This window comes from Monodelphis domestica, chromosome 4 (assembly GCF_027887165.1).
Source record: "Monodelphis domestica isolate mMonDom1 chromosome 4, mMonDom1.pri, whole genome shotgun sequence".
NCBI lineage: Eukaryota > Metazoa > Chordata > Mammalia > Didelphimorphia > Didelphidae > Monodelphis > Monodelphis domestica.
In genome coordinates this window covers 157,409,697-158,563,129 of record NC_077230.1, presented here as the reverse complement: position 1 = coordinate 158,563,129, position 1,153,433 = coordinate 157,409,697, and the positions used below count along the sequence as shown (strand labels likewise).

General features: G+C 34.0%; 1 protein-coding gene and 1 pseudogene across 1 annotated transcript; one reads left to right on the top strand and one right to left on the bottom strand.

Annotated features, from left to right (window-relative positions):
- Positions 1 to 278,809: 278,809 nt before the first annotated feature.
- GALNT13 (polypeptide N-acetylgalactosaminyltransferase 13) lies at positions 278,810 to 1,088,257 on the bottom strand. The gene is made up of 12 exons (XM_001373001.4): positions 1,087,929 to 1,088,257; positions 968,963 to 969,208; positions 724,995 to 725,163; positions 585,004 to 585,170; positions 583,446 to 583,653; positions 580,396 to 580,566; positions 559,205 to 559,322; positions 519,902 to 520,082; positions 409,320 to 409,459; positions 376,988 to 377,086; positions 306,651 to 306,785; positions 278,810 to 280,362 (listed from the first exon to the last, which is right to left on the bottom strand). Exons 2-12 carry the CDS (start codon positions 969,102 to 969,104, stop codon positions 280,222 to 280,224), a joined length of 1,671 nt encoding a protein of 556 aa, XP_001373038.1. The 5' UTR covers positions 969,105 to 969,208; positions 1,087,929 to 1,088,257; the 3' UTR covers positions 278,810 to 280,221.
- On the top strand, positions 614,086 to 615,241 carry LOC103098401 (adenosine deaminase-like; annotated as a pseudogene).
- Positions 1,088,258 to 1,153,433: the final 65,176 nt, after the last annotated feature.

The window sequence follows — 1,153,433 nt, the reverse complement described above, 5'->3', positions numbered from 1 at the left end:
ATGTGGCAAAGTTGGGATATTAATTCATTGCTGGTGGAGTTGTGAATTGATCCAACCATTCTGGAGGGCAAATTTGGAACTATGCACAAAGAGTGTTAAAATACTGTCTACCTTTTGACCCAGACATAACACTGCTGGGCTTATACCTCAAAGAGATAATAAGGAAAAATACTTGTACAAGAATATTCATAGCTGAGTTCTTTGTGGTGGCAAAAAAATTGGAATATGAGGGGATGCCCTTCAATTCAGGAGTTGCTGAAAAAAGTGTTACATATGTTGGTGATGGAATAATATTGAGCTCAAAAGAATAATCAAGTGGAGCAATGCCATGGTTACTGGAACAAGCTCCAGGAACTAATGCAGAGGGAAAGGAGCAGAACCAGGAGACTGATACACTGTGGTACAATTGAATGTAATGAACTTCCCCATTAGTGGCAATGTAATGTCCCTGAACAATCTGGAGGGATCTATGAGAAAAAACACTATACATACAGAGAAAAACCTGTGGTAATAAAAACACCAACGAAAAACAACTAATTGACTACAGGGGTTGAGGGGACATGATTGGGGATATACACTCTAAATTAACATCGTAGTCTAAATACTGTTAGATTTAAAATAGTTTTGAGCATTAAATAGTTGTAGATAAGAGAGTGGGAGCCATAAACTGTGATAATTAAAATGTTTGGGAGCAAGGGAAATATATAACAATTATGACAGCTGAATTATGTTTTCTACTGTGTCTTGGTTTTATATAAACATAAGATGGTTGCCAGGGAATATATTCCCAATTTATGAATATGCCCAAGCCAACTGGGTTTTATAGAGAAATTTAATTTATAATACACTGATTAATCAATAGAAAAAGAGAGAAAGTAAGAAAGGAATAAGAATGAAGGGCCTCAAGCCAATAAGGCCTAGACCTCAGTCCTAAGAGATAAATCAGTCAATTGGTTTTATCACTCACCCAAGATCTCTCTAGGTAAGGCTTCTCATGCCAACCTCAGGCTCCACCTTCAAGAGAGCCTCCTTTCAAGAAATGTTTCCAGAGAATTCTCCTCCTGCCTCCTCCTGAGTTCTCCTTCCACAGCCTCCTTCAAGACCTCTCCAGGAGCTCTCCCTCCAGGACCTCTCTCCTCTCAGACCTCCTTCATAGCATCAACCTCAGTCCTCAGACCCCCTCTCTTTAAGCAAACAGTCTAAGTTCCCTCCCCTCAGTTCTCACATCTACCAATCACTGTCGATCTCTCCCCTCTGCCAATGGTGGCTCTAGCTTAACCCAGGACCAACCAGAGGTCTTCCCCCTTTGCACATGTCTGTTGAAGGTCATAGTCTCAAATAATTAAATCTTGATCTATGCTGCAGCCCTTCCTAAATGCTGTTACTCTGAGTAGGGTGGAGATTGTAGTTTCCAAGACCTGGTTCTGTCATTCCAAGTATCTCTATTGTATCAATTCTAAAATCAATCATGACTCAAAGAACTTCCTGTTCTATGCTTAAGTATCAAAGCCCTTTCCATTGTTTAGCAAAAGGTTTCTGTCCTAAAGTAGTCTTAAGTAGGGAGGAGAAGGATCCTCCCATGCCAAGGAGTTTCATACTCCAATAGAGTTCTTACTATCAGTAGGAAATTTTTTTCAAGTATGAAATTTCCCAATGGGGAAATTTCCAACATTCATAAGTCTAAGAAATTTTAAGGTTACAATACCAACAACATGGAAATGGGTTCGGATTAAGGACACATGTAATACCCAGAGTATTTGTGCATTGGCTATGTGAAGGATGGCGAGAGGGGAGGGAGATTTAGAAAATGATTTTTGTATCCAAGGAATAATGATTGAATTTGAATAAATAAAAATAATGTTATAAAAAAGAAAATAAATGTTAAATATGGTTATAGTAAATAATTGGAAAAATAAAATTTAATATTTTTAATGTAAAAAAGAATAGAAACAAAAAAGTGAAAGCTGCATAAGTCAAATTCAAAAAAGGCTACATAGGCTCACTAAAGAAAATAAAGAAAAAGAAACATGTCTTAGGAAGTTTTATAATGTAATGTGTATGTGACATAGAACAGAATCAATTAAACAATAAAATGAGAGTTAATTTTATTTTCTTAGAACCCCTTTGTCCATTTAGCCAATTCTGTTATTTTGAGTTTTATTTTCTTCAGCATTTTTGGTGCTCTCTTACCAATCTGTTTATTGTATTTTCATAATTTCTTTCCTTATTCCCATTTCTTTACCCAATTTTTTCTAACAGTTTTTAAAAATTTTTCTAAATGTTTTTAACTCTTCCAAGAATTCCTTTTGATCGTCTGTCTAATTCATGCATTTTCCCCCTTTTGAGGCATTGCAGGTACTTGTTTTAACATAATTTTGTTTCTTTCTGAGTTTGCATCTTGATCTTCCCTGTCACCAGGTTTTTTGTCATCAGGATTATTTTGTGCTCATTTTCACAGTCAACTTATTAAGTTTCAAATTCATATTAAAGTTGGATTTTATTCCTGTTGTGGGAGGAGTCATTTCCCAAAAATTCAAGATTTTTTGCACTACTGTTTTCAGAGCTATTTCTGGGCATTTGGAAAATTTCTGTGTTCTTAAGTGACATGAGCTATGGATAGTTTGTGCCATTTCTCTCTTCATATAACCTCTGGTCCTTACCCATGAGGGATCACTGAACCTTGACATTGTAACCAATACTGATTCTTTGGTTATTACTCTTTTGAGGATCAAAATGATATTGCACCTCTAGGTTGTTGTTCCACTGTCTTGCAATCTTATTGTTCCTCAGTGCCCTTACTCTCTGGAATTGCAAGTGATACTTTCCCAAAGGGATTTGACTGTCTTTTAACTAAAAATGCTCCTATCTGCCCTTGGTTTCTTTCTCAGAAGTGGGTAGTAGAAATAGATTTGCCAGTGTATGGTCCTATGTCCAGTGCTAGCAGAAGGAGTCATTGTAATCTCTTTCTGAGCCAGGTACTCTGGCAGTATCTGATTTTAGAATTCCTGAAACCACAGTCCCTTCTGTCACTACCCCTTAGTCCCACTACTAGGCTATGGCCTAGCTTTTACTTTTATGCTACAGATTTTTTTCTCCCCCCTTTTTGACTTGGGCAAGTACCTCTCACCTTGGTCTTTTGTTGACTCTAACAATCCCTAATTCAATTTGAGGCATTATTTTTTCTTTTATTTTTTAATTGAAAATGTTTTATTTAATTAATTCAGAATATTTTCCCATAGTTACATGATTCTTGTTCTTTCTCTCCCCTCCATCCCTTATCCCCCAATAGCCAATGTGCAATTCCAGTGGATTTTACATGTGTCATTGATCAAGACTTATTTCCATATTGTTGCTATTTGCACTAGAGTGATGATTTAAAGTCATCTTTAGTCATATCCCCATCAACCCATGTGATCAAGCAGTTGTTTTTCTTCTGTGTTTCTACTCCCAGAATTCTTCCTCATAATGTGGATAGTGTTCTTTCTCATAAGTCTGAGGCATTATTTTAAAATTTATTGGAGGAGAATGTTAGAAGAGATCCACTGAATGCTTCTTCCCTGCTATTTTGACTACATCCCCAGAAGTCCCAGATTTAAAGTTTCTTAAAAATATATACTATCTTTCTTTCAGATTATATTAATATTCCCTGTATTTAACACAGTACTTGGCACATTGTAAAAATATTATAATTTTTTAATTTGATTAAGCTCTTAGAGAATCATTTGAATTATTCACAGATAAATCACAGATAATTTTTAGAAAACAAAACAAAAAATCAACCAACCAATAAATTTTTTTTCTTTAAATTCTAAGATAATTGATTTTTAAAATTCAAATGAAAAACCACAAATTCTACAAGTGACCAGTAGAAATATCTTCAAATATAAAGGAAAGTATACCATATGTCAATAGATACTATGTTTGTATTTTTTAATTCGTCAGGAATATAGATATTCAGTGCAATTCTGTATATTTTCATCTTAGAATCTTTTGGCAACTCTTTGATTTCTCTTTCAATTCTAATATAAATTATTTGAGTCTCACAAACAGTGCAAATCAAGTTTAGAGGATCTGAGATGTTCTATCTTACATTCTCAAGGGATATTTTTTTCAATGAGACCAATGAAACTTGCTAGACTTCACTTAGTCCCATTTCTCTCTCCCTATTATTCCAAACCTTGCAATCTCATTACCAATACTTGCAATAGAATGGCTGAGATTTCTCAAATTCCCAGAACTGCTTTTGTGGGGGAACTGATCTAGTAGCATCATCATCAACTTTTCTTCTTTCTTCTTGTTCTTCTCTCCTTCTCTCTTTCCTTCTATCCCTAACTCTCCCATGTCTACTTTCTAATATAACCCAGTCTAATTCTTTTAAAAATGAAAGTTGATTATCTGTCCCATACATCAACATAAGAAGTATCAACTTTCAATTGTGACATATAGTTAAAAGTTTCCCCATCAGATCCTTGTTGACCCATACATATTTTACCATACTTGAGATATCTCAATTTTGAGAAATTTTCACACGGGGCCAAAAAAAGATACATGTTTTCAAACTATTCCACTCTTCTATATTTAAATTTTGATTATTTTTTTTGCTTTTACTAATAACCTTTGCTTAATTTTGGACTATATTCTCTCTCCTTGATTACAACAAAAATAAAAGAAAGTAAAGGAAAAAGTGTGCAATGAATATTCCCCATTCATCAATTGAATCTAACAGCATAGATTATGTTCTATTTTTGTATTTCTTCCCTGATCATACTACAGTATATCTCTTTACCAAGGATAACATAGGGGAAAATAATGTTTCTGATAGGTGTCGACTTAGATGAAATTTATCTTATCACCCAAATATAAAAAAAATAATTCTTAGTCCAATCCCATAATTTCACATATGGAAAAACTGGAGTCCAGTGAATGTATGCATCTAAAATCATGAATATACGAAATAACAGAACAAGGATTAAAGTCTAGACCTTCAAACTACAGATCTTCACTAAGAGGTAGCCAGCAGAAGCTATTTGAGGTGTTTATAATGACTGAACCAGCATATGTACAACTTGAGTCACATGTTAAGTTATGTACAGTGACTCTGTACTGAGTTTGAGTTAACAAGTTCCATCAGCACAGAAAAAGAAAAAAAATGATGAAATAATTTAAATCACTTGGGCTTACTTCTGAAATTAATCTGTCCCATCACATCAAGTCCATTTTAAATATTTAAAGCTTTAATAATTCTTTGTACAACTATCTAGAAACTCTAGTAACACAGCATTGCCTAATATTTGATCTTGCATAATTACCAGTAACTTGAAATGAAAGTGTATAATAAAACATTTAATTATAACAGGTGGTAGTCACATTAAAAATGTATTGAATTAGAAAATTAATTATTTACATAAAAAACTTGGATGGTTCCTGTTGTACCTATTATACATAGGCACACCTAAATATTCAATAATAATTTACTTCTAGAAACATCCCTCTAGAACAATCTGTAGTACAAATACCTTAATGACTGTACACCACAGAGATTATCCGTGTTAAGAAAAAATTGTGTATGGAAAATTGGAAATGGAAGTGAGAACCCAATTGCTTAGAATTGTGTACTTTTACAATAAGAATCTCTCTCCTATTTTTAAGAAGTCAGCTAGATTATTTAAAATGTGTATAAATAGTACAAATACAAAAAGTTTTTAACATATTGTTCATAGAACATTGTACTAAATCTTGGGAGAGATATGAAATTTAAATTAGAAAGTTTGTACTACCTGATTTTAGAGTAGTAGTTAAGCAAAAAAGAAATTATTACACTAAGTTCTTTTGAGTGGAAATAGATTCAATTTCAAACAAACAATCAATGTGGCATTTTTCAAATAAAGTTTATTTTATTTCTTCATTGTATGGCATGCTAGCACTCTGGATGTTTTTATAACTTAAGATAGAATCCCCATAGATAGGTTAGCTAATTTTGTGACTTTGGATAACCTTGTCAACTCTCTAAGTCTCAGGTTCCTCTATTATAAAATCTCTTTGGGGTTTGGATAAAATTGTCTTTTAGTGTTCTATCAATTTTATATCTGTAACTAAGTTATTTGAAATAGTTATGAAGAAAATTATTTTAAAATAGTAAGACCTTTTCACTAACAAGAATAATATATATTTCTAATATATCTCTATCATGTTGAATAAATACATATCAATATGTTGAACATGTAAGTGTATTCATATATATGTTTATATTTGTATTTTGAGACAAGGATATTACATATATGGGTCTATACACACAGAGAGAAGATTTTTATAATAGAAAATCTTTCAGAATTTTCAGTAATAGAATTAATCAAGAAAAAATATTTTAAAAATTCATATTGCACTAAGCATTGAGAATTCAAATACAATAGGGAGAAAGTCCTGTCCTCCAGAACCTTTCATTCTAGAGGATAAAACAAAATATAGTAAACAGTGGCCACAGAATAGTGTATTAACCTGGACATTCAGCAGAATGCAGAATGGAGTTATAAAGGAATTGATTAAAATCCTCTTCTCATAAGCAATGATTCTGGTGAGAGAATTACTGCACTGGCATGAGGTGAGGACTTAGGAGATAACCTCCACTTGGGACTAGGAACGGATTTCAGAGTTTGCATTCTACCAGATACCATGTGTGACATGGAAACTTGGTAGAGTTCAGCCAGTGAAGTAGACAAAGCACAGAGTTTCTGTTTTTCTTTTCTTCCTGTCTTCCTCTTTTCCTTCCTTCCTTCCTGTCTTCCTCTTTTCCTTTCCTTTCCTTCCTTCCTTCCTTCCTTCCTTCCTTCCTTCCTTCCTTCCTTCCTTCCTTCCTTCCTTCCTTCCTTCCTTCCTTCCTTCCTTCCTTCCTTCCTTCCTTCCTTCCTTCCTTCCTTCCTTCCTTCCTTCCTTCCTTCCTTCCTTCCTCCCTCCCTTCCTCCCTCCCTCCCTCCCTCTCTCCCTCTCTCTCTCTCTCTTTCTTTCTCTCTCTCTCTCTTTCTTTCTCTCTCTCTCTCTCTCTTTCTTTCTTTCTTTCTTTCTTTCCATCTTTCTTTCTTTCTTTCTTTCTCTCTCTCTCTCTCTCTCTCTTTCTTTCTTTCTTTCTTTCTTTCTTTCTTTCTTTCTTTCTTTCTTTCTTTCTTTCTTTCTTTCTTTCTTTCTTTCTTTCTTTCTTTCTTTCTTTCCTTCTTTCTTTCTTCACTTCCTTGAAAACCCAAAGGAATGGCTTGATTATACTAGCTAACAGAAAAGTGTCTATAGCTTTTAGTCCTATATTGTAACTGAACTTCAGTACCTGTGTTGGCATATCCATGTACCTCTTTAATATGATTTTAAGAGATTATATTCACTCTCCCATGGAGAAATGTACATTGGGGTGAAAGAACATCCTTGTTTTGTCATTGGGATTTTGGTTTTTTCTTGCTTTTCATTTTGCTAAGCAAATGTTTCAGATTAAATTAATATTTACATCTTGTCCGATTTGTTAAATGGGAAACTTGCCAGTGGATTCTCAGGAGCTATAGTTGTGAGTAGTAGGCATGTATTTCTCCCACTCTTGGATCCTAAGAATTTTATGGGAACTGAATGAAGCACACTGAATCCATCTAGTAAAACAATCCTGGATCTAGCTCAGTTCACATTTGGTTGAAATGATGCATGTAATCCAATTTATGTATTGTGAGAAAACTATTCAATTATGGGAACTATGAAAATACTTTATTGTCTGATCCTCAGTCTGTATAGCTGGGAACCTGGATCACTGCTATCTGTCTCTTAGAGGTTGCTAGCTAAAGGTCTACATAATGATAAATAGTAAACCAGTTATAACAGAAGATTGGTGCAAAGAGTTTTTCATAATTATAACTATCTTTAATAATAATTATAGGGACACATATGTGCCTCAGTGGATAGAGAGCCAGACCTAGAAATAAGATTTCCTGCGTTCAAATCTGGCCTCAGACACTTCCCAGCTGTGTGATGCTGGGCAAGTCACTTAAACCCAATGTCTAGTCCTTTCTACTCTTCTGCCTGGGAATCAAGGCAGAAGATAAGGGTTGTTGTTTTTTGTTTGTTTGATTTAATTAAGTATACACAGCACTTTCCATACAAAGTTTCCTACACAACTTGAAAAACATGAATTGCTCATGGATAGGTTGGGCCAATATAATAAAAATAATAATTCTACCTAAATTAATTTACCGCTTTAATACAATACTAATAAAACTCCCCCCAAATTATTCCATATGGCTAGAAAAATAATAAAATTGATTCGGAAGATCAAAAGGTCAAGGATATCAAGAGAATTAATTAGGAAAATATGCAGGAAGATAGCTTAGCTATAAAGTAACAACCATCAGAACAATCTGCTACTGGCGAAGAAATAGAATAGTGGAGCAATGGAATAGATTAGGAATTCACATAGTAGTAAATGACCATACTAACTTAGTGCTTATGAAAATCAGCTTTTAGAAGAATTTTCTATTTGGTAAAAACTGCCAAGAAACTTTAAAAAATTATATGGCAGAAACTAGGCACAAACCAACACCTAACACCACATTCTAAGGGAAAGTAAAAATAGATGCATGATTTAGATGTAAAGATATAGATATAAACAAATTAGAGGAACATGGGACAGTTTACCTGTTAGATATAGGGAGAAGGAAAGAATTTATGTCCAAACAAGACATAAAGAACACTATGAATTTTAAAAAAGATAACTTTGACTACATGAAATTTAAAAATGTCACTTCAACCAAAACAAATGCAACCAAAATTAGAAGGGAAACAATAGATTGAGAAAAATTTTTAGAGTCTATTACAAAGTATTTATTTCTTAAATATACAGAAAACTTAGTCAAATTTATGATAATTCAAAATATTCTCAAATTATAATAGCCAAGCATATAAATAGGCAATTCTTAGATGTAGAAAACAAAACTATCCTCATTCGTATGAAAAGTGCTCCAAATCACCATTAGAGAAATGAAAGCTACACAACTCTGCAGGACAACTCCAAGGATGTCATGATGAAAAAAAGCCATTCACTGCTACATAAGGAACTTTTGGAGTCTGAATGTGGATTGAAGCATGATATTTTCCACTTCATTTTGAACATGGATTTTTCTCTATTATTAGTGATGTATATGTTCATTCACAACATGATGAATGTGAAATATATCTGTGAAAAATCATGTACAATCTTTGTTACTGCCTTGAGGATCAGGGAGAGGAAGAAGGGAGGAAGATAACAAGGATATACAATTTGTCAGAAAACAGTTATTGAAAGTTTTATCATGTAATCAGGAAAAAATAAAAATGTAACAAAAATAATGAATTAGCTTCATGCATGAAATTTCCCAGACATCTCTCACCTTCCTATCCCTCTCTGCACTATGAGAGGCATCATTTAACAAAAATATATATGAATATCTAAAACTTTGTCTTAAGTGTTGCTATTTATTAGGTCTTTCTCTTAAGGTGAATATACACAAATCATTCTTCATGCAATATTTCTGTTGAAAACAATGTTCTCTTAAACCTCCTTGTTTGACTTCATACTTTCATGTATGTTTTTTCATGCTTTTCAAAAGTTAATGCACTTGTCATTTATTATGGCACAATAGTATAACATCACAATTAAATGCCACAATTTGTTTGTTCATTCCTCTCAATTTCCAGTTCTTTGCCTCCACAAAAAGAGCTACTATAAAGATTATAGAACATATAGAATCTTCATTTTTCCATTATCATCTTGGGAAATAAACCTAGTAATGATATTACTCAATCAAAGGGCATAAAATTTTATAATTCTTTATGAATAATTACAGCTTTCTCTAAAAAAGTGGATGGATCAGTTCACAATTCCAAATAATGTATTTATGTCCCCATTTCCACATCTTTTCCAATATATATCATTTTGCCCTTTTACCATTTCAGCCAATTTGATAGGCATGAGATGATATCTCACAGTTGTTTTGATTTTTTAATTTCTCTAAATAATAATGATCTAGAGCATTTTTCCAGGCAGGTATATTTATGTAAATTGATTTCTTCATTCAAAAATTCTGATCATATCTTTTGACTATTTATCAGTTGGGAAATGACTAATATTCTTACCTATTTGACAAAGTCCTCTATATCTTTTAGATATGAGACCTCTATCAGGGAAAATATCTATGAAATTTCACCCTAACTTACTGCTTTTCTTCTAATCATGACTACTTTAGTTTTATTTGTCCAAAACCTTTTAAATTTAATGTGTTCAAAGTTAATCATTTTACATTTTGTATTGTTTTTTTATTCTTGTTTTTCATAAGCTCTTCTCTTGTCCATAAATATGAGAGGTAATATATTTCCTGGTTTTCCAGTTTGTAATGATATATTCCTAAGTTGTATATCAACTTTAATCTTATGCTGGTAAAAAGTGAAAGATATTAGTCTATATCTATTTTCTGAGAAACTGGTTTTCAATTTTCCAAAACACTTTTTACTAAAAATTACATTTTTATATCAAAAGCCTGAATATTTACTTTTGTCAAGCATAAGGTTATTTTAATTTTTTACTACTATTTGTTGCATGTCTGTTCTGATCCATCAATCTACTTTTCTATTTCTTATCTAGTATCAGAGAGTTTTGATAACTCCTTTAAAATTTCATTTTAAGTTGTGTGACCCTGGGCAAGTCACTTGACCCCCATTGCTTAGCCCTTACCACTCTTCTGCCTTGGAGCCAACACACAGTATTGACTCCAAGATGGAAGGTAAGGGTTTTAAAAAAAAATCATTTTAAAATCTGGTTTGCTAGACCTCTATCCTTTACATTTTTTTCATTAACTCCTTTGATACTCTTGACCTTTTGTTTGTCCAAATATATTTTCTGATTTTGCCTACTTCAATAAAATATTTTTTTATAATTTAATTGGTATTACATTGAATTAGTAGCTTAATTTAGATAGGGTTGTAATTTTAATTATATTATTTATGCCCATCTATGAATGCATAATATTCCTCTGATTATTTAGATCTTATTTTATTCATATAAAATTATAATTATATTCATGTCATTTCAAGCTTTGTTTTGGCAAGTATACTCTTAGGTATTTTATTCTGTGTTTATTTTAAATGGATTATCTTTTACTTTATTTTTCTTACAGGACTTTGTTGGTGATATATAGAAATTCTGATTATTTGTATGAGTGTATTTGATATCCTGCTATTTTGATAAAAGTATTGATAATTACAATTAATGTTCTCTTAGGTTCTTTTTAGGTTTCTAAAATTTCTATATATTCTATTATTTGTCTGTGAAAAAAAGATAGTTTTATTTCCCCTTGACTAATTCTGATTAAAATTCTTTTAGTATAAAAAGAAGGCAGCTAGTTTAACTGAAATTCCATAGTGAAAAATATAGGTATGTGATTTGCATTTCATAATCACTTCTTGTTAACCTCCTTTTTGACAATAAAATGAAGGGAAAATGCTTAGATGAGATAGAGCTTAAAAATTAGTAAAATTAATTTGAGAAATGAAAAAGAGTAATAACCTGGATCCCATGATGAAGGACCCCATACCCAACTTCTTTGATAGCCTGGGCCTACAACTTATTGTAGATAATGAGAGATAGATATCCATAATAATAGTAGGATAGTTATGACCAAGAACTAGGAATAGCTTTCGGAAGACTGAAGTAGAATTTTCAAAATCTTATATTATAGAATTTATTGTTTAAGTAAATTAGAAGCAAGGTAGAAGAATGGTAGGGAAAAATCATGCTTTTATAAGTTCTTATTAACTCAAACAGGCAACAGTACTATAATTAATTGAGGTTTTATAAAATTTTATGCTAAATTGTAAGATTGAAATGGAAACTGATTATTTAGAGAGTTAGGGATAAAATTAGGAAATACAGAAATCTGCCATTGAAAAACCATAAAATGAGCTTATTCCCCAGTCTTTAGAATCTCATGAACTCCAATAAAAGATGAGAGAATGTGATGATTCAATTAAAATTTCTCTTGAAGTGAAAAACTGAAAAGCCTTGGAAAAAGAGATGGTGGGCTATGTTATGAATACAAAAATAAATTGATTTGGCTCTTTAAGTAATTTTTAAAGAGTTAAAGAAATTTAATGAAAGGTGAATTGCTATAAGCAATACTTAAAATAAGCTACTTTTTAACTGTAGGCTCTAAATTTTAAATCACATGTCTAATAGCCTTGGAAATTGAGATTTTGATTTTTGTTGTTGTAAATCCAGTTTTGCATTGTTTGAAATCTGTCCTATAACTAAATTATGATACAATGAAATGTATTCTATTAACTGTGGAATCAAATGCAAAATAATAATAGAAAAATATAGCAAAACCTGTCACATCCAGGTGTCAGAAATTACTAGTTGTGTAATTTTATATGTTATCTTTTCTCTGACTGAGTTTCCTGATCTATAAAAAGGAAAGTAATAATCATACCTACCTCCCAGCCATGTTGTGATATGGTATGTGTGAAGCATTATATATAGTCTCTAGTATATGAGGACTAAGTTGATTATTGTTATTATTACTATTTATTTAATAGAATATAATTGCATACCAGGATTTAAATGTAATTTGTATGAAATTTTAAAGGCAATAAGATTAATAATTTTTATGTATAAGGTGATTTGAAAAAAATTTTGGGCAGAATTGATTATAATATATTAATAAGTTTTGTTTCATGTTCTACATATGAAATACCATGTATGTTATTTTTATATCTTTAAATTATCTCATATCATGATGTCTGAGAAATTATTGTATCACAAATAATATCAGAAAATCAATCTTTTTTGAAAAAAATCATGATGTTGTTAGATAATAAATTTTAAAAGAATGATGAAAATAGATATTGGAAAACTTTTCAACATTTAATGGGGTTTATTTTGTTTTAAAACAGGAAATTCTTATTATTAATAATAGTATGGAGTTTCCAGGGGTGTAGCTAAGATGGTAGAGTAATCCAGAACTGCTCTGTGCCACCATAAGAATACCCTCTGACAAAGATTAAAATATCATCACAAAATGAATACAGTAGTGAAATAACCAACAAGGAGACAGAGTCAAACAACTTTCAAGAAAAGGAAAACTCAAAAGGTAGACAAAGAACATCTGGAGCATGTAGATTAAAGGAGAGCAGAGGCAGCAAGAAGCTGTAGCAAGGAGGGAAGAGCAAGCCAAGAGCACATCACACACCCCATACCACATCTGCTCTCTGAAGTTCAGAACCTAAGTCCAAGCCAACATTCAGATCCTGAGATCCTGCCTGGTCAAATAATGATACAAGCCAACCCATACCCCTTAAAATTTTAAACCCATGGGGAATTCTGAAGTCTCACTCCAGGGAATTCTTGTCTGAGCTTGGAATAAGGACTTATTTCACACTTTGGTGTGGCTTATAGTACTAAGCAACAAGTTCTAAGTATTGATCTATTACCCTAAAGCTTAGGGCAGAGCTTCAAGACAGGACAATCAAGGGTGTGCCTGATTGAGTCAAGTACACAGTGAGACCAAAAACTTGAGCCTATGCCTGGGGCTAGAACTTGATCAGCCACTAACATTATCAAGATCAAAGTGAGATCAAAATCTTACACCTAAGCCTTAGGGAATGTTATCTTATATGTTATCTTTTCTCTGACTGAGTTTCCTGATCTATAAAAAGGAACTTTGAACTATCAGCATCTCCAGGGTCAATTGAATGAGCAAGGGGATAGAGCTCTCAGAGCTCTCAGCCCTCAGACATTATCTCTCCAAGCCTACCTATAATTAGATCAGAAAAATGAGCAAACTATGTAAAAAGCATAGAAGTCTAGGTAGATGGGATTTCTCCCAGAAGAAATTTTTGTGAGCTCCCACTTGCCCCAGGGTAGCTTTGCTATCCTTCCCACATGGAACTGGGGAATATGACTCCCTCAGGAGATGGTGTATGCATATCAGTCTCCATTGGACCAGGGAGATTCATTTGCATTTATCCTACATATTTAAATAACAAGAAGACAATTTCTGAGGGAAGATGGTTTCCAATTGGCAAAGCTGTTGAGAATCCAGTAGCTACAGAAATCCAATATGTGTGCCTGGCAGTTGAACTTAATGTATACATTGAGAAAAATAAAATTTACTCAAAAGAGTGGAATTGTGATCTTCAATATAGGGGCAGAGTATAATTTCAGCTAAAGCAGGAAGATGACAGCCTATGCCTTGTACAGTTCCCGTCACAAAAGGTCAGTAATATTGTATGCAGCTGAAATGATGCCTAAGCTAAAAACAAACACACCAGGAACAGGAGTTGGTAAGCAAAGTCTTCAACAAGGAGAGGGAGGTAAAAAAGGAAAAAGGAAGAAGTGATCCATTGACTCAAATGATTTCTGAAGATATGTCAAACCTACAAAAGATAAGGATGATTTGCTACTGAAGTGAATGATGAAAAGGGAAATTTCACTAAAATGGAATATGTATGTTTGCTTCTCTCAACTTCAACTGAACAGCCAGGCCAACTTGATTTCAGGAAATAAAATAATTGGTATTTGAAAGTTGCTTCCAGTCTTTATATAGAATGAAGCCAGAAGTCTTTTGCAAAACATCACTGAATTGTTGGAGAAGTATGTATGTAGATTTATAAATTTAAAAGTCATTACTCAGTGGACTATTACAACTTTTAAGTCATTTGCTCTCCTGTATTGTTTATCATGCTATTTGTCTCAGATTAAAAGAAAAGTCATCTTTTCTGAATGTATTCTGTTTGAATTAGATTCATCTTCTTAAAAAAAAAACTGACTCTAAAGATTTTTATAAAGACAAAGAGCAAGGTAAAGACACAGAAAAGGACAGTGAAAGCAAAGGAAACACACCAAAGTCCAAAAGAACACTATGGATTGGACACAAATTCTGAAAGAACTCAAAAAAGACTTCAAAAACCAATTAAGAGAGGTAGGGGAAACGTGGGAAAGAGAAATGAAAGTGATGCAAAAAGAAATAACAGTGATGCAAGAAGAAATGAGCCAGTTAAAAAAGAAGAACCAAAAACTGCAGAGGAAAATCAGGCTTTGAAAATCGTAATTGATCTAGAAACTAATTATTTCATCCAAAATCAAGAAACAATAAAGCAAAATAAAGAAATAAAAAACAAAGGAAAACATGAAAAATCTCACTTAAAAAATAATTGACCTAGAAAACAGATTTAGGAGATAATTTGAGAATTTTTGGGCTACCTGAAAGCCATGATCGAGAAAAAAAATCCTAGGACATCACTACAAGAAATTATCAAAGAAAACTTTCCAGAGATTCTTGAGCAAGAAAGTAAAATTGAAATGGAAAGAATTTATAGATAACTTCCAAATAGAAATTCTCAAATGACAACTTCCAGGAATATAATAGCTAAATTCAGGACCCACCAAGCTGAGGAGAAAATCCTTCAAACAGTCATACAGAAACCTCTCAAATACAATGGAGCTAGAATCAGGATTGCACAGGACCTTGCAGCATCTACATTAAAGGATTGAAAGGCATGGAATATGGCATTCAAGAAGGCAAAAAGATCTGGTTTTACACCCCAGAGTCATATATCCAGCAAAACTGAGTATATTCTTTCAGGGGGAAAATGGTTAACAGTATCAAAATGAAAAGAGTGTTCTCATCTCTAATGAAGAGGAAATTAAGAAATTATTAAGGGCTTCTATGCCCAATTACGTGACAATAAATATGATAATCTAGGGGAAATGGGTGAATAGTTTAAAAATATAAATTGTCTAGATTAGCAAAAGAGGAAACAGAATACTTAAACAATCCCATCTCAGAAAAAGAAATTGAACAAGCCATCAAGAAACTCCCTAAAAATATCACCAAGGCCAGATGAATTCACAAGTGAATCCTATCAAATATTTAAAGAACAACTAGTCCCAATTCTATACAAATTATTTGACATATTAAGCAAAGAAGTAATAATACCCAATTCATTTATGACACAAATATGGTATTTATTCTAAAGCCAGGCAGGACAAAGGCAGAGAAAGAAAACTACAGACCAATCTCTATAATAAACTTAAATGTAAAAATCTTAAATTGAATACTAGCAAAAAGACTACCACAAGTTATCACTAGGATTGTTCACTATGACTAAGTGAGATTTATACCAGGAATGCAAGGAAGTTTTAATATTGGGAAAATCATCCATAAAGTTGACCATATCAATAATCAAGCCAACAGAAATCAAATTATCTCAATAGATGCAAAAAATGCCTTTGACAAAATACAGTGACCATTGTTTTGAAAATACTAGAAAGTACAGGAATAGAAGGGCCATTTCTCAAAATAATAAAGAGTGTATATTTAAAACCATCAGCAGGTATCATCTGTAATAGGGACAAGTTAGAAATCTTCCCAGTAATATCAGGAGTGAAGCAAGGATGCCCAAGAATGTTATTAAAACAATTAGATCCATAGGTTTGAATGAATTTTCATGATATGAACATGTTACAGGAAAACCAATTTCAAGAGATTGTACTAATTATATTATATCTTCTTGCTGGCAGATTTTAGCAGAATTATCTAGAAATTTTTATTAGCAATTTGGAACCAGAGAAAAAGAGGCCCTTCAGGGTTGCCTGGTGAATGAGGCCAATCCCTGAATGTGCAAGGAAAGATGATTCCAAGGACCAGATAACTGCATTTGGAACACCTGAGACTAGAGACAAGATATGGTGATTAAATAGATATTGGGAGTGGGTCACTAGGATACAAGGAAGTGATGTTATTTAATATTGGTAAACCTCATTACATTACTTGCTCTTTTTTATGGTATTTATGTTTCATTATTTTCTTTATAATCATAGTGATATGTAAAAATTCTCTATCAAAATGAGTTCCTTGTGAGTCCTCTAAACAGTTTGATCTATAGCCTGATTTAAATAACTTTGATTACTAATATATAAAAAACCTTATAGATTTATCTTATAGATAAGTGATACATGAAGGTAGTAGGCTGGCCCATCCCTCAGTAATCAAAAGGGGAAATTTAATGAACCACACTGACACCATCTTTAGACTCAATTATGTATTTAGCTCATTTGCCATTCTATTCAATTATGGGTCTAGTTCAATTTTGTCTTGTGAGATAACTTTATTTGATTATGGGAATTATGAGAAAATTTTATTGCATTGTTTGAACCTCACTTTGCATGCCTGGGAAGCTAGACATTTTGCTTAGAAACCCTTATCTAAGGACCTAGGTTATGCTGTCTCAAAACCATGTCAGATCTAAAGAATTATATAAGTAGTTTTTTCACATTTATATATCACACACACCCATATGGCTTGTCAGAAAATTGGTCCCATACTAGTCAAACAGCTATTTACCCACTTTTTACTTTGTTTGAATACAGACAGGTGAGGGATTGGGGAACCTTATTTTTTGATTTCAGGAAATTACATCTGTTCACCCTCCACCTCCCAACTTGGAAAATCTTTCATTTTCCCTCCAACCTAATTTTGTTCATCAGTAAATTGTTTTCTTTTAATTAATTTGTCCTATTTGATTGTTTTCAATACATCAACTTAATAAATCTCACTCTTTATTCAGGGCTTTTGGACTGAGTGGGGAGTCTATTAACCCATTTATTATTCCTACTTGCTGATAAATCACATAGCTCAGATCTTTTCCTCAGTAAATATTAATTATCCACCACCCTTCTGTTAACCTCCAAATCTGTCAGTACAATGGATCCTCTACCCCAGGGAGAGGAGAGGGAAATGAGGTTGTTTACCCATGCTCCATGCTCCATATATTCTAATAAAGTATATACTTATCAATTTCATTGTGTTTAAATGTTTCCTATCAAACTAGAAACACCACTTTTACAATTGCTGTCATTATAGTTGAAGAGTCATAGTCCTCTTCTAGACTTTTTCTTAAAGTTCAACATAATTAAGGTTGATTTCATTATAAAACTAAGGTGTCCAAATGGGGCTTTACGATCATGCCTTTTAATCTTCATAGGGCTTTCAAAATCATCTTTCAATGCATCACAATGATTTGTGGAGATAATTTTAGGGTTGTGACTTAAAATCTAAATTAATTGTTCACCAGGGAAAAATCCCAAATAAAATACCCAAGTAAGTCTGGAAATTATGGTAATTTTAATTAATATAGAGGGAAAGATTTTAAGGAGAAAGAGGGAAGAGGGTATAGGATTTCTCCCTATGGCATGTGCCAGGGGGGAGTTCAAGATCTCCACCACTAGGTCTCTGAAGGAGATTAGAGGCTTCTAAGAGGATAAAGGTTGGAAAGTAAAGGAGGAAAAACTCAGCCAGAAACTCACCACCAAACTGGACAATAGTTGTAGCCACCCTAAGATGCTGAAAGGCCCAGCATGCTGCCACCAGCCAAAGGTACCGGAGAGAAGAAGTGATGCGAAGTATATAGACCTTTTACTCTTGTGTCCCCTCCTCTCAATTTTCACATCGACCAATCATATCATAGGCTTTTCTCTCCAGGAATGCCCATTCTTTAGTTCTCATCTTCTTTGATTAGATTATATTTTTTTGAATTACTTAACACTTCTTTTTCAAGTTCACCTTTTGTTAGTTACTTAAACTTTTTGTGATTAATTTAACCATTATAATTACTTAACACCTTTTTGTATTAAGATCTTAAAATAGACTTAGCTTAAAGTTCTAGCTTCACTATGAAGAAAGAACTAAGTACCTTTATTGTTCAATCAGGAGATTACAATTTCATCTCCTCCATAAAGTAAGATCTAATTAGGGTGGAGTATTCTAAATTTCACAGAATGTATCCCTCTTCTACTCAAAGGCCTTTCATGTACCCAACAAATAAAGTATGGAATCAAGATCTTCCCCATTTCGGCTCCAAATTTCATTTTTAGTTTTAACTTATACTATTTCCTATCAGGTATTCTATATTCCTTCTAACTTGACAATTCTCCATTCCATATTTTAATTCTCTCTTTTTCCATCTGTATGCCTCTGTTCATTCCATTGCTTTTTTAATCAACAACCAACTGAGGAAACTACCTTGTATGATCCAGAAATGTCAATGGTTTGTTAGTTGACTGAAAAAACAAAACAAAACAAAACACCATGGTAGGCCTTTTGCTAGTGACCTAAATAAGTTAACATGTTTATCCTCTCCCCTTATCCTTTCTCATCTTACAGTTGCTTGTCTTCTTCTAGGTTGTAATTAAAAGGGAAAACCCAAGCTAAACCTATATCTTATTTGTATATGATTTCTAAATTCCTATAAATGTTTTTTGTGTATGCTGAGACATTTATATAGTTTTTTCTTCATTAGAATTTAAAGTCATTGGAGCATTTTTCATTGTATTCCCAAAGGCTGGCACACAGTATGCCTCTAAAAAAATACAGGATTGATAGATTATGAAGTATTAAAAAAATCAGCTTCATGAGAAAGTGGATTAAAACATTTTTAATCCAGAGAAGCTTTGAATTCTAACACTGAAGAAATTTTCCTACTCACAGGTGCCTATCTTGCCAATTGCAAACTCTTTGGATATTGAAACCTTCAATCAGAAGAAATAATGTGATGTTTCTTATCTCACTCATAATCAAGATTCAATAGTGGATGATTAGTCATTGTTATCCTGAAAGGGGAAAAATCTAAGTAGCATTTGAAAATGATCATCATGTATCCTCATACTGGTTAAATTCATTTATTCACAAAAAAGGTGAGGAAATGATCTGCTTAGTCTAGGCAACACCTTTTTAGGACAACAAACAAAAGATTATAAGTCTATTTTCATGACAATATTTCATTCAGTCTCTCAAACTAATACAGCCCTCAAAGCAAATAAATATTTCTGTATAGTCTGCCCCAGATAACTGCTTGTGTAATGAGTAAGTGAAAGTTGTCAGTGCTGAAACTCTAAATGAAAGGGTTCCTAATAGAAGTGAATACTTTCTTGGGAATCACAAGGTGGTTGATTTTTTTTAATATTCTGAGACATCTTCTGAGTTCATAGTCAGTCTGACACATTTATACAGATGGAGTAAGCTTTGATTCTGGGCCCCAAATTAAAAAAAAAAAACACCATCATTCTCCATCAAAGCAAATCCTGTACAGAAATTTCTTTAATATGTACTTTTAGGTTGTATGTATAAGAATGGAAGGAATGTATACTGCCACAGTGGAGCCCCACTTTTGTGAGCCATCTAAGATGAATACAGCTGAATCTACAAAATGACATAAGCATGTTACAGTCATCTTTTTCTGAGTAAGAAGCATATTAGCATACCATATCTCCATTAACTTTTTACATTGTTTACATGCAGGAAACCTGAATCTATTAAATACTTTCATTTCTCTGCCTGAATATGCTCGAGTTGATGCTGATAATTTGCTGAATCTAGCTTCATTGGGAAGTGCCTCTGTCATCTCAAAGAGTACTAATATATATTTTAGTCTATGATTTCTTTGATGTGGGTATTCTTAGCAATGAGATAAAAATCCCTCAATATTTGCCCATTTGATTCCACAGAGGGTCCATCCAATATGCTACATATCTTTTTTTTGGTATCCTCTTGATGTCACATGTATATCAATGGAATATGTAGAATATCAATCTGTTTTCCTTTACTCTTGCTACAAGATTAGAATATTTTTATTTCTAGTGAAGATGTCATTGTTAACAATTTCTACCCAGGTCATTTTGAGTAATTCCTCATTTGTAATCTTTTTCAGTCTGTTCATATTCATCATGCACCTCTCCTTTGCTTTTTAAATAATTATCTCTTTTAAATATTCAGAAAATGAGTATTTACATGAAAAAAAAACTTTTTAAACTACTAGTTAATTCATTTAATAAGATCTGGCCTGTTATTTCTCTGCATTTTCAAGTTCCCTTTTTTATTCACATGCTGTAGTCCTGGCAGAATCAAATGACTTATCCCTTCCAAGAACACATTATTTGAGGAAGCAATGGTAGCAGGCAGGTGCTGTTCTGATCCCCTTGAAAATGTGTTGAAATATGATGTAATTACACTGACTTGAGAAATGGAAGCAGATAAAAGTTAAAATGTGGGAAATATTCTATTTCAGGACCATATGCATAGATTTTTCATATGAGAATGTACATATTTTGCAGAAAGGGATGGTGGGTAATTAATTAAGTAAACTGATAGGATTACACATATATCCATATTTTTATATAGGGCGTTGACATTTACAAAATATGTCATCTGACCATTACTACTACTTTGTGAGATAGATGATAATATTTTGCCCATTTAGCAGATGAAAAAAACAAAACCAGGAGGTATTAAGTGACTTGCACAGGGTCATATAATTAGAGTTTGAGGAGAGTTTCCAATCCAAGTCTTCCTGATTGCAAGTCCACTCTCTTATTCATTATATTATACTGTTTCCCAGGTGTTACCAAATGACCCAGGCTAAGCACAGTCTGTTCCATTAAAAAATAATCTTGAGTAAACAGGGTACACTATCTGAGCAAAACAACTCCATTTACTTCATTTTCTCCTCATATATGTATATACATAATTGGTACTTCTGCAAACAAATGATAATTATCACTAAAATGTCTGAATATATAATGTCTTCATGACACTGTATTGAAAAAAAAAACATCATGAAATTGAAAAAAAAATCAGAGGCCCTTAATTTGTTTTTTACTTTTGTGTCATTGTAGTTAGTATAATATCATACATGAATACACACATACATACATATACACATATATGTATATGTACATGTTCTTAATTCTTACTTAGACAGCTGAGTAGACACTATGAAAGCAGAAAGTTAATTGGGTTTTTAATTAAATGTGTGGTGAAAGATGTACCAAAAATACATCAAAATGACTTGCTGTTAATTTTCTTTGGAGATGACTTGCCATTATCATCAGCCACCTTGTTTCTCCTCCAGTGCATCTATTACTTTGAGCAGCATGGGTATAACTGTGGCATAGATGATAAGGTGTCCTTGATTATCTCCTCTTAATTTCTTTCTTATTAGAATGGTAAGAAAATGTTAAGCCTTGGGAAAGCTACAACTATTAACAGAGAGAGAAGTTTAACTATTATTCTTCCATATAGTTAAGATTAGTAGCCTACCAATGATCTTTTCATCTTCCCTTTCTTAGCAACAAGGAGAGAAGAACATTACTGCTGTATCCGAAGACTTTTCATTAGTTTGAATGTTTACTTCATATCTAGTGGAGGATTGTTTCTATGCAATTTTGCTTGACTTAATCCTACAATGTAACTGCAAATATGTGGGTTTCAAGACTGTGAATTGCCAAAACTGTAAAGATAATTTTTAGTGTCTTGACTTAAATCAATAATAAGTGGTCGCCATGGGAAAAATTCCCAAATATGAAAATACCCAAATCAGATGGGTTTTATGGGGATTTTAATTAATACAAATGAAGGAATTAAGGGAAGAAAGAGAGTAGAAAGATGAGTTTATAGTAGGAAGGGCCTAAACCAAATGGCCTAGGCCTGAGTCTTAAGAGAGACTAGTCAGTCCTTTATCACTCACCACAAAATTTGTCCTGAAGCAAAACTCCAGTCCTTCACTGAAATCCTCAACTCCTGAACTGTGTTCAGAGACCCAGCTCCTCCAACTAACTCCAAACTCCAACCTCCATGGCAAACTCCCAAACCAAACTACGAACTACAACTAAACCAAACTCCAACTAAGTTCAGAGAGACCCAGCTCCTTTTAAAGAGAAATTTCTCTTATGTCACCTCCTCTAAATTTTCACATCTACCAATCACAGTAGACGTTTTCCCCAGGACTGACCATTCTTAGTTCACATTTTCTTTTGTTATCACCTTCTCTGATTAGATTATATCTTCTGAGTATTTCACATCTCTTTGTTAAGCTTGCCCTTTGTAAGTTGCTTGACCTTTTTAGTGATTAATTAAACCTTTGTAGATACTTGGTACCGTTTTGTATTAGATCTAAAAATAGACCTAGCTTAGGGTTTTTGCTTCACTATAAGTATGAGTTGGGGACTTTTCATTGTTCAGTAAGGAGTTTACAACTTTTTCTTCCCCTAAGGAACTGTCATGAGTAGGGTGGAGTAATTTTAAAATCCCCAATACATTCCTGATCAAGTACCTCCATTTGTTACAATAAGGGAATAACTTAACCAAATCTTCTAAGGTAGAGTCTGAGCAGTTTTTAAGATTCACACCAGTACATTCATCGTACTAGTTCTACCAATTCTAGATGAACTTTTAACATTTTGCATTCATATTAAGGTTTGGGAAGGAATTAAAAATTCAAGTAGTTTAACCCCTGCCTGAATAAGAATTCTCTTATTATCATATTTCTAAAGTATTAAGTATGACTAAACTTTTTCAACAAGAGGAAACTCACTACTCAACAAGAAGTAGCCCACTTAATTGGATACCTCCAAATGTAAGAAAACTTTTCATTATAGCAAGTCAAAATTTGTATTTTTGCATCTTGTATGAATTAGTCTATTTTATTTTCTGGTATTAATCATAAGTCCAATCTCCTCAATAGAAGAGTGTTTTGATAATTGCTGTTTCTTAAGTCTTCTCTTTGATGAGATAGATATCCTGACTTCTTTCAATTGGTCCTCCTATGGCATGAATTCAAGACCCTCTACCTTCATGGTTGTACTACTCTACTTATCTACATTCTTCTCAAATGCAACACCCGGAGGATAAATATAGTGGGATATACAAATTTAATAAAATACTATTGAATGACAAAAAGAATAAATAATGTGCATTAGTCAAAACATAGGAAGAGTTGTATAAAACAGAGAAAAGGTAGGCAGAACCAGTAAGCAATACATATACTACTTAAAACAATGTAAGATGAGAAGTGTGGAAGGAAATTCTTGGTTCTCTTTGTCTATTCTGGGTTTACAATTGTGAAAATGGAATCCTTTATTCTCTTGGACTAATTGGAGTTAAAACTTTAGTTAACACTAATTTAAGTACTTCACTAGATTGTGAAGACAGGATTAACTCTCATCTGTCTACTTTTTGAAGGAATCAACACAAGCTTGAACTAGGTGGAGGAGCTCTCAAAACATTTAGTGAATTCACACCTACTTAGTGCTAGGTGAGAAGATAGTAAGATACTTGGGGAGATCTACCCTTTTTTTTCTAATTCAAACAGTCAGAAACTTTTGAATTCTTTTTTTTTTTTACTTTTTTTATTTAGTCAATTGCAAACATTATTCCTTGGTTACAAAAGTTATTTTCTATTACTCCCTACCCCATCCGATAGTTGATGTGCAGTTCCACTGGGTATTGCATGTGTTCTTGATCAGACCCCATTTCTATTTTGTTGGTATTTGCACTAGGATGTTCATTTATAGTCTATATCCCCAATGATATCCCCTCTGACCAATGCCATTAAGCAGTTGTATTTCTTTGGTGTTTTTACTCCCACAATTTTTCCTTTGAATGTGGATAGTATTTTTTCTTCTATAACCCTCCGGGTTTTTAAGGATCAATGCATTACCACTAATGGAGAAGTCCATTACATTTGATTGTACCACAGTGTATCAGTCTCTGTGTACATTTTTCTGGGGGTTCTGCTCCTTTTGCTCCGCATCACTTCCTGGAGGTTGTTCCAGTTCCCATGGAATTCCACCACTTTATTATTCTTTTGAGCACAATAGTATTACATCACCATCATATACCACAATTTGTTCAGCCATTCCCCAATTGAAGGGCAACTCCTCATTTTCCAATTTTTTTGCCACTACAAAGAGCATAGCTATGAATATTCTTGTATATGTCTTTTTCCTTATTATTTCTTTGGGGTACAAACCCAGCAATGATAGGGGCAGATAGTCTTTTAGTGCCCTTTGGGCATAGTTCCAAATTGCCCTTCAGAAAAGTTGGATCAATTAACAACTCCACCAGCAATAAATTAATATTCCAACTTTGCTACATCCCCTTTAGCATTCATTACTTTCCATAGCTGTCATGTTAGCCAATCTGCTAGATGTGAGGTGATACCTCAGAGTTGTTTTGATTTGCATCTCTCTGATTATAAGAGATTTAGAACACTTTTTCATGTGCTTATTAATAGTTTTGATTTCTTTGACTGAGAATTGCCTATCCACATCCCCTGCCCATTCATCAATTAGAGAATGGCTTGATTTTTTGTACAATTGATTTAGCTCTTTCTAAATTTGAGTAATTAGAACTTTTTCAGAGGTTTTGTTATGGGGATTGTTTCCCAGTTTGCTATTTCCCTTCTATCTTTGGTTACATTGGTTTTGTTTAAACAAAACCTTTTTAATTTGATATAGTCAAAATTATGTATTTTACATTTTGTGGCTCGTTCTAAGTCTTGCTTGGTTTTAAAATCTTTCCCTTCCCAAAGATCTGACATGTATACTATTCTGTGTTCACCTAATTTACTTATAATTTCTTTCTTTATGTTTAAGTCATTCACCCATTCTGAGTTTATCTTGGTGTAGGGTGTGAGGAGTTGGTCCAAGTCTAATCTCTCCCACACTGTCTTCTAATTCTCTTCGCAGTTTTTGTCAAATACTGGATTTTTGACCCGAAAGCTGGGATCTTTGGGTTTGTCATAGACTGTTTTATTGTGGTCCTTACCCCAAGTCTAATCCACTGATCCTCCTTTTTGTCTCTTATCCAGTAACAAATTGTTTTGATGACCACTACTTTATAGTATAGAATGAGATCTGGGACTGCAAGGCCACTTTCCTTTGCATTTTTTAAAATTATTTCCTTGGGTAGCCTTGATTTTTGTTCCAAATTAAATTTGTTATGGTTTTTTCTAATTCAGTAAAAAAGTTTTTTTGGAAGTTTGATGGGTATGGTACTAAATATATAGATAAGTTTGGGTACGATGGTCATTTTTATTATGTTAGCTACCCATGAGATGTTAATGTTTTTCCAATTGCTCAAGTCTAATTTTAGTTGTGTGGAAAGCGTTTTGTAGTTGTGTTCATATAGTTCCTGTGTTTGTCTTGGCAGATAGATTCCTAAGTATTTTATATTATCTAAGGTGATTTTGAATGGGATTTCTCTTTCTAATTCCTACTGTTGTGATTTGTTGGAGATATATAGAAATACTGATGAATTATGTGGGTTTATTTTATATCCTGTCACTTTGCTAAAGTTGTTGATTATTTCTACTAGTTTTTAGTTGATTTTCTAGAATTTTTTAAGTAGACCATTATATCATCCACAAAGAGTGATAGCTTGATCTCTTCATTGACAATTTTAATACTTTCAATTCCTTTTTCTTCCTTAATTGCTACTGCTAGTGTTTCTAGTACAATGTTAAATAATAGAGGTGATAATGGGCATCCTTGTTTCACTCCTGATCTTATTGGGAATGCATTTAGTTTATCCTCATTGTATATGATGTTGACTGATGGTTTTAGATAGATACTGTTTATTATTTTTAGGAAAGACCCTTCTATTTCTATATTTTCTAGTGTTTTCAATAGGAATGGGTGTTGTATTTTATCAAAGGCTTTTTCTGCATCTATTGAAATAATCGTGTGATTTTTGTCGGTTACTTGGTGATATAGTCAATTATGTGGATGGTTTTCCTAATATTGAACCATCCTTGCATTCCTGTTATAAATCCTACCTGATCATAGTAAATAACCCTCCTGATCACTTGCTAGAGCCTTTTTGCTAGTATCCTGTTTAATATTTTTGCATCTATGTTCATTAAGGAGATTGGTCTGTAGTTTTCTTTCTCCATTTTTGACCTTCCTGGCTTTGTGCCATAAAAGGAGTTTGTTAGAACTCCCTCTTTGCTTATCATGTCAAGTAGTTTGTATAGTATTGGGACTAGCTGTTCTTTCAATGTTTGATAGGATTCACTTGTGAATTCTTCAGGCCCTGGTGATTTTTTCTTAGTGAGTTCTTTGATGTCCTGTTTGATTTATTTTTCTCATATGAGATTATTTAACAATTCTATTTCTTCTTCTGTTCATCTAGGTAATTTATAGTTTTGTAAATATTCATCCATATCACCTAGATCGGCATATATATTACCATATAATTGAGCAATATAGTTTTTAATGATTGCCTTAATTTCCTCTTCATTGAAGGTGAATTCTCCCTTTTCATCCATGATAATGTTAATTTGGGTTTCTTCTTTTCTTTTTTAAATTAGTTTGACCAGTACTTTCTCTATTTTGTTTGTTTTTTTTTTTCAAAATACAAGCTTCTAATCTTCTAGTCTTATTTGTTAATTCAATGGTTCTATCACTTTTGATTTTATTAATTTCTCCCTTAATTTTTAGGATCTTAAATTTGGTTTACTCCTGGGTATTTTTAATTTGTTCTCTTTCAAGTTTTTTGATTTGCATGTCCAATTCATGGACCTCTTCCCTCCCAAATTTGTTAATATATGAACTCAAGGATATACATTTTCCCCTGAGTATTGCTTTGCCTGCATGCCATAGAGTTTGAAAGGATATCTCATCATTGACATTTTCTTCAATAAATTATTAATTGGTTCTATGGTTTGTTCTCTAACTGATTTTTGAGAATCATTATTTAATTTTAAATTAATTTTTGATTTGGCTCTCCACATACCCTTAATGATCATTATTTTTTTTTGCCTTATGATGTGAAAAGGTTGATTTTATTATTTCTAATTTTCTGCATTTCTATGCCGTGTTTTTATGACCTAGTATATTGTCAATCTTTGTGTATTTATCATGTGCTGCTGAAAAGAAGGTGTATTCCTTTTTATTCATATTTATTTTTCTCCATATTCTATTAACTCTAACTTTTCTAAGATTTAATTCACATCTTTTATATCTTTATTATTTATTTTTGGATTTGTTTTATCTAAATTTGATAGTGGTAGATTCAGGCCTCCCACTAGTATAGTTTTACTATCTATTTCCTCCTTCACTTGTACTAGTTTCTCCATTAGAAATTTGATTGCTATACAATTTGGTGCATATATGTTGATTAGTGATATTACCTCATTGTCTATACTTCCTTTTATCAGCATATATTTAACTTCCCTATCCCTTTTAATTAGGTCTACTTTTACTTTGTCTTTGTCAGAAATCATAATTGCAACTCCTCCCTTCTTTATATCAGTTGAGGCCCAATAGGTCTTGTTACAACCTTTAATTCTGACCTTGTGAATATCTACCCACCTTAGGTGTATTTCTTGTAAACAACATATGGATTATTGTCTTCCTGTTGCCTAATTCTGGTCTTTAAAGAAGGGTTTTCTTTTTCAGTTTGGTCTACTCTTTTTTTGTGGCTTCCATCTATTTCTCCAATTGGGAGTGAGTTCATGTCCCTCAGACTGTTGTTCTCTCTTTGAATTATTTCCCATTTTTCTTGCCATAAGGCTTCTATCTTTTGGATAAGTTCCAATTTTGAATTCTTTTAGATCTTGTGGACAATTTCCATTTTCTTTTGGAAGGTTTTGATTTTGTTTCAATTTCATCCTCTTTTTCCTCTGTGGTGTGGATTTTGCCTCCATAAAAATTTTCAAGAGTTAATGTTTTCTTCCTGTTTTTTTTGTAGGGTATTTGTTGATCCTGGGCAGAATTAGCCATCCCTATGGTGGTTTTTCTTTCCCTATTTAGTTAGAAATCTGAGTGAGATGGACAGGTTCTTTATTTATGGAATTAAGGAGTAAGGCTTTTGCCTGAGGCAAGCTCTTGAATCTCCACAGCCTTTGCTGTTCACTAGAGCACCCACATTCTGCACTCCCCAGTGTACAGAGGTTTCCAGTATAACTGATCTCAGGGGTAGATCCCCTGCTTTCCTAGTCAGCTCCTAATTATCTAGAGGTGCCCCTTGCTCACTCTAGAGGTGTCTCTCACTCACTCTCTGTTTCTGGTGCTTACTGGCTCTGACTCTGGCTCCTTAAGTGGGGTGGGGGAGGGTATATAAGCTAACATTTGGGTGGGAGCTTTTTCTCCCTCGTATAGTGTGGAAGTGCTCAAATCTCACCTACGTTCAATGCTGCACCCTACTATTGAGTCGCTCTGTTCTTCTGAAGATGGTTTTTATGTTTTTTGAGGTATTCTACTTCATTGGGTGCTGGGGAGAGGAAGCATCTCGTGTCTAGACTGCCACCATGCTTACCGGGATGTCCAACTTTTGAATTCTTTTAAGAGTTCACACAGTCAGAAAGGTGTGAATCCGAAGTTGACAACTCAGAAACCTATGAATCCTAGGAGTACTTTTAACAGCTTTAGAGGTAAGAAGTCAATCCCACAGACACAGCCCCTAGGCAATGTTGGACAATTTTCAAACTGTGATTGGCCTCTCTGAAAAGGGGCAGGGACAGGAAACCTTATTAAAGCCATGAAATCCTTTGGTTGGAGCAGTCTGGTGAAGTTGAGTCTTGTGAAGAGGGTCTCCTAGAGATTGTTATTGAGAGAACTTGCAACATGGAGACTGCAACATGAATCGTGACTTCAACTCAGGCTCTCACTCCTCAACTATTTGGTTCGGTGAGTGAAAAGACTAACTCCCTTCCTTGTTTCCTAAGAGACTAGCTTCCATCTTAGAGGAGGCTGCATGGTTACTCACTACTGGCCTTCTTGACTGAGGACTATAATAGGGATTTTCTCTAACCTCTTTCATATTTCCCTACCTTATTGCTTCCCCTCTATTTTTGGTAAGTAAACTTTTGACTTGACATATATAGTAATTTCAGCAACCATGTTATTTCATATAATTTAAGTCCAACTAATAAAGTTAACTCTTACAGAACATTTAAACAAATTTTGGTGCTTTGAAGTTGTAATGATCAATTTTGGCTCCAGAAGGAGAAAAAAAGCAAGGAAATTATCTTTTGTTGAGAAGTAGAGCTCTCTTGGTTTGTAGTGTTACATAGTCTCTAATTTATCAGCTGTTTCCACCTACCACTTGATTGTAAGGAAAGATATATTGGAGAGAGAGAGAGAGAGAGAGAGAGAGAGAGAGATCTAGAAATCATTATGACACAAAATCAAAAGACAGAAGCTACAATTTATACAATAATCATTAAAAATGAAATACAGCACTTATAAATAAAAGCAATTCTTGATATATGTCAGACTTAGATAGAGTTCAATGGGACTCTAATCTTTTTATGGTTGCTATGTCTCTTCTGATGTTTCCCAAAATTACATTAGCTTCTTATGTGTCAAATCAAATTTGGATATCAAATTCTGTTATATAATCCCTGAATTTGTCAATAATCTTTCTGTAGTGAAATGGCTTCATGTCATTTCCTATTTACTTGTCTTGTCTTTGTGCTGTGGAGATAATTTTAGGGTTGTGACTTAAAATTTGACTTAATTGGTTACCAGGGGAAAAATCCCAAATAAAAAATCCAAGTCAGTCTGAAAATTTATGGTAATTGTAATTAATATATAGGGAAGGATTTTAAGGAGGAAGAGGGAAGAGGGTATAGGATTTCTCCTGCCTGGCCTGTGTCAGGGGGAGTTCAAGATCTCTGCCACTAGGTCTCTGAAGGAGATTAGAGGCTTCTAAGAGGATATAGTTTGGAAAATAAAGGAGGAAAAACTCAGCCAGAAACTTACCACTGAACTGGACAATAGCCATAGCCACACCAAGATGCCAAAAGTCCCAGCACACTGCCATCAGCCACCTCTCCACTGCAAAAGGTACCGGAGTGAGGAAGTGATGCAAAATATATAGACCTTTTACTCTTGTGTCCTCTCTCCTCAATTTTCACATCTACCAATCACATCAGAGGCTTTTCTCTAAGACTGTCCATTCTTTAGTTCACATCTTCTTTGATTAGATTATATCTATTGAGTTACTTAACACTTCTTTGTTAAGTTTACCTTTTGTTTGTTACTTAACCTTTTTGTGATTAATTTAACCTTTATAGTTATTTAACACCTTTTTGTATTAAGATCTTAAAATATACTTAGCTTAAAGTTATAGCTTCACTATAAATTAAGAACTAAGTACCTTCATTGTTCAATCAGGAGATTACAATTTCATCTTCTCCATAAAGTAAGATCTAATTAGGGTGGAGTAATCTAAATTTCACAGTGTATGGCATATCCCCTAAATATAATTTAAGCTGTTTGAGATTATTGCTTTGTTCGTGCCCTTATATTGACAACAGTAACTTCTGTAGACTTTGTGTTTAATAATATATATTGAGTTGAACTGACACATATTGGACTTTAAAATTTGAATTTAAAATAAAAAAATTAAATAAAATTTCATTAAAATACCCATTTCTTTTTCAGACAGTATGCTTTCCTAGTGACACTTCCCACATACTACACTTACAAAGTTGATTTTATTTTAGCACAAGGGTAAATTTTTATATTTTTTCCTTTTATAATGGAACAACTTTTCTAAGCTCATAGTTTTTTTTTTTTAATATTGACTTATTCATTCTGCTAAGTGACCCTTTGAGATTTGTGTCAGCTGTAGATTTGGTAAAAGTTATATCAGAATTATCTATTGCTGTTGTAACCCCCTTAAGCCTCCTACACAGGCATGTGTTATGACTTAATCTCAGAATTGACTTGCTCATTCCAACCTGTCCATATACTGGTAAATTTAATCTCTCAGAGACTGACCACTTCCATACGTTTCCACTCAAAAACTTTCAAAATCCTATGAAGAGAAACTGGGTTTCTTCTCCAGCAATGGGCTCTCCTAACCCCTTTCCCTCCACCATATCTCCATTTTTATTAAAAACTTAATTGTTAAGAGCTATTAACAGACTCACGACTTGATACTTAATTTGATAAATAGCAACAACTATCTTTTTAAAATTAATGTTACATTTAATAATTTTACTTTCATTTATTACAATGTGGATAGCATTCTTTCTTGAACAGTCTTCTGTGTTGTCCTGGATCTTTACATTGCTACTAGTAGAACAGACTGTCACATTTGATTGTGCAACAATGTTTCAGTTTCTGTGTACAACGTTCTACTGGCTCTACTCATTTGGTCTGCATCAATTCCTGTAGATCTTTCTAGTTCACATAGAAATCCTCCAGTTCATCATTCCTTTCAGCACAATAGTATTTCATAACCACCAGATACCACAATTTGTTCAGCCATTCCCCAGATAATGGACAGAATTACATTTTAGAAGATAAAGTTTCTGAATTGACAGAAAGGGAACTTTATCAAATGTAACTCTTTGAGGCATGCTTAGGTGGACCTTGAGGAATCAGGTTGACGGTTTGTGCATAGAAAGTTTGAGATTTATATCACAATAAAAATGAAGTGATTTCATATTCATTGATGAGTATAATTATTGTTTAGTGTTTCCATAGAACTACATATAAAATACATTAAATATGAATATGATCTTACATTAAAGACATCACTCTATGTCTTTTTTTTAAGATGATTTGAGCCTTTATATGTATCATATATTTAATTTTCTGTTTCAAACAACTACATCTCTGTACAAGTTTTTTTTATATTTTAACTATTTGTATTACACTGAAATGATTTTCAGATTCCTTTTAAGTACTATTCTGTTCATCTAAAAAAATTATCCCATATCCTTTACCAATTGATATAGCTCCTTTCCTTTATACACACATGTACTTTTTTGCTCCTTTTGGCACTAGATTGACCTATATAAAAGGATAAGGAATAGTAACCACTTTTATTTAAGACTTAGATAAAAATTCTGGGCAATGCAGTCTCAGATCCCTTGAGTACTTCAGACTTTTAAAAATGTTTTGCTAAAATTTAATAAACCAAATTTTAGTATTCCACAATTTTATCTTCTGTTAAAATACTTGTTGAAAATTAAAATAATTTTATTCTGTTATATGCTGTTCTTGATAACATACTGGTTTCTTGCTATTACTTTTTCAGTTTTATATATTCACTAAACAAAAATTTTATTATAAAGTCTAATATTGCAAGTAATCAAAGTCCAGTTCTTTGCCAACTTCTCAGATTTCATGTTTTTCCCATTTAAAACAAATGTAACATTTCCCTTTCCCAATCTACTCATTCTATATAATCTTTCAAAGATCACTGTCATGGAACAGTCACATTTATCATTTTTTATTCTTTTTACTTGTTGAATGATTGTCTATAGCCCAAATTTAAATATATGTGAATGGTATCACTTTGTTCTTTCCTCAATAAAGATTTTATGTAAGGCAACTTCATTTTTTCAGTGAGCTACATTTCAAACCAGTCCTACATGTATTGTATTTTAAAGAATAATCTTATTGCCATCTCTAATCTCTCTACTTCTTTCTCAAATTACCAGTTCCTGAATTTCTCAAACTACTATCTCTGTTACTTTTGATATGGGGAAGAAAAGACTTAAGGTAACATATCTAATTAACTGGGAAGAATAAAATGTCAGCAGCCATTAACAGATTAGCAATAATGAGATTAGTTTATTAAATTAGCTAGCCTGTTGAAAAAAGTCATGTGACTTTGAAAGAACTACACTGAGACATGTTTTAATGGAGGCTAGATATATTTTATTATTATATGATATTATAGCTTTTTAAATAATTTCAAACAGTATAGGAGTAGGACTAAGCAATTATCTAAATAAAACTTCCAAATAACAGGTGTTTTGGATATACTTGAGGGATGAAATTTCTTTTTTCCTTTCTCCCATTATATCAAAGGATAAACTGAAAGTGGGCAGTTGAACAGATAATGCAATATGCCTCCTTGTCCCAGGGCAAGAGAGAAAGTTATCATAGACTGGGTTTGTGCATCTCACCACTTCCACAGTATAACTGCTCTTGTTCTCATTTCTGGTCATTTGCTGAGCCCTTAGTTCTTTTTTGAGCTCTTTCAGAATCTGTGTCCAATCCATAATTTCCTTTTGGACTTTTGATGTGTTTCCTTTGTTTTCACTGTCCCCTTCTTTGTCAGTACCTTGCTCTTTGTCTCCATAAACATTCTTTAGAGTTAGGTGCTTTTTTGTTATTTGCTCATTTTTCTTATCTAATTATAGGTAGACTGGTTTCTGGGAAATTGGGGTTCTCTTTTAAACTCCAGTCCTTCCTTGATGTTATTCTCAGCTTATTTTCTGTGTTTTTACCAGTTTCATTTCTTGGAGGCTGATATGATCGACTGAGAGCTGAGAGCTCTGAGAGCCCTTTCTTCCTGTTTATTCAATTGACCTTTGAAGTATTGATGGCTTAAGGACTTTCCTCTGGGTTGGGCAAAATGTTTTTATCTCACTCTGAACTTGATCAGGTCAGGGGCTGATCAAATATTTGTCCCAGGCTTAAGCTCAATTTTTTGGTATCACTATGTACTTGATCCACTTAATTGCCTTGTCCTGGAGCTCCATCCTTAGTTTGGGAAGAAAAGATGAGGGGGAAAACTGTGAACTGTGTCCTCACCCCAAAGTGTGAACTGAGTCCTCATCCCAGTTCCAGACTGGGATTCCTGGCTTTGCTCTGACTCCACACAGATTAGCCTGCTTCAGCCCAGATTGCCCTGGGCTAGGACTCAGGACTTCTCCACAGGTTTGAAATTTCAAGAGGTATAGGTTGACTTTTGACATTATTTGTCTAGGCAGGATCTCAGGATCTGAATGTTGGCTTGAGCTTAAGTTCCAAAACTGTGACAGCAGATGTGGGGTGTGAGGGTGTGGTGAACTCTTGGCTTGCTCTTCCTAACTTGCTACATCCTCTTGCTGGCTCCACTCTCCTCTCACCTCACCCCCAGGTGATCTCTGCCTACCTTTTGGGTTTTTCTTTTCTCAATAGTTGTTTTCCTCTGTTTCCTTGTTGGTGCTTTCATTTCTTTATTCATTCTGTGGTGATATTTTAATCTTGGTCAGAGAGGATTCTCATGGTAACAAAAAGCTACTCTGGTTTACTCCTCCATCTTCTCTCTTCTCATTTCTTATTCATGCCTGGTCACATATGGTCTTGACTTTCTTAACTCCTTCATACTCTGTTCTTCCTTATTAAAGTATCCAGGCTACTAGTTAACATACATGCTGGTGGCCTTTTTCCTCCCTACATTACTGATACTTGCCCTTTAAGGCAAAAATAAGTTGGTACTAGAAAAATTCTTGGTAATGTTTCCGTGCTCCTTGGAGTCACTTATAACTCACCAAATCCTTGTGGAGGACTTCTATGGTGATAAAAAACCAACTTGTATTTGATTAATTCCTTGTTTTATATATCTAGCTGTGATCTTTGTCCAGATTTATAAAATTATATTATTTACATTTATTTTCCTTTCAAAAAGTTTCATCTAGATTTCCAGCTGGATTTGATATAAAGTAGTACACATACACACATTTATACATACATACATATATATATATATACATATATATATATTTGTATATTCTTTAATCACTTCAGTATGTATATTTTTTGTAAGTTTAAGAAATCTTTGCAAAATAGGATACTGACAAGAGATCTGCCTCAGGTTCACAACAAAGGACAATATGAGAACATAAGTATTTGTGAGAATGAGGAATATAAAGCAGGTTTTAGGGAAATAGATGCCAATTAAAGATTCATTTTTGTTCATTTCACATTTTTCCTCTCATTGGACTGGTTGTAGATTCTGTGACTTGATTATTAGACCTTGTAAAATTTTCTTTTTTCTAAGAAACCAATCTATGCCTTTTGTCCCTGATTTTGAGTATATAAAGTCAAGTTTACACAGGGGACACTGAATGTAGGGGACTTAATTGAAAGAGAGAATTCCAAGGCTTACTTTTGATGAAAATACATAGCTCTGAAATATTTTTTATCTAAATCTATTCTTATTTTATCTAAATTATTATCTATCTATTAGGTTATCTAAATCTCATCTCTTTACTTGTTTCCTCCATAATTTTCAACAAATCTTATTGGTTTTTGTTCCTAAGTATCCCTTATACCTCTCCTCTCCTTTTCTTTCCCACTGCCACCTTGATGATTTAGGCTCTTAATCACATCATGCCTAGATTATTTTAAATGCTTCTTGAATAGTTTCCTTATCTATAGTACTTTCCATGAATTCCATTCTTTGTTATGCTCACAGATTTATTCTCCTAAAATACTAGAATTTGATAATTCCCTATTCAAATAACTTCATTGACTCCTTGCTTTTTAAAATTTAAACATGTTGGTCAAAAAAAAAATCAAGACTTCATAATCTTGTCCCCAATCCACTTGTCCAATTTCTTTTCACTATTTCCTTGTAAGAAGTAGAGTTAAAGTTGGGTTATACTTGTAGACTGTGCTAATCTATTTTAGAGCAGTTTATGAGAAGTGTGCTCAGATATATTAAATGTATTCTAAGGGAATAGTGCCAGTATTGAATAGTTAAATAGGAGGTGGATGTAGATAAACAGATGATGGTCATTTGTTTAGGTCCAAGGTAGACAATGTAGAAAGGAAGGGAATTTGAAAATTGGATTGGAGTTTAAAGTCATTGTCTCTGGCAGAAGTGAGGCTTGGAAAAAATTTAAAGAAAGAGCTTTTTTTCTTTTTTTTCCGATAACTACTTCCTTCATACTGTAAACTTTTACCTCTGTGCCAATAGGAGTACCAGATTGATCCTATTTTTTTAATTCAAATAGCTCTTGCATTTTATTATAATAAGCTTATCCCCACAAGGGCAGGGGAATAAATATCATTTTCAAGTCCTTTATAAATTCATGTTAGAGGATAGGACCAAATTTTCTGGCTTCACTAGTTTATTCAACTCCTTAAATTACTTGTAGGTGGGATTTGTCCAGTTTGAAGAATGGGAAGTTGAGGTCCTACATAAGTATAGTTTTGCTACTTCTTCCTGTAACTCATGTAAGCTCTCCTTTAGGAATCTGGATGCCATTTGATGTATATATGCTTAACACTTATATTAACTTCAATGTAAGTGATACCTTTTATCAACATGCAATTTTCTACCTTATCTCTTAATTATATCAATTTTTTCTACTTGTATCTCAGATTATGATTGCTATCCCTATCTTTTAACTTCAGCTGAAGCTTAATAGATTCTACTAAAGCCCTTTATTTTTACTTTGTATTATCTCCCTGTTTTAAATTGGTTTTATGTAGATAGAATACTGTGCATTTCTATTTTTTAATCCACTCTGTTATCTTCTTCTATTTGATGAATGGATTTGTCCCATTCATATTCACAGTTATGATTAATGTTTGTTTCCCTTCATCTTGTTTTTCTTGTTTATTTTTTATCTCTCCCTCCATTCTCTCTCTCCCTGTTCAGTCTCTACCTATTCACACATGTTTTGCTCCCAACAACCATCACCTCCCTTTTGTCCAAAATCCCTTCTGTTATTCTCCTCCTCTCCTATTTCCTTATGTGGAGAATAGATTTTTATAGCTGCCTAAGTATGGATATTATTCCCACATGGAGGCAATTCTACTGAGAGTAAGGTCCAAGAATTTCCCACAACCCCACATCTTCCCTTATATAGGGGTCCTTCCAGCAACCCCTCTGAGGATCCAAGGTCCTTCTGCCCAGATCTGACATCAAGGTCGGAATAAGGAGATGAGACACACTGTGCATTCAACCTGCATATGTAGGCATCACACACAGTGCTCTGCCATAGTATCATGGTTCATTTATTATATAGGTTTTTTGGTACATGCTTCTTTGACACACAATCTCCTACATATGTGACATTCTACAATTTGATTGGATATTATCAAATCATCTAAACAACACTCTTGTGATATTAGTATAACAAAGAATTCTGTGATCATTTATGTTTCTACAACACTCTGTGATAGATATGATTAATGTGAATAAAGCCATTTGTAGGTTAGTACTCTTTGACCTGCTGAGAGGATCATTGTGCTTTTGGTAAGCTTTCTCTATCCATCATAATTGCTTGGGATATGAACAATAACATATCTTTGTATCTAGGTGTGAGGACTTAAAGCAGATCAGTTTTGGGGTTTTCCTCAATTTACAAGTCCTGTTTTTCTTGACTTTCACTACTTTGAAGTGCCTAGCAATGCTTCTTGGCTTCTGTTGCAACAAATTCATTGGAGTATGGTAACTGTAGGAAAAGATTCATTACAGTACTCAAACTTTTGTCCGGTGTTTATTATAGGGCCTTGGAGTGTATCTTGTGCTTGAGAAAGGAGGGCAATAATCTTTGGACTTTAATTCTATAACTGCAATCTTTTTGGGTAATAACTATAATATTTATTGGGAATGATGGGCAGATAGGAAGAACAGAGGATACAGATGGTTTGTAGCAGGGAATGGAGAAGTTGAAGGGAGAGAGGGAATATGGCTTCCATTGAGCCAAAGGAGAGAGATGCTCCCTGCTTAGAGGCTATTTTTTTTAAAATTAAGTTTTCAATAAATGGACCACTTATGATAGTCTTCTCTATGGATTGATGCCAAAGATTCCCCAGAGCAGTTAAACATGGACCCTCTTGAGGGACAATCCTTTCCCCAGACTTTGGTCTCCCAGCAGGGGGCTGATAAGGACCATTTGTAGTTGAATGTCTGTCCTGAGGTTCAGCTATGCCCCCTGAAAATATAGTCCACTTATCTGACTGCGATATTCAAATAAGATAAATTTTAATAACTAGTTCAGATTAGAGAGGTATCAGGGAAGAGGGAAGAGATATCTCCCTAGATAAGGTTTGAGTCTCTCTCAGCTTTGGAGATGAGGCCAGGCCTCACAGGCTGGTAGGGGGTTTCTCTTATTCCGGTCTTCACTATATCTGTGCTAGTTTTCTTAATTTCAAATCTTAGCATTAGACAGCAAGCAACAAGAAAATTCTGACCTTCAGAGCTGGTTGAGCCTGTCTTTTTGGGCTGAAGAAAATAGAGGCACTTCAATCCAGAGACTTGGAAGTCAAAGCCCCTCCCACCTCCAAGGCCAGTAAGGAAGTGCTAGTCACAAGACCAACTGCCACTCTCAGTTGACCCTTCCCCCACCAACTGTCAGTCTTGTCAATTTCTTCTCTCTCTAATATTTCCACTGTTGCTTGTTCCAATACAGTGGCAGAAAGTCCAGAACTTGTTTTAGTTTCCTTTCCACATAACCTAGGGGACTTAAAGTAGGGTGTATATTTACTGATCCTGTAAGTATTTGCTCTCATATTATTTTTTCTGTATTGGGGAGAGAATAATAATCATAACAAGTCCATTAGTGGGGAAAATTTGGGGAGAGAAGTCACAGAGTGGGATCAATGGGGGGCCCTCATTCTGGGGTATGCTTTGTTGACCTTCCTTCCTTGGACTGTGACCTTGTCAACCAGTTGGGTTACGATGGCTTCCAGTACCCTTCTACTAAATATACCATTATTCATCTCATGTGAGATGATTTAAGTACATCTATTTCTCTTTTTCTTTTCTCCAAGTGTGTTCTTTCTCAACCTTTAATTTTTTTGAATCATCCCAGAAAATTCAACTTATTCTCTGTCTTATTTTTATGTATACTCTTCATTGCCCAATAAAGTTCTTCATATCTTAAGCACTTTAAATATCTTAAGTAGTTCAAATGCTTTAAGTATCTCTTGCATTATAGCTATCTTAAGAATCCTAGACATTACTTTCCCATATAGAAGGGAAATTAATGTTACCTTGTTGAATCCCCTGAGTTTTCTCTTTTCTAATTACCTTCTTATGGTTTTCTTGAGTGTAAAATGTGAACGTCAAATTTTTCTCAGCTTTTGTTGTTTATGTCTGGAATGCCTGGAAATATCCATTTCTTTCACTGAAGTATTATGCTCAGTTTCACTGGGTAGGGGATTCCCAGTTGTAATTCCACACCCTTTGCCTTGTGAAACATTATATAAAAGCAGCTGTATATGTGGGCTACTTTCCCCTCTCACCATAGTGAGATATGTCTTTCCTTCTGTTCTTTTACAATATCTTTGTCTGAAACTTTTTCACTCTATTCTGTTCATTTGGTGAAAAAAGAATTCATTTTCAGACATTTTGGTTGTTTTTTTTTTTGAGGTTTACACTTTATTTTAGGTTTTGTCATTGGGCATTGCTCAGTACTTTTGAGTCCTTTCTCACTGAGAATTACTAATGATGCTGTGGATTCAGGCAATTACATTGGAAAGAAATAATTCAAAATGGTCCCCAGTTGCTAATGAAGGTATAACCTTCTTTCTCTTTTTTTTTTCAGAATTCTTGTCCTCAAGCTCTCTACTTCTTCTAGGGGTGATGTTAACAGCACATTTGTAGCTGAAACTACATCAGCTTAATCTATGAAATTATCTTTTCTGGAGTACTTTCCATTCTACTTATTTTTTGAGACCACTTTTTCCTATCTTGTTGAAGCTAGAAGTATAGCAGACACTTGCAGGCCCAAACTCAGTACTGACAAGCATAGATAGTTTAACTTCTTTTCTTCTGACCTTGTCTGCTTGCCTCCTCAGGCAGCCTCCTAGGACCACTCTTTAAGATTCCAGAATTAATGCAGATACCTGATTAGCTTTAGCACTAGTACAGATCAGAAATCCCAACCTTAAGCATTCTAGCAACCTCAGCTTCCCTCAAGGACCAGGGTTTAGAGGCTTCTCCCAATCTTTCTGTAGAAATATTTCTCATTTTAAGCTTTAACACACATATTTTTGTCTCTTGTGAAACCTTTTTTGATGGCTATAGGCAAACAATAACTCCCTTCTTTGAGCTCCTCTATTACTCACTCTTTAATACTGTACTATCTAATATGAAAACACATATAGATACATAAATGCATGCATTTACATATTTACTCATTTTTATATTTATCCTATATATCCATGCCACATATTTCCAATTAAACTGTAATAAAGTGACTCACCAATAAATTAATTCACTAGTCTTATTAACCTATAACCATATAAGTTGTAAGTAGCACAGTCAAAATTTGAACATAGGTTGTCTCTGAGTCTCAGTGTCCTTCCTATTAAATTAGGATGTTGAGCTAGATGACCTTAAGTTCCCTTCAAGTTATTAATTAATGATCCTATGGCCTTGCCCAGTTTGTACATTTTATAGTGACAAACACAAAGCACGCATTTAAGAGTTTGTTACTAATTATCAGAATAGCTCTGTTCAATTCTTGGAGCAACATTTTATTGGAAATATGAACAAATTGGAGGACAAAGAAAGGGCAATTAGGAATTACAAAGCAACTATTATCTATGTTATATAAGGCTTGTGTGAAGGAGTTGGGGAAATTTATTGAGGAGAAGGGGAAGTGAAAGGAGTAGGAAAGGATACATGATTAGTAAGTAAAAATAATAAATATGGAGTAAGATGTCCTGAGTTCAAACTCTGGCTTTGTACTTGTATGACCTTGAGTAAGTCACTTAAATTCTATGATCCTCAATGTTATTACTTGAAAGTAAGAGGATTGGTCTAGATGAAAGGTCCTTTAAATTTACTTCAAGCTTTAAGGCTTGGATACTATAAATATAGTCCAATGACCTTGCACTGCTTTGTACAGTTCACAAATAAGTGACAAACATACTGCTTTCCATACAGCAGACCCTGAAATATTTGTTGCTGATTATTTTATTAATTGGACAGCTTTCAAAAGAGTTATTGGCAAACTGGTGGGCACCCAAAAGAGGACAAGCAGGATTTGTAGTTCCTAGCATATATATATATATAGTACCAGAGAAAAGAACTATGACCACAATGGATAGAAGTTAAGCCAAGTAAATTTAATCTCAAAAAAGAAATATTATATAAAATATAACTATCCAACAATCAGAACTATAGAGTAATAGAATGAACCATATCACAAAATAGACAGTTTCTGGTTATTGGTTTAATTTAATCAGAAGCAGGGAGATACACTTGTCAATGTAGAAGGCACTCCTGAAGTGATTGGGAGGATAAATTTGATAGTCCTCATGATTCTTTGATGAACTACACAATAAAATAAATGGTGGTTAAACCTTTTATACAAGTTCTTTTATTCTTTTTTACAAAGGGTATCAAATTTGTGCCGCTCTTCAAAATAGAAAGATAGAAATTATTAATATAAAACAAAAATACAAAGAAAACTGTTGTAAAAATTCAATCGAATGTCTATAAGATATATGTTATGTAGGCACTGTGTTAACATTGGTGTAAGAGATTAAAAATTAATCATTTTCTGCCTAGAATTAACTTTTATTCTCCTGTTGTTTTTTTTTTACAGATGTGAGTAGAATATAATATCTAAGTATGAAAGTGTAATACTAGGTATTTTAGAATTAAGTACAAATAACTGAGGGAATTCATGGAAGATTTCATAGAGGGTATGTCATCTGAGCTAAGTCTTAAGAAATAAAAGGATTCTGAGTGACAGGAAATAAGATATAATGTAGGAAGAATTAGAGAAACCAGTAAGTGAAAGACAGACAATCTGGGTCTTTAAATACTAGACTAATGATGTAGTATTTTATCCTAAGAGTAACTGAGGAAAAATATAAGATTTTGAGAGGAGGAATATAGATGTAGTTATATGTTAGAAGAGTTTTATTTTAAATAAAAAGTTTTTTTTGAAAGCTAAAAAAGTTTATATAAGATGTCTTTTTAAAAAAATATTTTATTTGGTCATTTCAAAACATTATTCATTGGAGACAAAGATCATTTTCTTTTCCTCCCCCCACCACCATAGCCAACGCGTGATTCCACTGGGTTTCACATGTGTTCTTGATTCGAACCCATTTCCATGTTGTTGGTATTTGAATTAGAGTGTTTGTTTAGAGTCTCTCCTCAGACATGTCCCCTTAACACCTGTAGTCAAGCAGTTGCTTTTCCTCGGTGTTTTTACTCCCACAGTTTGTCCTCTGCTTGTGGATAGTGTTTTTTCTCCTAGATCTCTGCAGATTGTTCAGGGACATTGCATTGACACTAATGGAGAAGTCCATTACCTTCAATTATACCACAGTGTTTCAGTCTCTGTGTACAATGTTTTCCTGGTTCTGCTCCTTTCACTCTGCATCACTTCCTGGAGGTTGTTCCAGTCTCCATGGAATTCCTCCACTTTATTATTCCTTTTAGCACAATAGTATTCCTTCACCAACATATACCACAATTTGTTCAGCCATTCCCCAATTGAAGGGCATCCCTTCATTTTCCATTTTTGACCACTACAAAGAACACAGCTATGAATATTTTTATATAAGTCTTTTTCCTTATTATCTCTTTGGGGTACAAACCCACAGTGCAATGGATGGATCAAAGGACAGACAGTCTTTTATCACCCTTTGGGCATAGTTCCAAAATGCCAGCAATGATTAATGTCCCTACTTTGCCACATCCCCTCCAGAATTCACTACTTTCCTTTGCTGTCATGTTAGCCAATCTGCTAGGTGTGAGGTGATACATCAGAGTTGTTTTGATTTGCATCTCTCTGATTATAAGAGATTTAGAACACTTTTTCATGTGCTTATTAATAGTTTTGATTTCTTTTTCTGAAAACTCCCTAGTCATGTCCCTTGCCCATTTATCAATTAGAGAATGGATTGATTTTTGTACAATTGATTTAGTGCTTTGTAAATTTGAGTAATTAAACCTTTGTCAGAGGGTTTTATGAAGATTGTTTCTCAATTTGTTGCTTCCCTTCTGATTTAACTACATTGTTTTTGTTTGTGCAAAAGCTTTTTAATTTGATGTAGTCAAAATTATTTATTTTACATTTTGTGACTCTTTCTAAGTCTTGCTTGGTTTTAAAGTCTTTCCCTTCCCAAAGGTCTGACATGTATATTATTCTATGTTTGCCTAATTTACTTATAGTTTCCTTCTTTATGTTAAAGTCATTCACCCATTTTGAATTTAGCTTGGTGTAGGGTGTGAGGTGTTGATCGAAACCTAATCTCTCCCATACTGTCTTCCAATTTTCCCAGCAGTTTTTATTGAATAGTGGATTTTTGTCCCAAAAGCTGGGATCTTTGGGTTTATCATATACTGTCTTGCTGAGGTCACTTGCCCCAAGTCTATTCCACTGATCCTCCTTTCTGTCTCTTAGCCAGTATCAAATTGTTTTGATGACTGATGCTTTGTAATATAGTTTGAGATCTGGGACTGCAAGGCCCCCATCATATGTGTTTTTTTTTCTTTATTTCCCTGGATATCCTTGGATCCTTTGTTCTTCCAAATGAACTTTGTTATTTTTTTTTCTAAATCAGTAAAGAAATTTTTTTGGAAGTTCAATGTATGGCACTATATAGATAAATAAGTTTGGGTAGGATGGTCATTTTTATTATATTGGCTCATCCTACCCATGAGCAGTTAATGTTTTTCCAGTTGCTCAAGTCTAGTTTTAGTTGTGTAAAGAGTGTTTTGTAGTTGTGTTCATATAGTTCCTGTGTTTGTCTCTGGAGATAGATTCCTAGGTATTTTGTTTGTCTAAGGTGATTTTGAATGGGATTTCTCTTTCTAATTTTTGCTGCTGAGCTGTGTTGGAAATATATAGAAATGCTGATGACTTATGTGGGTTTATTTTGTATCCTGCAACTTTGCTAAAGTTGGTGATTATTTTGATGAGCTTTTTGGTTGAATCTCTAGGATTCTTTAAGTAGACCATCATGTCATCCCAAAGAGCCATAACTTGGTTTCCTCCTTGCCTATTTTAATGCCTTCAATTTCTTTTTCTTCTCTAATTGCTACTGCTAGCATTTCTAGTACAATGTCAAATAATAGAGGTGATAATGGGCATCCATGTTTGACTCCTGATCTTATTGGGAAGGCTTTTAGTTTATCCCCATTGCAGATGATGTTTGCTGATGGTTTTAGATATATACTGTTTATTATTTTTAGGAATGACCCTTCTATTCCTATGCTTTCTAGTGTTTTTAATAGGAATGGGTGTTGTATTTAATCAAAGGCTTTTTCTGCATCTATTGAGATAATCATGTGGTTCTTGTTGGTTTGCTTGTTGATGTGGTCAATTATGTGGATGGTTTTCCTAATATTGAACCAGCCCTGCATCCCTGGTATAAATCCTACTTTATCATGGTGGATGACCCTTCTGATCACTTGCTGGAGTCTTTTTGCTAGTATCCTATTTAAGATTTTTGCATCTATATTCATTAGGGAGATTGTTCTATAGTTTTCTTTCTCTGTTTTTGACCTGCCTGGTTTTGGAATCAGTACCATGTTTGTGTCATAAAAGGAGTTTGGTAGAATTCCCTCTTTGCTTATTATGTCAAATAGTTTGTATAGTATTGGGATTAACTGTTCTCTGAATGTTTGATAGAATTCACTGATGAATCTATCAGGCCCTGGGGATTTTTTCTTAGGAAGTTCTTTAATGGCTTGTTGGATTTCATTTTCTGATATGGGATGATTTAAGAATTCTATTTCTTCCTCTGTTAGTCTAGGCAGTTTTTATTTTTGTATATATTCATCCATATCACCTAAATTGGTGTATTTATAATTGGGCAAAGTAATTTTTAATGACTGCCTTAATTTCCTCTTCATCAGAGGTGATGTCCCCCTTTTCATCTTTGATGCTGTTAATTTGCTTTTCTTCCTTCTTTTTTTAAATTAGATTGATCAGTACTTTGTCTATTTTGTTTGTTTTTTCAAAGTACCAGCTTCTTGTCTTATTTGTTAGTTCAATGGTTCTTTCACTTTTGATTTTATTAATTTCTCCCTTAATTTTTAGGATCTCTAGTTTGGTTTTCTTCTGGGGGTTATTAATTTGCTTGCTTTCAAGTTTTTTTATTTGTATTTCCAATTCATTGATCTCTGCCCTCCCTTGTTTGTTAATATATGCACTCATGGATATGAATTTACCTCTGATTACTGCTTAGGTTGTATCCCATAAGTTTTGAAACGATGTCTCACCATTGTCATTTTCCTCGATGAAATTATTAATTGTTTCTATGATTTGTTCTCTAATTAACCTATTTTGGAGTATCATATTATTTAATTTCCAATTAATTTTTGATTTGGTTTTCCATGTACCCTTGCTGATCATTATTTTTATTGCCTTGTGATCTGAAAAGGCTGCATTTATTATTTCTGCTTTTCTGCATTTGTATGCCATGTTTCTGTGACCTAGTCTATAGTCAATCTTTGTGAATGTGCCATGTGGTGCTAAGAAGAATGTGTATTCCTTTTTGTCCCTATTTATTTTTCTCCATATGTCTTTTAACTCTAATTTGTCCAAGATTTAATTCACTTCTTTTACCTCTTTCTTATTTATTTGTATCCTGCAACTTTGCTAAAGTTGGTGATTATTTTGATGAGCTTTTTGGTTGAATCTCTAGGATTCTTTAAGTAGACCATCATGTCATCCCAAAGAGCCATAACTTGGTTTCCTCCTTGCCTATTTTGATGCCTTCAATTTCTTTTTCTTCTCTAATTGCTACTGATAGTGGTTGGTTCAAATCTCCCACTAATATGGTTTTACTCTCTATTTCTTCCTTCAATTCTCCTACTTTCTCCATTAGAAATTTGGATGCTATACTATTTGGTGAATACATGTTGATTAGTGATATTTCCTCATTATCTAAAGCCCCTTTTAACAAAATATAGTTACCTTCCCTATCCCTTTTAATCAGGTTTATTTTTGCCTCGGCTTTGTCAGATCTCATGATTGCATCTCCTGCCTTCTTTCTATCAGTTGAGGCCCAGAAGGACTTACTCCATCCTTTAATTCTGACCTTGTGAGTGTCTACCCTCCTCATGTGTGTTTCTTGAAGACAATATATGGTAGGGTTTTGGATTCTAATCCATTCTGCTGTTCATCTACATTTTATGGGTGAGTTCATCCCATTCACCTTCAAAGTTATGATTTTCACTTGTGGACTCCCTGGCATTTTGATATCCTCCCCTAATTCTGACCTTTTTTCTTTAGCTATAACCTTTTATGCCAGTGATTTACTTTAAATCAGTCCCCCCTAGTCCCCTCCTTTGATATGTTTCCCTTTCTAGCCCCTTACTTTTTGTTCCCTCCCCCTCCCCCCTTTATCCCTCCGTTTTTTGTGTTACTTCCCCCTTACCCCCCTTAGTTTTCCATTCTCCCTTACCCTGTTGGATAAGATAGAATTCAAGGCCACAATGGATCTGGATGCTCTTCCCACTCAGAGTTGATTTCACTGAGAGTAAGGTTTAAGTAAAAACCCTCTTCCTCTCCTTTTTATAGGGGTTTTCTTTCCCTCCCCTTCCCATGTGTATCTTTGTGTGAGAAAGATTATTCTATTTAGTTTCCTCCCCCCTATTTCTTGGAGTATATCTTAATACCATCAACAATTCTCCCCTCCCTTTTCCTTTCTATCCCCCCCTTTCTCCATATCATCTTGATGCCCCAATCATTCCCTATGTGTTATTCTTCTTACTACTCTAATGATGCATATAATTTTTGTGAGTTACACATTACATTTTCCCCACATATTAATATATATATATATATATATATATATATAAATTGATATAAATGTAGTCATTATAGAAGAGAGTTTAAATAAAAGAAAAAGAACATTTTTCTCCTTTTCCCTTTCCTTCATATTTACCTTTTCAGGTATTCCATGCTCTTTTTTTTTCAATATCAAACTTTCCCCAGAGCTCTGGTCTTTTCTTTGCAAAAACTTGGAAATCTTCTATTTTGTTGAATGCTCATACTTTCCCCTGGAAGTATATAGTCATTCTGATGGAGAGCTGATTCTTGGTTGAAGACCCAGCTCTCTTGCCTTTCTGAAAATTATGTTTTCAAATCAAGGAAGGTCCTGGGACCTTCCTTCTGCCTTCCCCTTTGATCTGAGTGATCTAGGATTCTGGCTTTTGGGGGGCATACCTTTTGATTCAAGTCCAGAAGAAGGGTTCCCCTGGTCTGTCCTGTTGTTCAGTTTTAATTTTGGTGTCCTAGGAGCATTCATCAGTAAGGAAGTGTTTTCAGAGGTCTGAACTTTTGATACCTCTAAGCCGCCATCTTCTATATGATGTCTTAAAGTATTTACTGTTGGAAGATCATCATATAACAGGTTTAGAGCTGGAGGGACTTTAGTGGTCATTAGGTTCAATTCCATGATTTTATAGAAGAAGAAACTGAGGCACAGGAAAGAGTTTACTGAATACTTCAAGACTCACAGAGTATCTGAGAGGTGATTTGAATCCAATCCATATTCATGTTTCTTGCATTTTTGGGGGGGTCCAAACAAAATTAAAATTTTTGAAATCTAGACCATTTATTTAAATATTTAAATATATTTGTGATATCATTGACTTTTCTTGTACAATATAGATTTTAATCCATTATTCCCTGCCCTTGCAATATAACTCTTGACTATGTCCTCCCATTCATTTACCACAGGACATCTACCCAACATATGAGTTTTTCTGAGCTTTCCCCTAATAGCCTGGGAATACTTGAGGAGGATGACCCTGGCTTCCCAACAGTAATCAATCCCTCCCCTTCCCCAAGTAATCAGATGATCACTTTTGTTTATATAGATTTCCTAGATAATGTATTTTTTAATATGCTTCTTTTTCAAAGTTCTACACTGACCATTTGTTAAAGCCCATTCACTGTAATGAAGCACCTTTCCTTTACCCTCTGTGTGACGGCAAGTTTATATTCATTTGCAAAGGGATTCATTTATTCCAGATCTAGTTGCCAGAAAAAAAAATGAAGGTTGAAATGAAAGACATGGGTTTTAACTACTAGATAAATTTGATTCTACTAACCATGCATTGTGATTTCCCATAGGTGATCAAGTGCACCACTGTCTTCATCCTTTTCAACTCTGGAAACAACTCATTATCTGTGTGCACTATTTGTCATTGATGAACAAATTCCATTGACTCTTCAGTCAAATACAAGTTTCTCATTCTTCACCCAATTGGTCATTCCTATGTAATTGAGCCAAATTCTTTTTAATGGTTATAAATCTTTTCTAGAAAATCCTTCAATATTCCAGTACTAGATACAAGGGGTGTACTAGTAGGTGCACACAACACAGTGAAGTATCTCATTACCTATGGAGAATCTTTCTTCAACTTGGACTCCAAGATGAATTTTCTCCACTAGAGTAAGAATCATTTGCTAGCATTAATTTCCCTAATGCTAACTCCCTGATGTTAACATTCAGATTATTTATTTCTAAACTTTTTGAGAATGATTTTTACTTTTCTCTTTGCATCTCCATTGTCTAAAATGATGCCTGGTACATTGTAGGCTTTTAATAAATGGGTATTGATTGAGTTATTGATTGTTCCATAAGCAGGATAGTAAATACTTAACAACCTCTGAAAAATGTTTGCACAACATACTTTTATGTTTAACCTAGTTCATCAAAAAATTCCTCCATCACTTTCTTAAGGCAAAACAATCAGGACAGTAAATCAAGCTTTGATTTATAATGGTTACCAATGTTTAAGATGTAAATACTCACCCTGAAAATATAATTGACTATCCTAATTTGGTTTGAATTGAGTCCAGCATATTCCTGAATCTTTGAATTTTATGTGCTCAAAATCCTTAAAGTATGTACTTATACTTTCATTCTTGGCTACTGGAAAAATCAAAATGTGGAAGAACTCTTGAGCACCAGAATTCTGAATTCTAGTGAACTAACCTGATCATGTGTTTTCAGTAAGTTTGGCAGTAAAATTTCCTAAACAAAGACAGTTAGTAATGGAGCAGGGCAAAACCCCTCTGCCAATCAGAGTGGAAGAGCTAATGAATAACCCCTAAAATTCTAGGCTGGTTGAGAGAGGGAGAACTTTAAAAAAATAAAATCTTGTCTTGAATAGAGAAATTATTTAATGTTTGTTGATTTGGTTTATTTATTAAATAGAAAGTGGCTTATCAATTCTAAATGACTGCATAGAATAAGTGGTTTTCACTAAAGGTTTTTTTTTTTTTCTGCTCAGATCAAATTGGAGGGAGTTTAGCTTCCAAATATTCTGCTTGTTTTTGTTTTACTTATGAAAGCAGAAAGAGAAAACAGAATAAAAAAATTTATTTTTATATAGTCCATATTAAATATCATATTTATAATCTGTATCATCTTTTCTTGGTGAGGAATAATGACTTCATGTGAATTGCTAAAAAGAAGAATGCCACAAATCCCTTGCTTTTTATTTTGGTTACATAATTGGAAGATATATCTATCAATTATGAGTGAATGCATAAGGTAAGATGAGGAGAGGAGTTGGTCCTTTTAAGAAAAACAAAACTATTTTATATTCAAATGCATCTTCCTAGCAATGATTATGAGAGAGGTGCCATAAGTATTAATATTCTAGTTTTATAGAAAAGGAAATGAAGATTTTGAGAGATTAATTTGATTTGCCTATTTTAAGAGTAAAATTATGAGGCTGGTAGTGAATTAGTTTTATTTATCAAATGTAGTATGGGGAAAAGAAGGAAAAATAAGAGAGAAATATAAAAGGTACTTTCCTTATTGCTCCATTTAGCTGGGAGCCATTATTAGGGCCCCCTAGACACACTACACAGGCAAGTCTAGTCAACAGAAGAGAGCAAAATCCACCCTTGCCTTAGTTTATCAAACCTTCTCTCTGCCCACTAACTCTCACATGTCACATCTTGATAGCCAACTATGGTTTTCTGTTCTACCTGAACCACCCAGGCACCCAAGGCACATTGCAGGGGAGATCACCCTACCTCCTGTTTCTTTGTCACTTGAACCTACTGTTGCCTTTTTCTGTCTACCATTCTATCCTCATGACTCAACTCACCCAATGATTTCTTTCACACAGTCCTGGTCTCCAAGTCAAATAGTCGGCAGGAGATGAGGTCAAAGGTGTGACCCCAGGAAAGGGAGGAAGAGTAAATTTCCTTCACACACTATGATCCAATAGGTAGAATATATCTAAGGCAGAATTTGAAGTTGTCTGACTTCAGACCAATGTTCTGTCCACCATGGAATTTTTACAATTTTTCCCCCCTACCTCAAATTTGAGTGCAAGAAGCTTTAAGAAGGTAAGTAAGGGGCAGCTGGGTGGCTCAGTGGATTGAAAGCCAGGCCTAGAGGTGGGAGGTCCTAGGTTCAAATATGGCCTCAGACACTTCCTAGCTGTGTGACCCTGGGAAGTCACTTAACCCCCATTGCCTAGCCTTTACCAATCTTCTGCCTTGGAGTCAATACTGTAGGTAAGGGTTTAAAAAAAAAGAAGGTAAGAAGTAATTAGATGAGTGATGCTATTCAAAGTTAGCAGAAAGTGGAAGAAAGCTTTTTCAAAGTATTTTCTAATTCTTTTTTTTTGTTTTCTTTCCCTCACATACATCTGATGAGACTCAAATATATAAAGGCCAAAGAGTCAGTTGTTATAAGTGTGTCCTACTATACATAGTATACTATATTATAATAAGTTGTGTACAAATAAGTGTCTAGGTAGAATAGCACCATGGAAAAGAAATTTAAATAAATAAAATGCCTTTTATGAAAGCAAATAGGACCTTTGTTTGCTCAAGACTGACCAATTTTCCTATAAAGTCATGTTACTGGATCCATTTCCAGATCTAGAGATGACTTAAGTTTTAAGGTTGACAATATTGTTTTCTGCCATCAGTTAATTCAGTCCAAATGAAACATAGCTGTTATAGAAAGTAGTCATAGACAGTATTCTATAAGCTAACCCTGGACAGAGGACTTTACTGCTCCATAAAAATGTGTCTTAAATGTAATATAAAGTATAATGCTGAGGGCAGAGTCCAAAACAAATCTGCTGCTACTGCTGTTGCTGCTTCAAAACAGAATTCCTATTTTTAACATGAAAAAATTTTAAGTATTGGATCATCCACACCTGCTGGGATTTTCTGACATCTGCCATTAAAAGAAACTTCATTCCTAAGACAATACTATAAACATGTTTGACCCACAGTTCAGTCCAGGGACATGGTCAGCAAAGAATTAACTAAAAGAGGGCAACTGCATGATTTGTGAAATAAAAAATGATTCATATGCCCTGTGTTTGGTCCCCTAGAACTCCCATCTATTTTCTTTTATTTTGAAATCTTAAATCAATGACCATCTCTCAGCCCCTACCTTGCTCCACAAAAATAAAAATGGCATCATTTGCCAAGTAACAAAATTGGACATTAAATATGGTTAATTCATTTTTTCAAAGATCCCCATATATCAGTTTCAAAGTAATATAGTTAGTCAGTTTTCTAATATCTGCATGTCAATAAATGGAAAAGAAGTTTTCCTATTTTATGGGAAATAAAATGGTTGAGAAAATGTCCTTCCCTTCCCAAGATATTAATTTGTTCTATCTCAAACCTTATATTTTTGAAAAACTGAAAGGTGGTTCTCTGAAATGGTTTAAATCTCTTTCATTTTTTAAGAATTTAAGTTTACTTATTTATTTAATTAACTAATTTGGAATATTTTTACATGGATACATGAATCATATTCTGCAGCCAATGAGAAATTCCACTGGGTTTTATATGTGTCATTGATCAAGACCTATTTCCATATTATTAATATTTGCATGAGGGTGATTGTTTAGACCCTACATCCCCAATCATATGCCCATCAAACCATGTGATCAAGCAGTTTTTTTTCCATGTTTCTAATCCCACAGTTATTTCTCTGGATATGGATAGTATTCTATCTCATAAGTTCCTCAGAATTGTCTTGGATTATTGCATTGTTGCTAGTAGAAAAGTGCACTGGATTTGATTGTGCCGCAGTGTGTCTATCTCTGTGTATAATGTTCTCCTGGTTCGGATCTTTTGTTCTACATCAATTCTTGGAGGTCGTTCCAGTTCGCCTGGAATTCCTCCAGTTCATTATTTATTTTAGCACAATAGTATTCCATCACTAACAGATATCACAGTTTGTTCAGTCATTCCCCAATTGAAGGACATCCCCTCATTTTCCTATATTTTTGTCATTACAAAGAGCACAGCTTTGGATATTCTTGTACAAATCATTTCCCTTATTATCCCTTTGTGTTATAAACATAGCAGTAGTATGGCTGGATCAAAGAAAAGGCAGTCTTTTAATGCCCTCTGGTCATAGTTCCAAACTGCCTTCCAGAATAGTTGGATCAATTCACAATTCCACCAGTAGTGCATTAATGTCTTAATTTTGCCACAACCCCATTTGTAACATTTGTTACATTCCTTTACTTTCATATTAGCCAATCTTCTAGGTGTGAAATGGTATCTTGGAGTTTTTTTCAATTCACATTTATCTGATTATAAGAGATTTAGAACACTTTTTCATGTGCTTAGTGATAATTTTGATTTCTTTATCTGAAAATTACCTATTCATGTCCCTAGCCCATCTATCAATTGGGGCATGGCCTTATTTTTTTTTTGTACAATTGATTTAGCTCCTTATAAATTTGAGTAATTAGATGTTTCTCAGAGTTTTTTTTTAATAAAGATTTTTTTCCCCTCAATGTGATGCTTCCATTCTAATTTTGGTTATATTGCTTTTATTTCTACAAAAAAACTTTTTAATTTGATGTAATCAGAATTATTTATTTTACATTTTGTAATATTCTCTATCTCTTGCTGGGTCTTAAAATATTTCCATTCCCATAGATCTGACAGGTAAACTATTCTATATTTACCTAATTTACATACAGTTTCCTTCTTTATATTTAAGTCATTCTCCCATTCTGAATTTATCTTGGTGTAGGGTGTTAGATGTTGATCTAAACCTAATTTATGCCATACTATTTTCAAGTTTTCCCAGCAGTTTTTGTCAAATACTGAATTTTTGTCCCCAAAGCTAGGATGTTTGGTTTATCATACCCTATTTTGTTGATGTCATTTACCCCAAGTCTATTACACTGATCCTCCCTTCTGTCTCTTAGCCAGCACCATATTGTTTTGATGACCACTGCTATGCTATATAGTATAGTTTAAGATCTGGTACTACTAGGCCCCCATCCTTCACATTTCTTTTTCATGATTTCCCTTGATATTCTTGATCTTTTGTTCTTCCAAATGAACCTTATTATATATTTTTTTCTAATTCAGTAGAAAAGTCTCTTGGTAGTTTGATAAGTATAGCACTGAATAAGTAAATTAATTTGGGTAGGATTGGCATTTTTTCTTATGTTAGCTCATCCTACCCATGAGCAATTAATAATTTTCCAAGTGCTAAAATCTAGTTTTAATTGTGTGGAAAGTATTTTGTAGCTGTGTTCATATAGTTCCTGTTTTTGTCTTGGCAGATAGATTCATAAATATTTCATATTAGTGATTTTAAATGGAATTTCTTTTTCTAACTCTTGCTTCTGGTATGTGTTGGAAATATGCAGAAATCCTAATGATTTATGTAGTTTTATTTTATATCCTGTATCTTTGCTAAAATTGTTGATTAGTTACACTAGCTTTTTAGTTGATTCTTTAGGATGGTTTACATCTCTTTCAGATGCAGAGCATCCACTGCCAATGGATTGGTGTGCCAAGACAATTCTTTTCTGTAACTTCCTAGAAATATGTATTTTCACTCAACAGATTTGCATATGTATTCTAGTAGAGAAAAATTCAAGAGTCCTCACTATTGTTACTAATATCCAATTTAATGATTGTGATGTTAGAGGAAGAGGATAAGAGTAAGAGAAACTACCATTTCCCACAAAGGAGACTATTATTTGTCTATATGGCTTTCTGGAAAACTGGATATTTTTTTTATGTATAGCTAGTTAATAATGTGTTTCTGATACACAAGCAAGAGATTGTTCCAGAAGTTAAAAAATAGCATTTTATTTAAGGTAATGTTTAACGGACCTGAGTTACTAGATAAAGACAAAAGAAGAAATATAACTTCTGCATAATGATAATTGTAAAAAGAAAAAAGAGTAACTTTTTGTTGTGATAAAATACCAATTTATATTGTTAAAGGATGTTTTCTCTATGCTAAAAGAGTCAGAGGTTCAAGGCTTATCATGATTCATTTAATGACCAAAAAGAATAATCTTCTGTCTCAGAAGGAAAGAATAAATTTGTCAAAAATGAATGGAAACCCAAGATAAGAGAAATGGTTACATAACATCTAGTTACCCTGAATGAGTAGCCAGGATTTGACATTCTCCATTATAATAGTAATAGATATTCAATTCAACCTCACAAACTTAGGTATGTGAAACTGGACACATTATTTTATCTGTCTATTTCATTTCCTTTGTCTATAAAATGGGGGTTATAATAGAATCTACCTCTCAAGGTTGGGGAGGATAAAATTATATAATATTAATTGAATTCTTTACAAATATTTGTTATATAAAAGTAGCTATTATTATTATATAGTATTCAAATTAATAAAAATACTTTCCATATATTTTCTTAAAATACAGTGAGGCATGTACTTGGTATTATTAGTTCCATTTTACAGAAGAGGAAACAGCTTCATATAAATAAAGTAACCTATGTTCACTCATTTAATAAGTACTAGAAAGAGAATTTGAACCCAAGTCTTCCTAACTTCAAATCTACCACTTTATCCAATAAATTATCTACCTCCCATCCAAAAGTACTGAATGAATTTGTGGATATGATTGTATATGTTTTATGAAGAACTGGGGAGAATAGATGAATTACTACAGGTCCAATGATGATTTAACATTGTTCAAAATGCAGCTCAATTCAACTGAATTTTTAAGAAAGTGTATAAAGTTATAGGGCACCTGGTTGGCACAGTGGATAGAACTTCAGACTTGGAGTCCAGAAGAGCCTGAGTTCAAATCTGGTCTCAGACACTTCTTAATTGTGTGACCTTGGGTAAGAAAGCCACTTAACCTCAACTGACTAGCCCTAGCATTGCTATTTTCCATCTTAGAATTGTTACTAAGACTAAAATAAATATTTTTTAAAAGTATATGCTATATGCAAATCATTATTCTGGGAACTATGAGTCAGGACTCCAGGCTTTATTGGATGTGTGACCTCATTCATTTAGATACTTCTTTTCTATATGTAGATTGTGAGCCAAATATACCTTCTCATTATGAGCAATTCCTGCCCAGACACTAGTTGACAAAATGCAAGACAACATTAGTTTGACTGAGTCACTTTGATAATAGAAGGATTCAGACTATTTTGTGAAGATGTCTTCACAGGACTTTGGAAAGATGTGGTAGAGAGTGGGTTCATAAAGGAAGGATTAAGTGAACATGAATGAGACAGAATGAAAGAGAGGATTATTGACTATGTTTTTAGTTCTGATCCTAAGGGGACTATATGTGGGGAATCTGCGTTCATTGACTCACCCCTCACTCTTCTTTCCCAAATAGAAAGCAGTAGGAAGAACAGTCATGAGAAGATAATAATCAGAACTGATCCTAAGCTACTTATATGAATTAGGCATTTTCTCAGCACTGAGCTTGTTTTGGGAAAAGAGTACTCCAAGGAACACAGGCAAGTATGACTTCAAGTGACAGGATTGTAACACTATGCCATATGATGTTTAACCTAGAGAAGATTTAGTGGGAATTGAGAGCTGTATTGAAAATATTTGAAAAGCTACTATGTGCAAAAGGAATTAGATTGTTCAGTGTGGTCCCAGAAGCAAGTAACCTGGAGCAACACAGTAGAAGTTACAGCTAAGAAGAGTTCAGCTAGATTCAAATCCAATTACAAATAATATTTGATTACAAAGGTGAGAAACTTTCACAAAATTACTCCTGGGCAAATATGAAATAGGCTGCTTTAAGAAGTAACTAACTGTTTATATAGCCAGAAGTTCGCATCTGGAGGCTAACTAGACAATTTTTAGGAATATAGTAGAAGGAATTCCTCTTGAGGTACAGGCTGACCCATAGGCTTCCAACTCTGAATCTCTATGATGACATTTAATATTCAAGCTCAGTGTTTCATCTCAGGCTTCATATCTAGCTACTACTAAGTACCAGTTAATCTCCATAGTGATATCTCAATAGCTTTCAATCTCCTTGACAATATGTTATAGATTGAGATAGTACAGGTCCAGAATGTGGAAAATGTAATGCTAATCAAAACACAAAATTATATATAAAAACATGACTTTGAATCAATTTAATGAAGTAGTTAAATATGAAACACCTCATAGGGGAAAATATACAAAGATAAGTATTGAGACTGGGCCTATGAAGGTGATGATGGGGATAACAATAAAAATAATAGACCATCATTTATATAGTTGATTAATATTTTCACAAATCCTCATCCAAAGCATGACCTTTAATCACAGTTGTTCCTCAAGGTTCCATCTTGGGCTTTCTTTGCTTCTACCTCTATACTACTTTACTTTTTGATCTCATCAGCTCCCACATATTTAATTACCAACTCTATGCCAATTATTCTCATATTTCCCTTTCATCCCCTGATCACTCTGCTGACCTCCAGTCTCTTATCTCCGATTGCTTTCCAGATGCTCATACTGAATTTCTATTAAACACCTTAAGCTTAAATGTGATCAAAACTGAAGTAATTATCATTCTTCCTAAGCTCTCCTCCCCTCCTAAATTTCATCTTACTGTAGAGGGCAGTAGCATCCTCCTAGGCCCCCAGCCTTTCAATTTATAAATTATCTCCACCTTCTCACTACTGTAACAATTAAAATTTTGGGAAACTGAGACAGGTAGAAATTAGTTTCTCTCCCCAAGGAGTATTATTTTTAGAGGTTTATTAAATGTCAAGGGTTAAAGAAAATATAAGCAAGAGAAGCACATGCTAGGTGGGCCATGAGGCCCAACCAAATTTCACTAACATCATGAGACGCGTCTGTTTGCCAGCCAAGCCAGGAAGAGACGAGGCCCCCATGTACAGCGAAGACCCTTAAAATAAAATTTTGCTCTTGTCCCAGGTGAGAATTTAGTGAGATTACAAAGCATTCTGGGGAAGTGGAGCAAGGAATTCTGGGGATTGAAGTCCTGGATTCAAATCCATTTTTACACTACCCTGTGTCTATGTTATTGCCAACCCTTGTCATTCCACTTCTATAATAGTTATGAAGTATGCTTACTTTTCTTCTCTCACACTGCCACCATTCTAGTATGGGCCCTCATTACCTCAGCCTAGACTCTTACAATAATCAGCTTGTGGATCTGCTGCTTCAAGTCTCTCTTCACTCCAATCCATCCTTCATTTAGCCACCAAAGTGATTTTCTTAAAGCAGAGGAGCAACAATATCATTCTCTTACTCAATAAACTTTAGTAGGTCCTCATTACCTCTAGGATCAAGTATCAAATGCCCCCTTTGACATTCAAAGTTTTTTATAACCCATTCCTCTCCTACTTTTCTAGTCTGGCTATATATTTCTCCCCACTAGCAAGTCTTCATTCCAGTGACATTGGCCTCCTGGTTGTTCCATAGAATAGACATTTCATCTCTTAAAAAAAAGCACCTTGGCTTTTTCTTTGGTTTTCCCACAAAGTATAAAAATAAATTGGCGAGTTATAAAAATAAAATATTTAAATGGAAAAACTGTTCAATATAATTTTAATTATCACCTCCCTGGCTATTGTTAAATCCCTGTACCCCACAAAAGAGTATTCCCAATCAGGATCCCAAGTTGGCCAGTTGGCAATTTGGGGGTTATTATTAGTGTCTTATATAATCTGCTGCTTCTCCCTTTTTGTTAATAATTCATCCATAAGGATGTCAAAGTCCAAATAAGAAGGACTGTAAAGCTTAATTAAATAGTTGAAATGCTTTACAACTGCCATGGGTTCTTCTTCATTTGATGGGGTATTTTTTTAAAAACTATCAATATCAGCTTATGTAAACTTTTTGTGTTATGTGAAATTCACTATAGGTACCTCCCTTAAAGGGAACATATCAGCTGGTTTGCTTTCTAATGCTTCAGTTTCCATTTCTAATTTAGTTGGATTATCTGATTTAGTTGCACCCTCTAATTTATTTGTGTCATGTTCTTTAGTTTCTGCCATTGTTCCTTTAGCCTTAAGTAATTGCTTATATTGAGTTTACATTCTATCTAGTTTAGTCTCTTTGCAGTAACTTGCTTGATGCTTGCTTTTAAATGTTTAAACCCAACTACCAAGATTTGATCACCAAGTAATAGCACATGATAAACAGTACTAGCACAGCACAGGGACATAAGAGATTAGTTGCAGGAGTGTCAATGAGAGTAATGGTATTAGAAAGTCATAGGCAAGTAAATGTTGTATATATTCTGGTACAATAGTGAAAATGAGAGAAGTCATATCTAACAGAGAAAATCCCAGGGTGATTTTATGTACCTAATTCACTAGGTTTTCTGAGAGTACAGCCACATATACCTTCTCATATAAGGTGACTAGGAGATGGATTTTGTAGCGACCTACTGTTCAACTCACCGTTACCACAGCTCACAGTGAAACTGTCAACTCTGGCTGTTTTCACAGACCCCCTGCTGAGATAATGGTTTCAACTGCCCAAATTAACAGTTGAACCCTTAAAATCAGAAAGTTAGTTCTTCGTCCTAGTTAGCTCACCAAACTGTAAAAAATAAATGGTGAGTTAAAAAATAAAATATTTAAATGGAAAAAACTGTTCAATATAGGCTGAAAACTGTTCAGATACTTTTGATAGATGTAATCAAAAGTATACTCATTGATGAAGTGAAGCTCAAATGTGAAGTTCCCTTCAGGACCAGGTGCAATGACACTAAAGAGGCTTATTAAAAAATGATATATTCATTGAAATATACAAGGATAGGAAGGATTTCTAATTCTAAGGGATTCTAAATACAGCCAAATAAACTCCCTGGTTCCACAAGGAACCACTTCTTCTGTGTTTCACAGGCTACACTACTACTCCCAGATCTAACGAACCCAAATTTATGCAAACTAAATAAAAAATACTGCTATTATCCTTAAAATTCTTTTTTTTTTCTTTTAAACATTGCTTTATTTGGTCATTTTCAAACATTATTCATTAGAAACAAAGATTGTTTTCTTTTCCTCCACCCCTCCCACTACTCCTCCCATAGCCGACGCACAATTCCACTGAGTATCACATGTGTCCTTTATTTGAACCCATTGCCATGTTGTTGGTATTTGCATTAGGTTGTTCATTTAGTCTCTCCTCAATTATGTTTCCTCAACCCATGTAGTCAAGCAGTTGCTTTTCATCGGTGTTTTTACTCTCGCAATTTGTCCTCTGCTTGTGGATAGTGTTTTTTCTCCTAGATCCCTGCAGAATGTTCAGGGACATTGTATTAACACTAATGGAGAAGTCTATTACGTGTGATTGTACCACAGTGTTTCAGTCTCTGTGTACAGTGTTTTTCTGTTTCTGCTCCTTTCGCTCTGCATCACTTCCTGGAGGTTGTTCCAGTCTCCATAAAATTCCTCCACTTTATTATTCCTTTTAGCACAACAGTATTCCATCACCAACATATACCACAATTTGTTCAGCCATTCCCCAATTGAAGGGCATCCCTTCATTTTCCAATTTTTGACCACCACAAAGAACACAGCTATGAACAAACTTGTACAAGTCTTTTTCCTTATTATCTCTTTGGGGTACAAACCCACAGTGCAATGGATGGATAAAAGGGCAGACAGTCTTTTATCACCCTTTGGGAATAGTTCCAAATTGCCCTCCAGAATGGTTGGATCAATTCACAACTCAACCAGCAATGAATTAATGTCCAAACTTTGCTACATCCCCTCTAGCATTCATTACTTTCCTTTGCTGTCATGTTAGCCAATATGCTAGATGTGAGGTGATACCTCAGAATTGTTTTGATTTGTGTCTCTCTGATTATCAGAGATTTAGAGCACTTTTTCATGTGCTTATTAATAGTTTTGATTTCCTTAACTGAAAACTGCCTGTTCATGTCCCTTGCCCATATATCAATTGAAGAATGGCTTGATTGTTTTATACAATTGATTTAGCTCTTTATAAATTTGAGTAATTAGACCTTTATCAGAGGTTTTTGATATGATAATTATTTCCCAATTTGTTGCTTCCCTTCTCATTTTGGTTACATTGTTTTTGTTTGTACAAAACCTTTTTAATTTGATATAATCAAAATTGTTTATTTTACATTTTGTGACTCTTTCTAAGTCTTGCTTGGTTTTAAAGTCTTTCCTTTCCCACAGGTCTGACATGTATAGTATTCTATGTTTGCCTAATTTACTTATAGTTTCCTTCTTTATGTTCAAGTCATTCACCCATTCTGAGTTTATCTTGGTGTAGGGTGTGAGGTGTTGATCCAAACCTAATCTCTCCCACACAGTCTTCCAATTTTCCCAGAATTTTTTGTCAAATAGTGAGTTTGTGTCCCCAAAGCTGGGATCTTTGGATTTGTCATATAATGTGTTGCTGAGGTCACTTGCCCCAAGTCTATTCCACTGTTCCTCCTTTCTGTCTCTTAGCCAGTACCAAATTGTTTTGATGACTGATGCTTTGTAATATAGTTTGAGATCTGGGACTGCAAGGCCCCCTTCCTTTGTATTTTTTTTATTATTTCCCTGGATATCCATGATCCTTTGTTCTTCCAAATGAATTTTGTTTATGTTTTTTTTCCTAATTCCGTAAAGAACTTTTTTGGTAGTTCAATGGCTATAGCACTAAATAGATAAATAAGTTTGGGTAGGATGGTCATTTTTATTATATTGGCTCATCCTATCCATGAGCAGTTAATGTTTTTCCAATTGCTCAAGTCTAGTTTTAGTTGTGTGGAGAGTGTTTTGTAGTTGTGCTCATATAGTTCCTGTGTTTGTCTCAGGAAATAGATTCCTAAGTATTTTATTTTGTCTAATGTGATTTTGAATGGGATTTCTCTATCTATTTCTTGCTGCTAAGCTGTGTTGGAAATATATAGAAATACTGATGACTTGTGCGGGTTTATTTTGTATCCTGCTACTTTACTAAAGTTGTTGATTATTTCCACTAGCTTTTTGGTTGATTCTCTAGGATTTTTTAAGTAAACCATTATATCATCCACAAAGAGCGATAACTTGGTTTCATCCTTGCCTGTTGTAATGCCTTCAATTTCTTTTTCTTCTCTAATTGCTACTGCTACTGTTTCTAGTACAATGTCAAATAAGAGAGGTGATAATGGGCATCCTTGTTTCACTCCTGATCTTATTGGGAATGCATCTAGTTTATCCCCATTGCAGGTGATATTAGCTGATGGTTTTAGATATATACTGTTTATTATTTTTAGGAATGACCCTTCTATTCCTATGCTTTCTAGTGTTTTTATTTGGAATGGGTGTTGTATTTCATCAAAGACTATTTCTCCGTCTATTGAGATAATCATGTAATTTTTGTTGGTTTGCTTTCTGATATGGTCAATTATGTGAATGGCTTTCCTAATACTGAACCAGCCCTGCATTCCTGGTATAAATCCTATTTGATCATAGTGAATGACCATCCTGATCACTTCCTGGAGTATTTTTGCTAGTATCCTATTTAATATTTTTGCATCCATATTCATTCGGGAAATTGGTCTATAGTTTTCTTTCTCCATTTTGACCTGCCTAGCTTTGCAATCAGTACTATGTTTGTGTCATAAAACGAATTTGGCAGAACTCCCTCTTTGCTTATTATGTCAAATAGTTTGTATAGTATTGGGATTAGCTGTTCTTTGAATGTTTTATAGAATTCACTTTTGAATTCATCAGGCCCTGGGGATTTTTCCTAGGGAGTTCTTTGATGGCCTGTTGCATTTCTTGTTCTGATATGGGATTATTTAAGAATTCTATTTCTTCTGTTAGTCTAGGTAATTTATATTTTTGTAAATATTCATCCACATCACCTAGGTTGGTATATTTATTGCCATATAGTTGGGCAAAGTAGTTTTTAATGATTGCCTTAATTTCCTCTTCATTGGAGGTGAGGTCCCCCTTTTTATCCTTGATGCTGTTAATTTGCCTTTCTTTTTTCCTTTTTTAATTAGATTGACCAATACTTTGTCTATTTTTTTTTTGTTTTTACAAAGTAAAATCTTCTATTTTTATTTATTAGTTCAATGGTTCTATCACTTTTGATTTTATTAATTTCCCCCTTAATTTTTAGGATCTCTAGTTTGGTTTCCTTCTGGGGTGTTTTAATTTGTTCACTTTCAAGTTTTGTTATATTCATTTCTAATTCATTGATCTCTGCCCTCCCTAATTTGTTACTATATGCACTCAAGGATATGAATTTGCCTCTGATTACTGCTTTGGCTGCATCCCATAAGCTTTGAAACAATGTCTCACCATTGTCATTATCCTCGATGAAATTATTAATTGTTTCTATGATTTGTTCTCTTCTAATTCCTTAGTTTTTTGACTTTCATTTATTAATTCTTGCTCTTTTGCAAGATCACTGTCTTCCAGTTGCCTGATTCTGACCTTTAAAGACTGGTTTTCCTTTTCAGTTTGGTCTGTCCTGCTTTTTGAGGCTTCAAGATGTTTCTGAAATTGTGTGTTTTTGTCCCTCAGATTGCTCAATTCCTTTTGAATTATTTCCCATTTTTCCTGCCAGAAGGCTTCCATCTTTTTGATAACTTCCAATTTAAATTCTTCAAGACCCTGTGGACAATTTCCTTTTCTATTGAAAGGTTTTGGAGCATTTTTTTTTGTTTCCTCTTCTATTCCCTCTGTATTCTGTATTTTCCCTCCATAAAATGTATCCAAAGTCACCCCTTTCTTTTTGCTTTCCTTGGTGTGTGTGTGTGTGGGGGGGATGTTCCTCAGCATTTATTGCCATCTCTATGTTTTTTTCTCCCCTTTCCTGTCAGAAATCTGAGTGAGGAGGGCTTGCTCTCAGTGTAAGGGACTAATGATCAAGGATTTAGCCTCGGGCAAATTCTCAGTTCTCAGTACCTGGGGTGTCTTCTAGGGGGAGCCCAGGGTCTGTCCTCCCCTGCCTGCCTGCGTTTTGGGTGTTACTGCCCTCAGGTGTAGGTCTTTGGTAGTCTTAATTAACTCCCAAAACCTGTGGGTGCCCCTTGCTCACTTCAGGGGATCCCTTTGCACACTCATTGATCATAGCGTGCTGTTTCTGGGTGCCCGAGATCTGAGTTCCCCTTGCCTGCCTGCTGGAGTAGGTCCTTGGTGGTCTTATTCAGGTCACTAGATCTAGGGCTGCCCATTGTTCAGTCCTGGGGTGCCCCTCCGTCACTTGTTGATTCTGGCCAGTGCTGACTTTAACTCTGGCTCTGAAGGTGTGGTGGGGTGGTGGGTAGGGGAGGGTAGGTTGGCTTTTCTTTCCCTTATGTTTTGGAAATGCAGGAATCCCACCTACCTTCAGGGCTGTGACTTAGTGTGGGTTTCCTCCTTTCTCATGTGGATGGTTGGGTTTTTCAGGGGGGGCGGTCTTTTGTGGTTGTCTAGGTCATTGGGTCTTGGGAGAGTAAGCAAGCCACATCTACTCTGCAGCCATGCTTACCTGGAAGTTCTTATCCTTATAATTCTTAACTTCACCTTCTAATTAAGGCTAGCTGGTTGAGTCTCAAAAAGAATCAAGTTAGGATTCTGATCTTTACTTAACATTCTCAGAGTCCAAACCAAAGACCAGGTTTTGTTTTGGTCCTCTCAGAGTTAAACAATCTATAAAAACCACAAAGATATTCAGTAGTTTTTCTCAAGTTGGGAAAAGTAAACACTGAACACCTTCAGATCTATCCCTCAGACAGAGAGAGAGGCAAAGATGTTACCTCCTCCAGCCCTGAGAGAGAGTCTCAGAGTGTGTCTCTGCCAACTGCCAGAGACCAACTCCCACCTGCCAGAGTGAGTAATTGATAAAAAAAAAACTGTTATAACTGTCAGCAATTGAAATTAACACACTCTCTCAGCTCTGCTTCAAACTCCAGTTCTTTCTCAAGCCAGCACTCTGCTTTTTATCCCTAAACTAATAAAACAATACTTATTTTTTGATATCATCCTTATAAGACCCAGAATGCTTTCCCTCTTCAACTCCACCTACTGACTTCACTTTACAACTAAAATCTTATATTTTCCTGGAAACTTTCCCCAACCTTATTAATCTCAACTCTTTCTCTCTGCCATTAATTTTCCCCCCTTTTATTTTTTTTACCTTTACTATATGGTTTGTTTTTATAAGTTAATTTATACATTTTTCCTCCATTAGACTGTATGTACCTTGATGACAGGATGGTATTTTGCCTCTTTATATCACCAGTTAGCATTGCCTGTCAAATAGAAGGCACTTAATAAATGTTGATTAATTGATAGGAAACTCTCAGGGAATGAAACTCCTCTATTAAAGTTAGTTGGTCCTTTCTCTAGAACATTAATCTTATAATTGCCTAGGACACTAAGAAATTAAATTATTTTTTTCAGGCTACACAGCTATTATGTGCCAGAGGTAATATTTATATGAAGGTCTTCCTGAGATTGAAGTTGTCTCTCCATCTATAACTTCCTGTTACTGCTCCAAAAATGTCCAAAAACAATACCAAAAATACTCTTCATGGACAGTTCTCACAGATTTATTTAACAAAAATTTCTTTGTTTCACATTTTAGTTAATTCAATTAATTCTAAAATATGGTCTTATAGATTGGTTTCGTCAACCTCTGAATCAAATCCCCTTCTTTTTCTGTCTCAGTAAATATGTATATAAATATACTTATACGCATTCATGCATGCATGTGTATATACATATAATTAAAACTGTTCATGTGTCTCTCACTCACACTAATTGTTTCCTCTTCAACATATCACTTAACTTCTCTGTGTTCTCCTAAACCAGAAGTTTCAGAGAAGATGCCAACAAGACCACATAAAATGGTTTCCTCACTACCTGTCTGTATCTCTTTGTATGGTCTGCCTAGGATTAATTGTACTCACTAATAACAAAATGCTTCCCTATGAAAAAAAGAGTGATAGTGTCGTTTATTTGAAAGAACACTGGATAAACATGAGTTCAAATTTCATCTCTACTACTTACTTTTTTCGTGATGCCTTGGATATGTTTCTCAACTTTTTGGGGCTTCAGTTTACTTATATGTTAAAAAGATGAGTTCAAGCTATGTAATTTTTAAGTCCTCTAATAGGAACTAATTTGTGATCCCATGTCTTATAGCAATAGAATTCAGAAATGACCTCCTTAAAGTTGATCTAGTAAACTCAGGTTAGTTATCTCCATCACAAAAATGATTTCATTCACTTCTGTTGTCAATATGCCATTTTGATCCAGACTTCTTTCAGACTATACTGGAAGAACACTGAAGCAGCATCTTGATAAAAAGTGAAAGTGCTTTAAATATCCATTAGTATGTTACTTATATAGAAAATAAAAACATATTAAATCTAATTTAACAAAATTAATTTAAGAAATCATTCTGTACAAAGTGCTATGCTAGGTACAAGGAATAAAAAGATTTAGAAACTATCCTAAATTGACCTCTAGTTTAGTTTCGTGGAATAAATATAAAAAGTAGAAAGAAGCCAAACTACAGGTAACCATAGTTGCTAAAATAAGAATTTTTGTACAGTTACCCTGCAGAAAATACTTAATGATGGATGATATAATAGTAGGGGAATCACATAATCAGACATGTATTAGCAAATTATCTTGACAGTGGAATAAAGAATCAATTGAAAAGGAGAGAACCTGAAGGGAGGAAAACCAGTTCATATATTATTATATTTGTCCAAATGTGTAATGATGAGGACCTGAAATAGTAGAAAATGGGAGACAGAAGGATGAGAAGTGTAGGAGGCGACAACTCAACAGGACATGACAACTTATTGAATATGAAGGGTGAGGAGAGCATAGAGTCAAAGATGATGGGGTTTAAAGTTGAATGACTGTGGGAAATTTTTAATATCAACAGGGCACATTAGGAAAAAATTCTTAGATGCTTGTGGGTGGAGGTCAGTCATATAAAATCCATAGCAAAACTTTTCATTAAAAAAATGAAATGACAGTCAATTAAATTGGTTCTGTCACACCATCGTTCTTGCCTTTAACTGAAAAACCTAGTCACAATAATCTCAATGAAGTACTAAGTGAGAAAAGTGCACATAAACAATGCATGCATAGACAGCTATAATCAATAAAGTACTCATCACCAACTTCAAGCACTCTTTTCAAATTCCTTATAGCACATGTAAAAGTTTGATGAATAAATTAATCTCTATAGTGAGTGTTAAGATTTATTTCAGTTATTTTCTTAAAGGCAAAAATGTGTAACTTTTCTAAAAGGGAAATCACTCCTCCCCTGAAAGAAAAATGAATTTTATCTAAATAAATTTTAAAAAGAAAATGTGAATATATTCAATGCATCTATAATTATGTCTGTGTTCTGGGCTTCATTGGACAGGAAAAGTCAATGATATCTTTTAGTATAATTCATTAAAAAAATCAGTTGGAGTTTGAGGTGACCTTTCATATTGACTCTATGAAAAGTCCAGTATAATAACATTGATTTGATTTTATTCAGTGTCCATAGAAGTTTATGACAATCAATGAATAGTGGATGGAATGCTGCCATATTTTGATTATGTAATTTAAAAATTTTACAGTAGAGTTATTAAGAAATTTTATCTGATGCTAATGTCCAACAATGTAAGGCTAATTTTCTTTTCTGTTTTGATTAATCAATGCTTTCATACAATTTGAAACCTCTTGCTTAAATTGTAACAAAGTTGGTCAGTCATAAAAATAGAGTAATGCTCTCCAGTTATGGAGATGGGAAATAGAAAGACGAATTATATAAAAATATTGTTTATTAATTAGGTAAAAAAAGGTTTAGTTAAATCTGTATCTATATCCTCTGTGACTTTGGAGACATGTAGCATTTATCTCACCCAATCCCTCTGGGCATAATTCCATATTGCTCTCCAGAATTGTTGTATCAGTTCACAATTCCATGAATAGCGAATTTGTGTCCCAATTTTCCCACATACTCTCCAATAATTAACTGTTTTCTTTGTATAAAAATGTTTAGTTGAATATAATCAAAATTATCCACTTTTCATTTATAATGATTTCTTTCTTGTTTTGAGCCTAAGTTATTTTCTTAACTCCAGACCTGAAAGGTAGACTATTCCTTGCTCCTTTAACACTTTTTATGGTACAACTCTTTATATTTAGATCATGTACACATGTTGATCTTATCCTATGTGTATATGGTGTGAGAGGGCATCTATCTCCACTCTACCAAACCATCTTCCAGTTTTCTCAATATTTTTTCAAACAGTTAATTCTTGTACCAAAATATTGGATCTTTTATTTTATTAAATGCTAAATTACTATGGTCATTTTTTATTACTATTCCATTGATTCGCCATTCTATTTCTTAACCAGTACCTTATTGTTTTGATATTACTTCTTTGGCATCCAACTGTAGATCTAATACTCCTAGGCTACCTTTCTTCACATTTTTTCATTGATTCTCTTCATATTCTTGACTTTTGTTTTTTTGAGATGAATTTTGTTATTAATTTATCTAGTTCTATAAAATATTTTGGGAAGTTTCATTAAAATGACGTTGAATAGGTAAATTAGTTTAGATAAAATTGTCATTTTGATTATATTTGCCTAGTCTACTTATGAGCAATTATTATTTTTCCAGTTATTTAGATCTGACTTTTTTGTGTGAAAAGTGTTTCGCAATTAAGTTCATACAATTTCTGGATTTATTATGACAGGTAGACATCCAAGTATTTTGCATTATCTACTGTTAATTTAAATGGAATTCATTTTTCTATCTCTTTCTGCTTGGCATTATTGATATTTACATGTATATATATATATATATATACATGCTGATGACTTATGTAGGCTTATTTTATATCCTACAACTATGTTTAAGTTGATAACCATTTCAATTAATTTTAGTTGTTTCTCTAGGATTCTCAAAGTATACCATCATTTCATATTCAAAGTGATTATTTTGTGGCTTCATTGCCTAGTCTAATTCTGTCATTTTCTTTTTCTTCCCTTATTATAGCTAACATTTGTAGTATAATACTGAATAATAGTGGTGATAATGGGCATCCATGCTTCACTTCTGATATTATTGGGAAGGCTTCTAACATGCCCTCATCATAGATAAAGCTAGCTGATTGTTTTTGACAGATAATTTTCATATTTTTAAGGAAAGCATCGTGTATTCCTGTGCTCTAGTGTTTTTAATAGGAATGGGTGTTGTCTTTTGTCAAAAGTTTTTGGTACCTATTGAGATAATCTTGTGACTTCTGATGATTTTGTTATTGATATGGTCAATTATACTATCCCTCCAGGTCTGTAATAAAATCTGACTGGTCATAGTGAATGACTCTTGCAATATGTCACTGCAATCTCAGTGCTAGTATCTTATTAAAGTGTTTTAATCACTTTTCACTAGGGAGATTGGTTTATAGTTTTCTTTTTGCTATTCCTGGTTTGGGGAGCAGTACCATAATTTTTCATAAAAGAAACTTGGTAAGATTTGTTCTTTGCCTATTTCTTCAAGGGATTTATATAGTATGGAATAAACTATTTTTGAAATGTTTGGTAGAATTTACTTCTGAATCCATCTCTCCATGGGGATTTCTTTCTTGGGAGGTACATTGATAAAGCTGTCAATTTTTTCATTTTTTTCTCTGAAGAGATTATTCTATTTCCTTTCTTGTTAATCTAGTTTATATTTTTTCAAGCATTCATCCACTTTATTTAGAAAATCAAATTGATCTGCATATAATTGGGTAAAATGATTTCTAATTATTGCTTTAATTTTCTTTTAATGGTGTTGAAATCACTCTTCATTTTTAAATACTAATTAGACTTTCTTTCCTTTTTAAAAATCAGATTAACCAATAGTTTATTTTTTATCTTTCTCATAAAACCAGCTTTTAGTTTTATTTATTAATTCAATAGTTTTCTTACATTCAGTTATACTGATCTCACCTTTTATTTTCAAGATTTCTAATTTTGTTTTGAAATTAGTATTTTTAACTTGCTCTTTTTATTTTTTATTTGCATGCCCAATTCATTAACCTGCTTTTTTCTGCAATTTACTGATGTAGGTATTTAGAGATATAAATTTCCTGCTAAATACTATTTTGGTTGTATTCCATTAATTTTGTTATGTTTTCTCATTATAGTTATTTTCTTAAACAAAATTATTGAATATATATAAATATAAAACAAAATAAATGATATATTATTTGAACCACTTGTTTTTTTAGAATTAGATTATATTGTTTCTAATTAGTTTTAATTTGTCTTTCAATGGCCATTTTAATACAATTTGAATTTTATTATGATCTGAAAAAAATGCACTTAATCTTTCTTCTTTTCTACCATTGTTTATGATGTTTTTATGCCTTAATATATCATCACTTTTTGTGTAGGTGATTACTGCTCAGCTTATAATGATTTTAACATATAATTAATTCTTCTAACACCTCATTTTCATAATTTCTTTCATACTTTAACTCTTCTGACTCATATTTCTACTATTTCAGCCAATTACCAATCACAACAACTAAACTGCTCCATCTCCACATTATAGTCTTAAATACTTCTGAGACTTGATTTCTTATTTATTTCAATATCTTTTCCTCATTTGTTTTTCTAATAACCCTTCTTTTCTTATTTCATGATGTTTTTTTCTCAATTTGTTTATATTTTTTTATATTTATATTTATATATTTATATTTTATATTTGTTTAACTTTCTTATAATCTCTCTTTTCCCCTCATCTAGTCTTGAATTTATGACTAGAAGGTCACAATATTTTTTTCTTTCCTTTATATTTCATATGGCAATGGGTTAACTTAGATCTAGAAATTGTGGAATTAATAATTCCAAGCTATGTGATTACTCACACAGAAGCTTGGCCTCTCCCTTCTCTTCAGTTTATTTTTCATGAATTGTCTACCTCTAGTAGAATAAGCATAGAAATAGTCCTTTTTTCTTTTATTTGTATCACCATTATTGAACAGTAACTAGCACAAAGTAAGTCCTTAATGAATGTTTGTTGACTCTTTGACATGACTTGTCTTATTGTTGTAGCCATCGATATAAATAATAGAGGCAATTGGACCTGAATCCCAGTACATATATGGGGCTGAAACATGGTAGTAGAATCCAGGTGAAAACAAATCTCTCTTCCCAGAAATCATTCATTATAGGGAATGATGCCAATGGAAAATGAATTATAAAACTGGAAGAAGACGGAGACAACTTTGAATTCTAGTCCTAGAGGATTTACTTTCAAAGTGAAAAGAGACATATAATGAGTGATAGGGGCATATCAAATAATTAAGGAAGATAAAACAATTAAAACTTTGAACACAGGCTGAAAAATGTATGGGAAATATATTGGTAACAAAAACAAAGATGATTTTCAGTAATGCCAAATGACCCAAATATCTTGGAATAAACATTTGTTACAAGGGAATCACTTTAAAAGACTGATATATATTAATTTAAGGTCGCCAAGGAATTCAGCTATGTAATTCCTAAATGAAAACTCAAGTCAGCAGTAAATCTTTTATGGAGTTTAATTACAATAGGAGTAAGAAAGGAATTAGAGATAGAGAGAGAGAAAAAGGGAGAGAAGGGAATAGGGCTTAAATACCCCTTCTGTTTAGGCTGGGCCAAAAGGCCCAAGCCCTTAGATAGCTGGGGCAAAGAAAAAGAGATCAGTCCCTATTACTCACGTGACCAAAATGGAGAAACAGTCTCAGAGGCCCCCACTTTCAGCTTCCTTCAGAGCAAGCTTCTCAGAGCCCACACGAACCACACTGACCAACTTCTCAACCCCCTCGAGTCTTCAAACCCCCCTGATCTTTAAGGAAACCCTCCAAGTTGCCTCCCCTCAGTTCTCACATCTACCAATCACTGTCCATCAATTTCCCTGTGCCAATGGAGGCTCTAGCTTAACCCAGGACCACCCAGAGGCTTTGCACATGTCTGTTGAAGGTCATATTTTCAAATGATTAAATCTTTGCTCCTTTGCTACAGCCCTTTCTAAATCCTGTTAACCTGAGTAGGGTAGAGATTGGAATAATTAAATTTTGATCTAGGCTGCAGCCCTTACTCAATCCTGTTAGGACTGAATAGGGTGGAGATTGATTTCAAGTATCTCCATTGTATCAATTCTAAAATCAATCATGACTCAAAGAAATTCCTGTTCTATTCTTAAGCATAGGTCAAAGTCCTTTCCATTGTTCAGCAAAAGGTTTCTGTCCTAAAGTAATCTGAAGAAGGGAAGAGAAGGAACCTCCCATGCCAATGGGGTTCCCATTCCAATAGACTATCAGTAAGAAATTTTCCAAGTATGAAATATCCCAATGGTGAAATTTCCAACATTTATAAGTCTAAGGAATTTTAAGGTTTACACATTGCAAGACAAAAGTAATGAAATAAACCCAGTAAAGTAGAGAAACCTACTGGAGAAGGCAGATCTAATGTAAATACTACTTATAAAAATCAATGGTACATCTCTAAGTAAATGTTGAATAGGAGAACAAAAGTTCAAATAATAAGATATCTGAAGAGGATCAGAAAGTCAAGCAGTAATTAGTTTTGCAGATATTTTGGACATAGTCACAGAAAAATTTGGGTCATGACAGCAAGAATTTGGTACATATTTTACAAATCACTTTCCAAACAATGTATCCTGATACACTTTTGAGCCTAATCTGCATCATTATTTTTTCTTCATGATTGTATAAAATCAACATATTATCAAAACAATACATGAAGCCCTGATTTGTGCTATAGGAAGCTTTCAAAGTATACATGCTTACACTGAAAACTTAATAATATTTTCTCTAGAATTTCTTTGAGTTAGATCTAGCACATACCTAGTTCGGGAACAAAAGAAGAAATATTAAGAAATTGGAAAAGAGTAATTTAAGATGCCTGAGTAAGGAAGTATAAAGTATTCTTGGAGGAACCAGAATTATAGGGACTATAAGAAACTAAATTATTGAGAAATTAAGAGTTTCATGTTTTTACTTAGTCATTGCTGAGTAGGGAAAATAAATATTAAAACAACGAGGAACTGGGATGATATGGTCAAAATAGATTCAGCAGAGATACTGAATTGATCCTGAATTAGAAAAATTAATTCCAGAGGTCTCCTTCTATTCCTCCAGTCTAGGGCCAATACTGATGCTAGAAACTGAGGCAGGGCTAAGTTTTCATATAGTAATAGATAAGCTCAGGAGCTAGAGTAAGATAAAAATGGGAAAAGGCAATCAGATAGATCATTACAATATAGAGAGTTTACTTTTTGCAATGACATATAGTGGATAGAGAGCTGACCTCAGAATAAAAAGGCTTAGTCACTTACCGGCTATATTACTTTGGGCATATTAGCCTCTCAGTGTCCTAGGCAACTCTATAATACTGTATATTGCCAGGAAGGTGGTAATTTAAAATGGTAAAAGAACTTTCCTCTACTCATAAATCATAAGTCCAGCCCAAATCAAAATCCCTTTGATATTCACATCTTATAAAACCTCTGCAATCCATGAAAAATAAAGAAAATATATTTAACTTCCCAGTTCATATTTTGCATTTTGATTTGAGGCATCATGAAACATTTCAATACTACATTTCATCAAACTCATTCAACTATTTCCAAAATGTTTCATGGAGAAAACATTTGATTAAGAGTTGGCTTTTCATTTAGTCTTGTGGTCAGTCTTGATAGAAAGATTTGCTATGGAAGAAACCAAACTTTAATTTGGGAGGTCAACAATATTAGAACATTTTATCCATGAAATTTGGGAAACATTAAATGGAATTTGAAATTTCATATGTTCTTTTTTAAAAATGTATTTTATTTTTAATCAACTACATGTAAAAATATTTTCCAACATTTTTTTCAAAGAATTTTCTGTTAGTATTCTCTCCTTACCTGTCTCTCCTTTACCCCCATCCATTGTCATTTTAAGTAATTTCATATAGATTCTACATGTGAAATCATGTAAAACAAATTCCTACATTTCTCCACTTGTAGAAGGTAAGTTGAACAAACAAACAACAAAAAAAAAGAGAATGAGAAAAAAGTTTGCTTTGTTCTGGATTGAGACTTCAGTTCTTTTTCTGGAAGCAAATGACTTTTTCTTTTATAACTCATGAATCCTATGGGGTTGTTTTGGATCTTTGTATCATGGAGAATGGTTAAGTTATTTATAATTGTATGTTGTATAGGATTCTTTTCACTGAATACACTGTTCTGTTTCTGCTTATTTCTCTGCCTCACTTCTTATGTTTCCAGTTTTTCTAGACTTTCTAATTTTTTTCTGTGCTACTCCTGTTTGTCATTTCTTATAGTGTATATATATATATATATATATATATTACAACTTACTCAGCCCTTCCATAATTGTTGAATATGCCCTCACTTTCCAATTCTTTATTCCCACATAAAGAACTGCTTTAAAAGTTTTTGTGCATATAGTTCCTTTCCCTTTTTGTTTTTTGTTTTTTATTTCTTTGATATAGAAACCTAGGAATGGTAGTTCTGGGTCAAAAGACATGTACTTTTTAATAACAGTTTGCACATAGGTCCAACTCATTTCTTTACCTTCTGTCTATGCATAGTCCTTCTCACCGCTATAATAATGATAAAGTTCTTAGGAGTTACAAAACTGGGGAAATGTTCCCAGGTAGGTATGTAACAAGTTTAAAGTCATTGAATGTCTTGATTTCCCTTGCCTGTTTACCTTTTTATGCTTCTTTTGAGTCTTGTATTTGAGTCAAATTTTCCATTTATATCAGGCCTTTTTTTTTTTAATCAAGAATATTTGAAAGTCCTTTTCTTCACTGAATACCATATTTTCTCCCTGAGGAATTATACTAAATTTTGTTGGCTAAGTGATTATTGGCTGAAGTCATACTTCCTTTGCCCTCTGAAATATCACATTCTATTCCCCCTGATCTTTTAGTGTAGAGACTATTAAATCCTGTGTTGTCTTTATTGTGGCTCCAAGATATATGAATCACTTCTTTTTGGATGCTTGTAATATTTTCTCCTTGAACAGGGAATTCTAGAATTTGGCTACAATATTACTGGGAATTATCCTTATTCAGGAAGTGATTTATAATTTTTTTTCAATTTCTATTTTACCCTCTGGCAGTAAAATTTCAGGGAGTTTTCCTTGGTATTTCTGGAAAGATGATAGTTAAGCTCTTTGGGGGGAGGAATGGCTTTTATATAGTAAAATTATTCTTAGATCATCTCTCCTCGATTTATTTTCCAGATCACTTGTTTTCCCAATGAAATATTTCACATATTCTACAATTTTTTAAAAATTCTTTTGAATTTGTTTATTTCTTGATATGTCAATAAATCATTAATTTCCATTTCCTCAACTTTAATTTTTAAGACATGACTTTCTTGAGGGATTATTTTGAAACTCCTTTTCCATTTCGCCACATTTCCTTTGTATAGAATCCTTTTCCTTAATGAATTTTTGTATCTCTTTTTTGCTATGGCCAGTTCTGCCTTTTAAGAAGTTATTATTTTCAGCATTTTATTTCTTTTCTTTTTTTGTATCTTTTCTCATTTGGCCAATTCCTCTTTCTAATTGTTTCTTCCCTTCATTGGATTTATGTGCCTCTGTTTTTTTAAGATAATTATTTTTAAAAATTTTGTGTCTCCTTTACCAAGCTATTGACTCTTTTCCATGATTTTCCATTGTTACTCATTTCTTCTGACAGTTTTTTTCTGATTCATCTAATTTTTAAAAAATAATTGTAGGGAACTTGCAGGTAAACATGGCTGCAGCTTACACACAGGAATCTACCTCTCCTGAACCCCTACAATTTCCCAACACCAAGAAGAACATGAAGAAGACTTTAACCCTAGATAATTTCTATGGTGGAAAAATCCGGGCTACAGAGAAAATAGCAGAATAGGACCTTCAAATGAATGCATCCAAACATTCCAAAACAGTGGAAACTGGCCACAAGCTCTTAAAGAATTTAAATCGGGAGCTTATCAAAAGGATGGAAGGATATTGGCAAGAAACATGGGAAATAGTCAAAAAAGAAAATAACAGATTAAAAGACAGGAACTCCCAATTGTAGAAAGCATCCTAGAAAACAAATAAAATTATGAATAAATTAGAGACCAAAGTTAAATAGCTGGAAGCCATGAAAAGCAGAATAGACCAAACTGAAAAGGAAAATCAAAAGATTAGGGTGGAAAACCAGTCTTTAAAGACCAGAATTGGACAATTAGAAGCCAATGATCTCACAAAGCAGCAAGAATTAATAAAGCAAAATCAAAAGATTGACAAAATAGAAGGAAACATGAAATATCTCACTGAGGAGATAACTAACCAAGAAAAAAGTTCAAGAAGAAGCAATTTGAGAATCATTGGTCTACATGAAAATCCAGGAATTAAAAAGAAACCTTGACATCATACTGCAAGAAATTATCCAAGAAAACTGCTGTGATATTCTTGAACAAGAGGGCAAAATACACAATGAAAGAGTTCATAGAACACCTTCTACATTAAATCTTCAAAAGACAACCTCCAGGAATGTAATTGCCAAATTTAAGATCTTCCATGCTAAGGAAAAAAAAATTATAAGAAGCCAAAAACAGGAAATTCAGATATCAAGGAGCACCAATCAGGATCACAGAAGATCTGGTAGCTTCCACACTAAAGGAACACAAGTCTTGGAATATGATATTCAACAAGGTGTATATATATATTTCTAATTTCTAAATCTCAAAATGAATTATTAAAGTCAAATTCAAATTTATGGTATTTTATATACAATATAGAGAAGATATTAAGGAATGAGAGAGAGAGAGAAAAAAACTCCAGCTTCCTCTCAGCCAGGTAGAAATTCTAAGGCCCTAATCAGGGAAAGGAGTCTCAAGAAGATGAACCTTTCTTGGAGGTTCACACCTTCAGAAAGGCAGGGAAATTAAGTCTCCTCCTCCTCCTCCTCCTTCTCCTCCTCCTCCTCCTCCTTCTTCACAATCCAAATCCAAGTGAGCTGAAGATCTTTTTCTCTTGTGTCACCACCCCTACATTTCATGTCTACCAATCACAGCTGACACTCCTCTCCAGGACTGCCCACTCTTTCACATGTGGGTCACAAACCTTCCACTCAATGCATGAAATGGGTGTTCACATCTTTTATGGTTAGTTATACCTTTTTTGGTTATATCACACCTTTAGTAGTTAGTTCTCACTTTTAGTGGTTAGTTACTTTTTTGTAGATTAAAATGGGTAGATCTCTTTCAAATACTGAGTTAACACTTCTGGGATTAAAATCTGAAAATATACTGGAGATTCCCAATAAAGAAGAACTAAATACTGCCATTGTTACAATCAGGGGATAGCTAAACCCAATCTTCACAGGCAAGAGAATTGGATCTTCAACCAACTATCATCTACCCATCAAAACTGACTTTGCACTTCCAAGGGAAAGTATGGGAATTCAACAAAATAGAAGAATTCAAAGTATTTCTAAAGAAAATACCAGAACTAAATGGAAAATTTGACATCCAAACACAAAGATCAATTAAAACATGAAAAGGTAGTTAAGAAAAAAGAGATAAAAGGTGGGAAATGGTATTTTTTATTTAAATTTTCTTCTTTAAAGGCTTCAATAAAACAAAATTTTTTATATTAATGTATGGAAAAATGTAATGTGTAACACTCAAAAATTATATCCACTATTATAGTAATTGAAGAATCATTCATAGGTAAAGATTGGTGTAATAAGTGGTCTAAGGTGATATGCAAAAGAACAAAAGAAAAATGGAGGGGGCAATAGAAGATGGAACCAAGAGAAACTTGAAGGAATAATATAAATAGGATAATCTATATCACACAAAGAGATGCATGAGAAGGGGGAGGGAAAGAATGCTATTAAAAGGAGAGGAAGAGGAAATACTTAAAGTTTATTCTCAGTGAAATCAATTCTGATATGGCAGAGCATTTAGATCCATTGGGGTATACAATTCTATCTTACCTTACAGGGAAAATGAGAAGGGAAAAACCAAGGGAGTCAGTGGGGGGAGTACAAAAAAGGAGAGAAGGGGGGAGGAAATTTAATAGACACAAAAAACAAGAAGGGAACAAAAAGGGAAGGGGAAGTATAATAAGGAGAATTAAGGGGTCTGATTAAAAGCAAACCACTGGTTTAAAAAGATATAGTGAATGAAGAAAGGGCAGAACTAGGAGAGGTTATCAAAATGTTGGGGAATACAGAGGTGGGGAATAACTGAATGTGAATATAATAAACTCATCCATAAAACAAAAACAAATACCAGAGTGGATTAGAAACCAAAACCGTACTATATTTTGTCTACAAGAAACACACATGAGTCAGGAAGGCACTCACAGAATAAAGATCAAAGGTGGGAGCAAGATCTTTTGAACATCAACTGAGAAAAAGAAGGCAGGAGTCTCAATCATGATATCTGACAAAGCCAAACAAAAAATATATCTGATCAAAAGAGATAGGGAAGGTAATTACATCCTGATAAAGGGCAGTAGAGACAATGAGGAAATATCAGTATTCAAAATGTATGCACCAAATGGCATAGCATCCAAATTTCCAAAGGAGAAACTAGTGGAGTTGAAGGAGGAAACAGAGAGTAAAACTATACTAGTGGGAGACCTGAACCTTCCTCTAACAGATATAAATGAATCAAACCAAAAAAATAAACAAGAAAGAGGCAACAGATGTGAATGAAATTCTAGAAAAAATAGAGTTAATAGATATAAGGAGAAAAATAGGGACAAAAAAGAATACACCTTATTTTCAGCAGCACATTGTACATTCACAAAGATTGACCATGTACTAAGGCATAAAAACATGGCAAACAAGTGCAAAAGAGCAGATATAATAAATGCAACCTTTCCAGATCATAATACAATAAACATAATAATTAGTAAGGGTACACAGAGAGGCAAAGAAAAAATTAATTGGAAATTAAACAATACAATTCTCCAAAATTTGTTAAAGAATAGATCATAGAAACAATTAATAATTTTATTGAAGAAAATGACAAGGATGAAACATCGGTTAAAAACATATGGGATGCAGCCAAAGCAGTACTCAGGAGGAAATTTATACCCTTGAGTTCATATATTAATAAATTGGGGATGGCAGAGTTCAAAGAATTGGGCATGCAAATCAAAAATCTTGAAAGCGAACAAATTAAAAATCCCCAGATGAAAACTAAATTAGAGACCCCAAAAATTAAATGAGAAGTTAATAAAATCAAAAGTGAAAAAACTATTGAATTAATAAATAAGACTAGAAGTTGGTACTTTGGAAAAAAAGCAAAATAGACAAAGTACTGGTCAATCTAATAAATAAAGGAAAGAAGAAAACCAAATTAACAGTATCCAAAGTGTAAAGGGAGACCTCACCTCTTATGAAGAGGAAACTAAGGCAATCATTAAAAACTATTTTTCCCAATTATATGGCAATAAACATAGCAATCTAGTTGATATGGTTGAATATGTACAAAAATATAAATTGCCTAGATTAATAGAATAAGAAATTTAATACTTAAATAACCCCATATCAGAAAAAGAAATTGAACATGACATCAAAGAACTCCCTAAGAAAAAAATCCCCAGGGCCTGATGGATTCACAAGTGAATTCTATCAAACATTCAAAGAACAACTAATCTAAACACTAAAAATTATTTGACATAATTTGCAAAGAAATAGTTCTACTAAAATTTTTTAATAACACAAATATAGATTCCACAGTCAGGCAGGTTTTTTGGATAGGATTTGGGTTAGGGAAACATATAAATAAATCTACTTTATTATTTGGGAAGGGAAATGAAGAAGGGCATAGGGGTATACCTATTCTTATTCTTATTCTTATTCTTAAAACTAACTAAACTATATTAACTATGTTACTTAACTAAAAACTTAACCAAATACTCCAATCCTCACAGTAGGAGTCCAAAATCAAATAGAACCAGGATCCTTTGTTGTTAGATATCCAAGCAAGTCCTGATGTCCAAGTATGGCTAATGCTGCTAGCAGCAAGATACAAGGAAAAACTCCTTCCACAGTTTGATCACAGGCACACTTCTCTTAATGTCTTTAGGAGAGCAAACTCGATCAATCCAGGAGAGCAGACACCCTCAGAAGACAAACTGTTGGTCCATGGAATCTTCCCAAATCCACAGGCTCAAGCTCCTATGTGACCCTTGGTGTTAGAAACACGATTTTTGAATTTGTTCACAATCTAAAATACTTACCATTTACCTAAACTAAGAAATCTCACCAAAATAACAAACTTACACTCAATTATCTTACTTTAACTCACACTATCCTATTCTAAGGAACATTAACAAGGAAAAAGGAAAAGGAAAAAGAAAGTAAATAATTAACAAGTACAAAAGTAAAACAAAAGCAAAATCAAAACAGCAAATAATATAAAACAAAGATGAGCATAACCTCCATGCAAACATCAAACTTAAAATACTCTTATCAACTAAATCAGAAAACTATACTACTATTGTAGTACATTAACATTCAACTTAAAGAAGAAATTTGAAAATTACAATAAATACAACATTGCAAAAGTTTTACAATGAACAAAAACCCAAACATCAAACTCACTTATATATAGTAGTATCTTGGTGATTGAGAATGACTACTGTCTTTGTGCAGTTTCATCTATGGTGTACCCTCATGTGGCTTTGGAGTCCAAAGGCTGAGGCACAGAGTTTGTGGCACATGGAGCATGGGACGCCAGTTGTTATGGGGAGTGCGGTTGTGGCCTGGTGTCGGCGTTCACGTGCAGTGGCAAGACATCGACGTCGCTCATCTTCAAAGGTGATGGCGGCATGGTGAATGTAGGTTCGCCAGCTTCTTCTGTCAGAGGCAGCGAGTTCTAGTTGCTTTGGTGTGATGCCAGCCCACTTCAAGTTTGACTTTAGCTGATCATTGAATCTTTTCTTTGGTCAGCCTTGTTTCCTGAGTCCAGCTGACAGTTCACCATAGAATACCTGTCTTGGTATTTGCTGTGGGTCCATGCGGATGACATGTCCAGACCATCATAGCTGGGTTTTGAGGACCATTACTTCAATGCTGGTGGAGTTGGCTCTGTCGAGGACTTCCTGGTTGGTGATTTGGTCCTGCCATTGGATCCTCATGATTGACTGGAGGGGGCATTGGTGGAATTGCTCCAGCTGTTTTATGTGCTTCCGGTAGAGTGTCCATGTTTCACAACCATACAGGAGCGAGCTGAGGACCACTGCGTTATACACTTTGAGCTTCATCTCAGTGCTTACACCTCTGTGTTGGAGGACTTTGGAGAGCAGCCGCCTGAGTGCCTGGCTGGCCTTTTGGATCCTGGCATTAATCTCGTGGTCTAGGGACCCGTCGTTGGTGATGGTGCTGTCCAGGTACTTGAAGGTGTTGACATTAGAAAGCTGCATGCCATAGATTGTAATGCACGGCTGGTTAGTTGGCCTCCCTGGTGTGGATTGGAACAGCACCTCTGTTTTGCTGAGGCTAATGGTCAGGCCAATCAGTTTTGTTGCGGTAGAGAACCTGTCCACAATGGTTTGGAGATGATTTTCTTGGTGGGCCATGAGAGCACAGTCATCTGCAAAGACAGCTTCTAGGATGAGTCTCTCTGTTGTCTTTGTTTTTGCAGTCAGGTGGCAAAGGTCAAATAGTTAGCCATCCAGTTGGTATTTGATGTAGACGCCCAGGTCTAGATCCATCACAGCATGTCGTAATATTTGGGTGAAAAATAGGTTGAATAGTACTAGAGCGAGGACACAGCCTTGTTTCACGCCATTGGAGATGTTGAAGCGATCGGAAGTCTCTCCACTAGATAGGACTTTCCCTGTCATGTAGACATGAAAGAGCTGGATCAGTTTGACAAATTTTGCTGGGCAACCAAGCTTGCTGAGGATCACCCACAATGCGTCCCTGTTCACTGTGTTGAACGCCTTTGTCAGGTCTATGAAGACAATGTAGAGACTCAGGTTCTGCTCAAGGCATTTTTCCTGCATTTGCCTCACTGTGAAGACCATGTCGATGGTGCTGCGATCTGGTCAGAAGCCACATTGTGATTCAGGCAGGTTCTGCTCTGAAACAGATGACAGGAGTCTGTTGAGTATAACACAGGCGAGGATCTTTCAGGCAGTGGAGAGTAGTGAGATGGCTCTGTAGTTGTCACAGGCTGCTCGTGAGCCTTTGTTCTTGTATAGGGCTACAATGTAGGCATCTCTGAGTTCTGGGGGCATGTCTTCCTCTTCCCATATGCTGGTCAGCACTATATGGAATACCTGGAGCCCCTTTCCATTTAAGGCCTTGTACACCTTGGTTGGGATCCCGTCTGTACCGGGTGCCTTGCCTGCACTCATTTGGTTAATGGCTTTTTGGACTTCTTCTATTGAAGGAGGGCCATCCAATGCAGCTGAGGAAGTCTCCAGGTGTAATGACTTTTCGTGCCATTGGACCCAGGCTTCCAATGCTGGAGAGAGTGTGACTGTCTCTGTGCATCGTCTTTTCCACTTAAGTCTCTTTCACGCACAAGTATCTTTGTGCACACTCATCTATCCTAACCCCGTCCACCCTCTTCAAGACCTGCGGCGATGGGGGAGTGGTGACGCAAATTCACTTATACAAATACATTTAACAACAGATATTAATGATCTATGCACATAATTTACATATATATGCATATAACACATGCATACAATATATACATGTATGCTATACATATGCAAATATATACACTTATGTACACTTCATATTTACAGTTTACTTATAAAGATACACTATAATACAAATAATTTAAAATCCTATTATACACCATATTTACATATAGTTACATATTTATTTACCATTTTGTTTGATATGTAATATCATATGTTGTTTGTGTTTTATAATGTATGATGCAGTGCAAGTCAGTATATAATTTTCTTATCCTACCTTACCTTATTTTTACCTAATACTTCTCCTAACTAAATTCCTATATCTAAACTAAAACTAAGTATGTAACTACATTTTGTTAGTATATAACAATCACTTCCATAGTACCAACATTTCTACAATCCTTAGGAAGACTTTTCTAAACTGATTTACTGGCTTCAGTATCCACCAAAAGATCATATATCTGATCCCCTATTTCTACAGAAGCATAGGGTTCAGTGCTATTTCAGGGTTGAAAGGTTTCAAGAATTGGTGCAAGCACAGTAACAAAGCTCAGTCATTTCCTTTCCATCCAAGTCTACATCTGCATGAATTACATGACATTCCCAGGATTTTGCATCATCAGCTTTTATATTATTCTCATTGATCCTTAAATTCTCCATCTTAGTATCATTGTTCCCAGTTACAATTTCATTATTATTATTTAGTTTATATTCTTCATTAATTTCTCTTATTTTGCATTCATTAGTATTTTCTACTAAATTTATATTACAACGTTCTTTCTCTGTACAATTATTTACACCTATTATATCCTCCTTTTATTCAATTAATTCATTTGTATCACCATGTATTTTGTTTTCATTACTCCCAATTTCATTTATCCTCAACTTATTTTCAATTATATTACCCTCATTTCTTGATTCATTCTCATGTGTTCTAAGAGGAAACCTTCGTAAGACACTCTTCTTACTCTAATCACCCTTTACAATCTGGCTATATGTAGGCCTAGCTCCAGCATTTACCCAAGACTGCATAGTATTTATATCAGCACTTGTTGTCCCTGGTATACCTAGTGTGAGTATTGTTATTATTAGTATTCCATCTATTATTATTGTAATTATTACTACTCTAATTATTGTTTCTATTATACTCATTATTTATTTCCTAACCTGATTCCTAAATTTGCAGTCTTTATATAGATATTCTATCTGATCACACAGGAAACACAGTCTAGGGCCTGATCTCCTCTCATTTGGTTTATAATTATTAGTATACCTTGGCTGTACAGATCTCAATGCAGCCACTGCTTTTATTTCTTTGATTTCATTGTCCCTGGCCTTAATTTCAGCTTCTTGCAATTTCTGTTTTAAGTCCTCAATAACCATATCTCTCTCATCATTTTTATTCTCCCAATCAGCAGTCAAATATGTGGCCTTTCTCTGAAGACCCTCTAGGTCTAACTCTTCCCAATCAAAGTAATTTATTTTACAAAATTGCCTGATCTTTGGGACAGCATTTTTAACAAAGGCCCTCTTAATATGTGCAATTGAGGTTTCTTCCAGTGGATCCATCCCCAATAAAGTTTCAGTTGCCTTATTTATCCTTTCCAGGAAAACCACAGGAGCTTCAGAGACCTTCTGTTTGATAGCCTCAAATTTTGACCTTGAATTGGGCCTTTTAGTATACCTCTCCATTACCTCCAGGATTACATCTCTTGCCTCTATTAATGCTTCATAGACCCCCCCTCATCAGATGTATCTAACTTAAAGTCATCTGGCCAAGATTGCAATAAAGGATCTGCTTTAGACTCCTGTATAAATTTGGTTCTTTCTCTCTTTGTCAAGACCTCCTTCATCAGTAGGGCAAAATCATTAAAGTCAGGATCCTACAAATCAATTGCCCTACGTATCTGTTTGATTACCCTATTAGGTTCATCATTAAAAAGTGGAGTTCTCTTCCTGATGGACTCAAGGTCTTCTGGGGAAAATATCTTATGCATTTTCATTTTATAGACTTCATTTTGTTTTACCACTGGCATATCTCTAAGTGGGCACAAAGAAATCATTCACGCTGCTTCCTCTTTTTCTAGCCTATTTGTTTCCCATTAGTGGTTAAACTGTTGTTATCTTGTGTAAAACCTTGAGTCATACTCATGTTAATGAAGTGCTCAAGTGTATCACGTAGAATTTTCATTTGCATAACCATCATCATCATGTCATACTTTCTGAACCAGGTCACCAGATCTTTCAGATGCTTAACACAAATGCCCACAGAGGCATGAGACTTATAAACAACACAACCACAGATTATAGTCAGTGGTACAAGTCCTGATGTCCAAGTAAGACTAATGCTGCCAGCAGCCAGATACAGGGAAAATCTCCTTCCATAGTTTGATCACAGGTACACTTCTCTTAAGGTCTTTAGGAGAGCAGACTTGATCAATCCAGGAGAGCAGATACCCTCAGAAGACAAATTGTTGGTCCATAGAATCTTCCCAAATCCACAGGCTCAGGCTCCCTTTGGTCACATGTCACTGTCAATCATTCCTAGGTTTGCATTCCTCAGTTTTTGCACAGTTTTACAAATTGCAAACCATTTCATCATTTATCACAAGGTCAAAAACAGAGAAAGAAAACTATAGACCAATCTCCCTAATGAACATAGATGCAAAAATCTTAGAGTACCAGCAAATAGCCTGCAGCAAGTGATCAAGAGAGTCATTCATTACGATCAAGTGGGATTTATACCAGGAATGAAAGATTGTCTTAATATTAGGAAAACCATCCACATAATTGACTATATCAACAAGCAAACAGCAAAAACCACATGATTATCTTAATAGAGGCAGAAAAAGCCTTTGACAAAATACAACACTCGTTCTTTTTGAAAACACAAGAAAGTGTAGAAATAGAAAGGCCTTTCCTAAGAATAATAAACAGTATATATCTAAAACCAACAGTAAGTATCATCTGCAATAGGGATAAATTAGAAGTTTTCCTAATAAGATCAGGAGTGAAACAAGAATGCCCATTATCACCTCTTGTTATATTAACATGTACTAGAAACACTAGCAGTAGCTATTTAAGTAGAAAAAAAAATTGAAGGTATTAAAATAGGTAAGAAGGAGAACAAACTATCACTCTTTGCAGATGATATGATGGTATACTTAAAGAATCCTAGATAATCCACCAAAAACCTAGTGGAAAGACTCAACAATTTTAGCAAAGTTTCAGGATACAATGTAAACCCACATAAATCATCAGCATTTCTATATATTTCCAAAACATCTCTGCAGCAAGAGTTAGAAAGAGAAAGTCCATTTAAAATCATCCTAGCCAATATAAAATACTTAGGAATCTATATGCCAAGAGAAACACAAGAACTATTTGAACACAAATCCAAAACACTGTCCACACAATTAAAACTAGATCATAATAATTGAAAAAACATTAGTTGCTCATGGGTCAGATGAAGTAACATAATAAAAATGACAATGCTACCGAAACTAATTTAATTATTTAGTGCCATACCCATTAATCTATGAAGATACTATTTTTACTGAATTAGAAAAAATTGTAACAAAGTTCATTTGGAAGAACAAAAATCAAGTATATCAAAGGAAATATTTAAAAAAAATGTGGAGGAAGATGGCCTAGCAGTACCAGACCTCAAACTATACAATAAAGAAGTGGTCATCAAAACAATATGGTATTGGCTAAAAGACAGAAGGGAGGATCATTGGAATAGACTTGGGGTAGGAGACCTCAGCAAGACAGTATATGATAAACCCAAGTTCCCAGCTTTTGGAACAAAAATCCACTATTTGACAAAAATTTCTGGGAAAATTAGAAGACAGTATGGGAGAAATTAGTTTTAGATCAACATCTAAAACCCTACACCAAGATAAACTCAGAATGGGTGAATGACTTGAAAAGAAAGAATGAAAATATAAGTAAATTAGGTGACCACAGAATAGTATAGTTGTCAGATCTTTGGGAAGGGAATGATTTTTAAGACCAAGCAAGAGTTAGAAAAAATTTTAAAAAATGTAAAATAAATGATTTTAAGTATATTAAAAAGTTTTTGTAGAAACAAAACCAATGCAACTAAAATTAGAAAGAAAGCAACAAATTGGGGGAAAATCTTCATAACAAAAAACTCTTACATAGGTCTAATTACTTCGATTTATAAAGAGCTAAATCAATTATACAAAAAATCAAGCCATTCCCCAATTGATAAATGGGCAAGAGACAAGAGTAGTCAATTTTCAGGTAAAGAAATCAAAACTATTAATAAACACCTGAAAAATGTTTTAAATCTCTTGTAATCAGAGAAATGCATATGAAAACAACTCTGAGATACCACCTCACACATAGAAGATTGGCTAATATGACAGAAAAGAAAAGTAATAAATGTTGGTAGTGATGTGGGAAAATGGGGACATCAATGCATTGCTGGTGGAGTTGTGAATTAATCCAACCATTCTGGAAGGCAATTTGCAACTATGCCCAAAGGGTGCTAAAAGACTGCCTGCCCTTTGATCCAGCCATAGCACTGCTGAGTTTGTACCCCAAAGAGATAATGAGGTAAAAGACTTGTACAAGAATATTCACAACTTCATTCTTTGTGGTGGAAAAGAATTGGAAAATGAGGGAATGCCCTTGGATTGGGGAATGGCTGAACAAATTGTGGTATCTGTTGATGATGGAATACTATTGTGCTAAAAAAAACAATGAAATGGAAGAACTCCATGTGAAGTGGTATGATCTCCAGGAATTGATGCAGAGTGATAGGAGCAGAAACAGGAGAACATTGTACACAGAGACTGATTCATTGTGGTACAATAGAATGTAATGGACTTCTCTACTAGCAGCAATGCAATGATCCAGGGCAATTCAAAAGGACTTATGAGAAAGAGCGCTATCCACATTCAGAGGAAAGTCTGTGGGAGTAGAAACACAGAAGAAAAGCAATTGCTTAATCACAAGTGTCAATATGGATATGATTTGGGTTTTAAACCCTAAATGTTCATCCTAGTGCAAGTATCAATAATATGAAAATAGTTCTAGACCAAAGACACATATAAAACCCAGTGAAATTGTGCGTTGGATATGGAAGGGATTTTGGGGGATGACAGGAAAAGAACATACTTTTTGTAATCTTGGCAAAATGCTCTAAATTAATCAATTAAATAACATTTAAAAAATTAAGAAAATGAAATAATGAAAAAATCATTTTGGGTATGTTCTATTAGTTATTTTTGTGGTTGAGGAGCACTTCATATTTTTTGGAGGCTTTGGATACAACAGGAGTGACTTTGTTCTCCTTCTGAGTTTGAGTTTTGGACTTCCCTTTCACCAAAATAACTTTCTACGTTGAGTATTTGTTACTTTCTCTTTTTCCAGCCCTTGTTCCCTGTAAATTAAACACAAACACACACACACACACACACACACACACACACACACACAAACAAACACAAAATTATTAATGTTGGGCTCTTTAACTGTGTTGAAGGGAGAACTGTTCTAAGCTACAAATTCTTTGTTCAGTTGCCTGCAGAGCTAGCTCTGGATATCTACTTTCAGTTCTTGTAATTTGATAGTCTTTTTGGAGGGGTTTGTTGATACTCTGAGCCTTTACTCTGGTCAGTGGATAAAACACTCTTTTCTGTCTTGAAAGTGTGGCCAAGGTCTCCTCCTCCCATGTGATTGCAAACACTTGTGTGTACTAGTGCTCCTCCTCAATCAAAGATTGATTCTTTATCTGCAACCTGGGTCTACATATGGTCAATGGGATGAGTGTTTTCCTCAGAGCCAGCAAACTGACTCTTGTAATTGCTGTCTGAGAAATTATCTGATCCTCCTTATCATCTGTGACTGAAAACTCCAAAAGCTTTTGCTGCCAATTCAGCCATGACTAAGGTGTTTTCCCATGGTGGAGTCTGCCTTCACATACTTCTTAATACCCCACTTCCACCCAGTGTCAATAGATTTTTTGTGTTGGCTTTATGAGTTTTGTGCTGAAAAATTATTTCACTCTGTTTTCTTGTGGATTATGCTATTCCAAAATTAGTTTTGAAGCAATATATCATAGTTTTATTTTAAACATTATTTTATTTGGTCATTTTCATACATTATTCATTGGAAACAGATAATTTTCTTTTCCTCCCCGCCCTTCCCTGCCCCCCCCCTTCCCTAGCCAACACAAAATTCCTCTGGGTATCACATGTGTCCTTGCTCTGAACCCATTTCCTTGTTGTTGGTATTTGCATTAGGGTGCTCATTTAGTGTCTCTCCTTGATCATGTCCCCTCAACCTCTGTAGTCAAGCAGTTGCTTTTCCTCAGTGTTTTTACTCCCTCAGTTTGTCCTCTGCTTGAGGATAGTCTTTTTTTTCCTCATAGATTGCTGCAGATTGTTCAGGGACATTGTAAAACCATTTCTGGAGAAGTCCATTACGTTATCTTGTACCACAATGTGTCACTCTCTGTGTACAATGTTCTCCTGGTTCTGCTCCTCTCACTCTGCATCACTTCCTGGCAGTTGTTCCAGTCTCCATGGAATTCCTCCACTTTATTATTCCTTTGAGCACAATAGTATTTCATCACCAACATATACCACAATTTGTTCAGCCATTCCCCAATTGATGGGCATCCCCTCATTTTCGAATGTTTGGCCACCACAAAGAGTGCAGCTATGAATATTCTTCTACAAGTCTTTTTCCTTATTATCTCTTTGGGGTACAAACCCAGCAGTGCTATGGCTGGATCAAAAGGCAGACAGTCTTTATCACCCTTTGGGCATAGTTCCAAATTGCCCTCCAGAATGGTTGGATCAATTCACAACTCCACCAGCAATGCATTAATGTCCCTACTTTGCCATATCCCCTCCAGCATTCATTACTTTCTATTGCGGTCATATTGACCAATCTGCTAGGTGTGAGGTGATACCTCAAAGATGTTTTGATTTGTATCTCTCTGATAATAAGAGATTTAGAACACTTTTTCATGTGCTTATTAATAGTTTTGATTTCTTTTGCTGCGAACTGCCTGTTCATGTCCCTTGCCCATTTATCAATTGGAGAATGGCTTGATTTTTTGTACAATTGATTTAGCTCTTTGTAAATTTGAGTAATTAAACCTTTGTCAGAGGTTTTTATGAAGATTGTTTCCCAATTTGTTGCTTCCATTCTGATTTTAGTTACATTGCTTTTGTTTGTAAAAAAACCTTTTTAATTTGATGTATTCCAAATTATTTATTTTGCATTTTGTGACTTTCTAAGTCTTGCTTGGTTTTAAAGTCTTTTCCTTCCCAAAGGTCTGACATGTATACTATTCTGTTTTCACCTAATTTACTTATAGTTTCCTTCTTTATATTCAAGTCATTCACCCATTTTGAGTTTATCTTGATGTAGGGTGTGAGGTGTTGATCCAAACCTAATCTCTCCCACACTTTCTTCCAATTTTCCCAGCAGTATTTTTTATCAAATACTGGATTTTTGTCCCAAAAGCTGGGGTCTTTGGGTTTGTCATAGACTTTATTGCTGAGGTCACTGATCCTCCTTTCCGTCTCTTAGCCAGTACCAAATTGTTTTGATGACTGTTGCTTTGTAATATAGTTTGAGATCTGGGACTGCAAGGCCCCCTTCCTTTGTATTTTTTTTTCATTATTTCCCTGGATATCCTTGATCCTTTATTCTTCCAAATGAACTTTGTTATGGTTTTCCCTAATTCAGTAAAATAGTTTTTTGGTAGTTCAATGGGTATGGCACTAAATAGATAGATAAGTTTGGGTAGGATGGTCATTTTGATTATGTTAGCTCATCCTACCCATGAGCAATCAATGTTTTTCCAACTGTTTAGATCTAGTTTTAATTGTGTGGAGATTGTTTTGTAGTTATTTTCATATAGTTCCTGTGTTTGTCTGGGAAGATAGATTCCTAAGTATTTTATATTGTCTCGGGTGACTTTAAATGGAATTTCTCTTTCTAATTCTTGCTGCTGAACTGGGTTGGAGATATATAGAAATGCTGATGACTTATGTGGGTTTGTTTTGTATCCTGCAACTTTGCTAAAGTTGTTGATTATTTCGATTAGTTTTTTGGTTGATTCCCTAGGATTCTTTAAGTAAATCATCATATCATCCTCCATAGTTTTTTTGGAAAGTGATTTGGTAGAGATTAGGTGGTACTGTGTGATTACTTGGTCAATGTGGCTCTGCCTTGATCTCAGATATTCTTTAAAAATGGACAGTGTAGATTTTTGGCAAAACTAGGTATGCATGGGAATGGTGGTAGGGAGCAGCAAGGGAAGGCACTGAACTCTAATAGAAAGTTCAGGGAAAATAGATGAATGTGCTGAGAGCAGAGATCATGATGGAAAATGATGGTAAGAAGGAAGTGACTTTGGACAATCAAAGAAATTGGAGAAAATTTAAATATCTCTCAATTTTCCTTTGTCCTCTGTTAGGGGTTAAAATTATGGTTGGACTGACTATTTGAGAATTGGTCACCAGGGCTTTAATGACTAAATCACAATGAATTACTCAAGTCAGAATGGGTTTTGTGTTAGTTTATTTACAAATAGAAGGAAGAAATTAAGGAAATGAGAGAGAGAAAAAGAGAGAGATAGCTGCTCCAGCAATTAGGCACCCCCAGCAAGGGGTGGGGGGACAGAGGATTAAATATAACAGGGTTTCCAGCAATGAGGCCTCCTCCAACGTAAAGGGACTCTCCAGAGGCTAGTCTCTCCAGAAATCCAAGGGAAAAGGAGTCCTAAGACAAAGGGCCTCTCCAGAGGTTGGTGTCTCCAGAAAAATCCAAGGAAAGAGAGTTAGCCTTTTCATGCACCATGTGGTAGTCCAAAGGGAAGCAGTATGAGATCTCAAGCCTGAGCTCCTGCATGGTCAAGTTTGAAGGTGAAGATTCCCTCACAGAAAATGACCATGAAATTTCAAGGCAGTTCTTTGCCTAAGGCACTCCCCCACATGTAATCCTTAAGTGGGGGTATATACATTCCTGGTGGCTTAAATTCTAATGAATAAGTAGGGTAGAGTTAATCTCAATTTCATACCTCCCCATGAAGCCTTTTCCTGTCATTTAAGTTTTATCTTTAAAAGAAAGTATTATAAAGAACTCAATGTCATGCAAGAAGAGATAGATAACATTTAAGTTAACCAAAGATACAATAAAATGCCTTAGATTATATCTTACAAAACTTATCTAGAAAATATATAAATGTTATTATTATTATTTCTCCTTTTTCTTTTAATTTTTTTATTACATGGTAAATAGCACCAACAAAAATATTTAACAAAACAAATGCATAAAAATATTATGTGAAGACCACAAACTTCACATTGCTTATACTTTGTTTAAAATATGCAAATTCTATATATGTGCTATTATAAACATCCTCTACTTTTTAGTTCCTTTTGGATTTGTTTTCTAGAACATTTTTTTTTCTTTTGATTTTGTGGCTATTATTTTTAAAATGTCATAATGGTGTTATTCTTATATTTTGTTCTCTTTTCAACTCTTCATATATTTCCCTTTTTTCCTTTATATTTCCAATATTTATCATTTCAAAAACCTAATACAATATGATACATTCAAATATCATAATCTATTCAGCCATTTTACCCTTTCCTTGCATTTATATTTCCAGTTGTTTTATCATAAAAAATAAACCCTCACTAAATATTTTCAAAGAAACATAGCTTTCTAATTGTTCAATGAAGTCCTTAGAGCCTAAGCCTAGTAATGAGATCTCTAAGACAATGAACATGAACAGCTTTATGACTCTTAATGTAAAATTCTATTTTGTTTTAAAAAAAAATAAACAAAACTCAGAAGCTTGAACAATCTAATATTAGACCTGTTTCTACATATTCCTATCAGCATTAGACTTGATCACTTTAACACATCTGATTCTGAGTTAATATATAAGACCAGGACATCTTTTACTAGATTAATGCTTAGGCAGCAGAAATAATCTGTTGCCAGGACAATACTCTTTTCAAAACAAGTCTTTCCAGCTTGGTCATACCCAGTGCAACTTTTGTTTCAGTGCCACATCCCCTCAGGCATTCAGGATTACCTTCATACGCCTCTAGGCATCCATTTCTTCCATCTTTTTTCTTATCTCCTTGTCCATTCTCTTTTAAATTCCTCCCTTATCCCATTCACTTTCCCTTCTTTTTCTCTGAATATTAAGTATATGTTTACCCTTTCAATGGTGTATGTTCTGTATCCCAGGTCTGATAAGAGCTGGGTCTTGGTACTCACATCCTTCCTTCTTCATGGAAGTTCCCATTACCCCTTCTTCATGGAAGTTCCTTCATTCATTTCACCTCCATATGAGAGAGCCAGTCCAGCCTGCCTATTCCTGGTCTATTCGAGTATGATTTCAACTTGTTTCATTCCATTCCCTCAACTATATTTTCCTCTTTAAAATACCTGGGCAATAATGCCATTTTCAAGTATCATAGGTGACATTTTTCTATACGAGAATAAAAAAATAAATGATCTATTGCATTACTTATTTATATTTATATTTATTTATATTTATTTATTTATATAGTCATTCATTATCTTTGCATGTTTCTTATAGAGCTTTTTTTTTTTGCTGAGTTCTAGGTTTTTCTTTAGGAATAGTTGAAACTCCTTTAGATTGTTAAATGTCTATTTTTTTACTTTTATAATTTTACTCATTATGTTGGATATGTCAATTTTGATTGTAAGCCCAGTGTTTTTTTTTTACTTTGTGAAATGTAGTGTTCCATATCATGTGTTCTTTTAAAGTTATAGATGCTAAATCTTGTGTTATTGTGACTGTAGCAGCACTGTATTTCTTTTTTCATGTTGTTTAACATGAAAACCCCTTAACCAGGAGTCTAGAGAACTTAGCAATGATTCTATGTACCTTCTTTTTATCTTTATTTTATTTTTCAATATTTTTTCAATTTTTACATAATTCATTTTCTTTCCCTTCCCTTTTCCCTCCCCCATCACAGAAACAACAAGTAATTCCATTGGGTTATATAAATATTATCACTTGATACCTATTTTCATATTATTCATTTTTGCTATACAGAGATCTTTTAAATCCTAGGCCCCAAATAAAAAACCCATATATGCCTGTGATAAGTGGTAGCATGTTTTATTTTTGCATTTCTACTCCTATAGTTCTTTCTCTCAATGTGATTAGCATTAATTCCTATAAGTCCATCAGGAGTGTCCTGGCTCTTTGCCTTGCTTCTAGTAGCAAAGTGGATTATATTGAATTGTTCAATATGTTTTACTTTCTGTGTACAATGTTCTCTTGGTTCTATTCATTTCTCTTTGCAGTAGTTCATTGGAGTTCTCCCAGTTAATATAGAAATCTGCCTAATCATCATTCCTTATAACACAAAAGTATTCCATCACCATCAAATACCACAATTTGTTCAGCCATTCCCCAATCAATGGACACAACCCCCCTTCATTTTTCATTTTTTTTGCAACCACAAAGAACAAGGGTATAATATTTTTTAACAAGAATTTTCCCTTATAATCTCTTTAAGGTACAAATTCAGCAGTGGTATGGCTGGATCAAAAGGCAGTCAATCTTTTAAAACCCTTTGCACATAGTTCCAAATTGCCCTCCAGAATTCCATCAGCGGTGTATTAGTATACTAATTTTGTCATATTCCCTCCAACATTTATCACTTTCCTTTGCTGCCATATTGGCCAGTCAGCTAGGTCTGAAGTGGTACTTCAGCACTGTTTTAATTTGCATTTCTCTAGTCAGGAGGAAGTTAGAACACTTTTCATGTGCCTATTGATAGTTTTGATTTCTACATGTGAAAATTGCCTATTCATGTACCTTGACTATTTGTCAATTAGGGAATGGCTTGATTTTTTGTAAATTTGATTTATTTCCTTATATAATTGGGAAATTAAACTCTGTCAGAGAGGTTTGCCATAAAAAATGTTTTCCCAGTTTTTTGTTTACTTTCTAATTTTGGTTGCATTGGTTTTATTTGTACAAAAACATTTTAATTTGATATAATCAAAGTCATTGATTTTATATTTGGTAATGTTCTCTATTGCTTGGTCTAAATTCCTTCCTTTCCCACAGATCTGACAGGTATACTATTCTATATTTGCATAATTTATTTATGATTTCACTCTTTATATTTAAGTCATTTATCCATTTTGAATTTATCTTGTTGTGGGGTGTGAAGTATTAATCTATACCTGATTTTTACCATATTGTTTTCTAATATTTCCAGCAGTTTTTTTTTTCAAATACTGACTTTTTGTCCCAAAAGCTGGGATTTGGGGTTTTTTTGAACACTATTTTGATGAGGTCATTTAACCCTAGTCTATTCCATTGATCTACAATTCTATCTTTTAATAAGAACTGTATTATTTTGATGATTATTGCTTTATAGAACAGTTTAAGATCTGGTACTGCTAGGCCCCCATCATTCACATTTTTTAAAAATTTTCCCTTGATATTCTTGATCATTATTTTATTTTTTTAATTTGATAAAAAAAAAGTTTTTTGTTACTTGAATAGGTATGGCACTAAAGAAGATTAATTTGGGTAAGATTGTCATTTTATTATATTAGTTCATTGTACCCATGAACAATTAATGTTTTCCCATTTATTTAGATCCAGTTTTAATTGTGTGAAAAGTATTTTGTAGTTCTGTTTATATATTTTGTGTATCTCTTCGCCAATAAATTCCTAAATATTTTCTATTGTCTATAGTGATTGTAAATGGAGTTTCTCTAATTCCTGCTACTGAGTTTTGTTGGAAATATATAGAAATGCTTATTATTTATGAGGGTTTGTTTTGTACCCTGCTACTTTACTAAAGTTGTTAATTATTTCCACTAGTATTTTAGTCAATTTTCTAGGATTTTTAAAGTATACAATCATATCATCTGAAAAGAGTGATAGTTTATTTTCCTCAATGCCAAGTTTAATTCATTAATTTTTTTTCTTTTTAATTGTTATCACTAGTGTGTCTAGTAGAATATTAATTGAGGTGATAATGGGTATACTTGCTTAACTCCTGAACTTATTCAGAAGGCTTCTAACTTGTCCCCATTGCAAATAGTTTTAAATACATACTGTTTGTTATTTTGAGTACTGTCCCTTCTATTCCTGTACTTTCTAGTGTTTTCAATAGCAATGGAGAGTGTATTTTCATCAAAGGCTTTTTCTCCATCAATTGAGATAATCATGTGATTTCTGTTGGTTTGGTTACTGATATGTTCAATTATGTGGATGTTTTTCTTAATATAAACCATCCTTGAATTCCTGGTATAAATCCCACCTGGTCAAAGTGAATAATCATTGAGATAACTTGTGGTAGTCTTTTTGCTAGTATTTTATGTAAGATTTTTGCATCTATGTTCATTACGGAGATTTGTCTATAGTTTTCTTTCTCTGCTTTTGGTCTTTTTGGCTTTACAATCATTACCATACTTGTGTAATAAAAAGAATTTGTTAAGAATATAATATTAGGATTATTTGTTCTATAAAGGCTTGATTGAATTCACTTTTGAATCCATCTGGCCCTAGAGATCATTTCTTAGGAAATTTCTTGATGACTTGTTTAATTTCTTTTTCTGAGATAGGATTATTTAAATATTGTTTCATCTTTTGTTAATCTATGCAATTCATATCTTTGTAAATATTCACCCATTTCACCTAGATTGTCATATTTATTGCCATATAATTTGGCAAAAATATTCTTAATAATTACCTTAATTTCCTCTTCAATACAGGTGAGATTATCTTTTTCATCTTTGATACTGTTAAATTGATTCTTTTCTTTCTTATTTTTATTAGAGTAAGCAGTACTTTATCCATTTTATTTGTTTTTTTTTCAAAGTACCAGCTCCTAGTCCTATTTATTAGTTCAACAGTTCTTTTATTTTCAATTTTATTAATTTTCCTTCACTCTTTAAGATTTCCAATTTATTTGTCATCTGGGGATATGTAATTTGTTTTTTGTCCAATTTTTTAAGTTGCAGACCCAATTTATTGATTTCTTCTCTATATATTTTGTTGTTATAGACACTCAGAGATAAAAATTTCCCCCTGGGTACTGCTTTGTCAATAGTACATAAGTCTCCTCATTGTCATTCTCTTTGATGAAATTCATAATTGTTTCTACAATTTCTTTTTTTTATTTACCAGTTTTGAAGAATTAGATTATTTAGTTTCCAATTTATTTTAAATTTGCCTTTCCATGGACCCTTGTTAATTATAATTTTTATCACATTATGATCTGAAAACTGGCCTTTATTATTCCTGCTTTTCTGCATTTTGCAAAATTTCTATACCCAAGTACATAGTCAGTCTTTGTATATATACCATATACTGATGAGAAGAAGGTATATTCCTTTTTATCCCTCTTCAGTTTTCCCCAGATTTAATTTTTTTTCTTGGGCATTATTTTTTAAAATTTCATTTAATTAATTAATTTAGAGTATTTTTCCAGGATTATAAAAATTATGTTTTTTCCCTCCCCTCCCCACAACCCACAATTCCACTGGGTTTTATATGTGTCATTGGTCAAGATCTATTTCCATATTATATATATGAGCACTAGAGTCATCATCAATTTAGGGTTTATAACCCCAATCATATCCCCATTGACCCATGTGATAAGGCATTTGTTTTTCTTCTATATTTCTACTCCCAAAGATCTTCCTCTCAATGTGGATAGTGTTCTTTCTCATAAGTCCTTCTGAATAGTCCTGGATCATTGCACTGCTGCTAGTAGAGAAGTCCATTACATTTGATTTTACCACAGTTGATCAGTCTCTGTGTACAATGTTCTCCTGGATCTGCTCCTTTTACTCTGCATGAATTCCTGGAGGTCATTCCACTTCACATGGAATTCCTACAGTTCCTTGGTTCTTTGAGCATAATAGTATTCCATTATCAACAGATAACATAATTTGTTCAGCCATTCCCCAATCCAAGGTCATCCCCTCATTTTCCAGTTCTATGCCACCACAAAGAGTGAAGCTGTGAATATTCTTGTACAAGTCTTTTTCCTTATTATATCTTTTGAGTACAAACTCAGCAGTGCTATGGCTGGATCAAGGGGTATGCAATCTTTTAGTGCCTTTTGGGCATAGTTGCAAATTGCCTTCCAGAATGGTTGGATCAATTAACAACTCCACCAGGAATGTATCAATGTCCCAATTTTGCCACATTCTCTCCATCATTTATTACTTTCCTTTACTGTCATGTTAGCCAATCTTCTAGGTGTGACATGATATCTCAGAGCTGTTTTCATTTGCATTTCTCTGATTATAAGAAATTTAGACCATTTTTTCAGATGTTTATTGATAGTTTTGATTTCTTCATCTGAAAATTTCCTATTCATGTCCCTTGCCCTTTATCAATTGAGGAATAGCTTGATTTTTTTTGTATAATTGATTTAGCTCTTCATAAATTTGAGTAATTAGACCTTTGTCAGAGTTTCTTGTCATGAAGATTTTTTCCCAATTTCTTGCTTCTCTTCTAATTTTAGTTGGATTGTTTTTGTTTGTACAAAAAAGTTTTAATTTAATGTAATCAAAATTATTTATTTTACATTTTGTTATTTTTTCTAACTCTTGCTTGGTTCTAAAATCTTTCCCTTCCCAAGCATCTGACAAGTATATTATTTTGTGCTCACCTAATTTAATTATAGATTCCTTCATTATATTCAAGTCCATTCTGAGGTCATCTTGGTGTAGGATGTTAGATGTTGATATAAGCCCAATATCTCCCTTACTGTTTTTCAATTTTCCAAGCAGTTTTTGTCAAGTAGTTTGATTTTGTCCCAAAACTGGGATCTTTGGGTTTATCATAGACTGTCTTGCTGAGTTCAATTACTCCAGGTCATTTCCACTAATCTTCCCTTCTGTCTCTTAGCCAGGACCATATTTTTTTTTTGGATGACCATTGCTTTATAGTATAGTTTGGGGTCTGGTAAAGCTTCTCCAGACATTTGTTAACTTTAATTTTTCTAGTCTTTCATTCACTTCCCTTCTTTCTTGTTTATTTTTTGGTTTGATCTATCTTGTTCTTGAAGGGGAAAGTTGAGATGTCTTACTAGTATGGTCTTACAATTTATTTCCTTATGAATCTCCCTTAATTTCTTCTTTAGAATTCTAGGTGCTATACCATTTAGAGTACAAATGTTTAATTATGATATTACTTCATTGTTTATAGGACCCTTTAAAAAATGTAATTTCATCCTGTGAATTTTAGAATTACTCCACCCTCATTAGTCTTCAGAATTTTACCAACCAGGAATGTATAAACCCCACTTAAGGGTTTGGGTGTGGGGGTGGAATATCTATGACCCACATATGCTAGCAAGTGACAAATCAGAAACAACTGAGTGACTCCCTGGACTGTCCAAAGCCAAGTTTAACCCACTATTAATACATGTAAGACACAGGAAGTGAGGTAAAGAACTGCCTTTATATTTCACATCACTTCCTGTGGGATGCCCTTGGTGGTGGAACTTGAATTGGAGGTTTCCAGCATGGGACCTCAGACTGCTTCCCTGAGATGACCATGCAATGAGTGTTAGGGCTGCCTCCTCTTTTCCTTGGCTCTTTTCTGGAGGCACTAGTCTCTAAGGATGCCCCTCATCTTGGAGGAGGCTTGTGGCTTGAAGCTGAGCTAGATTTAACATTTTGGGAAGTGTAAGGGAGTAAAATTAGGGATCATTGACTGATTATATTGTACTAGTTGTCACCAGGTATTAATTCAATCCCAATAAATTACTCAAGTTAGACTGGGATTTTTATGGTGGTTTTAATTACAATAGAAGAAAGAAATTAAGAAGAAGAAAAAGAGAGATTGAACTGCAAGCAGTAAGGTGAATGGAAGAAGCTCTGAAGTGTGGACTAGGTGAGGTATCTTCCCTGAGAATCCTTGGTGAGGTGACCGATTCCTCCTTTCCTCCTTTCCTTGACCTACAAACTCCTATCTGGCTTGCCAGAGCAGTTCAATCTCCCCACTTTCCTCTCCCTTCAATTACCTCCCACTTCCCCTGTCTTATTCTCCTTCTACTAATCTGTACAGTAAGATAGAATTCTATACCCCACTGAGTATACTTGTTTTTCCTTCTTTGCGCAAGTTACAATTAGAGTAAATTTTAAGCATTGCCAGTCACCATTTTTATCCTTCATTCTCTGTAATTATTTTTCACATATCTTTATGTTATGTAATTAACCCCATTCTATCTCTCCCTTCCTTTTTCTCTCAGTGCAACACTCTCTTTCACTCCTTGATTTTTTTAGATATCATTCATATGCATACCTATCATATGTACATATCATTTCATATCATCACATTTGCATACATATCATATCATTTTATATGATCATATAAATCACATAATTATAATCAGATTATTTCCCCAACCTCTTTCTGAGAAAATTTCTGCTATCTTTTTTACTACTAAGAATAATTTTTCAGAATTACAGATATCTCTTTACATTTAGGTACAGAAATATTTTGACCTTAGTGAGTCCTTTAAATTAACTGTTTCTTATTTTCATTTTGGGGCTTCACTTTGTCTCCTGTATGGACTTCAGATTTTTTGTTTAGTTCTGCCTTATATCTCAGGAAGGCTTGGAAATCTTCTATCTTATTCAATGTCCATTTTCCCCCTGAAGAATATATTCAGTTTTACTGGATAGGTGAATATGAGTTGTAAAGTAGAACTTTTGCTGTTCTAAATGTTACATTACATACCTTTCGAACCTTTAGTATCGAATTCTCTATGTCCTGTGTGATACTGATTGTAGCTCCATGGTATTTGAATGGTTTCTTTCTGACTGTTTGAAGTATTTTCATCTTTGATGGGTGGTTCTTGAATTTAGTTATTGAATTCCTGGAATTTGACATTTGAAGAATTCTTTCTGGAGGTGATCTGTGAATTCTTTCAATTTCAATTTTATTTTCTTGTTCAAGGATCTCTGGGTAGTTTTCTTTGATAATTTCTTGCACTGTGATGTCCAAGGTTTTTTTCTTAATCATGGCTTTCAGATAGTCCAATAATTCTAAAATTGTCTCTCCTAAATCTATTTTTTACGTCAGTTGTTTTTTCACTAAGATATTTTATGTTTTCCTCTGTTTTTCATTCCTTTGATTCTACTTTATTGTTTCTTGGTTTGTCATGAAATCATTAGTTTCTACATATTCAATTCTGATTTTCTGGGACTGATTTTCTTTAAAATTTTGGTTCTCCTTTTTTCAATTCACCCATTACTTATTGTAACACTTTAATTTCTTCTTGCATCATGTTCATTTCTCCTGGTATCACTTTCATTTCTCTTTCCCACTTTTTCTCTGCCTCTCTTAATTGGTTTTTAAAGTCTTTTTTTAATCTTCTAGCATCTGTGCCCACTATATATTTTTCTTTTGGATTTTGCATGTGTTTCCTATGCTTTCACTATCTCTTTCTGTTTCTGTACCTTGTACATTACCTCTATAATTCTTTAGAGTTAGGTGTTTGTTGTTTTCTTTTTTGCTCATTTTTCCGATTTAATTAAAGGTAGGCTCAATTTTCTGGGAAGCTGGAATACATTCTGAAACTTCAGTTCTTCCTTAATGCAATTATTTTCTTTTTTCTTTTTTTTAACAAATTCAATTCAGTAGGATGATGTGATGGTCTGAGGCCCAAGAACTCTGGAAGCTACCTTCTCATGATTCAATACACTCTTGAGAAGCTGATGGCTTAAAGACTTGTCTCAGGCATCAGTATAACTTTTCTTTTAACACTAATTAATTTGGTCATTTCCAAACATTATTCAATGGACACAAAGATCATTTTCTTTTCCTCCTGCTCCACTCCCACCACTTCTCCCATAGCCGACGCACGATTCCACTGGGTATCACATGTCTTCTTGATTTGAACTCATTTCCATGTTGTTGGTATTTGCATTAGAGTATTCATTTAGAGTCTCTCCACAGTCATATCCCCTCAAACCCTGTAGTCAAGAACTTGCTTTTCATCAGTGTTTTTACTCCCACAGTTTATCCTCTGCTTGTGGATGGTGTTTTTTTAGATCCCTGCAGATTGTTCAGGGACATTGCCTGACCCTAATGGAGAAGTCCATTACGTTTGATTGTACCACAGTGTATCAGTCTCTGTGTACAATGTTTTCCTGGTTCTTGGTGTAGGGTGTGAGGTGTTGATCTAAACCTAATCTTTCCAACACTGTCCTCCAATTTTTCCAGAAGTTTTAATGAAATAGTGGATTTTTGTCCCAAAAGCTGGGATCTTTGTGTTTGTCATATACTGTCTTGCTGAGGTCACTCACCCCAAGTCTATTCCACTGATCCTCCTTTCTGTCTCTTAGCCAGTACCAAATTGTTTTGATGACCTCTACTTTATATAATATAGCCTGAGATCTGGGACTGCAAGGCCCCCTTCCTTTGTATTTTTTTTCCCATTATTTCCCTGGATATCCTTGATCCTTTGTTCTTCTAAATGAACTTTGTTATGTTTTTTTCTAAATCAGTAAAAAAATTTTTTTTTTTTGGAAATTCAATGGATATGACACTAAATAGATGAATGAGTTTGGGTAGGATGTTCATTTTTATCATATTGGCTCATCCTACCCATGAGCAGTTAATGTTTTTCCAATTGCTCAAGTCTAGTTTTAGTTGTGTGGAGAGTATTTTGTAGTTGTGTTCATATAGTTACTGTGTTTGTCTCAGGAGATAGATTCCTAAGTATTTTATTTTGTCTAAGGTGATTATGAATGGGATTTCTCTTTCTAGTTCCTGCTGCTGAGCTGTGTTGGAAATATATAGAAATGCTGATCACTTATATGGGTTTATTCTGAATCCTGCAACTTTGCTAAAGTTGTTGATTATTTCGATTAGCTTTTTGGTTGAGTCTCTAGGATTCTTTAAGTAGACCATCATGTAATCCGCAAAGAGTGATAACTTGGTCTCCTCCTTGCCTGTTTTAATGCCTTCAATTTCTTTTTCTTCTCTAATTGCTACTGCTAGTGTTTCTAATACAATGTCAAATAATAGAGGTGATAATGGGCATCCTTGTTTTACTCCTGATTTTATTGGGAATGCATCCAGTTTATCCCCATTGCAGATGATATTAGCTTATGGTTTTAGATATATGCTGTTTATTATTTTTAGGAATGACCCTTTTATTCCTGTGCTTTCTAGTGTTTTCAATAGGAAAGGATGTTGTATTTTATCAAAGGCTTTTTCTGCCTCTATTGAAAGAATCATGTGATTTTTGTTGGTTTGCTTGTTGATATGGTCAATTATGTCGATGGTTTTCCTAATATTGAACCAGCCCTGCATCCCTGGTATAAATCCTACTTGTTTATGGTGAATGACCCTTCTGATCACTTGCTGGAGTCTTTTTGCTAGTATCCTATTTAAGATTTTTCATCTATATTCATTAGGGAGATTGGTCTGTAATTTTCTTTCTCTGTTTTTGGCCTGCCTGGCTTTGGAATCAATACCATGTTTGTGTAATGAAAGGAATTTGGTAGAACTCCCTTTTTGCTTATTATGTCAAATAGTTTGTATAGTATTGGGGTTAGCTGTTCTTTGAATGTTTGATAGAATTCACTGGTGAATCCATCAGGCCCTGGGGATTTTTTCTTAGGAACTTCTTGGATGGCCTGTTGGATTTCTTTTTCTGATATGGGATTATTTAAGAATTCTATTTCTTCTTACATTAGTCTAGGCAATTTATATATTTTTAAACATTCATCCATATCACCTAGGTTGGTAAATTTATTGCCACATAGTTGGGCAAAGTAGTTTTTAATGATTGCCTTAATTTCTTCTTCATTGGAGGTAAGGTCCCCCTTTTTATCCTTGATGCTGTTAATTTGCCTTTCTTCTTTCCCTTTTTTAATTAGATTGACCTAGTACTTTGTTTTTTTCTGTTTTTTTTTCAAAGTACCAGCTTCTAGTCTTGTGTATTAGTTCAATAGTTCTATCACTTTCGATTTTATTAATTTCTCCCTTAATTTTTAGGATCTCTAGTTTGGTTTTCTTCTGGGGGGGGGTTAATTTGTTAGCTCTCAAGTTTTTTGATTTGCATTTCCAATTCATTGATCTCTACCCTCCCTAATTTGTTAATATATGCACTCAAGGATATGAATTTTCCTATAAATAATGCTTTGGCTGAATCCCATAAGGTTTAAAAGGATGTCTCACCATTGTCATTTTCCTCAATGAAATTAATTGTTTCTATGATTTCTTCTCTAACTAACCAATTTTGGATTATCATATTATTTAATTTCCAATTAACTTTTGATTTGGCTCTCCATGTATCCTTACTAAAAAATATTTTTATTGCCTTATGATCTGAAAAGGTTGCATTTATTATTTCTGCTTTTCTGCATTTGAATGCCATATTTCTGTGACCTAGTATATGACCTATTTTTGTGAATGTGCCATGTGGTGCTGAGAAGGTGTATTCCTTTTTGTCCCTATTTATTTTTCTCCCTATGTCTATTAACTCTAATTTTTCTAAGATTTCATTCACCTCTTTTACCTCTTTCTTATTTATTTGGGTTTGATTTATATAAATTTGATAGTGGTTGGTTCAAGTCTCCCACTAATATGGTTTTACTGTCTATTTCCTCCTTCAGTTCTCCTAGTTTCTCCATTAGAAATTTGGATGCTTTACCATTTGGTGCATACATGTTGATTAGTGATATTTCCTCATTGTCTATACTCCCTTTTAACAGAATATATTTACTTCCCCTATCCTTTTTATTCAGGTCTATTTTTGCTTTGGCTTTGTCAGATATCATGATTGAAACTCCTGCCATCTTTCTATCAGTTGAGGCCCAAAAGGTCTTACTCCATCCTTTAATTCTAACCTTGTGAGTATCAACCCGCCTCATATGTTTTTCTTGAAGACAACATATGGTAGGGTTTTGGATTCTAATCCATTCTTCTATTTGTTTACGTTTTATGGGTGAGTTCATCCCATTCACGTTCAAAGTTATGATTGTCACTTGTGGATTCCCTGGCATTTTGATATCTTCCCCTAGTTATGACCATTCTTCTTTAGCTATAACTTTTTGAAGCAGTGATTTACTTTAGGTCAGTCCCCCTAGTCCACTCCCTTGATATGCTTCCCTTTGTAGCTCCTCCCTTTTTATGCTCCCTTCCCCTCCCCCTCTCCTTTCTTCCTTTTTTATACTCCCTTCCCTTTCTCCCTCATTAATTTTCCTTTATTTCTTACCCAGTTGGATAAGATAGGATTCAGGATCCCAATGGATCTAGATGTTCTTCCCTCTCAGAGTTGATTTCACTGAGAGTACGGTTTAAGTAATACTACTTCATGCTCTCTTCCTCTCCTTCTCATATGAGAGTTCTTCCCCTCCTCTTCCCATGTGTATCTTTGTATGGGAAAGATTATTTTTTTTAGTTCCCCTCCCCCTATTTCTTGAAGTAAATCTTGGTCTCATCGACAATTCCTCCCTCTCTTTTTCTTTCTTTGCCCCCCTTTCACCAAATCTTCATGATGCCCCAATATTTCCGTATGCATGATTCTTCTAACTACTCTTATGATGCATACAATTTTTGAGAGTTACACAATACATTTTCCCCACATATTAATATATATAATTTGATGTAAATGTAGTCTTTATAGAAGAGAGTTTGACTTAAGGAAAAAGATAAGATTTATCTCCTATTTCCCTTTCTTTCATATATACCTTTTCATGTTTTTCTTGCTTTCTGTGATTGGATATCAAATTTTCCACAATGTTCCGGTCTTTTCTTAGCAAATGCTTGGAAATCTTCTATTTTGTTGAATGTCCATACTTTCCCCTAGAAGTATATAGTCAGTTTTGATGGGTAGTTGATTCTTAGTTGGAGACCCAGCTCTCTTGCCTTTCTAAATATCGTGTTCCATGCTTTGAGGTCTCTTAGCATGTTAGCTGCTAAATCATGTGTGATCCTTATAGGAGCCCCTCTATATCTGAAACTCCTCTTCTTGGCTTCTTGTAGGATTTTCTCCTTTGCTTGGAAGCTCTTGAATTTGGTGATTACATTCCTGGGGGTTGTCTTTTGGCTTTGCTTAATTAGTTCTTGCTGTTTTGCAAGCTCACTGTCTTCCAGTTGCTTATTTCTGGTCTTTAGGGACTGGATTTGTTTTTCAGCTTGTTCTTCCTTTTTGTTAGAGACTTCCAGCTCTTTCTGCAATTGTGAAGTCTTGTCTATCAGACTGCTGATCTCTTTCTCCCATTTTTCTTTCCAGAAGTTTTCGATCTTTTGAATAAGCTCCAATTTGAGTTCTTCCAGAGCTGGTGGATTATTTCCATTTTGGAAGGCCTGTTTTGATTTTGTTTGCATTTCATCCTCTTTCCCTTCTTTTCCTTGGGTACTCCCGCCATAAAAGTTTTCAATAGTCACTTTTTCCCCTTTCTTCTCCGAGGCTTGATTTTGGGCCGTGTGAGCCATTCCTTTTTTGGTTTTATTCCCTTTTCCTTTTTGGTCTGGGGTCTGGGTGATATGGGCAGGTTTTCTGTGAATTTAGGTTGCCTCAGATTAGTTCTTCCCAGCCTCTGAGGTTTCTTAGAGTGCCGGCCCCTGGTCTCAGCCCAACCTCCCCTGTGTTCACTTCGCCTGTCCCTGTTCTCAGCACGCCTGCCCCTGTGTTCAGTGCTCCTTCCCCCATGTTCTGTGGTCTCTTCTCGCCCGTGCTGCTGAGGAGTGGAACTCTGGTATTCCCTGTCAGGTTCCAGGGAGCCTGCCTTGCTCCCTCCTTCACTAAAGCGAAGGGCAATGCTTTGGCCTTAGGCAGTTTTTACAGAATCTCGAGACTCCTCACTGTTCCCAGTTTGCAGGGGACCCGCCGTCTGTGTGCTTTACAGTTCCCAGGGTTCTCCCAAGAAATTGACCTGAGAGGTCGTTTTCTAGCAATCTTTAGATCCAAAGGACCCTGGTGTGCCCCCACCCCCACCCCAGACAGAGACGTTCCTCACTCACTTGCTGTCCCAGTCTGATACCCTACTCTGATTTGGTGGGAGAGGTGGGGAGGGGAAGGGCGGCTCAGTTCACATTTTTGTGCAAGTTTTTCCCCCTTCTTATAGTGTGGAAATGTTCAAACCCCACATACCTTCTTTTATGTGGGGTACTAGAGAGTCCCTCCATTCTTCCAAAGGTGATTTTTATGCTCTTTTGAGGTAGTCTATTTCGCTCAGTGCCAGGGAGAGGAAGCTATTCTCATCTAGATTGCAGCCATGTTTACCCAGAAGTTCCAGTATAACCTTTTGATCTCACTCTGAACTTAATCAGGTCAGGGGATCATCAAATTTCTAGCTATAGGCTTAGGTTCAAATTTTTGGTCTCACTTTGTTCTTGATCTAATCAGGCACGTTCTTTATTGCCTCTTCCTGGAGATTTGGAGATCTGCCCTTATGTTTAAGCAAAAAGAGGATCCAGTCCACCCCTCCCCTTTGTAAAGATTAAAATTTTGAGGGATGCTGATGGAGGTAGAAATTAGTTTCTCTCTGCAAGGAGTATCATATTTTATGAGGTTTATTAAAGGTCAAGGGTTAAAGAAAATACAAGCAAGAGAAGCACCTGCTAGGTGGGCCATGAGACCCACCCAAATTTCACTCACATCATGAGACCCGTCTGTTTGCTGGTGGAGCCAGGAAGAGAAGAGTCCGCCATGGGCAGAGACCCTTTAAATAATGATTTTGCTCTCGGCCTAGGTGAGAATTCAGTGAGATTACAAAGCATTTTAGGGAAGTGGAGCAAAGACTTCTGGAGATTGAAGTCCTGGATTCGAGTCCATTTTTATACCTTTCTCCTGTGAACTTTGTCCCCACCCAAGGGTGTGAACTATGTCCTTATCCTAGGCCCAAATTGGGGTTCCTGGCTTCTCTCTGGGCCCACATGGATCAGCCCACTTCAGTCCAAAGTACCCTGAACTGGGACTCCTGACTTTTTCTACAGTTTAGAAATTTCAAGGGGTATTAGTTGGATTATACCACCTTTGCCCAGTCAGGATCCTAGTGTCTGAATATTTGCTTGGGCTTAGGTTATGAACCTGGGAATTCAGGTGTGGGGTGGGAGTGTGATGCTTACTCTTATCTTGCTTTTCCCTCCTTGCTATAGCTGCTTGCTGGCTCTGATCTTTTCTCACCACAGTGCCCCTGATGTTCTCTGCCTCCCTTTTGGGTGTTTCTTTTCTTGATATTTGTTTCACTCTGTTTCTTTGTTGATTCATTTACTCTTGTATTTGTTTCATGGTGATATTTTAGTCTTGGTTGAAGAAGATTCTCTTGGTGACAGAGTGCTATTCTAGATCATTCCACCATCTTGGTTCCCTCTACTCCCAACTCCTTTCCTACTTAAATGGCTTCCAACAGGTCAGTACTGATCTCCAATTTGTTAATTGCTTCATTTGATTAATGTGCTTCTTTTTCCATGTGGACAATTTTGTCTTTTAAATTATTTTCCTTTTGTATTACTTTCATTTCTTTTTCCCACATTTCTTCCCATTTTCCTTCTCTATTTCTTACTTGGTTCTTGAATTCCTTTTTGAGTTCCTCCAGAGCTTCTAACCAATTTCCATTTTTTTGGGGGGGAGGGAGTTTGAATGCGCTTGTTTGTTTCTCACTCTCTTCTGTTACTTCTGTATTTTGCTCCATTTTTCAGTGTTAAGAGCTTTATTTTCTAATCTTTACTCTTTTCCCACTGGTGGTTTGGGATTCCTGCATTTTAGTCATCGTTGATATCTTCATTTCTATCTCACAGGGCTACACCTTGGACCTATCTTCCTTTCCCTGTTAGAAGCCTGAGTGAGGAAAGGTAGATTTGTGATGTTTTTTTTTTCCTGTAATGTGCTTCAGAGCTTTTTGCCCTGAGGCTATCTTTCTCAGCTGCTGTCTCTTGCTACTGTTGCTGCTTCAGCTTTGAGCCTCACCTCCTATGGCTTGTATTTTCAAGAGTGTATCTATATTGTATCATGCTGTACTCCATTTTGCCCTTAGACTATTTTCCTCAGCTACTACTACTGCTGCTGGCCCAAGTCTGGCAGAGTGCTCAGGGGTGAGTTTGTGGTGCTTTCAGCCAGCTCCCACGAATTTGGAGATTTCTCTAACCCTGGTTCTAAATAGTGTGGTGAGTGGGTGGAGGGGTAGTCTCTTTTGTAGTTTTACCCCCTTATAGAATGGAAATACCCTATCACTGCCTACCTTTCATGTTGTGTCCAGGAGAGTCCTGTTACTTGTCCTGTTTTGACCTAAGACCTTTTGAGATACTTTGTAATGACTGGTTTGGAAGAAATTTCTTAGCAGCTCTAAATTTTCCCAGCTACTAAACTACCATCTTGGCTCTGACTCCTGCATCTTTTTCTTTGGGTCTCTTTGAGGCAGTGATATGTGGATTCTTTCAATTTTCATTTTACCCTTTGTTTCTAAAATTTCTGGGAAATTTTTCATGATGATTTTTTTTAGTATTGTATCTAAATCCTTTTTTGATCATAACTTTACAAGAGACCTATTATTCTTATATTTCCCCTCCGTGGTCTATTTTCCAGTTTGGTTGTATAGTGATAAAATATTTCATATTGTCTTCCATTATTTCATTTTTTGGGTTTTTCTTATATTGTTATTTTAGGAAATCATTACCTTTGCCTTGTCCAGTTCTAGTTCTTAAAGTATTATTTTCTTCCATATGTTTCTGGATCTATTTTTCCACTTGGGTAATCTTTTGTTTTATAATTTTCTTGTATTCCTCTTATTTTTTCCCCTCTAATTTCCCTTCATCTTTTGTTTTTTTTTTTTGCCTGTGTGGTCTTTTTAAAGCTCTTCCAAAAGGTCTTTTCAAGTTCATGAACACTTATTTTTTTTGGTTTTGAAGTTAATGTTTTTACTTCACTATTTCCTGAGATTGAACCCAGGTTTTCTCTGTCCCCATAATCGCTATCAGTACTTGTGTCCTTTCTCATTTTTTTGTTGATTTTTAATTATTCATATTTTTATCTATTTATATATCTGTCTATCTGCCTGTCTGTTTGCTTATTTCTTCATTCATTTATTTGTTTGTTTCTTTATTTAAGCTACCAGGCCAATAGACTTAAATATTGGCTTTTTCTTATATTCCCAGTGTCCCTATTGTATAGATGTATGTTATATCAGGTTTCAGGATTTTGTTTGAATTAGTTTTTGTTGTTTTTTTTTTCTCAGTCCTATTTTCTTATAGAAACTTTTATAGTGCAGTCAGTTATACTTCCACTCCTCTGCTCAAGTCCCAATTAGTAATTAATCTCAGGTGTTCCAAACAAAGCCCACTAGCAGTTTTAACATCACAACTGCACTGGAAATAGCCCGTCTGCCATTCCCAGTGGCAATAAGCAGGAACTCTGCTCTCCTGGGAGTGACAACCACTGATAGTATAAATTCCTCAGAAAACATATAAATAAATACAAATACTCAGCTCCTAACTCATTTCTTTTGTACCTTTGCAACCCCAGAGAGAGTAAGTGTCCCATAGCCATCGCCCTGGAAGCAGTATATGAAACAGGGAATCTACCAAGTAACCCCTGAGGGAAACATCAATAGAATTATTATTATTTTGATTTGTAATATTTGTAATAGGAGGAGGGGAGGGAAGGAATTAAGTATCTTAATATTTTAAGTGCTACAAACCAATTAATTAATTAAAAAAACTCTAATGAATAGTCTACTGAAATAAAATGGAAAGCCATTCATTTCTTTTCTCCACTAGGGGAAAAACAAAAGAAAACAAAACAAAATTTCTTTTATACCAAATATCAGAAGACTGGAAATATATAATGGTATCATTGTTGTGCTGTACATTTGTGTCTTTATATTTTATTATTACCAATTTGGGATTACTTTTCCTTTAAAGAAAAAAGATAATGATTTGTTAGTAGTGTGGTACTTACTTGAGGATGAATGAATTAAGAAGGAATGAAAATAATTCATTGGATGCTTACTATATACTAAGTACAATTCCAACTGCTTGAGATACAAATACTAAATCAGACAGTATCTTCCCCATTTTAATACTTACATTCTAATGTAAGTGGGTGAAACATTCTAATGGGTGAAACATTTAAAGAGGAGTAATATTCAGTGAAATTAATGGGAAAGTTACATTCTAAAGACCCAACATGGTGAGTGGAACAGTAGAGCAACATATTATCACTATTAACCAGAAGCAATGAGCATGATGAATTAATTGCAGTTCTCAGAAAAAAAAATAATTAATTTAAAAGTGGGAAGGAGAATTTTCACTTAGTAGCAGGGTGGAAACTGACTAGAGTAAAGGTCAGGGTCATGTCCCAGAGAGGATAGAATTAAGTGGTTTGGATCATTTTAGGGTAATTTCTCATGGTTTAATTTGGAGACAAAGGCAACTTCATGTCCAGCAGAGTGAAAAGTGTAGCATAATATAGATTATTTTCATTTTTTATCTCCTGTGAAAGAGAATTGGCTGCTATGTGAATCAGAAGGCATATTACACAGACTATTGTTGCAAAATTATATAGAACTAAAAGATTTAATCCAATTGCATATCCTGATAGTTAGATCATATGATTTAAAAAACCACAGAGATTTGTTAGTATATAATTTTTCTACAACTTCTTTTAGTTTCTCATGCTACTCCCCAAGTGAATCAGTAAAGTACTCTTTATTCATTTTTCTGGCCTTTATTCAATGCCATATTAAATGGAGTTGGACACAGTTTCATTTATGTTGAGTCAGTTATGTTGAGTTATCAGTTCTGATGCATGAATTTGCACTTTGGCTTGTATTCTGTGCTCATGTATGTTTTTTCCTGTTTCTGGGTTTTACTTCCTCTCTACTTTTCAGTACCTTACTATACAATATATCATTTCCTAGATGTATTTTATTTTAAACATTTTTAAACAATTAGAAATAACAAAATAAATAATTTAAAATCTATTTACAATTTAAAAAATTGATATTAATAAATATTCTCCGCTCAAGTAACCTCATTAGCTTTGTTTTCACCTCTTTGGGGATGAGTTCTCCCCCATTATAGCCCTAGCTACATTCTTATGGACTCCATCATTGTACTTTGATGAAGTACAATTCAGCTTTGTTGAATTTTAACTAAAAGTTAATCTCTTCCTTAGTTTTAGCATCTTCTTCCTCAAAAGCTGGTCACTTATTGAAATTGACTGCAAAGCATATTTCTTGGATGCAAGTTTCTCTCAAGCAGTCATTTGAACAATTAATCCATCTGTTAACAGTCACAGAAGGTTAACCCTTGCTGCTTTAAGCAGTATTTGTTCAGAGCTGACATTTTTGAAGCCTTGTAGACATGTCAGTAAATCAATCCCACAGAGCCTTATAGCCATATCCAATTCTTTTGTAAACATATAGATTCTTAAGATAGCTAGGAGAAATAATAAACTTTTATTCTAAGTTGTACATATAATGAATCAATCAAAAAGTTTTTTTAAACCCTAAACATCAGTTTTAGTGTTAGAATGAAATCTATATCGGACAGCTAAACCATTCATATATATATTTCATTCATATTTATAGATTAAAAATCTGAAACTTGGAAAGGTCAGGTAACCAGGTAACTTGTACAAGATCTTGTCCAAGATCACAGCATTAATGGTAGAGCTAACCCAATTTTGATTTTAAATCTATAGCATATTCAATAACACTAGGCTATGTCCTTTACCTGTACTAGAAAAAAAAGTTGGCTTGATTATTTATTGTATAAATTTGTTTTTCTCTGGTGAAAACAGGGACTTACCACATGTTTTTTTCTGTAATTCAGAAAAGAGACATGAGAAAAACTTGATGAAGACCAAAAAGTGCTATGAATAACTGAAAATAGGGACAAAGTAGAATAATATATAAAATTATTGGAGAATTAGAGAGATCTAAGTCTAAATCCTTTTACTTATTAACTGGGTAATTCTGGGGAAGTCAATTAATGTATTTCTTCTGTTTCCTTATATGTAAATGAGGATAATAAATCTACATAAAATTTTTAAAGATAAAACTAGAAAACATAAAGTATGCCCAAAACATAAATATGGATATGTATGTGTATACATACATATATTTGTATACATATATATGCTTATATATGAAAATTTTAGCTATCATTATCAGATTCATTCTAGTGTTTTTTCTCCTTAGTTTTTTATTTATATATTTTTATAGTTTTTCCATATTACTTGTCCATACAACTTTTGATAATTATTTTCTAGACAGTTTGTGATACATTTCCTTTCCCTCTCTCCAACCTTCCCCCATTCCCAAGATAGAAAGGAAATATGATATAGGTTGTATAAATGCTATCACATCATACACATTTCCATGTTAATCATGCTATAAAAGAGGAGACACATCATTTACACTAGAGAAAAACTTGTGGAGGAAAAAAAGTGAATAATAACATGCTTCAATCTGCATTCAGAATCCATTGATTCCTTCCAAAGTGAAGATAACATTTTTCATCATAAATCTCTTGGAGCAAAAGAGTTCCTGTGGTTGAGTCAAGATTAAGGAGTAACAAGAGCAGCAACTGTGTGTCACCATGAGAATCCTTTCCAACCAAGATTAAAATATGGCCACAAAATCAATACAGGAGTGAAAGAACCAATAAGGAGACAGAGTTAAACAACCTTCAAGAAAAAAAAAAATCAAAAGGTAGGCACACAATATCTGGAGCATTGGGGTGAGATGAGAGCACAGCTAGGAAGAGGTTGTAGCAAACAGTGAAGAGCAAGCCACACACCCACACACTTGCACTTCACATACCTGCTGTCACAAATTCCAAACTTCAGTCTAGGCTAATATTGAGACTCTGAGATCCTGCCTGGGTAAATAGTGGTCCAAGCCAACCCATAGCTGTTGAAATTTCAAATCTGTGGAGAAGACTGGAGTCCCAGCCCAGGAAAATCTGGGCTGAAGGAGGCTTTGGTGTATGGGTCCAGAACAAAACCAGGAATCCCAGTCTGGGTTTGGGATGAAGTCATAATCCACAATTTGGTGTGAGGACACAGTTCACAAGAAGAGTCCCATTCCCATTTTTTTTCCTAAAACTGAGGCCTTATTTCCAAGACAGGGAAATCAAGGGTGTGCCTGACTGGATCAAGAACAAAGTAAGACCAAAAACTTGAACCTAAGCCTGGGGCTAGAATTTCATCAGCCCCTAACCTGAAAAAGATTAGAGTGAAATCAAAAGCTTATACCCAAGCCTGAGAAAAGTCTTTAAGCTATCAGTATCACAATGGTCAACTGAATCAGTAGGCTGATGGGAGGCTTTCATAGCACTCAGCCCTCAGGTCATCTGGTAAACTAGTAACAACCTAGAAAATAAACTGAGAATAACATCAGGAAGGACTGAAGTTAAAGAAGGTAACCCAACTTCCCAGAAAACAGAGCCTACATATAATTAGATAGGAAAAATGAGCAAACGACAAAATAAGCACCTAACTCTAAAGATTTTTTATGGAGACAAAGAGCAAGGTACAGACAGAAAAGGGGGCAACAAAAGCAAAGGAAATAGCTGCAAATTCCATAAGAAAAATATGGATTGGACACAGAGTCTGGAAGAGCTCAAAAAAGACTTGAAAAAAACCCAATATAGGTAGAGGAAAAGTGAGGAAGAGAAATGAAAGTGATGCAAAAAGAAATGGGCCAATTGAAAAAAGAACCAAAAACTGACAGGAAAATCAGGGCTTAAAAATTAGAATTGACCATCTATAAATTAATGATTTCATGAGAAATCAAGAAACAATAAAGAAGAATCAAAGGAATGAAAAAACAGATGAAAACATGAAATAGCTTAATTAATCTCTCTTAGTTGTCATAAATCTTTGTCCTGTTGATAATCATTAAATATTTCGATACTTATCATCATACTTTATGATTTTTATTGTTTATAATTTTATTATGGTTCTCTTCATTTCATTTTGCATCATTTAATATGTCTTTCTAAATTTTTGTGATCACATTGTTCATCATTTCTTAGGTACAATAGTATTCCAATAAAATCATATACCTTAATCAGCCATTCTGAAATTTATGGACATCCCTTATAGGTTTCAGTTCTTTGCCACCACAAAAAGAGATGCTAAATATTTTTGTACAAGTAAGTACTTATTTTCTATTTTTGACATCTTTGGTATAGTGACTTAGTACTGTTATTATTAAGGATATAAGAGGATATGCACATTTCATTCTAATAGTTTTCCAGTTCTAGAATATAAGTAAGGAAAATCAAATGGAATTAATTTTTTTTTACTAGTGAATAATGCTGCACAAGTAAGTTAGAAATCCTATCCTGACAGATTTTTAAATGACATTTAAAAATGAATATAAGCTAAATTTTCTTTTTTTCCTTTTATATAGAATATTTTTCCATAATTTTCCACCCCTCTTCCTTCTCCCTTCCCAGAGCTGACAAACAATTCCATGAGGTTATATGGGTATCATTGTTCAAACCTATTTCCATGCTATTCATATTTACAATGGATAATTTTTTAACATCAAAACCCCAATCATATTCCTATCTGACCACATGATGAATCATATGCTTTTCTTCTGTTTTTACTGCCACATTTCTTTCTCTGGATATGGATAATGTTCTTTCTCATAAGTTCTTCTAGATTGTCCAGGATCATTGCATTGCTACTAGTAGAGAAGTCTACCGCATTAAATTGTACCACAATTTATCTTTCTATGTACAATGTTCTCCTGGTCCTGCTCCTTTTGCTCTGAATCAATTTTTGGAGATCTTTCCAGGTCATATACAAATCTTCCAGTTCATCATTCCTTTTAGCACAACAGTATTCCATAACCATCAGATGCCACAATTTGTCCAGCCATTTCTCAATAGATGGACATACCCTCATTTTCCAATTTTTTGCAAACACAAAGAGTGTGGCTATAAATATTTTTGAACAAGTATTTCCCTTATTATCTCTTTAAGGTATAAACCCACCAGTGCTATGATTGAATCAAAATCAAAATTTTAAAGCTCCTTGGGCATAATTTCAAATTGTCCTCCAAAATGGTTAGATCAATTCACAACTCCACCAGCAGTGTGTTAGTATCCCAATTTTACCATATCCTCTCTAACATTTATTGCTTTCCATTGTTCCATATTGGTCAGTCTGCTAGGTCTGAGGTGGTACTTCAGCATTGTTTTAATGTGCATTTCTCTAGTCAAGAGGGAGTTAGAACACTTCCTTCATGTGCTTATTAATAGTTTTGATTTCTTCACATGAAAACTTCGTATTCATGTCCCTTGATCATTTGTTGATTAGGGAATGACTTGAATTTCTGGAAATTCAACTTTGTTCCTTATATATTTGTGAAATTATATCTTTGTCAGAGCTTTTTGTCATAAAAATGTTTTACCAGTTTGTCTTCTTCCTTCTAATTTTGCTTGCATTGATTTTGTTTCTATAAAACCTTTTTAATTTGATATAGTAAAAGTCATTGATTTTATATTGGTAATGTTCTCTGTCTCTTGCTTGGTCTTAATTTCCTTCCTTTACCAAAGATCTATCAGGTATACTATTCTATTTTTACCTAATTTATTTATGAGTTCACTCTATATTTAAGTCATTCATCCATTTTAAATTTATATTGGTGTAGGGTGTAAAATGTTGATCTAAACCTAATTTCTCTCATACTTTTTTCCAGTTTCCCAGCATTATTTAAAATACTGAGTTCTTGTCCCCAAAGCTGGAATCTTTGTGTTTATGGATCACTAGCTTGCTGAGATCATTTAGCCCTAGTCTATTCCATTGATCCACTCTTTTGTCTCTTAGCCTGTAGTATATTGTTTTGATGACTGCTGCTTTATAGTACAGTTTAAGTCTGGTACTGCTAGGCCCTTACCCTTCATATTTTTTTTTCATTATTTCCATTGACATTCTTGATCATTTGTTCTTCCAAATGAATTTTGTTATAAGTAGATAAATTTTGGTAGGATTGTCATTTTTAATATTATTAGTTCATCCTACCCATGAGCAATTAATGTCTTTCCAATTATTTAGATCAAGTTTTAATAGTGTTAAAAGTGTTTTGTAGTTGTTTTGTGTAAGTCCTATGTTTCTCTTTGCAGATAAATTTCTACATATTTTAAATTGTCTACAGTTATTTTAAATGGAGTTTCTCTTTTGAACTCGCTGCTGAATTTTTCTGAATATATATAGAAATGCTGATGATTTATGTAGGTTTATCTTGTACCCTGCACCTATTATAAAGTTGTTAATCATTTCCTCTAGCCCTTTAGTTGGTTTTCTAGGATTCTTTAAATATTCCATTATATCATCTGCAAGGAATGATAGTTTAGTTTCCACATAGCCTACTTTAATCTCTTCAATTTTTTCTCTAATTCCTATTGCTAGAGTTTTTAGTTCAATATTAAATAATAGAGGTGATAATGGGCATTCACTTCACTCCTGATATTATTTGAAAGGTTTTTAACTTGTCCTCATTGCAGATGATAGTCCTTTTACTTTCAATTTTATTAGTTTCTCAATGATTTTTGGGATTTCCAATTTAGTTTTTATCTGGAAATGATTAATTTGTTCTTTTTCTAAAACTTTTTAAGTTTCAAGTCCAATTCATTGATCTCCTTCTTCTTTATTTTGTTGTGATAGGCACTCAGGGAATATTACTGCTTTGACTATATTCCATAGTTTTTGATATGTTATATCCTTATTTTCGTTCTCTTTAATGAATTCTGTAATTGTTTCTATGATTTCTTTTTTGACATACCAGTTTTGAAGAATTAAACTATTTGGTTTCCAAATAATTTTAAATTTGCCTTTTCATGGACCCTTGTTAATTGTATTTTTATTACATTATCATTTGAAAAAGTTTCATTTATTATTTCTCCTTTTCTGTATTTATTTGAAATATTTCTATGCCCTAGTACATGTACTGTTCAGAAGAAGGTATGTTCCTTTTCATCCCTGTTCAGTTTTCTCCATATATCTATTAATTCTAATTGTTCTTGCATTTCCTTTACTTCCCTCACTTCTTTCTTGTTTATTTTTTGTTTTGATTTATCTAGTTCTGAAAGGGGAAGTTTGAGATTCTCTACTAATATGATCTTACTATCTATTTCCTCCTTGAACTCCCATAATTTCTCCTTTAGAAATCTAGATGCTATACAATTTAGTGCATAAATGTTTAGCAATTATATTACTTCATTGTTTATAATGCCCTTTAGCAAAATGTAAATTCCTTCCTTATCTCTTTTATCAAATTAATTTCTACTTTATCTTTTTTTTTCTGGTATCATGATTGCTATTCCTGCTTTAATTACTTTAGTTGATATATAATAAATTCTGCTACAGCTATTTACCTTGAATCTGTGTGTGTCACCCTGCCTCAAATGGATTTCTTGTAAAGAACATATATTAGGATTCTGTTTTTCAATCCACTCTGCTTACTACTTCCATTTTTGGGTGAGTTTATACCATTCACATTCAGTGCTATGATTACTAGGTATTGCCCTCCATCATATTAACCCCTTCATTCTTCTCTATTCCCTTTTATAAACATATAAACATTTTGACTTTGATGAGTTCCTTAAAATTTATCTTTTTTTTTTACCATTTTTGGGGTTCTTTAGTGACTCAATTTTGGACTTCAGTTTTTTTTAGGTCTGTCTTATTCCTCAGAAATTTATGGAATTTTTATATCTTATAGAACATCCATTTTTCCCCTGAAAAATATACTGAGTTTTTCTGGATAGGTGATCCAAATCTTTGTCTTCCTGAATATTACATTCCATGCCTTTCAAGCCTTTAATGTAGAAGCCAATAAGTCCTGTGTGATCCTGATTCTAGTTCTATGGTATCTTAATGGTTTCTTTCTGGCTGTTTGAATGATTTTCTCCTTAGCTTGATGGTTCTTATATTTAGAGAAGTTGTCATTGGAGGATTTCTTTCTGGAGGTGATCTGTGAATTCTTTCCACTGAAATTGTATTTTTCTTGTTCAAGGATCTATGGGCAGTTTCTTTGATAATTTGTTTTAATGTGATTTCCAAAGTCTTTACTTGACCATGGCTTTCAGGTAATACAATAATTCTCAAGTTGTCTCTTCTAGATCTATTTTCTAAGTCAGCTATTTTTTCAATAAGCTATTTTTTGTTTTTCTCTGTTTTTTTCCCATTATTTTGGTTCTGCTTTATTCTTGACTGATTTCTTATTAAATAATTTATTTTTAGATGGCTGCTTCTGATTTTTAAGACCTGCTTTTCTTCTGTCAGTTTTTGCTTCTCTTTTTTCAACTGGCTAGTTTCTTTTTGCATCACTTTCATTTCTCTTCTCCACTTTTCCTCTGCCTGTCTCAATTGGTTTTTGAAGTCTTTTCTGAGTTCTTCCGGAATCTGTGTCCAATCCATCAGCTTCTTTTGGACTTTGAGGATGTTTCCTTTGCTTTTGTTGTCCCCTTCTGTGTCTGTACCAAGCTCTTTGTCTTTATAAAAATTCTTTAGAGTCAAGTTTTGTTGTTGTTTGCTCATTTTTCCTATCTAATTATAGGTAGGCTTGGGGGCATGATGTGATGGTCTGAGGGCTGAGAGCACTGAAAGCCCCTTCCCCCTGATGATTCAATTGACCTTTGAGATGTTGATAGCTTAAAGACTTGCCCCAGGCTTAGCCTCAAATTTTTGGTCTTACTGTGTATTTGATCTGATATGGCACTTCTTTGATTGGCCTATGTTATAGTTCTGCCCTGAGCTTTAGACAAAAAGATCAATATTTAATTCTTAGCACTTAGTATTATCAGCCCTCCCAAAGTGTGATCTAAGTCCTTTTCCCAAGATCAGAATAGAATTTCCTGTACTGAGACTCAGGACTTTTGCACAGGTTTGAAATTTCAAGGAGTATGGGTTTGCTTTTACCACTATTTGCCCAGGCAGGATCTTATTGTGTGGATGTTGGCTTAGACACAGTTTTGGAACCTTGGATAGCAGATGTAGCATGGAGGGGGTGTGGCTTGCTCTTCCCTCCTTGCTATATCTTCTTAATGCCTCTTTTATCCTCTCACCCCTGTGCCCCAGATTTTCTTTGACTAACTTTGGTTTGTTTGGTTTTTTTTTCCTTTTCCTGAAAGTTGTTTCATTCTCTCTTTGTTAGTTGCTTCACTCTTGTATTTGTTTTGGGGTGAGAATTCTCATGGTGTCACAGAGCTGCTCTGGATTACTCTACTCATATTGGCTCCAACCAAGACATTTCTAAAAATTTTAAATATAGATAAAATTTTGGTAACTTTTATTTAGTTAAAATTTACTTATTCCTATATTACTAATAAAAACATGATGAGACTTGGAGTCTTGGAGACTAGCTCATTGTGTTTGGTAAATTTTTAATGTTAACAATCTAGATTACTTGCATTGCTAACTTTTAAAATGTAATATAAACAATCAAATATATATACATTCAATGCTATAGGTGTATCAGTTGTATATAAATAAAAATAAAACATTTGCCAATAATAACAGGAGAATGCAATAATCAGATTTGGCATCCAGAATATGGTAGTTTGTGTGTGTTATGTAAGAATGTTGCAATATAAATACTGTTTCATGACATATTTATCTCTTTGTCCAAGAGTGGGACAGAAATGGTGATATTCCTCTTGAAAGTTACCATGGATGGATAAGAAAAATAGAAGAGGATTTAAAGACTGAAAAGCAATAGAAATTCAGTGAGACTGGTGACATTTAATTTGGATAGTATACATTTGTTAAATTTCTAACAAAATATCTTATTTAAATATATATATATACATATATATATATACACACATATACTTTACTCTCAAAAATACAACATAAATCATATTTATATATTTAACCCTTTATTATTAGTAGATTTAGTGAGATGCTCTGGAAGGATACCCAATATATTCAAAAGGAATGTATGGGTTTAAAGCAAAATGTGTGTGTGTGTGTGTGTGTGTGTGTGTGTGTGTGTGTGTGTGTAAAATGCTATAGAATGAGGAATTAATTCAATTATCCAAATAGTTGCTAGAACTCATATTCTGTCAAAAACAAAGACTCTATTTAGTTCTTGATGCATCTTATTTATCATTTTACTCTTCCTAATAGAAAAATAAAGAAGTGAATCATTATACAGTTTTTTAGTTGTTTCAGACTTTTTGTGAACTCAGAGATTTTCTTGGTAAAGATACCAGAAAGGTTTGCCATTTCTTTCTCTATCTCATTTTATTGATGGGGGGAGATTGAGTCAAATCAGTTTAAATGACTTCCTCAGGGTCAAACAGATAATAATTACCTCAGACCAGATTAAAAATTATGAAGATGAGTCTTCGTGACTCCAGACCCATCATTTTTTCCATTGTGCAACCTGATTGACAAGGGATTCATGCATTTGGGGACTGTTTTTCACTAAGAAGAAAAAGAGAGGACTGGAATTGAAATGACAGATATTTTTTGTTGTGATGGTGGTGGAAGTGAATATTCCACTTTAAAATTTATTCCAGATAAACAGAATAAAACATTGGAGATAATGTAACATGCAGTGAAGATTTGTTGAAGAAATGTCATTGGGCCATAAGTCCAGGAGAGATGAGAATTTCTCAAGAATGAAGTTCTGGAGATGCAAAGGAAACAATACTAATTAAGAGGAAAATAAAGATTGCCTAAGAAAAAAACCCAATAATACACAGTGAATTCCCTAACCAATTCAAAATTTGATTATACTTATAGAAGATATAATGAAAGGGAAGTCATTAAAAGCAAATACAAAGGTTTAAAAGTACTCCAAGGATAGCACTGGGGAAGCTAAAATGAAAAATGAGATAAAGTTAAAATCTGAATTTTTACCAAGTTGAAAATCATGAAAAATTAGAGTTTGATAAATTGAAAGGAAAAAAAAAACATTGTACTAAGAAATAAACATAAAATAGATAAAGAACTGGTTAATTTGATAAGAAAAAGAAAGAAGAAAACAAAATGACAGGTATTGAAAATTAAAAGGTAAATGCACCACCAATAAAGAAGAAATTAAGGCAATTATTAGGGGCTATTTTATACAATTATATTCCAAAAAATTTAAAAATTTAGGTGAAATGGATAAATACAAATACAATACAAAAATATAAATTGTCCAGATCGTAGCTGAAATAGAATATTAAATAATCATATCTCAGAAAAAATTGTATAAACCATCAATGAGCTAAAAATAAATTTCCACGGCCAAATGGATTCACAAATGATTTCTACAAGACATTTAAATACGTTAATTCTAATACTATATAAGTCATACTAAAAAATAGTCAAAGAAGGAGCACTATAAAATCCCTTCTACAACATGCTACCAATTCACATGTGTTGGATTGAAGTGCTTTTAGTTTAATAATCAGTCTTTAAATTTTTTTAAATAACTCAAAGCTATTCAATAAATATTTTTCACCTATGATTTCTTCCTTGATTTTTACCATTATAGGGACTACATAATAAAAGACATTTCCCTCCTTTTTCCTTTTTTGATAATAAATAGTAATTGAATTAATTTTAAAAAAGTAATTAAAAATAAATAATAAAAGACATTTCCCTTTCCCTTTTCCTCCTCTCCTTTTTGATACAGAAGACCAAATAGTGTTTTCTGACTATCTAACAAGAGATCTGGTCACAAAGTAAGAATGAGAAGCAAGAGAACAGAAACACAAGTCAATCCTTATATCTCAGTATGTGTGTGTCTGTGTGTCTGTGTGTGTGTGTGTGTGTGTGTGTGTGTGTGTGTTTCTGTGTATTGTGAAAGATAAATATCGAAGGTAATGCAAAAATTGGATGGGAGTGTTATCTCATGGAAAAGAGGAGATAGAATTCTGGTTGTCAATGGGGGATGGGAATGGAACCTCCAGCTAAGAAAAGGAGGAGCTGAGCAGTTGGAGCTTTGAGCGTCTTTGCTTTTGAACTGAGAAGAGAAAGGGGCAATTTCCACTGAGCATATTTAGCTACCAATTCCTCATTTCAACAGAAAAGATTCAACCTAATCACGTGTCTCATAGTGATTGGATAGAGACTTTTTACCCTTTGGGAAAGATAACAGATTATCCTTCAGAAGACTCCTTCAAAGTTATATCTCTGTGATAAGAAATACCATAATCTTGAACCTACAAAGATACTGAGATCATCTGGGACTTAGTCCCTAGACTTGAACCTCAAACCCCTGAAGAAAAAATATAGGAGGAAGATTGATCAGGGATTTCCTGTTTCCTCTTTCCTAATTTATTATACACAATCCCTTATCTAACAAATAGATATTTTCACTTTACTGAGAACTCAGATATCTTAAATGTACTAGAGGGGAATCATAGATACAATCAACTATGAAGAAAGAGATTGAAGGAGAGTTTTTTCTTACCCTTCAGCTCTGGTCAGATCTAACTCCATTTTCCAGACAACTCTGCCTGGGGTAAGGGTGAATTGGTGTTCCTCTTTATCTGTTCCCTCTCTCTCTCTGTTACCTGTAAAAACATTGGTTCCTGATTCCCCACTATATCTCTATCTCTATCTCTATCTCTATCTCTATCTCTATCTCTATCTCTGTCTATGTCTATGTCTATGTCTATGTCTATGTCTATGTCTATGTCTATGTCTATGTCTATATCTATATCTATTTATATCTATATATCATCAGCATTACTACCTTCACTTATGTGTATCATATTCTTATAAACCTTTTATTTTTGTACATGTTCTTCAATAAATTACCCATAAAAAGATTGTAATAATATTCTGGTGGTTCTAAATTAGATATTTCAACATTACATGGGTAAGTTTAATGTTTTGCTGTTTAGCTTATATCACTCACTTTAGATATCTGATTGACCCACATCCTTTGTGATGGTACTTCCTGTATGATTTTTGGTATATTTTTTTCTGCCTGAGTAATAATTGTTAATATAGCTATTTTCTCCAAGATACACAGTAGAATCCATGGTTTTTGAAAGAAGTATTGAATTAGGTATTTTTATTCTGTGTACATTTTCCTCCTCAATACAATATAAGTTCCTTGCCAATAGTTTATACTTGTATCCCCAGGGATTAGAGCAGTAATTGGCACAGGTATTAATTAAATGCTTGTTGATGTATTGAATAGATAGACCTGAAAACAGTTAAGTACCAAGAGTCAAAGAGTAAGTACATAGAGGAACAAAAACATACTCAAAAGAACCTTGAACTCTCCATTTTTAAGTTAAATTATTTAGTCAATTTAGAACATTATTCCTTGGTTAAAAGAGTTATATTATTTCCCTCCCTTCCCTACCCTCCCTCCACACTTCCCGCAGCCAGCACACAAATTCATCAATATCCAAATACATGGCTATTACATGTGTCCTTGATCAAAACCTATTAACATGTTGTTAGTGTTTGCATTAGGATGTTCATTTAGAGTCTATATCCCCAACCATATTCCCTCAGCCCATGTAATCAAACAGTTCTTTTTCTTCTGTGTTTCTACTCCTACAGTTCTTCCTCTGAATATGGATAGTTGTTTTTTTTTTTTCTCATAGATCGCTCCACGTTGTTCAGATCACTGCATTGCCATTAATGGAGCAGTCCATTACATTTGATTTTACCACAGTGTATCAGTCTCTGTGTACAATTTTCTCCTGGTTCTGCTCCTTTTGCTCTACATCAATTCCTGGAGGTTGTTCCAGTTCCAAAGGAATTCCTCCACTTCATTATTCCTTTGAGCACAATAGTATTCCATCACCAACATATACCAGTTTGTTCAGCCATTCCCCAATTGAAGGGTATCCCCTCATTTTCCAATTTTTGGCCACCACAAAGATTGCAGCTATGAATATTCTTGTACATGTATTTTTTCTTATTATCTCTTTGGGGTATAAACCCAGCAGTGCTATGGCTGGATCAAAGGGCAGACAGTCTTTTATCGCCCTTTGGGCATAGTTCCAAATTGCTCTCCAGAATGGTTGGATCAATTCACAACTCCACCAGCAATGCATTAATGTCGCAACTTTGCCACATCCCCTCCAGCATTCATTACTTTCCATTGCTGCCATGTTAGCCAATCTGCTAGGTGTGAGGTGATACCTCAGAGTTGTTTAGATTTGCATCTCTCTGATTATAAGAGATTTAGAACACCTTTTCATGTGCTTATTAATACTTTTGATTTCTTTATCTGAGAACTGCCTATTCATGTCCCTTGCCCATTTATCAATTGGAGAATGGCTTGAATTTGTGTACATTTTGTTTAGCTCTTTATAAATTTGAGTAATTAGACCTTTGTCAGAGGTTTTTGTTATGAAGATTATTTCCCAATTGGTTGATAGTCTTCTAATTTTGGTTGCATTGGTTTTGTTTATACAAAACCTTTTTAATTTGATGTAATCAAAATTATTGATTTTACATTTTGTGATTTTTTTCTAGTTCTTGCTTGGTTTTAAAGTCTTTCCTTTCCCAAAGATCTGACATGTATACTATTCTGTGTTCACCTAATTTACTTATAGTTTCCTTCTTTATATTCAGGTCATTCACCCATTTTGAGTTTATCTTGGTGTAGGGTGTGAGATGTTGATCCAAGAACTCTCTGATAATATAGCAAATTTTTTTTTTAATTTCATCTTTTCAAAATGGGTACTCATGAGCCAGTGTTATAGCCAGTAAGCAAGTACCAAATATGGGAGCCCACAGGCTCCTTTTATCCTAATCTCTAATGCAGAGATGGTCTCTTCCCTTGTTCGCCATTAGCTGGTTACTTAAGAATTACAATTTTATCCTGCAAGCTATCTAATTGGAACATGCAATTTTACTAAGCATATTTTCCTAATTATTCAAGTGGATTTTAACCAATCAAAACAAGGACAGTTTAAATTCTATCTGTATGCAGATAAACAGTCCTTGTTTTGATTGGTTAAAAACCACTTGAATAATTAGTGTGCTCCAATTAGCTATTGGAGAAGTGGGGCTGAAGCTAGGAATATGAAACTTAACTTATTTTGACATAAAGGCTTCCTGACTCCATCTTAATGATTCATTGAGAGAAGTCCAAGTTCTTTCTGAATTTCATCTTTTACAGTAGAAAATAATGATTTTAGGCCAGTTTAAAAGGAGGATTCTAATATGATGACCCGAGGGTCTGTTTTTAACAATGACTAAGATTAATGCAAAAATAGAAGTTATTTATTTTAGAATGACAGTAAAGTGGAATGATAAATTAATGTGATTGGAATTTTAAAAATTTGCAGGAAAATATTTGGTCACATATAAGAAGACAAAAAATAAAAGGGAGAATTAATTATGTTTGTAGGTTTCCTAATATTGAACCAGTTCACAGAGTATGATTTTTGCAATATATTGCTATAATCTCCTTACTAGTATCTTATTTTAAAACTTTGCTTTGATATCAATTTGAAACTTGCTCTGCTACAGTTTCCTTTCTGTTTTTTCTCTCTTCCGTGTTTAGAGATAAAAACTGTATTTGTCATTGTAGGAATTTGGGAGAACTCATTATTTACCTTTTTTCCAAACAATTTAGGTAATATTGGAATCAATTGTACTTTAAATGTTTGTTAGAATTATCTTATAAATCCATTTAGTTCAGTTTTTCATTAGGTAGAATTTTATGACATGCAAATTCTATTGCTAAATTAGGATTATTTAATATTCTATTTACTCTATTAATGAAAGTAATTAAAATGTTTGATAAATATTCCTTCATTTAATTTTTCAGTCTTGTTGGTATGTAATTGAACAGAATAATCCTCTTAATTTCATCTTTATTTATATTCACCATATTCAGTTTTGATTCTGATAGTTTGATTTCCTTTTTTTCAAAACAAATTAATGAATGGTTACTCTTATTTTATTATGTTTTTTTAAATAGAATTCTTTTCTAAATTTCAACTTCTTAGTATCTCCTTTGATTATCAGAATTTTCATTTTGAGGTCATGCGAATGATTTAAATTTTATTCTTTTTAAAAATTTTAGTTGAGTGCCTCATTAATTCATCTGGCCTTTCTTTTATTGATGCAATTGTTTAGAGATATACATTTTTACTCCCCAAGTACCACTTTGTTTAGCTCTCACAAACTTGATATGTGGTCTCATTTTCATTACCATGTTTAATGTGATTTTTATCTTGAAACTATTCATTCCTTGGGATTTTATAATCTAATTTACAAATATTTTAATCTATATCTTTAGGACTTTATTGAATGTGATTTTATTACATTATGGTCCAAAAAGTGTGTATCTGACATTTTGGCTTTTCTGTACTTACACATGAGATTTTAAAGCCTTATAGTCAGTTTTTGTGAAGGTGCCTTGTCAATCTAAGGGAAAAAAAATACTATCTTATGTAATAGAGGGTATTTTTCAGTTGATAAAGATTTAGAGAGGGAGAATAGAGTTATCTCCCCTCAAGACAAAGCAGAGGAGGTATCTCTGCTATTAAAATTGATCCAGAAGGAGAAGAGGAGTGAATCTGTTTTTGTTTCCCCTTCTACCTTCCTTAAATATGGCCTCTCACCTAGCCTGCCATATTATTATCCTCTATCACTTTGTTGATGTTAAGCAAGCCCCTTTTCTTAAGTGAAGAGAGATCAATTCATGACCAACTCAGTTTAAGCTGTTCCTCACTCGGTCTTTAGGCTAGTTAATAATAAAATCATAAGTTTATTATACGAGGTGATAAACAAGGTAGAGGGAGGAGAAGGGAGTGAATTGAGGTAAAGAAAAGAGGAAAAAAGGGGTCCCTGTTAAAACCCTTTCTCCCAAAGTTGAGGTGGCTTGAGCTCAAAAGCTTCAAGCCCCTGAGGGTTTCAAGGTGTTAAACACTGACTTTTAGCTATGCCCTGGAGAAGACTCAATTCAGGAGAGGAGACGGATTTCTTCTTGTAGATTTTCCTTCTTTCTTAATCTCTCTCTACTTTTTGGAGGTTTTGTGGTGATAGATATCAGGAGTAAATGAAAAGAGAGGTTCCTTGGAGTCTGGACCCAATTCAAGACTATATCTTATCCTTAGCTGTTTCAAAAGCCAAAGACAAATGTCCCAACTATGTCAGAGCCAGAGGGAGAGTGTCTCCACAGTCAGAGTACAACTGTCTCTCTCTGAATTCTTTTTTCTCAGAATTCCAAGATCACCTCACCCATCCCCTGCAGTTGCATCTATGATTTTTTTCATCCATTCCAGGTTCATTGCATAAACAAAAAAAGTCTTTGGACTTCCTCCTCTTCTACACTTATTTACTCTTATACAATTTTCTCCAGAGGTTTATTATATCTAACTTTTATAAATTTCTATTCATCTCCTTATCTTCTTAGTGATTTGTTTTGTGGTTATATTTATGTACTCCAAAAAGAATAAATGCACCTCCAATAATATAGTTTTACTTTCTATTTCCTCCTGTAATTTTTTACCTTTTCTCATAAGAATTTTGATGTTATGCCATTTTACTTATATATATATTTGAAACTGACACTACTTCATTATGTATGATAACTTTTAGCAACATGTTGTTTCCCTGCTTTTCTGTTTTAATTAGGTTTATTTTTGCTTTTGATTTTTCTGAGATAATGATTAGTAGCCAGTCCTACTCCAGTCTCTTATTTTAACTCTGGGGGAATCTTTCTCTTTCAAGTTTGTTTCTTTTTTAAAATTTATTTAATTAATTTAGAATATTTTCCAGAGTTAAATGACTCATATTCTTTCGCTCCCCTCCTCATCCCTTAGTCAATGAGCAATTCAACTGGGTTTTACATGTATCATCGATCAAGATCTATTTCCATATTATTAATATTTGCAGTAGAGTTATCATTGAGAGTCTGGATTCCCAGTAATATCCCCATTGGACCATGGGATCAAGAAAATGCTTTTCTTCAATGTTTCTACTCCCATAGTTCTTTCTCTGGACATGGATAGTGTTCTTTCTTATATGTTCCTCAGAATTATCCTGTATCATTGCATTGTTGCTAGTAGAAAAGTCCATTACATTAGATTGTACCACTGTGTATCAGTCTCTGTGTACAATGTTATCCTGGTTCTGCTTCTTAAACTTTGCATCAATTCCTGGAAGTCATTCCAGTTCACATGGAATTCCTTCATGTATAATTGAAAATCTGTTATCCTAAAAAAGAACTACATCTCTTGGGAGCCCACTGACTTCCTGTCATTACATACTTCCTGTATTCAGGGAATAAATATTGAATGGGCCATCATGTGAGCTCTCTTGGGATTGAAGGCAAGGATGGTAAGAGTGTAAGAGTGGGGGGTTTGAACTGGCTAATTAACCATGGGCACATTTTTTTATTTGTTACCTTTTTAATCCTTTACTTCTAACGATCATTAATAAATTTCCAAAAATATAGTTTTATTATTGAAATATAATTTTAAGTTTTACATTTATGGCAACCAGAAGTTGGAGAAAATAATTCCCAATATTTTAAGATAGCCTAGAAATATGTTTTTAAGCCACGTTTCTGCTGGCAAGGCTTTTTGCCCCCTGTGCCCCCTTGCAAACTCCAAAAGAACTCCAAACTCTCTTCAGACCTGTTAACTTACTTCTGCTGTCCCCACCTTTTGCCTAGTTGCTCTCCCTACCAGCCCAGCTGGTTTAGATTGAGACTCTTGGTGGAGAAGATATAAGCTTCTCTCACCCATCTGTTTGAGCAGTGTTTCTTGCTGCTGTCTCTGGCTGGCATTGCTTCTCCTGATTCCTCTTGCTCTTTCTGCTAAACCTCAGTGGCCTGCTTCTGCTCCCGCTCTTACTACTGCTACTGAATCCTCCTCCTGGCCTCTGGCCCCCAACCCTGTAAAAATAAAAAAAATAAAAAATGCTCTCCCAGCTCTGATTCAAACTTCAGTTCTTTTCTCAAGCCAGTCATTTTACTTCTCATCCCTAAACTAATAAAAGAATACTTATTTTCTAATATCATCCTTACAAACCAGATTCCTATTGTTGATCCTGCTGGGCTGCTGGTAACTGCTGCTGTATCTTCAGAACTCACAAACTTGGAGTCTCTCTCCAGGCGGCTGGTAAAAACCAGGGTGTATTTTGATACTTTTTGAATGTGCATTACCTGATGTACTATTCTTTATAAAAAAAAAAAAAACCTGTTATTTGTAAAAAATCATTTGAACTCACAGTGGTTCATGGCCAAGTTGAAGGAGGAAATGGATCTTATTTTGGGATAAGAAACCTTTGTATTCTACCTTTTCTTAGCTGACACAGTGTGTTAATGATTATAAGCAATATACATATATATTTATTTTTAACACCTTTTAATTATTTTTTTGCTTACATGTGCAATACAGTATTTCAGTTTTATTTTTTCTCTCCTTTTTGTATTTGAAGCACATGTCACCAGTACTGAGGAGATTTTCTAAAACTTTATTTGATTTTGCAGTAATATAAGTTTAAAATCTTTTTTGCCCTAATTTTTTTTGCCCTAACATTTGCCCTAATATCAATGCATACCCCAAAAGCTTTAAACTATAAAAACAATACCATTGATGATTTAAAAAATTATGGAACTTTGCTTAATGAATTTGTCTGATTCCATGAGAAGCAAATACAAAAAAAGTCACTACACAGTGCCAAAGAAGCACAAAACTATTTGCATAGTGTCAATCAAGCACAAGGTCAAAGAGACCAAACAAGTCCTAAGTCGATTGATGACATTCTGAGCAAAGAGTGCAAGGACTTGATCATGTGTGAGACTCGAAGTTGAGGAGGTTTAAAATGCATTAAGTGCAGGTCTTTCTTGTAACACACACTTGATATCAAGTACATAGCATCAATTATTCTGGCTCTATCCTGGCTCCCATTTGCTCTTATTATCTAGTCCCTTTTCAGAATTTCATAGTGTGGCAAACTTTCTGCAGTCCTGGCTACTGATTGGGTAAGTGCATACTTGCTTAAATCATTATAATTGGGCCCTGATTCAAGGACCTGCTATAGATTTATTTTTCCTTTACTTAGAATTTTTACACATAAGACTTTGATAGTCTATATTTTATCCACAAGTTATTTTTTCTCTTTTATTTGGATTTTTTGATGTTTTTGATTCCTCTTGCCAATTGAGTCATATAACTCAGCCATGCATCTCTAAGTGATCCCTGTGTTTTTCAATGCCTTCTTCAGGAGGAGAATGTATTAATATTATTATTCTAAATTGCAAAGTTTAAATTCTTTTTGAGAGTAATTTTAGGATAAGAAACATGCTACATCTCTGAATTCAGAAAGTGAACTGTTTGGAGAAGATACTATGAAGATGCCTTCACAGACCACACACTGCACCAGAAGATCCATAGTGAATTTTGGGATGTGGTGATTTGAACTGTGTGGGGTTGAATGCATTTGTTTTATATGTACTCTTATGCCAAAGGGGACTGCCACCTAAATGGCTTTTTGAAAATGCACCTAGCAATCATGGGTTTGTTCTTTTCCCTTTTATACACAAATTACTGTAATTTAAAAGTTGATTATGGTGAATGTTCAATTGGGGAGACTAGTCTCCTAATCATCATCAGGGGGAAATGTATAATTGAAAATCGGTTACCCTAAAAAAGAACTACATCTTTTGGGAACCCACTGACTTCCTGTCATTATGTACTTTCTTTAGGCAAGGAATAAAAATATTCAGTGGGTGGTTCTGCTTCATTCTCTTGGTCTTGAAGGCAAGGATGGTAAGCATGCAGGTTTTGAACTGGCTGATCAGTCATGGTCATGTTTTTTTCTTTGTTTGTTACATTTTTATTCCTTTATTTCTAATAATTATTAATAAATCTCTAAAATATATTTTTATTATTGAGATTTATTTTGAATTTTTACATCCAGTTCATTATTCCTTAGCAAAATAATATTCTATCACCAACAGATAATCTTTTGTTTCTTGTAAACAGAATATTGTGGAATTCTGCTTTTAATCTATTTGATTATCTAATTCTTTTGTATGAATGAGTTCATTCCATTGACATCCATATTTAGAATTGCTGTGTATTTCCCTTCATTCTATTTTCATCTATTGATCTTTCTTTCTCTTTGTATTTTTACCCTTTCCCTACTCAAAAGTCTGTTTTCCTTCTGATAACTTTCTCCCTTAATCTTGCCTCTTACTTTTGACCTCCTTTTCTCTTAATCCTCTCTTCTAATACTTTATATTAAGTAAGATGGATTTCCATCTCCAATTAAGTGTGTGAGTATATGTACATATATTATAAATATATACATATTCTTTCATTTTTGAAACAGATGAGAATAAGATTCAGTCATTATCTACAATACCCTAATTTCCTCTCCACCACAAAAATTCTTGCCTAGGTCTTCTATGTGAAATTATTTTTCCTATTTTTCCTCATCCTTTCCCCTTACCCCCTCTTTATCATCCCTACACTTTTTTCTTTTGAGATCATCCCAAAGAAATAATTTTACACCTATATTGCCCAAGTATACTTCTTCTAATTGACCAAGCACTGATGGATATCTTTAAAAGTTACATGTATCTTCTCATTGTGAATGTTAACAATTTAATTTGATTAAGTTTATTGTAGTTAGTCACTCCAGTTTATTTTGTATGCCTCTGAAGTCCTATGTTTGAAGTCAAATTTTCTATTCAGCTTTGGTATTTTAATATTAATACCTGAAATTCTACTTCCTCTTTAATATCTTTTTTTCTCCACTTGGTAGGATTAAATTCAGTTTTATTTGGTAGGATATTCTTTGTTGCAATCCTCAGTCATTTGTTTTCTGGAATATCATGTTACAAGCTTTCCTTTCTTTAATTTGGCTAGCTGATAAATCTAGACTGATCTTTCTATGGCTTCATGCTAACTATGTGCAGTGGTGGTCTAGCCACTATTCAAGATACTGGGAAGCTGTCAATCACAATGGAGTTGTTTAATGAGAGAGAAAGAGAGAAAAACCTAGGGAAAAGTCCCTCATATCCTTGACCTGCTACCTACTCCATTGGAACTCTCTCTCTAACTCCCACAGAATTCAGTTAAAACACACTTTTGCCAGTTAGAGGTTCTAATTTACATAACCACACATATTTTATTGGAAAATTCTGATTTGGGTTTGGTTAGATGTTGTAATCCTAATATTCACTCAGAGTGCATATACATGGACTAAGATTTATAGAAACTGGGAGAAAACACAAACTTATTATGATCTTAAAGTACCAACTTGAAGGATACATGCTACAATTCCAAAAATACTTTGTATAGTATAGTAAAGACATAATTTGTTTCTGCCTCACTTATGTATTTAAGAGAACTTTGTATACTGGATACTTTGAGGCAATCCTAGGAGAGATCAATTTCCTTGGGTTCTAGGCATATTCATTTTGGATATCTTAATAAATATGAGAATAGTTGAGATATATTGAGAAATATTGAGAGAGAAAATATTGAGAATAACACACTAATTTTTCACTTTGCAAAACAATTAAATTGTGTTTTTATCTATCTTATTTCAGCATTTTATCCTTGATAAGGAAAGTCTGGAATTTGGCTATATAATTCCTGGGAATTTTCCTTTTAGGATTTTTTTTTCAGAAAATTATCAGTAAATACCTATATTTTTACAGCTCTGATTCTAATATATCTAGGCAATTTTCCTTTATAATTTCTTGATAAATGTTGTCAAGGATATTTTATTTGTTGCTTCTCAAAGATAATCTAAAAATTCTTAAATTAAATCACCTCAAATTATTTTTCAGATTTTTAATTTTCTGGTGAGATATTTAATATATTTATTTTTCCATTTGTTTGTTATTATGACTTTGTTTTATTGTTTCTTGGTGACTTATGAAGTAATCAGCTTCTACTTGGCCAATTCTAATTTTAAAGAATCATTTTTTAGTGTAGTTTTGTACCTTTAAAAAAAAATCATTTGGACAATCTGTTTTTTAAAGTCATGTGTTCTTTAGTATTTTTTTGTTATTTTATTAAGTTATTAATCATCTAAAATTTTCTTGTGTTTCTGTCATGGTTTTACCAAGTTATTCATTAGTTATTCATTTTTTATTTTTATCTCTTTCTTTGACTTTTCTTGGAGTTATTCCTGATTTTCTTCCCAATCTCCATTTTTATTAGAGGCTTTGATTGAATATATTTCATGCAATATAGAATTTTTTTCTGAGTTTGTGTTTTGACCTTCCCTGTTGTCCTAATAGCATTTTATCTTTATGTTCTTTTAAAACTTTTTTTGTCAGTTTTCCCAGCCAATTCTTTTACTTTGAACTTTAGAAGTTCAAGTTACAGATTATAAGTGACTCTACTGTTAGGGGGGGGAGTTGTTACTATTCTAAGCTTCAGGTTTTTTCACCCTGTTGTTTTCATAGCTAGTTCTGGGATCCTGTGAGTTTTTGATATGTTAAAAGTGATATAATTTAGGGAGAGGTGTGGTTATGGTTACCTTAGCCTATATTTTGATCCTTAGCAGGATGGGATCCCTGATCACTCACACAACACTTCTTAGATTTACAAATGCAATTAGAGCCTCTGCTTCCTTTGGACTACACGCGTTCCTCTCCAACTTGGAACTACAACCCAGAACTGGGAATGAAGAATAGAGTTGCCTCCTGAAACCTGGTACTGTGCCCTCTACTAGCACAAGTATCCATTGGAATCTTTCAACATGTATTTCATTCCCTTACTATCTCTATGTAGCAAAAACTTCCAATCCTCTTGCTGCCACTTCCACTGAAAGTTCCAAAGCCTAGTAGACCTTGCTTAATTCTTGTTCATCTCTCATCCCACAGACCAAAATAAGACTTTTCCTTCTGACTTCATGAATTTTCCTGGACTGAAAAATGTCTCATCCTAACTTTTTGTTGGTTATGTGATTTTAGAGTTTGATGATTTAGTTCAAAGGTATTCACAAAGAATTCTGGAAGATTACAATGAGAATGATACCTTTACTCTGCCATTTTGATTCTTTCCTCTACTATTTCCAACTAGTTGTTTTATGGCATATAAGATTGAAAATATTCCAAACATATTTCCCTCTAACCTACACCTTTCTCAAATTTTACTTATACTATTGTGGAAACAACGAATTCCCCAGTTACCCTAATTTGCAAACTCTGTGTTATCCTCAACTTTTAACTTTCCTTCATCCTTCATATCCAATTCAATACTAAATATTGTCATGTTTCTCTTCAAAACATTACTTGTGTATGTACTCTTCTCTCTAACAAGTCATTGCCCTATTTAACACCATCATTGCTTCTCATCTTTAAGATCCCAGCAGCCTTCTATTTGATCTTCCTGACTCTAGCCTCTTTACACTCAAATCTACCTTTCATAAAATTGTGAAAGGAATTTTGTTAAAGTGTATGTCTGACCATTACCCTCTTCTATTTAGTAAGCTCTATCCTCTCTATCTTATTTGTAGGAATACACACATATACACACATAATTTATGTGTCTAAATGTGTATATATGTGATAGTATAAATAAATGTGTATGCATGTGTACTTAGATCTCTAAGTGCTGATTTTCCTTTTTAAAATTTTCTTTTCTCCCAACCTAGTCACCTCTAACATAGACACATCACCAAAAACTAACAATCACCTGGGAGAAAAAAAAAGAAAGAAATATTAGTTTTAATATACAGTTAAATTTTTCTTCTTAGAAGATTTATCTGTTTATGTCCATGTGATATCTCATAAGACAGATCCATTTTTAGGTATGAGTTGGACCATATAGTCAATAAAGGCAGTTTCAATTCCCAAATTCTATGACTGCATGAGAGATTGATTTAAAATTTACTTATTCTCACTCATTGAAAAATCCTTTTATTTATTCTAGGATGGAATATGGAAACAGTGTCTCTGAGAAAGGGCACTGTAAAAGATTATTCTTCAAAGAATAACAAAACTTGGAGTTATGTTTTTTTAAATTTTATTTAGTCAATTTAGAACATTATTCCTTGGTTAAAATAATCATTCTTTCCCTCCCTCCCCTCCCCCACCCTTCCTTTTGTTGATCCACAATTCCACTGGGTTTTACATGTGTCCTTGATCAGAACCTGTTTCCATGTTGTTGATGTTTGTACTAGGATGTTCATTTAGAGTCTACATTCCCAATCATATCCCCCTCAACCCATGTAATCAAGCAGTTGTTTTTCTTCTGTGTTTCTACTCCCACAGTTTTTCCTCTGAATGTGGAGAGTGTTCTTTATCTTAAATCTCTTCAAGTTGTTCAGGATCACTGCATTGCCACAAATGGGGAAGTCCATTACATTCGATAGTACCACAGTGTACTGAAGAATACAATTATTTTTAAAGCCTTGGTTTTTAAAATGCATAATTTTTTTCAGAATTTTTTGAAGCATTTGACCCATTTAAAATTATCTAAATTTTAAAATACTTATAACATGTTCTCTTCTGCCAGAAACCTCAGATGCACTAGGAGAATTCAAAAACTTGTTATTTAGCAAATTCTTTAATAGGATAATATATATACATATATTTATATTTCTGCACTTCATGGATTCTATGAATATGAAACATTTCTTATCTGATGTATGCCCATATTAAATGAATTTAAACAAAATTTCAGTTATTAAGCATACACAATTTTTATTCCTTAATGAATTATGCAGTTATTTCATCTACCCATCCAATCTGTTGACTTTTCTATTTTAATTTCCATTTCTATATAACATTGTAATATTCCTGCAGAGACCATACAGTGTAGTTGTTTTGTTTTAAAATACAGAGATATGGGAATAAATAAGGAAGTGTAAGTGTTTATGTGTGCATATGTGTACATGTATGTGTGTATGCCTATGCCTGAGGAAGTCCATTATGTATTTGAGTGGCCTGCTTCTAGGATTTGACCTTTGTATCTATTCTGATTTCCACTTAAAAATTGTTTTTCTCTCTTTCCCCCATAGTATTACTGCTGCTATTCTCTGTTTAGATGCTTACTTCTTAATAGGCTACTGTGATAAGAATACAGAGATTGGAAACATCACTTTTTGAAACAAACCAAGCCCACCTAGTTCATTTCACATCAGTATTACTCAGGTTATGTATCTGCAGAAGTGAGGATTGTTTCTCAATTCTGTCCATTTACTCCTAAAGAAATGGGACTCTAAGCTGAATCCCTGCTTTTCTGGGTAACACAAAAACAAGATACGGATCCAACTTTAAGACACAGGTATGAATCACTTATTTTTGTGGGAGTGGGAGTGACATTCATGAATAGGCAGAATAGAAGAAGCTCCCTAACACCATGGGTCAGTATCCCATGGTTTGAACTGTTTTGAAAGCATTCCTAGAAAAGGATCACCACTTAAAAATAATTTGTTCTGTGTCACTATAGATTATTAAATAGGTTCTACTTTTCCCAACCCCTTCCTGGTAATTGGTAGGAGATGGACTGATTATCCAATGAAACATGTTTTCAGCTTTCTTACTACCAATCCTTCTCTCTCTTACAATTAACATTCATGCTTTCCTCATGCTGGCTTGCTGTATGACCTCTCCTTCTTTGGCATGCACGTTTACAGAAAAACATGAATTGTGCCTGGTGTGTCCTAGCTTAATTAACCCTAATTCCTGGCATCTAGCAGTATGAATGTATTTCTAGAGTATCAGTGATGCATTGCCGTTATCTTCTGTACCTCTGAACTTGCCACCTCTACTAAGCTTTTGTTTTAAACAGGAATGTCTTCCCCTCATGAATCTTCCCATTCATTTCCTTTTTAAGTTGTGATTGCCTAGCTTGGCAGATACTTTGGATAAAAAAATTCTAAAGTCAACGATGTTTAGTTTGATGGGCAAATCTTATCTTCACTTGGGGACCAAATCAATCTCCACAAATTATATTGGGCACAAGTTCAAGCAGGATAGAAAGAATAGAGATTTAGAAAAACAGCTCTATCTGAACAAGACAATTTACTGCTTCCTGACCTGAACATCTCAATAGAATCCAAGTTCTACATTGGGAAGAGCAACAAGGGAACACAAAAGCTCCTGCTTAAGTTGCCATGAGAACATTGATTACTTTTGTTTTCTCCTAAGTCATGTGTTATGGTTATCTTGCTCGCTCCACTACTTTTAATAGTCACAAAATAATAATCAGTCCTCTTATTACTCCTTTGTCACCTGGCACACTACAGAGGAAGCTGGGAGCTGGGTAATGTTTTACCAGTCTGGCCTGACCAGTCATTTCTTAGAAATTAGTTTTGCTGAACATGCTAAATGTTGCCTAGGCAACATAGTTGTTCCTGTTAGAACTGAGAAATTATACTGTGTTTAATGAATAACAAAAGAAGGGAACACAGAATTAACTACATTCTCATTTTAAGAAAGGTATTTGATGCTATACCCTGGATGTGTTCAGACCCGTTTAACTGGTTTCTGTATCAAGTGCTTGAAGCAGTTTAAGAGAGTTGACCCTAGGTACAAAGAAGTAGCTGTTTTGATACAAAGGTAGCTCCTTTCTCTCCATCCCAAACACTACCTTATAAGTCCCTCTTACAAATTGTCCATTCCGTTTCTGTTCATTACCACTTCTATAACCTCCCTCCCCCATGGATTCCATCCTTGTTGTATGATTATCAATCCAAAAGTCTCTCATCCAGGTAGGTAGTTGCAGCATAACCCCAGTCTAAGCAGCAGAAGATGACAAAGCTTTCTAAAAAACTAAAAATATAACTCTTGCTAATACATCTTTGCTCTACAAGATAATGATCTATAAACAAGATCTAATCTATCCATTATCCCCCTTAGTTATATCTCTGAGTAGACAATAGATAAAATCAAGTTGAAATAAAGATGTTGAACATATCCATAATAATTGAGGAATGTAGGGCCACATCAAAGATGTGATTTAAGTGGTATAGAGCAAGAGAAACTTTGGGAGGGTAAGAGGATGGGCACTGGGGAGGTATTGGGGAGGAAACATACCACAGTACAAGCTGATATCTCTGAACCCAAACTGCAAGGTGTGACAAGGAAATCACTTTAAAAGACTGATATATATTAATTTAAGGTCGCCAAGGAATTCAGCTATGTAATTCCTAAATGAAAACTCAAGTCAGCAGTCAACCTTTTATGGAGTTTAATTACAACCAGGAGGAAGAAAGGTATTAGAGATAGAGAGAGAGAGGGAGAGAGAAAGGGGAGAGAAGGGAATAGGGCTTAAATACCCCTTCTGTTTAGGCTGGGCCCAAAGGCCCAAGCCCTTAGATAGCTGAGGCAAAGAAAAGAGATCAGTCCCTATCACTCACGTGACCAAAATGGAGAAACAGTCTCAGGGGCCTCCACCTCCAGCTTCCTTCAGAGCAAGCTTTTCAGAGCACAACCTCTCAGAGCAAAACCTCTCCAACCAACCACTCAGTCCTCAGACCCTGCTATTTTTAAGGAAACCATCCCAAGTTCCCTCCCCTCAGTTCTCACATCTACGAATCACTGTCCATGTCTTCCCTGTGCCAATGGTGGCTCTAGCTTAATCCAGGACCTCCCAGAGGTCTGTGGCTTTGCACATGTCTGTTGAAGGTCATATTCTCAAATAATTAAATTTTGATTGATGCTGCAGCCCTTCCTAAATCCTGTTAGGACTGAGTAGGGTGGAGATTGTATCAATTCTAAAATCAATCATGACTCAAAGAACTTCCTGTTCTATGCTTAAGCATAGGTCAAAGCCCTTTCCATTGTTTAGCAAAAGGTTTCTGTCCTAAAGTAATCTTAAGAAGGGAGAAGGAGGAACCTCCCATGCCAATAGGGTTCACATTCCAATAGAGTTCCCACTATTGGTAGGAAATTTTTCAAGTATGAAATTTCCCAATGGTGAAATTTCCAACATTTATAAGTCTAAGAAATTTTAAGGTTTACAAAGGAGAGAAGGGCTCAGTGATGTGCAGAGAAATATTAACCTTAATAGATGATGATAGTATCAACTGCCACAGTCAATAAACATTTGTATCAAGTGCCTACTATGTGCTAAACATTATAGTAAGTAAGGAAATTAAAAAAAAAAAACAAAAAGAATCCTTGCTAACAATCCCCCCATTTAAATGGGGGACAAAAATACAAATAACTATGTACAAACAAGATATAGATAGGATACATTTGGAATAATCAATAGGGTGAAGGTACTAGAGTTAAGGAAGATTGGAGAAGTTTTTTTTTCCAGAAGTTGGCTATTTATCCAGGTTTTTAAAAAAAGACAGGGGTACCAGGAGACAAATGAGGAAGAAGGGAATTGAAGAAATCAAAGAGAGTAGTGAAAATGTTTACAGTCCAGAGATAACAGTGTGTTGTGCTAAACACCACCAGGAAGGCTTGAATAATGGAGTAGAAGGTGGCTTGGATGTTATAAATGTAAAAATATAGTAGGAAGATAAGTTATGAACATTTTTCAATGCTAAACAAATTATATTATCTCTTTTATACTTATTTTTTTTATTTTTTAACAATATTTTATTTGATCATTTCCAAACATTATTCATTAGAAACAAAGATCATTTTCTTTTCTTCCCCCTCCCTGACCTCTCCCATAGCCAACATGCAATTTCACAGGGTATCACATGTGTTCTTGATTCGAACACATTTCCATGTTGTTCGTATTTGCATTAGAGTGTTCATTTAGAGTCTCTCCTCAGACATGTCCCCTCAACCCTTGTAGTCAAGCAGTTGCTTTTCCTCAGTGTTTTTACTCCTACAGTTTGTCCTGTGCTTGTGGATAGTGTTTTTTCTCCTAGATCTCTGCAGATTGTTCAGGGACATTGCATTGCCACTAATGGAGAAGTCTATTATGTTCGATTGTACCACAGTGTATCAGTCTCTGTGTACAATATATTCCTGTTTCTGCTCCTCCTGCTCTGCATCACTTCCTGGAGGTTGTTCCAGTCTCCATGGAATTCCTCCACTTCATTGCTACTTTTAGCACAATAGTATTCCATCACCAACATATACCACAATGTGTTCAGTCATTCTCCAATGTATATTATTCTATGTTTGCCTAATTTACTTATAGTTTCCTTCTTTATGTTCAAGTCATTCACCCATTTTGAATTTAGCTTGGTGTAGGGTGTGAGGTGTTGATCCAAACCTAATCTCTCTCATACTGTCTTCCAATTTTCCCAGCAGTTTTTATCGAATACTGGATTTTTGTCCCTAAACCTGGGATCTTTGGGTTTATCATATACTGTCTTGCTGAGGTCACATGCCCCAAGTCTATTCCACTGATCCTCCTTTCTGTCTCTTAGCCAGTACCAAATTATTTTGATGACTGATGCTTTGTAATATAGTTTGAGATCTGGGACTGCAAGGCCCCCTTTCTTTGTATTTTTTTTCATTATTTCCCTGGATATCCTTGGATCCTTTGTTCTTCCAAATGAACTTTGCTATTTTTTTTTCTAAATCAGTAAAGAAATTTTTTTTGAACTTCAATGAGTATGGCACTAAATAGATAAATAAGTTTGAGTAGGATGGTCATTTTTATTATATTGGCTCATCCTACCCATGAGCAGTTAATATTTTTCCAATTGCTCAAGTCTAATTTTTGTTGTGTGGAGAGTGTTTTGTAGTTGTGTTCATATAGTTCCTGTGTTTGTCTCGGGAGATAGATTCCTAAGTATTTTATTTTGTCTAAGGTGATTTTGAATGGGATTTCTCTTTCTAGTTTTTGCTGCTGAGCTGTGTTGGAAATATATAGAAATGCTGATGACTTATGCGAGTTTGTTTTGTATCCTGCAACTTTGCTAAAGTTGTTGATTATTTTGATTAGCTTTTTGGTTGAATCTCTAGGATTCTTTAAGTAGACCATCATGTCATCCGCAAAGAGTGATAACTTTGTCTCCTCCTTGCCTATTTTAATGCCTTCAATTTTTTTTTCTTCTTTAATTGCTACTGCTAGTGTTTCTAGTACAATGTCAAATAATAGAAGTGATAATGGACATCTTTGTTTCACTCTTGATCTTATTGGGAATGCATCTGGTTTATCCCCATTGCAGATGATATTAGCTGATGGTTATAGATATATACTGTTTATTATTTTTAGGGACGACCCTTCTATTCCTATGCTTTCTAGTGTTTTTAATAGGAATGGGTGTTGTATTTTATCAAAGGCTTTTTCTGCGTCTATTGAAAGAATCATGTGATTTTTGTTGGTTTGCTTGTTGATATGGTCAATTATGTCGATGGTTTTCCTAATATTGAACCAGCCCTGCATCCCTGGTATAAATCCTACTTGATCATGGTGAATGACCCTTCTAATCACTTGCTGGAGTCAAATTATATTATCTTTGGTCTACTTGTTGACAAAGAATTGCTAGCATTGATTAAATTGGGTGGGGTTGGAGTCATATCAAATTTGGTGAGTGAAGAATGGACTGGAAGTGGAGAGACTTGAAGAAGAAAGATTAAACAGCAGAATATTGAAGTCATCCAAGTATTAGATGACTAGAATCTGGACCGGCATGATAGCAGTATTAGAGTAGATAATGGTTCACATATGAGACATGCTACAAACATAGAACCAACCAGAAGACATGGTAAGTTGAATGTGAGGAATGAGAGTGATAAGCAGAGGATGAAACCTTGCTTGTGAACCTGGGGACTGGAAAAATGATGGAATTTTAACAGTAATAAGAAAATTAAGGAATTGGAATGGTTTTATAAGTAGTGACATATGATTGCAATGCATACTACTGTATTGAAAGAAATGATAAGCAAATAATTTTAAAAAACATAGAAGACCTAAATGAAATTATGAGGATTGAAATGAGCAGAACCAAAAATATATTTTATATATAGCAACAGAAATATTATTTGAAGAATTATGTATGTTCACCTCCAGAGAATTGATGAATAGAAATAAATAAGTCAGTTTTATTTATAAACAAAGCTCTTTGTTAAATGTATCTTCTCCAGTATTGGCAAGGGATGTAATGGCAAACCCATTTTAAATTTTAAAAATGGAAGAATTGGGGAAAAATAAAATGAGTTCAGTTTTGGACATGATAAGATGTCTATGAAATATCCAATTAAAGAAGTTCTATCTATTAACTTGGAAAAACACAGAACCACTAAAATCATCAGAAAATCAGGTAAGAGACAAATTCTTGATATTTGTCCAGCACACAGAGTCAAGTGCTTAAAAAACTACACAGAACCAAGGGCTGTGGGACTCTAGAAACAGTGTACCAAAGATGATTCTCCAAAGAGTAACAGAACTTGGAGTTTTTTTTTTTGGGGGGGGATTTTATTTCATTAATTTAGAACATTATTCCTTGGTTACAAGAATCATATTCTTTCTCTCCCTCCCCTCCCCCATCCCTTCCTGTAGTTGATGTGCAATTCCACTGTGTATTATATGTGTCCTTGATCAGAACATATTTCCATGTTGTTGATGTTTGCAGTAGGATGATCATTTAGAGTCTACATCCCCAACCATATCCATGAAATCAAACAGTTGTTCTTTCTTTGGTGTTTCTACTCCCACAGCTTTTTCTCTTAATGTGGATAATGTTCTTTCTCATGGATCCCTCTGGGTTGTTCAGGATCACTGCATTGCCACTAATGGAGAAGTCCATTACATTCGATTGTGCCACAGTGTATCAGTCTCTGTGTGTAATGTTCTCCTGGTTCTTTTCCTCTCACTCTGCATCAATTCCTGGAGGTCATTTCAGTAGAACTTGGAGTTTTTATATACTTTTGGGGTAACAAAGGAGAGGGAAGAATGAATGACTAGTTCTAAGTTGGATACAAGGAGGGGAGGAGACCAGGACTTGACTGACAGGATGAACCTTATGCTTTGTTATAGCTATAAAAGGATGTTTCCAGCCAGGAGCTGTACTACCAGGTTAAGGTTGATAAACTTTTAAAACTAAACAAGGATACCAAAGACTTAATTGACTACTAAACTTAACTAAACTGGGATCATTAAATACTTCAAAGTCTGTTGTTCAGTTCATAGGTAGGATCATTCAGTTCAGTTGGTGCTTCCCCAAAAACAATTTCCTAAAGGACAAGAGATAAACTTGGGGTTTCTAGAAATAGATTTCACATACCTCAAGAAGCTTCTGTCAGTACCTACTAAACTATCTGCTCAAGGACAAAATTCAGAGTGACCCTAATGTAGTTGAAGCTCATAATAATAAGAAGTAATAGTAGGGTTTGAAACAGAAACTAGGACAAACCAAGATAGTAAATAAATTAAGGTAATTATCAGGAGGCAAGACCTTCATTAAATATATTAAACACATCTTTGGAAAGAGATACTGGGCAAGGAATTGGGAATATGCCTCAATATGTAACAGTTTTATGGATACATGTCTGGATTCTTGTCTAGGCTTTCCTTTCAGCTAGAAATCTCCTTACTTTTCTTTTTCATAGAAGATTTGGCCTCTTTGTAGTAATGGACATTTTTGGTCAGTATCCTAGTAAAGATTTTAAACCATTCATCTTAAACTATGGAGATAAATTGGGAAAAGTGTAAATCTTGCCTAACATTTGACTTACCAATTATATTGAAAAGAAATCTCTTGCACAAAACAGTTTCTCATGAAATGTGATCTCCAAAAATTAATCTGATTCTATCAAAATCAAAGCATCATCAAATATTCTCATCCTAAAATCTTCTAAAGAAAAATAACTACTATAGCAACTATGTCAGAAGTAGCAAAACCACACTAAAAATAAAAAAAAAAAACAACCTAACCCTACCATCAATCCAGTCAATCAGCAAACAATAATATAAACAAAAATTTGTGGTTGTTATCCTAAGAAATAAATCATTTTCTCCAGTTAACATCTTATTATATGCTATGTGTTTCTCAAACCAATAACATAGGTTATATATATATATATATTAATATATATATATACATATATATACAAACACACATATGGCATATATACAGATAAGTAACATATGTTTATGTGTGTATATGTCCATTTACAAATATATCTTTTTCTGTCTATATCCTCTTTCACAGCTGAGTCTATCTTGGCCTAGCCTATGTCTGAGATAAAGCTAAACAAGTCATTTTAAAATTATTTGCCAATAGCACTGATAGAAGGAAATCAAGTCTTAACCAGAAGAGATTTGCTGAAATTGTATGGCTATGAATTTTAGAGAAACCATTGAATTTTAACTTTTCTACCACAAAGCATGATGTATTATTATGTGCAGAAGTGGTAAAGATGAAGTTAGAAAGAGTGTCTAAACCTATCCAAATACATAAAGAAGACATACACTTGAATACAGCAAAAGTAGATAAACTAGATTAGTTAAACCCAGAAGAAGTCTGTCATATAATTTTGAAAATATGGGATCAAATCTCAAAGGATTTGTTGAATGACACAATAACAGTGGGCATTTTTTTCAAATTATCCTTTATTAATTAACTTTAAGCAAAACATAAAACAGGGGAACATGCTCACCAGTAATGTTTTCTACCATAATAGAAGATGAGCAACCCAGTCTGCAAGTGGAAAAGAAATTTTGTATTGATTGTGTGATACTTCAATTATTCCAATTTCTGGATAAAATTGTGTTGAATTCATCCAGATATAGAACACCCCCATACTTCTAAAATTATATTTAAACTAATTTTAAACAATTTATTATATATATATATAAATAATAAATCAAGTGAGGGAAAAATGTCTATTATGAAAACTATGACAAAAAATTGTATGAAAAATTCATAGAGCCAGTCCATTTTTTCATGTTTATTAGATAAGCTCTGGATATGCAATTAATTAGGATTTGAATTAAACAGCAGGTAGCAATGCATTTGGAACACTATATTGGCCTTTGAATGACCTGAAATTTTCCTTGAAACAAATATTCATCTTTTAAATATAAAAGACTATCACTGAAAGGACATAAACAGGGGGGAAAAGTTGGTCAGGTAATATGAATTAAAGGTAATCAACAGAACACTTGTGTGTTCTCTTGGTGTCTATGACATATCAAGAAATTAAAGAGTAAACTTCACGCACAACAAAAATTATTTCACTCCCTTTGAGAGATTTATAGAATGATACATACAGAGTAGTATGAGAAAACATAATTGAGATTTCATGACTGGAGTCAATATACATCATTAAGAACACATCAAAACATCAAAATAGTTTTACATGTATTTTTTAAAATATACATACACAAACTATATATGCACTTGAATGTGTGCATATGTAAAATTATTGCATTTAATTTTAATTTTTTAATAAAATATGCATTTCTTTTATATAATGAATAATCATGTTATTATATATTCAATACCTCAACAAATCTGTCAATTCATCAATATATATTTCCATTTATGCAGATCATGAGGCAATCATATCATCTCAATAAGAGTAATTATTTGCTCATTCTATAAATCTTCCTCAGGGGCTCCTCCAAATTTTTACATTCCTTTCTTTTTCTATCTTGAGATCAGGTCAATATTAGTGGAGCATATTTGTCATTTATCAGTTATGTCTTGCTCTCACATTCTTTTATTTGTCATACAACTTGCTTTGGTATTTCTTCTCTTATTCATTTTCTGTCTGAGAACATGCTGTATCCATCTTATGCCTATCATGTGCATCTACGTTGCCCTTCAGGCAATTTTAATTAATCAGATATTGTAGTATTCTATGACGCTCAGCTGTATGACATCACTGGAGAATACTGATTTTGAACATATGAACTTTTTCACAGGAAAACTTCATGGTAATAAAGGCCCTGGACAAATTCCCAAAGACAATGTTACATTTAATTTAATTTAATTTAATTTAATTCTGGGACCAGCTCATTATCTATATGTAGTGTCCATTTGAGGCAAATGAATTAATGGATCATTTCTATGGGATGTCTTTAAAAATGTTGATGACCATTAATACTTTCATGCCATTTTATATGTACAGCTACTTAAATAATTGAAAAAATCTCTATCATAAGGAAGAACCTGGGCATTAGAATGAGAGTTCTGCTGAAGCATCATCAGATCCATCCGGTGGAAGCAATACCAGAACAAACTGACATGCTATGATGGAGATAGGTGCTAATTGGGATTTTGCTGATGATTAACTGGTTTTGTGTGACAGATCCAGGGCAGACTGAGAAGGGAAACTATTCATGGGTGTGGCAATCTTGGCTCAAAAAGTCCTGAATTGTGTACCACAAAGGGAGAAAGTTCAGAAGTCAAGAGAAACAACAGCCTTGCACATTCCTTTTATGCAGAGCAGGGCCTCATTTCCAGTCAGCTAACCCAGCCTACACAGGAATAATCAAAGTAGAAATCCCAAATCAAAAAGAAGTCTTCAATTCTGCCATTCTGAATCAAAAGAAGTTTTATAGTTGATTGACAAATGCCGAGTCTAATAGCAGTCTTCTCTGGCAGAGACCCAAATTGAAGTCAAGAACTTGCAGAGTTCAGATAAGGGAGTCATCAGTTAGACCTTTATCTGGATCAGACTACTTTGGGACCACTGAAAATTCATAGATTCCTAGTCATTCCCTTATATATTAGACTAGCATATCATTTAATATCCCAAGAAAAAAAAATGGATCCAGCCTATGATTTTCCTCAAAAAGTGGAGTATAATCTAGCCCTAAAATCAAGTTCAGAGTAAGGAAGTAGACTGGAATAATAAACAATGACCAAAAACATATTCCAAGAGTAGAGAGCTATTATGGTAGTAGGGAAGCATAAAACAGAAACCTAGAAGAATAGAATGAATCAAAAATATCTATAACTAAAGCTTCATATAAAATATAGATTGGTAAAAATGCAAATATAATTCATGAAAGGAATGATGAAAATTTTTAAAAATTTTGTTATGAATTATATGAGAGTACATAGGGAAATAAAAGTTGGTAAGTCAATGAGAGATATGGGAAAAAAAAGAATTAGAAAGGGGGTTGACAGATTGGCTCAAGAAGTATCTAATCTCAGCAAAATATTGCATGAAAATTAAAATGGACTAAATAGGAGCCATTTCCATGAAATAGTAAAAGTATTTTTAAAAGTCATAAAACTACAAAAAGGAATATATAAAGTGATAGCAAAATAACTGAATGAGAAAAATATAAGAATTATTGTCTATTCAAAGGCCATCACCAAAAAAAGAGCCTAGACATCTTATTTCAAGAAATCTTAAACAAGGACAAACCTGATATTTTGGAACTAGAGGGAAAAGTGGATATAAAAGGAATCCACCAGTCACTTACTGAAAGAAAATTCAAAATAATAATTACTAGGAATCTCATGGCCAAAATCCAGTTCCTAGAGAAAATAAAAATTTTATAAGCAGCCAGAAAGAAGGAATTCAAACATCAAATAGGCATATTCAGGATGACTTAAGAATTAAAAATTACCATTCTAAACAAATTGAAAACCTAGAATATAATATTCTAGAGGGGGATTGATGTTATCTTTACATCCATGAATAATTTAACTAAGAAACCAGAGCATAATACTATGGGACAGAATTGAGGAAGAAGGAGATGATGGAATTTTAATGAAAAGAAGCCTTCCAAGAATTTCTGATGAAAATAATATTTGAGCAAAAATTGAAATTTGAACAAAGGAAATAAGAGAAACATCTTAAAAGTATTCATGTATGCATAAAATAAAGCATTACAAACAAGTAAACTACACATATATGTATGCTTGTATATATATATATATATATAAGCTCTTACTTGTGGCTCCTAGTAGCTGTTAGCATGGGGCAGCGGCCACACTCCGGGCAAAGGCTTCGACAGGCCGGCTAAACCTTGTGAGGGTAGCCATCGGTCAACGTCAACCCCTGGTGAACTAGGGCTTTGCTCACCCAGCATGTGAAGACTGCTTTGGCGGAACAGGCTGAAGAAACCAACAAGAAGGTTCAACGGCTGAGATGGCGATGCAGCAAGGCACTGTGGAGTGCTTAGGGCGTGATGGAGCATAAAAGACAACACGGCCATCCAATGCAGCTGAGGAAGTCTCCAGGTGTAACGACTTTTTGTGCCAATGGACCGAGACTTCCAACGCCAAGAGAGTGGGACTGTCTCTGTGCATCGACTTTTCCACTTAAATCTTCATGCACAGGTGTCTTTGTGCACAAAAACGCACAAAGACAATCGTCATCCTCCATTCGAGAGACAACCAACAACAAATATATATATGTGTGTGTGTGTGTGTGTGTGTGTGTGTGTGTGTAATCAATAGATATATTGGTCCCTTCTGAATGTTATCATTATTAGGAGTTCAAGGAGTCCTTATTAGAACAGTCTTAGGAGAAGATTGTTATGTCTTCATGACCTTGAGAAAAGAGTGAAAAGAGAGAGGAAGAGGAATACACTGTGAGTAATGTAAAGGAGGGATAAAAAATATTCTCTCATTCAATCAGGGTATATAAGTAGACATCTGTACAAAAAAGAATGGATGGGTCTGGGAAGTGACTGACATATGAATTTCACTTTCATCTAAACTAGAGAAAAAAGAAAATAACACAAACATGGAAAGGAAAAAAAATTATGTTTTATTCAACAGCTAATAGAGAAAAGAAAAGAAGCAAAGAAAAAAAGTAAAGGAGTTATTAGACCTAAACAAATAGAACCTTTCTATGGATATTAAAAAAGATATTACTCTTTGGGGGGGTGATAAATAATAGGAATCTGATGGAGTGTACCTAAACTTGTGAATGGTTGAACAAGTTGTGGCATATAAATGACAGTATATATAAGTCTATACAGTCTAATAAGGAAACATGTCACTAACATTCTGATAGAAAGAGAAATAACTCAGAAGGCATATTGAGACAAAAACTTTCTTTGGTATGGTCAGTGTTGAAAGTTGTTTTGATTGACTATACTATGCTAGTAATTGTTTTTTTTTTCTGTTCCTACAGAAGAGAGAAAGGGAAAAGGGATGAGGCATGAGGATAAGGTGGTGGATTTTGGTTGATTAAAAAAAGACAGCTAGAGATATAGATAAGCAGATAGAAAGATAGAAAGTATGATAGATGGAGATAGATATTGTTAGCTTCAGTTTCTTGGTTTTAGTGAAAACTAATTTATTTTCCAATTGCTAACATAGGACCTAAGTAGACCTAGGTTGTCAATATTAAAGTTAACCAGATTAGGATACTATTTTACAAATTTAGATAGGGATTGTTAATTGTTCTGATGTCTTTTGTGGGGTAATGGTTGAATTATCAAGTGGAGGTGTAGTGAAGGCATTGGTAAAAAAGAAAATAAATAATGAATTTTTCCCTGAAAAACTGACTTTTAATCTGGGACAGTGAACTGAGAAGAGAAAGGAGAGCTGAGCCAGCAAGGAGGGAATAGCAAGCCAAGAGCAAACCAAACACCCCAACTCCACATTGTCTGAGGTTCAGAATCTAAGCCAAAGGCCACATCCAGACCCTGTGATCTTGCCTGGGCAAATAGTAGTACAAACCAACCCATACCCCTTAAAATTTTAAACCTGTGGAGAAGTCTGTGGCCCCTGCACAGGGAATTCTGGTCTGGGCTTGGGATAAAGAATTAGTTCACACTTTGGGATGACTGATGATACTAAGTACTAAATACTGATCTTTTTGCCTAAAACTCAGAGTGGAGCTCCAACACAGGACAATCAATGGTGTGCCTGATTGGATCGAGTTCACAGTGAAACCAAAAACTTGAGCCTAAGCCTGGGGCTGGAATTTGATTAGTCCCTGACCTGATCAAGATCAGAGTGAGACGAAATCTTGAACCTAAGCCTGAGGCAAGTCTTTAAGCTATCAACATCTCAAAGGTCAATTGGATCAACAGGGAGAGGGGACTCCCATAGCTCTCAGCACTCAGATCATCACATTATCCCCCCAATCCTACCTATAATTAGATAGGAAAATGAGCAAACAACAAAAAAGCACCTAACTCTAAAGAATATTTATGGAGACAAAGAGCAAGGAACAGACACAGGAGGGGACAGTGAAAACAAAGGAACCATACCCAAAGTCCAAAAGAAAAATATGGATTGGGCAAATTCTGGAAGGATTCAAAAAAGACTTCAAAAACCAATTAAAAGAGGAAGAGGAAAAGTGGGGAAAAGAAATGAAAGTGATGAGAGAAGTGAAAGTGATACAAGGAGAAAGGAAAGTAATGCAAGAAGAATTGGGCCAATTGAAAAAGGAGAACCAAAAACTGACAGAGGAAAATCGGTCCTTAATAATCAGAATTGACCGTCTAGAAACTAATGATTTCATGAGAAATAAAGAAACAATGAAGCAAATCAAAGGAATGAAAAAAACAGAGGAAAACATGAAATATCTCATTGAAAAAACAACAGACCTAGAAAATAGATCTAGGGGAGACAATTTGAGAATTATTGGACTATCTGAATGCCATAATCAAGGGGGGAAAATCCTTGGACATCACACTACAAGAAATTTTCAAAGAAAGCTGCCCAGAGACCCTCCAACAAACTATTACATTCCTGGACATTGTCATTTGAGGATTTCTTTCTGGAGGTGATTTATGAATTCTTTCCATTTCCATTTTATTTTCTTTATCTCCTTTTTCAATTGGCCCATTTCTTCTTGCATTGCTTTCTTTTCTCTTCCCCACTTTTACTATGCCTCTCTTAAATAGTTTTTCAAGTCTTTTTTTGACTTTTTCCAGACTCTTTCTAATATGTATTTTCCTTTTGGACTTCGAGTGTTTTTCCTTTGCTTTCACTGCCTCCTCTATCTGTACCTTTTCCTTTATATACATAAAAATTCTTTAAAATTAGGTGCTTTTTTGTTGTTGTTGCTTGCTCATTGTCCCTACCTTTTTGAAGGTAGGCTCCATTTTCTGGGCGGTTAGAGTACTCTATTAAATTTCAGTCCTTTTACGATGCTGCCCTTAGCTCGTTTTCTGGGTTTCTGCCAGTTAGTTTTTCCAAGGTGGTATGATGGACCAAGGAATGGGAACTCTGATGACCGTGTCCACTGCTGATTCAATTAACCCTTGAGATACTGACAACATAAGGATTTGCCTCAGTTATGGTCAAAATTTTGATTTCATTCTGTCCCAGGCTTAGGCACAGATTTTTGGTCTAATTATGTACTTGATCCAATCAGGCACACAGTTGATTGCCCTGTCCTGGAGCTTTGCCCTGAGCTCCTGGCAAATAGATCCAGAACCACCTTTGGACAACCAACTACCTCAATCTAGTATCTATATCCTCACAACAGGCACAGACTGGGACTCCTGACTTCCTCTGAAACCACACAGATAATCTTTTATCAGCACAGAGTACCATTTGCTGGTATTCCAGACTTCCAAAAATGTTTGAAACCCCAAGGGATTTGGGTTGGTTTGGACCTCTATTAGTTCAGGTAGGGCCTCAGGGTCTGAATATTGTCTTGGGATTAGATATGAACCTGGAATAGCAGGTGTGAGGTGGAGGTATATGGCTTGTATTTGACTTGTTCTTGACTCCTTGCTATAGTCTTGCTAACTGTGCTCCCCCTCTCACCCCAGTACCCCAGATGTTACTTGACTACCTTTTAAATTTTCCTTTTCTTGAAAGATGTTTCTCTGTCTCCTCTTGTTGGTTCTTTTGCTCCTGTATTTGTTTTGTGGTATTTTAAAAATATTGATTGTGCAGGATTTTGATGATGATGTTGAGCTTGGCTGCCTTATTCTGCCATCTTAGATCCTCCCCTGGAAGTCTGTGAACTCTGAATTTGAACCCAAGTTTTTTCTTTCCCAATAATATCTATCAATAGTTGGGCTCTTTCTTTGCTTGGTCATTTTAACTTATTTTTATTTTAGCTGCATGGCCTTGATTATTTACTTTTTTCTGAAGTCCCAGGGTTCCTATTGTGTAGATGTATATTATCTTAGGTTTCAGGATGTGTGTGTGTGTGTGTGTGTGTGTGTGTGTGTGTGTGTTTGTTTTCTCTGCAGTTCTTATTTAGTATAGAAGTTTTTATACTTCAGAGTCATTTGTACTCCCCATCCCCTGCTTAAGCCCCAGTTAGTGATTGACATCAGGTCCTCCAACCAGAGCCCACTGCTAATGCAAATGCAAGACTGCAAATGCAAGCAGCAGTCTGCCTTCCCTGTGGTAACAACCAAGGACTCCACTCTCCTGGAAGAGATCACTAGTGATGTGCCCCAGTCCATCAGCAAATATACCCTTTTTTTGGTGCTCCTTTCACACTACTCCTCTCCTAGCACCACAGTCCTGGATAGAACAGTTCTCCTATTCCCATTGCTTGTGTCTCCAATGTCCCTCATTGCCCACAATGAACCTTGAGTTCCTGCCTTTAGGTTCTGGTGCCTTCCAGCTTCAAGATGACTACCAATTTAGTACCCAAATTTTGGTCAGCTGAAGTCTCTGGAGCAGAGGCCACAGCAAAAACAGCTACTTCCAGGGACCTCTGCCAATGGAGTCATATTCCAGTAGTATCTTTTGGGATAAAAGCTCTCTCGGTTCAAAAAACAAGCTGATGTTTTAAATCCTGCCCTCAAATGTTGCTTTGTGGATTTCCTCTGTTTGTTCTGTTTCTGACCCTAGGGCCAAAGGAAGTCAGACCGAGGCCATGGAAGTCAGAAATGTTTTCCCTTGTTTGTCTTTGGCTTTTTATCTTCACACTGGGCTTCATTCTGTTTTTGCAATTTTGGGTGTTGATTTTATGAGGTTATTTTTGTTTGATGGGGGCAGGGATTAAAGTCGGGAGACAGCTTCACTTCGTACTCTACCATTTTTCCACAATGCAAGAGAGTAGTTTCCTACATTTAAAAAAGAATTTTAGTCTCTAATTCTCTCACTCTAAATTGAGATGATAAACAATCAGATATAGATTTTGTATATTCTATCATGAAAATGTTATTCAGTATTAATCCTTTTTTTATACAAAATAAAATATTTATTGAAACATATAAGGATAATAAGGATTTCTAATTCTAAGGGATTCTAAATCCACCCAAATAAACTCCCTGATTCCACAAGGAACTGCTTCTCCTGTGTTTCACAGGCTACACTAATCCTCCCTGATCTGACTAACCTAAATTTATACTATCTAAATAAAACTTCAGTATTAATCCTTTTGTGGAAGGAAACTTGAAAAGAAACTAAGAAAGTGAAAAAAGTTTATTTTGATTTGGATTAAGACTATCAATTCTTTCCTTGGAAGCAGATGACATTTTTATCATGAGTCCTTTGGGAGTGTTTTGGATCATTGCTTTGGTGAGAATAGCTAATTCACAGTTATCATTATACAGTATACCTGCCACTGTGTACAATCTTCCCCTTGGTTCTGCTTTCTTCACTCTGCTTTGGTTTGTTGTAAATCTTTCCAGGTTTTATGAGTTCCATTTCTTCATCATTTCTTACAGTAAAATAGAATTTAATTAAATTCATATACTTTAATTTAGTCATCCAAACAACAATTGATGGGAATCCCATCACTTTCCATTCTTTGTCCACACAAAAATGAGCTATTTTAAATATTTTTGTTCATATATGGATTTCCTCTTTTTGTTTTTCATCATTTTGGGATATAAATCTAGTAATGGCATTTCTGACTTTTAAAAAATTGTACTGTTTTATAGCCATTTAGGCATAGGTCCAAATTGCTCTTGAATCAGTTCACACCACCCCCAGCAGTGTATTCATGTCTAAATTTTCTTACATTGCTTCCAAGATTTGTCATTTTCCTATTCTGTCATAATAGCCAATTGAATAGGTGGTACATCAGAGTTGTTTTAATTTGCATTTCTCTAATGAATAGTTATATATAGTATTTTTGAATGATGATAGTATATAATATTTCATTCATTTTGGTTTCTGACCACCAGACCTTCCAAGTTCTATCAGTCTCATTCCCCTTATCTTATCATCTTCCCCTCCAACTTTCTCATAAGATAAGACAGATTTCAATACAAAATTGAGTGTGTTTTTTTTTTTCCCTCACTGACTTGATTCTGATGAGGGTAAGGTCCACATGTTCCACTTCCCACCCGCTCCCATCTTCCCCTCTACTGTAAAAGTATTTTCATGCCTTTTATGTGTAATGGTTTAGCTTATTCTGTTTTACTCTTTCTGCTTCTTCCTATGTATTCCTCATCATTCCTTTAGTTTATTATTTTTACATATATCTTCATCATATTCACCTCATTCATACTACTTCTAAGACTGGTTTAGTAATGATAAAGTTCTTAAGAGTTACAAGAATCATATGACCATGTAGGTATTTAAACAGTTTAAACTTACTGAATGTCTTTTGATTTCTCTTCACTGTTTACCTTTTTTATCCTTCTCTTGAGTCTTGCATTTGAGAGTGAATTTTCCCACTCAGGTCTAGTCTTTTCATCAAGAATGTTTAAGAGTCCTCCTATTTCATTGAATACTCATTTTTTTTTCTTCTGAAAGAATATGCTCAGTTTTTCTAGGTAAATTATCCTTGGTTGCACTCATAGCTCCTTTGCCTGATACAATATCACATGAAGTCTCATTGATTCTTCAATATATAAGCTGCTAAATTTTGTGTTATTCTGACTATGATTCCACAATATTTGAATTACTTCTGACTGCTCACAATATTTTCTCCTTGACCTAGGAGTTCTGGATTTTGGTTATAAAATTTCTGGGAGTTATCCTTTTGGAATTTCTTTCAGGATGTGACTAGTGGATTCTATTAATTTCTATTTTATCCTTTTGTTATAGAATATTGGCAATTTTCCTTGAGAACTTCTTGAAAGAAGATTTTTTTAAAGCTCTTTTTTGGATCGTAGCATTCAGGTAGTTCAATGATTCTTAAATCATCTCACCTGCTTCTTTTTTCTAGGACAGCTGATTTTTCAATGAAAAAGTCATGTTTTTTCTTTCTTTCTTTCATTTAATTGTTTCTTGATGTTTCATGAGTCCTTAGCTTCCATTTGCCCAATTATAATTTTGACATATGATTTTGTTGAGTAAGCTTTTGTATCTTTTTTTCCATTTGGCCAATTCTACTTATTAAAAAGTTATTTTCTTGGTGAATTTTGTACCACTTTTTCCATATGGCAAAATTTGCCTTTTAAGGAATTTTCTCAGTATATTTTTGTATTTGTGTTTTTTTTTTTTTGAGTTGACCAGTTCTACTCTCTGAGAAGTTCTTCTCTTCAATGGATTTTTTTGCCTCCTTTATCAATTGGCACATTCTGTTTTTTGAAGTGTTAATTTCTTCATTATTCCTTGTACTTTCTTTTCCAAGCTATTGACTTTTTCCATGATTTTCCTATACCACTCTCATTTATTTCTCAATTTTCTTCTGCTTCCCGAATTTTATTTTAAAAATCCCCTTTGAACTCCATTTAATTGGGGGGGGGCTTTAGATGAATTCATAGCTTTCTTTAATTCTTTGGATGCAGCAGAATTGACTTTGTTGTTTTCTTCTGAGTTTGTGTTTTGGTCTTCTTGTCACCAAAAACTTGTTATATTGAGTTTCTTTTGTTGTTGTTGTTTGCTCATTTTACAGGCTTTTCCTTTTTTTTTAAACTTAAATATTGTTAAAGTTGGACTCTATAATTGTGGTGAAAGGAGCACTGTTTCAAATTTCAGGTTCTTTGGAGCAGCTTCCTTTAGAGCTTACTCTGGGTATGCATGAGCTTTCAGTTCTCCCAAGTGGTATAATGTAAGGAGAAATGTGTTTAATACACTCCTGCCCCATGCTTTTATCTGCAATTAATGAGCCTCTTTTCTGCTTTTGAATTGTGACTAGGATTCCCTGCTCCAGTCATGATATTTGATTGTTTATGCTAGTGCTCTTTTCTACCCTGAAATAGTGACAAAGGACTATGACCTGGATTTGCATATATGAGCAATGCTACAAAACTTATACTATGAGCCATCAAAGGGACCCCTGTAATCTCCTAAGCATTTTCCAAACTCCCTTTAACATTTATGGCTGAGAGATCCAGCAATATTTGTTGGTGATTCAGTCCTTCCCCACTAGACCTGTTGCTAAAGCAGAGGGGGGGGGGGGTTCTTGTCATGCTGCTTTATGCAACATGCATATAAAGTTTTTGTGTTGGCCTTCTAATTATTTTTGATCTATAAAAATATTTCACCTCATATTTTTGTGGATTTTGTTATTCCTTAATTCATTTTGAGGCATTATATCATAGTTTTTGGGAGGTTAATTTGGTAGAGATCATATGCTTCTGTGTATCTTCTCTATCATCTTGGCTCTCTCCCATTTATGAACTAATTTTGCTAATATTTTTCTGAAAAATTTGCAAATAAGAAAACCATGATCCTTCTCTCTTCCACCTGTGTGAGATAGTAAATAGTCTAATATTGATTATACCAATACTTTCATGCAATATTTCCACATTCTCGATATCACAACTGAAGACATCACACAGAAAAAAAAAAAAACTCATGAAAGATTTAAATAAAGGATCGCATGCTTTGATGTGTAATCAGATCCCCACAATTCCTTTGTTGGCTGTTGATGATTCTTTTTAAGTTCGTGAATGTCTTGGGTTATCGTGGAACCTTATTTTCCCTCATAACAGTTTAGTATTTCACAGTTGATCATCCTAAACTATTTATTTTACTGTTTATAGTATTAAACTAGCTGTGTTCACTTCATTTTGCATCATTTAATATGTTTTTCCATTTTTTCCAGAAATCATCCAGCTTATCATTTCTTTTGGTGAGTTTTTCATTACAACTATATACCACAGTTGTTCAGCTATTCCCTGATCAATGGACATTCTGTCAGTTTCCCATTCTTTCCCACTCCAAAAAGAGATACTAAAATATTTTTATACAAGTAAGTCCTTTCCCCCATCTCTTATCTCTTTGGGACACAGATCTAGTAGTGGTACTACTAGGTAAAAGAATATATGTTGTTTCATGATTTTCTTTGTATATTTCCAAATTGCTCTCTTGAATTATTCTATTAGTTCACAGTTCCACCAAAAGTGTGTTGGTGTCAAAATTTTCAGAGATTCCCTCCAATATTTATTATTTAATTTTTGGTCATATTAGTCAATATGATAGGTATGACATAATATCTCAGAGATGATTTAATTTTCATTTCTCTAATCAGGTAAAGTAGAATTTGAAAGAATCTACTGATCATCTCCTGAAAGAGATTTTTCAGATAAACTTTCCCTTAAATAATATAGTTAACTTTAAGACTTCCTAGGTTAAAGGAAAATATTGCAACCAACCAGGAAAAAAAAACAAGTTTCATGGAACCACAGTCAGGATAACACAGTATTTAGTATCTTCTATGTTAAATAATCCAAAACATTGAAATACAATATTCCAGAGTACAAAGGAGCCAATATTTCAACTAAGAATAAACTATCCAGTGAAATTTTATAATTTTATAATCCTCCAGGTCAAGAAATAGATTAGTGGAGCAGTAGAATATAATAGAAACCCTACACACATTACCATAATAAATAACCATGATAAATCAGTATTCAATGAACTCAAAGATATAAATTATTAAACAAGAATTCACTATTTAACAAAGATAGCTCAGAAACTTGAAATCAATTTGGCAGAAAGAATATACAATTAATGTTCAACACTGTATACCATGATGATGTCAAAATGAGTTCATGATTTATTCATAAGAGATGATAAGATAATACCATACATCTATTAGGAGAGCATGGAATACTTTATATGGCAGACCTATGGATAAGGGGAAAATAGATTATTTATCAGACAAAAGTGGATAAATTTAAAAAAGTCTTTGTACAAAAATGTAGCTACTATTAGAATGAAATTGGAAAACTGGGAAAAAGAGTATCTCTCTGATTAAAGTCTCATTTCTAAAACATATGGAGTATTTATTATAATTTATAAAATATAAATTATTCTTCAATTGATAAATGATCAAAGATATGAAGTCAGATTTCAGAAGAAAAACTAAAGCCATCTATATATATATATATATGTGAACATACTATATTTATGTGAAAAATACTCCCTAGTCATCAGAGAAATAGAAATTAAACAACTCCAAGGAATCACAATATACCTATCAGATTGGCTAATATGACAGAAAAAGTAAAAGACAAATATTGGAGAGGATTTTGGAAAATTGGGACACCAAAGCTCTGTGGAGTTTTGAACTAGCCAAACCCTTATGGAGAACAATTTGGAACTATGTCCAAAGATTTGTAAAACCATGTTGAGATAGCAATACAGTCGAAAGTCTGTACCCTAAAGAGATTTTTTTTTTAAATGGGAAAGGCTCTATATGTATAAAAATATTTACAGCACATCTATTTGTGGTAGGAAAGAATTGAGGGGATAGCTATCAATTGGGAAGTTTTTGAACAAGTTGTAGTATAAAATTGTGACAGCACACTAATGTGCTATTAGAAATGTTTTCACAAAACCTGGAGGACTTATATGAACTGCAATGTAATGTGGGCAGAACTGGGAAAACTTTGTACCTAATAGCAGCAATGTTTCACAGTGATTGACTTTGATTAACTTAGATATTCTCTGCAAAACAAGAATTCAAGACAATTTTGAATTTTTTAATGATAAAAAAATATTTTCCACTTCTACTGAAAAATATTGAGTCTGAATGCAGAGTGAGAGAAATATTTCTAAACTTAATTTTTCTTTTTTGCCTCAATTTATACAAATGAATAACCTATATCAAATCACTTGATTTCTCAAAGAGAGGGAAATGAGAGGAAGGAAAGGAATGACTTTAAAAGTGAAATTTTTAAAACAAATGTTGTAAAATTCTTTTTATATGTAATAGGAATTAATAAAAATATTTTACAAAAATCATTCATAAGGAGAAGATGTGATGATGAACTAAATGTTTTTCAAAAGAGAAATAAGCACATGGGAACTAGTGTCTGGAATAATCTCATGAAGGCCAAGTTTTATCTTTAACGAAGACTTTACAAGTAATGACTAAAACTTCTAAAAATATGAATTTATAAGGAGAAATGTTAACAGTATTTCAATTAGGGCCACATAAACCATTATAAAGATATAATAAACTTGGGTCAACCTCTCTAATTTTTAAATCATTGATATAGACAGTAAGGAAAGCAGAAGGAAGGAGGGGGCATGCCAAGGAGGGAAACTTAGCATGGGCCTATTAAGGAGTACTATTTGATGAAATAATGTCTGATCTTTGCTTAGGAGTGTAGTAGCACAAATAAATCACCTAACTTATTGTTCTAGATGAAAATCTACAGAACTATACATGCCAAGCTTACAGAAAGTTACATAGCATAACACTCCTGTACCCAGCCTACAGAATATCAGTTTTCTTTATGAACACAATAATCTCTCCTAGAATTGCCAAGAAAAAGCCAATGTTCTCTTTCCTCAGCATTAGATTTTGTACAGACATACTTTTACTGGTATCAAAAGAATAATTACAACATTGGAATAAAAGGGTGAAAAAATTCCTTTAAAAATCCCTGCAATGTGTAGATAGATTATGTTTATATGTGCATATTGATGTGCATCAAAACATTCCCCAGGGCAAGAAGATGATTATAACCTCCAATTCAGCAGCCAAAAAAAATCTCCTATTTGGTATCATCTATGACTTTCCTTCTTCTAAGACCAAACTCCTGAGCTCTCCAAAATCTTGCTTCAACTAGAAATGGTTGCTCCGCCCAGATAGAGTACTAGGCTTGTCCCTTGGATCCAAACCTTGCCTCAGACTTATGTGACCTTTGAAAAGTTATTTAACATCTTTAAATTTCATTTTCCTCATAAGCAAAATGAGGATGTTGAAATGAATGTTCCCCAAGGTCCCTTCTACTTCTAAGTCTATTACTATAAGATGTGATCTTTCCAATCTGTCTTTTAGTACTCCCTTCTAAAAACTTCCCTTTCTAAGACCAGTCTTTGTGAGTTAGTGAAAACATGCTGAACTGGCAATGAGCAAACAAATGCACTAAAACCCCACCTCTGACTCTTACTGGATAAATAGATAAACTACCATCTTTTTGTCTATAAAATGAGAATCAATCAATCAATAGGCATCTAATAAGTTTACTCCCCTACCACATATGACAGTTTTGAGAATCAAATGAGATGTAAATTCTTTATAAATGTTAAATACAATTAAAAACATATTCCAGTCCCTTCTTAAAAACACAGCTTAGGTTAGGTTCCTGTCTGGAATATACATTGAAGGAATTAATAGAGCATCATCTAGAAAGGTACTTAATGTACAAAGTAAAATATATCCATTTTAAAATAGCTTCTTATTTCTTCTACCTCAAAAGAAATACTTAAAACATCAATATAGAAGATTTATTGACAAATATTTAAAACATGGCATAGTAATCCATTTCCCTTAGTATTAGATTCTCAGGCAAGTAACGTGTAACTGATATTTCACTATCAATTCTGACATGTGCTTTCTGGGCAAATCAGAAGTTTGGGTCACTTCACAATGCAAGGCAAAGTTTAAGATTTCTAAAAGATCTGTCTTTTAAAGTAGTATTTTTGGTGCTTACTACCTTCAGTGAGCTAACATAATCATTTCTGTCTTGGGAATTGTAAACCTTAAAATTTCTTAGACTTATGAATGTTGGAAATTTCACCATTGGGAAATTTCATACTTGAAAAAATTTCCTACTGATAGTAAGAACTCTATTGGAATATGAAACTCCTTGGCATGAGAGGATCCTTCTCCTCCCTACTTAAGACTACTTTAGGACAGAAACCTTTTGCTAAACAATGGAAAGGACTTTGACCTATGCTTAAACATAGAACAGGAAGTTCTTTGAGTCATGATTGATTTTAGAATTGATACAATAGAGATACTTGGAATGACAGAACCAGGTCTTGGAAACTACAATCTCCACCCTACTCAGAGTAACAGCATTTAGGAAGGGCTGCAGCATAGATCAAGATTTAATTATTTGAGACTATGACCTTCAACAGACATGTGCAAAGGGGGAAGACCTCTGGTTGGTCCTGGGTTAAGCTAGAGCCACCATTGGCAGAGGGGAGAGATCGACAGTGATTGGTAGATGGGAGAACTGAGGGGAGGGAACTGAAATTTTTGGCTTAAAGATAGCGGGGTCTGAGGACTGAGGGGGGGTGAATGCTCTGAAGGAGGTCTGAGAGGAGAGAGGTCCTGAAAGGAGAGCTCCTGGAGAGGTCTTGAAGGAGGCTGTGGAAGGAGAACTCAGGAGGAGTCAGGAGGAGAATTCTCTGGAAACATTTCTTGAAAAGAGGCTCTCTTGAAGGTGGAGCCTGAAGTTGGCATGAGAAGCCTTACCTAGAGAGATCTTGGGTGAGTGATAAAACCAACTGACTGATTTATCTCTTAGTACTGAGGTCTAGGCCTTATTGGCTTGAGGCCCTTCATTCTTATTTCTTTCTTACTTTCTCTCTTTTTCTATTGATTAATCAGTGTATTATAAATTAAATTTCTCTATAAAACCCAGTTGGCTTGGGCATATTCATAAATTGGGAATATATTCCCTGGCGACCATCTTATATTTATATAAAATCAAGACACAGTAGAAAACATATTTCAGCGGTCATAATTGTTATATATTTCCCTTGCTCCCAAACATTTTAATTATCACAGTTTATAGCTCCCACTCTCTTATCTACAACTATTTAATGCTCAAACTATTTTAAATCTAACAGAATCAACAACCAGACCTATGAACCCTGTCAGCTTTGAAACTCACAAAATTTCTGCCAAGGCCAAAAGCACCAATTTCAGTATTTTGATTGCATCATCAGTTCTCAGGAAAAGAACCAAAAAGCACAAGAAGCAAATCAAAACTCATGAACTAGCCTATCTGCAAAGTTAAATTTAATGGTTTGAATCTGGAACTCCAAGGAAATTGAAAGACAGCTCTCTCTTGCCTAAACTTGGTACATTTGTGTACATATATTTAGGACTATATATTTTATAAATGGATGCTTTATGACATGTTCTTTTCCTGAGAATATTAGAATTATTTAAACTACTGTTTTTCACCTTTTTAAGTTATTCTATGGTATTATTATTTGGGGGATGTAGAAAAAGTGTTCTCTCACCTTCATGGTTTTTTTTTTAATTTTTAAGCATTTTTATTACAATTGCAAGGCATCTGAAAAACACTTTCTTAGCAACCTTTGCTTCTATTTTAAACTGTTATCCAGAAATCCAAAACTGATTCTCAGATATCATGTTTTTGTCAATAGATTACTTCCTAAATGAATTATTTTTCTTTTCTTCAAACTTAGCTTTTACTATGACAGAGCAATGAAAACAAACCTGTACTCATATGCTTTCATGATCAAGCCTATATCAGTTTTTTGGGAAAAAAAATTAGGTTTCTTTGATAGGTATCATTTTCACTCTTCTGAATGATAAGAAGTAGAAGCAGATAATTGTCATCCTTCTTTGTAACCTTTGGAGAATGTTTAGTATGTCTTAGATACATAAGTAAAGAATACAGCAGCCCAAGGTAGAACAATATCTGCCTCAGTACTTCTAGGGAATCACTAAACACTACTTATTCCTCTGACTGAGTGGGTGATATCTCACTTTATAGCTTCTCTGGTTCTACAATGTATAATGTACAATGATGTATTCTTATAAATTTGACTTTCTTCTTTACATATATGAGAAATAAGGCCTTTATCAGAGAAACATGATATGAAAACTTTAGAGATGCCTGTTTCTCTTCCAATCTTGTATGCACCAGGTTTTCTTTGTGCAATTTTTAAAATTTGATGTAATCAAAATTATTCATTATACATCTGTTAATGCTCTCTATCTGCTGTTTGGCCATAAATTCTTCCTCTTTATGTAGATTTGACAGGTAAAATATTCCTTGATCCCCTAATTTGTTTATGATATAATTTCTTCATGTCTAATTCATGTACCTATTTTGCTCTTATCTCAGCATACTATGTGAGTTGTTGGTATTTATGTAGTTTTTGTAAAATTGCTTCTCAATTTTCATAAGATTTTTTTCTCCAGTAGTGATTTATTGTCCCCAAAGCTTAGACCTTCATCATTATCAAATATTAGATTACTATAGTTATTTGCTACTGTGTATTATATACAAATTCTAACTTATCTACCATGCTATTTCTTAGCCAGTACCAGGTTGTTTTAATGATTATCTCCTTGTGCTACTGTTTGAAATCTAATACTGCTAATACACATTCCCTCACCCTTTTTTCATTGATTTTCTTAATTTTGATCCTTTGTACTTCCAGATAAATTTTATTGTTATTTTTCTAGTTCTGTAAATTAATTTTTTGATAATTTTTACACCATTAAATAAATGCATTAGTTTGGGGAGAATTGTCATTTTTATTAAATAAATTCAGTGTATTTCTTGAGGAATTATCATTCTCCAATTGTTTAGATCTGACTTTATTTGTGTGAAAATGTTTGATCTTCATATAGTCACTAGGCTTGGGTTTTTAATCCATTCCATTATCAGCTTTTATTACTATGGATTAATTCATCCCATTAATATTCATAGTTATGATTATTAAGTACATATTTTGTATTTTTACATTTTTCTTTATTTACTTTTTCTTTTTTTTCATCTTTTTACTCTATTCCTTCTCAACGATTTTTTTGTTGCTCACTACTATCTCCCTTAATCTTTGCTCCCTTCTCTAAGACTCCCTTTCCTTCTTTTAACCTTTTCCTCCTCTATTTCCCTCTAGGATGAGATAGATTTCTATGACCACAGAATGTATGGTATTACCCCTTTCAGCCAATTCCAACATGAGTTAAGTTTGCCTGTTTCATTCCATGTTAATCTCCATTGTAAAAGCATTTTCTTTCATTCCTCTTTAATGTGAGATAATTTTCCCTATTCTTCTACTCCTTTCCCTCTTCTCCTAGTATAACCTTTTTAATTACTTCTTAATTTTATTTTTTAAATTGTACAATTATAGCAACTAACTTTTATTCCTATTGTCTATGTAAAATCCTTCTAACTACCCTAATAATGATAAAGTTCTTAAAAATAAAAAAAAAATCATCTTCCCATATAAAAATATTAACGTTTCAACTTCATTGATTTCTTCATTATTTCTTTCATATTTACTTTTCTATGCTACTTCTGAGTCTTATATTTGAAAGTCAGTTTTTCTATTCTGCTTTGATGTTTTCCTCAGGAATGCTTGGAAGTCTTTTATTTCATTAAATCCTCATCTTCTTCTGAAAGACTTCACAGGTTTTTTTTTTTTTTTGGATAGGTTATTCTTGGTTATAATCTTAAATTATTTGTCTTCTGTAATACATTCATATGTAAGCTATTTGATATTATATCTTCCTAATCTTTGCTGCATGATATTTGAATTTTTTTCTTTCTTGATGGTTGCAACATTTTATACTTGACCTGGAAGTTCTGGAATTTGACTCTAATTCTGGGGATTTTTATTTAGGAATATATTTCAGCAGTTTATTGGTGTGATTTTCAGTTTCTATTTTAGCCTCTAGTTCTAGAGTATATGGCCAATTTTCCTTTATAATGTCTTGCAATAAAATATCTAGCCTCTTTTTTGATGATGGATTTTTAGGAAGTATAATATTTCTTCAATTTTCTCTCTTTAATCTATTTTCTGGGACACTTGTTTCCCAAAGAGTTGTTTCACATTTTCTTCTTTTTTCTCATTCTTTTCATTTTGTTTTATTCATCCACTTGTCTAATTCTAACTTTTAAGAAAATTATTTTCTTCAGTGAGCTTTTGTACCTCTTTCACCCATTGACCAATTATGCTTTTTAAAAGATTCTTCTCTTTAGTGGATTTTTTTTTTGGTTACTCTTTTATCATTTGGCCATTTTTAAGGCATCATATTCTTTGGTATTTTTTGTGTCTCTTTCCCTTAGCTGTTCACTCTTTTCATATTTTACCCCATTTTTTCCTTTACCTCTGAGATTTTTTTGCACTTATTCATTGTTTTTCTTTGCTGCTTTTAAATACATGTTTTTAATTCACTGTCCTCTAACTCTGAACACAGATCTTCTCTGTCCTCATAATGGCTATCAATATTTGGGTTCTTTCTCATTTGCTTACTCATTAAAAAATGTGACAATACCAAAAGATTTAATTAACTTCATACTGGAGTCCTTGAATTCTTAAGGTGCTGGAGTAATGGTGCCTCGGGTTCCAGGATATTTTTGTATTTGTTAGTTCCTGGGCCCTATATGATTATCCCAATTTCTATAATCTAGGGTCAGATGTAATATCTGATCCTCTGTTCAAGCTCCCTTTCATGAATATCCTCAAGTAACTCCAAAAAGAGCCACTTGATTCTGCTACTGTAGCTACAAACAGACACCTTACCTCCCACTGTTATAGCAACTGGGGCCTCTACTCTTCTTGGAATGACCATAACTAAAGAGATTCCAGTCCCAAAGCAATCATGCTCACTAGTGAATTATCTAACTTCACTCCTCTTCTCCTGATGCTACACACTGGGATAAACAAGGTGTCTAATATGCATTCCTTGGACCCCAAAAGTCCCAGTCTGGTCATAAGTAACGCCAAAGATCCAAGGAAGTACACCTTTTAAACTCCCAGATAGGTACCAGCAGGATTCTCTGGAGTCAAGGCCACAGCCGGACAAAGCTGGTCATAGGACCCTCTGCTTTATTCCAGTTGTATCTTCTGGGATAGAAGGTCAAAGGTGCAACAGACAAGTTGAGGTTTCCAGTCTTTTTTTTTTCCATTTGAATGAGTTTATTTAGTCAATTTAGAACATTATTCCTTGGTTACAATAATCACATTATTTCCCTCCTTCCCCTCCACCCACTCTTCCCACAGCCAACATGCAATTTTGTTGGGTATTACTTGTGTCCTTGATCAGAAACTATTTCCATGTTGTTGTTTACACTAGGATGTTCATTTACAGTCTACATCCCCACCCATATCCCTTCGACTCATGTATTCAAGCAGTTGTTTTTCTTCTTTTTTTTTACTCCCACAGTGTTTCATCTGAATGTGGATAGTGGTTTTTCTTGTAGGTTCCTCCAAGTTGTTCAGGGTCATTACATTGCCACTAATGGAGAAATCCATTACATTCGGTTGTACCACAGTGTATTAGTCGCTGTCTACAATGTTTTCCTGGTTCTGTTCCTCTCACTCTGCATCAATTCCTGGAAGTTGTTCCAGTCCCCATGGAATTCCTCCACTTTATTATTCCTTTGAGCACAATAGTATTCCATCACCAACATATACCACAATTTGTTCAGCCATTCCCCAATTGAAGGGCATCCCATCATTTTCCAATTTTTTACCACCACAAAGAGCACAGCTATAAATATTTTTGTAAATGCCTTTTTCCTTATTATCTCTTTGGGGTACAAACCCAGCACTGCTATGGCTGGATCAAAGGGCAGACAGTCTTTTATCACCCTTTGGGCATAGTTCCAAATTGCCCTCCAGAATGGTTGGATCAATTCACAACTCCACCAGCAATGAATTAATGTCTCAACTTTGCCACATCCCCTCCAGCATTCATTATTTTCCTTTGCTGTCATGTTATCTAATCTGCTAGGCATGAGGTGATACTTCAGAGTTGTTTTGATTTGCATTTCTCTGATTATAAGATATTTAGAACACTTTTTCATTTGCTCATTAGTAGTTTTGATTTCTTTAACTGAAAATTGCCTATTCATGTCCCTTGCCCATTTTTCAGTTGAAGAATGGCTTGACTTTTTGTACAACTTCTTTAGCTCTTTATAAATGTGATTAATTTGACCTTTGTCAGAGGTTTTTGTAATGAAGATTGTTTCCCAATTTGGTTCCCTTCTAATTTTGGATGCATTAGGTTTGTTTGTACAAAAAATTTTTACTTTGATATAATTAAAATTATTGATTTTACATTTTGTGTTTTTTTCTAGCTCTTGCTTGGTTTTAAAGTTTTTCCTTTCCCAAAGATCTGACAAGTATACTATTCAGTGTTTGCCTAATTTACTTATAGTTTTCTTCTTTATATTCAGGTCATTCACCCATTCTGAGTTTATCTTGGTGTAGGGTGTGAGATGCTGATCCAAACCTAATCTCTCCCATACTATCTTCCAATTTTTCCAGCAGTTTATTTCAAAAAGTGGGTTTTAATCCTAAAAAACTGGGATCTTTAGATATATCATAGACTGCCCTGCTGAGGTAATTTACCCCAAGTGTATTCCACTGATCCTCCTTTCTGTCTCTTAGCCAGTACCAAATTGTTTTGATAACCATTGCTTTATAGTATAGTTTGAGATCTGGGACTGCAAGTCCTCCTTCCTTTGCATTTTTTTTCATGATTTCCCTTGATATCCTTGATCTTTTGTTCTTCCAAATGAACTTTGTTATGTTTTTTTTTTTCTAATTCAGTAAAGAAGTTTTTTGGCAGTTCAATGTGTATGGCACTAAATAAGTAAATTAATTTGGGTAGGACTGTCATTTTTATTATGTTAGCTCATCCCACCCAAAACAATCATTGTTTTTCCAATTGTTTAGATCTAGTTTTAATTGTGTGGAGAGTGTTTTGTAGGTGTGTTCATATAATTCCTGTGTTTGTCTCAGCATATAGATTCCTAAGTATTTTATATTGTCTAGGTTGATTTTAAATGGAATTTCTCTTTCTAATTCTTGCTGCTGAAATGGGTTAGAGATATATAGAAATGCTGATGACTTATGTGGGTTTATTTTGTATCTTGCAACTTTGCTAAAATTGTGAATTGTTTCGAATAGCTTTTTGGTTGATTCTCTAGGACTCTTTAAGTAAACTATCATATCATCCACAAAGAGTGATAGCTTTGACTCCTCATTGCCAATTTCAATACCTTCAATTTCTTTTTCTTCTCTAATTGCTACTGCTAGTGTTTCTAGTACAATGTTAAATAATAGAGGTGATAATGGGCATCCATGTTTGCCTCCTGATCTTATTGGGAAGGCTGTTAGTTTATCCCCATTGCAGATGATGTTTGCTGATGGTTTTAGATATATACTATTTATTATGTTTAGGAAAGGCCCTTCTATTCCTATACTTTCTAGTGTTTTCAATAGGAATGGTATTGTATTTTATCAAAGGCTTTTTTGAGGCTTTCACTCTTAATCCCAGGGGCTGCCTTGTTGATTCCATGATGCTTGCTCTTGTGCTGCCTCAAGGGCTTGTAACTGTAGGACTGAAACCAAGGAAGTCATAGCCCTTCCTACCTATTTTTTTCTGGCTTCTCTGCTTCATCCCAAACTCATATATGTTTTTGCTGCCTTTAGCATTGATTGTGTGTAGTTATTTTTTATTATTTGTTTGCAGTATTATGAAGGCAATGATGCTTCATATACTACTCTGCCATCTTTCCAAAATTCCCACAATATAGTTTCAAAATTTACTTTGCTGATAATGGTTTAGTCATTAACAATTGATCTTCATATATTTCTGTTACTGTTTACATTGTTCCTCTGGTTCTGGTCATTTCACTTTGCACCAGATTTTTCTGAATGCATCTTGTTCATAATTTTTTATGGCTCAATAGAATTCTATTACAACCATATACCATGATTTGTTCAGTGATTCCCCAAGTGATGGACAACACCTCAGTTTCCAATTCTTTGCCACTACAACAAGATTTGTTAAAGTCTTTTGGTTTATGAAAGTCCTTTTCCTTTATCTTTGATTTCCTTGGGTTACAGTCTCAACAGTGGTAATGCCAAGTCAAATGGTATGCATAACTTTATGGTCCATGGAGCATAGTTCAATGTTGCTCTCCAGAACGGTTTTATCAATTCCATAGGTCCACTAATAGTGAATTAATGTCCCAATTTTTCCACATCACTTCCAACATTTTCTTTTTTGGTCATGTTAGTAATTTCATAAGTGTGAGGTAGTATCTCAGAGTTATTTTAATTTGAAATTCTCTAATCAATAGAGACTTAGAACACTTTATGTGATTATAATTTTAATTTCTATATCTTAGAACTGCCTATTCATATCCTTTGACCATTTTTCACTTGGGGAGTGCCTTGTATTCTTCTAAAATTGACTCAATTCTCTATATATTTGAGAAATGAGGCCTTTGTCATATATTTGCTAACAACTGTTTTTGCAAATTTGCTTTTCCCCCCTACCAATCATGTTTGCATTGCTTTTGTTTTTACAAAACCTTTTTTAAAGTAATCAGAATTATCCATTTCTTTTTTGTAATATTTTATGTCTTCTTTGGTTATAAATTCTTCCCTTATCCATAAATCTGATAGGCAGACTTCTTCATTTTTACTTAATTTGTTTATGGGGTCACCCTTTATTTCTAGATCAAATATCCTGGTGTCTGGAGTGAGATAAAACTAGACCAAGTCTCCATCATAACTGTTTTCTAGTATTACTTGTAGGGTTTTTTGTTTTTTGTTTTTGTTTTTTGCCAGAGAGCAAATTCTTCCCCCAAAAGTTTGTATATTTGGGTTTATTGAATACTAGTAGAATAGTTTACAATGGTCATTAACTCCTTTGTATTGATTACCCAATTCATTCCATTGGACTGCTACTCTATTCCTTAGTCAATAGTATTTTGTTTTCATGATTAACACTTTATAGTATAATTTGATATTTAGTATGCCCAGGGCTCCTTACTTCATATTTCTTTCCATTGATTACATTGATATTCTTGTTATTTTCTTCTTCCAGATGATTTTTTTTGTTTTGTCTAGATTTATGAAATAATTTTGTTGCAGTAAGATTGGTATGATGCTAGTGACAAAAACTGTTGATCTAGTATTGGGATGTCCATTAACAATTATGTGCCCACATGAGGTAGAAGCATTGTTGACAAAACATAGAATACAGGCTTTCTCAGTCAAAGAATTACAAGATATGAAATAACATTGTTAAATAGTGAAAACATTACCTTAAAATGCTGTATAACTCTTAACCCTGACACCTTGCTTCTAGATTTACCAACTTCAGGAGAACCATTACACAATAGTAAAACATTAGTGTCCATGGCAGAAAAGCCTTGAGATAATCTATTGGACACTCCCTTAGACAATGCAGATCTGATTTTATTTACCGATTGTTCCTCTTTTATGAGGGATGGCATACGCTACACTGGAGCTGCTTTAGTCTCAGAATTTGCCACTGAATGGTCAGCTTCATTACCTTCTAACATTAGCACTCAAGGAGCATAACTCATAGCTCTGAAGCATGCTTGTATAATTGCCAAGGATAAAAAGGCAACAATTTATACAGATTCTAGATATGCTTTTGGCATTTGTCATTCAATCGGAATGCTATGGCTCCAGAGAAGATTTTTAACCTCAGCTGGAACATCTATAGCTAATGCAGAAATTGTTAATGAAGTTCTTTCTGCTCTAAAGCTGCCTGAAGCCCTAGCTGTAGTTCATTGCTCTGCCCATACAGGTGGCACTGGCCCTATCTCTAGAGGAAATGATTGAACAGATGCTACTGCAAGACTAGCAGCCAAAGAAGGACCTGAATTAATTTTAACATTAACAACCACTGATAATTTAAATTTATCACTTTCCTATAATGAAAAGGAAGTGGAAAAATGGAAACAAAAATTTAAAGCAAAACAAATTAATGGAGTATGGGTGTCATCTGAAGGAAAACCCCTGCTCCCTAGAAGTTTCTATCACCAAATTTGCCAATCTATTCATAAAAATGGTCACTTTGGCACCAAGGGCATATTGGACTCTGTTAACAGAGTATGGATAACCCCTGGTATAACTACTATAGCCTCTAAAGTGTGTTCAGCCTGCTCTACATGTCAAGCATATAACCAACATGCATTTAGTGGAAAAGCCTTTGGTGGACATCCTCTGGCTTACACACCTTTTGAACATCTACAGATAGATTTAATAACAATGCCAAAGGCTGGACGTTATACATTTTGTCTAGTCATTGTAGAACAACTGACCAGATGGCCTGAAGCATTTCCTGGGACCTGAGCCACAACGGATTTTGTTGCTAAGATGTTTTTAAAAGAAATTATTCCTCACTTTGGACTGCCAGCACGTATTAATCAGATATATTCTTGCTTGGGAATAACTCCAAAATTCCATGTTCCATATCATCCTCAGAGCTCAGGCCACGTTGAGAGGATGAACAAAGAACTTAAAACTATGATTGGAAAATTATGCACTGAGACACATTTAAAATGGCCTGAAATTCTCCCTCTGGCCCTATTTTATCTTAGAAGCAGGCCTAGAGGTGACCTATACATCTCACCATTTGAGATGCTTTTTGGACATTTGCCTATACAGGCTAAACCTTTTCCCCTGCATATACATCACTATTAGGGGGAGATAATACTATTGCTTCCTATATAAAGGAGTTACAGCACAAACTACGTGAACTTCATGAATCCAGAACTGCAGTACAAGCTGGACCATTAGGCTTTTCACTTCATGACCTGAACCCAGGAGACAATGTGTATATTAAGCATTTCAAGCATACTGGCACAACTCAGCCTTCGTGGGAAGGACCATTCCAAATATTGTTAACTACTCCAACATCCATAAAGGTTGGAGAAAAGGACTCTTGGATTCATTGCTCATATGTGAGGAAAGCATCTTCTGCTGAGACTGATTGACTGTATCCTATCATATGCATTGAAAATAATAATCCTTAGACAAATGGATGTTGTTTTTCGAGAACACATTGAATTATTGATATTTTCCTTATTTTTATTATTGCTTTTCTTTATTTTGATTAGAATATTTGATTTTTCTCATTTCTTATACTAAAGGTACACATAATTAATATTTTTCTGCAGTAATACAAGTTTAACATATATATTCTTGCTATAATATCAATTCATACCCAAAAGCTTTAAACTATGGGAATCTGCCATTTATTGATAAAATATTATGGGACTGTGATTAATGTTTATGTATGATTCCAGAAAAAGGGATAAAAAACAAGGAGCACAGACTTAACCTGAAAAGTGCCAAAAAGAGCACACAGGAAATAATGATGTGAGACTCGAGGTTGTGACGCTTGACATATGTTAAGTCTTAGGACTTCCTTGTATCCACACTCTTTGTGAAGTATTCATACAAGTACAAAATTTGACTATCATGCTGGCACCCTATATCCCTGAGAATGTAAAAAATAAGACAAGGGAATGACATTTCCCTATCAAAATAGAATTCTAATTTCTTTTCTTCTTATACTATGGCAACTTCCTGTAGTCTTGGCTACAAATGGCTAAATGAAATATTACTGCATTCTGTCCTACAGACTTGTGGGATAGAAATTATTTTAAGTTGGACCTCTACAAGGACCTTTTTTGAATTTTTTCCTTATGTTTTTGATTATTTTTCTATTCTTTTGATAAATGACTCAAACACCCCCATAACTCAACATTTAGCTTAACTGGATGTTTTTTAACACTTACTTCAGGGGGGATTGCATTTTAATTTAAAATCCAAGAGTTTTGAATTTTTGTTGGAGATTGTATTTTTACATACAAATCCAAGATTTTGATTTTTGTTCGAGAAAAGATCTTTGGGACTTCCGGTCAAGATGGCAGCTTAGAGAAAGCTAAAGTTCAGAGCTCCAGAAACCCTTCCTTACTGGTCTCAAACTGAATGCTCCTAGGGCATGGAAATTCAAAACAAACAATAGAGTAGACCCCAGGAACATTCCTCCTGGACCTGGATCAAAAGGTAAGGCCCCCCCAAAACTCAGAATCTGAGATCACTCGGATCTAAGGGGTAGGCAATCTCTATAAAACCCTGTTGACTTGGGCATATTTCATAATTGAGAATATTTCCCTGGTGACCACCTTATATTTGATTTAAATAAGACACTGTCTTGAAAACATATTTTCTGCAGTCACAATTTACTCATCCACTCTTTTATCTACTACAATTTATATCTTCCACTATTTTAATTATTACAATTTATGACAAACACTATTTTGAATTATTACAGTTTATGGCTGACTACGAAATTGGTGAGAAAACCCTCAAAAACATTCTGTGAAATGTCTTTCCTTTATCTCTTTGCTTTATTACTTGCTCTATCAGTCAGTTTTGTTTTCTTTTTTAACTTGGCTTCAAAAATACAGCTTCAAGAATGGATGAGTAAAAAACCTTTTTGATTCTCCTTAATTTAAGCTATTTTAGATCTTAGCAACAGGGCCCTAAGGTCCTGGCTAGCAACTGCCTAAATTAGGACTAGAAAAACCTGGGAAAGCTTTTAGCCTTGTCCTGCTTCCCATGTGTTTACTTCAGAAATATGGAGTTACAACCAGTTCAGAACTTAGTTAACAACTGGTGTTTCAGTAAATACTTTGTTCTTTTCTAAGTACAAGCATTGGTCTACAACTTACTTAACAGCTGACTCATCAGCTCCATGACCAATCTTATAAATACAGAATTCCTTGTCTCTCTGAAAGGGCTCATCCCATGGAACTTATGGCAAAATCTAATTGACATACTACTTTCCCCTGAGTTTTTGATTGTTGTAATTATAATATTGGATCTCCTTGAAGAACTCATTTCTCAGTCAAAACAACCAATTGTTCCCTCTAATAGTCAACAAAATGCAGAACTAAATACTCAGCTTGAACTTATGGAGGAAAGTTTGGGGGAGCTTATAGCTTTTATGAAAAACACTAACCCTCCTAGCCAACCCACTGCTCCTCCTGCCAACTCGGCCTTAGAACCCTGTGCTCTTAACCAACCCACCCCTCCCCCTGCCCCATCAGCCTCAGAAAACCCTACTCATGCTTCTGATCCTACAACCTCAACTCGAAGTTCACAACCTGCCCAACAATTAAAATAGTGGAAGCCATAAATTGTGGCAGTTAAAAGAGTGGATGAGTAAATTGTGACTGCAGAAAATATGTTTTCAAGACAGTGTCTTATTTAAATCAAATATAAGGTGGTCACCAGGGAAATATTCTCAATTATGAAATATACCCAAGTGAACTGGGTTTTATAGAGATTTTAATTAATACAAATGAGGAATTAAGAAAGAGAGAGAGAAAAAAGGAAATAATGAGAAAAGGATAGGCCGACCCAGGGCAGCCCTGGCCAACCCAGGCCTAAGCCTTAAGAGAAAGATCAGTCAGTCCTTAATCACTCACCACAAGATCTGTCCAAGCAAGGATTCTAGTGTTCAGAGACACCACACCAGCTCCATCTCAGCTGACTCCATCAGCTCAATCCTGAATCTGACTGTCCCCAGCTCTTATCTGAGCTCCCCTTTAAAGCGAGTTTTCTCCTATGTCACCTTCCCTAAGTTCTCACATCTACCAATCACAGTAGATGTTTTTCAAAGGACAGACCATTCTTAGTTCACACCTAAGAATGCTTAAATTTTTTATTAAGTTCACACCAGAAAACTTCTGAGTAAGTTTCTCACCTCTTTGCTCCTTGTAAATTCACAAGTTGCCTGACCTTTATAGGCACTTAGCACCCTTTTGTATTATATCTAAAAATAGGCACAGCTTAAGAACCTTTGTCTTAATATAAGTATGGGTTTAAGTATCTTTCATTGTTCAGCAAGGAGTTTCTTCCCCTAAAGCAGGCTTAACTAGGGGTGGAGTAGAGGTCTTCACATTCCTGATCTAAGTTCCTTCATTGTTTTAAAGTGGGGAATGGTCTTAACCCAACCTTATGAATCAGGGTCTGAGAATTTTAAGGTTCACAATCCCCCCTGATGATCATTGGGAGACTAGTCTCCCCATTGATCATTTAACATAATCATCTTGTAATCCTAAATGCACTTCTAACTACAGATATATACAATATTCAATTTTCTAAGAGGAAATTAGAGTAGTGAGGGAGGAAATAGAAAAAGAAAAAAAGCAAAACCAAAGTTTTGCTAGGCACATTTACAGAAACCCAAATTAGGGGCAGTCCCTTTTGGCATAAATGTATACATTTACAATAAATGTTCAATCAAAGTTCAGTTCAATCAACCATATCCAAAGTTCATTCTTGATCTTCTTGATGAAGTATAGGTTTTCTGCATCTTTCTGCAACAATTCATTCTCTGGATTTAGGAGTTAACAAGTTTCTTCCTTGAAGATCTTTTCTTGAACAAAAATCAAAATCTTGGATTTTTATAAAAGTACAATCTTAAACAAAAAATCAAAATTCTTAGATTTTAAATTAAAATACAATAGGTAAATTAATTTAGGTCATTTTTGTCATTATTGTCATTTTTATTATATTGGCTAGGTCTATGTATGAACTATAATGTTTTTTCTAATTGTTTAGGTCTGAATTTATTTGTTTTAAGAGTGTTTTGTAATTGTGCTCATGTAGTCATTGGGTTTGTTTTGGTAGATATGCCGCTATGTATTTTATATTGTCTAGAGTTATTTTGAGTGGAATTTCCTTTTCCCTCTCTTTCTATTGGATTTTGTTGATAATAAATAGAAATGTTGATGATTTATATGGGATTATTTTCTTTCCTGTTATAATATTAAAGTTGTTAATTATTTCTATTTTCTTTCTTCATTGCCTATTCTAATTTCCTTAATTTTGTTTTCTGCTCTTCTTGCTATAGTTATTTTATCTAGCTTAATATTAAATAGTAGCATTAACCATGGACATACTTGCTTTACCCCTCATCTTTTTAGGAAAAGTTTTAATTTATTCCCATTACAGATAATGCTTACTGATGGTTTTATAGTGATGCCTTTTTTCACTTTGAGGAAGGCCCATTTCTTCTTATGTTTTTTTCTATTGCTTTTATAAGGAATGGGTATTTTATTTTGTCAAATTTGTTTTTCTCCATCTATTGATAATAATCATAAGGTTTCCATTGGTTTTGTTATTGATATGGTCAAATATGCTCATGATTTTCCTTAAATTGAATCATCCAGGCATTCCTGTTATAAAACCCATTTGACCAAGCTATATAATATTTGTGAATAATGTTGTAATCTCTTCATGAGTATTTTATTTAAAATTGCTACATTGATGATCTTTAGGGAGATTGATCTGTAATTTTTAAGTTCTGTTTCAATTCTTCCTAGTTTAGGCATCAGTACTATATTTGTACTATAAAAATATTTTTGAAGGATTGCTTCTCTATTTTTCTAAATAGTTTACATAGTATTGGAGTGAGTAGATCTTTGAATGTTTGGTAAAATTCACTTGTGGATTAATATTCTGCTATGGCCTCTTTCTTAGGGAACTTTTTTGATAGTTATTCAATTTAAATTTCTGTGTTGGGATTAACTATTCTATTTCTTCTTTTGTTGATCTTGGTGGTTTATATTTTTGTAACTACTCATGAATTTTACTTAGATCATCAGATTTATTGACACATATTTGGGCAAAATATCTTCCAATAATTGCTTTAATTTCTTCTTTAGTGGTTGTGATTTTGTATTTTAATTTTTGATGCTGGTAATTTTGTTTTCTTCTTTCTTTTTAAATTAAGTTAACAAATAATGTATCTATTTTAAAAATTTCTTTCATGAAAGCAATTCCTTGTCTTTACTCATTTAATGGTTTTCTTATTTTCAGTTTTCTTAAACTCTCCCTTGATTTTCAGGATTTCCAATTTGCTGTTTGCTTGGGGTTTCTTATTCACTTTTTCCTAGTTGTTTTTAGCCAAATGTTGAATACATTGATCTGTTCTTTCACTATTTTATTGATTTAATTATTTAGACATATAAATTTTCCCATCAGTACAACTTTGGCTGTGTATCATAAGTTTTGGTATGTTGTCTCCTCATTGTCTGGTGAAGTAGTAGCATGTTGGGCTGGTCCATGTTCTGCTGGTTCCCACAGTTGATGTGCTGTCTGGACTTCTTTCTCTTCTTACCCCAATAATATGTATTCCTTTTGCTCTCCTTTATTTTTGAGGCAATTTGTTTTCATACACATGTGCAAGTGTGTGTATGTTTGTCTAGAGGAAGAGTAGAGATTCATTTACTCTGATATTTAAGTTCCCAGTATGCCTTAGGGTATTTTTTGATAGAAGTTCTTTGTAGTGGGATTCATTTTTAACTTTTTCATTGTTTATTCTTTTAGCCTATTTTCTCACTTTGAACTTTATCTTAGACTTGAGTTCTGAGTACCTCTGAGGAGAATATTTTGACTAAACTTTTGTCCTCTGGGGTTCTTTTGTTAATGAACTAGGGGATTGAGAGTTGTTTTATTCCAGAATTTCAAGGAAAACTCATCTGAGGGACTTGCAGGTTTTCAATGCTTCCAAAGTGGTCTATTCCTTTGCAAAGTCTGGTCACAGTTTTGGTCTGAGTTTTGTAACTTCCTTATCTAGAATTACAAGTTTGTAACATGCCTTTTGGCTTGCCCTTGGTTCAATGCTCCAGTAGATTGCAACTGGACTTTTCCAGTATAAATCAGTTGGAAAGCTCTTTTGGTTCACTGATAAAATGGTGCGATACCCTTTAGTCTTGAATTCTTACCCTAGTTATTCAGCTACAAACTTCAAATTAGCCTGGGGATGGAACTAATACTCCATTCTGTCTCTGGCCTCAAAGTCATACTACTACTCTTTATTGATGAACTTGTTCCCAGTTCAGTACATAATCTAGGATCACCAATCACTTGTCAACCTGGTATGTTGTTCTTAAGTATAATTTGCCATTACAATCTATCCAGGATATTGGGAGTTAGTAATGAAGAACAGAGCTGAAAGTGACATATGTTCCCCTAAATCCTCAAGATTGAGTATCTCAATAAATGGGTCTAGAATATTTTCTTTCCCTGGTATATAGATCCAGTCTTCTTTAAGTTCCAGTCTGCTGAAATGCTCCAAATTTGTCTCTGGTCAGACCCTGATACAAGGTGGTACAAAAATCTTTGTTTTTCCTTATTCTGAGTTGGGTTTGAAATATGATTTGTTGTGGTCTGTTTTTTTTTTTTAATCTTGCAACAATACTCAGTCTGGACCCTTTCCCTATAGAGTTTTATTGGAAAACTTAAGGCATTCTTCTTCTTCCTCTTTTAGCACCTTCATTGTGCCCTCCAGCTCCTTAAAAATAATCTCAAATCTTTTTAAAGTTATATTCATGTCATTTCACTTTGCTTTTTGTTTTATGTAATACTTTTCTGCCCTCTAACATCTTTAAAAGTGTTAAGTCCCCAACCATACTAAAATTTGTAGATTGAATGAAATGTTACTGTTCTTCTCAATGATGCCATGCTTCCCTTTCCTTCACTTACTTTAAGAACTTTAGTATGGAGAGTTGTTACCTCCAGGAGGGAAATCAGTTTATACTTGAAATCATCACTCTCTTAGGGAATATCACTATACAATTTTTCTTGTCTCCAGAATAGTTGAGATTTTTAGTTTCTTTTAAAACTCAGAAATGAGAGGAGGAATAGAATCCCAGAAAATGAGAAAAATAAAAAAGGAAGGACTTCAAGAAGGGTAGGTGATATTATATATATAATGGAGATTCTTTAAAAATTACTCCCTAGAATCATTTAATGTGAGAATTGGAGACCTTTGAGATCACCTAATCTCGCTTCTTCATTTCACAGATGAAGAAACTTAATTGCAGAGAATACATATGTCTGGCTCAGTAACACAGAGGTGATAAATGCAAAATGGAACTAGGTACAAGACTTCTAGAAAAGAGTAGTGTTCTACCTAGTACAATAAATGGAATGAATAAATAAGTAAATAAATGAAAGTACTTATTAAGTGCTTCTTAGATGCCAGGTATTGAGTTAAGTGCTAGTGATACTACTCTAAGTATCACTTAAACAGTTCCTGTCTTAATGGAGCTTACTTTCTAATAAGGGAAATCAATACATATATGAGAGTGATGGTTTCAGGAGAATGTTTCTGAGTGAGAAGACATAAGAATGGTGAGTAAAGTCATAGTTGCATCAATTGCTGTGATCTTTTCTGAAGCAATGACAATCTCTATTTTACTTTTGCTCTCAGAGAAAGAAGTAGAAAATTGTCAATGTAGAAGTAGAATGGAGTGATCTATTAGCAGCTGGGTAGTTGGAAATAAGTTGGTTATGGTAAATAGCTGAATGAAAAGTGAAGAGAAGAATGTTCTGGTTTAGGGCTACCTACTGTAGGTATGGTGGACTATCAATCAATCAATTTGCATTTACTAAACAATGCCAAGTACTGAAGATTAAAAGAGAAAAACAAAAATAGTGACATCCTTGGGAGTCATTTAAAAGGCTAAGTGATTTTGCTCTCATTCACTCAATAGTTATGTCAGGCAGTTCCCAGGAATGGTACTCAAATCAGAGTGAATTAACTTCCTCACTGTGTGGTCTCTAACACTGCTTTACACGAGACTTTGACTACAGAATATTGGCATCCAACCATCTCTAGAGGCACCTGATGGTTAGTGACATAGATTTAAAATTACATTTTTTCAGATTTATTCTTTAAAAGCAATTTTAACGTTCTTCCATATTCTCTAAAATTAAACTGTAAATATATTTTATTAATATATAAGTAATGGACATATCTCCTAGAAAAGCTGGGTTATTATGTTTTCCTCCCAATCTAAGGCAATCAGATGAGGTTTCCCCCCCTAATTATATAATCTGAATCTGTGGGTGATCCAGATATATTTTCTATCTGAACTTCTTGATTGGTGGGTGGCCCAGATATTTTTTTCTATGTGCTCTAGCTTCTTAAGAAGATATCTCAACTACTTGATTGGCCATGAGAGTTCTGAGGTCACAAGTGCTCCTCTCAATGTGCCCTATATGACAGTCACCCATAAATCAGGAAGTCAGCAAAGATTTAAGTCCTCTCACCACTCATCATTTGGACATGCCTTATATTGCTGATTGGTTTTCCATTTACTTGATGAGTCAGATTCTATTATAAAATGCTAGCTTAGAGATGATAGCTGAATATTTGACATCACCTTAACTCAGTAACTATAAAATATTTACTAGAATTGTATTAATTAAAAACATTATCTCAAATTAATTACCTCCTTTAGCTACATGCTGATTAATTGTAATAACTTTTTAAAAAAGAGCCAGCCAGCAGTGGGGGCAGCTGGGTAGTTCAGTGGATTGAGAGCCAGGTCTAGAGATAGGAGGTCCTGAGTTCAAATTTTACCTCAAACACTTACTAGCTGTTTGACTCTGGGCATGTCACTTATCCCCTTCCCCACTGCCTAGCCCTTACCACTCTTCTGCCTTAGAACCAATACATAGTATTAATTCTAAGGTGGAAGGTAATGGTTTAAAATAATCAGGGGAGATGGAGTTAAGATGGCGGCTTTGAGGCAACAAAACTTCAGAATTCCATAGAACCCATCTTCAAGGATACCCTTCAATTGGGGAATGGCTGAAAAAATTGTGGTATATGTTGGTGATGGAATACTATTGTGCTCAAAGGAATAATAAAGTGGAGGAATTCCATGGGAACTGGAATGACCTCCAAGAATTGATGCAAAACAAAAGGGGCAGTACTAGGGAGAACATTGACAACAGAGACTGATACACTGTGGTACAATCTAATGTAATGGCCTTCTCCATTAGTGGCAATGCAATGATCCTGAACAACTTGGAGGGATCTAGGAGAAAAAACATTATCCAAATTAAGAGGAAAAAACTGTGGGAGTAGATGCACAGGAGAAAAACAACTGCTTGAATACATGGGTTGAGGGGATATGGCTGGGGTTGTAGACTCTAAATGGACATCCTAATGCAAACACCAACAACATGTAAATAGGTTCTGATAAAGGACACAAGTAACACCCAATGAAATTGTGTGTTGGCTGCGTGAAGGGTGGGTAGAGGGAAGGGAGGGAAATAATGTGATTCTTATAACCAAGGAATAATGTCCTAAATTGACTAAATTAATTAATTAATAAAAAGAAAATTCATAGCTGGGCTCTTTGTGGTGGTAAAAAATTGGAGAATGAGGGGAAGCCCTCTGATTGGTGGAATGGCTGAATAAATTATGTTATGTGTTGGTGATGGAATTCTATTGTGCTCAAAGGAATAATATACTGGAGGGAATCCACGTGAACTGGAATGACCTCCAGGAATAGATGCAGATAAAAGGAGCAGAACCTGGAGAACATTGTACACAGAGACTAATACACTGTGTTACAATGTAATATAATGGACTTTTCTATTAATATCAATGCAATGATACAGAACCATTTGAAGGGATTTAGGAGAAAAAACACTATCCACATTCAGAGGAAAAACTGTGGTAATAGAAACACAGAAGAAAAACAACAACTTGATCATATGGATATGTGGGGGATATGGTTGGGGTTGTAGACTCTATATGATCACCCTAGTGCACACTTCAAAAATACGGAAATAGGTTTTGGTCAAGGATACATATAAAACTCAGTAGAATTGCCCATTGGCTATGGGAGGAGTTGTGGGAAGGGGAGGATAAGAACACGATTCTTGTAACTAAGGAAAAATATTCTAAATTGACTAATTAAATAAAATATTAAAAAAAAATTAGAGGGACAGGGATTCTCTTTGTCTTCCATTATGCACAAGCATTTAGGAAGAGATTACCTCTAAGAGTGTTTTGTGAGGAGCTGGACAAAGAAGAAAAAAGAAAAACAGTTGAAAGTGTGTAAATGGTAGGAAATGAGAACCACTGTCTAGAAAGCTGATAACCTGATAACCAGAGGGGAGCATAATACTAGTTCAAGCATTAAGGCATTGGTCCAAAACAGGAGAAATCATGCACAAAGCACTATGTTGTTGGGAGGACTTGGTTCAAATTTGATCTCAGACACTTCCTAGTTATGTGATCTTGGGCAAGTATTCTAGCCCTTCCTGCTCTTCTCTCTTATAATTGATACTGACAGAAAATAAACATTTAAAAAAAGAAGAGAAATCATTTGGCCCTTGACCATGATGACCAGATACTCTGCTGTAGCACCAATGCATGAATTAACAGTCTGCATCCTTTTCTTTCTGAGTATATTATGTGGGCATAGTAGAGATATAGCACATACAAGGTTTCAACAATATTAAAATTCCTGTTGAAGTGACTTATATGCTTTTGTTATGTGATATGGAAGCAGTGGCTCTCCTCTTGCCTGATTAAGGATCCTAAAGCAGGAAACATTTTTGAGGAGAATGAGCTTTTAGGAATGGGAGGAAGGAACGTGTCAGTTTATTCTTTTGTTGTTTATCCTGTCTTTTATCTCAAATGAATGCTTTTCACTTTGAATATATGTGTCCTTTGATTACTCTAGTAAAAAAAAAACACTGAATATACCCCTCACCACATTAAAAGAAATGTCAGCCAGGCTGGGTAGAAATGTTATAATTTTACCACCATGCTGGCCGTTCAACTTACTTGCTTTGCTCACAGTGTCAAACAATAGATGGATAGACTAAATTCTACCTGGTTTTGGAGGGTTGTTTGCCTTTAACTGTAACTCAAGCATTTGACATTGATTTGGTGTCTAATCATCCAAATGAGAGTAAGGCAGAAAGTGGGAACAAGGAAACATCTTTTGAGGACTTTCTCTCTTAATGGATTTGACCTTTTTAAGGCTATATTTAAAACAAGTGGCATTGCAAAGAAAAACCTAAAAGCATTGGGGAACAGAAAGGTATGATAGATAATATGAAAAAATGAACCTTGGAATAAAACAAGTGGAAAATGGCTTCAACTCGGTGGAGATGACTAAAGCAATGATTATTTCAACTACTATCCCAGCTCTGCCCTACACTGAGACCTCAAAGTTTCATAAAACACCTACTTTCAATTTGCTGCCTGCGTCTTCTCACTATTCATTTTCTCTTTAATTTTCTAACACCTAGATCTTGTCCTCACAGCTTGAGTAACACTGTTATCTTTACAATTACCAAGTATTTCTTCCTAGAAAACTCAATTTCATTTTCCTCCTCCTCCTCTTGCTCCTCCTCTTTCTTCCTCTTCTCTCTCTCATAGATTTGTCTATCTCCTTTTTTATTTTTATTACTTATTTATTACTTATTTTTTTGAACACCAGCTTCCAGTTCAGTATCAGATTCTATGAGTCAGAAGGAACCAAAGCATATATCTAATCCAATTTATCCTTAATCAAGACAATTTTCTCACAATATACTTCAAAAGAGTATCTCAAATCTTTGCTTTCAGATGGTGAGTGAGAGAAAAACATATTGAAAGAGGCAGGTAGTAGGCAGAACAGCAGTAATAGAAACAGGACACTCATACTCTGTTGTATTTCTCACCAGTTAGCATTAGTTAAACATGAACTGCAAGATCTGTTTCAGCATTAGTCAAGCATTGATTACAGAATCTGTATTGTTTATTATTTACCCATTCAGTATCATCAGTTACTGGTAATGCATATGTAATATTCTATCCTGGGTATCAGCTTTGTGCCTGCTCTGTGTTATTAATTCCTCATATTGTTCTTTATTTACCTTATTTCTGTAAGGTTTAAATTTAGGTTTTTTATTAAATAAGAGAGTTATAAAATAATATTGTGGTCATCAATTTTAAAATATTATAGTTAAGCCAAAATGACTTTTAGTAGCTTTTATTTACAGAGGTAGAAAGAGTGAAAATATAAAATGTAGATAGATACAGATTCCTAACAAGCCTACTAGCCCTTCATCAGTAAAGTCTGGCTCAGCACCAGCAGGGGCTTCCCCAAAACTGATCCTTCAAAGCCAAGGCAGGAATCTCAGCCACTGACCCATGTGACAAAGAAATCACTTTAAAAGATTGATATATATTAATTTAAGGTCGCCAAGGAATTCAGCTATGTAATTCCTAAATGAAAACTCAAGTCAGCCGTCAGCCTTTTATAGAGTTTAATTACAAACAGGAGGAAGAAATGAATTAGAGATAGAGAGAGAGAGGGAGAGAGAGAGGGGAGAGAAGGGGGCTTAAATACCCCTTCTGTTTAGGCTGGGCCAAAAGGCCCAAGCCCTTAGATAGCTGGGGCAAAGAAAGGAGATCAGTCCCTATTACTCACGTGACCAAAATGGAGAAACAGTCTCAGGGCCTCCACCTCCAGCTTCCTTCAGAGCAAGCTTCTCAGAGCACCTCTCCAACCACTCAGAGCCAAAACTCTCCAACCCACCAACCTCAGTCCTCAGACCCCTCTATCTTTAAGGAAACCATCCAAGTTCCCTCCCCTCAGTTCTCACATCTACCAATTACTGTCCATGTCTCCCTGTGCCAATGGTGGCTCTAGCTTAACCCAGGACCACCCAGAGGTCTGTGGCTTTGCACATGTCTGTTGAAGGTCATATTCTCAAATAATTAAATCTTGATCTTTTGCTACAGCCCATCCTAAATCCTGTTACCCTGAGTAGGTAGAGATTGGAATAATTAAATTTTGATCTATGCTGCAGCCCTTCCTAAATCCTGTTAGGAGTGAGTAGGGTGGAGATTGCAATTTCCAAGACCTGGTTCTGTCATTCCAAGTATCTCCATTGTATCGATTCTAAAATCAATCATGACTCAAAGAAATTCCTGTTCTATGCTTAAGCATAGGTCAAAGCCCTTTCCATTGTTCAGCAAAAGGTTTCTGTCCTAAAGTAATATTAAGAAGGGAGGAGGAGGAACCTCCCATGCCAAAGGGGTTCACATTCCAATAGAGTTCCCACTCTCAATAGGAAATTTTTCAAGTATGAAATTTCCCAATGGTGAAATTTCCAACGTTTATAAGTCTAAGAAATTTTAAGGTTTACACCCAGCAAGCCAAGGCAGGATCCAGGGGAAAAGTGTCTTCTAATGGCCAGGAAAGGAATTATCCCTTGACCATTTTGGTTTCTTCTTTTATTCTCCTTTTTGCAAGTCCATTCCTGTCACTCCTCCTCTTCCCAAAAAACAATTACAGTCTTTCAATTTGCCTCACATTGCCCAAGGCTGGAGGAGGGCAGGACAGTGGCCTTTGGAGGTGTCAGCTTACTCTAGTAAGTGACTTGTAAACTCTGGTACTTAATGGTAAGTATGGGTCCTTTAAATTCTTGATTTGATGAGCAAAAAAATAGACAAGGGGAGAGCTAATCCTTTCTTCACAGTTCTAAATTGTTAGGCATTACTAGTACTAATTACCGTTAGCTGTTGTCTACTGTGTTGTACCTTCCCTCACCTCAACTCCATGTTCCCATTCTAAATGGGTAGTGAGACCTCTCCAAATAATGACAGGTGTACAATGAGAAAACATGGGACATGGATAATAAGGGCTCTGGCATTCCAGAAGAACCCCCAAACCTGCACATTGTCCATATTCCTTTTCTGGTGCCCCCAACTTCATCTATGATATGTACCCCAAAATTCACTTTTACCTAAATTTGACAATGCCCATTTCCCTGATTTTTTGTCTATAATAAGAGAAGGCAGAAATTTATGTGAAATAGGAGACAACAAGCTCCCAGACCATCAATAAATATGCAAAACCTTTTCTACACTTTGGTTTTCTACTCCACACCTGGGTCTTTTACTCCATTACCTATTGCGCTATTCCATCAGCCCCAAAGGCTACACCATCACTGAGAACTGCTACTCCACACCTGGGGCTGCTTCTCTACACCTGGATAGCTGTATTTCCATCAGCTCCAAAGAGGCTACTCTACTACCTCTGGGTTAATCCATCAGTCCTGATGCTATCAGATTAACCCCCAAGCTAGTCCTCCAGCTACTAGCCCATTATACCAAAGGAAAAATATTCTTCAAACAAAATTCTTTTCTTACTTCTGAATTGAAGGAAGTTTGGTCATCCCATTCTTGGGGACAAACCCTGCTACAAACTTAGGTATGTTTCTTCCACAACACTATGATGACTCAATATAGCTCACATCCCTTTTAGATGTCTGTAATTTTTAGGAAGTATTTCTTTCTCAATGATTTCTCCAAGTTGTTCAGGATCACTGCATTGCTACTAATGGAGAAGTCCATTACAATCGATTGTTCCACAGTGTAAAAGTCTCAGTGTACAATGTTCTCCTGGTTTTGCTCCTTTCACTCTGCATCAATTCCTGTAGGTTGTTCCAATTCCCATGGAATTCCTGCACTTTATTATTCCTTTGAGCATAATAGTATTCCATCACCAACATATACCACAATTTGTTCAGCCATTTCCCCAATCGAAGGGCATCCGCTCATTTTCCAATTTTTGTCACCACCAAGAGTCTAGCTATGAATATTTTTGTACAGGTCTTTTTACTTATTATTTCTTGGGGGTATAAACCCAGCAGTGCTATGACTGGATCAAAGGGCAGACTATCTTTGTGCACCCTTTGGGCATAGTTCCAAATTGCCCTCCAGAATGGTTGGATCAATTCACAACTCCACCAGCAATGCATTAATGCCCAACTTTGCCACAAAGGAAGATATTTTAAGGGCATCTTTTGACACATCTGTATGGGGATTGGGCGTGTTTTGGATATAATATAACAATTACTGGGTTTTAAGGAATGATATACTTCTTCAGAAATCAATCCCTGAGAAAAAGAAGAGGCTCAAGATAGAATCTGTTGACTTCAAAATAACACAGAACTACCAAAGTGGTCAGGAAAACTACTCTTTAATCAGGAAAAGATAGGTTTGCACTTTGGCTGCCACACAGAGCCCAGTGCCAAATACCACACAGGGCCCACACCCTGGGGATTCTCAGAACCATATTCCTTCAGGGGAAGACAGCTCACACAATGCCAGCTCCAATGCTTACTCTGCCCAGGGAGAAAATGCCATGCTAAGTTCAGACTTCAAAGAGAAACAGAACATAAGGGGTCTCATACCCTCTGGAGAATTTGCTAAGGTAAGCCTGCAGAGACAAACCACAAACAATTTGCAAACCTCTTTGGAGCCAGCCTCAGGGGTATCACCAAGGGGTCAGCTGTCACATCAAAGGGAAGGGTCAAACTCAGGAGCTGTGCTCCTGAGAAGAGACTTAACACAATAAGGGAAGCCTCCAAAACAAATAAAAGGCACTTAACTTTAGCTATGTCCACAAATCCCACCTATGCTAAGGGTTCCCAAACAGCTCTAACATCCATAGTTCAAACCAAAAACAGGGGTGATTGGCACTGAGGTTTCTCAAAGGGTAGAGGTAAATTGAGTCATTCAAATTTCTCATTGATAAATTCAAGCAGGAAAACAAGCTAGCTCTAAGCAAGATCAGGGGATAAGGTTAACTCAGAAGATCCCAGAATTCAAAATTAGGGGGAAAATTAGGAAGGTCAACAGATGGATGGGAGATTTTAAGTCAAGGAGGGTATCAAAAGTTGTGTTGACATGCTTACTGACAAAATGGAAACTTTAATTAGTTAAGAATTGATATGAGGACTTTTAAGGTAGCAAGTATATCTTTCCCTCTGTTTATGTTTGATGTTCATGTATGGGATATCCTGACCCAGCTATGCTCTTTCCTGAGCCTGCCATTTTAATTAAACTATAAATTCAAATACTCTTACAGATATTAATGATTAGGAAGGATGATACAATAAGCCATCATTTCTAAGAGCACTTCTATAAGTGGACTAAGTAGGCTAGATTGTCTGTATTCTCATTTTTAATGGGAAACAGGTAGTCCAAGCATTTAAGCAAAACAAATTGCTTCCTTGGCTAGTTGATATCTTTGATCTTCCTTTATTAAAGGGTTCTTGATTTCTTGTTTTGACATTGACTTTAAATCCATCATATCTAACCTCTGGGTACAATTTATACATTACACAATCTTACTGTTTGATCCTGGTCCCTTGAACTATATTTTTTTCACTTTATATCTGCCTTATCATTGTTCCTCAAACATGTTTCATGTTCTTTTCCCTGAATTTTATTTTACTGATTCTTTAACATCATCATGGTGCACATAGTCACTGCTTCATCCTCATATGCTATTGAATGGCTCACATGCCATTCACAGCTACTGGTCACAGCTAAATTTCAACTGGGTGCTCCATTGTGAAGGCCCAGGCCAAGTTTCCATTCAGAAGACCAAGTAAGCATGTAAACCATAATACAAATGATTAGAACTAGATAATTTTTTTCAGACACATTCAGATCCAGTACTCTGACTTAAGTAGTATACATGATTTTGAGAAATCTTTAACTCAGTGAAGATGGCCAAGCAACAATACAACAGAAATTATTTCTTTGACAAGTAGAGAAGATTAACAGCATTGTTTTCTTATTCTGGCAAAGGAAAGTTACATAGTGGGAAGCCACCTATGAGTAATATAAATTTTGTCAACCAAAATTTGTATTAGTAAATCCTCAGAAGTATCACTAATCCAGAGTTTTACCATATGCCTGTTCTAAAACTCATTAAAATAGAATATCCAGTTAATTCGTTTTAGTTTGTTAGACTATTCAATATTACATGCAAATTACAACACTAGTTTTTAAATATAATTGAAAAAATATACTCAGTTGTATTTGAACACTTTTTCATTAAATTAGAGCAAAAGGGCATTTTATATGAATGCCAGAGGCATTTTTTTTTTCAGTCCCAGAGATAAAAGCTTTAGAGTTGAACATACTAATGTCAAATTGAATCATGAAGGCAATGAGGTGGCACAGTGGATATATCTCTGAGCCTGGAGTAAAAAAGATTTAAGTTCATACCCATCCTCAGATATTTACAAGCTTTGTGATATTAGTCAAGTCACTTAATTTCTGTTTGCCTCAGTTACCTCTACTATTGAATATGGATAAAAATAGAAACTGCCAAGCAGGACTGTTTCAAAGATGAAATAATATTAGAAAAATGCCTAGCACAATGTCTGATACACAGAACATTAGATAAATTCTTATTCCGGTTATATTCAGTTATAGTTTTCATTGTATTCAGCAGTGAATTTCTGAAGCAATTCTTTTGAAAAGGAGGAGGAAGAAGGAGGAGGAAGAGGAAGAGGGGAGGGAGAGGAAAAGGAGATCAATAACAATAAAATGAAGAAAAGTAGAATATAATGTTATTTATGAACTTAACTAAGTATATAATTAATTTTGAAAGTTGTCTACAACTACTCACACTTATTCCCCAATAATAATGATTGAAGACTAGTATGAGTATTTTCTCTAACCTCTTTCACATTTCTCTACTTTATTGTTTCCCCTTTCTTTTGGTAAATAAACTGCATCCAACCATTAAATTTAAACTTTACACAAGTTAATAGCTCTGAGAAGAGGAACAACTGAATTCATCTCTCTGAATATCAGGCTGTTCATCTTTTATATCAAGGTGATAATACCAGTTTTCTATCTACCTTTCAGGGTATTTTGCTGTTGAGAATTTTTTTAAACTATAAAGTTCCATATAAATATAGGTAATTATTATCTTAGATCAATCTTTTGATTAGAAAACTCTCATTAGTTCCTCAACCAAGGCAAATAATTAAAGAAACTAAGATTTAAAGTCTTTGAAACTTCAGGGGGTAAACATGGCAGCAGTTTGATGAAGAATTCTTTCTCTCCTCAGCACCTATCAATATAGACTACCTCAAAAGATAAAAAAAAAACATATGAATGAAGGGACTCTACAGTAGTGTGCAACCTTGAAGGTACATGGGATTTTGGCATTTCCAAACTATAAGGAAATGAAAATGCTCCCACAAAAACACGAGCTAATCTACACTCCCCCACCCCACCAAAAGAGTCAAAGTCAGAGCCAGCAAATTCTAGAATCAGTGAGTGAGCAAGGTGCAACACTAGTGAGTGAGAAGCACCTCTAGGTTCTTGGCAGCTGACTAAGACCACCAAAGACCTACCCCTGAGAGCAGCTAGACCTGAAACCCCAACAGGTTGAAGATTTCAGATGGTGGGCTCTCTCAGGAGATAGCACAGCAAAGTGCAGCAAACAGTGGAAGCTGCAGTGATTCAAAAGCTGCCCTCTGGCAAAATCCTTGTTCCTTAGCTCCATACACAGAGAGCCTGCCCATCTCACTTAGATTTCTGGCTGGAAAGGGAAGGAAAAACCACCATAGTAATGGCAAACAGTGACCAGGAACAACAATTTCCCAACACCAAGAAAAACAAGAAGAAGAGTTTGACCCTGGATAATTTTTATGGAGGATACAAAGAAAATAGAAGAAGAAATACAAATAAAGGCCCCAAAAACCTTCCAAAAAAGTAGAAATTGTCCAAAATCTTTTGAAGAATTTAAATTGGAGCTTATCAAAAAGATGGTAGCCTTCTGGCAAGAAAAGAGGGAAATAGTTTAAAAAGAAAATAACAGGTTAAAGGACAAGAACTCCCTATTGGAGAAACAGCTGGAAGTCACAAGAAGCAGGATAGAACAAACCAAAATGGAAAATCAGTCTTTAAAGACCAGAATTAAGCAACTGGAAGTCAATGATCTTGCAAAACAGCAAGAATTAATAAAGCAAAGTCAAAAGATTGATAAAATAGAAGGAAACATGAACTATCTTACTGAGAAGATGAGGGAACAGGAAAAAAATAAAAGAAGAAACAATTTGAGAATCATTGGTCTTTCTGAAAACCCAGAAATAAACAGAAATCTTGACATCATACTAGAAGAAATTATCCAAGAAAACTGTCCTGATGTTCTTGAACAAGGGGGGAAACAGAGACATTGAAAGAGTTCATAGAACACTCTCTACACTAAATCCTCAGAAGAAAACTCCCAGGAATGTAATGGCCAAATTTAAGAGCTTCCTAGCTAAAAAAAAAAATTTACAGGAAGCCAAAAAGAGACAATTCAGATATCAAGGAGCACCAATGAGGATTATACAATATCTGGCAGCTTCCACACTAAAGGACCATGAGGTTTGGAATGTGATACTCAGAAAGGCAAGAGAATTGGTTCTTCAACCAAGGATCACCTATCCATCAAAACTGACTATATACTTCCAGGGAAAAGTATGGTCATTCAACCAAATAGAAGATTTCCAAGTATTTGTAAAGAAAAGATCAGAACTAAGCTCAAAGTTTGATATCCAAACACAAAGATTAAGAGAAACATGAAAAGGTAAATAAGAAAGAGAGAGAAAGGGGCAAAATGTTTTTATTCAAACTTTCTTTTTAAGGGCTTCAATTAGATCAAATTATTTATATTAATATATGGGGGAAATGTTATTTATAACTCTCAAAATTATATTCACTATTATAGTAATTAGAAGAATCATTCACAGAAGAGTTTGGGGTAAAATAAGTGGTATAAGATGATATGCAAAAAAAGAAAAATGGCGGGAGCAATTGAAGATGGCACCAAGAGATACTTGAAGAAATAAAATAAATATCATAATCTTTATCACACAAAGATACACATGGGAATGGGAGGGGAAGAATACTCCTATAAAAAGGAGAGGAAGAGAGTACTAATAGGTAATACTTAAACCTTGCTCTCAGTGAAATAAATTCTGAGAAGGAAAAACATCTGGATGCATTGGGGTATTAAATTCTATCTTACCCCACAGAGAAAGTGAGGAGAGAAAACTAAGAGGGTAGTGGAGTAGGGAGTACAAAAAGGGAGGGAAGGAGAGGGTGGAGGGAATTTAACAGATCCTAAAAAATAAGAAGATGGGGACAAAAAGGTAGCAGGAAGAAAGGGAAGCATATTAAGGGTGGGGATTAGGGTTACTTATTAAAAGCAAACTACTGGTTTAAAAGGAAATAGCAAAAGAAGAAAGGACAAAACTAGGAGAGGATATCAAAATGCTAGGGAATAAACAAGTGGCAATCATAACTTTGAATGTGAATGGTATGAACTCACCTGTAAAATGAAAACAAATAGGATAGTGGATTGGAAACCAAAATCCTACCACATCTTGTCTACAAGAAACACACCTGATGTGGGTAGATACTCACATGGTCAGAATTAAAGGTTGGAGCAACACCTATTGGGTCTCAACTGTTAGATCGAAGGCAGGAGTTGCAATCATGGTATCTGACAATGTTAAAGTAAAAATAGATCTGATTAAAATGGATAGCTAAGAAAACAACATCCTGATAAAAGCAGTATAGACAATGAGGAAATATCAGTAATATTCATGTATGCACCAAATGATATAGCATCCAAATTTCTAAAGGACAAATGATTGGAGTTGAAGGAGGAAATAGAGAGTAAAACTATACTAGTGGGAGTCCAGAACTTACCACTATAAAATTTAGATAAATCAAATAAAAAATGAGATGTAAGAGATGTGAATGAAATCTTAGAATAAATAGAGTTAATAGATACATGGAGAAAAATAAATATTGACAACAAGGAAAACACTTTCTTTTCAGCAGCACATGGTTCATTCATAAAGATTGACCATATACTAGGTCATAAAAACATGACAAACAGATGCATAAAAGCAGAAATAATAAATGAAACCTTTTCAGATCATAACACAAAAATAATAATCAATAAGGATACATGGAGAACCAAAGCAAAAAATAATTGGAAATTAATTAATATGATTCTCCAAAATCCATTAGTGAGAGAACAAATCATAGAGACAATTAATGATTTCATTGAAGAAAATGACAATGATGAGACATCCTTTAAAAATCTATGGGACTCAGTTCCGGTAAAGATGGCGACTTAGAGAAAGCTGAAGTTCAGATCTCCGGAAAACCCTTCCCGACCGATCTCAAACTAGAAGCTCCTAAGGCGCCGAAATTCAAAACGATCAACAGCACAGACCCTGGGAACCCTCCTCCTGGACCTGGACCCGGTTCAAAAGGTACGGCTCCCCTTAAAAGCCAGAACCCGAGATCCCTCGGACCTCAGGGGTAGGAGCGCAGAGTCCAAGGCTCCCGGAAGCGGCAGCCGCGCCGGGCTCAGAGAGCAGGGTCTGAGGAACAACAACCCTCAGGGTCTTCTACCCAAGTCCCAGTCCGGGTGAAAGTTACTGCCTGGGGCCTCCGCTGCAAAGAGCTGGTCAAAACAACAGCAACCCTCAGGGCGGGCAAGACAGCCTCACGGGCTGGATCCTGCTATCCAAGTCTCAGTGAAAGTCTGTGCTCTCCGAGCTTGGGGAAGCGGCAGCCCATCCCCCCGCAGGCCGACGAAACAGCCTCATGGCCAGGGATTCTGAAGGCAACTTCCGGAAATCGAGCCAGGGGGAGAGTGTGGCCTCGTGGTCCGACCCTTCCATTCCAGCTCCAGTGAGGCATATTCAGTTTAACCCAGGGAAAGCTCTTAGAACCAACATCTGCCCAGGACTAAAGCCTCTGATCACCAGACAAAGACAAGAAAAGCCAATCCTCCACGTTCAGAGATGACAAACTCTACAGAAGCACAGAAGCCCCAAAATACCAAGAAAAATAAGAAGAAAGGGGCGACTCTGGACACATTCTATGGAGCCAAAATACAAAATACAGAGCAGATAGAAGAAGATATACAAGAAAATTCTCCAAAATCTTCCAAAGGAAATAGAAACTCTCCACAAAAACATGAAGAATTTGAATCAGAAAGGACCAAAAAGATGGAAGCCCTCTGGGAGGAAAAGTGGGAAATGATGCAAAAGAAATTCACGCATCTACAAAACCAGTTTGACCAAACTGTAAAAGAAAACCAGGCTTTAAAGCAAGAACTAATAAAGCAAAGCCAAAACACCAAGAAATTAGAAGAGAACATAAAATATCTCACTGACAAGGTGATAGATCTGGAAAACAGGGGGAGAAGAGAAAATTTAAGAATAATTGGACTCCCAGAAAAGCCAGAAATAAACACCAAACTGGACATGGTGATACAAGATATAATCAAAGAAAATTGCCCAGAGATTCTAGAACAAGGGGGCAATACATCCACTGACAGAGCTCACAGAACACCTTCTACACTAAACCCCCAAAAGACAACTCCCAGGAATGTAATTGCCAAATTCCAAAGCTATCAAACAAAAGAAAAAATCCTACAGGAAGCCAGAAAAAGACAATTTAGATATAAAGGAATGCCAATCAGGGTCACACAAGACCTTGCAAGTTCTACGCTGAATGATCGTAAGGCATGGAACATGATCTTCAGAAAGGCAAGAGAGCTGGGTCTCCAACCAAGAATCAGCTACCCAGCAAAACTGACTATATACTTCCAAGGGAAAGTATGGGCATTCAACAAAATAGAAGACTTCCAACTTTTTGCAAAGAAAAGACCAGAGCTCTGTGGAAAGTTTGATACCGAAAATCAAAGAGCAAGGAATACCTGAAAAGGTAAATATTAAGGAAAGGGGAAAAATGTTATCTTCTTTTACTCAAACTCTCTTCTATAAGGACTACATTTATATCAACCTATGTATACTAATATGTGGGGAAAATGTAATGTATAAATAGAGGGTAAAGAAAGACCAAATAGAATAATGGTTCTCACACAAAGATTCACAGGGGAAGGGGAGGGGAAGAAAACTCCTATAAGAAGGAGAGGAAGAGAGGGGGGGGGTTTACTTAAACCTCAATCTCAGGGAAATCAACTCTGAGAGGGAAAAACATCCAGATCCATTGGGATCTTGAATTCTATCTTACCCAACAAGGGTAAGGAGAAGGGAAAACCAAGGGGGGGAGGGGGAGAGGGAGAACAAAAAGGGAGGGAAAGAGAGGGGGGAGGGGGAGGGAACAAAAAGGGAGGGACTAAAAAGGGAAACATCAAGGGAGGGGACAAGGGGGACTGATTCAAAGTAAATCACTGGACTAAAAGGTAGAGCCGAAGAAGAAAAGGTTAGAATTAGGGAAGGCAATCAAAATGCCAGGGAGTCCACAAATGACAATCATAACTTTGAACGTGAATGGGATGAACTCACCCATAAAACGTAGACGAATAGCAGAATGGATTAGAATCCAAAACCCTACCATATGTTGTCTTCAAGAAACACACATGAGGCGGGTTGACACCCACAAGGTCAGAATTAAAGGATGGAGTAAGACCTTCTGGGCCTCAACTGATAGAAAGAAGGCAGGAGTGGTAATCATGATATCTGATAAAGCCAATGCAAAAATAGACCTGATCAAAAGGGATAGGGAAGGTAATTATATTTTGTTAAAAGGGACTCTAGACAATGAGGAAATATCATTAATCAACATGTATGCACCAAATAATATAGCACCCAAATTTCTAATGGAGAAACTAGGAGAATTGAAGGAAGAAATAGACAATAAAACCATACTAGTGGGAGACTTAAACCAACCATTATCAAATTTAGATAAATCAAATGAAAAAATAAATAAGAAAGAGGTAAAAGAAGTGAATGAAATCTTAGAAAAATTAGAATTAATAGACATATGGAGAAAAATAAATAGGGATAAAAAGGAATACACCTTCTTCTCAGCACCACATGGCACATTCACAAAAATTGACCATACATTAGGTCACAGAAACATAGCACACAAATGCAAAAAAGCAGAAATAATGAATGCAGCCTTCTCAGATCACAAGGCAATAAAAATAATGATTAGTAATGGTACATGGAAAACCAAATCTAAAACCAATTGGAAATTAAACAATATGATACTCCAAAACCGTTTAGCTAAAGAAGAAATCATAGAAACAATTAATAATTTCATCAAGGAAAATGACAATGGCGAAACATCCTTTCAAACCTTTTGGGATGCAGCCAAAGCGGTAATCAGAGGCAAATTCATATCCCTGAAAGCTCATATTAACAAACAAGGGAGAGCAGAGATCAATCAATTGGAAATGCAATTGAAAAAACTCGAAAGCGATCAAATTAAAAACCCCCAGCAGAAAACCAAATTAGAAATGCTAAAAATTAAGGGAGAAATTAATAAAATCGAAAGTGATAGAACTATTGATTTAATAAATAAGACAAGAAGCTGCTACTTTGAAAAAACAAACAAAATAGACAAAGTACTGGTCAATCTAATTAAAAAAAGGAAGGAAGAAAAGCAAATTCACAGCATTAAAGATGAAAAGGGGGACAGCACCTCCAATGAGGAGGAAATTAAGGCAATCATTAGAAATTACTTTGCCCAATTATATGGCAATAAATACACCAATTTAGGAGAAATGGATGAATATATACAAAAATACAAACTGCCTAGACTAACAGAAGAGGAAATAGAATTCTTAAATAATCCCATATCAGAAATTGAAATCCATCAAGCCATCAAAGAACTTCCTAAGAAAAAATCCCCAGGGCCTGATGGATTCACCTGTGAATTCTATCAAACATTCAGAGAACAGTTAACCCCAATACTATACAAACTATTTGACATAATAAGCAAAGAGGGAGTTCTACCAAACTCCTTTTACGACACAAACATGGTACTGATTCCAAAACCAGGCAGGTCAAAAACAGAGAAAGAAAACTATAGACCAATCTCCCTAATGAATATAGATGCAAAAATTTTAAATAGGATACTAGCAAAAAGACTCCAGCAAGTGATCAGAAGGATCATTCACCATGATCAAGTAGGATTCATACCAGGGATGCAGGGCTGGTTCAACATTAGGAAAACCATCCACATAATTGACCACATCAACAAGCAAACTAGCAAGAACCACATGATTATCTCAATAGATGCAGAAAAAGCCTTTGATAAAGTACAACACCCATTCCTATTAAAAACACTAGAAAGCATAGGAATAGAAGGGTCATTCCTAAAAATAATAAACAGTATATATCTAAAACCAACAGCTAATATCATCTGCAATGGGGATAAACTAGATGCATTCCCAATAAGATCAGGAGTGAAACAAGGATGCCCATTATCACCTCTACTATTTGACATTGTACTAGAAACACTAGCAGTAGCAATTAGAGAAGATAAAGAAATTGAAGGCATCAGAATAGGCAAGGAGGAGACCAAGTTATCACTCTTTGCGGATGACATGATGGTCTACTTAAAGAATCCTAGAGATTCAACCAAAAAGCTAATTGAAATAATCAACAACTTTAGCAAAGTTGCAGGATACAAAATAAACCCACATAAATCATCAGCTTTTCTATATATCTCCAACACAGCTCAGCAGCAAGAACTAGAAAGAGAAATCCCATTCAAAATCACCTTAGACAAAATAAAATACCTAGGAATCTATCTCCCAAGACAAACACAGGAACTATATGAACACAACTACAAAACACTCGCCACACAACTAAAACTAGACTTGAACAATTGGAAAAACATTAACTGCTCATGGATAGGACGAGCCAATATAATAAAAATGACCATCCTACCCAAACTTATTTATCTATTTAGTGCCATACCCATTGAACTACCAAAATACTTCTTCACTGATTTAGAAAAAACCATAACAAAGTTCATTTGGAAGAACAAAAGATCAAGGATATCCAGGGAAATAATGAAAAAAAAAACACATATGATGGGGGCCTTGCAGTCCCAGACCTCAAACTATATTACAAAGCAGCAGTCATCAAAACAATTTGGTACTGGCTAAGAAACAGAAAGGAAGATCAGTGGAATAGACTGGGGGAAAACGACCTCAGCAAGACAGTATACGATAAACCCAAAGATCCCAGCTTTTGGGACAAAAATCCACTATTCGATAAAAACTGCTGGGAAAATTGGAAGACAGTGTGGGAGAGACTAGGAATAGATCAACACCTCACACCCTACACCAAGATAAATTCAAAATGGGTGAGTGACTTAAACATAAAGAAGGAAACCATAAGTAAATTGGGTAAACACAGAATAGTATACATGTCAGACCTTTGGGAGGGGAAAGGCTTTAAAACCAAGCAAGATATAGAAAGAATCACAAAATGTAAAATAAATAATTTTGACTACATCAAACTAAAAAGCTTTTGTACAAACAAAACCAATGTAACTAAAATCAGAAGGGAAACAACAAATTGGGAAAAAATCTTCAGAGAAACCTCTGACAAAGGTTTAATTACTCATATTTATAATGAGCTAAATCAATTGTACAAAAAATCAAGCCATTCTCCAATTGATAAATGGGCAAGGGAAATGGATAGGCAGTTCTCAGATAAAGAAATCAAAACTATTAACAAGCACATGAAGAAGTGTTCTACATCTCTTATAATCAGAGAGATGCAAATCAAAACAACTCTGAGGTATCACCTCACACCTAGCAGATTGGCTAACATAACAGCAAAGGAAAGTAATGAATGCTGGAGGGGATGTGGCAAAGTAGGGACATTAATTCATTGCTGGTGGAGTTGTGAACTGATCCAACCATTCTGGAGGGCAATTTGGAACTATGCCCAAAGGGCGACAAAAGAATATCTACCCTTTGACCCAGCCATAGCACTGCTGGGTCTGTACCCCAAAGAGATAATGGACACAAAGACTTGTACAAGAATATTCATAGCTGCGCTCTTTGTGGTGGCCCAAAACTGGAAAACGAGGGGATGCCCATCAATTGGGGAATGGCTGAACAAACTGTGGTATATGTTGGTGATGGAATACTACTGTGCTCAAAGGAATAATAAAGTGGAGAAGTTCCATGGAGACTGGAACAACCTCCAGGAAGTGATGCAGAGCGAGAGGAGCAGAACCAGGAGAACATTGTACACAGAGACTAATACACTGTGGTATCATCGAACGTAATGGACTTCTCCATCAGTGGCGGTGTAATGTCCCTGAACAACTTTCAGGGACCCAGGAGAAAAAAAACACCATTCATAAGCAAAGGATAAACTATGGGAGTGGAAACACCGAGAAAAAGCAACTGCCTGAATACAGAGGTTGAGGGGACATGACAGAGGATAGACTTTAAATGAACACTCTAATGCAAATACTATCAACAAAGCAATGGGTTCAAATCAAGAAAACATCTAATGCCCAGTGGACTTACGCGTCGGCTATGGGGGGTGGGGGGGAGGAAAAGAAAATGATCTATGCCTTTAACGAATAATGCTTGGAAATGATCAAATAAAATATATTAAAAAAAAATCTATGGGATTCAGCCAAAGCAGTACCAAAGGAAAAATTTATATGCTAGAGTTGGTATAATAACAAATTAGGGAGGGCAGAGGTCAATGAATTAGACATGTAAATAAAAAAAAACTTGAAAGCAAACAAATTAAAAATAGCCAGAAGAAAACTAAATTAGAGATCCTAAAATTTAAGGGAGGAGTTAATAAAATCAAAAGTGAAAGAAGTATTGAAATAACAAATAAGACTAGGAGTTGGTATTTTGAAAAAAAAACAAACAAAATAGACAAAGTAATGCTCAATCTAATGAAAAAAAGGAAAAAAAAACAAATTAACAATATCATACATGAAAAGGGAGTCCTCACCTCTACTGAAGAGGAAATTAAGGCAATCATTAAAAATATTTTTCCAATTATATGGCAATAAATATGGCAATCTAGGTAATATGGATGAATATTTACAAAAATATAAATTGCTTAGATTAACAGAAGAAGAAATGGAATCCTTAAATCCCATATCAGAAAAAGAAATTGAACAAGTCATTAAAGAATTCCCTAAGAAAAAATCCCCAGGGTCTGATGGATTCCCAAGTGAATTCTATTAAACATTCAAAGAACAACTAATCCCAATATTATACAAACTATTTGACAGAATAAGCAAATAGGGAGTTTTACCAAATTCCTTTTATGACACAAATCTGGTACTGCTTTCAAAGCCAAGCAGGTCAAAAACAGAGAAAGAAAACTATAAACCAATCTCCTTAATGAACATAGATGCAAAAATATTAAATAGGATACCAGCAAAAAGACTCAAGCAAGTCATATATAGGGTTATTCACTATGATCAGGTGGGATTTATGCCAGAAATGCCAGGATGGTTCAATATTCGGAAAACCATCCACATAATTGACCACATCAACAAGAAAACCAACAAAAATTGCATGATTATCTCAATAGACATAGAAAAAGCCTTTGTCAAAATACAACAATCATTCCTGTTGAAGACACTAGAAAGTATAGGAATAGAATGGTCTTTTCTAAAAATAATAAACAGTATTTATCTAAAATCATCAGCCAACATTATCTGCAATGGGGTAAATTAGCATTCCCAATAAGATGAGGAATGAAACAAGGTTGCCTATTATCACCTGTATCATTTAACATGTACTAGAAGTACTAGCAGTAGCTATTAGAGTAGAAAAAGAAATTGAAGTATTAAAATAGGCAATGAGGAGAGAAAACTAGCACTCTTTGCAGATGATATGATGCTATACTTAAATAATCCTAGAGAACCCACCAAAAAGCTAGTGTAAATAATCAACAATTTTAGCAAAGTTGAAGGATACAAAATATACCTACATAAATCATCAGCATTTTTATATTTTTCCAACACATCTCAGCAGCAAGAATTAGAAAGAGAAATTCCAATTAAAATCACCCTAAACAATATAAAATAGTTAGGAATCTATCTGCCTAGACAAACACAGGAACTATTTGAACAGAACTAAAAAACACTATTCACACAATTAAAACTAGATCAAAATAATAGAAAAAGCATTAATTGCTCATGGGTATAATGAGGTAACATAATAAAAATGACAATCCTACTGAAACTAATTTACTTATTTAGTACCATATCCATTAAGCTGCCAAGAAACTTTTTTTACTGAATTAGAACAAACTATACCAAAGTTCATTTGGAATAACAAAAAAGAAATCAAGAATATCAAGGGAAATATTGAAAAAAATGTGAAGGAAGTTGGTCTAGTAGTACCAGACCTCAAACTATATTATAAAGTAGTAGTAATCAAAACAATATGGTAAAATAAAACCAAACAAAACCCAATATGGTACTAGCTAAGAGACAGAAAGGAGGATGAGTGGAAAAGACTTGGGGTAAGTGACCTCAGCAAGACGGTCTATGATGATAAGTCCAAAGATCCCAGCCTTTGTGACCAAAATCCACTATTTGATAAAAACTGCTGGGAAAATTGGAAGACCATATGGGAAAGATTAGGTATGGATCAACATCTCCCACTCTACACCAAGATAAACTCAGAATGGGTGAATGATTTGAGCACAAAGAAGGAAATTATAAGTAAATTAGGTGAACACAGAATAATATACATGTGATATCTTTGGGAAAGGAAAGATTTAAAAACCAAGCAAGACTTAGAAAAAATAATACAATGCAAAATAAATAATTTTGATTACATGAAATTAAAAATATTTTGTACAAACAAAACCAATGCAACCAAGATCAGAAGGGAAGCAACAAATTGGGATAAAAAAATCATCATAACATAAACCTCTGACAAAGGTCTAATTACTCAAAATTACAAAGAGTTAAATCAATTGTACAAAAAATCAAGCCATTCTCCAATTGAAAAATGAGCAAGGAACATGAATAGGCAATTTTCAGTCAAAAAATCAAAACTATTAATAAGCACATGAAAAAGTGTTATAAATCTCTTATAATCAGAGAAATGCAAATCAAAACAACTCTGAGGTATCACCTCACACCTAGCAGATTGACTAACATGGCAGGAATGGAAAGTAATGAATGCTGGAGGGGATGTATTAAAATTGGGACATTAACGCATTGCTGCTGGAGTTGTGAATTAATCCAAGCATTCTGGAGGGAAATTTGGAACTATGCCCAAAGGGTGCTCAAAGACTGCCTGCTTTTTGATCCAGCCATAGAGCTGCTGAGTTTGTACCCCAAAGAGATAATAAGGAAAAATACACGTACAAGAATATTTATAGTTGTGCTCTTTGTAGTGGCAAAAAATTGGAAATTGAGGAGATGACCTTCAATTGGGGAATGGATGAATAAATTGTGGTGTATGTTGGTGATGGAATTCTTTTGTGCTCAAAGGAATAATAATGTGGAGGACTTCCATGGAAACTGGAATAACCTCCAAGAATTGATGCAGAGTAAAAAGAGCAGAACCAGGAGAACATTGTACATAGGGACTGATACACTTTGATACAATTGAATGTAATGAAATTCTCCATTAGTGGCAATGCACTGATTCTCAACAACTTGGAGGGTTCTAGGAGAAAGGACACTATATACACTCAGAGGAAAAACTTTTTGAGTAGAAACACAGAAGTAAAACAATTTCTTGATTACATGGGTTGAGGGGGATAGAATTGGAGATATAGTCTCTAAATGAACATCCTAGGGCAAACATGAACAACATGAAAGTAGGTTCTGATTAAGGACACATGTAAGACCCAGTGGAATTTCATATCGACTATGGGAAGAGTGGGAGGATGGGAGGGAGGGATAAAATCTGTTTCTTGTAACCAAGGAATAGTGTTCTAAATTGACTAAATAAAGTTTAAAAAAAAAGTAAAAGAAACTTCACAGTTGTACTGAGAAGTGAAATAACTAGTTGGTATTTTTTAAAACTGGAATTTGAAACGAGATCTTTGTTACTCCAAATCCAGCAATTTATCTACTATGCTATGCTATGTCATGTTATTAATAGTAAGGTGGAAATTATAAACACTATAGCATGTTATGATTACTTCTTCCAAAGGAGTTAGGTGGGTGGATCCATTAACAGTGCATGAAACTTGGGACTTAAAAAGTTTGTGTTTGAATCCAGTCACAGACATTAAATAGCAGACTGTGCACAATTGCAGAAAAGTGTGCTAAATTTTCTATACCTTGATTTTCTTCATCTATGAATTAAAAAAAATAGAATTTTCTTCACAATATTGTTGTGAGATAAGATATAAATTGTTCCTTGCAAACTTTAAGTGACATAGGAAGACTAATTATTACTATTTACTGTTTTCTGAAGACTTGCCACCAAAAACCTCACTACTAAGTGATTTTTTTGGCCATAGCAAATCATAATATTTTCAATCACAAACATTTTTAATTACCTATTATATGTCAGATGAGTTGTATAAGATTTAAAATTAATGTCAATAATAAAAATATTATATTTTAGAGGTTTATTAAATGATATTTAGAAATCAAGGAATAAAGAAGATACAAAATAAAGACCACATGCACATGGCTGATTAGTCATTTCAATAATCCCCATGCTTAGCTTACTACCACCACCATGCTGGTTGCAAGCCCAGGAAAGTGGCCAAAGAGGACTACCGGCTTGCTAATATCCTCTGTCTAAAGGAAGTATGTAATGAGAGGAAGTCAGTGGACTTTGGGGAAATGAAGTTCTTTTTAAGGGTAACAGATTTTCAATTATACAGTTTCTGGGTGCCAAAGAAATAATCTACTAAGTTCTGTAAGGGTTGTGAACTATACCATTGGTTCGACTATCAACATCAATGAAATCATAAATGTCTTTTTGATGCATTATAGGATCATTATTTTGCAAATAACCTTTTTATACAATAGGATTAAGGACTACTGTTTTCTAAGTTATATCACTTTTAATAGAATTTCATGGCTTTGCCAACACATAGGTACACATAAGTATTGTTCTAATGGAAAGGATTAGAAAATAAAGACAACAAAGCCTTATATTTGTACCAATATTGACATATTCAAGAATATAATTGAAAACTAATATAGATTTTCAATAGAGGGACATTGCAGTATAATTGAAAGGGAGTCATCTTTAGAGGTAGGAAGAATTAAGTTAAAATATCAACTCTTGAATATCCTAGCTGCGTGACTTTGGACAACTCACTTAATCTTTTAGTGATCATTCCCAGAAAATTCTCTGTGGTTAAAATTTATATAATACTTTCAAACTTGAATACTGAATGTTCCCAAAATCACTGGAATCATAACTCCACACTAGGAAAAAAAAAGCAAACTACATAGTTGTGAAATATCTTTAAATGAATGTATCTTATAATTTTAGTCTCCTTAATGATAATTTTAAATATTTAGTAGCACCACAATAATCACTACACAATGTACATAGTTGTATAAATTTATATATCACAATTACAAAAGTACAAATTTAACATTTATTAAATATAAGAAGCAATATTAAGTGCACTAATTATGTTATATGTCTGACAAAACTGAAGATGTTCTCATGATATTTTAAAGAATAAAGTTGATTAAAATTGAATAAAATTGATTAAACCTGGAAATTACAAATTTTGTTATTTTATGGATACTGATAATAATTAAATTAAATTATTAAAAGGAATATTTATTTTTAAGCATATGTATTACATTCAGGAGAGATTTTCTTATGATATTGTTATCTATACTTCATTTTTTTGTCTTCCTCAGCTATTAAATTGAACTTTTTAGCATTTGTTACAATGTGAATAAAATAGGCCAAATTTTTGTTTTCTAACATCAGGGGAAGTCATCTAAGTCTTATGTGAATACCTAGTTACAGTTCCTGGAGGCATAAATGTTTTTTATAATATATGTGCTGTGTTGGTTTTGAATTTTAAGAAATCGAAAAAGCCTTACATTAAACTTATCTTACTTCAGGGCTTACTGGAAACTACACACAGTCTACAGATGAACTGATGCATAGAAGAAGACACATGCACATCTGCTTCACTCCTGGGTCCCAATCTTTGATTCGGGCATACAAGGCTTTTAGGTATCTCCAGAAGATATTTTATCAAAGCATAGCCATACCACTGGGGATTTTATAATCTTTTCAAGTTTATATTGAACTTAAAAAGGGAGAGAGTGGGATCAAACTTCACATGTTTTTAAATTGGTAAGAGAATATAACATTTATATTCCTGTTTATAGTACTGAGCTTTACATACTTGCTAATTCCAAGTAGGTCAATTTAAATTAATTTCAACAATCCTACATTTATTAACAATACTGTCGATCAAATTCATTTGCTTTACAACTCAGAAGTTTTTTGGACTTTTTCACTTTAATTCATTTAATTGTTCAGTACAAAGGCCTGAGATTTATACCCAGATATAAGAAAATCAAAAGATATATAGCAGCACAACATGCCAACACTTATTCAAAGTTCTTATCTTAGTAAAGGGAATCATACCTTTGGCTCTAAACTAGTCTATTTTAGCCAAATAATATTGATAAGAGACTTTCTAGTCACCGTACTATAGTAAAGCTGAAATGGACAGCAGGAAGCCCTAACGAGATCAGCAGTGACTAAATATTCAGCAGTTACCACAAGAATAGCAGAGGATGGTTGAACAACGAATCAAAAAGAGACAACTTGTCCAATCTTATGACAACCCTAGAAAAGAATGTGAAATGATCACAAGGATGCCAAGAATGCTTGGATTCTTATAAAGAAATCAAAGAAAAATGAAAGGATTTGAAGTGATAACCTAGAAGAGATGCTCAGAAAACTTAGCATAGCAATATTCTCCTTAAAAAAAATAGAGGAAGCAGAAATAAAAAAATTCAATGATGCAAGTATAAATATCAACTAGTAAAAAAGAAATGGAAAAATAGAAATATAGGGCAATACCAATAATGATTACTCATGGATAGTTACTGTGACAAGGAAATCACTTTAAAAGACTGATATATATTAATTTAAGGTCGCCAAAGAATTCAGCTATGTAATTCCTTAATGAAAACTCAAGTCAGCAGTCAACCTTTTATGGAGTTTAATTACAAACAGGAGGAAGAAAGGTATTAGAGAGAGAGAGAGAGAGAGAGAGAAGGGAATAGGGCTTAAATACCCCCTCTGTTTAGGCTGGGCCAAAAGGCCCAAGCCCTTAGATAGCTGAGGCAAAGAAAAGAGATCAGTCCCTATCACTCACGTGACCAAAATGGAGAAACAGTCTCAGGGGCCTCCACCTCCAGCTTCCTTCAGAGCAAGCTTCTCAGAGTACAGCCTCTCAGAGCAAAACCTCTCCAACCACCTTCAGTCCTCAGACCCCGATATCTTTAAGCAAACCATCTAAGTTCCCTCCCCTCAGTTCTCACATCTACCAATCACTGTCCATGTCTTCCCTGTGCCAATGGTGGCTCTAGCTTAACCCAGGACCTCCCAGAGGTCTGTGGCTTTGCACATGTCTGTTGAAGGTCATATTCTCAAATAATTAAATTTTGATCTGTGCTGCAGCCCTTCCTAAAACCTGTTAGGAGTGAGTAGGGTGGAGATTGTAAGTTCCAAGACCTGGTTCTGTCATTCCAAGTATCTCTATTATATCAATTCTAAAATCAATCATGACTCAAAGAAATTCCTGTTCTATGCTTAAGCATAGGTCAAAGCCCTTTCCATTGTTCAGCAAAAGGTTTCTGTCCTAAAGTAATCTTAAGTAGGGAGGAGAAAGACCCTCCCATGTCAAGGGGGGGTTCACATTCCAATAGGCTATCAGTAGGAAATTTTTCAAGTATGAAATTTCCCAATGGTGAAATTTCCAACATTTATAAGTCTAAGAAATTTTAAGGTTTACATTGCTGAATAGGAAATTAGCAAAGAAACTACAATACATTTTAAAATATTCATCAGACCTGTCAGATATATAAATTGCAATAAATGTAGGAAATGAAAGAAAGGTTCAAAATTAGTAATAGTGAATTATATTAAAAATCAAAATCATATTATATAATCTTTTAAATAACATAGTACTCATTATATACAAATGACTAAGAAATATAGGAATTAATGGACTTTTCCTTAATATGAAACATGAGAACTTTCTAAAGCAAAGAATTAGTATTATTTGTAAAATACAAGTTTCTTCTTAAGATGGGGGGGACATTGTTCTCAGTATTATGTGACATTATTCTAGTAATGCTAGTTATAGACATAAGAAAAAGAAATTGAGGGAATAAGCATTGGCAAGAAAAGACACAATATTCTCTTTTTATAGATGATACGATGATTACTTAGAGACTACCAGAGATTCAATGAAAAACATTATTAAAACAATTAATAACTTTTGGAAGTAGTAGGATATAAAATAAGCCCACAAAATCATAAGCCTCTGTATGTTACTAACAAAACCCAGGAGGAGAAGATAGAAAAAGAAAGCCCATTGAAAATAACTACATAATGAATAATCTGTATTCGAGGCAATCATTGTAATAATAAATATATATCTCATATTTAACATTTATAAACTACTTTTCATGCTTTGGAAAGGTTGTTCTGACAAGACTGGCTTAGTTATGACAAGGTCACTTGGGCATCACATATTCAAAATTATAAAGAATTGAGGCATTCAAAGCTAATCTTATAGATAAGAAAAATAAGTTTCTTTAGTCATACAAGGGAAGGACATTGCTGCAAAGGGATCATGCAAAATTTAACCTTCAATTAGATGCAGCTCTCCTATGCTGGTATTTGTCTTCTGCCAGTCTCTTCATCAGAGGCCTGAGGGAAAAGGACCAACCCTTCACATTCTGGCTCTTTTTTGTTCTTGGGCCATTAGGAAGATACTTTGATGACCTAAGACTTAGTCTCCCGAGTCAAACAAATTATGTGGATGGTTGCAACATATAGTAAGGAAAAATAGCCTTTCTTACATGAGATAGGGCCTTAGAAAATATTATCCAACTGTAGTTGAATATTCATCATCTTGTTTAATCATTTCAGTACTTGAAAATATGATACTAATATCTCCCTTTTATAGATAAGGAAATGAGGCTTATAGATGTTAAGTAATTTTAAAAGGTTGCATTTAGTAACTGATGAAGGATTAGACTTCCAGCATCTGTGTAAAGAATGGTTTAAACCTGTGTTCTTGATTCCCAATATAGCTCTCTACCATATCACACTGCCTCCAACCTATTGAAACAAACTCAGCACTTACATCAATACAACTAAAATTTATTCTTTACATAAAACATTTAAAATGAATGAGCCTTTATGAAAGTTTCATTGGAACATGGCATAAGTGGAAAAGATTAAGGTACAAATAGACTGGGCAGGTAGGAAGTGTCCCAATTATGAAGAATGTCAAAAGCCAAATAGAGGATATTGTATATGATCCTGGAGGCAATAGAAGGTAACTTTCATAAGTATGACCATGGGAGAATTCATTAAATAGTCAAAAATAGAAGTGATCATAAAAGATAAAACAGAAAATTTCAATGACATAAAATGAAAAGATTTCCCCAAATAATATCAATAAAACTAACTTGAAACATTAGAAAAATCTCTGCATTGAGAATCAGAGAAGTTGGATTCAGTTCCTGATTCTACTACTTGCCATGAGTATGACTCCAAATGAAACCTCTTTAGTCCTCCATTTCCTTCACTATAAAACAAGGCATTAGGATTATGACTATTTTTATCTCTCTCATCTCTAATTCGATGATTTAACAAGAAAATCACCTATCAATTAGACAAAATGTTTTCACATCAAGCATCTATTATAAAGGTGTGATACATGAAATACATTCAGGTTAAAGCAAATTAATGATAATAATAATAATTTCTCAGTATACAACTGTGCAAAGAATGAGGAACAATCCATTTTCAAAGGAAAAATAATACAAACTTTCCAAAAAGATAAGAAATAATACTCTAAATCATTATAAATAATGTGATGCAAATTAAACCAATTGTTTTTTTCTCATAACCATAAGTTTGGTAACTGACATAAGATGAATGTAGTTCATGTTAGAGTGGTTGTGACAAGACAGACACAATCATGTACTGTTAGTGGAACTTAGAATCCAGACAACTGTTCTGGAAGTGGAAAAATTAAATATAATAGAGTGATCAAACAATGCCTTTTGATTAAGGAATCACAAGGAAGAAATATTAATAAAATGAGTACTTATTAATTGGAAAATTGCTAAACAAATTTTGGAATGAATTTTGCATAATTCATTGTGATAGCTCAAAAATAAATTAAATTAGATTAAGATTAGTGCATAGTACAGTTTTATGCTTGAATAATTTTGGAATAATAGATGCTATAGAATCACAAAAACAATTTTTGAAATTTTGTTTTATTTTCTAATACAATTATTTAGTTTATAATTTTGAATGTTAACTTTGACAAGATAAGAAACTCAGTCAATATGCATTGCTTGCGATAGTTTCTGGATGGCAGTTTCTCTGAATAGAGGATAAGTAGAGGAGGTCCTCTTGTTTGCCCACTATGGTCACTTGACATTTTCCCTTAGAATTTTTATTAAAGGATCACATCAAAGTTGTCACATAGGAATAAAAACATTTTGGATGATAGTAAGAATAGGATTACAGATATATTCCTTTCAGTCATTAAATTATGGTTGTTAAAGATTTTAAGAGATATAAAAAATTTGACTAGCACAAAATATAGTACCATGGTGGTTGGTGAATTTTAATGAAAACCACATCAATATTTTCTTAATAAAATTAAATAGTCTTCTAAATTACAAATTTGGATAATTTATGCTTCAGAAGTTTTTGAAGTTTAAAAACACACTAAGACTTTTGGGATTTCTTATAAACCTTAAAATATTCATATATATATTTCTATATTTAGAATAATCTGACATTCATCATTTCTTATTATATTTCCCTTATTTAATGGGTTGGGTTATTCATCTCTTATACATGGCTTTCACTTCAGTTACGCTTTTAGCCCTTCTACTCTAGCTGTAAAATAATCACATGTGATTATTAAATCAGTTAATGTTTCACTTCATATGTATAAAATGTGTAACATAAGAAATAAGAATTGTGAAATAGTGTTCAGAACATCAAAGCCATACAATTCATTAGCTTTGTAACTGAGCAAGTAGCTTCATAATTCTTGCCCTCATTTTGCATCTAAAAATAGTGAAACAGAAAGAGTGGATTTGGGGTACTCTATCAAACTCTGTCCTCACCCTTACCCTTCATTTCCATGAGATAGTAAATGTCTTTATGTTTCTAGTCTTTTGTTTGCTCTATTGCTGAGTGAACAGGCCTGGACAAAGTAAGGAAGCTACTCCATTCTCCTCAGAAGCTTACATCACACTATAATGGGCTTCTTGGAGAAAAGAATATTGTGATCTATATGTTCTCCTCATCTTTTTTACCCCCTTTTCCAAAAGAGTAATCAAAGTAATGCTGTTCTAAACCTTTAAGTTCAAGTGATAGCATTTTGCCAGTAAGATTTCAGGCACCATTGTAAAAATGGAGATTTGGACCCCAGATTTCAATCCCCAGAAGTCCTCGGTAGTTCCCAGAATTCCCTATAATCTCGCCTGAGTCTTCACCTGAGGGAGATCACAAATTATTATTTAAAGGTCTCTCCACCTACCTGTCTCTCTTCCTCTACTCAGAGATTGCAACATGTTGTAAGTAGGTTGTGAATGGGCTGATCAGCCCTGGCCATGTGATTTATTATTTTGTATCCTTGATTTCTAATAATCTTTAATAAACCTCTAAAAACATAATACTTTTATTACTAGAAACTAATTTAACTGTTACAGTTAATGGCAACCACTAGTTTGGATGAAAATTTCTCAAAAAAATTTTTTTAAAGATAGCATAGATAATGATTTCTAAGCCATGTTTCTCCAAGGCTTTTTAGCAAAGCTTCCTGACACATCTCACTCCTACTGCTGCCTGCTTCTGAACTCCTGCAATCTGGACCCAGATTGTTCTCACCTGTTCCTGGCCTTGCCCAACCTGGGTCTGGCTCTGGCTCCTGCTCCTGATCTCTCTCTTGCTCACCTGGTACCTACCTGCTGGGCCCCAGCAACTCTGGCCTCTGATTAGATCACTCATCACCCTAGGTCCAGGACTCACGTCCACCAGCTGGTAAAAATGGGGGTGATTTTTCTTTAGGCTACAATTAGCCTCCACGTGGACTGGAGGCAGTGGATTACAGGTGGGGAGAAAGAGGAGAAGGAAGAGACTTTTCCAAACAGGAACTTAAAAGCATGGCTGCTTTAAAAGGATATCTTTTGACTACATTGATTCTTTTACTTAGCTCACCTGGGAGTCAGGAGAAAAATTCAACTCCCTGCAATTCTTTGGCAGAATTTGAGATTCCTAAAACTCACCCTCACTATGGGGAGCTAGCTCAGGGGCTCAGTGAATTGCGAGCCAGGCCTAGAGACAGGAGGTCCTGGGTTAAAACCTGGCCTCAGGAACTTCCTGGCATTGTGGCCATGGGCAGATCTTTAACCCCCATTGCCTATCCCTTAGCAATTTTCTGCCTTATGACAATAGGCATCTAAATGGATAAAAAAAAAAAACCCAAGGAAGTCTAAAGAGATGGGAGGTTATTTTTGAGGCTTTTCAGATGCCAATGATTTATAAAAATCTCTGTATTTTATTGCATTTTGCTGATTATTTTGTTTAAGATTTAATTTTGTGGTTTTAAATTCATATATTAATGTAATCAATACTATTCTGTTACACTGAATCATTTTAATGTACTGGGTTTTAACTACTGTTATATTCTGTTGCTTTCCCCCCTATAAATACACTGAACAAATATTATTGAGTAAGCCCATATAAAAACAGCTTTTCTGTTTTGACTTTGTAAATTGTCACATAGAGGATAGATGGACTCCATCAGAACATTGCTACAATTGTATAACAACCTTTGGAAAATTTAATGAGCTAAATATCTCAAATTGATTTTAAGGAGTCTTTTAGACATGATTTTTATATCTTTTTCCAACAACTCTGGTCATTTTGCCTGCCCCTAACAGAGGGTAAGGTCCATTTAGGTAGCTGAAGTGAAATACAAATTTAATTCCCACCTCCCACATTTATAAAAATGTGAATGGAGGCTGGAAAGTTAATGCCAGGGCATATAGTACCCCTGGATGACTCCCCAAAGAGGAGCATCTCTCATTTATAAATCTTTAGCTCACTTTACCCAATATCAACAGTATGGAGGTTTGGGTTTTTCCTAGCTCCTCTGCCACATTTTTTGTAATGATATCTAGATTTTTGATGATGTTCTACACCCAAGTGAGTTTTACTTTGTTTAAATATGTTTACAAGGTTGAAATATTTGCTACATTTGTAAAAATTGTGACAAATATCCATCAGTTCATAGGCTTTTAAAAATGCCGTATAGCAACTTATGTGAAATTATGATAGTGGGTTTGTTTGTCATTGTAATTAACTGGACTATTGAGAATTTTGGGGATATTGATACCTACATATTTGTACTATTGTTCTTCATAAAAAAAAACAACCTTACATTGTAAAATTCATTTGCTTGTACCCACAGGGGATCATGGCCAGATATGAAGAGGAAATGGATCTCATTTTTGGTGAGAAAACTTTGTATTCTATATTTTCTTAGCTGACACAGTGTATCAATGATTATAAGCTATATTTTTATTTTTTAAAACTCTTTTATTATATTTTTCGTGCATGTGCAAAATACTATTTCAGTTTTTTTCTCTCCTTTTTATATTTGAAGCATATAACAAGTATTTTGATTTTCTTTAACTTTTTGATTTAGCAGTAATATAAGTTTAAAATATATTTGCTATAATGTCAATGCATGCCCCAAAAGCTTAAGACTATAAAAATGATGCTACTGATTGTTTTAAAAAAAAATTATGGGACTTTGCTTAATGATTCTGTCTGATTCCAGGACAAAGAATACTAAAAGAGCCATTTCATAGGGCCAAAAAAGCACAAAGCTAAATCTGAATAGTGCCAAAAGAGCACACAGGTCAACAAATAAATCAATACAGGAAGAATTGATGCATTTCTAAGCCAATACAAAGGACTTGAACCTAATGTGAAGAGTCAAGGTTGCGATGCTTAACATATGTTAAGACACAGGCCTTCCTTGTATCCACATTCTTTGTGAAAATACTTACAGACAAGTATCCCTAACTTGGCTCCTATGTGGCTTCTATAATCTATTCCCTTTTCTGTCTTTCATATTGTGGCAAATTTTCTGTAGTCCTGGCTACTGATTAGGTAAATACTTACTTGCTTATATCATTTTAATTGGGCCCTGATTCAAGGACCTGTTACAGATTTATTTTTCCTTTACTTAGAATTTTTACACTTAAGACTTTGATCATCTATATTTTCATCCAGAAATTATCTTTTTATATTTAGATTTTTCTGATGTCTTTTTAATTTCTCTTCCTAATTGATTCATATACCTCATAACTCAGCCATGCATCCCTAAATGATCCCTGTGTTTTTTCAATTACCCTCTTCAAGGGGGGGAATGTAAAAATATTATTATTTTTAAATTGCAAAGTTTAAATTCCTTTTGAGAAGAATTTTAGGTTAAGAAACATGTTACCTCTCCGAATCCAGAAACTGAACTCTTTGGAGAAGACACCATAAAGATGTCTCCAGACCACAAGCTGCATGAGAAGATCAAGAATAACCTTTGGGTATGGTTGATTGAACATTTATTTGTATGTATACTTTCATGACAAAGGGGACTGCCGCCTAACTGTTTTTTGTCAATGTGTCTAGCAATTATTGGTTTTATTTTTTTTTCTCTTATCCTCAAATTGATGTAATCTTTAAGTTGATTATGTTTTCATGATCCCTTTGGGGAACCTGTTTTCCCAATTACAATAAAATGGGGGAATTTAAAAATGGTGATTTGATCCCCAGACTTCAATCCCCAGAAGTCCATGGTAGTTCCAGAATTCCCTATAATCTCACCTGAGTGTCCTCACCTGAGTGCGAGATGACAAATTATTATTTAAAGAACTCTCTGCCTACCTCTCTCTCTTCCTCTACTCAGAGATTGCAACATGTTGTAAGTAGACTGTGAATAGGTTGATCAGCCCTGAGCATGTGGCTTATTATTTTGTATCCTTGATTTCTAATAATCTTTAATAAACCTCTAAAAATATAATACTTTTATTAATAGAAATTAATTTAACTGTTACACCATTCAGAGTGAGGAGATTTTGACCTTCCTAGTGTATCAATAAATTTGTGCTAAGTTGATTTTATCAAACATGCATAGAGAAATGAAAAAAAAATCTATTTGGTCACCAAAATATCCTAAAATTTGGTGAAAGATAAACCAAATAAATTAAACAATTGACTAAATTGGTCACAATCTGGTTTATTTGGGGTCATCTGTATAGAGTTAAAATGAGACAGAATGGCAAAGTAGATATGGTATTAAAACTGAAATAAGGAAAACTTGGTTTCTACACTAACTTTTCACAGATAATATGTGACCACAGTCAAATCATTTGAATTTTCTAAGCCTCAGTAACCCTCTAAGAATATGAATTACTAGAAAGGGCAAGAGAATAAATAATTATAGATATTTACTACACCAGGCCCTGTGATAAGAACTTTACAAATTTTGTCTCTTTTTGTATCTATTATTTATATGTTATAAAACAATTGTCTTGCATACTTGAGGGAACTCCCAAAGCAATATTGGCATGGGCAAATAAAGGAAGATGCATTTATTAAGCAATTATATGTGTAAGGCACAAATGGATAAACCCCAATACAATCAGTCCTTATCCTCCATGCATTCTACTACTGAAATTACATTCTATTAAATGCTATCCTCTTCCAGAGAAAGAACTGATGAATATTAAATATATCAGATTCAAGCATGCTCTTAAAAAAAAAAAACTTTCTTTGTTCTTGTCTTTTTTGTTTCAGAATTTTCTTTTGGAACATGGTTAATATGGAAATATATTTTTCATTACTATATATGTATAATATGTATCAGATTGTTACTTTCTCAAGAAGGGAAAAGAGGGGGACAAAGAGAATTAAATACAAGTTTTGAAAATAATTAACATTGTTTTTACATGTAATTGTGAAAATAATAAAATAGAAAATAAATAAATAAATAGAAAATAAACAAAAGAGAAAATAAATGGAAAATAAATAAAATATAGAAAAATATAAAGAAATAAAAAAGAACTCATAGTCAATTTGTGAAAAAAATAGTCACAAAGGGAAGGTTGTTTTGATCAGGGAAGTCACAGAGAAGGTGACTAGATTTATAGTGCTAATGATTCACTTGTCTTTTTCCTAGATTGATAAATTTTATTTAATTAACATTCTCAATACTATTTATGGAAAAGAATGATGATATAGATGAGGTGACATGGCAAAAGGTTGTCCAGGAAGTTCAACTATGAATCTAAATTTTAGAAAATTATAATGCATGATTACAAATCAGAACTTCAGGGTCCTAGGACATATATATTCCAAGTCATCTCTTCCATTCCTCAATTCTAACCTATTTTCCAAGGGTCATATCTATTTAAGATCAAGGCATAGTTGAAAATTAGAGAGGGAAGTGATCTAAGTCAGTACAGGAAGAGAAAATTTGATAAAGTATGTTGTGAATTGGTGGATAAAAATCTGCTCCTGGTATCAATAAGATCCAGTTTCAAATCCTATGTTTAATCCATACTAACTGAGTCACAATAGGAAAACTACTTAGTCTCTCTGTGCCTCAGGCCACTCACTGAAACTACGCCTTTCAAATCTTCATTGGTTGAATGGATTTTCTCTCAGGAGTTTCTTAGAAAGACAAAATCAGAGGTTTAGAAAAACAATTAAGTGGAGCATTCAATCAGAATACCCCAATCTTCTTGCCTGAATTTGGATAGACAAAATAACTTTGAAGTTTATTTGAAAATATATGCACAGCAAAGAATTGAAAAATGAAGAAATGTCTACAGTTGGAGAATGGTAAAAAACTTGGGATAGATGACTATAGTAGAATACTATTGTACCTTAAGAAATACCAAGCAGAATAGTCACAAAAGCAAAGCAAAACAAAACAAAACCTCAAAAGATTTATTCAAAGTGATAAAAAGTGAGGTGAGCAGAGCCAAAACACATTGCACACAATTACACCAACAGTATAAGATGTTCAATTATGAATAACAACTGTTATCAGAAATGCAGGAATCCATGAAAACTCCAAGACACTCATGAACTGGTAGTTTCTGTAAATTTAAGAAAATATTTTTCATTTTATTTCATTCCTGAGTTTTTTTTTCCTTTTTTAAGTGATATTGATCTTCTTTCACAATATGGTGAACATGCAAATATGTATTGCATGGGTAACCAATATCATATCACTTGTCATCTGAGGGGTAAGAAGGAAGAAGAAAGAAAATACAAATTGCAAAATGTCAGAAAATATTTAATAAAAATCATATTAATATGTTAAAGAATAAAAAGAAAAGAAAATGCTTTAAAAAGAAAAATTATATGTACTTACTTATAGTTATGAAATAGAATAATTAAGAAGACATTTCACAGTAAGCCATGCTCTATCCTCTGCTTCAGGATGCCTGTAACCTTAGAAGATCAAATTATTTAGGAGTCAACATTCATGTAGTAATTTTTCTGACCTTATTTCCCAATTCATTCAGTCTCTGTATAATTTCTCTGTCCTCAATTAGTGTGAACAATGAGTTTTATTTAGTGCCATCTGCAAAGTTAATTAATGTCTGTTTACCTTCTCTTTCAGGTGATTACTGAGGGAGATGTTAAATAGTAGGTCTTTCTCCTCCTATGTCTTTGACACTCCTTTCCACAGATGCCCTTTCACCCAGCACATTAAGGACCATTATTACTCTCTTCATTTTCCTTTATAACTCAGACAATTTTTAATCCACAGCTCTGTTTCAAAGGAAATGCTGATGGCCTTTTTCTAAGAGGTAATGAAACTGTTGAACATCTCTGTAATTACTATGCAGTTCCCACTTAAAATACATTGTAGAGATAGCATGCAAGTACTAGATATGCTTTTTAATTTTTATTCATTGGCTATAGGAAGCAAGTCCTTCTTAAGCTGTTCAGACTGTAGAGCACACTTAGCTCACATTTTCTTGGACTGTTTGGAGAAGGAATGTTATTGGTAATGTAGGATACACTGGCCTCTGAACAACTACCTATATAGACATAAAGGAACATTTTATGAAGAAATATGAAGTCTTTTGTGGAAATATTTGCATGGTTTAAATTAGATGTCATTGCAGTTTTCTAACAACTTGCCCTGAGGTACTACTATCAAGTCCTTCAAAGAAGATAGCAGATGTAAGAAATGTATAAATAAGAATGCCCCGAAAAAAATGGGTAGATTTCATCACTAGTCTTCAAACAACAGTCAAGAGTTGGGTCTAGCAAAAATTATTTTATCAATTCCCAATTTTGTCTGCTCTCTCTGAATTGCCATAATTTTTGGTCATTTGGTTCTATATGCACTTTCACCAGCAATATCTAGGCGACATTTTTCTTTATCTATCTTCTATTTTTTATTTGTAATTCCTAGACTATCTCCCAATCAAGATCTCTACTCTGACTTTTACTTGTGCCTCTGGATAATCTCAGTAATGACCCAATGTGAAATTTGACCTTGAAATGAGAGGTCTATAAATTTTGACCAAAATTGCCAGCTATGATCTTACATTCTCAACTTGTATGCAGTACCTCAGTTCCATAGAAGTTCCATGTCTGCATAAATTTAGGCACAGTAAAACAAGAATCCTCGGGTGGATGTTTATTTAATGTGGGTAATTTACTCACTGGGGGGTACCTTTGACCATAAGGCACTTGGACCACCAAGTATATATATGTAAATATTTAATTTCCCTTCCTTTTGAGAGAAAGAATATAGTGTAGTATGAAGAGAAAAAAGTAATCCAGAATGCTTGACTGAAAATCTTTTCTCTAAAACAATTTGCCTTTTGACACTGGGTAAATTGTTTAAAACTTCTCAGTGTTCTGGAACACTTACTCTCTAAGATGTTAAGTTATAAAGAAGAGGCTGGCTTGTCTTGGTAAAGGGAGTTTGCACATTTGAGAGTTGCTCAGGTCAGTAAAATTACAGATTCATTCATTATCACAAAATTATGAAGCTAAAAAAATCAATTTTTGATGCCCACACTTGATTCATTGTCTTTTAGTTCCCATTAATAAAAACTTTCAAATTGCATGCAAATAAAGGCTATTCATTAAGCATCAAAATAGTTCAAAATAAGCATTTCTGGCAGGACATCAATCCTATACTAAAAATTTTCCTCCCATAAATCTCCTAAGGCATAACTGCCCATAAAGAGGGCAAATATCATTCTGATAAAAACAAAGCCCAGTCTACTTAGAACAGAAAAATGTAAAGTAACTTTAGCTCTTTGTGATGTGAAAGAAAAAGAGTTCCTATACCAAGGAATGGTATCATTCTTCTCTGATTAAGTGACCTCAGGAAGAGTGAACAGAATAGGAGACTATCAAAGAGAGCACAGACAGAGGAAACATTGCAGCCCTGCCCCTTCCCACAATTACTCCAATAATTATTGAGAAAGAGCACCAGATAAAAAGGTTGATAGGAAATTCAGGAGAAACCACAGTGCGTTATTTGCTACAAGTCTAAGGAAATAGTTTGAGATCTGTAGATACTGTGGAATAGAAGGGAAATCCAGTCAAGAAGGCTCTGGCCACTGGGCATGTCTTGAAGCTAAGTAAAGACAAAGAACAAGGAGAGAAGCTATTAAAACTAGTAGTTGTAATGTTCTTGTGCTGAAGCAAGGCCATGGACCTGGGCAAGGCATTTAGATGCAGAATGGGGCTACAATTTTATTTCTCTCACCTCAGAGCAAGAATGTATTTAGACCACAGATCTGAGATGCTTAGTGACCATCGGCCAAAAAAAGTCTCTGCATGTACCCTGGAAGAGGTTCATTTTTTTTACCCCTGAGAATTAACACTAGTACTTTCAAATACAAATGTAACCAAAAAATATGAAGCAATAGCTCTCACTTGACACGGTTTTCATAAAAAAAAACCTGTCTTGCATTTCCCCAAACAAAAAATAATAGAGGGAAGAAAAATGAACAGGATATTAAGTCTCCCACATCAAAGGGAAAATCTGGTCCCCATAAAACTCCCAGACTATATAGGTCTCTCTGCAGGATTTAGGAACCTATTGTCAACTAAAAATAATTCCCCTCAGACTTAAGAGAAATCTATCTGTCCCAAATAAGGAGTTTTCCATGATTCACTTTACAGTATAGGTCAAGCTAATATAAAAATAATGTGCAATGAATTGATTATTGATTATAAACTGATTTAGATATTCTGCTTCTTGTGCTTACAAAGTATCTTCAGTTTATTCAAGTGAAGTGAAGCTCATAAGTGAACTTCTCCCCAGGACCAGGCACAAAGATGCTAAGGAGACTCTTGCTATATAAAAATAAACTATTTTTGAGTGTATAAGGATATAAAAAGATTTATAACTCTAAGGGATTCTAACTTCAACCAGATAAAACTCCCTGATTCTGCAAGGAACCACTTCTCCTATATCCACAGGTTACACTGATCCTTCCTGATCTGATTAATCCAAATTTTCATTATTCTACAACAAACTAAACACTATTATCATTATACTTCTTAACTTTGTCTCCAAGTTGTAAAAATCACAAAAGCTAGCTCTCTGAACCTCAGCAAGAACCAAGTTAGTATGCTGAGCCTTAACAGATTTAGAGTCCAAACCAAAGAACAGATTTTTCTTTGGTCTCCTCAGATATAAAAACAATTTATGTAAAAGCAAAAGACAGTCACTACTGTTTCCCAAGTTGAAAAAGGAAATCACTTAGCTCTTTCAGGTTTTTCCCTTCTTTCCTTCTACCTCAGGCAGGGAGGAGAGAGAAAATGTCACCTGCTCCCAGTCCTCCCAGAGAGAGAATAACTACATCCTAGAGAGTAACTGCCAGCTCCTCAGAGTAATAGCCACACCCAGAGAAAGTAACTACCACTCCCAGAGACCAATTGCCACAAAAAAGCTGTTAGACTGTCAACATTTGAAACTGACACTCTATCTCAGATTTGCTTCAAACTCCAATTTTTTCTCAAGCCAGCTACTTCTTATCTCTAAAGTAATATAACAAGATATAATTTCTAATATCATCTTTATACTAATTAGAATATGGACAAAATACCTATAGGCCCAAGTTCACACACAGAATAAAACAGATTTTTCTAGGAATCTGCTTCACATATAAGGCAGTCCCACAGGAAGTTCAGAAAGAAATTTTCACTGTGTATCTTTCTTATGTTATTGTTATTGTTCAGTCATTTGAGTTGTGTCTGACTTTTCATTAATGGATTTGAGGCTTTCTTTTCGTTTAAAAAAATTACCTTCTAAGAATTTCTATAGATTCAAAGGCAGACCATGGTTAAGAGATAGGTAATGGGAATTCAGTGACTTGCCCAGGGTGACACAGCTAGGAATTGTTTGAGGCCAGATTTGAATCTAGGTCCTCCTGATTCTAGGCCCTGCACTCTATCCACTAAGCCACCTAGTAACTCCCATTTGGAGTTTTCTTGGGAAAGATATAGTAGTGGCTTGCCATTTTCTTTACCTGCTCCTGTTATAGTTAAAGAAACTGAGGCCAGCAGTGTGAAGTGACATGCTTATGGTCATGCAATTAATGTCTGAGGTAGAATTGGAACTCAGGAAAATGAGTCATTTAATGTCCAGGATTGGAATTATATTTGCTGTACCACCTAGCCAATAGGTTGGTATCTCTCCTTTGAGGGGAAATGGAATGAGCAATCTGAAGAAGCAATTAGATTTTATTGCTTTTGATTTTAATTTTATTTTTTAATTTAATTAATTAATTAATAAAAATTAAAATTAATTAATTAATTAAGTAAGTAAGATTTAATTGATTAATTTAGAGTATTTTTCCAGGATTAAAAAAAAAAAAAAACATGTGCTTTCCCATCCCTCCCCTCAACTCCCTCCAATAACCAAAGCACAATTCCACTGAACTTTACATGTGTAATTGGTCAAGAAGTATTTCCATATCATTGATATTTGCAATAGGGTGATCATTTAGCATTTATAACCCCAATCACATCCCCATTGACCCATACGATCAAGCAATTGTTTTTCTTCTGTTTTTCTGCTCCCATAGATTATCCTCTGAATGTGCATTGTGTTCCATCTCAAAAGTCCTTCAAAATTGTCCTGGATCATTGCATTACTACTCTTAGAGAAGTCCATTAAGTCTGATTGTACCACATTGTATCAATCTCTGTGTACAATGTTCTCCTGGATCTGCTGCTTTTAATCTGCATCAATTCCTACAGGTTGTTCCAGTTCACATAATTCCTCCAGTTCATTTTCTTTGAGCACAATAGTATTGCATCACCACCAGATACCACAATTTGTTCAGCCATTCCCCAATTGAAGGGCATCCACTCATTTTCTCTTTTTTACCAACACAAAGTGCGCAGCTACGAATATTCTTTTACAAGCCTTTTTCCTTATTATCTCTTTGGGGTTGAAACCCAGCAGTGCTATGGCTGGATCAAAGGATAGGCAGTCTTTTAGTACCCTTTGGGAATAGTTACAAATTGCCTTCCAGAATGGTTGGATCAATTCACAATTCTACCAGCAATGCATTAATGTCCCAACTTTAATATATCCCCTCCAACATTCAATACTTTCTTTTTCTATCGTGATAGCCAATATGCTAAGTGTGAGGTGGTACCTCAGAGTTGTTTTGATTTGCATTGCTCAGATTATAAGAGATTTAGAACATTTTTAAGTGTTTATTTGTAGTTTTGTATTCTTTATCTGAAAATTTCCTATTCATGTCCCTTGCCATTTATCAAATGGGGAATGGCTTGACTTTTTGTACCACTGGTTTAGCTCTTTATAAATTTGAGTAATTAGACCTTTGTCAAATTTTTTCATTATAAAGATTATTTTCCAATTTGTTGCTTCCCTTCTAATTTTGAATGCACGAGTTTTGTTTCTACAAAAACATTTTAATATGATATAATCAAAATTATTTATTTTGCATTTTGCAATTTTTTCTAATTCTTTTTTGGTACTAAAATCTTTCCTTTCCCAAAGATCTGACAAGTATATCATTCTGTGTTCAACTAATTAATTATGGTTTCCTTCTTTATGTTCAAGTTATTCACCCATTCTGAGTTTATCTTGGTGTAGTGTGTGAGATGTTGATCTAAACCTAATGTCTCCCATATGGTTTTCCAATTTTCCCAGCAGATTTTGGGAAACAGTGGATTTTTGTCCCAAAAGCTGGGATCTTTGGGTTTCTCATAGACTATCTTGCTGAGGTTACTTACCCCAAGTTTATTCCACTGATGCTCCCTTCTGTCTCTTAGCCAATACTGCATTATTTTGATAACCACTGCTTTATAGTATAGTTTGAGGTCTGGTACTGCTAGGCCACCTTCCTTCACATTCTTTTCAATATTTTCCTTGATATTCTTGATTTTTTCTTCTTCCCGATGAACTTTGTTACAGTTTTTTTTTTCTAATTCAGTAAAAATGTTTATTGGTAGTTTAATGGGTATGGTGATAAATAAGTAATTTAGTTTGGGTAGGATTGTCATTTTTATTATGTTAGCTTTACCTACCCATGACAAATTAATGCTTTTTTCAAATTATTTAGATCTAGTTTTAATTGAGTGGACAGTGTTTTGTAGTTGTGTTTAAATAGTTCCTGTGTTTGTCTTGGCAGATAGATTCATAAGTGTTTTATATTGTCTAGTGTGATTTTAAATGGAATTTCTCTTTCTAATTTTGCTGCTGAAATGTGTTGGAAATAAATAGAAATGCTGATGATTTATGTGGGTTTATTTTGTAACCTGCAACTTTGCTAAAGTTGTTGATTATTTCCACTAGCTTTTTAGTGGATTCTCTAGGAATTTTTAGTAGACAATCATGTCATCTGCAAAGAGGGATAGTTTGGTCTCCTCCTTACTTATTTTAATACCTTCAATTACTTTTTCTTCTCTAATTGCTACTGCTAGTGTTTCTAGTACAAAAGTTAAATCATAGAGTTGTTAATGGGCATCCTTTTTTCACTCCTCATTTTTTGGGAATGCTTCTAATTTTTCCCCATTACAGATGATATTTGCTGATGGTTTTAGATATATACTGTGTAAAAAATAGACTCGAATACAGGACTACAATCCCCACGAGCCTTTGCTCCACTTCCCCAGAATGCCTTGTAATCTCACCTGGGCCGAGATTGAGAAGGTATTTAAGCTGATTCAAAGGCTTTTGAGTGGCTCTCTCTCTCGGCTCTTTTTGGACTTCTGTTTTGGAGCAGGCTAGTCTCTTGCGTGATGTGAGGTTATTTTGTCTAGGCCTCTGGCCTAGGCACATGTTTCTTACTTGTATATTCTTTAATCTTTAATCTTTAATCTTCAATAAACCTCTAAAAATATAATACTCCTTGCAGAGAGAAACTAATGTCTACCTGCCTCAGTCTCCCCAATATTACTAAATTTTAACTGTTACAACTGTTTATTATTCTTAGGAAAGGTGCTTCTATTACTATACTTTTTTAGTGTTCTCAATAGGAATGAGTGTTGTATTTTGTCAAAGACTTTTTCTACATCTATTGAGATAATCAAATTATTTTTGTTGTTTTCCTTGTTGATATGGCCAATTATGTGGGTGATTTTCCTAATATTAAATCTTCCTTGCATTCCTGGTGTAAATCCTACCTGGTCATAATGAGTAACCCTAGTGATCACTTGCTGGAGTCTTTTTGCTAGTATTATATTTAAGATTTTTTGCATCTATATTGTAATAGTTAAAATGGTTTAGGCCATAAACTGTAAGAATTAAAATAGTTGAAGACTTAAATTGTAGTAGATATAAGAGTGGATGAGTAAATTGTGACCTCAGAAAATATGTTTTCACTACAGTGTCTTCTTTCAAATCAAATATAAGGTGGTCACCAGGGAAATATTCCCAATTATGAAAATATACCCAAGTCAACTGGGTATATAGAGATTTTAATTCATACAAATGAGGAATTAAAGAAGGAGAGAGAGAATAATAAAGGCATAAGTATGAAGGGCCTTAAGCCAACATGGCCTAGACCTAAGTCTTAAGAGAGAGATCAGACAGTTCTTAATCACTCACCACAAGATCTGTCCAAACAAGAATATAGACACCAGTTCAGCCAGCCATCCTTCTCCAGAGAGGGATTCTTCTGACTGTCCTCAAGAGACTGTCTAAAGAGACTGTTCTCAAGAGCCTGTTTTGAATCTGAATGCCCCTCTGAATGAATCTGAGCTCTTATTTAAGTTCTTTCATCTACCAATCAGAGTAGATGTTTTTCCAAAGGACAGTCCATTCTGAATTCAAACCTGAGTAGACTAAACTTTTGAGTAATCCACACCTGAGTAGACTAAAATCTCTGAGTAAGTTCTCACCTCTTTGTCCCATGTAAGTTTACAAGTTGCCTGACCTTTATAGGTACTTAGCACCCCTTTATATTAGTCCTAAAAATAGGCATGGCTTAAAGAACTTTTGTCTTACTATAAGTATGGGTTTAAGTACTTTACATTGTTCAGCAAGGAGTTTCTTCCCCTAAAGCAGGCTTAAGTAGGGATGGAGTAGAGTTTTCACATTCCTGACCTAAGTAGAGTTCTCACATTCCTGATCTAAGTACCTTCATTGTTTACAATGGGGAATAGTCCCAATGCGGAATGGTCCCAATGGGGAATTTTTAAGGTTCACAGCCCTAACCTTATGAAGTAGGGTCTGAGAATTTTTAAGGTTCACAATATTCATTAAGGAGATTGGTCTATAGTTTTCTTTCTCTGTTCTTGACCTTTCTGGCTTTGGAATCAGTACAAGATTTGTGTCATGAAAGGAATTTGGTAGAACTCTTTCTTTGCTTATTCTGTCAAATAGTTTGTATAATATTGGGATTAGTTGTTCTTTGAATGTTTGATAGAATTCACTTGTGAATCCATCAGGCCCTGGGGATTTTTCTTAGGGAATTCTTTAATGGCTTGTTCAATTTCTTTTTCTGATATGGTATTATTTAAGTATTCTATTTCTTTTTCTGCTAATCCAAGCAATTTACATTTTTGTAAATATTCATCCATATCACCTAGATTGCCATATTTATCTCCATGTAATTGGGCAAAATAGTTTTTTAATGATGGCCTTAATTTCTTCTTCATTAGAGGTGAGGTCTCCCTTTTCATCTTTGATACTGTCAAATTGGTTTTCTTCTTTACTTTTTTTTTTATTAAATTGACCAATACTTTGTTTATTTTATTTAATTTTAAAAAATAACAGCTTCTAGATTTATTCATTAATTCCATAGTTCTTTCATTTTTTATTTTATTAATTTCTCCTTTAATTTTTAGGATTTGTAATTTAGTTTTCTACTGGAGATTTTTAATTTGTTCCCTTTCAAGTTTATTGATTTGCATGCCCAATTCTTTTAATTTTGACCTTCCTAATTTGTTAATATATGAACTCAAGGATATAAAATTCCCTCTGTGTATTGCTTTGGCTGAATCCCATTGACTTTGAAAGGATATCTCATCATTGTCATTTTCTTCAATGAAATTATTAATTATTTCTATAATTTGTATTTAACCAGTTTTGGAGAATCATATTATTTATTTTCCAATTTATTTTTGATTTGGCTCTCCATGTACCCTTACTAATTATTATTTTTCTTGTATTGTTGTCTGAGAAGATTGCATTTATTACTTCTGCTCTTTTGCACTTGTTTCAATATTTTTGTGCTCTAGTACATGGTCAATCTTTGTGAATGTACTGTGTGCTGCTAAAAAGAAGGTGTATTCCTTTTTGCCCCTATTGTTTTTCTCCACATTGCTATTAACTCTAATTTTTCTAAGATTTCATTCATATCTCTTATCTCTTTCTTATTTATTTTTTGGTTTGATTTATCTAGATCTGATAGAGGGAGATTCAAATCTCTTACTGGTATAGTTTTAGTATTGTAATGATGGGGAGTAGGAAAGAGAACCATTGAGATGAATGGAATGTTGAGGTTCAACAGTGGCATGAGCCAAGAGCCACAATTAGGAACTGAACAAGGAATTCTTAGAAATTCTCCTGAGGAGCAGGGTCTTGAGGGCCGAGACACAGAAGAGAGTGGAAGGAGTGGCTTTTTCTAAGGGCCATTTCAAGACACCTGGGAAGATTTCTGTCACTGACAGAAATCCTAACATTGAGGATTCCTATTGGAACATTGGTATTTCCTGTCAAGAAACCTAATTTCTTAAAAAGACTTTCATTCCATGAACTATTGAGATAATGGACTCAAATTGATGAGCAGTGCTCTCCCCTATTCTATCTCTCCCCTTCATTCGAGAAAACCTTGTACCTCAGTAATTAGTTTGATTTAGAAAGAGATTTAAGGCAACCAGAACCCCTCTTACCTCGACCATTTCCCCAAATCAAATCAAACAAGCAGTAAGACAGAGAATTCAATCTCATTTATCTATATCTAGAGAGTAAGCCTATTGGCAGATACTATCTTGTTTCCAGTTTTCAAGAAGACACAAGGGGGAGGCTTGTGAGCTCCCCAAACCAGTGGATATCTAGATTGAGGTCCCTCATACTTCTCCTTTTAGAGAAGACTTCCCTTCCACGCTTGAGGGCCAGCACAGCTACCAAAGGGCAAACCTTCACCAAAGGGAGATCTCCATTTTGTCTCCCTCAAGTAATTCAGGGACTCTGGGAAGGAGAAATGAGGGAAGCCATTTTCATCAACCCTTTCCTCACTGCCTTCAACCATCATTTCTCCATCTAAGGAGTGTGATCCTCCCCCACCCCCAATTACATTATCTATTTCCTCCTTTATCTCCACTAGTTTCTCCTTTAGAAATTTTGATGGTAGAGAGACTGAGTCAAGATGGTGGCTTAGAGGCAGTGAAAGTTCAGACCTCTGAAGGAACCCTCCTGCTGGACTCAACTTAAAAGATATGCCACCCCCAAAAGCCTGAATTCTAGAACACGGGGATTTAAGGGGAAGGAAGAAGGAAGATCCCAGGACCTCTCCATGACCCATAGTACTGAGTCCCCAGCAGTGCCTGGAATCTCTGGGCCAGCAAGGATGCTAGCCTGGAGGGTGTACCTTGTGGGCAAAGCTGTGCCAGGCTCAAGGATCTGATGCAGGAGGAAGCCTGAGGAGAAGCATAGAGGAGGCAGCCTAGTTGCAGCAGCAGAGACACTCCATAACCCCGCTCCATCCCTTCCTGAGGTTTTGGCTGTAGGGCACATCCAGCTCTGCAAGTTCAACTCAGCTGGGCTTAATCTCTTCAAGCCTTCAGAGGACAGGGAAGCTCAAGCTCCAATACCCCTCCCCCACAGACTGTTCTGAGAACTTTTCTAAGCTCCAAGGGTGAAGGCTGATAGAAAAGCCCAAATCCACAGATCCAGCACACAATGAGAGGAACAAGAGTTCAGGGAAATACATGGGGGAAAGAAGGGGCAAATATGAGCAAACAACAGAAAAAGAAAAAAGAAATTAAAATCGCCAGCTTCAATGTAGGCAATGAACAAAGAGCAAATGTAATAGAGAAAGATCAAGGATCACCAAGCAAAAACACAAAACTCCAGTGAATTGGTCACAGGCTTTGGAAGAACTAAAATATAATTCAAAATGCAATTAAGAGAGGCTGAAGACAACTGGGAAAATAACTTAAAAAGCAAGATAAGTCATCTGGAAGAGAGGCACTTAAACTGAAGTGAGAAAATAATGTCTTGAAAGTCAAAATTAATCAGCTGGAATATGAGGCAAAGGAGATGACAGATGAGTCAAAGAGAATTAAAGATGAGGCAAAGAAGATGAAAGATGACCTCCAAAGAAAATCACACCAGAAGGAGAAGGATGACCAAAAAGGCAGGGATAAAATTCAGTCATGAAAAACCAGAATCCAACAATTAGAAGCAATAGACTTCATGAGGCAGCAGGAAATTATAAAAATATTTTTTAAAAAATGAAAAAAATTAAAGGAAAAATTAAGGAAAATATGAAACATTAAGGAAAAAAAAGTAAGGAAAATATGAAACATTTCATTCACAAAACAGAAGATTTAGACAATCATTCCAGTAGAGACTACTTAAGAATAAGTGGTGTGAGAATTTAATTCTAGACAGAAATCCATGAATATAACCAGATTAAGAATGTTTTATCAGGGTAATACCGGAGTTACAATTTCTAGTTTTTGTATTGTTATAGTAACTTACTCTCTCCCCACCTGGAGCTGACAAGCAATCCCCCTGGGCTATACATGTATTATTCTTCTAACCTTATTTCCATATTATTAGTATTTTCAATAGATTGATCATTTAAAGTCAAAATCCCCAAATCATGTACCCATTGATTTGAAAAATTGCATATTTTTCTTCTGTGTTTCTACTTCCACAATTCTTTTTTTGTATTTGGATAGCATTCTTTCTCTAAGGTCACTCTGGATTGCCCTGGATCACTGCATTGCTTCTAGTAAAGAAGTCCATTACATTTGATTGTGCCATAATGTTTTACTTTCTGTGTACAATGTTCTCCTGTTTCTGCTCATTTCATTCTGCATCAATTTCTGCAGGTCTTTCCAGTTCACATGGAAATTTTCCAGTTCATCATTCATTTCAGCACAACAGTATTCCATCACCATCAGATACCACAATTTGTTTAGCCATTCCCCAATTGATGGATTCATTTTCCAATTTTTTGCAAACACAAAGAATGAGGCTATATCTAATTTTGTACAAGTGTTTTTCCTTATTACTAAGAATGATTTTTCAACAGTGATTCCTGCAAATGTGAGGGGCCCCAGTAATCTTGGACATGTCCCATTTCTATCCCCACTAGGTTAGAAGCACCATTGCTTAGTTCTACTAGTATAGTGATGATTAACCTATTGTACAGGTGCCAAAGATGGGATGGCACTCAGAGCTCTCTCTGTGGGTACATGGATGCCCTTCCCCTCCCCAGAGTTCATTATTAGAAAGGGAGAGGGACTTGGAAGGAGCTGCTCCCTTTCTCCTCCCCTCTAGGCCTGATAACATTTTTTTCATATCATTCACCCCTCTTCCTAGTAGCCACACAGAGGATAAGCACACAAGGGGTAATACACAGGGAATAACGACACACTGGGAAGTACAGAGGGGGTAAGATGGGCAGCTCACAGGTGGCAGAGCTAGAGGGAGGCAGAAAGCTTGGGCCATTCCCATCCCCATCTCTACACTTGCTGAGAACATTCCTCATTGTACCTACCCCTCTGCCTAGCAGCCCAAAGGGAGATCTTCCTCCTTCCACTCTGTGGAGTGGGGTGGGGCATGGCATGCCTGGTAATGGGGGAGGTGGGCGAGGCACTTTGTCTGGGGGTGTGTGGTAAGGCAGGTCCCGGTACCCCAACTCTAACTGTTTCACCATCACTGTACTAGAACAACTTAACACTCACTGATTGGGATCCCCAGAGGGTCAGTTGACTCTTTTAGTAAATAAAAATTGTTGTTTTTTCCAGATTATGATAATACTTTAATATTTATTTTTTGAAATTTTGCATTCAATGTTCTCTCCTTTACTGTCCTTCCCCTTCTTTAAGAAGGAAAGTAATAGAACAGTTAGATATGTATTATCATATAATACATATTTCAATGTTTATTATTTTGTGAAATAAGACACATATTGCTTATGATAGAGAAAAAAACCATAGAGAAAATAATACATTACTCTGGTTCATTGGATGTTGAGTACTTAATCTATTCTATTGATCCTCCAGTTATTCTTAGCCAATACCAGATTGTTTGATTCTTGCTGTTTTATAATATAGTTTGAGACTTGGTACAGCTGAGCCACCTTTGCTTTATATTTTTCCCTTTGATTGCACTGATATTCTAGGTCTTTTATCCTATTAATTTAGGATGAAATGTCATTTTTATTATATTGGGTTGCCCTACCTATGAACAATTAATATTTTTCACTTGTTTAGATTTGACTTTATTTGTGTGGAAAGTGTTTTTAGATGTGATCATTGGTTTGTCTTGGCAATAAGTTTCCTAGGAATTTTATATTGTCTACATTTACTCTAAATGGGGTTTCTCTTTCTATCTCTTGCTCCTGGACTTTCTCAGTAGCTCATTTGATTCTTACACTTTCTGCATTTTATAGATATCCTAAAATTATTGGGCTTATGGTTTACTCAGTCACATATCCCCACCTATGTATTGCACATTATGAAGGGATTTCCAGAGATAGTATAGAAGAAATAGCTGATATAAAACATTTCCTTCAAAGTAGGTCCATATTTCCTCATTCACAATCAAAACTTTTGAGAAGAATAGGTTTAAATTTAAAATACAAAAGTAGGCAATAAGTTGACATATCATTACCTCTTACATCCTGGCACTAAGGCCAAATGTAGGGGGTACTTGCATGCTAGTCTGTATCCTGGAGATAAGCTGAATAAACAAGTAGCCAAAGAGGGATTTGAAATTATCTAAGTACAGATTTCAAGTAAACAAAATTTAACTAAATGTAACAAATATTTATTAAGTGACTAATATATGTAAGACATTTTGCTAAGTATTTTAAATATTTAAGAAAAAATGAAATTATATTTGCCTTCAAGAAGTTTAGATTGTTCAATGAATATATAAAAACTTAGAAATTGAAAATGACAAATTCTAATTTAAAATAGCAGGATTACTTTTTTCTTTTACTGAATGATATTTGCAAGTGAATAAATTTGAATCTAGCTTCTAAGATAGTAAGTATAAAAATTATATATCAGTTGGGGCATATCTCTAATTATGTCCATATCTGGTGACAAAATTTAAGGACCCAGAAGTGGAGAATTTTAACTGATGTACCTAACTCAAATTTGGATATAGAAATAAAATCTGTACTTAATTGACTTGAAAATCTCCTGACTGATTTAGTAAAAATGTAAAGTAAAAACTGTATTTTTAAAAGAAGCCAGCTTTATGAGATTTTTAATACAGAGGGATTTAATTTAGGAAAAGTACACCACAAATATGGTGTTTGGGTGTCATTTTCTTTCCACAGATGCTTAATTCACAAAGACTTAGTTGTCAGACAACAGGACAGTCTCCTGTGAATACAGAATGACAGTTTCTCATCAACTATACTGTAAACACACTTTCTTCCTCAACAAATAGGAAAAGTAAACAATTAAGTCACAGTTTTCATTTTAGGCTTATTTGTGGAGCAATAATCCAAGCCAAATGATCCCCTCATCCTTTAGCAGGAGTTTATTCCCCCACCCCCAGCTGTCTGCCTAAGGCAGAAGAAAGTGCTATGTGCTACAATATTTACCAATAAACACTGGAACATGTTAGATGGATTTTAATCAAATATGAGTTTAAGTTAGACAGGCAAACTATAAATGCTTCCTTGTAACAGTGTGAGTATAGCTAAAGCATGCCAAATGGAGCCAGATAAGCAATTCATTTTGTCCTAGGAAATAATTGTTATAGATAGCTTAGCCTACATTTTGGATACTTTGGAAAGCTTTGCATGTACATTCCCCTCTCTCCCAATTAAATGTGGTTAACTGAGTGCCCTGCAGATATACTAAGTAAGGCACCAATTGAAATTCTCTAGTCATGGTGCACAAAGGTGACAGAATGTAAGTCAGACTGTCTGGAGAAGGAAATGAGAAACCACTGTAGTCTTTTTGCCAAGAAAACCTCAAATGGAGTCATGAAGAGACAGAAATGAAGGAAACAACTCAATAATAATAGCAATAACAATGAAAATCTGATTCTATCTATCATTGATATTTATTTAGGATACTATTTTGGGAGATATTTTCCCCACACCTCCCTTGTTTATACTCACCATTTTAAAGACTTGAATTGTGGGAAATCCAAAGGTAATTATGACTACAATTCTTGTCTATAGGTTCACCATTTGTACATCATCTGATAATAAGAACTCTTATTTGGTACCAAATCATTCAGTAACCACTTATTAAATGCCTAACATGTAATAAGATTTACATGTTCCTTTGTATCTATGAAATATTAGGAACTTCAAAGGACATTTGTCTTTCAAGAGAAAAGAAAATGAACCAATCTAAAAAGTACTCTACTTCCATACCTACCCCATTTCCTGTTGAATCAATGAACTCAGAAATGCAAGATTATTTTTGCTACAAGTGATTATTCCCAATATGTGCAAAATAATAAAATGGATGGCTCATAATTATTGGTATAAAGAACTCTCTGAATGAAGGAATTCTCCTTTCTGATATGTGTCAGCCTTATTTTGATTCAATTTAAGACTGAGTTAGCATTAGAGAGTTGTATAGAACACTGAGAGTTTAAGTAAATTTCTGGGAATATTTTGTGTCCAGAGAAAATAGTTGGGGGAGGAGGAATAAACATTTATAAAGTGCTAAATATGTGTCAGGAACTGCTAAACAATTTACATACACTATCAAATTTGATCACATTTAATTTGGCAGTGTATATACCAGGTAAGACTTGAACCCAGGTCTTCTTTCCTTACTTCCTTCCCTCCATCCATCTTTCCTTCCTTCCTTCCATCCTTCATTCCAATAAGGTAGCTAAATGTTTCAGAGTATAAAGTACCGGAATTGGAATCTTTGCAATTAAATATCTGACCTCAGAAACTTAGTAGCTGTGTGACTGGGTAAATCATTTAACTGTTTGCCTCAGTTCCTCATCTATAAATGAACCAGAGAAGGACATGGTAAGTCATTCTAGTATCTTAGCCAAGAAAACCCTCAATAAGGTTCACAAAGAGATGTACATGATGGAAATGATGCAACAATAATCTCCTGATATGAAAGCCAGTTTTTTCTCGCTCTGTGATGCTACCTGTTTTAATAAGTTAGATTTGTATGTTGATTTAAGTTTCACATATATTATCCAATTTGATTGATCCTCACAATAATACTACAGATAAATCAAAACAGGAAAAATATCAGGAGTTTGAGAAATAGACATGTAAAGACATGGAAAAATATTCATAGGGTATCAATAAATGATTACTTTTTTGCATAATTTCTATTTAAACACTGAAAACTAATATTCAGAAAGAGTAAGCAACTTGTCTAGTGATACTTAGTGGGGGGTGGGGCCAAGATTCAAACCCAGTTCTCTCCTAAGTCCAATGCCAGCACTCTTTCATCTACACTATTCTGCCTCAGTGGAATAAATTCTCATCTTGAAGATCTAGTTTCAAATCCCAGTTCTGTTATTTACTACCTTAATGACTATAGAGATGTCACAAATTCACTCAATTTCCAATTCTAATATATATCATATGAATACTAATTACTGCTAAGCTTACTCCTCAGAGACTTAAGAATTAAATAAGAGGACTTCCAGTCAAGATAGCAGCTTAGAGAAAGCTAAAGTTCAGATCTCTGGAAACCCTTCCCGACCGATCTCAAACTACAAGCTCCTAAGACTCCGAAATTCAAAAGAATCAACAGCATAGACCCTGGGAATCCTCCTCCTGGTCCTGGACCTGGATCAAAAGGTACGGCCCCCCTCAAAAGCCAGAACCCGAGATCACATGGACCTAAGGGGTAGGAGCTCAGAGTCCAAGGCTCTGGGAATCCGCAGCCCCGCCCCCCTCAGAGAGCAGGGTCCTCTGAAACAACAGTAACCCTCAGGGCCGACAAAACAGCCTCACGGCCAGCTATTCTGAAGGCAACTTCCAGAAAGCAACCTTAAGGGGGCACCTTAGCAGCAGGGAAACAGAGAGAGCCGGGGGAGTGTGGCCCCCTGGTCCAACCCTTCCATTCCAGTTCCAGTGAAAGTCATTGCCTTAAGGCATATTAAGTTTAACCCAGGGAAAGCTCATAGAACGGACAATCTGCCCAGGACTAAAGCCTCTGAACACCAGACAGAGATAAGAAAAGCTAATCCTCCCCACTCAGAGATGGCAAACTCCACAGAAGCACAGAAGCCCCAAAATCCCAAGAAAAATAAGAAGAAAGGGGAGACTTTGGACACATTCTACGGAGCCAAAATACAAAATACAGAGGAGATAGAAGACGATACACAAGAAAATGCTCCGAAACCTTCCAAAGGAAATGGAAACTCTCCACAAACCCATGAAGAATTTGAATCAGAAATGACCAAAAAGATGGAAGCCTTTGGGAGGAAGAGTGGGAAATAATGCAAAAGAAATTCACGCATCTACAAAACTGGTATGACCAAACTGAAAAGGAAAACCAGGCTTTAAAGGCCAGAATCAGGCAACTGGAAGACAACAATTGTGTAAAAGAGCAAGAATTAATAAAGCAAAGCCAAAATACCAAGAAATTAGAAGAGAACATAAAATATCTCACCAACAAGGTGAGAGATCTGGAAAATAGAGGGAGAAGAGATAATTGAAGAATAATTGGACTTCCAGAAAAGCCAGAAATAAACACCAAACTCAACATTGTGATACAAGATATAATCAAAGAAAATTGCCCAGAGATTCTAGAACAAGGGGGTAATACAGCCACTGACAGAGCCCACAGATCACCTTCTACACTAAACCCCCAAAAGACAACTCCCAGGAATGTAATTGCCAAATTCCAAAGCTCTCAAACAAAAGAAAAAATCCTACAGGAAGCCAGAAAAAGACAATTTAGATATAAAGGAATGCCAATCAGGGTCACACAAGACCTTGCAAGTTATACTCTGAATGATCGTAAGGCATGGAACATGATCTTTAGAAAGGCAAGAGAGCTGGGTCTTCAACCAAGAATCATCTACCCAGCAAAACTGAGTATATACTTCCAAGTGAAAGTATGGGCATTCAACAAAATAGAAGATTTCCAACTTTTTGCAAAGAAAAGACCAGAGCTCTGTGGAAAGTTTGATACCAAAAAACAAAGAGCAAGGAATACCTGAAAAGGTAAATATTAAGGAAAGGGGAAAGGAGAAAAATGTTATCTTCTTTTTTTGTTCAAACTCTCTTCTATAAGGACTACATTTCTCTCAATCTAGGTATACTAACATGTGGGGAAAATAAATAGAATTATCTTTCTCACACAAAGATTCACATGGGAAGGGGAGGGGAAGAAAATTCCTATAAGAAGTAGAGGAAGAGAGAGTTTTTTACTTAAACCTTAATCTCAGGGAAATCAACTCAGAGAGGGAAAAACATCCAGATCCATTGGGATCTTGAATTCTATCTTACCCAACAAGGGTAGGGAGAAGGGAAAACCAAGGCGGGGGGAGGGGAGAGGGAAAACAAAAAGGGAGGGAAAGAGAGGGGGGAGGGGGAGGGAACAAAAAGGGAGGGACTAAAAAGGGAAACATCAAGGGAGGGGACAAGGGGGACTGATTCAAAGTAAACCACTGTACTAAAAGGTAGAGCCGAAGAAGAAAAGGTTAGAAATAGGGAAGGATATCAAAATGCCAGGGAGTTCACAATGACAATCATAACTCTCAATGTGAATGGGATGATCTCGCCCATAAAACGTAGACGAATAGCAGAATGGATTAGAATCCAAAACCCTACCATATGTTGTCTACAAGAAAAACACATGAGGCAGGTTGACACCCACAAGGTCAGAATTAAAGGATGGAGTAAGACCTTCTGGGCCTCAACTGACAGAAAAAAGGAAGGAGTTGCAATCATGATATCTGATAAAGCCAAAGCAAAAACAGACCTGATCAAAAGGGACAGGGAAAGTAATTATATTTTGTTAAAAGGGACTCTAGACAACGAGGAAATATCATTAATCAACATGTATGCACCAAATAATATAGCACCCAAATTTCTAATGGAGAAACTAGGAGAATTGAAGGAAGAAATAAACAGCAAAACCATATTAGTGGGAGACTTAAACCAACCATTATCAAATTTAGATAAATCAAATCAAAAAATAAATAAGAAAGAGGTAAAAGAAGTGAATGAAATCTTAGAAAAATTAGAATTTATAGACATATGGAGAAAAATAAATAGGGATAAAAAGGAATACACTTTCTACTCAGCACCACATGGCACATTCACAAAAATTGACCATACATTAGGTCACAGAAACAGAGCACACAAATGCAGAAAAGCAGAAATAATGAATGCAGCCTTCTCAGATCACAAGGCAATAAAAATAATGATTAGTAATAGTACATGGAAAACCAAATCTAAAACCAATTGGAAATTAAACAATATGATACTCCAAAATCATTTAGTTAAAGAAGAAATCATAGAAACAATTAATAATTTCATTGAGGAAAATGACAATGGCAAGACATCCTTTCAAACCTTTTGGGATGCAGCCAAAGCTGTAATCAGAGGTAAATTCATATCCCTGAATGGTTATATTAACAAACAAGGGAGAGCAGAGATCAATCAATTGTAAATGCAAATGAAAAAACTCAAAAACAATCAAATTAAAACCCCCCAGCAGAAAACCAAACTAGAAATCCTAATAATTAAGGGAGAAATTAATAAAATTGAAAGTGATAGACCTATTGATTTAATAAATAAGACAAGAAGCTGGTACTTTGAAAAAACAAACAAAATAGACAAAGTACAGGTCAATCTAATTTAAAAAAGGAAGGAAGAAAAGCAAATTAACAGCATTAAAGATGAAAAGGGGGACAGCACCTTCGATGAAGAGGAAATTAAGGCAATCATTAGAAATGACTTTGCCCAATTATATGGCAATAAATACACCAATTTAGGGGATATGGATGAATATATACAAAAATACAAACTGCCTAGCCTAACAGAAGAAGAAATAGAATTCTTAAATAATCCCATATCAGAAAATGAAATCCAACAAGCCATGAAAGTACTTCCAAAAAAAAATCCCCAGGGACTGATGGATTCACAAGTGAATTATATCAAACATTCAGAGAACAGTTAATCCCAATACTATACAAACTATTTGACATAATAAGCAAAGAGTGAATTCTACCAAACTCCTTTCACGACACAAACATGGTACTGATTCCAAAACCAGGCAGGTCAAAAACAGAGAAAGAAAACTATAGACCAATCTCCCTAATGAATATAGATGCAAAAATCTTAAATAGGATACTAGCAAAAAGACTCCAGCAAGTGATCAGAAGGATCATTCACCATGATCAAGTAGGATTTATACCAGGGATGCAGGGCTGGTTCAACATTAGGAAAACCATCCACATAATTGACCACATCAACAAGCAAACCAGCAAGAACCACATGATTATCTCAATAGACGCAGAAAAAGCCTTTGATAAAATACAACACCCATTCCTACTAAAAACACTAGAAAGCATAGGAATATAAGGGTCATTCCTAAAAATAATAAACAGTATATATCTAAAACCATCAGCTAATATCATCTGCAATGGGGATAAACTAGACGCATTTCCAATAAGATCAGGAGTGAAACAAGGATGCACATTATCACTTCTACTATTTGACATTGTACTAGAAACACTAGCAGTAGCAATTAGAGAAGAAAAAGAAATTGAAGGCATTAAAACCGGCAAGGAGGAGTCCAAGTTATTGCTCTTTGAGGATGACATGATGGTCTACTTAAAGAATCCTAGAGATTCAACCAAAAAGCTAATTGAAATAATTAACAACTTTAGCAAAGTTGCAGGATACAAAATAAACCCACATAAATCATTAGCTTTTCTATATATCTACAACACAGCTCAGCAGCAAGAACTAGAAAGAGAAATCCCATTCAGAATCAACTTAGACAAAATAAAATACCTAGGAATCTACCTCCCAAGACAAACACAGGAACTATATGAACACAACTACAAAACACTCTCCACACAACTAAAACTAGATTTGAACAATTGGAAAAACATTAACTGCTCATGGATAGGACGAGCCAATATAATAAAAATGACCATCCTACCCAAACTTATTTATCTATTTAGTGCCATACACATTGAAGTACCAAAATACTTCCTCACTGATTTAGAAAAAACCATAACAAAGTTCATTTGGAAGAACAAAAGATCAAGGATATCCAGGGAAATAATGAAAAAAAAAACACATATGATGGGGGTCTTGCAGTCTCTGACCTTATACTATATTACAAAGCAGCAGTCATCAAAACAATTTGGTACTGGCTAAGGAACAAAAAGGAAGATCAATGGAATAGACTGGGGGAAAGTGACCTCAGCAAGACAGTATATAATAAACCCAAAGATCCCAGCTTTTGGGACAAAAATCCACTATTCGATAAAAACTGTTGGGAAAATTGGAAGACAGTGTGGGAGAGACTAGGAATATATCAACACCTCACACCCTACACCAAGATAAATTCAAAATGGGTGAGTGACTTAAACATAAAGAAGGAAACCATAAGTAAATTGGGTAAACACAGAATAGTATACATGTCAGACCTTTGGGAGGGGAAAGACTTTAAAACCAAGCAAGACATAGAAAGAATCACAAAATGTAAAATAAATATTTTTGACTACATCAAATTAAAAAGCTTTTGCGCAAACAAAACCAATGTAACTAAAGTCAGAAGTGAAACAACAAACTGGGAAAAAATCTTCATAGAAACCTCTGACAAAGGTTTAATTACTCAAATTTAAAAAGAGCTAAATCAACTGTACAAAAAAATCAAGCCATTCTCCAATTGATAAATGGGCAAGGGACATGGATAGGCAGTTCTCAGATAAAGAAATCAAAACTATTAATAAGCACATGAAGAAGTGTTCTAAATCTCTTATAATCAGAGAGATGCAAATAAAAACAACTCTGAGGTATCACCTCACACCAAGCATATTGGCTAACATAACAGCAAATGAAAGTAATGAATGTTGGAGAGGATGTGGCAAAGTAGGGGCATTAATTCATTGCTGGTGGAGTTGTGAACTGATCCAACCATTCTGGAGGGCAATTTGGAACTATGCCCAAAGGGTGACAAAAGAATATCTACCCTTTGATCCAGCCATAGCACTGCTGGGTCTGTACCCCAAAGAGATAATGGACAAAAAGACTGATACAAAAATATTCATAACTGCGCTCTTTGTGGTGGCCAAAAACTGGAAAACGAGGGGATGCCCATCAATTGGGGAATGGCTGAGCATATTGTGCTATATGTTGGTGATGGAATACTATTGTGCTAAAAGGAATAATAAAGTCGAGGAGTTCCATGGAGACTGGAACAACCTCCAGGAAGTGATGCAGAGTGAGAGGAGCAGAACCAGGAGAACATTGTACACAGAGACTAATACACTGTGGTATAATCGAACGTAATGGACTTCTCCATTAGTGGCGGTGTAATGTCCCTGAACAATTTGCAGGGATCTAGGAGAAAAAAACACCATTCATAAGCAGAGGATAAACTGTGGGAGAAGAAACACCAAGGAAAAGCAACTGCCTGAATACAGCGGTTGAGGGGACATGACAGAGGAGAGACTCTAAATGAACACTCTAATGCAAATATTATCAACATAGCAATGGGTTCAAATCAAGAAAACATGTAATGTCCAGTGGATTTATGCGTCGGCTATGGGGGGTGGGGGGGAGAAAAAGAAAATGATCTATGTCTTTAATGAATAATGCTTGGAAATGATCAAATAAAAAAAAAGAGCAAAAAAAAGAATTAAATAAGATAATGAAAAAATGAAGGAATAAACATTTTTTAAACACTTACTGTGTGTTAGCATTCAGCATAATATATGTAAAGTACTTTATCTACAACATAAAGCTTCACAAAAATGCCATCTCTTATCAGATTCAACTCAATGCAACTTATAGGTTACACTTCAATTCATTCTTAGCCCTAAAATGGCTGTTCTACTTGATAAAAATCAACTAAGGTTATAGCTGAATTACATATAAGGCCAAAACTCATAGTAAAATTGCCACATGGTTTTTATATGGTCCACTAACACACCAAGGAACCACAAGCATTGGTGTCATTGGAAAAATACATTAAGCAAAGTTTTGGGTTTTGAATTTCATATCCTTAGAGCATACAGTTCTGACCTGAGATCATAGAGGCATTGAAAAGATTTCTCAAAATTGTCAGAAGCCCACAGAGAATACACACAACTCCCAACTTATTGCTTGAAAATATTTTAACAAAATTTTATTTTTAATTTACATGAATATTTTTTTATATAAATCTATTTTCTCTTTCTCCCACTTTCTCTCTCTCCCCCTCTCTTTTTCTCTCACCTCCCCTCTCACTGGGGAAACAGCATATTCATAATCAAGTAAAACAAATGCCCTCTTAGGCTATGTTCAAAAACATGTGTCACACTATACAATCTGAGCACCTATTTCTGTTAGGAAATGGATAGTAAGGTTCATCAGCAGTTTTCTAAAATTGTGAGTTTTCACTATATGGATCAACATATGGATCAACATCTTTCCAAGTTGTTTTCATGTTTATTTTTACCATATGTATATAAAATTATTCTTCTGGTTGTACCCATTTCTTTCTTCCATTCTCTGCTTCAAGAAATCCAAAACTGAGAAGGAAATTCACTACTTTTGGTATCAAACTATTGCATATAATTTGTAATATAACTAGCAGATAAACCTCACTCAGTCAATTACTTTACTTTGACTCAGTGAGGGTTAGATTCCAGTAGACTAGAACAGATAGAGAGAGATGGCAAAATGCAGAAAAAGCTATTAATAAAATACAACAATCTTTCCTTATTTAAAAAAATTGGAAAACATTGGAATAAAAGGATTTTTGTTAAAGTGATAAATCTTGTCTATCCAAATCCATCAGCAAGCATTATCCATAATGGAAATAAACTAGAACCTTTCCCAAAAGATCAGAGGTTAAGAGAGTATGGCCATTGTGATAATTACTATTTAATATTGCTCTAGAAATGCTAGTTATAATAATTGGAGCAGAAAGAGAAATTGAAAGAATTGGAAAATGCAAAAAGAAAGAAGGTTATCATTCTTTGCAGAAGATATGATAGCATGTCTAGAAAGTCTTAGTGATTCAACCAAAAAACTAGTCTAAATAATTAACAATATTAGCAAAAGTTGCAGGATACAAAATAAACCCACATAAATCATTAACATTTCTATGTATCATCAGCAAAGTCCAAAAGCAAGAAATAAAAAAGGAATGTCCTTTCAAAATAACTATAGACAATAAAAAATACCTGAGTGTCTACCTAATTAAACAAACCTAGTAACTATATGAACACAATTATAAAACACTTTTCACACAAATAAAATCAAAGAATTGGAAAAAATATTAATATCTCATGATTAGGCCAAGACAATAATAAAAATGACAATTCTACAAAATTAATTTAGCAATTTAATGTCATACCAATCTAATTAACCAAAAATTACTTCATAGAAGTAGAAAAAATAATAACAAAGTTCATCTAGAAGAAAAAAGTTCAAGATTTTCCATGGAACTAATAAAAAATGGAGGATCTAACCAGATTTGAAACTAAATTATAAAGCAATAATCATCAAAACAATCTGGTAATGATGAGGAAATAGAACAGTAAATCAATGGAACAGGTTAGGTAGTGACCATAGTAAACTAGTGTTCAACATGGTCTTGCTAATTCATTACCCTTTTTGATCCTCTTACAGTTTCATATATAGTATTCATGATTTCGTCTCTGGTTACTTCTTTCTTCTGCCCCAAAACCCATGTTGCCTCTCTAGCAAGGATGTCAATATAGGACTGTAGTCCTAATGAGACATGGGCCATGTTGATAGGTGTGGGTGTGGTTCTAGCACTGATCCTGGTCCTCCTATTATTGCTGCTCATCTCCCCAATAGGAGTGTGGGCATTATAGCTGGCAAAACATAAGTATGATTTCCAAAACCTACTGCATCAGTACAAAAATAATTCGAGTTTTCTATTCTTTGCAGTCCAAATACTGAAGTAGAGAGCTCTCTGAATGGCCAAAAGAAATGAAGTAAGAAACCTTAAGCACTACATGCCCACACTCAGACCTTGTCTCAACCCTATTTCAAAATTCTGATCTCCCAGTGGGAATTTCTTGGTTGGCTTTTCACAGATTTGAAACATGTTGCAGAAACATCTACTAAATAGACAAGGACATATATAAAAGATGGAAGCACACACAGTAAAAGTATGAATACAAAAGCATGACAGGGTATTTTAGAAAAATGTCAGGAATGCTAAAGTTCAAAAGGAGCTGAAGCTATTGAAGAAAGCCAAAGAAAGAATGTATTTTTTTAAAGTTATATTGAGGGGAAGAGAAAGATAAAAAATTTTAAACTGCTGCTTGAGATAGATGCAATGATAATAAATGACAACAAAGAAAAGAGAGAGATACTTGATTCTTATGTTCTTTTGCCTTTTATCTACTTAGAAGAATGACCTTTGGATGAGAAAGGGCAGTATAAAAGTGAATAGTATAATAGTTGGCACATAAGAAATAATTGATACCTGTTATAAGGGGTCTAATCCTTATTGATTATTGGTATATTGATAATGCTAATAGCTGTCTCTGGTCTTGACTGGTTCTCAAGTTTAACCATTGTAAAATATGGCTGCCCAGGCAGTTGAGAAAATCTCTGTTCAGACCAGTTATCAAAAAACTTATTTATGGTAACTATTAAATTATAGGAAAAGGGAAAGTAAAAGGAAGATAATTGGTGAAAAGAAATATACCCTAAAGCTAATAAATTTTCTAACTAACCCAACCGGACCCCCTGTCCTGCAAAGGATGACTTATTTGTCTAACCAGGTAGACACTATACTTACTAATTAAATTCACAATCTAATGTATTAACCTATTTCCAAAAATTATGAACAAAATTATATAGATCTGTAATTTTCCTTCTCTCAGCCAAAGATTTTACTCTGCCTATCAGGGTGGTAAGGTGTTCATTCAGTAGCTACCCTCTGGTACCACCAGATGGATTCCACAGAACTGCTCAATAACTCTCCTGCTTAATTGATCAGACTTCTATCCAACTTTTTCAAAGATATTCAACTCATTCACAAGTCTTCAAAGGCTGATCAGCAGCAAAGCCAAGAGCAATCAGCCTCTGAATCTCTCTCCCAGAAGTGGTTGTCTGTTTTTCAACTGACATTCCTAAGGCACACTCTAAAATTTCTCTTCCTCTGACATCATCAATGTTCCATGAAAATTTCTTAAATCAGCCTAGAAATGTTTCTGTTCCCTTTTTTAAGTCTACACTCTATCTTTTTACTAAGGTAATTGAACTTTTATTATAATTACCATTATACACCTACAAAAAACAGATAGTAAGAGATTACATAACTACTTTTGATTAATACCAGTTCATATGTACTCTATCTTAGAGTAATAAATTAACTGATGTTATTTTGATCCTTTCTCAATATTTGAAATACAGTGGTGAATATGAGTGGTATAATAGGACTTGACAAGGCAAATATTTAATCAAGTTTGAAAATATGATTTTTATTTCTATTGAATTCAAAAGCATAATTATTGATGTTTAATGGACATGTAGAAAGGCAAGCACTGATCACAAAAAATCAGAAGAGCTTCATTGAGAAGATATTCCAGAAAACACTTTTCTTTCCACTCCTGCTCCCTTTTTGGGTATCTACTAAAATATTATATCAAAGGAATGATGTACATATATTTTTTCTGAAATACTAGTAAAAAATGTGATAAATCTTTCATGATGCAGTTTTAAAAATGTAAAGAAATGATAACTAGACAATGACACCATTATGTGCCTTTGGAACATATTGAATGGTTTGACCCAAAGAGAATTCATTAGCAGTGTGATGAATATTTTTAAGCAAATCTGAAATAAAACAAAGAAGCAACTTTCCATGCCAATAACAGGTTTATTGAGAGAGACAAGTGTCTCTCAGAAAAGCTAGATCCTTAGGCTTCCTCACATGTGAAAGAATTGAATTTGGAATTTTTCCTTCTTACATACCCTAAAATTACATCAGGATATATTTTGTTGACAAATGAGAAGGGAACTTTTTCTAAAGGGTTGAGAGATACAATGGATGGGGAATACATTTTCTGACATTACATTTATGTTTTTGAAATGGGTGAGATAGACATCTTCTTTAAATGAATGGATAATAGCTTCTTGAGGAAATCTCAGTTTCCTATTGCATCCTAATTGTTTAGGATGGTTCTTAAACTGATCCATTAGGTTACTATCTCCTTCAGATATGCCTTATGTGGTTGGTAGATTTCTACATTATAAGATGCTTCTCTTCCCATTACTGTGTCATGTGATATATCAGCCTTCTACTTAGAGGGTACTAGGCCTTCCTACTAATGAATCACATGGTACACAATCCTTCTGCTTGGATGGTTTCACACCCTTTTGCAAAATGCCGGCTTATAGGAAAGTCACAGAAACAGCTAAATATGTCATATTCAGTTTTCTAAATAACCTTATAAAACATAGTTACCTTGTAATATAATTGCTATAATTCTATTAATCACTAGTCAATAATTATCCTAGATAAATCACTTCTATTAGCTAAATACTAATTAATTTATATTTTTAAAAGATTCAGGGGGTCAGGGATTCTCATTTTCTTCAACAGCTATATGTAAAATTGAAAATAGGTATCTTCTGTGGAGTTCCCCAGGGATACATGGGTATTATTCTGAATAACATTTTTATCAGTGACTTAGAAAACAGTATAAATAACACATATATTTGCAGATGATCCAAATATATGAGGAATGGCTAACACACTGGATAAAAGAGTCAAGACCCCAAAAAGTTCTAGACAGGTTAAAATTTTGGGCTATGTTTAGTATTATAAAATCAAATAGGGATAAAAGTAAAGATCTCTTCCTGATTTCAGAAAATCAACCAGTATGTAAGAAGCTAGAGGAAGTAAGCCTGAAGGTTAGTTCATTTGAAAATAATCTGCCGGTATTAGTGTATTTTAAGTTCAATATGAATCAGCAATATGATAAGACATTCAAGAAAACAAATATAACTTTGGGCTCAATTAAGAATGACATTTTTGAGAGAGGAATACTACAGAAAACCTGGAGAAATAGATGCTATGAATGGAATCTTGGAGATCTGTCCATGAAGGAAAATTCCAGGGGGGAATGTGACCTGGAGGGAGGCAGTTAAACAGAGAGAACCAAACTGCTGCTGGGGACTCTTCTTCCTGACACTTGAGAAGGAAGGGCTGAGAAAGTTCTCTGCCTGTTGGTTACTGAATTTTTCTGTGTGTTACTAGGAGTTTGACTCTGAAGATATTTAAAACTGATAACATCCCTGTTCTAAGACTATATAATTTTAGTTACTCAATTTTAAGATTTACTCTAGATCAGGGAAACTCTAACCCATCTCTCCTATCCAAATTCCGTCTCTCCTTCCTTAAAATAAACCCATATTTCTAACAAATATAGAGTGAGTTATTTGTCATATTGTTATTGTTAGTCAACTTACTCATTCTAGAATCCCAGCTTGACTCTAACTGAAGAGAATAATGGAAGTGAGAGGAAGAGGGAGGAGGGAGGCAGGGTCTGTCTTCTCACTACCTTATTGCTCCCTGTACTTGCTCAGCAAAACCATATTACCATAAACCACCTAAGAAAAGAACCACCTAATAGAAATTATATACAATATTAAGGAAAAGATAGAATAATTATATTTTGTCTTGGCCATATCATAGCTAAACTAATGTATTCAGTTCTGAGAAATACACTTTAACAAATTTGAGAGTGTATAGAAAAAAACATCTTTTATTTTAAAAGGCTTCAAGTTCATACTATAGTTATAGAGGCAGTTGGAGATACTAATTTTGGGGAGGAAAAAAGAGGGGAGAAAGGAAGACAGAATGTGATGGCTATAAATATTTGAAAGTCTGTCACCCGGAAAAGTATTAAACTTGATTTGATCGATTGGTGAAGCCAAAACCATAAGCAATGAACTAAAGAAATGAAGAAACAAATTTAAACTTTATGTAAAGGGAAAAAAGTGGTCTAATTATCAGAGCTATTCCAAATCAATCAATGAATGAGTAATAATTTATTAAGCACCTACTATAGTCCAGACAATTTGATAGACATCAATGATACCATACAATAAATGAAACAATCACCACCATTAAATTGATATAATTCGATCAGAGGAAGTACCCACAGACACGCATATACACATACACACACACGCACACACACACACACACACACACCACCACCACCACCACCACCACCATTACTACTACTACTACTACTACTACTACTATTACTACTAAAAACAACAACAACAACAACAACAACAACAATATAGAATAAAAGCAAGATTGTGAAGAGGTTTCTACCAGGTATTTTGATAGGGGGAAAAAGAAGAATCAGGAATGGTCTCATGTCAAAGGTAATGTCTTAAACAGTGTCTTGAAGAAAGTGAGCTATTCTGTGAGCTAGTGATCAGGAAGAATAACCATGAGAAATTATTACTTTGTATATGTGCTTTTGACTTTGATTTTGTTTATGAAATTTGTTTATGAAAATTACAATGGTGGCCCATTGGGCCACCAGATGATGATCATGAATAAGAAGAAACTATCAAATGAACTCAGGAAATCCCCATCTCACACATTCCTCAACTCCTGGAACATTTATTTATACATAAAATATAATTATTAGCAATATCATTTAAATAAAAGGTCAATGCATAATTTGATTAAATATTTGAATCACAGAAACAGGGAATTTAATTTAAAAAGTAAATACCTTTTCACTTAAAGATTGTTGACACTGAAAAGAACTATAAAGGAAGCTAATAATTTTCATAGTTCTCAAAAAAGAAAAAAACAATTCATACAATTCATTGATAATAATGTATGTCCTGAGGGAAGATCAGAAAAGATTCTATCACCTTTAGCTTTAGCATGATTCTCAGAATCAACTCTTCTACTCTAAGATTCTGGGTAAACATTATAAGAAAAACTACCTTCAGCTCAGATTTTTTTGTGGGTCTCATCTTACTTCTTAAAACACAGTTAAATCTTTTCAGGGTAGATGGAAAGTATCTGGCAATGAAATGCCTTGAAGTTATTTTAGCTCCCTCGAGTGGCAGTTGACAGTGCTGAAAGGCTGTAGCCAATGAGACTGATGAAGACTATTCAAATCCTAAATTCCAAACAAAGAGAGCTATTTTAAGCTCTAGTATCATCAACCCTTGACTGTCCTTACAGGAGTCTTGAACTTGTCCTGCTGTGATGTTACTGCTGTTGAAGTGTGTGTGTGTGTGTGTGTGTGTGTGTGTGTGAGAGAGAGAGAGAGAGAGAGAGAGAGAGAGAGAGAGAGAGAGACAGAGAGAGAGAGAGAGACAGAGACAGAGACAGAGACAGAGACAGTCAGACACAGAGACAGATAGAAACACAGAGATTGAGACCAATAGAAAGACAGGAAGATAGAGAAAAGAGAAAGACACATACACTATATATCTATATATAATAATTATATATATATGTATGTATATAAAATGTATGTAAACACAAACACACATACCAACTGAAAGACGCAGAGAAATAAGTGTTGAGACTGTTAGTGAGATTTACATGAGTCTTAGTAACATCTTCAGTGGACAGCTTTATCAAAGAACAACAATAAGAGTGCACATCCAGTAGTGACTTCCAAAGAATATTATGCTGACACCATGACAAGAAATATAAAGATGTCTAGACATTCTAAGAGGGTTGTTAACTTCAAAATAAACCCATAGAACACTACATTTATGATGGATTAACTTTTTAGTAAAAGAGTAAGCTGTAAATGATGGGATGGTTTTCAGTTTGAATCAGAACCTAGTTTCTTTTCATAGATTGATTTTTAGGTATTTCCAGAAATAGGGCACACTGACCTGTACTATGCCCTAAGGTGAAAAAATTACAGAGAACTCACTTTACTAAGAATAATTATTTAAAATAGAAAACTATCAAATGACTGGCTAGGGCGAATACCTCCTTTGCCTTATCCCCAACACTATTTCAAGCTAATGCCCAGGCTAGGGCTATTGTGTCTGCACCAAAACTACCCTACCTCCACCTAATATCAAATTTTTACCAGACATAAAACTTCTTACAATAATAAGAGTTCTGTATATTCATATTTACCTTCTTAGAGAATGTTAGATATTATCATACTATCCTGATTTCCTTTCCATTCAGCTACCCACCTCTTATCCATCTATTTGTTGATACATTTTTCTCTACGGATTCTTAAAAACATCATAGATTTAGAGCTGATAGTAAGTTCATCTAGTATATATTCTTTATTTTATAGATGATAGTAATGAAACCCAGGGAATATAAGCAATTCACCCAAGTTTATAAAGATGACAAGGCAGGTATGTCAACCTTAGTCCTCTGACTCAAAAAATTCAGCACATTCCATTATCCCACATAGACCCTTGATGAGATCACCAGGTTAACAGTATATATACATAACAATATAACCAAATACCTAGTGAATCTCTCTACTGAACCATTTTCTCACCTACTATTACAATCACTCTTTCCTCAATGGTAATCTCATTCCTTTAACACTGCTGGTGAATTCTTGGAAAACAGCCTTCCTATGCTATTCTGACCAGTATTCAGTGAAAACCCTTTCCAGAAATAGATAGGCTGGTCATAAACTGACAGGATCTCATTCTAATGATGTTGCCCTTCTTGTTCAGTTGTTTCAAAATAATCTTGGCTGTATTTTTTTTCTTTTTGTAAAGATACTGAAATGGTTTACAATTATCTTCTCTAACTCATTTTACAAATAAGGAACTGAGGCAAACATGGTTAAGTGACTTAGCTAGGGTCAAGCAACTAGTAAATATCTGATGTCAGATTTGAACATATATTCCTAACTTCAGGCCCAGTACTCTATTGGTGGCAAACCTACCTTCAGTCTAATTCCACCTAATTCAGTACTTAAATTCAAAGTCCTCTCTTAAGTTTTCAGGACCTACCAGAACCACAGCTAGTTCTTAAATTAATGCACCATAGTTAACTAAAATTATTCCAATCTCTAGTCATTCCTTTGCTCACAACAGATAATAGGGAAACAAGCTCCAACCATCTTACCTCCATTCTCTACCCTTTCTTGCCTTCCCCAAATAAACCCCTTACTTGAAATAAAAGAAGATAAAGACTATATGACTTGAAAGATCATAGCTCACCCTGAGTGACTTAGAAGGAGGCTGGAGAACAGGGAAGGGGAAGCTGAAGGGGAGCAGAGGGGAGGAAGAGAGGCTGGAAGAGGGAGGAAGGGAGGTATAGAAGGAGGAGGGTAGGTAAAAGAAAATAACTAGCTGATTTATTAGTTATCATTTACTCATTAAATATATCCCCCTCAATATTATCTATTACATATAAGAGAGTCTAACTTAGAAAATGAACTCTTTTAATCTTTTAAAATATTCAGATCTACTTATTCAATGTCAACGCAATTAAATTATCAAAAATATTATACTGAAGTAGGAAAATATTAACAAAATTCTTTTGGAAAAACAGAAGGTAAAGAAAGAAATTTTAACAGCATAAGATGTTTAACTATTATATACAATAGTAATAATCAAAACTATCTGACACTAGCTAAGAAACACTAAAATATATCAATGGAACAGAAAAAATACAACAAATAAGTGTCAATTATTATAGTAGTCTTGTGTGGACAAAATTAAAGATTCAGCTTTTTGTAATAAGAATACATAATTTGGCAAAAATTGTTGGAAAAACAGAAAAAGTCTGACAGAAACTAGATATAGACCAATATCTTACTCCATTTATGAAGATAAGATAAAAAGTGGATACTTAGGCATAAAAAGAGATATGAGTAAATAAAAATAGGTAACATATTACCAACAAAATTTATGGATGGGAGAAGAATATACAAATTAAATAGGTGATAGGAATCATTTTGAGTATATATTTATAACAGTTCTTTTTGTAGTGTCAAAGAATTGGAAATTGAAATGATGTCCATGAATTGGAGAATGTCTACAAAAGTTGTGGCATGTTATTATGATGGTATAGCATAGCACCATAATAAAGGACAAATATTAATTTTAGAAAAACTTGGAAAGACCTATATGAAATCATAAACAGTGAAATGACCAGAATCAAGAGAACATTGTATAAAGCTTTGGAAGTATTGTCTGAAGAATGACTTGTGCATGTCCACTTTCAGAAAAAGAACAGGTAAATATAAATAAGACATAGTTATATGCATCTACATTTATCGTCTTGTCAAATTATGTCTTCTCTAGTGGGAGCAGAGATGATATGAGGGAGTTAACTCTATTTTAATAAAATAATTATTTTTAATATCAGATACTTAAAAATGGAGAAATAATTTCATTTTCTTTTCAACCACCTATACATTTTTTCCTTACTCCAATTCTGAGAACTTATTACTGAAACATAAACAAAGCCTAAATTACAATACTAGATACATTTTTAAAATCAACACTTGGATAAAAACTCCAAACTTTCTTGAGGAAAATAACCAAAATAATGTTGTCAGGGAAATACAAAAAAGAGAGAATAATCAGGTGAAGATGATAAATAATATTACATAGGAGATGAAAAGGATGAAACCAAATGAAAAGATCATCTGATTTGACAATTAAAAGATCAATTGCAACTTTGAGAGGAGCAGTTGAAAAAAGGGTCAAAAGTAAGACTAATAAATTAATTTGGGAACAAGATGAGAGGAAAGGGAAGGAAGAAAGAAAGAGTAGACAACTTTTTACAGGAGTTCAACTGTGAAAATAAAGAGAGCTGCTCGCAGTTTGAACAGATGATAACATTAATTGATAGTTTGTTTTTTAACAATGAGGGAAACTGTTTTCTCTGGAAGGCAGTATAGTAAAGGACATTGATGGCAAATCCTTTAGAGGTGGAGTGCCAGGTCCTAACCTCATTACACCCCCCAGAGTGAATTCATTGTGTTCACCCCCAAGACCATATACCATTCCCCTCCCCCTCAGTGAGTGCCAGGCATGTCCCGCCCCACTACTTACCCCACACAGAGAAGGGAGAAAACACTCCCACTTGGCTAATGGGTGGAAGGGTGGGTGATGTGGGGAATGTTCTCCATCAGTGTAGAGAGGGAGAGGGAAGAAACTCTGCCTGAGTCCCTCTGCCTTTCTAGTAATGAACCCTGGGATTGGGTCATCTGCAGTCGTCTAGAGAATGCTCTGTGTGCCATCTTTGGCACCCATACCATAGGTTTGATGTCACTGTTATAGAAGATACAATTCTGAGTTTGGAATCAGGAAGAAGTCAGCTCCAAATCTGTATCAGATATTTATTATGTGACCCTACAGATATCATTTTGTGTAATTAGAATTTTGTACCCATGAACAACATTTCCCAGCATTCCTCTTTTGTCCTTACATTGTGTCCTTATGTTTTGTAGATAAAAGTTTCTGTAACTCCACATTCTCTCTCTTTTTTCCCACTTTTGTGGTCTGGGAAACTGATCTTTACTCAGGCTATTTTATTTCTTTACTTCAAGTGATTATTAATACATTTTATAAAATATGATACTTGGAGTTATTGAATATTAATTTTAATCTTATATTTCTGGCAAGCCACAAAGAGATAGAATTCTGGAATTTTTTTTAAACCCTTACCTTCCCTCTTGGAGTCAAAACCGTGTATTGACTCTAATGAAAAAGAGTGGTAAGGGCTAGGCAATGGGGGTCAAGTGACTTGCCCAGAGTCACAGTTCAGAAGTGTCTGAGGCCAGATTTGAACCTAGGACCTCCCATCTCTATGCCTGTCTCTTAATCCACTGAACTACCCACCTGACCCCCTGGAATTTTTTTAAGATAGTCTTTTGAATAAAAATGAGGAGTTCTCCTGGTGGTTGGGCTCTGCTCACCACAAGAGTCCATTAGCCATATCTCTCAGGGAACTCTGTGCTCTCCAGGGCTCCCCTGTTTCCTCCCTCTGCTGTTGCTCTCTTTCCTGCAATGTTTTTTTTTCCTTTTTTTTCCACCAGCCACCCCAACTGCTTTTGTTTGAGTGACTTAGCCTTGGGCTCCTTGCTGAAAGGGATAAGCTGAGGTTCCTTTAAGGAGAGTGAAGTATTAACCCCATTTCCACCCCCAATGTGGGTCCCAAGCCTGTGCTCTCCACTTTTCAGCGGGAGAACACAACATGGAGCAGGCCCTTTCACTTTGCCCACCCCAAAACCCTGTCTAGTTTCTAAGCCAGCTGAGGTATCATGGGGTCATTGGTTTTACCTCTGTGGGGGGAGTAGGGACAGAACTCTTCTCCCAAACATTCCTTGTGAGACTTTTACTCCTAGGCAGTACATGTTAGGGTAGTGCCACCTATAAACAGGAAGCAGAGATTGCAAGTATGGCCCAGTTTCCTGCCTATATCAAACAGCTCCTGTTTCCAGAGAGCCTTAGTATGTTCACACAGCTTACAGTTTTATGATGTCTATTTTTCCGACTCTTCCTTGGTGCACTGGTCCTTGCTATTATTTTGGATACTCTTAAGATTCAGGGGGGAGATTCAATTCCTTATACCCCCTTGTCATTTTGGCCTGTCCAGTCTCTGACACACATCCAATATGGGATTTGTTCACAATGTGCTCAGTGTTGGTATGGGGAACCCCAGAGATGTGAACAAAGGAATCTAAATAGATGATGATACTGGGGAAGAGAAGGAAACTTAATGAGATCTGGAGGTGATTTTTAAGTCTTTTCAGACTCCATTGTTTTATTGATGTTAACTCTTTCATATTCTTTTCCCCTCCAAATAGTGAACAAGTCTCTATTGGAATTGGAGGAAAGGACTCTTGAATTCAATGCCTGTATCCTGCCATGCTTATTGTATGTGCTGTGTGTTTTAAAATTCAATTTTGTTTTTGAGTTCACATATGAATCTGATCTATACTATTTTGTTACACTGAATCACTTTCAGCTACTGTGTTTTGGCCATTTGCTATATGTGCTGTTACATTATCTTTTTTTTTACTTCCCCTATGACTGGACTGTAAAAATTACCATTGTAAAGGTCCATAAACAACTTGCACAAACTCCTTCCAGTGGCAAAACCATATATTCTTATGAATTCTGGGTTCGTCACCAGTTCCATCAATATCACATGTTGTATTAATAACCTTTTGTTCGTTTTTGCTTTTGTTAATTGTCACATAGAAGATGATGGATGGACTCCATCAAACAGGTTACAACCTTTATACATCCTTTAGAGAATTTAATGATCTAAGAATTTAAAATGATTTTTAAAGAGCCTTCAGAAGTGATTTTCATGTATCTAGTAGCACCAGTACCTCTGACTGATCATATGCCTGCCTTTGAGTTGTTAGTAACAAGAGGTAAGGATCCATTTGTAGTTGAAGTGAAGTGCAATAGTATTGTTGTATTCCCCATCTTCACATATACGAAAAATGTAATGGATGAGACATCTGAAGTGATTTTCACTCTTTAGTTCTCAGCTCCATATTGAAATGGATGGGACATATAAAGACATGCCTTTTGCTCAGTGATACCAGCAGGAGGGAGGTTTCCCTAAGGGGTTTAGTTACCCTATGATGGGTTATAATCTCATCTGAGATGTGGGAAGGATTTTCCTGGGAAGCCTAGTAGCTTCTGCACGCTTCAGCTTACTCAACCATACCACCACAATAATCTAAATTCTTGGTAAAATTTTAGACAAAAAAGGTTTTCATCAGCTCTACAGAGGTTTTTTTTTTTTTTCCTGCGCTTCTCTGCCAACATTTTGGAATGATAACAGTAATAGTATAGTATAGTATAGTAATAGACTTTGTTAAAAATATCTCAGCCAAGGTTGAAAGAGTGGCTACATCTGGAGAACATGTGAAAAGTATCCCTGAGTTTCAAAGGTTTTTATATTTTTTCTTTTTGCAAATGTCACACAGCAATTCCTGGATCCTAATGATAGTGGGTTTGTTTGCTATTGTCTTTAATGTGTTTTTTTTAATTTTGGAGAATTTTTCTATGTCTTTGAGTGTGCATTATCTACTGTACTACTGTTTTATAAAGCTGTTACTAGGTGAAAATCATTTGCAGTCATACTATAGATCATGGCCAAGTTAAAAATGAAATGGATCTCATTTTGCATTGGAAATCTTCATATTATACCTCTTCTTGCCTAACACTGTATATTGCTGACTGTGAACTATATATTTTTTATCTTTTTCAAATTTTATTATTGTTTTTCCTTGTATATACAATACAGTATTTGAGTTTTCTTTTTCTCTCTCATTTTTTGTACTTGAAGCACATGCTATCAGGATTACAGTTGTTTTTTTTTTTTATTTTTCACTTGGGTAAGTTTAAAATTTCCATTCGCTCTAATGTCAATGCATACCCAGAAACATTAGACTATAGAAACCTGCCATTCATTGTTCAAAAACTATGGGATTTTGCTTAATGATTGTGTCTGATTCCAGGAAAGGGGATCACAAATAGAGCCACTGCACAATGACAATGAGCTCAAGGTCGAAAAGACCAACCAATCCTGGTGAGATTCATGAGATTCTGTGCCAAGACATTGGACTTGAACTTGTTTGTGGTTTGAGGTTGCAGCTGTTTGACATATATAAGGCATAGGTCTTCCCTGTGCCACACACTACCAAATACTAACATTTGGCTACCATCCTGCTAAAATCTAGTCCCTTTTCTTTCTTTTATAGTGTGGCAAATTTCTATAGTCCTGGATGTTGATTGGGTAAGTGGATAATTGATACTATATGCTTGTGGGACATAAATCACTTTAACTGAGCCCTGATTCAAGGACCTCATATAGGTTTATTTTTCCTTATTTAGGATTTTTACACATGAGACTTTGATATTTTATATTTCATTCAAAAGTTACTTTTTCTCTTTTATTTTGATTTTTTGATGTTTTTAATTTTCTTTTGTCAATTGATCCATATGCCTCATAACTGAAAAGATAATTTTAGGGTTGTGACATAATCTAAATTAATTTTGGTTGCCCAGGAATATCCCAAATAAAATACCCAATTCAGCTTGGAAATTTATGGTGGTTTAATTAATATAGAGGGAAAAAATTAAGGAGAAGAGAGACAGAAAGGTATAGGATTTCTTCTGCCTGGCCTGTGCCAGGGGGAGTTCAAAGTCCTCTGATATGAGGTCTTTGAAAATTAGAGTTTTTTTTTGAAGAGGATGTTATTTAGAAGGTAAAGGAGGAAAGAATCAGCCTTAACTCTGAGAGAGTTCAGAGAAGACATCTCACCTGAACTAGGTTACTAGGCATCTTCCAGTGTGGTATCAAAGAAAACTCATTGCTAAACCAGACAATAGCTGCTGCCACACCAACATGCCAAAAGGCTCAGCACGCTGCCATGAGCCACCTCTCCATCACCAAAGAGAGCCATAGAGAGGAAGTGATGTGAAATATATAAATGGTTTTTACATCACTTTCCTGCATCTTACATGTACAAGCTTAAGCTTGACTTAGGACAACCCAGGCGTCTATCAGTTGTTTCTGATTTGTCATTTGCTAGAACAAGTCTGTCATAGGCCATCCTCCTAAATACTTAATCCTTAAGTATGGGTGTAGACATTCCTTTTTTTTTGTTAGACTAAATAGGGTGGAGTGATCTAAAGTTCACAAAATCCCCTGATGATGATTGGGAGACCAGTCTCCCCATTTGATCACTAAACATAATCATCCTGCACCTCCAAATTTCTAACTGCAGGAGCATACATAATTTCACCTTCTAAGAGGAAATTACAATAGTTATATAGAAGAAGGAAATAGAAGAAAGATATTTGCTGGGCACATTGACAAAAACCAGTTAGGAGGCAGTCCTCTATTGGCATAAGAGTATACGTTCAAATAAATATTAAATCAAACTTCAGTTCATTCAACCATGCCCAAAATTCATTCTGGATCTTCTTGATGTAGTGTAGGTTTTCTGGTCATGGCCCCTCCCCCCTCAGAGAGCAGGGTCTTCTGAAACAACAGTAACCCTCAGGGCTGACAAGATAGCCTAACAGCCAGCTATTCTGAAGGCAACTTCCGGAAAGCAACCCGACCCAGTCGAGGGGGTACCCAGCCATCAGGGAAACAGAGAGAGTCAGGGGAGAGTATAACCCCCTGGCCGGATCCTTCCATTCCAGTTCCAGTGAAAGTCACTGCCTTAAGGCATACTGAGTTCAACCCAGGGAAAGCTCACAGAATGGACAATCTTCCCAGGACTAAAACCTCTGAACACCAGACAGAGATAAGAAAAGCTAATCCTCCCCATTCAGAGATGGCAAACTCCACAGAAGCACAGAAGCCCCAAAATCCCAAGAAAAATAAGAAGAAAGGGGCGACTTTGGACACATTCTATGGAGCCAAAATACAAAATACAGAGGAGATAGAAGACGATACTGTAAACCCTAAAATTTCTTAGACTTATAAATGTTGGAAATTTTACCATTGGGAAATTTCATACTTGAAAAATTTCCTACTGATAGTCTATTGGAATGTGAACCCCCCCTTGCATGGGAGGGTCTTTCTCCTCCCTACTTAAGATTACTTTAGGACAGAAACCTTTTGCTGAACAATGGAAAGGGCTTTGACCTATGCTTAAGCATAGAACAGGAAATTCTTTGAGTGATGATTGATTTTAGAATTGATACAATAGAGATACTTGGAATGACAGAACCAGGTCTTGGAACTTACAATCTCCACCCTACTCAGTCCTAACAGGATTTAGGAAGGGCTGCAGTAAAGGATCAAGATTTGATTATTTGAGAATATGACCTTCAACAGACATGTGCAAAGCCACAGACCTCTGGCCAGTCCTGGGTTGAGCTAGAGCCACCATTGGCACAGGGAAGACATGGACAGTGATTGGCAGATGTGAGAACTGAGGGGAGGGAACTTGGATGGTTTCCTTAAAGATAGCAGGGTCTGAGGACTAGGGAGGTGGGGGAGGTTTTGCTCTGAGCAAGGTGGCTCTGAAGGAGGACTGAGGAGGTTGCTCTGTGGGAGGACCAGGAGAGAAGCCTGGCTCTGAAGGAGGAGAATTCTCTGGAAACATTTCTTGAAAGGAGGCTCTCTTGAAGGGGGAGCCTGAGGTTGGCATGAGAAGCCTTACCTAGACAGATCTTGGGTGAGTGATAAAACCAACTGACTGATTTATTCATTCTTATTCCTTTCTTACTTTCTCTCTTTTTCTATTGATTAATCAGTGTATTATAAATTAAATTTCTATATAAAACCCAGTTGGCTTGGGCATATTCATAAATTGGAAATATATTCCCTGACAACCATCTTATATTTATATAAAACCAAGACACAGTAGAAAACAAATTTCAGCTGTCATAATTGATATATATATTTCCCTTGCTCTCAAACATTTTAATTATCACAGTTTATGGCTGACCACGAATTTGGTGAGAAAACCCTCAAAATATTTCTGTGAAATCTCTTTCCTTTATTTTTTTGCTTACTTGCATGTCAGTTTTGTTTTCTTTTTTTTAACTTGACTTCAAATTTACAGCTGCAAGAATGGGTGAGTAAGAAACCTTTTTTCTCCTTAAATTAAGCTGTTTTAAATCTCAGAAACAGGACCCTAAAGTCCTGGCTGGAAGAGCTGTTTCTAAATATCCTTTCCCTTAAGGAACAACTTCCTAGATTAGAAAAAAAAAACCCTGTGGAAAGTTTGTTGCTTTGCCCTGCTCCCCAAGTGTTTTGTGAAGACTGTTAGAGAAATAATTACTATATATATATATATATATATATATATATATATATATATATATATATATATATTTAAATGAGTACTACATTCTTTGACATTTATATGGCAGCTGAAGAATTAGGGGCATTGAGGAATGCAGGATACCTCCAAATTTTTATATTAATTGGTACTGTCATTTTTGTACTCCTCAATACTATATTTAGAGATGCTAAAATAAAAAAAAAAATTGAGGATAAAATGCAAGTCCAATTAGAAGATCTAAAATGTTTCTTACAGGATCAATTGGCAAACACCCACTCTACCAGAAACAGACCTGTTTCTGAACCTTTGAATGAGGAAATTTCCTTCCCTGAAATAGAGATGGAAAACACCTTCCCTATAGCCCAGTTAACAGACTGCTTCTCTCATGTAGTGCAAATCTTGACTGAATTTAATCCCCAAGAAATAAATGAATTTACACGAAATATCCCCACATATGAACAAGATCCTTTTCTAGTAACAAAAAAGATGGGAGACATATTTTTTCAGTGTAATCCGTCTTACAAGGACGTTGAGAACTTACTACAGGCTTTTTTAACTGAATGTGAAAAAAATAAAATAATTGCTCATGTCAACAAAACCCGGGGGCGTAATGCAGCACATTGGCCATCTCAGGATCCCAAATGGGACTATAACAATCCTGAGGATGATCTACAACTATACCGTTGTAGAGAGGCCATCCTCATGGCAATGGGGGAATGTGCAGACAGTACAGATAAGTGGATGGAACTTGAAAAAATTAAGCAAAAGGAAGAAGAAACATGCTCCAGATTTATGGATAGAATAATCGAGTTTGGGGACAGATACTTAGATTGGGACCTAACTAAAGAGAGTAGTTTAAGACAAGTTAGAAAGATCTTTGTAAATAACTCTTGCAAAGCAATTAAGAATTATTTTAGAACACAATGCCCAAGATGGTCAGATATGGACCCTAGGAGCATTCAGTTTGTGATCGGTAAGGAAGGGTTTTCAGAGGTCAGAACTTTTGCTGCTTCTAAGCCGCCATATTGACCAGAAGTTGTTTTCAATATTTCTATGCCCTAGGTTAATCTTTCTATGTGTAACATGTACTTCTGAGAAGAAAGTATATTGCTTTTTAAACCCGTTTAGTTTTTTCCAGATATCTATTGTAATTTTCCTACTATTTCATTCATTTCCCTTATTTCTTTCTTATTTATTTTTCAGTTCAACTTATCTAGTTCTGAAAGGGGAAGTTTGAGATTCTCCACTAGTACAATCTTACTATCTGTTTCCTCCTTTAAGTCCTTTAATTTTTTTCTTTACAAATCTAGATGCTATAACATTTGGTGCATAAATATTTAGTAATTATATTACTTCACTCTTGATAGTACCCTTTAGCCACAAGTAATTTCTTTCCTTATTTCTTTTAATCAGATCCATTTCTACTTTAGCTTTGTGCCTGGTATCATGATTGTTACTCTTCCTTTTTTTTTACATTAGATGATTCATAATAAATTTTGATACAACATTTACCTTCATTTGTGTGTATCAACCTGCATCAAATGCATTTCTTATAAAAATCATATATTAGAATTCTGGTTTTTAATCCACTCTGCTATCTGCTTCCAATTTTTGGGTGAGTTCATCCCATTTACATTAAGCATTATGATTACTGTGTATTGTCCTCCATCATATTATCCTCTTCAATTCTGTTTTTTAAATTTATAATTTATTTAGAATATTTTTTCATTGGTTACATGATTCATTATTTCCCCTATCCCTGCATTCCTTTCCCCCTCCCAGAAATGACAAAAATTTCCACTGGGTGATACATGTATCTTTGTTCAAAACCTATTTCCATGTTATTTATATGTGCAGTAAGGAGATTATGATTATTGTGTATTGTCCTCCACCATATTAGACACTTTATATCCTACTTTATTCCCTTTCACTCTCTTCTTCCTCACAAGTATGTTGTTTTTTTCACCACCACACTTTCTCCTCCCTTCAGTTACCTCCCCCTTCCCTTGTCTTATTCCCTTTGTATTTTTCTGTAGGGTGATATAATTCTATAGTCCACTGAGTATAATTGTTTTTCCCTCTCTGAGCCACTTATAATGAGAGTAAGTTTAAGCTTTGCCCCTCACTAACTTTACCCTCCCTTCTCTGTAATGATATTGTTCATGGCTCTTATGCTATATAATTGATCTCATTCCATTTCTCCCCTCACTTTTCTCTCAGTGCAACCCTCTCTTTCACTCCTTGACTTTTATTGCATGTTATTAATATGCATATATATCATAAATACATATATTTTCATATCATCAAATTTACATATATATCATAACATCTTATATTATCATACTAATAAGAGTATTTTTTGAGAATTATAGAAATCCTCTTTCCATATAAACATATAAACATTTTAATATTGATGAATCCTTTAATTTTTCTCTTTCTTATTTACCTTTTTTGGGCTTCTCTTGTGTATGGTGTTTGGACTTCAAATTTTTTTTTACCTGACATTTCTCAAGAATACTTGGAAATGTTCAATCTTGCTTAATGTCTATTTTCCCCCTAAAAGAATATACTCAATTTTTCTGGATAGGTGACTCTGGATTGTAAACACAAAACTTTTGATTTCCTAAATATCATATTCCATGTCTTTTGATCTTTTAATGTAGAAACTGCTAGGTTATCTGTGATACTGAGTATATCTCCAGTATATTTGAATGGTTTCTTTCTGGCTACATAAAGAATTTTCTCCTTACTTTGGTGTTCTGAAATTTAGCTATTACATTCCTGGAAGTTGGCATTTGAGGATTTCTTTCTGGAGGTGTCTATGAATTCTTTCAATTTCAATTTTATTTTCTTATTTGAGAATATCTGGGCAGTTATCTTTGATAATTTCGTGTAATGTGATGTCCAAGGTTTTTTCTTGATCATGGTTTTCAGGAAGTCCAATAAATTCTAAAATTGTCTCTCTGGGATCTATTTTCTAGGTCAGTTGTTTTGCAATGAGATATTCATCTTTTGTTCTTTTTTTCCCTTTGATTCTGCTTTATTGTTTGTTGGTTTCTCATGAAATCATTAGTTTCTAGATGGACAATTCTGATTCTTAATGTCTGATTTTCCTCTGTCAGTTTTTGGTTTTCCTTTTTCAATTGGCCTGTTTCTTCTTGCATCACTTTCATTTCTCTTTCTCACTTTTCCTCTGCCTTTCTTATCTGGTTCTTGAAATCTTTTTCATTTTTTTCTTTCAGAATCTGTGTCCAATCCATATTTTATTTTGGACTTTAGATGTGTTTCCTTTGCTTTCACCATCATCTTCTGTGTCTGTACCTTGCTCTTTGTCTCCATAAAAATTATTTAGGATTAGGTGCTTTTTAAATTGTTGTTGTTTGCTCATTTTCCCTATATAATTATAGGTAGGCTTGGGGGAATGATGTGATGGCCTATGGACTGAGAGCTCTGAGAGCCCCAATCCCAGATGATTCAATTAACCTTTGAGATGCAAATAGTTTAAAGACTTGCCTCAGGCTTAGGTATAAACTTTTGATCTCATTCTGAACTTCATCATGTCAGGGGCTGTATATCGGATCCAATCAGGTACAGCTTTAATTGTCTTGTCTTAGAGTTCTACCCTGATCTTTAGGCAAAAAGATCAGTACTTATTACTTATCAGTTACCCCAAAGTGTGAACTATGTCCTTATCCCAAGTAGAGACTAGAATTTCCTGGGCTAGGGCTCTGAACTTCTCCACTGGTTTCAAACTTCAAGGAGTATGGGTTGGCTTGTACCACTATTTACCTAGGTAGGATCTCAGGGTCTGGATGTTAGTTCGAGATTAGGTTCTGAACCTAGGACAGGAAATATGGGGTTGGTGATGTAGCATCTTCTTTCCTTGCTACAGCTTCTTGCTCGGTTTGCTCTTCTCTCACCCCAGTGCCCCAAAAGTGCTTTGCCTACTTATTTTGGTTTTTCTTTTCTTGAAAGTTGTTTCACTCTGTGTTCTTGTTGGTTCTTTCACTACTGAATTCTTTTTTGGTGATATTTCAGTCTTGTTCAGAGAAGATTATTATGGTAGCACAAGCTGCTCTGGATTACTTTACCATCTTGGCTACACCCTCAGAAGAAGGGCTGGTTTTTTTTAAAAACCAGCATTTCTAGGGTCCAGGATTAAGAAATTTTTCATGCACTCTTTTGACCCAGGATTGCTCTAATGATTCTGGGTATCTAGGTTATCCTATACAATCATACCAAGAAGGAAATTGCAAATCACTCGAATATCTTTGTTAAGATACCCCCAAATGGGGATCCCAAGAGTCAGGGATGACTGAAACAACTGAACAACACCAAGCACAAAAACATTTCCTGAGATGTTTGTGTGTTTATGGTAGTTAAATTTAAAGATGAAAATGGATTTGCCATCAATCTTTTTCTGTAGGAATTAGAATGGCCAAGATAGTATTTGGAAAAATATCATTATTACATTTCTTCTTAGGGGATCCTGGCTTAAATTTGAATAGTAACAAGTGAACAAGTAATTTCTGAAGGGGAAATCAGTTGATTGAAACTTTTGATATCAAATCTATGACTATATATACTGGTAATAAAAACATAACTTGAAGGAAACCATGTCATTCTTGTGGATGCTTTCATTTATGCAATTTTTAGGTAGTAAATAATTACCAGCACCTATGTTTATTTACCTGAAGAACTCAGTCCTGAAGGAACATTGCTTATATTATAAGAGCACAGTATTCTCCAGCAACTTTTTTTCCCTCAAAGGTTAGAATAATTGTTGCTGCAAGAATTCAGATATAGAAATGGGCTCAGATTTCTGGGAATCATATGCCCAACAATTGTTATAGTCTTCATGGGAAAATATTAAATCTTCCTAATTGTTCTTGGTGTGGAAAGGATTAACAACTATTTTTTTTCTGATTCCCAGACCAATCTCTTTTGACTTTCCAAATGAAACATGTAGAATTTCAGTACTACATAATAACCATTTTAATAAAATGAGTGTTGTCCCTCAATGCTGTCCTCATCATGTCTATTTTCACAGAATCATAGATTCAAAGAAATCTTAAAGGCCAATAAATTTAGCCTCCTTATTTTAAGACATAAAAACTGAGTTCCCAGAGATGTTAAGTTATATTTCCAAGGTTCCAGAAGTAGTTAGTAGTAGAGATAGGAATTTGATTCTCAAGATCTTTGACTCCAATTGTAAAACAAGTTCCAGTATACTCTATTGTTTATTTCAGTGTACTCTATGGCTCAGGAAAACTGAATAATTGCTATATATTGTAAAGAGCTTACTTCTCATAAGAGGGCAAATAAAGATGAGAAGAGAAATAAAAATAAGAATACAAGTTTAATTGTGTAGCAGGGAATGTAAGTTTTGCTTTCATCTTCCCAGATAATAATCCCTCATCATCACTTTTGAGTCCAAATCTTTGAAAGGTAGGTATATCCAAAAGCCTTGAATTCTACAGGAAGCTAAACAATCAACTACTAAGTAATAAAAATATGGCCATTACATTAGGTTTTAAAATTTTTTAAATAATATTTTATTTTCCCAATTACATGTAAAAATACATTTTAACATTAAATTTGCAAAATTTCGAATTCTAAACTCAATTCCTCCATCCATCCCCTGTCTTGTTCCTGAAACAGCAAGCAATTTGATATAGGTTACTCATGTAAAAATATGCAGAACATATTAGTCATGTTTAAAAGAAAACATAAACCAAAAACACATGAAAGTGAAGAAACAAGAAAATTAAAGAAAATTTAAATGCTTTTATATGTATTCAGACTCCATCAGTTCTTTCTCTAGAGGTGTAGAATTTTTCATCCTAAGTTCTTAGCAATCTTGAATCCTTTTATTACTGAGAATAGCTAAGTAATTTACATTTGATCATTGTAAATATTGCTATTACTGTATATAATGTTTCCCTGTGTAACAGTTAAAAATTTGGGAAACTGAGGCAAGGTAGAAATTAGTTTCTGTCTGCAAGGAGTATTATATTTTTAGAGGTTCCCTTTGGCATGAAAGTATACATATAAATAAATGTTCAATCAACCACACCCAAAGTTCATTTTTGTGCAGCTTGTGGTCTGGAGGCTTCTTCATGGTATCTTCTACAACAGTTCAGTTTCTGGATTCAGAGAGGTTGCATCTTTCTTTACCTAAAATTCTTCTAAAAACGAATTTAAACTTTGCAATTTAAATAATATTTTTTACATTCCTCCATTAAGAGGGTGATTGAAAATACAGGATCACTTAGGGATGCATGGCTGAGGTATGAGGTATATGAATCAATTGGTAAGATAAATGAAAAGATATCAGAAAAATCCAAAAGAAAAGAAAATACTGGATGAAAATATAGACTATCAAAGTCTTATGTGTAAAAATTCTAAGTAAAAAGAATGTGAGCAAATGAATTGAACAAGGTAACATTTTTTCATTTTTAAAGAACAGTAGTACAAATATATAGTTATCAATATCCCCAAAATTCTCAATAGCCCAATTAATTACAATAGCTAACAAACACACTATCATATTTCACATAAGTTGCTTGATGGAATTTTTAAAAATCCATTTGTCACAGTTTTTACAAACATAGCAAATCTTTCAACCTTGGTAATAAACATATTTCTAAACAAAGTAAAACTCATTTTGGGTTTAGAACATCATCAAGAAATCTAGATATTCTGGTGGAAGTAAAATAGTGAGCTGAAGAGTTATAAATGAGAGATGCTCCTTTTTGGAGGCTTTTTTTACGGATACAAATGCCCTGAGATTAACTGCCCCAACTTCCATTCACATATTTAGAAATGTGGGAAGGTTAGGGGTTATAAAATGTATTTCACTTCAGCTACTAGAATGGGCTTAATCCATGGGAGGGGCAGGCAAAAATGACCAGAAATTGTTAAAAAAAATTCTAAAAATCACGTTTTTTTTAAAATAAAACCCTTACAATCAATTGAGATATTTAGCACCTTAAATTTTCCAAAGGTTGTTATAGCAATTGTAACCAGTTCTGAAGTCCATCTATCCTCTATGTGACAATTTACAAAGGCAAAAATAGAAAGGCTATTTTCATATATGAGCTTAATTACAATGATATTTGTTCAATATGGTTATAGGGAAAAGCAACCGAATTTAAAAGTTGTTAACCCAGTATATTAAAATGATTCAGTGTAACAGAATATATTGAATGCAGTGATATATGAATTTAAAATCACAAAGTTAAACTTTAAACAAAGCAATCAGTATAATGCAATAGAATACAGAGATTTTTAATAAACCATTGGATTATGAAATGCCTTAAAATATAATCTCTGGTCTTTTTAAAGTTCCTTGTTTTTTTTTTTTAATTATCCATTTAGATGTCTATTGTTAGAAGACAGAAAATTGGTAAGAGCTGGAAAATGGGGGTTAAGGGACCCATCCAGGGTTCCCACAGCTGGGAAGTATCTGAGGCCAGATTTTAACCCAGGACTTCCTGTCTCCAGGCCTGGCTCTCAATTCGCTGAGACACTCAGCTGCCTCCCCAAAGTTAGCTAAATGGTTGTAGGGAGCTGAATCTCCTCCCTGACAGGCAGGTGGTCAATAAAAGGATCAATGCAATTAAAAGATATAGTTGTAAAATAGCCATGTTTTTCATAAGTCTCTTCTCTCCCTTTTTCTCTCTTCCCTCTTTCAATACCTCATCCTGCACCAGTCCATGTGGCTAATGTTAGCCTAAGGGAAAATTACCCCATTTTTACCAGCTGGTAGAAATGAGTTCTGAGTGATCTGCTCCAAGGATCTGGGTTGAACAGGGACCGGGTGACCGAGAGAGAGGACCAGGGTGGCCAGGTGAGCTGCAATCTGGGTCAAACAGCAAACCAGGCTGGAGTGGATGGCTGCTGGCAGGAAAGCAGGGCCAGGAGCCAGAGAGGTCAGCCGGGGTGGGCTGGGAGAGAGTGGGCCTTATCAATCAAACAGGTCAAGATTGCAGGCAACAGTAGCCAGGCCAGAAGGGATGTGACCAGGTGATCGGTATTGAATCAAGAAATTCCAAAGTGGATGGCTGCTGGCAAGAGCTGATCAAGATGGTTTTCTAAAAAAGCATCTTGGAGAAACGTGGCTTAAAAATTTCTAGGCAGTAGCTATTAAAGGCTGAACTAAAGATCAGTAAAGAAAAGAATCAGAAGATTGAGAGTATTTTGTCCCATTAGGTCACCAACTGTAAAGATTAAAATTTAGGGAAACTGAGGCAGGTAGAAATTAGTTTTTCTCTGCAAGGAGTATTATATTTTTAGAGGTTTATTTAAGATTAAGAACTTAAGAATATACAAGAAAAGCACGTGTCTAGGCCAGAGAAAGGCCTAGACAACCTCACCTACATCATGAAAGACCCATCTGCTTGCAAGTGGAAACAGGAAAGAAAAGAGACCCAGAAGCCTTTCCAATCAGGTTAAATACCCCATCTCAATCTCGGCCTAGGTGAGAATTCAGTGATATTACAAAGCATTCTGGGTGAGTGGAGCAAGGACTTCTGGGGATTGAAGTCCTGGATTCAAGTCTCCATTTTTACACCTGATTCTGTTCATTTCACTTTGCATCATTTCATATAAGTATTTAAATGTTTATATTAAGAACATCTTCCTCTTCATTTTTTTATATCACATTATTCTATTATAATCATATACCACATCTTGTTTAGGCATTCTGTTATTGATGAGTTTCTCCTCAGTTTCCAATTCTTTTCCACCATAAAAGGAGCTGCTATAACTATTCTTGTACATATAGGACATTTTCTTTTTATACCTTTAGGATATATAGAGTTTTATAGCTTTGGATCCTCAGAGAGACTGCTGGACAACTATCCTTATTTGGGTATCATCCCAAATAGTTCTTCAGAATGACCGGATCAGTTCACCACTCTACCAATAGTGTCCCATTTCTCCAAAAGCATCTCCATTTTTCTTTTCTGAAAAAAAAACAGCCAATTTGATAGGTATGGGGTAGAAACTTAGAGTTGTTTTAATTTGCATTTCTCTAATCCATACTGATTTAGAATTTCTCAGGACCATAGTACGCCTTAATTACTTCAGCTGAAAACTGACTTTATATACTTTAACTATTTATCAATAGGACAACTTGTATTTTTATACATTCAATTCAGTTCTCTATATATTTGAAAAATGACTTTTGTCATTGAAATTTGCTGAAAAAATATATTCACTAATGATTACTGTGTATTTCATTCTCTCCTATTTCCCTCTAGTTAACCATCTCTCTCTGTCTCTCTCTGTCTCTCTGTCTCTCTCTCTGCTATTTTTTTCACTCTGCCCATCTTAAGAAGTGTTTTTCTTCTGACCACCACTTCCCCAATTTTACCTCCCTTTTAATGATGTTCTATACTGGCACTACAATCTCATGTTCTCCTAATATTTTTATAGGGTAAAATAGATAAATGTTTATGACAATCCTTCTTTGAGAAAATCCAGAGTAAGATTCTAGTACTGCCCCCCCTTTCTTCCCTAACATATAAAAGCTCTTTCATGCTTCTTTAATGTGAGATAATTTACCTCATTCTACTTCTCCCCTACTCTATCTCCTAGTACATAGATTTTTTCCTCTGATTTGTTTTTTGTGATTATTGCAACATAATCTATTCAAATCAGTTCCATCTGTCTATGTAAACTCCTTCCAATTGTCCTAATAACGATAAGGGCCCTAGGAGTTTTATGATTAAACTCAGATGAATTCCAGAGTTGATCCTGGTGTAATACTAGATCCTTTACCCTCTAGAATATGATATCCCAAGTCTTTTTAATATGAGTTTCAAAATCTTCTGTTATCCCTCCTATGACCCACAATTTATGAATTGTTTATCTTTGGCTGCTTGCAATGTTTTCTCCTTATGCTGAGAGCTCTGGGATTAGGCCATAATATTCTTTGGAGACTTCAATTCAGGTTTTCTTCTAGGTATTGATCAGTGGATTTTTTTTTTCATTTTAAATTTGACAGCCCTGGATCTAACACACTGGGGAAGTTTTATTTGATAATTTCTTAAAATCTGGTATTTAGGCTTTTATTTTGATCATGATATTCATGTCATCCAATAATTCTTAAATTAGCTCTCCTCAATAAATTTTCTAAGACAATTTTTCCCATTCCGATATTTTAAATTTTATTCCATTTTTAATTTCTAATTTTAATTTAATCTATTTTTTAAATGATTTTTATTTCCTATTGTTTCTGAAATTGATAGATGTATTAGGTCCCATTTACTTTATTCTAATTTCAAATAAATTGCTTTCTTCAGTAAGTTTTTGTACTTCTTTTTCAATTTGGTGAGTTTCTGCTTTGTAAAGCATTCTTTTCTTCAGTGAATTTTGAAACTTCTTTACCATTTAACCCATTCTGTTTCAAAAGAGGTTCTTTTCTTTAATTGATTTTTGTTCTCTTTTTTAATCAATAAGTCAATTTTGTTTTAAGACATTTCTTTTTTAGGTAATATTTTATTTCTTCATTACATGTATTGTTAAATTTAATTGTTCTTGGACTCTGAAATATATTAATGAGGTGGTTGCCAGGGATTTAATTCTAAATCCCAAAATGAATTACTAAAGCAAATGTAATTTTTGTTAGATTTTTTTACAATATTTACAATAGAGAGAGAAAACTCTGGATTCTTCTGATTATCAGTTAGAGAGTCTCAAGAAGTTGGGTCTTACCTGGAGGCTTCACGTGTCCAGAAAGGTAAGGTCACTAAGTCAGTTTTTCACTCACAAACAATGAGCAGCTAAATGAAAAGAAGTCTGGGTGTCTGTCTTCCTGTCACTCCTCCATCCTTCACTCCAAGCCTAAGTGACTGCCTATCTCTACTTCAGTCTTTTTCCCATTATTTAAAGATTTTTTTTCTCTTGTGTCACCTCTAAATGTTCATGTCTACCAATCACAGCAGACACTTTTCTCCAGGACTGCCCATTCTTTAGTTCTCACCTTCTTTAGTTAGATTTTCTCCAGGACTGTCCATTCTTATGTTCTTACCTTCTTTGGTTATATTTTATCTTTTTGAGTTACTTAACACTTGTTTTGATAAGTTCACATTTTGTAGCTACTTAACACCTTTTTGTGGTTAATTCACCCTTTGTAGTTACTTAACACATTTTTGTAGTTAAAATCTAAAAATAGATTGTAGCTTACAATTCTAGCTTCACTATAAAGGAAGAACTAAGTACCTTCATTGATACAATCAGAAGATTACAGTTTTATCTTCACAATAAAGAAAGATCTAAGTATCTTCATTGTTATAATCAAGGGAGAGCTAAATTCAGTCTTCACAATACCCCCTGATGATCACTGGGAGACTACTCTCCCAACTGATCATTTAACATAATTATCTTGTAGTCCTAAAGTACTTCTAACTACAGATGGACCCAATATTTCACCTTTTAAGAGGAAATTACAATAGTTAGAAATAGAAAAGAGAAAAAGCAAAACCAATGTTTTCCTAGACGCATTGATAAAAATCCAAAATATTATCGGGCAGTCCCCTTTTGCATAAAAGTATACATTTACAATAAATGTTCAATCAATTGTACCCAAAAGTTCATTCTGGATCTTCTTGAGGCAGTGTAGGTTTCTGCAAGCATCTTTTTTTTCATAGAGTTCATTCTTCTGGATTCAAGGAGTTAGCAAACTTCTTTTCCTGAAATTCTTCTCAAAGAAAATTTTAAATATTGGATTTTTTATAAAAAATACAGTACAACCCCCCCTGAAAAGGGTGTTTATTAATTGAATCAGCACAAAATGGTTGAGTTATGGGGAATATGAGTCAATTTTCAAAATAAAAACCTAAAAAACAAAAGAACAATAAATAAATGGAAGAAAAATTAAACTTTGAAAGAAAAAAATTCAAAATTCAGAATCAAAATATCCAAAACTATGTATATAGTATTTCTGAATAAAAGAATAAATTCATAACATTCCCTTGTTATTAGGATCCAATTAAAGTAACTTTCTGTCTTATCAGACAAGTTTGTAGGGGGAGAAATTTAATTAATGTTGTATTTACCCATTATAAGGCAGGACTATAGGAAGTTGCCATAATATAAGAGAGAAAAACCTAGATTTTTGTGTAAAAAGGGAAGTGTCATTTCCTAGTGTAATATTTCATCATTTCTCAGGGATAGGGGAGCCAGAAAAGCCAATTGTTAGGTACTTTCATAGAAAGTATTTTACAGGGAGAGTGGTTCAAGGAGTCCTTGATCTTAACATATGTCATGCACCACAACCTCGAGTCTCATACTAGGTTCAAGTCCTTTCATATTGGCATAGAAGTTCATCAATCCCACATAGATTGGTTACATTTTGACCTGTGTGCTCCTTTGGTACTTTTCAGGTTACATCTGTGCTTCTATGGCACTATGTACACAAATCTGTGCTCCTTTTTTGATCCCAATTTCTAGAATCAGACACAAGCATAAATCACAGTCCCATAACATTTATCAATAAATGGCAGGGTTCCATAATCTAAAGCTTTTTGGGTATGTTATTTTATGCTAATCAAATGGATATCTTAGCTTATTGCAAAAATCGAAAATAGTTAAACGAAAATCTTTTCAATATAATTACATGTGCTTCAAATGCAAAAAAAGAGATAAATAAAAGGAATAAAATACTGTATGACAGAAATAAAGTGCAATTAAATAGTACAGATCTCTCAATAAGGAAGTCTTAAAATAATCAATAGTTAAATACATTCTCTGTTGGGGGGGTGGGCATAGCATTCAGTCTGGGGGTGTGGTCCAGCACTCCATCTCTAAAAGGTGTGTCATCACTGATCTAAAGCTTTCTTTCTCTATTTTTTTTTCCTGGATTAGGTATCCACAAAATATTTGTGGCAAGATAGGAATTTGGTATTATTCCTTCCTTAACTATTTTTATAAATAATTTATATAGTATTTGAATTAACTTGTGAATTCATTTAGCCTTGGCAATTTTTTCTTGGGGAAAACAGTGATAGCTTGTTCAATTTCTTTTCTAATATGGGATTGTTTAAATATTCTAGTTCTTCTCTTTATCTGGGGAGTTTACATTTTACCTAGATTATCAAATTTATTGACATATTATTGGGTAATATAACTCTTAACAATTGCTTTAATTTTTTAAAATTTATTTAGAATATGGTTACATGATCCACAAATTTTCCTACACCTCTTCCCTCCCTGCTCCCGCAGCTGACAAGCAATTCCATTGGGTTGTAAATGTATCATTGTTAAAAACCTATTTTGATGTTATTCATATTTGTAATAGAGTGATCTTTTAAAATCAAAACCCCTATCATATCCCCTAGAACCACGTGATTGCTTGTATGTTTTTCTTCTGTTCTCATGGTTCTTTCTCTGGAATGGCTAGTATTCTTTCTCATAAATTCCTCTGGATTATCCTGGGTCATTGCATTACTGTTAGTAGAAAAGTCTATTGCAATCAATTGTGCCACAATATTAGTCTCTGTGTACAATGTTTTCTTGGTTCTGCTCCTTTTGTTCTGCATCAATTACTAGAGGTTTACCAGTTAACATAGAAATCCTGCAGTTCATTATTCCTTTCAGCACAATAATATTCCATCACCATCAGATGCCACAATTTGTTCAGGCATTACTGAATTGATGGACACCCCTTCATTTTCAATTTTTTTTGTCACCAAAAACAACATGGCTATAAACAGTTTTGTACAAGTATTTTTCCTTATTATCTTTTTGGGGTTCCAAACCTAGCAGTGGTGTGGCTGAATCAAAGGGCAGGCAGTCTTTTAAAGCCGTTTGGGCATCATTCCAAATTAATTGCTTTAATTTCTTCTTCATTGGTGGAGAATTTACCTTTTTCATTTTTTAAACCCTTAACCTGCTGTCTTAAAAGCAGTACTGCATATTGGTTCCAAGGCAGAAGAATGGCAATAACTAGGCAATGGGGGTTAATTGACTTTCTCAGGGTCACAGAGTTATGATGTTATCTGAGGTCAGATTTGAACCTAGGACCTCCTGTCTCTAGACCTGGTTCTCAATCCACTGAGCCACTCAGCTACCCTCTTCTCCCCTTTAATTTTTGATACTAGTAATTTACTTTTTCCTTTCCTTTTTTAAATCAAATTAACCAATAGTTGATCTATTTTATTGTTTTAGTCCACACAAAACTATTATTTTCTTTAGTAGTTGAGTATCTTTGTACCAAGCTGCCAATTATCTTTTCATAATTTTCTTTTATCATTACAACTAACACCTGACCCCCAAGTGTTCCTCTACTTCTCTTATACCTTTCTTTTATTCTGCTAGGAATTTGTGCTTATCACAATCCTAACTGACTTATTTCTTTGAGCTTCATCTTTGAACTGTTTTCACATTATTGCCTTTAAAGTTTATTTTAACTTTTTTATATTATATTAGCTTTCATGATCAACTTCTTATCCTTTTGGGGCATTTTGTTGTCATTTTCTTATTTCTCCAGACTATTTCTTGATTTTGAACTTTATGCTAAAATTAGAGTGTGCTCACCTCAGGATGGGGCACCCTCATGTCAAGCTTCAAGCTTTTTCATTCTTTTATCTTCAGAGCTAGTTTAGGGGAGTGGGTTCTGTAAGTTTACAGTGCTTCCAAGGTGGTATCATTCTGAGAAAGCAGTAGTCACTGTCCTGTTCTGGGCTCTGGTCTTTAGCCAGGGAGCCCTCCTTTCCTCCCTGTAGCTATAGTACTAGAACACCTTTTGGCTCTAGAACTGCAAAAGGGGCTCCTATTCCCTTGTGACTAACCATTAGCTCTTCCCTACATCTTGAAACTGTGACCCAGAAGTTTTCATGGGAAATAATACTGCTAATAAGTGACAGCTGCACAAGTGCCATGAAAAAGGTCCCCTGAAATCTGTTCCTGAAATCTGACCTTCTTATCCTCTCTTGGCAGAGAGCTTCTGAAGCTGCTACTCCAAGTGCCATGGTGTAATGCTTAAAATTCTTGAGACGTAATATTTCTCAATTACAATTTAATGTATTTATTGGCTTCTCAAGACAATTAAACTGCCCAGTTGACTTCCTCTGCAATCTGAATGGGTGCCCAAGAGACTGAGTGTATCAAAGAGAGAGTGAACTCTTCTCACATAGGCCAGTATATAATTCTTTTGATCTTATCACTCAGTCCCTCCACTTGACATCCCAAAACATATCTGATAGATAAATAGCCACTGAGGAGGTAGACTTTGAGTCTCAAATTCCTTCCTCATTACTTCATCACAGAAAAAAGTGGGTCTTTGTTCATAGAATGAAGACACAAACATATCCTATCCTCTTCATGATGTGACTGGGTCACTGCAGTTGAACATGGAAACTAGAGCTTGCTGACTCTTCTTACCTAAAAGAATGCTTGTTTATAGATAAATGAGCAGTTCTTTATCCTGTCTCTAAAAAAAGCTAGCCCAGTGAGATGTCTTGAGATCTGGGTGTAAATTATTTTAGCTTAGAAGCTGACTAATAATAAAACATAAGTTTTAAGAAAGATTTCATGTAAAATTGTTATACCTTAATATTAATTTTCCACAATTGCCTACTCTGAGGCCCCTTGCTTGTGCTCCTGCTTTCTGAGTCTGAGCCTACCCCAATGTTCCAGACTCCCCTCCTGCCTTGTGGAATTCCTCTTGTCTTATGATGGAAAAAATGTGTTTCCCTTTGACCATTTCATTGGTTATACCACTCTAAATTTTGATTTGAGACATTATTTGGAAGGTTTTTGGAGGGGAATATTTGAAGAGATCAGCTGGGTTCCAGCCTATGTTTCACTCTCTTCATTCCACCTTTCAAAGTGTAGGTTTTTAGAAAAGGAATGAGTATCCTAATGAGAGAAAGTCAATGTAATATTTTTTTTTTTGCAGCTGTCTTAATACAAGGCTTTTTCTTTGTTTGTTTTGTTTTTAGTATGAAATAGATATACTAATTTGACAAAGTCAATGTGACTTCTTATGAGATTGGTGGAATAAGACTCATGACAGTAAAAATTTATACATTGAAAAGGACCATATCATATAAAAACCATGTGATTATTATTTTATATAAATAAGATATATAAATGTGAAAAAAATAGGTTCAATTGGCTCAAGCATAATAGAATATTATAAATAATTGGGATGAAGAGCAAGGAATAATGACATGGAAGTATATCCCTTTGTACCTTCTTTGTCTTAAGCAAACATTACATATGCTTACTATTTTTTGTTTTGTTTTTTGGGATTGGATCTCACCATCTTGCTCTGGAAGTATATTAGATGGGAAGTCAAGGAGCCACTTGTGGGACTGATCCCAGAAATTAATGTTATAAGACCTTAATCCTGCTCCATTTCTGACCTGAGAACTGTTGCTCCTTTTTAGATAGCCTGCTATGTTCTCCTACTACTGTGGCCTCACCATATTGCTGCTACACTTATCTCAAACTCCTACTTCACACAGCATACTTCAACCTAGAACTCCTGATCTCAAGTGACAAACCAACTGAAGCTTCAGCAGCACCAGGGATTAAAAGCACACCCCACTGTACCCTCTATATAATCATTCATTTGTAGCCCTCCTAGCTCCTGAGGTTCCTAGGAATAGCCAACACCAATTTAGAAAATCACTATACAGATGAAAGAGGCAGTTTAATTCCACACTACCATTGCAAACTTAGAAATTACTTTTCTAGAACAATCTATGTTCACCTTATAGCTTGTCTCAAATAATTTGGCAGTGAATTACTCCAATTCACAAGGTGCTTTTCATTATACATTATCAGGTAACTTCATTTTTCAGCTCATGGTCATCAGTTTTGTTGATTAAACAGAAACTTTAAAAAATCATTATTAATGTTTAAAAGTCTAGGGATTTGGGAAAATAATAAGTGTTTCTAGTACTATGATTGCAAGATTACATTGAAGCTGAATAACAGTCTATGGGTTTTATCAATTACCTTGTTCATTCCACAAAAAGAAGATAAATATAGACCACTTTAAATTGATTCCATAGTTTTAAATAAAAAGACAACATATACCATAGGAAAACTAAATTGGCATATTTTATTTCTACAAAAAGTATAAATATTTAAATTTACAGCAAAGAGAACCATTATACCATTTAGTAACTATTACAACATTTAAAATGTGTATTTTTATGCACAACCTACTTTTATAAATGTATGAGATTCATGTCTCAGGAATGTATTCAGGAAGTTTTAGAAATGACTTCTTAAAGCTGTGTCAACCCTAACTGAATAAAGAGGCCAGGGATGATATTTGATGATATTTTCTTGGAGTCTCAATTTTCCCAGTGCTACGTTTAGTTGTCATCAAATATCAAAACCTTATGGCTGATAAGTTGAAATAGGCAATGCAATTCTCTCTTTGCAATCACTATAGACACAACTTTAATCAGCTGATTTCATATCTTCCTCCTAATTCATAGGGAACAGACTGAAATGATCACCAACCATTTCTATCAAAAACAGGATGACATTACTCAAAGATGACATCATTACTATAAAGATGGTCTTTATCTCAGAAAGAAAGTTACTAACAAAGCTGCCCTGAATCAGAAGGAGATTTGTTTATATTTTCTTTACAGTGAAAATTGCCTGGGGAATTTATTGAAAAGTAAAAAAAAATGGACACTTGGACACTAAAATTCACACAACATAATTCAAACACACTGCTGGTGTTCATTCAACACCTCAAGATCATATAAGAGCTTTTATTTATTAGCAGTTTAAATGTGGTGTAGTCACACCAGATGTGTTCAGAAACTAGAGCAAAACAGCTGATTTCTATTTATTCCATATAATGATATACAATTCAAATAATGATGGTACTGGGTGTCACTGGGGCAGAATGCTGAAGTCAAAGGTCTTGCAAAATTAATGGAATTCTCATTATCTATTAGCAATACATTAAAGATGTGCAGATGAGAGGTATGCTGAAAGATGACTATTATCTAGAAACTTTTATTCTTTCATTCCTGATGCTTCCTAAATTCTTCATATTGATGAAAGTAGCAAACCTAATAGATATGCTTCTAGACTAAAGACATATATTAGGTTCCTCCTACAAAACCAAATTCCCAGGATCAAAATTTTAATTATCTGTAAATGAGACAGTCAGATTTCTTATAAGGTACGATCTTTGCTTATAAAGTGCTGAAAAAAGAATACAGGTTAAGAATAATCACTTCATCTTAAAAGCATTAATGGGGCAGTTTATATTTATGACATATATGCACATATATACACATATGTCTCAAAATATTTGGTGGGGATACTACATTGGGGAAAGAAAAGGCATCTGCCCATCATGGCACACATTAGTAAATAAAAGAGCCCAGTTTGAAATCTCATGCTTCTTACTTGCATTCAATGCTTTTATCCATGGCACCTTGATGCTTCTCCATAATACTACATGAGGTCTTTTTTCTCTTTTTTTGAGAATAGATCTACAAACCACAGCCAAATTGAACTGACTCAATATTTCATTTGTTTGATTAAACATGGTCAGTGATTTGTGTTCCAAAGACACATTAATCTTTTGAGAATCTTTCACTCAACTTTCCAAAAAGCTATTGGGACTGGATGCAACAAAGTGTTCATAGGAATGTTTTGTCCTGTCCTGATTTCAGCCAAGTAAACCCAGGCTAATTTTGAACTGGATTCCAGTGAAGAAGGTAAAACTTGCTTAAGACCAGAATACCTTTTTCAGATAATTAGTTTTCAAGATACATACATTATAACACAATAATGGAATGTTCTTTAACAGCATTTAATTGGCCAGGTATCCTTAAAAAATTAGAACCCTAACTTTTTCAAGTATAAGAACATGATATTTTCTGTTATGATTTTAATGGTTATTATGATTTTAGAATGTAATAATTTAAAAGCCACTGAAGAATCATGATAATAATAACTGATGCATTCCTTTGCCTTTTTATTTTTTTGGTTTAGATTTTTGAATGTTTCTCAAGGTCAGGCAATATGAACAGAGAGAAAAACATATTCTAGGAATTGGAACATCTGGGTTCCTGTACTACAATTAATCTTACCTAGCTATAATAAATGAGGCATGTTACTAACTCTTTGGATATCAATTTTCTCATCTGTAAATTAAAGGGTCTGGGCTAGATGATGTCTAAATTTCTTCTCATCTGTCACTGGTTCTGATTCTCCTTAAGAAAGCAAAGTAGAGCACTGATGGCAGATTTAAAATGTCATCTGATTATTTTTAGAAATTTGAAAACTTTGAATATTAGATATGTTATCAATTGGCAATAAAAACAAAACATCAAAGTAAAAATGTTTCTATTGTCATACTGTAGTAGCAGAGATAAAAATAAAATGTTCATTTAAAAAATCTTATTTATCTTGTTTCAATTTTTAAAAGAAAAATTTCACTATAATGAAGAAATATTTTCTGTTTTATTATATGGAGCTCTTTTTAAAGAAATAATTTGTTCTTGAGACAAAAGGGAATCAAGTCCAAGTAAAGTACTCTGAAATTTGCCTTTAATATTGCCATGCAATAACTATATGAGGCACAGACAAGTTCATAGAACTCTTAAAATAAATTTCTGATGATTACTTAACTTTATTCTGTTTGAAGTTCAAAGAATATTAGTTCAGTTGTTCTTGAAAGATTGCATGAAGTCAGAGTAGTGTTAACATCATCTTTGTTGTCTCTTTAGAATGGGTCCCTAAATTTAAAGATGCCTCAGAAGTTATATATGTTCATAATTCCTAATATTTCATTTCAGCAAAGAATTCTATTTTAGCTTTATCTTTTTATTCAATGATATTAAAAGACAAAAATATCTTGAGCCTCATAGCTGGCATTGTGGATTAGTCTGAAATAACTCCCAATTCTTATTTGAGTCATAAATATGTTTGAATCAATGAGAAGCATGAGTTGAACATATTTTCAAATCAATCCAGTCATCAGAGTGATTTCTTTGTTTTTTTTTTAGTCTCGGGTTTTTAAAATGCAATTTTGACCCCTTATTTGGCCATAAATGACCTATCAAGTATTTAAATCCCAGTGGCAGTAGATAAAAAGTAAAAATGGATTCGACAATTATAAAACCAACCAACAATCCACTTTCTTCATTATATGTTTGTGTATACATATATATATATATATAGATATATATACATATATATATCTATATATATATATATAGAGAGAGAGAGAGAGAGAAGAAGAGGAAGAAGAGGAAGAAGAAAAGAAGAAGAAGAAGAAGAAGAAGAAGAAGAAGAAGAAGAAGAAGAAGAAGAAGAAGAAGAAGAAGAAGAAGAAGAAGAAGAAGAAGAAGAAGAAGAAGAAGAAGAAGAAGAAGAAGAAGAAGAAGAAGAAGAAGAAGAAGAAGAAGAAGAAGAAGAAGAAGAAGAAGAAGAAGAAGAAGAAGAAGAAGAAGAAGAAGAAGAAGAAGAAGAAGAAGAAGAAGAAGAAGAATTGGCTATCAAATAGGAGGATTTGAATTCTCACCCTCTCTAAGGTGGCTAGAACTAACACATGTACGGACATTATGCTTTGTAAAAATGCTGACCACATAGCCTAGAAAGTGAGTTGTCTAATGACAGGTAGTTAGGGGGATGAGAAGGATAAATCAATAAGCAAAGTCCATGCTTCCTTTGGATTGTAGTTATGATAAAAGCAATCCTAAAGAAAAGTTGCAAGTCACTTAGAGGTGATTAAATCCTTTCCCTGGTGAAGTCTTTTGTGAGTAAAAGGAATCCTTATAACTGTTGCATTGATTTTCTCACTTAGTTACAACATATCATATCCTTGTTTGTCAGGGATTGAAATTACCTATTACAGATCATTGATGGTTTTAATAGTCCTAATCCTGACCTACCAGCTACCGTTCCACTCTGGGATCTAAAACAATATTAGTGTTGAAAAACTTGAGGAAGAACTTTTTGAAAAGACCCCACATTTTATGATTCCTTTGTATTGCAATGAATGCTTCCTTCTTTGTCTTTACTACCCATTTGCCTCAAGGTGTTAAATGCTCATCTGTTTAATGAACAGAGCACTCTCAAAGAATCTCCAAAAGGCAAAGGAATGTTCAGATTTGTAAAAATATATGTAATAGCTTCGTGAATAAACTTGGAGAGATTTTCCTTACTTTCCATCTCTAGTTTCTCATGTCTCCTGACCAACTGAAGGCCAGTGTGATTTTATTCAAATAATAAAAGGGAAGGGGGATTGAGCTAATGTTATCAATATCATAATTTAGAAAGTGCAAAATATGAGCACAGTAGGGTATATTTAGACTTCCAATACAATCCTAAATTGATTCCTCATTACAATGTTGTGGTGGCCCTTTTTATCTATTCTCATGGCCCATGTTGGTTTTTAAGCGTAAACCAGCTAATTTTTGGAAATGTCATTTACTTCAAGTTTGAGCAACTAGGTGATTTTTGTTGTTGTATTGTCATTAAACAATTTTTCCCAATGATGTGGATTTTTTGTGTGATAGGAATGTTTCATTTTTGTCTTTGTATTCTCAGAAGCTAGGATTGTGATTCTCACAGTGTAGATGCTAAATAACTGCTTAGTGAAATAAATGGACTTGAATTTACTAAGGTATTGAGGGGATTTGACTTGTATCATTATAGAGAGCATCACAAAAATGGAATTAATCATGAATCCTTAATGTATAATATTTAGAAACACATGATAAAAATAGGATGTTTCTATGGATTTACCAGTGGTAGAATTGCACAGCAATGGGATTTTTATACAACTATTTTTTTCTATTAAAAAAATCACATTATAAAAGGAACAGTGACCTCTATGAAACTTTGCAATGCTTGAGAATTCAAAAGCGACAGTTGGAATTCAATGTCTAATTTACCATGCTGAGTTTCTATACTGCACAACCAGGAGGCCACAGCATGTGAAGCTTTAAGCAAAATGACCAGATGCCTTTAGTGTTCCTACATTTAGACACAAAAGTCAGTGATCAAAAGCTAAATTTTGGGCATCAACTCTGACCATTTTTTAGGGGGGTTTGACTTGACTTTGAAGTGATGGGTATAACCAGAGCCTGAATAATTCACTCTTACCTGATGTGATCCTTGTGACTCAGGTTCATCAGCCTCTCTTTCATATCTTATGGTTTCATTTTTTAAAAAGCTTTTGCTGTTCAGATTTTATTTGTTAAAACAAAGAATTCAGGATTTAAATATTTTATAACTTCTTATATGGGGATGGGGTTAGAACATGAACCATTCATCATATCAGTGAATTTACTGCTCAGTTATGTTAATTTAATACTTTGCTGAGTCTTTAAAAATAAAACAAAACATGAAACAGTAAATAAGTTGCTCCATGTTCCCATGAAGGACAAGTAGAAATAGAAGAAATTTATAAAACAATCAGTATAATCCTTCACAAAATTACTTTTGTAAGGCATTTTGTAGTATGTTCCTTTTCAAGCAATATTTTGTGACATCACAAGAACAACAAAAATAAAAAATAAAAAAAGTTCAAATAATCCCTGTGAGATAAAATTCAAAAGGGTTATATATTATATGTATACATATATATTTTCACCCAAATCACTGTGGTATTTATAATATCATCTATGATCTTTATAAGTTCTAAACTGTGCTTCCTTTGAACAGATATAAAAATTTAATAAAGGGCTTCAGCAAATCTTCCCAGATCAAGGGAAAGAAACACAAAACCCAATGTCTTGTCATAGCAAAGGCCTTTTAAGCTTTTAATTTCCCCAAGTGAATGATATCTTCACCTGAATGAAATTATAGACAAAAGTATCAATCCTTGCTTGGTCTTAGGGAAACATAGTGAGATTTGTTTGACTTCAGGCACTCAAGGTCATATTGCGGAGGAGCCACTGTTGGGATCGGCTTCCATTGCAGTCCTTCATGGTAGGTACCATTTTGTCATCTTCTGAAGGCTCATCAAGACATTGGTTGCTATTGATATGTCTCAATGTAAGCTTCTGAAAAAAAATAAAGGGTGTTTATTTTTACATACATGTATGTATTAGATAATCATTGAATGAAACTAAGCAGACTAAATCTAGCATTATTAATATGCTCTTCTTTAGTATAAAGCACAGAGTAGCCTTGTATCATATATTTTATGAAGGAAAATGTACACGTGATATTTGATAAATAATCTAGTATAGAGGTTTCCAATGGTGTGTGTGTGTGTGTGTGTGTGTGTGTGTGTGTGTGTGTGTGTGTGTGTGTGATGGACACCTTTGGTGGTCTGGTGAAACCAATGGAACTCTTCTCAGAATATTTTTATGAGAATAAATAAAATAAAATGCACAGGATTATAAAGGAAATATTATATTGAAATTTAGTTATCAATATATTTTAAAGGGTAATAATATAGATCAGGTTAAAAACCATTGACCTAGATGATTATACATAAAATGAAATTTTCTCTGCTGGATAGAATACTATATCAGAAGACAGAAGATTTGGTTCAGATCTTTTCTCTGATAATAATTGATTGTGGGGAAGTCTTGACTTCTCTAAAATTCAGGTTCCTTACTTGTAAAAGAGGTTAAAAAATTTGTGATATGGCCTGGAGTCAGGAGGATTTGGTTTAAAAGCTGACCTCAGATACTTCCTATCTGTGTGTGAACCTGGGCAACTCACTTTTTTGTTTGCCTAGCCATTGTCTTTCTATCCTAGAGTTAACACTAGGCCAGAAAATAAGAGTTTGTAAAAAAAAAAAGGAGAAGAAAATAAATGGGTAAATACAAAAGTGATATTTGAAGTGCATTATTATTATGGCTAGTAGCTTGACTTTAGGAACATGAATTAATTTCTCAGGTTCCTCTTCTGTAAAATAAGTCTAGTGATCCCAGTTCTACCTACCTGAAATAATGGTGCTGTTATTAAAATGAAATAAAGTGGATTGTAATATATTATAAATACTGAATACTATGTAAATGAGAAAACGGTCATTGAATTGACTCATAAGGCTTACTAACCTGTATCTATTGTATAGTATCCTATTCAATAGAAGATTAAAATTGCAGTCCTCCAAGATATGTGTTACATAGCAAAGGGACCATCCATTAGGGAATTTTAATTAATTGTTATAGCAAATACTACTAAGTTATCTTAAGTCAATGATAGCTTTACGTATAAGTTGTTTAGTGTCATTTTGGTCAATACACACGATATATCTCTAGATTATACATTAGGTGAAGATATTCCTAGTGGAGAGGGCAATTGAGAAATGGCATGAAAATACATATACCTACCAGAAAATAGTTTTCACTGGCAGAAGCAGGTTGATGGGGCTATGCCAGTTTAATTTGTTGATAAATTAGCTCAGTATATATTATACAGACCATTATAACATTGGGTGGAATTCAACTCAAAAGCTAGATCAAAAGTAATTTGGATTATTGAAATGAAGAAAGATACAATAATGCCTCTAAGATAAAAAAAATTAATAAGAAATTTAGAGAATAGTACTATGGGTCTAACGTCAAGAAGATATAAGTTCAGATGAAGTCTCAGACACATGCTAACTTTGGGCAAATCACTTTACATCTATTTTACTCAGTTTTCTCAACATCTATCCCCCAAAGTGTTGTTGATCAAAAGATAATATTTATAAAAATTGCTTAGCATAGTGCTTGACATATAAAAGGCATTTGCAAATGCTACATATTATCATTTTTTATTGATAATAAGATATTCCATTTTACTTTATAATAATTTTCAAGGACCTTAAATATTAGTATATCAGTAGACAGTAGAATATTTTTATTACTCCATATCAAAGGAAACAAATGCTATATGATTTAAAACATTATTTTTTCATTTGTAATTTCTTGTATTATTTTATTCTTTGAAAATGGTCTTGCAGTAAATACTGAAGTATAGCCCTTTCATTCTTTCTGAGCTGACTTTCATTCTTTCTGGCCCACACTCCTTCTAACATTATTGTATCTCTCCTTTTTCCTCAGAGTACCTGCTGTTGTGGAACAATTTTTTAAAATATTTTTAGCCTAATAGTTGGTTTGATGATTGTATATACAAGTTGGCTATTCTTTAACCTACTTTCCAGAATAGCACATTATATGCCGTGGTAACTCAGTATCCATTATATCCTTCAGCTGATAATACTTATGTATTGTCCAGTCAGCTAAAATAGGATACTGGAAATATCAAAACTGTCTATTTAGGATTAACTCAAGTTTCAACATGGAAATGGTGATGACTAATTTGTAAAATGCATATGAGGACCTGAGGAAACTGATTCTTTCATTTTCTTCTATCCCCAATTCTCTATTCTCCATGTTGGAAGAATCCATCCTCACCCCTTAGGTAGATTTGACAAATGGCACAAATATTCCACTGAAAATTAGCTACCATATTTTTTGTCCATCTTCACCTGTCAGGCTCTATTCAGTTTTCTTCTTACTCTAGGTCCTGGCAACTGATAAAATACAGCATCTCTACAAGGTAAGGAAATAAATAGGGTAGAAGACCTATCTTGTAGTACAGGGAGTATGATACCTCCTTACATTATATTATTGTGTATAGAATATAGTATTTCATACAGTGTGGTAGCAGATGGACACTGCATAGAATACTGCTGTGCTCCTATAGTAGGGTGTGTGCATGGGGAGGGGGCTGTCTCTACTCTGATGAAAGATTTGCTAGTCTTTAAGGCAGTTTAACTGTAATATCAAAAACAAAACTAGAGTTTTTTTGTTCCAACAGAAAAACAAAATGGCTTTTGGAACTGCCTTAGACTAAAGTATTATGAACAATGGATCTGCACAAATGTCCCTATAGACTTGAAGAAAAGACAGATTGGGACATAATGGAGAATGGAATGAAATGCAAATGGGGTGAGAAATATAACTTGTGGGATAAAGAAAGTTCAAATGAAGGCCTTTAGATCAGCTTGAAAACAAGACTGGGATTAGAGTAATACTTGGTACTGTTTTATACAAATAGAAGTTATTCCAGTGTCTTTGCACAAAGAAAATTGCATGGTACACAAATTATGCACATTATTTTAGTATACTTTAATAAGAGCAATACCATATTTCTTTTTAAATTTATGTATATAGTTAATTAATTTATAATATTTTCCTATAGTTACATGATTCATATTCTTTCCTGCCCCTCCTCCCTCCATCTTCCAGTGGCCAATGAGCAATTCAACTGGGTTTTGCATTTATCACTGCTCAAGACCTGTTTCCATATTATTAATATTTGAGATAGATTGATAATTTAGAGTCTACATCCCCAATCATATCCCCATTGAACCATGTGATCAAGGAAATGTTTTTCTTCTATGATTCTACTCCCACATTTTTTTCTCTGGATGTGGAAAGCATTCATTCTTGTAAGTCCCTCAGAATTGTCCTGGATCATTGCATTGCTGCCAGTAGAGAAGTCCACTACATTCGATTGTGCCACAGTATATCAGTCTCTGTGTTCAATGTTCTCCTGGTTCTACTCCTTTTGAAGAGCAATAATATTTTAAAAAGAGCCCTGATTTGTGTTGCTGAAAGTACGTTTGTTGTATGTGCCTCAGATCAATTTGAGAACACCAGAAGAACAAAGCAGCTATTCCACTGACTGCTTATATTAAATATCCCTTTAATTCACTAAATAATCTCTTCATATACATAGCCTGTTTCTATTATTTTTCATTGTCCCCAGAAATATTTTCTATTATAATTTATTAGTGCAATCAAATGGTCTTTTAATTTTGTCATCTATCCATTAATCTAGGTCAAAATTTCTATTTTACCCACATCAATTCAGACACATTCCTTTAATACTAAGGATCCCCTTTAATCAAAGTGCACTTTCTGTCACCACTTTGGATACCTAGTTTCTTTAAAGATTCAGTTCAAGTACTATTTCCTGACCACCTGTTCACCTCTCAAATTCTTAATTCTTTATGTCCTGGTATTACTTTTTCACTTTCTAATGAATGTATGTATTGGATGCTCCAAGGAGATTGTAAACACTTTTGGGACATTGATTGTTTCATATTATTCTTGTATTTTCAGTACCTATCAGAAGATTGCAGTAGAGTGTCATTCAATAAATATTTGTTAAAGTCAATAGAATTATATGCCACTCTAATTTTTGTAATTAAAATGAACCTCTCTCCTAAAGACTATACATGTGAATGTTGTACTGAGTTAATGCCTCATGTGTTAGAATCAAAATAATGCCCTGCAAAAACAACACTATTATGTGATTATTATTCGTTAAAATAATTTAGATGTATAAAAACAGTGCAGTTGTTCAAATTATCCAAAATTCATGACCGTGAATTTTTTAAAGATACTAAATAGATCACAAAAAACAAAATACATTTGGGAAAAATATTTTCATCAATTATTTTACAATATACCATGTCATATCTCCATATTTGATTATGGTTTTCTATGTCAATGAATAACAAAAGAATATAGAGTATTTATCTTTATTTTCCTGAAAAATAGGAAAATATAAACTAATAAAATGTTAATGACACATATTATCTAATATCCAAACTTAAAATAGGTATTTCAAACTTTCCCTAATCTATTGGTTGGTCTGCATAAAAAGAAGCCATTTATTAATTATCTTCCCTCTGACATTACTCACTATCCTGTTGACTTCCCAATCCAACCTTCCTTCTTTGTCACCACAAACATACACACACATACACATACATATTTTCTATTTTTATTGAAATGCAAATTTCATAAGGAGAAGGAATATCTTGCTTTTTTAGTATATAGAAATTGCTTGATATAGAACACACTTATTAAATGTTTTTCAATTATTCATTCATTCTTTTGGGAAAACAGTGGGGAAATGACAATCATTATAATGCTTGCAAATATACAGATGTTCAGGATTACAAAGAAAAAATTAAGAACTTTAATTGAACTTTTTAGTTTTCCTATGAAATTTTATTTTGCTAGAGACAGGACATAGCATAGTGTGGTTTAAGAGTGCCAAACTCAAATAGAACTAGTTTCTGACTTAGATAACAAATTAGAAATCTCCTTTAATTTTATTTTCATTTATTCTGTCAAACAATTTCCAATTATATTTACATTTGGATCAAGTAGCATTGCAAGTTTGACATCTCTAGTGTACTGAATATATACCAGACAATGCCAGGATGGTATGGGTTTGAGCACTGCACTGGATAAATATTGGCTTAGTGGACTTCGGCAAGTCACTCAACCTCTCATTGCTCAACAGGATAGTTAACTGAAAAGAAGGTGCCAATCTACTTTTACATAGGAAACTACTTAACTGGAACTTGCCATACTGATGAAATTATAGGTCCTGACAGAAAAAGAAATGAACAAATACAAACAACCTCAAAGTATCTATCACATTCTAAACCACTTTATATACACACAAACTATTTCAATTATATTTTATGTTTCTAATTCATAGAATTATAGCTAAATAATAAAAGTGGGAAATAACTTAATTTCAATGCAGTTAAATCACCAGTAAATAACCTACAACTGCTAAATCAATAAAAATCTAAGTGTAAGCCAGTACGCTGTGCAAAAAAAGTGCCTCAAAATAAAGATTTTTCTCTAACCCCAAATTTTGAGGAATTGAATAACAAGTTAAAAAATGTAACATAAATTTAAATACAATGTTTAACAAAGCCTGCAATACTAACCTCTCATAATTCCTAGAGTTTGTAATCAAGAGGACTGTAAAATACTTTCCTTATAACTTCCAATAGTGTATAGTTTCTTAGCATCCACATTTGTAAAGGACCACCATTACACATTTCCACTGTGGTACCTTGGGAGCCATCATATAGTTTGCTCACTGTGAGACAACCCTGGGTGATTATGTGAAGAATTGTGTGGGTCTACATAGCAAAAGAAAAAAAATGATGATAAAAGAAAATATAAAGATAATAACAAAAAATCTGTGACACATTTAACACTTTTACCTAATAGCATGTAATATATTGTTAATATCAACCATTTTTATATATTTATGAGAAAATAGGTATTAGTTAATTTCATATTTAATATCAAGGTATGATTAAGGGCATTTATCTATCACTGTATCTATCTATAAATATCAATGTGTATACATACACACACAGAGACAGAGGGAGGAATGGGAAGTAGTGGTTGTGGGGTACTGTGATTTCATCAGTATTGAGAACTCTCAGATTAGGAATCTCTCGTTGATTAACATAAGTCACCATTTTCTTATTGTCTTAGAGAATTGCCTTAAGAAATGAAGTCACCTTGTACCCTAAAGAGATAAGGAAAAATACTGGTAAAAATATTCATAGTCATGTTCTTTGTGGTGGCAAAAAATTGGAAAATAAGGGAGTGTTCATCATTTGGGGAAAGACTGAACAAACTGTGGTATCTTATGGTTTTTGGATACTATTGTGCTCAAAGGAATGATGAACTGGAGGAATTGCATGGGAAATGGAATGACCTCCAATAATTGATGCAGTGTGAAAGAAGTAGAACCTGGAGAACATTGTACACCTAGTGTATTTACGTACACATTGTGTCACAATTGAATGTCATAGATTATTCTACTAGCAGTAATGCAATGATCCAGGACAATCCTGAGAAAATCCATGAATCCATGAGAAAAAATGATATCTACATCCAGAGAAAGAACTGTGGGAACAGAAATTCAGTAGAAAATATATGATCAATTATATAATTCAATATGGATGTGATTAGGGTTTTGATGTTAAAAGGTCACTCTACTGCAAATATGAATAACACAGAAATAGGTTTTGAAGAATAGCTCTGGGGAAGGAAAAGAGAAAAGAGGAGGGAAAGAAAATGAATCATGTAAACATGAAGAAATATTTAGAAATAAAGACAATTAAACAACACATAAAGATCCTTAAACAGATTAATTTTGATTTAGAAAACTACATGTTAATATTGACTATATCCTATTGTCTTTTTTATTTTGTAAATGTTCTCAATTATATTTTAATATAGTGGGCTGCACTTGGGGGTGTTGTGAGCCATAGGGCTGCCCAGGGCAGGACACATCTATCCAACCTCATAGACATAGACATAAACACATAGACAACCTCAGTTTTCAAATTTGCTTCAAAATTTAATAATTCTACTAGATCACAACTTGTCTAATAAAATTGGGATATATTGGGTATATTAGGATAGATAATGTCTAAAGTCCTTTCGACTCCTTGCCTTCCAAATTCAATCTACAAAGATCCTTGTTAGGGAAGTATGCATATCCTCGGCACGTGAATTCCATACAAGCCAAAGTTAGGCAGGAAAAAAAAAAAGGTCATCTATTGAAATGAGAGCATCAAAAAAAAGATGATTTCATCATCTCAGCTTTATTGGATCTTTGATTATAAGTAAAAAATACAGACATAAAACAAGGGATTGAATGGAATTTGTCAAATGGAAAATTAAATTTTTTTGGACATATGGATTTTTTTATCACTAAATACAAGTTCACTTGCAGATAGTAACTATTTCAAAATTCTTTTTAATTGGAGGCTAAACATAAGTGTTCTTTATTCAATATTTCCTTCAAATATTTTATGAAAGATAATGTTGTTATGTGAAGCTTCATGTCGCGAGAGTTACAAAACCAGAGATATATAAAAGCAATTCTGATTCTAAAATATCATAGAGAATGTGAGACTATAGATAACCTTTTCATTTATCTGATAAAATTTAAGTTTTGTATGAATTATGTCTCAATATTTAGACCTTTTTAAGTTGTGTCCACATGAAACTAAATACATGAACATTGAAATGAATCAATTAATAATGTGGATATCTGGAAGTAAAAACACAATTTTTAATATAACTTTTTAGTTTTCAAATTTTTTGGCAAGATGGAATGCAAGCTAAGTGTGCTTGTAATTTTATGATCATAAATAAGTCAGTATTTTTCAATGCCAGGAAAACAGTTTCAGAAGTTGAGAAAATGTCATATGCTTATCTTAAATAAGGCATCAGGATATTATCCTTTAAAGGGGGAAGCCATTGTAATTAAGCTTTACATAATAACTGGATAATAAAGTCCTTTGACATCTTTACTGTTGCTGCAGAGTAAACATGGAAGCAGTTTATTCCTGAAGAATCACAGAAGCACACTAGAGTGTATTTCTTCCAGGAAAAGCAAAGACATACTTCTTCCTGGAACTGTATTGAGATTGAAGTGCAAACTTTGCTGTTCCTTCTGTCCAAATCTTCTTTAGGAAGTTATAATTACTGGTAATTTGACTCTATTTAGACATTTGCTCTGATCATAACAGACCCATTCAGCTCACCAGGGAGCAACAAAACTACATTTCTTACTGTATTCAACTGGGAGCTCCCATTTTATGTATAAACAGGGCAAAAACTGACTCATAAACAACTGTTAAATAACTAGACCCCCTTGGAAAAAAGCAAACGGTGAAGTTGAGGTTTGTGCCAACTAAACATCAAACATAAAGTGGTTGTAGAAGAATTCTTGTTTTATGACATAAATGACTCCACAATAGTTGATTTTGAACCACAAATTTTACCAAACTAAGAACCATGGAAGTATCATAGCTAGAAAGGACCTTCAAAATAATATAGTCAAATCTCTCATTTTCCTTATGATAAAAATAAGGTCCATAGATCTTTAGTGATTTATCAAAGGTCATATAGATAGTAATTGACAGAGATAGCATTTGAACCTGGGTCATCTTACTCTAGCTTCTGTTTACTCATTGCTATTGTTGCTATAATATATGTTTGGACACTTGGAGACAGGTATAAATTCTTTGATTTCCATCTACTAATTTAAATAAATTTCCAGGCAAAATGACAGACCTCATGATCTTACAGATTATAGCTAGTGGGTAATTGTGATCTATTACTTTCAATAAGGTCAATAATTATTAAAGACCTATTATTAGTAAGGCATTGTACTGGACTCTAGAGAAATGACTAGTTTCTGACCTACATGAATTGATTTTCTTTTGGGAGATAGTAAAGTCATGGTAATCTGGAAAAACAAATTAGGGTTCATATCCTTCTGTGATGAATAATTATTTGTGTCATTGTGTATATAATAATTACATGATTAGCCCTTTACAAATAAAACCTACATCAGTAAGAATGTTTAATATTTGATTATATAGTATTATATATATAGCACAAATATGAGTAGTCCACAACAAAAATGATATTGAAGTATCTATAATATAATGTAAGCATATATCACATAATAAACTAGAAGAGTAGCAAAGTCATTTCCAACAAATCGTTGTATAATATTTCTGTTACTGTGTACAATGTTCTCCTGATTCTGTTCATGTCACTGTGCATCATTTCCTGTAAATCTTTCTAGGTTTTACTGAATACCCTGCTTATTTATTATAGCACAATAATAGTCCATCTCAATCATATGCCTCAGTGGTTTTTGCAAAAACTTTTAAAATTTTATGAAATCAAAATTATGCATTTGATTTTGCATCAACCTCTCTGTCTTGTTTGGCCATAAATTCATTATCCAGAGATTTAAAGGTAAATTTTTCCATGTTCCCCTAATTGACTCATGGTATCAACTTTTATGTCTAAATCATGTACCCATTTTGACCTTACCTTGGTAGGCAGTGTGAGATTTTGGTCTATATCTATTTCCTGTAAAGCTCCTTCCTAATTTTCCCAGGAAATATTTTGCAAATTGTGAGTTTTTGTCCCCAAAGTTTGGAACTTTGGATTTGTCAAATATTGGATCACTATGGTCATTTACTATAATATTTTCTGTATTTATTCTCTTCCGTTGATCCACTACTCTGTTTCTTAAAAAATACCAGATTCTTTTGATAGCTACCATTTTTATTACTTTTTAAGATTTGGCACAGTTAGGCCACCACTGTCTGACATTATTTTTTATTTTTTAATATTCTTTAGTTTTTGTTATACCAGATGAATTTTGTTTTTTACTTTTTATTAGCCTTATAAAATATTTTTGGCAGTTTGATGAGCATGGCACTGAATAAGTAAATTAACTTAGGTAGAATTATTATTCTTATTACATTGACTCAACATATTTATAAGCAATCAATAATTTTACAAATTTTATGTCTTATTTTCTTTGTGTGAAAAGTGTTTTGTAATTTTGTTTATATATTTCCTCTGCTTGTCTTGGCATATAGAAACCCAACTATCTTATAGTATTTCTAGTTTTTTTTTTTTTAATGGATTTTTCTATTCTATTTCTTCTTGCTGGATAGTATTGGTGATATATAAAAATGCTGATGATTTATGTGGGTTTCCTTATGTCCTGTATCTTTGCTAAAGGTGTTAATTACTTCAACTAGTTTTTAATTGCTTCTCTGGGGTTCTCTAAGTATATCATCATTCATTTGCATAGAGTGATAGTCTGTTTCCTCATTGCCTCCTCCAATTGCTTCAGTTTTTTTTCTTCTCTCATTGCTATAGCTAGAATTTCTATTACAATATTGAATAATAGGAGTAATAATGGATATCTATGCTTTACCCCTGATATTATTGGGAAGGCAAATAGTTCATCTCACTATAGATAATAATTGCAGATGGTTTTAGTTAGATACTAGCACTCTTCTCTATCTTGTAACTGTAACCACAGTCCCTGTTCCCTTGTGACCACTTTTCTTAGCCTTTGAACTGTGACCCAACTGTTTCTGGGCAATCCCACAGGGTTCTGAACCTAGTAACAACAAATGATCTTCTGTAATCTTTTTTTCTTATCAGTTTTCTGACCCTCTTATGATCTGTGGACTGAGATCTTACAGGTGCTCCTTTAACCTTGGTAGCCCTCTCCAAGGCCTATTCTTGGTGTTACCTTGCAGCTTGTGCTAAGCTCTAGGACCAAGCATTGCCCTTGGAGGACAGAATTTTCCTGTTGCTAAAGGGATTTTCTTAATCTCTTCCTCTGTCTTCTTAAGAGACAAGAGAGCAGGATTTCTAAGTAGATCAGAACTAATAGGAGTCAGTGAGCCAGAGCTGAAAATTCCTTTACCAGGAAGTCCAGGACAGAGATAAGGAAGGAGCACTGTCAGGGACTTTTGCCTCTAGATCTCAAAAAAGCAGGAGGTCTATCTCTGAGGCAAGGACCACTGGCAGTTGGCTACTGACAGTTGGGTGATAGAAAACTGATTGAAGGATTGAGTGACTAGTGGCTGTCTGATTATTTAGGAAGTTAGGTACTAAGTGAATCATTTTTAGAAAGAGTAGGTTAGAGTTGGCTTAGTGTTTTCCAGGCAAGAAGAAACTATCCTCAGAAGATACTTAGAGGTATGTAGTTAGAAATTTTAGATAGTATTAAGAATTTTAGATATAGTTATGGGATATAAGGATAATAATCTCTTTCCTCTTTTTCTATTTTCTATTTGTACTTCTTTCAAATTAAACTAAGCTTTTATTCAACTTCTTTTCTCACTTTTGTTGAACTCCTACTTCTAACCCTTACAATCCTGATCAGTTAAGTTGCCTTGGGCCAAAAAATTGTTTTACCCTGATTTTTTGCTGGTTCCATTGCTTAAGACTTTAATTTGGGGCATTATTTTTACCATGATTAGAATTGGAATTTAGGAGAGCTCTAGTGAATTACTACCATTAATTCACCATCCTGACTCTACCTCCATTTTGAAAAATATTAGTAGTAGTGGTAGTCTCTCGGTGATCGATAATGACTATTGTCTTTGTGTAGTTTCATCTACGGTGTACCCTCATGTGGCTTTGGAGTCCAAAGGCTGAGGTGCAAATTTTGTGGCACATGGGGCACGGGACTCCAGTTGTTATGGGAGGTGTGGTTGTGGCCTGGTGTCAGCGTTCACGCGCAGTGGCAAGACGTCGACCTCGCTCATCTTCAAAGGTGGTGGCAGCATGGTTAATGTGGGTTCGCCAGCTGCTTCTGTCAGAGACAGCGAGTTCTAGTTGCTTTGGTGTAATGCCAGCCCACTTCAAGTTGGACTTTAGCTGATCCTTGAATCTTTTCTTTGGTTGGCCTTGTTTCCTGAGTCCAGCTGACAGTTCACCATAGAATACCTATCTTGGTATTCGCTGTGGGTCTATGTGGATGACGTGTCCAGACCATCTTAGCTGGGTTTTGAGGACCATTACTTCGATGCTGGTAGAGTTGGCTCTGTTGAGGACTTCCTGATTGGTGATTCTGTCCTGCTATTGGATCCTCATGATTGACCGGAGGGAGCATTGGTGGAATTGCTCCAGCTGTTTCATGTACTTCCGGTACAGTGTCCATGTCTCACAACCGTACAGGAGCAAGCTGAGGACCACTGCATTATACACTTTGAGCTTCATCGCAGTGCTTACACCTCTGTGTTGGAGGACTTTGCAGCACAGCCGCCCAAGTGCCTGGCTGGCCTTTTGGATCCTGGCATTAATCTCGTGGCCTAGGGACCCGTCGTTGGCGATGGTGCTGCCCAGGTACTTGAAAGTGTTGACATTAGAAAGCTGCGTGCCATCTATTGTAATGCACGGCTGATTAGTTGGCCTCCCTGGTGTGGATTGGAACAGCACCTCTGCTTTGCTGAGGCTGATAGTCAGGCCAAACAGTTTTGTTGCGGTGGTGGTTTGGAGATGATTTTCTTGGTGGGCCATGAGAGCACAGTCATCTGCAAAGAGAGCTTCCAGGATGAGTCTTTCTGTTTTCTTTGTTTTTGCAGTCAGGCGGCGAAGGTCAAATAGTGAGCCATCCAGTCGGTATTTGATGTAGATGCCCAGGTCTAGATCCATCACAGCATGTCGTAATACTTGGGTGAAAAATAGATTGAATAGTACCGGAGCGAGGACACAGCCTTGTTTCACGCCATTGGAGATGTTGAAGCTATCGGAAGTCTCTCCACCAGATAGGACTTCCCCTGTCATGTCGACATGAAAGAGCTGGATCAGTTTGATGAATTTTGCTGGGCAACCGAGCTTGCTAAGGATCACCCACAATGCATCCTTGTTCACTGTGTCGAACGCCTTTGTCAGGTCTATGAAGACAATGTAGAGACTCAGGTTCTGCTCAAGGCATTTTTACTGCATTTGCCTCACTGTGAAGACCATGTCGATGGTGCTGCGATCTGGTCAGAAGCCACATTGTGATTCAGGCAGGTTCTGCTCTGAAACAGATGACATGAGTCTGTTGAGTATAACACGGGCGAGGATCTTTCCAGCAGTGGAGAGTAGTGAGATGCCTCTGTAGTTGTCACAGGCTGCTAGTGAGCCTTTGTTCTTGTATAGGGCTACGATGGAGGCATCTCTGAGTTCTGGGGGCATGTCTTCCTCTTCCCATATGCTGGTCAGCACTATATGGAATGCCTGGAGCTCCTTTCCATTTAAGGCCTTGTACACCTCGGTTGGGATCCCATCTGTACCGGGTGCCTTGCCTGCACTCATTTGTTTAATGGCTTTTTGGACTTCCTCTATTGAAGGAGGGATGTCAAGTTGTTCAATGGAGTGGTTTTGGGGGATCTGGTCAAGGGAGTTTTGGTCGACTAAAGAGGGTCGGTTAAGAAGCTGACTGAAGTGTTCTTTATACCTGTTGCTGATGCCTTTTTTATCTTTTATGAGAGTGTCACCGTCAGAGGATAGCAAGAGAGTGGTGGTGGGTTTTGATGGCCCATATATAGTCTTGAGGGCACTGAAAAATTGTTTGTAGTTTTTCATATCAGCAAACCACTGGATTTCTTCTGCCTTTTTTTCCCACCATCAGTCTTGCATTTTCCTGATCTCACACTGTGCCGTAGCTTGGAGAGACTTGAATCTGTCCTTTTTAGGAGCAGAGTTTGGGTTATTTTGCCACTCCATGAAGGCTTTGTTCTTCTTGCTCAATAGGTCTTCAATAGCAGTGTTGTTCTCATCAAACCAGTCCAGGTGGTTGAGTTGTTTTGGGCCTAGGACTGCCATTGATGTTTCCTTCACATCGTCTCTGAACTGGTTCCATTTCTCTGTGGAGCTTCCAGTGAGTGGTCCCTTGGCAGACAGCTTGTTGTCCAGGCAGGACTGGAATGTTTGCAAATAAGGTGGATCTCTAAGATGACTCACGTTGTAAAATGCACGAACTGTCTGGGCCTGTTTTGGATGGCAAGGTGCAATGCGCATTTGAAGAGTTGCTCTAACTAATCAGTGGTCTGTCCAGCATTCAGCTCCTCTCATGGCTCTGGTGATCTTTACATCCTGGAAGTCTCACCGGCTTACAATGATGTAGTCAATGAGATGCCACTGTTTTGATCTTGGGTGCATCCACGTTGTTTTATATTTGTTCGCAATACTGAATACAGTGTTTGTGATGGTGAGTTCGAACTCTGAGCATTTGATGAGTAGCAGTAGGCCATTGTTGTTCATTTTGCCCACGCCGTGTTTGCCGAGCACTCCTTTCCATCTTTCATGGTCCTGTCCAACGTGGGCATTGAAGTCTCCCAGTAGTATCAGCTTGTCATTTGTGGGCACTGAGTGCAGGACGGCACTCAGGTCAGAGTAGAACTGCTCGATGATCTCCTTTGTGCTGGTCAGTGTTGGGGCATATGCTCTGATGATTGTGGCATACCGGTCTTTGCTGAGAGGCAAACGGATCTTCATTAGCCTCATGCTGATGCCCACAGGCAAGTCTGGCAGCTGTTTGAGCAAACTGGTCTTGATGGCCAGGCCAACACCGTGGATTCTGTTTTCATTTGAGGCTCTACCTTTCCAGAAGAAGGTGTATCCACTGGTGGGTTTGCTGAGTGATCCCTCTTCTGGTAAGCGTGTTTTGCTTAAGGCTGTGATGTCGATGTTATATCGTGCCAGTTCTTTACCGATTAGAGCTGTTCTTCTCTCAGGTCTTGGGGTATTTTCTCTATCAAGTAATGTCCTGATGTTCCATGCTCCTAGTAGGAGTTTCTTTGTATTTTTTCTTTGATTTCGACCGCTTAAAGGGGATGACCCGCCAGCCGCGGTGTGCTGACCGGGTGTTTGTAGGGCAGGAAATGTTTGGGACACCTTTTCTAGTTCCCTCCCTTGATTAGGGTGAGCAGTGCTGTCCTAGAGAGGGCTGCTCAGTTGCCCAGGATGCTACCGAATGTCCCTGCTGCCCACAGGGGTGAGTGACCACTGGTTCATGGGAGGCCTACGTGCAGGATCGTGACTACAACTGCCAGTGGTCACCTCCACCTGTTGTGTCGTCACTTCCCCATCGCCACAGGTCTTGAAGAGGGTGGACGGAGTTAGGATAGATGAGTGTGCACAAAGATACTTGTGCGTGAAAGACATTTAAGTGGAAAAGCCGATGCACAGAGACAGTCCCACTCTCTCGGCGTTGGAAGCCTGGGTCCAGTGGCACGAAACCTGTTCATGACAGTTCCACTTTAGTCTTTTATTCATAAGACATGCATACATATGTGATATAGTGTATGTGCTTGTATACACATATATGTGTATACATATATATTTGTATGTGGAGATATGTATATGTGTATACATTTTTCTTCTTTCCTCCATTAGAGAGTGAGATCTGTGAGCACAAGGAATGTCATATATTTGCTTTCTTAAAAATCCTTTATATTAAACACTATTCTTAGTACAAAGTAAGTGTTTAATGAAAGAGTATTGACTGACACATTGAGCCAAATAATAAATAGTATTCTTCATCTACAGTCAGAATATTGTCAAATCAAATCCTAGTTCTGAGACTTGCAATGGTTACAACTTGGTCAAGTTATTTAATATCTACATACTTCAGGCAATTCTCTAGTATTAATGTACTTGATCAGATCATTGTGACAATTTGTGTTGGAGGAGAGAGTTCAAAAACTGATAAAATCACTAACCCTTATTTGGCAATTGAAAAAGTAATAAGTCGGGTCTACCAATTATACTGATGTGTAAGTGATGTTAGAAGTAGCTAATGATTTGGCAAAAACCATCTCCATGTGTTTTTCTTTTTTGTTGATTAAAAATGTTCATATACAATGTCTGTTTTCCAAAATTCATACAACTTAAAAATATCACTGAAGCCACTTGAAAGTTAGATAAAGAAGGTGCTTTTAAAATTGAAACAGTAAGTTTGGATAGAATTAAGTCATTTCAATATAATTAAAACATATTTTTAAAAGTTAGAAATCCTATTTCTAGTTACTTTATGTAAGATATGGAGGCTTATTAAAATTATTGCATTATTTATGTATCAGGTTTGCAGGAATTAATTATTCATATACTCTAATAAAAACATTGGTCATAGATTGACAGGTGGTACTTAATTTAATAGTAAATATTGTATTCTCTTCTTTTTATTTGAATACAACACTTATAAAAATAAAGTATTATAATTTCTTGGATCACTTACTTAATCATTTTTATCCAATAGGAAAATTGGCATATTCAGTAAAAGAAAAAAAGGTGTGCTGATCTATTTGGTATTTTTAATAACAAACAGGAAATAAAATGAATTGTTGAGTTGTCAGTATTTTAGACAATAATAGATTCTACAACAGTTCACAACTATTGCTATGAATATGTATATATATACATATTATATATGTATATATATATATACATGTATTATATATATAATGGCAAAACTTGTCTCGAACTATAGTTTTCAAGACTACAAGTCTACATGTAGGGAAATATACTAATTGGAATTTAATTTTCAGATACTTTCAGATCACTTACCTTAAAGTTATATTCCCATTTACCTGCATACTTACAGAAATGGAAGAAAAAATGGAAACAAATATCAAGCAATGACTAAATGTAAATGGGAACTGAAAAAAATCATTAAACATTTTTTTCTTGTCATAGATATCTGAGTCAAATGAAAGAAAGACATCTATATTGTCGAAACAGGAAACCAATTTGTAAAAACTGGATTTTTATCCTAGATCCTCTAAATCCACTTCTTTCACCACATGAAAAACAGGGGTTATTTTTAGACTCTTATTTTTTAAAAAGAAAGCTTGTTGCTTAGTGTTTGTTGAGTGTAAATGTGTTGTACTAAATCCAGATCTTTGTACTGTACTGAGTCGCCTGGATGCTCACAAAGAAATGTCATTATCTGCAATTATTTCAGCAAGTTATACATTTCAAATGGGTTGGAACATATTTCCACTCTTCTTCAAACCAAGAAAACAAGGAAGCTTCTACAGAACAGAATGATAGGCTCTGAGTGTAATCCTAAACTCGACCTTGCCCCTTTGCAACCCTTTTAGTCAATATTTTTCTTTCCTTTTTGAATCCACAAACACCTTTCTAGATTCCTCAGAAGTAAGGTGCAAAACACATTTATATCATTTTCCAGAAAGTTAGTAATCTTGTGGCATTATAAACAGCATATGTGGCTGACACTTTTATGAAACATTTTTTTCTCTTAATGGAAATACTATTGGTATGGCCCCAAAATGGAAATGTCATTTTTTATACCTCTTTCTACTTCAATCACTATTCCCAATCTCAAATCAGTTACCAAAATCAATTGATTCATTCTCCATAATATCTCTCAAATATGTCATCTCCATTCTCCTCATATCCATTTACTTCTGACCTTCTTGGATGTAATAATACTTTCCAAACTCACCTCTTTATCTCCTGTCTCTACTCTTTCTAATTCATCTTTCACCAAACTGCCAAAATAATCCTAGATATTCATTTAAATATTATTTCCATGTAAAAAATATCAGTAGCTCCTTATAGGATAAATAAATATTCTTTCACTTAACATTGAAGACAAACATGATATATCTTCATTTTTTTTTGTTTTTTAATTTATTTGTCAATAAATAAGAAAACAAAATAATTTTGTGAATAAAACTCAAGATGAGAGATAGGACAGCTTAATTCAACTTAATTAAAAAAATGATCACTTGTAGTGTAGGCCAAAATATTGACATTTTTAGTCTCATAAAAGATCATTAAATTTCACATATTCATAATTTCTAGTCAAATTGTACTATAAGTAGAACTTTAAAAAAAAACTTCTCTTACATTTTCTTGTTTCAGTCTATTCACAACATGCTTTGAATATATTCCTTCACAGCTGTATGAGTTGACATTTTTTCCTTACTTCAAAGTCCAATTCAGGTAAGACATGCTCAATAAACTAATATATTCACTCATTGAATGCATAACATATTCCTTGAATTTCCATATAGAACTTATCATATTTTCTCTTAATAGGAGTCTACTTTGTATTCATGCTGAATTTTCATTATTATAAGATGAATGAAGCTTGAGTCTTTTTCTTTCTCTTTCTCTAGTCATTAAATTCCCAACATTTAGCATAGTGTATATAGTTAGCTTTAATAAATATTAAATGGAAATGAGTGGAATATAGGATATTTTAGAACTATGAATATATTGAATGAGTTAAACTTTTAGCTTCATTATATAAGGTATTACTAAGAAGGTAAAATCATACATTTTGTAGTATGTTTCTAGCCAAAATCTTCACTCAGATATATTAAATTTAAAATAGATGCAATTAGATAAGCAACTCATTATTTAAAGAATATATGCAGCTGAAATTTTGAAGCAATTAGGCCATATTGACAATGTGGTTTTGTAATTGTTTATTTACCTAAATAGAAAACATTTATCTTTGAACATCATTCCCATTAAGAAAAGGAAGCAGCATAAGTGATCAGGGCTTAACAATAAATAACAACAGAAATCACTTAGTAAGTCATTTTAAGCTTTGGCTATAATCTTTTGTAAAATTATTAAATTTTCTGCAATAAAATGTCTGTAAATATAACCACTTTTTCAAATTCTTTCAAAAGAACCTGGATAATACTAATCAATATGGAGATCTAAGGCAACTAGATGATTTTTGTATTCCACTATGAGCCCCACAGAGGAATCCTTTTTCATGTGTCAAGGCTTGAATCATTATAATATCACCTTGCATCTTAAGCATCTTTAGAAATTCCTTAATCTCTCTTCCATCTAGGATATCAAGTTGATATCCTCTAGGATAATGGTATCATATTCAAATAGAAACAAATTTCTGAGGTTTCATATTGATTTAGAAAACATAGAGTATTACCTTTATCATATAGTATATTCATTTATTTTGTTAAGTAATAGTCAAAGAGTTGGCAAATATATTTGGTTCATGCTTCACTCAAAGGTTTTGCTGTCAACTTGTGGCCTGCAACCAAATTTAATACCTCTGTTCTAAGACATTGGCAACTCCTTTTGTCAAGCAAGGGTGTACTTGTTCTATGTCTTCCTTGTTATCGATATTTAGATTGTCAAAATTATCTTTCTATTCACATCTGTCAAGGAATCTTAGAAGAGTCAACATATCCTTATTAAACAAATATGTTCTTGGAATATAATGAGTAAATAAAAGAAATAATAAATGAATAAAAATTAATTGTTTAAAGGATGATGAGTAGAATAACAGGACAGTAGATTGACATCCTCTTCCTAGAAGCAACAGCCATATTAATTTGATTTGGTTATAGCACTGGAAAACAGGGAGCTGATGAAGGAGCCATACATAGTAGCAAGACAGTAAAAATATTGCCAGAGGATTGGTGCAGCATTGATAGAGTAGTTGATATGAGAAAGTGGAACATAGTTGAGAATCTCATGAATCAGAATCATGGGGCTTTCAGATTGGGAGGCCTAGAGATATAAGGAGTAAGTTATATAGGGTATTGTCACTGGTCATGATAGCACGGGACTAAAACAATTTTCATGCCATTTTGATTTAGTGAGGCAAAATCCATTGCAATCAACCTGTAATACAAGAAAGAATATGGCACAATGGATATAGAGAGCTGGTATTGGGATCAGGAAGATTGTTTCAAATCCTCCATCTCTCAAATAATTGGTGTATAAATCCTAACCATGTTACTTAATACCTGAATGTTCTTACGCACTTTCTTAAACTATTTATAGAACAATTTCAGATTTGCTATGGTAAACAGGATTTCCCTATGAGTCACCTATATGAAAGGAATCACAGCTTTAGCCTATCCCTCTCCAAACTATCATGAGTGGGATTTTAAAGAATCTATATTTAAAATGTGACTGCAAAGATATGGTCTGCTGTTTAAAATTAGCTGAAAAAACGTGTTTCCTTTTCATCAAAAATATTTTTGGACAAGTTAATAGCAGAACAAAGATGGGACATGATCAGCCTAACAATTATCAAAGGAAGAAGCCAAGGGGAAGGAGAATGAATATTACCCAGATTGTGCCATTCAGTTGTATGGTACTCCCAGTAAGTTAGCTCTCTTTGACAAGCATTGCAGATGGACTGCGAGCTGAACTCAGATTTGAATACAAGGAGGAGAGTGGGCTGGATTGATTTTGTGAAATTCTGTACTGCTTTCAATGGTTCCAAGCTTCTGTCTGCCATCAAAGTCCATTTAAAAACCCCAATGCTCTTGTTTAACACCAATAGCAACAGTAGCAGAAAGATTACATGATAACTTCTGTAGAAATAACAATCACATATTATGTGATATATGAATAGAAGTATGTGTTTCTTTTAAGAAGAAATATTTACTGAATTATGCATGTATTTAGGATATATTTAATGAAGGTCTGAGAAGGGAATCAGTAGGATTTGAACAATTTATTCATTGTTTATGTTCAAGATGCTGCAAATAAAAAAGGAGTACAAGATCCCTTGAAAGATTGAAGCAGAGGAATAATGTTATTTGGCAATCTTCTGAATATAAAACAAGCAAGACCTAAAATATGTAAATACAAACTTGCCAAGACATTTGCTGAAATGGTGAAGTATGGCCCTGTGTTAGATTCAAATGACAGAAGGATTTCTGTGGATAAACAGACATATGTTCCTATATAGGTAAGATAATCTGCTTATTTTATTGAGACCCTTAACACTGTAGATATTATTCAAATGATGTCATGACCAGTCAAAATACATAGGCTTAACAAACTGTTTTAGAAATACAAAGTAGATGAGGAATGTCTATTGCCTAGATTGTGAAATTCAGTTGGATGAAAAGTAATTTAATTAATTTATACATGTTTATTGGATATTCAACAAATATGAATAATGAACTGGGTCAGAAATACATAGGAGGAAGAAAAAGCTAGATGGAATTTAGAAAATTATAAAAATCTTTCAATGATTTGGCACTGCACCCTTCAAAATCTTCTTTTTTAAATATTTTCCCAAGTGATGTGATTGTGGATCATGGAAAACTACAGTCTCAAATGCCTTAAAAATTTTAGGTGATACAAAGGACAAGGGGGAAATTTATGATTAATGAAACATTACAATTTGTCAATGCTTATTTATGTTAAGTGTTATAAAATATACTTATATTACCTTATGTTGACATATATTGTCAAGAATATATAGGACTGGAAAATAAAGTATGTTGATTACATGGCTATTTTTGTTGTTGATTTTCAATTATTTCAGTCATGTCTGACCCTCTGTGACCCATTTTGGGCTTTCTTGGCAAAGATACACTCATCTTTCACCATTTCCTACTAGAGTTCATTTTATATATGAGAATACTGAGGCAACTGGAGTTGGCATGCCCAGACTCACCAGTTGGTAAGAGTAGGAGGTCAAATTGGAACTCAGATCTTCCTTAAACCAGATTTGGCATTTTATTCACTGTGCCATCTAATTTCCCTACTCAGATGGCAATAGGGAGTAGTTGCTTTTAAGGAATGTCAGTGCTTCATTGGAGAACATAAATATAAAAAGACTTAAAGTAAGTCTTTAAAAGTATTAAGTATATTCTCTATAGAGAACTTCCAGCATGGAAAAAAATAACAAGACTGAAAAAACTGTGAAATATCAAAACACCTTATTCTAAATCACTAATTATAATTAATATTTTTGCTCTAATTTGTGGTGAAAATATTATTTCCTCACGTATCAAAGATCTGGGACTTGGAAATCTAAAGTTTAGAGCCAATATCCAATAACATATATCAGAAATGAAAGAAGGTAAAGTGGAATGTGGAAATATATACAAATTGAAACTAAGAATTTTCTAGAAAGGTAATTGGATGAAAGGATGTGGCTTTGTATTAGTTATGATTTTATATTATTTTGTAGAAATATAATTATGAATATACTACCCTATGGAATTCTTTATATTAGGAAGAAAATAGAAATTTTAGAGAAAGAGAAAAATATCAGGATTAGTGCTCAAAATAACAAATAGTGAATGAGCAGAAACTGAAAAAAAAACAGTAGAATTAGGGACTCAGTTGTAATCTTCACTGCAAGTCAATGTGCAAGAAAATTCAGCATTGATGATTGACTGATGAAGATAATGATGACAATGAATGAAAAATTAAAAAAAAATATGAGAAAGTATATACATTACACACAGTGAGAATATAAAAGAAATAGTGATTCCAGAAATAGTGGGAAAAGAGGAAATTGTCTCAAAGCATATCAAAGTTATATTTTTCTTTACTTCTTACTGATATAGGACTACTTAATAGCTTAAAGTGATCATGAAGTTTTCTATGTAGTATTTCAGAAAACAAACTATGGAAATAGACTTAAATTACAAGCCTCATCATTCCACTGTAGAAGTCTTTAAAGTGTACTTTCATGCCAGAATTTCTTTAGCCATTCCCCAAATGATGAGAATCCCTTCCATTTCTAGTTTGTTACCACCAAAATGAGAGCTTATATAAATATTTTAGAACATATAATAGATTCTTTCCCCTTTTCTCTGATCACTTTAGGAACAAAACCTAATAGTGGAATTGCTTAGTCAAAAGACATGTACATTTCTATAATTCTTTTGACATAATTCCAGATTGCTCTCCAAAATGATTGGATCTGTTCAGTTTCTCCAGCAGTGTATTGATGACCATATTTTTCTATAATTAGTCAATATTTGTCATTTTGCCCTTTAATCCTTTTAGCCAATCTTATAAGTATATTATTCTTATTTAAACTTCTCTTATCAATAATGATGTTGAACATACTATAGTTATTTATAACTTTGATATATATATGTATATATATACTATCATATATTGTGATATAAGATTTTGATGAAATATTACTATTCCATAAAATGATGAAAAAATCATGGAAAATCTATAAGAAATTATGAAGTGAAAATGAATGGAAATACGAGAACATATTATACAGTAATTAAATAATTGTTTGATAAATTACTTTTGTATTCCTACCTGCAGAGAAATAACTGATTAGTAGAAATAAGAAAAACATAGTGTAATATATTATAACCTATGTGTGTATGTATTTGGTGTATTTTCTACTGTGGGGAGGTGAAAGAAAGGAAAGAAAGGGAATTTTAATGTAACTAATTCATTATAAGAGAAAAATATAATCTTATCAATAATTCATTGCCATTAAAGATCCAAATGCTTTTTAGCTATAGGACTTTAGCTATAGGTCAACAGTTTAGTCTGAATGAATACTACATGAGTGTGATCTGGCAAACTCTGGTTTATTAGTAGCCTGGAAAAATAGAAATTATTTTTATTTTTAGATAAATCACCAACCACTTAATTAAGTAGAAAAGTAAGTAGAAAAATTCAAATGGTAGAACTGTTTATTTTGCTAATTAATGAGAACTAAAAGGAATGAAGTAGCCTCTATTCAGCATCCTCAGACAAATAATATTTCTTTTTTATTAGCTCCATCTGATGGCTGATTTAGTTTTTACACATTGTTTGGCTATAAATTCCTCCACTATAATTTTATGATATATTTTTTTTCTTTCTTCTCTTTCCTCCCCCTAACAAGGATATAGCAAAAAATCATATCTGGTAGGAGCACTGGGCATTGATTGGCAAAGTGAGTAATTCTGAAAATCCCAATGTTTTCAGTATTATTTTTATGTTCTATGCAATATGAATATTAATAAGCATAGCATTGGAGAGGAAATAAGAATAATGTGAGAAGATAATTTCCTTGTAGACATTGATTTCTTTTGCAATGTCTCCATATTTCTTTATCAAAGCCTTCATATGATCCATTAGAATTGGAACTGAGGAGATCTGGTTATCATTGTTGGAAATTAGCCGTATTTGTTAAATGGTGATGATAATATATTTTCTACCTACTGAGGTCATGAAAATCAATAGTTATAATATGTAAGAAAACACTCGGCAAACATCAAATGTTATGCATACATTATTTGAAATCATTTTGTAAACTGTATAGTGCTAAATACACATTATATGAAATCATTTTATAAACTATAAAGCTACACAAAAAAAAGCTATACATATAAATACATATGTATATATAACAAGGTATGCTGGCCACTTTGTAAACCGTAAAGTGATGCTCAAATGACAGACATTATCATTACCCTCTAATTGCACCACCAAATTTACTAAAATACAATCTAGATAACTATTTTTTAGCTTGTACTGATGGAGACATGAAATTATTGCTCTCGTTAAAGTATTTTTTTATTCAGTTGTGTCTGAAGTCTAAACTTTACTTGCCCTGGGGAGTTCCTAGGTGGGTTGTAGCATTTCACATTAGACCTTATTGTTATTGGTTATTATTACTTCTCAGGCCATATGCAAACACTTCTTTTAGGTCTTACCTATGAAATTAGTTGACTTAGTCTGTGTGGGATAGGTAGTGGATCAACTTTCAGTTTCTAGATAAATTAGATTGAATCAAAAAAGACTATAAAGTTTTTCAGCACCTCTTAGAATTTCCTTTAAAACTCCCTCTAGTATAGTTGGTCCAGTTTTAGAAGCAAGAATTTTCTCTTCGGTACTCAATAAATCTTTTTTTTTTTTTGGATTTCATAATGACAAGGAACATTTACCCATGGTCTTGAAAGCCTCCTATCCTGTGAACTTTTTCTTATTGAATAAATCCTAGAATGAGAAATAATCTTCCATTTCTGGCTTCCAAAGATTCCTCTTATAGCATGTAGACCTTCTTGTACTGACCTTAGACATTGGTTTTCAATATTCTCACAGTGCTCAGTGGCTGTGTTCCTTAGAACTGAGACTTGATATCACCTTCCCTCTATTTCTCCTTAGTATCCCACAAAATCATTTTCTAGATGAAATGATTGGATTATAGGAATATAGTTAGAGATAGAGTGAATTTCAGGGAGAAGAAAGGAATTTGGATTTAAGCCCTAGGAGAGGATTCTGCAGAGAGAAGGACTATGGGAGTTTTTACTGGCAATTAACTGTTTTTATTCTCTGCCTAGATTTCCACCAAACTGGAAGGAGGTTTTGCTCTGAGAGATTTTCCCCTAGATAGCCATAATTTCATGGAGAAATTATTGGCTTCTTGGTTGAGAATCTACTTTGGAGAGAACCATTTTCCCTGAGTATAAGAGAGAGTCTGTCAGTGATATATCTGCCAGAAATCCTTTTGGGCTAAAATAATCCAAAGATTTTCATCTGGGACTTTGGGTTACTTAGTGCAGCCAAACCCAGGCTTTCCTTTTCTTCTTTTGTTAATCACTAATGGGCAGATCAGATTAGAGTCAGATAGCTTTTTTTTTTTTAGATAAGAGCAGGGAGCTGTAGGCAAGGCACAGAGAAGAGAAGGAAAACTCTCCTTTTGCAGGAAATGTAGAAATTGAGTGGAGATTAATTTTAAGAGTGTTAGGGTCTTACCTAACAGTTTCCCTTACTCCCTCTATGAAATAAATTTTGTTTTTATAAACCAAGGGGTTTGTGCTTTACTGGCCCTGGGGACTTCATAGCTAGGTTGTATCATTTCACATCCCTCTAGGATAGTTTCTTATTACAGGATCTACCCATTGAGGGAACATTTACTTTCCCCATTTATCATCCTAGATTAGCATTTTAGTCATCTTCCTTATAGAGGGCAGAAGAACAAAGATTGTAATGCTAAACTAGTGAAATCCCTATTCCCAAGCCTTAGATTTCCACACTGCTTTCAAGACAAGTACTACCAAACTGACTTCTCCTTTCTTATCAATACCTACAAATCCTGTGGAAATATCCAATAAATACTAGACATGCCTTGAATCAAATGAAAAATTGACATTGTTTGTTGGCCTACATATTTTTTCCACTTGCTTCATTATAATCAGGTTAAGTCATACCCAAGGGCCTTCTTGTAGGGTAGTTTTAGTTTATAGAAGGAAAATGCACCTTAAATATGTCATAAAAAATAACAGAACATTAAATCTACCAATGTACAAATTCATTTAGCACCACAAAGGATTATACCGTTTATGAAGTTCAATATTCACAGATATTTCTCTCTTTCTCCAATAATGGAATAAATTGAGTAACTTACATATTTAAAAATACTTAAAATTAAGAGTTTAACATACCTCAGCATCATATTCCCAGAGCTGATTTCCTCTCATATGGTGGCACTTTAACATGATAACAGGCCCACTGAGTCTAGAAACATCTAAGCAGAAATCATCAGTACGAATTTCCTTTTCAGCAGTGTATGAAAATACCTGTAGAAGTGAAATATAATTAACAGGGCGTTAAGATCTGTGGAACAAGTTGCATACAAAACTACAGGTGAATTAATGATTTATATAATTATTTTCCCTCTAGCGATTAATTTTCATAGGTTTAAACTTGAAGACAGTTTTGTTAAGCTATAATATGAAAAATGAATTCAATGCCTGTACCTCTGATCAAACAACTAGATTGTATACCACTACTGGGTTTATATCCCAAAGAAATAATAATGAAATATGTTTTTACAAAATATTCATAACCATGCTCTTTGTGGTGACAAAAAATTGGAAAATGAGAGGATGTGCCTCAATTGGGGAATGACTGAACAAATTGAGGTATGTGATGGTGATGGAATACTATTTGCTATAAAGAATGATGAACTGCTTTATTTCTATCTTAACTGGAAAGACTTTCATGGAGTGAAATTAGCAGAATCAGGAGAACATAGTACACAGAATTGGGAAACATGGAATGATCAAAATGTAATCGACTTTGCTACTAATAACAATGCAATGATACAGGAAAATCCCAATGATTTTATGAGAATTTATGAGAAAGAATGCTATCCAAGAAAGAATATGGGAGTAGAATAGCAGAAAAAAACATAGGATTTATCATTTGTTCACATGGGTATAGGATGTGGGGTTTTGGCTTTTTAAAAAATTACTCTGTTACAAAAATGAATAATACAGAGATGGGTATTGAGGGATAATGCATGTATAAGCTAGTGGAATTGCTTGTTGGCTCTGAGAGTGGGGAGGGAGGAGAAAAGGAAAGAACATGAATCATGTAACCATGGAAAAATATTAAAAAATAAATGAATGAATAAGTTTAAAAAAAACCTGGAGTATAGTTAACACAAGTGAATGATATAGTTTTTCATTCAATACATCAAATAAGATCAATACTTCCAAAGGCTTGGGATGGATCATAATAATAAGTCCAATTTTCCTACAAGCTAGTAATATAGGCCATACTTTTCTCTCACAGACGTAATGTATTTTAATGATTTGAAAAATTGTAGAGTCTAAGATATTTTCCATATAAACCTCCTAGATTACTTATTATAATCCTAAATAATTAGTCAGCAAGCAATTATTGAGAGCTTACTATGTATCAATGTCCTAGGCAATGGGGATACAAATATAATAAAAGAAAAAAATTGATACTAGCAAAGAGTTTATAATATATTTGGGGATAGTATTAGAATATTAGTATACTACCTGAATATCTTAAAAAATTTATTACATATCTTAAATGAGTTACTGAATAAAATTTCTCAATAAATATGTTTAATGAAAGCTCATTTTTAAGAAGATAAATAAACAAATGTCGGTCAATTTCATATGACTTGAGAGTGAATTGTCTCATTGATTCTCAAACCGTCAAAGCAGTATCCTTAACCTTCTTTGTGTGAAGATCTCTTAGAAGAGAATTCACACTTTTAGTATGCAGGTATTCTTTTTGTTTTAGATTGAATCAATAATTTACTTTAAATATTCCTTGTTAATGTCTCATGAAGTATATAAAAACCATCATTAAAACTGTGCCATTCCATTAATTGTGATGATTTTGCCTGTTTTGCACTGGCAACTAGTATTCTCCAAAGCTCCATTAGTTTGAGGATCAGTAAATTAGCTGATCTTTCCCGTTTCTTTTATTCACAGAATTATATTATAATTTCCCTTTCTGAAATATATATATATATATATACATATATGCAGATATATCTGCATTTATATACTCATATATACATATATGCACATGAATATACAAAAAACATTGATGGTAGTTTCTGAGATAATTTCCTGAAGAAATTTTATAGTGGTAGAAGGGTAACATAGGCCAATCACCAAACCAGGGATTGAAAATAAATTTCTGACCAACTAATATTGTACGTTGTATTTTGCAGGAGAGGTTAGGATTTACTTTTATGTTTAGCAAGCCAAAAGTGAATTTTATCTATAAATGATTTAAATCAATTCAAATCAATAATTTAAGCAATATTTATTTATGCAAATCTCTTCTTCATTTAGAAATAAAAGAGGAAAAGATAAAGAGCCTTTATCCTCAAGCAGCTTATATTCTAAGTAGGTACAGAATGCATGTCTATCATTTATATATATATATATATATATATATATATATATATATATATATATATTTATTTATTTATTTCCTTTTTTTCTCCTGATTCAAAGAGAGAATAAATAGTCTTCAGTTTTAGTCAAGGTGATACAATTGACCTAAATAGCTTTCCTCAGAGAATTTAATTTTCTTGTTTCTTTGTTCCCTTATTCATAGATTGCTGATTATATCACTCATTTGGAATTTTAACAAATGGAGATAATTTGCTAAAATGCAATTATTTTCATAAAACAATTTTACCAAAGTTAGATGTAAACATGATTATCATCACATATTTTACAAGTACAAAAATATAAAAAATGGAATACAGATAATAATAATAAAATTCTATATTAATATACTGTTTCAAAATAGAGAATTATTAATATTTGAATATTATCAGTCATGAAAATTCATCCCAGAGATATATAAAGCTATTTGGCCTCCTATGGAAATAAATAAAATATCTTTTAATTAATATGAAAAGACTCATGATATTAAGGAATTGATTATAAATATAAAAATATTTGGAAATTACCAAGTAATGTTCTATTATTTTCATATTAGGAAAAGAAAATGAGAGATACATAGAAAAGAATAAAAAAAAAACTACAATTAAGTGATAGTACTACACAAACAAATTGATTCTCCAACCAAAATTTTGAAGTTTATTGATGATGAAGAGCTACCTTCCTTGAATTCATATAAAGGAACTCTAACATATACACAGAATTTACCTAAATATGGGAACTCATTATGGATACAATAGTCATATCTTCCTCTGGTGTAATCTAATGGTACCAACTAAAAAGTGGTCCTGAATGCAAGTCAAGTAGCTCCCCAAATTCCCCAATGTTGAGGTGATTATTCTTGCCAAAATGTTTTAAAGTCATTAGAGCATTTGTAATTTGTTCAGCAGTAGGCATGTAAAATTGTGATTCTGAGTAATTAATTCTATTAGCATGCCAGTAATCAGCCACATTTGTAATGATGTGCATCTCTACTAAAAGTTTAGAATCATAGAAGTTAAACCTGGAAGAGAATTTTGAGATAAAAGTCTAATTCATAAATTTTTCAGATGCTGATACTAAAGGTGAAAGGAGCTCAAACTTCCATAAATCATATAAGTAGTGGAGACAAAATTCAAGATGTGATATTTTGATTCAAAAAAATAGACTATTCTACTATATCTGCTTCTCATCTTTTATTAATCAATGGTATTTTTGTCACTGGATGAAGAGATACATGGTCAACTTCTACTAAGAATCAATGTGACTAATTATAGTCATCGATTGAAATTATCTTTTCATTAATTTTAATCACAAATTCCTGTCTAACTGATTGGATCAACAAGGTAACTTAATTTAAGATTATAGAGAGTAACTTTACCCACCCCATGATGATTTTGTAACTATCCTACATCTTTTTAATAACAATTATGAACTCACTATATTAAAAATAAAGCTTTGCATTGGAAATCATAATTATACTAATTATGACTATTCTCAACATCCTATCCTTAGCAAAGAACACTTCATAGCCATTGGGTACAGATAATACTAGATGAAGTTTCTGAGAGCTCAAAGAAGAGAAGAATATATGTGTTCCCCAGTTTTATACCTCTTATCATTCTTCTCACATTAAAATTCAAACATAATGGTAATAATGTAGGAAAGGAGATATAAAATCAGAGGTATGCTAGCTTCCCCTAACGTATTATTTATTTCCAATTCAAGAGTAGAATATTCTAGATCTGACTAATATTTCCTTTCATACTAAATATTAACTTATTATATTAAAATTTATACTTCTGTACATAAAATTTATACTAAAATTTTAATACTAAATGCCTTCCTTGTCCTAATTACTGTTTACCAATTTCCCCTTACAATACAAAGAGTAAAGTTTAAGGTAGTGAGTTTATGAAGTCCTAATTGTTCAAAACTTCCTTCAGCCAGGTATATAATTCACTGATTTTTGTGGTGCAATGTCTCTTGAGGAAATACCAGCAGGGTCTCTGCTGGATTAATCTAACCCAGTGATGGCCAACATTAGAGATGGAGTGCCAAGCCTTGCACCCACCCACCCAGACCAAGTGCCATGCTGCTACCCCCAAGACTGAGTTCTGCCTCCCACTGAGCTGCTGGGAAGAGGAGCAGGTGATGAGAAGTGCATGTGGAGAAGGGGATGAGAGTGCCCCAAGCACTCTACTCCCCTCCAGCTCTGGGCCATGCTGTCAGCTCTGCTCCCCTGAAACCTAGCTCCCTTACAATCCCACCACAGGAATTACCTTCACACAGACTCAACAGACTGCCATCTACATTGCACCCTTATACAGCATGTGAGTCATGTCCCCCCACAATGCTACTATATAGAGGGGCCAGTAAAGTGAGGAGTCTTTAGGTGCATGAAGAGAACAACTCTACCCTGAGTCTCTCTGGCTTTCTAGTAATGACCTTCAGTGAGTCACTGAAGGTGTGCCCACAGAGAGGGCTTTGCATGCCCTTTTTGGCACAGATACAATAGGTTCACCACCATAGAGTTCTAATCTAATAGTAAGCTATTTCACAAATATAGTGATAGTATTTTACATACCTCTTTTAAAAACTTCCTTTAGCTCTAGTTTACTGTTATGAATACCTAGTAAACATTTAGAATGTTAGCAATACAAAAAATAACTCTATGGTCAGGTATTTAGCAAGCTGACTGCTCATATGGATCAGTATTCAATTTTGCGTGTGCCTTACTTTTATCTGAATTTAACATAAATCTGTACTCCATTTTCCTTTCTAAAAGGAAAGTTTTGAAAATTCATTTTGGTCTCCTTCCCCCTCCCCATACCACTTTTGATTAAGCTGGGAATGAGGACTGAGATTTATCTGTAAAAGGAGAAGCCTCTGTCTCCCTGGCTTTTCAGAAGGCACTTGCTTGTTTTCCCACATCATTCCAGGCATCTGGAAGATTGGTCTCTGATCTGGACTGGGGTCCTGTTCATCCAACTAGTGTAAACCTTAAAATTTCTTAGACTTATGAATGTTGGAAATTTCCCCATTGGGAAATTTCATACTTGAAAAATTTCCTACTGATAGTAAGAACTCTATTGGAATGTGAAACTCCTTGGCAGGGGAGGATCCTTCTCCTCCCTACTTAAGACTACTTTAGGACAGAAACCTTTTGCTAAACAATGGAAGGGGTTTTGACCTATGCTTAAGCATAGAACAGGAAATTCTTTGAGTCATGATTGATTTTAGAATTGATACAATAGAGATACTTGGAATGACAGAACCAGGCCTTGGAACTTACAATCTCCACCCTACTCAGAGTAACAGGATTTAGGAAGGGCTGAAGCAAAGATCAACATTTAATTATTTGAGATTATGCCTTTCAACAGACATGTGCAAAGGAAACAGACCTCTGGGCAGTTCTGGGTTAAGCTAGAGCCACCATTGGCACAGGGGAAACATTGACAGCGATTGGTAGATGTGAGAACTGAGGGGAGGGGACTTAGATGGTTTCCTTAAAGATAGCGGGGTCTGAGGAGAGGAGGGAGGAGGTTTTACTCTGAAGGAGTCTGAGAGGAGAGAGGTCCTGGAGGGAGAGCTCCTGGAGAGGTCTGAGAGGAGGGCTTGCTCTGAAGGAGGCTGGAGGTGGAGGCCCGATAGGGTCTGATCTCTTTTCTTTGCCTCAGCTATCTAAGGGCTTGGGCCTTTGGCCCAGCCTAAGCAGAGGGGGGAATTTAAGCCCTATTCCCTTCTCCCCCCGCCCCCCCCCCCTCTCTCTCTCTCTCTCTCTCTCATACCTTTCTTCCTCCTGTTTGTAATTTAAAACTCCATAAAAGGTTGACTGCTGATTTGAGTTTTCATTTAGGAATTACATAGCTGAATTCCTTGGTGACCTTAAATTAATATATATATAAGTCTTTTAAAGTGATTTCCATGTCACACTAGGGAGACCCAGAAGGAATGATATCACTGGGGTTATAAATTATGGACCAAGGAAGTTTCTTCTCTGTTAAGAAGTAGTGGGAGTGAATGGAACATGTGGTGAGCATGAGGTCCAGGTTAGCTAGGTGACTGCCATTTGATTATGTGCCTTTTCTCTCTCTAGCCTGCTTTTACTATCTTATAAATAAGTATAAATTAATATATAGAATCCAGATAATTTTAATCCTAACAGTCTCCACATGACTGCAGAAATCAGTGACAGACTTCCTACCACATTCCATTCATTTGAATAATGACAGAATCCACAAAAAATTACCCATAAGTACTTGAGAGATAGACTGGGATCATTTGGGAGTTTTTGGAAGAATGGAAGGAAGGGTGAAACACATATGAAAGACTCATCATGAACTATCACCAGGAATTGAATGAAGAGAGTTCTTCTTGGACCTTTGAAAGCTGTGAGAATAAACTGTCTCTTTGGGACATAGAACATATTCTGAGAAGTTGAAACATAATAATAGGGTATTACAGCTAAATCTCTAAGCAAAGCACATCTGAAGTCTATTATTAGATCTATTTCCCAAGAAATAAAACCTAGAGCTGGTCTCAATTCTTCAAAATAAGGGAAAATATACATTTTTAATTTGAACAATATGAAAAACCCAGATTGCCAATAAAATTCAATGATTATGGATCATACTTTAGGAAGCCTTGCTTATAAGAACTAAAAATGTAAGTTACAACTTTTTTTCTGCTTAGTGACCAAATAGTCACCTTCTATTACACCATGAAAATATTTTACATGAATATATCTGTAAAGCAATACAGTTATTTAACTTTCATTCTACTCTTGCACTAGAACATCACTATTTTCATTATTCCCAGGCTTTTAAACCAATTTCTCACCTCACTATCAAATTTCTTTATTCTGTCAGGATAGGAGAAATTGGTTGAATTCCATTGGTCCTTACAGCTTTCTTTTCAGAGAATTCAGGCTCCCTCTGCTGGCCTCTAAATTCAAAATTACAGCATCATAGTATTTCTGAGCTGTTGAAAGGAATTTTTGAGGTTTCAACGTCCATATTGCACAGGAACAAGAACCCCAATGATTGGTACTCATCCAGACTAATTTAAAAATTTGCTATGAGGGTAAACACACTAATCTTTAATACAGTTCCACTATACTTTTGTAAACCTTTATTAGGAATCTCCCTCTTCCCCACTGCCCTTTTACATTCAGGCTATTTGTTTTCTTTGTAACATTTCTTTCTTATTCTGCCCTCTGGGGTCAAGTAGTATAAGTCTAATCCCCTTTTCACTGGGCACCATGCCAAATATCTGGAGAAAATTGCCCCTAAGCCTTTTCTTATTTACATTAAATAGCTCCAACTACTTCAACTGATTTTCTTGAGGCAACATCTCCAGTCTTCTCATCCAAATATGTAGTGCCCCAAAATAAATACAATATTTTAGATCTACCTGATGGGGGCATGTGAATGCTTGTGATTTTTTGCTCTACATTATTTCTCTATTTTCTTTTTGTTTCAATGGGAATGCATCAAATCTATAGACTTGGGAACATACATAGTGAGAACAGTTTGTCTGAAAATACCTAATGGGTTTTAGGATCCTTAAAGTTTAATAAGATAGCAGTGCCATAAAGTAGTAAAAAATGCTACAATTTTTGACAGTGATATTTCCCAATAATGAATACCATGAAGTGATCACATTATTTGAATTCATATGAATATTTCTATTGGGTTGGAACCAATAACCATATTTAATTACACCTTAAAATAGTACATGTGACCATTCTAGGGGATTCATTGTTTGTACTCATTGAGCTGAGAAACAATATGATTTCATATTGAATGAAGAAAGGAAAAATGTCTAGGACTAAGGGGGTGACAAGGCTAATGCTCTGGAGGTTGTGATCAGATATTTTCTGGAGTTCTAAGTTTACTTGTGTTATGTACAATTTTATGGCCCTTTCCTTTAAATTGAATTTTATATTTATTTTCTTTTTCAAATTCTCTTCTGCTTTATATCCAAACTCCCATCTATTGAGAAGCTAAGAATTATAATATTTGTTATATGCATGAAAACATAAAACATTTTTTTGCATTAGTTACATTCTGAAATAAAAGAAAAAAGAAGAAAAATATATTTTAGTCTATATTCTGAGTCTATCAGTTATATATCTGAAAGTAGATAACATTTTTCACTATGAGTCCTTTGGAGTTGTAATGGATCATTTTGTTGATCAGAATTGCTAAGTCTTGTGTCACTGACAATCTTTACAATATTGCTGTTCATTGCTCTCATCATTCTTCTCACTGTATTTTAAATTAGCTTGTACAAGTCTTAAGTTTTTCTAAAACCAAACCCTTCATCATTTCTTACAATACAAGACAGTTCATCACATTTACATACCATAATTTATTCAGTCATTCCTCAATTAATGGAAATATCCAGTTTTCCAATTCTGTATTACCACAAAGAATTTCTATTAATATTTTACTTATCTTTTACTCTGAATAAAATGTTCCTTCCCTACATGTTCTCTAGGTAATGGATTCTTCAGGTTATCAAAACATGTGAATGCTCTATGACAACAGTTCAAAATTTTATTGGCCAATACAATTTATCTTTATTTATTGAAGGTTTGGAATGTTTTTATATTCACTTTTCTTTAAAAGTCATTTTCTGATTGTGGACCCAAGTTGGTAGAGTACACAATGGGACCCAGATCAATTATCCCAATGTTGTCCCCCACGTAACTTTGAAATAACAGTTCAAATCACATTTTTGAGTAGCAAAACTGACAATAAATTAAAGGGAGATAAGTTTCCCAGCCTCAGACAACTCAGGATGTCTCCAGGAGAGGTAGGTAAACTCAAAATGAGTATAGACCTTGCAACATGACAGGACTACTAACAATGGGTCTTGGAGGTCATTGTGACAGCAGTGGAAGTAGCAGTTTTAAGAACTATTAGTCCATTTACAGTAAGATTTTATAGTAAGTTTCTCTGACAAAGAGTTCATTTCTTAAATATATAGATGATTTAGTCATACTTATAAGAATACAAAGTGTTTCTCAATTGAGAAATGGTCAAAGGATATGCAATTTTCTGATGAGAAATTAAATCTCTCTCTTACTATATGAAAAAGTACTTCAAATCACATTTAATTAGATAAATAAAAATCAAAACAGCTCTGAGGTACTACTAGAATTGTTAGTATAAGAAAAAAGAAAAAAATGTTGGAGTGGATGTGGGAAATTTGGGACACTAATACACTGCTATTGGATCTGTGAATTGATATAACAATTCTGGAGAAGAATCTAGAAAAATAATCAAAGGGCTATAAAACTGAGAATACTCTTTGATCCAGCAATACCAATAATAATTCTTTATCCCAGAGGGGTTAAAGACATGGGAAAACAATCAACCTTGCAAAAATATTGCTAGCAGCTCTTTTTGTGATGGCAAAGAATTGGAAAATGAAGGGATGTCTATCAATTGAACAAGTTGTGGTATATGATTATAATAGAATAGTAAAGTATCATGAGACATAATCAACAAGATGATCACAAAAAACCTGTAAAAACTTTTATGAAGTGATGCAAAGTGAAATGATCAGAACCAGGAGAACATTGTACACTGTAACAATAATGTATGATGATCAATTGTGAATGACAATTATTTTCAAAAAGGCAAGGATCCAGTACAACTCTAAGGGAATGAAGGAAAAGAAATAAAATTTATTTCCACTTCCATAGAAGGAACAGTTGAAATCTGATTGTAGATTGCAAGATTCCATTTTTTACTTTATTTCCTCTAGAAATGTTTCTCTAATGTAAACAATGTACATCTTATTTCACATTAAAAACAGAAAAAATATGTTTTATATGATAATATATGAATAACCTATATTGCCTGCCTTCACATATGCAGGGTAGAGAGATGTTAAGGTGAGAGAAGATAAGAATTAGAAAATATCAGAAAAGGAATATTAAAGCTGTATTGGTATGTAATTTGGAAAAAAATGAGAATTTAAAACAAAAAAAATAATTTTTTAGTGGCAACTAAGATGTACAGTAAATAGTGAACATCCTGGACTTAGGAAAATATGGTTACAAATATCACCTCAGACACTTTCTAGCTCTGTGACCCTGGCTGAGTCACTTAACACTGATTTCCTAGGACTCACTGCTCTTCTTTCTTAGGGTTTTTTAAAGAATTATTGGGTCACCTGAAAGCCCTGACTAAAAAGGGGGCCAAGATATAATATCTCATGTAATTATAAAGGAAAAATCCAATAATACTCAAGAACCAGGAGTTAAAATAGAAATTGAAAAAAATCCATTGGTAACCTCCTGGAAGAGATATCAAAACAGAATATCCCAGGGACATTACAGCAAAATTCCAAAGCTTCCACATTTAGGAGAAAATGTCATAAGCAGCCATGTTGTGTCACTGCAGTCAAGGTCACATAAGATTTAGCAACTATCATATTAAAGAAGTGGAGGGCTTAGAATATGATATTCCAAAAGACAAAGGAACTAAGATTACAATCAAGAATATTCTACTCAGCAAAACTGAATAGAATCTTTCAGGAGAAAAATGGACATTTAATGACCTAGAGGATTACCAAACATTCTTAATGAAAAGATCAGAGTTGAATAGAAAATTTGACATTTAAACAGAATATGCAAAGTAAGCAGAATAAATTAAATATGAAAGAGAAATCATGGAGTTAAACAGTTTACATTTCTACACAGAAAAACATGTATATGTTTATATATATGCAACTCCTGAGAACTTTATTAATTATTAGGGCAGCTATAAGGAATCTGAATAGACAGAGGGTATAAGTTTAAGTTAATTATGTTAGAATGATCTCCAAAGTAAAATGTCAGGATGAGAAAGTGGGATACATTGAGAGAATGAGGAAGGGAGATATGAATGTAGTAACTGTTTGCATATGAAGGAGGAACATAAGGGAAAGTTCTTATGGAAAAGAAATGGGGTAGGGAAGCCAAATACTACTTGAACTTCACTCTCATTGGAATTTTTTCAAAGACCTGGAATATATACACAGATATTCATTCAGTTATTGAAATCTATCTTACAATAGTGAGATAGGAGGAGAAGGAGATATACCAAAAGAGGAGATATGAAGAGGGGGAGCATTAGTTAGAAGCAAGCCAAATGTTCAAGGAAAGACAGAATGAGAAAAAGGATAGAGACTTCCAGGTAAGCATGGTGGCAGATTAGATGTGGCTCGCTTCCCCTCCTCAGACCCAATGATATAAGACAACCTCAAAAGACCCCCAAAAACCATCCTCATGAGCATGGAGGGACTCTACAGTAGGGCATAGCATTTAAGGTACATTGGATTCAGGCATTTCCACACTATAAAGGAACAAAAAAGCTCCCACCCAAATTTGAGCTGCTCTACATTTCCTCAGCACACATACAGAGCCAGAGTTAAAGTCAGTGCTCCCCAGAATCAACAAGTGAGGTGAGGGGCCCCCTGGAGTGAGCAAGGAGCAGCTCTAGGTCTTGGGAGTTGACTAAGACTACCAAGAACTTAACCCTGAGAGCAGTAACACCCGAAACACCAACAGGCAGGGGAGCGCAGACCTTGGGCACTCCCAGGAAGGTAGCTCAGCTGTGGAGAATCGAAATCTTGCCCGAGGCAAAAGCCTTGCTCATTAGCTCAATAAACAGAGAGCCAGACCTCCTCACTCAGATTTCTGACTGTAAAGGGAAGGAAAAAACATAGAGATGGCAAACAGTGCCCAGGAACAACTTCCCAACACCAAGAAAAGCAAGAAAAAGGGGTTGAATTTGGATAGTTTTTATGGAGGAAAAATACAGACTACAGAGGAAATAGCAGAAGAGGAAACCCAAATAAATGCTCCAAAACCTTCCAAAAGAAATGGAAATTGTCCACAAGATCTTAAAGAATGTAAATTGGAGGTTATCAAAAAGATGGAAGCCTTCCAGCATGAAAAATGGGAAGTAATGCAAAGAGAATACAATAATCTGAGGGACAAGAACTCCCAATTGGAGAAACAGCTGGAAGTCTCAAAAAGCAGGAGAGACCAAACTGAAAAGGAAAACCAATCTTTAAAGACCAGAATTTGGCACCTGGAAGACAATGAATTTGTAAAACAGAAAGCATTAATTAACCTTAGTCAAAAGACTGACAAAATAGAAGAAAACATATAATATCTCACTGACAATGTGACAGATCAAGAAAACAGAGGAAGGAGAGACAATCTGAGAATCAATGGTCTACCTGAAAAGCCAAAAATAAACAAAAGTCTTGACATCATAATACAAGAAATCTTCCAAGAAAACTGCCCTGATGTCCAAAACAAGGGAGCAATATAGACATTTAAAGAGTTCATAGAACATCCTCTATACTAAATCCCCAAAAGACAACCCCAGGAATGTAATCGACAAATTTAAGAGCTTCCAAGCTAAGGATAAAATCTTACAAGAAGCCAAGAAGAGGAGCTCCAGATATAGAGGAGCCCCCATAAAGATCACACATGACTTAGCAGCAAACATGCTAAGGGACCACAAGGCATGGAACACAATATTTAGAAAGTCAAGAGAGCAGGGTCTCCAACGAAGAAACAACTACCCATCAAAACTGACTATATACTTCCAGGGGAAAGTATGGGCATTCAAAAAAATAGAAGATTTCCTAGTATTTGTAAAGAAAAGACCAGAACTAAGTGGAAAATTTGATATCCAAACAAAAAGAGCAAGAAAAACATGAAAAGGTAAATATGAAAGAAAGGGAAACAGAGAAAAATGTTTTTTTTTATTCAAACTCTATGCTATAAGGGCTACAATTAGATCAAATTATATATGTTAACATATGGGAAAATGTTATTTGTAAAGCTCAAAAATTGTATTAATTAAGATAGTAATTATAAGAATCACTCATAGGGAAAGATTGGAGCATTACAGGCTAGAAGACATGTACAAAAGGAAAAGAAAAAAGAAAAAGTGTGGAGGGGAATCGATGATGGTACCAAGAGATACTTGAAGAAATAGAAATAAAATAAATAGAATAATATTTTTCACTAGTATCATATTTAAGATTTTTGCATCTATATTCATTAGGGAGAATGGTCTATAATTTTCTTTCTCTGTTTTTGACATACCTGGTTTTGGAATCAGTACCATGTTTGTGTCATAAAAGGAGTTCGGTAGAACTCCCTCTTTGCTTATGTTCTTTGAGTTTTTGATAGAATTCACTTGTGAATCCATCAGGCCCTGGGGATTTTTTCTTAGGGATTTCTTTGATGACCTGTTGGATTTCATTTTCTGATATGGGATTATTTAAGAATTCTATTTCCTCTTCTGTTAGTCTAGGCAGTTGGTATTTTTGTATATATTAGTCCATATCACCAAGATTGGTATATTTATAGCCATATAATTGGGCAAAGTAATTTTTAATATTGCCTTAATTTCCTCCTCATTGGAGTTGATGTCCCCCTTTTCATCTTTGATGCTGTTAATTTGCTTTTCTTTTTCTTTTTTTTAAATTAGATTGACCAGTACTTTGTATAATTTGTTTGTTTTTACAAAGTACCAGCTTCTAGTCTTATTTATTAGTTTAATAGTTCTATCACTTTTTATTCTATTAATTTCTCCCTTAATTTTTAGGATCTCTAGTTTGTTTTTCTTCTGGGGGGTTTTAATTTGTTCGCTTTCAATTTTTTTTATTTGCATTTCCAATTCATTGAAAATCTAAATATCTTATAATCAGAGAGATACAAATCAAAACAACTCTGAGGTATCACCTGACACCTAGGAGATTGGCTAACATGATAGGAGAGGAAATTAGTGAATGCTGGAGGAGATGTGGCAAAGTAGGGACATTAATTCATTGTTGGTGGGATTGTGAATTGATCCAACCATTCTGGAGGGCAATTTGGAGCTATGCCCAAAGGGTGATAAAAGACTGTCTGCCCTTTGATTCAGCTATAACACTGCTAGGTTTTTACCGCAAAGAGATAATAAAGAAAAAGATTTGTACAAGAATATTCATAGCTGCGCTCTTTGTGGTGGCCAAAGATTGGAAAACGAGGGGATGCCCATCAATTGGGGAATGGCTGAACAAATTGTGGTATATGTTGGTGATGGAATACTATTGTGCTAAAAAGAATAATAAAGTGGCGGAGTTCCATGGTGACTGGAACAACCACCAGGAAGTGATGCAGAACAAGAGGAGCAGAACCAGGAAAACATTGTACACAGAGACTGATACACTGTTGTACAATAGAACATAATGGACTTCTCCATTAGTGGCAATGCAATGTTCCTGAACAATCTGCATAGATCTAGGAGAAAAACACTATCCACAAGCAGAGGACAAACTGTGGGAGTAAAATCACAGAGGAAAAGCAACTGCTTGACTGCAGGGGTTGAGGGGACCTGTCTGAAGAGAGATTCTAAATGAACACTCTAATGCAAATACCAACAAAATGGAAATGGGTTTGAATCAAGAACATACATGATACCCAGTGGAATCGCGCATCAGCTATGGGAGAGGTGGGGGGAGGAGAGGAAAAGAAAATGATCTTTCTCTCCAATGAATAATGTTTGGAAATGATCAAATAAAATATTGTTTAAAAAAAAGAAAAAAATCTTTTTCACACAAAGATACACATGGGAAGGGGAGAAGAAGAATAATCTTTTTTTTTATTTTATAATATTTTATTTGATCATTTCCAAGTATTATCCATTAAAGACAAAGATTATTTTCTTTTCTGCCCCCAACCACTCGTAGCTGATGTGTGATTCCACTGGGTATTACATATGTTCTTGATTCGAACCCATTGCTATGTTGTTAATATTTGCATTAGGGTTTCCTTTAGAGTCACTCCTCTGTCATGTTGCCTCAACCACAATAGTCAGGCAGTTGCTTTTCCTCAGTGTTTCTACTCCCACAGTTTATCCTCTGCTTATGAATGGTGTTTTTTCTGCTGGATCCCTGCAGATTGTTCAGGGACATTACACTGCTACTAATGGAGAAGTCCATTACTTTCGATTATACCACAGTGTATTAGCTTTTGTGTACAATGTTCTCCTGGTTCTGCTCCTCTCGCTCTGCATCACTTCATGGAGGTCGTTCCAGTCCCCATGGAATTCCTCAACTTTATTATTCCTTTTAGCACTATAGTATTCGATCACCAACATATACCACAATTTGCTCAGCCATTCCCAAATTGATGGGCATCCCCTCGTTTTACAGTTTTTGGCCACCACAAAAAAGAGCAGCTATGAATATTTTTGAACAAGTCTTTTTGTCCATTATCTCTTTGGGGTACAGACCCAGCAGTGCTATGTATGGCTGGATCAAAGGGTAGATATTCTTTTGTCACCCTTTGGGCATAGTTCCAAATTGCCCTCCAAAATGGTTGGATCAGTTCACAACTCCATCAGCAATGAATTAATGTCCCATCTTTGCCACATCCTCTCCAGCATTCATTACTTTCCTTTGCTATCATGTTAGCCAATCTGCTTGGTGTGAGGTGATTCCTCAGAGTTGTTTTGATTTGCATCTCTCTGATTATAAGAGATTTAGAACACTTCATCATGTGCTTATTAATAGCTTTGATTTCTTTATCTGAGAACTGCCTATCCATGTCCCTTGCCCATTTATCAATTGGAGAATGGCTTGATGTTTTGTACAATTGATTTAGCTCTTTATAAATTTCAGTAATTGAACCTTTGTCAGAGGTTTCTATGAAGATTTTTTCCCAATTTGTTGTTTCCCTTCTGATTTTAGTTACATTGGTTTTGTTAGTACTAAAGCTTTTTAATTTGATGTACTCAAAATTATTTATTTTACATTTTGTGATTCTCTCTATGTCTTGCTTGGTTTTAAAGTCTTTGCCCTCCCAAAGGTCTGACATGTATACTATTCTATGTTTACCCAATTTACTTATAGTTTCCTTCTTTATGTTTAGGTCATTCACCCTTTTTGAATTTATCTTGGTGAAGGGTGTGATATGTTGATCCAAAACTATTCTCTCCCACACTGTCTTCTAGTTTTGCCAGCAGTTTTATCGAATAGTGGATTTTTGTCCCAAAAGCTCGGATTTTTGGGTTTATCATACACTGTCTTGCAAGGTCACTTTCCGCCAATCTATTCCACTGATCTTCCTTTCTGTCTCTTAGCCAGTACCAAATTGTTTTGATGACTGCTCTTTGTAATATAGTTTAAGGTCTGGGACTACAAGGCCCCCATCATATGTGTTTTTTTTTTCATTATTTTCCTGGATATCCTTGATCTTTTGTTATTCCAGATGAATTTTATATTTTTTTTTCTAAATCAGTAAAGAAATATTTTGGGAGTTCAATGGGCATGACACTAAATAGATAAATAAGTTTGGGTAGGATGGTCATTTTTATCATATTGGTTCATCCTACCCATGAGCAGTTAATGTTTTTCCAATTGCTCAAGTCTAGTTTTAGTTGTGTGGAGAGTGTTTTGTAGTTGTGTTCATATAGTTCCTCTGCTTGTCTCGGGAGATAGATTCTTAGGTATTTTATTTTGTCTAAGGTGATTTTGAGGGGATTTCTCTTTCTAGTTTTTGCTGCTGAGCTGTGTTGGAGATATATAGAAAAGCTGATGACTTATGTGGGTTTAATTTGTATCCTGCAACTTTGCTAAAGTTGTTGATTATTTCAATTAGCTTTTTGGTTGAATCTCTAGGATTCTTTAAGTAGACCATCATGTCATCTGCAATGAGTGATAACTTGGTCTCCTCCTTGACTATTTTGATGCCTTCAATTTCTTTTTCTTCTCTAATTGCTACTGCTAGTGTTTCTAGTACAATGTCAAATAGTAGAGGTGATAATGGGCATCCTTGTTTCACTCCTGATCTTATTGGGAATGTATCTAGTTTATCCCCATTGCAGGTGATATTAGCTGCTGGTTTTAGATATATACTGTTCATTTTTTTTTAGGAAAGACCCTTCTATTCCCATGCTTTCTAGTGTTTTTAATAGGAATGGGTGTTGTATTTTATCAAAGGCTTTTTCTGCATCTATTGAGATAATCATGTGGTTCTTGCTAGTTTGCTTGTTGATGTGGTCAATTATGTGGATGGTTTTCCTAATGTTGAACCAGCCCTGCATCCCTGGTATGAATCCTACTTGATCATGGTGAATGACCCTTCTGATCACTTGGTTTTCAGAAAAGGAAATTAAAGCTATCTATAGTCACATAAAATATCCAAATCACTATTGGTTAGAAAAGGGCAAATTAAAATAGCTCTGTAGTCACAGAATACACCTATAAGAAATGACAAATCCTAGAGGATAGGAAGGAAATTAGGTTTCTGAATAAACAATGGGTGGAATAGTGAACTGGTCCCACTATTCCAGAGAACAATCTGAAACTATGCACCCAAAGCTGTAAAACTCTGAATATTCTTTCATCCAGCAATACTAGTACTAGATCTATACTTCAAAGATATCAAAGAAAGAGGAACGTAGCCTATATATAAATAATAATTATAGAAATTGAGGGAATACTCATCAATTGGGGAATGGGTGAAGAAATTGTGGGTGGAAGAATTGATTGTGATGAAGTACTATTATGCTATAATAGATGATGAGGAAGATGGTTTAAAAAAGAAAAAAATTCTTTTTGAACTTATACAAAGTAAAGTAAGAACTGGGACATCATTTGCACAATAACAATGTTGTAATGATTTAGTGTGAAAGATTTAGATATTCTGATCAATAAATTATTCAAAGTAATTCAAGAGAAGTCATGAAAAAATCTATCTGCTTCTAGATAGAGAACTGATTAACTTTGAGTGCAAACTAAATTACAATTATTCTGCCTTTAAAAAGTGACAAAATTATTTGGAAATACATTTAAACATGTTTTTATCATTTTTTCCTTGCCAAATAGCAGTGTTTAATATTTTTCAAACAGAAAATGAGAAACATAAATAGTTGGATTTGGGTGTGGGAAGTTTGAAAGGAAGTAGGGGAATTTGAAATTCAAAATTTTCAAAGAATTTTTAAAATAAGTAATATTTTTAAATAAAAGAACCATTGCTACACATAAAAATGAGAAATAGCCAGCTCTGAAGAATAGAAACCCTTCAGTAGGCAAGCTCTTGCTACTCTGCCTCCTGTGTACAGTTCTTAAGAAAATCTTCCATATCAATATACTTATGCAGCACAATAATGCATCTTTATGATTCAGCTTCAGCACAACTACTATTGATTCACTGGAATATATTTTCTCAATAGTAAAAGGTTGCCAAGATTTACTCCCAATGATTTTTCCTTCTTCAGACCATCACTATTCAATGGAAAACTCCTTTACCATGGTGAAGTTACTCTAGTGTTTTAGCAAATTTTTCATCCAAATAATATGAATAGGGATTATTTCTCCTCTTACAGGATGTGCTACCCAAATAATTTTCTCTATCGTTCTTTCAAAGGGATTAAGTTGCCAAAGGTTGAGGGTATATTTAAGTTGAATCAAACTATTTGTATTTCTCAGTTTCTGTTAAACTTGTAAACATTGCTATTTAGATTTTTTTTAAAAAGTCATTTTCTAGTTTGAGTTGCTTAGTTTTTAAAACTAAGTTCCTGTTTACATACCCATTGAAATCTATTGTGTGTTTTATGTATGTTATTTTAATAGGCACTTTCAGCAACCTTATAATATAGGTACATGAAATACAGTTACACTTCTTGTAATTATGTAGGAAACTAAATCAAAGATAGGCTAAGTGACTTGTCTAAAGTAATTTATCTCAATGGTAGTTAAACTTGAATTCAAAAGTTATGTATTTTAACTCCAAGAAGTATACTTTTTATACTTTAACACATTCTCTTTGAGATGCCAAGTTGCATTTCATTGGTTTGTTCCTTTTGGCCATTAGAAGTGGTCCTAAGTCTCTGATAGATGTTTGGAGTAGAATCAGATTGAGCCAAGGAGATAACTTGGAAAATCTCAAACTTAGAAGAATCCAAAAACCATCCTATTATAATATGGCAGAGAAGAATACTGGATTTTGAACTGGAAACACCTAGATTCAATTTCTATTAGCAATGAAATGATGGACAAATAATTTAAAATCACTTGAATTCAGTTTCTTCATTAATAAAAATAGGTTAGTCAAAAAGGGGAAATGGCCAATTTTTATAAAAATATTTATTAGAGATCTTTTTATGGTAATAAAAATTGGAAATTGAATGAAGAATAGCTGAACCAGTTATGATATATCATTGAAGCAAAATACTATTTTACTATAAGATATTATTAGAAGAATGATTTTGGAAAGATCTGGAAAGATTTACATGAACTGATGCAAAGTGAAGCAAACAGAACCCAAAGAACATAGTACCTAGCAACAGTGATATTTCTTAACATGCATAGTCAATGATCTAGTTATTCTCAGCAATACAGTAATCCAAGACAGTCCCACCGGGATGATAACAAAATCCATCTGCCTTCACAGTAAGAAATGATGGAGTTTGAATACAGATCAAAACATACTATACTTCACTGTATTTTTTTGTCTTTTTTTTTGTTTGAAATCTCTCCCACAACCTGTTTAATTTGAAAAGTGTTTTACTTGATTGCATATGTAAATCTATATCAGATTGTATACTGTCTCAGGGAGAGGTAAGTGATGGGAGGGAGGGAAGAAAGGATGCAGGGAGAGAATTTGGAAATCAAAATTTGTTAAAATGAATATTAAATGGTTTTTACATGTAATTGGGGGACATAAGATATTATAAAATATTAAGGAGTACTATAGAAAATATTTTGTACTAGATTATGATGGAGTTCAAACTAAAGAGTGAATAGTGGCAAAAAGTAACTTAATCATATCATTAGAACCTATTTCCCAGGATTAGTGTGAGTCCCAAGTGAGAATACACAACACACGTGTATATATGTTTTATTTATTCAACATATACACAGCACATGTTCATGTGTGTTTTAGTTATTCAATTTATTATGTATGATATATTATGTACATAATATTTCCCAAACTTTAAAGTGATATTAAGTATTATAATTCCTTTTAAGGTAGAGGGAGAAAATGGAATAGAATAATAGCTTATTAAGCTCCTACTAGATGACAAATACTTTGCTAAGTGCTTTTACAAGTACTAATTTTTACCTAATTTGACCCTCACAACAATCCTGTAAAGTCGAAACTATAATTATTCTCATTTTACTATTGAGAAAACTGAGGCAAAATAGCAGTTAAGCTCCTTTCCCTGTGTTACAGAGCTAATGAGTACCTAAAGATAAATTTAATGTAGTCCTTACTGACACTAGGCTCAAAGTTGTATTCAGTGCTTCACCTGGCTACATTTAACTTCCTTTTAAGCTACTATCAAAGGTATGTGGACTTTGGTATGAGAGGGAAAAGCTAGTTAGAAAATTAGATGTTTTCTCTGTAAATGCAATCTGAGGCAGTGCATTAAGAAACTTCTATCCCCCTGTATTTTCCTTCCACAGCCACCAAATAACTTTATTTAAAAATCAGAGGCTAAAAAATAACATATGAAAGCAACTGATCACAGTTGTTAAGAACAGCATGACATATAGTTGTCAAGTAGGGGGAATTTCTCATTTGGAAAAGAGAATTATATTTTTGGCACTAGATATATCAACTGAAAGCAATGGGTAGCAGATGAATAAAGGCTGATTTTGCATTTATGTAGCAAAAGTTCACTAAGCAATAGAGATCTCTAAAAGTGAAATGGACTGACTTGAGAGGTAGTAGGCTACTTATCATGGCAGATCATCAAGCAGGTGATGGATGACTACATATTTGGTTGCTATTTGTACAGGGATTCTTAATCTTTTTTTTCTTTGAATAATGCACTTATAGTCTGGGAGGAATCATGGACTCCTCAGGATCAAGTTTTTAAACACAGGGAATAAAATATATAGTGTTATAAGATGAACTAATTGCATTAAAAGTTATAAAAAATATATATAGTTTTAATTCGTGGAACCTAGGTTAAAATTCACTACTATTGGGGGCAGCTGGGTAGCTCAGTGGATTGAGAGTCAGACCTAGAAATAGGAGGTCCTAGGTTCAAATCTGGCCTCAGACACTTCCCAGCTGTGTGACCCTGGGCAAGTCACTTGACCTCCCCCATTGCCTAGCCCTTACCACTCTTCTGCCTTGGAGCCAATACACAGTATTGACTCCAAGACTGTAGGTAAGGGTTTTTTTTTTTTTAATCACTACTATTAAAAGACAAGTTGAGTTGAAAGGTCTCCAAAGTTCTTTTATCTCTAATATTCCACAAGTGGAAAGATGAACATGTGAAGCTTTTATGAATATTTGAGAAATGTATCATCTGGAATTTCCAATTTAAAACCCTCAGCTCCCAAATTTAATTCCTCCATAATATAGTACAAAATTTTTTTATATAACATTTTTAACATTCAATAATTATTCCAATTGAACACTTCATGTTCATTACTTATTATAGTCCATACTGTCCATTTTCCTGATTATACCCTCTGCTTTATTTTCTGCCAATAGGAATACTTTAAGGCTCTTCATTGCTTGAATTCCTCTTGTATATACTAAATGTAAAAGGGAATTTTTTGTTCTCTGTGAGTTTACACTTGTGAAAGGGAATCCTTAATTCCCTTTGTCTATTTTGAGTTAACACTTTGATTAACAAACTTAAGTACCCCTACTTAGTGCCTCACTAGACTGAAAACAGGATTAACTCTTCTTTGTCTACTTTTACACTGAATCACCCTACTTGGTTGTAGGTGAGATTTAGAAAATTCACACCCTTAGCTGTGAATCCTTTTGATGAGAACTTAACCTTTAGAAGATGAGAAGTTTGATCCCACAGACACTGCCCCATGGGGAGTACTAGACAATTTGGAAACAGTGACTGACCTCTGTGAAAAGGGGAAGGGACAAGAAATCACCATAAAAGTAAGCCCCAAACTTCCTCAGAGCAGATTGTCTTTGAGAAGATAGTCTAAAGTGAGTGTCATCTGGTGATAATTTTTGACAGTCCTCAAGGGAGCTTTGCTAGAGACTATGGCTTGGATCTGGATAGTGGGCTCAGAGCCTATTTGGACTCTGACTCTTGGATTACTTTGTTGGATGAGTGAAAGTCTGACTCCTTTCCTGTTTCTGAAGAGACTAGCTTTCAACATGGAGGAGACCCTGTGGTTACTCACTGCCAGCCTTCTTGTTTGAGAGCTAATTAATCTCTGTCTGGATTAAGCAGACCTTGAGTAAGCATTTCAGTTGATAAGATAAATAACCTCTCTAACCCCCTCACATTTCTATTCTTTATTACTTCTTCTCTATTTGTATACATTTGTAAATTAATTTCTGACTCAAGATATAATAAATACTGGTGAACACATTCTCTTATATTTAGTCAAACCACAAATTTTATCCCTTTACATAAAGAATATTATGCAATCTTCATTACTGAAGAATACCCCATCACACATTGGCCTCTAAATATTATAGAGCAATGGAGTATATTTTCTCTCTAATATTTTATTCTTTTAATGTTTATCAATTCACTGTGTGCAAGATTCTATGGAAATAGAAAGAGATTGTTGTACTTGAAAAATATAACTCAGAACCATTAGAATAAAAGTAGGAATTGAATTCATTGGAGATGATGAAATTTCCAAATGAATAGTCTATAGGCATAAGAGAAAAAAGGGAAGAGAAGTGAAGAAAATGGAAAATAAAAGAAGGGAAGAGAAGACACCTCAGAATAGGGCCTGGAGAAAATCCAGCAAAGGTATTTTGGAAGGAAAGATCAAAAAGGTAGGAAGAGAAGCAGGATGTAATATTGTTTATGGCTATCTAGAGAGAAAATAGTATCAAAGAGAAGAAAATGATTAAATATGCAAAGGGATTTATGAAGAAAGATAAAAAATATAAAAGCTGAAAAAGGTAATTAAGATTTGATGATTCTTAACTTTGAAGAGGACAGTTTTACTTGAATAATAATGTTGGAAGCCAGATTAAAGAGATAAAGAGAGAGTGAGAGGGAAAGAAGTAGAGGCCTAACTTTTAAATACATTTCTCAAGGAATTAATAAATAAGTGGGGAAAGAATAATAGGATGATAGCTAGTGGTAATGGATCATTAAGGGATTTTTTAAAATAAGGATACAGATATGGGCATCTCTGTTGGCATAGGGAAGCAGCAATAAAAATGATGTGTTAAAATAAATTAAATAGTGGGGATGATAATAATTTGCTAGAGATTATTATATAAATAAGTTCATTTTTGCATGTAGAAGAATTTACCTTGATAAAGAGGAGGGTTCTCTCTTCATGTGAGAATGTGGTAAAGGATGAGAGCATGGTAGAAAGCATTAACAGTTATATCATCCCTACTATACTATAATTTCTTAAGAAAAATACTCTTACTTCTATATTCTGTTAATTTCTGGTATATTCTTGGGCACACTGAAAGTACTTTTAGAATTGAATTTAAAAGTATTTTTTTGAAATATTTTAGTCTAGTTTTGCCATTCTTACACAAACACAAAACCTAATTTTGTCATAGGCTTACTTTAATGAAGTAAATTATTAATAAGGTAAATTATAAAAAAAATTAAATGTTTCAAATATGTCATGCACCCCCTTTTTAGAACCTTGCACTTTATCTTTTATTGATGATTCAAGTTATATACATATACCCATATATATGTATATTTCATTTTTGTTGTCTTTATGTGTTTATTGTCTGTAGACAAAATAGTTTGATTTTGCTGCAATGTGGTCTATTTTATTTATCAGATACAAATTATTAGAGACTTCTGAGTTAAATTTAAGGAAATTATAACAGCACCATATATATATATATATATATATATATATATATATATATATATGAAAAACTCCATATTTTTTAAAGTTACTTTAACTTATTACACTACATTTAATATATGAGAACCTTGTGAGTTAGGAAAAAATCAGAAATGAAAAAGTAGGAAAAATGCAAACAATTACTTAGTTTAAAATGAAGCATATAGAAATACCTATTTTATGTGTCTTCTTTCAGTTGCTAAAGGGGAAATAACTCTGTTTAGCCCAATTAGGTAGATAAAATTATTTTATTCACTACCAGATATAGTTACTACAGTCAAGGTTTCAAAGCACCCAAATGAAATTAATTTTACAGGTGCTTGTAGGTCTAAGAAAATCCTTCCTTCTTATTGAATCTCTTACTCCACCCTATGTACAAAAACTAGATTTTTCAGGTAAGTCAGTGATAGGTTTACAGCACAAACAAATGTAGTCTGAGATCCTCTTTGCTTGCTTTTCAAATCTTTATTTTGTCACTAACTCAGTGCATATTGCTGAATAAAAGTGTACCTTTTATGAGTAGATAGTGAATTGCTCTCAGAGGCAAAATTTGGATTGATGTCCATATAGTTGTCTGTAGGAAACCCATATAATTGGCTGTAGGACAACAATGTTCTACAGCTAATTGTATGGGTCCTCCATAAGATTATAAATTTCTTATTTGCATTAGAAGAGGAAGTTCATAACTTGGGAATTGACTTTGTTTATGAAATCTTAGGTCTAGTAAAAATGCTTTGAAATATTAAAATTACTCCTTTTATAATTTCTATGAATTTCCCACAAAGTGACAAGTGAAGACATAACAGAAATAGGATTTTGCCTCAATTTTATTTTAACTGGTTAAATAATAAGTTAAATAGTATGAGTATATCTAAAAGCAGTGGAAGACTATATACAGGTAGAATGATTCCCATTAATGGTTTTCACATTTATAACTCAAGCCTCAGTCTTTCATTAGAGCTTCAGTCTCATATGATGAACTCCTCCTTGGTCATTTCAAACTTAATGTTATCAAATTTCACAAGTCCAAAATAGAATTCATTAATTATCTTCCTTCAGCAATGATATTTATGAAGATGACAGTATAGAGGAAGAGAAATTTCAGACCTCTGAAAACCCTTCCTCACTGATTAAAAACCAAATACTCCTAGGGGACTGAAAACCAAATCTAACAACAGGACTGAGTTAAGGAACCCACCTGCTGGACTCAACTTAAAAGGTATACCCACCAAAAGCTTGAATTCAAGAACAGTCAGTTTTAAGGGGAAGGAAGAAGGAAGGTCCCAAGACCCCTCCCCAACCTAGAGTACTGAGCCTCCAGCAGTGGCTAGAATGTCTGGGAGGGCAAAGGTACTAGTCTAGAGGGAGTACTTTGCAGGCAAAGCTGTGCCAGGTTCAGGGCCTTGATCACAGGCTGGGAGGCAGCCAGAGGAGGACCTCAAAGAAGGCAGTCCAATCACAGCTGAGACACTCCATATTGCCCCCCCTTTTTCCAGAGGTTTTGGCCTCAGGGCACATCCAGCTCTGCAAGTTCAACTCCACTGGGCTTAGTCTTCAGAGGGCAGGGAAGCTCAAGCTCCAACACTTCTCCCCCACAGATTGCTCTGAGAGCCTTGCTAAGCTCCAAGGGTGAAGGTTGACAGAAAAGTCGAAACCCACAGATCCAACACATAATGAGAGGAACAAGACTACTGGCAACTACAGGGAGAAAAGAAGGGGCAAATATGAGCAAACAAAAATGATATTTCTTCCTTACTCCCATTTTCTGTCAAATGTTCCAATATTCTTCTGTTTTTCTAGATGTTGTGTCAGTAATTCTCCTAAACTTACTCACTTACTCCAAATATCAAATTATTTAGTAAGTTTTGCCATTTCTTCCTCCAAAGATATTTCTCCCCTGTAACTACTTCTTAATTCTCACATAGCCATTAACTTATTTCAGGCTCTGATCATCTCTTTCATAGACTACTCAAATAACCTCTTAATTGATCCTCCTAATTAAAATCTTTATTTAAATACAAACTTCACAAAACATGCTTTATCATTGTAACTTCCTTTTATTGATTCAACATATAATTATATACTTAATGCTTTATGTCTCACAATAGAACATAAACTCCTTGAGAGTAGGAATTAATTCATTCTTTGTATTCACATTCAGGGGTTTAGCACAGTACTTGCCATATAATAGACACTGTTCTTGTTGATTGATAGTAAGATAATCTACTTATAGGAAATTTATACTGATTTAATTCAAGTACCTGCAGCAGGCTTCTATCTCCTAATTGGAAGAATCCTTGTGATCTTAGGCATTCATATAAATGTATAGTCACTTCATCTTGTTTTGGTTTCAAATTTACCATAAATAATTTCTCACTTTTGTGCATACTCCTTCCAATTTGATATCTGATCAAGTCAATACTACTTTTGAAAAGAAATGATAAGCAATGGACCTATAATTTCCTTACCATTATAATTAAATTCTCTGACCAAAATAGTCTTCCCTATCAGTAACTCACCTACATAAGTAGTCTTTCTTTTGTAAGATGTAAATCACTTGAGAGCAGGGATTATTTCACTTGGTCCCATTTGATCCCCAGTTAGCACAGAGTCTAGCACATACTAAAACACTTAATAAAAGCTTCTCACCTACATTTTGAACATGAGGAAAAAAGGGTAAGAGATTAAAACAAAATTGCCCTTCTACACATGAAATTCACAGCTTGATTGAAGGCTTAAAATATACACAGATAAGGAAATGAAAAAATTCATACTTATATGAACTGATGCAAAGTGAAATGAATACAGAGAACATTTACCCAGTAACAACAATATTTTCCAAGATCAACTGTAAATGATTTAATTATTATCAATAATACAAAATCTAAGACAATTACAAAGCATTTATGATGAAAAATACTATCCATCTCCAGAGAAAGAACTGAAGGAGTCTGAATTCAGACTGAAGAATATTTTTTAAACTTTTCTCTATTTTTCTTTGTTTTTTTTGCTTATTTTGTGTTTTCTTACCTAATGTGGCTGAGATGGAAATACATTTTTTAATGACTGTACTTATATGATCCATATCAAAATTCATCTTTTTAATTTTTATTGGGCCAAAAAAGGGATGAAAAATTTAGGATCCAATTATAAAACATATTAAATGCATAATTGAAAAATAAAATAAAATATGAAACAAAAATGTGGAATGCATTGGTAAGGATGTTAGATTTGGAATCAGGAATGCACTTAACTCTTTGTACCTAATCATTGTAATCTACAATATGAAGAGAATGAACTAGATAGAATCCAAGTTCCCTTGCAGTTCTTTTAAAAAAATTTCATATTTCATTTCTCCCCAATAGCAATATTTAATATAATAATTTTAATAATAAAAACAATAATTTAAAACATCTGTTCTTCTTGATTTTCAATCTCATATTCTCTTCCTTCCATAATTCCTCAATAAGAAAGCAAGCAATCTGACATGGATTTTACCTATGAAATCCTGCCAATTATTTTTTCAATATTAATCATTTTGTAGAAGAAAACGTGGCCAAAAATGAAGAAAGGGATATGTAATATGTTTTGGTCTAGAGTGATGTTTGTCATGAATCCATTGGGATTATCTTCAATCATTATAATGCTTAAAATATCTTATTCACAATTGTTCATTGGACAAAAATTGCCCTTCCTATGTATAATTTTCTCTTGGTTCTACTTATTTCCCTTTATATCATTTTGTGTCTTTCCAGACTTTAATGAAATCTTCCCACTCATTTATAATATCAAAATGACACTCATATATCAAAATTTACATAGTCATTCCCCTACTTATGGATGTCTTCACAATTGACAATTATTTGCCACCATAGAAAGAGCTGCTATAAATATTTTTGTATATGTAAGACTTTTTCTTTTTCTTTTTTAAAAACTTTTTTGTGATATAGACCTAGGATTGATATTAAAGGTCAAAAGTTTTATAGCTCTTTGAGCATAGGTTCAATCTGTTCTCCAGAATAATTAAACCAGTTCACAACTCCCTCAATAACGCTTTAGCATTTCACTTTTCCTATATTCCCACACAATTCATCATTTTCCTTTTCTTTCATAATAGCTAATCTAATATGTATGGGGTGATATTTTAGAATTGTTTTAATTTGCCTTTCTCCAATTAAAAATGATTTAGAGCATTCTTCATGAGTATAGATAATTTTACTTCCTTTATGTAAGAACTACCTGTCCACATCCTTTCACCATTTCTTAATTGGGGAATGATTTGTATTCTTATATATTTAATTACTTTGTCTATGTATCTGAGAAATGAGGACTTCATTAAAGACTTGTACTTTTTTCACCATTACTATTACTGTTTTCCCCTCTCTGTTCTACTAATTCTTCTTTCCTTTTATACATCCAGAAAGATTTTTTTTTTGTTTTCTGACTACCACCTACTCCAATTTGCGTTCTTGTCTATCAATCCCCAATCTGCATGCCAGTACTCTCATTTCCTCTCTCTTCTATTTTCTGGTAGTGTAAGATTGTTTTTTATGCCCAAATGAGTTTCTTTCTGTCCCTTTTGGACCTAATTCCAATGAGAATAAGGTTTAGGCATTCCCCTTCTCATATCACCCCCCCATCTAATCCAGTGCTGTAAAAGCTCTTTTGTCTGTCTTTTATGTGAGAAAATATCTCATTTTAGTTCCTCTTTCCCTCATTTCCAAAATGCATTCTTTTTGACCTCTTAATTTTTAAAATATCAACCCATAACATTCAGTTCCTATTCTTGCCTTCTGTCTATGCATATACCTTCTGATAGTGCTAGTGAAGATAATGTTTTTAGGTGTTAGAAATATCATCATCTCATATAAGGATGTAAATAGTTTAATCTTGCTGAATCTATTCTGATTTTGTTTTCCAGTTTCTCCTTACATGCTTCACTTGAGTTTTGTATTTGAGAATCAAGTCTTTTAGGCTGCTCTCATCTTTTCACCAGAAATGCTTGAAAGTTCTTTCATTGAATGTCCTGTTTTCCCCCCAAGAGGTTATATTTAGGTTTTCTGGGAAGGTGATTCTTGGTTGGAGTCCGAATTTCTTTGTCCTACAGAATATCATATTCTAGTTCTTCTGATCCTTTAATGCAGAAGTTATCCTGGGTTATCTTGATAATGGCTCCATGACATTTGAATTGTTTATTTTTGTCTCTTTGAAAAATGTTCTCCTTGATCTTAGAGTTCTTAAATTTGGCTATGATATTCCTGGGAGTTTACATTTTGAATTCCTTTCAGGAGATAATCAGTAGATTTCATCAATTTCCATTTTACCTTCTTTATCTAGTATATCATAGCAGTTTTCCTTTATACTGTCTTCTTTTTCCATGTGGCAGCTAACTTTTAAAGAGTTTTTATCTTCATTGAATTTATTTTTTAATTTAGAAAATTTTATTTAATTAATTTAGAATATTTTTTCATGGTTACATGATTCATGTTCTTTCCCTCCCCTCCCCTCAACCCTCTAGCTAATGCACAATTCCACTGGGTTTTAAATGTGTCATGATCAAGACCTATTTCCATATTATTGGTATTTTCACTAGGGTGATCATTTTGAGAGTATATCCCCAATCATATCTCCAACAACCCATGTGATCAAGCAGTTGTATTTCTTTTACTCCCACAGTTCTTTCTCTGAATATGGGTAGTGTTCTTTCTCATAAGTCCTTCAGAATTGTCCTGGATCATTGCATTGCTGCAAGTCGAGAAGTCCATTACCTTCTCTTGTGCCACAGTGTATCAGTCTTAGTGTACAACATTCTCCTGGTTCTGCTCCTTTCACTTTGCATCAATTCTTGGAGTTCATTCCAGTTCACATGAAATTCCTCCAGTTCATTATTCCTTTTAGCACAATGGTATTCTATCACCAACAGATACCACAATTTGTTCAGCCATTTCCCAACTGAAAAGCATTCCTCTCATTTTTCAAAATTTTGCTATCACAAAGTGCACAGCTATCAGAATTTTTGTGCAAGTTTTTTTTTCCCTCATGATCTCTTTGAGTTATAAACCCAGCAGTGGTATGGCTGGATCAAAGGGCAGGCAGGTTTTTAATGCCCTTTGGGCATAGTTCCAAATTGTCATCCAGAATGGTTGGATCAATTCACAACTCCACTAGCAATGCATTAATGTTCCAGTTTTGCCACATCCATTCCAAAATTTATTACTTTCTTTTGATGTCATGTTAGCCAGTCGGCTAGGTGTGAGGTGGTACCTCAGAGTTGTTTTGATTTGTATTTCTTTAATTAAAAGAAATTTAGAAAAAAGTTTTTCATGTGCTTATTGATAGTTTTTTTTTATTTCATTATCTGAAAATTGCCTATTCATGTCCTTTGCCCAATGATCAATTGGGGAATAACTTGATTTATTGTACAATTGAATTAGCTTCTTATATATTTGAGTAATTAGATTTTTGTTAGAGGTTTTTGTTATGTTTTTTTCCCAACTTGTTGCTTGACTTATAATTTTGATTGCAATTGTTTTGTATGTACAAAAACTTTTTTAAATTTAATGTAATCAAAATTATTTCATTCAATTTTTGTACATCTTTTTCCTCTTGGTTAACTCTACTTTTTAAGGATTTCTTCTCTTCAGATTTTTTTTGCCTTTCATACAAGTTGATCTATTCTGTTTTTTAAGTTATTATTTTCTTGAGTATTTTTGTGCCTCCTTTTATAAACTGTCAACTCTTTTTTCATGATATTCTTGTATCACTCTCATTTATTTTCTCAATTATTCTTCTATTTATCTTTCTTTTTCATTTAAAATGTTTTTGAAGCACCTCAAAATTATTTTTAGCCTTGAGACTAATTCATATTTTCTTCAAGACTTTGGGTACAGAAGTTTTGACTTAACTCTCATCTTCTGAGTTTCTGTTTTAGACTTCCCTGTCAGCAAAATAACTTTCTTTGTTGAGCTTCTTTTTTGTTTGTATGTTCATTTTACAGATATTTTCTTGTCTTTTAAATGAAAAAGAAAACATTGGTATCCTTAATCATTGTGATGAAGAGCGAACACTCTCAAGCCTCATAATCATTGTGCAGCTGCCTTCAGAATTAGCTCTGGGGATCTATAATCTTTCAGTTCTTTCCTGGTAGTATGAATTAGGAAGAAGTATGTTTAGTACTCACCTGGCTACTTCTGTGGTCTCTGAGAAACCACAAGCACTCTTTTCCACCCTGGAACTGTGACCAATGTCCCCTGATTCCCTGCCATTGAAAATGCTGATGTAACCTAGGTATTCTCTTCCTCCTGAGACTGCAACCTGGGACTACCACCTGGATTTGAGTATGGACAATGCAACAGAGTCCTGTATCAAAATAAAAAGACTCCTGTGTTATCCTTCTGACTATTTTTCTAACCCCCTATATTGTCTGTGGCTGAGGAGTCAGGAAACCTTTTTTTTCTGATTAAGCTTCACCAATTTTGCTGGTTTACCATCATGGGACCTGACTTGGCTCCATAGTTTGTGATCCACTCTTATCCTGATGTGACAGACTTTTTGTCATGACCTTTTAAGTTCAATCCTTTGTGGATTCTACTTTTCCAGATGTCATTTTGAAGTGTTATGTCAAAGTTGTTTGGAGTGTAATTTGGTAGTAATCAGAGGTGTTCAAGAACCTTCTCTGCCATCTTTGTTCTGCCCCACTTCTCCCTTCCAGGTCTAAATGTATTTTTAACAAGTAGGAAATAGAACATAATCTGTGCCTATAAGAAAGATCATCATTCTGAGAGAAATGATAAATGAATCAGTAAAAATATTGATTTATTATGAAATGGGGTCTATACTAGATACTAAGAAATTAATAAAAGGACAAAATATTTCACACTCTCAAGGAGCTTATGTTCTTCTGGAGAGGACAGCATGGAAATGTAAAAACTCTATACATATACGTGTGTGTGCATATAAATATAGGTATATATGTCATATCTATATATAAAGTAAATCAATATTTCACATTCACAATTTTTTTGGGAGAGAAGCACCTATTAGCCAAGAGGATCAAGAAATTCTCTGTATAGAAGGTAGAGTATGAGATGAACTTGGAAGAAACTAGTTAGACAGAGTTGAGTAAGTAATGACTTCCAAGTATGATAGGTAGGGTATGTGCAATTGCATGGAAAAAGAAAATATAGTCTGAATTCAAGACATTATTAGTTGTTTTTGAAGTTATGAGAGAGTTTCATAATGATCAATAGATCACATTACAAAATAAGGGATGAAAGTTGAGCAGTTACCCTTAATAATGCAATGGGTACTATATCCTCAGAGGAAATAAAAAGGTAAGGAAGAGAGTGCAGGTATAGATAAGGCTAAGAAATTTGGAGAATAACAGATGAGGGATTTTATGATGTGCAGAATAAATTATCTCAGACAACAAAAGCTCAGGAGGTCAGGACATTAGCTAAGAAAAGATATAAGAGTGGCATGAGGAAAGAAATAAAGATTTAGCACCTTTATGGCTAAGTACCATAATATTGTCAATCAGGGAAGAATAAAAGCAATAAAATATAGCATTAATAATTCAAGTTCAATTAGAAAATATGAATTTATAATTTCAATTAACCTAATTACCTGCATTCTTTCACTGAATTTCAGCAATGTGACCATAAACTATCTTCTCTGTGGCATACAAAGATTTCCTGAAAGGATCTAGATTTGGTTGATTTGTAAACTATCATCCTTGTTGCTTCATCACTTAAGACTACGACCAATAATCAATGTCCAAAAAGGAAGAGAGGGACTCAGAGAACACATCTTAAATATTCTTTGTTTGACTGTATTCAATTTTGTAGTTTCAACAAAATGCATGGTTATACAAACTAAATAAATATCTTTGTGCCTTGAAATCCCAAACAGTGACAGAAGATGGCACAGGTATATAAGATAAATCACTCTTATGATTCACTGAGTGTATGAAAACTAAATCATTGGAAGGGGAGAGTTTTGATGAGCACTAAGGTCAAAGTGGACATCATCTTGCCTTTTGAAATCTCCAAATATGAGAGCTGTGATAATGGTGATGAACAGTACAGAAGCAGGCACTAAACTCCTTTAAAAAGGTTGGATAGTTGAAGGGTTCACCTGGAGGACAGTACATCACAAAAAGTAGGATGTGCACAGCATGAGCCTCAAAGGAAAACAGTTGTAAAGTATTGGTTCTGAATATGGCATATTAGAAAAAGAATTATAGTTTTTCTTTTCCCAGACCCAATGTATTGAGGTTGTGGAACTAAAGCACACCCTTTTCTCTAGAATGTATGGAAAGGAATTAGCTCTCAAAAAGAGGCAGGAAGGTTTCCATAAGCACCACTTCATGAAACAGTAGCTACAAAAGGATAAAAAAATAAGCCAGAAATTTTGAACATATCAGCATAAAAAGCTGGACAGGTTTTCTCCTAAAGAAATAGCCATAAGATCTGAACAAAAGGTTATAGTATATTTTTCTTAAATGATCAAGCTTTTGATAAGTCACTATATTATTACCAGGACTGGCAATGTTAAACCTTAAAAACTATTTTAGTTGTTGGAATTTCTTTGGCTCTTGGAAACCATGTGGCAGGCCAACTTTTTGGTGTGGTTTAGATTAGTGGGAAACAAAACAAAACAAAACCCTGATATATTTCTATATATGTTCCTGTGAAAGTCTTATTTCCCTTTCTTCTAAGTAAAAAGCACAAACTGTAGTCCATTTAGAAAGTTAGACTCCATGTACTAAGAGTAGATATTATGGCTACATGACAAGTTTTCATTTGAAGACTAAGATACTTTATTAGAAATTTGACTGAATGGAAGGCAGTTGCCATGGAAACCAGCAGAAGCCTTTATCCTTTAATGCAGAAGTATCATTTCTGTACATGCCACATGTAGCTTTTCGGACTTCACTAGTTTAAGACCTTTTTATGACAGAATAAAGGAAAGGAACTGAAAAGGGGTCTTTAATCTGTCCCTGCTTGTGGCAAAATTATACTTGAGAAGTGAATAGCAAAAATAAAGACCTCTTTTCCATTTCACGTATTTGTAAAATCATTTTAATGACAAAAGTACATCCCCAAGTATTTTTGTGAAGTTGCTTTCAAAATAGTTTACAATGCATCCTTGGATGACTTTTGTACTTGGAAATCTGCCCTTTTGATTTTCTTGTCCAAACTTCTCAGTGATCTTTTGAGGCTCTAGCTTGACCTTATAAAGCCAATATAATTTACTACTATACCACAGCCCACTGTTTATTCTAATCAGGCTAGTCTATGCACCTGAATCCCATATGAACTATACTTATAGGTTTTCCATTCTTTTCTTTCCTTCCTCCTTAAACATTTTCTAACTATACAAGCCTTATTCTCTCACTTCTCTTGTGTCTCTTAAAATACTTCCCACAGTACTATTTACATTCACTATTGAAAAGAGTACTAATTATAAGATAAATTTTCAATTAATATCATGATTTTAGCATTCCATTAACTTCTGGTGATGTCATATCTGTTACATTTTAATTTTTTTTAATTTCCTGTACATTTTTTCTAAAGCAATCATTGAAGGTTATCTGTCTATCTATCTATCTATCTATCTATCTATCTATCTATCTATCTATCTATCTATCTATCTATCATATATCTATCCATCTATCTATCTATCCATCTATCTATCTACCTATTTTACTGGACATTATTAGCCATTTCAGTGAGACAAGTTTTGAATAGTTACTTATCCTACTGTTTCTTAATTACCTCTGAAAAACAAACCCACATTAATGTTAATGAGAATGACAATAATTTTTGGTGTAACTAATAAATAAATGCATGTTTAAAAGAAATACTATTTATAAATTAATGTTTTAAAGCTGGCCTCATAATCATTAATCATTAAGAACTGGGTTCAAGTTTTGCCTCAAACATATACTATTTGAGGAATACTAAGCAATTTAGGTAACAGTGCTCTGGGTAACTCTAATATTATAAATTGCACAGAAGTTGTTGATCCACTTCCGGTTAAGATGGCGGCTTAGAGAAAGCTGAAGTTCAGATCTCCGGAAAACCCTTCCCGACCGATCTCAAACTAGAAGCTCCTAAGGCGCCGAAATTCAAAACGATCAACAGCACAGACACTGGGAACCCTCCTCCTGGACCTGGACCCGGTTCAAAAGGTACGGCTCCCCTTAAAAGCCAGAACCCGAGATCCCTCGGACCTCAGGGGTAGGAGCGCAGAGTCCAAGGCTCCCGGAAGCGGCAGCCGCACCGGGCTCAGAGAGCAGGGTCTGAGGAACAACAACCCTCAGGGTCTTCTACCCAAGTCCCAGTCCGGGTGAAAGTTACTGCCTGGGGCTTCCGCTGCAAAGAGCCTGTCGGTCCGGGTGAAAGTTACTGCCTGGGGCCTCCGCTGCAAAGAGCTGGTCCGTCCGGGTGAAAGTTACTGCCTGGGGCCTCCGCTGCAGAGAGCTGGTCAAAACAACAGCAACCCCCAGGGCGGGCAAGACAGCCTCACGGGCTGGATCCTGCTATCCAAGTCTCAGTGAAAGTCCTTGCCCGGAGCTTGGGAAAGCTGCAGCCCATCCCCCCGCAGGCCGACGAAACAGCCTCACGGCCAGCGATTCCTCGTGGTCCGACCCTTCCATTCCAGTTCCAGTGAGGCATATTCAGTTTAACCCAGGGAAAGCTCATAGAACTATCTGCCCAGGACTAAAGCGTCTGAACACCAGACAGAGACAAGAAAAACTAATCCTCCACATTCAGAAATGGCAAACTCCACAGAACCACAGAAGCCCCAAAATACCAAGAAAAATAAGAAGAAAGGGGCGACTTTGGACACATTCTATGGAGCCAAAATACAAAATACAGAGCAGACAGAAGATAATATAAAAGAAAATGCTCCAAAACCTTCCAAAGGAAATGGAAACTCTCCACAAACCTATGAAGAATTTGAATCAGAAATGACCAAAAAGATGGAAGCCTTCTGGGAGGAAAAGTTGGAAATAATGCAAAAGAAATTCACGCATCTACAAAACCAGTTTGACCAAACTGTAAAAGAAAACCAGGCTTTAAAGGCCAGAATCAGGCAGCTGGAAGACAATGATCGTGTAAAAGAGCAAGAATCAATAAAGCAAAGCCAAAATACCAAGAAATTAGAAGAGAACATAAAATATCTCACCGACAAGGTGATAGATTTGGAAAATAGGGGGAGAAGGGATAATTTAAGAATAATTGGACTCCCAGAAAAGCCAGAAATAAACACCAAACTGGACATGGTGATACAAGATATAATCAAAGAAAATTGCCCAGAGATTCTAGAACAAGGGGGCAATACATCCACTGACAGAGCTCACAGAACACCTTCTACACTAAACCCCCAAAAGACAACTCCCAGGAATGTAATTGCCAAATTCCAAAGCTATCAAACAAAAGAAAAAATCCTACAGGAAGCCAGAAAAAGACAATTTAGATATAAAGGAATGCCAATCAGGGTCACCCAAGACCTTGCAAGTTCTACTCTGAATGATCGTAAGGCATGGAACATGATCTTCAGAAAGGCAAGAGAGCTGGGTCTCCAACCAAGAATCAGCTACCCAGCAAAACTGACTATATACTTCCAAGGGAAAGTATGGGCATTCAACAAAATAGAAGACTTCCAACTTTTTGCAAAGAAAAGACCAGAGCTCTGTGGAAAGTTTGATACCGAAAATCAAAGAGCAAGGAATACCTGAAAAGGTAAATATTAAGGAAAGGGGAAAATGTTATCTTCTTCTTTTACCCAAACTCTCTTCTATAAGGACTACATTTATATCAACCTATGTATACTAATATATGGGGAAAATGTAATGTATAAATAGGGGGTAAAGAAAGACCAAATAGAATAATGGTTCTCACACAAAGATTCACAGGGGAAGGGGAGGGGAAGAAAACTCCTATAAGAAGGAGAGGAAGAGAGGGGGGGGGTTACTTAAACCTCAATCTCAGGGAAATCAACTCTGAGAGGGAAAAACATCCAGATCCATTGGGATCTTGAATTCTATCTTACCCAACAAGGGTAAGGAAAAGGGAAAACCAAGGGGGGGAGGGGGAGAGGGAGAACAAAAAGGGAGGGAAAGAGAGGGGGGAGGGGGAGGGAACAAAAAGGGAGGGACTAAAAAGGGAAACATCAAGGGAGGGGACAAGGGGGACTGATTCAAAGTAAATCACTGGACTAAAAGGTAGAGCCGAAGAAGAAAAGGTTAGAATTAGGGAAGGCAATCAAAATGCCAGGGAGTACACAAATGACAATCATAACTTTGAACGTGAATGGGATGAACTCACCCATAAAACGTAGACGAATAGCAGAATGGATTAGAATCCAAAACCCTACCATATGTTGTCTTCAAGAAACACACATGAGGCGGGTTGACACCCACAAGGTCAGAATTAAAGGATGGAGTAAGACCTTCTGGGCCTCAACTGATAGAAAGAAGGCAGGAGTGGTAATCATGATATCTGATAAAGCCAATGCAAAAATAGACCTGATCAAAAGGGATAGGGAAGGTAATTATATTTTGTTAAAAGGGACTCTAGACAATGAGGAAATATCATTAATCAACATGTATGCACCAAATAATATAGCACCCAAATTTCTAATGGAGAAACTAGGAGAATTGAAGGAAGAAATAGACAATAAAACCATACTAGTGGGAGACTTAAACCAACCATTATCAAATTTAGATAAATCAAATCAAAAAATAAATAAGAAAGAGGTAAAAGAAGTGAATGAAATCTTAGAAAAATTAGAATTAATAGACATATGGAGAAAAATAAATAGGGATAAAAAGGAATACACCTTCTTCTCAGCACCACATGGCACATTCACAAAAATTGACCATACATTAGGTCACAGAAACATAGCACACAAATGCAAAAAAGCAGAAATAATGAATGCAGCCTTCTCAGATCACAAGGCAATAAAAATAATGATTAGTAATGGTACATGGAAAACCAATTCTAAAACCAATTGGAAATTAAACAATATGATACTCCAAAACCGTTTAGCTAAAGAAGAAATCATAGAAACAATTAATAATTTCATCAAGGAAAATGACAATGGCGAAACATCCTTTCAAACCTTTTGGGATGCAGCCAAAGCGGTAATCAGAGGCAAATTCATATCCCTGAAAGCTCATATTAACAAACAAGGGAGAGCAGAGATCAATCAATTGGAAATGCAATTGAAAAAACTCGAAAGTGATCAAATTAAAAACCCCCAGCAGAAAACCAAATTAGAAATCCTAAAAATTAAGGGAGAAATTAATAAAATCGAAAGTGATAGAACTATTGATTTAATAAATAAGACAAGAAGCTGGTACTTTGAAAAAACAAACAAAATAGACAAAGTACTGGTCAATCTAATTAAAAAAAGGAAGGAAGAAAAGCAAATTCACAGCATTAAAGATGAAAAGGGGGACAGCACCTCCAATGAGGAGGAAATTAAGGCAATCATTAGAAATTACTTTGCCCAATTATATGGCAATAAATACACCAATTTAGGAGAAATGGATGAATATATACAAAAATACAAACTGCCTAGACTAACAGAAGAGGAAATAGAATTCTTAAATAATCCCATATCAGAAATTGAAATCCATCAAGCCATCAAAGAACTTCCTAAGAAAAAATCCCCAGGGCCTGATGGATTCACCTGTGAATTCTATCAAACATTCAGAGAACAGTTAACCCCAATACTATACAAACTATTTGACATAATAAGCAAAGAGGGAGTTCTACCAAACTCCTTTTACGACACAAACATGGTACTGATTCCAAAACCAGGCAGGTCAAAAACAGAGAAAGAAAACTATAGACCAATCTCCCTAATGAATATAGATGCAAAAATTTTAAATAGGATACTAGCAAAAAGACTCCAGCAAGTGATCAGAAGGATCATTCACCATGATCAAGTAGGATTCATACCAGGGATGCAGGGCTGGTTCAACATTAGGAAAACCATCCACATAATTGACCACATCAACAAGCAAACTAGCAAGAACCACATGATTATCTCAATAGACGCAGAAAAAGCCTTTGATAAGGTGCAACACCCATTCCTATTAAAAACACTAGAAAGTATAGGAATAGAAGGGTCATTCCTAAAAATAATAAACAGTATATATCTAAAACCAACAGCTAATATCATCTGCAATGGGGATAAACTAGATGCATTCCCAATAAGATCAGGAGTGAAACAAGGATGCCCATTATCACCTCTACTATTTGACATTGTACTAGAAACACTAGCAGTAGCAATTAGAGAAGATAAAGAAATTGAAGGCATCAGAATAGGCAAGGAGGAGACCAAGTTATCACTCTTTGCGGATGACATGATGGTCTACTTAAAGAATCCTAGAGATTCAACCAAAAAGCTAATTGAAATAATCAACAACTTTAGCAAAGTTGCAGGATACAAAATAAACCCACATAAATCATCAGCTTTTCTATATATCTCCAACACAGCTCAGCAGCAAGAACTAGAAAGAGAAATCCCATTCAAAATCACCTTAGACAAAATAAAATACCTAGGAATCTATCTCCCAAGACAAACACAGGAACTATATGAACACAACTACAAAACACTCGCCACACAACTAAAACTAGACTTGAACAATTGGAAAAACATTAACTGCTCATGGATAGGACGAGCCAATATAATAAAAATGACCATCCTACCCAAACTTATTTATCTATTTAGTGCCATACCCATTGAACTACCAAAATACTTCTTCACTGATTTAGAAAAAAACCATAACAAAGTTCATTTGGAAGAACAAAAGATCAAGGATATCCAGGGAAATAATGAAAAAAAACACATATGATGGGGGCCTTGCAGTCCCAGACCTCAAACTATATTACAAAGCAGCAGTCATCAAAACAATTTGGTACTGGCTAAGAAACAGAAAGGAAGATCAGTGGAATAGACTGGGGGAAAACGACCTCAGCAAGACAGTATACGATAAACCCAAAGATCCCAGCTTTTGGGACAAAAATCCACTATTCGATAAAAACTGCTGGGAAAATTGGAAGACAGTGTGGGAGAGACTAGGAATAGATCAACACCTCACACCCTACACCAAGATAAATTCAAAATGGGTGAGTGACTTAAACATAAAGAAGGAAACCATAAGTAAATTGGGTAAACACAGAATAGTATACATGTCAGACCTTTGGGAGGGGAAAGGCTTTAAAACCAAGCAAGATATAGAAAGAATCACAAAATGTAAAATAAATAATTTTGACTACATCAAACTAAAAAGCTTTTGTACAAACAAAACCAATATAACTAAAATCAGAAGGGAAACAACAAATTGGGAAAAAATCTTCATAGAAACCTCTGACAAAGGTTTAATTACTCATATTTATAATGAGCTAAATCAATTGTACAAAAAATCAAGCCATTCTCCAATTGATAAATGGGCAAGGGAAATGGATAGGCAGTTCTCAGATAAAGAAATCAAAACTATTAACAAGCACATGAAGAAGTGTTCTACATCTCTTATAATCAGAGAGATGCAAATCAAAACAACTCTGAGGTATCACCTCACACCTAGCAGATTGGCTAACATAACAGCAAAGGAAAGTAATGAATGCTGGAGGGGATGTGGCAAAGTAGGGACATTAATTCATTGCTGGTGGAGTTGTGAACTGATCCAACCATTCTGGAGGGCAATTTGGAACTATGCCCAAAGGGCGACAAAAGAATATCTACCCTTTGACCCAGCCATAGCACTGCTGGGTCTGTACCCCAAAGAGGTAATGGACACAAAGACTTGTACAAAAATATTCATAGCTGCGCTCTTTGTGGTGGCCCAAAACTGGAAAACGAGGGGATGCCCATCAATTGGGGAATGGCTGAACAAACTGTGGTATATGTTGGTGATGGAATACTATTGTGCTCAAAGGAATAATAAAGTGGAGAAGTTCCATGGAGACTGGAACAACCTCCAGGAAGTGATGCAGAGCGAGAGGAGCAGAACCAGGAGAACATTGTACACAGAGACTAATACATGTGGTATCATCGAACGTAATGGACTTCTCCATTAGTGGCGGTGTAATGTCCCTGAACAACTTTCAGGGATCCAGGAGAAAAAAAAACACCATTCATAAGCAAAGGATAAACTATGGGAGTGGAAACACCGAGAAAAAGCAACTGCCTGAATACAGAGGTTGAGGGGACATGACAGAGGATAGACTTTAAATGAACACTCTAATGCAAATACTATCAACAAAGCAATGGGTTCAAATCAAGAAAACATCTAATGCCCAGTGGACTTACGCGTCGGCTATGGGGGGTGGGGGGGAGGAAAAGAAAATGATCTATGTCTTTAACGAATAATGCTTGGAAATGATCAAATAAAATATATTTAAAAAAAAAAAAAAGAAGTTGTTGATCCACACTGAAAGTGAGGTCTTCATCTGAGAGTTCAATAGAGCAATGAAATCACACACCTGGTCTCTTTTCTTATCCCTTTCTGAGATCAAAAGCTATTGTAAGTGTTTTATAAATGTTTGTAATATGGAAAAGAAGCTATAGCTTTAAAAGTTGCTAGAGATCCAGACACATGTACAAAATAAAAAAGATAAACTATAAGCTTACTAATCTTTGGGCAATTAATTGCCTCCAAAACCATTGCATGCAACCCCAAATTCAAGATCTTTCATCTGACATGACTTTTGAACTCTGGTTTATTCCATGTTAAATGACATGATTCAGAGTATAACCTCTTTTGAGTAAAATGGATATAACGAGGCATATGGAATTAAGAAAACCTGTGTTCAAGTCCCACTTCTATTATTTCCTAGCTATATGATCATTGGAACATTACTTATACCTTGAGCCCAGTTTCCTAATTGGTAAAATGGAGATAATGATACTTGAAATCAGTAAGTAAACAGGTATTCATAGGTACTTACTATGTACCAGGCTAATGTAAACAAAAAGACAGGTAATTTCTTTCCTCAAGTAGCTTTCCTTCTAAAAAGGGAAAACAATGCAAAAAAGGAGCTAGAAACTGATATGAGGATGATATTTATTAGGCAGCATGAGAAAAAGGGGGGCTGAGCTGTTAAGAGAGAAGCATTTGAGTCACGGTATTGAAATATCTAAAATGAAAAATGAACCCTTCCTCAAAATACAGGTTTTGGGAGATGGCATTGTGGGAAAAGAATGTATTGTAGATAGATTGAGATATGAAACTTCATCTTATAGCTTCCACAAACAACCAAAAATAACTCAAAAGAATCAATGTTAAAAGTGCCAAAAATAGACAAAAGTTGGGAGTAGAGCTGAACAGACCTGGACAACTAGGAAGGAAGGTTTCTGAATTATCTTTCCTCAGTTGCTTTGCCATAGGTCCTGGCAGCAGGAAGAGAGCAAACAGAGTGAAATAAGCAAGGTCCCACCTGAGGTCAGGATTGGCAAGGTTACCTTATTTTCTGAGCCTTGGATCTTGTATCCCCTAGGATACTATTGAAATCAGCAGGTCTGAGAGCATCTGTGCCTGCTGTGATCTTGGCTTTCAACATCCCCACTGGGCCACAACTGGGGATTGAAGGAGTGGGCCAGAGAGCCTATGGACATTAGGTCCTAAGGTCAGGAACTCAAACCTTGCTGCTAACAAATGAGGGACTTTGTCAGTCTGAGGAACTGGTGAGTAAAATTGCTGAGGAATTGGGTCTTGTCAGTTGTGTTCATTCTCAGAAAAGTAGAATCCCTCATTATTGCCTTGGAGGAATTGTCAGACTTTGGTGCTCTCATCAGAAATAGATAAAATAGAAAATATTTTATTATTTTCTTCTTACATATAATTTTATTGATGTCTTTTGATTTTATATACCATATTTTAAAAATGTGTTTATCTGCCTTTTCCATTTCAGAAATTCATATTTTATAATGGAGAAAAATAAAAAATAAAGAAAGAGTTCATGAATTATGAATAACAGCTCAAAAAGCCTCAAATTTTCTTCACTATTTCACATCCCCAAATCCCAGGACTTCATCTTTGATACAAGTTTTGTCATTATAATTTGGAAGCATTTTCTTTCAATTATTTAGTGACTGCTAGGCTTTTCTAGAGTGGCAAAGTGCCTGACACTAACTCCATCCCAGCAGAGATCACAAGGTTGGGGGTCCATTGTTCATACAGAAGCAGACGGAAATCCTCCAGTTTATATGGTAAGAGAAAGTTATCCTCAAGGAGATCAAGGATGCTTACATTTTTCATCTTTATAAAGGAAAATGAAATAGATTGCTTTGTGACAATTACAGGAAGCACATGTATGATCTCTCTCAGTCATTGCCAGTCATTTTTACTCAGCTTATAGTGGGTTGGGGGACTGGCCCAAAGCCCTCCCATGAAAGGAAAGATAGAAGGTTGACCTTGGGGAAGGACTGAAGCCAAGGAGATGGATAAGAAGCAGGCAGACAGGCACGTAATATTTAACAAATGAGCTCCACAGAACAAGCCCAGCTACATAACCTCACAAGGACCTGAGACCATTAAGTAGCCCTGAATTAACAACATGTGGTTACAGGAGTATAGAGACTAGCTGACAGGAAAACCAGGTCCTTTAGAGTAAATACTCTAAACCCAGACCACTCTGGCTGGAGGTTAGGATAATAATAAGAAAAGGTCTTTAGAGAAAGAAAGAGAGATAGGGAGAGGAAGTTAAAGATAAGCTTGGCCAGAGGCTAAGCTCCAGAAAAGACAGAGACAGGTGAGAGGTAATGTAGTAAGAGAGCTGGGTCTCTTTGGTGCTCCTATTTATTATTATTGAGATGCAAATGTACACAATGCATAGGGATGAGTACATAGTGGATTGCCATTGGGTAATTGTAAATTATGACAAGGTATAGGTGTGGTTTGTCTCAGCCAGGTGAGCACAAAGAAACCTGATTTTGCGCCTAATCCTGGGGGACACTGGGATCAAGGGTCAAAGGCTTTACTTGCCATGCACAGGACTGATCATGCTCTCTCCTAAGGCAATCTTTACATTTTAACTATTTCCCTTGTCCATAAATAGGTGTGGACTGCGACACAGCTAATCCTCCACATGGAAAATGGCTATCTGCTTGAGAACCAGTGACTTTAAATGAAATAAAATTACTTCATTATGATGCTTTCCATCAAAATATTTTCCTCAATTATCTCATTTAATTGTCTATTTTTACTTTGTTTAAAATTATTGTTACTCTTTAACATTTTTACTTCAGCTAAAGCAAAATTGATTCCTTCTCCATCTCCTCATTTTAATCAACCGTGTGCCTTTTTGTTTCAAATAAATCTCTTATATATAGCTTAGTGCTGGATTCTTGTTTCTAATCTATTCAACTATCTGCTTCCATTTAAGGGGTGAACTCATCCCATTCAAATTCACAGCAATGATTGCTAAATGTGTATTTCCCTCCAACCTATTTTTTTCTATTTATACTCCTATCTCTTTTTGTCTTGTTTCTTCAAAATTCTTTCTTTTTGCTTCTGAACAGTGCTTCCTTAAACTGCCCTCCATTTTATCATTATTCTTTCTCTTATTCAATTTAATTTCTACTTCACTGTTGATAGATTTCTATACCCTATCAAGTGTGAGTGTATACATAATGTATAGTTAGAAATTCTTGAACAACCTTTCTCAAAATTCCTTTCTGTATTACCTAGAATCCCTTTCCCTTTTCATGCATCCTCACATTTACATGATTGTATTTAAGTTTGCTGTGACTCCTCCCATGATCTCTTTTTTTCACTCAATCAGGCTGAATTCAGGTACTTCCTTTTACTTTAGTTTTTGTTAATAAAGCTTTTAAAATATAATACTTAAGTTATTGATTATCAATTTTAATCTTTACAATACACACCTGTATTCATATTTATAAACATGTATATTTACACATGTACATTTATACACATTATACATAGTTTTATATAGTTAATATTATTTCCTATTTGAGTCAGTCTGGTGAAAATGAGGTTCAAGCACTGTCTGTCACCTTTCCATTTTTACTTCACTAAAAAAAAATTATTGAAATAGGTCTTGAGCAATGACACATGGAAAACCCAGTGGAATTGCTTGTTGGCTATGGTGTGTGTGTGGGAAAGAACATGAATCATGTAACCATGGGAAAATATTCTAAATTAATTATTCAAGTAAATTTTTAAACTAAAAATTAAAATTAAAAAAAAAACTTTTTGAATGTCTCTTTTATATGAGATAATTTCCCCCTTCTACTTCTATGCTACTTCTCCATTCCCCCTTCTCTTAGTGCAACCCTCTTTTTTACTCCTTGGTTTTTTTGAGAGCATACCAATATAATCTATTCATACTTTATCCTTCTGTTTATGGAGACTCTTTACATCTGTCTTTTTAGTGAAAAATTCTTAGGAATTACATGTATCATCCTCCCACATAGGAATGAATACACTTCATTCCCTTATGATTACTCTCATGTTTACCTTTTCATGCTTCTCTTGAGTCTTCTGGTTGAAAGTGATATTTTTGATTAATACAAAAAAACCAAATCTGGAAAGACATATGAAATGACACAAAGTGAAATGAGTAGAACCAGGAACAACTTGTACTTGGTAATAGCAATAATATATAGTAATCAACTGTGAATGACTTTACTTTCAGCAGTGTAAGGATCTAAGACAACTCTGAGGCATTCATGACAAAAAACAAGCTATCTACCACCATAAAAAGAACAGATGAAGTCAGAATTCAGATTGAAACATAACATTTCCAACTTCATTACATCAAAAGATTTTTTCTAGTATAAATGGTGGCTTCTTTCACAAAATGACAAGCAATGGAAATACATATAGCATAATAATACATGTTGAATATCTATTATATCACCTACCAACTCAGGAAGGCAGAAGAGTGAAAGGGAGAGATAGAATATGGATCACAAAATATCAGAAAATGAAGATGTTATGTTTCAATCTGCAACTAGATATAATATAAGAAATATATGATAAAACATTTCATTTCAGGTTTGATATTTTCATATGGAATGCTTGGAAGTCTTTGATTTCATCATATAACTATTTTTCCTGAAAAAATTATGCTCAGTTTTTCTTGGTAGATTATTCCTGGCTACAATCATATTTCTTTTGCCCCCCCCCACCAAATATGATGTCCTAAACACTTTTCTCCTTTAATGTGGGTACTGCTAAATCTTGTATAAATCTGACCATGAAATTGTTTCTTTATGGTTGCTTGCTTATTTTTTCCTTGATCTGGAAAATCTGGAATTTATATACAATATTCCTGGGGAGATTAATTTTCATGTCTCTTTTAGGAGGTGTTTGTGGTTGCTGGATTCTGTTTTATTTAATTGCACCTTGAGACAACTTTTAATAAATGTTTTCTGGCATTTCGCAATCCATGTTCTTTCCCTCACACAACTCTACTATACCCAAGATAGTAGGCAATATGGCACAAGTTATCCATGTGTTCTCATACAATATGTATTTCCATATTCCTCATATTGTAGAAAAAGACATATATGATTTACACTAAAGAAAAGTTCATCAAGGAAATATAGTGAATAATGATAAGCTGCAACATGCATTCATATTCCCTCAGTTCTCTCTACAGTGATGAATAACATTTTTCATTATGAGTCCCTCAGGTTTTCCTGGATCTTTGAAATGCCAATTATAGTTGTCATTCACAGTTAGTTGATCATACTTTTTCCCATATTGTTTATTTATTTAAATTAATTGATTAATTTATTTAGAATATTTTTCCATGGTTACATGATTCATGTTCTTTCCCTCTCCTCTTCCCTCCCTCCCTCCTGGAGCTGAAAAGCAATTCTACTGGATTATACATGTGTCATTGTTCAAAACCTACTTCCATGTTATTCATATCTGCAAAAGAATGATCATTTCAAGTCCAAATTCCCAATTATGTACCTATTGAACTATGTGTTGATCATACTTTATTACTGGCACTGTATGCAACACTCTTCTGGTTCTATTCACTGCTTCACTTAATGAAATCTTTCTATATGTTTTGTGATCATTTTGATAAACATTTCTTATGGCAAGAAATATTCCAATACAACCATATACCACTTTGTTCAGTCATTCCCCAATTGATGGATATTCTTTCAGTTTCTAGTTCTTTGCATTAGCCAAAAAAACAAAACAAAACAAAACAAAACAACAAAAAAAAAACAAACACACAAAAAAACTTTTCTCTAGAATGGTTATAAGTTCACAGCTCCACCAACAGCATATTGGTGTCCAAATTATCTCCCATCCCCTCAAACATTTATCTTTTTCCTTTATTGTCATGTAATCCAGTCTAGTAAGTGTAAATTCATACTTTACAGTTGTTTTAATTTGCATTTCTCTAAAGGTGATTTGGAGCTTTTTTATATTGCCAAAGAGAATTTTAATTTCCTTATCTGAGAATTATATGTTCATAACCTTTGACTGATTATCAATTGGTGAATGATTTCTATTCTTATTAATTTGACTCCATTATCCAAATATTTAATTAATGAGGTCTTAGTCAGAGATACTTGCTATAAAATACCCTCTGCCTCATTTGAGATTTCTTTTCTAGCTTAGTTTGCACTGATTTTGTTGGCACAATCCTTTTTTAATTTAGTATTGTCAACATTATCTATTTTATATCTTATAATGCTCTCTATACCTTGTTTTGTAATAAATTATTCCCTTATCTACTATTCTGAAAGGTAAACTGTTCCATGGTACCCTAATTTTTTTATAGTATCACCCTTTGGGTCTCTTTTTTTGCTCACGTTTTCAGGTAGTCCAATAATTTTTAAATTATCTCTCTTCAATGTATTTTCCTAGTCAATTGATTTCTAATGAGATATTTAACATTTTCTTCTATAGTTTCATCCTTTTCAACTGATTTTATTATTTCTTGATTTCTCATAGAATTATTAACTCTATCCACCTGCCCTATTCTAATATTTCAGGAATTATTTTCCTTTAATGAACACTTGTATTCCTTTTTCATTTGGTCAATTTGGCTTTTTTGGAAATTCCTTTTCTGAGTGATTTTTTAACCTCTTTCTCTATTTGGGCTATTCTGCTTTTGAAGAAGTTCTTTTATTTAATATAATTTTGTACCTTCTTTTTAAAAATAATTTTGTTTTAATTTTTTTATTATTTTGCCACTTTTACCAAGTTTTTTATTCTCTTTTCACAATTTGCCAAACATCAGACTTCATGTACGGCTGTTTTCAGAGCCAGTCCTAGGGATCTGCAAGTTTTGGGTGCTTTTAAGTTCTGATCAAGAAGAGTTGTGGTCATTGCAACCATGGTATGCACTCTGGTATACACCCAGGATAATCCCCTGTTTCTTTGTTGCTTCAAGGACTAAAACTACTTCTTTTTGTCCTGAAACTGTGACCAGGTTCACATATCTTATGTGATTTTAAGAACTTATGTTCCCCTTGGCCCTGTGACTGTTACCAGGCTCTCTGTTTTCCTACAGCTCTAAGTGCTAGTACACTTCTCTACCTTTTGAAATATGACCAGGAATACTATTCCATTTCAACTGATCACAAGCATTTCTTTTCCTCTAGAATTACAATTGAGAAATTTGGACAGGAAATAGAGTTAACAGTCAATGGTAGTTGTACTCAATGACAGTAAAGGAAACCTTATAATATCTTTCTGACTATTTGTTCAGAAACTTTGATAGTCTCTAGGACATCTCCCAAAGCTACTGCTGCCGTTTTTACTATATCAATTGCCTCTATGGCTTCTTGCTATTGCTGCCAAGTCTGGACTAAAGGCTCTCCCTAAACCTTGTGGAAATGACATTGTCTGATAACCTAAATTTTCTTAGGCTGGAAAATATCTTGTTTTAATATTTTATTGTCTCTGATTCTCTAAAATTTCATTAAAGACATTATTTTAAAATTATTTGGACGGGCATGTTGAGAAAGTTGGTTGGATCTCTGCTGCTAATCTTCTATCCTTACTCAATCCTCCTGCTATGCTAATTTAAAGAGTTGGGGGTGGTTTAAAACATTCCTGTTAAAGTGTAAGGTGGAAGAAAGACCAACTTTTAAAGTTGTTATATTTTATAAGTCTACAAACTGTAGAAAGATTTGTGCAATTTTTATGTGTTGTGGATAGGGGAAGCATTGAAAATAATTTAACCAGTTTCCTGTAGACAGAATAAAAATAAATGGATATTGCTATTCATATTGCTTTGTAAAGCAGAATAGAAAAAGGAAAATTATGTCTATTAACTATCCTTCATATCTTAGAAAATAGAAGAATCATTCTATTATTAAGCAAAGATAGATAGATGCTAATATACTAATTCCTTTGAATAAAATAATTACTTTATGTGTCAATCATAAGAGGCTGGCTAGCAACAACTTGTTCATTTTTCCTCTGCCTGGTCCTAATGATGATGATAATGGCATGGCCATTTTAAATGACAAAAGATAATGGTTAAGAGACTCTTTACTGACTTCTATATTCTAAGCTGACACTCTTCAAAATGAATGGTTGATTCTCTTGTATTTGAAACTATGTATTTTAGAAAATTTATTCTTTGTATTATGTTTTTGACTATTTTAAGATATCAATAATTTAAACAAATAAATTCTACTTGCTGGAGGTTGTATTTTTGTTTGTAGTCATTAATCACTGTTAAGTAGGAGGAACAATGAAAAGAGCTCATTGGCATAAAATGGGTTGTCAACAATGTGTGGATAATTCTGTTATTAGGGAAGTACTGTAATATCTTCAAACAGGTGCAGGGATCTGGAAACACAAGACATCAGCTGGAATCCCAATTTTGTCTTGAGAATAATGAAAATCATAATAAAAATAGCATTTATATAGGTTTTTAAGTTTAGTATAGTACTTTACCTATGTTAACACATATGATTATATTATACTTGATGATCTTGGGTAAATCAATTAATTTTTAGAGTCCTAATCCCCCTTTCCATGAATTGGGTGCCATGATAGTTGCACAGGCTTATGAAAGAACTTTGTAAATTTTAAAGCCATAAATACATGCATGACTTTTGATAAATTTTAGATATTTTCATTTCTATTAATCTCTTGAACAATCAGGATTATAGCTGGAACAGGTCATCTCATCTAGCTCATTTCTTTTTAGATAAGGCAAATGAACTTCCTAAGGATCACACTTCAAGAGAGTAGCATGACTTCTACTTTATGAAGTTTCAGTCCATTCCACAGAAATTTTCCTGTTTTCCCTAAAACTTCAATAGATTTCCATTTTAACTTATCCTCTTTTCCTTCCCTCCAGTATCCCTGTATGACATAAACTATTTGTTAGAACTAATTCTGCAGTCTATATCAATAACACCATTTTCTCCCATCTGCTCTAGGAGCTTGCTACATTGTTAAACCTCACTGTTTTGTTAATCTCTCCTCTCCTAGATTTTACATATATATGTAATGTCTATCTGATATAATATATAGCTATATATTTGACATATCCTAAAATATAAAACCTAAAACACCCTTTGACCAATCTACTGCCTCCTTTCTTCCCCTTCATTATCTGCATCCTTGTCTTTCTTCATCTTTTCTTATTTACTTAACACATTCTTAAATTTAATATCAACACAAAATTTTCTCAAAGCCCAAAGACTACTTCTTCATCCTTATCATCATTAAGATTTACACAGCATTTGATATAACTAACTACTTCATTTTTCTTGTCATTCTCTTCTTCACTTTGATGACAAAGCAGTTCATGATTTTCTTACCTTTTTTGCTATTTTGGTTTTCTTTTAGTCTTCTTCTCCAAGGTGTGTTCACCCAAAATGTCATATATGCAATGCTCTTTTCCTATTTTGAAATGTTTTTTTTCTTTTATTTCCATATATTTTCTTAGATTCCATGATAACTTCAATGTTTATAATTCCCAAATCAATCTATCTATCATCTATCTACCTAACTCTGTCTGTCTGTCTGTCTGTCTATCTATGTATTAAATTAAGTTCTCCACTGTGCTCCAGTCAAACATTTCTAATTGATTAATGCTTATCTTCACTTGGAGATGCCTAACCCTCAAATTTAACAAATTCCAAATGGAATCCATCATTTTCCCTTAAAAATCCCTCTTTTTTCTAAATTATTTTAATGACAACAGCATTTTCAGCTACTTAAGTTTCAAAGTTGAGGTATTTCTGGTTTATTACTTTCTTTAACTACCTTTTTCAATTAATAATTATTTCCATCCATACAACACTCTATGGTTCACAAATCATGTTGACAGAGATATATTATTCCTATTTTATACATAATAAAACTGTCTCAGCCAGTTTAAGTGACATGCCAAGGTCACAGGAAGAATTTGACCCCATTTTTCACTAGATTACTAACTCTATGTTCATCCCACTATAGAACTCTGCTCTACTGATGAGTTCATTTTGTTCATCTACTGTAATGTCTCTCCCTCTCTTACCCCTCTTTGTTTTTTTTTCTTCTCTCATATTTTAACTTGTATTATATTAGATAAATTTTTATTCTATCCCTCTCCCCAAGGGGCACAATATTATGTTCAGAGTAAAGCAACCTTGTTCTGAAGTCAGAGGACCTGAGTTTGAATTCTGTTTTGACATTACCTTCCTATGTGATCTTGAGTAATTCACTTTATAACCCTGGACCTTGGGTTTCTTATATGTAAAATTAAGGTATCAGTCAATGTGACCTCTGAAGTCTCTTCTACTTCTAGATAAATTATCTCATGATTGTAACCTTATTTAGGTTACATACATACACATACACACACTCATATAAATTCTTGCTTATACCTTAGTTTTATCGTGCTGTATTTTGTTTAGAAGAAATTTCTAGTTCTAAAATGATCTTCAAAATAGCTATTTCTAACAATGTTACAAATGGAAACATGGCCTCAGCCTCTCATTTATGATTATCCACCATATACAGAAATCACAGTAAGTTGTGTTCACCACTAAGCTAAGGGAATATTAGTACTCATAGGGGGAAAAAAGCAAATATAGGAGACAAGGACAATTCATTCTGGGTCAGCTCTCAGTTAAAAAAGAGAACGAATGGAATAAAATACCAAACAGGACTCCATTCATAATCTAGTCCCATGTTAGTGAACCTATGGCATCCATGTCAGAGAGGATTTCTCCCCACCCCATTTTTATCATGACTGAGGACATTTCTCACAGTACTCGCCCCTCTGTCAACCAACCTGATGGGAGTACTTCTTCCCTCGCCTGTCTGAGATAAGGAAGCAGCTCACATGCAGGGTGAGGGTTGCAGTTTGAACACTCAGTCTCTAAAATGTTTGCCATCACTAGTCTAGGCCATTCTTTACATTTACATTCTTTACATTATTTACAATTATATATATTTAAATTTAGGAGAAGCTATGTGGCACAGGAGATAGAGTACCGTCATTTCTATGAGTTCAAGTGTAGCTTCAGACAATTACTAGCCATATGAGCATGGGTAGTTATATTAAAGCTGCTTTCTTTGGTTATTATATACAAAATGAGCTGAAAAAGCAAATGGTAAACTACTGCTTTACTTGTGCCCCCCAAAATGCCAAGAAGAGTAAGTCACAACTGAAAAACAACTGAATGATAAATAAAGATTGAATTGAATCTTATGGGAAGGGAAATGTCTTCTTTTCAAAGTTAATATAAAAATAGAAGTATAACTTTAAGGCACAAAATTAATTTTGGGTTGGGCCTCACTGCATGTGATGATTATAAGCATCATAATATAAAGGAAAGACAAAGGACTTTTCAGTGAAAGCTGCTCAGTCTTATTTGCAGCTCACTTTTACCGGTTTGACCTTGAAAAAGATATTTAATATCTTTAGAACTCAGTTTCTTCACTGATAAAATGACTTTAGGCTATTATATCTTTAATCAACTTGGTCCCAATTTCCATGAATATGTGAACTAACTAAACTATCTCAACTCAATTACATATTATATAGACTTTGAATTATTTTAAAATATTGTTAAGATGGTATTATAAATGGGAAAAATATTGTTAGTTGGTGAATTTTAAACAAAAGAGAAATTACTTAAAATCTTTTTGCTGTATCAATGTGAGGCATTACTTGTACATTCCACATGCATAAACTAGATTTTATCATAGTAGATTCCTCTTTTCATATTAGAAGTTTTTCCTTGGTCTCTTAGATCTTTGGAACTGAATTTTCTACTTGCATTTGTGAAGATTAAATTTAACTCTCCCTGATTATGAAGATTAAGTTGTAACCCTTATCTATAATTTTAGATTCAATGCCCCAAAGTGTAAACACCCTACTTAAAAGTTAAGCCTCTCTTTAGAGAGGCTTCCCTGGCTCCTCAGCTTTGCCAAGTCCAACTAAAACTAATTCACCCTGCCAGGAGGGTCTGGGAGTAAATTACTTATTGCTCAGGCTAGATATCTTACCTTATCCTCTCTCTGATTTCTTGCTTCACTCTTTCTACATTTTGTAAATAAATTGTAAATAAAAACTCTTTGGAATGAATTAAATTTCTGGTGACCACACTCTTAAATAATAAAATCCAACCCTTTAAAAATTAACCCCATTTACCCTTACTCATTCTATCTGAGTTCTACTCTGTTGTACTTTAATTTCATTAAAAATATTAGCTTATATAACTAAAAAAGAAAACAAAAATAGAAATAATCTTGTTTCAGTTTGTATTTATATCAGAACTACAGAATAACTTTGAAATTAGTGTGAATAAATCTGAGATGAAAATAAATTGGGTAGAACTCTTGAAATGTCTTAATGCCTTGTTTGGACAGAGATGAGTAAATGGAAATATCAACATGTTAGCATAGCTAATTTACCATAGGTAGGAACTCATGAAATGCCATTGTTACTATCAGTGTTACCCTAAAAGAGAAAACATACAGCCAAACTATTTTACTTATACCATTTGGACTTAAAGTATGTCAAGGCCTTCCAGCCCTCTGTATCACTAAATTTTGTGATAATCTCCAAAGCTCTCAGACAGAGGAGTTAATCTACTTCTATATGTTTCTTCTATTTCACAATGACTTTCTATATAGCCTTTGTATTTTTAACTAAGTTCTTGGATATCCATTTCATCTTAAGTTGCCATGATGTTCATTTTTACTGCCTTGTCTCCTTTCTAGTAGTCTCTCTTGATATTATTGTTAAACTCCATTCATTCATTTGAAGGAAGAGACATGTATTATGTATCTATTTTTCAGTTATATTCTCTATTATCCTTCAGATGTAAGGGAGCTCCAACTTTAGATAAGAAATTTCTAGTTTAGTAGAATGTTAAGAAAATACTAAAAATATATTATGGGGGAAGCTAGGTGGCTGAATTGACTGAAAATCATGCTTAGAGAGGGGAAGTTATGGGTTCAAATCTAACCTAAGACACTCCCTTTTGTGACCCTGGGCTAGTTTTTTAAGCCCCATTGCCTAGCCCTTGCCTCTCATGGAACCAATATAGAACATTGTTTCTGTGATAGAAGGCAAGAATCATGTGATTGATTTCCAAGAGATAGCTGTCAAAGTAGAACACAGAGACACATTTAAAGACTCTGAGGTAATTTATTTTAAAGCAATATTATATACAAAGACGCCATTCAAAACTCTTCAAAAATATACTTTTTATTTGTAGAATAGATCGGTTATTTTTATTATTCCTTTTGTCATAAATATCATCTGAATGATTGTTTATATGACATACTCCTTTGGTTATTTTGTTTGATTTTCATCAAACTTATGGAGGGCATCAATAATGGCTACAATTTCCTTCTTCATGGCTTAATAAAGTGCTTTGTACATAGTGAAGGATCAAGAAATTCTATGAGCAATTATGCCATTGATCATAAACAGTGTCTAGAACTGTAGATATTTATGAGAGGGATTAATAAACATTTTTTAAAATACTATTGGTGCATAGAATTCAATGAAAGGAAACATCAAATAGCAAAAAGGATGATGATGGATTTGATTTTCTATATAGGGAAAATGACTGTTCAGTCTTATTTATTATTTCCTTTTTAAAATGAGAAACAAAGGAAAATAAATTTCTAAAATTGAGTTTTTAAAATATAATTTAAAAGAAATATTAATATTGCTATCTATTTTAAGCAAAACAAAAATATATCAGTTCAAAACACACCAAATTTATGCAAATTTTATAAAACATAAGATACTTGCTGCTGAAATTCAGAAGATTTGATAGCCATGTTTTATGTATTTTGTAATTATTTCAAATACATAATTTTCTCATTTTCTTTCATTTTATAAAAATATCAAAAATCATTGACTGTGGATATATTCTATATTTTGCTTGTTTGTTAATTCCATTAATCACCTTAATTAATTTTTTTACTTATTATCTAGGGTTTTCTAAATAGATTATCATATCAACCTCAAAGGGAGACAATTTTCTCTCCTTTTTTTTGTTAATTTATATATCTTTAATTGTATACATTTTATTGTTATAGCTAGCATTTATGACATACAGTAAATAAAAGAGGGGAAGCAGGGCTTCTTTGATTTATCCATTTGTACAGGAATAAATTGTAGTATTTCTCCATTGCCAATAATAATATTATCTAGCCAATATGGATAGGCTATAACTATTTGGAACAATTATGAGAACTAATAAAGAAGACTTTTCACAGCATTTTGAGCAATAACAGAACAGTTAAGTTCAAGTATTCAAAAGGGAGTTATTGATACAAATACAGCAATAGTTCAGGAATAGAAATATAACTTGAGGGTGGAAATATGAATTGAGGGATTCCCACTCTAAGAGATAATAGATTAGATGTATTCTCAAATGGAGACACAGAGAAAATCCATAGTGCTACTAAATGCTATGACATTTACATATATCTGAGAATCACTGAATCATTCCATATTCAAATTGAAATATACTCAAGGCCCTACAAGTCTCCTAGAAGTATCCATTTCATGACAGGTAACTCCTAATTTGAGAATCTTAAGATTAGGTTAATGTTCTGTGGCCACTATGTAGTTTCTATGAAAGTGTAGAATCTAAATCATTCCAGGGTTTGTTTTCACTAGATATAATTGGAATAACTAATAATGCATTAAACCCAACTTACTATTTCATTTCTATATTTTTGAGTTCTCTGATTGAAGACTATTCCTAAAAACAAATGATTTGGTTGCTATTAGCCTGGGAATATCCCCCAACCTAGTACACTTGAAACTTTGAGGGTTGTTGGAACTCTGCTCAGTGGTATGCACATATGAACAACAGAGCATTTTTCTGATATGAACTTTTCTAACTAATTTCACATCTTATTTCTTAGTTTTGAAATACTAGATGTACAGCTGTTATAGTGCCTTTAGCTGTACTCAATTCTGTTAAATTTACTTATAAATTTAGCATTGAAAAATCCCCAGTGGACTTTAATTACATAGTGGTAGCTACTAAGAGGGGGTGAAATAAGATGAGGTTTCCAAGTAATTATAGTCCATTTATCAAATTTTAAAATTGAATACATAATTACTGAATTAATAAATATATTCATTATAATTTAAGATTACATTTTAGTACAATACTAAAATAATTAAATATTCTTTAGTGGAGAAATCTCTAATAAGGGAAAAAAGTATTTACTTTCAAAATTCATAATATGGCTTTAATAAAGGAAACATTTCTAACTCAAGTGTGTGATCACACTTCAGAAGAGAAAAAGTTAATATTTAAGAGCAAGCAGATAATAAATAACCATCTCTATCTAGGCAGAAAATAAGGTTTTTCTAGATGGTTAGCATAACCTCCCCTAAAGGTTTTCTACCTTGAAAAGTGGCTCTGCATCATTTGCCACCATAAATTATCTGTAGGGTTTCTTTACTTCCCAGTCTGAGCCAGATCAGTGGCTACAGGGGAGGATAGAAGCATTAAAAATGCATTTGCTAAAATCAACAAAAGTGTGAGCATTTCACTATCATTTTTAGAAATACTCTTGACAAGGAAAAAATTGTCTTCTTTGGTTAAGGCAATATAGACATTGTGTCACTGTTCAAACTGAAACAAAACTATAATTGTTCATTAATATTACCTTGCTAAGACTTTCTAGAGAGGTAGTTAAAAATCATAGTATAGGCTTTTGGTCTCATGTCATTTTTTGTTGAAAAGATTCATTACTCATATATTGCATCACCTAATATATTTTACATAAAATATTAAGTTAAAAACTGTGGGATTAGAGCTAATTATGGGCCAATTGCTAATTGTAATTTTTAAAAAGATAAGAGGATTATAGGCAGTGACATCATGCTTCTTGGAGTCCTTCCCTTCCAATTTAAAGATGAAGTAACTGGAGTTTAGACAGAGGGGTGGACATGCACAGGGTTATTTTGGCAGGAAGTACCATATCCTAGATATGAATTATAGTCTTTTGAATCTAGATTGAGGGCTACCATACCAAAAGTGACCAAAAGAACACTCTAACACAATACATACCTACACAAGAACAATGTCTAAAATATGAATGAGAATTGGTCATTTTTTTCCTTAAAGATATTAATTTAGGGGAACCTCCATGCTTCCTTTTGGGTAGCTACAATATTAAAATGTTTCCTTATGGTAACTTGTGAATGTATTTATTTTAAAACTTTTACATATTTCTAAAATCAGAAAAAGACCAGACCTTCTACATTGCATTACTTAAAATATTTGAAGATAGGCACCATGCCTCCCCAAATCTGGAGTCTGTATCTCTAGGACAAATATGTCCAGGTCCTTCAACTAACACATGACATTATATGATCAAGTTAATAAAGTATTCTTTGTAAAATGTAACACCTAGAACTAAACAAAGGATGCCAAATGTGGTCCGACAAAACAGGGTAGAATGGGACAATATCCCACTCTTTCCTGGAAGTTGTTCCTCTCTTGAAAAAGTCCAAGATCATATTGGGTTTTTTAACTGCCCTGACATATTCTATGGATTAATATTTAGCTTACCATTTTCTTAAATTATTTAGAACTGAAAATTAATCATCTAACTACTCTCCTCATCTTAAACTCATGATTTTGGTATAATATAGATGAAAAATTGCACTGTTACCCCTATTAAATGTCATCTAAATTTCTACCAAATGTTCTATCCTTTTGGTATTTGGAGGATCCTAACTTTTTATCCAACTTCTAATCATTTCTGTAGATTTTGCCACTTACAAAACCTAAATCAGAATGTGTGCCATGTGTGCCTTAACCAAGACATTGATAAAATGTTAAATAGGAGAAAGACATACAGAGTTTGAATAAAGTGCTGAGGTAGAGTCTATTATACTTCCAATCTCAGTAAAAAATAAACAGGGGTGACAATCATATAAGACAAAGAAAAGAATGTTTTTTAGTCATTTTATGTCTGATCATTTGTGAACCCAATTGGGTTCTCTTGGCAAAGATCTTATAATGATATGCTATTTCTTCTGCAGCACATTTTACAGATGGGGAAGATGAGGCAAACAGTGATAAATGGCTTGCCCTTGGTTAAATGCCTTTAAGGTCCAAGGAATCTCTTTTTGTGATGGCAAAGATTGAAAAATTGGAGAGATGGTTTATAAATTGTAGAAAGACTAAATGAGTTATGGCTCATTATTATGATGGAGTACTGTTGTTCTATAAGAATTAAAGAGGAATTTGTTTCAGAAAAAAAATATGGCAAGATCTAAATGAACTTATATGAAGTGAAAAAAGAACCATGAGATCTTTGTGCACAATAAGAGTAATGCTATAATAATAATTAATATAAAAGACTTGACTATGCTGATCAATACTATAATCCAAGAGAATTCCAAAAACTCAATGAAAAAATGTCATCTACCTGTAGACAGAGAACTGGAAAATTCTGAGTATAAATTGGAATATAATTTTTCATTTTATTTTCTTCTTTTATGTTTTGTAATATGTCTAAAATGGAAAAAATGTTTTGTGAGAATTCACATGTATTTGATAACATATTGTCAGACTTCTTAGTGGATGGGAGTAGTATGAGAGGGAGAGACAAAATAAGCAACTCAATTTAAAAAGAAAAGAATATTAAAAACAAACAAATAAAAAATTAAGTAAAAAATCAATTTTTATACCATTACTTGAGGAATAGCTATAAAACATTGTAGTATATGAATATGTAGTGCATATAATGGACATAATACTTGAGATTTGTATAAAAGAACATGGTGTTTAAGAGAAAGGAAATGTTCCTCTGTTTGACTGTGTCCATTATTCTCTGATTTTATGATCTTTATATTTCTTCTAATGATGGGGATAACTAGGTAGAAGAGTAGAAAGAGTATCAGGCCTAGAGTCAGAAGGGCATGGGTTCAAATCTAGTCTCTACCACTTCCTAGTTACTTGACCCTGGGCAAGTCCTTTAATGACTATTGCCAAGTTCTTGTTACTATTCTGTCTCAGAATTAATATTAAGACAGAAAGTAAGATTTTTTTTTTAAATCTAGTCATGGTGATGGTGAAATCCCTTTCTTAGATATCACTTAATAGTTCAGAGACTGTTTTTAAAATGAATTTAATCTTTTTCTTAATTGAATTCCCTTTCACTTGCTTCCATGAGGCCTACCTGTGATTTTTCTACTTTATAAAATTGTTCTGTAGTTTATTGCTATTGGAGTGGCAAATGGTCAAGCATGTTTATTCTTTCCCCAAATTAGTACTGCATAATTAGTTTTCTTTTTGCCATTAAAGAAAATGTTTTTCTTCTTTAACACTATTCCTTGTATTTCTTCTGGAATACTACTTTGACTTTAATTTTAACTCATGTCCTGATATAAGCTCCTAAACTGGTATGATAACCACTGTCAAGAAAGAGCACTCAAACATTGAAGAATACAGAATTCAAAGGGAATTCAGAAGGAAATTGTGGCTAGTCTACCATCCACTTTGACCTCCACAAACTTAGATCTATGTTAAATTTAAGGTACTCAAGAGAAAGTACCTCTATATTCTTCAAGTTGGTGTGTCAAATATTTTTGGTTTCATCAATATAGAAGTTTCATGATGTGTTTCTAGTCATCTAGTGCCTCATCTTTGCCTCATAGGTTCAAATGTGACTTATAGCTTTTTATTTTGAATTGTAATCAATCATTGTGCTCTCTTTGGATCATCATACTTTCTATACAGTGATGCTACTTTCCAGTCATTGACTTGTTTCATTGTCAAAGTTTTTTTTTTAATTTGGATTTGTTTAGGTTCCTTTTTACGAACAGTTTATTAGCCTCCACTTGTTTCTATAGCATAAATAAGAAAAGACAACATAAAAGTATAAACCTTATATACTCTAGCTTATTTAAGGCCATCCTGATAGAGTGGTAAAGTAGAAGGAATATTGGCTTTGGAATCAGTTGATTTACATGAAAATCCCACCTCTGATGATTGCTTCTTCTGTGACCAGGGATATCAAGTCTGTTTTCTTTACAAACTGAGTCAAACTGAGTCAGAATAGAAAAAAATAAATCATCCTAGTCTAAAAATCCTCAATGACTAGATTTGGACATAAATATTTTGAAATGACAAGAATATGATGGCTGAATTTGTGCATAAGCATATTGAAAATTGAATAACAAGAATAACAGTTTTAGTGTACTAAGCAATTCTTATAAGAAACTTTGATTTTTTTCCCCTATTTATTGTAACATTATCTGAATGACTACATTGGCTCCCCAGATACTTTCAAGTTAAATAAATAATTTAAGCAATTGTCTACAAAATTATTTCATCATCCCTATCTTGTTATAAATCAATTATGTATAGAATTTCTTTGGTCTTTTAAAAAAAATTAAGCATGGCTGATATAGTTATTTTGGTACGTATAGATCACCTCTGACACTGCTACTCCTCAGTTATATCTAAAAATGCAATCATACCACATGAGAAATCTGTTTTCCATTGCCAAAACATGGGCAAAAAGCTCAATACAGAGGAAATTTCTCTATGAGGCAACACAAGAGATGGAAAAGTCATAGACAATCAGGTAGAAGGAAAAATGAAAGAATGGCATGATGAAAATTTAGACAAATAATAAACATGATTAATCAGAAATGGGTGATTAGTACTGTGAAGTGTTGCAGAAAAATCAAGAGATGAACCCTAAGAAAAGGCCCTTAGAGTTGACAAGAGATCATCAAGTGGCAGAGGAAAGTATAGGAACATTCAGTCTTCAAACAATATCATAAAGTCTCAAAACAGTTGATATCATAGGTAACCAAACAGAAAAAAATAGGCAAATGTAATGAATTAGAGAAGGAAGTATCAAAAATGATTTAACTTCAAAACTCATTATCAAACAGGCATACAAAACAAATTATTTTGAATAGAACTCATTATTTTAGATGTACTTTTTGGAAAACTTGAAAATAATCTGGTAGAAACTGGTATTATGGCAATATATTATACCATATCCCATAATAAATCCAAGTTTTCAATTTATTGATATATAACTGGAATATTAAGCTCATCCTGCAAATGAAAGAAGAGGAGCAGATGACATACCTTTCAAAGAAATAGGCAGGGAATCAATTCTTGCCCAAAGAATGACTAGAATAAATTACTGAAGATAAAATAATTTTAATTACATGAAACTAAAAAGCTTGCATAAATAAAATTTATATATATATGTATATATATATATATATATATATATATATATATGATAAAAAGAGTGGACTGGGAATAATCTTATACCACTCTTTATAAGAGTTTGATATTTTCAGTAATGCAAAATACCAAAAGCTATTCTCTAAAAATAAAATTGTCAAAGTATTATGACCAATAATTATTAAAAGAAAAATTTAAATCATAAATAACCATATAAAAGAATACTCCAAAGCAACAACAATAAAATCTATATCAAATCACCTTATACCTTAAAAACTGTAAAAGATGAAAAGGGTAATGAACACTCAATATTGGAAGAATTTTAGAAAGACATTGGCACTAAAGTATTATTGGTACAATAGTGAATTGGCACAACCTCTCTGAAATGTAATTTGGAATTATGCAAAAAAGTAACTGATATATTCACAAAATTGGATCCAGAGATTTCATACCTGGATGTATTATCTCAATAAATTCAATAACAAAAAATCTGCATTTGCACTAAAATATTTATAGCATAATTTGAGAGAAAGCAAAGGAATAAAACCAAAGTAGATTCCAATCAATTGAGGAACAGCTAAACAAATTATGGTATCAGAATATAATGGAATACACGATGACCAAAATAAAAAAATAAAAGCATGGAAAAGCCTACAATGTGTGCAAAGTGACATAAGCAGAGCCAGAACATTTAATAGGATGACTGGAACAGAATAAATGGTAACAACCAAATAAAAATCAAAACCAAATTATCACAGTCTCATAAAGACAAATTGTAGTGCTAAAAAGAGAAAGACATCTCTTTTTATTCACTTAGGAATGAATTTAATTGTGACATTGAAGGTTGAGGTCCGCAGATTTGGAACAATGCATATAAGGTCAGATTGGTTTTGAAATGTTAGTTAGTCATGATGAAATTTCTCTTTTTTCTTTTTTTTCTTTCAAAAATTATTATAAATGACAACTCTCCAGAAGTGGAAAACAAGGAAAACCAGGCAATGCAAATATATCAATAAAAAGTATTTTTCAGGAAGTTTCTTTGGTAGTTGGTTTGACCAATTTTAGTTGGTTGATGATATTTGAAGCTAGATTACAAAGATTTGAGGTTGTTAAATTAAGAGGAGTGGTAGTGGAGGAAATGATTGCAGTTTTTTCTAATGAATATGGCTTTGCTACTTGCTATCTCTATGAGTTTCAGTAAAAAAAAATTAATTAAATGCTTACTATTTATGACTTTGATTGGGTTTTCTCACCTATCTAGGCCTCAGTTCCTTCATATGTAAAATAAGGAATAGAAATAAGAATGTCTCAAAAATGCTTTCTAGACCTAAAATATATGATCATAGGAGTTAGGTTGTGGTATAGAGAAAGCACTACAACTGAGCTTTCCCAACATTCCTCTCCAGATAATTAAAACCATGCCTCAAATCAATGACTGCTCTGGCAGAGTCAAGAAAGGGTCAATGAAAGACATTCTTCCAACTCAAGAAAACTTAGGGAATTTGAAGGAGAAATCTATGACCAGGAAATGGAAGCTGGCCCAGAGCCCACATAGATGTAATATTAGTTGGGGCCACTACATGGTGACAAAAATGCAAATATAGCAAATTTCTTAAGAACTGACCTCAATTTATTTTTATTATATGCCAAATAGAAGGAATGTTTCTTATAAATGGATAAATTCTCAAAAATTTCCTGTTTCCAAAGGTCATTGGCTCAATTGTCTCAAGACCCAGAAGACAAAATACAAGGCCTCTTAAAAGAAATCTCCAGCTTCTGGTCAAGATGGCGGCTTAGAGAAAGCTAAAGTTCAGATCTCCGGAAAACCCTTCCCAACCGATCTCAAACTATAAGCTCCTAAGGCACCGAAATTCAAAACGATCAACAGCATAGACCCTGGGAATCCTCCTCCTGGACCTGGACCTGGATCAAAAGGTATGGCCCCCCTCAAAAGCCAGAACCCAAGATCACTTGGACCTAAGGGGTAGGAGCTCAGAGTCCAAGGCTCCGGGAAGCCGCAGCCCCACCCCCCTCAGAGAGCAGGGTCATCTGAAACAACAGCAACCCTCAGGGCTGGCAAGACAGCCTCACGGCCGGCTATTCTGAAGGCAAATTCCGGAAAGCAACCGAACCCAGTCCAGTCGAGGGGGCATCTTAGCAGCAGGGAAACAGAGAGAACCGGGGAAGAGTGTGGCCCCTTGGTCCGAACCTTCCATTCCAGTTCCAGTGAAAGTCATTGCCTTAAGGCATACTCAATTTAACCCAGGGAAAGCTCATAGAACAGACAATATGCCCAGGACTAAAGCCTCTGAACACCAGACAGAGATAAGAAAAGCTAATCCTCCCCACTCAGAGATGGCAAACTCCACAGAAGCACAGAAGCCCCAAAATCCCAAGAAAAATAAGAAGAAAGGGGAGACTTTGGACACATTCTATGGAGCCAAAATACAAAAAACAGAGGAGATAAAAGACAATATACAAGAAAATGCTCCGAAACCTTCCAAAGGAAATGGAAACTCTCCACAAACCCAGGAAGAATTTGAATCAGAAATGACCAAAATGATGGAAGCCTTCTGGGAGGAAAAGTGGGAAATAATGCAAGAGAAATTCATGCATCTACAAAACCAGTTTGACCAAAGTGAAAAGGAAAACCAGGCTTTAAAGGCCAGAATCAGGCAGCTGGAAGACAATGAGCTTGTAAAAGAGCAAGAATTAATAAAGCAAAGCCAAAATAACAAGAAACTAGAAGAGAACATAAAATATCTCACTGACAAGGTGACAGATCTGGAAAATAGAGGGAGAAGAGATAATTTAAGAATAATTGGACTTCCAGAAAAGCCAGAAATAAACGCCAAACTCAACATCATGATACAAGATAAAATCAAAGAAAATTGCCCAGAGATTCTAGAACAAGGGGGTAATACAGCCACTGACAGAGCTCACAGAACACCTTCTACACTAAACCCCCAAAAGACAACTCCCAGGAATGTAATTGCCAAATTCCAAAGCTATCAAACAAAAGAAAAAATCCTACAGGAAGCCAGAAAAAGACAATTTAGATATAAAGGAATGCCAATCAGGGTCACACAAGACCTTGCAAGTTATACTCTGAATGATCGTAAGGCATGGAACATGATCTTCAGAAAGGCAAGAGAGCTGAGTCTTCAACCAAGAATCAGCTACCCAGCAAAACTGACTATATACTTCCAAGGGAAAGTATGGGCATTCAACAAAATAGAAGATTTCCAACTTTTTGCAAACAAAAGACCAGAGCTCTGTGGAAAGTTCGACACCGAAAAACAAAGAGCATAGAATACCTGAAAAGGTAAATATGAAGGAAAGGGGAAAGGAGAAAAATGTTATCGTCTTTTACTCAAACTCTCTTCTATAAGGACTACATTTATATCAATCTATGTATACTAACATGTGGGGAAAATGTAATGTATAAATAGGGGGTAAAGAAAGACCAAATAGAATAATCTTTCTCACACAAAGATTCACATGGGAAGGGGAGGGGAAGAAAACTCCTATAAGAAGGAGAGGAAGAGAGGGTTTTTTACTTAAACCTTAATCTCAGGGAAATCAACTCTGAGAGGGAAAAACACCCAGATCCATTGGGATCTTGAATTCTATCTTACCCAACAAGGGTAGGGAGAAGGTAAAACCAAGGGGGGAGGGGAGAGGGAAAACAAAAAGGGAGGGAAAGAGAGGGGGTGAGGGAGGGAACAAAAAGGGAGGGACTAAAAAGGGAAACATCAAGGGAGGGAACAAGGGGGACTGATTCAAAGTAAATCACTGGACTAAAAGGTAGAGCCAAAGAAGAAAAGGTTAGAATTAGGGAAGGTTATCAAAATGCCAGGGAGTCCACAAATGACAACCATAACTTTGAATGTGAATGGGATGAACTCACCCATAAAATGTAGATGAATAGCAGAATGGATTAGAATCCAAAACCCTACCATATGTTGTCTTCAAGAAACACACATGAGGCGGGTTGACACCCACAAGGTCAGAATTAAAGGATGGAGTAAGACCTTCTGGGCTTCAACTGACAGAAAGGAGGCAGGAGTGGTAATAATGATATCTGATAAAGCCAAAGCAAAAATAGACCTGATCAAAAGGGATAGGGAAGGTAATTATATTTTGTTAAAAGGGACTTTAGACAATGAGGAAATATCATTAATCAACATGTATACACCAAATAATATAGCACCCAAATTTCTAATGGAGAAACTAGGAGAATTGAAGGAAGAGATAGACAGTAAAACCATATTATTAGGAGACTTAAACCAACCATTATCAAATTTAGATAAATCAAATCAAAATATAAATAAGAAAGAGGTAAAAGAAGTGAATGAAATCTTAGAAAAATTAGAATTAATAGACATATGGAGAAAAATAAATAGGGATAAAAAGGAATACACCTTCTTCTCAGCACCACATGGCACATTCACAAAAATTGACCATACATTAGGTCACAGAAACATAGCACACAAATGCAAAAAAGCAGAAATAATGAATGCAGCCTTCTCAGATCACAAGGCAATAAAAATAATGATTAGTAATGGTACATGGAAAACCAAATCTAAAACCAATTGGAAATTAAACAATATGATACTCCAAAACCGTTTAGCTAAAGAAGAAATCATAGAAACAATTAATAATTTCATCGAGGAAAATGACAATGGCGAGACATCCTTTCAAACCTTTTGGGATGTAGCCAAAGCGGTCACCAATAGATAAATTCATATCCCTGAATGCTTATATTAACAAACAAGGGAGAGCAGAGATCAATCAATTGGAAATGCAAATGAAAAAACTGGAAAGCGATCAAATTAAAAACCCCCAGCAGAAAACCAAATTAGAAATCCTAAAAATTAAGGGAGAAATTAATAAAATCGAAAGTGATAGAACTAGTGATTTAATAAATAAGACAAGAAGCTGGTACTTTGAAAAAACAAACAAAATAGACAAAGTACTGGTCAATCTAATTAAAAAAAGGAAGGAAGAAAAGCAAATTAACAGCATTAAAGATGAAAAGGGGGACAGCACCTTCGATGAAGAGGAATTAAGGCAATCATTAGAAATTACTTTGCCCAATTATATGGCAATAAATACACCAATTTAGGGGATATGGATGAATATATACAAAAATACAAACTGCCTAGACTAACAGAAGAGGAAATAGAATTCTTAAATAATCCCATATTAGAAAATGAAATCCAACAAGCAATCATAGAACTTCCTAAGAAAAAATACCCAGGGCCTGATGGATTCACCAGTGAATTCTATCAAACATTCAGAGAACAGTAAATCCCAATACTATACAAACTATTTGACATGATAAGCAAAGAGGGAGTTCTACCAAACCCCTTTTATGACACAAACATGGTACTGATTCCAAAATCAGGCAGGTCAAAAACAGAGAAAGAAAACTATAGACCAATCTCCCTAATGAATATAGATGCAAAAATCTTAAATAGGATACTAGCAAAAAGACTCCAGCAAGTGATCAGAAGGATCATTCACCATGATCAAGTAGGATTTATACCAGGGATGCAGGGCTGGTTCAACATTAGGAAAACCATCCACATAATTGACCACATCAACAAGCAAACCAGCAAGAACCACATGATTATCTCAATAGACGCAGAAAAAGCATTTGATAAAATACAACACCCATTCCTATTAAAAACACTAGAAAGCATAGGAATAGAAGGGTCGTTCCTAAAAATAATAAACAGTATATATCTAAAATCAGCAGCTAATATCATCTGCAATGGGGATAAACTAGATGCATTCCCAATAAGATCAGGAGTGAAACAAGGATGCCCATTATCACCTCTACTATTTGACATTGTACTAGAAACACTAGCACTAGCAATTAGAGAAGAAAAAGAAATTGAAGGCATCAAAATAGGCAAGGAGGAGACCAAGTTATCACTCCTTACAGATGACATGATGGTCTACTTAAAGAATCCTAGAGATTCAACCAAAAAGCTAATTGAAATAATCAACAACTATAGCAAAGTTGCAGGATACAAAATAAACCCACATAAATCATCAGCTTTTCTATATATCTCCAACACAGCTCAGCAGCAAGAAATAGAAAGAGAAATCCCATTCAAAATCACCTTAGACAAAATAAAATACCTAGGAATCTACGTCCCGTGACAAACACAGGAACTATATGAACACAACTACAAAACACTCTCCACACAACTAAAACTAGACTTGAGCAATTGGAAAAACATTAACTGCTCATGGGTAGGACGAGCCAATATAATAAAAATGACCATCCTACCCAAACTCATGTATCTATTTAGTGCCATACCCATTGAACTACCAAAATACTTCTTCACTGATTTAGAAAAAAACCATAACAAAATTCATTTGGAAGAACAAAAGATCAAGGATATCCAGGGAAATAATGAAAAAAAAAAACCACATATGATGGGGGCCTTGCAGTCCCTGACCTTAAACTATATTACAAAGCAGCAGTCATCAAAACAATTTGGTACTGGCTAAGAAACAGGAAGGAAGATCAGTGGAATAGACTGGGGGAAAGTGACCTCAGCAAGACAGTATACGATAAACCCAAAGATCCCAGCTTTTGGGACAAAAATCCACTATTTGATAAAAACTTTTGGGACAATTGGAAGAAAGTGTGGGAGAGACTAGGAATAGATCAACACCTCACACCCTACACCAAGATAAATTCAAAATGGGTGAGTGACTTAAACATAAAGATGGAAACCATAAGTAAATTGGGTAAACACAGAATAGTATACATGTCAGACCTTTGGGAGGGGAAAGACTTTAAAACCAAGCAAGACATAGAAAGAATCACAAAATATAAAATAAATAATTTTTACTACATCAAATTAAAAAGCTTTTGCACAAACAAAACCAATGTAACCAAAATCAGAAGGGAAACAACAAACTGGGAAAAAAAATCTTCATAGAAACCTCTGACAAAGGTTTAATTACTCAAATTTATAAAGAGCTCAATCAACTATACAAAAAATCAAGCCATTCTCTAATTGATAAATGGGCAAGGGACATGGATAGGCAGTTCTCAGATAAAGAAATCAAAACTATTAATAAGCACATGAAGAAGTGTTCTAAATCTCTTATAATCAGAGAGATGCAAATCAAAACAACTCTGAGGTATCACCTCACACGTAGCAGATTGGCTAACATAACAGCAAAGGAAAGTAATGAATGCTGGAAGGGATGTGGCAAAGTAGGGACATTAATTCATTGCTGGTGGAGTTGTGAACTGATCCAACCATTCTAGAGGGCAATTTGGAATTATGCCCAAAGGGAGACAAAAGAATATCTACCCTTTGATCTAGCCATAGCACTACTGGGTCTGTACCCCAAAGAGATAATGGACATAAAGAATTGTACAAAAATATTCATAGCTGCGCTCTTTGTGGTGGCCCAAAACTGGAAAACGAGGGGATGCCCATCAATTGGGGAATGGCTGAGCAAACTGTGGTATATGTTGGTGATGGAATACTATTGTGCTAAAAGGAATAATAAAGTGGTGGAGTTCCATGGAGACTGGAACAACCTCCAGGAAGTGATGCAGAGCGAGAGGAGCAGAACCAGGAGAACATTGTACACAGAGACTAATACACTGTGGTATAATCAAACGTAATGGACTTCTCCATTAGTGGCGGTGTAATGTCCCTGAACAATCTGCAGGGATCTAGGAGAAAAAAACACTATTCATAAGCAAAGGATAAACTATGGGATTATAAACACCGAGGAAAAGCAACTGCCTGAATACAGCGGTTGAGGGGACATGACAGAGGAGAGACTCTAAATGAACACTCTAATGCAAATATTATCAACATAGCAATGGGTTCAAAACAAGAAAACATGTAATGCCCAGTCGATTTACGCGTCGGCTATGGGGTGTGGGGGGGAGGAAAAGAAAATGATCTATATCTTTAATGAATAATGCTTGGAAATGATCAAATAAAATATTTAAAAAAAAATATATATATATATTAAAAAAGAAATCTCCAGCTATTCACAAACTCAAGTGTTTCTACATAGGAAAAAATAAGTGATCTGAAACTGTTCTATTTTCCAGACTATGATGTGTAGTTCTATAGAAAGCTTCTCTTATGTAGAACATATATCTTGGTAGTCTGACATATGTCCCAAGATTCAGCTTGTTCAAAACAACTGTATGTCCAGAGAAAACATTCTCACTATTTTTCATAGCTACACAGATCTCTGAAGGATAGGAATGATTACAATTTTTCCCCATTTGTAACTCAACTGACCAAGTGCAAATATACTTGGCATGAGCATTACGTCTGAATCTGCTTATAGACAATTAAACTCAATATTAACAATATTGCAATAAATCGACATATATACACATGTACACATGCAAACACATAAATATATACATACAGATACATATCAATATATACCAAAAGAGTAATTGTTACTTGGTTGAGTATGCAAAATATGAGGCTGAATAAAATGATGGCATTTACCTGATTGCCTCCCATGCCATGACAGTTGAACATGCCCACTTTTTCATTGTCTTTGCGACCCATGTTGTCTAAACACTGGTTGGTTTCAACATTTCTTATCTGGAGGAAAGAGAAAATAAGGGTGAAACCAAGGAAGATCTGCAAGCTCTAAACTTAATTTTGTAAATAAGTACTGTACTGTGAGTAAGCAAAACCTTTATACAAATCCTGAATCTAACAGTAACTCTGGGTTTAGTATGAATCTTTCTGACTCTCAGTGTCTTCATATGTAAAACAGGAATAATAATAACAGGTATATTTTATGCATTTAAATGAGCTAATATTTATGGAACATTTGTGTTGAAATCATGGGATATTTCGCATATTCAAAATGCAAAGTATCGCAACACAGTTGTCTAAGGAGCCTGTATTTCCTTATTTACTGACTTCCTCAAAGCTGTAGAAAGTCCTCCTGTCCTAAGAAGAATTATCCAGTTAAGAGGCGTGCTATCTAATTTGACCAGAAGATGGCAACCTACTCAAGCTAGTCTTGAGAGGTCTCCATAAAGGATCCCTTCTGCATTACTGCATTAACAAGGGAGCCTTCTGCAGTAACTGATGTAAGTACAAATGCGGAAGCTGATTCATTGAACCAGCATTGGTCTGGGCTCTGAATTTATCTAGAGCCAAACATTAAATATGATTTAAAACATTAAAATTCAGAAATGGGTTTCATGTCCATATTATATTTGGAAGTCCATCTTTCTTTTATATGAATTCACTATCCAGGAAACATCTACAGGCTTTCAGCCTATTCATCTGAAATAGTGTGAGCTAGTTTCCCCAGATGGATCTATCTTCCAGCACCTGATGCTTTGGGCTTTCTTTTTGAGAGTCCTAAACTGGAACAAGTTTACTTATATTTCTCTGTGGATTTCCTGAATATTATCCAATATGCACCTTACCACAAAATGTATCTCTAAAAATGTTTATTGAATGGGAAATGGCTGGAGGAAATAATTTTCCACTTAAGAAATACTCTTTAGCTATATAGGACTATAGAAGGAAAGCAATGGGAAAGTATTCTTATAGTACTACTTCACAATCTTTCTAGAATAGCTTTAAAAGGAGGGAACATTTCTTGTTTTATTCAACTTGCACATCTTATGGGTACTTTATGTGAGAAAATATTTAAAATTTGTTGTCCAGGTATACATTTATTTTCAAACTCTTAAATTTATTAGATATTCCCTTCCCTGTGTTAGTCCTTTATTTTGCTTGCATAGTTCAAAAAAACAAATCTTTTCATCTAAAATGTTATATTAAACGGAAAATACTTAACCCTAATAAGACAAGGTATTTTGCTTTAATCATAAAAATCACTCAGAAAAAAATGTAGACGGCAATATTCTAGCTAAGATAATGTGTATATGTTCGAACTATACATTAGTATTTCAGTTAAGCATTTCTCATAAAGATATCTTAGATAAGTATACATTTGAAATAACATTTTAAACAGTTGGTAAATCACACACACACACACACACACACACACACACACACACACACACACACACACCTTTTTAAAGGTTCAACTGATTTCCTTAAGCTGCAAATGATAGAAGAAAGAGCTCAGGATATGATATAATCTAGAAGTCTCATCTCTTTGGTGGGAACCTTGCCCACTTTATCTAGTCCACAATTTTATCCTTTAAAAAGATATAGAACATATTTTTCTAAAATTTCTTCTTCCTCTTAAGTATATTCATATAAGAAAACATCTCAAATGACAGACATTAAATAATATAATACTGGCAAGGAATTTAGAAATAATCTGTTCCAATCTCAAATTTGAAGGGGAGAAAACTGTGGCTCAGAGAGATAATTTGTTCATAATCCTAAAATTAGTATTAGGATTCAAGTTTTGGACTGAACTTGAAGGAGTTAAGAGAGTACATAGGCATCACTGCACCTGGGCTTGAATCCTAGCATCTTGCCCTTATTTCTTTTATGACCTTGGGCAAGTCACTAGTCTAATTGGGTCAAAGATTCTACACCTCTAAAATGAGTAGGTTGGATCAGAAAACATTTAAAGTCATTTTAAGCTGTTAAACCTATTATCCTTTTATATTCTACCATACTTCTCTATTGATATTAACCTTCTTAACTTTATAGTTCACTGACCTATGATGCAAATATTATACTGCTTTTCTTTACATATCCAAAGTGATGTAATCCATGTTAGCATTAATCACTTTGTTTTGTTTTGTTTTTAGAACAGGGACTAGGTTTATGTAGTTAACTTTATTAATTTAAATACTGGCATATTCAACATATAACTTAATAAAAGGATTCTAAATTATAACATACATTAAATACCTCATATATACACACTGTATTGCTTTGATCTTCAGAATTACCTCATGCAGTAAAATAGCCAGGTATTATTTTCCTTGTTTTATATATGAGTAAACAGGTTCAAATAAGTTAAATTACATAATCTGTAAATGGCAAAGCCAGCACCTGAACCCAAACATGTTGATCCCAAGTAACAGTTAACCTCATAAAATGGTAAAATTTTTTAGAGAATAAAGTATTTAGTTTAATTAAATAATCTTGTTAATTGGTAGTTATCACGAGGATGGTATAATTTATGGATCACTGACTTCAAATAATTAGGTTAAAGTAAAATCTACTTTGGAGGGTCATAAATATGGCCATTTCCTAACAACAATTGGGGCTTAAATCCATCCATGGCTGCCCTTCCTTATCAATTTACATTTATAAATCAGCCAAGTAGATGCCATGTTTGGTAAGGTTTGGCCTCTTAAACTAGCAGGGATACTTATGAAGAATACAGATTATCTATTTCTCACTCTTGCTACATACCAGACTTCTCTTTTTCTGGTCATATATTCCTCTGAAAATATCCATATACTTCCTTGCTTATACAATTTCTAAACTCTCTCAAGTTGCAATTCTCTCATACCCTTTATGTACTAGCTCATTATGTACTAGCTCAGAATGAATTCGGTAAAGTTATTTGGACATTTATATTTCATGAACATACTTAATAGAATTATAAGAAGCAGGAAATAATCACTTCTGTAAATTTATAAGATATTTCTAGATTTTTGAAATATTTCAAGGGTAATATTAATGACAAAAATTCAAACTGATTGTATAACACTGGAAACACAAAGGTTGTCGAATTTGGTCTGAATCTTTATTTCTTCCATCACTTACTTTAGATGTTGCTTTTTAAAAAAAAAACATTAATTCAGAAAACCATGACTATTCTCATGAACAACATTTTTATTTCTTATTAGATGGCATTACCGTGGCTGAAAATACCTGGTTCTCTTGGTTGATGAAACTTTCAAGTGATACTTGGCTAGTCCTTGGATGATAGAAAGGCAGTAGGTTGGTTTTATAGAAACTTTCACAATATTTGCTCTGTTGCAATATTTAATTTTTATTGGATAATATAACTTGAAAACCACAGTATTGGGTCAGTAGTCTACCTTATTTTACATTCTTTATTTGGCAAGAGAATCAATAGTCACATTTTTGAAGTACATAAATATGCTACCTTACATCACACTCAAAGTTCTCTTTAAAAATCCTCTCTACCTGTGGCAGCTGGGTATCTCAGTGGATTTAGAGCCAGGACTAGAGATGGGAGGTCCTAGATTCAAATTTGACCTCAGACACTTCCCAGTTGTGTGACCCAGGGCAAGTCACTTGAACCCCATTGCCTACCCCTTACCAATCTTCTGACTTGGGTTTAAAAAAAATCCTCTATACTAGTATGGACTAGTTTTCTGTTAACATGAAAGACTTTTTCCCTCCAGAAAGCATTTATCTTTTATCAGAGCAAAATATCCTGTGGTAATAAGTTTAATAACCATATTCTCTACTATAAGATATAGAATTTTTTAAACTCAGTTCTTTTAAGCTTTAAAACATAATTTTTTCTCATATTATAAAATTAAGAAATAAGTGTACCATCAGCTATTGCACTCAATCACATTTTAAAGACTTCAAATGTACCCTTTAAGTTTTCATCATTCCAGGCTAAAGATATTTAATTTTTTCCATTTTTACAGAAAAGAATGCATTACCATTTGTCTATTCATTTTCTTGCCTTTATTTGGACCATGTTACATTTTGTTTTGTTACTTCAAGATTTGTAATTCTTTCCTCTTCAAGCTCATTCAGAAATGCTATATATAATATTAGTTACTGGTTTTCATTGCACATTTGTGTTTCTTTGTATCACCAGAATTTAGTGCTATGGACACATAAGTGCATAATAAAAGCTTCTTTATTGACTGAAGGAAATAAGAGGAAAATCACCTTTTCTTCAGTTCTGTAATGACATGCTAATTTGCTAATGATTATCTTTTCTCTTTAAATGGACTTTAAAAAATATAGACATTCATCACATTCTAAGCTTTCAAACAACACTATTACATTTCCTTTATGTTCTTACATTTTCTTTTGTTATATGACTTGGGAACTGTGTTCCCAAATATAAAGCATAACCCCCACACATAATTATACCTCTTAAGAAGTTTAGGTCCTTGACAGTTTTTGTTTCTCCTAGAATGTGCTAGTAATGCATTTATATAATACATCAAATAGAATGCACTTAATCTTGGTGACTATATTGTAAGAATCTTATATGATCATACTAAACCCCAAAAAGATGAATGTAAACAATTCTTGGGAAAATAAAGATGCCTATCAGATTGTTTCTAAGTGAGTTAGCTGTGCAATATTAGAATGTGTCCTAAAGTGGGATTACATTCAGTAAAAGGAAAAAACAATAGTTACCAGTGACTCTTGATAATCCTTCAATAAGCAAAAATGGAAGCAGCTCCCATATCTTGACTACAATAAATAGCTCAAAGTAAATAATGTATTAATCTCCCCCAAAATACAAAGATCAGTTACAGATTAAGTTACATGTAATTACCTCAGAGATCAACAGAATCCATAGCTAGTTCTAAGCCAGTAATATCCTATTTTGTCTACTAGTGGAACAATGTTGACAGAATGGTTTGAAAAAATAAAAAGATTTTTTTTAATTAGTAACCCTGATGTCTTTAAATATAACTGTCAAGAACAAATTTCCAGAGACTTACATGAACTGATGTAAAGTGAAGTGAGCAGAACTAGGACAAAAGTTATACAATAATGAACATGTTATATAATGCATTCCATGGCCAAAGAGGAAACTCTTGGAGGCCAATTTCACAATAAAACCTGTCACCTCTGGAAGAGTCAAGATGGTGGCTTAGAGGCAGCAGAAATTCAGACCTCCACAAACCCTTCCTCACCATTCAAAAACAGGATGCTTTGAGGGAACTGAAAACCATATCTAAAAAAAGGAGAGAGCAAGGGAACCCTTCTCCTGGACCCAACATAAAAGGCATGCTCCCCAAAAAGCCTGAACTCTAGAACATGTGGGTTTAAGGGGAAGGAAGAAGGAAGGTTCCAGGACTCCTCCTCTACCTGTAGTGCCGAGCTTCCAGCAGTGACTGCAATTTCTGGGCAGTCAAAGGTGCTAGTCCAGAGGGAGAACCTTGACAGCAAAGCTATACCAGGCTCAGGGCTTAGAACACAGATGGGGTAGAGGCAGTTGGAGGAGAAGCACAGAGCAGGCAGTGCAGTTGCAGTCAAAATGCTCCATCTTGCACCCCCCATCTTCTTTCTGAAGGTTTTGGCCTCAGGGCATAGCCAGCTTTGCAGATCAACCCCCCTCCCCCACTCAATCTCATCAATAGGGCAGATAAAAAGGCTTCAGAGGACAGGGAAGTTCAACCTCCAAAATCTCTACCCCATAGACTGATCTGAGAGCCTTGCTGTGGGAACTCCAAGGGCAAAGGCTACAACAAACTACAGGCAACAAAATTGACAACAGGGCAGGAAGTTTTCATATATAAAGCTCCTTTTCAGCTTCTGCTGTCAGCCAAGGAAGATCAGACCAACCTGATCAAACAGCAGAACAGAAGCCCCCTTTAGGACAGAACAGCCCAAACTCACAGATCCTGCACAAAATGAGAGCAGCAAGTCTATAGGCAACTGGCAACTATGGGGGGGAGGGAAGAAATATGAGAAAACAAAAGAAAAAGAAAAAAGAAATTACAATCAATGGTTTCTATCCAAGCAATGAAGAAAGAGCAAATGAAAAAGAGGAGCATAAAGAAACACCAAGCAAAAACACAGAAAATCCATAGAATTAGACACAGGATTTGGAAGAACTCAAAATACAATAAAAAAAAACAATAAACAAAAGCTGAAGACAACTGGGAAAATAACTTAAAAAGCAAAATAAATCATCTGTAATAAAAAAAAATAGTGTCTTGAAAGCCTAAATTAATCAGCTTGAAAATGAGGCAAAGGAGATGAAAGATGATCTCCAAAGAAATAAACATTCTCTTCAGTGGTACATGGTAGATTCACAAAGATTGACTATGTAATAGGGCATAATTGCAAACAAGTGCAAAAGAGCAGAAATAATAAATGCAACATTTTTGGATCCCAATACAATGAAAATATTAATTAGTATAAGCTCATGGAGAGGCAAATACAAAGTTAATTGGAAATTAAATATTATGATTATCCAAAATTGGTTAAAGAAAAGATAGAAACAATTTTTAATTTCATTGAAGAAAATGACAATAATGAGACATCCTTTAAAAATCTATGAGATGCAGCCAAAGTAGTACTTAGTGGAAAATTTATATCCTTGAGTTCATATATTAACAAATTTGGGAGGGCAGAGGTCAATGAATTGGGCATGCAAATTAAAAAAAAAACTAGAAAGTGAACAAATTAAAAATCCTCAGCTGAAAAGGAAGTTAGAGATACTAAAAATTAAAAGAGAAATTAATAAAATTGAAAGCCAAAGAACAATTGATTTAATAAATAAGACTAGAAACTGGTACTTTGAAAAAAACCAAATAAATTAGACAAAGTAGTGGTCAATCTAATTAAAAATAAAGGAATAGAAACAAAATTGACAGTATCCAAAATGAAAAGGGAGACCTCATCTCTAATGAAGAGGAAATTAAGGCAATCATTAAAAACTATTATACACAATTATATGGCAATAAATATAGAAATCTAGGTGATATTGATGAATATTTATAAAAATATAAATATCCTAGATTAACAGAAGAAGAAAGAGAATACTTAAATGATCCTGTATCAGAAAAATAAATATAACAACCCATCAAAGAACTCCTAAGAAAAAAATCCCCAGGATCTGATGGATTCAGAAGTGAATGCTTTCAAACATTCAAAGAACAACTAATCCCAATACTATAGAAAACTATTTGACAGAATAAGCAAAGAGGGAGCTATACCAAATTCCTTTTATCACAGAAACTGGTACTGATTCCAGAGCCAGGCATGTCAAAAACAGAGAAAGAAAATTGCAGACAAATCTCCTTAATGAACCTAGATGCAAAAATCTTAAAATAGAATACTAGCAAAAAGACTCCAGCAAGTGATAACAAGGGTTATTCATTATGATCAGGTGGAATTTATACCAGGAATGTAAGGATGGTTCAATATTAGGAAAACTATCCACATAATTGACCATATTAACTAGCAAACCAACAACAATCATATGATTATTTCAAAAGATGCAGAAAAAGTCTTTGACAAAATACAACACTAATTCCTATTGAAAACACTAGAAAGCATAGCAATATAAGGGCCTTTCCTAAAAATAATAAACAGTATATATCTAAAACCATCAGCAAACATCATCAGCAATGGAAATAATCTAGAAGCATTCCCAGTAAGATCAGGAGTGAAAAAAGGATGCCCATTATCCCCTCTATCATTTAACATTGTACTAGAAACACTACCAGTAGCAATTAGAGAAGAAAAAGAAATTGACGATATTAAAATAAGCAATGAGGAGACTAAACTATCCCTCATTACAGATGATATGGTGGTCTAAATAAAGAATACTAGAGAAGCAACTTAAAAGCAAGTAGAAATAATCAACAACTTTAGCAGTTACAGGATTCAAAATAAACCCAGCTAAGTCATCAGTATTTCTATATATTTTCAACCCATTTCAGCAGCAAGAATTAGAAAGGGAAATCCCATTTAAAACCACCACCAAAATATAAAATACTTAGCAATCTATATGCCATGACAAATACAGGAACTATCTAAGGACAACTATAAAACACTCCACACAATTAAAACTGGACCTAAATAATTGGAAAAAACTAATTGTTCGTGGGTAGAATGAGTTAGAATAATAAAAATGACAATCTTACCCGAACTTATTTACTTATTTGGTGCCATACCCATTGAACTACCAAAAACTTTTTAACTGATTAGAAAAAAAACATAAAAAAGTTCATTTGGAATAATAAAAGATCAAGGATATTCTGGATAATAGGTAAATAATGAAAAAAAGTGTGAAGGAAGGTGACCTTGCAGTACCAGCTCTCAAATTATACTATAAAGTAGTGGTCATCAAAACAATATGGTACTGGCTAGGAGACAGAAAAGATGATCAGTGGAATAGACTTGGGGTAAATGACCTCAAGAAGAGAGTCTATGATAATCCCCCAAATCCCACCTTTTGGGACCAAAATCCATTATTTGATAAAAACTGCTTGGAAAATTGGAAGATAGTATGGGAGAGATTGGATTTGGATCAATATCTCATACCCTATGCCAAGATAAACTCAGAATGGGTGAATTACTTGGATATAAAGAGGGAAACTATGAGTAAATTCAGTGAAAACAGAATAGTATGCATGTCAGATCTTCAGGAAAGGAAAGATTTTAAGACCCAAGCAAGAGTTAGAAAAAAATCACAAAATGTAAAATAATTTTGATTGCATTAAATTAAATTTATTTTTTACAAACAAAACCAATGCAACCAAAATTAGAAGGGAAGCAACAAATAGGGAAATAATTTTCAAAACAAAAACCTCTGACAAAGGTCTAATTAATCAAATTTATAAAGAGCTAAACTAATAGTACAAAAAAATCAAGCCTTTCCCCAATTCCCAATTCCCTATTCCCAATGGGCAAGGGACATAAATAGGCAATTTTCAGATAAAGAAATCAAAACTATTAATAAGAACATGAAAATGTGTTCTAAATCTCTTATAATCATAGAAAATCAAAACAACTCTGAGGGAACACCTCACACCTAGCAGGTTGGCTAACCTGACAGCAAAGGAAAGTAATTAATGCTGGAGGGGATGTGGCAAAGTCAGGACATTAATGCATTGCTAGTGGAGTTGGGAATTGATCCAACCATTCTGGAGGGAAATTTGGAACTATTCCCAAAGGGTGCTAAAAGACTGTCTGCCCTTTGATCCATCCATAGCACTTCTGGGTTCATATCCCAAAGAGATAATAAGGAAAAAAGTCTTGTACTAAAATATTCATAGCTGTGCTCTTTGTGGTGGCAAAAAAAAAAGGAAAATGATGGGATGCCTTCCAACTGAGCAATGGCTGAACAAATTGTGGTATATTTTGGTGATGTATTAGTATTGTGATTAAAGGAATAATGAACTGGAAGGATTCCATTTGAACTGGAATGACCTCCAGAAATTGATGCAGAGTGGGAGGAGCAGAACTAGGAAAACATTGTATATAGAGAATAATAACTGAATAAGCCAATGTAATGGACATCTCCATTAGTGGCAATGCAGTGATTCTGAACAACTCAGAGGGATTTACAGGAAAGAACACTATCCACATTCAGAGGAAGAACTGTGGGAGTAGAAACACAGAAAATAAACAACTGCTTGATTACATAGGTCGATGGGGATATGACTGCGGATATAGGCTCTAAATCAGTGGTTCTCAACCTCTTAGTTTGTAGCAATGAGCATACATAATGCATATCAGGTATTTAAATTCCAAATCATAACTGTAGCAAAATTACTTCTTTGAAGTAGCCACCAAATTAATTTTTTGGTTTGGTGTCACAGCAACATGAGGAAGTGTATTGTGGGGTCACAGCATTAGAAAGGTTGAGAACCACTGATAAATGATCATCCTAGTGCAAACATCAACAACATGGAAATACGTTTTAACCATGGAAACATGTAGTACCCAGGCTAATTTTGCATCAGCTATGGGAAGGGGTGTGTCACACAGAGGGATTGAAAGAATATGATTCTTATAACCAAGGAAAAATGTTCTAAATTGACTAATTAAATAATTTTTTAAAGCCTATCACCTCCAACTTTATTTGCTTTATGAGTATTTTATTATATGTGTGATAAAATATCTTTGGTCATAGAATAAACAATATGGAAACAGTTATTGCATAAAAACACTGGTATAATAAAGACTACTTAATGCTCTGAGAAAGTGCAGAAGAAGGAGGGGGAAATTTTGATACCTAAAATGTCAGAAAACAATTGACAAAAATTGTTTCTACATGTAACTGAAAGTGATTAATTAGTTAAACAAGAATAACTTTCCAGGCAGGCACCTGGTCTTTTCAGAACTTCAACTGAAAATTCCTTATTTTCAGACAGTTTCTATTCTGAAATGACTTTAGGAATTTAGCATTAGCTTTTCTTCTATTATGTACTTTCAGAAAAACAGAAAAGTAAAAGGCAAAACATTAGACAAGGGTATATCCTTGAGGCCTGATTCTAATCACATTTAAAAATTACTTACTTAGAACATATTCTAAATACAATTATTCCAAAACTAACTTAAAATTACTTAAATATATTTTAATATATGTTTATTATTTTTAGGAAAGGCCCTTCTATTCCTATGCTGCATTAGAGTGTTTCCAATAGGAATGGGTGTTGTATTTTATTAAAGTGTTTTTATATATCTATTGATATAATCATGTGATTTTTGTCTGTTTGCTTATTAATATGGTCAATTATGTGGATGGTTTTGCTAATATTGAAAGATCCTTGCATTCCTGGTATCAATCCTACCTGGTCATAGTGAATAATAGTTGTGATGACTTGCTGGAGTCTTTTTTCTAGTATCCTATTTAAGATTTTTCTATCTATATCCATTAAGAAGATTGGTCTATAGTTTCCTTTCTCTATTTTTGACCTACCTGGCCTTAGAATTAGTACCGTGTTTGTGTTGTAAAATGAATTTGGTATAACTCCTTCTTTGCTTATTCTGTCAAATAGTTTGTATAATATTGGGGTTAGTTGTTCTTTGAATGTTCTATGGAATTCATTTTTGAATCCATCTGGACCTGGGGGTTTTTTCTTAGGGAGTTCTTTGATGGCTTGTTTAATTTCTTTTACTGATATGGGGTTATTTAGGTAATTCATTACTTCTTATATTAGTCTAGTGTAGTCGAGGCAGAGCCTCCTCTCTCCTTTGTTTGTCTTTGCATCAGACAAAGTTGTGGATTTGTTTCTCTTTGCTTCAGACAAAGATGTGGATTAACCTTTACCCATCCTGGGACCAAGGATGGAACAGTAAACATGAAGGAAGCAGGATAACATTTTTGAAAAGCAAATTGTGATAAGGTGGGCACCTATCCCCTTGTTTGCCCCTCTTCCCCTTGTTTGGATTTGTATTATACAAAGAATGTGGGCTAACCTTTGAACACCTGCCTATCCCTGGACCAAGATTAGGGTTCCTGGAATGTGAAGTCATAAACACTTATGGGCTTTGCCTAGTGGTTTCTTTTTGCCTATATAAGTTCTGTGGGAGACAAATAAAATTGACACTATTTCTCTTTCATATAGTGTCCATCTCTTCTTTCATTTTTTGTTACATGTTATTCTTCATTTTTTGTTACCCCAAGTGGGATCTCACAGGACTGGCCGACCCTGTGCAGGAGTCCGACGCTTAGCTCTATAGTCTAGGCATTTTATATTTTCATAAGTATTTGTCCATATCACCTAGATTGCCATATTTGTTGCCATATAATTGGATATAATAGTTTTTAATGATTGCCTTAATTTCCTCCTCATTACAGGCTGGGTTTCCATTTTTCATTTGGCTACTGCCAATTTGGTTTTCTTTTTTCCTTTTTTTAATTGGTCTGACCAATACTTCGTCTATTTTATTTGTTTTTCAATGTGCCAGTTTCTAGTCTTATTTATTAAATCAATAGTTCTTTGACTTTCAATTTTATTAATTTCTCCTTTGATTTTTAGGATATCTAATTTAGTCTTCATCTGAGGATTTTTAATTTGTTCTCTTTCTAGTATTTTTAATCGCATGCCCAATTCATTGACCTCTGCCCTTTTTAATTTGTTAATATATGAACTCATGGATATAAATTTCCACCTAAGTACTGCTTTGGCTGCATCCCATAGGTTTTCAAAGGATGTCTCATCATTGTCTTTTTCTTCAATGAAATTATTAATTGTTTCTATGGCCTGTTCTTTAACTAACTGGTTTTGGAGAATCACATTATTTAATTTTCAATCAATTTTATATTTGCCTCTCAATGTACCCTTACTAATTATTATTTTCATTGCATTGTGATCTGAGAAGTTTGCATTTATTATATCTACTCTTTTGAACTTGATTTCAATGCTCTTATGCCCTAGTACATGGATAATCTTTGTGAATGTACCATGTGCTACCAAAAAGGTGTATTCTTTTTTGTCTGTATTTATTTTTCTCCACATATGTACTAACTCTGATTTTTTCTAAGATTTAATTCACTTCTCTTTCCTCTTTCTTATTTATTTTTTGGTTGGATTTATCTATTTCTGATAGATGAAGGTCCAGATCTCCCACTAGTATAGTTTTTTTTCTATCTATTTCATCCTTGAGTTAGTTTCTCCTTTAGAAATTTGGATGCTATGCCATTTGATTCATACATGTTGAGTACTGATATTACCTCATTGTCTATACTCCCTTTTATCAGGATGTAATTACCTTCCCTATCTCTTTTAACTAGATCTATTTTTACTTTGACTTTGTCAGATATAATGATTGCAACTACTTCCTCCTTTTTACCAGTTGATGCCCAATAGATTTGACTCCATCCTCTTACTTTTACCCTATTAGTGTGTACCTTTCTCATGTGCATTTCTTGTAGACAGAATATGGTAGGGTTTTGGTTTCTAATCCTCTCTGCTATTTGCTTGTGTTTCTTGGGTGAGTTCTTTCCATTCACATTCAGAGTTATGATTACTAGCTGTTTATTTCCCAGCCCTTCAAGTTTATATGAGTTTTTTTCCCAAGAGGTTAATGTGAATATTCACTTCTATTTCAATCATGTTTTTCACTTCTTGTCACTACGTCTAGAGGTCTAAATATACTTTAAATCAAATACCACCATAAATACATCATAATTATAATGAGAATACTACCAGAACAAGAGACTTGGACATCCCATTAAGATATTTACAGGATAGTTTGCAATATGCAAATTAATTTAAATAAAATGACTTGAAAATATACTATAAAACAAATGTGATTTGAATTTTTCATCTTTAGTAAATCAAGTTTTCATTCTTTCCCTCCCCTCTTCTAACCCCTTTGTAGAGTACCCATAAATTTCTTGAGAGAATATTTTTTAATCTTTTCCTCTCTTCTTAGTGACTATACAAACACAAATATGCACACATATTTACACATAAATGTATCCATATAAATTCAGTGTACATGTATATTCATTTATGTTAATATTAATATGTACATTATAAAATATATAAAGATACATATATACATTTTTGTGTACATATGTATATATATACAGGTCAAGAACCACATGGTTCATGACCATCGACTTAGTACTAGCTCTTGTATGAAGCACAGAAAATAGATATTTCTAAAGCCATGGGATTTCTAAAAGTCAATTTTGTATACTGCCTAACTTAAAAGAAATCTTGGAAAGTAGATTCAGCTGCCAAGATGTACAGTCTCTGCTTTAATTACTGGTTTATGATTAAAAGTTCCACAAATAGAAATGTTGTTCCTTTAAAGCTATTACCAATAAATGCATCATCACTTATATTTATCTCAGTCTGGTTTCTTTACATCAAAACAAAATTTGGAGAAAACAATTCTTATTTTCCAATGAGTGAGTATAAGACATAGAGCCAATATGGGAGATTGATATGTTAGGTAAATTTTGTGGCTCATATATATTCTATGAGTCCAAAAATATCTGGTCATTTCACTAGTACAAAGGAAATTGCAAATAACCTATCATGGTTTCCAAGTTAGGAATTCTTTCAACCTAGAGGAATTAGAAATCTGGAGAAAGGCATTTAATCGTTTCTGTCAAAGATAGGAGGAAAAATGGAATTCAATGGAATTTACTGATTTGATTATTTTCTCTGTGATGTCATATCAGCTCTGGGGGGTATATATTTGTTGCTTTTTCAAAAATAAGCTTTAGGGCAGTTTAGAGAAAGAATAATCAGCAACTTTCAGCATCAATTGAGGATTTCATAGGTCAGGGAGAGATGGATAATAGGATCATCAGTCAAGGGAGAGATGGGAATATTTATAATATAACCAGCAAGATTCATTATCAACTTGATATAACATTTCCTTTTTAAGTGTGCCAGCCAAGGGGAAATAATCAAATATTTTACAATTTGTAAAAAAGTATCCTCCGATGTTTATTCATTTTATTGACTTTTATTTATTATTTTAGAATTATTTTGAGAAAAAATATTCTCCTTTTTTTTCTTCCTCCCTCCAGATCTTCATGTACCCCTTGAAAAAACAGTGAATATGACATCAATTTTACATGTGAAGTCATGGCAAATTTATTTCCAAATTAGCCATGTTGCAAAAAAAAAGGGAAAAAAGGTAAGTTTATGAAGTAAAATCTCTTTGCACTCAGAATTCATTATTTCTCTCTCTGGATATACATATAATTTTTTCCCTTCCAAAGTTCTTTGGATATATATTGCATCATTTTATTGAGAGGAATGTGCATGTGCTGCTAGCAGCAAAGCTGGACACTGAGGAGCATGAACTGCACACTCTCCCATCTATAGCTAAATTTTCTGAGTCTAGACATGAACCAACTTTTAGACCCTGAGACCCTACCTTAGCCAACAGAAGAGGACTTTATGGCCAACACTTGAAGATACAACCCCTTCTATTACCATGGAGTAGGGTTATTTGAGAAAAAGGTTGCTTACAGTACCCTGAAACCTACAAGCCATCAACAATTCTTGGAGGAGACTGATTGAGCAGTGGGTTGATTTTAAGAGTTCCCAGCCAGCAGCCCACATACAACCTTGGTAGAGCTGGAACTTACAGAAATCTAGGATTACAGACGATGATAACAGCTAAGGAAAATTGAAGTTTAACAGAGGGCCTCCTCTCCCATGAGAAGAGAGGATTTTTTAAAGGATTACTTTAAGATAAAAGTAAAAGTTTTTTAAAAGACTGTAAAAGTAAAAAACAACAAAAACATACAAAAATACAATTATCAAAATTGTTCTAGAGAAAAATATGAACAATGCATGATCTGAGAAGGGGACTCTGAGAGAAAAGCAGCCACATGAAAAATTTCAAAGAAAAATAGGAATTGATCTCAGGTACAGGAAGAGCTCAAAAAGGAACTCGAAAATAAAATAAGGGAGGCATAAGATGAGTAGGGAAGTAACGTGAACATGATACAAAAAGAAAATGGAGTCTTAAAAAGAAGAATTTTCATAATGGAAAATAAAGGAAAAATCCAAAAAAGTAAAAGTTTTTTAAAAAGAATTGACCAAATGGAAAAGGAGTTTCAAAAGTTCACAGAAGAAAAAGAATTCCTTTAAAACAGAATTGGGAAAAATTAGCTAATGACTTCATGAGCCATCAAGAAATAAGAAAAGAAAATTTAAAAAAAGAAGAAGAAAAATGAAATAACTCATTGAAAAAAAAAAAAACAACTGACCTGGAAAATAGATGCAAAGGAAGCAATTTAAGAATTATTGGACTATCTGAAAATCATGATCATGAAGAAAAGACTACACATTATATTACAAGAAATTATTAAATAAAACTGCCATACTATTCTTGAACAAGAGGGTAACATAGAAATGGAAAGAATCAATCAATCACCAAATCCCAAGAATATTATAGTCAAATTTAAGAGCTCCCAGGACAAGAGGAGAATAATGTAAGTAGCCAGAAAGAAACAATTCACATAGGATTTAAATGCTTCTAAATTAAAAGCTCAGAAACTTTGGAATATAATAATCCAGGATGTAACAGATCTAGTTTTATAATCAAAAATCACCCCGAAAACTGAGTATAGCTTTTCAGGTGGAAAATAAATGCTAAAAAATAAATTTCCAAGCATTTCCATTGAAAAAGACCATATTTAAACATAAAATTTGATGTCTAAATGCAAAACAGAAAAGAAGAATAAATAAGTAAATAAGAGGTATTTAAGGGATTTACTAATTCCACAATGTTTAAATTTTTTCATGGAAAGAAAATATTTGAACTTCCGGTCAAGATGGCGGTGTAGAAGCAGCGAAAGTTCAGACCTCCGAAACCCTTCCCTACTGATCGCAAACAAAGTGCTCCTAGGCCACCGAAATTCAAGCTGAACAACACGATAGACCTGGGGAAACCTCCTCCTGGACCTGGATCAAAAGGTACCGCACCCCAAAAGCCAGAAGCCTAGATCACTCGGATCTAAGGGGTAGACAGAAAGAAGGTCCCAGGACCCATCCCCCCCAACCCAGAGTGCTGAGCCCAAGGCAGCAGTGGGAACCTCAGGGCTCTGAGGACTCACCTTGAAAGCAACCTGAGCCAGTCTCCGGAGCGCCCAACACAGACGGCAGGGAAGCATAGAGAGAAGGGGGAAGCCTGTGGCCTCCTGGCTGGGTTCTTCCCTGTGGGTCTCGGGGGAGGTCCCAGCTTCGGGGCACCAGCTGAGCCCAATCCCATCGGGAGCCCTCAGAGCTACTGAAAGGACAGAAAACTCAGGGCTGGCAAAGGGGTGGCTCCGAAGAGCCTACCTTGAAAGTAACCCGGGCCAGTTTCTGGGCACTCAACACAGACTGAGGAAGAGGAGGTTGCTGCTTTTCTCTTTCTTCTTTTTTGGCTCCGGGATCATTCGGCCCACACTACCTGAACCTAATCCCATCAGGAGCCATCAGAGTCCAGGCAAGCCACTACCCCTCCCCCCTTAGAGAGCAGGGTCTTCTGAAAGAACCAGTTGAACCTAATCCCATCAGGAGCCCTCAGAGCTACTGAAAGGACAGAAAACTCAGGGCTGGCAAGGGGGGTGCTCCGGGGAGCTTGCCTTGAAAGTAACCCGGGCCAGTTTCCGGGCATTTAACACAGACTGAGGAAGAGGAGGTTGCTGCTTTTCTCTTTTCTTCTTTTTTGGCTCCGGGATCATTCGGCCCACACCACCTGAACCTAATCTCATCAGGAGCCATCAGAGTCCAGGCAAGCCACGACCCCTCCCCCCTTAGAGAGCAGGGTCTTCTGAAAGAACCAGCTGAACCTAATCCCATCAGGAGCCCTCAGAGCTACTGAAAGGACAGAAAACTCAGGGCTGGCAAAGGGGTTGCTCCAAAGAGCTTTCCTTGAAAGTAACTCGGCCAGTCTCTGGGCACTCAACACAGGCTGTGGAAGAGGAGGTGGCTGCTTTTTTTTTTCCCTTCCCTTTTTTGGCTCTGGGATCTTTCGGCCCACACCACCTGAACCTAATCTCATCAGGAGCCATCAGAGTCCAGGCAAGCCACAACCCCCCCCCCCCCTTAGAGAGCTGGGTCTTCTGAAAAAACAGAAACCTAGAGGCGAAGTCAAGATGGCAGCCTAGAAGGAGCATAGACCTGGCAGCCTGGCTAGAGCTTTAGAGATCCTCCATATCTGCTCCAGCCGTCCAGGAAGTTTAAAACTCAGAATAAACCCATCCCAAATAAGCTGAACTCAATCCCATCAAAAGTCTCCAGAACACAGGGAAGCCCAGGCTCCCCATCCATCCTCACTGACTGCTGAACTTTAAGCCAATCAAAAGCCTCCAGAGGACAGGAAAGCTCAAACCCCCAACAACCCTCCCTCAGAGATTACACCAAGAGATCCTCTGTTAAAGCTCCAAGAGGGGAGACTGATAGAAGTCCCTAAAAAACAGAAAAATGAGAGGAACAAGAGCACAGACAAATACAGGGAGGAAAGAAGGGGTGAATTTGAACAAACAACAGAAACAGAAGAAAGAAACTACAATAGACAGCTACTACTCACCAAATGGAACAGAGGGGGAGAGATCAGCAAACGATAAACCAGAAATCCCAGCGAATTGGATACAGGCTGTGGAAGAACTCAAAACACAGCTAAGAGAGGCTGAAGACAATTGGGAAAAGAACTTAAAAATTAAGATAAGTCATCTGGAAACAGAGGCACTTGAACTAAAACAAGAAAATAGTGTCCTGAAAGCCAAAACCATCCAGCTGGAAAATGAGGCAAAGGAGATGAAAGACGAGATAAAGAGGATGAAAGACAATCTTCAAAGAAACTCAGTCCAGAAGTAAAAAGACGACCAAAAAGCCAAAGATGAAATCCAATCTTTAAGAACCCGAGTAAAACAACTAGAATCAAGTGACCTCACAAGGCAGCAGGACACTATAAGACAAAACAAAAAGAATGAAAAAATTGAGGAAAATGTGAAGCATCTCATTCACAAAACAGACGATTTAGAAAATCGTTCAAGAAGAGACAATTTAAGAATAATTGGACTACCAGAAGACCACGACAAAAGAAAAAGCCTGGACATAATACTAGAGGAAATTATCCAGGAAAACTGTCCCGAAATCCTAGAACAAGAGGGGAAAGTGGAGATTGAAAGAATCCACAGATCACCCCCTGTTTTTAATCCCCAACTGACAACACCAAGAAATGTTATAGCCAAATTCAAAAACAATCAGATAAAAGAACAGGTATTACAAGCTGCCAAAAAGAAACCATTCAGATACCATGGAAACATGGTGAGGATAACACAGGATCTTTCTGCATCCACACTGAAGGACCGAAAGGCATGGAATATGATATTCCGGAAAGCAAGGGAACTAGGCCTACAGCCAAGAATAAAATACCCATCAAAACTGACTATATTCTTACAGGGGAAAGTATGGTCATTTAACACAACAGAGGAATTCCAAGCATTCATAAATAAAAGACCAGACCTGAACAGAAAATTTGAAGTCCAACCACAGAATTAAAGAGAATCATCAAAAGGTAATTAAAAAAGAGGGGAAAAACAACAACAACAACAAAGGTTTTTTTTAAGAGACTCAATAAGTTAAAATGATATGTATCCCTATAAGAAAAGAGGTAATTGGCAACTCTTAAAAACTGTTGCTATCACCTAAGCAGCTAGAAGAACTACACTCAGAGGGAAGGGACAAACTGTATAGGATGAAAGGACAAGACATAAATAGGTATATAGAGATATGCATGCATAAATACATATACATGTGTATGTATATATATATATATATACATGACTAAAGCTAAAAAAGAAAAGAGGTGATGACTAAAAGAAATGGGAAAAGAAACAAATGGGGGTAAATTTATATGTCACAAAGAAGCTCATGGCGGGAGGGGGGAGAACATAGATACACTGGAAGGGTAAAGAGGTCGGAGATAGGAAATATTCAACTCTTAAGTACTTTGAAACTGACCCAAAGAGGGAAGAACAATCCAATCCATTGGGGAAGAGAATAGATTTGCGCCATATAGAGGAGTAGAAGGGTAAAAAACAGACTGGTGGGGAGGGAAGCAGTACAAGGGAGGGAGAGGGTGGGGGGGGAATTTTTAAAAAGACTACAGGGGAAAATAAGGGAGGGAATTAGAAGGGAGGGGGGTAGAAAGGGAAATACAAGGGGGACTGATTTAAAGTAAATCACTGGACTAAAAGGTAGAGCTGAAGAAGAAAGGTTAGAATTAGGGAAGGATATCAAAATGCCAGGGAGTCCACAAGTGACAGTCATAACATTGAACGTGAATGGGATGAACTCACCCATAAAACGTAAATAAATAGAAGAATGGATTAGAATCCAAAACCCTACCATATGTTGTCTCCAAGAAACACACATGAGGTGGGTAGACACCCACAAGGTCAGAATTAAAGGATGGAGTAAGACCTTCTGGGCCTCAAGTGACAGAAAGAAGGCAGGAGTGGCAATCATGATATCTGATAAAGCCAAAGCAAAAATAGACCTGATCAAAAGGGATAGGGAAGGTTATTATATTTTGTTAAAAGGGACTTTAGATAATGAGGAAATATCACTAATCAACATATATGCACCAAATAATATAGCACCCAAATTTCTAATGGAGAAACTAGGAGAATTGAAGGAAGAAATAGACAGTAAAACCATATTAGTGGGAGACTTGAACCAACCATTATCAAATTTAGATAAATCAAATAAAAAAATAAATAAGAAAGAGGTAAAAGAAGTGAATGAAATCTTAGAAAAATTAGAATTAATAGACATATGGAGAAAAATAAATAGGGATAAAAAGGAATACACCTTCTTCTCAGCACCACATGGCACATTCACAAAGATTGACCATACATTAGGTCACAAAAACATGGCACACAAATGCAGAAAAGCAGAAATAATAAATGCAGCCTTTTCAGACCACAAGGCAATAAAAATAACGATCAGTAATGGTACATGGAAAACCAAATCAAAAACTAATTGGAAACTAAACAATATGATACTCCAAAATCGTTTAGTTAGAGAAGAAATCATAGAAATAATTAATAATTTCATCGAGAAAAATGACAATGGCGAGACATCCTTTCAAACCTTTTGGGATGCAGCCAAAGCAGTAATCAGAGGTAAATTCATATCCCTGAGTGCATATATTAACAAACTAGGGAGAGCAGAGATCAATCAATTGGAAATGCAAATAAAAAAACTCGAAAGTGACCAAATTAAAAACCCCCAGCAGAAAACCAAACTAGAAATCCTAAAAATTAAGGGAGAAATTAATAAAATTGAAAGTGATAGAACTATTGATTTAATAAATAAGACAAGAAGCTGGTACTTTGAAAAAACAAACAAAATAGACAAAGTACTGGTCAATCTAATTAAAAAAGGAAGGAAGAAAAGCAAATTAACAGCATCAAAGATGAAAAGGGGGACATCACCTCTGAGGAAGAGGAAATTAAGGCAATCATTAGAAATTACTTTGCCCAATTATATGGCAATAAATATACCAATTTAAGTGATATGGATGAATATATACAAAAATACAAACTGCCTAGACTAACAGAAGAGGAAATAGAATTCTTAAATAATCCCATATCAGAAAATGAAATCCACCAAGCCATCAAAGAACTTCCTAAGAAAAAATCCCCAGGGCCTGATGGATTCACCAGTGAATTCTATCAAACATTCAGAGAACAGTTAATCCCAATACTATACAAACTATTTGACATAACAAGCAAAGAGGGAGTTCTACCAAACTCCTTTTATGACACAAACATGGTACTGATTCCAAAACCAGGCAGGTCAAAAACAGAGAAAGAAAACTATAGACCAATCTCCCTAATGAATATAGATGCAAAAATCTTAAATAGGATACTAGCAAAAAGACTTCAGCAAGTGATCAGAAGGGTCATCCACCATGATCAAGTAGGATTTATACCAGGGATGCAGGGCTGGTTCAATATTAGGAAAACCATCCACATAATTGACCACATTAACAAGCAAACCAACAAGAACCACATGATTATCTCAATAGATGCAGAAAAAGCCTTTGATAAAATACAACACCCATTCCTATTAAAAACACTAGAAAGCATAGGAATAGAAGGGTCATTCCTAAAAATAATAAACAGTATATATCTAAAACCATCAGCTAATATCATTTGCAATGGGGATAAACTAGATGCATTCCCAATAAGATCAGGAGTGAAACAAGGATGCCCATTATCACCTCTATTATTTGACATCGTACTAGAAACACTAGCAGTAGCAATTAGAGAAGAAAAAGAAATTGAAGGCATCAAAATAGGCAAGGAGGAGACCAAGTTATCACTTTTTGCAGATGACATGATGGTCTACTTAAAGAATCCTAGAGATTCAACCAAAAAGCTAATTGAAATAATCAACAACTTTAGCAAAGTTGCAGGATACAAAATAAACCCACATAAGTCATCAGCTTTTCTATATATCTCCAACACAGCTCAGCAGCAAAAACTAGAAAGAGAAATCCCATTCAAAATCACCTTAGACAAAATAAAATACCTAGGAATCTACCTCCCAAGACAAACACAGGAACTATATGAACACAACTACAAAACACTCGCCACACAACTAAAACTAGACTTGAGCAATTGGAAAAACATTAACTGCTCATGGGTAGGACGAGCCAACATAATAAAAATGACTATCCTGCCCAAACTTATTTATCTATTTAGTGCCATACCCATGGAACTCCCAAAAAATTTCTTTACTGATTTGGAAAAAAGCATAACAAAGTTCATTTGGAATAACAAAAGATCAAGGATATCCAGGGAAATAATGAAAAAAAACACTAATGAGGGGGGCTTAGCAGTCCCAGACCTCAAACTATATTACAAAGCAGCAGTCATCAAAACAATTTGGTACTGGCTAAGAGACAGAAAGGAGTATCAGTGGAATAGACTGGGGGAAAGCGACCTCAGCCAGATAGTATACGATAAACCCAAAGATCCCAGGTCTTGGGACAAAAATTCACTATTTGATAAGAACTGCTGGGAAAATTGGAAGACAGTGTGGGAGAGATTAGGAATTGATCAACACCTCACACCCTACACCAAGATAAATTCAAAATGGGTGAAAGACTTAAACATAAAGAAGGAAACCATAAGTAAATTGGGTAAACACAGAATAATATACATGTCAGACCTTTGGGAAGGGAAAGACTTTAAAACCAAGCAAGACATAGAGAGAATCACAAAATGTAAAATAAATAATTTCGACTACATCAAATTAAAAAGCTTTTGTACAAACAAAAGCAATGTAACTAAAATCAGAAGGAAAACAACAATTTGGGAAAAAAATCTTCATAAAAACCTCTGACAAAGGTTTAATTACTCAAATTTATAAAGAGCTAAATCAATTGTACAAAAAATCAAGCCATTCTCCAATTGATAAATGGGCAAGGGACATGGATAGACAGTTTTCAGATAAAGAAATCAAAACTATTAACAAGCACATGAAGAAGTGCTCCACATCTCTTATAATCAGAGAGATGCAAATCAAAACAACTCTGAGGTATCATCTCAGACCTAGCAGATTGGCTAACATGACAGTTATGGAAAGTAATGAATGCTGGAGGGGATGTGGCAAAGTAGGGACATTAATTCATTGCTGGTGGAGTTGTGAACAGATCCAGCCATTCTGGAGGGCAATTTGGAACTATGCACAAAGGGCGATAAAAGAATGTCTACCCTTTGATCCAGCCATAGCACTGCTGGGTTTGTACCCCAAAGAGATAATGGACAAAAAGACTTGTACAAAAATATTCATAGCTGCGCTCTTTGTGGTGGCCAAAAATTGGAAAATGAGGGGATGCCCATCAATTGGGGAATGGCTGAACAAATTGTGGTATATGTTGGTGATGGAATACTATTGTGCTCAAAGGAATAATAAAGTGGAGGATTTCCATGTGAACTGGAACAACCTCCAGGAAGTGATGCAGAGCGAGAGGAGCAGAACCAGGAGAACATTGTACACAGAGACAAACACACTGTGGTATCATCGAACGTAATGGACTTCTCCATTAGTGGTGGTGTAATGTCCCTGAACAATCTGCAGGGATCAAGGAGAAAAAAACACTATCCAAAAGCAGAGGACAAACTGAGGGAATAGAAACACCAAGGAAAAGCAACTGCCTGACTACAATGGCTGAGGGGACATGACAGAGGAAAGACTCGGAGCGAACACTCTGATGCAAATACTAACAACATGGCAATGGGTTCAAGTCAAGAACACATATGATACCAGTGGAATCACACGTCGGCCATGGGGGGTGGGAGGGAGGAAAAGAAAATGATCTTTGTCTTTAATGAAAAATGCATGGAAATGATCAAATAAAATACTATTAAAAAAAATAAAAAAAAATTAAAAAAAATAAAAAAATCCCAAAACAAAAAAAAAAAGAAAATATTTGTAACTCTTAAAATTCTTCTTTCAGAACCTTTAAAGAAGTATATATTGACAGTAAATATGCAAGTAATCTGTTTATGGTGTAACGATATGTCAAAAATAAATCAATTTTGAAAGAGGATTGCATTTAAAGAAAAGGAAAGACAGGTGAAATGCAGTAAATAATAGCTACAAAAGAGATATGGGGAAGAAAACCGATTATAGTAGAGAACCATTGAACTAATAAAAGTAAGACTAGGGGTAGGTTTTATGAAAAGAAATAAATATAAAGCATTAGTTAATTTGATTTTAAAAAAGGAAAGAAGAAAATCAAATTACCCTTTCTGAAATGAAGGTGGTAAATTTACTTCTAATAGAGAGGAAATTAAAGCCCAATTATAGGACAATACAGATGAATTAGATGAGTATTTATAAAAAATTATAAATTGTTAAGGTTAACATAAGAGGGAATAGAATATTTAAATAATCCCATCTCAGAAAATGAAAGCCATCAATGAACCCCCTATGAAAAAATCTCCAGGGCCAGATGGATTCACAAGTACAATTATCAAATATTTTAAAAATAATTAATCCTAATACAATAAAATGAAATGCAAAAATAGTAAAGAAGTCCTACCAAATTATATTTTTGACACAAAATATTGTGCTGATACCTACACCTGGAAGAGTAAAAATAGAGAAAGAAAATTACTGACCAATTTCTTCAATAAATATCAATGAATAATCTTAAATCAAATACTAGCAAAGACCTTACAGAAACATAACATGAGGATCATTCACTATAACCAGGTGAGATTTATATCAGAAATTCAAGGCTGGCTAACATTAAGAAAACTATCAGCATAATTGACCATATTAATGATACAACTATTAGATATCAGAATTATCTGAACATATGCAGAACATCCTTTGAAAAAATACAACATCTATGGCTATTTTAAACACTACAAAGCAGAGGAATAAATGGGCCTTTCCTTAAAATGATAAGTAGTATCTATCTAAAACCATGAGTAACTATCTTTTCCTTTGGAAACTTTTGAAATTTTTGCAGTAAATTCAGGGGTGAAGCAAGGATGTCCATTTTTACCTCATCATTTAATACTGTACTAGATATGCTAGCTTTAGAAATAAGAGAAGAAAAAGAAATTGAAGGGGTTAAAGTAGGCAATAAGGAAACTAAACTATCATTCTTTTTAGATGATATGATAATGATAAAATATACTTTGAGAATTCTAGAGAATTAACTAAAAACAAATTAAAATAATAATTTTAGCAAAGTTTTAGGATTAAAAAACACATAAATCATCACTATCAATTCCAAAATAATAATTTTGACTGTCAGAGAATGTTAAACTGGGTCATAATCATAGGGCAAGTAGGAGCACTAGTTTAGGTGGCTACAAAAAAGTGGTTCCTTCCTAGGTAAAGATCAAAGATTAGTTAGAAGTGCAATGAATGTATATTTTTTCTAGATCATATTCGCTTTGAAGCAATAAAAAAATCCCACAGATTTGCAATGCAAGCTCTCAAGATAGCATAATGATAGGCCTTAAACTTAGGATACTTCCCACTCTATTGGGAGTAGCATTTGATATTAACATGAAGTTAAAAGTCAAGAAATATGTAAAAAAAGCCCATCTAATCATAACAAATTATATGGTGACAGAGAATCTCAAGACACTAACAAAGAAGATAAAAACAAAGTCAAAGCCACTAAAAATAGTGCCTAAAAGGAAAAAAGTGAATTAAATATGAGATCATTATAATTACTGAATCAATTCAAAAATGTTAAAAATTAAAAATAAGCGAGATAGATTAAAAATGAGGGAAAATGTGAGTGATCCAAGAAAAGTATAGAGTCAACAGTCTGATAAAAGAGGTACAAAAATTCCTGAAGTAAATAACACCTTCAAAAACATAATTGGCCTAATTGCAAAACAGTTATACAAATTCTCTAAATAGAAGAATGTCTTAAAAAACAAAATTGGTCAGATGAAAAAAAGTACAAAAATTCCCTAAAGAAAAATAATCAAGAAGTTGCCATGGTGGTGGGGGTGGGGTCAATAGCTGAAATTGTGCACTTAGAGCAAGAATCTGCCTGAACTCTCTCATATTCCCATCAAAACAATGTTAAAGTAACACCTCAGCATGATTTCTAGAGTGTCAGAACCAATAAAATAAAGGGGCAAAACAACTTTCAACTCAGAATAATTGGCAAAGTCAGCAGAAAAGTATGTTGTTTGCATGAGAATGAAGCTTAGTATAATGCAGGTCATAGCTGTCAAGCTGTTAGCAGGTTTTTAGAGTGACTGAATCAGGGGACATGACTTTTCATAGCTGTCAGACTTTAAGGGGATTAGATAACTGGTAAAAAAGAGAGTTCCAAGGAACCTTCTGCTGGTACTGGAAGCAGGATACTGTTGCATCACTCATACATGGGTTCAGGTCACAGTTTCAGGGAAAAGTGGAATACTAGCAGGATCAGGGACCCTGATCACATTCCCAGGGTAGAAAAGGGTGCTTAAGTCTCTCACAAAACAGAGTACAGGTCAGGAGAGTAGTGACCACAGTCCCTTAGATCTCATCACCTTAGAAATATCAATATTTCACAAACTTCCAGAAATATCTATGAAAATTCAACATACACAGAAGAATCTATTGGCTTGGGACAGTGTTAAGCTATGGGATGAAAAATGAACAAACTAAAAAAATGAACATGAGCAGAGAAAACTATAATAGTGTCAGGGAGATAAAAATACAAACAGAAGAAAATAATGTTAAACAATTATATGCAAAACACCCTAAAGGGGAAAAATGATCTCAGACTCAAAAAGAATTACTAGAAGAATTCAAAAGGATTTTAAAAATTGAATAAAATAACTAGAGCAAAATTGGAGAAAATGAGTGGTACAAGAAATTCATGGGATAAAAGTCAACAGCTGGTAAAGGAGTCACAAAAACTACTAAAGAAAATACCATCTTAAAAAAAACAGAAAAGGCCAAATGGTGAGGTCCAAAAATACACTGGTGTGAAATATTCCTTAAAAGAAAGAATTGACTGAATGGGAAAAGAAGCACACAAATTAACAGCAGAGATATTTTTTTAAAAGCAGAATTAGACAAATTGAAAAGAAAATGCTCACTGTTGAAAATAATTTCTTCAAAATTAGAATTGGGCAAGTGGAAGGGAATGACACCTTGAGACAACAAGAATCAATTAAACAAAGTAAAAAAAAGGGGGGGGATAACATAAATTATCTCATAAAAAAACTGACTTGGAAAATCAATTGTGGAGAAACAATTTAAGGGTTATTGGACTATCTAAAATCTATGATCAAAAACAGAGCTTTGAAATAATATTTCAATAAATTATAAAGGAAAACCATCTAAATATTCTAGAACCAGAGAGTCAAATAAAAATTGATTAAATACACTGATCATCTGAAAGATATCCCAAAATGAAACTCCAATAATGATATTGAATAAGAATTAAAATCAAGAATATTATATCCAGTAAAACTTATTAAAGAATGAGTGAGTGGGTGAAAGAAAAAATCATGGAAATAATAAATAATTTTATTAAAGAGAATTACTACAATGAGATAATATACCAAATTTCAGAGGATGTGCTCATCAAAGTACTTCAGAGGAAAATTTTCATTTCTAAATGATCATATTAATAAAAACAAAAAGCAGGAAAATATAATGGGCTTGAAACAAAACAAAAACCTAGAAAAAAATCAAAATTCTGAAAACCAATAGTGTGATTAATAAAAAATGAAAGCAAGAAAATCATTCTATGTATAAATAAGACCAGGAGTTAGTTTTGTGAAAAACAGTCAAAATAAAGTAAACAACTTGCATATATTATTTTTAAAATAGAAAATCAAATTGGCAGTATAAAACATGAAGAGGGTGAATTCACCACCTTTTAAGATGAAATTAAAGTGATTATTAAAAGTTATTTTAATTAAATATATGCCAATATATTTTATAATCTAAGTGAAATGGAAGAATATGTACAAAAATCTAATTGCCTGGATTAAAATAAGAAGAAAAATAATACTTATATAATTTGAACAATTCAAAAATGATCTCTTAAATAAAAAAATCCCCAGTATCATATAGATTTACAAGTAATTTCTAACAAACATTTAAAGAAAAATTAGCTTCAATAATTTACAAAATATTTGGAAAATTTGACAAAATGATCATGAACCAAATTCCTTTTTCGGCACAAATATTTGCCTCAACCAGGCAAAAACAGAGTAACCAGTAAAAACAGAGAAAGAGCAAAAACAAAACAAAACAAACAAACAAACAAAAAATAGGGATAGAATTATATAGAGCATTTACCCTAATGAATATTGAGATAAAAATTTAAATAAAACACTAATAAAGAGTTTGCAGCATTATATCACATAGATTACTACACTATAATGAAGTGGATTTGTGCCAGGAATTCAATTGTGGTTCAATTTCGTGACAACTGTGAACATAATTGACCATGTCAATGACAAAATCAGCAAAAATCAAATGTTTATGTCAATAGATGAACAAAGTTTTTTATAAAATAAAATCTTTTAAATTCCTATTAATTTTATTAAATTCACAATCCTATTAATTCTGATTAAATTACTACCAAAAATACAAAAAAAAAATTGAACTTTCTTTGCAATGATGTATATCTATACAAAACTATAAGTAACCATTATACATGATCAGGAGTATATGAGGGATCATCATATTTACTACTATTATGCAATGTTATTCAAGAAATGCTAACTATAGGAATGAGAAGAAAAAAAATTGAAGGAATTAAAGTAGGAAATGAGGAAACAAATTATCATTCTTTGTAGAGAATCCTAGAGAATCAACTAAAATTAGTTTAAATAATTAAAAAATTAGGAATACTTTAGGATATAAAACTAAATGACACAAATCATCAGACATTCTATATTTTACCAACAAAGCACAGTATGAAGAAATAGAAAAAGAAATTACATTTAAAATAACTTCAGACAATATAAAATACTTTGGATTCTATCTTACAAGACAAACTCTGGAACTATAAAAATACAATTATAAAACACTTCACACAAAGTTAGATCTATTTTTTTGGCTGAGCTAATGTGATAAAACGAGACTTCCACCTAAAATTAATTTAATTATTCAGTGCCAAATTTCAGAATGACAAAAAATATAGTGTTAGAAAAAATAATGACAAAAATCATCTGGAAGAACTTGAGGTGAAGAAAAGATGCTTAGCATCAGAAGAACATAAACTATATTACAAAATGGTTAACTCTCACAACAATTAGGTATTGCCTAAGAAATACAGTGGTGGATGAGAGAGGTAGATTAGATACAAAATAAATATTAGCAAATGACCATTGTAATGTAACATTTGACACTCAGAGATTCAAGATTTAGGAACAAGAAATTATTACTTGGCAAAAATTGCTTGAAAAATTCAAGTTCATTTTCATAGAAACTAGATATAGAACAACATCTCACAATATATACAAAGATAATATTAAAATGGTTACATTATTTAGACATAAATAGTATCATGGACTATTTACTTATATTTTCTGATAGGGAAAGAATTTATGGCCAAATGAGATTGAAAGCAAACATTTTTTTAATTATATAAACAAAATCAATGCAACTCAGATTTGAAGGAAGGAAAGAAACTGGGAAAAATCAACTCTGAGGTATTGATTCACACCTATCCAATTATCTAAAATGACAGAAAAGGAAAGTAACAAATATGGAAAGTGATGTATAAAAATTGGAAAAACTAATATACTGCTGTGGTTGTGAAATGATCCAAGCATGTTGGAAACAAATTTAGAACTTTACCTACAAGTCTTTAAACTTGTGCATGTCTTTTGAACCAGTAATATTACATCTGTATCACATAGAGAAAAAAAAAGATTATTCAAAAAAGTATATATTAACTCTTTTTGGGGTGTCAATGAATTAGAAATTAAGAGTATGTTGATGATTAGGAAGGACTGAATAAATTGTGATATATGAATATGAGATAAATATTATTATGGTATTATAAATGATAAGTAGGAGTATTTCAGAAAAACTTGGAAGACTTACATAAACTAATGCAAAGCAAAGTGAACAGAACTAGGAGAATATTATAATTAATAACAGCAATATTCCATCATAATGTAAATTTTCATTTTACTCCATCCGGCTTAGTCTTTAGAATTCTAGCAACCAGGAATATATACACCCCCACTTAAGTATTAAATATGGGGAGGATGGCCTATGACCAGCATGTGCTAGCAAGTGATGAATAAGAAACAACTGACTGACCCCCTGGGCTGTCCTAAGCCAAGCTTAAACCACCACTGGTACATGTGAGACACAGGAAGTGATGTAAAGAACTGTTTTTATATTTTGTGTCACTTCCTGTGAGCCTCTCTTGCTCAGCAGTGTTGGGAGCTTTTGGTGGGGTTTGGTATGCTTGCAGTTTTGGCAGACTTGGTGTTGGAGTTTAATGGAATGAGCTCTGTAGCATGGTTTAGATGAGACATTTCTCTGAATCTAACTTGATGAGTGATAAGACTGACACCCCTTTTCCTTGAACTTCTAAAGGCACTATCCTCTGAGGAGGTCCCTCATCTTAGAGGAGGCCTCTTGACTGAGGCCTTCGAACTCCCCTTGCCTTAGGCCAGGCCAGAACAGATTTTCTATCATTTCCCTCTTCTCCTTCTTACTTTCTTCCTTCTATTATAAATAAACCACCATAAAATCCCATACTGACTTGAGTATTTCATTAAGATTGAATTTAAATTCCTGGTGACCACTAATATAATATGTTTAGTCTCATCCCTAAATTTTACCCCTAACACTAATCAATAATCAAAATCAAAGTGATTTTAGATATTATCCACAATATTAATACAAAATAATTCTGAAAGACTTATGATAAAATGCTATCTCCCTAGTGGGAAATTACTGATGGAATGTAAGTGTAGATTTAATCATTTTTTAAAAATTTCTTTGTATTTTGTCTTTATTTTTCTTCACAAATTAACATTTATGGAAATATATTTTGGATTATGGAATTTGTTTATTCTTTATTAAATTGATTGCCATTTCAGGGATGAATAGAGATACATAATTTCATAAATATTTAAAACAGATTTTAAAGGTTAAATGCAAAAATATTAAAATATATTTTTCCCTACCTGCATCTACATGGAGAAGGAACAAGAGGCAAGTTTGCTCAAAGTAATTTTTATGTAAAGTTGTAACACATTATACACATATAACAAGAGTATCAATCTAATTTGCTTAAAACTTTCTTCCCTGGTGGTGAATAATAATCTGATTTTATATGCATGGAACGTGTTGTAGATAGACTAAGTGGGCAGGATGAGTACTAAGTCTTCTAGAGCATGTAGAGTTCTAAATTTTCTTTAGTGATGTGTAAGGGTGTACACCACTCCAAAAAGGGTGGGTCACAGGGCAGTGACCTAGGCACCTAAACCAGAAAGGATATGGATCTGGAGTAAAAGAGAAGAATTAAACAGGGGGTTTGAGAAAGTGAGCTGACTATTTGCTCAGGTAAAAGATGAAAGGAAAGTGGCTGAGGGAGCCATGTAGAGAGCATTCACATGGCTAGTTAAAATCAGCTTCTTTTCTCTATATCTGTCTGCCTTCTCTTATTCAAGTAAATATTAATAAAATCTATGGAAATTAAAGACAAGAGTTTAATTTAGTTATTACAGTGAGAAATCTCAGGAGAAAGAGAAGTACTCTAAGAATAAGTCATCCATGAAGAAGCTGAAAGTGAAAGAACTTGCCTCATTTTTCCCCAATCTCTTCTTAAGGCAGTCATGGAATATTGAGTTATCATTCTTCAGAAATGAGGAAAATATCATGCTAATGTTTTGAGTCCGCTGTTATATTCATCTACATGAGGAAATAAGGCCATCTACATTCTTCTTAAGATTGACAATATTTTAGAAGAGAATAAAATCACTGGTGTGAGAAACCTTTCTATTAATATTACCAATTTTTCTTCTGTTATTGTTCTATGGAAAAAATCACTAGCAATGAAAATCTTTATGGGTTCTGAAGAAATCCTTCAAAATGAATATTAGAACTCATTTAAAATACATTAAGTCTGAGACTCCATAAAAAGATGTTCCTAAAATATTTTACAAATTTAACTCTAGAAATAATACAATTCATAAAATATATTAAGAAGAACCAAAATAAATAATTCATACCTCACCAAGTGAGTAATACCGTCTTGGAATCTGGGAGTCTGGATAAATGTTTTCTAGGTACCAAGAAAAGGGCTTACACTTCAAATTTTCTCTTAGTGCTTTTCTGACCGATACATCTCCATAATCCACTTTGACAACACCTAGAATTTTTCAGAAAAACACATACATTACTTTATGGTATTTTAAAGCATTATATATTGACAGTGCCATTGATCACTTTCACTATGTCTTAATCTTTTATTGTTATTCAATTTATCAAATTAAATATTGAGCAAAATGTTTCACTATTAGAAGCTGCATTTTATCATCAATATTTAAGTATAGTTACTTTTGTTTCTTGGGATGAATCCTTAATTAAGTGAAAAAAAATTGCTAATTCAGTATCTTAGAACCAAAGGCAACTTAATTCCATGATAATTTTGTCATGGTCATGACATGAAATATTGTCACAAAACAAACAACATTTTATAACATTGTTCTTATTTTTCCATAATAGTATGGATTTGACACTTGTTTATTATTCATTATGTGGGTCAATAGAAAGTGAAGAAGGTAGACAGCTCAGATGACCTTGTTTCAAATCATATGTGTAACAAATGTGATCCTAATCAATGTATGTAACTTCTATGTTTTAGGGAATGCTTTAAGATATGTAGTTGCAGAGGTATTATTCTTCATTTACAGAAGGAGTTTAATAACAAAAGAATTTGTTACAACAATGAAATTATAGGTCTAGTTCCACTATAATTGTTTATAATAATAATAATAATGATAATATTAATAATAATAATAAGTAACATAAATTTTAGATTAACTTATTGTTTTCCAGTTGTTTTCAATCATGTGCAATTCATTATATCTCCATTTGAGGACTTTTTTTTGGCAAAGATCCTGAAATCATATGACATTTTCCTTTCCAATTCATTTTAAAGACGAGGACACTGAGGCAAATGAGATTAAGTGACTGGCCGAGGATCAGTTAGTAAATGTCTGAAACCAGATTTAAACTTAAGACTATTAGTCTTCCAGATGCTAGGTCTGGCACTCTATTCATTGTTGCTGCCAAGTAAATATATACATAATATGCATTTACATTTCAAAAGTGTTTTGCATCTATTATCTCATTCAATCTCCATGTTCTAAGTCAAGGACTAATTGTATATATCAGTAGAGTCAGTATCTACAGTGATCAATCATTAGAAGTAACAAAATATTAAGATACATATTCCTGTGTACTTATATACATGTATCTTTATATCTTGTTCAATTATATTTTATGACATTAGAGAGTTCATCTGTATTACTATAGACAGTAATATTTATATTTATACTCATAAAATTCACAAGTGTAAAATAAATTAGTCTTTTAATTTGTTAAATAAACACATTGAGTATGCTATATACTTTGATTTGATTGATAACCAGAGAATTCAACCCAAAATCATTTTTATACTAAAACCATAGTATAATTCAAACAAAAATTACTTTTCTTTGGATTAAATTTGTAAATGCCCTATATTTAAGCATTACATGATTGTATTATGTTAAGAACAAATGGGATATGATATTGGAGAACTAGTTGGTTTATACATCATTTTTTGCTATACCTAAATTAGGTACAAGAATCAAATGGATAACCCAGAATTAAGGGTAAAATATTTAATGAACATTTGTATTGTGGTTGTGAATGTCACATTTTGAAAATTCTGTTAAGGAAAGAACAGGAGCATATCAAAAGCTATAGGCATTTTTAGCATGCCTTGTCTATATTTGATCAGTACTAGCTAAGCATTGTGGGAGAAATTATTCCCTGAATATGTTAATGGAAACTTACAGATAGATTAATGAGCCCTGGAGACTATGGCATAAGAGGAGAAATTTTACATACACACTTATAGACAAAAATATATGTGCTTATATGCACATTGACATATTTGTTTATTCATATGCACTTGTTTAAAATGTTTCCACACTGGTATTTTAAATATTTTTAAAAGTTTTGGGTCATATTAAATTTGTACACAATTGCATTATTTTAATAACTTAAATGAAACATTACATATCTTCAGGTACACAATTTAACATTTTTCAAAACGTAAATACAAATTTCAGTCAAATTTTGAGATGCAGATTTATGTAAATATATGGCTGAAATTACTTCCATTTGAGCTGCACCATATTCTAATGCCTTATCCAAGGATAATGTCCCACATGATATAACTTTGGTTACATGGAAAGCTTAGATGGTCATAGCCTGAGCTGTCCATGACATAATCACCTAATGATAAGAACATGATAGAAATATCCAAGTATTCCTCCTCCAAACAGAAGTACATAAAAACTAGCTCTAAAGAAAGTCAAAATCCAGAAATAGACTAGATGAATGAGCAAACAAAAGAATCTCAAAAAAAAAGTTTTATGGTAACAAGGAAGCTCAAGATACAATACTAAAAGAAGAGAAGAATTAAAAAAATCTACAAGCAAATTCTTAAGGAAAAACAGTTACAAAACAAAAGTTTACAAAGATAGAAATCAAATTATTTTAAATTTAAATTTTTTTAAAGTACTACAAAAATGGAAAATAATAATTGCTATGGAAGGAAGGTAAGGGAAGAAATTAACATATTGGAACAAGAAGGGCTATAACTTACACAAGAAAATAACTACCTGAAAAGGAGAATTGATCAAATGAAGTTAATGAGTCCCTGAAACATCAAGAAATAAGAAATTATCCAGACTGAAAAATAGAAAAAAATTAAGTTATCTCAGATTAAAAATGCTTAATTGCAAGCCATAGCAAAGAGAGATAATTTTAAAATCATTGTACTACCTGCAAGTTATGAAAAAAAGACCCTAGGATGTTTATTTCAAAAAATCATAAAAAGCTTGCATCTCTTAAAATCAGAAAATACATAGAAAAAGAAATACTTCACTGATTATTTCATAAAAGAAATCCCAAAATGAAAATCTCAGGAATATTACAGTAAAAATTCAGTTTTCAAATTAAAGAAAACTATAGAAAAAGTGAAAAAAGAATGGAAGTACAAAGGTGTGACATTCAGAGTTAGAATTTAGCCACCACCATAAATAAGTGGAAAGCCAAGAATATGAAATGCTAGAAGGCCAAAGATGTAGGTTTACACCCAAGAATAAATTACCTGGAAATTTTTAGTATCATTCTCCAGAGGAACAATGAACTTTTAATGTAATAGAAGACTTCCAAGCATTCCTGATGAAGAGACTAGAGCTTCAAAGAAAATTTAACAACTATAGCTACATAACAAGGAAAAAATGAGCAAGTAATACTAAATCCTGAGAAAATAAGACCCTTTACAGAATCATTCAGATGAGGTATATGCCTGAAAGTTCTCTGATCACTTGAAATCTCTTTATAAATATATAGTAAAATATTTATTCATTCATATAATTCTGTACAATAGGAAAATTCCAGTGTTGGATCCTCATCTACCAGAAAACCTTTGTCTATCTTTTAGGGAGTAGCAGTTCAGTGGATTAGCTCCAAGAAATTGTTTTCATTTAAACCATGAGATATCACAAGATATTATTAACAATTTTGAATATTAAATCCTATTTTTCACCCTAACTGTACCATCAAACCTCCATTTTAAAAGATCTTTGATACAAAATAATTATTTTAAAATCTATGACCTTAGCCTAATTCTCTAAATCCCATTTAATGTCTTAGAATATATAGGTATATAGATGTGCCTATAAGTCAGTAACTCTCTTGAGCCTATTCCTTACTTTTCTCTTAAGAGTCAATTTGATTCATTATCTGGATTTTCATTTTTGTCCTAAGAAATAGCTATCTTGGGAAAATTGTGCCTCATTTTCCACGCTCACAAAAATAGGGAAAATAATACTTTCATTAATTGTTTCTCAGGTTTATTATGAGGAAAGTATTGCCAACTTCAAAGCACAAAATAAATGTAAATATTGATTATGATTGTACAAACACAGATGATCTGAACCCTTAATGGATATTCAAGGAGTCATTAGGTAAGATTGTATTCCATGCTAATTTGGCTATTGATAGATAATAATGTATAATTATTATCTTTTGATTTTATTACTGTAGTTTTAGTTTTGTGAGATAAAGGGATTTTATAGAAACCATATTACCTCCTGAGAGGAAAAGATAATAGTCCAAGTCAACAAATGTCTTATTTTTCCTCTTTTAAATTTCTACAAAGTCAAAATTTGCTTGGGGATTTCATTATACAAATAACTGTCTAAAATCTGCTCTTCAAATTGACTGTGGAAATGCAGCCTTTCATTACCCACTCCTAGCCCAGTTGAAATGGGTGTGAGAGAAAGGATGATTTTGATTAATTAAGTATGTTTAGAAGCAATTAAAAGCATAGGTCCTAATTTTCACTCTTAATATACATTTCTTATATGTAAATATTTAGATCTTTTATAAGTTAAACTGTATAGGGATGTCTGTAGGCGAGTTCCATCTTATTTTGTGGAATGATGATACTATAGACCCATTTCCACTATTGATAGTGTCTATTTTAATAACATTTCAAATTTTAAACTTAATTACATTACCTCTTTTGAACTTCATTGTAATCCATAATACACAATAAATTTCCTTTTGCTTATCCTGGTTAAAAGAGTAAGACATTGAATTACAAATAGGCTGTTTCCAACGATCTCACATTTAGTAAGAATATGAGACAACCTGGAACCTGGATTGTCTTAACTCCAATTCATACATTCTTTCTCTTCATTTCAACTTGAAGTCTCAGTGGTGTGGTACTATGCATTGTTTTCACAGTGGCGATGATGGAAAACTCTGATCTATTCATTATATTTTTAGTCCCCCTAATACTCAATAATGGGTTTATGGGATGGATACAATATGTATCTATGGAAAACAGCAAAGCTCAACTAGACATGAGAATTAATCCCACACATTTTCTATTGGACCTTTATATTCTAAGATGATAAGTTGACTTAGATTTGTAAACTATAAAATAGCAAATAATAAAAAAAGTTGACTAAATTTAAGCTGAAGGTATTGTAACTACTGAAAGGAGAACACAGAAAAAAATAAACAACTAGATAAATATGAATATCTAGTTCTCAAAGACAAATTCCAACTAAGAATGAAAAGATCATTTCCTTGATTGTTCAAGGAACGTAATGTGAAAAAAAGTAATTGAAAATATATCATTAAATATTAGTAATGGCAGATAAAAAATCAGAGCCTGGTATATTGAATAAGGAAAACAAGAAAAGGGGAAACAAACCTTGATTTATCTGAGAGTTAAGGGAAACCATTTGGGGATAGAATAGTTGATAAAATATGGGACATGTAGATTGAAATTGATTTAAAATGTCTTTAAACATCTGCTATATGAAAGGCATTATAATTGGCTTTGGTTAGATAATGCAAATAATGATCCAGTGATTGCCCTCAAGAACCCTAATTTAATTTGCTTGGAAACAATTTGTGCATAGATAAGGAAATGTTAAATCTCTGTATTTATTCCAATATCTATCTATCTCCCTCGGTTCCTTTGTCTGTTTTTGGTTGGAATTATGATTTCATCATTATAGGTAATAAATGTTCTTTGCCAATTTTGATTGACTCTTATTTTACAAGAGGTTGAGAGTTTGCCCAAGGGTCAAAAAGACAGTTATGTTTTAGAGGTGGCAACTTGAATTATTTTTTCTGAAGCCAGCAATTCTATTTATTATTTCATGCTGCTTGCATAAATGAAAAAAAATCTTTATCTAAAGTAATTATAAAATAATTAAAGAAGATATAATTTACAACAAAGGGAAAAACAGAAAAAAATGTTCAGAAGATGGCAATTGAATTCAGTTTTGAAAAGGAAGTTAGAAATTATATGAAAAAGAAGGAATAAATGAGTACTTTCCCAGAATTGAAGACTGCCTGTACAAAGACACAGAGATAGGAGATAGAATGTTATAGAAGATGTGAAGCAAAATAATTATTTTGGCCTGGAAGAGAGTTCATTAGGATGATTAATAGTAAATTAAGGTAGGACATGGTGAAGGTGGGAATGTTTTGTTTGATTATGCACATATGTTTCAATAGTCTATTTTTATTTTTTCCTACTTTGCTTTAGGAGTGGTGATGGTGATGGTGAGAGTAGGAGAGAGTAAAGAAATGCTTGTTAGTTGAAATAAAAATCTTACGTGGGAAGTTTAGTCAAGAGACATTGGGAGTATGAACTGAGGTAATGGCTGTGTGAAGAAATTGTGGATTATAAGGAATGTGGAGAATGAATTGACAAGACTTGTCAACTGATTGCTTATTGAAGATGAAGCAGAGGGAAAATCTGCAAGCATACAATTTTGAGTTTACTCTAGACATAGATACATAGAATTTTATGTTTGCAAGGCATTTTGAAGCCATCTAGTCCAAAATTTACCTGAAAAATGGATGGCTGTTACTTCATGCCTGATAGTTGGTTATCCATATTTCATTTGAAGAGTCTCTAAGCCCATTAGATGATTTAAGAGCTCTATCATAAGGAAATTATACCTTACACAAAAATCTGTTTACTTGAAATTTCCACCTATTTATCTTCTGGAAATGCACTGTGGCATTTGAATTGAAAACTGTGAGATTCTTGAGACCAGGAAATATTTGTCTACCTCTTTTTTGCTTTTATTTTGTATTCTCAGTGCTTAGCATGATTCTTAATATATGGTTCTTGAGGAATCTCACTTATATTATGTTTATAACCTTGTACAAGTCACTTAACTCCTGATTAAATTAGTTTCCTCAACTCTGAAGAGAGGATAAGAATAATATCTTACAAAGCTGTTGAGAGGATTAAAAGTCATACTATTTTTAGTGTTCTTAGGTCTCTCACTGGGACATAAAAATCACTTAATAAAGACTAGTTCCCTTCAGTTCCCCCCCCTCTATATAATCTGATTGTTAGCACTGGTACTGGTACTTAGCTCTGGTGCTGACATCATGACCCAACATTTAATAGAATGGCCACAGTATTGAAACACTGGTCTTTGTTACTTGGCTGATACATCTGACTTATGAATAATACCAAATTGACTATAGGTGATAATTCCAAGAATCTCAACTTGAAAATTCTTGATAAAATATCAATGCACAAGGAATATATGACCAAAATAATGAATCAGTAATTATATAAATATATATGTATATATATATATATATACATATATATATATAAAGCTTTAAATTTTTAACTGCCCTTATTCACAATAACCTTGTGAGAAAAGTAGTACAAGAATTAATATTCCCATTTTACAGTTAAGCAAACAGAGACATTTAATGTGATAACCATAATTAAAGAGCAAGTATTTGGGGGGCAACTGGGTAGCTCAGTAGATTGAGAGCCAGGCCTAGAGATGGGAGATCTTGGTTCAAACCTAGCCTCAGAAACTTCCCAGCTGTGTGACCCTGGGCCAGTCACTTGACACCCATTGCCTAGCTCTTATCATCTTACCATTCCTTTGCCTTGGAGCCAATATTGACTCCAAGAAGGAAGGTAGGGGTTTTAAGAAAAAAAGAGTAAGTATTTGAAGTAGACTTGAAATCTAGGTCTTCTGACTTCCTGTCCAACAGGCTAATTCAACATGTTTTGGTACCTTCTGAAACTATATTTTTCATAGGTGATTGACATGCACAAAAAATAGACTCTCTTTAGAATTTGCCATGCCTTGTAATTAAATAGTAGTTATTGAAAAAACAGGTCAGTAAAAGGGGATCAAAGTGTTAGTTTAGCCTAGGAAACTGCCTAAATACCCAGCTGTAGTCTCTGTGTATTTTGGCTTCATGTTATGAAAGTACAGTGAATTTCACTTTCCTTTCCCTGAGTCAGTAGCTCATAATGGCCCTGATGATGATTTTATATAGAAAATATATAATTTATTACAAATTAAGGTCAGGGAATGAGAATTAGGAAAAGGATTTCCCTTTCTCTAGTTCTCTAAACTTCACCCAAATCAACTTAAGCTCATCACAAGATGAAGCTCTTCTGGTCTTGCAGCTCCCTTTTCACCTCCCTGTGCTGACTAGATGTTACCCAAAAATCTGTTTAAACACTTCCTGTCTATAATTCTCAGATATTCTCCCAAAGTTGTCTTAAGGGGTTTGGTAAGAGTGACTCAGATTTCTGAGTTCACACAGCAGGGCTTGACAATGGGTTAGACCCAAAAATCCAACCTAGCTTAAGTTAAAATCCCCAGGCAAGTTGGCAAACACTCACAGACAGTAGAGATAACCAGTTCTGCTCCAAACTACTCTCTCCAGCTGATCAGGTACCACAGGGAAGGATTGAAGGATTGTCCTTTGTTCTCCAAAGCCTTGAGATAGGAAAAAATCCTAGAAGCAGCTCTTCCTCCCTCTACTTGGGCAGGACCATAATCAAAGAGGCAGTCCAAGACCAAGATCCAGAACCAAATTACAATCCAAGACCAAGACCAAGGACCAGGTGACAGTTGACTATCCATTAACCATTCTTTCTCTACCCTTTGGTTTCTAGAACACTTTTCCAAAATTCTTACATGTGCCAATGCCGGTTTCTTAAAGGCAACTTCCCATCTTATGCTTCTCTCTATAATTTCCCTATTACAGGACAAAAATTGCTGTAATCCATGTCTAATCATCTTATCCCAAGATGATTTTAAGACAAAAATATGATATTTTGAAAATAAATCTTGAACTGATTCAAAAGCTGTCAGTTGTAGCAAAAACTTTTCAGTCTAGAAGCGATGCTTCTTAGTTCAGGAAGAATTAAATGGAAATATGTTTTATAAGAAAGTAATGATTAAAAAAACAAAGTTTTTCAAATTGCAATTTGCTCCTAATATCAAATATTAGATAATGTTTATTTTTTCCTCCTCTGCTTTCAGAGCTGTTGTTAATAACTACATGTAAAGGGGATATAAGATATTATTAGGTTCCCCCATTGATAACACACATGGCTCCTCCTATGCAAAAAGGGTCAAAATGCCTATGATTATTCTTCCTGGAACAGTATCACACTGTCTTGACTCTCCTGCACCTGCCATGGGAAAAGATTAACATGGGAACTAAAGAGAGAATTATTTATGGACTGTGTATATATATACATATATAGTTTAGTTCTCAAGTCAGGCTTCAAATTATTTGTCACAGGAAATATGCCTGAAACCTATAAAAAGGAAAATGGATTCAAACTGAGCAAGCAAGAAGGCTTCACAATTGAAGCACTCCATTTTCTAATTAGCAAAGCAGAATTAAAGGAATACTGGTCTGAGAATCAGAAAACATAAATTCTTAAACTGATTATTTCTCCAAAGACCCTGAAGTTTTTGGGGGGTGGGAGGAGGGGGGAAAAGTATCTCTATTCTCTTAAATAAACTTCAGTTCTTTGCAATTCAATAGACTATGCAGCGATGATGGTCACAGGATTATATAAATTTCTTCTGCTAAATAGTCTTGGCCAATGGAGGAATCCAGAAAGCTATAAGGAAAGATGGCCACCAAAACTTTGCCGGGGTGTAGTACTATGGTAATGTAATATTTTTCCTTTGTTAGGTGTGTGAAAGGCAAAGATATACAAGTTATTTTGAATAACAGCAAATTTGTGTTAGGCTTCAAACTGTAACTTGGAAGATTATGAAATGTAATTTAACGTGCCATTTGAGATCTGTATGTATTTTTATTTCTTTATTTTCCTTACTCTTTAGTTTTATTTGATGGAAATGACTTAAATATAAATGGAGTTCATATTAAAGTAAAAGGAGAAAAATATTTGTATTTCCAGTGGGGAAAAATTCAATGGACTAAATACCAATCCTTACTATTACATTCATTACATTCAAAGAAAATGCTTCTAATTCTTCCTTTTAACCATCTAGAATTAATGCTGTTGAAAAAGTCCTTATCTTTATCCTTCACTCTCTGGGGATTTCTGATCTAGCTTCTACAATATTTTCTTACCACGAAAATTCAAATTAAATTTGAAAAATATTTTCTCTTATACTATCTTGCCATTTACTTTTTTGACTCTTTTGCTAATATTTCAGGAGTCAATAAATTCTTAAGTCTGATAATTTACCTTAAGAATTTGTCTTATATATTTTACCCAAACCACAGGTCCTGTGAACAGTCCTAAAAGTTAAACAGAGAAGGGCATATTTATAATCTTTATATTATTAATAATACTTATATTTAATTCAGGGAAAATAATATATTTTCCTTTAGAGGTTTCTACCTTTCTTTTCATATAATTCTAAATAGTTTGTCCATCATGTTTAATTTTGCATATAATACAGGGTTTTCTGAATGTGCAGGTCTTGTATTAGGAAGCAATAGACATAAAGAAGTCATCTCTCTATTCCTCACACATGATACACTATCTAATATCTCTCAATGCCTTTGTATTGGCTATCTCCATCCCTGGAATATACTATCTCTTCAACTCTGTCTCATTGAATTTTTCTCTTTTTTAAAGATGCAGTTCAAGTACTACTGTGGAAGAGGAGAGATTTACATGAAATCACAGAGACTTTGTGGAACTGAAACTTAATACATGGGGAAAAACATTAAAGTAAAGAGACCACATTACATTATATCAACAAAGTATGCTTAAAATTAATGCTTCCAAAGGCATGCAGAAGTATCCTTGTCTAGTCAAGGGCCTCAGATCTTGCAGAGCCAGAAGCAGAAAGACCCTATAGGAAGAGCTATAAAGGGTCAAGATCAACTGATCCAACTCTATGAGTAATATTCTAATGAATGGTTTAGTAACCAGGAAGCTGTATAATGAATTCTGTGAAAAGCCTATTTTGCTTGAATGCTTTGCTTATCCTATTTCAAGTTACTTAGTGCATAAGGTAAAATACATATTTTTTACATAGCCTTAATCAAAATGAATGACTTGTGACTTGGGGTATAGTAGTGTAAACTGCCAGATTTCATGATGTTATGGAAGTGATGGACATCATTTTTATATACTTGCCCAAGATTAGGGAGGAGGAGAACATGCTATTTTTGATTTTTCTCTTTTATATATGCTACTAACTAATATTAATACGTTTGTGCCCTAAAGCACTTTAAGAAAAGGGAATTAAAAATGAATCAATAAAAACATGAAGTTCAACAAGTGAAAGGGAGCTTCGACAAATTATATCCCAAACCAGTGTGTAATCCAAAATTCATTTATATCTGACTTCAATCTAATCACTATATTTCTGTAATATTGAATCATTTTAAGCTACTATGTTTTGCCTATATTGATCTATAATTTTTACCATTACCTTTGTTGAAAAACAAAATATCATTCTATAAATCAATGAATATCTTGCCCAAATTATTGTTGCTATATCCATTGAAGATCACAGGTTGCCTTTGTTAATTGTTACATAGATGATGATGGATGGATTCCATCAAAACTGGTTACAACTTGGATACAACCTTTAGAGAATATAATAAGCTAAGAATTTAATTACAACTATAATGGGTCTTCATAAATAATTTTGGATAACTACTGGTTTTTGAATGGGTGATATTTCTGTTAGTGTGTACATAGTTCTGCTTCTGCTCAGTACATATAAGTCTTTCCAGGTTTTTCAGAACTAAGTCTCTTCATTGTTCTCATGGACCAATAGTATTCATTACAATCATATGACACAATTTTTTCATCCATTCTTCAAGTGATATACAACTCCATAGTTTCCAGTTCTTTCTCACTTCAAAAAGAGCTCATAAAGTATTTCAGTACAGGTAATCCTTTTCTCTTATCTCTGATCTCTTTGGGATCCAGCAGGATTGCTAGGTGAATGAGTATGCATAGTTTTGTGCCCTTTTGGATGTTGTTCCTTATTGCTCTTCAGAATGATTGTATCAGTTCACAGTTGCACCAATAATGTATAGGTATCTCAATTTTCCTACATCCCCTCCAACATTTATCATTTTCCTTTTTTTTTGTAATGATTGCCATTCTTGTAGGTATCAAGTGGTTTTAATTCTCATTTCTCTAATCAATATTGACTTCAGCACTTTTCATATGATTATATAGCTTTAATTTCCTCTTCTGAGAACTAACTCTTGTTGTCTTTTGACCATTTTAAATTGGGGAATGCTTTAAATGGTTACAAATTTTACTCAGATCTCTATATATTTGAGAAATTATACTTTTTTCAAGAAGCACTTGGTATATATATTATTGTATACATGATATATTTCCTCTATCATGACATGAGCAATATGAAAATGTGTGTTAAATGAAAATAAGGGTATTACCTATATTAGACTATTCAGTGCCTCAAAGACGTAGGGAAAGGTAGGAATGGAGAAAATATGAATCCTAAAATGTAAGATAAATATTTCCTAACATTGTTTTTACATATAAATAAAAAAGAAATTGTTTCAAAATTGTGAAACTAAAATTAGTTTCCTATATCATCATTTTATTTATTTAACTTATATGAAGAGCAAATCGTGTAAAATGCCAGAGTGGAGAAATCAAAAGCTAAAATTAAAGGTACCAGGTAAAGTTTCACTAATCTAAGAGAAGTAGACAATACCATTTAATGGCAGAAAGTGAAAATTCAAGGATCTTCTTGATGAAAGTCACAGTGGAGAGTGCAAAAACTGGCTTGAATTTTAATAAAAAATAATAAGATCTTGGCAAATTGTCCCATCACTTCCTGGAAAATAAGGGAAGAACAAATTAAAGTGTTCTGAAATTTTATAATTTTGATCTCAAAGATCACTTCAGATGGTGACTGCAGTCATGGAATTAAAGGTTGCTTGCTTCTTGGAAACAAAATTATGGCAAATTTGGGCATGATATAGAAAAGGGTTAGCTATGTTTTTTTTTTCCTTTTCCTGTAGCAATGTATGAATGTGAGAGCTGGACTATATGAAACCTGAGTATCCTAGAATCTATATTTTTCATTTTTGTTGAAGAAGACTTTTGACATTCTCTTGAACATCACAGAGATCAAATCAGTCAATACTTACTGAAAATTCATTCAGGTCATTCATTGGAAGATCAAGTACTGAAACTAATGCTTAAATACTTTGACCACATAAGAAGACAGAACTCATTGGAAAAGCCCCTGAGGTTGGAAAAGATTGAAGGCAAAAGAAGAAGGGAATGGTAGAAGATGAGATAAATAAAAAATGTCATGGAAGCAATGCATATGAGTAGTGCATAGAAGAGCCTGACATGCTATGATCCATAAAGTGTTGGACAAGAATGAATAACTTAAGAAAAGAAACAATGCTCTGAATCCAAATTAGAGAAAAATTAGAGACTGGTATCATTCGAACAAAAAGAGCCCCTCTCCCCACAGTCCTTGTCTGTATCACTTGCTAATCACTCTATTTCTCTCTCCATCCTCCTTTTTCTCAACATATACAAATACAGAAAAATATGTACTCATATATATATATATATATATATATATGTATATACACACAGAAACATAAATACACATATACATTAGTGTATATACACAGGAAACAAGTCTATATACATATGCATTTCTATGAATAAACACATTATGTGATTTTGTTCTATTATATCACCTTAAATATTTAATAAATAAGCATCAGATATTTCTAATAAGACCCAATTTTAAAATATCATTAAACTTTAGGTTCACATTATGTAATTAGAACCAATTTTTAAAAAGAATTTGAACTTCTTGATGCACATACACATAATTTCCAGTAGATGGAAGCATTTTCCCTTTAAATTTAAAAATGTTTCAAAAGCAAATTTTCTTTTTTTATATTTGAATTAGTAGAAACTGTAAAAGACATGTCCAAAAAGACGCTATCCAAAATGTCACATATCTAAAACCTCAACTTATCTGTCTTTTTGAGATAATTTAAAAACTTGAATAAAGATTTTAGCTACCTTTCATCCCCTCAAAATGTTAGGATCAGGTATTATAACTATTATTTCAATGATTTTAGTACATTATAGATGATGAAATTACAATTATAAATCAGCTTCTATTGGGGAACTTAGAATCTTCGAAAATTACTTACATCTTTGAGAGGTGAAATGGTTGGTCGAAAATTATAATCAGTATGTGTCAGAGATATCTTCCTTGTTTTCTCTTAAGGAACAGAGAATCAAATTAATTGATTCATGATCTAATATTTTGCTATGGTTTTTTACTATGTGATGATTCTCTTTCCACATTGGTGGCCATTTTATTATTAACATTTGTCATAAAATAATCAACAACCTGCAGGGGATCTATATTCATTCTAGTTCTTTATCCTACCTCAGAATATACAATATATGTATCAGTGAAGATTATTTCTCTGATCACTTACATCAGGAGGATTTCTTTTTTCTACTAATCCTTTGGTATTTACTTTCTTTTCTCCTAGACTTTCTTCTTCCCTTCCCACTTCTCTAAAGTGGATTTTTATATATTCTCTCTAAAAACACAGCTTCCACACTTAAATTATTTTAAAAAATCTACTGCCTTTCCAAATAATTGGAAATGTTTTTATCACTGACATAAATTAAATAGTAAGGAAGAAATTGGATTGTTTGTTCATTAATTTGATCCATTGCTAAAAGCTCAAATACTCTAACATTTAGAAAAAGAAAAATGATTTAATTAGTTTTGAGGAAATTAAAGAGATGTTTAAACCTGCTTTCAAATTCATAGTGTAGCACTGATGCTCTGGAACTTTTAGAATTTTATTGACTCTTCAAAATATCAGAAGAATTGTGGCTTTCCTCTTAGAGTTTATAAACCAAACTAATAAATGTATGCTCTGCCACAATCTGAGGCAATGTGGTTAGGGAACTTTAATCAACCATACCTTATACCCACTGGTACATTTCATATTTAGCTAATGGTTTGGGCCTCTAATACAGTTCTGAAGAGTACAGTTAAACCATGATTGAGAGCTTTAAGTCGGGCAATAGCTTCTGCCTGCTCATTATTTTTACATGTATTAAATAAGCTTCATCAGCTCATGTTTCATTGAAAGGTCTTTTGTCCATTCCTCCCTTATGCTTTTAAAGATAAAACGGTTATTATATTTAAATAATTTCCACAGAAAACTATAGGTTAAAGGTACACATCCCATTTTATTAAAGGGACAAAGATATTGACAAAAAAATAAATTCATTTTATAGTGTAAAATCAATGGTCCACTTAAGGTGATTCTCCTTATGATATTTGCATTTATGTTCCCAGTAAACCATTTTTAAACTAATGTACACTGACAGACCTGTAGAACACAAATAAGAGCATCAGACAATTTATTTACTAGGCAAAGCTTTCTCTGACTCATTTTCATTTTATACCTTGTCCAGAGGCTAATGAGTAGAGTTTTATTGCATGATTTTAACTATTTCATTCCTGCTCCTATAATAAAATTAAAAAATAAATATTACAGCTATACTAAAGAATGGTTCATAGATTCTCAGGAAAGAGGCAAAAGTGTATGTAAATTGTGATGTTTACAAAACCAATAAGAAAAAAATTTAATTAGTTATAAGGTCATCTCATATTATAATGTTAATGGTAAGTATTTATTTAGAAAAAAACTATGCTGAAAATTCTGAAGGGAGAAATGGGAATGGGAAAAGGCTTAGAAACTACTGTCAAACTTCTGACAGGACAAATACACCAAGAAAAAAACCCAACATTTACTAAGCATGGAAAACAATATAATATATATATATATATATATGTCTATATATATATGCACAGATTAGAATTCCAATATTCTAATAGTAAGAAAAATTTTAATTACAAATATGAATTATTTCCAAATAAATGTTTTTAATTCTACACTTGGCTTTCTAAGAAAAGAGAAAGAATATGATGAAATTAGAGAGAAATTTTTAAAATAAGGTCATTCAATTAAGGCAAATGCAATTTTAAGAACTGTTGACAATGAAAAAAAAAAGGAAAGGAAATATAACATAGATATCTTAGTCATATAAGATTGGAACCATTATGCTGAAGAAATAAGGGTCCAGAAAAGTTAAGCAATTATTCCAAGTTGAACTTGTAGAAATCCAAAGCTAGGATCTAAAGCCATTTCTTCTTACTCCATATGCAGTTTGATTTCTTTGTTAATGATATAAATTGCTCACCATAATGAGGAACATTTTTTCTTTATCCCACTAAGAAATTATCTCTGTCAGAAAGTGTGTTCCTAGTTCCTGAGGAGATGAACTGAACTAGACATGTCCTAAATGGCTGAAATGTGACCGGCTTTATAAAATAACATTTTATTTTTCACCAGTTACATGTAAAAACAATTTAAACTCATTTAAAAAAATGAGTTAAAAATTCTCTCTCTCCTTTTTACCCTCCATCCCTCTCTTCCTTCAACTCCTCCCTCTCTGAAAAAGAGCAAGCACGCTGATATAGATTTTAATGTGACCTTTTCTTGAAGTTTCGTCCATCTGAATTACACAAATATCTGGAGCAATCATCCCATCATAGGTGATAGGTATCACATGCTAAAAGGAAAAAAAATGATCAGATTTTCCTTTCTCCATATTTAGCAATATTTTAACTTAACCAAGGATATATTTTTTAAATTATATTTCATCTAGTAAAATTAGAACATTATTCCTTGGTTACAAGTATCATATTCTATCCCTCCCTCCCCTATCCTTACCCTTCCCGTACCCCTTGTGTAATTCCACTGGGTATTACATGAGTCCTTGATCAGAATCTATTTCCATGTTGATGTTTTCCATAGGATGTTCATTTAGAGTGTAAATTCCCAATAAAATCCTCCTTGACACATGTAGTCAAGCAATTATTTTTCTTCGGTGTTTTTACTCCCACAGTTTTTCCTCTGAATATCGATAGTGTTCTTTCTCATAGATCCCACCACGTTGTTCAGGATCACTTCATTGCAACTAATGGAGAGGAACATAACATTCAATTGTACCACAGTGCATCAGTCTCTGTGTACAATATTCTCCTGGTTCTGCTCCATTCAGTCTGCATCAATTCCTGGAGGTCATTCCAGTTCACATGGAATTCCTCCAGTTTATTACTTCTTTGAGCACAATAGTATTCCATCACCAACATATACCACAATTTGTTCAGCTATTCCCCAATTGAAGGGCATCCCCTCATTTTCCAATTTCTTGCCATCAAAAGAGCAGAGCTATGGATATTCTTGTACATGTATTTTCCTTATCACTTTGGGGTACAAACCCAGCAGTACTATGGCTGGGTCAAAGGGCAGACAGTCTCATAGCACCCTTTGGGAATAGTTCAAAATTGCCATTCAGAATGGCTTAATCAATTCACAACTACACCAGCAATGCTTTAATGTCCCAATTTTGCCACATCCCCTCCAGCATTCATTACTTTATGTTGCTGTCAAGTTAGCCAATCTGCTAGGTGTGAGGTGGTACCTCAGAGTTGATTTGATTTGCATTTTGTTGATTATAAGAGATTTAGAACACTTTTTCATGTGCTTATTAATAGTTTTGATTTCTTTAACTGAAAATTGCCTATTCATGTTCCTTGCCCATTTATCAATTGGAGAATGGCATGATATTTTGTAAAATTGACTTATATTTTTATAAATGTGAGTAATTAGACTGTTGTCAGAGGTTTTTGTAATGAAGATTATTTCCTAATTTGTTGCTTCCCTTCTAATTTTGGTTGAAGTGGTTTTGTATATACAAAAACTTTTTAATTTGGTATAATCAAAATTATTGTTTCTACATTTTGTGGTTTTTTCTAACTCTTGCTTGGTTTTAAAATCTTTCCTTTCACAAAGATCTGATATATATATACTATTCTGTGTTCACATAACTTACTTATATTTTCCTTCTTTTTTTTTTAAATATATTTTATTTGATCATTTCCAAGCATTATTCGTCAAAGACATAGATCATTTTCTTTTCCTCTCCCCCACCCCCCATAGCCGACTTGTAAGTCCACTGGGCATTAGATGTTCTCTTGATTTGAACCCATTGCTTTGCTGATAGTATTTGCATTAGAGTGTTCATTTAAAGTCTATCCTCTGTCATGTCCCCTCAACCTCTGCATTCAGGCAGTTGCTCTTTCTCGGTGTTTCCACTCCCATAGTTTATCCTTTGCTTATGAATGGTGTTTTTTTTTTCTCCTGGATCCCTGAAAGTTGTTCAGGGACATTACACCGCCCCTAATGTGGAAGTTCATTACGTTCGATTATACCACAGTGTATTAGTCTCTGTGTACAATGTTCTCCTGGTTCTGCTCCTCTCGCTCTGCATCACTTCCTGGAGGTTGTTCCAGTCTCCATGGAACTTCTCCACTTTATTATTCCTTTGAGCACAATAGTATTCCATCACCAACATATACCACAGTTTGTTCAGCCATTCCCCAATTGATGGGCATCCCCTCGTTTTCCAGTTTTGGGCCACCACAAAGAGCGCAGCTATGAATATTTTTGTACAAGTCTTTGTGTCCATTATCTCTTTGGGGTACAGACCCAGCAGTGCTATGGCTGGGTCAAAGGGTAGATATTCTTTTGTCGCCCTTTGGGCATAGTTCCAAATTGCCCTCCAGAATGGTTGGATCAGTTCACAACTCCACCAGCAATGAATTAATGTCCCTACTTTGCCACATCCCCTCCAGCATTCATTACTTTCCTTTGCTGTTATGTTAGCCAATCTGCTAGGTGTGAGGTGATACCTCAGAGTTGTTTTGATTTGCATCTCTCTGATTATAAGAGATGTAGAACACTTCTTCATGTGCTTGTTAATAGTTTTGATTTCTTTATCTGAGAACTGCCTATCCATTTCCCTTGCCCATTTATCAATTGGAGAATGGCTTGATTTTTTGTACAATTGATTTAGCTCATTATAAATATGAGTAATTAAACCTTTGTCAGAGGTTTCTATGAAGATTTTTTCCCAATTTGTTGTTTCCCTTCTGATTTTAGTTATATTGGTTTTGTTTGTACAAAAGCTTTTTAGTTTGATGTAGTCAAAATTATTTATTTTACATTTTGTGATTCTTTCTATATCTTGCTTGGTTTTAAAGCCTTTCCCCTCCCAAAGGTCTGACATGTATACTATTCTGTGTTTACCCAATTTACTTATGGTTTCCTTCTTTATGTTTAAGTCACTCACCCATTTTGAATTTATCTTGGTGTAGGGTGTGAGGTGTTGATCTATTCCTAGTCTCTCCCACACTGTCTTCCAATTTTCCCAGCAGTTTTTATCGAATAGTGGATTTTGTCCCAAAAGCTGGGATCTTTGGGTTTATCGTATACTGTCTTGCTGAGGTCGTTTTCCCCCAGTCTATTCTATTTTCCTTCTTTAAGTTCAATTCATTCACCAGTTCTGAGTTTATCTTGGTGTAGGGTGTGATATTTGATCCAAGCATAATTTCTCCCATATTGTCTTCCAATTTTCCCAGCACTTTTTCTCAAAAAGTGAATTTTGTTCCCAAAAGCTCAGATCTTTGGGGTTATCATAGACTGTCTTGCTGAGGTCACTTACCCCAAGTCTATTACACTGATACTTCTTTCTGTCTCTTATCCTGTACCATATTTTTGATGACCACTGCTTAATATTATAGTTTGATTTCTGGTACTGTTAGGCCACCTTTCTTCACTTTTTTTTTTCATGATTTCCCTGAATATCCTTGACCTTTTGTTCTTCCAAATTAACTTTGTTATATTTTTTTCTAATTCAGTAAAAACATTTTTTGGTAGTTCAATGGGTATGGCACTAAATAAGTAAATAAGATTGGGTAAGATGATCATTTTTATTATTTTATGTCATCCTGCCCATGAGAGTTAATATTTTTCCAATTATTTATATCTAGTCTTAATTGTGTGGACAGTGTATCACAGTTGTGTTCATATAATTCCTGTGTTTGTCATGGCAGATAGATTCCTAAGTATTTTATATTGTCTAGGGTGATTTTAAATGAAATTTCTCTTTCTAATTCTTGCTTCTGAGATGAGTTAGAACTATATAGAAATGATGATCACTTATGTAGGTTTATTTTGTATCCTGCAAATTTGCTAAAGTTGTTGATTAATTCCACAAGCTTTTTAGTTGATTTTCTAGAATTCTTTAAGCAGACCATCATATCATCTGCAAAAAGGGATAGCATGGTATCCTCATTGCCAATTTAAAAACCTTTAATTTCTTTTTCTTATCTAATTGCTACTGCTAGTGTATCTACTAAAATGTTAAATAATAGAGGTGATAATGGACATCCTTGTTTGATTCCTGATCTTATTGGGAAAGCATCTAGTTTGTCTCCATTGCAGATGAAGTTTGCTGATGGTTTTAGATAAACACTGTTTATTATAGTTAGGAAAGGCCTTTCTATTCCTATACTCTCTAGTGTTTTAAATAGTAATGAGTGTTATATTTTGTCAAAGGCTTTTTCTGCATCTATTGAGAAAATCATGTGATTTTTGATGGTTTGCTTGCTGATATGGTCAATTATGTGGTAGGTTTTCATAATATCGAACCATCCTTGCATTCCTGATATAAATCCCACCTGATCATAATGAATAACCCTTGTGATGACTTGCTAGAGTCTTTTTGCTAGTATTCTATTTAAGATTTTTGCATCTATGTTCATTAAGGAGTTTGTTCTATAGTTTTCTTTCTCTGTTTTTGACCTGCCTGGCTTTAGAATCAGTATAATATTTGTGTCATAAAAAGGAATTTGGTAGAATGCCCTCTTTGCTTATTTTGTCAGATAGTTTGCAAAATATTGGTGTTCTTTGTCCTTCAAATTTTTCATAGAATTCACTTGTGAATCAATCAGGCCATGGGAATTTTTTCTTAGGTAGTTCTTTGATGGCTTGTTCAAATTCTTTTTCTGATATGGGATTATTTAAGAAATAATTTCTACTTCTTTTATTCTAGGCAATTCATATCTTTGATAATATCCATCCATATCGACTTCTGGGTAATCATGGCTGCAACCTAGATGCCACACGCTTCCTCTCTCCGGCACCGAAAGAAATAGACTACATCAAAGGAGCATAAAAATCACCTTTGGAGGAACAGAAGGACTTCCCAGTACTCCCCAGTACACCACAGAGGCGAAGGTATGTGGGGGTTGAACATTTCCACACTATAATAAAGCTTGCACAGAAAGGTGAACAGAGCCTCCCTTCCCCCCCCACCTCCCCCACCAAACCAGAGTGAGCTACCAGAGAGCTCACTGGGACAGCAAGTGAGTGGGGAACATCTGACTGGGGGGGGCATTCCAGGGTCCTTGGGATCTGGAGACTGCCAGGAAAAAAACATCTCAGGGTAGTTTCACAGGAGAATCCTGCTCTGAGCAAGGCCACAGAGCCTTACTCGAGGAGGTTGCGCTAAGCATCTGGGCAGAGCTAAACACCATGGGTGGACCACGCACTGATTATCTGGGTGGAGCTGAACACCTGGGCAGTTTGGCTGTGATCAGGGCCCCAGCCCTCTAAGAAACCTCGGAGGCTGGGAAGAACTAGTCTGAGGCAACCTAAATGCACAGAAAACCCTCCCATATCACCCAGACCCCAGACCAAAAAGGAAAGGGGAATAAAACCACCAAAGGGAAGGCTCACATGGCCCAAAATCAAGCCTCCAGGAAGAAAGGGAAAAAGGTGACTATTGAAAACTTTTATGGTGGAAGTACCCAAGGAAAAGAAGAGAAAGAGGATGAAATCCAAAAAAAAAAAAAAATCAGAACATGACTCCCAAAATGGAAACTATTAACAAACTCTGGAAGATCTCAAACTGGAACTTACCCAAAAGATGGAAACCAGGAAAGAAAAATGGGAGACAGAGATCGGCAGTCTGACAGATAAGACTGCTCAATTGGAAAAAGACCTCGAAGCATCTAATAGAAGGGAGACAAAGCTGAAAAGCAAAACCAGTCCCTAATGACCAGAATTAAGCAACTCGAAGAAAGTGAGATCATAAAACAGCAAGAATCAATAAAGCAAACCCCAAAAATTAATGAATTAGAAGAAAACATAAAATATCTCACTGAAAAGGTTACAGACTTGGAAAACGGAGGGAGAAAAGACAACCTCCAAATTATCGGTCTCCCAGAAAAACCAGAGGTAAACAACAAATTGGATATTATTCTAGAGGAGAGTATAAAAGAAAATTGCCCCCACGTTCTGGAGCAAGGGGGCAAAATAGAAATAGAAAGGGTTCATAGAACACCCTCTATACTAAATCTCCAAAAGACAACCCCTAGGAATGTTATTGCCAAATTCAAGAGCTTCCAAGAAAAGGAGAAAATCCTACAAGAAGCCAAGAAGAGGAGCTTCAGATATAGGTGGGCTCCCATAAGGATCATACATGACTTAGCAGCTAACACCCTAAGATACCACAAAGCATGGAACACGATATTTAGAAAGGCAAGAGAGCTGGGTCTCCAACCAAGAATCAACTACCCAGCAAAACTGACTATAAACTTCCAGGGGAAAGTGTGGGCATTCAACAAAATAGAAGATTTCCAAGCATTTGCTAAGAAAAGACCAGAACTTAGTGGAAAATTTGATATCCAAGCACAGAAAGCAAGAGAAACATGAATAGGTAAATATGAAAGAAAGGGAAAAGGAGATAAATATTATCTTTTTCTTTAAGTCAAACTCTCTTCTATAAGGACTACATTTACATCAAATTATATATATTAATATGTGGGGAAAATGTTTTGTGTAACTCTCAAAAATTATATGCATCATAAGAGTAGTTAGAAGAAACATGCATAGGGAAAGATTGGAGCATTAAGAAGATTTGGGGAAAGTGGGGCAAAAAAAGGAAAAGGGAGGGGGGAACCATTGATAACATTAAGATTTACTTCAAGAAAGAGGGGGGACTTAATAGAATAATCTTTCCCATATAAAGATACATATGGGAAGGGGAGGGGAAGAACTCTCATATGAGAAGGAGAGGAAGAGAGCATGAAGTGGAATTACTTAAACGTTACTATCAGTGAAATCAAATCTGAGAGGGAAGAACATCTAGATCCAGTGGGATGCTGAGTTCTATCTTATCCAATAGGGCAAGAAAGAAAGGAAAATAAAGGAGGGTGGGGGGGGAGTATAAAAAGGAAGGGAAGGAGAGGGGGGAGGAGAAGGAAGCATAAAAATAGAGGAGCTAGAAAGGGAAGCATATCAAGGGAGGGGACTAGGGGGACTGACCTAAAGTAGAATACTGGTTCAAAAGGAGATAGCCAAAGAAGAAAGATCAGAACTAGGGGAAGATAGCAAAATGCCAGCAAATCCACAAATGACAATCATAACTTTGAACGTGAATGGGATGAACTTCATCCATAAAACATAGACAAATAGCAGATTGGATTAGAACCCAAAACCCTACCATTTGTTGTCTTCAAGAAACACATATGAGTTGGGTTGACACTCACAAGGTTAGAATTAAAGGTTGGAGTAAGACCTTATGGGCCTCAACTGATAGAAAGAAGGCAGGAGTTGCAATCATGATATCTGACAAAGCCAAAGCAAAAATAGATCTGATCAAAAGGAATAGGGAAGGTAAATAAATTCTGTTAAAAGGAAGTATAGACAATGAGGAAATATCACTAATCAACATGTATGCACCAAATGGCATAGCATCCAAATTTTTAATAGAGAAACTAGGAGAATTGAAGGAGGAAATAGAGAGTAAAACCATATTAGTGGGAGACTTGAACCAACCAGTATCAAATTTAGATAAATCAAACCAAAAAATAAACAAGAAAGAGGTAAAAGAGATGAATGAAATCTTAGAAAAATTAGAGTTAATAGACATATGGAGAAAAATAAATGGGGACAAAAAGGAATACACCTTCTTTTCAGCACAACATGGCACATTTACAAAAAACAGATCATACACTAGGTAACAGAAACATGGCACTCAAATGCAGAAAAGCAGAAATAATAAATGCAGCCTTTTCAGATCACAAGGCAATAAAAATATTGATTGGTAAGGGTACATGGAGAGCCAAATAAAAAATTAATTGGAAATTAAATAATATGATACTCTAAAATTGGTTAGTTAGAGAAGAAATCATAGAAACAATTAATAATTTCATTGAGGAAAATGACAATGGTGAGACATCCTTTCAAACCTTATGGGATGCAGCCAAGGCAGTACTTAGAGGAAAATTCATATCCCTGAGTGCATATATAAACAAATCAGGGAGGACAGAGATCAAGGAAATGGAAATGTAAATCAAAAAACTTGAGAACGAACAAATCAAAACCCCCCAGAAGAAAACCAAACTAGAGATCCTAAAAATTAAGGGAGAAATCAATAAAATAAAAAGTGACAGAACTATTGAGCTAATAAACAAGACTAAAAGCTGGTACTTTGAGAAAACAAACGAGATAGACAAAGTACTGGTCAATCTAATTAAAAAAAGGAAAGAAGAGAGGTAAATTAACAGCATCAAGGATGAAAAGGGGAATCTCACCTCCAATGAAGAGGAAATTAAGGCAATCATTAAAAACTACCTTGCCCAACTATATGGCAATAAATATACCAACCTAGGTGATTTGGATGAATATTTACAAAAATATAAATTCCCTAGACTAACAGAAGAAGAAATAGATTTCTTAAATAATCCCAAATCAGAAACAGAAATCCAACAGGCCATCAAAGAACTTCCTAAGAAAAAATCCCCACGGCCTGAAGGATTCACCAGTGAATTCTATCAAACATTTAAAGAACAGCTAACTCCAATACTATACAAACTATTTGACATAATAAGCAAACTGGGAGTTCTATCAAACTCCGTTTATGACACAAACATGGTACTAATTCCAAAGCCAGGCAGGCCAAAAACAGAGAAAGAAAATTATAGACCAATCTCCCTAATGAATATAGATGCAAAAATCTTAAATAGGATACTAGTAAAAAGACTCCAGCAAGTGATCAGAAGGGTCATCCATCATAATCAAGTAGGATTTATACCAGGGATGCAGGGCTGGTTCAATATTAGGAAAACCATCCACATAATTGACCACATCAACAAACAAACCAACAAGAATCACATGATTATCTCAATAGATGCAGAAAAAGCCTTTGATAAAATACAACACCCATTCCTACTAAAAACACTAGAAAGCATAAGAATAGAAGGGTCTTTCCTAAAAATAATAAACAGTATATATCTAAAACCATCAGCTAATATCATCTGCAATGGGGATAAACTAGATGCATTCCCAATAAGATCAGGAGTGAAACAAGAATGCCCATTATCACCTCTATTATTTGACATTGTATTAGAAACACTAGCAATAGCAATTAGAGAAGAAAAAGAAATTGAAGGCATTAAAATAGGCAAGGAAGAGACCAAATTATCGCTCTTTGCAGATGACATGATGGTCTACTTAAAGAATCCTAGAGATTCAACCAAAAAGCTAATTCAAATAATCAACAACTTTAGCAAAGTTGCAGTATATAAAATAAACCCACATAAGTCATCAGCATTTCTATATAATTCCAACACAGCTCAGCAGCAAGAACTAGAAAGAGAAATCCCATTCAAAATTACCTTAGAGAAAATAAAAAACTAGGAATCTATCTCCCAAGACAAACACAGGAACTATATGAACACAACTACAAAAAGCTTTCCACACAACTAAAAGTAGACCTGAACAATTGGAATAATATTAACTGCTCATGGGTAGGACGAGCCAATATAATAAAAATGTCCATCCTACCCAAACTCATGTATCTATTTAGTGCCATACCCATGGAACTTCCAAAAAAATTTTTTTTACTGATTTAGAAAAAACCATAACAAAGTTCATTTGGAAGAACAAAAGATCAAGGATATCCAGGGAAATAATGAAAAAAACATACAAAGGAAGGGGGCCTTGCAGTCCCAGATCTCAGACTATATTATAAAGCAGCGGTCATTAAAACAATTTGGTACTGGCTAAGAGACAGAAAGTAGGATCAGTGGAATAGACTGGGGGCAAGAGATGTCAACAAGTCAGTATATGACAAACCCAAATATCCCAACTTTTGGGACAAAAATCCACTATTTCATAAAAACTGCTGGGAAAATTGGAGGACAGTGTGGGAAAGATTAGGTTTAAATCAACACCTCACACCCTACACCAAGTTATATTCAAAATGGGTGAATGACTTGAACATAAAGAAGGAAACTATAAGAAAATTAGGTGAACACAGAATAGCATACATGTCAGACTTTTGGGAAGGAAAACACTTCAAAACCAACCAAGAATTACAAAGAGTTACAAAATGCAAAATAAATAATCTGGAATATATCAAACTAAAAAGTTTTTGTACAAACAAAACCAATGTAACCAAAATCAGAAGGATAGCAACATTTTGGGAAACAATCTTCATTAATTCACAACTCCACCAGCAATGCATTAATGTCCTGACTTTGCCACATCCCCTCCAGCACTCTTTACTTTCCTTTGCTGTCATGTTAGAAAATGTGAGGTGATACTTCAGAGTTGTTTTCACTTGCATTTCTGATTGTAAGAGATTTAGAACACTTTTTCATGTGCTCATTAATAGTTTTGATTCCTTTAATTGAAAATTGTCTATTCATGTCCCTTGCCCATTTTTTCAATTGTAGAATGGTTTGATTATTTGTACATCTGGTTTAGCTCTTCATAAATTTAAGTAATTAAACCGTTGTCTGAGGTTTTCGTATTGGAGACTCCCAATTTCTTGCTTCTCTTCTAATTTTGGATGCATTCGTTTGGTTTGTACAAAAAACTTTTTAACTTGATGTAATCAAAATTATTGATTTTACATATTGTGATTTTTTCTAGCTCTTGCTTGGTTTTAAAGTCTTTCCTTTCCCAAAGGTCTGACAAGTATACTATTCTGTGTTTGCCTAATTTGCTTAAAGTTTCCTTCTTTATATTCAGGTCATTCTCCCATTCTGAGTTTATCTTGGTGTAGTGTGTGAGATGTTGATCCAAACCTAATCTCTCCCATACTATCTTCCAATTTTCCCAGCAGTTTTTATCAAATAGTTAATTTTGGTCCCCAAAACCAGGATCTTTGGGCTTATCAAAGAATGTCTTGCTGAGGTCACTTACCCCATGTTTATTCCACAGAATTGCCTTTCTGTCTCTTAACCAGTAGCAAATTGCTTTGATGACCACTGATTTATGATATAGTTTGAGATCTGGGACTGCAAGTCCTCCTTCCTTTTTTTTTTCATGATTTCCCTGGATATCCTTAATCTTTTGTTCTTCCAAATGAACTTGTTATGTTTTTTTTTAATTCCATAAAGAAAATTTTTTGATACTTCAATGGGTATGACACTAAATAAGTAAATTAATTTCGGTAGGATTATCATTTTTATTATGTTAGCTCATCCAACCCATAAGCAATCAATGTTTTTCCAATTGTTTAGATCTAGTTTTAATTGTGTGGAGAATATCTTGTAGTTTTGTTCCTATAGTTCCTGTGTTTCTCTCAGCAGATAGATTTCTAAATATTTTATATTGTCTCAGGTGTTTTTAAATGGAATTTCACTTTCTAATTCTTGCTGTTGAAATATGTTGGAGATATATAGAAATGCTAATGACTTATGTGGGTTTATTTTGTATCTTGCAACATTGCTAAAGTTCTTGATTATTTTGACTAGCTTTTTTTGATTCTCTAGGATTCTTTAAGTAAACCATCATATCATCCACAAAGAGTTATAGCTTGGTCTCCTAATTGCCAATTTTTATACCTTTAATTTCTTTTTCTTCTCTAATTTCAACTGCTAGTGTTTCTAGTACAATGTTAAATAATAGGGGTGATAATGGGCATCCTTGCTTCACTACTGATCTTATTGGGAATGCGTCTAGTTTATCCCCATTGCAGATGATATTAGCTGATGGTTTTAGATATATACTGTTTATTATTTTTAGGAATGACCCTTCTATTCCCATGCTTTCTAGTGTTTTTAATAGGAATGGGTGTTGTATTTTATCAAATGCTTTTTCTGCGTTGAGATAATCATGTGGTTCTTGTTGGTTTGCTTGTTTATGTGGTCAATTATGTGGATGGTTTTCCTTTGAACCATCCTTGCATTCCTGGTATGAATCCTACATGGTCATAGTGAATAACCCTTGTGATGACTTGCTGGAGTCTTTTTGTTATAATCTTATTTACGAATTTTGCACTTATATTCATTAAGGTGATTCATCTATAGTTTTCTTTCTCCTGGCATTGGGATCAGTACCATTTTTTTGTCATAAAATGAATTTGGTAGAACTCCTTCTTGACTTCTTCTGTCAAATAGTTTGCATAATATTGGGATTATTTGTTCTTTGAATGTTTGATAGAATTCATTTGTGAATACATCTGGACCTGGGGATTTTTTCTGAGGTAGTTCTTTGATGGCTTGTTCAATTTCTTTTTCTGATATGGGGTTGCTTAGGTAATTTATTTCTTCCTCTGTTAGTCTAGGCAATTTATATTTTTGTAAGTTTTCATCCATATCACCTATATTGCCATATTTTTGCCGAATAATTGGGCACAGTAGTTTTTAATGATTATGTTAATTTCCTCTTCATTAGAGGTGCAGTCTCTTTTTTCATCTTGGAAACTGTCGATTTGCTTTTTTCTTTCCTTTTTTTAAATTAGACTGAGTAGTATTTTGTCTATTTCATTTGTTTTTTTTAAAGTACCAGTTTCTAGTATTATTTATTAAATCAATAGTTCTTTGACTTTTAATTTTTTAATTTCTCCTTTGCTTTTTAGAATCTCCAATTTAGTCTTTATCTGAGGATTTTTAATTTGTTCCCATTCTTGTTTTTTGATTTACATTTCCATTTCCTTGATCTCTGTCCTCCCTGATTTGTTTATATATGCACTCAGGGATATGAATTTTCCTCTAAGTACTGCTTTGGCTGCATCCTATAGTTTTGAAAGGATGCCTCATCTTTGTCATTTTCTTCAATGAAGTTATTAATTGTTTCTAGGATTTGTTCTTCAAATAACTTGCTTAGAGAATTGTATTGTTTAATTTCCAATTAATTTTTGATTTACCTCTCTATGTACCTTACTAATTATTATTTTCATTGCATTGTGATCTGAGAAGGTTGCATTTATTAGTTCTACTCTTTTGCACTCATTTGTCATGTTTTTATGCCCTAATACATGGTCAATTTTTGTGAATATACCATGTGCTTCTGAAAAGAAGGTATATTCCTTTTTGTCCCTATTTATTTTTCTCCACATATTTACTGACTCTAATTATTCCAAGATTTTATTCACTTCTCTTACCTCTTTCTTATTTATTTTTTTTGACTTAGCATCCTTCACATGTTCGTGCCTAGCTGGTAAATTTTCATATCTGTACAATTATGAACTTGGCTCCAAAAATCAGGAGTACCGATACCAAATTATGGGAGCCAGTTATTGCTTTCTATATGGCAGTAAATTAGCAGGGTTTTAAGCAGGTATTTTATTATTCCCTTATTTAATTAAAAAAAACCCTTTGTGAAACTGTCTATACTTTCAAAATGACATGTTAAAATCACTTTCGTGTTTAATTAAGAATTATTTTTGCTGAATGTAAACTTTGAGATAAATTAGATATGTAATAACAATGCATTGACTTTTATAGCAACTTTGATATTGTTAAGAACATTGATGAAAAAGTTTATGTCCAGTGGAAACATAAACCTATGCAACTTTTATAAAAACTTCAAATCTTACAATGTACCACTGAGTAATATATATTTTCACTTGTTTAACTAATAAATGAGATAAAACAATTTTCGCATTTTAGGAAATTAGAGGATAAGAATTCAAGTATCCTGACTTCTGAATTCCTTTTCTGGCAATTACATTATATGAGAGCTTATTTTACATTCTCTCACAGATACACTCATACACATTTAGATGTGTAATTAGAAATCTTGTAATTCTGTGATTTCAAAGGGGAAATTTCTTTTTGAAAAGTTCAGGCATTGATAAAAATCAAGACTTTGCAATTTATTTTTATTTAAATATTTATTTTTCCAGATTACATACTGATATGACTTTTAATATTCTTTTTCTGACATTTTGTAATCTATATTCTCTTCCTCCCTCTCACACCATCCCTCTCTCCAATAAGGCAGGTACTATGAAACAGATTGTGCATATATGACCACATATTACAGATTTCCATTTGTTTATATTGTGAAACAAGACATATGTAGCTTACAGTAAAGAAAAAGATCAAGGGAGAAATAAAATGAAGTATTTTTCAATCTACATTTGGACTCTTGTTCCTTCTAATGTGATGGATATCCCTTTTCATCATGAGGTACTTCGAATTGTCTTGCTAATAGTTGTCATTCACATTAGATCATCATTCATTATTTTTGTAACTGTGTACAACACTCTCCTGATTCTCTATTCCTTTATTTTGCATCATTTCATGTGTCTTTCCACATGGTTTATTGATCATCTTCAATGTCATTTCTTTTGGTACAATAGTGTAATTACTATAGAACCAAAGTTATATAAGCCTAAGTGGCCTCAGAGGACATCTGACCAAACTGCTTCTTGTACTATTCTTGATAATTTTGCATATACAGCAAACAGGACAAAATATTAGTTTTTCTGTGCAAAATGATCATTAGTTCTTCTCATTGATTGGCATCATGATGCAAGTAAGGCAATGAAGACTTATCAGGACAAGTTAAAGAAATTGCAACGTTTACTGTACTGACCAGGACCCATAAAGTGGAATTATAGGTGGGGTTTAATATTTGTGCCTATTTAAAAAAAATTCAAACCACTTGACATCCCTTGGTAGCACAAAGCTAACAATTGGTATTCAATAAACCACTAGAAAGTAGAATGTGGCATCTATCTTCTAGACTTCTCACTCTCAAATGAGATAATATTTTAAACACAGGGCATTACCTGGCACATAGTAAATGCTTGTTTCTTTTTTTCTATATTGTATTGTAGGAAATACTATGATCACAATATGGTAATATATCTATCCCTCTTTGGGTACAAATATATACTTTTCATAACTAATTTGCATTATTTAACCAGAAGAACAAAATAATATTATTATTGATGAACATATAAAAAATAGAAAATCAATATAGCACCCTGGAGTTTATCTTTTTCATCTTGCAATTTAAAAGGCACTATAAACCATTAGATTATCTAACACAAGTTTTGTTATAGTTAAATTAAATATGAGAAGACAGCTTCTGAGAAAATGCATTTGCACATAAGTAATACTTTAAGATTTGTTCAAATATATATGTCTCCATGCTTCTTTCCAATATGATGTAAGAAAACATCACCTAACAATAAAACCTTCTAAAATTGGAATGGGCTACTTTGAAAGATAGTGGATTCTACTTTCCCATATATTTTTGAACAAAATCTGAGTGAGCACTTATCAGGTATATTACAGAACTAAATCGTGTTCAAGAACAGTTTGGTCTAAATGAGCTTTCAAATCAGAGATTTTATAAATATCTGATTCTCTCCTTATATTTCTATCATCTGGGAAATTTGATAAGCAAGCTATCAGTGTTTCTATTCATCATTAATAAAAATAAGTAAACAAACAGAGCCAAAGAACATCGTTTGAGCTATCCATTAAGGAGTCCTTTCCATGTAACTAATAATTCTTTAAGGCAATTAATTAAAAGTGTAGTTCATGTTTATACAGCAGCTATTACGTGCCAGATGCTGTTGTAAACTTTCAAAAACTATGATCTTATTTGATATTTACAACAACTCTTTGAGGTAGGTGTAATAATTATTTTCATTTTACAGATGAAGAAACGAAGGCAAACAGAGGATCAGCATCTTTCTAGGAAGACTAGTAAGTGTCTGAAGCCAGATATGAAGTTAGTTGTTACTATAAGCTCAGCACACTATTCACTATGCTGCTTTGCTACATAATCATTTTTTCCCCAGCCACTCAACCTCTTCTAGGTCCACTTAACTGTCTTCTGATCCATCCCTCATCATTATATCTTTCCTAAAAAGAGATAATGAAAAGTTTTGTTCAATACATTATTGATAGAAAATTATGTTATCTGTGTTCTTCAACCTATATATCAAAGGATTTTATTGAGGCTATTATGTCAGAAACTGAGCTACAGTTCAGGATTCACAAAAGAAGTGAAATAATCCCATCTGTCTGTAAATCTTGAAATTTCACAGACTTGTGAATGTTAAAAATTTCCCCATTGGGGAATTATCAATTGGAACAATTCCCTACTGGGAACATTCCACATTTGGATGTGAGAACTCTACTTGGATCAGAAATGGGAGGACCTCTGCTCCACCTGTACTTGGGACTGCTTTGGGGGAGAGAACTCCTTGCTAAACAATGAAAGTACTTTAACCCATACTTATAATGAGGCAAAAAGTTCTTTAAGCCATGCCTATTTTTAGAATTAATACAATGGGGGTGCTAAGTACCTATTAAAGGTCAGGCACCTTGTAATCTTGCCAGGAGCAAAGAGGTGAAAATTTATTCAAAAGATTTTTCTGGTACAAACTTATAAAAAGGATTAGTCGATCCAGAAGTGTTTTTAGAATGGGTTGTCCTTTGGAAAACGTCTAATATGATTGGTAGATGGAAGAACTTAGGGAAGGTGACATAGGAGAAAATCCCCTATATAAGAAAAAATAGAATATCTTATGAGGATCACTTGAGGACAATCCTTTTGGAGAAAAGCTCTTGGGAGAGGCTCTGAAGAAGGGAAGCTCTTGGAGAACAATCTCTAAGGAGGTCTTGCTGGAGATATACAAGCTCTTGGAGGACAATCTCTAAGGAGGTCTCACTGGAGCTCCTCTGAGGGGACTCTTGTCCCTCTGGAGGCTCTTGAGAGAGGCCCTTTGAAACAGTCTCTGGCTGGAAGGCTCTTTGAGGAGGACTCTGGCTGGAACTCTTTCTGAGGAGACTCTGTCAAAAGAATCCTTGCTTAGACAGACCTTGTGGTGAGTGATAAAAGACTGACTGACTGATCTCTCTCTCTTAAGACTCAGGTCTAGGCCATGTTGGCTTAAGTCCCTTCATACTTATTTCCTTTTTCTCTCTTTCTCTCTTTCTTTGATTCCTCATTGTATTATTAATTAAAATCTCTATAAAACCCAGTTGACTTGGGTATATTCATAATTGGGAATATTTCCCTGGTGACCACCTTATATTTGATTTAAAACAAGACACTGTAGTGAAACATATTTTCTGCCATCACAATTTACTCACCCACTCTTATATCTACTACAATTTATATCTTCCACTATTTTAATCACTACAGTTTACGACCCTCAACCATTTTAACTCTTACAGTTTATAGTATTGACCATTTTAATTATTACAGCTTATGGAATTAACTCTTTTAACTGCCACAGTTTATGTCTCTAACTATTTTAAATATAACATGTCCCAGAGCTAACATTACATTGGGGAAGAAAACACATATACATACACACTCACACATTTTGGCATAAACATTAAGTAAAAGGTGATTTTGAGGAAATTGTATTAAAATTAAGGAGTCAGAAAGCTTTGTGCAAATGGTAGAGTTGAGCTGAATTTAGAGGAAATCATGGATTCAATGAGGCAGAATTAAGGGGGAGAGTTCACTAGGAATGAGGGTTATCAAATTGTGCATAGGGCTATTAACATGGTAGACTATATAGTCTATATAGTCTATAAAGTCTATAAAAACTATAAAGAAAATAAAAGGGAGTGTTAATTTTAAATGATTATACAAAATGCAATAAATTTGGCTTTAAATATTTTATGATGAACTCATGATGAAACTTCATTATCATTGCTTTGTTCCTATATCTTTTTTTTAATTTTATAATATTTTATTTGATCATTTCCAAGCATTATTCATTAAAGACAAAGATCATTTTCTTTTCCTCACCCCCCAGACCCCATAGCCAACGCGTAATTCCACTGGGTATCACATGTGTTTTTGATTCTAACCCATTGTCATGTTGTTAGTATTTGCATTAGAGTGTTCATTTAGAGTCTCTCATCTGTCATGTCCCCTCAAACGCTGTATTCAGGCAGTCGATTTTCCTCGGTGTTTCTACTCCCACAGTTTGTGCTCTGCTTATGAATAGTGTTTTTTGTCCTAGATCCCTGCAAATTGTTCAGGGGCATTACACTGCCACTAATGGAGAAGTCCATTATGTTCGATTATACCACAGTGTATTAGTCTCTGTGTACAATGTTCTCCTGGTTCTGCTCTTCTCACTCTGCATCACTTCCTGGAGGTCATTCCAGTCTCCATGGAATTCCTCCACTTTATTATTCCCTCTTGCATAATAGTATTCCATCACCAACATATACCACAATTTGTTCAGCCATTCCCCAATTGATGGGCATCCCCTCATTTTCCAATTTTTGGCCACCACAAAGAGCGCAACTATGAATATTCTTGTACAAGTCTTTTTCCCCATTATCTCTTTGGGGTACAGACCCAGCAGTGCTATGGCTGGATCAAAGGGTAGACATTCTTTTATCGCCCTTTGGACATAGTTCCAAATTGCCCTCCAGAATGGTTGGATCAGTTCACTCCACCAGCAATGAATTAATGTTCCTACTTTGCCACATGCCCTCCAGCATTCATTACTTTCCTTTGCTATCATGTTAGCCAATCTGCTAGGTGTGAGGTGATACCTCAGAGTTGTTTTGATTTGCATCTCTCTGATTATAAGAGATTTAGAACACTTCATCATGTGCTTGTTAATAGTTTTGATTTCTTTATCTGAGAACTGCCTATCCATTTCCCTTGCCCATTTATCAATTGGAGAATGGCTTGATTTTTTGTACAATTGATTTAGCTCTTTATACATTTGAGTAATTAAACCTTTGACAAAGGTTTCTATGAAGATTTTTTCCCAATTTGTTGTTTTCCTTCTGATTTTAGTTACATCGGTTTTGTTTGTACAAAAGCTTTTTAATTTGATGTAGTCGAAACTATTTATTTTACATTTTGTGACTCTTTCTTTGTCTTTCTTGGTTTTAAAGTCTTTCCCCTCCCAAAGGTCTGGCATGTATACTATTCTGTGTTTACCCAATTTACTTATGGTTTCCTTCTTTATGTTTAAATCATTCACTCTTTTTGAATTTATCTTGGTGTAGGGTGTGAGGTGTTGATCAATTCCTAATCTCCCCCACACTGTCTTCCAATTTTCCCAGCAATTTTTATCGAATAGTGGATTTTTGTCCCAAAAGCTGGGATCTTTGGGTTTTTCATATACTGTCTTGCTGAGGTCTCTTGCCCCTAGTCTATTCCACTGATCCTCCTTTCTGTCTCTTAGCCAGTACCAAATTGTTTTGATGACTGCTGCTTTGTGATATAGTTTAAAGTCTGGGACTACAATGCCCCCATCATTTGTGTTTTTTTTTTCATTATTTCCCTGAATATCCTTGATCTTTTGTTATTCCAAATGAACTTTGTTATGTTTTTTTCTAAATCAGTAAAGAAATGTTTTGGGAGTTCAATGGGTATGGCACTAAATAGATAAATAAGTTTGGGTAGGATTTTCATTTTTATTATGTTGGCTCGTCCTACCCATGAGCAGTTAATGTTTTTCCAATTGCTCAAGTCTAGTTTTAGTTGTGTGGAGAGTGTTTTGTAGTTGTGTTCATATAGTTCCTGTGTTTGTGTCGGGAGATAGATTCCTAGGTATTTTATGTTGTCTATGGGGATTTTGAATGGGATTTCTTTTTCTAGTTTTTGCTGCTGAGCTGTGTCAGAGATATATAGAAAAGCTGATGACTTATGTGGGTTTATTTTGTATCCTGCAACTTTGCTAAAGTTGTTGATTATTTCAATTAGCTTTTTGGTTGAATCTCTAGGATTCTTTAAGTAGACCATAATGTCATCTTCAAAGAGTGATAACTTGCCTATTTTGATGCCTTCAATTTCTTTTTCTTCTTTAATTGCTACTGCTAGTGTTTCTAGTACAATGTCAAAAAGTAGAGGTGATAATGGGCATTCTTGTTTCACTCTAGATCTTATTGGGAATGCATCTAGTTTATCCCCATTGCAGATGATATTAGCTGATGGTTTTAGATATATACTCTTTATTATTTTAGGAACGACCCTTCTATTCCTATGCTTTCTAGTGTTTTTAATAGGAATGGATGTTGTATTTTATCAAAGGCTTTTTCTGCGTCTATTGAGATAATCATGTGGTTCTTGTTGGTTTGCTTGTTGATGTGGTCAATTATGTGGATGGTTTTCCTAATATTGAACCAGCCCTGCATCCCTGGTATAAATCCTACTTGATCATGGTGGATGACCCTTCTGATCACTTGCTGGAGTCTTTTTGCTAGTATCCTATTTAAGATTTTTGCATCTATATTCATTAGGGAGATTGGTCTATAGTTTTCTTTCTCTGTTTTTGACCTGCCTGGTTTTGGAATCAGAACCATGTTTGTGTCATAAAAGGAGTTTGGTAGAACTCCCTCTTTGCTTATTATGTCAAATAGTTTGTATTTTATTGGGGTTAACTGTTCTCTGAATGTTTGATAGAATTCCCTGGTGTATCCATCAGGCCCTGGGGATTTTTTTTAGGAAGTTCTTTGATGGCTTGTTGGATGTCATTTTCTGATATGTGATTATTTAAGAATTGTATTTCTTCTTCTGTTAGTCTAGGCAGTTTGTATTTTTGTATATATTCATCCATGTTACCTAAATTGGTGTATTTATTGCCATATAATTGGGCAAAGTAATTTTTAATATTTGCCTTGATTTCCTCTTCATCAGAGGTGATGTCCCTCTTTTCATCTTTGATACTGTTAATTTGCTTTTCTTCTTTCTGTTTTTAATTAGATTGACCAGTACTTTGTCTATTTTGTTTGTTTTTTCAAAGTACCAGCTTCTTGTCTTATTTATTAAATCAATAGTTCTATCACTTTTGATTTCATTAATTTCTCCCTTAATTTTTAGGATTTCTAGTTTGGTTTTCTGCTGGGGGTTTTTAATTTGTTTGCTTTTGAGTTTTTTTAATTGCATTTCCAATTGTTTGGTCTCTGCTCTCCCCAGTTTGTTAATATATGCACTCAGGTTAATTACTCATATTTATAATGAGCTAAATCAATTGTACAAAAAATCAAGCCATTCTCCAATTGATAAATGGGCAAGGGAAATGGATAGGCAGTTCTCAGATAAAGAAATCAAAACTATTAACAAGCACATGAAGAAGTGTTCTAAATCTCTTATAATCAGAGAGATGCAAATCAAAACAACTCTGAGGTATCACCTCACACCTAGCAGATTGGCTAACATAACAGCAAAGGAAAGTAATGAATGCTGGAGGGCATGTGGCAAAGTAGGGACATTAATTCATTTCTGGTGGAGCTGTGAACTGATCCAACCATTCTGGAGGGCAATTTGGAACTATGCTCAAAGGGCAACAAAAGAATATCTACCCTTTGACCCAGCCATAGCACTGCTGGGTCTGTACCCCAAAGAGATAATGGGGAAAAAGACTTGTACAAGAATATTCATAGTTGCGCTCTTTGTGGTGGCCCAAAACTGGAAAACGAGGGGATGCCCATCAATTGGGGAATGGCCGAGCAAACTGTTGTATATGTTGGTGATGGAATACTATTGTGCTAAAAGGAATAATAAAGTGGAGGCATTCCATGGAGACTGGAACAACCTCCAGGAAGTGATGCAGAGCGAGAGGAGCAGAACCAGGAGAACATTGTACACAGAGACTAATACACTGTGGTATAATCGAACGTAATGGACTTCTCCATTAGTGGCGGTGTAATGTCCCTGAACAACTTGCAGGGATCCAGGAGAAAAAAACACCATTCATAAGCAAAGGATAAACTATGGGAGTGGAAACACCGAGAAAAAGCAACTGCCTGAATACAGAGGTTGAGGGGACCTGACAGAGGATAGACTCTAAATGAACACTCTAATGCAAATACTATCAACAAAGCAATGGGTTCAAATCAAGAAAACATCTAATGCCCAGTGGACTTACGCATTGGCTATGGGGGGTGGGGGAGAGGAAAAGAAAATGATCTATGTCTTTAACGAATAATGCTTGGAAAGGATCAAATAAAATATATTAAAATAAAATTAAAAAAAATAAAAAAAAATAAAAAAATATATGCACTCAGGGATATGAATTTACCTCTGATTACTGCTTTGGATGCATCCCAAAAGGTTTGAAAGGATGTCTTGCCAATGTCATTTTCCTCGGTAAAGTTATTAATTGTTTCTAAGATTTCTTCTCTAACTAAACGATTTTGGAGTATCCTATTGTTTAATTTCCAATTAGTTTTTGATTTGGTTGTATGAGTATACAACAAGAAGACTATGAATTAGCTCGGAAGCTGGGAGATGAATAAAAAAGGGAAAGGATAGTAGGACAAAAGTAGCAATATTCAAAGTTCAAAAATAAACCTAGATTCTAGAAGAATACCAACACAAATATAGTGTATTGTGAGGGATGTTAAAGCAGATAAGTAGTTTGCACTGGAAGCATAAATGATTCAGACAGACTTTCAAAGTGACTTTGGGACACAAAGTTTTTTGAGGATGTGGGAAGACCCTAAAAAACTGCTCCATAGATGAGAAACATTCCTGAGAAATCCAAAGTTATAGGATGATAGATGGATAGTGTAAAATAAAGGCTCCTGAAAAAGAATGATCAAGTAATTAGCATAAGGACCAGTAGATAGCATGAACTTGAAAGCAAAGGGGATAAAGTATTTATGACGATGGTATTTGTAATGATATCAAAAGCTTCAGAGAGATCAGGAAAGATGAAGACTTAAAAGGTATATAAGATTTATCAATTAAAATAACTTCAGTTCAATATCAGAGCACAGTTTCCTATAATTTCAAGCCTGATTTCAAGAGTTAAAAATCAGTGAGAACAGAAAAAGTACAGGAGAGGAGTGTGGAAATATAATTTAAAAATTCTAGTGTTGTAGATCTAGCTGTGGCAGGAACTTCATAAGTCATCTAATTAAACCTACTCATTTTTACAGAAAAGGAAACTGAAATAAAGAAAATTAATTATTTGTTGAAGGCCATGCAATGAGTGGAAGTACATGGATTAAAACATAAGACTTGACTCCAGAGCTTGTTACTAAAAAACAAATATAATGATTGTGAAAAATAAAAGAGAGATGCCAATCTTTCTTTTTTTTATTCATTATTACTATTAATGAGGGGATAATTATTCTAATCACAAATTTTCAACTATGGATCTCTCTTCTACCACTACCATTTCTGTTTAGATGAAGGTATTCTCCAACATCTATCTCTCATTCTTCAAACTGACGGTGGAAAGCAAAAGGGATAAAGGACAGGTATTGTCTTTAGACATAAAGACAATTACCAAAGCACTGATCAGGTTCAGGCTGAATGACTTTTTATTTCATTTATCCCAACAACATTATGTGCCTGATGGTGTGGAGGGAAAGAAGGAAAGAACAGTTAGAAGCACAAATCAGGTGAACTATCTCCAGTGTATGAAAATGATCCTTTTCCTCTGACCTCTTTTGGAGAGATCTTACTATGAATTTAAAGAGATGAGACCTTCCAAAGGTAACAGTGTATGTGTGAGGGGAATGAGGCCTACCTTTTACCTCCTGGAAGTTTAGGAAATTGTGGTCTAGAGGATATTGTTGTCCCTTGGGCCCTCTAGTCTTACACAAGTTATCTTAACATTTCAGTGATTAAGGTACTAAAACGATTTGTCACTGGAAGGCATGGGTTCATCCTTACTGGCAGCTGTCTCAGAGATCATCTAGCCCAACCTACTTTTTTAAAAGATGAGGAAATTGAAGCCAAAGGAAGGTAAGTAACTCATTTAGTTATACAATGTATGAATCAAGAAAATCTCTTGGAATAACTACTTATAAAGGATATTATAGAAAAATTAAATGTGGGATTTAAGAAGATAATCTTTATTCTCTAACTCTGACATGTTATGGCTTATTTTTTAAAAATTCAGCTTTCAAATTCAAGCACTCCTATAGTGTCCATGTGGCAAAATGGAAAGATAGAGTGATGCATTTAAGAAAAAGTAGACCTGGCTCAGGCTTTTCATGTCTATCTTTCTGTAAGTAAGTTACTTGACCTCTTACTTCCTCATTTTACTTATTTTAAAAATGGGGATAATAATAGTAACTCCCTAGATTTTTGTGAAGATCAAATTAGATTGTTTGGAAATTACTTTGGAAAGTAAAGTCATATATAAATTATAATAATAAAATTATTATGATTATTATTAGTAGAAGTATTAGCAGAAGTAAATATTGGTGGTAGTGGGGTGGTGTTGGTGGTGGTAGTGATAGTAATAGTAGTAGTAGTAGTGGTAGCAGTAATAGTATTAGTAAAAGTAGTATACGAGTCCAAAGAGAGTAATTCTAGACATATGCTCCACAACAAGAATCAATCTTCAAAAAAACTGTGGAAAACCATGGGGAACCAAAACCACTTCAGCTATGCCATGGGGAGAGAACAACATGAAGTGTTCCTCTCTATTTTTCCTTAAGTAATGACATATTATATTCAGAACACTTCATTCCTGGGCTATATCAATAAGGAATTTTTTTTTCTTTCTACTTTTTCCCTCTGAGTTTCTCTATTTTGGATTATTATTTATTAGTCTAAAAAGAGTAAAAGAATTAAAGTAATAGCAACATAATGGCTTTTAGAATGGTCAGCAAGTAATGATTGATGTTTCTTGTCAGTGGAGTTAAATTATCTGAGTTAATTTGCTTAATGTTTTATTAATACATACTTGGTTATAGTAATTCAAATTCATTCATTTATTAAGGGGATTATACAATTGGTCACTGTGGCTTCTTGTGATGTTATGGCAATAGTCTGGAATTACATTTAATTAAATGATTAATTAGTTTTCCTCTGCCTGATAGGAATGTTGCCAAGATTATAGATAATGAGAATAGTTTTTCAGAAGGACAGTCTAGAAAAACATCAATTTCGAGACAAAAAGTTTCCTGTATAAAAGTACTCAAACCACCTTTCATATCCCTATTCTCAAAGCACCAAAGAATAGACAGAGATAGGAATAACCTGAGATAGAGTGAGAGCAGACTGATCCCCTTTAAAAAGCCCCAGGGTGGTCAAGGACTCACAAAGTAGATATTAGAAGTAATCAAGACTAGCAGTCAACCTGTGATAGCCCTCAGATAGAGACACTTGGGACCTTGAGCTCTGAGTTCCTCTGTCTTGAGATGCCAGAGTAGGTCTAAAAGGTCTAGTAATATGCCACTCAATAATTCAGGGGTATCCAAATAAAGTTAGCGTGAATTTTACAACTACTCCACCCTACTCAGGCCATACATTAGAAGATCTGATTTAGCTATTTCCTGATTAGTAACAACGGAGATACTTGGTTTAACAGAATCAAGTCTTGGGAACTATACATTTCTCCACCCTACTCAGTTTAACAAGGTCAGGATGCCTGCACCATACTCAAAGATTTAATTATCTGAGGAAATGGCCTTCAACAGACATGTGCAGAAAAAGTGTACAGACCCCTGGGCTGTCCTAAGTCAAGCTAAGCTATCATTGGTACATATGAGATGCAGGAAAGTGACATAAAACCATCTATATAAGGCATGTTACTTGTTCTCTCTCCCTCTTTCCCCAGAGAGGTATCTTAGCATGGTGGCAGCTACTTTCTGGGTTTGGCTGTGAGTTTTCCCTTGATCTTATTCAGGTTCAGGCATCTTGGCTGAGCCCTTTGGAGTTTAGACTGATTCCTTCCTCCTTACTTTTCAAAAACCTTATCTTCCCAGAGCCTCAGGTCTTCCTCCTGGCCCTAGCCAGGTGGGAGGAATCCTACACCCTTTTCCTTCTTCCTTCTTCTTAATTTCTTTCCACTATATCAATTAAATCACCATAAATTTCCAGCTGACTTGGTTATATATATTTTTATATGTTTGAGATATCCATGGCGACTAAATAATTAACATAGTTTAGGTCCCAACGCTAATTATCCTTTACCTTAGGTGGAGGTGAAGATAGGAATTCTACTGATCCAATCCTGAGATCAAACTAGGCTTACTACACTATACAAAAGGTAAACAGAAGATAGTGACTGGCACAGAGCCCCTTTTCAGGAATAAGAGTGGAGAAATGGACAAACTAAACAGGAAACTGATAACTTTAAAGAATTATTTTAGAGCTCCCAAAATAAAACTGAAAATGAAAAAGTACCTTTCTAATACTATGATCAGTGATTTAAAAAATAAATGGATTTTCTGTAAAAATTGAAGAATAACTAGAAGAAATGAAGAGATTTAAGAAATGCAATAAAAATTATCTAGGGAAAAATAGATTAATAAAAGTATAAAACAAAAAAAAAATAAACATAACTCAAAGAATAGATGGGGGATGGAGGAATGTGGAGAAGCTAGAGGACTAAGTGATTTGAAAGCCAGGCCAGGAGACAAGAAGTCATTGGTTCAAATCTGGCCTCTGACCCTTCCTAGCTATGTTAAATTGGGCAAGTAACTTAACTCCCATTACCTGGTCCTTAAAACTGTTCTGCCTTGGAATAACCCGATTCTAATATAAAAGGGAAGGGTTTTTTAATAAAAGAAAATTAGAAAAAATGACTCCACATAACACCAAGAAATTTTAAATCAAAAGTAAAACAAAATTTAAAAGACAAAAAGCAAAGTAGGTTATTTGAAAGAAGGAAACAAAAGAATGAAAAAAATATTTCTCAGAAGAAACAGGTTAAGGAGAGATAAATTAAGCATATTTGGACCCCTTGAAAACATTAAAAAAACAAACATAGCATCTTTATTAAAATAGAGCAAACAATGAGAATAGAAAAAAACTCAACTTTTTACCTCCTCAAAAGAAACCCCAACTGAGGACATATGTGATACCCAGAGGAGTCACACATCGCCATTGGGAAGGGTGGTTGGGGGGGGGGGGGAGAAAATGATCTTTGTTTCTAATGAATAATGTTTGAAAATAACCAAATAAAATAATGTTAAAAAAAAGAAACCCCAGACTTCCAGGTAAACATGGTGACAGTCTAAATATGGGACTCTTCCTCTCCTCACCAACAATCCATATAGAATACCTCAAAAAGCCCAAAACAAGTCATATGAATAAAGGGACTCTACAGTAGGGTGCAGCATTGAAGATACATGGGATTTGGGCATTTCCACATGATAAGAGGGTGAAAAAGCTTCCACGAAAGCCGATCCACCCTCCCCCATTCCACCTACAGAGCCAGAGTCAGAACCAGCACAGGCAAGAATCAGTGTGTGAGAGAGGGGCACCTCTAGGTAGTTGGTAGCTGACTAAGACAACCAAAGACCTCCCCTTGAGAGCAGCTAAACTGCAACCCCAGCAGGCTGAAGAGCACAGACCCTGGGTGGCCCCAGGGAAGATAGCACAGAGAAGGGTAACAAACAGCAGAAGCTACAGAGACTCAGGAGCTGGCCTCAGGCAAAATCCTTTCTCCTTAGCTCCATACACAGAGAGCATATCCTCTTCACTCAGATTTCTGGCTAGAAAATGAAGGAAAAACAACCATAGTGATGGCAAACATTGCCCAGGAACAACTTCCCAACACCAAGAAAATTGAGAAGGCATTTACCCTGGATAATTTTTACAGAGGAAAAATCCAAACTACAGAGGAAATAGCAGAAGAGGAAATACAAATAAATATACCAAAACTCCCCCCCCCTCAAAAAATGAAAATTGGCCACAAGCTCTTGAAAATTTAAATTGGAGCTTACCAAAAAGATGGAAGCCTTCTGGCAAAAAAAAAAGTGGGAAATAGTTCAAAAAGGAAAGAGTTTAAAGGACAAGAAATTCCAAATGAAGAATTAGGTGCAAGCCATGATAATTAGGATAGACCAAATCAAAAAGGAAAATCAAAAGATTATAGCAGGAAAACAAGGTCTTAAAGACCAGAATTGGGCAATTGGAAACAAATGATCTTGCAAAACACCAATAATCAATAAAGCAAAGTAAAAAAATTGACAAAATAGAAGAAAACCTAAAATATCTCACTGAAAAGATGATGGGTCAGGAAAACAGATCACAAAAAGATAATTTGAGAATTATTGGGTCTATCTGAAAACCTGGCTTTAAACAGAAATGTTGAAATCATACTACAAGAAATTATCCAAAAAATGCCCTGATGTTCTTGAACAAAAAGGCAAAATAGACATTGAAAGAGTTCACAGCACATCCTCTACACTAAATGCTCAAAAGACAATCCCCAGGAATGTAATTGCCAAAGTCAAGAGCTTCCAAACTAAGGAGAAAATCTTACAAGTAAGCCAAAAAGAGCAATTCAGATATCAAGGAGCACCAATCAATTACACAAGTTCTGACAACTTCCCCACTAAAGGACCGCAAGGCTTGGAATATGATATTCAGAAAGGTAAAAGAATTGGGTCATCAATGCAAGGATCACCTACCCATGAAAACTGACCATAAACATCCATGGAAAGTATGGGTATTCAAAAAAATAGATATCCAAGTATTTGTAAAGAAAAGACCACAACTAAGTGGAAAATTTGATTTCCAAACAAAAAATCAAGAGAAAGATGAAAAGATGAATAAGAAAGAGAGGGAAAAGGGGAACTATTTTTTATTCAAACTTTCTCCTGTAAGGGCTTCAATGAGATCAAGTTGTTTATATAATTTGTGGGGAAAATGCTATTTGTAACTTCATTATTAAAGTAATTAGAAGAATCATTCACAGGAACAGATTGGGATAATAAGTGGTATAAGATGATATGCCAAAAAAAAAAAGAAAAGAAAAAGGGAGAGGGGATTAAAAGATGGTACCAAGAGAAACTTAAAGAAATAAGATAAATATGATAATCTATACCACACAAAAAGGCACATGGGAAGGGTAGGGGAAGAATACTATTATAAGAAGAGGGAGTGCTAATAGGTAATACCTAAACCTTATTCTCAGTGAAACCAATTCTGAGAGGGAAGAGCATTTAGATCCATTGGGGTATGGAATTCTATATTACCCTATGGGGAAAGTGAGAAGGGAAAACTAAGTGGTGGAGAAGGAAGGGAATAGAAAAAGGGAGGGAAATAGAGGGGGGGGAACTTAACAGTCCCTAAAAATAATAAGAATTATTTATATATTTTATATGTATTTATATTTTATATATTATATATGTAATAAAAATAATAAGAAGGGAACAAAAAGGGAAGGGGAAGAAAGGGAAGCATATTATGGGTGGGGTTTAGGGGGACTGATTAAAAGCAAATCAGTGGTTAAAAAGGATAAAGCAAAAGAAGAAAGGAAATAACTAGGAGAGGATATCAAAATGTTGGTGAATACACAAATGGCAATCATAAGTTTGAATGTGAATGGGATGAACTCAACTGTAAAATGAAAACAAATAGGTAATTGGATTAGAAATCAAAATCATACCATATGTTGCATACAAGAAACACACATGAGGCAGGTAGACATGCACAATGTTTGAATTAAAGTTTGGAGTAAAATCTATTGGGTCTCAACTAAAAGAATTAAGGCAGGAGTTGCAATCATTATATCTGACAAAGTTAAAGTAAAAATAGATCTCATAAAAGGGATAGGGAAGGTAACTACATCCTGATAAAAGGCAGTATGAACAATGAGGAAATATCAGTAATAAACATGTATGCACCAAATGGGATAGCATCCAAGTTTCTAAAGGAGAAACTAGTGGAGTTGAATGAGGAAATAGATAGTAAAACTATACTAGTGGGAGACCTCAACCTACCACTATCAAATCTCGAAAAATAAAAAATATATATATATATATATATATATATATATATATATATATATATATGAATAAGATCAAGGTAAGAGATGTGAATAAAATCTTAGAAAAGTTAGAGTTAATATATATATATGGATAAAAACACCAGAGAAAAACAAATGCTTGAATACAAGTGTTGAAGGCATATTGTTGGGGATGTAGACTCTAAATGAACATCCTAATGTAAACAACAACATGGAAATGGGTTCTGATCAAGTACACAATGAAATTGCATCTTGGCTGCAGGAAGAGTGAGTAGAGGGGAGGTAGGGAAATAATATGATTATTGTAAACAAAGAATAATGTTCTAAATTGACTAAATAAACTTATTCAAATGGAAAAAATAAAATAAAAAAACATACCCATAAAAAATAGATATATGGAGAAAAAAAACATAGGGACAAAAAGGAATACAGCTTCTTTTAAGAATCACATGGTATAATCATAAAGATTGACCATGTACTTGGGCATAAAAACATGGAAAAAATGCAGGAAATAAGAAATAATAAAAGCAACATTTTCAGATTATAATGCAATGAAATAATAATCAGTAAGTGTACATGGAGAGCCAATTCAAAAATTAATTGGAAATTAATATTATTCTACAAAATCAGCTAGTTAAAGAACAAATCATATAAACAATTAATAATTTCATTGAACAAAATGACAATGATTAGACATCCTGTCAAAATCTATAGAATGCAGCTGAAGCAGTCCTCAGGGAGAATTGTATATCCTTGAGTTCATATATTAACAGAGTGAAAGCAGCCCAACCAGGAGAACATTGTACAAAGAGACTGATACACTGCTGTACAATTAAATGTAATAGACTTCTCCATTAGTGGCAATGCAGTGACCTGAACAACTTGGAGTGATCTAAGAGAAAGAATACTATTCACATTCAGAGGAAAAAATGTGGGAGTAGAAACACAGAAGAAAAAAAAAAACTGCTTCACTACATGGGTCAAGGGGACATGACTGGAGATGTAGATTCTAAATGAACATCCTAATGTAAACACCAACATGTTAGATTCATCAAGTTGTGATAGGGGAAGATTGGAGTCCCCAACCAGTATAGTTTACTGTCTTTTTCCTAGTTAAGCTTCTTTAGTTTCTTCTTGTAAAAACTGGTGTCTATGACATTTGGAGCATATGTTAAATACTAATAATACTTTATTGTTTATACTACCTTTTTTCAAGATGTAATTATCTTCATCTCTTTTAAGCAGATTTATTTTTGCTTTAGCTTTGTGTGAGATTATGTTTGCTTCTCTTGACATTTTTTTAACTCAGTTAAAGCCTAGTAAATTTTTCTCAATTTCCTAACCTTTATTTCATGTGTTTGTCTAACTGCATCAGACATTTTTCTTGTAAACAACATATAGTAGGATGCTGGTTTTTAATCTACTCTGCTATCTGCTTCCATTTTGTAGGTGAGTTCATTCTATTTACATCCACAATTGTGATTACCATCTGTGTAATCAGCTCCATCTTCTTTTCCCTTTTTAATCCTCTACTTTCTCCTTTGACTCTGTCCCTCTAAACAAGTGTTTTGCATTTAATCACCACACTCTTAATTTTTCCTCCCTTATGTTACTCACCTTCCCATAACCACCTTTCTTATTCCCCTACTACTTCTCTATAGGATAAAATAGGATTCTATACACCAATGAGTCTGGCTATTAATCCCTCTCTGAGCCAATTCTGAGGAGAGTATAGTTTATGTATTGCCTGTCACCTCACTCATTATTCCCTCCATTATACTAGGTTTTTTTTTCACCCATGCTACTTTAAGTCACATAATTTACCCCCATTTTATATCTCTCTTCCCATTCATCTCAATGCAATCTTCTTTTTTGCCACTTGAGGTTTTTTGCATATCATCCTAAATAGATTACTACTACCCCCTGTCTATGTATACTTCTTCTAACTACTATGACAATGATAGAATTGTGAGTTATAAACGTCATCTTATCCTGTAGGAATATAAACAATTTGACCTCTTAAAATTGTTCTTCTTATTCATCTGTTTATGCTTCTCTTGAATTTTTTATTTGGACATCAAATTTTCTGTTTATGTCTGATCTTTTCTTCAGGAATGTTTGGAAATTTATTTTATTAAATGACCATCTTTTCCCCTGAACGATTATAGTCCATTTTGATGGGTAGATGATTTTTGGTTATAAACCTAGTTTCCTTCTCTTATAGAAAATCATATTCAAAGTCTCCTGATCATTTACTATAGAAGATGTCTGATGTTTTATAATCATGACTGGAATTCTGTGATAAATGAATTGTTTCCTTCTGGCTGTTTGCAGTATTTCCTCCTTGGCCTGGTAACTTGAACTTTACTACAACATTCCTAGGAGTTAAAATTTGGGGATTTTTTGCTGGAGGTAATCTGTGAATTCTTTCAATTTCTATTTGACCCTCTTGTTTAAGAATATCAGGGCAATTTTCTTTGAGAATTTTTTGAAATATGATGTCTAGGCTTTTTTTTTTTTGATCATTACTTTAAGGTAGTATAATAATATTTAGATTGTCTTTCCTAAATCTATTTTCTAGTTCATTTGTTTTTTCAATGAGATATTTCACATTTTATACTATTTTTCATTTTTTTGATTTTATTTTTATTATTGCTTAATGTCTTATGAAATTATTAGCTTCTATTTGCCCTATTCTGATATATAAATAATTATTTTCTTTTTCAAACTCTTTATCTTCCTTTTCTCTTTGGTTCATACTACTGGTAATGGAAGTATTTTTTTCATTGTATCTTTTTGCTTCTTTTTCCAATTGGTCAATTGTACATTTAATAAAACTCTTTTCTTCATTTGACTTTTTAAATCTCTTTTTCAAGAAGGCAAATTCAGTTTTTAAGAAAAATCTTTTCTTCATTGAATTTTTGTTCATTTTTCACTTGATCACTTTTGCCTTTTAAGCTATTATTTTCTTTTTGTATTAGTTACATTTATTTCCCCCATTTTTCTTCCACCACTCTTAATTGATTTTTGAATTCCTTTTTGACTTCTTCTAGTGCTTGAGACCAATTTGCATTTTTCATTGAAGTTTAGCCTGTGGTTGATTTGTCACTGTCAGTTACTGCATCTGTGACTTGGTCTTTGTTGCCATAGAAATATTATATCATTAGGTGTTTATTTTACTGTTTGCTCATTTTCCCAGGCCTTCTTTGCCTATGGACTGGGAGTTCAGAAAACTGATGATTCCATCTCTTCTTCTAATGGCTTGCTCTTGAAAAAGTGGACTTCAGGGTTTCAATATGGGCTGATTCCAGGACTAGGGATTTCAAAGATGTGTGTTGGGTGCTCTCCTGTTGGTTCAGGAAGGTTCCCAGGATCCCAATTTTTGCCTATCCCTGGCTTGGAATTTTGGATGGGGGGTCAGGTTGGTAATTCCACATTTGTCTCTGTGCAGTTTTACTTCTGGTTGCCCCTTATCCCTTGAAAATCAACTCTCTGTCTACCTAGCAAATTGTTTTCTTCATGGGAGTCCCTCACACTATCTCTTTTTTGGTTTTGTGATTGTTGTTACTTTTAGGTGCTATTTTAAGATTTATTTGAGGAGGATTCTTGGAGTAGTTCTATCTTTCACTGCTACTAAGCTGTCATATTGACTCTGCCCTATTCCACATATATATTTTAAATGAAAATATGTTGACATACACCCATATTTATGTGTCTCTATATGTGTATTTTTATATATGCATATGTATGCTGCAAATGATGGACCTTAAGTCATCAAACCTTACATTAAGATAATCAAAATACACTTTAATATAGGAAACGACAACTAAGTTAATACTTGATGAATGCTAAGAATTCTAAGAGATGGAGGATAATATTGAATTTAAGGAATGAGGAAAGCTATGTGGAAGTTAGAAGCATGGGGATAGAATGTAATTTTAAGGGAACACCTAATAGTCTGATTCATCCATCTGAATGTTTTTTGTTGAATTTGACTATCCAGATTCAACCACCAAAGACCATCTTATATTAACTTGGAATGATTGATAGTTACTCTATTATCCTCCTTAATGTCAAACTCAAGTTAGGGATAACCATCTAGATGTACTAGTTTCCACAAACAAAGCCTTAGATACTATATGGTGTATCAGGTAATAAATCAAAATTATTTTTATATAATATATATATAATATATAATATAATGTAACATAACATAACATAACATAACATGACATGACATGATATGATATGATATGATATAATAATAAATTTTAAAAAGTGCCTACTAGCTGAGTTAAGGCCTGGCAATACAGAGAAAGAAAAAAAGACATACCCTCTTCTCAAGGAACTCATAGTATTGTGGTGGAGACATGATAAAAATAACTATATACAAAGAAGCTACTTAGAGAATGAGTTAGAAATAATAAACAAAGGACATATATTAGAACTTCCATGAATGTATTTTCTTGAAACTACTTATGAGATATAACTACCTTTGGTCCTCTAATGAGTTCCATATGTTTCCCATCTGCTATATAGTAATATTTTCAACAATTTTACCCACTCTTTTTTATTCTATAAGGAGTATTTCCTGAAGTACAAATGTATAGCAAACTCTACATATTCCTCATGATTATGAAACTTCTTTTTTCAATCTTTTTGATTAAAATTAATCTTTATAGCATTTCTTCAAAATGAAGTCTCTTTTTGGCTATTACCTCAATCCTCTTAGAAACTTTTGTAGGACTGTCTCCAAGTTTGTGATAACTGTCTTAAGGTTCAATAATTGGACATCTACTCAGTATTTTGTGTGTGGATGCCCCTTGTCTTTTTACAGGGTAGAGGAGGAGAGATAACATTTGCTTTATGGTAATAATTCTTATTCTGATGCAATAGATTATTTTTCACCACAATACATTGAGCCAATATTGTTTCAGAGACAATGACAAGACTTTGAGAATTCTTTTCTCATTTGCAAATGATAACTTAGGGCATAAATATTTAGAATCTCCCTTCCCACCTCCAAGTTAATTCTAAACCATCACTTCTTATCATTGATCAATATGTCAAAATAGTAATTAATTGTCCAACAAATTAAACTAAGTAAAATGTATCCAAGAATCTTACATGTAACTCCCTTGCTCAAGTAATTTCATGACACTCTATTGCTTCTGTGATAAAATAAAAGTTGTTTTTTCTTCACATTTAAAGCCCTTTACAATCCAGTTTCAGCCTAGTTTCCATGGGTTATTGCAATAAATACCCCTCATACACTCTTTGTTGTACCCCTACTGGCAACCTTCCTCTTCCCTGAAATCAAATCCTAATTTCTTGCCTCTGTGACTTTTGCACAAGCTGTCATTCATGCCTGGCAGTTATGCCATCCTGACTTGTTCCTCTATGGATTTCTGGTTGCTGGCATTCTTTCTTGCTATTTCCAGTACCTAGCTGAATACCTTACAGCAAAAACAGATGTTAAAATCTGTCACCTTCGAGTTATATGCTTTACTAAGTAGCTAACAGGTATAGATTTTATATAAGCTTCATCCAAATTGTCTTGTTTGAAGTCTTTTTTTTTCCAAGTCAAATAGTTTAATTAGTTGGTCCAGTAAAGATGAATATATGGAAAGTAATTTTATTATGCCATATATTATTGCCCATTGAACAACACAATCATGCAATGAAATATTAGACATACTATTATAGGAATAATCAAATCAACTTAGTAACAAGGTACATAAATGTCAGCAAATTGACAAATTCTTCATGTTTTTATATATGTGTGTGTGTTTATAGGTTATAATTATAAAAAAGGATTGTAAGTGGCTCAGTGGCTCAGTGAATTAAGAGCCAGACCTAGAAATGGGAGATCCTGGGTTCAAATCTGGCCTTAGACTCTTCCTAGTTGTATGACTCTGAGAAAATCACTCCTACCTTGGAACCAAAATATAATATTGAAAAATATACATATCACTAAATCCTGTGTAAGCTACTTCAAATTTAAAATCAGAATTCTAGAAACATGTTTGTATTTGAGAGGCAACATTTTAATATTAGACTAAAAGATAATACAATACTACCTAATATTGGAATTGTCAACATAGTCTATTATTTCAATAAATGGCAGAAAAGATATCATTTAAATTCTCCTTAAGCCTACTTTTGGAAGAATATGCTATGATCGCTAACTTTAAAATCAACTTTAAAATGCCACTTAATATGCCTTGTAAAATATTCTTGAGGCAACAGAATATGTGCAAAACATAATTTTATGAGTTATGTATTGCAGCTGCATAGCATATTTCAAATACAGCTAAGCTTCTAGGAATTTGAGCATGAAAATCCCTCCCAGCCATTCAAAAATGAGCCATCAATATGAGCAGTTTCTCCTTATGTACACACAGAAGTATAAGGGCTCAGGCAGCAAAGCTGATCATTAAAATCAAGTTCTCCAAATTGGTTCACATAATTCCTCAGGAACTAGACATTATATTGAGAAGCTTCTGCGTCCTAATAATTCAATTTCCATTCTCACTGTGCTTCAAATCCATTACTATGTTTAAACTGTATAGGATTCAAATTCCAATCCTTTCCCAAAATTCTGTAAAGAATGTTAAGTTTTTTTCTGATCCTATTGCTTCCTCTTGAACAACTATTTTCCCCATTTCTGTGTATGAAAGCTCCTATATATATGTATATATATATATATATATATATATATATATATATATATAGTACATGAAAAGTTTAACAGTTCTTCTGAAACTTAAGTATTTTACAAGAAATCCCATTTAAAACATTTATTGACTTATTAACATCGCATTAACATAACAAAACATTATAACATATTAAGTATTTAGTTATATAAAACTCTCAGGACTTTCATGTATGAAATTTCTATGAAAAGGAATTCCTACAATGATTCCTACAATTAGAGGGGGTTGAAGATTATGAAGGGGTATATGGGGTGTTCAGACAGGGGTAGTATCTCTGGTATGGAGGACTTGTCATACCCTTCTAGGGCAGCTCTCCAGCCTCTGACCCCCACCTGATACCCAGCTCTCACTTGTGGCTCCTAGTAGCTACTAGAATGTGGCAGAGGCCACACCCTGGGGAATAACTTTGACAGGCCTGCTAAACCTTGTGAGAGTAGCCTTTGGGTCGTAGACCCCTGGTGAACCAGGGCCTTGCTCATCCAGCATGTGAAGACTACTTCGGCTGAACAGATGGAAGAAACCAATAAGAAGGTTCAACGGCTGAGAGGGCAAAGCAGCAAAGCACTGTGGAGTACTTAGGGCGTGTTGGAGCACAAAAGACAAAAGGGCCATCCAATGCAGCTGAGGAAGTCTCCAGGTGTAATGACTTTTCATGCCACTGGACCCAGGCTTCCAACGCCAAGAGAGTGGGAATGTCTCTGTGCATTGACTTTTCCACTTAAATCTCCTTCATGCACAAGTGTCTTTGTGCACACGCATCTATCATAGATGAAAACACACAAAGACAATCGTCATCCTCGGTTACCGAGAGATTACTACTACTACTGAAGGTTATGAGAACCATGAAATATATATAGCATAGGAGAGAGTAACTGGATCTATGGTCTCTTAAGTATAGAAAACCACTTTGACTAATGTGAATTGATCCCTTATCTGAAATTTATAGTCCTAAAGAGTTGTCAAAAGCATTTCATTGAAAAATAAAATTATTTTTCCAGTCTCACACAGTAACAGAGGCAAGACCTAAAGTCAAATTCCATTTTTTTAAAATTAACCCTTACTTTATGTCTTAGAATTGATACTAAAGATTGGTTCCAAGGCAGAGGAGCATTAAGGTACAAATATTTGAGGTTAAGGGTCTTGCCCAGGGTTATTCAGCTAGGAAATGTCTGAGGCCAGATTTAAACCCAGGACCTCACATCTCTAAGCCACTGAGTCACCTAGCTGGCTCAATTCCTTTGGTTAAAACCACTTCTATAAACTGACTCTCCACTGTGTTACATTGACTTTTGTAGAAGATAAAAAGAAATAAAGATCTTATTGTGGAGAGAGAATAATTTGCACTGGGTTAATAAATACATTTATGGAAAAATTTTCAATTTATATCAGGTTCCAACAATATGCAAGTGACCATGCTATTTCAAGTTACTTTAAAAAAAATAGAAACAATCCCTACCTGCAAGGAGATTGCATTCCATTGAAGAGGAGACAGGACTTGCATTTAGATAATTATTTAGAATTTTAGGAAGTAAAGAGAACCAAATATAAGGACATCAGAAAAGGCTTCTTGCAATAGGTGCAATAGGTAAATGTTGAACCTCAAAGAGAATTAGAGATGGTAAGAGTTGGGGGGGGGGGTTCTGGGGAGTATTCCATTCATAAGTAGCAACCTGTGCTAAGACAGGAGTGTGAAAGAGAGTGTATCTGTGTATCTGTGTATATGTGTGTGATTTATGTTTGTGTTTGTGTGTGTGCATTAATTTTTCAGTCATGTCTGATTCCTCATGACCCCATGTAGGTTTTTCTTGGCAATGATACAGGAAAAGTTAGCCATTTCCTTCTCCAGTTGATTTTGTAGATGAGGAAACTGAGGCAAAGAGGATTAAATGACTTACTAGTGTCACATAACTGATAAATATCTGAGGCCAAATTTGAATTCATGAAGATGTATTCCTGACTACAGGCCCACCATTTTATCTACTGTACCACCTAGTTGCCCCAAGATAGAAATACAGAAGATGATATGCTATATTTTCATACTGTTTGTTTAGAACATGTTAGGCATAAAAGCAGTTACATAATGCTACTTAAAATGCCATATTAATATTTTCAAAGTGTATGCAGGATCAATCCATTCTCCAATTGACAAGTGGTCAAGGGATTTGATTAAGCAGCTTTCACATGAAGAAATCAACACTATCCAAAACCTCATTTAAAAGTGTTCTTAATCCCTCCTGACATGTAAATCAAAACAACTCTGAGGTACCAGCTCACACCTGGGAAATTGGCCAATATGACATCAAAGGAAAATAATAAATGATGGAGGGGGTGCGGCAAAATTGGGATGTTAATACATTGCTGGTGGAGTTGTGAATTGATTCAACTATTCTGGAGGGCAATTTGGAATTGTGCCCCAAAGGCCTTAAAAGAATGCATACTCTTTGATGCAGTAATACCACTACTGGTTCTGTAGCCCAAAGAGATAATAAAGAAAGATACTTGTACAAAAGTATTTATTATGGTGGCAAAAAAATAAAAAAAGGAAAATGGGAGAGGGTGTCAAATTGAATAGAAAATGCCCGAAGAAATTGTTATATCTGATGGTGATGGAACATTATTGTGTTGAAAGGAATGATGAAATGGAGGAATTCTGTATGAACTGAAAAGACCTCCAGGAACTGCTGCAGAGTGAAATGAGCAGAACTAAGGGAACATTGTACATAGAAAGTTATATACTGTGACACCATCAAATGTTATAGAATTTTCTGCTAGTAGCAATGCAATGATCCTAGAGAATCTAGAGGAACTTATGATAAAGAACATTATCCACATCCAGAGAAATAACTATGGGAGTAAGAATGCAGAAGAAAAATATATGATTGATCATGTGGTTCGATGAGGATATGATTAGCGTTTTGATGTTAAAAGATCACTCTATTGCAAATATGAATAGCATGAAAATAGGTTTTGAACAATAATAAAGTTATAACCCAGTGTATTTGCTTGCCTGCTCTGGAAGGAGAGAAGGAATAAGAGGCGTGGGAAAAATCACGAATCATGTAACAATGGAAAATATTCAAAATAAAAATTTAAAATATTGAATGCAGGCAGGACTTCTGGTCAAGATGGTGGCTTAGAGAAAGCTAAAGTTCAGATCTCCAGAAACGATCTCAAACTATATGATCCTAGGGCATCGATATTCAAAACAAACAACAGCATAGACCCCAGGAACCCTCGTCCTGGACCTAGATGAAAAGGTACAGCCCCCCCCCAAAAGCCAGAACCCAAGATCACTTGGATCTAAGGGGTAGGCAGAAGGAAGGTCCCAGGACCCATTCCCCCCAACCCAGAGCACTAAGTCCAAGGCAGCAGAGGAAACCTCAGAGGTTTAGGGCCAGCTACTCTGAAGGCCTGTTCCTGAAAACAACCTGACTCAGTTGTGGGGGCATCCAACACAGACAGCAGGGAAAAAGAGAGAGACAGGGGGAGCCTGTACCCCCTGGCTGAATCCTTCCATTTGAGTCTCACAGAAGGTCCCTGCCTCAGGGCATACTCAGTTCAACCCAGCGGAGGTTAATCCTATCAGGAGCCCTCAGAGCTCCTGGAAGCCGCGGCCCCTCCCCCCTTCATTCAGAGAAAAGTTAACGCCAATAAAATACAAACTACTTGACATAATAAACAAAGTGGGAGTTCTACCAAACTCCTTTTATGACACAAACATGGTACTGATTCCAAAACCAGGCAGGTCAAAAACAGAGAAAAAAATTATAGACCCATAACCCTAATGAATATAGATGCAAAAATCTTAAATAGGATACTGGCAAAAAGACTCCAGCAAGTGATCAGAAGGGTCATCCACCATGATCAAGTAGGATGTATACCAGGGATGCAGGGCTGGTTCAATATTAGGAAAACCATCCACATAATTGACCACATTAGCAAGCAAACCAACAAGAACCACTAGATTATCTCAATAGACGCAGAAAAAGCCTTTGATAAAATACAACATCCATTCCTATTAAATACACTAGAAAGTAGAGGAATAGAAGGGTCATTCCTAAAAATAATAAACAGTATATATTTAAAACCATCAGCTAATATCACCTGCAATGGGGATAAACTAAATGCATTCCCAATAAGCTCTGGAGTGAAACAAGGATGCCCATTATCACCTCTACTATTTGACATTGTACTAGAAACACTAGCAGTAGGAATTAGAGAAGAAACAGGAATTGAAGGCATCAAAATAGGCAAGGAGGAGACCAAGTTATCACTCTTTGCAGATGACATGATGGTCCACTTAAAGAATCCTAGAGTTTCAACCAAAAAGCTAATTGAAATAATCAACAACTTTAGCAAAGTTGCAGGATACAAAATAAACCCGCATAAGTCATCAGCATTTCTATATATCTCCAACACAGCTCAGCAGCAAAAACTCGAAAGAGAAATCCCATTCAAAATCACCTTAGACAAAATAAAATACCTAGGAATCTATCTCCTCTGACAAACACAGGAACTATATGAACACAACTACAAAACACTCTCCACACAACTAAAACTAGACTTGAGCAATTGGAAAAACATTAACTGCTCATGGATAGGACGAGCCAATATAATAAAAATGAACATGCTACCCAAACTTATTTTATCTATTTAGTGCCATACCCATTGAACTCCCAAAACACTTCTTTACTGATTTAGAAAAAAATTTGGAATAACAAAGGATCAAGGATATCCAGGGAAATAATTTAAAAAAATCACAAATGATGGGGGTCTTGCAGTCCCAGATCTCAAACTATATTACAAAGCAGCAGTTATCAAAATAATTTGGTACTGTCTAAGAGACAGAAAGGAGGATCAGTGGAATAGACTGGGGGCAAGCAACCACAGCAAGACAATATATGATAAACCCAAAGATGCCAGCTTTTGGGACAAAAATCCATTATTCGATAAAAACTGCTGGGAAAATTGGAAGACAGTGTGGGAGAGATTAGATTTGGATCAATATCTCACACCCTTCACCAAGATAAATTCAAAATGGGTGAATGACTTATATATAAAGAAGGAAACCATAAGTAAATTGGGTAAACACAGAATAGTATATATGTCAGACCTTTGGGAGGGGAAATACTTTAAAACCAAGCAAGACATAGAAAGAATCACAGAATGTAAAATAAATAATTTCGACTACATCAATTTAAAAAGCTTTTGTGCAAACAAAACCAATGTAACTAAAATCAGAAGGGAAACAACAAATTGGGAAAAAATCTTCATAGAAACCTCTGACAAAGGTTTAATTACTCAAATGTATAAAGAGCTAAATCAATTGTACAAAAATCCAAGCCATTCACCAATTGATTAATGGGCAAGGGACATTGATAGGCAATTCTCTGATAAAGAAATATCAAAACTATTAATAAGCAAATGAAAAAGTGTTCTAAATCTCTTATAATCAGAGAGATGCAAATCAAAACAACTCTGAGGTATCATCTCAGACCTAGCAGATTGGCTAACATGACAGCTATGGAAAGTAATGAATGCAGGAGGGGATGTGGCAAAGTAGGGACATTAATTTATTGCTGGTGGAGTTGTGAACTGATCCAGCCATTCTGGAGGGCAATTTGGAACTATGTCCAAAGGGCGATAAAAGAATGTCTACCCTGTGATCCAGCCATAGCACTGCTGGGTCTGTACCCCAAAGAGGTAATGGGGAAAAAGACTTGTACAAGAATATTGATAGTTGCGCTCTTTGTGGTGGCCAAAAATTGGAAAACGAGGGGATGCCCATCAATTGGGGAATGGCTGAACAAATTGTGGTATATGTTGGTGATGGAATACTATTGTGCAAAAAGGAATAATAAAGTAGAGGAATTCCAACGACCTCCTGGAAGTGATGCAGAGCGAGAGGAGCAGATCCAGGAGAACATTGTACACAGAGACTAATACACTGTTGTATAATCCAACGTAATGGACTTCTCCATTAGTGGCGGTGTAATGTCCCTGAACAATCTGCAGGGATCTAGGAGAAAAAACAATATCCATAAGCAGAGGACAACCTGTCGGAATAGAAACACCGAGGAAAATCAACTGCCTGACTACAGCGGTTGAGGGGACATGACAGATGAGAGACTCTAAACAAACACTCTGATGCAAATACTAACAACATGGCAAAGTGTTTGAATCAAGATCACATGTGATACCCAGTGGAATCATGAGTCGGCTATGGGGTTTAGGGGGGGAAGGAAAAGAAAATGATCTTTGTCTTTAATGAATAATGCTTGGAAATGATCAAATAAAATATTATTTAAAAAATTTGAATGCAGGAATGAAATTTGATTGAACTTTGTTTACCTCTTTAAAAAAAAAAGATTGGTTTTGTGCCAGGAATTCAGCAAATATGGATTTGAATCCTAACCTTTATTATTAGCTAGGTAGCCATAGGCAAAAGTCATTTATTCTCAGTTTCCTCTCCTATAATATTGTGACTGAAACACTGGCATGCACTGCCTTACAATGCTGCTCTGGGGAAAGTTTATATTTTGGAAATCTTTAGGTACTAAATAAATGGGAGTCATTATTGCTTTTGGCAAAACTACTGTATCTTTCTTGTCTTGTTCTCTTTGATCTATGTTCTAAGACTTTCTCCTTAATAACTCTGTACTTCTCAATTCCAACCTCCTCCTTTCAATCCACTACTTCTCTTACTATTTATACTCATTCTCCATGGGATTTCATCAATTCCCATATTTTTATTGTTTGCATGAATTACTATGACAACCAGTTTTACCTATTAACCAACAAACACTTCTAAGTATGGAACCAGTTGCCATAATTAGCTTAAAATAGCATTGGGAAATATGTATGAATGTTAATGAGAGATAGGTATATGAGAATTGTTACTTAAATTTTTTTTGTTCATACTCTGTACTTTTGGGTCACTTGAACTTTATAGCCTATACATGTCAAAATTTTCAACTCTTGTTTTTTGTATGTCTCAAAATTGCACATATTGATAGAATTTGCCTTCTTTCTCAAGTGAAACAAACATTTTCTACACTCCACCTGTCCCCTCAATATATCATAAAACCTTTAGTTTTCCAGGGAGATATTTCAAATCTGGCAATCTGCTCACAGTAAAAACCTTAATATTTCAATAATGGTTTTTTAATGTAATTATGAATATTAATCTTCATGTTGTCCAGTTCTACCATTTAAGTACCTAGATAGCAGAGATTCCATCTTTTAGGTTGAACAGTACCTGGAATAATACCATAGGAGTATGAGAATAGATCTACAAGGCATATCAGAAGTATTCTATTCCACTTTTTCTTATAGTCAAAGTAGATGAGACCCTGGGGATTTGAATGACTTGCCCAAATTCATATGCTTATGTGAAAGGGAATTTTTATTCCCTTTGTCTAATTTAAGTTAATCAATCAAGAACTTAAAATATCCCGACTTAACACATAGTAAGTCACTAACAAATATAGTTCATGCCCTAACAGGCCACAAGCACTGCTTGTCCCCTCTCTCCCCCAGGGAGTGGTAAGCAAATGGAGAGGCTGCAATTGGTTCCTGTGAAGTGGAAAGAGACAGGAAGTGACATGGAGAAACTACTTATAAAAAGTCAGTCCAAGAACTCCTGAGAGACAGTTGGCTGAAGAGGCTTTCTCTATGATTCATTCTATGTAGTACTTTATGAAGATACAATTGGCATGGGTGAGTTGGACTGAAGAAGCATTCTGTGCTTCATAGATTCAGAGTTGTGAAGCAAGGTGAAGAAAGAGGCGTCCGCTGATGAGACCCTTGTTGAAGCGAATACTGGACTTTTATGTAAAGATCAGAACTTTGTTGGAGAGTGAGCTAAATTGCTTTGGATAGGAGCTCTAGGGTGGTAGGCTAGTAAATATTTTCTATTTCCCTCACACATTTACCTCCTTTTACTATATTTATATTAAATGAAATTATTAAGAGCTACTAACAACATTTTACATAGGAAATTAATTTTACATATGGCTACCACAAGTTTTTAATCATTATTATTTTTGTCAAACCAAATTTTTAATTATTATATTTGGCAACCTATTTTAATTATTATAGGCAATATGTATCAGAAGTGGATTTGAAACTAAATTCTTGGACTCCTCATTTAGTGTTCTTTCTAATGAACAAAGAGATTCATTTGAACATGGAATACAATTGCTGCAAATAATTTCTGAGCCCAACTAAACCAAACCTGTCATTTTACAGGTGAGTAAACTGATTACCAGAGACATAAAATGATAGAATCATACTTTTATAGTTGGAAGAAAACTTGTAAGTCATCTTGTGATATTGTAGAAGGAAAATTTGATACCCAAAGAGATAAAATGTTAGACCAACATCATCAGGATTCTGTGGCAGAATAGAATTTGAACTAAGAGACTGTAAATTAACACTCTTTCTATAGAACTATATTGAGCGATTTCTCCAGAGCCATAAATATGAAACTATAAAAAAATCACACCTGTGCTTTTAATTCTCAGTCCAAACCTGATTCCCAGAGAGCAATTTGCTTTCCTATGATAACATTTAATGAAAATTAAGATAATTTGTCCCAAAATATTCTAAATAGCCAGAATAATATTGTATTAAATATGTGACTTACTATTTCAAATTTATATAAATATACTTTTTTGATATTTTTCTAATAAAATGGGAAATTCTGCCATATTTTAAAAAATTGGTAACTGAGGGAAGAATCTAAATATATATATATATATATATATGTATGCTTTTTAAGATATCTCTAACATGTATACCTATTATTTAGTAGTATTCTTTTTTATTTTTATTTTTTTAATTTTTCAGTTCCATGTAGAAATCATTCTTGGTGACTGCTTTTTGACATTTTAGAATTCAAGTTTTTTTTTTCCTCTCTTCCTCCTTGCCCTCCTCATATCAGCAAATATTCTGATATGTTATGTATGCACTTTCATTTAAAACATATATCTATGTAGTTCATGTCATGATAAAAGTAACATATCACACATACAATAGAAATTTCATGAAACATAATGGCAGATAGCATAATTTGATGTACACACCCACTCTCCATTAATTTTCATCATGAATCCCTTGTGGTTATCCTGGAGATTTGCTTTGCTGAAAATGGTTTAGTCCAAAGTTAATCATCATAAAATATTTGTATTACTGTATACATTGTTTTCTTGCTTCTGCTCTACTTTGTAGTATTCTTCTCAATAGAGAATATTAACCATTTCTTAAATGAATAATCTGAAACCAGAGAGGAAAATGAACTCTGATGAATGTTTTATGCCTTAGTCAGTTAGGTGGTGCAATAGATAGAATGCTTGGCCTAGAATCAGGAAAATTCAAGTTTAAATATGACCTCAGATCCTTACTATCTCTGTGACACTGTGCAAGCCATAACCTTAGTTCCCTTGTCTATAAAATGATCTGTGGAAGGAAATGACAAACTTATACAGTATCTTTCCCAAGAAAATCACAAATGGGGTCATGAAGAGTTGGACATGACTGAACAACAGCATGATCATTTTAGACCCTTTCTAAATGATTAATTAACTTCAACTATCTAAAGAATCCCTAAGCCTCCTAGAACCTCCATTTACAGAAGGTGCCCAAGCCAGTCATCTCTTCATTTCTCATCCAACTGTATTCCTCTGGACCTTACTATCATGCTACCATGCTCCAGGAACCTCATACTCTGAAAGGTTCTAACTGGAATTTATGTTTCTTCAGTATCCCCTATGGCTGGGGCACCTCCTTTAAGGTTTCCAGTACTCCTTAAGTGGAGAAAGTTGAAATGTAGAGACCCTTCCAGGAGGATTTCCATATGTAGACATCATTTCCCACCTGGCGACATTGCTCTGTACTTATCTTAATTTACCTCTGCTGAGAAAAGTTCTGGTACATAGACATAGTAGGGGCTTAATAAATATTTATTCATTGACTTAAAGATAACTACATGAGTTCATGAGTTCCTATAATGTGAACAGTGGAATACTAGTGAATGCTCCATTTCACCACTGATATATCACTTTTCTGATGTGCAGATGAAGACTCAAAAAATCAATGAGTTTCCATCACTTTACAAAGATCACAGGAGGTGGAGCCAAGATGGAGGCATAGAAGCAGGAAACACTGGAAGCTACTCTGAATTTCCTTCCAAACTAATATTAAAAAGTATGTCAAAAAAGGGGGCAACTGGGTGTCTCAGTGGATTGAGAGTAAGGCCTAGAGATGGGAGGTCCTAGGTTCAAATCTGGCCTCAGACACTTCCAGCTGTGTGACCCTGGACAAGTCACTTGACCCCCATTGCCTAGCTCTTACTACACTTCTGCCTTGGAGCAAGACAGAAGGTAAGGGTTTAAAAAAAGGTATGTCAAAAGGACAGAAGTCAAAGCACAATAATCAAAGATGCTCTTCCATTGGACAGTGTGAAAGGTAGGCAGTGAGAGGGGATTTCCATGTTACAAGGAGGCAAAACTATACAAGGAAAACTACAGGATGACCACTTCTCCCTACACCATCTACCATAACAGAGGCAGAGCCAGGACCAGGGAAATATCCAAATTCTAATAGGCAGGCTATCCTAAAGAAAAAGCACCACAGGCCAATCCCTGGAGGCTCTAGGCCCTGGCAGTGAGATTGAAAGCTTAAAACATGGGACTCACTCAACAGTAGCAGAGATAGCAGCAGCAGGAGAAGATAACCTTGAGGCAAATCACTTCTAAGCCTGCTACACCTACAAAAAGATAAACAAAAACAAAACACCATAGACCTACTCCTCAAAATCCCAGGTTCTGGAGACAAGAGTCAGAGCTCTACAGTACTGGCCTCTCTAAAATCACTGACAGAGAAGGGAAGATATCCCTGAGGCAAAGCACTGTGAGACAGAAGCTAAGATATAAATGACTAGCAACATGCAGGACCCCCAGTCCTCCAGAAGGAAAATGAGTAAACAACAGCAAAAAAAGGTCTTGACCCTTGAAAATTTCTATGGAGAAAAAGAGCAAAAAACAGAAGCAACAGGAAAGGGTGAGAAACAAGCAAATGCATGAAAAGTATTTAAATAATATGGAAACTGGTCCCAAGCTGTGGAGGAACTCAAAAAGGAGTCCAATATCCAAGTAAGACAGATAGGAGAAAAATGGGAAGAAAAGTGGGGAAAAGAAATGAAAGTAATAAAAAATATACTTTAAAAGGCAAAATTGCTCAAATGGAATGGGAGACACAGGAATCAAATGAAGTAATATGAAGATTTAAAACCAGAAATGACCTGCTGGAAAAATAGACAAAGAACTCCAATGATAAAAAAAGATTGCCATGAAAAGCAGAATAGACCAAATCAAAAAGGGAAATCATAAAATAATGGGCAAAAATCAGGCTTTAATGACAAGAATTGGGAAAGTAGAAGGTAATGATTTCATGAGACAACAAGAATTAATGAAACAAAATCAGAAGAATGAGAAAAGAGAAGGAAACATGAAATTTGTCACTGAAAAAATAATTGACCTAGAAAATATATCCAGGAGGGACAATGTGAAAATTATTGGACTACATGAAAGCCATTACAAAAAAAAAAAGCCTGGACATTATATTACATAAAGCTATCCAAGAAAATTGCCTTCATATTATTGAACAAGAGGACTAAATAGACACTAAAAGAATCCACAGATCACCCCCTACATTAAATCCCTAAATGACAACTCCCTGTAATGTTATCCCTAATTTAAGAGTTTCCATGTCAAAGTAAAAATACTGCAAGTGGCCAGAAAAAATAGTATGTCATGGAGCCCAAGTAAGGATTACACAGGATCTGGTGTCAAAGTAAAAATACTGCAAGTGGCCAGAAAAAATAACATGTCAAGGAGCACAAGTAAGGATTACACAGGATCTGGTAGCCTTAACATTGAAGTACCAAAAGCCTTGTGATATGGTATTCCAGAAGGCAAGAGAAGTGGGTCTGCATCCAAGAATAACCTACCCATAAAAACTGACTATACATTCAAGGGAAAGTGTGAATATGGAATAAAAAAGAATATCCCTAGCATTCCTTAGGAAAAGACCAGAATTAAACAATGTGTATATAGAAACCATTCCCTAACTTTATCCTACCCCAAATCCCATTTTATTTGTGTACTTTGGGTGATGGAGGGGGACAGTAGTAAAAAAGTGTGGTTTGTGAGGGGATCTCTCTCTCTCTCTCTCTCTCTCTCTCTCTCTCTCTCTCTCTCTCTCTCTCTCTTCTCTCTCTCTCTCTCTCTTTTTCTCTCTCTCTCTCTCTGGGTTGGTGCAGTGGTGGAAGATGGTCTTGAGCAGGAGCTCTGGTGCCAGCTGTGTGCTTGAGGGATTTTTGCAGGGTAAGGCAGCTTGGCTTGCTTCAAGATTTGGCTCAGAGTATTATTTTAGATAGGCGATATCTGTCCCTTTCCTACATTTCCCTTCTTTTTCTTTATCTTCATTTTTATTAAAATTTAGTTGTAAAGAGCTACTAACAGACTCATGACTTGAGAGTTAAATAGACAGAGATTGCAGCAATTCTATATATTAATATTACCTTTAATAATTTTAATTTCATTTATTAAAACAGAAAATTTGATGTCCAAATGCAAAATCTAGAAAACCAGAAAAATAGATGAATAAGAGAGAGAGAACACCTAAGGACATCAATAAAGTCAAATTGATCTTACTCCTGTATGGAAAAATGATATCTATAACACTCAAAAATTATTTTCATTATCATAGCAGATAGATGAAATATACATAGGAAGAGGGTGTGGTATTAAGTTGTTTAGAATGATATGTTTAAAAAAGGGGGAGGGAAGGACTGTACCAAGAGAAATGCAAAGGAGTAGGTAAAATAGTATTTATTATTCCACATAAAGAGGTGCATGGCACAGTTGAGAATAGTACTATAAGAAGAGGAAGATGATGGTGGTGACAGGTAATACTTAAACTTTACTGTCAGTGGAATCAGTTTAGAGAGGGAAAAACAGTCAGCTTTATTGAGGTTATAGAATCCTATCTTACATTTTAGGGACAGAGAAAGGAAATAAGGAAAGGGTTGTGGGGAGGGGAGCAATATTAGAGAGAAAAAAGTAAGTTGGGGTGATAAAAACACTATAAAGATAAGTAGGAGGGGAAAAAGAAGAGACATTGTGGGAAGAGAAGTTAAATTGAGGTGGTGGAAAGGGGGCCTGATTAAAAGCAAAACACTATTGTGGAGGGAAATATTGAAAGGAGGAAGGGAAGGATTAAAAGGGGAAAGCAAGATGATGGTGAATACACAGATGATAATCATAACTCTAAATGTGAATGGGATGAACTCACCCAGGAAATGGAAGTAGAGTGTATAATGGATTAAAAACCAAATCCAACCATGTGTTGTTTACAAGAAACAGACATGAGATATGTAGACACCCCCAGAGTAAAGGTAAGAGGCTGGAGTATATTTTGGGGGCATCAACTGAGAAAAAAGAAGATAGGAATAGTAATCATAATCTCTGACAAAGCTAAAGTGAAAATAGATGTGATTAAAAGAGAGTAAGGTATTTACATCTTGATAAAAGCATTATAGATAAAGAAGAAATATAAATTCTCAACATATATACATCAAATGATATAGTATCCAGGATTTTAAAGGAGAAACTATTGGAGCTTAAGGAAGAAATTGATAGTAAAACTATACTAGTGCAAGATATCAACCTCCCCCTATCAGATTCAGGTAAATTAAACCAAAAAAAAAGAAAGAAATAAGAAAAGTTGATAAAATTTTAGAAAAGATAATTAATAGATATCTGGAGAAAAGTGAATACAGACAAAAAGTAATATACCTTCTTTTTAGTAACCCATGGTAAATATACAAAGATTGATCTTGTACTGGATCATAAAAAGCATAGCAAATGAATGCAGACAAGCAGAAATAATAAATGCAACTTTTCTTTCAGAATGCAATAACATTATAATTAATAAAGGTTCATGGAGAGGCAAATTAAAAATTAGTTGGAAATTAAATAATCTAATTCTCCAAAAACTGTATGGTAAATAAGAAATCAGAGAAACAATTATTGATTTAATTGAAGAGAATAACAATCATGAGATGATACATAAACATTTATGTGTTACAGACAAAGAAGTACTCGGGGGAAAAATTAATATCCCTGACTGCCTATCTTAACCAAAAAAGAGAATGAGAAGATTGATGAATTGAGCATGCAACTATAAAACAACTAGAAAAAGAACAAATTTAAAGTTTTCAGAAAAAGATGAAATTGGAAATCCTAAAAATCAAAGGAGAAATTAATAAAATTGAAAGTAAAAGAACTATTGAGCCAATAAATAAGAGTATTAAGCTAGTCTTTTGAACAAATAAACAAAAATAGGTAAAGTATTGGTTAATCTAATTTTAAAAAGGAAGAAGAGAATAAAATTAATAGTATCATGAATGAAAAGGGTAATCTCACCTCTAATGAAGAGGAAATTAAAGAAATTTTTGATAGCTATTTTGCCCAATTATAGACAATAAATATGGTAACCTAGGTAAAATAGATGAATATTTCCAAATATATAAATTGCCTAAATTAACATAGAAGGAAACATAATAATTCTAATTCAGAAAAAGAAATTGAACAAGCCATGAAGGAACTTCATAAGAAAAAATTCACAGGGACAGATGGATTTACAAGTGAATTCTATCAAACATTTAAAGAAATAATCCAAATACTCTACAAATTATTTAACAAAATGAGCAAATTCTCATCAAATTCTTTTTCGGATACAAATACAGTACTAATTCCCAAGCCAGGAAGACCAAAAACAGAGGAAGAAACCTATAGAGCAATATCCTAAATAAACATAAATGCAAAAATCTTAAATAATATCATAGTAAAAAGAATACAGTAAGTTACCACAAGGATTATTCACTATGACCAGGGAGGGGTGGGGTTTATGCCAGGAATGCAAGGCTTTTTGAAATGAGGGAAACCAACCACATAACAGACCTGTGAATTTTAGATTTACACCACCCTGCTTAGTCTTTAGAATTTTAGCAACCAAGGAATATATGTACCCCCACTTAAGGATTAACTGAAGAGGAGGATGGCCTTTGACTGGCATGTGCTAGCACGTGACAAATCAGACACAACTGACTGTCCCCCTGGGTTGTCCTAAGCCAAGCTTAAACTACCATTGATACATGTGAGACACAGGAAGTGATGTAAAGAACTGCCTATATATTTCGTGTCACTTCCTGTGATCAAGATCTCGCCAACAGTGGGAGGTCTGGGTGGCATTTTGGTATGCTTAGGGAGTTTGGCTCTGTAGTATGGTTTAGGTGAGGCATCTTCCCTGAGTGACCTTGGTGAGTGGTAAGGCTGATTCCTCCTTTCCTTGACCTCCTCAAAAGCACTATCCTCCTAGGAGGCCCCTCATCTAGGAGGAGGCCTCGTAGCTGGAAGTCAAGTAAGATTTAACCTTCTGAGAGGCCCCTTGTCTGAGGCCTTTGAACTCCCTTTGACTTACTCCAGGCCAGAGAAAATCTCCTACCCTTCCCCTCTTCTCCTCGTTAATTTCTTCCTTCTATTGTAATTAAACCACCATAAAATTCCCAAACTAAATTAAATATTTTATTGGGATTGAATTTAAATCCATGGTGACCACTAATATAATTTATTCAGTCAACAACTCTAATTTTACCTTAACAGACCAGATCAACAACCAAATTAGAGAAGCCACATGATTATCTCAATAGATTTAAAAAAAGCCTATGAAAAATACAACACCTATTTCTATTGCAAACACTAGAAAGGATAGTAACAAAAAGACCTTTCCTCAAAATAATAGGCAGTGTTTATTTAAAACTATCTCCAAGTGTCATCTGCAATGGGTTAAATTAAAAACTTTCCAGTAAGATTAATATTGAATTAGGAAAGCCCATTATCTCCACTACTATTTAATATTGTAGTTGAAATGCTAGCAGTAGCAATTAGTGAAGAAAAAGAAATTGAATGGAACAAAGTAATGAGAAAACTAAACTATAACTCTTTATAGATGATAGGATGGAATTCTTAGAGAATCCTAAAAAAGCTAGTGAAAAAATTAACAATTTCAGCAAAGTTGCCGGGTACAAAATAAACTCCCAAATCATCAGCATTTCTCTATACTTCCAAGAAAACTTCACAGCAATAATTAGAAATTAATCTACTTATTTAGTGTTATACCTATGAAATTAACACCAATTTTTTTAAATAGAATTAGAAAAAAAAAGTATAATAGTGGACCCAAGAGGGAGGAGTAATTAGAGCAGCAGCTCCATTTCACCATGAAAATCCTCTCTAACCAAGATTAAAATATCAAAAGATTAAAACCTCAAAAGGGTTATGGAAGTGGAAGAACCAACAAAGAGACAGAATGAAACAACTTTCAAGAAAAAAAAAGATAGGTAGAGACTGTCTGGGAAACTGGGTTAACAGGGGAGCAGAGCCAGCAAGAGGCTATAGCAAGGAGGGAAGAGTGAGTCAAGAGAAAACCACAATCCCCATCCCCAACCCACATCTTCTGTCACAGGTTCTGAATTTAAGCCCAAGATAATAGTCAGATGTTGAGAACCTGTCTTGGCAAATAGTGGTCCAAGTCAACTCACACTCCTTGAAATTTTAAACCTGTGGAGAAGTATGGAATACCATCCAAAATCTGGGTTAAAGTGGACTAATCTGTGTGGGCCCAGAATGAAGTCAGGAATCTAAGTCTCAGTTTGGTACAAGGACATAATCCATGGTTTGGGGTAATGACACAGTTCATTGGGGGAGCCCCCAGATCTATTTCTTTAAGCTAACGGCAGAGCTCCAGAACAGTGACATCAATGGTGTATCTGACTGAATTGAGAACAAAGTGACACCAAAAACTTGAGCCTTAACCTAAGGGGCTAGACTTTGATCAGCTCCCAACATGATTAAATTCAGAGTGAAATCAGAAGCTTACACCCAAAACTGAGGAAAGTATTTAATCTATCAATATCTAAGGGGCAATTGAATCAGCCGGGGGAGAGGATTTTCAGAGCTCTTAGCCCTTGAACCATCTGATAAACTTGTAGCAACCTAGAAAATTAGCTAAAATAGCATAAAAGAAAGACTGAAGTTTAAGAGGGTATCCCAACTTCCCAGAAATCAGAGCCTGCATATAATTAGATAGGAAAAATGAGAAAACAATCAAAAAAGCACCTAAATATAAAGAAATTTTGGCAAGGCACAGACACAGAAGGGGACAGTGAAAGTAAAGGAAACACACACAAAGGCCAAAAGCAAAATATGGATTGGACAGAGAGTTTGAAAGAGCCCCCAAAAAAGACTTTAAAAACGAATTAAGAAAGGCAGAGGAAAAGTGGGGAATAGAAATGAAAGTGATGCAAGAAAACTGAAAGTGACACAAGAAGAAATGGGTCTATTGAAAAAGAAGAACCAGTAACTGACTGAAGAAAAACAGTCCTTAAAAGTCTGAATTGATCATCTAGAAACTAATGATTTCATGAGAAATTAAGAACCCCTTCTACTTGGGCAAGATAGAATTCTATACCCCTCTCTGAACCCATTGAAAAGAAAGTAAAGTTTAAGCATTGCCCATCACCACCCTTATCCTCCCCTCTCAACTATCCCCTTTCAGAACTAGATAAGTTGAACTAAAAATAAATAGGAAAGAAGTAAAGGAAGTTAATTAAATTCTAGAAAATTAGTTGAGACATCTGAAGAAACCTGAATAGGAATAAAAAGGAACATAGATGCTTCTCAGCAGTGTAAGGGTACATATACAAAGGTTGACCATATACTAAGGCAAAGAAATATTGAAAACAAATGCAGAAAACCTGAAATAATAAACACAACTTTTTCAGATCATAATGTTATAAACATTAAACTTAACAAAGATCAATGGAAAGACAAATTTAAAATTAATTGGAAATTAAGTAATCTAATTCTTCAAATAAAATTTAGATTTCTGAGTGCCTACACAGAGAAAATAAAGAGGGAGGAGATCAATGAAATGGGCTTATAACTTTACAAAATTAGAAAAAAAACCACAAATTTAAAATTCTCAGAAAAAAAATTTGAAATCCTAAAAACGAAATGAGGAATTAATAAAATTGAAAGAAAAAGAACTATTGAACTAGTAAGTAATACTAGGAGCTGGTACTTTCAAAAATAAAATAAAATAAAGTACTAGTTAATCTAATTTTAAAAAGAAAGAAGAGAATCAAATTAACAATATCAAAGATGAAAGGGGTGATCTCATCTCTAATGAAGAAGAAATTTAGATAATTCTTTAGAATTATTTTGCCCCACTATATGGCAATAAATATGACATTATAGGTGATATGGGTGAATATTTAGAAAAATAAGAATTATATAGTTTAACAAAAGTGGAACTGGAACACTTAAATAATTCCATCTCAGAAAAAAGAAATTGAACAAGCTGTCAAGAATCTTCCTAAGAAGAAATCACCAGGGCCAGCTGGTTTCAAAAATGAATTCTATCAAACAGTAGAGAACAACTGATCCCAATACTAGACAAATTATTTCACAAAATAAGGAAAAAAAGGTGTTTTACCAAATACATTTTATGATACAAATATGATACTGATTCCAAAACCGGGCAGAAAAAAATCAGAGGAAGAAAACTATAGACCAATCTGTTTAATGAATAAATTTTTTGAATAATTTTGAATATAATACTACAAAAAGGCTTCAGCAAGTTATCACAAGGATTATTCACTATGATCAGATTGTATTTATTCAAGGAATTCAAGGATGGTTTAATATTAGGAAAACCATCCACATAATTGAAAATATCAATACTCAGATGAACAGATATGATGTGATTATCTCAATAGATGTAGAAAAAGCCTTTGCCAAAACACAACATCCATTACTATTGAAAACACCAGAACGTATAGGAGTAGAAGGGTCATTCCCCAAAATAATAAACAGCTTATATTTAAAACCATCAGCCAGTATTATCTGCAATGGGTATAAATTAGGAGCCAGCCCAATAAGATCAGGAATGAAGCAAGGAAAATAGTAAGGAAAAAAATTAGGTTTGCATCGACCTCTTACACCTCATTCCAAGATAAATTCAAAATATGTAAATGACTTAAATATAAAGAGTGAGATCATAAATAAATTAGGTGAACATAGAATAGTATACCTGTCAGATCTATGGAGAAGGAATGAATTTAAGACCAAGTGAGAGAAAGAACACATTTCAGAATGTATAAGAATGACTATGATTATAACAAATTAAAAAAAATAATAATTGTACAAACAAAACCAATGCAACCAAAATTAGAAGGAAAGCAAAAAAGTGGGAAAATATTTTACAAAAATAATCTTTGACAAAGGTTTAATTTCCTAAATATATAAGGAACTAAGTCAAATTTATAAAAAAATGAAGCCATTCACAAATCAACAAATGGTCAAGGGGAATAAATAAGCAGTTTTTGCATGAAGAAATCAAAACTCTCAATAACCACATTAAAAAGTATTCTAAATCACTCCTGATTAGAGAAATACAAATTAAAACAACATTGAGGTACCACCTCAGACCTAGCAGACTGGCCAAAATAGCAGCAAAGGAAAGTTATAAATGTTGGAGGGTATGTGGCAAAATTGGGACACTAAAACACTGCTGCTAGAGTTGTGTCCAACTATTTTGGAGGGCAATTTGGAATTATGCCTAAAAGGCTTTAAAAGAATGCCTGCTCTTAGATCCAGCCATACTACTGCTGGGTTTATACTCCAAAGAGATAATAATGAAAATATTTTTTTAAAAAATATTGATAGTCATGTGCTTTTTGGTAGCAAAAATATAGAAAACGAGGAATTATCCCTAGATTAGGGAATGGCTGAAAATATTGTGGTTGATGATGATGATGATGATGATGATGATGATGATGATGATGATAATTGTGCTGTAAGGAATGATGAACTGGATGATTTCTATATGAACTGGGAGAACCTCAATAAACTGATGCAGAGTATAATTAGCAGAACCAAGAGAACATTGTATACAGAAAATGAAACACTGTGGAACAATCCAATGTAATGAACTTTCCTCCTCAGAGCAATGCAATGACCCAGGATAATCCCAAGGGATTTATGAGAAAGAATTCTATCCACATTGAGAGAAAGAACTGTGGGAGTAGAAATGCAGAAGAAAAACATATGACTTATCACTTGATTATATGAGCATATGATTTGGGGTTTTGGCTTTAAAAGATTGCTCTATTGCAAAATTGCATAACTTGGAAATAGGTTATCAAGTGATAACACTTTTATAACAAATTGGAATTGCTTATTGGCTGAAGGAGGCTGTAAAGAAAAGGGGAGGAAAAGAAAATGAATCATGTAAAAATGGAAATATATTTTAAAAATATTAAAATTTCTAAAATCAACCCCAAAGATCACAGAGTTGTGCATTAGTGTTAGAATTTGAACTTGGTTCTTGAGGTGAGAAAACTGAGATCTCACATTGATTAGGTTACATTCATACTCTTTTCTACATGAATAATGTTTCAATGACAATAATTATATTTGGAAAGATCAAGGTCATCCCTAAGGAATTTCATCACAGTTCTCTATCAAATATAGCTTTTGCAATTAAACTCCCCTACTTTCAAATACCAAATTAAGATCCCTATGTAGGACTCATACTTAGAAAATGAATGTGACCATTCTGAACCTAATTTAGTAATTACACTAAAACAAACAAGGCTGCAAATAGATTTCTTAAAAAAATTCCATTTACCTAGGCAAAATAAAATATTCATGACACTCTTAATAAAATATTTTACACACAGTAACTCTGCATTCATTTTGTACCTACTAATAATGACTCTATAAGAAAAGTAAATGCAATTGATTATTTGGAATATAATATGGCCACAGAGGCTAACAAATGAGCAGTAAGCCAAGAGGGTACTTGGTATTACTATAAAAGTAATCAAAATATGCTTACTTTTCTATAAGCAGGGTTGTTAAAATTGTGAAGGTTATCATACCTTTAGTTATCCACTCATTAATTTTGAGTTACTTTTAAGATAAATTAGAAGACCTCATAATCAAGAGATTTAAAGCACATAGACAGGATTCTTTATTTTTTTTAATATGAAAGATTTAGACAGGAGTTGTTTGAATTATACTTCCAACAATTTCCTATTTTCTTTGTGTTTTACTCAACCAAAAAACATCAAGATGAATAACTGATTTTTCTCTTTTCATTGGTATGAAAGGATTTGGCCATTATGTAGACAATCATGTTTGATATCTATACAATATTTAACATCAAGTTAAAATAATCCAATAAATACAAGTAAATTTTTTTTCAGAGATAAGTTTATGGGGCAACAAAGTATACTTCTAATTTAATTTATTGTTGTTTGTTTGTTTTTTTAGAAATATACCCCCAAAGCATTTGAAACTTCAGTTTTTAGCTTGCCTATGTTTAAATGAAGGGAATAATCTTGTTGGATTGAGAATAAGTAGAGAATACCTTTTTGGGGAATCTTAGCAAGGAGTAAATTAGCAATATGATTCAGGCCTAGAGAACTATAAGTGAAGAGTAAGGCAAATCTTGAACTGGGGAACAGTTAAGTGATCAAAGAGCCAGAACTGTGGGTTGTCCATCATTAATGTGACAGGTCATTGATACACACCTTTCCTCCACTTTGTTGGAGAGACAAAAAAATTATCAGAAATAATACTAATGTTTTTTTTTTTGCTAGGACAATAACATCAGTGAGTGGATGGTTGCTAATTGAAAATAAATGTTCAGATGTTTAATATGTGATTTAATATCATTTTACTACATTTTTGTTTCATTATGTACCTTTGTTTTGAAAGTTTAAACATTTGACTAGATTTAGTGAAATAAATATCAATAAGGGCTCATGAGTAGTATGATTAAATAGTTCACTCCTACAACTGTATCAGGCTTCTGAAAGGACAAGTATTTGATAAGAGGAAGAATTGAGAAGTGCCATTGCTGGATATAGAGATGAAGCATATCATATATTGATGGAATTTTTTACTGCTCAGTTTATGTTAAATTGATACAATCATGAAGTGAATTACTAAAAGAGAGCTCTTTTATCAAAAAAAGTAACATTATTGGTTAAATAAAAGTAGATTGAACATATGATGGTTTATTAATAAGTTCATTATAGGCAACAAAGTAAAATTATTTTCATGGAAATTATGAAAAGCAGTCTAATTTGGTGAAAAGAGAGCTATATTTGAAGCCAGAATAAAGGAACTGTGTTCAGACCTGGACTCTACCTGTTTGATCTGAGGTACACAATTCATCCTCACTATACCTCAATTTATTCAACTGTAAAAATTAGGCATTTGTACTACAAGCCTTTGAGTTCCTTTTCTACCTCTATGATATGAAGACTATTCATTTAACATTTCCCCAATATTATAATCATTATTATTAATTAGAAATATTTTTATTAGTCCTATAATTTCACTAGTGAAGGGGAATTTCCAGTGATTAACTTCCTCTTCATATGCAAGTTGTCACCTCTTTTGCTTCTGTCTTTGAAATTTGCTTGAGGCATTGATACTCTTAAATGTCTACTTTATGTTTACAAGATCAGTATGATGTCAGTATGTCTCAGAAGTAGAACCTGAATCCATTTTTTCCTCACTCAGAAAATAGATTTTCACCTATTATATCTCCCAACACACCTCTGGATTATTGCATATGTGTTATTATTATCACTTATTAGTATTACTGTCACATAGGCATTATTTTTTTCAGTGGAGTTAAAATTGAAAGTGACAAGAGGCTATCTAGTTATGGTTGTTTAATGTCCATAGACATTTGTATATGTGAATAAAATAGCTGCTTTTCATAGATAAACAAAATACTATAATGTAAGTACATTCTCTGATTATTAATGTTTTTACACATCATTAAGCATCTGTCATTTTCTAAGTACTTTCCACCAACTCTGTAAGGTGACTGTATTCATGTTATTGATGAAGAAACCGAAATTCAGAGAAGCTTGGTGACTTGTCCAAGGTCCTAGTGAAAGTATAATATCAGACCTGGATTAGAATTCATAGTTTTCATTCTTTTTTATTTCATTTTATAAAATTACATGTAGAAACAATTTGAACAATTATTTTATGACATTTTGTGATTCTGATTCTCTCTCTTCCTTCTCCCTCCCTGAGATGGTAAGTAATCTAATATGGGTTATACCACTGCTGTCATTCAATATATATTTTCATGTTCATCATGTCATGAAAGAAGGTATATCACACATATAAGAAAAATTCATGAAAGAAATAGTGTAAATATAAAGTCTTTCTCTCATAGTGTTTCTTAAAAAAAAAGACTATATCATCCATAGGAAACTATAAAATAACAAACGTATTAGAAAAAGAGCCTGTAAAATACCAGTGGTTAAGTAATGACTAATAATGGTTATAAATGAAATGTCTATTATGAAGACAATTAGCACCTTATCCCCCTTGGTGGACAAATTTAAAAGATGAATATTCCTTCTGCTTAAAAGAGGAGTGAAAGTTAATCTTTTACTGTGTTTGTAAGAAGTATCTTCTTCATTTCTTGAGACTAGACTTTTGTTCTTAGAAATGAAAGAATCTAGGTCTTTGCTTGGATATTAATCACAGATGATAACATCAGGGAGGTCTTTATTTGCATTTAGTGGCAACCTTCAATGCTTCACAGGCAGCTAAGTTCATTATATTGGTGCTGTCAATCACATCACCACTAATTCATGATACACTTGAAATCTTTGTTATGCTTCCTCACAGACAATTCTTTTCTTCTCTATTTCAAGGGATGTTTAAACATCCCATTCTATCTCTTTATAAATGACTTTCTTGATGATTCCCCCTAAGATTTTCCTGGATATAAAATGGAAATAAAAATTTCCCCCTCCTGGTGTTAGTAGAATAGGGAGAAAGGATCCCAGCAGGGAATGGAAGCTGAGAGAGAACAGGTGGGATAGCATGCTGTGGCCTGAAGATTACCCCAAGAGGCCTCCACTGTGCAACTACTGAGAACAGCTGGGGTGAGGCTAGATGATTGTACCAGAACTCCTTTCCATCCTGCCCCCTCTGAATATAAATAGGTAGGTGATGGGGTTGTAATACCAATAACTAGAAGGTATTTTAGCCTGTTTCAACTCCTTACTATATGGAAAAGAAAACTGAAACTTAGGTAGAAAAAATGACTTTACTGAATAAGTAGTAGAATATGGCTTTTTATCAGGTCCTCAGACTTGAAATTCAATACCTGTTCCATACTGGAGATAGAATGAACAGGGCAGGCATATTCTTGAACAAGGGTGATTCTGACAATGCTTTAGTTTGCATTTATAGTGATGATAACTTATGTTTATATACATATCAGATTAAGAATCCCAGTACTGGAGCCTTTCCTTTGATGCTTAAAATATTTTGTGATTTCTACTGCCATACCCAGACTCTTCATCTGTCATTCCTTACTTTCACTACATGCTCAGGCTATATTCATTTTAATCAAATATGTATTGGATGCATTATTATATATATTTTACAGATGAAGAAACTGAGGCAAATAGATTGAATGACTTGCCAAAATTCATATAACTAGCAACTAGCTGAGGCAAAATTCCATATAAGATCTACTACAAAAAATCCAGAACAGCAAACAACCTGAGATTTGTGGTCAAGTTGAAGCAGGTGTTAGAGTCAAGGTTATATTACCTTCCTGTCAGTTAGTGACTTTCCTGCTGGAGAATGTTGCTGGCAAAAGTGTTACATTGTTGATTTGTATGAGTTCACTACTACTTGAGTAGATGGCATATCTAATCCTGGATGAGGGACTATGATGAAAAATACTTGCATAGATAGTAGATACTGTCTCCATGAGGAAATTCCCTTTGAGTCACTCTCTCCTCTGAGGGAAATACTGAAAAGAAGAGGAAATGTTAGAGAGATTTCCCTCAGTACTAGCACAGTGGTTCACCTTTTCTAAGTTTTTTTTTTTAGTCGTTAAAGTGATAGAGTGGGACATTCTAAATCAGTTTGTTCTTATTAACAATGTCATTTTGGCAACACTAACAATTGTTGGGGTGGGAAAACTACAGAGAAGAATATAAGGAGTTAAAAAAGGGATAAAGATCTGATCTTTAGCAAAAAGTAGGGTGTGTATTTTTAAAGAATATTAATAGTGAGATTCCTGAGAAGAAATGACCATTCCTTCTTAGAAACTGTTATAGGGGAGAAATCTACAAATAGTCTAATTTATATTGTAGATTTTGGAACTATAGATTTCAAATAATAAAAAGAAAGATAAATAATCTCACAGGAAAAGTCAGGTAAGGAGAAAAAGAGGGGGGTGAGAGAAGAAGGTGAGAGAGAAAAAGAGCCATACAGACAGACAGAGACAGAGAGAGAGAGAGAGAGAGAGAGAGAGAGAGAGAGAGAGAGAGAGAGAGAGAGAGAGAGAGAGAGAGAGAGAGATATCCTTGATCTTTTGTTCTTCCAAATGAACTTTGTTATGTTTTTTTTTTCTAATTCAGTAGAAAAGTTTTTTGGTAGTTCAATGGTTATGGCACTAAATAAAATAAATTAATGTGGGTAGGATTCTCATTTTTACTATGTTAGCTTGTACTACCCATGAGCAGTCAATGTTTTTCCAATTGTTTAGATCTAGTTTTCATTTTGTGGAGAGTGTTTTGTAGTTGTGTTCATCTAGTTCCTGTGTTTGTCTCGGCAGATAGATTCCTAAGTATGTTATATATTATCTAGGGTGATGTTAAATGGAATTTCTCTTTCTAATTCTTGCTTCTGAGATGTGTTGGAAATATTTAGAAATGCTGATGAGTTATGTGGATTTATTTTGTATCCTGCAAATCTGCTCATGTTGTTGATTATTTTGACTAGCTTTTTAGTTGATTTTCTAGGATTCTTTATGTAGACCATCATATCATCTGCAAAGAGTGACAGCTTGGTCTCCTCATTGCATATTTTAATACCTTCAATTTATTTTTCTCCTCTAATTGCTACTGGTAGTGTTTCTAGTACAATGTTAAATAATAGAGGTGATAATGGGCATCGTTGTTCCACTCCTGATTAGATTGGGATGGCTTTTGGTTAATCCCATTACAAATGATGTTTGCTTATGGTTATATATTATTTTTAAGAAAGGCCCTTCTATTCCTATGCTATCTAGAGTTTTCAACAGGAATGAGTATTGTATTTTGTCAAAAGATTTTTCTGCACTTATTGAGATAATCATGTGACTTTTGTTGGTTTGCCTGTTAATATGGTCAGTTATGTGAATGGTTTTCCTAATATTGAATCATCCTTGGATTCTTGGTTTCTAAGATCTTTCCAGCTAAATCTATTATTCATCATCCTGCTAGACTACTATTATGTTCTACAATTAGGGAAGAATACAATAAATATGGTTTAAAAAAATTCTAAGGGAGCTATTACTAAAAGATGGTGCTCCACTATCATAAGATGTTTCCATAATAAACAGAAAAAGGGAGAAGAATGTTTGCTTATTTAAAAAATAAATGAATGAACTCTTAACAAATTGATTTACCTGCAAAAATTATTATAAGCAATATGCATCATACTTAAAAGAATAATATCATTTTTTCTCTAGCTCTAGCAAAATACCAACTATATCTCCTATGGAATATATGATTAGTTTCATATATATGTAAAAATTGGTAAGATTAATAGAATATAGGTTCCTTTTAAGTAGTCACCAAATTCATTTTAGGCCTTTGCCAACTAATCAAAATGATATATCGTTGTTTTTTTTTTAATTTAATAAAAAATACAGTTAAAATCAGTCAATAACCTTAAAATGGTTCATCCATTACTATAATATGAATGTTGTGGCTGAAAAGCCTGATATTCAGTATTATTTCTTCTGTAAATGACTATTTATAGGGGAGAGAAAATATTTCTTGGGGAATCTCAGAATAATAAGATTGTTTTCTAGCAATAATCCTGTTTACTATGACATTTGTAATATTATCTTGGGTAGCTCCTGGTATCTGATCAGTTTTGAAGCTTCTAAACTTTGTGTTAACATCAGAGGAAGGTTGTGGGGTTTCAACATGAGAAGATTATATTAAACATAAGTCAGGAGATCAGAATGGAATGGGTAAAGGGATCCTTTAGTGTATATGGTAAAATAATTTTTAAGAAGATGTTGAGTGCAAGTCTTTGACAAAGCCATCCTTTCTGAAATACGCAGAGAACTGAGTCAAATTCAAGAGAATATATAGCATATCTCAATTGACCATTGATCAAAGGATATGAACAGGCAATTCTTATATAAAAAAAATAAAATTATCTTTAGCCATAAGAAAAAAAAACTCCTCCAAATCACTAATAATTGTGAAATTCAAATGTAAATAACTCTAATGTACCACTTTACACACCTCGTATGGGTTTACATGACATAAAGGGTGTAAAGGAGGGAGAGAAATGGAGTCCTCCACCACTGAATTCATGACCACTGTGGTAGAGATGGAATGGAACCAAGAGAGAGGGAAACCAATCTATCCCCTCTCTCTACCTTTTGGTTTTTCCAAAATCCATTCATTAAACTCACTAATAAAAAAATTAAAAATCAAATTCAAGGGCAGATTCCTGGGTTATGCTATTAGGAACTTTTCTCCAAGGTGACATTCATGACAACTCTTCATATCTGATTATTCAATCCACTCTCTAAATCCTTTCATCTATGCTGTTATCTAACTTGCATTTCTTTTGTCATTGATCATTTTATATTTCAGTTTTGTGATATGACAAAATACTCTCAAAAACCTATAAAAACTGAATTATTTTCATAATTCTTATCTATTTATACATCAATATGCTATATTGTTACCTTTCTTCATGCTTAGGGAAGAAGGTAATAGTCACCAAATCATAAAATGAGTACCAAATCCAGAAGGAAAAAAAAAACTGTTTATCACAGTGGTAATGAAAACTGAAGTTTCCCAGCAGTAATAGAGACCCTTGCTAACTATTCCTTTCTAATCATATTCTGAAAGACGTGAGGTGGCAGGATCAGAAGAATATAATGAAAGAAAGAGAAGATTGGTGGGCACACCACAACTGATAGAGATCAAAACAACTTATCAACAAAGTTAGTATCAATCTGAAAGTTTCTCAATAAGCTGAGTATGTTAATGGGTAGTGGAACTTCCATTCAGAACTGATACTCACTGAAAGTGTTGTTAGGAAAAGGAATGTATCAGTCATAAATTTCAACAAAGTGATCAGCTAGTAAGGGGGCCATTTGCACATTTGAACAAACTTCTTCCTTCTACATGGGTGTCTAGTACAAGATTATGAAAAGACTACACAAGGTTTTCACAAGATGAGGGGTGTATATGCAGGGGGTACATTGTCAAGGAGATAGAGTGAAATGGAAGAGAAACATAGAGAAAGAAAAACAGAAAGATAAAAGTAAAGAGGAGAGACAAAAACACAGAGATTTTCTAAAGAGTTTAATGTTTCAGAAATTGGAAAGCTAAATTTCAGAAATTTAGCTAAAAAGCATTATTTTGAGGAAGGCAAATAAACAGTGGCATTTAGCAAAGATAATTAACCCCCTTTCACTCAGACAAAAGAGTAATTTCAACATTCAAATAATTTTCATTGTTTAAATTGTAATATCTTACAGGAAACTATATTTGATGGTGGGCAGCTGTAGTTGTGTAAGCATTTATTGTGTAAACATGTATTGTGTGTGTGTGTATATATATATATATAGAGAGAGAGAGAGAATATATGTGTTGGTATGTGTGTACACATATGTATTTATAGACAGAAATGTTTGCATATCTACTTCTGTATATTTGTATACTACAGAACTTCAGAAGTTAATGTGATTTGAGAGGAGCTGTATTTATTAAAGTAATGTATTGACAAAGTGGGAATAGATAACACATAGTTCAATTGAAAACTGAATATTTTCCTGAATTTAGAGATTATCATTCTCCTCTTTATAGGCTGACAACATATACAAGAAAGTCCTACAAAGAAGAATGAGGGATAACATCTCCATCAAGGTCAATATGGTATAATGGAACAGAAAGTGCAATGTTCTGCTATGAAATAGTTATGTAATTTTCATTGACACCAGCCATAAAATGAGGGAGTTAGATAAGATCATCTCTATGCTCTTTTAAGATTTTCTCTTCTAGCATCCTAGGTGACTTTGAATAGAGAAATTAAACTTCTTGGATTTCAATTTTCTTATTTTTTTAAATTAAGGGATTGAATTTCATAGTTTATAAGAATCCCTCTACCTCTATATCAAAATCCTACTCATGATTCATTCTATAACATCCATTTCAGTTTTTTTTGGCCGATCTTCACTAAATATCCCCAAGTTTTTCCTCAAAGGAAAGTTAATATGAGCCTTTTTTAAAATTTTATAAATATCAAGAATCCTTTTTAGACAGAGCATAATGAATTATCTGAACCTGAGTTCAAATATAATCTCAGATGCCTAACTCTACATCCCAGGTTACTCTGTTGTAAAATGGGATAATAATAGGACCTATGTTCCAGCAAGATTATTAGGATGAAAGAAATATTCATTTTTAAAAATCCCTTAATACAGTGCTGAACTCATTATTTTTGCTATTTAGTAGCTTCAGCCTAATTATTATCAGTCAGTAAAGCAGTTAGGTAGCACTTATTAAATGACTTTGTTACTGTTGTTCAGTCATGTATGACACTCCAGAATCCCAGTTGGATTTTTTTTGGCCAAAGATAGTGCAATGGTTTCCCATTTCCTTCTCTAACTCATTTTGCAGATGAGGTAACTAAGGAAACAGTATTAGATTACTTCCTCAGAGTTGCACTATTAATAAGAGTCTGAGGCCAAATATGAAGTGGGAAAGATAAATCTTCTTGACTTCAGCCCTGGCACTCTATCCACTGTACCTCCTTGTTGATACTAGACACATAGTAGGTGCTATATAAATGCTTATTCTCTTTACTTCACTATTTTTAAATTGTCAGTGCCTGAAAATTGTTTAATTACATAGAGTGGGAAGGAATTGGAAAGGAAACAGGCATTAATCCAAAGTCGATCATGCACTAATGAATATACTAAATGCTTACGAGTAGTATTTCATTTCATCTACTCAGCAAGCCTAAGAGGTAGTTATTATTACTTATTTATGGTCATATCAGTGTCTGAAATCTTATTTGAATCCTTCTTCATAACCCTACTCCCAGCACTCTATTTTTATGTCATCTTTCTGTCAAATAGACAACATTCAAGTTGAGAATGTTCAGAATTATATTTCAAGAATTACTTATCAAATTGAGAACTAAGTTCACAAGACAAAATCACTGAATCATGATATAGAAAGGAATTTAGACATCATATGACCTAATGGCTTTATTTTCCTATGAGGATACTTTATGAAGCTAAGGCTTTGTTAAATTTACAATAATTAAAAACAGTCAAGACTTCCGGTTAAGATGGCGGCTTAGAGAAAGCTGAAGTTCAGATCTCCGGAAAACCCTTCCCGACCGATCTCAAACTAGAAGCTCCTAAGGCGCCGAAATTCAAAACGATCAATAGCACAGACCCTGGGAACCCTCCTCCTGGACCTGGACCCGGTTCAAAAGGTACGGCTCCCCTTAAAAGCCAGAACCCGAGATCCCTCGGACCTCAGGGGTAGGAGCGCAGAGTCCAAGGCTCCCGGAAGCGGCAGCCGCGCCGGGCTCAGAGAGCAGGGTCTGAGGAACAACAACCCTCAGGGTCTTCTACCCAAGTCCCAGTCCGGGTGAAAGTTACTGCCTGGGGCCTCCGCTGCAGAGAGCTGGTCAAAACAACAGCAACCCTCAGGGCGGGCAAGACAGCCTCACGGGCTGGATCCTGCTATCCAAGTCTCAGTGAAAGTCTGTGCTCTCGGAGCTTGGGGAAGCGGCAGCCCATCCCCCCGCAGGCCGACGAAACAGCCTCACGGCCAGCGATTCTGAAGGCAACTTCCGGAAATCGAGCCAGGGGGAGAGTGTGGCCTCGTGGTCCGACCCTTCCATTCCAGTTCCAGTGAGGCATATTCAGTTTAACCCAGGGAAAGCTCATAGAACTATCTGCCCAGGACTAAAGCCCCTGAACACCAGAAAGAGACAAGAAAAACTAATCCTCCACATTCAGAAATGGCAAACTCCACAGAACCACAGAAGCCCCAAAATACCAAGAAAAATAAGAAGAAAGGGGCGACTTTGGACACATTCTATGGAGCCAAAATACAAAATACAGAGCAGACAGAAGATAATATAAAAGAAAATGCTCCAAAACCTTCCAAAGGAAATGGAAACTCTCCACAAACCTATGAAGAATTTGAATCAGAAATGACCAAAAAGATGGAAGCCTTCTGGGAGGAAAAGTTGGAAATAATGCAAAAGAAATTCACGCATCTACAAAACCAGTTTGACCAAACTGTAAAAGAAAACCAGGCTTTAAAGGCCAGAATCAGGCAGCTGGAAGACAATGATCGTGTAAAAGAGCAAGAAGCAATAAAGCAAAGCCAAAATACCAAGAAATTAGAAGAGAACATAAAATATCTCACCGACAAGGTGATAGATCTGGAAAATAGGGGGAGAAGGGATAATTTAAGAATAATTGGACTCCCAGATAAGCCAGAAATAAACACCAAACTGGACATGGTGATACAAGATATAATCAAAGAAAATTGCCCAGAGATTCTAGAACAAGGGGGCAATACATCCACTGACAGAGCTCACAGAACACCTTCTACACTAAACCCCCAAAAGACAACTCCCAGGAATGTAATTGCCAAATTCCAAAGCTATCAAACAAAAAAAGAAAAAATCCTACAGGAAGCCAGAAAAAGACAATTTAGATATAAAGGAATGCCAATCAGGGTCACCCAAGACCTTGCAAGTTCTACTCTGAATGATCGTAAGGCATGGAACATGATCTTCAGAAAGGCAAGAGAGCTGGGTCTCCAACCAAGAATCAGCTACCCAGCAAAACTGACTATATACTTCCAAGGGAAAGTATGGGCATTCAACAAAATAGAAGACTTCCAACTTTTTGCAAAGAAAAGACCAGAGCTCTGTGGAAAGTTTGATAACGAAAATCAAAGAGCAAGGAATACCTGAAAAGGTAAATATTAAGGAAAGGGGAAAAATGTTATCTTCTTTTACTCAAACTCTCTTCTATAAGGACTACATTTATATCAACCTATGTATACTAATATGTGGGGAAAATGTAATGTATAAATAGGGGGTAAAGAAAGACCAAATAGAATAATGGTTCTCACACAAAGATTCACAGGGGAAGGGGAGGGGAAGAAAACTCCTATAAGAAGGAGAGGAAGAGAGGGGGGGGTTTACTTAAACCTCAATCTCAGGGAAATCAACTCTGAGAGGGAAAAACATCCAGATCCATTGGGATCTTCAATTCTATCTTACCCAACAAGGGTAAGGAGAAGGGAAAACCAAGGGGGGGAGGGGGAGAGGGAGAACAAAAAGGGAGGGAAAGAGAGGGGGGAGGGGGAGGGAACAAAAAGGGAGGGACTAAAAAGGGAAACATCAAGGGAGGGGACAAGGGGGACTGATTCAAAGTAAATCACTGGACTAAAAGGTAGAGCCGAAGAAGAAAAGGTTAGAATTAGGGAAGGCAATCAAAATGCCAGGGAGTACACAAATGACAATCATAACTTTGAACGTGAATGGGATGAACTCACCCATAAAACGTAGACGAATAGCAGAATGGATTAGAATCCAAAACCCTACCATATGTTGTCTTCAAGAAACACACATGAGGCGGGTTGACACCCACAAGGTCAGAATTAAAGGATGGAGTAAGACCTTCTGGGCCTCAACTGATAGAAAGAAGGCAGGAGTGGTAATCATGATATCTGATAAAGCCAATGCAAAAATAGACCTGATCAAAAGGGATAGGGAAGGTAATTATATTTTGTTAAAAGGGACTCTAGACAATGAGGAAATATCATTAATCAACATGTATGCACCAAATAATATAGCACCCAAATTTCTAATGGAGAAACTAGGAGAATTGAAGGAAGAAATAGACAATAAAACCATACTAGTGGGAGACTTAAACCAACCATTATCAAATTTAGATAAATCAAATCAAAAAATAAATAAGAAAGAGGTAAAAGAAGTGAATGAAATCTTAGAAAAATTAGAATTAATAGACATATGGAGAAAAATAAATAGGGATAAAAAGGAATACACCTTCTTCTCAGCACCACATGGCACATTCACAAAAATTGACCATACATTAGGTCACAGAAACATAGCACACAAATGCAAAAAAGCAGAAATAATGAATGCAGCCTTCTCAGATCACAAGGCAATAAAAATAATGATTAGTAATGGTACATGGAAAACCAAATCTAAAACCAATTGGAAATTAAACAATATGATACTCCAAAACCGTTTAGTTAGAGAAGAAATCATAGAAACAATTAATAATTTCATCAAGGAAAATGACAATGGCGAAACATCCTTTCAAACCCTTTGGGATGCAGCCAAAGCGGTAATCAGAGGCAAATTCATATCCCTGAAAGCTCATATTAACAAACAAGGGAGAGCAGAGATCAATCAATTGGAAATGCAATTGAAAAAACTCGAAAGCGATCAAATTAAAAACCCCCAGCAGAAAACCAAATTAGAAATCCTAAAAATTAAGGGAGAAATTAATAAAATCGAAAGTGATAGAACTATTGATTTAATAAATAAGACAAGAAGCTGGTACTTTGAAAAAACAAACAAAATAGACAAAGTACTGGTCAATCTAATTAAAAAAAGGAAGGAAGAAAAGCAAATTCACAGCATTAAAGATGAAAAGGGGGACAGCACCTCCAATGAGGAGGAAATTAAGGCAATCATTAGAAATTACTTTGCCCAATTATATGGCAATAAATACACCAATTTAGGAGAAATGGATGAATATATACAAAAATACAAACTGCCTAGACTAACAGAAGAGGAAATAGAATTCTTAAATAATCCCATATCAGAAATTGAAATCCATCAAGCCATCAAAGAACTTCCTAAGAAAAAATCCCCAGGGCCTGATGGATTCACCTGTGAATTCTATCAAACATTCAGAGAACAGTTGACCCCAATACTATACAAACTATTTGACATAATAAGCAAAGAGGGAGTTCTACCAAACTCCTTTTACGACACAAACATGGTACTGATTCCAAAACCAGGCAGGTCAAAAACAGAGAAAGAAAACTATAGACCAATCTCCCTAATGAATATAGATGCAAAAATTTTAAATAGGATACTAGCAAAAAGACTCCAGCAAGTGATCAGAAGGATCATTCACCATGATCAAGTAGGATTCATACCAGGGATGCAGGGCTGGTTCAACATTAGGAAAACCATCCACATAATTGACCACATCAACAAGCAAACTAGCAAGAACCACATGATTATCTCAATAGATGCAGAAAAAGCCTTTGATAAAATACAACACCCATTCCTATTAAAAACACTAGAAAGCATAGGAATAGAAGGGTCATTCCTAAAAATAATAAACAGTATATATCTAAAACCAACAGCTAATATCATCTGCAATGGGGATAAACTAGATGCATTCGCAATAAGATCAGGAGTGAAACAAGGATGCCCATTATCACCTCTACTATTTGACATTGTACTAGAAACACTAGCAGTAGCAATTAGAGAAGATAAAGAAATTGAAGGTATCAGAATAGGCAAGGAGGAGACCAAGTTATCACTCTTTGCGGATGACATGATGGTCTACTTAAAGAATCCTAGAGATTCAACCAAAAAGCTAATTGAAATAATCAACAACTTTAGCAAAGTTGCAGGATACAAAATAAACCCACATAAATCATCAGCTTTTCTATATATCTCCAACACAGCTCAGCAGCAAGAACTAGAAAGAGAAATCCCATTCAAAATCACCTTAGACAAAATAAAATACCTAGGAATCTATCTCCCAAGACAAACACAGGAACTATATGAACACAACTACAAAACACTCGCCACACAACTAAAACTAGACTTGAACAATTGGAAAAACATTAACTGCTCATGGATAGGACGAGCCAATATAATAAAAATGACCATCCTACCCAAACTTATTTATCTATTTAGTGCCATACCCATTGAACTACCAAAATACTTCTTCACTGATTTAGAAAAAAACATAACAAAGTTCATTTGGAAGAACAAAAGATCAAGGATATCCAGGGAATTAATGAAAAAAAACACATATGATGGGGGCCTTGCAGTCCCTGACCTAAAACTATATTACAAAGCAGCAGTCATCAAAACAATTTGGTACTGGCTAAGAAACAGAAAGGAAGATCAGTGGAATAGACTGGGGGAAAACGACCTCAGCAAGACAGTATACGATAAACCCAAAGATCCCAGCTTTTGGGACAAAAATCCACTATTCGATAAAAACTGCTGGGAAAATTGGAAGACAGTGTGGGAGAGACTAGGAATAGATCAACACCTCACACCCTACACCAAGATAAATTCAAAATGGGTGAGTGACTTAAACATAAAGAAGGAAACCATAAGTAAATTGGGTAAACACAGAATAGTATACATGTCAGACCTTTGGGAGGGGAAAGGCTTTAAAACCAAGCAAGATATAGAAAGAATCACAAAATGTAAAATAAATAATTTTGACTACATCAAACTAAAAAGCTTTTGTACAAACAAAACCAATATAACTAAAATCAGAAGGGAAACAACAAATTGGGAAAAAATCTTCATAGAAACCTCTGACAAAGGTTTAATTACTCATATTTATAATGAGCTAAAGCAATTGTACAAAAAATCAAGCCATTCTCCAATTGATAAATGGGCAAGGGAAATGGATAGGCAGTTCTCAGATAAAGAAATCAAAACTATTAACAAGCACATGAAGAAGTGTTCTACATCTCTTATAATCAGAGAGATGCAAATCAAAACAACTCTGAGGTATCACCTCACACCTAGCAGATTGGCTAACATAACAGCAAAGGAAAGTAATGAATGCTGGAGGGGATGTGGCAAAGTAGGGACATTAATTCATTGCTGGTGGAGTTGTGAACTGATCCAACCATTTTGGAGGGCAATTTGGAACTATGCCCAAAGGGCGACAAAAGAATATCTACCCTTTGACCCAGCCATAGCACTGCTGGGTCTGTACCCCAAAGAGATAATGGACACAAAGACTTGTACAAAAATATTCATAGCTGCGCTCTTTGTGGTGGCCCAAAACTGGAAAACGAGGGGATGCCCATCAATTGGGGAATGGCTGAACAAACTGTGGTATATGTTGGTGATGGAATACTATTGTGCTCAAAGGAATAATAAAGTGGAGGAGTTCCATGGAGACTGGAACAACCTCCAGGAAGTGATGCAGAGCGAGAGGAGCAGAACCAGGAGAACATTGTACACAGAGACTAATACACTGTGGTATAATCGAACGTAATGGACTTCTCCATTAGGGGCGGTGTAATGTCCCTGAACAACTTTCAGGGATCCAGGAGAAAAAAAAACACCATTCATAAGCAAAGGATAAACTATGGGAGTGGAAACACCGAGAAAAAGCAACTGCCTGAATACAGAGGTTGAGGGGACATGACAGAGGATAGACTTTAAATGAACACTCTAATGCAAATACTATCAACAAAGCAATGGGTTCAAATCAAGAAAACATCTAATGCCCAGTGGACTTACGCGTCGGCTATGGGGGGTGGGGGGGAGGAAAAGAAAATGATCTATGTCTTTAACGAATAATGCTTGGAAATGATCAAATAAAATATATTTAAAAAAAAAAAGGAAACCTAGAAAAGGAATTAATTCCATAAGCGCAAACAAAAATTGATGGAAAAAAAGACTTTTTCAGAAAGAGAGGAGTATTTGGAAGAAATGAAGCAAGGGATTCCCAAGGAAAATAACTAGAAAGAGAACAAATTAAGAACAAATAAAATTTGATCCAAACAATGGATTCTTTAGACAATGAGAAATATTAAAATAAGGCAAAAAAATATAAAAAGCAGAAGAAAAATGTAAGCTATATCTATGGCAGGAACAACATATAACAGGACCCCAAATATGCTAGGAGCTACCCCTCCACAAGAAAGCTGTCTTTAGTTTCAATTGGTCCAGTGGTCTATGATCTGCCCCCTCACCTGGGGTTCCTGGTTGCTAAAGTACATAAAAGAGGTCAAATCAACAAGGATTGTTGGACTTTTTTCTGATATATTCTATTTTTATTCTAAAATTAACAAACACCAAATAAAATGAGCATTTCTATATACAAAAAGAACAGAAAGAGAACTATAAATGAAACTATGAATCTCCGTACGTTTAGCTTGCTTTTCAATTTAAATATAGGAAATGTTCAACAGTAAACTTCAAATCTGTTCTGTTTAATTGTCCATCAGTTCTGTTGTGTTCTTTATATATTTTGCAATGATTTTTTTCTTTTTTTTAAGACAACCCTATTTCCTGCCCCCTTCTACTCTCATCAGCTCTAAATGAAAAGAAAATTATCATCATAAATAAACCCATTCAAGCAAAATAAAATTTCAAACTGGCAAAAAAAAAAAACAGTCAAAATAGAAATCCTCCAGAAGAAATCAAAATATTATAACAGATGGAAGGATGGTTAATCTTCCCAGTGCTATTTAATGCCACATTGGACCACTGAAAAGCATTTGTTTAAACTGACGCTTTAAGAATAAAGTATTTTAATAATAATGTCTCAATTACTTACTCCCAGTGTTAAAGATAACCCTTAACAATAATAGTGAAAAGGCGAATCACTTTCCCTGGCAACTCTCACTATATTATGAATAAATAATTACCCTTGGTATGTACTCTTTTGATGTAAGTCAATATGACACAATGTTGTCATAGTATAAGGTTTCATTTTCACTTTGTACATTAGCAGTGTACCAGTCATATGGACCCTTTTGTTGTTAGCTCATGTGATTCACTTAATTCATTTGCAGTTTGTGTATTACAGACTGTTGCCAGTTCTGTTTCTTCCTCTTTCTTTGTAGCTTGTTCTACTGTTCCAAAAATTTTCTCTTTAATCTCTGTTACATCATTATCTAATTGAATTTCTTCTTCTATCCATTCTTTAGTTTTATTTTGTTCTTTTGGCACCCCACATTCTATCTGCATGCAGTCTCCTTCCTTTTCATTTTTCCCATTTCCTTTCCCATTTTTCCTTTTTGATGTTACCCCATGTACCTGGCTTCATAACTGACTTTGTTTGAGAACACCTAAGACTACTTGCGAATAACGTGGTTTCACTCCTTGTTGAATACCTCTCCATTGTTTCTAAATATGGTGCTTGCAATAATTTCTTGCAATTACAATCAGAACATTTTGTATTTGCTTGTGCATTATTGCTGCTATACTTTATGTTGCTTTTCCAAGACCTTTGTTTGTTATTAGCTTGGAATAATTGTGCCTTTAAATAACAGTCTCGAACCATGTGACCCATTTTTCCATAGAGGAAACATCTGGGTACATTTCTCCTTTGATTGGTTTGAGTGTAATTTCTTGTGGGTTTGTATGACTGCAGAGTGGCTAGATTTTTTATTTCCTCAACTTCTTTATATTTACTTGAGCTATTTGCCTCCTTGAGCTTGGCTTTAAGCTCTTTTATTATTTCATCCTTTTCCTCTAGTATTTCTTTATGATCTGAAAATATGTATGTTGCAGTTTTTCTTAAATCTTCCAGACTTAGTGTTTCCCAATCTGGGCATTGAAGTTTAAAATATGATATAATAATTGTGTTACTCCCTTTCACAAATTGTCTCCTTATGTGTTGGAGATTTTGTTCAGTTAAATTTTCAAATCCAAGCTCATCCTCTGCTACTTCAATCACTCTATCGAGGAACTTTGATGGATGTTCCCCACTTTCCTGTCTCAATTTCTCAAATCGTCCCCAAGTATCTGGTCTTTTTGAAAAAAAAAAAAAAACTTTTCATTGCCTCTAATAAGTCTTCTCTTTCCTTTCTTAGGTAATGTAGATTTTCGTTATTAGATAACTCTAAGTCTGTTCCTTACTCTGGCCATGATGTTAAATTTGGATTGTTTCTGGTTTCATCAATGAATTATTGTTTTTCCCTTTTTGAAAATAATTCTGAGAGAAGAATGTCCTGGAAATCTGGATCATGAAGCCTAATTACTTTTTAAAATTCTTTTAAACATATCATCGGTTCTGAAATCCAGGAAGGCATCCATTTTTTCAGACTTTCAAGGTCAGCTATTGTAAATGGCTTATGTGTTTTAATATGAATTATGCCACACTTTGGTTGTAGGCTTGTTTGATCTCTTAGTGGCAATATTGGCATTCCACCTTCAGCCCCATCTGTATTTTCTTGCTGAACTACATTGTTATTTTTAGGTATGTCTTGTTGGGTGTTAATACCTTTGCCACATTGTTTCTCTGCAGTCAGTTGCTTCATCATTTCCTTTAGTTGCATCATCTCCTCCTTTATGGCTAAAATCGTCATAGCCATTACATTATCTTTTGCTTTTTTTCCATAAATTAGATGAACACCTTTTTTTAGGGCATAGTATAATTGGGTTAAGAAGAATAATGCTCCAGCATATGTGGGAATGAATCAAATCAAGCGATACATACTTATATTCAGCCATTGCAAAATTTCATGAACTCTAAGCAGAAAATAAATATAATCCGGAATCATGACAAAAAATAAGTTGTAAAACATATAAAAGAAATATCCAAACCAGGCTATATAACCCATGGAAAGTAATAGTTTCTTTGCTGTTTTGTATCTTGAAAAGTTTTTGCAAGAGAAAAAAACTTTTTAAGTCTAGCCCTTTAAGAGTCTCCTCCTCCCTTCAGGACAAGTGGTTGCTTTTGGGTGTGGTATCACTAGGCAGATTAGTTGTACTCAACTCTGCTCTCAAAATGGTTACTTTTCATAGTCACACAGGCTTTTGAAATGTATGCAGGCCCAACTTCTCTGAAACTCCAATTGCCTTCTTTTTCCCAAATTCTTGACAAAATAGGTTGGAAAACCTACCTGGCTCACCAAAAGCTCTAATATTTATTGGGAAAGGAAATGGAGGATTGAAAAACAGGGGGATAATGAGAGGTTTGTATGGGGGCATGGAGGAGTTGAGGGGAGAGACAGGGAATATTGCTTGGTAAAGCAAAGGAGAGAGATGCCCCCAGCTGAGATGAAGCAGCAGGGGTCCAATAAGGACTGTTTGTCCTGGAATGACTGAACTGAAGTTCCGCTCCCTCTATGACCAGGATAGTCCACTTATCTGACTGTGAATTCAAATAATATAAAGTTTGATAACCAGTTGGGATTGGAGTTCTTTCCTCAGGTTCAGAGTTTTTATAGGTTTTTGAGTGTATTTTTTCATATCACAAAACTGAAATTTAAGATGATCAGTGACAAAAGAGAAATATGAGTTAAATAACAGCATAGATGAAGGATTGAGAGAGTGAATTGAATAATCAGATATGAAGAGTTGTCATGAATGTCACCTTGGAGAAAATTTCCTAATAGGATGACCCAGAAATCTACCCTTGACTTTGATATTTGATATTTTTATTAGTGAGTTTAATGAATGGGTTTTGGATAAACTAGCACTTAACATATAATTGGGAGGAAAGTTAATACATTGGATGACATTGTGTTTAAAATAGTTCTGACCAGTTAGAATATTGGACTAGATTTAGAAAGATTAATTTAACAGTCATACAAAGCCTAACACATGTTAAAATTTAACTGGCATACACATATACATAGAATTCATATGTATCATATGCAGGGGGAGTCTGAGTAAATAGCATTAGTGGACTGTTTACTCAACATGAGCCAATAGTGGAGTCAAAAATGGAACCTAATAAAGTCAAGGCTATCTCAGGATGCCTCAGCAAATTGAAATTTTAGGCAATATATTTTAGAAGGTTATTGATAAGATGGAATATGTGCAAAGGTGCATGAAAATGATGGTTAAATCCATTGAAATAATTCTATATTATATATTAATTAACCTCATAAGATATGGAATGAAGATATTTAGCTTTGAAAAGAGTATTCTAGAGAGTAATGATAGTATATTAAATAATTCAAAGACTATTTTACATGAGAAGAATTAGATTCTGTCTGATTGGTCCTGGATTTTAAACTATGAGCAAAAGTTGCAGATAAAGATTTAGGTCTAATAACAGGAACACTTACAGGTAGAGTTATTCAAAGTTGAATGGATTGCTTCAGAAGGGAATGACTATTTTCTCATAAGAAGTCATTAAGTAAAGGCTGGAAGACCAATGTGGAGTGGTATTTCAAAAAGTATTCATGGCCACATACATCATTTAACTTGCCTCTGAGGTCCCTTTCAATTATCATATTCTGTGATCTTTTTTTCCCTGTGTGCAAACTGAATTTTTCATATGATGAGAAATAACTTCTCATGCACTAGTAAAAGAATTAATGTCACATCATTGTTCATAAGGCAGATTTGTCCACTGATAACATGTTATCTCCAAACAATAAGCTCAATTTGCATAAAGTACTGCTTGTAAGTAGACTGGATAATTAGTAAAGGTCATTCATATTTGAAGTCTACAGGGTCAGATCTTGCAACTATGATGTATTATTGAATACTAGAGTTGTCTAATATAGAAGAATTGCTTTACCATTTGTAAAAGCTGTAGCAAAATGAAGTTGATGAACAAATTGCTTAATAACATTCCAAGAGTTAGGGGTTCTAATTTAGTCATCAAATTATGTAATTATTTTATTTCAAATGAAACAATTCTTGGAATGACTGAAATGATATAAAATTAAACACATATTGACTAAAACTCTTTTAAAAAATATAATTCAGCATTTCTTCCCCAGAGATAACAGAAGCACTATACCAAGAAAATACTCACAAGATTATAATTCAGGACTTGTTTTTTAAAACTATTATTTTTTTAAAAAAGCTGTCATACAGGAGAGCTTATTTGGAAAGAGAAAACTTCAAAAACAAATTCTTAGCACTAAGAATATTATCACTGTAATTTCATTTTAGTTAACTATTCTGAAAAAAAACCAAGTTAATTTAACCTTTTGATATAATTTATCACTGATCCCAGATGCTTAAAGAACATCTTAATTTCACTTACTAATAATATGTAAGATTTTTAAAGTACTTTATAAAGCATCTGGCCAAATATAAAAGTCAATGTGAAAAAGATGATCTCTGGGACACTTTTTAGCTTTAAATCTTGTGAATCTAATAATCTGTTAATAAATAGTTGATGCATTTCACTTGTAGTTGAAATAATCACCTTTTACTAAAAAAAAAAAAAACAAAGGGCATAGATAAATTAAAGTTTCTTCTGTGCATGTTTTTACCCTAAGTGTTTGTGCTATTCATTTACTAGGTTTAGAGAGAATAAATTATTGACAATATATTTTATATTGGATTTTTTCTGGGTGAGTTTCTTATATAACCAAATTCTGTTTCTATGCTAAAAAAAGGCTAAAACATCTTCTTTGCCTCTGAGGCTCTGAGGGAAGAAACTCATGTGTGAAGAAGCTGTGTCTCTTCCCTGTCTCTGAAATTATATACCAAGGACTTAAATTCTTTTATAAAAACTGTTAAAGAAAAAAAAAGGTTTGTTTTAAATACACTTTGAAAATATTATCTCAGCATTTCCTGAAAAGTTCATGTACTATCCATGAGAAGTTGAACTACATGACTTTCTCAAATTTTTAGCAGTTAAAAATGTAGTTTTATCCAATTCCCCAGACTCCAGTTTGTCTTATATACTGGGTCTGTATTAGTGACCTTAGGTTGCAGCTGTGACACATAAAATTCCCAAAAGCATTTTTAAAAGATAGAGAGAGGTGTTCTCTATCCCATGTGTATGTTATGTCCACTTTCTTTGAAGAAACCAATAACTAAAAATATTTATGGCTGCACTCTTTGTGGTGGCAAAAAATTAGAATATGAGGAAATGCCCATTGATTGGGGAATAGCTGAACAAATTATCGTATCTGTTGGTAATGGAATACTATTGTTCTGAAATGAATGATGAACTGGAGGCAACTTAAAAGACCTCCAAGAATTGATGCAGTGAAAGGAGCAGAACCAAGAGAACAGTATACACAGGAACTGATACTTTGTGGCAAAATCTAATGTGATAGACTTTTCTACTAGTAGCAAGGCAATGATCCAGGACAATCCATAACTTATGAGAAAGAACACTATTCACATCCAGAGGAAAAAAAAAACTGTGGGAGTAGAAATAAAGAAGAAAAACATATGATTGATTACATATTTTGATAGATATATGAGGAGTTTGGGTGTCAGAAGAACACTCTATTACAAATGTGAATAATATGGAATATATGTGTGTGAAAAATGTGAATAATAAGGAAATAGGTTTTGAACAATTGCAAATGTATAACCTAATGGAATTGCTTGTCAGCCCCTGTAAGGGAGAAAGAAAGAAGGGTAGGAAAAATCATGAATCATGTAAACATGAAAAAATATTCGAAAGAAAGAAAGAAAGGAACCAGTAATGATTCGCCAAGTGCATGATGTTGCCAATCTCTGTTCTTTGATTTATATTTACAAACATGAGTTGCATCTTCAGTTTGGGGTCTTTTGACCTGAGGTAGTGCCATTTGACCCAATCTTTATTAATATATGTGTCACCCTATTAATAAGTTTGGATAATAGAGGATAGAGAAGAGTCTCATATTATCTTTATTGACAAATTTCACACAAATTTCAAAGACAAAAAAGTAGGAAAATCAATTTAATTATCTAAATTGCCAATTCCACCATGCAAATTAATGCCCAAGCATCATATAGAATTTTCAAATTCATTTTTTAAATTAATGAATAAGGATTACAAACTGTCTTGTGTGTCCTTTTTATTTTTTTTAACAAATATTCTTTATCCATCCCAGCTACTTAGTTACTCTGTATTTTCACTTAGTTTCATTGCTTAGAGTGTATCTCTAAAGGTTTATTCCATATATTTATAAAATGGCATGTAGTAAAGATTCTGGTCCCTTCCAGTTCCCAAGCACAAAGCTTGTTGCATTATGGGTGCTAAGGAAAACTCAGTACTCAGTAAATCTTAGTGATTTTAATGCTTGAAAAATGAAGAGTGGGAAAAAAATTAACAGATTAAAAGTATGTCTGTTCAAAATATCAGAAATACCATCTAAATATTCCTTTATTTCTATTTCCTTTATTCCTAAATATTCCTTTATTTCTATTTTGTAATTGATTAAACACAATTGAAATTATGGTTAAGGAGCATAACAAATTATGACTCAAGTCTAGTATGGAGTGTGATTGGAAGCATTCATACATATGCAGAAGTAGGAAAATTTTTATTGAACATTAGGAATGACACTGAAGAAATGGGATAAGGTGGACATAGGGGACAAGGAAAATAAGATGGGATGTTATTTCTTCTAAGAGTTGCAAATACTTTGAGGCTTATTCTTTATCCTATCAAGCTTGATTGTGTAGGAATAGAGATATAAGAGATAAAGGAAAATGCAAAATTATCACTAAATGGGAGAGAGGAAAATTTAGCCATGAACCCTGGGAAAAGATTCTGGAATGAGAAGGCATTGCAGATGAGAGATTTGGGATTTAACTGGCACTTTACTGGTTTTCCTGCCCCTGAGTTAGAAGGGAGAACAGCAGCTCCATCAGCTACTGTGACCTGACCAGTTTGTGGAGAAATGTGGAGGTTTCTGTGCCTTGGAAGATATCTAGGAGGTGATTAGGTTTTTCCTGCAGTGTTGTGTCAGTTTGACTGAGATTTGTAATCCAAAGATTGTGTAGAAGTCCAGCACATAGGCATTATGGGGAGACAAGGACTGTAAGTGAGCACATGGCCATCCTGCGCATGGCAATAAGTTTTATTGCCAGCGTGGCTGAAGTTTAGGCTCAAAACCTTGCTTTCCTTTGTATCACTCTCCTGGGGATAATAACCCCACCTTCACCTTGTCATAAGTTGCATTATCCAATGGGAATATCCCAGGTAACTCATCCATATGCATTGAAGTATCATGTAACTGTTCAATATGTATTGAGCTACCAAGATAATAAATTGAGGAGCCACAGCCAGCCCGCCCACTTGGAGGACACCCACAGGTTTGCAAAGGAGCATCTTCTCCCCTTTCTCTCTCCTCTCTATCTTTCTCACTAAGGCCTGGTCTTTAGGCCAGGCCTGCTTTCCTTCCTCTCTCTTTCTTCTAAGGCTACCTAGCATTATCTACCTCCTTTAGTCTCTGATCTCCTTTCCATCTGAGCTAGCATTATCCTCTGACCAGTGTAGTGTTAAATTGAGACCATTGGGTGGGTTAGCCTGGATAACAACACCCAGTGGTCGTGGTCGGAGCAGCTGTGGCTCCTATAAATGATAATTGTTTACTGACTCGATTATTTACATCTCTAAAGTTGGCTCATTCACACCCTTTGCGGGATCTAAAACTTCTTCCCTATTTCTATCTTCTCACCTTGCAACCTCTCGCGGGCCAGGAGGCTGCAGATTGTAACATATGGGACTTTGGGGATTTTAATTTAGGAGCCAAACCTAGGCTTGAGGAAGGACTCAGTCCACCTGTGAGTATATTATCAATAGCCTTTCAGAGACAATCTAACGTTAGCTGATTAACAATCTGGGATACTTAGTATAGGTAGTTAGTTGGATGGTTTTGGGATTTAGATAAGAACAGGGAGCCGGTAGGAAGGTTTTGGATGATCAGAAGAGCTCTCTCATGAGAGAGGAATAGAAGTTGGTTGGAGATATAGATCTGTATAATTAGGGACATTTTGGATCTTGACTATAAGTTCCCTAACCTTAAGTTGTAAAATAAACTTAACTCTTGTGTTTTTCAATATAGTCTGAAGAGGTTTTGTGGTTTGCTGCCCCTAGGAAGGTCCTCACATGTATTTTTTAACCACCTGTCCATTCTGCTCCTTTTCTATATCCTTATTTCCTTTTGGAGAGTCATTTCTTTCTCAGTTGCTTAGTATGGATACAACCCTATCTATGAAGGATGCCTGACTTTCTGGTCTGATATACTCCCCTTTCTTTCAGACTCAGAGAAAAAACATTTCATTCCCAAAATGAATGTTCCCACTTAGTACAATAGCAGTAAAGATAAATTCCTATTCTTATTCCTACTATTCCTATGATTTCAAGTCCTTTTCCTCCAGTCTCCTTTTATGAGGTGTACTGAGACTTGTTCTGAGATGGTAACTTGAGATGAGTACTTTGAACATTAGAAAGGAGATGAGAAGAGAAGGAGGACCTTTACTACTTGATGTGATTATGGCTGCTGAATTTTATCCCATGTTGACTATTGTAAGATGAATTTAGAGTTGGGGCTTTAAATCTAGATTTAAATGGTTGCCAAATAAAATTCCCAAGTCAGTCTAGAAATTTATGGTAATTTAACTAATACAGAGGGAAGGAATTTAAGGAGAAGAAAGAGGGAGAGGAAAGAGTTAATTTAAACTGCTCTAGCTCAGTTTGAGCCAGGCAGGAGTTAAATGTCTTGGCCAAAGGGGCCTCTCTAGGCCCAAGGGAAAAGAAAGTCAGTCTTATCTCTCACCACAAGATGGTCTCAAGGAAGCTGTCTGAGTGAGTTCCTTCAGACTGAGTTCCAGGATCGAACTGGTGCCCAGGCTGCTCACAGGAAGTGATCAGCCTGATCCAACTTTCTGGGGAAAGGGTTTTTGAGAGACAAAAAATCCCAAATATATAGAAATTTTACCCCTATATCTTCACCTCTAAATTTTCACATCTACCAATAGCATCAAAGTCTTTCTCCAGGACTGCCCATACTTTTAGTTCTCACCTTCTTTGATTAGTTTATATCTTTTGAGCTACTTCACACTTCATTGTTAAGTTCACCTTTTGTTAGTTACTTGAACTTTTTGTGATTAATTTAACCTTTATTGTTATTTAACTTTTTCGTATTAAGGTCTAAAAATAGACAGCTTATAGTTCTTGCTTCACTATAAGGTGAGAACTAAGTACCTTCATTGTTTAATTAGGAGATTACAACTTTATCTTCACCTAAAGTATGTCTAAGTAGGGTGGAGTAATGTAAAGTACTACAAGATATTTCTGATTCTGTTAAAGAGAGTGTCTTCATTGTTATCAGGAGATAGCTAAATAAAATCTTCTAAAGTATAATCTGAGTAGGGTGGATTGGTTTTAAAATTCACACTATATTGTTTAAAGTGCTATACTTTGCTTTCTAATCTAACCATAATGGCTTTATCATCATATGCAATTTAAGTAAACACCAAGAAAAAGTGCTTAGATTAAAAGAAGAATAATTTCTAGTAACATAAGGACTAAAATAATATAGAGCATCCTGAATCATGGCCACAAATAGAATCTTGGTGAATAAAAAGGGTTGGAAATGGAGAAAACCCCTCCCCCATAAAACCTCTTTAAAGATGTTACATATATCTCAGTAATATTTTTTTCATGGCAATTATAATCATCCTCATTTTGACAAATCACTCACATGCCTAATTCAAATGCTGCTGGTAAAACATGTATTTGTTTTTATCAAAGCTGTGCTAATGAAACAAACAACAGTTCAAAGGTTCATGGTAATTTCAGGTATGCTGCATTTTCTGTTCACATGAATTCATCTTAACTCAACCAAATACTTAGATCCCAGGAGAAGAAAATATTATATGCTCACATAGATTTACTGCACTTTTTGCTGGAAACATCAAAACCTATGCTTATGAGATTACCTTGTGAAAATTTGAGCTATATTTCTGTGCTTTACAAAGACCATTAGATACTACATTGATAGCTGATTATAAAATATCTATGATTTACAACTCATATTTACAGACTATTTATGAATCATAGTTATATAATTCAATATAAAATAAAGTAAAATGAGCAGAAATATAGATATACTCTATATTTACATATACATATACATATTAAGAGGCAGCTAAGTGACTCAGTGGACTCAGTCTTAACTCTGAAAGATAAATACAAATCCAAGTCTCTAACATTCATTAATGGTATGATTCTAGACAAATCACTTAACCTGTGTTTGTCTTAACCCACTAGTAAAAGAAATCTTTGCCAAGAAAACCCCAAATGAAGTAATGGAGAGTTGGATAGAAATGAATAAGAATTAGGACTTTGGAGACAAATTTTGTGAGTGTGTATTTGCATACTCCCTATCTAAATGTTCAAGCAACACAATATTATAATCCTATGTATATTGGGAATACAAATAATACAAAAAATAGGATGTCCTGTTTCCTCAAAAGATTTCAATCTAATGGGAGAAAACAAGACATAAAATAAAGTCATAAAAACTTAAATGGAATACAGAGGTGGGAACTGGTGGGAAATGACTGGATAATGGATGCACTTTATTTTATTTTTTAATTGAAAAAACTAATTAATTAATTTAGAATATTATTCATGGTTACATGATTCATGTTGTTTCCCTCTCCTCTTTTCCCCCCTCTCCCATAACCAACACACAATTCCATTGCATTTTACATGTGTCATTGATCAAGTCCTATTTCCATATTATTGATAATTGGACTAGGGTGATCATTTAGAGTCTACATTACTGGGCCCATTTTAAATTAAACATTGGTAGGGTTAGGCTCTCTAGTACTATATTCAGATGATCCAAATCATTTCAAGGTACTGATGATAGATAGCAAAGCTGATATAAGTTGATTTTTAGGCAAGCAACCAAAAAGTAAAATAAATGTAATTATTTTAAAATTATAAGATGATATAGACTAGTGGTAGTAGTCCTATGATCTCATATAGTTTCTAATAATAGCATCTTATATTCCAGTTTAAAGACTTTTTTAGCTGGAATATGGATCAAAATAATTTGATATTTTCTAAAGTAAAAAGAATGTTTGCATTCTTCTTTTAAATTTAAATAAAAAATAAAAAAATTAATTTAGAAATTTAACAATTTTTTTCATTCTCAAATAAGAGAAAAAATATTGCCCATCATAACTTCATAATTCTCTCAACTCTTACCTGAGACTCAGGAGTGCTCTATCTGTAATATAGGCTATTTGTGATGATTAGCTTCTATATACATGTTTCTTTCACAGATCATACTTCGTCAAACTGAACTAGTCAATCTATCTGTAAAAATGCTTCCAGCTTCAGAAGGCTACAGTTTTTAAAAATTATGTTGTTTTAATATCTTTATCTTTAAAAGATTATCTGGAAAGCAATTGAAATATTTTAAAGTAATCATAAAAAGTCATTATAGAAATAAAGTAGACTGTGGTCAAAGTTTAAATCATCTCTTAACCAAAATTAAACTATCTACACAATCATCCAGAAACCAACCATACTGAGTCCCTCAATGATGTTTCCATAGTAATAAGGCAGAAACAACTCAATACATTTATTCACATTATTGATATTCATGGTAATTATGAGAAAATATATTATAATGATAAGCATTCTTAGTCATAGCTATTTACAAACCATAGCCAATTTCCTAAAAGAATGCAAACATCAGAAAAAAGTAGGAATCACTAATCATATAAAAAAAATAGATGACCTTATAAAAAGTTAGCCTTAAAATCCTGAATTATAAATACCATGTTTGATGATGGCATTATGTGTGTTGTGTGTGTGTGTGTGTGTGTGTGTGTGTGTGTGTAATTCATCATATTTACCTCCAATCTAATTCACCTCTAGATAAGAATAGTCTTGGGAGTATTACCCATCATCAGTAAAGACTTGAAGTCCCAAATAACAGTGGAAATTAAACTAATGACTTTTCTAGAAGCAATAAAACTTGAACACATTATATTTTGTATACTAAGAGAGAAGTCTTAGCAGTCCCTGTTGAGTTTGTCACTTCCCTATATAGAAGAAAATCGGCTCACATAATGTTTATGTGACAAAAGGGAGAGAAAGGAGAAAATTGTCTTGCCAGTAAGAATATAATCTTTGGACTAGAGAATATGGAAAGAGGAAGGAACATAGATAGGAAGAACAAAGGTAATGATTCTACTTGTTTATCTCCCTAAACTCATTCACTGGGGTGGTTCAGCTTGAGACAGTCTGACTGAGCTAGAACTTCTTATAAAAATAACATTCATACATTAAAACCAATCATCATAGAAAAGTCTCTCTTGCAGGGAGAAAAATATTTTTCTAAGGTAAGAATTAAAGAACTTTAAAATGCAGGGATTCTCATATTATTTATTACTTATCTAAAAGGCTGGATGTTCCTTAAAGATAGTTTGCTTTCTTTTTATTGTTAGCTTTTCAGAACAGACTTTATAGTGAATTAAAAACATGTATTATTGGCTTACTTTTAACAAAACACTGTTTGTTAGTAAGATCCTCCCCAATGTGATTTAGGTTTGGTATGTTTTGGCTAACCTGAGGTAGTTTGAAGAATATCGTGTTTTGGGGGAGATCTCTCTTTAAGAAATGAAGCAGTTGTAATTCATATTAAAAAGAAGTCAAAATTCATAGCTCCACTGGGTTCTCTTTAGTCTTGCTTTGGAGTCGATTTGCATTTATATAAATGAACATCATAAAGAAGATGAAATAAAATGTCTTTTCTCAGTTGCATTCAATGTCCTTACATTTTTGTTTTTCATTCTTTTGATTTTGTTGGATTTTTTCTTAAGGTCTTATGTAGTCATTTGCTTCTATTTCTCTAATTCTTTTTTTTAATATTTTATTTCCCCAATTATATGTAATAATAATTTTATATATACATTTTCCAAAATTATAAGATCCAAATTATCTCCCTCCATCCTTTCATTCTCATCTCACTTAGATGCTAAGCAACTTGATCCATCATTATAAGAGAATACCCATATAAAAATAAATCCCCCAAATAAAAACTCAAACTAAAGTGAAAATAGTATTATTTGATTTATATTTTGACTACCTATTCGTTCTCTGGAGCGAAAATGCATTCTTTGGCATAAGTTCTTCAGAATTGTCCTGGATCATTGTTTTGTTGAGAATAGCTAAGTCTTTCACAGTTGATCATCATATAATATTGCTATTACTGTGTACAATGTTCTCCTGGTTCTTATTTCACCCTACAACAGTTCGTGTTGATCTTTCCAGCCTTTCCTAAAATTATTCAGTTTATCATTTCTTATTCTGGAACTTTTATTCAGTATTCCTTTTTACTGTCATATACCACAATTTGTTTATCTACATCTCATTTGATGGACCTTACCTCAATTTCCATTCATTTCTTTGGTACCACAAAAAGAACTGATATAAATATTTTTATATAAGTAGTTCCTTCCCCCTCATTTTTTTCCCTCTCCTTGGTATGTAGACCAAGTAGTGGTATTTCAGGATCAAAGGGTCATAGTTTTAAAGTCATTTGGCCGTAATTCCAAATTTTCCTCCAGATTGGTTGGATCAGTTCACAATTCCACCAAAAATGCATTAATAACCCAATTTTACCACAATCCTCCAACATATATCATTTTCCTTAACTGTCATTTTGGCCAATTGTATAGGTGTGAAATGGTCTCTCAGAGTTGTTCTCTGATCAAAAATGAACATTTTTTTATATTTATTGATAATTTTATTTCTCCTTCTGAAGACTGCATGTTTATATCTATGTTGTCTTGGTATAGAAAATTTTTCCACTCTTTCTTTTTGTGGGTTTTGCTGATCTAGATTTCATGTCAAGGCATCTTTTTCAAGTTTGGAGTAGAAAGTCCCTGACTTTTCTCTGATATCTTGTCTCTGCTCCTATCCTTGAAACTTTAAGAGAATTTTACAGAATGATTTAATATTGAGTAAGAGATATGATAATTTTTATAATTTTGGAACATAATTCTGAAAAGAATTTTAGCCAAGCATCCTCAATCAGCAGAAGGATAAAAGCAAGCAAGCAAGCAAAACAAAAAATCTCTATAAAACTGACAATGAAAACCTAACACTAATGTCTTCTGACTGGCTTTTTAAAATATTTGTTTGTTTGTTAATGAAAATTCCCAGGCATCTTCCTCTCTATTTCTCTTCAATATATTAGAGGAGGCATCATTTTGGACATATAAATATAGATACATTTGTACAAATATGAAACTATATTTTGCTTTTTTAAAATGATCTGTTCTTTCTCAAGAGGTGAACATAAATCATCCTTTAAACAATATCTTTTTTGCTTAATATAAGGTTTTCTTGGTTTTGTTTTCCAATCTTGATAATTTAATGTAGGTATTTCCATATTTTTAATTAACCTGCTCAGATTTTCTTAGTACTTAGGAGTGTTCCATCACAATTATATGCCTAAACTTATTTAAACATTTGCCCATGACTTTTGATGGGCATGGATGTCATAGCCCAAATCAGGACTCATGATAGCTGAGCCATTTCTCTTTGGCTGCCCAACAGCTACAATCCATCAGATGGAAGCAGAGGGCTGAAGGAAGCTACAGAGCAAATCATTAATTATTAGGAGAAATCAAGTGAAGAGCAGAAAGAAATAAGTATAGCAGAAGTACCTAGGTCAGCAAAGAAGTTGATGACATTCCTAAATAATGGCTTTAATTGGCTTGGCATATATTGATGATACTTAATGTTTTCCCTAGAAGATAATGATGACTCAGTAGTTTAAGAAACATAATTTGTCTTGATCCTCTATATATGTGCCCCATCATATTTCTTGTGGTAATTTTGGGGGGACTCACTCCATAGATGGAGAAATGAGGGTTGAAAGCTGTGATGAAAGGTTTGATAAAAATGGCTTCCCTCACTAATCCCTCCCTGAGTCCTTGAATTAATGAGGGAGATAAAATGGAGATCTCCCCTCCATGAAGGCTTGCCCCTTGGTGGCTGTTCTGGTCCTCAAGGGTAGCAGGGAAGTCTTCTCTACAAGGAGAGGTATGAGAGACCTTCATCTGGATATGTGCTGGTTTGGGGAATTTACAAGCCTCTCCCTTGTGTCTTCTTAAAAAACTGGCAACAAGATGGAGTCTTCCAATGGGCTTACTCTCTAGATGTAAATAAATGAGATTGAATTCACTACCTGATTGCTTATTTGATTTAATTGTTGTATAGGGCAAAGGTTAGAGGGGTTCTGGGTCATCCTAAATCTCTTCCTAAATACAATTAATTACTGAAGTACAAGGTTTTCTCATAGCCAGGGGAGAGGTAGAAAAAGGGGAAAGGACTGATTTCAGTACAGTATCTCAATAGTTCATGGAATGAAAGTCTTTGAAGAAATTAGGTTTTTCTTGACAGGAACCAGCAATGTTTTAAACAGTAATCCCAGATGTTAGGATTTCTGCCAGTGACAGAAATCTCCACAGGTGTCTTGAAATGACCCAGAGAAACATCTTCCACTCCCTTCTGCATCTCAGCACCCAACACCCTGCTCCTCAGGAGAATTTCCCAGAAATCCTTGTTCAGTTTCCAACTGTCATTCCTACATTCCAATTTCCCCCAACAGTCCTTCTGTTCTACTCCCCATCATTACATTGCCTATGTGTTTAGCACTTCATACTTATTCCTTGAAAATGTGTATATATATATATATTCTTTCTGTTTGCAACTGGGATGTGACAAAGTTTGAGAAAGGATACTCCTGTTTGTATAGATTACATTACTTCTCATTTATTTAATGCTATGATTTTATAATGCAAATATTTTATTACATTCATAATTAAATATAAATATTTTATGATGATTATTGTGATATGAAAATTTTATTTTATTTATTTTCTGGTAGAGCTGTAAAAATGGAGACTTGAATCTAGGACTTCAATCCCCAGAAGTCCTTGCTCTACTTCCAGGATGCTTTGTAATCACACTGAATTCTCACCTGGGCCAAGAGCAAATTATTATTTAAAGGGTCTCCACCTATGTTGGGTTCTCTCTGCTTTCCTGTTGCCACTTTCAAGCAGATGCATCTCTTTCATAATGTAGGTGAGGCTGTCTAGGCCTCTCTGGGCCTAGACATGTGCTTTCTTATTCTGTATTTTCTTTAATTCTTAACCTTTAATAAACCTCTAAAAATATAATACATCTAGAAACTACTTTCTACTTGCCTCAGTTTCCCCCAAAATTTTAATTCTTACAGAGCCCTGGGCTTACATTAAGGAATTATCTAAGGCCAAGTTAAGTCTTAACTCAGATGCTTCCTAACTATGTGAACGTGAACAAGTCATTTAATTTTGGTTTTAGTTTCTTCAATTGTAAGATGGGAATCATAGTAATCCTGATCTCCCTTAGTTGTGGGGATCAAATAAGATATTTGTAAAGCATATGACAGAGTTATTGGCAAATAGTAGTTGCTAAAAAATGCCTAGTCATGATGATGATGATGACAACAATAACAATGGTGATAAAGATGGTTATTTTATTTCCTTCAATGATTGTGTCTTGTGATTGTTATTTTACAACTGTAATATGAGAAATGAGTAGAATTTAATTTTCCATTCATTAGGGTTAAAAATATAAATGAGAAAATCCTGCCTTACCAATGACTGCAAGATAGCTCAGCACACAGGGAGTCACAAAGAACTGAAATTTAGTACTGCTTTATTTTCTAGAGCTATATAACGCTGGGCAAGAAATTTAAGTACAAATTAGTTGTCCTTATAAGAGCTTACATTGCTGCAATTAATAGAAACTTTTGTGTAGTTTGAAGAGCACAATGACAAAAAAGTTTATATTCTAATGAGGGAAACAACATGTAAATACCTTCCAAAGTATAACATATACTGTGTAAAATGAGAGACAGTCTCAGAGGGGAAGCTCTATCATTGAAAGAAATTGGGAAAAGTTCCTTAATGCCATTATGTTCAAAGTTAAACTTTGTTAAAGTTAAAATTATGGTTGAGATTGAATGTAATAATTTTATTTGGTTGCCAAGGATTTTATTCATAAATTCCAAATGAAACACCCAAAAGTCATCTAGAAATTTTATGGTGATTTAACTGATATAGTGGAGGAGATTAAGAAGAAGGAAGAAGGAAGGGGCTAGTATCAGGCAGGAAGATTAGGAGATCTAGAAAGTAAGGTTTTGAGTGTGAAGGAGGGAAGAATCAGCCTGACCTCCGAAGGGCCTCAGCTAAGAGGCCTGAACCTGAATCAGCTCAAGGGCAAAACTCACAACCAACACTCAAAGATGTCGAAACACCTACCACACTCTCAGTCAGAGTTGCCTCTCCAGAGAAAGAAGAGGAGAGAGGAAGTGACGTGCCTTATATAGACAGTTTTACACCACTTTCTTGCATCTCATCTGTACCAATGATGACTTAGCTTGTCTTAGGATAGCCCAGAAGTCTGTTCCTTTTTCTGCACATGTCTGTTGAAGGCCATTTCCTTAGATAATTAAATCTTGAGTTTGATGCAGACCTTCTAAATCTTGTTAAACTTAGAAGGAAGGAGAAATGTAGAATTTCCAAGACCTGATTCTGTTATTCCAAGTATCTCCATTGTTACTGATCAGGAAATAGCTAAATCAGATTTTCTAAAGAATGGCCTGATTAGGGTGGAATAGTTTTAAAATTCATAACTTTGAGGAAGCCAGAAGAAGGAAACAAATAGGGAGAGCTCTCAAGGCATAGGGGACAGCCATTGGGAAGGCAAGGAGACCAGATGGGAAGTCTTCTGTGAGGAAAGAGGTCTGTGTTACAGGATTATAGTTTATAGAGGGGATAAAAGTGTTAGAAGTCTAGAAAGGTAGAAATAAGATATGATGTCAAGGATTCTAAACAAAATATTTATATTTTACCCTGGATGAAATAGGGAACTGAGAGAGTTTATTAAATAAGAAGGTTACATATTCAGACTTATACTTTAAAAGATGATCTTGGCAGCTGACTCAAGTATGGACTAGAGTGGGGAGATACCTGAAGCAAAGACACCTCCAAATAGGAGGAATGCTCCAAGCATGAAATAATGAGAGTCTAATTCTAGATTGGCGAATATGTGAGATATATTAAAAAGGTAGAATCAACAGGATTTGACAAGAAATTCAATATCAATGTGAAGAAGAAAAGGAGAGGAGAAGACTTGAGGATAAAACTAAGGCTCTCACCCTGGGTGAATGGGAAATTGGTGGTGTCCTTCACAGTTAGTAATATCTATGGGACATTACATCATGAAGGTCCATAAAAAATTGAAGATATAAAACATGACAAAAAGAGGTTACAGCTAGATAAATAGATCTGAGAATCACTTTCCTAGAAATTATATATATTTTTGTTATTTAAATTGCTTGGTATCTTAAGTACAATGCAATTGTCTTCTTGAGTTTTGCAACATCTGGTAATATTGGAATACTGAATGAATAGTCAACCATTATTGGCATAATTGCTGGCTTAAAACAGCAACTTTGAACTTGGGGAAAGTAGCAAGAGGTTATACAAAGAATTTTCAGAGATTTAGGGACCCTTAAATTAAATCTCATATTATTTTATGACATCAAAAATACTTAAATAGTAGGTCAGTGTTAAATAGACAGCTTTGGTTATTGAAAGTAGGGATTTTAATCGTAGTCTCTTCCCTTGAGGTGTCTTTTTCTGCTATTTGGGCACAGTTAATGGAGATTCCACATATGACTGCAGATTAACTGTGGTGCATGTAAAACAGTCTTCAGGAGGGGTAGAGAAAATTTATGCATTTGTCTCAAATTCTATTATTATTTTTTTGCTTCCTAAGGTACCTAGATTGTATAAAGATAAGCCAATTTTATAACAGTAAATCTCAAAATAATACTTATTATGAGATAAGTATACTTTTTTACTACATACTCCCTGCTGAGCAACATAATGTCATTAGTTTGGGATACTATGTTCTCTTTTTCATCCTTTAACTATTAGGCTTGTCATTTTACAACATATAACTCTATTTGGGAAATGCTCCAATGGAGAATATTTATCTGCCTTTTTCCCCATGAATGGAAAATAATGCTGATTTCAGTGGTTACTCACTTGAAAAATAATACTTATCAGGAATGAATATGATTCAAAGGCTTAAGATCAGTATCAATTACTTATCTTCTTATATCCCAAACTGCAAGTTATTTTGTTTAATACTTGCATTTCCCTTTTCTATTTCTACTATTCTTTCTTTTTGCTACTATGCATTTCTACTACCATTTGATTTCAATTTAAGAAGTCATAACAATTGAAAATGAAAAAGTTACATAAATGTCACTATCTTTCTGCAGATTTTCTAAACTGTTGATAAAATATATTGTGTGAACATCTGGGATGGGTCTCTCTTGAAGGGAGAAATAGATCTGTGCACAAAACAGTATTTATGACAATAACTTCCTGACACAGAAGAGTTATTAAAATGTGTGAGAAAAAAGAAGACTGTCTTCTAATTACACTTTTATATACACCTTGTCCTCATTTTTTCTCTAAGTACAATATTGTTGAATCTGCATGTGAGAATTTATTTGACTTTTCCTCTTTCATCAAAAACTTCATTAGTGATCAATTCCATTGGTTCTGTTCCCTTTAAAAAACAGAATAACAAATAGAAAAAAAATGTTTTTATGACAGTTGTTCTATATTGCAGAAACAAAATAGGAATAATTTCTGGGACAAATGACTAATTTTTTTTGGCTGATATAGCCTAGATCAACAAAAGCTTATTGGCCAATAGAAGAATTTAATGACCATAGGTCATGATAATACAGAATCATCTTAATAACCTATCTTTTAAAATTCTTTAAATTCTGTCATCTCTTCCATAATTCTGGTGGGAAAGTTAGTGTTTATATTCAAAATTAAATGAAATATTTAAACCAAATAATATTCTGCTTACTATATGGTATATAATACATGTTGTTTAAAATCACCTTATAAAAATCTTTGCTATAAGGTAAGATTTATGTGTATTCAAATTACAAACACACCTATTTGATTACTCACCACAAAATGAGGAATAGAACAAGGAAAATGTCTATATTTGCATGGAATTCTAATTTATTACAAAGAAAATAACAAAAACAGCCAGAATTGCTTACCTGGGGATATGATATAGAAGAAATCCTTAAATTCATCCATCCATACTTCTGCTAATCTCCTATTATTCTTGTTAATGACATGACCAGTGCCCCCTGGAAAAGTATATGGGGTTGCCTTGCGAAACACATGACCCACATGAGAACAGGTTACAATTTCTAATGATCCTCCACATTGCCAAATCTGAAAAAGGGGGGAGGGAAACATTTTATGAGTCATAAAAATGAGACAATGAAGGAGGAATAAGAAGAAGCATACCTTGAAAAGAAAATATTCATTTAGATTTTAAAATATTTATCTGAAATTATAAAGATACTTTATGAAATATATTTCATAGTATATAATTCTGAGATATAAAGAAATAATTATATATGACAAATTACATCTAGCAAAGAATTTTAGCTTACATTTTCTCATTGAAATTTGACTATCTAACTGTCTGCCATGTTTATCAGATACCCTGATTTTTGATATGTGACTCTAAATTACCAACACATATCAGCCAAACTAGTTATTTATTGATCTATTTAACAAGTGACCTCAATGTATTAAACACTAAAAAGCTGTGATCTACTTTATACTTTACTTCATGATAGTATGCCATGACTACATATCTTTAAAGGTAGGGAAAAGTTTTGGTTGTAATTCACTTTAATTACAAAATAATTTCATCTGCTCCTACCACTTGAAAAAGCTAATTTTTAATGAATTACTTTCTTTGATAAGCTTTTGTGGCACTTTTCCCATTTGGCTAATTCTGAGTTTTTTGGGTGTTATTTTTTCAGTATTTTTGTGTCTCTTTTACCAAATGGTTAATTATTTTTTCCACAATTTTCTGCTTTCATTCTTATTTCTTGAATGAACTTTTCTTCTATACCACATAATTGACATTAAAATCATTTTAAGTTCTGGTAGAAATTTTTGTTGTGTTTATAACCAACTCTTATTTTCCCTTTAGTCTTTGCTTATAGTTGCTTTGACTTCATTATTTCCTTGTAAGTCTATTTTTTCATCTTTACTGAAAACAGTAGATTTTTAAGATTAAGTTCTTTTTTGTAATTTGCTCATTTTTCTGCCTTACTTATTTGTTTTGTTAAATATAAATTATGTTAAATTTGGGTTTGATTCCCAGGATGGGGGTGTTTTGGAATTGGTAGATCTCTCTCAATCTTCAGGACTTTTTTTTTTAAACTCCTATTTTCACAGCTAGTTTGGAAGTCTTCAATGTTTCTAAAATAGTGTGAGCTAAAGAGAGGTGAGGTTACTGTTCCTATTCTCCATACTCTGGTCTTTACTTAGGAAAGGTCCTTTGTCACGTAGGAATAATCAACATTCTTCCTAAGTTTTTCTTGGGACCAGAACTAATACTGCTACTCAAAGTTCCTGGTCTATCTTAATTGAAAGTGCTCCTCTCTGTCCTGAGAATATGACCCAGAAACAAATCAGTCTATCTATCTATCTATCTATCTATCTATCTATCTATCTATCCCCATAATCCCTTTTTTCCAATCACTATACTATCTATTACTTGAGAGCTCCAAAGATTCTTCTTCCGTCATCACCAGCTAGTCCCAACAATGATATTATATCCACTTGGTCTTTGGGTCTTTCGCCCTGAATTATAGTTGCCTCTGCAAGTGCAGATTACATCAGTTATTATTTTAAAGATTATTATTTTTTTAATTTTTGTAAACCCTTCCTTCAGTCTTGGAGTCAATATTGTGTATTGGTTCCAAGGCAGAAGAGTGGTAAGGGCTAGGCAATGGGGGTTAAGTGACTTGCCCAAGGTCACACAGCTGGGAAGTGTCTGAGGCCAGATTTAGACCTAGGACTTCCCATCTCTAGGCCTGGCTCTCAATCCACTGAGCTACCCATCTCCCCCACAGACTGTATTGAGAGATTTACTGACAAAACTCCAAGGGTGAAGACAGACAGAAAAGCCCAAACCCACAAAAAATGAGAGGAGCAAAAGTTCAGGCAACTGCATGGAGTAAAGAAGGTGTAAATATGAGTAAACAATAGGAAAAGAAAAAAGAAATTTGTCAATTGTATGACAGCTTCTATACAGGCAATGAACAAAGAGCAAATAGAACAAAAAAGGATGAGGGAGCAGCAAGCAAAAAACAGAAACCCCAGTGAATTGGATACAGACTTTGGAAAAACTCAAAATACAATTCAAAACACAATTGAGAGGCTGAAGACAACTGGGAAATGAACTTAAAACTTAAGATAAGTTATCTGGAAACAAAAAAAAACCAGTGTATTGAAAGTCAGAGAGTTAATTAGCTTGAAAATGAGGCAAAGAATTTGAAAGACAAGTCAAAGAAAATAAAATATGAAGCAGAGAAGATGAAAAATGATCTCCAAAGAAATTCAGGCCAGGAGGAGAAAGATGACCAAAAAGCCAGCAAAGAAATTCAGTCTTTAATATCCAGAATACAACAACTAGAAGCAAATGACTTCACAAGTCAGCAGGACACTATAAAACAAAACCAAAAGAATGAAAAAAATGAGGAAAATATGAAGCATCTCTTTCACAAAACAGATAATTTAGAAAATCATTACAGGAAAGACAGTTTAAGAATCTTTGGCCTACCAGAAGACCATAACAAAAGAAAAAGCCTGGACACCATACTACAGGAAATTATTCAAGAAAACTGTCCTGATATTCTAGAACAATAGGGAAAAGAGGAGATTAAAAGAATCCAAAGATCACCTCCTATACTTAATCCCCAACTGACAACACCCAGGAATTTTATAGCCAAATTCAAGAACTATCAGTGAAAGGAAAAAAAAATATAAAAAGCTTCTAAGAAGAAGTCATTCAGATACCATGGAACCACAGAGAGGATAACACAGGACCTGACTGCATCTACACTGAAGTACCAAAAGGCATGGAATATGATATTCCAGAAAGCAAGGAAGTAGGTCTACAACCAAGAATCAATTACCCAGCAAAACTGTCCACATTCTTACAGGGGAAAGTATGGACATTTAACAAAAATAGGAGAATTTCAAGCATTTGTAAAGAAAAATCCAGACCTGAACAGAAAATTTGATGTCCAAGCACAGAACTCAATACTATTTAAAAACAAAACATTCGTGTAGAAGGAAATAGTGAAAGAATAAAAGTTTTGATTTTATTAGTATAGTAAGTTGATTTTTAGTTTTATTGTAGTTAGTTTTTGTTTTCTGTATTAATGATAGGATAAGGTCTTAGAATAGTAAAAAGTTTCATCTGAATTGTTCAAATAGGATTTGCAAAATGAAGTTTAAATGAGTTTTATACAGTTATTTTAGATAGACTAGTTTTTTGTAAAATATGTTAGTTTGTAAGTATTTTATTGTTTCAAAAGTTTTTCAAAAGTTTGCATTTTTTATTTTACATTTTGAATTTCTGTAATTGTATGTTTTGCACTTGTATTTGTACAAATATGTTTTCATTGATTTTTGGCTTCATTGAAATTTTCTTTTCTTTCATTTATATCTCTAGTACAGGTTAGCATAGATAAAGTGTAGAAATAAGAATAGGATAAGAAAAGCATAAGATTAAGACTATTTCTAGGAAATATAATAATAATAGGGTAAGGTATATCTTTAAAATTCCCTAGAATAGCAAGCATATGGGAGAGATTCTCTTCCATATGATCAAAGGAGGTAATTTGTAAGGATTATATTAGAAAATAAGTATTGATTTATTAGTTTAGAGATAAGAAGTAAAGTGGCTGGCTTGAGAAAAGAACTGGAGTTTGAAGCAGAGTTGAAAGAGTATGTTAATTTCAGAAGTGACAGTTATAACTGTTTTGCTCTGTCAATTCCTCTCTCTTGCAGTTAGGAATTGGTTTCTGGCACTTGGCAGAGTCACACTCTCAGAAAGTCTCTCTCAGCCTGGAGGAAGTAACATCTTTGTTTCTCTCTGTGACTGAGGGAAAGATCTGAAGGAGCTTGGTGTTTTTCTTTCCCAACTTGGAAAACACTAGTGACTATTTATTGTGGTTTTTATAATAGATTGGTTTATATCTGAGAAGACCAAAGAAATATCTGTTCTTTAGCTTGGACTCTGAGTGTGTTAAAACTTGTTTCTTGTTGAGACTCAACCAGCTAGCTTTTGCTATTTTATAATTTGAAGGCGAAGTTAAACTTTATAAGGGTAATAGTGGTAGTTTTTATTTAGATAGTATAAACTTGGGTTATTCAGATCAGGGAGGAATGCAGGAGAAATGGTTCCTTACAGAACCAGGGAGTTTATTTGGGTAGATTTAGAATCCCTTAGAATTAGAAATCCTTTATTCATCCTTATATATTTAAATAAAATTTTATGTTTATAATAAGAGTCTCTTTAGCATCCTTTCACCTGGCCCTGAGGGTAAGTTCACATTTGAGCTTCACTTCATCATTGAGGATACTTTTGATTACCTGTATCAAAAGAATGCAAGCAGTTTTGAACCTATATTGGAATAGTTTTTCTATTTTGTGTAGCTCACTTTTATTTTTTTTTTTTTAATTTTTACAGTGGTCATAAACATTAAATGAGGTAATGCCATTAAAGTTCTTTTTAATTATAAAGTTTAATTATTTTGTAGCCATTTTAACAATATATGCCATTATACTTAAGTGATATTCAATGTTTCAATATGCTTCGATATGTTTGTTAAGTCCAGTGGTTCATAACTGTGAAAGTGTGATTAGTCTTTGTATTCAAAGTAAGCCTTATTGTTATAATGCACAGTGGAGGACTGCTTCTATAGTACAGAACTTTGTATTATAATTTTTTAAAAAAGATCTTTTTAAATAATTACAAAGTGTGTTTGCATTCAGATGCCATGGATTACAATTTTATGGGCATGATTATGTTCATTTTTGTAAAATATAAGAATTGTATTGTACAAAAGACAAATAAATATCATTCCCAGCTTCCTTTCACATTATCATCATCTACCATCTAACAACTCCCTCTTCACTTTTTTTTAGTCCTTCTAGTGAAAAAGTGAAAAGTGAAAAAGGGAACATTGGTAAAACTTAAACACACACACATACACACTCACACATAGAAAAAGATGTAGTCTGACTTAGTAGAGTTTGCTAATTGAAAGAATAGAAACTTGATATGATGAAGTGAATAACTAAATGACTACCACTTCTTTTAAAAGGAAAAAGCACTTTTGTTTTTTTGTCAATTAATGAAGGACCTGAAATATGAAAATTTTCATAGCAGAATACTGTTTCACCACACAAAAATTAATTTCAAAAATCCCAATAAAAGAATAGAAATTATCTTCTACATTCAAATATTGAGACTTGGATTCATAGCAGCTAAATATATTCCTATGAACATAATCTTTTTCAGAAGCACCCTGTTAACATGAAGGTCCCAATTATACATTGGACACCTCTCATATATCAAGGGCTCATTTCCCTTTGCAGTAATTGGGAATCCAGTATTGAGAATTTCTAGAAGGATATACTCTAATTTCATTTATGAGCACATGGACTCATAATAAAAGACAAAGGATGGATTTAAAACCCATCCCTAAGTGACCAGGAAACCAATTTTTGTGGTAGGTGAAGGTCTCCCAAGGAATCTAAACAATTTGAATGAGTATCAATGATTGGATTACAAAGAACAAAGTTGAATCTTACTTCTTTCTCCCTGTGGATGTTTTATGATAATTTTCTCTTTTACTAGGAACTTCCCCGTGACCACTGTTTTCAATTGTGCCTTACATCTCTGTTACCCCTATCTTCTCCTCTTGCCAGGGGGTGATGATTTGTTCTTTTTGACTTTGGTTACTTTCACATTGACTTCCTGTAGCAGATGGATCTTTCTGGCTTCTCTCCAGACACCAAATCTTCAATGGATTGATCTTTGGGAGATTTACCTGAAGCCTTAGTTTGTCAAGTTAGAACTCTTTCATTCTTCTAAGCAATCTAGATTCTCTACAATATTGAAATTTGTTACAGTTTTATACACAGGTTCCATACTTTCATCCTCTGCATCAGAGGTCTATAAACTAGGGCTATAGAGTTGTTTTTTTTTAAATAAGATAATAACACTAACAATCTTTAGTTCCAGAGCCACATGAAATCTGGCAGTAGGTCAGATTTAATAAAAATGAATTCTTCATGTGTCTGTGGGAAACACTTTTAAAAATTGTTCTGTCCAGTAGAGGAACCTATTTCTATGTTGAATCAGCTAATGATGCCCTCAAGATTGTCTATGGGCAATTAAAACCCACCACCACTCTCTTGCTATCCTCTGACGGTGACACTCTCATAAAAGATAAAAAAGGCATCAGCAACAGGTGGAAAGAACACTTCAGTCAGCTTCTCAACCGACCCAGTGGATCAAAGCACACTTGACCAGATCCCCCAAAACCGCACCAATGAACAACTTGACATCCCTCCTTCAAAAGAGGAAGTCCAAAAAGCCATTAAACAAATGAGTACAGGTAAGGCACCTAGTAAAGGCGGGATCCCAACCGAGGTGTACAAGGCCTTAAATGGAAAGGCACTCCAGGCATTCCACATAGTGCTGACCAGCATATGGGAAGAGGAAGACATGTCCCCAGAACTCAGAGATTCCTCCACCGTAGACCTATACAAGAACAAAGGTGCACGAGCAGCCTGTGACAACTACAGAGGCATCTCACTACTCTCCACTGCTGGAAAGATCCTCGCCTGTGTTTTACTCAACAGACTCCTGTCATCTGTTTCAGAGCAGAACCTGCCTGAATCACAATGTGACTTCCTACCAGATCGCAGCACCATCGACATGGTCTTCACAGTGAGGCAAATACAGGAAAAATGCCTTGAGCAGAACCTGAGTCTCTATATTGTCTTCATAGACCTGACGAAGGCGTTCGACACAGTGAACAGGGATGCATTGTGGGTGATCCTTAGCAAGCTCGGTTGCCCAGCAAAATTCATCAGACTGATCGAGTTCTTTCATGTCAACATGACAGGGGAAGTCCTATCTGGTGGAAAGACTTCCGATCGCTTCAACATCTCCAATAGCGGGAAACAAGGCTGTGTCCTCGCTCCAGTACTATTCAACCTATCCTTTACCCAAGTATTACAACTTGCTGTGATGGATCTAGACCAGGGCGTCTACATCAAATACCAACTGGATGGCTCACTATTCAACCTTTGCCACCTGACTGCAAAAACAAAGATAGCAGAGAGACTCATCCTGGAAGCTCTCTTTGCAGATGACTGTGCTCTCATGGTCCACCAAGAAAATCATCTCCAAACCATTGTGGACAGGTTCTCGACAGCTACAAAACTGTTTGGCCTGACTATCAGCCTCAGCAAAACAGAGGTGCTGTTCCAACCTGCACCAGGGAGGCCAACTAACCAGCCGTGCATTACAATCAATGGCACTCAGCTTTCTAACATCAACACTTTCAAGTACCTGGGCAGCACCATCGTCAACGATGGGTCCCTTGACCACAAGATTAATGTTAGGATCCAAAAGGCCAGCAAGGTACTCAGGCAGCTGTGCTCCAAAATCCTCCAACACAGAGGTGTAAGCACTGTGACGAAGCTCAAAGAGTATAACACAGTGGTCCTCAGCTTGCTCCTGTACGGTTGTGAGACATGGACACTGTACCAGAAGCACATGAAACAGCTGGAGCAATTTCACCAATGCTTTCTCCAGTCAATCATGAGGATCTGATGGCAGGACCGTATCACCAACCACGAAGTCCTCGACAGAGCAACTCCACCAGCATCGAAGTAATGGTCCTCAAAACCCAGCTACGATGGTCTGGACACTTCATCTGCATGGACCCACAGCGAATACCAAGACAGGTCTTCTATGGTGAACTGTCAGCTGGACTCAGGAAACAAGGTCGACCAAAGAAAAGATTCAAGGATCAGCTAAAGTCAAACTTGAAGTAGGCTGGCATTACATCAAAGCAACTAGAACTTGCTGCCTCTGTCAGAAGCAGCTAGCGAACCCACATTAACCATGCCGCCACCACCTTTGAAGATGAACGACATCAACGTCTTGCTGCTGCACGTGAACGCCGACACCAGGCCACAACCACACCTCCCAAAACAACTGGCGTTCCATGCCCCGTGTACCACAAACTCTGGGCCTCAGTCTTTGGACTTCAAAGCCACATGATGGTACATTAATAGATAATAATGCACAAAGACAATAGTCATTCTCAGTCACCCAGAGACTACCACTAATGGTGTATTCAGAGTTTTAAATCTCCTCCTTTCCCAGGCCCTTGTATAACATACCCTCCACTCACATGAAAATTAGTGTTATGCCTTTTGTGGTTTGAAAAGATACACATGAGCTCTATCTCCTACCCACTAGAGCTTCTGGAATAGGTTAAAATTAGTTTTAGCTGTTTCCCATCAATGTGTCTAAAAGAAAGGCAAGTGAGTAGTAGAACTGGAAGCTGACTCCCATTATCTTCCCCAAATTCCTACAATTGTATCAAATGTAGGTGACATTTCCTTAATTTTTCCCCCCTGAAAAAGCACTTTACAGAGAGTAACATTACATTATATACAAGGTCATTAAAGATATGTATGTATAAACATACATATATGTCATTGTTATATTTATATAATCTCAAATATTCCATTCTTTTGGAATCTTTCCCTCTTTTAAGAGAATTTAAGAAAATTGGTTCCTTAGTACCTATAAAAGTGAATGTTCTACTGCATGTTTCTTCAATGTGAATTTTGTGAATTCTAAGTGCTCTCCTAATTCATCATTTTATGTGCCACTGTCATTATCACACATAATAAATCCAATAAAGAGGTGTTGAAGTTCAAATATGATTGATCCACTGGTATCACTGATACAACTCCATTAATCTGTTTCCCTTTAGGTCTATTCTGATGTCCTTCAAATTTCATACATAAATCCTCTTAAGAGGATCTTTCTTACCTTGATATCATTGCAAAATTTTTTTAGGATCATTTTCTCCTTAATGTTTCCTTTGTTTGATAAAGATATACTCTTCATAAAGTTTGATCACTATCTTTTGTAATGTCTTGAACATACAATAAGAATAAATACAATGGAAGAAAAATTTCCTAGAAACCATTTGATTAAATTATCAAATAAAGGATCAATTGATTCTCAGGGAAATCTTATGAATGTCTTTTAGGCCCTTAGGATCCTTTCAAATCTGAGTTTGCTTTCAAATTCCATTTTGGTGACATAAATAAGCAAAATTCACAAAATGAATAATAAATTAATTAAAAATAAATTTCAAAGTAGGAAATTTAGCACATTTTTAGGAACCAGTCACCCACGATTGAAACCTTCAGGTTATTTTCATTTCACCTTTCAGAAATAAAACAGCCATCAAATCCATCATTTTTTCTTTCAAAATTTCTCATCTAGCCATTCTTTTTTTTTCCATTTTATTTTCAATATGCTAGTTTAGGTATGTTTTAATGCATGACTAGATTATTTCAACAAATAAGAGGACAAATGAAAGGTAAGAGAGCTTTCCTTCTAATTTAAAATGAGAATATAGTGTGAGTCTTGAAATTTCTCAGACTTGTGAATGTTAAAAAAATTCCCCATTGGGGAATTCTCCATTGGAACAATTCCCTACTGGAACCTTTCCCTATTTGGAAAGTGAGAACTCTACTTAGATCAGAAATGGGAAGACCTCTACACCACCCGTACTTAAGACTGCTTTAGGGGAAAAAACTCCTTGCTGAACAATGAAAAATACTTACACCCATACTTAAGCCATGACTATTTTTAGAATTAATTTTTAGAATTAATTACAAAGAGGTGCTAAGTACCTATAAAGGTCAGGCAACTTGTGAACTTAAAAGGAGCAAAGAGGAAAAAAACTTACACAGAGATTCTAACCTACTCAGGTGTGGATTACTAAAAGGATTAATCTACTCAGGTGTGAATTCAGAATGGGCTGTCCTTTGGAAAACATCTACGGTGATTGGTAGATTGAAGAACTTAGGGGAGGTAACATAGGAGAAAACCCGCTATATAAAAAAAGGACAGACTGTTGAGAAAGCTCTTGAGATATACAGGCTCTTGAGAGACAATCTCTAAGGAGGTCTTTCAAGGGAGGATGACTCTATCTGGAACTCCCTCTGGGGAGACTCTGTCCCCCTGAATCCTTGCTTGAACAGATCTTATGGTGAGTGATAACTGACTGACTGATCTTTTTTTTTAGGGCTTAGGGCTGGGTTGGCCAGGGCTGCCTGGGCCGGCCTATTCTTTTCTCTTCTCATTTATTTCCTTTCTCTCTCTCTCTCTCTCTCTCTCTCTCTCTCTCTCTCTCTCTCTCTCTCTCTCTCTCTCTCTTTTTGATTCCTCGTTGCATTATTTAAAAATCTCTATAAAACCCAGTTGACTTGGGTATATTCATAATTGGGAATATTTCCCTGGCAACCCCCTTAAATATTTGATTTAAAACAAGACACTGTGGTGAAAACATATGTCCTGAGGTCACAATTTACAAACCCACTCTTATATGTACTACAATTTATATCTTCCACTATTTTACTCACTATAGTTTACAACCTCAACCATTTTAAATCTTACAATTTATGGCATCCACTCTTTTAAATGTCACAATAGGAATAATGTAGGGAGTTTGAGCAAATGTATTGTAATTTTCCATAGCTTATTTCCCCTATATACTGATTTGATTCCCACACTCTATTATGTTCTCACCTACTTTACACTAACAATCCAAAGGGGGAATGAAAGTTTTCACTATCAGTGTGTCAAAATATCCGTCATATATGCTGTCAACAGTTGATGTTCCATGCACATAAGACTGTTTGGTGATGCAAAGCTGCCCTAAAGGTAAAATGGCTATTTTTATCCTTGAGTAGAATAATATTTTGGTAGTCATTATTAATTTCATATTGGTTGGTTAATTGTAACTTATCTAATGAGAATTATTTGTGTTTGGGAAATTTTCCCTTCCTTCAGGTTAGGAGATTGATAGGACCATGTTATATTTGATAATGAAACTCTGAGGACAAGAAGCAGAAAACATAAAATAGCACACAAAATATTGAAAATGTTTCTAAAATATTGAACTTAATATTAAAAATATTCTGAAAAAATAGTATGAAAAAATCTGAAGCTTGGGACATTACCCATTGTAACCTGGAAGAAAAGTTCTATTTTAACATATAGTTAAAATTCAAGCAATAGCCTGGGGAAGTGAGCAAACAACAAACAGAACCTGACTCTATAAAATTGCTCTGAAGGCAGGTGTGAAGAGTGAATCAAAGTCTCTTTGTCTATGTCAGCAACTTTTAAGTTAATCAGTCAAAATCTTAAGTATCCCTACTTAGTACCTTACCATTCACTAAGTATGAGAGTTCACAAGTCACTTGCTAAAGTGGGTGACAACTCCTGTGGCCACTGCCCACTGCTTGGGTAGTGCTAGGCAAATTGAAGACTGCATTTGGTTCCTGTAAAATGAGGGTGTTACAAGAAGTGTCATTGAGAAAAGTGCTTTAAAAAGGCCAGCCTGATCACTCTCTGAGTTCTGATCAATCACACTCTCTGAGTTCATGGAGCCAGACTGGAGGAGACTCTTTCCCTGGATCCTGCATCAACTTGTGTGGTGAGTGGAGTAGTTCCTTCTTTGGTTCTTTGGTGAGGGGACCCTCTATGCTCATTGGTGCTTTGGAGGGACGCTCCCTTCAACTTCAGCATCAGTTCTGGAGGTTTTAGCATTCTATGCACCGAAGGTTCTCTGTGAATTCTTCAGCATATCCTGGATTTTTTGGATTTCGGCTTCCTAATAAGTACTTTAGATTCTGGTGAGATTCATTTTCAAATTTGCATTTGTGGTCTGGAGATATTAGGATTAAATTTAGGGTATTTGTAGTTAGGTAGTACTTTCTCTTTCACTTTCACTCTTCCCACCTCTTTGTAAATGAAGCTACTAAAAGTCATTTTGACTTAATCTGTAATATTTTTAAATCAGGAACCACAATATTACTTTAGAATTCTCATATTTAGCATAAAATATAACTTTAAATTCTTACACAGTAAAGATCAGAACAAAAAGAAGACAATAAATGAAATCAGCTAAATGAAAAGTCTCAGAGAAAAATGTGAATTGAACATCAGTCCCAACAAAATTCCTGGAAGAGCTCCAGAAAGATTTAAAAAATCAAACAAAGGTAGAAGAAAAATAGGAAAAGAAATGGGAATAATACAAGAAAATTATGAAAAGTGAGCCTAAACCCTGGTAATAATGGCATAAAATAACCTGAAGGAAATAATCCCTTCAAAAACAGAATTTGCAAAACTGTAAAAGAGGCATAAAAATCAATTCAAGAGAGAACTTAAAAAAAAAACAATGTTGGCCTAATCAAATAAAAGTTTACTGAGGAAAATATTTATTTAAAATTATAATTTGGAAATTAGAAGTTAATAATTCAATGAGTACTCAAGAAACAATGAAAAAAAAAGAATAAAAAAGGAAGATATAAAATAGCTCACTGGAAAAACAACTGACTTGGAAAAGAGATACAGGAAAGAGAATTTAAGAATTATTGGGCAACCTAAAGGCAATGATCAAAAAAGAGTCTAGACTTCACATTTCAAGAAAACTTTTCATTCATTAATTCATTCAAGAAAAATGATATATGATACATGCATATATATTTGTTAGACTATAGGAATTATTGATCTATATCAGATTTCTGGAATATATGGGCAAAGTCTATACAGTTTTATTTGGGGCTTTTATTAATTAAAAATTTTATATATTTAACTAATTTAGAGTATTTTTCCTTGATTACAAAAATCATGTTTTTTCCCTGCCCTCCATCCAAACCCCTCCAATTGCCACTGGGATCTATATGTATCATTGGTCAAGACCTATTTCCATATTATTGATATTTGCACTATGGTGATCAATTAGAGTTTTTAACACCAATCATATCCCTATTGATATATGTGATCAAGCAGTTATTTTTCTTTTGTGTTTCTACTACCAGAGAACTTCCTCTGAATATGGATTAGTGTTCTTTCTCATAAGTCCTTCAGAATTGTCCTGGATCATTGCATTGCTACTCTAGAGAACTCCATTATGTTCAATTGTATCACAGTGTATCAGTCTCTGTGTACAGTGTTTTCCTGGTTCTGCTCCATTCAGTCTGCATCAATTCCTGGAGGTCATTCCAGTTCACATGGAATTCCTCCAGTTCATTATTTCTTTGAGCACAATAATATTCCATCACTACCATATACTATAATTTCTTTAGCCATGACCCAATTGGATAGTGTCCCCTAATTTTCTAATTCTTTGCTATCATGAAGAGGGCTGCTATGAATATTCTTCTATAAGTTTTTTTTTTCTTATTATCTCTTTGGGCTATAAACCCATCAGTGCTAGGGCTGGATCAAAGGGTGGGCAGATTTTTAGAACCCTTTGGAAATAGTTCCAATTGCCTTCCAGAATGATTGGATCAATTCCCAACTCCACCAGAAATGCATTAATGCCACAATTTTGCCACATTCCCTCCAACAATTATTACTTTCCTTTGCTGTCATGTGAGTCAATCTGCTAGGTGTGAGGTGGTACCTCAGAGTTATTTTCATTTTCATTTCTCTAATTGTAAGAGATTTAGAAGATTTTTTCATGTGTTTATTGATAGTTTTGATTTCTTTATCTGAAAATTGCCTATTCAAGTCCCTTGCCCATTTTTCAATTGGGTAATGGCTTGATTTTTTGGTACAATTGATTTAGCTCTTTATAAATTTGAGCAATTTGACTTTTGTCAGAGGTTTTTGTTATGAAGATTTTTTCCCCAATTTGTTGCTTCCCTTCTAATTTTGGTTACATTGATTTTCATTGTACAAAACCCTTTTAATTTGATGTAATAAAAATTATTGATTTTACAATTTTTGATTTTTTCTAACTCTTGCTTGATCTTAAAATCTTTCCTATCCCAAAGATATGACAAGTATACTGTTCTGTGTTCATCTAATTTACTTATAGTTTCCTTCTTTATATTCAAGTTATTCATCCATTCTGAGTTTATCTTGATGTAGGGTATAAGATATTGATCTAAGCCTAATCTCTCCCATACTGTTTTCCAAATTTCCCAGCAGTTTTTGTAAAACAGTGGATTTTTGTCCCCAAAGCTGGGATCTTTGGGTTTATCATATACTGCCTTGTTAAGGTCATTTACCCTAAGTCAATTCCATTGATTCTCCCTTCTGACTGTATCATATACTTTTGATGATCACTACTTTATAGTATAGTTTTAGGTTGGTAGTTCCTTCACATTTTTTCAATATTTCCCTCGATATTCTTGATTTTTTGTTCTTCCAAATGAACTTTGTTATAGTTTTTTTTTTCTAATTTAGTAAAAAATGTTTTTTGGTAGTTTAATGGGTGTGGCACTAAATAAGTAAATAATTTTGGTTAGGATTGTCATTTTTATTATGTTAGCTCGTCCTACTCCAGAAAAATTGATGTTTTTCCAATAATTTAGATTTAGGTTTCAGTGTGTGGGTAGTGTTTTGTTGTTGTGTTTAAATAATTCCTGTGTTTGTCTCAGCAGATAGATTCCTAAGTATTTGATATTGTCTAGGGTGATTTTAATGCAATTTCTCTTTATAATTCCAATTGCTGAGATATGTTGAAAATATATAGAAATACTGATTATTAAATTGTAACCTGCAATTTTTGCTAAAGTTGTTGATTATTTCCACTAGCTTTTTGGTGGATTCTCTATAATTCTTTAAGTAGACCATCATATCATCTGCAAAGAGTGGTAATTTGGTCTCCTTATTACCTATTTTAATACCATCAATTTCTTTTTCTTCTCTAATTGCTACTGCTAGTGTTTCTAGTATAATGTTAAATAATAAAGGTGATAATGGGCATCCTTGTTTCATTCCTGATCTTATTGGGAATGCTTCTATTTTATACTCATTGCAGATGATATTTGCTCATGGTTTTAGATATATACTGTTCATTATTGTTAGGAAATGCCCTTCTACTCCCGTACTTTCTAGGGATTTCAATAGGAATGAGTGTTGCATTTTTTCAAAGGTTTTGTCTGCATCTATTGAGATAATCATGTGATTTTAGTTTGTTTGCTTGTTGATATGGTTAATTATGTGGATGATTTTCCTAATATTAAACCATCCTTGTGTTCCTGGTATAAATCTCACCTGATCATAATAAATGACTCTCATGATCACTTATTGGAGTCTTTTTGCTAGTATTCTATTTAAAATTTTTGCATCTATATTCATTAAGGAGATTGTTTTTTAGTTTTCTTTGTCTGTTTTTGACCTGCCTAGATTTGGAATCAGAACTTTTGTGTCATAAAAGGAATTTGATAGAACTCCCTCTTTGCTTATTTTGTCAAATAGTTTGTATTGTATTGGGATTAGTTGTTCTTTGAAAGTTTGATAGAATTCACTTGTGATTCCATCAGGCCCAGGGTTTTTTTCTTATGGAGTTCTTTGATAGATTTTTCAATTTATTTTTCTAATATGGGGTTATTTAAATATTCTATTTCTTATTCTGTTAATCCAGGGAATTTATATTTTTAAATATTCACCCATATCACCTAGATTGCCATATTTACTGCCATATAAATGGGTAAAAAAAATTAATGATTGCCTTAATTTCCTCTTCATTAGAGGTGAGGTCTCCCTTTTCATCTATGATACTATTAATTTAGTTTTATTCTTAATAGATTTTTGTTATCTTGACTAGGACTTTGTTTATTTTATTTGTTTTTCTAAAGTGTCAGCTTCTAGTCTTATTTATTAATGCAATAGTTCTTTCACTTTTGTTTTATTAATTTCTCCTTTAATTTTTAGGATCTCTAATTAATTTTCATCTGGGGATTTTTTAATTATTCCCTTCCAATTTTTTTATTTGCATGTTCAATTATTTATCCTCTGCCATTCTTAATTTGTTAATATTTGAACTAAAGGATATAAATTTGTGCCCGAGTAGTGCTTTGGCTGCATCCCATAGATTTTGAAAGGATGTTTCTTCATTATTATTTTCTTCAATGAAATTATTGTTTCTATGATTTGTTCTTTAACTAACTGGTTTTGGAAGAATCATATTATTTAATTTCCAATTAATTTTTGATTTGGTTCTCCATGTACCCTTCCTAATTATTATTTTTATTGTATTATGATCTTAAAAGTTTGCATTTACCATTTTGGCTTTTTTGCACATGTTTGCCATGTTTCTAAGCCCTAGTAAATGGTCAATCTTTGTGAATGTGTCATATGTTGCTGAAAAAAAAGTGTATTCCTTTTTGTCCCTATTTTTTGCTTTGCCAGTTCATTGGTTGCACAAATAGCATGCACAGCAATGTTTTCCCCTCTTGAGATGCTTCATGTAATTCCACAGAAAAGACCCTTCTCATCTCTGTTAGAAGGAGGCTGCCAAAAGCTATTCTTGTGACATTTAAAGATTGTTATGTCTTAGAAATCAATATTTTAATATATTAGTGAACCAGACAACTCTCTAATTTTAACACATTTATTAAATATCTACTCCTCTCAAAAGAGAAAAATCTATCTTTTAACTCTAAATTACAGATGCATAGAATATTAGATTTTATTGATCAATTGGTTCATATATCTCATTATAATCTTTAGGAAACTGAGGCTAAGAAAAACACGTCTTTCCTAATGGCAAATAATAAGTGGAAGAAATAGAATTAGAAAAAATAATTGAATTGATGCATAAAATCAAAAAAATATTTTATTAAATACTAACATAATTGATACATGCCTAGCAAATTTAATCAAAATAAAATGAGATCTCTCATTCTCTTGAATATTAGAGATGTAGAAGAAAAAATTCAGATGAGCAAGAATTAAATTGAGAATAGGAAAATTATGAACCATGCAAAAGAAATTAAGAAAAAGATCATATATTACTATGAACAGCTTCACCTAATAAATTTGAGAACTTAAAATAAGTAGAAAATAATTATAAGTATATAAAGTTTAAAAAGTTAAAATATATTCTAAATAGACCAATCTCATATGAGGAAATCAAAAAGGGGATTAAGGAGCTGTCAATTTAAAATGTGTTTATTCCATTCACAAGAAAGTTCCTAGGATAATAGGAAATAAGAGTATCATGGACTTGAGAAATCTTTTAGTAAAAACTCATTTTATAAAATGAAGGTTGGACCTAGAGAAGTATTATCCAACATCTAATTATAAAATGTGAGAAAATTTCATATATCCTATCCTTATTTCTAGTTTTGATATTTGTTTGATTTAAATATACAAAAATGAGCTTACATTAATTATTTATTCTATTAAAGGACAGAGGGACATTTTCTCAATATACATTTCTTTAGAAGTATGTGCTTGAATTTCCAAAATTGAAAATTTATATGTTCATATAAATTCTATCTATCTATCTATCTATCTATCTATCTATCTATCTATCTATCTATCTATCTATCTATTTCTGTATCCAATACACATTTTCAAATATATCTTCCAGATTATTCTCAATATATCTTTCTTTTTGAACTCACATTTGTTCTCATCATAGCTGGAGCATAATTCCATAAAATTATATCTAATTTAACACATTTTGTTTTAAACTTAAAAAAAAAATTCTACCAAGTTTGCTATAATAAATATTAATTTCCATCACAGGGCATCTCTCTAAGATGAGAGAAAAAAGAAACCATTATAACTAGGTCTGAATTAATATAATTAATGATCCATGTTAAGGGAAAGATTTTTTAAAATTCACACATAGTTTAAATATAACTCCATATTTCTGTTAGAATGAAAACGATTAACACATTTTTTCATAACTATTACAGCAAGAGGTGCTAATGAATACATATGAACACTTTAGGGTCCATTAGTCTCACTAATCTTGAACAATCATAATTGACATATACATTACACTTGACCTGTCATGTGGTAATTTTGATGATATAAGTTTAAAAAGAGATTAGAGCTAGTCTGATTATTTCTAGTAGGTATAGCTGATAGAGTTCTAGACCTTGGTCTAAGAAAACTTTTTTTAAATGTTTGTTTGTTTATTTCATATATGTCCCATTTTTTTGCAATCTTGGGGAGCCTAGAATGCAACCCATCTATCATTAGTTTGGCTGTTGAAATTTGTAGGTAGTAAAGGAGAAGTATGATCCAATTATAAGTATTGTATGCATTACTAACATTTTCTGTTAATCAACAAAATAACAGATCAAGTCCTGATTTATGGTACCAGCTTCTGAGGCATAAAAAACTATTCACATTAAAATTGATTGCTAGTTATCTCCTGCCAACCCCTTCCTAATGGATATAAACATAACTTCGGAAACTCCTGGTTTAGGCAATGTGTACAAAATATTGAAAATAGCATTACATTTCTTAGTTGCATAAAATAAAGGATATTAAAATTTGGAACTTTTGTGGTAACCTGATCTATATGGTCTTTTAGGAGGCCAAAAATACAATAAACTTCTCCATAGTCTGACTAGAATGACATGAGACTTTATCCCTGAATTACAAGGAAGGAACTTAAGATGGTTTCCTATTGATGATTATCATTCTTCCAAGGTGCTGTGAGAATTTAAGTCATACCATTTTTAGTTTGTAGTAGCAAAGAGATCTTAGTCCTAACTCAGACCTGTTAAAGGAGATGCCATGGTTTCACAAAGCATAGAAATATATAATTTCAGAACTGGAAAGGAACTTAAAAGCCATCTAATCTAACCCCTTTTTAAAAATCATACATGAAGAAAGAGGAACTAAAAGCAATTAAGCAACATAGCTAATTCAGATGTACATCTTTGATTAGAATCACATTTATAGTCTCCTAATTGGTTCCTCTTTCTATTATTGTACAATAGCATAGAAAATGAAATATATTTATAGGTACATACCATGATATAGCATATCCTATTATTTCAGTGATGGCAATCCTATGGCACAGGTGCCAAAGATGGCACACAGATCACTCTCTGTGTGCACGTGGCCCCCTCTTCCCCCCTAAAGTTTGTTATTAGAGAGGCAGAGAGACTCAGGTGGAACTGCTTCCCTTCCCATCTCCATCATGCCTAATGACATTTTTTCACATCACCTACCCCTCTACCCAGAAGCCCAATTGGTGGCTCCTAGGTGCCAGAGCTAGAGAAGAGTGGAACACTTGGACCACTCCCCTCCCCCTCTTTACACTCATTGAGGACATTCCTCACTTCACCTATGCCACTGCCCAGAGGCCAAATGGGAGTGCTTCCATCTTCCCTCATGTGGGGAAAAGGGGGAGCATACTTGGCATTCAGTGAGGGGGGGAGGATACAGTACTTAGTCTGTGGGCAGGTTGGGGGCAGGACCTGGCACTGTTTCTAGAAGGTTCACTATCACTGCATTATATCATCAAATTAATATGCATTTAAAGTATAATTAAGCAAACCAAAAACAACTTATTTACACCTCATAATTTACATATCAGTGAGTTTTTTGGACCTCCAAGATTCAATTTATCAATTAAAAATAAGAACTTTCCATTTATCATTGAGGTAAACATCACTAATTCCTCAGAAGTAGGAAAATCTTAAGGAAGTTTGTGAAATGTTATATTAGGATGTTGGGTCAAGAAAAAGGTTCAATTCAATCCAATTTAACAGTGAATAAAAGGGCTAGATTTGGTGCTAAAATATGGTTCAAATCCCTGCTCTGCTTCTCACTACATGTGGCCAACATATGATCTTTTTTTTTTCCTATGAAATGAGATTATTGAAATAGGTTAACTCTAAAGTTCCTTCTTGATCCCAGTATCACTTTAATACATATCTTATATCTACAAAGTACTGTCTTTGGTTGTGGAGACACCAATAAAAATTTTAGTCTGTGGAAATGACATTATGCTTATATATTTTCAAGTGATCAAAAACTTATGTGTTTACAGAATTCATGGGAAGAATAAGCAGTGACCATGAAAAAAAAAACCTACTTTAGAAATTCATCACATAACTTTGAATGGAATGCACTAAATTGAATTTCCCCCTCTGATTTGTGTGTGTGTGTGTGTGTGTGTGTGTGTGTATGTGATGAAAAGTAGGTACAGAATTATGATTTCATTGGAGTAAGAAATTCCTTCTATTCATGTAATTCAGCAGCTTTTCTGCAACTTAGAGCCTCAGATAGTTACTTGGGGCCATTAGGAGGTTAAATAACTTCTGATGGATAACTTGACAATATATATGGAAGAGGCAGGACTTGGTACTCAACTATTCCTGAGAATTCTTTTCAACACAAACATCTATTCTCAAAAGTACCACTTGTACACTTATAATCTGAAATCACTGGTAAATATATCATGCAAATATTTTTAATATTTTATTCTTGAAATTAAATTTATTTCAGTAAATCACAATTCCTTTTTTTAAAAGATGATATCATTTTAGCTGCTTAGAACAGTATAACTTATTAGTAGTCATCTACTTAAGATAAATATCACTATCTCTGACAATATAATCATAGCTTAGGATGGTGCATATTTTTCAGTAGTTACCATAGAGATTTAAATTTGGATCTTTAATAAAAAGCACATTCATCTGATTTTGAATAGATCAATTTTGGGTATGCAAGGTGTACTTGACTTTCTAGCTAAATTCCCACATATTACTATAATAGATTTGCAATTCTATTTTGAAAATTAAAAGTCTAAAAATGAGCACATATAAAGGGACCTATTACACAGATTCTTGAGATCTTAATAGATGTCTCATTAATACTTTCATTCTAAATCAAGTGCTTCAGCATGTGTTGTTAATGGCATAATATAATTTCATTCATGTATTTTGCAAGAAGAAAAGAAAAATATCAGACAACTTTAAGTTAAGCTCAAATATAATGTGCATTATTCTACTAACAGAGTCTGGAAAATAACCATATGTCAGTTGCTTTTACTAGCAATTTTTGTTAGAGATAATGTTTGTAATTTCCATATTTCCAAAAGTTCTCTCACTAGCCTAAAATATACCCTTATCCTCTGATTAGCTATAGCTCTCAAAGACATAGAATTTAGTAAAAAAATGGACTTTATATATTATTTAGTTCAATCTCTTCAAGAAGGTGCTTCAGGGAAGTTAGGTATATTCTTTGGTGTTAGCTATTAAACACTAGGTTTTGAAATCATACCAAGTCTTGACTCTTTTTATAAAATTACATTCTTATTCCCTTGCCAATTATTTGCTAATATGCTTGCTTGTATTCCCTTTTAAATTAAAAAGAAAGCCAACACACCATATGCTACAATTTCATATGAGGAAAAATCATTATTTGCTTACCTAGGCAGGCAGGGTTGAGCCATGTTGTAGAGGGCACTTAATGCCAATTACAAAATCATTTGGACAGATTTATTTTGGACTGTTGTGGAGCAGTTCTGAGAGATGTAGTGCCAGGAAAAGAATTGTGCTGTGCATATATTTAGCTGGCAACAATATGTAGAATGAATTTGAGGTGGGGTGGGGGTAAAACTGGCACTTGAAAAACCAATAGGGAAGTTATTGTGAAATTTTAGGTGTGAGACAATGAGGGATTGACAGATAACTATCTGTACATAAAATGTACCTTAATAATTCAAAATAATTTCTCCAAATTAATTTAATAAAATACATTCTAAAAGTATTATTAATTCCATTTTATAGGAGAGGAGAAAATAAGAACTTTTCTATGATCACACATCTACTAATTGAGGCAATATTTAAAACCATGTCTCCTGATGCTGCATTTAGTTCTCTATTTACTATTCTTTTATGCTAGTGGGGCGGTGGTTGCAATGCCAAGAAAAAATGAGAATGGAATGACAGAGATAGCAGAGATACAAAATTTCCTTCAGCAATACAATTCAAAGGATTTTGCATTGTACTCCATAAATGTTCAGTGTTCAATTGATAAAGTAGGAGCATAGTAGTTTCTCTCTGAAGAATTATATGGTAATTTACAAATGTTTTCAAAATAGAACAAAACTATCATGACTTTTAGGGATATCCTTTTTGGTTTTCTAATTTGCAGAGTGAAGTGTATAATTAAATATCTGTTACCCAAAAAGAAACTATATTTCTTAGAAGCCCACTGACTTCCTGTCCTTATGTACTTCCTGTAGACAGTGGATATTAGGCTGGACATGGAGGGTCCTGTCCACTTTTTTTGGTCCTGTTGGTGAGCATGGAGGTGACAAATAGGGATTTTGAAATAGCTAATCAGCCATGGGCACATGGCCTTTATTTTTTACCCTCTTTATTCCTTTCTTTCTAGTGATCTTTAATAAATTTCCTAAAACATAATATTTTTATTATTGAGATCAAATTTCAATTTTTACAAAAGTCAGGGTGGTGAACAATCATTTATATAATCCCTCCACAGAATTAACCAGATATGGTGACTGGCCTTCCATTCACCACATGGAAAAGGATTTTTTTTAAAGCCATACAAGAAATGAATACATAGTCATGATTAAAACGCAATTCTGTTGATTCACCATTTCAGAATTTTTTCCAATCTACCACACTTAAAAGGAGATTATTGGTTTCACAAGAGATTTTACTTTGTCCCTGATTTTAAATAGTCAGAACTTTTCAACAAATAAATGAACAAATGCATTTTCACACACTTCTTCAGGAAAATGTCTATTGTACAAAGTAAGTCAATCTTATAAAGTACAAAAAAGAAGCCTCACATCATAATTAAAAATGTTGCCTTTAGGTAAATCAAACACATTAGGCATAACAAGTCATATCAAAATTGTGCCTGAGAACAAAGAAAGTTAATTTCACACTTAATGCATTAGAAAAGTGTAATCATCTTGCTCATATGAAGGAGAAATCAATACTAGCAGAGTCACTTCATAGAATGCTGAGGAGAGGAAAGAAGGGTGAAGCTTCATTTTGCAAAGCCAAGAATAGTGTTCATTGTGCAAACAATGGACCTAGAACTAGATCTACACTTTTAACTGACAGAAGGTTCACTCAAATAAGGAAATTCTCAAACTAATATAGGTCATCATTTTCTCTTGTATTTATAACCTTCCAAGATTGTCTAAAACATGAAAGTAAATTAAATTCCCGAGGGATACACAGCCAATATATGTCAGGACTTGACTTCCACTAATTATTTTTTATGGCTCAGAGTTCAGATCTCTGTCCATGACACCATTATGAACCAGTGGACAATGCTTTTGAAATAATAATTCAAATTTTAAAAGAAAATATTATATACTTTGAGTATTGATTTGAATTATACAAATGCCCTAGTGCTACTCATTACTTTCACCACATAGTTTTAACATGAAGTAATTACTTAATGAATGATGATATTTTTATGTTGGCCGTAGTGGAATGGTCATTTTTTAAAATTATTTTTAAGACAGGTATGAGTGAACAGAATTGGGGCTTATACATATAAATATATAATAAATAGGTTTATAATTGAGTTATTTGCAATTGAATATATGCTTACATTCATGTTCTATCTTTTCATCTTGAGAAATATACATGTATATATATGTTAGATCTAATTTATATAAACTGATATTTTTATCTTTTTCTTATTTTTAGTTTAACATTTTTGTCAATTTCTCATATAATTCTCACACATGAAATCCATCATTCATTCAAAAAATTAAATTTAAAACTTTGATCTCATCTGCTAAAGTATACTTCATTCATTTTCTTAAAATATTTGTTTTTCCCAATTACATACAAGAGCAAATTTCAGTATAGGTTTTCTGCAAATTTTTTTTTACTTTTTTTAATACTATTTTATTTGATCATTTCCAAGCATTATTCATTAAAGACAAAGATCGTTTTCTTTTCCTCCCCTACACCCCCCATAGCCGACGCGTGATTCCACTGGGTGTCACATGTGTTCTTGATTCAAACCCATTTCCATGTTGTTAATATTTGCATTAGAGTTTAGTTTAGAGTCTCTCCTCTGTCATGTCCCCTCAACCTCTGTAGTCAGGCAGTTGCTTTTCCTTGGTGTTTCTATTCCCATAGTTTATCCTTTGTTTTGCATAGTGTTTTTTTCTCCTAGATCCCTGCAGATTGTTCAGGGATATTACACCACTACTAATGGAGAAGTCCATTTACGTTCGATTATACCACAGTGTATTAGTCTCTGTGTACAATGTTCTCCTGGTTCTGCTCTTCTCGCTCTGCATCACTTTCTGGAGGTTGTTCCAGTCTCCATGGAATTCCTCCACTTTATTATTCCTTTTAGCACAATAATATTCCATCACCAACATATACCACAATTTGCTCAGCCATTCCCCAATTGATGGGCATCCCCTCATTTTCCAGGTTTTGGCCACCACAAAGAGAGCAGCTATCAATATTTTTGTACTAGTCTTTTTGTCCATTATCTCTTTGGGGTAGAGACCCAGCAGTGCTATGGCTGGGCCATGGGTAGACATTCTTTTGTCGCCCTTTGGGCATAGTTCCAAATTGCCCTCCAGAATGGTTGGATCAGTTCACAACTCCACCAGCAATGAATTAACGTCCTGACTTTGCCACATCCCCTCCAGCATTCATTACTTTCCTTTGCTATCATGCTAGCCAGTCTGCTTGGTGTGAGGTGATACCTCAGAGTTGTTTTGATTTGCATCTCTCTGATTATAAGAGATTTAGAACACTTCTTCATGTTCTTATTAACAGTTTTGATTTCTTTATCTAAGAACTGCCTATCCATGTCCCTTGCCCATTTATCAATTGGAGAATGGCTTGATTTTTTGTACAACTGATTTAGCTCTTTATAAATTTGAGTGATTAAACCTTTGTCAGAGGTTTCTATGAAGATTTTTCCCCAATTTGTTGTTTCCCTTCTGATTTTAGTTACATTGGTTTTGCTTGTACAAAAGCTTTTTAATTTAATTTAGTCAAAATTATTTATTTTACATTTTGTGATTCTCTCTATGTCTTGCTTGGTTTTAAAGTCTTTCCCCTCCCAAAGGTCTGACATGTATACTATTCTGTGTTTACCCAATTTACTTATGGTTTCCTTCTTTATGTTTAAGTCATTCACCCATTTTGAATTTATCTTGGTGTAGGGTGTGAGGTGTTGATCTATTCCTAATCTCACCCATACTGTTTTCCAATTTTCCCAGCAGTTTTTAGCCAATAGTGGATTTTTGTCCCAAAAGCTGGGATCTTTGGGTTTATCGTATACTATCTTACTGAGGTCACTTGCCCCCAGTCTATTCCACTGATCTTCCTTTCTGTTTCTTTGCCAGTACCAAATTGTTTTGATGACTGCTGCTTTGTAATATAGTTTAAGGTCTGGGACTGCAAGGCCCCCATCATATGTGTTTTTTTTTTTCATTATTTCCCTGGATATCCTTGATCTTTTGTTATTCCAAATGAATTTTGTTATGGTTTTTTTCTAAATCAGTAAAGAAATATTTTGGGAGTTCAATGGGTATGGCACTAAATAGATAAATAAGTTTGGGTAGGATGGTCATTTTATTATATTGGCTCATCCTATCCATGAGCAGTTAATGTTTTTCCAATTGTTCAAGTCTAGTTTTAGTTGTGTGGAGAGTGTTTTGTAGTTGTGTTCATATAGTTCCTGTGTTTGTCTCGGGAGATAGATTCCTAGGTATTTCATTTTGTCTAAGGTGATTTTGAATGGGATTTCTCTTTCTAGTTTTTGCTGCTGAGCTGTGTCAGAGATATATAGAAAAGCTGATGACTTATGTGGGTTTATTTTGTATCCTGCAACTTTGCTAAAGTTGTTGATTATTTCAATTAGCTTTTTGGTTGAGTCTCTAGGATTTTTTAAGTAGACCATCATGTCATCTGCAAAGAGTGATAACTTGGTCTCCTCCTTGCCTATTTTGATGCCTTCAATTTCCTTTTCTTCTCTAATTGCTACTGCTAGTGTTTCTAGTACAAAGTCAAATAGTAGAGGTGATAATGGGTATCCTTTTTCACTCCTGATCTTATTGGGAATGCATCTAGTTTATCCCCATTGCAGATGATATTAGCTGATGGTTTTAGATATATACTGTTTATTATTTTTAGGAACGACCCTTCTATTCCTATGCTTTCTAGTGTTTTTAATAGGAATGGGTGTTGTATTTTACCAAAGGCTTTTTCTGTGTCTATTGAGATAATCATGTGATTCTTGCTGGTTTGTTTGTTGATGTGGTCAATTATGTGGATGGTTTTCCTAATATTGAACCAGCCCTGCATCCCTGGTATAAATCCTAATTGATCATGATGGATGACCCTTCTGATCACTTCCTGGAGTCTTTTTGCTAGTATCCTATTTAAGATTTTTGCATCTATATTCATTAGGGAGATTGGTCTATAGTTTTCTTTCTCTGTTTTTGACCTGCCTGGTTTTGGAATCAGTACCATGTTTGTGTCATAAAAGGAGTTTGGTAGAACTCCCTCTTTGCTTATTATGTCAAATAATTTGTATAGTATTGGGATTAACTGTTCTCTGAATGTTTGATAGAATTCACTGGAGAATCCATCAGGCCCTGGGGATTTTTTCTTAGGAAGTTCTTTGATGGCTTTTTGGATTTCATTTTCTGATATGGGATTATTTAAGAATTCTATTTCCTATTCTGTTAGTCTAGGCAGTTTGTATTTTTGTGTATATTCATCCATATCACCTAAGTTGGTGTATTTATTGCCATATAATTGGACAAAGTAATTTCTAATGATTGCCTTAATTTTCCCTTCATCAGAGGTGCTGGCCCCCTTTTAATCTTTGATGCTGTTAATTTGCTTTTCTTCTTTCCTTTTTAAAATTAGATTGACCAATACTTTATCTATTTTGTTTGTTTTTTCAAAGTACCAGCTTCTTGTCTTATTTATTAAATCAATAGTTTTATCACTTTCAATTTTATTAATTTCTCCCTTAATTTTTAGGATTTCTAATTTGGTTTTCTGCTGGGGGGTTTTAATTTGATCGCTTTCGAGTTTTTTATTTGCATTTCCAATTGATTGTACTCTGCTCTCCCTAGTTTGTTGATATATACACTCAGGGATATGAATTTACCTCTGATTTCCACATTGGCTGCATCTCAAAAGGTTTGAAAGTATGTCTCGCCATTGTCATTATCCTCGATAAAATTATTAATTGTTTCTATGATTTCTTCTCTAACTAAATGATTTTGGAGTATAATATTGTTTAATTTCCAATTAGTTTTTGATTTGGTTTTCCATGTACCTTTACTGATCATTACTTTTATTGCCTTGTGATCTGAGAAGGCTGCATTTATAATTTTTGGTTTTCTGCATTTGTGTGTTATGTTTCTGTGACCTAATGTATGGTCAATTTTTGTGAATGTGCCATGTGGTGCTGAAAAGAAGGTGTATTCCTTTTTATCCCTATCCCTATTTATTTTTCTCCATATGTCTTTTAATTCTAATTTTTCTAAGATATCATTCACTTTTTTCACCTCTTTCTTATTTATTTTTTGGTTTGATTTATCTAAATTTGATAATGGTTGGTTTAAGTCTCCCACTAATATGGTTTTACTGTCTATTTCTCCCTTCAATTCTCTTAGTTTCTCCATTAGAAATTTGGGTGCTCTATTATTTCGTGCATACATGTTGATTAGTGATATTTCCTCATTATCTAAAGTCCCTTTTAACAAAATATAATTATCTTCCCTATCCCTTTTGATCAGGTCTATTTTTGCTTTGGCTTTATCAGATATCATGATTACCACTCCTGCCTTCTTTCTGTCATTTGAGGCCCAGAAGGTCTTACTCCATCCTTTAATTCTGACCTTGTGGGTGTCAACCCGCCTCATGTGTGTTTCTTGAAGACAACATATGGTAGGGTTTTGGATTCTAATCCATTCTGCTATTTGTCTACATTTTATGGGTGAGTTCATCCCATTCACGTTCAAAGTTATGACTGTCATTTGTGTACTCCCTGGCATTTTGATATCCTTCCCTAGTTTTAACCTTTTCTTCTTTGGCTCTACCTTTTAGTCCAGTGATTTACTTTAAATCGGTCCCCCTTGTCCCCTCCCTTGATATGTTTCCTTTTTTAGTACCTCCCTTTTTGTTCCCTCCCCTTCCCCCTTTCTTTCCCTCCTATTTTGTTTTCCCTCTCCCCTCCTCCCCTTGGTTTTCCCTTCTCCCTACCTTTGTTGTGTAAGATAAAATTCAAGATCCCAAAGAATCTGGATGTTCTTCCCTCTCAGAGTTGATTTCCCTGAGAGTAAGGTTTAAGTAAATATTCTGTTCCTCTCCTTCTTATAGGAGTTTTCTTCCCCTCCCCTTCCCATGTGAATCTTCGTGTGAAAAAGATTATTCTATTTGGCTTTCTTTTCCCCCTATTTACACATTACATTTTCCCCATGTGTTAGTATACATAGATTGATATAAATGTAGTCCTCGTAGAAGAGAGTTTGAGTAAAAGAAGAAGGTAACATTTTTTCCTTTTCCCTTTCCTTTATATTTAACTTTTCAGGTATTCCATGCTCTTTGATTTTCGATATCGAACTTTCCACAGAGCTTTGGTCTTTTCATTGCAAAAAGTTGGAAATCTTCTATTTTGTTGAATGCCCATACTTTCCCTTGGAAGTATATAGTCAGTTTTGCTGGATAGCTGCTTCTTGGTTGAAAACCCAGCTCCCTTGCCTTTCTGAAGATCATGTTCCATGCCTTACGATCATTTAGAGTAGAACTTGCAAGGTCTTGTGTGACCCTGATTGGCATTCCTTTATATCTAAATTGTCTTTTTCTGGCTTCTGGTAGGATTTTTTCTTTTGTTTGAGAGTCTTGGAATTTGGCAATTACATTTCTGAGAGTTGTCTTTTGGGGGTTTAGTGTAGAGGGTGTTCTCTCAGCTCTGTCAGTGGCTGTATTGCCCCCTTGTTCTTGAATCTCTAGGCAATTTTCTTTGATTATCTCTTGTATTACGATGTCAAATTTGGTATTTATTTCTGGTTTTTCTGGAAGTCCAATTATTCTTAAATTATCTCTTCTCCCTTTATTTTCCAAATCTGTCACTTTGTCAGTGACAGTGTCTTTTGGCTTTGCTTTATTAGTTCTTGCTTTAAATCCTGGTTTTCTTTTACAGTTTGGTCAAACTGGTTTTGTAGATGCGTGAATTTCTTTTGCATTATTTCCCAATTTTCCTCCCAGAAGTCTTCCATCTTTTTGCTCATTTCAGATTCAAATTCTTCATGGGTTTGTGGAGAGTTTCCATTCCCTTTGGAAGGTATCAGAGCATTTGCTTGTGTTTCCTCTTCTATCTCCTCTGTGTTTTGTATTTTTGCTCCATAAAATGTGTCCAAAGTCACCCCCTTCTTCTTCTTTCTTTTGGAATTTTGGTGCTTTTGTGTTTCTGTGTAGTTTGCCATCTCTATCTGAGTGGGGAGGATTAGCTTTTCTTATCTATGTCTGGCTTTCAGAGGTTTTAGCCCTAGGCAGATTGTCTGTTCTATGCAGTTGTTATTCTGTCTTCCCGGGGAGCCAGGAATTGCTGGTGTATCCCTGTTACTACCCTCCTCTCCTTGGCACCCTCCTGATGCTTCTCCATTGCCTTACTTCCACGCTCTGAGCCTAGCTTGGCCCTTGTTCCTGTGCCTTAGCCGGTCAGCTGCAGTACTCTGCAGGGGAAGGGGCCGCGGCTTCCTGGAGCTCAGAGGGCTCCTAATGAGATTAGCTTTCCCTGGGTTGAATTTAGTATGCCTTGAGGCAGGGACTTTTTTCGTGAGACTCCAATGGAAGGATCCAGCCAGGGGGTTACAAGCTCCCCTGTCTCTCTCTGTTTCCCTGCTGTCTGGGTGCCCCCTAGACTGGGTTAGGTTGTTTTTAGGATGTGGCCTTCAGAATAGCTGGCTCCCAAGGCCCTTTTGCTAGCCCTGAGGTTTGCTGTTGTTCCAGACGACCCTGCTCTCTGAGCTTCTCCAATTTTAAGATACAAATTGTCTTTCTCCCTTACTTCTCTCCCCTAAACCTGAGATGGTAAGCAATTTGATCTGGGTCATACATGTATTATCATATATATTATATGTTCATATTGATTATTGTTGTAAAATAATATTCATATAAAACTAAAACCTCCAAATGAAATTAGAAATAACATAAAATAAAAAATAATATTCTTCTATCTCCATTGAGATTCCCCTGGCTCTTTCTCTCAAGCTAAATAGCATTCTTTGACTGTGGTCCTTCAGAATTGTACTGGTTCATTGTATTGCTGAAAATAGCTAAGTCTTTCAAAGTTGATAATCACCCTTATTGAATCCCCTAAATATGGTCTTGCTGGTTTACCTTTTTTATCATTATCTTGAGTCTTATATTTGAGAGTTAAATTTTCCATTTAACTTTGTCCTTTCCATCAGGAATGCTTAGAAATCTATTTTATTAAGTGATGATTCCCCCACCTGAAAGAATATACTCTATTTTGCTGGATAGGTGATTCTTTTTTTGCAAGTCTAGTTCCTTTGCCTTCTGAAAGATATTTATTCCTAGTCTTCCAATCCTTTAATATAAAAGCTTCAAAATCCTACCCAATCCTTAACATGGCTCCATGATATTTGCATTGTTTCTTTCTGGCTACTTGCAGTATTTTGTGCTATAATATTCCTGGATGTTGTAATTTGGCTTTAGCTTTCAAAATGTAGTCCTTGGATTAATTCAATTTCTATTTGACTAGATTGTTAAAGAATTACAGGGTAGTTTACTTTGATAATTTCATGTAATATTTTTGCCATGGCTTTCAGGTACTCTAATAATTAAGTTGTCTATTTTAGATCTATATTCCAAATCATTTGTTTTTTTCTTTAATGAGATTTTTCATATTTTCTCCTATTTTTATTAATTTGATTTTGTTTTGTTCTTTCTTTGCATTTCATGAAGTCATTAGTTTTCAATTGACCAATTCTAATTTTTAAGAAATTATTTGCTTCAGTGACCTTTCAAACCATTTACATTTGGCCAATTCTGCTTTTTATAAATTTATTATCTTCTTTATATTTTTGTACCTTTTTTTTACTTTTGACCAATTTTGCTGTATTTTTTTTCTATTTTCCCAAGTTTTCTACTCTTCCTTGCATTGTTTTCATTTCTTTACTTAAGATTCTTGATCTTTTCTTATTTGAAATTTGAAATCCTTTTTGAGCTCTTCTTGAATCTGAGAACAATTTCTATTTTTTGAAGTTTTTTTTAATAGAAGTGCTTTTGATAACTTTGTCCTCTTCTTAGTTTGAGACTTGTTCTTCTTTGCCTCCATAATAAATTCAGATAGATAGATAGAGAGAGAGAGAGAGAGAGAGATAGATAGATGGATAGATAGATGTTCCTGCAATAGCTGGAAATTTTATAAATCAGACTTATGAGCTTCAACAAGAAAGAACAGACATGTCTTTGGGAATAATCCCGTAAATTATAGCAAACTTTACAGACATACTGTAATATTTCAAGGATTCATAATTTAATAAAGGTTGATATACCTGGCACTAATAAAGATCATATATCAGTAGGCAGTGTTCATGAGTAAACATATCTAAAAATATATATCCATCTCTTGCTGTCTGAACCTCTAATGGTTGTTGGAAGCAAATTTCTCTCTCTCCTGTTTTGCCTTTTGTAACATCATCTCTCAGTTTCCTAGAGGTCAAATACTGCTGAGTCAATTCAAGTATAGATGAGTCTCAGTAAAGAAAGTTAAATAACCAAGGACCAAGGGGACAGGAAACTGACTCCACAGGCACTGCCCCCTTGGGCAGGCCAGGCAAATTAAAAAAACAAAACTATGTTTGTTTCCTGAGATGAAATGTGTGAGAGTTCATGGGTGGAGAAAAGAGCTTATAAATTGATACGTGGCAGGAAGTAGAGGTCTTTGGAGTACACATGGAAGAACAGAAGGGACCCTTGCTACATAGCAGCTAGAGACCTATTATGACAGCCAATAGATTAGAAAGCTAAGTACCTTTCTACCTCTTTCCTACTTTACCCTCTCTTTACTACTACTACTACTACTACTACTACTACTACTACTACTACTACTACTACTACTACTACTACTATTTACTACTTACTACTACTACTACTACTACTACTTTGATTTAATTAAGTTATTAAGCTACAGTCTCATAATTTTAAATATTACATGATGAACTTTCTCTTACTGGATGTATTTTCAATGTTTTTCCATATTTCTAGGATTTATTAGATATTATATACTGCTTTCATTGTCTGAGAGAAACCTGGGTCATTGCCAACACAGAATGACACTGACTTAGACCTTCAGAGTAGGTAGTTAAACATGCTCTCCTAAAAAATCTAATCATTAAATATCCTACAATATGGGGATTTTATGAGGATAATTATTCAGGTCTGTGACTATGGCTTTTGAATTATAAAAATTGAAGTGTTGTAGAATGTTCAGAATATTTAATTTAATGAAAAATCATCTTAAGCCAATTGCAAAGAAAACCTTTTGAGTTCACAATTATTTTAAATGATGACTACCCATATTTTATACACTCATTTATCATATCATTACCTTAAGTTTGGCCTCCTATGCATTGGAAACTTTCCTTAAGCATGTATTATGTAAATATTCCTTCCCAGTTAACCCTTCTAATATGAACTTTTAAATCTCACCTGCTATGTTTGTTTTAGCAGAATTGGGGCCTTTATACCAGTTCAGATAAACATATTTACTAGCTCTTCATATACACATGCATATATTTATAACTATATATATATATATGTATGTGTACATATGAATATATATGTGTATATGTGCATATACCTTTAATTAATTTATATAATATATAATTATATTATTATTTATATTTATAATACATCAATATGTATTTGTACTTCCAAATGATAAATTATACAACAAATGTTTGAATAGTGAAACAACAATTATTTTTAAGTCATTCCAAAATACTTTTGTTTCTATTATCTGAATATGTTTAAAAAATAAAATATAATCATTGAATTATGATTATTATAATTGTCTTAATTCTCTATTTTGATTTGTGTTTTTAGACATTCTAGAGGTAATTTTAATTAAAGTATGAGACGTAATACAACTTGTCAAACATATTGGATCAAGAATCGTTTCTGTATTATTGGAGTTCAGGAAGAATTCCAGAAATTAAATTTCCTTAAAATTAATTTCTTTAGATTTAGGAAACTAATTGTGAGATTGATAAATGTGATAAATGTGTGTGTCACTGAGGGGATGATGGTATACATAAATATGGAAAGACTTGAAATAAATCAAAGAATTTGTGTTACCTTATGGATGCAAATCATGTATAATATTAGTATTTTGATCAAAACATATTTTAAATTTTACTGTGACTTGCAAAAAAGTTGGATTATCTGGCTTGCTGCCATCATTATAGCAATGATATTAGTTAGTGTAGCTATGAATTTAAGGCAGAATAGTTAACCTATGCTTTATTTTATGTTTGCAAAAATTTTATTCATCACTATTCAGAAAGAATACACAGCATTTCTTGATTCAGCAGGCTTGGTCATATATAGTTATATAAAATGAAAGAAGAAAAAAAAACTGTCCAAGTGGAGAGATATATTGATAAAATACATTTCTTTGATGTTCTCTGACTTATAAAATATCATCATCTTGTTACTATTATATAAATTGGATTGATAATACATGCTTATCATTATTCATGTAATTTATGATGCCTGAAATGCCTTCTCCCCTTCCTTTCTTTGTATTGTACCTCTCCTTTTTTTTTTCCAGGCACATTTCAAGTGCAATCATCTCTGTAAATCCTTCTCTGAACAAAGTAACTTTAAATGATCATTCTTATTCCTAAAAATTCCTGTCTTTAGCAATCATTCATCACTTGTATTATTAGTCGTATTTTTATCCATATATGTCCTCTGTAAGAAACAATTTGATATATTTAGATTAGATGAATGCCTTGGAGTTAGGAAGACATAGGTTTAAGCCACATTTCTGACACACTGTGACTGTGACCCTCAGTAAGTTGCATATTTTTTAGTTCCCCATAAAAATCACTAAAAGAAAAAATGTCTTTCTAAGTATCTTAAATATTAAATACTAGGAAAAGGAGATGAAATTTGAAGTAACTTAGTTCAAAACTAGATACTGTCACTTAATGCCTGTATCATCTTCAGGCATGTCACAACTCTTCTGGGCCTGTTTGTAAAATAAGACATTTGGATTAGATAGTCTCCATCAGCTCTAAATTCATGAGCTTATGATTCTACTTTTCTTCATATGTATTCAGTGTACATTTGACTTATTAACTATGTGTGTATATTGTAGATGGGAATATTATTATTGGCAGAAATAGTTTCAAATTTTAATATAGATAGTCCCACACCTTCAGTTCTATAAGTAAAAGATATAGTGGAGTCAGAAGAAAAGGATGCACATAATTACTTTATATAATAGTGAAACACATACATCCATATGTAAACGCACAATGTAACATATATATACATTTATTTTGTATATGTATATATACATGCACATAAGCATTTATGCATACTCATGCATTTGTGTAACTGCTCTTTAGTATATAGTATAACCTAAGGCCTAGTAAATTGAGGTTCTTTTGAAATATTTGACTATGTGCTTATGTTATTTGTAAAGCTGAGCTAAAACTAGTTTTAAAGGATTTTAAATCCAATGAAGAAGGAATTTTGTGGGCATGGGGGGACTAGAAAATCAAGAAGATGACTAGGGGTTTTAACACCACATTTCACTGAATACTACTCACATCTTCTACAGGATCATTTATTCTTGATACAATTAATTAACTCACAAATATCAAGCTTAAGTTTCTGAAGTAGAAATGTTGCAGTTATTTTTTTTCAAACCCACACCTACCTGCTGAGAGTTACAAATCTTTAATTCTACTGAAGAAAATAACCAGTTACCAAGTTCTTGGAAAAATAAAGGTAAAGGAAATATGACTGCTAACTTCTGGTGAATTTTTACATTTTCTATTATCCATGTCAGACTTTTGAGGTCTATATTGCTACTTTCCAAAATTTGCAAACAGATCAAAGAATATTTAGAGAATGGGAATGAATTCAATTAATTTTGATTCATAGTGTAAATACATCATTATCTTTATGCATATACACAACATATACATATATCAGTGTGCAAATATATATACAAACATATATTATAAATTTACATGTGCATATGTTACAATTATACCCTTATATGTAATTATATATTATATAGATATAAATAAAGATACATATATATACAGGGTCATATGTTTGTGTGCACTTGTGTATGTATTTTAGTGTGAGTCAAAATTTTCTGAATCATGACTTATTTTTCTTATTATTTTTGGCCCATTTTGTACTGGCCATGGGAAGTATTAGAGGCAATGAGTGAAAACATGAGAATTCCCAATAAGCATGCCTACACTCATTTGAAGAACAGAAGGCAGGAGGAAATAGACAGGATCCAGACTTTTCTGGGACATCATTTACTTCCAGTCTCCCTATTATCTCTATGATACATTAAGCACTTTCTCTCTCTATCTCCCTCTCTCCTCTCTCTCTTTCTTCCTCTCTCTTTCTCCCTCTCTCTTTCTGTGTGTCTGTCTCTGTCTTACCATATACATATATAATATATAAAATACACATGCTATCACACAGATACATACATACAAGTATGTATATATATATATATATATATGTGTGTGTGTGTGTGTGTGTGTGTGTGTGTGTGTGTGTGTGTGTGTGTGTGTGTGTGTAATATTTCAACCTCTGTATTGATACCTATTCACTTTGGTATTTTAAACCCTTAATAATATGTCATACTTTTCTTTCTCTTTACTTCATATTTATTTCCTTTTTAACCTCCTCACTCAAATCACACCAACCTACTAGTTATTCTCTATAAATGGCTTTGTATATCTTATCCTCCTTTCTTTGGCATAGGTGATCTCCTAAGCTAGACATTTATTTCCTCTTCATAGTGCTTTGTAGAATCTTTAGTTTCCTTTGAAACATCTTAAGTACTTCCTTCTTTCTGGGACCCTTTATAATTCCCTCTAGTTATTTAGTACTCTCTTGAGCACTTGAAATGTATTTGTTCCTATTTACTTGTGACAGGGTTTCTCCTCTGATATTATATAAGCATCTTTGTCTATTTCTTTTCATTGCCTAGCATAGAGCCATTCATAAAGTAGTGTTTAGTAATTTCTTAAAGAATTGAAATAAATTGCACAGATTGGGATAAGATCTATTTCCATTTAGCAGGTAAGAAAATTAAAGGAAAATAATTCAGAATGTATAAGTCTTACTTACAAAATATTTAAAAGTTAACATGATTTAATCAGTGCCAAAAAGCTACTTTTTAGAAAATAAAATTTAGAACCCAAGTTATCATTGACTTCTCAGATTTTTCCATTACATTTTTCCATTATACTATGTTACTCTCATGAATGGGAACAGTGGAGATTTGGGACTAGGTTGTGTCCTTCACACACACACACACACACACACACACAATCTTATTTTTTAATCATTGCTCTCCAACATTTCTCTTTTAAACATCCATTCTCTGATCACTCTTTCTGATTCTCTGCTTTTATTACTTTGTTTCAACTTTATAAGCATGAGTGAGTGAGTTTAGCAACCAGCATAAAAGGAGTGTCCACATCCAATCATATGTTTTATAATGAGGGCTTCGGTCATTAAAACAAAGAAATAGAACACAGAGGTTGGAAGGGAGAAAAATGGATGAATACATTTAGGGAGTGATAAGGAAGAAAAGAAAGGATGACATCTGCATGATCAAAGTCATGGGTGCCAATAATATTGTCTTTCATTGATCATTGCTGTTCAATTGTTCAGTCATGTCTGGCTTTGTGACAGTAGCTTGAATTTTCTTAGCAAAGACACTGGAATGATTTATCGTTCCTTTCTCTCGCTCATTACAGATGATGATACTAAAGGAAACAAGGATAAGGGACTTGCTCAAGATCACAACAAATAATTGTCTGAGGCCAGACTTGAGTTAATGAAGATGTGTCTTGACTCCAGTCTGAGCAGTATAACCACTGCACTACCTAGCTGCTGCTGCTCCTTAGGTCGGAAACTAAAACTAAATAAATTATGTAAGTTTTTTGTTTGTTTTTCTTATAGAAAATAATCCAAACAAATTAAAGAGAAGGCATTATCACTTACTGGTGGGACCAAGCAACATAGCAACATACATTTTCATTTTTCTTTGACCATCAACTTACATTGTGAAATGAGGTAAATAACCAAAGTTCCCTAAGTGACGTAATTCTTTTTATATGAGATGAAAGAACTGAGTTAGATAATCTCAAATGCTCCTTCTATTGGTCAGATCCCATAATCCATGGAATTCCCTATTTATTATTATTTCTTAATATATATCAAGTAAATTCATAAGAAGGTTGAAGATATGAGATAAAGAGTAATGATATAGCTATTCTGAATGTAGCATTGGTTTTGGGGGCCAATTCAAGATATTTGTCACACTATAATTATGTTCTATAAGTATTACCACAAGAAATATTTTGGAGATTGATTTTTATAATGATATCCCCAGTTGTTATACTATAGGTAAGTGGCATAATTGAGAGTTTTATGTAAGAAGATCTTACTGGTACTTGCAGAATAAATCCTTATGATTCTCATTCCAAGATAAATTCCCCTTCAAACACTTTCCATACCACAGAAGGCTATGCTTTAGTGAGGCTGCTAAATATTATTTTCCTTTCACATTTTGATACAAATATGTATATTAGATATTATTCAATAGTTACATACTATAAAAATCAAATTTTGTTTTTGAAAAGAAGCAAAAAGTAAAAAAAATTAAATGAAATAAGAAAATGAAAAAGGTATATTGTTATCTTTCAAATACTTTGGCTGAGAGTATTAGCCAAAAGCCTTTATATACACTTTAATGTTTCAAAGTATTTTATTGGGTTTCTGATGATTCACTGGATAGAGGGTTGGGTCTAGAGTCAGGAATAATTAAGATAAAATTTGACCTCAGACACATACTAGCTGACTAACTCATAACAGGATAAAACATGGAAAATAATAGCTTCTACTGACAGGGTTTTTGTGATCATTAATTGAAATAATATTTTTTAAAGCATTCGGCACAGTATCTGACTTATAACAGACAAATTAAATGATTAGTTCTAATCTTACCTTTCTCTTTTACATATATTAGCTCACTTGATCTTAATATTCCTGTGATGAAGATACTATTATTCCCATATTTCAGATGAGAAAATTGATACATGGGGAGATCAAGTGAATTGTCTAGACAACCACAGCTAATAAGTGTCAGGGGCTTGATTTGAATGCTTCTTCCTGACTTCAAGTCCAGCATTCTGAAGGAAGACTTTTAATTATCATGCAGTCCTTAACCAAAGAAGCACTGCCTTATAAAGTATCAATATCCTATGAATATAATAGACTTCATATAGAAAAAAATGTTTCAATATTTTCATGTCATTTGATTGCCAGGCATATTAATGATTTTAAATGCTGAATTATATGAAATAATAGTCACCATCGTATGGTGGTTATAACTTTGGTCTCAAAGCCAGGAATTGATGAGTTGAAATTCTGGCTGTGACAAATAATCCTTGTAATCCCATCTTAATGTACTATACTATTTTCTGAGAATTTCAGTTGTACAGAAGATACCAACCTACATTGGTAGAAGGAGTTTCCTCAATAGTATGTTTACTATACCAAAGGAACCCCAGACCCAATTTCTTATACAGGATAGAAAAGCCATTTTACCCAATACTACTAATCTCTTCTGTGCTTTAACCATAAATTCAAGTTTTTCATTAACTCAAAATGCCATCTTCTAAATGATTTTTTTCCTTGATTTTTTAACAAAGTATCTTTTCACCTGAGAAAATATTAGCTACTTCATAAAGTAGTTAATTTTCCTTTAAGAATAGGATGACTGAATAACATCAGAACTAACTTGGGTAGATCCTACAAATATAATGTAACACATACATATATAAATTTGGGGTGAAAATCAGCAGTTTTCAGTAATATACTCTCTCTCAACTTCTGCCAAGACAAATTAAGAAAATAGATAGTCTTGAATTTATTGTCAAAATAAAATTATTAATCAAATAATCTTAAAATATCTATAGTTTTGCTATATGATAGTTAATACTACATACAACAGAATGCAAATGATTTTTCCTAAATATGCATTGAAATTATTAATTGATAGATTGAATTTTTGTTTTACGTTGAGAATACTCTGCCTGTGATATATGATAGTAAAAAATGAAGTAAAATCCAGTTACCCTAAAAGACATTTCAAGATTCTCTCCACCCCAGATATCCATTCCTGCATCGTAAGCTCCTATCTCTTCAAAGTAGTTTCTGTCAATTGAAAATAGGCCGCCAGCCATAGTAGGGGTCCTAGTTGAAAAAAAAATACAACAGAAAAGAATATTCTTTGAAAGACAATGTGTGGAATTTAATGTCAGACTGTAACATGCATCTCTAGAGACGTTTAATTTTTTTAAAGGCATTAAAAATCTTAAGAGTTATATGAGAAAGAACACTATCCACATTGAGAGGAAGAACTGCGGGAGTAGAAACATAGAAGAAAAACATTTGCTTCATCACATGAGCTGAAGAGGATATCACTGGGGATGTAGACTAAATGATCACCTTAGTACAAATATCAATAATATGGAAATAGGTCTTGATCAATAACACATGTAAAACCCAGTGGAATGGCACATCAGCTACTTGGGGGGGGGAGTGGAGGAAACAACATCAATCATGTAACCATGGGAAAATATTCTAAATTTATTGATTAAATAAAAATTTTCAATTAAAAAATCTTAGAGTTAAAGTTAAATTTATAGGGATATGTGAATATTTACATACATATGTAAATTATATTTTATATATGTGTATAAGTATGTAAATATATATGTAAATAAAGATGAATCTAACTGTTACCGATGTTTGACCATTTGGGTTAATTGAAGACTTTTTCAGTGAGACCTGAAGAAAAGTTTAAATACCATCACGATGTAAAGCTTAGTGGAACAAATTCCATGCTTTGAGCCCTTCTATGAAAGAGTTTAGCACAATATGAAAGTCTCAGTTATAATTTCACTTAGCAAAGTTATAAATCATCAGACAATGAACATTTCAGTTCTAATTCAATTGTTTAAGGAGCATGAGTGTATTGCCTTCACTGAAACTGGACTGCTACAGATTTTAAATTGTCTTAGAAAACAAAAAAAAATGTTTATAGAAAGTGGTATGGGCCAGATGACTGCTCTAAAATTTTCTCATTCAAAATGAAACATGCACATGCTACTGTGTTATTCCTCTTCTACTTGACTTTCAAGAGACAAGATTAGAAATGTATCCTTAAGAGTGTCCATAATTAATGGAATTTCCAGGCCCAAAAGGTCATCTAATAATGACTTAGAATCACATGGTATTTTTTTCCTGTAGAATAAAGGTGTTTTTTTCTTTTTTTTTCTTTTTTTTCTTGCCTTTAAAATTTTTTCTTCTTTCATTTTTATTTATTGATCCAGACCTATGGTTTCATCATTGTGGTCACTTCCTAGTATGGATAGTCCATCCACTGATACAGATCAACACCCTCTCTTCAACTTGAAAGCTGTCTGAAGCACTGAGAGTTTAAGTTCTTTGCTCATGACTAAACAGCTAATATATTTCAAAAAATTCAAGCCAAAACTTCTTTAACTTTAGAACTAGTCCATTATCCATACTAAAGTGTCTTTCTAAAAGAATATTTCAATAGGATATTATTAATGAAGGAAGGAAGTTACTAGATTAATTCTCTTCTGGAAAAGCTTCCAAATAACTCAGTGAAGGTCAGGATCCTTTTTGAATATGACTCATTATATATGCATCATGCAATTGCTTCTATCTATATAGTTAGGCTGACATCCAAGAAGGAACCAGCTTGCCTTGTCCTCACAGTTGGTGGAACACTTAACAAACAAATCTAATACTTCATTGCTTTCAATATCATATCTTCTTCTGTCATAGGTTATGCTAATGTCTCCTAATAAAATAGCACCATTCACAGAATAATAAGAAAATAACACTATACTTGGGCCTCTAACATATTGCAAAGTTCTCAATTTCTCCCAGTGCTTGTAGTGTCTCAAGCTCAGGTAATTAGCTGTCTGTCATTTGGAATAGCTAAAGCTTCATAGGTCTCCAAGCTGCTTTATTACTTTTGGTCTTGCTGGGTTTCTGCCATGCATAGTATCCATTGACCTTCCCAGGTTATAATGAGAAACAATAACAAAGCTGAACAGATGGTAATGATGGACTGGCCATGACTCTGCTCCTAAGTGGGGCTTTGGAACTCAGTAGCAATAACTCTGTACAGCACAGTGATACTGAATGCTTTCCTTAATAGGACTATGGATAAACATCGTTGCAATTGTTCTATGACACTATCAAAAAATAGTTTAAAGTGCTAAGCGATCCATTTTTAATGATCAGCCCGAAGTGCCTAATCACTTATCAAAAGAACAATAAAAAGCCACAATCTTTTAAGTAAGCAAAATGAAATTTTCAATATAATAAATGGAAATCATTTCTCTCTAGGGAAGATGCGTAAAACAGAATATTCAAATTATTTATGAGTATGTAATGAAATTAAACTTTAAAATTAAAAATTAAGAATTGAAATATATTTTCATTCTATTTGATAAAGGGTGAGGAGAAAAATGACCCATATCTCTTAATTTCATAGATTTCTATGGTGAGGTTTTCAATTAAAAACAGCTTTTATATATAATTATATAAGTTAAACCCTGCCCCTACTTTTTCTTAGCTGTAGACTATTTAATGTCTATATGTACTGATGATTTTTTTCTGTTATTTTGGTTAGGTAACTTGACCCTTTAAAGATACACACCTTGAGAAGCCATCTCATAATTCCTCACATTTGTATAAACCATCCCTCTTTTCTGAATGTATCTTTCTTATCTCTCATTCTTTGAATTTTTATTTTCCTTTAAAGCTCTCCTCAGGATATACCTCTTCAGTGAAGTGTTCTCTAATCTCTCCAGTTAAGAATGCTCCCTTTCTCTCTTTTCATATTAAAATGTATTCATTTTTCTTTTTTTTTTTTTTGTTAAAAAAAAAACCCTCATCTTTTGCCTTAAAATTGACACCAAGCATTTGTTCTAAGGGAGAAGAGCAGCAAGAGATAGGCAATTAGCGCTAAGCGACTTACCCAGGGTCACACAGCTAAGAAGAGCAGGAGGCTAAATTTGAGCCCAGTACCTCCTGCCTTCAGTTCTGGTGCTTTATCTACTGAGCTCTATTGCTTAGCTTTACTGCCTAATTGCCCCTTATTGACTTTTTTGCATATAAATTATACACTAAGATTGAAATGTAAGTTCCTTAAGGGCAGGAGAATATTTCTTTTTGTTTGTTTGCTTGTTTTACTTTGTATCCTTACTCTAGCACATTGTCTTATCCTAATAGTCACTTAGATATGTATTTGTCAAATTAAATTATTATAAGTTGAGTGTCTGCTGCATACAGAGCTATATTGTCAATTCTTCATTTAAGGCTCTATCCTCCTCGGTAACATACAAGCCATAAGCTGAAAAATGCAAAGTGTATTTAATTTCTTGTTTTGTCTTTGCACAGTGCTACATCAAATTATTGCATTTATATTCCTGAATTGTGATGTTCAATAGAATTAATATCTCCTTAGTCAAATATTATTAATGATTCTTGTGTTTGTGTGATCTTTTTAGTTATTAGAAGAAAAATATTTCAGAAAAACAAACAAATATTGTGACACTTTTGACAATTAGGAAGTTAAATGGAGAAAGGCCTTTCTAGTAAAAAGATAAAAGGGAGTATTTCTCAGGTCCATGATCTATAATGTGGAGTTCAAAGAGGCAACTTAAAGTGTTTCCATAGGCTCAAATGAAAACTTTTGGTGGTGTTGGTGTTAGTAAGAATCGTATAGAAGAACATTAGATAGGATGCTGCTTTGACAATCCTTTAGCACTTTCATTATGAATTTGGTTACAGAAACAGATTACAAAACAGGGAGAATTCCTAGTGGCCTTGCCAAGCCAAATAGTTAACTGGAAGTATGACCTATCTCTAGAGCAGAAAAATTGCTCTGGCAGAACTCAAAGTTAGGAAATATTTCAAGAGGGATAGGTGACTAAGGGAGATTAAGATCAAAAACCTGGGATGGCTTTGTGGAATTAAGATGAATGTATTTATATATGTACTGTCAACATGGAATTTAGCAATCCCAAACTTGTGGCCTAGTGGGATCTGATGAACCCCAATTTTAGATTTAGCTTGTAGATTGGAGACCCCAAAAGCTTGTCCTTGTTCCTGGTTCCCATGGAATCTACCCTGAAGGGAAATGATAATTCTGGTTGGGTGAGATAAGCATATGCTAAGGACATTCTTTGTTTTAGATAGCATCCCCTACTGTATTAAAACCTCTCTCAGGAAGGTCAGATGTGGGCATGAACCATCCTTTAGTAACTTTGTAAGAAGCCCCCTTCTCTTGCACCCTAGCTTCTAGCTTGATTGTATCTTGTCAGTGTAGTTTGAACACTCCCATTTTCCTTGTAGCCATAGTGATATCAATCATCTTTCCCTGCCCCTGGATTTCCCAAAGGGTATATAAGTTCCCCAAATTATTTTGTTCCTCGGAGTTGTTATGGAGCCTTGTGGCGCTCCCTAGGGATAACTTTCCCAGAGTCCAGGGTTTGCACCCTGAAAAGGTTGTGGCGCTGACTCTGAGTAAAGGGCCAAATTGGACTTATCCCTATCCTGATTAAAGTATTGGTTTTTCTGACTATTTAATACTTCTGTGTTATTTCTAAGTTAACAGTACACATGTATTTGTGTGTGTGTGTTACTTTAACCCTTTTTATAAGTATCTTTGGTGTTTAGTAGTAAAACTTGAGAAAATCTAGAGAATGATGTTTGCCTATTATTTGAAACTGAAATAACAGAAAGGTGAGTGAATAATTTTGGTATCTCCTACATGCAAAGCCATGTGTTATGGAACATAGGAGACACAATGGTGTGACAAGGAAATCACTTTTAAAAGACTGATATATATTAATTTAAGGTCGCCAAGGAATTCAGCTATGTAATTCCTAAATGAAAACTCAAGTCAGCCGTCAACCTTTTATGGAGTTTTAATTACAAACAGGAGGAAGAAAGGAATTAGAGATAGAGAGATAGAGGTAGAGAGAAAGGGGAGAGAAGGGAATAGGGCTTAAATACCCCTTCTGTTTAGGCTGGGCCAAAAGGCCCAAGCCCTTAGATAGCTGGGGCAAAGAAAGGAGATCAGTCCCTATTACTCACGTGACCAAAATGGAGAAACAGTCTCAGAGCCCCCACCTTCAGCTTCCTTCAGAGCAAGCTTCTCAGAGCACCCTGCAACCACTCCGACAAACTCCTAAAAAACCCCTCCTGAGTCTTCATAGCCCTCTCTTTTAAGGAAACCATCCAAGTTCCCTCCCCTCAGTTCTCACATCTACCAATCACTGTCCATCAATTTCCCTGTGCCAATGGAGGCTCTAGCTTAACCCAGGACCGCCCAGAGGTCTCTGGCTTTGCACATGTCTGTTGAAGGTCATATTTTCAAATAATTAAATCTTTGATCCTTTGCTACAGCCCTTCCTAAATCCTGTTAACCTTAGTAGGGTAGAGATTGGAATAATTAAATTTTGATCTATGCTGCAGCCCTTCCTCAATCCTGTTAGGACTGAGTAGGGTGGAGATTGATTCCAAGTATCTCCATTGTATCAATTCTAAAATCAATCATGACTCAAAGAAATTCCTGTTCTATGTTTAAGCATAGGTCAAAGTCCTTTCCATTGTTCAGCAAAAGGTTTCTGTCCTAAAGTAATCTTAAGAAGGGAGGAGGAGGAAACTCTCATGCCAATGGGGTTCACATTCCAATAGCCAAGACCCACTATCAATAGGAAATTTTTCAAGTATGAAATTTCCCAATGGTGAAATTTCCAACATTTATAAGTCTAAGAAATTTTGAGGTTTACAATGGCATTAAGAAAATAGCAGCATGCCAAGTCAATCTTTAAACTTGGGAAATGCTGGGGAAAATGGAACTAGTAATATATAATCATTCAGGAACAACAAAATGTTATTTTGGTTTTTACGTGAACATCCTTCCAAGTATCTACCAAATCATAATACAGAACTTATTCCAAACCAAGATATTCATAGTGTGTGAAAGCAAGGATATGAAGAACATAAATCACTATATCTCCAAACTCCAATTTGCCTACTGTATTACTCTGATGGATCTATAACTTAATTAATGAGTTATTGCTTCCAACCATGCAGGCAAAACCCATCTATACTAGGGCATCTTCTCCCATACATTTGTAAATGTAGATCTCATACACAAAAAGATGACTCACTAAACTTAGAAGAGCATATCAGTAATCAATTTTCAACATCATTGTTAAAGGGAGCTTCCTCACTAGTATTTCTCTAGGCTAATGAACTTACAGGTCTAACCAAAGACAAGTGCAAACTCTCTCTCTCTCTTTCTCTCTCTCACTTTCTCTCTCTCTCTCTCTCTCTCTCTCTCTCTCTCTCTCTCTCTCTCTCTCTCCTCTCTGTGTCTCTCTCTCCTCATATATCTATCTCATTAGCCATATAAGTATTCATATAAATATTCATATAAATAGTTCTACTTAAGCTGATTATGACTTTATCAAGAATTTTAACATAACTAAGAAAAATATGTAACAATATTATGAAGAAAAAATAATTTCAGACTTCAAAATCAAATAAAAATGATAAATTACAAGTACAAAAAGATGAAGATGAACAATATTACTGACCTTTGAAGGCTTTGAAGAGAGGTGATGAACTTAAGATGCAGAAAGAGGTTTCATGATTTAAAAGTAGCTGATGTGTGAATCTCTTATTTCATTATGTTGATTCTCACTGATAAATTGGTGTTTGTTTTTCAATTTACTCAATTTGTGAAGAGGGGTGATGGGAAGCATAGGGCATCTAAGCAGCACAGTGGATAGAGTGCTTGGTCAGGAATCAAGAAGATTCAACTACACCCTAAGACACTTGCTAGCTGTGTGGCCCTGAGTAAATCAGTTAACTCATTTTGCCTCAATTTCCTAATTTTTACAATGACCTGGAGAAGGAATTGACTAACTACTCCAGCATCTTTGTCAAGAAAACCCCAATATGGGATCATAAAAAGTCAGACATGACTGAAAGCAAATAAACAATGACAGGTGAGAAGTCTAATTGAATAGTATAATTTCATTTTATTCAACCAGCTGGAGGAGGACGGTGATTATGATATCAGGGTTGAAAATCACTCATATTTGTTATTACTCCCAGTCTAGTGGTTTCCCTTTTAATTATAACTCTGTCTCAGCCCATATTTGTTGCTTTTCAGAAACTAATTTTTTTCTTTGATGATAATTCACAACTTTTTATCAATCAATTTTCTCCTTTGCCAATCCAGAGTTGTTCATCACTCATTCTAGAACCAGAATAGAAGTCTACTGAAACTCAACTAGCCCACATGGGAAATTTTGCAGATATCAAATATCCTCACTTCCATTCAATCTGTATGAGACACATTTCTTGCTCCACTTATTATAACTAAATTAATATATCCTGAAACTATAACACTGTCAAATTTTCTTTATTCATATTAATATCCATATATCTTATGGATATAATATATTCATTTTCATAAATGTTTATTAAACTATTATAATCAAACACTCAGCATTTGTTAAAAAATAATTTATGTGTATGGGCAGCTGGGTGGCTTAGTGGATTGAGAACCAGGCCTAGAAATGGGAGGTCCTAGGTTCATATGTGGCCTCAGACACTTCCTAGCTATGTGACCCTGGGCAAGTCACTTGACCCCCATTGCCAACCCTTACCACTCTACTGCCTTGGAACCAATACAGAGTGTTGATACAGAGTGTGAGGGTTTAAAAAAATTATGTGTAACTGACAAAACTCATTGTAGTTAAAAGTTTTAACCATTATCTTATTTAAAAATAAAACTTTTGAAAGATAAGTGACTAGTAAAAATTTCTAAAAGTGTGAACCCCTTCTTAACAAGCTGCAAAGTGGGGAGAAAAGAGCAGGGTAGTGAATCAAGAGATATGGTCTCTAGTTCAAGTCATTGATTTTAGGCCTATCACTTTAACTCTCTGCTTCTCATCTTTTTCATCCAATATATTTTCAGACCTGTAATCCAATCCAGTTTTCATCCTGCCTCCTGACTTTCTCCATTTATATCTACCTGAAACACTGCAAACTCAACATAACAAGGTGCAATGAAAAGAGTGTCAGATTTGTAGACAAAAGACCTGGATTTGTATCATGACTGTGATCTTTATTTGCACATACTTTGCCAAGTCACAAATCTCTCTGACTCATAATTTCATCATCTCCAAAATAATAGAGTCAGATCAGAAAACCTCTAAAATTCTGACTGGTTTGAAATCTATAATCTTCTGTATCAGAATGGACTCAGTAACTTTTATCCCTAAATCTAATTCTTTACTCTAATTTGCATTTTTTTGTGTGATTGAGATTCAAAATTTCAAAGTCGTGTCTTTTACTCCAACTTTCAAAACCCTTCTACAAACATTCAATGTTACTAGGTCCTGAAATTGAGTAATTTAGTATTTATTTCTGCTTTAGGGTCATAGAAAGTTTCATATTTAGATGATAATAGAACTGGGCTTTAGGGAACAAATATATTTTAAAAGTTGGGAAGTATTAAAAGAGGAAAGATGATTAGAAATATGAAAACACATTCACAAAAGCATAGGTATGATAAATAGATAAGTAGGATCTGATAATAGTTTATTATTTGGTTTCCCTGGCTTAAAAAAATCTAAGTTGTTTGAAAGGCAATACTAAAACAATGTGTGCCACATACTGTGCACTAAGTAAAATTTATCAATTATTATTATTATTGGAAATAATATTAAGAAAGTCTAGATATAGCATACAGAGGGCATTGGATTTCCAGATAGAAAAATCTATATTTAATTTGTAGACAATTGATAGATAATGGAAGATTTTGGAAAGGGATAGTAATTTGGTCAAATTTGCAAATGAGAATAATTAATTTGTATGTAATGTGAAGGGTTGATCAAATAGAATTAAGGAAATTATTTAGAAGGAGAGAGGAATGAAGACTTAAAGTAATTTGAGGAATAGTCTGAATAGAAGTAAAGGTAGAAACAATAATATTTTACAACTCAGATGTGGGAGAGGAAAGCATCAAAAATGCCTCCATATGACTAAGGGAATGATGGTATGTACAAATAATAGTAACAGAGTAATTAGTTAAAGGGATGGGCTTAGAAAACAGAGAGGGAGAGTTCTTTGTTGGGCAAACTGAGTTTGAAGAACCAATAAAACATCAAGGAGAAGTTATTTAGGATGAAATTATAACTAAGGGATTCAGTAGAAAAATAAGTGTTCTACTTGGATTTGAGAGACATTTGTGGAAAAATAATAACTGAAATTGTGGGAGTAGAGAATGAAGTTTTCCTTGAAAGAATTTAGTAAACACATCAAGAAGGAAACAAAGAAAAAGAAGTTGAAAAGGCAGAAGTAAACCCTAATCTATGTCAAGTGCTAGGATGGGGAAAAAAGGCAATTAGACTTTCAAAGCTAAAAGTTCTAAATATGTTTTGGACAACAAGCAGATCAAAGGTGATTTAGTACCATGGCAGGGGGGTGAATGGAATTAGAGTAATGGATTGCAATGAAGAAACAGAAGTAATATAGAAAGATATAGCTTATAATCTAAGGGGTCCCCAAACTAAGGCCCGTGGGCCACATGTGGCCTTCTGAAGCCATTTATCTGGTCCCCACCACACTTCCAGAAGGAGCTCCTCTTTCATTGGTGGTCAGTGAAAGGAGCACAGGATGCATCCATGTCCTGTGCTCCTGGAGTATTGTACATGGAAGCACCACAAAGCACAGTGTTGCTCACATACAGTACTACTTCCAGTGACATAATGCTTTGTGTGGTGCCTTGTTCTGAAAGTAACTGAATGAGAATGAGGTGCTTCACAAAGGATTATGTGGCTGCACAATAGAAGACCTCAGCATGGTGAGCAGTGATCTGAAGGAGGGGATTCCACACTGTGTATACTACTGCCTGGTATAGTGGTGGCAGTGATGGGCCTGTACAAGGTGTGGCATGCCAATCACAGCCAGGGCTGTAGCCTCTGCTATTCCAAACAGTGGTATATAGTCTAAAAGGCCCAGCACAGCCTCCAATACTGTACACAGGCATCAGATAGTGGTGATCTGGCCTGTGACATTAGTGGTAGGCCTCTACTGTGATAAGCCCACCACTGCCACTGCGTGTTTTATAAGGCACTCCCTGTTTTGGGGTTGTCAAATTAATAAAAGATAGTGCCTTATTTTCTGGGAAACATGGTAGTACAATGGCCCCTAGGCACCATTATGTTGTGCATCTAGGGGAGTAAGGGAGCCATTGTACTGTGTATTAATGTGGGGAGAGACTTTTGGGCAATGGGAGGTTATGGGGCCATTATGTTGTGCATCTGGGTGAGTATAGTTGCCATCGTACTATGTGGGGGAAGTGAGGCATGTGTTTTTCATATTATGGTGTATAATTACAGATCTATGAATAAGGACCACAAGAGGACAAACACTAGTGTCATGTCTTCTATTTTCCTGCTATGGAATCTGATCACATGGGTCTTACACATGAGATCAGATTCCTGTGTGAGTTCACAGATCGCAGTGCAGTTCACACAGGATGGTGTAAACTGGAAAGTTGGTGGAGGAACTGGCTCTGTAATTGTGCTGGTTCCCACACCGCACCAGTGTGAGACTGAGGTAAAAGTGGAGTTCCACCAATATGGCCACTGGTGAGGCTGAAATGATGTGGACTGGGAAGGCTGCTTTGATGAACACAGATCAGACTGCACTTATGGGCAATTCAGTCTGTTTGCCTCTGTGTGGACAAAATTATTGTCAGTATTTTGTTTTTGTAGGGGTATGTACGTATATATCTCTCTATATATGTATCTATATATATATGTTTATATATATACACTACAGATATATGTATTTTACTAATAGCAATTTGGAATACCTAGGAAATAATGACATCAAGAAAGAGAAAAAGTGACTTGGAATATAGGATATTCAAAGAACAGTGGACTTATGATTACTTTTTCAGGCAGTACAAGGAAAGAGCTGTGTTTGATATGCCAGAATATAGTGTCTTTGTTCAAAGAATACAATTTACATCAACACTACAAAGCTCAACATAAAGATAAATATGATTGTTTGGTTGAAAATGTGAGAAAAGATAAAATATTAAAATTGAAAAATACATTGACAACTCAGCAAAATACTTTGGGGAAGCAGAAGCAGCTAAATATTTCATCACTGAAAGCAAGTTTTCAAGTTGCCAAGCTAATAGTGTGCACTGGTAAACCATTCATGGAGGGAGAATTTGTTAATGATTGCCTTCTTTCTGTTGTCAAAAAAATGTGTCCAGAGAAGGCAGATATATTTAGTACAGTTAGTTACACGAAGGATTGAAGAAATGGGAGAAGATTTGCATCAGAATTTGCAAAACTCTGCAAGAAATCTTTCCTATTTTTCCTTGGCACTCAACAAGAGCAATGATGTTTGTGATTCTGAACAAATTCTAATTTTTATTCATGGGATGAATGACAATTTCAAAGTCACAGAAAAGCTTTTTGCACTTTAAAGAATCAAGGGAACAACTATAGGAGAGGATATCTATGAAAAGGTTTCCCAAACTGTGAAGGATTTGGAGTTATACTGGGCTAAACCAGCCAGTGTGACAACTGAATGGTGCTTTAAGCATGGTGGGAAAAGAGTAATTGCTCACATTAACCAAGAGATGGACAAATGTAACCATTATTACCCAATAGCCATACACTGCTTCATGTGCCAACAAGTGCTGATATGTAGTAAATCACTGAAGTGAGACTGTTATAAAAATTGTGGTATCTTGTGTTAACTTCATTAGAGCTAATTCACTACACCACAGACAATTTCAGGAATTTCTTTCTGAGCTAAATGTTGCCTGTGAAGATGTTCTGTACCACACAGAAGTCCATTGGCTGAGTTGAAAGAGAGGTTTGAGACATTTCTATGACTTACTTCCACATATTACAGTTTTTATACTTTCAAAAAACAAAGAAGTACCAGCACTCAGTGATACAAATGGAAATAACACCTCACCTTTCTGACAAATGTAACAGAGCAACTCAACAGTTTCATTATGCAACTTCAAGGAAAAGGGAAGCTCATCTGTGATATGCAATCACAAGTGAAAGCATTTGAAGTAAAATGAGGTCTCCTTATCAAACAAGTGAAGGAGGAAAATTTCTGCCAACTCCCCTTAACTCAAAATCTGTTAGTAGAAAAACCCTTGATTGCATTCCCAAAAGAAACATGTGTGGATGCACTGGAAAAGTTCAAAAGGAGTTCCAATTCAGATTTAAAGAGCTTCATCTCCATGAACAGGACATACAGTTTCTGTAACCCATTTTCTATTGACATTAAATATGTGGATACAATTTATCAAATGGAACTGGCTGAACTGCAGACTTGTGACTCTCTAATAGATGCATTCAAATCAAGCAGCTTGCCTAATTTCTATGCATCTCTCCACTCTGAGATGTATCCTAATCTCAGGAATGATGCACTCAAAATGACCACCATCTTTGGCAGCACTTATGTCTGTGAACAGACTTTTTCCAGAATGAAACATCTGAAATCTCCAACCAGATGTAGACTAAATGATGCACAATTGCATCACTTGTTATGGCTAACAGTGACAAATATGGAACCAGACATTGACTGCCTCATTAGCCAAAAGCAGGCTCATAGTTCCCATTGAAATGCTAGTCAGTTTGTTGATTTAAATTTACTTGTTCTTTATTTTAAATATTGTATGTGTTTATATTTTGTTGGGTTTTTTTTACTTTAAAATAAGATGTGTGCAATGTGCAGAGGGATTTGTTCATATTTTTAATAGTGTGGTCCTCCAATGGTCTGAGGGACAGTAAACTGGCCCACTTTGTAAAAAGTTTGGGGACCCCTGGCTTAGATAGATAAAAATACACATACATTTATATGTATACATATAGACACACATGCATCTGTACATTTTATTATATACATATACACAAATTTCAAAAGTTTAGGATTGCTGTGCAGGGTGGATGGTACAAATATACAATGGCAAGACAATATATACACATATAAATGTATACCTATATACAATCAAGCAGAAATAAGAACATTGGGAGATACCCATATTTATAGGACAAGAGAATAAAGAAGATTCAGGGAAGTCAATAGTAAAATGAGTTATAAGTCAAAGAGGAAGGGAGCAAAGGGAGTATAACATTAAAGAATATAAGGGAGGAAACAGTATTAAATATGAAGGGGATGGTCCTTATTGGGGAATGCAGCAGAGAGAGATGTTAAGAAAAAAAAGAGGATTGAGAAAAGATCCCTCAATTTGGTCATTAGTAAGTCATTTATAACTTATGAAACAATTGACTATAGAAGAGTGAGAAAAGAAGCCAGCCTGGAGGATTTGGGAATATTGATTGTATGGGAAGAAAGTGGAAGCCAGAAGTCATTTGAAAGTTGGCTTTCACTGTGACTGACATTTCTCATGTGAAAAGGTCAGTGAGACTAGATTGTCTTCAAAATCCTTCCTATCTCTGGAGATCATCTTTTGATATCTAAGTATTTTGTAGCTATGCATTCTTTAATCAGTCTTGGAAGATAGGATGAATTTTGAATCAGACGATCTAAGATAATATTTCAGCTTTTAACTTACTAGCTATATCTTATTCCATCTTCATATTCCTGGTTCCCAGCACTGTGTTTTGTATATTGTAAGTATTTTATAAAGGTTTATAAAATCCTTCAAATAAAGAGATTAGAACCTGATGGTTTCTAGGATCCCTTCTGGTTCTAAAATGTTTTGTTCTTCCTTTTCTCTCTTACCCTATTTTCTATGTTGATAGAAAAAAAAAAAAAACTTTTTTCCAAGGCACTACATGGTCATCTATTTGAATAGCTAGTCCTAAGAAATCAAGAGTTGGTTATAGTTTGAAAAGTTTTACACAGGAATGAAGAAATGTGTGATTAGAAATGCTGCTGAATAGTCCTGGCAGAAGAATGATTTGAATGCTCACAGTGGCCATTTGGGCCTTTGATATATCATGCTGGGCATGATGAAAGAGCTTTCTGATGAGTGGAAATTAAGTTGCTTAAGGATTTCTGCTAGCTCAGGCACTGAGCAAGGATGAAGCTTACTCAAATCCCCCATAGATACTATAGAACACAAATAGTTTGCAAAGCTATTTAAAGGATAAGCAGGAAAAGAAGGGAAGAACTCTGCTTAGTAAGAGCAAATTATTTCTTTACCTGCCACCTAGGGATGGAAGCAACACTCCTGATCTATTCTTAGAGACCTAATTCTCCAAGAAGTATGCTTTCCTCCATTAATCTTCTTTCATGATCATCATAGTCTGATGCAGAATTCTTTGGGTGCCCTGCATTTTCAGGATGATAAGTATAAGTGAGTGTAATGTTTAGCTTTCCTTTCCATGTTCCCTTACTTCAGGCAAAAGTTTATTTAAATAAACAATGGAGGGAGAATAAGATAGAATGTTTCTAATTGCTTTGAAAAAGGTGATCAATTGCCTGAGATCTACTTATTACTTGTACTTCTAGAATCATAAATTTTAAAGTTAGAAAATGAACTTTAGGAATTATTTAGACCTACCTGCTTGAAGTTAAATGAATTGTCTAATAGAATACATAATAAGTATTAGTGCTGGAATTTGAACTTATGTCAACTAATTTAAAATCCATGTTATCATTCTTGACCAAAGTATTGTTAGCTCATAGGGACTTAGAAGTAATTTAGTACAGGGCTTCTTAACCATTTTTTGCATGTTAGATCCTGTTACACATGTGTAAGTTATATGAACTCTTCATAAAATAATATTTTTCAATGTATAGAATAAAATATATGATTAGAAAATTGATATAATTGTCCAATTTTTTTAAATGCTATATCAGTAATTGGAGGCTATTAATCTCTGCTATAGTCCACTTTGCTCTTTTTACAAATGAGAAATTTGAATCCTAGATGTATGGAACATAACTAGTATTAACCAAGAGGGCCACCCTACACCATAACTAAATATTTGCCTTCTTGTTCTTATTATTTTCCATTCAGAATTTAGAACCATCTATACTGGATTTCTTGAAGCACCAAGAAACAGTCTCTTAATTGTCTGAATGAATATACTTTCTTTCTCATTTTTTAAAAGCAGGGGAGAAATGGAACATTTTCCCCTACCTGTAAAAATTAATTTGAGAAAATCATAGTCTAAGAAAAGAAGTCTAGTTCATATCTCAATCTCCAGGCAATATCACATTTAACTATGCCATGAAGAAAAGCATTTGTACTCCTAATGCTCTTTAAAATCAAACAATTTCAGAATTTCAAAGAAGTCCTGAAAAGACTTAATTTATGGCATTTTGAGTTGTATAGTTGTAAATAACAAAACAAACATATCATCCATTTCTAAAGAACTGAGAATCACTAATGTCAAACTAACATGATTTAGAAAGAAACAATTTCTTTTACTCACAATCGCCATTATATTTTGTGAATGAATAATAATTAGACTTCAATTCCCAGATATATTTCAAAAATTCTAATTCTAATTTCAAAGAATTGTTCAGATAACAATATAACTATTAAAATTATTATAACATTTAACATATAATACTTTATGCAGCACTTTGTATAGCACTTTTAGGTTTTCAAAAGGCTTCATATGTTATTTTAATAGGTCTCAATAACTCTGTAAGGTAGGTGCTTTTTTAATCCTCATTTTATAATCAAGGAAAAAATGATGTTAGATGACTTACCTAGGGTCATACAGTAAGTAATTATCTGAGACAGAACTTAAACCCAATGTTCTGTCTCCAGTTTTAATACTGTTTACTTTGTCATCACTCCAAGAGAGACAATAGAGCATTACTATACAATGTCCCACCTCTTGGTCAAAGAAAAACAAAGCCAATGAAAAAATGAAATTTTGATTTTTTTCCTCCTCTAATTTTAAGAATGGTAATGGCAGTTAATAATCTTACACAAATGTTGTAAAGACACGAGAATATATGTATGCACTATTTTAATTTTCCAGAAATAAGATTTTCAAATAAAATAAAATATAATATTTAAATAATTTATCTAATCAGGCCCTAATTCCAAATGGAAGAAAAACATATATATGGGAGTGTAAACTAGTTTGTCTGCAAAAAGGCTGTTTGAATTAAAGTTACATTAAAGTGCTGGACTCTTTTTGAGAATTGCCACAGTCTAACACTTCTTTTTGGGCATTCTAAAAAGGAGGACATTTCAAAACCAAGATAGAGATGTTGGCCTAATATCACAAATGCAAATGGATTGATATGTTTAAGAAACAAAGGTTAAATATTTCAATATATTTCATTAACTTCCCCTCCATTTTTATTAAAGGAAGATATAATAATATAGTAAATACTTGTTTTAAATGCTGATGCATATTTTAACTACCAAATTTGAAATATCAATTTAATCAGCTTATTTTCCCTATTTACACAGAGAGCTCTATAGCACTATATCACCTCTGCATCCTATATGTCAAGCCTTTATTCACAGGCTATTCTCACCCTTCTATTCAGTATACTTTAGTACCCTTTCACAAGTCAATCAATAAATATATTTAAGGACAGGAAGTGGCAAAATCTATTAATGTCAATCTAAGGCAAAGAGCACTGAAAGTGTTCATCTGTTTTGTTCAAAAATGCTTTGTAATCAATGGAAATGGCATATATGAATAATATAATGCTTACCAGTGTCAGTCATCTGAATAATGGAATAGCCCATGTAAATTTATTGTTAGTATTTAATATTATATTATTATAAAGTATAAATACTTTGATATTTAAATTATTTTAAAACTATCACCACATTTGACCCACACAGTAACCCTACAGTGTAGATGTAACAGGTTATTATTATTAGTCCAATATTACAGATGCAGATGCTGAGCTTCAGAGGATTGAAAGAATTTGATTATGTTTACAAAGCATAAATATCAGTCTACATAAAATCTGAACTCAGATCCTTGCTGAATATAAATATAGCACCTTCTTGGTTACACTAAGTACCATATAAATGAATAAATATGTTCTCAAATGAGTTTTAAAGCTAAGAGTTATGCTAGAGGCAATGTAGTGAAAGTTCTTATTGATAATAGCTAGCTAATTTTATAGTTATTATCCAGGATGTATATAATGACTTAAGGTTTTCAAAGCATTATAAAAACTGAGTCTGAGTCTTCCGTGAAGAGATAAAGATCATAATTAGCAGAGCTGAGATTCAAACACAGTCTTTTGACTCTAAATCTTGTATCCTCTTCATGACATCCCACTATAATTTGCAATAAAATTTATACTAACAGGGATAGCAACACTGTCAACTTTGGAGTTCAAAAGGGCATCAGAACTGGGCAGATGAGAATGCTGCTAGAAGTTCTGGTGGTCCACATAGCTGCTAAATAGTAGAAATTGGAAATGCTTAAAGCCATCATAGAGGTATTACTTTCTATAAAGTAATGGCATAGAAGAATTCTTCTCTGGTTACATGGCCCAATAACTTACATCGGTGCAGGTATGGTATCATATCAAGACTCTTCACCTCCCTAGTTGTATGCCTCTAGATTCTATTTCTTATTAATGCCTTTGCTGAACTCTGATGAACTGAATAGAACTGAACTCAACTCCCTGGATATGAACTAATCAGGGCAATATACATTGGTACTATTGCCTTCCTGAACCTAGATACAGTCTAAAATTACATGATTATTATTAGCTTCTCTTGCTATCATATCATACTGTTGACTCATGTTGAACATGTATTCTACTAACCACACCCCAGAGTTTTATTTATCTATAAGTTTTTTTAGAAAATAAAAAAATGCTACCTACTCATTCCTCATTTAAAAGAAAAGTATTTTCCTCCAACATGAGTCTATCAAAACAATATCAGGTAGTATTTCATTTTGTTTTCTAAAATAGTGAGATTTCACTAATTTATGGACTCAATATAAAAATGTTCACTTTTTCTCCCCATGTTTCAATAAAGTGAGGAGTAAAGCTAATACTTTTTAAAAGTTGAAATTCATTAGATTGTAAGATCGTTGAAAGGAGGGAAAGAACTTTTCTTTTTTGTATTCCCAACATCTTCTAAAGTATACTGTACCTAGCAAATAGTAGGCACTTTATAAATGTTTATTGACTTTTAAGTGAAATCCAGTTTTAATAGAATCATATCATTTCCATATTGAGTAGGGAACTCAGTGATCTTCTATTTCAAATCAAGGAAACAGCTAAAATTACTTTTCTAAAGACTTGTCTCTTGTTAATGATGAAAGCCAGTATAGGAATCCGTATTTTTTCCTTTCTATACTATTAACACTGCATTTTGTAAGCTGATTAATAAATCTAAAATATGGAAAAAGTAAAATATGTAGTTTTTATTTCTTTGCTCTTAAAATGACAAAATATGAATTTGGGTCAAAAGTTCAAGTTACTTTTCAATTGATGCAGATTTTTGATTGTACTTCTAAATGATGACTACCATCCAATTATAGTAATCATAACTGTCATAACTGACATTTTAAGTGACACGTACCTCTATGAAAACTGAAAATTCTCCTTAATTTTAATCATTTTTGCTCTTCAGAATTCCATTAATCAAAGAAGGAAAGAAACTTTGTGTTCAAAACATACATTCATATATCTATATATTTGTAGGCATGTAAGATCACATCTCCTTTTCAAGTAATAGATTACTCTCACAAAGTTCACATTACAACTATCCTGATGAAAATTACCTTCAGGCTCATACAACGCAGCCACTGAATTAATTAACATTTTGCCATAAAATCTAGAAACATCAGCAAAGAATGAGTTTTCCTTTGCTTCAATTCCCTAAGAGCTTTAGCATTGAAATGACAAATGAAATAACGTGTAATTCCTGAGGCAAACAAATCAAATATATTCTGCTTTTACTCTCTCCCCATGTGACAATAAAACCCATAAATTGTAGTGAAAATATAAAAAATTCTATATTTCACTTTTCATTATCATTAATAGAAGATAAGAAATAATGCACAATTTGTCTCGTTGAAGACTTTTATCTTTATGAATGAGGTCAGTAATTTCTTAGAGGGTTAGCTCTCTATCAGTTTTCCAGATTGTTTCTCAGGGAAGGAAGTACAACTGAAAAGAACAAAACTTTGTTCCATGTGCTCATCGCAGGACAAATAAACACATACAATGAAAGATTAAAAAAAAAACACATAAAACTGAATGTAATATTGCATTACCTATGAACATATTCATTAGGACTTAAGGGGTCTTAAAGATAATATTTTCTAACTACATAATTTAAACTAAGGAAAATGAGATAGAAAACTGAAATGACTTGCCCACAAAAATAGTGAGTGAAAGTACTGTGATTTGAATTTAGGTATTCTGGGGGAAAAAAAAGCTAATGTTCTTTCTTTTACTCTTTATTGTACTATTTAAGGCAAATAGTATTCCCCATTGAATGGTGGTCTAAGTAGACTAAATAAAAGATGGTTGAGAATGCAGACATTGATATAAAACAAAGTACTGAAACATTAATTAATTAATTAAACATTTTTAGGCAGCTGGTGTCAATTAATACCTCATTCTGTGTGCTATAACAGAAAAAAAAAACTGTTAAAGATGAAGGTGAGGAGTTTTTAAGGTTACTAGAAAGCCTCTAATAAGTTATTGTAAAAGTAACTTCTCTTATGTTTATTCTTGTGTTCCCCCCCCCCCCAGCCCTGTTCTTGTTGATAGGCTATAATTTCCTTATGCTACCAACAACCATACAGAATTTCTATGATAAAAGTCAACATAGGCAGCAATGGCAAAGGTGCCAGAACTTGGTCATATATGACAAAGAATATAATTAGGCCTATCTTGACATTGAGCATATATTTTTTCTGCTATTAAAATACATAACTACAGTTTGAAGTGACACTCAGTAGGATATTCTGGGTCACTGAGGATTTGTTAAATTGAACTGCTATTTTACTTACTGAATCCCACGGGCTCCCAAAAGAAAGACTCTCTTGAAAAGGCAAGTGTTTACTTCTAGGAACGTTGTGGGTAAATAAAATTAATAAAAAGGTATGAAAACACTGATAACATTAAATCCAAAAGAAGACAAACATTTTTGGATATGACCAATCTTGTAATATACTTTGCTGGACTACATGAGTTTGTTTTAATTTTGTTTTTGTTCAATTTGTAAGGAGTAAGCAAAATGGAGGGAAAAAGTTAAATTAAATTGGACAAAGGAAACATATTTATATGCCTTCTGTATTCTTACTTTAAACAAATAATGTTTAGAACTTACATGAAATAAAATAAGATACACTGCTGTTTTCAAGAGAAAGAAATCACCTAGAAAAACACTGGGTCATTTTACTTTTTCAAATACACAAGGTTAGGGGATACACAAGAATATAAAATGCATGTATATATATATATATGTATGTATGTATTACATATGCAAATATATACACATTTGTATAAACATGTGTCTTCTATGTATAATATCCACAGATGTATTTCTGATAGAAATGTATGAAATTATTCTCTTAAAATCCTTATATTTCCTTTAAGGCTATCATAACTTTTCAAGTGTTTCTACGTACATATTCCTTATTACCTTCAATCAGGAAACAGCACTTAAAGGACTTGCACGAAAAAATGTTCATTGATTTATCTGTTATTACTACTTTTAAAATGTTTTCTTAATTGAAAAACTATTTTTACAGATAAGGTCCTAGTATACCTTAACACATTAAATGCTCAAGGTGCCTGAAACTTCTACTAATACTTGTTTTGTTTATTCATTATCCATTTTATATTTCCTGCTGTAATCCTCATGTGGTTATGCTCATCTCTTATTTACTTGTGGGAAGGTTCATAACTAGGGACATTTCTAACCCCCAAAAGTTAAAAAAAGCATCGATTATCTTTAAACAACAGAGAATATTCGATTAGATTATATTTAATTAACCCCATTGCACTGAGAATCTACTATATGAGTGCTACAGGAAAGACCTGTACTATCTAAAAGAAGTAACCATGGAACCTAGAGAATAAATGACTTAGAGTGAAGGTAAGAATTGAATATGAAAAGTTATACAATTATTTTTAAGAGAACAAAAATTAGTAGGAATACTTTAGTTACTCTTATGTGATACATTTTTCCTATGATAAATTATCTCCATACCTCACAGGCAAAGTTCTGTCTCCTTTTCTTCTGTCCATCTCTCTTTGAGGAACGGGATACCAGCGAAAATTGAGTTTCCAGTTAAAGCCACCATATGTCATGTCTGAACCAGCTGTATATTCAAAGTTATCATCACTAATCAAATCAATGATGGGACAGACAACAGTTTTTCTGTAAATAAATGTTTAAAAGGTTAAATTCAATATTTACCACTTATATTTTAAGGATTTTCTGCACTTGATAAATGAGAAATTAATATCCGAGAGTTACTGTTTTTTGTTTTCATTTAATATTATATTTTTTGCCTTCATTTTCTATAATTTCATGGTACATCTATCCCTTTTATACTCTCATAGATAATTTAACTGAATAGACTAATCCACACTCAAATAGATTACAATTTTCTTCCTATTTACTAGTTCAACAAGCTGAGCATGGTCTTCTTTTCATTAAATAACCACTCATAAAACTAGTGGTTGTTTAGGCATCATACTCACGTGCCCTACCTACATAGTTCTCACTCAACTTCAGCTATAATTAGGGTTACAATTAGTCTGAAAAATGAATGGTATTAAACTAAATACTTTGAACTCCATTTCAGCTTTATATCTATGATTTTTACCCCCCACACACACAATTATTCACACTTAGACACACAAACACATATGTGTATATCTAGATATGGTTGCAAATATATGCATATGCACATGCATGTATATATAGAAAAATTTGAGGGAGGCAGTCATGAGGACATAAGGTTGTTTTAGTGTAAAGAAGTCTAGGTAGAAATCCCTTCACCTGTACAGATTGTCAAGTTTTCTGTAACTCCTGGTCTTAGTGGCTTAGAAGAGTCAGAAGTTAAATGCTTTACCCATGGTTAATTAATTAGCATGGCTCAGAGACTGGGATTAAATGTTGGTGTTTCTCACTCCAATGAATCTAGTCCTCTATCACTAAAAACTTATGAATATAATACAGGCAGTCCAGTTTGGGTATGCTAAAGTTTTAGAAATATGGAGTCACAGCAAGTATATATGACAAAATGTAATATCTATGAATTGTTATATACCAAAAACTCACAAAAAGAAAACCAAAAACCTTGTGAATTGTGATGAACTTCTCTAATTTTAGAAAGGTCTGTGCTCATATAACATCTCTTTGCTTTTTTTCCCAGACTATACTCAAAATATCTCTAACTAATAGAACCTGCCAAAGTCTGCATTCTGCTGGAATAGCCTCAGAGCTATTCACCTCCAAGCTTCAGGCATTAGTCCAACACTTTAGTAATAATAGATAGCAATGCATAAAAAATTAAAATTTCTCAAATCTTTAATATTATACAAATTTTTACATATAAGAAATGATTCAGACATATATACTAATGCAGAGTACATTTATATAGATATAATTCAATTCAGCTTTCTATATGTGGCTACTTTGACTAGGATATGCTGCATAATGCAAAAGAAAAATATCATTAGCTACATACTACACTAACTTGACTGCAAGGTTATGACTGTTTTGTTCAACTGCTGTGGCTCATTTTGCTGACAGCCGTCATCTGTCTTCTTGGCAAACATAGAATCCTGAAACTTATGGCAGAACTAGTCTCAGAATAAGAAGCACCTGTTTTGGATGCTCAAATGGTCATTTACGTTCCCCGAAGACCTTTTTGTTGGACATGGAATGACTTTAAAGCAAAACAGGATACAACACTTGTCATTATTTAAAAGATAAAGGGGGACATAATAAGTCTAACTCTTCTCAGGACACCAGACATTATATTATTAAAATATCAAAACTTCGTGACCTTGTATATTTGCTGTTTTGATTAGTTATATATGCATTATCCATAAGCAAATCCCACACAAATGGGTGGGAAATTAACATTATATACTATACCCCTCTTTCTGAAGGAGATCCAAATGTCTCCCAGGACTTTCCATAGAGAGAGAGAGAGACAATATGATACACTGGATGTAAAGTCTAACAGAGTTAGAAAGACCTGAATTTAAGTCCTTCCTTTGGCACATAATAACAATGTGACCTTAGGCAAAATGTTTAACCTTTCAATGTCCAAGTAAATGATATTATGTGATGAAGAGCAGTTATAAATCTTCAATGATGTAGAAAACTTCCTCATTAGGAATTGCTTATATCAATGAACTAACAGGACAAGTGCCATCCCATTTCCCATGAAAAATAACATAAGCTCTCTGCCCCAGTCTCTTCTTGTATCAGTTTCTCTATCTCACTGTCTCTATCCTTCTCTTTCATTGTTCCATATTTATATTCACATGCAAATGCATACCTATATATACATCTCATATCACATATCATATTTTATAATCCAGGTGTATCAAAAGACTTGATGCAATTTTAAGCTTTAAAAGGCTTAAACAGCTTTTAAGTTTAAAACTGCACCAAGATTTTTGAGACATCCTATATAAAGAAATAATGCCACCCAAAGGAAAGTAAATGAACATTACAAAAGTTACTTTGATGAGTGTTATTGGACTTTATAGTTGTTCTTTTAATTAAATTGTATAAGAAAATAGTCTAGTGGAAATAATATGGGACAGAGAGTTTTGTTTTAGATCCTGCTCTGCTACTAATGTGTTATGGAATCCTTAGCAATTTAATCAGCAGTTTTGTATATTAATTTTTTAATCTATTAAGTGGTATTATTGACTACCTTCATTGAATTATTAGGCTCATATAATGTGTTTTAAGCTTTTATATATACACATGTATGTTATATATTTGTATACATATTATGCTATTATTTAATTTTATGTACCTAGTGAATAAATATTATACCCCATATTTATACTAAATTAAACATTACTATAAGGCATAATGGTATAAGACTAAAACTTTTGACATATATTTGGACAGATCCCATTTTTAATAGCTATGTTTTAATATGTATGTATTATTGGCACTAAAAATAGGGATTAGACTTAAATGGAAGTTCTGATAGGCCCTCCACCACAATTCTGTTAACAAGATCAACCATAATACAAAAAGACATAAAACATAACTCTTACCTGCTTTCTTTTATTCTTGCCAGCAAGGGCTCTAGCCAGCCTAATGTACATTCACAGTGTGCATCTAGAAAAGTTATGACCTGGCCTTTTGAAGCAGCTGCTCCTCGAAGACGAGCACGGATCAGTCCAGACCGCTGTTCCATCCTAATAATTTTCACTGGGACTTCCAAATTTTTCACATAATTCTCTAATGCCATCTTGAGAAAATCTGTAAGATACAATACAAATTTCTCATAGAATTTTGAAACTGGTTCAAAGACCAGCAAAAATCACAAATGAAGCAGACACAGAACAGAGAAATTAAGGACAATCTCTGTACTTGAAGAGAATGAAACGAAAGATCTGAGAATTTTATATATAACTCACTCATCATTTATTATGACCCATATCTGCCAGGTGGTTGACAATGTCTAGGATAAAAGAGTGAATTAATAAGATTGCTGGTGATAATTTTAGTAACTGGGCCCCAAAATGTTACATATCAGCAAATCAAGTTCCTATAATTATAAATTATTTTTGTCTTTGTCACTAGTTCCTGGTGTGTATATCAGAAGTAATCAGGATGAAAAAGATGGGAGTATGGATCCATATATTCTTCTAAGTGCTCTTAAAAGGGAAAATTTTAAAAAACATGCATCATGTGAATCATTTTTGGCAGTACAGCTCATTGCCTGAAAATAAACCCATTAAGGGAAAGACTGGTGATTAATGGTTAAATAAGTGGAGAGTGGAGTCTAGTGGGAGAACACTCTGAGTTTCAGGTTCATGTGCTGGTACTTTATTTTTTAGGATATTTTTAAAGTTAGAATTTTAGTAAGGTAGATATTCAATTCTCTTTCTCCATTTATTACTACATTCTTAAGCTGGGTCCAAGAAACATTATTTGAGAGAGAATAAAGGACATAGGATAAGCAGAGATGGAGCATGACAGAGTCAGGGGGAATATATTTATCCTACTGACTGAGGTGGGAGTGTTGGGATGGATGGAGTTAGCAAGAATCTTTAAAGCTGCATCAATTTTGCAGATTTGGACACTAAATAAGAGTGTGTTGACTTTATGGAAAAAAAAACAATTTTGTTGTTTCATATGATTTCTCAGGAATTTCCAGAGATAGTAGAATAAAGAGATCTGTTGGCTTGGAAGGAACTAGTAAGCCTCATTTTGGGAACTTTAAAGTAGACTGGTGAAACATGTAACTGACCCATAGATCAATAATTTAACAACAATTTTTTTTAAAACGCTATTTGTTCTGCTCCTTAATAAGGGTTGTGGATACAAGGGAAGTAAAAAAGATCTCTATCATCAAGTAATTTATAATATAGCATGTGAGACAACATGGAAGCAACTAGATACAAACATTGTATAGAGAATTGAAAGAAGATGACCTTAGAGGAGAAGACTTTAGCAGCTGCAAGGCTGAAAATAGTTTGGGGAGGATGAGAAAGAATTGTATGTGAGCATAAAGCAAGACTATTAGTAACAATTATCTTACAATACAACCAGTGATTATAATGCTTTTTTTATGGCAACACAAAAAATACAAAAAAAAATCCGTACCTCTTTCACTGGCATCATCAACCAAAATAATTTCAGAGAGAAGATAATGTGGGGACCGATTGATTACACTGTAAACAGTTCTAAGCAGAGTGCTCCAGGCTTCATTATGAAAAACTATGACTACACTTGTGTTTGGAAGTTCATCAGGGTAGACTTTGGTCTTGCATCTGTCAAAGGAGGGGGGAAAAACACATCATTCACCATCACTGAGCTTGTTGGGTTTTGATGAGAAGATCATTGAATACAGAACATTGTATAGCTGTCAACATTCATTACTGATTAGAAAGAATAAAGAGCAGTCTCTTTGGAAACATAAGTCGACCTTCAGTTGCCCTAAAGAAGCTTTATATTTGTGCACTATCAGGTAAGTCCCAATATCTGTGGGACAGTTCCCTCCTCTGCTTAATGAAGGGATTGGGTTATATAGTTTCATAATCTTCTTATTCTAGGTTTGTGATCTTAAGTAAAATACCAAAATATACTTTATTAGTGCAAAATATAATTTTCACAAAGAAAACCTTGACTATAAAGTTAGTGTCTTATTTATGCATATATTGTGTAGACAAACAGAATGATACTAACTCTCATAATTATAAATTTAAAAAAATTTAGGATGAAGAAGAATTTGTGGTGCTTCTCATTAAATAAAAATCAAAGTCGGAAATAAAGGAAGAAATTTCCAACAAGCTGAAAAATAATGTATTTATAGCAGGGCTTTTAACTGGGGGATGGGGGTAACAACCTTCAGACATATAGATAGATTTACATATGATATGCATTTTAATTCCTGCATTTAAAAATGTAATCTGAGAAGGGTTCCAAAGATTTTACCAAAGTGGCAGAATGATCCAAAACACAAGAAATTAACAATTCCTGATCTAAAAATACTTAGACAACTAAGGAAATCACCTTGATTTCATGAAATAATAATTTTTTAAGGTCTTATAAGTCCAAAAAGTAACAATGGTTCCTATTCCTCCTAAACTCCCTTTTCAACTTAATGAAGAATGAAAGAATAAGGACAGGGCACAAAATGTGAGGAGGGTGGGTGTCATATAAACCAAATTGTAATAACTATCATTAAGACTATCTCCTCACCAATGGCCACATTGTTCTTTATTGTGAAAAATGTGTTCACAGAATTTAATATGATCGATTTTCAGTCATTTAAATTACATAAAGAAGATGTGCATAATTAGATGTCAACAGTTTCTAATCTGCCTTTGAGAGGCAAAAGGGGTCTCAGTCTGACATTGTTAAAGTGGTGTTTAGAAATGTAAAAATGGAGAGGTGTAGAAATGGAGAAATTATTAGAAGTAATCAGGGTTCTCATTTTACAGGTGAGAAAACTTATTCCCAGAAAGGGAAAATGATTTCCTCAGGGACACATGATAATAGAAAAATAGTCTGCCTCCAAACTGATACCTCTTTCCAATGCATTGCATCACAGTATCATTGAGGAAAAGTAATAAACCAGAAATATCTCTCACACACAAAGTTTTGTCTTCCCAAATCAAATAGGACATTTATTTTAAAGCTATTTCTATTTCGGAGTGCAGATTAGGGTAACAATGCAAATTAAGGAAGTATTTTCATACTAAGGAGGTAATGTGCAACTTTATAAACAGTTCATACACATTTATGCCCTTTGTAGCACAGTCACACACATACATTAGTCACATTGCTGAAGGGAGAGGGGACTAAAAAAATAAATAACTTCTACCCAAAAGAAACAGATTTAACAGATATTTCTATACTTAAAGATCATCAGCTGAGCTAGTTCTCATAACTGCAAAATGAGATTATGAAGAAATTGAAGCAAAGAAAAGTTCAATGAATTTTATAGTTGAAACAGATAGTAAGAGACAAACCAGAATAAAATCCAGTGTTCTCACTCCTATTACATATACTAAGCTACCCTTCATTAAATGTTTTGGGAAAAGACCTGGTTCCTTCTCCAGTAGGAATGAACTAAATATTTTTTCCAGAATTTTTAAGTGATGAAATATGAAAGGAGAATAAATTATATATATGTATATATATATATATATATATAAGAAATATCTTCAGAAAAAATTTTACAGCATATCAAAATAGTTGGGTTTTTCAGTTCCCACATATTCCTTCTACATTTGCTGAGTTTTTTATTGTATAGTAAACAACACACCCAGAAATATTCATTATGTATTCATTATGGTTTTTGGAATCATAATGTACTCATTTAGTATTAAGGAAGCTTTTATGTTCACTTCTGGAGAATCTCTACTCTGCCCTTGGTTAATGTACCATAAAAAAGTGCTACTAATACTTTTATTCAGTATTCTGTCTCATTTTTAGGGAGTCAAGTACTAATCTTCAAGTATATTCTTCAGATTAATCATATAGTATGAAGATTACTCTTTATCTGTATTATCTTTCAGGTTTGCATACTCAGAATTTTATACAGGCACAAACTGGCATCTCTAGCAGTTGCCATATAATGATTTTAATAGGATCAGATATGCCCATGATATATGAGACAGTGAAGTGGGAAGATTACAGTGGTGTGTGTGTGTGTGTGTGTGTGTGTGTGTGTGTGTTTTCTTTCCATAATTCTCATTATCTACCAGATAGGATGATCTAGTTGTTGTTGTTTTTTTTTTTTAAACAGCCTCCTACCCAAAGACTTTTCGAGTATTCGGAAAAATAGGGATTATTTTAACCATCAAAAAGAGATTTGTATCAACCTTCCTTCCCTTCTTGGAGTGTTTTTTTTTTTTAGTCACTTCTTCCTACCTTTTATTGGCCATAACCAATAAGCCATCAGGCCAAATATGAAAGAAAAAAAGGGATCTCTCATTAAGAGAAAAATTTCCCCTAAATTATATTCCAATTTATCACTTAAAATGTAGTTCAAAATTAGGAAAACAAATAATGTAATAAATCATATTGATGATAAAGATGATAAAAATTCCATACAATATTATATCAATTGAGACAGGTTATTCAACTCACAAAAATTGTTTGGAAAGATAGGACATTTTCTTAATATAAATAAAATCATTTAAATCATTTTGATCAAATATCCCTATTGATAGGGTTCAAAATAACCTGTCTGTAAATTTCTTAGTAAAATAAAGAAGAAAGCTAGGGTGCCTGCTAAGAAAATAATTATTTCACACAGTAAAAAAATTCCTATATCATAAGATTAAAAAATATGTACCTTAGAAAACTAAGAATGTTTTTTATGTATTTTGTTGTTATTTGGAATAATATTTTCCTTTCTATTATTGCATCTTGAACTATATTATTATTACATATTTTCTTAATTTTTGAGGGTTAATTTTGTAGCCTACAACTTTCTTAAAGCTATTGTCTTCATATGCTGCTTCCTAGGATTTGAAGAGTAAACCTTTATGGCAATAAATGCTTGCAAAATGACAACAATAAAGCATTGGAAAGAATGAGGAAGCAATTCTGAAAGGATATATTTAGATTATTACACTAAAATAAATTCCAAATATATGTTCTGCAAATATTTATAAAAATTGCATATTCTTATAAACTAGAGAAGAAGAGGTTTTCACCTTTCACAATTGGATTAGGGAAACATTTTCAACAATAATGTTAGATTAGAAATTACAGGAAAAAATAAATTATAACATACATTTGAATATTTTTTAAAATACAGTTAGAAAAATCAGAGTCATAAAGTAGGAAAAATGTTGATTTTAACATCAATGAAAAATAGATGGCACCTAAAATCAATGTAAATTTGACTCTAAAAATTTTTTAAAAATTTTCCAAAATGCCAATAATTTTGAGCATATAATTTTAAACATGAATAAATATATAAAATATGAATGTATTCCATTTTGGAGCACCTGTTCAAAAATATGCCAGATTGAAAATATATGTGTGAATTATTCTATCCTCATAAGATAGCAATTTGGAATTGAGAAAAGTTATAACTTCTCATATTCTTTGTCTATGAACCCTACTCCTGGATTCATATCTTCCCCAATAAAGTTATTGGTAGTAAGGAAACTCATCTGTTGAAAAAAAAAACAGAAACAATATTTGAATAATAACTGATTTGAAAGAGACTATGTATGCAAAGGCAGAGGAAATTGTTGTATGTGAATGTAAAAGTTTGTTGAAATATGATGAATAATGAATATCAAGAATTCAAAGAAATTTTAGTAGAATTTCAGGGATTGATGTGCAATTAAAATAGAAATTCAAAGGAACATCAGAGTTAAGGAGAGATATAAATTAGCTCATTATTTGCTTAAAATGATGACTAACCTGATGTAAGGAACAGATAACTTACTACACAAGGTTCAATAAAAATAGTGGGAAATGTTTAGTCTAACAAAGATTTAAGAAATATTATAGTCATTTTGAAGAAGAAAGATTAATTTCTGTTGCGTGTTCTGAAAGAAGAGCAAGAGAAATGGGTAGGCAATACAGAGAAACATATTGCAACATGATGAAAAGGGGAAAAATATTTCTAATGATTATAGCTGTTAAATTAGAGTATTGAGTGTCCTTTGAATGAAGAACTTCAAACATTGTCTGAAAAATTGAAGATGTTGTACAATAATAGTGATGTATCAGTTGATTTAAATGTTTTTTTAAGTCTCAACCAGCTTTTAGCATTACAGTAATCCTGTGATATTTTAAGCATAAATTCCATAAGCATTTACAATCATTGCTACCATCTCTCTCTTCACAGTCTTTCTCTTTCTCTGTTATTCTCTAATGATACCTGACTAGTTAGATGTATATAACTACAAAGCAATAATTGTTAAAGGTAGATGACCCCTTAATAAGAACAACATATATGTAGTTTGATATATAAATGTAATTATGCATAAACTATTCAGGTAATTAAATATGTGAAGACCTTTATGAAGGAAATATTATGAGATTGTCTAGTTTGGTTGTTTGCTGGTAGAGAAACAATACTGAATACATAGTCTAGATTCCATGAATGTGTATTTCTAAAATCTTGACTTTCTTGAATGAACACGTGGCAAGTGTGGGAATGATTGGATTTTTTCATAAATTTGTTTCTTTCATCATATTCAAATCATTCACCCATTCTGAGTTTATCTTGGTGTAGGGTGTTAGACGTTGATTTTAACATAATTTCTCCCATACTATTTTCCAATTTTCCCAGCAGTTTTTATCCAATACTGGATTTTGGTCTCAATAACTGGGATCTTTGGGTTTATCAGAGATTGTCTAGCTGAGGTCACTTCTCCAAATTTTATTCCACTGATCCTCCATTCTGTCTCTTAGCCAGTACCATATTGTTTTGATGAGCACTGATTTATAGTATAGTTTGAGGTCTGGAGCTGCTAGGCCCCCTTCCTTCACATTTTTTCCAATATTTTCCTTTATATTCTTGAATTTTTGTTTTTCCAAATGAATTTTGATATAGTTCTTGTTGGTTTAATGGGTGTGGAACTGAATAATTAAATTAGTTTGGGTAGGATTGTCATTTTTATTATGGCAGCTCATCCTACCCATGAGCAATTAATTTTTTTTCAATTATTTAGATCTAGTTTTAATTGTGTGGATAGTGCTTTGTAGTTGTGTTCAAATAGTTCCTATCTTTGTCTTGGCAGATAAATTCCTAAATATTTTATATTATCTAGGTTGATTTTAAATGGAATTTCTCTTTCTAACTCTTGCTGCTGAGATGTGTTGGAAATACATAGAAATGATGATGACTTATGTGGGTTTATTTTGTAACCTGCAACTTTGCTAAAGTTGTTCATTATTTCCACTAGCTGTTTTGTGGATTCTCTAGAATTCTTTAAGTAGACCATCATATTATAATCAAAGAGTGATAGCTTGGTCTCCTCATTGCCTATTTTTATACCTTCAATTTTTTTTCTTCTCTACTTGGTACAACTAGTGTTTCTAGTACAATATCAAATAATCAAGGTGATAATGGGCATCCTTGTTTCACTCCTCATCTTATTGGGAAGGTTTCTAGTTTATCCCCATTGCAGATGATGTTTGCTGATGGTTTTAGATATATACTGTTTATTATTTTTAGGAAAGGCCTTTCTATTCCTATACTTTCTAGGGTTAGGAATGAATGTTGTACTTTGTCAAAGGTTGGTTTACTTGTTGATATGGTCAATTATGTGGATGGTTTTCCTAATATTAAACTATCCTTGCATTCCTGGTATAAATCCCACGTGATCATAAAAAAAAAGTCTTTCATGATCAATTGCTGGACTCTTTTTGCTAGTATCCTATTTAAAATTTTTGATTCTATGTTCATTAAGGAGATTGGTCTATAGTTTTCTTTCTCTGTTTTTGACCTAACCATTACCATATTTGTGTCATATAAGAAACTTGTAGAACTCCTTCTTTGTTTATTCTGTCAAATAGTTTGTATATTATTGGTATTAGTTTTTCTTTGAAAGTTTGATAGTATTCACTTGTGAATCTATCAGCACCTGGGGATTTTTTCTTAGGGAGTTCTTTGATGACTTGTTCAATTTCTTTTTTCTGATATGGTATTATTTAAGTATACTATTTCTTTTCCTGTTAATCTAGGCAATTTATATTTTTGTAAATATTCATCCATATCATCTAAATTGCCATATTTATTGCCATATAATTCGGCAAAATAGTTTTTAATGATTGCTTTAATTTCCTCTTCACTAGTGGTGAAATCTTTCTTTACATCTTGGATACTGTTAATTTGGTTTTCTTCTTACATTTTTTATTAGATTGACCAATATTTTGTCTATTTTTTTTTCAAAGTACCAACTTCCAGTCTTATTTACTAATTCAATAGTTCTTTCACATTGGATTTTATTAAATTAAATTAAATTAAATATGTGAAGACCTTTATGAAGGAAATATTATGAGATTGTCTAGTTTGGTTGTTTGCTGGTAGAGAAACAATACTGAATACATAGTCTAGATTCCATGAATGTGTATTTCTAAAATCTTGACTTTCTTGAATGAACACGTGGCAAGTGTGGGAATGATTGGATTTTTTCATAAATTTGTTTAATAGATTAATGTAGATTATTTTTCCAGGATTAAAAATATCATGTTCCTTTCCTCCCCTTCACCCTCCCTTAGCTGATGCACAATTCCACTGGGTTTTACATGGGTCATTGGTTAAGGCATTTCCACATTATTATTTGCACTAGGGCAATCATTTAGGGTTTATAACCCCAATCATATCCCCATTGACCCATGTGATCAAGCAGTAGTTTTTCTTTTGTGTTTCTACCCCCACAGATCTTCCTCTGAATGTCCATAGTGTTTTTCCTCATAAGTCCTTCAGAATGGTCCTGAATCATTGCATTGCTACTCTTAGAGAAGTCCATTATGTTCAATTGTACCACAGCATATTAGTCTCTGTGTACAATGTTTTCCTGGTTCTGCTGCTTTCACTCTGCATCCATTACTGGTGATCATTCCAGTTCACATGGAATTCCTCTACTCCATTGTTTCTTTAAGCACAATAGTATTCCATCAACAACAGATACCACAATTTGTTCAGCCATTTCCCAATTGGAAATATTCAGCTGTACAACATGGTAGGTGTAAATATCTTCTATAATAAATAAAATGAAAACATAATAAAATACATTTACCATCTTTTCAATTCAAACAAAGACAATTCAAAAATTGTAGTCACAAGAGAAATTGTTACAATATTAATTTCTACAGTTTAAGATTATATCAGTGTTGTCAGAATCTGTTGAAAATACATCACATCAAACAAAGCAACATTGCTCATGAAATGAGAATATTAAATTAACAAGGGCACATAATTACAAGATATTTTAATTACACATTTACCATTTTATGACCCCAAACAAAAGAGGCCAACAACATACAATGTCATTTTCTTTCTAATACTGCTTAACAATGGGGCAGCTATTACCTTTTATTGTCCTGCTTCATAAATACTTATGAGTGATTAGAAAATAGACTTATTTTAGTCTCAGTGTTTGCTACACTTCCTCATCAGTAATTTTCACAATCATGATCTAGAATTTCACCCCCCTGATCTGTATGCAGGTATAAGAATCAAGTAATTTATGGGATTTGGTTGTTGTCCTTTTGGAGAATTGTTTTTGTAATAAACAAAGGTCTTGACATAAGTATTTGAACAAAATACATTTCTCCATACACTCCTATATATTACATTACTTTAATATTGTGATTAAAACTATTAAACTCCTTTCATAAATGAGCCTTCATTGCCATAATTATAACTATTAGACAACTCAGGACAATGAATAATACAGCTTTACACAAATTGTCTAGATGGTTATAATAAGACAATAATAATTATAAGGAAGCATTCTGATAACTGACCACTATTTATTTATTTGTTCATTTATTTAAAGAGAAATTGAAGCCCCAAAGAGTTTTCACATGACCTACTTCCCCAAGCATGTCCATCAAATTGTGACACTTTCAAGTTAATCAAGTCAAATATAATGGAATGGGAGACAGGAGAAAGAAAAATGAAGTATGAAAAAATGTTTTCCAAATACTCTTCTCTTTATATTTTTCATTCTTCTCTTCCTCAAAATATATTTTTTGGTGTTTAGATAATTTTACAGAATAATTTTACAGACTAAGTAGGTATTCACTTATTTGTGATTAGCTAAGTATTCACAGGGGTCAAAATTACAAACACAACATCAAAATAAGTTACAGTGAATGGTAAAAGGCAATGTACATAATTCAAGACAAGAGAAACATTGACCCTTACTCTGATAAATAAGGGAAATATGTCATTTTTAATCTCTGGCTACAGACTCATTTGTATTGCCCCAAAATATGCTCATGTCTCAAAAATCCACAATTCATATCCCTGCCAAATGAATCTTGTTTGTGCATAAATTTAGACTTCATTACTATGCTCAAAAATTTTCACTGACTCTCAACTCGGTAACTTTAAAATTCAAACATCCTACTTTTTACATGAAAGTCTTCCATGTTAAGGTCTACCCTTATTTTCTTATATTCATTTCTTCCTATACACTTTGATGAAAGGAGACAACTCTTTCCCCAAAAGTACACTTTATAAATTCAAAGTTCAATTTTTTATTATTCTGCCCCATTGTTTAATTAATAAAGCTCTTTCTCATTAAAATACTTTATTTGCAATTATTAAACATCCTGAGGTCAAGAGGAAATATTAGGAATTATTAGATGAGGGAGAATTGAAGGATATGCTAGCAATGACCACCATATTTTTGTGTCTGTTGAAAAGAGAAAGTTGAAAGAGAAGTTGAATACAAAAAGAGTTTTCACATGACCAACTTTCCCAAAGATCACAAGACTATTAAATTATTGAGGTTTCAAGTTAGTCAAGTCAAATATAATGGGATGCCACTTTGCTAACTTGGAATGAAAATGACTATTTTTCTCCCATCCACTGATTCGTGATTGAATTATTACGTAATATTTTTAAGTTGAGCTGTCCTTGTGAGATTGTACTATTTATTTTTTAGCTTACTTTAAGTATTTAACTGAGATTGATGGAAGCCTATCCTTTCCATTTTAATAGTGCAATTATTTCTGCTACATAAGTAAGTTAAAATGATATGTTCAGATATGTTTATATTATATATATTTATATATATGTGAACACAAAGTACAAGCAGATAAATATAAATATACTTATGAATAGTATATATTTTATACGTATAGATTATATTGTGCTCATGCTATTTCTAAGCAGAATCTTATTATAAAATAAAAGACTGTTGTCATCCTTATAAATGATCAAAATTGCACTTAATATCAATTAAAGGAATCCTAAATGAAGAACATTCATTTCTACAGTTTCCCTAAAATTCATATAGGCCAAAAATGAGCAGAAAACAGAAGTATGAGGCAGGAGGTACTTTTAAGATCTATAATTCAGGTAAGAAATATAAGCCACATAAGTGATATTGTCCATGGTAAAAGAAAAAATCAGTTTCGATAATACAAAACTTAAAAGTGTTTGCATAGATAAAACTAATGCAGTTAAAATGAGAGAAACTAACAATCCTGGAAAAAAAGAATTGTATTCAATATTTCCAAACAATAGCTGCTTTCTAAGAAATGTGGGGATTTTACCAAAATCTTTAAGACAACTCCCAGGGTCAAAATTCAAATATAATAATATTTTTGCAAAAAATATATTGAGTCATATAATAAGAGAGCTAAGTGTTACAATGGACAGAGCAATGAACTTTAAATCAGGAAGTCCTGAATCTGTATCTTGTTTCATAAACTTACTGGCTATGTGACCCTGGGCCCAAAAAATTACCACTTCCTTAATTTCTTTATTAATAGATAGAGATGAGAATAGCAACTACCTCAGAGAGTTTTGTGAGGATCAAATAAGATAGCATAAATAAAACATATATAGAGACCTGCAAACCTTAAAGTGTTGTATAAATACAGCTTGTTATCATTAAAACAAATTATAGTTAAAATATTCTGTGTTCACTTCACATATATCCATTTGGCAAAGACAATAATATAATTAGCCAATATAAATGAAAGTGATATGCAAATGTAAGCATATAGAACACTCTTGTGGTTCATGGTTTGTGAAAGATGATTTGGAATTTCTCAAGAAAAGTCACTAAGCTTTCTATCCCCTTTCACCTAGCACATTTATCCCTGAGGAGATGAAATACAGAAAGAAAATCTATAAAAATTCTCAAGTATTTGGAGCAGTGCTTGTAATTGTTACAAATAATTTGCTGAAAAATAGAACACATCGTGATGAATGAAAGTAATGGAATGTAATTATACTATTAAAAATGAGGAAATGAAGACTGTCATATCAACAAAGAGTAAAACAAGTAGAATAAGGACAATGTACACAGTGAATATGAGGCAAAAGGAAATAACACTAAGCGGTACTTGAGTATTTTAATTTCAATGACAAATCTATATTTAATAGAAGAGATGAATTCAGTTTCCTCATTTCAGTGATAAAGTAGAGGGTATGAGTATTGGAATGCTTCATACATTCTCAGATTTGGTCATTTTGCAGTTAGTTTGCTATTTTTCCCTTGCCACAGAGAAGGAATCAAGGATGTATGCATGCCTCAATTTATATATGTATGTGTTTTATATATACATGTATATATATATATTGATAGATATAGATATATACTTATGTATGTCTGTGTATGCATGTGAAAGTGTGGCAGGGTAAGATATTAGGCATTCTGACAGCATACCAATCAAAATACATTAATAAAACTTAACTACAAGAAATTATGTGGCTATTTTTAAAAATAAAAGAAATAGATAATCTTGTATTTACCATCTTATTTCTCCAATAAAATTTGAAAAAGGAAATATAACATGTATTTATCAATATAATTGGTCATAATGATGACCATGGAAGATTGTTCAATTAGCAAAAATTAGATAAGTTTAAACTGGTTCTTTTTTGTTTACCTACCATGTTATTCAGAAAGCTGGTAAATGAAATAGTTTGCATTAACTCTTTTGTACCCAAATAACTAACAAAAACATCAATTTTTACATACTTGGAAAGAATGATTTTTAAATATTCTAAAAAAGAGAACTATAGCTTTTCCCCCCTTGTACTTATGAATTGATGAATTTGTGTGAAGGAATTACAAGTCTTAATAATTTATTTTGAAGTCCCAGAATTGTGCATATATTGAAATAGCTATAAAAGGGGGGCAAAACATACCTTTGATATTTAAAAAAAAGCTAAAAAATGTTAACTGGTCTTTTCCTAGCTCATAAACAGACATTGGTTTTTGGGAGACTTTTATAGTAGAATGCACATATATATGTATATTCTCAAATAAAATGAACACATGCAAATCATAATATTACTACTGATTATTCCTACATAATATCTGCAAGTTACATTTGGGTATCATATTTAATTATTCTTTCAAATGGTTCAATGAACTATTTAAACAATAATATTCAATATTAATTTCATCTAAATAGTCCACCAAATTATGTAAAGAGAGACATTTAGGGACAGTGTAAGTGAGGGTAAAATTAAGGGTATTATATGAATATTTAGGAAATCTATAAAATAACTAAAAAACTGTAAAGTAATTTAGAGTAGAATCACACCAGTAGAAACTATTGACTTTTAGTGAAGTTTTGGGCTCATTTGATTGTTCAAAATTCTGATAAGGTAAAAATAGGAGATAAGTAGAAATGTATTTTGGAAATTCATGATATTTTTTTAAAAAGTACTTATTTATTTGTTTGTTACATTAAAATAACCAGTTAATTCCCTCCCTCCTCTCTTTTGAGTAGAGGAAGTATTTATCATTTGACTGGAAAAAATACATGTATATACTACTGTCTTTGATATTTCTATTCTGATTTATTTCTCTTAAGGTCAATATATATGAGTGATTCTTCAAACAATATTTTTGGGCTGTACATAATGTTCTCTTGATTCTTCTTATTTTACTCTTCATAATTTCTTGTAGGTCTTTCTATGTTATATTTTTCTCAAAAAAAGAACCTGCTTGTCATATCATATAGCACAATAGAATTTATAACATCACAATCATATGCCACAGCTTGTTTAGCCATTCCCTAATCTATGGGCATCCCCTCAACTTCTAATTCTTTGGAATTTGGAATTTTTTTCAGGGAAGAAAGGGAAGTCTGATTCTGTTCATTTGTTTGTGTTTTCCCAACTGAACACAAGAAAAAAAAAAAAACTTGTCTTTAAAATGTATCCCTCCCTACTATTCCCCATAATGGTAGGCAATAAAATAAATGCTGTAAATGCTTTATTATACTATCTGTACATATACATATGTACACATATATGTATATATATGTTTTATGTTATGAACTAAAATGTATTTATTATAATAAATAAAAATTCATGGATGAAAGAAAATGAAGAATAGCATGCTTCAATTTGCTTTCAGACATCATCATTTCCTTCTATCAGAGTTAATGACCTTTTTCGTTGTGTTCCTTGTGTTGTCTCAGATTTTTGCATTTCTTATAATAGATAAATCATTCACAATTGATTAACATATTTTATTACTGTTATTGAGTACAGTGTTCCCCTTATTATAATCACTTCTATATGCATCACTTCATATAAGTCTTGCCAGGTTTTACTTTTTTTGTTTGTGTGATCACAGTGCTCATAATTTCTTATGGTACAATTTTATTCCATTGTATTCATATACCACAACTTGTTCAGTCATTCTACAGTTGATGATTGTTACTTGATTTGTTGTGATGTGAAACTATGTTCGTGTAAATTCCTTACCTAAACCATTTTCCTATCCCACTCTTAGCTTAGCACTAGGTAGTCAGAATTGCTAAGATTAGTTTAGGATTTAGTTATTTGGGGAGGGTGGGTAAGAGAATAATTCGAATGGTGCAGGTTTGAGAATAGATAGATAGAATTATTATAAAGGTAAGTATCATTGAAAAATGCAAGTTGCATTTTTTTTGGAGAATAAAAGGGGGGGATTGTGCAAGAGGCATGAAGAAAGAGAGGTTTTGCCTTTCAGTTTAAATATTTTTGTACAGGTAGGCTTTTTCCTCTCTCTTTGATCTCTTTGGGATAGAAACCTACTTGGGTCACAGGGTATGCACAGTTTTATGACCCTGTATTCATGTTTCCAAATTGCTCTCCAGAATGGCTGTATCACTTGAAAGTTCCAGTGCATTAGTGCCCCAGTTCTTCCAATCCAACTCTTATCAGATTAGAGAGCCTGTTTTATCAGATTAGAGAGATTGGTGTGGTACCTCAGAGTTGTTTTAATTTGCATTTCTCTAATTAATAGTAATTTGGAGCATGTTAATATTAATTTCTTTAAATTAAAATCACCTGTTTATATCCTTTGACCACTAGCCAATTGTGAAATTCTTTTTATTCCAAGTTTGACTCAGTTCTCTATATATTTAAGAAATGAAGATTTTTCAGACAATTACCACATATTGTTGTTTACCTTCTTAACTGGGTCGCATTAGTTTTGTTTGTTCAATTTTTTTAATTTAATATATTCAAAATTATCTATTTTATATCTTATAATATTCTCTTGGTCTTATCAGACATAAATTCTTCCCTTATTCATAGATCTAAAAGACAAAGTATACTATAATCTAATTTATTTATGGCTTCACCCTTTATTTCTAAATTGTATATGCATTTTTACTTAAGAGGTAATTTTTAAACAATAAAAAATAACAGGAAAAACCATCAATAATTATCAACCTGTGTCCTTTTTTATTTATTTCCATAAAATCTCATAAGACTCTTAGGGGTTTAGCCATGCCATCAAGATTGCCCTAGAGCAAAGCATGATAAAGGATATAGCCTGTTGTAAATGAATAAAGTGTGAGTTTAATGAAAGTGTTCAAGAGAACTTGCTTTATTCAATATCCTATATTTTTTTCTTGAAATATAATGGCACTGTACTGTCTTTCCATTGTCCTAAATAAGGATCAGCTTGGCACTGACTGAGATTTAATGGATTTCCTTAAATGGTAACTGATAAAAGTATCCAAAAATGGGGAGATGGTGATCAAACTGTTTACTGTGTTGACAAGGCCATGTCCAAATATCAAATTCAGGTGTGGGCACATTATAAGGAAAATAATTAGAACTATAACATATTCAAATAGTGAAGATATTTTAAAATCTGGAATATGAGGAGTAAAGAATGTTTTAGACTAAAGTATCTCAAGGTGTTTACTTTGGGGGAGTGGGGGAAATAGTATAGAACATGGTAGTTAGATTAAAATATTAAAAATGTTGTCATATGAAAAAGACTTGCACTTAATCTTTCTAAGTTCAGAAAATAGAATCAGGAATAATGGGTAGAAGTGGCAGAGAAGTTTGAGAGCATTTATGGAGAGTTCATCTTAGTATATTGAATAATTTCTTAATTCTATTCAGAAATGTATCCTATTTCAAATATTTCAATGACCCATTTATTGCAGAAAGAAGTTTAAATGTTCTTTTGAACAGAGGCAAACACAGACACAAATACTTCCTCTTCTCATTTTATCATAATCACGATTTCTCTCAAAAAGTTTATACTTTCAAAATTTTATATATAAGATGATATCATTAAGTACATTAAATTAGTACCAAAAAGATGTTTATAATGTTTTGAAAATCAATGTTATAAAATTTTTGACCAAAATTCAAAATTAGAAAATGTTTTAGATGCTATTAGTATTTTTTTTAATTTTATTTTTTTAATATATTTTATTTGATCATTTCCAAGCATTATTCGTTAAAGACATAGATCATTTTCTTTTCCTCCCCCCCCCCCCGACCCCCCATAGCCGACGCGTAAGTCCACTGGGCATTAGATGTTTTCTTGATTTGAACCCATTGCTTTGTTGATAGTATTTGCATTAGAGTGTTCATTTAGAGTCTATCCTCTGTCATGTCCCCTCAACCTCTGTATTCAGGCAGTTGCTTTTTCTCGGTGTTTCCACTCCCATAGTTTATCCTTTGCTTATGAATGGTGTTTTTTTCTCCTGGGTCCCTGCAAGTTGTTCAGGGACATTACACCACCACTAATGGAGAAGTCCATTACGTTCGATGATACCACAGTGTGTTTGTCTCTGTGTACAATGTTCTCCTGGTTCTGCTCCTCTCGCTCTGCATCACTTCCTGGAGATTGTTCCAGTCTCCATGGAACTTTTCCACTTTATTATTCCTTTTAGCACAATAGTACTCCATCACCAACATATACCACAGTTTGTTCAGCCATTCCCCAATTGATGGGCATCCCCTCGTTTTCCAGTTTTGGGCCACCACAAAGAGCGCAGCTATGAATATTTTTGTACAAGTCTTTGTGTCCATTATCTCTTTGGGGTACCGACCCAGCAGTGCTATGGCTGGGTCAAAGGGTAGATATTCTTTTAGCACCCTTTGGGTATAGTTCCAAATTGCCCTCCAGAATGGTTGGATCAGTTCACAGCTCCACCAGCAATGAATTAATGTCCCTATTTTGCCACATCCCCTCCAGCATTCATTACTTTCCTTTGCTGTTATGTTAGCCAATCTGCTAGGTGTGAGGTGATACCTCAGAGTTGTTTTGATTTGCATCTCTCTGATTATAAGAGATGTAGAACACTTCTTCATGTGCTTGTTAATTGTTTTGATTTCTTTATCTGAGAACTGCCTATCCATTTCCCTTGCCCATTTATCAATTGGAGAATGGCTTGATTTTGTGTACAATTGATTTAGCTCTTTATAAATATGAGTAATTAAACCTTTGTCAGAGGTTTCTATGAAGATTTTTTCCCAATCTGTTGTTTCCCTTCTGATTTTAGTTATATTGGTTTTGTTTGTACAAAAGCTTTTTAGTTTGATGTAGTCAAAATTATTTATTTTACATTTTGTGATTCTTTCTATATCTTCCTTGGTTTTAAAGCCTTTCCCCTCCCAAAGGTCTGACATGTATACTATTCTGTGTTTACCCAATTTACTTATGGTTTCCTTCTTTATGTTTAAGTCACTCACCCATTTTGAATTTATCTTGGTGTAGGGTGTGAGGTGTTGATCTATTCCTAGTCTCTCCCACACTGTCTTCCAATTTTCCCAGCAGTTTTTATCGAATAGTGGATTTTTGTCCCAAAAGCTGGGATCTTTGGGTTTATCGTATACTGTCTTGCTGAGGTCGCTTTCCCCCAGTCTATTCCACTGATCTTCCTTTCTGTTCCTTAGCCAGTACCAAATTGTTTTCATGACTGCTGCTTTGTAATATAGTTTTAGGTCAGGGACTGCAAGGCCCCCATCATATGTGTTTTTTTTCATTATTTCCCTGGATATCCTTGATCTTTTGTTCTTCCAAATGAACTTTGTTATGTTTTTTTCTAAATCAGTGAAGAAGTATTTTGGTAGTTCAATGGGTATGGCACTAAATAGATAAATAAGTTTGGGTAGGATGGTCATTTTTATTATATTGGCTCGTCCTATCCATGAGCAGTTAATGTTTTTCCATTTGTTCAAGTATAGTTTTAGTTGTGTGGCAAGTGTTTTGTAGTTGTGTTCATATAGTTCCTGTGTTTGTCTTGGGAGGTAGATTCCTAGGTATTTTATTTTGTCTAAGGTGATTTTGAATGGGATTTCTCTTTCTAGTTCTTGCTGCTGAGCTGTGTTGGAGATATATAGAAAAGCTGATGATTTATGTGGGTTTATTTTGTATCCTGCAACTTTGCTAAAGTTGTTGATTATTTCAATTAGCTTTTTGGTTGAATCTCTAGGATTCTTTAAGTAGACCATCATGTCATCCGCAAAGAGTGATAACTTGGTCTCCTCCTTGCCTATTTTGATGCCTTCAATTCCTTTATCTTCTCTAATTGCTACTGCTAGTGTTTCTAGTACAATGTCAAATAGTAGAGGTGATAATGGGCATCCTTGTTTCACTCCTGATCTTATTGGGAATGCATCTAGTTTATCCCCATTGCAGATGATATTAGCTGTTGGTTTTAGATATATACTGTTTATTATTTTTAGGAATGACCCTTCTATTCCTATGCTTTCTAGTGTTTTTAATAGGAATGGGTGTTGTATTTTATCAAAGGCTTTTTCTGCATCTATTGAGATAATCATGTGATTCTTGCTAGTTTGCTTGTTGATGTGGTCAATTATGTGGATGGTTTTCCTAATGTTGAACCAGCCCTGCATCCCTGGTATGAATCCTACTTGATCATGGTGAATGATCCTTCTGATCACTTGCTGGAGTCTTTTTGCTAGTATCCTATTTAAGATTTTTGCATCTATATTCATTAGGGAGATTGGCCTATAGTTTTCTTTCTCTGTTTTTGACCTGCCTGGTTTTGGAATCAGTACCATGTTTGTGTCGTAAAAGGAGTTTGGTAGAACTCCCTCTTTGCTTATTATGTCAAATAGTTTGTATAGTATTGGGATTAACTGTTCTCTGAATGTTTGATAGAATTCACAGGTGAATCCATCAGGCCCTGGGGACTTTTTCTTAGGAAGTTCTTTGATGGCTTGTTGGATTTCAATTTCTGATATGGGATTATTTAGGAATTCTATTTCCTCTTCTGTTAGTCTAGGCAGTTTGTATTTTTGTATATATTCATCCATTTCTCCTAAATTGGTGTATTTATTGCCATATAATTGGGCAAAGTAATTTCTAATGATTGCCTTAATTTCCTCCTCATTGGAGGTGCTGTCCCCCTTTTCATCTTTAATGCTGTGAATTTGCTTTTCTTCCTTCCTTTTTTTAACTAGATTGACCAGTACCTTGTCTATTTTGTTTGTTTTTACAAAGTACCAGCTTCTTGTCTCATTTATTAAATCAATAGTTCTATCACTTTCGATTTTATTAATTTCTCCCTTAATTTTTAGGATTTCTAATTTGGTTTTCTGCTGGGGGTTTTTAATTTGATCGCTTTCCAGTTTTTTAATTTGCATTTCCAATTGATTGATCTCTGCTCTCCCTTGTTTGTTAATATAAGCATTCAGGGATATGAATTTACCTCTGATTACCGCTTTGGCTGCATCCCAAAAGGTTTGAAAGGATGTTTCGCCATTGTCATTTTCCTCGATTGAATTATTAATTGTTTCTATGATTTCTTCTTTAACTAAACGGTTTTGGAGTATCATATTGTTTAATTTCCAATTGGTTTTAGATTTGGTTTTCCATGTACCATTACTAATCATTATTTTTATTGCCTTGTGATCTGAGAAGGCTGCATTCATTATTTCTGCTTTTCTGCATTTGTGTGCTATGTTTCTGTGACCTAATGTATGGTCAATTTTTGTGAATGTGCCATGTGGTGCTGAGAAGAAGGTGTATTCCTTTTTATACCTATTTATTTTTCTCCATATGTCTATTAATTCTAATTTTTCTAAGATTTCATTCACTTCTTTTACCTCTTTCTTATTTATTTTTTGATTTGATTTATCTAAATTTGATAATGGTTGGTTTAAGTCTCCCACTAGTATGGTTTTATTGTCTATTTCTTCCTTCAATTCTCCTAGTTTCTCCATTAGAAATTTGGGTGCTATATTATTTGGTGCATACATATTGATTAATGATATTTCCTCATTGTCTATAGTCCCTTTTAACAAAATATAATTACCTTCCCTATCCCTTTTGATCAGGTCTATTTTTGCATTGGCTTTATCAGATATCATGATTACCACTCCTGCCTTCTTTCTATCAGTTGAAGCCCAGAAGGTCTTACTCCATCCTTTAATTCTGACCTTGTGGGTGTCAACCCGCCTCATGTGTATTTCTTGAAGACAACATATGGTAGGGTTTTGGATTCTAATCCATTCTGCTATTCGTCTACGTTTTATGGGTGAGTTCATCCCATTCACGTTCAAAGTTATGATTGTCATTTGTGGACTCCCTGGCATTTTGATTGCCTTCCCTACTTCTAACCTTTTCTTCTTCGGCTCTACCTTTTAGTCCAGTGACTTACTTTGAAACAGTCCCCCTTGTCCCCTCCCTTGATGTTTCCCTTTTTAGTCCCTCCCTTTTTGTTCCCTCCCCCTCCCCCCTCTCTTTCCCTCCCTTTTTGTTCTCCCTCTCCCCCTCCCCCCCTTGGTTTTCCCTTCTCCTTACCCTTGTTGGGTAAGATAGAATTCAAGATCCCAATGGATCTGGATGTTTTTCCCTCTCAGAGCTGATTTCCCTGAGATTGAGGTTTAAGTAACCCCCCCCCTTCCTCTCCTTCTTATAGGAGTTTTCTTCCCCTCCCCTTCCCATGTGAATCTTTGTGTGAGAATGATTATTCTATTTGGTCTTTCTTTACCCCCTATTTATACATTACATTTTCCCCACATGTTAGTATACATAGGTTGATATAAATGTAGTCCTTATAGAAGAGAGTTTGAGTAAAAGAAGAAGATAACATTTTCCCCTTTCCTTAATATTTACCTTTTCAGGTATTCCTTGCTCTTTGATTTTCGGTATCAAACTTTCCACAGAGTTCTGGTCTTTTCTTTGCAAAAAGTTGGAAGTCTTCTATTTTGTTGAATGCCCATACTTTCCCTTGGAAGTATATAGTCAGTTTTGCTGGGTAGCTGATTCTTGGTTGGAGACCCAGCTCTCTTGCCTTTCTGAAGATCATGTTCCATGCCTTACGATCATTCAGAGTAGAACTTGCAAGGTCTTGGGTGACCCTGATTGGCATTCCTTTATATCTAAATTGTCTTTTTCTGGCTTCCTGTAGGATTTTTTCTTTTGTTTGATAGCTTTGGAATTTGGCAATTACATTCCTGGGAGTTGTCTTTTGGGGGTTTAGTGTAGAAGGTGTTCTGTGAGCTCTGTCAGTGGCTGTATTGCCCCCTTGTTCTAGAATCTCTGGGCAATTTTCTTTGATTATATCTTGTATCACCATGTCCAGTTTGGTGTTTATTTCTGGCTTTTCTGGGAGTCCAATTATTCTTAAATTATCCCTTCTCCCCCTATTTTCCAGATCTATCACCTTGTCGGTGAGATATTTTATGTTCTCTTCTAATTTCTTGGTATTTTGGCTTTGCTTTATTGATTCTTGCTCTTTTACATGATCGTTGTCTTCCAGCTGCCTGATTCTGGCCTTTAAAGCCTGGTTTTCTTTTACAGTTTGGTCAAACTGGTTTTGTAGATGCGTGAATTTCTTTTGCATTATTTCCAACTTTTCCTCCCAGAAGGCTTCCATCTTTTTGGTCATTTCTGATTCAAATTCTTCATAGGTTTGTGGAGAGTTTCCATTTCCTTTGGAAGGTTTTGGAGCATTTTCTTTTATATTATCTTCTGTCTGCTCTGTATTTTGTATTTTGGCCCCATAGAATGTGTCCAAAGTCGCCCCTTTCTTCTTATTTTTCTTGGTATTTTGGGGCTTCTGTGGTTCTGTGGAGTTTGCCATTTCTGAATGTGGAGGATTAGTTTTTCTTGTCTCTGTCTGGTGTTCAGAGGCTTTAGTCCTGGGCAGATAGTTCTATGAGCTTTCCCTGGGTTAAACTGAATATGCCTCACTGGAACTGGAATGGAAGGGTCGGACCACGAGGCCACACTCTCCCCCCGGCTCGCTTTCCGGAAGTTGCCTTCAGAATCGCTGGCCGTGAGGCTGTTTCTTCGGCCTGCGGGGGGATGGGCTGCAGCTTTCCCAAGGTCCGGGCAAGGGCTTTCACTGAGACTTGGATAGCAGGATCCAGCCCGTGAGGCTGAATTGCCCGCCCTGAGGGTTGCTGTTGTTTTGACCAGCTCTCTGCAGCGGAAGCCCCAGGCAGTAACTTTCACCGGGACTGTAGAAGGCCCTGAGGGTTCTGCTCTCTGAGCCCGGCCTGGCTGCGGCTTCCGGGAGCCTTGGACTCTGCGCTCCTACCCCTGAGGTCCGAGTGATCTCGGGTTCTGGCTTTTAAGGGGAGCCGTACCTTTTGAACCGGGTCCAGGTCCAGGAGGAGGGTTCCCAGGGTCTGTGCTGTTGATCGTTTTGAATTCCGGCGCCTTAGGAGCTTATCGTTTGAGATCGGTCGGGAAGGGTTTTCAGGAGATCTGAGCTTTAGCTTTCTCTAAGCCGCCATCTTAACCGGAAGTCCCGCTATTAGTATTTTTATAGCAAGCTTAAGCATGCTTTTCTGTGATATATACACATTTTCTGACTTTCCAGAGTTTGGCTAGATCAGATTGCCTTCAGACACATTATTTATCAATCTAATGTTTCAAAACAATAGGTAAAATGTAGGTAAGAAACATTTTATGATTGTCATCTGAATCCCAAATTCACATGTAGTAGCTAGGTATTCACTCAGAAAAATGCAGAGCAGTGCAATAATATTTTTGAGAAATTAATTTCTGTAAGAATGATAAAATCTGAATGATTTTTAAAATAATGAGTTTTAACTTAAATATGGGAAATTAAAAAGTAAAATGGAATCAACAATATAGAAAAAAGAAACAGTTTGTCATGAAGTGAAATTTTAATGAAAGATATTTTGTTAATATTATATCATATTTTTTCTTAATAGTAAATGGAACCTAATCCTAAAGACATTGAAGAAGGAATTGTTAATATTCATCAAATTTTAAACCCTATCCATTGCTATGGAATTTGGATAAGAAGTAAATAAAAAGAGGTATTTCTTTTTATTACATTTGCATATTCTACTTTTAACTCAATTTATCAATACAGTAATATAATTCTGGCAAGTTTTCAAATGGAATCCATTTTAATTTTTAATTCATAACCATTCTGTGTTGCATAAGAACATAATACAGAATTTATTTCATGAAAAGTTAACATTCTAAAACAAAAGCATCTTTACTGTCTCATTTAATTTTGAGTCAAAATACTCAAAAATCAATCAATTTTGATATCTAGAAAATGATGAATGTTGAAACATGTCAAGAAAATGGATCTATCATGTTGCATTATACATGTTAAATAGGTTTTCAGTTCACAAGAACAAAGACATTCACTCCACTCACATCTTCAGTTGTCATAGTTCATAATGATGACATACTCTGAATGTAGTATCTGATATCAGATCTTCCTTAGGGGCTTACAAAACTAAATATAGCATAAGGACTTGGGATATTATTTAATTGTAGAATACCTGTTACTAGAATCTCAAAGCTCAGGAATATTAAAATAGACAGTTCTATATTCCCAGTGCTTTAAGAACTACATATCTATACCCCTATTCTTACTTCAGTGTGAGCTCAAAGTCCATTTTGAATGCATGTAAGGAACATTTTATAGTTGGAACATAATTAATAAAATGTAATCAGTTTTTTTTATGTAAAACCTTTTTAAGAATTTGCTCTGATGCTTGAGAGTTAGACTTACTAGATGTTTTCTTTAATATTTAAGCACTCATTATTGAAGTTTAAAGGACAAGCTGAGAAACAAAATGTATTCATTATTCTAAAATATCCAATTTGAAGAATGTATAGGGACACAGCTCTAGTCAACCAAAATGTTTAGTTTGACAAATCCTCTGTGAATTCACAATTTCAAACTTTCAACAATATAAATTATTTTGTATTATTTTCTGTTCTAGTATACAAATATTAAAAATGAGAAAATAATAAGCTCATATTTTTGACATTATTTTCCTGATATTTTCCCTTTCACCCAATATAATTATCTGCTTAAAATCTCTCATCAGAATAATGACTAAACAAAAATTAGTTACTGGGATTATAAAGAGAATAAGTAATAAAGGGTAAATTTGATCTCATGGTTTCCTGGGTTCTGTCCCAACATTCTATTTACTATATAAGTAGTTGGTGCTGAGTTTGTGATTTCCAGAATATTTTTTCCTTTGTGTAAAGAGAAAGAGAGAGAAAACAAAGGAAACAAGAAAAAGAGATAGGTAGATAGATGGATAGATAGATGGATGGATGGATGGAAGGATGGATGGTTGGATGGATGGATGGATTGTTTACCTTTTGGAAAAATTAAAGTCAGAGTTGGGAAAGTCTTCCTGTAAAAAATGTAATGTTGGTTGGCATTTAATGAAAGCCAGGGAAGTTAGTAGGTATTGTTGAGGAGGGAGAATTTTCCAGGAATTGGAGACAGGGAGAGAAAACTACCCAAAGCAATTGGATGCAGTATCTTGTTCATGGAAGAGTCAGTAGGTCAGTGATACTCAATCAAAGAGTAAGTAATGGAGACTAAAGTGTAAGAAGACTTTCATAGACCCTCCAAAATGTATGTAAGGAGAGTATTTATTAATTGATTTCTTCATTTAGAGGAGGAAAAGGGAATAATCCCTTACCCATTAGTAGATTCTTCTAATGATACCTTAGTTCCCCTGGTAGGCTAAAAATGACTTAAGAAATTATAATAATTGCAGCAAGCAGTTTCCCTTCTCCCCAACACATACAGATATGCACACAAGCTCATATAAAAATATATTTGCAAATCTTCTGGGATTCTCATAAGATTTTCAAATGCTAAATAAATGACATACAATATTTTATAAATGTATTAATATTGGATGTATTATGCCCTAACCTGGAATTAACTTCACAAGAATTTACAAATGTAGGTTAGATATTATAAAGTTCCCTAGTGGAATTGTTTTATAAGCCATTATACATTCATTTACTTTGTATAACTAAGACTGATAGGTACAAGAAATACAAATAAATCTGAAAAATCTTTATGAAATGATGAATGTAAACTTAAAAATACAAAAATTTAAACAGAAGAACAAATTATCCATTTGTGATTGTATGAAAGAAAAAATGAATTGGAATGCATGAATAAAGAATCATGATAGAGATTTAAAGACTCAGAAGTTTTTATTACATTTTATGTGTTAAAATTCAGTAAGGTAATTTTAAATTGAAATTATGAATCTTAAAAGAAGGAGGATGAGTAGAAGATTTATTGCCATTGCATATATTCAAATATTCTAATGAACTCATATTTCATTACTGTGAATATTTCCTGATGCACAGCACGACACATCATTTATGCCTTCTCTTTCTATTATAAACCTTTCAATTTCTTCACGTAAATCACAACTGAGTGTTTATTCACTGTGTTCTGGAATTTTCTCTTTCCTATGATATAATCCATTGAACTTTAAGTTCCTTGAGAGCAAGGATTATTATATTTTATTTTTTCTTTGTATTCCAACACCCAGCACAGTCTTTATTATATATTATGAGCTTTAAAAATTATTGTACCTGAATGTTAACTGTTCTTATGAAGACACAAATGAAGTATATTGACTCTCCATTGGTTGTCCTGTACTCTTATTGTAATACCAACACAGTTACTGTTTTGTTCAGACAAATTCTTTGATGAAATATTTAAAGACTGTGAGAGATTTTAACCATGACATTCAATATTTTATTTCATGTTACTTTGTGAAATCTACTTTCTAGATAAACCATATTATTAAATGTTCTGTACTAACAGTTCAACTTTTAGATAGATCTTTACCTTCATAAATTTGTATTCCTCATGCCTGGAACCCATCCCTTCTTTATTTGTTCTCTCAGAGCTCTCCTAAATTCCCTTACAAACAATTTTAAAATAACATCTGAAAATGAATTCTGGAGTGACAGAATTTAAAAATAAAATATAGATTTCAACAATTTTTGAACCAAATACTACAGAGATGGTCAGCAGGAAAGGACTGTATCATTGGAGTAAGAATAGAGTATAGTCTGGCACAGATAGTACACCAGCCCACCAGCAGCTGCAAATTGTGGAGATGATTAAATGAACAATGGCAGCTTCTAGATCTCTCAGCCACCAGTTAGAGGGTCAGACAACTGGTCAAAAGAAGATTACAGGAGGTCCTTCACTGGCATTGTAATAGTCAAGAATAGGTGAGAGGCATAAAAAGACTGAGTAGTTAGGTGGTACAATATATATATATTGGTGGAGCAGAGTCAATATGGCCACTTATAAGCAGCAAAAGCTGAGTCCTAGGGCTAGCATCTGAGCACTTCCTGACCTGATCCATCTCAGAGTAAGACCACAAGCTTATATCCAAGCCTGACACAAAGTGTTTAAGCTATGAGCATCTCAAGGATTACTTGAATCAGCACTGGGAGGTGGCTTTCTGAGCTCTCAGCCCTCAGGCCATCAAAAGTGGCAGAAGCCCAGAAAAAAAAAAAAAAACTAAGGGTACCACCAAGGAAGGATGGAAGTTTAAGAGGGTAACTTAACCTCTCAGAAAAGAAAGACTATCAATAAAAAGGTAGGAAAAATGAGCAACTCTTAGTAGTAGAGAAGATAGAATGAATATACTTAGAAAGACTGATTTTGATGATACCATGTATTTGATGATATGATCTATATGTATATGTGATTATATAAAATGATATGTTTATATATGTGATATGATACATAAAAATAAAGATGTGAAAAATATGATTGCACTGAGAGAAAAAGGAAGGGAGAAATAAAATAAAAAAATATATATACAACAAAAAGTGACATGAAAAATCTTTATGGAGAGAGGAGGATAAGATAGTGACAGGCAGTGCTTAAACTTTACTCTCATTGTAATTGACACAGAAAAGGAAAAAGAAATATAGTCATTGGGGTATAGAATTATATCTTACCCTATAGAGAAGTATAAGGGAAATAAGAAACAGGGAAGGGGAGGAAATTGGAGGGAGGGGGAAGTTGAGGGGATAATAAAAAGAAAAACACTGGTAAGGAGGAGTAGATCGAAAGAGAACAGACCACTATCAAAAGGGGAAAATAAGATGAAAGGCAATACACAGTTAGTAATCATAACTCTGAATGTGAATGGGATGAATTCACCCATTAAGTGGAAACAGATAGCAGAGTGGATTAAAAACCAAAATCCTACTATATGTTGTTTACAGGAAACACATTTGAGGCAGAGTGACATATACAGATTCAAGATAAAAAACTGGAACAGAATTTATTATGCACCAACTAAAGTTAAAAAAAAAAGAACAGGAATAGCAATCTTTATACCAGACAAACCTAAAGTAAAAATTTGATCTGAATAAAAGAGAGAACAAAGGAATTTACATCTTGCTAAGAGGTAATTTAAACAATGAAGTTATGTTAATATTAAACATTTATGTACCAAATAGTATAGCATCTAAATTTCTAAAGGAGAAACTCAAAGAGCTTAAGGAGGACATTGATATTAAAACCATACTATTAGGAGACCTCAACCTTCTCCTAACAGAACTAGATAAATAGAGCCAAAAATGAATAAGAAATAATTAATAGGAACAAATGTAATGTTAGAAAAAATTAGAATTAATAGATATTTGTAGAAAACTGAAAAGAGATTTAAAAAATACCCACTTTTCAATAGTATATGGTACATGTACAAAGATTAACCATGTACTAGGGAACAAAAACATTGATAAAAAATGTGGAAAAGCTGAATTAAATGTTAAGAGAGAAATCATAATTAAATTAGGTGAACATAGAATAGTATACCTGTCAGATCTATGGGAAAGGAATGAATTTAAGACCAACCAAGCGATAGAAAATGTTTTAAAATGTAAAATGGAAAGCTTTGATTATATTAAATTAAAAAGGTTCTGCACAAACAAAATTAAGGTAGCTAAAATTAGAAGTGAAGCACGAAACTGAGGGAAAAATTGTAAAACAAAATTATCTGACAAAGACCTAATTTCCTAAATATATGAGGAAATAAGTTAAATGTATAAGAAATCAAACCATTCTCCAATTGACAAATTGTCAAAGGATATGAATAGTTTTCAAATGAAGAAATTAAAAATTATAAATAATTGCAAGAAAAGTGTTCTAAATCCCTCCTGATTAGAAAAATGTAAATCAAAACCACTCTCATGTACCACCTCACACATAGCAGATTGGACAATATGACAGTAAAGGAAAATAACAAATGTTGGAGGGGATGTAGCAAAATCAGGATGCATACACTGCTGATGGAGTTGTGAATTTATCTAAACATCCTGGAAGGCAATTTGGAATTATGCCCAAAAGATTTTAAAAGATTTCATGCATGTCCTTTGTTCCAGCAATACCATAACTAGATTTGTACCCCAAAGAGGAAATAAAAAGTTTTAAAATTTTCATAGCTGCACTATTTGTGGTCTTAAAAAATGGAAAATGAGGGGATACCCCTCAATTGGGGAATGGCTAAACAAATTGAGGTATATGATGGTGATAGAATACTATTGTACTGTAAGAAATGATGAACTGCAGGATTTCTCTATGAACTGGAAGGACCTCCATGAACTAATACCAAGTAAAATAAGCAGAACCTGGAGAACATTGTACAAATAAAATGAAACATTATGAATTGATATAATATCTTGGACTTTGCTACTAGTAGCAATGCAATGGTCCAGGACAATCCCAAGGGACTTATGAGGAAAAAAAATGCTATCCACATTAAAGAAAAACTGTGGGAATAGAAATTTAGAAGAAAAACATATGGCTTATCACTTGCTTGTAACACAATTTGGGGTTTTTGTTTCAAAAGACTGCTCAATTGCAAAAATGAATAATATGGAAATAGGTAACAAGTTATAACATTTGTATAACCCAGTGGAATTGCTTGTCAGCTCCAGGACAGAGGAGAGAAGAAGGGACGGAAAGAAAATCTATCATGTAAATATTTTAAATATGCTTTAAAATTTTAAAAAAGAAATAAACAATTCATATGTTATGGAGCAGCATCCATACTGAAATACCAGCTGGCATGGAATATGATATTCAAGAAAGCAAAGGAACTGGGTCTACAATCAAGAATCAATTACCCAGAAAAAAGACTATATTCTTTTAATGGAAAGTATGGTCATTTAATAAAATAGAAGATTTTCATGCATTTCTGAAAAAAAGACCAGATTTAAAGAGAAAATTTGATGCCCAAACAGAAAGAGAATCATAAAAAGGTAAATAAGAGAGAGAAAAATAAGTTAGAAAAAATAGAACTAATGGATATCAGCAAAAAAATTGAATAGGGATAAAAAAGGAATATATCATCTTTTTGGCAGCACATGGTACATATACAAAGATTGACCAGGTATGAGGTCATTAAAAAATCACAAACAAATATAGAAAAGCAGAAATAATAATATGCTTTTCAGATCATAATGTGATAAAAATTATAATTAGTAAGGGCTCATCAGGCAAATTTAAAATTAATTGGAAACAATAATCTAATTCTTCAAAATTGAAATGTCAAAGAGCAAATCATAGAAATAATTACTGATTTCATGGAAGAGAATGACAATAAGGAGACACATCAAAATCTTTGGGATACAGCTAAAGCACTACTTAGGAGAAATTTTATATCAACAAAATAGAGAGGGAAGAGATCAGTGAATTGGGTATGCAACTTAAAAACCTAGAAAGAGAACAAATTAAAATCTCCATATAAAAATTAAATGGAAAATGATAAAAACCAAAGGAAAATTATAAAATTGAAAGTAAAAATCAATTTAACTAATAAATTAGACTAGGAGCCAGTTCTTTGAAAGAACAAATAAAATAGATAAAATACTGGTTAATATAATAAAAAAATAAGAGAATCAGATTAACAGTATCAAAAATGAAAAGGGTAGGAGACAGGAACCCCCAGCAGAAAAGTAGTTGAACTGGCAGGGTGCCAGAATGCAGACAATCACTAAGAACCATCCACCAGTGTTTGACAAGTCTAAAGTAGAACTTCACGTCCATTTGGATGGAGCCATCAAGCCTGAAACTATCTTGTATTATGGCCAGAGGAGAGGAATCCCACTTCCTGCCAACACAGTGGAGAAACTCCAGGATATCATTGGCATGGACAAGCCCCTGAGCCTCCCAGAGTTCTTGGCTAAATTTGACTACTACATTCCAGCTATTGTGGGTGACTGGGAGGCCATATAACGAGTGGCCTATAAGTTTGTGGAGATGAAAGCAAAGGAAGGTGTGGTGTATGTGGAGATTTGGTACAGCCCTTACCTGCTGGCAAACTCCAAAGTGGAACCCATCCCCTGGAATCAGGCTGAGGGCGACCTCACTTCTGATGAAATTGTGTCTCTTGTCAACAAGAGCCTGCATTAAAGTCAGGTCTATTCTATACTGCATGCGCCATATACCAAATTGGTCCCCTAAGGTGGTGGAATTGTGTAAGAAGTATAGCCACCAGACTATGGTGGCCATCGACCTGTCTGGAAATGAGACCATTAAGGATAGTAGCCTCTTTCCTGGGCATTACAGGCCTATGAGGAAGCTGTGAAAAATGGGATTCATCGGACAGTTCTTGCTGGAGAAGTGGGGCCACCCAAGGTTGTCCAGCAAGCATTGGATGTTCTCCATGCTGAGAGGATAGACCATGGCTACCACACTCTGGAAGACCCTATCCTGTATAACAAATTGCTGAAGGAGGACATGCATTTTGAGGTATGTCCCTGGTCGAGCTATCTCACAGGAGCCTGGAAACCAGACACACAGCATGCGGTAGAAGGATTTAAAGAAAATAAGGCTAACTATTCACTCAACACCGATGACCCCCTCATCTTCAAGTCTACCACTGACACAGATTACCGCATGGTTAAAACAGAAATGGGCTTAACTGAGGAAGAGTTTATAAAACTGAATATCAATGCAGCCAAGTCCAGCTTCCTTCCAGACAATGAGAAAAAGGAGCTCCTTGACCTACTATACAAGGCCTATCAGATTCCACAGTCAACCTCCAGAGTGTCAGAGTGATGATGCCTCTGCAGGACAGAGCAGGAGAAAAACTACTGATCCCCAGAATGCCTCAGTAACTATATGCACTCAGGAACCAGATTCAAGCTTCTTTCCCAATTCAGTGGGGGGTACTATAATCATTACCATTTTCTTTCATGGGTCAATGTCAATGAACAAGTCAACACTTTTCCTGCCATACAAGTAGCCAGCTGTGTTTTAATTAATATACCTCAATGCAGAAACATTTATTTTGTATAGAATTGCTCACCATCCACATGACTCAGGCTATGGCTTATACATAATTTAAATACAACTCTGCTAGATGACAAACTTGCCAGGGGCCAAATCTGAGGCACCTGTGAAGAAGCAATCCCAAGAGTCTTCTGGGTGTGGGTGGGTGGGTGGGTGGCTGTGTTCGAATCAATAAAGTAATCAATCTTTAAAAAATGAAAAGGATGATCCCATCTCGATTGAAGAGGAAATTAATGTAATAAAGAGGTATTTTGCCCAATTATCTGGCTATAAATATAACAATCTAGGTGAAATTGGGGAATATCCACAAAAAATATAAATTGCCTTGATTAGCAAAAGAGGGAATAAAATACTTAAATAATCTCATCTCAGAAAAAGCCATTGAAAAAGCCATCAATGAACTCCCTAGGAAAAAATCCCCAGGGCGAGGTGGATTCAAAAGTGAATTCTATCAAACATTTAAAGAACAACTCATCCCAACACTATACAAACTATTTGACCAAAACTAGAGAAAGAAAACTATAGACCAATCTCCTTAATGAACATAGATGCAAAAATCTTAAATAAAATTCTAGCAAACAGACTACAGCAAGTTTTCACAAGGATTATTCAGTATGACCAGGTAGGATTTAGACCAGGAATGCATTGGTGGTTTAATATTAGGAAAAGCATTCACATAATTGACCATATCAACAACCAAGCTAACAAAAACATATCTCCATAGATGCAGAAACAGCCTTTGACAAAATACAACCATTTTTATTGAAAACACTAGAAAATATAGGAATTAATGGGCCTTTTCTCAAAATAATAAACAGTATGTATTTTAAAACATCAGTAATTGTCATCTGCGATGGGGATAAGTTAGAAACCTTCCTAATAAGTTCAGGAGTAGAGCAAGGATGCCCATTATCACTTCTGTTATTTAATATTGAATTACAAATGCTAACGGTAGCAATTAGAGAAGAAAAAGAAATTAAAGGGATTGTGGTAGGTAATAAGGAAACTAAACTATCATTATTTGAAAACAATATGGAGGGTGGCTGGGTAGCTCAGTGGATTGAGAATCAGTCCTAGAGACAGGAGTTCCTAGGTTCAAATCTGGCCTCAAACACTTCCCAGGTGTGTGACCCTGGGCAAGTCACTTGACTCCCATTGCCTAGCCCTTACCACTCTTCTGTCTTTGAACCAATACACAGTATTGATTCCAAGACTGAAGGTAAGGGTTATTAAAAAAAAACAGTATGATGATATACTTAAAGAAATCTAGAAAATCACTAAAAAGCCATTGAAAATAACTACTTCAGCAAAATTACAGAGTACAAAATAAATCCATACAAATTGTCAGCATTTCTACATATTTCCAGCAAAACTCAGAAGCAAGAGTTAGAAAGAGAAATTCCATTTAAAATCACTCATTAGAAGGAACCATGGGATTAGAAATGCAGAAGAGAAACAAATGATTTATCATGTGGTTCTATGAGTATATGATTAGGGCTTTTGAGCAATAATACATGTATAACCCAAAGTAATTGCTTGTTAGCTCTGAGAGTGGAGAGAGAGAGAGCATGAATCATATAAGCATGGAAAAGTATTCTAAATATGTATACACACACATATATATGTATATATATAATCACAAGGGATGCATAGGGATGGATTGGTTATGATCTGCATTGTGGGAAGAAAATTTGACATAAATAACAGATTCATAAGAGTATTAAAATATGTCAATGTTCTTTCAAAGGAGTAGATTTATGCTTTTATATGTTCCATTATTTCATGAAGGAAATGGTATGTACTCTGTATGTACCTTTGAGCATACATGTATATGTCATATTTAAGTGTGTGATTATATGAAAATAAGTCAGAATTTTGTTTTCTTCTCAGTCAGACTTTTTCTTAAAGAAGTTATCAAAATTGCAGTAAGCACCATCTTTAAGCACTAGCTTAAAGATGCAATATCTTTCTCCTTACATCAGTATCTAGTTTTAACTGATATCTAAGGTATATTCATATATAAACACTGATATATCTCCAACCAAATTTTCAAATTTAACTCTCAACATATTACGTAGTATAGAATAAGCAAAAAAGTATTATGAATGATATAAGAGAAATGGATTATAAAAATGTTTTTTTAAAAGGAGATACAGAGAATGATGTAAGAACTCTAAGTTTTGTTATATTTTAATCTTTTATTTTGTTTTTGCTTTTTTTGGTTTGCACCTACTATTTCACTGATGAAAGGAACTTCTAGTGAAGAAACTCCTTCCCTCAGTGCAATTGGTAACTGTTTTATAAAAAGTTTTAGTCTTTGAGAGTGGTCCAGGACACTGATAGAGTAATTGACTTGCCTAGGGTCAATTGAAAGTTTGTTTTGGAATTTAAGCATTTATGTTAATGCTTTGACAGTCTCTAAGGGAATTTTTTAACTTTTATGTAAGTGGCATGATCTTGTGCTATTCTAAATAAGGCTAGAAAATGATGAGATATGTGTGCCATTTAGTCATCTCTCAGTGTTTGCTAATATGTGTAAGACAGTTTCAATGCCATGCTTCACCAAGCAGGTAACAAATGCTGAAGTCTTAGAGCTTCTTTAAATTGAATTTCTGTCAAGTAAGTAACAGCAACAAATCAAATGGATTTTCTATCACATCTGGATTTTCAAATGTACCTAGAGAAAAATTATCCCTTTATATTGTCATCCACACACTTTTATGCAAAAGTTTTTGTTGTCTTTATTGCCTACCATTATTATGGTTTTATAAATGAGCAGCCATAAATGAGCTGTAAATTGCATCATTAATGTTTGTGACATCTGTCTATGGGTGTTCCATTACGCCTACCACTAATCAAGTGGACTAAATACTTTTTAGAAGCCATCACCATAGATACCAGAATGGATATATATGAATATGTATGTATGCATGTTCACAAATGTGAACATATACATATGGGTAGATCTTTCTAAAACTCCTTTGTAAAAAAGCTATTTGGAAGTTTTATTTCCATCAAAAAATATTAGAAGTGGTGACAAGATTTATGTGTCTGTCTATGTTGTAAGAAAATAGAACTGCAACCAATTAACATTTTTAAGTCATAAAAATTCAAATACTGTAAAAAATATGTAACTATTTTGGGAAATAATTTTGTACTATTTGAGAATTTCACAAAATTTATTAAACTACAATAAACATCTGACAGTCTAGACAATGTTACACAAGATATCTCATTCCTGCTAAGTAGCAGTGGCAAAATTACAGTGATATCTCAGTTTTCATTGATAATACATCTAAAAAATCTGCAAAATCTGAAACCAATGAAAACTGAGGAAATCATTTCCATATGAATCAATGTAAATCCAATTATTTCATTCTAGACATTGCAAAAATGCATACCAAAAATACATTTATAGAAAGTATAGTGTTTAATACTAAAAACAATAAGAAATTAATATAAAATAAATATAAAAGACTAAGGTAAAGAAAAAATGAACATTTAACATAGCATTTACCTTTCTGAAGACTCTCCTTGACATATGGAAGATGGTGAGGAGGGGAGAGAGAGAGGTTATTTTTTTGGAAGTGGAATCCCTCTCCATAAAGACCTTAGGTATCAAGGCTAGAAATACTTTGGAAAGAAGCTGACATAAAGAGGAGTTGTTACCTTGATTATTACCCTCTTCTCAGTTGAGATACTATGGTGGAATTTCTACTTGATTGAGACGAGATCTCACTCCTTTGAGAAAGATCATTCATTTTGTATATTGCCAGATATATATTCTCCTCCATATGCTTCACCTGATTTTTGTTTGCTACCTGCATGGATCAATGGATTTATTTTCTTTTCAATACATGTATTGCTCGTACTGAGCAGGAGAACATGTTGGCCAGTCATCTTTTGTTTTCACAAGATTAGCATCAAGGTCAAGTATGAACTCCGATGAAATCCAAGGCAACTAATGAAAACCAAGACAAAATTTTCATGGGTAAAATCTATGAAAACCATGAGCAAAAATAACCAAGGTAAATGAAAATGTAAGTATTACTGTATTTTCATATCTTCTTTTGGTGTCATTATTGATCGTTATAATTGTGCACCATACCATTTCATCTGTTTTACTATTTTTTCCTGATATTGCTAATAAGACTGATTTAGTCATTCTTTTTAAAAAATATATATTTAGAATATTTTCTATGGTTATATAATTCATTATTTTTCCCACCTCTCTTCCCTCCCTACTCCCAGAGCTGGCAAGAAATTCCACTGGGTTATACATGTATAATTGTTCCAAACCTATTTCCATGTTATTAATATTTATAATAGAGTGATCTTTTGATGCCAAATCCCCAATCATATCCCTATCAAACCACATGATTGAACATATACCTTTCTTTTGCATTTCTACTCCAAGAGTTCTTTCAATGGATGTGGATAGTGGTCTCTCTCATAAGTACATCAGGATTGTCCTGGATCATTACATTGCATCTAGTAGAAAAGACAATTGTATTCTACTTTGTCACAATGCATCACTTTCTGTGTACAATGTTCTCCTGGTTCTGCTCATTTTGCTCTGTATCAATTCCTGGAGGTCTTTCCAGTTCACATAGAAATCCTCCAGTCCATCATTCCTTTCAGTACAATAGTATTCCATCACCATCAGATATCACAATTTGTTCATCCATTCCCCAATTGATGGACATTCCCTCATTTTCTATTTTTTTTTGCCATCACAAAGAGTGTGACTACAAATATTTTACACAAGTATTTTTCCTCATTATCTCTTTGGGGTACAAACTCAGCAGTAGTATGACTGGATCAAAGGGTAGGCATTCTGTTAAAGCCCTTTGTGATAATTCCCAATTGCCCTCCAGACTGATTGGACCAGTTCACAAATCAACCAGTAGTTTATTAGTGTCCCAATTTTGACACATACCCTCCAACATTTACCACTTTCCTTTGCTGTCATATTGGCCAATCTGCTAGGTGTGAAGTTATGTAGTCATTCTGTATATTGTTTTCATGATTCTGCTTACTTTACTTTAAATTCATGTATGTTTGTTTCTCTAAATTTATATTCATTCATCCAATAGCAGTCATATTCTGTTACATACATGTTATTCTGTTAAGTACATGTACTGCAATTTGTTATTTGTTGTTTCTTTTTGGTTGTATGCGATATTTTCTCCTTGATCTGAGAGTTTTGAAATTCCTTGGAGTTATTGTTTTGGAATATCTTTCAGGAGATGATTGGTGGATTCTTTCAACTTCTGCTTTGCTATCTGCTTCTAGAATATCAGGACAGTTAACCTTAATAATCTCTTCAAAGATTATGCTTAAGGTTTTTGTTTTTGAAAGCACAACTTTCAAATAGTTCACCAATTTTAACATTATTTCTCTTGGATATATTATTTAAATCAGTTGTTTTTTCCAATGAATTATTTCATGCTTTCTTCATTTAAAAATATTTTTCTTTTGTTTGATTATTTCTTGATCTGTCATGTGGTCATTATATCCACTTTGCCCAATTCTAAATTTTAAAACAATTATTTTTCTCAAGTAAATTTTGTGCCTCTTTTTCTATTTTATCAATTCTAACTTTTAAAGAATTCTTTTCCCTTACCTATTTTTACTGCTTTTTCTATACTGTCAATTCTTCTTTTCTAGAAACTCTTCTCTTCCTTGGATTTTTGTGGCTCTTTATCATTTAGCCTATTCTGTTCTTAACATTAATTTCTTAAGAGTTTTTGATGTCTCCTTTACCAAGCTATTGACTTTTTTATGATCATACTATTTCATTCTGATTATTCCTTTTTTCTGTTTTTCTTCTCACTTTGTTATTTGATTTAAAAAAATTTTTTGCAATATTTTATTAATTATTTTTGGAGTTGAGATTGATTTTTTTTTCTTCTTGGAAATCTTGGGGGGTGCAGGCGGGTGACTCAGTGGATTGAGAGCCAGGCTTAGAGATGTGAGGTCCTAGGTTCAAATTCAGCCTCAGACACTTCCCAGCTGTGTGACCCTGGGCAAATCACTTTAACCCCATTGCATAGCCCTTACCATTCTTCTGCCTTGGAGCCAAAATAGAAAAAGAGGCACAAAACTTACTTGAGAAAAATAATTGTTTTAAAATTTAGAATTGGGCAAAGTGGATATAATGACCACATGACAGATCAAGAAATAATCAAACAAAAGAAAAATATTTTTAAATGAGGAAAACATGAAATAATTCATTGGAAAAAAACAACTGATTTAAATAATATATCCAAGAGAAATAATGTTAAAATTGGTGAACTACTTGAAAGTTGTGCTTTCAAAAACAAAAACCTTAAGCATAAACTTTGAAGAGATTATTAAGGTTAACTGTCCTGATATTCTAGAACCAGATAGCAAAGAAGAAGTTGAAAGAATCCACCAATCATCTCCTGAAAGATATTCCACAGTATTGACTCCAAGATGGAAGGTAAGGGTTTAAAAAAATTAAAAAAAGTAATCTTGGGTTCAAGCAGTCTTTACTTTCCTATCTTCCTCTTAGTTCCTGTTTTGTTCTTAGGTGTCCTCAAAATAACTTTCTCTATTGATTTTCTCCTTTTATTTTTAAGCCTTTCACTTTTTAACTTAAATGTTAAAGTTGGTTTTATAACTATGGTTAAAGGAACTCTGTTTCAAGCTTCAGGTTATTTATATGGCAGACTTCAGAGCTAGCTCGGGGATCTATAAACCTTTAGTTCACCCAAGGTGGTATTATTTAATCAGAGGTGTGTTTAATACTCTCTAAGCCTGTGCTCTTTACTGGGAGTAACCACAAGCAGTCTCTTCCCCCTAGGAACTGTGACCAGGTTCCCCTGCTCCCCTGTAGCCTTAAGCACTAATATATGCTTGTGCTTCTCACCCTGAGATACAGCAAAGGGACCCCTGTAATCTTCTGAGAAGTTATCTAATCATTCTTTATGTCTGTTTCTGAGAACTCCAGAAGTCACCTCCAAAGCTTGTTGCTGAGGTGGGGCCAACCTTATTGTACAGCTTTGGTACAATAGATCTTTTGTGCCAGGCTTCTAAATTGTTCTTGAACAACATAAAACAACAAAAATGATATGCTTCAATCTGTTCAAACTCTATCTGTTCCTTCTCTGTTAATGGTTAATCTTTTTGGTCATGAATCCCTTAGAGTTGTCTTAGATCTTTGCAGTGATGATAATAGTTGTCATTCACAGTTAATCTTCATACATTATTGCTTTCACTTTGTATAAGGTCCACCTGGTTATATTCACTTAATTTTTCATCACTTCATAAACATTTTTATAGGTTTTTTGTGACCATCTTGTTTGCCATTTCTTATGGCACAAAAATATTACATTATAATCACATAGCATAACTTACTTTGAATGTATTTTATTTCAATATTATTAGATTGTTGAAAAAGGGTGTTTGTTATGACCAATAAATTACCTTGACAAAATCCTATTAGTGTCTTCCCTGCTCCTTTTGTACTGCAAGGTCAATCTTTATTTTTATTCCAAATTTTTGAATTTTCTGCTATATCCTCCCCAAATCCTATGATTAATATGATTTTTATTTGGTGGGGAGATGTTATTTCAAGACAAGGCCTTTATAGAATTTGTTAATTTTGTGTTTTTTTAGGCATTAGTAGATAGAGCATAAACTTGTATTATGATTTTGAATAGTTTGATTTGGATTCAAATAGATGCCATTCTGTGGCATTTGAAATTATACTCCAGTATCATTGTTTTTACTTTCTAACTTTCTTTGAGAATCTTTCCATTTCTTTGAAAGGATTCTTGCCAACAGATATATAATAATTGTAAATATGTAATATATGTAATAATTGCATGAATTAAATTCACCCAATCCCATTCACTTAAGTTCATGACACCTAATATGTCAGTGTTTAATTGTTCCATCTCCTACTTGATCATATACACTGTATTTTGTTTCACAGATTTTATATACCATTTCATTTGCAATAACGATGTTTATACTATCATATTTTCCTTTTGTCACCAGAAACAAGAAGAGCTAAGTTTCCTTTCAACTTTGGCCTAGCCACTTCATTAGTTATGGAGCTACTTGTAGTTGTCTTTAACACCATTCCAGTGGTATGTTGGACACCTTCCAACCTACAGGCCTCTTTTCCAATTGTCATTTTAATAGTGCCCTTGGTGTTTTCTTGGCAAAGATATTGGAGTGGTTTGCCATTTCCTTCTCCAGTATATCATTTTTTTTCAAAACTCTTCTATGACCTATCCTTCTTGGGTAACCCTGCACAGCAAGGTTCTCTGTAGATTTTTCAGCATCTTTGGCTCTTTGGATTTCTTCTTCCTAATCTGGACTTTGGATTCTGGTGAGTTTCGCATTTGTGGACAGTAGGCACTAGGATTAGGGCTCAAGGAGTTGATTTTAAATAAGGTGACCACAGTTCTTTTTTTTAATTATTATTATTTTTGTCAAACCAAATTTTTAACTATTGCAGTTGGCAACCAATCCAATTTTAATCATTACATTTAGCAAACAGAAATGTATAATATACATTACATCTTTCGGATTTACATTTTTCAGTTCATTTTTGAAGGTGGAGATTCACAAATTATTCTTCAAATATTAAATCTGTAGCTACATATCATTTCACTCTCCATTATCTCATGTAGTTCTTTCCAATTAAAAAAAAATCCACTCATCATTTCTTATAGCACAATAATATTCAATCACAATTACAAATCACAATTTGTTTAGACTTTTCCCAATTGGTGGACATCCCCTCAATTTTCAGGTCTTTGCCACCATTAAAAAAGCTGTTGTAAATATTTTGGAATATATGGGTTCTCTTTCTTTCCCCTTATCTCCTTGAGAAATAGACTTAACAATGGTATTTTGGGGTTCATGGGTATATACATTTTTTTAATTTTCCATGTGTAATCCGAAATTATTCACCAAAATGGTTTCATCAGTTCACAATTCTGCTAACAGAGTATTATTTGCCTCACTTTTCCCATGCCTTCCTAGATTTGTAATTTTGTTCTTTTGTCATATAAGATTCTGATATTTGTCAGAAGATATTTTAGAATTGTTTTGATTTGCATTTCCCTAATTGGTAGTGATTTGGAGTCTTTTCCCACATACTTATATGATTTTGATTTCTTCATCTGAAAGTTTTTCATATATTTTGCCCATTTTCCAGTTGGATGATGATTCTTATTCTCATAAATTTAACAAAGTTCTCTATGTACTTTAGGTATGATATCTCTATCCAAAAGATAGTCTGAAAAATTTTTCCCCAATCTTCTGTTTCCCTTTAATCTTAACAGCAGTTGTTTCATTTGTACAAAAATTTTTATGTTTAATATGCCCCAAATTATTCATTTTATATCTCATAATGATTTCAGTTTTTTGTTTACTTATAAATACCTCTCCTTTCCATAAATCTGATAATTTGTTGATAATATATTCCCTGTTCCTCTATTTTGCTTATGATATTTCCTTTTAGGTCTATAAGATGTACAATTTTATCTTAGTGATGTTGTAAGATATTAGTCTATGCTTAGTTTCTCCCAAATTATTTTCCAGTTCTCCCAGCAATTACTATCAGTTCATTCTTAGAAAAGTCCTTCCCTTATACCTTTCCACTTACCTTAGTTCTTATTCTCCACGTATTTTCTCTTATTCTCCTTTATCCCCACCCCTGTCTTTTTATTTCTTTTTCACTTTAAACATTATTTTATTTGGTCATTTCCAAACATTATTCATTGGAAACAAAGATCATTTTCTTTTCCTCCCCCCCCCACCCTTCCTACCACCTCTCCCATAGGCGATGCATGATTCCACTGGGTATCACATGTGTTCTTGGTTCTAACCAGTTTCCATGTTGTTGGTATTGGCATTAGAGGGTTCATTTAGAGTCTCTCCTCAGTCGTACCCCCTTCCCCCCTGGAGTCAAGCAGTTGCTTTTCCTCAGTGTTTTTACTCCCATAGTTTATGCTCTGCTTGTGGATAGTGTTTTTTAGATCCTGGCAGATTGTTCAGGGACATTACATTGACACTAATGGAGAAGTCCATTACCTGCGATTATACCACAGTGTATCAGTCTCTGTGTATAATGTTTTCCTGGTTCTGCTCCTTTCACTCTGCATCACTTCCAGGAGGTTGTTCCAGTCTCCATGGAATTCTTCCACTTTATTATTCCTTTTAGCACAATAGTATTCCATCACCAACATATACCACAATTTGTTCAGCCATTGCCCAATTGAAGGGCATTCCCTCGTATTTAAATTTTTGTCCACCACAAAGAGCGCAGCAATGAATATGCTTGTACAAGACTTTTTACTTATTGTCTCTTTGGGGTACAAACCCAGCAGTGCTATAGCTGGATCAAAGGGCAGACAGTCTTTTATCACCCTTTGGGCATAGTTCCAAATTGCCCTCCAGAATGGTTGGATCAATTCACAACTCCACCAGCAATGAATTAATGTCGCTACTTCGCCAAATCCCCTCCAGCATTCATTATTTTCCTTTGCTGTCATATTAGCCAATCTGCTAGGTGTGGGGTGATACCTCAGGGTTGTTTTGATTTGCATCTCTATGATTATAAGAGATGTAGAATGCTTTTTCATGTGCTTATTAATAGTTTTGATTTTGGCTGAGAAAAGCCTGTTAATGTCCCTCGCCCATTTATCAATTGGAGTGGTTTTATTTTTTGAACAATTGATTTAGCTCTTTATAAATTTGAGTAATTAAACCTTTGTCAGAGGTTTTTTATGAAGATTGATTCCCAATTTGTTGCTTCCCTTCTGACTTTAGTTACATTGGTTTTGTTTTTACAAAACCTTTTTAAATAGATGTATTCCAGATTATTTATTTTGCATTTTGTGACTCTTTCTCAGTCTTGCTTGGTTTTAAAGCCTCTCCCTTCCCAAAGGTCTGACATGTATACTATTCTCTGTTTGCCTAATTTTCTTATAATTTCCTTCTTTATGTACAAGTCATTCACCCATTTTGAATATATCTTGGTGTAGGGTGTGAGGTATTGATCTAAACCTAATCCTTCCCACACTGTCCTCCAATTTTCCCAGCAGTTTTTATGAAATAGTGGATTTTTGTCCCCAAAGCTGGGATCTTTGTGTTTGTCATATACTGTCTTGCTGAGGTCACTTACCCCAAGTCTATTCCATTAATCCTGCTTTCTTTCTCTTAGCCAGTACCAAATTATTTTGATGACCTCTGCTTTATAATATAGTCTGAGATCTAGGACTGCAAGGCCCCCTTCCTTTGTATTTTTTTTCATTATTTCCCTGGATATCCTTGATCCTTTGTTCTTCCAAATGATCGTTGTTATGGTTTTTCCTAGATCAATAAAAATTTTTTTTGGAACTTCCATGGTTATGGAACTAAATAGATAGATGAGTATGGGTAGGATGGTCATTTTTATTATATTGGCTCATTCTACCCATGAGCAGTTGATGTTTTTCCAATTGTTCAAGTTTAGCTTTAGTTGTGTGGAGAGTGTTTTGCAGTTGTGTTCATATATTTCCTGTGTTTGTCTCAGGAGATAGATTCCTGGGTATTTTATTGTGTCTAAGGTAATTTTGAATGGGATTTCTCTTTTTACTTCTTGTTGCTGAGCTGTGTTGGAGACAAATAGAAATGCTGATGAATTATGTGGGTTTATTTTGTATCCTGCAACTTTGCTAAAGTTGTTGATTATTTCAATTAGCTTTTTGATTGAATCTCTAGGATTCTTTAAGTAGACCATCATGTCATCTGCAAAGAGTGATAACTTGGTCTCCTCCTTGCCTATTTTGATGCCTTCAATTTCCTTTTCTTCTCTAATTGCTAGTCCTAGTGTTTCTAGTACAATGTCAAATAGTAGAGGTGATAATGGACATCCTTGTTTCACTCCTGATCTTATTGGGAATGCATCTAGTTTATCCCCATTGCAGGTGATATTAGCTGCTGGTTTTAGATATATACTGTTCATTTTTTTTTTAGGAAAGACCCTTCTATTCCCATGCTTTCTAGTGTTTTTAATAGGAATGGGTGTTGTATTTTATCAAAGTCTTTTTCTGCATCTATTGAGGTAATGATGTGGTTCTTGTTGGTTTGCTTGTTGATGTGGCCAATTATGTGGATGGTTTTCCTAATGTTGAACCAGCCCAGCATCCCTGGTATGAATCCTACTTGATCATGGTGAATGATCCTTCTGATCACTTGCTGGAGTCTTTTTGCTAGTATCCTATTGAAGATTTTTGCATCTATATTCATTAGGGAGATTGGTCTATAATTTTCTTTCTGTTTTTGGCCTGCCTGGCTTTGGAATTAGTACCATGTTTATGTCATAAAAGGAGTTTGGTAGAACTCCATCTTTGCTTATTATGTCAAATAGTTTGTATAGTATTGGAGTTAGTTGTTCTTTGAATGTTTGATAGAATTCACTGCTGAATACATCAGGCCCTGGGGGTTTATTCATAGGAAGTTCTTTGATTGCCTGTTGGATTTCTGTTTCTGACATGGGATTATTTAAGAAATCCAAATTTCTTTGGATTTCTTCACCCAAAATTCTAATGGAGAAACTAGGAGAATTGAAGGAAGAAATAAACAATAAAACCATATTAGTGGGAGACTTAAACCAACCATTATCAAGTTTAGATAAATCAAACCAAAAAATAAATAAGAAAGCAGAGATCAATCAATTGGAAATACAAATAAAAAAACTCGAAAGCAATCAAATTAAAAACCCCCAGCAGGAAACCAAACTAGAAATCCTAAAAATTAAGGGAGAAATTAATAAAATTGAAAGTGATAGAACAATTGATTTAATAAATAAGACAAGAAGCTGGTCCTTTGAAAAAACAAACAAAATAGACAAAGTACTGGTCAATCTAATTTAAAAAAGGAAGGAAGAAAAGCAAATTAACAGCATCAAAGATGAAGAGGGGAACAGCACCTCCTATGAAAAGGAAATTAAGGCAATCATTAGAAATTACTTTGCCCAATTATATGGCAATAAATACACCAATTTAGGTGATATGGATGAGTATATACAAAAATACAAACTGCCTAGACTAACAGAAGTAGAAATAGAATTCTTAAATAGTCCCATATCAGAAAATGAAATCCAACAAGCCATCAAAGAACTTCCTAAGAAAAAATCCCCAGGGCCTAATAGATTCACCAGTGAATTCTATCAAACATTCAAAGAACAACTAACTCCAATACTATACAAACTATTTGACATAATAAGCAAAGAGGGAGATCTACCAAATTCCTTTTATGACACAAACATGGTACTGATTCCAAAACCAGGCAGGTCAAAAACAGAGAAAGAAAACTATAGACCAATCTCCCTAATGAATATAGATGCAAAAATCTTAAATTGGATACTAGCAAAAAGACTCCAGCAAGTGATCAGAAGGGTCATCCAATATGATCAAGTAGGATTTATACCAGGGATGCAGGGCTGGTTCAGTATTAAGAAAACCATCCACATAATTGACCACATCAACAAACAAACCAACAAGAATCATATGATTATATCAATAGATACAGAAAAAGCCTTTGATAAAATACAACACCCATTTCTATTAAAAAAAACACTAGAAAGGGGGAAGCTGGGTAGCTCAGTGGATTGAGAGCCAGGCCTGGAGACGGGAGGTCCTAGGTTCAAATCTGGCCTCAGACACATCCCAGCTGTGTGTCCCTGGGCAAGTCACTTGACCCCCATTGCCTAGCCCTTACCACTCTTCTGCCTTGGAGCCAATACATAGTATTTACTCCAAGACGGAAGGTAAGGGTTTAAAAAAAAAACACTAGAAAGCATAGGAATAGAAGGGTCATTCCTAAAAATAATAAACAGTATATATCTAAAACCATCAGCTAATATCATCTGCAATGGGGATAAACTAGATGCATTCCCAATAAGATCAGGAGTGAAACAAGGATGTCCATTATCACCTCTACTATTTGACATTGTACTAGAAACACTAGGACTAGCAATTAGAGAAGAAAAGGAAATTGAAGGCATCAAAATAGGTAAGGAGGAGACCAAGTTATCACTCTTTGCAGATGACATGATGGTCTACTTAAAGAATCCTAGAGATTCAACCAAAAAGCTAATTGAAATAATCAACAACTTTAGCAAAGTTGCAGGATACAAAATAAACCCACATAAGTCATCAGCTTTTCTATATATCTCCAACACATCTCAGCAGCAAGAACTAGAAAGAGAAATCCCATTCAAAATCACCTTAGACAAAATAAAATAACTAGGAATCTATCTCCCGAGACAAACACGGGGAACAATATGAACACAACTACAAAACACTCTCCACGCAACTAAAACTAGACTTGAACAATTGGAAAAACATTAACTGCTCATGGATAGGATGAGCCAATATAATAAAAATGACCATCCTACCCAAACTTATTTATCTATTTAGTGCCATACCCATTGAACTACCAAAATACTTCTTCACTGATTTAGAAAAAAACTATAACAAAATTCATTTGGAATACCAAAGATCAAGGATATCCAGGGAAATAATGGGAAAAAAACATATATTATGGGGGCCTTGCAGTCCCAGACCTTACACCATATTACAAAGCAGCAGTCATCAAAACAATTTGGTACTTGCTAAGAAACAGAAAGCAAGATCAGTGGAATAGACTGGGGGCAAGAGACCTCAGCAAGACAGTATATGATAAACCCAAAGATCCCAGCTTTGGGGACAAAAATCCACTATTTGATAAAAACTGCTGGGAAAATTGGAAGACTGTGGGAGAGACTAGGAATAGATCAACACCTCACACCCTACACCAAGATAAATTCAAAATGGTTGAATGACTTAAACATAAAGAAGGAAACCATAAGTAAATTGGGTAAACACAGAATAGTATACATGTCAGACCTTTGGGAGGGGAAAGGCTTTAAAACCAAGCAAGACATAGAAAGAATCCCAAAATGTAAAATAAATAATTTTGACTTCATCAAATTAAAAAGCTTTTGTACAAACAAAACCAATGTAACTAAAATCAGAAGGAAAACAACAAATTGGGAAAAAATCTTCATAGAAACCTCTGACAAAGGTTTAATTACTCAAATTTATAAAGAGCTAAATCAATTGTACAAAAAATCAAGCCTTTCTCCAATTGATAAATGGGCAAGCGACATGGATAGGCAGTTCTCAGATAATGAAATCAAAAGTATTAATAAGCACATGAAGAAGTGTTCTAAATCTCTTATAGTCAGAGAGATGCAAATCAAAACAGCTCTGAGGTATCACCTCACACCAAGCAGACTGGCCAGCATGATAGCAAAGAAAGTAATGAATGCTCTAGGGGATGTGGCAAAGTAGGGACATTAATTCATTGCTGGTGGAGTTGTGAACTGATCCAACCATTCTGGAGGGCAATTTGGAACTATGCCCAAAGGGCTACAAAAGAATGTCTACCCTTTGATCCAGCCATAGCACTGCTCAGTCTGTACCCCAAAGAGATAATGGACAAAAAGACTTGTACAAGAATATTCATAGCTGCGCTCTTTGTGGTGGCCAAAATCTGTTAAGCAAGGGTATGCCCATCAATTGTGGAATGGCTGAGCAAATTGTGGTATATGTTGGTGATGGAATACTATTGTGCTAAAGGGAATAATAAAGTGGAGGAGTTCCATGGAGACTGGAACAACCTCCATGAAGTGATACAGAGCGAGAGGAGCAGAACCAGGAGAACATTGTACACAGAGACTAATACACTGTGGTATAATCGAACGTAATGGACTTCTCCATTAGTGGTGGTGTAATGTCCCTGAACAACCTGCAGGGATCTAGGAGAAAAAAACACTATTCATAAGCAAAGGATAATCTATGGGAGTGAAAACACCAAGGAAAAGCAACTGCCTGAGTACAGCTGTTGAGGGGACATGTCAGAGGAGATACTCTAAACGAAACTCTAATGCAAATATTGACAACATGGAAATGGGTTCGAATCAAGAACACATGTGACACTCAATGGAATCACGTGTCGGCTATGGGAGGTGGAGGGGAGGAAAAGAAAATGATCTTTGTCTTTAATGAATAATGCTTGGAAATGATCAAATAAAATATTATTTTTTAAAAAAGAAGGGTTTAGGAAAAAGAAAAAAAAAGAAGTAAATAGTTTAAATCATCAGGAAATTTATTTTAAGTGTGTAATTGTGTCAGCTTTTGTTAATGTTAAACCTTGTTTGGAGTGTATATTGTGCCTTGAGATACTAGCTAATGACAATGTTAATGCATAACAATAAGAAAGATATTTTCAAAAACAAAACCTTTTATTGCCTAAAATGTAAATGTGTCATATGTAAAAGCTCCCATTTCTGTACACTAAAAAATCTCTGTAAACTATGTATTTTTTAAATCTGTTTAAAAATTTATCACATGAAAACTTTCAGTGCTTTCAGATCCTTACTGAAAAAAGAACACAAAACACAATGTAAAAGTGCTATATCTTTTGATTAGTTTCAAGATTAACTGATCAGGTAAGAAGAAAAATTAGTATCTGCATTTCAACTAAAATCTTTGCTAAATAGTGAAAATATAATAGTGATAAAATATTTCATGAAATTGAAAAAAATGTGGGCTGGTGGGAGCCAAGATGACAGATTAAAGGCAGCAACATAGCTGAATTCTCTCAACATTCACTTCCAAACTACTTACTAGTAATGCCTTAAATCAAATTTTGGAATGTAGAGCCAACAAAAGGTCAGAGTGAATCATTTTTCTTGTCTAAAGAAACTTAAGAGGTATGGAGGCCTGCCCATAGTGTACACATTTAACTATAGCAATAGCTGCTAAAGAAATAGCAAATTCAGGATTTCTGAACCCAGAGATCAGAAGGTACTCAGACAACTAATCAGAATGAGATTACAGGGTTATTGTGTATGGCAATGAGTTCAAGTGCCACTTAATGGCAAATCTCTTGCTTATCTATAATTCTGTAAGGCATGGTGAAGATGAGCACTTGTGATCAGTCACAAATGTATGAGGGCACTGATCACACAGTTCTTGAACCAACAGAAATGCTAGCACTTGCCATGAGCAGGGTATAAGACTCTTTCTTCCTGGGTAAAGCACAGAAAAAAAATGCTCCAAAGCACTGAAAACTAAAAATAAATAAATAAATAAAACCAAAAAACCTATGAATTAGCTCTAAATATAGCAGCATAAAAACATAATGACGCTTGGGACACTGTTCACAGCACAGGTGAAAATAGTCCAACTTTCATATTAAATTCTAAGTTAAGAAATAAGGTAGAAAATGAGTGAACAAGAAGAACAAAAGAACTTGATCACAAGAAGTTACAACAGTGAAATAGAAAAACAAGACAAAAACCAGGACTATAACATGAAAATAACTACAACTGGAACCTCCAATTAAAACACCAATGAAATAGCAAATTTATTAAGAATTCCTGGAAGATTTAGAGAAAAAAATCAGAGCTGTACAGGAAAAATTAAAAGAGAATTAACAACTTTGTTAAAAGAGGCACAAATTGATTATATTGAAGAAAACAATAATTTAAGAAACAGATTTAGTATAATGGCAAAAAATGCACAGGCAATCATTGAAGAAAACTACTTTAAAACAGAGAATGGGAAAGTAAATAGAAAAGCTCAATGGAAAAAATGATGCTTTAAATTTTAGAATTTAACAACTGGGCAATGAAAACAAATGACTACATGAGACATTAAAGAACAATAAAACAAAAATCATGAGAATTTAAAAAATTAAAATGTGAAATATATCATCAGAAAAACAACTGAGCTAGAAAACAGATCAAAGAAATATAATTTAATAGACTACCTAAAAGCTGTAATGAAAAAGTCTAGACTTCATATTTCAAGAAATATCAACAAAAACTGCCATAACATCTCAGATTCAGAAATCAAGATAAAAATTGAAATAATTCAATGATTACCTCCTTCCAAGTAGATACTAAAATATATTAAAAGAATACAAATATTTTTGTATACATATAACTATATTAAACTATTTATGTAAATGAACTATATATATAAAGATCCATTTATATATACAATGACTATAAACTTCAGTATATGTCTTTACATGTTTCTATCTATCTATCTATCTATCTATCTATCTATATGAGATTTGACAAATTCTCTCACAATACATGTGTACAAAAGGAGCATGGGGAAATTTTAGTTGAATGGTAATTCACTTTTAGATGAATCTCAATATCTACATATAGGTGATTAATGTGCTGACCTCATCCATTAGGGATGACCAGAGTACAGTATCAGAAGGCTCTTTTTCTGGCTTTGTTTCTGTTAAACACTTTTATATTTTTCTTTTTAAATTTATCTCTATTACATTAAATTGCTAGCTATATCCCTCCTTCACTTGTGAATTTTAAATTACTCCACCCTGCTTAGTCTTATCTTCCTCTGAGTTCCTGTTTTGTTCTTAGCCTATGACTGACATGGGCTAGCAAGTGACAAATAGGAAACAACTGAGACCCCCTGGGCTGTCCTAAGTCAATTTAAGCTCCCATTAGTACATGTGAGATGCAGGAAGTGATGTAAAGAGTGGTCTATATAGTTTGTGTCACTTACTCTCACTGGGCTTTCACTCTAGCTCTCTCTTGAGGAGACTCTGGGGCTCTTGCTCTCACTTGGAGGTTGCTAACTCTTGCTGGTAGTTTGGCATTTGTGGCTTGCCAGTGAGGTGACTGGAATAAGCTCTGTAGTGTGGGTTAGGTGAGGCATCTTCCCTGAGTGACCTTGATTAGGTGGCTGATTCCTCTTTTGCTCCTGTCCCTTGACCTCCAAATCCTAACTGGCTTGCCAGAGCAGTCCAATTCCCTTTTCTCTCTCTTCTTCTTAATTTCTTCCCTCTAATATAATTAAACCACCATAAAAATCCCAAATTGACTTGAGTTTTTTATTGGGATTGAATTTTAATCCCTGGTGACCCTTATTATAAGATAGTCAGTCAACAAACCTAATTTTTACACTTAACACACTTCCACACTATATAAGACATTTCTTGACAAAAAAGATATATGTATATAGACAATTATGCCTTCCTTGTTTCTATTTATCTGTTCTTTCTCTGGAGGTAGGTATACACAAGTTATACTTCAATTATTTTTTTCTATTGCTGTAAATAATTGATTCTTCTTGGTTCTTCTTATTTCACTATTCAAAATTTCATGGAGGAGTTTTTTTTTTCCAAATTTATTCTACTTATCTTTTCTTATGACACAGTCATTTTTGTTCACAAAGGGATCTAATAAAATAATAAAATGAATATCTATATAAAATTTTAGGCATATACTTCCCAAACCAAATCCAGGAGCTACAGGAACAAAATTATAAAACATTTATACAAATAAATTCAAATATAAATTGTTAGAGAAATATTAATTGTTAATTGATGGGCAGAGCCAACAAAATTAAAATAAAAATACTATCTAGACTAATCTTATCCAATAGCATCTCAATGCAATTATGAAAAATATTTAATTGAACTAGAATAATAGAGATTTCCGGTCAAGATGGAGGCTTAGAGAAAGCTAAAGTTCAGATCTCCTGAAAAACCGTCCCGACCGATCTCAACCTACAAGCTCCTAAGGTGCCAAAATTCAAAACAATCAACAGCATAGACCCTGGGAATCCTCCTCCTGGACCTGGACCTGGATCAAAATGCACAGCCCCCCTCAAAAGCCAGAACCCGAGATCACTCAGACCTAAGGGGTAGGAGCACAGAGTCCAAGACTCCGGGAAGCCGCAGCCCCACCTCGCTCAGAGAGCAGGGTCGTCTGAAACAACAGCAACACTCAGGGCGGGAAAGACAGCCTCACGGGCAGGATCCTGCCATCCAAGTCTCTGTGAAAGTTACTGCCCTCGGAGCTCCTGGAAGCCCCGGCTCCTTCCCCCCCAGAGAGCAGGGTCCTCTGAAACAACAGCAACACTCAGGGCCAACAAAACAGCCTCACGGCCAGCTATTCTGAAGGCAACGTCCTGAAAGCAACCCGAACCAGAGAGCCGGGTGAGAGTGTGGCCCCCTGGTCCAACACTTCTATTCCAGTTCCAGTGAAAGTCTTTGCCGAAAGACATACTCAATTTAACTCAGGGAAAGCTCATAGAACCGACAATCTGCCCAGGACTAAAGCCTCTGAACACCAGACAGAGATAAGAAAAGCTAATCCTCCACATTCAGAGATGGCAAACTCCACAGAAGCACAGAAGCCCCAAAATCCCAAGAAAAATAATGACCAAAAAGATGGAAGCCTTCTGGGAGGAAAAGTGGGAAATAATGCAAAAGAAATTCATGCATCTACAAAACCAGTTTGACCAAACTGAAAAGGAAAACTAGGCTTTAAAGGCCAGAATCAGGCAGCTGGAAGACAACGATCATATAAAAGAGTAAGAATTAATAAAGCAAAGCCAAAATACCAAGAAATTAGAAGAGAACATAAAATATCTCACAGACAAGGTGACAGATCTGGAAAATAGAGGGAGAAGAGATAATTTAAGAATAATTGGACTTCCAGAAAAGCCAGAAATAAACACCTACTCGACATCGTGATACAAGATATAATCATAGAAAATTGCCCAGAGATTCTAGAACAAGGGGGCAATACAGACACTGACAGAGCTCACAGAACACCTTCTACACTAAACCCCCAAAAGACAACTCCAGGAATGTAATTGCCAAATTCCAAAGCTGTCAAACAAAGGAAAAAATCCTACAGGAAGCCAGAAAAAGACAATGTAGATATAAAGGAATGCCAATCACGGTCAGACAAGACCTTGCAAGTTCTACTCTGAATGATCATAAGGCATGGAACATGATCTACAGAAAAGCAAGAGAGCTGGGTCTTCAACCAAGAATCAGCTACCCAGCAAAACTGACTATATACTTCCAAGGGAAAGGATGGGCATTCAACAAAATAGAAGACTTCCAACTTTTTGCAAAGAAAAGACCAGAGTTCTGTGGAAAGTTTGATACCGAAAATCAAAGAACAAGGAATACCTGAAAAGGTAAATATTAATGAAAGTGGAAAAATGTTATTTTCTTCTTTTACTCAAACCCTCTTCTATAAGGACTACATTTATATCAATCTATGTATACTAACATGTGGGGAAAATGTAATGTATAAATAGGGGGTAAAGAAAGACCAAATAGAATAATCTTTCTCACACAAAGATTCACATGGGAAGGGGAGGGGAAGAAAACTACTATAAGAAGGAGAGGAAGAGAGGTTTTTTTTTTTTACTTAAACCTTAATCTCAGGGAAATCAACTCTGAGAGGGGAAAACATCCAGATCCATTGGGATCTTGAATTCTATCTTACCCAACAAGGGTAGGGAGAAGGGAAAACCAAGGGGGGGGAGGGAGAGAGGGAGAACAAAAAGGGAGGGAAAGAGAGGGGGGAAGAGGAGGGAACAAAAAGGGAGGGACTAAAAAGGGAAACATATCAAGGGAGGGGACAAGGGCGACTGATTCAAAGTAAATCACTGAACTAAAAGGTAGAGCCGAAGAAAAAAAGGTTAGAATTAGGGAAGGCTATCAAAATGCCAGGGAGTACACAAATGACAATCATAACTTTGAACGTGAATGGGAGGAACTCACCCATAAAACGTAGGCTAATAGCAGAATGGATTAGAATCCAAAACCCTACCATATGTTGTCTTCAAGAAACACACATGAGGCAGATTGACACCCACAAGGTCAGAATTAAAGGATGGAGTAAGACCTTCTGGGCCTCAACTGACAGAAAGAAGGCAGGAGTGGTAATTATGATATCTGATAAAGCCAAAGCAAAAATAGACCTGATCAAAAGGGATAGGGAAGGTAATTATATTTTGTTAAAAGGGAAGTTAGACAATGAGGAAATATCATTAATCAACATGTATGCATCAAATAATGTAGCACACAAATTTCTAATGGAGAAACTAGGAGAATTGAAGGAAGAAATAGACAGTAAAACCATATTAGTGGGAGACGTAAACCAAACATTATCAAATTTAGATAAATCTAATCAAAAAATAAAGAAGAAAAAGCTAAAAGAAGTGAATGAAATCTTAGAAAAATTAGAATTAATAGACATATGGATAAAAATAAATAGGTATAAAAAGGAATACACCTTCTTCTCAGCACCACATGGCACATTCACAAAAATTGACCATACATTAGGTCACAGAAACATAGCACACAAATGCAGAAAAGCAGAACTAATGAATGGAGCCTGCTCAGATCACAAGGCAATAAAAATAATGATTAGTAATGGTACATGGAAAACCAAATCTAAAACCAATTGGAAATTAAACAATATGATACTCCAAAACCATTTAGTTAAAGAAGAGATCATAGAAACAATTAATAATTTCATTAAGGAAAATGACAATGGTGAGACATTCTTTCAAACCTTTTGGGATGCAGCCAATCAGAGGCAAATTCATATCCTTGAATGCTTATATTAACAAACTAGGGAGAGCAGAGATAAATCAATTGGAAATTCAAATGAAAAAACTCCAAAGCGATCAAATTAAAACCCCCCAGCAGAAAACCAAAGTAGAAATCCTAAAAATTAAGGGAGAAATTAATAAAATTGAAATTGATAGAACTATTGATTTATTAAATAAGACAAGAAGCTGGTACTTTGAAAAAGCAAACAAAATAGAGAAAGTACTGGTCAATCTAATTAAAAAAAGGAAGGAAGAAAAGCAAATTAACAGCATTAAAGATGAAAAGGGGGACAACACCTCCGATGAAGAGGAAATTAAGGCAATCATTAGAAATTACTTTGCCCAATTATATGGCAATAAATACACCAATTTAGGAGATATGGATGAATATATACAAAAATACAAACTGCCTAGAGTAACAGAAGAGGAAATAGAATTCTTAAATAATCCCATATCAGAAAATGAAATCCAACAAGCCATCAAAGAACTTCCTAAGAAAAAATCCCCAGGGCCTAATGGATTCACCAGTGAATTCTATCAAACATTCAGAAAACAGTTAATCCCAATACTATACAGACTATTTGACATAATAAGCAAAGAGGGAGTTCTACCAAACTCCTTTTACGACACAAACATGGTATTGATTCCAAAACCAGGCAGGTCAAAAACAGAGAAAGAAAACTATAGACCAACCTCCCTAATGAATATAGATACAAAAATCTTAAATAGGATACTAGCAAAAAGACTCCAGCAAGTGATCAGAAGGATCATTCACCATGATCAAGTAGGATTCATACCAGGGATGCAGGGCTGGTTCAACATTAGGAAAACTATCCACATAATTGACCACATCAACATGCAAACCAGCAAGAACCACATGATTATCTCAATAGACGCAGAAAAAGCATTTGATAAAATACAACACCCATTCCTATTAAAAACACAAGAAAGTATAAGAATAGAAGGGTCATTCCTAAAAATAATAAACAGTATATATCTAAAACCATCAGCTAATATCATCTGCAATGGGGATAAACTAGATGCATTCCCAATAAGATCAGGAGTGAAACAAGGATGCCCATTATCACCTCTACTATTTGACATTGTACTAGAAACATTAGCAGTAGCAATTAGAGAAGAAAAAGAAATAGAAGGCATCAAAATAGGCAAGTAGGAGACCATGTTATCACTTTTTGCAGATGACATGATGGTCTACTTAAAGAATCCTAGAGATTCAACCAAAAAGCTAATTGAAATAATCAACAACTTTAGCAAAGTTGCAGGATACAAAATAAACCCACATAAATCATCAGCTTTTCTATATATCTCCAACACAGCTCAGCAGCAAGAAATAGAAAGAGAAATCCCATTCAAAATCACCTTAGACAAAATAAAATACCTAGGAATCTACCTCCCGAGACAAACACAGGATCTATATGAAAACTACTACAAAACACTCGCCACACAACTAAAACTAGATTTGAGCAATTGGAAAAACATTAAGTGCTTATGGATAGGATGAGCCAATATAATAAAAATGACCATCCTACCCAAACTTATTCATCTATTTAGTCCCATACCCATTGAACTACCAAAATACTTCTTCACTGATTTAGAAAAAACCATAACAAAGTTCATTTGGAAGAACAAAAGATCAAGGATATCCAGGGAAATAATGGGAAAAAAACACAAATGATTGGGGCCTTGCAGACCCTGACCTAAAACTATATTACAAAGCAGCAGTCATCAAAACAATTTGGTACTGGCTAAGAGACAGAAAGGAAGATCATTGGAATAGACTGGGGGAAAGCGACCTCAACAAGACAGTATACGATAAACCCAAAGATCCCAGCTTTTCGGACAAAAATCCAGTATTCAATAAAAACTGCTGGGAAAATTGGAAGACAGTGTGGGAGAGACTAAGAATAGATCAACACCTCACACCCTACACCAAGTTAAATTCAAAATGGGTGAGTGACTTAAACATTAAGAAGGAAACCATAAATAAATTGGGTAAACACAGAATAGTATACATGTCAGACGTTTGGGAAGGGAAAGGCTTTAAAACCAAGCAAGACATAGAAAGAATCCCAAAATGTAAAATAAATAATTTTGACTACATCAAACTAAAAAGCTTTTGTACCAACAAAACCAATGTAACTAAAATCAGAAGGGAAACAACAAATTGGGAAAAAATCTTCATAGAAAGCTCTGACAAAGGTTTAATTACTCATATTTATAAAGAGCTAAAACAATTGTACAAAAAATCAAGCCATTCTCCAATTGATAAATGGGCAAGCGACATGGATAGGCAGTTCTCAGATAAAGAAATCAAAACTATTAATAAGCACATGAAGAAGTGTTCTAAATCTCTTATAATCAGAGAGATGCAAATCAAAACAACTCTGAGGTATCACCTCACACCTAGCAGATTGGCTAACATAACAGCAAAGTAATGAATGCTGGAGGGGATGTGGCAAAGTAGGGACATTAATTCATTGCTGGTGGAGTTGTGAATTGATCCAACCATTCTGGAGGGCAATTTGGAACTATGCCCAAAGGGCGACAAAAGAATATCTACCCTTTGATCCAGCCATAGAACTGCTGGGTCTGTACCCCAAAGAGATAATGGACAAAAAGACTTGTACAAAAATATTCATATCTGTGCTCTTTGTGGTGGCCAAAAACTGGAAAACGTGGGGATGCCTATCAATTGGGGAATGGCTGAACAAACTGTGGTATATGTTGGTGATGGAATACTATTGTGCTAAAAGAAATAATAAAGTGGAGGAGTTCCATGGAGACTGGAACAACCTCCAGGAAGTGATGCAGAGCGAGAGGAGCAGAACCAGGAGAACATTGTACACAGAGACTAATACACTGTGGTATAATCGAACGTAATGGACTTCTCCATTAGTGGTGGTGTAATGTCCCTGAACAACCTGCAGGGATCTAGGAGAAAAAAACACTATTCATAAGCAAAGGATAAACTATAGGAGTGGAAACACCGAGGAAAAGCAACTGCCTGAATACAGTGGTTGAGGGGATATGACAGAGGAGAGACTCTAAACGAACAGTCTAATGCAAATGTTATCAACATAGCAATGGGTTCAAATCAAGAAAACATGTAATGCCCATTGGATTTACGCGTCGGCTATGGGGGTTGGGGGGTTGGGGGGGAGGAAAAGAAAATGATCTATGTCTTTAATGAATAATGCTTGGAAATTATCAAATAAAATATAATTTAAAAAAAAGAATAATTGAATTTATTTTGAAGAACAAGTGTTTAAGAATACCAGTGGAATTAATGAAAAAAAAGTTTTAAAGGAATGAGGTCTAGCACTACTAGGTTTTAAACTATTACATAAGGCAATGTTTATCAACACTCTATGATACTTACTAAGAAATAGAAAATTAGATCAGTGGGCCAGGACAAACATATGACAAATAATAGTAAAATATTATGATAGTCCTTTGTTTGACAAATGAAAATATTCAAGCTTTTGGGGAAAAATAATTCACTATTTTGTATAAATTGTTGGGAAAATTAGAAAATAGTCTTGCATAAAGTTCATATAGACCAATACCTTAAGCAATTTGCCAAGATAATATCAAGATGTGTATAGAACTTAAACATAAAGGGATATACTATAACCAAATTAGGAAAAATAATTAGAAGTACAGGGAATAGATTGCTATCAGATTCATGGGTAAGAGAGGAATTCATGAATAAACAAGAGATGAAGAGAACTGTGGGATGTAAAACTGATAATTTTAATACATTATATCTAAAATCTAAAGAGTACTTTTTTTTTTCAAATTTATAAGAATGTAAGCCATTATGCAATTGATTAAATGGTCAAAACATATAAAAAGTCATTTTTTTTGAAAAGTCAATGCTATTTATAACTATATGCAAAAATGATTTAAATCATTATTGACTAGAGAAATACAAATCAGAATAACTTTGAAGCATCATCTCAAACCTATCTGGCTGACTAAAATGATAAAAGTTCAAATGACAAATATTCCAGGGGACATGGAAAAATGGTGACACTAATGAAGTGATGATGGAACTATAAACTGATCCAACCATTTTGCAGAGTATTCTGGAATAATAAACAAAAAAAGTTATAAATCTATATCCTTTGACTCAATAATTCCATTCTTAGATTTGTTTCCTACTTTGATTAGGGAAATGCTCCTCTACTGATAGCAGAAACTGACTTTGTTAGCACTAGAATCATCTCAAAGAGGATGACCTCCCACTGCTCATTTTTCAAACCAAAAATCTATTAAAGTCTTCCCTTTTGATCCTCTAGTTCCCAGTCTTTAATTTATGCAGACTCCACCCTCATTTTGCATAGCTCCTTATTCTTTCCAATTAGCAATAGAAATCACCATCCCTTCAGTACTTAACTGGCTGTTGTCCTTCATACTTGAAAAGAGAATCAAAATTACAGTACTGGACATTTCTTTTGACTCACATGTAAATTGGATTTAAGTAAGGCAGAATTGTATAAGGTAGTAATTTCTTTTTCTCTTCCAGAGTCATCAAAGTCCAGTGGTAAGACAAAAGTAAGGGTGCTGGTGATGGCTTGGGATGCAGTAGCTAATCTTTGCTTCTTCTTTGTCTAATTAACTTTTAAGACCTCCACAGTGCCCACTTCTGCTGTCTTCATGGCTGTTGGAAAAAAAAATTTTTTTCTCATCTATCCCTTCCAATCCAAAAAAAATTTTTTTTCACATATCTTGGGTAGACACCTCCCTAACTCATTGAGTAGATTGAATCCTGTTGGTTATGCTCAGTATTTAACTGTACCTAGCAGTAGTACATCACCTATTCTTTTCTATCTTCCATTTCCTTCTTTAATTTATCTCCTACTCTAATATTCCTTAACAAAAAAGACATTCATTCCCCTTTAGGAGGCTAGGAGATAACTACATGATGCTTCAGATCAATTTCTTCCACCTTTGCTTCTCCTATGTAAAGATCCCTTCAAATTGTTTATACTCTTAAATCCCTTTACCCCTCAATAATCTCTCATTTATTCTATATTTACTCTATAGGTTATAGGCCATTTTTTCATATAAGCAATAATACAAAGCATTAGGTAATTTCTTTATGTAATATTTTATTGATCAATATATGTATTTATTTTTATTGTGTTACAGTGTGAGATGTTTACAGATTAAATAACTTGTCCATTCCTTGATCTTTTTTTTAATGCTTCAAATACTTCCTTTGTTTTTTGAATTATCTTTTTTCAATTGGGCTCAGGATTGCAGGATAAAGTACTTTGCATTGAAGTTTGAACTCCACTGCCCTTTAAGAATATATTTCATTTCCCTTTCCAATTTCTTATAAATGTAGAATAATAATATGGTATTTGAAATGCTTTCTTTGGCATTTGAAGTCTCTCCATTTGCTGCTTGTAAAATTTATTTATTATTGAAATTGCTTGATTTAATTATTATATAACTTGGAAATTAAATTTTAGCAGTTGGTTTTTGGTCTATCCTCCTCCTTAAACTTGGTTTTTTCAACTAATGATTTTTCCAGTATATTCAAAATTTCCAGAAAGTTTTCTGTTATTATTTCCTGCATGATAATATTCATTTGCTTGTCATATTCTTCAGGAAGATCTATTGTTCTTAAGTTATTTATTCATATCTTGACTTCCAGGACAGTCATTTTATGCTTTAAAATATATTCAATTATATTTGTTGCCTTTATTTCTTTTTTTTTAATCCTGTATTGTGATATATTTGTGCTCCAAATTATTTAGTCCTCTTTTCACTTCTTTGGAGAGATTTTCCCATGTGGATTAATGTTTCAATAATTTATTAATTGAAATGTGTATACCCAACACTCAACAAAATGCCTGACATATAGTAGATTACAAACAAAAGTTTATAGAATTGAATTGAATTGAATGTTTGTAATTCTGTGCTAAAGTATCCTATTGCTTACTAATTTCTTTAAGCATGGAAACATATCAGTGATAATTTACAAAATTAACTTTACTAGGCTGATTTGTCTTATTATGTAGAGGATTTTCCACATCTACAACTTCTTTGCAGAAAAGTTAAAGTGATTTGTAGAGGGAGATTTTCTGCCATCTTGTTGCTCACTAGAATACACAGGTGCTGATTAAATGTTAAGTATGATATGTCTTAGTGAGTGGTCAGAAGGAGATATTTTGAGATATATTGTGCAGACAGGTTCGATGAGCCTTATAACTCATTGAATATAGGTGGTACAGTATAAAAAAGAAATAAATAGCATTCTGAAGTGACAAACCTGGGTAACTGAAAATGTTCTTAACAAAAATATGAAGGTTTAGAGAATGAATTCTATTAGTATTGAAGAAATAATGAATCCTTTTCTGGATCTGTTGTGCATGAAACTAGGATTTCTAGGTGGAGATGTTCAGGAGGAAGTGGTTAATACAAGACTAGATTATAGGAAAGAAATTTGGACTAGATATATAGATTTAGAAGGGATTTTCATGGAGATGAACATTGCATAAATGCAATTGAACTTATTAAGGGGATCAAGAGAAAGTATAGAGAAAGAAATTAAAAGATCTTGGGAAAGAAATTCATGGCTAAAGGCTGGGACATAGGCAAAAATGCAGATAAGGGAACTAGTATATAATAGTAATTAAAATAGGAAGAGAATCATCATTGGAGCAATGAGAAAAAAGAACATTTAGATTGATAGTGGTGGTTGACAGTTCTCAGAAGTTAAAAGAGAGTAAGAACCAGACAATAAAACTGTATTTCAAAGGTCATTACCACATCTCAGATGGACAAATAATATTTTCCTTGGTAACAATTGGCTTCTTATCAATCTGAGCTATATTTGGAATGCTTTCAAAGGTTACAGTAAATACATAGCAGAAAACAGGGAGCATTCACTTGTCGAATCAAATAGAAGACACAAGAGGCAACTAGAAAGAGCCCTCTATCAAGTCCTCTTTCTGTGGACTGTGAGTTGCTCTTGAGTAGAGTGAATTACTGAAAAATTTTACTGTGTAAATCAGTATTCAATTTGATAAGAAAGTTTGAGATGGACCAGGGTTACAATTAGAATCATGTGCTTTGCTCCACAGCAATAATATTTGGGCAGTGGTATACTTCTGCTGAGGAGTGACCACCATCCCTGCAACTCACCTCATAGTTTTTAACTGGACTGAAGTAGTGGGCTGGGAATCATTGTCAGTAGTCTAATCTCCAGGTCTTGTTACCACAGTGCTCATATCTCAGGGCTACCTTACCCTAAAACCTTGATTAAAGAAGGGATCATTCATTCCAAGGGACAGTTCATCTCTTTGTCTAGTTCAAATGAATCTATTGTCATGTCCTCTATGTCATTACATCCATGGTATCAAAGTAGCTCAAGTAAATTCCCTCAGGTGCAAAAATTTCTAAATATAGTCTTCATCCTCTTTGGACTTTAGCTTTTAAGAGCAAAGACATTAGGAGCCTCTGTGTGTGTGTGTGTGTGTGTGTGTGTGTGTGTGTGTGTGTGTGTGGTGGGGGGACCATTAGCAACATGTAAATTGTTTTGAACAATGGACACAAACAAAATGGGAGCAATCTGCATGATGGTAGACTATCCTAGCAGATCATCTAGATATTTGCTCGTGCTTTTATCTATTATATTAATAGATTACTATTTCTTATTTGTAACTCATTCAGGTAATTTGTCACTAAATTATGGAGTGGGGGGAGACTTAAAGAAAAACATGCTATAGTTTTGTAACACTGATTCCAGGATTTTTGAGAAAAGATCAGTCCCTCCTGATCATTTATACTCAAGGAAATTGAGAGGAACTGATCTGTCCACTATCACAGAGGCTAGATGTGAATTCTGGTCTTCCTGTCTCCAGGTCCAGTGCTGGATACATTGAGGAGTCACTTAGTTGCCATTAAATATTCTCAAAATGAATAGTTATAGGAAACATTTTATCTCCACATTACTAGAAAGCAAAAATAAATAAATGATACAATGTGTGATTTATTAAATGATACATATTATCACTGGTTGAATAGAAAATTCATGGAAAATGTGGGGAGAAGGTCTACAAGGAAGGACCCCTCACAAACAGGTAGATAAAGAATTCTCAACCTACAGAGGTTCTGACACATAGTCAATATTTTCAGTGGCCTCATTTATGGGCTCCTTTTTTTTTCCCTGAGGAAATGTTACAATGACTCATAAATAATCTAAGGTTAAAATGCATCCAGGGAAACTAGGAGGTGGTTGTTTTCCTAGGGCATTGATCCTACTTAGCTTAGGTACTCATAAAGAACCTTAGGCAAAACTTGAATGAAGCTACTGATGCCTAACAAAAGTGGTTTTCAAATGATGCTGAGAGAAACCCTAAATAAAATTAAAATGGACCTCATGTTGTTTGTCAACAGACTTTAAGTATCATATTTAGGGAATTTCAAAATGGTGTTTCTGCCAAAGTTTCCTTTTAAACTGAAAGATTCTATCACTATGGCAAAGACGAAGACTTGCTGTTTTAGAATATGCATATATGTGTCTGTGCACATGAGAAAAACTTAGAAGCTTTTTGAAAACTGTGAAAAGAAAAGAAAGAATTGTTGAACTTTTGGCATTCAGACTTATAAAGCTATAAGCAGCTATCCTCAAAGAAACTTATTAACTCAATATGCAAGCAAAAGAGATGACAGTAAATCCTATCTCATCAATTTTTCTTAGGAAAGGAGTCTCCTCAAATGGAGTACTTAGTAGCTGTTTCAGAAGAATTGCCAAAGGTGATGGTAAGTAATAGTATTAGAACTTATTCAGTCTATTGCATTCTCTCATTTTAATAGGGAGAAATGCATATTTTGAGAACATCTTGAATTACAAAATGGTCACAAGTGCTAAAAAAAATCGCACTGGCTAATGAAAAATGTACATCTAGGCAAAGATTAGCTTGGCTTTTAAAGTTGAAATTGAGGAAACTGAAGGCTATGAAAGATTGAAAAAATCATTTAACCTTTCTTATACTCAGTTTCCCCAAGTGTAAAGTAAAAGAGTTGAAGTAGATGTATATAGAATGTATTAAGACCTTCCTCTAGGCCAGGAAATGTGCCAATCATTAGGGATACAAGTGCAAGCTAGCAAGAGAATCCCTGTTATAAGGGAACTTATATTTCTATGGGGACAGACATTGAGTACTGAGCACCAAGAAGAGTTGGAGGAAGAAATCAAAATGCAGCACAGCTGTTATTTGGCCTGCAAGTTTATGAAGGATGCCTGATAACAGTTAAGATAAATCCCAAACTGGCCTCTTAGGATCCCAATGTAGTTATAGGGGAGGTTGCTAAGGTTCAGGTGAGAAGAAGGTGGAAATGAATTCACATTCCAAAGTTCTACCTTTGATATCTATGATGAATAGGTAAAAACTGCCCAGAAGCAGATTTTTGGCTCACAATAAGGGAGATTTTTCCAACAATTAGAGAGAGCCAAAGATATTTTCCAGTAGCTAAGTGGCCCAATAGATAACGTCCTAGGATTAGAATTAGAAAGATTCAACTTCATGAGTTAAAATCTGGCCTGAGACACTAGTTATATGACTTTGAGCAAGTCACTTAATCCTTTTTGCCTCAGTTTGTCATCTCTAAAATGATATGGAATGATAATGATGAAAAAATTATACATGGTATGATATGATAAGATATGATAAAAGAAATGGCAAACAACTCTATGCCAAGATAACCCCAAATTGAGTCATGAAGAATTGAACACTTCTGAACAACAACAATATAGTGATGGTATCACTATAGATTAGTATCACTGAATATGTTCAGAGATGAAGGGACATTGTCAAAGGCTATTTTAGAAGAGAATCATGTTTTTCTTGACTTCTTAAAAGTCTTCAGTTTGGAATTGTTATATTTTAAGATAAGTGACATCTGCTATTTTTGCACAATTTATATTCATTTTCATTTGATTTTATTTTTTCTATTATTTTGTGGCTTATTAAAAACTATATAGAAATTCTAGGATACCATTCCCCAGCTGTGCCATAATTATACACAGTGAATTTTAACCCAGCATGTTAATTGCCTAATATGATTCTGAAATATGTCACTGATTTTTAGGAGAGGTTATTCGCTCCAAAGTGGAAGGCAGAGAAGTTTGACTCTGTTTTCTACCAACAATTGGCTGGGTCAATAGCTGTAATCACAGTAGATATCAAGTTTTTGAGCCTTGACTTGCCAGGCAAAGGGGATTGCCCTACATGAAGGAGGTAATTTCATGCTTGAATAAGCCTGTACTATTAAATCAGAAAATCCAGTCACAGGCAGTTCACATCTTAGACTCTGCTGAGAGCAAGCCTGCCTCTGATTGGCATCAATATCAGAATTTGAGAGTATTTCACCAGAGGATGAGAGACTCAAAAGAAACAGATTTGAAATGTAGCAGATACAATACTTTTATGATCCTACATTTTAGTTTGAAAATGGTTTGTTTCATGAGTTTTTATGGCAGACACTAACCTGTCACATACTGTTGCCAAATGTCTTAAAAGTTCAAATTATATTTGAATCTCTATCAGAGGCCTCTCACAATATTAGTTTTGATGTTTTGTTTTGTTTTCCCTTCTTTGAACTATATAAATAATATCAGGGTTTTTCCTTTCATCATTCTTTCTAGTAACAACTGAACAGTTATGTTTCTGTTATTAACCCATTAATTGTCCCTAAAATCTGTTAGATAATAAGTAGGTGGGTTTGGAATCTTGCCAGATGATTTAATTTCTAATAAAATAGAAAGGGTTGGTATTGCTATTATTGGTACTGGTATTAAAAATTAGATGTGAATATATTGCCAACTTTTTTAATTTTTGCCTATTCTTTAATTTTATTATTATGTTATAAAGACCTTGACAGAAAGAAGAAAATAGATCCACATCTCTCCTCTACATGTATTTCAAAAATGGAACTTTACTAGGTGAACAAAATTAAGTTAATTATTAAAATATCATTCATTTATCTGGCTATCTAGTGTCTAGTTCTCATTATTGAAATTTTTGGGATAAAGAGAGGTATTAAGCAGAGTAGAAGCAGAACCTGGAAATGAGAACATCCTAGAAACTAAGGATGGTAAAAACACAAATTTTGTCTATCAAACAAGCCCTTTCTGTATGTATTTCTTATTCAAATAATTTCGATGATTGCTTATTTATATCTCTTATTGGACAACTCTACATTTTATATTTCTAGCTTTACCTGAATCAACTCCTTAATTTAATTGAACATTCTAAAGGTCTCAGAATACTATTAATTATTGAGACTACCCAAGACACCCTGGAAGGAAACACTTGATCCTGCCACCTGCTAGTTTACAACATCTTATATTATTCCACAGACTACGATAACCATGATCCTGGTAGAACGAATGTATATTCCTTTGAGGTACTGAAGCAATAAAATATCAGAACATTTATATAATTGTAGAATTCCTCAATCAAAACCACTAGTTTCTAGGTTCATATGGTATCCAAGGAAAGAGAGTAAACTGATGTTTACCATAGTTTTTGTATGCTACCTAGCTTCTGTCCATTTGGTCCAAACTACCAGAAAAATCTTTAGAAAAACTATATAATTTAGTAGTCTCATACATAAAACTATTGAATTCTCTAATTAAATTTGAATTGGTAAATTATAACTTATCAATAGCCACCTTACATATGGTAATTCTATTAAAAGATAATAGAAGTAAGGACACATAGGTGGCTCAGTGAATAGAGATCAAGACAAAAATGGGAGGTCCATGTTCAAATATGGCCTCTGACACTCCCTAGCTATGGATCCTGGGAAAGTCACTTGATTCCAATTGCCTAGTGTGAATTTTAAAACTACTCAGACTGTACCTTAGATAATTTGGTTAAGCTATTCCCCATTTTAAACAATGGAGGTACTTGATCAGGAACATATTGGGAAATTTATAATTACTCCACCCTACTCAGACAGTGCCTGAGGGGAAGATAAAGTTGCAAACTCCTGATTGAACAATGAAAAGTCCCCAACTTATACTTATAGTGAAACAAAAACCTTAAGCTAGGTGGTCTATTTTTAGATCTAATACAAAAGGGTGCTAAGTACCTATGAAGGCTAAATTAGTCATTAAAAGGTCAAGCAAAAGGAAAGCTTAACAAGAGGTGTGAAATACTCAGAGGTTTTTTTCTAACCAGAGAAGGTGAGAATCAAAGAAGATGAGAACTAAGAATGGGCAGTCCTGGGAAAAAGCATCTACTGTGATTGGTAGATGTGAAAAATTAAGGGAGGTGACAAGAGAAAACTGTCTTTAAAAGGAAGCAAAGGAGCAAGTTCAGGGCAATTGAATTCAGTTAAAATTTGAATTTAGGACTTCCAGTCAAGATGGCAGCTTAGAGAAAGCTAAAGTTCAGATCTCCAGAAACCCTTCCCTACCGAACTCAAACTACATGCTCCTAAGGCACCGAAATTCAAAACAAACAACAGCATAGACCCCAGGAATCCTCCTCCTGCACCTGGACCTGGATCAAAAGGTATGCTCCCCCCCCAAAAGCCAGAACACGAGATCACTCGGACCTAAGGGGTAAGCAGAAGGAAGGTCCCAGGACCCATCCCCCCCACCCAGAGAGCTGAGTCCGAGGCAGCAGAGGGAACCTCAGAGCATCAGGGCTGGCTATCCTGAAGGCCACTTCCTGAAAACAACCTGACCCAGTCGAGGGGGCACCCAGACAGCAGGGAAACAAAGAGAGACAGGAGGAGCCTATAGCCCTCTGACCAGATCCTTCCATCTGAATCTCATGGAAGGTCCCTGCCTCAGGGAATACTCAGTCTGAGGTTAATCCTATCACCAGCCCTCAGAGCTCCAGGAAGCCATGGCCCCTCCCCCCTCAGAGAGCAGGGTCCTCTGAAACAACAGTAACCCTCAGGGCTGGCAAAAAGGCCTCAGGAGCCAGCTATTCTGAAGGCCACCATCTGAAAACAACCTGACCCAGTCGCAGGGGCACCCAGACAGCAGGGAAACAGAAAGAGATGGGGGAGCCTGCAGCCACCTGGCTGGATCCTTCCATCCAAATCTCAAGGTCCCTGCCTCAACGCATACTCAGTTCAACCCAGAGAAAGTTAATCTTATCAGGAGCCCTCAAAGCTCCAGGAAGCCGAAGGCCCCTCCCCCCTCAGAGTGCTGGCTCTCCTGGTCAGCTAATGTACAGAAACAAACACCCTGAAGAAAGGGCCGAGCCAGGCTCAGAGAGTGGAAGTAAGGCAACAAAGAAGCATCGAGAAGGAACTGAGGAGGGTAGTAACACAGAAAAACCAACAATTCCTGGCTTCCCTAGGAAGACAGAACAACAACTACATAGAACAGACAATCTGCAGAGGGCTAAAACCTATGCACACCAGACAGAGAAAAGAAAAGTTAGTCCTCCCCACTCAGATAGAGATGGCAAACTCCACAGAAGCACAAAAGCCCCCAAATTCCAAGAAAAACAAGAAGAAGGGGGCAAATTTGGACACATTTAATGGAGCAAAAATACATAATAAGGAGGAGACAGAACAGGAAACAAAAGCAAATGCTTCGAAACCTTCCTAATGAAATGGAAACTCTCCACAAACCCATGAAGAATTTGAATCGGAAAGGATAAAAAACATGGAAACCTTCTGGGAGGAAGAGTGGGAAATAATGCAAAAGAAATTCACGCATCTACAAAACCAGTTTGACCAAACACAAAAGGAAAAGCAGGCTTTAAAGGTCAGAATTAGGCAACTCAAAGACGAAGAGCAGGTAAAAGAGCAAGAATCAATAAAGCAAAGCCAAAAGATCAAGAAATTAGAAAAGAACATAAAATAGCTCACTGACAAGGTGACAGATTTGGAAAACAGAGGGAGAAGAGATAAGTTAAGAATAATTGGACTTCCAGAAAAGCCAGACATAAACAGCAAACTCGACAACATAATACAAGATATAATCAAAGAAAATTGCCCAGAGATTCTAGAACAAGGGGGCAATACAGCCACTGACAGAGCTCACAGAATACCCTCAATACTAAATCCCCAAAAGACAACTCCCAGGAATGCAATTGCCAAATTCCAAAGCTTTCAAACAAAACAAAAAATCCTAAAAGAAGCCAGAAAAAGGCAAATTAGATATAAAGGAAGGCAAATCAGGGTCACACAAGACCTTGCAAATTCCACTCTGAATGATCATAAAGAATGGAACATGATTTTCAGAAAGGCAAGAGAGCTGGGTCTTCAACCAAGAATCAGCTATCCAGCAAAACTGACTATATACTTCCAAGGGAAAGTATGGGCATTCAACAAAATAGAAGATTTCCAAGTTTTTGCAAAGAAAAGACCAGAGCTCTGTGGAAAGTTCGATATCTAAAAACAAAGAGCATGGAATACCTTAAAAGGTAAATATGAAGGAAAGGGAAAAGGAGAAAAATGTTTTCTTTTTCCTTTATTCAAATTCTCTTTTATAAGGACTATATTTATATCAATCTATGTATATTAACATGTGGGGAAAACATAATGTGTAAATAGGGGGAAAAGAAAAACCAAATAGAATAATCTTTTTCATACAAATATTCACACGGGAAGGGGAAGGGAAGAAAACTCCTATAAGAAGGAGAGGAAGAGAGTTTTAACTTACACCTTACTCTCAGGGAAATCAACTCTGAGAGGGAAGAACATCCAGATCCATTGGGATCGTGAATTCTATCTTACCCAACAAGGGAAGGGAGAAGGGAAAATCAAGGGGGGAGGGAGGAGGGAAAACAAAACAGGGAGTGAAGAAGAGGGGGGGAAAGGGAGGGAAGAAAAATGGAGGGACTAGAAAGGGAACCATATCAAGGGAAGGGACAAGGGCGACTGATTTACAGTAAATCACTGGACTAAAAGGTAGAGCTGAAGAAGAAAGGTTAGAATTAGGGAAGGATATCAAAATGCCAGGGAGTCCACCAGTGACAGTCATAACTTTGAACATGAATGGGATGAACTCACCCATAAAATGTAGATGAATAGCAGAATGGATTAGAATCCAAAACCCTACCATATGTTGTCTTCAAGAAACACACATGAGGTGGGTAGACACGCACAAGGTCAGAATTAAAGGATGGAGTAAGACTTTCTGAGCCTCAACTGACAGAAAGAAGGCAAGAGTGGCAATCATGATATCTGATTAAGCAAAAGCAAAAATAGACCTGATCCAAAGGGATAGGGAAGGTAATTATATTTTGTTAAAAGGGACTTTTGATAATGAGGAAATATCACTAATCAACATGTATGCACAAAATAATATAGCACCCAAATTTTTAATGGAGAAACTAGGAGAATTGAAGGAAGAAATAGACAGTAAAACCATATTAGTGGGAGACTTAAACCAACCATTATCAAATTTAGATAAATCAAATCAAAAAATAAATAAGAAAGAGGTGAAAGAAGTGAATGAAATCTTAGAAAAATTAAAATTAATAGACATATGGAGAAAAATAAATAGGGATAAAAAGAATACACCTTCTTCTCAGCACCACATGGCACATTCACAAAGATTGACCATACATTAGGTCACAGAAAAATGGCACACAAATGCAGCAAAGCAGAAATAATAAATGCAGCCTTTTCAGATCACAAGGAAATAAAAATAATGATCAGTAATGGTACATGGAAAACCAAATATAAAACTAATTGGAAATTATACAATATGATACTCTAAAATCAATTAGTTAGAGAAGAAATCATAGAAACAATTAATAATTTCACTGAGGAAAATGACAATGGCGAGACATCCTTTTAAACCTTTTGGGATGCAGCCAAAGTGGTAATCAGAGTTAAATTCATATCCCTGAGTGTATATATAAACAAATTAGGGAGAGCAGAGATCAATCAATTGGAAATGCAAATAAAAAAACATGAACACGATCAAATTAAAACCCCCCAGCAGAAAACCAAACTAGAAATACTAAAAATTAAGGGAGAAATTAATAAAATCAAAAGTGATAGAACTATTGATTTAATAAATAAGACAAGAAGCTGGTACTTTGAAAAAACAAATAAAATAGACAAAGTACTGGTCAATCTAATTAAAAAAAGGAAAGAATAAAAGCAAATTAACAGCATCAAAGACAAAAAGGGAGACTTCACCTCCAATGAAGAGGAAATTAAGGCAATCGTTAAAAATTACTTTTTTCAATTATATGGCAATAAATCCACCTATTTAGGTGATATGGATAAATATATACAAAAATACAAACTGCCTAGAGTAACAGAAGAAGAAATAGAATTCTTATATAATCCCATATCAGAAAATGAAATCCAACAAGCCATCAAAGAACTTCCTAAGAAAAAATTTCCAGGACTTGATGGATTCACCAGTGAATTCTCAAACATTCAGAGAACAGTTAATCCCTATACTATAGAAACTATTAGACATAATAAGCAAAGATTGAGTTCTACCAAACTCCTTTTATTACACAAACATGGTATTGTTTCCAAAACCAGGCAGGTGAAAAACAGAGAAAGAAACCTATAGACCAATCTCCCTAATGAATCTGGATGCAAAAATCTTAAATAGAATACTAGCAAAAAGACTTCAGCAAGTGATCAGAAGGGTCATCCACCATGATCAAGTAGGAATTATACCAGGGATGCAGGGCTGGTTCAATATTAGGAAAACCATCCACATAATTGACCACATCAACAAGCAAACCAACAAGAACCACATGATTATCTCAATAGACGCAGAAAAAGCCTTTGATAAAATATAACACCCATTCCTATTAAAAACACTAGAAAGCATAGGAATAGAAGGGTCGTTCCTAAAAATAATAAACAGTATATATCTAAAACCAGCAGCTAATATCATCTGCAATGGGGATAAACTAGATGCATTCCCAATAAGATCAGGAGTGAAACAAGGATGCCCATTATCACCTCAACTATTTGACATTGTACTAGAAACACTAGCAGTAGCAATTAGAGAAGAAAAAGAAATAGAAGGCATCAAAATAGGCAAGGAGGAGACCAAGTTATCACTCCTTACAGATGACATGATGGTCTACTTAAAGAATCCTAGAGATTCAACCAAAAAGCTAATTGAAATAATCAACAACTATAGCAAAGTTGCAGGATACAAAATAAACCCACATAAATCATCAGCTTTTCTATATATCTCCAACACAGCTCAGCAGCAAGAAATAGAAAGAGAAATCCCATTCAAAATTACCTTAGACAAAATAAAATACCTAGGATTCTATCTCCTGAGACAAACACAGTAACTACATGAACACAACTACAAAACACTCTCCATACAACTAAAATTACACTTGAGCAATTGGAAAAACATTAACTGCTCATGGATAGGACGAGCCAATATAATAAAAATGACCATCCTACCCAAACTTATTCATCTGTTTAGTGCCATATCCATTGAATTCCCAAAATATTTCTTTACTGATTTAGAAAAATCCATAACAAAGTTCATTTGGAATAACAAAAGATCAAGGATATCCAGGGAAATAATGAAAAAAAAAACACAAATGATGGGGGCCTTGCAGACCCAGACCTTAAACTATAATACAAAGCCGAAGTTATCAAAACAATTTGGTACTGGATAAGAGACAGAAAGGAGGATCAGTGGAGTAGACTGGGGGCAAGAGACCTCAGCAAGACGGTATATGATAAACCCAAAGTTCCCAGCTTTTGGGACAAAAATCCACTATTCAATAAAAACTGCTGGGAAGAATTGGAAGACAGTGTGTCAGAGATTAGGAATTGATCAACACCTCACACCCTACACCAAGATAAATTCAAAATGGGTGAGTGACTTAAACATAAAGAAGGAAACCATAAATAAATTGGGTAAACACAGAATAGTATATATGTCAGACTTTTGGGAGGAGAAAGACTTTAAAACCAAGCAAGACATAGATAGAGTCACAAAATGTAATATAAATAATTTCGACTACATCAAATTAAAAAGCTTTTGTACAAACAAAACCAATGTAACTAAAATCAGAAGGGAAACCACAAATTGCGGAAAATCTTCATAAAAATCTCTGACAAAGGTTTAATAACTCAAATTTATAAAGAGCTAAATCTTTGTACAAAAATCCAAGCCATTCTCCAATTGATAAATGGGCAAGGGACATGGATAGGCAGTTCTCAGATAAAGAAATCAAAATTATTAATAAGCACATGAAGAAGTGTTCTAAATCTCTTATAATCAGAGAGATGCAAATCAAAACAACTCTGAGGTATCACATCTCACCTAGTATATTGGCTAACATGATAGCAAAGGAAAGTAATGAATGCTCTAGGGGATTTGGCAAAGTAGGGACATTAATTCATTGCTGGTGGAGTTGTGAACTGATCCAACCATTCTGGAGGGCAATTTGGAACTATGCCCAAAGGACGATAAAAGAATGTCTACCCTTTAATCCAGCCATAGCACTGCTGGGTCTGTACCCCAAAGAGATAATGGACAAAAAGACTTGTACAAAAATATTCATAGCTGTGCTCTTTGTGGTGGCCAAAAATTGGAAAATGTAGGGATGCCCATGAATTGGGGAATGGCTGAACAAATTGTGGTATATGTTGGTGATGGAATACTATTGTGCAAAAAGGAATAATAAAGTCGAGGAATTCCATGGAGACTGGAACGACCTCCAGGAAGTGATGCAGAGTAAGAGGAGCAGAACCAGGAAAACATTGTATACAGAGACTAATACACTGTGGTATAATCGAACGTCATGGACTTCTCCATTAGTGGCAGTGTAATGTCCCTGAACAATCTGCAGGGATCTAGGAGAAAAAACACTATTCAAAAACAGAGGACAAACTGTGGGAGTAGAAACACCGAGGAAAAGCAACTGCCCAACTACAACAGTTAAGGTGACATGGCAGAGGAGAGACTCTAAAGGAATACTCTATTGCAAATACTAACAACATGATAATGGGTTTGAATCAAGAACACATGTGATACCCAGTGGAGTCATGTGTCAGCTGGGGGTGTGGGGAGGGAGGAAAAGAAAATGATCTTTGTCTTTAATGAATAATGCTTGGAAATGATCAAATAAAATATTATTTAAAAAAACTAAAAAAAAAATTTGTATTCATTTTGGAGGCTAATTTCAATTTGTAGTAGAAGAACCCAGCTTGAAAATGATCTTGTGGTGATTGATAAAGACTGACTCGCTCTCCCTTAGGCTCAGGCCTAGGTCATTGGCCTAGGCCCTTTCCTACTACTTAGCTACTCTCTCCCTCTCTTTCTCTCTCTCTCCTTCCCTTAATTCCTTTATTTGTATTAATTAAAATTTCCATAAAACCCAGCTGACGTGGGTATTTTCATATTTGGGAATTTTCCCATGGTGACCACTTAATTTTAGATTTTTATATCAAGATACCAAAAATTATATTTACAGTTTGGCCGAAACCTTTACAGTTTTGGCCATTCACAGTCTTGAAACCCATATATTTTGTGGTTACAGTTTATGGCCAACCATGAAGTTTGTGAAGGAAACCCTCAAAAATTTCTGTGAAATTTCCTTCCTTTCTGTCTTTATCACTTGCTTTTTCAGTCAGTCTTTTTAAACGTGCTAATTCAGCTTCAAAACACAGCTGCAAGAACGGGTGAGTAAAAAACATTTCGATTTCTCTTTAAATTAAATAGAACACAGCTGTTTTAAATCTTATCAACAGGGCCGTAAGGTCCTGGCTAGGAAAGCTCTTTCTAAATATCCTTTCCTTTAGGGAACAACTGCCTAAAATTAGGATTAAGGGAAACCTGGGAAAAGCTTTTGGCCTTGTCCTGCTCCCCGCATGTTTACTTTAGAAATATGTGGATACAACCAGTTCACAATGTATTTAACAACTGGCTCATCAGCTCAATGAAAAAACTTGTAAAATTCACATTTGTTGCCCCTCTGAAATTGCTGATATCATGGAGCTTATGGCAAAGTATAACTGACACGCTACTCCACCTTGGGATTTTGATTGTTATAGCTATAATATTGTTTTTCCTTACAAAACCCACTTCTCAGTCAAACCAACCAAATGTTCCTTCTACTATTCAACAAAATGCAGAAATAAATACTCAGCTTGAGATTATAGAGGAAAGTCAGGGGGCGATCTTAGCTTTTGTGAGAAACATTAAAAGAGAGATAAGAATATTATTAGAATCTCGTCTCACCTTGCTCTGGACACTAACCCTCCTAGTCAACCCATTGCTCCCCCTGCCAACTCAGCCTCAGAACCCCCTGCTCCTGACCAACCCACCCCTCCTCCTGCCCATGCTTCCAATTATACACCCTCCACTCTAAGTTCACAGCCCACCCATGCTTCTGACCCTTTCACCTCCACCCTAAATTCACACCACACCCATCCTAATGCCTCCACCCTAATTTCACACCCTACTCATTCCTCTAACCCTAACACCTCTGCATCTTTCCCCCCAGCTATTAACCCTTCTTCCTTTGCCCCTCCTTCCCACTCTGCCCAATTCAATTCCCAGATCCTTCCTACCTCTCATCCTTCTGGAACTATGGGACAACAACAAACCTTCTCCCTCAATGTGCCCAACTCTTCTTTTTCTCATTCCTACCCCATTGAGAATGGATTAAGAAGCATAGAAACAGAAATAAGAGTACTAAATAATTCAGATAGGTTATTTCCTTTAAGGGAAGTACCCACTTTTAATAATTGCTAGCTGTAAGACATCACACACCTCTTAACCCTGAGGATTTAAATAAATTTAATGAAGATATTCCATCATGTGAGGAAGAACCAATATTAATTATAAAAAAATTAGATAACATATTCAGAACTTTTGACCCCACTTGGATGGATGTTGAGAATTTGTTAGAGACATTTTTAACAAAAAGAGAAAAAAAAAACCAATATCATCTCTATGGATAATCAGAAATGAGGTAGGATAGGACATTATTGGCAAACTGAAGATCCACATTGGAACCCCAATGTTGAACTAGATCACATAAAACTATATCAGGCCAGAGAAACATTATTGACAGCCATGAGAGCTTGCTCAGATAGACCTGAAAAATGGTCAAAATTTGAAAGAACCTGACAAGAAATTGATGAGACCCCCTCCCAGTTTATGGTTAGACTTATTGATTTGGAAATACATATATGGACCTTGATTTATCCAGAGAAAGGGACATTAGGCAAAAACATAGACAATTCATTGAGAATTGTTGTTCGGTGATAAAAGACTACTTTAAAAGAAGCTGTCCTAATTGGGACTCTATGGTCCTTGAAGAATTGAGGAGAGTAGCAACCTGTTTATAAAGGTCATGTAAAAAGTCCTGAGGAACACAATAAGTTAGTGGAAGACTTAAAGAAAGAAATTGAACTGTTAAAGAGACAATTTAAAAAGAAAGGAGAGACTATAGCCTCTTTTCAGGAATCCACAGATAAATCAGTAACCTGCCACTTCTGTGGGAAGAAGGGCCACAGAATGATAGAATGTAGAACTTTTCTCAAGATTATTGGAAAAAATAAGCAGTTTAATAACAACTTTAGAAATAATAACTATTGAAATGATGATAATAATCATAGAAATCAGAATTTTAGAAATTTTAGCAATTATAATAATGATTATGGAAAGAAGTATAATGACTATAGAAATAATAACTTTAGAAACCAAAGTTGTTGAAATAGGAATTGGGAAAATAATGACAATGCTCCAAATGAAGAAAATGATAATACCCAACAACAATATATAAGAAATGGTGCTCATCTGAAAAATACTCGAGGTGCTAATGCCCCTCAGAGGGGTACCCTATAGGGGGGTGTCCAAGGAATGTCCCAAACACAACAAAGGTGTCTGGGGGAGGGTCTGGGGCACAGAAATCAGAGGATACAACCTTTGATTTTCTGCACCCTGATTTCCTACTACCCATTGTCTCTATCAACTGTGCTCCCCATACTAATGAACCCCATGTTACCTTAAATGTGGGTAATACCTATAATGATTGTCTCTTAGACACTGGAGCTACCAGGTATGTATTAAAGAATATACCTTATTTAAATTGTTATTCAGTTGACCCACAAAGGGTAGTGGGAGTATCAGGAATACCCCAATGAGTTAAAAAAATTCCCCCTAGAATGGTGTCTGTAGGACCCCTAGAGGGAAAAATGGAAACAAAAATTCAAAGCAGAACAGATTAATGGAGTATGAGTGTCATCTGAAGGAAAACCACTGCTCCCTAGAAGTTTCTATCACCAAATTTGCCAATCTATTCATAAGAATGGTCACTTTGACATTCAGGGCATCATTGACTCTGTTAAGAGAGTATGGATAGCCCCTGGTATAACTACTATAGCCTCTAAAGTATATTCAGCCTGCTCTACCTGCCAAGAATATAATCAACATGCATTTCATGGCAAAGCTTTTGGTGGGCATCCTTTGGCTTACACACCTTTGACATCTACAGATAGATTTCATAACAATGCCAAAGGTTGGACTCTATAAATTTTGTCTAGTCATAGTAGATCAACTGACCAGATGGCCGGAAACTTTTCCTGCTACCTGAGCCACAGCAGCTTTTGTTGCTAAAGTACTTTTAAAAGAAATTATTCCTTGCTTTGGCCTGCCAGCACTTGTTGATTCAGATAGAGGAAGTCATTTTACTGATTCTGTCTTAAACCAAATATATTCTTGCTTGGGAATAACTCCAAAATTCCATGTTCCATATCATCCCCTGAGCTCAGGCCAAGTTGAGAGGATGAATAACAAACTTAAAAGTATGACTGGAAAATTATGCACTGAGACACATGTAAAATGGCCTGAAATTCTCCCTCTGGCCCTATTTTATCTTAGAAGCAGGCCTAGAGGAGACCTACATATCTCACCATTTGAGATCCTTTTTGAACATCCACCTATACAGGCTAAACCTTTTCCCCCTGCATATACATCACTATTAGGGGGAGATATCACTATTGCTTCCTATATATAGGAATTACAGCACAAACTGCATGAACTGGAGCTGCAGTACAAGCCTGATCACTAGATTTTTCTCTTTATGACCTGAACCCAGGAAACAAAGTGTATATTAAGAATTTCAAGTGTACTAGAGCAACTCAGCCTTCCTGGGAAGGACCATTCCAAATATTGTTGACAATCCAACATCTATAAAGGTTGGAGAAAAGGACTCTTGGATTCATTGCTCACATGTGAAGAAAGCATCTTCTGTTGAGATTGATTGACTGTATCCTATCATATGCATTGGAGATAATAATCCATAGACAAATGAATGCTGTTTTTCAAGAACACATTGAATTCCTGATTTTTTTTCCTTGTTTTTGTTATTGCCTTTTCTTTTATTTTGATTAGAATAATTGATGTTTGTCCATTTTTTTCTCATTTCTTGCCCTAAAGGTATATACAATTAATATTATTTTTCTGCAGTAATATAAGTTTAAATATACATACTTGCTATATTATTAAAACATACCCAAACAGCTTTAGACTGTGGGAATCTGCCATTTATTGATAAAATATTATGGGACTGTGATTAATGTTTGTATCTGATTCTAGAAAAATGGGATAAAAATAAGGAGCACAGACTTAACCTGAAATGTGCAAAAAAGAGCACACAGGAACTACCAATGTGGACTCAAGGTGGTGATGCTTGACATATGTTAAGTCATAGGACTTCCTTGTATCTACCCTCTTTGCAAAGTATTCATACAAGTACAAAGTTTGACTATAATGCTAGCTCCCCATATCCCTGAGAATGAAAAAATTGGATGAGGTAATGATGCTTCCCTATCAAAATAGAATTCTAGTTCCTTTACTTCTTATATTATGGCAACTTGCTGTAGTCTTGGCTACAAATGGGTAAGTAAAATATTACTGCATTCTGTCCTACAGACTTGTGGGATAGAAATTACTTTAAATTGGACCTACACAAGGGCCTATTTTGAATTTTATTTTCCTTATGTTTTGTTTGTGTTTTTCTCTTCTTTTGATAATTGACTCATACACCCCCATAACTCAATATTACATCCTGAGCTGAACTGGATGTTTCTTTTAACACCCACTTCAGTGGGGGATTGTATTTTAATATAAAATCCAAGATTTTTGGTATTTTTGTTTGAGATTGTATTTTAATATAAAATCTAAGATTTTGAATTTTGGGTTTGAGAAAGGTCTTCAAAGAAGAAGTTTGATAACTCCTAAATCAGAGAAAATGAACTGTTGCAGAAAGATGCCAGAAAATCCACACTACATCAAGAAGATCAGGAACAAACTCTGGATATGGTTGATTGAACTGAAGTTTGATTGAACATTTATTATAAATGCACACTTTTATGCCAAGGGGATTGCCCCTAATTTGGCTTTCTGTCAATGGGTCATCAAAACATTGGTTTTGCTTTCTTTCTTTTCTATTCCTCACTCACTATTGTAATTTCTTCTTAGAAAATTGAATATTGTATATATCTGTAGATAGAAGTGCTTTTAGAACTACAAGATGTTAAATGATCAATGGGGAGACTAGTCTCCCCATGATCATCAGGGGGGATTGTGAATCTTAAAACTGCTCAGACTGTACCTTAGAAGATTTGGTTAAGTTATCCCCTTATTGTAATAAATGAAGGTACTTGATCAGGAATGTATTGGAAATTTTAACATTACTCTACCCATACTTAGGCATACTTTAAGGGAAGATAAAGTTGTAAACACCTGATGGAACAATGAAAAAGTCCCCAATTCATACTTATAGTGAAGCAAAAACCCTAACCTAGGTCTATTTTTAGATCTAATAAAAAAGGGTGCTAAGTACCTATAAAGGTTAAATTGATCACTAAAAGGTCAAGCAACTTACAAAAAGCAAGCTTAACAAAAGAGGTGTGAAGTTTTAGTCTACCCAGAGAAGGTGAGAACTAAAGAGTGGTGAGAACTAAGAATGGGCAGTCCTGCGAAAAGCATCTACTGTGATTGGTAGATGTGAAAATTTAGGGGAGGTGACACAAGAGAAAATTTCTTTAAAAGGGAGGGACTTACTGAATTTGAATGGTGGAATTTTGGAGTTTGTGTAGAGGAGCTGGCTCTCTGATCTTAGCTGGAGTTTTGCTTGGGACAAATCTTGTGGTGAGTGGATAAAAGCCTGACTAGTTTCTCTCAAGGCTTAGGCCTAGGCCATTTGGCCTAGGCCTTTTCCTACTATTTCCTCTTACTCTGTCTCTCTCCCTTCCCTTAATTCCTCCATTCATATTAATTAAAATATCCATAAAACACAGCTGATTTTGGTATTGCATATTTGGGAATTTTTCCCATGGCGACCACTTATTTTTTATAAAAATCAAGACACTAAAATTATCTTTACAGTTTTGTCAATTCACAGTCTTGAAACCCATATTTTTCATGGTTACACAGTAAATGGAATCTGGAAGTATTTGGATATATGTATTGACATTTTGCCCTAGAAGATCATGGTCGAATTTTAATACTTTTACATAAGGCTTCACATTTAGGCTTTTGTTCTGATAATGGTTATATCTCCTTATGAAAATTGTAAAAATAATCACTGCTGCTATAATTGAGGATGATTGATTGATCCAGTACTACACAACTAGCTATATACCTAAGTCTTAGCATTTTTAAAAGAAGAACAAATAAAGTAGTGCAAAGAGAATGATAAGTAAGATAAGAAAACCAAGTCAGATGCACAAGAGCATAAATACTTTTTAGGGATTTAAAGATAGAAGACGGGTATCTTTGCATATACAAGTTGTATTAGAGGAACCATGGCCTCAGGAGAGGAGATTCCAACAATGTGAAAATACAGAGGGTAAAAGGGGAGTATAATGGATGTTTCTGAATGAAGCCATAAGAATCCAATGTTTTTGACTTGTTGTTGGGATAGAGAGAAACAGGGACAGAAACAGAGTCAGAAAGAGAAGATATAAAAAAAAATGATAGTAATAGTGAAACATGATGAGGGGAGAAGGGTGGGAGGAAGAGAGTGAACATTTATTGAAAAATGTCAGAAAATGATTATTATAAAGTGTATCAACTTGTAATTTTCTTATAAAAGAGAAAGATATGGAGAAATAGATATAGGTAGAGATATGAAGGGAGAATATTAATCAATAAACATTTATTGTGCACTTTCTATGTTCTGCTAACTTGAAAAAAACACACTTAAGTAGTCAGAACCAAGTCTTTAATCAGACAAGGGATAGGTCCAATATTTGGCTGCTCTATAGAGTCCGGTGCTGAGAACTTTACAAGTCCTTCACTGTAGGACTCTGGGATTTATCCTTGAAGTATCACCATGCTAGATGATGTTTCCAAGGAACAACAGAATTTGGGAAACTTATATTCCTTTTGGGGAACTGAGGGCATGGAAGCATGATTGATTGACTTTACCATGGCTACAAGGAAATGGGAGTGTCCAAACTACACTAACCAGATACAATCAGGCTTGGGAAAGGAACCATAACCAAGGGCTGGGGTATCAGGGAGTGGCCTAATTACAATAGATATTAAAAGGATAGTCCCTGTCCACATATTGGTCTTCTTGGGAAGGGACCTCTGATACAATGGGGGAAACTTCTTTTACAAAAAGGATATTTAGAATTTGTTTAGATCAACTAGCCCCACCTAATCTAGGATTATCCATCACTTTAAGGTCTATTGTTCATTCTGAAATGGTGAGTCTGAGACTCTCCTTCCCCCCCATCACCTCCCCCTCCCTCAGGGAGCAGGGACAAACTTTGGGTTTTCCAGATTTCAAATTGACAGTTCCAAGCATTATACTAATCTCCTTCAAAGAGCTCACTATCTGATGATGACAGCAAGCATACAAATATTTTCAGAAGGAGAATAAAGAGCAACTCTCAAAAATTTGTAGAAATAAGTTATAATACATATTACATATTAAATTATTAAGAGAAATTAATTATAATTAAGAGGGGTTACAAATGACTTCCTGTTCAATATGGAATTTTATTTAATATTTAAAGGTATCTGGGGATTGTATTAAGTGAAGATAAGGAGGGAGAGAATTCTTGGCATGAGGGATAACTAAAGATAACTCCTGGTGTTAAGATGTGGAGTGACTTGTTTGTGTATCACCAAAGATGCCAATATCACTGGATCAAAGAGTTCTTAGTAGGGAGGAAGGTTTAAGAAGACTGGAATTATAGGAGATGGGCAGTATTTTTACTTTTAGAGAATTTTAATTTGAGCACAAAGTTGATTGGATGGTTTGTACATATTTTTGAGAGCTTCACTGTTTACTCTCCTTTTGAAAATATTTCTATGTTTGTCACCACCATTAGAAAATGAGCCCTTTTAGGGAGATTAAGACAATGTTTGGAACATTGAAGGTGCATAATGAATGTTAATTGTTTCATATTCTCTCTTTGTATCTATATTTGTGTCTATTTCTGTCTCCTTTTTATAAAAAAGAATTACATGTTGATACAATTTTTAATAATCATTATCTGACATTTTTCAATCGATGTTCTCTCCCTTCCTCCCAACCTTCTCCCCTCATCATGTTTCACTATTGACATCAATTTTTTTATATCTTCTTTCTCTCATTATGTAGCATCTAAGGTTAAAGGGTTTGATCTGGTTGATAGGCCAACAATGGATATTGAAAAGAAATAATCAGATTGGAAGGAAAACCAGGAGAGAATGGTACTCAAAAACCCTAGAAAGAAAAGGAGGTATTGGGGAGTAGAAGATATCAAAGGCTGTATAGAATTCACACAGAACGAAGAATGAGAAAAGGCCATTCAATATTGTAACTGAGACAATTTTTATCTTTGGGGAGAGCAGATTTGGTGTAATGACCCAGATAGAAACTGAATTATAAGGGCTTGAAAAAGAATGAGTTAGAAAAGAGAAAATGGAGATACTGATTTTAGGTGGACATTTAATGTAGTTTAACCACAAAATACAGAGATATTAAAATATAATGGGGTTAGGGATGGGGGTGGGGGAATCATGAATCATGTGTCCATGGGGAAAATATTATAAATTTTTAAAAGATAAAGAGAAAAAGAGATGGAAAAGTCAAGTAAGGTTTTTGTTTGTTTTTTTTTTCTTGCTTGGGGAAGTCATGCACATGTTTGTAGTTGGTAGAAAGTGATCCAGTGCACAGGGAAAAATTAAACAAAAGTAAAAGAGGCAATCTATTGAAGGAGACAGGATAGAATAGGATTGTTTGAACAGGTGGAGGATTTAGCAGTGGTAGAGGTGTAAAGCCTCCTAATCATGTAAGACTCAAACAAAAGTAGAAGATAAATGGGAGAAAGCATTTGAGTGATGTGAAACAAAGAAGAGGAAAGATAAAGGAGCTGATAGTAAATAGCCTCAATTTTCTTTATGTTGAATATGAGGCCAATTTCTCAGCTAAGAATATGGTGCAAGGGGAAGTCACAAGACATTTGAGAAGGGATAAAAAGGGTTGGATGAGCAGTTGTCAAGAGTAGGAGAGTGCATTGAAAAAGCAGATATAACAGGATTCCCTAGCTGCAATGATGTCCCAAAGTGGAGAGAGATGATAGAGGCAAAAAGACAGAGATAGAAATGTACACATAGACACAGAGTCACTACAAATGAGTGCTATTTCCTAGTGGGTAGAATTCTGTAAGTGATTTCATAGATTTTTAGGAGAATGAAATACCAAAATAAGAGAGGCCAAATCTCTCCTGATTCTAGGTACTTTCTGTTGTGTGAGACTTCAATCAAAAATATCCTAATTTGTTGGCCATAGAAATTGAATAGAGGTTGAAACCAGTTTTTTGTATTGACCTAGTTGGGAGCTAAACTCTTTAATTGTCAGGGGAAATATCAGGTGTAGAGCATGAATCCCAAATGTTTCTTTTTAATGAGATGTTTCCAAAATTGAAACCAGTCTATGTTAAACTTGAGTTTTGATTATGGAGTCCAGCTTAATTCTTATATGTACCAATATAACACATATATAACATCAAATACAATGAACATTTTCTGTAAATTTGGTTTAGTGATACTGTGTCTCATGATCAGGTTAGCCTTCATTTCCCTGAATGTGAATGAACATTACAGATGCAAAGAAGGATCAAGCAAATTCATCCTTAGCAGATGTCTCTTATGATAACACTTCAGATTAGCAAAACATCCACAGCAATATCAGTGAGTGTTTGCATGAAGCACAAGTCAAACAATGGAAATGTACCAACTGTTAAAACAATACTGTCATTCTTGAAGGCTTTTCTTAGGTTTATGCTTTGAACATTGTCTTGCACACAAATAATAAGGAAGTAATAACTACGTAGAGAAAATCCTGACTCTAGTAGCTGAAAACTATCTCATATATAATATGAATCTCAAGTGAGAACTAAGCAGGGACCCAATAAGAAGGAGGTATTCTAGTTACCCTTCCTTTCTTATTGATTCTCAAAGGGCCATACTCTAGAAATAAGTGTCTAGAAGCTTTTCTCTTAAAAGACATACAGGACCTGTGCTAATCTTAGTGTGCCACTAGGTCACAGTAGTAACCAGAGCTGTTTCATTTTAAGTCAAGGACAATGGTGTTAAACTCCACTAGAGATTCTAGCAGACAGAAGACTGACTTAAATAAAATGTACTTTAACATCATTTATTCCATATTGTATTTTTTATTAATTTTTGTCACATATTTGCCAATTATATTTTAGTCTAGTTCATACCTTTTCGCAGGTCTCTTGGAGGTTTGATATCTCTTGTCCAAGGGATGATCTTGTCTGAGATACTTGGCCTTAAAGAAAGAGCCAAGTTAGAGAAAAAGTAATGTGTTGTCTATTGCTATGATTCCTTCACAGTTTAAGACAGGAGTCTCCATCATATTGAAAACTGACTTCAAGGAAAGGTCAGCTTCAAATAGACTCCTATACCTCATATTATTAAGCTTGTGTTTCCCCTAAGTCTTGATGGGTAGTATTTTATCTTTGCAAGGACAGGAGAGGCTATAGGATCTTTCCTGTTTAGGATGTTGAAGTGGCGATTAAGTGACACAATCAAGAAAGCATCTTATTTAGAGTCTATAAGATCTGAATTCAAATCTAGCCTTAGTATTTACTGGCTGTGTGACCCTGGGCAAGTCACTGATCCTTTGACTGCTAGTTTTTCCATCTGCAAAATGGAAATTGTAACACTAATCTACTATGATTTTTCTTCTGAGTGTAAATTGGGATACCATTTATAAAATATTTTGCAAATCTTAAAAATTAAATAAATGTTATTTACTATGAAAATGAGATTGCTTGATATACTAGTGATCATGACAGCAAAATATGTTATTGTTTAAATTTTTAAGTATTTTTCCATGATTACATGATTCATGATATTTCCCTCCCTTTTTCCCCTACCCCCTCCTAGAGCTGTCAAGCAATTCCACTGGATTACACATGTATTATCGCTCAATATCTATTTCCATATTATTCATTTTTGTAATAATCTTTTAGAAAACAAAATTCCACAGCCAATCCCCATATAAACAAGTAAAAAATCAAATATCATGAGTTATTATGACCAGTGGGGTGAAGCAGGTGTCTGAGGAGAGGAATCAGAGTTAGTGAACAATTTGCATTCTTAGAAGGAGATAAAGTCCCTGACCAAAACCATCTCAAACAAGTCAGGGTCTCAAAATGCTTGAATATGTTCCAAGTAAACGTTACTGTCCAACCCTATAACTTGCCATTGATGGCTAAGGTGGGAATAGAATTAGCAGGGCCAGACAGGGAAAATGCTGACATATCAGTTCAGGCTGATGCTTTGGTGCAGGAGACTTTGGAGAAAATCAACTTGCTCAGTTTCTCTGCAGCTTGCTCCTAACCCTATGCTGGCAGAACTGGTCTGCCTAATCTTACACAGCGCATGACTTTTACCTCTTTCTCAGACCCTTGGATTCAGGTTTTAGTCTGCCTGTCATTTGATTCATACTCAGTTAAACACTGATTGGGACCCCTTTTTTTTCATTAAAAAATATTTTCTTCCTCAGCTCTCAGTGATTTCCCTAATTACCAGCAACTGTTGACTTCCCCCTGGGGGATGTGATAAATTTAACATGGCTGCCTATTTTGAAGAAAAATGTTCAGGAATAACTTTTCTCTGTCTTCAGGGAACATTCAATGAAAAGTGAGGAAGGATTTGGTCATTCAGAAAGGTATATATATATCCCAACAATGACTAAAACATAGCATGTTTCTTGCCTATAAAATACTTATTTATTTTGCATTTTAAGTAATTGTTCCAAAAATATACTGATGAAATATTTTGAATACCACTATGTAATTTTTTTCACTTCCAATTTTAATTCACATTGCACTGTGGTATTTTATATTTTTAACATGCCTTTTGAGTAGTTCCCTTTCATTTTGACTAGCAGTAAGGACCATAAGTGAGTACCCCCAAGAATAGCTATTTAAAGGAACAAAAGTATGACTAATTAAGAAATCAATACAAAGAAAGTGTTTTTAGATAATTTTGGCCTATTTTAGAAACAGTTGGGACTTAGACAACATAATGAAAAGTACAATCTATACAAATATGGATTAATCTATTATGTTATCATCTCATCTTTGGGTAAAGGAAGGGACATGTGGTTTCTGTTATTTGTGAATCATCTCTATGATGTCCCAGAGGAAGCAGCTTCTTATAATCAAAATTTTACATATTTATCATGAAAAATAAAAATACATCTTATCCAAGCAATATATTACCTAGCAACAACATTCTTCACAAAGTAGACACCTAATAATTATACTTGCAACTGAATTCTACCAAAATCTTTGATACTTTGACATTGGGGTTTATGTGGAAGGAAAAGAATGTGTGAACAATGTTATCAGGTTTGGACAATCAGTAAATCTGAAGTAATCATAGTAGTTAGTGCTTATGTGGTGCTATAAGGTACACAGAGGAGCACTTTACAAATATTATTTCATTTAACCTCCCAACTCACTAAGAAAGCATTATTTCTTTTTTATAGTAGAGGAAATTAAGTTATCAAAGCTTTAATGTAAGTATCAGAACACAGATTGAATTTACGTCTTATTGAATTCAAGTTCAATGCTCTATCCCTGGTGCCACCTAACTAGATACATTGATTCAGGGTTATTTTTATCTCCTAAACTTTCACATTGAGAACATATAATCTAAAGAGTGCTTTTTATTTAATGAATATAATATTTTTAACACTCTCTCCCCTACTTTTAGATCTCCATTATAGATGTCATATTTTCCTCTCCTACTAAACAAACCAAAGTCAGTATAATTGCTTTTAATTGTTATCTGATAGAAATTTGAGAGTAATATAGGTTATTTACCTTGTGTTCTAAAATAATGATGGGAAAGGGTTGGAACGGGTATATTATTACTGAAGTTGTCATCATTAATACATTCAGCATATAAAATATTATTAATGTGACAAAATTTTAAGCATCTGAGAATTATGTTCTGATTTTATAAAAAATGATCTCTATGTCTATTTCCCCATTTCTGAGCATTTGCCTTCATTGATTCAACTTCTCTTTTCAGCTATCTACCAAGTGCAATTTAATTTCTTGGAGTAGTAGCATCTTTGCTTTAAAAAAATAAGCCAAATTTGTTGATATTTTTGCTAAGCTTTTTACCTCTTACTCATTAAGTTTTCACATCACTATTAGTTATTTCTTTTGCTATAATTTTCAATAATGGTTTTGCTTTCTGACTGTTTATTAAGAATTTATTATGATTTTTCCTCATTTTTAAATTGAGCATAACCAATTGTATTTTAAGTTGTTCTAAATAAAATTCTGGGTTTTGGATTATACTTGACTACAAACTCATTATGAAGCTGTGCTATAATGAGAAAAAATAATTAATGTGTTATTGGTTCAGATTGAGAGGCATTGTGGAAGCCTGGGACCCTCGGGTCTGAAGACTCTCAGCAAGGCTAAGGTCCATGAAGTAGAAAATCCACAGCCACATTCTCCCTCCTTTCTCCTCTTCTACAGTTAGATTATATTTGTTTTCATTACCCTACAAATGCAAGAAAACTCTTGTGTATATATCATGCAACCTATGCAAATTCTTGGGTTATATCATGTAACCCATGGACACACCCAGAACCTCCAATCCCTATATGAGATGCATCCAATAAATCATTGATGTACAGCAGAATTCATTGTGATCCTTAAAGGTTCTCTATTAATCATTACCTGTTACCATGCGAACATGACCTGTTTGTGTACAGAGAGGTTGGGTAGAAACTCCAGCCTGCCTTCTTTCCTCATAAAAATTCATGACTACTTTCAATAAAGTGCGATTGATTGCATCTTTGTCCTCCTGGTTCCTCTCATTTTTCTCATCTTCCCACCTCCAGATACCCCAGACTGTTGTCACCGGTAGGACACTGCCTGGCCAGTCCCTGTTATTGTCAAGATATAATTTTCAAAAATATGGACATGATAGTTCCAAATCACTTCAAACCGAGAAACAGTGTTCAATTTGATGCACCAGAGATTTTAGACAGAAAATGTAAAGGTTGTGACTGTCCAGTAGCAACCAAGTAGGAGTGTGATAAGTCAAGTTCATGTTGATGATAATGTCCACTAAAATCATTAAAGAAATGAGGATGTTAATCCTGGAGAAGAGAAATATCAATAAACTCAGATGATATTGGAGTAAGAGGAGAGAAAGGGACAGGCATGCAAAATGTGGAAGAAGATAGGATATGGAGTGACAGATTGACAAGACAAGGAAGACTGTGAAGTCCTGGACCTAAATGAAAGAAAGCATGTTGGTATTCTCAACAAGAAGAGAGAAGTTTTAAAGAGAATCAAAATTAAAGCTTCCATTAAGGATTAATTGAACTTAAGACAAAAGGCACATATAAAACACCTCCAGGTAGAAATTCTTAGCAGGCATCTGATGCTACAAGACTGACTCTGAGAAGCATTTGGGGTGCATAAAGAGAATAGGGAGCCATCTGAATAGATATGATTATTTAACACATTTGAAATGATGAAACCACCAAGAGAAAAGGTCTCTGGAAATAAGATATTTAAGACACCTTGGGAATGGGGCAAAGATAGTAATTTAGCATGGGGAATTAAGGAAAAGGAGATGGGGCAGATAGATGACTAAATAGAGAGTCAGCCCTGAAGATGGGAAGTCCTGGGTTCAAATCTTCTCTCAGACACTTTCTATCTATGTGACCATGAGTAAGTTACTTAATTGCAATTTCCTAGCCCTTCTACTCTTCTGCCTTGAAACCAGTACTTAGAATTGATTCTCAAACAGAAGGTAAGAGTTATATAAATATTTAAAAAGATATTCAAATTTGCCCACACATTGTCACTTGGCATTTTACTTTTCCTATTGGCATTTTGCCTAGGAATACATTTTGCTTTCTTTATTCCTACAACTCAGGAATTTAATTATTTCTTTCTATAATCCTGGTATTTAAAAAAAATTCCCCTTATGACAGCAGAACATAATTACACTGTACCCCTATTATAAGGAATCTCAGAAAAGAAAAGAGTAATTTTATGATGAGTAAAACTTTGATGCAAAGAAAATAGTTTCTAACTTTTCCTTGTAGAATACAGAAAACTAGCTCTTTTTTAAATTTAAAATATATATTGGCCTTGGAAGAGGATTGATTTGGCCAGTAATTTGAAACCAGGCCAAAGGATTCCACTGATCTCTTAAGAATCACATAGGAATCAAGACTCATTATCTATAATGTTGATATACAAATATACACCTCATGATTCTTGTCCAGGGATTTATAACAAAAGCAATATTACCACTACTTCTTGGGGTATGTGCCTATCTCATGTTTTCTTTCTCCTTACAGAATCACCAGGATCCTAAATGATAGGTTTCTTAGGTCCAAGATTCTTTCCCAAGGCACAGTTCTTTACTCCCCTCAAACACAAATATCATCAGTGCTAGCCTTCCTGTATCTTCTAATTTTCCACTTGGAAGAAATGTTTATAAATTTGCCCTCATATTAAATAGATAACCTCCTCAATTCTAATGTCTTCCTCTGATGATTATTTCAAATTCATCCTTGTTTGCATCTACTCATCTTCATGTTGTCTCTCCTCCAACTCCGTACTTTATACTCATAACTCCTTGAGAGCAGGAACTCTCTTTCACCTTTTTCTGCATATCCAGAATTTAGCAAAGTGTCTGGTGCTTAGTGGGCAATTATTAATGTTTCTTGACTGATTCTCATAAATTACTTTCTGCACATTTGTTACTGATTTTCTATATGCATGCTATTTCTCCAATGTACTTTAAGCTCCTCCAGGCATACTATTGCTTCACTTCTGTCAATATATACTCACCAGGTGTGTCACACAGAGGGTACTTAATAAATTATTTTTGATATGAATTCAGTATCAGGATTTTATCTCACTATTGGACTTGTAAAATTCCGTTGTTGTATGGGAGACTATGAGAACCATCAAAATTAAAAACATTGGTCATATATAAGATTAAATGGAAGTAGATGAGTAGGAAATGAATCCTAACCTCTTTGTATAGCTATAGGGAAAATCCCAAAGATTCAAGTTTCTTTATGAAAACTAAAAAAGTAAAGCAATTAGATCCCCACCCCAGTGAATATTAAATGTAATGAAGTTCTAACATTAAAAATTGGCAAGTGACCCAGCTGAAAATCAATTTCATTTGAAGCCTCCATGGAATACCATCCATTACACACACTCTTTCCTTACCCACTATGAGATAATTGCTTAAAGTTTCATCCCCAAGCAGGTTATCTCTGATTTTGATAGTCAACAATATCTCAACTAATACTTAGTTACCTCTCCCCTCTGAAAATCTAGATACATGAGTACCAAACTTCTCCCAAAGCCTAATTTTATAGAGGCCTCATAACATTTCTGGCAAATTTGTTTTTGGCTAAAACTCCATGAAATAGCATCCCATCCACTATGGGTCCCCAGTAGTACAGGCAAATAGTTATTACATGAGGAAAATACATTTGATGAGGGTTTATAGTTCTGTTGACATTCAAGTTTGCCCAGTAACTGAGAATGGACAAATCATATTAATACTAAGTACCTTATCTATAATTCAATATTTGGTACACAGTAAAGGCATTAGGGAAAACTTTAAGGAGAAATTCAGAAAGAATGTTAATTCTTGATTTTTCTGTATTAAGAAAGTGAGTAAATTACTGCCAATTTGGACTGTTTCATAGTAGCAACTTACCCTAGGAAGAGTAAGTCACCATTTTCATATCCTCTTTTAAAAATGTTATGTAAAATCTAATACAAAATCTTGTGATCACACAAAAATCTTAATAGTGTACCAACTACTAATTTAGATTTAGATGCAGAATTGTCATAGGGCAAATAGCATTTATTCATTTTAATGTCTAGTTGTGTCACCAATTTTTTTTACTTAAAAAGACCTAGTAGAAGAAGTAAATGCTAATGCAAATCAGACCTTGATGTAAGTGTGATAGCTAAAGAAAATCCTTTTTAGTTTAATGTATCAGTATATTCTATTCTTCTCTAAAATAAGATTTCCTTATAAAATACATAACTTTTTAGGTGTATTTTCATGCATCTCTCTATTTTTCTTTAATAATTGCATTGTTTTTGTAGATATTCTTGGTATGCTTGGAAGTCAAAACAATATGAACATTTTTGATTATGATATCCCTAAATGGAAATGGATTTGTTAGTAATAAATACACATAATTAGACATTTTAACATGATTTTATTTGTTCTTCATTAAATAATTAAAGAAATATGTTAAAAACTAATAAATTAATAGTTTTAACATTTCTGAGGATAAGTTGATATTGATTTTTTAAAATATTCTAAGCTTTCTAGTAGAATGAAAATGCAAATTTCCCAATGCTTCTGGCACTGGTGACTAGAGTCTGCATGTATTTTTAAATAGTTTAAAGCAGGCAAAGAAAAAAATGCGCTGAAAATTTTATGAGAAAGGCTACAGATGTTACAAATGATTTCTAAGGCATTGATGCCTTCAGTGCCATCTGTATTATGTATGTTTAGGTTGGTTTAAACAATTTGATGACACCTTCATAAATTGGTATTCATGCTGAGTATGTGTATTGAACTATAAGCTAAGCAGCAAATTTCTACAAATTTTGCTTTGAATTTTTTTTTTAAATCAAGCAAATAACATAATGAACACTCGAAGTAAGGTATGATCAATTGTGTCCAAAAATATCTACCTCCCAAAGTATCTGATTAGATATACATTCAATGTAACAAATAGAATTATCATAGAGATAGCCAAAACTTTTCTTTCCAAAATTTCCACTGAGAAAGAGAAGCCCAAGAAACCAGAATATTAATGTAAATATAAAATGTCCTAACTTGACAACTTTGGGGCAATTAAGTGGTACAATGGATAGAGTGACAGACCTGGAGTCAGGAAGATGTTAGTTCAAATCTAGTCTCACACACTGCTTAACTGTGTGACCCTGGGTAAATCACTTAATCTTGTTTGCCTCAATTTCTCCATCTGTAAAATGACCTGGAGAAAGAAGTGGCAAATCACTTTTCTAAATTTTCTAAGAAAACACCAAATGGGGTTATGAAGATAAAGAAATGACTGAAATGACTGAGCAAAAACAACCTTAGAAACCTCTTTAGTTTTCCAGAAATGAAATGTAATGTGAAAGTTACTTCTATTCTATTTATAATATATGTCAGATGAAAATAAAAACACTTTCAAATTTACCTTAGGGGTCCATTGTCTATTTGAAACAATAATAAGACATCATTTTGCAACTTAGTGAGTTTATTTTTATGATCTAAGAATAGTAGATTTTCTCTACACATTGCCTTTTCTAAGTAAAAATAACATATGCTAACCATTTTCCAAATCAGATAGATTTTCCATTCTTACAATAAAAAAAAATTCCCTTCCTCATTCATCACTTAAAATGGACTTCCTTGCTTGTGATATCAGTGTGGAAATGACCAAAGAGAAAAATGGCCAACTGTATGAAGAAAAATTCTATATTCATACAAATTCTACAATAAGGGAGTTCACAAAACCGAGGCAAATTGAAAGGAAGTTGCAATATATTCTGCTGTTCTTCCTCTGCTATGTGAGTGCTATGCTTCTTCAGGTGTTTACTTTCTCTGGTGTTTATTTTCCTTTTTCACCAATAAAACTCTGCCTACATGCCACCCCACCCCCTGTCTCTCTGTCTCTGTCTGTCTGTCTGTCTGTCTGTCTCTCTCTCTGTCTCTCTGTCTCTCCTCTGTGTGTCTCTATAGCCTCATTAGATAGCATAGGTTTAATTATCAACCTCATTTTGAGGCTCTCTGCTCCATACCATGTCAATGCCTAACCTCTCTCCTGAATTACATTCACTATCTCACATTGTTTCCTCCTTTTTTATATTAAAGTTCTAGTAAATTCATAGTCTCCCAGGTATATGACCTTGCTATCATCCTTGACTGTTTCTTAGTCCACAAATTCAATCAGTTTCTGAATCTGATCATCCTTGCCTACATACCTCTCTCTACTTATACAACTGCCACCCTAATTTAGTTCTTTATCTTTCGCTACCTGGAATACTATTCTTTTTGGTCTCCCTACCTCAAGTGTTCCCTTATTTCATTTCATCCTAGCTACCAAAAGGGTATTTTTTTAAACCCTTACCTTCCGTCTTAGAGTCAATACTGTGTATTGGCTCTAAGGCAGAAGAGTGCTAAGGACTAGGCAATGGGGGTCAAGTGACTTGCCCAGGGTCACACAGCTGGGAAGTGGCTGAGGCCAGATTTGAACCTAGGACCTCCTGTCTCTAGGCCTAGCTCTCAATCCACTGAGCTACCCAGCTGTCCCCTCCAAAAGGGTATTCTTAAAACACACATACAATCACAAAACCTACATAATCAATGAAAATTTCTTGTGCCCTATTATCTCTGGGATCAATTATAAACTCTTCTATTTTACATGTTAAGCAATTCTTACCTTGATGTAATGAGAGATTGAACTCAAGGACCCCTTTATGTTCTTATATAAATCTATGATCCTATGATCTTCCCTACTCTGTTCCCGTGGTGTATGGGGTGCTCAGAGAGGGGTAGTATCTCTGGTATGGAGGGCTTGTCATGGCCTTCTAGGGCAGCTCTCCAACCTCTGACCCTCACCTGACACCCAGCTCTCACTTGTGGCTCCTAGCAGCTGCTAGCATGCGGCAACGGCCACACCCCGGACAACAGCTTCCACAGGCCAGCTAAACCTTGTGAGGGTAGCCATCAGGTAATAGACCCCTGGTGAACCAGGGCCTTGCTCACCCAGCATGTGAAGACTGCTTCGGTTCAACGGCTGAGAGGGCGATGCATCAAAGAACTGTGGAGTGCTTAGGGCATGTTGGAGCACAAAAGACAACAGGGCCATCCAATGCAGCTGAGGAAGTCTCCAGGTGTAATGACTTTTCATGCCACTGGACCCAGGCTTCCAACACTGAGAGAGTGGGACTGTCTCTGTGCATCGACTTTTCCACTTAAATCTCCTTCATGCACAAATGTCTTTGTGCACACTCATCTACATCACAGATGAAAGCACACAAAGACAATCATCATTCTCAGTTACTGAGAGACTACTACTACTCTGTTCCCACTGAATAAATGATGAAAGAATGGAGACTTCCGATGTCTTTTACTATTTGTGCTGATCAAAAATAGATGAACGAACTTAATTTACCTTCTCATTCTAGCCTGGTTTTTCAAAATTGGGCTGGGGGATACCTTCTTTTTCTCAGTGGCAATATATTTTGAAGAGGAAATCGGAATTCTCCATTTCTATAGTTTATGGAGACCTTTTTCCATGTGCATGAGTATTCTCTTTTCATCTATATATCACCATACATCAACAATTTGATAAATAGTTTAAGGAATTGTTTTGAATGGTCAGAGAAATCATAAGTTAGTGACCAGCCATCTGTTGATTAATTTCTTTGAGCTTAAGTAAGCTGGCCTTTGAACAACACAGTCTGTCACCAGGTCAGTTCTAAAATTCTTTTCTACTTGAGAAAGTCAAAATTTCATTCTGTTGGTATAACATTTGAGAATACCAAGTTGCCCCTAATAGTTCAACAAAAATAATTTTAGTGAAATTCATTTGTTAAAAAATAGAATAAAATTCTGAATTTTTCCGGCTGCTACAAGGGTACACAGAGATATAAAAATTTATGACGAGCAGCATATAGAATTGTCTGGCACAAATAACAATCAATTATATGTTTTATGTCATTTAATACCTAATTCCACTAATTTGGATTCCTGAAATTTAAAATGCATTAATTATCTCCAAAATATTTGAATATAATTCTCAAAACACTAATTATAATCTATCTGCTTTGATAGAAATCAATAATAATTTAGAAAAAAACCATACTGTCATTTTTGTTCTGCAATGTCATTTAGTATTCTCCCTTTGTCTAGCCACATCATTAAAGTAATTGAATTTCAATACATGCCACTGAAACTTGAGCATGCACTCCATGCAAGTGAGCATGTTAACTAATGCCAAAAGAATTTGGAAAACTACCTTCTTTTATTGTGATGATCTTTTGGCTTATCTCTACCTTATCTCATAAAAATCTTGTCAATAATATCTTTATTCATTATTCATCATTTATTAAAGTACAATATCTCAATAATCCATGTACTACAATTTATGTTGCCTTCCCCCCATTCAGTCACCAAATAATATATTATCACCAAGTGATTTTTCTATAGTCAAATGTTCATGAAACTTCTTAACAAAATAGTATTTTTTACTTTCAACAAAAGGCCCTCTGAGACAGATTAAAGCAATGTTGTATATGTGTGTGTGTGTGGGGGGGAGAATGGTGAGACAGCAAGGAGGATTCATCTCTTTGGGGTATGTAATGAAAAAAGGACAGAGATAGGATAAGATTTAAGAGAAGTGGAAGGCTGTCTTTAAGACACCTACTAGGAACTCAAGGGAAAGGATTTTAGCAGGCAGTAGGCAGAGGAGGAACAGTTTGGAAGTGACAACTGCTAGAGTAGTGACTTCCTTTAGGATGGTGTGCTCTTCCTGTCTGGAAGGGTGGAGGAAAAGCACACTTGGTGGAGCTTATCTACCTCAACCTGACTGTGGAGAAGGAGTAAACCCCTAAATCATCTTTGGAGGTATTCTATTTGACTGGGAAAAACCTAGAAAAGGACCTGGCCATACCTACTGAGCTTTCCAGAAGAATTTTATCTAAAAGTCTTGTCAGATTGGCTTTGATGCTTTACTTCAGTGGTCAGACCCCCTGGGGTGTACTTAGCCATTTGAGATCAATCATAACAGTTTTCAGAGACAGCTTTAAAAATAGCTCTAACCAAGTACTGTGGGTCATAGATAGGTAGCTTAGTAAGTTTTGGGGGAACACCTACATAGAAATAAGGAGCTGGTAATTTAGTTGGAAGATGAGAAGACTGCCTCTTGAGAGGAATGTAGAGGATTGTGGGGAACTAACTAGATCCCTTGTTCTGATACTCAGTTTGTATCTCCTCTTATAATAAAAGAGATAGGATTTTTTTAGATACTAATTGTCTCCAAGACATTTGCTCAAGTGGACCAGTGAGAGAATGTGATTTTGTTTCATTTTCACTAACCAAAAGTTAGAATAGTCAGAGACCATGGCTGGACATTCAAGGGAATCCCTAAGTGGGAAGTATTCTATCCACTCTTGGTTGGGGTCTCCCCTTTATATTTTTTTTTAGTTGGTGAGCTTCTACAAATATATAGAATTCTACAAAAAAATGTATAATCTACAAAAATTCTACAGGTGTGAGGAGAAAGTAGTGCACAAGCCTAAGCAGAAGTCAGATGCAATATAATACAATTAGTGGGGAAAGAGCACAACTCATCCACGATAGGCTCAGGAGGATCAGAGCAGAAACCAATGCAATACTAAACAAATAGCAGTGAAAGAATAAAAGCCCTGCATAGTCCAATCAGAAAAAAGGCTAAGTGTAAATCAATATAGGCAGTAGTGGGAAGAACTCAAACCAATATGGTCCAGTGTAGATGGGATTGGATTGGGAAGAAATCATCTTGAATGAGCTGAAGTGAATAGCTACAAACTTCCACACAGCAAGCCAGCCAGAACACTGCTGTGGAGTGCTCAGTCTGAGACTGAGACAGCTAAACTGACCCCATGAACAGTGCAAGTACAGGACAGTACTCTCTCCACTCAAAGAATGGAGCTAAATTTATATATATATATATATATATATATATATATATATATATATATATATATACACTCTCTCTCTCTCTAAAACTGAGAATTATACAAATGGAAGCTCGTAACTTTAAGAGACAGTGGGGAACAATTAAACAAATTCAAAAGAATAAAACAATAGAAGAAAAATTTAAATAGGAGGAAAAACAATCTAAGAAAAATTTAAATATCTTTCTGGAAAAACAACTGACCTGTTGTGTCATCATATCTCATTATAATTAGCTTTATTTGATGAACCAAAACACAACACTGAATTGTTTCATATGAACAAAACTTAGTGTATACATATATCACTGAACACAAACATTACTAATTTGCAGTTGCTCACTGAAAAAAAGCAATTGAGGATGGGGCAAACAGTCATTTCATAACAAAGTCATATGAAGGGGAATATTTGTATCAACCTGATGGGATCTTTCATTCTTCTTGCTTTAATTTCAGTTGTTCTCTTAAAATCAAACTATATGAGAGGTAATGGTGGCAGACACCATAATTGCTGCCTGAAAAGCTGAAGTAGCAGGAAGCAGGAAGCAGGAGGAGCAAACAGGCCAAGATGATGAAATATGAAACACTCAAAGACCCCCAAACTACCATTCAAATGACCATTGAAGAAAAAGATGCTGTGGAAGAGGCATGAAGGAAGAGAGAATTTCATGCATGCAAAACAAAGTAAAGGACCTCAGCTGTCAATGAAGAAAGAACTTTCCAAATAGAATGTTCCCAAGAAAGACAGTTGAAGAAGCTCTGAACTGATCCCTTGTTAGCTTCTGTCCTAGGCTGAAGGACCCTTGGGGAGGGGGTGGGGGCTTCTGGAGCCAGGCTGAGAAGAAATTAACTCTTGTTGGTGGCTTAGAGTGTGAAGAATTGATTGTATATTTGAGATTTTGAGTTGAAGGAAGAAGAAAGAAAATTAAACAGTTATCCTCCCATCTCCCTGACAGACTTTTGTGTCACAGTTGTGACAGGACTGATATTTTCTGAAATCCTCCTAACCCTCCTCATAGATTAGGTACAACCCTATCCCTCTCACCTCAATTTCCTTCCTTGTCCTGTTTTTCCCAATAAACCTCTTTACCTGAGAAAGAGGAAAAAATTATCTTCTTTAAACCTCACAGTTCACCTTAGAGTTACATAGAAAGGTTGCTGACTAACAGAGGGGAGGGGAAGGGAGGCAGGAGGGTGTGGGTGGAAAACTGGGAGGTGAAGAGTGGATGGTAGGAAATATCTTGATCATCAGTAGTGATCAATAGTCAACCCCAGAGTATCCCCTCTAGTAGTATCTGTCTATCTCTCAGAAGTATCTCTATCTCCATTACAACTAGGCACCCTCAGGTTTCCCCTAGTATCTCTCTAGTCAAGCCAGCATATCTCATTTATTACTAACAGAAATATCTCCTCAGATTATATTTCTAATACAATGCCTAAAATTAAATACTGAAATAGAAGAAACAACTGAAGAAGGGATAAAGCATTGCACCTGCCCAGAATAACACTGACAGACAATGAAGAGTGTTCATCTCCCTGAGGTATGTGAAGAGAGTGCTTAACAAACCTCAGCAGGATTTGGACATGATATATTACCTGACCCAGCACATGCATTAATTGGAGGAACTTGGCTCATCAAGGCCCAGCCTTTTGGAATTGGGCAGGAACCAATTCCAATCAGTTAAACCTCTACACACATCTACATACCAAGCCAACCAGGCCACCTCTGCAGATTGCTCAATTTTAGGCTCAGACAAATAAGAAAATCATAGTGTACCATTCATCCAAGGAATAGAGTTAAGCTGTAGCACATAGACAAAATTAAGGGAAAAATAATAACCAAGTGAACAAAAGAGAGAAGAATATTGATTCTATAAAAATATTTCAACAAGAGAGATAACCAAAATAGAACAACAGAAGATTACAGCAATACAAAAATGAAAATGTGTGAAGTCTCAAAAGGAAATTTGAAATGATGTATATCCTTAAATGAATCTCTTGAAAATCTATTAAAAAAGATAGAAAAACAAATAATCAGAAACTTAGAAGAAAACAATATCAAAGAGAATGACATAAAAATCAAGAGCTTAGATCAAAAACTTGCTGAAGAAAAGTTTCCTAATATATATATATATATACATATATACATATGTATTTTTATTTAAATAATTTAATAATTTAAACAAGATAATAATTTAAACAAGATAATAATTCCCCAAGAAAGAAAGTACAAAATCTCAAAGAATAAATCAAATAATAAAAATTAGATTTGGACAAATTAAAGCTAATGACTTCATGAGACAGTAGGAAACAACAAAACAAAATTTAAAAATATAAAAAAAAATTAGAAGAAAACTGAAAATCTCTCCATGGAAAAATAACTGACAAAGAAGATAGTTTCAGGAGAGATAATATAAAAATCATTGCATTTCCTGGAAGTCATATAAAAAAAGAACCATATTAAAATAAATTATCATATGAGAAAGAATGCTATACACATGTAAATAAAGAACTGTGTAAGTAAAGTAGAAATACAGAAGAAAAATAACCGCTTGATCAAGACATGGTTTGATGGGAATATGATTGGGGATATGATTCTAAATGATCACCCTAATGCAAATACTAATAATATGGAAATAGGTCTTGATCAATGATACAAATCCCAGTGGAATTGCTTTTTGGCAATGGGAGTGGGTTGGGAGGAGGTGAGGGAAAGAAAATCCTTCATGTAACTATGAGAAAGCATTCTAAATTAATTAATTAAATAAACAAACTTTTAAAATAACTTAAAAAAATAATCAACAGAATAATTTAAAAAAAAGAAATTACCAGGGAAAATTGCCCTGATGTTCTTGAACTTGAGGAGAAAATAATAATTTAAAGAATCTACTGATCACTTCTAATAATAAATTCCAAAACTAAAACTCCTAGGACCATTACAACCAAATTCCAAAACTCTAAAATTAAAGAAAAAATGCTACAAGCAGATAGAAAAATTTCAAATATTATGGAACCATAATTACAAGTATAGATGATCTAGTAGTGATTATATTATGTGAATTTTGGATTTACTCCACCCTGCTTAGTCTTTAGAATTTTAGCAACCAAGGAATTTATACACCCCAACTTAAGGATGAACAGTAGGGGAAGATGGCCTATGACTGGCATGTGCTAGCAAGTGACAAATCAGAAACAACTGACTAACACCTTGGGCTGTCCTAATCCAAGTTTGAAGTAATGTAAAGAACTGACAATATATTTTGTGTCACTGCCTGTGAACGCACTCTCTAAGGCATTGGGAGCTTTTGGCAGCATTTGGAGTGCTTGCGGTTTGGCGGACTTTGACAGTAGAGGTCACTGGGAGTAGCTCTGTAGCATGGTTTAGGTGAGGCATTTTCCCTGAATCTGATTTGGTGAGTGATTAAGGCTGACTCCTCCTTTCATTTACTTCCTGAAGGTACTATGTTTTGAAGCAGTCCCTCATCTTGCAGGAGACCTTGTGGCTAGAAGCCGAACTAGATTTAATCTTCTGAGAAGGCCCTTTGGCTGAGGCCTCTAAACTTCCCTTGTCTTCTCCAGGCCAGAGAAAATCTTACGCACTTCCCTTCTTTTCCTTCTTAATTTCTTCCCTCTATTGTAATTAAACCACCATAAAATGCCAAACAAACTTGAGTATTTTATTGGGACTGAATTTTAATCCCTGGTGATCACTAATATAATATACATAGTCAACAACTCTAAATTTTACCTTAACAATTAAAGGATCAGGAGACATGAAATATGATATTCTGCAAGGCAAAGGATTTAGGCCTACAACCAAAAATCACCAACGCAGCAATAATGAACTTTATACTCTAGCTGCATAAATGAATATTTAATGAAATAGAGGAATTCCAATCATTCTTAATGAAATAGCCAGAGCTAAAAAGGTAAACAGGGGGATAAATTTATCTAAGGAAATCAATCAGATTAAACTAATCACATCTTGCAAGAGAAAGTCCTAAATAGGACATTTAAAAGATTCCTATAGTATAAGACAGACCTAAAATACTGACTATACTTATATAGGAAAGGAAAACAATGGTCTTAAACTAATAACATTCCTTACATGGAAAGGTGATAACTAGAATACTTAAGATACTTATGGCATGAGAGGCATTTAAGATATTTTAAAAGTAATGAAGGGAAATAATGGGGTTAAATTGATTGCATTACTAGTAAGAAGGTGATAACCAAGATGTTTCAGATATCTATGATCCTTGAAGGAAAAAAAAAGTAAAGTACTTAAGATGTGTAAAGTAGCATGTTTTTATATATATATATATATATATATATATATATATATATATATATATATATATAATGTAATATATTACACATATATATATACATGTATATCATACAAATATATATAATATAATATAAATATATTATACATATATATATATATATATATATATATATATAGAGAGAGAGAGAGAGAGAGAGAGAGCAGAGAAAGAGCAGAGAGTAAGCTGAATATAATGGAGAGATCAGAGATAGGGGAAAAGGATCTATTCGTATGAATATATTTTCAGCAGCTTTTTTTTAAAGTGGCAGGTAACTGGAAATAGAAGTGTTGTCCATCAGCTGAAGAATGAATATACAAACTATGGCATATGATTGTAATGGGAAACTGTTGTACCATAAGGAAAGATGAGCAGGATAAGTTAAAAAAAAATCTAGAGAGATTTGTATGAACTGTTGCAAAGTGAAGTGATTAGAACCAGGAAAACAGTGTACATAATAACAGAAATATCATTTGATGATCAACTGTAAAAGACTAAACTATGTTAACAAAGCAAGGTTTCAAGATAGCCCCAAGGACTCATAATGAAAAAAATAGTGCTATCCAAAGTGCTAACCAAAGGAGGAATTTTTGGAATCTTATTAGAAATTGAAGCATGTCACCCTTCATTATCTCCTTCCTGAGTTTTTTTTTTTTTAAGTGATAGGTGCCTTTAGTCACAGCATGGGAAATATGGAAATTTCTGGTATATAAAAATATTGATATAATGCATATCAGACTATTTACCACCTTGGGGAAAGTGGAAGGGAAGGAGAGATAGTCTGAGTTGCAAAGTGCCAGAAAAACAATTGTCAATTTTTTTTTCATATGTATCTGAAAAAAAAAAGTGGATAATAATTTTGAAAAAGTGGAACTATACAATGGATCAACATATGTTCAAGATTTTACAATTTCTCATGAAATATCATTTGCCAACATATTTAGTTTTGATCATTGTAGTAACATTAGGAATGATTGTGGGAACTGAAAATTATTATTCTGATTATTATCTTATAATAAATATACATATATACTGAAAATAAGTAAAAATAATTCAATTTAATTATCAAAATAAACCTTTGTAGTCATGCTTATTGTTGCTCTGTATTGGAGAGGTCAATTAGATCAACTTACTCCTTATGAACAAAAATAGTTTATGAATTTCCAAGATGTCACCTTTAAAAAATATATTTCAATACAAGAGATACTATGATACTACATAAAATTGCATGTATAAAAATAAATTCAAGTGAACTAACATTTATTAAATGCTCACCATGTGTCTGTCATGATAATAAGTGTTGGGGCTACAAAGAAAGGCAAAAAGACTACTTCTTGCTCTGAAAAAGCTAACAATCTGATGCTGGAAATAATATATAAATAACCTTACACTAGCTCCAGGAAGAAAAAGGGAATGGAGGGAGGAATTTGAATCAGAAAACTTATGTGGAAAAATGTGTGTAAATGGTAAAATAAAGTATCTTTACAAAATGTACATACTGACAAGTTCTATTCAGGTTCAATCAAATACAATCTCAGAGGGAAGGCATTAACTTTAAGGACACTAAAAGGGTTCTTGTAAGAAGGTGTGATCTTAGCTGACACTTAGGTAAAATATTGCCAAGGAACTTAGTAAGTACAAAACATAAAAACACTTTTCAGGTCCCATAAACATGTAAGACATCATAAGTATTACTATACAATAGCATGAATATTAATCATTTTTATTTGTAAAAGCTTTAGGAAGTAAAGAATTTAAAGGAAATGAACATGTACTTAGAGGTATCTCTGAACTATTGCCACTTTTTAATCAATAACTACTTACCTTAATGGGAAAGCTGTTAACTTCTGCTTATTTTTCCCTTTAGAACTCAAGCCTCTAGTGCTATTCATCCTTAGAAACCATTCTCCCGACTATGCTAAAGAATATCTGAATTTTCTTTGAAACCTAGCGAATTAGATACTGAGAGCTCTTAATTGCCTGGTGACTTATTTAATGTATCTTTATCTCTTAGAGTATCACTTTAATGCCAGAAAATCTATTGAATGAATAATAATTTTTCTGTTGCATGATCACTATGTGATTCCATATTATACTTAAAAGGAACAGGCAGGAGTTTAGTTTATGACAAAAATCTGGATTACTGGGCTATTCTTCCCAATTCTAATAAATAGTTTCAAATAATGAAGTAGAAGGTGAAGTAATATCTGACCTCTTGGGAAAACTGACTTGTTGCCTCAAAGATGATTTTTAAAGGATTCAGAATATTTTGTAAATTTTAAACTTGATTTCAGTGTAATAGGATATCTTGACTAGTAATTGCTTTATGTAAACATATGTACTCATCCTTTCCTTTTTAAATAGCAAAAAGTGTCATATAAATATGTTCTTATGTTGAAATTTTGTGGCAAGTAGAAAAAGCACAGGTCTTGGAGTGAGAACACCAAATTCTAGCTCTAACCCATATTTTCTATGGCCATAGTCAAAGGACTTAATTTCTACTGAAATTTCCTGATCTATAAAATAGTAATAACATATGCATTATCTATCTCATAGGGCTAATGAGAGAAAAAAAAACTTTTCTAAATTTAACATGCTGAATAAATGTAAATTGTTTTCAATTTCATGTCATACATAAAAGAATTTAGTATTTTATTGTCCCAAATCAGGTGTGATATGTCTGCCTGCCTGAGTAAAAATGCTTTTTGGAGCTAAGAATCATGTCTATTTGGTTGCATTCCCTGAAAAAATCACAATGCTTCTTGACCTTAGATACAACTTTATCTTTTCTTATTTCCACATTTTCATTATGTATGTAGAGAATGACTGAACTCAGGGTACTTGTGATCCATTTGGGGAACATAGAACAAAAATATGAATAATAATAGTATAAATCAGGGTATGGTAAATGCATATGTAATAACTTCTTTGGTGCCATCAACTCCCACTCACATCGCAAATCAGGTCGATAGAAGGTAAGTGAAGATATTTTTTTCTCAGTATTCTCTGATAAGTTTGAAAAGGTAGGGTTTTTAGCTCTGCAGCTCCAAAATTCCCTTTAAAAAGTTTCCCATTAGGGGAGTGATTTAATAAGAAGGTAAAATTCACAAATGGTACAAAATATTTACTACTAATCAAGATAAACTGTTTCCTTGACTATATATGCTTTTGTTGGGGACATTAGCCCCAAAGAAAGGTACAATAGTGGGGCATAACTGTAGAAAATATATGTATTCCCCATTGTAATCATGCATCAGCTATGGGGGGGAACAAAAGAAAATTATCTTTTTTTCAATGAATAATGTTTGAAAATGACCAAATAAAATAATGTTTAAAAGTATAAAAAAAGAAAATATATGTATTCAAGAGATAATTTATATCTGATGGCCCAGGGAATTATTTTCTTCCTTTATGAAGTTCTCCTTAGTTATACCTCTCTGATGCAGAGGTAATGTCTCTGCTCCTGGGCCAGGACTTATTTACACTAAACTGAGCAATTCCACTGCTGTTGGTTTCTCCTCTATATTCAGATTTTATGTCCTGAAAAAGGGAAAAGTCATTGGCATCACGCCAGACTTTGTTAATTTTAGGAAGCCTACTTTGCTGGCATTCAGATGCTATCCTGCAATCTCTCTAGATCAGCGGTTCTCAACCTCTCAATTTGTAGCAATGAGAATATATAATGCATATCAGGTATTTACATTCTGAATCATAACTGTAGCAAAATTACAGTTTTGAAGTAGCCACCAAAATAATTTTTTGGTTTGGGGTCACTGCAACATGAGGAACTGTATTGTGTGTTGACGGCATTAGAAAGGTTGAGAACCACTGCTCTAGATCTTATAATTTTCACAATATCCCTGCTTCCACTTTGCATCTGCTGTTCTGCCTGATTTTAACTACAGGGAACAAAACATTCCTCCAGGATAAACTCATCACTCTTCTAAGCTCAGCAGCATGTTACTAACTCAAACTTTGATTGACACTACCTCCCTCAGCTTTGTCTTCCTTCTGATTGGAGGGCAGGAAAGAATAATACCAAAGTACTCCCCAAACCACCTTTTATACAGAACAGAAACTGAAATCTCACCTCCTCCAATTTTGCATCTGTTGCTTTGCTTGGTTTCAAATCTGAAGAATATTACACCCCAACTGGGTATCTCCAAGTTTTCCCCCCTTCTATTCTGCTTCTTTTTGTGTGTTGTCTCCTTATTTCGATTGTAAGCTCCATGAGGGCATTGATTGTCTCCATTGTTATCAATTGTATCCCCAGGACTTGGCACACATGGCACATACTAGGCACTTAATAAATGTTTGTTCAATTGGATAGGATTCAATTGCCTAATCTGTAACTAGCTTTGGCTGATGATGAAAACTTTGGAAATCCTGAATTAACAAGGTAGATAAGTGGGCATATCTACCTCTGAAGACCAATTCTTCTAACATCAAGAATAAATATAAAGGTGACTAATATGCTACTGGCCAATATATTCCAAGTAACTAGTTGGGATCACTTTGGTGCTGTTCTTTCAAATCTCCAGATCTAAAAAACTTGATTTTTCATAGTCACTAAGGAAAGAGACTGAGATAAAGCCTCATCATTTTATGTTTTGCTTTCTTTTGCATAATTAACATTTGTAAAACTAGCATTCCAAAGTTGATCACAGGAGCTTTTAAGCTAAATATTCTCTTTATTTAGCACTGCTTATACACAATTAACTAACAACCTTTTCTAATATCTGAGTCACAGATACATCTTAAAAGTTTATGAGATTATTTTATTTTAAAATATATCTTCATATTTCTTCTTAAGAATTATTTTCTGAGGATATCCACTATATGATCAATAAAATGCTTGAATCTTGCATTGGAATTTATCAACTATTAGGTAACTAACATACTTTGATTATGTAGATTTGTCTGAACTGTCAAAAGTCTATAAAAACAACTCTAAACCTCCACAAGATGTCTTTCATTACAGACAGGATGTTTTGAGATCATTTACTATATTTACCCAATAATAAAGTCAGTTTTCAGCTGAATTATGGTCCAAAGATTTCTTTATTTTTATAGCATCCAATAAGAAAACTTTTCATCATCATACAGTACCACCTTACATCACAAATAGCCAGAAAAATGCTTCAAAAATTCTCTGTGTTAGATTAAAACCAGTCAAGGACTTTCTGTAAATGCTTTTTATAATCCAGCAGGAAGAAACAAATCTGAGCTTCATCCAGTTATTCTCAGGAAAAGTATAAATGAATATTCTCTAAGAAAGCAAAGGAGAGAACACCTTCTTCACAAATGAGTGATGAGTTTGGTTTTGAAAGATAGAAATATTCTCAAAAGGTGGAAATAAAAGAAGATATAGGGGAAATGGGATACAGAAGGAGTGCTTCCCTGGGATACAAAGAGTGTGATTGTATAAGCAAACATGTGAAAACAAGCAAGAAGAGAACAAATTCAATAAACTGAGTAATTTCAATTGGGTGAAACATAATACATGTAGAAGAGTATTATAAACTATAGAATATTAGTTATGGAAAGGAATTTAGAGTTCTGTTACTCTAAATACTTCTTTTTTTAGATAAAGAAACTAAGATTCAGAGACACAAAATGATTTGCCAGTATAAAATACTTTGCTAATAAGTAGCAGATTAAAATTTAGAATCCATGATTTCTATCTGCAGTTTCAACATTCCTTTTCCAAACTGGCACTAACCATTTTCTAGCCTTTTTATGTATTCTTCACTCTATGCACAATAGAGTTATTGCAAGTTGACCTTCTTATTTTTCTTATACAAGGCATTTCATCTCTTGCCTTCCTTCTACTGAATAAACTATTACTGTTGTAAGGGTGTAGAAATGTGAAGGGTTTTTATAAGAGGTTGAACTGGATTATCTTTGAGCAGGGTCACCAGGAATTTAATTAATTTCAAAGAGATTTATTTTAACTATTTATAAATTATAGAAGAGTGAAAGTAAAAAAAAAAAATCAGAGAGAGGATAGGGTAAGATATCTAGGCTACACACCAAGTATTTTTCTCTTGCCATGGCTCAACCCAGGCAGGGCTACTTAGTCCTTAGTTGAATGGGCCTCAGCCAAGGACCTGGGGTTGCAGGGAGCCTCTCTCAAGAGAGTATGACTCTCCTGAGGCTAGTCTCTTCTTAAAATCCCAGAAAGGAGTCAGCCTCTTTCACTCACCACGTGTCAGTACAAAGGGAAGCAGTCTGAGATTTCAAGCCTGAGCTTATCCAAAGTCAGATCAAAGACCAAAGAGAGAAGAGAGCTCTCACAGGAAATGTCTTGGCATTTTTAAAGACCATTTGTTTTTGTCACTTCCTGTGGCTTCCTTCATTTGATGTCTACCAATTATAGTTAAAGCGTTTGCTTAGGACTGCTGGGGGGCAGTCAATCAATTCTGATTCATCACTCACTATCCCACACTTGGGCCACAGATACCCCACCACCACCACCACTCAATTGTGACTGGGATGTGTGAAAATTGGATTTGGCTATCTCCTGATTATAACAACAAAGATACTTAGCTCTTCCTTGACAGTGAAGATAAAATTAGAATCACCTGTCTGTATTTAGATTTTAATCCCCAAAATGTTCACTCAGTAGTTAAAGAAGATCTACCCATTTTAACCACAAGAAGGTGTGAACTAACTACAAAAAATTTGTGTACTAACCACAAAAAGGTGTGAATATCCATTTTATTCATTGAATGGGAGTTCTTTGACCCATGTGTGAGAGAATGGGTAGACCTGAAGAAAAAGGTCTGCTGTAATTGGTAGATGTAAAATTTAGGGGAGGTGTCACAAGAGAAAAAGGTCTTTAAATATAGGAAACAGAGGCACACAAGGATATAGATAAATCAAGAATGAATAGGAGTCACTGGGAGTAGAGACTGAAAGAAAGACACTTGAGAAGAGACTGGAAGACAGACACTCAATCTTGGAGTGAAGAATCTTGGCTGTTGAACTGGACCCCTGTAGGAGCTTGTATAGGAGACTTTAGATTGCTTTCCTTTTAGATGGTCACTGTGGGGAGTGAAAGCCTTACTTAGTTTCCAACCTCTAAGAAAGGCCCATCTTCTTGAGACTCCTTTCCCCCGCCTGGGGCTTAGAATTTCTACCTGGCTCTGAGGAAGCCAGAGTTCTCTCTCCTCTTTTTGCTCTCCCTTAATGTATCTTCCCTCTATTGTAAAATAAACTACCATAAATTCCATTTTACTTTAGTAATTCATTTTGGGATTTAGAAATTAAATCCCTGGCAACCACCAATTAAATATTCAGTCCAACCAAATTAAATATTAAGTCCAACCATATAAAAATTTAACAGGTGTATAAGACTTTTGTGATTAAATCTAAGAATGGTCAGAGGAGAGTCAATTTAATCTTCACAATCAGGGGACAGTTAATTGCATTTTCACACCCTATGTATTCAATTCTCCCTCCTCCTCAACCATATCTCTCCAAATCCTTAGTTTTCTTCAAGGCTCAATTCAAGTACCACCTTTCCAAGTCTTTTTTGATGTCCACCAGTTATACTAACACTGTCTCCCTTATTATCTTTCTTCTCTTTTATATATATTTTCTATAAATTTCCTGACGTCCATGCTTTGACTATAAGACCTTCAGTATCAGTGACTGTTTCATGTGTTTGTCTTAGTTTCAAACCTGGTGCTTATCACAGTGCTGGGTACATAATGGATGATTAGCAAATGCCTATTGATTGGCAAGTTGGTTTACAGGTTAATCAGGCTAAGTAGTATAGGAATTATTCATTAGTCCAACAATAAAGTGTTGATCTGTTCTTTTTCATTTATGTCAACACTTTATGACCCCATTTGGGGTTATGTTGGCAAATATATGGGAGAGGCTTGTCATTTCCTCAAATGGAGACAACTTAGATTTAATCCTTATCACCCATTTTTAAAACTTTGGTGACTATGAACTAGAGATAGTCTTTCAGAGCTTCATTCTTCTCATTTTCAGAAGGAAGATAGTGGCACCTGTAATTACTGTGAGGATCAAATTAAATAATGGATGTCAAGTTCTATACTCAGATATTCTCAGTGAAACTTTTGGGGCAGAGCAGTGATAAATTAGAGCTGAACATTAGGAAGATTACTTTGAGAGATATATAAGATATACTAGAAGAGGAAAAAATGGAAGGTATTAGGAATTTACTATCATAATTTATTCCAGAGATACTGATAAGTCTGAAAGTAGGGCACTAATGATTTTAATGGAAAGAAGGATGAACGAATGTGATACTTAGCAAGTGGAATTGAGAGGACATATTTGTACAAAGGGTATAAGAAAGGAAAGGCCAAAAATACTTGGGATTAAGAAGAGAGAATGAAATTAATATTCTTTTATGCCCTTTGGTCAACATGATTTTTATAGCCATAAAGTTTCTTCATTGGCATGATCAAAATGTATAACTGACACCACAAAATAATGATCCTTACTAAAGTAATAATGATTCATAAAATGTAATGACTTCCATCCTAAAATTTTATTTGTATGCTAACTAATGAAAATGTTTTGGACAGTGCCAAAATCTTCTGTGTTAATAATAATAATATTTTTCTTATGCTGAACATATTAATCATCATATCAGATTTACTCTAAGTCAAAAACAAAACAGAATAAATTCAACATAATTTGGCATCACAACAGTTTAATGTTCCCTTAAGGCATTCATTATGTGTACAAAAAAAAGCATCTTTCTAGAGAAACTGTCTATTTCCTTAACCAGAAAATATGTATGAATCAGATAATTATGTTTTCTTTAAGAATTAGATGGTTCTTCCAGGAGAACATTATACACAGAGACTGATACACTGTGGTACAATCCAATGTAATGGACTTCTCCATTATTGACAATGCAGTGATCCCAAACAATCTGGAGGGATCTGCAAGAGGGAATGCTATACACATTCAGTGGGAAAACTGTGGGAGTGGATACACCAAAGAAAAACAACTGCTTGATTACATGGGTTGAGGGGGATATGATTGGGGTTGTAAATTTTGGGTGAACATCCTAGTGCAACCATCAAGAACATGGAAATGGGATCTGATCAAGGACACATGTGATACCCAGAGAAATTGCACTTCGGTTACAGGAGGGGTCGGGGAGGGGAGGGAAAGAAAGAATATCATTCTTGTAACCAAGTAATAATGTTCTAAATTGACGAAATAATTTTTAAAAATTAGACGGTTCTTATAGAAAACTTATTTAAAATAAAATACTGAAACTTAATTTAGACATATATAATTATTATATTTATAATTAAGGTTAATTTAATAATTTATAATATTTAATTTCACATTATTCCTTTAGTATTAATTATCTCTAAGTTTTAAATAACATGTAGCAATTGGTATATTAATATGTGGACTAGAAATGTGTTCTTAACATCTCAGGACATAAATACAAGGTGCTCTAAGGCAATGCAATAACAAGGAATATATGTATTTCTCTTTAATTCATCATTAAGAATCTTTAATTGTCAATCTTTTCTATAGTAACAGAGTTGTTTCAATGCTAAATAATGAGAAGAGAAAAGATAAAACAGTCTATAGGAAATAATAGTAATTGAAATGAAAGAGAACATTCTACCCCAGTACCCTCATTTTGGGCACCCAATTTCAAAGATAGCGACTGATCTTATTTTAGAAGAATTCTGAGGACATATCAAAATGGAATTCATTGTTTTTCTTTAAAAAAGAACCCTCTACCACTCTTCTCCTAAATAATTTGAAGAAGCCACTATTCTTTTAGTTACCTACATTTGAAAATGGTGTCATTCTGGCCTTCTCAAGCTCACTCACACACCAAATCACACACACCACACACATACATACATAATCAATTAGTTTCAAAATCTTGTCTTTTCTAACTCTAAATTGTTTCTTGTATACATACTCTTCTCTATTTGCACAGTCACTATTTTTGTTCAGTTTCAATTCAGCTCTCTAACTATTTTAATAGTCTCTTAATTGGTCTTTGTCTTAAAACTTTCCCAAATCCAATTTATTTACCACACTGCATCCAGATAGCTTATCAAGTAAACCTCTGATTGAATGAACTTAAATTTCTCCTTATAACTTCATTCAAATATAAACTCATCTTTCAGCTATTTAGAAATCTTCATCCTTTCTATTTCTGTCTCCTTACACATTACTCCCTACAATGTGCTCTGTGTTCCCACTACATTGGGCTACTTGTCATTCATCACACACAAACTCTCAGCTTTGCACTGGATTTAGTCTTACTTGAAATGTTTTCCATTTCGATCTATACTTCTTAGACTTCATGGCTTCTTTCAAAATTCTGTTCCACCTTCTCCAGAAGGCTTTTCTTAGCTCCCTTAGCTTCTAATAACTTCTTGTCCAAATTTATCTTTTGTTCACTTGGTCATTGCTTGGTATATACTTATATATCTATGTACTGTATCATCAGATAGAATGTAATTTCCTTTAGGGCAGGAATTATTCCATTTTTCTCTTTGAGTTCCTATGGCAGAGCACAGTGCCTGACACATAGCAGATGTTTAAAAATGATTGCAAATTGATTGCTAGAAATTTGCTTTTTCATACAGATGCATAATCCATTTGTAACTTGCATTTTAAGGAAGTTGGCTGAGGGCCTGAGATGGTAAGCATGCCATCTATGGTCATACAGCCAGTATTTTTCAGAGGCAGCACTTGAATATACTGCTTTTAATTTCTGTCCTCACTCTACTATGCCATGCTAGGTCTCATTCCTCAGTGATTATAAAACAGGACAGAATGTGATAGCATAAAATAAGGATAGGTAGGTACTCATTTCATTAGTATAGGTCACTTGAATGAGGAAACATCTTTTAAATGGCAGATAATCACATTCCTTAAAATTTAATCTTAAAGAGTTGCCTGAGACACTAAGTGACTTGGCTGATTCCACACCTTTACTATCTTCAAAACTAAGATTTGAAACCAATTCTTCCTGATTTTAAGATTGGCTACTATGCAATGCTATCTCTTATAATAGCATAATAGAAATATAAAATGCTAAATATGATCCAAGAAATGAAAGACAATTTCTCACTATGTAGATCACTAAAAGCTTTGTGAAAAAGCCCTATTTAAGGTATATTTTGAAAGGTATCTAAGAATTTCCTAGATAAACATGAGTGGGAAAGCACATTCACTGACATGGTGTATGCTAATATAACAAAGCAAGAATGTGCTTAATGTGTGCAAGAAGTGTTGAATATTCTAGTGTGTTTGAAAAGTACTGAAAATGGAGTGGAACTTTCAAGATAAAGATTTTAAAAATGCCAAGCCATCTTGTTATCCAGGGATTTAAATATCAGTAGAGAGATAGAATTCATTTAAGAGCCCATACGAAATCATTGAATCATTGAATGGCATTGAACCATTGAATGGCTTTGGTGAAAGAAGTAAAATTATGATATTTGTGCATAGGAAGAAGTAACAGTACTATATATATATATATATATATATATATATATATATATATATATATATATATATATATATATATATATATATATATAGTAGTGTTTGTATGCATACCGATTTCCTCAGAGATAGTAATCCCTTCTCTTAGATTTGATTTTCTTATCTGTTTCATTTCTGGTAGATTATACAACATGGTTTATATGATCTTCATTTGTCTTATCCAAAAGGACAAGAGAAATTTTATGTGGATTCATCACATCCACAGTTTTTCTGATGTTATAATTGCCTAGCCTGTAAACAAACAGAAAATGGGAGTTATAAAAGTTGCCAAGGTTCGGTGGGGGTATTAAAGTATTTGATAACCATTATTCATACTTGATCATAAAGCTACTCATCAAACAGAAACCAACTCAGTTTTGTCTTGCTCATTATATTTGTTTACCACCCAGCTAATCTCCCACATTTTCTATGCAATTTCTTTTATAGACACCAGATTATCCAGGGCTTTAAAGGTTATGCTTTAGAAATAGACTTTATTCTTCTGTGTTAATATTCAAGAGGCAATATGAAATCATTGAATAACTTTAATGAAAAGAGCAGAATGATAAGACTTGCAAAAATCAGACAAGTAAAATTTATAAAATTTGTATCTGATAATACAGTGGACATGGTACAGCCTGAAGAAAATAAGAAAATGTAGGATCCTAAAAATATTATATTTTAATGGCTATGAAAACAGAATGATGGTTTTGAGAGAAATTGAAAAGATAAAAAAATGGAATTCAACCACTGATTGATATGAGATAAAAGAATGGAAAAACTCCAAAGCATCATTTTTTTTCTATTTTATTGTCATTTATTTTGATAACTATTTCCCATTTACATTTTCATCTGATTGTAACATCATTCCAGAGTGCTATTATGGGCCACAGATTCTGTAATGGATAGGACACTGGATATGGAGTTAAAGAGCTCTTGACTTTGAATTGTACTTTCATATATAAAATGGGGGCCTTTGCAGCACCAAATCTCAGTGAGTTTTAAGGTTAGTTATCTCTGAGATACCTTCAGACTCTAAATAATAAAGTCTTCCTAGAACTTTGGTGAAGGGTTGAATGCTTTTCAGTACTATTCTTTGTCTTTACATGTCCACTTGTCAGTAAGTTTTCATCTGTGGCCCCAACAAGGTTTAGCATGTGTAATGATCACACTCCAGTATAAACATCTCTCACACAGGTAAAATCAGGTTGGATGTGTGTAATTAGAATCTGTTCTCTCTCTCCCCCAGCATTCCATGTTCCTTCTCACATGACATGCTAATGTAGGGAGGATATAAGATTTGTGTTGCCCTGCCTCTCTCTCACGTTTTTCCTGATCAGATCTGTGGAAGTGGATTTTTTAAATTTTAATTTAATTTTTTTTAATTTTTCCCATTTGAATAAGTTTATTTAGTCAATTTAGAACATTATTCCTTGGTTACAATAATCACATTATTTCCCTCCCTCCCCTCCACCAACCCATCCTGCATCCAACAGACAGTTTCATTGGGTATTACTTGTGTCATTGATCAGAACCTATATCCATGTTGTTGATGTTTGCACTAGGATGTTCATTTAGAATCTACATCCCCAACAACCCCAACCATATCGCTTCGATACATGTATTCAAGCAATTATTTTCCTCTGTGTTTTTACTACCACAGTGTTACCTCTGAATGTGAATAGTGGTTTTTCTCATAGATTTCTCCAAATTGTTCAGGGTCACTTCATTGCCACTAATGGAGAAGTCCATTACATTTGATTGTACCACAATGTATCAATTTCTCTGTATAATGTTTTCCTGGTTCTGCTCCTCTCACTCTGCATCAATTCCTGGAGGTTGTTCCAGTCCCCATGGAATTCCTCCACTTTATTATTCCTTTGAGCACAATAGTATTCCTTTACCAATGTATACCACAATTTGTTCAGCCATTCCCCAATTGAAGGGCATTCCCTTATTTTCCAATTTTTTGCTACCACAAAGAGCTCAGCTATGAATATTTTTGTACATGTCTTTTTCCTTATTATCTCTTTGGGGTACAAACCCAGCAGAGAAATGGCTGGATCAAAGGAAAGACACTTTTTAAAATAGCATACTGTAAGATTTACAATGAGATTATTGATATCTGTATCTAAATTCTATTGCCACCAGTAGGACCTTCTCTGAGTTTTCCTTAGCTCATCTTTGCAATGGAGTTTTATACTAGATAATTTCTAAGATATTTCTCAGTTCAGATCCTTTTACTATATGAATATTTATTATTTGTCCATAGATAATTCAAAGGATATAACTGGTTTTGGGGAAAAGATGATAAGTTTAGAATTGAATGATGTTAAGTTTTGTGCTTCCAGGAATCTTGTGTCTAGAGAGCAGGAGAAACTGTGTTTTTGAATTTCAAGAGAGAGATAAGAAGAAGGGCTATAGGTTTAGAAGTCATCTCCATCTGGGTAAGAGTTGAAGTTATGAAAATGCCTGAGTTTTCCAGTACCCAGGATATAAAGCTGTGAATGAATGAAAAGCAGAACCCAGTTTAAATGGTTAGGAAGAGGAAAATCATGTAAAGATTGAAAAGAAATTGGTTTTATAAACATCATGAAAAGAAAAAAAATTATCAATGAAGCAATATGTCTCATCTGATATTACAGAGTTAAAAGAAATAGGACTGAGAAAAACCCTTGAATTTGAATGTAAGGGAGCCATCAGAATAGATAATATACGCCTATAAAAATTCTATTTACCAAAATCAGAACTAATAATATATACTATACAACTCAGCATTTGTTCATGAATTGTTGGACTTTAAAATTTTCTACTTTATATTATTTCTACTACATTATATGTGTGTATTTATGTATATGTTTATAAGTATTTTTTATATTTAGTATCATCCATTTTTTGACCTCCCTTAATTGAGAATGTCTTTTGTTAAGAGAGTTTTTCTTAATTTCTCCCTTTTTCTATATAAGAGGCAAGGGAAGATTAAGATTTCTAAGTAAGAGCCTCTCCAACCCCTGCTGTACAAACTGGTAGTTGGTGACAGTTAGAGGGGTGTGGCTGAGAGCCAGTTAGGGATGGCAGTCAGTTGGAAAGAAAGTTTTTGTTTCTGGGTCTCTTGGGGAGAGGAGTGTGTGTGTGGCTTGATTTATCTGGGACTTTTAGATTCAGAGAAACAGATTAAAGACCTTAAGAGACTTATTGATTATTGATTATCTTGGGTAGCTAGGTATATAGATAGTGGGTAAATTATTAAATAATCAGAGTAGAAAAGTTAGACCCAGCAGAAGGCACTGCCCTCGAAGCCAGATAAGATTTGGACTTTCTAGCTCGGACTTCCGGTCAAGATGGCGGCATAGAGAAAGCTAAAGTTCAGATCTCCGGAAAACCCTTCCCGACCAATCTCAAACTATAAGCTCCTAAGGCGCCAAAATTCAAAACGATCAACAGCATAGACCCTGGGAATCCTCCTCCTGGACCTGGACCTGGATCAAAAGGTACGGCCCCCCTCAAAAGCCAGAAGCCGAGATCACTCAGACCTAAGGGGTAGGAGTGCAGAGTCCAAGACTCCTGGAAGCCGCGGCCACGCCACCCTCAGAGAGCAGGGTCATCTGAAACAACAGCAACTCTCAGGGTGGGCAAGACCACCTCACCAGCTGGATCCTGCTATCCAAGTCTCAGTGAAAGTCACTGCCCTCCCGGGAAGCCGTGGCCCTTTCCCCCGCAGAGAGCAGGGTACTCTGAAACAACAGCAACCTTCAGGGCCGACAAAACAGCCTCACGGCCAGCTATTCTGAAGGCAACTTCCCGAAAGCAACCCTACCCAGTCGAGCGGGCACCTTAGCAGCAGGGAAACAGAGAGAACCAGGGGAGAGTGTGGCCCCCTGGTCCGACCCTTCCATTCCAGTTCCAGTGAAAGTCATTGCCTGAAGGCATACTCAGCTTAACTCAGGGAAAGCTCATAGAACCGACAATCTGCACAGGACTAAAGCCTCTGAACACCAGACAGAGATAAGAAAAGCTAATCCTCCACATTCAGAAATGGCAAACTCCACAGAAGCACAGAAGCCCCAAAACACCAAGAAAAATAAGAAGAAAGGGGTGACTTTGGAAACATTCTACGGAGCCAAAATACAAAATACAGAAGAGATAGAAGACGATACAAAAGAAAATGCTCCAAAACCTTCCAAAGGAAATGGAAACTCTCCACAAACCCATGAAGAATTTGAATCAGAAATGACCAAAAAGATTGAAGACTTATGGGAGGAAACATGGGAAATAATGCAAAAGAAATTCACACATCTACAAAACCAGTTTGACCAAACTGAAAAGGAAAATAAAGCAAAGCCAAAATACCAAGAAATTAAAAGAGATCATAAAATATCTCACCGACAAGGTGACAGATCTGGAAAATGGAGGGAGAAGAGATAATTTAAGAATAATTGGACTCCCAGAAAAGCCAGAAATAAACACCAAACTGGACATGGTGATACAAGATATAATCAAAGAAAATTGCCCAGAGATTCTAGAACAAGGGGGCAATACAGCCACTGACAGAGCTCACAGAACACCTTCTACACCAAAACACCAAAAGACAACTCCCAGGAATGTAATTGCCAAATTCCAAAGCTCTCAAACAAAAGAAAAAATCCTACAGGAAGCCAGAAAAAGACAATATAGATATAAAGGAATGCCAATCAGGGTCACACAAGACCTTGCAAGTTCTACTCTGAATGATCGTAAGGCATGGAACATGATCTTCAGAAAGGTAAGAGAGCGAGGTCTTCAACCAAGAATCAGCTACCCAGCAAAACTGACTATATACTTCCAAGGGAAAGTATGGGCATTCAACAAAATTGAAGACTTCCAACTTTTTGCAAAGAAAAGACAGAGCTCTGTGGAAAGTTTGATTCCGAAAAATTAAGAGCATGGAATACCTGAAAAGGTAAATATTAAGGAAAGGGGAAAAATGTTATCTTCTTCTTTTACTCAAACTCTCTTCTATAAGGACTACATTTATATCAATCTATGTATACTAACATGTGGGGAAAATGTAATGTATAAATAGGGGGTAAAGAAAGACGAAATTGATTAATCTTTCTCACACAAAGATTCACATGGGAAGGGGAGGGGAAGAAAACTCCTATAAGAAGGAGAGGAAGAGAGGGTTTTTTACTTAAAACTTAATCTCAGGGAAATCAACTCTGAGAGGGAAAAACATCCAGATCCAATGGGATCTTGAAGTCTATCTTACCCAACAAGGGTAGGGAGAAAGGAAAACCAAGGGGGGGAGGGGGAGAGGGAAAACAAAAAGGGAGGGAAAGAGAGGGGGGAGCGGGAGGGAACAAAAAGGGAGGGACTAAAAATGGAAGGGACAAGGGAGACTGATTCAAAGTAAATAACTGGACTAAAAGGTAGAGCCAAAGAAGAAAAGGTTAGAAATAGGGAAGGATATCAAAATGCCAGGGAATCCACAAATGACAATCATAACTTTGAACGTGAATGGGATGAACTCATCCATAAAACGTAGACAAATAGCAGAATGGATTAGAATCCAAAACCCTACCATATGTTGTCTTCAAGAAACACACATGAGGCAGATTGACACCCACAAGGTCAGAATTAAAGGATGGAGTAAGACCTTCTGGGCCTCAACTGATGGAAAGAAGGCAGGAGTGGTAATCATGATATCTGATAAAGCCAAAGCAAAAATAGACCTGATCAAAAGTGATAGGGAAGGTAATTATATTTTGTTAAAAGGGACTTTAGACAATGAGGAAATATCATTAATCAACATGTATGCACCAAATAATATAGCACCCAAATTTCTAATGGAGAAACTAGGAGAATTGAAGGAAGAAATAGACAGTAAAACCATATTATTAGAAGACTTAAACCAACCATTATCAAATTGAGATAAATCAAATCAAAAAATAAAGAAGAAAGATGTAAAAGAAGTGAATGAAATCTTAGAAAAATAAGAATTAATAGACATATGGATAAAAATAAATAGGGATAAAAAGGAATACACCTTCTTCTCAGCACCACATGGCACATTCACAAAAACTGACCATACATTAGGTCACAGAAAAATAGCACACAAATGCAGAAAAGCAGAAATAATGAATGCAGCCTTCTCAGATCACAAGGCAATAAAAATAATGATTAGTAATGGTACATGGAAAACCAAATCTAAAACCAATTGGAAATTAAACAATATGATACTCCAAAACCTTTTAGTTAGAGAAGAAATCATAGAAACAATTAATAATTTCATCGAGGAAAATGACAATGGCGAGACATCCTTTCAAACCTTTTGGGATGCAGCCAAAGAGGTAATCAGAGGTAAATTCATATCCCTGAATGCTTATATTAACAAACAAGGGAGAGCAGAGATGAATCAATTGGAAATACAAATGAAAAAACTCGAAAATGATCAAATTAAAACCCCCCAGCAGAAAACCAAACTAGAAATCCTAAAAATTAAGGGAGAAATCAATGAAATCGAAAGTGATAGAATTATTGATTTAATAAATAAGACAAGAAGCTGGTACTTTGAAAAAACAAACAAAATATACAAAGTACTGGTCAATCTAATTAAAAAAAGGAAAGAAGAAAAGCAAATTAACAGCATTAAAGATGAAAAGGGGGACAGCACCTGCAATGAATAGGAAATTAAGGCAATCATTAGAAATTACTTTGCCCAATTATATGGCAATAAATACACCAACTTAGGAGAAATGGATGAATATATACAAAAATACAAAGTGCCTAGACTAACAGAAGAGGAAATAGAATTCTTAAATAATCCCATATCAGAAAATGAAATCCAACAAGCCATCAAAGAACTTCCTAAGAAAAAATCCCCAGGGCCTGATGGATTCACCAGTGAATTCTATCAAACATTCAGAGAACAGTTCATCCCAATACTATACAAACTATTTGACATAATAAGCAAAGAGGGAGTTCTACCAAACTCCTTTTACAACACAAACATGGTACTGATTCCAAAACCAGGCAGGTCAAAAAAAGGGAAAGAAAACTATAGACCAATCTCCCTAATGAATATAGATGCAAAAATCTTAAATAGGATACTAGCAAAAAGACTCCAGCAAGTGATCAGAAGGATCATTCACCCTGATCAAGTAGGATTTATACCAGGGATGCAGGGCTGGTTCAACATTAGGAAAACCATCCACATAATTGACCATATCAACAAGCAAACCAGGAAGAACCATATGATTATCTCAATAGAAGCAGAAAAAGCATTTGATAAAATACAACACCCATTCCTATTAAAAACACTAGAAAGCATAGGAATAGAAGGGTCATTCCTAAAAATAATAAGCAGAATATATCTAAAACCATCAGCTTATTTCATCTGCAATGGGGATAAACTAGATGCATTCCCAATAAGATCAGGAGTGAAACAAGGATGCCCATTATCACCTCTACTATTTGACATTGTACTAGAAACACTAGTAGTAGCAATTAGAGAAGAAAAAGAAATTAAAGGCATCAAAATAGTCAAGGAGGAGACCAAGTTATCACTCTTTGAATATGACATGATGGTCTACTTAAAGAATCCTAGAGATTCAACCAAAAAGCTAATTGAAATAATCAACAACTTTAGCAAAGTTGCAGGATACAAAATAAACCCACATAAATCTTCAGCTTTTCTACATATCTCCAACACAGCTCAGCAGCATGAACTAGAAAGAGAAATCCCATTCAAAATTACCTTAGACAAAATAAAATACCTAGGAATCTACCTCCCAAGACAAACACAGGAACTATATGAACACAACTACAAAACACTCACCACACAACTAAAACTAGACTTGAGCAAATGGAAAAACATTAACTGCTCATGGATAGGACGAGCCAATATAATAAAAATGACCATCCTACCCAAACTTATTTATCTATTTAGTGCCATACCCATTGAACTACCAAAATACTTCTTCACTGATTTAGAAAAAAACATAACAAAGTTCATTTGGAAGAACAAAAGATCAAGGATATCCAGGGAAATAATGAAAAAAAAAACACATATGATGGGGGCCTTGCAGTCCCTGACCTTAAACTATATTACAAAGCAGCAGTCATCAAAACAATTTGGTACTGGCTAAGAAACAGAAAGGAAGATCAGTGGAATAGACTGGGGGAAAGAGACCTCAGCAAGACAGTATACGATAAACCCAAAGATCCCAGCTTTTGGGACAAAAATCCACTATTCGATATAAACTGCTGGGAAAATTAGAAGACAGTGTGGGAGAGACTAGGAATAGATCAACACCTCACACCCTACACCAAGATAAATTCAAAATGGGTGAGTGACTTAAACATAAAGAAGGAAACCATAAGTAAATTGGGTAAACACAGAATAGTATACATGTCAGACCTTTGGGAGGGGAAAGGCTTTAAAACCAAGCAAGACATAGAAAGAATGATAAAATGTAAAATAAATAATTTTGACTACATCAAACTTAAAAGCTTTTGTACAAACAAAATCAATGTAACTAAAATCAGAAGGGAAACAACAAATTGGGAAAAAATCTTCATAGAAACCTCTGACAAAGGTTTAATTACTCAAGTTTATAAAGAGCTAAATCAATTGTACAAAAAATCAAGCCATTCTCCAATTGATAAATGGGCAAGGGACATGGATAGGCAGTTCTCAGATAAAGAAATCAAAACTATTAACGAGCATATGAAGAAGTGTTCTAAATCTCTTATAATCAGAGAGATGCAAATCAAAGCAACTCTGAGGTATTACCTCACACCTAGCAGATTGGCTAACATAACAGCAAAGGAAAGTATTGAATGCTGGAGGGGATGTGGCAAAGTAGGGACATTAATTCATTGCTGGTGGAGTTGTGAACTGATCCAACCATTCTAGAGGGCAATTTGGAATTATGCCCAAAGGGCAACAAAAGAATATCTACCCTTTGATCCAGCCATAGAACTGCTGGGTCTGTACCCCAAAGAGATAATGGACAAAAAGACTTGTACAAAAATATTCATAGCTGCGCTCTTTGTGGTGGTCAAAAACTGGAAAACGAGGGGATGCCTCTCAATTGGGGAATGGCTGAGCAAATTGTGGTATATGTTGGTGATGGAATACTATTGTGCTAAAAGGAATAATAAAGTGGAGGAGTTCCATGGAGACTGGAACAACCTCCAGGAAGTGATGCAGAGCGAGAGGAGCAGAACCAGGAGAACATTGTACACAGAGACTAATACACTGTGGTATAATTGAACGTAATGGACTTCTCCATTAATGGCGGTGTAATGTCCCTGAACAATTTGCAGGGATCTAGGAGAAAAAAACACTATTCATAAGCAAAGGATAAACTATGGGAGTGGAAACACTGAGGAAAAGCAACTGCCTGAATACAGTGGTTGAGGGGACATGACAGAGGAGAGACTCTAAATGAACACTTTAATGCAAATATTATCAACATAGCAATGGTTTCAAATCAAGAAAACATGTAATGCCCAGTGGATTTACGCGTCGGGTATGGGGGGTAGGGGGGAGGAAAAGAAAATGATCTATGTCTTTAATGAATAATGCTTGGAAATGATCAAATAAAATATTAACAAAAAATAAATAAACAGAAAATGGAAATTAAAAAAAATAATAAAAAAATATTTGGACTTTCTAGAAGATTGAATTTGGATTGGGGTTTTAGGTATAGTTATAAGATATTATATGATTACTCTCACTTTCCTTTTATTTCCTACCTATGTTTTCATAATAATGAAATAAGTGTTTTGTGTTTAAGAAGTTGCTCTCCTGACTTTTGTTCGAACTCCTACCACCAAAATTTAACCCTTCACACTTTTCTTCTACTCTAGAACATTCATCAATAATGAAAGCTATGAAGATACACACTTTCATATGAACATTATACAGCCATATGAATGAAAATCAGTTAATAATGAAAAATAACTCAGAAAGAGCTTAATATATATATACAACATGACAAAAATAGGGACAACAAATCAGTTTGAATGGTAGACTACTAAGAGGAGTATAGTGTGAAGATTAGATTTAGCTATCTCCTGATTGAAATAATGAAGACACTTAACTCTCTTTATTATGAAGATAAAATTGTAATTTCCTGATTGTAACAATGAAGGTACTTACGTCTTCCTTTATAGTGAAGCTAGAATTGTAAGCTACAATCTATTTTTAGATTTTATCTACAAATATGTGTTAGTAACTACAAAAGGTGAACTTAACAAAAGAAGATTTAAGTAAACCAAAAAGATAAAATCTAAACAAAGAATGTGAGAACTAAAGAATGGGCAGTCCTAGAAAAAATCTAACCAAAGAAGGTGAGAACCAAAGAATGGGCAGTCCTGGAGAAAAGTGTCTGCTGTGATTGGTAGATGTGAAACTTTAGAGAAGGGGAAACAAGAGAAAAAGGTTTTAAAATAGAAGAAAAAAAGACTGAGGTGAGTCAGTCACCTGGGTTTGGAATGAAGTACAGAAGAGGCAGAAACCCAGACTTCTTTTTTAGACTGTTACTGCTGGTGAGTGAAAAGCTGACTTAGTGACCCTGCCTTCCTGGAGGCATGAATCCTCCAGGTAAGGCCCATTTTCTTGAGATTCTCTTTCCCTGGCTGGGGCTTAGAGATTCTAACTGGTATCATAAGAAGCCAGAGTTTTCTCTCTCTTTCTCTCTCTCATTCCTTAATATCTTCCATCTAGTGTAAATATTGTAAATAAACTAACATGAGTTCCATTTACTTTAGTAATTCCTTTTGGGATTTAGAAATTAAAAACCTGGAAACCACCTAATTAATATAATCAAAGTTTCAACCACAATTAATTTTAAAATAATAGATGATAATACCAAATATAATTTTGTAACTTCACTTATATATACTTTAAAGCCCAAGAATATGTCAAGTTCAGACTTGTTTTACTCTCCTTTTACTTTTCACATAGAATGGCTATATAAATAATAGGTAATAGAATTACTGTCATATAGATAATCACACATATCCACAATATGCCTCAATTATTTCATTTAGCCTGAGAGGTGTTTCAAATTCCAGAGATGAGAATATTAAATGTCAAAGATATTTTTGTAATTATTATCATTATTTTTTCAAACAAGATTTTAGTCAGTGCCAAAAAGTGAATGTAATTCTCAAATCAAAAAGAAGACATATATGGCACAGAGATTAGGAATTCAATTAATGCTAATTTCTTCATGAAATCTATAACTTCATTTATCCCATTTTAATTCATTCTGAGGGTGATTCACACTAAATTGTAAGATATGTGTCAAAGTTAGACAATGAAAAACATACCTGCTCTATATCATTTTAATTTTATATGATATATCATCTAGTCATCTTCTTAAAGAAACTTTTATAAACTTTACATACTGTTTCTATTATTACACTAAAAATGCAGCTCTGCCTAAATATTTTTCTTCATATAGGTTTGTAAATATTCCCATATATGAACAATTGATTTTGTTGATTTCATATAGAGCTAAAACTGATTTTCTACTTTCATGCTTTTCAACATTTTCTGTTCTAAGTCTATGAACTTGTCAGCTTAAATGCCATATATATAAATGCCAGCCACAAATACTTTTCAAGTAGTTTGCTACTAAAAAGTGGAAATGTTATTAAATCTACAAAAGGTATAAAATGAAAAAGCTACTTGACAATTTTAAAAGTTTTATCAAGTTTTAGTTATAATGTTAAAAAGTAATTTAAAAGATAAAGGTAAATATGTATGTTTATATGTATATGCATATCTATATATATATAACTTCCTTTTTATGTTTCCCTTTTTGGAGTTTAGATAATAAATTGATATATTAATAATATATAATAATCAAATGAAATAATTGCCACTATAATTTGGTTAAATAAAATTTAATAGGTCTCAATTTATAGTGCTACAGACACTGGAATTAGATATTATCAGGAAAAATCATTTAACACTTTAAAACTTAAAATTCTCTAATTACAGAAATAGTCAATTGTTAGGAATACAATTCCACTTATGAGAAGATGCTGCATTATTTGATGGAGATGTGTGTTTGTGTGTGTTTGTCTGTGCCTCATCAATTTGTGCTTCTATATTTCATGAACTATGGATAATTAATGATGTAATTAAGAATGCAATCAAATTTGGTGTGTGAATCAACTCTGATTCCTAGATCAATTGCTTGGTCTAAGAGGTAGAAGAAGCAGAAGAAAGGAACACTTTATCTTGAAAGATGCACAGGACTGATAATCATGGATGTAGTGACCCTGGGAGCCCTCTAGAAAAGGTGGTGTGAGACTGAGAAGTATATTACAGATAGCAGATGAGAGCACTTGACCAATACAAATAAATTCAAAATTCAATAAACATTGGTCACCCACTTACCATGGGAAAAGGATATTATTGAATAGAAATACGGAAAGACAAAAATGAAAAGGATTAATCTCCTTGCCCTCAAGGAGATTAAATTTTGATGCTGGATAAACAATTAAATCAAATAAAAATATGATATGCAAAAGAGATCACCAATAATTTGGAAAATCAGAAAAAAAGGCTTTGTGAATAAGATAGCACCTAAGGGAAGCAAAGATTTAGAAAAGGTAGCAATAAGAAGAGTATAAATGCTAAGCCTGGGAGAAAATTTGTTCAAAGGCACATAAGTAGAAGATATAATTTTGTGTTCTGAGAATAGCATATTGACTGATTGGTTGGAGACATGTTATGGAGGCATTTAAATTCCAACCTTGGGATCTTTTATTTTAGAAATAGGAAGTTATAGTGTAGTTTAAACAGTGTAACAGAATAATCTTTTAGGGAGATTATTTTGGAAAAATTGGAAACAAGGGAGAAATAGGGAGCCAAGGTAGAAACCATAAATTGAAAGAAGAGCTTTAAAAGAAAAAATTCAATTTTCCATGTGGACAAAGATCTATGTGTGACTAGGAAAGGATCCACATTCATTAGAATCCCAGTGATACACAGTGAAAATATTTTCATAAAAAATGAATCAATTGTAGCTTAAATAGTTTTGCCCTTCTATGCCCAATGGAGAAGTTCTTTATATGGTGATATATCAGTGAAGGCTAGCATTGTTCACTAGGTCTCTTGAAGGAGTTTGGTTTACACAATTTTAAAAAATGGAAAGTATGGCCAATAAGGACAAACATAGATTTAGACATAGTATTCAATAATATATAAATCCTTTAAGAATGAATATTTTGACCCATTTGCCCAGTCAACCACATACCTATTAGTTAATAAAAACATTTCCAAGACATACCCTGGTAAGTTAGGAGGGCCAATATTTACAAATAATATTGTTGTTATTATTAATATTATTATTATACAGATTTGCACAGTGCATGAATGTACCTATTGTTTTTGTAAAAGCTGTTCAATATTTCTGTAGTTATTACTGAGTCCACATTTGTTTTTATGTTCTGCTTGCTTTTTCTTTATCTTTTAGTAAGCACTAAATGAGTAAAATATATTTCAACTTAAATTGCTCTGTGTAGCAGGATAAATAGAAGAAATAATATACATGACCAAAACCCAATTTGATCATAATACTAAATCATCTATAATAAAAGATGTGGTTTTTGTTTAATGGGGTGTAGAATTCAGTGCCATTTGGAAAATCATTTTGAGTCAGAAATAATTAAATTTCTAATACCTTTTGCTTTTGTTATTTTATTTTTTCCCTTTTCCTTTTTTCCTTTATTTTATGATGTGTGGTCCTATTATTTTTCTAAAAACCAGTAAAATTGTATTATAAAGGATTTTTTAAAAGTTACTTGAAAAATATGCTAAAAGCCCTAATATTGAGCCAAACATGAAAGGGAGAAGTTTTTCTTCTCCAAATATCCATATTAACATTCTAGTGTCCATGTAGCACAGAGAAATAAAAGGATATTTCTAAATGGAATTTTAAATTTTGAAGGTCTGTGGTACAGGAGTATAAATACAGACATAGGATTATAAATGCAATCACATTATAAAAGCAATGTAACACATAGTATCACACATAGAATCAAAGAATCATAGAAACTTAAGAATTGGATAAGGAGGGAATTTAACACCTACAGCTTAACTCTCTTGAATATTCCTACTCTTCTAATTCCCTATTCCCTTTTGACATCCCTTATTAAAATGTAGATATCTTGAGATTATCAACAGCACTGCTTTCTTGTTTTTCTTATTGCCAGCACTTATTATAGTTCTTAAAACATAAAAATAACTCTATTTATCTATCTATCTATCTATCTATCTACACACCTATCTATCTATCCATCTACCTATCTACAGATCTTCTCTATCTTGCTAAACTGAAATCAACAACAACAACAAAAAAAAACAACCAAAAAACCTTCTGAACTTACTCTCCTGATTGGTGAGTGTCATATTTAAACACTACTCAGAAAAATCCTCAGCCATACTTTTTCATATCACTTATGATTCAACTCTCTGGAAGTCTTCTTTTTCCCTCTTCTATGCCAACTATTTTTCAACAGTAAAAGTATCTTCCCACAGCTTCTTCACCCCAAAACACCTCTTTATGTGTTGTCTTCATCCAGTTTCTTGAGTAGAAATGTTAGCAGTAGCAATCAGAGAAGAAAAAGAAATTGAAGGGACTAAAGTAAACAATGAGGAAACTAAATTATCACTTTTTGCAGATGATATGATGGTATACTTAGAGAATACTAGAAAGTCAACTAAAAAACTAATGGAAATAATTAATAATGAGCAAAGTTGTGGAATACAAAATAAACCCATATAAATCATCAGCTTTTCTATACATCCCCAACAAAACTCAGCAGCAAGAGTTAGAAAGAGAAACTCCATTTATAATCTCACTAGAAAATATAAAAGATTTGGGAATCTATTTGCAAAGGCAAACTCAGGAATTATATGAACACAACTACAAAACACTTTTCACACAAATAAAAGTAGATCTAAACAGTTGGAAAAACATTAATTACTCATGGGTAGGATGAGCTAATATAATAAAAATTACAATCATACCCAAATCACTTCACTTATTCAATGCCGTACTTATCAAACTACAAAAAAATTATACCAAAGTTCATTTGGAAGAAAAAAGATCAAGAAAATCAAAGGAACTGATGAAAAAAAATGTAAAGAATGGTGGCTTAGCAATATGGCTCCCGGGCCTGCCCACCCCACAGTCTTTCTCTTGCTCACCTGGCCCACCTGATTCAACCAAGATTGTAATCACCCAATGACCTGCCTGCCCAACAAACACAGATCCTTGGTGGGTAACAAAATGGGGGTGGGGATGGAGGGGGTATTGGCTCCACGTGGTCAGCCTGGGCTCCACGTGGACTGGGGCAAGAGGAGGTATCAGAGCAGAGAAAAGAGAAAAGGGAGAGGAGAAGAAACAGATTTTTTCAAACAGAAACTTAAAAAGCAATGGGCTGTTTAAAAGGATACCTTTTGACTCTTCTGGTAATTTCATTGATTTTACCTGCCTGTCAGGGAGCAGATTCAGCCCAAAGATTCAACTTGAACTTTGAAGGGGCAAATGAGTGTCTCAACAAACTGGGAGCCAGACCTGAGGACATTTGGTCCTAGGTTAAAATCTGGCCTCAGATACTTGCCAGCTGTGGGGCCTTTGAAGAGACTAAAGGCTATATTCTAATGCATTTCAGACTCCAATGGTTTATAAAAATCTCTGTATTCTATTGCATTTTTTGTTATGGTTTAACTTTGTGATTTTAAGTTCATATATTACTGGATTAAATATTATTCTGCTTGAACTGAAGGTTGATTGAATTTATTTTGAATGTACCTAGTTTTAAAAATTCTGTTGTTTTTCCCCTATAACTATTGAACAAATATTATTGTGAATAAGCCCATATATGAAAAAACAGCTTTTTTTTTCTATTTTGCTGAGGATAGATGGACTTCAGAACTGGTTATAATTGTATTAACAACCTTGGAAAAATTTAATGTGCTAAATACCTCAAATGATTTGATTTTAAGGGTTTTTTAAATATGATTTTTGGAATTTTTTTTAACAATCTGGTTATTTTTGCCTGCCCCTACCATGAGGTAAGGCCCATTCTAGTAGCTGAAGTGAAATACATTTTATAAACCCCAACCTTCCCACATATGAATGGAAGTTAGGCAGTTAATTTTAGTGCATTTGTATCCCTAAAAGCCTCCAAAAGGAGCACCCCTTTATTTATACTCTTCAGCTCACTACTTTACTTGCACGAGAATGATATCCAGATTTCTTGATTATGTTCTTAACCCAAGGTGAGATGAGTTTTACTTTGTTTAAAAATTATGTTTAAATACCAAGGTTGAAAGATTGCTCTGTTTGTAAAAATTGTGACAAATATCCATCAATTCATAGGTTTTAAAAACATCATACAGCAAATTATGTGAAATATGAAAGTGCATTTGTTTGCTATTGTAATTAATTGGGCTATTGAGAATTTTGGGGATTTTGATAACTATATTTGTACTACTGTATTTTTAAAATTGAAAAAATTGTTAACCTTGTTCAATTTATTCGCCTTCTACTCACAGTGAGCATGGCCAGATATTAAGAGGAAATGGGTCTCATTTTTGGTGAGAAAGCCTTGTATTCTATATTTTCTTAGCTGACACAGAGTGTCAATGATTATAAGCTATATTTTTGAATTTTTAAAGCTCTTTTTAATTATATTTTTCTTGCATGTGCAATATACTTTTTCAGTTTTTTTATTATTTTTTCTCCTTTTTATATTTGAAGCACATGTCACCAGCATTAAGATTTTCTTTGACTTTTTAGTGCTACAAGTTTGAAATACATTTGCTAATGCATGCCCTAAAAAGCTTGTGACTATAAAAACAATGCCACTAATTATTTAAATAAATTATGGGACTTTGCTTAATGATTCTGTCTGATTCCAGGACAAGATATACACATAAAAGCCATTGCACAGAGCCAAAGAAAGGCAAATCCAGGATGGATTGAAGCACATCTAGGCCAATACAAAGGTCTTGAAACTAGTGTGAAGACTCAAGGTTACTATGTTTATCATTGCTAGACATAGGCTTTCCTTGTGTCCACACTCACTCTGAAGATACTCACAGATGTGAGCCAAACTTGGCTCCCACTTGACTTCTATAATCTGGTGCCTTTCTTTTCTGCCTCTCATAGTGTGGTACCTTTCTGTAGTCCTGGCTACTGACTGGGTAAATGCATCATTGCTTAGATCATTTTGATTAGGCCCTGATTCAAGGACCTGTTATAGATTTATTTTTCTTTTACTTGGAATTTTTACACATAAGACTTTGATAGTCTATATTTTCATCCAGAAATTTTTCTTTTATTATTTCAATTTTTCTGATGTCTTTTAACATCTCTTGCCAATTGATAAATATACCTCATACCTCAGCAATGCATCCCTAAGTGATCCTGTATTTGTCAATCACCCTCTTAATGGGGGGAATGTAAAAAATATCATTATTTCAATTGAAAAGTTTAAATTCCTTTTGAGAAGAATTTTAGGTAAAGAAGATGCTACCTTTCTGAATCCAGAACTGAACTGTTGGAGAAGCCATCATGAAGAAGCTTCCAGACCACAAGTTGCACAAAATTGAACTTTTGGTATGGTTGATTGAACATTTATCTGTATGTAAACTTTTATGACAAAGGGTACTGCCCCCTAACTGGCTTTCTGTCAATGTGTCCAGTAATTATTGGTTTTGTTTGTTTTTTTTTCTTATCTTCAAATTATTGTAATCTTTAAATTGATTATGTTTTTATGATCCTTTGGGGAAGGACTTCTTCCCAGAGGATCAAACAGGGGGATGTAAAAAATAGACTCGAATACACGACTACAATCCCCACAAGCCTTTACTCCACTTCCCCAAAATGCTTTGTAATCTCACTGGAATTCTGAGGTGGGCCAAGATTGAGGAAAGATTTAAGTTGGTGGCAAAGGTTTTTGGGTTTTCTTTTGGACTTCCGTTTTGGAGCAGATGGGTCTCTTCTGTGATATGAGGTTATCTGGCTTAGGCCTCTGGCCTAGGCATGTGTTTTTTCTTATTCTGTATTTTCTTTAATCTTTAACCTTTAATAAACCTCTAAAAAAATAATACTCCTTGCAGAGAGAAACTAATTTCTACCTGCCTCAGTCTCCCCATATTCCTAAATTTTAATCTTTACAGACTTCAATCCCCAGAAGTCCTTGGTGTTTCCCAGAATTCCCTATAATCTCACCTGAGTCCCCAGGTTGGCAAGATCACAATTGGTATTTAACTGGCTGTAATGCCTCCCTCTTTCTCTTCCATTCTATTGCAATGAGGTAGTAAGTAAGCTATGTGTGGGATTCTGAATTGGCTAATCAGCCATGGGCACATGATTATTATTCTGTATCTTCTTTATTCCTTGGTTTGTAATAATCCTTAATAAACCTCAAAATATATAATATTTGATTACTAGATACTATTTTAATTTTTACAGGAGCATGTAGAATAATATTCCTGTGAGATTTATGGAATAGAATTTGAAATCAAGCAAGTTTTTGAGAATATTACAAGATGAATGTAAAATGAATAATTTTGATTATATTCAATTGACAATGCAACCAAAATTAGATGAGAAGCAATAAAGTGGGGAAAAATTATAACAAAATTCTCTGACAAAGGTCTAATTTCTCAAAAATACAAAGAACTAAATGAAAATTATAAGAAATAAAATCAATCCCCAATTAACAAATGGTCAAGGGATATGAATAGTCAGTTTTCAGATTAAGAAATTAAAACTATAAATAATAATTTTTAAAAATGTTCTAAATACCTCATTGCTAGAGAAATGAAGATCAAAGCAACTCTGCGTACCATCTTACACCTAGAAGAGTGACCAATATGACAGGAAAGGAAATAATACATGTTGGAGGGGATGTAGCAAAGTTGGGACAATAATGCATTGTGGAGTTGTGAATTGATCTGACCAATCTGGAAGGCAATTTGGAATCATGCTCTAAGGGCTTTAAAAGAATGCATTCCCTTTGATCGAACAATACCACTACTGTGTTTATATCACAAAGCCTTAAAAAAGATCTGGGCAAGAAGCTGTCTGTACAAAAATATTCATGCCTGAATTCATTGTGTTAGCAAAAAAATGGAAAAATGAGCTGATGTCCCTCAATAGGGGAATGGGTGAACTAATTGTAGTATAAGATGTGGATGGAATACTATTGTATTATGAGGAATGATGAATTGGTGTATTTCTGTAGGAACTGGAAAAACCTACATGCAGTGAAATAAGCAGAACCCAGAGAATTTTATACACCAAGACTATAACAGTGTGAGATGGTCAAATGTGATTGATTTTGCTATTAATAGCAATGCAATGATCCAGGACAATTCTGAAGGAATTATGAGAAAGAATGATATCCACATCAAGAGAAAGAACTGTGGGAATATAAATCCAGAAGAAAATGTGATTTATCACTTGTTTATAAGGGTATGTGATTTAGGGATTTGGTTTTAAAGGATTGCTATTTTACAAAAATGAATAATTTGCTAATAAGCTTGAGTCATTGTATATAGATATACATAGGCACATATATCCCTCATGAAAATTTTAAAATTTTAAATTTAAATTGGAAAATGTTAGCAAGCTCAAAAAAATTAAAACAGAATAAAGAGAAAAAAGAAGCTACATATACTCCATATTGAATTCTCGTGAGGATGATATTATGATTAATGTGAAGGTGTCATTTGGAATTGGGCAATAAATTTGTTAACCAATACAAAATAATTTCTTAAGGGTATTGTTTTCTTATATCTGTGTACTGTGTGCTTAATACAGTATTGGTAACAATAAATATGCAATAAATTATGAATGTAAGTATGCATGCATCCACTATCATATATATGTGCAAACCTAAGCATATACCTCTATCTATCATTTAAATATCACCTATGTATAGATATGTACATATATTTTATATACACATATGTTAGCATTTATCTATGCATCTATCTATCTATCTGTCTGTCTGTCTATCTGTCTGTCTGTCTATCTATTTTTCTATCTATCTATATCCATCTCAGAATATATCTGAAAACGAATCACTTGACCCATCTTTTATTTTAGGTTTTAAGTGAGGGAAATTACCACTAATTCTAGAGTCAGACTAGGTCACTAGTTAGCTATGATTCCTGAAAAGTTTTCAGTCAGATTGACAAGCTTGCAATACCCCAGAAATAATTTAAAACTTAAATTAAATTAAATTAAATTAAATTAAATTTAAAACTTAGCTCCATGCCTATCTCACATTCCTAGAATGTCCTCTGTCTTCATCTCTACTTCTTAGAGTCCACAGCTCCCTTCAAGACTCAATTCATAGACCACATCTCTTAACAGATCTTTACTTTATTTTCCTACTTGTTAGAAGCCTTTTACTATGTATTTATTTTATGTAAATTTTGTATTTACTTACCTGTGAATGGATTGTATTTTTCTAGGAGAATATAAGTTCCTTAAATGGAAAATTTGTCTATAGTTTTAGTTTCTGTATCCCTAAAATTCCTGAATATGGCCAGGAAAAGTATTAAGTAATTGATTGTACTTCTCCTGCCTCCTTTTTCTTTTCAACTTTAGAAACCTTTTCTGGATGAAAAGAGCAAGATAAATGATAGGCATTACTTAGGTATTTTCTGATTGATTGGCTTTTTTCCACAAAGAATTTTTTTATTATAGGTAATTTGAGCTACTAGTGATAACTATAATAATTTTGCTATCATAGAATCATTAAAATATGACTACCCTGCCTGATTCTTAATGAGGAATTTACTGTTATATTATTTCACCTTCTTTTTCTTTTTCTCCCTTTACTTTTTAAATTAAATATTTTTCCACTTGCAGGTTAAACAAATTTAATTTTTTGAGTCCTAAAATTTCTCTATCCCTTTCATCCTTCTCAATTCATGGAAAAGTCAGAACATTTGATTTTAGTTATATATGTGCAGTCATTCAAAATATTTACATAATATTCATGTTAAATAAAGCAGAGATGAAAAAGAAACAAATATAAAATTAAAAAATATTATGTTTTGATTTGCATTCAGACTCTAATTCCTCCTAAGAAAATAGAAAGTTTATTCATATTTCTCTACTTTATGGCCCATAAGTCCCATTTATTTTAATGAATTCAACTATCACTTTATGGTAAGATCTCTAAAACTGACCTTGAATCCCATATTTCCAACTTACTAATTAATATTTTTGCACCAAAATCTCATTACCACTTCATATTCCAAATGTCCCAAATAAAACACTTGAGCATAACCATCTTATATCTAGTCACGAAAACATTCAAGTATTTTGTAAAATATTTTACATATAACTACCAAAGAAGATGACTGTTAGAGGCTATGTAGGCTTCTTTCCAGCTTCTAATCAAGGTTAAACTAAAAATAACCAAAGAATATAATGGTTTCTGTAGAAATAATATTTCTAAACCCAGAAATTCTATAAGCTGTCCCTCTAGTCTGTTATGGCATTTTTCAATGTGGCACCAACTGGTTCCCTCTGTTATTTTCTAAGGAAACAAAAATGATGAACATAGAGCCTTCTAAAATATCTGAAAATATCTATTAAGGCAAAAATGTAGCACTATAACATATGACAAATTTAATAAATTCGGTAAAATATTCGGTAAAACCAAGTGTTTGATGTTTTGGAAATAAAATTCTTAAAGGGCACAATTAACTGTTTCAGCATTGTGAAAAAATTAAACCAAAATATCTCCATAGTTTCCTCTCCATAGGAATAAATATTTTTTAAATTTATTTAATAAAATAATTTAAAATATTTTTCCATGGTTATATGATTCATGTTCTCTTCCCCAATAGTCAATGAGAAATTCTACTGAGTTTTACATGTATCATTGATCCATACCCATTTCCATATTATTAATATTTGTAATAGAGTGATAATATCCCTATAATATCCCATATGATCAAGCAAATGTTTTTTTCTTCTGTTTTTTTACTCTCACAAATCTTTCTCTGGATATAGATAGTATTCTTTCTCATAAGTCCCTCAGAATTGTCCTGGATCTGTAGGAATATAATAATCCCAGTATTTCTTTTGATTAATTATATCTTCATTAAATTGTGTGCTTTATTTCTCAACATCTATCTTTTCTGACCAAAGTCAAGTACAGAAAGGATAATTTTCTGGATTTTTTAATACAAAACAAATAGAAAAATATCTCAATATTTACAAGGGAAAATTAAACAAAACTAAATACAGAATTTTAATATCTGAAACAAATAATATTTCATTATAATATTTAATTGTTTTGTTATTATACTTGTGTCTAGCCATTCATTCATTTTCATAAAAAAGCATTTATTTTTGTTACTATTAAAATTAATCCAAATTATGAAATTTATCTCATTATCTTATTCTTGATGGTGATTCATATTTTGAGACATAATGTGCTGCCAAGCCAAACAAAATAAGCAAGAATTTAGTTCTTTCTGTCACTAAAGGGTCATAATTTCAAAGATATTAAAACAAAGAAACAACAAACAAATATTCATATGGTGATTTCCAGTATTATTTAAAGTTATGTTTTAACCCAACTTGTCTTAAAATGATTCCAAATTTTCTGCTTTAGATATATTACAAAGTATGCAATTTAAAAATCATTTTCAAAGGATGAAATATTAAAATTTAATCCATTAAAATTTTATAGATTTAGCATGATTTTCTTTTCCATCATATCTCATTGATACTTTATTCTTAAAGTAAAATTACGAGTAGGAAACTTAAGTGCTATTTTGTATACTAGTTTTACTGTAACTGGAGACAAGTCACTTAAACTTTCAGTGCTTCAGAAAGCAATTCTGAAACTCTAAATTTTAAAGATACTGATATAAAGTAGTGAAGGGGATTTCTGTCCACAATAGGGAGGTTTCTGGAAATCATACAATTAGGGCAAAACAGAAAACAAAAATAACAAAATAAAAAAATTATAAAAATTTTGCCAAGTAGAGAACTATTTTATAAGGAAATAAAATTAATATTATTCACAGGTATAAATATCTACTAAAAATTTCCAAGTTAACATCAGCTTTCAAAAATGTCATATACCTACCTAATCTTTCCAAATCTGACAAGAGATATTAAAAATCCCCAATTAAAGACTAAATTGGAAATCCTAAATATTAAAAGAGCCACCAGACTAATAAATAAGATTAGGAGTTGGTTTCACACGAAGAAGAAGAAGAAGAAGAAGAAGAAGAAGAAGAAGAAGAAGAAGAAGAAGAAGAAGAAGAAGAAGAAGAAGAAGAAGAAGAAGAAGAAGAAGAAGAAGAAGAAGAAGAAGAAGAAGAAGAAGAAGAAGAAGAAGAAGAAGAAGAAGAAGAAGAAGAAGAAGAAGAAGAAGAAGAAGAAGAAGAAGAAGAAGAAGAAGAAGAAGAAGAAGAAGAAGAAGAAGAAGAAGAAGAAGAAGAAGAAGAAGAAGAAGAAGAAGAAGAAGAAGAAGAAGAAGAAGAAGAAGAAGAAGAAGAAGAAGAAGAAGAAGAAGAAGAAGAAGAAGAAGAAGAAGAAGAAGAAGAAAAAGAAGTTATTTTTTAATGTCATTGATTAATCTGATTTAGAAAAGAAAGAAAATCAAATAATCAGTATCAATAATAAAAAGTATCAACTCACCACTGTAAGAGAGAATGAAAGAAAGCAGGATTTTTCCAAAATAGACTTAAGGCAAGGGTTTGCAAGGAGGATCTGACCACATGCATTGAACTAGAAGGCCCCATTCTAGAATCTAGGGTTTGTCTAAACCTGACAGAAGTAGACTGACCTGTTCCCTGGCAGCTGAAGGAAACCTACTTTCCAGCTATCTGGAGATCATGATATCCAGTTATTTCCATCTACTTGTGTTCCTGTAGGATCCTGTATCCTGAGAGTTTCATGACTGGCAGAGAGACCTGCCATCACTCAGTGAAACCCTGTCAGTAAGAAAAGCCCAATCACCTTGGCTTTTGGCCAAGAAGGGTGATCTCACCAAGAGGTAAAGCAATTATATATATGACAAACTTTTAACTTGCCTACCAGTAATTTGGAGGACAAGTTAAATCAAGATTATATAGTTAGCATTGAGGTTTACAGAGAGATAAAGTATTGAAAGGCAGCCAGAAGAACTTGAAGATGGCTTTGTGAGAAGCCTGTAGAAGGAGGGAGCAGTATCCAGATTTTATAGCTTAGGGACTCCTATCCTGGTCCTCCTTCATTCCTCTTTTACTTTGATAATAATAAACCTAATTTAATGTTTTAACAAGTTGTAAACTAATCAGATAATATTTGGCCTACAAATTGCTTCTCAGGACTGCACATCCTTGTCGGCGTAGTCGCTGAGTGATATACTAAACTGTGAAAGAACAAGTCTACAAACCTTTCCATCCATTTTAGCCACGTATTTCATCACCAAAGAAGAGGAAATTAAAGCAATCATTAGGAGTTATTTTGTCCAACTATATGCCAATAAATATGTAAATCTAAGCAAAATGGATGACTATTTACAAAAATATAAATTACCTAGGTTAACAAAAGAAGAAATAGAATTCTTAAATAATCTCATCTCAGAAAACAAAATTGAACCAACCATAAACAAAATTCCTAAGAAAAAATTCCCAGAGCTAAATGTATTCACCTGTGAATTCTATCAAGGATTCAAAGAACAATTAATCCCAATACTATATAAAGTATTTGAGAAAATAGAGAAGGAATCAAACCAAATTCTTTTTCAGGACACAAATATGGTACAATTACCCAAGCCAGAAGGAGCACAGAGAACAAAAATTATAAAGAAATTTCATTAATGAACATAGATGCAAAAATATGAAATAAAATAATAGCAAGAATATTACAACAATAAATCCCAAGAATTATCCACTATAACCAGGTGGATTGATAGGATTGATACCAAGAATGCAGGGCTATCTCAATATTAGGAAAACTATCAGAATATAAATAACAAAACTAACAGAAATTACATGATTATCACAAAAAATGAAGAAAAAATACTTAAACAAAATACAATATCCATTCCTATTAAAAGCACAAGAATAGCATAAAAATGAATGGGTCATAACTGAAAATAAGTACTGTGTACCTAAAACCATAAGGGAGTATCATCTGCATTAATATTAGAGTTGAATCAAGGAAGCCCATTATCACTGTGGTTATTTAATATTGCACTAGAAATGCTAACTTTAATAATAAGAAAAGAAAAATGAAATCAAAGGAAATAAATTGGGCAATGAGGAAACTAAATTATCACACTTAGCAGATGATATGATGTCATACTTACAGAATCAATTAAAAGAGTTGAAATAATACCTTATTAAATTGCAGTATATAAAATAAGTCCATATAAATAATCAGCATTTCTATATAGTAAAAAGTTTAGCAGGAAGATATTGAAAGAGAAATTCCATTTAAATAACTCTAGATAATATAAAATACCTTGGAATCTACTTGTCAAAACAAATACAAGAATTATATGAACACAATTATATGACCACTTCATCAAATAAAGTCAGCATTAAAAAGTGGCAAAAATATTAATTGCTCATGAGTAGACTGAGCCAATATGTCAAAATGGACAATTTTACCCAAATTAAATTACTTATGCAGTGTCATACCAAACAACTAAATAATTATTTCATAGAACTAGAAAAAAATAATAACCTCATATATCTGTAAGAGCAACAGGTCACGAATATCAAGGGAATTAATGGAAAAAATGTGAAGGAAGATGCTCTAGCAGTAAGAGATCTCAAACTACTATAAAGTAGAAATCATCAAAATAATCTGGTATTGGCTAAGAAATAGAATAGTAGATCAATGGAATAGATTAGATACATAATATACAGGGGTAAATGATAATTGTTTTTGATGAATTCAAAGACCTCAGTTTTGGGGATAAGAACTTACTATTTAACAAAAACTGCTGAGAAAATTGGAAAACAGTATGGCCGAAACTAGGCAAAAATAGTATCTCACATTCTATGCCAATATAAAGTCAAAATGGGTATGTTACTTAGATTTAAAGAGTGATCCCATAAGTAACTTATTGCAGCATAGCATAGTTACCTGAAATATGTATGGAGAAGGGAAAAATTCATGACCAAACCAAAAATAGAGAGCATTATATGATGTAAAATAAATCATTTTAATTATATTAAATTAAAAAGCTTTTTTTAAACAAAACCAAAATAACCAAGATTCATAAGGAAACAGCAAACTGGAAAAAAGCTATAATAAATGTTTTTGATAATGGTCTATTTTCTCACATTTATAAGAATACATGTGATTCCTTGATTTATGGTCAACAGATATGAGAAAGAAATTTTCAGTTGACAAAATCAAGACTATCTTAAATCATGTGGAAAACATTATAAATCACACCTGGTGAAGAAATGCAAATTAAAACAATGTTGATATACCACCTCAAACCTATCATATTGACATAGAAAAGTAATAAATGTTAGAGAGGATGTGGCAAAAGCAGGATACTAATGAATTGTTGATAGAGTTGTGAATGCCATTCTGGAGGATAATTTGAAACAACGCCCAAAGGGTGATAAAATTGTGTATTCCCAATGATTCTATAATACAACTACTTGGTGTGTATCCCAAATAGATAATAAAAAAGGGAAAAAGAACATGCTTGTTCAAAAATATTTATAGCAGTTATTTTTGTGGTGACAAATGATTGAAAATTGAAGGGATGTTCATCAATTTGGGAAGGGCTGAACAAATTATGTTATATGTTGGTGATATAATAATATTATTTAAGAAATGATAAACAGCATGATTTCAGAAAACATGGAAAGATCTATATGAACTGATTGATGTAGAGCAAAGTAAGCAGAAATGGGAGAATTTTATGTGCTTTTATGACAATAACCAATATGGAAAGATAGTTTGTATGCTAATACATTTATGGTCCAGATCAAATTGCTTATAAACCCCAAGTAGGGGGGAATGATTTAAGTCTTATACTTTTGCAAAACACATGTTTAAAGTTATTATTGCATGTAATTTGGGCAATGAAATATCTTTGAATTTAAATGAATCTGATGAGATATTTTTCATTAAAATTATGAATATATTTTAATTTTAATTCACTAAAATTTCCCAAAATTTCCTCCCTCATAACCAGAGATTCATTTCAAATTACAACTTCTAATTTTAGAAAAAAAAATGAAGTAATAAAAGAAAGGAAAGAAGGGAGACATGGGGAAGAAGAAGGAAGAAAATTGAAAGGAGATTAAATTTAGCAAAACATTAAAAACTTTTAAAACATCTGCAATATACCAAACTGGTAAACCTTCTACATTTTCTAGCAAGTTGAGATGTATGTATCATCTCAGATCTCTATCTTAGAGCCAAAATTTTTCTTCATAATTTGCAACATTTGCATCAGATTATCTTCTGATTATCTTTCTATTTGTATTGTGATCATTGTTTATATTTCTTCTAGCCTTTGTTAACTTCCCACTGATTCAGATAATGTAAACAATCTTTATATTTCTCTGTATTCATCAGATGGGTCATTTCTCACATAATGATCATACCTATTATGTTTATGACCCACAACTTGTTTAGCTATTCTCCAATAGTTGGGAATCCAATTAGTTTGTAATTCTTTGTTATCAGAAATAAGTGCTGTTATTATTATTTTTGTGTATCTGGGGACATTGTGTTTTTTTTTTCTTGTCAATGACATCTTTGTGTCATAGGCCCAAGAATTAAATGACTAAATCAAAGGGCATGGATATTCAAGTTTTTAAATTTGTATAATTAGAAATTGATTTGTAAAATTACTCTATAAATGCACAAACATGAGAGTTTTCTTTTCATCTTCTTCATTATATAGCATAGCTCTGAAAAGAGATTGTTGGACTATATGACTTTGAAGGTCCCTTCTAGGTTTATGTCCAGTTTCTCAAATCTCCTGGATCCCCCTTATGTCTTCTAAAAGTATAAGTTGCTCCACATATACTAATCTGCATTGGAAAAGAAAAAAAATTTGGATCTTTCTCCATCATTGAAATCACATTTATCAATATTTATTTATGCCAAAAAAGGGAAAAAATATCATGTTTCATGTGTGCTTTTATAAATAACATGGAATTATATACTCTAAATATAACTATCAAAACAATCACTATATATTGAAATTTATCTAAATTATGTATTTTTCCAGAACTTTTTGATTTTTTCCCCTGATGCTGGGGTTTTCAGATTTTTCCTTTAATGAAACTACTGGTACTAGATATTCAAGTATTTAATTATACTCATTTCACAATATATACAATATACTCAATATACTCACATAATACAGTATAATCTAGAGAGAAAAAATTCCAATTAATCAAACACAATTTTAATTTTCTAACAGTATTTTCATGTAAAATTATTAGTTTCACGTATATACTTTTGCCTGATAACCAAGTATTCTTATTATAGATAGGTGTGCAAATGGCTTAGCCAGTTATTCATAGCCATAATAAATAGAACTAAAAAGAGCATTCTGGAATCACTCACACCATAGGTTATTCCCATATTAGAATAGCTCAGCTGATTATTTTTCAAAGCAAAAGGAAACAGCCTTTCTTATGCTGACAAACAAATTTGCCAGAACAGGCATTCTGTGCATAGGGCCTATGAAAGTATGCTAAACCAGTTTTGCCTGAGATTGTTGCAAATCATACATTTTTCAGGACCAGCATGACTAGTTTACTTTTTTCAAACATATGCTTCACATCAAATATTTCTAGTATAACTTTCAAAGCAATTTTGAAAGAAAAGGGTCTGAAAATGTAATGACATTAACTGTTTACTATAATATTTTCTCAGACATTAAAACAGGGAATGATTTGCTGAGTATCAAATAGATATAATTCTAAAAACAAAATTCCACTTACCCTTCTAATCTTACATCTGGGAGACTTCTGTTAAGAGCAATCAAGTCACTGGCCATGAGGTTGAATTGGTTGATTTTAAACAGCTCTTTCATTTTCTCCTGGTCATCTTTAGGAATCCGTACTGCTTTCCCCATCTCTCCTGGCCCTTCTTGGTTTCTTGAAATAACAGCTGTAAGATAAACATGCACAAGTACTTGCACACAAAGTTGCAGTGTGTTATTCATATAGTGGCTCCAAACACTTACAAGCAAAGCTTTTTGACATATTTACAATATTTCTGCATTTTCTAATGAAAAACTGATTATATGAACAAGACCAATCAAAAGCAAAAGTCCATGTGCTGTTGTCTAAGTAAAATATGTCATCTTTCTGAAACAAAATTTTCCAAAATATGTAAAATATACAAACCATGAAGTCACAAAAGGTTACTTCTAAGTGGTTGTTAAAATATGATTTCTCTGGTATACCATAATTTTATGATTTCCTCATTAAGGGTATTCCCTCTACTGATTGGGACTAGAAAAGATATATACTTTAGAAGACTGATATTTTTATGATTTTTATCCCCCAAATCCACTCCTGATGAGCCTCTAGGCTCATCCAAATAGCCTGGATTACAGAGAAAATCTATACTGGAGGCCTTCCTTCCAAACCTGGGGATCTGCTCAATGAGTCCTCAAGACCTTATGATTCAATGATAGTCTTATGAAAGAAAATGCCATAAATAGATGCCAAATATTAAAATATGAAAAGATTATGCATCAATTTAAAAGACTGAAATTATGGACATATTAAAATTAATATCTACTCAACAATATTGCTCAGAGTTTGAATTAATACAAAAGCTAACTCGTTTCAACATGCAAAGAAAAGCTTGGAGAAAGTTTCAGTTTTAACAACTTGCTTTTTTGGCAAGAACACAAAGCTGAACTTTTCAAAGATAATTTTATTCAATTTTGTTACAAGATGTTTTCTCTCCCTGCAAAATTCTTCATAGAATCTCTTCTATTTTGATGATATATTATTTCAATATGTCAGGTTTAATATGGATCACTTGTATACCATAATTAGAATTCCTTGTTGTTGATGATGTTTAGTTATTTCAGTTGTGTCCCACTTTTTGCAACTCCATTTGGGATTTTCTTAGCAAAGATGCTATAATGTTTTGACAATCCTTTCTCTAGCTCATTTTATAAATGAGGAAACTGAAGCAGAGTTAAGCATTTTGCTCAGTGTGACACAGCAAGCATCTGAGTCTGGAGTTGACCTCAGGTTTTCTTTACTCTTGGCCCAGCACTTTATCTACTCTACCATCAAATTAGAACTATAATATCATATTATTTTTGTTTTTATTCAAGGTAGAGAAAATGAAAGTGTGAATCTGCTTAAATAGGATTATCCAGAGCTTCCAAATTTGAGCATCAGATTCCTCCTCAGAAAACTATGGAGAGAGAATTTTTCCCTTTTCTCTAAAATATTCCAAAAATGTATTGTATATACTAAATCACATAAGTTCACATTTAAATGTATTTATATTTTTATGAACTAAATTGAATAAGGTGTCAAGAGTTAATGATCTAAGAGGAAAGAAAATGTTTCTGAGAGTTCAACAATTTTCCCTAGATATACTACTTATCTAAAGCATTAAGATTATTTGGTAAAATTGGGACAGAATAGGATATTGAAATATAAAATTGCATCCCTAAACATCTTTGAACTTTTTATCTGACTCTATCTGCATTGAAAAAGTTCAGGAGTAGGTCAAAACAAGACACTATGATCTGGTTCCCTGAGATCAGCATATATCCATAGTGTCTTCTCTGCCTGTGCATCCAAGTGAGAGAATGGAACAGAATGAATTTGAAAACTAGGGAAACTGAAATAGTTTTGTAGTTCCTGGACAAATTATTCTATTACTCAGTTACTTTCTAAAGCAATTTCTGCCCTTATAATCTAGTTTTCAGAGGCTAAAATATACTCATAAGCTTAGACAAGGTCTCTGAAAAAGGGAACTGAACCTGTAGAATAGGAAGAGTATTTCAAAGGAAAGGTTAAAGACATTTGTGTGCTGGTAAATCCTTGTTTTCATTTGGTCGGTGATGTTGAGTCTTCATATGGGGAAATGATGAGTATTAGGAGCTACAGTTCTTGGGGAGAAAGCAGAAAAAGAAGAAGGTTGCTAGTTCTCAGCAAGTGTTTGAAATGGGTTTTAAACTGACATTTATCTATCTTTATTTATGTATAAATGTTTATATGTCATTTTTGTAAGTGAATAGTCATAAAACTAAAAACCCCAAAGATATACACAAATAAACAAGTGAAAAGCATTATGGTTTCATCTGTAATCCTACTCCAACAGTTCTTTCTCTAGAAGAGCATGCCGTTCTTTTTCATTAATCCCACAGGATTGTCCTGGATTATTGCATTGCTGAGTATAGTCAAGTCTATAACTGTTGATCATTGCACAATATTGCACAGTGTTACTGTATACAATTTTCACCTAGTTTTGTTATTTCACCCTTCATCATTTCATGTGGGTCTTTCTAGTTCTTTTTGAAATCATTCTTTTCATCACTTCATCACATGCCACAATTTGTTCAGACATTCTCCAATTGATGGACATCCCTTTAGTTTCAAAATAGGATCTTATCTGTCAAAGTAGCAATCATTCTGGAAAATATCATGTGTGTGCTGCCTTTATGTTTCAATGATGTTGATGATCAGAGTTATATTTGTTGAAATATATTCTAAAATTTTTTTAAACAATTTTTATGTTTCTAATGATTGTTTTGTTGTAGAAATTCATCATTCAATTTCATAGTGTTAAGATATGATGAGCTATGAATTATCATTTAGTAACCTTACCTTTTTCCTATTCATATACTCACTCAGTATATCTTTTTTCAAAAAATTATATTTTAATAACAAATTTCCACATAAGTTTTCCAAAGTCATATAATCCATATTATCTCTCTAACTTCTTCCTTCTCCCTTCCCAGAACTTAAAATCAATTCAATCTGTGTTACCCATGCATTATCCTAAAAAACCTATTTCTATATTAGTTATTTTTGTAAGTGAATAACCTTATAGAAGCAAAACTCCACAATATTTATCCAAATAAACAAATGATGAATAATATGTTTTCTTCTTCATTTATACTCCAATAGTTCTTTCCCTAGAAGTGGACAGCATTTATTTTCATGTCCTCTGAATTGTCCAGCATCATCGTATTGCTGTTAGTAGTAAAGTCTATCACAATTGATCATTCCACAATATTTTGGCAACTGTGAATAATAATCTCCTGGTTCTACTTATTTCATTCTGCATCAGTTCACATAGATTTTTCTGGATCTTTCTGAAATCATCTTGTTCATCATTCCTTATAGCACAAAAGTATTCCATCACCGTTATACACCACAATTTGTTCACTCATTTCCCAATTAAGGGACATCCCTTTAGTTTCCAATCCTTTGCCACCACAAAAAGAGCAGCTATAAATATTTTTGTATGAACACGTCCTTTCTCAATATTTTATTTCTTTGGGATACAGACCTAATAATGCTATTATGGGATCAAAAGGTATGTATTATTTTATAACACTTAAGGCATAATTCCAAATTGCCCTCCAGAGTGGAAAAAACTAACACATTTCTAAGCTTACAAATTTTTATAAGGCTTGATTTTTCCTTGAGGAAGAGAGCCACAGATTTCAGATGAAGCAGGAAGTGGACATTTTTGAGATATCGCACCATCTGCTGTCAGATATGTGCAGCAGATCAGCAAAGCACTGTGTAGAGACTAAGACCAGGAAGAAGAGAATGCCAAAAACTTACCTTTTTCAATTCTTATCTTTCTTAATGTCACTGTAGAGTTTGATATTGCCAATCACACACTCCTTGATAGGTGTTTTCATTTAGATTTTCATGATACTACTTTCTCCTTGTTCTCTTCCCCCCTATGCAAGTACTCTTTCTTAGAATCATTTGTTGGATAAGAGATAACTGGTTGCACAGTAGATAAAGTACTTTGCCAGAAGAGTTTGAGGCAGCACAGTGGTGGTAGTGTGTATAGGGAGGCAGGGAACTGACCTAGTTTGAGCCATACCACAAGGATAACCAAGTCAGAGATGGCAGGAAACCTACTCATTTTCATGGGACAGCAGAGTGCCTGAAGTAGAAAAGAAGCAGAGTGGAAAACTGGCATAGGTCAAACCACTCTTCATGGGTAGCAAAAGGCAAAAATTGCAGAAATCTACACATTCCTACATGACATTAGAGTGCATGAGGAAGTAAAGTAAGAGAGTTCCTAAGGCAACAGAGTGCAGAACAAGGGACCTGCCCAGACCACACCATTGCACAAGGGCAAAAAAGCAGCAGAACAGGGACCAGTACAACCCACAAAACAACAGGGGAACTACTAACATGAGGTGCTGAATCTAGCTGGACAAAATAGGAGCAAAACATACCAGAGAAAGCCAACAAGGCCACCTCTCAATGTATACACTATGGGAAATAAAAACAGCAAGGCCTATCCCAAGTACTAGAGAAGAATAGTCCTCAAGCTTGGAGCAATATTCCATCTAAACCAAGAATAAAAATAAACCCAAAAGGTCAATAAGGCAAAGGGGGGGGGAACTATAAAACTTAAGAAAACAAAACAAAACAAAACAAAACAAAAACCCTAGAAAACTAAGAAAAAATAGAAAATTATTTTAGTGAAAGGGAGGGCCAAAATATGAACTCAAAATACAATAATAAAATTAAAAAGGAAAGATGTGAAGACTCAAAGGAAACTGTGAAAAGATGTTAGACCATAAAATAACCCCTGAAAGAACTTGAAAAGAAATTTTATAAATCAAATAATGAAATAATTTATAGAAAACATCAATAGGTGAAAAAATTTAATAAAGAATCAACTCCTTAAAAACTAAAATAGGCCAAAGGGAAGTGGAGACACAAAAATAAATAGAAGAAAACAACTTATTAAATAATTGATCAAATGAAAATGAAGAGATAAGCCATTGAAGAAAACAACTCTTTAAACAATACAGATTTAATTTAACAATTGAAATAAGAAACAGAAAACTCAAGGGAGAATATAGTTCCTTGCTAATTAGAAATGGACAAACAGAACCTAATGAATGAAGACATCAGGAAATAATAAGACAAAAATCAAAAGAATGAAGAAAAAAAGAAGAAGAAAATCTAAAATACTTTACTAGGAAAATGTCAATTCTGTAAAAAAAATCCAGAAGAAATAATATAAGAATCATCAGAATACCTGAAAGTCACAATTTAAAAAAAGAACCTTGACACCATCTTATGTGAAATAATCAGGGAAAACTACCCTCATATATTCAAAAAAGAGGGAAGCATAAAAATTGAGAGAATGCACAAATCCTCTCCTGAAAAAGTCCTTAAAAAAAACACCTCAGAACTATTATAAGCAAATTCCAAAACTTCCAAGGCAGGGGAAAAGAACCCAGAAGGAAATAATTCAAATATTGTGAAACTAAAGAAAAAAATTACATGGCAAGCAAGCATTTGAAGAAAAATAATGACATTTAATGAAATAGAAGCATTTCAGGCTGCCTTGACCTAAAAAACAGAGTTGAAAAAATAATTTGATGAGAAAATTTAGCACTCAAGAGGAGCATAAAAATGGAAAGTGAAGCTTAAAGATTTCAATAAGGAGTACTTAAAGAGGGAAGAACAATCCAATCCATTGGATTTGAACACTATAGGGGAGTAGAAGGGTAATAAAATGACTAGTGGGGAGGGAAGCAGTCCAAGGGAGAAAGAGGGTTGGGGAAGTAATTATAGAAAGACTACAGAGAAAATATGGGGGGAATAAAAAGGGAGGGGGTAGAAAGGGAAGTAAAAATAAAGGTGGGAACTAGGGGGACTGATTAAAAACAAATGGTATAGAAGTAAATAATGAAAGAAGAAAAGGCAGGATCAGGAGTAGAAATCAAAATGCTGGGAAATACACAGCTAGTAAAAATAACCCTGAATGTGAATATAATAAACTCATCCACAAAACACAAGCAAATGCAGAATGGATTGGAATCCAAAACCCAACCATATGCTGTCTACAAGCAATACATATGAGGAAGGTAGATATGCATAGGGTGAAAGTAAAAGGATAGAGCCAAATCTATTGGGCATCAACTGATAAAAAGAAGGCAGGAGTTGCAATCATGATATCTGACAAAGCCAAAGTAAAAATGAATCTAGTTAAAAGAGATAGGGAAGGTAATTGCATCCTGATAAAAGGCAGTATAGACAATGAGGAAATATCAGTACTCAATATGTATGCAACAAATGGCATAGCATCCAAATTTCTAAAGAGAAACTAGTGGAGGTCAAGGATGAAATAAGTATAAAAATTATACTAGTGGGAGACCTGAACCTTCCTCTATCAGAACTAGATAAATGAAACCAGAAAAATAAATAAGAGGCAAGAAAAGTGAATGAAAACTTAGAAAAAATAGTTAGTAGACATGTGGAGAAAAAAAATAGGGACAAAAGAGGAATATAAATTCTTTTCAGCAGCACGTGGTACATTCACAAAAATTGACCATGTATTAGGGCATAATAACATTGCAAACAAGTACAAAAGTGAAGAAATAATAAATGCAACCTCAGATCACAATGCAATGAAAGTAATAATTAGTAAGTATACATGGAGAGGTAAATCAAAATTTAATTGGAAATTTAACAATACCATTCTCCAAAACAAGTTAGTTAAAGAACAAATCATAGAAACAATTAATAACTTCATTGAAGAAAATGACAATGATGAGACATCTTTTCAAAACCTATGAGATGCAGCCAAAGCAATATTCAGGGAAATTTATATCCTTGAGTTCATATATTAACAAATAAGAAGGGCAGAGGTCAATGAATTGGGCATGCAAATTAAAAAACTAGAAAGCAAACAAATTAAAAATCCTCTGATGAAGACTAAATTAGAGATCCTAAAAATTAAAGGAGAAATTAATAAAATTGAAAGTCAAAGAACTATTGATTTAATGAGTAAGACTAGAAGCTGGTACTTTGAAAAAACAAATAAAATAGACAAAGTACTAGTCAGTCTAATTAAAAAAAGGAAAGGAAAAAAACAAATTGACAGTATCCAAGATGAAAAGGGAGACCTCACCTCAAATGAAGAGGAAATTAAGGTAATCATTAAAAAAAACTACTGTGCCCAATTATATGGCAAGAAATATGGCAATCTAGGTGATATGGACGAATACTTACAAAAATAAAAATTGCCTAGACTAATAGAGGAAGAAATAAATTACCTAAACAACCCCATATCAGAAAAATAAATTGAATAAGCCATCAAAGCACTCCCTAAGAAAAAATACCCAGGTCCAGATAAATTAACAAGTGAATTCTATCAAACCTTCAAAGAACAACTAATCCCAATATTATAAAAACTATTTGACAGAATAAGCGAAGAAGGAGTTCTACCAAATTCATTTATCACACAAACATGGTACTGATTCCAAAGCCAGTCAGGTCAAAAACAGAGAATGAAAACTTTAGACAAATTTCCTTAATGAATATAGATGGAAAAATCTTAAATACAATACTAGCAAAAAGACTCCAGCAAGTCATCACGAGGGTTATTCACTATGACCAGGTAGGATCATACCAGGAACTCAAGGATGGTTCAATATTAGGAAAACCATCCACATAATTAACCATATTAAGAAGCAAACTGACAAAAAACACATAATTATCTCAATAGATGCAGAAAAAGCCTTTTATAAAATACCACACCCATTCCTTTTGAAAACATTAGAAAGGATAGGAATAGAAGGGTCTTTCCTAAAAATAATAAACAGTATATATCTAAAACCATCACCAAACATCATCTGCAAATAAAAACCTTCCCAATAAGATTAGGAGTGAAATAAGGATGCGCATTATCACCTTTATTACTTAACATTGTACTAGAAACACTAGCAATAGCAATTAGAGAAGAAAAAGAAATTAAAGGTATTAGAATTGGCAATGAAGAGACCAAACTATCATTCTCTGTGGATAATATTATGGTCTACTTAAAGAATCCTCAAGAACCAACCAAAAAGCTAATCAAAACCATCAACAATTTTAACAAAGTTGTAGGATACAAAATAAACCCACATAAGTCATCAGCATTTCTATATATCTCCAACCCATTTTAGCAGCAGGAATTAGAAAGAGAAATTCCATTAAAAATCACCCTAGACAAAATAAAATACTTAGGAATCTATCTGCTGAGACAAACATAGGAAATATAGGAACACAACTACACAACACTCTCCACACAATTAAAACTAGATCTAAACAATTGGAAAAATATTGATTGCTCATGGGTGGGATGAGCTAACATAATAAAAATGACAATCCTACCCTAATTAATTTAGTGCCATACCCATTGAACAACTAAAAAAAAAAAAAACTTTTTTACTGAATTAGAAAAAAACATAACAAGGTTCATTTGGAAGAACAAAAGATGAAGGATATCCAGGGAAATCATGAAAAAAAAATGCAATGGAAGGAGAACTTGCAGTCCCAGATCTCAAACTTTAAAATAAAGCAGAGGTTATCCAAACAATTTGGTACTAAGAGAAAGAAAAAAAAGGATCAGTGGAATACACTTGGAGTAAATGACCTCAGCAAGACAGTCTATGATAAAGCCAAAGATCTCAGTTTTGGGGACCAAAACACACTTTTTGATAAAAACTGCTGCAAAAATTGGAAGACAGTATGGGAGAGATTAGGTTTGGATCAACATCTCACACCCTACACCAAGATAAACTCAGAATGGGTGAATGACTTGAATATAAAGAAGGAAACTATAAGCAAATTAGACAAACAGAGAATAGTATACTTGTCAGATCTTTGTGAAAGGAAAGACTTTAAAACCAAGCAAGAGCTAGAAAAAACCCACAAATTGTAAAATCAATAATTTTGATTACATAAAATTAAAGTTTTTGTACACAAAAAAACTAATGCATCCAAAATTAGAAGGGAAGCAACAAATTGGCAAATAGTCTTCATTATAAAAAAATCTGACAAAGGTCTAAGTACTCAAATTTATGAAGAGATAAACATTCTCCAATTAATAAATGGGCAAGGGACATTAATAGGCAATTTTCAGTTAAAGAAATCAAAATATTAATAAGCACATGAAAAAGTGTTCTAAATTTCTTTTAATCAGAGAAATGCAAATCAAAACAACTCTGCGGTATCACCTCACACCTTGCAGATTGACTAACATGACAGCAAAGGAAAATAATCAATTTTGGAGGGGATGTGGCAAAGTTGGGACATCAATGCATTGCTGGTGGATTTGAGAATTGCTCCAAACATTGTGGAGGGCAATTTGGAACTATGCCCAAAGGGCGATAAATGACTGTCTGCCCTTTGATCCAGCTATAGCACTGCTGAGTTTGTATCCCAAAGAGATAATAAGGAAAAATACATATACAAGAATATTCATAGCTGAGCTCTTTGTGATGGCCAAAAATTGGAAAATGAGGGGATGCCCTTCAATTGGGGAATGGCTGAACAAATTGTGGTATATGTTGGTGATGGAATACTATTGTACTCAAAGGAATAAAAAAGTGGAGGAATTCCATGGGGACTGGAATAACCTCTAGGAATTGATGCAGAGTGTGAGGAGCAGAACCAGGAAAACATTGTACACGGAGACTAACTGATACACTGTGTTACAATCGAATATAATGGTCCTCTACTTTAGTGGCAATGCAATGACCCTGAACCACTCAGAAGAACCTACAAGAAAAACCACTATCCACATCCAGAGGAAACACTGTGGGAGTAAAACCACCAAAGAAAAACAATTGATTGAATACATGGGTCAAAGGGACTTAGTTGGGGATGTAGACTCTAAATGAATATCCTAGTGTAAACAACAACATGGAAATAGGTTCTGATCAAGGACATAAGTAATATCCAATGAAATTGTGTGTTGGCCATGGGAAGAGTGGGTGGAGGAAAATAATGTGATTATTGTAACCAAGGAATAATGCTCTAAATTGACTAAATAAACGTATTCAAGTGGGAAACAATGAAATAAGGAGGAAAATTAATGTGTTCATACTTGTAAAGGTGAAAATGGAAATAATTAGGATATCTGTGATACTTGTTAAATTTAAGGTACTTAAGATATACAAAAATCTAAAATATTTAAGTTTATCACTAATAGAGCAAAAATAGGTGTATGAGAAGAAGGAAGAAAGCAAAATAGAATGGATTTTTTAAAAAATCAGTGAATGGTAAAGAACAAATGAGAGAAAAAAAAGGATAGAGGGAACAATCTACCTTTCATGAAGACGTTCATAAGACGCAATCCAGAAGAGTAGATGTTGTGTCTGTGGGGGTGAGGGGTAACAGGTTTTTTGACTCTTATTCTTAGTGGAATCAGCTCAAAGTGGGAATAACACTCACAGACAGTTATAAAAAAAAATGTAACTTTCCTTCTAGGGAAGTAGGAGGTTAGGAGGAATAAGGAAAGGGGTGAATGGACAAAAGGCAGTTTGAATTGGGGGAGGTGGTTATCAAAAACAAAACATCATTATTAAAAACTAATTAATTGGAAATTAAATAACATGATACTTCAAAATCGGATAGTTAGAGAGGAAATCATAGAAATAATTAATAATTTAGTTGAAGAAAATGACAATGGCGAAACGTCCTTTCAAACCTTATGGGATGCAGCCAAGGCAGTACTTAGAGGAAAATTCATATCCCTGAGTGCATATATTAACAAATTAGGGAGGACAGAGATCAAGGAATTGGAAATGCAAATCAAAAAACTTGAGAATGAACAAATTAAAAAACCCCAGAAGAAAACCATACTAGAGATCCTAAAAATTAAGGGAGAAATTAATAAAATTGAAAGTGACAGAACTATTGAGCTAATAAACAAGACTAGAAGCTGGTACTTTGAAAAAACAAACAAAATAGACAAAGTACTGGTTAATCTAATTTAAAAAAGGAAAGAAGAAAGGCAAATTAACAACATCAAGGATGAAAAGGGGGATCTCACCTTCAATGAAGAGGAAATTAATGCAATCATTAAAAACTACTTTGCCCAACTATATGGCAATAAATATACCAACCTAGGTGATATGGATGAATATTTACAAAAATATAAATTGCCTAGACTAACAGAAGAAGAAATAGTTTTCTTAAATAATCCCATATCAGAAAAAGAAATCCAACAGGCCATCAAAGAACTTCCTAAGAAAAAATCCCCAGGGCCTGATGGATTCACCAGTGAATTCTATCAAACATTCAGAGAACAGTTAATCCCAATACTATACAAACTATTTGACATAATAAGCAAAGAGGGAGTTCTACCAAACTCCTTCTACGACACAAACATGGTATTGATTCCAAAACCAAGCAGGTCAAAAACAGAGAAAGAAAACTATAGACCAATCTCCCTAATGAATATAGATGCAAAAATCTTAAATAGGATATTAGCAAAAAGACTCCAGCAAGTGATCAGAAGGGTCATCCACCATGATCAAGTAGGATTTATACCAGGGATGCAGGGCTGGTTCAACATTAGGAAAACTATCCACATAATTGACCACATCAACCAGCAAACCAACAAGAACCACATGATTATCTCAATAGATGCAGAAAAAGCCTTTTATAAAATACAACACCCATTCCTACTAAAAACACTAGAAAGCATAGGAATAGAAAGGTCATTCCTAAAAATAATAAACAGTATATATCTAAAACCATCAACTAATATCATCTGCAATGGGGATAAACTAAATCCATTCCCATTAAGATCAGGAGTGAAACAAGGATGCCCATTATCACCTCTATTATTTGACATTGTACTAGAAACACTAGCAGTAGCAATTAGAGAAGAAAAAGAAATTGAAGGCATTAAAATAGGCAAGGAGGAGACCAAATTATCGCTCTTTGCAGATGACATGATGGTCTACTTAAAGAATCCTAGACATTCAACCAAAAAGCTAATCTAAATAATCAACAACTTTAGCAAATTTGCAGGATACAAAATAAACCCACATAAGTCATCAGCATTTCTATATAATTCCAACACAGCTCAGCAGCAAGAACTAGAAAGAGAAATCCCATTCAAAATTACCTTAGACAAAATAAAATACTTAGGAATCTATCTCCCGAGACAAACACAGGATCTATATGAACACAACTACAAAACACTTTCCACACAACTAAAACTAGACTTGAACAATTGGAAGAACATTAACTGCTCATGGGTAGGACGAGCCAATATAATAAAAATGACCATCCTACCCAAACTCATCTATCTATTTAGTGCCATACCCATGGAACTTCCAAAATTTTTTTTTACTGATTTAGAAAAAACCATAACAAAGTTCATTTGGAAGAACAAAAGATCAAGGATATCCAGGGAAATAATGAAAAAAAAAATAAAAAGGAAGGGGGTCTTGCAGTCCAGGATCTCAGACTATATTATAAAGCAGTGGTCATCAAAATAATTTGGTACTGGCTAAGAGACAGACAGGAGGATCAGTGGAATAGACTGGGGGCAAGCAACCTCAGCAAGACAGTATATGACAAACCGAAATATCCCAGCTTTGGGGACAAAAATCCACTATTTCATAAAAACTGCTGGGAAAATTGGAGGACAGTGTGGGAAAGATTAGGTTTAGATCAACACCTCACACCCTACACCAAGATAAATTCAAAATGGGTGAATGACTTGAACATAAAGAAGGAAAGTATAAGAAAATTAGGCAAACACAGAATAGTATACATGTCAGACCTTTGGGAAGGGAAAGACTTCAAAACCAAGCAAGAATTAGAAAGAGTTACAAAATGCAAAATAAATAATCTGGATTACATCAAATTAAAAAGTTTTTGTACAAACAAAAACAATGTAACCAAAATCAGAAAGGTAGCAACAAATTGGGAAACAATCTTCATAGAAACCTCTGACAAAGGTTTAATTACTCAAATTTATAAATAACTAAGTCAATTGTACAAAAAATCAAGCCATTCTCCAATTGACAAATGGGCAAGGGACATGAACAGGCAGTTCTCAGCCAAAGAAATCAAAACTATTAATAAGCACATGAAAAAGTGCTCTACATCTCTTATAATCAGAGAGATGTAAATCAAAACAACTCTGAGGTATCACCTCACACCTAGCAGATTGGCTAACATGACAGCTATGGAAAGTAATGAATGCTGGAGGGGATGTGGCAAAGTGGGGACCCTAATTCATTGCTGATGGAGTTGTGAATTGATCCAACCATTCTGGAGGGCAATTTGGAACTATGCCCAAAGGGTGATAAAAGACTGTCTGCCCTTTTATCCAGCTATAGCACTGCTGGGTTTGTACCCCAAAGAGATAATAAGGAAAAAGACTTGTACAAGAATATTCATAGGTGCACTCTTTGTGGTGGCCAAAAAATGGAAAACGAGGGGATGCCCGTCAATTGGGGAATGGCTGAACAAACTATGGTATATGTTGGTGATGGAATACTATTGTGCTAAAAGGAATAATAAAGTAGAGGAATTCCATGGAGACTGGAACAACCTCCAGGAAGTGATGCAGAGCGAGAGGAGCAGAACCAGGAAAACATTGTACACAGAGACTGATACACTGTGGTACAATCGAAGGTAATGGACTTCTCCATTAGGGTCATTGCAATGTCCCTGAACAATTGGCAGGGATCTAAAAAATACTACCCACAAGCAGAGGATAAACTGTGGGAGTAAAAACACTGATGAAAAGCAACTGCTTGACTACAGGGTTGGAGGGGATAAGACTGAGGAGAGACTCTAAATGAACACTATAATGCAAATTCCAACAACAGGGAAATGGGATCGAGTCAAGAACACATGTGATAACCAGTGGAATCGTGCATTGGCTATGGGAGAGGGAAAGGTGGAGGGGAGGGGAGGAAAAGAAAATGATCTTTGTTTCCAGTGAATAATGTATGGAAATGACCAAATAAAATAATGTTTAAAAATAAAAAAAGATATCACTTTACCTGCACCAAGACCTGTGGAGGTCACAAACCTAAAATGTAATCTCTTTGAAAGTAAAGATCTATACATAAAAGTTAACTTTATTTGGTCCTAAAAGGGGCAGAAAGGGTATTTTTGTGTAAAGAAAGAGTTGGATTATATGATAAAGATTATAAGATATTTCTGTTGCCATAGATAACAATTGTGATACCTGAGATTATTAGAAAAATAATTTTGGTTTAATTAAAAAATAAAAAAATATGTAGATAAAAAAATCATTTACAGGGAAAGGCATAAATAAAAAGAAAGCATGATAAAGGTGGGTAATAAGATGGAGGGAAACACAATATTAGTAATAATAACTGAATATGAATGGGATGAACTCACCTGTAAATGGGAAAAAGATAACAGAGTGGATTAAAAAACAGAAGCTCACAATATTCTATCTATAAGAAACATATTTAAAGCAGGGAAACAGCATAAAAGGAAAGGACTGGAGAAGAATCTATTAGGCCTCAGATAAGAAAAAAAGCAGAACTAGCAATCATAATCTCAGGCAAAGCAAAATGTAAAAATGCCCAATAGAAATAGTTAATGATGAAAATTACATCTTAATAGAAGGTACAGTAGAAAATAGAAGAAAATCAATACTAAGTACATATATATGTAGATAGAAAGATAGATAGATAGATAGATAGATATTTACATCAAATGACATAGCATCCATTTTCCTAAAGAAAAATTTACATGAATAACAAGAGGAAACAGACAGTAAAATATTATTAGTGGGGGTCCTCAGTCTCCCATTTCAGAAGTAGACAAATCCAACAAAAAGTAATCAAGAATGAGTTAAGGAAGTAATTCATATTATCCAGTTATTTAAATTGGAATTTCCTTTTCTATCTCTTCTTGTTGAATGTTATTGGTGCTAAAAAAAATAAGGATGATTTAAGTGGATTTTGTATTCTGCAACTTTAATGAATTTGTTTCATTATTTCTTTTTTTTAAACCCTTACCTTCTATATTGGAGCCAATACTGTGCATTGGCTCCAAGGCAGAAGAGTTTTAAGGGCTAGGCAATGGGGTTCAAGTGACTTGCCCAGAGTCACACAGCTGGGAAGTGTCTGAAGCCAGATTTGAAACTAGGACCTCCCATCTCTAGGCCTGATTCTCAATCCACTGAGATACCCAGCAGACCCCTGTTTCATTGTTTCTATTAGTCTTTTAGCTAATTCTCTGGGGTTCTCTATATTTACCATCATATCATTTTCAAAGAGTGATAGTTTTGTTTCTTCATTACTTATTATAATTCCTTCAGTTCTTTTTTCTTCCCTTATTGCTATAGCTAATATTTCTAGTATAATATTAAATGGACATAATCTCTTCACCCCTAGCATTATACTTACCAAAACCCATCAACTATATTAATATGATTACAAAATACCTAAACAATTGGAAAAATGCTAATGGTTAGGCTAAGCCAATATAATAAAAATGACAATCCTAAATTACTTTACCTAGTCAGTGTCGTACCACTCAAGCTAACCAAGTATTGTTTCCTAGAGCTAGAAAAAATACAACAAAAATCATCTAGAACAAAAAACTCAAGAAAATCAATGGATTTCATCAAAAAATGATGGAAAGATCTCAACCTCTACTATGAAGCAATAATCGTCAGACCCATGTTATATCAACTAAGAAACAGAGTAGTCAATCACTGGAATGGTTTAGGAAATTAATAGTATTTAATGATCATGATAATCTAGTGCTTGATAAATTTAAAGATCTCAACTACATGGGGAAGAACTCACTATTTGACAAAAAACTACTTGGAGAATTAAAAAATACAATATGGCAGAAAGGAGGCATAGACCAAAGTTTCATAGAATGCACTGTGAGACAAATCAAAATGTAAACTTAATTTAGAAATAAAAGAGTATACCATAAATAAATTAGGGTAACATAGAAAAGTGTACTTGTCATATTTATGGATAAGCAAAGAATTTATGACCTCACAAGAAAGGGAACATTATATAAAATGAAATTGATTTTTTAAATTAAATTTAAAAATTTTTGTTCAAACAAAACCAATGCAACAATGATTAGGAGGAAAAGTGACAGGGGGAAAACTATAACAAGTGTTTCTGACAAGACCTTCATTTTTCAAATATATAGAGAAATATGACAAATGTATAACAATATAAAGTATTACTCAAATGATAAATGGTCAAAGGATATAGACATATTTGTCAGATAAAGAAATTAAAACTATTTAAATGTGTGAAAATGCTCCAAATCACTATTGATTAGAGAAATGAAAATAAAAACAACTCTGAGATACCTATCAGAATGGCTAATATGACCACAAATGATAAAGATAAATGTTCAAGTAGATGTGGGAAACTGAGACACTTATGTGCTGTTGTTCAATTTGTTAATTCATAAAATCATTCTGGAGAGTAACATGGTACTGTATGCAAAGAGCCATAAAACTATGCATACTGTTTAAACCAGAAATACTACTACTGGGTCTGTTTCCAAAGACATTAGAGATAAGGGAAAAGAACTTACCTGCATATATATATATATATATGGGTTAGCCTCTCTTTTTCTAGTGCAAAGAATTGGAAACAGAGGGGGTATCCATCATTTGGGGAATGTTGAATAAGTTGTGGCATATGGTTATAATGGAAAACTATTACACCTCATAGAAATGATGAACTGGATGAGTTCAGAAAAATCTAGAAATACTCATATAAACTGATGCCAAGTGAAGTGATCATCATCAAGAGAACACTGAATTCAGAAACAGAAATATTGTACAGTGCTCATCTAAGAAGGACTAAATTATTAATCAGCAAAATAAGATCATCCTAAGGGACTCATGTTAAAAGAAAACAAAATAACCAAAAATGCTATTTACAGCCAAGGAAGCAATCATTGGAATATGATTGCTGATCTATGAATAGCATTCTTCACATTATTTTCTTCATAAGTTTTTTTTTTACTCTATATATGATATGTGTCTTCAGTCATGACAGGGGAATATAAAAATATGTATTACATGAAAGCAATAATCTATATCTAATCTATATGAGATTACATATCACTTGAGGGAACAAAGGAGAGAAGGAAGTAAATGAAATCTAAATTGCAAAATATTAGAAAACAATTGTCAAAAATTATTTCTACACATAATTGGAAAAAGTAAAATTAATTAAAAAAGAAAGAAAAAAAGAATCATTTAAGGACATATATTTCTTATTCTACTAGACCAATGGTGGCTATCCATTAACAGTAGAAAAAGAGAGAGCAGTCACATTTTAAAGGCAGTATGCCTGGTGAGTGACTGACATCTACCTGTGGAGAAGTATGTTCCTGTTATTTATATAAACTTGGAGAAGTTACAAGTTAGAATAAACTAGAACACAAGATGAATACTTCAGAATGAACCCTTGGAAGGCATTTAATCAGAGCTCTGAAAGGAGAATCCAGTGTACTGACAATCTAAGGATTCTCTGGCATGGAATGAGGATAACCAGATTGTTTTCTCCAGTAAAGGTCTTAAGGAGCTACTTTAAACAGAAAGCCAGGAGGCACCTTGACAAGGAGAAATACCACAGCCACATGATAGGAGCTCAGAAGAATTATAAGAATCATGCTCCACTTTAGAATTTCAAGTGCAAGCACCCCCTGGAACAATTAATTAGTATAATAAAGTTATTAAATAGATCACCAATAATAGGGTTATTCATTGTAAGATATCTTTGTTTTTTTCCTGAACTTTGGTATTAAGAGAGTTTTATTAATTTCTAACTTTTTATATTTAGGAAGAAAAGATGTAATAAGATTTCTTAATAAGAGATACCCTGGTGTGGTTCTTGCCAAGGTGACCCCCTGATGTGCAGGTTGGCAGTTGGTGACAGAAGAATGTGACTGAGTATGGTTTGTTAGTTGAAGATGCAATATTCTCTATCTCTTGCTTGGTTTTCAATTCTTGCCTTTCCCACAGATCTGACAGGTATACTATTCTATGTTCACCTAATTTACTTACAACTTCCTTATTTATATTTATTTACCATTCTTAATTTATCATGGTGTAGGGTGACATGTTTATCTAAACACAATCTCTCCCATACTGTTTTCCAATTTTCCTAGCAGTTTTTTTCAAAGTGGGTTTTGTCCCAAAAGCTGAGATCTTTGGGTTTATTGTACATTATCTTGCTGAGGACACTTACCCCAAGTCTATTCCATTGATCCTCCATTCTGTCTCACTCAGTGCCATATTGTTTTGATGACCACTGCTTTATAATACAGTTTAAGAAATGGTACTTCTAGGCCCCTATCCTTCATTTTTTTATGATTTCCCTTGATAATCTTGATCTTTTGTTCTTTCAAATGAACTTTGTTATAATTTTTTTCTAATTCTATTAAAACGTTTCTTGGTAGTTTGATAGATATAGTACTATATAAGTAAATTAATGTGGGTAGGATTGTCATTTTTATTATGTTAGCTCATCCTACCCATGAGCAATTAATATTTTCCAATTATTTAGATCTATTTTTAATTGTGTGGAAACTGTTTTCTAGTTGTATTCATATAATTCCTGTGTTTGTCTTGGTAAATAGATTCCTAACTATTCATATTGTGTAGTGTGATTTTAAATAGAATTTCTCTTTCCAACTCTTGTTGCTGGTTTGGGTTGGAAATACAAAAAAATGCTGATGATTTACATGGGTTTATTTTTACCCTGCAACTTTGCTAAAATTGTTGAATATTTCCACTAGCTTTTTAGTTGATTCTCTATGATTCCTTAAGTAGACCATCATATCATCTGCAAAAAGTGATAACTTGGTTTCCTCATTGCCTATTTTAATATTTTCAATTTCTTTTTCTTCTGTAATTGCTACTGTTAGTGCTTCTAATACAATGATAAATAATAGAGATGACAATGGGCATCATTGTTTCATTCCTGATCTTATTAGGAATGCTTCTAATTTATCCCCATTGTAGGTGATGTTTGCTGATGGTTTTAGATAGATACTGTTTATTATTTTTAGTAAAGGCCTATCTATTCCTATACTTTCTAGTGTTTTTGATAGGAATGGCTGTTGTGTTTTGTCAAAGGCTTTTTCTACATCTATTGAGATAATCATGTGATCTCTGTTGGTTTGCTTGTTGACATGGTAAATTATGTTGATAGTTTTCCTAATACTAAACTATCCTTCCATTCCTGATATAAATCCTACTTGATCATAATGAATAACCCTAGTGATCACTTGCTGGCGTCTTTTTGCTAGTCTTCTTTTTAAGATTTTTACATCTACATTCATTCAGGAGAGTGGTCTGTAGCTTTCTTTCTCTGTTTTTAGTCTGCATGGCTTTGGATACAGTACCATATTTGTATAATAAAAAGGAATTTGGTAAAATTCCATCTTTGATTATTTTGTCAAATAGTTGGTATAATATTGGGATTAATTGTTCTTTAAATGTTTGATATAATTTACTTGTGGATGCATATGGTCCTGAGGATATATTCAATTTCTTTTTTTAGAGATGGGATTATTTAAATATTCTATTTCCTCTTTCATTAATCCAGACAATTTATATTTTTGTAAATATTCACTCATTTCAAGTAGATTGCCATTTTTATTGCCATATAGTTGGGCAACATAGTTCTTAATAATTACCTTAATTTCCTCTTCATTAGAGGTGAGGCCACCCTTTTTATCTTTGATACTGTTAATTTGATTTTCTTCTTTCTATTTTTATTAGATTAACTAGTACTTTATCTATTTTATATTTTTTCAAATTCCAGCTGCTAGTTATTAGTTCGGTAGATTTTTGCTTTCAAATTTATTTTCTCCTTCGATTTTTTTATGATTTTCTATTTAGTTTTTATTTGGGATTTTTAATTTGTTCTCTTTCTAGTTTGTTTTTTTTTAAGTTGTATGCCCACTTCATTGACCTCTTCCCTCTTTAATTTGTTGATATATGCACTCAGGAATATAAAAATTTCCCTGAGTACTGCTTTGGCTACATTCCATGGATTTTGATACATTGTTTCCTCATTGTCATTTTCTTAATTGAAATCAGTAATTGTTTCTTTGTTTTGTTCTTTGAAAAACAAATTTTGCAGAAATAGATTGATTTCCAATTAGTTTTACATCTGCCTTTCCATAAGCCCTTATTGATTATTATTTCATTGCATTATGGTGTAAAAATGCATTTATTATTTTTGCATTCCTCCATTTGCTTGTAATGTTTTTTATGACCTAGTATGGTCAATCTTTGTATATGTGCCAAGTGCTGCTGAAAAGAAGGTATAATCCCTTTTATCACTGTTTTTTTCCAAATATCCATTAGCTATAATTTTTCTAACATTTCATTCACTTCAATTACTTCTTTCTTATTTATTTTTTTGTTTGATTTATCTAATTCTGATAGAGTAAGTTTAAGGTCCCCTACTAGTATGGTTTTACTATTTCCTCCTTAAGGTGCTTTAGTTTCTCCTTTAGAAATCTGACTGCTCTGCCATTTGGTGCATATATTTTTAGTATTTATATCTCTTCATTATTTATACTGCCTTTCAATAAGATACAATTAATTACCTTCCTTATCTCTTTTCATGAAATCTATTTTTGCTTTAACTTTATCTGAGACCATAATTGCTACTCCTGCCTTCTTTGTCTCAGTTGCAACACAGTAAATTTTGCTCCACCCTCTTACCATTACCCTGTATTTATCTACCTGCCTCAAGTTAGTTTCTTGTAGACAATATATAGTAGGATTCTGGTTTTTAATCCATTTTGCTATCTACTTCCTTTTTAATGATGAGTTCATCCCATTCACATTCACATTCACAGTTTTGATTACTATCTGTGTATTTCCCTCTAGTTTGATACCCTCCTTAGGGTTCTGACTTTTCTCATATCCCGCTTCCCCTCCTCTCCAACTTTTTACTTTTAGTCAGTTTCACTCCCCCCTTTCTCCTCTCTAATGTTGCTCCCTTCCCAGCACTTACCCTCTTATTGATTTCCCTATTACTATAGTACATTTTAAACTACCCCCACCATCACCCTTGTATTGCTTAACTCCCTACCAGCCCATTTATTACCCTGCTCCTTCTCTATAGGGCACAATATAATTCTCTGCCCCAATGGATCTGATTATTCTTCCATCTTTGAGTCAATTGCAATGTGTGTAAGAATTAAGTATTACCTTTCTGAAATCTCTTTCATTCTTCCAGTTTATTGTTCTTCTCTGTCTCTTCCCCCATGTGCTTCTTTATGAAGTATAAATTTACCTCATTTTGTCTATTTTCCATTTCTCTTAGTATTATCTTCTTTTTTTTGCCCCTAGTTTTATCTATCTATCTATCTATCTATCTATCTATCTATCTATCTATCTATCTATCTATCTATCTATATGTGTGTATATATGTATATATATATATATGTATATATATATATATATATATCCTATATAGTTTGTCACTGTTTCCTCTAAATATACTTCTTCTTGCTACCCTGATTATAATAACAATTTTTGGGAGTTACCAATAGCATATTTTCTTATAGGAATACAAATCATTTGAACTTATTGGGTCCCTTAAAAAGAGGATTGGTTTTTTTTCCCCTTTCTTAAATACCTTTTAGTGATTCTATTGAGTTCTGTGTTTGGGCATCACTTTTTTTTTTTGTTGAAGTATGTTCTTTTCTTTAGGAATGCTTGGAAATCTTCTATTCTATTAAATGACCATACTTTCACCTTCAAGAATATAATCAGTTTTTTCTGGGTAGTTGACTCTTGGTTGTAGACATAGTTCCCTTTCTTTACAGAATATCATATTCCATGCCTTCTGGTTCTTCACTGTGAATGCAGCCAGGTCCTGTGTTATACTAACTGTGATTTCATGATATCTAAAGACTTATTTGTTGCAACTTGTAATATCATTTCCTTGGTCTGGGAGTTCCAGTAGTCCAGTAATTTGAAAGTTGTCTCTCCTCAATCTATTTTCCATGTCTGTAGTTTTATCAATGAGGTGTTTCATATTTACCTCAATTTTTTCATTCTTTTGATTTTGTTTTATAGACTCTTGCTGCCTTGTGAAGTCATTTGATTCTTATTGTTATACATTAGATTTTAAAGACTAAATTTCATCCCAGGCTTTTTGGTCATTCTTCCCCTTCTGGTATGATTTTCTTTGTAGGTCATCTTTCATCTTCTTTGACCTGATTTCAAGCTGGTCAATTCTGACTTTCAAGACATGATTTTCTTATTTTACTTCAGGTGCCTCTGTTTCCAGATGACTTATTTTGTTTTTTAAGTTCTTTTCCCAATTGTCTGCAGCCTATCTTAATTGTTTTTTTTTATTGTATGATGAATTCTTCCTAATCCTGAGTATAATTTGCTAGAGTTTCTGTATTTTTGTTTGGTGTTTCTTGGTCCTCCTCTGTTCCATTTGCTCTTTGTTAGTTACCTGGATAGAAGCTATCAATTGTAATTTCTTTTATCTTTTTCTGTAGTTGACTCATAATTTTTTCCTTCTTTTCCCCCTTGAAATTGGCTATAATCTTTCTCCTCTGTTTATTTTCTAGATCTGTGGTTTGGGGCTATTCTGTCCTGAAGAGATTTCTTCTCTCCTCTGCTGATTGACTAGATTAGGCTAATGGAGTATTAATGATCCCTGAAGTCAGAGCTTCCCCAGTCAGCAGCAGAAGCTGAAAGTGTAGGTGAAGGTGTAGAGTCTCAACAGTACTGTCTTACTCACCCTGTTATCAAGGAATTCTGTAGTGGTTGCAGCCATTTGTCTGGGAGCTTAGTCAGAAAGGCTTTCAGTGCAGTCAGTGGGGGAGATTGAGCTTCTGTGCCCTTTAAAGGTTTCTTATCTGCCCTATTCATAAAACTAAGTCAGGGTGGAGCTTATCTTCAGAGCTGGAGGTGCTCTGAGGCCAAAACCTGGAGAAGCAGAGGCCCAAGATGGAGAGTAGTAGCTATGACTAGGCTTCCCTCTTCCTGCTTCCCCTCCAGATGCCTCCCTACTGACTGTGGTCAGCCTGGCACATCTGTATTAGCAAGGCATTCACTATAGGGTGGCTCCCTCACCCTTAGATTCTAGCAACTGCCTGATACTCAGCAGAGTAGGTAGGGGAGGGGTAATGGGACCTTCCTTCTTCTTTTTCCTTAAACCTGAAAATTCAACCTTCTCTGTGTTCCTTTTCATTTGAATCTAGCAAGAGGATCCCCTGACTCTGTCCTATTGTTAGATTTGGTTTTCTGTCCCCTTGAAACACTTTGTTTTTGATTGGTGTGGAAGGGTTTTCATGGAGGTCTGGCCTTTTGCTACATCTAAGTGGCCATGTTGACTCCACCCTTCTGATTATATAACGTATAAAATACTTAGGAACAGAATCTATATCAATATATATCCATCTCTCTATCATTTGTCTATCTACCTATCTATCCTTTTATCTTTTTATCCATCATATCTCATGAATAATCAATTATAGGTTTTAAGTTATCACACATAGAAGAAAAGATGATCATTTTTCAATTTTGATATACAACAAAAATAATGTTAAATCTTTGTTCTTATCCACTACATGGACTAGTAATTTTTGGCTAGGGACCTAGCTACGGGTTCAATGGAAATTTTTTTCCAAGAGAATAGTTTCCACTTGAAATAATTAATAGATAGTTGGATTTCTACTTCCTACATTCTTTTGACTTCATTTATTTAATCATTTATTGAAAAATATAAAATAATTCATCTAAGTCATAGTTTTCTTTTCTATAGATAATTATATCTTTTCAAATTGGTAATCATATCTGTCTGTATATGCATATATGTATTTATGTATGTTTATGTACATGCATTTAGTCATATTTTATATTTAACTACATTTTTTCCAACTTGATATGATTTGGTTGTCATGACAAACATCTATCAAACCATATATATTTTAACATTATGACTATATTTATATATTATACATATATATGAATTCATAATATCAGAGAGGAGTGAATCTGAAAAAATGATAATAATGGCTAACATTTATATACCACTTAAGGTGTGTAAAATGCTTTAAATATGCTAATTCATTTGATCCCCACATCACCCATGTGAGATATATACTATTTGTATCTCTATTTAAACTGAAGTTGAGAGAGGTTAAGTGACTTGTTCAAGATTATACAGCTATTAGGTTTCCAAATCTGCATTCCCACTTGTCTTCCTATCTCCCAATCATATTCTCTATTTATTGGGCCTAAATGTAATTATATATATAAGGAAAAGTAATTAATAAGCTAAATATCTTCAAAATATGAATTATGAATAAGAAAAAGAGAAACCATTTTGAGTACAATAAAATAACTCCAAACATATTCCCCTCATCTTTATTTCTGAAAACCGAAGTTGTCTAGGTTCTCTTTACTCTCCCAAATATATGACCATAAAGTTACATATGATATATCATTACTTTCTTTTCATTTACTTATGGATTTAGATCATCCCCATGTTAAAATAAAGAAATGCAAATATTTCATAGCAGAATCAGATTTGAACCCAGAGTATAGTTTTCTCAGTTGCTATAGGAACAAATATGCATGGCTTTTAATATTATTATGAGCAAACATAAAATTACCATCAGTTTTATCTTTATAAGTAGATTAATTTTGGGAGTATTCATGGTGATTCCTAAAGTTTATAGTTCCTTAATCATTTTCAGTTCCTGTGTGAATAACTAGCTAAAGGCTTAATGCAGATCAGGGAAACTCAATCCTCCCAAGAGCTAAATGCACCATCCCAAAATAGCTACTACTGAATGCACATTTGACATTTCATAAAAATGTTTTATCCGAGCATGGGTAGAGAGCTTTGGGAACAATCCCATTAACTTAGAAGGAAAAAAAGGCTGAAACATTACAAGATGGAACTAGTCTTTGTTTGTCCTGAATTGTGCCAGGAAGAATGTAACTTTACAGCAGAAAAAATGTCACTTTCAATGTCATAGGATCTTATAATTTAGTGCTGCTAAGGATGTTAGAGATGGTCTTATCCAATATACTCATGTAACACAAAGAGGAGATGGTAAAGAATATGCTATTAGGGTACAGCATTCCATCTGGTATACATATATTTCTATAAAGGCAAAGTAAACAATTGTACATAAACATTTTTATAACAAAATTGTTTGACAAAGGCTTAAAGTCCCAAATATATAAGGAACTAAGTCAAATTTACAAGAAAATCAAGTCATTCCTTTAATAGAGAAAATGTTTGGGGTTGGTAAGAGGAAACAGGAATTTAGGAGAGAGACATATGATGTTTAGGGTTGGCTCAGACAGAGGAGAGGGGTTTTGAAGATTTTCCTCCTTCACCCTTCACACCTTAGCTATGGTTGCTCTCCCAGATTTGCTCTTGTCATTCTTGTCCCCCCTCCACTACTAGAGACTTAAATATTTCTTCTTAAGAAGATGTCTCACCCCCTTGAAGGTGTTCAATCACACATGATTCAAAGCTTGGGGAAAAGATAACTACTTTAATGTCAATTAACTCAATCAGTGTAATACAAGGGAATAATTGGTAGGGCAAGGATGGGAAAGGATAGTGGGAAAAAGGGGATCCTTTTTCTTTAGCTAAAACCCTTTTTCCTCCCTCCTTGAGTTTGGGGGAATTCAGATTTTGCCAGCCTAAGCCCCCTGAGAGATAGTCAGGTTGACTGACCCTGGGTTTGGCCCCTTGGTCACAGTTCAGACCTAGGGCAACAGGAGCTGAGGTCAACTCTGACAGAGATTCAACATGCCTTTCTCAGGTTTTTCTTGTATACTCTTTTCAATTAGAAATGTTGGGAGAAGGGATTTCCAGTCACAAGCATGAAAAAAAGTGGGTAACACTCAGGAGAAAATCTTATTTACACTTCTCTCTTCAGCTTCTCCAGACTGAGAGACCAACTGCTCTCCAGAAGGGAACCTACCTACCGCTCCTCAAGATTTCAGTCTCCTGGGGTCCCTACCTCATTGAGGTGATCAGATCCATACACTCTTCAGTCTGGCACTTTTTCCTTAGTGCCAGCCTCTGTCACATTCCCCAAATGATAAATGGTCAAGTGATATGAATAGGCAATTTTTAGATGAAGAAATAAAAACTATCAATAAACACAGGAAAAAAGTGTTCTAAATCACTCTTGATTCAAACAATGCAAATCAAAACAACTCTGAGGTACCACCTAACACCTAGAAGTTTGGACAACATAACATCAAAGGAAAATAATAAACTTTGGAGTGTATGTGGCAAAATTGTGACATTAATATACTGCTGATGAAGTTGAGAATTATTCCAACCATTCAAGAAAGAAATTTGGAATTATTCTCAAAGAGCTTTAAAAGAATGTATACCCTTTGATCCAGCAATACCACTACCAGTTTTGTACCCCAAGGAGATAATACTGAAAAATACTTGTACAAAAGTATAACGATGCTTTTTATAATGGCAAAAAATTGGAAAATGGGGGGGGTGTCCTTTGATAGTAGAATGGCTGATCAAATTGTGGAATTTCATGGTGATGTAATACTATTGTACTGTAAGAAATTATGAACTGGAGGATTTCTATGTGAACTGGAAAGACTTCCAGGAACTGATGTAGAGCAAAATGAGCAGAACCAAGGGCACATTGTACACAGAAAGTGGAACATTGTGGCACAATCTAATGTGATGGTCTTCTCTCCTAGTAGCAATGCAATGACCCAGGACAATCTGGAGAGAATTATGAGAAAGAATGCTATTCACATCCAGAGAAAGAACTATGGGAGTAGAAATGCAGAAAAACAAACAAACAAAGATATGATTGATTATATGGTTCGATGGATATATCCCTGGAGTTTTTACTTCAGAAGGGCACTCTCCTTGAATTGTGAGCAATATGGAAATAGTTTTTGAACACTGGCACTTGTATAACCTAGTGAAATTGCTTGTCAGTCCCCAGAGGGGGGAAGAAAAGAACGTGAATCTTGTAACCCTGGAAAATGTTCTAAATAAATAAAACACAATAAATAAATTAAATTAAATTAAAACAAATTTAAAGTTTCTCTTTTGATTAAAATACATGCCAAACAGCATCCTAGAAAATGTCAATTGGCATGCTGAAAATTATTGAAAACTAATCATTTTGACTGTTATTGTTCATGTCCTTACAAAATAGTCAGAATGGGTATGACAAGCTTTTATTCATAGAATTAGAACAAGAATTAGCTATTTCAGTTTTTGCTTGACTCTTTCAGTATAAAATCAAATTATTGTCATATCTTATGCAGAATTCAAATATTCTTTGCTTCCTTATACTTTGATATTTAGTGACTTCATTGCAAATATGACAATGTTAACATGTAAAACAACCAAGGAGGAAAGCATGGATCAGGAATAATAAATGAGAGAAACAAAAAGAATTGCAGATGACAAAAAAGCCTTATATCAATATGTCATTAATATTTTAAAGAAGTAGAATTAGTTGGCCAAAGTTAGTTCTAAATGATATAATACCATCCACAAATGAAACTGATTATATTTTAACTGACATAAAATGGCTTGTGACTAATGTAGGAATCATTTTAATCAGTTGTCTCTATAAAATGAAACTATTTATGTAAAATGTAAATAAAAAATTAGTCAAAATTTAGAAGAATAAAAATGAGAAAAATAAGAGTATCCAGTTAGAACTAGAGGCAAACATACATAAATAATATATATTTGATTGATAAAATATGGGGGAATTAAGCATTCTTATTTATGCAAATGAGTTTAAGTAGAAGCTCTACAAATGTGGATCAATTGCTATGAAAAGGAATCTAACAAATGTATAAAAGATTTCCCTCAAGAAAAATCAGATTTATTTGTCAGATGACTCTATATTGAAGTGAAATATCATGAAAGTTTAGAATATAAATCCATTTATAGAATCTAAGATAGGATGGTGGAAGTTTAAGTATACTTGAAGTTAAAATGTCTTGAGGAGCTTGGCTCTTCTACATAGACTCAAGCAAAGTTGTAAAATTGTAACAGATGGAACAGTGGACATGAATACAAAAGATAAATACTGATCATTCTTATTTCCAGTACAATATGACACAAGAATAGAGATAGGATCCAGCTGTTTTGAAAGAGATTTTAAATCAGAGAAAGCAGAAGAATGAATTTTGATAAAGGAATCCTGAATTCTGTGGATTTTACAAATTTTATTAGTTAGAATATTGTATGGATTTGGAAGATTACCCAAACTCTCATAAATAGGGCATTAAAAGTGCATGATATACAAGTGGAAGAGGAAACCTTCACATGATGGAGGTGTGGGTTTTAAAATTAATATACATTAACTCAAATTTTATATTTATAAGATTTATTAATAATAACAAAATTTAAAAATCACTAGCTTAAAAAGGTGCTAACCCAGCCCACTTATGAAAGAATAGTGAGGGAGGTGTTGTCTCAGAACTTATACAAATGTGAACACATAACACAGTGGAGAGATTAAAAGGAATTTTTGGAAATACTAAAGGACTTCTGGGGGATGAAGTCTAAAGGTTCAAAATGTCCATTTGTACATATCTCCCTGTGATCCTTTGGGAGGACAGCCTCCTGAATGGATCATAAAAACATAATCAATTTAAAAATTTCAATGATTTGTGGATAAAAGGAAAATAAAAGAGAAAAAGGAAAAAATCTAATTATTGCTACAGTGACAAAAGGCCATTTTGGGGGCAGACTCTTTGGCTTAATATTATATATTCAAAACAAAATCATTTTAAACACCCCCCCATCATTCAATTTACATCCCACTGTTCACTCTTGATCTTCTGGTGCAGCATGTGGTCTCTTCAGGCATCTTCAAGGCAACTTTTGGATTTTGGGACTTAGCAAGTTTCTTATCTTAAAATTGCTCAAATTAAAATCAAAGTTCAAATAATAACATAGACCACCCCCCTAAGGAGAATATTAACAAACACAGGGATCTTTCAGGAATGCATGGTTGAGTTATGAGATATATGAATGAACTGGCAAGAGAAAATCAAAATATCAAAAAATCCAAGCAAAAAAAATACTTTGTGGATAAAATATAAAATATCAAAGCCTTATGTCTAAAAATATAAGTAAAGGAAAAATAAACCTATAACAAGTCATTGAATCAGGGCCCAATTAAAATGACTTAAGAAATTATGCACTTACCCAATCTATAGTAGCCAGGACTACAGAAATTTTGCCTCACTATGAAAGACAGAAAAGGTATTAAATTATAGGAGCCAGAATAGTAGCCAAAGTAAAGTGCTTGTTAGGGTTCAGAGGAAGTCCTGCCTCTGACATATGTTAAAACAGTCACAACCTCGAAGCCAAAACAAATTCAAGTCTTCTTGTCTTGGCCCAAAATCTCATCAATCCTACAGGGATTTGGTCTCTTTGACCTTGTGCTCAAAAGGCACTATGCAGGTAGTTTTGTGCTTCTTTGGCACTGTATAATGACTCTTTTTGTATTCCCTTCTTCTGGAATCAGACAGAAATCATTAAGCAAAGTCCTGTAATTTTAAAACAATCAATGACATCATTTTATAATCTGAAGATTTTGGGGGGTATGCATTAATATTAATACAAATGTATTTTAAACTTATATTTCTATAAATTCAAAAAAAAAGTTTTAAAATCTTCTCAATATGGTTGACATGTGCTTCAAATACAAAAAGGAGAGAAAAATAAAACTGAAATACTATATAGCAAGTACAAGGAAAAACAATCATTAAAAATGGTTCAAAAATAAAAAAATATATATATAGCTTACAATCAGTGACACACTGTGTCAACCTAAGAGAGGTAGAGGACAAAGGTTTGTCACCAAAAAGGAGATTCATTTCCTTTAAAAACTTGACCATGAATCACTGTATGAGTGCAAATGATTTCCACAACGTAACACTTTATTATATAGCAACAATACAGTAGATAATGTGCATTCAGAGAAGTATCAAAATCCCTAAAATTCATAGTAGCCCAATTAATGATAATAGAAAACAATCCCACTAATACATTTCATATGAGTTGTTGCATAACATTTTTTTTAAATCCTATGAACTAACTGATGGATATTTGTCACAGTTTTTACAGATTTAGCAAATGTTTTCAACCTTGACAAAGCTATTTTTAAACAAAGTCCATTATTGCCATTATTTCAAAATATGGAAGAAGAGTCTAGAAAAACACAACTTCTGTATTATTGAGGAAAACCTATTTGGGGTCTAGAACATCACCAAGAAATCTAGCTTGTTCTGGTGGAAGTAAATTAAACTGAAGAGTATGCATGCTTGAGCTCCTTTTGGCTTCCTGTTTTACATAAATTGTTTTTTTTTTCCTTTGGCAGGGAACTTCTATTTGGTTCTCTACATTTAATATAATATTATAATATCAGTTATTCAGAAACCACTAGTTATCTAAAATTATTTCTGAAGATCCCTTAAATTACAATTTAAATTCTTTGCTCATTAATTCTCCAATGGTTGTACACAGTTGTAACCAGTTGTGATTGAGACCATTCATCATCATCTATGTGGCAATTAATGAAGGCAAAAAGACAGAAAGGACTTTTAAGGCAATATATGATCATCAATGGATCTAGAGACAAGGTTTTGGGAAAGATGTTCATGGGCTTATACAATGACATGTTCTTCAGCAAAGGTACAAAATGAAGATTAATATAGGCAAAATATAGTAGCTGAAAATCTTTCAGTATAACAGAAAAATATTGATTAGATTAATACAGATAAACTTAATAAAGTTAAAACCTTAAAGCAATCAGCAATATCATAGGCACTGAAGTTAAAAATCCTTTACTCCAATCTGTATAGATTTGTTTACTATCAAGGAGGAGAATAAATTCAAAATAGTTAGCAAGAAATAAACTAAACTTCCAGCTCTCTCTTAAGTTTTCCTTCCCCTCCCCCAGTATTCATCATCTATTTGCATTTTGTTTGTCAGAGCTCTGAAGTTTCTGATAGGAGCACTGGGCACAATCTCCATTCTGCATATTAAGAGTATTTAAGACTTTCAAAACATTGTCAAAATATTTCAGGTTGTTCTCTAATTTAAGTAGTTTAAACAGAATAGCCTGTTGCATATTCTTGAGGAGAAGTAAGCAGATTGGTAAATATGAAATGTATATACAAGCTGCCAGGAAAAAAAAAAATCAAGCAGAGCCAATATGTACAAGCTAGCTGAAAGAACTCAAACTGTTCTTTGAGATTTTGAAGAATGGTTTGGAACAGCATTTTTTTTTCTTCCAAAAAGAATAAAAGCTGAATGGAAAGGAATTAGTTAGGAGGCTTGGGAAAGTATTGTTCTTTCAACTCCTCCATGGGGCAAAACTTAGATGAAAAACAATAGTGTATTTGCATATGAGAGGAGTACTCCTTGGTGTTTTGAATCAAGAGAAAGAAGGAAAAAGCAGGCTTATTCCCCAAAATTGACTTTAAATCCATTTGTTTGGATTAACTGCCCTCCCTATGAAAAACCTTGAATAACAACATTCTAAACTAGGAGTCCAGAACTAGCTTAAAAAATCTGCTTGAAACCTAGAAGGGGTAGGTTTTCTTTTCTCCACACTGAAAAAAAATGGCTAGGGCAGGTTAGAAAACCCCACTTGGGGAGAGAGGGAGGTTAAAAGGATTTGGGAATCTTACCTTCTATAGAAAAATAAAGTGGCTCAGAATGGAATGTGGGTCTGGTTGTGCACAGTTGTAGGGCTGGAGATGGGACCTGTACAGTTCAGGCTGAATTGACAGTAACAGCAGGGGATGTGGGCAGAGCACAGGCAGAAAGTGGAGCATCAGTGGCCTAAATGAGGCAAAGGCAGGTGGGTTGGCAGGAGCACAGGGAGACCCAGCCACCTCATGATGGTTGGAGACCAGGTAAATTTACTATCTTTACTGCAAGGCTATCTTAAAAAATATTTTAGAATTCTGTCCCAAAGTGGTCATCAATAATGTTGGTTTTTAAATGAATATATGATAACTCAAGTTTTATATTTATAAGATTTATTAATAATAATGAAAGTAAAAAGGAATTAGCTAAAAAAGGTGCTAACCCAGCCTGCTTGTGAAAGAAGAGAGTGATGGAGGCAGAACCTTAGAACTTGTACAAATGTGACCATGCAACAGGTTGGAGAGATTAAAAAGGAATTTTGAGATATACTAAGGGACTGGTGGGGGATGAAGTTCAAAGGTTCAAAATCTTCATTTATACAGAGGGAGTTAGTAAAATGTAGGAGGAGAGAGGCAGTAAGAGAATTTGATCTTGTATAATCAAAGAAATAATTCAGATACAGCAATATATAGTTTAATCAAAGTATAGCTTTATTACTTATGGCCATAAGGGAGAGTTTCTGGCATAGAAGGGAATACTTATACCCAGTTGTCCAGAGTTTAATATTTTTTCTCTTTGAAAAAAAATAAATGAAGGGTTTTTTTACAGGAAAAATATGTCTACAAAGTTGAGAGATCAATGGAGGTATAAAAATTAGGCATGGTTATGGATATATAGAAATAATCAGTGAAGCACAATAACAGAGGGAGGGTACAGTTTGTTGGGGTACTATGAGAAAGCATTAAAATGTTAAAGGATGCTTGATTCCTATAAATAAAATGAGAACTGGAATTGTTCTAAAAAAAAAAAAGCATACGTTATTACTGGAAGGAAATCCCTACCCCCCAGTTTCTTCAGAATGTTAATATCTGGATGATTACTGCAATATTATGTTATCTAGAAGTTCAACAGCAAAATAATGAGACTAAAATCTATTTAGTAAAAAGGATGATTCCATAATCAGTTATACATGGTGTGGTAGAAGAAAGATAATAACAATATCATTCTCTTCAAATTTGTAAATACTTGTTACAACTAACAGCTCCAAGGCCCCGCTAGAAGAGTATAAATCACAGACCTAGAGTATAAGTGCCTAAAACAAAGTATAGAAGAAAATAATACATCATTAACTTTCTTTATGCTTTATGGAGCTAAGAACTGATTACAGATTTATTAGTTGCGAGTTTTATTGCTGCCTTGTTCTTTCATCCTGATTTTAGCATGTTCCTTTAGGTCCTGCTTTTCTTTCAAGCAATGTTCGAGCTTATATAAGGTAATTCCCTCCCCTACTGCTACTCTCCTATTGCTACAGACACATACACACACATATGGCACTGCACAGCCTATTTATCTGCTAACATTTATTATGAACCTGCAACTAAAGAATATTTTTTTTCCTATTAGAGGTCTTTGAATGGTTTTCCTTTCTATATCATATTTCTATCAATGAATTTTGTGCAGGAAAAGAAAAAAAGGCTATAGAGCTTAAGCTCTGACGAGATCAAATCCAGAAGACATTAACTACAGTTTCCCACTATATAATGTTTATTCTATAATCAATAGGATAGCACTTTCCATTAGCCACCTGGGTAGGTCAAAGGCTTTTTTCTAAAATAAAGGCAAATACTATACTTAATCCTACCACAGTCAACTGCTATTTGAAATGAGAATTTTAATAGGTAACTTTCAGGATATGTTTGTGCTTCAACTAACCCTAAGCACACAACATTTTTGAAAAGTAATAATAAAAGTAATCTCCCCACTATAACAAATGGACCATTTTAATAATTCGCATTTAAATATAAATAGATGAATGAAAATCATTTATTTAACACATATAAACAATCATCATCTTAAATATATTTGATATAAATATAAAAATGGAGAACGTGCCTGCTTTCAAGGAGGTTATAATTCAACTAGGGAGAATGACACATTCAAAAAAGTTCCATCATAAGGCAGATGTAAAAACACCAAATCAGTGGTGCAAATGGGAAGGCCAAGAGGTCCTTAGTCTTTTTCGGGTGTTAATGCCATAAGTTTATAGGCTCTAGTGGCAAGGAACATGATGTAGCGAATCAATCATTAACAACCTAAGAAATGCTTATAGTATTATTTCTAGAAATGTTAAAGGATGATTTCATAATAAGAATTTAGTTCCAGGCAAAGGTACATGCATTTAACCAGATTAAGAATGTAGTCCCAGGAAAATATCATAAATATGTTATCATATTAATAATGTGTTAACATATTGAACATAAGTGAATTATTAGGTTGATTATTAAGTGCAATTTCTCTATTCAAAAATGTAGTCTGGAGAAGATAAATTCACATAGGAAGCATGAGGTGCGATCTCTGGATTTCACTCCAAAAATCTAATACTGGGACCCCTAACTCTGGATTCCATTGCACTTCAAAAACCCTCCATCTGAAGCTAATGGAAATAGGGGACTTCCTGCAATGTGGGGGGAGGGTATTGATGAAGGGGCAGGAATAGGAAACTATAAAAGAGAGGGTGTTTTACAAAACAGAACAGAATCTAAGGTACTGAACTGGTCATGTGATTTCTTTGTCACAATAAAGCCAGATCTTTAACCAGAAAGATCTCCTACCATCTTATTTTGACAATGGCAAGTCTGTAGGTCTTCCATCTAACTGGAAAAAAATAGAGTTGGTGACTCAAATCTCATCTAAGCCATGTCAGTAGTCACCCCTCCCTCTCACCCCAGATTCTGGGATAGCCCAGGGTCAGGAGAGAGGGAAAAAGAAGAAATGAAAGGGACCAACATTGATAAATTTGAGGAGAGAGAGTATTCTTACAATTGTCCTCATAATGTAAAAGTTATCCCTGTTTTACAAAAGAAGAAATTGAAGTGTCTAGAAGTTTGTCACTTGTCTACAATTACACAGTTGATCAATAGCAATTCCCAGCTTTACTTCAGTGATCTTTCCATTAAAATGTATGCTTAATCAACTAACTTAGGACCATCCCACAATATTAGGAACTTTTTTGATCTTCTTATGAGAAATTTTCTCTCCAGCACAATAAAAGTTTTCTTCCTCACCTATTTTGACCCTTTCCTAACTATTGTATTCAATTTACAATGGGAAAATGTTGCTTATGAAATACACTATGAAAATTGACACCTAAAGAAGAGAAGGGGGAAAAGAGGAGGAAAGGAAAGAGATATTTTAATTTATTCTTATTTTCAATGATCTTTGACTCTATCAAGTATCATGAGCCAATCCAGTATCAAAGATCTCAAACTCTGATGTAACAAATGAGAACGTTAATAGAGTCTGAGCAGTATATAAGAGAAAATCAGTAAGAAGAAACCAGAATACTGATCATTTGCATTCTACTTTGACCTATAGAATGAATATTTTCTCTTTTTCTGTTCTTCCTGTCCATGCCTGCGTAATATATTTCCACCCACTTTCTGTCTTCAGCTTGTCAATATCTCATCAATCAGTGGCTCACCCAGGTAATGCTTAGCTAGGCCTAAAGTGTGGAAAACCTGAATTCAAATCCAACCTCAGACAATTACTACCTGTGTGACCATTAACAAGTCATTTAACTTCTGTCTGTCTGTTTCCTCAACTCCAAAATGAGGATAGTAATAGTATCTAATAGCATCTTCCTCTCAGGGTTGTTGTAAAGATCAGTTGAGATATTTGTAACATACTTAGCACAATGCCAGTTCATATCATGTGCCATATAAATGCTAGTTATTGTCATTTAATTCTAAACAAGTTGCCAATTCTTGCCTAAGGTGTTCAGACCGCTGCTGTTCACTGGTTAATTTAAACTGTGACAGGTGCTGGGCATTAGCTTGGTTCAGACTAGAGATGTGATTTCCAGTAATGTATTCAGTACAAATAAGTTCATTTCGACCAAACAAAATGCCTGTCACATGGAGTTCAATGTAATGTAATTTTACCTGCATTACAAATGTGTTCATAAGTGCTGGGGGGTGGGAGGTGGAGTGGAAGGAATAAGATTGATCAGAGTTAGATGGGGTTAGTCAGAAAAGGTATTTTGAAGTAGGTATGGTTTAAGTCTCATTTTGAAGTGATATGGAGATGAATCAAGGAAAAGGAATAAGGGATTCTATTCAGGAACAAAGAAATTATGTATAGAAAGTACAAGAGGCATATTTGCAAGATGTTTGTATGAATATAAATATGTTTTTATTATATGATAAAATATGTTTTTTCTTTAAAAAGTGAACAAAGCCCAAATCACTCTCTAATTATTGAATTTTTAGATGCAGAAAAAAAGTTTTTTAGAATATTCTGCCATAAGAAGACTTCTTAGAAAAAATCATTACTCACTGATATTATAAAATATTGAAGTTGAATTTAAAATGATTTGCCTCTGAAATTAAAATACATTTCTATTGAAAACTATGTAAAAATCCTATATAATGAAGGCTACATCATTAGTAAATTTACTTTTAATGTGAATCATTTGTCAAATAATTTTTCCACAAGTCATCAAAATCATATTACTATTGTGTTGTGAGAATAACAGTTTTCATCCTAATGTTAACATTAACTTACAGAACCAAGTTTATTGATTGAAACATCCAGTCTTAAGTATCTAGGGAGCATAGAAAGTTGTTTATAAGAATTTTATAGGAAGAATTTGGTAAAAAATAAAAAGCTCGTATCAATACGGTTCTTTAAGGATAATAAAATACTTTATATACTTCATTACCATAATAGATTCATACTACAAGTTTTATAGATGAAGAAACTGAGGCTTATAGAATTTTTAAAAACCCTTTTATAATTACATAACTAGAAAATTTTCAGTGGCATAATTTTCTCAATTCATTTTTCCCCTATGATATCAGAATGATTCTACAAAGGATTCAAGGAGAAGGGGTCATCATGCAAAAAACTTTATAATCTGTATTTTAAGAAATTTATTTTGAGCTTACCATTCTATTTACCTAAGTTCATATTTTCAGAAGGAAGTCTTTCCTTAAATTCATCATAAAATTTAATCATTTGCTAAATCTTGTCACTTCTATCTCTTTAGCTTTTCTCATATCTTCTCTTATTTCTAATTTTCTCACCACTTCTATGATCTTTAGTAAATAACAACCTATCTTGGATTCAATTTGCTTTTCTATATAATGAGATGGTTGGACAAAATTGGCTTTCTGACACTTAATCTATAATGCTACCAATGCTACCTCTTGAAGTCAACTTCCATATGTTTGCCAAAATAATGTTCTAAAATAGACTTCGCCATATAATTTCCCTGAGGAAGAATTACCAGTGGCTTCCTATTGCTTTTAGAGTAATATTGACTACTCTTTTTTTGAGCACTTTAAAGTCTGTCAAAATCTGTCTCCAGTCTTCTTCTCCAGGTTTCTGTACATCATTCTCTCTCATGCTGCCTTTAGATGAAGATAGAAAAATTTTCTGGGAAATGATCTTAGTGGATGCTGAGTCCCCTTGGCCCTCTTAATTCCCTTCTTCTCTGAGCAGCAGCTTAACTAAATTCTGTTATAACAAGTCTACCAGAGCCATGACTATGTGACAATTTCTCACTTACAATGTAAGCATGTGTACCTTACCACCATTATTTCTCCAATACTCTGAACTCTATCTGCTTACCTCAAATAAAGAAAGAGTACTTAAAGGGGTGGTGTGCTTTTCCTAGATTAGCCCAGCTGGCTCTAAGAGTGATCTTTCAAATCCTTTAGAAATCATTCACTCCCCTTGACTTCTATGCCTCTGACATGTAAGCTTACCATATCTGCTTTCTCTTTTAGTCATTTCTCCTCCTACAAATTCCCAGCTGAGTTGTAATCAATAAAGGGATGAAAACATTAAAAGATCAATGCCAGTCTGATTCTTCTCTTACATTAGAACAAGATTTAAGCTAAAGACACACACACACACACACACACACACACACACACACACATTCAGGGCAAGTAGGTTGCTCAGTGGATAGAGAATTGGACCTACAGATGGAAATTCTTGGATTCAAATCAGGTCTCAGATACTTCATACTGTGTGACTCTGGGAAAGTCACTTAAACCCATTTGCCTGTCCCTTACCACTCTTCTGTATTGGAACTGTTAAATTTATGGTTTGACTGAATATTTAATTGGTCACCAGGGATTTAATTTCTAAATCCCAAAAATGAATTACTAAAGTAAAATGGAATTTATGGTAGTTTATTTTTATAATAGAAGGAAGAAAGTAAGGAAAAGAGAAAAAGGAGAGAGAGAGAGAGAGAGAGAGAGAGAGAGAGAGAGAGAGAGAGAGAGAGAGAGAGAGAGAGAGAGAGTTCTGACTTTCTTTGACCCAGTTAGCAATTCTAAGGCCTCAGCCAGGGGAAAAGAGTCTCAAGATTATGGGCCTTTCCTGAGGCTCACAGCTCCAGAAAGGACAAGGAAACCAGCCTTTATACTCACCATGGTGACCATCTAAAAGGAAATTAGCCTGAGGTTTCCTGAACGAGTTCCTCCAGGGTCAAGTTCCACAGTCAAGTCCCAGTGTGTGTCTGTTTCTACTTTTAAAGACCTTTTTCTCTTGAGTCACTTCCTCTAAATTTTTATGTCTAACAGTCACAGCCAATGCTCCATTTCAGGACTGCCCACTCCTTCATATGTGGGTCATAGACTTCCTATTCAATGTATATTCTCTTTATGATGATTCCCTTATATAAATAGGTACTTAATAAATGCATATTGAATGAACAAATGCATTAATGAATCAATAAATACCTTGTCACACTGAAGCAGAAATGAACATCAGGAATTTGAATTACTGTCATGGGAATAATTTACCAGTTTGACTAAAACATGATCTTTCATGATAAAGAGAAAAGAATGTTGATTTATTTAAAATTTCCACCTATATTCCCTCATATATGAGGAATAAAAACAAAAAGGATTTGAGTAGAAAGTTTTATTAAAGGTTTCAATAATACTTAAAAAATGTTGGGTTAGTATAAATAAAAAGTCAGAATACAAATTGTTCAAAAAAGTTAGAAACCACATTGAGATGAAATATCCATAGTTGAATTTCAAAACTGGAAAACATGAATGAAATTTTGAGCAGCTTCAAATATAAATGAGCAGAAGAACATATATCAGCCTAGGAAGTAGGATTCTCAAGTTTTCATACAAAACCAGTAACATTATGCTGGCATTAGGAAACTAAATTTCTTTAATATCAATTTTAAGTAAAATCACCAGCAGCATAAAACACTAGTTTTTCCTATTAAGCTAGCTATTATTTATTATTAATATTAATATTAATCTATTGTTTCTTAATAAGCACATGAAAAAGTGTTCTAAATCTCTTATAATCAGAGAGGTCCAAATCAAAACATCTCTGAGGCATCACCTCACACCTAGCAGACTGGCTAACATGACAGCAAAGGAAAGTAATGAATGGTGGAGGGGATATGGAAAAGTTGGGATATTAATGCATTGCTGGTGGAGTTGTGAATTGATCCGACCATTCTGGAGGGCATTTTGGAACTAAAACCAAAGGGCAGTAAAAGACTCTCTGCCCTTTGATCTAGCCATAGTACTGCTGGGTTTCTACCCCAAAAAGATAATAAGGAAAATATTCATAAAAGAATATTTATAGCTGTGCTCTTTGTGGTGGCAAAAATAAAATGGAAAATGAGTGGATGTCTTTCAATTGGGGAATGTCTGAACAAATTGTGGTATAAGTTGGTGACGGAATACTATTTTGCTCAAAGAAATAATAAACTGGAGGAATTCCATTGGAACTGGAATGACCTCCAGGAATTGATGCAGAGCAAAAGGAGAAGAACCAGCAGAACATTGTACACAGAGACTGACACACTGTGGTACAATCGAATGTAATGGACTTCTCCATTAGTGGCAATGCTGTGATCCTGAACAATTTGGAGGGATCTCCAAGAAAGAACACTATCCACATTGAGAGGAAAAACTGTTAGAGTAAAAACACCGAAGAAAAACATCTGCTTGATTACATGGGTCGAGGGGATATGGTTGAGGATATAGATATGAACATCCTAGTGCAAACATCAACAACATGGAAATAGGTTTTGATCAAGGCCACATGTAATACCCAGTGGGATTGCGCATAAGCTAAGGAAAGGATAGGGGGAGGAAAGGGAGGGAAAGTATATGTTTCTTTTAACCAGGGAATAATATTCTAATCTGACAATTAATCAATTAATTAATTAATTAATTTTAAAAATAAAATACCAACTTCTGATTTGCAGCTAAGAATATGACCAATGGAAGAAAACAGATGAATCTTTCAAGAAGTTACATAGTTAAATTCATTTTACCTTTAATAATTTATATCTATTTATACTTTACTAACTCCAAGCACTTTTATGGGAACAAATTTACTTAAAGTATTCAGAATTTTAGTCACCATATAATTGTCATCTTATGGGAAAATAAGTATTTGTTTCTGCCTCATCTATTTCACATTTCTCATGTGGCTTCCTCTTGTGATCTAAAATGTCTTTTTCAGTTATCTAATATCTTTTAAGAGTCAAAATAACTGAAATTGAAATTAAGCAGTAGAGTTCATTACCCATTTCCCAGTTCACTCTTCCCTTGATAATAATGAAATTCTAATAGATAATTTAATCTCAGTAAAATTCTCTTGATGAACAAATTAACAAACTTTGATTCTCAGTACCTGAACTGAAAAGATGAAAAAAGGAAATATGTACAAATGATTGATTGCCACCCTGAGTGCTGCATAATAACAATGCTAATTTTGTGTAGTGGAATATAACAATTTGAAGCATGTACTGATGATGTTGTATGACAATATGAAAATGTCTAAAAGGCAATAGCTGAATTAAAAAAACAATTTGTGCAGTATTTCTGTAAATAATTTATGAGAAAACATTGAAAATTGGTATTTATGTGAATTTTCCAACAATATTTGGGAGGTCTTGGGGCATTATGACATGCATTGTCAGTAGGATCATTTATATTGGTGAACCCACCTATACACTTCAGTATTAAAGTGTCCAAACATAGAATGTAATAATGATTTGTCTCTTTAATAGAATCATTTGAAGGGGCTGACTATATTTTATAGAAATATGGCAGATTTTCAAAATACGTTTGTTGGTACTTCAAATTCTTCTTTTCAAACTTTTGAATATAAATTCAGTGTTAAATCTTCAGGATTTAAGGAAAGATTAACATTTTTTGAAAGCTGAAAAGGTCATTAACAATCTAAAAGAAAAGATTTTTAATGTCAGTTTTGAATTACCACAAAATGAGTAGAATCTAGGGAAGTAGGTGATAAAATGGATTGACAGCCCAGAATCAGTAATAGCTCAATTCAAATTCAGCCTCCAACATTTACAAGGTATGTGACACTGGTCAAGTCACTTAAATGCTATCTGATTCAATTTCCTCAGTTGTAAAATGGGGTCATTCATGCATCTGCCTCCCAATGTTATTGTGTGGATCAAATGAGATAAAGTTTATCAGTTGCTTAGCACAGTGTCTGGCACATAAAAGGTACTAAACAAATATTTATTCCCTTCTAGGGAATTAGCCTACTTAATAGGTCTTGTTAAATGAAATCACCAACAATGTTCATTTATTTCAGGTGAATGTAGAAGCTTTCCTGGCTAAAGGAAGACCTTGTTGCCAGGATGAAAATGTAAGTGTGGATTCTAGGAGTAAATGTGTGCACCTGCTTCCTCTACAGCTCCCTCAGGTCAGCTGTGTTTTGTCCTGTTGTGCCAAAACAATAGTTCATTCCCAGGTAAAATATATTTGCCATTTTGCAGACCCTAGAATAGTTTGATGAAAATTAAACCCATTATAAAATGATCATGATCAAATTAATGAGTTTCCATTTTCTTGGAATTAGTGCAGGGGTTAGAATAGAGAATATTCTTCAGAAAGATATGTATCTCCACATACAAAATACTTAAACATATTTTGGTGAGTAATGTATATTCTCTATATTAGGTTCACTTCTGCTGAGAAGTAAGCTCTGAAGAGATAATTTTGACTCAATTATGGATTATTTCCATTAAATTATTGAATGTTACTGTGAAAAAAAAACAACTATATTAAATTGGCACAGAAGCATCAAGGTTTTTTTTTAAATTCTTGGTATTTTAACATAAGTATAGATTATTAAATAGTTTAGTATGAAGACAGGCCTTTTTAAACAGAAGCACAAGTTAATTAGACTATGAATATGTTTTTCACAAATTAGTCCTCTATTATCTCAATGTTATGAAGTTTTCCCCATATTTAAAATAAAAACTCAAGGATTGGTGAGAATTATAGAGAGAAGTAAATGAGACAGAGCAATCAATCTTGACTAAATTATATATAAAGGCAAATAGAGCAATAGATTTTAAGACCTATTAGTAATAAAGAAGAAACTTTCAGTAAATTATTAAAATCTATTTATAAAAGAATAATAGATGAGGACACATGCCCCTCCAAAAACATTATGAGGTCCAGCCCTAGCAAGCCAACTGAATCAGCAATAGTGACTTCCAGAGCTCTCATTACACAGATGATAATGGGGAGGATAATTGGTCAGAAGGAGATTACAAGGGATACTGTTCTGACACTGTGTTCAGGTCTCTATTGTATTACCCAAAAGACAATCTGGATCACAGAACTAGTTTACAGTTTCAGGCTAAGGAGGAGCACTAGCACACTAAAGAGGGTGGTCACAGAGTTGTAAGGATTCTGGTGACAGTTCCAGGGCTGAAAAAGAGTGCTTGTGGATACTCACAAATCAAAGCACAGAACACAAAAGGTGCTCATATCACCTTGGATAAAATGAAAACTTACAGATCTCCTTAATTAGATCTGAGAACAGCAGCATGAAAAATATAAAGCCTGAGACAGTGGCCCCTGCATCCCAGGAGGAGAGCCTGACTTTAACATAAAGAGAAAAATTATGAAATAGCTTGGGAAAATATACAAAAGAAACAAAAGAACCTGAGTTATTTGGTGAGAGAGAAGATCAAAACACAAAATCCGAAGAACACAACAGTGTTAAAGCAGGCACAGTGAAAATTCAAGGGAAAAAAAAATATGATTAAATTTCAGGCCCAAAATAATTCCCAGAAAGAGCTCAAAAGGGATTTTTAAAAGTGTATGAAGATTCAGTTTGACAACATTGCCTGTAACAATAGAGAACTGAGTCAGATTTAAAAGAATACAAATTGATATAAGAACTCAAATTGATAAATGATCAAATGATATGAACAGGATATTTTCAGACTAAGTAATTTAAAATATCAATACTCCTATGAAAAATGCTCTAAATTATTATTGATTGGAGAAATGCAAATTAAAATACCCTCTGAGGTGCCATCTCCTACCTATAAGATGAACTAATATGAGTTAAATGGAAAATGAAAAATTGGGACACTAGTTCATTGTTAATGGAGTTGTGAATTGATCTAACCACTGGAACCATGTCCAAGGGACTCTAAAACTATGACAGAACAATGCCACCTATTAGGTCCATATGTGAATAGATTAAAAACATGAGGAAGAGAGACTCTATATATACAAAATGCACATAGGAGCATCATCAATGGTGGAAAAGAATTTGAATTTGAAAATATGTCTATCAATTAGCCAATGGCTGTACACATTGTGTTATATGATTGTAATAGTATACCAAGATTGTGCCTTGGGAAATGATTTCAGAAAAAAACTGAAATGTCTTATGATGCTAAGTGAAGTGGAGAGAACTAAAAAAAATATTGTATAGAGTAAAATCAATATTTTAAGTGTTCAACTGTGAAAAAGTAGCTTTTCTCTGCAACATAGTTATCCACAATTATTATAAACTAATATAGAAAAATGAGTAATAGGTCTTCAAACAAGATCATGAATTTTACAGTATTTAAAAGAAAGGTTTATATTTTAATTCATCTGCCATGAAAGCTCATGATATGTATATAATACTACCTACTACATAAAGTAAAAAACAAATTACTTCAAAATAATGTAACATTTTGCAAATAATGTAATTTTTTATCAATCTTTATTCACTAGACCAAAACAAATAATTGAACTTTATCTAAAGGAGCAGGGAAAAGAATCACTACTCTTTCAAAAATAAGGGGTGATTAATAACTTTATTCCATAATCTATTAATTTAAAATTCATTTTGAAAATTATTTAAGTACACTTTCTCCCTAAAATTAACTATTTGTGAACTTTTAAATAAAATAAAAATAATAAATATTCATCAATATAAGACATCTTTAGAATGTCTTCCAAGGACTTATTTCTTTGTTTTCATTTTTTTAAACACTGAGTCTCTCTATTTTACTAAAGATGACAGTATAGCTGACACTCAAGTATAGGATCTCAAGACTGATCAGCTTGAAAACATTTTATCTTGTTATGCTAAGAAAACCCCAAATAGGATCCAAAGAATCAAACAAGACTGAAATAAAAACAATGTTGTCTCCAAACAACCATACTACTTAATATAGTAAGTAAATAAGAGTAGCCAGTATAAAATAACAAAAGAGGCTTTGTTTGTACAGATAAACTTCAGACCTGAAGTGATAGCATAAGAAATGTACTAATTAAGGAATCCAAAGATGGAGCTGATAACTTTTTAGATGATATTGAAATGTTAATAAACTAATCCTAGTGTGGTCTGGATAAGATTAATTCTATCCCTACCACAAAATCCCATGAGATTTAAACCCAAAAATCTTGCCCCTCTAACCCTTCTCCACTTGCCATGCATATATTCTTGCCAGAGTACTCTCTAATCCCATCTGAAGTTACAAAAATTATTCTATCTTTCTCTCTCTCCTTTCCTTCTTGCAGTGCCTATCTCCTTCTACCCTATTCCCCATCCTACACTGTCCCAGCTTTGTCTTCCTCCATCTAACACCCTTTCCTACTATTTTCTCTACTATCTGCTTCTGAACTTTCTGTGCCTCATTAAAGTGTGATTGATGAATTGTTCCATGAATTTGTGGTGTCTGTGCTCTTTCCTTGAGAATATCTGCCCCCCAAAAAGCATCTTTGACCTGGTGCAACACAGGAATCCTCTGGGCTCCCTTTCCTTTAGGAATTAGTCCAGGGTACCTGAACTGGGGTAATTTTTCACAGAAGTGCTTCTCAGTTGGTGAACAGGAAGCCAGGAATTCATTGGGAAAGAGTAAAAGATGACCAAGAATCATGAGAGAGTCCTCCCTCAAAACCATGTCACAATAGAACAGAACTCCATTTCAAACTTGGGCCAATTGATGCCTCCTTAGACAGTCTAGTGGACCCCTGATACTGAGGTCTCAAAATACTGGTGTCAACCAGTGATATGTATATCTTTCAATTTTAATCCTTTGCAGCTCAGAACTCTGGAGGTCAGGCAATTTGCCAGTCTATGGTCACTTTCCCTATTTATAAGGACTGCTGGCTTGTATCACCACAATTTGTTCTTAATGGCTTATTTCATTAGAATTTCACATTCACTGGATAACTATCATTATATTTTGAAAAAAGGGAATTTGCATTCTCTATCTACAAAATGCATAGGGATAAATCTCTTCCAAATACTATTACTTGTATATAGTCACAATACTTGGAATTTAGTTTATTTGAATACTTCATCTAAATTTCATTGAAGTTCATTTTAACTTATTTTTACAATTTGCTTTTCAAAATAAAAATGTATGTTAATATAAATAAAATTTTCAATGTAATATTTTTGTTAGTGACAGAAATATTAGGCAAATGTGATGATTTCATAGGTTCTTAAGTATGGAGAATCCTAGATCTTAGCCTTGGAAATAGCCTCAAGATCTTAAGATTATTTGAGGTACATTATGATTATATCTATCAAGCTGTTGGCAAAAGCAAGGCAAATTGCAAGAGAATGGGTGGCAGTTCTGGGCCAGAATATCAGTCTCCACTCCACATACTGGGTTCACTCTAACACCTGAAAAGAAGCAGATTGGGAGTATTCACTCCCAATGAATTCAGAGTATTCAGTAGTAAGTCAATAGACTGTAAAATACCAGCAGGAAAAACAGAGCTCTAAAAGGATAAGGAACATGAGTGAAAAGTGCCAAAAAACAGTTTCTAAGCCATCGATCAAACAAGGGGATAGAAAATATTAGAATTCAATGGAATTAAGAAAGGTTTTAGACCTATATATGCTGAATGAATAATTTGTCCTTTAAAATTACTTTCACATCCCTGATCTGCAACCTTGTCTAATCTGGCACTGGCAATTCCCATTCTGAAGATTAATTATTTTAGCAAACATTTATTAAGTCCCTAGTGTGAATAGAAAACTATCTATTGAGGTAGGAAACATACATAATTTGAATAAGATGTGGAAAATTCAATCAGGTGGCATGTAAGAAAGAATGGATATCTATAATAAATTATATACAGTGAAAACAATAAAGTTACACATAAAAGGGCTACCTGATATCTGTGACTTTGACAACTCACATAACCACTGCATATCTGTTTCCTCTCCAATAAAGCAAAGAGACTTAGATGAGATGACTTTTAAGGTCCCTAACAGTTTTAAGTGTATGATCCTATCATCCTAAGATTTGTTGTTACCAAATAATAAGTACTATCAGATGAAGTTTCAAAACCAAATTCTTTAATCTCTCTTTTTTTGTCATGAACAAAAAACATGATTTTGAAATGAATATATTAAAGTTTTAGAGGTTGATAATGAATCCTAGGAATTTCATAACATACAGGGTATAAACAAATAAATTTAAATATTTAAAAATTAAGACAACATGTATAAAAAGATTATTTACTTTTCAGAAATTTTTCATACAAAACAATGCAAATACTATATAATATTTCATAACTAATTTTCATAGTATGCACAATTATACTATTACTGTACATTTTCAGTAAAGTCCATGTATAAAGATATATCTCTCTGGGGAAAGAGTTCAATCAAAGTAGCATTAGGCTTGTAATCAAAGGACTTGATACAGATTCTGGCTCTGGCACTTATTCCTGGTATGATACAGGGCCAGTTACTTCTTATCTCTGGGAATCTGTTTTGCATATAAAAAGAGTTTCTAAAGTAAATGATATACATTATTCTACTCATTCAGCAAAGTAGTAGGACAAGAAAGAAGAACAGAACATTTAAGCAACAGGTAATTTTTGAATACCAAATTGTTCCCATTAAAAAGAGTCACCTCTGAGAAATACTCAATTTCTAAGTTATTCATTCCTCCCCTCTGAAATCAAGAAAAAAACAACTTCCTAATAATTAGTTGCCCCCAAAATGAATGAACTTTTTCAACGTTACTCTGCCTCAGAAGCCTTACTGAAGAAGTTGGATGATAACTTGTTATTGACGGGATAATGGAGATGCCTTCATGTATTGAATGGATTAGGAAACCAATCAAGTTCCTTCTAACATCCTCATTCTTTGATTCTATAATTCTGAGAGCAAGTGTTAGGAAAATGAAAAGTTCAATTTTGTTTTCACGATCAGTCTTCAAAGAAAGCAAATGATTAGATTTAAGAAAATATCCCAATTAATATTCAATTTCTAGAATTTAGTAGGGTCAGTCAGCAGATGAAGAAATTAGACATAACTGATCCAGCTTTCTTTATGACTAATGATATTGGTTTGAGAATGTTAGAGTGTAGGCCTAAGTATCTATTGATGAGTTTTTTCTCTTTTTGCCAATCTGTCCTTAAAAAGGATTCCAACTATTTCTTGCCATCATTCATTCCTAATTATCCTGGAGAAGAAAGAAATTGAATCATCTTGTGATATATACAAAAATTGGATATGAAGTTAGGCCCAGAAAGAAAGTTCTATGGCCATTTCTCTTGGTGCCTCCAAATTTCAGAAACTTCATTTTCCATTTGCAGTGGCTAAGACACATAATACTGGATTTTTCCCAATTTTCAACGTTATGGGCAAAGGAAATATGCTTACATATGCTGCAAAGATATTTAGCAACCACTTATATAAACCACTTTTATTTTGGCAGTATATTAAAGGAAATGATTAATATTAAAATTTTAGAATAGCCATTGAATTCCTAATAAATGTTAACCACAAAAATGAAAGGAAAACTCACATAAAGGATTGAAAGTTAATTGTTATTATATTTGTTGTTTAGTCATTTCATTCATATCTGACTCTTTTTTACCTTAGTTGGTGTTTTCTTGGCAAAGACACTGGAAGTGTTTGCCATTTCCTTCTCCATATCACTTTACAGATGATGAAACTGAGGAATACATTATTAAATGGTCTGTCTAGGGTCTCACAGACACAGAGTGTCTGAGGCCACACTTGAACTCAGGAAGATTTATCTACCTGACTCCAGGACTTTCATTTCATCTCCTCTGCCACCTAGTTGTCCAAATTATTTTGAGTGGCCATTATTCTTAGTACTTTGACTTAATATTTTAGGCAACCAGAAATGGTTCATTTAGATGGATTAAGATAACTCACATTAATTTTTTCTTGATACTCATTTTTTCTAAGAAGTGCTTATAAGGCTTACAGATTGATTCTACTTTGGAAGAACTCTAAGAAACCACCTGGTGGGAGTTCCTTGGGCAGAGGAATTTAAATATCTGTAAGAAAATTGGGGCCTTGGAATCTGTCAGAGTAAAAGAATATTCTTTTCTATGTATGGGAGAAATCAAGGTGAGGGTGACTTGGTAAAATATTACAGGCAAAGTTCCCTTTATTCACATTTGCAGTAGACTTCTACCTCATTTGAGAATGACATATTCCATTTGGTATAATGTCTGTGTGTTTTGAGACTGAAATAAATTGAACCATCTTGTGATATATACAAAAAAAGGTAGAAACATTTCATGCCAAATTAAACTATCAGTAAGTCTGACATAAGAGAATCATTAATTATCTGTTTATTTATCTATTAGGCAGTTAGATTATATAATGGTTAGAGCACCAGGACTACATTCAAGAAGATATGAGTTCAAATCCAGTCTCAGACATAATAGCTGCATGACCCTGGGCAAATCACTTAATTGTATTTGCATCAGTTTCTTTATCCATAAAATGAGTTGGAGAAAGAAAAGAAATTCCAGGATTTTTGTCCTCCAGAAAAAACAAAAAACAAAATGGGTCACTAAGAGTCAGACACAACAAAATGACTGAATAGTAACATCTCACTATCATCTATCTGTTTCCATGATCAATCTCTATCTATCATATATCTACCTTTATCATTTGGATTTATTGTATCTCTATCAAATATATGTCTGTTTATATGAGTATATATATATATATATATATATATATATATATATATATACACATATACACCCAAACATAAAAAGAGGTATCTACAGATGGAGAGATAAATATAGACAGAGAGACAGACAGATAGATAGATCATAGATAGATAGATAGATAGATATACATATATATATATATTTCCTATCTCTGGTTGCATATATAATGTATATGCACTGTTACATCTGTGTGTTTGTGAACTTAGATAAATATTTTCCACATTTATTCTTTCCTTAAAATCATTAGCATTTGTGCCTACCTATATTTCGCTCTTTCCCTCTCTTTTCCTTTTAAATGGATCTAGGAATTAAGGTAAAAAGCAGTCAGTTAGATATTTCCCCTTCTAGTGCAGCTCAGCAATTTATATTATGACAAGGAGTGGCCTGGGTCGCTGAGACGTTATCTCTAGTGTCATACAATGAGATTGTTTTAGATATTAGAATTTAACCCAGTTCTTCCTGAATTCAATGTAAGTTATCTTTCAACTGTTGCCTTACCATACAAGTTCTAATGGAGAATTACATAACAGAGTGTAAAGTGAAGGTCATTATTTTATGAATGATTATTTTTTTAATATGCTTCAACCCCAAACCCCAATTAGTGTTATAATATCAGAACAGTATATGATACATATTCAATCAATTCAAGTTGGAAAGCCTAGGAAATAAAGGACTATTTAAAATAGGAGAGTAAAGAAAGTAGAAAAACTATTTACCATCCTCTATGAGAACTTCAGATGCTTTAATTTGCTAATACTATTTCACATTCTAAGTGCAGAAGAAAAATTTAATTTTAAACTCTCCTATTCAAGTGCATAATTGAAATTAAGTTTAACAAAAGGAGTCAGGAATCATTCTATACAAATATTTAAATATTAATATTTTTGGATATAGATAATTAATTTCTAGGTTGAGTACACACTTAAGACTTCACTTGAAATATTGATTTTATTTTAAAGAGAGGGCTGAGCTACTAGAATTTTTGTTTAAATAGCCATCTTGTTTTGTATCTTCTCTGTTTATCATATATTTAGAACACTTTTTCATATGCTTATTAATAGTTTTGATTTCTTTAACTGAAAATTGCCTATTCATGTCCCTTACCTATATATCAACTGGGGAATGGCTTGATGTTTTGTATAATTGATTTAGCTCTTTATAAATTTGAGAAATTAGATGTTTGTCAGAGGTTTTTGTGATGAAGATTGTTTCTCAATTTGTTGCTTCCCTTCTGATTTTGGTTACATTGGTTTTGTGTGTACAAAACTGTTTTAATTTAATGTAATCAAAATTATTTTTTTACATTTTGTGATTTTTTTCTAACTCTTGCTTGTTCTTAAAAGCTTTCCTTTCCCAAAGATCTGACATGTATACTATTCTGTGTTCACCTAATTACTTAGAGTTCCTTCTTTATATTCAAGTCATTCACCCATTCTGAGTTTATCTTGGTGTAGGGTGTAAGATGTTGATCCAAACCCAATGATCTCTCCCATACTATCTTCCAATTTTCTGAGAAGTTTTTATCAAATAGTGTATTTTGGTCCCAAAAGCTGGGATCTTTGGGCTTATCATAGACTGTTTGCTGAGGTCATTTACCACAAGTGTCTATTCCACTGATCCTCCTTTCTGTCTCTTAGCATATATTTTGTCGAAGGCTTTTTCTACATTTATTGAGATAATCATGTGATCTCTGTTAGTTTGGTTATTGATATAGTCAATTATGTGGATGGTTTTCCTAATATTAAACCATTCTTACATTCCTGATATATATCCCACCTGATCAGAGTGAATAATTCTCAGGATACCTTGCTAGAGTCTTTTTGCTATTATTCTATTTAGGATTTTTGCATCTTTATTCATTAAAGAGATTAGTCTGTAGTTTTCTTTCACAGTTTTTGACCTGGATGGCTTGGGAATCAGTACCATATTTGTGTCAAAAAAAGGAATTTGGGAAAACTCCTTTTTTGCTTATTTTTTCAAATAATTTTTATAATATTGGGATTAGTTGTTCTTTAAATGTTTGATACAATTCACTTGTGAATCCATCTTTCCCTAGGCTTTTTATCTTAGAAAGTTCCTTTATGGATTTTTCAATTTCTTTTTCTGAGACGGAACTGTTTAAGAATTCTATTTCTTCTTTTGTTAATCTGAACAATTTCTATTTTTGTAAATATTCACCCATTTCACCTACCTTGTCATATTTATTGCCATATAATTGAGCAAAAGAGTTCTTAATAATTGGCTCAATTCCCTATTCATTAGATGTGAGATTGTCCCTTTCAACTTGGATAGTGTTAATTTTATTTTCTTCTTTCTTTTTATAAGATTGATTAGAACTTCATCTATTTTATTTGTCTTTTCAAAGTACCAGCTACTGGTCTTACTTATCTGTTCAATATTCATTTTACTTTTAATTTTGATAATATCACCTTTAATTTTTAGGATTTCAAATTTGTTTTTCTCTGGGAATTTTTAAATTTTCTTTTTCTATTTTTAAGCTGTAAGCCCAATTCACTGATCTCTGCCCTCTCTATTTTGTTGGGATATAAAATTTTCTCTGAGTATTGCTTTTTCTGTATCCCATAGGTTTTGGTATGATGTCTCCTCATTGTCATTCTCTTTATCAAATTCTGTAATTTTTTCTGTGATTTCTTCTTTGACTCACCTGTTTTGAAAAATTTGTTCATTTAGTTTCCAATTAATTTTAAATTGGCCTTTCCATTGACCCTTTTTAATTATAATTTTTACCATATTATGATCTGAAAAAGTGGCATTTATTATTTCTGATATTCTTCCTTTATCTGAAATATTTCTATGCATTAGTACATGGTCAGTCTTTGTATATGTACCATGTAGTACTGAGAATAAGGTAAATTCTTTTTTATTGCTGTTCAATTTTCTCCAGATATGTATTAACTCCAATTTTCTAGCCATTAATTTAATTTTCTTACTTCTTTCTTATTTATATTTTTGGTTTGATTTATTCAGTTCTGAGAGAGGAAGTTTAAGGTGCCTTACTAGTATGGTCTTACTACCAATTTCCTCCTTCACCTCCTTCAATTTTACCTTTAGAAGTCTAGATGCTATACTATTTGGTGCAGAGATGTTTATTAATGATATTACTTCATTGTTTATAGTACCTCTTAATAAAATGTAATTTCCTTCATTTTCTCTTTTAATCAGATCAATTTCTATTTTGGCTTTGTCTGGTTTCATGATTTCTATTCCTGCTTTTTTTTCCTACTTTAGATGATGCATACTATAGTCTGTTCCACCCTTTTACTTTGAATCTGTGTGTATCACCCTGCCTCAAATGTGTTTCTTTTAAATAATAGGTTATAGGATTATAGTTTTTAATCTACTCTGCTATCTTCTTCTATTTAATGGGTGAGTTCATCCCATTTGCATTAAGCATTATGAGTATTTTGTTTTCTCCTTCATCTTATTATATCCCCTGTAAATCCTGCTCTATTCCATTTCACTCTATTCCTCCTCACCAGTATTTTGCTTTTTGTCACCCTTCCAGTTTCACCTCTCTTCTGTTACCCACCACTTCCTCATCTTGTTCCCCTTCTACTTCTCTATAGGGTAAGATAGAATTCTATCCCTCACTGAGTATACAGTTACAAAGAAAATAAAGTTTAAACATTGCCCATCACCACCCTTATCTTCCTCTCTCTGTATTGATTTTCTCAGCTCTTTATGTTATATAATTTAACCCATCCTATGTCTCCCTTCCATTTTCTATCAGCGCATAACTCTCTTTAAGTCCTTGATTGATTAACATCATTCCATATCATCACATTTAGATATATGTCATATCATCATATATCATCATATATATCATATTATCATAATACATTATCATAATCAGCTTACTTTTCCACCCTATTTCTGAGTAAATTCCTTCTATCTTTTCAAATACTGAGAGTAATTTTTTGAGAATTATAGAAATCCTGTTGACATGTAGACATATAAATATTATTATCTTAATGGGGTCCCTTAAATTTTTTCTTTTTCATTTACCTTTCTAGGCTTCTCTTATGTCTTGTATTTGACCTTTTTTTTTTGTTTAGGTCTGACTTATTCCTCAGGAAGGCTTGGAAATCTTCTATCTTATTCAATGATAATTTCCCCCCTAAAAGATTATATTCAGTTTTGCTGGATAGGAGACTCTGGGTTGTAAATCTAAATCTTTTATCTTTCTGAATATTATATCCCATGCCTTCTGATCCTTTAACGTAAAAGCCACTAGGTCCTGAGTGATCCAAATTGTAGCTCCATGGTATTTGAATGGTTTCTTTCTAGGTTCCTGAAGATTTTTTTCTTTGGCTTTGTGACTCTCAAATTTGGCTATTACATTCCTGGAAGTTGTCAATTAAGGATTTCTTTCTGGAGGTAATCTGTGAATTCTTGCAATTTCAATTTCATTTTCTTGTTCAAGGATCTTTGGACAGTTTTCTTTGATAATTTCTTGTGATATCTATTGTTTTTTCATCATCATAGTGGTCAGGTAATACAACATTTCTCAGATTGTTTCTACTAGACCTGTTTTCTAGGTCAGTTATTTTTTAAATAAGGTATTTCATGTTTTCCTTTGTTTCCTTATTCATTTGATTCTTATTTATTGTTTCTTGATTCCTCATGAAATCATTAGTTTCTAGATGGTCAATTCTGATTTTTAAGGCCTGATTTTCCTCTGTTAAGTTTTGCATTCTTTTTCAATTGACCCATTTATTCTTGCATCACTTTTCTTTCTTCTTGTATCACTTACCTTTTTTTTCGCATCACTTTCATTTATCTTCCCCACTACCTCAGTAATTCGGTTTTGAAGTCTTTTTTGAGCTCTTCCAAAATCTGTGTCCAAACCATATATTTCTCATAGACTTTGGGTGTATTTCTTTTGCTTTCATTGTTCCCTTTTGTGGCTGTACCTTGCTCTTTATTTCCATAAAATATCTTTAGAGTTAAGTGCTTTTTTGATTGTTTGCTCAGTTTTCCTATCTAATTATAGGTAGGCTCTGTTTTCTGGGAAGTTGGAGTACCTTCTTAAACTTCTTCTTCATTGATATTATTTTCAGCTTATTTTTTGGGTTTTTACTAGTTTACTAGATGATTTGAGGACTGAGAGCTCTAAAAGTCTCTTCCCCTTGATGATTCAATTGACTCTTAAGATGCTAATAGCTTAAAGACTTTCCTCAGATTTGGAAGCAAGCTTTTGATCTCAGTCTTAATTTTATCAGGTCAGGTGCTGATGAGACACTAGTCCCAGGCTTAAGCTAATGTTTTTTTAGTCTCAAGATGTTCTTGATGCAATCAATAATACACTTGATTGTCCTATCCTGGAGCTCCACCCCTAGTTTTGGGCAAAAAGATCCCCAGGAGGCTTCCCCCAAGAACTGTGTCCTTGCCCCAAACCATGGATTATGCCCTCACTCCAAGTCCAGACTGGGATTCCTGGCTTTGCTCTGAGCCTGCACTGATCAGCCACCTTCAACCCAGATTGCTTTGGGCTGGGATTCCAGACTTCTCCACTGGTTTGCAATTTCAAGGGGTGTTAGCTGGCTTGGACCACTAATTGCCTGGCAGGCTCTCAGTGTCTGAGTTCACTTGGGCTTAAGTTGAGGAATCTGTGAGAGCAGATGTGTAGGGCAGTTGGATATGTAGTTTGCTCTTGGCTTGATCTTCACTCACTGCTATGCCTTCTGCTAGCTCTGCTTCTCTCACATCTCAATTCCCCAAATGATCTCTACCTACCTTTTGGGTTTTTCTGTTTTTGAAAGTTGTTTCCCTCTGTCTATGTTGGTTCTTTCACTTCTATATTCATTTTGTGGTGATATTTTATTCTTGGTCAGAGAGGATTTTCATGGTGAAATGGCAAGCTGCTACACTAGTGACTCTTCCATCCTGGCTCCACCCTTGGAAGTCTAAAATTTCTTTTCTTCCTTTTAATAGCCATTGTACTGGTTTGAGCTCTCTCCTCACATAGATGACTGCAATAATCTCCTACCTTCTCTCAATAATCTAAAAGATACTTGTTCTAATAAATCCTAAACCAATTGACTAGATTATTTTTGCTAACATATAGGAATTGTTATATTACTCTTGCCACCCCCCAAAAAAAACTTTATATGTTTCAGGAACTAATGAATGAAAATCTTGGTATTTAAGATCCCCTTTCTTGGAACCTGAAAATTGATGGTTTTATTTGCTACCACATCCTCTATCCACCAGCCCCCATTTGTACTGTGATGAGTTAGAGATTCAACAAAAACAGTTAAACCAAAACAAAACAGTAAAAAGAACCCCTGGCCTAAAGGAAATTATATTCTGATTACAGTAAGGTGGTGAAATTATACAGTGCTTGGTCTAGAGCTAAGAAGACTTGAATTCAATTCCAGACATTTATTGTTCACTTCAGGAAGTCACTTGAAATTGGTTTGCCTCAGTTTCTTGGATTGTAAAACACAAATAAAAGCACCTAGATTTCAGGATTATCATGAAGATCGAGTGTTATAAAATTTGTAAAACATTTAGCATGGTGCTTGCGACATGGTAGGTACTAAAAAAATTCTTGTTTCCTTCATTAATAATGGTAGGGTCTATGTATACAAATAGGTATGTACAAAATCCTCAGAGAATAAGATACAAATTAACCTAAAGGGAGAAGTTTCTTGTGGCTATCAGAATAAGGAAACATTTCTTTTCGTATTTGAATTGAGTCTTAAGGAAGCCTAGAATTCTATGTAGCCAAAATCAGCATGAAAAACATTTCAAATGACCTATATGCAAGGCAAGAAGATGAGAGGTGTAGCATTGTGTTAGAGAAGCAGCAAGTAGACCAGGGTGACTAGGTCGATATACAGAGGGAAATGATATATTCTTTTGCATAGCATGAACTTTTGTTGTTCTGTTTGTAAAAAAGCTCCCATAGTTCTTGGACTGAGCTCCAGATGAATAAATATAAAACATCACAAAAACTACAGAACAATGAAATCTTATTATATAGAAAATAAAAGGACAAAATGCCTAATCCATAAAATACCTTACAACTCTAGAAAATGGTTTAAAATATGTAATTCAGTACTTGTTTTTATGATCATGTTTAGAAAACCCCTAAGCTGCCCTCTTTTCTAAAATAATAGTAGGAGTAGCACTGATACAAACTAACATCACACTGTGCTCAAAATTTCCAGGGAAGAAAAGTATTTAGTATAAATGGGAAGGAACCTCACTTTTGTGTGGACTGCTACAATTAGGCCTGATGATCAATGAAACTAGGGAGGCAAAGGGATATGTTTCCTACTTTCATCCTGAATTTTTGCTAACTAGAAGAATTAGGGAAATATGGGGACTAGACACTTACATTTATTGCTATAGGAAATCTCCAAGTTAGGAAATTCCCTTTATCCAAGGAGGTTGGCTTCTTCTCTGCCATTTACAATCTTAAGAGTATTACCTAGAGCACAGAGAAAATGAGTGACTCATCCAGCACAGGTAAGGAATATCTTTAGCTTAGTACTTCTAAGCTTCAAATTCAGCTCTCTCTCTGCTAAACCATGCAGGTTCCCTTTGATGATCTTAATGAAACTGACTGAGCTCTGGAGTAGTCTTAGATTCATTAACATTGAAATCTTAGAACCTGAGGAATTTTAAGATTTTAAAAATATTCCTGGAATTAATCTCTTCCCTACCGTATTCCTAAAATTTCTTATTTGAATTCATTGAATGAATTTTAGAACCAAATATCATTCTCTTCCAGAAGCCTTTCCAGATTCTTTTAATCAGATAGTAGGACTATAGAATTTCAAGATTCAAATGGATGCATCTATATCCAAAAATCTATACCTAAAAAGTTATCTCTTCTGTAATATCCCTAATAAGTGGTTACATTCACATATCAACAGGGATGGACCAGGAACTTACTGCATCCTGAGGCTGATCTCCCCACTTTTGGAAAATTAAATTAGTAGGATATCTTACTTATATCAAATTCAATATGAGTCTTTCCAAATTCCCACTATTGTTCCTAGTTTTTGCATTCTATGGTCAAACAAAATAAGTCTCATGTGTCTTCCACATAATTCTTCAAAAACTTCAAGTCTGTTATCATAGTCTCCATGAATTTTCTCATATTAAGAAACACCACCTTCCATTCTATCACTTAAAGGTTGGTTATCCAGCTATTCATTGGCCTTACCAACTTTGTAATTATCTTTCCAAATATATTTCAAATGGAAAAATATGCTTCCTAAAATGGGAGAACTGAACATAAAACTGCAGATATGAACTAAAGAAGAATACAGAAATTGAAATCTGATTTGGGGGCATCTAGGTGACTCAAAAAATAGAAAACAAATTCTGAAAATATACATGGATTCAGGTCCTAGTCTGGAATACAATCTCAGAGAAAATAAAAAAAAAAAACAAATAAAAAATAGAAGAGATACAAAGAACCACTAAAGTGAAGAATTCCTAAAAAGAATTGGCAAAATGAAAAAAAAAAGGATATAGAAAAATGCAATGAAGAGAAGAACTTCTTAAATGATGTAGCATCCCAAGCATATTCACATCTATGAAATATAAATGACTGTATGGCTACTGTGTCTCCAAGCATAAGGTTATACCAATGAGGCTTGTGAATGTAACCTTGAACTGGCCATGTGGCCCTTGGCTAAGACAAACTCATTAACATGCTCGGACTCAATTCCCCGGGAAAGCACCACGGTTTGCAATCTACACGCCCAAAGGTGTTCCCTCTACCTTGCCACCCAATCTTAATTGTCTATACTTTGTGATGTGGGTACTATGTCCTTGGGAGTACCACCCAGGCAGGACAGGAATAAATTCAGAGGCAAACCCATGAACTTCCTCTTGGCCTTTCTCCCCTTCCATGGAGCTCCACTGGGCTCCTCAATGACTATGTCTCTCTCTCCTCTTGACCTTCTCCTTCCCTGAGGCTGTAACCATCTCGGCCTTCATTTCCTACCTTAATCTCCTCATCCACCTCCTGTTCCTTTGTACTCATACTCTCCTATCAAAGGGAGTATCATAGGGTTTGCCTGCCCTATCCAACCACTGACTTGTCCGTGTCTTTCATTTCCACCCTGGTTCTCGATTCCTACCTCTCCTCGAGTCCCATCACAAAGGTGAGCCCCTTCCCTTGTGGGACCCTGCTGGTCAGGGAAGTCCATTAAGGAAAACCCCACAAATGATATAACTGACCATAGGAAAAAGGGGTACAAAAATTCACTGAGGAAAAGAACACTTTCAAAAGTAGAATGGGAAAAATGGAAAAGGAGATTCAAAAGCTCACTGAAAAAAATGAGTTTTTAAAAATTATAAATGGGCAGTGGAAAATTAATAACATCATGAAATATCTAGAAATAATCAAACAAAATCAAAAGAATGAAATATGTTCAAGTAATTGTGAAATATCTCATTGGAAAACAACTGATTTAGAAAATAAATCCTTGAGAGATAAACCAGGAATTATGTTACTTCTTGAAAGCCATAATGAAAAATATGAGATACCACTTTTAAATATATTATCAAGGAAAACAACCCTGATTTTTTTTATAAGAGCATAAAATAAATTCTAATATTACAAGAAGTCAAAAATAAAATTCAATTCAAATGTGGAATCACAGTTAGAATGACAGATTTCATAGCTTCTACATAAAAATAGAGGATCTGGAAATATAATATCCCAGAGGATGAAGGAAGGAAGTCTTCAGACAAGAATCACCTACCTAGCAAAACTGAATATAATCCCCTAATGGAAAAAAATTAGCATTTATGAAATAGAGGACTTTCAAATATTCCTCATAAAAAAAGACCAGAGTGTAATGGAAAATATGACCCTCAAATACAAAACTCAATAGAAACATTAAAAGGTAAAAAGAAAAGAGAAATAAAAAGATATTCAATAAGTTTAAGCTATTTATAGATTCCTACATTGGAAAATTATTCTTATAACTCCTAAGAACTTTATCATTAGTAGAGAAGTTAGAAAGAGTTTACATAGAAGGCAAAGGTGCAAGTTAAATATGATGGGAAACTATCTAAAAAATAAAATAAAGAAGAGTGAGAAAGAGGAATAAATTGAGAGAAAGGAGAATGAAAAATATAATGGAATTAATTATCTCACATAGAAGATATGTTAGTATTAAAATTCTCTACCGACTATATATTAATATGTAATTATTTATTATATAGTAAAATTTGGAATAGGAGAGAATAACAAAATAATGACCAATGAGGTGGATATTCATTTACAACAACTGATTTGGTAAAAAAAGTGTGACTATGTTACTAATTTAAGAATGCTTTAAATAATGTGTATCACCTCTCCCAAAAATAAGGAGGGAGAAATAGAGAGAGTGAGAGTGAGAAAGAGAAAGAGAGAGAGAGAGAGAGAGAGAGAGAGAGAGAGAGAGACAGAGAGAGACAGAGAGAGACAGAGACACAGAGACAGAGACAGAGACAGAGACAGAGAAAGAAAGAGAGAGAGAAAGAGAGAGGGAGAGAAAGAGAGAGAGAGAGAGAGGGAGAGAAAGAGAGAGAGAGAGAGAGGGAGAGAGAGAGAGAGAGAGAGAGAGAGAGAGAGAGAGAGAGAGAGAGAGAGAGAGAGAGAGAGAGAGAGAGCGCTAGGTCTCTTAGAGGTAGTGTACATCCTACAAGTATATAGGTCAGGTATAACAATATTGTAGTTACCCATCATCTGCCACAATTAAAGAAAGTTACAAAGACAAAGAAGAGGATAGAAGGCTGACACAAAGGGGAATATGGTATTCTGATCTGATTTCTTATCCATCATAGGGGTGGCAAGCTAGAGTGAAAGCCAAATGAGGATATTCCCATGACTTGCATGCTCATGACCTAAAGGGTAAATCATAAAATTCCTAACTCAGTACTTAGCTGAACTGTCATTTTTCTGAATCTACCCTAAGATAGCTGCCCCACTTTGGTACTGACATTTATTACCCATACAAGGGGCATTAACACACCTTCACACATCTCTTTGTGTGAAGTAAAATATTTAGTGATCCTAGACCCCACACTGCAGTGGCGGGACATAAGAGTCACAGAGACAACATGTCACCTGGCATGACTAATGTCCCCCAACATCACCATGGAAGGAGGAGTTATGGATTTTAAAAACCAGCATGAGAAGTGGATAGTCTCTCTCTTCTCTGGTTCTTCAACTAACTGGCTCTCTAGGCTTGCTCTCTGATCTCACCAGGCTATTTCTGACAATGAAGGAATGGCATATCAGGAATCAATTTGCAGGATTAAGAATTGTATAACATTTACAGTTCATATTTTTTCACTAGCAAAATTTCTCATATCTAGCACATTTTTGATCTGAAAATGATTGTGTTCTAGGTCAAATCAGTAATGCCTTAATCTCATGGAAGTGAACAGCTAAATGAAAATCCAAGTCTATGTCTGAGGCTTTTTCCACCAGAAGAGAAGCATTTTGACAGCTACTGTGGGTGTTCCAGTGGCTACTGAATCTAGCTGTGTAGACTAGTAAGCTGCTATATGCTGTGTGGTTCCAAAGGCTTGAGTCCAAAAACCAGGAGCTACCCTACTCTGTACATGTAACTATAGAGTAACTGATTTTTTAGTCTGGAATTTCTAGAGCAGGGACAGACAGAATGGTTTGTTTTAATTCTGTCATAGTTGAGAGAAGTTGGTAATCTAACTGCAGTGGTGTGGTTCAGGGAATGAATTTTTATTCAGAGACACAAAGGACTTAGTTATATGAGTTCCTCAAAAACAGATGTTAATAGGTGCCAAGACAGATGGTTCCCTTTTCCTATCCTATTTTATTTGTATTTTTTCCTTTTCATCTATTTTTCTTTTCCTCTCTCTCACTCCTTTCAAAAACATATTCAGTTAGTTTCATCAACTCTTCTAGTCATACTAGTCCAGGCTGGACAATGATTGTGAAAATATTATTTCATTTTGGAGGAGGAGTGATTCACATAATGATGCCATATAATACAAGCATCAGTGAACTTAATGGGAACTAAACCTGCATATCTTTTTGCCCCCTCACATACACATTCATAAAATTAGTTGGGATTATCATTTTTTCCTCATTAATATATTCAAATATTTGCCAGTTTTCCAGGCAAGTAGATCGACAGTCCTTCATTCCTTCAGTAGTGCCTCTTTCACTTCATGAGCCTCAAAAAGGCCTCAGGATTATTGAGGTCCTATTTAGGTCACTGGACTGTCAGATGAAAATTCTATGAAGACTTTATTAATTTATAATTATTTATTAGATAATAAAAGTAGGAACTGGAGAGAAAGAAAGGCACATTCACATAGTCACATCTAGCTAATCTGAGCTTTCCACTCCTCATGTCTCTGCTAGCCAAGAGGCTATGCCAGAAAAAAATCAAAATGACTTGGTGCTGCTTCCTAGCCAAAGCCTGAATGTCAGCTTCCCCACCAGGTATTTCTTCAGACCAAGAGACTGGAGCCAAAAAAGCCAAAAAAGGCCTTGTCATTTCCTCAGTTCCCTCACTTCTAGTCCCAGTGATATAACTCTTTCTGAGTCTCCCTGCTTAGACAGATTTGACCTCAGACAGGGTCAGAGACCAGTTTTTCTGATGCCAGGTGTCATGAAGGACAAGAGGCAATAGTCCTTTGGGGTGCCATGGATCCATAAAGCCTCTGGTGTCCTCCCATAGATTGTATGTGTATCTAATCAAATGGTGGAGCTGTTCCAAAACTTCTTTTCTAAAAACAAAGAGGGGAATAATATGGAAATAGGTTTTGAAAAATGATACATGTAAAACCTAAATGGAATTGCTTGTCAGCTTCAGGAGGGGAGAAGAGGAAGGGAAGTAAAGAACATAAATCATGTAACCATGGGAAAATATCATTAAATAATTAATAATTAAATTTTTTAAATTAAAAAAATTAAATTATTCAAAAAAGGAAAGAGGGGTACAATTTATGTTAAATTCATACAAAAGCATGAAATAACTTTTACAGTGGGGGGGGGCAGAAGGTGAAGTATATGGGGAAACTTACTCTCATCACAATTGGCTCTAAGGGGAAAATAAACACCATCAATGGGGTTTATACATCTATCTTACCCTAGAGGAAATTAGGACAGGAAGGTAAAAAGAGAAATGGGAGGATAATAGAAAAGAGGGCATTTTGGGGGATATGATGATAAATGTTTTTGAGAATGGAGAGAGAAAAGGATAAATGGAGAGATGGAAAATAATAATCTCTCTAATAAAGGCATAATTTCTTAAATACATAGAAAGATGAATTGAACATATAAGAAAAAATTCATTCCCTAATTGATAAACGGACAATATAAACAGGCAGTTATCAGGTAGACTACTTAATAGTTCTCAATATTCATGTGAAAAATACTCTAAATTCATATATATATCTATATATATATATACATACATATATAAATACAAATTAGAATAGCTTTCAGGTACCACACCACACCAATTAGGTTGACTAATATTACAGAAATAAAAAAATTACTAAACTTGAAGAGGACGTGGGAAAATTGAGTCACTAATGGGAGTGTTGTGAAGTGATTCGACCATTCTGGAGTGTAATTTGGGCCTATGCTCAAAGGGTTGTAAAACAGAACATACCTTTGATTGAACAATACCATTCCTGGATTTATATCTAAAAGGGAAAGGACCTATAGATACAAAAGAATTTAAAACAGATCTTTTAGTGTGGGCAAAGAATTGGAAAGTGAGGGGATGCCTACTGGGGAATGGCTGAGTAAATTATAGCATATAATTGTAATGGAATACTATTCTGCCGTAAGGAATGACGAGCAGAAAGAGTTCATAAAAGCCATGAAAGACTTACATGAACTAAAGCATAGTGAAGTAAGAAGAACCATGAGAATGTTATACACAGTGACAGCAATATTGCAAGATGAACAACTGAATAACTTAGATATTCTCAGCAATACAAAGATTCAAAACAATTTCAAAGAACCAAAAAAATAATAATAGAACACTGATTCTGGAAAAAGAACTGATGGGATCAATCCAGACCAAAGCAAACCTTTTCATTTTCTTTCATAATATTGTTTGAGTCTCCTTCAAATATGGATAATTTTTTGCATGATTACACATGAACAATCTCTATTACATTGCCTTCTCTCTCAGCTAGGTGGTGGGGAGGAGGGAGAGAGTAAATTTGAGACAGGTTTTTTTAATAATGGAAGTTGTTTTCAAATCTAGTTAGGGAAAATTAAATGAAAAAATAAGCTTCATTAAAGAAAAGGTTTCAGTTTACCACTTTGTTTAATTTTCATATTTCATTTTCCCAAATTTGTCTAATATGAACCACTTTAGAATTCCTGATAATAATTTTTTCTTAATACATTCATGTATATATGCATACATATATATCTATATATTTATACAGTTATATACTAAAATATATATTAATTTATAATATAATTTACAATATGTTATATTTATATATAACTCAGAACATCTAATAAAAATGATTAATTAAAAATTCCCAGGACTGTAGGTCAAAACATCTTCATATGGAGTTTGGTTCCTCTGTCTCTAAAATTTTAGTAATCAGTTTACTTTTGTATTAAATAAGAATAATTATATTAATCTAATCAACATCATATCTTACAAGCAGAATCAAAAATATTTTTTCTAATTTTTAGGGGAGCCATGATGAATTAATTTATCATCAAGTGACCCAAATACTGACCATGAAAGCACAAAAATGTAGCATGAATCTGTAATTATGATAGAATGTTAGAAGAGTTAACAAAAATTCATCTGTTGTCTCTTCCATTAGATATGAGCTTCTTAAGAACAGAGACTCTTATGTGTCTATTTGTGTCTCCAGCATTTAATACAATGCTTTCCACGTAGTTAAAATTTATGAAATGCAGTTTTATTCATTTATCCATTTAGAAAGAAAGTTTTTAGACTTTCAATAAGCATTGCTAGCTGTAATATCTATAAATGTAATATACTTATATAATGATTAGTGGATGCAGAAACTGAATTTATTCTCATCTAGGAAATAAAGTTGTGATTAAATGGAAGGATTTCTCAAATGTTCTCAAGATTTAGAGTTAATTAAAGGAACTGGTTTAGTTCTATGTGTAAACTCAGCAAGAAAAATTTGTATGGAATTTGTCATCTTATGTGATGATGTTTAATATACATTGATTTCAAGGCAATGGTGGTTGAGGAGGAAATAATGAGAACTACTAAAGAAGTCTCATAACAAGATACAATTAGTAATTTCTTATAAATACTATCACCTAAAATGATGTTGATTAAATTTGTATTTTAACAGAAAAGAAATGACCCGTTATTTCTGTGGAAATTATTTCTTAATGAGCTACCTATGTCCAGACTTCTAAAAGACAATATCTAAAATAAACAATAATGTTGAGGAAAAGGTATGGGATGACATTAAAATAACTACCATCATACATACATAATTATGTTACTGACACCAAAAATGAAGAAAGGATGCAAGAAAGGACTTTTATAATAACATCCTTGCTAATTTGAATCTCTTTTAATTAATTCCCATAGGGACATTTCATTGAAACTCTATTTTGACTTATTTTATGAAAGTAAAGTTTATTATACAGTTCTTTGTCTTTTTAAAATAAACCATATTGAAAATGATTCAGTATTTTTGTCATTGTAGTCAGTAGCCATTGAATCCTACGTCTCATTTGCTATATTTGTAATAAAGGATTTCAAGTCCTCACTTGGTAGAGGGGGATTCTAAGACTATTCTATGGTTCATTTTAAAAAATACAGTACTCTCATTATTCTAATATCTTTATTCAGAAGCTTTTTACACTTACCTCTGAGTTCATATCAGTGTTCTGCTGAATGTAACTTTCCAATAATCTTGGCCCCCAAATCCTTAACATATTCATGTTTAAAGGATCTTTGGTATAAATATACTTTGTATTTAATCTTGACTACATAATAAAATAAAAATAAAGTGGGTATTTGGCAATATTCAGCATATTTGGATCAATATGAGTAGCTAAATTGACTAATTCATGCCAAAAAAATCATTTATGGGACTTCTGTTACCTACTTTGGCTAAGTATATTGCTCAAATTTACTGGATAATTTCTCAATCTCTGCTGCATTTAATATACTATCAGATTATGGCCAGACCATAATTTAATTTCCATTTGCTCAGGAGTGAAGACATTGACTGGATCAACCATGCAGGGATTTGCATTAATCTTTCATATTACACTGATCATTGTTTTTAACAACCCTAAAACTGACTTTTCTTTTACATGTTGTTGTTTTTCCAAAGCAAACCCTAATTATTGCTTTTTGTTTACCATTTTGTCAACTGCCATCAAGTATAGAATACGTTGCTGATATTATGACAATAAATAATCTATTTTTCCCTAAAATAATAAAAAAAAGTTCTGATAAGAAGCCATATTTCCAATGGTCTAGTGACTAAATATTTTATTTGTATTCTCTTGATGGTTTACTTAGTCAAAACCTCTCTGAAGCCTCATAATAATATTTTATCGTATGCGTTACAATTGTGCATGTTCATCTTTATTTTTTATCTAAGGTACTCCAAAAGTTTTAATGCAGTTTTAATAATTTAAAGCTGTAGTATGATTTTGGGGATGTTTTGCATAAGTATATTTTCTAGATAAAAAGAGGGAAAAAATCCATATATTTCCTGGGGATATATTATATCCTCAGGAAGGATAATTATCCTTATTCTTATTGACTTTTCATAGTATAGAACTAAAGATATACATTTTAGCTAGTTATAGCCTATAACATGGTATGATTTTATACTTATTATATCTTATGAAAAATTAAATACAGTACCTAATCTTCACTGAAAGATTATCAAAGTATCCCTGTTAGTTAATTCAATTTCTCTGAGGAAATATATTTTATTAGATAAAATTATATTACCCTTGAATAAATGCAAACCATTTACAATTTTATTAACATTTTATAGTTTTACTATTTAGATATGAGTACTTTTTCCTAGTTATGACAATTCACATTCTCTAAAAATAATTTGGGAACATGCTTTTTTATAGCAGGTAAAACAATCTACACTGATTTTGTAAAAAACAAAACAAAACCCCCAAATTAATCTATCATTAAAGTACATAAGAAATCAGTCTTGCTACATACATCTTGACCATATCATCAAGCAAATTCATTCTTGAAAACTTATATTTTCTTCAATTAATATAGAATTTTTATTCAAAATGAGTCACCTTCTTAATGATTTCATTTTGTTTTGGTTTAAAAATAAAATTGCCTGCAAATAAAACCATGTAAAGTAACATCAATCACCATAATGTCAACCATACAAACTATTCTCCCAATAAGTTGGAATCTAGACTCTCAGAAAATTTAGTTGCATACAATTAAATAAACTTACCCAACTAAATTAGGGTACCATTGCCAAAACAACACATGCAATGCTTCCAATGGTGACAAGCATCAATAAGATTAGCTTATGATAAATAATATAGTTGCCAAAATGGGCTTTTGCTTGTCTACATTTTAGTGATAAAATTTAAGGGTATAATTAAATATGTATCTAATTCAAAGCAGCTCTATAATCTAAATGATCTACTTCTTTGTTCAAATTCTGTACCTTCTGCTATTCCTTCATTAGTTGTCATAAAAGTCACTGATATCACAATGAGCATTAAAATTTTCCTCAAAATAGGAAAAAATATACACTGAAACCCACACAAATATTTTCTTAATTTTATATATTACTCTGTATGCAAACCAAAAGTGAATTACATTTTAATTACACATAAATTATATATAACAATAATTGGATGTAACTCATCTCATGGATGTGAATATCCATATCATTTTTTATTCTTTTAATTAATATAAAATTACTTTATGTGAGTTACCAAAGAAAACATGACAAATGAGATATACAGTACTTAAATACACTTTGAAAAACTATTTGGAACCATAGGTTAAGAAGTGTTAGTGATTATGATGCAAAGGAAAGAAGGAATGGAAAATCAAGGAAACATTTAAAAACAAATAAAAATAAGTAAATTGGTGACCAGAAAATCCTAGATAACATCTAATCTTCAAATGGCACTTTAAGATTTGTAAAGCATTTTTCATAGATTATTTCACTTAATCTTCATGTTAATTTTACAAATACTAATAATGTTCTTACTTAAGAAATGGATAATTGTTGGTACTGCCACTTTAAATTGAGTATATGCTTTAAAAAGCTGTATGGAATGGAAATTAAGGATTTCATGATGAATCCTGTATTATTCTTTTCTTCGTATATGGAGTGTTCATATTTTTGATGTTTATTAAATTCATAATAAGAAAATATTGTCCAAACATAATTAAATTTATTCTAAATGGTTTAATAATTAATAAATACTTTAAATAAATGTTATGTCTTACAAATTATTAACTAAGGTTCAAATAAATAATTAAAACTATACTTTTCTATTTTTTTATATATAGCTTCAAATATAGGATTTCTAGATTAGTGATTTATTTCCCAGTCATTATCATTGTCTGTATAATAGAATATGGATCCTTTCTCTTTTACTTGTGCTAATTTTAGTCTGACAATAGCAAAAGCAAACAAACAAAACAAAAAACAGAGCTTATTTTCCAGCCAGAAATTCACATTACATACGTTACATCAATGGCATTATCATAAGAAATGATCAATTATATCAAATGGAGAAATTTGCAATGCTGTATATAAGTTAATTTACTTTGGAAGTATCATTTCTAGGCATGTACATACAAATAATGGGGTTGAGGAAGGTGCTGCCAGAGCTATCTCAGTTTTTGAGTAATCTGAAGAAACAAGTTAGAGGGAAGAGATCTTAGAATGATTTCCAAACTGAAATTTGGAAGGTCAACAGAGCCATTGTGCTGATCTCATTATTGTACATCTTTAAAACCTGGATAGTCTACCAGTGACAGAAAATTAAATCACTTCCATTTGAATCATTTGAGTTTACTTGACAGTAAAAGGGAAGTATGGGAAGGCTTTAGCAGAAAGAATGGGTTGATTTTTAGATATAGTAGTATCTAAAGGTAATTTATTTTTAAATATTCAGTAGACAGTTGGCTAAATTCGTCTCCTCTCTCTCACTACTCATCATACATATTGCTAGTAAAGTATTTAGGTAATAGGTCATCATACTAAAGGGAAAAAAAAACTTTACCCTAACCTCCTACTAAGAAAATGAAAAGAAATATTCACCATCATTTCTAGCTTTTGAATAAAAAAAAGTGACTCTTACATGTGGAGGGGGGAAAAAGTCTGGCATGGCCTATTTTAAATTTAATCAAGCATGTGTAAAATCTGTTTCAGGTAAACAACTTTGATACTAGAGTTTGTGACCAAACTGGGATAAAAATAGGACTATGGAATTTTTTAATAATATGAAAGATCCCACTGACGAAAAGTTATTATTATAAAGAAAGAGGAAAAAACAAGATAAATTTATTAAATGTGAATAACAAATGAATAATGGAATAGTTTCCTCTAAAAGCAGTCACCAAACTTATTTTAAAATAAATTGTACAAAGTTCCTGAAGTATTTTTTTTGATGCCAAAAGTCTTCATTTTCAGCCAGGGAATGTAGATAACTATTTTATTCTTAGAAATTTTTAGTTTTTGTATCTCTCATTATATGTGTATATATTACCTCAGTTGATACAACAGCTGTGTATTATCAGTGCTTCTATTTCTAGACTTTATACATGAGTATAGTGAAACTGAGAGAGTTTAAGTGACTTGCCAGGCTTCTAGGAGTTTGGAGTAGAATTTGAAATCAGGTCTTCCTGATTCCAAAACCAGCATTCTATTTATTCTGCAACATAACTGCTGAAAATATCCTTACTGGGAGGATTCTACAGTGAGGAAATCATAGTTCTAAACCTTCCCTTACATCTTCTCCTTTTCAAAAAAAGAAAATACAAGATGGTGAAACATGACTATATCTCCTATAATATTTTAATATTTCCAAAATAATATATTTTGAACAAATGCATAACATTTACTTTTTATATGTGACTTCAGTTAGAAAATTGTATATAATATTTCTAAATGGAAAACTTTGGAAACTAGAAGAATAATGGTATCTATGGTATTTTAGATGGACATGGGGATGTAAAGAGGAAGAAAGCATTCAGATGTACAACAAAATAAGTTTTATTTTGTATACATTGCCCTTGATATATGTGTGTGTATATATATATATATATATATATATATAACACCTAAATGTAAGTATTCAGTAGGTTAATGTATATGCAGGACAGAAACTGAGGAAAGAGATGAAAGCTTGATATTTAGATTTTAGTAATATATGAATAGAGATGATTGTTGAAATCAAAATAGTTAATGAGATCAAATTGAAAGAGGGAAAAAAGAAAACAGAGTAAGTATGTTTTAGATAATAATCCTTTAAATAACCTTAAAAACTTCTGTCAATAAAGGCAGAAATATATCCATGTCAGAAGAGTATCATAAAAATTCAGGTAAGGATTCATGACTTTATTGTAATGGTCCCTCCCTAGGTGTCTGAGCAGAATTCAATTCATCCCTGATGCCTTATCTTGTGTAATTCATTCCAAAGTTCTTTAATAAATACTCCTCTAGATCTTGAGTGGGAAATCTAATCTGCAGCTCCTTAATTTTCATGATTTCTTATGAAACATTAATTTTTTCTACTTGTTAATTCTCACTAAAGGAAAGGACATATCCTTTTCTGGTAATATATATATATATATGCATATATATATATATATAAATTTTATAAAGTCCTTCATATCATGCCACATATGAAAATTATTGTTGGTGATATATAGAAAATAACTTACATCCTCCATGAATTTCCACTGGTTTTTTAGTTACCTAATAGTCTCCTCTCCCTGAGGCTTTGGTGAATTATGAACATAAAAAATAACTAAAAGTATATTAATCTTAAAAGATGAACATTTCTAATAAGTATCGTGGGATCATTGGAACCATTGGGTATTTTCTCAAACAAAATTCATCCTGTTGGCTTTCTCTATTTCATTGCTGACAGTGGCTTGCTGCACATTTAGAGTGACTTCTCAAGATGCATGTATTTAATAGATGTAAATATTAAAATCTAATTAAATCTGAATCAAAAGACCCTAGTACTAAAACTATAATAATCTGAATGTGCTAATTCCACTGCCATCAATGATGAACTAGAACTATGGAACTAGTAGGTAGTTTTACCTGTTTCACTTCATCAATTTTTGTTATCATTTTATCTGTAAATATTTTTGGGAATACTGAGATTAGTTGACCATCATGCCAAAATTAGATTATAGCTCTGTTAGCAAAGTTTTCTTTCATTCCATATCAGAATTTTGTTAGATAATGTTCTGTATCACTTTTAATTTTCATTATATATTAAATGAATTAGTGGGTTTGTTGTTTCAGGAGATTTTCATTAGATTATCATGAGACATTCAGGAATAATAAAATTAAAACTAATGTTTATATATCAGTTTATAAAATGATTTACTCATGAAATGATTTGTTATTTAGTTAATTAAAATCTCTATTTAGCAGATGAAACTAAGACCCAGATAAGTAAACATTTTACTACAGTTTCAGAATTAAATTGGTGGCAGTACCAAACAAATCCTTTTCTCCTATACTTTGTTGACTGTCACAAAGTCAAGACCTCTTTCTCTTAAGCAATGCTGACTCTCAAAGAGCATTAGTAAAATGAAGAAGCACCATGTATTTTATTCAAATGTAAATTCATTGTGAGTAGAGATTTAGCATTTGCATACATTAATGCATCACCTAGCATGGGATAAGCACTTAAAAAAACTAATTAATTGGCTGATTTTTGTTTTTTCTGTATATATATACTAACATGTATTGTGTTGATATTCCCAAAATTGAAAAAGTCCAAACTGCCTGAGTGCAGTGTCAGGCCTTGGCAGTGAGACTTGAGGCTGATGAACACTGAGTTTGGGCAGAAAACCAGCTGGAGACAACTGAGGCAGCAGGTGCTAGGAAGATAGCCTCAGGGCAAAACTTTTTAAAGTGCTCACTACATAAAGAACATCATGGATCTACCTTCCCTCAATCAGGCATCTGACAGGGAAGGGAAGATACTATCAAGGCAAAGTCCTGAGAGACAGAAGGAAAGAAAGCAATGACCACCAACATGCAGGATACTCAATCCACTAGTGGCAAAAGGAATAAGCAAGAGCCAAAAAAGCTCTTTAACTTGGATATTTTCTATGGTGAAAAAGAACAAAATAGAGAAGCAACAGTAGAGAATGAAAAACAAATACATACAAACTTTCAAAAAAAGTAGAAATTGGTCACAAGCTCTTGAGGAACTCAAAAGGAGTTCAAGAACCAAGTAAGGAAGATAGAAGAAAAATGGGAAGAAAAGACGGAAAAAGAAATGAAAGTAATATTAAAAAAAAAACAACTAAAAGACACAATTGTCCATGTGGAAAAAGAGGTACAGAAATCAAATAAAGTAATATGCAAATTTGAATGTTTGGATGTTGGGAAAAAAAATATAAAAATCAGGATAGACCAAACCAAAAACGACAATCTAAAGATCACAGAAGAAAATCAGTCTTTAAAGACTATAATTGGTCAAGTAGAAGCCAATGATCTAATGAGACAGCAGGAATTAATAAAGCAAAATTATAAGAAGGAAAAATAGATAGAAACATGAAATATCTCACTGAAAAGATAATTGACGTTGAAAATTGAACCAGGAGAGAAAATTTGAGAATTATTGGTCTACCTGAAATCCTGGAACCCCCCCCCAAAAAAAAGCCTTGACATCATAATATAAGAAATTATCCAAGAAAAGTACCCTGATATTTCTTGAACAGGAGAGCAAAATGGACATTGAATGATTCCATAGATCACCTCCTCCACTAAATTCCCTAAAAATCAAGTTAATTTTACATATAATTGAGAAAAATATAATATAAAAATAAATTAAAAAGAAAGTAAAGTAATGATATGTATCAACATCTCACACCCTACATCAAGATAAACTCAGTATGGGTGAATGACTTGAACATAAAGAAGAAAACTCTAAGTAATTAGGTGAACACAGAATAGTATAAATGTCAGACCTTTGGGAAAGGAAAGATTTTAAAACCAAGCAAGATTTAGAAAAAATCAGGAAGTGTAAAATAAATAATTTTGATTACATCAAATTAAAAAGGTTTTTACAAACAAAACCAATTCAACCAAAATTAAAAGGGAAGCATTGGGAATTGGGAAGCAATGTTCATATCAAAAACCTCTGAAAAAAGTCTAATTACTCAAATTTATAAAGAACTAAATCAATTGCACACAAAAAAATATCAAGCCATTCTCCAACTGATAAATGGGCAAGGGACATGAATAGGCAATTTTCATTTAAAGAAATCAAAGCTATTAATAAGCACATGAAAAAGTGTTCTAAATCCCTTATAATCAGAGAGATCCAAATCAAAACAACTCTGAGGTACCACCTCACAACTGGCAGAGTGGCTAACATGACAGCAACACAAAGTAACGAATACTGGAGGGGATGTGTCAAAGTTGGGATATTAATACATTGCTGGTGGAGTTGTGAATTGATCTAAACATTCTGGAGGGCAATTTGGAACTATAACCAATGGGCACTAAGAGAATGCCTGCCCTTTGATCCAGCAATATCACTGCTGAGTTTTTACTCCAAAGAGATAATAAGGAAAAATACATGTACAAGAATATTCATAGCTGCACTCTTTGTCGTGGCAAAAATTGGAAAAGGAGTGGATGACCTTCAATTGGGGAATGGCTTAACAAATTGTTGTATCTGTTGGTGATGGAATACTACTGTGCTCAAAGAAATAATAAAATGGAGGAATTCCATGGGGACTGGAATGACCTCCAGGAATTGATGCATAGAGAAAGGAGCAGAAGCAGGAGAACATTGTACAGTACACAGAGACTGACACAATTTGGTACTATCGAATATAATGGACTTCTCCATTAGTGGCAGTGCAGTGATCCTGAACAACCTGGAGGGATCTATGAGAAAAAACGCTATCTTCATTCAGAGAAAAAACTGTGGGAGTAGAAACACAGAAGAAAAGCAACTGCTTGACTTGATCGGTCAAGGGGAATATGATTGGGGATATAGACTCTAAGTGAATATCCTAGTGCAAACATCAACAACATGGAAATAGATTCTGATCAAGGACACAAGAAATACCCAGTGGAATTGTGTGTGGGCTATGGGAAGGGTAGGAGTAGGGGAGGGGGGGATAGAATATGATTCTTGTCACCAAGGAATAATGTTCTAAATTGACTAAATAAAATTTAAAATAAATTTTAAAAAATTCAACAGCCCTTCCCCCCCCCAAAAAAAAACATTCATAGCAAAGAATCAGAATCAGGTATAGGACCAACAAGAATGGTACAACCTTAATATTACTTTGTTTATTTATATATATTTTTAAACCCTTACCTTCCCTCTTGGAGTCAATACTGTGTATTGGCTACAAGGCAGAAGAGTGGTAAGGGCTAGGCATTGGGGGTCAAGCGACTTGCCCAGGGTCAAACAGCTAGGAAGTGGCTGAGACCAGATTTGAATCTAGGACCTCCCATCTCTAGGCCTAGCTCTCAATCCACTGAGCTACCCAGCTGCCCCCTTAATATTACTTTAAAGCTATTAAATTGTTTTACTATCAAGGAAAAAAAATTACAAAATTTAAAAGGGAGAAAAGGAATTTTATGCTTAAGTAGCAGAGCTGAAAAAGAAATTCAATGTTCAATAGCAAATTATTCCATCTACAATAATATTTAAATTATTCCGAGTAAAATATCATAAAAATTGATTTTTAAAAAGTTGATAAAACGGATGGATGTTGATATCTGTGTATGAATCTTTTCCTTTAATATGTCTTCTTATTCTTATATAATAAAGCTTGTATGTATTTATGTCAGTGAATTATCAGTGACTTTGTATAGTATTGGGTTAGACAGTGTCTTTTATATAGTAAGTACTTAAATACTTAACATTTAGATTAATTTAATTACTAGTCAGTTGTATCACAAAATTATAACTTCAAATAAAATAGAAGGTATCCATATAGCAAGGTTGACATATAAGCAAGTTTAATTTTCAGTCTTCTATTCTGTATTTCATATGATGAGAGTCCTACTGAAGACAGCAGCCATGCTTATGTGAGATTGGTAGCAAGGCCCCAATCTCTCACACAAAGGCACTACTTCTCTCAGGCAAAGGTCATCACTAAACACTGAATCTTCCCTCACTCTGAAGAGCAAAGAAGTTCTTGTAATACCATGACTGAAAGTACCAAACCTGCTTTTCCCCAAGAAAAGATTAGCAATCACTGTACTAAACTTTCTTATATCTGTAATTGAAATACTGGTAACATTCATGTGTGAAGTCATTTTCATAAACATTATCCTGTGGGAAAGTAATTCTCCCCAAGAATGTTGTAATGCTTAATATTTTGCACTCTATAAACATTTTTCTCTTTGTCATAATAAATAAAGCTCAAAGCCCCCAGTCATGGTACTGTGATTCTTCTGCTAGGTCCTTCTCAGGCATGTTGGCCCAAATCTTTCCTGTTCTTCTTCTATCTTCCAGGCTCTCTCTCTCTCCATGGCTACAAGGCCCTCAGACCCAATCACTCATCACCATGCCTCCCATGCATGGCCATGACAGTATGATAGAAGAATGCAGTAGCCACAATGACGTTGAACTTTTTTTTCACAACTCAAAGTGTTATGTATAAACATAAATTAAGCAGGGAATTATGACTTTAATTGGGAATTTATTTTATGGAATTGTATGGAAATAACAAAGTTTAATATAAATTAGTAATACTATTCTATAAATCATAATTTCATTTAATATTACCCTGATTATAGCCAGGACATATTCAAACAGAAAGTGATATTTTAAAAACCAGTTAATAAATGATGAGCAAGGATTTACAGATAATGTTGATGACTTTAAAGTCAAAGTCTGCCTAGTGGAAGTAGAAAGACCAAGAAAGCATTAATAGATGTACTATATAGAACAAATTTCAGTTCTGTGATTCTAATTCTTAGCATTATAAAAAGGGCATCAGAACTATTAAATTAAATAAAAACATTGGAAAGAACAAATAATCACAAGGGGCCTTTCAAAGCAACCTCCTTCTACTACTGAAGACTTGGACTAAAGTTAACATCATTTCTTCAAAATGTTCAAGAAATACTGTTTCACACCCAGCATCTACTGCCAAGAATTTTTCCATTGCATTTAATCTAAATCCTTCCTGCTGAAATTTAAACTGTTTCCTTTTGTTCTTTCTTTCCAAGGTACATGTAGGGGATCACAAAATCTTCAACTACTTGTTTACTTGTTTGAGTTGATGAAAACAAGAAGGGTTAAATGACTGGCAGATTGAGTGATCCTATTATTCCGTGGAACTGAGATGCTGAAAATAAAATTACTTCAGTGAAAGAATATATTTTGGACATTAAACTATGGAAACTTTTTCTCCCATTAATTTCTGTTTGTTTCTAGAGACATTGAGGTCAAACATTTGGAGAAAAACAAACTTCAGTGATCAGATGAAACATTTCACAAATTATTGCCAGTTTTATTCTCTATACATTATAGCCAGTTTAAAGAACATTGCTTGCTTCTGGAATCAAAGGACCTGAGTTTGAGTACTCATTATGTGTTAGGCTGATAGACTTCTTTAAAAAAAACAACAACAAAAGAACTTTACCTTCAATCTTAAAATCAATACTATGTTTTGGTTTGAAGGAATAACAGCTTTACGGTATAGGCAATAGGGATTAAGTTACTTGCCCAGGGACATATTTCTAGTTCATATCTGAGGCCAGATTTAAAGTTTATATATCCCACCTCTAGGCCTGGTTCACTTTTCACTAAGTCACCTACTTGTCCCTGGCTTATAGGCTTCTAATTCATCTGATTAGCAATAGGAAATGGACTCCATAGTTTAACATAAATTTGAACACAACCAAGCTAGATATATTTTGATATTATGATATGCATTGAAGCTGTATCTGTTGACAATGATGATGTTGGGACCATTAAGGTATGAAAAACATTTTAGGGGAGAAAAATAACTGGTCATTTTTAGCAGTCTATTTTCACACAAAACAACTATAGCTTTATCTATGTCTGAACACCTTTGTAATTTTGAAGAGTATTTAAGAGAGTTAGCAGTTAACAGTAGGCAGCCCCCCAGTATATATCTTTTCTTGGTGGTGGTGGTTGTAATGATGCTTACATATTTTTAGTAACTTTGGGCTTAAGAATATATACATGCAAACACACATATGTGTGTATATATATATATATACATATAAATTATGGAATAAGAATTTCTACAAATGTGATAATAAATGTTTCAGCCTCATCTTATGTGAGGCAATATTTAATCATTCTAGTCAATGCAAGAATTTATTAACCAACTTCTATGTGGTTGAAAATTGAAAGTCAAAACAAAACAATCCTTTCCCCTTGAGAGCTTAAATTAAAAAGGTAAAAAGAAAAATGCATACAGAATAAATGAAAAGTAAACATGAAATTCAGGTTGGTATATTAACAACTGGGACAATCCAGAAATACCTTCTGTAAGAAATTATGCCTGAACTATGCTTTTAAAAATATTGCTCCAAATAGACATATGGAGAAAAATAAATAGGGATATAAAGGAATACATCTTCTTTTCAGCACCACATGGTACATTCACAAAGATTGACCATACATTAGATCACAGAAATATGGCACACAAATGCAGAAAAGCAGAAATAATAAATGCAGGCTTCTCAGATCACAAGGCAATAAAAATAATGTTTAGTAATGGTACATGGAAAACCAAATCAAAAACTAATTGGAAATTAAACAATATGATACTCCAAAATCATTTAGTTAGAGAAGAAATCATAGAAGCAATTATCAATTTCATTGAGGAAAATGACAATGGCGAGACATCCTTTCAAACCTTTTGGGATGCAGCCAAAGCTGTAATCAGAGGTAAATTCATATCCCTGAGTGCATATATCAACAAACTAGGGAGAGCAGAAATCAATCAAATGGAAATGCAAATAAAAAAACTCAAAAACAATCAAATTAAAAACCCCCAGCAGAAAACCAAACTAGAAATCCTAAAAATTAAGGGAGAAATTAATAAAATTGAAAGTGATAGAACTATTGATTTAATAAATAAGACAAGAAGCTGGTACTTTGAAAAAACAAACAAAATAGACAAAGTACTGGTCAATCTAATTAAAAAAAGGAAGGAAGAAAAGCAAATTAACAGCATCAGAGATGAAAAGAGGGACAGCACCTCCACTGAAGAGGAAATTAAGGTAATCATTAAAAATTACTTTGCCCAATTATATGGCAATAAATTCACCAATTTAGGTGATATGGATGAATATATACAAAAATACAAACTGCCTAGACTAACAGAAGAAGAAATAGAATTCTTAAATAATCCCATATCAGAAAATGAAATCCAACAAGCCATCAAAGAACTTCCTAAGAAAAAATCCCCAGGGCCTGAGGGATTCACCAGTGAATTCTATCAAACATTCAGAGAACAGTTAATCCCAATACTATACAAACTATTTGACATAATAAGCAAAGAGGGAGTTCTACCAAACTCCTTCTATGACAAAAACATGGTACTGATTCCAAAATGAGGCAGGTCAAAAACAGAGAAAGAAAACTATAGACCAATCTCCCTAATGAATATAGATGCAAAAATCTTAAATAGGATACTAGCAAAAAGACTCCAGCAAGTGATCAGAAGGGTCATCCAATATGATCAAGTAGGATTTATACCAGGGATGCAGGGCTGGTTCAATATTAGGAAAACTATCCACATAATTGGCCACATCAACAAGCAAACCAACAAGAACCACATGATTATCTCAATAGACACAGAAAAAGCCGTTGATAAAATACAACACCCATTCCTATTAAAAACACTAGAAAGCATAGGAATAGAAGGGTCGTTCCTAAAAATAGTAAAGAGTATATATCTAAAACCATCAGCTAATATCATCTGCAATGAGATGCATTCCCAATAAGATCAGGAGTGAAACAAGGATGCCCATTATCACCTCTACTATTTGACATTGTACTAGAAACACTAGCAGTAGCAATTAGAGAAGAAAAAGAAATTGAAGGCATCAAAATAGGCAAGGAGGAGACCAAGTTATCACTCTTTGCAGATGACATGAGGTCTACTTAAAGAATCCTAGAGATTCAACCAAAAAGCTAATCAAAATAATCAACAATTTTAACAAAGTTGTAGGATACAAAATAAATCCACACAAGTCATCAGCTTTTCTCTATATCTCCAACACAGCTCAGCAGCAAAAACTAGAAAGAGAAATCCCATTCAAAATCACCTTAGACAAAATAAAATACCTAGGAATCTATCTCCTGAAACAAACACAGGAACTATATGAACACAACTACAAAACACTCTCCACACAACTAAAACTAGACTTGAGTAATTGGAAAAACATTAACTGCTCATGGAGAGGACTAGCCAATATAATAAAAATGACCATCCTACCCAAACTTATTTATCTATTTAGTGCCATACCCATTGAACTACCAAAATATTTCTTTACCTATTTAGAAAAAAACCATAACAAAATTCATCTGTAATAACAAAAGATCAAGGATATCCAGGGAAATAATGAAAAAAAAAACACATATGATGGGGGCCTTGCAGTCCCAGACCTTAAACTATATTACAAAGCAGCAGTCATCAGAACAATTTGGTACTGGCTAAGAGACAGAAAGGAAGATCAGTGGAATAGACTGGGGGAAAGTGACCTCAGCAAGACAGTATAAGATAAACCCAAAGATCCCAGCTTTTGGGACAAAAATCCACTATTCAATAAAAACTGCTGGGAAAACTGGAAGACAGTATGGAAGAGATTAGGTTTGGATCAACACCTCACACCCTACACCAAGATAAATTCAAAATGGGTGAATGACTTAAACATAAAGAAGGAAACCATAAGTAAATTGGGTAAACACAGAATAGTATACATGTCAGACCTTTGGGAGGGCAAAGAGTTTAAAACAAAGCAAGACATAGAAAGAATCACAAAATGTAAAATAAATAATTTTGACTACATCAAATTAAAAAGCTTTTGTACAAACAAAACCAATGTAACTAAAATCAGAAGGAAAACAACAAATTGGGAAAAAAAATCTTCATAGAAACCTCTGACAAAGGTTTAATTACTCAAATTTATAAAGAGCTAAATCAATTGTACAAAAAATCAAGCCATTCTCCAATTGATAAATGGGCAAGGGACATGGATAGGCAGTTCTCAGATGAAGAAATCAAAATTATTAATAAGCACATGAAGAAGTGTTCTAAATCTCTTATAATCAGAGAGATGCAAATCAAAACAAATCTGAGGTATCACCTCATACTTAGCAGATTGGCTAACATGATAGCAAAGGAAAGTAATGAATGCTGGAGGGGATGTGGCAAAGTAGGGACATTAATTCATTGCTGGTGGAGTTGTGAATTGATCCAACAATTCTGGAGGACAATTTGAACTATGGCCAAAGGGTGACAAAAGAATATCTACCCTTTGATCTAGCCATAGCACTGCTGGGTCTGTACCCCAAAGAGATATTGGACAAAAAGACTTGTACAAAAATATTCATAGCTGTGCTCCTTGTGGTGGCCAAAAACTGGAAAATGAGGGGATGCCCATCAATTGGGGAATGGCTGAATAAATTGTGGTATATGTTGGTGATGGAATACTATTTTGCTAAAAGGAATAATAAAGTGGAGGAACTCCATGGAGACTGGAAAGACCTCCAGGAAGTGATTCAGAGGAAGAGGAGCAGAACCAGGAGAATATTGTACACAAACTAATACATTGTGGTATAATCGAACGTAATGGACTTCTCCATTAGTGGTGGTGTAATGTCCCTGAACAATCTGCAGGGATCCAGCAGAAAAAAACACCATTCATAAGCAGAGGATAAACTGTGGGAGTGGAAGCACCGAGGAAAAGTAACTGCCTGACTACAGCGGTTGAGGGGACATGACAGAGGAGAGACTCTAAAGGAAACCCTAATGCAAATATTAACAACATAGCAATGGGTTTGAATCAAGAACACATGTAATGCCCAGTGGAATCACACGTCGGCTACGGGGGATGGGGGTGAGGAAAAGAAAATAATCTTTGTCTTTAATAAATAATAATTGGAAATGATCAAATAAAATATTATATAATTAAAAAAATATTGCTCCTAATTATTTGCTGAAGTGATCTTCCATTATCATTTATTTTTGGAAAGTGGGAAGTACATTTATTGTCTTAAGAAAGGCATATAATCCTTCGGGTAAATTATTGGTATCATTAAAGATTTGTGGGCATATTAAATCATCCCATGGTTCTGGAGAGTTGTGAATTCATGATGGATAAAGACATAGATAGATAGATAGATAGATAGATAGATAGACAGACAGACAGATAGATAGATAGATAAACATAAATAATTATATATAAAATAAACACATAAATATAAAATAAAATAAAAATGACATTATATACATGTATATATACAAGCAGAGAAATAGATGATAAAGAAATAAATTTTAAAATATAGAGCTTCAGGGACAAGATATTTTGCCAGAATCAGAATGTCCTAGACCAATGCAAATACTAGTATAACTGTAACTTATAGTTCAATTTCCTGAATTTCAGAGATATTAAATGACTTGACCTTGATTATACATATAGCAATTGCAAAGGAAAATAATCTATCCACTGTCTTTAGATTCATTATATGTGTTGCAATTTAGCCAGATATATATTCACTTAGAAATATGTTAATACAAATTATCATAAGATCTTACATGTATAACTGGAAGGGACATCATTATACATCTAGTTCAACTCCTAATTTTACAGATGATGAAACTGAGGCCTAAAGAGGTGGACTTGTAGAAATAGTAAATGATAGAACAAGTATTCAAACTCAGGTCCTTTGATTCCAGAACAAAATTCTCTTTACACTGGCAATAGTATGTGGAGACTTACATTGGCTATAATATGTGAAAGGTATCATCTGATAAATGTAGTTAAGATAGTCTAAGACATATTGAATATATTTTCTTTCTTAAAATTTTCATGAACAAAAACATCAAGTTCTTGGTAGTTTCATTATTTTTATAATTCATTCTTCATACTTAATATCTCCTCATATTTTAATGAGCCATATTTATTATTTCCCTTGATCATAAATCAATCAATCAACCAATAAATAAATCAAGGATTACTAAATAAGTGCCTAACATGTTCTAGAAACTGTGCTAGAGGTAGGTATACAAAAATTAAAGAATGCTTACTCTCCACATAAATTCTCTTTTATTTACAAATCTATACAAACTTAATGGAGCAATAGACACTTTATTTTTTACAAAGAAATTGTCACCAAGCAAACTTGATATAAATAAATTGTTGAAATATAACAGCATTTATTCCAAATTAATTAAGGATCAACTATAATTTAAAAACAAAATTCTTAAAATATAACAAATATGACATTAATCTTATAGATTTCTGATTTATATTTATAGGGGCTGAGTCTATTGTTTCATTGCTCCATGGAACTTTCAATGAAACAATACCTGCTGTTGGAGAGTCTTGCTATTGATGACTCCTGACTGATCAGGGTGGTAGTTGATAAAAGTTGGAGTAGCTATGGCAATTTCTTAAAATAAATCAATAAAGGTTGCTGCATTTACCTCCAAGGGTTGTGAGAATCAAATGATATAGTATTTGTAAAGCATTTAGTCTAGTACCTAGTAATACTATCATTATTTTCTTACCTTTAGTAACTTGAAATTACAATCTCTATAGAGAGATAGTAATCTGTTTTGAGACTATAACGTGTAAATCTAAATGGAACCAATATATTTTAATCTTTGCTAAATATGGTAAATAAAAAATAGCTTGTACAGGTAAGATGAATGATTAGGGGAGCCTTTTTAAAACATTGAATGTATGGGTAATCAACATTGCATAATGAAGGCTTTCTGCCAAATCTGATGGCAGTCAGAAATATAAAATCTCTTCTACAGAAGGAAATAAACTCCTTTAGCTCATTTTGCATATAATTCTATTTTCTCTGTGTGTTTATTTTCTCTTTAGCCTTTTTGATTTGAAAAAATATTTTTTACTATGGTGACCCTTGGAAGCAAAAATTGAATCAGGAACACACAGTTCTGTAAACATCTGAAGTCCTGAAGTCTGATATTCTCACAAAGACTATAGAGATTAAATCTATAATGTTAAGGTTAATGAGTTTTTTTTTTCTATTTTGTACCCAGTTTCATTTATAAATCACATCACTAAGCAGGCATTAAAACAGAAAAAAAGTGGCATTATATTTTTGGTTGTTTTGTTTCTTTTCTATTGTCACTCTAATCTGTTCTTCATATAGGTATTTCTGGTTTTTCTATAGCCACTAAAAAGTCGTACTTATATTATTTCAAATCAGTTAAAATAAAGCAATTTTTGATTCAATCTTGTGGACCTCTGTGAATATCAGACAATTGCATTTATGGTATACAGATAAAATAGCAATCTAGATGCTTATTATGCAAGTGAATATTTTGCAATGTATCTTCTGAACATGAATTGTTCATTTTATATATTTTCCTTACTCAGTTTTACCAAAAGATTTAATTAGTAAGTAGAAGTATATTTTCATTACATAATTACAGTTTCAAAGTTGTAAAGGAAAGCACAGACCTGAGGTCATCTAGTTCAAATTATTTCTAAGAATGTCCTTGAATCTTGTAAAAAGTGGTCATCCAGACTTTGTTTAAAAAAAAATACTAAGAAGAGAATTATGACCTTTGAGGAAGTTCCAAATTTGGAGGAACTTTTTCTTATATAAAACTTAAATTGGGTTCAAGTCCAGTTCTCATTTCTGGCCCGGTCTGATGCTTCTAAGTAACAGAGTCTTAGTTGTATTTAAGGGTCTCACTTTCCCCCTCTTCACTATCCCATAGGACCATATGTACTGAAGACTCTTCCCCTAATGTAATTGATTTTCCCCAAAAGCTAATCTGTGTTATTTTTTATCCTATTTTCACCTGGCAAACTTTGATTTGTTTTCCCCAGATGCCAGAACAAGAGTTGTTATTTTTCTGCTGTAAGATGCTCTAAGGACTTGTATATAGCTTACATATTATTTAATAACTCTTGGCAACTCTTTATCAAAGACATCATAATTGGACATCATGAGAATTCTACATTTGACTATTAAAGTTATCTACGCAAGTATAAAATAAGGAAGACATGACCAATTTGCATGAAAAAGTAAAAAAAAAGATGTGTAAAGTTGAATTTCTTTAAAGCTAAGTAGAAGTAATAGTATAAAATAGCCCAATATATTTTTTAAATCATTTAGATCTATCAATAAAGAGGACAGTTCATTGATCTGTACTCTGACCTAGCTGGCCAACTCAGACTTATTGCATTCATATTCTGGGAACTGCACTTTATTAAAAGTATCATCAAATGATCAGGTCCAGAAGTGGGATATCCAAAAGGTCAGAGAACTACTGATTCTACCATAGAGTCCTGTTAGCAAACCTTTGACAAACATGCAAGAGCATGTCAGAGGTGGCTGCTCCCTTCCCTCTCTTCATATGTACCTAAGGAAATTTCTCACATGACCTGCCCCTTTGTCCAGCAGGCCAAGGGGTGTGCTTCTTCTCTCCCCTGTCAAAGGTAAGGGGCAGGGGCTCACATGTGGCATAAGGGTTGCAATTTGTTTGCTTGGTCTCTAAGGTATTTAAAAGGTTTGCCATTACTGTCATAAATGAATCAACTTAAAAACTTGAAGCTACTAAAAGTAGGAGGAATATGATAACTGTTAACAAATATTTGAAATACTGTCATCAACAAAGAGGAAAGTGATTTATTATGCTTGGATGCCAAAGGTATGACTAGTATCAATAAAGGATGATGCAAAGAGATAGATGTAATAGGAGAAAGTCACATAAAGGTTACATATGTGTGTGAAAATAAGAATGTAAGAAATACTTATTCTTATTTGATAGAAATGTATGTTTCTCCTCCATTTTCATTTTTAATAGTTTATTTATTTATTTAAAATATTTTTTCATGGTTACATGATTTACAATTTTTCCCAATCCTATTCTCTTCCCCATCCCAGAGCTGACAAGCAATTCCACTGGGTTATATATGTATCATTGTTCAGAAAATATTTCCATATTATTTATATTTGCAATAAAGTGGTCTTTTAACACCAGTACCCCAATCATATCTCCATTGAATGACATCATGTGTTTTTCTTCTGCATTTTTATTCCCACAATTCTTTGAATGTGGACAGCATTCTTTCTCATAAGTTCATATGGCTAGTCCTGGATCATTTCATTGCTACTAGTAGAAAAGTTTATTACATTTGATTGTACCAAAATATATCAGTCTTTGTATGAAATATTGAAAAATGAAATATTGAAATATGAAATATTCCTCCCTTGTTGTCATTCTCTTTAGTAAAGTCTGTAATTGTTTTTATGATTTGTTTTTTGACCCACCAGTTTTGAAGAATTAAATTCTTTAGTTTCCAATTAATTTTAAATTTGCCTTTCCATGGACCTTGTTAATTTTAATTTTATAACATTATAGTCTGAAAAAGTTGCATTTATCATTTCTTCTTTTCTGCATTGGTTTGCAATATTTCTATGCCATAGTACATGGCTGATCTTTGTATATGTACCATGTACTGATGAGAAGAAGGTATAATACCTTGTATCCATGTTCATTTTTTTCCAAATATCTATTAACTCTATTTTTTCTAACATTTCATTAAATTCCCTTACTGTTTTTTAAATTACTTTTTGGTTCAATTTATCTAGTTTTGAAAGGAGAAGATTGAGATTTCCTACTAGTATGGTCTAACTATCCATTTCCTCCTTAAGTTCCTTTAATTTCTTCCTTAGAAATCTAGATGCTAAACCATTTGGTACATAAATATTTATTAATGATATTACTTCATTGTTTATAGTGTCCTTTAGCAAAATTTAATTCTATTCCTTATGTCTTTAATCAGATCAATTTTTACTTTAGATTTATCTGGTCTCATCATTGCTACTTTTGAGTTTTTACTTTAGATGACACATAATAAATTATGTTTTTACCTTGACTATGTGTGTGTCATCCTGCCTCAAATCTGTTTCTTGTAAACATCCATGTAGTACAATTCTAGTTTTTAATTCACTCTGCTATCCACTTCCGTTTTATGGGTGAGTTCAACCCATTCACGTTCAGTGTTATGATTACTGACTGTATTACCATCCATTATATTACACCCTTTAAATTTTGCACTATTCTCTTTTACTCTCTTCTTTCTTACCAGTATTTTGCTTTTTTCACTACCTCATTTCCCAATCCCTTCACTTACCTCCCCCTTCCCTCTCCTTTTCCCCCTTTCTGCTTTTCTGTAGGGTAATATAGAATTCTATATCCCACTGAGTATATTTTTCCCCCTCTGTGAGTCAGTTAAAATGAGAGTAAAGTTTAAGCATTTCCCATCACCACCCTTATCATCCACTCTCTATAATGATTACTCACACCTCTTTGTTATGTAATGTATCCCATTCTTTCTCTCCCTTCCCTTTCCTCTCATTTCAATCCTCTCTTTCACATCGTGAATTTTAATATAACATTCATATTATATCATTCTTACAAATCCTATATACATATCATTTAATATCATCATATTTATTTGCATATCATATAAACTTATATCATCAGATAATTCATACCATCATAATCAGCTAACTTCCCCATTCATTTTCTGGGTAAATTCCTTCTATCTTCTCTATTACTAAGAGTAACTTTTGAAAATTATAGCTATCCTCTTTCCATGTAAACATATAAACATTTTGAATTTAATCAGTCCTATATGTTTCTCTTTCTTATTTATCTTTTGGGGCTTCTCTTGTGACTCTTGAACTTCAACTTTTTTGTTTACATCTGACTTATTCCTCAGGAATGTCCATTTTCCCCCTCCCCAAAAGAATGTACTCTGTTTTGCTGAATAGGTGACTAAGGGTTATAAAATCAAATCTTTTGCCTACCTGAATATCATATTTCATGCTTTTCAGTCCTTTAAAGCAGAAGCTGCTAGGTCCTAAGTGATCCTGATTATAGCTCCATGGTATCTGAATGTTTGCTTGTTTTTTTCTGACTGTTTGAAGAATTTTCTCCTGAGCTTCGTGGCTCTTGAATTTAGCTATTACTTTTCTGGAAGTTGTCATTAGTGAATTTACTTCTGGTGATCTGTGAATTCTTTCAATTTCCATTGTATTTTCTTATTTGAGGATTCTCAGATCTCTGACAAGCTCTGAGAATCCACTCCCTCTGTTGACTCAATTGAACCTTAAGAAGCTGATAGCTTAAATACTTGCCTCAAGCTTAGGTGTAAACTTTGGATCTCACTCTGAACTTGATCAGGTCAGGGGCTGATCAAATTCTAGCCCCAGGCTTAGGCTCAATTTTTTGGTATTACTCTGTATTTGATCCAATCAGGCACACCCTTGATTGCACTATCTTGGAACTCCACCCTGAACTTTAAGCAAAAAGATCAGTACTTAATACTATCAGCCACCTCAGACTTTGTACTATGTCCTTATCCCAAGCCCACACTAAGCTTCCTGCTTTAACTCTGGGCCCACACAGATTAGGCCACTTCAGCCTGGACTTCCCTCTGTTAGGACTCCAGACCTCCTCACAGGTTTGAAACTTTAAGGGGTGTGGTTTGGCTTGTACCACTATTTGCCCAGGCAGGATCTCAGGATCTGGATGTTGGCGTGACCTTAAGTTCTAAACCTGGGACAGAAGATGTGGGGTGGAGATGTGTGGCTTCCTCAAGAATTTCTCTTCCTTCCTTGCAACAGCCTCCTGTTGATTTTGCTCTCCTTTCACTTTGGTGCCCCAGATGGTCTCTGCCTACCTTTTGGTTTTTTATTCTCTTGAAATTTGCTTCTCTCTTTCTCCTTGTTGATTCTTTAATTTCTCTACTCTTTTTGTAATCATATTTGAATTCTGGTCTGAAAGGATTCTTGTGGTGGCACAGAGCAGCTCTGAATTATATTGTCATATTCTCTCCTTCATTTTCAAAGAGGGCTACTGACATAATGAAGTAATGTCTGAACTTGCATGTGAATTTGATTAAAATGAGGCAGAGTTGCATGGTCATAATATTTACTCTTCCAGAGTTACTGAAGTCCAAGGGAAGAAAAAAAAATCAAAATGACTGGTGATAGCCTAGTCAGGCTTGGATCTCCAACCACAATATTACTTGTTGTCCCTTTGTTTAGAGGGTGGCTATATCAACTCCCACCCTCCATTTAAGGAAGAAGCATAGGTCAAATATCTTTTCATTTCCCATTTGGCTGTACATGTACACTACTTTGGGACATATTTGACTGTTTCATCATGCTCCTTTATCCAGTACCTGCTCTTTGCCCCCTGTACTTTTCAACTTCCTTTTGTGTGTTGTATTCTCCTATTAGTTTGTAAACTCCTTGAAAAGAAGGACTTTTAACATACCTCTATGTTGTGAATCTTAAAACTGCTCAGATTCTACTTCAGAAGATTTGATTAAGCTATTCCCCATTTTCTACAATGTAGGTACTTAGTCAGGAATGTATTGAGAACTTTAAAATTATTCCACCCTGCTCAGACAGTACCTTAGGGGAAGATAAAGTTGTAAAATTCCTGATTGAACAATTAAAAGTCCCCAACTCATACTTATAGTAAAGCAAAAACCCTAAGCTAGGTGGTCTATTTTAGATCTAATACAAAAAGGTGATTAGTAACTATAAAGGTTAAATTAATCACTAAAAGCTCAAGCAAATTACAAAGGGCAAGCTTAGCAAAGAGATGTGAAATACTCAGAAGATATAATATAATCAGAGAAGGTGATAACAAAAGAAGTTGTGAACTTAGAATGGATAGGTTTGGGGGAAAGTGTCTACTGTGATTGGTAGATGTGAAAATTTATGGGAGGTGACATAAGAGAAAATCCTGTTTAAAAGGAGGTCAGGAGTTCAGAGGTGGCTCTCAGGACTTAGTTGGAGTTTGGAGTTAGTTTGGAGGAGCTGGGTTTCTGAACTGAGTTCAGGAGCTCTCAATGTGCATATGCATGTATGGGTATGTGTGTCTGTGGGTATTCCTACAGCTTAGCACAATGCCTCACTTACCAAAATTCTTAGTAAGTTTTTATTGTCTGCCTGAATGTTGGTCGATGGATTGATTTCAATTTTAGGTCTAAAAGAAAGGTGATGAATGAAAATATTTTATCTTCATCATTGAATTAGATACTAGAGAAAATACTAACTGGAAAGCACATATGGTTGCATTTTTAAGATTAAAAAAATTGAGGATACAAAAGGTCAAATGATTAATTGGTGGCTTCATAGTAGTTGTCAGAGCTTCAATTCAAATCCAGGTCTTTCCTGACTCTAGCACTACTATCACCCTACAGGCTTTTGGGTTTCTTGGAGTTTGATGATAGAAGTTCCAAAATATTTGTTTCTGTATCCTCAAGATAACCCTAGACTTCTTGATTTGTTTTCTTATAACTAGACTGTTAGTATGTAATGATAGAAGCTTAAGAAGCAAAACATGGTTGCATCTTTCAATTATCATTATAATAACATTTTCTTTTTTCTTTGTAATGCATGATTTGGGTATTTTCTTATATAATTTCTCCAAATTGCGTAAACTCTCTAAAGTAATAATTAATCTGTTGAGTGGAACATTTTTGAACAATAGGACATAGCTATGGAATTTCAGAAAACCACCAGAAGCAGGTTGATTAACCAAAGGAAATGCTAGGAAAGAAAGAATTGTACTTTGGAGTCAAAGGTATATGGAAGATAATGAGTCAAATAAGAATACTAAGAAAAAGGATAAGTATTTTAATGGATCTAGAGAAGTTTTTAAAAGAGAAAAAAGTCATGTTTTCAATCCTTTTAGCCTAATACATTCATAGAAAACATCAGAAGCATTATCTTCAACCCATTCATATATTTATCTATTATATATACACAAGAAATAAAAATGCATACTAAGTCCAAAGACCTTGAGTCTATTTAAGTCCTACAAAATAAAGGAGTTCCCATACCAAAGATTAATGCTTAATTGTTTCATAAAAGTTTGATGGCTTCTATCCAGAAGGCCCCATTCAATCCCCATACCCAGCCTATCTGCCTTCTGTTTCACCTACTGCCTGGAGGGTTCAGAAGGAACAAAGACTATGAAAAACCCTCCCTTTCCAATCTTTTAACTATGATCTCCTTGTGTTCACCATTGCAGAAGGATACCCTAAACCTCTGACCAATTTACTTCCTGATGGAGTATCTTTGAATCTTCCCCCTCCTTTCAAAGATAATGAGCTATATCTGTTAAGTACATAATTTCCCTTTCCTGTGTGAATATTGGATTTGGCTATCTCCTGATTGTAACAATGAAGGTACTCAGTTCTTCCTTGGTAGTGAAGATAAAATTGTAATCCCTGGTCCATTTTTAGATTTTAATTCCCAAAGTGTTAACTCAGTATTTAAAGTAAGTATACCCATTTTAACTACAAAAAGATGTTAAATAACTACAAAATTTGAACTAACCAAAAAAAGGTGTTAACTAACCACAAAAGGTATAACTAACTAAAAAAGGTGTGAACAGGCAATTCATACATTGAGTGGGCAGTCCTGGAGAGGAGTATCTGCTGTGATTGGTAGACATAAAACTTAGGGAAGGTGACACAAGAGGAAAAGATCTTTAAATAGAGGAAATAGAGGCACACCATATAAAGCAAGAATTCAGTCACTAGTAGTGGGACTGGATAGAAGTCACTGGGGCTTAGAGTTACTTGAGCTTGGAGTGAAGAAGAGGCACTTGGAGGAGAAACTGGAAAAAGAATCAGTCTCTCAGAGGAGAGATTGGAAGACAGACACTCAGACTTGGAGTGAAGACACTTGGTTGAGGAACTGGATCCCTGGAGGAGCCCATGCAGGAGACCTGAGACTGCTTTCCTTTTAGACAGTCACCATGGTGAGTATAAAGGCTAACTTAGTTTCCTTGTCCTTTCTGGAGGTGTGAACCTCTGAGAAAGGCCCATGGTCTTGAGACTCCTTCCTTTCCCCTGGCTGGAGCTTAGAATTTCTACCTGGCTCAGAGGAAGCTGAACCTCTGCCTCTCTCTCTCCCCTTTTCTCTCTTCCTTAATATTTTTCCTCTAATTGTAAAAACAAACTACCATAAATTCCATTCTACTTTGGTAATTCATTTGGGATTTAGAAATAAATCCCTGGCGATCACCAATTAAATATTCATGTCCAACCAATAATATATAAAGAGTCCAAAACATAATAAATTTAACACTTGAAACCCATTCCCAACCCACTTTAATTCTAATGTTTTCTTTCTGTTAACTAATTCTTATTTATCATCTTTATACCTTGCTTGTACTTATTTGTTTGCATGTTGTCTCCATCATTAAACTGTAAGTATCTCTAGATCAGGGGCTCTCTTTGACCTCTTCTTATTTCCCCAGAATATAAACTAGGGGCCTGACACATAGTCAGCACATAATAAATGCTTAATTACTGACTGATTAACTAGTGGAAATGACCATTCTCACCACGTGGATTAGAAGGGAATTGCATATTGAAGGCATTCCAAAAATATGGAGTTCTCCCAGTCATAATCATCTGCCTTATCCATTATATACCACATATCTAGACATTGCTTTTTGATCTCTCAATGAATCATTTTTTCTTTTAGTTTTATTTAATTATTTTACAATATTTTTCCATGGTTACAAGATTCATGTTCTTTCCCTCCCCTTACCCCACCCCCCTCCTGTAGCCAACATGCAATTCCACTGAGTTTTACATGTGTCATTGATCAAGACCTATTTCCATATTATTGATATTTGCACTAGGGTCATTGTTTAGAGTCTATATCCCCAATCATATCCCCATCAACCCATGTGATCAAGTAGTTGTTTTTCTTCTTTATTTCTATTCCCACAGTTCTTCCTCTGAATGTGAATAGTGTTCTTTTTCATAAGTCCCTCTGAATTGTCCTGGATCATTGCATTGCTGCTTGAAGAGAAGTCCATTACAGATTATACCACAGTGTATCAGTCTCTGTGTACGATGTTCTCCTGACTCTGCTCCTTTCACTCTGCATCAATTCCTGGAGGTCATTCCAGTTCACATGGAATTCCACCAGTTTATTGTTTCTTTGAGCAAATAACATTCCATCACCAACATATACCACAATTTGTTCAGCTATTCCCCAATCAGATGGCATCACCTAAATTTCCAATTATTTACCACCACAAAGAGTGTGGCTATAAATATTTTTGTACAAGTCTTTTTCCTTGTGATCTCTTTGGGGTACAAACCCAGCAGTGCTAGGGCTGGATCAAAGGGCAGACACTCTTTTAGTGCCCTTTGCTGCCAATGAATTTTAAGGACCCTGAGACATAACCATATTTCCCAAACCTAAACATTAAAATGGACAGGACTTTTGATCAATCAATGAAATTTTTTATATATGAAATAGGCATGTAATCTCCTTAAGATCAGGAGCTATATTGATTTTTCTCCCTATATACTCAGTGCCTAGCACAATGCTTGAAAACAAAAAATATCTTTATGTCAGATTCAGTGCTGCCATCCCCAAAGAAGTATATCAAGGTGATACATTCATACTTGACAAATATATACAAATATGAATGTGTACATAATGACTCAATTTAAGTATAAGATATTAATACATATTATGATCTCTTAGATTATGATATGTATTTTATAACTATTCCTATAACAAATATAACTTAATATCCCATTTGGGAATTGTTTAAATTTGTGTTTCTGCAAAAAATTTCTAATCTTTGTTTAGAATTATGGATCAAAGCAAGTTTCTTAATTCTCTGTCATTTCTAGATGTCCCTTTTTCCATTTTATGAGCATGTAATCCACATATTCCATACCATATTAGATCTTCAAGGAATAGAATCTGAGGCTATTCTATTGCCCTTACTTTCTTACTTTATGAAAAACAGTATTTTAGACCAGGAATTTCAATCAATTTTCATGAAGTCTTGGATTAATTTCAGTTGTGTCAGGATTTACATCCATTGAATTTCTATATTTTGGTAATTTCACTGTGCCCACTATTGATATCAACATTTACTTTTGGACTTTACACACAATGGATACTGAAAATTGAAATATAAGGAAAAAGTATGTGTTTCAATAATCAGTGGTTGACTAGTGTCATTCAGAGAGTATCAATACAATTTTGTTTCTAAAGTTATAAATTGAAGATATAAAAGGACACTGCTGATAGTTGTTAAAGGGTTCAGTTATGGACTGATAGTTTACTAGGAGGCAAATTAATATTTTAAACATAGTGCTGAAAATAGAACTTAGAAGAAAAGTATTTTAATGAATATAAAACAAATTGGCAGATAAAACTCAGGAGGCCTTTTTATGTAACCCCGGAATTTAAGAAGAAACACAGACTGAATATCTGAAATTATTTTTCTTGATTTAATCATATACCCTTTGTTGGGTTGTCTCAACAATCAATATGATCTTCTTAAAAGGAAACTGAAGAAATGTATTTTTCCTTATTTTAGTATTAATGTAATAATGTTTCACATGAATTCATAAAAAGAGAGTGCTAAAATGGGTATAAATGGAGGCACCTAGGTGGCTTAGTGGATTGAGAGTCAGGCTTAGAGTAGAGACATCCTAGGTTCAAATCTGGCCTCAGACATTTCCTAACTGTGTGACTCTGGGAAAGTTGCCTAACCCCCATTGCCTATCCCTTGCAAAGAATTTATTACAGGAAAGAAGGTAAAGGTTTTACAAATAAAATAAAATGGGATAAAACTGAAAAAGAATTTATGTGAATCTAGCAATATACATACTATCAGTTATGAGTTGAAAACATTTTTCTCTGCAAATAAGCATTGCCCTGACCTTGATAAATGTTTAGATTTAAAATAGTTCAATTACTGAATCTTAGTCCAACAAACCACAAAATTTATTATTATTATTCAAATTATTCATTAGCTTTATAGAATTAATTATCATTAACTTTATTCTCCCAATACTCTTTATCTCAAATATTATTCTCCTTGAAAAAAGAACACATTTGAAGTGAAGGGAGAGGATAGGAAGAGAAAGAGAATCTGAAATGAATGATATAACTGACATGTTCTTACATGGATTTAATATTTTTTCTTATTTACATTTTCCTTCATTCTTCATTATATATGCTTATCTATGATAACCTTTTCTTCCATAAGTTTCCTCCTCTAAGTTAATGCCCTACAAATTAGTGAATCAATTAAAAATATAAAATGTCACTATGTACCAGTATCAGAAATTATAGAAAATAATTTGTCTCATAAAGTTTTGTTAAAAATGACTAAAATAAACTAAGTGACCTATATCTTCCACTTCTCTTTAATTTTTGTCGCCATTCAATAGATAGCATAATATATAGCAAGTAGTAAGTTGAAATGATGATGATTGACCAAATGGCCAGCATTATAGAGCAGAGAACTAAGAGTTTTCAAAGCTGTGTTCTTTATCCTAACCATTGGAGTGACCTATCATTCTTAGGAAATGTAGCCTATACCATCCACTCCCAGAGCAATTATTTATTAAGTCAATAGCTCCCTCACTTAGTGCTAAACCATTTTTTTGTTAGACTTTATTACTTTAGTATCCAGGAACAGCATACTTTTCTTTTTTTTTTTTTTTTGCTTGACCTAGTTGGCAGAGATTAGATTTCTTGCTCTTCAGTCTTTAGCTTCCTCAATTAATGTGTTCTGAACTTCGCTTGAATCAATGATGCCTGAAGCAGCTGCTTGACTTTTATAGTTACATCTATTGCCTCTCCTACCATTGCCCTTTGGCAAAACCCTATAATTGATTTGCCTCAGAGATGGCATTCATATCCTGTACCTCCTTTCTCTCCACAGATTAATATAACTTCATATTTATCTACTACTTGATGTCTCTACATGCCTAATCTTTAAATGATAAACCTGACACCCTGTTCTTCTGTTGTAATAACTAAACTTTATTTGAAACTATTAGGAATTCCAATTATGACCTTCTCTAATCTGTTCCACTCCATTCCAGTTGAACTTAAAAAAGTTGTTTCAATGAGGCATACATACCTAGATTTATTAAGTCATTTAATAAAACAAAAATTATTTTATAAAAAACTATTCATATTTATTGCTCATCTAAACTGCTTATTTTAGGTAAACCAATGTATAGAGCAGCTCAATGTTGAGTGAGGCTAAGGTACATTCTGGTTCCAAAGACTTACATTTCTGTTAGCAATCTTCCAATACTTCCTGGTCACTAGGAGAAAATAAATTGTCCTACTGCTGTTCGTGTTAATTATTACAATTATTTATGATTCTTATAAAATATCAGAATTATCTGGTAACACACTTAAAAACAATTGCCCTCAGTTCTCTGCCATTTTCTAAGTCAATGATGTCTATATTTGCAATATGCAGGACAGTACTGAAAGAGAATGACACATTACTATTTGCTATGGTATATGAACAAACATTGAAAAAAAATTTAGTAACAAATTAATTCCTTAGAGTCTGAAAAGTCCAAACATTTGATTTATAACTAATTTATATAAGGTAAGAGATTCTAATTAAGAGACATGGGGATACTGTCAGAACAAAGCTTAACATAAAAAAAAAAACAAGCTTGACTAAAATTAAAAGCAGATGTACAAAAAGTAAACTGTTTTAGTACCTTCTTCTCATTATAGATATATATATACATACATATATATGCTACATTTTTCCCTTTCCATAATGTAATAATGTAATTAATTTTGGAGTGGCAAAAGACCTAACCTACATGGACCTTATTTAAGTGTGGAAAAATTCATACTGAATAAATTCAATGGTGAGCAATTGATTTTTGCACATGATATGAAACAATGTTTTACTACCCAAATAAATCCAAATATATTTTAATTACATTTTGATGCCATAAATTAGTATTATTGTAGGTTATGACCCTCTATATATTTCTAGAAAAGAAGAATTTTATATCAGTATTCATTGCCAAGACATTCAACACCAATAAGGGGGAAGTGGAGGCTTATTGCAACTAGAAAGAGAATCTGAAGATTAAGCAAATCTTTGACTTCTTGATCTCTGTTTATGGTTTTCTTTCCCAATTTATATTTCTCTGCATTTGAAAAATATTTCAAGTTAAACTACTCATTATCAATGTGTGACATCCATTGTTGATTATATTTTGAATCTTCTCTTTACATCAAATACACACACACACACACACATATATACACACACAGAGAGAGAGAGAGAGAGAGAGAGAGAGAGAGAGAGAGAGAGAAAGAGATTGTGCAATCCTGTTAAATTGTCTCTGACTCCTCATGACCCCATTTTGGGTTTTTTGGGCAAAGATATTGGAGTGTTTGCCATTTCCTTCTCCAGCTCATTTTACAGATGAGAAACTGAATCAAGACAACTTGCTTAGTCACATAGCTAGTGAATGTTTAAGTCCACATATGAACTCAGGAGGATTCATGTTCCTGACTCCAGGCCTGTCATTCTTTCCACTATGTTATCCAGCTGCTCCATCATAGATTTAGCTTTTACATATTAAGGAGGTAAAAAGAATTTTGAAACAAGCTTATGAAGATCAGGAATAAGAATAAAATGAATAAAACCGGCAATTCTAATTGACTTGCTTGCCACAAGAGATTACATTCAGGTAGGTGAATGGCTTTCTCCAAGGCTTCATATAATTACATTCATTAATTGGGATGCAATCTCTAGATCTTTCACTAGAACCAGGAGAAAAGTTTATCAGCTTTTAATTAACAAGAAAAGCAGTCAATAGCTTTCAAAATAAAAACTAAGTAAGCAAAATGAAACTATACTTCAATATATTACTAGAGGGGTATGGTTGTGCATATCAGTAACTCCTAATATTGAATGAATCATAGATGCTCTTAACTAGAGTGTATGGATCTCCAGTTGGACTAAAACCAATCAGATTCTTACACCTAAGTCTGACACCAACACAGCCAATAGGCTGTTTAAGAAATGATATACAGGTCAAGATCAGAAAAATGGAGCTGGAAAATCTTCCCACAAAATCAGTATTGAGATCGAAACAATGAAAGACTTTCACACTTTTAGTTGGGGAAAGGGAGGAGGATCAAAGCTCAAAAAAAAAAATATATATATATATATATATATATTTATATATATACTTTTTGATTATTATTTCCTTTTTTGAGGGGAGGATTGTCCAATCATGAGTTCTCAATGTGGAAACTGCATCTCTAACCTTCCATCATTGTTTTATCAAACAACTTAGCTGTAACTTACATTCTTGGAGATACATTAGTTAGGATGATTACCATGATTAGCAAATTTATACTTTCCTATAATACTTGTACAGATTTTTTAAATGCCACAATGAAGGAAGCCGATATCACCAATAACTGTAAGTATTTAAAGTCATAGATAGAAACTATACCAATGTTTTCATTATTGCAGGGAATTCCAAAGAATAAAGTCCTATCAAAGCAATTTAGAATCTTTGCCCTTAATTCTCATTCTCATTCAGTGATTCCCTGTCTCTGCCTGCCTGTCTAACTGTCTCTTTGTATATGTCTCTCACTCTGTCTCTCTCTGTCTCTGCCCAGCAGTCTTTCTTTCTCTCTCTTCTATGTTTAAGTGCATTTATTCCTGTCCTGGCAAAAATTAACGCAAAGTGTAATGGCCCTTCTCCCCTGCCGCAAAGAACATTGACTTTTTAAACTACAGCTCCAGGAGGTCTTAAAAAAATGCAACTTTATTAAGGAGTTGCCTACAGCACTGAGTCACTATCCCAGTAGCACACAACTAACATATATCAGAAGTAAGTCTTGATCTTAGGTCTTCCTGGCTCTGAGGACAGTTTTCTATACATTTTAGATACTGCTTTTCAAGAATAAGAATATAGACAATTTTGAAATAAAAAGCTGAATTTTATTCAAAGCAACAAAAGTGAACTTGATGCTAAAAGTACTAGGAAATATTTGATTGATCAAAATAATAATTATATTGTAGGATAGATGAATTTTTTTTAGATTTAAATGTCAATATCAAAGCACATGCCATTCATAAAATAAAGTTTTCAAAAAAGTACCCAATTTTGTATATAACACTTAATTTTTTTTTACTATAGAAGGGGTAGTTAGGTGGCTCAGTGAATAGAAAACCAGGCCTAGAGATGGGAGTTCCCATGTGCAAATCTAGACTCAGACACTTCCTAGCTTTGTAACTCTGGGAAATCACTTAATCTCAATTGCCTAGCCCTTTGCACTCTTCTGCCTTGGAACTAATATTTAGTATTGATTCTAAGACAGAAGGTAAAAGTTTGTTTTTTTTTTTTAAATCACTATGGATATATGTATTCTTTAAAAATTAAAAATAATAGCATTAAATATTATTTTAAAGTGTACAAATAACCTTATTTGAGCCTCACAAAAATATCTTAAAGTAACTACTACAGATAAGCATTATTATCTCCATTTTGTAGTTGAGGAAATGAAAGCTTAAAGAGTTTACATGGTTTACTTTCAGATACATGGGGCATTTGTGTCAGGATTTAAATTAAAATTTCCCTGATTTGAAGTTAAGCATTTATATTTACTATACCTTATTCCTCATTTAAATGATAGGGTTATACACTCATTTAGTAATGGTTTTGGGCAGACTATTATCATTCCTCTGAGTTGCATTTTTATAGTAGCATAGATTTAGAGCTAGTTAAGACCTTATAGGTTGTCATGTTCAATGATTTCATTTGAAAGTAAGGAAACTAAGTGCAATTGTGTGTCAGCTATGGTGGGGAGGGTGAGGAGGAGAGGGAAAGAACATGAATCATGTAACCATGGGAAAATAGTGTTAATTAATTAAATAAAAATTTTCAATTAAAAAATAAAAAGAATTTAAAAGACTACAAAAAAATAAATTAATAAATTAACAGGCAAAACAAACAAACAAACAAACAAATAAATAAATAATGTTGGGAATCTGAAAAAAAGATAGGTTTAGTGATCTGTTTACGGTTACCCAGTAGTGATTTTATCTGAACATCTAATAATTTACTGGATTCTGAGATGGGAAGCAGCAATTTTATACACTATCCAAGATGTCATATTCTACTTATTCTCCAAAACAGAAATAGCCCCCCGTCCTCATTCTATGGATCCACTCAGAAATTGCTACTCTACACAAAAGGTCAAACATCTGAATCCATTTTTACTTTGTCCTTCATAAAATAGGTGTGTCTATACTATTATCTGAGACAATTTTCTAAGTTGGAGTTATCAGTGACTTGGTATCTTTGTGAATACACAGTTATCTCTAAAAGAAGGCATATGCCCAGCTCATTTTGGTCACTCAGGTTCAATCAACCCCTTATATCACAAAGAATGTGCACAGGTACATCCCAAGCAACCAATCACATAACTGGTCACTAACTCCTTTGTAGAATGTTTTATGTGGAGTTTTGTTATCATTATAGGAAAATTGTCATCTGTCCGAGTTTATCCTTGTTTAGGATTGCGTGGGAATCAATGTATTTTCAAGATGAATTCTTCTCAGAAGTTTAGTTTAAAGGGCAAAATTGAAAAAGTAGGTCTTCAGTAATATTGTGCCTAGCCTTTGTTCCCTAATGTCAATAGATAGATGGGCGTGTGATAGGATAGATATCCAGATCTCATTCCATCCTCTCCAGGTCCTCCATGTTATGCCAAAATGCAAAATGTTTTACATTGAAATTATATTCCCCCTAAAGTCGAATTTGACAAAGCAAAAACTGAGAACTATGATTTTTTAAGTGATTTTTAAATGATAATGCCAAAACAAAGTTCATTTCTTCTTGAATGTGAGAAAAGCCTATGCCCAGATTATATGGTCACTCAGATAACTACTTGTTTTATTTGCCAAATAAGATTTAGTTTTCAGAAAAAAATACCAATTCACAGTATTGTTTGAGGTAATTTTTGCAATTTCACAGAAGAGGCACACTGTACATTGAGTACAACAATATGTCCATGACAGCATTCTTCTTTTGCTCCAGTTAGGATACAAATATGTAAGCCCTGTGCTGAGAATGAAATGATGGAATGTTTCAAGTAAGAATAAAAATAAAATTGTGAAGCAAAAACGTATAATTGTTCTGACAATTCTTAGTTAGCATCCTTGGCACACAAGTATGGCTATGTTCTATGATTCTGAGATTTACATGAAAACAACAAAATGCTTTGATGGAATTACAAGTTCTAAATCCATCTAAAATGATCAAAGAAAAAGAAAAGAAAACCTCTGAGACTTCTTATTCTTGTTATTATGACCTATTGCATTTGTTCATTCTAAAACATGTTTCATTATCATAATAAAATTATATCATATATTTCCCTTTGTAATAATTTTACTCTGTTTCTCACAAGTCCCCAGTATGTTTCTATTTACATTTGAATGACCACTAGAACAAAAAAGCAAATAACTACTTATTAAACATTTATTCTTTTCAAGGCATGACTTGAGAAGACAAAAATAAGGCATAGCTTATAGTCAATCAATCAATAAATAAACATTTATTGAGGACCAATTAAAATACTATGCTTTACATTTTGGATACAAAATATTTTAAAAGACTATTTGTCCTCAAAAATTTAGAATTTAATGAGAAAAAGGCAACAATCATATTCATATATACAAATTAAGCTATGTATAGTACAAATAGGAAATAAATAATAGAATGAAGGCATTAGAATTGATAGTGTTGGGGAAGTCTTTTAGTAGAAGTTAGGACTTAATTGGAACTTAAAGAAAACTAGGCAGAAATGTTCATTGGAGCCAAAGAGGGGGAGCATGTCGGATGTGGGGAACAACCAGAGAAAATGCTTCGATGCAAAATCCTTCAATGACTATTTTTTAATTTCTACTTTTTATCTCTCTTTGTCTTTATCTCTCTATGTCTCTCTGCCTCTGTCTCAGTCTCTCTCCATTTCTTTCACTCCTTTTTGTGGCAACCCTTCTACCATGTACTGCCTAAAATAAACACAAAGTATCAAGTCTCTTCTCCCCTTCATCAAAGAACTTTGTTGACTCCCTTTAAATGATATTTCCAGGAGGAGTTTTTCAAAAAGCTGCCCCTCCTCATTTTTGCTGATGCATACTTAATTTAGCTTTATAATTATGCATTTTTCTATACTTGGAAATAATGGATATATTTCAACACTGTCTTCTGCCTATTAAATTATAAATGTTTGCAGCTGCAGGGATTCTATAACCCCAGCATCTAAGTCTGAGGTAGTACTCTGTGGGGAGCAAAACTAATCAGCAATATTTATTACCTTCCTTTTGTGGGGCAGACGCTCTTTTAGACTTTGAGTAGACAATGAGAAACATTAATCCATATATGTATATGCATTCACATGCATATATCTTCATCTATATACACAGACATACATAAACATATTCTCATATGAATGTGAATGAATTTGGAAATAACAATATTAGAGCTGGGAGATGAGGAATGAGAAATATTTCAAGTAGGAAATACACTTGAGTTAATAAATTTAGGTTGAATAATTGACTGACTATTTTCCCACAGAAATATTACATTTACTTTAGCTCTAACATAGTTAAAATTCCATAAGTAAAGTCATATCTTTGAAAAGTAGAAATTGAATTAAGGAAAGAAAGTCAGGGGTGAAAGGTTGTTATTTCTTACAAATTTCTAATAAGTGCTTTGAAATATGTAGACACTAAACCTCTGTAAGAGTATAAGGAAAAGCAAAAAGGAGCTAATTTTCTTAATCAATTGAGATGAGGATACTGGTTTTGTGGGAAAAAATGTAAAAGTCTTTTGTTTGGTTGTTTCAAATCACTAGATGGCTTAGATATTAACATAAAATCTACTGAACTATGATTGGATATATTATACCAAGAATAATTTAACTTGAAGTTCAATATATTAAATTAAAATTCATCAATTTAATTATACTGCGAATGTCATCTAACCGTCACTGAAGAACACATTGAAGTTTTAAAGGCTATCATAAGGTATTTTCTTTTTTCTCCCCCACTCCAAGTAGATTCAGGTTCTGAAAGCTTTTACGACAACTATGACTACTTAATTTGATGTGGAGGAAGTTTGCCAGTAATTGTATTGTCAGGTTAAATGGCTTCTCCTCCCAAACAGAAGTAGCATCAATGGCTACTAGTACTCTGTACTTCTATTTGTGTTTCTTTTTTAAAAAGAAAATATCATGGCAGTTATGCTTCTATCTGCCAACAAAAAGGAGGTAATGAAGAAATGTTATGTGAATATTTATATGTGAGAGAAAAAATTTAAAGAGATTATGCATAACTCTGATATGTCTGACTTGCCCTTTTGTACTGAAAACAAGCATTTAAAAAAAAGCAGACTTCTTATATAAAATGAAAATTTATGTGTTCGCTAATAAATCCTTAATTACAGAACAAGTAATCAACTGTTACAAACTCTTAAAATGTTCATTATATTTATATGTGTATTTTCCCCTTTGTTTTTCCGCTTTGTTCTTCATACAGGTGATGATAGAACCAGATTGCCACTTTATAATTTGACAATTAGCATATTTAGCATTCACAACACGCCCAGGCAAAAAAATAAAAAGTATCCTGGAAAATAGTTAGACAAAAGAGCAACATTATAAATTCATGGGAAGAAAACAATCATCAAAGTGAAATCTCATGTTAGCATAAATAAGAGTTCAAATATAACACAGAAGATGCATGTTAAAGTTTACTTCTAAATAAATGCATAAAAACCAAAGCAAGTGTGAAATACATCTTAATCACAAGGACAATATAAAAGCTAGGGGGCAAAGTGGGGTGAGAATATAATTAAGAAAACAGAAAGAAATCATAATATTTCATGCATAAAATAGATGGAGACATTAAACAGAAAAGTGTCAAAATGTTAAGAACTTCATAGTAATCATATATAAAATGATTGTAGCAAGCCTTATATGCATGCTCATCATAACCAAAGCTCAATACCGTGGATGTTTTCTGGGTTTGTGGTAGAGTACCAGCCACATAGATGCTATAAACATTGTAAGAAGAAACATATATAGAAAAACAAGTGAATCATCAGTTTTATTTCCCCTACTTTCATTAGGTTGTATAATGACTACTAATCCAAAATTAAGGGAAAAAATTCATGTTATCAAGGCTTTAAATCTATGGGGAGAGGAGATTTAAAAAAATCTAATCCTCTTGCCCTTTATCCGATTTCAATTTAAAAGATACCAAAAGAGGGATTTGGATCATAAGGTATAATAGTTTATAATACCCAGAAACAATTTTTTCCACTGGCTTAGAGGAATTGTGAGGTTGAGAACAAGTCAAAAAGGCTTCCACTTGAGGGTTAGGAAGTGTCTTGTGTAACCTTCTGTGGCTACATATTAATATTTTTGTGGTGGACACCTGAGAAGGAGATTGGAAACTGAGGGAAAATGGATAGAGGAGAGAAAGAGACATTGAGAGAGACAAAGGAATAAAGACTCAGAGACAAGGAGTTAAAAAATATGAACTCCATTGTCCATGCCTCTCTGATGGAATTGAGAGAGGGTACTACATGTCCCCAAACTTTTTTTGGAAAGTTTAGGAATGTGGAGTGGGAGGTACCAAATGAACATGTGACATGGCATAGACTTTAACATTGGCTCAATTGACAATCATGTAATCAAAGAGGAGGGGGTTAATCAAACATGTGACTTGGTTAGGAATGTAGTCTAACAAGGTGGATCTAGGACCCTGTGGCAAATAATGTCCTCCTCAGGAATCCTTTTGTCCTTTGGATTGAAGATTGGGAAATACGATAATCAATAAGTAACATGACCATGAGTCTGGTATATGAACAAATAAGATGCAATATCAATACACCAATCATACTTTCAAGATGCTAATATGCCTGGTATGCTACATAATGAAATTTTGATTCAAAAATAAATTAAGGTTTTAATTAATAAAAGTATTATTTCTTCATTATTATTGTGACATTTGTATGAAAGTGGAATAGGATTGGATCAACTAATAAAATATCTAAGGATTATGGGATTAGATAGAAAAGTAATAATGACTTAAAGATATTTTCATTTGCATATCCCTTTCCAGATTAGGGATAATTAATTTTTGTTCATGATATTTATCCACATTGTTAAAACATAGAATTTTGCAAATAAGAAAATTAAGATGAGAAAGTAGAGTTTTATCTTGATAATAAAGAATGATCTCATGAAACATTAGAATTGGAAAGGGTTTTAGCGATCACCTAATTATGATGAGGAAAATTAGACAAAAAAGTTTGATTGATTTATAAATGTTAAGAAAATTAGTTGATAGCAAAGTTCAAACTAGTTAACTCCCAGTCCTGAACTCTTTATATTATACAATGCTATCCCTCTCAGATAAAAATTTAATTATGATTAATGATATAGTCCATGTGACCAACTAACATTGACACTCAATGAGTCCAAGAAGAAAAAAATAAATCATTTGAGAAGAAATAGAATATATGGACATATTTCAGAAGTAATAACTTGACAAATGTTTTCAAACAAATCAATAGAAGGTATAGAATTAAAACACTGAGTGTCATCATTAGCATTTGTTACAAAAAGATGAAAGATAACATTTATATACACTCAAAAAGTGTTTACTTGGCACCTACTAAATCTAGATTTTTTTTTTTCCAGTAGCAATAGTAAAGGTATCAGGTCACATATTGTAAACCATCTTTAGATGTCTCATCTCTGGAAATATTCAATTAAAAACTGTTTTACTGGGAAAGTTGTACAGGGGATTCATATTCAGGTGGGAATTGAACTAGGTTACTTCTTAGGCCATTCTGATTCTGAATTTCTATCATTAGGTTTTGATTACATCGGTCAGGAAATGAGCATTTATCAAGTGCTTACTATGACCCAGGCACTGTCATAATTATTGGTGGTACAAGGATAGGAAAATAAAAACAGTTCCTGTTCTAAAAATATCACAGATTCTAACATAGTAGAAAACATGGAAATAACTAGAGACATGCAAGAGATATACAATGTTGATGAAGATAATCTGAAAGGAAAAGGTCTCAGCAGCTAGCAGAGAGAAGCAAAGAGAAAAGGCTTCCTGCAATGTTATTTAATGCCATAAGAAATGATGAGAAGATCCCACAAACCTTGGAACAGTTCATGTAAAGTGATGCAGAGTGAAGTGAGCAGAACCAGAAGAATATATAAAGTAACAGCAATAAAATATAATGATCCACTGTGAATTATTTATTATAAGCAAAGCAAGGGTTCAGGACAACCCCAAAGGAATCATTAAAGAAAGGCTGTCCACTGTTACAGAAGGAACTGAAAATCTGAATGTAGACTGAAGCATGTTATTCTTCACTTTAATCCCTCCATGAATTTTTCTCTAGTGTGATGTGTCTTCTTTAACAACATTATGATCATGGAATTATGTATTGTATAATTACACATATATAACCTATATCATATTACCTAACATTTTGGGAAGAGGGAAAATGGGAGGGAGGGAGAGAACACGGATCACAAAATGTCAGAAAATAATTATTGAAAATTGTACTGATATAACAGGACAAAAAGTTTAAATTAAAAAAGGGGGAAAAGGTGGTATTTCAATTTAGTCTGGGCAAAAGTCAGGAAAACTAAGAAGTGAAAGTGAAAGGAGAAGGCATTTAAGGAATGGGTGATTATTTGTGTGGAGTTCCAAATATTGGAAATTGAGTGTCATTTTTGAGGAGCAGAAAATAAGCCAGCATAGATGGAGTGGTGAGTGTGTGGAGAGGAGAAAAGTAGACTGGAAATGAAGGAAGGTTCTGTGTTATGAAGAGATTTAAAATGACAACAGAGCTCATAAGTGGCATAAAAGGTGATATGAAGTCATTTATGAGTAGATGATATGATCAGACATATACTTCATGATTAAATTCTCAAACGTAGGCTACAAATGACAAAAAAAAGTTAATGATGAAATAAAGTCATCATCATAACTTGAATCAAGTTGAAAAGCAGTATATTGATAGTTCAATTTGCCTCAAGTTTATTCTTGGGCTGGCCAACTTTAGCCTTTCTCCACCAATCTGCCTTTTCCCCAAATTATGTAGAGAGATTGTAGGCATATTGAAAAAATATTTTACTAATAAATTAGTTTCATTTTTCCAATTTATTTCTTTAAGCTCTTTTGAAATTTCCAATAGTCCTACCTTTTTACCCAAAGCCAATATTGGAAATACTGCTTTGAAATAACACTGTCTAGAAAACAAAGATATTAAATATAAACATATGTAAATCAATACAAATAAGCAACTTTCCATTTGTGCTAAAAAGTCTACTGGGAAATGCTATTTATATTATAAAAACAAAACTATGTTCTTAAAGACTGTTCAAGAATTTAAAGCAAATGGGATAGGAAAAAAATGTCTATATAAAATATGTTTTACTTTGATTAAACAGGTTCATGTGATTTCCTTGATGAACCACAAATAGGCAAAATGCTGGAAGAATAATGTACAATTTGTAATGTAGCCTGGAGAAAGACAAAGATCTTGTTATTCTAGGTTACTTCCTCAATAATAACTAGCTTATCTTCCTATTTCTGCACATAGGACCACTTAAATTTCACCTTAATACTTAACTACAGGATTGAGTTTCTGCCTTGCCTTAGCCAGGAACTGGATTGATAAGCTTTAAACCAAGACCTCACTATTTTTTGCCAGACATACACAACAAATAGTTACCTGCATTTCTGGCAATTGGGTGCCACTACACTCCTTTGGCACAGTGTATTCCCTGCTTGGACACTCAATTGTCTCCTGCTGCCAAATGACTTGGACTATGTAACCACTTGTCTAGGTTTCCTTCTATAAATCTGCCTATAGTATCTGATTTAACTGCCCTTCCTGGCTGTCTCATTTGTGGTATAGCTTTTCCTTATTCTGTTTTATTTTCTTATATCCCTGGTCTCTAACATGAAAGACATGCTAAGTCTCCAAAGGTGTATTTTCAATCAATATAAAAAAAATGATGGATAGAAGGATATACTTTTGATGTTTTCCTATTTGGAATATAAATACTAAGCTCGTTCTCCTCTTTAGAAACTCAGGAATCACAGAGCTGTGGTTCTTGCTGCCTTTCTTTTATACACACACACACACGCACACACACACACACACACACACACGCACACGCACACACACACACACCACATGCATTATTTTTATCTATAGTTTATATTTGTACCTGATTTTTCCCCTGATAAAATGTATAAGATCTCTTGAAAAGTAGAAACAATATGAAACCATCTCATAAAAGTAAGTTCCTTGAAAAAATAGCATGCACATTTGGACTAAAAAGATTTTGCTTTTGGTCCCCTGCACCTCATGGTGCAGAAACTGAGGGCAGAGACTCTCTCTCATTTTTTAGATCTGTATATACTGTCAGTATCATACTTGTCACACGCCAAACTTAATAAAATTTTATTGATTTGAGGAAAACCCTCCTCTAAAGTCTAAGAACTAGTGATTATAATACTAGAACAAGACAGTGTAAACCTGTACCTACTCCTGTGAGGCTAACACTTAGCAGAATGTCAGAGTCAAAAACCTGTGGTAAGAGGAAATGATCTGGGAAAGTCAAATATGTCTGACCATTTTTGAGGCTAGAATAGGAAATTCTGGTATAGTATTGTTTAGACATGAAACATTGAGAGGCTAATTTGAGGCATAATATCTACGTTTTCTATTTTCCTCCATTATGCTTTGTATCATTAGAGAATTAGAGCTCTTAAGAAAAATCATCCTGCCTTGATAATGACATCAGTGCCAAGGAGATATTTTGAGCAAGTAGAATTAGAGAGTTTCTGAGGGGAAAAAAAACACTGCAGAAGACAAATGGTCTAAGATCTAGTAGATGGAAGAAAAGGAAGAAGCCCTCCCTAAGATACAGTGACTGAGCCAAGCCATTGAGAGATATCAACCCTAACTGTCCAAAGAAAAGTAAACAGTGAGAATTATATTGGAGAAAATGTATTAAGTTGAGAAAGAACTAGTTTATGACTGTCAAAAGCCACTGTTCAAGACCTGTTATTTTCCATGCACTTTATTATCATTTTAGTAAACCAAATTTCCATTTGTTCTTGGGAGAAAATAACAAGAAATTACTACTTGCATAGTCATTATCAGTGAATTCTATATTTCCCATCTCTATTGAATCCAACAAGGATACTCAAGGAAACTACAAAACAAACTCCTAATGTCTAAAGGAAGAAAAATATGGTTAGTACCCTAAGAATATGATGTTTCTATTAGTCATTTTTCTGATACTTCATGACCTCATTTGAGGTTTTCTGGGCAAAGACACTGAAATGCTTTGCTGTTTCCTAGTCCAGCTATTTTACAAAAGAGGAAATTAAGTCAAACTACCTTTAAAGACTTGTACAAGGCCACAGCTAGTGTCTGAAGACAGATTTATTTTCACTAAGATAAATCTTTCTGATTCCAGTCCTGGAATTGTGCCACTAAGCTGCATCTATTAGTTATAGCTAATGCAGAGTGTTGCTAGGTAGATCACACAGACTTCAACTATACCATAGACAAGCTACCCGTGTCTTCCTAGGCCTTACATAGACAACCTCAAAATGAATTACTATATGATTTTTGAAGTCTTTTCCAGCTCTTGAAATGTGATAAGGCAAGGCCATTCATTTTTTTCTATGTTACAGAATTTTCAGAGAATTTGTTGGTTGAAAGATTTGTGTGCCATTATAATTTCCTTTGCTTTTCAATAATTTATGAGACTTAGTATAGGAAGGCATATTTTTATCTATGAAGTAACAATTCTCCAGATCATTATTGATTTAGGGAGTACTGAAAACATAAAGATTTAGCTTCTTGGCAAGGAAATAAATTTCTCAAAAACTGTCCTCATTAAATATTAGTTAAAAGATGGCAATGGGATTTCCAGAGGAGCAGTTACATAAGTAATTATTAATAATCATTCATTTGTAACTGTAAAAAGGTGATTGATGAAAATGAATAATATGATTCTGGGGAAAACATCTCCTCAAATAAAATGACCTCTGGCATGAAGGAAATGAAGATATGGGGCTCTGTTAATAATAGATTTCCCTCTCCTTATAAATAACAAAGAGTTGAATCAGATTAATTCTATCTTGAAGGATGCCCCCACTATTTTAGAGATTATCAACCTCAGAGAAATCTTATTTTCATGCATGAAGATCTTACTTGACCTTTATCAGCTCCTCTAGCTTCAAGGTTTGCACTATTCCCTCATTTCCTTTCTGCCACAGGAGGCCACTGATGGACTGTTAATAAGCAATATTCTCTGAGGAAGCCTAAAAACTATATATATATATATATATATATATATATATATATATATATATATATATATATATATATATAACCTGTGTCTTTATACTGAGAAGCTAAAGCTGTTACTAGATGAATATTCGTCTTTCTTAGCCTGCTACCTATCTGATTTTCATTTCAATTTGGCTACCCATTTTTTTTGTCTCTTCTTGAAGATGTCATCATAGATGAGATGTTCCCATGGCTCACATACAACCTGGGTGGGGATTTCTATTATAGACTGCAATGCTCTAAAATTAATTTCACAAAAGATATTCTAGACATTTATGAAATTTATACTATACTAGATTAAGTACTACATCAGAGTCAGAAGAGATCAAGGTTTGAATTTGAGTTCTGTCACTTGATCTAGTTATGTCTTCCTCTACTCTAAAATTGCTATATATTTCATCTGTCTCTGTTTCTGTCTCTGTCTGTTTCTGTCTCTTGACATTCCATCTCTCTGTCTTTTTCTGTCTTGGACAGGTAACCAGAGATAGATAGCTAGTTAGAGGTAGATGGATGGAGAAAGAAAGAGAGAGAGAGAGAGAGAGAGAGAGAGAGAGAGAGAGAGAGAGAGAGAGAGAGAGAGAGAGATTAGACACATGAATACATAAATATATACATGTAAAAAATACATAAATAGATCCATATATGGAGAGGTAGAGAAATGTACATATGCATATACATTTACACATATACATATGGAAATGAGAAAATTTCCTATTCCTTATAGCACTAATTTTACAAAATTAAATGCAATTGCTTGACTTATTTTGAGTGTTAGTGATTATCTGTTAGTATAAACATACAAAGATATAAAAGTATGTGTATCTATAGTGTCATATACATGTTAATTTTTCTCAGTAAAATATAAACTTCTTGAAGGTAGAAATTATGTTAATATATATCTAGCACAAAATTCAGTGTCTGTTTCATAGGAAGTATTCAAGAAAAACTATTTGAATTAAATTAAACTGAACTGGATTGTTATTAATCCTCTGTGAGCTTCAATTTCCTCTTCTGTAAAATGTTGATAATAAAATCCTATGTAAGTAGGTTATTACATTAGATGTATGGCTTCTTTCAAGTCTAGTATGGTTTGCTAAGGTGAAAGACTTGAAATTACTAGTAGAAGTAAAATGAACATTTCACTTGATCAAATAAAATCAGCATGTATAGCCTTAGTGAGATATTTTAATAAACACACATGGAAATAATCTCCTGAGAATATAGAGAATCATTTAATCATACAGAATATGGATTCTATATCTTTAAAATTCAAAGTGCTTGGCAGGGGTTAAGGAGGCTAGTGGGAACATTATATGGGAAGATTTATCTTCTCTATTTTAAAAATAAATATTGATAATTGAAGAGCTTAACCTCAAAATTTTTTAAAGATTTTTTCCCTTGAATAACACAAACAGCAAGTGGACAGAATAATGAAAAACTGTAATGGAAAAAAATTATAGAGTAAATAAAAAATAAGAGTTGACTTCAGTGGAAATAAACTTCTTTTCATCTCATAAGTGTGATGCGTGGTTTAACATCAACTAAAAAGTATTTAAATCTAATATTATAAATATTAAATGTTTAAAAACTATGATTGTGTTCCAGTTCTGTGCCCCCTCATAAGTGACTTAATTTTTTAATCTAAAATACAACTAGTATATTTATATATACCAATTTTTTCTAGCTTATCCTAAGAATTCTTTCATGAATCAAGGCTGTTTCATTTCAGTAGTCTAAGCTTATACAAAAAGTATATATAAATCTTTCATATATAACAGAGCATTATATATATACATATGCATGCAAACTCATGTATTATGTATATGATGGTATGATTGTTAATATTTCAGAGAATTTACTGAAGCCTGGTAAGTTATAAATTTTTGTTGTTGCCTTTCTTATGTGTACCAGTATCCCAATAATGCTTTATCACCCCAAAATATTTACTTCAAATCTCTTATGTGATGCCTCTGATGGACTAAGCAATTTTTTAAAATGATATTAACATTTTATTTAACTTCAAATATATTTCTGATGAACTAAGTTTGGTGCTATTACACATGACCTTTAAAGAACTAAAGTTAAATATTACAAATTCATCCAAATTTTAATTTTTGGAAATTAAGAGTACTATTTAACAAAGATTTCTACATTATGTATAGTACTACATCAAGAGTACTACTTTATGTAAAGTTGTTTGATATAAGTCTTTGTTTTTGATATCTGCTTTAGAAATAAAATACTTCTCTGCATTCAAGTAGGTATAGAATATTTTTAGCTTTTTCTTAGTTCCTTTTTCCACTTCAAAAACTAGATTTTAGTAAAATTTCATAATCAACCAAATTTCTCATAAAAACCTACATTTCCCTAGTACACCTTTAATACATATGGGAGTGTTTCATCAAATCACTTAACTGTCCATTTTCAGAGAAAACTGTGTCATACTATCATTATTCTCAGATCATTCTGCTATTTTAATTCCTAACAAAATTTGAATTATTTTAGATCCATTGTAGATTGATTTATGCAACACAGACTTTCAGTATATCCATATGTAATGTGAGTCCAATTCTATATTACCATCATATTACATTATTATTTCAAAGATATTATCAAATAAGTGCCCTGGCTCAAAGTTGTCATGAAAAGAAATAAAAATTAAAAATTTACCAAGGGTTTTTTGTCACATTTTTAAAAAGAGAATAGTAACATTCTTTTAGAAAATGAATTCTAACACTCAAAACTTGTCACCCATTTGTTTGTCATATTTTGCAAAATTGGTGATACCAGAAACAAGGGCAATTATCCCAGTTTCCATTTAGTCCCATCAATATCAGAAGAGAAATCCAAATGGAGATCATGATTCTTATGTTATCCTTTGGTACTAGAAGACAAGATTAAAAGGAATACATCATGAGGAATCTTTTCATTTCAGGGAAGAATTAATTTCCAAACAACCCTACTTATTAGAAAATGAACAACTCCATCTTAGTTCCTACTCATCACCCTCCCTCTCTTTAGAAGGCAATAATTATAATTTTAAATCCCCAATATTATATCATATTTTAGAGTTTCAAAAAATCTTCCTCTCATAATAATCTTGTGGATTAGCTATTACCACTGGATATTTCCTATGTGTTCCAAGTATTGTAAACCCTATTTTAAACAAAATGGAAGTAAGCATCAGAGAAGTGGTATGGTGAAATTAGCATTCAATTTTGAACCAGCAATTTGTATTTTGAAACCTGACTTTCAATTAATAACTCTGAAAAATAGATAAGCTCTTGTAAACCACAGTTTACTCAGTTGTAAAAAGAAAGGCATAAATAGATAATTTCTAAAGTCTCCTCCAACTCTATATTAAGGTCATTTAGTGGTTTATCACCACTAGAATTATGCTTCATGAACCCAGCTTTTCTGATTCCAGGTTTAGTACTCTTTCTGCTATGATAGATCAAATACATAAAATGGCCTACCAAAAACCTACATAAATACACACTTTTTACATGTGTATACAGAAAATACACTTATGTGTATATATACAGATATATGTGTAACTTAATATATGCATAAAATATATAAATATGCACATTATGTGCATGAAATGCACATGAAATGCACATTAAATCTACCACCTGAATAAAAGATGCATAGAAAGAGAACAATGAGTAAAAGATGTGATAAATATGTAAAATAGGAAAATAAAGCATAAATTTCATTCCACAAAAATCAAGGCAGATTGAAGTGAAAGACTTATCCAATCCTCATAGTTCCAGGTATTTTTGTAATAGTACAAACAGGGATCAGTCAAGGATCAGAAGATTCATGTTCACAAGGTGGGGAACAGTACCACTCATTTCCTTAACATATAAAGATTATGTGTTGCTAAAAAAATGAGTCCTGGACACAAAGACTTGTACAAAAATATTCATAGCTGCGCTCTTTGTGGTGGCCCAAAACTGGAAAACGAGGGGATGCCCATCAATTGGGGAATGGCTGAACAAACTGTGGTATATGTTGGTGATGGAATACCATTGTGCTAAAAGGAATAATAAAGTGGAGAAGTTCCATGGAGACTGGAACAACCTCCAGGAAGTGATGCAGAGTGAGAGGAGCAGAACCAGGAGAACATTGTACACAGAGACTAATACACTGTGGTATAATCGAACGTAATGGACTTCTCCATTAGTGGCGGTGTAATGTCCCTGAACAACTTGCAGGGATCCAGGAGAAAAAAACACCATTCATAAGCAAAGGATAAACTATGGGAGTGGAAACACCGAGGAAAAGCAACTGCCTGAATACAGAGGTTGAGGGGACATGACAGAGGATAGACTCTAAATGAACACTCTAATGCAAATACTATCAACAAAGCAATGGGTTCAAATCAAGAAAACATCTAATGCCCAGTGGACTTACACATCGGCTATGGGGGGTGGGGGGGAGGAAAAGAAAATGATCTATGTCTTTAACGAATAATGCTTGGAAATGATCAAATAAAATATATTTTTAAAAAAAGATAAAAAAAAATATTTCTTCATAAAAAAAATGAGTCCTGGAAGTAATAAAATTTTACTCGCTTTTCCTATATTGTATATTTCCCAGGTATTCCAAGAAATATTTTATGAATGCCTTGAAAAGGTACAATGCAGCAATGACTGGGGTGATGATATCTCCTCTGAAAGTACTATCAATGGTGTCAGCATTAGCTAGAATCACATTAAGACTGAATTGTTTCCTTTCTATATTTGAAGTTGGAATTTCTCCCATTTAAGTGGGACACCAAGGGAACTGTCCTAGAAATTCAATTCTGTTACAATATTGACAGTGTTAGACAGAACTAGACTTTTGTGTATGAGGGGTTGAAACAAAGGGAAATTTCAGTGGGGAATTCTTAAGTTTTAAAAAATCTGGCTTGTCTTTGACTTTTTTAATCCAGTTGGAAGAAAATTGGAGGGAAATTTTCCCTGACTTTTTTAAGCACTTGCTTTCACAAGAATATATTATCATTTTCTTTACAAATTAGGAAGGCATGCTTAGAAATGCAACATGCAACCTAAAGAGTGGTTCAAATCAAAAGAAAAGGAAAAAAATTAAGAATTTGAAATCTGAAATCAGAACTGAAATACCAAATAAAGGAAGATGACTTTAAAAAATGCCTCCAGAAAAAAGGTTCAAAATGATGGCTGTTGGAACAGAAGTAATTTAAATAACAAAGAGTATTTCAAGTGTGTCAGATATTCCAATGTGTAAATCAGATAACTGATAGAATGAATAAAAAAGTGAAAAAATTAAGGTACATTGGTCCAGTTTTGGACTGGGCAGTTACATGGGGAAATGGATAAAGTTCTCACCCTGAAGTGAGGAAGACCAAGTTTCAGTTATATCCAATGCTTACTAGCTGTGTGACCCTGTAAATCACTTAACTTCTATTTGCCTCAACTTCTTCATCTGTAAAATGGGGATAATTATAGCACCAAGATTTTTGAGGCCCAAATGACATAACAATTATAAAGGTCTTAAAACAGTGCTTGACATTTAGTAAGCACTATATAAATGTCACTTATTATTAGTTAGTTGAATTGATAATTCATAAAATTATGAAATAGGGAAAGTATGCCTGGTTCTTCTATTACTCACCAAGAAAGACCACACTGACAGCAAGAAGTAATTCAATTCAACAATCACATTTTAATAAGTCACAGAGGGTGCAAGGACAAATGACACAAAAGTACAAAGACAAGTGTGGAAAAGGGTACAGAAGAAGGCATATGGATTGGGAACATGGTAGTGAAGGAAAACTGGCAGTGTCAAAAGAAGCTAGGGAATAGGGATGATGCAGAAAGATTGCTTACATAATGATGGATCAGGCTTTGGAACACTGAGCAACATGAAGATGAAATAGTACTCTTGGATTGAATGTGAAGTCTCGTTTTTATATTTTTTTTTTGGGGGGGGAACAAACACTTTGGGGTTTGTTCATTAACATATCCAAAGAATTTCTAAGTTGCCAATAAAACTTTAACATTTATTTCATCTCAATGTCATCTGCACCTTTTGTTGGTCTGCTGGCCTTACTAAGGATCTCTAGAATTTGTCTGAGATTTACATATCATAGGACCAAAAAGCATGCCAGCATTTTTGGTTAATATTGATACAATTTAAATATTATGCTCCTTCGATGTCCAAGACAATTTATACATAACTTTTAGGTTCCCCTTTGCAATATTGAGTCCTATTAGTGCCACTTTATACTAGTTATTTATAAACATATTTACTATACTGCCCAGGAAAGTATGGTGGTCAGGGAGACTAGAACAGGAAACAATTTTAAAATACTAGTGTTTGTTTATGCTGCCCTGGTTTTTTACTACTTATTGTTTTTATTTTATCATATTACCCATGTCCTTATCCACCAGACCTGTAATACCACAGAATATTTTTTTCTTTTTTCATAATCCATTGTAAATATCATTCATTAATAATTACTGAAGGGGTAGTCACATGGGCAGTAATAGAGTAATAAAGGAATAGAGTAACCAGTGGGAGGAAGCAGCCAACATTGTCAAAAGTTACTGAGAAGACAGTAAGTAAAAGAACTGAGAAATTATTGTATATAACAGATAAAAGATCTATATTATTCTCTGAAGAAGTAGTTTCAGTTTCAATGAAGACTCAAAAGGCAGATTTTAAAGAATTGAGAAGTGAGTAGGAGTATTTGAGACAAATGCTATATAAGTTCTTTTCTAGGAATTTGACAATAAAAAACAAAAAGATATGGCAAAATTTTAAGGGATGTCAAGATTATAAGAAGATTTTTTAAAATCATGAGAAAGATACTGCTGTATTTTAGATAGTGGTGAGTTAGAGGATACGAGACTAAGGTTGAGGAAGAGAAATGAAATAATTAAGGAGGCAAAATTGTGGAGATGAAAAGGAATAGAACTGAAGACATATGTAGAGTATTTTGCCTCAATTAGAAATATCACCTTTTCCAAAGAAATTGGGGCAAGGTCATGTAGTATATGAAATAATATGAAAGGATAACCTCTATTTTCTTGGTAAAGAAACATTTGGTATGACTATGGTACAGGGATCCTCTGCTGAAAGGGCCTGAAGAAAAGGTGATATCTGGAACCTGAGTAGAAGAGATACCTTTTAATAGTAATTATTGGACATGTGGGAAATATTACTCTATGAGGGAAGTATATGTGTTGTTTTTCATTAGTGATGGCCAGGGTGAGATAATGGAATATAAATGTGTGATGAACAGTGTACTATTTGTAATCCAAGTTCATTTTCCTTCCAAGATCTCAAACCTTCACTTACATATTTTTCCAGAAGTTTTCATTATCATGCATGTCAAAGTATGTTGATGGATGGTGTAGGTAAAGAAAGCTAAGGACTTACAAGGTATCTGAAGTGACAGTCCATGGACATAGATTGAAGGGCAGAAGATAGTTGTACATAGTATACATCTAAACTCCTGGATTATAAGGTAAATATTGTGAAGAAAAAGAAAGTGAAACCTGAGCAGGGATGAGGGATTGAGAAAATAGGATTTGAGCTTGAGGGAATGGCCAACACAGTAAAACTGAAGGATTAAGAGTAATGAAGTAGAAGAGGCTATCAAAGAGTAAGAAGTGATGATCACTCAACGTTGATCTTGATAATAACCTTGTGGGGTAGCCAGAATAGCTATTAGTCCTATTTTTCAGAAAAGAAAACTGATTCTCAAAAGAAAATTTAACTTGTTCTCAAAGGTTTTGTCAGAAATGGAATTTGAATTTAGGTCTTCCTGATTCCATCTCAGAACTCTACTATGTCTGCTTTCTTCTAAGAGAAAGAAGTAGTATGGTTATGTGTATTTAGTTAAACTGTGATTTCAAATTGTGATAATTACTGTGGAAGTTGATGAGACTAACAAGCAGAAAAAGAAGTGCTAGATTTTATTAAAAAACAAAAATAAAAAACTCCATTCATGCAAATTAAACTGCCCCAAAGTATGAAGGTAGATTTTATACTTGAAAGTAAGACTGAATCAGTGCTGAACTTCGCAAAAAGATGATAAATGAAGAGTAATATATGATTGGATGCTCTATAGCTATCTGACTAGAATGAAATTCAAAGGAAGAGAGATTGCTAATTAATGGAAGCAGAAACACAATAGAAGGGGTGGTGACAAGAAAAGGGTTCATTCTGATCTAATGTGTCAGGGAACATGAGAAAAGGTACAACAAATTTTAGAAAATATGGACATGTGTCTTATAGAGGAATTCAACTTGGTCTTCATTCAGGGAGCTTTAAAGCATATGGCTTTAAAATATCTAGCTTAAAAAGAAGTCAGTTAACAATTGAGTGAATATACAAGAAGGCATAATGAAATGCAAGGGTAGAAAATGATGTGGACTATGCAAAGACAGATAAGGAAAATGATTTAAGGAGTGATAGTAAGGTAAATGGCTTTTTCATCTCAGCAGATGGTAACCATGAATATCAGGGATAACAGGATTAAGAGATGGAGTTTATCTTCCATAGACCAGGGGAAGAAACATTTACTTGGAGCATTTATTCTCTAGAGATTCATGATGAATGAGAATTGAGTAACTACAGGGGAAATAAACATCAAATCTCATTGCTTGATATTTCCACCATCTGCCAGAACTTCTTCAGTTCAGTATCTTTACTACTTCTGGCATGTTGAGGCTTAAAATCTCCAAAGATTTGAAAAGACAGGACATAGTGATTTTTGTGACCAGGGTCTTAAAAAATACCTACAAACATCACTTTAACCTAATATAATGGGGATGAGGACACTGAGAAGGTACCACACATGGAACGAATCCTCTGCTTCCAATTCCAAGTCTCCATAAACACACATCTTTTATTATTTTGAACATGTCTGAGACTCAGGATGTTTGGTAGATGTGACCTCTCTGGCATAATCTCTGTTGTGTCTGGTGCCCTGAGGTTTAGAATTTATGATGAATGTCAATACCATTCTTTGCAAATCTCTAGTAAGAACTTACATTTTCTATACTTTGCTATACTTAAAATGAGAAATGATAATTAAAAAAAAGAGAATGGCAAAGGAAAGGGAAAAAACAATTACAAGCTACCTACAATGTATAAAGCAGTATGCTAGGAACTTTGTGAATGTAAACTCATTTGATCATCACAGTTACCCTAGGAGGCAGGGAGGTTCTTTTATTTTCTCCATTTCACAGCTGAGGGAATTGGGGCAGAGAGAGGTTAAATGAGTTTCCAGGGTCACATAGCAAGAAGTTTAGAAATTATATGAACTCAGATCTTCCTGATTCCAGGCTCGGTACCTATCTATTCAACAATCTAGGTTTTAGATGGCTCCAAATGGAATAGATAGCATACGTGTATATATACTCACATATATGCATATACACATATAGGCATTCATATATACACATGTAGGCAGGCATGTGCACATTGTGTATACATATATGAATATGTGCATATTTACACATATGGAAAGGACACAGAAAGACCTCAGTTCAACTCTGGCCTTAAACACTTACTAGCTCTATGAACCTGGCCAAGTCACTTCATTCTGTTTGCCTCAATTTCCTCATATATAAAATGAGCTGGAGAAGGAAATGGCAAGAAAATCCCAATATGGCCAAGAATATTCAGGCACAATTAAAATGAATGAGCAACAACAAATGATACTATACATAGGTCTACCTCATTTTATTGTGCTTTGCAGATATTGAATTTGCAAATTGAAGATTTGTGGCACACTACATAAAGCAAATCTGTTGGCACAATTCTTCCAACAGCATGTCTTCATAACATGTCTCTGTCACATTTTGGTAATTCTTAAAATATTTAAAACTTTTTTCATTATTTATTTTCTGTCATGGTAATGTTAGCAGTGATTCTTGATAATACTATTCTAATTGTTTTGCAATTCCATGAAATTTGCTTATATATGACAGTGAATATAGTTGATAGATGTTGTATGTGTTCTTACTGCTCTAATAACCTGACATTCCTTGTCCCTCTCCCTCTTCTTGGGCCTCTGTATTCACTATCTTACATGGACTTTTTTCCCTTCCAATCTCCCAGTCAGTATTAACTCATTTCTCTTTCTTCGAGTTATTATGTGTGTGTATGTATGTATGTATAAAGCTTCAGAAAAAATAAAAACACAATTAAGACAGGGCCTATATAATATTTTCTTTGTTTTTCTAGTGCCTGGTACAATGTCATGTACATAGTAGGTGTTTCAGAGACGTTTTGTGAATAGAATAGCAACCCTTAGTAAGCCAGGAAAATCGACTTTCCTCATATCTGCCAAGTCTTACAATTGGATAATTTTTTGGAATGGCTACTAATTATTAAAACTTCAATATCACCACCATCAAATATTTATTGAATTTCTACTACATGTTATGTCCCAACACAATCCATGGGTAATGGGATGCACGAACAAAAGATGAGTACTTTTTATTCCTTTCTCTCTCTTTTTTTTATTGATTACTAAAATAATTTAGGAAATTTTATTAGAAAATATTATTGAGAATATGAATCTTAAATATATGCATGAAGTAAATAATAATGTGATGTCATAGAATATGATGAATCACTTTTTAAATGTGTACGAGTGTTTTAATAGTAGTAAGGCAGAAAGGCTGAATCAGTATAATGACAAATGTTAAATATGGTACTTCTGAAATTTCCCATGAAGATTCTAGAATATGAGAAAATTATTATTATTCCATTGTATTACTACCCATTCAAAAAAAGTGAAGGCAATTTTTTGTTGATTTTTTTCAAAAGACTTCATGAAATCTGAATCATCAAAGGAATATTATTTATACCATTTCAGATTTTGAATATAACACTGTTTAGCTGCAAAAGTTCAAGGCAGAGACACCAAAAAAAGAAGTTTAATCATTGTGGGCGTTTTTCTTTTTAAATGATAACAGAATTTTTAAAAATCTCTTAACCAATATTAATGTAAGTTGCAAAGCATTATTCATGAACACTGCCCACAATGTCAGCTTGTGTGTAACTTAGCAACATGACTACTTAAAGATTCTTAGCACAATCTGCTTTTAAATTTAAACTATTGATTTTCTTCTAATTGTGATGAGTGGGCCAAGAATTCCCTTTATAAAGCAAACATTTCTAATGCACAATTTCCAGCCAAGAATTTGAAATCTTCAAATATGTAGCCTTTTCATCTGCCCCTGCCTCTTATTCTGTTATTGGCTTACTTGGTACTCCACCAATAAAACCTGTTTGCCATGCCCCATGTATCTCATGAATGCTTGGCTCCATATTTTTAATCAGGATGGACTCTCACTCCTCTTCTCTCTTAACCAGTGCATTTCCTAATCAACCACAATGAACTATAATTATTTGTATGCTCTATTTTGAACATGTCATCGTATATTACATCTAATTTTGTATTTGATATGTTCTCTATAATTATCAGTTTGGGGGATACTTACAAATATTTTGAATACCCTCACTGAGTTGTTTCAAGATAAAACTAGATGTTTCATTGTGTTTTGTTTTGAAATTTATAGATACACATTAGGTACTCAAAATATAATAATTAAACCCACACTTTATTACCTGATACTAAGAATATTATTATATAATATAATATAAGGCATATTAGAGAAAATGTTTTCCCAGGTAAATACATAGAATGGAGCCATACTTTTTGAATATGTGTTTCTTACTTTCCTTTGTTCAAGAAAACATTTGCTAATCTTTAAGAAAAGTCCACAGGTACAGGAAACAGGTTTATATACCTTATGAAGAATGAACTATATGACTTTTGTATACTCCAAAATTTTTATCAGACTAATATGTGCATATTAAGTAGTTAGTGCTTTTTAATGAATCAATGCATCAGTGAATATAAAGCAGCCTACTACAGTGGAAAGATTGCAATGAGTCAAGTCAGAAGACCTTATTGCTCCTTTTCAGTTTTCTCTGTGCCATTGCTTTGTAAGAATATCCTGAGGCTATGTAATGGACTCTTTTCTCTGTAAACTTTCTATCTCTTTAATGTTACAAATTCCTTTGGGTTTTAGTATTACCTCTATTATAGCCTTCATTTCTCTCTTTAGCTCCAATATCATATTCAAATGAAAGTATTATAGGTCAGCAAAAAAAAAAAAAATAAACAAAATAGATGATCATTATTGGGTGAGGGGATGACCAAACAAATTGTAGTACGTGAATGTAATTTTAATGTGTTTTAAGGAGTGACTAGAGGACAGCTGGGTACCTCAGTGGATTGAGAGCCAGGCCTAAAGACGGGAGGTCTTAGGTTCAAATCTGACCTCAGACACTTTTTGGCTGTGTGACCCTAAGCAAGTCACTTAACCCCCATTGCCTATCCCTTACCACTTTTCTGCCTTGGAACCAATACACAATATTGATTCCAAGATGGAAGATAAGGGTTTTCATTTTTTTTAAAGTGACTAATATAATTCATTGCAGAGATTTAAGTGAATAAATGCGAAGTATAGCATAATAAAGAAAACAATATACACAATGGCTAATATGATGCAAATTTTAAAATAATAACTAAAAAAATGGATATGACTATTACCACATTACAAAGAACAAACTTGGCCCTGAGGATTTATAAGAAATCTCCATGTTCCTTGGCAAAAGTGAATATTGAACACTGAATATAATTTCAGTTTTTATGTAATACTTTTGTTGAAGTTCTTTTCTTTTTTATCATATTTTTCTTAGAAAGATTTAATAAATTATAGCTCTCTGAAAAGGCAGAAAGGAAGGGAAACAAGGAGAGATATGGGTAATGTAAAATACCTATCAAAAAGTCATATTAAAATGTACATAGGAAAAAGAGTCATATGGATCTTAAACTCAGACTACACAATGGTATTTTGTTCAAGATTCACCTGTCTTCTTAATTTCCCTACTTTGGTCAAAGGTATCACTACTTTACCTGTAATCCATTTGGAAATTTTGGAGTCACCTTCTACTCAGTTTCTCTAAACTTTTATATAGAATCAAGTTCTATATCATATCAGTATTTTTCTTTATATTCCAATGACACCATCCATGTTTAGGATTTCATACATTGTAGAATTGTTAACCTCTTAATCCATCTTCCAGGTCTTTTTTTCAAATCATCCTCCATGTTACTGCCAAATTGACATTTTTAAAGTACAAATCTGACCATGCATGTTACTCCCATACTCACTGAGGTTGTGACACTCCATTTGCTCTCACAACAAATATAAAGTCCTCTATTTTGGCATGAAATGCCTTTCTTTTATTATATAACTAAAACCCATCTATCCAGAATAATTATATATGTTCCCCCATATGTTTCTCATTGCAGCCAAAAAAACCTGCTTGCTATTCTGTACACATAACATTCTATCTTCTGCCTCTACACAGACTTTAACCTTGTCACCTCGACCTCTTGCAATTCTTAGCTCCATTCAAAACTGAGCTCTACCACAATCTCCTTAAGATGTAAATAGCATAAGTAAGATATGAGGTCTTCCTTGATTCTATTACCCATTTAATTTTAATATTTTCCCCTCAAAAATTGCTTTAATTTTTTAAAAATATATCTTCTATACAGAGAGGTGGCACAGAAAATTGAATGCCAAAGCCTAGAGGCAGGAAAGCTCTCCTTTCAGAGTTCAAATCTAGCCTCAGGGCACTTTGATCAAGTCACTTTTACCATATTTTCTTCAGTTTGTTCATCTTCAAAATTAACTGAAGAAGGAAATGCCATACTATTAAAGTATCTTTGCTAAGAAAAAAACAAATCAAGTCACAAAGAGTTGGACATGCCATGCCTGAATCACAATAAAATATATTTTTCATTTATGTATACACTCACAAAATACTTTTGCAAATGGAATAAAATCATCTGAATAAAAGTTAGGTGACTTACAGAGTTATAAGAGAACTGTCCTTGTTAACAGGAAAATCATTGTTGAAATTCAGACTCAGACACTTAATCATTGTGTTACTTTGTACAAATCATGTAGTCTCTGTCTGCCTCAACTTTCTCATTCATGAAATGTGGATAATAATAGCACCTACCTCCCTGAGCTCTTAAAAAGATGAAATTAAATTATATTTGTAAAACATTTCTTGAATTCTACAGTTTTATGTAAATGTTAGTTATTTCAGAAATAGATAACAGTAAATGTTAATTAGTATTTCATACTATTGATATTTTACTTAGAAGTTTGTTCTTTTAATCATATTTTAAATGATACACTGATGTCCTGGGTACTTTGGTATATAGCAAAAACTAAACATATTTGTGCACTTCAAAATGCTTATGATTTTAAAATGTTAAACAAAAGGATTGTGGTACTATTTAAGTAAATATCAATCTTAGTGCTTTCCTTTGCTGATTATATGAATCTCTAGCTATATTTAATAATATGTTCCTACATATCTATCTTATTTAATTTCTTTCTATATTCTATATAGCAGGGGTCCCCAGACTATGTCCCACAGGCCACATGTGGTCCCCTGAGGCCATTTGTCCAACCCCCACTGCACTTCCAAAAGGGGTACCTCTTTTACTGGTGGTCAATGAAAAGAGCACCAGATGCATCCAGTGCTCCTGGGGTATTGTATGTGGCAGCACTGCAAAGCACAGCATCAATCACATACAGTACTACTTCTGGTGACATAATCCTTTGTGTAGTTCCTTGTTCTGAGAGTAACTGAATGAGAATGAGGCGCCCCTCAAAGGATCATGTGGCTGAACTATGGAAGATGTCAGTATGGTGAGCAGCAATCTGTGGGAGGGGATTCTGCACTGTGTATACTGCTGCTTGGTATAGTGGTGATGTTGATGGGCCTGTGCAAGTTGTGACAGCCCCATCACATCCAGGGCTGCAGCCTCCACTATCCCAGAGAGCGATATACAGTCCCAGCACCACTTCTAGTACTATATACAGGCATTGGATAGTGGTGATCTAGCCTGTGGCATCAGTGATGGGCCTCTACTGTGAGAAGCCCACTACAGCCACTGGGGGTTTTATAAGACATTCCCTGTTTTTTGGGGGTCAAATTAATATAAGACAGTGTCTTATTTTCAGGGAAATGCAGTAGTACAATTTCCCCCATTCTCCCCAAGATGCACAACATAACAGGCCCCTATTATGTTGTGTATCTGGGGGAGTATGGTTGCCATTTTACTGTGCAGGGGAAGTGAGGCATGTGCTTTTCATATTACAGTCTATAATTATAGATCCATAAATACGGACCACAAGAGGACACACACTTGTGTAGTGCCGTCTTTTTTCCTACCATGGAATCTGATGGCATGGGTCTTACTCATGCTATCAGATTCCTGTGTGAGTTTATAGATTGCAGTGTGGTTTGCACAGGGTAGTGTGAACTGGAAAGGTTGTGGAGGAACCAGCTCTCTAATTGTGCCAGTTCCTGCACGACACCAGTGTGAACCTGAGGTAAAAGTGGATTTCCACCAATATGGCCACTAGTGAGGCTGAAATAATATGGACTGGGAAGGCTACATTGATGGACACAGACCAGACTGCATTGATGGGAAGTACAGTCTGAATGCCTCTGCATGGGCAAAATTATTGTTGGTATATTGTTTTTGTAGGGATATATATATATATATATATATATATAGTGAATATTGGATTTGGTTCTCCCCTGATTGTAACAATAAAGGTACTTAGCTCTTCCCTGATTGTGAAGATTAATTTGTAATCCCCTGTTGATTTTTAGATTTTTAATCCCCAAAGTGTAAAGCACGGTACTTAAAGTTCAGTATGGAGATCTACCCATTTTGTATTTTAACCACAAAAAGGTGTGAACACCCATTTCATACATTTAGTGGGAGGTCTATGTTCCACCTAGGAAAGAGTGAGCAGTCCTGGAGTGGAACGTCAACTGTGATTGGTAGACGTAAAAATTTAGGGGGAGTGACACAAGAGAAAAAGATCTTAAAAAGATGCAGGTATGTTTCAATGCTTTGAGTTCTGCACCTTGTGCACTTACATTTGAGGGTAAGGAAGCTGACCAAAAAGTATCAAATATATTAACTACTACAGCTCCTGTATAGTGCTCACCAACTCCCAAAAATGAAGGACCATCTATAAATAATATTAAATCCAAATTATCCAATGTGGTGTTAAGTAAATAATTATGAGTTTTATCAACAATTGACACTAAAGATGTATAATCATGTAAAGGTTCTCCAGAAGTTGGCAAATGAGGAAGCAAGGTTGCAGGATTAAGTGTTCCACAGTGTTTTTATGTGATATGTTCATTGTTTAGTAGTGTTATTTCATACCTACTAATACTTTGGTCAGTAAATGCCTGTGTCTTATGTCTTAATAACAATGCCTAGACCTCGTATGGACACATAATGGTCAGAGGGCATCCCAATACCAGATCAGCTGATTTGGTTACTATTAAAGCCACGGCAGCTCCAGCATCTACTCTATCTAGATTGACTGAATAATAGGCTACTGGGCATTGAGCAAGTCCAAAAAGTTCAGTTAGAACACCTGAAGCTACCCCTTTTTTGTTCACATATGTATAGGGTAAATGATTTATCATAATTTGGGAATCCTAGAGAAGGGGCAGACAAGATAGCCTGTTTTAAATTTGAAAGAGTTGTTAGGGGTTCCGTTTCTAATTTAAGTGGTTCAGGGACTGAGTTTTTTGTGTTACAAGGGGCTTAGTGATTTCCCATAACAAGGGATCCACTGCCAACAAAATTCTGTTGTTCCAAGAATTGCCTTCAATTGCTTTTTAATGGTAGGAGTTCTTGATTTTGGGATATTTTCAAAGTGCTTAGAAGAAATTACATGGGCACCAACAGTTAGAATAAATCCCAAGTATTCTACTTTTGGGAGACACCACTGAAACTTTTCCTTTGAGATCTTGTGCCCTCTTTTATGTAGTTCTAGGAGGAAGTGCTTACTGTCCTCTTGGCATGCTTCAGCATTTGTTGAAGCCAAGAATAGATCATCTACATATTTTTTAATGTAATGTTTTTAAATTTTATATTGCCAGTGTTCTGACTTAAACTTTGTGCAAAAAGTCCTGGACTTTCCACTTAACCTTGAGCCAGATGAGTTCATGTCCATGAGAGGCCTTCCATGTGAAGGCAAAAATATGCCTGGAATTTTTAGGTACATATATGCAAAAGAAGGAAGAGCCCAAGTCCACTACCATATAGTATGTAGCTAAAAGTATTTATGTTGCAAACTACAGGGTGTCTCTTTATAACATGATTGTTCACTGCTGTCAGATCTTGTACAAATCTATAGAGATGCTTGCCATCGGGCCCCAATTTTGTTTTTTTAACAGGCAGGATGGGTGTACTGTATTCAGATTTACAGGGAATTATGATGCCCTGGTCAATTAATGAGTTTATTACTAAGAGAACACCCTCAATTGCCTCTTTTGAGAGGGGTACTGAGGAATGGAAGGAAGGGGACTAGAAGTAGTTTTAATCTGCAAAGAACAGTTGATTTAAGTAAGCCTACAGCAAAAGAAGATGTGGCCCAAAGAGACTCGGGTATATCTGCAGGCATTGCAAAGGTGGGAGGCTCTTTTACCTCCCTCTCTCATAGAATATATATATATATATATATATATATATATATATATACATATATATATATGTATGTATGTATGTATGTATTTTATTAATAATAATTTGTAATCCCTAGGATACAATGAGGTCAAGAAAGAGAAAAATTGACTCAGAGTGTAGGATATTCAAAGAACAGTGGAATTATAATTACTTTTTCCTGCAGGTTAAGGGAAGATCTGTGTGTTTGACATGCCAGAATATAATGCCTGTGTTCAAAGAATACAATTTGTTTCTACACTATCAAACAACATAAAGATAAATATGATTGGTTGGTCAGAGATGTGAGAAAAGATAAAATATGAAAACTGAAAAATACATTGACAACTCGGCAAAATACTTTTGTGAAGCAGAAGCAGCTAAATATTTCATCACTGCAAGCAAGATTTCAAGTTGACAAGCTAATAGTGTGCACTGACAGACCATGTGTGGAGGGAGAATTTGTTAAAGAGTGCCTTCGTTCTGTTGCCAAAGAGATGTGTCCAGAAAAGGCAGACTAATTTACTACTGTTAGTCTTTTAGAATCTACAAGTACATGAAGGATTGAAGAAATCAGAGACAATTTGCGTCAGCATTTGCAAAACTCCGCAAAAAACAAACAAACAAACAAAAAAAAAACTTTCCTATTTTTCTTTGGCACTTGATGAGGGCAATGATGTTCATAATTCTGCAGAGCTTCTCATTTTTATTTGTGGGATGAATGACAATTTCAAAGTCACAGAAGAGCTTGGTGTGCTGCAAAGCATCAAGGGAACAACTACAGGAAAGGATATCTATGAAAAGGTTTGCCAAACTGTGAAGCATTTTGAGCGAGACTGGGATAAACTAGCCAATGTGACAAATGAATGGTGCTCCTAGCATGGTGGGGTCTAAGAAAGGAGTAATTGCTTGAATTAACCAAGAGATGGACAAATGTAACCATTTTCATCTAATAGCCATACACTGCCTCATTCACCAACAAGGGCTGCTATGTAGTAAATCACTGAAGTGGGACTCTGTTATGAAAATTGTGATATCTTGTGTTAACTTCATTAGAGCTAATGCACTAAACCACAGAAAATTTCAGGAATTTCTGTCTGAGCTAAATGTTGCCTGTGAAGATGTTGTGCATCACACAGAAGCCTGTTGGTTGAGTTAAGAAAGAATTTTGAGACATTTCTATGACTTACTTCCACAGATTATTGCTTTTATGCTTTCAAAAAACAAAGAAGTACCAGAGCTCAATGATACAGAAGGGAAATGGCACCTCACCTTTCGGACAGATGTAACAGAGCTACTCAACAATTTCAATGTACAACTTCAAGGAAAAGGAAAACTCATCTGTGTTATGCAATGTAAAAGCATTTGAAGTAAAATGAGGCCTCCTTATCAAACAAGTGAAGGAGGAAATTTCTGCCATTTCCCCTTAACTGAAAATCTGTTAGCAGAAAAACCCTTCATTGCATTCCCAAAAGAAACATGTCTGGATTCACTGGAAAAGTTGCAAAAGGCGTTCCAATTCATATTTAAAGAGATTCATCTCCATGAACAGGACATAGAGCTTTTCTGTAATCCATTTTCTATTGACATTGAAAATGTGGATACAATTTACCAAATGGAACTGGCTGAACTGAAGAATTGTGACTCCCTGAAAGATACATTTAAGTCAAGCAGCTTGTCTAATTTCTATGCATCTTTCCCCTCTGAGACATATCCTAATCTCAGGAACCATGCACTCAAAATGGCAACCATCTTTGGCAGCACTTATGTCTGTGAACAGACTTTTTTCCAGAATGAAAAATATGAAATCTCTAACCAGATCTAGAATAACTGATGCACACTTGCATTACTTGTTATGGCTAGCAGTGACAAATATGGAACTGGATATTGACCATCTCATTAGCCAAAAGCAGGCCCATAGTTCTCATTGAAATACTGGCCAGTTTGTTGATTTAAATTTACTTGTTCTTTATTTTAAATATTGTATACATTCCCATTTTTTTTACTTTAAATAATGTATGTGCAGTGTGGATAGGGATTTGTTCATAGTTTTTTTTTTATATTCTGACCCTCCATAGGTCTGAGGGACAGTGAACTAGCCCCCTCTGTAAAAAAACTCGGGGACTCCTGCTTTTTAGCAACTTGCATGCCATCTTCCCCATCATGCTATGAGTTTTGTGAGAATGATGACTCTCTTTTTTCTTTCTGTATATCCTCAGGGTTTTGTATCCCAATGACAGGTACTGAATAAATGATTGATAAATGCTTATTAATTTACTAAATTACTGAATACAATCTAGAGCTATTTTTCTCAACAGAGGAAACAATGTCTAATTTATTTATTTAGTCTAAATATGGGAAACAGACATTAATCACTTGTTTATGTGGTAAAGAGCAAAAAAATCATGAATGAGGTATTACCATTCTTAGGGGGAACAAGAAAAGAAAAAAAATAGAAGCTCAAAGAAGAAAAAAATCCTCTTAAAAAGTTCTAAAGCAAGAAGACAAAAAGAGTTCAGTCAATTTGGGGTTTCCAGCAGTTACTGAATGACCACACCAAACTGTTTAGATATTACTCAATAAAGCTTGGGGGGACAACACACCAACTAAAATTAAAATCTACCATGCTGTATCCAATTTAGTTTTGCAGTACTGACATAATCTTCAACATAATGATAATTTTGGAAAATGCTGGAGGCTTTCCTATAATAATAGTAAGTATGAGAATAATCCAAGTTTTATATGATAATGAGAAAATTGTGACACTATTTGTATATATTTGTCTCTAACTGGGAAGGTGGTCTCAAAATGATCATCTAGACTATAGGAATTATAAACAACTCATTTGTCAATATATATTACAGTTGTCTTTTTGCACACATCTATCTGAAGCATTAATTTAGTGGTATTTACTATAATTTAATTCATTTTGCTTTCATAATTTAACAGCAGGAAAAAATAGCCTTAATTTATGTTATAAAGAACTAAATCTATTAATAAATATGAATTAGCATTTTCTGAGCGTACCTAGAGATAAGATTTAGAAAGTGACAATTCCCTTTATTTTACCCATCTTCACAGAAATCAAATAGCTTCCTCATTGCAGGAAAAAAAGAAAACTCAACTATTTTAAGGAATCTTAGTCCATTTAATACTAAAAGAACCAGTTATGTCAACCAAGAGTTTTTTAAAATTTATTACATTTTTTCTATCTGTGCAAATTCAGTTTAGATACACATAATTATAAACACCTAGTATAATTTTATTTTGAAATAAAACTTTCATCTTGAAATTTCTATTTTTTCTGCCCAATGTACCTTAAAAAATACAACATTGATTAAGGGAAGAGTCAACATGACCTCTTAGAGGCAGCAAAAGGGAAGGAAGAAGGAAAGTCCCAGCATCCCTCCCCTACTTACAGTGCTCATCCTTCAGTGGTGGCTGAAATCTCTGGGCCAGCAAGGGCACTAGTCCTGAGAGAGTACCTTGCTTTCAGGGCTGTGCCAGGCTCAGAGTTTTCAACACAGGTGTCAGTGAGGCAGCTGGAGGAAAACTGCAAGGAAGGTAGCAGAGAAGGCAGCCTAGTTGCAGCCAAGATACTTCATTTTGGCATTCCATCTTCTCTGGAGGTTTTGGCCTCAGGGCACATCAAGCTTTGCAGATCAACTCCACCCTGACTCAATCTTACCAACAGGACAGATAAGAGACCTTCAGAAGGCAAGGAAGCTCAAGATCCAACACCCATCAGACAGACTACACTGAGAGCCTTGCTGACTAAACTCCAAGGGCAAATACTACAAACACCAAAGGCTACAACCTTGGTAACAGGGGAGAAAGTCCAACTCATTTACACCTTCTGCTGCAAGCTGGGGAAGATCTGACATCAGGATTCATCAGTACCATCAACCTAACTTGACCAATCAGCAGAGCAGAGAAGAAGCCCCTTAAGGAAATAATAACCCAAATCCACAGATCCAGCATATAATCAAAGGAGCAAGATTACAGCCAATTACAAGGAGGGAAAGAAGGGAAAAATACGAGAAAACAACAGAAAAAGAAAAAAAATACAATTGACAGCAGCTTCTATCCAGGCAATGAACAAAGAGGAAATGGAACAGAGCAGGACCAAGGAACACCAAGCAAAACACAGAAACTCCAGCAAATTAGACACAGGCTTTGGAAGAACTCAAAATACAATTCAAAAAGGCAATTAAGAGAGGCTAAATTCAACTAGGAAAAGAACTAAAGAAAGCAAAATAAGTCATCTGAAAGCAGAAAATAGTGTCTTGAAAACAAAAATTAACCAACTTGAAAATGAGGCAAAGGAGATGAAACATGAAGCAAAGAAGATGAACAATGACCTCCAAAGAAAATCAGACCAAAATGAAAAGAATGACCAAAAAGTCAAGGATGAAATTCAGCCTGTAAAATCTAGAATACAACAACTAGAAATAAATGAATTCATAAAGCAGCCAGAATCTATAAAACAAAATCAAAAGAATTTAAAAATTGAGTAAAATATGAAAGACCTCATTGACAGAATGTCAGACTTGAAAATGGAGCCAGGAAAGATAATTTAAGAATTATTGGACTACCAGAAGAATATGAGAAAAGGAGAAGCGTGGACATCATTCTACAGCATATTATACAAGAAAACTTCCCCAACATTCTAGAGCAAGAGGGAAAAGTAGAGATTGAAAGAATTCACAGATCACCTCCTGTATTTCATTGACAATGCCCAGGAATGGTATAGCCAAATTGAAGAACTACCAGACCAAGGAAAAAATATTACAAGCTGCTAAGAAGTCATTCAGCTACCATGAAACCACAGTTAGGATAATATAAGATCCAGCTGAATCTACACCGAAGGACTAATAAGCATGGAATATGGTACTCCTGAAAGCAAGGGAATTATGTCTACATCCAAGAATCACTACCGAGAAACCTGACTATATACTCGCAGGGGAAAGTATGGTCATTTAATCAAATAGAAGACTTCCAAACATTCATAAAGGAAAGATTGAACTTAAACAGAAAGTTTGATGGACAAACACAGAACTCAAGAGAATCAACAAAAGGTAATTAAGAAAGGGGAAAGCAAAAACAACAACAAAAACAAAAAAAAAACCTCTTTTTTTTTAAACCCTTACCTTCTGTCTTGGAGTCAATACTGTATATTGGCTCCAAGGCATAAGAGTGGTAAAGGCTAGGCAATGGGGGGTCAAGTGACTTGCCCAGGGTAACACAGCTGGGAAGTGTCTGAGAAAAATCCCTCTCTTAAGGGATCCAATGAGTTTAAATGATTTGTATTCCTATAAGAAAAAAGTATATTGGTAACTCTTAAAAACTATTATTATCACCTGATTAGCTAGAAGAATTTTACTTAGAGGGAAGAGTGACAAAGTATATAGGATGAAATGCCAAGATATATACATATATAAAATATATACCGATACATATATAATATATATATATATATACACATATGTATAAAACTAGAAGTAAAAGGAAGTTAATACCAAGAGAAATGGGGAAAAAACAAAATGGAATAAATTTATATTTTAAAGAAATAGTGTATGGTGGGAGTGGAGGAGAACACCAATATACTGGAAGGGTAAAGCGGTTGGAGACAGGAAATATTTAATTCTTACAAGCACTAAAATTGACTCAAAAAGGGAAAACAAATAACTTCCATTGGGGCAGAGAATTGATTTGTGCCCTATAGAGAAGCAAAAGGGTAACAAATGGACTGATGGGGAGGGGAGTAATACAAGGAAGGGAGAGTATGGGTGTTATTTTATAAATACACTAAAGGAAAATAAGGGGAATAAGAAGGGACAGAAGAAAGGGAAGGAAAATGAGGATGAGAATTAAGGGGACTGATTAAAAAGAAAACAATGGTATAGAAGGAAATAGTGAAAGAAAAAAGGGCAGGACTAGGAGTGGAAATCAAAATGTTGGGAAATACACAGGTGGTAATAATAACTCTGAATTTGAATAGAATTAACTCACTCATAAAACCAAAGCAAATTGTAGAGTGATTAGAAATCAAAATCCTACTATATGTTGTCGACATGATACATACATGAGGAAAGTAAACACACAGAGGGTAGAGGAAAACAGATTGAGCCAAATGTATCAGGCATCAACTGATAAAAAGAAAGCAAGAGTCATAAAGCCATAGTAATAATAGATCTAGTTAAAAGAGATAGGGAAGATAACTATATCCTGATAAAAGGCAGTATAGACAATGAGGAAATATCAATACTCAACATGTATGAACCAAATCATGTAGCATCCAAATTTCTAAAGGAGAAACTAGTGGAGCTCAAGGATGAAATAGATAGTAAAACTATATAAGTGGAAGACCTGAATCTTCCTCTATCAGGACTAGATAAATCAAACCAAAAAATTAATACGAAGGAGGTAATATATGGGAATGAAATCTTGGAAAAAATAGAGTTAGCAGATATGTGAAGAAAAATAAATAGGGACAAAAAGGAATATACATTCCTTTCAGCAACACACAGTACATTCACAAAGATTGACCATGCATTAAAACATAAAAACAGGGGGTACCTGGGTAGCACAGTTCATTGAGAGTCAGGTCTAAAGATGGGAGATCCTAGGTTGAAATCTGACCTCAGACATTTCCCATCCATGTGACCCTGGGCAAGTCACTTGACCCCCATTGCCTAGCCCTTACCACTCTTCTGCCTCAGAGCCAATACACGGTATTGACTCCAAGAAGGAAGGTAAGGGTTTTTAATAAATAAATAAATAAACACACAAACAAACAAACAAATAAATAAATAAAACAAATAAATGAATAAAAATAAAAACATGGCAAACAAGTGCAAAGAAGCAGAAATAATAAATGCAACCTTCTCAGATCATGATGCAATAAAATAATGATTAGTAAATGTACATGGAGAGGCAAATAAAAATTAATTTGAAATTAAATAATATGATTCTCCAAAATCAATTAAAGAACAAATGACAGAAAAAATTAATAATTTCCTTGAAGAAAATGACAATGATGAGACAACCTTTCAAAATATATGAGGATGCAGTCAAACCAGTAATCAGGTAGAAATTTATATCCTGGAGTTGATATATTAACAAATTAAGGAAGGCATAGATTAATGAATTGGTCATATAAATTTAAAAAAATCAAATAGAAAGTGAACAAATTAAAAATCATAAGATGAAAATTAATTAGAAATCCCAAAAAATTATGGAGAAATTAGTAAAATCAAAAGTAAAAGAACTATTGAATTAATAAATAAGTCTAATAGCTGGTACTTTGGGAAAAAAAAACAAATAAATTAGAGAAAGTACTAGTCAATCTAATAAAAAAGGGAATAAGAAAACCAAATTGATAGTATCCAAAATGAAAAGAGAGGCATCACCTCTAATGAAGAGGAAATTAAGGCAATCATTAAAAACTCTTATGCCCACTTATATGGCAATAAATATGGCAATTTAGGTGATTTGGGTGAATATTTACAAAATATAAATTACCTGGATTAAAAGAAGAAGGAATAGAATATGTATATAATGCCATATCAGAAAAAGAAATTGAACAAACCATCAAAGAACTACCTAATGAAAAATCCACAAGGCCTGATGAATTCACAAGTGATTTCTAGCAAACATTCAAATGACTAATCCCAATACTATACAAACTCTTTGATATAATAAGCAAAGAAGGAATTCTACCAAATTCCTTTCATGACACAAATATTGTACTGTTTCCAAAGCCAGGCAGGTCAAAAAAAAAAAAAGAAAATTGTAAACCAGTCTCCATAATGAACATAGATGCAAAAATCTTGAATAGAAGACTAGCAAAAAGACTCCAGCAAGTGATCATGAAGGCTATCCACTATGACCAGGTAGGATTCATACCAGAAATTCAAGGATGGTTCAATATTAGGAAAACCATCCACATAATTGACCATATTAACAAGCAAACTGACAAAAATCACATGATTATCTCAATAGATGCAGAAAATAAAAACTTTGACAAAATACAACACACATTCCTATTGAAAACACTAGAAAGAATAGGAATAGAAGGGCCTTTCCTAAAAATAATAAACAGTATATACCTAAAACCATCAGCAAGTATCATCTGCAATGGGGATAAATTAGAAGCATTCCCAATAAGATCAGGAGTGAAACAAGGATTCCCATTATTGCCTCTATTATTAAATATTTTACTAGAAACACTAGCAGCAGCTATTAGAGAAGAAAAAGAAATTGAAGGTATTAAAATAGGTAATGAGGAGACTTAGCTATCCCTCTTTGCCAATGATACTTAAATAATCCTACAGAATCGACCCACAATCTAGTCAAAATGATCAACAACTTTAGCAAAGCTGCAGGTTACAAAAGAAACCCACATAAGTCATCAGCACTTCAATATATTTCCAACACATCTCAGTAGTAAGAGTTAGAGAAATTCCATTTAAAATCATGCAAGGCAATATAAAATATTTAGGAATCTATCTGCCAAGAAAAATGCAGGAACAATTTGAACACAACTACAAAATACTATCCACACAATTAAAACTAGATCTAAATAATTGGAAAAACATTCATTGCTTATGGGTAGGACAAGCTAACATAATAAAAATTACAATCCTACCCAGACTAATGTACTTATTTAGTGCTATGCCCATTAAAGTACCAAGAAACTTTTTTGTTGAATTAGGAAAAAAAAACTATATCGAAGTTCATTTGGAAGAATAAAAAATCAAGAATATCAAGGGAAATATTGACAAAAAAAATGTGAAGTAAGGTGGCCTCTCAGTACCAGACCTCAAACTATAGTATAGTTATCATCAAAACAATATGGTAATGGCTAAGAGACAGAAGGGAGTATCAATGGAAAAGACTTGTGGTAAGTGACCTCAGCAAGACAGTCTATGATGAAGCCTAAGATCCCAGCTTTTGGGACAAAAATCCACTATTTGTCAAAAACTGTTGGGAAAATTGGAAAACAGTACATAAGAGACTAGGTTTAGATCAACATCTAACACCATACACCAAGTTAAACTGAGAATGCATGAGTGACTTGAATATAATGAAGGAAACTATAAGTAAATTAGCCAAACACATAATTGTATACTTGTCAGATCTTTGGGAAAGGAATGATTTTAAGACCAAGCAAGAGTAAGAAAAAATTAGAAAACGGAAAATAAATAATTTTGATTACATTAAATTGAAAAGTTTTGTACAAATAAAATCAATGCAACTAAAATTAAAAGGAAAGCAAAAAATTGGGAAAATATTTATAACAAAAACCTCTGACAAAGTCTAATTACTCATATTTTAAAAGTGCTAAATCAATTGTACAAAAAATCAAGCCATTCCCTACTTGACAAATGGGGAAGTGGCATGAATAGGCAATTTTCAGAGAAAGAAATCAAAACTATGAATAAACAAATGAAAAAATGTTCTAAATATCTTGTAATCAGAGAAATGCAAATCAAAACCACTCTTAGCTACAACTTCACACCTAGCTGATTGGCTAATATGACAGCAAAGGAAAGTAATAAATTTTGGAGGGATTATGGTAAAAGAGTTGTGAATTGATCCAACCATTCTGGAAGGCAACTTGGAACTATTCCCAAAGGGTTCTAAAAGACTTCCTACCCTTTGATCCAGCCATAGCACTGCTGGGTTTATACCCCAAAGAGAGGGGAAAAAAAATCTTGTACAAGAATATTCATAGCTGTCCTCTTTGTGATGCAAAAAGATAGAAAATGAGGGAATGTGTTCCAACTGGGAATGGCTGAACACATTGTCGTATATGTTGGTAATGGAATACTATTGTGCTCAAAGGAATAATGAACTGGATGAATTACATGTGAACTGGAACAACCTCCATTAATTGATAGAGTGAAAGGAGCAGAACCAGGAGAACATTATATGGAGAGACTGATACACTGTGATACAATCAAATGTAATAGACTTCTCTAGTAGTAGCAATGCAATGATCCAGAACAATTTGGAGGGATTTATGAGAAAGAACACTATCCACATACAGAGGAAAAACTGTAGGAGTAGAAATACAGAAGTAAAACAACTGCTTCATCACATTGGGAGATGGGGAAATGATTGGAGATACAGACTCTAAATCATCACTCTAGTGCTAACATCAATAATATAGAAATAGGTTTCGATAAAAGACACATGTAAAACATGGTGGAATTGTGTGTCATCTATGGGAGGGGTTTGAGGAGGGAAGGGAAATAAGATTATTGTAACCAAGGAAAAATATTCTAAACTGGCTAATTAAATAAAATTTTCAAAAAAAATGCATAAGATCAATTGATACAAATTAGTTTTTTGTAATACTCTTAATCTTTTATTAAAATTTCTTGTAATTAAATAAAAAAGAAATTTCAACCATGGAAAAAGACATCACAATATTTCCTGTACTTTTAAAAAATTACTGCAATAAACACTGTAAAGATTTACTCAAAAGAGCAAGATGACAGATTATGTAATTTAAATCCATCTAAATATTTTATTTCTCTCAGTAATTTTTTTATTACTTAGTGAACTCTGGGATATAAATATATAATTCCACATGTGAGAAGTAAAATACAATTTGTCCTTCTCACTTTTTCTTCTATGACTCAAGTTTCAAAGAAGTACTTTGTGCACATAAGCTTTCTCCTTAAAATCAACTTCTTGTGGGGGCAGCTGGGTAGCTCAGTGGATTGAGAGCCAGGACTAGAGATGGGAGGTCCTAGTTTCAAATCTGGCCTCAGACACTTCCCAGCTGTGTGACCCTGGGCAAGTCACTTGACCCCCATTGCCTAGCCTTTACCACTCTTCTGCCTTGGAGCCAATATACAGTATTGACTCCAAGACAGAAGGTAAGGGTTTAAAAAAAAAAGAGGGTTTTTTTTTGTTATTGTTGTTGTTTTTGCTTTGTTTTTTTTTTAAGGGTTTAAAAAATCAACTTCTTGTTACTGGATATGGAATGTCAGTATTCAAATGCATTATGATATGCAAATTTGAGCAGAAAATATTGATTGACAACCTCTTTTCCACTTATAAATCTCAATATCTAGTTTAGTATATTGCTCAAGTTGAGCATTCCCTTTATGAATAAAATATTTTCATTTGACTATTATTATGAAGAAAAAGAAAAAAAAAACATTTTCTCTTTTATGGCATCAATTTTCAGTGAGGAAGTCTGGACCTGGGATTTCATCAGTCAAAGGAACTCCAGTTGGAAAATGGTTTACCAATGTAGATCAGCTAATGTTCTTCAACTTAAAGAGTCATTTAGGAAAGTTCTATAAATGTAGATATGATTTGCCCAGCACCATAGAGCCAAAACATGAAAAGTGGGACTGAAAGCCAGATCTCCTTGATTTGGCACAGCACTGTTTCCAACACATATTAGACTCTTACAAATTGTTTACCAACCTATTGATTTTTGCCAGATCTCTATCCATTAGGTTTAAAAGAACATTAATTCATGATGATATTTCCAGTCTAATGCCATTTTTGAAGAAGATAGATTATATATAAATTTCAGATTTACCTAAGTCTTTTTAGTGAAAAAAGATATAGAATATTTGTTCCACTGTTTTCATAATGCCTCTTCACATGTCCCATTTGGTACTGTCCCGAGTTATCTAAGGAAGAATAACCAAAAAATATATCTTTCTCACCCGAGGAAAGAAAATACATATGGGAATCTGCAAAGTAGAAAACTGCAGTGTTGAATATTTTCTGACCATTGCTATGATATGCTAACATGAAGCAATGATAAAGTGAAGGCCAATTTATAATTTTGTCAAAGAAATTTGACATGCCTGAACTACTTCTGGTGAAGCAATTATAGTCTCAGAAGCTTTTTTGTTAATCATGCCATAAATTTTATATCAGTTATTACAGCATATGTTCATATGCTAGTCAATTAAAATATATATATATAGCATACCAAGGATCAATTATTCTAATTTCAGGAAAGTTACATGTAAAGAAAAATGAGCTCATTTTGATTCATTAAGGCCTCTTGTCAATATCATCTTATTGCTACCATATTTCTTAGCTGTGCCACTATTATCTAGCAAACTATATCAAAATGGAGTAAACAGATATTGTATAATTTTTCATGTCTCAATCCAATCATATGAACTTTTTTAAAACAGTTATTTCTTTCAGTTTACATTACAGGGCATGAATTTTTCCAAGAAAATCTCCCGAGTGAAGATATTATAGAAAAATCTATCAATCAATTAGTAAAAAATTACTGACTATATATTACATTCCATTCTAAGACCTAAAGAGTATACAAATTTTGGATGAGAAAAAGAGTTATAATCCACTCTCATAGATAGTATTTCTGTAAACTTTAATGTAAAGTGAAAATAATTTTTAGTTATGGAATATAGAAAGGCCTCCATTATAGTTTCCCACCCATATGTGAATTAGAGTGATCACCATGAGTTTCATAATTTCTAGTACATAGGAGAAAAATGTAAGAGACAGTGTGATACATTGGAAAGAACACTGGATTTGAAATAATACAATATAATTTCAAAAGCAAGTTATTTTACTTACTATGTGAGTGACCTTGAGCAAGTTACTTATTGTTGGGCATATTTCTACTTCTATAAATTAATTCATATAAGAGGATTAGTTTGACTTGATGATCTCTAAGGTCTCTTCTAGTTTGAAATCCTATAAGATGCCCATTTTTTCATATCTGAAATAAACTTTAGTTATATGTTACTTTTCCATGCTCTCAATCTTTTACATTTCTATATTGTTTTCAGTAAAAAATAATTCCATGAATTTAAAATACTTCTAAATATTTTTAAATACTCCTATGTTTTCTAAAGTGAAACAAATACTTATTCAGGTGAACTAAGTCCAAGAAAAGTTGTTATGCCAAAGATAAATTGGGAATAATGAAAGAGTTTAGCCCCCAAAAATAATGCATAAGAAAAAATGTACTTTAGATACTTAAAATTTCTACGAGTTATCTAAAATAGAAAGAGAAGAATTCCAAAGGACTCATGACAAAAAGGTTATCCATCACCATAGAAGGAACTGATAGGGCCCAAAGGCAAATTGAAGCATACCATTATTCATTTTATTTCCTACACAAATTTTTCTCTATTGTAATCAATATGTGTCATTTCACTATATAATGAACATGGAAATATTTATTGTATGATAACATATGTATATTCTATGTCATAATGACTGCCTTCTTTGGCAGGGAAAAGAAAGGAAGGACAGAATATGTATTGTAAAATGTCTGGAAATGATATTTTTATTATATCAATATGTAATCTGGAAAAATAAATTAGAAAAGAGAAAATAAATTGAATAAAAGTAGAAACAAACATTTCTGGAAGTAATGAGATCTCCAACTACAGGGTTTTAAATCAAAGGCAGGATAACTACATATGTTATCATAATAAAAACTGATACTTGTTCAAGAATGAGTTGAACTAGGTAGCCTCTTTAGTTCTTTATATATCAGAAATTCTGTGATTCTGTTTTTCTGAGTTTGAACTAAAATAAAATTTTCCCTATTAGTGCTCCAGATGCTTGACCTAAATTCACAATCAAAAAACTTACATTAAATTGTCATTTTTTCATGTATTTTGCTTTCAGAATTAAAAGATATATTTCCACATTTTTCCAAATTCCTTCTGAAATAATGAATGTTATACCTTAATACAGACAAGAAAGAATTGTGGAAAGATAACTGTTCTGATACACTTTTTATAGAGATATAATTTGGTCCAACCATTCTGGACATCAGTGTGGAAATGTGGGGGGGAAAGTAACTAAGGGGTGGAAGGTGAAGAGCTATGATGGCAAAGAAGGTACAGAGAACTCATCTAATTTCCACCAAATTGCCCTCCTAAAAGAAATAATATTATGCTTGAAAATGAATTCTTGAGTACCATAATCTACAAAAAGATAAGATGAAGTAATTTTTCAATTCCCAAACAACTTAGAAAGCCAGAACAAGGGACTTCCAGTCAAGATGGCGGCTTACAGAAAGCTAAAGTTCAGATCTCCAGAAAACCCTTCCCGACCGATCTCAAACTATAAGCTCCTAAGGCACCGAAATTCAAGATGATCAACAGTGTAGACCCTGGGAACCCTCCTACTGGACCTGGACCCGGATCAAAAGGTAAGGCCCCACTCAAAAGCCAGAACCCAAGATCACTGGGACCTAAGGGGTAGGAGCGCAGAGTCCAAGGCTCCGGGAAGCCGCAGCCCCACCTGCTCAGAGAGCAGGGTCTTTGGAACAACAACCCGCAGGGCCTTCTATCCGAGTCCCATTGAAAGTCACTGCCCTCGGAGCTCCCCCAGCAGAGAGCAGGGTCAAAACAACAGCAACCCTCAGGGCCTTCTATCTGAGTCCCAGTGAAAGTCACTGCCCTCGGAGCTCCCCCTCCAGAGAGCAGGGTCGAAACAACAGCAACCCTCAGGGATGGGAAGATAGCCTGACGGGATGGATCCTGCTATCCAAGTCTCAGTAAAAGTCCCTGCCCCAGGAGCTCCGGGAAGCCGCAGCCCATCCCCCCGCAGGCCAACGAAACAACCTCACGGCCAGCTATTCTGAAGGCAAATTCTGGAAAGCAACCCGACCCAGAGAGCCAGGGGAGAGTGTGGCCTCCTGGTCCGACCCTTCCATTACAGTTCCAGTGAGGCATATTCAGTTCAACCCAGGAAAAGCTCATAGAACCGACAATCTGCCCAGGACTAAAGCCTCTGAACACCAGACAGAGATAAGAAAAACTAATCTTCCACATTCAGAGATGGCAAACTCCACAGAAGCACAGAAGCCCCAAAATACCAAGAAAAATAAGAAGAAAGGGGTGACTTTGGACACATTCTATGGAGACAAAATACAAAATAAAGAGCAGATAGAAGATGATATACAAGAAAATGCTTCAAAACCTTCCAAAGGAAATGGAAACTCTCCACAAACCCATGAAGAATTTGAATCAGAAATGACCAAAAAGATGGAAGCCTTCTGGGAGGAAAAGTTGGAAATAATGCAAAAGAAATTCACACATCTACAAAACCGGTGTGATGAAACTGAAAAGGAAAACCAGGCTTTAAAGGCCAGAATCAGGCAGCTGGAAGACAACAATCGTGTAAAAGAGCAAGAATTAATAAAGCAAAGCCAAAACGCCAAGAAATTAGAAGAGAACATAAAATATCTCACCAACAAGATGACAGATCTAGAAAATGGAGGGAGAAGAGATAATTTAAGAATAATTGGACTCCCAGAAAAGCCAGAAATAAACACCAAACTGGACATGGTGATACAAGATATAATCAAAGAAAATTGCCCAGAGATTCTAGAACAAGGGGGCAATACAGACACTGACAGAGCTCACAGAACACCTTCTACAGTAAACCCACAAAAGACAACTCCCAGGAATGTAATTGCCAAATTCCAAAGCTATCAAACAAAAGAAAAAATCCTACAGGAAGCCAGAAAAAGACAATTTAGATATAAAGGAATGCCAATCAGGGTCACACAAGACCTTGCAAGTTCTACTCTGAATGATCGTAAGGCATGGAACATGATCTTCAGAAAGGCAAGAGAGCTGGGTCTCCAACCAAGAATGAGCTACCCAGCAAAACTGACTACATACTTCCAAGGGAAAGTATGGGCATTCAACAAAATAAAAGACTTCCAACTTTTTGCAAAGAAAAGACCAGAGCTCTGTGGAAAGTTTGATACCAAAAATCAAAAAGCAAGGAATACCTGAAAAGGTAAATATTAAGGAAAGGGGAAAAATGTTATCTTCTTCTTTTACTCAAACTCTCTTCTATAAGGACTACATTTATATCAATCTATGTATACTAATATGTGGGGGAAATGTAATGTATAAATAGGGGGTAAAGAAAGACCAAATAGAATAATCGTTCTCACACAAAGATTCACATGGGAAGGGGAGGGGAAGAAAACTCCTATAAGAAGGAGAGGAAGAGAGGGTTTTTTTTTTTACTTAAACCTCAATCTCAGGGAAATCAACTCTGAGAGAGAAAAACATCCAGATCCATTGGGATCTTGAATTCTATCTTACCCAACAAGGGTACAGAGAAGGGAAAACCAAGGGGGGGGGGAGGGAGAGAGGGAGAACAAAAAGGGAGGGAAGGAGAGGGGGGAGGAGGAAGGAACAAAAAGGGAGGGACTAAAAAGGGAAACATCAAGGGAGGGGACAAGGGGGACTGATTCAAAGTAAATCACTGGACTAAAAGGTAGAGCTGAAGAAGAAAAGGTTAGAATTAGGGAAGGCTATCAAAATGCCAGGGAGTCCACAAATGTCAATCATAACTTTGAACGTGAATGGGATGAACTCACCCATAAAACATAGACGAATAGCAGAATGGATTAGAATCCAAAACCCTACCATATGTTGTCTTCAAGAAACACACATGAGGAGGGTTGACACCCACAAGGTCAGAATTAAAGGATGGAGTAAGACCTTCTGGGCCTCAAATGATAGAAAGAAGGCAGGAGTGGTAATCATGATATCTGATAAAGCCAAAGCAAAAATAGACCTGATCAAAAGGGATAGGGAAGGTAATTATATTTTGTTAAAAGGGACTCCAGACAATGAGGAAATATCATTAATCAACATGTATGCACCAAATAATATAGCACTAAATTTCTAATGGAGAAACTAGGAGAACTGAAGGAAGAAATAGACAGTAAAACCATATTAGTGGGAGACTTAAACCAACCATTATCAAATTGAGATAAATCAAATCAAAAAATAAATAAGAAAGAGGTAAAAGAAGTGAATGAAATCTTAGAAAAATTAGAATTAATAGACATATGGAGAAAAATAAATAGGGATAAAAAGGAATACACCTTCTTCTCAGCACCACATGGCACATTCACAAAAATTGACCATACATTAGGTCACAGAAACACAGCACACAAATGCAGAAAAGCAGAAATAATGAATGCAGCCTTCTCAGATCACAAGGCAATAAAAATAATGATTAGTAATGGTACATGGAAAACCAAATCTAAAACCAATTGGAAATTAAACAATATGATATTCCAAAACCATTTAGTTAAAGAAGAAATCATAGAAACAATTAATAATTTCATCGATGAAAATGACAATGGCGAAACATCCTTTCAAACCTTTTGGGATGCAGCCAAAGTGATAATCAGAGGTAAATTCATATCAATGAATGCTTCTATTAACAAACAAGGGAGAGCAGAGATCAATCAATTGGAAATGCAAATGAAAAAACTCCAAAGCGATCAAATTAAAACCCCCCAGCAGAAAACCAAACTAGAAATCCTAAAAATTAAGGGAGAAATTAATAAAATCGAAATTGATAGAACTGTTGATTTAATTAACAAGACAAGAAGCTGGTACTTTGAAAAAACAAACAAAATAGACAAAGTACTGGTCAATCTAATTTAAAAAAAGGAAGGAAGAAAAGCAAATTCACAGCATTAAAGATGAAAAGGGGGACAGCACCTCCAATGAAGAGGAAATTAAGGCAATCATTAGAAATTACTTTGCCCAATTATATGGCAATAAATATACCAACTTAGGAGAAATGGATGAATATATACAAAAAATACAAACTGCCTAGACTAACAGAAGAGGAAATAGAATTCTTAAATAATCCCATATCAGAAAATGAAATCCAACAAGCCATCAAAGAACTTCCTAAGAAAAAATCCGCAGGGCCTGATGGATTCACCTGTGAATTCTATCAAACATTCAGAGAACAGTTAATCCCAATACTATACAAACTATTTGACATAATAAGCAAAGAGGGAGTTCTACCAAACTCCTTTTACGACACAAACATGGTACTGATTCCAAAACCAGGCAGGTCAAAAACAGAGAAAGAAAACTATAGGCCAATCTCCCTAATGAATATAGATGCAAAAATCTTAAATAGGATACTAGCAAAAAGACTGCAGCAAGTGATCAGAAGGATCATTCACCATGATCAAGTAGGATTCATACCAGGGATGCAGGGCTGGTTCAACATTAGGAAAACCATCCACATAATTGACCACATCAACAAGCAAACCAGCAAGAACCACATGATTATCTCAATAGAAGCAGAAAAAGCATTTGATAAAATACAACACCCATTCCTATTAAAAACACTAGAAAGCATAAGAATAGAAGGGTCATTCCTAAAAATAATAAACAGTATATATCTAAAACCATCAGCTAATATCATCTGCAATGGGGATAAACTAGATGCATTCCCAATAAGATCAGGAATGAAACAAGGATGCCCATTATCACCTCTACTATTTGACATTGTACTAGAAACACTAGCAGTAGCAATTAGAGAAGATAAAGGAATTGAAGGCATCAAAATAAGCAAGGAGGAGACCAAGTTATCACTCTTTGCAGATGACATGATAGTCTACTTAAAGAATCCTAGAGATTCAACCAAAAAGCTAATTGAAATAATCAGCAACTTTAGCAAAGTTGCAGGATACAAAATAAACCCACATAAATCATCAGCTTTTCTATATATCTCCAACACAGCTCAGCAGCAAGAACTAGAAAGAGAAATCCCATTCAAAATCACCTTAGACAAAATAAAATACCTAGGAATCTACCTCCCAACACAAACACAGGAACTATATGAACACAACTACAAAACACTCACCACACAACTAAAACTAGACTTGAGCAAATGGAAAAATATTAACTGCTCATGGATAGGACGAGCCAATATAATAAAAATGACCATCCTACCCAAACTTATTTATCTATTTAGTGCCATACCCATTAAGCTACCAAAATACTTCTTCACTGATTTAGAAAAACCATAACAAAGTTCATTTGGAAGAACAAAAGATCAAGGATATCCAGGGAAATAATGAAAAAAAAACACATATGATGGGGGCCTTGCAGTCCCTGACCTAAAACTATACTACAAAGCAGCAGTCATCAAAACAATTTGGTACTGGCTAAGAAACAGAAAGGAAGATCAGTGGAATAGACTGGGGGAAAGAAACCTCAGCAAGACAGTATATGATAAACCCAAAGATCCCAGCTTTTGGGACAAAAATCCACTATTCAATAAAAACTGTTTGGAAAATTGGAAGACAGTGTGGGAGAGACTAGGAATAGATCAACACCTCACACCCTACACCAAGATAAATTCAAAATGGGTGAGTGACTTAAACATAAAGAAGGAAACCATAAGTAAATTGGGTAAACACAGAATAGTATACATGTCAGACCTTTGGGAGGGGAAAGGCTTTAAAACCAAGCATGATATAGAAAGAATCACAAAATGTAAAATAAATAATTTTGACTACATCAAACTAAAAAGCTTTTGTACAAACAAAACCAATGTAACTGAAATCAGAAAGGAAACAACAAATTGGGAAAAAATCTTCATAGAAACCTCTGACAAAGGTTTAATTACTCATATTTATAAAGAGCTAAATCAATTGTACAAAAAATCAAGCCATTCTCCAATTGATAAATGGGCAAGGGACATGGATAGGCAGTTCTCAGATAAAGAAATCAAAACTATTAACAAGCACATGAAGAAGTGTTCTAAATCTCTTATAATCAGAGAGATGCAAATAAAAACAACTCTGAGATATCACCTCACACCTAGCAGATTGGCTAACATAACAGCAAAGGAAAGTAATGAATGCTGGAGGGGATGTGGCAAAGTAGGGACATTAATTCACTTCTGGTGGAGTTGTGAACTGATCCAACCATTCTGGAGGGCAATTTGGAACTATGCCCAAAGGGCGACAACAGAATATCTACCCTTTGACCCAGCCATAGCACTGCTGGGTCTGTACCCCAAAGAGATAATGGACAAAAAGACTTGTATAAAAATATTCATATCTGCGCTCTTTGTGGTAACCAAAAACTGGAAAATGAGGGGATGCCCTTCAATTGGGGAATGGCTGAACAATCTGTGGTATATGTTAGTGATGGAATACTATTGTGCTAAAAGGAATAATAAAGTGGAGGAGTTCCATGGAGACTGGAACAACCTCCAGGAAGTGATGCAGAGCGAGAGGAGCAGAACCAGGAGAACATTGTACACAGAGACTAATACACTGTGGTATAATCGAACGTAATGGACTTCTCCATAAATGGTGGTGTAATGTCCCTGAACAATTTGCAGGAATCCAGGAGAAAAAACACCATTTATAAGCAAAGGATAAACTATGGGAGTGGAAACACCGAGGAAAAGCAACTGCCTGAATACAGAGGTTGAGGAGACATGACAGAGGAGAGACTCTAAATGAACACTCTAATGCAAATACTATCAACAAAGCAATGGATTCAAATCAAGAAAACAACTAATGCCCAGTGGACTTACGCGTCAGCTATAGGGGGTGGGGGGGAGGAAAAGAAAATGATCTATGTCTTTAAGGAATAATGCTTGGAAATGATCAAATAAAATATATTAAAAAAAAAAAGAAAGCCAGAACAAGGGACCTAGTGCACCTGAGTGGATCACAGTATGCTAGTGTAGGCTCACTGAAGCAAGGAGTGTTGGACATAATAGAAGCCGCATGTAGAAAACAAATTGGGAAAAGAAATTAGAATGATACAGGAAAATCATGAAAAAAATAATTAGCCGTTGTTTGTTTTTATTTTAAGGAGACAGCAAAAAAAATTATTAAAGAAATCAATATCTTAAAAACCAGAATAGACCAATTGGTAAAAGAAGCACAAATATCCAAAGGAGAGAAGAACTTCTAAAAAAGCAGAATTGATCATATGGAAAAAGACATTTAAATATGCTCTGAAGAGAAAAAGCTTCTTGAAAAATGGAATTGGACCTTTGGGAAAAGAGGTATAAAAATTCACTGAGGAAAAAAAGCTTTTTATGAATTCAGATTGGCCAAATGAAAAAAGTACAAAAATAAAAATTCACTCAGGAAAAAAAAATTAAGAATTAGAATTGGGCAAGTGGAAGCTAATGATTCAATGAGATAACAAGAAACTATCAAAGTCAATAGAATGAATAGTAGAATAAAAAGCGAAAAATCTCATGGGAAATACAACCAACCTGGAAAATAAACCCAGAAGAGATAAGATAATTTAGGAATTCTTGAACTACCGGAAAACCATGATAAAAAAAACCTTAGACATGATCTTTCAAGAAATTGTCAAGTAAAAATACCCTGGTATTCTAGGAGCAAAGGAAAAAAATAGAATTTGAAATAATCTACCAATTATCCCATAAAAGACATCTCAAAGCGATAATTCTGAGGAATATTATAACCAAATTCTAAATTGTACAGGCCAAGGACAAATTATTTGAAGCAGCCAAAAAGAAACAAAATATTGTGAAACCACAGACAAGATAACATAAAATTTAGCGTAAGTTAACATAGGATATTTCAGAGGGAAAAGGAGTTAGGACTTCAACCAAAATTCACTTACCCCAAAAAAGTGAACATAATTCTGAAGGGGAAAAACAGATATTAAATGAAAGACAGAACTTTCAGGCATTCATGATGAAAAATCCAGAGCTCAGTGAAAAGTTTTTCTCTTAAATATAAAATTCAAGAGAATTATAAAAAGATAAATGAGAAATGGAATCAAAACACATTCAATAAAGATAAATTATTTACAATCCTACATGGGCAGGTGACTCTTATAATGTCAAAGAACTTTGTCATTATTTGAACATTTAGGAGGTGTATACAGAGACAAGGGAGAGGATGTGAGCTAAATATGAGGGGATAGTATAAATAAACCAAAATTAAGGCATGAGGAAAAAAATTCATTTGGAAGAGGTGAAAGGGAAAAGTAGAATTGGGTAAATTATTATACATAAAAGAGACATGAAAAAGCCTTTGCAGTGAAGGGGGGGCAAATAGGGGAGATATGAAGGAGAACATATTACCTTTATTCTCATTTGATTTGGCACAATGAGGGTAGAACATACACAATAAACTGGGAAAGGAAACCTGTATTACCCTATAGGAAAATAGTACGGGAAGGGGATAAGTAAAGGGGCGTGAGGATAATAGAAAAGAGGGAAAATGGGGGAGGAAGAGATCAGAATTTAAATGGGGGGAGAGGATGGAAAGTAATTTACAGTAATCATAATGGTACACTTTTTTTAAGTCCCCTAGAAAGACCTCATTTCTCAAATACAGAAAAAAAATGAGCTGAATATATAATAGGAATACAAGTCATTCACAGTTGATAAATGGTCAAAAGATATGTTCTCAAATAAAGTAATACACCTCATATCTATCAAATTGACTAACATGACAGAAAAGGAAAATGATAAAACTTGGAGCAGATGTTGGAAAACTGGGAAATGAATATTTTGTTGGGGAAGTTGTGAATTGATTAAATCATTCTTGAGAGCAATTTGGACCTATTACCAAAAGACTATAAAACAGTACAAAGCCAGTCATACCATTACTAGTTTTGTATCCCAAAAGGTTAAAAAAACTGGAATGACCTATATCTATAAACATACATAAAGCAGCTCTTTTAGAAGAGAAAAAAAAATTTGATTTTTTTAAAATTATTTGGAAAATGAGGAGATATCCATCAATTGGGGAATGGCTGAGTAAGTTATAGTATATGATTGCAATGGAATAATACTCTACTGGAAAAATGACAAACATTAGTTCAGAAAAAAAACCTGGAAAAAAAACTTATACAAAATGAAGCATAGTGAAATATGCAAAACCAGAACACCAGACACTGACAAAAATACTTTACAATGGGCAACTATGATTAATAGCTATTCTCAGCAATAAAATTATCCAAAACTTTCCCAAAAGACTCATGATAAAAATACTGTCTACTTCCAGAGAAAAAGAACTGAGTCTTTATTCATATCAAAGCAAAATTTTTTAAACTTTCTTATTTTTTCTATTTGTTTTCTTTTACCAAAGGATTAATATGGAAAAAATATTTTATATTATTACACATGTAAACTCTATATGAGATTGCTTAAAATCATGAGGGTGTAAATGGTGGAGAAAAAGGAGGGAGGAATTTTGAGACAATATTCTTTGAAAAATATTAGAAACTATTTTTATATTTAATTAGGGAAAATTAAAATAAATTTAATATGAGGGGGGAAGTAACAGAAATTGCCCTCCTGTTTTAACTTGAATATCTCATATGCTCAAGAACTTTCAATGCCAAATAGAAATATCTCATATATACAAAGATATATATACATATATATATATATAAAACAGCATTTTTTTGGTAATAGTACAGAAGAGTTGGGAAAACTTAATACATAGTGATTAGAAAACTGCTCAAGAAGACCAGTGTGATAAAAACAATGAATATTAATAATATTGTGAGAAATATATATGAAAACCCAAAAAAGCAAGGTAATACAAGAGCTGATATCAAATTAAAGTGGAAGGATAATATATCTAATGACTACCAAAATATACTATTTCAATTTGCAATATCTAATAAAAAAAGGTGTGAAGCTATGAATTAATTAAATAACCAAGCATTGGTCTATAGGAAAGATAAAAAAGTGCCTTTACTGATTCATTTGCACAGGTTGTCACTCTAGTGTGAATCACTGCACATGGCATCATATTTTTCAATCTATTAATTTCCATCAACTGTTCTCCCATCCTTTGTTGTTTATTATATGCTATAACATCACTTTGAATAAGGTGAAAGAATAAGGTAAATATAGGCGATAAAAGATAAAATACACCCCCCAAATGAAAAATATTTATAGCATCATTATAGCTAATGAAAGCTAATAACCCAAAGTCAATTGGGTTATCAAGTACATAAAGGGTATATCTACTTATTGTTCTCATTGGTCATACATTTGAATTTATACCTGACCGATGCTTTCACTAGTATAGAGAATTTCCTCCAAGGAAATTTTCTACTAATGAATAATAGCATATGCTTTTCAATTTATAGATACTTGCTGAGTTGTTAATAGGTTAATGACTTGTCTAGGGTCATACAGACAAGAATTACCAAAAGGAAATTCTATTATTAAAGGTCTTCCTACTGCTGAGGCCTGTTGTTTAGCCACTTTACAATCCTGTCTCTCATATCTATAATGATATTGATATAATTATTTATTATAACATATAGTTAAGATCTGAAATTACAATATCAACATTATCTGAGTCTCTACATCTCCAAGATAGTGGTATCAAAAGGTAATTTAAATGAGGGCCAACAAACCATGAACAAGAAATTTTGTAGCCTCTATACTGACATTTTAAATGTAAAAAATAATGAAAATGTAATATATTTCATTATATGTTTTTAAAACATTTCTAATTATATTTTAATCTGAGTTGGGCCCATTTTGCATAGGTATATTATGTCTGTATGTGTGTGAGTGTGTGTGTGTGTGTGTGTGTGTGTGTGTGTGTATGTGTATCAAAGAAAAGAAATTCTACAAATTTTTCAAGAGGATTTTCTAGGGAAATTCCTTAGGTTCTTCTTGATTGACTCATATTCCTCCTCTTTTAGTTTTCACTTATCTTGCCCTCACTAGAGGTTACCATTATTTTCTTCATCTTCCTTACTGAAAGGAAAATTATAGTTGTCATTAAATGATGTTAATGTACATCCAAGAAGAATGACTGATAATTGGCTTTACCAGATGGCATTTATTGATAGTCATTTATCACTCATTCTTACTCATTAAATTATTCAATCCACATGGAATGACTCTAAAATAAAGGTAACTCATATTTGCCTAACTCTTTTGGATTTAGAGAAATGTAATGGTGGTACTGGCTAATGAATATCAAGACCTTTAGTCATAGGTAATATATTCCATCTAGAATAAACATACTGGAAACTCAGTGAGCTGATAGGAGAAATGTGGTGTGATGGACTGCTACTTCCCTATACAAAACCTGTGCAGTATCTTAGGACTGTTTCCTACCATTTCTTACCTACTATTGATGAAAAAAAGCCTTCATTATTGAGTCAGAACTTAATTTGCATAAAAAGTCTTGTATATAAGAAATTCATATTAGTTAATTAGTGGCAAATGGTACAAGAATTACTATACCCCTTTTGATTGTGGGAAAAAAGTAGAAGGCATGACCTGATATCTATGGTCTATCATATCTCCCTAACATGGCTACCATGTAACAATGGATACATCTATTTCTTCTTACTATTTTGAACAATCCAATCCATTGGGGCAGAGAATAGATTTGCACCTTTATAGGGGAGTAGAAGGGTAACAAATGGACTGATGGGGTGGGAAGCAGTACAAGGGAGGGAGAGGGTGGTGGTAGTTTTAGAAAGACTGCAAGGCAAATAAGGGGGGGAATAAAAAGGGAGAGGGTAAGACTGGGAAGTAAAAAAAGGGTGGGAATTAGGGGGATTGACTAAAAAATAACATTGGTGTAGAAGGAAATACTGAAAGAAGAAAAGGTAGGACCAGGGGTAGAAATCAAAATGAGGTAAATACACAGCTACTAATCATAACTCCATATGTGAATGGAATGAACTCACCCTTAAAACGCAAGTGAATAACAGAGTGGATTAGAATCCAAAACACTACCATATGGTGTCTATAGGAAACACACATGAGGAAGGTAGATATGCATAGGGTGAAAATAAGAGGATGGAGCCAAATCTATTGGGCATCAACTGAAAAGAAGGCAGGAGTTGCAAACATGATATCTGACAAAGCCAAAGTAAATGCAGTTAAAAGAGATAGGAAAGGTAATTACATCCTGATAAAAGGCAGTATAGACAATGAGGAAATATCAGTACTCAACATATATGCACCAAATGGCATAGCATCCAAATTTCTAAAGGAGAAACTAGTGGAACTCAAGGATGAAATAAATAGAAAAACTATGCTAGTGGGAGACCTGAACCTGAACCTCTATTCCAACTAGGTTAATCAAACCAAAAAAAAAAAATGAATAAGAAAGAGGTAAAAGAAGTGAATGAAATCTTAGAAAAATTATAGTCAGTATATATGTGGAGAAAAATATAAATAGGGACAAAAAGGAATACACCATCTTTTCAGCAGCACATGATACATTCACAAAAAATTGACCATGTTTTAGGGCATAAAAACTTTGCAAACAAGTGCAAAAGAGCAGAAATAATAAATGCAACCTTCTCGGTTCACAATGCAATGAAAATAATAATTAACAAGGTTACATGGTGATGTAAATCAAAAAAAATTAGAAATTATACAATATGATTCTCCAAATCTGGTTAAAGATCAAATCTGAGAAACAATTAATCACCTCATTGAAGAAAATAACAATAATGAGACATCCTTTCAAAACCTCAGGGATGTCGCCAAAGCAGTACTCAGGGCAATTTATATCCCTGAGTTCATATGTTAACAAATTAGGGTGGTCAGATGTCAATGAATTGCACATGCAAATTAAAAATATAGAAAGTGAACAAATTAAAAATCCTCAGATAAAGAATAAATTAGAAATCCTAAAAATCAAAGGAGGAATTAATAAAATTGAAAGTCAAAGAACTATTGATTTAATGAATAAGTCTAATAGCTGGTACTTTGAAAAAAAAAACAAATAAAATAGACAAAGTACTAGTCAGTCTAATTAAAAAATGGAAAGAAGAAAACCAAATTGACAGTACTCAAGATGAAAAGGGAGACCTCACCTCTAATTTAGAGGAAATTAAGGCAATCGTTAAAAACTATTATGCCCAATTATATGGCAAAAAATATGGCAATCTAGGTGATATAGATGAAAACATACAAAAATATAAATTGCCTAGTCTAACAGAGGAAGAAATACATTACCTAAACAACCTGATATCAGAAAAAGAAATTGAACAAGCCATCAAAGAACTCCCTAAGAAAAAATATCCAGGTCCTGATGGATTCACAAATGATTTCTATCAAACCTTCACAGAATAGCTTATCCCAACATTAAACAAATTATTTGACAGAATAAGCAAGAAGAAGTTCTACCAAATTCATTTTACGACACAAATATGAGACTGATACCAAGCCAGGCAGGTCAAAAACAGAGAAAGAAAACTATAGACCAATCTCCCTAATGAATATAGATACAAAAATCTTAAATAGGATACTAGCAAAAAGACTCCAGCAAGTCATCACAAGGGTTATCTACTATGACCAGGTAGGATTCATACCAGGAATGCAAGGATGGTTCAATATTGGGAAAATCATCCACATAATTGACCATATTAATGAGCAAACTGACAAAAATCACGATTATCTCAACAGATACAGAAAAAGCCTTTGATAAAATATAACACCCATTCCTATTGAAAACACTAGAAAGTATAGGAATCAAAGGGCTTTTCCTAAAAATAAAAAATAGTATATAGCTAAAACCATCAGCAAAAAATCATCTGCAATGAGGATAAACTAGAAGCCTTCCCAATAAGATCAGGAGTAAAATATCCATTATCCCCTCTATTATTTACCATTGTACTAGAAACACTAGCAATAGCAATTAGAGAAGAAAAAGAAATTGAAAGTATTAAAATTGGCAATGAGGAGACCATGCTATCACTCTTTTTGAATGATATGATGGTCCACTTAAAGAATCCTAGAGAATCAACCAAAAAGCTAGTTGAAATAATCAACAATTTAAGCAAAGTTGCAGGATACAAAATAAAACGTCATATATCATCAGCATTTCTATACAGCTCCAACCCATTTCAGCAGCAAGAATTAGAAAGAGAAATCCCATTTAAAACCACCCTAGACAATATAAATACTTAGGAATCTATCTGCTGAGTCAAACACAGGAACTATATGAACACAACTATGAAACACTATCCACACAATTAAAACTAGATCTAAATGATTGGAAAAAACATTGATTGATCAAGGGTAGGATGAGCTAACATAATAAAAATGACAATTAAGCCCAAATAAATTAACTAATTTAGTGCCATTCCTATTGAACTACCAAAAAACTTTTTTACATAATAAGAAAAAAAAAAACATAACAAAGTTCATTTGGAAGAACAAAAGATCAAGGATATCCAGGGAAATCATGAAAAAAAATCAAAGAATGGAGGACTTGCAGTCCCAGATCTCAAACTATACTATAAAGCAGTCGTTATCAAAACTAATTTGGTACTGGCTAAGAGACTGAAAGGAAGATCAATGGAATAGACTTAGGGTAAATTACCTCAGTAAGATAATATATGATAATCCCAAAGAGCCCAGTTTTGGGGACCAAAACCCAGTGTTTGATAAAAACTGTTGGGAAAATTAGAAGACAGTAGGGGAGAGATTAGTTTTGGATCAGCTTCTCACACCCTACACCAAGATAAACTCAGAATGGGTGAATGACTTGAATATAAAGAAGGAAACTACAATCAAATTAGGTGAACACAGAATAGCATACTTGCCAGATCTTTGGGAAGGGAAAACTTTAAAACCAACAAGAGCTAGAAAAAAATCACAAAATGTAAAATCAATAATTTTGGTTACATCAAATTAAAAAGGTTTTGTACAAACAAAACTAATGCATCCAAAATTAGAAGGGAAGCAACAAATTGGGAACCAATCTTCATTACAAAAACCTCTGACCAAGGTCTAATTACTCAAGTTCATGAAGAGCTAAACCAATTGTACAAAAAATGAAGCCATTCTCCAATTGATAAATGGGCAAGGGACATGAACATGCAGTACTCAACCAAAGAAATCAAAACTATTAATAAGCACATGAAAAAGTGCTCTACATCTCTTATAATCAGAGAGATGCAAATCAAAACAACTCTGAGGTATCACCTCACACCTAGGAGATTGGCTAACATGACAGCTATGAAAAGTAATGAATGCTGGAGGGGATGTGGCAAAGTAGGGACATTAATTCATTGCTGGTGGAGTTGTGAATTGATCCAATCATTCTGGAGGGCAATTTGGAACTATGCCCAAAGGGCGATAAAAGGCTGTCTGTCATTTGATCCAGCCATAGCACTGCTGGGTTTGTACCCAAATGAGATAATAAGGAAAAAGACTTGTACAAGAATATTCATAGCTGAGCTCTTTGTGGTGGCCAAAAACTGGAAAACGAGGGGATGCCCTTCAATTGGGGAATGGCTGAACAAATTGTGGTATATGTTGGTGATGGAATACTATTGTGCTCAAAGGAATAATAAATTGGAGGAATTCCATGGGAACTAGAACCATTTCCAGGAATTGATGCAGTGTGAGTGGAGCAGAACCAGAAAAACATTGTACACAGAGAGTGATACACTGTGGTATGATCTAATGTAATGGACTTCCCCATTACTCTCAATGCAATTATCCTGAACAACTTGGAGGAATCTATGAGAAAAACCACTATCCACATTCAGAGGAAACACTGTGAGAGTAAAAACATGGAAGAAATCCAATTGCTTGACTACATGGGTCGAAGGGATATGGCTGGGGATGTAGACTCTGAATGAACATCCTGATGCAAACATCAAGAACGTGGAAATAGGTTCTAATCAAGGACACAAGTAATACCCAATGAAATTCCGTGTTGGCTGTGGGAAGGGTGGGTGGAGGTGAATGAGGGAAATAACATGATTATTGTAACCAAGGAATAATGTTCTAAATTGACTAAATAAACTAAATCAAATGAGAAAAAAGGAAATAAAATGAAATGGAAAAAAAAGTAGCAGAACAAGGATAATATTATACACAGGGATTGATACACTGTGGTACAATCGAATGTAATGAATTTCTCTACTAGCAGTAATGGAATGATCCAGGCCAATTCTGATGGACTTATCAGAAAGAATGCTATCCACATTCAGAGGAAAAACTGTGGAAGTAGAAACACAGAAGAAAAACAACTGCTTGATCACATGGGTTGATCGGGATATGATTGGGGATATAGAATCTAAATGATCATCCTAGTACAAATATCAGTAATATGGAAATAAGTCTTCATCAGTGACACATGTAAAACCAAGGGAAAGAACATGAATCTTTCAACCATGGAAAAATAATCTAAATTAATGAATTAGATAAAATTTTCCAAATTAAAAAAAAATAATGGAAGTTCCTAAGGGTATATAGGTGACACAATACATCTAGTGCCCGAAATGGGGTCAATGAGACTCATCTTCCTTCAAATATGGCCACAGACACCTACTAGCTATGTGATCCTATTCAAGACAGTTAACCTTCTTTGACTCAGTTGCCTAATCTGTAAAATTAGCTAAAGAGAAAATGGCAAACCATTCAAGTATCTTTACCAAAAATATTCCAATTACACTAAGAAGAGTCAGGCACAACTGAAACAAGTGACCAGTAAAAAGGGAACTTCAAAAAACCCTAAATTAACATAAGTGAGGTTAAAATATTTCAGTCAATGGATCTATTTAGGCTACTTAGGTGACTTACACTGCTATTCATTGTCCACTAATGGAAGACATTTTGACTAAGTGCAGACCTGTGTAAAGCTATGAAATGCTATGATAAAGAATCTCTCTTCCAGCTAGAAATTGGGTGCATACTCTAATTATATTTTTATACTTTGTTAAAGAAATTTAAATAAAATAATATTGCATAATGTGAATAGTATTTATGCTCTCCTTGATCTCAATATTTCCACTGACTGTACCTTATTTCTGAAATGTTCTCCATCATTTCTTCCTTCTCCAGCTTTCTTCAAGTCCCAAATAAAATTACTTCTTTTATGAGAAACTTCCCCCCTTCCTTCAAATTCTAGTTCTTTATCTGTTAAATGTCACTAATTTATCCTGTATATGTCTTATTTATTTATAGCTATCTGCATGTGCTCTACCACATTAGAAATTCTTTGAGAAAAAAATTGTCTTTGGCCTTTCTTTGTTTCCCCTCTGTTTAGTATAGTACTTGTCATTTATTAAGGCACTAAACATTAATTGACTGACTCTTGAGGTAACTATACTTTTTTAATCTCTGATAAGGACAGAGGATGAGTTATAAAACCAAGAGCAGTTCCAAGATGAATTATTTTCATTTTCTTTACCCAGGTTGTCAAAGGGGATTCCATCCCATTTAAAAAAACAGACTATTTGAAATGTCTTTCTCAGAAAGTCACCGACTCAGTTAAAGTAAAAAGTCACAAATTAATGCTAATATCCTAGTAAGTTAAGCATAATTATAATTTTTAAAAATGTGCAGGTTTGCAAGTTGAAAATTATTAATATGTTCCATTCAAGACTAATGAACGTTTGACAAAATGAAGCTTATAATCATATTATTGAAGTGCCACATTATAAATAAGCTGGGTTAATGGAATTTATTAAAAGTAAGGCTTCCTAAAATGGGCTCCACAATTGCTGTCTTACCTTCATTCTTGTGTCATTTTGTATAAATTTTGTTCATAAGATTTTTCTGTTATTATTTTAAGATGAAATGCTGTTATCACATTATATTTTTGTGAAAGTGTCATCCTATTATGTTATATAATGCCTAATTGCTCTAATAAGGGTCTTCATTTCTTTTTGTCTTTATTTTAAATCTATGTGGTCATGAACTTTCATAATTCTAGGATCTCAGTTTTATGATTTTTAAAATCTCAATATCCATAATTTCTACTTAGATTATAAATCAATACCATACCATGCCATAGCATAAAAGAATGCCCTTGGAGTGCTGAATGATATGGTACATACATGAAGAGTTATTAAATAAGACGCCACCTTTATCTGTCTGTTGTAGGGATGAGAAAACAAGAGGGATATCTATAATGCAGAATATACTTGATAAACCTATTAGAAACTTTAGTATAAAGTGTTATCAGAATGTCTTACGAAGAAAGTGACATATAATTTGGGTTCACAAAGCTGGTCAAGAATTCAATGAGTAAAAACAAAGAAGAAAAAGATTTTCCTTAGACAGTGAATAATATTATATGATTGAGAATTCAAACCCTTATTGATGATGAAATTTTTAGCTAGGCTGGATGATGTTTGAATCCTAGAAGGATTGTCTTCCTTCTTAATCAGAGGGTCTCAAGGGGGTGTCCCTGTGATGAAACTGCATACAGGGAGAGACAGAATTCAGTATTCAGATAAGATACAATTACGGGTAAAGTATAAACTTTTTGCCAAGGCTTAGTGAAATGCCTGGAACCCCTAGCTGTCCTTTCTGTTACAGACTCTGTCATGCAGTCAGTAATGGCAGCCAACCTTAAGATTGACTTAACCAAAGTCTCTTAGAACTGACTCCCTATTTGAACCCTATCACCTTCTATCTCTTTGATATTCTTCAAAGATTTATCTGACTGTTGTGTTCAATATAAATTATCTTTGGTTTAATGAACAGAGTAGAGGTTGGGGATGGAGAGTAGGAGTAGTTAGTCTTAAACTAATGTAATAGTAATATGGGGTCTCTTTAACCTAGCCAAAGGCTAAGCTACAGCCACAACATTTTAGATTACTCTCTTCTTCTTTCTGTCTGTTGTCCTAATCTATATAAATGAATTCAAGTCTTTCTTCAGCTTCTCCTTAGAGAGTAAACTGTGTTTCAGGCTACCTCAGCAGGCTTTTGGGGTTCAGCCCTTCCAGCTGCTGTAAATGTTCAGCTAGCTCTGTTAGTTTGTTCCTGGAGAGACAAGTACAAACCTATGCCTTCAAAATTCAAAGGAAATTTTGGGGAAATCCTCAGGTAATCAGGGTATTAAATCCTGAGGAAGCTAATCAGCTTCTTTCTCCTCAGAGTTCAGGAAGTCAACTCCCCTTCAGTACTTTCCCAGAGTTCTATTCTTTTCCTTCCAACTGCCACTCTTGTCCATCAAAGTCTCTCTCCTTAACATTCCAAAGCTTCTCTTTGTGTAAGACTTCCCTTACAATATGAGTAAAGGAATGGAGGCACAGCAGCTTGAGTTTGAATATATACAAAGAAATAAGCTTCTGTATGTGAAAAACTCAAACGATCTTTTCCTTATGAACTATTATTTTCCATAGAGAACAACATGGCATAATAAGGGGACCACTAGATTTAAATCCATAAGACCTGAGTTTGAGTTCCAGAGCTATAACTCTAGTTATTTTTCCTTAGGCAATTTGTTTATCTCCTATTTTCAATTTCCTCATCTATGTAAGAGAGCTAATAATCCCTGCATTATCTACTTAATGAGATTATTTTAAGTGTCAAAGTAAATATTGTGTAAGAAAGCACTTTGAAAACTATAATATGATGCAAAAATGTTATTTTATCTTAAACAATATATTGTAAAGCTTATAAGCCCACTGAGAGAGAAAGAGTGATTTCAACCAGACTGCTAGAATCATTACAATATAATAGAAATTTAATGCAATATAAGCATGCTATAGAAAAACAAAATTTATCACTGTAACATCTTTAAGCTTCAGTCTGAAATCATCAAAGAAATAACAATTATTTTAAGATATTATGGAGTATTAGTGAGATTTTTGAAAATGAAGTGAGCAAAAATAGTGTCTATATGTAAAGAAAAAAAAGAGAATCATAGAAATAATTGAACTCTCACTCATATCTGATTATTAAATACAAGAGCAAATTATGAATGAAATAATTTGTAAGCCACTTCAATTTAATGGGTTACTAGATTTAAAAAATCAACATGATTTTTAAAAAAATAAATCCTGTAAATATTAAAATTAGTATCCAGTACTCCAAGATTCAATGTCAATACAATCCTATGGGAGGGGAGGGCAGCTGGGTGGCTCAGTGGATTGAGAATCAAGCCTAGAGATGGGAGGTCCTAGGTTCAAATCCAGTCTCAGAACCTTCCCAGCTATTTGATCCTGGGCAAGTCACTTAACCCCCATTACCCAGCCCTTACCACTCATCTGCCTTCAAACCAATACACAGGATTAATTCCAAAAGGGAAGGTGAGAGTTTAAAAAAAATAAATCCTATCATACTAATGAAATACATGGTTTTCTCTGATATAGTGACAAAGGTGGTAGAGTAGGAAAATAATAAGACACAATATATTATGACTGAAGTATAGTTTTTAGTTTATTTCATCATGAAGAACCTATAGAAATAAATTCAGGGGTGTAGACACTTTGATCTGTGTTATCATTATTGAACTATCCTATAGGCTTTGAGATATTTAACATTGGTACTTAAATAGCTAAAGTTCAAATTTAGGCAAAATTAATTCTTCCTAGGCCTTGTTGCTATGAAGATATTGTGATATGGAAATCACTTTACAAGACTAATATATATTAATTTAAGATCACCAAGGAATTTGGCTATGTAATTCCTAAATGAAAACTCAAGTCAGCTGTCAACCTTTTTTATGGTGTTTTAATTACAAACAGGAGGAAGAAAATATTAGAGGGAGAGGGAGAGGGAGAGAGAGAGAGAGAGAGAGAGAGAGAGAGAGAGAGAGAGAGAGAGAGACAGACGGACAGACAGACAGACAGACAGACAGACAGAGACAGAGACAGAGAGAGAGGGAAAAAGGAGAGAAGGAAATAGGGCTTAAATACCCACTCTGCTTAGGCTGAGCCAAAGGCCCAAAGCCCTGGATAGCCAAGGCAAAGAAAAGAGATCAGTCCCTATCACTCACATGACCAAAATAGAGAAAGAGTCTGTGGGCTCCTCCAACTCCAAACACCAGGCTTCAACCACCTCTCTCCCTCTACACAGGAAGTCCCGAGCACTCCTGAGCTGTCCTCTACCTCACTTCCTGTCTCTCATGTGCCAATGGTGGCTCTAGCTTGACCTAGGACTGCCCAGAGGTCTATCCTTTTTGCACATGTCTGTTCAAGGCCATATTCTCAAATAATTAAATCTTGAGTTTTGCTGCAGCCCTTCCTAATCTTGTTACCCTGAGTAGGGTGGAGATTGTAGTTTCCAAGATTTCTTTCTGTTATTCCAAGTATCTCTATTGTTATTGATCAGGAAATAGTTAAATCTCATCTTCTAAAGAATGGTCTGAATAGGGTTGAGTAGTTTTGAAAATCACAATCCCCCTGAGGCCCAAGGAAGACTAATCTCTCCGATGGGTCTTATAAGCATAGCAGCTATGAAATTACAATAGTTAGAGATAAGGGAAAAATAGGAGAGCTAGATAGAGAGAGAGAGACAGCAAAACCAATGTTTTGCTGGGCACATTGACAAAAGTCAATTAGGGGGAAGTCCCCTTTGGCAGAGGAGTGTACATTCAAAATAAATTCAATCAACCTTCAGTTCAAGCAACCACACCCCAAGGTTCATTCGTGATCTTGATGTAATGTAGGTTTTCTGGCATCTTTCTGCAACAGTTCATTTTCTGGATTTAGGAGTTAGCAAGCTTCTTCCTTGAAGATCTTTCTCAAACAAAAAAAAAAACTTTTCAAAATCTTGAATTTTTATTAAAATACAATCTCCCCTGAAGTGGGTGTTAAAAAATCCAGTTCAGCTCAGGATACATTGTTGAGTTATAGGGGTGTATGAGTCAGTTATTAAAAGAATTCAAAAACAATAAAAACAAAATAAACAAAAAACAAAACAAAAATATATAAAGGGAAAATATGGAAGAAAGTTAAAGTTTTGGGAGAAAGGGAAGAAAAAAATTTAAAAATCAAAATCAAAATACCAAAATCTATGTATAAAATGTTGAGTAAACAAAAATAACTTCATATTGGGCCCTTGTAAAGGTCCAATTTAAAGTAAATTTCTATCCCACAAGTCTGTAAGACAGAATACAGCAATATTTCACTTACTCATTTGCAGCCAAGACTACAGGAAGTTGTCATATTACAAGAAGGAAAGGAACTAGAATCCTATTTTGATAGGGAAGAGTCATTCTCTGGTCTGACTTTTTTCATTCTCAAGGATATAGGGAGCCAGCATGATAATCAAATTTTGGTACTTATATGAGTACTTCATAAGGAGTGTAGATACAAGGAAGTCTTATGACAACGTATGTCAAGCATCACAACCTTGAGTCCACATTAGTATTTCCTTTGTGCTCTTTTGGCATTATTTAGGTTAACTCTGTGCTCCTTGTTTTTATCCCATTTCCTGGAATCAGACAGAAACATTAATCATAGTCCCATAACATTTTATCAATAAATGGCAGATTCCCACAGTCTAAAACTGTTTGGGTATGTTTTAATAATATAGCAAGTATGTATATTTAAACTTATATTACTGTAGATAGAGAGAAAAAAATAATTATATGTACCTTTTGTACAAGAAATGAGAAAAGGGGGAAAAATTCAAATAGTAAAAAGAAAAGCAATAATAAAAAATGAGGGAAAGAGATGAAAAAAAGTCAGGAATTCAATGTGTTTTTGAAAAACAGCATCCATTTGTCAATGGATTATTATCTTTAATGCATGTGATAGGATACAGTCAGTCAGTCTCAGCAGAAGATGCTCTCTGTACATGTGAGCAATGAATCCAAGAGTCCTTCACTCCAACCTTTATAGATGTTGGAGTAGTTAACATTATTTGGAATGGTCCTTCCCACAAAGGCTGAGTTGCTCCAGTATGCTGGAAATTTTTAATATACACCTTGTCTCCTGGTTTCAGGTCATGAAGTAAAAAGTCTAGTGGCCTGGCTTGTACTGTAGCTCCAGATTCATGAAGTTCACACAGTTCATGCTATAATTCCTGTAATAGGAAGCAATAGTAGTATCTCCCCCTAATAGTGATGTATATGCCAGGGAGAAAGGCTTAGCCTGTATGGGCAGATGTCCAAAAAGCATCTCAAATGTATGTAAGTCTCCTCTAGGCCTGCTTCTAAGATAAAATAGGGCCAGAGGGAGAATTTCAGGCAATTTTAAATGGGTCTCAGTGCATAATTTGCCAATCATAGTTTTACGTTCTTTATTCATCCTTTCAACTTGGTCTGAGCTCTGGGGATGATATGGAACATGGAATTTGGGAGTTATCCCCAAGCAAGAATATATTTGGTTTAAGACAGAATCAGTAAAATGACTTCCTCTATCAGAATCAATATGTGCTGGCAGGCCAAAACGAGGAATAATTTCTTTTAAAAGCACCTTAGCAACAAAAGCCGCTGTGGCTTGGGTCGTAGGAAATGCTTCCGGCCATCTGGTCAGTTGATCTACTATGACTAGACAAAATTTATAATGTCCAGCGTTTGGTATTGTTATGAAATCTATCTGTAGATGTTCAAAAGGTGTGTAAGCCAAAGGACGTCCACCAAAGGCTTTGCCATGAAATGCATGTTGGTTATATGCTTGGAAGTTAGAGCAGGTAGAACACACTTTAGAGGCTATGGTAGTTATACTGGGGGCTATCCATACTTAACAGAGTCCACAATGCCCTGGGTACCAAAGTGACTATTTTTATGAACAGATTGGCAAATTTGTTGATAGAAACTTCTAGGGAGCAGGGGTTTCCCTTCAAACGATACCCATACTCCATTAATCTGCTTTGATTTCAACTTTTGTTTCCATTTTTCCACTTCCTTTTCATTATAGGAAAGTGATAAATTTAAATTATTAGTGGTTGTTAATGTTAAAATTAATCCAGGTCCTTCTATGGCTGCTAGTTTTGCAGCGGCATCTGCTCGGTCATTTCCTTTAGAGACAGGGTCAGAGCCACCTGTATGGGCAGAGCAATGAACTATAGCTAGGGCTTCAGGCAGCTTGAGAGCAGAAAGAACTCCATTAATAATTTCTGCATTAGCTATGGATTTTCCAGCTGAGATTAAAAATCCTCTCTGGAGTCATAGCATCCCAACTGAATGACAAATGCCAAAAGCATATCTAGAATCCGTATAAATTGTTGCCTTTTTACCCTTGGCAATTATACAGGCATGTTTCAGAGCTATGAGTTCTGCCCCTCTAGTGCTAATATTAGAGGGCAGCGAAGCTGATCACTCAGTGGCAAATGCTGTGACTACAGTAGCTACAGGGTAGTGCATGCCATCTCTCATAAAAGAAGAACCATTAGTAAATAAGACCAGATCAGAGTTGTTTAAGGGAGTGTCCAAGAGATCATCTCGAGGCTTTTCTGCCATGAACACTAGTGTTTCACAACTATGTAATGGTCCTTCTGAAGTTGGTAAATCTGGAAGCAAGGTGTCAGGGTTAAGAGTTGAACAGAGCTTCAAGGTAATGTTTTCATTGTTTAACAAGGTTATTTCATACCTTGTAATTCGCTGATCAGAAAATGCCTGTGTTCTATGTCTTAGCAACTGTAAACCTTAAAATTTCTCAGACTTATGAATGTTGGAAATTTCCCCATTGGGGAATCTTCTACTTAAAAAAATTCCCTAGCAGATAGTTCTAATTCTACTTGAATGTGAGGGCGCCTTGCCTTGGGATTATCCCTACTCCACCCTACTTAGGACTGCTTTAGGACAGAGAGCTCCTTGAGAACAATGAAAGTGCTTTGACCCATGCTTATGGAAAGGACAGGAAGTTCTTTGAGTCATGCCTGTTTTTAAAATTGATACAATGGGATCATATACATATAGGTGGGGCAACTTGTAAACTACTTGTAAAATACTGAACTTGTAAATTACTAAAAGGGTGATAAATTATTCAGAGGTTTTTTCTTAATGAAATTTGTTGACACAGTGGCATTTTTTCTGACTTACTAAAGAGATTAAAACTGCTCCGCTATGAATTCAAAATGGGAGGTCCTTTGGAAATATCTACAGTGATTGGTAGATGTAGGAACTTAGGGGAGGTGACAGAGGAGATTTTTGCCCTTAAAAATAAGAGCTTGGATCTCATTCAGGGATCTCGATTTCTGATTCTCATTCTGGAGGATCTCATTCTGAGAGACTCATTTCCTTGAGGACTGATGCTTAAGGTCTCTTTCCTTGGAGATAGATCTCTTTGAGGAGAAGTACTCTTGGAGGAAATCTCATTCTGAAGGAGATCTCCTTGAGGAGCTCCTCTGAGGGGCTCTGTCCCTCTGGGGTAGGAGCTCTGGAGGCTCTTGAGAGAGGCCCTTTGAAACAATCTCTGGCTGGAAGACCCTTTGAGGAAGGATGCTGGCCTGGTGTCACTAGTATCCTTGTTTAATAAGACCTTGTGGTGAGTGTTAAAAAAACTGACTAATTTCTCTTTTAAGACTCAGGTCTAGGCCATATTGGCTTGAGGCCCTTCATACTTATTCCTTTCTTACTCTCTCTCTCTTTCTTTGATTATTCATTGTATTGTTAATTAAAATCTCTATAAAACCAATTGACTTGGGTATTTGAATATTTGGGAATATTTCCCGGGCGACCACTTTATATTTGATTTAAAACCCAAACACGGTAGTGAAACATATTTTCTGCAGTCAAATTTACTCGCCCTCTCTTATATCTATCACAATTTATATCTTCCACTATTTTAATCAATACAGTTTAAGACCTCAACCATTTTAAATCTCACACAACAATGCTTCTACCTCATGTGGGCACATAATTGTTAATGGGTATCATAATACTAGATCAACAGTTTTTGTCACTAGTAAGGCAGTAGCAGCTACTCCTCTAAGACATGGTAGTGCTCCTGAGACTACTGGGTCCAGTTGGGCAAAATAATAAGCAATTGGGCACTGAGAAGGTCCCAAAGTCTGAGATAAAACACCTGAAGCTACCACTTTTAGCTCATGTACAAAGTAAATGGCTTATTTTAATCTGGAATGCCTAGAGAGAGGGGAGACAGGATAGCCTTTTTTAGATATAGAGCTGACAGGTGTTCAGGTTCTAATTTGAGGGGTTCAGGGACCGAATCCCTTGTTAGTGCTATAAGGAGTTTAGTAATTTCCCCATAGCAATGAATCCATTGTCTACAAAACCCTATTGCGCCCAAAATTGTGCTCAACTGTTTCTTAGTGGTAGGAGCTCTTAAATTTTGAATATTCTCAATTCATTTGGGAGAAATAGAGCAGGCACCTGCAGTCAGGATGAACCCCAAATATTCTACTTTAGGGAGGCACTACTGAACCTTATCCTTTGAGATCTTATGCCCTCTTTTGTGCAATTCCAAAAGAAGATGTTTGCTATCTTCCTGACATGTTTGCGCATGTTGAAGCCAAGAGTAGATCATCTACGTAATTGATTAATTTTCTGTTTTTAAATTTTATATTATCTGTATCTTGGCTCAAAATTTGGGCAAATAAGCTTGGGCTGTCTATGAACCTTGTGGCAAATGACTCCAGTAATATTTACAGCCCTGCCAGGTGAAAGCAAAGATATGCCTGGAGTTCTCATGCATTGGTATTGAAAAGAAGACTGAGCACAAGTCTACTACTGTAAATTATGTAGATGGGCTAGGAATAGAAGAAATAATAGTATTGATATTGGAAACTACAGAGTGTCTCTTTATAAGGTGATAGTTCATAGCCCTCAAATCCTGCACGAATCTATAGAGGTGTTTGCCATCGGGTCCTCTTTTTGGTTTTTAATGGGCAGGATGGGCATGTTGTATTCAGATTTACAAGGGATTATTATTCCCTGGGCAATTAATGAGTTAATTACTGGTGTAATTCCCTCAATTGTCTCTTTTGAGAAGGGATACTGAGGAATGGAAGGAGGTGGGCTAGATTTAGTTTTTATCTGCACAGGAACAGCCAACTTAAGCAAGCCTACATCGGAAGAAGATGTGGCCCAAAGAGACTCTGGTATATCTTCAGGTATTGCAAAGGTGGGATGCTCTTTTTTCTCCTGACTCTCTGAGAGAATGATAGGGAGTAAATTTAAAGATTCCTCCAGTACTTCCAATGATAAAGAACCATCTGGGGAGCCAGTTATTGTGGCTCTGAGTTTGCATAGAAGGTCCTTCCCCAGCAAATTTAAAGGGGAGTCAGGAATCAAAAGGAAGAAATGTTGTACCTCTAGACAGACACCATTCTAAGGGGAAGTCTTTTAACTCTTTGGGGTATTCCTGATACTCCCATTACATTCTCTGAGCCAACTGAATAACATTGTAAATCAGGTGTTCTCTTTAATACAGACCTGGAAGCTCCAGTGTCTAATAGACAATCATAATAGGTGTTACCCACCTTTAAAGTAACATGGGGTTTATTAGTATGGGGGGTAGTGGATAGGGACAATGGGTAGTAGGACATTAGGGTCCAGAAAATCAAAGGTTGTATCCTCTGATTCCTGTGCCCCGCCCCCCCCAGACACCTTCATTGTGTTTGGGAAGTTCCTTGGGCACCCCCCTGAAAAGTGCCCCCCTGAAGGGCACCCCCTGAGGGGCATTAGCACCTCGAGTATTTTTTGGACAAGCACCATTTTTTAAATTTTGTTGTAGAGTTATTTCATTTGAGTTATCATTTCCCCAATATCCATTCCTATAGTCATTATTCCTAAAGTTGTGGTTTTCATTGTCATAATTATATTTATTTCTAAAATTATCACTTCTGTAGTTGTTATTAAACTGAGTATTCCTTCCTATAATCTTGAGAAAATCTCTACACTGTACCGTATTGTGGCCCTTCTTCCTACAGAAGTGGCAGGTAATGGATTGATAATTAGATTTCTGGAGAGGGGCAAGTGTCGTTGGTTCATTATCATTCCCACTTTCTAATTTAGCTATCCTATCTATTACACATCTCATTTTTTCCTTCATTTCCTCCATGTCATCATTATTTTCTTCCTCCTTTTCTTTGTTTCCCTTTAAAATATATATAACTGTTTTTCGTAATTCTTCAAGGTCCATCTCTGACCATCTTGGACATTGTGTTCTAAAATAATTCTTAATCACTTTGCAAGAGTTATTGACAAAGATCCTTCTAACTTGTGTTAAGCTATTCTCTTTAGTTAGGTCCCAATCCAGGTATCTGTCCCCAAACTTGATTATTCTATACATGAATCAGGAGGGTGTTTCTTCCTCTTTTTGCTTAATTTTTTCAAGTTCCATCCACTTATCTGTACAGTCTGCACATTCCCTCTTGGCTGTAATGATGGTCTCTCTACAATGGTATAGTTGTAGATAATCCTCAGGATTGTTATAGTCCCATTCAGGATCCTGAGATGGCCAATGTGCTGCATTCCGCCCCCGAGTTTTGTTGACATGAGCAATTATTTTATTTTTCTCACGTTCAGTTAAAAAAGCCTGTAGCAAGTTCTCAAAGTCCTTGTAAGATGGATTATACTGAAAAAAATGTCTCCCATCTTTTTTGTTACTAGAAAGGGATCTTGTTCATATGTAGAGATATTTTGTGTAAATTCATTTATTTCTTGGGGAGTAAACAGTATCCTATGTCTTAAAGTCACCACATCCCCATTCCATCCTATTTCAGGTACATCTCTTAGAGGAAACAGGCCTTTAGTTGAATTTTGTACCTGTGGGTCAGTTTGACAGGAACAGGTTTCTCTAGGAGGATGAGAGCTCCTTTGCATTGGAATTTGGTTTTCTGTAGGAGAGGGAACATGAGAAACTGGGATTGCAGGGGAAGGGTTTTGGGGATTAAATTCAGTCAAAATTTGCACTACACGAGAGAAGTAGTCTGTTAACTGAGCTATAGGGAAGGGTTTTTTTTCCATCTCTATTTCAGGGAAGGAAATTTCCTCATTCAAAGGTTCAGAAACAGCTCTGTTTCTGGTAGAGTTGGTGTTTGCCAATTGATCCTGCAAGAAACATTTTAGATCTTCTAATTGGGCTTGCATTTTATCCTCAAATTTTTTCATTTTCACATCTCTAAATACAGTATTCAGGAGTACAAAAATTACATTACATATTAATATAAAAAAATTGGAGGTATCCCTCATTCCTCAATGTCCCTAATTCTTCAACTACCATATAAATGTCAAAGAATGTAGTATTCATTTTTCTATATATATTTTGTAACTGTTTTTCTAATGGTCTTCACAAAAAATGTGGGGAGCAGGACATAGCAAAAACTTTCCACAGATTTTTTTTTACTCTTAATCTAGGCAGTTGTTCCCTAAAGGAAAGGATATTTAGAAATAGCTCTCCCAGCCAGGACCTTAGGGCCCTGTTGCTAGGATTTAAAAAAAACTGTGTTCTATCTATCAGAGTCACACAGCTGGGAAGTATCTGAGGTCCAATTTGAACCTAGGACCTTCTGTCTCTAGGTCTGGCTCTCAATCTACTGAGCCACCCATGTTCTCCTTAAGATTAAAAGGAAGAAAAAGAAAAACTGCTGATTCCAATTTAACTTAAGGAGAAAAGAGAAGAGAGAAGTTTTTTATACTCCCTTGTTCTAGCAGCTATGTCTTTAAGCTGAGTTAGCTGTTAAAAAGGACTGAGTGGTGAGAAAGTAGAGTAAAAAGGCAAGGAAATTCAGGAAGTTTATTGAGGGAACTTGTTAGACTCCTGTGGTCAGCCACAATGTGATATGGAAATCACTTTAAAAGACTGATATATATTAATTTAAGGTCACCAAGGAATTCAGCTATGTAATTCCTAAATAAAAACTCAAGTCAGCTGTTAACCTTTTTTTATGGTGTTTTAATTACAAACAGGAGGAAGAAAATTATTAGAGGGAGAGGGAGAGAGAGGGAAAAGGGAGAGAAGGAAATAGGGCTTAAATACCCACTCTGCTTAGGCTGAGCCAAAGTCCCAAGGCCCTGGACAGCCGAGGCAAAGAAAAGAAATCAGTCCCTATCCCTCATGTGACCAAAATGGAGAAACAGTCTGTGGGCTCCTCCAACTCCAAACACCAGGCTTCAACCACCTCTCTCCCTCCACACAGGAAGTCCTGAGCACTCCTGTGCTGTCCTCTACCTCACTTCCTGTCTCTCACATGTACCAATGGTGGCTTTAGTTTGACCTAGGACCACCCAGAGGTCTGTCCTTTTTGCACATGTCTGTTGAAGGCCATATTCTCAAATAATTAAATCTTGAGTTTTGCTGCAGTTCTTCCTAAACTTGTTACCCTGAGTAGGGTAGAGATTGTAGTTTCCAAGACCTGATTCTGTTATTCCAAGTATCTCTATTATTATTGATCAGGAAATAGCTAAATCCCATCTTCTAAACAATGGTCTGAATAGGGTTGAGTAGTTTTGAAATTCACAATATGGAAGTTAGTATTTTCCTAGGTGTAGGTGATTAGAAGTAGCTGGCACTTGACACAAAATCTACTCACTCAAATATTAAGAAATGGATAAGAAATGACAGTGCTATCTTTGCTAAGTATTATATTTTCTACAATGTTGTTAGATTTTAAAAAAATTTAACTTGATTTGGTACTATAAATGGAAGATTCTTATCCAACAAATAAAGTGGAATCTCACATTTAACCTTAGCAAGGAAACATAAGAAATTTCCCAAAAGTCAATCATCACTCAAATGAGAGTTATTAAGAGAAAGAATATAGGCAAAAGTTACCTAAAGATAGCAAGATATAAATTTTCCTTAAAATGGGATGAATGTTTTTATGTTTTTAATTCTGATTCTGCCAGTAACCTGATCTGTGGCAAGTCTTTTTGACTTTTTGGCAAGTCTTCCTCTATAAAAGAAGTTGGCTGAACTAGATTATGTTTCAGTTCCCTTCTAATTTTAACATTCTATATTTGTTACATGATTTTTAGAATAATTTAAATTTGGTTTTATCAAGTGTTTTTGTAGTAGAACAATGAGTTACAGAAATCCAGGTTCACAGAAACATTTAATAAATCTATACCTTTAATAGCATCCTAGAAATGTATTGTGGGGAACTTTACTAAAAGGAAATAATATTCAGCATTGACAATGTATAGATAATTTTGAGGATATCAGAGATATTTATGCTATTCATATTGGGGTTCAAATGATCTGGAATAGGGTATTTTTATCCAGGTCCTGGGAGGGCACCAAATTGAGCAGTAAGTCGATGATATATGTATCAGTGAGCCAGAAGAGAGAAGACAAGCAAGTGATAGAGGAATGGATGGAGCAAATAACAAACTGAACCAAGAGTTGAGGACATGGTGATTGTGAGAATCCCTGCAGAGGTTCCACTTAATGGATATGAGTAAACCATGTTATAAATAATCCTTGAGAAACTTTTTACCTGAAACCTAAAAGGAATACTCACTATGAAGAACAGAAATTCAAAGGACTGAAAAGTTGTACATCTTTTTTATCTCCATTCTCCTAATCGTCTCTGTATCTCCACATACACACACACACACACACACACACACACACACACACACACACACACACACACCTCGTTTCTGGTTAAGATCAGACTTTCTTTTTCCAAGTACTGTGTGTCACTTTCCACCTAACAGGGGCCACTTGGTTAGCACTCTAGCCAGCAGATCAAAAGAATTTGAATAAAACTTAGCGCTGACAGAGAAAGAATTGAGCAAATCCTTTCCTTTGATCTTATTTTGCTTTCCTTTTAATAACCCATTTATATACCACTTTAAACCTTTACATAATGCTTTCCCTACAATATCACTAACAGTATTTTCCACCACATTTTTCTGAAGAAGGAATTAAATTTCAACTTCAGGCCCAATGCGGCACTCAAGGCAAATCCTACAAGTGTTAATAATTTAAAAAGTCCTTTAGCATTGAAAGGGGTAATCTTTGCCTAAAGTCAATTGAAAGGAGTTCAACAATTGCCTAGGTATCTGCAGATCACTAAAATCCTAGTATCTAAAATAAATGAGTAAACAGTGCCAATCAAAGAATTCTGAGCTTAACAATTTATAGAAGATTAATAAACCAAAATTCAAGGATTGCCTAGGAGGTATTATGTGTGTGTGTTCTACTCATCTCCAAAACTTAATATTTTTTTAAATGCCCTTAGTTTCTTTGTAAATGTGACTTGTGTAAAACCAAAAAGTATTGGTTCCAGAATTCAAAACAAAGACCCCTGTCTCCAAGTATAATGCTCCCCCAATTTGCTCTCACACTGCAAAACTTTCTGTAGAAAGTCAGACAATGTTTCTGCTTATGTAAACAGCATATTTATAAATTAATTGCAGGTGGACTCTCCCTCAGAAAGGCAATCTTTTTGCTCTTCCCAAATAGAAGATTCCCCTAATCATTTATTAGATGGCACTTGATGGCCATTTCAAATCCTCTCTTTTGTCCTCAAGCCTTTAACACTACTACTTTTTTATTCCTTTCTGCAGAAGTATTTAGAAAGTATTTTCTGAAAGGGGATGGTATCAATGAATTCTCTCTTCTCCTTTCTCCTAAATCTCAAAATGCCTTTATATCAATTTCCCTTCCTCTCCTCTTTTGCTGATGGAAGGATATCTTGTTCTATTCTGGATTCCATCTTCTTCTAACTCCTCCAACAGCTTGCTTACTGTCATACTTTTTATCTTTATTTTTTGTTGCATATCTCAATATTTCCTACTAAACTTCTTTCATTCTGAGGAAAATATGCATATCTCACCAATACTTATGACAAACAAAACCATTTTTTCATTTTACCCTACCATCCCTTCAAACAATCATCATTTACCCCCCTTTTTTCAGAACCAAACTCAGGAAAACAAAAACAAAAACTCTACATTTATTTTCTCAAATTCCCATTTTATCACTTTATTTTTCAATCTAACTCACCATTTCATTATCTGAATGAAAGTCTTCTCTCCAAATTTATCAATATATTTTAAATTTCCAAAACCATAAATATTTTTCAATTACAATCATACTTTGACCTTTATGTAGATTTTTATATTATTGGCCACCTCTTTCTGTATATTCCTTCTCACATTTTAATTATTTTAATTTTTCAAGATTACACATGGAAAAAGTTTTAATAATTTTCTTATATTTTACAATCCATGCTCTCTATCTTCATCCCATCATTACTTTCCCATCCCCAAGATGGCAAGTAATAGATATTGGTCAAACATGTGTTATAATATGGTACATATTTTCATGTTCATCATGTTGTGAAAGAAGACCCATATTACTTACACTAGAGAAAAATTCATGGAAAAAATAACATGAAGAATGGTATGCTTCCATCTGAATTCATATTCCTTCAGTTCCTTTTATGGTAATAGATAGCCTTTTAAGTCATTAATCCTTTGGATTTGTCCCAGATCCTTACATTGTTGGTAACATTACCTGGATCTTCTTAGCCTTGTTCTCTCCTGATTCTCATCCAACTAATTTGGCAAGGCAACTCCTCAACTGGATCATTATAAATATATTCTTTCCTATGGATGGGTTCAATTCAGGGCATAGTGCCAAGCCTTCATCTCTTCTTTCTATACATTCTCTTTTTTGGTGAATGTATCCTTTTCTTGAGATTGAAACCTCTCATCATTATGTCATCACTAGTCATCACTATGCAGATGACTCAGAAATCTATAAGTTAGTCTCCTAAACAGCAATCATGTACAGTGGTACTTGATATACAAGTTTAATTTATCTCATGGCCAAGCCCATAACTCAATTTGTTCCTGTGTCAAACTGAATTTCCCCATTTAAATTAATGGAAATGCAATTAATCCATTACAGCCCCCCAAACGTGAATTTTTGTATGCTTTTAAATATAAAAATGTAATTATAAATAACAAAGAAATATATTTATACATAATAAGAAAGACTGTAAAGAATAAACTTGCTTATGAAATGTTGTTGACCTTCATGGTCAGGCAAAGATGCTGGCAGAGAACGTTTTCATTTCATGCACTATCACTTAATATTTCTTACTCTCTACATCTAATAGATGTTGTTACACAGCTCCAAAGCACAACCTCTTGTATCTGTTTTCTGTGTGTCTTTTCAATAAACTGTTTAATTTTTTCCCCAAGTCCTCAACATTTCCTTAATCTTGCTTTTACTGATCACCTCATCCTCTTCAAGCTCCTCCCTACTAATTTCCTGCAAAACCTCCATATGCTATTGTTGTTGTAACTCCTTCAATTTCTCCATTGTCAGGACCCATTAAAGGTTAGAAATTTGCCCAAAAAACTGATAATAAAGATGAAAATATAGAAGAAAGAAAAAGGCATTCAATACAAATGCTCACATGGCCAGATAAACACAGAATTAAATAAGGTAGCCTCATATAACTATTGAAACCAAATGTTAGGCAGGCTATCTAGTGGAGGGCAGCAGAAGTTCTGGATTCAAATATCCACTCATGACTTAAAGCAAAAAAATTCTGATGATTATTGCTCATATCTCAAATTGCTTTTGACTTAAGGCATTCATGTATCAAGGTACCACTGCATTTTGGAAACATCCATAGGCATCTCTAATGCATGATGTCCAAAATAAACTCATGACCTTTCCCTAAGACTTTTCCCTCTTCCTAAATTCCCTGTTTCCATGAAGGTCACCATCATCTTTCTGGCCTTCCAGTTTCACAGCAAGAATGATCTTCAATTCTTCCCTCCCAGTCTCCTACCATATCTATTCTGTTTTACCTAATTTCCTGAATTCTAGTTCTGTAATTGCTCACACTTTTCCTTTTTTATCTACTCTTATTGTCTCTACTTTTTTTTTATTTACTCTTATTTCTTCCAAAAGAAGTCAAGATGATCTAATTTTTCCCCAAATTTTATGGAGATATATACAATGGGAAGAACAAATTGGTCAATTTGATATGAAAGATAAAAAAAACATACTATCATCTGCCTTCAAATTGCTATTTGTGGAGGATCATGTTTTATACTCTAATACCAAATTGAAAGTAGATGCTATATTTCTTCTTTTGTATTTATCATATCTACAAGTATGCCAAATAACTACTTGGAACATGAATGCTTATTGAATGAACAAATTAATCATTTTCAAGGAATCATTCCATCTCAGCACTAGTGCAACTATGACTAAGTGTCTATTAAATTGTTGGTGGTCTTTGGTAATTTTCTTGAAGGTTATAAAGTCTGAAATTATACCTGGTACCTTAAGAAAAATATTGAATAGTATTTTTCCATTCCAGACCCAATATTTTCTTGGCTAGGAATATGGCCATATGCAAGGGGTTAACGACAAATTATCTGGTTCTTGGCCATGCCTGTCTGATGCAGAAATATTTTTTGATGGAGAACCAAGTCTTTTGAAAAATAATAAAGAATTATAACTACTACAATACATAAAAGCAAGTGGAGATAGAAAAGGATGGAAGTTTTCTGTGACATCTAAAAGAAGAGGGATTATGATATAGTAGAATGAATACTAGATTTGGAGTCAGAGCACATGAAATTGAATCCAAGCTCTTTTGTTGACTGTGTGAACTCAAAAGTGTTAAGTAATTTCTCTGGGCCTCAGTTTACTGATCTATGAATTGAAGGGATTTACTAGAAAATCTCCCAAACCTTTCCAGCTTTAAATCTATTATAATAAGTTTAAAACCTAAAACAACTTAAGAAAGGTTGACCCTATATTATAATAAAGTATTTTGATAGGGGCTAGAGGTATGATTCCTGCTTAGAAAATAAGGAATAAAGGATTAGTGAGGAATTATTAGCTTTGACTCTTCTTGGGCCAATGTTTCGGTTTCTGCTTTTGCTTGATAGTTATTCATTCCATATTCTAGTAAGAATGGACCACTCCTCATCACTTTTCTAAATATGGAAATGACCAAGAAAGATCTAAGCTCTCTAACCACACTGGGGAATCTGTTTCTGACTCAGTAGCATTGATATATTATACCACTTTGCTGGCCAGTAGTTTTTTATAGATTGTGATATAGCAGTTTGGAGAAGTTCACCAGTTAGAAGGCAAGGTACACAAATATGCTAATGATGTGTCTAGGAATTCATATAGAAAACAAGTGAGGATCATGTAGAAAATGTTACTAAATTGTTCTTATCATTTTATCAACAATTCCATTAATGGACATGTATTCCACAAGGACATCAAAGACAAAAATAATGATCCTATATAGCAAATATTTGTAGCAGTAATATGAATCACCACTTATGGTGACAGGATGAATGTGTGTTATGTGAATATAATGGAATCTTCTCTGGCAATGTGTACAATATTCTGCCTTAGTAGTCTCTTTCTTTGTCATGAGAAAGGATTGACATTTTATTTTTCTCTAGGTTATTAATTGTTTTTCCCCTATTACTTAGATTTCAACTGTCTTTTAGTGATCTTCCTGCTCCATCAACAATATCTGATGTGTTTGTTTTACTCCTGTCTCCTGAACATGAAGTATTCCTTTCTTTCATTTTTTCATCTTTCCAAGACATACCACTTAGAATTACCCAATTTATTATAGACATATCTCTCATCACATTGGGCTATGGTAGGAGGGTACACCATATGTCAGATTTTCAGGCTTGCAATCTCTAGACCCATACTCTATCCCTCTACTCTGGACAGGATGGGGAAGGATAATCAAGCAAGTAATCAGGAATTTGATTTGATTCAGGACTGTGAAAGGAAGGAGAAAGCAAACAGAGTTGTTTAAGTGTTTAAGATGTCTAATTCTCCAAACTGTTATGGGAGAATTGCATTTCAATTAGGTTATTGAAGGGTAGACAGAGGTATATATGCTTCTGGTGGTGGATAAATTCCAATGCTTCTGAGGCAAGGGATTGGAAGATTTGGAAAGTTTTAGGTTAGCAGAGACTTACTTCATATAAAATCCAATCACAAGGATGAAAATTGCTGAGAAAATATTGGGAGAGGATAGGGGAAATAAAATTTTTTCAATGTGATATTTCAATGTGATATTGTGGCAATGGGAATATCCTCACATAATATAAACATATTAAAATATTGGCATGTTATGATGGGATTAGTCTGGGATGAACACTATGAGTCCAAACATATGAGTATAGAAAAGTTACTTAAATAGTAAAGCAAAAAATGCCTACTAGATGTCAAGTGTTATTCATGGTCCTGCAGACAGAGAGAAGCTCCTCAAGGAGCTTACAATTTCTATGTAAACTAATACTTTAATTTATTCATGTTTAAAATGGGGCTAATACTGTCTGTAGTTCCAACTTCACCAAATTATGAAGGTCAAATTATATCAGGTATGTTAAGGACTTTGTAAACTTTAAGACATTTTATAAATATCAGTTATTATAAACATAATAGTTTTGTTACACATGGCATTAGAGGAGTGAATAAAGATGACACCATGACATCAGATACAGATACTCTGCTTGTCAGAATGTTATCACTGAGTTTTCTCCAGATACTACTCTTGGAGATTGGGGCTTATAGGTTTGATGAGCAGTTAATCTTTTTAAACAAGTTGGAACAATCAATTATCAATCAAAAAGCATTTATTATGCACATGGTATTTAAAGATTCTATTAGGTTTTGGGGATTCAAGGACAAAGAGTGAAAAAATTCTGTACTCAGTATGAAATGAAAAGTAATGAAAGAATGACCTTTACTCCATCCTATAAACTCAGAGAAAGATATACATCAGAATAAAGGACTTTGGTCGCCAACACTTTTCATATATTCAATTTGTAGGTTTTAGGTCTATATTAACTTTACCCAGACTTTGTTCAGATATCTATCATTGTCTGGTCCAGGAATTAGGAAGTAGGAAATAGGCCAAAGGGAAAATGTTATAGTGAACAGCTCAAAAGAGGGGTACTGTGAGACAGTAACTGAAATGAAGAGTATATGGAAAGCAGATCTCAGTTATCTTTCTCCATTTACTTTCTTTTTTTTTAATGATTATCTTCTATCAGGTTTGATACTAAGCTGTCCCTTCTCTTTTCATTTTTCATTGCTATTATATATTACATACAAAATAAATGTTCAAAAATTAATGAATATTAACATCTTCAACACAGTATGGCCAATAACTTTTTATTATTTTAAGTGGCAAATATTTCAGAATGCAGCAAGGCATTTTAATACATTATATTTAATAAAGAATATTTTTAAAGATTCTTCCCTACAGTACTGTCACTTCTCATTTCTGCATCTTAATTTACTTGGTTTCCTTCAACTCCCAGTTTCCCACTAGGGTGAAAATCAGTTCAGTGGATCAATGGATAGAGAGTCAGGTCTAGAGATGGGAGGTTCTAGTTTCAAATCTGGCTTCAGGAACTTCCTAGTTGTGTGACCCTGGAAAACCCACAACATCAATTGCCTAGCTTTTACCACTATTCTGCATAGGAGTTGGTAATTAGTATTGATTCTGAGATAGAAGTTAAAGCTTAAAAAATCCTATATTCTACAGGAAGCCATTCCTAATTTCTCTTATTTATACTTCCTCTCCTCTATCTATTATTTCCAATATATGCTGCATCTCATTGCTTTTGTACATCTCTATCTGTATGTTGTCTCCACATTAGAGTGTGAGCTACTTGAGATCAGATACTTTCTTTTGCTTTTCTTACTATCCTCAAAAGTAGTCACATAATAAGAGGTTCACAAATGTTTAATGCCTACTTCATGTGAGGGAAAAGGCAACCAAAAATATAGAAAAATGACCTAATTTAATACTTAATTAAACAATAAATATTGAAAAAACACTAGAAAACAAGGGCATATCTTTGTAAAATAATTTATATTAGTCTGCAAAATATTTGTACAGAATCATGAGATGCCTGAACTTTTCTATCACTAATGAATTAAGCCAAGGAAAAACCTAATTGGCTACCATCTGTGTAGATAAAAATAGAGTATAAGTGGATATTTATTAAAATTGTTTCACTGGCACCTCCATAGCTATGACTAAAACATTCAAATCTTAATTTTCATTTTAAAAATATTTTATATTATCCATTCTTTGTTACATATAATTATTGAAAAGTAAAGATTTCAGCCTTCCAAATGAGATGACCATTGAAACAGAATTAAAACTGCCAACCTTAGAAGATCAATAAGAAAGCAAAAAGTTACATTTGAAATAGAGTTATGCCACCATCATAGGAGAATTTACATTCTAAAATAGTAGACTCAACACTTTTTTTCCCCAACAGAACTATTTTTGCATAATGACTTAAAATTGCAGGCAAGTTCTCTGTATTATTTAATTCCATTATTTCCTTATTATGAAGCAGAGAAGGGAAGAAAGAATATCAACAAGATATTCAATGAAAGGCAGGGTCAAGATGGTGTCCTAGAAATAGCAAAAGTCAAATCGTCTGTGGCTATCCTTCCACATCATTCAAAAATAGAGATTCAAGGAGGATAGAAATCCAAATCCAACAAGACAGAGGGACCGGACTCTCCTGCTCAATTCAAGTTAAAAGGTATGCAGAGAAGGTTGAATTCTTGTGTATAAGGGAGAGAAGGAAGGTGATATTAGGATCGCATGATGAGGGATGCAACTTCAATGCAGAATCACTGTGTCACCATATGAGGCTCAGAGCTATGACAATGACTGGCAGGGAGGTGGCTGGCAGAGAGGATGAGAGGGAGGGGTCAGCTGGTTGCTGCCTTTGGCTACCACACCTTCATCCTTGGCCTCTGCAGGCAGTTGGGAATGATTTGACCTCAGGTCACATTAGCTCTGTAGATCAGCTCAACTGACCTAATCCAATATACCAGCAGAGCAGAAAAGAAGCCTCAGGAGGAAGAAAACCTCAAACCCACAGAGCTGGCAAGCAACTAGGGAAGCAAGTATACAGCCCACAAGGTGCGAGGTAAAAAGTAAAAAAAAAAATATGAGTAAACAATACAAGAAAATAAAAAAAGAAATTGATTGGAAGCTTCTATTCAGTAAAAGAACAAAGAATAGATGGAACAGAGGAGAACCAAAGAACATTAAGCAAACTCCAATGAATTGGACTTAGTCTGGAAGAGCTCAAAAATTCAAAGAACAAATGCTGGTTTGAAGAAAATTGGGGAAAATTAAAAATAAAAATAAAAATCTGGAAATTGAGACACATAAACTAAAATAAGAAAACAGTGTTTTGAAATCCCAAATTGACCAGCTCAAAAATGAGGCAAAAATCAGAGAATGATTTACAAAGAAAAATTAATCAAAAGGAAAAAGAGGATCAAAAATAATGGATGGCATTCAGTCATTAAAATTAGAATTGAATAATTAGTAGCTAATTACTTCAAAAGGTATCAAGAATTTATAAAATAAAATCAAAGGAAGGAAAAAAATAGAAGAAAATATGAAAAAGCCTTATTAAGTAGATGGTGGCCTAGAAGGAGCAGAATTTCAGACCTCTGAAAACCCTTCCTTACAGATCACAAACTAAATGCTCCCAGAGGACTAAAAACCAAACTTAACAACAAGACAGAAGATGGCAGCATAGCAAGCAGCAAAAGTTCAGACCTCATGGAAGACCCTTCCTTAACCGATACAAACTGAATGCTACTAGGGCACCAAAATTCAATCTGAACAACAGGACAGAAGAGGGGAACCCTCATTCTGGACTCAAATTAAAAGGTACGCCCCCCCAAAAACCAGAACCCAAGAATACTCAGGGCTAAGGAAAAGGCAGAGGGTAGGTCCCAGGACCCCTCCCCCACAACCCAGAGGACTGAGCCCCCAGCAGCAGCAGGAACCTCTGAGCAGGCAAAGGTGCTGGTTTGGAGGGTCTACCTTGTGAGAAGAGGGGTGCCGGGCTCGTAGAATCCAGCTTGGACAGTGGGGAGGAAGCCAGGGAGGAATGGGCAATGGCTGGGTCCCTCCATTGGGCTCCAGTCTCACCATTTCCTGGGGGCGCATCCAGACCAATCCAGTTAAATCTAATTCCATCAGAACTCCTCAGAGTTTAGGGAGGCGGGCAAAGGCACTTGCAGACAGCAGAGAAGCAGCTAGAGAGAACTGGAGAGAGCCTGGGCGGCCCAACCTTCCAGGAGTCTTCAGAGCCTCAGAGCTTCATACCACAGCCCAGCCCAGTTGAACTCAATCCAATAAAAAGCCTCCAGAGGACAGGGAAGCTAACATTCCTCCCCTAGAGACTGTACCAAGAGATCTGACAAAGCTCCAAGAGGGGAGACTGACAGCCTCAAAACCAAAACAAAATGAGAGGAGCAACAGCACAGCCAAATATGGGGAGCAAAGAAGGGGTAAACTCGAGCAAACAACATAAAAAGAAAAAAGAAATTACAATAGACAGGTTCTGCACAGGTAATGAGCAAAGAGCAAATGAAACATAGGGGGAGGACCCAGCAAAGGAAAAATCAGAAATCCCAGCGAATTGGATACAGGCTTTGGAAGAACTCAAAATGCAATTCAAAACACAATTAAGAGAGGCTGAAGACAATTGGGAAAAGAACTTAAAAGCTAAGATAAGTCATCTGGAAACAGAAAATAGTGTCTTGAAAGCCAAAATCAACCAGCTGGAAAATGAGGCAAAGGAGATGAAATATGAGGCAAAGCAGATGAAAGATGAGGTGAAGAAGATGAAAGATGACCTCCAAAGAAAATCCGACCAAAAGGAAAAGGATGACCAAAAAACTAAGGATGAAATCCAGTCTTTAAAAACCAGAATATAACAACTAGAATTGAGCGACCTCACAAGGCAACAGGACACTATAAAACAAAACCAAGAGAATGAAAAAATTGAGGAAAATATGAAGCATCTCATTCACAAAGCAGAGGATTTAGAAAATCCTTCAAGGAGAGACAATTTAAGAATTATTAGCCTATCAAAAGACCATGACAAAAGAAAAAGCCTGGACATTATATTACAGGAAATTATTAAAGAAAACTGCCCTGAAACCCTTGAACAAGAGGGGAAAGTGGAGATTGATAGAATCCACAGATCACCTCCTGTACTTAATCCCCAAATGACAACACCCAGGAATGTTATAGTCAAATTCAAGAACTATCAGACCTAAGAAAAGATATTACAAGCTGCCAAGAAGAAGTCATTCAGATACAATGGAAACATGGTGAGGAAAACACAGGATCTGGCTGCATCCACACTGAAGAACTGAAAGGCATGGAATACGATATTTCAGAAATCAAGGGAACTAGGTCTACAACCAAGAATCAAATACCCAGCAAATCTGACTATATTCTTACAGGGGAAAGTATGGTCATTTAACAAAATAGAAGAATTTCAAGAATTCATAAAGAAAAGACTAGACCTGAACAGAAAATTTGATGTCCAAGTGCAGAACTCAAGAGAATCATCAAAAGGTAATTAAGAAAGAGGGGAAAAAAGAAAAACAAAAACAAAAACAAATTTTAAGAGACTCAATAAGTTAAAATGATATGTATCCCTATAAGAAAAGAGGTCATTGGTAACTCTTAAAAACTGTTGTTATTACCTGGGCAGCAAAAATACTCTTAGAGGGAACAGCAACAAACTGTATAGGATGAAAGGACAAGACATGAATAGGTATGATAGAGATAGAGATAGAGATAAAGATCGAGATAGATATATGCATGCAAAAATACATACACATGAGTATACATATATATATATATGTATATATATATATATATATATATAATTAGAGCTTAAAATAGGTTAATATTAAAAGAAATGGGAAAAGAAACAAATGGGGGTAAATTTATATGTCATAAAGAAGCTCATGGTGGGAGGGGGAGAACATCAATACACTGGAAGGGTAAAGAGGTCAGAGACAGGAAATACTCAACTTTTAAGTGCTTTGAAAGTGACTCAAAGAGGGAAAAACAATCCAATCCATTGGGGGCAGAGAATAGATTTGAACCCTATAGGGGAGTAGAAGGGTAACAAACAGTCTGGAGGGGAGGGAAGCAGTACAAGAGAGGGAGGGAGCGGGGGTTAATTTTAGGAAGACTACAGGGAAAATAAGGGGGGATAAATAGGGAGGGGTGTAGAAAGGGAAGTAAAATAAGGGTGGGAACAAGGGGGACTGTTCAAAAGCAAACATTGGTGTAGAAGGAAATAGTGAAAGAAGAAAAGGCAGGTAAAGGAGCAGAAATCAAAATGCTGGGAAATACACAGCTAGTAATCATAACTCTGAATGTGAATGGAATGAACTCACCCATAAAATGCAAGTGAATAGCAGAGTGGATTAGCGTCCAAAACCCTACCATATGCTGTCTACAAGAAACACATATGAGAAAGGTAGATACACATAGGGTGAAAGTAAGAGGGTGGAGCCAAATCTATTGGGCATCAACTGACAAAAAGAAGGCAGGAGTCGCAATCATGATATCCGACAAAGCCAAAGTAAAAATAAATCTACTTAAAAGAGATAGAGAAGGTAATTACATCCTGATAAAAGGCAGTATAGACAAGGAGGAAATATCTGTACTCAACATGTATGCACCAAATGGCATAGCATCCAAATTTCTAAAGGAGAAACTAGAGGAACTCAAGGACAAAATAGATAGAAAAACTATACTAGTGGGAGATCTGAATCTTCCTCTATCCGAACTAGATAAATCAAACCAAAAAAAATAAATAAGAAAGAGGTAAGAAAAGTGAATGAAATCTTAGAAAAATTAGAGTTAGTAGACATGTGGAGAAAAATAAATAGGGACAAAAAGGAATATACCTTCTTTTCTGCAGCACATGGTACATTTACAAAAATTGACCATGTATTAGGGCATAAAAACATTGCAAACAAGTGCAAAAGAGCAGAAATAATAAATGCAACTTTCTCAGATCACAATGCAATGAAAATAATAATTAGTAAGGGAACATGGAGAGGTAAATCGAAAATTAATTGGAAATTAAACAATACAATTCTCCAAAATCAGTTAGTTAAACAACAAATCATGGAAACAATTAATAACTTCATTGAAGAAAATGACAATGATGAGACATCCTTTCAAAACCTATGGGATGCAGCCAAAGCAGTACTCAGGGGGAAATTTATATCCTTGAGTTCATATATTAACAAATTAAGAAGGGCAGAGGTCAATGAATTGGGCATGCAAATTAAAAAATTAGAAAGTGAACAAATTAAAAATCCTCAGATGAAGACTAAATTAGAGATCCTAAAACTCAATGGAGAAATTAATAAAATTGAAAGTCAAAGAACTATTGATTTTATAAATAAGACTAGAAGCTGGTACTTTGAAAAAACAAATAAAATAGACAAAGTACTAGTCAGTCTAATTAAAAAAAGGAAAGAAATAAACCAAATTGACAATATCCAAGATGAAAAAGGAGACCTCACCTCTAATGAAGAGGAAATTAAGACAATCATTAAAAACTACTATGACCAATGATATGGCAACAAATTTGGCAATCTAGGTGATATGGATGAATACTTAAAAAATATAAATTGCCTAGACTAAAAGAGGAAGAAATAAATTACCTTAACAACCCCATTTCAGAAAAAGAAATTGAAGAAGCAATCAAAGAACTCCCTAAGAAAAAATCCCCAGGTCCAGATGGATTTAAAAATTAATTCTATCAAACATTCAAAGAACAACTAATCCCAATATTAAACAAACTATTTGACAGAATAGGCCAAGAAGGAGTTCTTCCAAATTCATTCTACAACACAAACTATTTGACTTAATAAGCAAAGAGGGTGTTCTACCAAATTCCTTTAATGACACAAACATGGCACTGATCCCAAAGCCAGGCAGGTCAAAAACAGAGAAAGAAAACTATAGACCAATCTCCCTAATGAATATAGATGCAAAAATATTAAATAGGATAGTAGCAAAAAGACTCCAGCAAGTCATCACAAGGGTCATCCACTATGACCAGGCAGGATTCATACCAGGAATGCAAGGATGGTTCAATATTAGGAAAACCATCCACATAATTGACCATATAAACAAGCAAACCGACAAAAAACACATGATTATTTCAACAGATGCAGAAAAAGCCTTTGACAAAATACAACACCCATACCTATTGAAAACACTAAAAAGTATAGGAATAGAAGGGTCTTTCCTAAAAATAATAAAAAGTATATATCTAAAACCATCAGCAAACATCATCTGCAATGGGGATAAACTAGAAGCCTTTCCAATAAGATCAGGAATAAAACAAGGATGCCCATTATCACCTCTATTATTTAACATTGTACTAGAAACTCTAGCAGTAGCAACTAGAGAAGAAAAAGAAATTGAAGGTATTAAAATTGGCAATGAGGAGACCAAGCTATCACTCTTTGCAGATGATATGATGGTTTAATTAAGGAATCCTAGAGAATCAACCAAAAAGTTACTCGAAATAATCAACAACTTTAGCAAAGTTGCAGGATACAAAATAAACCTGCATAAGTCATCAGCATTTCTATATATCTCTAACCCATTTCAGCAGCAAGAATTAGAAAGCGAAATACCATTCAAAATCACCCTAGACAATATAAAATATTTAGGAATCTATCTGTGGAGACAAACACAGGAACCATATGAACTCAACTACAAAACACTTTCCACACAGCTAAAACGTGATCTAAACAATTCGAAAAACATTGATTGCTCATGGGTGGAATGAGCTAACATAATAAAAATTACAATCCTACCTAAATTAATTTACTTATTTAGTGCCATACCCATTGAACTACCAAAAAACTTCTTTACTGAATTAGAAAAAAACCCTAACTAAGTTCATTTAGAAAAACAAAGGATCGAGGATATCCAGGGAAATCATGAAAAAAATGCAAAGGAAGGAGGACTTGCAGTCCCAGATCTCAAACTATACTATAAAGCAGTGATCATAAAAACAATTTGGTACTGGCTAAGAGACAGAAAGGAGGGTCAAAGGAATAGACTTGGCATAAATGATCTCAGCAAGACAGTTTATGACAAACCTAAAGACCCCAGCTTTTGGGACAAAAATCCATTATTTGATAAAACTGCTGGGAAAATTGGAAGATAGTGTGGGAGAGATGAGGTTTAGATCAACACCTCACTCCCCACAACAAGATAAATTCAGAATGGTTGAATGACTTGAACATAAAGAAGGAAACTATAAATAAATTAGGTGAACACAGAATAGTATACATGTCAGACCTTTGTGAAGGGAAAGATTTTAAAACCAAGCAAGACTTAGAAAAAGTCACAAAATGTAAAATAAATAATTTTGACTACATCAAATTAAAAAGTTGTTGTACAAACAAAACCAATGAAACTAAAATCAGAAGTGTAGCAACAAATTGGGAAACAATCTTCATAAAAACCTCTGACAAAGGATTTAATTACTCAAATTTACAAAGAGCTAAATCAATTGTACAAAAAATCAAGCCATTCTTCAATTGATAAATGGGCAAGGGACATGAACAGGCAGTTCTCAGCCAAAGAAATCAAAACTATTAATAAGCACATGAAAAAGTGTTCTACTTCACTTATAATCAGAGAGATGCAAATCAAAACAACTCTGAGGTATCACCTCACACCTAGGAGATTGGCTAACATGACAGCTATGCAAAGTAATGAATGCTGGAGGGGATGTGGCAAAGTGGGGACACTAATTCATTGCTGGTAGAGTTGTGAATTGATCCAACCATTCTGGAGGGCAATTTGGAACTATGCCCAAAAGGTGATAAAAGACTGTCTGCCCTTTGATCCAGCTATAGCACTGCTGGGTTTGTACCCCAAAGAGACAATAAGTAAAAAGACTTGTACAAGCATATTCATAGCTGCACTATTTGTGGTGGCCAAAAATTGGAAAATGAGGGGATGCCCTTCAATTGGGAAATGACTGAACAAACTATGGTATATGTTGGTGATGGAATACTATTGTGCAAAAAGAAATAATAAAGTGGAGGAATTCCATGGAGAGTGGAAAAACCTCCAGGAAGTGATGCAAAGTGAGAGGAGTAGAACCAGGAGAACATTGTACACAGAGATTGATACACTGTGGTATAATCAAACTTAATGAACTTCTCTATTAAAGGCAATCCAATGCTCCTGAACAATCTTCAGGGATCTATGAGAAAAAACACTATCCTCGAGCAGAGGACAAACTTTGGGAGTAAAAACACCGAGGAAAGCAACTGCTTGACTACAGGGGTTGAGGGGACATGACTGAGGAGAGACGCTAAATAAGCACCCCAATGCAATTACCAACAACAAGGAAATGAGTTTGGAGCAAGGACACATATGAAATCTAGTGGAATCATGCATTGGCTAGGGGAGGGTTTTTTTTGGGAGGTAAAGAAAATGATCTCCATTTCCAATGAATAATGTATGAAAGTGATCAAATAAATAATGTTTTAAAAACTAAAAAGAAAAATAAGAAAAAAGAAAGAAAAAAGAAAAAGCCTTGTTAAAGAGAGAAAAATACTGACCTGGAAAATAGATCTAGGAGAGACAATTTAATAATTATTGGACTACTAAAAATGCATGACAAAAAAAGTGTACACATTATATTACAGTAAATATTCAAGAGATCTGCCCTTGTATCCTTGAATAGGAGGGTAAAAGAGAGATTGAAAGATCCCCAGATCACTTCCTACAATAAATCCTCAAATGACAATTCCCAGGAATGTTATAGCTAACTTCAAGAGCCCCCAGACCTAAGAGAAAACATTGCAAGCTGCTAGAAACAATTCAGTTATCATTGTGTACCAGTCGGGATCACACAATAACTAGCAGCCTCTATATTTAAGGGTTAGAAAGCCTGAATTATGGTATTGTAGAAGGCAGGAGAACCAAGAATCTATTACTCTACAATACTGATTATGCTCTTTCAGGAAAAAGTAGTCATTTGATTAAACAGAATACTTCAAGTATTCCTGAAGAAAAGATCAGACTTGAACAGAAAATTTGAGTCCCAAATGCAAAATCAAAAGGAAGTCTGAAAAAGTAAATAAGAAAGAGGAAAAACATAAGGGCTTCAGTAAGGTTAAAAGGCTTATATTCCTATATGTTAGAATGATATATGTAATGCTTAAAAATTATAACCATTGTCATAGTTATTAAAATAGAGCAAAATATATGACATAAAGACACACAGGAAAGAGTGGAAGGATGGGAAGTAAACCAATACAAAGGAAAGGAGGAAGAGTTTGGTGACTGGAAATACTTAAACCATACTCTCATTGGAATTGACTCAGAGAAAGAATAGTCAGACTTGGGCTACTGAATGCTATCTTACCCTATAGAAAAGTAGAAGGAAAATATGAAACAGTGTGATGAGTAGGAGAGAAATATGACGAACAGAGAGGCTAGGGGTGGGGTCTAATAAAAGGTTCTATAGTAGGTGGGAATTAAGGAGGGAGGGAGGTAAAGGGAGAAATATAAGGGAGGGGAAAGGGGGGAGACTGACTAAAAGCAAAACACTGGAGGAAAGGAAAAGAATAGAAGGAGTAAGGTTAGTATTAAAGAAGGAAGTTAAAATGGAAGGGAATGCACAGATGGTAATCACAATTCTGAAGGTGAATGGGATAAACTCACCCATAAAATGCAAGCAGATAGCAGAGTGGATTAATCACTAGAATCCCAGCATATTTTGTCTATAAGAAACACACATGAGACAGATAGGCACACACAGGAGAGAGGCTTGAGTGGAATCAGTTGGGCTGCAACTAAGACAAAAAAGGCAGAAGTAGCAATCATGTTTTTAGACAAAGCTAAAGCAAAAATAGATTCAATCAAAAGAGACAGGGAAGGAATCTGCCTCTTGATGAAAGGTAACATAAATAATGATGAAATATCAGCACTCAACATGTATGCACCAAATGGTACAGCTTCAAGATTCTTAAAGGAAAACCTGAAGAAGCTTAAGGAGGAAATAGATAATAAAACTAAACTAATTTTATTCACCCATCAGAATGAGACAAATCCAATTTAAAAAAAATTTAAGGGAAGTGAATGAAATAAAAAAATAGAGTAATAGATATCTGGAGAAAACTGATTAGGGATAAAAATGAATATACCTTATTTTCTGCAGCACATGGTACATATAAAGAATTGACCATGTATAAGGACATAAAACATAACAAAATAATGGAGAAAAGTAAAAATAATAAATGCAACTTTCTCAGATCATAATGAGTTAAAATAATATTAGTTCATAGAGAGAAAAATAAAATAAATTGGAAAATAAATAATCTAATTCCTCAAAACTGGAGGGTCAATGAACAAATCAAAGAAACAATTACTGGTTTCATTGAAGAGAATGACAATGAGGAAAGGACATATTAAAATCTAATGGGATACAGCCAAAGCAGTAAGCAGATGAAAATTTATATCCCTGAGTGTCTCTCTATCAACAAAATAAAAAGAGAAGAGATTAATGAATTGGGCATGAAACCTAAAATAAAAAATTAGAAAATAAACTAAATTTAAAAATCCAGAGCAAAACTAAATTGGAAATCAAAAATTTAAAGGAGAAATTAATAAAATAGAAAGTAAAAGATCAATTAGACTAATAAATAAGACTAGGTACTGATTCTTAGAAAAAAAACAAATGAAATAGATAAAGTATTGATTAATCTAGTACAAAAAGAAAGAAGAGAATCAAATTAATAGTATCAAAATGAAAAGGACAATATCACCTCCAAGGAAGAGAAAATTAGGGCAATTATTATGTTATATTGCCCAATTATATGACAAGAAATACAATTTTGCTAAAAGTGAGAAATATTTACCAAAATATAAATTGCCCACATTAAGAAAATAGGAAATAGAATACCCAAATAATCAAATATCAGAAAAATAAATTGAACAAGCCACTAAGTAACTCCCCAAGAAAAAACCCCGAGGGTCATATTGATTCATAAGTGAAATCTATCAAACATTTAAAGAACAACTAATCCCAATACAATAAAAAAGACAAAATAATCAAAGAAGCAGTCTTGCCAAATTATTTTACTGACACAAATATGGTATTGATTCCTAAGTCAGGAAGACCAAAACAGAGAAAGAAGACTATAGAGCAATCTCCCTAGTGCACATAGATGTAAAAATCTTGAACAAAATACTAGCAAAGAGCCTGCAGCAACTTATTACAAGTATTATTCACTATGACCAGGTGGGATTTAAACCAGGAAAACATAGCTGGTTTAACATTAGGAAAGCCATCTACATAATTGACTATATCAACAACCAAACTATGCAGAAAAAGTTTTAATAAAAGATAACACCCATTTCTATTTAAAACAGTAGAAAGTTTAGGTAGAAGGGCTTTTCCTCAAATTAATAAACAGTATATATTTAAAACCATCAGCAAACATCATCTTCAATGGGGACAAATTAGAAGAATTCCCAAAAAGATCAAGAGTGAAGCAGAGATGTATACATCTATTTATTATTTAATATACTAGAAATGCTGCAGTAGCAATTAGAGAATAAAATAAAATTGAAGGGATTAAAGTTGGCAATGAGAAAACTAAACTATCATTCTTTGAAGATGATATGATGGTATATTTAAAGAACCCCAGAAAATCAAATAAAAAGCTTGTGGAAATAATTAACAACTTTAGCAAAGTTGCAGTTAATAAAATAAACCCACATAGATAATCAGCATTTCTATATGTTTCCAACAAAGCTCAGCAGCAAGTGTTAGAAAGAGAAACCATTTAAAATCACTGTAGACAATATAAAATATTTGGGAATCTACTTGCCAAGACAATTCAGGAATTATATGAACACAACTACAAAATATTTTCACAGAATTAAAACTAGTTCTAAATAATTGGGAAAAAACATTAATTACTCATGAGTAGGACAATTTAATATAATAAAATTATGATCCTATCCAATTTAATTTACTCATTCTATGTCAGATCTATCAAACAATCAAGGATTTTTTATAAAATTAGAAAAAAGCTATAGCAAAGTTCATCTAGAAGAACAAAAGTTCAAGAATATCAAGGGAAATAATGAAAAAAAGTTAAGGATGCTGGCCTAGACATACCAAATTGTAGATTGTACCATGAAGCAGTGGTCATCAAAACAATATCATACTGGCTAAGAGATAGATCAATGGAATAGGCTAGAAGCAAATAACCTCAGCAAGCTAGTGTTGGATTAATCCAAAAACCTTGACTTTTGGTACAAGAACCCACTATTTGACAAAATGCACGGAAAATTAGAAAACAGTATGGGAGAAATTAGGTTTACATTAATATCTTATGCCCTATACAAAGATAAACTCAAAATGGGCAAATGCCAAATATAAAGAGGGAAATGATAAATAAGTTAGGTAAACATAGAACAGTACACCTGTCAGATCTATGGGAAAGGAAGAAATTTAAGACCAAAATGTAAAATGAATGATGTTGATTAAATTAAAAAGTTTTGTGAAATAAAAACAATGTAAATAGAATTAGAAGGGAAGCAACAACCTGGGGGGATATTACATAACAAAACACTCTGACACAGGTTTAATTTCCCAAATATAAAAGGAACTAAGTCAAATTTACAAGAAATCAAGCCATTCCCCAATCAACAAACGATAACAGGAGATGAATAGGTTGTTTTCTGATGAAGAAATCAAGGCTATCAGTAATTACATGAAAAAGTGTTCTAAATCCCTCCTGATTAGAGAAATGCAAATCAAAACTACTCTGAGGTACCATCTCACACCTAGCAGTTTGGCCAATATGATAATAAAGGAAAGTGATAAATGTTGGAGAGCACATGGCAAAATTAGAGTGCTAATGCTTTTCTGGTAGAATTGTTGATTAATACAGCCATTCAGGAAGATAATTTGGAATTGCACTAAAAGGGCTTTAAAAGACTGCATACCCTGTGATCCAGCCATGCCACTGGTGGGTTTGTGCCCCAAAGAGATAATAATGAAAAAAAAAAGTTTGAACAAAAATGTTTATAGCCAAATTTTTATAGTGGCAAAAAATTGGAAAATGAGGGGATGTCCCTCTATTGGGGAATGGTTGAACAAATTGTTGTATCTAATGGTAATGGAATGCTATTGTGTTTTAAGGAATGATGAACTGAAGGATTTCTATATGAACTAGAAAGAACTCCAAGAATTGATCCAGAGAGAAAAGAGCAGAAGCAGAACATTGTATGCAGAACCTGAAATATTGTGGTACAATCAAATGTAAGATACTTTCCCATTAGTAGCAATTGTTATAAGGAAAAGATGAGTCAAGGTTTGCAGAACCCAGTGGTGTGAGACTAGCAGAAGAGAGAATTCTGGAATCTTGGAAATGGGGGTTAAACTGAGAAAAAAAAACTCAGGGACTATTAGGCTGTCTGTCTCTCTGGATTTGATTGGAGTAGCTGCAAAGTCCTGGGAGTTTGACCCAATCCCATGTTACTACTGTTTTGCTGGTTGTGTGCTGTGTGTCCGGAAGAAGATCTAAGGAAGCTGTCTCTGACCGGTGTCATCTGAAGCTGGTTGTAAGCTGAGATACAAGTCCATCTGGACTCAAGATCTTTCCCTGGATCCCTGCCTGATCTGGTGTTTGCCAGTATCTCTCTTAACACCAAGAGGGTTAAGGCAAAATAGGTGAGCAAGGGCTGGGTTTACAGCTTTGCATATTAGGGAGATAGGAACTTAACTCTAAGAAGATCCTTCTTATGAAGGCATTAAATTTTGTGTTATTTTAGTAAATAATCCCAGTGATAAGATTTCCCTTTTTCTCTCAACCTTTCCCTTCATTAATAAAATAAACTTCCAGTTATTGTGGTTTGTTATCTGTGTGCTAGTTTCAGTCCAAGCTTTGCCTGGACTAGTTTCTGTTGGACTTCCCAAAACAGTTATTAATCTTATATTGGCCCAAATTTATACTTTTATATCCCAAACTTCCCTTCCTTTTACATAATGCAATGATTCAGAGAAATCCTAAGGGACTCATAAGAATGCTATCCACATCCAGAGGGGGAAAAATACAGTGGAAGTAGAAACACAGAAGAAAAACATATGATTGATCATATAGTTTGATGGGGATATGATTGGGGTTTGGGCTTTTAAAAAACACTCTATTACAAATATGAATAATATGGCAATAGGTTTTGAGCAATGTTACATGTATAATCCAGTAGAATTGCTTGTCAGCTCCAGGAAGGAGTAGAAAGAAGGGAGGGACAGCATTTGAATCTTGTAACCATGGAAAAATATACTAAAATTTTTTTAATGAAATGGAAAAAACAAACAAGCAAAAAACCAAGATACTGAAAGAGAACAGAGGTTCCCAAAGCTTAACTGACTTTCCAAAACCATGTAGCCATTAGAGTCAAGGTGGCAAATGCAAAGTGAGGCAAGATTGAAGAATGGGGAGAAAACCTATTATATTACCACTGAGGAGAAGGGTAAAAGGTACAGATGGTAAAGTGCCTGTGCATAGCTATGGATTCTTCCAATGGATTTGTTCCCCTTCTGACCAAGAGTGAATATCTATCTGTATGCTGAGGGAATAATCTTCTTTAGTTGAATTATACAGTGGTACCTTGACACACAATGATTTGTTACATGGCCAAGCTTGTAACTACATTGGCTTGTGTGTCGAATTAAATTGCCCCATTTAAATTAATGGAAATTCAATTAATATGTTCTGGCCCCCAAAATCCCTTTCCATGAAAGTGTTTCCTCCTCCTTTTCAGAATGTTTCAATAATGTGTGAAACAAATGTTGTCACATAGCTCCAATGCACAACCTGTTGCAACTTTTTCTAGGTGTGTCTTTTCAATAAACTGTTTAATTATTTCCCAAGTCCTCAACATTTCCTTAATCTTGCTTGTACTGATTATCTCATCCACCTCAGGCTGCTCCCCACTAATTTCCTGCAAAACCTCCATATGCTTCTGCTGCTGTAACATTTTTAATTCTTCCATTGTAAGTTCCTCCCTACACTTCTGGATGAGGTCGTCAACATCAAGCAAAAGCTATTCAATATAGATGCTCACATGGACAGATAAATGCTGAACTAAATGAGACATCCTTATGTAACTTGTGAAACTGAATGTTAGGCAGGCTGTTTAGTGGAGGGTGGTGGAAGCTCATGATTCAAATATCGGCTTCTTAAAGCAAAAAATCCTGATTATGAATGCTCATATCACAAATTTGCTCATGACTTAAGGTGCTTGTGTATCAAGGGACCATTGGATTTGTTACTTTTCAGGATGGTTGCAAAGGACCTGACATTTTTGCTAATTCCACTCTTAAGTTAAGTCTCTTGCTAGTAGCAGAAATCTTTAGAGTGAACCTATGATATCTTGGGGGAACATTTCAGAGGTCAATTGAAAGAATCAATTAAAGTATATTCCCCTTAGAAGGGAATATAGTAATTACAATCAAAACATAGCCTTGCATTTATACTATTACATTTTCTTCAAAGTACTAAAATTATGTGAGCTGATATCTCATTTGTCCCTACAACCCAAGAGTGAATCAGGCAGGCAGGGGAATTACCCCAATTCACCATTAAGAAAATCAGGTCCAGGGAGCAGTGAGGTAGCTCAGTGGATTGAGAGCCAGGCCTAGAGAGGGGAGGTCCAGGGTTCAAATCTGACCTCAGACACATCCCAGCTGTGTAACCCTCAACAAATTACTTGACCCCCATTGCCTAGCCTTTACCACTCTTCTACCTTGGGCCCAATACACAATATTGATTCCAAGACAGAAGGTAAGGTTTAAAACAAAACAAAACAAAAAAAAAAGAAAATCAGGTCCAAATACTTTCATTAAATGAGAGCCCAAGAGGTTAGATAATATCTAAAGTATTCAGTCTTCTAATTCTAGTCCAATAATCTATTCATTATGATGCTTCACATTAGTGTATTCAAAAAGATCTGATACAGTTCACAAGAGCCATGAAGAATTCCAGAAAAATGGGATAATATATGTAAGGCACACTGAAAACTGTTACATAGTTCAGTAATTCTATCATCAGATTGAGTTCTTATATATTTTGCTGCATTTCAGGTATATCTCCTTGCATGAAGAGGCACCGTATAACACCCAAATATATTCATGTATTCTTCCTAATACAGAAAGTTAGCATTGATTTACATGAATAAATGCCAAATATTAATTGGTGATATTCTTGACCCATAGGTCAACATAACCTAATTTCTAGCAAACAGAAAATAATTTCTTTTTTAAAAAGATTGCTGAAATATAAGATTTAATCAATTATAGAAGACAGTGGGCTGCTTTTCTTATTGCTCAGTTCTCCTAATTTCCCTTCAGATCTGGACTTTGAATAGTAAGAATATAATGAAGCTGCTATCTTATCCCAAAATCTTAGATATAAAAGGACCCTAATTAAATAGCCCTAGAATTTAAAAAGTCTCAAGATTATAATTTGTAAGGATTTGCTGTGCACATTTGTATTAAAAATCTAATGTCATTTCCAAATTACAAAACAATCAATAGCACCTTCATCTGTAAAATGGGAATAATAATTTCATGTAATTTATAGGGTGTATGTGAGAATTATATGAGATACTGCAAATCTAAAAGCTTATATATTATTATCATCACACATAACAACCCATCAAACCATTTGTTATTTTTTGTTTGTTTGTTTATAAGGTGATGGTAGGAAAAGCCAAGAGAAATAGGTTAATATAAGCCTGAGTGCCATTCATAAAGATGTAATAATTAAAACAATGAGAAAATAAAATAATTATGGAAATAAGAGAAAAGCAAGAATTTAAAAATGGATCAGGGTCAATGGCAAAGCCCTGGTGAACACTAACAATTAGGTGATAGAATGAAGAAAAGAAGCTAGAAAGAATAATAAATTGCATAATAATAAATAATAAAATTTAAATAATGGATCCTGTTTATCACTATAAACTTGATAAAGTTTCACATACATATTTTTAATTTTTTATTTTGTATGTCATGTACAAAAACAGTATGAAAGAAATCAACTAATGGTGTTTTTATAGGCCTACCTGTGATATGAAAGTTCTTTGTAGTCGGTTCAGGTCCCTCTTTTTTCCTTAAAGAAATATATTGAAGTTAGGCTTAGCTATAGTGGCTTATAGTTAGTTAAGACCAAGTTGGTATAACTTAATGAATATATTTTGATTTGATTTGATTCTCTTTACATCTTAGTCAGCCCTCTAAGGGTGATTCTGATAATTATAAGATTTGGATTTTACCTCTGGACAAAAAAGCATATTTGTAGCAATCTGATCATTTATACATAAGTGTGATACAGTTGTAAATAGGTCTTGACCATACTTGTGAATGTAATTTGGCATATGATCTCATTTAGACTTTTCTCCTGACTCATTGTATTCAGCCTTTGCAGAACCTAGGACAAAATGGTCCAGCTGTCAGAGTACCAACAGTATATATTTATTCTGAAAACATACAAAGCTATAGTGTTTCTTGAGGAAAAGGTTATTAAATCATCACTCTTCCAGATTTCATAGGCAGAAGAAGGGTGTGTAAGTAAGAAGGAAGTATAAGTGAAAAGGAAGTGAGAAGGAAGGAAGAATAAGAAGAGTTCACTTTTGGACATGGATCCTACATCATATACAATACACAAACATAACCAAAAATGATCTTAAAATAAGAGAATCTGTATGAATAATCAATACAAAGGTACAAAGACTAGTGATGTACATGGTAAAGCTTTTCCAGTAAAAATGATAAATAATTTTTCCTGGAGGTCCAATGAAAATTAAAAAAAAATGTTGTATTAACATTATTTCATTATTCAAAGATCAGTTCCAATATACTTCACTGATACTATCAATATGTGATCCAAGACTAAAAAAAAAAAAGATAAAAGTGGTCTGGCAGATGAGCCTAGAATCAGGATAATGAGTTCAAATTTGGTGTCAGACACACTCTAGTTGTGACCCTTAAGTCACTTATGTCTTTTTGCTTCAGTTTCCACAATTGAAAAATAGAAACAATAATGGCACCTTCTTCTCATGATTATTTTGAGGATAAATGAATTATATTTGTATAGTACCTGGAACTAGTAGGCCTGAAATGGAGAGTCATCGAGTTGTCACAGTGAATCGAGCACTGGGCTTAAGACTCGGGAAGATTGAGTTCAAATCTTACCTCAAATGTTTGGTTGCAGTGCAACCCCAGGAAAATCATTTAAACTCTTTCTTCCTCACTTTTGTAAACTCCAAAAATGGGGAAAACAAAGCACACTTATCTCCTAGGGCTGTATTAAAATCAAATGCAATAATATTTGAAAAGCACATAGAATTGTGACTGGCATATAATAATCATTTTATAGATTCTTGTACCCTTTCCTCTCTTTTTCCTTGTTCTATGTACTACAACTTTTCTTCTTAATAAAGGTAAACCACATATTTATGTTTAGGTGTATATATATATATATATATATATATATATATATATATATATATATATATATATATATATATATATATATATGAATACACACAGATGCATACATATGTTCACTTGAATATCAACAGAAAATTACAGTTTAGAGATTATTATTTTTAACCCAGAGAAACAGAATTTTTTATATAAACAAATCAAATAAATCATATTAGATGGAGTGGATAAAACTGGAGCTTCATCAATTTTTTAATCTTTCAATTGATATTTTAAGGACCAGATTACCTGCCATATGTTTCTCCTATGAACTCAGATTCCTCTGAAAAATTGGCCAAGGTTGGAAATTCTACATAATTAATTATTTCCTTTTGAACAATGAGTCTTCTAGTTCATCATCAGTAGTATATTTCTCTCTATTTTTTTAGTAACTAGGATGAGTTTCAACTTAGTAAACATTTTAGTTTATACCTTTTGTGACGACTGTTAATGCATTTATGAAATGACCTGCTAGTGATGAAATAGCATTTTTCACCCATTGAGTTGAATATCTTCTTTGCCTAAAACTCACCCAATTACATAGTGATCAACCTATTGTAAAGGTTAAATGTAATGGCTGGACTTAAAATAAATGAAATAATGTGATCACCAAAATTATTATGTCTCAAGTCAGAAGTTTGTTTACCAAAATAGAGGGGAAACAATAAATTAGAGAAATGTGAAATAGATTAGAGAAAATACATATACTAGTACTCCAGTAGTGAGTAACCATAAGGCCTCCTCCAAGAAGAAAACTAGTTTTGTAGGAAACTAGGAAGGGAGTCAGCCTTTTCACTCATCCAACAAAATCCAGGAGTTGGAGTCTAAGTTGAACTCACAATCCAAGTTGCAATCTCAAATGAAGTTCCCTCAAAATCTATCTCTAGGTGACACTTTGCACAAGACTCAATTTCATCAGCCTGCCTCAGCTGAAGGATTTTGTGGCTTTTATGGTGGTTTCCTGTCCTTGCCCCTTTTCACAGGAGCCAATCACAGTTTCCAAATTATCTAGCACTGCCCAGGGGCAGTGTCTGTGGGATTGACTTCTCACATCTAAAGGTGTTAAATGTCCTCGTAGGATTTACATGTTTCTGAGTTGTCACCTTTGGATTCACACATTTCTGAGTGTGTGAACTCTTAAAAGAATTCAAAAGTTTCTGACTGAGTTAGAAAAAAGGGTGGAGGTATCCAAGTATCTTACTGGCTTCTCACCTAGCACTAAGTAAGGTATGAGTTCACTAATCAGTTTGCCAGCTCCTCTACCTGGTTCAAGCTTGAGTTAATTCAATCAAAAGGTAGACAAAGGAGAGTTAATCCTGTCATCACCTTCTAGTAAAGTACTTAAATTAGTGTTAACCAAAGCATCAACTCCAACTAGGCAAAGAAAACAAAGGATTTCCTTTTCACAAGTGTAAACTCAGAATATACAAAAAGAACCAAGAATATCTTTTCACGCTATAACTTATCAGCATTTTTTTTCCTGAACTGAATTAATAAACATAATCACCAACAGTTTCACTTCTTTAAGGAAACATTGGACAGAGGAATCTTATTCAGCATTCCTAAAAGTTCCAAAGACTCACATGTGCCAATCAATATTTTTATATTAGTTTAATAAATTAGTTCAATTTCATTAAAATTAATGATATATTGTTCTAATACTTAGGAGTTGAAATTGATATTTTTAAGTTTAATGCACAAGGATATCTAATACTGATAAATAAATAAAAAATCAAGACAATTTCATCCTTGGTTAGTTGTTTGGTTATTTCTCTTTGTACTCAAAGAGGACCAAAAATGACATTACTGGTGATGTCTTTTGACTCAGGCATAAGTTGGATACAAATGAATGTCATTGGCTTCACTTTCTGAGTGTTATCAAAGTCCAGTGGCACAATAAAAGTCAAAACTACTGGAGATGACTCAGGATGCAATGGAGGAATGTGGTTCCTTCAATTTCTATGCAAGTTCTAAGTATTCCAAAGCATGTGTTTGTTTCCTTCATGGCAGTGGAAAGAAATATTCTCATCCATCCTTTCTTCTGGGGGAAGTCTTCTCATGCCTGGAGTAGTTACCCCCACTAACTCACCACTGGGCTTGAGACCTGTAGGTTACCCTCAACCTAACTTAGCCCATCTGCCAAGGCAATTTATCTAGATGTGATCTTTATGCATGCCACAGCTTCTTGGAGCCACAGGTGACAGCCAGGTGGCAGATAGACAACAAAGGAAGAAAACCACCTGACAAGGATGCAGGAAACCTTCATGTTAGAAATATTAGTCTTCCCTGATTACCCCAAAGACCCCATTCTATACTGATATCATTTTATAAAATTGCCTTGGATCCAGATAAACTTGGATTCAAGTTATTCCTCTGACACATACTAAGAGTTGCCAAAGGCAAACTCTTTAACTATAATTTACAAAAGGTTTATTTGATTGGTTAAGAAGTTTCTGTCCTGGGATTTATGCCCACAAATGAAATTATAGACAGAAATCAGTGAAAAAAAGTTTTCACAAAAAATGGAAAATTTCATGTCAAAACCTCAAGTAGAACAAATATAAAAAACAGATGTCATGAATTGAACAACTGATAACAATTCCTATTCATTGATAAGCTTTCTGATAACAAGGATGATCTCCAGTTTATCGTTTATATCTACCAACATCACTCCTCACCCTCAAACTGTTTGCTGAGCATAAAACAACATAAATGTTTCCTCAGTAAGTATTCATTGAATAAGTAGAATTTTAAAGAACCTATTGATGATACTAGAAATAAAAATATTAATGCCTACAAATGAGAGAACACTTATGTTTTAAACTAACCTATCAAAACAGAAAACATTTTAAAAATGCAAATGTATTTTATGAGAAAAAAGATAACTAAGAAAGATTTTCATTAATTCTTTGTAGGTATATCACTAATGAATATTTTATTTCCTCATGTGCTGTAATATGATAAAGAATAGCATTCAGGGCAATATCAAACTTCTTATTTTGAAAGATTCAAAATAAGCCCTTCTAAGACTGAAAAGCTGCCTATTAAATATTGATGTATATTTTAGATTATTTCTCAAAAGACTTAGAAATGCTTGGATTAAATCCTTTTTCATGCATAGATTAGTTATATAATTAGGATAAAATGAATTTTAAATTGAAAAATTATGGATAGTGTACCTACAAATATTCCTAGAGAAACAGAACAAAGTATTCCTGGAAAATGTTCACTTTACTGATCTAAATGATAAATTTTATTCATATGCATTTGATACACACACACACACACACACACACACACACATATATATATATATATATATATAATAGTTGTCCTTAACTACATTGGGTAACTAGGTGGTATAATGTATATAATGTCAGGACTGAAGTCAGCAGAATTAATCTTTGTGAGGTCAATACTGGCTTCAAAAAATTATTAGCTGTGTGATCTTGGGCAAGTCACTTAACCTTTTTTACCTCAATTTCCTCATTTGTAAAATGAGGTGGAAAAGGAAAAGGCAAAGTACTCCAGTAATGTTGCCAAGAAAATCCCAAACTGGGTCACAAAGATTTCAGACACAACTATAAATGACTGATCTGAATTAACCATGTCAATATTATCCTCTACAAGGGGAAAAAGGAAGGAAATAAGCATTTATATAGAACCTATCATATACTAGCCACAATACCCCAAATGGCATTTCCATGTGGAAACTGAGCATGCCTAGAAAAGCTTTGGTTACATTTGAAACTCTTCTAAAACCACCTTCAACTTGAATCATTTCTTGATTCTTCTATATATTAGTATTCTCCCCACTTACATTAATTTCCCTTCCATTTATTTTATTTATGTTTATTCATACAAATTTTGGATGACTATAGTTACATTTTGATTTTTGTATCTGTCAAACCAAGGAAAATATCAAGTATATACATGATTCTTTGTAGATGCATTTTAATTGATTAATTAATCTTTGAATCATCCAGAAAATACTGGTCTATTCCATTTCCATTGACTCCTGCCATTAAGATTTAAAAATGAATGTTATTATTCAGAAAGGCATTCAAATGAATACATATGGACCAATCAGTACAACTCATCATGACTAGAAAAAAAATTATATTTTCCCATAACCCAGGGTCAGCAGAAACATTATCTTATAGAAATAATGTATAAATGTCACACAACATAATTTATAAATTGGAAAAAAACCTTAGAAATAATGATCCAAGAAGTAGCTAAAAAGCAGGAGTTAACAACTTAAGAAGGAAAAAATGAATATTTTTAGATATTTGCTTTCTAAAATGTTGTAAAATTGTTTTATTGTTTGGTTATGTCATAATTCATTTTTCTACATACTTTAAAAATATTCTTACACTTGAAAACTCATCTACCTCAAATTCTGCAATACAGAGACATTGAGTTACTGCTTTGCCTTAAACAAGATACTGAGTCTTCCAACTCTTTTTGCCATAATTACCTATATCCCATGTGTGGAATATTCTACTTTCTCATCCCTTCCTCCTTTTTCTCCTGGTTCCCTCAAAACCCAGCTAATATCCCCTTTTCTCCAGGAAGGTTTTCCCAACCCCTCTTAAAATTCTGGTGCCTCTCCTCTGTTGATTAAATGTAATTTATCCTGTATATAGCTTGATTGTACATAATTGTTTGCATTTTGTCTATCCTTTTAGACTCTTTTAGAAAGGAATTGTATCCCCAAATACTTTCCCAGTATAGATCCTGAAACATAGCTGGGTTTAATAAATATTTACTGACTGATACAATTCTTTTTAAATAACAGAGAAGACTCTGCATAATGACAGTCTTAGCAGATCCTGAAAACTGTCTTAAAATTATAATTGTGCTTAATTGCCCTGTAAAAAAAAAGAATAGGATATCTCAAAACTTATCATCCTCCAATGACTCATTTTCCATTCTTTATTAAACAAAAAATCAGTTTGTTCTGGGGAACTAAGATGATAGACATTTGTCAAATACAACTACATTTTGTATCTTAGAGATTTAGGATGCTATCAGTTTGTAATTGAATTGATATAATTGCACATAAGTTATTTTAAAATTAACTTTAATAGCAAAAGGTAATTAAAAACAAATGACCTACTTATATAGATATTTCCTCCTTGAAACTCCTAAATGCCCTTTTTCTATTAGTTATTAACCCCCATTTTCCTAATCACTCACATTTAGAATTTAAAAGGTCATGTTTTACTTTTCCTTCTGTCCTACCCCACATATATCTATATTCAGCCCAGCCATGAACCAAATTCTTTTGCTTCTTCCTCACATTCATGCAGTTTTTTTTTTTACTGCCTATATACTACCAAATTTTTTTCTCCTTTTTTTTTTACTACTAGGCTTCCAAAATAATCTCCTCTCCCATCTGTTCTCAGGGTGACCCTGATCCAGTGTATCCTTCATGTCATTTCCAGATTGCTTTCCTAATTCATACAATTCTTGCTATATCATATCTCTTGCTGATTTCCTTTCTCTTTTTTTGTTAAGTAGAGTCCAGACATGAGTTCATTGGTGTGGAGAACTCCCAGTTTTGAAACTCTTATCTACCAATGCATATCAGTAACAAGGCTTTGATTTATTGACTTAGAGATGTGTCTGAGATATTGAGAAACTGTAACTGCTCATGATTCTATTGCTAATAGGTATTAGAGGGAGAAATCCAGTGTAGAACTTCCTGAATCTGAGATTGCTTCTCCAGCCTCAATGATATGTTGCCTCCCTCTCTATTATTTTCCAAATAAAATATAAATTCTTTCTTGTGAGTTTTTTTGTTACAAATGAAACAAATTGGCGATATTAAAAGCAGTAAGCCTTCATTACAGGAAATGTTTCAATTTGCAGAGGGGAAGGTTTAAGATTTAGCTTGAGAAAAACAAGGTCAAAGACTCAGTATAATATACACAAAAGAATATATATGCAAATGGAATAGTAGTTCAAGGTCACAGTGGTTAGAAAGAAAAGGAGATACCAGGTTGCCTCAAGGTGCCAATTGTTAGCAAGTTTTTCCATAACCTGAATCTACTACTTTGCCACTTATATCTAATACTCCTTGGTATGATTTCTGGAAGTTTTTTCTCTCTTCTTTTTAACTACCCATCAAATCTTTTAAAACAATTAGACTCCTAAAACAACTAGGCCAAATAACTCCATTTCTTTCAACCAATTTCCATATGACACAAACTTTAATCATTTCAGCATCCTGATCACACTTCTCTGTACACTCACCAACCTGAAAATTATTTTTCAGTTTAGATAATACTATAAACTTAATACAGCCTAAAATAATAATTCTTTAGATGCTATATCAGACTTCATGCATAAAATCTACAATCCACAAAAAACCTCAAATCTTTTTTTAATACTGTCTAACCATACCTCACATCTTATCTTCATGAAGTTGATTTTTTTAATTCATATACAACTTTATAGGTATCTCAAATATAGTTAATATTTTATTATTCTAAATTAGTGATAAATATTATAAGTAGATATTAAATTTTGAGATTTACTTATTGTAGAAATATCTCACTTATCATGGATATAGATGATAGTTCAATATTGTCTTCTTCATCTTTATGGTGAGACACTTTGACACATAGAGTTTCAAGATGGAAAAGATTGGGTAAAATATGCCCCCAAACTGAGATGGCCCCAATCCTATCTATGATAGAAAGAAGACAGAAACTGCCCTTCCTGGTGTATAATCCAGTATAGGAAGTCACATGACAAGAGAATGGGTCATGATCTTGACATTTTAGCATCAAGGGTTGGTTATTTTTTTTCCCTGTAACTGACCTTAAATTTGGACTTCCTATTTTCCATGAGAGTGATGAAGGCAAGGGGTTAATAACAAGAGCTATCCATAAGAAACCTATACCAGTGCTAGTTTGAAGTATCAGGTGGACCCAGACAGTGAGAAAACTTGGTTATAGTACCAAGGGAAAGGTCTGAGTCCTAAAATAAAGAAGGGTGCTGATAGCCATAAGAAAAGAAGTCATGGCTTATTGAGAATGTCAGGGAGGATATATCCAGTTGGGCCAATAAGATGGAAGGGAAGTCTAATTTCCCTCACCACTTCCCTATTTTCCTTGTTTCCAGTTAGTAAACTTTAGAAAGAATGAGGGCATATATTTGTCATTTTGATTTCCCACTTGCCAAAAGAGAATGTGGTTCATATTTCCCCTAGTCATATCCAAAGACCTAGGAGGATAATCAAGAGGCAGTTTAAGAAATGCTGTGGGGGGAGGGGTGCAGCTGGGTGGTTCAGTGGATTGAGAGCCAGGCCTAGAGATGGGAGGTCCTAGGTTCAAATCTCACCTCAGACACTTCCCAGCTGTGTGACCCTGGGCAAGTCACTTAACCCCCATTGCCTAGCCCTTACCACTCTTCTGCCTTGGAATCAATACACAGTATTGACTCCAAGATGGAAGGTAAGGATTTAAAAAAAAAAGAAATGCTGGGAGGGAGATACTTCCATATAGGAGTGCTTGCTGTATTTCCTTTCTATTTTATTCAATATATAATGAGCTATGTGATCTTAGCAAATATAAGCAAATATCTCTCTGAAATATTAGAATGCATGGAGCTTAAAACACAATAAAGAAGATGCTACAGAGGGTGGAGGATGATGAGCTATTAATCAAACAGTAGATATGATAATTTAATATTTTGAACAATATTTTTTCATCAGTAAGATTGATTACCACCCTGATCAGCAAGCATTAATCCAAACTTCTCACATGAATCCTGAAGCATGGTCATTTAATTAATAGGCATTTACAAACAGTACTATTTTGAGACTAGTTGATATATTCTAATGTTTTTAGTGAGACTTCCTTATGCACATGCCAGTGAAAAATGAAAAAGTCCATTTGTGTGGATTCTCAAATAGAGTGCCAACTGAGATAGAGTACTTGATTGCAGAATAAAAATCATATGCTCAAATTGAAGAAAGGCAATTCTAGAGCCATTTGACACAAGAGTCCAAGGTGGGTATGATAAAAGCATCACAAGTATCTCATTAAACTAATTGTTCTACTTATTTTTGAGAATTACAATTTTATAGGACAAACTTTACATTAACTAATGTGGGTGCCTCTTTAAGACTGAAAAAGTACCAAGCCTAATATCGAGATTTTATTTTTTTAGTATCTTCAAATGTTTATGACAGAGTATTCAATAAATATTAATTGTAAACCTATAAGTATACCAAAAAAGTCATCTATAAATAAAAGGTCTGAACTTCTTTTTTATTTTAAATTATATATAAGTTTTAACACAATAGAAAGGATTATATTGAAAAAAAACATTTCTGTCCATATTATTTTTGTTGAATTGAATATTTCATTTAACTTTTATAAGCTATACCACCTAAAATAAAATTCAGGATTCAATTATTTCCTTTAAAAGTATTTTATTATAAAAACAAAAATGTAAAAGTAAGGTGACAGTTATAATCAAATAATGTTTATATGCCCTTAACCTAATAGATGAAAATTATTGAGCTTCTGTGGCACCATTTGTATTTAATTGTCCACACTTTCTCTTTCCTTTTCCTTTATGAAGGTGCAAAGTTTTCTCTAAAGGTAAAACATGTCACTTTTCTTAAAAATGTATATAGTACCTAGCACATGACATAGGCCATAATAATTTGGCATATATTATAGCTAATTTAATTTATATCAATACCTATTATACTCTATAACAATTAGCTATTTAAAAAGTTACTTTAAAAAGTTAAAAAAAAAGAATGCCAAGGACATGAAGGAGGGCATTGGAATCAATTTCACTCTGATTCCTTCTTAGCACTTTATTATGCAAATGGAAGCTCATTTTAGCTTGTCAGATTTTGCAATCATGACCCTAGAGAATATCTAGAGCTTAAATCTTTCATTATTGTGAACATGATCCATTCCTATGAAAACTGCTGGTACTAGTCCCAGACCTTGGTATTCAAATACCACAAATAATCAAGAATTAGAGGGGGCTGAAGGGAAGGAAAATAAAATGAATAAAATGATGCATTTTAAGTGATAATATGATTATCATTTAAAACCTGAAGTTGCTTAGCTTAGGGAAGAAGAGCAGAATGGAAATATACAAATCTAAATTTTCTTTCTTGAGTTAAGCTTTCATAATATTTACTTTTATACTTTAAAAATAATCAGATATAGTTCTGGAAAATGCAAGAAACAGAGCAAAATAAAATACTTATATATAATAAAAAAGCAAACTTTAAGATAAGAAATAATGTTTTACTTCTTCTATGCCTTTCTGCTTTTGTAATCTTGTCTATTTTTTAATTCTATATTGAATTATGGCTAAGCCTCTCTTAATCCTGAATAATGTTTGAAGAAAAAACAAAATTTATATCCTTACCCTAAATTTTGGGGAGAGAAGAACTCTGTAGAGGCTGAATTTGATCTCACCAAATACTTTTGGTATCAAACGTACAATCTACAGGTGAGAAAGAAAATAACACTGAGTATGAAAAGAACTACTCAAAGATTATATTTTATATTCATTTGGGTTCTATTATACACTATAGTTGTTTCCCACTACTATATTTTGAGTTAAAAATAATCTTTCCTTTCCACAAATTCAGCAAATCTGTATATTGTCTATCTTGACATATATTAGTATTTCATATCCTCAACACCTTACCACATATGGAGTAACTTAATTTTTTACTCATGTACCCAAAACAAAACTTCATTTCGATTTTTTTTAAAATTTTGTTGGAGAAAGCTTTGGAGAGACTTCTCTGGGTTGAGGATATATGTTGAAGTAATCCTCAGCAGCTCTGTGCCATCATGAGAATCCTCTTTCACCAAGATTAAAAGATTGCCACAAAATGAATACAGTTTATACCTAAGCCTGAGGCAAGTCTTTAAGCTATCAGCATCACAAGGGTCAATTGAATCAGCAGGGGGAGAGGCTCTCAGAATTCTCAGTCCTCAGATCATCATATCATCCCCCTAAACCTACCTACAATTAGCTAGGAAAAATGAACAAAAAACAAAAAAACACCTAACTCTAAAGCATTTTTATGGAGACAAAGAGCAATGTAAAGTCAAATAAGGGGACAGTGAAACCAAGTGAAATACACCCATAGTCCAAAAGAAAAATAGTGAAAGGACACAGATTCTGGAAGAACTCAAAATGGACTTTAAAAGTCAATTAGGAGAGGCAGAGGAAAAGTGGGAAAGAGAAATGAAAGTGATACAAGGAGAAAGGAAACTGATGCAAGAAGAGATCAAAGTAATTAAAAAAGAGAAATGGGCCAATTGAAAAAGTAAAATGAGGTCTTAGAAAATCAGAATTGATTATCTAGAAACTAATGATTTTATGAGAAATCAAGAAACAATAATGCAGGTTCAAAGGAATGAAAAAATACAGGAACACATGAAATATCCTATTGATAAAACAACTGATATAGAAAATAGATCTAGGAGAGATAAATTGAGAATTATTGGACTACCTTGAGAATGCCTGTTTTTTTAAACATTTTAAAAATCTGTACAATCAAAATGTTCTTTGGAAATAAGTTCCATACATATTTGCTTGAAAAATACAATATGTCATTAAATAAATGAAATTTGGATGAAATGTATCACAAATTTTGAAGTGCTTCATGAATGTCAAATTTTGCTGTTGTGACTATATTTTTAATTATGATTATTATTCCTGGTATACCTTCCAAAGTTAAGTAGAGGAGAAGTTAGGATCCTCAAGATACTATCAATTGAAGGAAGAAGGATCAATATTACAGCACACTATAGTATCCTGATGTTGACAATATTTCATATGAAAGATGGTATAGCTTATTACATGAACTAGAAACATAAAATTAGGCTCCTATTTACTCTGAAATATTGTAGACATACTCAGAAAAATCTATCTTTGGCATTTTCCCCTTAAGTACACTGACATTAGCACACAAACTCAGCTCAGTGATTGATGGAATAGCTACAATTTAAAAGAGGAGTTACTGTAATCAGTAACCACCTTTTTACAAACCTGCAGAATGACAGAGCTTGATATTGAAACTACAACAAAATCAAACTGGCATGCACTTATGACCCCCATATTCAGTAATTCATTAAATGCTTCTACTGAAAAGCAGATCAATAATTAAATAAATTTTGCAGTATTTACTTAGTAGGATGAGCCAAGTACATTTTCATTCTTGCAAATGTATCATAAAGTTTTATTCCATAGTATAACTTCTCTCTGATCCTGTCACTTTGATTCTTAATGTTTCACTTGACTAAAGTGATGAATGTTGGAAACATGTTTGCTGTTGTGGATAGTGGTGAAATATGATGAGAAAGAATTGTTAATTTCTCCCAGCACACATTTGTTAGAGTTGGATGTCAGTTTGAAAGAGCACCAGAAAGCTGAGATAATACTATTTCATCCCCTTCAGTCAAGGGGCATTCAGTATTCAGTAATTATTTGTCCTTCATGGTAAGAAAAAGATGCAAGGCTACTCACTTATCAAGTGACATTACTGAAATAGACATTCAGTAAATTAATAAAAAAGGATAGAGAAAAATTAACAGGCAAGAACAATACATCTCAGACTAGACTGTCTGAGGAAAAAGGAAGAATGGGTATGGATCACTGGTTTGGATTCTGTGCAGCTGGGCAAAGTCTAAGATATATTTCTTTCTCTACACTCTCCAAAATAGTAGTTCTTAACCTGGTTTCCAAAGGACATGGATTCCAAGGTCTCTGTAAACATGCATGGGAAAATATATATCTTTATTTTCAATAACCTTAAAAATTAGTATTTCCTTCAGTCATTATTTATATAAACACATATCTGTGTGTGTGAATAATAGTTCTGTAGACTTCATCAGAATGTCAAGGTTGTCCTAGACACAAAAAAAGTTAAGAAGCTATCATCTAACTAATGATCTCTATGAAATGCATCATGTGGTTTTTTTAACTGCAGAAAATAACAGTATGAGATTCCAAAATAAGGGATTTGATTTTCTTAGTCTTGGAAAAATCTATATAGAAGATCATCTTATAAATATAAATTATACCATCCTGAGTCAGAAAAGAAAGATGTAATTTTAGTGTTAGAATGGAATTGCATAGTCACCCAATCCCACTAATAACCAAAATGGAATCCTTTCTAAAATGTGCAGGTAAAAAAAATCATATAGTCTTTAACTTGAAGACAAAAAAAAAACTTGAATGAAGCAGAAACAGAACCAGAGTTCCCTCTCATCCTTCAATATTATTCTAGATTTTCTTTGAATGATAAAAAAAAGTCCTTGTATCTCAATGAGTCCAGGAAACCAAGGCTCAAGCCATGATTTTCTTAAAAAAAAACTTCTGAGTAGTCTTTGGCAAATAGTAACTTATATGCCTAGTTACTCAAGACACTCAAATGTCCATTCATGTATAACTGAGGAATCTTGGCAGATATGTTTTGGGAGCCCCACTCACTATGCCCTATTCTACTGACCAGATGTCCTTTCATAAGAAGAATAGGGGATCAAAGGGACAGCATAGCTACCTAAACCTAGAGCTTCTATTACCTTTCTCTGTTAGGAACTAAGTAAAACTTTGCTTAACTGTTGAATGTATAACTGAAAAATCTGTTACCCTAAAAAATAACTCCATTTCCCAGGAGCCCACTGACTTCCTGTCATTATGTACTTCCTGTAGACAGGGGATATTATGTGAGGACATGGAGGGTCCCACTTTTTCTTGACCCTATCAGTGAGCATGGAGGTGGTGAGTAGGAACTTTGAAATGGCTAAACAGCTATAGGCATGTGGTCTTTACTTTATATCCTCTTTATTCCTACATTTCTAATGATCATTAATACATCTCCTAAGTATAATATTTTTGTTTATTGAGACTAATTTTAATTTTTACATTTTTGGCAACCAATGGGAGAAGAAATTCTCAATCTTTTTTAGATAGCCTAGATAATGTTTTTAATCGACATTTCTCCTGCCAAGATTTTTGCCCATCACACCCACCCTCTCAAACTCTGAACTACAAACTCTCTCCAGAGCTTCAGCCCTGGTCCTGCCAATTTTGGGGGTTTTTTGTTTTTCCTTTTTTCTTCCCCTACTTTTTGCATGGTCACTCTCCCTATGGGCCAGGCTATTTTTAGCCAGGGGACTCTTGGCAAAGAAGAGATAAGCTGCTTCTCTCATCCATCTGGTTGAGTCCATATTTCTCAGTTCCTTGCTGCTGCCTTTGATTGCTGCTGCCTACCTGTTTGCTCCCAATCCTGCTCCTGCTCCTGCTCTAGTTTGGCCCCAGCCCCGACTTTGTTCCTGCTGATTACTGTCATTGAGAAGCTAGGAGTCCTTGGAGCAGCTCTCAGGACAGCTGTTAAAACTGGGGTTTCACTGTCCCCGTCCCAGAGAAATCAAACTTCTCCCTAGCATTTTACCTCATGGCAGAAGAGGAAGAAGTGTAATCTTCCAAATAGGAAGTAAAAATTGTAAGCATGGCTCAATCTTTGAAAGAGCAGTTCATTCTATTTCAAACAGCTTCCAGCTTTAGGATATTTTTTCATGATTTCACTGATCCTTTTATTTATCTTGCCTGAGATTCAGGGGAGAAATCCATATCCCTTACAACCCTTTTCTTTTTGGGCCTGACACATTTCTAAGATTCATCCAATTTGTGATTCCTTCACACTATGCTCAGCAAGAAGTTCTCCCTTGATATGTGAGACCCAAGAGTTCTGACAAAAGGAATCTGAATGGTTAGAGAAAGGAACTTTAAAGAGTCTGGAGGTGAAACTAAGCCTTTTTCAGACTCCATTGTTTTATGAAAGTCTCTATTTTATTGTATTTTGCTGATTGTTTTGTTTAAGATTCAATTTATTGTTTCATGTTCATATATTAATGTATTCAATAGTATTCTGTTACACTGAATCAGTTTAATCTATTGTGTTTTAAATATTAGATATATTCTGTCACCTTTCCCCTAAAAATTGTAATATATTGTAAAAGCCCATAAACAATTTTGTTTTCTTTTGTTTTCCATTTTCCATTTGTTAATTGTCACATAGATGATGGATATAATCAACCTAGCTAACATTTGTAAATTTTAATGAGCTAAATATCTCAAATTGATTTTAAGGAGTCTTTAGAAATCTTTTTTGATAGCTAGTGGTTTCTGAATGGATGGTATTTTCTATTTATGTTTATATTATAAAGAATTTTGTATTAAAGATAGAGAACCAAAGAGATGTTCCCACCAAGGTGTTTCTATGAAGCAGGAAGCCAAAATAAGAGCTCCTGCAAAAATTCTTCAATGTAATTTACTTCCACCAAAACAATCTAGATTTATTGATGATGTTCTAGACCCAAATAAGTTTTATCTTGTTTAAAATATGTTTGACAAGGTTGAAAGATTTGCTGCATCTGTAAAAATTATGACACATATCCATCAGTTCATAGGGTGTTCATGTCTTATGGCAACTTATATGAAATATGATACTGGGTCTGTTTGTTATTGTAATTAACTGTACTATTGTGAATTTTGAAAAGTTTGGTACTTCTTTGAATATGAATTATCTACTGTATTACTTTTATTTTGAAAATCATTTGTACTCATACAGTGGTTAAGTTAAAAATGAAATGGATCTAATTTTTTTTTTGGTGAGAAACCTTTGTATTCTGCCTCTCCTTGGCTGACACAGTGTGTCATTGATTGTAAGCTATATATATTTTTTATTTTTAAAACTTTTTATTATTGTTTTTCCTTGCATGTGCAATATAGTATCTGAGTTTTATTTTTCTCTCCTTTTTGTATTTGAAGCACATCAAGTTTATTAAGAAGATTTATCTTTAATTTTTTATATTGCAATAATGTATGTTTAAAATACATTTGTTCTTATGTTAAGGCATACACAAAAAGCTTTATATTATAAAAATGATGCCACTGAATGCTTTAAAAAATTGCTTAATGATTTTGTCTGATTCCAAGAGAAGGGAATGCAAAAATAGCCTTTGAACAGTGCCAAAGAAGCACAAAGCTAAACTGCATAGTGCCAATCGAGCACAAGGTCAAAGAGACCAAATACTCCCAATGGGATTGTTGAAATTTTGAGCAAAGACAAGAGGACTTGAACTTGTTTGGGGTTTGAGTTTGCAGCTGTTTAGACATATGTCAAAGGCAGGTCTTCCTTGTCCTACATTCTAGTATCTCAAATTTGGCTCCTACCTGGTTCCTATAATCTAGTTCCTATTCTGTCTTTTATTGTGTGGTATAACGTTCTGTAGCCCTGGCTGCTGATTGAGAAAATGCATAATTACATTAATCACTTTAATTGGGCCCTGATTTAACTTAAAATTTTTACACATAAGACTTTGATAGTCAATATTTCACCCAGATATTATTTTTTCTTTAGATTTTTTGATGTTTTTAGATTTCTCTTGTCAATTGATTCATTTACCTAATAACTTAGCCATGCATACCTAAGTTATCCCTGTGTTTTTCAGCACCCTCTTCAGAGGGGAATGTATTATTATTCTAAAATGCAAAGTTTAAATTCTTTTTTAGAGTAATTTTAAGATAAGATGTGTACTACCTCTCCAAATCCAAAAAGTGAACTCTTTGGAGAATGCACCATGAAGATTCCTCCATAGGCCACGCACTTCACCAGAAGATTCAGTGAATTTTGAGATGTGGTGATTTGAACCATGTAGAGTTGAATGCATTTGTTTTGTGTGCCTACTCTTATGCTGAAAGGGACTGCCCCAAATGGCTTTTTGTCAATGCTCCTAGCAATCATGGGTTTGTTATTTTCCTTTTCATCCCCAGATTACTGTAATTTAAAAGTTGATTATGTTAAATGATCAAACTGGGGAGACTAGCCTTCCAAATCAGTCATCAGGGGAATGTATAATTGAAAAATCTGTTACCCTTAGAAAGAACTACATTTTCCAGGAGCCCACTGACTTCTTGTAACATACTTTGATATTATGTGGGAACATGGAGGGTCCCACTTCTTTTTGGCTCACTTGGTGAGCATGGTGAGTGAAAATTTTGAAATGGCTAATCAGCCATGGGCACATGATCTTTATTTCATATCCTCTTTATTCCTTGATTTCTAACAATCATTAATAAATCTCCTAATATATAATATTTTATTTATTGAGACTAATTTTAATTTTTGCATGAATGACTTATCAATGTTCCATTTTATCTCAACACTAAGAGGGTTCAAACCTAAATCAGGCCTTCTCTGAATACTATTATTAGAAAGTTCTAATGATCAAAAAGAATTTCATAGTTTCAAATAAAATTTTTTTCAGGAATCCCTACTATCTAATAAATTATCTCAGTCAGTATTACTAAAGAGACAATTTATAGGAGGATGAAGAATAGTAATGTTGCATGACTTCAGTATAAAAATATACTGCTTTTTCAATTTCAATAACTTATTTTCCATTAATTTTTTTACAATCTATTTCTATTTCCCATCTATTTTTGCCAGAACAATACAATAACAAGATTCCTTGGCTCATTCTCCAACAATTTCTAACTAATAATGAACAAAGGAAATGTATGTTATGCTTAGAGAAAGAAAGTGCTTACTGGGTTCACTATGAGGAAAGATTTTAGTTTGCCCTTCAAGTCACCACACTTCACATTTAGACATTTATTTGTTCTCTGATCTGAGGCAAGTACCTTAATCTCTTAATCTCTCTTTTCTCATTATGAATGAGACTCGATAGCCTCTGAGATTGTTTCAATCAATGTCACTAGTTCTGTGATGCTGGGATTTAGTGAAGTATTCCACATTTGCACCATCCATTACATTTAATGACTAGTCAAATTGCATCTTAGCAATCATCTTTCTTTATAGGTTAGGTTTTAATTATTATGATTTGTTATCTTTGTGATGTTGATCTTCTTTGCCCATTTTGGACACTTTTTTTCTCATATCCCATTGCATTCATGAGATAAAATACTAATATAGAACAAAGATTCTCAACCTCTCAATTTGTAGCAATGAGAATACATAATGTATATCAGGTATTTACATTCCGAATCAGAACTATAGCAAAATTAGTTTTGAAGTAGCACCAAAATAATTTTTTGGTTTGGGGTCACTGCAACATGAGGAACTGTATTGCGGGGTCATGGCATTAGAAAGGTTGAGAACCACTGGTATAGATAGAAAAAGACTCCACAAGGGTAAGATTATTATCATACAGCAAAAGCAACATTTGGCTTTATTCTTTTCTTTTCTTTTTTGGAATTCAGTAACAGTAATGTTGGGGCAACTTCAAGTGATCTGTTACTGTGCTTGATTAATAAGAAATAAAGAAAAAAGAGATTCTACCTTATATATGTTTGGGTAGTTCTGAACTGAAATTTCACCTAGAGCAGTTCAAATTGTAAAACAGCTGGGGGCAGCTGGGTAGCTCAGTGTATTGAGAGCCAGGTTCAAATGTGGGCTCAGACACTTCCCAGCTGTGTGACCCTGGGCAAGTGACTTGACCCCCATTGCCTAGCCCTTATCACTCTTCTGCCTTGGAGCCAATATACAGTATTGACTCCAAGAAGGAAGGTAAGGGTTTAAAAAAAATTGTAAAACAGCTATACTGTAATGTGAATTTCCCTCCAAAATTCAAAAGAAAACCTCAGATTCTTAATACTCCTCCCCTTAGGAAAAATGGCAAAAGCTATATTGATGGAAAAGAACAACATGTTCCAAGCTCCAGGAACTAAGAATTAAATATAGACATTCCTTAATCAATTTGCCTTCCTTGTCCATTCCTAAATGCAAAGGTTATACATATTTCATTCTCGCGCTATAGTTTTTTTGTTTGCTTGTTTGTTTGTTTTTGTTTCTCAAATAGTGTTCCAAAAAACAATTTCTTCCCTTTTCAAAACATACTCATTCATTGAATACTATGTGTAAGATACTGTGCATATTTTAAGGAGTTTAAGATAAATTAAGTATAATCCCTACTCCAAAAAGCTTTCAATTTAGCAAACCAAACAAGTTAAAATTACAGATAATATAAGATAGTATATGTGAGTATGTGAAGAATATTAAGGAAAACATGACAATAGATATTAATAAGCTCAATGGTTTGAATAGGGGAAGATAAGTAGTATTTTAAGGAGCAGAAATTTAACTACCTATTCAAATTCTAACACTTTCTCATTTAAATTACTGAATTATAGTCCAGGTAAATAACATGAAAAAAAGATAAATTGGTAAGAAAGTGAAAAACAGTAAAAGATAAAAAAAAATAATACAGGGTGGTCAGAGAAAAAATTATCTTTGTATAATTTCAATTTTGTTACAAATAAAGAATGGAGATAAAATATGGCCCTTAGCTTAGGACAGATTAAAGAAGTCATTAAGAGACATATAATTTCTTCACCTCTAGTGAAATTCTCATTTTAAGTGTTTTTGTCTAAAAGGCATAATTTATTTATATTAACAAAAACAGTTTAAGTGACAACTGTTTCAAATTTTATGTAAATTTAGTCATCTTCCTTTCAATTTAATTCACAGAGATTTTAAAGTCCATGCACTTTAAATTTAGCTAGTCCTTAAGTGGGGTTCGCTTTTTTCTCTAGATAAAATATCTGCAATTTATTTTGAATACAAGCCAATCAACAATCTAATAACAACAACAAAAAACCCAATAAAACACTTTCTCATTTACTCTTATCTAAAATACTAGATAACTTCAGTCTATAAATTTAAGAGATACCTGAAGGCTTCAAAGACTAGATATTCTGTTTATGTTGTTACTTTCACCACCACCATGTCACCACCTCTTTAAAGTCGTAATAGTTGGTATCACTTAATTATTGTGAATCAAAAATTCATCACCATACAACTAACTAGGAGATGGGACTTTACTAATTTAGATAAGACCATGCTCAACTTTACCAGGCCCATATTAAAACCCTCTCTAGCTAGATAATGACAATCTGAATTTATATTCCATTGGCTTAATTTTCAAGATCTCAGATCACCGTCAAAGTACATTTAGACACAGCATATTTTTAAATTTTATTTATTTAGAATATTTTTCCATGGTTACATGATTCATGTTCTTTCACTCCCTTCTTCCCTCTCCCCTCCCAGAGCTGACAATCAATTCCACTGTTATACATGTATCATTGTTCAAAACCCATTTCCATAGTATTCATATTTGCAATAGAATGATCCTTTAAATCCAAAACCCAATCATATCCCCATTGAACCACATGATCAGTCATATGTTTTCCTTCTGTTTTTCTTCTCCCACAGTTCTTTCTCTGGATGTGGATAGCATTGTTTCTTATAAGTTGCTCGGGATTGTTCAGAAAAGTCTGTTATAATTGTTTGTGCCACAATGTTTCAGTTTCTGTGTACAATATTCTCCTGGTTCTGCTCATTTCACTCTGCATCAATTCCTGGAGGTTTTTCCAGTTCACATACAAATCCTCTAGATCATCATTCCTTACAGAACAATAGTATTGTAGCACCATCAGATACCACAATTTGTTCAGCTATTCCCCAATTGAGGGGCACACCCTCCTTTTTCAATTTTTTGCCACTATAAAGAGTGCAGTTATAAATAATTTTTATACAGATACTTGTTATTTTCTCTTTGAGATACAAATTCAGCAGACAACATGTTTTTGAAGGAAATTAAAGATTAAATATTTTTTCTTTATTTTCAAATTTCCTTGTGTTGTTCATGTTTTGACAATAATCCTGCAACAAATGTGATTGCTATAATTAAATCATGAATAACAGGTGAAATTAAACACACTATAGTTGCAGCGTCAGATACTCCTAAATAGCAGTTGCATGGATAAATCTGTTTTTGTGGCAATTAATGAAATGAAAGTTTACCTTTTCTGGACTTTAATAAAGCTTCATATTTATATCATAGCTTCTAAGTATTTTGTTAATTCATTTCACTTAAGTTCAATATAATCTATTTCTCTTTCAAAGAAAAATGTTTGACTTGGGCAAAATAAAATTGCTACAATTCAAGTATATTAATATGTGATCAATGTGAAGGGAACATAGTATAATGACAAAGCATTAGTCTTACCAACTGAAAATTTGGTTTCAAATTCAGTTCTGTCATTAATAGGTAATATTATCTCATGGAAGTTGTTTAACATTTTAGCTCCTGAATTTCCTATCCAGAGAAATTAGGGCTTAGCCTGAATCTCCATTGCCCATTTCAGCTCTTATATTCTGTGAATTCAATATAGAAACTTCTGTCCTTGAAATTAAAATGCAATAGGATACAAAGGAGACTGAAATCAATATTTTGCTCTATATTTCCAGGTAAACATTTTAATTTTGTTCATATTTATTGCTGATTTTATTCATTTTTAATTACTGAGAACAACTGCATGAAAATATGAAAAAGCTGTATATAAATTTCATCTGTGTTACTCATGTTTAATTATAATCATAATTTCTCACAGTTCCTTTGTGGATATTATCATAACTGGAACTTAAACATATACATCTCACTTTTCTTTTATCTAGGCTATTATGGTTATAGACAGCTAGGTGGCAGAGTGCATAGAATGCCAGGCCTGGAGTCAGGAATTTCTGATTTCAGATGTGTTCTCAGACACTTACTAACTGTGTGACTGTGGGCAGGTCATTTAACCCTTTTTTCTTCAAATTCATCATCTGTAAAATAAGCTGGAGAAGGAAATGGCAAACTCATTATCTTTGCGAAGAAAATCCTAAATGGGGACATGAAGTGTCAGACACAACTGATCAAAGTTACAATTGAACAACAATATTAACAGCAATAGACACTGGGATATTGAGGTGTCCCTTCCTTCAACTCAACCCCAATCTCCTTAGGCTCCTCTGTCAAAAAAAATTATAGGTATAATAAACCTGGAATCTCTTTGGAATCAGAGGAGAGAGGCTTTATGTGGGGTTGTACTGTGTTCTACAGCTTTCTATCTTTTTCTCTCATTTATCCTTTTATCTTTTTCTAAAAACTCTTCCTCTTCACATCTATTCAAATTAACTGTGGATCCCTAAGCTCCTCCATAGTGGTTTTCATCTTTTAGATACACTTATTTCCTTTGAATGTTCAATATCTAACATTATTTAAACTATAGTTTATACACTGAGGTCTTATGAAACAGTCTGAACTCTGTTTCCAGTGACAGACCTCTATGGTTTGTTTTTTTTTAAGTTTTAACTGTACTCATCTGGCAGAGCTAAAGAACAATATTTAAACTTCCCTATGTTTCCCTGCTTGAAACTTTATGCCACAAAAATCAATCTCTTCTAAAAACAATGATTAGTTGAAAGGTTCATTATTATTTTTGCAAGACCCTAGGATGATAATAGCTGCTTTTTTAAATTGAGTATTATAAATTCTAATGTGAATAAATAAAAGATTGTCAATATTGAATGTGACTATCTTCTATAGTAGTGGACAGTGTGGCAATCCTAAAGCCAACTATCCATAAAATTAGAGCATGTAACCAAAAAGTACCATCCACTATTAGAATCAGATCTACTTTTTATCTCCTGACAGATACTTCTCAGATACCTGCTCTATTTACATTGGTGCTTGGCTTATTGTTTGCCTCAGTTTCTTCAAGTGTATAATGAACAGAAGGGAGTGGTCACCATCTCCAGTGTCTTCACTGAGAAAAAAAAATAAGAAAAATGACACAAACATGACTGAAATGACAGAACAATTTTCTTTAAATGAACTATCTCCCTAAAATAAAACTAATTTTACAGTATAATAGGTATTATTTTTTCAAGAATGGGCATTCAACAAAATAGAAGATTTCCAAGCATTTGCTAAAGAAAAGACCAGAACTTAGTGGAAAATTTGATATCCAATCACAGAAAGCCAGAGAAACATGAAAAGGTAATATGAAAGAAAGAGAAAAGGAGATAAATCTTATCTTTTTCTTTAAGTCAAACTCTCTTCTATAAGGACTACATTTATATCAAATTATATATATAAATATGTGGAGAAAATGTATTGTGTAACTCTCAAAAATTTTATGCACCATAAGAGTAGTTAGAAGAATCATGCATAGGGAAAGATTGGGGCATCAAGAAGATTTGGTGAAAGGGGAGGCAAAGAAAGGAAAAGGGAGGGGGGGAGCATCAACAATACTAAGATTTACTTCAAGAAATAGAGGGGGAGGAAAAAATACTAAATAGAATGATCTTTCCCACACAAAGATACACATGGGAAGGGGAGGGGAAGAATTCTCAAATGAGAAGGAGAGGAAGAGAGCAAGAAGTGGTATTACTTAAACCTTATTCTCAATGAAATCAACTCTGAGAGGGAAGAACATCTAGATCCATTGTAATCCTTAATTCTATCTAATCCAACAGGGTAAGAAATGTAAAACTGAGATTTGAACTCTGGACTCCATTCCCCAGGAGTCCTTGCTAGCTCCTAGAACGCCCTCTAATCTCACTGAATTCTCACCTGGGATGAGAGAAAAATTTTATTTAAAGGGTCTTCCACAAAGGCAGGTCTCTTGACATCCTGTCTCCGCTGCCAAACAGATGTGCCTCATGATGTGAGTGAAATTTTGGGTGGGCCTTATGGCCCATCTGGCACGTGCTTTTTCTTACTTGTATATTATTAAATTCTTAACCTTTAATAAACCTCTAAAAAATATAATACTTCTTGCAGAGAGAAACTAATTTCTACCTGCCTCAGTCTTCCCTAAATTTTAATCTTTACAGTTGGTGACCATGTAGGGACAACGGAAAAACTCTCAATCTTCTGATATTTTTTTTTCTGATCTTTAGTTCAGTTTAATAGCTAGTGCCTAGAAATTTTTTTTTTTGAGCCACGTTTCTCTGGCCGAGGCTTTTTTACTCTTGCAAAGCTTCTTGCCTGCCTGCCTGCCTGCCTGCCTGCCTGCCTGCCTGCCGCCACCATCCTCTTTGGACTGCCCATGCCGGCTGCCAGCTCCACTCAGCCCTGCTTGTCTGCACTCCGGCTCTGGCCCCAGCCCTGCCCACCCCAGCGGTCCTTCTCTCGCTCACCTGGCCCACCTGATTCAACCAATATTGCAATTACCTGGTGACCTGCCTGCCCAACAAACCCAGATCCTTGGAGCAGATCGCTCAGGACTACCAGCTGGTAACAAAAAGGGGGAAGAAAGGGTATTGGCTCCATGTGGGCAGCCTGGGCTCCACTTGGACTGGGGCATAAGGAGGTATCAGAGCAGGGGAGAGAAAAAAATGGAGAGAGAGAAGAAACAGACTTTTCAAACAGAAACTTAAAAAGCAATGGGCTGTTTAAAAGAATACCTTTTGACTGTTCTGCTAATTTCATTGATTTCACCTGCGTGCCAGAAGAAAGATTCAGCCCAAAGATTCAATTTTGAATTTGCAAATGGGTGGCTCAGGGAACTGAGAGCATGGTCCTGGGTTAAAATCTGGCCTCAGATACTTCCCAGCTGTGGGGCCCTGGATGGGTCCCTTGAACCCCATTGCCTAGCCCTTACCACTCTGCCTTTGGCAGTAGACATTTAAATGGATAATTAAAAACAAACAAACAAACAAAAAAAAAAACCCAGGGAACTTTAAAGACTGTAGGCTATATTCTAAGGCATTTCAGACTCCCATGGTTTATACAAATCTCTGTACTCTATTGCATTTTTCCTGATTGTTTTAAGATATAACTTTGTTATTTTAAGTTCATATATTACTGGATTTGATATTATTCTGTTATACTGTTCATTTTAATTTACTGAGTTTTGACTACTTTTAAAATTCTGTTGTTTTTCCCCTCTAACTATGCTGAACAAATATTATTGAATAATCCCATATTAAAAAAAACAGCTTTTTTCTCTTTTTGCTTTTGTCACATAGAGGATAGATGGACTTCAGAACTGGTTACAATTGTATAAAACCTTTGGAAAATTTAATATGCTAAATATCTCAAATGATTTTAAGGGTTTTTTAAATATGATTTTTATATTTTTTTAACAATCTCTGGTTATTTTGCCTGCCCCTACCATGAGGTGTAAGAACAATTCTAGCTGAAGTAAAATACATTTTATAACCCCCAACCTTCCCGCATTACTAAATATGTGAATGGAAGTTGGGAAGTTAATCTCAGGGCATTTGTATCCCTAAAAAGCCTCCAAAAAAGGAGCACCCCTTTATTTATATTCTTCAGCTCACTATTTTACTTCCACCAGAATGATATATAGATTTCTTGATTATGTTCTTAACCCAAAATGAGTTTTACATTGTTTAAAAAATATGTTTAAATACCAAGGTTGAAAGATTTGCTATGATTGTAAAAACTTGTGACAAATGTCTATCAATTCATAGGTTTTTTAAAATGCCATACAGCAACTTATGTGAGATATGATAATGTGATTGTTTGCTATTGTAATTAATTGGGCTATTGAGAATTTTGGGGATTTTGATAACTACATATTTGTACTACTGTGTTTTTAAAAATGAAAAATTGTTAACCTTGTTCAATTCATTTGCCTTCTACCCACAGTAAACATGGCCAGATATTAAGAGGAAATGGATCACATTTTTGGTGAGAAAGTCTTGCATTTTATATTTTCTTAGCTGACACAATGTGTCAATGATTATAAGCTATATTTCTTAATTTTAAAGCTCTTTTATTATTATATTTTTCTTGCATGTGCAATATACTATTTGTTTTTTTATTATTTTTTCTCTTTTTTATATTTGAAGCACATGTCACCAGCATTAAGATTTTCTTTAACTTTTTGACTTCTCAGTACTACAAGTTTAAGATACATTTGCTAATGCATGCCCTAAAAAGCTTGTGACTATAAAAACGATGCCACTAATTATTTAAAAAATGATGGGACTTTGCTTAATGATTCTGTCTGATTCCAGGACAAGATATACACAGAAGAGCCATTGTACAGAGCCAAAGAAAAGTCAAACCAGGATGGATTGATGCACTTCTAGGCCAAAGAAAGGTTTTGAACTTAGTGTGAGACTTGGGGTTGCAACACTTGACTTATGTTAAGATGTAGGATTTCCTTGTGTCCACACTCACTCTGAAAATACTCTCAGATGAGTAACCCCAAACTTGGCTCCTACTTGGCTTCTATAATCTGGTCCCTTTCTTTTCTGCCTCTCATAGTGTGGCAACTTTCTGTAGTCCTGGCTACTGACTGGGTAAATGCATCATTGCTTCGATCATTTTAATTGGGCCCTGATTCAAGGACCTGTTATAGATTTATTTTTCTATTTATTTGGAATTTTTATACATAAGGCTTTGATAGTCTATATTTTCATCCAGAAATCTTTCTTTTTTTGGATTTTTCTGATATCTTTTTAATATCTCTTACCAATTGATTCATATACCTCATACCTCAGCCATGCATCCCTAAGTGATCCTTTTTTTTTCAATCACCGTCTTAACAGGGGGAATGTAAAAAATATTATTATTTTAAATTGCAAAGTTTAAATTCCTTTTGAAAAAATTTTAGGTAAAGAAGATGCTAGCTCTCTGAATCCAGAACTGAACCATTGGAGAAGCCACCATGAAGAAGCCTACAGACCACAAGTTGCACAAAATTGAACTTTGGGTATGGTTGATTGAATGCATTTGTTTTGTATGTATACTTTCATTCATGCCAAAAGGGACTGCTCCCTATCTGGCTTTTTGTCAATGCCTCTAGCAATTATTGGTCTTGTACTCTTTTTCTCTTATCCTCAAATTATTGTAATATTTAAATTGATTATGTTTTTATGATCCTTTGGGGAAGGACTTCTTCCCAGAGGATCAATCAGGGGGAATGTAAAATTGAGATTTGAACTCTGAAATCCATTCCCCAGGAGTCCTTGCTAGCTCCCAGAATGCCCTCTAATCTCACTGAATTCTCACCTGGGATGAGAGAAAAATTTTATTTAAAGGGTCTTCCACAAAGGCAGGTCTCTTGCATTCCTTTCTCCACTGGCAAACAGATGCGCCTCATGATGTGAGTAAATTTTTGGGTGAGCCTTATGGCTCACCTGGCACATGCTTTTTCTTACTTGTATATTCTTAAATTATCAACCTTTAATAAACCTCTAAAAATATAATACTCCTTGCAGAGAGAATCTAATTTCTACCTGCCTCAGACTCCCCTAAAATTTAACTGTTACAGAAAGAAAGGGAAATTAAGGAGGGGGAGGGAGGAGGGAGTATGAAAAGGGAGGGAAGGAAAGGGGAAGGGGAAGGGACCAAAAATGGGTGGGGCTAGAAAGGGAAGCATATCAAGGGAGGGGAATAAGGGGATGGATCTAAAATAAATCACTGGTTTAAAAGGTTATAGCTAAAGAACAAAGGTCAGAATTAGGGGAGGATATCAAAATGCCAGGGAATCCACAAGTAACAATCATAACTTTGAATGTGAATGGGATGAACTCACCCATAAAATGTAGACAAATAGCAAATTGGATCAGAACCCAAAAACCCTACCATATGTTGTCTTCAAAAAACACATATGAGGTGAGTTGATACTCACGAGGTTAGAATTAAAGTATGGAGTAAGACCTTTTGGGCCTTAACTGATAGAAAGAAGGCAGGAGTTGCAATCATGATATCTGACAAAGTCAAAGTAAAAATAGACCAGATCAAAAGGGATAAGGAAGATAAATATATTCTGTTAAATGGGAGTATAGACAATGAGGAATTATCACTAATCAATATGTGTGCACCAAATGGTATAGCATCCAAATTTCTAATGGAGAAACTAGGAGAACTGAAGGAGGAAGTAGACAGTAAAACTATATTAGTGGGAGACTGGAACCAACCACTATCAAATTTAAAGTAAGTAAACAAAAAAATAAATAAGAAAGAGGTAAAAGAGGTGAATGAAATCTTAGAAAAAATAGAGTTAATAGACACATGGAGAAAAATAAATAGGGAGAAAAGGGAATATACCTTCTCAGCACCACATGGCACATTCACAAAGATAGATCATACACTAGGTCACAGAAAAATACATATAAATGCAGAAAAGCAGAAATAATAAATTCAATATTTTCAGATCATAAGGCAATAAAAAGTAAGGGTACATGGAGAGCCAAATCAAAAATTAATTGGAAATTAAATAATATGATATTCCAAAATCAGTTAGTTAGAAAAGAAATCATAGAAACAATTAATAATTTCATAGAAGAAAACGACAATGGTGAGACATCCTTTCAAACCTTATGAAATGCAGCCAAAGCAGTACTCAGAGGAAAATTCATATCCTTGAGTGCATATATTTACAAATTAAGGAGGGCAGAGATCAATGAATTGGAAATGCAAATCAAAAAACTTGAAAACAAACAAATTAAAAACCCCCAGAAAAAAAACAAACTAGAGATACTAAAAATTATGGGAGAAATTAATAAAATCAAAGGTGATAGAACTATTGAACTAATAAACAAGACTAGAAGCTGGTACTTTGAAAAAACAGACAAAATAGACAAAATATTGGTCAACCTAATTAAAAAAAGGAAAGAAGAAAGTCAAATCAACAACATCAAAGATGAAAAGGGGGACCTCACCTCCAATGAAGAGGTAATTAAGGCAATCATTAAAAACTACTTTGCCCAACTATATGGCAATAAATATACCAACCTAGGTGATATGGATGAATATTTACAAAAATAAAAATTGCCTAGACTAACAGAAGAAGAAATAGAATTATTAAAAGCCCATATCAGAAAATGAAATCCAACAGGCCATCAAAGAACTCCCAAAGAAAAAAATCTCCAGGGCCTGATGGACTCACAAGTGAATTCTATCAAACATTCACAGAACAGCTAATCCCAATACTATACAAACTATTTGACTTAATAAGCAAAGAGGGTGTTCTACCAAATTCCTTTAATGACACAAACATGGCACTGATTCCAAAGCCAGGCATGTCAAAAACGGAGAAAGAAAAACTATAGACCAATTTCCCTAATGAATATAGATGCAAAAATCTTAAATAGGATACTAGCAAAAAGAATCCAGCAAGTGAACAGGAGGGTCATCCAACATAATCAAGTAGGATTTATACCAGGAATACAGGGCTGGTTCAATATTAGGAAAACCATCCACATAATCGACCATATCCACAAGCAAACCGACAAAAATCACATGATTGTTTTAATAGACGCAGAAAAAGTCTTTGATAAAATACAACATCCATTCCTATTGAAAACACTAGAAAGCATAGGAATAGGAGGGTCATTCCTACAAATAATAAACAGTATATATCTAAAACCATCAGCCAATATCCTCTGCAAAGGGTATAAACTAAATGCATTCCCAATAAGATCAGGAGTGAAACAAGGATTCCCATTATCACCTCTTTTATTTGACATTGTACTAGAAACACTAGCAGTAGCAATTAGAGAAGAAAAAGAAATTGAAGGCATCAAAATAGGCAAGGAGGAGACTAAGCTATCACTCTTTGAAGATGACATGATGGTCTACTTAAAGAATCCTAGAGATTCAACCAAAAAGCTAATTGCAATAATCAACAACTTTAGTAAAGTTGCAGGATACAAAATAAACCCACATAAGTCATCAGCATTTCTATACATCTCTAACACAGCTCAGCAGCAAAAACTAGAAAGAGAAATCCCATTCAAAATCACCTTAGACAAAATAAAATACCTAGGAGTCTACCTCCTGAGACAAACACAGATACTGTATGAAGACTACTACAAAACACTCTCCACACAACTAAAACTAGACTTGAGCAATTGGAAAAACATTAACTGCTAATGGGTAGAATGAGCCAATATAGTAAAAATGATCCTCCTACCCAAACTTATCTATCTATTTAGTGCCATACACATTGAACTTCCAAAAAATTTCTTTACTGGTTTAGAAAATACCATAACAAAGTTCATTTGGAATAACAAAGGATCAAGGATATCTAGGGAAATAACGAAAAAAATACAAAGGAAAGTGGCCTTGCAGTCCCAGATCTCAAGCTCTCTTGTAAAGCAGGGGTCATCAAAACAATTTGGTACTGGCTAAGAGACAGAAAGGAGGATCAGTGGAATAGACTTGGGGTAAGTGACCCCAGTAAGACAGTATATGACAAACACAAAGATCCCAGCTTTTGGGTCAAAAATCCACTATTCGATAAAAACTTCTGGGAAAACTGGAAGACAGTGTGGGAATGATTAGGATTAGATCAACACCTCACACCCTACACCAAGATAAATTCAAAATGGGTGACTGACATGAACATAAAGAAGGAAACTATAAGTAAATTAGGTAAACACAGAATACTATACATGTCAGACTTTTGGGAAGGGAAAGACTTTAAAACCAAGCAAGACATAGAGTCTCAAAATGTAAAATAAATAATATTGACTACATCAAATTAAAAAGCTTTTGTACAAAAACCAATATAACTAAAATCAGAAGGAAAGGAACAAATTGGGAAGCAATCTTCATAAACACCTCCCACAAAGGTTTGATTACTCAAATTTATAAAGAGCTAAATCAATTGTACAAAAAATCAAGCCATTCTCCAATTGATAAATGGGCAAGTGACATGAACAGGCAGTTCTCAGCCAAAGAAATCAAAACTATTAATAAGCACATGAAAAAGTGCTCTACATCTCTTATAATCAGAGAGATGCAAATCAATACAACTCTGCGGTATTACCTCACACCTAGCAGATTGGCTAACATGACAGCTATGGAAAGTAATGAATGCTGGAGGAGATGTGGCAAAGTAGGGACATTAATTCATTGCTGGTGGAATTGTGAATTGATCAAACCATCCTGGAGGGCAATTTGGAACTATGCCCAAAGGGCGATAAAAGGCTGTCTGTCATTTGATCCAGCCATAGCACTGCTGGGTTTGTACCCCAAAGAGATAATAAGGAAAAAGACTTGTACAAGAATATTCATAGCTGTGCTTTTTGTGGTGGCCAATAATTAGAAAATGAGGGGATGCCCTTCACGGATGATGTGATGTTCTACTTAAAGAATCCTAGAGAATCAACCAGAAAGCAAGTCAAAATAATTAACAAATTTAGCAAAGTTGCAGGTTACAACATAAACCCACATAAGTCATCAGCATTTCTATATATTTCCAACACAGATCAGCAGCAAGAACTAGAAAGAGAAATCACATTCAAAATCACCTTAGACAAAATAAAATACTTAGGAATCTATCTCCCGAGACAAACACAGGAACTATATGAACACAACTACAAAACAATTTCCACACAACTAAAACTAGACTTGAACAATTGGAAAAATATTAACAGCTCATGGGTAGGACGAGCCAATATTATAAAAATGACCACCCCCCCAAGCTTATTTATCTATTTAATGCTATACTCCTTCACCTTCCAAAAAAAATTTTTTTTACTGAATTAGAAAAAACCATAACAAGGTTCATTTGGAAGAACAAAGGATCAAGGATATCTAGGGAAATAATGAAAAAAAAAATACAAAGGAAAGTGGCCTTGCAGTCCCAGATCTCAAGCTCTCTTGTAAAGCAGGGGTCATCAAAACAATTTGGTACTGGCTAAGAGACAGAAAGGAGGATCAGTGGAATAGACTTGGGGTAAGTGACCGAAGTAAGACAGTATATGACAAACCCAAGGGTCCAGCTTCTGGGACAAAAACCCACCATTTGACAAAAGCTGCTGGGAAAACTGGAAGACAGTGTGGGAGAGATTAGGTTTGGATCAACACCTCACACCCTACACCAAGATAAACTCAGAATGGGTGAAATACTTGAACATAAAGAAGGAAACTCTTAATAAATTAGGGGAGCACAGAATAGTATACGTCAGACCTGTGGGAAGGGAAAGACTTTAAATCCAAGCAAGACATAGAAAGAGTCACAAAATGTAAAATAAACAATTTTGATTGCATCAAATTAAAAAGTTTTTGTACAAACAAAACCAATGTAACCAAATTGAGAAGGGAAGCAACAAATTTTTAAAAATTTTCACAAAATCCTCTGACAAGGGTCTAATTACTCAAATTTATAAAGAGCTAAATCAATTGTATAAAAAATCAAGCCATTCTCCAATTGATAAATTGGCAAGAGAGGTGAATAGACAATGTTTAGAGAAAGAAATCAAAACTATCAATAAGCACATGAAAAAGTGTTCTAAATCTCTTATAATCAGAGAGATGCTAATCAAAACAACTCTGAGCTATCACCTCACACCTAGCAGGGATCTAGTGGAAAAAAAAACATTTATATTCATCTTATCATAGTTAATCGCATACCAGAGAGAAGTCTAAAATTCATCAGAGACCAGGTTCCCAATGTGAGTGAGCTCTTCCCCGGGATATAAATTTATCACTTAAGAAGATATATCATCATTCTTCAGTGCACTAATTTGTGTAAGTAATACTGTGCTAAAGTTAATTTTGCCTATTAGACATAAATAATCCTTTTAATACAATCCTTTTGATTATTTTAGTTACATTGGACCTCAGACCAAATTGACATTGACTCTTTGACACAGTTATATTGATAGTTGTGATTCTTCTCTCCCACCTCTCAGATACTGCCACCTTCTCATAAGCCACATTTGCAATGTTCTCTCAGTCTCAAGTTTTTCCTGCACAAGTCAACTGAAGAAATACACATGGTCTTAATTATTGTATTTTACCCTTATTCTATATGTGTCCCCAAATCTTCTTAGCATACTTAACAGTAACACATTTTGCTTTGATTAACCTGAACAAATAATTTAATTTCCATTATGACACCATGAGCTTTTGGTTACCTAGGTTCATTCTGAAATCTTCAATCTTATCTAACCTTCCAAAAGCTAGGGTTGTCATGTTATGGACACCTTTCTATTTCTTTCTTTTAAAGATATCTCAGAAGTAAACTTCAAAATTCGTCAGGGTGTAGCAGTTGGTGTTCTGTCATTCTCATGAAACTAACTTTATGATTTGTATTCAATACATTTATCTACCCATTTCCATATAATAGAAATATTCCTTAACGACAGAAATTTCGTTTTCATTCTAGTTTACAACTCCCAGTATAATACCTCACCAGTCAAAGGTAAGAAATACTAAATTGAACGTAATTTTATTGAAATGAAATGCATTGGATTTATGCCCTTCTCATGTTGAATTGGCAAATTTACAAAAATGCCCCAGAGAAAAAAAAATTAAAATCTTACCTTCCATCTTAGAATCAATACTGTGTTTTGGTTCCTAAGATGAATAGTGGTAAGGTCTAGGCAATGAGAGTCAAATAACTTACCTAGTGCTACACAGTTGGGAAGTGTCTGAGGCCATATTTGAATCTAGGACTTCTCACCTCTAAGCTTGGCTCTCAATCCACTGAGTCACCTAGCTGCCCCAGAGAATGAATTTTTTGTAGCTTCTAAATTCACAGATATAGATGTGATTGAGATCAATCATATTGTTGAACTATCTCTTTTAGTCATCCTTGAGAAAGATCTATACAATATGCATTTCCATAAATCCATTCACTTTCTTCTAAAGCCCTTGTCATTTTCTCTAAACATCTATCATTCATCTGAAATGGCTACTTAAAAATTATCAAAGTTATCTAATTGTCAAATCTATTGGCCTTTTCTAAGGAAGGATGCTTTTGTTCTCTCTGACTTTTGAAATTGTTGATCACTTTCTACATGCTCTCTCATCCCTAGATTTTCATGATATATCTTTTTAAATTTTTTAAATTTATTTAGAATTTTTTTCCATGATTCAATGATTCATTTTATTTCACTCCCCTCTTCCCTCCTCCTTTCCTAGAGCTGACAAGCAATTCCACATGTATCATTGCTCAAAACTTATTGCCGTACTATTCATATTTGCAAGAATGATCTTTTGATGTCAAAATCCCAATCATATCTCCATCAAACCAGGTGATCAATCATGTTTTTTATTCTGTGTTTCTATTCCTACAGTTCTTTCTCTGGATATGGATAGCATCCTTTCTCACAAGTTCCTCAGGATTTTCCTGGATCATTGCATTGCTGCTAGTAGAAAAGTCTGTTACATTTGTATCAGTCTCTGTGTATAATGTTCTCCTCATTCTGCTCCTTTCACTCTGCATCAATTCCTGAAAGTCATTCCAGTTCACATAGAATTCTCCAAATCATCATTCCATTTTGTTTCTATTTTTGTATTTTGCATTTTGAGTTGTTTTGGGTTTTTTTGCATTTCTCTAATCAGGAGGGATTTTAAACACCTTTTCATGTGCTTATTGATAGTTTTGATTTCTTCATCTGAAAACTGCCTATTAATATGGCTTAAATATTTGTCAATTGGGAAATGGCCTGATTTTTGGTAAATTTGACTTAGTCCCTTATATATTTGGGAAATTATACCTTTGTCAGAGATTTTTGTTATAAAGACTTTTCCAGTCCATTGCTTTCCATCTAATTTTGGGTGCATGTGTCTTGTACAAAACTTTTTAATTTGATATAATCAAAGCCATTCATTTTACATTTTATAATGTTCTATATTTCTTCCTTGATCTTATATTCCTTTCCCACAGATCTGACAAGTATACTATTATATTTTCACTTAATTTATTCATGATTTAATTCCCTATATTTAAGTCATTTAGTCATTTTGAATTTATCTGGGTATAGGGTGTGACATGTGGATCTAAACCTGATTTTTCCCATACTGTTTTCTAATTTTCTTAGCAGTTTTTGTCAAATCATGAGTTCTTGTTCCAAAAGCTAGAATCTTTGGCTTTATTTAACACTATCTTGCTGAGGTCATTTACCCCTAGTCTATTCTGTTGATTCCCCCTTCTGTGTCTTAGTCAGTACCATATCGTTTTGATGACCATTGCTCTATAGTACAGTTTAAGACCATGATGGCGAACCTATGACACATGTGTCAACACTGACACATGTAGTCATTTTCGATGACACATGGCCTCATGCAGGTTCAGCACACCTCAGGGCCCAGGAATTACCCAGAGAGCCACATACCCACAGCTGTGGCCATGGCCATACCCATGCCCAGGGGGGAGGTCTGCTCCACTCACTGGCTGCAGTGGAGGGGGAGCAGCAGATGACGAGCCAGGTAGCTGGGGCATGTGGGGCTCCAGTAGGTGCAGGGAATATGAGCCCACACTTGGAAGTAGCTTTCACAAACAGGCAGACTGGCTGGGGGCAGCTGCTGCTTTTGCAGAGTCCCTAGGCTGGCCAGCTGGGGAGGGACAGGGTGGGGCTGGCCAGCTGAAGACTGGGTAAGGCTATGGCCCAGGTGCAACAGAGGAGTGCCTGGAACCTATTACCAGACACTTTTAGAAACCTGAAAAATATAGCAATGGCTTTACTCACACTTTTTCCCTCTATTTACTTTTGTGAGACCCTATTCTCAGTATTAAATAATATCAAAGCCAACAAAATAAACAGAATGACAGATGTAGTTAGTAGTGCTTGCCTGGACTTGAAGTGTACAAAATAATACTCTTCAACTGAATATTTAGCCAATTAAATTCAGCAATAAAATGTCACTAATGGGCAAGTTAGTTAAAGAATTCCCCCTCCCCCTCACTTATCTTAGTTAATGGCACCACACACACATTATATAATATCAAGACCAACAAAAGAAACTAACTGACAGATGAACAAAGAAGTCACTAAGCAGGTAAGTTAAATAATTAGTTTCTGGTTTATTAAATACATACACTTTGCTGAATCTTCCTCTTGATTTCATGTCTGCTAAATCTTGGTATGTACCATGATTCTCCACTGGACATTCTTCTCTTCTCCCTCTATATGTGTCACTTGGGGAAGGACTCATGGTTTCAGTGATCATCCCTCTATAAATGTTTATCAAATCTATTTATCCAGCTCTAACCTCTTCTTGAGCTTTATTCTGACATCAATTGCCAAGTGTTCATCTTGAACTGTATATTCTATAGGCATATCAAACTCAATGTGTTAAAAATGGAACTTATATATTCCTCCAAAGCATACATTCTTTACAGCTTTCCTATTACAATAGCATTCTTCTAGCCCTCCAGCTATCTAGCATTCTTAGCATCTATAACTCCTCACTCACATTCACCCTTCATTTGTAATCTCTTGCTTAGTTTTGTTCTTTCTACTTTAGCATAATCTCTTTGCATGTCTTCCTTTCTCCTCACTGAAATAACTACCTTTCTCAGTGAGGTCCTTATTACCTCATACCTAAATTATTGTAATGACCTTTTGGTTTTTCTCCCACTCTCAATGTCTCTCTCTACTCCAGTCAAAAATTCCTTTAAAATAGCACTAAAAAAATGGCAATGTCATCATATGACAAAAATCAAGTTAAGAGAGAGGTAAGTAGTGAAAGGTAGAGGAGGAGAATGAAGGAACATTGCACCTGAAAGGTATCAAGACTTCACTAGATGGGCAAAGAGCATCTTAATATATAGATTTTAAATAATACTTAGGTTTGAAGGGCATTGGGAAATTAAAATAAAGGATTTTCTGCATAGTGTAATAAAAAGCACTAAGAATAATGAAATAAAATGCTCTTACAAAGGTTTCATTTCCCAAATACATAAGGAACTCAGTCAAATTTACAAAAAAATCAAGGGATGTGATTATGGAGTTTTCACATAAAGAAATCAAAATGGTCAATATGCACATGAAAAAGTGATCTAAATCATCCTGATTAGGGAAATGCAAATGAAAACAACTCTGAAGTACCACCTCACACCTAGCAGACTGGCCAATATGGCAGCAAGGGAAACTAATAAATTTTGGAGGGGATGTGGCAAAATTGAGGCACTAATACCACTGCTGGTGGAGTTATGAATTAATCCAAACATTCTGAAGGGCAATTTGGAATTATGGTCAAAAGGCTTTAAAAGAATGCTTGCCCTTTTATTCACTCATACCACTGCTGAGTTTGTAGCCCAAAGAGATAATAAGGAAAAAGACCTGTACTAAAATATTTATAGCCTCACTCTTTGTGGTGGCAAAAAAAATTGGAAAATTAGGGGATGCCCTTCATTTGGGGAATGAATAAGTTGTGGTATCTGTTGGGAATGGAATATTATTGTACTAACAGGAATAATGAACTGGAGGATTTTTATGTGAACTGGAAAGACCTCCAGGAACTGATGCAGAGCAAAAGGAGCAGAACTAGGAGAACATTGTACACAGAGGCTCAATCAAATGCAATAGACTTTTCTAATGATTCAGCACAACCCAGAGAAACTTATGAGAAAGAATGCTATCCACATCCAGAGAAAGAACTGTGGGAACAGAAACAGAGAAAAAAACAACAACATATGATGAATCACATAGTTCAATAATGATACAATTAGGGCTTTGATGTTAAAAGATCACTCTACTGCAAATAGTAATAACATGGAAAGAGGTTTTGAACAATGATACATGTATAACCCAGTGCAATTGCTTCTCAGCTCTGGGAGGGAGGAGGGAAGAGGGCTGGGAAAAAACCATGAATCATGTAACCATGGAAAATAATCTTAAAAAAAAGAAGAAGAAAGAGATCTGAGACCATTCCCCAGCTCTGTTACTAAATTGCTAGGAGGGTAAACCACTTCATTTGCTTGAGCCTGAATTTTCCCATATGCTAACCAAAGTTTTGAATCTCAACGATCCTTTCCATCTCACATATTTTAGCTTACATAATAGCTGCTTATTAATAGATGTTTGATATTTGTTCCACTTGTGGTTACTTTGCTTGCAGAGAGAGAAGTGATAGCCATATATAATAACAGCAAGTACTTTTATAGCACTACGAGGTTTTCAAAGCATTGGATGTGTTATCTCATTTGATCTTCACATAACCCCAGGCGTAAAATTGTCCCAATTTGTTGTCCCGTTTTTACCAATGAGGAAACTGAAGCTGAGAGGTTAAATAATTTGCCCAGGGTCAAAAAACTAGTACCTGAGATGAGATCTGAACTATCTTCTTTAGTCCAACTCTGGGGCTCTATCCAATAAGCTACTATTTAGCTCTAGACCTCTATAATTTCAATTCTGTGTTTCTATATCCACTAAGAGAATTAATGCCATGTTCCTTTCCTACTTTTAAGAGATGGAATGATAATGTATTTTCCTATCAAGTAGAAAGACATTTCTAGGTTGTCAGGTGTATTCTTAAACCAAGAGAAATATGACAATTGCATAAAACCAGATATTTCATGCTATAAATATCTATGACACAAGGATTATATCACTAAGGATTTTAAGTGACTAGTAGCTTCCTCCTTACCTTCCTTCCTTTTATTCTTTTCTTTTTTTCAAAGAAAAATTAAGCTACTTCTACAAACCTACAGGGATATTTTGTTTCTATTAATTAATAATGAGACCAAATATTTAATGACTTCCTAGAGAAATTTAGTTAAGATTTTATTCAAATGTTTTAATTAATAAAATTATTTGTCTGCTAAAATTTTACTTACATATTCAAAATATACAGGTTAACAATATTAAATTTCATTATATCCATTTGAATACAAATTATATTAAATAAATTACATTGTTTTGAGTTTCCAAAGATTATGATGTGCAAAAATTAAACAAAATTTAAATTTTACTTCACAAAAAATAAAAAGGAAAATATTTAGTTCAAAATATCTGAAAAGCAAATATCATTTTTTGAAACTTCAGAAGTTTGCAAAAATGGCCGTTTTACTTTAAGGCCATCAAACTAAATTATCAGGCCTTTTGGTGATGATAATGCAGCACTTATCAATCAATGAACAAATCAATAAAAATTTATTAAGTGCCTACTATGCACTATCCTATGCACTCAGGATACTAAAAGAGACAAATGATAACCCCTTAAGGAATTCACAATCTAATGGAGGAGATAAAATGTAAACACACACACACATACACACACACACACACACACACACATGCATGCATATGAAGCAAGATACACTGAATAAATAGGAAATAATTAACAGAAGGAAGAAATTACAGTTAAAGGGGATTGGGAAAGACTTGTTGCAGAAGATGGTATTCTAGTTGAAACTTAAAGGAAATTTGGTAAATCACTATTAAGACTTGAGGACAGAGTATTCCAGGCATGAGCAACAAACATTAAATTCCAAGAGCTGAGATAGAATGTCTTATTTTTGGAACAGTCAGGAAACCAGTGTCATTGGATCAGAGAATATGATTCAAAGAGTGAAATGTAAGAAGACAAGAAATGTAAAGAGGGAGTTAGCTCTAAAAAAACTGTGAATGACAAAGACTTTGGATTTGATCTTGAAGGTTATATAGGAAACTCTGTAGTCTATTGACTTAGAGGTTGGCACGATCAGACTTTTGTTTTAAGGAAATCGGTTTATTCACTGAATTGAGGCTAGATTGGAGTAGGCCTAGACTTGAGGAAGGCAGACCCATATATGATCAGGTTTTATATATATATACATATATATAAAAGAAATAGTTCATTAAAATACTTGACTAATAGATATAGATTTGGACTGAAAAGGAAATGATATGTACTACCTACCTGCCTTTTCTTATATAGTTTTCAAAATCATTTGTGTTTACTGTGAGCAATAAATATATGAATCACATGCATCTGTCATAATATTTTAGGCAATAAGAAATTGAGACAGAAATGGCCTGAAAGAAAAATCAGAAACCTGGAAAATACATGTAGACCCAATTTAAAATTTCAAGGTCAAAACAAAGTTATGTAGGCCTAATTGTAACCAGCAAAATCATTTGCAAAGATAGAGAAATAGCCATTCATATTTTGTACTTTAGAGATATATTACCTAAGAAATCTGCTTTTCCTGAAACTAAAGTACACCATATTTTATGTGTCATGTCATATTTGACTACAGATAAAATTACCTTCTACAAATACTAGAAATCTTTAGTTCAATTTGTACCATTAACTCAGAGCAATTACAATATCATTTATGTATTATCATGCATCTCATCTGTCTAACATAAAGCAGTTGAGATAAGTCTAATAAAATACTTCAAAAAAACAAACCACCTTGGTTGGACATTTAATGACCCAATTCACTGAAACTTATTTTGATCTATCTTTTGTGAGACTTGTCTAAACCTACATATTGCCACTCTGCCCCCAACAACAAAAGACCAAATGCAATATTAAAAAAAAAATTCAGTGAATGTCACCCTATAGGAAAGGCATATAGGAACTCTGAGATTAAAAAAAAAAACTTTTCTGTATTGATTGTGCATTTTCTTGTCCATGCTTTTATTTACTATTAGATCTCAATAGTCTTATGTCAATGTTCATTCCCATATCCACAAAGACAATCTCCTGCTTGACCCTTAAAGATATAATAAAGGGACAAACAGATAGAATAGAGGGGATATATGGGTCATAGTAGTCAAAACAGGAACAAGTAAATCTGTATCATTATGATCCAAACAGGGGAAATTTTTCCTTAAAAGGTATTGAAATTGTCAAAATCTTAATGCTCTGGGGGACTAAGGCTTCAATTATTTCTAGCTATCTCAAAACCTAAATTTTAAAGGTAGCACACCTACCCTACCATGGCCCCAGGATAGCCATGGCAGAGGTCGGGAAGACATGCTCAACAAAATAATTATTATTATTTTAGGGAAATAGGTCTAAGTGACTTGCTTAGGGTAATATTGCTATTAAGTGAATGAGACTAGATTTGAAGTCATGAAAATGCATCTTCCTGACTCTAAGCCCACTGTGCCTCCTAAATGCTTTTAATTCTTTTTAAAATTTATTTTTTAATCCTTTGCTTTCTGTTTTTGTATTAGTTCTAAAACAGAAGAGCAATAAAGGCTAGGCAACTGGGGCTAAGGGGCTAGCCCAGGTTCCCACAGCTAGGAAGTGTTTAGGCTAGATTTCAAACCAAGACACCCCCTCCTATTTCTAGACTGGGCAACTATATCCATTGTACTACCTAGCTGCTGCTCCCCCACAGCCACTCAACTAAATCAATGGTATACTTGCTAATTATTCTTTCTCTGTTATAGATAATTAAATTTCATTTTGTTAAATGTGAAATTGTCTATAGTTTTATTCCAGTCCAGGACCTGAACCACCAGATCATCCTGAAAACGTCCCAGACTATGACAATAATCATAGTGTTTTAAACTGGAATGAAAGAGTAGTAATCTAATCCAACCCCCTTTTGTTACCTGTACTAAGTGTGGTTAGTGGGGTGGGGAGGTATTAATCAATGGACACTCTGAACCTAATACTTTCAGTATTCCCAAATCCACTTTTTAGGATGTAAAAAAATGGTAACAGATACAAAGAGCTCCTAATGTTTCATCCCTTTCAGACTAAGAGGTTATATTTATATAAGGGGTATGAAATACTGACTGGTGTTAGTAGTCAATTCACAGTTTTGCAAAATGTTCCCACTTTAAGATTTTGATGGACCAATGCAAAGGAAATATGCTTATGATTCATTATTATTTTAGCAATTATGAAATAAGTTGATCAACTACTGAATAATGGCTTGAAGGATCAGCCACATTCTGGGTGGCCTTAGAGAAGTACAATAAAGTTGTGAGAAATTAGCTCTTTTTAAAAGCTGAGAAGAACAAGATATGGAAGTCTGAATTTCACTGTCTTGTTCAGTCTGGAAGTGCAGTACAACAACCTCTCAAGGATGTTGTAATGAACAAATGAGATAACATTTGTAAATAGTTTAGCACAATGCCTAGCATATAATGTGTACTTAAAAATGTTTGTCTCATCTTCCCTTCCTCCATGCACAGACTTTATCCCATTCCTGAGTAGCACAGAATCCCTGACCTTATATTTCTGTGAATGAAAAGACCTTATAGATCACTTACTCTTCTCTGTCATTCTAACTGTGAATAACTAACATAAAGAACACTAAGTTTTTAGTCTGTGAGAGAATAGACAGTAGTCACTTAATTAAAAGCATTAAATGAGTACTATTGGCCAGAAAGTGGTAGGCCTAGTGGTAGATCCCTGGTTTCTTAATTCTTATTCCCATGTTCTTTCCTGAATACTATGCTGCCTATGAACATATAATCTTAACTATAGTGTAATAATATCCTATTAGGATAAAGTATACTAAATAAGATACAAATATAGAAAACACAAACATAACTCTAAAGATATGCTTTATCTTATTTAAAAAAAACAATGTTAATATTTGCTTTTTAAACAAGCTTTTTTTGTAAACAAGTCTACAAAATTCAAATGTAGGATGAAAAGATTCATTATGTTGACTTGAGCAATTAAACAATAGGTTTTTATCTATGGAAAAGATTCAGAAATATATTGAAATTTAAGACAGAAAACAAATTATTTAATTCAATAAAGAGACTTTTTTCTCCTTATAGAAATTCTCCTTATAGAAAATCCTGTCATATTTCTGCTGAGTTGGGTTCTGATATTTTTGGTGACAGAGCTAGATGGCTCAGTTCAATGAATGACAAAGTGATCATTCCAAACAGATGAGCTCTATCACAATGTATTTCCACTTTCAGCCAAGTGAATGGCTCAACTGATTCCCACTAATATGCAGGAAGGGCTGATTCATTCTAAAATATTATACATAGATCAGCAAATCAATCCACATATTAATTTATGAAAAGTGATTGGATTCATAAAGTTCCCCTCTCTGCATAATCTTAGGGAAAGGGCATAAAAATGCATCTATACCAGCTAAATGAGCCTTGGTTCCTTCATTTTTTTTTTTACTTTAAGTAACTTCTCAATTCTGTAAACTACTCAAGAACTATAATTATTTGTCCATTCTTGTTCATAGTGCTTCTTTCCTCAGGATAAAGTGGGGACATTCAGCTTCACAGTTTCATATAAAAACTGAATATTTAAAATTTTAGTGTATTAAGGTAATTTCTAAAAAAGTAATTTACTCATTTTCAATGTCCTCACCTCATTTAAATCATTGAAAATGGAGTTGTTTTAGTTGAACCATATATTTTTTTCCATCTGATTTTCTCAAATCAATCTCATTACTCAAATCAGAATGAAATTATATATTTTATTACATTATAATAATATTTTATTTAGTATGTTATTAGGTACTCACATGTCCAAATGCCTTGCAGCTTTTTTTTACTAATTTCTTATAAGAATGAGACTACATTTTTTGTCCATTCTCATTTTTTCTTCCTAAGCTTTATTTTTAAAAATATTTTTCAACATCCTCCTATAGACCTACATTTGCATTAAATCACTTTAGTATGAAAATATACATCCCATTACTTTGATCAATGAAACTGGTAAACTGTTTTCAGTGATATTTGAAAGCTCTTAGAGAATGGGCAACATTAGGATTAGAGAATAAAATATTGATGTTCAAGAAGGGGAAGACATTCCAAACTAAAGAAAAAGTAAAATTCTTCCATTCCAAGAAAAATCCTAGAAGAGATCAAGGAAAAATCCTAGAAGAGATCAAGAGAAGACATAAAGGATCACTGTGAGATGAGATAGTAAAGGACCCTAAAGATCTGGATGGGCTAGAACACTAGTCCAAGTTTATTAAGATTAAAGTCATGTAAATATTACACTGGATTAAAAAATATCAACTTCATAATTACCAAGGAGGGGAGGTATGGCTAGATGGCTGTTCATCTGAAAAGGATATGAGGATATTGGTGAATTGTGAATTTAAAATGAGTCATTGGTATTGAAATGGCAGTCAAGAGGGTCATTGCATCAATGTTGATTAGCAAAATCAATTTATTGTTTTCTTTCTGTTTTTCTTCTTCCTGGTGTAATTATAAGAACACTATTTGTTTTGTAAGACAGAATTTTGTAGAACTCCTTCAATTATGTTTCCAAATACTTTATATAGTATTGGAATTAATTATTCTTTAAATGTTTGGGAGAATTTGTTTATGACAAAATCTAACCTTAGGGAGCTCATTGATGTTCTCTGAGATGCTGTTATTTAACAATTCAATTTCCTCTTCTGTTAATCTAGGCAATTTATGTTTTTGTAAATATTAATCCATTTCAATTAGTTTATCAAGTGTACTGGTATATTATTGGGTAAATAGTTTCTAGTAATTGCTTGAATTTTCTCTTTACTAGTGCTACATTCATGCTTTTCATTTTTAAGACTGGTGATTTGGTTTTCTTTTTTTCCTTTATTTATTAAATTAGCCTATGATTTGTCCAATTTATCATTTTTCCCATAAAACTAGCTTTTAGCTTTTTCATTAGTACAGTTGTTTTCTTTCAATTTTGTTAATCTTACCTTTGATTTTCAGGATTTCCAATTTTATGTTTAATTGGGGATTTTAAAATTGTTTTTAAGCTTTTTTTGTTGTATAACTAGTTAATTATTCTGTTTTTCTCTATTTTATTCATAAAAGCAATGAAATATATAAATTTCCCCTAAGTACTGCTTTAATTTATAGACTATAAATTTTGTTATGTTTTCTCATTGTTATCATTCTTTGTATATTGATGCAAAAATGTTAAATAAATTAAATTAAAGCAATATATCAAAAGGATCAGATATTATGACTAGGTGTATTCCTACTAAAGGAATGCAGGGTCTTGTTCTTTATTAGGAAAACTAATCAGCAATTATGATTACATCAATAAAAAAACAACAGAAGTCATATGATTATCTCAATAGATGCAAAAAAAAACCTTTGAGAAAATACAATATCTATTTCCTTTAAAATACCAGAAAGCATAGGAATTAATGGATATTACTATAAATGATAAATAATATCTCTGTAATACCATAAATAAGCATTTTCTTTAATGGAGATAAACTAAATCCCTTCACAATAAGATCAGGGGTAAAGTAAGGATGTTTTTATATTTATTTTTATATTTATATTATATTATTCAATATTGTACTAGAAATGCTAGTGATAGCAATAAGAGAAGAAAAAGGAATGGAAGGAATTAGAATAGCAATTAAGAAAAAACATCATTCTTTGGAGATGATACACTGGTATAATTAGAGAATCCTAAAATTCAACTAAAATAGTTAAAATAATTAACAACTGTAGCAAATTTGTAGCACATGAAATAAATCCACATAAATTATGAGCTTTTCTTTATATTATCAGCAAGACAAAGCCAAGAGATAGAAAAAGAAATTCCATTGAAATTAACAGTAGATAATATAAAATACTTGGCTGTTTACTTGCCAAGACAAATCCAGGAATTATGGTGAACACCATTACAAAACTCTTTGATACAAATTAAATTAGATATAAAGAATTGGGTAAAATGTTATTGCTCAAGGGTAGGCCAAGCAAAAATAATAAAAATTATAATCTTAAATATCCATGCCAAACCAATCAAATTGCCCCAAAATTATTTTATAGACCTAGGCAAATAATAACAAAAATAATCTAGAAGTACAAAAGATGGAGAATATGAAGAGAATCAATGAAAACATGTGAAAGAAGGTGGCCTGGGAGTACCAGATTGCAAACTATATTTTAAAGCTGTAATCATCAAAATAATCAGATACTCACTTAGAAACAGAATGGAGATCAATGGAATATAATAGCTACACAATATATTGTAGCAAATTAATATATTTACTTTTAGTTTGATAAACTCAAATAAGGTCTTGAGACATGAAATCATTATTTGACAAAAAAATTTTGGGAAAATTGGGAAAACATATGGCAGACACTGAGTAATGATGAATATTTCATGCAATAGAGCAATATTTAGTCAAATTTTTAAATATAATTTACATATAAAGGATTCTACCATTAGCAAATTAGGGGGTAGAGAATAGTTTATCTGCTAAATCTATGGATAAGGAAATAATTTATGAACAAATGATAGAGAGTATTGTAGGATGTAAAATGGTCAATTTTAAATTAAAAAAGTGTTGCACAAACAAAACCAATATAACTAAAATTATAATGGGAACAAATGACTGGGAAAAAATAAAGTACTGTTTCTGATGAAGGCCTTATTTCTCAAATATATAGAGAATGGGGTAAAATGTATGAGAATATAAATCATTCCACAACAGATACATGGTCAAAATATGAACAGTTTTCAGATTATGAAATCAAAGTTAGCTGTAGTTACATTTAATAGTACTCTAAAGCATTCTTGATTAGAGAAATATAAATTAAAGAAATTCTTTCTTCATACGTATCAGATGGCTAGTAAGAGAGAAAAGGAAAATACTAAATGTTAGAGGAGGTGAGGGAAAATTAGGGCACTAGAATAGTATTCTTGGAGCTGTGAATTGATACAATCATTCTGGAGAGTGATTTGGCCCAAAAAACTTTTAAACTGTGCATACCCTTAGATCCAGCAATACTATTAGGAAGTCTGTAAGCCAAAGAGGTCTGGTTTTGTTGTTTTTGTTTTTGTTGTTGTTGTTGTTAAGTCAAAGGCCTATTTGTACAAAAATATTCATAGAAGTTTATGATTATTTTTTGTGGTGGCAAAGAATTGAAAATGGAGGAAATGTCCTTCAATTGGGGAATGGCTGAACAAGTCATGGTATATGATTATAATGGTATATTATTTTGCTTTTTAAATGATGAAAAGGATGATTTGTTAGGTTTCCTTTTCAGTTATGTATTAGATTAGATGGATAATTAGATTTTTCTAACAAAATTCACGGATTTTGTGAGACATATATCTGTATATGTGTACAATGAAACATTGAAGCATTTAAGGTAGTCAATATTTCATAAAATGTTTGATTTTCATACATCTCTACTAATCTAGATATATTTTAAAGTATATTTTATGGGTAAAAACATTAGAAATTAAAATAATTCATCAAAAGAAAAATAATTTACAGGATTTTTTTAAAATTATGCTACTAATTTCATCTTTATAATTAATGTTAAACTTTAAAAGTAAACTCTATGCTATTCAATAGAATCTTTTTCAAAGCAAATTAAAACCATACAGATGGTTTCAGGTAGTATGTTTAAATTATTCATGTGGAATGCCAAGAACAATTAATTACTTCTGAAACACCTATTTACTAAATATATTTCACAAACATTGTTATAGCCATTGAAGTATAAAACATTGACAAAACAATCACATCAGAGAAACAGCTAGAATTATTTATGGTAAACAAATCTCTTAGTGTCTATTTCAATTTTAGTTGTACTTCTTTTCATATAACTACTATGTTGTTTATATATCATTCTTGTTCATTAAAGCAATTGTTTTGGAAAAATAATTTTATTACTCTACTAAAGTATCTGGTACTTTATATTCTTGAAAGCATTAACAAATTACATCTTTAAAATGGTAATATAAGTAAAAATGTCAGAAACTCATATTTTAAATAAAAATATTTTAGAAGTTCAAAAGACTTTAGAAACCAATGTCCATTATCCCCTCATGTTGTAGAAAAGAAAAATGAGGCATAAAAAGGTTAAGATTAGATGGAATCATTTTGTTAGATTGTTACAATAAGGTATGGAAGTAAATTAATTTGAATTACTGAGCTTTTCTTTTAATGCCATTTCTTGCTAAATTGATATCATTTTAGGAATTTAAATGTCATCAGAAATTATGTTTTTTATAAAAAATTATTTTCATATTTAGAATACTTACCCCTTAATGCAGGCAGGAGATACCTCTCTTTCTTGTCATCACATTTGTTACATTCACTAAAGTACTGAAGTAAAAAGACATCCACAAGAACCCACATCAGGGAAGTGGCTAAAGCCACCTTGCAATAAACAAATCTCCTCATGGCTCTCCTTGATTTCTAGTTAGCACACAAAATAATGGTAGCTGCTACTGTGTTGATTCCAAGCCACAGAAATAAAGATCCAGCATGAAAGCATGTGCATCCCACTGCAAAGATAAGAGAAATTTGATTTAACAGTCACATAGTCAAGACCCCCCAAATGTTTCAGTAAAAAAGCACTCAGACTTGGAAACATGAAAACAAGAATCCAATTAAACAAGATTTAGTAGCAGCCTAGGAATATTAATGTCTAATATTTAATTCTAAAATAATTTTGACATAGCTGTGAATCTGAACAAATAACTTAAATTATCTACTTCCACTTCTGAATCTTTAAATTGTGATTAACTAATTAACTATGATGAGCTATAAATATCTATAGTAGATGAGATGACATAATATGAGGTTGTTTTTTTTTTTATTCTGGTTGGGGAATGGAGACACAACATAATTCAATGTAACCAAAATGCCTTCTGCTACATTTCAGGCATGGAAACCCATTTGCAGAGATAAGCATAACAAATTCTTGGAATACTTCCATTTTAGCATGCACATGTGAAGTGTATATATTTTTGCATGTGTGTTTAAATGTATAAATATTCAGAACCACTTACAGTACTAAAAAATGTCATGAATAAAAAAGTCATTGGGTAAACCGAATGTCTAATATCTAAATTAAATTAATATTTATAATTAATTTCAATTTGTACAAAACTTTAAAAGTAAACCATGCTGTGCAATAGTGTTTTATGATTTAGAATTTAGATTTTATGATTTAGAAGGATTTAGGGAATTAAAACCTAATCATAGCGCTTATTTTATCTAAAATAGTCTTACAACTACTTTACAATTGTTTTTGTACAATCTAGATAAGTAGCTCATTTGTTGAAAGATATATTGAATAGAATTTAATATAAGGATTATTGAAATATTTTAGAAACCTTTGTCTCAAAAGAAAACATAAAAGTTCCAGTTTGCAAAAGCACTTCATATCTTTATATTCAGTCTTTAAAATGAATTGCAGCTGACTTCTCATCATGCAGCATCACAAATGGTTCATAGTTTAACTGGTCTAGTGAACATTTTAGAAAACTTTGCAAGAGAAGACAACTAACAAAATACATAAGAAATTTTAAAATTCTAATTCAGTAAGAATTTATAAACAAGTTGACTATCATTCCTTAATAATCTTGCAATCTCCAAGGTTTCTAATATATGGTATTGTTTCTTCTGATTTTGGAGGCAGAGCCAAGATGGAAGCTTAGTATCTGGGAAAGTTGAAATTGTTCCAAGAATCCTCTAAAACCAACTTTAAAATAAGCACTCTTTGGAAAACAACTTGAAAGGTAGGCTGAGAGCTGGTTTTTATGAGAAAAGAGGGAACCAGAAGTAAAACTGCCCAGAAAAGTACAGGTTGACCACCCCCGACATACTGTGCCGAGTTCTGAGCCTGGGAATAGACCAACTTTGGGAATTTGGGACCCTTCCTTATTCAAAAGCAGAGCATCCCAGATCCACCCCTTTGAAGACCCAATCCTTGTGTATAGTGCTTGGTCTTTTCAAGCCTACAGCAAAGCCCATAGCCCCAGGGAAAAATAGCTCAAATTACTAAGTCCAACAAGCCATCAGCAGAGGATGAATAATCACCTGTTTTCAGATCTTCCAGTCCAGCAGAAACAATCTAAGAATTATAAGACTAGCTGAAAGTCATGCTCAAAAATAAAATAAAATGAAATAAAAGCCTAAATAAGAAGCTATCAAGTATAAATTTATATGTGGGACATAATTTTGAAACTTCATTGGGTCCCATATCTCACTTACATGAAATTCTTTCCATGTATACAGTTTATAATCTTTTTATTTCTTTTTTCTGGAGAAATTTTGATTCATATGTCAAACACATAAATGTCCTCAAGATTTTCTTAGAGAAATATCTAATTTTTTATATTTCCCCAAATATTAAATATTTTATTAGCTTTTTATTATCAAATAAGGTTTATTCTATGACTAAAAAATAAAATACAATAAAATAAAAGGTTAGATATTATATTACCAAAATAAATTATCAAATATATTCTTAAACAAAAGGGCAAAATAAAAATTGAATGAAGGGGTTACAAGGAGGATTTCACTGAGAGACATGGGAAGAAAGAGGGAATGTGGGGTAAATTTTATTATATGAAGAGGTGGGTAGGGATTATTACAATGGAGGGGAGGATGAGGGTGGTGATGGGTTATACTTAAACCTTACTCTCATCAGAATTGGCTCAAAGAGGGACTAACAGCGAGATTCATAGTGGTATAAAATTCTATATTATCCTACAGAGAAGTAGAAAGGGAATAAGAAAAGTGATGGTATAGAGGAGCATAATATAAGAGACAGGGAAGTTAGAGACCTCATCGTGAAGTAGGAGGGGAATAAAAAGGTTAATGGTGGGAAGAGTAGCAATATAAGAGAGGGAGATAAAGGGGAGGATCAAAAAAGCAAAATGCTTGTGTGGAGGGATGAAATAAAAGGAAAAAGAGTAGGACTAAAAGAGGAGAACAAGATGGAAGGAAATACACAGTAGTAATCATAACTGTGAAAGCAAATGGGATGAACTCACTCATAAAACAGGAAGGGGATAGAAAAGTAGATTAAAAAACAAATTCCTAAAATATATTGTTTACAAAGAACAAATTTTATGCAAGTAGACACACTGATTAAAGATAAGGGTATGGATCAAAACCTATTAAGCTTCAACTAAGATAAAAAAGCAGGAATAATAATTATGATCTGACAAAGTTAAAGCAAAAATGGAATTTATTAAAAAGATTGGTAAAGTAATTATACCTTGATGAAAGACAAAGGAGACAATGAAGTAATATCATACTTAATATATATCCACCAAATAGTATAGTATCAAGATTGTAACAAGAGACACTAAAAGAGCTTCTGGAGGAAATGAGCAGTTAAGACTATACTAGTGGGGGGCCTCAGACTTCTCCTATCAGAACTAGATATATCTAACCAAAAGTAAAACAAAAAGAAGTAAAGGAAATGAATGAAATTATTTTAGACATTAGATTTAATATACATAAATTGAATAATATAATTCTTCAGAACAGATGGGTCAAAGAAAAAATCTCATAAAATATCACTGATTTCATTAAAGAAAATGATATCGTAGAGACAACATATCAAAATTTATAAGATACAGCCAAATCAGTACTCAGGGGAATAATGATATCCCTGAATGCTTATATAAATAAAAGAGAGAGGAAAAAATGATCATTTATTTGGGCAACTAAAAAAACTAGGAAAATATCAAATTAAAAAATAAAAATCCCTAATTAGACATTAATTTAGAAATCTGAAAAATCAAATAGAAATTAATTAAATTGAAAGTAAAAAATATATTGAACTAAAAAATAAAACTGAGTTGGTTCTATGAAAGAAAAATAAGTATATAGAAAAAATCCGTTAATTTGATTTAAGAAAGGAAAGAAGAAAATCAAGTTATCAATATAAAAAAATTTAAATGGTGAATTATCTTCTAATGAAGAAAATAAAGCAAAATTAGAAGCTATTTTACCTAATTCTATGATAATAAATCTGACAATCTTGATGAAATGGGTGAATATTTTCAAAAATGTAAATTGTTTAGATTAACAAAAGAGAAAATAGAATACTTAAAGTAATCCCATTTCTGAAAAGAAACCCAAAAAGCCAGCAATAAATTCCCTAAAAGAAAAAATCACCAGTCAGCAATTCACCAGTGAATTCTATGAAACATTTAAAGATCAATAATTCCAATACTATGTAAAGTATTTGATAAAAGAAGCAAAAAAGGGATTCTATCAAATTCTTTTTAAAACACAAATATGCTAATGGTACATTACTCAGGAAGATAAAAAAGAGAAAATTATACCAATTTCCTTAATAAATATTGATGCAAATATCTTAAATAAAATATTAGCAAAGAGATTATAAAACAATATTTCATGAGGATTATTCATAATTACCAGGTGGAATGTATACGGGAATTAAAGACTGGTATTATATTAAAAGAAAGCTACCAGCAGAATTGACCATATCAACAACCAAACTAACAGAAATCATAATACTCTCAACAGATGCAAGAAAAGCCTTTGACAAAATACAAAAATCACTCCTTTTGAAAACATCAGAAAGCATAGGAATATAAGGGCTTTTCCTTAAAATTATAAGTAGTTTCTATCTAAAACCATTAGCAAGTGTCATCTGCAATTGGAATAAATGAGAAGTCTTCCAAATAAAATGAGGAATGAAAGCAGAGATTCCCATTATCAGCATTATTATTTAATAATGTACTAGAAATGTTGAATTTAGCAATTAGAGAAAAGAAATTGAAGGAGTTTATTTAGCCATTGAGGAAACTAGACCATCACTTTGTTGAAGATATGATAACATACTTAGAAAATCATAGAGAATCAATTAAAATAGTTGAAATAATTTTAGAAAATTGCAGAACAGAAAATAAAACCACCTAAATCATTAGCATCTATAATTTTTTTTCCAATAAAGCCCAGGAGCAAGTATTAGAAAAAGAAATTCCATTTAAAAATCACACTAGACAACATAAAATACCTGGGAATGTATTTGCCAAGACAAATTCAGCAATTATATGAACACAATTACAAAACACTTTTCACACCATAAAGTTGGATCTAAACGATTGGAAAAAAACATTAATTGCTCATGGGTAGACTGAGTTATTGCAATAAAATTGGCAATCGTACCTAAATTAATGTATTTAATCAGTGCCATACCAAACTATCAAAAACTTCTTATAGAACTAGAAAAAATAATAACAAAATTCAATTGGAAAAATACTCAATAATATCAAGGGAATTAATGGAAAAATTATGAAGGATAGTGGCCTAGGTTATCATATTTTGCATTGTTCTATAAAGCAGTAATAATCAAAACAACCTGTTACAAGCTAAGAAATAGAAATGCAGATCAATGGAATATTTTAGGGGTAAAATAACAATCAGCAATCTAGTGTTTTATAAACTCAAATATCAAAGCTTTTGGGAAAAGAACTCATTCTTTGACAAAAAAGAGATGGAAAAATTGGAAAAAAAAAGTAATGCTTACTGGTTCACAGTGTGCCTCAGTGACATAAATTATAACTGTAGCTAACAGTGCTTTATGTCAACAGTGGCATGTCTTTCTTTCTAAAACTTTTTAAAAGGCAATTATTTTAAAATATGGAACTTTATAGTGTCCCATTGTGAGAAAGGAAAAACGTAATGAAGTCATTCATTTTCCAATTAACTTCCATATCCCAAATTCATCTCTTCTTTCCCTCCAAACCTGGGTACCCATTCTGAACTACTGGGAGATCCTGTATTACTTAAGTTATGATAGAGTAAAAACCCTTTTTCCCCCTTATGCCTTTCAGAGATTCATTTCTAGCACAAAAAGAATAAAAACCAAAACATAGTTTAGAATGTTGGGAATAGCATGTTTACAGTTAGCAAGAAAGCAATGGAAAAATTCAGTTAGTTATCTTTATAATAGACTAAAGTTATGAAAGATAGCATAGATTTCTATTAGCTACAAATATCTCAGTACTCTAATTTTTGTTCTCTTAGCATTGCAAATATATAATAGAAATTTATTCAATCTAGCTTATATAGCAATACATTTAGCTGCCAAAGTGAACCTAGAAGGTAATGTTAAAATCAAAGGTCCTCCAGGAAATTTAAAGCATTATAAATCTTCCAAAGACTTTCAGCTGCTCATTCAGAAAATTCTGTATACAGATACCCATACCAATTTGCAGAGATTCAAGCAGGATCATAGTATAGTTAAGGAAATTTAGGAAATGGTTGAATGATTAGATACAAAAGGAAATAATTAATGGATTTATGTCAATTTAGAATACATTCTCCATTTCATTGCCATATAATTCTTTCTATGGTTATATTCTGCACAAAAAAAAACTTAAATAAGGGAATAGGAGATAAGTTTATCAAATTTTCTTCTCACATTTAAGTAGGAGTAATAGGATGATGAACAATAGAATATGGATACAAAAATATTTTCACAAGGGGAATGATAGAACAAATAAATTAAAATGTATTTTAATATAGATAAATGTGAAGTCTGACATTAGAATTAAAAATAAATTGCACAAGTCTAGGATGAGGAAGGGTAACTAGGTAACAAATCATATAAAAATATATTTGGCTTTTAATAAACTGAATACTCATTGTGAGTCAACTAAGTGAAATGACAACCAAAAAAGCAAATGTAATATCAACATATATTTTTATTTTATTTTTTAATTTTACTTTTTATTTTTTAAATTAATTTAGTTATTTTAGAACATTATTCCTTGGTTACGATAATCACATTATTTCCCTCACTCCACTCCACCCACCCTTCCTGCAGCTGATGCACAATTTAATTGGGTAATACTTGTGTCCTTGATCAGAACCTATTTCCATGTTACAAGTGTTTGCATTAGGATGTCCACTTAGAATCTACCTCCCCAATCATATCCCCTCCATCCTTGTAATCCAGCAGTTGTTTTTCTTCTGTGTTTCTACTCACACAGGTTTTCCTCTGAATGTGAATAGTGGTTTTTCTCATAGGTTTCTTCAAGTTGTTCAGGATCACTGCATTGCCACTAATGGAGAAGTCCATTATATTTAATTGAAACATAGTGTATCAGTCTCTGTGTACAATGTTCTCCTGGTTCTTCTCAACTCTCTGCATCAATTCCTGAAGATTGTTCCAGTTACCATGGAATTCCTCCACTTTATTATTCCTTTGAGCACAATAGTATTCCATCACCAACATATACCATAATGTGTTCAGTCATCCTCCAATTGAAGGGCATCCCCTCATTTTCCAATTTTTTGCCACCACAAAGAGCGCAGCTATGAATATTCTTGTACAAGTCTTTTTTCCTTATTATCTTTTTGGGGTACAAACCCAGCAGTGCTATAGCTGGATCAAAGGGCAGACAATCTTTTAGCACCCTTTGGACATAGTTCCATATTTCCCTCAAGAAGGGTTGGAATATCAATATATATTAATAGAGTAGCAATGGGCATGGAAAGAAGGATGATAGTCCCACTATTCAGGACTATGGTCAGATTGCATTGCATTAGAATTATTTTCTTCAGTTCTGGGTACACAGTGTTTTAAATGACTTTAATAAGCTAGAATATCGTCACAAGAGAATATAAGAAAGTGAGGTGATGAGAAATAATGTTATAAAAGGATTCTATTGTTGTAGGAATTGAAAGAGGATGACCTATAGAAGAGAAGACCATTTTACATTATTTGGAGATCTATTATTAGAAAGAAATTAGACTTTGGACCCCTGATGAAGACAGGGATAAAACTAGAAGTAGAAAAAGGAAGTATAGCTAATTTTACGTTATTAGAAGTATTCAAGAAGATTTGGATTATCCTTTGTTGGGATTACTAGTGATGTAATACATGTTCAAATAAAATTTGGTTTCTTCCAACTCTGAGATTCTATTATTCTTGGTTGGCTCTAAGTATGCAATCCAACTCTAACTGATAAAAGCCCAGAAGAATATTCATAATGTCCCAACTTTGCCACATCCCCTCCACCATTCATTACTTTTCATAGCTGTCATGTTAGCAAATCTGCTAGGTGTGAGGTGAAACCTCAGAGTTGTTTTGATTTGCATCTCTCTGATTATAAGAGATGACAGCACTTTTTCATGTGCTTATTAATAGTTTTGATTTCTTTGGCTGAGAACTGCCTGTTCATGTCCCTTGCCCATTTATCAATCGGAGAATGGCTTGATTTTCATACAATTGATTTAGCTCTTTGTAAATTTGAGTAATTAAAATTTTGTCAGAGGTGTTTAAGAAGATTGCTTCCCAATTTGTTGCTTTCCTTCTGATTTTAGTTACATTGGTTTTGTTTGTACAAAAACTTTTTAATTTGATGTATTCCAAATTATTTATTTTGCATTGTGTGACTCTTTCTATGTCTTGCTTGGTTTTAAAATCTTTCCCTTACCAAAGGTCTGACGTGTACACTATTCTGTGTTCACCTAATTTTCTTATAATTTCCTTCTTTATGTTCAAGTCAATCACCCATTTTAAATTTATCTTGGGGTAGGGTGTGAGGTATTGATCTAATCCTAATCTTTCCCACACTTTCCTCCAATTTTCCAAGCAGTTTTTATGAAATAGTGTATTTTTATCCCAAAGGTTGGTTCTCTGGGTTTGTCGTATACTGTCGTTCTGAGGTCACTTACCCCGAGTCTATTCCACTGATCCTCCTTTCTGTCTCTTAACCAGTACCAAATTATTTTCATGACTGCTGCTTTATAATATAATCTGAGATCTGGGACTGCAAGGCCCCCTTCCTTTGAATTTTTTTTTCATTGTTTCCCTGGATATCCTTGATCCTTTGTTCTTCCAAATGAACTTCGTTATGGTTTTTCTAATTCAGTAAAAAAAATTTTTGGAATTCAATGGGTATGGCACTAAATAGATGAATGAGTTTGGGTAGGAGGGTCATTTTTATTATATTGGCTCGTCCTACCAATGAGCAGTTAATGTTTTTCCAATTGTTCAAATCTACTTTTAGTTGTGTGGAGAGTGTTTTGTAGTTGTGTTCATATAGTTCTTGTGTTTGGTTTGGGAGATAGATGGCTAAGTATTTTATTTTGTCTAAGGTGATTTTGAATGGGATTTCTCTTTCTAGTTCTTGCTGCTGATCTGTGTTGGAAATATATAGAAATGCTGATGACTTATGTGGGTTTATTTTGTATCCTGCAACTTTAATAAAGTTGTTGATTATTTCAATTAGCTTTTTGGTTGAATCTCTAGGATTCTTTAAGTAGACCATCATGTCATCCGCAAAGAGTGATAACTTCGTCTTCTCCTTGCCTATTTTGAAGCCTTCAATTTCTTTTTCTTCTCTAATTGCTACTGCTAGCTTTTCTAGAACTATGTCAAATAATAGAGCTGATAATGGGAATCCTTGTCTCACTCCTGATCTTATTGGGAATGCATCTAGTTTATCCCCATTGCAGATGATATTAGCTGATGGTTTTAGATATATACTGTTTATTATTTTTAGGAACAACCCTTCTATTCCTATGCTTTCTAGTGTTTTTAATAGGAATGTGTGTTGTATTTTATCAAAGGCTTTTTCTGCATCTATTGAAATAATCATGTGATTTTTATTGGTTTGCTTATAAATGTGGTCAATTATGTGGATGGTTTTCCTAATATTGAACCAGCCCTGCATCCCTAGTATAAATCCTACTTGATCATGGTGAATGACCCTTCTGATCATTTGCTGGAGTCTTTTTGATAGTATCCTATTTAAGATTTTTGCATCTATATTCATTAGGTAGATTGGTCTATAATTTTCTTTCTCTGTTTTTGGCCTGCCTGGTTTTGGAATCACAACCATGTTTGTGTCATAAAAAGAATTTGGTAGAACTCCCTCTTTGCTTATTATGTCAAATAGTTTGTATAGTATTGGGATTAACTGTTCTTTGAATGTTTGATAGAATTCAATGGTGAATGCATCAAGCCCTAGGGATTTTTTCTTAGGAATTATTTGATGGCTTGTTGGATTTCATTTACAGATATGGGATATTTAAGAAATCTATTTCTTCTTATGTTAGTCTAGGCAATTTATATTTTTGTAAATATTCATCCATATCACCTAGGTTGGTATATTTATTGCCATCTAGTTGGGCAAAGTAGTTTTTAATGATTGCCTTAATTTCCTCTTCATTGGAGGTGAGGTCCCCCTTTTCATCCTTGATGCTGTTGATTTGACTTTCTTCTTTCCTTTTTTTAATTAGATTGACCAGACCTTTGTCTATTTTGTCTGTGTTTTCAAAATACCAGTTTCTAGTCTTGTTTATTAGTGCAATAGTTCTATCACCTTTGATTTTATTAATTTCTCCCTTAATTTTCACGATCTCCAGATTGGTTTTCTTCTGGGGGATTTTAATTTGTTCGCTTTCAAGTTTTCTGATTTGCATTTCCAATTCCTTGATCTCTCCCCTCCCTAATTTGTTAATATATGCACTCAGGGATATGAATTTTCCTCTAAGTACTGCCTTTGCTGCATCCCATAAGTTTTGAAAGGATGTGTCACCATTGTCATTTTCCTTAAAGAAATTATTAATTTTTTCTATGATTTCTTCTATAACTAACCAATTTTGGAGTATCATATTATTTAATGTCCAATTAATTTTTGATTTGGCTCTCCATGTACCCATACTGATCAATATTTTTAATGCTTTATGATATTAAAAGATTGCATTTATTATTTCAGCTTTTCTGCATTTGAGTTCCATGTTTCTGTGACCTAGTGTATAATCTATTTTTGTGAATGTGCCATGTGGTGCTGAGAAGAAGGTGTATTCTTTTCTGTCCCTATTTATTTTTCTCCATATGTCTATTAACTCTAATTTTTCTAAGATTTCATTCACCTCGTTTACCTCTTTATTATTTATTTTTTGGTTTGATTTATCTAAATTTGATAGTGGCTGGTTTAAGTCTCCCACTAATATTGTTATATTGTCCATTTCTTCCTTCAATTCTCCTAGTTTCTCCATTAGAAATTTGGATTCTATTCCATTTGGTGCATACATGTTGATTAGTGATATTTCCTCATTTTCTATATTCTCTTTTAACAGAATATATTTACCTTCCCTATCCCTTTTGATCAGGTCTATTTGTGCTTTGGCTTTGTCAGATATCATGATTGCAACTCCTGCCTTCTTTCTATCAGTGGAGACCCAAAAGGTCTTACTCCAACTTTTAATTCTAACCTTGTGAGTATCAACCCGCCTCATATGTGTTTCTTGAAGACAACATATGGTAGCGTTTTGGATTCTAATCCAATCTGCTATTTGTCTATGTTTTATGGGTGAGTTCATCCCATTCAAATTCAAAGTTATGATTGTCATTTGTGGATTTGCTGGCATTTTGATATCTTCCCCTACTTCTGACCTTTCTTCCCTAGCTATATCCTTTTGAACCACTGATTTACTTTAGGTCAGTCCCCCTAGTCCCCTCCCTTGGTATGCTTCCCTTTTTAGCCCCTCCCTTTTTATGCTCCCTTCCCCTCCCCCTTCTCCTTCCCTCCCTTTTTATACTCCCTCCTCCCTCCCCCTCCTTAATTTCCCTTTTTTTCTTACCCTGTTGGATAAGATAGAATTCAGGATCCCACTGGATATAGATGTTCTTCCCTCTCAGAGTTGTTTTCACTGAGAGTAAGTTTTAAGTAATACCACTTCAAGCTCTCTTCCTCTCCTTCTCATTTAAGAGATCTTCCCTTCCCTTTCCCATGTGTATCTTTGTATGGGAAAGTTTATTCTATTTAGTCCCTCCCCATATCTTGAAGCAAGTCTAAGTATTGTCAATGCTTCTCCCCTCCCTTTTCCTTTCTTTGTGCCCCCCCCTTTCACCTAATCTTCTTGATGCCTGAATCTTTCCCTATGCATGATTATTCTAAGTACTCTTATGGTGCATAAAATTTTTGAGAGTTACACAATATGTTTTCCTCACATATTAATAGATATAATTTGATGTAAATGTAGTCCTTATAGAAGAGAGTTTGACTTAAAGAAAAAGATAAGATTTATATCCTTTTCCCTTTCTTTCATATTTACCTTTTCATGTTTCTCTTGCTTTCTGTGATTGGATATCAAATTTTCCACTAAGTTCTGGTCTTTTCTTAGCAAATGCTTGAAAATCTTCTATTTTGTTGAATGCCCATACTTTCCTGTGGAAGTATATAGTCAATTTGGTTGGGTAGTTGATTCTTGGTTGGAGATCCAGCTCTCTTGCCTTTCTAAATATCGTGTTCCATGCTTTTCAGTCTCTTAGTGTGTTAGCCTCTAAGTCATGTGTGATCCTTATGGGAGCCCCCCTATATCTGACGCTCCACTTCTTGGCTTCTTGTAGGATTTTCTCCTTTTCTTGGAAGCTCTTGAATTTGGCGATTACATTCCTGGGGGTTGTCTTTTGGGGATTTAGTATAGAGGGTGTTCTATGAACCCTTTCTATTTCTATTTTGCCCCCTTGCTCCAGAACATGTCAGTAATTTTCTTCTATATTCTCCTGTAGTATAGCATCGAGATTTTTGTTTATCTCTGGGTTTTTAGGCAGACCAATAATTCTCATGTTGTCTCTTCTTCCTCTGTTTTCCAGGTCTGTGACCTTTTCAGTGAGATATTTTTCTTCTAATTCAGTAATTTTTTGGCTTTGCTTCATTAATTCTTGCTGTTTTGCATGCTCACTGTCTTCTAGTTGCTTAATTCTGGTCATTAGGGCCTGTTTTTTCTTTTCAGCTTTTTCTGCCCTTCTATTAGATGCTTCCAGCTCTTTCTCCAATTTTGACGTCTTGTCTATCAGACTGCTGATCTCTTTCTCCCATTTTTTTTACAGAAGGTTTCCATCTTTTGGGTAAGCTCCAATTTGAGTTCTTCCAAGCTTGTGGATAATTTCCATTTTGGGAGGCATGTTTTGATTTTGTTTGGGTTTCATCCTCTTTCTCTTCTTTTCCTTGGGTACTCCTGCCATAAAAGTTTTAAATAGTCACCTTTTTCCCTTTCCTCCTGGAAGCTTGATTTTGGGCCATGTGAGTCATTCCTTTGGTGGTTTTATTCTCCTTTCCTTTTTATTCTGGGGTCTGGGTGATATGGGCAGTTTTTCTGTGAATTTAGGTTGCCTCAGACTAGTTCTTCCCAGCCTCCGAGATTTCTTAGAATGCAGGCCCCTGTGCTCAGCTCAGCCACCCCTTTGCTCAGCTCAGCCTCTCTGTGAGGCCTCCCTTTTGCTCTGTGTAGCCTCTCAGAGTGGCCACCCCTTTGCTTAGCGCAACCTCTCAGCTCGGCCGCCCCTTTGCTCAGTGCAGAATTTTCCCGTGAAACTGCCCTGAGAGGTCGTTTCATTGCAGTCTTTAGATCCAAAGGACCCTGTTGTTCCCCACCCCAGACAGAGAAGCTCCTCACTCACTCACTTTCCCAGTGAGCACTCTGATACCTTACTCTGGTTTGGTGGGGGGGGGTGGGGGGTAGGGGCGTCTCAGTTCACATTTTTGTGCAAGCTTTTCCTTCACCTTATAGTGTGGAAATTTTCAAGCCCCATGTACCTTCGTTTCTGTGGGGTACTGGAGAGTCCCTCTGTTCTTCCATAGGTGATTTTTATGCTCTTTTGAGGTAGTCTATTTTGTTCGGTGCTGGGGAGAGGAATCGATTCATGTCTAGATTGCAGCCATGTTAACCCAGATGTCCCCTTATATTTTTCATGTCTAGATTGCAGCCATGTTAACCCAGACGTCCCCTTATATTTTTAAGTTACATGTAGAAACAATACTTGACAATTGTTTTCTGACATTTTAAAACTCATATTTTCTCCTTTCTCCTTCTTTTCAAATTTTCCTAAACAGTGAATAGTCTTATATAGGCTATACTATTGATTTCATGAAAAGCATATTTCCATATTGCTCATGCCATAACAGAAATGTCATGTCCTATTGAAAGCTTACCCGATTAAAACAGTTTGTCATATTACTGCCTATATAATTCAATGATATATGATACTAATCACAAACTTCTACCAACAAACTTTCATTGGCTCTCCACTCCCACCAGAATGATGCATAAACTACTGTCCCTGAATTTCAAGACAATCAATCTCTACCCTATTTTCTCAGTCTTGAATGAGAAACATGTTCATAAGATTCTCTACGAAGACCAGCAGACTCATTATACCTCCTATGAGTGACTGGGAAAATTATGGGAAAGACAAAGGTAATTATTGGTTCTATTTCAGAAGAGAAATGGTCATCGGAAAGAGGGCAGAGATGCTCAATTTTTACTTGACTTCCATTTTACCTGTAAAAATGAATAATTTTTGAATTGCAAAAGGTTTAACAATAATGACTAATACAATGCTGAAATAGTCAGTCAATTGATCAGTAGTTATGTCCATTAGAGTGGGAATTCCTACTCTCATATATGTTGAAATAACACTCAAGTACCTTCAAACTGAATTTTTGTAACTGATTCTTATTTCACAATATATCTGTGATATCATCAGCATTTATCCCCTCTGGTAATAGGAATTGTGTGACTTATCCTTTCATCCTTAACTTTCTTGATTCTTAAGCATGTCCTCTCATAAATCTTCTAAAGAGTTTAATTCAGCATGCTAATCTGACCTTGAGTCTCTTAACATTATTGAAGCACATAAGCTGTCCATCTGTTATATCATTCTCATTACATGGTAGAACTATATGTTTTTCGTTCCATACTTCTCTTACTTAAGTTGTAAATTTATCATTCCTCTTTAATATAATTTATTGTAATATGATGTATTTTAAAATTATACTTTTTATTGGTATCTTTTGGTTTTACATTCCCCATATTAAGCCCTGTGTTCTTCATCCTCCCATACTTAGATATATTACTTAATACATTATACATCCCTTTATCTAACCTAAATTATAGTCAAATTGAAATTTTCTATGTTTTTCATTATTGCTCTACCTTCTTCCATCTCCATGCTTTTGTTCATGCAAACATCCAGGCCAAATCAAATCATTTGATGAAATGAAAAAAAAAATTAGAAATGTGATTTCAAACTCTTAGAAACTCCTCTTCCTGGTTGTTTTTCCCCCTATAAAAGGACTTTAGGATAATATGGTACCATATACTATTTTCCTGAAACAAATGTCTAATAACATTGACTCATTTATTGTTTTCCTTCTGAAATAAAAGTATTGTATTTGAGTGAAGCAAGTTATGAAGCACCATGTTAACTCATTCAGTAATAGCACAAAAAGTGATCTTAGGAAACAGTGGAGTGTGAAGAGAGAAAGCAAAGACCAAAGGAAAATGAATATCTGTTCATCCTTTGAAATACAGGAAAGAACAGAAGAAAGGGTACTTTCTTCATTGAAAATATTTATTTTGCAATGAACAATATGTAAAGGAACCTTCTGTGGATCTGAACTTACAATATTATATATACAAAAATAGCATCCTTTTATAATTTTTAGAAATGAGAGCTCAGTTCTGTGTTATATTGTGGGAAAGTCACCATAAATGGCAGAGAAATCTAACATCTAAAAATTTATTCCTTCAAGGATATATAATTTTGTAGCACTAGCCATAGTGAAATCTCTGTCATAATAAAAGGGAGTATTGCATGAATGTGGCTCCTTAATTCAAACCTTTCAGACAACTTTTTGATAAGCCTTTTTGAACTTTTGTTTTGGTCAATCCTTGCCAGTTTGGTAGTATCTTCCAGAGTTTGTGCTCTGCCTTCATAGCACTTGAGTGTCCAGGACCACTGCCATTATAATATGAAGTTCTAGGAGAGGAAACTGTTGTGTTCATCCTTCATTTTGAAGAAGTCCCATGATACCATAAGGTGATATCTTGAACTTGTGAGTGAATTGGATTTAAAGGAGACAGAGTGGCACAAAGTAATCAGTATCAGTATCTCTTCCAGTCTTCAAAGTACAATGGCAAGATAAATGTAAGGAATACAAGTAATGATCTGGGATGTTGTGGTTAACCTTAATATCTTTGCTGTGTCACTAGGCTCTAAGTGATGAATAGCACCTACTTAAGCTGTCTTCATGGCCATTGGAACAAATTGTTCTCATCAATTCATTCCCTGGGAGAAGTTTTCATATGTTTAGAGTAAATCTCCCCAAAACTCACAAAGAGACTTGAGATCTGTTGATTACCCTCACACTCATTTAGTCTATCTGCTGAGATAGTATTACTGGAGTGTGAACACTTGCATGCTATAGTTCCTGGAGCCACAGGTCAGAGTTGCATGAAAGGGGAACACCAAATATAGATAAATAACACTGAAAACGGCTTTATCATATCTTCACACCAAAGGTGCTAGTCTTTCTTGAATACTCGATATACCCCCAAAATAGGAAATTAGTAAATATTCTTACCCTTAGCCTACCTAGATCCCTTTACTAGAACTAACAATTTAGGGAACACTAGCTTGAATACCAGTCCTGCTTTTCACAACTGACTTTGCAATGAAATAAAGTGTAAGGAAATGGTTTAAAAAGCAAAGATCTATGTGGAGTCAAGATGGCAGCTTAGAGACAGCAAAAGTTCAGACTTCTGTAAACTCTTCCTCACTGAATCAAAATCACAATGCTTCAAGGACACTGAAAACCAAATCTAACAACAGTACAGATGTAGGGAACCCTCCTGCTGGACTCGACTTAACAGGTATGCCCCCCAAAAAAAGCCTGATATCTAGAACACGTGGATTTAAGGGGAAGGAAAAATAAAAATCCCAGGACCCTTCTCTCACCTACAGTGCTGAGACTACAGCAGTGGCTGGAGTTTTGGTGTGGGCAAGGGCTATAGTTCAAGGGAGTAACTTGCTAGAACAACTGTGCCAGACTCAGGGAGTTGAACACAGATGGGCAAAGACAGCTAGTCGCAACCAAGATGCTCCATCTTCCCCCCATTCCTTCACAAGGTTTTGCCCTCAGGGCCCTTCCAGCTTTGCTGATCAACTCCACCCTGGCTAAATCTCATCAATAGGTCAGATAAGAAGCTTTCAGAGAGAAGGGAAGCTCAAGCTCCAACACCCGTCCCCCATAGACTGATCTGAGAGTCTTGCTGACTAAAATCCTAAGGCAAAGATTGCAACAAACTACAGGCAACAACTTGAAAACAGGATTGGAAGCCAAGCTCTATTTCAGCTTCTGTTGTCAGCTGGGGAAGATTTGAGTAACCTGATTAATCAGCAGAACAGAGAAGCCCCTTCAGGAAAGAACAGCCCAAACCCACAGAACTTGCACATAATGAGAGGAGCAAGAGTTCACAATATTTCCCTCCCTCCCCTCCACCCACACTTCCCTCAGTCAACATGCAATTTCACTGGGTATTACTAATGTACTTGATGAGAACCTATTTCCATGTTTTGGTGTTTGCATTAGGATGTTCCTTTAGAATCTACATCCCCAATTGTTTACCCTTGAGCCATGTATTCAAGCAGGTGTTTTTCTTCTGTGTTTCTTTTTTTTTCAATTTGAATTATTTTATTTAGTCAATTTAGAACATTATTCCTTGGTTACAATAATTACAATATTTCCCTCCCTCTCCTCCACCCGCCTGTCCTGCAGCCGACGCACAATTTTATTGGGTATTACTTGTATCTTTGATCAGAACCTATTTCCATGATATTGGTTTTTGCATTAGGATGTTCACTTAGAGTCTACATCCCCAACCATATCCTCTTGCCCCTTGTATTCAAGCAGTTGTTTTTCTTCTATGGTTCTACTCCCACAGATTTTCCTCTGAATGTGGATAGTGGTTTTCCTCGTAGATTCCTCCAAGTTGTTCAGGATCACTGCATTGCCACTAATGGAGAAGTCCATTATATTCGATTATACCAGAGTGAATCAGTCTCTGTGTACAATGTTCTCTTGGTTCTGCTCCTCTTATTCTGTATCACTTCCTGGATGTTATTCCAGTTCCCGTGGAATTCCTCCACTTTATTATTCCTTTGAGCACAATAGTATTCCATCACCAACATATACCACAATTTGTTCAGTCATTCCCCAATTGAAGGGCATCCCCTCATTTTCCAATTTTTTGCCACCACAAAGAGCCCAGCTATGAATATTTTTGTACATGTCTTTTTCCTTATTAACTCTTTGGGGTACAAACCTAGCAGTGCTATGGCTGAATCAAAGGGCAGACAGTCTTTTTTCGCCCTTTGTGCATAGTTCCAAATTGCTCTCCAGAATGGTTGGATCAATTAACAACTCCACCAGCAATGCATAAATGTCCCAACTTTGCCACATCCCCTCCTGCATTCATTACTTTCCTTTGCTGTCATGTTAGACAATCTGCTAGGTGTGTGAGGTGATACCTCAGAGTTGTTTTGATTTGCACCAAAAAAACTCTTTACTGAATTAGAAAAGCACCATAACAAAGTTCATTTGGAATAAGAAAAGATCAAGGATATCCAGGGAAATAAGTTTTTAAAGTGTGAAGGAAGGTGGCCTAGCAGTACCAGATCTCAAACTATACCATAAATCAGTGGTCTTCAAAACAACATGGTACTGGCAAAGAGACAGAGGGAGGATCAGTGGAATAGACTTGGGGTAAGAGACCTCAGCAAGACAGTCTATGATAAACCTAAAGATCCCAGCTAAAATCCACTAGACAAATGTCTAATTACCCAAATTACAAAAACTGATGGGAAAATTGGAAGACAGTATGGGAGAGATTAGGTTTAGACCAACATCTCACATCCTACACCAAGATAAACTCAGAATGGGTGAATGTTTTGAATATAAAGAATGAAACTATAAGTAAATTGGGTGAATACAAAATAGTATACTTGTCAGATCTTTGAGAAAGGAAAGATTTTAAGACCAAGCAAGAGTTAGAAAAAATCACAAACTGTAAAACAAGTATTTTTGATTACATTAAATTAAAAATATTTTGTACAAACAAAACCAATGCAACCACAATTTGAAGGGAAGCCAAAAATTGGGAAAAAATCTTCATAACAAAACTCTGACAAAGAACTATTTACCCAAATTCATAAAGAGTTAAATCAATTGTACAAAAAATCAAGCTTTTCCCCAATTGATAAATGGGCAAGAGACATGAATAGACAATGTTTAGAGAAAGAAGTCAAAACTATCAATAAGCACATAAAAATGTTTTAAATCTCTTGTAATCAGAGAAATGCACATAAAAACAATTTGAGGTATCACCTCAAAACTAGTAGATTGGATAAAATGACATTAAAAAAAAGTATTGAATGTTGGAGGGTATGTGGCAAAATTGGGACATTAATGCATTGCTGGTTAGAGTTGTTAATTAATCCAACCATTCTGGGGGGCAACTTGGAACTATTCCCAAAGGGTGCTAAAAGACTGCCTATCCTTTGATCCAGCTATAGCACTACTGGGTTTGTACCCCAAAGAGATAATAAGGGAAAAGACATATTCAAAAATATTCATAGCTGTATTCTTTGTGATGGCAAAAAATTGGAAAATGAGGGAATGCCCTTCAATTGGAGACTGACTGAACAAATTGTGGTATATGTTGGTGATGGAATACTATTGTGGCCAAAGGAATAATGAACTGGAGGAATTCCTTGTGAACTGGAATGACCTCCAGAAATTGATGCAGAGTGAAAGGACAGAACCAGGAGAACCTCATACACAGGGAGTGATACACTGTGGTACAATCAAATGTAATGAACTTCTTTATTATTAGCAATGCAATGATCCAGGACAATCCTGAAGGACTTATGAGAAAGAATACTAATTCACATTCAGAGGAATATCTGTGGTAGTAGAAACACAATAGAAGAATAACTGCTTCATCACATAGGTCAATGGGGATGTGATTGGGGTTATAAACCCTAATTGATCACCCTAGTACAAACATCAACAACATAGAAATAGATTTTGATCAAGGACACATGTAAAACCCAGTGGAATTGTGCATTGGGTAAGAAGGGGTTTGGGGGAGGGGAGGGAAGGATCATGATTCTTGTAACCAGGGGAAATTTTTTAAAATAGACTAACTAAATAAAATTTTAACAATTAAAAAAAAAAGCAAAAATCTAAGGTAGACAGAAAAGAAAATTCTATTAAATCTATAAATTGAGTATTTGGTCACTAAATAATTAAGAGTGAAAAAAATCAAATGAACTCCAAAGAATTTTTTAATTGCATTTTCACTATTTTAATTGAATTAATAAAAAAACCCTGTCAGAAGGGACTGTGATAAATGCTATTCCAGATTAAATCAGTGTAAAATATAATATTCTAAATGTCTTTAATCTAGTATTAGCACAATGTTAATATGAAAATAAAATTTTGGCCAAAAAAAGAAGAAAATTTTTTTATTTAGTATTTTGAAAATTGAAGGGATAGGGACAAGTTATCATTTCCTCTTGCTTATGATGATAGGTTAAGAATAGAGTAAGTTGAAGAAAATAGTCCCAAAAGTTACCTAGTGTTCATAGGGAAAAAATAAAGAGAAAATAACCCCAATAAATTAAAGAATGATTTTTCAGAGGGACAGTGGAGAAATTCTGTTGCTCTGTCATGGAGTAGCCATGGAGGAGGGAAATACTCACAGTAGCCTGTAGAGGGGTACAAAGGCAGGAATCTTTTAGATCTCTGCGGTTCAGTGCTAATGCCAAACCCATCACACTTTCTGCACCTGGATTTTTCCCACCCTGCTGTATGGTGTCTGCAAACCTGAGATATGCAAATGTAAGGGGGAAAAATCAGTCTGAACAAGGAACATGGATTTTCCTGGAAGAATGCAAAACCATTTTAACTCCAATAAGCCATCTCCCTGGCTTGCTACTTATCTGTTGGGAAGAATAATTCTGCTTGAGATTCTAGGTGGGGGGAGCCACTACTCTCTAGGTTTAGCTCTTCTTCTCATTCCCTAGTGCCCCCAGGGCAAAAGGTGGGGTGAAGACTAAAGGGGCAAGAGTGAGGGAAACAGATATGGTCCTGGCTTTTATGCACTGGGTTTGAAGTTTCTCTACTAGGGAAGAGGTGGATTGTGACAGTTGGTAGTTACATATCCAGGCAGTAGTTGGAAGGATTGCTGACAGCAAAAACACACAAAAGAATGCATGTGAGGAAAGGCAGGCCTCCTAGCCCAAATGCCCTGGCTTAGGAGGAATTCTAAGGAAAAGCATCAACTCTAGGAAGTATGTCATGTGAAAGCAGAAGTCAGTGAACAAATTCTAAAACTGATGTAAACCCCCTGTGTGGAACACGTGAGGAAGAGTTAAGTCAGCAGCTAAACCAATTAATTTACAGACTGCATCCCAGTCCGGACCTTAGAAAAATGGGACTGTGACTGGCAGATCTTGGATCCCATAAGGACAAGATCAAGTTAGTTCACTTACACTGATGTCCAATTCATTTAGAACCTTGATTTCCACTATAATTTTTCTCATTAACTGTAGGTCCAGTATAAACTATGATAAGGGAGAGGCATTTATGGGTTTTGTGAGGCAGAGGAACATTGGGGAGAAGAGAACATTTGCTTCTTGAGACAGAAATGTAGGACCTTCTTCATCTTGGTGTCATCCTTCTACCAATACCTTTCCCTAGAAGACTCCCTTGCAAGACTATGGAAGATACACAAGAATCTAAATGAAAAATTGATGTGACTGAAGTTGTAGGAGGAGACATATCTATTTCAGATGCCTGGAATTTGCTCTAATTCTAGACTTTTTCTATTGCATCTTAGAAAAGAAGTATCAGTATACAATCTCAGAATCCCAGTGGCTAGAAGAACTCAATTTAGCACTCTTCCTCTGTGTTGCCTACTTCGTCAGTCCCAGTACTGAGACTAAAGCCAGTCGCTGATGAATCCATTGGGGTCTCTGGAAAAACTCAGCATGAACTCTCACTGGGTTTACAGCTGATGGATGGTTTCTATCCTCTCATAGTTATTGTTCTCTAGAAGGGCAATTTCCTTCTGGCTTGCAGTAGTAAGCAGGAAGGATTTCATATGGATCTTGAGGATATCATACCTTTACATATCACTGTCATAACAGGCAATTATCTTTTGGTTATGGGGTTCAATGCGAGATGTCTGAGAGCTTTATTTGTTGTGACTGAAGAATCTGCTGGAGTTTTTTTTTATCAGATAATGCATTCCAGATGATAGATGTCTTGAAGATTATGAGTCTTGATGTGCTACTCAGTGACCTCTGGAAATGTCTGGATATAGATACCCAGAAGCTGGACCAGGCAGAAATTCAATTTAAACTGAGTATTCTGGATATCTAGCATCAGTTCAACAACTCAATGAATATTCACATCCTTGGGTTGCTTCATCTGAAAGACATATGCCATCTGTCATCTGGGTGGTAGCAGTCTACCAGGTGGTTGTCAGACATGTATACATCTTTGTCTAAACTTGGAGGCATGTATGTACTGGAAGACTTCAAAATTTTCTTTGTCTTGAGATAGTCAATATTATTATCAGTGAGAGGGATTCAGGATCTAAGAAGACCATGACATTAGAATTATAGCTACTTAAATGAGACAAAATATGTGAGAGAAGGAACTAAATAGTAGTTCCTATGAAAGAAATCTGGAGATTTTAATGAACTAGGAATGTAAGTAATATAAAATAATATAGAGTCAAATAAATTAATGTGAGAAGATAACAGTTCCCAAATATAATACTAGCCTACATTATAGTAGGAGAAACATAGGATTCAGAATAAGAAAGCATATGGTTCTGGAGTGCCCAGACTTGTTTAAATTACATTGGAAAATTTATCTTAAGTTCTCATTGTCATATTTTATAAAGAACATTGATAAACTGATATGTGTTTCTAGTGTGGGTAGAAGCCTATAAACAGGATGATGTATAGATTAGTTTAGAGAGAAAATGGGAAGGATATGATAAAATAATCAAGTCTCTAAATGACTACCATGAAGAAAAGTAACTAGACTTCATCTGCTAATTCCCAGGATTAAAATCTATAAGAAACTGGAGAAAGTTGCAAAATGGCAAGTTTAAGTCTTGCTTAAGAGCAAACATATTGACAAGGCAAGTGTCTGAAAGTCTCATGACTTCCTCAGAAAGCAGTGGGTTTATCTTAACTCAACATCTTTAAGGCAATTCTAGATGACCAACTACTTTTGAAACTTGTTTACTAACAGGATGGGCTTGATTACCTCTAGGGACCTTTCAGCTCTTATATTTTATAGTCTGTTGATCTGTTCTTAATCTCACTAGTCTGAGAATGTGTTAGCTATTGTAAGTAATAGGTAAAACCAACAAATATATTCTTGCTTATTTCTTTTTTTGGGCCAAAAGCTCTGACTACATTATGTCTTTTAAATCACCTTTTAAATGCAACACATAAATGCATATCTCAGGGACTGACAAGGGACACCAAAAGATTCTTGATCTCTCATCATTTTATAATAGCTATACCCAATTGAGACATCATAGATAAAATGATGGCCTTGGAATCAGGAAGTCCTAGGTTCAAATATTGCTCTAGAATATATTAGCTAAGTCCCATAACTACTATGTTCCTCAAACAGTTCTCCAGGGCTGGGTTACTAAATCATGGAACAGTGGACATTCTATGTTGGGAAAGAGAACTCTTAATTAAGGGAGTTCTTGAAACAGAGAAAATCTATGATCTTTCAAATGTCCATCTTATAGTCACAGTTACATACATTTCTATCAGAAAAATTTGTTCTGGAACTATACATGTGAATTTAGCTGAGAAGAAATGCTTTCGGAAATCTTATTTTCATTACCAAGTTGTTTTCTTTTTGAAAAGAGATATATTATTGAGAGCTAAACATCTATTAAGGTCATATTTTAAATTCAGTTTGGTTTTCAGTAAAATTCCAATTTCCCAAAGCAAATAGTTAATACTCTTCCAGAAAGCTTCTAAAAAATTATAAACCAAACAAGAAAAGCATAAAGTATCAAGATCAATGACTTCAAGGGGGAAGAAAACTGCTCTATTCCTGTAGCCAAATAGTCATGAAGTTTCTCTTTGATTTTGATAATCATAGTAAATATTTTTTTTAATTCAAAGACCACTGACTAATACCAGAACAAATCAGTAGAGAAGTTCTCTTTCACTATTCTGTGATCTATTAATTTCTCAGGTAGGAAGAAATGTTTTTCACTGAGAAATGAAATGCTTATATGATTCCTCATTCCTCAAAGGGCCATGATCAGTTTAAACATTCCCCTCAGTTTCACCACCATCATTCATATGCACCGAGTAGAATTGCCATCAACTTTTCATTTCCCTTTGGTACCACCTTACTGCCAAAGATATGTACTATGTCCACAGTCCAAGTCATTAAAGGTTATTTATTGATATTTGAATTTGTCTTCCTTATTTATACCATTGATTTTCTTTATTTTTACCTTCTTTAACCTTTTCTCCTCTAGCTTCCATTTTCTTTGTTTTCTCTTTCAAAATTTCCTAATTCATCATTCTTTACTTGATCTTTCAATTGAGACTGATAGATCTTATTCATAAAGTATTTTTTCTTTCATGTTTCTTCTCAATCCCAGTGTTTTACCTGCTTTAAAGATATTTTATCTCTCAAAAACTCTCAAAATGTATTTCTGAACTGTGATACTATCAATAAGCAAACTGCATTAAATGATACAAATCACAACCTGATAATAATATGAAACTCTTGTCAGAGTCTTCTCAATTATTTTTCAATGGGGTTAACATGTAGTCCTAGGGGACTTTCTTTTGAAATCACAAGAATATCAATGAAACAAACAAGCTGTCCAACAGCCATCAGTCATTTGCATCACATGACCAATCTATCTGATTTTTCATTCATGTATTTAACCATGATAAACTTTTCTGCTTGTAATTGATCTTCTTTCCTTAAGAATATTCACTAAATATTTTCTGTTTTTAACTTCTATACCCATAAACTTGAACATCAATTTTATCTCTATAATTTTTTTCTCTTTCCTCCAAATGACCAGACTATATTCTTTCACCAAAAGATTTAGGAAATATTCTGAGTTCTTTCTTAGTTACAATGTAAGCTGAGAATTATGAGAAACACCCAAGTTCAACTTTATCAGCTTCTGGTAGCAATTCTTAAATATCCAAATTTTGGGAAAGATACAATGAAGTATCTGTAACATAATAAAAGAGAATATGTTTTCAAGACATTATATATCACATTACCAGATGAGTAATTTCTTTTAATTATAAATTTATTTGTTTCTTTGTTACATTAAAATTCCCAGGTAACTTCCTCCTTCCATGCCCTCTCCATATAAGAGAACGTATCATTTGGCCAAAAAAATGTATATATGTGAAACTATGTCTTGATTTATTTGTATTTTTTCAGTTCTTTCTTTGGAGGTGGACAAAACAAGTCATTCATTAAACAATGTTTCTGTTGCTATATGTAGTATTCTATTAGTTCTGCTCATTCCATTCTTTATTTCATTTGTTTTTAATGAACCTATTCATCATTTCTTATGAAAATGTAGTATTCCATCGAAATTTTATGTGACAGCTTGGTTAGCCATTACTCAATTGATGGGAATCTTCTCAATTTCTATGGTATTTTTTTTGCATTTAAGAAAAGATTCTATATTAGAATATATAGATTCTTAGAGAACTGTAGAATACAGAAGAATTTGATCCTTAATCATTAATTCTTCTTATAAAATGCCCTGGCCAACATTAAAGAATTTCATTTGGTTCACCATTTTCAAGTAAACCCTGAAAAAGTTTAAAACTGAATAAAAATTAATTCCATAACATGTTCTCTATCAATCGTCAGTCAGTGTTTTCCTGAAAAAATTGAGAGGTAAATTACTATATCATAAGGCAGATCCATCCACTTTTGAATAGTTCTACTTGCTAGTAAGTTTTCTTATATCAATCACTTGTTTTTCATTTTTGAAACTTCTTAATATTGTCCTTATTTCTTTTTTTTAATTCTTTATAATTTATTTACTTTTTGTTTTTACTTAACCTTTTTTTTCTCTAAAAATTTTTTATTTGTTGAATTTCAAACATTATTCCTTGGTTACTAAAAATCATATTCCTTCCGTCCCCCCACCCTTCCCATAGCCAATGCACAATTCCACTGGGTATTACATGTGTCCTTGATCAGAACCTATTTTCATGCTGTTGATGTTTGCAGTAAGGTGATCTTTTAGAGTCTACATCCCCAATCATATCCCCTTGACCCATGTAATCGAGCACTTGTTTTTCTTCTGTGTTTCTGCTCCCACAGTTCTTCCTCTGGATGTGGATAGTGTTCTTCCTCATAGATCCTTCCAAGCTGTTCAGGATCACTGCATTGCCATTAATGGAGAAGAACATTACGTTTGATTGTACCACCGTGTATCAGTCTCTGTGTACAATGTTCTACTGGTTCTGCTCCTCTCACTCTGCATCACTTCCTGGAGGTTGTTCCAGTCTCCATGGTATTCCTCCAGTTTAATATTTCTTTGAGCACAATAGTATTCCATCATGAACATATACCACAATTTGTTCAGCCATTCCCCAATTAAAGGGCATCCCCTCATTTTCTGTTGTTTTTTTTTAAATTGTATAATATTTTATTTGATCATTTGCAAGTATTATTCATTAAAGACAAAGATCATTTTCTTTGCCTCCCTCCCACCCCCCATAGCCGACATGTGATTCCACTGGGTATTACCTATGTTCTTTTTTTTTATGCTTAAATGTAAGGTGGTACCATTTTTTTTTTAATTTTTAGACATTATTTTATTTGGGCTTTTCCATACATTATTCACTGGAAACAAAGATCATTTTCTTTTGCTCCCCTCCCCCCCACCTTTCCCTCTCCCATAGCTGACACACAATTCCACTGGTTATCACATGTGTTCTTGACTCGAACCCATTTCCCTGTTGTTGGAATTTGCATTATAGTGTTCATTTAGAGTCTCTCCTCAGTCTTATTCCCTCCAAACCTGTAGTCAAGCAGTTGCTTTTCATCGGTGTTTTTACTACCACAGTTTATCCTCTGCTTGTGGGTAGTATTTTATAGATCCCTGCAGATTGTTCAGGGCCATTGCATTGATAATAATGGAGAAGTCCATCACCTTCGATTGTACCACAATGTATCAGTCTCTGTGTACAATGTTTTTTTTGGTTCTGCTCCTTTCGCTATGCATCACTTCCTGGAGGTTGTTCCAGTCTCCATGGAATTCCTCTACTTTATTATTCCTTTTAGCACAATAGTATTCCATCACCAACATATACCACAATTTGTTCAGCCATTCCCCAATTGACGGGCATCCCCTCGTTTTCCAATTTTTGGCCACCACAAAGAGCTCAGCTATGAATATTCTTGTACAAGTCTTTTTCCTTATTATCTCTCTATGGTACAAACCCAGCAGCATTGCTATGGCTGAATCAAAGGGCAGACAGTCTTTTATCACCCTTTGGGCATAGTTCCAAATTGCCCTCCAGAATTGTTGGATCAATTCACAACTCCACCAGCAATGAATTAATGTCCCCACTTTGCCACATCCCCTCCAGCATTCATTACTTTCCATAGCTATCATGTTAGCCAATCTGCTAGGTGTGAGGTGATACCTTAGAGTTGTTTTGATTTGCATCTCTCTGATTACAAGAGATGTAGAGCACTTTTTCATGTGCTTATTAATAGTTTTGATTTCTTTGGCTGCGAACTGCCTATTCATGTCCCTTACCCATTTGTCAATTGGAGAATGGCTTGATTTATTGTACAATTGATTTAGTTCTTTATAAATTTCAGTAATTAAAACTTTGTCAGAGGTTTCTATGAAGATTGTTTCCCAATTTGTTGCTACCCATCTGATTTTGGTTACATTGGTTTTGTTTGTACAAAAACTTTTTAATTTGATGTAATCCAGATTATTAATTTTGCATTTTGTAACTCGTTCTAATTCTTGCTTGGTTTTGAAGTCTTTCCCTTCCCAAAGGTTTGACATGTATACTATTCTGTGTTTGCCTAATTTTCTTATAGTATCCTTCTTTATGTTCACGTCATTCACCCATTTTGAATTTATCTTGGTGTAGGGTGTGAGGTGTTGATCTAAAACTAATCTTTCCCACACTATCCTCCAATTTTCCCAGCAGTTTTTATGAAATAGTGGATTTTTGTCCCAAAACCTGGGACTGCAAGACCCCCTTCCTTTGTATTTTTTTTTCATTATTTCACTGGATATCCTTGATCTTTTGTTCTTCCAAATGAACTTTGTTATGGTTTTTTATAAATCAGTAAAAAATTTTTTTGGAAGTTCCATGGGTATGGCACTAAATAGATAGATGAGTTTGGATATGATTGTCATTTTTATTATATTGGCTCATCCTACCCATTAGCAGTTAATGTTCTTCCAATTCTTCAAGTCTAGTTTTAGTTGTGTGGAAAGTGTTTTGTAGTTGTGTTCATATAGATCCTGTGTTTGTCTCGGGAGATAGATTCCAAAGTATTTTATTTTGTCTAAGGTAATTTTGAATGGGATTTCTCTTTCTAGTTCTTGCTGCTGAGCTGTGTTGGAATTATATAGAAATGCTGATGACTTATGTGAGTTTATTTTGTATCCTGCAACTTTGCTAAAGTTGTTGATTATTTTAGCTTTTTGGTTGAATCTCTAGGAATCTTTAAGTAGACCATCATGTCATCTGCAAAGAGCGATAATTTGGTCTCCTCCTTGCATATTTTAATGCCTTCAATTTCTTTTTCTTCTCTAATTGCTACTGCTAGTATTTCTAGTACTATGTCAAATAATAGAGCTGATAATGGGCATCCTTGTTTCACTCTTGATCTTAATGGGAATGGATTTAGTTTATCCCCATTGCAGATGATATTAGTTGATGGTTTTACATATATACTATTTATTATTTTTAGGAATGACCCTTCTATTCCTATGCTTTCTAGTGTTTTTAGTAGGAATAGGTGTTGTATTTTATCAAAGACTTTTTCTGCACCTATTGAGATAATCATGTGGTTCTTCTTGGTTTGCTTGTTGATGTGGTCAATTATGTGGATAGTTTTCCCAATGTTGAACCAGCCCTGAATCCCTGGTATAAATTCTACTTGATCATGGTGGATGACCCTTCTGATCACTTGCTGGAGTCTTTTTGCTAATATCCTATTTAAGATTCATGCATCTATATTTATTAGGGAGATTGGTCTATAATTTTCTTTCTCTGTTTTTGCCTGCCTGGCTTTGGAATTAGTACCATGTTTGTGTCATAAAAGGAGTTTGGTAGAACTCCCTCTTTGATTATTATTTCAAATAGTTTGTATAGTATTGGGATTAACTGTTCTCTGAATGTTTGATAGAATTCACTGGTGAATCCGTCAGGCTCTGGGGATTTTTTCATAGGAAGTTCTTTGATGTCCTGTTGGATTTCTTTTTCTAATATGGGATTATATAAGAAAACTATTTCATCTTCTGTTAGTCTAGGCAATTTATATTTTTGTAAATATTCGACCATATCACCTAGGTTGGTATATTTATTGCCATATAGTTGGGCAAAGTAGTTTTTATTGATTGCCTTAATTTCCTCTTCATTTGAGGTGAGATCCCCCTTTTCATCCTTGATGCTGTTAATTTGACTTTCTTCTTTCCTTTCTTTAATTAGATTAACTAGTACTTTGTCTATTTTGTCTGTTTTTTCAAAGTACCAGCTTCTAGTCTTGTTTATTAGCTCAATAGTTCTGTCACTTTCGATTTTATTAATTTCTCCCTTAATTTTTAGGATCTCTAGTATAGTTTTCTTCTGGGGGGTTTTAATTTGTTCATTCTCAAGTTTTTTGATTTGCATTTCCAATTCCTTGATCTCTGTCCTCCCTAATTTGTTAATATATGCACTCAGAGATATGAATTTTCCGCTAAGTACTGCCTTGGCTGCATCCCATAAGGTTTGAAAGGATGTCTCACCTTTGTCATTTACTTCAATGAAATGATTAATTGTTTCTATGATTTCTTGCCTAACTATCCAATTTTGGAGTATCATGTTATTTAATTTCCAATTAATTTTTGATTTGGCTCTCCATGTACCCTTGCCTATCAATATTTTTATTGCCTTGTGATCTGAAAAGGCTGCAGTTATTATTTCTGCTTTTCTGCATTTGAGTGCCATGTTTCTATGACCTAGTGTATGATCTATTTTTGTGAATATGCCATGTGGTGCTGAAAAGAAGGTGTATTCTTTTTTGTCCATATTTATTTTTCTCCATATGTCTATTAACTCTAATTTTTCTAAGATTTCATTCACCTCTTTTACTTCTTTCTTGTTTATTTTTTGGTTTGATTTATCTAAATTTGATAGTGGTTGGTTCAAGTCTCCCACTAATATGGTTTTACTCTCTATTTCCTCCTTCAATTCTCCTAGTTTCTCTATTAAAAATTTGGATGCTATACCATTTGGTGCATACATGTTGATTAGTGATATTTCCTCATTGTCTATACTCCCTTTTAGCAGAATATATTTACCTTCCCTATCCCTTTTGATCAGGTATATTTGTGCTTTGGCTTTGTCAGATATCATGATTGCAACTCCTGCCTTCTTTCTATCAGTGGAGACCCAAAAGGTCTTACTCCAACTTTTAATTCTAACCTTGTGAGTGTCAACCCGTCTCATATGTGTTTCTTGAACACAACATATGGTAGGGTTTTGGGTTCTAATCCAATCTGTTATTTGTCTACGTTTTATGGGTGAGTTCATCCCATTCACGTTCAAAGTTATGATTGTCATTTGTGGATTTGCTGGCATTTTGATATCTTCCCCTAGTTCTGACCTTTCTTCTTTAGCTTTCTCCTTTTGAACCACTGATTTACTTTAGGTCAGTCCCCCTAGTCCACTCCCTTGAGATGTTTCCCTTTCTAGCTCCTCCCTTTTTATGCTTCCTTCCCCTCCCCCTTCTCCTTCCCTCCCTTTTTATATCCCCCCTCCCCCTCCTTAATTTTCCTTTCTTTCTTGCCCTAATGGATAAGATAGAATTCAGGATCCCACTGGATCTAGATGTTCTTCCCTCTCAGATTTGATTTCACTTAGAGTAAGGTTTAAGTAATTCCACTTCATGCTCTCTTCCTCTCCTTCTCATATGAGAGTTCTTCCCCTCCCCTTCCCATGTGTATCTTTATATGGGAAAGATTATTCTATTGAGTCCCCCCCCCCTATTTCTTGAAGTTAATCTTAGTATTATCGACGGTTCCCCCCTCCCTTTTCCTTTCTTTGCCCCCACTTTCCCCAAATCTTCTTAATGCCCCAATCTTTCCCTATGCATGTTTCTTCTAACTACTTTTATGATGCTACAATTTATGAGAGTTACACAAAACATTTTCCCCACATATTAATATATATAATTTGATGTAAATGTAGTCCTTATATAAGAAAGTTTGACTTAAAGAAAAAGATAAGATTTATCTCCTTTTCCCATTTTTTCATATTTACCTTTTCATGTTTCTCTTGCTTTCTGTGCTTGGATATCGAACTTTCCACAGAGCTCTGGTCTTTTCTTAGCAAATGCTTGGAAATCTTCTATTTTGTTGAATGCCCATACTTTCCCCTAGAAGTATATAGTCACTTTTGCTGGGTAGTTGATTCTTGGTTGGAGATCCAGCTCTATTGCCTTTCTAAATATCGTATTCCATGCTTTGCGGTCTCTTAGTGTGTTAGCCGCTAAGTCGTGTGTGATCCTTATGGAAGCCCCTTTATATCTGAAGCTCCTCTTCTTGGCTTCTGGTAGGATTTTCTCCTTTTCTTGGAAGCTCTTGAATTTGGCAATTACATTCCTAGGGGTTGTCTTTTGGGGATTTAGTATAGAAGGTGTTCTATGAATCCTTTCTATTTCTATTTTGACCCCTTGCTCCAGAACGTGGGGGCAATTTTCTTTTATAATCTCCTGTAGAATAATATCGAGTCTATTGTTTATCTCTGGTTTTTCTGGGAGACGGATAATTCGGAGGTTTTCTTTTCTCCCTCTGTTTTCGAGATCAGTGACCTTCTCAGTGAGATATTTTATTTTTTCTTCTAATTCATTAATTTTTTGGGTTTGCTTTATTGATTCTTGCTGTTTTATCATCTCACTTTCTTCAAGTTGCTTGATTCTGGTCGTTAGGGACTGGTTTTGCTTTTCAGCTTTGTCTGCCCTTCTATTGGATGCTTCGAGTTCTTTTTCCAATGGAGCAGTCTTATCTGTCAGACTGCTGATTGCTTTCTCCCATTTTTCTTTCCAGGTTTCCATCTTTTGGATAAGTTCCAGTTTGATATCTTCCAGAGCTTGTTGATAATTTCCATTTTGAGAGGCATGTCGTGATTTTTTTTGGATTTCCTCCTCATTCTCCTCTTTTCCTTGGGTACTTCCACCATAAAAATTTTCAATAATCACTTTTTTCCCTTTCTTCCTGGAGGCTTGATTTTTGGCCATGTGAGCCATCCCTTTGGTGGTTTTATTCCCCTTTCCTTTTTGGTCTGGGGTCTGGGTTATATGCCCGGATTTTCTGTGAATTTTGGTTGCCTCAGACTAGTTCTTCCCAGCCTCCGAGGTTTCTTAGAGCACTGGGTCCCTGATCACAGCGACACTGCCCAGGTGTTCAGCTCCACCCAGATAATCAGCACATGGTACACCCCTGGTGTTTAGCTCCGCGGAGATGTTCAGTGCAGCCTCCCCAATTACAGCTCCACTGACCCCCGTAATCAGAGCCGGATTCTCCAGTGAAACCGCTCTGAGACTTTTTTTCCTGGAAGTCCCAGATCCCAAAGACCCTGGAGTGCCCCCTCCCAGACAGAGAATTTCCCCACTCACTCGCTGTCACGGTGAGAGCTCAGGTAGCTCACTCTGGTTTGGTGGGGGAGGTGGTGTGGGGGAAGGTCGGCTCAGTTCACTTTTCTGTGCAACCTTTCCTCCTTCTTATTATAGTGTGGAAATGTTCAAGCCCCAAGTACCTTCGACTCTGTGGAGTACTGGGAGTACTGGGGTGTCCGTCTGTTCCTCAAAAAGGTGATTTTTATGCTCCTTTGATGTGGTCTATTTCTTCGGTGCCGGGGAGAGGAAGGGTGTGGTGTCTAGATTGTAGCAATGATTAACCAGAAGTACTACATGTGTTCTTGATTGAAATCCATTGCTATGATGTTAATATTTGCATGAGGGTTACCTTTAGAGTCTCTCCTCAGTCATGTCACCTCAAACGCTGAAGTCAGGCAGTTGCTTTTCCTCGGTGTTTCTACTCCCACAGTTTATCCTCTGCTTATGAATGATGTTTTTTTCTGCTAGATACCTGCAGATTGTTAAGGAACATTACACCGCCACTAATGGAGAAGTCCATTACATTCGATTATACCACAGTATATTAGTTTCTGTGTACAATGTTCTCCTGGTTCTGCTCCTCTTGCACTGCATCACTTCCTGGAGGTCGTTCCAGTCTCCATGGAATTCTTCCACTTTATTATTCCTTTTAGCACAATAGTATTCCATCACCAACATAAACCACAATTTTCTCAGCCATTCCCCAATTGATGGGTATCCCCTAGTTTTCCAGTTTTTGGACACCACAAAGAGCTCAGTTATGAAAATTTTTGTACAAGTCTTTTTGTCCATTATCTCTTTGGGGTACAGACCCAGCAGTGCTATGCTGGGTTAAAGGGTAGATATTCTTTTGTTGCCCTTTGGGCATAGTTCCAAATTGCCCTCCAGAATGGTTTGATCAGATCACAACTCCACCAGCAATGAATTAATGTCCCTACTTAGCCACATCTCCTCTAGCATTCATAACTTTCCATAGCTATCATGTTAGCCAATCTGCTTGATGTGAGGTGATACCTCAGAGTTGTTTTGATTTGTATCTCTCTGATTATAAGAGATTTAGAACACTTCTTCATGTGCTTGTTAATAGTTTTGATTTCTTTATCTGAGAACTGCCTATCCATGTCCCTTGCCCATTTATCAATTGGAGAATGGCTTGATTTTTTGTACAATTGATTTAGCTGTTTATAAATTTGAGTAATTAAACCTTTGTCAGAGGTTTCTATGAAGATTTTTTCACAATTTGTTGTTTTCCTTCTGATTTTGGTTACATTGGTTTTGTTTGTACTAAAGCCTTTTAATTTGATGTAGTCAAAATTATTTATTTTACATTTTGTGATTCTTTCTATGACTTGCTTGTTTTTAAAATCTTTCACTTCCCAAAGGTCTGAAATGTATACTATTCTGTGTTTACCTAATTTACTTATGGTTTCCTTCTTTATGTTCAAGTTATTCACCCATTTTGAATTTATCTTGGTGTAGGGTGTGAGGTATTGATCCAGTCCTAATCTCTCCCACACTGTCTTCCAGTTTTCCCAGCAGTTTTTATCGAATAGTGGATTTTTGTCCAAAAAGCTGGGATCTTTGGGCTTATCATATACCTTCTTGCTGAGGTTGCTTTCCCCCAGTCTATTCCACTGATCTTCCTTTCTGTCTCTTAGCCAGTACCAAATTGTTTTGATGACTGCTGCTTTGTAATATAGTTTAAGGTCTGGGACTGCAAGGCCCCCATCATATGTGTTTTTTTTTTCATTATTTCCCTGGATATCCTTGATCTTTTGTTCTTCCAAATGAATTTTGTTATGGTTTTTCCTAAATCAGTAAAGAAATATTTTGGGAGTACAATGGGTATGGCACTAAATAAATAAATAAGTTTGGGAAGGATGGTCATTTTTATTTTATTGGCTCATCCTATACATGAGTATTTAATATTTTTCCAATTGCTCAAGTCTAGTTTTAGTTGTGTGGAGAATGTTTTGTAGTTGTGTTCATATAGTTCTTGTGTTTGTCTTGGGAGATAGATTCCTAGGTATTTTATTTTGTCTAAGGTGATTTTTAATGGGATTTCTCTTTCTAGTTTTTGCTGCTGAGCTGTGTTGGAGATATATAGAAAAGCTGATGACTTATGCTGGTTTATTTTGTATCCTGCAACTTTGCTAAAGTTGTTGATTATTTCATTTAGCTTTTTGGTTGAATCTCTAGGATTCTTTAAGTAGACCATCATGTCATCCGCACAGAGTGATAACTTGGTCTCCTCCTTGCTTATTTTGAAGCCTTCAATTTCTTTTTCTTCTCTAATTGCTACTGCTAGCGTTTCTAGTACTATGTCAAATAATAGAGCTGATAATGGGCAACCTTGTCTAACTCCTAATCTTATTGGGAATGCATCTAGTTTATCCCCATAGCAGATGATATTAGCTGATGGTTTTAGATATATACTGTTTATTATTTTTAGGAACGACCCTTCTATTCCTATGTTTTCTAGTGTTTTTAATAGGAATGTGTGTTGTATTTTATCAAAGGCTTTTTCTGTGTCTATTGAAATAATCATGTCATTTTTGTTGGTTTGCTTGTTGATGTGGTCAATTATTTGGATGGTTTTCCTAATACTGAACCAGCCCTGCATCCCTCGTATAAATCCTACTTGATTATGGTGGATGACCCTTCTGTTCACTTGCTGGAGTCTTTTTGCTAATATCCTATTTAAGATTCTTGCATCTATATTCATTAGGGAGATTGGTCTATTGTTTTCTTTCTCTGTTTTTGACCTGCCTGGTTTTGGAATCAGTACCATGTTTGTGTCATAAAAGGAGTTTGGTAGAACTTCCGCTTTCCTTATTATGTCAAATAATTTGTATAGTATTGGGATTAACTGTTCTTTGAATTTTTGATATAATTCACTTGTGAATCCATCAGGTCCTGGGGATTTTTTCTTAGGAAGTTCTTTGATGGCTTGTTGGATTTCATTTTCTGATATGGGATTATTTAAGAATTCTATTTCTTCTTCTGTTAGTCTAGGCAGTTTGTATTTTTGTATATATTCATCCATATCATCTAAATTGGTATAGTTATTGCCAGATAATTGGGCAAAGTAATTTTTAATGATTGCCTTAATTTCCTCTCCATAGGAGGTGATGTCCCCCTTTTCATCTTTGTTGCGGTTAATTTGCTTTTCTTCCTTCCTTTTTTTAATTAGATTGACCAGTACTTTGTCTATTTTGTTTGTTTTTTCAAAGTACCAGCTTCTAGTCTTGTTTATTAGCTCAATAGTTCTGTCACTTTCGATTTTATTAATTTCTCCCTTAATTTTTAGGATTTCTAGTTTGGTTTTCTACTTGTGGTTTTTAATTTGATCATTTTCAAGTTTTTTATTTGCGTTTCCAATTGATTGATATCTGTTCTCCCTAGTTTGTTGATATATGCACTCAGGGATATAAATTTACCTCTAATTACCACTTTGGCTTCATCCCAAAAGGTTTGAAAGGATGTCTCTCCATTGTCATTTTATTCAATGAAAGTGTTAATTGTTTCTATGATTTCTTCTCTAAATGATTTTGGAGTATCATAGTGTTTAATTTCCAATTAGTTTTTTATTTGGTTTTCCATGTACTATTACTGAACATTATTTTTATTGCCGTTTGATCTTAAAAGGCTTCATTTATTATTTCTGCTTTTCTGCATTTGTGTGCCATATTTCTGTGACCTAATGTATGGTCAATCATTGTGAATGTGTCATGCGGTGCTGAGAAGAAAGTGTATTCCTTTTTATCCCTATTTATTTTTCTACATATGTCTATTAATTCTAATTTTTCTAAGATTTCATTCACTTTTTTTAACTCCTTCTTATTTATTTTTTGAATTGATTTATTTAAATTTGATAATTGTTGGTTTAAGTCTCCCACTAATATGGTTTTACTGTCTATTTCTTCCTTCAATTCTCCTAGTTTCTCCATTAGAAATTTAGGTGCTATATTATTTGGTGCATACATGTTGATTAATGATATTTCCTCATTGTCTAAAGTGCCTTTTAACAAAATATAATTACCTTCCCTATCTCTTTTGATCACGTCTATTTTTGCTTTGGCTTTATCAGATATCATGATTGCCACTCCTGCCTTACTTTCTGTCAGTTGAGGCCCAGAAGGTCTTACTCCATCCTTTAATTCTGACCTTGTGGGTATCAACCCGCCTCATGTGTGTTTCTTGAAGACAACATATGGTAAGGTTTTGGATTCTAATCCATTCTGCTATTCGTCTACATTTTATGGGTGAGTTCATCCCATTCACATTCAAAGTTATGACTGTCGTTTGTGGATTCCCTGGCATTATGATATCCTTCCCTAATTCTAACCTTTTCTTCTTCAGCTCTACCTTTTAGTCCAGTGATTTACTTTAAATCAGTCCCCCTTGTCCCCTCCCTTGATATATTTCCTTTTTTAGTCCCTCCATTTTGTTCCCTACCCATCCCCCCTCTCTTTCCCTCCCCTTTTGTTTTCCCTCCCCCCTTCCCCGCCTTGGTTTTCCCTTCTCCCTACCCTTGTTGGGTAAGATAGAATTCAAGATCCCAATGTATCTGGGTGCTTTTCCCTCTCCGAGTTGATTTCCCTGAGATTAAGGTTTAAGTAAAAACTCTCTCCCTCTCCTTCTTATAGGAGTTTCCTTCCCCTCCCCTTCCCATGTGAATCTTTGTGAGAGAAAGAGTATTCTATTTGGTCTTTCTTTTCCCCCTATTTACACATTACATTTCCCCCACAATTTAGTATACATAGATTGATATAAATGTAATCCTTATAGAAGAGAGTTTGAGTAAAAGAAAAAGATAACATTTTTCTCCTTTTCCCTTTCCTTCATATTTACCTTTTCAGGTATTCCATGCTCTTTGTTTTTTGGTGTGGAACTTTCCACAGAGCTCTGGTCTTTTCTTTGCAAAAACTTGGAAATCTTCTATTTTGTTGAATGCCCATACTTTCCCTTGGAGCATATTGTCAGTTTTGCTGAATAGCTGATTCTTGGTTGAAGACCCAGCTCTCCTTCCTTTCTGAAGATCATGTTCCATGCCTTATGATCATTCATTGTAGAAATTGCAAGGTCTTGTGTGACCCTGATTGGCATTCCTTTATATCTAAATTGTCTTTTTCTGGCTTCTTGTAGGATTTTTTCTTTTGTTTGAGAGCTTTGGAATTTGGCAATTACATTCCTGGAGTTGTCTTTTGGGGGTTTAGTGTAGAGGGTGTTCTGTGAGCTCTGTCAGTGGCTGTATTGCCCCCTTGTTCTAGAATCTCTGGGCAATTTTCTTTGATTATATCTTGTATTACGATGTCGAGTTTCCGGTTTATTTCTGGCTTTTCTGGAAGTCCAATTATTCTTAAATTATCTCTTCTCCCTCTATTTTCCAAATCTGTCACCTTGTCAGTGAGATATTTTATGTTCTCTTCTAATTTCTTGGTCTTTTGGCTTTGCTTTATTAGTTCTTGCTTTAAAGCTTGGTTTTCCTTTTCAGTTTGGTCAAACTGAGTTTTGTAGGTGCATGAATTTCTTTTGCATTATTTCCCACTTCTCCTCCCAGAAGGCTTCCATCTTTTTGATCATTTCTGATTCATATTCTTCATTGGTTTTTGGAGAGTTTCCATTTCCTTTGGAAGGTTTTGGAGCATTTGCTTGTGTTTCCTCTTCTATCTCCTCTGTGTTTTGTATTTTTGCTCCATAAATGTGTCCAAAGTCACCCCCTTCTTCTTGTTTCTTTTGGAATTTTGGGTTTTTTGTGCTTCTGCGGAGTTTGCCATCACTATCTGAGGGAGGATTAGCTTTTCTTATCTCTGTCTGGCTTTCAGAGGTTTTAGCCCTAGGCAGATTGTCCTTTCTATGGCTTGGCCCTTATTTCTGTGCCTCAGCAGCTTCCTGGAGCTCTGAGGGCTGGTGATAGGATTAGCCTCAGACTGAGTATGCCTTCAGGCAAGGACCTTCAGTGAGACTAAAATGGAAGGATCTGGTCAGGGGGCTACAGGCTCATCCTGTCTCTCTCTGTTTCCCTGCTGTCTGGGTGCCCCCTCAACTGGGTCAGTTTGTTTTCAGGATTTGGCCTTCAGCTCCAAGGTCCTTTTGCCAGCCCTGAGGGTTACTGTTGTTTCAGAGGACCCTGCACTCTGAGGGGGGAGGTGCATTGGATTCCTGGAGCTCTGAGTGCTGGTGATAGGATTAACCTCAGACTGAGTATGCTCTCAGGCAGTGACCTTCAGTGAGACCCAGATGGAATGTTCTGGTCAGGGGGATACAGGCTCCACCCATCTCTCTTTGCCTCCCTGCTGTCTGGGTGCCCCCGCAAGTGGCTCAGGTTGTTTTCAGGGGGAGGCCCTCAGAACAGCCGGCTCCCGAGGCCCCCCTGCCTGCCCTGAGGTTCCTGCTACTGCCTTGGACTCAGCACTCTGGGTTGGGGGGGATGGGTTCTGGGACCTTCCCTTTGCCTTCCCCTTAGATCTGAGTTATCTAGGGCTCCGACTCTTGGGGGGGGGCATACCTTTTGATCCAGGTCCAGGAGGAGTGTTTCTGGGGTCTTTTCTGCTGTTTGTTTTGGATTTCGATGCCCTAGGAGCATTCCATTTTAAATCAGTAAGAAAGGGTTTCTGGAGCTCCGAACTTTAGCTTTCTCTAAGCTGCCATCTTGACCAGAAGTTCTATTTCTTTTTTTAAACTATTAACATCTGTCCAAAAATTAATACCATGCATTAGTTCCAAGGCAGAAAAGTGGTTAGGTCAAGACAATGGAGGTTAAATGACTTGCCCAGGGTTACACAGGTAGGAAGTCTCTGAAATCAAATTTGAACAAATTATATCCTGCCTTCAGGCCTGACTCTCAATTCACTGAGCCACCTAGCTGCTCCCTCTCCCACAAATGTCCTTATTTCTGGTATCAAGAAGGGAAAAAATTTGAATACCACTTTCTCAAGATATAAGTTCATTTACTTGAACACTGTTTTGAATACCCTTTAAGCTTTTCTTTTATATATTTTTCCTCCTTAATCTCCACTATCCAGGTTCATCCTTGAGATGTAAGCTAAAATTCAAACTTCCTTAATCCCTCATAATGCTAGTACCTTCAACCTGTCAATTATCTTTAATTTATCATGCAGATACCTGTGTGTACATAGTTGTCTTTATTCTGATTCTTCCAATAGACTAAGCTTCTTAAGAGGAAGGATGATATTTTTGTCTTTATATCCTCAATGCTTAGTCCACTTATTGGCACAGTGTGGGTGCAAAACAATGCTTTTTGAATTGACTTATAAGCCAAAATTCCTTTTTTTCAACCATTCCTCACAAGACATGATCTTAGGGCCTCAACAATATTGTTATATTTTCTCTAGATTTATGTCTCCTAAGTCTTATATCATAAAATAGAGAAAATGCAGATGAATGAATTGGGTGTGCAATTAAAATAAAAACTAAAAGAACAAATTAAAAATCCTCATTTAAAGTCAATTAAAGGCAAAATTAATAATATTGAAAGTAAAGAAACTAATAAACTAATAAATGGGACTATGGATTGAATTTATGAAAATAAAAAAATAAAAAACAGTGTTGGTTAAATTGATTAAGAAAAGGAAAGAAGAAAATCAAATAATCAATATCAAAAATGATAGGGGTGAACTCATCACCAATGAACAGGAAACTAAAGCAATAACTAGAAGCTATTTTGTCCAACTGTGTCAATAAATCTGATAATCTAAGCAAAATAGGTGAATATTTACAAAAAATACAAATTGCTCAAATTAGCAAAAGAGTAGATAGAATCCCTAAATAAACCTCTATCACAAAAATAAATTGAGCAAGCCATCAATTAACTACATAAGAAAAAATACCCAGGACCAGATAGATTCAGCAGTTAACTCTATCAACATTTAAAGAACAATTAACCCAATACCACATGAACTATTTGGGGAAAATAGGAAGAGAAAGAATTCTACCCAATTATTTTTATGAAACAAATATGGTATTGTTACATAAGCCAGGAAGAACAAAAACAGAGAAAAAAGTATAGGCTAATTTCATTTATGAATATAGATACAAGAATTTTAAATAAGATATTAGCAAGAAGACTCAAATGCTATATTACAATGATAACTCCCTAAGACCAGGTGGGATTTACACCAGGAATTCAAGGCTGGTTTAATATTAGGAATACAATCAGGATAATTGTAAATATCAATAATCAAACTAATAGAAATTATATCATTGCCTCAATAGTCAGAAAAATGTCTTAGACAAAATATAATACCCATTCTTTTTAAAAACACTAGATAGCCTAAGTATAAGCACATCATTCATCAAAATGATAAATAGTATCTACCCAAAACTTTCAGCCAGTGTCATCTGCAATGGAAATATTAGAAGACTTCCCAAAAAAAGATCAGGGATTAAGCAAGGATACCAAATATCATCACTATTCTTTAATATTGTATTAGAAATGCTAGCTGTATAGCATTCAGATTTCTAAAGTAGAAATTAAAGGAGCTCATGAAGGAAATACACAAGACCAAACTGAATAAGGACACACTAGTAAGAGATCTCAACTTTTTCCCCTTTCAGAAAAAGATAAATTACACCAAAAAAAAGTAATAAATATGAAATGAAAGTTAATGAAATGTTAGAAAAAATAGTTGATAGAAATCTGGAGAAAACTGAATAGGGATAAAGAGGAATATACCTACATGTCAGCATCATCTATAAAGAAAGACCATGTACTAGGGCATAGAAATATTGCAAACAAAAAATTGGAAAATGAAGGAATGCCCTTCAATTATAGAATGGCTGAATAAATAAACACAATAAAAATAAAAATAATAAAATAAATAAAATCTGTTGGTGATGAATACTATTGTGCTCAAAGAAATAATGAACTAGAGGAATTCCATGTGAATTAGAATGACCTCCAGAAATTGATGAAGAGTGAAAGGAGCAGAAACAAGAGAACATCATATATGGAGACTTATATACTGTGGTACAATTGAATGTAATGGACTTCCCTACTAGCAACAATGCAATGATCCAGGACAATTCTGAGGGACTTATGAGAAAGAATGCTATATATATTCAGAGGAAGAACTGTGGTAGTAGAAACACAGAAGAAAAACAACTGTTTGATCACATGAATTATAGGGCATATGATTGGGGATATAGACTCTAATTGACCACTTTAGAGCAATTATTAATAATATGAAAATAGTTCTTAATCAATGAGACATGTAAAACCCAGTGGAATTGTGCATTGGCTACTGGGGGCAGTGGAGGCGAAACAAGTGGAGGGAAAGAACATGAATCATATAACAATGGGAAAATGTTCTAAATTAATTAATTCAATAAAATTTTCAATAAAAAGAGAAATATTGCAAACAAATGCACAAAAGCAGAAATGATAAATGTAAATTTTTCAGATCATAATGGAATAAAAATTATAGTCATCTAGGGTCCATGGAAAGCAAATTTAAAAATAATTGGAAACCAAATAATCTAATTCTTAAAAATTGTTGGGTTAAACAGATATCATAGAAAAATCATGGATTTCATTAAAGAGAATGACATTAAGGGGGTAACATATCAAAATCTATGGGATATAGCCAAAGCAGTACTCAGGAAATGAAGATCTCTGAGTGCCTATGGTAACAAAAGTAAAAAGGAGATCAGTGAATTGGGTTTATAACTTTAAAAAATTAGAAAAAGAACAAATTAAAAATCCTGAGATAACAACTAAATTGGAAATCCTAAAAATTAAAGGAGAAATTAATAAAATTTAAAGTGAAAGAGATATTAAAATAATAAATAAGAAAAAAATACTTCAAAAAAAACAAACAAAATAAAGTACTGGTTAATCTAATGAAAAAAAATAAAGAAGAGAATCAAATAAACAGTATCAAAGATGAAGGGGGTGATCTTACCTCAAATGAAGAGAAAATTTATGTAATTATTAGGAACTCAGAAAAATAAATTAAACAAACCATCAAATAACTTCTTAAGAAAAATCTCCAGGGCCAGATAGATTCACAAGTGAATTCCATCAAATTTTTGGAGAAAAATCCCAATATTATACCAATTATTTACCAAAATAAACAGTTTTACCAAATTCTTTTAATGACACAAATATTCTATTGATTCCAAAGGGAGGCAGGCCAAAAACAAATAAAACTACAGACCCATCTACTTGACGAACATAGATGCAAAAATATTAAATAAAATACAACCAAAAAGACTTTAGCAAGTTATCACAGGGGTCATTCATTATGACCAGGTGGGATTAATAGCAGGAATGCAATGATGATTTAAAATTAAGAAAACCAAACATATAATGGACCACATAAATTACTAAATGAACAGGAATCAAATAATTATTTCAAAAGATGCAGAAAAAGCCTTTGACAAAATACAAAACCCATTCCTATTGAAAACACTAGAATGTATGGGAATAGAAGGGCTCTACCTCAAAATAATAAACGGCATATATTTAAAACCATTGACAAGTATATTTTCCAATTGGAACATGTTAGAAGTCTTCCCAATAAGATCAGGAGTGAAGCAGGGATACACATTATTGCCTCTATTATTTAATTTTGTACTAGAAATGCTAGAAATAGCAGAGAAGAAAAAGAAATTGAAGGAATCAAAATAGGCAATGAGGAAATTAAACTATCAGTCTTTGTAGATGATATTATAGTCTACTTAATGAATTCTAGAAAATCACCTAACAAGTCTATAGAAATAATCAATAACTTTAGAAAAGTTGCAGGTCATAAAATAAATCCACATTAATCATCAGCATTCCTCTATGTTTCCAACAAAATGCAGCAGCAGGAGTTAGAAAAAGAAACTCCATTTAAAATCACTCTAGACAATATAAAATATTTAGGAATCTTTTCCCATATTTTCTCTAAACAATCAGCAAGAAATAGTGCTTACCATCATATACACAACCATGAACACCAAGTAAATAGGATATTTCAAACTTGTTGTAAGTGGAACACCTGAAGTCAAAATCAATTCTATCATGACCAAGAGAATTAGAATCACTTTGCAAAATCAAGGCACATCTACACACTATTTGAAGAGGGAAAAAAGGATTGTAATAATAAATCCTATACATCTTTATGAAGATGAAACTTAAGTAGAATATTTGCCATGAAATAACAAGCATAATGGCAGCAAAGACATATGCCAGCCAATTAAGTAAGCCAATATAGTATCACCATATACGTTTTCCTTACAGAATAAACCTTCCTCAAAACTTTTAATATAGTTTAAAAAGCTTATACTCCACTATAAAAAGCTAAACATTCTGTCACTGTTATCTTCTAATTCCAATAAAATACTAAATAACTGAAATGTAAACAGTGTTGAAAAGAACAGGTTAGAGATGTTCTGTGGGTTAATTATCAGTCTTACAAGTCAACAAGGCTACATCTATCCCTCTCCCTCAACTTTCATCATGATAGCAATGCATAATGCACATGGGTAAAGAAGAAAACTGAGGTAATTCTTTTAGTCATTCATTTATGCTAAGATATCAATGTATTTCTTGAAAAAGCCAGTTGGGAATAGATTGAATTACAAAGTTAACAATCACAACTAAATTCAGAATATGGTTTCTGTAGAGAACTGTGATGAACACAAGGTACTTTCTATTTCTCAGATATCTTCTCATATGACTCAGTGGCTGCTCACTTGGGAGTCTCTGCTACTGATCAATGTTGCCTGGCAACACAAAGAGCAGAATTCTCCCTCCTACATGTGGAAGTTCTATTTTTTTATTATAAGCACACAATTTGGGGGAGAATTTGATGAGATTTTCACATAACTAAATCATTTAGTAACATTTTGGAGGCTTTTCTTTTTCATCCCAATGGGAAATACTGTCAGATTTTTTGAAGTCTAACTGTCTTTTTTATTATTTTAGTCCATGTTAGATGTCTTTCCAGAAGGTACATTTTTTTCTGAAAAAAAAAAACAAATATTTAATAACATTAGTAAATATACATATACATATGAACTTTACAGAAAAAAATGTGTACCTTCTATGTGTATCTATCTATCTATGTGTATATGTAACATGCATTAGATATTTCTGGTTATATATCATTAGATTATACAGGCTATATGCCAAGTGGGTTTGCTTCAGGGAGAAAATGCCATTACTATTTTCTCTATCCTTTTCCAGAAAACATAATCTTCTTACCAAGCATCAATGGTTTTACTAGAGTTTAAACAGTTTAATGATAAATACCATTTTGCCATATGGCACCCAAGCAATTACTAATACTTCTATTTATAGAGGGAATCATTACTGCCAATACATGCTGGAAAACTCAAGAAGACAAACAGGTCAAACAACTACGTGCTGAAAGGAAAAAAATGTTCTATGTTTTATTTAACAGTGCTAAAAACAAAAGGGTTTAAATACAGTAAAATAAGAGAAATAGGGGGAGGGCACATTTTAATGAAATATTTTACAGAGTTGAAAGCAAATAATACTGGTTCCTTGCAAACCTGTCAGAATTCTCCCATATTTAGAATGTCATCCACTGACATGAAAAAGAGGGGGAAAATATTAACACAGTGGTGGAAATGTTTGAATATAGCCAACCCTTTTTATTTTCCAATATATTTTTCCCTAGACCTATACACTAAAAGCAATAGTTGTTTCTAAATCTATGACTATTACAATCCAGAATTACCAATTTCATGATATTAGAGACACTTCATTTGTGAATTGTTTTCTGGTTTTCTAAAAATAGTCATTTGTCAATTTATTGAGTTATGTGTTGAAAATCATAGTATCTTTGAGTCGTAAGAGACCATACTGATCATGTAGCACAATCTTATCTAAACTGTAAATCAACTACACATCATCACTTCACTAGACATGTTATTTTGAAGATTTCCATTGATGAACTCACTGCCTTCTAATGTAAGCTACTCCATTTATGCTTACTTTGATCATTAAAAATGCTTTCATATACTGAAATTGGCCTTCCTTCTATCATTTGTTGCTAAATTTCCCCTCTCAGGAAAAGCATAATTAGCCTTTGCCTCCCCATTACACTATTTCATATATTTGAAGACAAAATGGTGATCCTATAAGGCTTTTATTTTACAGCATAAATATCTCCAAATAGTTACATCAATTCTCTCATGAAAGAGTTTTGAGTGGACCTCCTGGGTACTTAGCTCTGAAAGGTCCCAGTTTATCAATATCCTTCCTAAAACATGATCCTCAAAAGTGAATATAGAAATATTCAATATATACTAAAATGTAATGTGAATATTAACTTCTTTTTCTATTTTTTTCTTTTTTAAATTATATTTTATTTGATCATTTCCAAGCATTATTCATTAAAGACATAGATCATTTTCTTTTCCTCTCCCCCAACCCCCATAGCCATACATTTAACTTCTTTTTCATAACAACCTCAGATGCAATAAGGAATTATTTTGTTTTGCATTTTTCCTTTGTAGGGAACATGATGATAAGAACCTCATATCATCTAATCATAGTGAGCTTGTAAGAAATTAAAATTTCTCATAATTTTTTTCTTTTTTTAATTAATTAATTTAGTCAATTTAAAACATTATTCTTGTTACAAGAATCATATTATTTCTCTCCCTCCCCACCACCCACCCTTCCCATAGCCAATGGGCAATTTCACTGGGTTTTACATGTGTCTTTGATCAAAACCTATTTCCATGTTGTTGGTGTTTGCATTAGGATGTTCATTTAGAGTCTACATACTCAACCATATCCCTGGACCCATGCAATCAAGCAATTGTTTTCTTCAGTGTTTCTACTCCCACAGTTTTTCCTCTGAATGTGGATATTGTTCTTTTTCATAGATCCTTCTAGGTTGTTCAGGATCACAGCATTGCCAGTAATGGAGAAGTTCATTAATTCAATTGTACAACCATGTATCAGTCTTTGTGTACAACGTTCTCTTGGTTCTGCTCCTTTTGCTCTGCATAAATTCCTGGAGGTCATTGCAGTTCCCATTGAATTCCTCCACTTTATTATTCCTTTGAGCACAATAGTATTCCATCACCAAAATATACCACAATTTGTTCAACCATTCTCCAATTTTTTGCCACCACAAAGACCACAGGTATGACTATTCTTGTATAAGTCTTTTTCCTTGTTATCTCTTTGGGGTACAAACCCAGGAGCAGTATGACTGGTTGAAAGGGCAAAGTATTTTACTGCCCTTGGGGCATAATTCAAATTTACCCTACAGATTAGTTGGATCAATTCACAACTCCACCAACAATGCATTAATGTCCCAACTTTGGCACATCCCCTCCATCATTCATTGCTTTCCATTGCTGTCATGTTAGCCAATCTTTAGTTGTGAGGTGATACCTTAGAGTTGTTTTGATTTGCATTTCTCTGATTATAAGAGATTTAGAACATTTTTATGTGCTTATTGATAGTTTTGATTTCTTTAACTGAAAATTGTTATTTGTGTCACTTGCCCATTTATCAGTTGGAGAATTGCTTGAGTTTTTGTACAATTGATTTAGCTCTTTACGAATTTGAGTAATTATACCTTTGTCAGAGGTTTTTGTTATGAAGATTGTTTCTCAATTGGTTGCTTCCTTTCTAATTTTGGTTGCATTGGTTTTGTATGTACAAAAACTTTTTAATTTGATGTAAGAAAAATTATTGATTTTACATTTTGTGATTTTTTTCTAACTCTTGCTTGGTTTTAAAGTCCTTCCTTTCCCAAAGATCTGACATGTATACAATTGTGTGTTTACATAATTTGCTTGTAGTTTCCTTCTTTATATTAAAGTCATTCACCCATTCTGAGTTTATCTTGGTGTAGGGTATGAGATGTTGATCCAAACCTAATCTCTCCTACACTGTCTTCCAATTTTCCCAGCAGTTTTTATCAAATAGTGGGTTTTTTTGTCCCAAAAGCTGGGATCATTGGTCTTATCATAGACTGTTTTTCTGAGGTCACTTACCCCAAGTCTATTCCATTGATCCTCCTTTCTGTCTCTTGGCCAGTACCAAATTGTTTTGATGACCACTGTTTTATAGTATAGTTTGAGATCTGGGATTGCAAGGCCTCCTGCTTTCACATTTTGCTTCATGATTTCCTGGATATCCTTGATCTTTTCTTCTTCCAAATGAACTTTGTTATGTTTTTTTTTTCTAATTCAGTAAAAAAAAGTTTTTTGGTAGTTCAAAGGGTATGATACTAAATAAGTAAATTAATTTGGGTTGGATTGTCATTTTTTATGGTAGCTCATCCTATCCATGAGCAAATAATGTTTTTCCAATTGTTTATATCTAGTTTTAGTTGTGTGGAGAATGTTTTGTAGTTGTGTTCATATAGTTACTGTATTTGTCTTGGCAGATAGATTACTAAGTATTTTTATATTGCCTAGGGTGATTTTAAATGGAATTTCGCTGTCTAATTCTTGAGATGTGTTGGAAATATATAGAAATGCTGATGACATGTGTGGTTTTATTTTGTATCCTGTAACTATGCTAAGTTGTTGATTATTTTGACTTGCTTTTTGTTTGATTCTCTAGAATTCTTTAAGTAGACCATCATATCATCTGCAAAGAGTGATAGCTTGGTCTCCTCCTTGCCTATTTTAATGCCTTCAATTTCTTTTTCTTCTCTAATTGCTACTGCTAGTGTTTCTAGTACAATATTAAACAATAGAGGTGATAATGGGCATCCTTGTTTCACTCCTAATCTTATTGGGAAGACTTCTAGTTTATCCCCATTGCAGATGATGTTTGTTGATGGTTTTACATACATACTGTTTATTATTATTTTTTAGGAAATGCCCTTCTATTACTTGTAATAGATTATATTGGAGGGTATATTTGATGGATACTAGATAACTACTAGATCAGATAGCTATATTTATTTTGCCTACCATCCTCCATTTATATCTCCCTTTCTCCCTCTTCCAATCTCCCTTCCTCCCCGCTTCTTCCCTTGAGTTTTCCTTTCCCCCTTCTTCTTCAGTCTCCTTCTAAGTCACTCAGGGAGAGTTATTATGTGTTTATTGGGGAAAACAGGAAAGATAGAGGATAAGGTAGGAGTGTTGGATGTATCCTTTTTATCTACAGTGAGTCTTAGGTTGGAGGATATTGAGAGAAATGGCAATTTAGTCACTAGCCTGAAACAGAGCATGTCAGAGAGAGATATATGGACTATTGTCCTTCATCAGCCAACCTACCTCCAACTTAATTATGCCAAGTCCCAGAGATAAACCCAGCTTCTTCCTTCAGATTCACCACCATCAGCCAAAAGCCTTCAGTCTCATCCCAGAAAAATCATTCACCATTGGTTTTTACCTTCAACTGTTTCCCCTTCACATTCCAAATGGAATTTTCCTTTGATTGATAGCTGACCCATCTCCAGCTTCTATCCTTTGCATGTATGCCTCTTCCACACTCTATGCTTTCTAGTGTTTTCAATAGGAATGAGTGTTGTATTTTGTCAAAGGCTTTTTCTGTATCTATTGAGATAATCATGTGGTTCTTGCTGGTTTGCTTGTTGATGTGGTCAATTATGTGGATGGTTTTCCTAATATTGAACCATCCTTGCAATCCTGGTATGAATCCTACCTGGTCATAGTGAATAACCCTCATGATGACTTGCTGGAGTCTTTTTGCTAGTATCCTATTTAATAATTTTTGCATCTATATTCATTAAGGAGATTGGTCTATAGTTTTCTTTTTCTGTTTTTTCCTTCCTGGCTTTGGAATCAGTACCATATTTGTGTCATAAAAGGAATTTGGTTGAACTCCTTCTTTGCTTATTCTGTAAAATATTTTGTATAATTTTGGGATTAGATGTTCTTTGAATGTTTGATAGAATTCATTTGTGAATCCATCTGGTCCTGTGGATTTTTTTTCAGGGAGTTCTTTGATGACTTGTTCAATTTCTTTTTCTGATACGGGGTTGTTAGGTAGTCTATTTCTTCCTCTGTTAGTCTAGGCAATTTATGTTTTTGTAAGTGTTCATTGATATCACCTAGATTGCCATATTTGTTGCCATATAATTGGGCGTAATTGTTTTTAATGATTGCCTTAATTTCCTCTTCATTAGAATTGAGGTCTCCCTCTTCCTCTTGGATATTGTCAATTTGGTTTTCTTCTTTTCTTTTTTAAATTATATTGCTGAGTACTGTTTACTATTTTGTTTGTTTTTCCAAAATACCAGCTTCTAGTTATTTATTAAATCAATAGTTTTTTTTGCCTTTCAAATTTATTAAATTCTCCTTTGATTTTTAGGATCTCTAATTTAGTCTTCATCTGAGGGTTTTTAATTTGTTAACTTTCTAGTTTTTTAAATTTGCATTCCCAATTCATTGACCTCTGCCATCTCTAATTTGTTAATATATGAACTCAAGGATATACATTTCCCCTGAATACTGCTTTAGATGCATTCCATGGATTTTGAAAGGATGTCTCATCATTGTCAATTTCTTTGAAGAAATTAATTGTTTCTATGATTTGTTCTTTAACTAACTGATTCTGAAGAATTGTGTTTTTTTAATTTTCAATTAATTTTTGATTTGCCTTTCTATATACCCTTACTAATTATTATTTTCATTTCATTGTGATCTGAAAAGGTTGCATTTATTATCTCTGATCTTTGGCACCTGTTTCAATGTTTTTATGCCCTAGTACATGCTCAGTCTTTGTGAATGTACCATGTGCTGCTGAAAAGAAAGTGTATTCTTTTTTGTTCCTATTTATTTTTCTCCACATATCTACTAACACTAATTTTTCTAGGAGTTCATTCATTTCTCTTACCTCTTTCTTATTTATTTTTTGATTTGATTTACCTAGTTCTGATACAGGAAGGTTCAGATCTCCCACTACTATAGTCTTTTCTATCTATTTCATCCTTGACCTCCACTAGTTTCTCCTTTAGAAATTTGGATGCTATGCAGTTTGGTGCATACATGTCGAGTACTGATATTTATTTATTGTCTATAGTGTCTTTTATCAGGATGTAATTAATTACCTTCCCTATCTCTTTTAACTAGATATATTTTTACTTTGGCTTTGTCAGATATCATGATTGTGACTCCTGCCTTCTTTTTATCAGTTGATGCCCAATAGTTTTGGCTCCATCCTCTTACTTTTACCCTATGTGTGTCTACTTACATCATCTGTGTTGCTTGTAGACAACATTTGGTTGAGTTCTGGATTCTAATCCACTATGCTATTCACTTAAGTAAGCTGATTAATTTTGGCATTCAAGACAATATTTTATATTTCCAGATACCTTATCTTGCATTTTTAAGTTCTTTCCCCAGTTGTCTTCAGCTTCTCTTAATTGTGTTTTGAATTGTATTTTGAGTTCTTCCAAAGCCTGCATCCAATTCACTGGAATTTCTGGTTTTTGCTTGGTGTTCCCTCATCCTTCTCTGTTCCATTTGCTCTTTGTTCATTGCCTATATAGAAGCTGTTGATTGTAATTTCTTTTTCTGTTATTTGCTCATATTTTCCCCTTCTTTACTTCCTATAGTTGCCTGTGTTTTTGCCCCCTCTCATTTTTTTGTTGGATCTGTGGTTTTGGACTTTTCTGTCAACCTTCACCCTTGGATTTTAGTCAGCTAATCTCTCAGTGCAGTATGTGGGGGAGGGGTGTTGGAGCCTGAGGTCCCCTGCCCTCTAAAGGCTTTTATGGGATTAAGTCCATCTGGGATGAGCTGGATGTGCCCTGAGGCCAAAACCTCCGGAAGGACGTGGGCAATATGGAGTGTCTCCTCTGCTACAACTAGGCTTCCTGCTCTGTGCTCTGCAATTCTCCTCCAACTGCTTCACCACCACCAGTGTTCAACACTCTGAGAATGGCACAGCTTTGTCCACAAGGTACTCCCTCCAGACTAGCACCCTTGACTGCCCAGATATTCCAGATGCTTCTGGAGGCTTAGTGCTCTAGGTGGAGGAGTGACCTGGGACCTTCCTTCTTCCTTCCCCTTAAACCCAAGTGTTCTCACATTCAGGCTTTTGAAGGTGTATTTTTTTAAAGTTCATTCCAACAGGGGGGTTCCTTGGCTCTGTCTTCTTGGTAAGTTTGATTTTCAGTCCCCTAGGAGCATTTAGTTTGTAATCAGTAAGGAAGGGTTTTTCAGAGGTCTGAAGTTTTGTTGACTCTACACCACCTTCTTGACTCCCTCTCATACTTTTTTTTGAACAAAATGGTAATTATTAGATATATTCCTTTCTGAAATTGGATTATTTTTTAGTATGTAACTTTATATTCACTTACACTGTAACAAATTTATTAGACTTGTTCTATCCTTCTAGCTTGTTCTCACTTTGATATTATCATCATATATCATAGCAGTTTCAAGGATTATGTCTGGGGTGTGGAGTTGTAGGTATAAGGTAGGATCCTGGGATCTCAAAATTGGCCTATGCTTAGACGCAGAACTTGTCATAATAAGTGTGGGAGTAGTTGCCCATCACTCCTCTGTGTGAAGTTCTTCTTTCAGTCTTTCTTATCCCATGAAAATCCTGTGAAAACATATTCTCTCTGCCTGCCTTTAAAGTTGTATTCAGAGGGAGGGACCCCTCACTCATACTCTTGCTGTTGGTTTTTAACTCTTGTCATTTTGAGATGCTTTTTAGCAATTGGTTTATCAAGATTGTCAAAGAGTTTTCAGCTTTTGCTGCAACTAAACTGCCATCTTGGCTCCTCCCCTCTTCCTAAAAGTGTCTTAATAAATACCAGGTTAATGTTGTCCTTATTATTGATATGGGAGAAACATGCATAAGTTTGTAGCAGGATCCCACTCCAAAAATGGGAGAGTCAAACAATTCAGATCAAAAATAAGAAAATAATTTTTTGAAGTAGAAGCAGTTTTTGGTGGTGTAATAACCTAGAGCAGGTGGAATAGTCTGGGGGCTAATCAATGTAAAATTTAAATTAATGTCCAATAATTCCAAGTATTATATTTTATTAAGTTTGTTAATAATCACTTGATGTAGAAATAAAATAAATGAAAAGAAATAGAAGTTCAAACCTAATTATCTAACAAAAAGTAAACCCACATATGTAAATTATCCTGCCTGGACAAAAAGCCCACTTCATCAGCCATGATTACAGGAAGAGAAAGCAAGGTGGGACTATGTAAAACTTATATCCTCCATATGTTAGCATGTTACATGAGAAGTAACATGGAATACCGGGAAAGAAAGTTTCTGGAGAGAAGATCCTAGTTACACATCAGGTAGCCTTAGGTCTAATGGACAAAATCAAGTCCTAGAAGAGTAACCTCTTTGGAGCTAAGAGTGGCAGCTCTTCTGTAGTGGCAGCTTCTTCCAAGGAATGGAGCTTCCACCATATCATGACAGCTTCCATGGAGGAATGGACACTTCCACCAAGGAATGGCAGTTACCACTGTGGAGTTTCAGCTTCCACTGTGGAGTGGCAGCTTCCACAGTCTGTGGAGCAAGATTAGCATATTCATTGCAGTTTGATAGTTTACCATCTCCCTTTCAAAACTCAGCTAGAAGTATATTTTGGGCTTTGTTCCCATAGAGAATAAGGAACATGCCACATTTAGGGGTTTCTGAAACGCCAGAGTCTCCAGTGCACAGGTTCCATGTTCCTCTACTGTCTACCTTGGTCATCATTTGTCAATGTGAAATAGGTCTTGCTGCACTTTTAGAGTGGGAACATTGTGGGGGGTTCAGGATTATGGTATATTGGAGGACCACTATGGTTAATTATTTCTAAGAAAACCAAGCTAATGCTTAGTATAGAATGTTACAGATCTAGTACACAGTGTGGATAATTGAAAAATCTATAATTCATGCTTGACCAATCCTTAAACTACAGATTTTGTATTTGATGTTTAACTAGTGAGAAATGCAATATTTCAGAGTTTGAGGGGTCCTTTCCTATTACTGCCCCTTACTACCCACTGTCAGCTCACAACATTACTACTGTTAAAATTATCAACAACAAGAACAGTAGCCTTTAATCAGTTGATAAAATCAATCCCTGAATTTTCAGTCAAAACCCTCCTGAAACCTTGAAAACCTTGAAATCAAGCAATGTTTATTGAATAATATAGGAATATCCTGGTACAAGTTTAACAACCAGATCCTGAGAAAAAAAGAAAAAAATATTTTAACTTTCCATTTCATAATTTTTTCTTTCCTTAACATATACAATCTTTCTTAAACATATGCAATGAACAACACAATAAAATAAGCCCTCCTTTTTTAGCAATTGCTACAATTTCTGATATGTAAATGATCACACTAAAAAATTTAACATTTTTTGCTTGTCTGATGGAGATGGCTCCAAAAGTACCCTGAGTATTTTTTCCAAGGAAACACAATATTTAGATCAATGCTTTTTCATGTAAACTCAAATTTTAAGGTCCCAACAGAAATCTATTAAAACAGGTAATACTTAACACTAACATTTTGTTGTCTTAGTGTCATGGTGAGCAATAACTGAGTTCACCCATCTAAAATGGTCCCCCTGATAATTTCACCCAGACATTCATGACTGTCTTACATGAAGGTAAAAACTCTGCTTTTTGAACTATAAACCCATCACTTACAGACTCCTACAAAACTGTTTTAATATATCACTCAGAGAGATGCAAGTGTATTCAGATGTGGAGTACAGAAAATACTAGATTTTCATTGTTCCTGGTTACAAATTAATACATTTTGTTATAAACAATCATTTGTGATATAAGACTAGTACAGGATTTGTCTGTCAACTAGATTGTAGACCTACTAGAGACTTCTCTTCTATGAAGGTCTTGGTTTTTATTATGTTTTGTAAGTTTATGTCCATTTCAGGGTGACAGTATAATGGTAATGATAGACACTTTAATATAGCCCAGATTCTGAGTGTAATGAGGTAGGAAAATCACTGGATTTCATGTCAAATAAACTGGACTAAAATCATGTTCTATCATTTACTATCCATGGAACCCTGTGTCTCTACAGATCATTTTCTATAAAATAAACAGGTTAAATTAGATGACTAAGTTTTCTTCCACCTTAAGGCTATGTTTCATTGAGTTCTTCTCCATTGCTATACATCTATTCCTCCAGTAAATATTTTGGTGTCACTCTGGACTCATCTATGTTATCTTCAATTGCAAAGCATTACATTTCTTCTCTTTCTGGTCAGCATTTTCTGCAGTGTCCATCAAGCTCAATCATTCCATTTCACTCACTTTCTAAAAGAATGGCCATTGAAGGGGAATAATACCTTGGTTATTTCATGAATTTGCAGCAGGATAACTGGTCGGCATTATTAAGATGATCTTATCAATATAGTAAGAAGGAACATTCTGGGCTATGTAATTCCTAAATTTTTATACATAAACAATCTGAAAATCTGCTTATGTGAATTAGTCAAGTTAAAAGAAAGACAAATTGGCAGATTAAGGTTTTGAATAGAGGCCTTGGAAATACAACATTCTTACTACATCAGCATCCAAGTTTTGTATCTATCATGTTTCTTAATGATTTTTGATGATTTCACCATACATTTAATTTTTTATTTATTTTGACTTTTAATAAGTTCACACAAGTATTTCCCAATAAATATTTAATTTTTTTTGTAAGATGCACTTCAACAAAACACTTTTCCATTATTAGTTAAGTGGAGATGTGGCCTTTAAATTGGTATATCTGGCACTGACATTGTCTAATATATTCATGTTTGATTCCTCTCCCAGGTAATTTTATTTCTAATCATCTTGTATGCTTCTCATATGGCATAACATTCTTCACTCTCTATCTCAGTGTATGGTGCACAGAAAAAAAAATTTAAAATTATTTGTGTTTATCCAAATTATAAGGATCCAGCAGTGTTGGTGGTAGCATCAACATCTGTGGAGCTCATGGACCCTTGGCAACTGAGTTGGGGAATACTAAAGAGATCAGGCCAATATGGCAATGTAAGAAATACTTGAAGCCTGCCAAATACCCTCCAAAAGATCACAGAAAAATAAAAAATGTTTCAAAACCAATACTTGAGCAGAGGAACTAACAGAAGAAGTGGTAAAGCAGTGCTCTGGTACAGAACAATATGGAGAGGTAATTAAAAGGACTCATCTCAAAGAAGTACAAGAGGAGATCATTGAATAAGCCTCAGCAGAACTCAGACATGACACAACAAAACTGGCATAAAAAATGATTATTATAAGTAAGAAAGTGGTAACTAAGTTGCTTAAGATATTTATTATAATAAAAAATAAAAATGCCTAAGATACCTGAATTTCTTGGGATATTTAAGATAATAAATACAATTAAGAATTGTATCATTAGTAGGGCAAAGAATATGAGCATATAGAGAGCAGGGAGTAGGTTGAATATAATGTCATATATATATATTTATATATATATATATATTAATCAAGGGATAAAAATGAGTAATGCATTAGGAGAAGAGAAAATGAGAGAAAGTTGTGGATAAAATATCTCACCTGAGAAAACATGTAAAATCAATATAATGGAAGAGAAGATGGGGATGGGGTTGTAGACAATGCTTGAATCAAGAAACACGTATCTCCATGTAGACTCTACATAATCAATAAATGTAGAGGTATTTATATATATATAATTATATATTAATTAATTTTAATGACTTTCATTTGCTTAAATTCATCTTAACTTTTACTTAAAGAGAACCTAAGACTTCTGGGTTAACATGGCTGCAATCTAGACATGAATCACTTCCTCTCCCCAGCACTGAATGAAATAGAATACCTCAAAAGGGCATAAAAATCATCTTTGGAAGAACAGAGGGACTCTTCAGTATGCCACAGAAACGAAGGTATGTGGAGCTTGAACATTTCCACACTATAAGGAGGAGGAAAAGCTTGCACAAAAACTTTAACTGAGCTGCCCTTCACCCCCACAGCCCCACACCAAACCAGAGTAAGGTACCAGAGAGAGCTCACTGGGACAGCGAGTGAGTGAGGAGCGACTCTGTCTGGGGGGGGGGGAGGGCCACTAGGATCCTTGGGATCTAAAGACTGCAAGGAAAAGACCTCTCAGGGTGGTTTCATGGGAAAATCCTGCACTGAGTAAAGGGGAGGCCTCGCTGAGAGGCTGCGCTGAGCAAAGGGGTGGCTGCACTGAGCACAGGGCCTGCACTCTGAGAAATCTCTGAGGCTAGGAAGAACTACTCTGAGGCAACCTAAATTCACAGAAAACTCGCCCATATTACCCAGACACAAGACTAAAAAGGAAAGGAGAATAAAACCACCAAAGGGATGGCTCACATGGCCCAAAATCAAACTTCCAGGAGGAAAGGGAAAAAGGTGACTATTGAAAACTTTTATGGTGGGAGTACCCAAGGAAAAGAAGAGAAAGAGGATGAAACCCAAACAAAATCAAAACATGCCTCCCAAAGTGGAAATTATCCACAAGCTTGGAAGAACTCAAATTGGAGCTTACCCAAAAGATGGAAACCTTCTGTAAAAAAAATGGGAGAAAGAGATCAGCAGTCTGATAGACAAGACGTCAAAATTGGAGAAAGAGCTGGAAGCATCTAATAGAAGGGCAGACAAAGCTGAAAAGAAAAACCAGTCCCTAACAACCAGAATTAAGCAACTGGAAGACAGTGAGCATGCAAAACAGCAAGAATTAATAAAGCAAAGCCAAAAATTTACTGAATTAGAAGAAAACACAAAATATCTCACTGAAAAGGTCACAGACCTGGAAAACAGAGGAAGAAGAGACAACATGAGAATTATTGGTCTGCCTAAAAACCCAGAGATAAACAAAAATCTCGATGTTATACTACAGGAGATTATAGAAGAAAATTACCCACATGTTCTGGAGCAAGGGGGCAAAATAGAAATAGAAAGGGTTCATAGAACACCCTCTATACTAAATCCCCAAAAGACAACCCCAGGAATGTAATTGCCTGTGACAAGGAAATCACTTTAAAAGACTGATATATGTTAATTTAAGTTCACCAATGGGGAAATTTCCAACATTCATAAGTCTAAGAAATTACAAGGTTTACATCGCCAAATTCAAGAGCTTCCAAGAAAAGGAGAAAATCCTACATAAGGCTCCCATAAGGATCACACATGACTTAGAGGCTAACACACTAAGAGACTGCAAAGCATGGGACATGATATTTAGAAAGGCAAGAGAGCTGGATCTCCAACCAAGAATCAACTACCCAGCAAAAGTGACTATATACTTCCACAGGAAAGTATGGGCATTCAACAAAATAGAAGATTCCCAAGCATTTGCTAAGAAAAGACCAGAACTTAGTGGAAAATTTGATATCCAATCACAGAAAGCAAGAGAAACATGAAAAGGTAAATATGAAAAAAAGGGAAAAGCAGATAAATCTTATCTTTTTCTTTAAGTCAAACTCTCTTCTATAAGGACTACATTTACATCAAATTATATGTATTAATATGTGGGGAAAATGTATTGTGTAACTCTCAAAAATTTTATGCCCCACAAGAGTACTTAGAAGAATCATGCATAGGGAAAGATTGGGGCATCAAGAAGATTTAGTGAAAGGGGGGGGCAAAGAAAGGAATAGGGAGGGGGGAAACATTGACAATACTAAGACTTACTTCAAGATATAGGGGGGACTAAATAGAATAATCTTTCCTATACAAAGATATACATGGGAAGGGGAGGGGAAGATCTCTCATATGAGTAGGAGAGGAAGAGAGCGTGAAGTGGTATTACTTAAACTTATTCTCAGTGAAATCAAATCTGAGAGGGAAGAACATCTAGATCCAGTGGGATCCTGTATTCTATTTTATCCGACAGGGTAAGAAAGAAAGGGAAATTAAGGGGGGGGGGAGGGAGTATAAAAAGTGAGGAAAGGAGAGGGGGGACAGATAAGGGAGCATAAAAAGGGAGGGGCTAGAAAGGGAAGCATACCAAGGGAGGGAACTAGGGGGACTGACTTAAAGTAAATCACTGGTTCAAAAGGTTATAGCTGGGGAAGAAAGGTAAGAACTAGGGGAAGATATCAAAATGCCAGGAAATCCACAAGTGACAATCATAACTTTGAATGTGAATGGGATGAACTCACCCATAAAACGTAGACAAATAGCAGATTGGATTAGAACCCAAAACCCTACCGTATGATGTCTTCAAGAAACACATATGAGGCGGGTTGATACTCACAAGGTTAGAATTAAAGGATGGAGTAAGACCTTTTGGGCCTCAACTGATAGCAAGAAGGCAGGAGTTGCAATCATGATATCTGACAAAGCTAAAGCAAAAATAGACCTAATTAAAAGGGACAGGGAAGGTAAATATATTTTGTTAAAAGGGACTTTAGATAATGAGGAAATATCACTAATCAACATGTATGCACCAAATAGAATGGCACCCAAATTTCTAATGGAGAAGCTAGGAGAATTGAAGTAGGAAATAGACAGTAAAACAATATTAGTGGGAGACTTGAACCAACCACTATCAAATTTAGATAAATCAAAACAAAAAATAAATAAGAAAGAGGTAAAGGAGGTGAATGAAATCTTAGAAAAATTAGTGTTAATAGACATATGGAGAAAAATAAATAGGGACAAAAGTAATACACCTTCTCAGCACCACATAGCACATTTATAAAAATAGATAATATACTAGGTTACAGAAACATGGCACTCAAATTCAGAAAAGCATAAATAATAAATGCAAAATTTTCAGATCATAAAGCAATAAAAATATTGATCAGTACGGGCACATGGAGAGCCAAATCAAAAATTAATTGGAAATTAAATAATACGATACTCCAAAATCTGTAAGTTAGAGAAGAAATCATAGAAACAATTAATAATTTCTTTGAGGAAAATGACAATGGTGAGACATCCTTTCAAACCTCATGGGATGCAGCCAAGGCAATACTTAAAGGAAAATTCATATCCCTGAGTGCATATATTAACAAATTAGGGGGGGGGGGGGCAGAGATCAATGAATTGGAAATGCAAATCAAAAAAACTTGAAAACAAATAAAAAAAAAACCCAGAAGAAAACCAAACTAGAGATCCTGAAAATTAAGGGAGAAATTAAGAAAATAAAAAGTGATAAAACTATTTCACTAATAAACAGGACTAGAAGCTGGTACTTTGAAAAAACAGACAAAATAGACAAAGAACTGGTCAATCTAATTAAAAAAAGGAAAGAAGAAAGGCAAATTAACAGCATCAAGGATAAAAAGGGGGACCTCACCTCCAATGAAGAGGAAATTAAGGCAATAATTAAAAACTACTTTGCCCAACTAGATGGCAATAAATATACTAACCTAGGTGATATGCATGAATATTTACAAAAAATATAAATTGCCTAGACTAACAGAAGAAGAAATAGATTTCTTAAATATCCCATATCAGAAAAAGAAATGCAAAAGGCCATTAAAGAACTTCCTGAGAAAAAATCTCCAGGACCTGATGGATTCACCAGTGCATTCTATCAAACATTCAAAGAACAGCTAACCCCATACTATACAAACTATTTGACATAATAAGCAAAGAGTAAGTTCTACCAAATTCCTTTTATGACACAAACATGGTTCTGATCCCAAAACCAGGCAGGCCAAAAACAGAGAAAGAAAATTATAGACCAATCTCCCTAATGAATATAGATGCAAAAATCTTAAATAGGATACTATCAAAAAGACTCCAGCAAGTGATCAGAAGAGTCATTCACCATGATCAAGTAGGATATATACCAGGGATGCAGGGCTGGTTCAATATTAGGAAAACCATCCACATAATTGACCACATTAACAAAGTAAATCAACAAGAACCACATGATTATTTCAATAGATGCAGAAAAAGCCGTTGATAAAATACAACACCCATTCCTATTAAAAACACTAGAAAGCATAGGAATAGATGGGTCATTCCTAAAAATAATAAACAATATATATCTAAAACCATCAACTCATATCATATGCAATGGGGATAAACTAGATGCATTCCCAATAAAATCAGGAGTGAAACAAGGATGCCCATTATTATCTCTATTATTTGTCATTGTACTAGAAACACTAGCAGTAGCAATTAGAAAAGAAAAAGAAATTGAAGGCATTAAAATAGGCAAGGAGGAGACCAAGTTATCACTCTTTGCAGATGACATGATGGTCTACTTAAAGAGTCCTAGAGATTCAACCAGAAAGCTAATTGAAATAATCAACAACTTTAGCAAAGTTACAGGATACAAAATAAACCCACATATATCATCAGCATTTCTATACATCTCCAACACAGCTCAGTAGCAAAAACTAGAAAGAGAAATCCCATTCAAATTCACCTTAGACAAAATAAAATACTTAGCAATCTGTCTCCCAAGACAAATACAGGAAGTATATGAACACAACTACAAAACACTCTCCACACAACTAAAACTAGACTTGAACAATTGGAAGAACATTAACTGCTCATGGGTAGGATGAGCCAATATAATAAGAATGACCATCCTACCCAAACTCATTTATGTATTCAGTGCCATACCCATTGAACTTCAAAAAAAAATTTTTTTTACTGATAAAAAAAAACAGAACAAAGTTCATTTGGAAGAACAAAGGATCAAGGATATCCAGGGAAACAATGAAAAATAAATAGAAAGGAAGGGGGCCTTGCAGTCCCAGATCTCCGACTATATTATAAAGCAGTGGTCAATAAAACAATTTGGTATTGGCTAAGAGACAGAAAGGAGGATCAGTGGAATAGACTCGGGGTCAGTGATCTCAGCAGGACAGTATATGATAAACTCAGAGGATCCAACTATTGGGATAAAAATACACTATTTCATAAAAACTGCTGAGAAAATTGGAGGACAGTGTGGGAAAGATTAGTTTTAGATCAACACCTCACACCCTACACCAAGATAAATTCAAAATTGACTTAAACATAAAGAAGGAAACTATAAGAAAAGTAGGCAAACACAGAATAGTATACATGTCAGACCTTTGGGACGGGAAAGATTTTAAAACCAAGCAAGGCTTAGAAAGAGTCACAAAATGCAAAATAAATAATTTAGAATACATGAAATTAAAAAGGTTTTGTACAAACAAAACCAATGTAACTAAAATCAGAAGGAAAGCAACAAATTGGGAAGCAATCTTCATAAAAACCTCTGACAAAGGTTTAATTACTGAAATTTACAAAGAGCTAAATCAATTGTACAAAAAATCAAGCCATTCTCGAATTGATAAATGGGTGAGGGACATGAACAGGCAGTTCTCAGGCAAAGAAATCAAAACTATTAATTAAGCACATGAAAAATTGCTCTACATCTCTTTTAATCAGAGAGATGAAAATCAAAGCAACTCTGAGTTATCACCTCTCAACTAGCAGATTGGCTAACATGACAGCTATGGAAAGTAATAAATGCTGAAGGGGAATGTCGCAAAGTAGGGACACTAATTCATTGCTGGTGGAGTTGTGAATTGATCCAACCATTCTGGAGGGTAATTTGGATATATGCCCAAAGAGCGATAAAAGACTGTCTGCCCTTTGATCCAGCCATAGCACTGTTGGGTTTATACCCCAAAGAGATAATAAGGAAAAAAAAAACTTGTACAAGAATATTCATAGCTGCACTCTTTGTGGTGGCCAAAAATTGGAAAATGAGGGGATGCCCTTCAATTTGGGAATGGCTGAACAAACTGTGGTATATGTTGGTGATGGAATACTATTGTGCTAAAAGGAATAATAAAGTGGAGGAATTCCATAGAGTCTGGAACAACCTCCAGGTAGTGATGCAGAACGAAAGGAGCAGAACCAGTAAATCATTATACACAGAGACTGATACACTGTGGTACAATCAAAGGTAATGGACTTCTCCATTAGGGACAATGCAATGTCCCTGAACAATCTGCAGGGATCTAAAAAACACTATCCACAAGCATAGGATAAACTGTGTGAGTAAAAAACCCCGAAGAAATGCAACTGCTTGACTACAAGTGTGGAGGGGATATGACTGAGGAGAGACTCTAAATGAACACTCTAGAGCAAATGGCAATGAAACGGAAATCGATTTGTGTGAAGAACACATGTGATATCCAGTGGAATCATGTGCTGGCTATGGTAGAGGTAGGAGGGGGGGTAGGAAAAAATGATTTTTGTTTCCAATGAATAATATTGGGTAATGACCAAATAAAATTTTTTTTTTAAAAAGAGAACCTAAAATTTTATAGTCCACTAAATCCATATTATTAAGATAATTTAATTTTATATAATTAAGTTAATCCATTTGTTTTTTATGATCTCTTATTTTCCTTGGTTTGGTTACAGATATTTTGCTATTCATAATTACAAAAGAAACAATCTTACATTTTCTTTCATTTTAAAACAATATATTTTATATTTGGAATTTGTAATGGTACAAGGTAAAAAATACTTAACTTACCATATTTTTTTTCAAAATTATTTTCCATTTTTCTTAACAGTTATTGGTTTATTGAGCCCTTTGCCAAGAAGTTTGTTTCTTGGGTTTGTTAAACATTATAATGATGTGTAATTTTATCTTTTTTCTTTAACCTGCTTTTTAAAATCTTTTGCTTAGTGCCAAAAGTTACTGCTTTTTAGTACATTTTGAGTTCAGATATCCCCCAAACACATTTGTCCTATATTTTAATATTTGGAATCTTTTTTTTTTTACTTTTTATTCCACTTATTGAATTTCATTATTATTTTGTCAAATTCTATAAAATATTTTTTGATAATTTCATTGGCATGGTATTAATTCTATGAAGTAATTTCAATTATATTGTATTTTTTACTCTGTATGGCACATTCATGAAGGTGAATCTTTCATGAATCTTTCCAATTACTTTTTCTTTGTGTTCTGGAACATTTTTTCTTGTCTTTATATTAATTTTGACTGCTTCTTGGTAAATTAATCCCCATATATTTGTTATATTTGGGGAAGTAGGTGGTTGAGTAGATAGAGTTTTAGTCCTGGAGTCAGGAAGACATCTTCCTGAGTTCAAATTTGACTTAAGATATTTGTGTGACCATGGGCAAGTCAATTAACTCTATTTCCCTCTGTTTTCTCCTCTATAAAATGAACTGGAAAAGGGAATGGCAAACAACTCCAGCATCTCCACCAAGAATACTCCAAATTGGGTCATGAAGAGTTAGACACAACTAAAAGAAGTGAATAAGAAAGAAATATATATTGTACTGTATTCATGAATGGAATTTTTCTTATCACTCCCTCTTATTTTTAAAAATTAATATACTAGTCAAATAACAAATATTTACTAAAGACTTATTATACACTAGCTATTATGTTAGGTGATGATGATATACCCATAGGCTGAATATTTCTGTGGATTAGTTTTTTATCCTTCGACTTCACTTAATGTATTTATGGCCTAATTTTTTCAGTGATTCTCTGTGTCTTCAAGAAAATTATTTTATAATTATCTTATCATCTTTAAGTTGAAATATTGTTCTTCCCATTTTCCTATTCTTTATTTCTCTATTTATTTGTGTTACTCTTTCCACTAACATCTCTTATATATGTCCCCTTCTCTCTACTCATGCAGTAACCAACTCCAGTTCTAGAGTTCATTATTTTTTTTCTAGACTGCTACTATAGCCTCCTGATGTTTTTCCTTGCCACAAATTTCTCCATATTCCTATATACCCCTCAGTTTTTAACTAATTTTTTTCTAAAATGTAGGTCTAGATTAGCCATTTATATAAGCATTAAACTCCAATGGAGCCTTGCTATCTTCAAGATGAAAAATAATCCCACTTTGGAGGTGTTTAATGCCCTTAAAAACCTGATCCTTCCTATTTTCTCTCTTTTAGTGCTTTAACCACCTTCCACAAACACTCTAGTCTGGACGTAGTGACATACTTGATGGTTATTCCTCAAACCTGAAACTCCATCTCTCTCCATAATGCTTTTTAATTTGCTGTTCCCTGTACAAGAATGTTCTCTTTTCTCATCACTACTTTTTACAATCCCTAGCTTCCTTAAAATCTTAGGTAAAATATCACTTTCTATAGAAAGCCTTTCCAATACCTTCTCTTCTCTCTTATTTCACCTACTAGTGCCTTCTGAGTCAAGATTGTCATTTTTCTACTCTGCAGATATTTTTCAGTTTTCTGACCTAATTATATGTTTCTCACATAATAAAATTATGCTTCTTGTGGGCAGGGATGATATATGTCTTTCTTGACACAGAACCACACATTTAGTATAAATTTCATGAATTGAATGACTGATGTTAATATAGGTAAAATTAGTTACTCTAAATTAGAATAGAGACATAGCATCTTTGTTTTAAATCTGATAATATTGAAAGAATTTAAAGTTATTTTCCTTTATAAACAATCCTAGCTTTCTGGTATTAAATACTTTGTACCACAATAAATAGTCTATTTGTTCTTATTTATTATATTAACATAAGCAAGTATATTTTATTCAATATTTTTGCAAATTGACAAAATTAGACAATTTAATTTTAATATAATTGTTTTTATCTGTGTAGTGCTTAATTTTTCTTTTCCCCAAGATATAAATATAACCTAGTTATATTGAATATTTTAATGTTGTTGTAGCATTTCTATTAATATTTTATTGAATATTTTTGTATCATTAGAGTACTAGACTATAATTTCTTCCTATTTTTTGCTCTCCCTGCTTAGAATATTCAAGACTATATTTGGGTCAGAGAAGAAATTTGAAAGAATGCCTCCCTTCTTTATTTTTTAACATAGCTTATATAATGAGTTGCTTCTTCTTTAAATCGTGATAGAAGATGCTTATAAATTCATAAGGACAGCTATTTTCCCCTTAGCTGAGGTGTCCATTTATGCCTTGCTCAAGTATTTCTTCCAAAATTGGTTTCTTCAGGTAATGTATTTCTGGTTTTGCTACACTTGGTATTTTATATCTTTGTAAATAATAATCACATCCATTTAAGTTCTCTATTTCATGTGTATAATAATAAATTCTAATTTCTGATAATTGCTTTTATTGCTTCACTATTCAAAAAAAATTCCTTCAATAAAAATATTAATCACATCTCCATCACTGTGTTTTTCTGTCTCTCATCAAAATGTATAATTTCACATTTGAAAATCTTTTCCAAAATAGCTTTTTATCCATCAACTTAATAAATTATTTTTATCAATTATGTATTTTTTATTTTCAAAATGGTAAAATTTGCATTTCTGGATTATTTTATCTGTTCTAGAGGATTTTAAAAATGTATTCCCAGGGTATTAAACTTATCTTTCTCCTGTTTGTTAATATAACTATTTCAAGCAAAAGTTTTCCTTTCAGGATTAATTTAACTATATCAGAAATATTTGGTATTACATGTCCTGTAATAATTTTGCATCATGAAATTATTTGACTCTTCATTACATCATTTAGCCTCCATTTTAATCCACATCTTCTGTTCAAATTTCCCTTGTTTATCAGAAATTTAATCATAGTTTAGTTCATATATGTGATATTAAATATTTATTCCTTCATCCTTTTATTTAGACATTCTCTATTATCTACAACATCTACATATTAAAGGTGACTTTTTTGTTAGATAAATAAGCCTTTATACCACTTAAAACTTCTATTCAATAATCATCAAAGTCCTAAAATATTTAGTTTTTGCCTATATACTGTGGTCTTTATTTTAATTATTGCTTATATTTCTATTATATTTGTCTATATCTAAAGTGGAATATGAAATTTCTCAACAAATACTATATCACTATATAGTTCTTCCTGTAACTCAGTTAACTTTGCCATCAATAATTTATTCTACTTTTTGTGTCATAGATCACTTTCCTGTCCCCTACTTTAAAAGTTCAGATCCAAATCACTGATTCTTGCATGTGCCTCCTTCATTTTTGCTTATCCTAGTTGAAGTTTGTATTACTTTAAACACTATCTAAAACTTCAAACTTTTAGATAACTTTTCTCTTATCTTCCTACAGTCTATCCAACTGTTTACTTGATTGTATTTCTACTGATTTGGAATCAGAGTCCTCATTTTGAATCCTAGATTTTCTATTTCCTATCTCTATAACTTTGGACAACCCACATATATTAATTGGGTCCAACTTTCTCAGTTATAAAATGGGGGAGATACATAAAATAGCCTATAACTTTATATCTGTGGTTCTATTATATTACATTATGCTATAATATTGTCATATTATGTAAATTATATGTATATTAATTACATATCTACTTTCCCAAAAATGTCCAGATAGGGGATAGGTACATTGGAGATCCACTTTTCCTAATCTTCACCTCTATATTTGAATGCTATTGCCCTGTGGTATCTAATTATAAGAATTATTGATTTCCTCTCTCTCTTTTTTTTTTAATTTAAGGTTAGAGCTTATCTTTCTTTGATCCTCAATTAATTTTGAACAAGACATGATTCCAAAAAATAAATTTATTTTCTACTGACTTCAGAATATAAGCACTAGATCATCACTAAGTTATTTTGCATTATTCAAACTTGTTTACTTTTCTTAAATTTCAATTATCCACCCTATATTTCATCTGAATACTTTTGGCTCCCTCTAAAATAATACTCAGAAATCATAATTTATATTTAATGTACACCTTTATATAGTTTAAAAATATGATTCCACTTGTACAATGTATTCTTGAGTGTATCCTATTCTCCTTTACATTGGAATATAATATTTTTTCTTTAATGCCATATTTCATAGCACAGTGCAATTTTAAATACAGGTTCTTCATGTAAATTCATCTATTCCTGACTCCTTGGAATATGGGCTTTCATTAGAGATGGAAATGCAAGAATGTAGCAAACACACTTCAGTATGTGTTAATCTTGGGTTTCTGTTGTGTCCTGTGCATTTTGCCTTTGATTTCCAATATTACAGAAAATATTTTCATCTAATCCCCTTGAAATATGTTATTAAAGGGTTTTCTTTCATGTATTTATGGAGGGCTGTAATTCTTATATTATAGCTCAGAATCTTATTTTCCAGGTCAATCATCTTTTGATTATAGTTACTTTTTATTCAGATTTTGCCACCACTTGACCTTTATTTATTTCCTGTTTTATTATTGAGATTTTAGGTCTTTCTCCCTGATTTTCCAGAGTAGCAATTGATTTGTTCTGGTTTTCCATCTTCAGTTTCAAGTGCTTGGTTTTCCTTTGGAAATGTTGATGAAGACTTTTTGCTAGTATTCCATTTAAAATTTTGCCATCTAAATTCATTAAGGAGATTGGCCTATAGTTTTCTTTCTTTGTTTTTGGTGTGCCTGGCATTGAAATCAGTACCATATTTGTTTCATAAAAAGCATTTGGTAAGATTCCTTATTTGCTTATTTTGTCAAATAATTTGAATAGTATTGGAATTAGTTGTTATTTAAATGTTTGCTAAAATTTCACTTGTGAATCTATCTGATGCTGGGGATTTTTTCTTAGGAAGTTCCTTGATAGATTATTTATTTTGTTTTTCTGAAATGGAATTGTTTAAGAATTCTATTTCCTTTTTTGTTAATCTGGGCAATTTATATTTTTGTAAATATTCACCCACTTCACCTAGATTTTCATATTTATTGTGGAAAGGAAATAAGAACAAGTTATGGACTTTCTACCACTTTGTTGGAATAAGCAACAGTGGTAATGTCCATAGAGAAGAAATTGACAAGACTGACAGTTGGTGGGGTAAAGGGCAACTGGGAGTGGCAGTGGGACTTGTGACTAGAGCACTTCCTTCCTGGTATCAAAAGGGTGAGTAGTTTGGCTCCTGAGTCTGGACTGAGGTGCCTCCACTTGCTTCATCTCAAAGATATGGCTCAATCAGCTCTGGAGGCCAGAACTGTTCTTGTTGCTCGCTGTTTACTGCTAAGATTCTGAAATTGACAAAGCTAGCAGATATCATGTAGACGGGAGTGGGAGAACTCCTCCACCAGCCTCTGAGGCCTAGCCTCAGCTCCAAAGCTGAGAAAGACACCAACCTTATTTAGGGACCTCCCTCTTCCCTTTTCCCTGATCCCTCTCCAATGCAAACTGGTTATTAAAATTTACCTTATTTGAATATCACAGTCAAATAAGTGGACTATCTTTTCTGGGGCATAAAGGGAGCTGAACCTCAGTTCAGTCATCAAATTACAAATGGTCCCTATTGGACCCCTGCTAGGTGACCAAATCCTGGGGAAAGGCTTGTCCCTCAAGAGGATCTGTGTTTACCTGCTCTGGGACAACTTCAGCAGCAATACAGCAAGAAGACATCCCTGCAGGCTATCATAATGGCTCATTTCTTAGACACCCCATTTGGTCAAAAACACCCTCTCAGCAGGGGCATCTCTCTCCTTTGCTTGACTGGCAGCTGCATTCCCTCTCTCCCTTCAACTCTTCTATTCCCTGCTACAAAACTTCCATATCCCCTGTTTTTTCAATCTCCCATACTTCCCTATAAATATTACAGTTTTTGGCAGAGCCAGGTAGGTTTTCCAACCTATTTTACCAAGAACTTGGGAAAAAGAAGTCAGTTGGAGGGGTCAGAGAAGTTTCAGAGAAATTGGGCCTACATATATTTCAAATGCCAAGAGGGAGGAGATGATGCAACTAAATCAAATGATTAAGCAACTGACTGAGGAGAAACAAAGTGACCAATATATTAACACACAACACGACACACTTAAAAATAACAATTGCCATATAATTGAGCAAATTAATTCTTAATAATTACCTTAATTTCCTCTTCATTAGATGTTAAATTATCCCCTTTCATCTTTGATTCTGCTAACTTGATTTTCTTCTTTCTTTTTTTATTAGATTGACTAGTACTTTATTTATTTTGTTTTTTCAGGGTATAATCTCCTAGTCTTATTTATTAGTTCAATAGTTCTTTTATATTCAATTTAATTAATTTCTCCTTTAATTTTTATTATTTTCTATTTATTGTTAATATAGGGATTTTCAATTTGTTCTTTCTAGATTTTTAAGTCTCATGCCCAATTTATTGACCTCTTTCCTCTCTAATTTGTTGATATTTTCACTCAGGGATATAAATTTTACCCTGACTACTGCTTTGGCTGCATCCCAAAGATTCTGATAAGTTGTTTCTTCATTGTCCATTCTTTTCAATGAAATCAGTAATTGTTTCTTTAATTTGTTCTTTGACCAACCAGTTTTGAAGAATTAGATTATTTTATTCAATTAGATACTTTCCAATTCATTTTAAATCTGTCTTTCCACAAGCCCTTATTGATTATGATTTTTATTGCATTATAGTCCAAAAAAGTTGTGTTTATTATTTCTGCTTTCCTACATTTACTTGAAATGTTTTTATGACCTAGTAGATGGTCAGTCTTTGTATATGCATCATGCACTACTGAAAAGATGGCATATTCTTTTTTATCCCTATTTATTGTCTCCAGATAGCTATTAGCTTTGAATCATGTAACCATGGAAAAGTATTCTGAATTTAAAAAATGAAATTTTGATGAATTACTCAAATTTGACACCTTATGTTTCTTTCATTTATTTGATTGAACCTTCTAAAATCCTTAAGTTTTCTTATTATTATGGTTTTAAAATAGAGTATAATGCTCATTTTAGAATGTTAACCAAAATTCCCTTATCCCATAATATTTCTTTCATTATATTAGAAATTTTTCTTTGCTTGATCATTTTCTATCTCTTTGCTGCTTTTTTTAAAATATGGGTACTTGCTTGCGTGCATTTATTCCCCTTTCTCCCTTTCAGCTATTATTTAATTTTATTTAATACACCTCTAGATTTTCTGATGTGATGAGAGTGGAGGAGTAAGCTATTACGTAATCTCTAACACAGTAATTTGTATAAATCCACCCACTATTATTTTAACTAGTATCTCCACCCATCAAGGATTACACAACCCTCTATCAACTGTTATTAAAAGTAGTTTAGAGTATAAAAGTAAATTTGCACATCACACTTTAGACTGATAGAACTGAATATGAACATCACTGATTGCCATCAGATTTTCTCAACACCCTATAGTACTAATGGTAAACCTTTTAGAGATAGTTTCCAAACTGAGACCATCATGAAACATGTGAGTCCTCTGCCTTACCTCAGACATGAGGGAGGAAAAATGTATTCCCATTGGGCTGCTGGGCAGAAGGGGGTAGGGTGATGTAAGAAATGTCTTAAAGTACAAGTAGAAAGGTGGAAGGGAGCAACCCCCTCCACTCTGCTCTGGCACACATGCCATAGATTTGCCAATGTGGCCTTATATATTGGCAAGAAGGCTTGGCCACAACTGGTAATATCTACAACAACTAACTTTCCTTAAAGCATAGGGCCTGGAAGCCAGGCCTTCCTCAAAAATATGTTTAATATACCATCTGGCATTCCAAAAAGCACCCAACAACCCACATATTCTAAAAAGTATTTAACTAGTTACTGCTACAGAAAGTCTAAAAAGACTAGTGTCAACTCATAGATCTTTGAATATCTTATATAATGACTGCTGACCAAAAGAAATTATTGATCAAAGAGACCACGATAAGTGGTATTTACTTCAGTTCCTCAATGTAAGGCTATACATGACAATGTTCTTGAGAGCCATTACATGATTACCATTTCCAACATTCAAATAAGCCTTAAACTCAGAACTCAAAAATACCCTATAAAGTAGAAGTTATTCAGCCTATATTGCTATTAAAACTACAAAAGATAAGACTGAAGTTTTTTTGTTCAGTCTTTTTGTATTCATGGCTGACTCTTAGAGCCCCCATTTAGGGTTTTCTTTTCAAAACCTATGGTGGTTTGCCATTTTCTTCTCTGCCTCATTCTACAGATAAGGGAACTAAGCCAAATAAGATAAGAGACTTACCCAGATGTAATTTATATGTGGTAAGAGTGGAGGAATAACCTTTAACATAATCTCTATGTAATTTATAAGTATCTGAGGCCAAATATGAACTTACAAGAAAAAGTCTTCCATTCTTTGGGTTGGGGATATCCACACTGTGGATAGATGCCTTAAGACAAATTAGAAGCCCAGGAAAATGTCCCATATATGATTAAATGACCAAAAAAATAACCAAAATGAAATATAGGCAAGAAAATAAGTAAACAAAAATTAACAAATTCCTATGGTGACTATCACTCCTGTGTCTGTATCTTGGCTCCAATTTTTAACATCTTTGGGTTTCCTTTCTCAATACCACTCTTCACTTCTTAAAGGATTTCTAAGTATGTCATGGCCTCTAAAAAAAGATATCACTTTTGATGTATCAAGTATTATCCTCTGGCCATATGTCCGTAGTATTGCCCACACGAGTCTACAAAATTGGCTCTAAAGTGATCATTACTTTTGTCACTAAATACTCATATCCATTAATTTAATTAATTCATTCTTTCTAGAATTTCCATTGAGATCAATGTCAATTTAATCTGTATATTGTTTGTTAAATCAATCCTCAAAGTTTTTTGGTAAAATGAAGATGGTTGTTCATCTTCAGTCTTAGAACACTTTTTATGTCTCCTAGTGTCCTAACAGATCACTCTCTCCTATTCAACCATCAAATCTCCATATTCTTCCAATATTCTGAAATGTAATTCTTCTAAACCAAGAGAAATTTAGGACAATTATATAGTCCCTTTACACTTATCTTGAGGTCCAGTACCCTTTTAATCAATTTTGTTTTATCTTCCCCAGTCTTAAGGTTATTCTCCTAAAAAAGTAGGATCTCTACTCTTTTTCTAAGTCATAATCATCTTAAGGAGTAGGGTTGTAATTTGCTTTTGTTTTCCCTTTTGACTTCTAATATGGCTTAATAAAACTTTTCCCTTTTCTATTCAGCAATTGTTGCAGACATCAGATCATGCCAGGATTACCTTTCCTGATGCTATTCCTATAGGACATTACTAACCTGCTCTGTCCACTTCTTCCATCTTTCTGTCAAACTGGGCATATTAGACCCAGCCTTGAGGCTTGAGATATTTCCCTTTTATAGAATAGTGGTGGATTGAAGAATATCTATTTTTTTATTATTTAATTCTAAATTCCTGAAGTCTAGATTATACTACAGTCTTTGTACAGTATTTACCTGTGGATTTCATGCATTCTAAGATCATATGGTTAGTTTTTCAAGGGTTCTAATTCTCCGTATTCCATCAAAATAACTATCTATCATATTCTTCACTTCTCTTTTTCTGACAAACTTCCTTATTTGCAAATCAAGTGAAAAAAAATCTATCTAATCTTCTTGATGAAAGTGATATCTCCGGCAGGTACTCCAATCTCTAAAATCACCCAACACAAACACATCTTAGTCATGTGAATGACTTATAATTTAGAGCATTAATTAATCACTCATTTCCTCCATTTAACTGTTTATCCAGTATATTATTTCAATATTAGTTTTATTTCTTCCTTCTTTTATTCAACCAAAACACTTTCAACCATATTTTCCTCTTCAGATTAATTCATTTCTACACAAATCTATATTTTAATAAAAAGTAAAGTTCACCATTTAATCTGCTTCTAAAATATATCCTACAATTATATTATTTAATTCAACTATACATAGCATTATATCCCAATAAAACCTATGAAAATGTGTTTACCATTCTGAGTTAAAATTTCAAGTTTACTTAATTACTCATCATTTGTATTTTGGCATACTAGAGGCCAAAAGTATTTTTAGTGGCTCTCTTCCAACTTATTTTTTTCTGGCGAATTTTCAATGATACCCATTGCTATTTTTCTTTCTGTATTCTACTTGTTTCTCTCTGTGATATATTATTTAATAGCTTTATTTATATATATTTATATATAAAGCTATTTCTCGCCCTCCTCTCTTTTTTAAGTTTTAAATCTCCAGAGTAGTTCAGCAAATTTCTAGGCCTAAGTATCCATTAGATTAATGTGGTCCATGTTCCAAAATCTATTTAATTCTTTGTTCTGACTTCTTAGTAGATGGTTGTTACCTTCACAGAGCTGACATTTCTTTCTACATCCTAACATTTACTGTAACAGAATTTCTGCATCTGTAGAAAGCCTTCCCAGGTTCATTATGGAATATCATTCATTTGTACACAAATTACCAATATGTAGGGGGTCTAGCAGACTCTAAAGCACAGTCAGAGGTCAGTCTCATAAAGGCAGAAATTTTCTTGATTGGTTTATCAGATTTATATAAATCACCACTCTACCATTCAGCAGGTAATTCCTGACCATCAATAATCATTTCTTTCTGAGGTACCACATTCCTTCTGGGAATTTATGTCAACTGATCAATCAATAAGCATTATGCCAGGTGCTAAGTGCTGATGGTATAGATATGAACAAGAAAGGCAGTCCCTCCCCTGAAGGAGTTCACAATCTAATGGAAAATGACAATTCAAAAAAAAAAGAAGAAGAAGAAGAAACTGAGGAGTCTCAGGGTAAGGGTAGTAGAGAAGTGAGAGAAAAAAAGTACCAGTGACATTGAGGCCTAATGGAGTACAATTCAAGGTATACAAACTGTTAGGAAATAAATATATAGGTGCTTGGGAATCCTCTTTAGATGTAGGCTTTTTGAATAGTTCTTTACTCTCATACTATGTAATCAAAGGGTACTGATTATAAAGAGATGTATCCGTATCCTCAGTAGAAAATTAGCAAGTTGATTCTCTTCAATAATTTTTTTTATCTTCTTTCAATGGGAAAACTCTATTACCTATACTATAAATGCAATGATGAAGAGCTTCTTTTTTCCATCCTCCTCTCTTCCATATTATTAAACCTATCAATTTCTTAAAAACCTACTGATATTCTTCATTTCTTCTTCTTGGGATTTCTGTTTTCCTTCCTTATATGAGAGAGAGAGACAGAGACAGAGAGACACACATGTTTAAAGCTATACAATGTAAACTCAGATGTAAAGGCACTAGAAGTTGTGAGGGGCACCAGCATAAAGACAGAACTGAAATGGACCTTATATATCATCTAGTATAAATTTACATTTACCAGGGCAGAAAATGAAGCCTTCTATAGAACTACAGGTTTGTCTGTCTAGAATTGAGTCAAGACCAAAATTGATCATAAGAAAGAAGTGACCTTGTCTTATTTAGAGATTAAATTGTTATGCTATAAGGGTTATCTAAAATCACATAGTATACTAGAAAAAGCTAGAACTAGATGCCAAATCTCCTGACACTCCGGCTAGTACTTATAACAAAATTCATATGACCATGTCAACCTTAAAAATTAAAGTTTCCTAAACCCAAACTGATCACTGATAGTACACAAATTAGAATTCATACTATGTGTCTTAAAATGTTTAATTCATCCTATGGGGGGAAGTCCCTATATCAAAAAAGTTTTGAATAACATGGATAGAGTAACCTCTCCTTACCAACAGACATGATTTTGGCCATTTCAGACATCACACCCTAACAATCACAGATATATGCAATTCCTGACATAAAAAAATCCTTTGTCTCCATTTCCTACATGTTGGAGGGAATATCAACTCAAAGAGTTATTATGAGGAATAATAAGGATTAGAAATTATTCATTTTGCAACCAAAACTGATAATTATTGTTCATGCACCAAGATTGGAAAAAGATTTATATATATATATATATATATATATATATATATATATATATATATATATATATATATATATATGTGTGTGTGTGTGTGTGTGTGTGTGTGTGTGTGTGTGTGTGTGTGTGTGTATTTCCCAATCATTTCTAAGGCAAGTAAAAAAAAACCCTAAAGAAGTTTGGTCTTTCTAGAGGCCAAGAAATTATGTTTTGTTTTTTTTAATTGGGCACCCTATTCTTGTTTTTCTTGAAGTTTTGCTGCGGAAGAAAACATATCACACGAGATGACATATTTATTATTCTAATTTGTAACAGAGTAAGTTCATAAATAAAAATGTTCTATCACCCCAAAGTATCCAAATACATGTATACAACCAATCCATCATCCTAGGAGAGTAAGTTCTATCTAAACTATGGGAAAACTATTCTCTTCTCCTGTATCTCATAAAATGATTATGTGATTGCAGTATCTATTTTGCAACATAATATATACATTTTTTGTAATATACCATGAAGGTGCTACAATTATCTAATCACTTTGACTCAAAACTTTGGAGTCACTTTCTTCATAAAAATATGATGTGGGAAAAAAAAGCCCTAGAAATAGAGTGATCAGTGAGAGACATTGGGTAATCAACACATGGCAGTTAATACCCATAGAAACTTAGTGTTTGAAAAACCCCAAAAGCCAAGCATTTGGAGAAAAGAACTTACAATTTTTATAAAAAATGCTGGGAAAACTGGAATACAGTTTTGAAGAGATCATGCATGGACCAACATGTCACACAATATATCAAGATAAATTCAAAATGTATACTTAATCTAGAAATAAAGGCCAACGCCATAAACAAATTAGGGGAACACGGAAGAGTTTATCTGTCAGATTTATGGATAAGAGAAGAATTCATGACCAATCAAGATAAAAAACATTATAAAAATGAAAAAGATAATTTTAATTACATTAAATTGAAATTTTTGCACACAAAAAAAATCTATTCAACCAAGGTTAAAAGGAAAACAACAAATTTTGGGTGGGGGAAATTTATAGCAGATTTCTCTGACTAAAACCTCATTTCTCAAATTTGTAGAGAACTGAATCAATAATTTTTTTAGGAAAATAAAACATTGCCTAATAGAGAAGTGGTAAAAGGACATGGACAGTTCTTAGAGCAAAAGATTAAAATGATCCATAGTTATATGAAAAAAATACAGCTTACCACTATTGATTAGAGAAATACAAATTAAAACAACTCTGAGACACCACCTCAGAGCTTCATGATTGGCTTATATGATCAAAAAGGAAAATAAAAAATGTTGGTGAGGATGTGGGAAAATTGGGACACTAATACCATCTTGGTAGAATTGGGAATTGATACAACCATTCAAAAGAGCAATATGGCATCTGGCTCAAAGGGCCACAAAACCATGCATACCCTTTGAACCAGAATATCAGTACTATATCTGAATCCCAAAGAGATCACAAATAAGGGGAAACAATCCATTTGTAACAAAATATTTTCACTAGCTGTTATTTTAGTGACAAAAAATTGGAAACTGAGAGGTTGTCTGTCACTTTAGGAATGGATGAATGGTTGTAATGGAATATTATCGCAACATAAGAATGATATACAGGATTAGTTCAGAAAGATCTGCAAAGTGAAGTGAGCAGAGCCAGGAAACAATGCATATGTTAAAAGAAATAGTATACAATAATCTACTATGAAAGACTAAACCAGCAAAGCAAGTCTCCAAGAAACCACAAGGGACTCATGAAGAAAAATCTATCCAAAACCAAAGAAGGAAATACTAGAATTTGAGTGCATATCAAAGCATGCTCTCTTACATTATATGTCCTTTAAGAGATCTCTATTTTATGTGTGATACATGTCTTCTATCATGACTTGAACAATATGCAAATGCATATTACATGAAATTAGGGGGATTACATATCATATTCATCACCTCATGGTGGGCAGAAATGGTATGAAGGGAATCTACATTTTAAATTGTTCAAAAAACAGTTGTCAAAAAGGGTTTACATATATAGTTGAAAAAAATACAGGAAAATAGTCCTTTCCTCGTCTTTTGCTTAGTCCTAGTTAGATGGCAATTATTCCTCATCTAAAATGAGGGATTATTACAAGGCATAAAATATGAAGTTGGCAGCATAAGATGAAATTAGGTACCTATTCATTTAGGAAAGTATTTATTTTAGACCTACTACCAACTAAGCCATTGAATGTGTCATGAGGTACACAAGAATATATGTCATAGCCATGCATCATCAATATCTTATTTAATTTGGTTTAATCCAAGAAATTAATTTCTCAAAAAAGTCTGATGGCATTAACATTCCAAATGGCATGAAATGATATTATGATTTTTTTTAAGATTTCAAGTCAAGGCACTAAATCTCAGAGTCAGAGAGAATTTCATTGGTTGCCTTGATGGATTAAATGATATAAAAGCTCTTCTAAAAGAGTGATTTTTAACATTTTTGTTTTATGGAACCATTTAGAATTTTGGTTAATTCTATATACCCCTCTTTTGAACTTCTTTTATTCCTAAAACAAAATTCATATAATTACATCAGAAACTAATTTTATTGAAATAAAAATACACAATACAAGTTCCAAGTTCTCATACTCCCTGAAATCTATCCATGGGGAATGAATGGACCCAAGTTTAAGAATCCCTTCTCTATATCACCCATAATATGTGGGTATCTGCCTTCTATTTAAGTGTTTTAAATTAAGGGAAGCATGCTAGCTAGAAATGAAGTGATTTTTGGGAGAGATACAATTGTTAACAAGCTTTTCCTTTTGTTACATTGAAATTTGCCTCCATGCAATTTCCATACTGTGTTCTTTGATGTTCCCTGTGATTGAGTCTCACCACTCTCCTAGTGTGATTAACTTTCAATATTTGAAGAGTATTGATGTTTTACCCTAAGTTAAACATATGCAGTTCTTTTGGCTCTATGCCAGGATTTCAAGAGTCTTTCTTATAATATGGCATATAGAACGGAAACTGAAATATCGAAAATGGTTTGGCCAGGTCATTTTGCAACCAGAATAAAAAACTTGACACTTAATAGTAATCTATTTCATATTAGTTCTGCCTGATATTACTAAAATGAGGAAACCTAATTCTTTTGAATTTGGATTCTGTTATTCAGTGGCTAACTTGCCCTATTGAATTGGTGTTATCCAAAAATTTGATAAACAAGTGATTTAAAATTTTATTCAATTTCCTGACAAAAATGAAAACAGAACAGGAACATTCCACTAAACAGCTCTTACTGGGTTGACATTGATATTAACTATGATGACTCTTTGGTTCTCATATTCTCAATAAATAACTTAGTTCTTATTATAAAATATCAATTGAATAAAAATTATAGTCAGGAGACTTTGGAATTAGAATCAGTAACTGCTTAATTAACTTTAAAAACATTATATAAACATCAAATTTATTCAAAAGCTAAAAATTCCTTCAGTTGTTCATATTTTTATATTTCTTGATTTTTCATGACAGATGAAATTTTTTATTAGAAGGCACCAATCTAAATACATTTGAGTATAAAAAGATAAGAAAAAATTACAAATCTTTCAGGTTAATTCTTATGCTAAAACAAAATTCAAAAGACAAAGTCTGTATATGTTCAACTCTAAGAGGTCTGAGATATAAAAGATATACAAATGGGTATATTATGTGTGTGTGTCTGTGAATGTGTGTGTATAAACCTACATGTATATATAGACATTTATATATCTACCTATATATCTATATCTGCAATTTCCAATGGTAAATGTATAAGTAATCCTTATTTTATAGTCCCCATTATCCCCCTGCCTTCACGCATGAGGAAAACTAAGAAGTATTGAATATAAGAAAGATTTCGGAGAAAATAGAGAAATGCCTGATTAGAGGTCTTTAAATAACTATTGCTCAAACTTTCAAACTCATTATTTTTTGTCTTTTTTATACATTGTTCTCATTGCACAAGAATACTGAGCAAAATCTATAAATTGAAATGTGTAGTTGTCAGTGCCTGCCAAATTCATTCAGTGTGGCAACAATCCAGAGGGAGAATAAAAACACATATTACATACTGAATATGGCAGTGAGCAATTTCAAAATGCTTTGCAAACATTCATACTCATCATACTCTTACAGTATACATTTGTAGAAACAGAAAAAAGAGCAATGAATACTATATTGTCTAAGGTAACAAAAAGGAAGATTTCAAGATATTGACTTACATATCCCACTACCTGGACTCTATCTGAATGAATTAAAGTGAGGCTGCAGAAATAATGGAATATGCACAAAACATGTTTACATAAGCAAGGTAGAGATAACATAATGATTCTAACAAAATATCTCTATCAATGATGATTCAAAATTATCATTTTTAATGTTACTTGAGGTAATATTGTTAGCTTCAACAGTTATTTAAAATTCACTTCTTGGTAGTTTTAGAAAAACCTGGGAAGACTTATATAAACCCATGTAAAGTGAAGTGAATAGACCAATGTGAACATTGTACAAAGTAACATCAATATTATAATGATGATCAAGTAGGAATGACTGCCACTGATCAAGAAAATGATCCAAGAAAATTCTAAAGGGTCCATGAGGAAAAGTGCTACTAAATTCCAAAGAAAAAACTGATAAAACCTAAATACAAATTGAATCATGCTTTTTATAAACTGTTATCTTCCAGTTTAGAATCAATATTGGTTCTAAGACAGAAGAGCAGTAAGGGTTAGTCAATGACTTGCCCACGATCACACAGCTAGGAAGTATCTAATATCAGATTTGAATTCAGGACTCCCCATCTCTAGGACTGACTCTCAGTCCACTGAGCCACCCAGCTTCCCCACCATACTTTTTTACTATTAGTTTTCTTTTTTATTTTGTCTGTTTTCTTTTGCTACATGACTAATATATAAATATATTACATGATGTCATATATGTATGTATAATTAATATCAATTTGCTTGTCTTCTGGGAGCTGGGGGAGAAAATATGGTACTCAAAATAATTTTAAGTAGATATTAGTATTTCATATGAGATGGGGAAACAGTTAGTCAAATAAAATATATTGAATATTTTCTACAAAAAAGAGAAATAATCCTGATTCTGAAGTTGGAACATACTGATTTTCTAACTTTATTCTGAACCTAATAGCTTTATAATCTAGAGCTAATTCCTTAATTTCTCTAACTATCATCTTTCTTTCATTAACTATTTCATAAGGTTTTATGAGGATCAAGTGAGAGAACACATATTATCTGTACATGTTTAAACAATAAAATGCTTTCCAAATATAAATTCTTAAAATAAAAAAGAAAACAACTGCTATGATCAAAGCCCTAGGAGAAAAAAGGGAGAAAAAAACTAAATATAGTCTGTAACCTTGAGGATGTTCCATTCTATTGAAGTATATATTATGCAAGCATTAATAAATAAAAGCTAATTAAAGAAAGGGAGTAGCACTAACCATAGGTGATGAATCCTAAGAAACTTTTCCTGTAGGTATTATTGTCACTATAATATGGTCTCCAGATTCTAAGATGGAGTTAGATTTACACACCCCAGGTATGAGTAAGTGGTCAATGAACTAGAGATAAATAAAATTATATGATACTCTATATTGTGGGATTTTAAATAGAGTTTATACAAATAAATATCTTATTGAGGTACATTTACACACTATGAATAAAATTGAAGACTTTGGCTCTAATTACATATGAGGCTCAATGTGGTCTAGGCATTTAAAATTTACTCATCAAATATGAATGATATTTATCTACTTTGGAGTAATTAAAATATATTGTCAAGGAATGTAATTATTCTGCATATTAACTCTTCCAAATTTAATTCATTGTTTTATGAAATCATTCCATCAAACAATTAGTAATAGCCTACTGAGAAATTCTCCCAGGTCCCCATTATTTAAAGAGGGTAACCAAATAATTCTTCTCATTCCCCACCCAGCTAGTTTCTTGTACTTCATGATCTAAGGACACTTATAATTCTATAAGGCTAATCAACTTTGAAATTCAGTCATCTTCAGCAACCTCTTTCTTTGGGGTCCCTTCTTCCCTCTGGAGAGTGTGAATTTTGATGATGTTTTATATCCTTCATCATTTAATGGGGACATCCAGGAAGTTCTTTTCATTCATGACAAGACTATTTTTCTAGACTTCATTGTCTCTAGAAAGTCATCATTCTGAAAGAAGGATCTCTGAAACTTTCACCTCCTCAGGTCATTTCTTACTCTGATTATGGGACTTCATCACACACTCACACCATGCTACCCCTTCCCATCCTTTTATCTTTTTTATGTGTTGTCTTTCCCCATTATATTCTGAGTTCCTTGAGGGTAGGGATTGTTGTACACCTTTCTTTATTTCCACATGACAGGCACTAAAAGGTTTAATGAGTCCAATGAATCTGCACTGCATGCAATGTACTGATTCATACAATCCATTGTAACTACCCCTTTTCCTAGGGCACTTTTGAAAAAGAAACCTTATTGTGGGCATGGACTGCCAAGAAAAAGGATGTCATCCATACATAGTAAGCTCACTATTTGACAAAAACTGCTGGGAAAATTGGAAAACAGTATGGGAAAATTAGACTCAGATCAGAATCTTATATGCTATACCAAGATAAATTAAAATTTGGTAAATGACAAATATAAAGAAGGAAATCATATATAAATTAGATGAACATAGAATAGTATACCTGTCAGATCTATAGGAAAAGGAAGTTAAGACCAAACAAGGGATAGAGAACATTAAAAATGTGAAATGAATGATTTTGATTATACTAAATTAAAAAAGGTTTCGTACAAACAAACGCAATGAAACCAAAATTAGGAGGAAAGCAGCAAACTGGGAAAACATTTTTGTAACAAAACTCTCTGTCAAAGGTCTAATTTTCTAAATATATAAGGAAGAAAGTCAAATTTACAAAAAAAAAAATCAATCCATTTCCCAAATGACAAATGGTCAAGGGATCTGAATTAAGCAGTTTTCAGATGGAGAAATCAAAACTATCAAAAATTACATGAAAAAATGTTCTAAATATTTCCTGATTAGAGCAATGCAAATCAAAAACAACTCCAAGGTATAGCCCCCAGTAGTGAGAGTAGGCCCCATTAGAATCACAGCCATAGTTTAGAAGTAGTCAGACACATACCTTTCCCCAAGCAGCATGAGAACTTAATCCAATTCCACCCCAAATACTTAATGTCCTTCAAAGAAATTACTGATTCAGGAATTCTATGAGAAACTCTGTTAGATGGTTACACATTGACATATTGAATTATTACCTATAGAAAACTTTGTTTAGAACCACTGAGGCAATCTACATCCATTGTCTCTCTCTTGTAAATTATTAATAACCATTGTCCCTGCAAAAGGCTTACCTACTCCCTTAGCCTACATCACTTTCTCTAAAAATACTACATGAAATCATTAAACTTTGTCACTGTTCAACATGAGGATCCCTTGTCTGGCTGTAAGTCTGTCTTTTGACCATCCTAATCCCAACTCTATTTCTCTTATCCTGATCCTAGACCCACGAATAACTTAACCAACCCATTATACTGAGGTACCACCTCACAACTAGCAGATTGGCCAATATGACAGCAAAGGAAAACAACAAATGTTGGAGGGGATGTGGCAAAATTGGGATGTTAACACACTGCTGTTGGAGTTGTAAATTGATCCAACCATTCTGGCAGGCAAATTGGAATTCTATCCAAAATGCTTTAAAAGAATTCACATCCTTTAATCCAGCACTATCACTACTGGATTTGTACCCTAAAGAGATAAGGGGAAATGCTTGTACAGAAATATTTATTGCTGCTCTTTTTATAGTGGCAAAAATTTGGAAAATGAGGAGATATCCCTTGAATGGAGAATGGCTAAACAAATTTTGGTATCTGGTGGTGATAAAATACTATTGTACTATAAGGAATAATGAACTGTAAGATTGCTATGTGAACTGGAAAGACCTCCAGGAATTGACACAAAGCAAAATGAGTAGAACCAAGAGAACATTGTACACGGAAACTGAAACATTGTGGCACAATCAATGTAATAGACTTCTTTACTAGTAGCAATGCAAAGACCTAGGACAATCCTGAGAGACTTATGAGAAAGAATGCCATAGCCAAAGAAAGAACCATGGGAGTAGAAACACAGAAGAAAAACATATTATTGATTACATAGTTTGATGGATATATGACTGGGGTTTTGCCTTTAGAAGAATACTATTATAAATATGAAACATATGGAAATAAGTTTTGAACAATCATACATGTATAACACAGTGGAATTGCTTGTAGGTTCCAGGATGGGAGAGGGATGAAGGGATGAAAGAATGTGAATCTTGTAACCATAGAAAAGTATTTTAAATATTTTTAAAAGCTAAAAAAAGTCAATGACCCTGAAGTCAGAAGACTTGGGTTCAATCTCCGCTTCTAAAAATAAAAACCTGTGACCTTGGGAAAGGAATTTAACATATCTGATTTTCAGTTTCTTTATATATAAAAGGAGAAGGTAATATAAGATGTTTGTTTCTACTCCATCTCAGCAACTTCCTTATCCTGGAAGAAACTTCTGTCTCTTTCTCCATTATTTAATTTCCTCTGCAAAATCTCAATTTAAGTAAGTTTCCATTCTCTATCTTTGATTTCTCTACTTTTCCAAACTACCCCCTACTCCACTGCTTTTCAGCTTCTTTTTATGTGCTATCTTCCCCTCTTAGAATGTAAGATTCTTGAGGACAGATACTATCTTTATTTTGCTTGGATTTGCTTTAGCACAGTGCCTGGAACTGAATAAGTAAAAATTTAATTCAAGCTTCATTAATCTAACTCTGAGATACTTTCTAGCTCTAAATTGTGAATCCAACAGGGAAAATAAGCTCAAGAAAGATAAAATGCTCATGAATAACATTCTGATGACATAAAAACAATTCCATTGAAGACAAAAATTGGAAGACTATATGAAGGACTAACATGACTCTTCAAAGCAATCATCTGCCAACTCAGATTTTTAAATGATATTTTCTATGTACAATTAATAAGAATCATACAATTAGTTTGACTCTTTTTATTATGAAAAATACTTTTGAACTATGAAGAGTAATTTGGGTCTTTGTTGGTGTCTATTGTGTCAAAATATAATCTATTAATAAAATGTTTTTAAATAGAGTCAAAAACAAAAATAAGGAAAGATATATAAAGGAAGCATTGTATCAGGAATAATTTTAAATATTGTTAAAGTGTTTTTAGAATTTCAAGAGCCCTGGGGACAGCTGGGTATCTCAGTGGATTGAGAGCCAGGCCTAGAGGCAGGAGGTCCTAGGTTCAAATCAAATCTCAGACACTTCCCAGCTGTGTGACCCTGGGCAAGTTTCTTAACCCCCATTGCCTAGACCTTACAACTCTTCTGCTTTGGAGCCAATTGGCTCCAAGAGAGAAGGTAAGAGTTTTTAAAAAAAGAATTTCAAGAGCCCTAAAGCATAAAATAAGCAGAGGCATACAATGAATATTAAGGAAATTACAAACATTTTTCCTACATGTATTCATGGTGAAGAACATAAAGATCATATGAGAAAGGTCAGAAAACTGGAATAGACAGAACAATAGTAGACAAGGGAGACAAATTCAATCTATTCAAACCCAAGTTCCCTGGTTTCTCTTCCAAAGAAAATGACATCCACTCTAAGAGACCTAGACAGTGAAGCAGAAATTGAACCACAAGATAAGTGACAAAATGATAAGAACTTAACTATTTACCTTCAATGAATATAAGTCTATAGACAACTTCTGGAGTAACTGCTTAGCTATTAAAAATGATCTCCAAAAACCACAATGAGATGACTTCAAAGTTCTTGTGAATAGAACTATGTATAAATGTATCACTTATGTTCTAATGGAAATTTTTTCAACTGTCATACTTCATCTACTCAATGATTAGTAAAAACTGATATTAGATGAGTTCTCTGAGAGAGAAAGGGCAATAATATGAGGGCAGAGTTTTAAAAATTGAACCATGAAAAATGTCTTCTACTCATGAAGGATGATGGGAATGAGAAATATCAAAGAAAGCATAGAATGAAGAGACAGAGAGATTTAAAAAATCAGCAAAGCAGTACATCTTGGAAGTCACCTAAGAATCAATAAATAAGGAATGATAAATAATGTAATCTGTAGTATTTATAAATTACACAAATGATGACTAAGAAATTACATCGAAAAGAGCCCTAAATTTGTGCTTCAGGGGCTCTTAGTCAAACTCAACATTTTTGCTTATTATTTTTGTGAGTTTAGTCATATTGCTTTAGCTCTATCTCAGAATTTTTTTTATCTAAAGTGAATATTAAAAAAATGAAAACATTTATTTAGTGCCTACTATGTTCCTCTAGGCACAGAGCTAAATGCCTTATAAATATTAACTCATTCTATCCTCAAGCCCTCACTCAAAGATAGTTACTAGTATTCTGATTTTTCAGTTGAGAAAACTAAAACACAAAGAGTTTAATGATTTGCCAAGGGTCACAGCTAGTAAATTTTAAAATATGGAACTGAGCTCAAGTCTTCTGGAAACACTGTTTTGCTCTAACCACTGCATCAAATAGAAACCTCAAAAGTGAAAGAGTTAGATAGATTCCTATAATTCAATGTAGCTTTAAAGCATTTTTGTAATGAATTTAAAAATAAGAAGTTACAATTTGGAAGCAATAGTTCATAATAGTTTCACTAAAGGCACCAGAAAAGAAGGTAGAAAAGGAAAAGAGTATAAGTAGAAGAAAAAGAGAGAAAGGTGAGTATAGTCTCCAAAGTTAATAATTTTGTCAGAGCAAAGGAGTGAAACTAGACTAACAGCTTTTTAAACAAAGCATTTTTTAAGGAAGACTTCATATTTTAAATGGGAGGGGAAATATGTATTGGAAATGAGGAATAAATAAATGAATTTTAGATGAATTTTTAAAATTTATTAAGTATTATCTAAGTGCCTGACTCTATGCTAAGCACTGATGGTACAAATACAAGAAAATAAGATAGTCTTGTGGAGCTTATATTTTATTTTATTTTTTTAAGTTTTTAAGATTTTTAAATTTGTTTTTAAAGCTTAAGTTTTTTAAATAATATTTTATTTGATCATTTCCAAGCATTATTCATTAAAGACAAAGATTATTTTCTTCCTCCCCCCCATAGCCGACACGTGATTCCACTGGGTATCACATGTGTTCTTGATTCGAACCCATTGCCATGTTGTTAGTATTTGCATCAGAGTGTTCGTTTAGAGTCTCTTCTCAGACATGTCCCCTCAACCGCTGTAGTCAAGAAGTTGCTTTTCCTCAGTGCTTCCACTCCCACAGTTTGTCCTCTGCTTGTGGATAGTGTTTTTCTCCTAGATCCCTGCTGATTGTTCAGGGACATTACACCGCCACTAATGGAGAAGTCCATTACATTCATTTATACCACAGTGTATCAATCTCTATGTACAATGTTCTCCTGGTTCTGCTCCTCTCGCTCTGCATCACTTCCTAGAGGTTGTTCCACTCTCCATGGAATTCCTCCACTTTATTGTTCCTTTTTGTACAATAGCATTCCATCACCAACATATACCACAATTTGTTCAGCCATTCCCCAATTGATGGGCATCCCCTCGTTTTCCAATTTTTGGCCACCACAAAGAGCGCAGCTATGAATATTCTTGTACAAGTCTTTTTCCATATTATCTCTTTGGGGTATAAACCCAGCAGTGCTATGGCTGGATCAAAGGGCAGACAGTCTTTTATAACGCTTTGGGCATAGTTCCAAATTGCCCTCCAGCATGGTTGGATCAGTTCACAACTCCACCAGCAATGAATTAATGTCCCTACTTTGCCACATTCCCTCCAGCATTCACTCCTTTCCTCTGCTGTCATGTTGGCCAATCTGCTAGGTGTGAGGTGATACCTCAGTGTTATTTTGATTTGCATCTCTGTGATTATAAGAAATTTAGAACACTTTTTCATGTGCTTATTGATAGTTTTGATTTCTTTACCTGAAAACTGCCTATTCATGTCCCTTGCCCATTTATCAATTGGAGAATGGCTTGATTTTTTGTACAATTGATTTAGCTCTTTATACATTTGAGTAATTAAACCTTTGTCAGAGGTTTTTATGAAGATTTTTTCCCAATTTGTTGCTTCCCTTCTGATTTTACTTGTATTGGTTTTGTTTGTACAAAAGCTTTTTAATTTGATATATTCCAAATTATTTATTTTACATTTTGTTACTCTTTCTATGTCTTGCTTGTTTTTAAAGTCTTTCCCCTCCCAAAGGTCTGAAATGTATACTATTCTGTGTTTACCTAATTTACTTATGGTTTCCTTCTTTATGTTCAAGTTATTCACCCATTTTGAATTTATCTTGGTGTAGGGTGTGAGGTATTGATCCAGTCCTAATCTCTCCCACACTGTCTTCCAATTTTCCCAGCAGTTTTTATCGAATAGTGGATTTTTGTCCCAAAAGCAGGGATCTTTGGGTTTATCATATACTGTCTTGCTGAGGTCATTTGCCCCAAGTCTATTCCACTGATCTTCCTTTCTGTCTCTTAGCCAGTACCAAATTCTTTTGATGACTGCTGCTTTGTAATACAGTTTGAGATCTGGGACTGCAAGGCCCCCTTCCTTTGTAGTTTTTTTTTTCATTATTTCCCTGGATATCCATGATATTTTGTTATTCCAAATGAACTTTGTTATGGTGGACCTTATATTTTAATAGAGGAAATTAAAATAAGTAGGAAAGTAGAGGGCATGGAAGAGTGACTTAGAGGAGTCACTCTGAGAGATTATTGGAATCATAGGACAAATGATTGACATATTGATTTGAGAAATGGTTGCACTGATTTTAGAAATACTAGTATGGAAGAAAGAAGCAGGAATGAGCAGGGAGGGAAATTTCATGAAGATTGCAAGAAAATAGTAGAGTAAGTCTGGATTCAAGCAATATAAGTTAGAATGCTCACCTGTCAGAATCTCAGTGTCTCAGGGTAGGAGTTTGAATTCTGGGTTGGATTTCAGGTTTATAGTCTGGGGTTATGAGAAAGGGAAGAGAATAATCATTTATATAGTACATGCTTTGGGTCAGTTACTATGCTAAGTTCTGCCCAAATACCTCATCTGATTGTATGGAAATCTGGGAGCTTCAAAAGGGCAAAGTATGCTAAAGATTTCTAGGGGAGAGAGGAGAAATCTACTGGGAAGGCAAAGTTCCAAAAGTCTTAGGAGCGAAGAGATTTGAGAGCATAGGTCTGGTATTTATTCTCATAAAATAAGTTGAAATGAATATTGATTTTTTTTAAATAGTCGGGAAAGAGAAAAAGGAAAGTAGAGAGAATAAAGTACTCTGAATTAGGTAAAAGGAATGATGGAATTTGAAACATATGGCCTCAATTTCTCCAGTAAAGTAGGAAACTAGGTTGTTTGTTAAGAGTAAAAAAATGTGGGTAGAAGTGGGTAGCACTGACAATTATTTGAAACATGAAAGTGTGGTAAGCAATACACAGGAAATGAATGATTGTTGAAAATTAAGAAAAATCTCATTCAAATTCAGTAGCATCCATTTGTAGTAAGTCTGTCCAGCTCTATTAGTTTTTCCAGCAGTGCTTCAAGTGGGAAACTAGAGAAATCAGATATTGAGGTGACAGGATATGAGATTGGCATGGCAGATGGTGTAGGTCAAGGTAACCTAGAATTAGTGGAGGTAGCAGGAAATAATTTAACTATGTAATAAAACCGAGGGGGGAGTCAAGTGTAAATATAAAGAGGTTAATGGATTAGGTGGAGTTTACATTTAAAATCTGCAATTATTCAAACCAGCAGAGCTGATGACACACACTCCAAACCCTAACATTAATAAGGTAGAATCTTTAGTAGTTGTTCCTGGTAATGGAATACAAACGAGTAAAATTATTTGGGAATACTAAAAGGAAAACTATGGAAGATTGGTGGGGAGGATGAGGGGAGTGATCACACTAGAAATTATGTACTGTATGGATTTCCTTTGTATCTACAAAAATAGAGAAATAAATTAAAAACTATTGATTTTAAATTACCTTAAAGAGCTGAGAGAAAAGGCTCATTACCTCTTTGACTTCATGAAAAGTGAATTGCTTTGGGTAAAAATGATTTTCTTCTAGAAAATTATGACAAGACATATCTGCAGAGTGACAGGGAGATAAGGGTAATGTATCTCAACTTCAATAGGGTTTTATTTCCTTTATCTCTGATAGTCCCATTAACCCACAAAGAAAATATCATTCGAACAATATTATAGACCATATGTGCTAGGATAGCTAAAGTTACCAATTGTATAATCAGGTGATCTTTAATGGTGCAAAACAAATAGTATTTGAGAGGGTTAGATGACAGAATATGAACTGTGCTCATGAAGTTCTGGTTTGTAGAAAATTGAGGCAAGTATGTGAAGTTTTGAGAGATTTGCTAAAATTCAAAAGCAATGCAGTATGCCAGATAAGTGGTCAGAAATAAATCTGTTAAAATTGTGTGGGCATGAGTAGAATAAAATACATTAAAGAAAGGACAAATGTCCATGATATAATATGAATAGTGATACTTAAATCGCATTAAAAGACCTTGGAATTGTAGTATAAAAAACTGAGATTAAGTCAGTAGTTTGATGTTGTTATTTAAAAGCCAAGAGGATCTCTAGATGTAGCATGAAAGACTAAGGAAACATTTTTGTCTATAGCATTTACAAATTGGACATTCTTTAGAGATCATAATGGTACTAAAATCACAGGGTATACATTTAATAGGAATCTTGAAAAAATTGAATGGATCCAGAGGACAATTATGAAAACAATAAAAATGTTTTGGGAAGAGTGTAAGTAAAGAAAAGCTATCAGGATTGAAATAATTTAATTCTGTTAAGAATATCACAGTAAATTTAACTTCATTTTCTTATATTAAGGTTTCTTATGAAGAAATATAAGCAACTCAATAAGAATAGAAAAAAAGGATTGTAATGGGTTTTAACAACAGTAGGGAGAAATTTAGCTTAGACTTTTAAAGGAAATTACTGAAATATTAATTATTATATATTTGTTACTAAAATAATTCAAGGCTCTTATTGAAAGCATTTAAAAGAAGTAGCATGTTTCCTAAGCATAGAGGGGACAACAATTTAAATGTTTAATGCATTCTTAGAGATTTGAAAGAAACCATTATCTATTGGAAAGAAAATAAGTTTCAGGGAAGCACTTACAAATGGCAGTCTTGGTTTGGAAATAATTTTCTCTAAAGAGTTATGTTGAAGACTGGGCATCTAGCATATGCAAGACACTGCTAGGCAATGATAGGAACATGAAAACATCTAACAACTGACTCTCTAGGAAAAAAAAAGTACACACAACATAATTTTTAGCTTATTCTGCAGTGTCATTTTCACCATAATTTTTTTAGTACATACCATAAACAAAAAATAAATCAATGACTAATTTTTGGCATTTGCTGGTTTCCATGGCATATACGCTCACACTGAAAATTTAACATATGATTCTCATGAGACAGTTTAAACCTACTGCAGAAGCCCACTGAAGAAAAACATTTCCTATATTCATAAGATCATAAATTTTGAGCTTTAAGTTTCCTTAAAGTTAAACTAATATTTCTTCCATTCAACAAAGAAGAAAACAGAGCCCCAGAAGAAAAGTTGACTTAGATGTTACACAGGAATTATATGGTAGTACTTGGATTACATTCTATTAGAATGCCACTAAGCCATTACCACCGCAAATGCTCAAAAAAACTCACAAGAAGGAGTAAGATAGATGGTCCTTGAATACAAAATAATAATTCAAGAAAGCCTTCAAATAGTTCTCTCAGAATGCTGAATAGAAATAAATGGTACCTGGAATAATTTTCAAGGTGCCCTATCCTGCCAGAAGGATAGGGGGACATGTTCTTTGCACATATGAACTAACTAAAAAAATATTAAGTTCTTAATTACATCTGGCATTGTGCTAAGTACTGTTCAGGAAGAATTATGCTGAAGGTCATCTTTGGAATAGATAATCAAAGACAGAAACAGTGACATAGATATGCATATTCAAGATACCTGGCACCTAGGATTTCATTAATGTGAATAAATAAGATAGATCCTAAACTCTACTCAAAGAGGAAAATTTAGAAGGAGCTGGTATATACCAGAAGACAAGTCTAAAGAAAATATAGTTGAAGATGAAGCAATAGTTATGAGTGACCCAATAAAGATCCTAAGCTAGAAAAAATAAAAATAAAAATTTTGACCTTATTATGTAGGTTCTTCATAACAGAAGTGAGACACTGGATTGTCTTCTTACGAGTAGTTTAAAAAACAAAATGAAACAGCCTACTCATTAAAGTACATGATTCTTTCTTAGGATTCTTAAGAACACAGATTCTTTCTTTTTAACCTCTTTGGGAACCCCCTGAATCTTACTCCAGCAGATACCAGATCTTAGTAGTAGCAGAAATGTAACTATCAATTTTGTTAATGAGAAATTAGAATTAAAATGGATTAAAATGTATCAAGTAAAAATATTTCTTTTAAGTAAAGGATATCTTTTTAATTTTACCTTTGAGACTAGATTTACCATTGGTTGAGATCAGGAATTTCCACGAATAGTACATGATTCATTTTGTGGCAATGAGCCAAATGTAGTTTCAGGATAGAATAATAAAAACTATGGGGCCTAACCATGATCTTCAAGACCCTAAGTAGTAGTAAAAAAAATGAATGCAAAAGTTAGCAAAATGTGCACAGTAGCAAAGAAAGTTGTAGGGAATACCATTTATTAAAATGTATATGCTAGGAAACCTAAGAATTCTTTCAAATTGGTTTTCAAGTAATGTATACTGATCAGTTTCTAATTTATAGTTTTTATACTATTAATATAGAGTATTTAGAGTTTCTGTATAAAATACATATTTATTTATGACAAAATAGATTGACACCAGACAATTTTTTTTTCTTTCATTCCTTGGCCTTAAAAGATGCAACCACTTTTAGAACTTCATCCTGCAATTTGGCATCATAAAAAATGCCTTGCCCTACTTTTCAAAGTCAGGTCAACCTTGAATGAGGAAGCAAGGTATGAAAGGAATGACAAAATCACTCCCATAATGTCATGGCACATTAGTAAAGCAGCCCCCGATCAGAAAGCAAGAAGTACAGGAACATATTTTTTTAAAGTTTGTTTTCCAGTTTCATTGGGAATAGAGGTTTGGAACAAAGATAGGTAATTCTGTGCCTTGAGCATGATCCCATAGCTTAAAATCCATTTGTTAGGAGGTGGCAGTTAATGAAATTTGGGGAATGCCTGCTCTTTCATTTACATAGTACCTTTCAGCTATGTGGATCCCTAAACTGCTGACCAACTTTTAAAACTGATTATGCATGGTGTTTATACTAGAATCATTTCATGCACCAATGAAGTGTAGCTATTTCTGGGTCTGAATTTGGCAATTATTTAATACTACAAAAAAGAATGTATAATGTCACTTAAGTGTGGGAAGTGACAGATAGGGTAGCCAACTCAGGTTCAGTGGGTACTTTGAGACTGATATGAAATTCTAGTTTTATATAGAATACATTCCACAAACAACAAAATCAAGATTATTTGATAATAAATATTGTTATAATAAATTACAGATAAAGGAATGAAAAGATATAGTGACAAAATCTCAAGGTCAGTGGTACATTGTATTACAACAAGTAGATAACATTTTTCCTTATAACTATACATATTGCAATTTACAATTTCAATTTATAAGAAGAAGGGCAGAGGAAAGGGCTCAAGGCAACTGAGTAACCATGTTCGAGAGTACTAGCTTGGTAAGAGAATCAAGATTTGAGAATGAGAAATGAAATGATGGTAGATAGTAGAACTTAGTTCTGATAGAGAGTCTAAAAACATCCATTCCTCAGTGTACTAAACCCAAAATCTGAACAATTTATTCAAATTTCTATAAAGTATTACAAAGTCATTGATAGGATGCTAGAAATGCACTTTCAAATTTCAGTAATGAGTTAGCCAAAAGAACACTCTGTGACAATAATCCAAATCCACAGTCTTTTTGGATCTTGGTTTTTCCTATACATGAAAAAATATGACCTGTTTTTTTTTTCCTCTAAGTTGTTAATGAAAGACAATGGTCAGTAAAGAAGAAAGATTACAAGGGCAGTCACCAGGGTATAATGTATATAATGAAGTTATTATGTTGCAAAATATATAATTATTCATGTAAATAACAAAAATATATTATAGAACTTAATGTCAATTCTATTAAATATCTGTAGCACAACTTTAATGGTTACAAAGTCCTTTCCTCCTAATAACCATGAGAGCTGGGATTGGAAGACTTGGCAACATTAATATTATTGTCAAAATGAAACATAATTTGTGAAGTAGGAACTCTACTGTACTGTTGGTAGAACTTTGAATTACATGTTGATATAGCCCTTCTGGAAATCAATTGGAACTAGACCAAACAAGTAATTTTCTCATTAATACTCTTCAACCTAGTGATAGGGGGTCTGTGCCCCAGAAAGATATCAAAGAGAGAAAAGGTCTCATGTAAAAACATATTTCAAACCATTATAATAATAATTATTATTACTACTCATAACTGGAAACTAAGAGGATACAGCTAGAGAATGAATAAACAAATTATGATATATGAATGTAACAGAATATTATCATATCATAAGGAATTATTAAAGAGGTATTTCAAAATAATATTAGAAAAAAATAGGAACTGGTAAAGAAAGAAATGGGCAGAACAAGGAGAACCATTTATAAAATGACAAAAGTAAATTGAAACAAACTTGAAAGACAAGAAATTTGATTAACGTAATGATCAGCTAAGATTTTAGGATGCAGATGATGTAGCATGTTACCCACCATCTAATGGTGAGGTGACAAACTCTAGATGCATACTAATTAATTAGTTTTTCAAATATTGCTAAAAATGGAATCCATTTTGCTGAACAACAGATATATATTATAATAGTTTTTCTTCTTATTACAACAGAGACATAGGAGGGAAAAGAGGGATAAAGATTTTCTCATTGATTACCTTAATATTATTAATATATTGTTCCTCCAAATGAATTTATTTCACCTAGCTCAATAAAGTAATTATTTGGCAATTTGATTGGTCTGTCATGGAATGAGTAAGTTGAGTTAAGATGTACTGTCATTTTTGTTATATTGGCCCAGTCTATCCATGATCAATTTATATTTCTCCAGGTATAAAAATCTGCCTTTATTTGTGCTTTGTTTTGTAATTGTATTCATATAATCCTTATGTGTTATATTAAGAAAAAACCCAATCATTTTGTAATGTGTGTGGTTACATTAAATAGGATTTTTCTATCTTTTCCTGATGGATTTTATTGTTAATTATAGAAATGCTGATGATTTGTGTATATTTTGGTGAACTTTGCTGAGGTTATTAACTTTCTGTATTTCTTATTGACTGTGGCTCTCTAAGTAATCCATCATATGTCTGCAAAAAAGTGATATTTGCATTTCCTAATGACCTATACTCATTCCTTCAACTCCTTTTCCTTGTCATTGCTGTATGTATCATTGCTGGTATAATACTAAATAATAACTTTGATAATGGACAAAATGGCTTTGGCTTCATCCTTGATTTTATTGAAAAAGCTTCCAGCTTATCTCCATTACAGATAATGTTTGCTCTTGGTTTTATATAGTTATTACTTTTCAGTTGAAGGAAAGCTCAGTTTATTCCTAAGTCTTCTAATGTATTTAATGGGAATGGGAAATGATTTTTTTAAAAGCTTTTTCTGTCTCTATTGAAATAATAACATGATTTTTGTTGTTTTTCTTATTAATATGAAAATTATAGTTTTACTAATATGAAACCTGTCATGAGTTCCTAGTACAAATCCAGCCTGATCATGGTATATAATATTTGTGATATATATTTTTAATCTATTGATGAGAATCTTATTTGAAATTTTATAGTAATATTCATTAATGCAATTAATCTATGTCTTTAAGAGGACTGTTTTATACAAGAGTCTGATGCCAAAAGAGTTTGTCAGGAAACAGTCAATTTGAAGAAATATTAGGTACTGCTCACTTTTTCAAAAAAATTGTATAGGAAAGTTTAGAGAGAGATTAGTTAGGAGTTACGTAAGGAAGAAGAATATAAGGAAGTTTTTAAAAGAATAGTGAGAATTGAATATTTTTACTGAGTTATGGGAAAATTTTTAAATAAAAGAAAGAAGTTGAACATGAAATTTTTGGACCTAAATGTAACAATTTTACTGACTAGATGGGAAGGAATGGGGTTAAAGGTATTTATTCTGAGTACTTGTGAGAAATAGGGATATTTCCTTCTAAGAGACAAAAGAGAAAGACAAGAAAATTAGTGATCATACTGAAAAATTTAAATATATGAAGGAGAAAAATTGGGGGAGCTACTACTACATAGAATTTAATTTTCTCATTGAAGTTGCATACTGGTAAATCCACTGTAACTATAGGAAATGATCATGATCATAATCATATAGCTAGAGTTGTAAGTGATCTCAGGCACCATTCAATAGTATTGCCTTCATTTTATAGATTAGGGCATGGAAATACACTGATGTGAAGTGACTTGACTTGGATAACTTGGATAACATAGGGTGTTCCAAGCAGTATATGAATTCATATCTTCTAATTCGAGAGGTATATTTCTTCTATTCTTCCAAATTGCCTTTACTAAAGGGTAAAAAAGTTGGTGATGTGAGAATAGAACAAATGATTAGGAAGATCTAGTGTGAAAAAGCAATCAATAATCCATCAAGATTTTTAGGTGACTACCATGTGTCAATCAAAGTGGTAGGCACTGTGAATTCAAAGACAAAATATCATAGTCCTTACCCACAAAGATCTTCATCTTACTGATTGAAAATAGTATGCACACATATAATTAAATACAATTATATATCAGAACAAATTCAGAATACTTTCAGATGACAAAAACAGTGGGGATGGGGTGGAATCATAAAATTTCTCATGACAGAGGTGAGACTATAGCTTAACTGAAAAGAAGAAGGAATTAATGTAAAATATCAAAGGAAGGAGAGAATGTCTTCCAGGCATACAGACCACTCTTACAAGGTATAGCTAATGTTATGGGAGTTAGTAATCCTTTGTGACTAGGCAGCAGACTATGGGAAATTAAGTAACATCTAATAAATCTAAAAACTTAGTCCTCAGCATTGTAAACCAAATTGAAAAATACTATAAAGACAAACATAGACTTTGATATTTTATGCTAGAAGCAATAGGGAACTTTTTGATCAGGAAAGTAAGATAACCTTTGCAACTTTCAGCAACCCAAAAGGAGTAGAAAAAATTGTATGGTAGAGGTTACCTACATGTAAATATTATCAGGTCTAGAATGGTAAAAATCAATAAGATTTTACATTCTATGACAGTAGCTTATGAATCTTTAAAGTGGAAAACCATGGAAACCATACTGAGTACAATCATAATACTTCAGTCTTACAAACTGTTTTTATCAAATTGTTATAACTCTTCCCTGTATAGTAACCCTCCTTCCAAAGATTTAATAATTATTATTCAAGAATTGCTGTAACCTAAAAAACAAACAAATAATTATATGAGCATAACTATATAAATGGTCTCTCTGAAGCAGCTAACTTGAGATTTGGGATAAAACGCACAGTCTGTCAATGATTAACATGCACTTACTCTGTGCTAGGCATTGTACTGAGCATTGGATACAAGGAAATGCAAAGGAGAATCCCTGCTTTCAAGGATCGCATAATCTAATGAAAAAAGTCAATACCAGGTCCAGGCTACATGTAGTTCAACTGCTAGGCCTTTCAGTATTCTGGTAGAACTTTCAAGAATCCCTGGTCACCTCCAGGATATGATGAGACATCAGAAAAGTACTTCAGGGGAAAGGAATAATAGCTTACCTTGATATAATAATTCAAAATGATATAATGGGGCTGCATCATGAGTGATGCAATTATTGTGATCCACATTTTATAGATATATGAGTGAATGCTTAGAAGGACAAGGAAGTGCCAATGGACTGAGGTCAGAATGAGAGTAAAGTTCAGGCTTAGGAAGAGAAGCAGAGAAGGAAGAAAAGGAAATTGTAGTCAAAAAGAATTCTTCTCAGTTCAAGATCTTAAAGAAGGAGCAAAAGTAATGTGATTATGCTGGTGTGTGTCAGAAATGGCGGTAGAGAAAGAGATTGCTGGACTTGAGCTCAAATAATTATGTGCTCAGAGGAAAAGTAGATGCATCATCAATATGAATTATATTCCTGAAAAAGATGGCAGTGGATAGGGTAAATAGGAAGACTGTGAGCTAACTGGGGAAATTACTGAAAAAGTTGTCAGAGTAATCTGTAAGTCAATTGATGACAATAGTTTCAGAGATGACATAGTTAAACTGAATTGACTTCAAAAGAGGAAACATTATTAGATGGTGACAGGGGAGTAGTAAAAGAGATATTGTAGGAAGAAAGTAATTCTCTTCCTCTTCTTGACTCTGAGTAGAGGGAATAGAAAATATAATCAGAATTTACTTTTCAATGAAGAAGGTTGCAGGGCATGTATTTTCCTCCAATGGAAGTCAGACATCAGATAAATGAAAAGTAAATATATATATGGAATGTTAGGAGGATGTTTTGAAATTTTAGAATAAAAGTGACAGTAGAACAGAATGGGGTATACAAATATGAAATGTGTATAGCTCTGGTGATGAAATTTAGGTACAATATTGGAAAACTGGGACATACCCAAATAAGTTGACCAGGAAAGTGAGGACAATGGGGTTCATACCACCTGAAAGTCAATTAGAAAAATTAGGAATGTTTATCACAGAGAAGATTTGGATAAGAAATTATCTATAGATATAGATAAATATTTCAAGGGTTATAATATAAAAGCCTAATAAAGTATCATTTTCCTTGGCCCCAGAGGAGGGAACCATGAACAATGGGCAAAAGTTGCAAAGCCAGATTTGAGCTCAATGTTAAAGAAGAAAAAAAAAACTTCTCTCTAATCCAAATTAAAAGAAGAACAGAGTGTCTTGAGAAACAAGTAAAGGTCAACTTTAACGGAACATTTTCAAAGAGCTCTAGGACCACTTCCTAGGAGTATAAGAATGCTTTTTGTTTCAGATAAAGACAGAGTCTTTAATGGATGTTGAGGTTCCTCTCAAATAAGCTTTATAATTCTGTATAATAGACCTGGGAAAGAAATGGTAGAACTGATTTAAATAGAAATATGGTTTGGAAAAAAATAACAAGAGCATGCAATTTTTATCTACATTTATAATGAGATTTCAGAGGTTAAAGAACAAGTAAACTGGGTGGTAAATGTAAAAGACACATTAGCAATAAAGAATACTGATTGATTAGTCAGGAGGGAGAATTAATCCATAGAAGTCTCATGAGATGTGAAATGTTGGCATTTTAGAGGAGAGGCCTGAAGGAAATTTCACCACCTTCTATTCTTAAGATCACATATGACAGAAATCAGCAATTAAGAATTACTGGCATAGAACAACCAAGGAAAATCCAGGAAAACCCTGCCAGAGCCAAGCCAAATTGAGCCCTTTTATACTCCAAAAAATAAAGTCAGGGCCACAGGAGGCACCTTGGAGCTTTCAAAACATGGCTGCTCCAGTGGAGTTGCTGTAGGTTTCTGCTAGGTCTAACTGCTCCTACTTTCTGAATCCATCCCTTCAGTGTCATCTGGACTTGCTTATGAAATTCTAAGCAGCGTTCTTTCCTCAGACATTTTCCACAATTTTGACTTCTTCAGAATCCTTGCTGTTTGCTTAACTAGTCCTCAAGTATAATTCTGATTTACAGATTGTATTCAGTTTGCCTCTCTTAACATCTGGTAATTTCTTTTCTTGCCAAGCAGGTTAAATTGGAGTCACTTAATTGAATATTCTCTGAAACTGCAGTCTAGGTCACAGGCTGATAAAATTATTTTATTGTTGGTCCGAAGTACTCTAATTAATCTCTTGATCTAGGTTGCCTGGAAATCTGAGAAACTGTCATCACTTCCCTCTTATATTTCTGGACAGGTAAATCTAAAAAGTAAAGTATAATATCTATTATGATATCTTTGTTGACATGACTAAGAAATGTAAGTTGTATTATGGTATATTTAGTTCAGTATAAAATTGGTTGGATCACTAGAAATAAATAATGTAAATTAATAAATTGAGGTCAAGCTAGAGAGAAGTATTTACTCCCTGAGTCTTTCTTAGCTCTGTCCTTTTTTTTGTTAATCAATAATTTGGATAAAGACATAGTTGGCATACTTGTCAAATTTGTCGATGTCACAATGCTGAAAGGAAAATATTATATACTGGATCACAGAATCAGAATCCAAAAAAGATCTCAGCAAATGGAATGATGGGATGAAACTACATTTATTGCTATTCAATTTTATCTCATTGAAAGCATGTATTTAAGCTCAAAAAAATATCAACAACACAAGCACAAAATCAGGCAAGACTGGTTTAAAAGCTAACCAAGTTCAAAAAGAATTAATATTTTGCCACTCCAAAATATAAATCCATCAATAGTACTATGAAGTTCAGAATATCATTGAAATATTACTACTATATTCTAGTATGATTTGACTACATTTGGAAAATTATTTTCCTTTTGAATGACATTGAAGATGATGACAAGGAAAAGATGATCCCAGATCCAAAACATATAAGAAGTAATTAAAATAATTAGAGATATTCAACCTGGAGAATCTGAGACTAAGCAGAGAATAATCATAATCAACTGAAAATATGTTTCAAAGTAAATAAGGATGAAACATGATATTCATCTCCTAACAGAGAGGTAATACTCTCAGGGATGAAAATTTATATATATATACACACACACACACATACATATATATAGGGCATGATCTTAAAATAATTTCAATCAGTTAGTAAATAAACAATTATTCATGCTTTCTATGTGTCAAGCATTGTTCTAAATGATGTGGATATGAAAAGAGAATCATTTTCCTCTTGGATCTTAAAATCCAATGAGTTGGGGAAACAATAAACAAAGAAATATGTACAAAAAAAGCTACATACAGGATAATTAGCAAATAGATGAGACAGGGGAAGCAATAAAATAGAATTGGGAAATCCTAACAAAGTTTAGAATTTCAACGGGATTTAAAAGAAGTTAGGGAAGCCATAAGGTAGATATGAGGAACAAGAACATTGTAGGCATAGGGGACAATAAGAGTAAATGCTCATGCCTAGAAATGGAGTGTTTTGTTCGTAAGACAACAAAATGGTTGGTTTCACTAGACTAAAGAGTATCTGGTAAAGATTAAGGGGTAAAATATGAAAAAGTTGAAAGGTGGTATGTTATGAAGGACTTTGACTGCCATACAGTTTTTTTAATATTTGATTCTGAATTTATTCATTAAATACTGGAGTGGCATGGTCAGTACTTAAATAAAAACACTTTGGTAGATGAATGTAGGATAAATTGGAAGATTAAGAAATTTTAAGTAGGGAGACCTACCAACAGACCAGATATTAGAGAAAAAAGTCCTGCATGAGAGTTGTGGCAATGTCAGAATTAAACATGTATGTTCAAAAGACTTTTCAAATGTAAAATAGATAAACCTTGCCTAGAGACTGGATATGAGGGTTGAGTGAGAGATAGTGAAGAGTCAAGAATGATACCTACATTGGGAGTTTGAGAGACTGAGAGAATGACATTGCCCTCCACAAAATGGCAATTGACCTCTACAATAGTAGGAAAATAAGGAGAGAAGGAGGATTTGGGAGCAAGGGTTATCATTTGTCTTTTCAGTATGTTGAGGTTAAGTTGTTTATTGGAGATTCAGTTTGAGATGTCTGAAAAGCTATTGGGACTGTGAGTTTTGAGGACAGCAAAGATTGGGAAAGACTAGGTAAATTTTAGAATTTGTTTTGCCTGATGAATGCATATTTGCTATGAAGTATTTTTTTAATATTTCTTTCATTTTCAATGGAAAAAGGCTCCAAGTGGGAAAGAATAAGGTGGATTTTAATTAATTTAAAGAATTATTTAATTTTTTAAATGAGACTTGTAAAGAATTGTTACATGGAAGTGTTATGTAGAGGAAGGAAAATTATAGAATGAATGGCTAAAAGTCACAAGGCTCGATATAAGAAAGATCTTTCTATCAAATATAGTTGAAAAAGTAAATTGAAATGAGCTACCTTGTGAGGTCTCTAAAAATTATTTAAAAGAGTCACTTTGTAATTGGGAACATTCTCATATAATAAATAAAGATGATGATGTATAATAATATTAATAGATAATTATAAAGTTTGTAATGATCTATAAAGTTTCTTCCTTTTAGAAAATTTTCTAAATCATTTCAAATAATTAGTTACCTCCTACTAATGTCAATTCCCTAAAAATTTCAAAAATTTCTTTTTTTGAATGATTTTATCCATTTTACTTACATAGAAAAAATGCCATTAAAGACAAATTAAATGATTTAAATAGAGTATTTTGAAAATATTTTTGTTAAGTTTGTTACTTTTTTGGAATTAAGGATTTTTAAGATCTGTCTTGATATATTTCAACAGTCTTCAAATAACCCAGAAATAAATCAGAAACAGCATGAAGCATCATTATATTCCCACCAGTGGTTTATTAATTTATGTATAATTATCATCTGCACAAATTATTGTGAGGAAACTGACAAACCATCACTGTTGAAAATAACATTTTTCGTCACATGATGAGAAAAGATAATTAGAATTCAACTATTTCTAAATAAGAAATCAATGGCAGATTATTATTTCTAATTAATTTTCTTTTGTGAGAATAGAAAATCTCTAACTTGGAATTTCTGGTTGTTGTTGCAAACAGTCTCACATTTTTAAATTATAGTTGGTCTAAGTGGAATAAAATGGGGAAAAACATAATGGATCATCTCATCAATTTAAAGGAGTTAAGGATAGGATAACTTAATGTTAAGTTTTCCTTGTTTATTGCATTTATGAAAACATTAATTATCCATAGATCTACAATTAAAGCTTAACAAGTGACCAACAGGTGAATGGATCTGAGGGCTACTCAACTAACCCATGAATGTGTGTAGTTAGTAGCAATCATATAAACTTCCAAATTTGTCAGCAAGAGAGGATTCCAGATTTTTGCACATTAATATAAATACATTTGCCCATTTACATGTCAGCATTTAGTAAAGTTTCCATTCTCTACATCTATAGTATTTATGAGGGATAGAAAATACTGTGCCTCAACACAAATGTATTCATAACTGTATTATATTTGGAGAACAAATTGGATAAAGGGATTAGCAAACATTAAGATTTTAAAAATCCTGGATTTGTTTAGGATTTCCCCCCTTCAAAAATTATCTGATTTCTAATTTAAAATGTGTTTGTCTGTTATTTTAAAATTTCCACATATCTCCCTCCATTCTTCCCCTCCTCAACATAGAGAAATCATCATTTGACCCCCAAAAGTATATGTATAAAACTGTCTTGCCTATTTCTATTTATCAATTCTTTTGATTTCTTTTATGAGGCTATCAAGTTCAATCCCCTATCTAAGTGACTTTTAGCCCTTTAAAGTCTCCTGGATTGGTAATCATTTTGTAAATCAGGAAGTTATAATATTTTTTGAAAATGATTGATATTGCACAATGGTACTTCAAGAATCTGAAAAGCTTTAATCAATTACTGAATTGTCTTAAAATAGAAAGAATAGTTTGGAATTGGAGAAATCCATACAACCATAACAGAAATTATGTGTGGATGATTGGGTCACCCTAATCTTGATGTGTTCTGGTTTCACATGTTTCAGATTGAAATGTGTCAGGGAATGGATGATAATCACTTCTCAAAAATCTATGTCCATAAATTAGTGATCTCTAATTTTTATATAATTGTGATACTTGACTAGTAATAGATCTTGAATAAGAAGGGACCTTATATTCCATCTAGACTAAACCTTTGATTTTAGAAATGAAGAACTGAAGCACCAATATATGAAATGATTTGTCATTTCAGATGACACAGGTAGTAAGAAGTAGATACAAAACTTTAGGCATAATCCTCTAACTCCAAATATAGAATTCTATACTAATGTTGTTATTATTATTACTACTACTAGTTTTTAAAATTTCATGGCTTACTCTTCTATTTCCCAATAAAAGTACTACACAACATATATATATATATATATAGACATATATAATGTATATGACTCTCTATGCATATATATATATTTATAGAATATCATTATTTGTAGAGTTTATGTGGAATTGTCTTATTTTGGTCCTTAGAGCTGTGGTCTTCTCTGGCATAATGCCAGTCTTCTATGACATAATCCATGATTTCATGATGACTAATTTTATAATGACATACTTCTCCACAACCTAATTTGGAAGATTCATAATCTGTACAAAATAGTCTGTAACACCCTGAGGGACTTTTCTGTTTCAAAGGATCTTTAAAAACTTGAGTTCCAAGGCATAGATCTTTAGATACTAATATCATCTTTCCACTACAATGAAACATCATAATAGGGTTTAGAGCAGTGACATAATGGAGTGCAAAGAAAAGTAATTAAAAGTCAAGGACTTTAGTTCAGTTCCACCATTTCCTACTTATTTCACATTAGTCAAGTTACTTTCCCTCTCTGGCCTCAATTTCATCATCTGTAAAATGGTTTATTTAGATTATCACTAAGGTATCTTAATAAATTTGGTCTAAGATGGTATTAGAATTTTTAAAAAAATTTTTGATAGTTTTACAATTAACCCCTTGAAAATCATATGGATTATTGTAAAACTATGATCATAAATTTCATAAACTAAAGAACACTTCACAGTATACACAGTAATTCCTCTAACCCACACCAGATGAAATACTGTTTGTATTATATGCTCTTAATATAGACAACCACAGCTTCCCAGGCCACTCCATTGTCACTCAATATGACCATTCTCTCAAAAAGGAGAGGAACAAGGATTATGTTATATTATTCTAGACCATTTCCTTGCTCAATCAACTGGCATATCCCAAACTAACCTTTACATATATTTGGGGATCTTGTCATCTTTAGCTATTACATGTTTCAAAAGGGAACGAATGGGGTGTAGATAATTGAACAATGCTTTCAGACACAATAAAAAATATAAAATTCAGAGTCATGCACAGTGCGAGGAGGCCTCATATCTATACCAATTATAGAAAGTATGACATAAAATACTGCATATTGCTCATAAGTCCTGAGCCCTGCCCAGAATGAAAAAAAAAGAGGCAGCTTATTAAGATTGTAAATCAGGATGAGAAAATGACAGTAATAAATCTTATACAATTGAAAAGCATGTGAAATATTTCCTCAATGGTTGAACAGGATTAAAATATATTTGATATTATGTTATGTTCTTATGATTTCATTGATGTAGAGAACAGAAAACTTCATCTACCAATGCAGATCATCAATGTAATAGTAGATTTTATGAAGGCAAAAGGATTACAAGGAGAGTTATCATAGAATGCTGTGAAACAAGACTGGCAGGGTTTAACCCTATTAGAATCTTGGAAGGAGAGGGGATGCAGGGATTCCAATGACCAGCCAGGGGAATTGTTCCTTGACTCTGGAAGGACAACCAGCTCCCACACTCCTGCTTCAACCCTTTGGAAAGTGGAAACCATTCCTGTATGAGAATTTAACAAGAGCCTGAAACCTGAGGAGACATAACTCTCCTGTGACTCTGTGACAAGATCTGAGAGAGAGCAGATCAGATTCCTCAGTTTGCCTTTGGGGGTCATCCCCACAGGGAATCTTGATAGCTTCTGAACCCTGACTCCACTTCTATTCAATCTAAAATCTAGAGACTTGTTACTGAATGGATTTATCCTAAGTTTAGTTAAGAATAGAAGGAATTTATCAGTCAGAGAGAATGGTCAGCATAGCCTTGACTTTGGATGAGAACTGATAAGACTTAGCATCAAAGTCAGTCATTGGGAAAATGAGTTAGAGTTTATTAGCTATAGTGAATAATCCTAAACCCACTTCCTTCATCCCATACTCAGTTATCAACAGTATTAAACCATGTTATCTCAGAGAAGCAGTAAGAATGATTACTCGCTGCCCTGAGGCAGAGAGGGCAGTCATTTTTACTCTCTAGCCTTGAAGAAACAACCCTGTCTGACCAGGTTCTGTAAAATCCTGGTCACCAGATTATACCATCCTAACAGGAGCTCTCTTCACCTTAACATCAGCCACCAAAGACAACAGCCACTTTCTTTTCTTCTTTTTAAAAAACTTTTACCTTCTGTTTTAGAATCAATACTAAGTTTTGTTTTAAGGAGAAACAGTGGTAAGGGCTATGCAATTGGAGTTAAGTGGCTTGCCCAGGGCCAAAGAGTTAGGAAGTGTCTGACGCCAGATTTAAACCCTGGATTTCCCAACTCTAAGCCTGACTCTTTATCCACTGAGCCACCTACCTCGCCCCCACAACCATTTCCACCTTATTACATGGTCTTTATGTAGTTGCTATAGCTTAACAATATCATCATCCAGTGATTAACCTTTTGGTGATAGGGTTCTCTGAATTCTGCTGTTTTTGTTGATGACAGAGATTCTCTCTACAGAGAACAAAAACAATGCCTTTCAGATTTAGTGGAATCTGCCAGAGTTTTGGTTTTTGTCCCTCTCAAACTTTAGGACTTCCATGGAGGAAAAAAAACTATCAATGAAGAAATAAGAATATATCTTTCCATAAAATTTAAATATGAAGAGAAATTTCACTGTCACAAATTCATAGCCAGTCTTTAGTTGTGGTGAGGTTTAATGTATATTATTTATGTGTATGTGTGTTTAATATGCCATTTCTAGTTTAAAGATTAAAAAACTGTGTTGAGACTGTAATTGGCACCTCCTCAATTAACATAGCATCTTTACTGAGATGGGTCTGCCAAGTGCCAACTGAAAATATGGTCTAAGTACAGTATTCTAAAAGGAGAAAACGATAATTAGATGTTGATTTAACTTCCCCAAACTCCTGCTAAATAGCACAAATGCAAGAACTATGAAGTCTGCCTTTTACGTCCTCAGAAATTCTGAAGGATAAAGTAGGAAAAATTATCTTCTTCACAGATGGGAATGGCTAGGGAGCTTGAAATGTTTTGATGATCCATCATGAATATTTAGTGAATCCTATGGAAAAGGGTGAAAATTTTAAAAAAATAGGAAGACAGGGAATAGGGATGTTCTTTTTTGCTTTTTTTTTAAAGAGAGGTCTAATAGATGAAAATAAATGAAATCAGTAATGGGATCTATGGGATATTACAAAGGAGAAAATAATAATAATAATGAGACTAAAAACTTGAGAATTTGAGAAAAGTTCAAAGAATCTATGGAGACAAATGGTTTCTGATATTTCCCAGGGCATATAATATTTAACCCCACTTGAGAAGGAACAATGAACAGGATCTTAGAAATATCTATGAAAATATAAGATTTTTTAAAAGCTAAGAAAAATAGAAGAATTCAGATGGAGAAAGAAAAATTTGGAGCAAAAGAGAAAATATAAGATTAATAAATGAAATTGGTATATTTCATAATCACCTTCCCACCCAACCTTACAATAAATATTTTAATACTCCTGAAAAATGAAAACAACTATCCAAATACCACAAGCTTTGCAAAGAATGTCTTTAATTGACATTTTTTGCAATTCCAAGCTAGCGAGTATGAATTGAATGAATATTGGATTATCCAATTTAAAACAACATAGAAATATGATCATGTATAAAGGATAATCTCTAAATTTTAGTATACCAATACTAAAAGCTCCATTTGAAGAATGTTTCCACAAATAAAACAAAATTATTAACAAATGAAGAGCTGAAGAAGGTCAACTGAAAGATCATGAGGGCAAGATGAATCATAATTATTTTAATCTTAAACAAAAATATAAAGTAAAGTATCCATGTTCCAAATATGATGTACATAATCAAAGACTAACATAATATGTCCTTATGGATCCTCAGTGATTAATTTATGTCCATTTTAATGTGGAAATGTGGAATCAAGCTTTGGGCCTTTCTGCCACTGAGGTGGAACAGACAGCAGGTGGGATGTTAGAGTGAAATTGATGAACAGTGAAGACAGTTGGTGGAGGTAGGGGAAACTGGGAGAATAACAGTTGCTCTTGAGGTCTCTCTTTCTTGGCCTTCAGACTAGAAGGAGCTCTCTCTCCTGTCTCAGGATAGAAGTAACTCTGTTCCTGGATATTTCCGAACTGTGTGCTCTACCTGGATTCCTGTGATCCTGTCATCTAACAAAAAGGATTTAAGGGGAGTAGTTTGAACTTAAAGCTGGTCTTTAGGGCATTAGACCTAAGAAACAGACCCAAACATATCTGTAGGTCAGAATCTTTTCTTCCTCTGGCTGTCTACTGCTAAGACTTTGAACTTAAGAAAACTAGCATAGGTTAGCATAGAAAGTAATAAAAGAAACCCTCCACCAGCCTGTGAGGACTGGCCTCAGCTCAAAAGCTGAGAGATTCAAACCCAATCTGTGGCAAAGTATAGGGATTCCCTCTTCCCTCTAGTGTGATACCTTCCCAATCCAAACTTGTTATTAAATTTATCTTGAGTTAAATAACCTGCAGTTAGATAAGATGACTATCATTTCAGGAGGACATAGAGGGAGCAGAACCCAAAGACATCCATTCAATCATAAACAGTCCTTATCAGATCCCTGCCAGGTAACCTTGGTGGGAGGGGGGAGGCTTGTCCCTCAGGAGGGTGTGTGCTTACCTGTCCTGGGGGATCTTCAACATCAATCAATAGAGAAGACATCCACTCAGGCTATCATAGTTGGCCCATTTCTCAGGATTGGTATCGCATTTTTCAAAGACAGCCTCTCAGCAGGGGGTATCTCTCTCCTTTTACCTCACCAGCAGCCATATTCCCTCTGTCCCTGCAACTCCTCAATTCCCTGTTATAAACCCTATACCTCTTCCATCCTCTACAATTCCTTTAACTATTACATGTATTATGAAATATGTTTCAAGAAATGAATGACTATATTATCTTAAAGGAAAATTTGAAATGGTGTATTATCTTGTAAAGGATTCACCACTATTATAAAGAAATTCAAAGTATAACTGAAAATAAAGCATAAAAAATCTTATATATTTAATATATTTTTCATACTTGATTATTTATTAAGAATACATAAACGCAGTGTATAACACACAAAATCCCTATGCTATGAACAGGATTCCAATTTGCAATTTTAATTTTTTGCTCCTGTACCAAAAACTTAAAAATGAGTACTATGAGTACAAAACTATTCTCTTTCTCATCATGAGGGTCAGAAACCAATCAATTTTACTTTTATTCCCTTCTTTTCAGAAATAGAAATGTAAATCATAAGATATCAGGTTGGGGGGGGAAGGTCATAGGCTTTCTACAATGATCCATTCAATATTTTTCTTTAGTAAATCTTCAAACTTAGACAACAATATTTTCAAATTAATTAGAAGGAAAAGTAGGTCTTAGGAAAAGACAAAAATCATACTATATGAATTCAAGATTAAATTCTCATGTCGACTTTTCTTAATTTTAGTTGGAGCTTCTGAAATTATTCTTCTAGCTAAGAGAAATTACTATATTGTTTCTCTATTACATCATTCTAATGGCAGTCTTTCTGTCCTGCTTAATCTGACAATCTGATTTTACAAAGACTAAAATTATAAAGCCCTATTTTGAAAATATAACTTGTTCCCTCTGGGAGATTTTCCCTTTCAAAAAATAGCCCTGAACTATTAACCATAGACCTAGCTATTTCTGGGAAAGCAAGTTAAATACTTATTTTGGATTAATGGATGAGATTAATTTTATCTTTAAAGTACCTTTATAATTCTGATAATCTATGAAGATTCTCCTGATACTTTCTTTTTTGTTAGAAGGGAAAGAGATAGAACCAAAACCCAATGGCCTTAACATGTTTCTGTATTTGGTTAAAAATAGATCCAGGTGAACACACACTCTTTAATCCTATTACATTCTTGTTTCCCACTTTGAATTTTCAGTTTATAACATTCTTTCCCGCTCTACAATTCAATGATGTTAAATCCAGGAAAAGTATATACATACATTATGTGGAGACTAGTTGATCTGATTAAAGTGGCTTTTGAGTAAAATATTGGGAGGAAGGAGAAGAGTACTCAGAGAAAAATTGCTGAACTAGTCAAGAAGATAGCACACATTACAAATTTATAAAAATCCCATTAGGTGCCAGGAACTTTTGTAAGTGTTAGAAACCACCCCCCCCAAAAAAAGAGGTAAAAATTTATTCCTACCTTTTAAGGTTTTTACATTATAATGATAGAGATAACATATGACACAAACAAGATTTATATAAGATAAAATGAAGATAATCTCAGAGGGAAAGCATTAAAATTTAGGGCAATTAGGACAGCTTTTTTAAGAAGTTAAAATTATACCTGAGACTTGAAGGAATATGGAGAAGACAGAAGGCAGAGCCAAAGAGGAAAAGAATTCCAGGCAAGTAGCACAGAGTGTGAACATGCAAGGACTAAGCAAAATAGTGCGTCTTGAATGAGGAAAAGCAAAGAGGCTGATTTCACTGGATTATAGGATAATCAGGAGAGTATGGTATAAAAAAAATGAAAAGGTAAAAAAGGGCCAGATTACAAAGTGATTTAAAAGACAGAGTCATATAAATATGAGGAAATAAGGACTTCTTGAACTAGATATGAGGAAGAGACATGACATAAAAAAGATAATGTAGGCCTTATTATATTTCTGAAAGTATTGTTTCTTATTTAAAATGTTAACATTAATAAGACCTTTGTTTTCCATTGATACTGGTGGTAACTCCTCCCACATCCTCTTTGGCTCATAGCCAGCAATGATGGTGGTAAGGTGGGGATTTTGAAATAGCTAATCAGCCATGAGTATGTGGTTTTATTTTGTATCCTTTTTAATCCTTGATTTCTAATGATCATTTAACAAACCTCAAAAATATAATATTTTATTATTAGATATAATTTTAATTTTTACACATGATCACTAGTCTAGAAGAAAATGATATATGTTGATGATAAGTAGATGTAGTTTATTATTTAGTATAATTATATGGTCTATAAATGTGTTGATGGAACTAAAAAATCATATTAATTGATATCAACCTGAATGCGGGATCCAAACTTGAATTTATTCTATACAATCGTTTTACCGGTAGCTTGGTTTAAGATAATATTTGTGAAGATAATAATTATATTCCTATATGACATGGATATAAAAGGGATAAGTAACAACACACTGAATATGAGAATTGATATTTGAAAATATTTCATCAGCAAGATATAAAGAAAGCATCAAAATTAACAATATAAAAATTTGACATACCAATTTGGCTTATTTTATAAATGATGTGAGTACTCTCCTTAATGTTGTATAACAGAGCCTATCCATTGCTTCCCATATATATGGCACATCCATATCTTCTGCAAATCCTCAACAGGGAGTGCAACCAACATACATATGAAATTCCTCCAGATTTTCTAGCATTGTGTGAATAATAGTGACTCAAAGGGATCATAAACCAATTATTCCTTGTTCTTGGCACAATTCTAGTCCACCTCCTTGAATAATTCATCCATTTCCTTTATCCTGCTTTTCCAGTACACATATTATTAATTGGTTATACATTGTGACCTTCTCAGGACTAACAATTCTTCTCTTCATTGAACTTTGTATGTCTTGAAAATTTTTCTTTTAAGATCATGGGATCTCAAGTTTCACAGACATATAGTACCACTGGAAGAATTTTGGTGCTAGAAAGATGACTTCCTTTTGGAAAAAGGTCTTGAGGAATTAGAAGCAATATGAAATTATGCAAATATCATTCATCCCACTCTACTCTTATTCAAATGGGAAATGAAGTAGGAAAAAGATAAAGTCTTATACCTGAGTGCATAACAACAATAACTACTTCTAAAGAGATAAATGGTAGAAACTAATGAGAATACATCTAAAAAGCATTTCATATGAAAAAGAAACCCAAAGCTCAACAGGAGACAGGCGAAGCATGTAGTCATAAGATAATGTAATCTTTGGATATGCTAATTGAAATACAATGTCCATAAAAAAGGCTACTAACTCTAAATGAGTAACAAATTTTGTTAACAGTAAATAAGGGATGCCAATAAGGTAGCATGTAAAAAATCTAGGAGTCTCCCATACTCCCAATCAGTGCTAAAGAGTTAACTAGAACATGCAGTAATTAGGTATTTTTATAACATAGAACTTGATAGAGAAGTACAAGATAGAACTTGATAGAAAAGAGAGCCCCACAACAACAACAAAAAAAACACCTTAATTTTTACTCATTTTATAAACCATAATTTATTCTCTTCCTCACTTATTCTCCTAAACATAATGACTAAGAGGCACTGATTGCATAAGAACTAGCATTCATTTCTGTTTAAAAGATATTTTCCCTTCAGAATTAGGGTGGAAATATAAAATAATTCTTATATGTAGGTACTGAGAAATACATCCTTATCCCATGTTACCCTAAGAGTATGGTGAGCAAGTGGGGAATTGATAAGAAGAAATTATAATGAATACCCTTTTATTCAGGGGTATGATAGAGTCACATCAAAACTATTGTGAAATATTCAACATAAGAATTTATACTTCAGAAATTGGCAAACTCTACAAATAGGAACTTGATTTATTGATTGATTATTTGTCTAGACTTCAGTAAGTGCTGCAGAAAATGCTAATAATACACATTAAACATTCCCAGAGATCCAGTTGTTAAACATTTATCAGCATATTCCTGCTTTTAGTCAGCATCTATTTTTCTTTCCAAACTTTGATGTCATTTAAATAAAAAGATTCTGCTTTCATATCTTGTGAACTAACAATTAGCTAGACCATTAAAATGCTAGCTCTTTGTGAAGAGCCAGGTTATCATCATCATCATCATGACTATTGTTGTTGTTTTTGTTCTTATTTTGTATCCCTATTACATAGTACACAGAAGTTACTTAATAAAAATCTATTGCATTGAATTGATTAGATTGAAATGACCAATCAGATACTTCCAACTAATTCCTTCCTGAGTTGTGTATAGGTACATTATCCTTAGGAGTATTCCATTTGAAATTTACTAATCTATTCACAGTAGATACTCCTTGAGCACATAAGGTTTCTTTTAATAAATGTTATTTAACTAGAGGAATTACCCAAATTTTATAGGGTATGCTTATTAGGACTTGCTTCACATGCAGATACCTATTATAAATAAAAATACAATATAATAACATTAAAATGTCTCCACATTATCTCTCCATTTCTTTGTCATCGATGTTTAATATCAGAGACAATTCTCATCTACCTTAACAATTGAGCATCTCTTAAACAATGCACTGACCTAGTTTTATGTTTCATACTTGGCAAGACATTTAACTTTCTTACCCAATATTAGAACCATAAATGACAATTTTGGCACCTAGGAAATGTTTCATAAAAAGAACTGCAGCAAAAAGCATGAAAAGCCACTGTCTATCAATGATTTTAAAAGGATTCAATTGAAGGGAAGATACACCAAGACATAAGACCTTATAAGTAAAGAAACCCCAGCACACTGTCCTATGTATTGTAGGAGAATGAGAAAAATTTGTTCCAAATGTACTGTCTTGGATGATTAGAGACAAAAAGACAATACTAGGATATTGATGTCATCTGGGATAGAGGAAGTAGGACTGGACAAGCTGTAAAAAGGAATTCACCTGGAATACCTCTACCTCAGATGGATGGAAAGAGGATTTTGTTTTAACTAATTATGTTTGCTAACTAGATATTAACTTCAGTTGTTTCTACATTGATGAATTAGTGAAATAGCTAGCACCCTATAGATTTCAGTGCCATTCAATCATCTCAATGAAAGCAGTTGTCTTTAATATATTCTCTTTCTCCTATATTTTACAGGAAAAAATGAGGCAATATACTGTGAACTCCCTCATCTCCTATTACTCAGGAGTCTTCTGTCACTCTCCCCTTGTTTACCTTTGTCTCACATGATGAGACATGCTCCTTAGCAAGGCAAATCACTCTACTTATTCTAGAGATCTTCCATTCATCTGCTCCAACAGATTGACCCCTCTGTAATCCCTACTCTCACTTTTTCCCATTCTCTTCCTATTTAGTGATTTATTTGCTTCTGCCTACAAATATGCCCATACCTCACCTAATATAAACAAACCTTCACTTGATCCCTGAATCCCTTACTCTTGTCCAATATCTCTTTTGTCTTGTGTAGCTAAAGTGCTAGAAAATGCTATCTGCTTTTAGAGATACCTTCACTTTTTCTTCTCTCGCTTTCTTTTTAACCCCTTATAATGAGTCTTTTGTTATCATTCAATCTTTTTCCAAACTGCTTTCTCTGAATTACTAATAATCACCACAAGATGCCAAATCCAGTAGTCCTTCCTCAATTATCATTCTTCTTGACCTTCAGCTTTTGACAAAATGTTGATCATGTTTTTTCTTTTCCCTGATACCCTGATTTCCCTGATTTTCTTCCTACTTATCTAAGCCCTCCTTCTGCCCCTTTGCTGGATCTTCCAACAGACCATGTCCTCTAAGTATGGAGTCCTTCAGTTTTCTATCCTTGGCCTTTTCTCTTTTCCTTCTATACTATTTCAGTTTGTGATATAATGAGTTCCTAAGTTTTAAATTACCATCTATGCTGATGATTCTCAAATCTACCTTTCCAAAATTGGACCTCCATCTACCTTTCAGATATCTTGAACTGGATGTCCCAGTAGACATCTTAAAGGCAATAAATATGCCCAAAACAGAATCCATTATCTTTCCCCCTAAACCCTACCTTCTCCTACCATCTTTATCACTATAGAGGGCAACATCATTCTACCATTTTCTCAGGCTCAAATCCTAGGAGTTATATTGGCTTTCTTATTATTGCTCATATTCCCATATCAAATCTGTTGCCAAGGCCTGTCTATTTTACCATTGCAAAATCTTTCAAATACACTGCCTTCACTCCTTGAACGCCAACACCATTTTATTGGAGGATTTCATTACTTAATTCCTTGATAGCAGGATCTGACTGCCTAAAGTCTTTCCCCATTCTAGTCCATTCTCCATTCAATCTCTAAAGAGGTTTTTCTAAAACGTAAGTCCCATGTGGACACCACCCCCAGTAAACTCCTGTGTATTCCTATTGCTCTTTTTGCCATTCAAATTTTTTCATAACCTAGCTCCCATGCTCCTTGTTCCTTAATATGTACTCTTTAATCTAGTGATAATGGTCTTCTGGATGTTCCATAAATAAGACAGTACATTTCTTGGCTCACAGCATACTCTCTGGCTGTCTCCCATGCCTTGAATTCTCCCCCCTCCCCCAACCTCCTCTTTGACTACTGATTTGCCTGGCTACCTTTACTTCCTAACTAAAGTTCCACTTTCTCTTAATGTCTTCCCTTTGTTAATTATTTCCTATTCTTCCTGTATATATTTTGCTTTGAATGCATTAGTTTGCACATCACACACACACACACACACACACACACACACACACACACCATTAGGTTGTAAGTTCCTTGAAAGCAGAGACTGTCTTTTGCCTCTTTTTTGTATCCCTTAGCACAGTGTCTGGCACAGAGTAGGTGCTCAACATTTTTTTTTGATTGATTGATTGAAGTATCCTGTCTAATTACAACAAAAAGTCAACTTGGACATATACAGAACTTAAAGTGCTATGTAAATTCCATAGTAATATCAATGATAATAACTAGTATGTGCTATATTATTACATATCATATATACAAGGATCATAGCTATAGAGTTGGGTATAGCCTATGGGGTTAATAGAGCATTGGGTTTGAAATCAGTAAAGCTTAATTTTTGTATGCCATGGTACTGTCTTGATGTTTTATGGTCATCTAATTTAGAGACAGGGGTCAAGTCAAGAATTTAGAAACAAAAAACTAACAAAAGCTATTCATTTCTAAGCACCCTGCCACCAAGCGTTTCACACTACTGCTTCCATTGAGCTATTCCTTAACTTGAAAATGACTTCATATCCCTGTTCTTATAGACACACTCTTAAGAAGATGTATTTATTAAAAGCTATAATCAGATGTGCATTGAGAATTACAATAGGGATGCAATATATTGTGTCTCATATTGCAAGTGAGGTAGAGAACTAAATTTTTCAAAATGTCCATTTTTGTAAAGCACAATGGTCATCCAGCAGTGATATGAGCCCTTATTATCGCCTGTATTCCTGGGATTTAATTCTATTCATACCTTACCCTCATTAATCATTTCCCTCTTACTATTTTCATTATTCAGAAACACCCAAACATCCAGCATCTCTTCATTCTTCAATAAAGAAGGAATAATATCAGCTGATTCCTATTCTGCTTTACTATGTTAATCAGTTTTCCTAAGGTTTCAACATTTTTTATATAATTTCTTTCTCTTCAATGGGTATGTTTTCTCATACCACTCTCACTTCTAAAAACCAAGTTCAAATTAGGGAGACATTGTTGTATTCTATTACTTTGTCACAACTTCCCTATACAATGCACCTTGCTAAGAAGCAAGAAAACATTTAAAATGTGAATATATCCTAAAATGTTTGTTTCCATTCTACTTCATTCCTACTATTCAGAAGACATCTGTAATTCTAGTAATATCTACATCTCTATTGCCCTTTAAAATTTTAGTACAATTAATTTTCATAAGGAAGAAGCAAAGTAGTATTTTAAAGTATAAACTATATTTTGCTTTTATGTATCCAAAATACTAATAGTAAAATTTTCAGCTATTGTTAGTAGGTGGGTATCACAGCCTCAGCAAAGCAAAACTGCAGATTCTGGAATCTTGCAAACATCATGCAACAGGAAGTATGGCATATCCATGGGTTCCCAGAAGGAGATCATCATATGTATGAAGTATTTCATCTCTTTTTTTTATTTTTTTAAAGCATTGAAGAACCTGGTAAAATACTTGGGATTAATGATTCATTTAACAGATACTGTACCTTTCCAAAAACATTTGAGATCTGACAATGTGGTATTTATAAACACATTTCACTGCTGAGTTGCACAAAAGTATGCACTAGATACCATATGTTTACTTTCAATCTAGACTGCTGTGGATGCCACCTAATCAAAGTTTCCTATCATTACATCTGGTTTTTCAGTAAGATCAATACAGAATTGGCTACTAAAAGTCAGCAGATGGTCTCAAGACTAGCATATATGATTCCATTTCAGATAATAAGAAAAATTAGAAAGTGGTGGCTACCATTGTTCCATGTCCCTTTTTTTGTCCTTACTTTTCATTCACCAAGGATATATCCTGCTTACTGTAAAGTATAAGAGGAAACAACAATGGAACAAAAAGGTACAGAACATGTCAATACTCTGGACTTCCAATGCTTCTGATAATGGGCACCTGTAGAAACCTTGAAATGTTCTGCATAACAATCAATCAAGTTTTTATGGAGCATCTACTCTCTTTGCAATATCATGTTAAGTACTGCATATTTGAATTGATAACCTTTATTTCCCTGTGTCTCAGGATACAGAAGTCCTCACCTATATCAAAAACAGCATGAAGTAATGGAAAAACCTTCCATTCTTTATGAGACATGATCAAAGATACTGAAGTCATCAGCAGAGAAGCATCAAAAGTACCAGAATCTGAAAAAGAGATTTCCAGAGGTAATGTGTAAAGAAGCTTTTAGCTAAGCAAGCAAAGGAATGGAATGAAGGCTAATTAGGGAAAATCCTCATGAAATTAGACTAAGGTGAAATCCATGTCTTTGTAAAAGTGTACCAAATAAAATGTACAAGTTACTTACTTGCAGGGCCTGCCATTTGGAAAAAACTCATCCAGGTTTATCTACCTCTAAATGCATATGAAAAGGTTTTATATTAAGTATTCTAGATGCCTTTTTATTATAGAGGCATTAGAAAAGAGATTGTTGGAGGGAGTAGTACACTCAAGAAAGAATCAACAGAATGAAGGGTAAAGTAAAAGAGAATCCAAAAATAAGCACTGAAACTGATTTTAACTTTCCCCAAAATACCCAAATTGCAAAGGTTGCTGTGATGCCAGAGGGCATACAAATACACACACATACACAGAGAAACACAAAAAAAGCTAATCAAAGACAATATTCACATAAAAGGATTAAGACAATCTGAGGGGCACACATGAAAACTGTCTTTCACCACTTATATAATTCTTTCCTAGTAGACTCTTCGGGCAAGTCTCAGTGAATCCTCAAAAAGAAATCATTTATCTAAACGTTTCAGAGAATGGCTGATTCACACTGGGCATGCTTCATCCAGCCCCAGAGCTAGTAAACCCACCGCACCTTTTCCGTCTCACACAGTTCGCATGGCTTCCACTACCTATTTAGGGGTCAGTGTTTCATTGAACCCCTGATGCTTCTGTACATTTTCTAGCTCTGTCCTTGTTCCCATTTGGCTACCACTAAAGCCTGGAGAAGTGGAATCTATGCATAGAAACACTCCAGAATCGTAGGAGAAGGGGGCATTGGGAAGCTATCATAGCAGAATTGACTTTCCAAAAGAGAAGCCTCAGTCCATGCCTGCACATTCAGGCTGGGTTGAAGGTAAAAAGACATCCCTTATCTTTGCCACTCACCGTTAGCAACTAAGAAAATTAAAATACATCCAATTACAATCTTACATTCCCCTGAAATAAAATCATTCTCTTCACCTTCCACCCCTAGGAGCAGGGCTCCGGGATCTACACCTTTCTTTCCCCTCCTCCCTTCCTGAGTGGTAATAGACATCAACGCTTGGGGAAAATACATGATTTTGTCCCCTACCCTTTTACCACACTCTCTCATTCCCTCTTTCTAACCCCATTTGCACCACATATACACAAGCACACCCATGAACACACTCATACAGAGTTCGTGGGCTTCAAGGACTTGTGGAAAAGAAAGCAATGATGCCCCAAGCCTCCTCTTTGTAATAACAGAGAAACTCAATATTGGGACCGCAGATATACGGGAGAAAGTTGCTAAGGCTGATAGTAGAGATCTAAGAGAGAGGCACATTTTTTAAAAAATAATAATAAATTTCAAAATAACAGGATTCCTAACCTTCCTTCAGCAAGAGCAAATGGTCTTTTATCTCTCTTTGGGAGCCGTAGTACTGCCAACCCTTCCCTCACCCTTGTCTTCCCCAAGTTCAGTTAAGGGGGCAAAGGAGGAGAGCGGCTGCAGAAAGTTCAGCACATCCCGGTTTCTCCTAATGCAAATGCACCTACACCTGCTGTAGCCACCGGCACTGGGTGAAGCGCGCTCCCCAGCTGAGCCCTGCCACTAATTCTACCTTCCAGTTCTCTTTGACAGTCCAAGCCTACCCCTTCTAATCCTCACATATCTCGGATGATCCCCTTTTCTATACCTTTGCTTTACTTGAAGTAGGACTTTACCTCGAACCAACCCGCTGCGCTTGGGCCAAAGGGAGATTGTCTAAACCTCCTTGCGCCTACCGGTCGGTCACTACCATACTCACTCTTCCTGTGCCCTCCTCTCCCAAGGGAAAGGAAAAAAAAAAAAACCTGCTCGCCTTTGCCAATATCCTGTGAAGGGGGAGTGAAGTGAACAAATGCCGTAGGAATATATAATAAATAAACCACACCGGAGCGAAGGTGACTGGTAAGGTAGCAGACCTCGGGGAGCTCACCTGGAAATCTCCGGTTGCCCTCCCTTTGCTCCAAGGATCACTCCCCCCAGCTCCTGCTAGTCTCTTCACACTTCCCCGGGGGAAGAGCGAGCCAGCTCCGGCCTCTGCCCACCCCAGAGAGGCTTCTTCATATCGCAGCCCCGGGATGGCAGTGGCTCCGAGAGTGGCTGAAGAGCGGGGAATGAGCCAAAGGATGGGGAAAGAGAAGGGAACGTAGTCACCTATGAATAAGCAACAGCAGTGGCTGCTTCAGCCGTGGCTGCTTGGTCACTTCGCCTCCGCCCCCCTCCCATTCCTCCCCCCCCCACTTTCCTCCAACCCTACCCCCCTCTTCTCCTTCCCCTCCTCCCTTCACCCCTCTTCCTCCTATAGCAGAAGCCTGGAGGCTTCTCACTGGGCTGGTATCATTTACGTAACCATCCCCCCTCCCCCCTAACACTCCCCCCCCCAATCATTTCTCATTCTCCCCCCTCCCAACACAGGGCTTGGGCTCCGAGAGCTGAACAAGCTCCAGCAGCACCCCGAGCAGCAACAGCGGTTCGAGCAATGTGCACAAGTCCCGCGATACTTGATCATTGCACGGCCCCAGATTCCGGGCTTGGGATCGGGATCGGTGCCTTCTCCCCCAGGAGCTAGGCTTTGGAGCCCTGGATACCTCGGAGGTTCCTGAAGAAAAGGAGAGCTGAAAATCTGGTATCCGCAGCGGACAGTTACTATGTCTATCATACCAAAGAGTGTAATGCACTCTGGGGCGAGGGAGAAAGGTTATAGGGATGAGACTGAGCCCTGAAAGAGATTTTCCCCACTCTCCTCCCGGGCATGCCCTATGCCATCCAAAACGACTGCCTAACTGGAGAGAGTTTCGGTTTATTATGGAGGGAATAAACGGAATGATCTTCCAACACAGCGCTGTCCAAACGTAGTGATGGACGCTGAGTAATCAAACTGGCTGCTGATTCTCCCAGTCGGATTGTGCTGGAAAACCTAGGAGTACTGATGCCCTTAATTTGCTCCAGAGGGGTGTGGCAAAAGCAAAGCTTTAATTAATGGCGGGAGGAAATAAGATCTTTTAGTCTACCTCCCAGGCAAGAATGTTTTGTTGGCCTCTTTTTCTTAAATTCAACAAGAAAAGGTACTGAATTAGATCTTTAAAACAGGCACACAAATTGGCACTCAGACATTCCATCTTTAATTCTTGAGCAAAAGGTTAAGCTTTTTAAGGGAGTGTGATGGAAAGAGTATGGATCTGGACTGGAGCCTTGGCGTCTAATGCCAGCTCCGTGAAGTACTTTGTATAGGTCACTTAGCGTTTCTTTGCTTGTCTCCTCATCTGTCAAGGGACATCTGTTCTCCGTAACCTCACTCAGTTGTGGAAAGCAAATGAGAATATGTAAGAATTTTCTTGAAAAGTTGAAAGTATAAACACGATAGAAAATTATATTAATAATGAATTACATTCTAAAATGTTCATGATATAAAAGACATGGAGGATAAGTATTTGAGCATGTTCAATTTCAAGAATGACAGAAAAGCACAGTCAAGTAATACCATGGCACAATGCAGATTTTAAAAGAGCAAAAGGAAGGCCCCTAGTGGATTGAGAAGACTCTGATTGGAGGATTAATCAGAAAACAGGGACAAAAGCCTCAAAGAAGAAAAGTGATGATGGTTACCTGCATTAGTGAAGGGAGTGAATCTGCTAGTGAAATTATGGATCCACACATCCATCGGAGTGCTAATGAAGAAAAAGTATACTAAAAAACATGGACAAGAAAGAAGTATGTCCTTTAGAATATCATCTTTTCTCCTACAAGTCAATTAATCAACCCCTTCATTAACCATAAATATTTGAGTATCTGCTTTATTTATTCATATTTGAGTACCTACCTAATTCCCTTTCAGTATTCTACCATTTTGAACTGGCTATTGATCAATCTATGCTGCTCTTTCCTTCTTTTAACCAAACCGTACCAATTAGCATTCATTAAGCATCTGTTATGTTCCAGACACAGTAGGTTCTGGGATTATAAAAGACAGAAGTCCCTTCCTCCAAAGAGCTTACAGTCTGATAGGGGAGATAGCATTCATAAATCTAAGAAGATATGAACTATATAAAAAAACAGATGCTAGGGATTTTGTAGGGGGAGGTAAGGAGAGAAAAATCAAATAGCTGGGAGGATGAAAAAAGGCCTCATGTGAACCTTAACTTTTTATTTGACTCTCAAAGGGAACCAAGGATTAAGCACCTACCACATACTCTGTGTGAAATTTTATGAAAGGCATTATCTCCTTTACAGTATAAACACCATCTACAGCTCATAGATTTCTGTCCTGCTTGCCCTGCCCATTAGCTCTGTCTTTCCTTGGAGGTGAATATTTAAAATTAGTTTTACTTGCGGACATCTAGTAAAGTTGTCTCCCTTTACCAATTACTTGACTAGTATTTATTAGTCACCTTAGCTATTTTTACTTTTCTGATTGTGCTGAAAGAGGTTCAGCACAGGCAACAATTAAATCATCTCTTGTTCAAAAGATACACGGATAAATGAATGATACATATTTCCCATCTCATGTCAAATCTTTACTCAGATATGACTGGCTAAAAGACCCTACACAAGTCACTTAGCCTTTCTCATTATCAGTTACCTTTTCCACAAATTGACATATTAATAGCACCAACCTCCCAGGGATGAAGGATTCAAATGAGACTATGTATGTAAAGTACTTCACAAACTTTAAAGGGCAAAATAAATGTTAATTATTATAATGATTAAATTTAATATCTATTAGGCCCCTGCTCTGTATCATGCAGGAAAGGCTGAATTATTAACCTAAAAACATATATCATCTAATTGCATTTGGTACAAGTCATAAAATAAATCTGTCAACAAAACAAAACTCTGAATGTGCTGCTGAAAATTATATGGAAAATAACCTTTTTGTTATTATCCTTTCTTTCTCCTAAAAAGAATAGAACCTAACATGTCTCAACATGGCTCAAGCAAATAGGGAAAATGGTGATGTCCTGAGAAAATACTGGGCTAGGAGTAAGGAGACCTGGGCTCTAGTCCTGCCTGTCACATTGACTTGCTATGCAACTTTGAATAAGTCATGTACCCCAAATTTGTGTTTCAGTTTTGTCTTTCAAATGAGGATAATAAATAATTCCTGATGTCTTTTTCAGTGGTGTTGCTATGATATCAACTCAATGGTGATAAACTATGTAGAAGTACTTTGAAAAGTAAAGTGCCATGCAACTTGAAGAGATGATTAACTCCATGAAAGAGAAGAAAGTCATCTTCAAAACTGAAATAATCAATATCCATGCATTGAGTGTATAAAGTGTGCAGGCTCTGACATTGGCACATTATAAATTTAAATTCAGGCTTGCCCTTAAAAGAAATTTTATACTCAAGTTGGATATATTAGATACATGTATAAAAAGACAAACAGCAATATAGAGTACTTTATGTGGAGTGCTAAATGAGTTCAAAGTCCAAATGTTTCAAGAATAAAGAGAAGAGTATAATTATGAAGCCATTCCCATTTTTTACAGTACTGTAACTTAGAAAATCATGGTAGAATAAAGATAACAGAAGTAATAGGGAAAAGATCAGATTTGGTTCCAGGTGGCCAATGTTCAAATTGTAGCTGTGTGACTTTGATCAAATTGCTTTACATCTCTCGGTCTCAGTTTCCTCACCTCTAAAATTCACTAGCAACTGGAAATGAACTCTGAAGGTCCTTCTGATACCAAATCATTTTAAAAAATAATTCCCTGTGTGATATGAATGGAGATGTAGACTCCAAGTGATCACTCTATTGCAAATATTAACAATGTGGAAATAGGTCTTGATCAATGACACATGGAAAACCCAGTTGAATTGCTCCTTGGCTATGGAGAAGGGAGAGGAAAGAGAGGAGGGAAAGAATATGAATTGTGTAACCATAAAAATATTCAAAATTAATTAAATAAATAAAGTTAATTAAAAGTAATAATTCCCTGTGATATCATATAAGTATCAACTAGGAATGGGAGTAGATAAAACATTGGTTTGAGAATATGGAAAACTCATCTTCCTGACTTCAAATAAGGTCTTAGAGGCTTACTAGCTCTATAGCCCTGGGTGAGTCACATAGCACTGTTTGCCTTAGTTTTCTTATCTGTAAAATGAGCTGGAGAAGGAAATGGCAAACCACTCCATTGTCTTTGCCAAGAAAACCCCAAATGGGGTTACAAAGAGTCAGACATGACTGAATCACCTGACCATCAATAACAAAAGATATCATTTTATCAAGCTACATACTTTATTCATCATGTTTCTCTTGTCTAGTACAGGTTAAACTAACTCAAGAATAATTTCTCAAATGTATGTTGACATTCAGAGATCCAAAAAAGGATCTCTTCATTTTGAAGAAATGACATTTTTTGGCTATGCCTGCTTTTTCACCGAACCAGAATGGTAGCCAGAAGGAATTGCATAGTACTGTAAATCTCATTCATTTCATTCAGAATTCATTTTCAAGTAAAACTTAAAATATCTCCCTCTTGTGATGAAGGCTCTTCCTATGTGTTTTCAATAAGATATTTGAAGCCTTACTTACAACTCCCACACACAAAATGTCACAACTTCATAGTCTTTTGTGAAACTGACAGGCTGAGTCAAGGGACAGCTACTGTTCCATAGCTCATCAAAGGACTAGAGAGGCAAATGACTGCCCTTTAGGCTTAGGATGTGTTTGAAAAGGAAGCCAGGGAAAAAAGGAAGAAAGCAGCTTTAGAAGTCCATTCAAAGGTTTACAAAACAATTTGTCCCCAGAATTCAGATCAGATTTTCTACCTCAGGCCCATTCCAGTGTAAAACCAAGCTCTCCATTTTTCTTTAGCTTTGTGTAAACACAAAGCAAACTATTTAGGTCATTAACTCTTTGCATAAAACAGAAATTACTGGCTGCTCTTTTTGTGTGTAATGACCAGGAAAATTCAAATCAGGTGAAAGTATAAATTATTCAGTGTCAGCCAGAGAGCAGGAGGGAGGACATTACTGAACAGAGTTTCAGAAGTGTTGGTTCTGAACTGGGTACTCTTTTAAAATGTTATTAATGGCTTGGATAATGAGTAAGGTTATTTGCTTATTAAATCTGCTTGTAGCATCAAGCTGAACACAGCAGACAGGACCTTGAAGATCTTGAACAATATTGAATTTGGAAGAGCAGATGATGAGAGAACCAGTCTGTTTGATGAACTATAGGGAAGGTGTTTTCCATCTCTATTTCAGGGAAGGAAATTTCTTCATTTAGAGGTTCAGAAACAAGTCTGTAATGTCCAGACCTGTTTCTGGTGGGATGGATATTTGCCAATTGATCCTGTAAGAAACATTTTAGATTATCCAATTGGACTTGTATGTTCTCCTGAATTTTAGCCTCAAGTTTTTTAATATTTTCCTGTGTTTTATATTGCATGTTTTTTATGTTTTCCTGTGTTTTATCTTCAGATTTTTGCATAATTTTCTGTATTTTAGCTTCAGATTCTTGCATAATTTCTTGTATTTTAGCTGCAAATCATTTTTTCATGTTAGCATCTCTAAACACAGTACTGAGGAGTACAAAAATGACATTACCTAATAAAAAATGGGAGGTATGCTGAATTCCTCAATGTCCCTAATTCTTCAACCACCATATAAATATTGAAGAATGTAATATTCATATATATGTTTTGTAATTATTTTCCTAGCAGGCTTCACAAAACACATGGGGAGCAGGACAAGGCCAAAACTCTCTCTAGGTCTCCCTCACTCCTAATTAAGAGTAATCTGGGCAGTTGTTCCCTGAGGGAAAGGGGATTCATAGTTAAACAGCTTTCCCAGTCCTGCCACTTTTGGTTTTTTAAAAAAAGAAAAAAAAACAGCTGTATTCTATCTAATTTAAGGAGAGAGAGGGAAAAAATCCAAATTTACTTACCTCTACAGCTGATCAAAATAAGCTATTAAAAGCTTAACTTGGTGATAGTCACAGTAGAGAAAAAGTTTAGGAAAGTTAAGAAGATTGAGGGTATTTCTTCACAACCGAAGAGGTCAGCCAAAAACCGTAAAGGATAATTTTAGTGTTGTGACCTATAGTAATTATTCATCACCATCTCACCTGGGCCGAGATAGAGAATGGGGCATTTAACCTGATTGGAAAGGCTTTTGCAGGCTTTTTCTGTTTCCGCTTGTAAGCAGATGCAGCTCTTTTCATAATGTAGGTGAGGTTGACACATGCTTTCTTATCCTGTATTTTCTTTAATCCTTAACCTTTAATAAACCTCTAAAAATATAATACTCCTTGCAGAGAGAAATTAATTTCTTCCTGCCTCAGTCTCCCCTAAATTTTAATCTTTACAGCCATGGGATATCCCAAATAAAATATCCAAGACAGCTGGAAATTTATGGTGATTTTAATTAACTTAGAGGAAAGAAATTAAGGAGAAGGGAGAGGGAAAGGTGTAGGATTTCTCCCACGTGGCCTGTGCCAGGAGGAAGATTAGAGGCTCCTAGGAAGATAAAGTTTGGAGAGTAAAGGAGGAAGGAATCAGCCTGAACTCCAAGAGGTCTCAGCTAAGATGCCTGAACCTGAATTAGCTAAAGGGCAAACTCACTGCCAAAACCCAGACTAATAGCTACCACCACGAAAAGATGTCAGAATCCTTAGCATGCTGCCAGCCAGAACCACATCTCTGGGGAAATAGGTCAAAGAGAGAAAGTGATGTGAAATATATGGACAGTTTTACATCACTTTCCAGCATCTAATTTGTACCAATGGTAGCTTAGTTTGACTTAGGACAGCCCAGGGGACTGTCAGCTGTTTCTGCACATGTCTGTTAAAGGCCATCCTCCTGAATATTTAATCCTTAAGTATGGGTGTAGACTTTCCTGATTTTGTTAAAGAGAGTGTCTTCATTGTTACAATCAGGAGATAGCTAAATCCAATCTTCACACAAATGAAAAGAAAACTAGATATTCCAGAATGTAGGGCTAGCAGCAAAGGTGGAAGTTGTAAAAAGGCAAATTTCAGTTTGATATAAGAAAAACATTTCGACTTCCAGGTAATCATGGCTGCAATCTAGACGCTGCACGCTTTCTCTCCCCAGCACCGAACGAAATAGACTACATCAAAGGAGCATAAAATCACCTTTGGAGGAACAGAAGGACTCCCCAGTACCCCACAGAGGCAAAGGTACGTGGGGCTTGAACATTTCCACACTAAAATAAGAAGGAAAAGCTTGCACAGAAAAGTGAACTGAGCCGCCCTTCCCCCACCCCACCTCCCCCACTAAACCAGAGTGAGCTACCTGAGCGCTCACCGGGACAGCGAGTGAGTGGGGAGCGTCTCTGTCTGGGGGGGGCACTCCAGGGTCCTTGGGATCTGGGGACTGCCAGGAAAAAACGTCTCAGGGCGCTTTCACTGAAGAATCCCCCGGACCTGGACTTGGGGCGGGCTGCGCTGAACAACGCGCGCTGATTATCTGGGCGGAGCTGAATACCTGGGCTCGGAGGCTGGGAAGAACTAGTCTGAAGCAACCTAAATTCACAGAAAAACCGCTCTTATAACCCAGACCCCAGACCAAAAAGGAAAGGGAAATAAAACCACCAAAGGGATGGCTCACATGGCCCAAAATCAAGCCTCCAGGAAGAAAGGGAAAAAAGTGACTATTGAAAACTTTTATGGTGGAAGTACCCAAGGAAAAGAGGAGAATGAGGAGGAAATCCAAAAAAATTCAGAACACGCCTCCCAAAATGGAAACTATCAACAAGCTCTGGAAGATCTCAAACTGGAACTTATCCAAAAGATGGAAACCTTCTGGAAAGAAAAATGGGAGAAAGAGATCAGCTGTCTGACAGATAAGAATGCTCAATTGGAAAAAGAACTCGAAGCATCCAATAGAAGGGCAGACAAGGCTGAAAAGCAAATCCAGTCCCTAATGACCAGAATTAAGCACCTCAAAGAAAGTGAGATGAAAAAACAGCAAGAATCAATAAAGCAAACCCAAACAATTAATGAATTGGAAGAAAACATAAAATATCTCACTGAGAAGGTCACGGACCTGGAGAACAGAGGAAGACGAGAAAATCTCCGTATCATCGGTCTCCCAGAAAAACCAGAGGTAAACAACAAATTGGATTTTATTCTAGAGGAGATTATAAAAGAAAATTGCCCCCACGTTCTGGAGCAAGGGGGCAAAATAGAAATAGAAAGGATTCATAGAACACCTTCTATACTAAATCCCCAAAAGACAACACCTAGGAATGTAATTGCCAAATTCAAGAGCTTCCAAGTAAAGGAGAAAATCCTACAAGAAGCCAAGAAGAAGAGCTTCAGATATAAGGGGGCTCCCATAAGGATCACACATGACTTAGCGGCTAACACACTAAGAGACCGCAAAGCATGGAACACGATATTTAGAAAGGCAAGAGAGCTGGGTCTCCAACCAAGAATCAACTACCCAGCAAAACTGACTATATACTTCCAGGGGAAAGTATGGGCATTCAACAAAATAGAAGATTTCCAAGCATTTGCTAAGAAAAGACCAGAGCTCTGTGGAAAGTTCGATATCCAAGCACAGAAAGCAAGAGAAACATGAAAAGGTAAATATGAAAGAAAGGGAAAAGGAGATAAATCTTATCTTTCTCTTTAAGTCAAACTCTCTTCTATAAGGACTACATTTACATCTAATTATATATATTAATATGTGGGGAAAATGTTTTGTGTAACTCTCATAAATTGTATCATCATAAGAGTAGTGAGAAGAAACATGCATAGGGAAAGATTGGGGAATCAAGAAGATTTGGGGAAAGTTGGGGCAAAAAAAGGAAAAGGGAGGGGGGAACCGTGATAATACTAAGATTAACTTCAAGAAATAGGGGGGGAATCAATAGAATAAACTTTCCCATATAAAGATACACATGGGAAGGGGAGGGGAAGAACTCTCATATGAGAAGGAGAGGAAGAGAGCGTGAAGTGGAATTACTTAAACCTTACTCTCAGTGAAATCAAATCTGAGAGGGAAGAACATCTAGATCCAGTGGGATCCTGAATTCTATCTTATCCATTAGGGAAAGAAAGAAAGGAAAATTAAGGAGGGGGAGGGGGGAGGGAGTACAAAAAGGAAGGGAAGGAGAGGGGGGAGGGGAAGGGAGCATAAAAAGGGAGGGGCTAGAAAGGGAAGCATCTCAAGGGAGGGGACTAGGGGGACTGACCTAAAGTAAATCAGTGGTTCAAAAGGAGAAAGCTAAAGAAGAAAGGTCAGAACTAGGGGAAGACATCAAAATGCCAGCGAATCCACAAATAACAATCATAACTTTGAACGTGAATGGGATGAACTCACCCATAAAACGCAGACAAATAGCAGATTGGATTAGAACACAAAACCCTACCATATGTTGTCTTCAAGAAACACATATGAGACGGGTTGACACTCACAAGGTTAGAATTAAAGGTTGGAGTAAGACCTTTTGGGCCTCAACCGATAGAAAGAAGGCAGGAGTTGCAATCATGATATCTGACAAAGCCAAAGTACAAATAGACCTGATCAAAAGGGATAGGGAAGGTAAATATATTCTGCTAAAAGGAAGTATAGACAATGAGGAAATATCACTAATCAACATGTATGCACCAAATGGTATAGCATCCAAATTTTTAATAGAGAAACTAGGAGAATTGAAGGAGGAAATAGACAGTAAAACCATATTAGTGGGAGACTTGAACCAACCACTATCAAATTTAGATAAATCAAATCAAAAAATAAATAAGAAAGAGGTAAAAGAGGTGAATGAAATCTTAGAAAAATTAGAATTAATAGACATATGGAGAAAAATAAATAGGGACAAAAAAGAATACACCTTCTTTTCAGCACCACATGGCACATTCACAAAAATAGATCATACACTAGGTCATAGAAACATGGCACTTAAATGCAGAAAAGCAGAAATATTAACTGCAGCCTTTTCAGATCACAAGGCAATTAAAATATTGATCGGCAAGGGTACATGGAGACCCAAATCAAAAATTAATTGGAAATTAAATAACATGATACTCCAAAATCGGATAGTTAGAGAAGAAATCATAGAAACAATTAACAATTTCGTTGAAGAAAATGACAACGGCGAAACATCCTTTCAAACCTTATGGGATGCAGCCAAGGCAGTACTTAGAGGAAAATTCATATCCCTGAATGCATATATTAACAAATTAGGGAGGACAGAGACCAAGGAATTGGAAATGCAAATCAAAAAACTTGAGAATGAACAAATTAAAAACCCCCAGAAGAAAACCATACTAGAGATCCTAAAAATTAAGGGAGAAATTAATAAAATAGAAAGTGACAGAACTATTGAGCTAATAAACAAGACTAGAAGCTGGTACTTTGAAAAAACAGACAAAATAGACAAAGTACTGGTTAATTTAATTAAAAAAAGGAAAGAAGAAAGGCAAATTAATAGCATCAAGGATGAAAAGGGGGATCTCACCTCAAATGAAGAGGAAATTAAGGCAATCATTAAAAACTACTTTGCCCAACTATATGGCAATAAATATACCAATCTAGGTGATATGGATGAATATTTACAAAAATATAAATTGCCTAGACTAACAGAAGAAGAAATAGTTTTCTTAAATAATCCCATATCAGAAATTGAAATCCATCAAGCCATCAAAGAACTGCCTAAGAAAAAATCCCCAGGGCCTGATGGATTCACCAGTGAATTCTATCAAACATTCAGAGAACAGTTAACCCCAATATTATACAAACTATTCGACATAATAAGCAAAGAGGGAGTCCTACCAAACTCTTTTTATGACACAAGCATGGTACTAATTCCAAAGCCAGGCAGGCCAAAAACAGAGAAAGAAAACTATAGGCCAATCTCCCTAATGAATATAGATGCAAAAATCTTAAATAGGATACTAGCAAAAAGACTCCAGCAAGTGATTAGAAGGGTCATCCACCATGATCAAGTAGGATTCATACCAGGGATGCAGGGCTGGTTCAACATTAGGAAAACTATCCACATAATTGACCACATCAACAAGCAAACCAACAAGAATCACATGATTATCTCAATAGATGCAGAAAAAGCCTTTGATAAAATACAACACCCATTCCTACTAAAAACACTAGAAAGCATAGGAATAGAAGGGTCATTCCTAAAAATAATAAACAGTATATATCTAAAACCAACAGCTAATATCATCTGCAATGGGGATAAACTAAATCCATTCCCATTAAGATCAGGAGTGAAACAAGGATGCCCATTATCACCTCTATTATTTGACATTGTATTAGAAACACTAGCAGTAGCAATTAGAGAAGAAAAAGAAATTGAAGGCATCAAAATAGGCAAGGAGGAGACCAAATTATCACTCTTTGCAGATGACATGATGGTCTACTTAAAGAATCCTAGAGACTCAACCAAAAAGCTAATTGAAATAATCAACAACTTTAGCAAAGTTGCAGGATACAAAATAAACCCACATAAGTCATCAGCATTTCTATATAATTCCAACACAGCTCAGCAGCAAGAACTAGAAAGAGAAATCCCATTCAAAATTACCCAAGACAAAATAAAATACTTAGGAATCTATCTCCCGAGACAAACACAGGATCTATATGAACACAACTACAAAACACTTTCCACACAACTAAAACTAGACTTGAACAAATGGAAGAACATTAATTGCTCATGGGTAGGACGAGCCAATATAATAAAAATGACCATCCTACCCAAACTCATCTATCTATTTAGTGCCATACCCATGGAACTTCCAAAAATTTTTTTTACTGATTTAGAAAAAAACATAACAAAGTTCATTTGGAAGAACAAAAGATCAAGGATACCCAGGGAATTAATGAAAAAAAAATACAAAGGAAGGGGGTCTTGCAGTCCCAGATCTCAGACTATATTATAAAGCAGCGGTCATCAAAACAATTTGGTACTGGCTAAGAGACAGAAAGGAGGATCAGTGGAATAGACTGGGGGCAAGCAACCTCAGCAAGACAGTATATGACAAACCCAAAGATCCCAGCTTTTGGGACAAAAATCCACTATTTCATAAAAACTGTTGGGAAAATTGGAGGACAGTGTGGGAAAGATTAGGCTTAGATCAACACCTCACACCCTACACCAAGATAAATTCAAAATGGATGAATGACTTGAACATAAAGAAGAAACTATAAGAAAATTAGGCGAACACAGAATAGTATACATGTCAGACCTTTGGGAAGGGAAATACTTCAAAACCAAGCAAGAATTAGAAAGAATTACAAAATGCAAAATAAATAATCTGGATTACATCAAATTAAAAAGTTTTTGTACAAACAAAACCAATGTAACCAAAATCAGAAGGGTAGCAACAAATTGGGAAACAATCTTCATAAAAACCTCTGACAAGGGTTTAATTACTAAAATTTATAAAGAACTAAATCAATTGTACAAAAAATCAAGCCATTCTCCAATTGACAAATGGGCAAGGGACATGAACAGGCAATTCTCAGCCAAAGAAATCAAAACTATTAATAAGCACATGAAAAAGTGCTCTACATCTCTTATAATCAGAGAGATGCAAATCAAAACAACTCTGAGGTATCATCTCACACCTAGCAGATTGGCTAACATGACAGCTATGCAAAGTAATGAATGCTGGAGGGGATGTGGCAAAGTGGGGACATTAATTCATTGCTGGTGGAGTTGTGAATTGATCCAACCATTCTGGAGGGCAATTTGGAACTATGTCCAAAGGGCGATAAAAGACTGTCTGCCCTTTGATCCAGCCATAGCACTGCTGGGCTTGTACCCCAAAGAGATAATGGACAAAAAGACTTGTACAAAAATATTCATAGCTGCGCTCTTTGTGGTGGCCAAAAATTGGAAAATGAGGGGATGCCCCTCAATTGGGGAATGGCTGAACAAATTGTGGTATATGTTGGTGATGGAATACTATTGTGCTAAAAGGAATAATAAAGTGGAGAAGTTCCATGGAGACTGGAACAACCTCCAGGAAGTAATGCAGAGCGAGAGGAGCAGAACCAGGAAAACATTGTACACAGAGACTGATACATTGTGGTACAATCGAAGGTGATGGACTTCTCCATTAGTATCAATGCAATCCCTGAACAATCTGCAGGGATCTAAAAAAAAAATACTACCCACAAGCAGAGGATAAACTGTGGGAATAAAAACATCGCTGAAAAGCAACTGCTTGATTACAGGGTTGGAGGAGATAAGACTGAGGAGAGACTCTAAATGAACACTATAATGCAAACTCCAACAACAGGGAAATGGGTTCGAGTCAAGAACACATGTGATAACCAGTGGAATCATGCGTCGGCTATGGGAGAGGGAAAGGCAGGGGAGGGGGGGGGAGGGGAGGGGAGGAAAAGAAAACGATCTTTGTTTCCAGTGAATAATGTATGAAAACGACCAAATAAAATAATATTAAAAATTAAAAAAAAAAAAAGAAAAACATTTCAAGCAAAGAGATGTATTCCAAAATGGAATAGAATGACTCTAAAGGTAAGTAAGTAGTTTTCTCCTCACTTGTAGAGCTTTACTTGTCAAATGTCTTGCAAAAGGGATCCTATTTGCAAGTATTGGTTATAGTAGATGGCTCTTAATGTTCATTTGAAGGCCACTGTCTCCTTCAAACCATTCTAGTGCTCCACAATAGAGATTGGAATAAAATGAACATCCAAAGACTATCTAACAATGAACAAAAGAAGATTAATTTAGTGATAACATGGGAAAAAGTATCATTTGGATATACTGAATATGGTGTTTCCCTCAGTAGTTGGATAGCCTCCAGATTTAAGGGAAACTGATTTTTTTGCTGACTTTTTCTCTGATTTAAATCAGGAGTTCTTAACCCATATCCCCAGAAACCTCCCCTCTAGGGTTCCCTAGGGTAGATTTCAAGGAGTCTGAATTTAGATGAAAAAATACATCTTTATTTTATTTTATTTTAATAAAATTATATACATATATATAAACTGCTTCCCTAACAGCTCTATATTTTTATTTTATGCATTTAAAAACTTTTTTTCTTTTTTTTCTGAAAAGTGGTTCATATGCTTTACAAGATGGTCAAAAGTATTAATAACCCACATATGAATATAAAGAACCTTTGCTCTAAAAAATTGGTAAATTGAGTCAATGACTAAAGCCATAATTGGACAAAAGAAGTTGCAGAGTTTTTTTTTTTTTAATATATTTTATTTTATCATTTCCAAGCATTATTCGTTAAAGATCATTTCTTTTCCTCCCCCCCACCCCCCATAGCCGACGCGTAAGTCCACTGGGCATTAGATGTTTTCTTGATTTGAACCCATTGCTTTGTTGATAGTATTTGCACTAGAGTGTTCATTTAGAGTCTGTCCTCTGTCATGTCCCCTCAACCTCTGTATTCAGGCAGTTGCTTTTCCTCGGTGATTCCACTCCCATAGTTTATCCTTTGCTTATGAATGGTGTTTTTTTCTCCTGGATCCCTGCAAGTTGTTCAGGGACATTACACCGCCACTAATGGAGAAGTCCATTACGTTCGATTATACCACAGTGTATTAGTCTCTGTGTACAATGTTCTCCTGGTTCTGCTCCTCTCGCTCTGCATCACTTCCTGGAGGTTGTTCCAGTCTCCATGGAATTCCTCCACTTTGTTATTCCTTTTAGCACAATAGTACTCCATCACCAACATATACCACAGTTTGTTCAGCCATTCCCCAATTGATGGGCATCCCCTCGTTTTCCAGTTTTGGGCCACCACAAAGAGCGCAGCTATGAATATTTTTGTACAAGTCTTTTTGTCCATTATCTCTTTGGGGCACAGACCCAGCAGTGCTATGGCTGGGTCAAAGGGTAGATATTCTTTTGTCGCCCTTTGGGCATAGTTCCAAATTGCCCTCCAGAATGGTTGGATCAATTCACAACTCCACCAGCAATGAATTAATGTCCCTACTTTGCCACATCCCCTCCAGCATTCATTACTTTCCTTTGCTGTAATGTTAGCCAATCTGCTAGGTGTGAGGTGATACCTCAGAGTTGTTTTGATTTGCATCTCTCTGATTATAAGAGATGTAGAGCACTTCTTCATGTGCTTGTTAATAGTTTTGATTTCTTTATCTGAGAACTGCCTATCCATGTCCCTTGCCCATTTATCAATTGGAGAATGGCTTGATTTTTTGTACAATTGATTTAGCTCATTATAAATATGAGTAATTAAACCTTTGTCAGAGGTTTCTATGAAGATTTTTTCCCAATTTGTTGTTTCCCTTCTGATTTTAGTTATATTGGTTTTGTTTGTACAAAAGCTTTTTAGTTTGATGTAGTCAAAATTATTTATTTTACATTTTGTGATTCTTTCTATATCTTGCTTGGTTTTAAAGCCTTTCCCCTCCCAAAGGTCTGACATGTATACTATTCTGTGGTTACCCAATTTACTTATGGTTTCCTTCTTTATGTTTAAGTCACTCACCCATTTTGAATTTATCTTGGTGTAGGGTGTGAGGTGTTGATCTATTCCTAGTCTCTCCCACACTGTCTTCCAATTTTCCCAGCAGTTTTTATCGAATAGTGGATTTTTGTCCCAAAAGCTGGGATCTTTGGGTTTATCGTATACTGTCTTGCTGAGGTCGCTTTCCCCCAGTCTATTCCACTGATCTTCCTTTCTGTTTCTTAGCCAGTACCAAATTGTTTTGATGACTGCTGCTTTGTAATATAGTTTTAGGTCAGAGACTGCAAGGCCCCCATCGTATGTGTTTTTTTTCATTATTTCCCTGGATATCCTTGATCTTTTGTTCTTCCAAATGAACTTTGTTATGGTTTTTTTCTAAATCAGTGAAGAAGTATTTTGGTAGTTCAATGGGTATGGCACTAAATAGATAAATAAGTTTGGGTAGGATGGTCATTTTTATTATATTGGCTCGTCCTATCCATGAGCAGTTAATGTTTTTCCATTTGTTCAGGTCTAGTTTTAGTTGTGTGGCGAGTGTTTTGTAGTTGTGTTCATATAGTTCCTGTGTTTGTCTTGGGAGATAGATTCCTAGGTATTTTATTTTGTCTAAGGTGATTTTGAATGGGATTTCTCTTTCTAGTTCTTGCTGCTGAGCTGTGTTGGAGATATATAGAAAAGCTGATGATTTATGTGGGTTTATTTTGTATCCTGCAACTTTGCTAAAGTTGTTGATTATTTCAATTAGCTTTTTGGTTGAATCTCTAGGATTCTTTAAGTAGACCATCATGTCATCTGCAAAGAGTGATAACTTGGTCTCCTCCTTGCCTATTTTGATGCCTTCAATTTCTTTTTCTTCTCTAATTGCTACTGCTAGTGTTTCTAGTACAATGTCAAATAGTAGGGGTGATAATGGGCATCCTTGTTTCACTCCTGATCTTATTGGGAATGCATCTAGTTTATCCCCATTGCAGATGATATTAGCTGTTGGTTTTAGATATATACTGTTTATTATTTTTAGGAATGACCCTTCTATTCCTATGCTTTCTAGTGTTTTTAGTAGGAATGGGTGTTGTATTTTATCAAAGGCTTTTTCTGCATCTATTGAGATAATCATGTGGTTCTTGCTAGTTTGCTTGTTGATGTGGTCAATTATGTGGATGGTTTTCCTAATGTTGAACCAGCCCTGCATCCCTGGTATGAATCCTACTTGATCATGGTGAATGATCCTTCTGATCACTTGCTGGAGTCTTTTTGCTAGTATCCTATTTAAGATATTTGCATCTATATTCATTAGGGAGATTGGCCTATAGTTTTCTTTCTCTGTTTTTGACCTGCCTGGTTTTGGAATCAGTACCATGTTTGTGTCGTAAAAGGAGTTTGGTAGAACTCCCTCTTTGCTTATTATGTCAAATAGTTTGTATAGTATTGGGGTTAACTGTTCTCTGAATGTTTGATAGAATTCACAGGTGAATCCATCAGGCCCTGGGGATTTTTTCTTAGGAAGTTCTTTGATGGCTTGATGGATTTCAATTTCTGATATGGGATTATTTAAGAATTCTATTTCCTCTTCTGTTAGTCTAGGCAGTTTGTATTTTTGTATATATTTATCCATTTCTCCTAAATTGGTGTATTTGTTGCCATATAATTGGGCAAAGTAATTTCTAATGATTGCCTTAATTTCCTCCTCATTGGAGGTGCTGTCCCCCTTTTCGTCTTTAATGCTGTGAATTTGCTTTTCTTCCTTCCTTTTTTTAATTAGATTGACCAGTACTTTGTCTATTTTGTTTGTTTTTTCAAAGTACCAGCTTCTTGTCTTATTTATTAAATCAATAGTTCTATCACTTTCGATTTTATTAATTTCTCCCTTAATTTTTAGGATTTCTAATTTGGTTTTCTGCTGGGGGTTTTTAATTTGATCGCTTTCGAGTTTTTTCAATTGCATTTCCAATTGATTGATCTCTGCTCTCCCTTGTTTGTTAATATAAGCCTTCAGGGATATGAATTTGCCTCTGATTACCGCTTTGGCTGCATCCCAAAAGGTTTGAAAGGATGTTTCGCCATTGTCATTTTCCTTGATGAAATTATTAATTGTTTCTATGATTTCTTCTTTAACTAAACGGTTTTGGAGTATCATATTGTTTAATTTCCAATTGGTTTTAGATTTGGTTTTCCATGTACCATTACTAATCATTATTTTTATTGCCTTGTGATCTGAGAAGGCTGCATTCATTATTTCTGCTTTTTTGCATTTGTGTGCTATGTTTCTGTGACCTAATGTATGGTCAATTTTTGTGAATGTGCCATGTAGTGCTGAGAAGAAGGTGTATTCCTTTTTATCCCTATTTATTTTTCTCCATATGTCTATTAATTCTAATTTTTCTAAGATTTCATTCACTTCTTTTACCTCTTTCTTATTTATTTTTTGATTTGATTTATCTAAATTTGATAATGGTTGGTTTAAGTCTCCCACTAGTATGGTTTTATTGTCTATTTCTTCCTTCAATTCGCCTAGTTTCTCCATTAGAAATTTGGGTGCTATATTATTTGGTGCATACATGTTGATTAATGATATTTCCTCGTTGTCTAGAGTCCCTTTTAACAAAATATAATTACCTTCCCTATCCCTTTTGATCAGGTCTATTTTTGCATTGGCTTTATCAGATATCATGATTACCACTCCTGCCTTCTTTCTATCAGTTGAGGCCCAGAAGGTCTTACTCCATCCTTTAATTCTGACCTTGTGGGTGTCAACCCGCCTCATGTGTGTTTCTTGAAGACAACATATGGTAGGGTTTTGGATTCTAATCCATTCTGCTATTCGTCTACGTTTTATGGGTGAGTTCATCCCATTCACGTTCAAAGTTATGATTGTCATTTGTGAACTCCCTGGCATTTTGATTGCCTTCCCTAATTCTAACCTTTTCTTCTTCGGCTCTACCTTTTAGTCCAGTGATTTACTTTGAATCAGTGCCCCTTGTCCCCTCCCTTGATGTTTCCCTTTTTAGTCCCTCCCTTTTTCTTCCCTCTCCCTCCCCCCTCTCTTTCCCTCCCTTTTTGTTCTCCCTCTCCCCTTCCCCCCCTTGGTTTTCCCTTCTCCTTACCCTTGTTGGGTAAGATAGAATTCAAGATCCCAATGGATCTGGATGTTTTTCCCTCTCAGAGTTGATTTCCCTGAGATTGAGGTTTAAGTACCCCCCCTCTCTTCCTCTCCTTCTTATAGGAGTTTTCTTCCCCTCCCTTTCCCATGTGAATCTTTGTGAGAGAATGATTATTCTATTTGGTCTTTCTTTACCCCCTATTTATACATTACATTTTCCCCATATGTTAGTATACATAGATTGATATAAATGTAGTCCTTATAGAAGAGAGTTTGAGTAAAAGAAGAAGATAACATTTTCCCCTTTCCTTAATATTTACCTTTTCAGGTATTCCTTGCTCTTTGATTTTCGGTATCAAACTTTCCACAGAGTTCTGGTCTTTTCTTTGCAAAAAGTTGGAAGTCTTCTATTTTGTTGAATGCCCATACTTTCCCTTGGAAGTATATAGTCAGTTTTGCTGGGTAGCTGATTCTTGGTTGGAGACCCAGCTCTCTTGCCTTTCTGAAGATCATGTTCCATGCCTTACGATCATTCAGAGTAGAACTTGCAAGGTCTTGTGTGACCCTGATTGGTATTCCTTTATATCTAAATTGTCTTTTTCTGGCTTCCTGTAGGATTTTTTCTTTTGTTTGATAGCTTTGGAATTTGGCAATTACATTCCTGGGAGTTGTCTTTTGGGGGTTTAGTGTAGAAGGTGTTCTGTGAGCTCTGTCAGTGGCTGTATTGCCCCCTTGTTCTAGAATCTCTGGGCAATTTTCTTTGATTATATCTTGTATCACCATGTCCAGTTTGGTGTTTATTTCTGGCTTTTCTGGGAGTCCAATTATTCTTAAATTTTCTCTTCTCCCTCTATTTTCCAGATCTATCACCTTGTCGGTGAGATATTTTATGTTCTCTTCTAATTTCTTGGTGTTTTGGCTTTGCTTTATTAGTTCTTGCTTTAAAGCCTGGTTTTCTTTTACAGTTTGGTCAAACTGGTTTTGTAGATGCATGAATTTCTTTTGCCTTATTTCCCACTTTTCCTCCCAGAGGGCTTCCATCTTTTTGGTCATTTCTGATTCAAATTCTTCATGGGTTTGTGGAGAGTTTCTATTTCCTTTGGAAGATTTTGGAGAATTTTCTTGTATATCTTCTTCTATCTGCTCTGTATTTTGTATTTTGGCTCCATAGAATGTGTCCAAAGTCGCCCCTTTCTTCTTATTTTTCTTGGTATTTTGGGGCTTCTGTGCTTCTGTGGAGTTTGTCATCTCTGAATGTGGAGGATTAGCTTTTCTTATCTCTGTCTGGTGATCAGAGGCTTTAGTCCTGGGCAGATGTTGGTTCTATGAGCTTTCCCTGGGTTAAACTGAATATGCCTCACTGGAACTGGAATGGAAGGGTCGGACCACGAGGCCACACTCTCCCCCGGCTCGCTTTCTGGAAGTTGCCTTCAGAATCGCTGGCCGTGAGGCTGTTTCCTCGGCCTGCGGGGGGATGGGCTGCAGCTTCCCCAAGAGGGCAAGGACTTTCACTGAGACTTGGATAGCAGGATCCAGCCCGTGAGGCTGTCTTGCCCGCCCTGAGGGTTGCTGTTGTTTAGACCAGCTCTCTGCAGCGGAAGCCCCAGGCAGTAACTTTCACTGGGACTCGGGTAGAAGGCCCTGAGGGTTCTGCTCTCTGAGCCCGGCCAGGCTGCGGCTTCCGGGAGCCTTGGACTCTGCGCTCCTACCCCTGAGGTCCGAGTGATCTCGGGTTCTGGCTTTTGAGAGGAGCCGTACCTTTTGAACCGGGTCCAGGTCCAGGAGGAGGGTTCCCAGGGTCTGTGCTGTTGATCGTTTTGAATTTCGGCGCCTTAGGAGCTTATAGTTTGAGATCGGTCGGGAAGGGTTTTCCGGAGATCTGAGCTTTAGCTTTCTCTAAGCCGCCATCTTAACCGGAAGTCCCTGCAGAGTTTTTTAAATGGGATAATAGTGTAGTTTATAAAACAAATATTGTTTCTATTATGTAAAAAAGGAAGATAATTCACATTGTGAAGTATATCATATCAATAGAAGATAAGGACATCTTATGTTAGAATGGTATATGGTAGAATGGACTACAGATAAGTTAGTTGTCATAAACAATTAAATGGTTGTTTAAAATGACTTAACATTAAAAACAAAGTCTATAGTAATTAAATATATCTAAGTGAATCTACCATGTTGTTAGCATATGGTAACTAATTCAAAAGGTAAAGAAATATAAAAATACTTTAGAAAGCCCAAAAAGTTCAAGAATTTTGAGATATAGCAGTAGTGGAGATAAATTTTAGGAAGAAGATGAAAAATAAAAGATAAGGTATAAGTGAATTAATATTATACATTTTAAATAACCCTTAGGAAACTAATTTTATTTATCCTGGAGAAAAGTGTTTTGAAATAACACATGTCCTTAGATCAAAGTGATTATCTTTGTTCAAAATCATTCAATTGTGGAAAATTGGGAACTTTATAAATTATGTAAAGCTTCTACTTGACATTTAGAAATTTACAATAAAACAAAGACACAAGTTCAAAGAAATCCATAGAAGTTATAAAAACAGTAAACTTGAATTTCTTTTTGACAGTTTATATAAATAGCCTCGCTGAATAGTACATTCAAATTTCATTTACATAAACTTTGGTTAAATGGCTATGATCTGTTGGAGTATTAGGAACCTGTCTTCTTATCTACCATTGGTAATCTCATTTGTATGACTTCACATGTTTAACTGATATAAAATTGCTTACCTTCTCAAAGGTGTAAGGGAAGAGATAATTTGGAATTCAAAATTTTTAAAAATATTTTTAATTTTTTTCATTTAACTGAGAAATGATTAAATAAATAAATACAAATATATTTAAAAGAATCATTGATATAAAAGTCATAATAACTATATAGAAACTGGATTAATATATCTATGTGTTTGGATGGAGCTAGGAATTTTCTCTTAATATTTCAATGCATGAATACACTTGGCTTGAATTACATCTGTTATGTTCATTATTGAGGTAAGAATTTCTACTGTAGTCTATGTCCTATATGGTTCCTATTAAAAACCTTCTTATATCTTCATTTAGAAAAATCGGGTGCTTATTTAGTGGGACCAAAAGAAGACAGTCAGCCATCTGGGACTTTAGAGGCTTTATTATTTTTCACTGGTGGGAATCTATCAGATAGATTACATTTCTGTGCTATAAAATAATAGGGACCAATATAGAAGTCACATATTCTTATTCATTCTTCTATCAAGTTATAAGTCTACTGTCAATATCACCGGATCCTATGCTAAATGTCTTGTGTCAAACCTATAGTAGTTCGAATTGCAAGTTTACAATCTTGAGAGATTTGGTCAATGAAGGAAACTTTAAATCCTTACCTTCTCTCTTAGAACCAATACTAATGTTTCTAAGACAGAAGAGTGGTATGGTCTAGGCAATGAGGGTCAAGTGACTTGCCCAAGTTCACACAGCCAGGAAGTGTCTGATGTCAGATTTGACTCTAGGACCTCCCATCTCTAGGCCTGGCTCTCAATCCACTGAGCCACCCGGCTTCCCCCAGCTGTAATATCTTTAGTTTATCTTAGTTCTATACCTCCATGATTCAAAACTACATGCTTTTTAAATCATTAATTCTAGCAACCTAACTAACACCTTAGAATGTAAGGCTTCGATGGTAGTTGTGAAGACTAAATTTAACTCTCCCCTGATTATGAAAATGAAATTAATTAATTAACTCTCCACTGATTGTGAAGATTAAATTGTAACCCCTACCCATTTTTAGATTTAATCACCAAAAGTGTAAACACCCTATTTAAACCTTGAGTGGGGAGATCTGCCCATTTTTAGATTTAATCACCAAAGGTGTAAACACCCTATTCACACTTGAGTTGGGGAGGACTGTGACCCACGTGCAATAGTGGATGGTAAATCAGAATTAAACTAACTGCTCCTGGGCAGTCTTAAAGCAAAGGTTCAACTGTGATTGGTAGACTTAAAATTAGGGGTAGGCACAGCAAGTGATGCAAAAGAAAGTGTCTTTAAAAGGGAATTACAATTTCCTGATTCAGTTTTACTTGGAGTTCTACTTGGAGTGGAGACTGAAGAAGAATCTGCTGACTGGAACTGAGACCCTGTTCCTGGTGAGACTGTCCTTAAATCTCTTCCTTTGGACTGACATGTGGTGAGTGAAAAGCTGACTCTTAACTGCTGGATTTTTCTCAAGAAACTAGCCTCAGGAGAGAGCTATCCTCTTGAGAGAGGCTACCTGTATCCCCAGGTCCTCCTCTACAAGGGTCAAGGCCAGCTAAGGAATAACTCTCCCTGCCCAAGTTGAGCCAAGGGCTTGGAGTAAATTACTTAATGCTGTTAAATGTATTGTTTGGACTCAGTAATATTTTAGCTGGTCACCAAGGATTTAATTACTAAATCCCAAATGAATTATTAACGTCAGAATGGAATTTATGGTAGTTTATTTACAAAAAAAAAAAGTGAAGATATTAAGGAAGAGAGAAAGAGAAGAAAAAGAGATAGATGCTTCAACCTCCTCTGAACCAGACAGGAGTTCAGAGGCTCCAGCCAAGAGAAAGAGTCTCAAGAAGATGGGTCTTTCAGAAGGAGCCAGCCAAGGCCAAGGGAAAGGGAGTCAGCCTTTATACTCACCATGTGTCAATTCAAAGAAACAGGGTCACCAGGAAAAACAGGTCCAGTTAGCACTCTTCTGAATGAAGAAATATTCTCCACTCCAGTAGAACTCCAGCAGAAGTGGAAGTCCCAGTTGAACTTCCAGCAGAACTAAATGCCTTTATGGCCTTGTTTCTCTCTTTTAGAGACCTTTCTTCTTGCATCATTTCTCTTAACCTTTACATTTACCAATCATAGTCGACTCTCTGCTCTAGGACCACCCAGAAGTCAATCAGTTGATTCTGATTCATCACTGATCCTTTCACACATAGGTCACAGATCTCCCACTCAATGTGTGATGTTAAGGGTAAAATTAAGGTTCTTGACTGAATATATTATATTAGTAGTCACCAGGGATTAAAATTTAATTCCAATGAAATACTCATCATTTTGGGAATTTATGGTGGTTTAATTACAATAGAAGGAAGAAATTAAGAAGAAGGAGAAGTGTAAAAGGGGTAGGAATTAAAACTGCTCCATCCCAGGCTGATCCAGGCTGGAGTTCAGAGGTCTTGGCCAAGGGGCCTTCTCAGAAGATTAAATCTAGCTCAGCTTCCAGTCATGAGGCCTCCTTGGAGATGAGGGGCCTCCTCAGAGGATAGTGATTTCAGGTCAAGGAAAAGAGGAACCAGTCTTGAGTAACTCACCAAGGTCACTTAGGGAAGATGCCTCACCTAAACCACACCACAAAGCTTCTCCCAATAACCTCACTGCCAAGACAGAAAAAGCCAAAAGCTGCCAAGAGCTACCAATGCTGCCAAGAGAGTGGTCACAGGAAGTGATGCAGAATATATAGGCAGTTCTTTACATCACTTCCTGCCTCTCACATGTACCAATGGTGGCTTAAACTTGGCTTAGGATAACCCAGGGGGTCAGTCAGTTATTTCTGATTTGTCACTTGCTAGCACATGCCGGTCATAGGTCATCCTCTGTTAATCTTTAGTTAAAAATATATATTTATTATAGTTAATCCTTAAGTGGGGATGTGTACATTCCTGGTTGCTAGAATTCTAAAGACTAAGCAGGGTGGAGTAAATCTAAAATTCATAGTGAGATGGGTTTTCATAACATTTTTGGTTAAATGGAAAATGGGTAGGTCTCAATACTTAACTTTTAAGTACCATGTTTACACTCATGGAGATTAAAATCTAATACTGGACAAGTCTTTGTACTCAATTTTAAGTACTGTGTTTACACTTTGAGGATTAAATCTAAAAATAGACAGGGAATTATAATTTAATCTTCACAATTATTAAAGAGCTAAGTACTTTCATTGTTATAATCAAGGGAGACCCCAATCCAATCTTCACAGTGCTTAGGCTAGATATCTTACCCTGTCTTCTCTCTGATTTCCTAATTCATTCTTTCTATATTTTGTAAACAAATTATAAATTAATCTCTTTGGAATAAATTAAATACCTGATGATGCTATTTTTAATTAATCCCTTTTTCCCATTAAATAGTACTAATGATAATGATGATGATGGTGATGATAATAATGGTGATGGTGATCATAATGGTCATGCCTACTCCTACATAGTGTAACAGTTAAAATTTAGGAATATGGGGAGACTGAGGCAGGTAGAAATTAGTTTCTCTCTGCAAGGAGTATTATATTTTTTAGAGGTTTATTAAGGATTAAGGATTAAAGAATATACAAGTAAGAAACATGTGCCTAGGCCAGAGGCCTAGGCAAAATAACCTCACATCATGTAAGAGACACCTCTGCTCCAAAATGGAAGTCTAAAAAGAGACCCAAAGACCTTTGCCACCAGCTTAAATCCTTCCTCAATCTCGGCCCACCTCAGAATTCCCGTGAGATTACAAAGCATTTTTGGGAAGTGGAGCAAAGGCTTGTGGAGATTGTAGTCCTGTATTCGAGTCTATTTTTTACAATAGGAAGAGGAAAAAAATCAGAGTAGAAGAAAAGAATGATGAACAGGGAGTATTTTTAAAGGGACATGATCAAAATAAATGATTAATTCTCAAAAGATGAGAGGAGAAGATGATGTAGAAAGGATAAGGTGATACTTCTAGTAAGAATTTTATCAAGAAAAAAATTCTCACTTATTTCTTAGATTTTTGAAGAAAATAAATGATAAATAAAGAAGTCCACGAAAATCCTAGTTAATTTATTTTAAACAGAAATAGTTCCAAAATATGCCATTAATAAAATTATCTCATCATGTCTCTCTGCTAAGATTGTTGTCATCTTCCTGAATTCTTAATTATTTTTCCCCTTTTTGTCCAGGTGCTCTGTATTATGCTCATAAGGACAATATCACTTCTGTTTTTGCCTCCATTTATCATCATTTAAATATATTTCATCATGATTCCTCTTAAGAGTACTTAAGGACTTCCTCCCATGATTATATCTTAAATTATCAATGTTATGGCTCAATTAATGTCCCCTCCCTTACCTGTCCTGTTCATTTGAATATGATGCAATCTGAAAGAGTTAAATCCCCAGTCATGAGACTTCTCATACTAAATATTTGGGACCAAATTTACCTTTCTTTAAGCTAGGATCCCTAGAACCTTGCTTGCTTGTCTGAGTTTTCATGCATGAACATCTGAGGCCATGGGGTTTATTTACAAAAAATTTATTAGATTAAGTCTCCTGAGAATTTTTTTGGACATATTCATAGATATTTTTGCTACATGGTTGCTTTTATACCTTATTTGGAGAATAAACATATACAGTTTTCTCCTTCCTCTTTTCCCTCAAATGAAATTTTTATCTTTCTTCTAAGACAAGGATATTGGAGGCATTAACCAAGGAGCATTACACACATTATCAAATAAATAAGAAAGAAAGAAATGAATGAATACATAGATTAATACATAAATAAATATATTAATGTATTTAGATGTGTATATGTATATTCAGAGGAATTTGAATATCCATATATGTGCATAGTAAGGATGCAGTTGTCAAACATCAGCCAAGAATACATAATGAAGATCAGAATCAATAACAATTATAATTTTCATACAGGTTACTTCTGTGTTTCTCACAATTTCTTGAAGATGAAGAATATCCATGTGACTTCAGGATGAGGAGAGAATCTTTCAGCAGCAAGAATAATAATCATTTGGTCATTTGAGAAGCCCTCAACCTACCCCCTGAGATTGCTTTTAAACTCAAATGTTGAATTCCACATCATCCTGGCTGTGGCTTGCTTCTCCTTAGTGAAGGAAATTTTCTGAAGTCTGAGTACTCTATTGGGCATCAGAGTATCTGGGTTTGATCCGTTGTTTAAGTACTTATTACTTTCATGACTTTTAATAAATCACAACTTCTCTAGGCTTTCATTCCCTCACCTATGAAATGACAGACTAGATAGTTTATAAAATCCCCTTTACTTATAAATTCATTATCTGATCCCAAAGACTAAGTAATGGAGTCATCTTCATGAATCTTCTCACTTGGATAGGATTACAAAAAAATCAGTCAGGGTGATACTATAGTTCTCTCCATCTCTGAGCTAGAGGAAATTTCTCTGACTGTCTCCCATGTCTGGAATCCTATCCATCCTCAATTCTGCCTATTATCTTTCCTGGCTTCTTTTAAATGCCAATTAAAATCCCATATTCTACAGGAAATCTTTCTTCTCTATTCTAGAGTGATAGGGGTTAGGCAATGGGGGTTAAATGACTTGTCCAAGGACACATAGCTAGGAAGTGTCTGAAGTTCAATTTGAACCTAGGACCTCCAGTTTTGGGGACAGGCTGAAGGCCTTCACTGAGACACCCAGCTGCCCTATCCCCTTCCTTTACTTAAAAAAATAATTCATTTAATATTCTTGGCTTTGTTCCTCCAAATGAATTTTGTTGAGAATCAAATTTTTTAAGAAAAAAATTAATGTAAATTTGTTTTTTACATGTAATTGAAGAAAATAAAATATAAAATGTAATTAATCCCTCTAGATTTTCCCCCATCTAAAATATCTTCCTTTTAGATCATCTGATTTCATCACAGGTGAGATAAATCTAGAAACAAAGAAAATCCCTGCTATTTATTTTGTTCTTGTTATAATGAAATCCAAGTTTACATAGTATTTTAAAGTTTGCAATATAATTTATTTAAGTTATTTGATCCTTAAAACAATGCTAACAGGTATGTACAACTATTAATTCTATTTTACAGATGAGGATAATCAAGTTTGGAGAGGTTGTACAACTGGCTTAGTCAGACAATCAGCAAATATTTCAGTCAGGATCTGTATTTAGGCTTCCCAGACTACAATTGCAGTGGTTTTTTTTCAACTATTTAGTGTTTCAACTTTATTTGGAGTAAAGGGCTTATGACCTCTTTTGAATGGAAGAACCCCTGTGAAGTCTAACATCCTGATATACTCTCTGCCCTCTGTCACTCTGTTCCGAATATTTCCTGTCTGTTCTATAAAGAGAACATATAATTGGCATCCAACTGATATCAGATCCAAACATCTAATTAAGTCAGTAAACCTTGATGGTTATTTTTTTTATTTTAATAGCCTGTCTTTAGTCTGTTGGTAAGACTGCAAGAAGTAGCAAGGATTTTTAAAAATGATTTATTCTTTAAAAGTGTGGTCCTCTTTGACAGTAAGTCTAGCTCTCTACCTATTCAAAACCATATAAAGTATTAGAGAAGATAAGTTCAGTTTTCTGATAATAGTCTGCCTTTGAAAGTGGTGAATTCCCAGAATTTCTCAAGAAAGTGTAAAATCTCTGAATAAATCTACATAATAACATACAATTGCAACTTTATTATTCACAGATGGATTATTCAGGACTGTTACTTCCCCCTCCTTTCTTTGGTTCTTCTTCCTCCCATTTTACATGCTTTTTGCTCATTTTAGTTATTAGCACCATCCCCAAAGGAAAAAAAGGGAATCAGTATTAGGCATGGTTTCTAAATCTCATGATAATGTAATGAAATCTTCTTGTCCAATTTCTTGAAGAAATCAGAATAGACAAAAACTTAAATATTTCTATGAAGACATAATATGTGTTATACTTATAAATTTTATAATACAGGTTTTAGCATGTGATATCGACTCATCCTTAAAGTCAGGAAAATCAAGCCTCAAATTCTGACATCGGAATGTGGTCCTAGATATGTCTTTTAATTTCTCTGTGCCCCAAGAAATTCCCTAAGGAAATAAGTTGCTAAATAGATGTCTGCTTGCATTGGTAGAAATAATTCCTAATGCCAGAGTGAAATCACAAATCTGGACTAAAATAATTGTTTCGGAGAAGAGAAAATCAAACAAAGTCCTTTCTCCTCATGTCATCACAATCATGTTTACTAACATTTTATAATTGAATACTCTCTTGAATGAAATAACTTCTTTTTGCTTTTACTTAATTGTTTTGATGCTAGTAATCTATCAACCACCTGAAGAAATTTGAAGAACCTTCTTGTTCCTGACTATAGATCCAATTGATCTTTCCACTACATCATCTTGATGCATATCACTTAATGATCATGTCATTTATCTGCTCAAGAAGCTTTCAGTGTTAATCATCAGCTATATCAGAAGATGAATTTTCCTGTTTGTCTCTTAAAGATCTCCAAAATCTGACTCTAGACCATTTTTAAAATCAATAACTTATTATTTTCTCTTAGCCATTGTAAGCTCTAGGCCAAATTGCTGTTCTTCATACATTATCCCTGTGACTGCTCACAGGCTATATCCCAGTGCCTGGGTTGCTCTACTTCCTCGCATCTGCCTCTTAGAATTTCTATCTTCTCTACAGTCAACACTTCTGTCACCTCCTGTGATTGATTCTTTTCTGATTCTGCATGTAACATGTTAATGTCCCTCAGTAGTGTTTGCTTTTTTCATATGTATTCTGAAGTTCTTATTTGAGAACATGAAACATTCCCTAATAGAATAAATTGTCTGAGGGTAGAAACTGCATCACTTTTGTATTTGTATCCCTAGTTCCTAGCACACAGTACATAGCATATTTAATAACGCTTATTTTTTTTTAAATTATGGATTCACAGTAGAAGGGAGTCACTACTCTGCAAATATAATTACTCTAGAAAAGTCAATGGTACATGCTGGATTGTGTGAAGAACTTCCACCTTCTAGCAGAACTTGGACTAGAATAGCTTAGCTCCGGATGAACCATACTTAAGAAAGCATCAACAATTTCAATCACAATAAGCTTTCTGGGGGTTGGGGCAATCATTTTCTCCTCTTCTTGATTCATTAAAGGTGTTATTTAAGGGCTATTTGAGTTCTCAAACCTCTCCTACAAAATAGTTTTCTTACTGCTAACCAGTGGCTCTATTTATGATGTTATAGAAACTCAGAGCAAGAAAAGTCCTTGGAGATCTTTTTTCAGAGATTTTCATTATTATTGTAAAAATTATTTTATAAAAGAAACAGGAAAAGCTAAGAAATAAGATGTGGGTTCAAATCTCACTGCTGTGGCTTACTACCTTTTAGCCCAAGTCACTTAACTTACCTGAGTCTCAGATTGTTTTTATTTATTTTTTTAATCTCCCAAATATTAAGGTTGGAGTAGGTCACCTCAGAAATTCCTTCCAGATCTAAATTTATGATATGATAATCTACTACTATTTAGCTTCATTTAAAGTAAGATCAACCTTAAACATGGTAAGATAAACTTTTTTTTTTCATATCTAAAACCTTAAAGTTGGGCAGTACTTCATATTTTCCCCTTTTGTACTTCTGAACATATCTTAAGAAGTCACTGAATTATTATCTAGAATTGATTAAGAATTTAATTTAATATTATTGTTTCAGCTTGTTTTTATAAAGGATTATAATAGAATATCTTATTTAAAACATTTCAAGAACATGTAAGTTAAACTAATTTAATGTATGGCTAAAATTTCTTATTGTTTTGGGAAAATATGTAAAACTAAAAATTAATATCTTTCTATTGATGGAGAAAAAATTGTCACAAGTTAATGAGTCCATAAGACATTGTGAAGTTGAAAGCCAGATTCTTTCTTCCTCATAAGAATAATGGGCGAGGCATCTAAGTAGCACAGTGAATAGAGCTCCAGGCCTCAAGTTGAGAGGTTTAAATCTTGATTTAAATCTGGCCGGGAACACTTCCTAGCTGTATGACCCTAGATGCCTAGCTCTCACCATTTTTCTGCCCTAGATTGATAGATAGATAGATAGATAGATAGATAGATAGATAGATAGATAGATAGATAGATAGAATTGATACTTATTAATTTTAAGACAGAAGGTAAGGGTTTAAAAGAAGAATATGGTAACTATAAGATGAGATAACAAGTTAGGTGTCAGTAGAAATAAAAATTTTTACATATGTCAACGTGGAATCTAGAAGTTCCCAGACTTGTGGCTTGGAAGGATTTAGTGATCCCCAGTTTTAGTTTGGAGGCAGAAACCCCAGGTTTTGACCTTGTCACATGAGAGTTCCTCCCTGAGGGAAAGTCCTACTTCACTGATCTCAGACTAACAACAGACTTTAAGATTTGGCACAGGAGGCAGCATGGTCCCTCTGACAAGCAGAAGGTCCCAACTTCCATCCCAGTCCTCCAGAAGGAGGGTATGATATACTTGGAGAGGCTTCTGGAGACTAGAAGAGTCACTAAATCTATTGTTAGTCTGAGATCAGTAAAGTAGGACTTTATAACTAAACTAAATAAACTGGGGATCACTAAAGCCTTCCAAGCCACAAGTCTGGGAACCTCTAGATTCCACATTGACACATCTAAGGTTATTTTCAACCCCCATAAATTATAGCAAAATTCATTAATATGAACCTAGTTAATATAGATTTCCCATCATGATATCATGGACTTTTAGAGCTAGAAAGGACCTTTGAGATAATATAGTTGAACCCTCCTGTTTTACAAGTCATAAAAGTGAGAAGAAATTTTAAGTGACTTTTCTGAGGTGGCTTTTCTAGTCAGTGTCAGAACAGTCAACATGAAATCTAGAAACCCCAAACTTGTAGCCTAGTAAGATCTGATGAACTCCAAGTTTTAGGACTAGCTTGCAAGTTGGAGACCCCAAAGCTTCACCCTGAAGGGAATTTCAGACTATCAGTTTCAAGACTGAATAATGAACCCTAAAGTAAATGATTATCCCAGTTAGGTGAGGCTAAGCAAATACTAAGTACTCTTTGTCTTAGATTGTCTTCCCCATTGTATCAAAGACCCTTTTGCCTGGGACTATCCTTTCAATATCCTTTGTAAGTAGCCCTTTCCCTTACACCGTACCCTCTGGCTATGATTCCTTTCCCCAGTTTGTTTGTGTTTTGTCAGTATAGTTGAACACTCCCATTTCCTTGTAGCTATGGTCATGTCAATCATCTTTCCCTGCCCTGGGGTCTCCCCAAATGGTATATAGGTTTCCCCAATACTTTTGTTCATCTAGAATTTTTTCACTCCCAGGGATAATGTCCCCAGAGTTTAGGGCATAAACCCTGTAAAAGTTGAGGCGCCAGACTGAGTAAAGGGCCAAATATTGGACTCATCCCTTTTCTGATTAAAGACTTGGTTTTTCTGACTACTCTGGTAGTTCTGTGTAATTTCCAAATTAACAGAATCAATACCAGGATCCAAGACTATTTATTCCCCATTTAAATGCAGAATAAATTAAAGGAATTAAATTAAATTAAATTAAAAATTAATTATATAATTATGTATTATGTATATTATATAATAAAAAATAAAAATTAAATTAAAACAAATTAATGGAATTAAATTCCCTTTAATCTCACTTATTTAATATAGTGTATTAAAAGGATACTAGGGGTGCCTACTGATTATCCTGGATGGCTAATTGATCAAGATTTTGCCTACCCTCCACCCTTCACCTCCCTCTTAAAAAGCCTTTCAGCTTTTGCCCTCTCCCCTCGTTCCCAGAGTGAAATATGAGGTCTCAGAGGAAATACTCATTTCTCCTAATTTCTCAAGTAAGGAGGTTTATTGGTGAAGATGGGACAAGGATAGAAGATGAGGTAAGAGGGTTGGCGGGTTCCCTAATCTATACAAGGAGTTAGGAGGGAATTGGGAGTAGAGTCACTATCAGAGATAGTCAGAGAGTTCAGAGGACAAATATTTTTCTTCATTCTTCTTTTAACCAGCTAGATAATCTCAGCTTGATTAATTCAAGTCCAGAGACACAATTAGTTCTTCAGTTTCAGACACCAACTTCAGCCATACAAAATTTCTTCTTCCCTCCCCTCTCAGAAACCAAGAGTCTCTCAGCCTCAGGTCAGAAGCTAAGAAGGGTCCAGTCAGAAGCCTCTCAGCCTGCCTCAAAAGCAAGTCTTTCCATTCAGCTGCTAGTTTGGCTCCCCAACTGTTTTTTCCTGGGAACATTACAATGAATTGTTACTTTTTTGATTGACAGATGATGTCCTTTGCATGCAGATTCTCTCTTTTATACTAGTTCATAGAATATTAATATTATGTGATGAACACTTATCCCCATTTTTTAATAAGAAGAAAATTTCAATTATTAAATAATATATCTAAAAATAAAACTATGATAATACAGTATAATCAGGAACATAAAATGAATCATTCCAGGGACAAGCAATCATAAAAACAGTGAAATAGAATAAAAACAAATGCTATTGGCTCTTAACTAGTCAACTGAAGTTAAAACAAAGGTAAGCAAGAAGTACTTATGTTGGTTGTATCAGCACCATGATTAAGAATATTGCTAAAGCTGAGAAAGGATTTAATCAACGCTACTGTAAAGAACAGAGCCAAGTCTGCTAAGCCTTATGTTACCAGTAGAGATTTAGGATTGTATAAGAGGAAGAAAATGTGGATATTTTAAACATCATTGGGTAGATAACATATCTATTGAAGAATTTAAATAAAGACTAAGAGGGAATTATGTAGTGGGGACTTAGATGAGGGGAAAAAAGGATTAAAGGATGTCCTACTATTGTGCAGGCTTTTGACAATTTGTTGTATGGTAAATGACTCAGAATAAAATGTTTCTGGGGTTTAGAAAATATGCAGGTCTACTGTGTGATTTTCCAAGAACAATTCTTAACTTTGACATTTGTTTATGTCTCTCCCCCTATAAAGCAATCCTAAGTAATGTTGTCAATTCAAGTACTAATTTTGTCTTCTTAGTAACCTGTGCAATAGTTTTTGCTGTTATTCCAATTAGCTAGTCTGGCCTAGTCTGAGCCAGGGAGAATTCACAGGCCTCAGCAAGGGGCCTTCCCAGAAGATTTAATCGAGCTTGGCTTCTAGCCACTAGGCCTCCTACAAGATGAGGGACCTCCTTGGAGACTGGTGCCTTCAGAAGGGTCAAGGGAAAGGGGAGTCAGCCTTATAACTCACCATGTGGTTGCCTAAGGGAAGCAGTCTCAGGACCCATGCTTCCAGCTGCTCCAAGTCAATTTCCACTGCCAAAATCCACAAGAGTCCCTTTCACAGGAAGTGACGCAAAATCTAAAGGCAGTTCTTTACATCACTTCCTGTGTCTCACATATACCAAAGGTGGCTTAAACTTGGCTTGGGACAACCCCGGATGTCAGTCAGTTGTTTCTGATTTGTCACTTGCTTGCACATGCACGTCACAGACCCTCCTCCCACTTAATCCTTAAGTCCGGCTGTATACTTTCCTGGTTGCTAAAATTCTAGAGACTAAGCAGGATGGAGTAAATCTAAAATTCACACTATAATGAAATGCATGGCACATATCATGGGTTTTAGTTTGCTCATTTGCAAAGGGGTTAGATTTTATGATCACTAAGGTTCCTTATAAGTCTGTTGTGCTGTTCCTGTGATTCTATTACCCACAGAATCTCTATTATACTGACATTTGTTTACCTATTTCCTTTTCTATGTATACAAAAGTATTAATTTCCCTGGGGCATATTTACATACAAAACCAATTTTAAAACAAGAAATCATGATCCAACTACATTAATTAACATTAAAGAATATAAATATATTTATCTCCTAGAAGCATGTCAACTAATCTGACTTCAGTCACCTGAATCCAAGAAGTGGAATTTCAGTCAAGTTTTCTCATTTCCTATGACATTCCTTGGAATTATAGGTATTTTGTGACATAATCTCTTAGGGATTTTGTTCTCTATAAAGAATGTACATAACCTAAAAAGATATTATTATACATAATCTATTTTTTGAAAAGTCAATGTTAGATTCTATGGTTATATAAAACAAGCTTCAAACAGCCTAAATAATGACAAAGATCTGATAGTTCACTTATATAAACAGTTGGCCACTTAATATTGTTTTTTTTCTTTGATAATGACATTGAAAAACACTGTGTACCATGTGAATATACATACTAAATTAGTATAATGGGAAAAAGCATTAATGAAGTTTTTAGGAATGAGTAATATATCATATATGCACACTTTTTATTCATAAGAATAATTAAATATTTAATAATTGAGGAAATTGTTATTATATTAGTAAATTCTCTAAATGTTCCACTTGACATTATTGACATTATTAATGTTGAAAATATCCTTTAGATTTCTTCAAGGAAATTGTTATGAGGATGAGGAAGTCTAAGCTAAAACTCTTATGAAATAATTTAATGTAGCATCAACAAAGGAAATCAATCTATGTTCTTTCATTTTAGACATTACATTAATAATAGCTTAACATTTATACTAAAACCACAATATGTAAATGCTAACTTGCTAAAATTATACATATACTGCTTAGAATGGACTGCTATTTTAAAGCTCCAAGTGGCCAAGTCATAGCAGTTAGGATTAATTAGCACAGTCTTCATCCATCAAAGTTCAGGAGATAATTTCTTGGTTTATATCAGTACAAGTCTGATATATAACTATGCTATGTTATTCCAAATAATATTTTAGCATCATATCATATGGTAAAATCTTGCAATATCTCTGATGAGCAGAAAACTACCTAAATTATCATAAACTAATAATAATATTGCTATGTTATTTTAAAATTAATACTATAAGGTATTTACCACAAAAATGTATTAAAAAAAACTTTACAAAAGCTTACAAAAAGCAAGTAGAAAACAGCACTCCCTTTTTAGAGCATAAATACTCAGAAGCTAATATGAAAAATAATGTGATTTTTGTTGTAGTAATGAAAATCTTTTTTTACATCTAGACTTGTAATTTAATTGATATGAGGGATTCTAGTGTAGAAATATTCCCTCAATGCAGATCTGAATTTGCAGTCTTTTAAAAAATCTCAGTGACACAGATGTTAAATGAGTTATCCAAGGTCACCCAAATAGTGAATGTCAAAGACAGTGTTCAAAGTCTATTATTTATTTTTTATTCAAACTCTGTATCTGATATGTCATCACTCTTGAAGTCTTTTACATTAGATTATAAGATTCTTGAGAGTAAGACCTTCTAATTACCCTTAACGCTTCCAAAATTTTAGGGGGTGGGGGGAGGGAAATGACTCTAGATAGAATAGAGAAACTTTTTATTATTAAAATAATAAAATAAATGTAACTAAAGTTTTTCAATAACACTTTTATATATATACTACATACAGTTTGATATTCCTGATGCTTCACAAACAGGATATTAAATAAAAATGAAATTCATTCACTAGATAGTAAAACAAAATATGAAGACAACCACTATGCTATTATTCTCAACTTAATTTGGCAATATTATTTTAAAGTCAAGTTTTGTAGCAATTTTTAAAATTATTATTATTCCAATCATTTACATATCCAAACAAAACAAGCATTCCAATATGAAGAAAAAGAAGATATCCTGTAAATGAAATCACAAATTTCCTATATATATATTTATATTATATATATATATGTTATATATATATATATATTTTATATCTACATAGTAGATCCCTTTCACTAGTGTCCAAACCCTTCTGCACCCTCCCCACATCACATATCATATTTTCATGGAAGCCAACATGTTCATATAGCCTTCCATATTTTATCTTTATGTTCACTTTCTGGAAGTAATATTCTCAGTTTATTTTTCTACTATTAATTCTGTAGATGTGTATAAAATTCTCCTCATTTCATCCTTTATTGTCTCAGTTTTTTCTAAAATCAGTTTATTCATCATTTCTTATGGCACAGTGGTATTCCATCACAAATACATACCACAGTTTGTTTAACAATTCCCCAATTGGTGGGCATCTCCTCAGTTTCCAATTCTTTGTCAACACAAAGAGAGCTGCTATAAATATTTTGGAACTCAGGGGTTCTTTTCCTTTTCCCCTAATCTCCTTGGGAAACAGATCCAGAATTTAGTAGCATTTCCTTGAATTGCTGAATATATTTAAACACACACAAAACTTTCAAATTATGGTATGATAAGAATACATTCCTATTTTATCAAAGAGCTCATTCTCAACCACATTTACCAAACTTATTGCTTTAGTCATATATGTGTGTGTGTGTATATATATATATATGCATGATATTATATAAACACATATATACACATATTTTTGGAGGTCATGATACATTTTGAAATACCTCCCCCCTTATGAATATATTCCAAGCTCTTTTTCAGAGTGTAGAGTTTTTGTTGTTGTTAAAGTTAAGAGTTGTGTTTATATTTTGAGTCTAGTTTTCCCTATCTCCCCAAGGTTAGAAATGAAGTGATTGCTCGTAGGCCTGACTCCATGACCAACTGACACAATTAGCATCAATTTTGATATGCTGTGCTTCTAACCTGGGTCCATTGATCCCAGCTAACCAGCCTGGTGACCTCCTGATCCCAGAGGTCCAATATATTGGTTCTAGACAGTACGATCACAAAAAAAAACAAAACAAAACAAAACAAAATTGAATGTATCATAGCTCAGAAGACCTTAGCTCAAACAATTTATCAGCCTCAGAAACCATGAAAGCAGAGAACTCAGTTGTTTGAAACCATATCTTGTCAAACTATTTTACTAAAGGGAAATACTTACATTATATTTGCTTGTTCAAAATAAACAGAAAAAATTATTACCAATTTTCCTTGCCTTCTCTCAAAAGAGTCAAAATGTAACAGATGATTTGATGGTGAATCAGATTCTTTCACAACTTCATTTAAGAGGTCTCATTTATTTTGAGCCCTAAACACATGGACTTATTTTCATGGTGGAAACAATAGGTCATGGAACATTTTGTGATATAGTCTACCACACATTCATATTCATGGTATCATAAAGCTTCAAAAGCTAGATGACCTCCACCTTTCCTAGATTATGCTGAAAATAGTGTTGCTTACTAAACCCTGCACTAAATCATTAAATAGTGGAATTATAGAGTTGCAAACTGGTGGATCTTTCATAGCTAATCTATCACTATTCCGATCTAAGGCATGAATCTAGATAACAGCCAAAACAAGTATCCATCAACTGCCACATAAAACCCTGACCTTCACTGATGCAGGACTCACTGTCCCTGAGGCATTTCATTCTATTTTGGGGCAGTTCTAATTGTCAGGATGTTTTTCCTTTGCTAAGCAAAAATCTACCTCCTTTGCTCCTAATTGTGTCCTCTAGGGACTAGGCTGTCAGTGACATCTAAAGAGTTATCAGAACAGAACATTCAATATCACAGATGTAGTCTGACCCAAGAAGAACATAATATAATCATCTCAATCTGGACACAAGCAATTTTGTCTTTTTATCTGAGAGCATGCATGCATAGTGATAACCAACTATTGACTGATATTAAGCCTGAAGTTCACTACAACCCCAAAGTAATTTTACCTACACTGTTGTCTAGATATATGTCCCCCATATCTACTTGTACAGTCTACTTGTTTAATATGAACACAAGACTACACAATCATCCCTGTTAAATTTTAATTCACTAAAGCTATCCTGACATTCCAGCCTGTAAAATTCTTTTGGGACATACTTTCTACCATGCAGTATATTAACTATATCCATTTTATGTCCCTCAGGAAAGTGACAAAAAGACTCCCAGGTAGACATAAGACTATTCCTCTCCTCAGCACCAACTGATATAGACTACCTCAAAAGACAAAACAAACAAACAAACAAACCAAAAAAAAAAATTCATGAGAATGAAGGGACTCTACAGGAGAGCAGAGCATTGAAGTTACATGGGATTTGGGCATTTCAAAACTATGAGGAGGTGAAAAATCTCCCATCAAAATGAGAGCTGATCTACCCTCCCCCACCCCACCTACAGAGTCAGAGTCAGAGCCAGTGCACGCCAAAATCAGTGAATAAGTGAGAGGCACCTCTAGAGTGAGTAAGGGGCACCTATAGGTCCTTGGGAGCTGACTAAGGCCACCAAAGAACTACCCCTGAGAGCAGTTACACCTGAAACCCCAGCAGGTTGAAGAGTGCAGACTGTGGGCACTCTCAGGAAGATAACACAGAGAAGGGCAGCAAACAGCAGAAGATATGGAGATTCAAGACCTTGCCTCAGGCAAAATCCTTGCTCCTTAACTCCAAACACAGAGAGCCTGCCCATCTCACTCAGATTTCTGACTAAAAAGGGAACAAAAAACTTCCACAGTGAAGGCAAATTATAGCCAGGAGCTACAACCTCCTTCCATGAAAACAAAACAGAATAAAACAAAACAAAAAACAAAAAGAGGGGGTTGACCCTGGAAAATTTTTATGGAAGAAAAACCCAGGCTACAGAAGAAATAGAGGAGGTAATTCAAATAACACAAAACTTTGCAAAAAATAAAATTTGTCCATAAGCTCTTGAAGAATTTAAATTGGAGCTTATCAAAAAGATGGAAGCCTTTTGCCAAGAAAAGTGGGAAATAGTTCAAAGAGAAAATAACAGTTTAAAGGAAAAGATCTCCCAATTAGAGAAATAGCTGGAAGCCATGAAAAGCAAAATAGACCAAACTGAAAAGGAAAACCAATCTTTATAGACCAGAATTAGGCAACTGGAATACAATGATCTTGCAAAACAGTAAGAATTAATAAAGCAAAGTCAAAAGACTGGCAAAATAGAGGAAAACATAAAATATCTCACTGAGAAAATGACAGATCAGGAAAACAGAGCAAGGAGACAATTTGAGAAATCCAGAAATAAACAGAAATCTTGAAATAATAGTAGGAGAAATTATCCAAGAAAACTTCCCTGATGTTCTTGAAGAAGGGGGGCAAATAGATATTGAAAGAGTTCATAGAATACCCTCTACACTAAATCCCCAAAAGACAATTCCCAGAAATGTAATTGCCAAATTCCAGAGCTTTCAAGTTAAGGAGAAAATTCTACAAGAAGTCAAAAAGAGACAATTCAGATACCAAGGAGCACCAATCAGGGTCACAAAACACCCAGCAGCTTCCATACTAAATGACCACAAAGCTTGGAACATGATATTTAGAAAGGCAAGAGAATTGGGTCTTCAAACAAGAATCACCTATCCATCAAAACTGACTATATACTTCTAGGGGAAAGTATGGACATTCAACAAAATAGATTTCCAAGTATTTGTAAAGAAAACACCAGAATTATGTGGAAAGTTTGATATCCAAACACAAAGATCAAAATAAATATGAAAAGGTAAATAAGAAAGAGGGGGAAAAGAGGATATTTTTTATTCAAACTTTCTTCTTTAAGGACTTCAATGAGGTCAAATTATTTATATTAATATATGGGGAAAATGTTATTTGTATTTATTAAAAATTATATTCAGTATTATAGTAATTAGATAAATCACAGGAAGAGATTGGGACATTAAGGGCTATTAGATGATATGCAAAAAAAAGGAAAAGGGAGGGGGGAATTGAAGATGACACCAAGAGATACTTGAGGAAATAAAATAAATAGGATAATCTATATTACACAAAGATACACATGAGAAGGGGAAGAATACTCTTATAAGAAGGAGAGTAAGAGAGTGTTATAGGAAATATTTAAACCTTAATTTCAGTGAAATAAATTCTGAGAGGGAAGAACATCGAGAGACATTGCGGTCTTGAATTCTATCTTATCCTACACGAAAATTGATAAGGGAAAAATAAGGGAGGTAGGGGGGAAGGGATTACAAAAAGGGAGGGAAAGAGAGAGGGAGGGAACTTAACAGACCATAAAAAACAAGAAGGGAACAAAAATTAAAAGGATATAGAAAAAGAAGAAAGGACAGAACTAGGAGAGGATATCAAAATGCTGGGGAATACACAAGGGACAATCATAACTTTGAAGGTGAATGGGATGAACTCACCCACAAAATGAAAACAAATAGGAGAGTGTATTAGATTCCAAAATCCTACCATATGTTGTCTACAGGAAATAAACCTGAGGCAGGTAGATACTCACAAGGTTAGAATTAAAGGTTGGAACAAAACCTATTGGACCTCAACTAATAGAAAGAAGGCAGGTGTTAAATAGATCTGAATAAAAAGGATAGGGAAGGTAAATACATGCTGTAAAAAAAGGGAATATAGAAAATGAGGAAATATCAGTAATCAACATGTATGCACCAAATGGTATAGCATCCAAATTTCTAAAGGACAAACTAGTGGAATTGAAGGAGGAAATAGATAGTAAATGTATACTAGTTGGAGATGTGAACCTACAACTATCAAATTTAGATAAATAAATAAATAAATAAATAAATAAATAAGAAAGAGGTAAATGATGTGAATGAAATCTTAAAAAATTAGAATTAATAGATATATGGTGAAAAGTAAATAGGGACAAAAAAGAATACACCTTTTCAGCAGCATATGGTATATTCACAAAGCTTGACCATGTACTTGGTCATAAAAACATGGCAAACAAATGCAGAAAAGCAGAAATAATAAATGCAACCTTTTAAGATAATAATGCAATAAAAACATGAGTAAGGGTACAGGAAGATTCAAATAAAAAATAATTGGAAGTTAAATATGATTCTCCAAAATCAGTTGGTTAGAGAACAAATCATTGAAACAATTATTAATTTTATTGAAGGAAATGACAATGATGAGACATCCTTTCAAAATCTATGAGATGAAGCCAAAGCAATACTCAGGGGGAAATTTATATCCTTGACTTCATATATTAATAAATTAGGAAGGGCAGAGGTCAATGAATTGGACATGCAAATCAAAAAAAATTGAAAGCAAACAAATCAAAAATCCCCAGATGAAATCTAAATTAGAGATCCTAAAAATTAAGGGAGAAATTAATAAAATAAAAAGTGAAAGAACCATTGAACTAATAAATGAGACTAGAAGCTGGTATTTTGAAAAAAAAAACAAACAAAAGAGAAAAAGTACTCATCCATCTAATAAAAAAAGGAAAGAAGAAAATCAAATTAATAGTATTATAGATGAAAAAGAAGACCTCACCTCCAATGAAGAGGAAATTAAGATACTCATTAACAACACCTTTGCCCAATTATATGGCAATGAATATGTCAATGTAGGTGATATGGATGAATATGTACAAAAATATAAATTGCCTAGATTAATTGAAGAAGAAATAGAATTCTAAAATAATCCCATATCAGAAAAAGAAATTGAAGAAGCCAGCAAAGAATTCCCTAAGAAAAAGTCCCCAGGGCCTGATGGATTCACCAGTGAATTCTATCAAACATTCAAAGAACAGCTACCCCCAATACTATACAAACTATTTGACATAATAAGCATAGAGGGAATTCTACCAAATTCCTTTTATGACACAAATATGGTACTGAATCCAAAGCCAGGCAGGTCAAAATTGGAGAAAGACAACTACAGACCAATCTCCTTTAATGAACATAAATGCAAAAATCTTAAAGAGGATACTAACAAAAAGAATCCAGAAAGTCATCACGAGGGTTATTCACTATGATTATGTGAGATTTATACGAGGAATGCAAGAATGGTTCAATATTAGGAAAACCCTCCACATAATTGACCATATAAACAAGCAAACCAACAAAAATCATATGATTATCTCAATAGATGCAGAAAAAAGCCTTTGACAAAATACAACTCATTCCTATTGAAAATGCTAGAAAGTGTAGGAATAGAAGCTTCTTTCCTAAAAACAATAAAAAGTATTTATCTAAAACCATCAGCCAACATCATCTGCAATGGGAATAAAATAGATGCATTCCCAAACCTTATGGGACATAGCCAAGGCAGTACTTAGAGGAAAATTCATATCCCCGAGTGCATATATTAACAAATTAGGGAGGGCAGAGATCAAGGAATTGGAAATGCAAATTAAAAAAAAAACTTGAAAACAAACAAATTAAAAACCCCCAGAGGAAAAGGAAACTAGAGATCCTAAAAATTAAGGGAGAAATTTAAAAAATCGAAAGTGATAGAACTATTGCACTAATAAACAAGACTAGAAGCTGGTACTTTGAAAAAAAAACAGACAAAATAGATAAAGTACTGGTCAATCTAATTTAAAAAAGGAAAGAAGAAAGGCAAATTAACAGCATCAAGGATAAAAAGGGGGACCTCACCTCCAATGAAGAGGAAATTAAGGCAATCATTAAAAACTACTTTGCTCAACTATATGGCAATAAATATACCAACCTAGGTGATATGGATGAATATTTACAAAAATATAAATTGCCTAGATTAACAGAAGAAGAAATAGAATTCTTAAATAATCCTATATCAGAAAAAGAAATCCAACAGACCATTAAAGAACTTCCTAAGAAAAAATCCCCAGGGCCTGACAGATTCACCAGTGAATTCTATCAAACATTCAAAGAACAGCTAACCCCAATACTATACAAACTATTTGACATAATAATCAAAGAGGGAGTTCTACCAAATTCCTTTTATGACACAAACATGGTTCTGTTCCCAAAGCCAGGTAAGCCAAAAACAGAGAAAGAAAATTATAGACCAATCTCCCTAATGAATATAGATGCAAAAATATTAAATAGGATTCTAGCAAAAAGACTCCAGCAAATGATCAGAAGAGTCATTTACCATGATCAAGTAGGATTTATACCAGGGATCCAGGGCTGGTTCAATATCAGGAAAACCATCCAAATAATTGACCACATCAACAAGCAAACCAACAAAAATGACATGATTATTTCAATAGATGCAGAAAAAGCCTTTGATAAAATACAACACCCATTCCTATTAAAAACACTAGAAAGCATAGGAATAGAAGGGTCGTTCTTAAAAATAATAAACAGTATATATCTAAAACCATCAGCTAATATAATCTGCAATGGGTATAAACTAGATGCATTCCCAATAATATCAGGAGTGAAACAAGGATGCCCATTATCACCTATAGTATTTGACATTGTACTTGAAACACTAGCAGTAGCGATTAGAGAAGAATAAGAAATCGAAGGCATTAAAATAGGCAAGGAGGAGACCAAGTTATCACTCTTTGAGGATGACATGATGGTCTACTTAAAGAATCCTAGAGATTCAATCAAAAAGCTAATCAAAATAATCAACAACTTTATCAAAGTTGCAGCATAAGCATAAACCAGCATAAGTCATCAGCATTTCTATACATCTCCAACACAGCTCAGTAGCAAAAACTAGAAAGAGAAATCCCATTCAAAATCACCTTAGACAAAATAAAATACCTAGGAATCTATCTCCCGAGACAAACACAGGAACTATATGAACACAACTACAAAACACTCTCCACACAACTAAAACTAGACTTGAACAATTGGAAGAACATTAACTGCTCATGGATAGGACTAGCCAATATAATAAAAATGGCCATCCTACCCAAACTCATTTATCTATTTAGTGCCATACCCATTGAACTTCTAAAAAAATTTTTTTACTGATTTAGAAAAAAACATAACAAAGTTCATTTGGAAGAACAAAGGATCAAGGAAATCCAGGGAAACAATAAAAAAAAAATACAAAGGAAGGGGGCCTTGCAGTCCCAGATCTCAGGCTCTATTATAAAGCACCAGTCATCAAACAATTTGGTACTGGCTAAGAGACAGAAAAGATGACCAGTGGAATAGACTCGGGGTAAGTGACCTCAGCAGGACAGTATACGACAAACCCAGAGAACCCAGCTTTTGGGATAAAAATAAACTATTTCATAAAAATTTCTGTGAAAATTGGAGGACAGTGCGGGAAAGATTAGGTTTAGATCAACACCTCACATGCTATACCAAAATGAATTCAAAATGGGTCATTGACTTGAACATAAAGAAGGAAACAGTAAGAAAATTAGGCAAACACAGAATAGTATACATGTCAGACCTCTGGGAAAAGAAAAATTTTAAAACCAAGCAAGACTTAGAAAGAGTCACAAAACACAAAATGAATAACTTGGAATACATCAAATTAAAAAGTTTTTGTACAAACAAAACCAATGTAACTAAAATCAGAAGGAAAGTAACAAATTCAGAGGCAATCTTAATAAAAACCTCTGACAAAGGTTTAATTACTCAAATTTACAAAGAGCTAAAGCAATTGTACAAAAAATCAAGCCATTCTCCAATTGATAAATGGGCAAGGGACATGAACAGGCAGTTCTCAGCCAAAGAAATCAAAACTATTAATGAGCACATGAAAAAGTGCTCTAAATCTCTTATAATCAGAGAGATGCAAATCAAAGCAACTCTGAGGTATCACCTCACACCTAGCATATTGGCTAACATGACAGCTAATGAAAGTAATAAATGCTGGAGGGGATGCGGCAAAGTAGGGACACTAATTCATTGCTGGTGGAGTTGTGAATTGATCCAACCATTCTGGAGGGCAATTTGGAACTATGCCCAAAGGGTGATAAAAGACTGTCTGCCCTTTGATCCAGGCATAGAACTGCTGGGTTTGTACCCCAAAGAGATCATAAGGAAAAAGACTTGTACAAGAATATTCATAGCTGCACTCCTTGTGGTGGCCAAAAATTGGAAAATGAGGGGATGCCCATCAATTGGGGAATGGCTGAACAAATGTGGTATATGTTGGTGATGGAATACTATTGTGCTAAAAGGAATAATAAAGTGGAGGAATTCCATGGAGTCTGGAACAACCTCCAGGAAGTGATGCAGAGCAAAAGGCGCAGAACCAGGAAATCATTATTCACAGAGACTGATACACTGTGGTACAATCGAAGGTAATGGACTTCTCTATTAGGAACAATGCAATGTCCCTGAACAAGCCGCAGAAATCTAAAAAACACTATCCGCAAGCATAGGATAAACTGTGAGAGTAAAAACACGGAAGAAAAGCAACTGCTTGACTACAGGGGTGGAGGGGATATGACTGAGGAGAGACTCTAAATGAACGCTCTAGAGGAAATACCAACAACACGGAAATGGGTTCGAGTCAAGAACACATGTGATACCCAGTGGAATCATGTGCCAGCTATGGGAGAGGTGGTAGGGAGTGAGGGGAGGAAAAGAACATGATTTCTGTTTCCAATGAATAATGTTTGGAAATGAACAAATAAAATAATGTTAAAAAAATAGATGCATTCCCAATAAGATCAGGAGTGAAACAAGGATGCCCATTATGAGTGCTTTTATTTAGCATTGTACTAGAAACACTAGCAGTAGCAATTAGAGAAGAAAATGTAATTGAAGGTATTAAAATTGTCAAGGAAGAGACCATGCTATTGATCTTTGCCGATGATATGATGGTCTACTTAAAGAATCCTAGAGAATCAACTAAATAGCTTGTGGAAATAATCAACAAGTTTAGCAAAGTTACAGGATACAAAATAAATCCACATAAATCATCAGCGTTTCTATATATCTACAACACATCTCAGCAGCAAGAAATAGAAATAGAAATCCCCTTTAAAATCACCCTAGACATTATAAAATACTTAGGAATCTATCTGCCAAGACAAACACAGGAACTATATGAACACAACTACAAAACACTTTCCACACAATTAAAATTAGATCTAAACATTTGGAAAAACATTAACTGCTGATGGGTAGGACAAGCTATCATAATAAAAATGACCATCCTATCCAAACTTATTTACTTATTTCTTGCCATACCCATTGAACTACCAAAAAACTTTTTTACTGAATTAGAAAAAGACATAACAAAGTTCATTTGGAAGGACAAATATGTTCAAGAATATCCAGGGAAATAATGAAAAAAATGCAACGGTACATGGCCTTGCAATCCCAGATCTCAAAGTATACTACAAAGCAGCGGTCATCAAAACAATATGGTACTGGCTAAGAGACAGAAAGTATCAGTGGAATAGACTTAGAGTAACTGAACTCAACAAGACAGTCTATAATATTCCCAAAGATTCCAGCTTTTGGGACAAAAGTCCACTATTTGATTAAAAATTCTGGAAAAATTGGAAACAGTGTGGGAATGATTAGGTTTGGATCAACACCTCACACCCTACACCAGGTAAAGCTCAGAATTGGTGAAAGACTTGAACATAAAGAAGGGAACGATAAGTAAACTATGTGAACACAGAATAGTATACATGTTAGACCTTTGGGAAAAGAAAGATTTTTTAAAACCAAGCAAGACTTAGAAAAAGTCAAAAAATATAAAATAAAAAATTTTGATTACATCAAATTAAAAATGTTTTTTTGTACAAACAAAATCAATGTCACCAAAATTAGAAGGGAAGTAACAAATTGGGAAAAAATCTTCATAAAAACCTCTGACATAGATCTAAGTACTGAAATCTACAAAGAGCTAAATCAATTGTACAAAAAAATCAAGCCATTCTCCAATTGATAAATGGGCAAGTGACATGAATGGGCAATTTTCAGTCAAAGAAATCGAAACTTTTAATAACCACATGAAAAAATGTTCTAAATCTCTTATAATCAGAGAGATGCAAATCAAAGCAAAGCTGAGGTATCACCTCTCACCTAGCAGATTGGCTAACATGACAGTAATGAATGCTGGAGGGGATGTGGCAAAGTTAGGACACTAATTCATTGCTGGTGGAGTTGTGAACTGATCCAACCATTCTGGAGGGCAATTTGGAACTATGCCCAAAGGGAGCTAAAAGACTGTCTGCCCTTTGATCCAGCCATAGCATTGCTGGGTTTGTACCCCAAAGAGATAATAAGGAAAAATATATGTACAAGAATATTCATAGCTGTGCTCTTTGTGGTGGCAAAAATTTTGAAAATAAGGGGATGCCCATCAATTGAGGAATAGCTGAACACATTGTGGTATATATTGGTGAGGGAATACTATTGTGCTGATAGGAATAATCTAATGGAGGAATTCCATGGGAACCTCCAGGAAGTGATGCAGAGTGAAAGAAGCCGAACCAGGAGAACATTGTACAGAGACTGATAACGCTGTGTTACAATTGAATGTTATGGACTTTTCCATTAGTGGCAATGCAGTGATCCTGAACAACCCAGAGGGATCTATGAGAAAGAACACTATCCACATTCAGTGGAAAAACTGTGGGAGTAGAAATACAAAAGATAAATAACTGCTTGATGACATGGGTCGAGGGGGATATGATTGGGGATGTAGACACTAAATGAACATCTTAGTGTAAACATCAACAGCTTGGAAATAGGTTCTGATCAAGGACACATATAATACCCAATGGAATTGTGCATTAGCAATGGGAAGGGCAGGGGGAGGGGAGGGAGGAATAGAATATGATTTTTTTTAACCAAGGAATAATGTTTGAAATTGACCAAATTAAAAAAAAAATATGGCAAAAATCCATGTCTGTAAAAGTAACTGAAAAGTGCTAGAGATCCCTTTTCTATTTGATACCAGTCTTTCAATGATCACACAATTGGTTACTTATAAACATAAATACAAAAATCACTATGACCAAATTCATTTTCAATTCAAATCCAGAAAAAAATGACTTGCTTCTGCTATAAGCAGGTACCATAGGCACTGGAAAATATCAATAGACATAGTGCCATTTATTCTATCCACATGGGTATTCCCTTCACTGACACAGATCACAATATATCTATAATTTAGTTTTAAAGAGTAGGCATTGAAGACAGAAAGACAAAATGAAATAGTATGTATACTTATGAAGGTCATGTTCTCTTTGGAAACTTGAAATATACAAAGATAAATGCAAACAATGCAATATGAGTTAGTAGGAAAGACATATATCTAGTTATGTCAAATTACTTTTCAGAGAGAAGATGAAAATGAACCTACATTTTGGACTATTATAAGTGTTCTGAGAGGAAGGTTAGTGGGCAATAAATTCCTGGCAAGAAGGACAAACTGAGAAATGACATAGTTATCAGAGACAGAATGTACTAATTGTCTAACTAAAGAGTCTATGAGAGTAACATGAAATACTTTTTTGAAAGGGAAGTGGAACCAGATTTTGGATGACTTGATTTACCAAAATGAGTCACTTATAGTTAATGGAATAGGAAATAATAAGTCCTAGAAATCTTTGGAGAAGAGTAGTACAATACTGAAATAATTAAAAAATTATTTTGACATTTGTGTAGTAGATTGGAAAGGAGACATTTAAAGAGTATGGCTATTTTAAAGGTATTATATTACAGTAGGCCAGGTGAAAGATAATGTCTGAATAAAAGGAGTGGTTGCATATGCATAAGTAAAGAAAAAAGGATGGATCCAGAATTATTGTAAAAGGAGAATTGACTTGACAAGTGACTGCTTCTGAGAGTGAAGGCAAAGTTTAAGTGATAAAACAACTGGATGTTGCAGCATAAATAAGGAAATTTGAAGGATGGGCATTAGGATAAAGGCTCTTTTAGATTTCTCTTCCTCTAACCCTAAAAGGATATTTCAAGATAATTCCTAAGTGTCTTACTGTTATCTTGATTAATTATGTCCACACTCTTCTTCAGATCTCCTAGTCTAGTAACACTGTAAAAAAGTATAAGCTTGGTGGGGAAGAGTTTTTAATTATATCCTTCCTAGTTCTTAGTGGTTATTTTCCTTCAGTAGCCAGAATCTCACCTAGAAGTAACATCAGGCATAGTGCCTCATAGTCTTAAGATTCTATTTCCTTACTTTATGAAAGTCAATGCATTTATCTATCTCAAAAAACTAAGAACCTCATTGACTCTTCTCCAGGATTCATTGAAAATCACCTATAGAGATTCAGTAATCATGTACAAAAAGTTTCTGAGTATTATGGCATCTAATACATTTAGATCAAGTGACTTTAATTCACTAAGAGAAATTAGATACTCCCTTATCATGTGCCCACTTATCTTGATTTTTTCTTTCAATTTAATTTTTGTTAGTTTTCTCATTCTAAAAATGCTTTCTAGAACTGAGAAAGCAAAAGATAAATATGTAATTCTGTTTTCTTTCTGTTTTCCTTTGTTGTCTCATCTACTTCAAGCAAGTACACTATCCATTACCTAATATTTGTTTTGAATATGAATGACATTATGAACAAATTGTTTTAATAATAAATATAAAGAATTCACTTTTTTTTTTGCTTTTTAACATTTATTATTAAGCTCAGCTCCCACTTAGTCTTTAGACTTTCTGGGAAATGGGATTTTGAACATGTTTCTGTTCAGTTCTCAGTTCCTATCCTTCCATCTGGCTATTAACAACATCAACAAAAACAGCAGCAACAGTGGCAGCTGGAATTTATATAAAACATGTTTGTAAAAGTTTGGCAAATAAATAAATATTCACCAAACACCTGTTGTGCATGGAGTACCATGCTACAAAGGAAGGCAAAAGAGAGCAAATGCTGCCATGGAGGTCCCATAAAAATTGGGGAAACAAAATGTAAACCACTAAGTACAAACAAATGGAAAATAATAGCAAAAAATCATGATAATTAAATGGGATCATGAACATCTTCTTGTAGAAGATGGGATTTTGACTGAGATTTGAAGAAATATAAGATATGAAGATGAGGAAAGAAAGCATTTGAGGCAAGGAAGAGAGCCAGGGAAAATGACTATAGTTAGGGATTGTAATGACTCGTTTGGGGAATGATAAGAAACACACTGTCAATAGAACTGTGTATGTAAGTGGAGCAAAAGGTGTTAGATGACTGGAAATATATGTGTACATGAGGGGGAGGGTGGTAATTTTTAAGAGCTTTGAACACCAAACAGAGGAAGGCACTTTACAAATACTATTTTATTTAATCTTCACAAGAACCCTGGGAGAAAAAGTGCTATTATGATTCTCATTTTTTAAAATGATTTTTATTTGATCATTTCCAAGCATTATTCATAAGAGACAAAAATCATTTTCTTTCCCCCCCCCCCATAGCCGATGTGTAATTCCACTGGGTTTCACATGAGTTCATGATTCGAACCCATTTCCATGTTGTTGGTATTTGCACTAGAGGGTTCCTTTAGAGTATCTCCTCAGTCATTTCCCCTCAACCGCTGTAGTCAAGCAGTTGCTTTTCATCAGTGTTTTTACTCCCACAGTTTATCCTATGCTTGTGGATAGTGTTTTTTAGATCCCTGCAAGTTGTTCTGGGACATTGCATTGACCCTAATGGAGAAGTCCATTACCTTCCATTGTACCACAGTGTATTATTCTCTGTGTACAATGTTTTCCTGGTTCTGCTCCTTTTGCTCTGCATCACTGCCTGGAGGTTGTTCCAGACTCCATGGAATTCCTCCACTTTATTATTCCTTTTAGCACAATAATATTCCATCACCAACATATACAACGATTTGTTCAGCTATTCCCCAATTGAAGGGCATCCCCTCATTATCCAATTTTTGGCCACCACAAAGAGAGCAGCTATGAATATTCTTGTACAAGTTTTTTTTTTTTCCTTATGATCTCTTTGTGGTACAAACCCAGTAGTGCTATGCCTGGATCAAAGGGCAGACAGTCTTTTATCACCCTTTGGGCATAGTTCCAAATTGCCCTCCAGAATGGTTAGATCAATTCAAAACTCCACCAGCAATAAATTAGTGTCCCTACTTTGCCTCATCCCCTCCAGCATTCATTACTTTCATTAGCTGTCATGTTAGCCAATATGCTAGGTGAGAGGTGACACCTCAGAGTTGCTTTGATTTGCATCTCTCTGATTATAAGAGATGTAGAGCACTTTTTCATGTGCTTATTAATAGTTTTGATTTCTTTGGCTGACAACTGCCTGTTCATGTCCCTTGCCCATTTATCAATTGGAGAATGACTTGATTTTTTGTACAATTGCTTTAGCTCTTTGTAAATTTGAGTAATTAAACCTTTGTCAGAGGTTTTTATGAAGATTGCTTCCCAATTTGTTCCTTTCCTTCTGATTTTAGTTATATTGGTTTTGTTTGTACAAAAGCTTTTTATTTTGATGTAGTAGAAATTATTTATTGTACATTTTGTGCCTCTTTCTATGTCTTGCTTGGTTTTAAAGTCTTTTCCTTCCCAAAGGTCTGGAATGTATATTATTCTGTGTTTGCCTAATTTTCTTATAGTTTCCTTCTTTATGTTCAAGTCATTCACCCATTTTGAATTTATCTTGGTGTACGGTGTGAGGTGTTGATCCAAACCTAATCTCTCTCACATTGTCTTCCAATTTTCCCAGCAGTTTTTAGCAAATACTGGATTTTTGACCCAAAAGCTGGGATCTTTGGGTTTATCATATATTGTCTTACTGAGGTCACTTGCCCCAAATGTATTCCACTGATTCTCCTTTCTGACTTTTAGCCAGTACCAAATTGTTTTCAGGACTGCTGCTTTGAAATATAGTTTGAGATCTGGGACTGAAAAAGCCCCTTTCTTTGTATTTTTTTTTTCATTATTTCCCTGGATATCCTTGATCCTTTGTTATTCCAAATGAACTTTGTTATGGTTTTTTCTAAACCAGTAAAGAAATTTTTTGGAAGTTCCTTGGGTATGGCACTTAATAGATAAGTTTGGATAGGATGGTCATTTTTACTATATTGGCTTGTCCTATCCATGAGCAGTTAATGTTTTTCCAATTGCTCAAATCTACATTTAGTTGTGTGGAGAGTGTTTTGTAGTTGTGTTCATATACTTCCTGTGTTTGTCTCAGGAAATAAATTGCTAAGTATTTTATTTTGTCTAAGGTGATTTTGAATGGGATTTCTCTTTCTAGTTTTTGCTGCTGAGCTGTGTTGGAGATGTATAGAAATGCTGATGACTTATGCGGGCTTATTTTGTATCCTGCAACTTTGCTAAAGTTGTTGATTATTTCGATTAGCTTTTTGGTTGAATCTCTAGGATTCTTTAAGTAGACCATCATATCATCTGCAAAGAGCAATAACTTGGTCTCCTCCTTGCCTATTTTAATGCCTTCAATTTCTTTTTCTTCTCTAATTGCTACTGCTAGTGTTTCTAATACAATGTGAAATAGTAGAGATGATAATGGGCATCCTTGTTTCACTCTTGATCTTATTGGTCTCATTCTTATTCTGATCTTATTAGTCTCATTCTTATTAATGCATCTAGTTTACCCCCATTGCAGATGATATTAGCTGATGGTTTTAGATATTTACTGTTTATTATTTTTAGGAACGACCCTCCTATTCCTATGCTTTCTAGTGTTTTTAATAGGAATGGATGTTGTATTTTATCAAAGGCTTTTTCTGCGTCTATTGAAATAATCATGTCATTTTTGTTGGTTTGCTTGTTGATGTGGTCAATTATGTGGATAGTTTTCCTAATGTTGAACCAGCCCTGAATCCCTGGTATAAATCCTACTTGATCATGGTGGATGACCCTTCTGATCACTTGCTGGTGTCTTTTTGCTACTATCCTATTTAAGATTTTTGCATCTATATTCATTAGGGAGATTGGTCTATAATTTTCTTTCTCTGTTTTTGACCTGCCTGGTTTTGGAATCAGTACCATGTTTGTGTTATAAAAGGTGTTTGGTAGAACTCCCTCTTTGCTTATTATGTCAAATAGCTTGTATAGTATTTAGATTAACTGTTCTCTGAATGTTTGATAGAATTCACTTGTGAATCCATCGGGCCCTGGGGATTTTTTCTTAGGGAGTTCTTTGATGGCCTGTTGGATTTCATTTTCTGATATGGGATTATTTAAGAATTCTATTTCTTCTTCTGTTAGTCTAGGAAGTTTATATTTTGGTATGTATTCATCAATGTCACCCAGATTGTTGTATTTATTGCCATATAATTGTGAAAATTAATTTTTAATGATTGCCTTAATTTTATCCTCATTGGAAGTGATGTCCCCCTTTTCTTCTTTGATGCTGTTAATTTGCTTTTCTTTTTTCCTTTTTTTATTAGATTGACCAGTACATTGTCTATTTTGTTTGTTTTTTCAAAGTACCAGCTTCTTGTCTTATTTATTAAATCAATAGTTCTATAACTTTCAACTTTATAATTTCTCCCTTAATTTTTAAGTTTTCTAGTTTTGTTTTCTTCTGGGGGGTTTTAATTTGGTCTCTTTGGAGTTTTTTTATTTGCATTTCCAATTGATTGATCTCTGCTCTCACTAGTTTGTTAATATATGCACTGAGGGATATGAATTTACCTCTGATTACGGCTTTGGCTGCATCCCAAAAGGTTTGAAAGTATGTCTCACCATTGTCATATTCCTCGATGAAATTATTAAGTGTTTCTATGATTTCTTCTCTAACTAAATGATTTTGGAGTATCATATTGTTTAATTTCCAATTAGTTTTTGATTTGGTTTTCCACATACCATTACTGATCATTATTTTTATTGCCTTGTGATCTGAAAAAGTTGCATTTATTATTTCTGCTTTTCTGTATTTGTATGCCATATTTCTGTGACCTACTGTATGGTCAATCATTGTGAATGTGCCATGTGGTGCTGAGAAGAAGGTGTATTCCTTTTTGTCCCTATTTATTTTCTCCATATGTCTATTAATTCTAATTTTTTCTAAGATTTCATTCACTTCTTTTACCTCTTTCTTATTCATTTTTTTATTTGATTTATCTAAATTTGATAATGGTTGGTTCAAGTCTCCCACTAATATGGTTTTACTGTCTATTTCATCCTTCAATTCTCCTACTTTCTCCATTAGAAATTTGGGTACTATATTATTTGGTGCATACATGTTGATTAATGATATTTCCTCATTATCTAAAGTCCCTTTTTACAAAATATAATTACCTTCCCAATCCCTTTTAATCAGGCATATTTTTGCTTTGGCTTTATCAGATATCATGATTACCACTCCTGCCTTCTTTCTGTCAGTTGAGGCCCAGAAGGTCTTACTCCATCCTTTAATTCTGACCTTGTGAGTGTCTACTCACCTCATGTGTGTTTTCTGAAGAGAACATATGGTAGGGTTTTGGATTCTAATCCATTCTGCTATTCGTCTACATTTTATGGGTGAGTTCATCCCATTTACGTTCAAAGTTATGATTGTCACTTGTGGACTCCCTGGAATATTGATATCCTTCCCTAATTCTAACCTTTCTTCTTCAGCTCTACCTTTTAATCCAGTGATTTGCTTTAAATCAATCCCCCTTGTCCCCTCCCTTGATATATTTCCTTTCTAGTCCCTCCCTTTTTGTTCCCTCCCCCTCTTTTTCCCTCCCTTTTTGTGTTCCCTCCCCTCTTCCCCCCTTGGTTTTCCCTTCTCCCTACCCTTGTTGGGTAAGATAGAATTCAAGATCCCAAGGGATCTGGATGCTCTTCCCTCTCAGAGTTGATTTCAATGAGAGTAAGGTTTAAGTAAAAACTCTCTTCCTCTCCTTCTTATAGGAATTTTCTTCCCCTCCCCTTCCCGTGTGAATCTTTGTATGAGAAAGATTATTCTATTTGTTATTTCTTTTCCCCCTATTTACACATTACATTTTCCCCACATGTTAATATACATAGATTGATATAAATGTAGTCCTTATAGAAGAGAGTTTGAGTAAAAGAAAAAGATAACATTTTTCTCCTTTTCCCTTTCCTTTTTATTTTCATATTTTTTCATATTTTCATATTTTCAGTTATTCCATGCTCTTTGTTTTTTGATATCAAACTTTCCACAGAGCTCTGGTCTTTTCTTTGCAAAAACTTGGAAATCTTCTATTTTGTTGAATGCCCATACTTTCCCTTGGAAGTATATAGTTAGTTTTGATGGATAGCTGATTCTTGGTTGAAGGCCCAGCTCTCTTGCCTTTCTGAAAATCATGTTCCATGCCTTACAGTCATTCAGAGTGGAACTTGCAAGGTCTTGTGTGACCCTTATTGGCATTCCTTTATATCTAAATTGTCTTTTTTTGGCTTCTAGTAAGATTTTTTCTTTTGCTTAAAAGCTTTGGAATTTGGCAATTACATTCCTGGGAGTTGTCTTTTGGGGATCTAGTGTAGACGGTGTTCTGTTAGCTCTTTCAGTGCCTAATTGCCCCCTTGTTCTTGGATCTCTGGGCAATTTTCTTTGATTATACCGTGTGTTATGATGTCGAGTTTGCTGTTTATTTCTGGCTTTTCTGGTAGTCCAATTATTCTTAAATTGTCTCTTCTCCCTTTATTTTCCAAGTCTATGATCTTGTCAGTGAGATATTTTATGTTCTCTTTTAATTTCTTGGTCTTTTGGCTTTGTTTTATTAATTCTTGCTCTTTTACCAGCTCGTTGTCTTCCAGTTGACTAATTCTGACCTTTAAAGCCTGGTTTTCCTTTTCAGTTTGGTCAAACTGGTTTTGTAGTTGCATGAATTTCTTTTGCATTATTTCCCCCTTTCCTCCCAGAAGGCTTCCATCTTTTTGAACACTTCTGATTCAAATTCTTCATGGGTTTGTGGAGAGTTTCCATTTCCTTTGGAAGGTTTCAGAGCATTTGCTTGTGTTTCCTCTTCTATCTCCTCTGTATTTTGTATTTTTGCTCCATAAAATGTGTTCAAAATCATCCCCTTCTTCTTGTTTTTCTTGGTGTTTTGAGGCTTTTGTGTGCTGTTTTCCATCTCTATCTGAATGGGTAGGACTAGCTTTTCTTATCTATGTCTGGTGTTCAGAGGCTTTAGCCCTAGGCAAATTGTTCTTTCTATTCAGTTGTTATCCTGTCTTCCTGGGGAAGCCAGGAATTGCTCGTGTTTTGGTGTTACTGCCCTCCTCAGTTCCCTCCCAATGCTTCTCCTTTGCCTTACTTCTGTGCTCTGAGCCTGGCTTGGCACTCTTTGCGAGGTATTTAAATGCCTTTGCTGGCCAGAAGACCCTGCACTCTGAGAGGGAGGGGTTGTGCCTACCCAGAGCTCCGAGGGCTCCTGATAGGATTAACTTCAGCTGCGTTGGACTTAGTATTCCCTGATGCAGGGACCTTCCATGAGATTGAGATGGAAGGATCCAGCCAGGGGGCTACAGGTTTCCCCCCTCCCTGTCTCTCTCTGTTTCCTTGCTGTCTCTGTTGGGTGCCCCCGTGACTGAGTCAGGTTGTTTTCAGGATGCGGCCTTCAGAATAGCCAGCCCTGAGGTCCTTTGGCAGGCTCTGAGGTTCCGCTGCTGACTTGGACTCAGCACTCTGGGTTGGGGGGAATGGGTCCTGGCACCTTCCTTCTGCCTACCCCTTAGATCCGAATGATCTCGGGTTCTGGCTTTTGAGGGGCCATTCCTTTGATCCAGGTCCAGGAGGAGGGTTCCCGGGGTCTATGCTGTTGTTCGTTTTGAATTTCTGTGCCCTAGGAGCATATAGTTTGAGATTGGTAAGGAAGGGTTTCTGGAGATCTGAACTTTAGCTTTCTCTCAGCCACCTTCTTGACCCTACTATTCTCATTTTGCAACAAAGATGTTGAAGTTAAATGACTTGCTTGGGATCATATAATTAGTATGTATTTCAAATTGAATATGAACTCGAGTCTTCTATATTTCATTTTAAAGTCTGAATTATTTGATATTCTCTCTATTTAGCCATTTCAGCTTTGTCAGATATATTTTTCTGTTCCCTTTTCAACTGTGTTTGCTGAAGGTGATTCTTGAAAATCTCCCTTTAGTCTTTGGCCAAATTTGTTTTTTTACTTTTCAGGACATGGGATTCCTACCTTATCATTGAATTGTTTAATCTTTTATTATTCTTCATTAGTGAGCTCTACTGTCATTGCCACTGTTTCCCATGGTTCTTGTCATTCTTCTTTATCAATTATCTCTCCATTATTGATGACAATTAAGTCCAAAATAGTGAAATCTCATTTCTCCTCTAATCTATTCTTCCAAACTCCCTAAACAAGGAATCCCATAGCACTGTTTAATAACAAGATTACAACATTTATTCATCAACCCTGTCCTTCAACAAGTATACATTAAGTGACCACTATATGCAAGGCACTGGGATAAATGCTGGTAACACAGGCATAAAAAATCATTCCTTATATGCAAAGAACTTAAACTCAGATGAACCTAATTAATGTACAGTTTTTTTAATAGATAAAACTTCCCTGAATCTGGGAACTTCCTTTGGATATCTAAATATGGTAAACCTTAAAAGGTGGAGATAAAAGACAAAACAATATGAATTGTTATAGGAACCACCATCATTCTCCAGTATAGTTTGATATTCCATAAAAGTCTAAAACAAAAATGATATATTTTTCCACTTTGGTCACCTGGCAATAGTATCTTCAAAGTGTTTCTTTTCAACTCTCTAAAGTTATATATTATCTGAAGAATAAAAAACATATTATAGTAACCTTTAGAGTAGATTGGTTTTTCTAGTTGTAAATTTTTATATTTCTGAATTCTTTTTGACTTTATTAAGGAAAATCTCATTTCTAGTACCTGTAAAATTCACTACATTGAAATCTATTTACAAATTTCTTACTCAGCTTCTCAGAAAACTAAATCCCCATCTTTGTTTTTTAATGTTAACCTTACTACTAAATAAGCACTTTAGTCAAAATAAAGATCTCCATAGCAGCATTTCTATCTAATGCCTTGAACAACCTAAATTCCATAAAATTCCATTTATTCTTAAACTTATTTTGATCACGGCATAATTGACCTATCAAGACTATGACATTAAGAAAATGAAAATTTGCCTTCATGGCCTCACTAATCACACTGTCAATATGATGTTCTCTTCAAAAGAATAGTTATTTTAGAACTATACTTGTCATTTTTTTCTATGCCTAGTATTATTCCATGGCTGTCTATTTTCCCTTATTCTGCCTCTCATTTCTCTTCATATGAAGAGTAGAATCAGACTTTCCTTTGGAAATAGTCATTTTATCAGTATAACAAGTCCAGGGACTCCCTTATTAGATGTAATAAGCATCTTTAATTTGTACCAGAATACTGCCCCTGGGACTTTTATACACACTCTCTTTAAAATCTTTCCAACATTAGCTTGAAAGGAAGATTGCTCTCTTTTAGTTATATGCATAAGAGTGGTATTTCTAAAATCTAAAAACCAACTTTTATTACATAATACTGTGAAATAAAGTAAAAAAATTTCAAGTCTTGAAAATTCTACTTGAAGCTAATTTGCTTTATTTTTATGGAGATGTCATCTGGATTTAATAATATTTGGTACTCTCCAGTTGTGGTTTGGATTTCTATTCCAGAGCAAATTCAATAAGGGAGTGTTCTTATCTTTGATTTCAAATATTAATTTTTCCAAACCTGCAAATTATTTGTTTTATTTCTTTATGATTTATGCTGACAGGTGAAGATTACATGAGAAGCAAATTAAATTCAAATATATTTCAATTATTTGTGTCTAAGGGAGAGACTGTATATATTTGTGTTGTGTTGTTTTAAAATAATATATTGAACTTTTTTGCAGGATGCCAGGGAAATGAACCAAAACCTTAATAAAATTATTTCTAGTTTAAATTTTGGTATAGTCATCAAGAATTTTCTAAGTCAAGAACCCATTATTAAATTCCTACTATGTTCTAATTAATTTGCTAAGAGCCAGGGAATCAAGAAAGGGAATATTGGCTTTAATTATTAAGGTCCTCAAAATCTGATGGAGAAGACATGAAAATAGGTATATACAAATGATGTATACAGTATAAACTGGAAATATTATTAGAGATAAATTAATAAAGGTGACCAAAATAGTTTTTATGGAGGAAGTAGGATTTTAACTGGGACTTGAAAGAATTGAGGAAACCTAAGAAAAAGAGCCAACGAGAGAAAGACAAAGACTGAGATAGAGATAGAGACAGAAAGAGAGTTCCAGATGTGGGCAATGATCAGTGATAAAAAAGAGCAGATGGAATATCTTGTGATAGGAAAAGCAAGGTCAATAACAATGGGATATGAAGTAGTATGTAGAAGAGTAAGGTATACAGATTTGGAAACACCATGAAGCAGAATATGAATTGGAGGATGTTTATTTCCAAAATGCTTTTCCACATTATGTCTTCACATACATCACATAAGCTTATGGCCAAAGCAGCAAAAACTCTCTTCACCTCATCAAGATGCCTGTCTTTGGTTCAGACTTTTACTAAAACATCCCTATAAGAAGATATTTAATTATCTGGGGCAAAGGAGGAATATTGAGGAGTTGATTCTAGTGTACAGAGATTGTTGCCACCGCTCATAATAGCAACTTCCTCACAAAGGAGCTGGATTTTCCTAGGAACCCATCTGTTAAGGTATAAAACTCAATCAACAGGTTGCTCTGACATTTCAAGAACATTCTCAATTTTGATGATGATTTAAATGGTAGAAAAATTTATTTCAGTGTTTTTCTTTTGGAAAGCTGAATCTATTCCCCAACTTGAAGATGACCTTGGTTATTTCTTTTTGGGCAGCAAGTTTTCATCCCAGTTGTGTTTGTTTATTTGGAAAAGTGAATTTCCATCACAAGACAAACTTCAATCCAGGAGTGATAAAGTTAATATTTCTAGTGTGGATATTATGGTCCTCGACGTTAGAGATTATGTGGTCCTCTTGGAAGTTTTTTTTTTCCCCTCATAAATAAAAAGGAACTTGTGATTTTATTTTTACATTTATACTTGTGAGATGGATTCTATCTTCCAGGACATAATTAGTTTTTTGAAGAAGTTTCTTTTCAGTGGCTCTGGGGAAGACCCAAACTTCATAAATTCCACAGCATTGCCATCTTGATCCAAAAGAGTCTCATCCTTGAAAAGGACAGATCAAGAGTCTGAATCCATATTTCAGCTACCAATTAGAAGAAGTTTTTCAAAGGGTCAGTTTAGGACTCACACAAGAACATCCTCTTTTGGACTCATTCCTTGGATCTAAACTCACCGGCTTCAGAGGAGAAAGGTCTCATAGATGGTCACATTTTCAAATACTTATTTGACATATGAGAAATCTGGGGTAAAAAGAGAACAAGGAATGACCACTGCATGTTACAAAGAATTTAAATTAAGTATAAGAATAAAAATATTTGTAAACCCTTATTCCTTTCCTACCCTTCCCAAATAATAAAGCAGAATTTATTTATAAATTTTCCTCTTGTTTTTCCCTTACCCCAAATCATACCTTAACAGTTTGGCTGAGCCAGCTAGGTTGAAGAGTCTGTTTATTGTATAATTATTTTTTTTAGCCACATAGAATTCTATGGGCTTGGCTGGCTTAAGGAGGTTAGTAAAGCTACACCACAGACCCCCCCGCCCCGTTAGCCATCTTGGAGCAGCCATCTTGAGTAAAAACTGTTTTTGAATTTTTGAAATTTATTTTTGTTTGTTTTCTTTGTTATATGTACAAGTTACATTGTAATAATACTGTTATTTCTAATAATTTTACAATGGAAGCTGGCATGTCAGTAGACATGTTTAGCAATATGCTAGTGACGTTTTTCAACTATTTGATGTATATTCCATATTTTATATTTGTGTCATTGCCTAATTACTGACATTATGTTTTTACTATGGATTGTCTGAAGTCATTGATGGATTTAAAGCTCTGTGACATTATGACATATGTACCCCTTGTTGTGATCTGTGACTGTATTGTTTATAAGTCTTGTGTCTCTGTGTGCCTTTGTGTTAAATGTCTTAAAGATCTGGTAACCTGGTTCAAAGGGATGACATAAAGATGATGGTTAAACAAATGAAAACTCAACTGGATACACTGGAGCACTTTATAAACATGAATATGAATCAAGGTTTTCCACATAACAACAGAGTAAACACTAATGGGAAAAACTTAAATAGGCTAGAAAAAGAAGAAGCAGGAATAGTTAATTTGTGCCTACTTAGAGATATATCAGTGGTAAAACAAAATGAAGTCCATAAAGTAAAGATGCATAAGAGATTTTCCCCAGAAGACCTTGAATCCATCAAGAAGACCCCAAATTTCAATGATGAACCTAATATAGTAATTAAAGAGATGCATAGGGCAATTGATTTATATGATCCTGACTTCAATGATTTTGCCATACTGATGAAAGAGGTCTTGACAAAGAGAGAAAAAACCAAATGTATTCAGGAGACAAGAACAGATCCTTTATTGCAATCTTGGCCAGAGGACTTAAAGTTAGACACATCTGATGAGGGGATTTATGCTACATTAGTAGAAGCAAGAGATGCAATCCTGGAGGTAATGGGGAGGTATAACTAAAGGCCCAATTCATGGTCAAAATTTGAGGTTATCAAACAGAAGGTCTTTGAAGCTCCTGCAATTTTCCTGGAAAGGATAACCGAGGCAGCTGAAACTTTATTGGGAATGGATCCACTGGACTAAAACTCAATCACACATTTTAAGAGGGTCTTTGTAAAGTATGTTGTCCCAAAGATCAGACAATTTTTAAAATAAATTACCCTGACTACGAAGAGTTAGACCTCAAGGACTTACGGAGGAAAGGTACATATTTGACTACTGACTTGGAGGGTGAAAATGATGAGAGAGATACTGTTGTTGAGGACTTAAAACAGAAATTGTAGGAAGCTGAAATGAAGGCCAGAGACAGTGAAATTAAAGAAATAAAAGTTGTGGCTGCATTGAGATCTGTACAACGAAGGTATACTAATAACAATTATAAACCAAATGAGAGAAGATCAGGTCCTAGGAATTGTTTCCTGTGCAGATTTAGGAATCAGGTTAGAAGACAATTAAATAATGGGCATAATAGAAACAATAACTGGAGTAATAATAATAATAATAATAATAGATGGAATATTAATAATAACAATAATAAAAATAGGTATGCTAATCAATGTCAAAATGCCTGTTGCCAGAGACAAGCACCCGATTTAAATACTATGAAGTCTTGGGTCAATTCTGGAGCTAGGCCTAAACACAGTCAGGTTGTAAAGAGTGACCAGGGTAAGAATGTTAGTGCATTATGAAGGATTCCACTTGGAACACATGAGAATGAATCAAGAAATGAGTGTGATATAATTAATAATGAGTTGAGGATAAATGAAATTGGGAGTAGTGAAAATAAAATACATGGGGATACAAATGAATTAATTGAATCAAAGGAGGATATAATTTGTGTAAATAATTGTAAAGTGAAAGAACATTGTAATAGACATTTAATAGGAAATCCTAATGAATGTATAATAAGAGAAAATGAAGAATACAAACTAAATAATAATAATGAAATTGTAAATGGGAACAATGATACTAATATGGAGAATTTAAGGATCAATGAGAGTAATATAAAAGCTGATGATGCAAAATCTTGGGAGAGTCATAATTCAAGCAGATGTAGACTTGGAGGGACAGGAAATGACTGAGCTTTGTACTGATGTTACTATGCTTGCACCAATTCTTGAAACCTTCCAATCCCCAAATAGTACTGAGCCCTATGTTTCTGTAACTATAGGGGATCAGATATATAATCTTTTGGTGGATACAGGAGCCAGTAAATCAGCTTTGCAAAGTCTTCCTAAATATTATAAAGCCATTGGTACTATGGAAGTGATTGGAACTACTGGAAAACCAGAAAAAGTAGCAAAACTACAACCAAAAATTATTACCTTAGTTCCATTAACTGTGTAGCACACATTTCTTTGTATGCCAGAATGCCCAATGAACCTTCTCGGGAGGGATTTGCTATGTACATTGGGAGCAATGATTCAATGTACTGACACTGGGTATATGTCATTACAACTCCAAGAAGAATCTCTGAAAGCTTTTCCATTGCTGTTCTTAGATTCAATCAGTGCAGAAAATGAGTTGAATTCCATCTATCCTATTCCTGAGGATATACCAGAATATTTATGGGAAAAGTCTTCCATAGATGTTGGCCTATTGAAATCAGCTCATCTAGAAATAGTGAGAACCAAGGAAGGACCAATCCCTTGTGTTCCTCAATAGCTTTTGAGTAAGAAGCTATAGATCCACTAAGACCTATTATTGAGTCCCTAATTCAACAAGGGATCATAATACTGTGTTTTTCAAATTATAATACTCCCATACGGTCAATAAAGAAACAAAAGCTTGATCAAGTTGGCAGAGTTGTCTGTAGATTCATACTGGATTTGAGAGCTGTAAATGATCATGTAATAAAGAATCATCCTATAGTACCATATCCAGCTGCTATAATCTCATCCATTCCAAGTCAAGCAATATATTTCACCATGATAGATTTATGTTCAGCATTTTTCTTGATACCAATTCATGAAGATTCTCAAAAGATCTTTGCTTTCACATGGGGAAGTGCCCAGTGGATTTCACTCATCTTCCACAAGGTTTCTGTAATAGCTTGAGTCAATTCTCTCAAATTTTGAACAGAGACCTTAAAAAATATCAATGAAAGTAAAAGAGTACATTTTGTAGATGATACCCTCCTAGTATCTCGTGTGTTTAAGAGATAACAAGATTCTTTTGATTGAATTATATAAACATGGACATAAAATCTCCAAAGCAAAACTTTAGTGGATTTTGCCTCGTGTTGAATATCTTGGTTTTGTCTTGTTAGAGGGTTCCAGAAGGAACACTAAGAAAAGAATAGTTGATATTCAGAAACTGAGTGCACCTAAGACCAAGAAGCAACTCAGAGCTGTTGGGACAACTGGTTTTTGTAGACAATGGATACCTGGATATAGTGAAATTACTTAGTATTTGACAGATCTAACCAGGAACACAGAACAGAACCTCTGAACCTCAAACCCGAACATCTTCAATCCTTAAGTAAGTATAAAGAAGTGATTTTATTTGCACCAGCTCTTGGAATCCCAGACTATACTAAACCTTTTCAATAATTTGTGAATGAGACCAAAAGTATTGCATCTAATTTCTTGACACAGACTTTAGGACAAAGTTATCATCCAATTGGATACTATAGTTGTCAGCTAGATCCAACTGCCACAGGTACAGTTCCTTGTTTAAGGGGTGTAGCTGCTGTAGCTGTGTTAGTTCAGAAGTCATCAGAATTAGTTTTGGGATGTCCATTGATGGTATTTTGTTCACATCTGATAGAAGCAATAGTGAGGAAATTTCATACTCAAGCATATTCAGACCAACAAATATCTATTTATGAAATTATACTTCTAGGTAGTGAAAACATCACATTGAAAAAGTGTAGTGTATTAAACCCAGCCACACTCTTCCTGATTTTCCAAAAAACAGTGAACCATTACATGAATGTTTAGAAATAGTAGATCTAGTGGATATGCCAAGAATGGATTAAAAAGATACTCTGATTGAAAATCCAGATTTGGTTTCATTCACAGATGGATCTTTATATTTGTGTAATGGAATTAGATATACAGGTGCTGCAGTTGTCACTGAATTTTTGACACTGTGGTATGGATCATTACCTAGTAACCTTAGTGCTCAAAGTGCAGAATTGATTTCTTTAAAGCAAGCATTCCTTCTGGTAGTTGGTAAAAGTACACACATTTACACAGACTCTTTTTATGTTTGTGATGCTACAGGAAAGATCTGGAAACAATGAGGTTTTATTACTGCATCAGGAAAACCAATTGTTCATGCAGAAATAATAACTGAGTTGTTGGATGCTATCTAGGAGCCTAAACAGCTAGTGGTAATCCATTGTAGAAATCATCCTAAAAGAAGAGATAGATTCAGTTGCTAAACGAAATCATAGAGCTGATATAACTGCAAAATTTGGGGCCCAAAATGCCCCAGTATATATTATAAACTTATCAACTATAGAATCTGATCATCTAGAAAAAATTCATGTAGATTCAGAAATACAAAAATGGAAAGAGATGTTTTGAGCAAGAAAAGAACATGGTATGTGGTTAACAGATACAGGAAATCTGCTGTTACCAAAAGACTTGTATACCTATTTGTGTCAAGCCATTCACACAAAAGGTCATTTTGGTACTCAAGTTGTAATTGACACTGTAAATAGACAATGAGTTGCTCCTGGAATAAGTACTGTAGCAAATAAGATCTGATGAAGCTCTTCTGTTTGCCAAAAATTCAATCAGGGAACATTCAGACAGAAAGGTTTAGGTGGTAGACCTTTAGAATATTGTCCATTTTAGAGTCTGCAAATTGATTACATCAGCATGCCAAAAGCTGGAAGATATAAGTTTTGCTTGGTAATTGTTAATAGATTAACTAAATGGCCTGCAGCTTTTCCATCAAATACAAATACAGCTAGCTTTGTGGTGAAAGTGTTGATTAAGGAAATTATACCTATATTTGGAATACC

What these genes read in the sequence shown, in the direction of transcription:
- GALNT13 (XM_001373001.4), bottom strand. Translation starts at nt 969,104, where the DNA reads ATGAGGAGATTTGTTTATTGCAAGGTGGCTTTAGCCACTTCCCTGATG. An exon ending in CCAGATGTAAGATTAGAAGG is followed by an intron (nt 585,171 to 724,994) that starts GTAAGTGGAATT and finishes CTCCTTTGACAG; the next exon opens with ATGCAAGACCAAAGTCTACC. An exon ending in CTTCTATATCATATCCCCAG is followed by an intron (nt 409,460 to 519,901) that starts GTAAGCAATTCT and finishes GAAAAATTCTAG; the next exon opens with GTGTTGTCAAAGTGGATTAT.